Source organism: Rhinatrema bivittatum, chromosome 5 (assembly GCF_901001135.1).
Source record: "Rhinatrema bivittatum chromosome 5, aRhiBiv1.1, whole genome shotgun sequence".
In the NCBI taxonomy this organism is placed as follows: domain Eukaryota; kingdom Metazoa; phylum Chordata; class Amphibia; order Gymnophiona; family Rhinatrematidae; genus Rhinatrema; species Rhinatrema bivittatum.
Window position 1 is genome coordinate 170,142,549 of NC_042619.1, and position 1,153,433 is coordinate 171,295,981.

Genomic DNA, 1,153,433 nt, shown 5'->3' on the forward strand with positions numbered 1-1,153,433 from the left:
TCTCTATTTCTCTTTGCCGCGAGCGGGATAGGCCCCGCTTGCGGCACCACTTGGCTGCTCTTCGGCGCTCCCTACGGCTCGGCGCCCTAGGCGACCGCAGAAGTTTGCCTAGTGGATGCGCCAGCCCTGGGTACAGTATGGTTTCTTTGTTAAATCTGAACCTGCACAGACTTGCTTCTGTGACAAATTCAAAAACTGTGCCCTAGTCCTTTCTATTCTCTGTAAAGGTTACCTCCTCTGTTCTCTCTCCCTCCTCAACCACTGTGCCATGAGTATCCACCAGACTATAAGAGTAATTTTGAAAGAAATTCTCCATCACTGACATCTATCCTCAGTATGGCCCAATCTGTTCCAGGCACATTCACTCCCACCCCCCAGTATGGCTCTGTCTGTCCCAGGAACACTAACTTCCACAACCTAACCTGCTGCCATGTCCACGCACCCAGAGAAGTCAGCCCCCTAAATACCAAGTTGAAAAACACCATGAAAGTTTTAACTTGGTATGTAATTAAGCTGTAGTAAATCTACTCACACACTGTTGATTATGCTCATGCATAAGTCACTTTTAAAATAGATTATGCATATATGCACAAATCTTGCCCCAATGACCATTTTTTCACACATACGTTTACTTGCAAAGGTGTATATATGCATGTATGTGACCTGTTTATAAAATGCAAAACATGTGCAGACACCTCACATACACATGTTTATGTTGATTTTTTTGTGCATAACATTTTGAAAATTCACCGACTATTCAACTGAGAAAACAGGAGAAAATTTTGATTCTAGAGGAGCAAAAATGTGGTGTTACAGTTGTGGAATATTACTGAGAATATCAGTACTATTTATTTATCTAGAAAACAACATTTGTTTGGTCAAAAGATATATTTTGGATCATGCTAGCATTAACTTGATTTGAATCCTAGGGCATTACAGAATTTTGATATTCTTGGCAACTTTGTTTCGTTTCTAATATTTCAATTTTCATTATCTTGAGCGGATACTTTCACTTGATAATCCTTATATTCCACATGTGTGAAAACAATGATTTAAAACATTCTTGTCTTTATATTTGACACAAGTGAAAAGAAAAATGAAAATTTTCATGAAATGAGATTAGAGAAACTACAATTTATTAAAAACAAACAAACTCTTAACCAAGATATTTGGAGGAGAAATGAGATTTGGAAGGTATATTGGTTCCTTCATGCCCCTGCTTCTGTTACTGAAAATGGAGTGGAATTGGTGAGTTGTTTTTTTTTTTTTTTTATTTATTGAAATTTTTAATACAATACAAGAATGTCTTGTTTGAAATTAATAAAGTTTTACATAAACAACCCAAAGGGAAAAAGATTTTCTTTACCAGAAAACAAACAAAAAACTTTATATCTTAAGTCCTCAATATTTGGAGGATCCATAACACAACTTTAAGAAATAATACAAATAAATATAACTATATGGCTATTTGACAATTAAGATGTATTAGCACAATCATTTATTAAAGGACCTTTCTTTTCAAGATACTACGGTTCTGGAGTTTCCACAGAGTTAGGAAGAGGAATTTTTCCAGCAAGAAATTGAGACAGTTGGGGGGGGGGGGGGGTCAAAAAATATATATGAAACATTCTGATACTTAACCAGACATTTACACGGAAATTTCAAAATAAAAAGCCCCCCAATCTGTTACACAGCAGTTCTCAATAATAAAAACTGTTTACGCCTTTTTTGTGTTTGACGAGATACATCCGGAAACATATTTATCTTAAATTGCATAAACAGTTCTAATCTATGCCTAAAGAACAGTCTCAGTAGCCAATCTCTATCTGGTTCTAGGACTAGAGATACAATTAAAGTAGCTGGAGTAGCAATATCAGAGTCAGAAGTTTCAATAATTGCAGTCAAATCTAATGCAGGAGTCTCAATTGTTTGTATAATATCTAAACCTTCTCTCTGTGTATCAGGTACTCTCCTAAAAGGTGGTAAATAGAATGCTTTAGCTATAGGGGGTATAGCGTTCTCTGGAACTTTTAAAATTTCAATTAGATATCTTTTAAACATATCCTTAGGATTAACTAGTGGAACTTTAGGAAAATTTATAATTCTCAAATTTTTATTTCTAACAGAATTTTCTAATGATTCCACTTTTAATGCTAAATTAACATTGTCCTTAATCAATGCTTCTTGTGATTGCTGCATAGCATTCACTTGTACTCGAGAATTTAACATTTGTTGATTTAATTCTATAGTGGAATGTTCTATAACAGCAACGTTTTGACCCATTTCATTATACCTCTTAACTATAGGAGTTAACTGCTGTGTTAAAGAGCTCCGCAACTCTGATATTGAGATTTGGAAGGTATATTGGTTCCTTCATGCCCCTGCTTCTGTTACTGAAAATGGAGTGGAATTGGTGTTAAAGGTTCTGCTGTCACTGAATGGTGTGAAAAGATGTGGCATAGTGTCACCTACTGACCTTTTCAAGTATTGCATTTTGTTATAATTCCTGTTACAAAGTTACAAAGGAATTTAATAGCATTAGCTAGGTTATTTTCTTAGTCTTCCTCTTTTTTATCCTTGTCACAACTGACCTGTCATACACAAAAGGGAGTTGAATTTGTTTGGTATTACTGCTCACAAGTTTCAATCACCAAGGCTTCAACCCTGGCTACTGTCCATTTATGCATCTTTCACATACATTCATAATTCAATCATTAAAAAAAAAAAAAAAAAAAAAAAAGCTTTTTAAATTTAAAGTGGAGCATATATATCACATTTAATTATCTCATGCTTAGATCTGAAATGGCTAAATACTTAAGGGTGAAAGAGTTACACATGTGAAAATGGCAAGTCATATTTTCCAAATAGGTTACATTTACGCATATATCTGCTTTCATGAAAAACAGTTTGAGCAAAAAAAGTATTCATCTTGGGGATTGGTTTGCACATATGCATGTGCTGTTTTATAAACCAATTAGATGCAAATGTCATAAAAAATACACAAATAGATTTACAGCTTTTTATGTGCAAAGTTCAAACTTGCATAGTCTTTTTCGAACACATGTTTGACAGGCTGCTATCTCCCAGTGAATGGACATGGTAACAGGCTAGAAGGAGAAACAGAGAGGGCGGAAGGGGCAAATGGGTAAAACCTTGCCCTTGCCTAGAAGAAGTATGTTATAAAGACAAATTGGGCCAGGAATCTCATGCAGAGCTTTGGAAGAACCTTTCACTGAATGGCACAGCATTGCTGATAGGGTGAGTTTGAGTGTGACCGTGACAGTGACAGACTGGGCCATACTTAGGGGTGGAGGGAGTGAGTGTCACTGGACCGACTGGACCAGACTGGAGGGGAGTGAGTGGTGGAGAATCAAATTTCAAAATAACTAATAGGCTTATGGATACTCATGGCACAACGGTTGAAAAAGGAGAGAGAATGGAGGAAGAGAAGGTACTCTTTAAAGAGAATGCAGAATCAGGGCATGTGTAGGTTCAGGTTCAACAAGGAAACCATACTATACCTATTCCAGCAGTTACAGCAAGACCTGTGTTCTTTCACCCACAAGGGCTATACCTTGCCAGTACACCTCAAGGTCACTACCACCCTGGAATTTTTGGCCTTTGCCAAATTCCAGACACCTCTAGGGGTCATGGCTGGAATAAGCCAGCATGCTACCTCCTTATGTATCAATCAGTTCCTGGCTGCATTTCTAAGGAAAACACCTCCTATCTCTTTCCCTTGGTGCATACAGCAGCACCAACAAATAATGACTGATTTCTACCACACTGCACACTTCCCATCTGTTTTGGGGTTTATCGATTGCACTCACATCCCTTTAAGGGCACCAGGGAGTGACAAACCCTTCTACCAGAACTGCAAGAGTTTCTACGCCCTCAATATGCAGGTGGCCTGCAAGGCCAAGGGGATCGTCATGGATATTGTACCCAGGTTTCTAGAATCCTGTTATGATGTCTACATCCTCTCGCAGTCAGGAATTCATGACCACTTCCAGGAAAGGCACATCACTTGGGCCTGGCTTATAAGTAGGAATGCAGTTCTCACTGCAAGTACGACGTAAATGAAAGAGATGCTCTCAAATATTCTCCCAGCCTCTGAAGCAGATGTTTTTGTTTAAACGCTGATAGGGTCCGGCATTTTCTTCAGTGCAAGTATTATGTGGGATCTTACAAACCAATAAGTCTACTTATTAAGGACATTAAGATAAGAACGTGCATTAAGTAATACCATCAGATATACCTACACTGATTTTTGGAAACAGAGAAGAGCCAGAAGATGTTTTAAATTATTTTATATGCAATCAAAGAATTTTTTAAAAAGTGATTACACGAAAACACTGGTATATGATTATAGCCGGTTATAGTGACAATTCCAGAATTCCCAAGGTACCCAGTTTTAAGAGAGAAATAGCAGGCCAGTGCAGGCTTTCGGACAACCGCATTCTGATGCATTATGGGCCCAAGTACTGATTTCAAAGGGAAGAATCAGGACAACAGATACCACACAGCTTTAGGGTGTAAGTTCACTAATAAGACTCCCAATTTTCTCCCTTCTGGAACAGGGACACAGGTCAGCTCTGCAACAGGGGCTAGCAAAACATGAAACATGTCCATGAGGATGTTCTTTCTCTTACTTGGACTCTTACTTATTACCTTTGCCTAAAGTAGCCTTTTTTTTTTTTTTTACTATCTTTTAAATTACTTTTAACATCTGGGAAGCTCATCTCTGTGAAAGAACTGCAACATAGTCTTATATAGTTACAGTCCTGGAGGAAGAAAGGATTGCAATCCTTGACAAAAATTCTACTCAAGTAAAGCAGAAGGATCCATGCCAAAACAAGAAAGCACCTGTGCTGTGCCCACGGAGCTACTTTTCCCCCATTGACAAACCAGTTAAGGGCGTTCCAAGGTTAGGCGCCCCTCCTGATGTGTCTTTACCCAGGCCATCATCAGGCTTGCAAGAACCAGACTTAGTAAGATAAGAGGAAGATAATTCTCCCTGAGCCTCTAAGCAGCACTGGCACAAGTTAGAGGGCAGCCAGGCTGAGATGCCCGAATATGACAGGCAGCACAGAGGGAAAGGCGCTTAGGTTTCTTAGTAAAATAAGGGGAAGATGATTCTCCCTGAGCCTCTAAGCAGCACTGGCACAAGTTAGAGGGCAGCCAGGCTGAGATGCACGAATATGACAGGCAGCACAGAGGGAAAGGCGCTTAGGTTTCCTAGCCACAGACGCCATCAGTCTGTCAGTATGCTTAACAGGCGACTGAAGGTGTGTATCCAGCTGAATTTACATTGTAAAATATGAGTCCAAAATTTAAATGCACAAAATTTAGGCATCCCAAGGCTAGGCGTCACAAAACTTGGCGCACTTCCGTCCTTTCACAGTGTGGCCCAATTCGTGCACACAGGCAAGCGCGTGCCTAACACGGAAGCCATTATCACCTGGATGCCAAAACAGGTAACTGACTAAACATCCAAAAACTGGGCTCATAACTTGGATGCACAGCCAGACGCACTTGCACACACCGACAGTCTTGAAGAGGGCAGCCTAACACGCAGGAAAAAGCATGCGAAAATGTTACCATAGCCTACTACGCAGGGCAGAGAGATAAGCCTAACACAGCAGGGCCTAGCCTAGCTGAGCTGCTCAACCCGTCCGCCTGCCCAAGTTCCTTAACCTCCCTTGGGAGCGGGAACGAACGTCGGAACGGTGCACCGAGCACAGAGACCGGAGGAAGGGGAAGCCTTACAAACAACCCTTCTACTCTGTCTCTGTCTTTTTATTTTATTTATTTATTTTTTTAAACCTTGAGTCTCAGCCTTACCTGGCTGTGTACAGAAGATGGTCTCCAGCTAAAGGGGGGGGGGGGGGGGGGGGGGGAGGGCATATTCTGTTACTGCCACGTTCAGCTTCCTGCACCCACTGCCTTTCAGCTGTTTTAACAGCTAAATCCACGACAGCTGAGAAAACCAGCTACCAGACCAAGTCAGTCATCTGAGGAACCATGGAAATCACCTCAGGAATTCTCAGCTGGGGGAGGGACCTTTTGGTATCACCGCAGGAGAGCGGGGTGAATTAAATCTTTTATTTCTCCTGCTAAAATTTGAAGTAATCCCCAGCAGGGAGATGCATGTCCACCATCTGCTGGAGATGGAGAATAATGGCAGGCTGATGTCACAGCAGGGGTGTATATACTATGACGTCAGTTTGCTCTGTCTCCATCTGCTGGTAGAGGTGCATAAACCACTGGTTTTGAATTCATCTGTCTGGGCACTAGGAAACTGGCTTAAATCTAGCCATCTCAAGAGCCAGTTAGATTTAACTCTGCTATCTCTGTGCACAGCCACATAACTGTGCCCCTTTTTTCCATCATGAACTACCATCAGTGAACCAAATATGTGGATGCAAATCTGCAATATCAATCTCTTCTAACGACACTACCTTACACTGTGGCATAAGGGTATCCTCTAATTCCCCACAAGTATGATCATTTGTTTTCAGTTAGTGTATGTGCCACCAAATTAGGATTATTTATTGTTTCACTAGTGATTCCTTTATTAAGTAAAATAAGAGTTCTTGTATCAATCTAGTTCCTGAGCCTCTACCTCCTACCAACTGACCTGACATAATATACTTCAAAGGAGTATGCAAACACTGAATAGTTATAGGAGCTTTATCTGTCAAAGGTTCAAAGGTTTGAACTGCCCCCATTGCAGCCAAACATTCCCTCTCAAACAAATCAAAATTTAAATCTGCACCCTACAATTTCCAAGAACCATAAGCAACTGGCACCAATTTAGCTTCCTCATTTTTCTGTAAAAGTGCAGCTGCAAGAGCTATATCCGATGTTGCAAATCTGATTAAAAAAAAAATAGCTTAGAATTATCTGGGATTTTAAGTGGTGGAACTCATAGCCCAGCTTGTTTTAATTGAGATAAAGCATGAACATGTTCTGGTCCCCATTCCCACTGAGATAGTTCTAACAGTTTGTACAATGGCAGTGCTATTCGTGCATACCGAAAAATGTATGATCTCAAAAATTTGAATTCTCCTATGAGAATGAGCCTTAGTTGGAGCAGGAGGTTCCACTAATTCTGTGACCTCTCTCAGCCTTTCCTCTTTCTTTGCCAATAAGATTACCTAAATACGGTACTTGTTCTTGAACTAACTGAGTCTTCTCTAGGTTGACCCTAAAACCTGTCTTTTGAATAAGCTTTAGTACCCTTTCAGTTCTCTTGTACTTCCTGTTTAGTAACTCCTGTAATAATAATATCATCTACATATGAATATACATGATCTTTGTCTGAATCTTCTATTTTAGACAACATTTGGGTTACAGGTGCATTATGAAATCCCTGAGGAACACTATAAAAAGCATATTGTTTATCTTGAAATGTAAATGAAACATCTCTTGGGAATTAATCTCAAGAGGAATATTAAAAAAACAATTTTCCAAATCAATAACTGTAAACTATTTACATCAGTCTTGGATTTTTGCACCAATTTTGTATTATCTACTACTGGAGCCATTTGAGGAGTACCTTTATTTACTCATCTATAATCAATTGTCATTCTCCAATTGATTCCATCAGATTTTATTGACAGGCCAATTAGGTGAATTAAATGAATTTGTTCTCCTAATTACCCCTTGGGCTTACAAGTCTTCAATAATTTCTTTTAGACTTTTCTGAGCTTCAGAGGGATAACTGTACTGTTTTTGTGGTGGCACAGGATCTCCTATTTTAACACAAGTTCACTTTTACCATAATCTGTGGGCTTTGTTGTCCACACAGTAGAAACTTTCTTTAGGCAACATTCCTTCTCAGTAAAAGCAATCCCACATACTTCAGTAATATCAATTCTTTAATCTACATCCTTAAGTGGAAACCATGTTACTTATTTTATTAACCTGCCAGATAACACGATTTAGAAGGTATTTTCTAATCAATCTATCCCCAATATCATATCATCCTACATATCAGGGTTCCGAGCCATAGGGCCAACTAAGGGATAGATTTTATGATGTGCGCGCGCACACACATGGACGCACCGATTTTATAACATGCGTGCGCTGGCACACGCATGTTATAAAATCCGAGGGCCGTACACACATCTGCATGCAGGCAGCGTGCGCAAGAAGGGGAGAATTAATGCAAACTCCATGCGGCGATGCATTCAGGCCTTCCCCAGTTCCCTCCCAATTCATTCCAATTAAAGAGCAGACTGGGAGGGAAGTTCCCTATCCCCCTTTCCTAAACTCCCTCCTTCTTGAGAAAGGCTTTAGCATACCACTTCAAGGTGAAATAAAAAACATATTGGCTAGTAATTTGGAATCAGTTGACAGACATGCTGACATAGTACAGCAGAAGGTCGACAGGGAAATTGAGATGGGTAGAATGGCAGGCCCATTCCCGGAACTGCCGTTCCAAAAGATGATGTTCTCACCATTAGCAGTAATTCCGAAGAAGGAACCAGGAGAGCTCCGACTGATACAGAATCTGTCCTACCCACCAGGGAAGTCAGTCAATGACTACTTGCCTGAGGAAGAATGCTCGGTTCAGTATACTTCTTTTGATATTGCTATTAATATATTGAGGCGATGTGGAAAAGGAACCTTAATGGCAAAGGCGGACATTAAATCCACCTTCAAATTACTCCCGATTCACCTCCACAGTTTTCCCATTTTTCCAGTTCAGAGGCCAATTTTATTTTGACAAATGCATGTCAATGGGTTGTTCAGTCTCTTGTGCATATTTCGAAACATTCAGTACATTTTTACAGTGGGTGATGGAGAAAAGGACAGATAATAACAGTATGGTCCATTACCTTGATGACTTCCTATTCATGGGACCTGCAGGCGCAGACACATGTGTGTGATCTTTACTGAAATTTCAAAGTATGACAAGTGAATTTGGAGTGCCACTGGCGCCATCTCTTGTTACAGAGAGCGCTGAAAGTAGCATCAATGGCAGTGCCCCCTAATTTTACTTGTTTTCTCCATTGTGTTATTATTCAACAGCTCATTGTCTGGGAGCTGTTGAATCTAGTGCAGAAGGGCCCAAATCAACATGACCAAACAGACAGTAACTTTAACCGTCATGGCTGCTGAGGTAAACAAGTGCTTGAGTGGAACGTCAATCTTCCTATTCTGCGGATCCTTTAAAGAGGCACTTCCCTCCATGGGGACGGTGGTGCGCCTTGTGAAAGCTGTAGCTAATGCGTCCACATTGGGAGATTGAAAGAAGTACTGGAGAGTAAGCTTCAGGATAGGGTTCAGCTTCTTTAACAGTGCCACACCTGTAAGTTCTGACTCCAGTCACCATTCATCCAACATCATCTCTTTGCCCTCAGGATGCAGAGGAAATGCTTGGGTAACTTTAATGACCCCTTAATAATGGGGTCTTAAATCAGAGGCTCTTTCATCTTTGCATCATCAATCTGGACATGGGTGACCACGTGGTCAATCAGGCCCCCAAATCTCATCATGATGGAAGTCTTATAACAGAATCCACCTCTAGACAAGACAGGAGCTCGCCCTCCTCCAGGGAAGCAGAACTCTTGGTGTCCGCGTGATCCTCAGGCCCCTCAAGAATCTGCTCCCAAGGAGGACTCGGGGCCTCCAGGACTCCTCTAACTCTCTTGGAGGGGATTTCCAGGGGCAAGGGAGAAGGGAGGGCTTTAATAGATTTAGAAGTGCCCAAAGTAGACGTCTCTCCAGGTCTCTTAAAAGCACAAAATGCCTGGTACAGGAAGTGAAAAAACTCCTGTAACATCTCACCTGAATTCCCCTGGGACAACAGCACTAGAGGGCCTGATGATAGAGATACCGGCTCCAGAATAGGAGATAGCAGGATGCAAGGGAATAGAGAATGTCATGGCAGCCTCCTGGTGTGTCCCTGCCAAGGCCTGTTCAGCTAAGGAGCCTGAGACTCTGACCTGAGGAAGCAACCCTGCCTGAAACGCCAGAGCCCTCCCATGAGGTCTCTCTGGGATTTTGACCAAGCACACACAGGCCAAGAAGAGCGGGCCCTTCTAAGATGCAGCACAGTGAACTCCACATGTGCTGCACCAGTGGCCTCAATCGGAACACTCCATTATTATTATTATTATTTGAGGTTCTTTATATACCGACATTCGTTTAGTAACATCATGTCGGTTCACATTTAACAAAACTTTGCAGCAGCGCTGGAAAAGATAGAAGATAGCGGCAGTGCTTTACAATTAATATTCAACTTAAGGACATTAGAAGCTTATAACAAGGAAAAATTGGAGCAGGGATGCTTTGCTTCCTCTGTCACCCACCTTGCACTAAAAATAAATCACCCTGGGCTCCTACGATGGAGAGCTCACTTCACGTGTGCAGGCAAGACTGACCCACAACTCACTGTGGAAGCACTGCTAGCATCTAAATTGGAGACCGGTCACAAATTAGGCCAAAGCACCTGCCCAGTACATCCTTCTCAGAAGCTTCACTGGAGTCACACTTTCTTTTTTTTTTTTTTTAAACAAGACTGTTACAAGAGAAGGGAGGGATGGGAGAGAGAAAGACAGAACTGATGAGGAGAAGGCGACAGAGGAAATGAAAAACCAGGCTCTGCTTTTTTTTTTTTTTTTGCTTATTTTGAGCAAAATCAGAGCCTCCCTTCCAACAAGCTCAACCTAGACCCTTCTGAGACAGGAAGCTAGTAAATGGGCTTGTTCCGCTGTCTGCATCCAGTGGCCTGACCCCAGGCCTGACAAGATTAAAGCATCCAACAACATTCAGCTGCACCACCAGGTCCTACCATCTGCTGGAAGCAGAAAATACTGGATTTTCCAGAGATGTACCACCCCCTAAGTAATGGTTACAAAAAAAAAAAAAAAGTGTGTTCTCTGCCTCCATCTGCTGATAGGTGGAAACAACTCACAAGTGCTGCCTGGACTGGTACAGCTGGACAAAATGAAAAGACTCTAGTGCTTCATGGCAAGTTAGAAGCATTGGAGAACTCAGCTAGGCTAAAGAATTTGCTTTTCCTTAATTTTCACCTAACCAGGCTTTTATACCCCCAGGAACTTTTAAAGAAATATCAGGGATGGAAACTTTAAAACAAACACAAGTGTGCTCACATAAGCGTGTATGTGGGAGCTAGCTCATATGCTGGAATTTTAAATCGCCCACGCAAATACGCACATACTATTTAAAAAAAGCCTAGTGTGCGTATGTGTACTCCTAATTTTAAGTGGTTACATGAGGAAGGGTTATTAGTATATCATTTCTTAAGACTTGTCAGCTTTTACACTTGCAAGTGAGAAAATTTTAAAAAACATGCACACATGAAAGAAATAACCAGTCCACCAGTTTGCCCAGTCTATCTCTAGGTTATCAAGCCCCCGCTGATTCTTCAGCCTGCACTCCCCCCAATTTACCCAGACCCTTCACCCACTCAGTTTTTGGCTATACCGAGTTTAATCTGACTGACACATGAAAAAGAGCAGAAGTAAATATGTGTAGGTAACAGCACAATGTTGAGATTACTTACCTGATAATCTCCTTTTCCTTAGTGTATGCAGATGGACTCAAAACAAATGGGGTATAGTGTGCTCGTGCTAGCAGTTGGAGACGGATCTGACGTCAGCACGGGTACATATACCCCCACAGGAAGTGAAGCAAATCAGTAATCTTCCTTGCAAAGTTTTTATGGATATATGTGTAGTGACCGATTGATTAAATGAACAGGATTACCCTGACCAATTGATGGTAGCTGGAGACTGCCAGTGTACTCAGCCGGAAGGCGTCGACACCCGGCAGGGTGGAAGCCCTACATAAGCAAAGCATGGCTTACCGTGAGACGGCGAATCCCCATGTATACTGGCAGCTGGGCGGGATGCTGAGTCCATCTGCATACACTAAGGAAAAGGAGATTATCAGGTAAGTAATCTCAACATATCCTAGCGTGTAGCAGATGGACTCAAAACAAATGGGATTTCCAAAAGCTACTCCTGGACTGGGCGGGAGGCTGCCCGAGGACCGTGTAGGATCGCCCTCGCAAATGCTGTGTCCTCCCGAGCCTGGACATCCAGACGGTAGAATCTGGAGAAGGTATGGAGGGAGGACCAGGTTGCCGCTTTACATATCTCTGCAGGCGACAGTATCCTAGCTTCTGCCCAAGAGGCCGATTGCGCTCTGGTAGAATGAGCCTTGACCTGTAGAGGTGGTGTTTTTCCTGCCTCTACGTAGGCTGCCTTGATAACTTCTTTAATCCAGCGGGCGATGGTTGGCCGTGAGGCTGCTTCCCCTTGTTTCTGCCCGCTGTGAAGGACGAACAGGTGGTCCGTCTTTCGTACTGCCTCAGACATTTCCAGGTATATGGACAGCAGTCTGCTGATGTCGAGATGGCGTAGCATTCGACCTTCTTCAAACCTTCCGTGGTAGGCAAGGATATGGTTTGGTTGAGGTGAAAGTGTGAAACCACCTTGGGTAAAAAGGATGGAACTGTGTGAAGATGGATAGCCTCTGGAGTGATTCTGAGAAATGGATCCCGGCAGGATAGTGCCTGTAGCTCTGAGATGCGGCACGCTGAACATACGGCCAGCAAGAACACCATCATCAAGGTTAACAAACGGAGAGACAGGCCTCGAAGGGGCCTGAAGGCTGATCCCGCTAGAAATTCCAACACTAGGTTGAGGTTCCACAAGGGCACTGGCCACTTCAGTGGCGGGCGAATGTGTTTGACTCCTTTCAGGAAACGTGAAACGTCTGGGTGCTTGGCAATGGTAGTGCCATCACTCCTGGGACCGTAGCAAGACAGTGCTGCTACCTGAACCTTGATGGAGCTGAGGGACAGACCCTTCTGAAGTCCATCTTGTAGGAAGTCCAAAATGATAGGAATCTTTGCGGTATGCAAATTGGTGCTGTGAGAGTCGCACCAGGCTTCAAAAATTCTCCAGATCCTGATATATGTTAGTGATGTGGAAAACTTGCGTGCTCGGAGGAGTGTATCTATCACCGGCTCAGAGTATCCTCTTTTCTTCAGTCTAGCCCTCTCAATGGCTAGACCGTAAGAGAGAATTGAGCTGGATCCTCGTGGAAAATGGGGCCTTGCCGTAGCAGGTCCCAGCATGGAGGCAGAGGTAGAGGATTCCCTGCCAGTCGTCTGCTCATGTCTGCGTACCAGGGTCTTCTTGGCCAGTCCGGGGCCACTAGAAGAACTAGAACTCTGTGTCGCTGAATCCTGTGAACAATGGCACCCAACAGGGGCCATGGAGGAAATGCGTATAGCAGGATCCCCTGAGGCCACGGCTGTACCAGGGCATCGATCCCCTGAGCTCGAGGATCCCGCCGGCAGCTGAAATATCTGGGAACTTGAGCGTTGGACCTGTCTGCTAATAGGTCCATGGCAGGCGTCTCCCAGTGATCCACAATTATCTGAAAGGCTATGGGTGACAGCTGCCACTCTCCCGGGTTTAGGCTTTCTCTGCTGAGGAAGTCTGCCGAAGTGTTGTCCTTCCCGGCGATGTGTACGACGGAGATGTCCTGAAGATTGGCTTCTGCCCAAATCATCAGGGGAGTTATTTCCAGTGCCACATGTTGGCTTCTGGTTCCGCCCTGTCGGTTGATGTATGCCACCGTGGTGGCGTTGTCTGACATCACTCTGACCGCTCTGTTGCGAAGTCTGTGGGCAAATCGCAGGCACGCTAGCCTGACTGCCCATGCCTCTAGTCGGTTGATATTCCACCTTGACTCTTCTCTGGTCCACCGCCCTTGGGCGGTGAGCTCCTCGCAGTGTGCTCCCCATCCGTTCAGGCTGGCATCCGTGTTGAGCAGAATCCAGGTTGGGGAGAACATTCGTAACCCCCGGCTCATGAGGCCGGGCTGTAACCACCAGCGTAGTTGATTCCGCACACTGGCTGGTAGAGGCAGGTGTATGGTGTAGTCCTGTGATCATGGACTCCATCGAGATAGAAGGGCGTGTTGCAATGGTCTCATATGAGTCCGCGCCCATGGCACCACCTCCAAAGTGGATGCCATGAGGCCAAGGACTTGTAGATAATCCCGAGCTGTGGGCCGGCTGGCACTCAGCAGGACCTGCAGATGACTTTCTCTTGGAGGTCAGGCTGACCTTGTCTTCTTGGGTGTCGAATTGGACTCCTAGGTATTCCAGCGACTGGGACGGCTGTAAGGAGCTCTTGTTTATGTTGACTACCCATCCAAGGCTTTCCAGAAGAGCTATAACTCTGTTGGTTGCCCGGTGGCTTCCCTCCAGTGACTTCGCCCTGATCAGCCAATTGTCCAGGTAGGGATGGACGAGGATTCCTTCCTTCCTGAGTGCCGCCGCCACTACTACTATGACCTTGGTAAAGATCCGCAGCGCAGTGGCTATCCCGAAGGGTAAAGCACGGAACTGGAAGTGCTGATTCAGGACTTTGAAGCGTAAATAGCGCTGGTGATCCCGATGAATTGGGATATGCAGATAAGCTTCCGACAGATCCAGGGAGGTGAGAAATTCCCCTGGCTGTACTAAATTCTTGACAGACCGCAGAGTTTCCATGCGAAAGCTGGGGACCTGTAGGTGTCGATTGACTGACTTGAGGTCCAGGACGGGCCTGAAAGTGCCCTCCTTCTTGGGTACTATGAAATAAATGGAATAATGCCCAGAATTTATCTCCTCTGGAGGTACTGGGATTATGGCTCTTAGGGCCAGGAGCCTCTGTAAGGTCACTTCTAGTGCCACTTTCTTGATCGGAGAGAGCATGGAGATTCCACAAACTTGTGCGGTGGAAGCCGAAGAAAATCCAGGTACTATCCTTCCCGGATGATGGCGAGGACCCACTGGTCCGAAGTGATCTCGACCCACCTGTGGTAGAAGAGGGTTAGCCTGCCCCCTATGGCTGCTACCCTCGGATGGGTCGGCTGATTGTCATTGTGGGTTACGGCCGGGGCCAGAACCCGGGCCGGTTCTCTTCTTAGTCCGAAAGGGCTGGTACCTGGCCTGAGAACAAGATGCATGATAGCGAGTCCTGTAGGGGTTGAAGTGCTGCGAGTTTCTACCTCTGGATGGTCTAGAAACAGAACGCTGGCTCCTCCTTGACCTGTCTTCTGGTAGACAGGGTAACGAAGAGGCACCCCATTTAGTAGCCCAGTTCTCGAGGTCGCTGCCGAACAGTAGGGAACCCTTAAAGGGCATTCTTGTGAGTAGAGTCTTGGAGGACGAGTTGGCCGCCTAATTGCGTAGCCAAAGCTGTCTTCTGGCTGCCACTGAGGAGGACACTCCCTTGGCTGCCGTACGGACGAGGTCGGAGGCTGCGTCAGTGAGAAATGCGAGAGCTGATTACATGTCTTCTCCCGGGGTGTTGTTTCTTGCCTGTGATAAACAGGAGCACGTCACCACGGTGCAGCAAGTCGCGATTCGAAGGGACATGGCTGCTACCTCAAAGGCTTGTTTCAGAATGGTGTCCATGCGTCGGTCATGCGCATCCTTGAGGGCCGCTCCCCCCTCCACCGGAATGGTGGTGCGCTTCACAATTGCGTTAACTATGGCGTCTACCCCGGGGCACGCCAGCAGTTCCTTGGATGTCGGATCTAGAGGGTACATGCCAGACAAGGCCCGACCCCCTTTGAATGAGGCCTCCGGTGCCTTCCATTCCAGCTTGATTAGCTGCTGTGCTGCTTGTAGGAGGGGAAAGTGGTGAGCCGTTTGGCGCAGGCCCTCTAGCAGAGGGTTCTTTATAGGGACCCCTGGGGGTCCTGGCCCGGAATGGCCAGCTCCGATAAGCATTGTGAGACCAGGCCTGGCAGGTCTTCTCTCCGAAAGAAGCGTCTCATGGTCCGATATGGTTCTATCTCAGAGGAAAGTTCACTCTCCTCGGGGGGCTCCTCACTTACCTGGGAGTAATCCGAATCCCCATAATTGGGGCTGTCGGGTGGTGAGTGGCTGCGCCTAGGTCTCGAGGGTCCAGGGGCCGGATCAACCGGGACGGAAAGACCCATCCGAGGAGCAGACTGCATCTGGACAAAGGCGTGAATCCCCTTAAATAATTCCACCCAGGAAAGCGAAGCCGGATCTGGCCGCAGGGGTACCAGGTCTCTTGGGTTCCCTGGCTGCTCGCCACGGCCTGCTAAGTCCGGTGTGGTCCCCGAGGAACTGCTGGGCTGGGGCCGGTCTTGTCCTGGAACTCCCATGGCTTCCACACATTGGGCACACAGGGAGTCTGCTTCCTCGCTCTGTGAGGCTCTGAGGTTGCATGCTGAGCAGAGGCTTAGAGCGTTCATGCCTGATTCTGGAGGTGCCGGCTCTGCGGACGCAAGGGCTTTCTTATGCTCCATTCGCCTGAAATGCGGCGTCGCCCAACGATGTGCGCCTAACACGTGCGCTGAACAGCATGCGCCTAGAACTGGCGTCTTAGAATGTGCGCCTATAACTGGCGGCCTTATAAACGGGCGTCTTATAGATGTGTGCCTATAAACGGGCGTCTTATAGATGTGCGCCTATAACGGGCGTCTTATAACTGTGCGCCTATAACGGGCGTCTTATAATTGTGCGCCTATAACGGGCGTCTTATAACTGTGCGCCTATAACGGGCGTCTTATAATTGTGCGCCTATAACGGGCGTCTTATAACTGTGCGCCTATAAACGGACGTCTTATCAATGTGCGCCTATAAACGGGCGTCTTAGAAAGTGCGCGTATCCTAGTAGCATGCGCTAACAACATGCGCCTATCGCGTGCGCTAACAACGTGCACCTATCGCGTGCGCGAACAACGTGCGCTTAGCAAGCAAAGTGCGCTTAATTAGAAAAGATGAGTAGGCAGGCAAAATGGCGACCTCCCAGGCAGGCCCAGTTAATCCACACTTCCTCGGAGACCAAGTAAAGATGTACGCCTTACCTTGTCTTCGGCGCTTCCCGGCTGCGACCCGGGCGGTCTCCGGCTGCGGGGGGAAGAGGGGAATACCTTCACCGCCGCGCTTAAGGAAGTGCACCCGCTGCCTCTAGGCCGCGCCCGAACTCGTCTCGCTCGGGGGCCAAGCCGCGCCCGAGCCCTTCTCACTCGGGGGCTGGGTCCCTACCACGAACCGGCCACCGGACCGAGGCTCTTACCTCCGAGGGACCACGGAAGTCAGCTCGGGAAACTCAACTGGGTGAGTGACCGCCTGGTATCACCACAGGAGTGCGGGGCTCGTCTTCAGTAGGTTTCTTCTATGAATTTAGTCGTTAGAATTTGGAAACACGCTCAGCGAGCGCGAGGTCGCTCCAAACTGCTTTGGAGACGGAAATTACTGATTTGCTTCACTTCCTGTGGGGGTATATGTACCCGTGCTGACGTCAGATCAGTCTCCAACTGCTAGCACGAGCACACTATACCCCATTTGTTTTGAGTCCATCTGCTACACGCTAGGAAACGCGTGCTGTTTGCCAGATTTATACATGCAAATGTTGGCCCTGCTCTGGAATGCTCCTGTCCTGCCACAAATCTGCCCTTTATTCTCCACAAAATCTGCTGCATGCATATGCGCACATGATTTGCCAGTTTTAAAATAAGAGTTGCTCATGCTTGGCCCATATACTCACATATATGAGCCTTTTAACACAAGCAACTCTTAAAATTCACCCCTAAATGAGGTTTTAAAAATATCTGGTGAGGAGATGGTTGGGATTTCCCACATATGCTTATATTTCATTTGGAGAGTGATGACCTGGAAAAGGTGGAATTGGACACGATCACTACCGACAGCCTGGATTTATCAGAATTTCTGAATCCTCTCAAGATGAAATATCTATTAGGACAATGTTGCTAGTTTCCCTAAATACCGAGATGATAAACATTTGGTGCTGCATTTCTATTTTAAGTATAAAGATGATGTTTTTTTGTGGCCAAAAAGCATAGAACCTCCTTGATGTGGCTTGGTCTATTCAGCTCAGGAGAAAAAATAAGGTTCAGGTACTTGGGTAAGGAGCTGCTTTTTTTTTTTCTAACGTTCCCATGTAAGTGCCTAATGAACTCCCAAGGGAATAAATACACTTTTTTTTTTATAGTTGGAAAACCTCCTATAGTATAAAAGTATTCAAAAATCTTTTTAAGGATTATAGGGTAGTGAATTGGGATTGATGTGGGAATTAGTCATGGCTTGTAATGGGCATTTTTGTTTTCTCTTTTTCTTGGTCCCCTTTCTCTGAGGTAGATACAGTGATATATTTTTTTTCTGTTTTTGATAGTGACTATTCTCTCCTTGTTTGAGTGTGACTATTTCTTTGGGTTTACTTTGTAAATCTCTTAAAATATTATAAATAATAAAATAAAAAGATCATAGAGATACTACTGTTATTTTCTGCACATTATTTACATTAAAAGCAGAGAACATTTTCAATCTGATGCTCAAGTAAATTTTGATAAAAAGTCAAATTTGAATCATTTCTTAAGTGAGGCCTCTTCAGAGTCAGTATGAATAAAAAACAAAATAGACTATAAAATTGCAAAATCACAGAAGTCTGTATCTTAAATGCTGAAACTTTGTGCTTTCTTCTTTGCCAGTTATTTTATATTATTTGGTAGAATGCTTTCCTGTTCTTGAGAAAAGAATTGAAATAGTAATATCTACGTTTTAATCAGGACCCCTGGTTTGCAAAGATTCCAGAGTTATGGCAACCCCCATAGAATTCATATTCTGCCAAAGAATGATAGCAATGCTTCTGGCTATATCCTTCCAAAACCATTTGCCGCTATTTTTTGGGTCCACCACTTCCTGCTGAACATTTTCTTCCTGGTGTCTGCTACTCTCACCTGCTCTGTCGTCTACTTGTTCCAACCTGCAGTCCCTGCCCTCTCTCCACAGCAGACTCTTCCCATTTCAGTATCCACTACTGGTCATTTGCTCCTTTCCCTATTGCCTTCACCCATCCAGCTGTCCATCCAACACTAATACTGCTGGCAATCCTCCCCCACTGCTGCAGACTATGTATTTCTAATTCAAAACCCCCCAAGGACCAGACATACCTCTGCTTTAAGAAGTTCACTCTGTGCCCCAGGGTTGCTAATCAGAGTCATATGAATTTACAGCAATGGGCAGGATTATCAGTAGATGCAGCAGTGGCAAGCTTAGATTACAGCAAGTAAAGGAGACATTTTATTTAAAAATATATATGAATTGCTTTACAGATTTCCATAAATTGCCAAAAGCAATGTACAGCATAACACCAAATGGCAGATAGAAGGGAAAGGAGGAAGAATGAGACACTTGGAGGAAAAGAGAAGCAGCAGCATATGGTGGATGGAAGAGAATGGGAGAAGAGACAGTTGGTGAAAGGCTGGGGCATAAAACCATGTGGAAGGAGGGAAGGGAAGAGGAAAGATGGCAGATGGGCTGAAGTTGAGGAGAAGTATCACATGAGGGAAGGAAAGAAGAAAGGAGGTGATAGTGATGAGGTGAAAGAAGGTGGCTGAGAAGGGGAGACAGATTATAGTGACAATGTGGGCAAATAGCACCAAGAACGAATGGAAAATAAAACAGTAAAGAAAGAGGTTAAATGGAAAAAGGAAAATACAATCATGCACACACCAAAATCGTGGAATAATTTTTAATTGAAATGTTTAAAAATTGAAAGATTCTATATCAAAAATTTCCATTTGTTTTGTTACAGATTAAGGTAAATAATATACTAATACATACAAATATACCACAATTTACAAAACTGTGCAGCAGAATTTTCTAACCCTTTTTGTGGAATCTATCCTGGAGCTGCTGCAGGAAACTGCAGGCCTCAGCTTTAATGTTCCATCGACTGCCTGGTTCCCAGAGGGCAAACATCAAAACATCTCATGTAGTTTATGTTTGCAACTACAAGCACCTAAGCATATGGGAAGAACAATGATACTGTTCTTATAATAAAAAAAAATGAGGTTGGAAGCTGACTGGAACAAACAACGGTTTTAATAAAAATGTAAAACATCTTTACAAAGGACAATAAAACAATTAAAATTGCATTCATTTCTCATAGTTGTGTTTACAAGCTTAATTCCTCTACAAAATGTACAATAATCATTTGTGAACAGTTTATTAGGGGTTAGAATATTGCTAATTGTCTAGAGCTTGCATTTTTTTGGCTCTGGTTCACCATTGGCATGCTTCTGGGAAATCTGTTTGGGAACATTAATTCCTGGGACCTAACAAAAGAAAAACAAGATAAAGATTACAATTATTTCTGGCACTGCAGTATTTAAGGCTTATGTACAGATAAAGCAGAATCTCCATTTCCAACTCACTGCAACAAAAACAACCAACAGAAAAAAGCTGCACATCTTGTTAGTCTGCTTGCTCTCTGCCACTTGCATCCATTCACTAATAATGGAACTACACCAACAGACAAATGGTTCAAGCCAATATGACTGATTGATAAAATTATTAATTAAGGAATCAGACAAACATTCACATCAGCCTCTACTTAATAAATATTAAACATTGAATAGCAGTGTATCTTAAAATATCTTTTCAAAATTCTCATTTTTCATCATTAAAGCCGCATTCCATATTGGTTAAAAAACTCTTTACTTTTATGGTTCAACATTATTAAACACAGGTGACTTACCTCTGGCTCTACTAATGACATGAGAATTTTCTGGTGTTGGATGTTGGAAGCATCTAAGGTGATCTTCACTTTCACCTTATCAAACACAAAAAAAGATACTCCTTCAACTGTAAGTGAAGGTATCTGGGAAAGACAACATAACATTTTGTTATCATGGAGCACAAACATATATAAATATTAAACTACTTACTCATTATGTCTGTAAAATACTATATGGTTATTAAATACTATATTCTGGATGTAAAAGCTTCCTTCTTGCAACACTCATATTACATCATCTTTTGGTTGGTCCTTTATATATCATAATGAACAAAGACTCCAATTTTCTCTGAGATCAATATGGCTACTGTTTATTCCCGGAGGACAAGCAGAATGGCAGTCCTCGCACATGGACACATGAGGAAACGCATGAAAAAAACCACTATGAAAAGTTTTGCAAGTTTAATGAAAAAAAGATGAGGCTCACCCAAATGCGAGACACAAGGCTTGGCAAAAAGAGACTGAGGGGACCCCTGCGTGGACGCGGGATATATTGCATGCGTGAGCATGCTCAATGAGGCTCAGTCAAAATTCTAGAAACTTTGACAAGTTTTCTGTGCTGGGCTCCATCTGATGATGTCACTCTACTTTCTAGCAATTTATTGCTCAGCTTGTGATTGATAAATTAAAATTGTTACAATGAATTGCTTCTTTTACTTTAAGAGAAGCTCCTGAACTATGAGTGGAGGACTGTCCCTTCTTGTCCTTTTGACTTATCATAAAACAAAATTAGGTAAAATTAAAGGAGCCAAAGAAGAATTAACTACCATTAGAAGTGCCTTCCCGACTACACAGCATCTAAGTCTGCCCCCACTCCCAAAGAGGACTCAAAAACCCAGAAACACATGGATTACTGTTTGCTCCAGCAGGGTAAGACCTGTGACTCAGATACCTCCTCCCCCAAATTATACCCATGTAAAATGCTTTTTCTGCATTGGATGGCCTACATCTGTCTGTGGCAGAAAAATGGTTCCTAGGTGAGAAATTTAGTACATAGTGCCACTGAATATTTTTGAAAAGCTAGCCAGACAAGTTTATCCTGACTAACTTTGATAGTAAACCAGTGTCTGAATATGGACCTCAAATGGAATCAATAAAGACATTTGGCTTTCTCACCAGTTATCAGAGATAGTAAAAATGTAAAGTTAAAAGAGTACTTTCTCTGTCGCCTCTCTCAAGACTCTCCCTCCCTCCCACCCTCTCCACCACCAAAAGTATCCTTTTACTGAGGTATAATTATAATGTAAACTGCAGCTTCAATGTCTAAAGGGCTTTGTACTATTTAAACCCAATGTAAATGAGTGACCTGATAAAGGCAGCACATCTCTCAAAACCCAGTCCCATACATATTGAATTAATCCAATAAAAAGGAATAATCTCTACCATTTGCTGACCCTAATTCCAACAAAGCAATCACAATACTTTGATGTGAGTGTTACAATTCGTGGACCCTTGGATGGTAGTGTGGCTTACTACCACAGGTGGATGAATCCCACAGAGGGACTGTCAGGAACTTCACCTTTACTAACCATCTCCCCCACAGGTTGAGCCCTTGGGTTCTGACGGTCGGCAGGACGTAGGCGGGTCCCTGGGGGTGAGAAGGCAAAAAACACTGCCTGGGCTGAGGTTGCATTGAGATTTTCAATGCAACATTATAAGATTATGACAATTTATATCTCAAAGTATTTTAAATGGAAAAAATAAGAAAATAAGTTAAAAAAAACAACAAAAAACCCCAAACCACATAAAAGACCAATGATTGTAAAAATTGGCCATTTATCACCTTTGTGGTTATCAGAAGAAATCTGTATTCTTCTAACCATACATAAGTGATTTATTCCAAAGCCCATTCACCTATTGTGAAGGTCTCAGAAATGAGTTCTGAAATGTGTGTTTTTCGTTTTTTATCAAATCAGGTTCTTGTGATTGTATCGGGCAGAAGTTGAGACAGGCTGCAGATAGCAGAATCAAGAGGCAGGAAACTGGTCAGAGCAAGTGGCAGACAGCAGAGTCAGAGGCAAGCCAGGGTCAGAACCAGAACTACAGGCAGAAACAAGAACAGAGAACCACTCCGGGACACACAGACACAGCAAGGAACACGAAGGCACAGACAGGAGGCAAGGCTGGAAAGGGAGAGGACAAGGGAGGAGGAGGCACAACAGAAAGCAGAAAGCACCAAGAGGCAACAGACTGAGGAGAAGTCAGGGACCAGTTGCCGAGGTAAGGGGCAACAGGAGAGGCATCAATAAATTATCCTCTCACGACGTCTGGGTGGGTGCGCATATGATGTGAGTCTGTGGGCATGGGTCGATGAGGAACTGCCAGCGATGTTTAGAAGTGGTATTTCCAAGCAGTGAAGGAGCAACTATGATGTATTTATCTGTACACACAGAGGGGCTGATATTCAAAAGGCCTATGTACCTTAAAAAGAGAGTTACTCACCTAGTCTTTTGAAATAAAAAATGTACTGGCTCTAAGCAAGTAAATTTAAGCACCTTAAATTACAACACACCTAAATGTAATCACCTTAAAAGGGGTCAGAACCAAAGTGAGGACAATAAAGTTAGGGGCTCAGAACTGGATTTCCAGAGCTGGGCAACATAACTTAGGCCCTTCCTATAACTGGCCTAACTAGGGGGCCGATGCAATAAAGTCCACCCAGCCTAGTGCACAAGTTAACGAGCAGTTAGTTGAGTGTTTTGGATGCACTAGACCAGGGATGGTGAACTACAGTCCTTGAGGGCCACAAACAGGCCAGACTTTCAGGATAGCCACAATGAGCACGCATGAGAAAGATTTGCATCCAGTGGAGGCAGTGCATGCAGATCTTTCTCATGCATATTCATTGTTGATATCCTGAAAACCTGGGTTTGTGGCCCTCGGGGACTGGAATTCGCCATCACTGCACTAGACTAACACCCGATGCAATAAGGGGATTAGCGTATCCAAAACGCATGCCTAAACAACTGCATAGCTGATAATGCTCATCAAATGTAAATTCCATGCAGATGAGGCTATTAGCTATAATCCCCTGATTCAGTAAATCCCTGGGCACCCAATACACTTTTTAACGTGGCAAATTTAACGCCAGCCCTGGAGCTGGCGTTAAATCATTCCGCAAGTCATGAAAAAATCCAAAATGCTGCTCTCTGTAGTTCCTCACCACAGAACAGTAGATCTACTGCTTTTGGTGATTAAAGGAAAATTAGTTCTTACCTGTTAATTTTCTTTCCTGTAGTACCACGGATCAGTCCAGACAGTGGGTTGAGCCTCCTTTCCAGCAGCTGGAGACAGACTAAAACTGAAAGGGTGTCCTACATGAGGACAGAGCCTATCCTGCAGCCCTTCAGTATAACCATTGTCAAAGCAGAAAACAACAAAACCAGAATAGGATCAAGCAAGTAACCATAAAGCTCAAATGAACAACTGTAGAACAATGTAAGAAACATGGTATGACGAACGACGGTATATAAAACTCAATAAATAAATAAATAAATAACCGCTCTTGCATATACTTGGTACTTGAACAACCAAGGCTTCCGGTGTAATTGCTCAGTATTCTTGCAAAGAATGAAGTATCAAAATCTGCAGGAACAAACTTCGAGAGGACAGAAAAGAAAGACAAACAGGGAAGGGCGTCTGGACTGATCCGTGGTACTACAGGAACGAAAATTAACAGGTAAGAACTAATTTTCCTTTCCCTGTACGTACCCGGATCAGTCCAGACCGTGGGATGTACCAAAGCTTCCCTATCCCGGGTGGGACCGAAACAGTCCCGCTCGAAGCACTTGCCGCCCAAAAGAACCAAAAACCGGCGCTTGCACATCCAGATGGTAGTGTCGAGCAAAAGCATGCAAGGACATCCAGGTGGCGGCCCTGCAAATCTCTTGCGGAAAGACCGATTGGCTCTTTGCCCAGGAATTAGCCTGAGAACGTAGCGAATGAGCCTTTAAGCCCTCCGGAATTGTCCGTCCTTGGCAGAGATAAGCCGAGGAAATGGCTTCCTTCAACCACCGAGCAATAGTGGTCTTAGAAGCCGGCATGCCTTGATTGGGACCACTCCAGAGGACAAAAAGATGGTCCGAGACCCGAAAGTCATTGGTAACCTGCAGATACCAGAGGAGAACGCATTTGACATCCAGTTTGCGAAGCCCGCAATTTCGTCCGGAGAAAACGCTGGGAGCTCTACAGACTGGTTGACATGAAAGGCGGACACCACCTTAGGAAGAAAAGAAGGCACAGTTTTGAGAGAGACACCAGAGTCGGAAAAATCACAGAAAAGGTTCCCTACAGGACAACGCTTGAATCTCAGAGACCCTCCGAGTGGAGGCGATCGAAACAAGGAAAACAGTCTTGAGCTTAAGGTCTTTTACTGTTGCCCGACGGAGAGGTTCGAATGTAGCAGAGCAGAGGGCCCGGAAGACCAGATTGAGACTCCATGAAGGACCAGTAATGCGAGCGGGAGGACGAAGGTGTTTGACTCTCCTCAAGAACCGAACTACGTCCGGGTGAGCCGCTAGAGGATGACCCTCGACCCGTCCGAGAAAAGAGAGCCAAGAGCGGAAACTTGCACGCGGAGAGAACTGAAGGAGAGGCCCTTGGAGAGACCCTTCTGAAGAAAAGAAAGAACTAACGAGACCGGGGCGGAGTGAGCTGAGACACCTGACTCTTCACAAACAAACAGTCTCAAAGACTTTCCAAATGCGCACGTAGGCTACAGAAGTCGACTGCTTCCGGGCTCAAAGCAAGGTGGAAATGACTTCTTCCTTGTAGCCCATACGTCTCAGATGCCGCCGTTCAAAGGCCAGGCCGCTAGACAAAAGCGATCGACCTGGTCGAAAAATACAGGCCCCTGCCACAGTAGACGAGGAAGATATCCCTGCCGCAGAGGTCCGTCCGTCGCCAGGTTGACAAGATCCGCGAACCATGGCCTGCGAGGCCACTCGGGCGCTACCAGAATCACCGGCCCCCTGTGGAGTTCTATTCTTCTGAGGACCTTTCCTACAAGGGGCCACGGAGGGAACACGTACAGAAGGACGTCTGCGGGCCAAAGCATCCACTCCCTCCGAGCCGTGCTCCCTCCAGCAGCTGAAGAACCGATTGGCCTTGGCATTGCGCATGGTCGCCATTAAGTCCAGGTGGGGAGGGCCCCACCTGCAGACGATCAGATCTATGGCTGCGTCCGAGAGTTCCCACTCTCCCGGATCGAGCGACTGGCGACTGATAAAATCGACCTGAACATTCTCCTTGCCCGCAATGTGGGAGGCCGCCAGGCAATCCAGGTGCCGTTCTGCCCAGGCGAAGAGACGGTTGGCTTCCAGGGCCACCAGGCGACTCTGGGTGCCCCCCTGACGATTGATGTAAGACACGGTGGTGGAGTTGTCTAACAGCACTCTCACCACTTTGCCGCGTATGAGGGGAAGGAACTCCTGCAGAGCCAGACACACCACCTGGGCCTCCAACCAATTGATGTGCCAGCGAGTCTGAATGGGCGACCAGACTCCCTGGGTGGACCTGGCCAGGCAGACCGCACCCCAGCCCGAGAGACTGGCGTCCGTGGTTACTATCGTCCACTGTAGAGACCGAAGGGGCATTCCCCGGAGAAGATGGGGGAGCGAAAGCCACCACTGCAAGTCGGCGATGGTAGAGGCCGAGAGGGGGAGGACTATGTGGAACTGTTCCGACACCGGCTGCCAATGGGATAGTAAAGCTTTCTGTAACGGTCGCATATGAGCAAAGGCCCAGGGAACCAGATCGATGGTGGAAGCCATAGACTCGGGGACCTGCAAATAGTCCCAGGCCGTTGGCAACGGCAACAAGAGCAGATTCCGAATCTGGCCGATCAACTTGAGGGCCCACGCACGAGGCAAGAAGACCTTGCCCACTCGAGTGTCGAAGCGGGCTCCCAGGAACTATCCACCCGAGAGACGCGAGGAGGGCTAGCACCCGATTCACTGCCTGATTGCAGAAAACCTCCGACTTGGCCCGCACAAGCCAGTCGTCCAGATAGGGGTGAACTAGAATGCCTTCCGGACGAAGGGCTGCCGTCACCACCACCATGATCTTGGTGAAGGTGCGAGGCGCGGTCGCAAGGCCGAAAGGTAGCCCGAAACTGAAAATCCCGGTTGAGGATGTGGAAACGAAGATACTTCTGGTAATCGCGGTGAATCGGGATATGAAAGTACGCCTCTGTCAAATCGAGCGAGGCGAGGAACTCTCCGGGGCGAACCGCCGCGATGACCGCATGCAAGGTTTCCATGCGAAAACGTGGGACCTTGAGAGCTCGGTTGACCCGTTTGAGGTCTAAGATCGGCCGAAAAGCCCCGTCCTTCTTGGGCACCACGAAGTAAATGGAATATTGGCCTGTGCGGAGCTCCTTCTCCGGGACCGGGACAACTGTGCCCAGACTGGAGTCTGGCGAGAGTTTGCTCTACCGCTTCCCGTTTGGAACACCCGCAAGGGGAGAATAGAAAGAGATCCGGGAGGTCGCGGACAAGTTCGAAGGCGTACCTGTCTTGTACCATGTCGAGGACCCACTGGTCAGACATGATTTTGACCCATTCCTCGAAAAAAAGGGAGAAGCGGCCGCCCAGAAAGGGGACCGAGGAATGGGCCGACTGACCTTCATTGAGTGGCAGGCTTGGGGGTGGAGCGCGCAGGCTGGCCCTCACGAAAGGGCTGACGCCCACAAAAGGGCTGCGACCAAGACTGAGACCAGGAAGAATAACCCCTCGTGGAACCACCCCGTCCGCGTGGGGTATACCGTCTCTGTCCCCGGAAATGAGGACGGGAGGGTGTAAAGGAGCGTGACTGTTTCGGACGATCCTCCGGGAGCTTATGGACCTTGTTTTCCCCCAAGGAATCCATAAGTTTCTCAAGGTCCTCACCAAACAGCAACTTACCTTTGAAGGGCAGCAAGCCCAGCCGTGCTTTGGAGGACGGGTCAGCCGACCAACTGCGCAGCCAGAGGAGTTGCCTAGCGGACACTACCGAGGCCATTGCCTTCGCCTGGACGCGGAGGTCGTCGAGCGCATCGGCCCCATAGGTGATGACGGCTTCCAAACGTTCGGCCTGCTCCACCTCTGCCGACGGGAGGTCCTGGGCGCCAAATAACTGTTGGGTCCACCGAAGACCTGCACGCAGCATGAGACTGCTGCAGGCAGTTGTGCGGACCCCCAGAGCCAGGACTTAAAAAATGCGTTTCATATGCGCCTCGAGCTTGCGGTCCTGTCCATCCTTCAGGGCCGTCGATCCCTCCACTGGGATAGTGGTGTGCTTGGTGACCGCAGAGACGTAGGAATCCACGGAGGGACTTTTCAACATTTATAAACATTCCTCCGGGAGGGGGTAGAGCTTGTCCATGGTGCGCCCCACCCGGTGCCCCGCTTCGGGAGCCTCCCATTCCCGCAGGAGCAATAGCTTGTGCATGAGATGAAATGGAAAACCACTTTCCTGAGCTCTGAGTCCCGCCAGGACCGGGTCCATATTTTTTGGCAAGGAGGCCGTAAGGGTATGCTTGGGGGGCCCCTCCAACCCCAATTCCTGGAGTACAAATGGGATGAGAGGCTCCAACTCCTCCCTCTGGAACATCCGGAGAACCCTGGGATCGTCCCCCTCCAGAGTGGGAAGGGTAGCTGAATCAGAGAAAGGGTCAGGATCCAGAAGTACCGGATCCATCGGGGGGTCAGCGGGGGGCACACCCGGGACCACCCGCACCCGAATGGACCCCGGAGGCTCCGCAGCCGGGCGGACAGTCGACGGCGTGGAGCGAGGGATTTTTTCCGGGGGGGGGGGGGGGCTCCCCCTCCTGCAAGCTAGCCAAATAAGATTTGTGCAGGAGGACGACAAAATCTGGTGAGAAACGAGCCCTAAAATTCCCAGGGGGGAGAAAGGGGGGCGAGGGGGGGGTCAGGGACCACGTCCTGGGAGGCCTGGGGGCTCAAATCAGGGGGGTAGATCAAAAAAATTTGGTTCCCTGCCCCAGGCAGCTCCGAAATGGGAGCTGCCAAAAAATCCAAGATGGCCGCCGTTCCCGGGCTTTGCCGACCCGGGAATGGCCTGGCCATGCGTTGGGGAAGTGGTCCCCAGGCTAGATTTGCCTGCCCTGCCGAGGAGGGGCCTTTCCCACCCGGCAGGCAGGCTGAGCAGAGACCCTCTCGCGAAAAACGCGACGATGGCAGCCCACAGGTAAGGCAGGCTGCCGGCCGCGGCATCAGTGAAGCCGCTCTGAGAGACAAAAAAAAAAGCTAAAAATAAAGATGATTGGCAGCCCGCCGGCAGGAGTGAAGCAGGGGAGAGACCTGCTGACTCCTGCCTGTCTGGCTGCCGGTTCAAGCCCCCAGAGAACCAAAAGAATAAAAAAGACAAAAATATACTGTGAGTGCTGTAAAAAAAAGGTAAATAAAGAACTTTGAGAACTTTAATACTTTTTTTTGGCAAGATGGCGGCATAGCATGTGGCAGGGAACACTCGAGCTGAAACTTTTGTAACTGTTACTTGAAAATACAGCGATATGCCTGCAAAAAGAAAAGGTAAAGTGAGGATTTACCCCTCTGAGTCCTTACCACCATCTATTCAGCTAGATATCGAACGATTCCTGTCCGCTCCAGAAGTTCAGGGAGCTGATGAGCCCGGTGGGAATCCCGGTGAAAGAGAGCCGGGAGTTCCCTTGGAGGAAGCGTCCCTGAGCCCTGATCAGCGCCAACCCCCAGCTCAGCGCGACCCCGGAGGCGAACCTACTCAGTCGCTCTCCGATGACGCGGCAGAGTCGACAGAGCACGAGGGGGGAGTCGCCTCGGAGGAAGTGAGCGCGGAGAACTCTCGAAACGCCGTGGTAGGATCAGATCCCGGCGTTAGAGGAGAGGAGACTGGACCGCAGAGCATCGGAGGAGATGTGAGAGAGGTGGCGTCTGCAAATGAAAATCGTGCCCAGAGGACATCTAACGCTGGGGGTGAGTCAACAGTCATTCCATCTAGATCGGAGACTATAACTTTGGAGACTATATGGGAGGTAATAGTGGGACTTGGGGCTTCCTTGAACAGATTAGAAAAGAAAATGGACTCAGTAGCCCACAATTCACAGCAGAGAACAGATGAAATTCAGGAACAACTAACACAAATCTCGAATAAGGTCAGCGTGGCAGAAAATAAGATCAAAGCTATACAGGACTTAAATGGAACAATTCTCAGAGATCAAATATCCTGTTTAAGACGACTGGAAGCTATCGAAAATAGCTTAAAATATCTTAAGGATTCTAAATTTTCCTAAAATAGTGGGAGAAATCCCCTTTACTACATTAAAAAGATTTCTCACCGAAGATCTCTCTTTTTTGCCTGAGAATATGCCATCTATAAATATTTGTTACTTTGTGAATAAGAGAGCTTCGTTTAGAGAAATAAATCAAATAAATGTTCCAGTAAACTTGACAAGCTTTCTGGAAAATTCTAACATGGATGTTATAGAGAGGGGTACTCTCTTGGCATCCTTTATTTATAAACAGGATGTGAATGCCATTATGAAATCCTATTTTAGGAAGTTTCCTTTGACTTATTATGACCAGCCGGTGAAGTTATTTCCTGATGTGGCTCAGGTCACCCAAATCAGGAGAAAAGAATTTCTAACTATTCGACAAAAAGTTATAGAATTATGTTATTCTTTTGTTTTACGTTACCCATGTAAATGTATCTTAAAAAGAGGCACTGAAGTATTTATTTTTTTTCAGTTTGACCAGTTAAAAAAATTCGTGGAAGCCAGACAACCCACCACTTCTTCCCCAATAACTCCAAATGAGTAGAGGGTTGAATTTAGAAATGTTGGAGGATAAGCTATGTTAATGCCCTATTTGAATGCAAAGTTATCTTTTTGAATTCTCTTCTAAGTTTTCACTTGCCTCCTACTTTGAAGTTTCTATATAAAACGCTTTTGTTAAAAGTTTAATTAATAATAATACTTTTTTTTTTTACTTGTAAAAATTGAACACAGCACTGGGGCTCTAAGCCCCCTCGGCAGCCAGAGGAGGGGGAGACGAGAACTGGACCACCAGACTCGATCCCCACACCTGGAAGTGCACACGGACTCAGGCTATGCTCCGCACAAGGGGCGAAGCCCCCTGAGTCCGGCAAGAGGCAGGAGACGGTGCCGCATCCTGCACAGAAAAAAAACTAATTATCTTAAATTTAATTTTATTTATTTATTTTTTTTTTAAAGAAGAAAGGGCCAATTTAACTCCTAAAAGAAAGTACTTGCTTGATCCAAGGAAAAGATAGATAGATAGCCGGCTAACTAGCCGAGATCAGGAGACCGAAGGGTGAGCTGATGCACCTGCTGGAGACAGACAAATACTGAAGGGTTACAGGACAGGCTCTGTCCTCATGTAGGACACTCTTTCAGTTTTAGTCTGTCTCCACCTGCTGGAAAGGAGGCTCAACCCATGGTCTGGACTGATCCGGGTACGTACAGGGAACCATAAAGAATTAAATGAAATGGATTGATTACAAAAAAAAATTTCTGGATGCACAATATACATGCTCCAGACTGATTTTGCCTTTTACTATTGTGCTTTCAGAAATTTTATTTATTTTTTTTTAAATAATCAATCCATTACATTAATTTTTTCTTGAGTGCCCATAGCAATATGTAAAAGCACAGTCATGTCTCCTAGGCACCCCGATGCATTTGAGCATTAGGGATGCACAATTTCTCCCTAGCGTGTCCACTTTTAATGCACCAGCTCATTTAAATATAGCATTGGGTGCCCAGAAGAGGTGGCTGTTCACATGCGTGTTTTATTGCATCGGCCCGTAGGCATCTCACTTCAAGGTGCTTAAAATTAAAATTAGGTGCCTATATTTAGAAATATATTTCAGGTGCATATACACGCTGAATATAGATGACTTGCTTTAGCCCCTAACTTACGTACCTCTACTGATGCACTCAACCCTCTTTTGCACATTGTCTCACAGCTATTAGTACATCCTTAAATGTTCAGTAACATTTTCCAATAGTTAAGTACATTGTTAAACAATTTATCAACTTCCACATGTAAATTATTGATTTTATTTAACTGGCAGGATAATGAAATTCTGTTTGTTCAGAATATCGAGATTTATTTTAAACAAGAGATAAGTACAGTAAATTGCTCCTGCTGTAGAAAGATCATCAAATTAAAATGACAAGTTTCTTGTCAAGCTTTTCATCTTATAGCTCGATTACTACCGCTCTAATGGTAGAGTGTGACAGAATAAAACCAAACCTGTTTATTTCTAGGTCACTGTGTGTTAAATTTCTTACCTCATCATCATAAATAAGTCTTGGTTTTGGCTTGTGTTTTTCTTCAAAGAAAACTGTGCCTTCTAGACCAAACTTAGGGATTAGAACCACAATTGCATTCTTTCTTACAAATAAAATGTACCCATCTTCACTCACAATTCCTTTGGTTTTGAAGAACAGCTGTAACAGAAACATGAAAGAGAGACAAAAACTGAAGTACAACATGAACTGTAGGATCGGAACTAACAGAGCTGGTTATGAAGAAATGTGCTTAAAACCACCAACAAAATGACATCACCTCCTGGACGCTTGGCTTTAAAAGTTTAGCCATCCTTCACATGCAGCATCATGCTGCGCTTCTCCAGATGACAGCACATGTCTTAAAAATATGAACTCTCCATCTGGCAGAAAATTGTTTCCCCAACTTTCCTACAATGAATACAGGTAGGGTAATTTTCAAAGTAATTTCTGGAGGTAAAATGGTACATTACCCATGGAAATGGGCTTTACCAAATAGCCTACCCTGTATGCGGGTAAGAGTGCATACATAGGGCCTCTAAGTGCATACTTTTACTCACAGTGAGAAGTGGTATTTCCAAGGTTGGTGAGGGATCTGCACTTACCTTTTAATTTTCAAAAGTATGTGTGTATTCTTTCTAGAAAAATCTACCTGCGCAAATTAGGAGTAAAAGTGTATGGGTAGTTTTCCCGTCAATAGCAGGGCTGCATTAGCCATGCTGTCATGGGAACTGTCAATCAGGCCCGGAAGGCGGAGCTTCAAAGTGATGTCAGAGCTTTGTTCTGAGGCTGCGCGTGAGTTCCCGCGCTGGAATCGAGGACAGAAGGTTCACCAAGAGAGAAAGGTTGGAGAGAGCAAGGTTGGGCCTATGGGATCTGGTATAGATCCAGCTTCCTTCTCCTACCTGGAATGTTTCCAGGGCCTGCAGGCCTTTCTTCAGTGGCACCCAGCAAAGGTGAAGCAATTTACTATGTAGGGATCGCGTGCTTAGGCCTCCCATTTGTCAGTCACGGTGGGAAAATGCTGCAGAGCAGCTGTCCCTGGTAATGTTCAATTCAGATACAAGAAGAACTTGAATACTCATCCATCTGAATTCTTGAAATATAGCAAACAAAGCCAAAGTTGGCGTCAAAAATTTGGATTTTCAGCAGCACATTTGGGACAAAAATTTTTATTAAATAGATAAAAAATCTTTAAAAAATACATATAAAAGTTGTTGTAATTAAAAGCAAGGTGACCCTATACGGTATTAGACTCTGTGGTTAATTACAGACCCTTAGAGTAAGGGGCCTACATATGCAACATTGAGTTTGGCTATATGATTGTGTTAAATTGATATTGACCAGTTGAACAACATTTTTAGAGTTGTGTATACATATTCAGGTGACTGGAATACATTGATTGTGTTTTGGGGCAAGATTTGTGATTGAAAACCTAGCAACAAGTCATTTAGTTCTCTTTCAAACTCTGGAGTATCTGGGAGCTCAGTTTGACATGCTGGCAGAGTGTTTCTCACAGAGAGAGACTGATGAAATTGCAGAGCCAGATTCGACTTCTGCTAGAGCTTTAGAAGACCAGGGTCTGGGACTATTTACAGGTCCTGGGTTCTATGACATCAACATTGGAACTAATGCATTGGGTGTTCATGCATATGCGGCCTCTGCAGGGGGCTCTTCTCTCCCGCTGGAATCCATTATTGGAAGAGTTTCATCTTACTCTTCTGTTAGAGGGGGAAGTCAGGGGCAGTCTTTCCTGGTGGCTTACTCGCACCAATCAGGAGCGTGGTGCGGAATTGGAGGTTCCAAACTAGGTAATAGTCACCACCGATGCAAGCCTCTCCAGATGGAGGGCGGTGTGGCAAGATCAGTCGGTGCAGGGCCAGTGGTTGAAACAGGAGGCCTTATGGTTTATCAATCGATTAGAGACGAGAGTGGTGCATTTCGCATTGCTTGTTGTTTGCCAAGGTTCCACGGCCGTCCAGCACTGATCCTATAAGACAATGCGATGACGATGACCTACATCAACCACCAAGGCGGAACCAAGAATCAGGCAGTGGCTTACGAGGCCCAGGGGTTGATTCATTGGGCAGAGCAGGACTTGGAGTAGCTGGCAGCATCTCTCATTGTCAGAGTGAACAGCGTTCAGGTGGATTTTCTCAGTCAGAGAAAGTTAGACCCCAGGTAATGAGAGCAGTTGGAGGCAACGATGTGTCTCATTCACGAAAGATGGAGGTATTCCTACCAAAGGAAACACCAAGGCGTTGCAGTTTTACAGCCGAACAACAGAAGGTTGGCCATGCGGTGGGAGGACCGCCCCCGGGTTGCCGGCTTGATCGCTGCCGCGGAGGGACCTTCCCCAACTGGCAGGCACCCAGAACAGAGCCCATCGCGGAAGAGCCGTGATGCAGGCTCCCTGCAGGCTAGACAGAGATGTGAACATGGCATGAGTAAAGTAAGAAGTGCCGCGAGGCAGGGAAAAACAGCTGAGCCGTGCTACCCTGAGGAGTGGGTGCAGGAGAACGAACCCTGCTCGCTCCTTCTGTCAGAAACAAGCTGCCGAGTAATAAATATGCAGTGCCTCTTATTTCTTTTTTTACTTTGAAATACCTCCCTGTTAGCACAGCCGGGGAATTAAGCGCCCCGGGGCAGAGGTAGCTATATAGGGGGAGTGACTGGACCACCAGTATTGCCCCAAACACAAAGTTCACTGGGAAAAGGGCCTAGGCTGATTAACTCAAGGGGCAAGCCCCCCTAGGCCCCCCAAGAGCAAGGAGACAGCGCTGTCTCCTGAAATGACAGAGCCTTTTCAAACTTTCACAGATCTTTTTATTTATTTATTTTTAAATTTAGAAAGAACAAAAATACTTGCTTGATCCTGACAGAAAGAGAGTGAAAAACCCCCACAGGGCAAAGGCTAAGTAGTAAAGCTAGGGAACCGCAGGGTGAGCTGCCGGCATCTGCTGGAGCAGACAAATACTGAAGGGCTGCAGGGTAGGCTGTCTTGATATAGGATACCCTTTCAGTTTTGGTCTGTCTCCATCTGCTGGACAGGAGGCTCAACCCACGGTCTAGACTGATCCAGGTATGTACAGGGATCCAATTTTACTTTATCCCTCTGTGTTTGAAAATTACCCTCCCAATATGACTTTTTCCTCTCCTCCACGTTTTGTTTTATTTTCTGCAGTCTCTCACTGTTGTCATTACTTATTCCAGTTTCCAATGTCTCCCTCCCTCTTCCCAAGCCTACTTTTCCTTCTCTCCTCTTATCAGTATTCCTTCTCTTCATCAGTCTATCTTCCTTTCTCACTCAAACTGCACTCTTAACTGCTTTTATCCCCTCATCCCCAAGACATACTTTCCTTTCTCTAACCCATACTTCTCTCCTCTCAAAATCTCAGTCCTCTATTTCCCTCTCTATTTCTCAAAAGCCAGTCTATTTCTCTTTCCAAAGTGCCCTCTCCTTTGCCTCTCAGCCTGTCCACTATATAACATGCTTATTTTTTTACCCTTTCGTCGCCCATTCCGATGTCAATCTCTCTCTTTGTTTTCAACACACACAGTTTCTCCATTCTCCCATGATTGTGTCTGCAAGGAATCAGGCCTTCCATTCCTTCTCCTCTTCTTTATTACCATCCTCTCAAGTTCTGCCAGTTCTCAACATTCACAATACATTCTTTAGATGCCTGACCATTATAAGCTACCTACTACTTATAAGGGGGCATTCTCCAGAGGACACAATCTCTGCTGCAGTACTTACCTGAGTGTGAAATGCGACGGATGCTCTTTGAGAATACTGAGCCATTTTGTGTCGGTAATTGAGATTTTTACATATGTCTGCTAGTTTGTGCTTGTCTGTCAGTTCTGGGTATGTACTATCTGCTCCTATAGCTGATGCCAGAAGCCGATGCACTATTATATCAGAATATCTGTAGCAATAAAAAAACAAGCATTTAAATTATAAGATAAAAACAATTCCTGTTTCCAACAAACTTATGAAGTCAACTGCAGTCTGTGCTTACTTATTAAACAGATTTTTTTTTTTAAAGTCACTCAGTTACATATCTGTCTTATCTGACATTAACTTTCTGCTTCAGTCTTCAGCAGTGTCTTCAAAAGTATTACTTGCAGACTAACGAGTGCATGACAGCAACACTTTCGCATCTTTACTGCCTTTACCCCTCCAGTTCTCAAACCAGTTTGAAAATGGCAATCAATTTACATCCATGCAATATAGCATTTCAGGATCTGGGTTTGAGGCTGATTCCATAGTAGTCTGATTAAGCAGGATGGTTATAGTATCTGTACTTGTCCTGGAGAAAGTTTGATTCGTTGTAGACTTTATACTTTGATAACTTTTCTTGGACTGCCATAAGAATCATCCAAAAATGATATGAAGATGTAATGCAGGTGTTTGAAAAAGCCTTCTGTGTGGTCTCTAAAGCTCATGTACAATACCTTCCCCCTTGGAAAATATTTACATTGGTGCAATTAATTCTTATATTTATAATTATTGCTGCAAATAATTCAAGCCATTACAATTAAACACAGCTTAGTTTGTGGATGTTCCAATGGGTAGATGAACCTCTTTCACTTAGCCCATGGCTGCAGAAATTTAGGTTGTAACTACAGTAATGCAGACTTTCAAACATGCATTTGGGCTCCAAAAAACCCAAGGGAATGGTACAGTAGAAGGGGTGAAATTCCTCTAAACAAGAAAAAAGAGCAGGATCTGCAGGTGTTTGTATCGGATGATGTTAAGTGGCCAAACAGGTCGATAATGTTAACAGCAAAAGCCAGAAAGATACTTGGGTGCATACGGAAAGGAATACTCAGCAGAAAAAATAAAGGAGACTATATTGCCTCTGTATAAGTTGCTGGTGAGATCTCATTTGGAATAGTATTTTTTTTTTTTTAACTTTTATTAAAAATCTAATCACCTATAATCAGGGCACTAGGTGATATACAATTTCGGCAATCATAATTCACAAAACATAAAAATACTATAACATTACATAAACTTGACCAGAGCTATTACAGAGATGGAAAAGATTCAAGTTATCGAGTAAAAGCTAATTTGAACAATACTGTTTTAAATGAAAATTAGTTCTTACCTGATAATTTTCGTTCCTGTAGTACCGCGGATCAGTCCAGACACCTGGGTTGTGACTCCGCACCAGCAGATGGAGACAGAGCAAAACTCGACGGGCTCCCTACATATAGTAAGGTGCCACCCACAGCCCCTCAGTCGAACGAACTGTCAAAGCTAACCAGTGCCCGACTAACTAACTAAAAACAAATTTAACCAATTCAAACACCCCCTGGCTGAAAACCGAAAACTTCAGACCAGAGGCAAGCGGCATTATGCCAAGAACTGGAACAATTGCAGTACGAATAACCAAAACGAGCGGACTCTCTCTCTCTTCATCGTACCAAACAGACGGGCGGGAGCCTGGACTGATCCGCGGTACTACAGGAACGAAAATTATCAGGTAAGAACTAATTTTCATTTCCCTGTACGTACCCGGATCAGTCCAGACACCTGGGATGTACCAGAGCAAACTACCGAGGGTGGGAAGCAGAGAGGCCCGCTCGGAGGACACTCGCTCCAAACCCCGGCGCTTCAGACGCCTGGACATCCAGCCTGTAATGCCTAGTGAAAGTATGCAAGGACTTCCACGTCGCAGCTCTACAGATCTCCTGCGTGGACACCTGAGAGACCTCGGCCCAGGACGTGGCTTGCGCCCGAGTGGAATGAGCACGAAGCCCCTTAGGTGCCACCTTGCCGTGAAGGAGATATGCGGAGCTAATAGCCACTTTGAGCCAACGCGCAATAGTGGCCCGCGACGCAGCGGACCCCCGGCGAGGACCGGACCAGAGAACGAACAGATGGTCGGAAACCCGAAAAGGATTCGTAACCTCTAGATACCGAAGCAGAATCCTGCGAACGTCGAGCTTCCTCAACTCTTTCAGTCCCTTGTCCCTTTGATCCCCGATCTCAAAACCTGGAAGGTCCACTGACTGATTTAAGTGAAACGAGGACACCACCTTAGGCAAAAAGGACGGCACCGTCCGCAGGGAAACCCCGCCCTGCGAAAATCGCAAGAACGGTTCCCGACAGGACAAGGCCTGCAACTCTGAGACCCGACGAGCCGACGTAATGGCTACTAGAAACACGGTCTTCAAAGTAAGATCTTTCAGCGTCGCCCGCTTAATAGGCTCAAACGGTGCTCCCCCAAGCGCCGAGAGCACGCAATTCAAATTCCAAGACGGACAAGGATTCCGTACCGGAGGGCGTAAATGCTTCGCGCCGCGAAGAAAACGCACCACATCCGGATGACACGCCAAGGACACTCCACGAACCTTACCGCGCAGACAACCAAGCGCAGCTATCTGGACCTTCAGGGTACTCCAGGCCAGCCCCTTCGCGAGGCCCTCTTGCAGAAAGGCTAGGACCCCCGGCACCGGGGGACATACAGGATCCACCTCATGAGTACTACACCAGTCCTCAAAAACCGTCCACACCCTCATATAGGCTAAGGACGTAGACTGTTTTCGAGCCCTCAACAAGGTCGCAATCACAGCCTCAGAGTACCCCTTAGTCCTTAAGCGCGCCCTTTCAAAAGCCATGCCGCGAGACAAAAGTGATCCGCATCCTCCAAACAGACGGGTCCTTGTCGCAGAAGAGATGCGGCCCCGTGAAACCGAAGCGGAGGCTCCGCCGCCAGCTGAATGAGGTCCGCGAACCACGGGCGCCTTGGCCACTCTGGCGCCACCAGGATCACTGCCGCCGGATGTAATTCTATTCGGCGAAGAACCTTGCCTATCAGCGGCCACGGGGGAAACACATAAATCAACACGTCCGTGGGCCAGGGAAGTACTAGAGCATCGACTCCTTCTGCGCCCCGTTCCCTCCGACGGCTGAAGAACCGTGGGGCCTTTGCGTTGTGAGCGGTGGCCATCAGGTCCAGGCGTGGCGTTCCCCACCTGGCACAGATGAGGCGATACGCCATGTCTGGCAGTTCCCACTCGCCTGGATCCAGCCGATGCCGGCTGAGGAAATCCGCCTGCACGTTGTCCACACCTGCGATGTGAGACGCCGCCAAGCCGCTGAGGTGTTGTTCCGCCCAGATCATGAGCAACCTTGCCTCTTCCGCCACTTGCTGGCTCCTCGTGCCCCCTTGACGATTGATATACGCTACCGTGGTTGCGTTGTCCGAGAGCACCCGAACCGCCTGGCCCCGTATCCACGGGAGGAACGCTTGCAGGGCCAACGACACCGCCCTTGTCTCCAAGCGGTTGATGGACCACCGTGACTGCTGGCTCGACCACTGTCCCTGGACCGAGCGGCCTCCGCAGACCGCCCCCCAGCCAAGTAGACTGGCATCCGTCGTCACTACCGTCCAGGTGGGCATGACCAGAGACACCCCGCCGGACAGATGATCCCGGGAGAGCCACCAGTGCAGACTGGCCCTGGCACAGGGCGTGAGGGGCAACGGAAGATGGAACTCCTCCGAAACCGGCTTCCAGCGGGAAAGTAACGCTGATTGTAACGGTCGCAGATGAGCGAATGCCCAAGGGACCAGAGCGAGGGTCGACGCCATGGAACCCAAGACCCTCAGGTAATCGCAAACCAGCGGGCACCGCATGGACAAAATGTGGCGCACCTGTCGCTGGAGCTTGACCACTCTTTCCTGAGTCAGCGACACCATGGCCCTCTTGGTGTCGAACAGGGCCCCCAGATACTCCAACCGCTGCGTAGGCTGCAGATGACTCTTGGACAAGTTGACCACCCAACCGAGGGACCGCAAGAGGTGTAAGACTCTGGCAATCGCCTGCCGACACTCGGCCTCCGATTTGGCTCTGATGAGCCAATCGTCTAAGTAAGGATGCACCAGCAGTCCTTCTCTCCGGAGCTGGGCAGCCACCACCACCATCACCTTGGTGAAAGTGCGTGGAGCCGTGGCGAGGCCGAAGGGAAGAGCCCTGAACTGGTAATGGCTGCCCAGGATGCAGAATCTCAGGTACCGGTGATACGCTGGCTGAATCCCGATGTGAAGGTACGCCTCCGTAAGGTCCAGAGAAGCGAGGAACTCGCCCGGACGAACCGCAGCAATTACTGAGCGGATCGTCTCCATCTTGAACCGCGGCACCCGCAGGCACCGGTTGACGCCCTTTAGATCGAGAATGGGCCGAAAAGCTCCATCCTTCTTTGGGACCACGAAGTAAATGGAGTACCTTCCCGTGCCCTGCTGATCCTGCGGCACAGGAGTAATGGCGCCCAGGTCCTCTAGCCGCCGGAGGGTGGTCCGGACAGCGGCGCGCTTGACGAGAGCCTTGCAGGGTGAGACGAGGAACTTGTCCACCGGGAGTCGAACAAAATCTAACGCGTAACCGCCTCTTATCACAGCGAGGACCCACTGGTCGGAAGTAATTCTGGTCCATGCCTCGTAAAACAAGGTGAGCCGCGCGCCCACGTACGGCACGAGGGTGGGCGGCAACGAGGAATGGACCCGTCTCGTTTCATTGGGCCGACTTGGACCCCGAGCCGGATGAGGGTCCACCCGTCCTGTTGAACTTCTTTCCTCGAAAGGACTGCGACCAGGAGGATGATCTAGCCGATCCTGACCGATAGGACTGACCTGACCCCGTCGCCCTCTGAGGCCGCTGCCGGCGGTTAGACCGGAACCTGTTTCTTGCCGAGAAGGACGACCGAGGCCTGGGTCTATCTTCCGGCAACTTAAAAGCCTTATTCTCGCTCAGGAACTGCATCAGATCGTCCAGCTGTTTTCCAAACAGGAGCTTTCCCTTAAAGGGTAGTGAACCCAGATGAGCCTTGGAGGCCCCATCCGCAGCCCAGTTGCGAAGCCAGAGGAGACGACGCGCCGAGACCGCCGATACCATAGCTCTGGCCGATGTTCTGAGCAAATCATGCATCGCATCAGCGCTGTAGGCAATCACCGCTTCCAAGTTATCCGCCTGAGTAGCCTCCCCTGAGGAGAGGTCGGCGTTCGCTTGCAGGACTTGGGCCCACCTGAGCCCCGCTCGCAGTGCAAAAGTACTACACATGGCTGCCCGCACTCCCAGTGCGGACACTTCGAAAATCTTCTTCAACTGCACCTCCAGCTTCCTATCTTGGATATCCCGGAGGGCCGTAGCACCGGTAACGGGGATGGTGGACCTCTTCGTCACTGCTGACACCGCCGCGTCCACCCGTGGAAGGCGCAGCAGGTCCAGAGCATCCTCTGGAAGGGGATAAAGCTTGTCCATAGCCTTAGTCACCTTCAGCCCCAGTTCCGGGGTATCCCATTCCCGGAACAAGATATCTGAGACCGAGAAGTGCCAAGGGAAGGCAAGCGCAGGGCCCGCCAGGCCCAACAGCACCGGATCCATCTTGACGCCTTGCCGGGACTCCACAGGTGGAGGATCCACTCCGATCTCATCCAGGATAGCCGGGATAAGGGGAGAAAGTTCTTCCCTCCGAAACAGGCGGACGACCTTGGGGTCGTCACCCTCCGCCGCCTGCGGCCCTTTGCCGGCTCCCGGCTGGGCCTGCCCCTCGTCCTCATGGCCTTCCTGGCCTTCAGGGGCTCCCGACAACGCTTCATCGTCCGAGGAGGCGGTGGACGCCGACTCCGATTCCTGTGGGTCGCCACGCGGCTGTCGCTTTTCTCGTGGCCCACCCCGGGCGTCCCGGGTCCGCACGGCTCTCTTCCGGGGCCGGGAGGACGCTTCCTTCCCCCCGGAAGCTTTCCCAGGTTTTAGACGCGATTTTTTATATTTGGCGAGTTTCTGAAGCAACAGCGAGAAATCTTCGGAAAATGAGGCCTCCGATCCGGAGGAGCCCTCCACTGCACTCGGGCTCCCCGACCCACGGGGTCCCGGAGGCTCTCCTCCCGAAATCCTGGGCTGCGGCGACAGCGAGGGAGGCTGGGCGCCATCTTGGAGTGCCCTCCTCGTGGCTTCCCTCACGCTGGACAAAATGGCTTCCGTTCCCGCGCTAAGCGGGAACGGGTCCGAGGACGCGGGCTCCGAGCCTCCGGCCCGCGACGGCGAACGAGCACCCCGCGATCGACCCCCCCGGGCGACCGCCGACGAACCCTCGCCGCCGGAGACGCAGCTGGAGCAAACACCGTCCCTGGACAGACGCGCGCGCACAGAGCCGCACGCGCGGCACGCTGACCCTCTCGGCATCGCAGCGACGACCGGGCTCCCCACCCCGCGCCCCCCTTCCGCTATGGCGATCTCGAACGAACGGCGGAACGACGGCGAAGAGGGAGAGAGAGCCGGCGCCGCAAGGGAAAACAAAGAAACCGCTAAGTTTTTTTTTTTTTTTTTTTTTTACTTAGGCGCTAGCCGAGGTCCTGAAGTCTTCAGCTCCGGCGGGGGTGAGTGAACCGGGCTCCCCGGTGTCACCCCCGACGCTGCTGCCAGCACAGGCCGGGTCCTCGACCCTCAGCAGCGGCCTCGACCTGGAGGGGATGGTCCTCTCAGGACCTTCCACCCTCCTGGGAGGCTCCCCCGACGGGAGACTTCTATCTTCTTTATGTCTTCTTTCTTCTTCTTTTTTTTTTTTTTTTTTTTGAAGACACACTGCCCTAACTACTTAGGATTAAATACAAAAAGACCCCTGACTGACTACCCCGAGCCAAAAAATCAAGGATCCCCGAGACTGTGGGTGGACCTGCCCCATCTGCTGGAGACAGAGAAAGACTGAGGGGCTGTGGGTGGCACCTTACTATATGTAGGGAGCCCGTCGAGTTTTGCTCTGTCTCCATCTGCTGGTGCGGAGTCACAACCCAGGTGTCTGGACTGATCCGGGTACGTACAGGGAAACTGCATTTTAAATGTCTTCAAGCACTCTGTGTGGAGTAGGGCTTCAAGCAATGGTTCCAAAAGATTAGAACAGCTACGGTATTGAAAAAGCACAGTCCCGGGACTCTCTGGGATATGACTGTTTCACAGATGGAATATCCAGCAGATGTCTCTGAGATGACCTCAGACGTTGTGTGAGTTGATACAGTCTTAATAATGCATTCCCCAAGGAGAAGAATCAGAGTTAACTAATTTATTCACCATCATGCAGATTTTGACTTAAATTCTATAGTGAACTGTTAACCAGTGCAGATCAAGTTCAGATGAGTTCACAACGACCTATGCCAGCAATCAGGTTTGCAGTCGAATTTTGTAGTAGTTGCAAGGGTCTCAAAGAAGAGTCAGGGAGACCAACATAAATAGCAGTACAGTAGTCCAGCAGTGGTAAGATTGAGAACTGGACTAAAAGACAAATCACAAAATTCAAGGAAGTACTTAAGACCAGAGAGAACCCACAACTTAAATGCTGTGAGGACTACAGACTTGATATGGTGCTTGAAAGATAAATTAGAGTCAATCCAGGCTCCAAGGCTCTTCATGTGGGGAAGAGAAGATAACGGTAACAGACAACATGCATTTTGTATATGATCAGTGAATAAGGATAAATTTGGGTTTAGCTGTACTTTGAACCAAAAATTGGTTCTTACTTGCTAATTTTTCTTCCTTGAATCCTACCAGACCAATCTAGACAAATGTTTTTTTCCTCCCTTACCAGCAGATGGAGACAGAACAAAAAGTTGTACTGTACTCTGTGCCATCTGGGGGTCTTCCAAGTATGCTCTGTTCTCCATATCTGGGAACTTTTGATTTCCAGGGGTTATACTGTGAATTATCAGGAAAGGCAAAGAGATTTGCTTGCAAATGTTCTCACACATACTCATTTTCACCTCTCCCCTTCTCCCCCGCCCAAGCACAAGCAACAGCAGCAGCATCCCTCTCCTTCAGCCTATATAGCCCCAAGAAATAGAAAGAGTCCCATCAGCCTCCTGCTCTGCCTCCTACTCCTGACCACTGGTGGCTCTTCTTCTTGCTCTGGGCCACGGTGCTCCTCTTGATGATTAATCAGGCCTGAGGCCAATGCTACTCCTGCTTCTGATGGCGGCATGGCCTCTCCTCCTTCCCGCATGTGCACAAGCTCACCGCATACCACATCCTCTTCCAGGTCGCGTGTGAATGAAAGGAGAGGTCATGCCGCTACGGCTGCTGCCCCATTTCCACCAGCTCTGCTACTGCATTCTGCCCAGGTTGCCAACATTTTCAAACTTGGGCGAAGGAGTTGTTTTTTGTGTTTCGCTGGGGCAGAGGAGAAGGGAAGAGCAATCAAGCCAGTGGAGGACCAGGAAGCATATTATCTGCTGGTGGAGGATGGAGAAACACCTACCTGTGCTTTGTGACACACAAGTTGAAAATTGTTGGTATAGAGATCAGTGCATATTTCTGAGAAATTGGACACCCTGGATCTATTGCATATCAGTCCATCAAACGAGTTCCAAAACATTTTATATATTGTTCCCTCTTTTCAAACATGGGACTGTAAAATCTTTGGTGCATGCACACCAATAATTATTTTAGAATATTATTACAGAACATTTCAAAGTTAAATACCTTCTGATAGGAGAAGTAAAATGTGTATAGATAGGGGAGGCTAGACCATAATGATGGAAATCGCTGTCCATTCCTGAGCAGAAGTAGACTGCTTGCATCATGCAGCGAGTTGCCAGAATCCTTAGCAGTGTGTTCAAGTACGGGAAGGAAGGAGACTCAGCCTTGTCTAAAGAGTCCGCCAGAGCCTTGGCAGAATCAGTCTTAATCTCCAAGTTCTGTAAAATGAGAAAGAGGCCTTTTTATTTGGTCTGCATACATGGCCAATATATTTACTGTAGCAAATAACACATAGGGAATACGTAAAACAACAATTTCTCTAATGATCAATTATTCCCACATACACAGAGAAATATATATCATTTACAAATAATGTGCAATATTATTTATTAATCCAACATGTAAACATATACACAGTTAAAATTATTGAGACCAATCATTCAACCAATCACACTATTAAAAACAATACACTAATGACACAATGTAATTCATACAATTTTTCACAAAAAAGTGCAACAAAGCCTCAAAACATTTCTAAAAAAGAACCACTTTTTTTCATAGAGTTTCCAATCTATTTCAAAAGGCAATTGTGTGCTCCAAATAGTTATAATGTTCAAAAAATACTGATATTATACACGCACACAACGCTATTCCATGAAATTTCAGCGCTTCTCAATTTATACCCAAAGAGGGGGCTCTCCCTCTATTGAATCCTCCATATGCATCTAGTCCAACAACGGATCCTTGTTTCACCCAAGGCTGGGCTTCTTCAGGGACATATTCAAGAAAATCACAAGATATCACCTGTTCTATTGCTTTTTAATCTAAATTTAATGAAGTCTCACTGTCAATAGCTCTATATCGATTATAATTGTGAAGGCATCAATTATACTGTCTGTTACCCACAATGTTTATTAAAATGGGATGGCCGTACATAATATTTATATATTGAAGTTCAAAGTAGCAGAAATAGGAACTTTGTATTACATTATTTGATCCAGTTCTCCTGAAAAACAGAATATAAATCAAATAAACAATACCATTAAGTTGCCTTTTCCTTGTTTTTAATTTTATTTCATTGCTGAGAAAATATTAGTGCTTGAAGTTTCAGGTGCCTTATCTACTTAGAAAGTACATCTGGGTGGTTCTGTGCTGTCATCAGAGACCCATGCAGATGTCACAGTGATACATACAAAATGCAAATAAAACAAACAACTGAAGAGTGAATGAAGGGAAGGAGACAACTGAGGCCAATATTCAAAGATATTTAGCTACATAACTTGTGAATTATCTGGCTAAATGCCAACTTTGTAATAGAGCCGGCTCTTAATAAGCTAAATTTTAGCCAAATATCTCATTCTCCAGATAAAATTTAACCGAACAAGTAATGGGTTTTTCATAGAATTCTTGGAGTGGGGATGAGGTAGCCGTAAAACTTGTCTAGCTAACTCAGATATAAATACGTTTTTCGGCTAACACTAGCCATTTCTAAGAGCAGGTTTAAAATTATCCAATGATATTCTAAAGCAATGGTTCTCAACCTTTTTCCCATCGTGACACACCTGACAGACCACACTCACATCTGTGACACAATGCTCATTACAATTCATGGCGGAAATAAAAAATAAAGGCCCAGTATTATTTTTATTGTTAAGAATGACACAAGGGAAAGATAAGTACTCTGTCTGAACAGAAACTGCATAAACATCCCATACAAAACAACGCCAATTTCCAGCACTCAAACTTACAAGGCAAAACTGAAAATATTACACCAAGCCGTAAAACTCCAATACGCCTCCTATTAGGAAAACGGACCAAGCCAGGCTGCTATAGAGTCCTACACAGAAACTACACACCAGCAGAATTCCTCACCTCTGTCACACGTTCAGATCCTCACCTAACAAAGAATAAAGAGACCATAAAGTATAAATAGAAACATGCCAACGAAAACTGAACTGGAAACCGCAACAAGCCAGAGATTCTGTGTGCAGTGTAACAAAGGAAAAAGAGAAACATCACCAGTGTCATAAAACAAATCAAGAAATATAAAATCAATAGCAGTAAAACCAACTGATGAATGAAATATCCAATAATTTAAAACTCATACCAAAAATTTCTAGAGACCAATAAAATATTTCCAAATAGCAGGCACAAAGACCCAATAATGAAAAATAATAATGATAAAAAAATGCTTTGCTCTGCATACCTGGGAACGTTTGATATCCAGGTGCCCCGAGATTGTTTTGAGTTAGCAGGAGGAGGGATGGTTTGCTTGCAACTGTCTCCTCTCTCTCATCACACACAAGCTCTCTCTCTCTCACACTGGCTCTCAATCAAGCACATTTACACATGCTTTTTCTCTCTCACTTATATACGCTCTTAATCACACATTTACACACATGCTGTCTTTTCACACATACACAGGCTTTCAATCACACACTTACAACATGCTCTCTCTCTCACACACAGGCTCTCAATCACATACTCTCACCTACAAAGGCTCTCAGTCACACACAAACACACATGCTCTTAATCATACATACACAATCTCTCACTTACAGATACAGGTTCTCAGTCATACACTTACATTCATGCTATCTCTCTGAAACACAAAGGATCTCAATCACACACACATACTCTTTTACACAAACTGGTTTTCAATCACACACTTACACATACAGGCTCAGTCGCTCACTTACATACATGCTGTCTCTCTCTCTCACACACACACACACATGATCTCAAACACATATGCATGCATGCTTGCTCACTCTCTCCCCCCACCTAACTAGCGGCAGCAGCAGCCTCCTCCACTTCCAGTCCTCGCGGCCTCTAGAAAGGACTCCCATCGGCTGCGGGGGCTGACGTTGTTCCTCTTGTGCTCTGTGCCGCGCTGCTCATTCTTAAGGCTGACCCTTTCTTCTTCAGGCCACACTGCTAGCACTAGCATGGTCTCTTCTTCCCGCGCGTGCGGCCACTGCATTCCAACTCCTCTTCTGGACCACGGGGGGGGCGGGAAGAAGAGACCATGCTGGTGCTGCTGATTCCAGCTCTCCTGCTGCATTCCGCCCGGGCTATCAGCATTTTAAGCCCGGGCGGAGGATGAATTCCTATTTCGCTGGGGCAGGGGGAGCCCTGGGCCAGCAGGGGGGGGGACTGGGAAGTGTAGCGACACACCTGTGTGTGCTTCGGGACACACTGGTGTGTCACGACACACCCGTTGAGAACCGCTGTTCTAAAGAATATTGCCGGTTAAGTGCGGACGCATTTTAAAAAAGACAAATAAACACAGGTAAGTCTGGCTTGGCAGCCAGGGCCCCCTTCCTTCCTCAAATAGATTTCAATTTCAGTCTGGGCCCCTGCTCTCCCCCCCCCCCCAAGCTCCCTGAATTGTTAGAAAAAAAAACAAAGTGTCCAGACAAAAGGCCAGAGGAGGTAGGTCAACAGACCCACTTCAGTGATTCAAACATTCTACCCTGGAAGGGGGTAACCCCTCCTCCTTATTCCCGCAAGCTAACCCCATCCTGCCTTGTTGCCAGGCACCCCCAAATGGTCCATGGCCATCTATGCTACTGGTGTTGCTGTAGGAGTGATTACCCTCCCACCACCACCTTCTGTGACCCAGTGCCTGAGCTGCTGAAATTCAGTTGGAAGCCCCCTCCCAAACAGCAGCTAAGTAAGCCTACCTGAAACCCCAGCTCCTCCTCTCACCGGTGCTGAAAACAGAGTTACAGCAGCAACAAACTGTGGCTGAATAAAGAAGCACCAGGGCTCTGTTCCCTTTTTTTTTTTTTTTTTTAAACAGCTTTAATAATTGCTGCAAAACAGAAAGCTCATTCACTGGAAGAATAACCGAGGCTAGAGGTAAATCCACATAAGAGGACTAGGGAAGGGGGGAGAAAAGGTAGAAAACAAAAAGAAATTATTGGAGAGCAAAAGTCCTGCTCGAGAGTCCTTCCTGCATGCCACAAATATCTCAAGTTTCTGCCAGGGCTCGTAGGCACCTGGGAACTAACCAAATGACTGTTCCACCATGGAATTTCCCCAGGAGTATGATCCAAGGCCTACTACATTGGAGATAAAACTGAAAAGATACTCCAGAAGCTGAGAACGGCACTCTACCAGGGGAGACAGTTCGCAAACTGGTGCCCTGGGAGCGGCCTGAAAATTACTCTACCAAGATCACACCCAATGACCTCCTAAGAGTCTAACAATACTGCTATACCAGTCCAGTACCTGCCACTATCTACTGGAGAAAGAAAATATTTGCAAGCATCTGTGTTGTACCAACTACTAATACCAGTGATGATGTCATTGGAAGCATTATGTTCTGTCTCCATCTGCTGGCAGAGTGTATAAATTCATGCATCTGAACTGGACTAGCAGGATGATAAGAATAAACATTTTATTAAAAAAATTATGGTTTTCATATGCAAACCCTGACTTCTTTGTAAATACTGGAGACACATATAATGAGGCTTAAAAAAAGGCACCAACTTTATAGTATTAATGCTTTTTTGTTGCTCCAATAGAAAATATCTAAACCAGTAAAGACTCCAAATATTTCTGGGATTAAGAGGACAATGTACTAAATGGCAAATGACTTCGCAAATGCGATAACACATGGAAAAATTGCAAAGATGGTGCAAAACCCAAAACCACTAATGAGCTAAAAAAACATGCAAATCAATTCATTAAAGATTCTGGCAGAGGACAATTATGCAACATGGTGTATTTCTTCAAAAAACTTCAGCCATCAGGGAGGAATAGTTAAGTTTCTTTGTGATAATGCTTGTGATTTCATGGCTTCACAGGAATGGTCCCAACCATTCCTGTGAAGCCATTCACAGTATAGCACATTTTACTCAAATACAGAAATACTTATTGTATTTCTCAAGGGAAACACATCCTTTCAAGTGTGAAGGAACTTGCCTTGGACTTTGCTGCCTTCACAAGGATATCATAATTGGACAGCGGAGGAGCAGGATGTTTTCGCAGTAACGCATACTCTGAAAATTCATTGTAAATTTTTTCTGCGACAGAAACGTTGGCAAGCAACATGAACTCTTCAACCATAGAATTTGTTTCTCTATAAATATAAAATGAATAATGTTAATGAGAAAAAAATCAGTGGTTATATATATATAAGGAAATCATTTTGTACTAGCTCTAGAAAGCTAGCTTTAGAAAAGGCCATTAGACTTGCATAAAAATGAACCGTGAGAGGTTTGTGAGGAATTCTAAAAGTTTCGACTTTTTTTTTTTTAATTATACAAACATGACTATGTTAGAAAGTATCCCTGGTGTAAATATACATATTTTAAATAACAAAAATAGGAAAATTGGTTTTACCTGCTAATTTTTATTCCTGGAATACCACATGTCAGTCAAGACTCCTGGGTTCTGCCTCCTTGCCAGAAGATGAAGACAGAGAAAAAGGTTTCACTGATACTGCCATAACACCTAGTATGCCACCTGCAGTCCCTCAGTATTGACCTATATCCAAACCAAGATGATAATCAAGAAACTCTAACAACTAAGACTTCAAAACCCCCCCTCAACGAGCAGGAAGAAGGTGAAGCTTTCAAACTGGAAATCCTTTCCAACAACAAAGGAGAAACATCAATGAATCACTCGGCAACTCTGCATCACAATTAAAAACAGTCAGTACGAGCAGACTCTTGCAGATGGGCAGGGTTCTGGACTGATCTGTGGTATTCCAGGAACAAAAATTAGCACTAGAAACCAATTTTCCTTTCCTGTTCATACCTCAAATCAGTCCAGATTCCTGGGATGTACCCAAACTCCCCTAACCAGGGTGGGACCGTGAAAGTCTCACTCATAGAACACTCTCACCAAAGACCACATAATCCGGAGTCTGGACATCAAACGCTAATGTCTGGTGAAAGTGTGCAACGACTTCCAAGTAGTTGCCAGACAAATCTCCTGTGGATACACCTGTTGAGAGTCGGCCCAAAAGATTGCCTGACAGCAAGTTGAATGAGTCCTCAACTCCTCTGGAAGAGGACAACTCTTACAAATTTAAGCCGAGCAAACAGCTTCCTTCAGCGAGTGTGCAATTGTAACTTTGGATGCCTTACATCCTTTCTTTGAGCCACACCAAAGCAGAAAGAGATGAGCCAACATCTGGGAACTATTACTAACCTTAACATTTCAACAATGCCCGCCGCACATCTGACACCCAAAGTTCTTTTGCTTGAAGTGTAAAAGAATCCAAATTCTGAAAAGGCCTGAAGCTCCACTGTTTGATTACAATGGAATTTTGAAACAACCTTTGGAAGAAAAGAAAGTACCATGCGCAATGAGATCCTAGATTCTGAAATTTGCAGAAGAGGATCCCAAAACGACAGTGCCTGAAGTTCTGAAGTCCTACTGGCTAAACACACCACCACAAAAAAACTTCCTTCAGAGTTATAGTTGCCCTCTTCAGCAGTTCAAGCTAAGCCTCACATATCCCCCTCAGAATCAGATTAAAATTCCAAGAGGGCAACTCTTTCTCATTGGAGGATGCAAATGTTTTGCTCCTCAAAGAAAATGTCTGGATGCGTGGCCAGGGAAATTCTCTGCACTTTACCCCGAAGACAGCCTAATGCATGAGTGGGCTGAATTCCCTGATTGGCACACCAGGACTTGAAGACTCACCAAATCCTCACATAAGTCAAGATCATGGATGGATGTATGGCTTGCAGCAAGGTGGTAATGACATCCTTGGAGTAACCCTTCCATCTCAGTTACTTCTTCTCAAAAGCCAAGCCGCGAGACAGAAGTGAGCTGCCTGTTCTGAAAATATTGACCTTGGTTGAGAAGCCTCGACACATGGCCGAACCTTATAGGCCTGTCTACTGCCAAGTTGACCTGGTCAACAAACCAAGGATGACAAAGCCAATCCAGAGCCACTAGAATCATGTTGCCCTGATGTTTCTCTATCTGCCTTAGCACCTTCACCACTAGTGGGCACGGAGGAAATACAAAGCGGAATGTCTCGAGGACAGGGTAGAACCAGAGCATCAATTCCCTTTGTCCTGTGTTCTCTCCAGCAACTGTAAAAATAAGATGCCTTAGCATTCAGTCAGGACACCATCAAGTTCGTGTGGGGTAATGCCCACCTAGCCTGAATGATACAGATTGCTGCGTCCGACACTCCCATTCTCCGGAGTCTAGCTTTTTTCAACTGAGAAAATCCACCTGAACCTTGCCCACCCCTGCCTTGTGAGACACCGCCAGTCAAGACAAGTGTTCCAGCCAGCGGACCAACTCTTGGGCTTCCCGAGTCAGTGCTTGACTTTTGGTACCTCCCTGCAGATTGATGTACACCACCATTGTTACATTGTCTGATAGAATCTGCTCTGATCATTCATGTAATCGTGGCAGAAAGGCAAGTAATGCGAAATGCACCGCTCGTCTTTTACAGATTGATAGATCACGATGCTTCTTTGATCATTGGCCCTGCGCTGACTGATCTCCACGCATGGCACCCCAACTAGAAAGCTTGGCATCAGTGTTCACTATCACCCAAATTGGGACCTCCAAATCCACACTGCGAGTCGGCTTTCTCGTACCAATCTACCATGAAATGCTATCTCTGGACTCCATGAGAGGAAGCGGAAGATGAAACTCCTCTGACAACGGAGTCCACCGGGAAAGAAGAGCTCTCTGAAGGGGCTGCATATGTGCAAATGCACATATGCAGCCCCTTCAGAGAATTAGTTCTAGGGTAAACGTTATAGAACCCAGGACCTGTAAATAGTTCCAGATTCTGGACATCAAATGTTCCAACAAGCACTGGATTTAAGCCTATACCTTTAGCATCCTCTCTTCTGTGAGAAACATGTACCCCACCTGAGTGTTGAAATGAGCCCCTAGATACTCCAGGGACTAAGAGGGAATGGGATGGCTCTTTGCCAGATTTACTACTCAGCCCAGACACCTTAACTGCAGCAGTACCCACTGAACTGTCGACAGAGGTCCGTTGATTTTGTTCGTATGAGCCAGAGATCCAGATATGGATGCCATACCACCAACACTTTGGTGAATGTATGAGGAGCAGTCACCAACCTGAAAGGAAGGGCACAAAACTGAAAACATTATTCAAGTATCATGAACCAACTGTTAAATAAATAAATAATAAAATAAGTATCATGAACCATCGAAACCACTGGTGTTCTGGCTTGATGGCTATATGGAGGTATACCTCTGTCAAACTGAGAGAGACTGGTAACTCATCTTTGTGTACAACTGCGGGGTTTACATGTGGAATCTTGAGGACTACATTTACCTTTTTTAAATCTAAAATAGGTCTGAATATTCCCTCTTTATTTGGTACCAATAAAAACATGGAATACCTCCTTATTCTCTGTTCCTCTTGAGGAATCGGCACTATTGCCTCCAGACGCCGAAAGAGGTCCATTGTCCCCTGGACTGCCACTCGTTTGGCGTGGGGAGCGCAAGGGGCGACTATGTAAATCTCTCAAACTTGCCAAGCAAATTCTAAAGCATAGCCATCTTTTAGCACATTTAGGACCCATTGATCTGTCATAATTTTGGTCCATTCCTTGTAAAAGAGAGAGCTAAATGACTGGAACAGAAGAGTGGACCAGCTTTGCCTCATTGTGAGGACTCTGTGTCCCCAGCTCACTGCATCCACTGCGAAAGGACTGCCCCAAGGACTGTGCTCTTTTCAAGCTCTGCCTCTGAGGACCCCAAGACCTTCTTTTCTGACAGAACCTCTTATTCTCCCAGAAGTGGGAATGGGTGGGAAAAAAAAAAAAAAAAAGACGTCTTGCCCTTAGCCGGTCTTCTGTCATTTTATGCCCTTTGGACTCTCCCAGATGTTTCATCAGCTATTCCAAATCTTCTCCAAACAAGAGCTTGTCCTTGAACAGCAGGGCCCCTGGCTAAGATTTAGGCCATACATCAGCCAATTCATAACTAAAGCAGACGTCTGGCTGAAACCGTGGCATTCTAAATCCTGGAAGAAGTGCTCATCAGTTCATACAAGGCATCCGCCACATATGCCACTGCTGCTATCAAGTGCTCAGTCTGTTTCATTGCAGCTGCTGATGTAGACTCCTTTCCTTGCAAATGCTGTATCCAGTGCAAGCAGGCTCTTTGCATAAAACTATTGCAAACTGCAGCCCCGATATCCAGGGCAGAGACTTCAAAAATCTGCTTGATGCGGACTTCTAACTTTTGATCCTGAACATCTTTTAGTGCGGCAGACCCTGCAACTGTAATGGTGGACTTCTTGGTTACTGACGACACCAAAGTGTCCACCTTTAGAAGTGTCAAAAGCTCTAGCACGTCCTCCAGCAACAGATACAGCTTTGCCATTGAGGCTGGTCTCAGGGTTATCCCACTCTCTGACAACCAATTTCTTCACTGACTTATGAAAAGGAAACTGTTTCGCTGAGCACCTCACAGATATACCATACTGGGTCAGACCAAGGGTCCATCAAGCTCAGTATCCTGTCTCCAACAGTGGCCAATCCAAGTCACAAGTCCCTGGCAAGTTTCCAAGCATTAGATAGATCACAAGTTACTATTGCTTATTAATTACCATCATAGCAGTTTATGGATTTATCCTCTAGGAGCTTATTCAAATCTTTTTAAACCCAGTTACAGTAACTGCTGTAACCACATCCTCTGGCAAAGAATTCCAAAGCTTAACTATGCGCTGAGTGAAAAAGAATTTTCTTCGATTTGTTTTAAATGAGTTACTTGCCAACTTCATGGAATGCCCCCTGGTCCTTCTATTATCTAAGAGAGTAAATAACCAATTTACATTAACTTGTTCAAGTCCTTTCATGATTTTTGTAGACTTCTATCATATCCCTCCCTCAGTTGTCTCTTCTTGTCTCAGTCGTCACCATGACAGGGTCCACCCCTTCCTGGTCAGATTCCTCTTGTGAAACCTTAATGCCCAACTCCTTAAGGACATGTGGCATCAAGGGCCACAGCTCAACTTTTATGAAAAAGGCATACCATCTTAAGGTCATCCGCTTCGGCCAACAGAACCTCCTCTGGTCCATCCTCTGGTTTAGATATATCTTGCACAGAGCCCACTCTTGGGGGTATCCCTCTGCAGCAGCCTCAGATTAATCTAATTTGTCAGTGTCCCCCGGGACCACATAACCAGGAGCTTTCATAAGCTAGTAGATCCTTTGCTCTTCGAAAGCTTGGGTTTCTTTGCAGGCCGTGACCCATTCACGGGCCAACTCTGGGACAGAGGGTTGTCCCTGCCCCCGCTGCTTTCTTAGCTAGATATGCCTTGTGCATAGGAAGCACAAAATCCGCAGAAAAGGCTTGAAGATAGTCTGAATCCTCATCTGGAAGGTTATCTTCAGAAATAGAGGATCCTTGCTCCTCAGGCCCAGACACAGCAGAACATAATGGGGGCAGGTAATCCCCTACTTCTTCAGCTGCTCCTGCTGCCACTGAGGCCAAAATGGTTGCTGTTCTTGCGCTGATGGGAAAAGTTTCAGCATCGGACCCAAATGTTTGCTGTGCGGGTATCCTCAACACTAACAAACGCTGAACTTGCGTCTAACTTGCACATTCTCTCCTCTGTGAGGAAGACCTTGCCCTGAACAAAGCGCCTAGGTAGTCAAGAGTCTGAGATGGTTTCAGGAGGCTCTTTGCCAGATTTACCACCCAGCCTTGAGATTTGAGGAGATGAATCATCTTTTGAGCCGCAGTGTGAAACCTGGCTTCCGACTTTGCCTTGATGAGCCAATCATAGAGATAAGGGTGCACCAGCACCCCCTCATGCCAAAGAGCTGCCACTACAACCACCATGACCTTGGTGAAAGTGCGTGGCACCATGGCCAAACCAAAAGGAAGAGCCTGAAACTGGAAATGCTGACCCAGCACCATAAATCTCAGAAAGCGCGTGTGATCCCGACAAATGGGAATGTGCAGGTACGCCTCCGTCAAATCCAAAGCAGCCAGAAATTCTAGGTTGCGCACTGCTGCAATCACCGACCGTAAGGTCTCCATGTGAAATCTTGGAACCTTTAACGCTGCATTTACTCGCTTCAAGTCCAGAAAAGGGCGAAAGGTGCCTTCTTTCTTTGGAACTACGAAGTAAATGGAGTATCGACCCTTGCCCCATTTGTCCTGAGGAACCAGAATTATGGCCCCTAAGCTTCGCAACCTGTCTAAAGTCTCCCGAACTGCTTGATGTTTTTCTCATGACCTGCAGGGGGAGACTAGAAAGATCGTGAATGGGCATGCAAACTAATGCGCAACCATCTCTTATTAAAACTGAGAACCCACTGATCCTGAGTAACTTTGGTCCACTCCCCGTAAAATCGCTCTAGGTGACCCCCTATACAGGGAACGACGGAGGGGACTGGTCTTGCCTCATTGTGAGGATTTGGCCCCTGTAGCTCCACCTCCTGTGGAAGCTCTGAAGGGCCTACAACCTCAACGAAAGGACTGACCCCAAGCCTAACCCAGAGGAGAACTGCTTCTGTGATGCTGGGGCACCTCTCGAATGGCGAGACCTCCTGCTATCTTGATAACGCGCCCAAGATTGAAAAGCCTGCTTGCTCCTAGGCTTATCCTCTGCTAACTTGTGAACCCTTATTTTCACTCAGTTGTTTCATCAATTGCTCCAAGTCTCCCCCCAAACAAAAGATGCCCTTTAAAAGGTGGCGAACTAAATGGGGATTTAGAAGAAACATCCGTTGACCAATTACGGAGCCACAATAATCGCCTGGCCAACACCGCAGATCCCAAAATATGAGATGAAGTTCGTACCAAATTGCATAAAGCATCTGCTACGTATGCGACTGATGCCTCCAAGCATTCTGCGTTAAGCTCCTCGCCACCAGACTTTGCTTGTGCGTCCTGAAGTTGCTGTACCCAGCACAGACATACTCTCTACTTGAAGCTGGAACAAATGGCAGCCTGCAGACTCAAACCAGACACCTCAAAGATTCTTTTGAGATGGAGCTCTAACTTCCGATCCTGAACATCCTTCAGAACTGCGGCGCCTACAATGAGGACAGTCATCTTCTTTGTGACTGCTGAAACGGCCCCGTCCACTTTTGGAAGTGAAAAAAGCTCTTAACGTCTGCTCAGGCAAGGGATAAGCTTCGACATCACTCTTCCCACACTTAATCTGGAGTCGGGGGAGGGGGTACTCCATGCACGATCCACTAACTGTTTCACGGACCAATAAGGAAACAGTCAGGGGGCCCCTAAGGCCATCGAGGACTGGATCCTTCCTGTCCATGTCCAAATCCTCCTGAGAGATCTTCAGCCCCAACTCCTTGAGGAATCAGGGGACCCAACTCCTCCCTCCGAACGAAAGGATTTTGGGGTCATCCCCTTCCGAAACAGGAAGGGCCACCAGGTCGTCCCCTGGAGTTGTGTCAGTTATTCCCTGATCAGCACCCTGCGCCCCCAAAGTTGCCTCCACATCTTTGGGGGCCTCCGGGGACCCAACAGAGTTATTGGAATCGTCAGCTGCCCTCCCCGTACGCAACAAGCGCTGCACCCCGGAAGGCCGGGGGCCCCAGGACAGACTGGGCCCAGCCACAAATCTGGAAGCCATTGGGCACAGAGCCGGGGGATGCTGGTCCTGTCTTCTGCTGGTATTCCATCCTTTCCTGCTGCGCCAAAATAAGCTTAATGGAGCAGCAGGATAAAGTCAGGGGAAAAGGGAGGGGCCCGATCCCCCATATTCCCCAAAGTCGGCAAATCCAGCAAAGCTGCTTCCTCTGGTCTCCCTGCCCCCTCCATGGACCAGGGTGGACTGGGGAAAGTTGCGGAGGAAGGTCCCCCTCCCAAGGAGCGGGCAAAAGCACCCGAGAACCCAAAATGGCTGCCGCTGTCACATCGAGCGGCAAACCATCACCCCACCGGTGGGACCAGAAACGCCCCCCACTGAGCCTAAAAGCCGCCAAGCCCCGGGGAAGAGTCAAAAGGCTCGACCCGTGCCGACCAATTGAAGGGGGGGGGGGGGGGGGGGACGACACTGGAGCCTTACCGCACAGCCGCTTTCTGTAACTTATTTTTTTTTGGTTTTTTTTTTAAAAAGTGGAGGTCTCCCCTCTCCTAAGGCTGCAACGGAGCTGTCCAGCTCAGCACAGTCAAAAAGAAGAAAGGAGAGGGAGAGACCCCAAAATAAAGGAGCAGGTAGGGTGACAAAACTCCACAGTCCTGAGCCCAAAGCTGCCTCGAAAAGGGGAGGGATCTGGACCACCAGGTTTGCATCCCACAGATCACCAAGGATCGAGCCTACAAAAAGGTCACTGACCTCCAGCTTGTTCACCTCGACCAAACAGGGAAATAGTCTCCTCAAGATTCTAACCCCTGGGAGGAAGGCTCACAAGAAAAAGAAAAAAGGAAAAAATTAAAAAGAATTTAACAGACTGTAGAAAGTGAAGATTTATGCACCATCCACCATCTGCTGGAGACAGAGAAATAATGAGGAACTGCAGGTGGCACCAGGGCTTACGAAATAGTGTCAGTGAAACTTTTTCAGTCTCCATCTGCTGGCAGGGATGAATAAATCCAGGAGTCTGGACTGATCCGTGTACGTACAGAGAACACAAAAATGGAATAAAAAAAATAGTAGGATTAATGGAGAGGATCCCTGCAGAAAGAAGATGGAAAGGGAGCACTTAGTAACCTGCACAGAGAGGCAGGTCAGCCTATAACAGCAATGGTATGGCTTTGTGCTTCAAGGAATGCACTGGGGGAACTCGCATGGAGCAGTGGTTACAACCCTAAACAGCAAAGAGCAGACTGGATGGCCATTTTGGTCTTTATCTGCTGTCATTTACTATGTTACATACCTAAGCTCCTTTGTCTGTAGATCTATGGGATCATGAGTTTCACTGTCCATGTGGAAGCGGACTTCTGGTGAAGAAAGTGTCAATGCTCTAAAAGAAAAAAGCAAATGAAAAAAACTCCAATAATTCCAGTCTCGTTAAGTACTGGCATGAGTTGCACATTTTTTCACATCATTCAGACAGCAATTAAGGAGGCAATTTTTGAAACTGTGCGGGAGGTGCAAAATCCACAGGCACCTGCTTCCAGTGACTTTGCAGCAAATGTAAGGGAAACTCATGCATATACTTTGCCTTCAAGAACTGCCTAAGGTAAATGTACCCGCTGGGATCTGCATCTGTTTTTTCTGCAAATATGTTTTCCGGTAAAAATGTGTGCAGTTTTGAAAATCCAAAACTGTGTGTGCTGTTGCCTCTTCTGAGCTAACCGTATGTCAGGAATGCTTCTGCACAACGTGGGTAAAAGTATGTGTGTTGTGTGATATTACATGTACTTTTATTTGTATACAGGGTGGCCAATTTTCAGATAGGCTCTTTACACAGATAAAAAGGCTTTTGAAAATTGCTCTCTAAAACAGATGATGTCACCCATGTGTGAGGGCTACCATCCTACTTGTCCTAGGAGAACTGTTCCATTCCCTTTATCATTTGGTCGCCCTTCTCTGTACCTTCTCCAGTGCAACTATATCTTTTTTTAGATCAGGCGACCAGAACTGTACACAGTACTCAAGGTGCAGTCTCACCATAGAGCGATACAGAGACATTATGTATTTTTCGTTTAACTCCCCATTCCCTTCCTAATAATTCCTAACATTCTGTTTGCTTTTTTGACTGCCACAATACACTAAGCAGATGATTTCAATGTATTATCCACTATGATGCCTAGATCTTTTTCCTGGGTGGTAGCTCCTAATATGGAACCTAACATTGTGTAACTATTGTATGGGTTATTTTTCCCTATATGCATCACCTTGCACTTATCCACATTAAATTTCATCTGCCATTTGGATGCCCAATCTTCCAGTCTCTCAAGGTCCTCCTGCAATTTATCATATTCCACTTGTGATTTCCAGCCTGCCTCTCTGACATCACAGAGGCTCTTCACTGATCAGCATCTGCTTGCTTTCGCTCCGGATCACACTTTCTCGTGCTGTTCCCCCCCTCGGCCCAGCACTGCCCTAGTGACATCATCCCAGGGCGCAGAGGGGGTCATAAGCGCTGAGACCGGCCATTTGAGTTCTCCTGCCGCTTGTTTCCAGCCTGCCTCTTTGACATCACTGAGGCTCTTCACTGCACAGCATCTGCCTGTCTTCGCTCCGGCCCCAGATCACCCTTTCTTGCGCTGCTCCCCCCTCGGCCCAGCACTGCCCTAGTGACGTCATCCCAGGGCGCCAAGGGGGTTCATAAGCGCTGAGACCGGTTGTAGGTGCCGCGCGCCAAAGGGGCTTGCCCCTTTGTGCGCCCCTTCGTGCTGTCCTTCCTTCACTGCAAATTTCCAACAAGAAGTTGCAGCTCTGATCAGATAATGGATGCCATCACTTCATCACCGATCCCAACTTGCATCTACAACGGTACATATTGTAAAGGGTATTATCGCATTAAGAAGTCAACATCAACTACCCAAAAAACAAGAAACTCTTGTTTCCTAATTTGTTCTTATTAGACTTTTTATTAATTAATGCTCAATCCATCACAAAGAAACACATGATTACTTCAGGATAAAAAACCTGATTTTATTGCATAAACTGAAACTTGGCTAAAAAAGTCTGATACAGTAATTGTCAATCAGTTGTCAAATAACTCATATGACTTTTTCTCGATACCTAGAACAAATCATAGAGGGGGAGGAATTATGCTAATTATTAAGAAAATATTTTCAATTAAGCTTGTACCCCATAACCTTCCCCATCAATATGAAGTCACATTATTTGACTCATCTAAAATTCAAATCTGTTTAATTTATTGCCCTCCTGGGTTACTAGAGCATAATGTATCCCCACTTATCAAATTTTTCACCACTAATCTACTTCACAACATTCCAACTGTCATCCTTGAAGATTTTAACCTCCATATTGATGCAACACCTCTGTCAACTTCTGCCCAAACTTTCCTTGGTGCACTCTCTGCGCTCGGCTTCAATTTAGTTTCTAATAATCCAACTCATAAAGCAGGTCACTCCCTCGATTAAATTTTTATTAATAACAAAATTAATACCGATACAACAATACAAATTAACCCTGTCCCTTGGTCTGATCATTTTTAATGTGATGTTCTACATCTTTCGAGCTCCTACCACACTCAACTATCAATAACTACACTACCTTCAATTACTGCCCTCCTTTTCCCTTGCACCTTACTCAAAATTAGTTACAATGTCAGTTAAAGAATATTGATTTCGAGCATCAGGGTTTCTTACTTGAAACTTGTATTGGTCTAACATAGTTACTGCTGTCTGTTGCTTGTTTACTCTGACCAATAAAAATTTACATAAAAAAAAAAGAATATTGATTTCACAAGCACTGAATCAGCATTACTTCTGAGATCACAAATACAATAAACCCTATCAAAACCAAACAAATTTACAATTTAAAAAACAAAATAACAAATCCATGGTATAACACCCAGATCAAGGACGCAAAACGCGCATTACGAAGAAAAGAAAAAATATGGCGAAAAAAGAAATGTAATCAATCATTAATCAACTCCCGCATTCACCTTGCACATTACAAAAATTTAATAAAACCAAAAAAGAATACTATAGCAAAAAAATATAAAACTTCACATATAATCCTAGAATCCTCTTTAATATTGTTAAAAAACGGACTTGTGAAAACAACACATCTAACTTTAATAACAAGAATACTTTTTATCATGATCTTGCAAAATTAAAAAAAAAAAAAATTTCTAACATCATTGATACGCTTGATCGAAAACCACAACACATCGCGCTAACTAGGAAAGCTGTTAATACCTGGGCCAGTTTCGAGTTGGTCTCTACAGTAGAAATTGAAGGGATAATTAAATCCCTTAGTCCTGCAACGCATCCGTCTGATGAGATTCCTATAACTATATTAAAAGAACTTTCCCAAACAATTGCCCCTACGGCAACGGCAATAGTGAATAAATCTCTCGAGGAAGGATCGCTACCAGATTCACTGAAATTAGCTATTATCAAACCCATCCTAAAAAAAAAAAGAACTTATTAAAATTGGAGGGATCTATCATCCCATCTCAAATTTATCATTTTTTGCCAAAATTACTGAGAAAGTCAAATTAAAAACAATTGTCCGATCATCTAGAAACTAACAACATTATCTACCCAAATCAGCATGGTTTTAGGAAGGACTTTAGTACAGAGACATTACTCCTCTCATTAACTGATACCATCATGAAAGGATATTATTATGGATATAGATATTTACTTATACTCCTATATCTTTCGGCCGCCTTTGATACGGTAAATCATAATTCACTCATTTGTAGATTATTGGAAATCGGACTCTCTGGATTAACATTAAAATGGTTTACCCACATACTTAGAACTTTCCAAGAATCTTTTAACTCTAGTAAATCAGAAATCATCTCCCTCAATACAGGTGTTCCACAAGGTTCTTCCCTTTCTGCAACTCTATTTAATATATACCTTCTTCCACTTGCCAATTACTTTCAGGACTTGGCTTAACATATTACATTTACGCAGATGACATCCAGATTCTCATCCCGATCTCAGAGTCCACTGATCAAGCATTTAAATTATCCAATATGTACCTGAACATAATTAAACAACTACTAACCCAAATGAGACTGAGTATCAATTTAGATAAAACAGAATTTTTATTACTGGAAAGGAAAATCGATGACTCAAATATCAATAGATCAGCAGAGATTGATAATCTGACGATTAAATTAAATGACAAAGTACAAGACTTAGGCATCTGGTTAGATCCTGAACTTAATTTTAAAAAACATATCTCCCTTAAGGGTACAAGGTTTTAGTAAACTTCTAATGTTAAGGCGCCTCAAATCCCTTATAGAGTATAATGATTTTAGAACCATTTTACAATCTCTACTTTTTACTGGAATTGACTATTGTAATTCTCTCATGCTTGGTCTTCCAAAGTCAACGATTCACCCACTTCAGATACTTCAAAATGCGGCGGCGAGACTACGTACTGGTTGCAAAAAAATCAGACCATATAATTCCCATCTTACAGGCACTACATTGGCTACCCGTTGACAAACGGATAGAACATAAGATTTTATGTATTCTACACAAGGCTATCTATGACAGTTAGGCGGAATGGTTAAACGCCACTGTCAGAATTCACATGCCTCAATGTAATCTGCAATCCTCTAATAAAGGTTTATTATCAATCCCTTCCTTGACATCGGCACATCTTACTTCTGTAAGTGAGAGACCGATTTCGTTAGTGGGGCCAGGCCTTTGGAATAGGCTCCCGACGAATTTAAGGATGCAAAGTGATATGAAACTCTTTAGAAAACAGCTAAAATCCTGGCTCTTTGAGCAGGCATACAAAGAATGTAATTGCTAGCAGTGGAAGTTCTTTTTATGTCAGCTACATTTTCAAGTTTTATTTTTTGTTTTTATTAATATTTTTATGCTAATCCATTTATAGTTTTAAGATAGTTTTTATAACTATGCCCAGGATTGTAGTGTTTTCATTTTTATTATTCTATCTTACTTTAGGAATATGAAGGCTGGTTGTTAATGATTTTTACATCTTTTGGATACATTGGCCATCCTCCAGTCTTCAGGTACAATGGATGATTTTAATGATAGGTTAAAAATGTAACTAATACATCTGAAATTTCATTTTTTTAGTTCCTTAAGAACCCTGGGGTGCATACCATCCGGTCCAGGTTATTTGCTACTCTTTAGTTTGTCAATTTGGCCTACATCTTTCAGGTTCACAGTAATTTGGTTCATTTCATCTGACATCACCTTTAAAAACCATCTCCAGATCCGGTATCTCCCCAACATCCTCATTAGTAAACACAGAAGCAAAGAATTCATTTAGTCTTTCTGCAATGGCCGTATCTTCCCTAAGAGCCCCTTTAACCCCTCGGTCAGCTAACAGTCCAAACAACTCCCTTACAGGTTTCACGCTTCAGATATATTTAAAAAAGTTTTTAATGTAAGTTTTTCCCTCTACGGCCAACTTAATTTCAAATTCTCTCTTAGCCTGCCTTATTAATGTTTTACACTTAACTTCACAATGCTTATGCTTTTTTCTTTAGATGGATCCTTCTTCCAATTTTTGAAGGAATTGTTTTGGCTAAAATAGCCTCTGGATATTGCTAAAATATTTGCATACACAGAAGGTAGTGCATGCAAATAAATCTCATGCATATTCATTAGGGATATCCTGAAAACCCAACTGGCTGAGGGCCCATAAGACCAGCTTGAACACCCCTGGCCTAGTTGACTTCAGAAAGGACTTCATTGTACTGAATCTCAAGATAAGCTGTATGCTATGGCAGTGAGCTCCTTCTACTCATCCTGTTAATGCCCTTTAACCACAAGAGCTTGAACTCAAAGCCTGCAGGACTGTCCTCCTTTCTATTTCCTCTGGACCACGGAGTCCAAACCTAGCTGAGAACTTTAACCCTGCTCTAAGAAGCTGGTTAAAGTAGCAAATTCCACCAGAATCCCAAGAGTTTTGGCCCTGCAGCTATGCCTTTTGGGCCCTTCAGTCTCTTCCTGCTTCAGATGCTCTTAAAAATACGCAGACTGTCCAACATTCTCATATTTCCTTAAAAGATTCATAGTAGGGAGTTTTCTCCTCAGATCTTTTAAATTCCAAAGTGCATCTAGTTATTTGGGTCAGCCTATTGAGGAGGTGGAAAGAACTAAGTTTTATCCAGCGCAGCAGTTCAGGCTGGCCATAGAGCAGGTGGCTTCTGCTTTGAAAGTGCAGCATCAAAATCAAGGGGTAATGAATAACTCTATTCCCTTGATGAGCTGCAAAAGGAACGAAACATTCTCTCTATGGACTTGGCCATTCAGCTGTTGAATGAGGGAAAAACAGGCATGCCAGATACAGTTCAATAAAAAATCCTTTTTTAAGGCACTCCTGGAACAATGGACCAAGGCATCTCCAATAAAACTTATCCTGGGGATAATAAATGGACTCTCATTCCAGCAGAAGGTGTAATTTCCCTAAAAGTACCTTCTAATCAGGCAATCTATTCTACATAAAGATTTTGATCTGGGGAGGTTATACTCATGAATCTGCAATTTATGGGGTCCATTTTTCCAGGTCCATAATCCCCTGGTTAATAAATGTGGAAAAGGAAAGCCAGATCACACAACACTCTGTCCCTCCTTGTCATTGCTTTTGGAGAGACTATTTTTTGCTACTAAACAGCAGATCTGACCTTTGACATTATTTCTCTGTTTGCCAAATTCAAGGTATCTGCAGTGGCTGCTAGAAAGATTCTGTAGCTCTGATATTGGCAGGATGACATTTCCTTCAGAGGCTGCCTTTAATGGTTTCTCCTTGTATGGATCAGGTTTGAAGGAAGTGCTCTCTGACTTCTCTAAAAGGAAAAAAGGCTTCTCTCTCTCAGGATAGACAGAGAAGGCAAATATACTCTTTTTGCTCAGGAAACTGTCCTTTTCACTGGAGACAGCCTATTTGCTCATTTAGGGCATGTTCTTCAGAACCCTCTTAACACTTCACCAACAACTCTAGAGAAAACAGGGGCACCCGGTCAAGCCTAGTACCAGAGGAAATCTCTTAATGACATGAACAGTAGGGCCATGTTGGAGGGGTAGGGAAGATGATGAAATTTATACTTACCTGTTAATTTTTTTTCTTTTAGTCCTGACAGACTAGTCCAGATAAGTGGGACGCATCCAAACTCCACCCAGACAGGGCAGGAGAAGGCTACAATAGCTCTCATGACTCCTGCATCCAAGGCATAGCCTTTCCCAGCCTTTACACCCGAACTGAGGTGCTTACAGCAGGGATGCAACAGAGACTGAGCACTACCCTATTATCCTCTGGAAAGACGGTTTCTGATTCTGCCTGCAAGATGTCTGGCACCCTCACCGAGTGGGCTTGATAGCTCTCTGGGACCTGTAAAACTGCTGGAGCAGGCTGAGACACTCATCTCCTTGATTCCTCCTGAAATAAATGTCTTAGAAACCACTGTACTTTAATAGGAACATCAAAGACCTATCCATGAAAAAACTGGTCACCAAAAAATCATTTCAAAGAGGACCTATAATGGATTTGAGAATGGTAGTCCCTTTTCTGGGACCCCAGATTTTATAAGATTTTATAAGATACGCGAACAAAAGTACGCGATCGCGCAAATATTTAAAATCTACCCCAGTGACGAAAGTGAAAGCCAGAGCCCTGCTCCCTCCTCCCTCTCAAGCCCCCGATCTGATTTCTTAAAGGCACAGGTCTTCCAGAAAGAGCAAAGTAAGCTAGGCAACGTGTCCCAAATCTGTTGCAGTGCCTGCCGCCTGCCCTTTGCGGGCGGGGGGGGGGGGGGGGGAAACGGAGTGTTTTCCTCACTCTCCCAGACACAACTGGCGTGGGAACTTTGCAAGCTCTTGCGAGTGCAGAGCAAAGACTTAGGTGGGGAGGGGACAAAAATCCCGCCTGTTTTAACTGTGTGAGAGAGAAGTGTGGAAATGTGCGCTGAAGGCGAGTGTGAGTGCCAGAGAGAGAGGGAGTGAGGGATTGTGTATGTGTGTGAGAGGGATTGGGCGTGTGTGTGTGAGAGACAGAGGGAGAGTGTATGTGCAAGAGAGAGAGAGAGAGAGAGAGGAAGCCTATGTAGGGGGCTGTATGAGAGAGAGATTCTCTACCCCCCCCCCCCAGTTCTCCACTTATAGGTTACAGTGGAAGGGGTTCAGTGTAGAGGGGAATGGGAGAGCAAAGGAGTTGGGGCCTGTAAGGATAGAGTGAAAGGGGTCTGAGCCTGTCTCTCCGCCACTGGGGAAGGGGGGAGAGAGTTGGCATGGCTGGACCATTATGCCTCGCGAGATCCCCCTCAGCCACCACTGCAGCTCCTCCCACCGCCGCCGCCTCTGGCTCTTCGTGGTGCTGGGGGGGGGGGGGGGGGGAGGAGTGGAGCAGAGCAAAGACTTAGGAGGAGAGGGGACAAAAATCTCGCCTGTTTTAACGGGCTTAACGGCTTGAACTACATATTTTACGATTCCATTTCAATGTTTCCGATTGCATTGTTAAATTGAATTTTCCTAGATTTCGATTTATTTTCATTTTGATTTAATTATTTCGTGTGACATTGCGCTGGAATTGAGCTGTGTCGTTTACCATACCGTTCATTTAGTGAGTATAGTTTATGTTTTTTCTTTTTTCATTGTTTTTCATTTCTAGAATTATGCGGTTTACATCTAGACACAGATTGCTTCTCACATGGACAATTATATGTTGCGTGTTCTAGAGTCGGCAAACCAGACAATCTCTATATCTGAACAGACAATGGAACAACAAAAAATATTGTATACCCACAAGCATTGTGAAATTAAACATATTTGAAACGTGTGCTTTCGCTTTTCTTTCTTTTCCATTTAACCAGACTGAGCCACAGCAACGCGTGGCTGGGTACAGCTAGTATACTAATAATATAGAAGTGTTGAATTAGCAATTCAGTTCAATTTAGGCTGGGGTATCATATATGTAGTCCATTGCTTGACTAGCCTATTGGGGATTGTTGGGGGTTGTGTTTTAGTTGGCCAAAGGGTCAACCATGTAATCACTGGTAGCATGAAGGGTCAAAGGAAGAGAATTCCACAGATTGGGCATCATTCTCTTGAAGATTCTGGACCCAGACATAAGGAGTTCTTTGCGTAAAGTACCTGGCATGATAGTTAACTTTGGTAAGAACAGTTGCAGAAACTTACCCTTTGTCTATTCGTCGCTTCTTCAGAATCTTTGCTAATTTATTCAGTCCCCGAAGGCTCATGGTAATGTCATCATTCATGCTTGTGGAATCAATTCTCATCTGTGCTTCAGCATATGTAAGAGAAGCCTCCAGGAACAAAATCAAATGGAGAAATTACTTACCTGATATTTTTGTTTTCCTTAGTGTAGACAGATAGACTCAGGACCAATGGTATTGTGCTTTTTTGCTAGCAGATGGGAGACTGAGTCAGATTTCAAAGCTGACGTCACTCTAGATATATCCCTGCAGTAACCTCAGCTCTTCAGTATTCTCTTCAAAAAGCCATTGTGGATATATCTTTGCTTAAATAACTTGATTAAACTTGACTAAAACTTGAACTGGTTCAACTAATTTGCCAGTACACTCAACCAATCAACGCCGACACCGGACAAACCGTGGGTGACTTGAACTAGGGGTAGGCCGCGGCTTACCCGTATTTGCTTAGTCTTGAGGTTTGTTATCAGAGGTTCTCCTTTTCCAGGGGCAGCCGTGGGCGGTATGCTGAGTCCATCTGTCTACACTAAGGAAAACGAAATTATCAGGTAAGTAATTTCTCCATTTTCTAGTGTGTAGCCAGATGGACTCAGGACCAACGGGATGTACAAAAGCTATTCTCGGACAGGGCGGGAGGCTGCCCGTGGCCCACTTAATATTGCCCTTGCAAAGGCCGCGTCTTCCCGGGCCTGAACATCCAGGCAGTAGGACTTGGAGAAGGTGTGTATGGAGGACCACGTCGCCGTCAGACAGATCTCGGCGGGCGACAGCAGCTTGGTTTCTGCCCAGGAGACTGCCTGGGTCCTCGTAGAGAATGAGCCTTAACCTGTAGAGGTAAGGGCTTTCCTGCCTCTATGTAGGCTGCCTTGATTACTTCTTTTATCCAGCGGGCTATGGTTGCCCGCGAGGCCGCTTCTCCTTGTTTCTTCCCACTGTGAACGAACGAACAAACGGTCCATTTTGCACACCGGTTCTGATCTTTCCAGGTGTCTGCTGACATTCAGGTGGCGTAGAAAGCGAGAGTCTTCAGAGTCCTTATGTTCATCCGGAGCTGGTAGCGAGATGGTTTGGTTCAAGTGAAACTTGGAAACCACTTTCGGAAGGAAGGAGGGGACAGTGCACAGTTGTATGGTTCCAGGTGTGAACCTAAGGAACGGTTCCCGACAGGATAGAGCCTGTAGTTCGGAGATGCGATGAGCTGAACATATTGCCACCAGGAATGCCGTTTTCAATGTTAAGAGGCGTAGTGACAGACCGCGTGTTGGTCTGAAGGAAGCCCCAGCTAGGAAGTCTAATACTAGATTGAGATTCCATAGAGGCACCGGCCACTTTAGGGGTGGTCTGAGTTGTTTGACCCCTTTCAGGAAGCGGGACAAGTCCGGATGGCTTGATAGCCGGATCCTGTCCACTTCAGCTCTGAAGCAGGCCAGTGCGGCTACTTGGACCTTGAGGGAGTTGAGTAACAACCCCTTCTTCATACAGTCCTGTAGGAACTCCAGAATCATGGGGATCTTGGCTGTCCACGGGAGAATCCCGCGGTCCTTACACCAAGCTTTGAATACTCTCCAGATCCGTAAGTATGACAGGGATGTGGAGAACTTGCGCGCTCAGAGAAGGTGTCAATCAGGCGAGTCCTCTCAAGGGCCAGACCATAAGAGAGAATAGAGACGGATCTTTGTGGAGAATCGGGCCCTGCCGGAGAAGGACCTTGTGTGGAGGTAGACAGAGGGTTCCCCGCAAGGTGTCTTTGCATGTCTGTGTACCATGGTCATCTTGGCCAATCCGGGGCCACTAGTAGAACTAGTCCCCTGTGATGTTCTATTTTGCTGATGATCCTGCCCATGGGGGGAAAGGCATAAAGTAATTCTTCCTCTGGCCAAGTCTGGACAACAGCGTCTATTCCTTGGGATTGCAACTCTCGTCTGCGGCTGAAGAACCTGGGGACTTGGGCACTGAGATGGGTGGCCAGTAGGTCCATGGCTGGGAGGCCTCAGCGATTTACTATCAGTTGGAAGGCTGTGGTCGACAGCGTCCATTTCCAAGCTCTCTCTGCTGAGGAAGTCTGCTGAGACATTGTCTCTTCCTGCGATGTGGGAGGTCGAGATCCCTTGTAGGTTTATCTCCGCCCATGCAATGAGAGGGTCTATCTCCAGAGACACCTGCTGGCTCTTGGTTCCTCCCTGGCAGTTGATTTAACCAACCATTGTCGCGTTGTCTGACATTACTCAAATTGCTTTGCCTTGGAGTCTGTGGCTGAATCACAGGCACGCTAGTCTGACTGCTCGAGCTTCCAGGCGGTTTATGTTCCATTCTACCTCTTCCTTGTTCCATTGTCCCTGGGCCATCAGTTCCTGACAGTGGGCTCTCCACCCTCGCAGGCTCGCATCCGTGGTGAACAAGATCCAGTTCGGTGGGGATAGGCTTACTCCTCTGCTTAGGTGTCTTCCTGTAGCCACCACTGGAGCTAAGAACATACCTCTGCTGGTAGTTGGAGGCGAATTGAGTAGTCCTGGGAAAGTGGGTTCCATCATGACAGTAATGCGCGCTGGAGTGGTCTCATATGGGCCCTTACCCACGGGACGACCTCCAGGGTTGATGCCATGAGGCCGAGAACGTGAAGATAGTCCTGTACTTTGGGGCGTGCATTGGACATCAACAGTCATAATTGTTCCATCAGTTTCCTTCTCCTCGGAGGAGGGAGGAAGACCTGTTTGGTGTCGAAACAGGCCCCCAGGTACTCTAGCGTTTGAGAGGGCTGCAGACTGCTCTTGCCGCTGTTCATGACCCAACCGAGTTCCTGCAGTAGGCTCTTGACTCTGCTGGTCAGCTGCCAGCTTTCTTCTGAAGACTTTGCCCTGATTAGCCAATCATCCAGGTAAGGGTGTACCAGAATCCCTTCCTTCCTCAGTGTTGCCGCCACAACCACCATGATTTTGGTGAAAGTTCTGGGGGCGGTTGCTAGGCTGAAGGGTAGCGCTCGGAACTGGTAATGGTGACCCAGTATCGCAAAGCGCAGGAAGCGCTGGTGATTCTTATGGACTGGGATGTGAAGGTAGGCTTCGGAAAGGTCCAGGGATGTTAGAAACTCTCCCGGTTGTACTGCCATTATTACGGCGAGAAGAGTTTCTATGCGGAAGTGTAGAACCCGCAGATGACAGCTGACGTTTTTGAGGTCCAAGATGGGCCGGAATGATCCTTCCTTTTTGGGAACGATAAAATTAATGGAATAGCGCCCCATATTGTGTTGGGGTGTGGGAACCAGAGTTATTGCCTTCAGACTGAGTAGACTTGTTAGAGTGGTTTCTACTGCCAGTCTCTTGGAGTGGCAGGGTGACATAAATTTGTCTCGAGGGATGCTGCGGAACTCCAGAGAGTAACCTTCTCGAATAATGTTTAGAACCCATTTGTCCGACGTTATCTCGACCCATCTTTGGTAGAAGAGGGAAAGTCGACCGCTTATATCCTAATTCCTGTGGATGGGTCGGCCCATTCTCATTGTGGAGCACGGCTGGAGCCTGCCCCCGGGCCTGCTACCCTCTTGGTCTGTCTGTTCCGAAAGGGCTGGAACCTTCCAGAAGGACGAGATGCCTAGAACTGCTAGTTCCTGTAGGGTCTATAGCGTTGCGATCCTCTGCCCTTGGTTCTTCTGGGGGAGGGACGCTGAGATCTTTTATTCCTATCTTCTGGTAGCCGAGGCACTGGGGATTAGTCTCATTTGCTGGCTAACTTTTCCCAATTCGCTTCCGAACAAGAGAGATCCTTTAAAAGGCATTCTTGTGAGATTCGCTTTAGATGTTGCGTCTGCAGACCAATTCCGTAGCCATAGTTGTCTTCTGGCTGCCACTACCAAGGCAACGCCCCTGGCTGAGTTGCGCACCAGGTCTGAGCTTGCGTCTGTGAGGAAGGCTGCTGCAGGTTCCATTGCCTCACTGGTATACATTCTGGAGTTATTTGCCTCTCTCGAGAGGAACAAGCAGGAACGTGCCACCAGTGCGCAGCAGGAAGCAATCTGCAGTGTCATTGCTGTTGCGTCGAAGGCCTGTTTAAGGATGGATTCCAATCGTCTGTCCTGAGTGTCCTTCAATGCAATCCCTCCCTCAACTGGAATCATTGTTCGCTTTGAGACGGCACAGACCAAAGTATCCACTTTCGGGAAATGCAGGCGTTCCTTGGTCGCTGGTTCTAGAGGGTAAAGGGCTTCCAATGCCCGACCGCCCTTGGAAGCTGGTCTCCGGGGCATCCCATTCCAGGTCAATCAGTTCCTGGATGGCTTCCATCATTGGAAAGTAGCATGATGCCTTACGAAGGGACACCAAGATGGGGTTCTTCTTTGGTTCCGCCACAGGGTCCGTGCCAGGAATACCCAGCGTCTTCAGAGTCTGGGAAACCAGGGCTGGTAATTCGTCCTTGTGGAAAAAGCGAAGCATGGTTCGGTATGGTTCCATTCCTGGAGGGATTTCTCCTTCTTCCAGGGAGTCATTCTCATCATCTGAGGGGACTTGGTGCCTGTTAGGGAAGTTCTTGGTTAGGCGAGGCATGTCTTGAGGCATCTGAGCAGGGCCGGGAGGATTTTGTGCTTCCGGCAGAATTGAGCTTGGGGCGCAGATGGGGCTGATTGCGCCTTAAAGGCTTGCAGCCCCTGGAAAAATTCCAACCAGGAGAAGGTCCCTGGGTCCATGTTAATCCCAGGGGGAGTCTGAGTAGGGGCCCCAGCGGTGCCCTCCTGTGGGGAAGCCATTGTTTGTTTGCTCGCATGCAGTTGTAAACGCAGCTGTGCATGTAGTTATGTGCGCCGGGCGCGCTCAGTTGTGTGCGCCGGTATGCGCACCACTGTGCGCACAGCTATGCGCGCGTCTGTATTGGACGCATGCAAGTTAGGCGCATCGGCTGCCTGGCCTGCCCTGCGCGTACCGCCAGCGAGAAGGGAAGATGGTGCCGACAACCCCGCGCGTAACATGGCGCTCCCCTCCCCCCCCCCCCCCCCGAGGGTCTCCACGTGTGTGGACCCTTTGCCCAGGATCAGGGCCTAGCCTAACCAGGGCTGCTCAACCCTATCGGTGCTCCCTTCTAACCTCGCCGGGACGGATTCGGTAAGGCAATCTGAGCTGTTGGGACCGGAGACCTGAATTTAAAGATTGTTTTCTTACCTGGTCTCGGCGCTTACCGACTGTGTGCCGGATGGTCTCCAGCTGCGGGGAGGAGAGAGAATTACCTTCACCGCCGCGCTCGTTTCTGCACCCGCTGCTTTTCAGCCACATTGGGGGGCTAAGACCACACCGGGAACCGGCTACCAGACCAAGGCACCCCTCCTCTGAGGGATATCTGAGATCAACCTCAGGAATTCTTGACTGGGGGAGGGACCCTTAGGTATCACCGCAGGAGAGCGGGGCTCTATCTTCCTTAAGGTAAATTTTGATTCTTAATTGCTGTAATTCTTAACACTATTCTAGTGTGTAGGATAGTGTCCGCATCTGTTAGGAGACGGAGAGATACTGATGAAGAGCTGAGGTTACTGCAGGGGTATATCTAGAGTGACGTCAGCTTTGAAATCTGACTGTCTCCCATCTGCTAGCAGAAGAGCATAATACCCATTGGTCCTGAGTCCATCTGGCTACGTGCTAGGAAATGCTTCATTATTGTAACAAGTTCAAACACAAAATACAGGACTATAGTTACTATAACTGATCTGTACATACCTTACAAAGAAGAAATGTAAACATTTCTGACTGCTGATTATTTCTAGATAAGAAAATTATTCCTTACCTGCTAATTTTCGTTCCTGTAGTACCATGGATCAGTCCAGACGGTGGGTTATGTCCCCCGTCCAGCAGATGGAGTCAGACCAGAGTTTGAGGGCATCACCATATATACCAGTACACCCTCTGCTGGAGCTCAGTATAACGAATAGCAAAGCCCAAGTAGAGCAAAAAACATTTTGGATCAAAAACCCTTAACCATGAAGGAACAGAAAATATATAACTAGAAACAGCCAACAAGGCCACAAACAGCCAACTTGTGAGGAGCTGTGAACATCAATGAGAAAAAATTGAAGAGACATAGAAAGACAGGATGACAGCTACACATAAGAACCTGAGCAGGAGCAAAAATCCCAGAGTGGTGGGCGTCTGGACTGATCCATGGTACTACAGGAACGAAAATTAGCAGGTAAGGAATAATTTTCTTTTCCCTGCACGTACCAGGATCAGTCCAGATGGTGGGATGTACCCAAGCTTCCCTAATTCGGGTGGGGTCCTGAGAGACCTGCTCGGAGTACCTGATCGCCAAAGTGTCCCGAGGCCTCCGGCGCCAGGTGTAGCCAATAATGTCTGGAGAAGGCGTGCAGCGATTTCCACGTCGCCGCACGACAAATTTCCTGTGAAGAGACGGAACGAGATTCTGCCCAGGATGCCGCCTGTGAGCGCGTAGAGTGCGCTAAAATGCCCCGAGGCAGACTCCGACCCGCTCCAATGTAAGCCGCTGAAATGGCGTCTTTTATCTAGCGCGCAATGGTCGTCTTCGATGCCGGTGACCCTTTCTTCGGACCTGACCAGAGCACAAACAAATGGTCGGATACCCGGAAATCATTTGTAACCTCCAGGTAGTGGAGCAGGGCACGCTTGACGTCTAAATGACTAAGAGACCTTGGTTCCTCTGGAGCGAACGCCGGGAGTTCCACCGTCTGATTCAAATGGAAGGACGACACCACCTTCGGGAGGAAGGACGGTACCGTACGAAGGGAGACTCCCGAGTCCGAGAATCGAAGATACGGTTCCCTGCAGGACAAAGCTTGCAGCTCCGAGATGCGGCGGGCGGAACAGATGGCTACGAGAAAGACCGTCTTGAGCGTCAGGTCCTTAATGGTAGCCCCGCGAAGTGGTTCAAAAGGTGAGCCCGACAAAATCCGTAGGACCAGATTGAGGCTCCAGGAAGGAAAAGGGTCCCTGACCGGTGGTCGTAGGTGTTTGACACCCTTGAGAAAGCGTGCGATATCCGGCTGAAGAGGAAGAGAGCTGTCCTTCTGCACCAGGGCGTTCAGGGCTGCCACCTGGACACAGAGTGAATTATAGGCGAGGCCCTTATCCAGGCCATCCTGTAGAAACTGTCGCCTCCGTGGGCCGGGCCCCCTTGGTTGGAACACCAAACCTCAAAGACCTTCCAGACTCGAACATAGGCAACGGAGGTGGAGGGTTTACGGGACCGCAGCATAGTTGAGATCACTGCCTCCGGGTAGCCTCTGCGGCGGAGGCGGTGCCGTTCAAAAGTCATGCCGCAAGACAGAAGAGTTCTGCCTGCTCGAAAAATACCGGCCCCTGGTGCAGCAGACGAGGAAGATGACCCAGTCGAATCGGGCCGTCCACCGTCATTTGCAGAAGATCTGCGAACCATGGACGACGGGGCCACTCCGGGGCAACGAGAATCACGGTCCCTCGATGGTGCTCTATTCTGCGAAGAACCTTTCCCACTAGAGGCCAAGGAGGAAAGACATAGAGCAGCTGATCTGACGGCCACGGAAGAACTAGGGCATCCACCCCCTCCGCGCCGCGCTCTCTCCTGCGACTGAAAAAGCGCGGCGCCTTGGCGTTGAGGGAGGTCGCCATCAGGTCCAGGCGCGGGGTCCCCCAACGGCGGACAAGGAGATGCATCGCCTCGTCGGAGATCCAAAATGCCTAAAAAGATGACAGGAACATACAGAAGAAAGAAGAAAGAAATGCTAAGACCCTGTCACCCTGGGGGAGCTACTGGTTCCCCCAACTCTCATCTGCTAGAGTCAGAAAGATACTGAGCTCCAGCAGAGGGTGTACTGGTATATATGGTGACGCCCTCAAACTCTGGTCTGACTCCATCTGCTGGACGGGGGACATAACCCACCGTCTGGACTGATCCTGGTACGTACAGGGAATAGGAGAATAGTGGCAGTGCACAGCACAAGCAAGGTCTTATAGTCAGCAAACATTTGATAAATTTTATTAGTTTTCCTCAACACACATAAGGTTTCCTTCCTTTTTTGAGTGAGCTGATCTCCAGTGATAAGTATTTACATTTTCCAGCTTATCAAGGAGGAGCTTTCAAAACATAGATGGGTTTCCGAAGAAGGAATAGGGCCTGAATCAGCATCACAAAATGGAGCCTTCTTATTTCCCTTACTAATTCAAGGCCATAGCACGCTGAGACTTATAAGTTGCCTAGAAAGGAGGATGGCATGGGTATGAAATATTTACATCAGGACATGACCGTGATGAAAGTTTTAGATTTTATGTGATGGGGTTCTGCTGTTTTCATTTTATTGTACTGTGTTTATGTATTTATGTTCGATTGTTGTATGGTTTATGTACATTTTTGAGTTGTTAACCAAGATGCTCCGGTAACTGGCAAATAAATAATAATAATGGCAATAGCTCTAGTGCTGGACTTTCCTGCAGGCATGCCTATCAGAGTGGAAGCTGCTCACATTCAAACAGCAGGAGTTCACAAGTTATGTTGCAGTTTTCCACTTGGTAGCATACACAGATATTCACCTGGGCACTAAACTGCCATCATTGTTCTCTTCTCTCCCCAGCTACTAGGGTTATTTCCTTATCACACTGAAGGCAAATGTTTAAAGGGATTTCCACAGACAAAAGGAAAATTAGTTTCTTACCTGATAATTTTCGTTCCTGTAGTACCAAGGATCAGTCCAGGACACCTGGGTTGTGACTCCGCACCAGTAGATGGAGACAGATTAAAACTTGTGGGCGGAGCCATATATAAGCCCCTGTGCCAGTCACAGCCCCTCAGTCATACGTAATGTCAAAGTAGAAAATTCAAAAGCCAACATAGCTAACCATAGAAACTTACTAAGTAAACGAAAATAATTCCAACACCCCTACAGGAAAAAACAGACTCTCCAACCGGGAGAGCAAAACAAGGGGTCAGCGTATTATAAAACAACAATGAGCGGACTCTCCGTTACTATAGCGCAACACTGCGGGCGGGATCCTGGACTGATCCTTGGTACTACAGGAACGAAAATTATCAGGTAAGAAACTAATTTTCCTTTCCCTGTACGTACCAGGATCAGTCCAGGACACCTGGGATGTACCAGAGCTAAGTTATCGAGGGTGGGAAGCAGAGAGTCCCGCTCGGAGTACCCTCTCTCCAAATCCCCCAGCATCAGTAGCTTGAACATCCAAACGGTAATGTTTAATGAAGGTATGCAACGATTTCCAGGTAGCCGCCCTGCAAATCTCTTGAGGCGACACCTGAGAAGATTCCGCCCAAGACGCAGCATGAGATCTCGTTGAATGAGCTCGAAGACCCACTGGCGGTGTTTTACCGCGCATAATGTACGCGGAACCAATGGCCTCCTTGAGCCAACGGGCGATCGTCGTGCGGGACGCCGCAGAACCTTTCTTCGGACCCGACGTCAACACAAACAGATGATCCGTTAATCGAAAAGAATTTGTGACCTCTAGATAGCGAAGAAGAGACCTCCGCACATCTAGTTTTCTCAAATCCCTTAACTTCGGGTCGGAAGATTCCCCCACCGCGAAAGCGGGAAGTTCAACCGATTGATTCAAATGAAAAGGTGATACGACCTTAGGCAGGAAAGAGGGAACGGTCCGCAAGGAAACCCCTGAATCGGAAAAGCGCAAGAAAGGCTCTCTGCAGGATAGAGCTTGCAACTCAGAAACCCGGCGAGCCGACGCAATGGCTACCAGGAATACAGTCTTTAACGTGAGATCTTTGATCGTAGAACGCTTCAGAGGCTCAAAAGGAGTTGAGCATAAGGACGAGAGCACCCAGTTGAGGTTCCAAGAAGGACAAGGGAGCCGCAAAGGAGGACGGAGGTGTTTCGCCCCCCGAAGGAAACGAGAGATATCCGGGTGGAGAGCCAGGGAGACACCCCGAATCTTACCACGCAAACAACCAAGCGCCGCAACTTGGACCCGTAGGGAACTGCACGCTAAGCCCTTGGCCAGCCCAGCCTGGAGAAAAGCCAAAATATCGGGAATAGCAGCTGAAGTGGGATGAAGACCCCGCTCCACGCACCATTCCTCAAAGACTACCCAGACTCGAACATAAGCCAGAGACGTAGACTGCTTCCTGGATCTCAGCAGCGTGGCAACTACCGCGTCCGAGTAACCTTTTTGCTTCAACCGATACCTCTCAAAAGCCATGCCGCGAGACAGAAGTGATCCGCATCCTCCAAACAGACGGGGCCCTGACGAAGGAGCCCCGGAAACCCCTGTAGACGAAGGGGTGCTGCCACCGACAACTGGACCAGATCCGCAAACCACGGACGGCGCGGCCACTCCGGCGCCACCATGATCACGTCGGACGGGTGCAATTCTATGCGCCGCAGTATCTTGCCGATCATGGGCCATGGTGGGAACACATACAGTAGCACCTCCGCCGGCCAGGGAAGAGCTAACGCATCGACCCCTTCTGCTCCTCTTTCTCGGCGTCGACTGAAAAATCTCGGAGCCTTTGAGTTGTTCCACGTGGCCATCAGGTCCATGTGGGGTGTTCCCCAAGTCCTGCAAATGAGAAGAAACGCTTCTTCCGCTAGCTCCCACTCTCCGGGATCCAGGTGGTGTCGGCTGAGGAAGTCCGCCTGGACATTGTCGACTCCTGCTATGTGAGACGCAGCAAGATCGCCGAGATGCCGCTCTGCCCAGGCCATCAAGGAACGCGCTTCCTCCGCTACTTGAGGGCTTTTCGTTCCGCCCTGGCGATTGATGTAAGCCACGGTGGTAGCGTTGTCCGACAATACTCGGATCGCCTTTCCTCTTACAAGGGGTAGAAAGGCTTGCAATGCCAGACGGACCGCCCTGAACTCTAGGCGGTTGATAGACCACTGGGTCTGATCTTCTGACCACAGACCCTGAACCGATTTCCCTTGGCAAACTGCACCCCAACCGGAAAGACTGGCATCCGTGGTCACCACTGTCCAGTTGGGAAGAAGAAGAGATACTCCACAGGAGAGATGATTGGGATCCAGCCACCAGCCCAGGCTGGAGCGCACTTGACTCTCGAGAGGCAGTGGAAGATAATATTCCTCTGAAATCGGTTTCCAGCGGGACAACAATGAAGACTGCAGTGGCCGTAGGTGAGCGAATGCCCAAGGGACTAACGCCAGCGTGGAGGCCATAGATCCGAGAACTGTCAGGTAATCGCAGACTCGCGGACGGTGCAGAGACAAAAGACGTTGCACCTGAGACTGTAGTTTGCATATCCGATCCTGAGAGAGAATCACTCTGCCCTGTTTTGTGTCGAAAACGGCTCCAAGGTACTCCAAGGACTGAGTGGGTTCCAGATGACTCTTGTTGTAGTTGACCACCCAGCCCAGAGACTGCAAGAATTGTAGCACTCTGGCTACCGCTTGCCGACACAGGCTCTCTGACTTCGCCCGAATCAGCCAATCGTCGAGGTAAGGGTGAACCAGGAGGCCTTCCCGACGTAAGTGCGCCGCCACTACCACCATCACTTTCGTGAACGTCCGAGGCGCTGTCGCCAGGCCGAACGGAAGAGCCCGGAACTGGAAGTGTCTTCCCAGAATGCAAAACCGCAGGAACCGCTGGAATGCTGGTTGGATGCCCACATGAAGGTATGCTTCTGTGAGATCTAGTGACGCAAGGAATTCGCCTGGCCGCACTGACGCGATCACCGAACGAATGGTTTCCATCTTGAAGTGAGGGACCCGAAGGCATCTGTTGACTCCTTTCAGATCCAGTATGGGTCGGAAAGTGCCGTCTTTCTTGGGAACTATGAAGTAAATGGAGTACCGGCCTTTGCCGTACTGATCGGACGGAACTGGAGAGATGGCTCCCAAGGTTTCTAGTCTTCGGATGGTGTCTAGCACCGCCGCCTTCTTCTTGGGATTCTTGCAAGGCGAGACCAGGAACTTGTCCGCTGGGATGCGAGCAAAATCTAACTCGTAGCCGTGTCTTATCACGTCGAGGACCCACTGATCCGACGTCATGTTGGCCCATTCCTTGAGAAATAAGGATAGACGCGCCCCCACGTTTGGAACAGCGTGCTGAGGACGCGACAAGGGATGGGCCGGCCGAACTTCATTGCGAAGGCTTGGAACCCGCACCCGACGGGGCCCCTCCTTGCCTGCCAAAGCGTTTGCCCCGAAAGGACTGCTGCCAGTGAGTGTTTCGAGAAGAGGCCGGCCTATACGAGGGTCCGGTGGATCTCTGCGGTCTAGACTTCCGGGGACCCCGGAAACGAGCTCTGCCGGAAAACGAAGAGCGCGACCGGGTCCTATCCTCTGGCAGCCTAAACGCTCGGTTCTCACCCAGGGAAACCATCAAGTCATCTAACTCCTTTCCGAAGAGCAACTTCCCTTTGAAGGGTAACGCCCCGAGGTGAGCCTTGGACAAACCATCCGCTGCCCAGTTGCGTAGCCAAAGGAGACGGCGTGCCGACACAGCCGAAACCATGGACCTAGCTGAAGTGCGTAGAAGATCATGGAGCGCATCAGCCCCATATGCAATAGCCGCTTCCAGTCTATCTGCTTGGGAAGACTCTTCCGGAGAGAGACCTGCATTAGCCTGCAGAACCTGGGCCCAGCGCAGACTAGCTCGCATAGCGAAGTTTGTGCAAATGGCGGCTCGCACTCCCAAGGCGGAAACATCAAAAATCTTTTTGAGATGTACCTCCATCTTCCGGTCTTGAATATCCCGGAGGGCCGTAGCTCCCGTGACCGGGATGGTAGACCTCTTCGTGACAGCGGACACCGCCGAATCCACCTTTGGAAGTCTGAGGAGATCCAGCGCCTCCTCCGGTAAAGGATAAAGTTTATCCATGGTCTTGCTGACTTTCAAACCCAGCTCCGGAGTATCCCATTCCTTGAATAGGATATCCGTGGACGAGAAATGAAAAGGGAAGGCGACCGCCGGTCCTGTGAGGCCAAGCAGAACAGGATCCATATTTGCCTCCTGGCGGACCACCACCGGAGGAGCTTCAATTCCCAATTCTTGGAGAATGGCCGGGATGAGAGGTGCCAATTCCTCTCTGCGGAATAGCCGCACCACCTTGGGGTCGTCCCCTTCTGCAGCCTGTGCAGGTTTCTCTGCAATGGGCTGTGCAGTACCATCCACTGCTGCGTTCCCGGCCCCCGTCAGGGGCTCCTCGGAGGACTCAGTATCATCCCCAGGAGAATCCTCGGTATCCGATTCTTGCGGCACCCCCCTGGGAGGCCGCTTCCCCCGGGACGCACCGTGGGCGATCTCTGCGCCCTTTCTGGCTTTCTTTTTCCGTAGAGGGGACCCGTGGTCGGTCGCACGCGAGCCAATTCCCCGGCTGCGCCTGCTGCGCTTGTATCTGAGGACTTTGCGCAGTAACAGCGCAAAATCCTCAGAAAAATCCCCAGAATCCGAAGAATCACTTTCGGAAGCCCCCCGGGACCTAAGCCCCTCCGAGGGAACCTCCCCCGCCGTGACACGCTGCGGGGAAAGCGCGGGAGGAAAGGAAGAAGCCCCCACCTTTTCCTGTGGAATTTCCCGGCCGGTGGCCAAAATGGCCGCCACTCCCGCACTAACTGGGAAAAGTTCCTGAGGCCTGTTAGCGGAGCTACCACCGCGCGACGGCGAACGCGCTACCCGGGAACGAGCCCCCCGCGGCGCTACCGAGGGTCCCTCATCACCTGGGACGCAGGCCGAACAAAGGCTGTCCCTAGAGAGACGCGCGCGCGCCGAGCCGCAGGCCCTGCACTGTGCAGCACGCGGCATGCCGGCGAGAAACGCGGGAAGAAAAAAACGGGGCCGCGGCGAAAAAATTACCTCAGGCAGGAAAAAATTGAAAAGAAGCAAACGGCGCAATTCGGCGACCTCCCCCCTGTCAACGACGCCCCCCCACCGAATAAAATGGAGCGGCGACGCCAGGCAACAGAGAGCCGCAAAAACAAAAGTAAAACTTTTTTTTTTTTTTTTTTTTAATAAAAAATCGCTGTCCCTGGTTCTGAAAAGCCCTTATTCCTGCAGGGGTGAGTGAACCAGGCTCCCTGGTGTCACCCCTGACGCTGCCACTAGTTCAGCCGGGTCCTCAACCCTGGCAGCGGCCTCAACCGGGGGAGGGTAGTCCCCTCAGGACCTCTCAACTCCCCTGGGAGGCAGGGCAACCGGGAAAGAATTAAAAGAAAACCCAATTTAGTTAAAAAAAAAAAAAAAAAAACAATCACTAACCAAAAACTAACTCAAAAATCAAACCTGAAAAACAACCAGAATCAGGTCAGGCAGGGCTGTGACTGGACCTGCACCATCTACTGGAGACAGAGTAAGACTGAGGGGCTGTGACTGGCACAGGGGCTTATATATGGCTCCGCCCACAAGTTTTAATCTGTCTCCATCTACTGGTGCGGAGTCACAACCCAGGTGTCCTGGACTGATCCTGGTACGTACAGGGAACTGGTGTTTACTTAACGAAAAAAAATCCTTTGAAAAGTGGGAGGATGCACTCGGGGCGGGGTTAGGATGAGCTGAGTGAGCTACATATAGGGATTCATTTTGAAATACCTGCATGTTTTTCACCCTGCACACTCTGTGCCTGCAAAGTATGGAAATCCCTGCACATTGGACTCTGGCAAATTTTCAAAATGGGAAATTCTATAGGGAGCTTCCCTTTGAAAATCAGCTTGCAAACCCATAGGAGCCTGCAAACTATGCAATGGGTGGGGGCCAACAACAATCCTCCCCAAATTTGTACATTTTTATGGAACATGAAATGCAAACTCTAAAGTTACTTTAACTGGCAGTTTTTGAGAGGCTATTCATGATTGTACACTTGAAATACTGAACCAACAATATAGACATTTTTCCTAGAAAAATCAAGTACAATTCTGTTTTCAGTTACAAACCTTGGAGCGAATAACACTTTTGGTAAACTTGGTGTTTAAAATTTCAGCATTGTGATTCATCTCCCAGATGCATGAGAATGCAAGCCTAAAAAGAACATATACAAGATTAGTAAACTATGATTACTGCATATTAATCTCTTTTTAAAGGGTATGAGAAGCTGATTAGGTATACCTGTCTCCATCAGACCTCAAGGAACACAGATTGGAGCTGAGCAGATCTGGAACCATGTCAATCCTCTGTAAAATATTTAGCATAATCCCGATTTAGCCAGGCAGTCTGTTACACAGTGTCCCTACAAATGCAGTAGCTATGGAAAGAAATGGACAGAAAAACACCAGCCTACGTAATTCTGTAGGACATCTATTACCTAAAGCAAAGATTACAGGGTCATTATCATCAAATGCAAGCCTTACATTTTTAGGATTTTTTGATCATTTAAGAAGTCATCTCCATTAATAAAGTACATATTAAAAGCACAAAACAATTAAATTCACAATTACTAGCTACAAAAGGAAACATTTCCTTACCTGTAACAAATGTTCTGACGACAGTTCAACAGTCACATAAGAGGACGATTGTGCTCTGCATCACATTGATGATCATTTCAGAGAGAGCAACATAAAAAAAGTTATTTGGCTAAAGTTAGCTAAATAACTTGTCACAGATATTCAGCAGGATAGGCCTCCCACTAAATATACTTAGCTAAAGTTATCTGGGAAATGTTACTCTGATAATTTTAAACCTAACCAAAGATTGGGCGCTAGAAAATGATAGCAGTCTGTGCTTTTTCTCCTGTCCTCAATGGCTAAACCCTTTTTTCATGTAATTGTACCACATATTTCAGGAAGTTTCTGCTCTCCCCGACGCACATACCCATCCCATCGATGGCGCAACTATTTTTTTTTTTTTTGTTATAACCGGAGATCACATGGTTGAAAGGGCCAAGAGCAAATGGCAGGATGCAAAATGGCATGCTTGTTTGGGAACTGGGTGAGGGGCTGTGTGACAGAGGCATTGTAGATTCTGGTTGGTGCAGGGGCAGATCGCTGTTGAAGAAGCTCTGCTGCAGCGATGCTTGGCCTTGCCGTTTTAGTTGCTCATGGGCCAGCCTGCCCACTTTGTGCTGGAATCCTGCTGGTTGGACAGAACAGAGGTGGTTGGGGAGCAGCATAAGTAGGCTCTTCCAGCTGTTGTGCGGCTGAGTACAAGGAGAAATTACTACTTACCTCATAATTTTGCTTTCCTTAGTGTAGACAGATGGACTCAGGATCAGTGGGTTATGCTTCCCTGCCAGCAGATGGAGATGGAGGAAGCTGATGTCACATTATATATACTCCTGCGGTGACACCAGCCTGCCAGTATTCTTTTCAAAAGAAACTGTGGACAGACTAGCAAAAAACTTGATTAAAAACAGTCAAACATTACTGTACTTAACCAACAAGAAACAATGAATTCAAACAAGGAACAAATGTACCCCAATCTAGGGACTAGATGAACACGTACCAATAATCCCCTGGAACACATAGTCCCACAGGATGACCATTGACACAATCATTCAAGCAGCCAAGGGTGGGAAGCTGAGTCCATCTGTCTCACTAAGGAAAACAAAATTATCAGGTAAATATTAATTTCTCCTTTCCTAGTGTGTAGACAGATGAACTCAGGACCAATGGGATGTACCAAAGCTATTCCTGAACAAGGTGGGAGGCTGCCTGCGGACCAGTCAACACTGCACGTGCAAAGGCTGCGTCCTCCTGGGCCTGACAATCCAGACAATAAAACCTGGAAAAAGTGTGTAAGGAGGACCACATTGCAGCTCAGCAAATGTCGACGGGAGACAATCTAATCTACACCTGAGCCCTAGTGGAATGAACCTTAACCTGAGTAGGCAATGGCTTTTCAGCATCCACATATGCGGCCACGACTTCTTCCTTAATACAGCGAGCTATTGTAGCCCGCCAAGATGGTTCCACCTGCTTCCTTCCACCATGAAGGACAAACAGGTGATCCGTCTTTTGGAAAGGTTCCAAAACCTCCAGTTACCGCACATGTCTCTTGACATCCAAGGGATGCAAGAGGCAATACTCTTCCACATCCATGACCTTAGCCAAGGACGGCAAGGAAATGGACTGATTCAAATGAAATTCCGAGACCACCTTAGGTAAGAAGGATGAAACAGTACACAGCTGTAACGCCCTTGGAATCACCCGAAAGAACTGCTCCCGGCAAGAGAAGGCCTGCAGCTCATAAATTCGACACACAGAACATATAGCCAAGGTCAATAACTGCAAGGAAAGACAATGCAGCAGTTGGAAAGTAGGGCCCGCCAAGAATTCCAACACCAAATTAAGATTCCACAATGGAACCAGCAACCTCAAGGAAGGATGAAGATGCTTCACTCCCTTCAAAAAAACAGTCCACATCAGGATGAGACAAGAAGGAATCACCATTCACCGGGCCCCTGACACAGGCAAGAGCCACAACCTGTACCTTCAAGGAATTAAGGGCCAATCCTTTACTTAACCCATCCTGCAAAAATCCCAAAATGAAAGGGATCTTAACCGAATGAGGAAGAGCACCTTAATCCTCACACCAGGCCTCAAACACACTCCAAACCCGCACAATGGCCAAGGAAGTGGAGAACCTCCAAGCGTGTGGCAAGGTAGCAATCACTGCAGAAGAATAGCCACGCTTCAACAAGCAAGCCTTCTCAAGGGCCAAACTGTAAGACAAAACAGAGTCAAATCTTCGTGAAGGACAGGCCCTCTGCTGCAACAGGTTCTTGTGTGTAAGAAGATGAAGTGGGGTCTCCACCAGGAGTCTTTACAGATCTGCATACCACAGTCGTCTGGGTCAATCTGGTGCCACCAGGAGTGCCATCCCTGTAGCCTTCGATCCTGCAAGCTAGTAGGGACGGCAGCGAGGTGTGGTGGCTGGCTCTGCCTAGCCAGGTAAGCGTTATGCATCAGCAGGATGAACTCTGCTGAAAATGGCTCCGGAGGAATCCCGGGGGGGCACGGGCGGTTCCCGAGGAGGGTCTTCCGAAGGTGCCTCTGCGTCTTGGAAGTGGGCTGGGAGCAAAACCGGCGGGGAGGGCGACCGGCCAAAATCTCCAATTTCGTCATGCTGAGGAGTGACTGAATCCCCTGCCGACAAAATGGCCGCCGTTCCCACATGAGTCGGAGACGGCCTCTCAGAGTCAGATCGCACATGGCCGCGAGAAGAAGTGTGTGCTCCGGGGCTCGAGGTTCCTTTCCCACCGGGGAGACACCTCGAGCAAAGTCCCGCCCGGGAGAGCCGCGAAGCAAGCTCTCCACATGCACTGCATCGAGGAGACCGCGGCATGGGGGAAGGCACCGGCACACAGAAAAAAAAAAGTTATACCCCCGAAACTGCTGGGAGACGGCAGGAGAAGCGCTCAAGCACAGCTGAAAAAGGCTCCAACCTCAAGAGCAAAACAAAGCATTGAAACTGATTTATTGCTGCTTGCCTTCGTTTTTTGGTTTTTTTTAATAAGACAGAGGAATGACGCCTCTCTGTCTGTGCTGCCCAGAGGCAAGAACGACCTCTCAGGGCAGCCGGTCAGGCCAACGGGGGAGAGGTTGGACCACCAACTTTCACCCCTCCAGAAAAGCAAAGGGAAACCTGAAATTGAAAAGTACAGAAAGCAAAAAAAAAAAAAAAAATTCTTTTCCACCAACAGACAAAAGTTTACAAAAACCTGAGAAAAGAGCCAACATCTGATCAGTCTGCAAGCTGAAGCAATGGGAGAAGGAAGTAAGGAGTCCCTCACGCACTTTTCATATATATATATATATATATATAGCCAATTCAGGCACCCTACTTGTGCCCTCCTTGAAAACAGCCCATCTCTCCTCCACATGCGAGCGTGCCCTCTCGATTGCAGGTCCTACTCATTGGAACACACTACCGCCCGACATACGCCTTGAACCATGTATGAACAACTTTAAAAAGAAACTAAAAACATGGTTGTTTCAACAAGCTTACCCAGAATAAAAAGCTATCACTCCATGCCAAAATAGACCACACTACTTCTACTTCTTTCCTCATATTGAGGAACTATGTTTTATTATACTACCTTTCCTCACTTTGAGGAACCACGTTTTTGTTATCCTATCTTTTCTCAGCTACCTTTCGTTACCCCCTCTCCCAGTTTGACTTCCCTGTTAAAATGTAATTTCCAAGTTTAACCTGTTTGCTGTAAACCGACATGATGTCCACAACTAATGCCGGTATATAAATGTTTTAAAATAAATAAATAAATATATATATGCTGTTTCTCTCTACTGTGGATGGATCAAGTTTAATTTGAAAAAAAAAAATATATATATATATATTTTTTTTTTTTTCAAATTAAACTTGATCCATCCACAGTAGAGAGAAACAGCAAGAAAGGAAAACTATTCTCTCAAACCAAAGGTGGAACCGCAGGTGCAACCCTCATCTGCTGAGTCAGAGGAAATACTGAGGAACCGCAGAGAGGGAGCCTACTTATATATGGGTGTCCTCTGAGATTTTTGCTCTGACTCCATCTGCTGGAAGGGGGAGATAACCCAGGGTCTGGACTGATCCGGGTACGTACAGGGAAAATATTGATCTCTGGGGAGGAGAATTTTCAAAAGATTTTACCTAGGAAGCAAAGCAATTGCCCAGGTAAAATCCAGGGTTGAAAATTGCCTCCTTCTCTGGGTAAAAGCATCTGCACTGCAAAGCACATGCAAAGTTTGCAGATATTAATGTGCTGGCTGGCCAACCCTGAATTTTCAGAAGAGAAACTACATGGGGATTTTCCCTTTGAAAAATGTGCTCACAAGTCTGTAAGCACTCTACAAGGTATAAAAACAGTCCCATGAGTAACCATTATTGGTAGGGGAAAGATAAAGAAAGCATATAAAATATAAAAATAAATATCTCAAATCTTTTCCTAGGTCCATATGGCCCATACAGATAAAAACCTGACTAGGTGAATTGGATGGGTCTTTAATAGCTCATCGCACCTGTTACCTGGGAGATTAGCAAACTGAAGCAGTTCAAATTTATGAAATTGTACAAGCTGGTATATAGGTCTCCAAAGAGCTCTTTCCCTCTCTCAGCCATTCAGTTTGTATGTTATGATACTAGATTTCATTAAGATTTCATGCTCAACTATCACCGGCAGTTCATATTCTTGTCATGCCAAGAGCTTGTTCATGTAACTGGGTCAGAGGCATATATCCTCTCACAAACTCACTGGAACAAAGTTTTATTTGCTGTTTCCAGTAGTACACAGAAACACTTACTTTTTCACAGAGGTATACAGTAGTTCCTCTGTTTGCTGACTCCTGATCCAAAGCATTTCCAGGACGAATAAAGTAGCTCACATCTGCAATGTGCACGCCAACCTGTAACAGAAGCAGCAATGTACTTCAATCACTAACAGCCCTACATAAATTCTGCATGCATCAAAATTCTAAGAGATCCATATACAAAGAGGTTTGCCTAGCTGGTCAAGCCATGGGATTTGAATTTCTTGCTATGCTGACTGCTGCTGATTTAACAGACTAAGATTTTATTCAGATAAAAATTTAACCGGCTAAATCGGGGGCATTTGGGGATCTAGGCTGACTTAGCCAGATAAATCTGACCATGTTGCAAGGCACATGGTAACTTAGCAGATAAATCAAAGTTATAGGGAAATTGGCTCTTACCTGCTCATTTTTGTTCCTGTAGAACCACAGATCAGTCCAGACTCCTGGGTTTTGCCTCCCTTCCAGCAGTTGGAGACAGAGAAAATTTCTCAGGCACTATTTTATAACCAGGTGTGCCATCTGCAACTCCTCAGTATTTATTAGTACCCAAGCAGAAATATAAGATCAAAAAACTGATTAACTCTAAATTTTATCCCCAGAACAAGAAGAGAACTAGGGAAATTCACAATTAAATCCAGAACCCCCCCCCCCCTTTTTTTTTAATAATTAAAAAAAAAAAAAAATAAAATAAAAAATGGATTATAGAGAAACCTATGCCATTCTTCAGTAAAGCAAAAAAATAAAAATCGACCCGACTCTCCAGAAAAAGATCTCCTCTCATCCACCGGGTGGGACCTCTGGACTGATCTGTGGTACTACAAGAACGAAAATTAGCAGGTAAGAACCAAATTTTCCTTTCTCTGTACGTAGATGATGTGCACTTGGATTTTCAGAAGGCGTTTGATAAAGTTCCTCATGAGAGGCTTCTAGGAAAAGTAAAAAGTCATGGTATAGGTGGCGATGTCCTTTTGTGGATTACAAACTGGCTAACAGACAGGAAACAGAGAGTAGGATTAAATGGACAATTTTCTCAGGGGAAGGGAGTGGGCAGTGGAGTGCCTCAGGGATCTGTATTGGGACCCTTACTTTTCAATATATTTATAAATGATCTGGAAAGAAATACGAGTGAGGTAATCAAATTTGCAGATGATACAAAATTGTTCAGAGTAGTTAAATCACAAGCAGATTGTGATAAATTGCAGGAAGACCTTGTGAGACTGGAAAATCGTACATCAAAATGGCAAATGAAATTTAATGTGGATAAATGCAAGGTGATGCATATAGTGAAAAATAACCCATGCTATAGTTACAGAATGTTATGATCTATATTATGGGCCAGATTTTCAAAAGCATTTACTCGAGCAAAACTGGTTTTTGCTCGAGTAAATACACTTTACTCAAGTAAGTGGGCTTTTCAAAATTGCTACAATATATGCCATTGAATTGTCCATAGGATTTACTCAAGTAAGTGCACTTTACTCGAGTAAATAGCTTTTGAAAATTGCTACGATAGTATGTCACATTTACATGCGTAACTCCTTTGAAAATGACCCCCTAAGTGCTACCACCCAAGAAAGATCTAGGCGTCATAGTGGATAACACATTGAAATCGTCAGTTCAGTGTGCTGTGGCAGTCAAAAAAGCAAACAGAATGTTGGGAATTATTTGGAAGGGAATGGTGAATGAAATGGAAAATGTCATAATGCCTCTGTATCGCTCCATGGTGAGACCCCACCTTGAATACGGTGTACAATTCTGGTCGCCGCGTCTCAAAAAAGATATAATTGCAATGGAGAAGGTACAGAGAAGGGCGACCAAAATGATAAGGGGAATGGAACAACTCCCCTATGAGGAAAGACTAAAGAGGTTAGGACTTTTCAGCTTGGAGAAGAGACGGCTGAGGGGGGATATGATAGAGGTGTTTAAAATCATGAGAGGTCTAGAACGGGTAGATGTGAATCGGTCATTTACTCTTTCAGATAATAGAAAGACTAGGGGGCATTCCATGAAGTTAGCATGTGGCACATTTAAAACTAATCGGAGAAAGTTCTTCTTCACTCAACACACAATTAAACTCTGGAATTTGTTTGCCAGAGGATGTAGTTAGTTCAGTTAGTATAGCTGTCTTTAAAAAAGGATTGGATAAGTTCTTGGAGGAGAAGTCCATTACCTGCTATTAATTAAGTTGACTTAGAAAATAGCCACTGCTATTACTAGCAACGGTAACATGAAATAGACTTAGTTTTTGGGTACTTGCTAGGTTCTTATGGCCTGGATTGGCCACAGCTGGAAACAGGTTGCTGGGCTTGATGGACCCTTGGTCTGACTCAGTATGGCATGTTCTTACCCAGATCAGTCCAGACTTCTGGGATGTACCAAAACTTCCGTACCTGCGGTGGGACAGAGTCCCGCTCGAAGAACACTTCCACCAAAATTGTTGATGTCTGGAGCCTGGAAGTCCAAACGTAAAGGTATGCAACAACTTCCAAGTAGCCATCCTGCAAATCTCCTGTGGCGAAACCAGTTGGCACTCAGCCAAGGCGGCTGCCTGAGAACGGGAAGAATGAGCTCTCAACCCCTCTGGAGCAGGCCCACCATGACAGATATATGTGGAACTGCTAGCCTCCTTCAACCAACAAACTATTGTGGCCTTTGACATTTTTTGACCCTTTTTTGCACCACTCCAAAGCATAAAAGGCTCCCTGCATAAAAGAGCCTAAAGCTCAGATACCCTTCTAGCTGAACAGATCACAACCAAAAAGACCACCTTCAAAATTAAATCCTTTATGATAGTCCTCTCGGCACCTCACACATGCCCCTTGAAGTTAAGGCTCCAAGAAGGACACACCTGATGAAGAGGGGGAAGCAAATGCTTCACGCCTCTTAGGAAAATGCACCAAATCAGGACGAGCAGCCAAAGATAAATCATGAATCTTGCCTCGCAAGCAACCCAAGGCTGACACTTGAACCCTGAGGGAACAAAATGTCAAACCTTTCACAAGGCCTTTCTGCAAAAAAGTCAGAATCTCTGACACTGATGCTCGGCGAGGATCAACTCCCTGCTCCATTCATCAATACTCAAGGACTCTCCATACCTGGACATACTCCAACGAAGCTGAGGTCTTACGAGCCCGCAGCAAATTAGAAATATCCTCTGGATAGCCTTTCTTTCTTTCTTTATTGCCTCATTTCAAAAGCCAAGCCAATAGACAAAAGCGATTCGCTTCATAGAAAAATCTAGAGCCTTGATGTAGCAGATTCGGTAGATGACAGTCTCAGGGACCCGTCTACTGCTAGACTGACCAGATCTGCAAACCAAGGATGCTGTGGCCACTCCGGAGCCACTAGAATCACCCTTCCCGGGTGAATTTCTATCCTCCTGACAACCTTGCAATGCAGAGGTCAGGGAGGAAAGAAGTAGAGCAGAATGTCGACCCTCCTCCCCGCTCTGTGCTCTCTTCCGTGACTGTAAAACATGGGGCTTTGGCATTCCTCCAAGTAGCCATCAAATCCAAGAGAGGCCTGCTCCATCTGCAAAAGATAAGGCTCATTGCGTCGCTCGATGACTCCCATTCCCCGGGATCCAGATGTTGATGGCTGAAAAAGTGTCCACTTGCATTGTCAGACCGCACTATGTGCAAAGCCGCTAACATTGCTAAATGCTGCTCCGCCCAGGACATCTGAATCTCCGCTTTTTGAGACACAGTTGACTTTTGGTTCCCCCGATTGATGTAAGCCACAGTCGTCACATTGTCTGAAAGGACTCAGACTGCCCGATTGCGCAGCAGGGGAATAAAACTTTCCAGAGCTAACCACACTGCTCTGGTTTCTAATTGATTGATGGACCAAGTTGCTTCCTCCGCCGACCATAAGCCCTGTACCAAATGGGCCTGACACACATGGACGTCAGTAGTCACTAATATCCATTGAGGAACTTAAGAGATCCACAACTCGTTCCAGATGGCTCTGGCTAAGCCACCACCTGTTGTGAAGCTGCTTGTGGCTATGCCCACAAGCAGTCTCTTACCTTGAGCGTGGTCCGGAGGCTGTTGCTGCTGCCGCTGACCGCCATGTCCTTGTGGCCTGGAGGCTGCCACCACTTCCACTGCTGCCGCCGACACCACCGCCTTCCATGCGGCCTGAGAGCTGCCATCTTCACGGCCTTGAGGCCGCCGCTGTTGCTCCTCTTCATGGCCTGGAGGCCGCCGCTGGTGCCGTCCCTCCTGTTCTTCGTGGCTAGGCCGCCGCCATCTCTTCCTACTCGGCCTGGAAGCCACCGTTGGAGCTCCTCTTCCTGCAGCAGGAAGCTGCCATCATCTTCAGTCCTCTTCGCGGCAGGGAGCCACTGATGTCTGGGCCTGTTCTTCCTTCGTGGCATGGATGCCACTCTCTGTGGTCCTGCCCTCCTCCTAGGCATGCGGCCGCGCCTCTCTTCACCATTTAAAGCGCCAGCGGTGGTCAGTCCTTCCTGGCTCCACCTGATGACGTTCCTGAGGTGTCTCTTCAGCCCTATAAAGAGGGCTTTCCTTCAGTCCGTCTTTGTAAGGAGCTAGTCAGCTCCTGGATTCTCCGTTCCAGCTCTTCGATCCAGGAGACCACCATGATCCTTCCTTGCTTCTGCAGGGCATTCTGTTCTCCGTGGAAATTTTCTCGTCTTCTTCTGTGGTTCCTGATCCTTTGTCTTCATCTTCGTTCCATGTCCTGGTCTCTCATCGGATCCAGTCTCCTTGTCTCCAGATGTTCCTATCTTCCGATGTCTTCGTCTTCAGGTGTCCAGAGGTACCGGTGTGCTGTTGGACCCGTTGTCCTATGTTCCAGTCCTGATCCTGATGTATCCGAGTTCCAAGTTCCGAGTCCTGATCCTCATGTTTAAAAGTTCCGACTCTTGATCCTGAAGTTCCAAGTTTATTTATCATATTTTTCTATACTGGTGTATGGACCAAACCTTCACATCGGTTTACAATCTCATAATAATAAAATACATGATACATAATATCAATGTCAAATAAAAATCAATACATTCATCATGAGTTAAAATCTAGAACATCTTACAAATAAAATACCTAAAAATCACTCAAAACTTGAATCCTATTTCTTCATTTGCGTCTTGCAACAACCTGTATCCTGCATTGTTCAGTTGTTACTCTCATTGAAAGCCTGTTTGAACAGCTTTCAAGTTCAGAGTCCTGATCCTGATGTCCTATGTTCCAGTCCTGACCCTGATGTATCTGAGTTCTGATCCTTGATCTTGAAGTTTCGAGTCTTGATCCTGATGTCCTATGTTCCAGTCCTGATCCTGAAGTAACCGCTACTTCCTAGCTCCGGGTTCAGCTTTGCCTCACCCTGGACCTTGCCTCCAGCCGACCTTCCTGGGAGTAAATCCGTATCGATCCGGTGTCCGTCTCCTGTGACTGGAGTCCCCTTCTGGTTGCATCCTTCCTCAAGCACTGCCCGGATTCCTCCTTTGTCCTGAGCCTCAGTCCTGCGCATGTCCCGCTCTCCGCGTGGTCCATGACCAGCCTCTTCAGGTTGTGTAGGGCGTGCAGTGGGACAGAGTGGTCCATGACCAGCCCACATCGGCTGTGTAGGGCACCCTGATGGGCAGGGCCTGTCTAAGTCTCCGAGTATCCTGACTCCTTATTCTCATCTCGTCCAAGTTCCAAGAGTCCTCGTCTCTTCCAAGAGTCCTTGTCTTGTCCAAGTTTCCTCGTCTCGTCTGAGTTCCAAGTATCCTCGTCTTGTTCAAGTCTTCAAGCCTTGACCAAGTCTCTGAGTTCCTGCCTTGTTCCAAGTTCCAGTACCATCGCCTGTCCTCAACCTCTGTCCGTCCTGTCACATCTGCCATTCCCAAGCGGCAGGTCCGAAAGGGCTATCAAGTGGCCGGAGAGCTACCCCAGAGACAAGCATCGCGTTGCTGGGTCTCACCTGGTGTGTACAGGTTCGGCAGAGGTCAGGGCTCCGGTGGTCAGCCTGTCCGCCCATGCTTGGACACGTTTTGCCTGCCTCGGCGCTTCCATCGAGCTGCTCTACAGTCACGCCGTGGTCCAAGGGCACACCAATCTCCCCGGAATCAGGACTGCTCCCTAGCACCCACCACCAAAGACTGGACTTGGCAACTTCTGTAAGGGAAACTGTTCCAACATCGGATCCCAGCGGGACAGTAACACTTTGAGAGGTCTCATATGCGCAAACGTCCAAGGGACCAACTCCAAGGTCGAAGCCATGGAGCCAAGGACCTGCAAGTAATCCCAGACCCTGGGCAGTCGGGTGTCCAACAGGTTCCAAACTTGCGCTTGCAGCTTTACAATCTGGTCCTCCATCAGAAACACTTTGCCCACACTGTTGTAGGAGCAGGTGCCTAAGAACTCCAGGACCTGAGAAGGAGCAAGCCCAGAGATCTCATGTGTTGAAGAACTACTTCCACTGCCTGCTTGCAAAGGTCCTTCAACTTCACTCAAATGAGCCAATTGTCCAGGTATGGGTGAACCAATACCCCCTGCTTTCTAAGGGATGCTGCTAACACCACTATGACCTTGGTGAAAGTTCTCAGAGCAGTTGCTAGACCAAATGGAAGGGCGCAGAATTGAAAATGCTGCCCAAAGATCATGAATCTGAGGTACTTCTGATGATCTTGGTGGATTGCAATGTGAAGATATGCTTCTGTTAAATCCAGCAAAGCCAAGAACTCCCCTCTCTGCATCACCACTATGACAGACCTGAGAGTCTCCGACTGAAAGTAGGGTACCCAGAGAGCCACATTCACTTTCTTCAAATCCAGTATTGGGCAGAAAGTTCCTTCCTTCTTTGGCACCAGAAATAAATGGAATAACGCTCCATTCCCTGTGGACGGGAACAATTGCTCCCAGCATCCTCAACCTCTGAACAGTCTGCTGGCCGATGACTTTCTTTGCCGGGGAAATGCAAGGAGATATAAAGCGATTTCTTAGTGGACAAGCAAATTCTAACGCATAGCCTTGTCCTATCCTGCGGATCTGCGATTCTTAACTCCGCTAAGACATGCAGAATCAAAGGAACCAGCTCTTCCCGCTGAAATAAAGTGTTCCACCTTCGGATTGTCCCCCTCCACGGAAGGAATCTTCCTGGGCTCCTCCTCTTGATCCATACTATCTCTAGGATGAGGGATGCCAGAAGAACTATCCTCCATCGACATCCCCTGGTCAGACTCCTTCGAGGAAAGGTCCTCCATGCTACGCCATACCACTGGACCCTGCACTCTCTGGACTCTCATGGCCCCGGTGTCCCCAACCGCCTGGACACTTTCTTAGGTGGTCCTTCAAACGATATACATCCAGCAGAAGCCCTTGTGCTTGCTGGCCAAATATGCCTGATGCAACAAAAGCATAAAATCAGGAGAAAAATGAGCAGGGCCCTCCAAATCCCCTTCCAGGGGATCAGGCTCCTACCCCCAACTGGCCTCCTAAGGCCCCCCTGGGCCTCATATCGGTAGGGGACAGCGCTGGATAGAATTTCCCTCCCCCTGCCGATGTCTCTGCAGCAGCTTTAAAAGTTTTCAAAATGGCCACTGCTCCTGTGCTGAGAGGGAACGGATCGGCCTCCTCCTCTGGTGCAGCCGGCATCAGACTAGGGCCTTGCTGCTTCAATAGAGCCACCGTGGTCGCCTGCGAACAGCCCTCCCCCCACCCTGGGGAGATAGCGGGAATGGTCTGCCTTCGTAACGCTCGGAAGCCACTCTCCACAGAGCAAGCAGCGGCTTGTGTGGAGCATAGTATGAGCCAAAAAAGACCATGTGGCAGGAGCCTGTAAGCAGCAGGAACAGGAGCCGCGAGCAAAAAGAAACCTTCAAAAACACGAATCCGCGCCAATTGCAAACCAAATTCCTCTCAACTACAAATCTTTTTTTTGTTTGTTTTTTTTAAACTTTTTTAATAAAGAAATTCTTCCCTGAAGAAGAAGGTGGCAGAGGCTGCTCAGGATCCTTGCTGGAGGGGAGGAAGCTGGACCACCAGCTTTCACCCCCAATGCCCAGCAGAGCACTTATGGGGTTCCCAACCCCTGCTCGTCCTGACTGTCTACCAGTGGAGATAGCCCCACCAGGACCTAACAGCCCCCAGAATAAAACCAGCTTCCTATATCTTTTTCTTCTGTTTTTGTTTTTTGGGTTCTGAACCGCAGGTTTTGCACCACCTCCGTCTGTTGAAGACAGAGAAATACTGAGGAGTTGCAGGTGGCACACCGGATTATAAGGTGGTGCCTGAGAAATATTCTCTGTCTCCATCTGCTGGAAGGGAGGCAAAACTCAGGAGTCTGGCCTGATCTAGGTAAATACAGGGAACTGGATATATTCAGCAGCACAGCTGAGCTATTGAATATCCCATATAAGTAATAAGAATAAGTTTATCCGAATAACTTAACCGGACTACCAATACGCAATACTGACCTCCAAGTATAGATTTATAGCTATAAAAATAAACATAACATTGACCTGGGTTTAAGTAGTGCCCGTCATCCAAAAAGAAATCAAACTATCCATGGTTTTTCAAAATTCAAATTTTAAAAATTGCCCCAATAATCATAGGTACAGAGCTATCATACAGTTCAATTTTTAATAGTCTGCTTAAATCACCAAATACACACAGATTTAGGTTTGTGAAGATTTATAGTAGTCCTGTATCAACTACATGGTGGGAGTCACACAGTTTATAAGATATCATGCATTTCTACTGAAAAAGTATGTGCAGATGTTTGTAATACAGGAAAGCATATACTTTCTCTACCTATTTTATAAAATTATGTGCATATATTTTACATGCATAATTATAATGTGCGCATGTAATAACCCTTGCTTATATACATAAGTATGTATTTTAGAAAAAAATGTGCATGCTTCAAGTCTGAATATACTTGTGCTCGTACTTGTAATCATCAGCTTAGCTAGACATCCACCAGTTAGCCCAGGCCTCCCACCCAAAAGACAAGTGCAATTTCACTTCCACGACTTCCATTGATCAAAATGCGTTAGGGCGTTATTATTATTATTTTTAAATAAAAATTAGGGCCCTAACGCATGTGAGAATGCCATAACACATGCGTTATTTTTCGCATCGCTCAATGCGCACGCGGATTTCAAAACTTTAGTCAAAGGGAAGGAATTTGGATGGGTTTTATAAAAATGAGGGGTGTTTAAAATCACATCAAATCTTCACTGATATGTACTATGTTGTTTGGACGTCTCTCTTGAGCAAGCCATGGAAATGGCTGTCTGGGCACTTCTCAGTCTGCGAAGTGGAATATCATGGGTGCGATAAATTTAACATGCGTTGCGGTAAATACCTAAAGCGAAGTGCTAAAAATAGCGTGTGTTGCAGTAACTAAAAAAGTACCCTAACCACGCCCCCCCCTTTTTTTTTTTTTATCATGGGCGCTATTCATGCGAAAATTATAGCAAAATGATGAATCTAGATATTAATTAGCAGGTATAAAAGAATAGTTCAGAAATGTACTTGCATATGCCGCTTATAAAATAGCATAGTGTGCATACTTCTGAACCGCACCTCACCTTTATATGTCCCTTTTTTCCCAGTTCGTAAGTACATGCATACTTACGTTTCAAAAATAGCATAAACATGTATTACACGCTTTCACTCACATATGCTGATTTTAAATGCAGAAACCTTTTGAAAATTCACTCTATAAGATATATACATACATCTATATTGCCATTTTTTAGGTCCCGACAATGTAAAGCATCATCAATATCGGTGCAACCTGGAGGGTCTACACTGCAAACACAAAGATGTCGCAGGTCCTCTCTGTGCTTCATGTCCTGTAAGTTTAAAAGATGCCAACAATCAAAATAGAAGTTTCTTCCACACTTCAACTGGGTTTAGATTTCTACAAGTTCAATAGCTTCTATTAAAAATGAAATGAGGCAAACAAACCTTTCCTAATGTGTGTGATTTCAAAAAAAAAAAGTCTAGCTCTTCCAAGGTCACATGAAATCTCATTAAAAAAACAAAACAAAACAAAGCAAATCCTCTAGTACTGTGGTTCACAACCATTTTTCTGTTGAGACACACCCGACAGATGATGTTCAGCTACAGAGTGTAGGAGTAGCCTAGTGATTAGAGCAGCAGGCTACAAAACTAGGGAAACCAAAGCTCAAATCCCACTGCTGCTCCTTATGACCTTGTTGCCTCAGGTACAAACTTAGGACCTGATTCATCAAGGCATTTTCCCACAGACACAGAATGGGAGACATTCTTTAGTGAATCAGGCCCTTAAATTCTAAGCCCTCTGGGGACAGGGAAATACCCACATCACCTGAATGTAATCCGCTTTGAAGTGCTGAAAAGTGGAAAATAAATTAAATAAAAAAATAAAAATGACATGCTGCACACTACATTCTACATATAGCTGAGCTAAAAAAAAACAACCAAAACCCAAAACAAAACTAATTATTTTGTTAAAAATTATGCAAGAGAAAGACAAAATATTCATTTCAATAATTAACTGCTTGTATAAAAATAAAGTTATTTTTGTTCCTCAATTTTAATCTTTGCTTACTTCATCATTGAGAAATATGGGACTGAAGTTTTTGGATAGAGGGTTGAACGACAGACAAACTGTTGTGCATCTCACTATCAACCTGAAGAAATTCTGACCTCTTCTGGAGTTTATACAGAGCAGAGATTGGAGAAATTACTTACCTGATAATTTTGTTTTCCTTAGTGTAGACAGATGGACTCAGGACCAATGGGTTATGCTCTCCTGCCAGCAGATGGAGATGGAGTAAGGCTGCAAAGCTGACATCACAGTACATATACCCCTGCAGTGACCTCAGCCCTCTAGTATTCTCTTCAAAAGCCACTGTGGATATACCAGTAAAAAGACTTTATTAAAAATATGATTAAAAATGGATAACCATAACTGTTCTCAACCAACCATAACCACTGAACTCCAGTAAGAATATAGGTACCCTAAACTAGGGAGTGGATGAACACTTACCCATAATCCCTTGATTCGAGGCCCACTGTACGGGAGAACCCGTGCACAGTCCTTGGGCAGCCAAGGGCAGGACACTGAGTCTATCTGTCTACACTAAGGAAAATGAAATTATCAGGCAAGTCATTTCTCCATTTCCTAACTGGTAGCCAGATTGACTCAGAACCAACAGGATGTACAAAAACTACTGATCGGGTTGGGAGGCTGCCCGTGGTCCGGTCAAGACTGCCCTTGCAAAGGCTGCGTCTTCCCAGGCCTGAACATCCAGGCGATAGAACCCGGAGGAGGTGTGCAAGGAGGATCATGTCACTGCTCGGCAGATGTTGACGGGAGACAGCAGTCTAACTTCCTCCCATTAGACTGCATGAGCCCTAGTGGAATGAGCTTTAACCTGAAGGAGTAATGGCTTTCCTGCCTCCACAAAGGCTCCCGTGACCAGCTCCTTAATCCAGCCAGCTATGGTAGCCCGCGAAGCTGGTTCTCCCTGCTTCCTTCCACCGTGAAGGTCAAACAGGCGGTGTCTTTCGGACCGATTCTGAGACTTCCAGATACTGCACTAGAAGTCTCCTGACATCCAAATGATGAAGGAGAAGATATTTCTCCGGGTCCTTGAAGTTGGGACACCGGTGAGATCATAGAGGATCAGTCAGTGTCCCTGTGATCCTTCAAAGAGGTAGAGAGAGGAGTAGCAAGAGGGAGCGTATCGAGGGGCTTCCCTCTACCCCTCGGCGTCGATGACTCTGATACGGGTGTGAATGGAGTGGACTTTGCGGAGCCGAAAGCTTCTCCATCTTATCAATGCGCACACGACGCCCTTTAGGGGTCATCTGGTCACACAGCTGACACCCATGGATGTTGTGCAAGGCCCCCAGGCAGAGGTCCACAGGCACAGCGAAAGCCAGACGATGCCATAAAAGCTACCCGACGTTGCCCTCGAAAATGAGAGCGGGATGATGGAAATCCTCTGGAGGGCTTCAGCCTGCCCTCTGGCAACTTGTGAACTTTGTTCTCTCCCAGGGACTTTATCAACTGCTCCAAATCCTCACCGAATAAAAAACCACCTTTAAATGGAATAGCCCTAAGCTGAGCCTCGGAGGAAACATCTGCGGACCAGTTTCGGAGCCACAAAAGCCACCTTGCTGACACTGCCGACAACATTGTGCGAGAGGAAGTGCGGGCAGGTCATACAGTGCGTTCGCTCCATATGCCACTGCAGCTTCCAAATGCTCCGCCTGCTCTGATTCTCCCGGAGGAAGATCTCTAGACGTCAGCAATTGCTGGACCCAGCGCAGGTTTGCACGCAGAATGTAACTGCTACACACCGCTGCCTGGATACTTAGGGCCGACACCTCAAAATTGCGCTTAAGCAGTACTTCCAGCTTGCGATCCTGAAGGTCTTTGAGAGCTGCCGAACCTGCGACTGGAATGGTGGTCCGCTTAACAGCTGAAACTGAAGTGTCCACTTTGGGGGACCGCAGTAGCTCCAGAGATTCATCCAGTAACGGATACAGCTTATCCATGGCCCGACCGACCCGCAGACCAGCATCCGGAGCGTCCCACTCCCTGGTCATCAGTTGCTGAAGCATGGGATGAAAAGGAAAAGCTTGAGTTGGCGTTCTCAACCCCACTAGGACTGGGTCCACAGAGTTCTGCGGCAGAGCGAGTTCCACCCCAAGCTCAGAAAGAACTGCAGGAATGAGAGGTTCTAATTCCTTTTTCTGGAACAGCCGGACCACTTTAGGATCATCACCATCCAAGGGGTTCTGCTTCCTCTGCTCGTCTTCCGATCCTGCCTCAGCCAGGGAGAAAGGAGAGGTCACTGCAGCTGCAGCCGCGCTGCCTGGTACCAACGGAGCGGCTGCTCCTCCTGAAGCCAAGGAGCTTAACTTTGCAACCCGTAGCCTTGGGGGCAGGTCCCTGCACAGGTCTCACTGGCAAGGCACCACCCTGTGGAGACCTGGAAGCCAGAAGGCTTTGTGCATAAGGAGGACAAAATCTAAAGAAAAGGAATCAGAATCATCATCCTCCCCCCCCCCCCCCCCGGGACATCAGGGTTCTCCTGATCAAAAAATGTATTATCAGGACTGGCAGGAACCGGTGACAACGCAGAGGGGAAGCTCCCCATCCCCCATAGCCCTTGCCTGAGCTGCAGCAAGTGTGTTTAAGATGGCTGCCTTCCCTGCACTGAGGGGAAACGGGTTAGCCTGAGGGTCCTGTGGAGCTGATAGTTTCTGAGCCCCCCAGGACTTAGCAGATGCTGCAGACCCAGAAAGGGAGCTGCCTTCCCCTCCCGCTCGAGAAAGCCGCACGGACGATTCTCCACATGCCACACAAAGATGGCCGCGGCATCGTGGAGGGGGAAAAACAGCCCAAAACTCGGCAAAAACGCAGCGAAATATGTAAAAAAAAAGTGGCGATTCGGATGGGTTCTGGATTGCAGCCCACCAAAAAAAAGAAAAATTTTCAATAATTTCGATTTCTTTTTTTTTTTTAAATGCTGAAGCTTGGCATGTGGTAAGAGAGGGACCGGGCCACCGGTAATCTCTTCCCCAGCCCCTTACCTGACTGGTGCCCCGCGGGGTTACCAACCCCAGCTCCAATAACCTGCCACCAGAGGGGATGACCTCGCAGGATCTAACAACCCCCTGGGAGGATTGGGAAACAGTCCCTGCTGCAGAAGACTTCTTTGATTTTTTTTTTTTAAACTTGCTTGATACAAAAAACTTTATATAGTTAGTTCACTCTTAATTATTTCAAGGGATAGCCTACACCCCAATAACAGGGCAAGACTGCAGGGTTTGCACCACCTCCATCTGCTGGAGTCAGAGAAATACTGAAGGGATGCAGGAGGCACACCAGGTTAAGTGAGGGTGCCTTTCAAGTTTTTCTCTGGCTCCACCTTCTGGAAGGGAGGCATAACCCATAGTCTGGACTGATCCGGGTTCGTACAGGGAACGTCGTTATGGCATGCCGAGCAAGGACACTGGAGGAAGGAATCCTCTTCTCTTTTTACTTACCTGGGCTCAGCACTTACCAGCTGAGTACGCAGATTACCCCCGCAGCCGGAGGCTAAGGGCTTTGGCTGTCACCGCCACGCTCGACTTCCTGCACCCGCTGCCTGTCTGCTGCTTCAGCAGCAAAGTTCACGCCGGGAACCGGCTACCGGACCAAGGCATACCATTGAGGGATCTCGGAAATCACCTCAGGAATTCTCGACTGGGGGAGGGACCTTTAAGTGTCACCGCAGAAAAGTGGGGCTCAATCGATCTCCAATTTAAAGGTAAATTTTCCTATTCAGAGTACTGCAATCCCACTATACCACCAATGCTGGTATAGGGAGAAAGCACGTCCATATCTGCTAGGTGATGGAGAGATACTGAAGGGCTGAGGTCACTGCAGGGTTATATCTAAGATGACGTCAGCTTTGAAACCTGACTCCGTCTCCATCTGCTAGCAGGGAATCATATAACCCATTGGTCCTGAGTCCATCTGGCTACATGCTAAGAAATTCTCCTTTTGTTTTTGCTTTCTGAGGTTCAGAAAGGAAAATTAGTTCTTACCTGTTAATTTTCGTTCCTGTAGTACTAAGGATCAGTCCAGACTGCTGGGTTATGCCTCCCTTCCAGCAGATGGAGTCAGAGAAAAGCTGAAAGGCTCCCATATAACCTGGTGTGCCACCTGCGATCCCTCAGTATAATCAATATCAAAGCAGAATGAATGTAACATATGGTAAACAACCAATGACTAGATCAAGTCAAACAGTAACCTCTGAAATAACTATAAATGTTTGACAAAAAGAACTATGTCGCATCCGAAGGTATGTTCTGAAAAAATCTGCAAAGAGAAACAATACAAGCAGACGAGCGGGACTCTCCTTCCTCTGGGCGGGCGTCTGGACTGATCCTTGGTACTACAGGAACGAAAATTAACAGGTAAGAACTAATTTTCCTTTCCCTGTACATACCAGGATCAGTCCAGACTGCTGGGAAGTACCCAAGCTGCCCTAAAGGGGGTGGGATCTGGAAGTCCCCGCTCGAAGCACACTGCTGCCAAACTAATCCATCTTTCCATCCCACACGTCCAAGCGGTAACGCTTGGCAAACGTGTGCAAAGATTTCCAAGTAGCTGCCCGGCAAATCTCTTGGGGCGAGACACATTCACTCTCCGCCCAGGACGCTGCTTGCAACCTAAGAGAATGCGTCTTAAGTCCATCCGGTACTGGACGCCCGTGACCTATGTAAGTTGAAGCAATAGTAGCCTTAGAAACCTTAGTTCCTTTCTTAGGACCACTCCACAAGACAAAAAGATGGTCGGACAATCTGAAAGGATTAGTTACTTCCAAGTACCGCAAGAGGACTCTGCGAACATCCAACCTCTTGAGATCCTGCGCCTGATGAGCATTCCTATCCTCATCTGAGAATGCCAGCAATTCAATCGACTGGTTGACATGGAAGGCCGATACCACCTTAGGCAAGAAGGAAGGTACGGTCCGAAGGGAAACCCCCGAATCAGCGATGTGCAGGAAAGGCTCCCTACAGGACAACGCTTGAAGTTCTGAGATCCTTCTAGCCAGATAGCCACGAGAAACACAGTCTTAAGTGTTAAGTCCTTTAGCGTAGCTCGCTTCAAAGGTTCAAAAGAAGGACTACACAGGCCACTAAGAACCAAATTTAAACTTCAAGACGGACAGATCGGCCACGTCCAGGTGAAGAGCGATGGAAGTACAATTAACCTTACCTCGAAAACACCCCAGGGCTGCTACCTGTACTCGCAGCGCAGGGCTGCTACCTGTACTCACAGCGAGCTGTAAGCCAAACCTTTCTTTAGGCCGTCCTGCAAGAAGGCAAGAATGTGACTAATGGCGGCCTGCCGCGTGGACACACTCAACCCACGGCACCACAAATCAAACACCTTCCATACCCGAACGTAGGTAACAGAAGTAGAGGTTTTACGAGCATGGAGGAGGGTAGTAATAACCGCCTCCGAGTATCCCTTCTTTCTCAATTGCCTCTTCTCATAAGCCAAGCCGCTAGACAAAAGCGATCGGCCTGATCGAAAAATACCGGGCCCTGCCGGAGGAGGTGTGGTAGATGGCCGAGGTGTAGGGGGCCGTCCACCGCCAGGTTGATCAGATCTGCGAACCATGGCCTTCTTGGCCACTCCGGGGCCACCAGAACAACCTGCCCCCCGGTGGGATTCGATCCGGTGCAAAACCTTCCCCACCAGCGGCCATGGAGGAAACACGTAAAGGAGAATATATGGATGTCAAGGAAGAACCAGAGCGTCCACTCCTTCCGAGCCGTGCTCCCTTCTGCGACTGAAGAAACAAGATGCTTTCGCGTTCAAACGAGTTGCCATCAAGTCTAACTGGGGAGTCTCCCACTAACTGGTGATGAGCCGCAGTGCCTCGTTTGATAGTTCCCATTCTCCGGGATCTAGCTTCTGCCGCTTGAGGAAGTCCGCCTGTACGTTGTCGACCCCAGCTATGTGGGATGCCGGTATGCGAGACAGATGGTGTTCCGCCCAGTCCATCAACATATCCGCTTCGGAGGCTACTAGCCAACTTTTTGTGCCCCCTTGTCGGTTTATGTAAGCCATGGTAGTCGCATTGTCTGATAGGACCCGTACCGCCCGGTGGTGAACCAGTGGAAGAAATTGGCGCAGCGCCAAGCGAACCGCCCTGGTTTCCAAGCGATTGATGGACCATTGGGTCTGTGGCAGCGTCCAAAAACCCTGCGCTGACCGCGACTGACAAGACTGCCCCCCAACCTGTCAGGCTGGCATCCGTCATCACGATTATCCATTGAGGGGGCTCCAGGTCCACGCCTCGAAGCAAGTGATCCGGAATCAACCACCATTCCAGACTGGACCTGGCCGGTTTGAGAAGCGGTAATGGCAGCTGGAACTCTGCCGACTTGGGGTCCCAACGAGAAAGTAGTGCCCTCTGCAAAGGCCGCATATGAGCAAAAGCCCAAGGGACCAACTCCAGGGTAGATGCCATAAAACCAAGAACCTGCAAATAGTCCCACACCATGGGTAAGGGAAGAGCTAACAGGCGCCGAACCTGAGACATTAGCCGCTCCATCCTCACCAGTGGCAGGGAAACCTTGCCCATACCGGTGTCGAACCGTGCTCCCAGAAATTCCAACACCTGGGACGGGACCAGCTGGCTCTTGGTATAGTTGACAACCCAGCCAAGGGAACTCAGACGACTCAAAACTGATTGTATTGCGTTCTCGCAGAGCACTTCCGACTTCACTCGGATGAGCCAGTCGTCTAAGTAAGGATGTACCAATATGCCTTCTCTCCAAAGGCTCGCTGCTACCACCATCACCTTGGTGAAAACCCTCGAAGCCGTCGCCAGCCCGAAGGGTAGGGCAGAAAACTGGTAATGTTGTCCCATGATCATGAACCATAGAAATCTCTGATGATATTCCTGGATCCCTATGTGGAGATAAGCCTCTGTTAGATCCAAAGAAGCCAAAAACTTGCCTTTGTCGACAGCCGCAATGACAGATCTCAATGTCTCCATTCAAAATCGAGGGATTCGCAACGCCCTGTTGACCTGCTTCAAATCCAATATCGGGTGGAATGAGCCCTCCTTCTTGGGAACGATGAAGTAGATGGAGGCTCGGCTGCGGGAACCGGAACAATGGCTCCCAGAGCCTGCAATCGAGACAGTGTTTGAAGAACCACTTGCTGCTTCGCCTGAGATCCGCTGGGAGATACTAGAAACAGATCGCGAGGGGGGGGGGTCATGCAAAATCCAAAACATAGCCGTGATTTATAATGTCTAGAACCCACTGGTCTAAGGTTATCTTGGCCCATTCCTCTCAAAAGCGGAAGAGTTGCCCCCCGATCTCCAGAACAGAGGGATGGGCCGGCACCCCTTCATTGGGATGTTTTGTTGTTGGCGAAGGCATGAGAGGTTCCAGAGCGCTAAGGCCGCCTGCCACGAAAGGAATGCGCCCATGCTTGAGACCTTGTGGGCATCTGCCGAGGGACGTAGGAGGAAGAACCCCTACCTGAGCGGAAACGGCGTTGTCCTTGAAAGCGGCCCCTAAATGCGCCGGGTGAACAAAATGATCTGGGCTTGTCCTCTGGCAGCTTCTAAACCTTGTTCTCTCCCAATGAGCGAACCAGCTGCTCTAGCTCGTCTCCGAATAAAAGCTTGCCCCGGAAAGGAAAAGAACCCAGCTGTGACTTAGAGGAGGCATCCGCCGACCAGTTACAGAGCCATAGTAGTCGCCTTGCGGAAACCGCTGAAGACATAGTACGGGCAGAGGTGCGGAGGAGATCATACAAGGCATCTGCCATATAGGCCACCACAGATTCCATGCGGTTCACCTGCTCAGCTTCCTCCGGTGGAAGGTCCTGGGCCGTAAGCATCTGTTGGACCCAGCGGAGGGTAGCCCTCTGCATCATGCTGCTGCAAACCGCTGCCTGTACTCCCAACGCTGATACTTCAAAAATACGCTTAAGCAAAACTTCCGGCTTCCTATCCTGGAGGTCCTTGAGCGCTGTGCCTCCTGTAACAGGAATGGTTGTATGCTTGGCAATGGCTGTGACTGCCAAATCCACTTTAGGGATCTTAAGAAGATCCAGAGACTCATTAGGGAGTGGATAAAGCTTTTCCATGGCTCTGCTGATCCGCAAGGTGGCTTCAGGGGTATCCCATTCCCGTGACACGAGCTGGAAAAGCTTTGGATGAAAAGGAAACGTTTGCGGCAGAGTGCGAAGTCCCGATAACACAGAGTCTCCCGGCGAAGAGTCCGGTATCGCCTGTGGAACTGGGATCTCAAGTTCCTGAAGCACATGGGAAATCAACGGGTCCAGCTCCTCCTTGCGGAACAAACGGAGTATCTGCGGATCATCCCCCTCCACTGGATCGGCACTGCTCACATTATCATCCACATCATGAGTGGAGGGGTCCTGAGTTATTGGATCCGCAGGTGGGATAGGAATGGATAGTCCATCCCCCGGGACCGCGTGGAGTACCCTTGGTCCAGGTCTCTCCTGGTCTGCTGAGGCCTTAAAACACTTAGCTTGGGCAGGAGACCGGTGTTCCCAGTCAGCTTCAGCTTCTAAATAAGCCTTATGCAGAAGCAACACAAATTGAGAGGAAAACGGGTGATGTCTCTTTAAGGCCCCCCCCCCCCCCCCCGGTCAATAAAAGCGGGGGAGGGGCCAAGTTCTCTGAAAATAGAGTGGTGTTTGAGGGCTGAGTGCCGGCGGGGAAAGAGGAGGAAGCTCCTCTCCCTCCCCTACTGAATTTACATCGGGTTCTGAAGAAGGCAAGATGGCCACCGCCCCCATGCCGATTGGGAGCGTGCCGGGCCTCTGCCTCAGAGCAGGCTGCTCGCTCCGATGTCCCCTTGGGCGCGGCAGGGCTGATTCCCTGCCCAAAATCAGCCGCTGCGAAGGCCCCGGTGTATCCCTGGGGGCGAGGGAGCAGAGGCCTTCGAGGGAGAGCCGGTACCCCAGCTCTCCACAAGCAGTGCAAACGGCTCCCTGCGGCATGGCAAAAGCACGCAAAATCAGCTGGGTGACAAGCCACCCCTTTCGGAGGCCCAGGAGATTGAGACAGGCGAGGGCCACAAAAGGTTCGTATTGAAAGGACAGAAATAAAAACACTGTCTACCTAAAAAAAAAGTCTTACTTTTTTTTTTTTACTAACTTTAATCAGCCCTCCCAAATCAGGGGAACAACCCCCCTGAGCTACCAGGACACTGGTTCAGAGGAATTTTAAACTTCTCTGGAAAAGCTCTGCCTCAGAGGGATGCTACTCCTCTGCAGGAGGGGGAGAGTGACCGGCCCACCGGTAAATCCTCCCCCTTATAGCTCACCAGGTTAGGGAACAAAATCTTTCTCTGGGAAATGGCTGTAGGGCAATGCCCTGCCTTGCCTGTCTGTGTCCTTATTTATTTTATTTTTTTGATATCCCTAGGAATTGATCTAGTCAGAGGATTCTCCCTTGAGTTTAAACCAAACCTGTAATAAGAACCCTCCCAAATTTAGAGATGATCAGGACCGCAGGTTATGCTCTCTCAATCTGCTGGAGTCAGAGAAATACTGAGGAATCGCAGGTGGCACACCAGGTTATATGGGAGGTGCCTTTCAGCTTTTCTCTGACTCCATCTGCTGAAAGGGAGGCATAACCCAGCAGTCTGGACTGATCCTGGTACGTACAGGGAACTGCAGGTTTTGCACCTTCTCCATTTGCTGGGGAACAAGAAATACTGAAGGACTGCAGGTGCTACACCAGGTTATGTGCCGGTGGCTTGAAAATTTCTGTGTCTCCATCTACTGGAAGGGAGGCAAAACCCAGAAGTCTGGACTGATTTGGGTGCGTACAGGGAAACATTTTTTTAAATAAATATATACAAATATGCCATTGACATTTCTAACTCTTGCTACAGAATCTACCCCAGAGACACTGGGGGTTGCGACTGTGACCATATCTAGCGCAGGACTATCCTACACATCTATGTCTGAAATTAATTATTGCTTTGCTCATGCTTGTCGTTATCTAAAGGATGCAATGTGTCAAGGATCATATATATGCATCCAGCTAACCACAAAGCTTTCATTCTGCTTTGAAGGGTAGAGTGGGGCCACAACATTCTCTCACATTGTCAAGTTGCCATGGTCAGCGAAAACCATGTCAGTTTTAGAGAAGTGACAGCTATGTTGAAACCAGGTTTTGGGATAAGGGCGAGAGAGAAATCCTGTACCTTGTCTGTAATGCTCCATGGCATCTTTGGCAGGAAGCTGAGAACGGCCTGGGAGAAAGGCTGGTGGGGAACATCATGCTCAAGCAGCAGGACTTCAGTCTCAGTCTCTTTGTCTCCAGCTGTGCCCAAACTCCTTACAAAGTGACCCTAAGATCCAAAGGAAATCTTTGAGTTTCAGGTATGCGCCTTGTTCTTTTGTGCTTCCATTCATTCATGTGGCAAGAGGCCCAGCTACTTTTAGGGATATTCACAACTCTGCAAAGTGGGCCGAAAATCTGAACACACATCATCAGTGGACTTCAGCAGACAGAATGTAGTCTACACGTCTACCTACTTAGTTCTCAGCATAAGATACTGTAGTGCTTGTCTTTTCAGCAATATGGTACTAATAAAATGGACTGGGGTATGGCTGACATGCATCTTTTCAATATTCTTTATGTTTCAGTTTTCCCCTCCTCCACCCTCTATAATCCAGCAGCCTGTGGTAGGGGGCCAAAGACTAAGGTTCTCTGCAGAGCTTGGTATAAGAGTACCTTAAAACTGGGCAGCAGGTGTCACTGTGAAGGTATAAGCCGAGCAGAGCACTCCGAGCCATTAGGTTGGGTCACCTTCATGGCATTTGAGAAACCTGTCACATATTTCACTCGTCCACAGAATGAACAAGATCAAGAAGTAACTTTGCTTATACCAATGTGATCAAGGTTTTGTGGTTTTATGGCAGTTTAATTTCGTATTGTCATTTTAGTTCAACGTTTAGAACAAGTTAAAAAAAACATTTTTACCTATGGTCCATTTTTGGCTGGTACCAATAAACACAGCCTAAATCATCTGAAGACAAAAGCATTCTGGATAAGGTGACCAATTTTAGATTGTCCTCCTCCCCAAATATTGATTAAATATAGGTGAATTTTATTAGTGAGGGTTATATGAGTAATCTTGGACTTGCATTTGACTTTTTACAAACATTACTAATGTTAGAATTTCTTTTTTCTCCATTTCTGTTTACATTATTTTTGTCCTTCTTTTGAAAAAGATTTATGGTATTGGTTAGGTTAGACTACTGTAATTCATTACATGTAGGTCTACGTACGGTCCAACCGGATCATCTCCAGTTTATTCAGAATACTGTGGTCCGCTTATTATTACTGGGGATGAAAATATCTGACCACATTACTCCAGCCTTGAAATCCTTACATTTGCTCCCAATTGTTTTAAGAGCTCAATGTAAGTAGTGTTTCCTGGTTTATAAATCCTTGAATTTTAAATACGTAAATCTTACCTTGTGCATTATCATCCAAGAAGAGCTTTAAATTCTAATCAACTTATCTTGGATATTACTACCAAAATTAAGTTGGTGGATACTAAGAAAAAAAGCCTTTTTTCTAGTGGTCCAAGACTTTGGAATTCTCTTCCTTTTGAACTTAAGGTCTTGAGCAATATATTGCAGTTTAGGAAATCCTATAAATCATGTTATTTCATCAAGCTTTTAAGTAAGATGTTTTTACTATGAATATCTATGATTGTTTTTGTTTCTATGTAGTTATGGTCTGTGTGTTTTTAATTATGTCCGATTTTGTCTAAAATTTTGAGTTATGCTTTTTACCTTTGTTGTACATTGAGTAAAGCTTTTTTTTTTTTTTTTGACTAGGGCAATTTATAAATCTAAATTATAAATATATACATTTTAATTTAATTTCAGATCCCATCATACATTCTGGCAATATAAAGTATTACCGCCATTGCAAGCTGCAATAATCAAGCTGTGACAGCGGTAAGGAATGTCCCTGCTGTGAACTGGTACTTCGTGATCTCCCTCTTATTCCATTTCATACAATAGATCAGGGGTCAGGAACCTTTTTGGCTGAGAGAGCCATAAACGCCACATATTTCAAAATGTAATTCCATGAGAGCCATACAATATGTTTAAAACTAAATACAAGTAAATGTGTGCATTTTATGTAAGATCACACTTTTAAAGTACAATAAGTCTCTGAAAATATTACACCAGGCCTTAAGACACCAATACATCTCCTATTAGGAAAACGGACCAAGTCAGACTGCTATAGAGTCCTACACAGAAACAACATGCCAGCAGAAAACCTCACCTGAATCATGTGCTGTCCCTCACCTAACATAGAATAAAGAGACCAAAACGCATAACAAGAAGCATGCAGAAAAAACTGAATTGGAAACTGCAACAAGCCAGAGTCTCTGTATGCAGTGTAACAAAGGAAAAAGAAACATCACCCATCCTTATAAAACAAATCAAGAAATATAAAATCATCAGCAGTAAAACTGTACTAACAAAAAGAACATATTTCGAAACAGCTGATGAGTGCAATATCCAATAATTAAAAACTCATATAAAACATTTCCAGACACCAACAAAATATTTCAAAATAGCAGACACAAAGACCCAGTAATGAAAAATAATAAGGATACAAAACTTTTTTTGCTCTGCATACCTGGGAACGTTTGATATCTAGGTGTCCTGAGATTGTTCTGAATTAGCAGGAGGTGGGGTGGTTTGCTTGGAACTTTCTCCTCTCTCAGTCACATACCAGCGCTCTCTCTCACACTGGCTCTCAATGACACACCTATACACACATGCTCTCAGTCACTCACATACACATGTTTTTTCTCTCTCACTTATATAGGCTCTTAATTACACATTTACACATTTGCTGTCTATCTTTTCACGCTTACACACACACAGGCTTTCAATCACATAAATACATGCTGTCTTTTTCTCTCACACACAGACTCTCATTCACATGCTTACAAACATGTCCTCTCTTTCTCTCATTTACACACAGGCTCTCAATCACATACTCACATGCTCCCTCACCTAAATCGGCTCTCAATCACACACAGACACACATGGTCTCTCTCTCTCATTTAAACACAGGCTCTCAATCACATACTCACATGCTCCATCACCTAAACCAGCTCTCAATCACACACAGACACACATGATCTCTCTCTTACTTATACACACAGGCTCTTAATCATACATACACATGATTTCTCTCACACACAAAGGATCTCAATCATACACACATACTCTTTCACACAAACAGGTTTTCAATCACAAACACAGCAATTCATACAATGCAAGTGCATGCAATTTGTTATTTGGATTTAAAGTGCTCTTTTCCAAACTTGCACGCAGGGAGGGCAATATTGAAATTCTACAGGCTGCTTGCAGGCCCATGGGTAGCTTGTACCTGCAAGTCGGTTTTCAAAGGAAAATTTCCCACTGGATTTTCCTTGAAAAATCCTGTGGTAGGCAGATGCAAAGTATGCAGTGTACAGAACATGCAAAGATTTCAAATGAAATCCCCATGGTGTACTTTTCTGGGCCCCCCATCCTAACCGTGTCTCTCTTCCTAGAAGGGAAAGACGTGCATTGGCAACAGCATGCACACACTTTACTTTCCCCCGCATGGAGAAAGGGGGTTGGGCGTAGAATTTTACAACAGTGCTTTTTTTTTCAGTTGTATCCATTTGAAAATTGAGCCCCCTTAAAACCAAAATTTTGAAATCAATATTTTCCAGATTCAAATGAAATGCTATGAAAATGTTTGCTTACATTAGGATACCTGGAGTTTCTGGGCCAACCATCAATGGCAACAATAATTCGTTGCCCCTCCAATACGGAAGCTTGCCTGGTCTCTATCCGGACACGAGGGATTCTGCGATCTGCTGGTGTGAACAAATGCTTTGTAGCCTGCAGATAATAATTGTTTAAACTTGTTAAACTAAAAGACACACGTTTTAAAAGACCCTCATCTGTGCATTTGTAGAGGAGCAGGGACAAATCTCCAGCTTTCATTAAAATAAATCACGATCTCTAAAACCCTCCAGCTAGGAAAATGCTACCAATTAAATTTGTTGCCATATTTCTCAGCACTAGAAGAGGAACATTGTTAAAAGCAGTTTTGGAAGGATCCATGTTAATATGGCCTCCGGTGCACTTGACACATTTTTCCAGTCTGCAAGTATATGCTTTCTATGAACAGCACCACAAGTGCAGAAGAACTGGGTAGAATGAAAGAAGCAAGGCAGCCCCAAGCCTTACTCAGGTAACCAAGAAAGGAATTCCCCACACTATAAATCAGAAATTAAAAAAATAAACAAACAGAAATTTGGAATAAAAGTATTCTGGGGATAAGGAAAAATACTGAACACGTAGGGGGTAGGATATAGAGGGATGATAACTTTCAAAAAGGCGTGCGGATGCACATACACACGCGTGTGTGTGGCCAGATACACAGCAATTTTATATCCTGTGTGTGCATATGCGTGCATGTTATAAAATAGCCATGATGTGCGTATATGTGCGCCTAATTTTATAAGTATCTGAGCATAGCCATGTAATGTCGAGTTTGAGCCGTGCATTTAAGGGGATTTTCTAACAGGTGCATGTCTATGCATGAACAGTTTCACCAGTTCGTCTACCAGCTTGACCAGTCTACAGCTAGGTTCTCTACTGGGACTTATATGCGCGGCTCATAAAATCAGCTGGATATGCGCGCACATCTCCCAATTTTGGCACACGGTTAGCTTAAAATTCACTTTTAAGCCAGCACGCAGACAAGTTATAAGAAAATTGGTTCTTACCTGATAATATTTGTTCCTGTAGTACCACAGATCAGTCCAGACTGTGGGTTATGCCTCCTTTCCAAGCAGGTGGAGACAGAGAAAAACTTGAAGGGCACCCTCTCTTAACCTGGTGTGCCACCTGCATCCCTTCAGTAAATAGATTATCAAAGCAGAGTAACTGTTAACTAGAATAACAACAAATCAAGCAATAATAGAACTTTAACCATAGAAGTAGAAAAAATTGAAAACAACCTGTAGCGTTTCTTCTGAGTGATCTGCCTTAAAAACGGAAATATGAGCGCGGACTCTTAAATACCTACTCCCCGGGAGGGTGTCTGGACTGATCCGTGATACTACAGGAACGAAAATTATTTTATTTATTTATTTATTTGGAGTTTCTTATATACCGATAGCCGTTTGCACATCGTATCGGTTTACATACAACTAATACTGACACTGACACTATCCTCGTTAATCTGGAGAAAAAACAATCTTACCTGCTTGTTCTTCTTGATCTTTCTGCTGCGTTTGATACGGTAAAACACTCTACTCTAATAGACCAACATAGGGATCAAAGGCATGGTTTCATTCCTTCTTAAGCAACAGATTCTACAAAGTCAGGATAAACAACAAAAGAATCGCATCCAATCCTTACAGAGCAAGGAGTCCCGCAAGGATCCTCACTTTCACCCACCCTCTTCAATATCTACCTCCTCCCTCTATGCCATCTACTCTCAAACCTCAAGCTTACCCATTACCTCTATGCAGACGACATACAAATCCTTCTTCTGATTACAGAATCCCTTCAAAAAACTATCACTTACTGGAACGAATGCCTACAGCCTATCAAAACTTACTCTCAAGCCTCAACTTAGTATTGAATTCTAATAAAACCGAAATGCTCATTGTCTCCCAGGATCCACTCACAATCTCTTCCAGCCTCTCTCTACCAAACACAAATAACACGTTCTCACCTGACGTCAGAGACCTTGGAGCATGGCTTGACAATCATCTAAACCTAAAAATGTTCGTAGGGGACAGGTCTCTGGACTGATCTGTGGTACTTCAGGAACAAAAATTATTTTCCTTTCCTGTTCGTACCCGGATCAGTCCAGATGAGTGGGATGTACCCAAGCCTCTCTACTCTGGGCGGGAACCCGAAAGACCCGACCACAATACACTCTCCCCAAACACTGCTTCCTCAGGAGCGCGCACATCAAAGCAGTAATGTGTGAAGAGAAGACCATCTCGCTGCACGACAGGCTCCTGCAGAGAAAGCAGTTGACACTCCACCCCAGAGCTGCGACCTAGTGGAATGTGCTCACAACCCCTCCAGCACCGGGCAACCCTTGCAGATGTAAGCTAAAGCTATTGTCTATTTTAACCAGTGAGCAATCGTGCCCTTGGAAGCCTTATTTCCTTTCTTTGCTCCACTGAACAGGACAAACAGATGATCCGATCTCCGAAAGGGATTCATAACCTTGAGATATTGCAAAAGGATACAACGCACATCCAATAAGTGAAATTCTTTAGCCATCGAAGAATCGACTGCCAAGTTTGAAAAGCCGGAAGCTCAACCACCTGATTTAAGGTGAAAAGAGGATACTACCTTCGGCATAAAGGAAGGAACCGTGCATAACGAGACCCCATCATCCGAAAAATAGAGCAAAGGGTCCCCACATGACAACACCTGCAGCTCAGAAATTCGCCTAGCTGAACAGATGGCCACCAGGAAAACAAGTTTTCAGGGTTAAATCCTTCAATGATGTCCTCCGCATTGACTCAAAAGGGGACCCACACAGCACCTGAAGAACCAAATTCAAATTTCATGCCGGACAGATCTTCCTCACCGGAAGACACAGATGCTTCACCCCTCTCAGGAAACGAGCCACATCAGGATGAGATGCCAGCAATCTTCCCTGAATCTTGCCATGCAGGGAACCCAAAGCTGCTACCTGGACCCGAAGAGAATTATACGCTAACCCCTTAGATAACCCACACTGCAGAAAGTCCAATATCTGCAGGTTGTCCACCTGTAAGGGCTGCACTCTATTCAGTGAAGGAAAACAAAAGGAATAGATGCCGAGGTCTTTTTCAATTCTTTATTGAGGTGGAGACGTATTTAAATTAAAACAGTTTTAATTTAATTTAAATACGTCTCCACCTCAATAATAATGCTCTCCCAGAACCATGAATGTCAGAAACAGTTGATGTTCGGGTCGAATAGGGATATGATGGTAGGCCTGACAGATCCAAGGATGCTAGAAACTCCCTTTGCGCACCGCCGCTATCACTGTACGCGGCACCCGGAGGGCAGCATTTACCTTCTGCAGATCGAGAATGGGCCGAAAGGTTCTCTTTCTTTCTTTGGGACCACAAAGTACACTGAATACCTGCCCTGTCCCCTCTCCTGAGGGGGCTCCGCAACAATGGCGCATAGAAGTTGCAAGCGCTGGAGCGTGTCCTGCACTGCGCCTCCTGCTTGCTCCGGGAGAAGCAGCAGGAAACTACAAAGGCGTCCATGGGAGGCTGAGAAAATTTTAAGGCATAATCACTTACCACCACCTCTAGGACCCACCGATCTTATGTTATTCTGGTCTACTCCTCGCAAAAAAGAGAGCCTCCCTCCAATAGCTTCTTGAGAGGAGAGGACCCTCACACCTTTATTATCCGACCTTACTTCTGCTCCCCCTCGGAATCCACCACCCCTTGGGGACCTTTGCTGATTCCGAAAGGGCTGCTGTCTGCCCAAACTGTGTTTCTGTGATGCTGCGCAGGGATTCTGCCTGATCGAAATCTCCTAGCCTCTCGAAAATGGGCGCAGGATCCCTCCTGACTCCACAGGCCCTCTAGCCCTCTTTAGGCGGAAAGGACTTCCTAGGATCTTCCTGTCTTCAGGCAACTTATTGCCTTTAGACTCTCCCAACTGCTTCAAGAGCTTCTCCAAATCCTCCCCAAAGAGGAGCTTCCCCCGGAAAGGGAGGTTTAACAGCTGGGCTTCAGAACACACATCCGCCAACCAATTTCACAGCCACAAGAGCCTTTGCGCCACCACGGTCGAGACCATACTCTTGGCAGAAATCCGGACTATGTCGTACAGAACATCTGCCACATAGGCCACTCCTGCCTCTAAATGGACCACCTGTGCTGCTTAAGATGCCATTCCTGAATGTTTGTCATGCGCCTTCTGCACCCAGGACAAACAGGCTTCTCTGCATCTGACTTCCGCACGCCACTGCCTCAAGAATCAAAGCTGAGACTTCAAAAAGCTGCTTGAGCAGAATCTCCAGCTTCCTATCCTAGAGAACCTAGAGAGCCACCTCCCCCATCACAGATATGGTAGTCTTCTTAGTAACCACTGAAACGGCTGCATCCACCTTGGAAATTCTCCATAATGCCAAGGTCTGTTCCGGCAAGGGATATAATTTCCCCATAGCTCTTGCGACCTTCAGGCCCCCCCCTCGGGAGATTCCCATTTCTGATCTACCAACTTCTTCACCTGCTTCAGTAACGGAAGAGTGGTAGGGGGTCCCTGTAGACCCTCAAGGGCAGATTCACACCTTCCTTGTCAGAGTCTTCCTGGACATCTTTAATGCTGAGCTCCTCCAGAACCTGGGGAATCAATGGACCCAGTTCCTCTCTCCAGAACATCTCCTTCTGCAACCAGAACCGCCTCCGGGTCCTGCATGGGATCCCCCAAGACCTCCAATGGTTCCTGATCCAGGTTCTGCCTCGGATTTCCAAGGGCACTAACAGGTTCCTTGTCTGGTACCACCGGACCCCCTTGAAGCTGCTCAGGATCATCCAGGCTGACAAATTTCTCTCCTCCAGGGTTCATTTGAGTCCTAGCATCCGCAGGATCCCTCCTGACTCCACAGGCCCTCTAGCCCTCTTGGCGGTCCGGGACATCCTAGATAAGGATCTTTTTGTTCCTTAACTTCTTCCTGGCTAAATAAGCTTTATGAAGGAGAAGCACAAAACCCGTGAAAAGGGCATCCGGGTCTGAGAAGGAAGAGTCCTGATAGACTCCCTCACGAGCCCCACCCCGTCCCCTGCCACCAGCAGGGTCTTTTCCACAGGAAAAAGCATGGGAGAGGAATCCTGGGGCTCAGAAATGGCAGCCTGCACCTTCTGCATGTGCTGCCAAAATGGCCACCAGCTCCTCTGACCCCTCCCGGAGCCGACCCAGCCGCCTGCACTCTCTCGCTACTCCCGGGGGGACCCGGCCTCCCACGAAGCACATTTGCGATGAAACGAGGCCACATCGAGGCGAGTTTGCCTCAGACAGCAGCAGTGGTAAAATCTGCCACGCTGCACAGGAGCCGGCATGTTGGGGCGGTTGGGCCTAAAAATAAACATAGCCGCGCAATCGCAGCTGTCCCGGTGTTTAAATTTAGCACTAGCCTGTGATTAAGGCAGAAAAAACAAAACTTACCCGCTCCTTAGCCCTGTACACAAATACTGTTGCAGCCTCTTTCCCGGCTTCACTGCTCTTCCCTCTCTTATTTATTTATTTATTTTTAAAGAGGCAGGGCCAAAAAGAAAAGGGTAAAGAAATACTCCCTTGCTTTTGGAGGCTACCTAACTGGGGAACCAGGCACACCGAAGGAGTGAAGGGGCCAGAGGGGGAGTGGAAACCAAGACCCCTGGCTATCTACCCTCCTGCAAAAAAAGGGCAGAGCCCGGACAGTGATTGTCAACCCCCCGCTTGCCCTGCTCTACATGAGGGATGGCCCATGAAGGAACCTAACACCTCAGGGAGCTGAATAGTCTTCTTTTTTTTTTTTTTTTTTTTAAACACCTCTAGACTGCAGGTATGCACCTCTACCATCTGCTGGAGACAGAGAAATACTGAGGAACTGCAGGTGGCACTCTTGCTTATGTAGCAGTGTCTGGAAGTTTTGTTCTCTGCATCCCTACCAGTAGATGGAGGCAAAAACTCACTCATCTGGACCGATCCGGGTACGAACAGAACAGGAATTGGATATTCTTTTGAATACTGATGGTTAGATATAAAATTATCCTGCTATGATAAGCTGGATAACTTTAGATTTAACCGGCTGTATTCAAAAGAATTTAGCCAGTTAAATGGCAAAGAACTAGGTATTAAAGAAAAATAAATTGCAGGCCTACTGGCTCAAACACAGCACACCTCCTCTCTCCCACTCTAGCAGGGCCGAGCCTATAATCTTCTCTTTAAAAACACCTTCTATTTTTTAAAAAATATACCGGTTGGGACTGATGCTGGTCTTGACCTCTCCTCCCAGCCACCCCATTCACTCGTAAGATATAAGTTTATAAAATTTTACATCTCTAGGATAGCCCTCTTTCCTCCCTCTCTCCCACCCCAACCCTTACCTACCCACCCGGCTCAGTGCCCTAATTTTAGCTTAATCTTCAGCCTGGGTCATAGAAGCAGCCTACTGTGATTTGGGCCTAGAGCTTCTGTAGTTCCTAGGCAGTTACATTGGAAGCATATGCTTCCAGCATAGTTCCTAGAAGTGCTACATTGAAAGCCTGTACTTTCAATGGAGCTGCCTAGTAGGCAGATCGAAGTAGGCTGCTACTGCAATCTGGGCTGAAGATTAAGCTAAATTAAAGGCACTGAGAGGGTAAGGGGGTTGGGGTGGGGTGAGGAGGGGGGGCCCTGGAAAATTAAATTAAAAAACCATATATATATATGGACTGGGGGGGGGGAAGGTGTAACCAAGACTAGCACTGGTCCTGAACCACATATTTAAAAAAAACAAAACAAAAAAAAAACACAAAACAGATAGAAGGGTTTTAGGGAGGAGTTTGCAGGGCTCACCCATGACAGGGTGGGAGGGAGGAGGGGGGATGTGTTCAGGCAAGTAGGCCCACAATTTATTTCTTTAATATCTAGCATTTCGCCAATTAATAGACTATTTTCTTTTGAATTCAGCCGGTTAAGTCTATAAAACTATCTTTTAACAGGTTCTTGGATAACTTTGGACCTGTTCTCAGGCACATCTAGAGTTAGCCTAATAATTTATTTGGATAAATCCAAATATCAGAGTTAGCTTGATAAGTTATTCAGATAACTCAACTATTCCCAGTGATGCCCCCAAAGGAAAACTGATTCTTACCTGCTGATTTTCGTTCCTGTAAAGTACCACAGATCAGTCCAGACTCCTGGGGTATTGCCTCCCTTCCAGCAGATGCAGACAGAGAAACTTTCCCAGGCACTGACTTATAACCCGGTTAGCCTCCTGCCACTCAGTACCCAAGCTGAGAAACAACTTAATAACCAAACAATCTTGAACATGTGAACTTTATCCCCAAACCCCACAACGAGCAGAGGATGAGGAATAAAACAAACAATTGATTTTGCAGTAGAAGACTGCAGAACTGCATCCCACAGATCAGGCAAGTAAGAAAAAATACTAGTCGAGCGGGATCTCTTTAGCTACACCCTCACCCAAAAAGGCTGAACCTCTGCAGTGGGCGGGCTTCTGGACTGATCTGTGGTACTACAGGAATGAAAATTAGCAAGTAAGAACCAATTTTCCTTTCCCTGTACGTACTCAGATCAGTCCAGACTCCTAGAATGTACCAAAGCTTCCCTAGACGGGGTGGGGCTGCGAGAGTCCTGCTCGAAGGACACGTTCGCCGAAATTGCAAACATCTGTGGCTTGAACATAGAGGCGGTAGTGTCTTGCAAATGTGTGTAAAGATTTCCAAGTAGCTGCCCTGCAAATCTCCTGAGGGGAAACCAATTGACATTACGTCCATGAAGTCGCCTGTGAACGTGTAGCATGAGCCCTTAATCCCTCTGGGACGGGGCGACCTCGACAGATAGAGGTAGAACCAACAGCCTCCTTCAACCAACGCGCTATCGTAGCTTTTGAAGCCTTCTGTCCTTTCTTAACACCATGCCACAATACAAAGATGATCTGACAATCAGAAACTGTTCGTAACCTCCAAACAGCGTAATACAGCTCTTCTGCATCTCAAATCCCTGGCATGAGGAGAACTGATCTCCAGATCTGAAAAGGCCAGAAGCTCCACAGATTGACTGAGATGAAAGGATACTACTACTTTTGGTAGAAAGGACGGGACCGTTTGCAAAGAGACGCCTGAGTTCGAGATTCTCCAAAACGATTCCCTACAGGACAATGCCTGAAGCTCAAAGACTCGTCTGGTGGAACAAATTGCTACCACGAATACCATGTTTAAAGTCAGATCTTTTAACATGGCTTTCTTAAGCAGCTCGAAGGGTGCCTCACACAAGCCCTTCAGGACCAGATTCAAGCTCCTTGAGGACACAGCCTACAGACAGGACGACACAAATGTTTCTTCCCTCTAAGGAAATGTATCACATCCGGATGAGCCGCAAGGAGAGAACCATGCACCTTACCCCTGAGGCATCCTAGGACTGCAACCTGAACCCTCAGAGAGTTGAAAGATAAGCCCTTTGTAAGACCATTCTGTAAGAAAGATAGGACTGTAAGAAAGATAGGACTGACCACTAGTAATGTAGGCAGAACTGATAGCCTCCTTCAATCACCAAGCAATAATGGCCCTAAAAGTCTCCATCCAAAAATGGGGCACTTTGAGGGCCATGTTGACTTTCTTCAAGTCCAAGATTAGACGGAAGGTTCCCTCCTTCTTTGGAACCACGAAGTAGAACCAATATCGCCACTGGCCTTGTTCTTCACAGGGAACGGGAACAATCGCCCCTAGCACTCGGAGACAGGGGATGGCCTATTTCTTTGTCGGGAGGGGGCTGCAGGGAAACACGAGGAACAGGCTGCGGAGCGGGTGAGAAAACTAATGCATAATGATGTTCTATCATGCTTAGAACCCACTGGACCGACATGATCTTGGCCCACTCCTGGTAAGTGAGAATCAGCCGATCCCCGAAGAGCGGAACAGAGGAGTGGGCCGGCTGCGTCTTATTGTGAGGACTTGGCACCGCTCGCCCTAGAGGAAGGCACGTCTCAGTTGGTTCTGCAGTCATGAAAGGATTGGGACCAAGCCTGAGATCTTCCCAAGATCTGCTTCTGGCCTGTTGCCAGAGCTCTGCTCTGACAGAAATGCCACTGGGCCCTAAAACGGGAGTGAGCCGGGAAACCCTTTGAACCTTTCGGCTTGTCCTCTCGGAGCATGTGTACCATATTCTCTCCCAGTTGCTTTATCAGCTGCTCAAGGTCCTCACCAAAAAGGAACTTTTCCTTGAAGGAAAACACCCCGAGCTGCGCCTCGGAGGAAATGTCCGCCGCCCAATTACATAGCCACAAAAGTCTCCTGGCCGAGACAGCCGACACCATGGTTCTGGACGAAGTACGCAGAAGGTCATACAAGGCATCCACGCCATAAGCTACTGCAGCCTCCAACCGCTCTGCCTGCTTTGCTTCCTGAGGCGGCATGATCCCTAGTGCTCTGCAACTGTTAGACCCATCGCAAAGTGGCCCTCAGCATATAACTGCTACAGACTGCCGCTCTGATACCGAGCGTGGAGACTTCAAATATGTTTTTGAGCTGGACCTCCAGTCTGCGATCCTTCAAAGCCACTGCTCCAGTGACTGGAATAGGCCTCTTTGTGACCGCTGAAACTGACATGTCCACCTTAGGAACCTTCAACAATTCCAGAGTGTCTTCCGGCAACGGATACAGTTTTATCCAAGGTCTGTTGACTTTGAAGCCCGTGTCAGGAGTATCCCATTCCCGCACTATCAACTGCTTCATCATCTCATGAAAAGGGAAGGTTCTCATGGGGCCCAGCAAGCCTGGGTCCACTATGTCCGAGCTCAGCTCCGCTAGTGGGGACGTAATGCCCAACTCCATCAGGACACGCGGGTTAAGAGGAGCCAACTCATCTCGCTGGAATAAGCAAACCACCTTAGGATCATCCCCTTCGACAGAAGGGGACTGCACACGGTCATCTCCTGCATCTGGATCCACCGGGGGAGGAGGAGCCTCAACCAGGCCCTCTTCCGGGTCCGAGCCCACCGAAGAGACCTCCTGAGCTCCCGCTGCCCCGTGCCATGGGGGCCTGGACTGTACAGATTCCGAGAGCAACCAGCGTGTCCCCCAGCCTGGGCACTTTCTGGGGTGGCCCATGGCACCCACCTGCTCCTGGGAGTCCCCCTCTTGCAAACACTGATGGCTAAAAAAGCCTGGTGTATTAGAAGGACAAACTCTGGGGAAAACCCGGAGAGATCATCTCCTTCCCCTTCCAACCACTCTGGATCCTCCTCAGCCAGTTTCCCCGAGGCCCCCCAGGCCTCACTGCAGCTCAGATCAGCGGGAAATAACTCCGGAGGGAGATCCCCTCCCCCCGCCGCTCTCTCCTGTAGTCATGCAGAAGGCACCCAAAAAGGCCACTGTTCCCACGCTGAGGGGAAACGGGGTGGTCCGAGGATCTTGTGTGATCTGTGCCTGCGCGGCTGTTCGCTGACTGTTGCTGCACCATTGGAGGGACTCTCCCCTCCGGGGAGGCAGCAAAGAGCATGGACTGGACTATGCTCGACTCGGAAGCTGCGCTCCACAAAGTGAACAGCAGCCCACACGTGGCATGACCGCCCCAGAGCCAACCCCAAAGGCACCGAAATAGATGAAGGAGGGAGGAAAAAAAAAAAAAGCCCGATCAAAACTGAAACAGCTCCCCGCCCAATGCATGATCCCTCGCGCAGGCAGGATACCCTCTCCTGGTCAACACCTCCTACACTGCTCCCTGTAGTCAGGCCAATACAGTACAGTGCGCGCCACCGGAGCGCACTGTTAACCCGCATTTAGACACACGTTTTCGACGCACGACCCTTTATTCAGTAAGGGGTAATAGCGCGTCAAAAATGCGCGTCCAACCTCCCCGAAACTAATAGTGCCCGTAACATGCAAATGCATGTTGATGGCCCTATTAGTTATTCCCGCGTGATTCAGTAAGTAAAATGTGCAGCTAAGCCGCACATTTTACTTTCAGAAATTAGCGCCTACCCAAAGGTAGGCGTTAATTTCTGCCGGCATCGGGAAAATGCACAGAAAAGCAGTAAAAACTGCTTTATCATGGCGATATTAAGTCGGAAGTCCCAAAAGTTAAAAATAATTAAAAAAAAAAAAAAAAAAAAAAAAAATCGGCCCGCGGCTTGAAAACCGGACGCTCAATTTTACCGGCGTCCGGTTTCCGAACCTGTGGCTGTCAGCAGGTTTGAGAACAGACGCCGGCAAAATTGAGCGTCTGCTGTCAAACTCGCTGACAGCCGCCGCTCCTGTCAAAAAAAAAGAGGCGCTAGGGATGCGCTAGTGTCCCTAAAGCCTCTTTTTACCGCGGGCCCTCATTTGCATGCGGGCCAATACTAAATCGCGTGCACAGGAGAATAGCCTGTGCGCTCGCCCGCTCTCCTGCGACTTTTACTGTATCGGCCTGAGTGAGAGCACAAAGGCCAGCTGCAACACGAAACTTTTAATTTCTTTTACTTCAAACTTAAAGAAAGTAAAAAGGGAGAGAAGGGATACTTCAGCTGCAGACTGAAGGGAAAGGAACTGGTCCCCCAGCTATCACCCCCGGCGCCCAGGAGTGCAACCTTTGGGGTTCCTAACCCCTGCTACCAGGGGGGGGATGGTCTCACCAGGAACTAACAACCCCCTGGGAGGTTAGACATCTGAAGAAATTATTATATATATAGATCTATCTAAATCTAGATCGAGAGAGAGAGAGAGCGAGAACTGCAGGTTTTGCACCACCTCCATCTGCTGTAGACAGAGAAATACTGAAGAGTGGCAGGTGGCACACTGGGTTATAAGGTGGTGCCTGTGAAAATTTCTGTCTCCATCTGCTGGAAGGGAGGCAAAACCCAAGGAGTCTGGACTGATCTGGGTACGTACAGGGAACACCATTTGCTTACTCAGCTAAATCTCAGCTGGAGTCAGATAAGAAAGGGAAATATCAAAACTAGCCATTTAGATAGATAAACTTGTGAGTTACCCTCAAAATGGTTTTGAATATTACATCTTAGTTTGACAATGCCACTAGGGGGTGTTGTTGCTTACCTCCTTGATTTGTGACTTGGACAACATTCCACAAAAAGGCCTCCAATTTCTTTTTATAATGCCCACCACTCTTCCTGAAGGGCGCAGCATACTCTTGCTCACAGCACTCTTCAGCTAGGGCAAAAGGATAAAAATTTCTGTGTTTGAGCTCATAAATTTAATCCTTATAGCTATTAAGAAAAATAAAAAAAACATTTAAGGCACATGAACTGAAATGACATCATGTAATTATCTCCTTATTGTGACATTATTGCATAGCAACATTACTTACAGTAAGCCTCTAAAAACTAGCTGCATTAACTTTAATTCTTGATTCTGTTACCAGATTGTAGGTGCAAATAAAATAAGCTGTTTTCTTCTTTTCTGTCTTTGTTTCTGACCCCTGCACTCCCTCTTCACCCTGCTCAGGTGATTTACACGGTACTGGCAACAGTGTATACTGCTGGGTTCTCAGGTTCTATGTTCTTTCTAAAATCAAGGATTTCTTCCATTTGTGGGCTACAGAGCAATGACATGGGGCAGAAATAATCAGATTTAAATAGACAGAACTTCCTTATACCTTCCTACAAAGAAAGGCTGAAAAAAGTTGAATAACTCATTTTACAAAACATACCAAGGACTGTGATGGCTATGGAAATGGTGATTTTAGACCTCAGGAGGTAGTGGGTCAAGGAGGTGAGGATACTAAACAGAAGACTACCCTTATAAGTGAATGCACATGGCTGAATTAGGTTTCAACTGAGTTGCCCTTCTAGACTAGCCTGGTAAAACACAAATCTGCTTAATTCTTTACCAACTTTTCTTTCTCTTCTTCATTTTCCACATCATCTTCTTCTTGGCCTTCATCCTGCAAGATAATGGCAGAAGGGGCCATCCACTGATCTTTTTTCAACATTTCCACTGCTACAATGTCTTCATGGACTGCTCTGTTCAAGTTCTTAAGCCCCTGTATGATTATCTGTTGTTGTATACAAAGAAAAAACAACCAAATAACTAATTTATGGGCTCAGTTTTATTTGTAATACAAAAACAAATATATAAAAGTCACTGATGAATGTAAAGGCCTAGAAAGATTCAAATAAAATAGATTGTAAATCTATAAAAGTTGAAATTCTTACCTGATAATTTCCTTTCCTTGAATATAGCCAGACCAGTCCAGATATGCTCCCCAGCCAGCAGATTTATTTATTTATTTAAATACTTTTGATATACCGATACTCAAGACTGGTGTCTTATCGTACCGGTTTACATTGAAACAAGGGGTAACCAATTAACTATGAAAATAAAATAAAGTTACAAAGAACAAGGGGTTTACAGGATGAGAGAGTAGATAGAGAACAATTTGATTGCTGACATCACTCCCTAGGGTCTCATGCTGCACCCAGCTTGTCAGTATTCTATGTAACAAGCTAAAATAAAACTTTGAAAAACCAATCCCCTTAGCCTACAACCAGAGGGCTTCCAGGGAAAAACGAGAAGACATTAACAAGTACATACAGAAATAACACAAACAAGGAAACCATGTACGAACCTTACCTGTAAGGGCTTCCAAAGAAACCTAACCAAGTATATCCATCCATTCTTACGAATACCAGTAAGGTCCCAACTTTTTAAATAAAAAGAGTGTAAATTCTCTTGGCAAGAACCCCCCCACCCCCCCAAAAAAAAAAAAAAAAAAAAGAGTACGTGTATGTGTGTGTGCATGTGGAGGCGGAGGGGTGCTCCTGGACTGGTCTAGCTGTATTCAAGGAAAGGAAATTAACACGCAAGAATTAACTTCACCTCTCTCTTCATCCAGCCATACCATTCCGTATGTATGGGAAGTACCCAAGCTTATCTGGGTGGGATTCTACCAACACTCAAAACTCCAGAACCAAATGCGGAATCCTTCCTGGCTCAGACATCCAGCCTGAGGTTGAATTCCTTCGCGAAACACTAAGATCACATCACCGCCTTGCATATATCCAGAGGAGACGCCAAATGAATTTCCGACCAAGACGCAGCTTGCGCCTTGGTAGAATGAGCTGTCAACACAAACCTGTTTAATTCATCAAGCTATCAACACTTTTGATGTTGTTTCACCTCTTCTTGAACTGCTGAAAAGGACAAAAAGACAGATTTCCTGAAATTATTGGTATCCTTTAAGTACCTCAAAATCCTTCTCACATCCAACCGATGTAGCTGAATGTATTTATTTATTTATTTTTTGTATACCGACATTCGATCTGATTAGCCTAGTGGTTAGAGCAGTGGACTATGAACTAGGAGACCAGTGTTTGAGTCCTGCTGTTGCTCCTTGTGACCTTGGGCAAGTCACTTTACCCTCCATTGCCTCAGGTACAAAACTATCAGGCCGATACAGTAAAGCGCGGCCGCAGTTACCCCGTTTCTAACCCGCTGTGTACTCACAATTTGGCCGCGTAAGTCTAACCCACGATTCACTATCTGTTTTTACCGATCCTTACCGCTTCTTTTACTCGACGCGTATCCCTTTCCGCCCGCGGCATGTATATGTATGTAAATGATCAGATTAGCTATTCCCTCCCATATAGTAACGTGCGCCCCGACTATCTCCTTTTTAACCTGCTATCTTGCCGCGTCTTTTACCTGTTAATTTACCGCCTACCCTGACCCTGGCGTTAGTGTGGTTTCACAGTAACGCCAGGGTCAGGGTAGGCGGTAATTATAAAACTTCACACGAAATTTCACAGTCCCAAACCAAACCAATCCAAGCGTCAGGCAAGCCCCATCAGAGAGAGACGAAATGTCACAGTCCCAGACCAACCAACCCAATCCAAGCCCCAGCAGAGAGAGACGAAATTTCAGAGTCCCGGGCAAACTTTCCCCCAGCCCCCGCTCACCTGCCCTTGCCACAGCCAAGCAAGCCCCCAGCAGCAGCAGTATAAGGGCGGCGAGAGAGAGCGGCTTCAGCGGATCAGGCACTCCCCCATGCGAGGCGGCTTCCAGCACCCCCGCCGGCGAAGGAGAATACGCGCACGCCGTGACCTCCGACGTCCAGCCGGGCGCTCAGGTCACGGCGTGCGTTCATGCGCCTGCTGCCTTGAGCGCCCATATTGGACGTACAGGCGTGCACGTATTCACCTTTGCCGGCGGGGCTGCTGGAAGCCGCCTCGCATGGGGAGCGCCCGATCTGCCCCGGGCTGCTGAAGCCGCTGTCTCTCGACGCCCTTCTACTGCTGCTGCTGGGGGCTTCCGCAGGGCAGGTGAGCGAAGGCTGGGGGAAAGTTTGTTCGGGACTATGAAATTTCATCTCTCTACTGGGGCTTGGATTGGGTTGGGTTGGTTTGGTTTGGGACTGTGAAATTTCCTCTCTCTCTGCTGGGGCTTGGATTGGGTTGGTTTGGTTTGGGACTGTGAAATTTCGTCTCTCTTGCCCGTCTGAAGGAGGGTGCTTTGTTGCGCTCCCTGCCTCCGATTGCCGGCTGCTGGGGCTTGCTGGCACCGGGCGCTCAAGGCAGCGGGGTCTGTAGGAGAACCATCCACTTCCTGGTACCTGTCATTTCAAATGTCATTTGAAATGACAGGTTCCAGTGCACCCAGGATACTGTATAGGCGCTGTAAAGTGCCTATACAGTAAAACGGATTGTGCTTCATGGACGCTTCTTGGACACGGCTTGCATTTGCATGCCATTTAAATACTGTATCGAGTGGTATGTGATCCGGACTGTGCGCGCAGCAAACGAGCAGGCGCCCGGCACTGCCGCACTTTTTCTTACACGCCCTTACTGTATCGGCCTGCATGATTGTAAATCCTCTGGGGATAGGGAAATACCTACAGTACCTGAATGCAAACAGATGTGACATCCCAGATCGAATGTCGGTATATAGTCTCCTCCACACAACTCTATACTGATTAAGATGGGTAGAAGGAAAGGTACTGTGTGAATAAGCATGGCCTCTTCTGTAAATTGTAGAAATGGTTCTCTACATGAAAGCTCCTGCAGCTTGGATACATACCTAGCTGAACAGATTGCCACCAAACACACAGTCTTAAGGTTAATCAACTTGATCAAAGTTTGCCATCTTCAAGTCCCAGGCAGGGATCACAACACTAACGGGAAGCCACAGATGCTTCACCCCTTAAGGAAATGGGACATATTTGGATAACATAAGGATCTGCCCCCAGGCAATCTCTACAGCAAGCAATTGCAGCGATCTGTACCTTCAGAGAGTTCAGGGCCAACGTCTTATTTACACCTTCTTGAAGGAATTCCAAAATAGAAGGAAGGAAGACCTTATTAGACTGATACTTCACAGACTCTCCAAATTCTTACATATGGCCAAAGAAGTTGAAGTCTTTCTTGCACTACCCCTTGGGAATAATCTCTTTCCTAAACAAATACTTTCAAGGACCAATTCACAAGATAGAACTGATTTGGAAATTTGAGAAGTTCTGAGCCCTGGATCAACAGTCCTCTGTCTGAGGGAACACCAGAGGGCCCTGTAAACAGTACTAGGGTTTTTGGAACTTGTCTGCTACTGTGCACCTCGTTTCACTCTCCACTACACCTATCGGGGCCGGAAGTGCTACAGACAGTTCTCTACATAAGCTAGGGGCCATGTTGGCACCCATAGCAGTACCCTTTACTTGCTGGTAATGTACAGAGTCAAATACAAAATTAATTTTTTGTTAGAGCTAACCTTGTAATGGTGATCAAAAAATCAGTGGGAATACGGTTCAGAGCCGGATGGGAATTTAGAATCTCTTCAATAAGAAGAGGAGCCTCTTCTTGTGGTATATTAGAGTAGAGTGAGATAATGTCTAAAGTAACAAAAAAGAATGGTTCAGAAGGAATGGGAAAATCTTGCAAAATTGTAATGCGATGAGAGGTGTCTCTTATATATGAACGGCATTTTGATACAAAGGGCTGGAGAAAATGATCAATAAACTTGGATAAAGGTTCAAGTAAGGAACCAATTCCAGAAACTATGGGGCATCCCAGGGGGTTTTCAAGAGATTTATGAATTTTAGGTAGGGTATAAAAGGTAGGGGTGATGGGATGTTCTACCATTAGAAAGTTTGCTTCCCTGGTGGTTATAAATCTCTGATCAAGGGCTTCGGTAGCTACTTCTTTTATGTATTTCTGTAGTGGACAAGTAGGATCTGATGGTAATGGGAGGTAAAAATGGCGGTCTTGTAATTGATGTTCAATCTCCACCACGTACTTTGATCCATCTAAAACAACAATCCCTCCCCCTTTGTCAGCGGGTTTAATAATGATACTCTGATCACTCATAAGTGACTTAATGGCAACCCTTTCCTGTTTTATGATGTTAGATGGAAAAAAATCTTGATCCGGATCTTAACTTCTCAATATCTCTACGGATCAATTTTTCAAATGTTAATAAAGGGAGATGGAGGCATCCATCTTGATTTTTTGGAAACAATGGAAACATCTCGTGTGGGTATGGTATCAGTGAAAAACAATTTCAATTTTAACATCCTGAAGAATTTATACAGATGTACTTGAATGTCAAAGGGATTATATTTCACAGGCGGGATAAATGATAAACCCTTCTCTAATACACTTTGTTCTGCTTGCGATAGTAAACGGACTGAAATTAAATACTAAACTGTGTTTCATCTCCTGATACTAAACTGTGTTTCATCTCCTGATTTGATTAAGGTGACATCATGAACATGTCCCAAGGAATGCTGGGAAATTCCAGAGCGTACTTCTCGTAGTATGTCCAGTACCCATTGGCTGACATGATCTCGACCCACCGCTGAAAGAAGAGGATAGTTGGCCCCCTATCTCCTCGTCCCATGGAAGGATCGGCCAAACTTCACTGGAAATTTCAGGTCAAACCTGAGCCCGAACCCGTTCCTCTTTTTTGGTTGTCGGTTCCGAAAGGACAGACCTTCGCGAGAGCCGAGATGTCTGAAATGACGAGTTTCTGTAGGACTGGAAGTGCTGGGAGCCCCTGGTCTGACCCCTCATGGAACAGGGGCGCTGCAACCTCTTTTTCTTATCTTCCGGTAGCCAAGGCACTGGAGATTTAGCCCATTAACTGGCTATTTTTTCTAATTCACTACAGAATAGGAGGGATCCCTTTAAGGGCATCTTTGTGAGGTTCGTCTTAGAGGTTGCGTCCGCTGACTAATTTTGCAACCATAGCCGTCTTCTGGCCACCACCAAAGGCTACATCTCTGGCTAAGGTGCATACTAGGTCTGAGCTTGCATCCACTAGGAAGGCTGCGGTGGGCTCAATTGTCTCTCTGGTATGCGCCCCTGACCTATCTGCCTCTCTCTCTCTCTCTCTCTCTCGAAGCAGATATGAACGAGCCACCAGAGCACAACAGGAAGCGATCTGCAATGTCACTGCTGTTGCGTCGAAGGCCTGCTTAAGCATGGATTCCAACCGCCTACCATGAGCATCCTTCAAGGCCACTCCTCCCTCTACTGGGATAATTGTTCGCTTCGAGACAGTGCAGACCAGGGCACCCACTTTCGGGAAATGCAGGCGTTCTTTGGTTGCTGGGTCCAGAGGGTATTAAAGCCTCTAAGGCCCAAGCTCCTTTAAAAATGGCTTCCGGGAAGGGGGGGGGGGGGGTGTTCCATTCCAGGTCAATCAACTCCTGGATGGCTTCCAGTGTTGGGAAATAGCAAGAAGCTTTCCATAGAGACAATAGGAAGGGATTCTTCCTTGGTTCCGACATAGGGTCCGTGCCAGGAACTCCCAGGGTCTGGGAGACCAGGGCCGGAAATTCAACTGTGTGGAAAAATTGAAGCATGGTCCGGTATGGCACTAGGCCTGGAAGGATTTCCTCATCCGCCAATGAATCCGCATCCCCTTCGCCATCCGTGGTGTTTGGGTCCCTGTCAGGGATACCCTTAGTGAGAGGAGGCATGTCCCGAGGCATGCTGATAGGGCTGGGAGGGTGAGGGGCCTTCCCAGCTGGGGCTCTGGCCTGGTAGGGGCAGTAGTCGACTGTACCTGAACAAAGGCTTGTAGGCCTTGAAAGAATTCCAACCAAGAGAAGGCTGCTGGGTCCATATTTAGCCCAGGAGGAACTGGGATAGATGCCTCTTCCCAGGGGGTGGGAAAAGCCCAGGGGGGTGGGAAAGCCACCCTGGAATTGCTCAGATCTGAAGTGCTGCTAGATAAGGTCATGGCTGACCCATTCTCCGACCGGTAGGGGCCGGACTTGGAAAAGTTCTGGGAGTCCAGCCCTCCCTGGGCTTCCTCACAGTGGCTGACACAGGAAGGATTCCAAGTCAGGCTGCGCAGCCCTAATATGGCAGGCTTCTTTGCTGCTGGAGCCATAAAACTCTGTAGCCTGTGCGTTCAGTAGGATAGTGTCTCTCGAGCACGCACAGGCCCGCTTCGGCACGTGTAAATCTGAGTGGTCGGTTGTGCGTGTAGTTATGTGCTCGGTTATGTGCGTAGATATGCGCACAGGAGTGCATGTGTTAGGCATATAAGGACTGGCCCGCATCGCATACAGACGGACAATGGGGGAAAATGGCGCTGCAACAAAACCACGTGCAAGATAGTACCACGTGGAGTGCCTACTGAGCCTGAAGCGGAGCCTAGCCCATCGGGGGGCTGCTCAACCCGTTCGGAAACACCCTTCCTTCGGCCTATCAGGATTAGAACGACGTTGGTATGGAACGCCTAGCAAGGAGACTGGAGGAAAGACTTACCGAAGCCCTTTCATGTCTCTGAATAAGAGGAGTTCTTCTCTACTTACCTGGGCTTAGCGCTTACCGGCTGAGTACAGAGATGGTCTCTGGCTGCGGGGGGAGAGGGCTTAGGCCTTCACTGCAGTGCTCGGCTTCCTGCATCCGCTGCCTTTTAGCTGTTTCAGCAGCAAACTCCACGCTAGGAACCGGCTACTGGACCAAGGCAAAGCTCTGAGGGATCTCGGAAATTGCTCAGGAATTCTCAACTGGGGGAGGAACCATCTGGTATCACCGCAGAAGACCGGGGCTCCATCTTCTCCAATTTAAAAGTAGAAATTTGAAGGTAAATGTTCCTCATCTAAAGAGTACTGTGTTCCAGATAAGAGAAATAATCCACATCTGCTAGGAGACGGAGAGATACTGAATGGCTGAGGTCACTGCAGGTATGTATCTAGGGTAGCTTTGAAACCTAACTCAGTCTCCATCTGCTAGCAGGGGAGCACATAACCCAATGGTCTTGAGTCCATCTGGCTACACGCTAGGAAATTTCTCCTTTCAAAAAGCTCAAAGCAATCCCCATAGGGAGATTTACGTCCACTATCTGCTAGAGATGGAGAATACTGGCAGGCTGGGGTCACTGCAGGGTTATGTATACTGTGACGTCAGCTTGCTCCGTCTCCATCTGCTGGCAGGGGAGCATAAACCCACTGGTCCTGAGTCCATCTGTGTACACACTAGGAAAACTGTAGTTATTCATCTATAATAGTTAATATGTACATTAGTTAAGTCAACTATGATTGAAAAGATCAAGGCCTCAATATTCACCGTTAAAGAGTTATCTGGCTAACTTACATGGGATATTGAGCGGCATGGCTATACTGCTGAATATACCTGGAGTAGTTTAAAGCAAGCAGAATAATTATTACCGGTTAACTTTAAACCTGCTATTGAGCAAGTCTAACTTACCCAGTTACTGTAGCCAGATAACTTCAAATATCAGCACTTATCCAGCTACGTTAGATGGATACCTAGCTCCTCCCTGATCTCCCCATTAGATATCTGGATAGCTACTTAGCCAGATAAGTATTTATCCGGCTAAGGGGCGACAGACGAATATACCCGTATATTCAGCAGCCACTACTTATCTGGCTAAGTTGCGCTGAATATCAGCCTCCCCATTTTTATGGTTATTCTATTTTTATTGCTTTGAATATTCTGCTTATTGTTTTGCTATTGTATACTACATTGGGTGGCAATTTTGGCCAGGAAAATGGTCTAGAAACTTTTAAAATAAAATTGGAGAAATTACTTACCTGATAATTTCGTTTTCCTTAGTGTAGACAGATGGACCAATGGGTATAGCGTGCTCCTGATAGCAGTTGGAGAAGGAGTCAGATTTCAATCTGACGTCAGCACTACATATACCCCTGCAGGAAGCTCTGCTCTTCAGTATTCTCCTCGAAAAGCAATTGTGGATATATGTGTGTTTGAATAACTTGATTCACTTGAACTGGTTGACGTGAATTCTAGCTGGAGACCGCTAGTGCACTCAACTGAGAAACGCCCACACCCGGTAATTATGGGTGTCTTAACTAGGGGTAAAGCGTGGCTTACCCGTACTTGTCTTGTTCTTGGGGATTGTCACCTGAGGTTTCGTATTCTGAGGCAGCCGTGGGCGGGATACTGAGTCCATCTGTCTACACTAAGGAAAACGAAATTATCAGGTAAGTAATTTCTCCATTTCCTAGCGTGTAGCAGATGGACTCAGGACCAATGGGATGTACAAAAGCTACTCCCGAACCGGGTGAGAGGCTGCCCGTGGCCCACTTAGTACTGCCCTTGCAAATGCTGTGTCCTCCCAGGCCTGAACATCCAGGCGGTAGAACCTCGAAAAGGTGTGAATGGAGGAACATGTCACCCCCCGACAGATCTCGGCGGACACTGCCTGGGCTCTGGTGGAATGGGCCTTGACTTGTAGAGTTGAAGGCTTCCCTGCCTCTACGTAGGTCGCCTTGATTACTTCTTTGATCCAGCAGGCTATGGTTGCCCGCGAGGCCGCTTCCCCTTGTTTCTTTCCACTGTGAAGGTCGAATAGATGGTCAGTCTTTCGTACGGATTCCGACCTTTCCAGGTATCGGACTAGTAGTCTGCCGACATTAAGATGGTGAAGAAGGCGAGAGCCTTCTGAGTCCTTATGCTCATCTGGAGATGGCAGCAAGATGGTTTGGTTTAGATCGAAATGAGAAACCACCTTTGGAAGGAAGGAAGGAAGGGACAGTGCGTAGCTGTATGGATCCCGTGTGAATCTGAGGAATGGTTCCCGACAGGACATTGCTTGAAGTTTGGAGATGCGACGGGATGAACATATTGCCGCAAGAAAAGCCGTCTTCAAGGTTAGAAGCCATAGACACAGCCCGCGGGTAGGTCTGAAGGAAGCTCCCGCTAGGAAGTCTAGTACTAGATTGAGGTTCCATAGGGGTACCGGCCACTTTAGTGGTGGTCGGATTTGTTTGACACCTCTCAGGAAGTGGAAGACGTCTAGGTGTGAAGATATACTGATGCCGTCCACTTTGGCTCTGAAGCAAGCCAATGCGGCCACCTGAACCTTGATGGAGTTGAGAGACAAACCCTTCTATAAACTATCCTGCAGAAATTCCAGGATCGTGGGGATTTTGTCTGTTCGCGGAAGAATGTCATGGTCTTCACACCAGGCTTCAAATATTCTCCATATTCATATGTAGGTTAGAGATGTGGAAAACTTGCGTGCTCAGAGCAAGGTGTCATTCACTGCCCCAGAGTATCCGCTCGTCTTCAGGCGCATCCTCTCAATGGCCAGACTGTAAGAGAGAATAGAGTTGGGTCTTCGTGGAGGATCAGTCCTTGCTGGAGCAGATCCCTGTGTGGAGGTAGAAACAGGGGGCTCCCCTCCAAAAGTCTTTGCATGTCTGCATACCATGGCCTTCTTGGCCAATCCGGGGCCACTAGAAGTACTAGCCCCCTGTGGTGTTCTATCTTGCGGATGATCCCGCCCAGTAGTGGTCAGGGAGGAAAGACGTACAGCAGGTCTTCCTGTGGCCAGGTCTGGACGAGGGCGTCGATCCCCTGGGATTGTGGGACTTGTCTGCGGCTGAAGAAGTTGGGAGCTTGGACGTTGGACCGGGTTGCCAGAAGATCCATGGCTGGAGTTCCCCAGTGGTTATTATCAACTGGAAGGCTGTGGTCGACAGATTCCATTCCCCTGGGTCTAGACTTTCTCTGCTGAGGTAATCCACAGTGACGTTGTCTTTTCCCACGATGTGGGCGGCTGAGATCCCTTGCAGGTTTGCTTCCGCCCACGCCATTAGGGGGTCTATTTCCAGGGACACCTGTTGGCTTCTGGTTCCTCCCTGGCAGTTGATGTAGGCCACTGTTGTGGCATTGTCCAACATGACTGACCGATTCTCCCCGGAGTCTGTGACTGAATCGCAGGCAGGCTAATCTGACTGCTTGGGCTTCCAGTCGGTTGATGTTCTATCCTTGTCCCATTGCTCCTGGGCCGTCAGTTCCTGGCAGTGGGCTCACCACCCTCGCAGGCTTGCATTCGTGGTGAGCAAGACCCAGGTCGGTGGGGATAGCCTTACTCCCTTGCTCAGATGGACTTCTTGTAGCCACCATAGGAGCTGGATCCGTACATCCGCCAGTAACTGGAGACGAACGATGTAGTCCTGGGACATCGGGTTCCATGGTGACAGTAGGGAACGTTGTAGTGGTCGTATATGGGCTCTTGCCCATGGGATGACTTCTAAGGTCGGTGTCATGAGGCCGAGAACCTGCAGGTAGTCCCATACCATGGGTGAGCGCCGTTCAACAGTTTTCTCAACTGGTCCATCAATTTCCTTCTCCTTGAAAGGGGAAGGATGACATTTTCTTGTTGGGTGTCGAACCGGACTCCCAGGTATTCTAGTGATTGAGAGGGCTGCAGGCAGCTCTTGGTTGTGTTGACGACCCACACGAGATTCTGCAGTAGATTCTTGATTCTGGTGGTCGCCTGATGACTTTCTTCTGGAGATTTTGCCCTGATCAGCCAATCGTCCAGGTACGGGTGTACGAGGATTCCTTCTTTCCTCAGTGTCGCTGCCACTACCACCATGATTTTGGTGAACGTCCGAGGGGCAGTAGCTAGTCAGACGGGTTAGGGCCCGCAACTGGTAGTGGTGGTCCATGATCGCGAAGCATAGAAAGCGCTGGTGGTGGTGATGGACCGGGATGTGCAGATAGGCTTCTGACAGGTCAGAAATTCTCCCGGTTGTATTGTCCTTATGACCGAACATAGGGTTTCCACGTGGAAGTGAGGTACCCTCAGGTAGCGGTTGACAGTCTTGAGGTCCAGGATGGGCCGGAACGTTCCCTCTTTCTTGGGGACGATAAAATAGATGGAATAGTGCCTAGTATTTTGTTGGTGCATGGGCACCGGTGTTGTAGCCTCTAGGGAGAGCAATTTTGTCAGTGTGGTTTCCACTGCTATCTTCTTGGAGGGAGAGTGGCAAGGGGATTTCACAAATTTGTCTGGGGGGATGCTGTGGAAGTCCAGATAGTATCCCTCTTGAATGATGGTTAGGACCCACTTGTCAGACATTATCTCGACCCATCTTTGGTAGAATAGGGCAAGCCTGCCCCCTATGGTTTCTTCCTGTGGATGGGTCTGTTAATTCTCATTGTGGGGTGCGGCTGGGTCCTGGACCTGAGCCGGCTCCCCTCTTCTTGTGTTTGTTCCGAAAGGACTGGCCCCTGCCTGTGGGGCGAGGTGCTTGGTATGATTTCTTGTACGGTCTAAAGCTCTGTGATCCTCTGCCCTTGGATATTTGGGGAGAGGGGCGATGACCTCTTTTGTTCTTGTCCTCCGGTAGCCGAGGTACTGGGGATTCACCCCATTTGTCGGCTAACTTCTCCAGTTCGCTTCCGAACAGGAGGGCTCCTTTAAAGGGCATTCTCGTGAGCTTCATCTTGGAGGTCGCGTAGGCTAACCAGTTTCGGAGACAGAGTTATCTTCTGGCTGCCACAATGGATGAGACGCCCCTGGTTGAGGTGCACACGAGGTTGGACGTCGCACCCGTGAGGAAGGATATCACTGGTTCTAATGCTTCGACGGGCGTGGTAGCGTTCCTGGCAAGTGATAAGCAGGCACGCGTCACCACGGCACAGCAGGCAGCGATCTGTAGTGACATAGCTGCCGCATCAAATAACTGTTTAAGGATGGATTCCTGATGTCTGTCCTGGGCATGCTTGAGTGCCACTCCTCCTCCGACTGGAATGGTAGTTTGCTTCGTGACAGCGCAGACCATGGTGTCCACTTTGGGAACACCAGGAGTTCTTTGGCTGAGGGTTCCAGTGGATATAGGGCTTCTAGGGCCCGTCCTCCTTTGAAACTGGCCTCCGGAGCATTCCATTCCAAGTTGATCAGTTGTTGTATGGCCTGCAGCAATGGGAAATGGCATGAGGCCTGACGGAGCCCGACCAGCAGAGGGTTCATCTTTGGCTCCGCTATGGCGCTTGTACCTGGGATGGCCAGCTCCTTCAGGCTCAGAAACTCGAGGTCTGGTAACTCATCTCTGGAGAAGAAAAGCATCATGGTTCGGTATGGTTCCGTTCCTGGAGGGATTTCTCCTTCCTCCAGGGAGTTTGGTTTTTCCTCCGAGGTGTCCATGTCCCCTAAGAGGAGGCTTTTGTCCGGAGGGGGCATGTCTCGGGGAGGCTGAGAGGGGCGTGGAAGGTTTTGGTCTTCTGGTGGAGGCTGCGGCTGTGTCACCGGTGGCACAGATTGTGCCTGGACAAAGGTTTGCAGCCCTTTGAAGAATTCTACCAGGAAAAGGTTCCTGGGTCCATACTGAAGCAAGCGGCGTTCCCAGAGGGGCCCTACTGAGTAGGGGCCGAGCCGGGGATAGAGAGGTCCGGGGTACTATCATTGGTGGAGCCGTATTCCTCTACTGGCTGGTGGGGGGTGCCTTGTCCTGGTTCCCCCAGGGCCTCTTCGCACTGCAGGTATTTTGTATTGTACCGCACTTTGTATTGTACCGCTCTCAGGTGGCAGGCTGGGCAGAGAGCTTGTCCCTTGGCCGGAGGTGCCATGATTTGAGCGCGCGGAGTCGATCAAAACTCATCTGTGCGCCTATGTGCGTGCAGCGGGAGGCTTAGCTATGCGCTCCGAGTGTGTCGAAGATGTGCGTGCAAGCTGCGGAAGATGTGCGTGCAGGCCGCTATGTGCACGCGCCTAGGGAGAGATGCACGCGCCGCTATGCGCACCAGTTTAATTTGTGCGCCTGGCGCCGTTGAGCGTGCTGCTGTGCGCCCGGCACCTTTGTGTGCGTCGCTGTGCGCACGGCACAGGTGCGCACACCGCTATGCGCACAAGTAGTTTATGCGCCCGGCTCGCCGTTGTGCGCATGGCTCAATTGTGCTGACAATACGGCGATCAAGGGGGGAGATGGCGCTGGTGACCACGTGGGCAAGATGGTGGCCCCCCCTGGTACCCCTATGGAACCTCAATCTAGTACTAGACTTCCTAGCGGGAGCTTCCTTCAGACCTACCTTCGTACCAAATCGGGGCAGTTCAACCCGATGGGACAGACGCTGGAGGGCGATCTGTGCGGCTATCCGAGCCTCGGAGACTTTAAGAAAAGTTTTCTACTTACCTTGTCTCGGTGCTTCCTAGTCTCATGCCGGGCGGTCTCCAGCTGCGGGGGGGAAGAGGGAAATACCTTCACTACCGCGCTCGGTATTGCACCCGCTGCCTCTCAACCACTCCCAATCCTGGGGGCTAAGTCCACGCCAGGAACCGGCTACTGGACTGAGGCTTACCTCTGAGGGATCTTGGAAATCACCTCAGGAATTCTTGACTGGGGGAGGGACCCTTAGGTATCACCGCAGGAGAGCGGGGCTCGTCTTGTAGAGGTAAGATTTTGAAATTTTCTCTCTTCTTTGGTTTGGATTTCCTAACGCTGTGCAAGCGTTTGTAGAGTCCCAAAGTGCTAAGGAGACGGAGAAATACTGAAGAGCAGAGCTTCCTGCATGGGTATATATAGTGCTGATATCAGATTGAAATCTGACTCAGTCTCCAACTGCTATCAGCAGCACACTATACCCATTGGTCCTGAGTCCATCTGCTACACGCTAGGAAAAAAAAGAAGGATTTTAAGTAAAGGAGCAGATAAAAACTAGAACAGAAACAAAGGAAATGGCTTTAGAATATAAAAGCTAGTATTGTATTATGGGACAGAACAGAAACATGAGCTATACAAAAAGAATAAGAAAACTAGTGATGCAGAACCAAAGAGGAAGAGTGGGATTACATCTAGGAAAGTAAAATAAGGGGAGAGCACACCAACACCAGTCTTTATATTCTTTCTTTACATGTCTTAGCCTCTGTCCATTTCCCCTTTAGCTGGCAGTACTACCAAGGGAAGGGGGGGTGGCAGGAGAAGAGCGGACTAGGGAGAGGATTGTCGCTGTCAGAGAACCTCCAGCACAAAAGGACTGCCTTCTCAGCAGCCACATCCCATGCATGGAAAAGGTAGTCACATTTCAAACACTAGACGTTTAATCCAGTTACCCATTTATACAATTCATTTTTGCCAGTTTACAGGGCATGCAACACCTGCACTTGCCTCTTTGTTCTCTGCCGCATCTCCATGAATCCATACCGTTGCTTCTAGGTAATTATCTCTGCTGGCTCGGAAAGTTCCTTGGAGGTAAGCACCAGATTTTATGCCTTGCTGCAACTTGGAAAGAGGAATGTGCTCTGAGAAAATGAGTCTTGCATTTTCTATTTCATTCTGGAGAAACAAAACAAAAGATTTTATAAACTGGAAGCTGGCATCACTTTTTCAAGTACAATCTTACTAGCAAAGGCTCAGTTACACAATGAACACTTTTATAGGAAGCTAAACAGAAGCTTATGTGTAGATCAATTATGTGAAGCTGGGCGTTTCTACTTCCAGCCAGTATCTCAAAATCCTTTATACAATGGGTAAGGGACTAAAGTTTGGATTCAGCAGATATGAAAATGATGCACAAGCTGTTCTGACACAATAAGCAACAGCAAAGGAGCTTTTGCAGTGCTTTACATCATAATTTGTTCTCAAACAAGTGAAGTTTCAAATGAGATGCTTCAACATATAAGGAAAAGACTGACATGATGCGTTTGTTAACAAACAAAACACACAGATGTTTTTGCTTCTAAAACATTTTATAAGTATAGTCCAGTGTAATAGCTGAACAGTATGAGGGTCAGCTATTTGTTTAGGAATGAGCATCAGTTGTAAACCACTATCTGAATGAAGAAGGGTCTTGAACATTTAACTATTGGAGAAATTACTTACCTGATAATTTCGTTTTCCTTAGTGTAGACAAATGGACTCAGGACCAATGGGTATAGTGTGCTCCTGATAGCAGTGGGAGAAACAAACATAGAAACATAGAAATGACAGCAGAAGAAGACCAAACGGCCCATCCAGTCTGCCCAGCAGGTTTCGCACTTTTTTTTTTCTCCTCATACTTATCTATTACTCTTGGCTCTTAGTAACCTTTTGGTTCTATTTCCTTTTCACCCCCACCATTAATGTAGAGAGCAGTGTTGGAACTGCATCTAAGTGAAATATCTAGCTAAATTAGTTAGGGGTAGTAACCGCCGCAATAAGCAATTGTATATGTATATGTACTAGGGCTGACGTCAATCTGACGTCAGCTCTAGTACATATACCCCTGCAGGATGCCATGCTCTTCAGTATTCTCTTCGAAAAACAATTGTGGATATATGTGTGACTGAATAACTTGATTAACTTGCATAACTTGGTTAACTTGATTAACTTGAACTGGTTGATGTGATTATAGCTGGAGACCGCCAGCGCACTCAACCGAGAAACGCTGACACCCGGTAGGTATTGGTGTCCTAGTTAGAGGGAAGCTTGGCTTACCCGTGTTTGTCTTGCTCTCAGGGATTGTCCCCCGAGGTTTCCATGATTGTTGGCAGCCGTGGGCGGGATGCAGAGTCCATCTGTCTACACTAAGGAAAACAAAATTATCAGATAAGTAATTTCTTCATTTCCTAGCGTGTAGCAGAAGGACTCAGGACCAATGGGATGTACAAAAGCTACTCCCAAACCGGGTGGGAGGCTGCCTGTGGCCCACTTAGTACTGCCCTTTGCTAATGCTGTGTTTTCCTGAGCCTGAACATCCAGGCAACAGAACCTAGAGAAAGTATGAATGGAGGACCATGTCACCGCCCGACAGATCTCGGCGGGTGACAGCATCTTGGTTTCCGCCCAGGACACTGCCTGGGCTCTAATGGAATGGGCTTTGACTTGTAGAGGTGGAGGCTTGCCTGCCTCTACGTAGGCCGCCTTGATAACTTCTTTGATCCAGCGGGCTATGGTTGCCCGTGAGGCCGCTTCCCCTTGTTTCTTCCCGCAGTGAAGGATGAAGAGGTGGTCCGTCTTTCATATGGAGTCCGACCTTTCCAGATATCGGAGTAGGAGTCTGCCGACATTAAGATGGTGAAGGCGGCAAGATTCTTCCGAGTCCTTATGCTCGTCTGGCGATGGCAGCGAGATGGTTTGGTTTAGATGGAAGTGAGAAACTACTTTTGGGAGGAAGGAGGGGACCGTGCGTAGCTGTATGGATCCTGGTGTGAACCTGAGGAAGGGTTCTCGACAGGACAGTGCTTGAAGCTTGGAGATGCGACGGGCTGAGCAGACTGCCACTAGGAATGCAGTATTCAGTGTTAGTAGTCTGAGGGACAGACCGCGTGTGGGTCTGAAGGAGGCTCCTGCTAGGAAGTCTAGGACTAGATTGAGATTCCATAAAGGTACCGGCCACTTCAGGGGTGGTTGGATCTGTTTGACCCCTTTCAGGAAGCGGGAGACGTCCGGATGAGAGGCTAGGCTGCCGCCCCCCACCTTGGCTCTGTAGCAGGCCAATGCAGTCACCTGCACCTTGATGGAGTTGAGAGACAACCCCTTCTGTAAGCCGTTCTGCAGGAATTTCGACTGTCCGCAGGAGGATGTCGCAGTCTTCACACCAGGCTTCGAATATTCTCCATATTTGTATGTAGGTTAGAGTCGTGGAAAACTTGCGTGCTCGGAGCAGAGTGTCAATCACCGCCCCCGAGTATCCGCTCTTATTCATGCGTGTCCTCTCAATGGCCAGACTGTAAGAGAGAATAGAATTGGGTCTTCGTGGAGGATCAGGCCTTGTTGGAGCAGATCCCTGTGAGGAGGTATAGGGAGAGGGCTCCCTGCCAATAGTCTTCGCACCACGGCCTTCTTGACCAGTCCGGGGCCACTAGAAGTACTGGTCCCCTGTGGTGTTCTATCTCGAGGATGATTCCGCCCAGTAGCGGCCACGGTGGGAAGGCGTATAGCAGGGTTTCCTGTGGCCAGGTTTGGACGAGAGCATCGATCCCTTGGGATTGTGGTTCCTGTCTGCGACTGAAGAAGTTGGGAACTTGGGTGTTTGACCGGCTTTCCAGGAGGTCCATGGCTGGTGTTCCCCAGCGGTCCACTATCAACTGGAAGGCTGTGTTCAACAGCCTCCATTCCCCTGGGTCTCGACTTTCTCTGCTGAGGTAATCCGCAGCGACGTTGTCTTTTCCCATGATGTGGGCGGCTGAGATCTCTTGTAGGTTTGATTCCGCCCCGCCATTAGGTGTCTATTTCCAGGGACACCTGTTGACTTCTGGTTCCTCCCTGGCGGTTGATGTAGGCCAATGTTGTGGCGTTGTCCGACATGACTGACCGATTTGTCCCAGAGTCTGTGACTGAACCGTAAGCAGGCTAGCCTGACTGCCTGTGCTTCCAGTCGGTTGATGTTCCATCCCGACTCTTCCTTGTCCCATTGCCTCGGGCGGTCAGTTCCTGGCAGTGGGCTCGCCACCCTCGTAGACTCGCATCCGTGGTGAGCAGGATCCAGGTCGACGGGGATAGCCTTACTCCCTTGTTGAGATGGTCTTCTTGTAGCCACCATTGTAGCTGGGTTTGAGCTTCCTCCGGTTGCTGGAGGCGAACGGAGTAATTCTGGGGCATCGGATTCCATCGTGACAGTAGGGAACGCTGTAGGGGATCGTATGTGAGCACTTGTCCATGGGACCACTTCCAGTGTGGATGTCATGAGACAGAGATCTTGGAGGTAGTCCCACACCTTGGGGCGAAGACTGCTTAACAGGTTTCGCAATTGGTTCATCAGCTTTGTTCTCCTTGTAGGAGTCAGAATGACCTTGTCTTGTCTTGTGTCAAACCGGACTCCCAGGTATTCTAGAGATTGGGAGGGCTGCAGACAGCTCGTTTGTGTTGACCACCCACCCGAGGTTCTCCAGTAGAGTTTTAACTCTGGTGGTCGCCTGATGACTTTCCTCTAGGGATTTTGCCCTGATCAACCAATCGTCCAGATATGGGTGTACGAGGATTCCTTCTTTCCTCAGTGTCGCCGCCACTACGACCATGATTTTGGTGAATGTTCGGAGTGCTGTGGTTAGCCCAAAGGGTAGTGCCCGGAACTGGTAGTGACGGTCCAGGATCGCAAAGTGTAGAAAATGCTGATGCTCGTGGTGGACCGGTATGTGTAGGTAGGCTTCTGACAGATCCAGGGATGTGAGGAATTCTCCCAGCTGTATCGCTCTTATGACAGAGCGTAGGGTTTCCATGTGGAAGCGAGGGACCTTCAGGTGACGGTTGACGGACTTGAGGTCCAGGATGGGTCGGAACGTACCCTCTTTCTTGGGAACGATAAAATAGATGGAATAGTGTCCAGTATTTTGTTGTTGCGAGGGCACTGGTGTTATGGCCTTTAATGTGAGCAATTTGGTCAGCATGGTTTCCACTGCCATCCTCTTGGAGAGGTCGTGACAGGGAGATTTCACAAATTTGTCCGGAGGAGTGTTGTGGAAGTCCAGATAATATCCCTCTCGAATGATGGTTAGGACCCACTTGTCCGAAGTTCTTGACCCATCTTTGGTAGAATAGGGCAAGCTTGCCCCCTATGGCTTCTTCTTGTAGATGGGCCGGCTGATTTTCATTGTGGGTTGCGGCTGGGGCCTGGGCCAGATCCGGCTCCCCTTGTTCCGAAAGAACTGGCCCCTGCTTGCGGGGCGAGATGATTGATATGTACTTTTGTACGATCTGAAGCGCTGTGATCCCCTGCCCTTAGATGTTTGGGGTGAGGGGCGTTGGCTTCTCTTGTTCTTGTCCTCTGGTAGCCACAGTAGTGGTGATTCGCCCCATTTGTCAGCTAACTTATCCAGTTCGCTTCCAAACAGGAGGGTTCCCTTAAAAGGCATTCTCGTGAGTCTCGTCTTGGACGTCGCGTCGGCCGACCAGCTTCGGAGCCAGAGTTGTCTTCTGGCTGCTACGACAGACGAAACGCCTCTGGCTGCGGTGCGTACCACGTCCGAGGTCGCATCCATGAGGAATGATACTGCTGGTTCTAGTGCTTCGAATGGCATGGTGGTGTTCCTGGTCTTAGATAAGCAGGCGCGTGTCACCATGGCACAGCAGGCAGCGATCTGTAGTGACACAGCTGAAACGTCGAATGACTGAGGATGGATTCCAGACATCTGTCCTGGGCATCCTTGAGTGCCACTCCTCCCTCGACTGGGATTGTAGTGCGCTTAGCGACCGCGCAGACCATGGCATCCACTTTGGGGAAGGCCAGGAGATCTTTGGCGGCAGGGCCCAGGGGGTACATGGCTGTCAGGGTCCACCCCCTTTGAACATGGCCTCCGGAGACTCCCATTCCAGGTTAATCAGCTGTTGAATGGCTTGCAGCAAAGGAAAATGGCAGGAGGCTTGACTGAGTCCCTCGAGGAGGGGGTTTGTCTTCGGTTCCCCTGTGGCACTTGTGCCTGGGATAGCGAGCTCTTTCAAGCTGTGCACCACGAGGTCTGAAAGCTAGTCTTTGGCGAAGAACCGCCTCATGGTTCAGTAAGGTTTCGTTCCTGGAGGGATTTCTCCTTCCTCCAGGGAGTGTTGATCCTCATCCGAGGTGTCCATGTCCCCTAAGTTGGGACTTTGAGGCAGGAGGGGCACTTTTCTGGGTTTAGAGGGCCCCGGAGTGTTAGGGTCCTCTGGGGGAGGCTGTGGTTGTGTTATCGGGGGCGCCAGTTGTATGTGGACAAAGGTATGTAGGCCTTTAAAGAATTCTACCCAAGAGAAAGATGCTGGGTCTAAATTGAGTGGTGCTGCATCCCCGGAGAGACCCGTGTAAGGGAGGATCCCGCTGGGGGTAGCCAGATCCGGTGTACTGTCAGGGGATCCGGATCCCAATGCCGGCTGGAGAGGACCTTGGCCTAGTTCACCCAGAGCCTCCTCGCACTGTAGACACAGGGCTGTGGCCTCTTTGTGTTGCGCAGCCCTAATGTGGCATGCTGGGAAGAGGCCCTGAGCTTTGAGCTTCTTGTCCGGTGGTGCCAAGGTTTGTGTGCGCCGAAAAACTCATTTGTGTGTTCAAGCGTACGCCGGGAGGCTGAATTATGCGCGCCGGGTGTGCCGAACTTGTGCGTGTAGGTCGGATGCGCGCTCAAAAGGATGCGCGCGCGCCGCTGTGCGCACGGGGTTTATTTATGAGCCCGGCACAGTTGAGCATGTGGCTGTGCCCCCGGCGCCCTTGTGCGCGTCGCTGTGTGCACGGCACTTATGCGCGCGCCGGTGAGCACACAAGTGATTTTGTGCTCGCCTCTGTGCGCACAGATCGGATCGGCAGACAGGGTGGCGATCAAATGGAAATGGCGACTGTGACCACACGAGCAATATGACGACCACCTTGGAGGGTCTCCACGTGGGAGGACCCTTGTGTCGAACCAGGGTCTAGCCTGGATAGGGCTGATCAACCCGGTAGCACCGACGCCGGCTCGCGATCTGTGCGGCTATTCGAGCCTCAGAGACCGGAGACTTAAGAAGTTTTCTACCTTACCTTGTCTCGGCGTTTCTCGGTCTCGTTCCGGGTGGTCTCCGGCTGCGGGGGGAGAGGGAAAAGTACCTTAACCGCCGCGCTCGAATTTGCACCCGCTGCCTCTCAGCCGCACCCGATGCCGGGGGCTAAGTCCACGATGGGGGCCAGCTGCTGGACCGAAGCCTACCTCGGAGGGATCACGGAAATCACCTCAGGAATCTTGACTGGGGGAGAGACACGTAGGTATCACCGCAGGAGAGCGGGGCTCATCCGTAGACTTAAGGTTTCTTCTTTGTTTTGGATTTCTTTGGTTAGAATACTCTTAATGCTGTGCAAGAGTGTATAGAGTCCCGAACTGCAATGGAGATGGAAAATACTGAAGAGCATGGCGTCCTGCAGGGGTATATGTACTAGGGCTGACGTCAGATTGAAATCTGATCCGTCTCCAACTGCTATCAGGAGAACACTATACCCATTGGTCCCGAGTCCATCTGCTACACGCTAGGAAATACACCTTTTTTTTTTTTTTTTTTACAGCTTCAACAATTACAGTACAGTTCTGAAAAATGACAACATCTAACAGGGACGTGCATTCGTTTGCAACGAAATAGGGAATAGAGACGATATTTCCTATTTGCTGCGTTTCGGGGGGGGGGGGGGGGGGGGGGCCGGGCGATGAAACGATAAGAAAACCCATGAAATTCCATGTGGTTTTCTTATCGTATTTCGGGGGGGAAGAAAGGGCACATAAAAAAAACAAAACCCACCCAAACCCACCCCAACCCTTCAAATTTAATTAATTGCAACCCCCCAAGACTTACCAAAAGTCCCTGGTGGTCAAATGGCGCGGGCCATCCATTGCTCCTACCATGTGACAGGGGCCGACCAATGGCACCAATAGCCCCCTGTTACATGGTAAGGGCAAAGGGCCATCGGCACCATTTTGATTAGTGGCAGCCAACAGCCCGAGGGGGAGATCGCTCCCGGGACCCCGCTGGACCACCAGGGACTCTGTAAGTCTTGGGGGGGGGGGGGGTGTTTTGCAATTAATTAAATTTGAAGGGTTGGGGTGGGTTTGGGTGTGTTTTGTTTTGTTTTTTTTTACAACCCCCCCCCCCCCCCCCGAAGGGCTGGGGCGTGTTTCGGGCTTTGTTTCGGGGGCAGACAAAATAAAATCGTCCCAAACCGCGGGAAAACGAAATTTCCTGCAGCGGGCAGATAACGAAGGCCGAACCAAAAGGTTCGGCCAAATCACATCCAAAATCACATCTCTAATTTCTTGCATGTCTGGGGGAACAGGGGATTCACTACCAGCTATGTCAAAATTCTATCATCAGCACAAAAAAAACAAACAAAAAACAATTAAAAAGAAAAAAAAAAATACACATACTTGCTCATCAGAGACACAAGCAAGACGATCCACAAGTTCAGGATTAGCTACCAAGCTCTTTATATACTCTTCACCTGCAAGTGAAAACAAAACATTTCACCCAACACTACAAACGATGCTCCTCTGCAACAGCGAAGCAGAGAGAAATCCTCACATGCTGAGCAAGAACATCAGTGCTTTCAGGTGCACTTACAAGTATAAGCTATTATCCCTGCTTCCACAGCCTTCTCTTTATTCTTTCTGTCATTTGTTATTAGAATTGCCTGCAGTGCCTCCCCACTGTCTTTTCTCAAATGCTCATTGTACCATTTTACTGCTGTTCGGATGGCTCTGTCATTACGGTCATTGGCACTTTCGCCTTGCTCTCGTTCTATGTACGTTTCCCTGAAAGAAAGACCAGATTTTCCAGTAAGATTAACTGTATTGAATATTTTCTGATGGCACACTGTACATTCAATCAGGAGCAAAACCAATTAGAACAAACCACTCATTTAAATAATCATCGAATAACTCAATCACAGATACTTTAGCAAACAAAAAGTTTAAATCAGGTAATATCCTAATCTATAAACTTTATGAAAGAACAGGAACCAGGTTAATGTAGCATTACAAATTTCAGTAATTTTCTACAGAATGTGAAATTCACTTCAACTGCTACATTAAATGTGTTTTTTTTTTCTTATTTGGAATTGAAAAATGTGTTTTGTTTTTAGTACATAAGAAATATACTTGAATAGTTCATTTTCATCAACACTTTCAGGCCGATTCAGAAAAACGCACGGGAGAGCGGGTGAGCACCCGCTCTCCCGGCACGCGCACAGGCCGCTCTCCTGGGCGAGAGGATTCAGGAGGGTGGCCTATGCAAATTAGGGCCCGCGGTAAAAGGAGGCGCTAGGAACACTAGCACGTCCCTAGCGCCTCTTTTTTGACAGGAGCGGCGGCTGTCAGCAGGTTTGACAGCCGATGCTCAATTTTGCCGGCATCAGTTCTCAAACCCACTGACAGCCACGGGTTCGGAAAATGGACGCTGGCATAATTGAGCGTCCGTCTTCTGACCCGCAGGCCAATTTTTAATTTTAATTTTTTTATCTTTGGGGCCTCCGACTTAATATCGCCATGATATTAAGTTGGAGGGTGTACAGAAAAGCAGTTTTTACTGCTTTTCTGTGTACTTCCGCGGCAGGCGTTAATTTCTGTACATTTTACTTTCTGTACATTTTACTTTCTGTATCGCGCAGGAATAACTAATAGGGCCATCAACATGCATTTGCACGTTGCGGGCGCTATTAGTTTAGGGGGGGGGGGTGGACGCGCTTTTTCGACGTGCTATTACCCCTTACTGAATAAGGGGTAAAGCTAGCGCGTCGAAAACGTGCGTCCAAATGCGGGTTAACAGTGCGCTCCACCAGAGCGCACTGTACTGTATCGGCCTGTTTGTTAGAAGGTACATTTTTTTCCTATACTGTTCCCATCCCATCTCCCACTGTCAATCACAGTTTATAAAAACGTAAGAACTGCCATGCTGGGACAGACCAAGGTCTACTGAGCCCAACATCCTGTATCTTCATGACCAATCCAGTTTGCAAGCTCCTAGTAGATACCATAAAGTAGATCTAATTCCTGCTATTCATTCCCAAGGACAGCAACAGATGTCTTTAGGATATCTGGCTAACAATGTATTACAGATTTATCACCCAGGAACTTGTCCAAACCTCTTTTAAACCCCCACTATGCTAGGCTGGCAACAGATTCCACATCTTGATAGTGCGCCAATCTGTTGGATGTTAGTTTCATGGAGTATCCCCCTTGTTATAATATTATTTGAAGGGGTAAATTATCTTATTTACCTGTTCCACCCCACTCATGATTTTATAAACTTCTATTAAGACCTCAGCTGTCTTTTCCAAGCTGAAGAGCCTTAGCATGTGTAGCATCTCATCATAGGAGAGATGTTCCATCCCATTTTCAATTAGTCACTCTCCTCTGTACCTTTTCTAGTTCCACTGTGTCTTTCTTGAGATGGAGTAACCAGAACTACGCATAATACTCAAGGTGCGGCCACATCATGGCTTGATACAGAGGCAATATACTGTATTTTCCGTGATATTTTACATTCCTTTTCTGATTATTTCTGATATTCTATTTGCTTTTTTCACCGAGCCCCACACTGAGCAGAGGATTGAAATGTATTGCTCCACAAAGACTATAAGGTACTTTTTCTGGGTAGTGACTTCCAGTGCAGAACCCAGCATCGTGTACACGTAGTTGGGATTATTTTTCCCTACTGGCAGCACTTAGCACTTTTCCAGATGAAATTTCATCTGCCATTCAGTTGCTCAGTCTCCTAGTCTCAAAAAGTCCTCCTGCAGTTTCTCTCAATTCACTGTGGTTTTAACAAATCTGAAGAGTTTTGTGTCATCTGCAAATTTGGTCACTTTACTCCTCAGTCCCTGTTCCAGATCATTTATGAATATTACTCCAGGGGAAATTCTGCGGTACTGCAGAGCACAGAATTCCCTTCCATACAGAATGGAGAAGTTACTTACCTGATAATTTTCATTTCCTTAGTGTAGACAGATGGACTCAGGACCAATGGGTTATGCTCCCCTGCCAGCAGATGGAGACGGAGTAAGCCTGCAAAGCTGATGTCACCCTAGATATACCCCTGCCATGACCTCAGCCCTCCAGTATTGTCTTCAAAAGCCACTGTGGACATACTAGTGAAAGAACTTGATTAAAAATATGATTAAAAATGGATAACCGTAACTGTACTCAACTAAGAACATAAGAACATAAGAAAATGCCATACTGGGTCAGACCAAGGGTCCATCAAGCCCAGCATCCTGTTTCCAACAGTGGCCAATCCAGGCCATAAGAACCTGGCAAGTACCCAAAAACTAAGTCTATTCCATGTAACCATTGCTAATGGCAGTGGCTATTCTCTAAGTGAACTTAATAGCAGGTAATGGACTTCTCCTCCAAGAACTTATCCAATCCTTTTTTAAACACAGCTATACTAACTGCACGAACCACATTCTCTGGCAACAAATTCCAGAGTTTAATTGTGCGTTGAGTAAAAAAGAACTTTCTCCGATTAGTTTTAAATGTGCCCCATGCTAACTTCATGGAGTGTCCCCTAGTCCTTCTACTATCCGAAAGAGTAAATAACCGATTTACTCCAGTAAGAATATAGGTACCCTAATTAGGGACTAGATGAACATTTACCCATAATCCCTTGGATTCGAGGCAGACTCCACGGAAGAACCTGTAGCATAGTTCTTTGGCAGAAGAGGGCGGGAAGCTGAGTCCATCTGTCTACACTAAGGAAAACAAAATTATCAGGTAATTTCTCTATTTCCTAGCAGGTAGCCAGATGGACTCAGGACCAACGGAATGTACAAAAGCTACTCCCAATTGGCTGCCCATGATCCAGTCAAGACCACCCATGTAAAGGCTGCATTCTCTCGGGCCTGGCAAAAGCAACAAAGGGACACCCTAATGCCATGGAAAGAATTTTTATTAATATAATCTGTTACAGAGCCCTAAAAATTCTTTCCACGGCATAAGGGTGTCCCTTTGTTGTTTTTGCCTTGGCTACGTGGGATCACCTTCCGATTTGTTTTATTGGACCTTCCTCTCGGGCCTGTACGTCCAGGGGATAAAACCTGGAGGTGGTGTGCAAGAACGACCACGTCACTGCTCAGCAGATATTGACGGGAGACAGCAGTCTACCTTCTGCCCATGAGACCACCTGAACCCTAGTGGAATGAGCTCTAACCTGAGAAGGTAATGGTTTTCCAGCCTCCACATAGGCTCCCATGACCACCTCATTAATCCAGTGAGCTATGGTAGCCCGCGATGCTGGTTCACCCTGCTTCCTTCCTCCGTGAAGGTCAAAAAGGTGGTCCGTCTTTTGGACCGGCTCTGATGCTTCCAGATACCACACTAGAAGTCTCTTGACATCCAAATGACGGAGGAGACGATATTCTTCCACGTCCTGGAGTTTATCTAGGGATGGCAACAAAATGGACTGATTCAAATGAAACTCCTTGGGCAAAGATAGAAAAATACATAGCTGTAACGCCCCTGGAGTCATCTGGAGGAACGGCACACGGCACGACAATACCTGCAGTTCAGAGATGCAACTTGCCAAACATTCAGCCACCAGAAACACAGTTTTAAAAAAAAAATCAATAAACACAAGGAAAGACTGTGCCAGCAGTCAACATGAAGGACCTGCCAAAAAATCCAGTACTAAATTAAGATTCCACAAGGGAACTAGCAACCTTAAGGGAGATCGAAGGTGCTTCACTCCCTTCAGAAAATGGGTCACGTCAGGATGAGCCAACAGGGAGGCCCCATTCACCTCACAACTGAAACAAGAGAGAGCTGTTACCTGCACCTACAAGGAATTAAGGGCCAAACATTTATTCAAGACTTCCTGCAAAAATTCCAGAATAAGTGGGATTTTGACTGTCTGAGGGAGGACACCGCATTCTTCGCACCAGGCCTCAAATACTCTCCAGACCCGCACATATGCTAGGGATGTGGGAAACTTCCGAGTGTGGAGTAATGCGACAATTACCACCAGAGAATATCCTCTCTTCATCAGGCGAGCCCTCTCAAGGGCCAGACCTTAAGACAGAAATCGAGTCAGATCCTTGTGAAGGACCGGTCCCTGCTGCAACAGGTCCCCCCTGTGCGGTGGGAGGTGCAGGGGGTTTTCGACCAGGAGTCTCCGCATGACGGCATACAATGGATGCCTGGGCCAATCTGGAGCTACTAGTAGGATTAGTCCCCTGTGGTGTTTGATTCTGTGAATGATCCTGCCCAGCAGGGCCATGGAAGGAAGGCATATAGCAACTTGTCTTCTGGCCAGATCTGGACGAGAGCATTGATTTCCAGGGACCATGGATATCTTATGTGACTGAAGAAATCGAGGAACCTTCATGTTTTGAGATGCGGCCAGCAGGGCGGTTGATGGGAGGCCCCAGCAATCTACTATCAGTTGAAACGCTTTGCTAGACAACCCCCACTCTTGGATCTAGACTCTCCCTGCTTAAAAAGTCTGCTCTGATGTTGTGGGAGGCCGAGATCATCTGTATATGTACTTCTGCCCACTCCATAATGGAAGTCAATCTCCTGCGACAACTGCTGGCTCTTGGCTCCTCCCTGGCGATTGATGTAGGCTATCATTGTTGCGTTGTCAGACATCACGAGGACTGCTTGACCCTAGAGTCTGTGGCTGAACTGTAAACACGCCAATCTGACTTCCCAGGATTCCAGTTGATTGATGTTTCAGAGGGCCTCTTCTTCTGACCAATGTCCCTGGGCTTTGGCCATCACCACTGCACTCGACTTCCTGTACCTGCTGCCTTTCACCTGTCTAAGCATCAAAGTCCACACCGGGAACCAGCTACCAGACCAAGGCACACTTCTGAGGGATCTTGGAAATTACCTCAGGAATTCTCAACTGGGGGAGGGAACTTTAGGTATCACCGCAGGAGAGAGGGGCTCAATTTTTTCCAATTTAGAATGTAGAATTTCTCCTTCCAAAAAGTACAGCAATCCCCATAGGGAGAGGTACATTCACCATCTGCTGGAGACAGAAACTACTGGTGGGCTGAGGTCACAGCAGGGGTATATGTACAGTGACATCAGCTTTGCAGCCTTACTCTGTCTCCATCTGCTGGCAGGGGAGCATAACCCCTTGGTCCTGAGTCCATCTGGCTACACGCTAGGAAACCATTTTTTCTAAATCCTCCTCAACTAAAAGCCACCCTGCAAAAGAAAGCTTAGACAGTCTAGTTTTGGAGGGAGCATCTGCTGACCAATTCTTCAGCCACAGTAAATGTTGCATGGCCACTACAGAAGCCATAGTGCATACTGCTGCCTGTATAAAGTCATAAGAAGCATCAAATAAGAATGCTGTGTCTTGCTCCACCTGAGCCACTGCCTCTAATTCCATTCTGGATCATTCTCCTAGACTTTCCTGGAAACACTGAGACAGAGGCATGATCTGGCCATAATCCCACTGCAGACAGCTGCTTGACGCGCCAGTCCACAGGCATCAAAGGCCTGTTTTAGCATAAACTCAATCTTATGGTCCTGTACATCCCTAAGACCTGCACCTCCTTCAACTTGCATTCACCCTTGGGTTCCTCAATTTCTCTCTCCTTATCTAAAGAGGCTACAACTTTGCAGTCTTACTTTAAAAATTATTTCTGGATGCTTCCACTCTGTGGAGACCAGATACCATATTGCCTTGTGGAAAGGAAAGGCCCTGGGAAACTTCTTTAGACCCCACCATAATGGGATCCTCCTCACTTTTCATTCTCTGGCTTGGCTTCCATAATCTTCAAAATCCAGTGACCAAATAATCAAGGTGGTCACCACTTCTTTCCTAAACAAAACAGGACCATTGGTGAATCATCCTTCCTGGAGGAGTATTCACCCTCCTTCAACTCATCCTTCACAGCACTCTCAGTCCCCCCTTACAGGAACCTTTAGAGTGCCCTTTTTCCAGTTTCCTCTCCTCCTCCCTAGACTTCTTTCGAAGTGATCTCAAGGAATCCCCTTTTTTCAGCCAGGGAGAAGGAAATTCCAGCACTCTGACTCTATATAAAGGTTTGCTAGAGCAACTTTAAAAAATCCATATACATGAAGCATACCACAGCAAGAGATGAGTAGTTCCTCCGGAGAAACACTCCCCAAGAAGAAAGGAGGATTTAACACTGGCTGGCCCAAAATGATGCTATTAGCTCCATATGGCTTCAAAATGTCTGCTGTAGCTACAGGCAGTACACTGGCAGGAACCAAAGAAAAAGCTACTGCAGACAAAGTCCATGGAGCCGAAGACCCTTGGCTTTGGCTCCAGTCCTCACCTCCCTGCACTGCCGGCATACGGAAAGAGCTCCATGCTCCTGACTGGTGTGCTTCACAGGTGGAGCATAAACTGCCATGTTTATGATCCATCAACATTGCCATGAGACCCCTTCCTGGACACTTACCCAGCTGAAGACCAGGACATCAAATGTCTCCTCCTCCACTAACTATTCTCTCGCTGCCACAGAGCAATACTGCCACCGCTGGAGGTACTCTGCATTTCCCACCTCAAGAAATTCTTCTTTTATAACTTGACAGTGCACAACGCTCCAAATAAAACAAAATTCTAAGGCTTCCACCCACTTCCATCCAACAGGAGATGAGGTAAGGCAGAGTTATCAGGGAAAAAGTGGGACCACATCCAAGACTCTGCCAGCTGAAGAATCCAAAAAGCCTCTCCTTGTCAGCTGGGAAAGCCCTCTGACACCACCCAATAGAGGATCAATCCTTAAAACTGCTGCCCAAGTGTAGCCTCCAGTTTACATGTCCTTTTCCCTCAGCCTACATCAGGTAGCAGTACAGGAAATAGCTCTACCATCTGCTGGAGACAGAATACTGGTAGGCTGAGGCAGCACAGGACCCTATAAGGGGCAGCATCAGCAAACCTGTTCTTGGTCTTCACCTGTTGGTAGGGGAGTATAAGCCATATTTCTGGACTGGTTTAGCTGGATGAAAGAGAAACAAAATTGCTCTGCTAGTTAACTTCTATGTGTTACATAGAATCTAGATACAGAAAATATTGAGACAGACCCAATGGTCCAGTCACAGTCTGGTTGCTGAAACTAAATTCTGTCATCGGGTAGGCAGGCTAGAAGAGCTACAGAAGTGGCATCCAGTCACTTCCCTACCCACAGGGACCAGCCACTGCACAATAACAATATCTACAGGTAGGGTTCATAGGGTTCATGTGCCAGGTTTCAAAGGGAGCAGGGCCCCTATTGAAAATTTCCATTGCAATAACTGGGGGAGTGGAATGGAGATTAATTGGGGGAAAAAAAACCCTGGTGGTCATAAATAAAGCCCATGACAACTCAACTTTAGACCCCTCCCCCACACCCTATCACACATAGTAGTGAGCCAAACTGTGGCAGATTCCAATTGAACTGGAAGCTCAGACATGAAGGAAGGCAAGCCAGACAAAAACAAGATATTTTTTAACCTGACTGCAGTTATTTTCCTACTGCCTTCTAAATCCCCCATAAAAAGGTTTGGTGAGAATGGGGGGGGGGCGGATGGACACAAAAATGGTGTACTAAAAATGGTAGTAGTTGCAATTGCTCAATCCTTGATTCTGTATTGAGATAACAGATTCTCATTACTGACAGCATGGCCACCATACAAAAAAATCACTTATGGGTATGAGTTGGGGGATCATTCACTCATATCAATGAATTTTCAAAAGAATTTACCCAACTGACTAAGCAGTTATCTAGGTAAAAATCAGTAGCTGAAAAATGCCCTCCCCCTTTACAAGTAAGACTACTTATGTTGTGAGAGAGGGAGTAATTTTATTTGTTCTGAAAAAGGGTTGGGCTGAAAAGCAACACAAGAAAATTCTTCCTTACCTGCTAATTTTCGTTCCTGTAGTACCAAGGATCAGTCCAGACAGTGGGTTATCTCCCCCTTCCAGCAGATGGAGTCAGATAGAACTTTGAAGGATGCTTCCTTATAAGGTAGTGCATTCTCTACTAATCCTCAGTATGGAGTATATCAAAGCAAAAAGAGGAAAACCAGGATGGATCAAGAACAATAGAATTAAGTAACAAATAACAGTGTGCAATGGGCACAAAACAGTGTCAAACAACAAAACTTGCAGAGTGAACCATTAATCAGCCAAAGGAAAAAAGGCGCTGAAGCATTTTGAGCAGACAGGCAATCCCAAACCCAATAAAACAGTCAGGGAGGGCGTCAAGACTGATCCTTGGTACTACAGGAATGAAAATTAGCAGGTAAGGAATAATTTTCTTTTCCCTGTACGTACCAGGATCAGTCCAGACAGTGGGATGTACCAAAGCTTCCCTATGTAGGGTGGGCCCCGGAAAACCCTACTCGAATGACTCTAGAGCCAAAGGAGCCTATATGTGTAGACGATAATGACGAGCAAAAGGTATGTAACGATTTCCAAGTTGCAGCTCGACAAATCTCCTGGAATGAGACCGATTGCATCTCTGCCCAGGAAGCAGCCTGAGCTCGAAAAGACACCCGCCAGAGGTTGTTGACCCACTCCAATGTAGGCCACAGAGATTGCCTCCTTCAGCCAGCGAGCAATGGTAGTTTTCGACGCCTTGGCCCCCCTTCTTCGGACCATGCCAGAGAACAAAAAGATAGTCAGACAAGCGAAAATCATTAGTGACTTCCAGATAGCGAATGAGGATACGCTTGACATCTAGCTTGCGTAGATCCGCCGATGCGTCCGCTGAGAAAGACGGAAGCTCTATCGTCTGATTCAAGTGGAACTCGGAAATCACCTTGGGCAGAAAAGCAGGCATAGTGCGCAAGGAAACTCCTGAATCCGTAAAACAAAGATAGGGCTCTTTGCAAGAGAGTGCTTGAAGCTCAGAGATTCTGCAGGCAGAACAGATAGCTACCAGGAAAACCGTCTTGAGAGTGATATCCTTGAGGGTCGCAGAACGCATGGATTCAAAAGGTGGCCCAACCAAGATTCGGAAAATGAGATTGAGACTCCACGAAGGATAAAGAGCGTGGACCGGGGGTTTCACGTGCTTCACCCCCCTGAGGACTTGGATGATATCCGGGTGAGAGGATGATGAAGTAGAGAGCCTAGGGCAAAGACTTGCACTCTCAGTGAGTTGTAGGCCAGACCCTTGTCCAGTCCCTGTTGAAGAAAAGATAGGATCTGAGCCAATGAGGCGGTCCGTGGCGACACAGGTATGGAGGCACACCAGTTCTCAAAAACCTTCCATACCCTGATATAGGAGATGGAGGTAATGTCTTTCTAGCCTTGAGGAGGGTCGAGATAACGGCCTCTGGGTATCCACACCATCTCAGCCGGCGCCTCTCAAAAGCCAGGCCGCAAGACAGAAGCGATCGGCCTGGGCAAAAGATACCGGACCCTGACGCAGCAAGCGTGGAAGGTGACCCAGACAAAAAGGTGTGTCCACTGCGAGGTTGATCAAGTCTGCAAACCACAGGCGACAGGGCCATTCCAGCGCCACCAGAATTACCGGGCCCTGGTGGGACTCTATTCTTCGGAGTACCTTACCCACCAGAAGCTAAGAGGGAAACTCGTAGAAGAGAACGTGACGGGGCCAGGGGAGGACTAAGGCATCCACTCCCTCTGCGCCATACTCTCTTCTGCAACTGAAGAATTGAGCTGAGGTTGCCATGAGGTCCAGATAGGGGTTCCCCATCTGTGGAACAGGAGATTCGCCGCCTCCTCTGAGAGTTCCCACTCTCCGGGATCTAGATGTTGACGACTGAGAAAGTCGGTTTGAACATTGTCTATGCCTGCGATATGGGAAGCCGCTAGGCGGGAGAGGTGAGTCTCCGCCCACGCCATCAACCTGTCTGTCTTCCGAGAGACATGCCGGCTCCTCGTGCCTCCTTGGTGATTGATGTAGGCCACAGTGGTAGCATTGTCTGAGAGTATTCGGACTGCGTGATGATGGACGAGAGGTAGGAAGCATTTCAATGCCAGAAGCACTTCTCTGGTCTCCAAGCGATTGATCGGTCAAGTTGCTTGGGACAGCGTCCACTTCCCTTGCGCAGAACTCATCTGACACACCGCTCCCCAGCCAGAGAGACTGGCGTCCGTCATTTATTTATTTATTTATTTAACATTTTTCTATACCGACCTTCAAGGTTGAATACCATATCAGGTCGGTTTACATCGAACAGGGGTAGATCAGTATAACGTAACATAACATAAGGAGCAAATTTTGTGGTAAGAGACAAGAGCAGAGAAGCAAAAAGTTACATAATAACAAGGACCTTGAACTTGGAAGCTGGTTCAGCTGGAAAAAGAGAAGCCTTAAGAAGGTATTAAATTAAGTACATTGTGATATGTCCAAACTAGTAAATGAGGTGAATATTGGCGGGGCGAAGTTCCATATTCAAAAGCTGAGTAGTTATCTAGTGAAAGTTTGATGGATCAGGGAAGGCTTGTAAGAAGAGCCAAGTTTTGAGTTTTTTTTTAAATGTAGTTAGGCACGGTTCCATTCTGAGTTCTGAGGGGAGGTTGTTCCAGATGGATGGACCTGCTGTAGAAAAAGCTCGGTCCCTGGTAGAGATGAGTCATGACGATTACCCATTTCGGGATGTCCAAAGGAACACCCTGGAGAAGATAAGACAGGTTGAACCACCCCAAGAGACTGTCCTTGGCTCCCTGAGGGAGAGAAAGGATGGCTTGGAAGTCCCGAGACACCGGCTTCCAGCAGGAGAACAAGGTGCGCTGTAAGGGACACATATGTGCAAATGCCCAGGGGACCAGATCGATGGTGGAAGCCATGGATCCCAGGATCTGGAGGTAATCCCACACCGTTGGAAGTGAAAGACCGATTAATCGCTGTATCTGAGCTATGAGTGTATGAGCCCTGTCCGGGGGCAGAGACACCTTGCCCAGCGCTGTGTCGAAATGTGCCCCCAGGAAGTCCAGAGACTGAGATGGAGAAAGGCTGCTCTTGGCGAAGTTGACCACCCAACCGAGGGAGTGAAGAAGCGTCAACACCTTGTCGACCGCCCGGTGGTACTGGGCTGAGGACTTTGCCCCGAATGAGCCAGCAGTCCAGGTATGGGTGCACCAAGACTCCCTCCCTCCGGAGAGCGGCGGCTACTACTATCATCACCTTCGTGAAGGTTCGAGGAGCGGTCACAAGACCAAACGGTAGAGCCTGAAACTGGAAATGCTGTCCCAGAATCTTGAATCACAGAAAACGCTGATGCGCTTGGAGGATAGGAATGTGTAGATAAGCTTCCGTCAGATCCAGGGAGGCCAAAAATTCTCCGGAGTGTACCGCCGCTATCACGGAGCGCAAGGTTTCCATCCAAAAGTGGGGAATCTTGAGGGCCCTGTTGACCATCTTGAGATCCAAGATCGGGCGGAAGGAACCTTCCTTCTTGGGGACTACGAAGTATACCGAATAATGTCCCCGGCCTACTTCCAGTTGGGGGGGGGGGGGGACCGGACGAATCGCTCCAAGAGCCAGAAGCCTGTCAAGTGTCTGCCGGACTGAGTTGTTTCTGGACTGGGCCACATGGAGAGAAGAGGAACCTGTCTCTTAGCGGCCGAGCAAATTCTAACGCATAGCCGTGTCTTAGACTATCCAGGACCCACTGATCTGACGTGATGTTGACCCACTCCTCGTAGAAAAAGGGAGAGACGCCCCCCTATCCTGGGGATCGGGGAGTGGGCTGGCATAGCTTCATTGTGAAGACTTGGAGGACGTCCCCTGGGCCGGATCAGAGCAGGGCTGTCTTCAGGCATGAAAGGACTGAGTCCAGGATTGAGATCGAGAGGACGGCTGACAAGGAGCTGCAGTCCTTGCCTGGTGGAAACAACGTTGATTCCTGAATCGGCTTCTAGTGGAATTAAACGACCTAGAAGAACGAGGGCGATCCTCTGGCAGTTTGTGTACCTTATTCTCTCCGAGGGACTTTATAATCTCGTCCAGATCCTCCCCAAATAGTAGCTTGCCCCTTGAAGGGTAGGGATCCCAGCTGTGACTTGGAAGAAGAATCCACCGACCAGTTGCAAAGCCAGAGGAGGCATCTAGCCGAGACTGTAGAAACCATAGATCTGGCCAATACTCTCAATGTCTTATAGAGCGTCTGCTTCATATGCTATGACGGCCTCCAGGTGGTCTGCCTGAAGTACTTCCTCAGGAGGCAACTCCTGGGAGCTGAGCAGCTGTTGAAGCCAGCAGAGGCCTCCAACCTGAGCGAAGGAACTACAAATTGCCACCCAGACCCCCAGGGCGGACACCTCGAAAACTCTGTTAAGATAAACCTCCAGCTTTCGATCTTGAAGATCTTGCAAGGCTGCACCACCTGTTACTGGAATGGTAGTTCTTTTCGTCACTGCTGAGACTGCAGAATCTACTTTGGGATCCCTTAAGAAGCTCCAGGAAATCATCCGGGAGAGGCTATAGCTTATCCATGGCTCTGCCGACCTTGAGGGAGGTCTCCGGAGAATCCCATTCCCTGGATAACAGTTGAAGGAACGTGGGTATGAGAAGGAAAGGACCTACACGGCGGACGTAGACCAGCCAGAAGGGGGTCTCCTTTCTTTGCTGGTGGATTAGGCTCAGGCGGGTCCTGAGGGGCCTCAATGTCCAATTCCTGTAGGATGTGTGGAATGAGGGGGTCCAGCTCATCCCTCTGGAAGATCCGCAGGACTCTAGGATCATCCCCTTCCAATGGAGTCGTAGTTGAAGGTTCATCCAGATCCGGGTCCTGCTGAGGAACAGACACCCCCCCCACCCCCCACCGCAGAGGGGTGTACCAAATGGACCCTCGGAGCACTTGAGGTGGTTGGAGGTACCCCTGGTCCCGGGACCACTGGGCACGCCCCACGGTCTGGGCACTTCCCAAGACTTCAGTGGAATCAGCCATTCTGGGTACCTTAGGAGGAGGAGGTCCCGCCAGAAATTCCTGGTGCTGGCCCATCCTGGCCAGGTAAGCATTGTGAAGCAGGAGAACAAAATCCGTGGAAAACAGAGGTGGCCCCGATGGAGGAAGAGTGGGAAGATCCCCTGACGGAGGAAAAAGCTCCAGAGGTGGAACGGGTGTCAAAACCGACGGCTGAGATGAAAAAGGAGTGTCCTGCTCTTCTCCTGTTAGCGCCGGAGCAGCAGAGTCTGGAGACAAAATGGCCACCGTTCCCGCGGTCAGCAGGATCGGGGCCGGCCCCTGAGCATCGAGGCGCACCAGAAGACGAGAACCAGAGCAGCTCGGCGGTTGAGAAAGTCCCTCCCCACCAGGGAGGCAAGCTGTGCAAATCCCCTCGTGGGAGAGCCTCAACCCGGGCTCTCCACAAGCACAGCACATGGACGAATGAGGCATGGCGATCCCCGACGGAGCCGCGAGGGAACCAGCTGATTTTAACGCGAGAAACAGGTAGGTTTAAAGCTGCGGGAAGCGGGAAAAACCTCCGCTTCAGCCTGTTCTTCCTCACGCTCACCTGGTTCGTGGCTGTAAGAAGCGGGTAATAGCCTCCGCTTCAGTCCTGCTCTCTCTCTATCCCTCAGCGACCCACAGATAGAGGCACAGAGGAATAACGCCTCTCTGTGCCGGCTACCCAGAGGAAAACGACGTCTCAGGGGCAGCAGGTCGGATAGCATCCACAGGGGGAGAGGTCGGCACCACCGACTTGCACCCCGGAGAGAGGAAGAGAGGAAATAACCTGTCAAAAGGAAATAAAAGCAAACTTACCCCGACAACAGAGATGAAAGGGGTGGGGAGAGCTGCAAATAGTACTGCCTGCAAGCTATAGAACGCTCCCACTAAAACAGGAGCGGAGGCTACAGGAAAGCTCTCCAAATAAATTCCCTCAGAAATTCAAAAGATTTTTTTTAAATTAGACTTGACCCATCCAAAAGAAAGGAAAGCTGAGAAAAATAGAGAAAATTCCTAAAATAGCTTTCTAGTCATCTCAGTGGGGAACGAAAGCCACCACTGTCATCTGCTGGAGTCAAGAGAATACTGAGGATTAGGAAAGGGTGCACTACCTTATAAGGAAGCATCCTTCAAAGTTCTGACTCCATTTGCTGGAAGGGGGAGATAACCCACTGTCTGGACTGATCCTGGTACGTAGAGGGAAATGAGGATTTCATTTTGAAATCCTTGCACATATTTCAGTGGCAACACTGCACCTATTGTACACAAGTTCAATATCTACAGGTACAGGAGTACCAGCAGTACTAGCTGGACCCTAATTTCAAAGGAAAACTGCAAGGTGGTTCCTTTTGAAAATATGCTTGCAGAGTATGCAGATTCAAAGAATCCGCAAGACTAAACACTGGGATTTTGAAAATTAACCTCTGAATGTTTACACCAAATGCAGAGCTGAATTACCTGTTTTAAAAGTTACTGCCCTATAAGATCTGATTCTGATCTCCTTGCATAACGAACACCAGTTATTTGAGGAATCTGTGTACTTTGAAATCAAGTATTCCTAACTCTATTGGCTGGCTGCTGCCTCCATGTTTTCCTGGGAAATTTTAAATCAACTCCACCATATCACAGTATGGAGAGATCTGTGTGGATTATTCCACAAACAGGTCAGGCAAACTGAGAATCCGATGCATGATCACAATTCTTTTTATTGTGGTTGAGACTGTGTTCCCAGGAATATCAGAGCAGGTGACTGATGGCAGTCTTTTTTTTCACGCTCTTCTAGACTTTCCATGCAGTTGGTTCATCCAGGTAGTGCACTACATGGGAAGCACAGGGGAGCTGAAAAGATGGCAGGGGAAAGCCTTACAAATATCTGTCTTTTACCCCCCCCCTTTTTTTTTTTTTAAACTTTACCTGAGCTCAGCCTTACCTGGCTGAGTACAGAGATGGTCCAGCTGCGGAGGGAGAGGGAATATATCATCACAGCTGTTCTTGGCTTCCTGCACCCGCTGCCTTTCAGCTGTTTTAAACAGTTAAGTCCACGCTGGCTGAAAAACCAGCTACTGGACCAAGGCACTCATCTGAGGGAACACAGAAATCACCTCAGGAATTCTCAACTAGGGGAGGGATCATTTGGTATCACCGCAGGAGAGCGAGGCAAATTAAAACTCCTTTTATTTCTCCTTCTAAAATTTGAAGCAATCCCCAGTAGGGAGATGCACGTCCACCATCTGCTGGAGACGGAGAATACTGGCAGGCTGATGTCACTGCAGGAGTATATATACTGTGACATCAGCTTTGCTCAGTCTCCATCTGCTGGTAGAGGTGCATAACCCACTGGCCCTGACTTAATCTGTCTGGGAAAAACATCTCTTTTCAGCACGGAATGGCAACAGATTTAACAAAATCCCTCCGATACAATTATTGATGAATACCGGAAGCCAAATCACCACTGTCCTTTTTGCTGACACCATGACAATATGAGCTCATGATATTTAGGCATTCAATACTATTATGTCCTCTACATTTTGCGCTGGCTTTTGTACTATTGGCATGCAACTTTTCAAACAGATGGATATTATATTTATTTTCTAATCTTGGTTACCTATGATGCTCATTGGTGAAAGTATAGAAATGTTTCTCAGACTTGCTAATCACATCTTTAATTCTCTTGTAAACTGGTGCACTGCGGCTTCTCACTTCCTGAAGAACTGTCTGCAGCACGATCACATTCTGAATAACAGGATCCTCGAGTATATCAACCTAGAAGATATAGTACAATTCAACATTATATACCCCTGTTGCACAGAATGGTTTCCCAAAATACTATATTTCACACAGCTACAGAGTAAGGTAATCCAATAAACAGAGAGAAAGTGAAAAGAATGAAGAGAGCCACAGTAGTCTGGAATAAGAGACCAAATACTCAAATGGGCAAAAATCTAGTTTGAGGAAATAAAGAATTGCTGGAGAAGAATAAAAAAAGCAATGCAGAGAAATTGCAATTTCAAATGAAAGTCCAGCAAAATTGATTAAGGCTCTTCCATACTGCAGGAAACAGGGTATAGTATTTCCTCCAGCACTGGCAAATTTGGAGGATGGCGTAGGCAGGACAGGAACAGCATAGAAATATTATGTGCTGTGATTAGGGAGGGAAAAAAAAAAAAAAGGGGTGGATGAACAGTAGCAAGGGAACTTTCTACTGCAATTTCACACATACCATTTATTTTCCGTATTTAAAACAATGGTAGCACACCTTATCACAACCTGCACTCGGGGCATGAAACAGCAATAATATTAACCACCATATTTGTACATGATAGACACAGCATAAAAAGTCAGTTACACCTATGCTAAACCATGGGTCACAAGCAGTTATATTACATTATAATTAATAACATGGCAGTGCCTAAAGTTTAATGACACTGTCAAAAAGTTTTAGTTTACTGGAAACCGATACGATGTGCAAACGGCTATCGGTATATAAATAAATAAATAAATAAATAAACAAACATTAAATGTAAAATAGATATTGTTAAAACCTCAACATAACTCATTTTTCAACAGCTGGCCAGTTTTTAATACAGTGGCATATGAGTATTCATTCTAGACTTGCTGCTACCTGCGTTTACCAAAGAAATCAGAGCGCAAGTTCTATATTAATCTGGGCATAACTAATAGAAAAATAAAACAGAAAAATATACAGAGAAAGTACAGAAGGCCAATCTGCTCTGCCCATTCCTCATGCAATACTGCAAATCTTACCCTCACATCTAGAGGATTCTCTGTGCTTAACTCATATTTTTGAATTCTGTTACTCATTTGGCCCTCTACCACCTTATATTCTGGATATGTACCAGTTTGGCTTTCACCCTTCACCTTGATGCTTTCCTGTTCAGATGTATTCCGACACGGTCTTGATACAGGGACAAGATGCATCTTGGTGCTCCTTGACATTTCACTGCATTCTGCTTTTTTGCCTTTCCAGTTAGAGTATCTCTTCTTCCATTCTTCAATGGTTTCATTTATCACTGACAAACCACACTCAAAATATTTAACTTATTCCATCCTATTTTCATTAAATGTTAGTGTCCCTCAAGATCCTTCTCTTTCAGCATTTTTATTCAACATTTACATGGCACCAATGTGCAACATCCTTGCTAATTTAAATGTAAAATATCATTTGTATACGGACAACATTCAGTTTAGTTTTTATATTTCTATCCCTTGGTCATCTACCTTTGATGATTTTTTTTTTTTAATCAAAGTTATGTTTTGTTTCACCTGAAAAGTTGGCTCTCTTTAAATAGACTAGGGGTGGCCAATTTCAGTCTTCCTCAACAGCAACAAACAGGCCAGGTTTTCAGGATATCCACAATGAATATGCATGACAGAGATTTGCATGCACTAAGAACATAAGAAAATAAGAACATGCCATACTGGGTCAGACCAAGGGTCCATCAAGCCCAGCATCCTGTTTCCAACAGTGGCCAATCCAGGCCATAAGAACCTGGCAAGAACCCAAACAAACACTAAGTCTATTCCATGCTACTGTTGCTAGTAATAGCAGTGTCTATTTTCTAAGTCAACTTAATTAATAGCAGGTAATGGACTTCTCCTCCAAGAACTTATCCAATCCTTTTTTAAACACAGCTATACTAACTGCACTAACCACATCCTCTGGCAATAAGTTCCAGAGTTTAATTGTGCGTTGAGTAAAAAAGAACTTTCTCCGATTAGTTTTAAATGTGCCTCATGCTAACTTCATAGAGTGCCCCCTAGTCTTTCTTCTATCCAAAAGAGTAAATAACCGATTCACATTAACCCATTCTAGACCTCTCATGATTTTAAATACCTCTATCATATCCCCCCTCAGCAGTCTCTTCTCCAAGCTGAAAAGTCCTAACCTCTTTAGTCTTTCCTCACAGGGGAGTTGTTCCATTCCCTTTATCATTTTGGTCGCCCTTCTCTATACCTTCAACATCGCAACTATTTCTTTTTTGAGATGCGGCGACCAGAATTGTACACAGTATTCAAGGTGCGGTCTCACCATGGAACGATACAGAGGCATTATGACATTCTCCGTTTTATTTACCATTCTCTTTCTAATAATTCCCAACATTCTGTTTGCTTTGACTGCCGCAGCACACTGAGCCGACGATTTCAATGTGTTATCCACTATGACACCTAGATCTCTTTCTTGGGTGGTAGCTCCTAATATGGAACCTAACATTGTGTAACTATAGCATGGGTTATTTTTCCCTCTATGCATCACCTTACACTTACACACATTAAATTTCATCTGCCATTGTATGCAGATCTATCGCCCTGCATATTAATTTTGGATAGCCTGAAAACCTGGCTTGTTTGAGCTCTCAAGGACCAGAGTTTGCCACTTCTAAAATAAACTCTCTCTCAATGTTACTAAGACAGAGATTTTCATCTTAGACCACTTTCTTTCTACCAAAGCGCCTCCCTTGTTTCAGTTTGAGAATACTTAGCTTCCAATCTCTCATGAAGCACAAAATTTAGGTGTTACTTTTGATTCTTCCCACTCAATACAAGTTCAAATTAAAAATACTGCCAAGAAAGCATTCTTTAAACTCTGCCTTTTACAAAGCCATACCTACCTTATGATGGCTTCGAATCCGTGTTACAAGCCTTGGGGATCTATATCAATTATTGTAACGTTGCATATTTTGGCCATCAGTTATTACTATAAAAGCATAACAAATCATCCAAAATGCTGTCAGAATCCTAACAGGAGGTTCAATGTGAGAGCATATCACCCCTATTTTTCGCTTCCATACACTGGCTAGCCATCCAAACACACATTAAATTTAAAACAGTTTTGAGTCACAAGGCCCTGAGTAGGGATGCTGAATTATAAGGCTCTGAGTAGAGATGCTCCTCAGTTTATCACCCTGTTAAGGATTTACAGACCTCCTCAAGTCCTTTGTTCTATGGGAAAATATCTTCTAGATGTACCTATGTCTGAACTGCATACCTGAAAAACACACAATAGAGCCTTCTCCACTGCAGGCCCTATACTCTGTAGATCTCAAGTCCTGAGAAATTAAGAGCCAAGGTATCTCTGTCATCATTCAAAAAAATAACTCAGTCTTTTCAATCATCAGAGAGAGGCTTAATTATTAACTGTGGTCTGCGTGGGATAAACTATAATCATCATTTACATCATCGTTTACAAGCCCCAAGGCTTGTAAAACTTTAATGATCCAAAGACAACGACAAACCTTTTCCGTAGGAAAAAAATCAGCAGAACCAGAGGTCACGAGCTGAGGCTCCAGGGAGGAAGACTAAGAACCAAGGTCAGGAAGTATTTCTTCACGGAAAGGGTGGTGGATGCCTGGAATGCCCTTCCGGAGGAAGTGGTGAAGTCTAAAACTGTGGAAGACTTCAAAGGGGCGTGGGATAAACACTGTGGATCCATCAAGTCTAGCGGGCGTAAATATAGAGGAGGCAGTAAAACACTGCACGGAGCGGCAGTAGCCACAGAGGCATTCACGGAGCGGGATGCCAGTGGCCAGTAGTTGGTGTTCCACCTTCAGGCAGCAAAACACTGCACGGAGCAGCAGTAGCCACAGAGGCATTCACGGAGCGGGATGCCAGTGGCCAGTGGTTTGTGTTCCACCTTCACGGAGCGGAAGGATGGAGGGCTGCCATCTCAAAAAAAAAACAAAAAACCAAAACAAACAAAACAGAGGTGGGTAAGAGTATGGGGCAGGGGTGTGGCCACTTGTTGCAGCGGTTGCTACCCCGGATTGAGCTGGATGTTCACTGGGATGCGGATACGGCGCTGCTCTCTGCATTGGTGGAGGGGTGGAAGGGAATTGGGGGCCGGAGGGTGCTGGAAGCCAATAGTGACGGGTGGGAGGGAGAAAAAGGGGGGGGGGGGGGGGGGGGGGGGGGAAGATTAAAAAAAAAAAAAATGGATAAACTGCGTAGCTTGCTGGGCAGACTGGATGGGCCGTTTGGTCTTCTTCTGCCGTCATTTCTATGTTTCATTTGCCTGGCCATGGGCCATTGTTCCCCAGCGGCTTTTGTTTTGTCTTGTTTTAAATATGTTTTGATTTTTATGATGTATGTTTACCTGTGTTCTGGATATCGTGGATAACAAATTTGTAAATAAATTAGAAAGCTGCTTTATGAACTTTTAATTTACATTTTATAAATGGTTTATTTGGCATGGCTGCCACCTTAAGATATAGGGAACGATAAATTACACCTGGACTTTTGGTTTAGCTTTTGAAGGAATCATTTCAGAAAAGACTTGTTTGTATTTGATTATTTTTCCATCTATTTAATAACCTCCCTGAAGTAGGCATTTCGCTGAAACAGTCCATTTTAGAGGACTGATTGTTGTATCCATGTTGTATAAATATTAGGCCTGATTTCCTAAGGCTTTTTTCTCATTCTGTGTCTATGGGAATAAATAAAACTTAGTGTGCCAGGCCCATTGTTTTTGGATGATTTATGATTTTCAAGTTATTGATACAGTTGAATAAAATGTAAGGATACATGGTTACAAGAGGAATATTTACCTATTTTGCTGGTAAGACCTTCTTATATGATTACCCCATTTATGTATATAGGAATTGTAACATCTTAAAAGTATATCATTTTCCAATTACTCCTGTTTTTTTTCCTTGAATTTTTCTAGCTTTGATAGCCTCTGAGAATAATTTCCAAAAGGCATGTCCATGGGCAAAACTGTGCTTTAAAAGTAGAAATTGGTTTGCTAGAAAACTACCTGCCTGATTTATGGGTAAACTTATAGGTTTACAAGCCTGCAAGTACATAAGTTTACCCACAGCAAGCAGAGGCATTCCTGGGGGTGGAATGGGAAGGGGTTTGCACTTGTGCTCATGCTTTTGCTTTTCAGCTAAGTTTTCCTGAAAAAAGTCTGCACACAAAATTAACAGGTAGCTTTGGTACAATAATTTTCAAAGGAAAAGGAAGTGCACAGCAGGCGAGCCTCTTTCAACGGAAAGGAGGCCCTAGAACAAGGCATCATGGGATAAGGGTGAAAGGGATAGACTCAGGAGTAATCTTAGAAAATGTTTCTTTACAGAGAGGGTGGTGGATGCGTAGAACGGCCTCCCACTGGAGGTGGTGGAGACAAAAACAGTATCTGAATTCAAGAAAACCTGGGATAAATGCAGGGGATCTCCTAGGGAGAGAAATGGGAATTGAGGGCTAGATAAATTGGATGGATAGGCATTTTAAATGGACCATATAGTTTTTTTTCTGCTTTCATGTTTCTAATTTCCTCTGGAAATGCTCCTGTCTCCAAAGAACTGCTGAACATAATTGTCAGTGGGGAGCTGCCAAAATTTAACTGAACTCCCTTAATATCCTAAGATGCATATCTTTTGGCCTCATTGCTTTGTCCACTTTCAGATTTGCTAGGACCATGCAGTCCCTCTCTTCTATTCCATATCTATTCCTTTGAACTATTAGTGGTTCCTCGCCAATCCCTTCTTTGGATTAGTTCAGTATTTCTCCTTTGATACATTCCTCTTTTACAATTCCACTTTTGCACTTCCTCCTTACATTACTGTAAACTGGTGCTCAAGATATTTATTTTCCCAGGGATGCCTGTCCTGCAAGGACTATAGGTAGGCATTGTAGGATGTGGTTGCTAGGTGGACAAATACAGGCTTGCCCAGAGTACTTTTAAGGTGCTTAAACACTGTATAAATCATTTATGGAGAAATATTCAAAGGTTCATGACTTGGGCTGCATGAACATTAATACTCTGAAAGCAATATAAATTGGGGGTGTGCATGAAACTCTTTCAACTCATAAGTTGATGAAAGCAATTAGATGTCAGGTAATTTGATAATTCTCCCACAGACTTCAATACAAAAAAAATCTGTTGTTTCGAAGATAAATATGAAAAAAGTGTTTTAAATTTCAAGATTCTGTCTTACAGTCCTAAGGTTGCCTAGGGAAAGATTATTGATGAATTTCAGCTGGTAAGGCTTTGAAATATTTGTAAGTTTCGCCAGACCGCCTCGATTCCTATATAAATTTTAAAAGTGACTTTTTTTTTCTGTCAGAAGTTTCAAATTTAGCACCTGATTCATTAAAGAAGTTTCTTCATGTTGAAGTTAATTTTCAAAGAGGTTTTGTGCATAAAAATAGCATATACACACATAAGTAGCATAGACTTGCAGATATGCATGTATTTCCCATTTCACGTGTACATTTTACTGATGGCAAATAGGGGTGGGCTAAGATGTGTCAGGACGGGGTTCAGAAGTACGTGTGGTGATTGCTATTTTGTAAGAGATCTACATCAATATACTACCAAACTTATGTGTATACTTTTATACTCACACAAGTGAAAATCTGACTTGTCTGTTTGCAATATTTGGGGGGGGAGGTCTGAGTGAAATCGTTGAAAGTCCAGGGTGAAGTGCTGGAGTGTTTAGATGAACTGGAAGCAGACTGGGTGACTGGTGGAGGTATCGGCAAACTAGTGATTAATAGTACACAAGTATTTTCACAACAGTATACGCACACACCTGCCTCCACATATAAATTAGGTTTATTACACGTACATGTTAAATTCTTTTCAAGCCTAAAATATACACCTGTATGTTTGTAAAACAGGAAGAGAAAGTAAGCATTTTCTTGCATTGGAAATATTCATATCTACTTTCATAGTCAAACTATTTGGTATTTTATAAACTGTGCAGCTCCCACCACACAGTTTATAAAATACTAGAATAGGTTTCTGCATGCCACTTACAAGGACAAATGTACCATGAATAGGTTTGAAATGTAGGCTCCCTGTGTCTATGGGGGAAAAAATGCTTAGTATATAGGCCCCTAAATTATTTTTGGCTATTTTGTTAGGAAAATAGTCAAGCTATATATGAACATTTATACAAATGCTCTATTAGATTGAGAAAATAGTTTTTTAAATGTAAGAATTTTGTATGAAATCAGAAAAAGTTCTTCAAGGGATTTTACCTTATTTTGAATGTAAAATGACCAGAAAAATCAGTATGTTTCCAGACCAGAGCATTGGTCATGTTCTTAGAAAGTTTATCAAATTTGAACTCAGAGTAAAAGAATGTTCTGGTTTAAAGTGACAGATGTGTACGCTGAAGGGTTTTCCAGAAATTATTTCACTGGATGAAAAACCGCCCGTTTAACTTGATTAGCAGAACTTTAGTTACTTGTCTAAAGCAGGATGTCATAAATTAGACAAATATGAATGAAAAAATGTCAGTCCAGACAAGGGAGTCATGCTCCCTGACCAGCAGGTAAAGATAGAGGTCAACCAATTTGCTAATGTTATGCCTTATAGGCATCCATGCTGACCTCAGTCTACCAGTATCTGTAGGAAGCCAACTTTCAAATTTAGTAAAACCCACAACTCCAAAAGGGCTTCCAACAAGGTATAAACATTAAAACCTTAAAAAAGAACCTCCTTATACTTAATATGAAAAAAATACATATACTTGTTAAGTCCTGAATTGCCTGCTATTACTATATTTGCATATAAAACTGTTAGTCCTGGGGGAATTCTGTGCTACTGCGGAGCGCAGAATTTGGTGGTTCGGTGCAGAAAATGGTAGAGGAGACCCCGGCATGCCGTGAACAAAGTACGCGAAGATGAAGGCCCTGGCGCTCCGCTTGCGGCAAAGATGAAGACCCCGGTGTGCCACGGGAAGAAGTGTGTATCTGTGTGAGAGATTGGGAGCTCGTGTGTATGAAAAAAAGGATCGTGTGTATGTGAGGGTGCTAGCCTGTGTGAAGGGATTGTGTATGTGTGAGACAGAGCCTGTGTGAAGGGGTGCATGAGAGAGAGACATAGGTAGTCTGTGTGAGGATATATGTGTGAGAGATAGAGAGAGCTTGTGTGGGTGTGCATGCAAGAGAGAGGGACCCTGTATGAGGGAATGTGTGTGTGCGTATGTGTACTAGAGAGAGAGCGCATGTGTGTAAGAGAGGGAGGGACAAAGGGAGCCTGTGTGAGGGGCAGAATTGAGAATGGGGTCAAACTCTGGGGCTGCTGATAGAGTGAAAGGGGTTGAGCCTAGAGGTGGAGGGGAGAGATACTGGCAGGTGGAGGAGTTGGGGCCTGAGAGGGCAAAGTGGAAGAGAGACACGCTTACAGTGAATTTCTAGGGAAATTCTGCATCTCTAAGTAATAACTTTTTTCTGTATTAATTAAAAATGTAATTACTTAAAGACTGTCATGTAAATTGTGTTATTTTGACCAATTTAAAGTTTCCAGAACTATAAGATTTTGTGTGCAGAATACCCCCAGGAGAATGTACTAAAATGAAAAGGGTGAGGACTGGAGGTTTTACCATCCTCAAGGCTCTGTTGGTCCTGTTGTGGCACTGGTGACATCATCTGGGTGAAAGATCAGAGCCCTGCAGCGCACTGCAACCACACGCCAAAGGGGCACTCCCTTGGAATCAATGTTGCTCACAACTTCCTTTATTTGTAAGCCACCAACTTGGGATGCGGAAGCAATGGAAAGGTATTGCTGTTTCTCCCATCTGGGCCCCAGCATGTTCTCCTCTTCTACCCAATCGTCAGCAGAGGTTTTTCTCCCTCCTACAGCAGACTACAGTTCCCCTAAGTTCTGGTGGCCTCTTTCCAACCACAGATCTTATCATATTTAGGTAGACCTTGGAAAGATTTGGACAAGAAGGGGATATCCACTCCCTCCAATTCTAAGGGAATATAGAAAGCAGAAGATTTCGCTGGTGACTGAAGAGGATCGGCGAGTACTGCTTGATGGGTAATATGGAGACTTAAGTTTGGGGAAAGGTAAATTATTTCTTTTAGTGTATATATGCTTGGGCCTTGAATTAAAACAAAATGCAGCTAGGAATGGTAAGGGATTTCTTTAGTGTGTTTCTGAGCTAGTAAGTTAGTATTTTTTGTGCGTTTACAAAGGTCACTTTCTTGACCTGAAAAGGTGAAAAATCTGATTCTGGGCAACTGGTTATTAATTCTGAGTCCTTCAAAACATTCTGGGGAACTGGGAGGCCATTCCAACGAGATGGGCTCCATGTTAACCAGAGTGGAAACCAGGTTGCTGGCACTAACCTTGAGAAAAGGAAATAGAGCAGCTTTTAAACTAGATGATGAGAGAAAGCTGACAGTTGCTCAGAAATGAGAGGGTCAGAATGATGTATCTTTAAAGGATACAAATAAAACAGGGAAGTTAAGGCATCCTGACAGAGAAGTTATAGTAAATGCTAAAGTAATCCAGGGGCCTTTAAGTAAAAAGCAGACAGAGCAAAAAGATTCACAGGAACTGAAATAAATCTTAGGGCACCTAGAAGATATAATAAGGTAAACTGACAAACTAAAAGAGTAGCAAACCTCATGGACCAGATGGTATACATCTCAGAGTGCTGAAGGAAGTGAAAAATGAAATTGTGAATATGCTATAGGTAATTTGTAAACTATCATTAAAATCGTCTGTGGTACCTGAAGACTGGAGGATTGCCAATGTTATTTTGCCAAAGGATAATTATTGCCATAATATTTGCCATAATTGCCAAAGGATTTTCAACATTTACCTCCTTCCGCTATGCCTGCTGTTAACTAATCTTCAACTAAAACATTTCCTATACGCCGACGACGTGAAAATCTTGATCCCCATCAAAGAATCTATCACTAAAACACTGGGAGAACTGCCTCCGAGAGATCAACCAACAATTCACAGACTTAAACCTGATACTAAACTCAGTTAAGACTGAAATCCTCCTCATCTCTCCGGAAAACAGCAATACCCCTCAAAGTGCACCAGCTAACACCATGGCTACCCAAGCAAGAGACCTAGGAGTAGTAACAGACAATCGCCTGCATTTAAAAACGTTCATTAACAACACAACCAAGAACTGCTTCTATAAGCTACAGGTTCTAAAAAGAATTAAACCACTCCTTCACTTTCAAGATTTCAGAACAGTCCTACAAGCCGTAATATTCTCCAAGATAGATTATTGCAACTCTATCTTGCTAGGTCTCCCTTCCTCATCCATCAAACCTCTTCAGATGCTCCAGAACGCGGAAGCCAGAATCCTGACAAACTCCAGAAGAAGAGACCACATCTCCCCTATTCTCAAAAATCTACACGGCTACCAATTCACTTCAGAATTCTACACAAGTCCTTCACCATCATCCATAAAACCATCCACTCCCAAAGCTCCTCTTTACCTCCAAATCCCCCTCAGACTACACACTTCATCCAGACCCATCAGAGAAGCCTACAGTGGTTCCCTGCTTGTTCCCCCATCTAAATCCACTCACCACCTAGCATGCAGAGATCGGGCCTTTTCTACAGCAGGACCATATCTATGGAATACCTTACCCCCCTGATCTCAGACTGGAACCATGTTTACTAACTTTTAGAAAAAGGATTAAGTCTTGGTTATTTAAACAAGCATTTCCCGAGTCTAACTGATTCACCGCAGCAACAACAACTACTAAGAAAACTATTAAAAGACCTTTCAGCACTATGTAAATAATTTGTTACTGTAAAATTACTGTAATGTTTCTCCTACTCGTTTCCTTCATCCCCCAGTTTCAGTAACCCTGTTTTATTGTAACTTTTGTTCATTTCCACTTGTTAAATGTTTATGGTTATTACACCCCCTGTTACCTGTAAACCGGCATGATATGATTGTATCATGAATGCCGGTATAGAAAAGCCCCAAATAAATAAATAAATAAAATGTAACACAAATTTTTAAAAAGAAATTCAAGAAACTACAGTCCAGCAAGTATGTCTGTCAGACAAAATGGTAAAAACTCTCATAAATAACAAAATTACTGAACATATAGATAGGCATAGTTTAAAGCCACCATGGATTTTAGTCAAGGGAAGCTCTGCCTCACTAAACTGCTACTTTTTTTTCACTTTATATTTATTACATTTTCTACAAAGAATAAAAAAAAATGCCTTTAAGAAAAACAAAATATATACTTATTACACCACAAAACTTGAAATAGAGGAGCAGAAATCAAAAAGCAATAAGGAGAATACAATAAAGAAAAAGAAACTGCTTTACATGATATATCCTGCTAAACCCATTTAGGACATTCAATTTACTGGTCTTGTTAAGAGGCTTGAAGCCAAAGTAACCTTCCTAGAATCAACAAATAGTTGCAGTTGTTCAAGAACAAAGAAAATGAAGGTTTCACCATGAAATCTGACAAAACATTTACATGGATATCTTAGAACATATGTTGCTCCTAGGGTCCAGGCCCGGTGTAAAGCCAGGAAGCCTTTTCCTTGCTCTTGAGTAGCTCGAGAGAGATCAGGAAAAATTCTAACAGAAGAGCCCAAAAACAAAACTTCAATATTTTTAAAGAAACTAATGTCAGATTCTGAAAAAAATCTTTCAGATACTTCATAACCAGAAGTTTCTAGAAACTGTGTTCTAGAATCTCATTTTGCTCCTGTTGCAAAAAAAAAAACTTTATTCAACACAGGAACAGTCTCTGGGGAAATCTTCAATATGTCTAGGAAATATCCCCGTAGAGCAAGTCTAGGAGGTTCTTGTTAAGTGACACAGGTATTCGTGTGCCCTTGGGCCTTGACCCGACCCCAGAAGAATCCAGGACCGAACCAAGGGTTGGCAACGTGTCCCGGCACGGTCTTACCCTCTGCCGGGCCTGCAAGCTCCCAAGGCCAACAAGAAGATGTTGGAAAGTGAACAGTCTTCCGACCGTTCCAAGCCTTTTCGGATCTGCCGCTTGGATCGGCATGGAGTAGCAGGCTGGCCTGAGGATGAGGGCAGACGGAGGCCTTGACACGAAGACATGACTATGAGAAGGCGAAGACATGACACCAAGGCTGATGCGACGGCATCAGAGACGAAACGAAGAACTTGACAAAGTCCTGATGAGACAAGAAGCTGGGAAGGTAGACAATGGCACTGTCTCTCAGGGCACCCTACTCAGCCCACCTTCACGGGCGGACCCAATGGGCTGGTCGCAGACCACCCTGTCCCACTGCTCGCCCTACACAGTCCGAGGAGGCTTGTCACGGACCACGCGGAAGGCGGGACAAGTGTAGGAGAGGATCCAGTCGAGGCGGGACTTCGACGAAGGCGATGTCATCTGAAGCACCACAAAGGCTGGCAGGACAGGACGGCTCAGGAGCACAGGACACCAGTCCACTGCCGGCATCTCCTAAGAAGGAGCAGCGTCACCTGGAGAACCACGGCCGGCAGAACAGAAGGCTCCAGAGCACAGAAGCATAACACCAAGGAGGGCTGGAACACCAGGAAGCAGGACGTCGAGACACCAGGACATCTGGACGGGGACCTCAGGCAACGAAGACATGGCAAGACGAGACGAGGAGCTCCAGGAAGAACACCAAGGACGTGTCAGAGCGCTGGCAGGCAGGAGCCTCCAGGGCTGAAGTAACTCCGATGCAAGGCCAAGACGGAATGCAGGAACAGCCCTTTTATAGGGCTAACACAGGAAACAGTCAGAAGGTGGAGCCCAGGGCATATCCGGCTGTGGGCCCTTTAAATCTGGAACAGAGGTGCGGCCGCACGCCAAGGAGGAAGAAGTAGGTCTGTGCCGGACCGTGGACAGCGGCCCTGCACCGACGTCAGCGCGCAGAAGCAGGGCTGGGCCTAGGAAGCAGGCCCCAACGACGGCAGTGGCTCCATCTGCTACAGTAGACACCGAGGGAGGCTCCAGCCGCCAAGCCAGCTCGGGGGCTTGCGGCCTCCAGCCCCGGAGATGGTCGGGATGTCGGTGGCGGCTCCATGCTGCAAAGAAGTCCGCGGCTCCGGCCGCAGTGAAGCAGGGCATAAAGGGCGGTCTCCGGGCCGCAGGAGGAACAGAGTCCGTGGCTCCGGCCGCATGGGAAGGACCGACTTTGGCGGCGTTCGGCCGCGTCGGAAAGCAGCAAAAGCAGCATGGGGTAAGGTGCCTGCTCGTGGGGGAACCCGCGGGCAGGGTTCATAACAGTTCACCAACCACTCTGGGAAAATTCAAGAACCTTAAATTAAGAAAACATGGGCTATTCTCAACAAAATTGACGTTCCTTTATGAACATGGATTGCACAGATTTCATTGAGAACATTTCTTGTTCCAATGAAGAAACTTTTCTTGAATTTGATTTTGGTTAATTTCACAGGATCCATCTGAAGAAAATAGGATAAAGCATAAGCATTGTCAAGTTAAGTGTAAAACATTGATAAGACAGGCGAAGAGAGAATTTGAAATGAAGTTGGCCATAGAGGCAAAAATTCATAATAAAAACTTTTTAAAATATATCCAAAACAAAAACCTGTGAGGGAGTCGGTTGGACCATTACATGACCAAGGGGTTAAAGGGGCTCTTACGGAAGATAAGGCCATTGCATAAAAACTAAATGAATTCTTTGCTTCCGTGTTTACTAATGAAGATGTTGGGGAGATACCAGTTCCGGAGATGGTTTTCACGGGTGATGAGTCAGACGAACTGAACGAAATCACTGTGAACCTGGAAGATGTAGTAGGCCAGACTGACAAACTAAAGAGTAGCAAATCACCTGGACAGGATGGTATGCATCCTAGGGTACTGAAGGAACTAAAAAATGAAATTTCTGATCTATTAGTTAAAATTTGTAACCTATCATTAAAATCATCCATTGTACCTGAAGACTGGAGGGTGGCCAATGTAACCCCAATGTTTAAAAAAGGCTCCGGGGCGATCCGGGTAACTATAGACTAGTGAGCCTAACTTCAGTGCTGGGAAAAATAGTGGAAACAATTCTCAAGATCAAAATCGTAGAGCATATAGAAAGACATGATTTAATGGAACAGTGTCAACATGTATTTACCCAAGGGAAGTCTTGCCTAACAAATCTGCTTCACTTTTTTGAAGGGGTTAATAAACATGTGGATAAAGGTGAACCGGTAGATATAGTGTATTTGGATTTTCAGAAGGCGTTTGACAAAGTCCCTCATGAGAGGCTTCTACGAAAACTAAAAATTCATGGGATAGGAGGCGATGTCCTTTCGTGGATTACAAACAGCTTAAAAGTCCGGAAACAGAGAGTAGGATTAAATGGTCAATTTTCTCAGTGGAAAAGGGTAAACAGTGGAGTGCCTCAGGGATCTGTACTTGGACCGGTGCTTTTCAATATATATATATATATATATATATATATATATATATATATATATATATATATATATATATATATAAATGATCTGGAAAGGAATACGACGAGTGAGGTTATCAAATTTGCGGATGATACAAAATTATTCAGAGTAGTTAAATCACAAGCAACTGTGATACATTACAAGAGGACCTTGCAAGACTGGAAGATTGGGCATCCAAATGGCAGATGAAATTTAATGTGGACAAGTGCAAGGTGTTGCATATAGGGAAAAATAACCCTTGCTGTAGTTACACGATGTTAGATTCTATATTAGGAGCTACTATCCAGGAAAAAGATCTAGGCATCATAGTGGATAATACTTTAAAATCGTCGGCTCAGTGTGCTGCAGCAGTCAAAAAAGCAAACAGAATGTTAGGAATTATTAGGAAGGGAATGGTTAATAAATGGAAAATGTCATAATGCTTCTATATTACTCCATGATGAGACCACATCTTGAAAACTGTGTACAATTCTGGTCGCCACATCTCAAAAAATATATAGTTGCGATGGAGAAGGTACAGAGAAGGGCAACCAAAATGATAAAGGGGATGGAACAGCTCCCCTATTAGGAAACGCTGAAGAGGTTAGGGCTGTTCAGCTTGGAGAAGAGATGGCTGAGGGGAGATATGATGGAGGTCGTTAAGATCATGAGAGGTATTGAACGAGTAGCTGCGACTCGTTTATTTACACTTTCGAATAATAGAAGGACTAGGGGGCATTCCATGAAGTTAGCAAGTAGCACATTTAAGACTAATCGGAGAAAATTCTTTTTCACTCAACGCACAATAAAGCTCTGGAATTTGTTGCCAGAGGATGTGGTTAGTGTAGTTAGTGTAGCTGGGTTCAAAAAAGGTTTGGATAAGTTCTTGGAGGAGAAGTCCATAAACGGCTAATAATCAAGTTTACTTAGGGAATAGCCACTGCTATTAATTGCATCAGTAGCATGGGATCTTCTTAGTGTTTGGATAATTGCCAGGTTCTTGTGGCCTGGTTTGGTCTCTGTTGGAAACAGGATGCTGGGCTTGATGGACCCTTGGTCTGACCCAGCATGGCAATTTCTTATGTTTTAAATGATTGGACACTGCATCTATTTTAGCCAAATTATTGACACTAGCAGGGCCATAGAAGCTACCAAGTCCCACAGTGTATGCAGAGTAACTACTGCAGGTTTAGGGGGAATTAAACCCACTAGAGAAATTTGGAAAAGAAACTGGGACTCACCCACAATCCTTTCAGATGAATCAAGCGATTCCACTGATGCACAAACTACAGTGTCCCCTTGAACAGAAAAGCCAGCGTGGATTCTTCACTCCTGGAGGCTCCCCTCAACTCAGGGCTCCTGATGATATCATCAGTCAGCGACTCTGCAGCCTCACTCTAGGAGAATTCTTGCTGGGCTGGCGGTGGGTAATGTCAAGGGGGCTAAGGGAAAAATCTTCCCTAGCCGAGGCTGGCTCTCCTCTATCAGAGCAGACAACAGGGATAACCTCTAACGTTAAAAGCAGGCACTGCAAACATACAGGTCGATCCAGTAAGGCCGCGGAAGAAACAGTGCGGTAGTGTCAGGCGCACCCTTCCTCCCCGCACGCACAGTTCTCTTCACTAACTCCCCGATACTCTCCTCTAATCGCATGCAAATGCATGCCGCGGCTTTAAAGCGGTAGGGAAGGGTTATGGCCGCGTAACCCATTTTACTGTATAGGCGCTTAATACAGCGCCTATACAGTAACCAGGGTGCGCTGGTACCTGTCATTTCAAATGACATTTGAAATGACAGGTACCAGGAAGTGTAAAAATCAAAATTTTTAAATACCTGTCGGAGGGCCGCGTGGGTCCAGGCGGCCGGCGGGATCCGGGGGGCCGGTGGTCGCGTGTTAAATCTAGGCCGCGGGCGGGTGGGCGCCTGTTCCGGGCGGCGGCAGCGGCGGCGGGGGGACACGCGTTAGTTCGAGACAGCCGGCGGGTGGTCGCGTGTTAAATCTAGGCCGGGTCCGCACAGGCGCGCATTCACTGCCGGTGGGGGCTGCCTCTCCCGGCAGTGAATGAATTCATTCATCCAGGCGGAGGAGCCGGTGGCGAAAGCAGCCGGCTCCTCCGCCTGGATGAATGAATTCATTCACTGCCGGTGGGGGCTGCCTCTCCCGGCAGCCCCCACCGGCAGTGAATGAATGCGCGCCTGTGTGACCCCTGCGATTCGGCGCTCAAGGCGTGACTGCCTTGAGCGCCGAATCGCAGGGGTCGCACAGGCGCGCATTCATTCACTGCCGGTGGGGGCTGCCGGGAGAGGCAGCCCCCACCGGCAGTGAATGAATTCATTCATCCAGGCGGAGGAGCCGGCTGCTTTCGCCACCGGCTCCTCCGCCTGGATGAATGAATGCGCGCCTGTGCGACCCCTGCGATTCGGCGCTCATTCATCCAGGCGGAGGAGCCGGCTGCTTTCGCCACCGGCTCCTCCGCCTGGATGAATGAATGCGCGCCTGTGCGACCCCTGCGATTCGGCGCTCAAGGCAGTCACATGCCGTGACGTCACGCCTTGAGCGCCGAATCGCAGGGGTCGCACAGGCGCGCATTCATTCATTCACTGCCGGTGGGGGCTGCCGGGAGAGGCAGCCCCCACCGGCAGTGAATGCGCGCCTGTGCGGACCCGGCCTAGATTTAACACGCGACCGCCCGCCGGCCGTCTCGAACTAACGCGTGTCCCCCCGCCGCCGCCGCCCGGAACAGGCGCCCACCCGCCCGCGGCCTAGACTTAACACGCGACCACCCGGCTCCCGCCGCCTGGACCCACGCCGGCCGCCTGGACCCATGCGGCCCTCCGACAGGTATTTAAAATTTTTTATTTTTTCTTCTGACAGGTTTTATGTGTCCCACATCATTACATTTTCTCGATCATCTCTGTATCGCTTTTTTTTTAAATTGTGTTTTATTGTTTTTGAGTATCTTAAGCGGTGTCTATGGATTTATTACTAGACTCACAGTCCTAACTCCTACTAGGGGGAGGTGGTAAACTAACACGTTACGGCCGCGGCAAAACAGTGCGTTACTAATGAGAGAACCTGAGCGCGCCTTACGGTATCGGAGGGGAATAGCTAATTCCTTCATTATACAGCTAATTCGTTCATTTACATGCCGGGTGCGGGAAGGGTTACGCGTCTGTTTTAAGAAGCACTACGGATGCGCAAAATTGGAGACTGTATCGCTGGTTTGCCTTACGCGTCCGAATTGTGCGCAGCGAGCTCGTTACAGACGAGAAATCTTCAACTGAACTTTACTGGATCGACCTGTCAATGATGGATCACTGTCCAGGTGTCAAAGGAGGCTCCAAAGGGTAAGCTCTGACTTTGCCCTTCCATTTAGGAAGCATTATGGGGAAAAAAAAAAAAAAGTCGACTCACAGAAACAAGGCACAAGAAACAGACTGCCGATCCGTGGCTAGTTCATGCCGCCATTTTGTGGCCCCTTGCTGATCTGCTCCGATACATTTTTTTTAAGATGTAAATAAACATGTGGATAAAGGTAAGCCTGTTGATATATTGTTATTGGATTTTCAGAAAGCATTTGACAGAGACCCTCATGAGAGACTTAGGAAATTAAAAAGTCATGGTGTCCTATTATGGACTGGGGATTTGTTAGAAAACAGAAAGTAGGGCTCAATGGCAAATGTTCGCAATGGAGAAAGGTGAATAGTGAAGTGTCCCAGGGATCTATTTCGGGACCAGTGTTTTTTTAACATTTATAAATAACATGGAAATGGGAACAATGAGTGAGGTAATCAAATTTGCTGATATAAAATTATTCAGAGTTGTTAAATCACAAGAGTATTGTGAGAAATTGCAAGAGGACCTTGCAAAATTGGGAGACTGGGCATGCAAATGTCAAATGAATTTTAATGTGGACAAGTGCAAAGTGATGCACTTAAAGAGTAACCCAAATTATAGCTACACATTAGCAGTCACCATTCAGGAAAAGGATCTAGGTGTCATTGTTGATAATACACTGAAATCTTAAGCTCAGTGTGCTGCAGCAGCAAGAAATGAAATAGAATGCTAGTAATTCTTGGGAAAGGAATGGCGAATGATGCAACCTCATCTTGAGTTCTGGTCAGCACATCTCAAAAAAGATATAGCAGACTTATAAAAGGTACAGAAAAAGGAAACTAAAATGATAAAGGGGGATGGTGCGATTAGATTCCCCTGTGAGGAAAGGCTAAAGAGGTTAAGACTTCAGCTTGGAGAAGAGAGGGCTGAAGGGAGAAATGATAGAGGTCTATAAAATAAGTGGAGTGAGTAAATGCTAATTGGTTTACTCTTTAAGAGTACAAACACAAGGGGGACACACAATGAAGTTAGTAGGTGATACATTTAAAACTAATAAAAGAAAATAATAGTTTATGGACTTTTCTTGCAAGAACTTGTTCAAAACCTTTTAAACTAGAACAAAGGGGAAAGCCGACAGTCGCTCAGCAGCGCATGGTTCGGAGAGAGGTATCTTTAAAGGATACTAATGATGCATTAGAATTAGGGCATCCTGACAGTGAGGTTCCAGTAATAAGAAAAGTAGTCCAAGTGCCTGTAACTAAAAACTCACCTGAGCTAAAAAATTCAAACTTATCCCTATCAATTAAAAAGCGGAATGAAAAAACAAACTTTGAAATGTTTGTATGCTAATGCCAGAAGTCTAAGAAGTAAGATGGGAGAATTAGAATGTACAGCAGTGAGTGAAGACATAGACTTAATTGGCATCTCAGAGACATGGTGGAAGGAGGATAACCAATGGGACAGTGCTATACCGGGGTACAAATTATATCGCAATGAAAGAGAGGAGCACCCAGGAGAAGTGTGGCGCTTTATGTCCGAGATGGCATAGAGTCCAACAGGATAAACATCCTGCATGAGACTAAATGCAAAATTGAATCTTTATGGGTAGAAATCCCATGTGTGTCGGGGAAGACTATAGTGATAGGAGTATATTACTGTCCACCTGGTCAAGATGGCAAGACGGACAGTGAAATGCTAAGAGAAATTAGGGAAGCTAACCAAATTGGTAGTGAGGTAATAATGGGAGACTTCAATTACCCCAATATTGACTGGGTAAATATATCATCGGGACACGCTAGAGATATAAAATTCCTGGATAGAATAAATGACAGTTTTATGGAGCAATTTATTCAGGAATCGATGAGAGAGGGAGCAATTTTAGATCTAATTCTCAGTGGAGCACAGGATTTGGTGAGAGAGGTAACGGTGGTGGGGTTATCCATAGTGTGCCAATATTTACGGTTACATAGATCAATATACTCTAAATGAGAAGTGGGAAGAGGTTACCATTTATATGATTGTCAGGATAATCATATATGTGTATACTGTTTCCATTTACTATTTAATTATGATTAAAATAAAATTCTACTTTTTATATATAGGTGACCTAGATTATCCACTGTTGGAAACAGAGCTTCATGGACATTTGGTCTGACCCAGTATGGCAAATCTTATGTTCTTATAAAGAGCAAGCTGAGACAGAAAATAGTCCAACTACAGACGAAGATTGGAAAATTGTATATTTGAAGTTAGGTGAAGATTTTTGTACTAGATGGGCAGGGTCAAGGGTGTGGGGCAGGTGGTATCAGTCCTTTTCTTCCAGCTCTACAGTCACTGTGTAAATAAGGTTTCTTACTGGAAGGCGTTAAGTGTGGTGGCTTGTGATATCATTGACTCAAAATCTATCTTAAAAATTGGCCGCTCAAGCAAGATATGAAGGGAAGCCTAGCATGCTGAGGAGGAATGGGAATCAATGAAGGGATAGGTGAACCAAACCTGTAGAGGAAGACAATTGGCTTTGGGTGGAGAAGGAACCTGCTGGGGATTGGAAGGATGGCTAGAGGAACAAATTAACGAGGGAGCACAGCAGATGACATAGGGAGTGACACTGGAAGGTGTTAAACCCCCTTCCCCAAATATAAAATTCCAAGTACATACATGCAGAAAGGGGAGAATTAGGAGTGTGGATGGGCGGTTAAGGGGATGGAAGGAGACCTGGGGATAAACGGGATAGGGAAAAGAATAACTGATGGGACTTGGTGTGCTTCCTTAGCTTTTATTTTAGCCATGAGTCTTCCCCATGTGCATATTACCTGGCTCCTTTGACATTTAAATTTAGACTGATCAGTCACACTCACAACCTATTGTGTTTTTTGTTTTTTTGCTGGGGGCACTGTAATCTGTGTTCAGTTCAGCACCTCAATTATTTTCAAAGCTTGGCACCTTTGAGTTACAGAAAGGCCCCATATAGAGGTACTACTCCTTTCTGAATTATTCCTAACATTTTATTCGCTCTTTTTACTATAGCTGTACTGAGCTGAGGACTGCAACATATTGTCCCATAAACGTTTTTGCTGCACAGTCCTTCTGTTCCATGACTACTTATGCAACTGTGGAGTTGTGGCTTTTTTAGATCCAATTTCATTCACTACTGTATTCACATTGGGCGCTCTTAAGAATTCTGTGAGAATTTGTTTCTGTTCAGAATTAATCCTGGAATATTCTCCATTCACATGTTCTTAATCAAGCAATAGTTCTAGAATAGCTAATCCAAGAGTGAAATAATTTCCTTTTTCAAAACGGCAGACGAAATTTAAGGTGGGCAAATGCAAAGTAATGCACATAAGGAAAAACTCATTACTAGAGGTTCACATTCATGACTTCCGTAGTAGGAATCACCATCAAAGAAAAGGGGGTCAATATACCAAGGAGGAATACTTCATGGGGGGAGCCGTCACGTGCTACTCAGAGAGCGCTGCCGCGCCAGACTTCTCGATGCCGGACAGATCACGTGGCTAGGCCCCTTACCTGGTGCAGAAGCACGTTGGTGTCGGGTAGGATGTAGTGTGGCGCACGACACAATGCACTCTCTAGGACAGGTTCGCTCTGCAGCACGGGGCTCTCCTGCGGGCACATGCCACAGCCCACGCAGCCGCACCAGATATCGTCCCGTAAGTAGTGCTCCCGCACGATTTTCAACACGCCGCCCGACCGCGTCTTCTTCACGAATGTCTTGGATTTCAGCATTTCTTCCCCCTTCTCTACGATTATTCCCCAGAAAGGATGGAGTCGTCCGCTTGCACGCAAAATTCAAAACAAAAAGGGGTACTCGCTGCTGTAGTTAAAAAATAGTCCCATGGAACCACCACAATGACCATGCGCGCAGATCACGTGGTCGGCTGGTATGGCAAACGAGAACAAACCAAAAACCCCAAACCTCATGTAGCAGGTAAAATTGCACATCTGTATTTGACCCAAAGCAAATGCATAGTTAGGTATGCACCGATTTGCTCGTTAAATCCTAAATTAATCATTTAAAAAAGGAAACGAAACTTAGCATGAATACCAAAAAAGCCAACGTGTATGCAAATGATCTTCCTGTATGTGCTAACCCGCGGAAGCGGAAGTGAGGTGGGCGGGGTCTCGGCGCGAGGGCGTTTGTTTTGGTTTTGAGCGTTGGGCGCGGGCTGCGGCGCGGCAAGAGCTTGGAGTTTGCTGCTGGCAGTTGCAAAGATAATTCGTAGTCTGTGCTGCCCTTGTGCCCCCAGCAGGAAAAGTATGTGGGCTTTGGGGGTTCTCTGTGCTTCTAGGGGAGAAAGAAAAGGTTTAGTCTGCTCTCTGCCGGGTGATTTTTTGTTAGTTTTCTGTCCGATGTTGCACGCTATAGTGGTGAGCGCTGCAAAGGGATGCTGAGGCTCAGAGTATATTTCTTTTCCCTTAGGTGATGTTCTCTGTAGGGGATTTATGTTAGTGTTTACTAATATCTGGAAAAGTGTTGCAAGATCATTGTTTTTACAATTGCAGAAACACGAGACTCTTACCGTGCAAAAAATTCGATTCTAAACATGCAATTTTTTTTTTAATTTTAATGGCCTGCAGACGCAGGTTTTCATTAGTTTTGTTATAATTGCTCCTCTCTGTTAGTACTGCTAATGTTTATCACTTGTATAATGCTACAAATTTTAATTTAAACTACTTTTTTACAGTTAAAAGTGCATCAAATCCTATTAATCTAAAGATGAATCATGGTATAGACTGATGAAAACTGTATGTCTGTGTATGAAAAGTAGTTCAGAGAATCTATGAAACAGTTGCTTCCATTGTGATAGCATGAGAGCTCAGCTGATTTTCTTTGTCTATGGGAAATATGCCTAGTAAAGGAGACCAGTAGCAGTCATTTCAGACCATGGATTTCTCATACTTTCTTTTGCTTGAAGGGACTATTATTAATGATTCATTCTGTTATAAAGTAGCTGTTTTGGCTTCTGGAATCCCTCATCTGAACGTCCATGAGTGCAGAAATTTGTATTCCTTTTTTTTGTACCTTACTGTCTTACTGAAGTTTTCAGCAGTAATTATGTTGGTAGCATCATCTCTTTACAATTCTGTGCTTTTAGATAAGCAGTGTGATTTGTTATCCAATATAAAACATGTATTTAAGTACATTTTATGAAAAAAGGAAGTTCTTCCATTTTTCTTTTGTCCATATGTTGTGACACTAATATCTCAAGTAGAGGAATATTGGTAATTAGGCTGATAAAGTGAAAACATGCACTGGTGGGTTAGCCTCTGGCAGCTGGAGTAAGCGTGATGGTGGGGGTCCTCAGGCTTACCAGTCGAGGAGGGTCAATTGGTGGAGGAAACGCAAATGATTGCTGTCTGTCCTAGAATAACCCAGTAGAATCCATCCCGCTGGCTGCTGAAGACTGCCAGCAGGCTGCAGAGGGGAATGATCATGGCTGTGGGCCAGAAGAGGTTGTCACAAGTGTTAGCACTTCATGGAGGCTGCAGAGTGGGAAGAGGAGAGATGAGAAAATTACCTTGTAACAAAAAAAAAAAAAATCTAATCTAGACTTGGATTGTTGCAGCATACAGCCCTTCTTTTCGAGTGGCACCTATACAATTTTTCAGTTGCACAATTCTAGAGTTGCTTTAACTCAAAATACACTTTCCTAGCATATAGACAGATGGACTTAAGACCAGTGGGTTTTGCTCCCCTGCCAGCAGATGGAGACGGAGCATGCTGATGTCACAGTATATATATTAGGGATGTGAATCGTGTCCTCGATCGTCTTAACGATCGATTTCGGCTGGGAGGGGGAGGGAATCGTATTGTTGCCGTTTGGGGGGGTAAAATATCGTGAAAAATCGTGAAAAATCGTTAAAAAATCGAAAAACCGGCACATTAAAACCCCCTAAAACCCACCCCCGACCCTTTAAATTAAATCCCCCACCCTCCCGAACCCCCCCCAAATAACTTAAATAACCTGCGGGTCCAGCGGCGGTCCGGAACGGGCTCCTGCTCCTGCATCTTGTCGTCTTCGGCCGGCGCCATTTTCCAAAATGGCGCCGAAAAATGGCGGCGGCCATAGACAAAAAAGATTGGACGGCAGGAGGTCCTTCCGGACCCCCGCTGGACTTTTGGCAAGTCTCGTGGGGGTCAGGAGGCCCCCCACAAGCTGGCCAAAAGTTCCTGGAGGTCCAGCGGGGGTCAGGGAGCGATTTCCCGCCGCGAATCGTTTTCGTACGGAAAATGGCGCCGGCAGGAGATCGACTGCAGGAGGTCGTTCAGCGAGGCGCCGGAACCCTCGCTGAACGACCTCCTGCAGTCGATCTCCTGCCGGCGCCATTTTCCGTACGAAAACGATTCGCGGCGGGAAATCGCTCCCTGACCCCCGCTGGACCTCCAGGAACTTTTGGCCAGCTTGTGGGGGGCCTCCTGACCCCCACGAGACTTGCCAAAAGTCCAGCGGGGGTCCGGAAGGACCTCCTGCCGTCCAATCTTTTTCGTCTATGGCCGCCGCCATTTTTCGGCGCTGAACGACCTCCTGCAGTCGATCTCCTGCCGGCGCCATTTTCCGTACGAAAACGATTCGCGGCGGGAAATCGCTCCCTGACCCCCGCTGGACCTCCAGGAACTTTTGGCCAGCTTGTGGGGGGCCTCCTGACCCCCACGAGACTTGCCAAAAGTCCAGCGGGGGTCCGGAAGGACCTCCTGCCGTCCAATCTTTTTCGTCTATGGCGCCGGCTGAAGACGACAAGATGCAGGAGCAGGAGCCCGTTCCGGACCGCTGCCGTTCCGGACCGCCGCTGGACCCGCAGGTTATTTAAGTTATTTGGGGGGGGTTCGGGAGGGTGGGGGATTTAATTTAAAGGGTCGGGGGTGGGTTTTAGGGGGTTTTAGTGTGCCGGCTCACGATTCTAACGATTTATAACGATAAATCGTTAGAATCTGTATTGTATTGTGTTCCATAACGGTTTAAGACGATATTAAAATTATCGGACGATAATTTTAATCGTCCTAAAACGATTCACATCCCTAATATATATACTCCTGCAGTGACTCTAGCCTGCAAGTATTCTCCGTCTCCAGCAGATGGTGGACATGCATCTCTCGATGGGGATTGCTGTGAACTTTGAAAGGAGAATTTTATAATGAGAAACAAAATCCCCACTTTCCGGTGGTGATGCCTAAAGGGTCCTCCCCCGTTTGAGAATTCCTGAGCTGATTTCTGAGGTCCCTCAGAGGTGTGCCTTGGTCTGGTAGCTGGTTCCTGGCATGGACTTAGCTGCTTGTACAGCTGAAAGGCAGCGGGTGCAGAAGGTCTAATATGGGGGTGACGGCAAATGCCCTCTCCCACCACAGCCGGAGACTGTCTCTGTACTCAGCCGGTAAACGCTGAGCTCCGGTAAGTTTAAAAAAAAAAAAAAAAGAGCTTTTACTTATAGAGACAGTTCGGGTGTTTTAGTTTTCTGAACGTACCCGGATCAGTCCAGACTGCTGGGTTTTGCCTCCCTTCCAGCAGATGGAAACAGAGAAAAACTTTGAGAGCACCCTCTCTTAACCTGGTGAAACACCTGCTCTTCAGTATTTCTCTCTCCAGCAGATGGAGGTGGTGCAAAACCTGCGGTTTGATCCAAGCTCTAATATATTAGAAAAAAAAAATAGAAAGTTAGGACAGAAATCGGTAGAGTCTCCCAGAGGGCCTGGTGGGACCATCCCCTCTAGTTGTAGGCATCTTTGGACGAGCATGGGTTGGGAACCCTGGGCTTATAGTGTGATCGGTTGGCGGGGAATAGCTGGTGGACTGGCTTCTTACCCCCTTTATTGTTATCATCTGATTATAGCTGTCACCGGCTTCAGGAAAGTCGTCCTGCCTGTTTTGTGATTTTTTTTAAAGTTTAAAAAAAAAAAAGCAGCAAGTGGGGATTTCCCTGTTTTTTTTTTTCCTTCGTGGCGACGTCAGGTAAGGCAGGGGAATCCCTGCTACAGTTCGGGGGGTATTTTTTCTTCTCAGGCCGACCAACAGCACCCACACGTTTTTTTTTCTCCTTCCCCCTCAACCATGCCTGGTCGGATCGGCTTACCTGCGTTTTTTTGGGGACATGCAGCAGGTACCTCTCTGGCAGGGAGGAGAGTTCTGGTACGGCTGCAGTGGCAATTCTCGTGCAGCGCAGTGCCGGGAGTCTGCTTTCTGTCCCTGAGGCTCTGGAGGACCCGTTCCCGATCAGTGCGGGAAGAGCAGCCATCTTACATACCTTTCGCGCCGTGGAGGTCAGGGCGCTGGGGGGAGAGGACCATCCTCGGGCCCTCTCCCCGGCCGAATTGAGCCCTGTGGGAGCCCGGGAAGCAGGTGGGGCCCCCCTGATGCAGATTTTGACCCTTTAGAGGGCACTTTGGCTGAGCCCCCGCTGTTTTCCCCTCAGTTTGTTGTGATGCACCAAGCCTTTTTGGCTAGTACAGGGGGCAAGCAGGGGACTTCTCCTTTTCAGGAGCTGGCCGCCCCACCGTGCAAGGTTTCTAGGAGGGATGCATTGCCGGTGGCGATATGTATTCGAGTGCAGGCCTTGGGGTTGCAGCCTTCTCTTAGGGAACCCGTCTCTGATTCAGATCCAGGAGAAGGGCTGTTCCCTGTATGTACCCGGATCAGTCCAGACCATGAGTTATATCCCCATTCCAGCAGATGGAGACAGAAGAAAAACTTGTGAGGTGCTCGGAATTACCCATGAGCACCCTCTGTGTCCCATCAGTATTCTTCTGTCTCCAGCAGATGAAGGCTGTTTGAACCTGTGGTTCCCACTTAAATTTTCAAATCTTTAAGGAAAGTTTGTAGAGTAATATTTGTTTATTCCCTTTCCTCCTGCAAAAACATTTCCTTTTCATCCCATGCTGCTGCAGCTGCTCTCCAGGGAATGGGATTCTCCTGACTTGAGCCTCCGAATAGGCCGAGCTATGGATAAGCTATATCCTCTTCCGGAGTAATTCTTAGAACTTCTTAAAGTTCCAAAGGTTGATGCGTCGGTGTTGGCGGTCACTAAGAGGGCCACCATCCCTGTGACAGGGTGGACAGCTTTGCGTGACCTGCAGGATCGAAAACTGGAAGTATACCTCAAGAGGACTTTTGAAGTGTCAGCATTGGGTGTCAGAGCAGTGATCTGCAGCTTTCTAATGCAAAGAGCAGGTCTTAGATGGGTACAGCAGTTGCTCGGTACCCAGGAGTTGCTGCTTGGTGAAGCGCAGTAAGCAGAACGCCTGGAGGCGGTGATTGCTTATTCGGCAGATGCGCTTTATGATCTTCTGAGGGTCCTGGCCAGGTCGATGGTGTCGGCAGTCTCGGCCAGATGTCTCCTTTGGCTCCGCAACTGGTCAGCAGACTCTTCTTCCAAGGTGCAGCTGGGCTCTCTCCCCTTTAAGGGTAAATTGTTGTTTGGAGAAGATTTGGAGCAGATTATCAAATCTCTTGGGGAGAATAAAGTACACAAGCTTCCAGAAGACCGTCAGAGAAATTTTCGGACATTCAATTCCTCTAGGGCCTGTTTCAGAGGACAACGGCATTTTTTGCAGTCAAGACCTGTTTCTCAACATCCTCCTTCCACTAGGTCTCAATCTTGGTCTCATTCCTTTCGTGGCCGCAGATCCCCTCAAGGGGGCTTGCCACAAGGATCAGCTTCCAAGACAACCCAATGAAGGGTTGCCGGCCCACTCCTTACTGCCCAGAGTTGGGGGACGACTCTCCTTGTTTTGCGAGGAGTGGGTCAAGATCACATCAGATCAGTGGGTCCTGGATATTCTAAAGCACGGTTATGTTTTAGAGTTTGCTCAGCCCTTAATGGACAGGTTCCTATTCTCCCCCTGCGGACCATTGCGGAAACAACTAATATTGCGTCAGACGCTCAACAGACTACTCGACCTTGGAACCATTCTCCCAGTGCCGCCGAAGGAGCAAGGCGCAGGCCACTATTCCGTCTACTTCGTGGTTCCCAAAAAGGACAATGCCTTCAGACTCATCTTGGATCTCAAGACGGTAAATCGGTCTCTAAAGGTTACGCATTTCCGGATGCAAAATCTACGTTCAGTAATAGCGGCGGTCTGCAGTGGGGAATTCCTAGCATTCTTAGACCTCACAGAAGCTTATCTCCATATTCCCATCCACAAGGCTCATCAGTGTTTTCTCCGGTTCAAGATTCTGGGTCAGCATTACCAGTTTCAGGCCCTGCCCTTCGGTCTGGCAACCGCTCCACGTAACGTCATCAAGGTAATGGTAGTGGTGGCAGTGGCTCTACGGAAGGAGGGTGTCAGTTCATCCCTACCTGGACGACTGGCTCATTCGGGCAAAGTTCCAGGATCTTTGCAAGCAGTCGGTCGACAAGGTGTTGCATCTTCTGAACTCTCGGATGGGTGGTCAATTTTGCCAAGAGCAGTCTTACGCCGTTGCAAACTGAATTTCTTGGGCGCTCTTTTCAACACCAGTGTGGGCAAGGTTTTCTTGCATCAAGCCTTGGTATTCAATCTCATTTCTCAGATTCAACGTTTCCAGAGTCTGACACTTCTCGTGGCGTGGGATTATCTTCAAGTACTGGGCTCCATGGCCTCCACCATAGATTTGGTACCCTGGGCATTTGCGCATATGCGACTTTTGCAGAGGGCATTGCTCTCTCGCTGGAAGCCGGTGTCTCAGGAGTTCCAAACTCTCTTATCACTTCCGGATCAGGCCAAGAACAGCCTGGGCTGGTGGCTCAGTCTGGATCATTTGCTCAGCGATGTAGACTTGGAAGTCCCACAGTGGGTAGTCATCACTACGATGCCAGTCTCTCCGGCTGGGGTGTGGTGTGTCAAACTCAGGCGGCACAGGGCCGCTGGTCATCGGGGCAGGCGAAATGGCCAATCAGTCGCCTAGAGACCCGAGCAGTCCGTCTCGCCCTGAAACAATTTCTTCCTTTGGTGCATGGCATGACTGTGCGGATCCTCTCAGACAATGCTACCACAGTGGCATACATCAATCGGCAAGGGGGAACGAAGAGTCGACATGTCTCTCGGGAGATGGACAAGCTCATGATATGGGCGGAGCGTCACCTCATGCATCTGGCGGCTTCTTACATGGCGCAAGTAGACAATATTCAATTTCTTAAGCCGGCAGACGTTGGATCCCGGAGAGTGGAAGCTATCCGGAGAAGCCACCTCGACTTGATGGCCACTCTAAGGAATGCGAAGGCACCCCGCTTTTTCAGTCGCGGGCGGAAGGGGTGGATGCTCTGGTACTGCCCTGGCCTCATGACATTCTGCTGTACGTGTTTCCCCCAAGGCCTCTGGTGGGAAAGGTTCCTCGGAGAATAGAAGTTCACCGCAGAGCAGTGATTCTTGTGGCGCCAGAGTGGCCATGAAGGCCTTGGTTTGCAGATCTGGTGAATCTAGCGGTGCACAGTCCACTTTGTCTGGGACATCTTCCTCGACTCCTTCGTAAGGGTCCCATATTTTTCGACCAGGCAGATCGCTTCTGTCTTGCGGCCTGGCTTTTGAGAGGAGAAGGCTGAGAAAAAGAGGCTTATCCAGAGGAAGTCATATCCACGCTTTTACAGGCCAGGAAGACTTCCACCTCCATTTCTTATGTACGAATATGAAAGGTTTTTGATTCCTGGTGTGTCTCCGGGCGAATTGCTCCTCGTCGTGCATCTGTGGCTCAGATTCTCTCTTTCCTGCAGAGCGGGCTCGGCAAGGGTTTGGCTTACAATTCTCTTCGGGTTCAGGTAGTAGCCCTTGGTTCGCTCATTGGGTGTTTGGATGGAACACCTTAGCATCACATCCGGACATTGTCCGCTTTTTAAAGGTGTCAAACACCTGAGACCTCCGGTCTGTGCCCTGTGTCCTTCGTGGAATTTGAATTTGGTACTACGGGCTTTGGGTGGTCCATCTTTTGAGCCGCTCAAGGACTTAACTCTGAAGACTGTGTTCCTCGTGTCCATTTCTTCAGCTCGCAGAATATCGGAGCTGCAAGCTTTGTCTTGTAGGGAACCCTATCTGCGCTTCACGGATTCGGGTGTTACCCTGACCACAGTATCATCTTTCCTCCCGAAGGTGGTATCCTTGTTTCGCCTCAATCAGTCGGTGGAGCTTCCAGCCTTCCAAGAGGACGACTCCAGGGAGCTGCGGCGGCTCGATGTTAAGCGAGCGCTCCTTCATTACCTGGAGGTCTCTAACGATTTCCGTCTTTTGGACTAACTGTTCTCTGGAGTGGCCCCAAGAAAGGTCAACAGACCTCAGACTACTATTGCTCACTGGTTGAAGGAAACCATTTTTGCCTCGTATATTGGATCAGGTAAGCCCCCTCCGGATGGTATTAAAGCGCATTCTCTCCGTTCTCAGGCGACTCCTTGGGTGGAAAGTCAGTCGGTGTCTCCTCAAGAAATTTGCAGAGTGGCTGCATGGAAGTCATTACATACTTTTGCGTGTCATTATTGTCTTCATCTAAGTCCTCCGGGGTTGGGTTCGTTTGGCAACGAGGTCATTCGAGCAGAGCTATCGAGGGCCCACCCTATGTAGGGAAGCTTTGGTACATCCCATGGTCTGGACTGATCCGGGTACATACAGGGAAAAGAAAATTATTCCTTACCTGCTAATTTTTGTTCCTGTAGTACCACGGATGAGTCCAGACGCCCACCCACACTTTTCGATAGCATATTTCTGTCCAGTATCTTGCTTTTCCTCAGCACAGTTAATATATCGCTAAAGAGCAGGCTGAGGTTGCAAGATTTTTCTCAAAGGCTTCGAGATTTGCATTTGCAAGTTTTGGGCTACGGACACTATATGCCTTATCGGCAACTTGTATTTAGTTCCCTATTTGGTTGGGAGATTTTTGCTTGATCCATTCATCAATTAGTTCTGAGTTTTTTGTTCTGCTTTGATAGTCTTAATACTGATGGGACGTAGAGGGTGCTCATGGGTAATTCCGAGCGCCTCACAAGTTTTCCTTCTGTCTCCATCTGCTGGAATGGGGATATAACCCATGGTCTGGACCGATCTGTGGTACTACAGGAACGAAAATTAGCAGGTAAGGAATAATTTTCTTGTGGCTCCCCTCCCTCCCGTGGATGACCTGGACCCCGGCGCCACGGTGGACCAGGCCCCTTCAGTGGAGGGCGATGACCCGAAGGTAGTCCAGTTGTTCCAGAAGTATGAATTGGAGCCTTTAATTCCCCACGTTCTGGCTGAGCTGGGGATCGTGGACCCGCTGACTGCTCCAAGTCCGGGCACGGTGGACCTCATTTTAGCGGGGTTGTGTGGTCCTGCCCAAACTTTCCTGCTACATGACATGCTTCGGCAGATGATCCTCATGGAGTGGAATTCCCCTGAAACGGGTCTCAAGGTTAGCCGGGCTATGAACAAATTTTATCCCTTGCCCAAGGACGTCCTGGAGCTCTTGCGCAGCCCTAAGGTGGCGCTTCAGTCTTGGCGGTTACGAAAAGGACGATGATTCCAGTAGCGAGAGCAAGGGCTTTGAAGGATTTGCAGGACCGCAAGTTAGAGGGCTACCTCAAGCGGATTTTTGAAGTCTCGGCATTTGGGCTGCGGTGTGCAGCAACTACATGCTCTGGGCGAGCTTGCGATGGGTCCAACTGCTGCAGAGTGCCAAGGATCTTGAGCCAGCGGAGGCGAAACAAGCTGACTGTTTGGAGGCAGCGGTCGCATATGGCTCAGATGCCCTCTATGACCTTCTCCGCACGTCCTCGCGTACGATGGTCTCTGTGGTTTCAGCACGACGTCTGTTATGGCTATGGAATTGGTTGGCGGATGTCTCCTCGAAGTCACAGTTGGGGGCTCTTCCCTTTAAGGGTGGGCTCCTGTTTGGAGAAGCTCTGGAACAGCTCATCAAAAACTTGGGCGAGAATAAAGTCCACAAGCTGCCCGAGGACAGACCAAGGGGCCAGTAGGTGTTCTTTCCCGCCCGCCCACGCTTTCAAGGCCAGAGGTGTTTTCGCCAGAGTAGGGCACAGAACTCTGGCTACAGGCAAGCCTCTGAGAGGTTTCAGTCCTGGTCCCCAGCTTATCGTGGCCGGCGTGCTCCCCGGGACAGATCTAGTCCAGCTACCGCGAGTGGCAAGTCCTCCCAATGAAGCGAGGTCGGCCCACTCCAAGGATCTCAGGATAGGGGGACGGCTGCCTCTCTTCCTGCAGGAGTGGGTCCATATCACGTCGGATCGGTGGGTTCTTTCTGTGATAGAGCATGGTTATGCGTTAGAATTTGCTCGCCCGCTTTGAAGCCTGTACCTATTCTCTCCTTGCGGTTCCCCAGCAAAGCAGTTGACTGTACACCAGACCCTGATGCGCCTCAAAGTCTAGGGGCTATTGTACTGGTTCCTCCGGCAGAACAAAGGAGGAGGTGCTATTCCATTTATTTTGTCATCCCCAAGAAGGAAGGAATGATTTGTCCCATTCTGGACCTAAAGAAGGTCAACGTAGCCCTCAAGGTGCCCCGGTTCTGCATGGAGACACTCAGGTCTGTCATTGCGGCGGTGAGAAAGGGCGAGTACCTGGCGTCTCTGGACCTCACGGAGGCCTACCTACATATAGGCACTCGGAGCGACCACCAGAAGTTCCTCAGGTTTATGATCCTAGGACAACATTTTCAATTTTGTGCCCTACCGTTTGGCCTAGCTACGGCGCCGAGGACCTTTACCAAGGTAACAGTGGTAGTAGCAGCTTCTCTGAGAAAGGAGGGAGTGCTCGTGCATCCCTACCTGAACAACTGGCTTATTCGGGCAAAATCTGCGGGCCTGTTCTTACGGGTGGTGGACAGGGTCTTAAGCCGCCTACAATCCTTAGGCTGGGTGGTTAACTTTTCCAAGAGCCACCTAGTTCCTCCCCAGGTACTGGAGTTTTTGGGAGCTGTTTCGACACTCAGTCGGGCAAAGCTTTCCTTTCCGGAGAAAGATGCATCAAGTTGCGTGGTCAGGTGCAGTCTCTGATGCGGACTCTGGGGCCCAGAGTTTGGGACTACTTACAAGTTCTGGGGTCCATGGCTTCAACCTTGGAATTGGTTCCATGGGCTTTCGCACATATGAGGCCCTTGCAAGCAGCCTTGTTATCCTGTTAGAACTCAGCGGGTTCCATCTTCCATTACCACTTCTGGAAGTTGCCAGGGCCAGCCTCTCATGGTGCTAGTGCAGACGCATTTGGAGTGTGGGGTAGACCTGGAAATCCCCCACTGGATGGTAGTCACGACCGATGCCAGCCTTTCTGGCTGGGGAGCAGTCTGTCAGGATCAAGCGGCTCAGGACCAGTGGTTTCCGGTAGAGTCGTCATGGTCGATCAACCGCCTCGAGACGAGCCATTTGTTTGGCTCTCGAGTTCTTCCTCCCCTTGCTGCGTTATCGGGCATTTCAAGTCCTGTCGGACAATGCGACAACAGTGGCTTATATCAACAGGCAAGGGGGAACAAAAAGTCGTCCTGTAGCCCTCGAGGCGAACCTATTGATGTCCTGGGCAGAACAACATCTAGACAGATTGGCGGCGGCGCACATTGCGGGGACTGCGAATGTACAAGCAGATTTTCTTAGTTGTCATCAGCTGGACCCCGGAGAATGGGAGCTCTCCAACGACGTAATACGTCTGATCTCTCGCCGGTGGGGAACACCTCACGTGCATCTCATGGCGACCCGAGCAAATGCCAAGGCAGCCCGCTTTTTTAGTCGCAGGAGAGATCATGGGGCAGAAGGAGTCAATGCTCTGGTGGTTCCCTGGCCGTCCGTGCCCTACGCCTTTCCCCGTGACTGCTCGTGGGAAAGGTGCTAAGGAGAATCGAAATTCATCCCGGACGTGTCATTCTCATAGCTCCAGAGTGGCCACGCTGTCCATGGTACGTGGATCTTGTGAACCTGTGTCTGGAAGGACCTCGACGGTTGACTCATTTACCGAATCTACTACGACAAGGTCCCATATTTTTTGATCAGTCAGCTTGCTTCTATCTTGTGGCCTGACTTTTGAAAGATTATTAGGAGGAGGTAATCTCTACTCTACTGAGGGCTCGGAAGGCTTCTACCTCCATGGCCTATGTGTGGGTTTGGAAGATTTTTGAGTCCTGGTGTGAGGCTCAGGAGGAGAACCCTCGGAAGGCCTCGGTTCCCCTGATTCTTTCCTTTCTTCAAGATGGGCTTCAGAAGGGTTTGTCCTTTAATTATCTCAAGGCCCAACTCTCTGCTTTGGGATCTCTGCGTGGCTGGATACAGGGTTCTTCTCTAGCAACTCACCCGAATGTTACGCGTTTTCTTCGCAGAGTAAAGTATCTTCGTCCTCCGACTCAACAGCTCTGTCCCGCCTGGTTCTCCGGGTTCGAGCCCATTAAGAGAGCTACCTTGAAGGACCTCACATTGAAGGTGGTATTTCTGGTGGCCATCTGTTCAGCCAGGAGAGTTTTCTGAACTTCAGGCTCTATCCTGTAGGGATCCTTTCCTGCACATTTCGGACTCTGGAGTTTCGATTTGGGCAGTTCTATCTTTGAAACCAAAGGTGGTTTCAGCCTTTCACCTGAATCAGTCAGTGGAGCTTCCGGCCTTTACAGATGTGGAGTTGTCGGATCCTCATTCTAGAGAATTGAAGCATCTAGATGTCAGAAGGGCTTTGTTGCACTATTTGGAGTCCACTTAACGAATTCCGTTTATCGGATCATCTGTTTGTCTTATGGCATGGCCCGAAGAAGGGACAAAAAGCGTCTAAGACTACTATTGCTTGTTGGTTAAAGGAAGCAATAACTTCAGCTTATATCTGCCAAGGTCGCTCAGCTCCAGAAGGCCTGAAAGCTCATTCAACGCAGGCACAAGCGGCCTCTTGGGCGGAATCCCAGATGGTCTCTCTGCAGGAAATCTGCAGAGCAGCTGCCTGGAAGACCTTACACACGTTCACTGGACACTACCGTTTAGATGTCCAACAGGCGGACGTCGGCAGTTTTGGGGCCACTGTCGTTCAAGCGGGACTTTCACAATCCCACCCTGTTTAGAAGTGGCTTGTGTACATCCCAGCAGTCTGGACTGATCAGAGTATGTACAGGGAAAGGAAAATTGGTTCTTACCTGCTAATTTTCATTCCTGCAGTACCACGGATCAGTCCAGACGCCCACCCATTGAAGGTTGTTGGGGGTAGAGGAAGAGTCCGCTCGAACTTGTGTATGTGTGTCATGGTCTTTCCTGAAGAATGGTGTAGGCTTGTCCTATTTGGTCCTCTTTTGTTTAAGGTCAATTTTTTGGTCTGTTTTTCAAGTTCTGTGTTTTCACACTCTGCTCGTTATGGGGCTAAAAGTTAGGTTAATTAAAGAATGTTTTTGAAATATAAAGTTCTTTCTGCTTGGGTATGAGTAAATACTGAGGAGCAACAGGTGTTTCACCAGGTTAAGAGAGGGCGCTCTCAAAGTTTTTCTCTGTCTCCATCTGCTGGAAGGGAGGCAAAACCCAGCAGTCTGGACTGATCCGTGGTAGTACAGGAATGAAAATTAGCAGGTAAGAACCAATTTTCCTGCCTTCCTTTGGTCTCCCTGCTCGGCGTGCCGCCCCAACATCGTTCCCGCTCCCGTTGGAGTTAGGGGAACTGGGCAGCCTGGCGGATTGAGTGGGCCCTGCGGTAGGCTTTTCTTGGTGTGCCGTGTGATAGTCCGCGGTGGCATTTTCACGCGCACTTGTGCATGCTTTACTGCTAGGCGCGACTTTGCGCACATAACCTTTTTGTGCGTGATGGTGCGCTTCAGCCGGGCACATTAGTAGTGCGTACGCCATACCACACTTGTTGCTGGGGTGCCTCTAATTTGTGCACGCAGCTTCTTTAAGTGCGAGTTGTTTGAACACATAACAGGTCATGGAGCTGGTAAGCAAGAAGCTTAAAAGATTATTATCAAATGGGAAAAATGACCTAGAGGAGTAAGTTAGTGGTTTTACTTTCTTTGCTGCATTTTTCAAATATGAGTAAGAATAAATAAACTAGTAACAGACCTTAACTAATTTTTGTAACAAATCAAACTGTTTTATTTCATGGGAATAACAAAATGCATAAATACAGTGCAATTATGTTTCTGTGGTACACAACATGTTTTATTAACCTAATATATTTCAACAATTTTATTTTTTTTATCCCAACAGGTTGTGAGAAACATTTGCTATTGAAACAGTTTGTATAGAAAACAGAGATGTCACATAAGTTCTCTAGAAAAGTGAATGTGTCTAGTTCTCTGGAGTCCGAGGATGTTAGCTTGGAAACTTCAGTACCTACGGATGACATTTCTTCATCTGAAGAGAGAGAAAGGGGTACCAAGATCACCAGGCAGCTGATTGAGAGGAAAGAGCTTCTCCATAATCTACAGCTGCTGAAAATAGAGCTGTCTCAGAAAAATCTGATGATAGACAATTTGAAAGTAGAATACTTGACAAAAGTAAGGGCATTTAAGGAAGAAATTATGCTGCAAAATATGCAAATGTGGTGTAGGAAAAACTGTATTTAATGACAAAATTGATTAATCTTAGTGATATTTTTCTTTCTGCTTTAAGTTCATCTGTCACTCACTTTTTTCAAAGCTTGGTATTATTTTTTAGATGTTTTTACATACATTGTTTAAAAAAACAAATTTTAATGAGAAAATTCTATAGTGCTATCCATAAGAAGACTTTGGCACCTATTTGCTGAAACTGCATTAGGCTTAAAATTATCATGGCTAACCTTTCAAATCTAGAGTGTATAATAAATATTTGCATACTGCAGCTTTCACTAAGACTGCAGTATACAAAAGATTCTTGTACTAGCGGGGAGCCAGGCCTCTGATACTGCAGGAAATCACCGATGCCTTAAACTGGCTCTTTATCTTTGGTTGGTTAATATTGGCGAGGAGTGGAATCTCTACCTTTCTTCCCTACCAATCTCTAATTTTTATCTCTCTCCTGCTTAACTCTGTACTCTAATAAGACCTAATTCAATGCCCCCATCAGAATTAAAAGTGGGCCCCTGCCACTATCTCAGCGTTGCGATCTCCCCTTTTCCCCGCCCAAAGGAAGGGAAAGGAGCCTGAAGTGGTAGTGCTTTTATTTTTAAGAGTTTAGGTGAGGTGGACTTACATCTAATTCTAGTGCTGAGAGGGAGGACTTTAGAATGATCAGGGTATAAGAAGGGAGGGTTTTAATGCAGGTTGAGGGGCCAGGGGGATAATTAAGTGACTAATGTATAAACCACTTTTCCTAGCGTGTAGCCAGATGGACTCCCAAGAATGGGTTATGCTCCTCTGCCAGTAGATGGCGAAGGAGTCAGATTTCAAAGCTGATGTCATCCTATACAAACCCCTGCAGTGACCTTAGCCCTCCAGTATTTCTCTATCTTCAGCAGATGGGGATTGCTGTACTTTTTGGAAGGAGAAATTCTTTGTTCTAAATTGAAGAAAATTTTAAGCCCCGCTCTCCTGCAGTGATTCTTAAAGGTCTCTCCCCCCGTTCAGAATTTCTGAGGTGATTTTTGAGAGCCCTCAGAGGTGTGCCTTGGTCCAGGAGCCAGTTCCTGGCATGGACTTTGCTGCTTAAGTAGCTGAAAGGTAGCGAGTGCAGAAAGCTGAGCGAGGTCATAACGACCAAAGCCCTCTCTTTCCCCCCCCCCCCCCCCCCCTGCATCCGGAGACTGTCTCTGTACTCGGCTGATAATCGCTGAGCCCAGGTAAGCTTAAAAAAAAATATATAAAAATTTAAAAAAAGGGAGAAGATTTACCGATCCAGAGATGATTGGAGGGATTTCCGATAGGTTTCCTCAGGTCTCCAAGCTCGGCAAGCCATACCAATGTCGTTTTCGCTCCCGTGGGGGTAACGGGAATTGGGCCTCTGGGTGGGCTAGGCCCCGCTTTAGGCGCACCACGTGGTCGGCCTCAATGGCGCCAGCTTGCACACATTTCTGTGAGTGCAGTATGGCCCTATGTAGGATGTCTGTATGTGCAGTGCGTCACCTCTGCACATGCTCTGTACACGTAACGTCAGTGGGTAGTTTTACACACAACGTTGTAAACACATATAGGAAAAGGTGAGCGCGCGCCCCATCTAGGCACTCTAAATTTGCGCGCTGGCAACCAAGAAATCTAAGCGCCTTGCTCTGCACTGCTTGTCATATTAGTGCTTCACAGCCTGATCTGAATTCCAACCTGTGTCAGCACTGTGAGGAAGCCCAAGGAGAGTTGGCTTCCTTGGACTTTGCTAAGCTCAGCTCCTCCCATTTGGATAATGGGTTAGTCATGGCCTTAACTGGAAGTACTCCGGACCTGAGTACCCCCTTGTCTGGTAGTCCGTGGGTGAGGGAAACTCAGCTGCACCCACCCCCGTTCCCCCTGGACTAGGCATGGACCTGGTGTCTTTTTCTTGGGTGGAATTTTTCCAGGGGTTACAAGCTTTTGTACAGGTGTAGTCTACTACCTCGCTTGCCTCTGTCAGGACAGAACCCCAGCCGGTAACCCCTCCCTCTCCCATTTCTTTTGGCAGACCTCGAAACATTCCTCGCCTGGTCAAGGGTATCCCTAGTAGGAAATCTGATGGCACAGACAAAGAGGAGAATCCAGATCCCTTGGAAGAAGGGGAAACTCCCCTGGGTTGGAACCGTATCGAATCATGTTAAGGTTCTTTCATAGAGACGAATTGCCAGCCCTTGTTACCCAGTCCCTGAAGATGCTGGGAGATCCTGGGCTGGACTCTGATGGAACCAAAGAAGAATCACATTCTGATTTCCCTGTGGAAAGCCTGTTGATACTTTCCAGTACTGGAAGCCACTCGAGCTGATTGACCTGGAACGGGATTCCCCAGAAGCAACTTTTAAAGGGGGCCGAACGTTTCCCTAAAGTGGATGCACTAGTCTGCGCTGTCTGTAAGCGCACAACTATTCCAGTGGTGGGAGGAGCGGCCTTAAAAGGATGTGCATGATAGACAGATGGGGTCCATCCTTAAACAAGCCTTTGATGCAGTAGCAATGACCTTACAGATTGCTTCTTGTTCCCTGGTAACTCATTCATGCCTTCTCTCTCAGAGCAGCTATGGAACCCGGCGCCACCTTTTTAGCAGACATGGGCTCTGATTTAGACCATACTTCAGCCAGAGGAGCTGCCTCAGTGGTAGCAGCCAGAAGACAGCTATGGTTGCGGAATTGGTCAGCCGATGCAACCTCCAAGGCCAACCTTACAAAGTTGCCCTTTAAAGGATCACTCTTATTTGGAAACAAATTGGAAAAACTGGCCAGTAAATGGTGCAAATCCCCAGTCCCTTGGCTACTGGAAGATAAGAGAAAGCAGCTGCAGCGCACCTCGCCTATGAGGGGCCGGTCCAGGGGCTCCCAACATTTCTGCCTCTACAGAAACCTCGACATTTCAGAGGTCTTGGCCCTTGGAGTGAACTCAGTCCTTTCGTAGTTGGCAGCCCAAGAGAGGGACGGATTTGGGTTCAGGCTCATCCCAAACTTCCCAATGAAATTTGACTGACCCAATTTGGAACGAGTAGATAAGGGGTCGACTCTCTTTACCAACGATGGGTCGAGTTCACTTCAAATGGGTACCCGAGATCATACAAGAAGGATATATGCTGGAATTTCGCAGCTCTCTTCAGGACGTATTCATGATATCTCCTTGCCACTCCCAGCACAAAAAACAGCCAGTGGAGATTACTCTTAAGGCTCCTCAGGGTGAGGACTGTAATCCCAGTACATACGTCTCAGGAAAATACGGGGCGTTATTCTATCTATTTCATTGTACCCAAGAAGGAAGGTTCTTTTCGCCTGATCCTGGACTTCAAGAGTGTCAACCTTCACCTACAAGTGAGTCATTTCCACATGGAAACCTTACACACCATGATAATGACCATACAATCAGGAGAGTTACTAACCTCCCTAGATCTATCCAAGGCCTTCCTACATATCCCAATCCATCAAGAACGCCAACGCTTCCTATGCTTTGCAGTACTGGGGTTCCATTATCAGTTCTGGGCACTGCCCTTTGGCCTAGCCACCACCCCCAGAACATTCTCCAAGATTATGGTGGTTGTGATGGCAGCATTGAGGACAAGGAATCCTGATACACCCATACTTGGATGACTGGTTGACATGGGTCAGGTCCATGGAAGAGAGCCTCTGGTTGACTATCAAGGTGACCTCCTTTCTTCAGGAACTTGGTTGGGTAGTAAACCTGGACAAGAGCAGTCTTAAGCCTCTCTCTCTCTCTCTCTGTAGTCTTTTAAGTTATTGTGAGTTGCTTTTTGTTTACATTTCAGTTGTTGGAAACATATATTATAACTGTCCCTCCCGACACAGCCTTCTGGCGAAACACTGGGTCCATGTCGGGGGATCCGGTTGAAACCTATTTTTGTTTATGACTGATGAGCAATGGATTTGCTGTATTAAGTGAACCTCAAAATTAAAATTTGAAATATATTTATTTATAAATTTATCTGTTTGGACTGTATGTATTTTTTGTATTAAATTTTCACAAACATATTAACAAGCACTTCAGCTTATAGAAACATACAGGAGAGAATTTTAACAAGCAAAATTTTCTTTGGGAAATAATCTTATTCTAGTAATATAATGTATCTCACTTGTCATATTAAAGAAATATTGGAGGTTCCAAGATGAAAAAATAAGAGCAGATTCTTTTAAGTAGAAATAAATTTGGTAAAATTGAGAGGCAGTCACTATACCATTTACATGCAAATGCCGCTAATCGAAGTTATACATTTAGATAGGGTCAACTGTGGGATGAACATCCAAATGTAAACGCAAATGTGCTGGATCAAAATATACGTTTAACGCTTTGGTAAATTATAATACATTGACAAGGAAATCTAAGATTAAACTTAGCACCCATAGCCAAAACCTCAGGACACATCTGAAGAAACTTTTTCCTACATTCCTGTGTGGAACGAGTAATATCAGGAAAAATCCAAACTGGATTTCCAAGAAATAAGGATTGCCTATGGTGAAAGAAAGATCTCAATATCAAATCTCTATCCTGAGAAAAAACTCATGACAAAAAAAAAAAAGTCCCACGTCTATTTATCATGATATCAGTAGAAGTTTCCAAAAGCTGAGTTAAGTCCGACTCTGGTTCCAAAATTTGTTCAGTCGTGTCTGATTTTAAAGACTTTGTCATATAAACCTTAGCTAAAGTAGGCATAATTTCTTGAGGAATTTCTGATATCTCTGTAAGATATTTCTTAATCATGTCAATTGGAGAGATTAGATTAGACTGAGCAAAATCTAGAACACGTAAATTTAAGTAACGAATGAAATTTCCAATATTCTCTAATTTTTCACAAATGTGAAAAATCAGACTTAACCAACTTATCTTGAGCTTGCTGTAAAGAGGAAACTTTAAGTTCTAATGCAGAACTTTTCTGTGTATGAGAAGCTGTTTCCAATTCCAAATCTTGAAATCTTCCAGCAAAGTAGAAGTTACATCCACTAAAGAAATGGATCTTTCTAATACCATTAAAGCTGACCAAAGAGAGTCCATGGTGATTACCGAAGGTTTTTGGGAGGGCTGGATGTTATATATTGAATTTCATACCTCTGTCTTCCTGTCCAAACTTCTACTTCCCACAATATCCACTTTTCCCTGATAAAAGTTGAAATCCTCACCGAAGAAGCGACCGGAACATCAGCTCTTGCCATGGAGCTCTTCAAAGATGCTGAGGCCTCAAAGCCAGAAACAGGAGCAGACACTGACACGGTCGCTATCTCGGCGGGGGAAATTTCTTCTAAAGCCACCATTCTAGAACCCAAAGGTCCACATGGTGGTGAGGAAAAAATCCAACTGAGGGGAAAGGAGGGGTAAGCAGCACTCGGGGGCTAAGCGTAGTCTGTATATCCGGTGTCCGGTCCATCTGCTCCTCGTGGGCCGCCGCCAAAGGACACCTCCAGAGTTGTATCTACGACCGGGAGCAGGAACCCCTTGATGGTAAGTTGCAATGAATCTGGAGTGGGGATAATTAACCCCGATTCCAGGATCTTTGCCTTCCTCTTAGTATGTGACATTGCAGCAAAGAGCAGACTTTCTAAGCAGGGAGAGTCTGGATCCAGGAGAATGGGTGTTGTCAGGCAAAGCCTTTCAACTGATAGATCGCTGGGGCCTCCCGTCCATCAACCTGCTGGCCGCACTTCACAATGTGAAGGTTCCCCGATTCTTCAGTCGCATAAGAGAATGGTGGTCTCTGGGAATCGATATCCTCATTCAGCTCTGGCTGGAAGAAGTTACTTTATGCCTTCCCTCCTTGGCCCCTGCTGGGCAGCGTCATTCACAGAATAGGACACCACAGGAGTATAGTCCTAGTAGTAGCTCCAGATTGGCCCAGGCATCAGTAGTATGCAGACATGGTGGAGACTCCCCTCTGCCTTCCACCACAGAGGGACCTGTTACTGCAGGGACCAGTCCTTCACGAGGATCCGAATAGATTCTGTCTTACGGTCTGGTCCTCGAGAGGGCTCGCCTGATGAAGCGAGGATATTTGGTGGCAGTAATCGTCAACTTACTTCGTGCTCGGAAGTTCCACATCCCTAGTGTATGTGCGGGTCTGGAGAGTTTTTGAAGCATGGTGCGAGAAGCACGGTGTCCCTCCTCAGGCAGTCAAAATCCCACTTATTTTGGAATGTTTACAGGATGGCTTGAATAAAGGTTTGGCCCTTAACCCCTTGAAGATACAGGGGGCGGCGCTCTTCTGTTTTCATGGGTGAGGTGAATGGAGCCTCCCTGTCATCTCACCCGGACGTGGTCCGTTTTTCTGAAGGGAGTGAAGCACATTCAGCCTACCCTACGGTTGCCTGTTCCCTTGTGGAATCTTAATCTGGTGTTGGAATTTTTGACAGGTCCTGCTTTTCGACTGCTGTGCAGTCTTTCCTTGCGTTTATTTACCTTGAAAAGGTGTTCCTGCTGGCTATATGCTCAGTGCGTCGTATCTCTGAATTGCAGGCATTGTCATGTCGGGAGCCATCCCTGGGTAAACTCAAGGACGCGAAGGAACATCGCTTCCTCTGTCATTTAGATGGCTGTAGACTTTTTTTTTGCGGTATTTGGAAGTTTCATAACCGGTCACGGTGGCAGGAAGCAAGATGAACCAGCTTCACGGGCTACCATAGCTCGCTGGATTAAGGAGGTGGTAACAGGAGCCTATATGGAGGCAGAAAACCATTACCTCCTTAGGTTAAAGCTCATTCCACCAGGGCTCAGGTAGTGTCATGGGCAGAAGTTAGACTGCTGTCCCCCCATCAATATCTGCTGAGCAGCAACATGGTCCTCCTTGCACACCTTCTCCAGGTTATATCGCTTGGACGTACAGGCCCGAGAAGATGCAGCCTTTGCAAGGGCAGTATTAACCGGGGTGGCAGGCAGCCTCCTGCCCCGATCAGGAGTAGCTTTTGTACATCCCATTGGTCCTGAATCCATCTGGCTACACACTAGGAAATGTAGAAATTATTTGCCTGATAATTTTTGTTTTTCTTAGTGTAGACAGATGGATTCAGCATCCTCCCCTCAGCTGCCCAAGATCGGTGCCAAGGATTCACCCTTGGAGTGGATATTGAATCCAAGAGATTATGGGTAAGCCTTCATCCAGTCCCCAGATCAGGGCACCTATGTTCTTACTGAGGCTCATTGGGTGAGTACAGCTACGGTTATCTATTTTTATTTTTAAATCAAGTTTTTTCACTAGTATGTCCAAAGTGGCTTTTGAAGAGAATACTGGAGGGCCAAGGTCACTGCATGGGTATATATAGAGTGACGTCAGCTTTGAAATCTGACTCAGTCTCCATCTGCTGGCAGGGGAGCATAACCCTGACTACACTAAGGAAAACGAAATTATCAGGTAAGTACTTTCTCCATTGCTACACATCAGTTGGAGAGACATTTTGGGTGCTAAAATTGGTCTGAAAATGAATTAATAGGGGAAAATTTTATTATCTCATTATCCCTGTATTTGCATAATATGCAGCTGTGATAATTAATTTGGTGCATGCTTTCCTTTTTGCTAGATTGTGCTATTTAGTGAGCTGGCTCCTGAGTTTTATTTTATCTCTGTATTTTTGTGTGTTCTAGATTGAAGAACTGGAGGAAAAACTTAATGATACACTTCATCAGAAGCAATTAATATCGTTACGTCTGGATAACCAGTCCAAAATACAGCAAGAAGATGCCAGGTAAGAGCAGGACATTAGTATAATGCTACTGTTGTAATCATACCGAAATGTTCACCGTGATGGATATGGTCCTAATTAACAAAAATTGCCAGGCTTTCTGTTTTGCCTTATTAACAAATCAGGGTCAAGATAAATTGAAACAATTGTTTAAAAAGTCCAAAAACTGCAGTGAAGTGATGTGACAATTTAAACACCTATTTTCCTAGCATGTAGCCAGATGGACTCAGGACCAATGGTTTATTTGCTCCCCTGCTAGCAGTTAGAGATGGATTCAGGTTTCAAAGCTGATGTTACCCTAGATATACTCTTGCAGTGTCCTCAGCCATTCAGTATATCTCCGTCTCCTAGCAGATGTGGATGCTATCCCCATACCAGCAGTGGTGTTTAGCGGGATTGCAGCACTAATTCGAAGGAGAAATTTACCTTTAAATTGAAAGGAAGATCGAGCCCCGCTCTCTTGCGGTGATACCTAAGGGTCCCTCCCCCAGTTGAGAATTCCTGAGGTGATTTCAGAGATCCTTCAGAGGTGTGTCTTGGTCCGGTAGCCGGCTTCCGGTGTGGACTTTGCTGCTGAAGCAGCTGAAAGGCAGCGGGTGCAGGAAGCAGAGTGTGGCAGTGACAGCTTAAGCCCTCTCCCCCCTGCAGCAGGAGACCTTCTCTGTACTCAGCCGGTAAGCGTTGAGTCCAGGTAAGTAGAGAAGAACTCCTTTGATGCAGAGACGTGGAAGGGCTTCGGTAAGTCTTTCCTCCGGACTCCTTGCTCGGTGTGCCGTACTGACGACTTTTCTGATCCTGTTCGAGCAAGGGAAGGGGGTTTCCGAGCAGGTTGAGCTGGCCCCCTCCGACGAGATAGGGCCCGCTTCAGGCTCGGTGGACAATCCACTTGGCGGTCCACGGTGACGCCATCTTGGGCGTGGTTTGGTGCGATGCCATTTTCTCCTCTTCGTTTGTCAGTACGCGCGTAGCTGTGCGCACAAGTGCGCACACACTTTAGCACACAACCGGCCATTTAGATTTATGCACTCCAAGGCAAGTCTGTACATGCTTGAGAGGCAATAGCAGGCTGAACGCACAAGCTACATAAGTAATGGCCCCAGCAGCAAAGAAGCTTAGGTGACACGCCCTTTGTGCTGCCTGCCATATCAGGGCTGCACAGTTTGACCTGGAATCCTTCCTGTGTCAGCACTGTGAGGAGGCCCAGGGAGGGCTGGATTCTCAGAACTTTTCCAAGTCCAACCCTTCCCAGTTGGAGGACGGGTCAGCCACAACCTTATCTAGCAGCACCCCGGACCTGAGCAGTTCCGGGGCTGCGTCCTCCCTGGGTGAGGGGCAGTTCAGTGACACCTACCATGGTTCTTCCTGGGCCAAATATGGATCTGGCGGCCTTCTCTTGGTTGGAATTTTTTCAGGGCCTTCAAGCCTTTGTTCAGGCACAGTCGGCTACTGCCCCTGCCCAGGCTGAGCCCAGCAGGGAAGGTCTCGCCTCACCAAGGGTACCTCTGACAAGGACACAGACACCTTGGACGATGACAGGGGATTCATTAGAGAATGGGGAAATCCCTACAGGCCTAGAGCCATACCGGAGCATGCTTCGAATTTTTCCACAAGAGATGAGTTACCGGCTCTAGTGTCCCCAGATCCTGGGAATTCCAGGCACGGACCCTATGTTGGAGCCAAAGAAGAGCCCCATCCTGGTGTGTCTATGGAAAGTCTCTTGCTATTTCCCAATGCTGGAAACATCCAGGAGTTGATTGACCTGGAATGGGATGCCCCGGAAGCAAGTTTTAAAGGAGTTTGGGCCTTGTACCCTCTGGGCACAGCGGTCAAGGAATGCCTGTGTTTCCCAAAAGTGGATGCCCTGGTCTACGCAGTCTCGAAGTGAACAACTATCCCTGTAGAGGGAGGAGCAGCCTTGAAGGATGCCCACGATAGGTGGTGAGAATTCATCCTTAAGCAATGACATTGCAGATCACTTCCTGTAGTGCCCTTGTGGCTCGTTCGTGTCTGCTTCTCTTGAGAGAGAGGTAGATAGCTCAGGAGCACATGCTGGAGAGGCGATCGAACCTTCCTAGCGGATGCAAGCTTAGACCAAGTGCGAACTTCGGCGAGAACAGTAGCCTCATTGGTGGTGGCCTGAAGACAGCTATGGTTGTGAAATTGGTCAGTGGACGCAACCTCTAAGCCAAACCTCACAATGATGCCCTTTAAGGGATCAGTAAGTGGGGTGAATCTCCAGTGCCCCGGCTACCGGATCATAGAAGGACTAGGGGGCACTCCATGAAGTTAGCAAGTAGCATATTTAAGACTAATCTGAGAAAATTCTTTCACAATTAAGCTCTGGAATTTGTTGCCAGAGGATGTGTTTAGTGCAGTTAGTGTAGCTGGATTTAAAAAAGGTTTGGATAAGTTCTTGGAGGAGAAGTCCATTAACTGCTATTAATCAAGATGACTTAGGGAATGGCCTCTGCTATTACTGGCATCAATAGCATGGAACCTTCTGTAAGAATACTGGGTTTTTTTTTTGTGGGTTTTTTTTTTTGCTGAAGTTGCCATATGGTAACTATCAGTGATGATGTCACAGAAAAAGATGTCCTCTGTTTCCATCAACTGGTTGGGAGAGAAACCCCACATGTCTGGACTGGTAAAGCAGAATTCAAGGAAAGGACATTATCAGGTAATACTACATTTCTTCTTAGGCTCAGGCATATTTATATTAAAACCCACACAGAAATGTTCTTCCTGAGAATTCAAAAACTTGTTCTTATAGAAATTCAGTTTAAACTATTAAAGACGGAAAATACCGCAGATATGTTTGTATGCCAATACTGGGAAACTGTTAAAGCCATATCTATGTCAATTGATCGATAGGTAGATATAGGTTACAGAACAGTCAAACAGGGAAATCTGAATCTTCTTTTTGCACAGTGACTTTTTTTTATCAATAGACAAACTTATAACTGTAGTGCTTAAATATGTTTATTCCTTGTTCCTGTACATACCCGGATCAGTCCAGACAGTGGGTTGAGCCTCCTTTCCAGCAGGTGGAGACAGACTAAAACTTGCAGGATGCCCTATATCAGGACAGAGCCTATCCTCTAACCCTTCAGTATTCGTCTGTCTCCAGCAGGTGCAGCATCTCCCCTTCGATTCTCGGCTGTAGGCTAGTCAGCTTCTTCTTTCTCTTTAGGCTCAAGCAAGTACTTCTTTTGGTTCTTGTTTTTAAAATAAAAAAAAAAAAAGGATCTCTGAAGGAAATTTCTGCCTTTAGTGCTTTTCTGTTTTTTGTGTGGGAGACGTCAGTCTCCCAGCTCTTGCCCGGCTCAGGGGGGCTTGTCCCCTTTTGCAGGAGGGGGTTCCCTGCATAGTCCTGAGTCCGTGGACGCTTCCAGGGCCTCTGCACTGCTTGCCTGCCGGGTGGGGAAGACTTAGGGCTGGCATGTCCTCGGCAGGACAAGCAAATTTAGCCCGGGGCTCCACTCCTCCCGGCATGGCTAGGCCTTTCCCGGTCCTTCTGTACGTGTTTCCCTCTGTACGTGTTTCCCCCGTGGCCACTGGTGGGGAAAGTTCTCAGGAGAATCGAGCTCCACCGGGGACCGGTGATTCTCGTCGCTCCCGAGTGGCTGCGAAGGCCGTGGTTCACGGATCTCATCAATCTAGCGATGGACGGGCCCCTGCGCCTCGGTCATCTCCCTCATCTCCTTCGGCAGGGGCTTGTATTTTTCAACCAGGCCGATCGCTTCTGTCTTGCGGCCTGGCTTTTGAACGGCGTCACCTGAGGCACAAAGGTTATAGGGAGGAGGTCATCTCCACCCTGCTGTGAGCTCGGAAGCAGTCGACTTCTCTGGCCTATGTGCGCATCTGGAAAGTTTTTGAGTCCGTGTGTACGGAGGCGGGTGTCCCTGCGCGCTCCACCTCGATTCCTTTGATTCTTTCTTTTCTTCAGAAGGGTCTCTCTAAGGGCCTCTCCTTTAGTTCTCTACGCGTTCAAGTCTCGGCGCTCGGCTCTCTCCTGGGTCAGGTGGACGGTCATGCCTTAGCAGCTCACCCTGACGTGATTCGTTTCCTGAGGGGCGTTAGACACCTCCGCCCCCCTTCTCGGGCCACGTGTCCGTCGTGGAGTCTCAACCTGGTCCTTCGTGCTCTCTGTGCGGCTCCCTTCGAGTCTCTTCGCCATGCTACGCTCAAGGATCTTACTCTAAAGACTGTCTTTCTGGTCTCTATTTCCTCTGCTCGCCGTATTTCCGAGCTTCAGGCGCTGTCCTGTCGGGAGCCCTTCTTGCGTTTCTCCGATTCCGGGGTTTCTCGCAGGACGGTTCCTTCCTTCTTGCCTAAGGTTGTCTCCGCTTTTCATGTCAACCAGTCGGTCGAGCTCCCAGTGTTCTCTCCGGAGGAGATTGCGGACCTTCGTCGGCTAGATGTGAAACGAGTCTTGCTTCGCTATCTCCAGGTCACCAATGACTTCCGGGTATCAGACCATCTCTTCGTCCTTTGGAGTGGTCCCAACCGCGGTAAGCAGGCTTCTAAGACCACGATTGCGCGGTGGTTGAAGGAAGCCATTTCCTCGGCGTATCTTTGTCAAGGTCGTCCGCTTCCTGAGGGTCTGAAGTCAATCTGTCTTCCCACAGGAGATTTGCAGGGCCGCCACTTGGACGTCTCTGCACACTTTTGCTCGGCACTACCGACTGGATGTACACGCTCCGGTGTTCGGTTCCTTTGGGCGGCAAGTGCTTCGAGCAGGACTGTCTCGGTCCCACCCAGGGTAGGGAAGCTTTGGTACATCCCACTGTCTGGACTGATCCGGGTACGTACAGGAAAGGAAAATTAGTTCTTACCTGTTAAGTTTCGTTCCTGTAGTACCACGGATCAGTCCAGACGCCCTTCCCTGTCTGTCTTCTGTCCTCTCGAAGCTTGTTTTCTTGCAGGTCTGCAGATTTTCATATTTTCCTTGGTGCAAGATTACTGAGCATTTACACCGGAAGCCTTGGTGGTTATTTTATACCAAGTTTATGCAAGAGCGTTTAGGTATACCATGCTTCTACATTAATCTCTGGTTGCTCCGTTGAGCTTTTTGGTTACTTGCTTGATCCTATTCTTGGGTTTATTGTTTTATGCTTTGACATACGTTATACTGAAGGGTTAGAGGATAGGCTCTGTCCTGATATAGGGCATCCTGCAAGTTTTAGTCTGTCTCCACCTGCTGGAAAGGAGGCTCAACCCACTGTCTGGACTGATCCGTGGTACTACAGGAACGAAAATTAACAGGTAAGAACTAATTTTCCTTTATGGAATATATATCTTTTAATCTGTTTGATATTTTGTCCTTTAGTTTTAAACTGAAAGAATATTTGCAGTAACCTGATCAGTTGTAACCAATATTTATTTTAATTTACTAATTAAATAGAAAACATCAAGAACTACTGAAACAGGAAATGGAAACAATTCTGTTGAGACAGAAGCAGCTGGAAGAAACAAATCGGCAGCTGCGGGAGCGGGCAGGTGATATCCGTCGCAGCTTGCGTGACCTGGAGTTAACAGAGGAGCGGTATGAGGAACTGAAGGCTTTTCCTGATGATAAACTATCCATCTCTGAATATGTGTCTGTAAGTGTTTGTGATCATATAACACTAATTCACAATTCACTAATTATAGAAACATAGAAACATAGAAATGACGGCAGAAGAAGACCAAACGGCCCATCCAGTCTGCCCAGCAAGCTTCACACATTTTTTTCTCTCATACTTATCATTTTCTCTTAACTCTTGGTTCTATTTCCCTTCCACCCCCACCATTAATGTAGAGACTTAATTCCCTTTAATAGTCCCAACCAGATTGGAATTGACTAGTAAGGAGGTGTTTGAGCAGCTGCTGTACTGCAGCTTCATTCAGAGTTTTCTCCTCTTCTCTGTTGGGAGCTAGTGCATTCATGCTTGAACAGGTTTCCGGTAGTTTTTCTGCCCTGTGGTTGTTCTATTCAGCTAGTCATTGGGAGGCTTTAATGCATGGAATACTATCCTACTTTCCTACTGCCTGTGTGTGGTCTCCCTAATGCCTCCAGCTCCACTGCCTTGAGGGTTGAGAAATCTGTGCTTGCTTCTGATTCTGTCTCCCTCATGGAGCATGTTATATTAAACACAAGGCCATCAGTCACTGCTGCAAAGTATTATTAGATGCAACAAATTCAACTTTGGCTATAACTATTAACCAATTTAACTATGATTATAACCAGATGGATCAATTATTTTAAAGCCAGATAGTTACTGGTATCGGTTTCTGCTTAAATCAAATCTTTAGTTCATCATACTAATGTTATGCAGTTACAAAATGTCAGAAAATGAAAGGCAATGATTAGATGCCCTTATGTCATTGTAGTATAGAAGTTGATAATCATTAGGGCTTCTGATTTTATGTTTTAACCAATAAAGCCTGATAAAATACACCTGATGCAAAAAAAAATAAAATTGGTGTTAAACACCAGAAAGACACCACTTCCCCTAGTATTTTCTCACCCTTCCTTTGCATACCCTGGATCCTCCATTTTGATTTTGTGCCTTTTAAATGCTAGCAATCCCTAACTGCACAAATGTATGTATTTGAATCAACCAGAAAAGGTACATAGTAAGTGTTCTGCAAAAACATTGTTCCTTGTATGTACCCGGATTAGTCCAGACTGTGGGTTGAGCCTCCTTTCCAGCAGGTGGAGACAGACTAAAACTGAAAGGATATCCTATATGAGGACAGAGTCTATCCTGTAACCCTTCAGTATTCATCTGTCTCCAGCAGGTATAGCAGCTCACCCTTCGGTTCCCTGCTTTAGGCTAGTCAGCCTCTTCTTTCTTCTTCCGGATCAAGCAAGTACTTCTTTAGGAATCTTCTCTCTGTAATAAAAAAAAAAAAAAAATTTCTAGAAACAGGTTTATTTTTTATTCTGTGTGGGAGACGGTGCCGTCTCCTAGCTCTTGCTGGACTCAGGGGGGCTTTGCCACTTGTGCACTGCATAGCCTGAGTCCATATCCGCTTCCAGATGTGGGGACAGAGTCTAGTAGTCCAGGTCTCATCTCCCCCTCCTCTGGCTGCCGAGAGGGTTAGAACCCGACTGCTGTGCTCAGTTCGAATGAATGAATAAATAAATAAATAAATATATATTTAACTTTGATTTTAAGTTACAGGTATTCCCCTACCTCTAATTTATTTGCAGCAGTAGACCCAAATTTTTTTCTTTTTGTGGTTTCCGGAGGCCTTGAACCGGCAGCCAGAAAGGCAGGAGTCAGCAGGTTTCCCCCCTGCTTCACTCCGGGCCTGCCGGCTGTCACTCAAACTTTTTTTTTTCTCAGTTTTTTTTTTTTTTTCAGAGCGGCTCTCCTATGCTGCGGCAGGCAGCCTGCCTCTCTTGTGGGCAGCCCTCTTCGCGAGAGGGCCTCTGCTCTGCTTTCTTGCCGGGTGGGGAAGGTCCCTCCTCGGCAGGGAAAGCAAATTTAGCCCAGGGATCGAATGCCCTCTGCATGGCCAGGCCGTTCCCGGGTCTGCAAAGCGGCTCCGTTTTTGGAGCTGCCTGGAGCTGGGGGGCCAATTTTTTTTTCAGAGATGCCCTGGCCCAGGACTTCCCTGGAGGAGGAGGGGGGCTCCCCCTCCAGGGAAGTCCAGGGCCCGTTTTTCCCCAGAATTTGTCCTCCTCCTGCACAAATCCTATTTAGCTAGCCTGCAGGAGGAGGAGGAAGCCCCCCCCCCCCGCCGAAAATTCCTCGCGCCGCGCCGTTGACTGCTGGCCTGGCTGCGGAACCCCAGGGGCCGGTTCGGGTGCGGGTGGTCCCGGGGGTGCCCCCCCGCCCTGGCCCCCGGTGGACCCCGTGCTTCTGGATCCCGCTGCTAGCCCGGATACAGAGGATACCCTTCCTCTGGAGGGGGACGACCCCAGAGTCCTCCGTATGTTCCGTAAGGAGGAGTTGGAGCCCCTCCTCCCCTTTATCCTCCAGGAATTGGGGTTGGAGGGGCCCACTACGGATAATCTGATGGCCTCTTTGCCAAGGATATGAACCCGGTCCTGGCGGGACTCGGGGCTCCAGCTACCGCTTTTCCCTTCCATCCCATGCACAAGCTGTTGCTCCTACGGGAATGGGAGGCTTCCGAGGCGGCACTCCGGGTGGGTCGTGCCATGGACAAACTCTATCCCCTTCCGGAGGAAGGGGATAGAGTTTGTCCATGGCACGACCCTTCGTGGACTCCTCCGTTACGGCGGTCACAAAGCATACCACGATCCCAGTAGAGGGATCGGCACTGAAGGACGGACAGGACCGTAAGCTTGAGGCTCATATGAAACGCATCTTTGAAGTCCTGGCTCTCGGAGTCCATGCGACTTGTTGCAGCAGTCTCGTGCTGCAGGCAGGCCTCAGGTGGGTTCAACAGTTACTCGGCGCCCAAGACCTCCCATCGGCAGAGGCGGAGCAGGCTGAGCGTCTGGAAGCCGTCATCGCTTACGTGGCAGACGCGCTCTACGATCTTATTCGTGTTCAGGCGATGGCTTCGGCGGTGTCCGCCAGAAGACTCCTCTGGCTACACAATTGGTCGGCCGACCAGTCCTCCAAAGCCCGGTTAGGCACGTTGCCTTTCAAAGGTAAGCTGCTCTTTGGGGAGGACCTTGTGAAGCTTATGGATTCCTTAGGGGACAACCAGATCCATAAGCTTCCAGAGGACCGTCCCAAACCATCCCATTCCTACACACCACCTCGTTCTCGCTTCCGGGGCCAGCGTCGCTATACCCCACGAGGACGGGGTGGTCCCTCAAGGGGTTATTCTTCCCGGTCTCAGTCTTGGTCACAGCCTTTTCGTGGACGGCGGCCCTTTTGCGAGGGCCAGTCGCGCACTCCACCCCCAAGCCTGCCACACAATGAAGTTCAGCTGACTCATTCCTCGGGCCTCTCCTTGTTTTTCGAGGAATGGGTCAAAATCACGTCGGATCAGTGGGTCCTTGACATTATCAGAGACTGGTACACCTTCGAAATTGTTCTTGACCTTCCGGATCTTTTTCTCTTCTCTCCGTGCGGGCGGTCCAAGAGGGACTCTGTGGAACAAACCCTCGCCAGACTCCTGGATCTGGGCACAGTAGTCCCGGTCCCAGAGAGGGAGCTTGGCGCCGGCCAGTATTCTATTTACTTCGTCGTTCCCAAGACGGACAGGTCTTATCGCCCGATCCTGGACCTCAAGAGGGTCAACCGGGCCCTCAAAATTCCTCATTTCCGCATGGAAACCCTGCAAACAGTCATCGCAGCGGTTCGCCCCAGAGAGTTCCTTGCTTCACTCGATCTTGCAGAGGCATACTTCCATATTCCGATTCATCACGACTACCAGAAGTATCTTTGCTTCCACATTCTCAACCAGGACTTCCAGCTTTCGGTCTTGCGACCGCCCCTCACACCTTCACCAAGGTCATGGTGGTGGTCGCGGCGGCTCTTCGCTGGGAGGGAATCCTTGTTCATCCCTACCTGAACGACTGGCTCATCAGGGCCAAGTCGGCAGCCTCTTGTCAACAGGCGGTGAATTGCGTGTTATCTCTCCTCGCGTCTCTCGGGTGGATAGTGAACTTCTCCAAGAGCAACCTTCAGCCCTCCCAGGATTTAGAGTTCCTGGGAGCCCACTTCGACATCTGAGTAGGCAAGGTCATCTTACCTCGTGCGCACGCTCTCAAGCTGATCGAGCAGATCCAGAATCTGATTGTGCTGCCTTCCCCGATGGCCTGGGACTACTTGCAGGGTTTGGGATCCATGGCATCTACCATCGACCTCGTCCCCTGGGCTTTTGCTCATATGCGTCCGTTACAGAAAGCTTTGCTATCCCGTTGGCAGGTGGTGTCGGAACAGTTTCACATGGTCCTTCTGTTCTTGGACTCTACAGTCGCCGACTTGCAGTGGTGGCTATCACTCCCTCATCTCCTTCAGGGAATGCCTCTTCAAGCTCCACAGTAGACAATAGTAACCACGGATGCCAGTCTGTCGGGCTGGGGTGCGGTTTGTCTCTCCCAGTCCACCCAGGGGACCTGGTCACTAACTCAACCTTGCTGGCACATCAGTCGGTTGGAGACCCTGGCGGTACGCCTGGCCCTTCAGGAGTTTCTCCCCTTAATTTGTGGCAAAGCAGTACGAGTCCCGTCCGACAACTCTACCACCGTGGCTCAAATAAATCGCCAAGGGGGCACCCGCAGTTCTCTGGTGGCCCTAGAAGCCAGCCGTCCTTCAACTGGGCAGAACGGCATCTACAGTGTCTGGCGGCCTCCCACATCGCAGGCACGAAGAATGTTCAAGCCGATTTCCTCAGCCGTCAATCGCTCGATCCGGGGGAGTGTGAGCTCTCAGACACAGCCATGGCTCTGATAGTGGACAGGTGGGGCCCCCCCAACCTGGACCTCATGGCGACATTGCGCAACACCAAGGCAAATCGGTTCTTCAGCCGCTGGAGGGAGCACGGCTCTTGCTCTCCCGTGGCCGACGGACGTCCTTCTGTAGGTGTTCCCCCCCCCCCCCCCCCCGTGGCCCCTGGTAGGGAAGGTTCTCAGAAGAATAGAGCTCCACCGGGGTCCCGTGATTCTCGTTGCACCCGAATGGCTACGAAGGCCGTGGTTTGCAGATCTCGTCAACCTGTCGATGGACAGACCTCTCCGACTTGGTCATCTCCCCCGTCTACTTCGACAGGGGCCTGTATTTTTTGACCAGGCCGATCGCTTCTGTCTAGCGGCAGGGCTTTTGAATGGCGAAGCCTGAGGCGTAAGGGCTATAAGAAGGTTATCTCCACCTTGCTGCGGGCCCGGAAACAGTCGACTTCCCTGGCTTACATGCGTATCTGGAAGGTTTTTGAGTCTGTTGTGCGGAATTGGGCATCCCAGCGTCCTCCGCCCCAGTCTCTTTGATTCTTTCTTTTCTTCAGAAGGGCCTCTCCTTCAGTTCTCTGCACGCGCAAGTCTCCGCTCTCGGCTCTCTCCTGGGTCGGGTGGAAGGTCATTCCCTAGCGGGCCACCCAGACGTGATTCGGTTTTTGAGGGGTGTTTAACATCTCCGCCCCCCTTCTCGTGCCACTTGCCCATCGTGGAGTCTTAATCTGGTCCTCCGGGCCCTCTGTGCAGCTCCGGGCCCTCTGTGCAGCTCCGTTCGAACCCCTGTGTCGCACTACGCTAAAAGACCTTACGCTAAAGACTGTTTTTCTGGTCTCTATCTCCTCCGCTCAGCGGATCTCCGAGATTCAAGCGTTGTCCTGTCGGGAGCCCTTCTTGCGCTTTTCTGATTCTGGGGTTTCACTCAAGACGGTCCCTTCTTTCTTGCCTAAGGATGACTCCAACTTCCATGTTAACCAATCGGTAGAACTCCCTGCGTTTTCCCCAGAGGAGATTGTGGGTACGGCTGGGGGCGATCTCCGTCGACTAGATGTCAAACGAGTTTTGCTTTGCTACTTCCAGGTTACCAACGATTTTCGGGTTTCGGACCATCTCTTTGTCCTCTGGAGTGGGCCCAATTGGGGTAAGCCAGCTTCTAAGACCACCATTGCGTGGTGGTTGAAGGAGGTGATCTCCTCGGCCTATCTTTGCCAAGGTCGACCGGTCTCCGAGGGCCTCAAAGCTCATTCACTACGCTCTCAAGCTACTTCCTGGGCGGAGAGTCAATCGGTTTCTCTGCAGGAAATTTGCAGGGCCGCCACATGGACATCCTTGCATACATTTTCTCGTCACTACCATCTGGATGTGCAAGCTCCAGTTTTTGGTTCCTTTGGGCGGCAAGTGCTTCGAGCGGGACTGTCTCGGTCCCACCCGGTTTAGGGAAGCTTTGGTACATCCCACAGTCTGGACTGATCCGGGTACGTACAGGGAAAGGAAAATTAGTTCTTACCTGTTAATTTTCGTTCCTGTAGTACCACAGATCAGTCCAGACGCCCTTCCCTGTCTGTTTTTCTTATGTCCTCTCGAAGCTTGTTTTTTGCAGGTTCGCAGATTCTGATTCTCCATTTTTGTGCAAGAATACTGAGCAATTACACCGGAAGCCTTGGTCGTTTTTAATACCAAGTATATGCAAGAGCAGCTAATTATACCATGTTTCTTCAATTGTTCTACAGTTGCTCCATTGAGCTTTTTGGTTACTTGCTTGATCCTGTTCTGGTTTTATTGTTTTCTGCTTTGACAATGGTTATACTGAAGGGTTACAGGATAGGCTCTGTCCTCATATAGGTTATCCTTTCAGTTTTAGTCTGTCTCCACCTGCTGGAAAGGAGGCTCAACCCACAGTCTGGACTGATCCGTGGTACTACAGGAACGAAAATTAACAGGTAAGAACTAATTTTCCTATAAATAGCAATTTTTGGTAACTCCAAAGAACCCCTAATTAGCTTGGAAAATAAGCACCCAAATTTACAATTTATAAGCATCTAAAATCAGAAGCCCTACTTATAATGTGCTGGTTGGCATTAACGTTTGAAATGATAAATAGTATCCTAGAAATCCAGCTTGCATGCATTTTAACTGCTTGACAAAATCAGCAAAATTAATTTCCCAATTGTTCTTCAGGAAACCTGGATTTGAATGTAGGTCACTTATTAACTAGTACTCCTTTGGGGTTTTATCTATACCTGATTATGCTGCCAAATATTTGTTTCTCTCAACAGAATATCTGGATGTTGATCAGCAACTTTCTCATGCTCTTTTTTTTTTTTTTGACATGGATTTTATTTATTTTAATTGTTTATCTTTAAAGACTCTGTGATTCTAAGGGTAGGCTATATGTAATTCAGTATTTTGTTCATTATAGGGAGCACATAAAATTTATATTTGTGTCTTTTTTACTTCAGTGTGTATGTTTGTTAATATTGGAGTAACATAGAGGTGTTCGTATGTTGGTGAGTTATTGATACATAGTGTACATTCGCTTTCCTTTAAGACCCAAATTGCTTTTAAATAGTTAATGCATTGTTTCAGCCTTACAAGAGTAGTATATGTCTGACCAATTAAATGCTTTGACTGTTGTTTTTCAGAGTGGATGCTTATGGTTATTGAAGTACTCTGTTGGAACTATGTGATTGTGCAGTTTTTGCTTCATAATTGATGGCAGTGTAGAGACCCCTCTGATGTCCACTAGATAGCCCTAGATCCCCTGCCCTTAGATAGCAAGGAAGAAGATACCATCCCATCAGTACTTCTCCCTGAGGATGTCTGAAGTGGTTGAATCCCTGCCTAGAAGGGGGGGAGGGGAGGCTAGGAGCATTGAGAGTGTGGTCATTCGGGTTTAGCTTCTGAAGGCGGAGACATTGTTTTCGGTGCTTTTAGTTTTGAGTTAGGCCCTCCTTGCCTAACTTACTATTTATTGGGAGGAGAACTTCCTGTAGTGTACTTCTTGCCTGTCAGGATCTGTCCCAAGTTTGGTACAGAAACTTTTATTAGCATTTGGATATTTTTGGATTTTTCCTATGTTGTGATTCTGGTCCAGTCTGGTGAAAGACATGCTCCATATCCAGTGGCCAGGTGTAAGAAGATCTGTGTGCTCCTCTTTCTGCCAGTGAGTGGGTTGCAGTGATTTTTCACCTCAGGAAGTTTTGGGACTTGGAAAGTGTTTTCCCCTTTTTGGTTTGTGAGATGTAGCCCCTTTTTTGTTTGTGAGATGTAATACCACCCCGTTCACAGTTGAAGCTGGGCTATATTAGCCTGTTTTTCCAGTAGCTGACCTATCCCAACGAGAGGTCACATTACAAGTCCGAGCAGAGGCAAGAGCTTTGAAGACCGACAATTGGATCTCCACCGTTTGAGGATGAACTAGACTTGTGTGGACCTGGGATATCTTATCAGCTCACTCCCTGAGGAATAATCTATAGCCTAGGGCCCTGTACAGAGGACACATACACAGAAGAAAAGAAGAAGAATCTGCACTGTAAATAGCCCAGTGAAAGCACAGATGTAAAGGAACAGTTAGCTACTTGATTAGATATTTATTTATTTCTGAAGAATCACAGTAAAGTTAATAAGAACACCTAATTCATGTCCTGCCTGTTTCCTACAGTACTATCACTGATAGCCAGCACAGTAGCCCAAAATAGGAGGGATTTCACTACACTGCTTAGGCCTTGAAAGTCGACCTCCCCTCCCCCTCCAATAGAAAGGACTCACACCTTGGGACAAGCAAAGAGGGATGTCATGGTTTCACCTGTTATACAATTTCTCTGTGCCAAGGTTCAGCCTACTGTAGTCTTCACTTCACTTCTTCATCAGGTTTTCAGTGAGCCTCACCTATAGCCTTGCCAAATACCTCCTCACTGGTCTCACTACTCCCAAGCTCCAACCTATTTAACCCTGCCTTGTAGTGCCTCAGTACCTCTTCATGGAGTCACCCTTGGTTGTCTGACCTGGGTGCTCTTACCTTGTTCCATAACGTGTGGCCTCTGAGTCTGCTCTTATCTTGTACCTTGTCTTATGGCCTATTCAGTCTTTCCTTGCCTTGTGGCCTCTTGGCCTGCTCTTACCTTGTGCCTTGCTTGTGGTCTACTCAGGCTTTTCCTTACCTTGTGGCATCTGGGGCTCCTGCCTCACCTCGTAGCCTCCAGGCCTTCTGCCTCACTGCTTTCGAGCCTCAGTGTTCTTTGTTCTGTGTTGTCCTTGTCCGCCCCTGTCCTTGTCTGTCTTGTCTGGTCCTGCCCTTGTCTGGTCATTGTCGTGCTCTATCTAGTTCAGTTCTTTATATTCATTCCCTGTCTTGCCTTGCCCTAGCCTGTGCGTATGTCCAGTCCCAGTCCTTGCTCAGTATCCTGCCACAGTCCTGCTGTCAGCCCGTTCCAGTATTCGGTCCAGCCTGCCCTGCCTTGCAACCATGATGTTCAGTCATAAAAGCCAAAACTCTAAGAAGAGTAGGCTGGCTAGGCAGCCTTGCAGTCCTGCACTGATCTTGTGGGAATGCATCTGGAGTCCAGCCTGCACCAGCATAACAAGGGGAAAACAAGACCATGGAGACAGCCCTCACCTATAAATGTTTTTATGGCCGTTTGGGACACATCAACCCACCAAAAAAGGGTTACAGAAATATATGGATCATCTGAATCTCATGGTGTCTTTCAGGATGCTAACTAGGGAAGAAAGTGTCACTTTATTTTAAAAGGACTAATGTTGACATACTTTTCCTCCAAGAGATCCACTTATCTTTTAAGGAATCATTGATATTATGTACTATGGATTGGACAGTTAAGGCATTTTCTCCAGCTTTGAATAGGAAGAATGGTGTGGCGATTCTTTGTTTAAAAATAAAATATATATATATCTGAATGTTCCATTGCTTTCTCAGCTATCAGACAGAGAAAGGAGATGGATGAAATCTACAATTATATTAGACAATATTAAATTAGGTATTTAAAGTATATGCCCCCAATGTTGATTCTCCTACTTTTTTTTAAAGAAATTGGCTGGATATGTTTCTAAGACTGGTGACCTGGTTATTACTGGAGGGGATTTTAATCTTTTGCTAAATTTAATTTTGTATAGAAAATCCAACTGTAAGATTTGACAAACTAAATAGTTTGACATCATGTGATCTCTGATTTAGGTTTATTGCATACTTGGCATTTTTAAGCATCCCATTGTGTGTTTGATCCAGCGGTCTCCCGCCAAGATCCAACATTCCTCAGTTACTATTGAGAAAACTGCCTGCTCACTTAAAATCTGCATCCATAACCTTGGTGTCATTTTCGACCCTTTTCTCTCTTTTCATCTACTTGTAAGAAATTTACTTAAATCTAATTTCTATAAGTTAAGAGTTCTTTGCGGCCTTAAACATCTGCTAGAGAAGCCTGACTTCAGGACAGTAGTTCAAACATCAATTCTACCCATGGTTGATTATTGTAATTCTGTACTTCTCGACCTACCCATTCTGATGATCAGACCTTTTGTAATTGTTTAATGCTGCTGTTTGTCTTATCTCCAGCTGCAGAAAATGTGACCATATCACTCCTGTGCTCATGGAACTCCATTGGCTTCCCATGACTGAATGGATTAAACATAAAATTGCCATTACCACTTTTAAATTGATATCTTCAGCAATGACACCATGGGCCAATGAGTTGCTACTCTTATATTGCCCTACACACCAACTGTGCTCCTCACAAAGGGGCCTATTGGATGTACCTTCCGTGTGCCTTGCTCAACTGTGCTGCACCTGAGATTGCTCATTCTCTGTGGCTGCCCCTATTTTATGGAACGCTTTACCAGAAACTTTATGTATGGTAGATAAATTGAAAACTTTTAAAACCATGTTGAAGACCTGGTTATTTAAGCAAGCTTATGACTAGATATCAGGATTTTACTTTCAATATTGCGTTCAGTAGTCTTTATGGGGCTGGTCCCATTTTTTTATGTATTTGTGTGTTGCAATTGTGTTGTATTTTATTGTACATCACCTAGTCTTTATTTTAGGCGATTCACAAGTCTAAATAAAGATAAAGAATGTACTTTTTATTCATCCTTGCATCAATCATATTTTAGAATAGATTTTTTTAAATTGTCTAATCTTTTACTTAATTTGATTTCACCACCAAATATACACACCAAGATAAACCTTTGAACTTTAAAACTCGGTCAAAATGCACAACAGTAACCATCAATCGCCTAAAATACTAGTAAACCTAATGTAGCCAATAATTACCCCAACTGTTAACAAAATCAAATGCAACTAAGCTAACTTTAGCAAATCGAAAGATCACCATGTTATTTCTAGTAAAGTTAAATCATAACTAATTTTACCTGTTTTAACTGTTATGACATTCATTGTAAGAAGTTGTTATAATTATATTAGTTATATTTGTTATGACATCCACTGTTATATCCATTATGACGTTAACTATAAGAAGTTGTTATATATGTAAACCGGAGTGTAGGCGTGTACCAAACTTCGGTATATAAAAACACACAAATACGTAAATACTAGAATTGTAAACATAGCCTCAGATCATGCTGCGGTAACTCTGACTATTCACTGGGGATTGTCTTCAACTAAGATCTTTATGGCAGTTTACCTCAGCCTTTTTTGATGGTATTGATTTTTGTTTACCTATTTAGCAGTCTTGTGCAGGTTATTTTAAAAATAATCCTCATGAGGATTATTTGCTAGCTACTTGGTGGGATACTTTCAAAGTCACACTGAGAGGGGTTATTCATTATATTGTGGGGAAGAAGATATTAAAGCCAAAGTATCTCAGTACATAATATCTAAAAAAAATTATATTTTTATTACAGCTGCAAAAGTTAAAATTTAAATATAATGGGCTGGTACTCTACTGATTACTCAGAGGACTAGGCTTTATGCTGAGGAGAATACATCTAGCCCAGTATTTAAAAAAGAAAAAAGGCTAGGCAATAAATTAGATCCCTTATATCTCCTGCAGATGAGACTTTGCTCAAAGATAATGATATTTTGCAGCAGTTTATGCATTCTCCTAGGACAAGCAGGATGGTAGTCCTCATGTGGGTGACATCATCCAATAGAGCCCGGCACGGAAAACTTTTGTCAAATTTTCTAGAAACGTTGACTGGCAGACTGAGCATGCCCAGCCTGCTGCTATCCGCGCGTCGTCCCCTTTCATTCTCTTCTTTTCCGCAGTGCAGTAGCCTCGTGGTGGTGGAGCTCCAACTCCTTGACATTGTGTTTCAACTTTTTGGGGGGTTTTCCGCATCTGGTCCCCCTTCGCGTTTGGTTCTTCCGTTTGGTATCTACCCTTAATTTTGCCTTTCGTTCTTTATGGTCGATTCCCGACTTTCGCACCGTGGTGCGCATGCCGGCCTCTTTTTTTCGATGGCGGCGACAGGTTTTCGACGGTGCCCCCAGTGCCCGCGAATGTCCATCACGGATCCGCATGAGGTATGTATCCTCTGCCTGGGGGCCTCGCACGATGTCCGAGGGTGTCGTTTGCATGACCAAATGACCTCCAAAGGGCATCAAGCGCGCCTGAATAAAATGGAGAAGTTCTTTGAGTCTCCTAAACCACCTACTTTGGCTTCGGCATCCTCGATGTCCAAGGACCATGGGGAACCATCTTCATCTCTGCTCTTCAGTACCCCTAAGGATCGGGGAGAGGGAGATCGATCCTTGGTGGTCTCTCCCCTCCTGCTAACCTCGGGGTCATCGTCATTTTCTGCGCTGGAGAAAGACCGGTTTGAGCGCTGGAAATCCAGGAAGCATAGGCACCGGTCACCATCTCGTCACGATTCCGGAGCTGCATCGGTGGCTGCCAAACCGTCATTGAAGCGAAACCAGCCACCGGAGGTCCCATTCTCTGGTGACCCCGGTAGCCCAAGGCGTTCCCCATCAGTAATGGTGCAGGGTGCCGAGCCACCTCGTGATCCTTCTGAGGATATTCTGGTTACGTCTCACCCCCTTCATCAGTCCTAACCATCCAGGACTTTCAGGAGGAGCTGGACCGCAGGGTGCAATCAGCGGTGCTCAAAGCGCTACAAAGCATTGAGCTGCTGGTGCCATTGGCCCCCATCTTGTTGCCCGAGCCTCTGCCATCGATGCTTGTACCCCTGCTGGAGCGACTGGACGTCATTCTCTGCACCCTACCGACACAACCGGTGCTCGAGAGGCCTTCGATGCCTCCACTGGAGCGATTCTGATTTCCGGGTCCTCCGAGGAGGATGAGGCTTCGGGGACCAGGCATCCTTGCGTGCGGTTCCCCGGGCCGCTGCCGGTTCCTCCTTGTGTACCACGGCTGATTCCCCCCTCTGCCGGGGGTTCCATCGATGCCCTCAGTGCCGCCAAGGCCTCTGGTGCACTTGGAAACAGGTCCAAGATTTTGCAGAGGGCTTTCCCCAGCAACAGCAGGAATCTGTTGCAGTCATTTCCAAGCTGGGCCTTGAGGCATGTAGACACGAGGTGAGGTCTACCTACAACATTTTTGAGACCACAGCCCGCCTGGTCTCCAGGAGCTTCAGCGCCAGGCAGTTGGCTTGGTTCTGAGCCTCAGGACTCCGGCCAGAAGTCCAAGACAGGCTCATGGTTCTCCCCTGTACAGGCAAGAACCTGTTTGGGGATAAGGTGAAAGAGGTCATGGCGCAACTGAACCATCAGCATCTCTTCAGCAACTCTCTGCCAGCCCCTCCGAAGGCTCTTCCTCTGCCAGGAAGTCCTCCAGGCTGGGCTCTCGCAAGCCCTTTTACTGGCCCCCCAGCAGGCCCCTTCCACAGGCTTTTAACTGGCAGGAGGGGGCACGAGCCAAGCGCCTGTTCCCCTGGTGGTCGATCCCCTGGTCGGTGGCAGGCTCCTTTGCTTCACCTGCCGTTGGGAAACGATCACTTTGGACCGTTGGGTCCTTTCCATTGTCCGCCAGGGTTACCTCCTGAATTTCAGCAGGCTCCCAGAGACCGCTCCCCCATGTCCATCATGGGGTTTGCCCGCCCAACAGGTCGTCCTTCAATCGGAACTTTCCGCCCTTCTAGCAGCGGGCGCAGTGGAACTGGTCCCCCACGAGCAGCGGGGCCAAGGCTTCTACTCAAGGTACTTCCTCATAACTCCCCATTCTCGACCTCAGGGAGTTAAAACAGGTTTCTCATAAAAGAGAAATTCAAAATGGTCTCTCTAGGTACGCTGATCCTGCTCCTCCGAAGAGGAGACTGCTTTTGCTCCCTCGACTTAAAGGAGGCTCATGCCCATATTGCAGTTGTCCCCAACCACAGGAAGTACCTCCGCTTTCTGGTGGGGATGGCACATTTCCAGTGCAAAGTGTTGTGCTTTGGTCTGGCATCAGCCCCACGCGTCTTCACAAAATGCTTGACGGTGGTGGCTGCCTACCTCGGCCGTCGCTCGGTCCATGTCTTTCCATACCTGGACGATTGGCTGTTCTGGAGCAACTCCCACTCTGGGGCCTTGAACACACTGGCCCTGACGGTTCAGACCTTGCAGACGTTGGGGTTTGTCATCAACTTCCCCAAGTGGCATCTGTCCATCTCCACGACTAGACTTTATTGGCGCTAGGTTGGACATGACACAAGCAAAGGCTTTCCTGCCCAAGGGTCAGGCGATCGCCTTCATTCGCAACAGAAAGAAGGTGTCGGCCCATCTACTGCTCCGCCTGCTGGGCCACATGGCAGCCTCGGTCCACGTGACCCCCTTGGCCTGCTTCCGCATAAGGAACCCTCAGTGGGCCTTGCAGTCCCAGTGGTAGCAGGCATCCCAGGATCTGGAGGCGCTGGTTATGGTCATGGACCCTCTTCGCCTCTTCCTGATCTGGTGGGAAGTTCTTCCCAGTTTGGAAACCGGGCTCCCATTTCAGCCCACGCTGCCCCAGATGATCCTCACTGCAGGGGTGGGAGGCCTGCACGGACAGCCTACATACCCAGGGGCTTTGAAATGTGGCTGAAGCCTGCTACCAGATAAACTTTCTGGATCTTCGAGCGATCTGGTATGCTTTGTGGGTGTTCCAGGACAGGCTGTCCTCCAAGATCGTCCTCATCAGAACGAATAACCAGGTGGCGATGTGGTACATCAACAAGCAGGGCAGCACAGGCTCCCTCCTCTGCCAGGAAGTGTTGCAGATCTGAGATTGGGCCCTTTCCAGAGGGATGTATCTATGGGCCACCTACCTACCATGGTCACTGAACCCTGCGGTGGCAGCTGACTTGTTCCATCGCTGGGGCACGCCAGACATGGATTTGTTTGCCTCTCCCCACAATCAGAAGGTGAAAGCGTTCTGCTCTCTGATTCCGGAGAAGGGCCATCCGGCCTGCGACACCTTCTTCCTTCACTGGGGACAGGGTCTCATGTACGCAAAACACCCCCCCCCCCCCCCCCAAATCCCGCTTTTCTCGAGGACTCAGTCGAAACTGCAAGTGTATGGGAGCCATGATTCTGGTGGCACCCTCCTGGCCAAGGTAGGTGTGGTTTCCTCTTCTCCAGGACCTGTCAGTGAGCGCAGCGGTCCTGCTGGGGATGGCTCCCGACCTAATATCGCAGAACTAGGGCACCCTGCGCCTCCCGAACCTCCGGGTCATGGCTCTCATGGCGTGGATGTTGAGCGCATGATACTCCAGCCTTTGCAGCTCTCTGATGGTGTCTCCAGAGTCTTGAAACCTTCCACCTGGAAATCCTACACTTGGAAGTGGAAGCGTTTTTCCATATAATGCGATGGTCACGGACCGGACCCATTCTCCTGTCTGCCTCCCCGCTTGCTGGATTACCTCTGGCATCTGTCTGAGTCTGGCCTCCAAACCAGCTTGGTCTGAGTACACCTCAGCATCCTCAGCGCCTACCTCCAGGGTGTTGCCGGTGCACCCGTTTCAGTCCAGCCTCTTGTTGGGCGTTTCATGCGGGGCCTCGTTCAGCTGAAGCCCCCACTTCGGCCACCAGCAACCCCATGGGATCTAATGTTTTCCTGGCAAGACTAATGCGGCATCGGTTTGAGCTTTTCAATTCCTGTGACCTGAAGTTCCTCACCTGGAAAGATCCTGGTGGCGATCACTTCCACTCGCAGGGTCAGTGAGATCCAGGCCCTGGTCACGTATGCTCCCTATACGAAGTTCTTCTATGATCGTGTGGTGCTGCATACACATCCCAAACTTCTACCTAAGGTGGTGACTACTTTCCACCAGTCAATCCACCAGTCAATTATCCTTCACACGTTCTTCCCACTGCCTCATTCCCACCCAGGGGAACGTGCTCTCCACACCCTGGACTGCAGGCGGGTGTTTGCTTTCTATGTGGATCGGACAGCGACCCATAGGCTGTCCTGCCAGCTCTTCGTATCATTTGACCCCAACAGACTGGGAGCAGTGGTGGGGAAGCAAACCTTATCCAACTGGCTAGCGGATCACATTGCCTTCTGCTATGAACAGGCAGGCCTTCAGCTCTCTGGCAGGGTGAAAACTCACTCTGTGCTGGCTATGTTGGCATCAGTGGCCCATCTGCAAGCGGTCCCTGTTGCTGAAATTTGTAGGGATGTGACCTGGAGTTCTCTTCACACGTTTGCGGATATTCGCCAGGACAGCGCTTTTGGCCAATTTGTTTTGAACAATCTATTCCAGTCCTAAACCCAATTCTCTCATCGTGCGGTCTGTGGGACCAGACCATCCCTGTTTTTCCCCACAGCGCCACAGTTGTGTTGTGCCCATTGGCACCATGTTCAGCTACTGTGGATCTCTCTGGTCGAATGGGGCAGTCTGGAGCTCTGTAATCACCCACATGTGAGGACTACCAACCTGCTTGTTCTAGGAGAAAGTGCAGTTGCTTACCTGTAACAGGTGTTCGTCTAGGACAGCAGGATGTTAGTCCTCAGGAATCCCGCCCACCTTCCCACGATGTTGGGTTCACCTTCGTTTGTTGTGTTATTTTTCTTGCTCGTATTTTTTGCTATATTTCGAGACTGAAGGGGGACCTTGCATCGATGCGCGGAGAACAACAGGCTGGGCATGCTAGAAACTTTGACTAAAGTTTTCTGGTCCAGGCTCCATTGGATGATGTCACCCTCGTGTGAGGACTAACATCCTGCTGTCCTAGGAGAACACCTGTTACAGGTAAGCAGCTGTGCTTTATTTGCTAGATCGTTTATTGCATGCTAGTATTTCTGTGAATGACTTTGCAGTTTTAGAAGCTGATATCACTGAAGATGAGATTTGTAAAGCCATTAAGTCTTTATCGCTTCAGAAGTCCACTTAGCAGGATGGTCTTCCAGTTGAATTTTATCAAGCATTTTCTAAAAAACTAACCCCTAAACTAAGAGATCTCTATTCAAGTTTCCTAAATAATGAAACAGCATCACTTTCTTTCTAGAGACTAATATTGTAGTTTTGGAAAAGTCAGGTAGGATCTGGATACCATTGGTGGCTCTGACATTAGAGGTTGAAAAAGCATTTGAATAATGAGTTGAATGGAGTGAGTTGTTTTTTGTTTAATAGTAGTTTGGCTTTGTACCTAATTTTATCCAAATGGTCAAATTACTTTTCTCCTTTGGCCAAGGATGTATGTCAGTGGATGGCTTTAAGATCCGCTTTTCCTACAGAGGGGTACAAGCCCAGGCTGTCCACTTTCCCTACTATTATTCAACATTTCATGGAACCATTAGCTGTAGCTATTAGGAAGAAAGGATTACTGGTTTCAGATATAAAGAATCTGAATGTAAGTTATCTATTTATGCTGATGATATGTTAGCCTTTTGTTTCTGTGGATTTTGTATTGATCCTGTTACAAACTTTTGATTCCTTTTCCCTGTTTTCAGAATATAAAATCAACTGGATCAAATCGATTGCTTTACCCCTTAATTGGTATGTGTGTAAGGATGATTTTTGGCATATCTCTTCAGGTGGCTGTCTGAGGTTTTCAACTACTCTTGAAGATTCTTTGATTAACAGTACTGATAACTTAATTGAAATTGCCAAAGATATAGCAACTAAGTGGCACCCCCTTTACCTCTCTTGGTGGGGTAAAATGGAGGCAATTAAGATGGTTATTGCCCTGAAAATAAATTATATCTTTCCTATGTTACCTTTATCTTTCAATGGGAAAGTATCCAAACCGCTGGAAGAAATTGTAATTCAGTTTTTATGAAGGTCCAAGACCCCTCAAATTGCTTAATAGAAACTAGTTACCTAGACTTATCAGAAGTGTTAATTTTCCAGATTTTGCTTTATACCACAAAGCCTTTATCTTATGTCAGAGCTTCATTTGGTTTCAGGAGGGCTTGGTTACAGCTTGAAGAAGCACTATTTGACCTTACTCCTCTTTGTTTCCTTTCTGAGATGTCGCTTCCCTCTATCTTGGAGAATAAGTTGGTGTTTTCTGCCTCACTGGATGCTTTTAGGGGTCTTTCAGACACACTGAATGTAGACTCTATTGTAAACAAACTTCCATTTGTAATAATACTAAATTCAGAATTTAAAAAAAAATTGGTTTTGGAGCCTATGGAACAAGAAAGGCTATTTGATACAGAGCAGCAGATTAAAATCCTTTATAGAATTGCATATGGAATATGGTTTATCTTGTTCTCAATACTTTTCATGGCTTCAACTCAGACACTGGATATGCATTATGGGGCGGATTTTCATACTCCGCGAATAGGCCTACTTTTGTTTGCGCTCCAGGCGCAAACAAAAGTACGCTGGATTTTAGTAGATACGCGCGGAGCCGCGCGTATCTGCTAAAAACCTGGATCGGCGCGCGCAAGGCTATCGATTTTGTATAGCCGGCGCGCGCCAAGCCGCGCAGCCTACCCCCGTTCCCTCCCCTCACCTTCCCCTCCCTTCCCCTACCTAACCCACCTAACCCACCCACCCCTACCTAACCCACCCACCCGGCCCTGTCTAAGCCCCCACCTTACCTTTGTCGGGGGATTTACGCCTCCCAGAGGGAGGCGAAAATCCCCGCGCGCCAGCGGGCCTCTTGCGCGCCGGGCCGCGACCTGGGGGCGGGTACGGAGGGCGCGGCCACGCCCCGGACCGCCCCGGGCCGTAGCCACGCCCCCGTACCCGCCCCCAAAACGCTGCCGACATGCCCCGAAAACGCTGCGACGACCGGGACCGCCCCCGACACGCCCCCCTCGGAGAACCCCGGGACTTACGCAAGTCCCGGGGCTCTGCGCGCGCCGGTAGGCCTATGTAAAATAGGCTTACCGGTGCGCAGGGCCCTGCTCGCCTAAATCCGCCCGGATTTGGGCGGATTTAGGCGAGCAGGGCTCTTAAAATCCGCCCCTATGGGTAGAATGAATTTTGCAGCACTACCTGAGGCTTTGCAGATCCAGCAGATATAATATATTTATTCATCCTCTAAGCAGGCTTCAGCCTTTTATAAATTCATGAAGCTTAAGACCAAATCTAGAGGCATTGGTACTGAAAAGGTGTGGAAAAATGACTTGGGAGTGGAGTTGGATCTGGCTATTTGGTATATGTTTTGGGATTAATCTGTTTGTATTTCTCTCTCCACTTCCTTAGCTCAGTCTGTGCTTTTTATAGCCCATAGGGCATTGTGGACCCCAGCTAAAGTAACAAATTCTGATGATGATTTTGGTCCTGCAAGAATGATTTTTGTTACTTTTTTTTTTTTGTTCCAGTTTGCAAGACTATTGGGAGAAGGTCTGGGGTTGAATATATGATACATTACATTTTCAAGAGTCCTTAAGTTTGTTATTTGGAAGTCTCTAAGTTTGGAAACTCCACTAATGCATCGTGAGAAGAAACTTATGGACTTTATGCTCTTGATTACTGTCAAGTTAATTCTAAAGAACCTGAAAGATAATACAATTTTGGATGTGAATATGTGATGGAATTTTCTATGACTTTAAAAATTTGATCTGAATCTATAGAGAAGTTCAGATCTGGTTTAGATAGAAGGAAAATGTGGGATCCATTACTTGCGTTTCTGCTTAAGTCTTGATTATTATACTCTTGCTATGGTAGTTATGTACCCATCTCCTTTGCTTACATGCTGCTAATTGGTGGTGGTTTATTTTTTTGTTTATATTTTGTTGTTTTTTTCTGGTTGTATAAAATTTAAAACTGTAATAAACATTTTGTAGCAGAAAAAAATAACTGAGACTGAAAATACTCCAACAAATTTAATGAAATGGTGATCTGATCATGGATTCTATTCAACCAAGTGGCACAACACATGAGCAGGGGTAACATGCTGATGTGGCCATTACTACCCTTAACCAATAAACCTGAAATTCTTGATGCAACTCCAGCATTGTTCTCTGCTTTGACGGCAAGAGGTAACAGGGAATTGGACTCAAACAGCAACCAACAAGGGCCCTGACTTTGACGATCTGGGAAACTGATAATTATGGGAGTGACTTGTATGGGGCGGCAGAAATTACCATAAGCTTGCTGGGCATACTGGAAGGTCCATTGGTCTTATTCTGCCATCATTTCTATGTAACTCCATCCTATTTACATCCTTTTGAAGGTATGTTCTCCAGAATGGTACACAGTATTTCAAATGAAGTCTCACGAGGGACCTATACAGAGGCAATATCACTTCCTTTTTTCTGCTGATGTTTCCTCTCCCTATGCAGCTAAGCATCTTTCTGGCTTTGCTATCACTTTATCCACCTGTTTGGCCTACTTAAGATCATCAGATACAGTCGCCCCCAGATCTTGCTCTTCTTTTGTGCTTAGAAGATTTTCACTTCCAATACTGTATCTTTCCCTTATGTTTTTGAATCCTAAATGCATTACTCTGCATTTTTTAGCATTAAATCTTAGCTGACAGACCACTCCTCAAGCTTTGTTAGATGCCTCCTATGTTTTCCACACCTTCAGTACTATCTACCCTGTTGCAGATTTTGCTATCAGCCAAAAGATAAAACTTTCCTGACAGTCCTTTTGCTATGTTGCTCATGAAAAAGTTGAAAAGAACTGGTCCAAAACTGATTCCTGAGGCACACCACTAACATCATCCCCCTTCCTCAGAGAAACTCAGTATTCAACTACTCTTTGTTGACTCTCATTCAGCAAGTTTCTAACCAGTAAGCCGCTCTAGGTCCCATACCAAGGGCTTTCAATTTTCTTTGTGTTTTCTGTATGGAATCATGGCAAAGGCCTTACTGAAATCCGAATACACTAGCTCTAACTCTCTTCCTTGATCCAACTCTCTGACTTCCCAAACAAACTGATCAGATTCATGTGACATTTACTTCTGGTAAAACCATGCTTCCTCTGATCTTGCAATCGATTGGATTCCCAAAACTGCACTATCTTCTATTTTAGCAGCAAGTTCACTGATTTGTTCCCTCAGAGGTCAGATTAATTGGTCTGTAGTTCCCAGCTTCTTCCTTACTTCCAGTTTTATTTATAGGAACCACATTGCCCATCTCTAGTCCTCCGGAACTACTCCCTACTCTAAAGAAGAATTCAAAAAGGTCAGCCAGCGGAGCTGCCAGGACATCTCTAAATCCCTCTAGTATCCTCATATGTATCCCATCGCCTTATCTACTTTAAGTTTAGTTAGCTCCTCATGAACACACACACTGATCTGAAAACGATTGAGTTTTACTTCACTTTCAATCTTATTTGTGTCATTTTATGTGGTCCTTCTCCAGGCCCTTCCATAATAAATATTGAACAGAAATATTTCAGCAATTTTGTTTTTTCCTCCTTAACCTCTACATATTCCTCTGAATCTCTCAATACCACTTTTGACTTCCTTCTATCACTAGCACAGCTTAAAAAAAAATCTTTCTGCCACAAGATGGTGCTGTATCCCTTTGGATTGTGGATAAAACGAAAACATTGGACTAATTTCCCAGATGTAGGGGTAGTATAGCTAACCAATGGTTCATTACAAACCTAACATATCTTAAATACATCTTAACACTGCTTCTAAATCTGCAGAATTTCAATATTTGTAACAGTTGAGCAAAGGTATTCTTGATTAAAGGATGATTCTGCAGTGTGTTTTCCCACTCAGTCCTATCATGGAGCCTTTGGGATATCCATAGTGAATAAGCATGAAATGTATTTGCTTACATTGATAGATCCTACACCAGTTTGAGAAGCATTGCTGTAGTGGCAGTATACAAGTTGCACATTTTAGTAATAATTGTTTTGCAAAAAAAAATGTTTTCTTGGAGCAGTGGAGAAAGGGAGTGCTCATTCCTTAAACTTCCTGTGGCTGTTGAATCAGATGATTTTGTCTTCTAAGAATTGTAAAATGAGTCTCCTCGAGACTAATCCCTTTGATTTTGAAGAGTCTTATAGAGCAAATTCTTCAGCATATTTTGGCCATCCTCTAGCTTGCAGTTTTTTTTAAGGTTTTTTATGCCTTGTGACAGATTTATGTCTTAGACAAACCTGTACTCTTTCAAAATTGTGCAATTGCTGCATTTCTGAGCCATGATTTTGCTCAGTGTCCTAATAATTAGCAATTATTCTGTAGGCTGTTAATTGAGCAAGGCAATGTTTGTGGTGCAGTTTTGTTGGCATTTTTTTTAATGAGATTTAGGGTTAGGATAGAGAGCTGAAAAACCTGAAATTTGCCTTACTTCACACCCTTTTCAAAAGGTTAATTTGCAGCTGTATAGGTAAAACAAATGTTCACTTCTGATTTCCTTATAGAAACTTCTCCTTGGAAGAGAGAAATCAGTCCAACACACATTTTTTAACTTAAAATAAAAAATACTGCATTTAGGTTTGAATACATTATAGTTGATGTAAGTGGCTATCTAGGAAGGCCTTACCAAACATGTAAATATTTTCTGGAAATAGTTGAAAATTAAGAGCTGTATATCATTGTAAATTACACACTTCCCTGCTTGGAAATTCTACCATTTTACGGGTTAATATACTATGTTAAAGTTACTATCTTCTCTTCTTCTTGCTCCTAGTTGTACGACTCCTTGTTTTATTGTAACTGCATCTATAGTATGTTTAGTACATATTATCTCGTTCTCTGTTCCGGTTATCACCCCACTGTTTATTGTAAACCGGCTTGATGTGATATTTTCACGAATGCCGGTATAGAAAAAATCTAAATAAATAAATACATATTCTTGGTAGTTTTCACTTAAGAGCTTTATTAATTTACTGCATGTTCCCTGATGAAACTTTCTTACAGATTTCAAAGTTATAATTGCTAGTTCCCTGAACGTACCTGGATCAGCCCAGACTCCTGGGTTTTACCTCCCCTCCAGCAGGCGGAGGCAGAGAAGTTTTTGTGGGCTCTGTCGTATAACCCTGAGGTGCCACCTAGAGTCTGTCAGTATTCTTCTGTCTCCAGCAGGTGGAAGAGGTGCTGTCTTGGAGTCTGGTTTGGTCAGGTTTAGGATTTTGGTTGTGCCTTTAATTGTTATTCTTGTTAGGCAAGGGTCAGGTTCAGTTTCCCCTTTCTAGCCTCCCAGGGGGTTGCCAGGTCCTGGTGGGGCCACCCCCCCTGGTAATAGAGGCTTTGGAGCAGAGGGTTGAGGACCTTGTAACTGCTTACTGCAGGTGATCCCGGGGGTCTCGGGCTCTCACCTTCAGTTAGACCTTGTATAGGTTTAGGAAAAAAAAAAAGGGGGGGTGTCTGTTTCTTTAAATTTCTCCTGCTCTGCTGGCCTAGCTTTCTCTCCGTGAGTGTAGCATGCAATCGGGTTCAGACCGCGGACAGCTCCCGATCAGGAATTTCTTTGTTTTTTCACCGCTCCTCTCTCTTGCCGGGCTAAATTTAGGCCGCGGCTCATGCCGTGTGGTGTGGCCTGTGCTGCATGCGGCAGCGCGCGCGACTCTCTCCCGTGCTGGCATTTGCACAGAATGTTTGTTGGGAGAGGGGTCTTCGGGGGTTGCTGCCTCGGCGAAATTGAAGGGTAGTGACCCACGATCGCATCGGGGGGCTGAGGTCCCAGTTTTGCCACGGCAGGCCCCGGATCTGTTCCAGCTTAGCGCAGGAACGGAGGCCATTTTAAGGACGTTCAGAGAGCAGGAGAGAGCAGCTATGGGGGAAGGGCCCCCTCCCCTTGTCTCCGTGGCCTAGTGCACCTGGGGGGCTGTGGAGGATTCTGTAGTGGATGGCAAAGGGGTCGACTCGGACTGGTCTTCAACGTTCACCTCTGATTTTGTGCTTTTAATGCACAAGGCTTTTAAGGCTCGCAAGGCGGTGAAGTCTCAGGGGCCCAAGGCGCCCGCAAGGCGCCCGCACAACTGGTCCATGGGATGGGTCCTCTTTAGCCCGAAAGCGGGTTCAGGGGCCGAAGGCCAGCAGAGCACTGAAGGAGAAGCGTCTGCTTCGGTCCGTGATTTGCCTGGTGGTCAGCAATTTTTCGGATCATTCAGATGGAGAGTCTCCGCCACAGGCTCCGGATCAGGATCCGGAAGGGGATTCTGAGGCTCAACCCCAGCCGACAAAGCACATGGGCACGCCTCTGGTGGAGGGTGACGACCCTAAGGTGGTCCGCTTGTTCCGAAAGGATGAGTTGGGGCCCCTTATCCTGGTCATCCTGAAGGAGCTGGGAGTTGAGGTTTCTCAGGACGATACCCGGTTTGGCGCTAATATGGATCCGGTGATGCTGGGACTCCGAGGTCCAGCTCAGTCTTTCCCGTTCCACTTATCTGTGTCTGACCTTTTGTTTAAGGAGTGGGGCACTCCTGATCGGGGTTTGAAGGTAAGTCGGGCCATGGATAAATTATATCCGCTCCCAGAGGATACGCTGGATCTGCTGAGTGCGCCAAAGGTGGACGCGGCCGTCTCTGCTGTGACGAAGTTGACTATCCCGGTGACGGGAGCCACAGCTTTGAAGGACTTGCAGGACCGCAAGTTGGAGGTCCAGCTCAAGAAGAATTTCGAGGTGTCCGCTTTCGGGGTCCAGGCCGCTATATGCAGCAGTTTCGCACAGCGGGCCAGTCTCTGCTGGGTCCAGGATTTGCAGGCATCTGTGGCCCTTTTGGACGCCCAGGCTCAGCAGGCTGGGTGGTTGGAGGCCGCGGTGGCTTACAATGCGGACGCGCTTTATGATCTTTTGTGGACCTCTGGGAGGGCGATGGTCTCAGCGGTCTCTGCACGACGCCTCCTATGGTTGTGGAATTGGTCAGCGGGTGTTTCCTCCAAAGCGCACTTGAGTTCTCTACCCTTAAAGGGGAGATTGCTGTTCGGGCAGCAGTTGGAAGATATGATAAAGTCGCTGGGGGAGAAAAAAGTCCATAAGTTACCAGAGGACAGACCAAGGATGAGAGGCTCTTTTCTTCAGCAGGTGAGATTTCGGGGGAATCGACTGTTTCGCTCCTCCCGGTCCATTGGTTCCTCTTTCCGCCAGGTGCAAAGCTGCCAAAATACGTGGAACCATTCCTTTCGGGGCCGGCGGCCCGCCAGGGAAGGAGTTCCCCAGTCCCATGATGGTCCCAAGTCCTCTCAGTGAAGTGCGGCCGGTTCACTCCTCGGTTCCAAGTATAGGAGGCAGGCTGTCCTTATTCCTGGCAGAGTGGACCACTGTAACATCGGATCAATGGGTCCTAAGTATAATCGAACACGGCCTCGCTTTAGATTTTGCATGTCCGATCCATGACTGCTTCATGGTGTCACCATGCACGTACCGTCAAAAGCGTCAAGCGGTACAAGACATCCTGCAGTGCTTACAGGATCTGAGTGCCATAATTACGGTGCCAGCTGGAGAGCTTTGGCGCGGGCATTACTCAAACTATTTTATTGTGCCGAAAAAGGAAGGCACGTTTCGCCCCATTCTCGATTTGAAGAAGGTCAAGCAGATGCTGAAGGCACCTCATTTTCGCATGGAAACTCTGCGCTCGGTGATAGCATCCGTACACAAGGGAGAGTTTCTAGCGTCATTGGACCTGACGGAGGCTTATCTGCACATACCCATCCATCCGGATTATCAGAAATACCTGCAGTTTGCGATCCTCAGACATTCCAATTTTGCACTCTTCCGTTTGGTCTAGCAACGGCGCCCTGGGTTTTCACCAAGGTGATGGCAGTAGTGGCAGCAGCCCTGCGGCGCGAGGGCATATTGGTGCATCCCTATCTGGACGACTGGCTGATTTGCGCAGTCAGAAGCCCTAAGATTGACCTCCTTAGGCTGGGTGGTCAATCCCGAGAAGAGCCATCTGATTCCTTCCCAGTTCTTGGAGTTTCTGGGGGCCAGGTTCGATATGGTCTTGGGCAAGGTTTTTCTTACAGAAGAGAGGATTTCCAAATTGGTTACCCAGTTGGAATTCTTCAGGTCCATGCTTTGGCCCCAGGGCCTGGGATTACTTGCAAGTTCTGAGATCGATGGCATCCACGCTCCAACTGGTACCATGGGCTTTTGCTCATATATGCCCTCTTCAGTCAGCGTTGCTCTCTCGCTGGAGTCCACTGTCCCAGCAGTTTCAAACGTTTACTGCTGATGGACTTGGTGCGTTCCAGTCTGCATTGGTGGCTTTGCCTAGCCCATTTGCGTCTGGGAGTGGACTTGGAAATTCCCACATGGATCGTGGTCACCACGGATGCCAGCCTCTCTGGATGGGGGAGCAGTGTGTCTGTCTGGCATCAGCGGTGCAAGGACAATGGACAAAGACGGAATCCTCTTGGTTGATCAATCGTTTGGAAACCAGGGAGTTTCAGTTGGCATTACAGGCCCTTCTTCCCCTAGTGGAGGGACGGTCGGTGAGGATTCTCAGACAATGCCATAGCTGTGGCCTACATCAATCGTCAGGGAGGAACCAGGAGCTATCCAGTGGTGACGGAAACACGGCTGTTGATTACCTGGGTGGAGCAACACCTTTACAAGATAGCAGCCTCTAACACAGGCAGGGTGGACAATGTGCAGGCCAACTTTCTCAGTCGACACCAGTTGGATCCAGGGGAGTGGGAACTCTCTGAGGCTTTTCGTCTTCTGTTCAATTGTTGGACCATGCCTTCCATGGATCTCATGGCGACATACCGCAATGGCAAGGCTCCTCGATTCTTCAGTCTGCGACGAGAACGAGGAGCAGAGGGAGTAGATGCTCTGGTCCTACTCTGGCCAAGGGACGTTCTATTGTATGTCTTTCCGCCGTGGCCGTTGGTTGGAAAGGTGCTGCGCCGCATCGAAGTTCATCCAGGCAAGGTGATTCTAGTGGCTCCGGAGTGGCCACGGTACCCGTGGTTTGCAGATCTCTTGAATCTAACAGTTGACGGTCTGCTGAGTTTTCGTCAGTCTCCAACTCTTCTGCGCCAGGGTCCCGTCTGTTTCGGCGAGGTAGATTGCTTCTGTCTAGCGGCATGGCTTGAAAGGCAGAGGTTGAAAACGAGGGGTTATTCCCCTGCGGTTATTGCCACTCTTTTGCACTCTCGTAAGACTTCCACTTCCAGAGCCTATGTCAGAGTTTGGGGAATGTTTGAATCCTGGTGTTTGGAGCGTAACGTTCGTCCGTCCAGGGTCTCAATTCCGGAGGTTCTGGAATTTCTGCAGGCTGGATTGTCCAAGGGTTTGGCTTTTAATTCCCTGTGAGTTCAGGTGGTGGCGTTAGGTTGTTTTCGTGGTAAGGTACAGGGGGTTACTCTAGCCTCTCATCCGGATGTGGTTCGGTTTTTGAAGGGGGTTAAACACTTGCGCCCTCCAGTCCGGAATCCCTGTCCTTCGTGGAAACTTAATTTGGGTCTCCGCGCCCTTTGTGATGCTTCCTTTGAACCATTGAAACGGGCGATTCTGAAGGACCTTATGTTAAAGGTTGTGTTTCTAATAGCTATTTCATCGGCGAGGCGTATTTCCAAGCTTCAGGTCTTGTCTTGCAGAGAGCCTTTCTTATGGATTTCAGAAGCAGAGGTGTCATTGAGAACGGTTCCCTCCTTTGTCCCGGAGGTGGTTTCTGCTTTTCATTTGAATCAGTCAGTGGAGCTGCCTTCCTTTGCGGGTCTGGATTCCTCTACGCCAGAGGCCAGAGATTTAAGGAAGCTGGATGTAAAGAGAGGGTTGTTACATTTCCTGGAGCTTACAAACAGTTTTCTTCTCTCGGACCATCTGTTCGTCTTATGGAGTAGACCTAGGAGAGATCATAAAGCTTCCAAGGCCACTATCGCACGTTGGCTAAAGGGAGGCTATTGTTTCGGCATACCTTGTACAGGGCCGTCCGATTCCGGTGGGGCTAAAGGCTTATTCAACACGCTCGCAATCCACTTCGTGGGCTGAATTCCAACAAGTTGTGCCGCAAGAAATTTGTAGAACGGCTACCTGGAAACCTACACATACTTTCGTGAGACATTACCGACTTGATGTCTGGGCACCAGAGCCCGGTTCCTTCGGAGCTAGTGTCCTCCGAGCGGGACTCTCACAGTCTCACCCTTGTTAGGAAAGCTTGGGTACATCCCAGGAGTCTGGGCTGATCCGGGTATGTACAGGGAAAGGAAAATTGGTTCTTACCTGCTAATTTTCGTTCCTGTAGTACCACGGATCAGCCCAGAGTCCCCCCCCAGGGAGAGTCCGCTCGGCCGGTGTTTAGCAAATTATTTTGCTGTAAGTTACATAATGCTCCCCTTTTCAGGGTAAGGATTTTGGGCATAGTTGGGTTCTCGTCAGTTACATGGTTTTCATTACCTCTGCTCTTAAGGGAGGTTGTTCAGGTAAAGTTATGGTTTTATCATTCTGCTTGGGTACAGTGGAACTCTGGCAGACTCTAGGTGGCACCTCAGGGTTATACGACAGAGTCCACAAAAACTTCTCTGTCTCCGCCTGCTGGAGGGGAGGTAAAACCCAGGAGTCTGGGCTGATCCGTGGTACTACAGGAAGGAAAATTAGCAGGTAAGAACCAATTTTCCCCTTTATAACTAAAACTACTGTCAGACGTGACCATAGTATGAAATAAAACTTTTTCCTCAAACATTTTTTCATTCCTACAATTTAAATTTTTAAGCATCTGCAAAAACCTAGCAAAAATGATCAGCATGAAATCTCAGTACTAGAAAAACACCTAGCACTGCTTTATTTAAAAGTTAATGATAAAAATGCTTGTACTATTTTAAGCTGGTATTATGCAAGTTTAATCCAAAGTGATTACATGAAAAAAATACATGACTAAAAGAAACTTATGGGCCAATTTTCAAAGAGTTTAGGCTCCTAATTTAGCCCTTTTGAAAATATATTAGGGCTGAATGCCTAAATTTAGGATTCTAGTTTCATTAGGCTCCTAAATTTAAAAAAAACCTAAAAAGTGCATGGTTATGGGGCAGTTAGAGCGGGGAAACACAATTAGGAGTTTAGCACTGATTTTCAGATCTAGGCATCTAACTCAGGAGCCAAAATCAAATCAAGAAAGGCCTACATTTAGGGGCCTAACTATTAGGAACCTAAATTTATGTGACTTTTTTAGCTGAAAGCTTACCATCTAAGTTCAGCTGAAAATAGCCTAACTTAGGGACCTAATTTCAGGGGGTCATTTACTAAAGGTTTTCTCCCATTCTGTGTCTATGGGGAAAATGCTTAGTAAATAGGGACCTTAGAGTCCTAAATTTAGGAGCTCAGCTTTTTTTTTTTTTTTTTTTTTTATCTGCCCCTTTAATTTTTATACAAGTACATCCAAGATCCAATAGAAGAGAAGCCACTTCACAAATAGTAATGTTCATTGAGTCCTCGCACCTCTTAGGCACTCAACTGCCTTCCTGCCAGCAGGAGGAAAGCAGAGCATTATACTGCCTTCCTTCTGGTCTTTCTGTTGCTTCTGCCATTGCTTTTCGTGGTTTCAATAGTTCATGTTCTGTAGATTGGCAGCATGTGCTGCACTGTATGGGACAATTCCTGTTCGTACCTCAGATCAGATCAGTCCAGACAAATGGGTTTTGCAACCCTACCAGCAAATGGAGGCAGAGAATAAAAACTTTTCAGGTACTGCTACATAAGAGTGTGCCACTTGCAGTCCCTCAGTATTTCTGTCTCTAGCAGCAGATAACCACTAACTGCACTAACCACATCCTCTGGCAATTAGTGTAGCTGGGTTCAAAAAAGGTTTGGATAAGTTCTTGGAGGAGAAGTCCATTAGGGCAGGGTGTTGCATACAGTGACTTCTTTTCTGCAGAAAGTGGTTTCATCCTTTTATCTTAACCATACTATTGAGCTTCCAGCCTTTCCGAAGTTGTCTCTGAACGCTTCTGTGGCAAAGGAGCTGCACTTATTGGATGTAAGGTGGATTCTTTTGTGGTACCTTAAGGTTACGAATCTGTTTCGGAGATCGGATCATCTTTTTGTTCTGTTTAGTGGAGCAAAGAAGGGAAATAAGGCTTCCAAGGGCACGATTGCCCAGATGGTTGAAAGAAGCAATAAGTACAGCTTATATCTGTAAGGGTAGATCGGTGCTGGAAGGGTTGAAGGGACTTTCCACTAGGGCGCAGGCAACTTTCTGGGCGGAATGTCATTTGATATTCTCCGCACGAGATCTGTTGGGCAGCAACATGGTCTTTTCTTCACACTTTTACCAAGCATTACTGCCTGAATGTGCAGGCGCCAGAGGCGGCGTCTTTTGAGAAAAGTGTGCTATGTGTGGATCTTTCGGGTTCCCGCCCAGTATAAGGGAGCTTGGGTACATCCCTCTTGTCTGGACTGATCTGGGGTACGAACAGGAAAGGAAAATTTAGTTCTTACCTGATACTTTTTGTTCCTGTAGTACTACAGATTAGTTCAGAGATCCTTTGCGAAAGACTTTCTAGCTTCTGGTTGTTAATGTGACAGTAAGTAGTTTTACACAGAGTTGTTAATGGTATATATAGGTTTATAGTTTCCTGACTGTTGCACAAGGGGTCCTGGATACAGGGGGCTCCAACTGTATTGCCCAGAGTTGATTTGGGGTTATTTGTTGGTATAGCCATCTTGACTTGGGTACAGGTCAATACTGAGGGGCTGCAAGTGGCACTCTGTTATGTAGCAGTGCCTGAAAAAGTCTTTATTCTCTGCCTCGATCTGCTGGTAGGGATGCAAAACCCACTTGTCTGGACTGATCTGGGGTACTACAGACATGAAAATTATCAAGTAAGAACAAATTTTCCTATGTTGTTCAAACTGCAGTCTTATGAATAATGACCAGGTTAAAAGACAGGAAACAGAGTAGGATTAAATGGCCAATTTTCTCAGTGGAGGGGGATTGGCAGTTGAGTGCCTCAGGGATCTGTACTGGGACCCATGCTTTTCAGTATATTTATAAATGATCTGGAAAGGAATATGATGAGTGAGGTAATCAAATTAGCAGATAATACAACATTATAAGCGGATTGTGATAAATTGCAGGAGGACCTTGTGAGACTGGAAAATTGGGCATCCAAATGGCAAATGAAATTTAATGTGGATAAGTGCAAGGTGATGCATATAGGGAAAAATAACCCATGCTTATAGTTACACGATGTTAGGTTCCATATTAGGAGCTACCACCCAGGAAAGAGATCTAGGCGTCATAGTGGATAATACATTAAAATTGTCAGCTCAGTGTGCTGCTGCAGTCAAAAAATCAAACAATGTTAGAAATTATTAGGAAGGGAATGGTGAATAAAACGGAAAATGTTTAATGCCTCTGTTATTTACACTTTTGGATAATAGAAGGACTAGGGGGGGGGCACTCCATGAAGTTAGTAAGTAGCACGTTTAAGACTAATCGGAGAAAAGTTTTTTTTTTCACTCAACGCACAGTTAAGCTCTGGAATTTGTTGCCAGAGGATGTGTTTAGTGCAGTTAGTGTAGCTGGGTTTAAAAAAAGGTTTGGATAATTTCTTGGAGGAGAAGTCCATTACCTGCTATTAATCAAGTTTACTTAGGGAATAGCAACTGCTATTAATTGTATCAGTAGCATGGGATCTTCTTGGTGTTTGGGTACTTGCCGGGTTCTTGTAGCCTGGTTTGGCCTCTGTTGGAAACAGGATGCTGGGCTTGATGGGACCCTTGGTCTGACCCAGCATGACAATTTCTTATGTTCTTATATTCTTATCCGTGGCTTAACCCAAGAGTGGTTTAAGATATTATCATGCATGAACTGTAATAGGTGTGAGGCAGGCATGATCTTCCAGTGATAAGTTACCCTCTTCCCTCACGGGACTGAAGTGAGAAAATTAACAGAGAAAGAGAGAATGAATTGCTGAACAGCAAAGGGTAATGCTGTGAATGAGGTTACTGGGATGCATCCCAAGCGAACGGTGCTAATTGTCGAGAGCTTTGCAGAACTCAGGAATCTGTATCCTGCAGCTGCCAAGTGCAAGCTGTGCTATGAGGCACAAGAGATCACAGTAGTTTTTTATTTTGTTTTATTTTAGCTATGCATGTATTTTGATTTTATAAATTGCTTTGTTTGTTTCTCTTACAAGCCATATATCAAGTTCAATAAATAATTAAATATCCATCAATGATATGTATACCATCTGCTATTGCTGGGCCTGGACTATGACTCCTTCAACTGCTTCAGTTGTGATTAGATGTCCTATAGGGGGTAGCAGTGCCTGGAAGGTGTAAGCCTTTGGAAAAGTGCCAGCTGGTAGGAGCCTGAAGCTTCGGTATAAGGGTGTGTAGTGAAGCTGCTTTTTGTCTAGGAGTAAGATGGTATCAAATTCTCAGCGCAGAAAATTGAGACTATTCTTTCCCCTCTTGCTCCTACAAGCACAAGAAAGCTTCCTTCCCCCTTCCCCCTTCCCCTACTCCGGTTCCTGAATCAGTCTTAGGTCAGGGTTCGAGCTTGGTGTGGAAGCCTTTGGCGCTGGGTAAGGCCCAGAGAAGAGCACCTAAATCACATAAGGGACCTCCTTCGGGGCAATCCCCCTTGGAGTCGCAGAAAGGATTGACACTGTTGGCGCATGCCTTCACCACTGTGGACCCTTCCTCAATTCTGAGATGGGACATAGCCTCATTGGCACGTATCCCATCATCCTTTGTAATGTGGAAGATCCCCATGGAGCAGTGCTATTGGTTTTATCCAGACCTAGGTCTGACCAGGGCTGTCTGTGTCTGCAGCTTGGAGCTTGCATTCTAGGAACAGTTTATACACTCATTGTGGCATACCAAGGTGTCGTGAATTTGTGTCTGAGCAGAGTGCTTCACCGCATAATCCCTGGAGTCGCACAGCAAGGAGGTACAGCCGGCATCGTACATGGACTAAGATGCTGTTTGGGAGATGTCAATGCAGCTGGTTTGTGGTGAAGGATGCAGTTTGAATTTGTCTGCTGAGAGTTAGCTTTAACCAAAGGTTTAGCTAATAGAGGAGGAACTCTGTGAAACTTGATAATTGCTTAAGGAAAATGTTTTCCTTTTGTTCTCTGCCTACCTCAAGACTTACGCCAGGAACAATGCCATTTAACCTTCAGAAAAAAACTTAAAACCTGGCTGTTCACACAAGCCTATCGCTGAAGGATTCCATATTAACCAACTCTCTCTCACCCTCCAACCCACCCTTCTCCCTCCCCGCACTCCCAAACTTTTTTCACTTTTTTCCCTTTTCCACTCGCAACCTCAACCCACCCTTTTCCCTCACCCCCGCCACTCCTCCCATCTGACATAACATGTATATTCCAGCTGTATGTATTCCATATATGTATATATATATATGTGTATGTATATGGAATATATATATATATGTGTATATGTGTATAATATGGAATGTGTATATATGTATATATGTGTATATGTTCCATGTGTGTATATGTTCCATGTATATATATTTCCATGTATATTTCCGCTGATTATAATCCATGTTTTCTGTATTATTAATTTATTGTTTTATGTTAATTTATAGTTTGTAATTTTGTTAACTTATTGTTCAATTACTTAATTCTGTCCTATCTTCCGACATCCATGTTTTTACTCTCCCTGTTTTAATGTAACTTCTCTTTTCCACTTATACGTTAATTGATTTTTCCCCTTGTTCTAATGTAAACCGGTACGATAAGACCTGGTCTTGAGTGTCGGTATAGTAAAAGAAGTTAAATAAATAAATAAATAAATAGGAAAATCCATCTTAAATAGGACTTATGAATTTGTCTCCTCAAGTACTGCCTAAATATATTTAAAAGATCTACAAGTGGCTACAGACTAGAAAATTAAAATTTGGAATTTCTAACCCACTGTTTTAAACACTGTATCTTTGTTATATTTTTTAAGAATTTGCTAATTTGTTTAACTGATAGTATTGCATTTGTTTTCTCAGGTTAGATTCTATGAAGTTGTACAGCCATTGCGGAACGAAATAATCGATCTTCAAATGAAAAGGAACAACCTAACAGAAGAGTTACACAGCTACCAACAACAACTAAAGACACTGTTGGGGGTTTGTACAAATTGTGTGTCTATATCTATTTATCTAGATCAGTGTTTTCCAATCCTCTCCTGGACGTATGCCTAGCTAATCTGGTTTTCAGGATTTCCACAGTGAATATGCATGAAATAGATTTGCAAACTTTGGGTCTCCAATGTATGTATCTAGATCTATCTTTCTTTATCTCTCTCTCATATATAAATAGTGGTCCATTTTTAAGGGGCTTAGATTTGGGGGGGGGGGCGGGCCCCAACTTCATAAGAACATAAGAAATTGCCATGCTGGGTCAGACCAAGGGTCCATCAAGCCCAGCATCCTGTTTCTAACAGAGGCCAAAACCAGGCCACAAGAACCTGGCAATTACCCAAACACTAAGAAGAACCCATGCTACTGATGCAATTAAAGCAGTGGCTATTCCCTAAGTATAATCGACCACTCTTCCAGGAAACTGGAAGAGTGGTCGAAGATATGGCAGCTGAGATTCAATGCCAAGAAGTGCAAAGTCATGCATATGGGGAGCGGAAATCCGAATGAACTGTATTCGATGGGGGGGGAAAGGCTGACGTGCACGGAGCAGGAGAGGGACCTTGGGGTGATAGTGTCTAATGATATGAAGTCTGCGAAACAATGCGACAAGGCGATAGCAAAAGCCAGAAGAATGCTGGGCTGCATAGAGAGAGGAATATCGAGTAAGAAAAGGGAAGTGATTATTCCCTTGTACAGGTCCTTGGTGAGGCCTCACCTGGAGTACTGTGTTCAGTTCTGGAGACCGTATCTACAAAAAGACAAAGACAAGATGGAAGCGGTACAGAGAAGGGCGACCAGGAAGGTGGAGGATCTTCATCGCATGACGTACGAGGAGAGATTGAAGAATCTAAATATGTACACCCTGGAGGAAAGGAGGAGCAGAGGTGATATGATACAGACTTTCAGATACTTGAAAGGTTTTAATGATCCAAAGGCAACGACAAACCTTTACCATAAGAAAAAAATCAGCAGAACCAGGGGTCACGATTTGAAGCTCCAGGGAGGAAGATTCAGAACCAATGTCAGGAAGTATTTCTTCACGGAGAGGGTGGTGGATGCCTGGAATGCCCTTCCGGAGGAAGTGGTGAAGACCAGAACTGTGAAGGACTTCAAAGGGGCGTGGGATAAACACTGTGGATCCATAAAGTCAAGAGGCCGCCAATGAAGAGTAGGTGACTCGCCAGAATGATGGCTACTGCCTGGAGACAATACCCTTATTCAATAAACATACACATGGTTACTGTGACTCCAACATCACTCTAAGCTTCAACAGCAAGAGGAAATGTGGAAAAAAGGATTTGCACTCTCAAAGACGGGAGAAGCTGGCTTGTTACGGCGGTTACTACCCCAAACCAAATATCCAAATTACTACCTCCACCTTCCTCTATTCCTGATGCCTTTCAACTAGCTTGATCACTCCATTCTTATACTTCACTTTCAATGCATATCCAGCATAGTTCTCTGCTTCAACAGCAGGGGAGAAGAAAAACTGTTACTTCACACATCCAGCAGAGCTCTCTGCTTAAACGGCAGGGGAGAAGAAAAAAGGATTCACACTCACAAAGCGGGGAGTAGCTGGCTTGTTACGGCGGTTACTACCCCAAACCAAATGTGCCTGATACTTCACTTTCGATGCATATCCAGCATAGCTCTCTGCTTCAACGGCAGGGGAAAATAAAAACTGATACTTCACGCATATCCAGCATAACTTCAACGGCAGGGGAGAAGAAAAAAGTATTCACACTCATAAAGCGGAGAGTAGCTGGCTTGTTATGGCTGTTACTACCCCAAACCAAATGTGCCTGATACTTCACTTTCGATGCATATCCAGCATAGCTCTCTGCTTCAACGGCAGGGGAGAAGAAAAAAACTGATACCTCACGCATATCCAGCATAGCTCCCTGCTTCAACGGCAGGGGAGAAGATAAACAACCAATAAGGGCTGTATAACATAATCTGGGTAAAAACAAATAAGCATGGGTGTAGCTTGCTTATTGCGGCGGTTACTACCTCTAACTAATCAAGCTAGATATTTCACTTGGATGCAGCTCCATCACCGCTCTCTACATTAATGGCGGGGGTGGAAGGGAATTAGAACCAAGAGCTAAGAGAAACAGATAAGTATGAGAGAAAAAATGAGGGAAGCTTGCTGGGCAGACTGGATGGGCCATTTGGTCTTCTTCTGCCGTCATTTCTATGTTTCTATATGTAATAGCCATTAATGGACTTCTCCTCCAAGAACTTATCCAAACCTTTTTTGAACCCAGCTACACTAACTGCACTAACCACATCCTCTGGCAACAAATTCCAGAGCTTTATTGTGCGTTGAGTGAAAAAGAATTTTCTCCGATTAGTCTTAAATGTGTTACTTGCTAACTTCATGGAATGCCCCCTAGTCCTTCTATTATTCGAAAGTGTAAATAACCAAGTCACATCTACTCCTTCAAGACCTCTGTCATATCCCCCCTCAGCCGTCTCTTCTCCAAGCTGAACAGCCCTAACTGTTGCAGTCTGATACTGCAGGCGAAGTAGTGGACCTTTGGGCCGGCCTACCTCGAGTGATAGGGTAGGCCGGGAGGCGGAGCCAGAGGCTCGAGGTGTTCACCCGGAAACCAGGAACCCCCCAGGAGGAGCCCGTAGGGTTCTGGCTCCTTGGGACTTGGGCAATAGAGATAGTCCAGTGACAGGAGTGAGAGCAAGGAAGTCCAAAGGTACATAACCTTCATTATGTTTTGCTACTCTGAGGTTAGTACATCTTTAATCAGGAAACAAGGAAGAAACAGGGAAGGGGTAAGAGGGGAAAAGAAGAGACAAGAAAAAGGGGTAAAGGAAAGGATGCAAAAAAAAGATAAATGGTTAAACAGAGGAAGAAAAATGGAGTAGCTTGGAAAGGTCAAGTGACAGACAGATATTTTAGAGACAAGAGGAAAGGCAGGGAGTGGTCGGAGGAAGGGAGAATAATGTCAGGGAGAAGCAGGGGAGGGGGAAAGCTAGAGAAACAGGAATGGCATGTGTATATAAATATATTCATTTTTGTATTTAAGTATTTTAAAAAAGTGCAACCTGATTTTTATATAAATTGTTAATTCACTAAATTGTGGAGAGGATTTGTTTGCTTTTAAATTTTCTCACAGGACAAGCAGGATGGTAGTCCTCACAAATGGGTGACATCGAGGATGGAGCCCACCACGGAAAACTTCTGTCAAAGTTTAACAGAACTTTGACTGGCCCCTACTGGGCATGCCCAGCAAGGCACTGACCCTGCAGCCAGCAGGGGTCTCCCTTCAGTCTTCTTTTTTCCGCGCAGCAGTTGCCACGCGGTGAAAGGAGCTCTCTTACCACGTTCCTGACAGGAATTTGGAAATTAATTTCTGAAGAAAATTTGCCCCTCAGGGGTCTCCCTTCGACAAATTTTTATCATTCTTACGGAATCCGGTAAGTTTTTTGCCATTTTCCATCGACTACCGTCGATTTTGGCCCTCGAGGCCTGTTGGCACTTACCGATCCCCAGGCTAAATTTTGGCTTACAGCCATGGCAACGGGATTCCGTCGTTGTCCGGATTGCACCCGGACTATGTCAATCACAGATCCCCACAGGGTTTGTGTTATGTGTTTGGGTAGTGAGCATGATGTCCTGACTTGCACCAAATGTGCCTTAATGACACCCAAAGGTCGCAAAGCCAGGATGGAGAAGATGGGGCTCCTCTTCCATGCACCCACCCCAACGCCATCGATAGCATCGACGTCATCGGAACCGGCACCGTCGAAGTTGCACCATCACCGTCAACCCTCCGGTGACCGTCCGCCATCGATCGCTTCTCGGCCGTCGACTCCCGTCCCTTCCCCGGATGGGCGAGGGGATCGGAAAGAAAAGCATCGCCATCGACGGCACAAGTCTCGGCCTCTCGAGGATCCAGAGCCATCGACCTCTGCTCAAGCCGAGCCACCGACTAAGAAGCCGCGATCAGACCGGACACCCTCCACGTCTCGTTCGCAGGCACCGAGGAAACCCTCACCCTCTCGGGGTATGGGGGCCGTGATCCCACCGGTTACGGTGGTCCCTCCGGCCCTGCCTCAGCCTCCCTCTCCCGTCGAGCCGGGTATTGTTACCCCTGGTCTCCGGGCAGAACTGGACCGGCTGGTCCAGGAGGCCATCGAGAAAGCGATGCAGAAGTTACAACCTCCATCGGCACCGTCTCCGGCACCGGTTCCGGTACCGCCTCCGGCACAGACGCCGGCACCGACTTCGCCACCAAGGAGGGAACCGACCACCGAGCCTTTGGTGCAAGCTCTAGCACCGCTACTGCGCCGCATGGAGGCACTTATGACGGCCCTTCCATCAGTGATTCCAGTACCATCGACAACACCACCGTCTCCGACTGGATTCTCATCGGCAGGAGAAACACCGTTCCGGATTCCCCCTTCCGGGGTGGTTCCATCGGTGCCTTCTGGTATATCTCCACCGATTTATCCTTCGGCTCCATCGATTCCGCGACCGGCACCGATTCCATCGGCAGCGCCGAAGCCCTCGATGCCATTCCTAGTTCCACCTATAGCACCGATTCCATCTAGATTTCAATCGATGCCTACAGAGCCTCAGCCAGGTCCTTCAGGGCTTCAAGCCCCACATGATCCCTACGATACCTGGGGTGGTGATGATGATACATCTTCTGACACAGATTTGCCTTCACCACCATCTCCTACAGAAAGTAGAAAAAGATCTCCTCCTGAGGATCTCTCTTTTATTAATTTTGTGAAAGAGATGTCAGAAGTTGTACCTTTTCAGTTACAATCTGAGGCCGATGACAGACACCAGATGATGGAACTACTTCAATTTCTGGATGCTCCAAAAATCATCGCTTCCATCCCTATTCACCAGGTGTTTTTGGATCTGCTAAAGAAAAACTGGGAATCTCCTTCATCTGTTTCACCAGTTAACAAGAAAGCTGACTCCACATATCTTGTCCAGTCAGCACCAGGTTTTCAAAAGCCTCAACTGGATCATCGCTCTGTTGTGGTTGAGTCCGCGCAGAAGAAGGCCAAGCGTCTTAAGCCACACTCTTCCACTCCACCTACCAAGGACAATAAATTCCTGGATAGCGTGGGACGGAAAGTGTATCATGGAGCTATGTTGATTTCACGCATAGCTTCATATCAACTTTACATGACTCAATACAACAGAGCCATCCTTAAGCAGATGCAAGACTATGCTGACACGTTGCCGGACCAATACCAGCCACAGCTTCAAGCCCTTCTTCATAAAGGATTTGAGGCAGGGAAGCATGAGATTAGAACTGCCTATGACATATTCGATGCTTCCACAAAGGTTTCAGCCACAGCCATCTCAGCCAGACGTTGGGCTTGGTTAAAGTCATCCAACCTTCGCCCAGAGGTCCAGGATCGTCTTGCTGATTTACCCTGCTTAGGCGACAATTTGTTTGGAGAGCAAATTCAGCAGATTGTGGCAGAGTTAAAAGATCACCATGAGACGTTGAAACAACTCTCATCTGTCCCACCTGAGGTGCCCTCCAAGCAACCACCAAAGAAGGACTCTAAGAAGTCGTTCTTTCGACCACGTCGCTACTATCCTCCATCAGCTAGGGCTCGTCCTGCACGGTCCTCCAACAGGCCTCAGCCTCGCCAGCCAAGAAAGCAAAGACCTACTGTAGCCCCACCTCCTGGGCCTGCGGCGGGCCTTTGACTTCCCTGTACTGAGCACATGCCAGATCCCTTTTCCACACATCCCTGTCGGGGGTCGACTGTACCACTTCTTACACCGTTGGAAACAGATCACCTCAGATCAGTGGGTGCTAGCAATTATCGCACAGGGTTACCACCTCAACTTCATAACTCTCCCGCCAGACTCCCCACCCCTTCAGGCATAGAGTCTAACCAGCCATTTGACTCAATTACAACAAGAAGTATCCCTTCTTCTACAATCAAATGCTATAGAACCCGTCCCTCCCTGTCAACAAGGGAAAGGATTCTATTCCAGATACTTCCTAATACCAAAGAAATCAGGGGGGCTACGTCCTATTCTGGACCTTCGGGCCCTCAACAAGTACCTTCAAAAAGAAAAGTTCAAGATGGTAACCCTGGGCGCGCTGCTCCCTCTGCTGCAAAAGGGGGATTGGCTGTGCTCTCTCGACCTCAAGGACGCTTATACCCACATTGCAATAACACCATCCCATCGCAAGTATCTGCGTTTTCTGGTAGGCCGCGACCATTATCAATACCGGGTACTACCTTTCGGTCTGGCATCTGCTCCACAAGTCTTTACCAAATGTCTCGTAGTGGTAGCAGCATTCCTCAGGAAGGAAGGTGTCCACGTCTACCCCTACCTGGACGATTGGCTAATCAGGGCCTCTACCCCTCAGATTGCTCAATCCTCCCTAAAATTGACAATTCACACACTCCTTTCCTTAGGGTTTCTTGTCAATTACGAGAAATCTTGCTTAGTCCCATCTCAAACCTTATCCTTCATTGGGGCAGACTTGGACACCTTACAGGCAAAGGCCTACCTTCCACTTCAACGAGTCCAAACTCTCATGTCCCTAGCTCGCCAGCTCCAGTCTCAACACACTGCCACGGCTCGCCAATTCCTTATTCTCCTAGGACACATGGCATCCTCGGTTCAAGTCACTCCCATGACCCGACTAGCCATGAGAGTAACACAATGGACTCTGCGACACCAATGGATTCAAGCTTTTCAGCCTCTGTCCTCCATAGTCACAGTTCCACAAGCGCTACGCCTGTCTTTAACCTGGTGGACGACTCAGGTCAACCTCCTTCAGGGCTTACCTTTTCTCCTACCAGATCCACAAGTAATCCTAACCACCGATGCTTCCCACATCGGTTGGGGGGCCCATGTGGACGATTTCCAAACCCAAGGGTTATGGTCACCAGAAGAAGCCGAACACCAGATAAATTTCTTGGAACTTCGAGCAATCCGCTACGCGCTCAGAACTTTCAAAGATCATCTATCGAATCAAATAATCTTAATCCAGACGGACAACCAAGTGGCCATGTGGTACATAAACAAGCAGGGAGGCACAGGTTCCTTCCTTCTGTGTCAGGAAGCTGCGCAGATTTGGGCAGAAGCCCTCTCCCACTCCATGTACCTCAGGGCCACTTACCTGCTGGGAGTAGACAATGTATTGGCAGACCAGCTGAGCCGTGTCTTCCAACCACACGAGTGGTCACTCGATCCTCTGGTAGTGACCTCTCTGTTTCACAAGTGGGGTTCTCCCCGCATAGACCTCTTTGCGTCCCCTTAGAACCACAAAGTGGACGATTACTGCTCTCTCATTCGGAGCCAGCACTCTCGGCCGAGGGATGCCTTCTCTCTCAAGTGGACGACAGGTCTGCTCTATGCATTCCCTCCACTTCCTCTTCTGTCAAGGATTCTCGTGAAGCTTCGCCAGGACGGAGGAACCATGATCCTGATAGCACCCCACTGGCCACGCCAGGTGTGGTTTCCCATACTCCAGGATCTCTCCATCCGCAGGCACATCCCTCTGGGAACGGATCCGCATCTACTCACTCAAAACGACGGATGCCTCCTCCATCCCAACCTCCAAGCCTTGTCCCTGACGGCATGGATGTTGAAAGGTTAGTCCTTCAGCCTTTCAACCTTTCAGATTCGGTTTCTCGTGTCCTGATAGCTTCACGAAAGCCCTCCACCAGAAGATCCTATTCATATAAATGGAAAAGGTACACATCATGGTGCACTTCTCAGTCCCTTGATCCCCTTTCCTGTCCAATCTCTAAGTTCTTGGACTATTTATGGCATCTATCGGAATCAGGTCTTAAAACCTCTTCCATTAGGATGCATGTCAGTGCGGTAGCCGCTTTCCATAAGGGTATAGAGGGTGCCCCTATTTCAGTACAACCCCTGGTAACACGCTTTCTTAAAGGCTTGCTCCATCTGAAGCCACCCTTACGTCCTCCGGCCCCATCTTGGGACCTTAATCTGGTTCTTGGTCGTCTAATGAAACCGCCTTTCGAACCTCTGTACTCCTGTGAATTAAAGTATCTCACATGGAAAGTATTATTCCTGTTGGCTATCACTTCAGCTCGCAGGGTTAGTGAGTTACAGGCCTTAGTCACCTATCCGCCTTACACTAAACTCCTGCAAGACAGGGCGGTACTCCGCACTCACCCTAAATTTTTACCTAAGGTAGTTTCTGAGTTTCATATCAATCAATCCATAATACTACCTATCTTTTTTCCCAGGCCCCACTCCAACTCTGGGGAACAGACTCTGCATACCCTAGACTGCAAACGGGCTCTAGCTTTTTATCTAGACCGTACAGTTGCTCACAGGAAGGGCACTCAATTGTTTGTCTCCTTCCATCCTAATAAGTTAGGACAACCTGTGGGTAAGCAGGCTCTTTCCTCCTGGTTGGCGGACTGCATTTCTTTTTGCTATCAGCAAGCTGGCATTCCCTTTCAAGACCGTGTAAAAGCACACTCTGTGAGGGCCATGGCGACTTCAGTGGCACACCTTCGATCGGTGCCGCTTCCTGACATCTGTAAAGCTGCAACCTGGAGTTCTCTCCATACCTTTGCAGCCCACTATTGTTTGGACAAAGCTGGAAGACAGGACTCCATCTTCGGCCAATCTGTCTTGCGTAACCTTTTTCCAACTTGAAGTACCAACACCCTTCCACCTTCCCGGTAGGGTGCGGATGCCCTTTACCAAATTCCACCCCAGTTGTTGTGCCTGTTGCACATCGTTGGGTACATTTGGTGCAGGTCAGGACATCCTCAGCTCGGTACTCACCCATTTGTGAGGACTACCATCCTGCTTGTCCTGTGAGAAAGCAAATGTTGCTTACCTGATGTAACAGGTGTTCTCACGGGACAGCAGGATGTTAGTCCTCACGAAACCCGCCCGCCACCCCGCGGTGTTGGGTTCGTTTTAGTTTTTACTTTTTTAGGCACTGCCTGTAGCTTTGAAAATCAGACTGAAGGGAGACCCCTGCTGGCTGCAGGGTCAGTGCCTTGCTGGGCATGCCCAGTAGGGGCCAGTCAAAGTTCTGTTAAACTTTGACAGAAGTTTTCCGTGGTGCGCTCCATCCTCGATGTCACCCATTTGTGAGGACTAACATCCTGCTGTCCCGTGAGAACACCTGTTACATCAGGTAAGCAACATTTGCTATATCAGTTTCTGTACTAAAGTATTTATTTGGAATACCTTCAATGTATGAATATCAATATTTGTTGCCTTATAGGTCCTGGGAAATACAGGCTACTTTGGAGTTTGTGACGCTTAATATTGAACCAACCAAAAAATGTATGTATAATTTCTTTTGGTTGTTCCAATATGTTATTGAAGCCTCTAAAGTATCATTTCAAGTTTGTTTAAGCATGTTAGTATTAATCATAGTACTCTCATCCAGAAAACTCAAGTACATTGGTTATGTAAGTATGATAAACTCTGAGGTATATACTTTTCCTTTCTAGAGTTATGAAGAGGAAAGAAAAAGTCGTTCAGAGCTTGAGGTTAGGTGTCAACGTTTGGCACTGGAACTAGCAGACACAAAACAGTTGATCCAGCGAGGTGACTACAAGCAGGAGAACTATGATAAAGTGAAAATGTAAGTGTATGCTCTCTAAAACATGCTTAACATTAGATAACATTTCAGATCATTGTATTAATATTACTAGCTGTCACTCTTTCAAGATTCACAGGACTGTTTCCTCCCCTGTGCAGCCCAGACATAGCACTCTCCTGCCTTGCCCTTCCCCCGTCCTGACCCAACACCATGCCATAACTCTCATTGCTCTCCCCCCACCACCTGATTATTCTTCCCCTTTCCCCTTAAACTCTCTGGCCTTCTCTGCCACCTGCGAGTCCTGCAAGATTTACAGGGCTTGTGCGCCAGCATCCTATCTTTCATGTCGATCGTCCTTTCGTCTCTCTCTGGTGGCACACTCTATCCCCCTTTCTACCTTGTCACATCTGGCCAGCGCAGATGCTGTGGCAGCCAGAGCCACACATCACAGTGGGTATGCATGCATATGCATATCCTGCTGATCATAGTGGACAGACCCCAGCCTAAGCATTTTATATTTCTCTTCATCCTGCCAGACCAGTCCATACGTGTAGGTTATGTTCACCTACTAGCAGATGGAGATAGAAGCTAAAAGGCTTGCTGGTGTCACCCATATAGGCTCCCGTGCTGACCTCAGCCTGTCAGTTTTCTCTGTCTCCAGCAGATGGTAGGAGTACATCCCATGTTGTGAATGGAGCCCTTGTTTAGGCTGGGTTTACCTCAGGAACCACCCTCCAAACCTGAAAGGTTTGGAGGGTGGTTCCTGAGGTAAAAGTTTCATATTCCCTTGGTTTGAGCACAGCCCTAGACCAAAGTGCTTTCAGTTTTTTGGATTTGGACTTAAGACTTGGTTTGTGGTTGCTTCCCTTTTTCCCTACCCCTTTGTCGTCCTGCCATCCTCTACGATCTTCTCTTATTAAAAAAAAATATCAGAAAGACTTTGCAGTTATTTTAATTCTCTTTGTTGGTCCTTCTGCCTGAGCCTGTGTTTGTCGATTTTTGGCCACCTAAAGTTTAAGGAAAAAAAAGTCTTTGCTTGGTCAACAAATGAGAATTGCATTGATTTTTAGAGGCTTTTTTCCTCTGGCGCCCCACAGTTTTCAATTTGGCAGAAGAAAGGGAGAGCTATAGCAGCTTTCATTGAGCACATGAAGAAGTCCAAGCTCTGCTTGGCTTGTGGCTCATTCCATCAGTTGGGGGAAGGAGGTACTCTCAGCTGCATGTATGGACAAAGAAAGGGAGTTGGACAGTGCAATGTGCTGGCTGCCCTGGGGATGACCACATCAGTGGATCAGAGGCTGTCTACTCCTGCCAGCTGGTTAGCTGCTGCAGCGGGAAAGATAACCATTTTGGATTTGTGGCGAGTGGTTGCTGATCTGGAGCCTCCATTGTTAGTGCCAACTAATACCGTCAGGGCTGTGTTTCTGCAGCATTTAAAGGCACAGCATTCACATTTTCAGATTTGGTTCCTCCTCTTGTTTGGACATCAATTTCAACCAAAATATATGCATCGTGTTTATGGGGCAGCGTTCTGCCCCAGGGCCACCTTCTGTGATGCTTGTTTCCCAAGGGACTGGGCCTGGGATGTAAAGGAGCAAGGAGGGAGGAAGAAGAGGACTTGGGGGATGGGAAGTTCTTCAACTCTGATGGCTCTCTTGTAGACGTTAGGGATTTAAAGGAGAGTGGCAGTGAAGAGGAATTGGAGGAGGGAGAATATCCTTCTGAGGAGAAGGATAGTTCAGTGGTTAGAATGTTTCATATGGATGAATTCCGATCTTAATTACACAATCCCTATGGGTGTTGAACATTTCTGAGGAGGGTCTCAGTTTTACAGAGGACCCCATTTAAGTATTTGGAAGCCTTTGAAGTACTTCTCTTCACACAGGTCTGTTCAGGATTTGATTGATTTGGAGTAGGACACTCTCTTGAAGCAAATTTTAAGGTCAGGAGAACCCTGGCAATGATGTCTACTCCAACTATCACAAGCGAAAAAGGAGCTGAGGTTCTCTAAAGTAGATACTATACTTTGTGGTATCACTAAGAGAACCACAATTCCAGAGGAGGGATGTGCAGCTCTTAAGGGTGTGTAGGACAGGAAAATTGTTGTGGTGCTTAAGCAAGCCTTTGAAGCTGCTAGTATGGTGCTTCATGTGGCAGTCTGTAGTTCTAGCATCGCAAGATCAGTATTGCATTTGTCTCAGCCAGTGGCATCGACCAAACTGTGTTTTTGGGAGGACACAAATTTAACATGGGTGGGCTGTAGGCATGCTGGACTGAGACCTACTAGTTGTATTCTTATTGATAAATAATATATACTGAACCCTACAGTGGCTTTCTAAGTAGTTTGCAACAGCTATTATGCATCGTGTGTGAAACTTTAAAACATTTTACCTCAATTATTTCAAGCACTTACCAGAATTAAAAATTCTTTATTAATCTGTATTAAATTTATTTTATATTTAGTGCAGTTTATAAATGCACAGGTATGTCTTGTAAAAAGCAAAGAAAATAAACATGTAATCAATCATGTAGTAAAACAAAAATGTATTTTTTGATTTTTGTTTCATGAATTCGCTTTGCAGAAAACTGGAAATCATAACTACAATAAAATAGCATTAATCATCAGAACAGGTACAGAGCTAGGCCAATTCACATTACAGCCAACATGAAAAAAAAAATCTAATTCTGGTGTTAACCTCAGTAAAAAATTCTCTCCACTGCTATTTTGAGAAGTAACACAAACTCCTGCAGAGAGAGATGTCTAGAACCTTGCCATACCGTACAGTCACAGCACTGACTCTCAGGACTCAAATAGCAACCTTATGAAAAAGCAGCAATGCAAATACTACACCAGGCCCTAGAACATCACCTACTGGAGTAACAGAACAAGCTGGACTGCTAGAGAGAAACTATGTGCTAGCAGAAATACTGCATTTCAGTCATACATAGGCAAAACAGAAACAGACTACAAATTAGGAACAGAAACATGCGGACAAAACCTAAATAGCCTGAGAAACTAGACTCTGAGCAGTGGAATTCTGAAGAAAAAGCAAAATACAAAAATATAAGAAATGCACATTCTCGAAGATGGCACATTCAAATTGCTAAAAATATATATTTTTTTTACCTTTGTTTGATCTTTGCATTTTTCTAATCAATACGTCCCAGTCTTTTTTTTTTTTTTTTTTTCCCACTTCTCCCTTGTCTGTCATTTCCTAATTCCTTTTCAGGGCCTCTCTTCTCCTGCTGTCGTCTTCTCTTCTTCCCTTACACGGCTTATGTTTTCTGTCACAAACTCCCTCGCAAACACAATCTCTCTCTCTCACGTGCTCTTTCCCTCCCCCCAACATGCACAAGCTCTCACTAACATGTTCTTCCATACACACAAACAAGTTCTGACTCTCTCACCCTCCCCCCCAAGCTCCCATTCTTATACACATGCACACCCAGGATCCTATTCTTATACACACACACACACTCAGGCTCCCATTCTTACCCACATCGACTCCCATTCTCTCTCACATGTACACGGCCAGGCTTCCATTCTCACCCCCACACACACACACACACACATCCAGGCTTACCCATGGCTGCAGCACTTGTCTCAGCACTTTTAGAAACATTTATTGGCAGGCAGTAGCTCCTCTCTAGATGAAGCAACTCAGTGGGAACAAGATTCAGCCTTCTTGGTGAATGCATTCTTTGATTTAGTTTGCACTTCGGCCAGAAATATGGTGTTGATTGTCTTGGCCAGGCATTTACTGTGGCTGTGCAACTGGTCAGCAGATTCAATTTCTAAAAGTAATTTCATCAAGCTACCCTTTAAGGAGAGGTTGCTCTTTGGAGAGGATCTGGAAAATTTGGCAAAGGCTTGGGGAGAGTCTGAGGTTCCCAGATTTCTGAGGGTAAGCCCAAAGAACCTGCACACCAATTCCAGTCCAGGAATCGCTTTAGAGACTTAAAGAGAAGTATATCAGGAAAGTTTTCTGCAAGTCAAAAGACTAGACCTTTTGGTAGATTCCAGTTCTTTCAGAACTCCAGCAGAGGTGCTAAGGAAATGGATTTTGGAGGTGCAGGACTTTCCTAAAGCTCCCAATGAAGGTCTTGGAGTCCAGCCTACAGTACTCCAGATAAGATGTTTGGCAGATTTTTCCTGGAGAAGGGCCTAAATCACTTTAGACCTGTGGGTGTTGGAGTCATTCGAGATGGATATGGTTTCCCCTTGTCTAATTCATGTAGAAGTTTGGAGACAGTAAGATCAATGTTCAGTTTACTAATACCTCATTTGACCCTGGTCCTGATTACACAGTGGGGTCAGGTGAGATTTTTTTACTTTGTGGTCCCTACGAAGGAAGGTTCTTTTTGTTCCATCTTAGACTTGAAACAAGTTAACAAAGCTCTAAAGGTTCCCCACTGTTGAATGGAGACTTTACAGTCCGTTTTAGTGGCAGTGAGACAAGAATTCCTTACACTGCTTAATTTGATGGAAGAGTATCTGCACTTTCTTATCAAAGAGAATCATCAAAAATATTTTTTTGTGGTGATGGAAGGTCATTTTCAATTTTGGGCTCTTCCCTTTGGCTTGAGCACTGCTCCAAGAACCTTTTCCAAGATCATGGTAATGGTGGTGACAGCACAACATAGAGAATTTTGATGCATCCTTATGTGGTTGACTGGTTAATCAGAGAAAAGTTGCCTCAGGAGAATGAAGCAACTACCTTCAGAGTAGTCTAGTTACTTCAGGACCTTGGTTGGGTGATGAACTTCACAAAGAGCAAGTTACAGTCTTCTTAGACCCCAGAATATGTTGACACACAGCAAAGTAATGTCCAGTTAATGTTGCAGAAGATTCAGGAGCTGCAAGATCAGGTGCAATTGTTGTTCATCATGAGGAGACCTTCGGTGTGGTTATCTTCAAGTGTTGGGTTCCATGGCAGCAGCCTTGGATATGATTCCTTGGACTAGCGTGAATATGAGGCCTTTTCAGAAAGCCTTGAGTTCGAAGGTCCCAACTGGATAACAAAATTATGCAATAAGACTCGTTCCAGAGCAGACGAGATTGTTTAGTTATTAGTGACCGACAATATGGAGAAAGGGGTTGATCTAGAGTCCTCCTCTTGGATCACAGTGACAATGTATGTCAGCCTTTTTGGTTGGGGAGCACTTTATCAAGGTCTGGTGAAGCAGGGGATTTGGTCTGTAGAAGAGGCCAGATAGTCTGTCAACCATCTAGAGACCAGAGCAATACATCTAGCTCTTATCCAGTTTGCGCCAATTATCCAAGGTCAAGCAATCAGAATGCTGTTGACAACCTAACAGCAGTGAGACTTGTGAACCACCAGAGAGGGATGAAAAGTTCTCAAGTGTCCGCAGAAGTGGTTCTGCTCTTACCTCGTGCAGAGAAATACATAAGGGCCATTTTGGCTTCACATAGTTGGGGTAGAGAATATTCAAGTGGATTTTCTAAGTTGTAACCCATTAGATCCTGGAGAATGGGAGTTATTGCATAAATCTTTTCTTCATATTGTGGATTTTTGGGGGAGACTGGTAATACACCTGATGATTAGCAAAAACACAAAGATAGAAAAATTCTTTATCAGAAGTAGTGAAGTAGGATTGTCTGGGTTGGATCCATTGATTCAGGAATGGCCTGTAGAAGGCCTACTTTGTGTTTCTCCCAGGGCCACTGGTAGGCAGAGCTCTGCAGAGGATCTCAAAGCATCAAGGACATGGCCCTAATAGGCTGAGACACCTGTGGTATGAAAATGTAGTCAGTCTGCTGCACAGAGATGCCATGAGGTTATCTCAGAACAGAGTTCCACTTTTATCAGGGGCCAGTGGAGCCCAAGAAATTGGATCGATTTTATTTTATGGCCTGGCTCTTGAAAGGTCTCAGTTGAGTAGGAAATAGTATTTCAGTGATATGGTGAATATGCTTTTGCGGGCTAGAAAGACTTCTACTTCCTTGGCATACTTTGAGATCTGGCAGATTTTTGAGAAATGGCACTTGGAATGGATGGTATACACCCCTTGGTTCTGAAGGAACTAAAAAAATGAAAATTCACATCTTTTAGTAAAAATTTGTAACCTATCATTAAAATCATCCATTGTACCTGAAGACTGGAGGTGGCTAATGTAATCCCAATATTTAAAAATGGCTCCAGGGGTGATCTGGGAAACTACAGACCAGTTAGCCTAACTTCAGTGCCAGGAAAAATAGTGGAAAGTGTTCTAAATATCAAAATCACAGAACATATAGGAAAACATGGTTTAATGGAACAAAGTCAGCATGGCTTTACCCAAGGCGAGTCTTGCCTCACAAACATGCTTCACCGTTTTGAAGGGGTTAATAAACATGTAGATAAAGGTGAACCGGTAGATTTAGTGTATTTGGATTTTCAGAAGACATTTGACAAAGTTCCTCATGAGAGGCTTCTAGGAAAAGTAAAAAGTCATGGATTACAAACTGGCTAAAAGACAAACAGAATGTAGGATTAAATGGACAATTTTCTCAGTGAGGGGAGGCGGCAGTGGAGTGCCTCAGGGATCTGTACTTGGACCTGTCCTTTTCAATATACTTATAAATGATCTGGAAAGGAATATGACGAGTGAGGTAATCAAATTTACAGTGATACAAAATTATTCAGAGTAGTTAAATCACAAGCGGATTGTGATAAATTGCAGGAAGACCTTGTCAGACTGAAAAATTGGGTATCCAAATGGCAGATGAAATTTAATGTGGATAAGTGCAAGGTGATGCCTATAGGGAAAAATAACCCATGCTATAATTACACAATGTTAGGTTCCATATTACAGCAATGGGCTATGAACCAGGAGACCAGGGTTCAAGTCCTGCTGTCTCTCCTTGTGACCTTGGGCAAGTCAGTTTACCCTCCATTGCCTCAGGTACAAACTTAGATTGTAAGCCCTCTGGGCATAGGGAAATTCCTACAGTACCTGAATGTAATCCACTTTGAAGCACTGAAAAAAGTGCAAAAAGCGGAATATAGATCTAAATAAATATTAGGAGCTACCACCCAAGAAAGAGATCTAGGCGTCATAGTGGATAACAAATTTAGTGTGCTGTGGCAATCAAAAAAGCAAACAGAATGTTGGGAATTATTAGAAAGGGAATGGTGAATAAAATGGAAAATGTCATCATGCCTCTGTATCGCTGCATGGTGAGACTGCACCTTGAATACTGTGAACAATTCTGGTCGCTGCATCTCAAAAAAAGATATAGTTGCGATGGAGAAGGTACAGAGAAGGGCGACCTAAATGCTAAAAGGGATGGAACAGTTCCCCTATGAGGAAAGACTAAAAAGGTTAGGACTCTTCAGCTTGGAGAAGAGACGGCTGAGGGGGTAAATGATAGTTGTTTAGAATCATGAGAGTTCTAGAACGGGTAAATGTGAATCTGTTGTTTACTCTTTCGGATAATAGAAGGACTAGGGGGCACTCCATGAAGTTAGCATGTGGCACATTTAAAACTAATCGAAGAAAGTTCTTTCACTCAACGCACAATTAAACTCTGGTATTTGTTGCCAGGGGATGTGGTTAGTGTAGCTGGGTTTAAAAAAGGATTGGAGAAGTTCTTGGAGGAGAAGTCCATTACCTGCTATTAATTAAGTTGACTTAGAAAATAGCCACTGCTATTACTAGCAACAGTAGCATGGGATAAACTTAGTTTTTGGGTACATGCCAGGTTCTTATGGCCTGGATTGGTCTGACCCAGTATGGCATGTTCTTAGGTTTGGCAATGGTTTGGCCCTTAATTCCTTAAAGGTTCAAGTTTTGGCCATCGCCTGCTATTGAGGGCCGGGTCTGGGTAGAACTTTTTCTCACCCAGATGTTTCATGGTTTCTAAGGGGAGCAAAGCATAATAGGCCTCAAGTGAGAAATTCAGTTCAATCCTGGAATTTGAATCTGGTGTCATCCTTTTTTTGACAGGTCCTTCCTTTCAGACTGTGAAGAAGATCTCAGTTAAGCTGTTTACTCTCAAGATAGTAATTTTGGTAGCAATCTCTTCGGCTAGACAAAGTTCTGCATTGCAAGCTCTGTCAGGCAGAAATTTTTTTTTTAATCTTTTTTGAGAACATGGTGACTATATGTAGTTTCTTCATTTCTTCTGAAGGTAGTTTTTGCCGTTCCACCTTAATCGGGTAGCATGTCTTCCTTCCTTCTGTAGGGAAACATATGGGGAAGAATATACACAGCTTTGTTTGGACATCAGAAAAATTCTTTGATATTTCAAGGTCATTAATAGTTTTAGGAAGCCAAATCATCTATTATGTTTGGCAGGGCTAGGAAAAGTGAAATAGTGTCAAAGGCTTCATTGGTACACTGGATTAGTGGTCATTCATTCAGCCTATGTAAATGGGGCTCATCTTCTACCAAACATTGGTGTAGGCAAGCTTGGGGAGCACATTTTGGTGTCTTGTGTTCCCACACAAGGGCTAAACTCACTCTCCAAAAGATAAACTTGCTTTATTTAATTTTTCTCTGTCTGCTTTTTGAAATAGAATTTCTTAATCTGTGCATGCTTGAAGAAATGTTGCTGCTAATACTGTTGGCCGCTTTCTCTTTTTTTCTGGTATTGAGTGCTTCAGAAAAACTTTAGCTCTTCTACTTGTTTAAATTTTTTATAAATGCATTTTAAAAACTAAGGCTACTTTGTTATAGAATCTCTAGAGGCACTAACTTAGGCAGTAGTTTAGGGATTCATTTTGGGTAGTGTACAATTAAATGCATTCCAGGATCCTCAGCTGGCAGAAATGCAAACCAGATTTTCGGTGCCATTAAAGAACAAATTAAGGATTATGAAATTGATGATGTTATCCATCTGGGCACCAATGACCTTGCTAGAAACATTCAAGCAATACAGAGAGATTTCCAGTCTCTGGGGAAGCAGCTTGGACATGTGCCAAAGACCATTGCCTATTCAGAAGTGTTACCTGTTTCTAGAAAGGCATGGGAAAGGCTAAGCTATATAGACCAATACATGGCTCAAAACCTGGTGCAAAGAAGATTTTGTTTAAAGTGCATTCAGAGAGTATTCAGACCCCTTCACTTTTTCCACATTTTGTTACATTACAGCCTTATTCTAAAACGGAAAATAAGCATCCCTCCCCCCCAATATACACGCAATACCTCATAATAACAAAGTGAAATCAGGTTTGTAGAAATTTGTGCAAATTAATTTAAACAATTAGGAGGGAGGTGTGAGGTCAGAGTAGAAGCAAGGAGCAAAGAAAAGCTATTCTGCTCCCTATTTTGCACCCTTTCCTTCTGTCGTTCAGAGACATGAATGGAGGAGGTGATCCTGGAGCAGAGAAAGCAGATCCAAAAAGGCTGTGCATTTGCCCTTCTTCTCTGTTGTCCCTTGTCTGGGAAAGGAGTTGGGGTGCAACAGCATTAATAGTGCTTAGGGGTGGCAAAACGCTAAATTATTTTCTAGTAACAGGTTTCCAGTGTTGTGTTTGAACTCTTTGTGGACTCTGGAGTGAATACCATCTGGTTCTAGTGATGTTACTCTAGTTTGTCTATTCTACTATATTCTTCATTATCTCAAAGATTTTATTTGCTTAGAATTATCACCATCAAAGAATGTTTCCAGTATGGGTATTTTTCCAAGTTAAGCGATTTCAGATCTGGATTTAGCTGTGGATTCTAGTCCAGTGATAGAGGGAGTAAGTGGGAGGATAAGTTCTGATTCAGGTTCTGTAATGTCGGTACTTGGTCTTCCAACTATCAGTAATTTGGATGAGTTCATGCCAGCGTCCTCTTATATCAGATTTTGCTTATTTACTGAGCGTACTCCCTGAAAATGTGGTTGGTCACTTACTGAAGGCCAAGTTCCAAGATGTAGGAAACATTTGATTATTACTCCCATTGTAAGAAGTTTAATTTTAGATATGTTAGTATGTTCATTATAATCCCTATTGTTTATATTCCCTGTTTGTCCAAACTGATGGAATGAGCAGTTTATTCCAAGATTGCATCCTATTAGGATGAGCATGAGAGTTTGGATATTGATCAAGCAGGTTCCTGTGCTAATCACAGCATGGAAACAGTGCTGCTCTCATTGCAGAATGATTTACTTTGCCTTGTGAATATGGATTAGTGAGCCTTTCTGATACTTTTGGATATGCCAGCGGCTTTTGATCTAGTTGATCATGTGTTTTGTTAGAACTGTACCAGCTCTTGGAGGGGGGGGTATTAAGTTTTCAGATGGTTATCTTCATTCTTGCTGGATTGGAGGGTCTTAGTTTCTGCATAGGGGTCAGTCTCTGTCTCATTGGCAGTAGAAAGTGGGTCTCCTCATGGATCATCTTTCTTTGCTTCTGTTTAATATATACATGCAACCCCTGGGGGATCTGATTTGCTGTTTGGGGTTGTGTGCTTATATTTATAAAATGATGCTCAGATTATCTGTCCGCTGAGTGGGAATAGTTCATCAGCATTGGTGAATTTACAACAAGCCATGTGTACTATCTCCAGCTGGCTGCTTCAGAGTAAGTTGATTGTGAATAAGTCTGACTAAGCTCTTAATGGTGGGTGAGAGTAATTGTTTGTACTCTAGTTAGTAACACATCTGGGGTCGATATTGGGATTAGTAATGTGATTGGTAGATCAGGTCAAATCTGTAGAAGTAAGGGTTGACCCGATCTTTTAGTTGGAGGGGCACATTTTCCATCTAATACAGAATCATTTTTCAAGCTTAGGCAAGTATATAGTCTCCATCCATTTTTAGATCAAGGTTCATTCAGGATTATGGTCCAAACATATCTATTGTATTTGTACTTCTGCAATGTTCTGCTTATTGGCCTTCTGTTGTGGTTATTATGTAGGCTCTTGGTATTAAAGAATGATACTGCAAGACTGATCCGGGGATTTTCTCATGGGATGTATGCTTGACCATTATGACGTTGTATGTACTGGCTGCCAATAGTTTATAAGATCTGGTTTAAAATTTTCTTTCTTGTACATAGAGCGATATAGAGGCTGGGCTTATATATATAAAAGATAAATGATCATTATTTTAAATATTAGAACTAGGAAGTAGTTCCAAGATGATGGAAAATTGCTGAGCTCCGTTTTTCTGTTGCTTTTCTTGCACTATTATGGGGAAGAGGAAGAAGAAGACTAGAATTTACCCATGGTGGTTTTGAGGCAGTCCCAACCTGGCCCCATGGATTTCTTTATTCAGTTACTAGAACTACAGATGCACTTGCCTGGCTCTGATGGTGTGTTTCTGGATGGCCGGGAGCTGATTTCCCTTGACGCCAATGTTTTCTTCTCATCGGAGCCACATGAACCTCCCTGACAGCCTGGAACATCACATGGTCAGCAGCTGGAGAAAGGCAATAACCAGGCATGGCTTGATGACATAACTCCTGCTGGAGAAGGATCGGAGCTTACTTGGCTAACTGATGAAGTGGTCACAGAAAAAGAGCTTGCTGGTGTTGATCAGACTGTGGTGGGAAGCCTAGGAGTCCTGTTGCTTACTTCGGGTTGACAACATCTGGAGGAGATGTTCCAAGTTTATCTGTGGTGAGCCAATATACTTAAACCCTCGATTTCTTGTCCAGAGGTGGTTGCATTAGAGAGAACATGGGAAGCAATAGCTTCATTGTCTTTTTAGATACCTCAATGTTTTCCAGAAATTTCAGACTCTTAACTATGGCTGTATGAAGTGATGAGAAGGAACGATCTTTGGATAAGCAGAAGGTGGACATTATAAAAATGAAAGTTTCTGCTCTGCAGGATTTGGATAATTCATTGGTGAAAGAACATACATATTCTCGGAGTAAGCTGGAAGTATTAGAAAATGTTGCTAGGTGAAAAACTTACAAGTTTTATAAATTTTCCAGAACATGGAAATAAGAACATAAGCTACTCATAAGGAACACATCCTCCATGGATATGTTGATAAAATATTTAGCAGAGGTTTTTAATATTCAAGAGAATTATCTACCTGTTTTGAGGATATATTATATGCCACCCTACAGGAAGCTAGATGGCAGTGAAAGGCCTAAACTGTCTTCAAAGGACCACTATATTGGAAAAATCAGATGAAAAAATTATGCCATCTACTTTCATAGTTAACTTAGTGATAGATTCTGATTGGAATTACTTATTGAGATTGAAGTTTCAGAAAAGAAGTGCATTGTTTCATAATATGAAAGTTACTATGTTCCCTGATGTAGCCAAACCAACTCAATTCAGGAGAAAATGTTTTCTCCAAAGACCAGCAGGGTGGTAGTCCTCACACATGGATATCATCATCAGATAGAGCCTGATAACGGAAAACGTCAAAATTTCTAGAACTTGTGTGCACACGGGTCCCTCTTTTTTTTTTTTTTTCCTGTGGAACTGTGAGCCTCGTGATTTTTTTTTCTCTCTGATCCATCGCCAGGTCCCTTTTGGTGCTTTCCTGTAATGTCCCCAGTCAGGGTTTTCGGCATTTTGGTAAGTTTTTATTCGCGGTCGATTTCCCTCCCCCCCCCACCCCATTGTACCAATGGCTTATCTGTTCTCCTTCATCTCTTTCAAAAGGTGTGGAGAGAACTCCAGGTGGCAGCCCTACAAATGTCAGAAAGCGTCACCGATCATAGGTGTGCTACTGAAGTCACCATGGCCCTCACAGAGTATGCTTTAACACGGTCTTGAAAAGGAATGCTCGCTTGCTGATAGCAAAAAGATATGCAATCCGCCAACCAGGAGGAGAGAGTCTGCTTACCCACAGGCTGTCCTAACTTGTTAGGATGGAAAGAGACAAACAATTGAGTGCTTTCCCTGTGGGCAGCTGTATGGTCTAGGTAGAATGCTAGAGCCCGTTTACAGTCAAGGGTATGCAGAGCCTGTTCTCTTGGATTGGAATGGGGCCTAGGAAAGAAGGTAGGTAGTATAATGGATTGATTGAGATGAAAGTCCGAAACTAACTTAGGCAAGAATTTAGGGTGAGTGCGGAGTACTTCCCGGTCCTGCAGAAGTTTAGTGTGAGGCGAATAGATAACTAGAGCCTGTAATTCACTAACTCTGCAAGCCGAAGTGATTGCCAGAAGGAAAATCACTTTCCATGTGAGATAGCGAAGATCACAGGATTGAAGAGGCTCGAATGGTGGTTTCATGAGCCAACCCAAAACCAGATTGAGGTCCCAAGAAGGGGCCGGAGGTCACAGTGGAGGCTTGAGGTGAAGCAAGCCCTTCAGAAAACGTATCACCAGGGCAAAGAGGGCGGGAATTCTACTCCAGGTACTTCCTGATTCCAAAGAGACCAGGAGGACTCTGTCCCATCCTAGACCTGAGGGATTTGAACATGTTTCTAAAAAAGAAAAGTTAGATGGTTTTCCTGGGCACCTTGTTCCCCCTTTTACAAAAATGGGACTAGCTATGCTCCCTTGACTTAAAGGACGCAATCACCCATATCAAGATCTTCCCTTGTCACAGGAAGTATCTCCAATTCATGGGGGGAAGATAGCACTACCAGTACCGGGTGTTGCTGTTCGGGCTTCTGTCCGCCCTACGGGTCTTCACAAAATGCCTGGCCGTGGTGGCACACCTCCACAGACTGGGAGCGCATTTCTGTCTTGCCAGAGGGCTCTCGCCTTGGTGACTATTGCAACAGAAGTTCAACAGAGCCCACAGGTGTCAGTGTGGTACATAAGGCTGTTGGGCCACATGGCTGCAACCATCTGTCACTCCCTTGGCACGCTTACACATGCGCAGAGCCCAATGGACCTTGAGGTCACAGTGGCGCCAAGCCACTGAGAGCTTTCAGGATTGCATCCAAGTCACTCCGTCTTTCAGGGAATCGTAGGCCTGGCGGTGGGTACTTTCCATTCTGCAACAGGGGATCTCCTTTTGGAGTTTCCCTTAGCCGCCTATCTGGAGTGGACAGAAGCCAATTGACAGTCTACCCAACTTTTTATTTCTTTTGATAGGAATAGGTTGGGAGGTGCCGTTGCCAAACACACTATCCAATTGGCAGCAGATTGAATCTCCTTCTGTTATGTGAGCAGTTCCCATGGAGGAGATCTGCAAGGCTGCGACGTGGAGTTCTCTCCACACATTCACATCATATTATTGTCTTGATAGGGATGGCCGATGTGATAGTAGCTTCAGACAGTCTGTCCTCTGTAACCTTTTTCAGGTGTAGAACCCAACTCTCCCAACCTAGGACTGTTTCCCTCTCTGTTACCAACAGCACCGGTGATTATGTACCCATTGGCACCTGGTTAGGTGTCTATTGGTCCCCGTTTTGTGTTGGGGAGCAGCCTGTAGTTAAGGATTCACCCATGTGTGAGGACTGCCATCCTGCTTGTCCTCAGAGAAAGCAGAGTTGCTTACCTGTAACAGGTGTTCTCCAAGGATAGCAGGATGTTAGTCCTCACAGAAAGCCTGCCACCCCACGGAGTCTGGTTTCTCCTATTTTTTTTTTTAAATCTTAATTCTCTGTTACGAGACTGAAAAGGGACCCCATGTGGACACACGGAATAGGGCAGGCTGGCCATGCTCAGGGGCCGATGCAATGAATTTGTGTAGAAAGTGGGCGCTGAACAGTCAGCGCCCACTCTCTTAACATGCCCCAGACGCCCCCAATGGGGATGCCATGCAATATTGCGCGACCCTAGCACCTCCTTGCTAACGAGAACCCAATCGGTTTTCATGATTCAGTCGAGTTTATCAGCGTCGTTTTTCCTGGCCGGCAGATAGCCGGCCACCGGTAAGGAAAACCAACGCCGAGGGTTCAGGAAGCAAATGCTTGTCATTCAAGCGCTGTTTCCTGAACCCGACTGCAATTTTTTTTAAACTTTTTTTGTTTCTTTAATTTTTCATCCTACTTAATATCACAACCATATTAAGTAGGAAGCAGTTTTTTCCTGCTTTTCTGTACTTGTTTTTTATGTGCTCCAGCAGGCGTTAATAAATGACAGTTAAATGTGCATTTGAGACTCACTTTTTTTTTTTTTTTTTTGCATCGGGACTGAATGCCTAATAGCCTCATTCACATGCATTTGCATGTGATGAGCGCTATTAGATTCATTCCGTGTTGGATGCTCGTTGAATATGCGCTAATCCCCTTATTGCATTAGGGGATTGATTAGTGCCTATTCTACCCGCGTCCAACTGCAGGTTTAACAGTGCACTCAGCTGAGCGCACTGTATTGCATCAGCCCCTCAGTGTGCCTAGTCAGAATTCTAGAAACGTTGATGACATAAGTGTTCCGTATCGGGCTCCATCTGATGATGTCACCCGTATGTTTGTATTGGATGTATTTTTTTTCTTGAGATGTTAATTCTTCATCATATTGCTTTCCATTAACTATTCTTCAAGTTTTATCTTCATTTATGTATTTTAAAATTCTTATAAATAAAATGTAAAAAAATAAAAAATGAACTACATTAGTATGCCTTTCAGAGAATTTTATATTTGTGTTGATCTCTAATTGTGATGTCAATCTATAAAGAGGTAGAAAAGACTAAGCTGCATGACTGACTGTTTGGTTTTGGTATTTTTTTATGATGGATTTGTAATTTTGGAATAAACTTCCTCTTGATATCAGAGCAGAGCTAAATTGCCTGACTTTTAGGGAAAAAATTAAAAAAAATGGTTCAGTTCACTTATGAAGTAATAGAGAATGGATTAACAAAAAAGGCTATTGAAGCAATCCCAAAGGAAGTACGTTTGTAATAGAATGAGTGGCAGAACCTGTTTTTTCCCCCAGTTATGTTTGTATGTTATGTATGCTTATTTTTGGTGTTTATTTCAATTTTATTTTTCACACTGCTTTGGGCATGCATTCATGGTTAGATAAGCGGTATAGAAATATTTTAGTTAAATATATCCTCCTCAGTAAAGACTGAGATAAAGAATTAATTCAGTCATTTAGTGACTCAGTTGACTCTTTTATAGGCTTTTGGTTTCATATAAACTTGAAACAGTTTTTATTATTAGGTTTTGCCTCTCTGGCAAACCTCCTCTTCTCAAATTTTCTCTTCGTCTGTCTTACTACTGTTTTTCACCTAACCTGTGAGAACTTATTCTCTTGCTTATTTTTTAATTTGGGCCAGCTTTCCATTTGTTGAAACATACTCCTTTATCTGCCTCTTTCACCTTACCATTAAACAATGCTGGCAGTTATTTGGGCTTCTTTAATGCAGGAGAGAGATTTTATCCGGTCTTTAAGATGGCATTTTTAAACAATGTCCACGCCTCATGCATATTTTTAACCTTTGCAACTGTGAAGTGAAGCCATAGAAAGCAAAGAGAGACAAACATACAGCTGCTGTAAGGTAATCCTATGACATATGCCTTCTGATCTGTTGGTTGAAGGAACACAGGTTGATAGAAACCAAAGACCTGCTGTGTTGTGTTCCTCTCAGGATGCCACAGGCAAGGCAGCTAGTAGAGTAGGCAGATGAGTTATTGACCTACCTTGTACTAGGTTTGCTGGTTGAAGGAGCACAAGGTGGCAGGAGCTCAAGCCTCAGAGGATCGTGGTGCCCTTGTTAAGCTGAACAGATTGTATACATACTGCTTGTACCAACACAGCTCAGAAACTTGTGTGAATTATTCTGTTTTATTATGGGTCATACAATTATAGGAATACAGTGTTTGTTTATTTTATTTATTTAAATCACTTATATCCTACTTTTTCCACAGTTCAAAGTGGAGAACAAGATAATCATAAAATACATAAAGCATAAAATAGGCAACCTAGGATGAAACAGAGTTAGACAAACATGCATGAATAGCTCTCTACAATCACCAGTCTCATGCCTGGCCTGATATAATAAGCACACCTCCATACTACGAGTTATATATCAATCCCAAATCGATAGGTACTGGAGGGGGCGACGCCATAGACCACCACACTCTACCATGCCTTACCCAGAGCTCCAGTGTTTCTGGGGATGCCGTCATCACACTGTTCTTCACTCCGCTGGGAGTTACTGTGACACTGATGCACAGCATGCGCGGTCGGGAAAGGCTAGGAATTTATTCCAGAGCCTCAGGCAATGGCAGATGGAATTCTCCCTGCTTGGGCAGTCTTCAGCCATACCAGGGTTCTGCCATTGACAGTAATGGTCTCAGCCGCCTCGTCAGTTCTGCACCGCACAGTGCTGAGGTACATGGTGCTCTGGCCTTGCTGTGGCTTGGGATTCAACCCACAGGCATGGCACATGGGATCATAGGTGTGCCGCCATCCATAGGATGGCATACCACTGCAAGCTCAGTGTGCTTTTACAGCAGAGGGCTCGATTCTTCAGTTGTTCTCTGTCATCTGTGTGTCTGTGTGTGTGTGTTTTTTCCCTCCGGGCAGACACAACAGGTTGTGTTCTGCAGCCACAGGACTGACCTAGGACTCTCCTCTGGGGAGTTGAAAGATCTTTTAGGATCGGGAGGTCCCGGTCCTATTGCTTCCCTCTCCCTTCTGGAAAGGGGGATTTGACTGCGTTCCAGGGCAACCCTTATGATTTTCCCTCTGGCCGCCCGACTATGCATCCCTTCGAGGGGTGAACCTCGTTTCTCCCTTCTCTGAGAATGGGGTGGCACTGCTCTGGATGGCATTTGCTTTCAGTTTCTTGCCAGCCCCGAGAACCGGTCGAGTGGTAGCGCTCTCCCTTGGTTGCTCTGAGATGCAGCAGGTCTATTCGAGGGAGCCTTTTCAGTGTTGCTCCCTGATGACCCTCCAGGGTCACTTTGACACCTGCTGGCCTCTGGGACCGCTATTGCCAGTCTTTGGCTATGGGACCCTCCTCTGTCAGGAGAGTTCTGTTCCATCAAATAGGTTGAGCACGCCTTTCACCCCTTCGCCATATCCATGGCTGAGGGAGTTCAGGGCCGAGTGATCCCGCACTAGAGGCACTGCTCTTTGCTTGCGGTAGCATACAAGTTATTCTTCCCATTTTTCGGAATCATCCTGTCTACGGACGGGTGTTCTAGGTTATGCAACAATTGTCCATTGCTGGATGGCATGCTTCCTTGGGGGGAATTATGTGCACTCATGGCTGGGGGTACTGATACCTCAGCTGGGTGCTTGGAAATCTGTTCTGAGAATGCCCTGGGCCTGCCCTTGTGCCCTTCGAGTTTCCAGCCAGATAATGAAATCCTGTTCTACCGGGATTTGCACATGTGATTCCCCAGCTTCTCTTCTCATAGTAGAGCTTTCGGGATTTCTCCCCTGGAGCTCTCTCTGTTTCCGCTGCTCCAAGCAGGCTGAGGGCTCTAACTTGGTGGGTAACTCCCTGCTGGATTCAGCAGTGAGTTGTTAGCTTGGGGTTGATAGACAATCTGGTGACTTCTGCTTGCCCTGGCAGTCCACCAGTCTGCCTCCTTGTGTTCTTCTCTTCCAACTTCTGGCTGGATTGTCGGGGGGAGGGGAGGACTAGCTAAGGCACTCGTGGTATGTCTTCTGTATACCTGCAGGGCAGGAGACACCACATTTTTCCATATATTTTTGCCATGCTCTGCCAATACTGCCTTTAGCTTTTCTCATTTCTCTAGGATGCCCAAAGAGCTTTCCTGCTATCCTGTGGACAGGATAGATGGACCTGTTCTTGACAGTTGCTCATCTCCCTGCTCGAGAGTTTTGGGCTTCAGGTCTGTTTCGGGGATTGCCCTTCATCCCCTGAAACTCTTAATGCTGTCCTGCACAGCCAGCTAAGTCTGATGCTTCGGCATGCAGTGTCTGTTCCAGGCCCTGCCATAGTTCTCTGCTTGTTCTTCCAAGCATTGTAGTCATCACCCTGCCCACTAGTTTTAAAGCTAATTTTTAATGGCTAGGCAGCAAGCTCTTTTAAAAATGTATAGACCCACTTGCCTATTAAGATCTTCATTCCACTACCTGCTTGAACTGCCCTCTGTGAAGCTGGTCAGATTGACTCCTTAGGAATGCACTTCCTTATCAGCCCAAAGCAGAATTGCTTACCTATAACAGGTGTTCTCCTAGGACAGCAGGATATTAGTTCTCACAAAACCCACCCACCTCCCCTGGACGTTGGTTTCTCCATGTGTTAGCTATATCATAGACTGAGGGACTCTGCCTAGTGGGCAGGGTGATGACTACAGCTGCACATGCTCAGTAGGGCATGTTTGATCTCAAAGATTCTAGAACTCTCAAAGTTCCATGCTGGGCTCCATCTGATGATGTCACCCATGTGTGTGAGGACTAATACTCTCCTGTCCTAGGAGAAAACCTGTTATAGGTAAGCAACTCTGCTTTGGGTTGATAAGTAAGTGCATTCCTAAGAAGCCAATCTGACCAGCTTCACAGAGGGCAGTTCAAGCAGGCAGTGGAATGAAGATCTTAATAGGCAAGTGGGTCTATACATTTTTAAAAGAGCTTGCTGCCTAGCCATCAACTGTCTTAAAAATTAGCATTAAAATTTTAAATTTAGTAATCCATGCAGTTGGGAGCCAATGAAGATTATATAACATACAGATAATGTGTTTTTGCAGAGGGCCCTACAGCAGTGTTTTGGACCGACAGCCGCCGGCCCATTTTAACATTTTTTTTTCTTTTTTACTTTTTTTACTCTTCGGGACCTCCGACTTAATATCGTCATGATATTAAGTCGGAGGATGCACAGAAAAGCAGTTTTTACTGCTTTTCTGTGCACTTTCCTGGTGCCGGCAGAAACTAGCGCCTACCTTTGGGTAGGTGCTAATTTCTGAAAGTAAAATGTGCGGCTTGGCTGCACATTTTACTTTCTGTATCGCGCGGGCATAGCTAATAGGGGCCATCAACATGCATTTGCGCGTCCAATCCGCGGCACCTAATAGCATCAGACTTACTGAATAAGGGGTAAGGGAAAACGCGCGTCCAAGGGCAGGTTAACAGTGTGCTCCATCGGAGCACACTGTACTGTATCAGCCTGTTAGATTCTAAGCTTTCTGGGATAGGGAAATACCTACAGTACAGGAATATAATCCACTTTGAAGTGCTGAATAAAGGGTAAAAATTGGAATATAAAAATAAAAAATTGGAGCAGGGGGGGTGGCAGCCAGTAGGGATCATGGAAACAGGCCATCAACCAGCTCCTCCCAGTCAGAGAACTTCAGGTTTGTCCTCATTGACCTCTGCACCGGAGAAGGACCATGCCAAGCCTCAAAGGAAACCGAAGAAGCATCGGCATTGACCCCCATTGATTCATGGTGCTGAGCACCGGATGGTGTGGCCCCTCCGAGAAACACCCAAAGTGACCCTGCGATGAGGAAAGCTCATTCTCTAAAATTCACGGGGTTTGTCACAGTTTCACCAATCCTATCATCGGCCACTGATCCTCCTCCATTTCAACAGGATATGGCCATTCCTGCCTCCCAGTTGGTGTTGACATCGGCGATCTTCAAGGAGGCATTGGAGAAATGTGTGCAGTTGGCCCTTGAAAAGGCGCTGCAGGGCCTCGATGTTGGGGCATCGTGTGGCATCATTGATCCTCGAGCCGCTGCAGTATTCCTTATATGCTCTCGTCGGCACTCTATCAACATTGGCATCGGTATCTGTGCCCATTGCCTCGCTGATGCCCAGGGGCATCGGAATCAGTGCTGACCAACCTGCTGGTGATCTCAGTCTCCTTGGAAGTGGAAGCTCCCCTGAGTGAGCAGGAATCCTTAGAGTCCAGGCCCCACTGGCCAGCCACACAGGTCACTGACCCATTGGCCAGGAACAGAGTATCCAGGGATCCCTCCCCTGTGAATCACAGTGTATCGAAATCTGTTTATTCCTGGTGGTGTGGAGACTGGTGGTTCGAATGATGGAGCATCGGGGTCTTCCCTCAGATTCCCTGCTGCCTCTACTTTAGACACACTTGACCCGCATCTGGGTGGCGGGGTGGTGCTTTATGTCTGGCATTTTATGTCCGGGATGGCATAGAGTCCAACAGGATAAAGATCCTGCATGAGACTAAATGCACAATCAAATCTTTATGGGTAGAAATCCCTTGTGTGTTGGGGAAGAGTATAGTCATAGGAGTATACTACTGTCCACCTGGCCAAGATGGTGAGATGGACAGTGAAATGCTAACAGAAATTAGGGAAGCTAACCAAATTGGTAGTGCAGTAATAATGGGAGATTTCAACTACCCAATATTGACTGGGTAAATGTAACATCGGGCCATGCTACAGAGAGTTCCTGGATGGAATAAATGACAATTTTATGAAGCAATTGGTTCAGGAACAGATGAGAGAGGGAGCAATTTTAGATCTAATTGTCAGTGGAGAACAGGATTTGGTGAGAGAGGTAACGGTGGTGGGGCTGTTTGGCAAAAGTGATCATAATTAATTTTGAATTAATGAGTGGAAGGGGGACAGTAAGCAAATCTACAGCTCTAGTGCTAAACTTTCAAAAGGGAAACTTTGATAAAATGAGAAAAATAGTTAGAAAATAACTGAAAGGAGCAGCTACAAAGGTAAAAAGTGTGGAAGAGGCATGGACATTGCTAAAAAAAAAAAAACAAAAAAAACCCATCCTAGAAGCACAGTCCAGATGTATTTCACACATTAAGAAAGGTGGAAGGAAGGCAAAACGATTACCAGCATGGTTAAAAGGGGAGGTGAAAGAGGCTATTTTAGCCAAAATATCTTCATTCAAAAATTGGAAGAAGGATCCAACAGAAGAAAATAAGATAAAGCAAAAACATTGGCAAGTTAAATGTAAGATATTGATAAGACAGGCTAAGAGAGAATTTGAAAAGAAGTTGGCCATAGAGGCAAAAACTCACAGTAAAAACTTTTTAAAATATATCCAAAGCAGAAAGCCTGTGAGGGAGTCAGTTGGACTATTAGATGATCGAGGGGTTAAAGGGCAAATTAAACAATTTCTTTGCTTCGGTGTTTACTGAAGAGGATGTTGGGGAGATACCCTGGCCGGAGAAGGTTTTCATGGGTAATGATTCAGATGGACTGAACCAAATCATGGTAAACTTAGAAGATGTGGTAGGCCTGTGACAAACTGAAGAGTAGTAAATCACCTGGATCGGATGGTAAACACCCCAGGGTTCTGAAGGAACTCAAAAAATGAAATTTCAGATCTATTAGTAAAAATGTGAAACCTATCATTAAAATCATCCATTGGGGATGACTAATGTAACCCCAATATTTAAAAAAAGCTCCAGGGGCGATCCGGGAAACTACAGACCAGTTAGCCTGACGTCAGTGCCAGGAAAAATAGTGGAAAGTGTTCTAAAGATCAAAAGCCTTCATCCCATCCTTTGGATCACATCCCCTCCAATCTGCTGAGCTCCATCCCCAACATCATTGCCAAACCATTGGCAGACATCATCAACTGCTCCCTCACTGAAGGCCATGTCCCTAATCAACTCAAGCTGGCAATGCTCAAGCCTCTCCTCAAAAAACCTAACCTTCCCACTACTAACCCAGCCAACTTCAGACCTATAGCAAACCTACCAATGATTGCCAAAATTATGGAGAAAATTGTAAATAGACAACTTTCAGAATTCCTCGATGATAACAACATCCTCACCACAAACCAATTCGGTTTTCGTAAAACCCGGAACACCGAATCCCTACTAGCTTCACTATCAGACACCATTATATTCAATCTGGAGAAAGGTCAACCCTGCCTCCTCGCTCTACTGGATCTATCCGCAGCGTTTGATACAGTGAGCCACCCATGCCTACTTCAGCGTCTTTCAGATATAGGCATTACAGGATCAGCGTTCAAATGGTTCAAATCATTTCTAGACAACAGGTTCTACAAGGTCAAAGTGAACAACAAAGAGTCTCACCCCATAGAATCCAAGATGGGAGTACCGCAAGGATCCTCATTGTCACCCACACTTTTCAATATCTATCTTCTCCCACTCTGTCACCTACTTACCAATCTCAAGCTAACACATTTCCTTTATGCGGATGACATTCAAATACTCATTCCTATAGCTGAATCTCTTCACATAACTATGGCGTACTGGAATAAATGCCTCACAGCAATCAATAACCTACTCGCCAGCCTCAACCTGGTACTAAACACGAACAAAACAGAAATCCTACTCATAGCTCCTGAAAATCACTCTCTACCCATCGCTCCAACGGCTAGCCAAGGTCCAGTCACTTCTTCCGCCCCACAAGTAAGAGACCTGGGTGTATTGCTGGACAACAGATTCAACCTCAACAAATTCGTAAATAACACCACGAAAGAATGCTTCTTTAAATTGCAGACACTAAAGAAACTAAAACCACTACTAAACTACAGAGACTTCCGCCTGGTCCTACAGGCCATCATACTCCCAAAACTGGACTACTGCAATTCTCTCCTTCTGGGACTTCCCGCCTGCACCACCAAACCACTCCAGATGGTAATGAACGCCACGGCTAGAATTCTCTCAAACACCAAAAAAAGGGAACATATCACCCCCATCCTTCAGCAGCTCCATTGGCTACCGATTAAATATAGGATTCACTTCAAAACCATTATGATGATACACAAAGCCCTTCACAACATCGCGCCTCTCAACTTAACTTACCAACTCCAACTACATACTTCCAAGAAACCGACCAGAAGCGCATACAAGAACCTGCTAACCACCCAGCCGGCAAAAACCGCTCTAAGGAAACGCGCAATATCCACAGCGGGCCCCACACTCTGGAATTCACTCCCTACAGACCTTCGCCTTGAATCCTGCCATAATACATTCAAAAAGAAACTAAAGACTTGGTTCTTCACACAAGCTTTCCCGGAGAACTAAGAGCAGGATGAGCTAATACTATTTCAGTTTAGCCTTTGACCAGACTCACTTGTTGCCCATAGTCCTTGAAGAGCATCATTGAATCTTAATCAACCCCGATGGTTTACTGTAACCTCTCCTCTAATCTTTATGTTATCTGTTAAAAATGTTAAATGTATTTATAATATTTATAATGTTATTTAAATGTTAATTGTTATTTGTTATAATGTAATCCGCCCACGTGGCGACAGTTTTTTACTTCACTGTACACCGGTGTGATATGTATTTTATACAGGAACGTCTGTTTATAAAAACTAAAAATAAATAAATAAATAAATAAATAAAACCACAGAACAAATAGAAAAGCATGGTTTAATGGAACAAAATCAGCATTGCTTTACCCAAGGCAAGTCTTGCCTCACAAATCTGCTTCACTTTTTTGAAGGGGTTAATAAACATGTAAATAAAGGTGAACCGGTAGATGTAGTGTATTTGGATTTTCAGAAGACATTTGACAAAGTTCCTCATGAGAGGTTTCTAGGAAAAGTAAAAGTCATGGGATAGGTGGCAATGTCTTTTCATGGATTACAAACTGGTCAAAAAACAGGAAATAGAGAGAAGGATTAAATGAACATTTTTCTCAGTGGAGGGGGGTGGGCAGTGGATTGCCTCAGGGATCTGTTCTGGGACCTGTGCTTTTCAATATATTTATAAATGATCTGGAAAGGAATATGAGGAGTGAGGCCATCAAATTTGCAGATGATACAAAATTATTCAGAGTAATTAAATCACAAGCGGATTGTGATATATTGCAGGAGGACCTTTTAAGATTGGGCATTCAAATGGCAGATGAAATTTAATGTGGATAAGTGCAAGGTGATGCATGTAGGAAAAAATAACCCATGATATAGTTACACAATGTTGAGTTCCATATTAGGAGCTACCACCCAGGAAAAGAGATCTTGGTGTCATGGTGGATAATGCATTGAAATTGTCTGTTCAGTGTGCTGCGGCACTCAAAAAAGCAAACAAAGTTAGGGATTATTAGGCAGGGAATGGTGAATAAAACGGAAAATGTCATCATGCCCCTGTATCGCTCCATGGTGAGACTGCACCATGAATACTGTGTACAATTCTGGTCACCGCATCTCAAAAAAGATATAGTTGCGATGGAGAAGGTACAGAGAAGGGCGACCAAAATGATAAACGGGCTGGAACAGCTCCCCTATGAGGAAAGACTAAAGAGGTTAGGACTCTTCAGCTTGGAGAAGAGATGGCTGAGGGGGGATATGATAGAGGTGTTTAAAAGCATGGGAGGTCTAGGACAGGTAAATGTGAATCGGTTATTTACTCTTTCAGATAATAGAGGGACCAGGGGACACTCTATGAAGTTAGCATGTACACAACCAAAAAATACAACTAGCAGAGAAAGTACGAAACCTTGGAGTGATTATCGATACGGAACTAAGTATGAAACAACATATATCTCTAAAGGTAAGGGAAGGTTACGCCAAACTTATGACTCTCAGAAGACTTAAACCACTACTAACACCAACTGACTTCTGATCAGTACTACAAGCATTAATTTTTTCAAGCACTGATTACTGTAATGCCCTTCTACTAGGATTACCCCACACCACAATAAGACCACTACAGGTATTACAAAACACAGCTGCAAGAATTTTAACTGGTAAAAGTAAAAGAGACCATATCACCAAAACCCTAATTGAACTATACTGGCTACCCATTGAACAAAGAATTCAATACAAGACTCTATGCACCATACATAAATTAATACACGACGAAAAGGCAGAATGGCTGAACACAGCCCTTCACGTACATGTCCCTAATAGAAACTTGAGATCAGCAAGCAAAGCCCTACTAACTATTCCCTCAGTAAAAACAGCCAGACTAACTCAAGTAAGGGATAGGGCCCTATCCCTGGCAGGTAATATGGAACACAATGCCTTTAGAAATCAGAAGACAAAGAGACATCAAAGCATTCAAAAAAAGTTTAAAAACATGGCTATTTAAGCAAGCGTACCACAAAGGGAATGAAGTGTAGAATCCAGGGAATTGTATGATGCGGTCCGAAGAACTCCCACACACACACATCAGCTTACTCAAATGGTGTGTGTGTGAGTGTGTATATTCTATTTTACTTTACCTCTGTTAGATTGCAACAACAGAGGACCAGACTTAAGTGTTAATTTATCTTTTAGCAGATATACTTAAAGTAGACATGACTTATCACAACCAAGTAATATTTAATATGAAACTGTTACAGTATTTGATGGCACCTGTTTAGTTAATATAAATCAACACATCTAAGTTTGAAATTATGTGCCTTCTTGTGAACCGTTGTGACGGCAACTAGCTTAACGACGGTATAGAAAAGTTTTTAAATAAATAAATACATTTAAAACTAATCAGAGAAAGTTTTTTTTCACTCAACGCACAATTAAACTCTGGAATTTGTTGCCAGGGGATGTGGTTAGTGCAGTTATTGTAGCTGGGTTTAAAGAAGGATTGGATAAGTTCTTGGAGGAGAAATCCATTGCCTGCTATTAATCAAGTTGATTTAGAAAATAGCCACTGCTATTACTAGCATCAGTAGCATGGAATAGACTTAGTTTTTGGGTACTTGCCAGGTACTTATAGCCTGGATTGGCCACTATTGGAAACAGGATGCTGGGATCGATGGACCCTTGGTCTGACCCAGTATGGCATGTTCTTATGTTCTTAAAGCACATCAACCCCAACCCTAGCTCACCCTCAAAATTTGTTTCCTATGCTCTGTACCCGCTCTACGGAGCATCCCATTCTAAAATCCCGCATTCATGCTGACTTCGTAAATTTCAAATTCATTCTGACCACCTTCCAATCTGATATTGCACTTACCAAGCAAGTCGAACGTTCATCTGATAAAACTCTTGCATCATATCCTTGCCGTTTGTTTGCCACACTCAGTTCCCTCCTCAAACTGCCTTTACTTCCCACCTCCCCCTTGCTGACTGCCCATACTATGGTTGACTACTTCCATGACAAGCTTTACAAAATTAAATCTTGAGCGCACAACCAGATCACTTATACTTCCCCCTTCCCTCATTTCAGTTTTTCATCTTCCCCCACCCCCAGTTATTAGACTGGATTTTTACTTTTTCCATCAGGCCCACCCTTCCCGCTGACGTTCAAACATAATTAAACTTTTTTTTTAATTTTGGAAAGCAGTCAAAAGCATGGTTGTTCAACCAGGCTTATAGCATCAGTAGCATGGAATAGACTTAGTTTTTGGGTACTTGCCAGGTACTTATAGCCTGGATTGGCCACTATTGGAAACAGGATGCTGGGATCGATGGACCCTTGGTCTGACCCAGTATGGCATGTTCTTATGTTCTTAAAGCACATCAACCCCAACCCTAGCTCACCCTCAAAATTTGTTTCCTATGCTCTGTACCCGCTCTACGGAGCATCCCATTCTAAAATCCCGCATTCATGCTGACTTCGTAAATTTCAAATTCATTCTGACCACCTTCCAATCTGATATTGCACTTACCAAGCAAGTCGAACGTTCATCTGATAAAACTCTTGCATCATATCCTTGCCGTTTGTTTGCCACACTCAGTTCCCTCCTCAAACTGCCTTTACTTCCCACCTCCCCCTTGCTGACTGCCCATACTATGGTTGACTACTTCCATGACAAGCTTTACAAAATTAAATCTTGAGCGCACAACCAGATCACTTATACTTCCCCCTTCCCTCATTTCAGTTTTTCATCTTCCCCCACCCCCAGTTATTAGACTGGATTTTTACTTTTTCCATCAGGCCCACCCTTCCCGCTGACGTTCAAACATAATTAAACTTTTTTTTAAATTTTGGAAAGCAGTCAAAAGCAGATCAGCTACCCGAATTCCACTTTTTATATTTTCATACTGTTTTCTTGTTTTTATACAGTTTTGTCTTTGTGTTTAAATTGCATTTTATGTTCAAATTTATTGTAAACTACCTGGATAAATTATTGAGCTTTGTCTGTGTTTATATTGATTGTATTTTAATTTCAATTATATTGTAAACTGCCTGGATAAATTGCTTTTACAGATGGTATATTAAATTCAATATATAAATAAAATATATAAAATTAAATAATTCAATTATACCCTTCTGTCTCCTAAATGGTTTTCTCTGCAGACATTCCTTCCTCCTGTCTCATCCTCAGTCTGTTTCTTTCCATTGCAGCTTTTTCCTCTGCCTTCAAACAAGCTGTGTTTACACCACTCTTCAAAATACCCTCACTGGATCCTATCTGCCCTGCTAATTATTGTCCCATTTCCCTCTTTCTGTTTGTGTCCAAACTACTTGAACGTACTGCTCACCTCTGCTGTGTTGACTTTTTTTTTTTTTTCATTTCAAACCTGTCTGGTTTTTGTCCTCTGCATTCCACAGAAACAGCTCTTGCCAAAGTCTCCAATGAACTGTTTATGGCTAAAACCAAAGGTCTTTACTCCATTCTTATACTTCTTGACCTATCTGCTGCTTTTAATAGGATTGATCAGCATCTACTCCTTGGTAGTCTGTCCTCATTTGAATTTTGACAGTCTTTCCTTTCTTGGTTCTCTTCCCTCCTCTCCCATGGCTCTTTTAGTGTGTCCTCTGCTGCCATCCCACTATCAATTGGTGTGTCTCTGGGCTCTGTCCTGGACTCTCTTCTGTGCTCTCTCTATATTTATTCTCTTAGTGCTCTGATATATTTTCATGGCTTTCAATACCATCTTTATGACAATGATTCCCAGTTTTACCTCTCTACACTAGACATTTCATCAGAAATCCTGTTCCAGATTTCAGCCTGCTTTTCTGATGTATCTTGGATGTCCCACTATCACCTTAAACTCAACATGATCTTGTCAGAACTCTTTATCTTCCCCATTTCTCGGTTTCTTTGGAGAACACTGTCATGCTCCAGCCCCTTCAGTCCATAAACTTGAGGTTATCATCAATGACTTGTCTCTCTCTCTCTTCTCTACACATATCCGAAACACTGCTAAAATGTGTATTCTTCTGCTACATTATCACCAAAGCCTGCCCCTTCCTTTCTGAAAACACTACCAGAATCCTTATCCACGCTCTCATCACATCTCGCTTAGACTACTGAAACATGCTTCTCACAGGTCTCCGATTGATCGCTTTCTCCACTACAATCCAAAATTCAACTGCACAACATACAGGCCGATACAGTAAAGTTCACGGGAGAGCGGGCGAATGTACAGGCCAGTGTCCTGTGCGCGTGAAACAGTAAAACAAAATATTTAAATTAGGGCCCGCGGTAAAAAGAGGCGCTAGGGACATTAGCGCGTCCCTAGCGCCTCTTTTTGGACAGGAGTGGCGGCTGTCAGCGGGTTTGACAGCCGACACTCAATTTTGCCGGCCTCGGTTCTCAAACCCGCTGACAGCCACGGGTTCGGAAACCGGATGCCGGCAAAATTGAGCGTCCGGTTTTCAACCTGCGAGCCACGGGCTGATTTAAAAAATTTTTTTTTTAACTTTTGGGACCTCCGACTTAATATCGCTATGATATTAAGTCGGAGGATGCACAGAAAAGCAGTTTTTACTGCTATTCTGTGCACTTCCCCGGCGTCGGCAGAAATTAACGCCTAGGCGCTAATTTCTTCAAGTAAAAGTAAAGTAAAATGTGCGGCTTGGCTGCACATTTTACTTACTGTATCACGCGGGAATGACCAATAGGGCCATCAACATGCATTTGCATGTTGCGGGCACTATTTGTCTCGGGGCGAGGGGGGGAGGGTGGACACGCGTTTTTGACGCACTATTACCCCTTACTGAATAAGAGGTAAAGTTAGCGCGTCGAAAATGTACGTCCAAATTCGGGTTAAAAGTGCGCTCCATCGGAGCACACTGTACTGTATCGGCCTGTTAATTTGCCAAAGTAGCTATGCCCATATATCCCCCCTTCTCAAGTCACTACATTGGCTTCCTAATCATTTCTGCATACAGTTCAAGATCCTTTTACTAACCTACTCCTCTCTTGTCTCTTTCTGTACCCCTCCTTGTGAACTTTGCTCACCTGGAAAGTCATCTATGTCCTTCCATGCCAGCTCCAATCTTTTTGCTTTCCACCTGTCTGCACTGTTTGCTTGGCATTGAATTCCTGAGTTGGTGCATCATGCTCCTTTTCTTGCTTTATTCAAATCCAATCTAAAAATCCATCCTTTTCTGGCTTCTTTTAAATCTTAATCCCTGATTATTCCATTTTTTTAATAAACAAAATTCCCAAAATCTCTTTTGCCCTGCATGTTTGTCTTGATTACATTTTAAGCTCTACAGAAGGGTCTGACTGTTATGTGTTTTTGTGCAATGCTGCATGTATTGAGTAGCGTGTTAGAAATAAGAAGTAGTAGGCTTATGACTGTATTTAGATTTTTCTGGTATGGGACCTCTCTAAATGGCAGTTGTTTACTTTTGATGTTATTTGTGCATCAAGACTTGTGGAATGTCCCCAGCATTGCTAAGTTTTGAAGGTGCAATGGTAGCTGTTTATTGCTAGGAATTGTTACCAATAAGATTGGTTGGTGACGTAGATCCTTTATAGTGTATGTGTAGTGCAGCAATGTCTGTATTTGTCTGTGACTGAAAGATCCCTTAGCTGCCACTGATGCCAAAATTTGGATTGTTTGTATAGTGCCAGAGGGATTATTTGTAATGTACATAAATTGTTTTTTGTAAAAGTCCAAGTTGCTCATGTAACATGTTTTTCTCTCTTAATATAGTTTCTTTTCTTCCTTTAAGAGTTAAGCTTTGTAAGTCCCTGTGCAGAGTGTCCCATACATTTCCAGTCCAAAGTATGTGGAAGCTGAGTCTCTTTCCTTTCTTATCCTAAACTATAACATTCACCCCATCTCTTATCACAACATCCTCAAGAGTTCAGAGCTGAGGAGCCAGGAGAAATGAGCTGCAACTTCCCCAGTATCAGTAATTGAGGATTGCTTACTATATCATATATAAATTGGGATAGATTTTAACACATTATGTTGAACTGGAATAGGTTAAAATTCAAATATAGAGCTGAGGTCTACTTAGAATATTCATACCTAAAATTTGTAAATACATGGTAGGGTTTTTTTTATTTCATTCATACTGTTCAGTTAACACCCACAAAGAAACAACTTTAACCTTACAGTTATTTTTTTACTGTAGATCCTGTTTTTGTTAATATTGGGTGAATCTTGTATAATTTTATTCTTTTTAAGAACAAATAATACTGTCTCAATCAGAAGTACACTAAAGCATAGCAAGTGTTAGCGTTCACTATAGGGTTGATTTTAAAACTCCTGTGTGTGTAAATCCCGGGGTTTACGCTTGTGGCCAGGGCCTTGCGCGCACCAGGCAAATTTTCAAATGGGCCTGGCCACATGCGTAAACCCCGGTGCTCGAATAAGTGCCGAACCCTGAAAAAGGGGGCGAGGGATGGAGGCCGGCCGGGACAGCGCACACTGGCAGCCGGCCGGCGTGCATAAATTACTTCTGCTCCAGGAGCAGCAAGTAATAAAATAAAAAAAAATTCCCCCAAGTAGGTTAGGCTAGGGGGTGGAGAGGGGACGGGAAAGAAAGGTTAGGCAGGGGGTTAAGGAAATTCTCTCCCAGTCCGCTCCTTAATTGGAGTGGACTGGGAAGGAACTGGGGAAGCCCAGATTGCATCGTTGCGCAGAGTTTATAAAAGTCCCCCCCCTCCCCCCCGAGCGCGTGGATTATAAAATCCGGTGCGCATGTGCGCACGGTCACACAATTTTATAACATGAGCGCTTACGATTTAAAATCTACCCCAAATGTTTAATTAGTATGTAAAACAGTTATGTAGCTGTGAAAAATTGTGCAGTAAATCTTTATTTGTTGTTTTAAAAGTATGATAGCATGTGAATATTTATCAGCCATAATTCTTTTAGGGAACGAGATGCACTTGACTGTGAGGTTTCAGATCTCCGAAAGAGATTTGAAATACTAGACATTTCAAACACTGCACAAACCAAAGAGAGAAACGATTTGTCTAAAGAGGTGAGTGTAAAACTGTTTCATGTGAAACAAATGTCTATTGAATTAACCTAATTTCCAACAGCCTGCTCAAAGGTGAAACCTCCTAATATAGCCCCTGATTGTGAACAAGTTGCACAATATTTCTGTAACAAGGTTGGTTTAATTAGAGTATCTGTTGATCAACATATTATTTCACAGTTTTCCTCGGACATCTTGTGTCAAATAGTCAATTGCCCAGCTTCTTCTATTTTCTCTTTCTCTGGAGTGGTTCAGTGAATCAGCATTGTTCATTAAATCTGATGTGGTTGAATTATTTGAAGTTTCAGCTACAGACGTGAAAGCAATACTCCACTTCAGACAAATTTTTTCAGTGAATGCGGAATACAAGTATTTGTAAATAAATAAATAGTCTTAAAATTTCAACAAAGGAAATTGCAATCTTGGCCTTTGCTGTGCAGGGGCATTTTCTTAGGCTAATGAGACAATGATTGAATAATTCACCTTTTCAATCGCTAAAACATTTTATTATATCCAGCCATAATATATATATATATATATATACATACAATCAAAGCTTACATAAAAACATGCATACACGAGGGGGCGGTGACGTCACCGACAGAGATGGCAGCCTGAACCGGAGCTCCGAAGCACCAATCCTGAGCTTTTAAATAGATCTATGTCCATCCTCCCTCGGTACGAGTAATTTTTCACCCGGAGATACCCAGCACTACAGAGAGCATGGCCGCCAAAAGAAAAGGCACGGATTTGAGTCAGTTTTCCTATATTAAAGGCACCAGCGCTAAAGGGGGCCTGGAGGAGCACGGAGAGCCTGAGGCCGCTGAGACTAATGAGGCCGGGGAGCGCCCTTCCTCAGCAGATGAACTCGAACCACCTACCTTGATGCCCACTTGTGATGAATTCCGCCAGTGGTTCAGCGAAATCCGGCGTGATATGAAGAACAACAAAAAGGAAATGATGGAGAAATTTGGTGAGCTAAAGGAAGAGATGGCGGAGATTGGGTGCCGCATAGAGGACTGTGATCTCAGTTTGGATTATCAGGCAGAAAAAATTGATAAATTGCAAGCGCAGAGTGACCGGATTGCAGAAGAGGAGGCTACTCTCTCCTTAAAAATTGAAGACTTGGAGAATCGCAACCGGCGATGCAACCTGAGGATACGAGGGGTACCCGAATCGGAGGCCTACTGGGATTGCCACGCAGTGGTGAAAAACATTTGTAATTTTTTCCTAAATCAAGCCGTGACTTTTCAGAGTCAATGCCACCAGCAGGCATTATGTCGTATACCTTATTGACATCGAGTGATGGTGTTGATGGTTGAGGAGGAGAAGACAGACCCCCGCCAGGACTCAGGGAAGCTGAAAAAAGAGCCCCCTCGCCATCCTCATTTGGCGACTCAATCAATCTAAGAACGTGATTGTCCATTGGGCCTCTAGGCTTAATAGGAGAGGAAGATGTAAGCTTTGCCTTCCTTTTTTTCCCCATTTAACAAAAAAGGGGAAAATATACGCAATCAAGCCCAGTCTGCCAATCTCAGCCGGACAAAGCCGTGCGCCTCTTTGGAGCGCATGGCTTAGGCGACGCGGCGGTAGTGCACCGCACTACCGCCGCGTCGCCTAAGCCTAAATCTGCACCGCACTACCGCAGATTTTAAAGCGGCAGTTGCTTCCCGGTAACGTCACCCGCCGCACCTCCTGATGATAACAACCAGCTCCAGCTGGATCGGGGCATCAAGGCAGGTCCTGCAAGATTGTAGCCTCACCCGGCTAATCAGGGGGGTAGGAAGACTAGGCAGCCTGGCTCCTCTCACCTCCAGTCTCCCCAGGTACTTCGTTGCACTGCCGCGGATTTTAAAGTGGCAGTTGCTTCCCGGTAACGTCACCCGCCGCACCTCCTGATGACAACAACCAGCTCCAGCTGGATCGGGACATCAAGGCAGGTCCTGCAAGATTGTAGCCTCACCCGGCTAATCAGGGGGTAGGAAGACTAGGCAGCCTGGCTCCTCTCACCTCCAGTCTCCCCAGGTACTTCGTTGCACTGCCGCGGATTTTAAAGTGGCAGTCGCTTCCTGGTGACGTCACCCTCCGCGCCTCCTGATGACAACAACCAGCTCCAGCTGGATCAGGGCATCAAGGCAGGTCCCACAAGATTGTAGTCTCACCCGGCTAATCAGGTGGTAAGGCTAGGCAGTTCGGCTCCTCTCACCTCCAGTCTCCCCCAATTCTTAGCATTCTATTTGCTTTCTTGGCCACTGCCCAACATTGAGTAGAGGGTTACAACATATTATCCCTAATGATGCCTAGATCTTTTCCTAGGTGGTGACTTCCAATGTGGAACCTTAAATTGTTCAGCTACAATTTGGGTTGCTCTTCCTTACCTGCATGACTTTGCACTTGTCCACATTAAATGTCATCTGCTGTTTGGATGGCCCTTCTCTCAAGGTCCTCTTGAAATTTCTCATAATCTTCTTGTGATTTAACAACTTTGAATCATTTTGAATTAGCAAATTTTATCACCTTACTCATTATTCTCAATTCTAGGTCATTTATAAATATATATTAAAAAAAAACCCCAAAAAACAATGCAGTGGTCGCAGTACAAATCCCTGGGAAACTCCACCTTTCTAGATTGAGAAAATTGACTGTTTAGTCCTACTTTCTGTTTTCTACCTTTCAACCAGTATAGAAGATAGTAGAACATTTCCTCCTATGCCATGACTTTTTAATTTACTTGAGTCTCTCATATAAGGTTCCTCGTCAAATACTTTCTGAAAATCCACACTATATCCATTGGCTCACTTTTATCCACATGTCTGTTCACACCTTCAAAAAATGTTGCAGATTGGTGAGGCAAGCCATCCGTTGGCTAAATTCATGTTGGCTTTGTCCCTTTAATTATGACAATTTATATGTTCAGTAATTTTGTTCTTTATAATATTTTTAACAATTTTTCCTAGAAATGACATCAGGCTTACTGGTCTGTAGTTTCCTGGATCACCCCTGGAATCCTTTTTAAAAATTGGGGTTATTTTGCTACTTCCAGTCTTCAGATACTGATTTTAATGATAGTTTACAGATTATCAGTAGTAGGTTTGAAATTTCATTTTTTAGTTCTTTTGGAGCACTGGGATGAGTACCATCTGGGTAAGGTGATTTGCTACTCTTTAGTTTTTCAGTTTGACTTACTATGTCTTCCAGGTTAATTGAAATTAGTTTCAGTTCCTCTTAAATCACCTTTAAATATCACTTCTGGCATGGGTATCTGCTTTAAATCTTCCTCAGGAAAGACCGAAGCAAAGAATTTATTTAACCTCTCTGCTATGACCTTATCCTTCCTTAGTGCCCCGTTTACCCTTCATCATCTAATGCTCCAATTGACTCCCTCGCAGGCTTTTTGCTTCAAATGTACCTGAAAAAGTATTTGAGAGTTTGCTTCCCTGCAAGCTTCTTTTCAAATCCTCTTTGCCTTCCTTATCAGTGCTTTACATTTAACTTGCCAGTGCTTATGTTATTTCCTGGTTTTTTTTTTATTTTGTTCTCTCTCCCATTTTTTGATAGATGTCTTTTGGCTAGAATTGTGACTGTTGTCATCTGTGAGTTGCTCCAGAAACGAGTGGCCTAGTTCCAGGAGCATCGAATCCAGGCCACCAGTGATGGAGGGATTTCTGCCTAGGCCATCCACCTTCACTTTGGGTTGATCCCTCTGGTGCTGGTGGCCAGTGAGGCATGAGAAGTGGGGTAGTCCCCAAAGGAACAAAGAGTGAGAGGCCTGGAGCAGGGCAAGTAGCAAGAACAAAATATAGATCCAGGAACGCAGGAAAGAAGACAAGCGGGATTGCTGAATGAAGCATCTGAACGCAAACAAATTTTCTGAATATACGAATGAAGCCAGAGTACAAGGAATGGAAGATAGGACCAAGTTCTGGCAACTTGAGACTGGCTCAGTTTATACATATCTGTACAGAAAAAAAGATAGCTCCGGGTGTAAGACAGGACCACAGAGCTGGGAGGACTATTTAGTTGGAAGAGCACTCAGAGCTGTATCCTTACAAGAATAGCCTCTCTCACCTCATCTTTTAACCATGCAGCAGTGATTGGCCTTCTTTCCTCTTTTGTAATGCTTGAAGTGCATCCAGTGTGGGCTTCCAGGATGGTTTTTTGTTTTTTTTTGTATAAATATCTTTAATAACATAAGTTGCTATACTGGGTCAGACCGAGGGGCCATCAAGCCCAACATGATGTTTCCAACAGTGGCCAATCCAGGTTACTTGCCTGGTAAGTACGTAAACATTAAATAGATCCAAAAACTTCTAATGCCAGTAATAGCAGTGGCTATTCCCTAAGTCAACTTGATTAATAGTAGCTTATGGACTACTTCTCCAGGAACTTATCCAAACTTTTTTTAAACCCAGCTACACCAACTGCCCTAACCACATCATCTGGCAACGAACTTCAGAGCTTAATTAAGTAAAAAGAATTTTTTTTGATTTGTTTTAAATGTGCTACTTGTTAACTTCATGAAGTGCCCCCTAATCATTCTGTTATCTGAAAGAGTAAATAACAGTTTCACATTTACCTATTCTAAGCCTCATGATTTTATAGACCTCTAACATATCTCCCCTCAGCCGCTCTTCTCCAAGCTGAACAGCCTTCACCTCTTTAGCCTTTCCTCATAGGGAAGACATTCCATTCCCTTTATAATTTTGGTCGGACCTCTCTGTACCTTTTCCAGTGCAGCTGTATCTTTTTTTAGATGTAGCGACCAGATTTAAACACAATACTCAAGGTGCTGTCTCACATAGAGTGAGACAGGCATTCTGACAATCTCGGTTTTATTCACCATTCTCTTCCTAATAATTCATAACATTGTTTGCTTTTTTAACCAATGCAGCATACTGAGTCGACTATTTCAGTGTTTATCCACTATGAATCCTAGATCTTTTTTTTGGATGGTAACTCCTAATCTGGAACCTAACATCATATAACTACAACATTGTTTATTTTTCCCTATATACATCACCTTGCACTTATCCACATTAAATTTCATCTGCCATTTGGATGCCCAATCTTCCAGTATCACAAGGTCCTCCTGCAGTTTATCACAATTTGCATGTGATTTAACTGGTCTGAATAATTTTGTCATCTGCAAATGTGATCACCTCATTCGTTGTATCCCTTTCCAGATCATTTATAAATATATCGAAAAGCACCGGTCCAAGTACAGATCCTTGAAGCACTCCACTGTTTTCCTTTTTCCACTGAGGAAACTGACCATTTAATCCTACTCTCCTTTAACCAGTTTGTAGTCCATGAAAATTTGAATTTATTCATATTAGCATATCTACCAACACATACCTTCACAGATAAGAAAACGTCCAAAGTACTTGTATCCGTCACCCCAGTAAGTAATATGAACAAAGCCACAAAGGCCAACATCCTTTCCTAGCATCTAAACCAATTAGATAAATTATAGTCCACACAGACAACAGCCTGCACACAAAACCAGAAAGAAAAAGAATCTCCTCAGTAGCAGGAATGGCATTTCGAATGAATTCACTCCATCTTCCTTCATGAAAAGTCTGTGTTGCGGGAGCGCTAGGAAGCGGTCCCAATTCTGGGGAGGTTAGTGTGCCCTTACACCATGGCGTGACTGCAGAGGGAGCTCAGAGGAAGCGCCAAGGCAGGCAAGGCGTGTCCAAGCAGGGGTAAACAGACTGAAGACCAGGAGCTCTGACCTCTGTCCAACCTGAACGCACCAAAAGAGACCCAACAACTCAGTGCTGGTCTCTGGGGTAGCCCTCCGGCCACTCGATAGCCCTTTCAGACCTGCCGCCTGGGAACGGCAGATGCGACAGAATGGACAGAGGTCGAGGACACTTGAAGACTTAGACGAGACAAAGGGACTTGGAGACATGGTGGGGCGAAGACACTAGGCGAGAGGGCTAGGCTAAGGCAAGGCTGAGGCTCAGGAAGGAGAGAGGATACGGGCAGCCCAGGAAGCAGAATCCCATTGGAGAAGGCTTCAGTAACCCAGTGTGATTGACGCACCTGAGGGTCACCCAGAAGAAGACGAAACTTCAGATCCAATGTGGAAAACGCACCAGAAGGTCATCTAGAAGCAGGGTCGGCTGGGAAGACTAGAGCTGGCCCCAGAGACATCTGAAGTAAAGAGCCGGGGTGTACTAGGACATCTGGAAAAAGGACATCAAAGAAAAGGAACATCAGGAACGTCGATGAGGACACTTGATGAATGGATAGATGACAGGGTTAAATCTCAGCATGAAGAGGAATCATGACAACACTCGAAGCAGCATCCGACCTGGACAAAGACTTCAGTGACTCAGTGTGATCAACGCACCTGACAGGTCAACCAGAAGAAGATGAAACTTCAGACCTGGTGTGAAAAATGCACCAGAAGGTCATCTAGAAGCTGAACAGAGGACGGCAAGAAGCTAGGAGTCGAATCCAGAACCAGGACATCAGAGGACAAGGCTTCCAAGGAGTGGAGCCGGAAAGAGTGAACGCCTGGAGGCGGAACATCTGAAGACAAAGACATCAGGATCATCTGAAGATGAGGACATCAAAGGACGGGGACGTCAGGGACATCTGAAGACACGGGATCAGACAAGAGATCAGGAACCATAGATGGAGGTGATGAGGGAATTCCCATGAAGAATGGAGTGCCTTGAAGAAGCTGGAGACGAAGAGAAGCCCAGGAGCGGACTGGCTCCTTGTGAAGGCGCTGGAGGACTGGCGAAGGGCCCTTTTATAGGGCAACAGTGGAGACACCCTGATGACATCATCAAGTGGAGCCGCGGGGCTACTCCCCCCCTCGGGCCCTTTAAGAAGACAGAAGAGGTGTGGTCGCGGTGCCTAGGAGGCGGGACCACCGACAGCGGCAACCATGCTGCGAAGAGGAGGCTGGAGGCGGCCGCAAAGCAGGTCCCAGCGATGGTGGTGGCTTCCTGCCGCAGGGGTGGAACAGAACAGTGGCTTCAAGCTGCGAGGGCAGCAGGGTGTATGGCGGCCCCACTGTGCAGGAGAGGAAAATGGCAGCGGCGGCCCAGCCCACCACCGAAGAGAGGATGATGTCGGCGGCCACTGGACTGTGAGGGAGTATGGCGGCCCAGCCCGCCATGCAGGAGGAAGACGTGGGCGGCCTCCTGGCCTCAAAGGCAGGACGACGACAGCTCCAACCGCCACGGAAGACAGGCGGTGGCCTCTGGGCCGTGAGAGATGGCGTCGGGACTGCCTGGGAGACTGGCGGCGGAGGTAAGAGGCTGCTCGTGGCTAGGCCCACGAGCAGCATCGCAACACTAAGAGAGAAATATCAAAACTGAAAACTTGTTTGTTCTGCCATAAGTAATTGTTGAGTAAATGGATCCCATACTCCAAGGAATATGGATTTCTGCTTCAGTGTACTGATGACAGCAGTACGAAATTCCATAATTAACATTTCATGCATTTTATATTTCCACAAAAATACATCTGAAGGATGTTCATTCATCCCTTCATTTTATCAAGATGCACCACTTGGCAAATAAGCTTTTGTTGAATACAGTTTGTGAAATGTACTGATAAGAATAATTTCTGGCAAATGGCCCAGAATAAAAAAGCCCCAGTCATAAAGACCGCCCTTTTTGTCATAATCAACTCCCCAATAATAAAATCCCAAAAGCGGCGCATAAGGACCAAAAACAGTGCATCAGAATGGCTCCAACATAATGACATTTTAAACAGTTGTTTGTATAAACCCTGCTCTGTATGCATGCAAAGGGCACATAATTGTTCTGTGGATGACAAGACCGCAGTTTCTGACAGGCAACCATTAACATATCTGCAGTGGGGTTCGCAGGATGCAAATATTGTCATAAATTTGTTCCTGAAAACCAAACGTAGATGATAAATTTTAGACCACGATACACAATCAAATGCCTTTTTGGAGTCAAATCCAACTAATAAGACAGGAACATGTCCCCATTGACACTGCTCCAAAGCAATCAGTAATTTCCTTACATTAGCATTAGATTTCCAGCCATGGATAAAACCCACTTGCCCTGGATGAATGAGACAGGGCAAAACATAATTCAATCTATTTGCAGTCAACTTAGCATATACTTTTAAATTTTGATTCAACAGGGAAATCAGATCTATAAGATCCTGTCTGTTTCGGATCCCTGCAGGCTTAGATAGTACTATGATCATAGCATTTTAGTAGAATCCTGCTTAGCCTTTATAGAAGTCATTGCTTCAAAGAGATGTTGCACACCTGATGCTATATATGTGGACAAATTTTTATAGAAGTATGCATCTAAGCCATCTGGGCCAGGAGTCTTAAAATTATGCAGTTCCTTAATGGCTGCTTGGTTCTCCATTGATCTAAAAGCAAAATTTAATTTTGCAAGATCTTCCAGACAAAGCTTTGGAAGACTCAGACCTTGCATAAATTGATCTCTGCAATCTTACTGCTCACTGGAGTAAAATTTTGCATAAAAGATTTTGAAGATAGTATATCCCCAGATGTTATAGCATGTTTACGGCCCATATCATCAGAAAGATGGTATTGTTAAGCATTAGTGGGGTACTTAATTGTTTAATAAGAGCATAAGACTTGCCATACTGGGTCAGACCAAAGGTACATCAAGTCCAGTACCCTGTTTCCAACAGTGGCCAATCCATGTCACAGGTACCTGGCAGGATCACAAGAGTTAGATAAATTCCAAGCTGCTTATCCCAAGAATAAGCAGTGGATTTCTGCAACTCTGTCTTAAAAATAATAAATGAACATTTCCTCCAGGAACTTGTCCAAACTGGTTTTATACACAGCTTTACTAAAGCTTTCACCATATCCTCTGGCAATGAATTCTAGAGTTTAATTATACATTGAGCAAAAAAAATTATTTTCTCTTGTAACTTCATTGTGTGTTCTTTGGTCTTTATACTTTTTGAAAGAGTAAACAATTGATTAACATTTACTCTCTCCACTCTACTCATTATTTTATAGACCTCTGTCATATCTCCCCTCAGCCATCTCTTCTCCAAACTCTAAGAGTCCTAACCTCTTTAGCTTTTCCTTCATAGGGGAATTGTTCCATCCCCTTTATCATTTTGGACACCCTTCTCTGTACCTCTTCTAATTCTGCTATTTTTTTTTTAGATGTGGTGACGAGAACTGCATATAATACTCAATAACTTATAAATAAAATATAAATCATTGCATGGTTTGAGATATAAATGAAAATTGACACTAGTGGGTGCTCAGGTTTTTCTGATTGTATAGATATATCTAGTTTATGGGTTGGATTGATTAGAGATGATTTTTAAACAATGTCCATACCTGATGTAAATTCTTAACCTTTTGATTTTTCTAACCATTTTCCTCATTTTATCAGTCTCCCTTTTGAAAGTTAAATGCTATCATAGTAGATTTCCTTAATGTCCTCTGTCCAGTTACAAAGTCAGATTTGATCATGTTATGATCACTATTATCAAGTGGCCCAAATAACTGTTACCTCCCACACCAAATCATGTGTTTCACTAATGATTAGGTGTAAAAATAACTCCCCCTTTTGTTAGTTCTTGTACCAGCTGCACCATAAAGCAATCATTTATTTCAACTAGAAATTTTGTTTCTTTAGCATGTCTTGATGTAACATGTACCTAGTCAATACTAGGGAAATCACCCATTATTACTATCTTGCTAATTTTGTAAGCTTTCCTAATTTCTGTTAACATTTCATCTGTTTGTTCATTCTGCCCCAGTGGATGGTAGTACACCCCTGCTGCTATTGTATTCCCCTTTTCACATGGAATTTCTGTCCATAAAACTTCTACAGTGCATTTTGTTTTCTGTAGAACTTTTATCCAGTTTGATTCTACACCCTTTCTAACATATAGCACCACCCCTTCACCAATTTGATCCATCCTGTCATTGTGATAGAATTTGTACCCTGGTATGACAGTGTCCTATTGGTTGTTATTCTTCCACCAGGTTTCTGAGATGCCAATTTATATCTACCTCTTCATTCAGTGGTATGCAATCTAACTCTCCCACCTTATTTTTTAGACTTATAGTATTTGTATAAGACATGTATCACTATTTCTGTGAAGGAGAAAATGGGCATCAAATTAGTTATTTCTTTTTATTCTGTGTAGGTGGCAACCTTGAAGCAGACTGTTACTTTACTTCAAAAGGATAAAGATTACCTCAACCGTCAGAACATGGAGCTCAATGTCCGTTGTGCTCATGAAGAAGATCGCCTAGAAAGGTTCCAAGTACAACTCGAGGAAGCAAAAAAAGCAAGGGAGGATATGTATGAAAAATATGTGGCTTCCAGGTAAACTACATATTTCTTTGAAATATGTGTAAGTGTGGGTTTCATTTGAAAATTCTTAAACCAAGCCAGTAGAAAATTCCTTTATTGAAGAGAGAATAATCATAAAAACATGTTATGACTGTGGACCTGGTTAGGCACAGGCCAAGACTTCAGGACAGATGCAGACAAGACTAAGCATCTTTGGCTATATCAGCCACCTTCCCCTGTAGGTGAGCCCTTGGGTTCTGGCGGCCAGCAGGACTTAGACTGTGGTTGACATAGGTGCAGGCGGAACGAGAATGGAGACTTGAGGCAAGGAAAGGCTGGAATCAGGTAGGCATGGAACTGGAATCTGGAGCCCGGGTGCAAGTAAGCGTGGAACTCTGGAACTGACTGGAACACTGGAACCGGGTGCAAGTAAGGCTGGAACAGACAGACAGACCAGGACAAGACAAGGACAGTACAAACAGAACACGGAACACAAACGCTCAAAGGAAACAGTCTAGAAAGCATCCTGAGAAGACCACCAGGCAGGACAATAGCAGAAGACCTGAGGGGCCACTAGACAAGGCAAAGCAAAACAAGGCTGGTAGGCTCCGAAGGCCAGAGTAGTCCAAGGTGGGTCAGGGCCAATCAGAGAGCTAGGAGCTCAGTGACAAGGCAGTGAAAAATGCCAAAGGCAGGGTTAAATAGGCAGAGCCCTGCTGAATCATGGGATCACGGAAACTGTGGCTGAAGCGAGAGTAGGAACAGCTTCACGGGGCATAACAGGTAGAATCACAACAATGGGGGGCTGATGACGTCAGCGGCTCGAGTGGCAGCCTAGCCTGGAGCTCCTGGCTATGCCGGATAGCATCCAGATAATATCGTAGCCATCCCTCCACCTTTTGATGCGGCTCCAACACCAAGCTCACCCCCGAAGGCTGCTGATGGCGAATCGGGCCCCCAAACCCGACTTTTGCAAGTTTTCCTACCAGAAATCGGCCCGGGAAAATTCTCCTGAAAAAAACAAAATGGCCACCGTGACGGGAGAAGCGATCTCTGAGGCCTCAGCTGCAGCACCGGCACTCCCCGATTCGGAAATCCCTACTCGGGGTGAGTTTAAGGCTTGGTTTGGGGAGCTCAGCCACGATCTCAATTCTTTTAAATCTGAGATCCGTGAAACGGTGGGTGAAATGAAGGAGGAACTGTGTGAAATGGGGAGGAGGCTTTTTGAGTATGAAACCCTCACTGAAACTCAGGCAGATAAAATGAGCTCGCTGCAGAATAGCCATAAGGAAATGGCTAGTGAAATTCAGCAACTCTCCTCCAAACTGGAAGATTTAGAAAACAGGAATAGGAGGGCTAATCTGCGCTTTCGGGGCATTCCTGAGACCTCTGACTTTGCTAACTGTGTGCAAGTTATTACAGAGCTTTGCACTGATTTAGTACAGCAAGATGCAAACCAAAATGCTGCAGGCTCTGGAGGGTCTCTAGTGGTCAAGCTGGAACGGGCTCACAGGGTCCAGGGTCAGAGAGCTCCTAATCAACCCAAGGATGTGATCGCTTGCTTCCATGATTTCCCTGTGAAAGAGAAGATCCTGGCCCTGGCGCGCCAGAGGGGGAAGGTGCAGCTGCAGGGACATGATGTGCAAGTCTATGCTGATGTTTCCCCGACTACTATGAAGAAACGCCAGGCTATGAAACCTATTACTGCTGTTTTGATTAAAGAAAACATCCGGTACCGCTGGCTCTTCCCCTTTGGCCTCAGCTTTACTGTGCAAGGTACAACGCACAAGGCACAATCCGTTGATGAAGTGGCGGGCATCTTGAAGGACCTTGGCTATACTGTGACGGATTTGCCGCCATCTTCCTCGCCACGTGCCGACCGCAGGGAGGAACCTCGCTGGCAGCGGATGGGAAAGGGGGGAAAGAGACTGCGACGCACCCCGGATCCAGATATCGCGAACAGAGCCCCTACATGATCTGGCCGCTTTGGCTCTGAAGGCTTTGACACTGTTTCTTGTTAAGCCGCACCGGACGTGGAGGGTTTGGTTACTGGTTATATGTTTGATAATATGCTGATGCTGCCGGGTGGGACGGCACCTGGGACGCTGTCTTCACTCACCCCTAGATGATGGGGGACCCAAGAGATGATTGTGGTTCCTTTGGGAGGGGGGGAGGGGGGGGAATGGGGAATAGTGGGGATCTCCTCTCTGGGAGTGCATTGCCTTGTTGTTTACTGCCCGGCTCACTGAGGGCTACGTGCTGCTTGGTACTATGTTTAGTTGTCTCTTGTTTCATGGGGGGACCTCTCCTTCTCTTATCTCTGTCTGCTCTATATACGCTGGGGCACTTGAAATGCACCATCACTTGTCCGGATGGCTACCTTTAAGGTACAGTCCTTTAATGTTAAGGGACTGAATACGCACCGTAAGCGTAAATTACTATATAAAGATCTGCAGCGTGCTGATATTGCGATTGCTTGTCTCCAGGAGACACATTTAAAGCGGCACTATGAGCATTTAATGAGCTCTGCCCTTTACCCGCATCAGTATTGGGCGGCTAGCTCTAAAGCTGCTAAATATGCAGGTGTGGGGATTCTATTTCACAAGGACTTTGCTTTTGAATTGCTTGACAGTGTTGCTGACCCTTTGGGTAGATATTTATTGCTGGTCCTTAATATTGCTGGGGTCTCGTATACATTGCTTAACGTATATGCCCCCAATGTTCACCAAGCCAAATTTTATGATGCACTGGTGAAGCTGGTCCTCTTGAAAAAAGTGGGTCATTTGATGGTGATGGGAGATTGCAATCTGCCCTTAGACCCTGGTCTTGATTCCTCGGGGGGGCGATGTTCTACTTTGAAAAGAGACCGCAATAGCCTCCTTGCTTTTTTGGACCACTTTCAGCTGGTAGATGTGTGGCGCTTTTTGCATTCCACCCAGAGGGATTATACTTTTTTCTCGAACCCCCATAACCTATACACTAGGATAGACTATGTTTTTGTGGATAGGGGAGTGATCCAAAATGTGCGCAAAGGGGTTATAGAGTCGATCACGTGGTCCGATCATGCTCCGGTGTGGGCTGAGCTGACTTTCCCTAATTATGACAAAGGCCAACGCTTTTGGCGCCTAAACGATAGCTTACTTGACAGTGACTCCTTTGTGGATCAATGTCGGCGGGAACTTACAGATTACAGTTCTCATAACCTTCACCCTGACATCTCGCCCATCACTTACTGGGACTGTTTAAAGGCAGTGCTTAGGGGGACTTTTATAGCTCGGGCCTCTTGGGTTAAAAAGGAGACCCAGCGGGAACGTTCGCTCCTGACTGCCAAATTATTGGACTTAGAACAGCGCCACAAGCAAACCCCCACTGAAGTGCTCCGTTTGGCCTTAGCTGACTACCGATCGCAACTTGGGGCGCTGGATGCGGCCAAAATTGCGCATGAGCTGGAGCAAACGGAACAAGTATACTTTGAAGGGGGCAATAAAGCGGGGAAGTTGCTTGCGCATAAGTTGAGAGCCAAACGCTTACAAAACACTATTACTAAAATTGTAGGTGCTCATGGTGCACCACTTACCTCCAATGATGCGATCCGTGACTGCTTTTTACAATTTTATTCTGCACTGTATTCCCATAACCACTCTATAGAGTTCAGGGACATACAATCCTTTTTACAGGACACTCCCTTATCCCAGTTATCAGAGTCCGCCAGGGATACGCTAGACAAGGATATCTCAGAATCTGAGGTGTTATTTGCCATTAAGCAACTTAAGGCTGGCAAGTCCCCGGGGCTGGATGGGTTTACTGCCCGGTTTTATCAATGCTTTGCCGGTGATTTACTTACCCCACTTACGGCCATGTTTAATGCCTTGCGACACGAGGGGGTTTTGAATCCTAATTCTAATGTGGCGGGTATAACGATCATTGCAAAGCCGGGACGGGACCCTACCAAGTGTGGCTCTTATAGGCCCATCTCATTGCTGAACATAGACCTCAAGCTTCTGGCTAAAATTCTGGCTAACAGGCTTAACGGTTATGTAGCACAACTCATTCACCCGGATCAGGCCGGTTTTATCCCTGGTCGCATGGCGTCCGATAATGTGCGGAAGTTGTTGGATTCCCTCTGGTGGGTTAAGCGCCATCATATCCCCTTTCTTTTTATGGCTATGGATGCGGAAAAGGCCTTTGATTTGGTTCACTGGCCTTTTTTATTTCAAGTCTTGCATACCATGGGTTTTGGGCCTTTTTTCATTACCTGGATTCAGAAATTATATGATAAACCGAGGGCCTGCATTAAGGTAAATGGGGGCTATTCCCCGTTCTTTATTGTTGAGCGGGGCACCCGCCAAGGTTGCCCGCTCTCTCCATTACTATTTGCCCTATTTATAGAACCTTTGGCCCAACGGATCCGGTTGTCAAGGGACGTGATGGGCATTAGTGTGGGGTCATATTCCTCCAAGTTGGCGATGTTTGCTGATGATGTCATTCTGACCCTTGCGGACCCTCAGCAATCGTTGCCAGCCGTGGTAGAGATTATTAAAACCTTCAGTCAAGTGTCTGGCTACTCCATTAATTGGGACAAAACCGAAATCCTTAATATTACGTTACCGGAGGACCAGGCACGGGATCTGAAAGCCCGTTTTGCTTTTAAATGGGCAAAGGAGAAAATTAAATACCTAGGTATATTTATAGGGGCTCATTCTGATGTTTTTAGGCTTAACTATCCACCTCTTCTCGCTAAATTGTACAGGGAAATGGAGGAGTGGAATCGATACCACATTTCGTGGCTGGGACGAATTGCTACTTTTAAAATGAACATCCTGCCCCGGATTGGATACCTTTTCCAGACCATTCCTTGCGTCATACCAACTGCACTGCTTCTCAAGTGGCAACGCAGGATTATGAAATTCCTGTGGCAGGGGAAGCACCCCAGGGTGGCCCAGAAAGTATTGTTTCAACCTCGGGTGCGGGGGGGCCTTGCAGTGCCTAACTTATTACGATATTATGTTGCGGCTCAATTACGAGCTGTTGTTGATTGGCACAGAACCACCGCCCGCAAACCTTGGGTGATTCTGGAGCAGGAACTTATCGGGCCACACCTGCTGACTAATATCCTCTGGCAACCTCCTAGCTCTGGGCCCAAATTGGAAGGCCTACCGGACACGATTCAGTGTACCTTACACCTTTGGTATAAATGGAAGCCTCAGGTGGTGGGGTCCAAGGTGGGGTCGGTCCTTTTTTCCCCCTTTCACTCTGGGTCATTCTTGGGGGGTTCAGCTCCGCAGGTCTTTGCAGATTGGTTGGCTAAGGGTCTTTATAATTATAGTCACTTCTGGGAGCACTCCTCGTGGGTGACGTTCTCCACTCTCCAGGCCCGGCATGACTTACCTCAGGGGGATTTCTATCGCTACCTCCAACTAATGAGTTACGCAAGAGCGACCCATATTTCCCGGGATTTACTCCAGCCAATTGGTCTCTTTGAGAATTTCTGCCGAGCGGCTGACAAAGTACAGCACTTAATGTCCAAAATTTATAAGCTGCTCCTTCAGGGTATGGGCACGCGCCCAACATTCCTGTCCGCCTGGGAGGCTGATCTGGGGTCCCCGCAGGGTGACGACTTTTGGGACACTATCTTTACAGTGGGGTGTAAGGGTCTTATCTCAGCCTCCTACTTGGAAAATAGTTTCAAACTCCTCTATCGGTGGCATTATACCCCCGCTAAACTCCATAAAATTTATTCCACGGCCTCGGATCGGTGCTGGAGGGGTTGTGGGGAGCGAGGTTCCTTTTATCATATGTGGTGGGAGTGTGCTGCTGTTTCCCAGTTTTGGCAGGGACTGGCTGTGTGGCTTTCAGACATATTGCATGTTTCTATTACTCTAACCCCCATAGTTGCCCTGCTTAACTCAGACTATCCACAGCTCGACACGGCCTTACAGCGTTTTGTTAGATTGGTGGTCACCTCTGCTCGATGTGAGATAGCTTTACACTGGAAGTCTCAGGGTGTACCTACATTATTGCAGGTTCAGTCACGGGTGGCAAAGGTTTGTACCCTTAGTAAGATTACGGCGCACCGTCGGAAACAAATAGGGGCCTTTCAGCGTACCTGGTCTTTATACCTAACATGGCAACAACAACAGAAGAAGATATGATTTCCTTTTATGTCTGATTTTCTCTTATGCTATTTGTTCATACTACCTTTGCAGGAGCTCCCAGGGATGGTAGGGGAGAAGGGTGGGGGGTGAGGGGAACAGAAGGGGGGGATATGTTTACACAATAACTGAGAAAAGCAGAGAATCTGTTGTAAGTCTTTATTGCATCTATTCTACTGTCAATTTTGTTATTGTACATGCTTCACAGATGCTGTATGGTTTTGTATTGTCGGTATTATCTTTCTCTAATAAACCTTAAATTTCAAAAAAAGAATCACAACAATGGAGTATATTGTGGATGTTTTAGGGTTTGCCCTTCAAGAAGCAGACTCTTGAGAAATCTTGTTAAAGTTATTCAGAATTTAAATCCCTGGAATGCTGTATAACCAAAATGATCCATTTCCCAACATGGGCCATGATTCGCTTTGCAGGTTCATTGGGAGGGACAATTCTGTAAACAGATAAAATAGAATTGAAAATCAATAAGTGACAGAGAATAATAAAGGGTACAAGTAGCATATACATGAAACTAAAGAGACATACAAAGGCACAATACAAATGCGTACCAGAAAGTTTCCATAGGATGGTTACCAAGCAAATCAACCACTGCACTTTTTGTAAGTACTTGTATGTAAAACTACCAAAGCAGCTGATAAATGTGTTAAAAATTCATGCCGAGGAGAGCATATAGCTCTCAGTAACCAATTAGAGCAATATTTAGAGGGGAATCGCAGAGAACCCAATTGAATTGTTGGATTAAGGAAAAAATGACTGAGGGGGAGGAGCTAATACACGATGCTGAATAGAAAAATGTACATGTCGGAAAAATTCAGAAGAATGCTGACCACTCAGTTTCCTGATTGAGGCCATTCAGGATGAGCATCCCCAATGTATATAGTCAGCATGTTCACGGCGGATAAGCTGCTCGGGCAAGGGACCCACTACCCTGCCAATGAATGGTGATATTCCAACCAGTGGGATACCAGTGGTGCCTCAGTCCTGGATTGCTGAATGCAGCTACAATGTTCGGATATTCTGGTTTTCAACATCCATAATGTTTTGCCCACATATAAAAGTGGCCAAGGGCAGTAGATGACATTACTGTCTCCATAATCTGCAATCTGAGGTTTCCCCTGAACGGAAAAACCTTACCATAGATGGGATGTGAGAATTAGGAGAAAGAGCATGAAGGAGCACATGCATGACAGTTACCAAAACTGAACAGAACTTAGGCAACTGCGCAACATAGAGATGCTTTGGTATATATATATGTGTGGTGTCCTGATCTTCTAAAAGTAATAGATACAGGTATTTGTTCTTGTTCCTTATGTCAACGCTGTCATCAATGTTTTTTTTTTTATAACCTTTTGTTTATAACAACAGCAATAACAACCCCAAAGATATACAACATAACTTCATCTTCTTCAAGGGTTACAGCATTTCATGTCCCTACGAATTGCGACCTGCTGCACCATGGTGTGCACCATGATGTGCTCCTGCTTATCACAAGCCAGGAACAACACCCCGGGAGAAGAAATGGAATCAGCCCTCTCGTTCCTCACTGACGCTGCCTCCGACCTAGTTCGGACAGCAGCCAAGGGAGTATCATCCTCAGTGGCAGCCAGAAGACACCTCTGGCTCCGAAATTGGTCGGCCAACTCCTCCTCCAAGACTTGCCTTAAAAGAATGCCCTTTAAGGGATCCCTCCTGTTCGGCAGCGACCTCGAGAAGCTGGCTAATAAATGGGGTGCATCTCCCTTACCCCGTCTACCCGAAGACAGGTCAAGGAGGACCCAGCGCCCTTTTCCTAGACCATCCAGAGGTAGAAGCTCTCAACGCTTCAATCCTTATAGGGCTCGCTACCAAGCTCCTCGTTCTCAGACCAGGAACCAGTCCTTTTGGAACCGGCACAACAAGAAGGGAACCGGCTCGGGGTCAGGTCCCGGCCGCACCCCACAATGAGAATCAGCCGACCCATCTGGGGGAAGAGGCCATAGGGGGCAGGTTAACCCTATTTTACCGCAGGTGGGTCGGGATTACTTCGGACCAGTGGGTCCTCGCCATTGTCCGGGAAGGGTATTACCTGGACTTCCTTCATCTCCCTCCGGACAAGTTTGTGGAATCGCCTTGTCCGCCCCTCAAGAGGGCGGCGCTGGCAGCTACCTTGGAGAGACTCCTGTCCCTAAAAGCCATAATCCCAGTGCCTGCATGGGACATAAATTCTGGGCATTACTCCATTTATTTCATTGTCCCCAAGAAGGGGGGCACCTTCAGACCCGCCCTGGACCTCATGTCTGTCAACCAGCACTTATGGGTCCCAAGATTTCGCATGGAAGCTCTGCGGTCCGTCCGATGTGCAATACAGCCAGGGGAGTATCTCACATCCTTGGATCTCTCAGAGGCCTATCTACATATCCCAATTCATCGGGATCACCAGCGTTACTTACGCTTCAAAGTCCTGGATCAGCACTTTCAGTTCCGGGCTCTACCCTTCGGGTTAGCCACCGCGCCACGGACCTTTACCAAGGTAATAGTAGTGGTGGCGGCGTCACTCAGGAAGGAAGGAATTCTCGTCCGTCCCTACCTAGACGATTAGCTGATCAGGGCAAAGTCACCGGAGGAGAGTCACCAGGCAACCAACAGAGTTATAGCTCTTCTGGAAAGCCTAGGATGGGTAGTCAACATACACAAGAGTTCCCTACAGCCTTCGCAGTCGCTGGAATACCTAGGTGTCCGATTCGACACTCAGGAAGACAAGATCAGCCTGACCTCCAGGAGGAAATCGAAACTCTGGGATCGCTTGCAGAATCTGCTAAGCACCGCTCGGCCCACAGCTTGTGATTACCTACAGGTCCTCGGCCTAATGGCCTCCATTCTGGAAGTGATACCATGGGCACGGGCCCATATGAGACGGTTACAGCGCGCCCTCCTATCTCGGTGGCACCCACGATTACAGAACTACACCGTGCATCTACCTCTACCGGCCAGAGTACGGAATCAGTTACGGTGGTGGCTGCAGCCCGGCCACATGAGCCGGGGGTCAAGGATGTCCTCCCCACCTTGGACCCTGCTCACTACAGATGCCAGCCTGAGCGGCTGGGGAGCACACTGCGAAGAGCTAACCACCCAGGGGAGATGGAACAGAGAAGAGTCGAGGTGGAACATCAACTGACTAGAGGCACAGGTGGTCAGGTTAGCCTGCCTGCAATTTGCCCGCAGACTTCGAAACAGAGCAGTCAGAGTGATGTCGGACAACGCCACCACGGTGGCATACATCAACCGACAGGGCGGAACCAGAAGCCGACAGGTATCCTTAGAAATAGCCCCCCTGATGGCTTGGGCGCAGGCGAGTCTTCCGGACATCTCCGCTGTCCACATCGCCGGGAAGGACAACACCACGGCAGACTTCCTCGGCAGAGAAAGCCTAAACCCGGGGGAATGGCAGCTGTCGCCCACAGCTTTCCAGATGATTCTGGATCAGTGGGGGACTCTGGGCATGGACCTGCTAGCGGACAGGTCCAACGCTCAAATACCCAGATACTTCAATCGCAGACGAGATCCTCTCTCCCACGGGATCGATGCTCTAGTTACAACCATGGCCTCAGGGGATCCTGCTATATGCTTTTCCTCCATGGCTCCTGCTGGGCGCCATTATGCACAAGATTCAGCGACACAGAGGCCTAGTTCTTCTAGTGGCCCCGGACTGGCCAAGAAGACCCTGGTACGCAGACATGAGAAGGCTGCTGGCAGGGAATCCACTACCCCTGCCTCCACACAGGGACCTGCTGCGGCAAGGTCCCATCCTCCACGAGGATCCAGCTCAATTCTCTCTTACGGTCTGGCCATTGAGAGGGCTAGACTGAAGAAAAGGGGATTCTCGGGGATACTCCTCTGAGCACGCAAGTTCTCCACATCACTTACATATATAAGGATCTGGAGGGTATTTGAAGCCTGGTGCGACACTCACAGCACCAATCCACATGCCGCCAAAATCCCTATCATTTTGGATTTCCTGCAAGATAGACTTCAGAAGGGTCTGTCCCTCAATTCCATCAAGGTTCAGGTGGCAGCGCTATCCTGCTACGGCCCCAGGAGTGACGGCAACAGCATTGCTACACACCCAGACATTTCACGTTTCCTGAAAGGAGTCAAGCACATTCGCCCGCCACTGAAGTGGCCAGTGCCCCTGTGGAACCTCAACCTAGTTTTGGAATTTCTAGCGGGACCCGCCTTCAGACCCCTTTGAGGCCTGTCCCTCCATTTGTTAACCTTGAAGATGGTGTTCCTGCTGACCGTATGCTCAGCACCCCGCATCTCAGAGCTACAAGCGCTGTCCTGCCGTGATCCGTTTCTCAGAATCACTCCAGAGGCTATCCATCTTCGCACGGTTCCTTCCTTGTTTCCCAAAGTAGTATCACACTTCCACCTTAACCAAACCATATCCTTGCCAACCACGGAAGGTTTGAAGAAGTCGGAAGAAGGTTGAATACTGCACCATCTCGACATCGGCAGGCTGCTGTCCAGATACCTGGAAATGTCGGAAGCAGTACGAAAGACGGACCACCTGTTCGTCCTTCATAGCGGAAAGAAGCAAGGGGAAGCGGCTTCACGGGCAACCATTGCCCGCTGGATCAAAGAAGTTATCAAGGCGGCTTACGTAGAAGCGGGAAAACCACCACCTCTACAGGTCAAGGCTCACTCTACCAAAGCGCAGGCGGCCTCCTGGGCAGAAACTAGGATGCTGTCGCCGGCAGAGATATGTAAAGCGGCAACGTGGTCCTCCCTCCATATCTTCTCCAGATTCTATCGTCTGGACGTCCAGGCCAGGGAGGACACAGCATTTGCGAGGGCAATCCTAAATGGACCTCGGGCAGCCTCCTGCCCAGTCCGGGAGTAGCTTTTGTACATCCCACTTGTTTTGAGTCCATCTGCTACACGCTAGGAAATGTGGAGATTACTTACCTGATAATCTCATTTTCCTTAGTGTATGTAGATGGACTCAGCATCCCGCCCGGCTGCCGGTATACATGGGCATGCACCGACTCAAGGTAAGCCATGCTTTCTTATATAGGGCATCCACTCTGCCAGGTGTCGACGCCTCCCGGTTGAGAACACTGGCGGTCTCCAGCTATTATCAATCGGTCAGGGATATCCTGTTCGTTTAATTGATCGGTCAGTCACACATATATCCATAAAGCTTTGCAAGGAAGATTACTGAGTTGCTGCACTTCCTGTGGGGGTATATGTACCCATGCTGATGTCAGATCCGTCTCCAACTGCTAGCACGAGCACACTATACCCACTTGTTTTGAGTCCATCTGCATACACTAAGGAAAACGAGATTATCAGGTAAGTAATCTCCACAATTTGTTGCCAGAGGATGTGGTTAGTGAAGTTAGTATAGGTGTGTTTAAAAAAGGATTGGATAAGTTCTATTAATTAAGTTGACTTAGAAAATAGGCACTGCTATTACTAGCAACAGTAGTATAGAATAGACTTAGTTTTTGGGTACTTGCCAGGTTTGGCCACTGTTGGAAACAGAATGCTGGGCTTGAAGGACCCTTGGTCTGACCCAGTATGGCATGTTCTTATGTCTTTTATTTCAAGATGGAGACTCTCGAGTCGTTTCTTGTTTTAGTATGTAAAGGCAAATTTCTTGCTGCTTTAGATTTATTTAGATCTATCAGAGGCATTCTTACACATCCCAGTAAAAGAGGGCCATCAGCGATTTCTACATTTTTGTATCCTGAAAAAACACTTTCAGTTCAGATCCCTTCCCTTTGGGCTATCCACAGCTCCAAGAACTTTTACCAAAGTAATAGTTGTGGTAGCTGCTTTTTTGAGGAAAGAAGGGATTATAGTTCATCCTTATCTAGATGAATGGCTGATACAGTCTTGAAAACAATCAGAGTTTATCAAAGCCTCTCTCACATTTGTCCAGCAGTTAGAAAATTTGGGCTGGGTTATACATTTATTTTATTTATTTAAATACTTTTCTATACTGTCGTTTAGTGGTATACCATCACAACGGTTTACAGATAGGCACATAAGTCTGGTTTGGATTATAAATTAGCTAGTAGGTGCCAATAAATTTTTGGTTACATGATTTAAATAATATACGCTATCTGGATCGTGGATTGGAAATTCCATTTATATGACTAATAGAATATCCATATATGAGATATACTGTACTCTCATATATTAATCTTTAGGTATGAGAAAAAATAATAAATGAGGGATAACTGCTATTTGTTAACTTTTAACTGTGTGTCGGAGTTTGCAAAGAGCAACCTTCTCCCCTCTTAGTCTCTGGAATATCTGGGGGCTCAATTCAGTATGACTCGAGAGTGCCAAGATTGTAGATCAAGCGCAGAAATTCTTTCAAGTGCTCCCAGAGTTTGGAATTGCCTACAGCTGCTCAGGTTGATGGCCACGATCTTAGATTTTGCTCTCTAGGCTAGATCTCATATGGTCCCCTGCAGGTTGCGCTTCTCTCCCACTGGTCACCCCAATCTCAAGATTTTGAGTGCCATTTTCCTCATTCCTGCGGTGAGGGACTATCTTGCTTGGTGGATTTTGCCTCAGAATTTTTAAAGGGCGGCTCTGGAACCTCCGTCGTAGATATTTTTTAGCACAGATAACAAGCTTATCAGATTAGAGTGCACAGTGTCTGGATGATGTAGCTCAGGGACTCTGGTCTCAGGAGGATGCCTCCTAGTCCATTAACAGGCTGAAAACCAGGGCAATAAAACAAGCTGTCTTGCTGTTTCTTCCTTTAGTGGCCCTTAATGGGGAAGATGTTGAGAAGGACCAGTTCAGACGGTCTTGGTTGCTCTGGTCTGACTGAGGAGGCCCTGGTACACAGATCTGATAAGACTTCAGGTAGACTTACCACTGACGTTTTCATAGACCCTCCTATCTTGGAATCCTGTGGTCATGGACGACCCTTCTCTCTCTTTGTTTATGGCTTGGCTCTTGAGAGGTCACATTTGTGATGGCAAGGCTATTCCTCTTCCATAATTTCCATGCTGTTGAAAGCCCATAAAAAGTCTATTTCTGTGGCATATGTCAGAGTCTGGTGGATTTTTTATATGCTTTGCAAAAAGTGTTCAGTTTCTCTATGGCAGGCTAATGTTTCTGTTGTTTTAGCTTTTCTCCAGCAGGATCTAGATAAAGCTATTTCCTGTTATAGAGGTAAGATGTGAGGTGTCTCTGTGACTTCCTGTCCTGATATTCGCTTCTTTCAGAGTTTTAAGATAAATCTACCTCCTTTAAGACTTGTGATTCCTCAATGGGACCTTAATTTGGTTCTCCCCTCTGAGCTTCTAAAGGAGGTGTCCATCAAGGATTTATGTCTAAAATCTGTTCAGTTGCAATCTGTTCAGTCAGTATATTTCAGAGCTGCAGGTTTCATGCTGTAGGAATCCTTTTCTGATGTTTTATGCTGATTCGGTGACTATTTGTCTGGTGCCTTCTTTCTTACCCAAGGTACTTTCGATATTACATTTGAATCAGTTAATTACCTTCCGACTTTTTCCAAGGATGAGTATCAAGGTGTGAACAGGTCTTTGAGATTTTTGCATGTCCTTTGGATTAAGATATTTGGAAGTTTCCCGTCGATAGCAGGGCTGAATTAGCCATGCAGTATGCTGTATGGGAAGCACCGCGATCCCGGGTAGGCGGAGTTTCTCTTAGTTAACCACAGAGTTTTGAACTCTGTGCGTCTGCGCGGTCGTCTTCCCGCGCGGTTCTCTCACCTCTTCAGTTTCTTTTCTTCCGCGAGCCGTTCGCACGCGGGGTTGTTTTCTCTTAGTGAATTTCTTATCTGACTGGATTTTTTTTCGCCGATTTTTTTGTGTTTTTTTTTTCACAAGATTTCACATCTCAGATGGCTCCGAAGCCATCTGGATTTAAATATTGTCAGAGGCAAAATTATGTCCATCACGGATGGACATAATTATTGCTACATTTGTCTAGGCCCCGATCATGATCAAAAATCGTGCCGGGACTGTGGCAGGATGTCGCCGAGGGCCCAGCGGCACCGGGCCGGGAAGATGGAAAGGCTCCACTTAGGATCTTCGGCTCCATCATCCTCCATCCATTCCTCGCCGGGACCGGCGAAATCGGGTAAGATTTAATTCTTAGTGGAACGCAAGATTTGGTGAAAGAAGTAACGGTGGTGGGGCCACTTGGCAACAGTGATCATAACATGATCAAATTTAAACTAATAACTGGAAGGGGGACAATAAGTAAATCTGCAGCTCTAACACTAAATTTTAAAAAGGGAAACTTTGATAAAATGAGGAAAATAGTTAGAAAAAAACTGAAAGGTGCAGCTGCAAAGGTTAAAAGTGTTCAACAGGCTTGGACATTGTTTAAAAATACAATCGTAGAGGCACAGTCCATGTGTATTCTGCGCATTAAGAAAGGTGGAAGGAAGGCAAAACGATTACCGTCATGGTTAAAAGGTGAGGTGAAAGAGGCTATTTTAGCCAAAAAAACATCCTTCAAAAATTGGAAGAAGGATCCATCTGAAGAAAATAGGATAAAACATAAGCATTGTCAAGGTAAGTGTAAAACATTGATAAGACAGGCGAAGAGAGAATTTGAAATGAAGTTGGCCATAGAGGCAAAAACTCATAATAACTTTTTTAAATATATCCAAAGCAAGAAACCTGTGAGGGAGTCGGTTGGACCATTAGATGACAGAGGGGTTAAAGGGGCTCTTAGGGAAGATAAGGCCATTGCAGAAAGACTAAATGAATTTTTTGCCTCCGTGTTTACTAATGAGGATGTTGGGGAGATACCAGTTCCGGAGATGGTTTTCAGGGGTGATGACTCAGACGAACTGAACGAAATCACTGTGAACCTGGAAGATGTAGTAGGCCAGATTGACAAACTAAAGAGTAGCAAATCACCTGGACCGGATGGTATGCATCCTAGGGTTCTGAAGGAACTCAAAAATGAAATTTCTGATCTATTAGTTAAAATTTGTAACCTATCATTAAAATCATCCATTGTACCTGAAGACTGGAGGGTGGCCAATGTAACACCAATATTTAAAAAAGGCTCCAGGGGCGATCCGGGTAATTATAGACCAGTGAGCCTGACTTCAGTGCCGGGAAAAATAGTGGAAATTATTCTCAAGATCAAAATTGTAGAGCATATAGAAAGACATGATTTAATGGGACACAGTCAACATGGATTTACCTAAGGGAAGTCTTGCCTAACAAATCGGCTTCATTTTTTTGAAGGGATTAATAAACATGTGGATAAAGGTGAACCGGTAGATGTAGTGTATTTGGATTTTCAGAAGGCGTTTGACAAAGTCCCTCATGAGAGGCTTCTACGAAAACTAAAAAGTCATGGGATAGGAGGTGATGTTCTTTCGTGGATTACAAACTGGTTAAAAGACAGGAAACAGAGTAGGATTAAATGGTCAATATTCTCAGTGGAAAAGGGTAAACAGTGGAGTACCTCAGGGATCTGTATTGGGACCGGTGCTTTTCAATATATATATAAATGATCTGGAAAGGAATACGACGAGTGAGGTTATCAAATTTGTGGATGATACAAAATTATTCAGAGTAGTTAAATCACAGGCAGACTGTGATACATTACAGGAGGACCTTGCAAGACTGGAAGATTGGGCATCCAAATGGCAGATGAAATTTAATGTGGACAAGTGCAAGGTGATGCACATAGGGAAAAATAACCCTTGCTGTAGTTACACGATGTTGGGTTGCATGTTAGGAGCTACCACCCAGGAAAAAGATCTAGGCATCATAGTGGATAATACTTTAAAATCGTCGGCTCAGTGTGCTGCAGCAGTCAACAAAGCAAATAGAATGTTAGGAATTATTAGGAAGGGAATGGTTAATAGAACGGAAAATGTCATAATGCCTCTGTATCGCTCCATGGTGAGACCGCACCTTGAATACTGTGTACAATTCTGGTCGCCGCATCTCAAAAAAGATATAGTTGCGATGGAGAAGGTACAGAGAAGGGCAACCAAAATGATAAAGGGGATGGAACAGCTCCCCTATGAGGAAAGGCTGAAGAGGTTAGGGCTGTTCAGCTTGGAGAAGAGACGGCTGAGGGGGGATATGAAGTTAGCATGGGGCACATTTAAAACTAATCGGAGAAAGTTCTTTTTTACTCAACGCACAATTAAACTCTGGAATTTGTTGCCAGAGAATGTGGTTCGTGCAGTTAGTATAGCTGTGTTTAAAAAAGGATTGGATAAGTTCTTAGAGGAGAAGTCCATTACCTGCTATTAAGTTCACTTAGAGAATAGCCACTGCCATTAGCAATGGGTACATGGAATAGACTTAGTTTTTGGGTACTTGCCAGGTTCTTATGGCCTGGATTGGCCACTGTTGGAAACAGGATGCTGGGCTTGATGGACCCTTGGTCTGACCCAGTATGGCATTTTCTTATGTTCTTATGATAGAGGTCTTTAAGATCATGAGAGGTCTTGAACGAGTAGATGTGACTCGGTTATTTACACTTTTGAATAATAGGACTAGGGGGCATTCCATGAAGTTAGCAAGTAACACATTTAAGACTAATCAGAGAAAATTCTTTTTCACTCAACGCACAATAAAGCTCTGGAATTTGTTGCCAGAGAAGGTAGTTAGTGCAGTTAGTGTAGCTGGGTTCAAAAAAGGTTTGGATAAGTTCTTGAAGGAGAAGTCCATTAATGGCTATTAATCAATTATACTTAGGGAATAGCCACTGCTATTAATTGCATCAGTAGCATGGGTTCTTGTTAGTGTTTGGGTAATTGCCAGGTTCTTGTGGCCTGGTTTTTGGCCTCTGTTGGAAACAGGATGCTGGGCTTGATGGACCCTTGGTCTGTCCCAGCATGGCAATTTCTTATGTTCTTAAGAGAGCATCCTCACTGGGACCAGCAGGACGTGAACCACCCGAAAAGAAATTAAGGCCAGGGTCTCACACACCCTCAGAGCCTCGTTCAAAAGCCGGGGATCCGGCGGGTGAGTCACGGCGCAAAGTACCAGAGAGTACTTTTTCAAAAACTGCGCTGTCTGCGCCGAAATCGCACCATGACGCTTCAGGAATGAATCACGGACACGGCGCGTCTGCGGCGCATCGAAGCGTCATTCGAGGCACGAAGCATCTGCGAAGCACGGAGCACCTTCGATGCAAGGGACAGCTTCGACGCAGAGTTACAGCGCACGGAGCAGATATGGCGCGAAGCCCATTCCACGACGCACCTACGGAGCATATATTGATTTGGGATGCTCCAACAACATATGGTGCCAAAACAATGCACTTACAATCAAGTGTATCAGAAAAGCATCAACAGAAGTCTTCAAAATCAAGAAGTTCATCAAAAATATCAACTTCTGAAATTGATATTCAAGGCCTCTCATCATCAGGATCTTCTCCTAGTGGTAGCTCCTTCGTGAGTCTCTCATCACATTCCAGAGAGAAGAGACGTTCTTCTTCATTACAAATACCATTAACAAAACGTATTCAAACTTCCCTGGTTATATCTCCTCAAAGTCAACCTAAGGGACAGGTACCAAAAGATATTTTGCTTGCGGCAATTCCAACACGAATTCCAAAGCAAAAGATTCACATTCCTCCACAAGGTACTTTGGCTGCATCAACTATGACACAAATCTCAGATATTCTCTCCTCTTTTATTCCAAGAATTGGAAAACACAAGGGAATTACCACCTCAGCATTCTCCAGAAGATTCTCCTGAATCGCCTACAGGGTTACAACCTCTAAAACCCGCAAAATATGATAGCATGACTCAACCCATCAGCCCAGGTTCTCCAGAATCAGTTTATTCCAAAACTTCCTCAACGGGTATGCCATCTGACCCTCAGGAAGGTTTACCTGAACCATATTCTCCTCCGGAGGATCTCACTTATTCAAAATTTGTCGAAAGTAGGCAGTCTTCTTCAAGTGGAAACGGGAAGAATTCCTGATCCAAGAGCTGAAATGCTCGGTATCTTAAAGATCTTCGAATCTCCTCCCAAGCCCACCGCTCTCCCACCTCATTCGGTATTAGAAAACCTACTCTTCAAGATTTGGAAGACTCCTATCTCATCACCGGCTACCTCTAGAAAAATTGATATCAAATATAGGATGCGTAATTGAGTAATTTACGAGTCTGCCCAACTACCACACCAATCAATAGTGGTAGAATCAGCCTTATCCAAGGCAAAACGAAATAAGTTGCACTCAAATACCCCACTGGGCAGAGAAAATAAATGCCTTGATGATTTTGGAAAAAAGATCTATCACTCCTCTATGCTCACGAATAGGATACAACATTACCAATTTTACACCACGCAGTACTTATTTGAAATACTCTGAAAACTGCATCCACTGTGTATATCGGAAGACAACACACCACATCAGTCTTTCTTGGACATGGAAGAAGGACTTAGGCATTTATTACGCTCTATTTATGAATCATTTGAATCTTCAGCAAGAGCGTCTGCTTCAGCTATTGCGGCCAGACGTATGGCTTGGCTTAGAGCCAGCGCTATTCGGACAGATGTCCATGAGAAGTTGGCCGACATCCCTTGTATGGGCGACAATCTCTTTGGAGATAAATTCGGAGATATAGTATCACATTTGAAAGAACAAAGTGCAGCGGTGCAATCTCTCACCACTCCTACAAATCCTCAGAAGTTGCAACATCGATTCTACCCTTACCGTCGTCGGTATTATTTGAGACCTTACAACAGACCTTATACGCAGTATAGGTTTCAACAGTACGTACCTCCGAGAAATACGACCCAGCAGGGCGTTAGGGGTCGTGGTAGACAGCAAAGAATAGCAAATCAATTACCAACACCTCAGCACAAACCTACTTCCTCTTTTTGAAACTGATGCAACCACCACCAATACCTGCTTTCATAGGAGGAAGCCTTCAATTTTTTCTCCAAAATTGGGATTCCATCACTTCAGATCAGTGGGTACTCAACATTATCAAAAATGGTTATTCTCTGAATTTTCAATCCACTCCATCTCGTCCTCATATTCCTCCGAAGAGGATGATACGCTCCCATTCCACATTCCTAACAGTGGAATTGAACAACCTACAGATTCAACAATAGATACAAATTATCCCCTTTCATCAACACCAAGGATTTTATTCCCAATATTTCCTCATTCCAAAGATGTCGGGCAGCCTATGACCCATTCTAGATCTCCGACTTCTCAACAAGCACAAACAGAGGGAGAAATTCAAAATGACTTCTCAAAAATATTCTACCGCTGATTCAGCCCAACGACTGGCTATGTTCCATCGACCTGAAGGATGCATATTCCCATATACCAATTCACCCGTCTTCGTGGCGTTACCTATGTTTCCAAGTTCAGAATATACATTACCAATACAAAGTTCTCCCTTTTGGTCTATCTTCAGCCCCAAGAATATTCACCAAATGTCTAGCAGTGGTGGTGGCTCACCTCAGAAAACTTTTGATCCAAATATTTCCTTATCTGGACGACTGGCTAATAGTAGCATCGGACCAATCTACACTGAAAGAACACACGATACGCATGATCGAATGCCTTCAGAAGTTGGGATTTCTAATCAATTTCGAGAAGTCTCACCTACAACCGACTCAAATACTTCAGTTCATAGGTGTTCGCATACACACAGTCAAACAGAGAGCATACCTTCCCCAGGACAGGATGCAGAACATACAGTCATTGGCACACAACCTGCTTCACAGAAACCGAGCATCAGCACGCCAGGTGATTCAGCTTCTCGGTCATATGGCAGCAGCAATCTATGTGGTTCCCCACACCAGACTCCACATGCGTCTATTGCAATGGGGATTAAAAACTCAGTGGACTCAATACACACAACCACTCAACACCAGGATTCAAATTACAAATGAAATGAAAGAGGACATTCGATGGTGGCTCCCTTCCAAGAATCTTTCCTCGGGTGCTCCATTCAGTCTACCACCTCACCAAATCACTCTGACCACAGATGCCTCCAACAAAGGTTGGGGAGCACATCTGGGTGAACTGAAAACTCAAGGTCTGTGGACCCCTCAGGAATCTACATACCAGATCAATCTCCTGGAGCTGAGAGCCATATGGCTGGCACTTCAAATGTTCTCGGATCAGATAAGGGGATCAAGCCTCATGGTATATACAGACAACCAGGTAGCCATGTTTTACATAAACAAGGAAGGAGGGTCCAGTTCCTGGACTCTCTGCCAGGAAGCAACACAAATTCTGCATTGTGCAGTCAAGGCCCAAGTATCAATTCAAGCAACATATCTTCCAGGTCTGGACAATGTGACAGCAGACCGTCTCAGTCGTATTTTTCATCCACACGAATGGACCTTAAATCCACAGGTGGCGCAAAAGATCTTCAAACAGTGGGGATTTCCCATAGTAGACCTCTTTGCCACGGAAGCAAACAGACAAGTCCAAGCCTTTTGCTCAATTTACCCCAGCAATCAAAGGATAGCTCCAGATGCCTTTCTCATTCCATGGACACCAGGCTTGATGTATGCCTATCCACCCATCCCACTCATTTCTCGAACAATTCAGAAATGCATCCAGGACGTATCAGACATGATTCTAATAGCCCCGGCATGGCCGAGACAGCCCTGGTACACTTATCTCTTGAAACTCTCCATTCATCCACCGATATCACTTCAAAACCTTCCACATCTTCTGACACAGGAAGGGGGCTCCTTACTTCACCCCATGAACCAATCACTTCATCTCACAGCGTGGAGATTGAAAGGAAAATACTAACTCCCTTAGGGTTATCTTCTCAACTAGAAGATATTCTTATTGCATCACGTAAACCTTCAACCAGACGTAACTACAAAGGAAGGTGGCAACGCTACTTGGACTGGTGTACTCCAAAGAACATAAACCCTTTCTCATCCACGGCCACTCAATTGCTACAATATCTGCACACTCTCTATGAAGCAGGATTAGCCACCACTTTGGTACGAGTTCAGATCAGTGCTATAGCAGCCTTCCATGATCCTTTTAATAACCTCCCAATGTCTAACCATCCATTGATTTCTAGATTTATGAAGGGAATGATCCGGCTTCGACCACCAGTGACTAAGCCTCCAATTCCATGGGACTTAAATGTAGTACTTGAACAACTAATGTTTCCGCCTCTGGAACCATTAGAATCTAGCCACATCAAATATATGACATGGAAAACAGTTTTTCTCGTTGCCATAACTTCTGCAAGGAGATTCAGTGAGTTACAAGCCTTAGTTCATTACTCCCCTTATCTTGAATTCTACCATGACAAAGTGACCCTTCGTCCTCACCCTTCTTTTTACCTAAGATGGTAACATCTTTTCATCTCAACCAAACCATAACTCTACCTATTTTTATGCCAAAACCACATAATAATGATCATGAAAGACTCTTACACACGTTGGACTGTAAAAGAGCGCTGGCCTACTATAAAAACAGGACTCACTCAACTGCGAGACCTTCTCAACTATTCCTTTCCTTTAACCCGAATGATCCTGGTCAACCGGTCTCAAAAAGGACTATAGCCAGCTGGTTATCACAATGCATACTTTTTTGCTACAACAAACGCTCCATCAAACTACCCTCTAAGCCTCAGGCGCATCAAATTCGCGCCACTGCAGCATCAGTTGCACACTTAAGTAAGGTTCCATTGATTGATATCTGCAAAGCGGCAACATGGTCATCACTTCATACTTTCACATCGTATTATTGCCTCCAATAGCAGTCTACCTCTGATGCAGCACTGGGCACAGCAGTCTTATATCACTAAAAAGAACATGAGACTGTCTACCACTTCAAAGGTTGATGTCCTAACCTAAAAACAATAAATATACAAGGACACAACCGGATAGCTGGGGACTCCCATACAGCATGGCTAATTCAGCCCTGCTATCGACTGGAAAAAGCAAGTTTGCTTACCGTAAACGGTGTTTCCATAGATAGGATGAATTAGCTATGCTGACCCACCCACCTCCCTAGACAGTCTCGAACAGTCAGACACACCTCCTAAACTTACCTCTCTCTTGGCTACAAAGAAACTGAAGAGGTGAGAGAACCGCGCGGGAAGACGACCGCGCAGACACACAGAGTTCAAAATTCTGTGGTTAACTAAGAGAAACTCCGCCTACCCGGGATCGCAGCGCTTCCCATACAGCATGGCTAATTCATCCTGCTATCTACGGAAACACCGTTTACGGTAAGCAAACTTGCTTTTACTAATTCCGTTCAGTGGTCAGAAAAGCTATTCATATTGTTTTCAGGCGAGGCAACTTTCAAAGCTTCCTTCGTCAAATGGATTAAGTATACTAGCTCCTCAGCATATGTATTTAAGGGTTGTGAGGTTCCATCTGTTCTTCAAGCACATTCTACTAGGGCTCAATTCTTTTCCTTGCCCAAAGCTGTGGCTCTTATGCTAGAGGTCATTTGTAAAGAAGCTACTTGGTATTCTTTGAACTCTTTTGTCAAGAATTATCATTTGGATGTTAGGGCTAGAGAGGGCATATCTTTCGGAGCTGGCGTCTTTAAGTTGGCATTTACTTCCTCCTCCCAGATTAGTTGGGCTTTGGTACTTCCCACTTCTCTGAACTGATGTTGCAGGATGAGGAAGAAGGAGAACTTTCTTACCTGTTGTTAATTTCTTTTCCTTTAGACCTTCTGCACCAGTCCAGGACTCTCCAGGAAGTTTAGCCATGGTATGGCAGAGGACATGTTTCTTTCAAATCATTTAGATGATGATAAATGCCTATGCACAAGAATTTTACAAAATATGTGTAAGGTTTTGTTTTTATTTATTTCCAGTTATGGAGAGGTGGTCTGTTAGAGGATCTGGTTCTGAAATTTGTTACAAGTTTCTTTTTTAATATTTGGGTTTCATCTAATACTTTGTTAGAATATTAAAATATTTTCTGTACTGCACCACAGTGTGTCAGAGAAAGCTGTGCTTTCTACCTCCACCTGATGGTAGGGAGAATCAACCTACTTGACTGGTATAGCAGGAATAAAGGAAAGTGATTTAAGAAAACTTGAAAACTGTTCAAGGATTTAGCAGCTGGGATTCAATGCCAAGAAGTGCAGTCATGCAACTGGGGTGCAGTAATCCAAAAGAACCATATGTGATGGGGATGAAAGACTGATATGCACGGATAGGGAGAGGGGTAGGTGTCTGATCTGAAGGTGGCGAGGCAATGTGACAAGATGAAAGCTAAAGCCAGAAGAATGCTGAGATGCATAGAGAGAGGAATAACCAGTGAAAAAAACAAAACAAAAAAAAAGGAGGTAGCAATGCCCTTGTACAGGTCCTTGGTGAGCCGTCTTCTGGAGTACTGTGTTCAGTATTGGAGCCCATTTCCCAAAAAGGATAGAGACAGGATGGAGGCAGTCCAAAGAAATTGTGGAGTCTCTCGGAAGACTTATGATGACAGGATGAAGGATCTGAATATGTACACCCTGGAAGAGAGGAGGTGCAAGGGGATTTGATACAGACCTTCAGATACCTAAAAGGATTTAATGATGTGCAAACTTTGAACCTTTTTAGATGAAAAGGAAATAGTATAACTAGGGATCATGAAATGAAAATCCAGAGGGGGAGACTCAAAGCCAACAATAAGGAAATATTTCCTAGCATGTAGCCAGATGGACTCGGACCAATGGGTTTATGTTCCCCTGCCAACAGATGGAGACACTCAGGTTTCAAAGCTGACATCACCCTAGATACACCCCTGCAGTGACCTCAGCCCTTCAGTATTTCTCCGTCTCCAGCAGATATGGACATGCTTTCCCTATGGGGATCGCAATGGGTACCTTTTGGTAGAAGAAATTCTACTTTTAAATTGGAGAAAGGATTGAGCTCCATTCTCCTGTGGTGATACCTAAAGGTCCTTCCCCCAGTTGAGAATTCCTGAGGTGATTTCCGAGATCCCTCAGAGGTGTGCCTTAGTCCGGTAGCCAGTTCCCGGTGTGGACTTTGCTGCTGAAGCATCTGAAAAGTAGCGGGTGCAGGAAACTGGGAGCAGTGGTGATTGCCAAAGCCTTCTCCCCCTGCAGCCGGAGACCGTCTCTTGTACTCAGCTGGTAAGCGCTGAGCCAAGGTAAGTTTAAAAAAAAAAAAAAAAAAAAAGGATTTCCTCCTGATTCAGAGACATTGGAGGGGTTTCAGTAAGACTTCCACCGGTCTCCTTGCTCAACGCACAGTACAGATGTCGTTCCCGATCCCGTTGGGGTAAGGGGAAGTGGGCTTCCGAGCGGGGTTGAGTGGACCCCCAGTGGGTCCACTCAACCCCTGCTTTAGGCTTAGCACACTATGTGGTAGACTGCAGCGATGCCATCTTGCTCACGTTTTTGTGCCTGTATTGCCCACCATGGAGTTTTGGTACACACATTACGCATCAGCTGTGTGCACATGCTGTGCACATAACATCACACACATTGATACGTGTACAACTTACTAGGCGCAGAATACAAGTAAAGCCAGGCACACGGGCTGTGCGTGCGCTTTGCTGCGGCCTGCGTAGGCACCTGAAATCTATGCGCATAAAATTTTAAGCGCAAGCCGTCTGAACTCGCAGTTACTGTCTCCAATGGCTCTGGCAGCAAAGAAACATAAGCGCCTTTCTCTCTGCACTGCTAGTCATATTAGGGCTGCACAGTCTGATCTGGATTCTTGCTTATGTCAGCACTGTGAGGAAGTCCAGGGAGAGTTGGCCTTTCTGGACTTTGCTAAGCCCAACTACTCCCATCCAGAGGATGGGTCAGCCACAGCCTCAACCGGAAATACCCCGGATCTGACTAACCACAGGAATAGGTAATCCATGGGAGAGAGAAATTTAGCAGAAACCTACCCCAGTATCTCCTGGGCTAGGTATAGACCCAGCTTCCCTCTCTCGGGTGGAATTCTTTCAAGGCCTTCGTCTTTGTACAGGCGCAGTCTGCAACCTCACTTCTCCCTTTCCACACGGAACCTTAACCAGTAAGCACTCCCTCTCCCAGTTTTATTGGCAGACCTAGAAACATGCCTCGACTCATCAAGGGTATCCCTAGCAGGGACCCGGACGGCACAGATGAAGAAGAGGATCCAGATTCCTTGGAAGATGGGGAAATCCTCCCCCCCCCCCCCTCCGGTTTAGAACCATATTGGAACATCTTACAGTTTTTCTATAAAGACGAATTGCCAGCCCTGGCTTCCCAGACACTGAAGATGCTGGGAGTTCCTAGGCTGCACTCTTGCACTCTTGACGGAACCAAAAAAGAATCTGATTCTGATTCCTTATAGAAAGCCTCTTGCTACTTTCCTGTACTGGAAGCCATCCAGGAGTTGATTGACCTGGAATGGGATGCCCTAGAAGCAAATTTTAAAGGTGAACGAGCATTAGAAGCTCTATACCCACTGGATCTGGCAGCAAGAGAATGTTTGCGTTTCCCTAAAGTGGATGCGCTGATCTATGCCTTCTCTAAACGAACAACTAATGGAGGGAAGAGAGGCCTTAAAGGATGCACATGATAGGGGTATGGATTCCATCCTTAAATAGGCCTTTGACACAATAGCAATGATCTTACAGATTGCTTCTTGTTGTGCCCTGGTAGCTTGTTCGTACCTGCTTCTCTCTTGGAAGGTGGATGACTCAGGCGATTTCCAGAGCGGTTATGGAACCTGCCTCCGCCCTTTTAGCTGATAAGGCTCAGACTTAGTCCATACCTCAGCCAGAGAAGTGGCCTCAGTGGTGGTGGCCAGAAGACAGCTATGGCTGCGGAATTGGTCAGCAGACTCAACCTCTGAGGCAAATTTCACAAAGATGCCTTTTAAAGGATCACTCCTCTTCGGAAGCAAGTTGGAAAATCTGGCCAGTAAGTGGGGCAAATTTCCAGTACCCCAGCTACCAGAAGAGAAAGCAGTTATAGCACCCCTCGCCTATGAGGGGTCAATCTAGGGGCTCGGCATTTCAGAGGTCTCTGTCCTTTAGGAGGTCTCAGTTTTTTCAGAGTTGGCAGCCCAATTGAGGATCAGGCTCGGGTTAAGGTTCGTCCCAAATTCCCCCCCCCCCCCCCCATATGAAGTTTAGTATATTTATAGTCTGCAACATCCAATTTCAATTGATCAGTGCAGATTACAAAAGAAATTGATAGACACATCAAAAAAAATTATATATATATATATATATATATATATATATATATCCTACCTAATAAACGAAGCTTGACCGACGTGCCGCAAATGCGCAGTAGAGAGCAGCTCTACCGCGCATGCGAGCACATCGGTCACAGTGTGGCTCTTGAAAATAAAAATGGCGCTGTAGGAGCGGCGGCAGCGGTGGCCCGAAGACCCGGAGCGGCGGCGGCGGCACCGGCCCGAAGACCCGGAGCGGCAGGAGCAGCGGCCCGGAGCAGCGGCAGCGGCCCGAAGACCCGGAGCGGCGGGAGCGGCAGCGGCGGCCCGAAGACCCGGAGCGGCAGGAGCGGCGGCCCGAAGACCCGGAGCAGCGGCAGCGGCCCGAAGACCCGGAGCGGCGGGAGCGGCAGCGGCGGCCCGAAGACCCGGGCAGGAGCGGCGGCCGCGGTGGCCCAAAGACCCGGAGCGGCGGCGGCGGCACCGGCCCGAAGACCTGGGCAGGAGCGGCGGCCGCAGTGGCCCAAAGACCCGGAGCGGCGGCGGCGGCACCGGCCCGAAGACCTGGGCAGGAGCGGCGGCAGCGGCGGCCCGGAGCGGCGGCCCAAAGACCCGGAGCGGCGGCGGCATGCGCGTGAGGGAGGGACAGACGGACGGAAGGAAGTCTGTCCCTCCCTCGCGCGCATGCCGCCGCCGCTCTGGGTCTTCGGCGGAGATCGACTGAGGGGAGGGGGGGGAGGGAGGAGTGACTCAGGGGAGGGGGGAGTGACTGAGGGGGAGGGGGGAGGGGGGAGTGACTGAGGGGAGGGGGAGGGAGTAGTGACTGAGGGGAGGGAGGAGTGACTGAGGGGAGGGGGGAGGGAGGAGTGACTGAGGGGAGGGAGGAGGGAGGAGTGACTCGGGGGGAGTGACTGAGGGGAGGAGGGGGGGAGTGACTGAGGGGAGTGACTGGGAGAGGGAGGAGGGGGGAGGTGACTGGGAGAGGGAGGAGGGGGGAGTGACGGAGGGAGGAGGGGGGAGTGACGGAGGGAGGGAGGGGGGGAGTGACTGAGGGAGGGAGGAGGGGGGAGTGACTGAGGGGAGTGACTGAGGGGAGGAGGGAGGGGAGGGAGGTGACTCAGGGGAGGGGGGAGTGACTGAGGGGAGGGGGGAATGGGGAGTGACTGAGGGGAGGGGGAGGGCGAGTAGGGAGGAGAGGTGACTGAGGGGAGGGGGGTAGGGGGGGGGGTGAGCTCGGAATGAGGGAGGGAGTGGACTAGGGGAGGAGGGGGGAGTGACTGAGGGGAGTGTGAGGGGGAGCGGGGAGATAGGAGTGACTGAGGGGAGGAGGGGGGAGTGACTGAGGGGGAGTGACTGGGGAGGGGGAGATAGGAGTGACTGGGGGAGGGAGGAGGGGGAGTGACTGGGGGAGGGAGGAGGGGGAGTGACTGAGGGGGGGAGAAGGGGGGAGTGACTGAGGGGAGGAGGGGGGAGTGACTGGGGGGGGGAGGAGGGGAGGAAGAGAGAGGAGTGACTGAGGGGAGAGAGTGGGGGAGGTGGGAGGGAGAATGAGGGGGAAGGAAATGATCCAAAAAAAATGTTAATGTAGCCCGTTTTAACGGGCTTAACGGCTTGTATATATATAAATTACACAATAAAAGCCAGATAAAAGCATATCTAACTGAAATTAACATATAGATCAAAATGAATAAACTCTCCTAAAAAGGTGGCCTTAAGTTGTTTTCTAAAAACCTTATAATCCTTGTATGCTCTGGACTGTCTTGAGATAAAGATTTTGGTCTGGTCTATTGGGCTTTACTACTCCCAATCCAAGGTACCTAAAGGAAACTTTGGCCTTCAGAACACAAAGATCTAGCTGGAGTATGGAGCTCAACTAGAGGGATTGTTGAATGGTGAACATTGAATGTCTGTGGAGATCAATACAAGTTAAGTGATTTTACCTAGTTTCTCTTACCTGTTAAGTGATCAGAACATTTATACCATACAACTTGGAACACTTTTGAATGATTTTTCTGGTTTTTTTTAATAGACTGTGCTATAGATTGTTTTTGTACTGGGACAAGCTGAGGTTGTTATTAAACATGTGTGGTGTATATGAATGAATGAGAGTGTGATGTTGCAACATGGTGTAGAGGGGAGATAAGTGAGTTGGATGCTTGGTTTTAATTTTAATGTGGTAAAGGTTTTTAATGGAGGCAGAAGTTCTATATTGTATTTTAAGATTGTGATAAAGTATACATATTGAAAACTGTTTTTGATTAAACTTTAAAGACAATTTTTAAATGTTGATATATAATTTTTGTAAAATGTTACTGTTCTATTTTGGTTTGTTGTCTTGGTATACTATATAGGTCAATGGGAGTGGTCTTGTAGTCTGTAAAAGTGTCCCTTTGCCAGAGTTATAGTTCTGCAGTTTTGGGAACATCTTTCTACTGTTGGTTTTTTTGAAAGATGAAAAAGCTGCTCTGTTTAATTTGGAATATGAGAACTGCATAGGACTTACTGCATTCTTGCAGTTTGATTCACTGAAGCATCCAGCTTGACCTAGCTTACCAGATTTTGACTGACCAAGTTGCGACATTTTTAGCTACAACAGGTTACGAACTCCTAAATTAACTTTCCTCCTTGCTGCTCTGTAGACCTGGAGCAGCATTTCTGAGTTGATGCTTCCTTTCTGGCCATATTCAAATCTCACCTAATAACCTACACTTTTGAGATAATTTTTCAGTCTTAAACCCCGGCTCTTCTAATCACAACCTTATTGATTTTATCATGTTTTTAAATAAAATATTTATTTGTCTATGTGAATCACTGCTTAGATCTTCCAAAACTTTTGTATAGGCGGCATATCAAAGATTTTAAATAAATAAATGTATATTTGTACAGCACTGTACATATCCACTAGAGATACAGAAATGATCAGTAATATTAGTAGCAGTAGTAGGGTCTAGAGCTTATAGCAGGTGTCATGACTGATCTCCATGGCGTCTAGTAGCTGGGGGCAGACCAAAGTGTGTGCAAAACCATCATGTCCTAATCTCTGAATTTGTGGTGTATAGGTTTTACAAGGGGATTACAGAATTCACTTTTTCAGAAATTCTCCAAATTTGCTTCCAAAAAACTTTTCTTACCTTTTGCTTAGTAAGAACTGTTGAGGCTTAAGAGTCTGTTCTCTTTTTGATGGTTCATGCAGTTAAACCTATTCAATTCTAGGACAGATAAAATGATTTACTTTGCAGGTTTAAGTGACTGTTACTATAAGTAATACCCAAGTTCATAAGAGTAAAATGATTCAAAAGATTTTGTATTGGTGCAAACCACTCTGATTCCTTGAAGCTGTGGGGACAGCAGACTCAAGCAAGTACCATAGTTTTGTTTTAACTAGCTTGTAAAAACTGAAATCACTTTCTATTTGAAAGACTTGATTGCAAAAGCTTCTATAAATGATAAAGAGGCACTATCCAATATGGCATAGCTTCTGGGGCCTATTTATGATGTTATCTGTTAATTTTCTTATTTTAAAAGCAATAATCGTAGCAAAACTTGTTCTTGTATTCGTGCGCCTATTTTGCATAGGCCGCCGGCACGCGCAAGTCCCGGGGCTTCGTTAAAGGCGGGAGGAGGTGTGTCTGGGGGCATGTCTGGGGCAGGTCCGGGGGTGTAGCGACAGATCGGGGGCGGGCCGGGAGGGTGGTCCCGAGTCCCCCGGCACTGCGGCCTGTGCCGGGGGATGCCGAGGCGGCGCGCGCAAGTTATGCCTGCCTCAAGCAGGCGTAACTTGCACAACAAAGGTAGGGGGGATTTAGGTAGGGCTGGGGGGGTGGGTTAGATAGGGGAAGGGAGGTGAAGGTCGGGGGACACAGAAGGAAAGTTCCCTCCGAGGCCGCTCTGATTTCAGAGCGGCCTCGGAGGGAACGGAGGCAGGCTGCGCGGCTCGGCGCGCACAGGCTGCCGATTTTGCGCAGCCTTGCGCACGCCGCCCCCCCCGGATTTTATAAGATCTACCTCAATATTTCTCTTTAGAGAGAGAGCCTTATCTGCAAATATTTTCTCAAGAAAGTATTTGAATCATTAGAGCCTACTATTTTTCTCTAGTCTACCCACTATCAAGAAGGGACTGGGGTAATTAATCCTCATGGATTCCTCCTAATGGCATTAGATGTGTATTAAAATTCTTGAGATTGAGCAAAGCTCTTTCAGATGTTGTGGCAGCTCAGATGACCCCCTCAGTATGACTTTTTTTCAGATGCTGCCTTTGGTGAAGAACAGTTTTTTTGAATATAGTTATTTTTAATCAGGCGAAATGGAAAAGCCTTACAAAATAAATATAAGAATCCTTTTTTTCCATTTTATATCTAAGTAGTTTGATTATTTTTCTAGAAAAACATTTTTAAGAGCAACATTTGCTTTCCTTTTGAAAAATGTACCCGTATATAAGCAAATAAGGCTCTGTTTTATGAGAACTCTTTCATATCCCCAACATTTTTAACAAATGAGGAGAAAATATATTTTCTTTAATTAAACTCCTATGTGTATTTCTTAAATATTTGCAGGGACCAATGCAAAACTGAGTATGAAAACAAATTGCATGATGAGTTGGAACAAATCAGATTGAAAACAAATCAAGAAATTGAGCAGCTTCGGGGAGCTTCCAAGGAGATGTATGAACGTGAGAACAGGTAACGAAAATGCTTCTATAAAAAAAAATTGTAAGGTAATTGAAATGAAGAAATTTAGCATTTTAATATTACTCTAAAAAGATTCATTGTTATTGTTTGTAGTTTGTACATTTCATTTCCTCTACTAAATATTATTAGAAACATTTTTTAGTAGATTTAATACAACCATAATAAATCAAATATTTTTATGAACATAATTTAGAACTGTAGTTTTTTTCTTTGAAAAACATAATTACTTGCTACATTAGTTTTAATTTTAAATTAAAATCAGAGTTGGGAAACAGATGCAAATTGGAAATTTATGAATGTAGAAAATATCTTTCACCAGGGAACTCAATAGTATGATTTCTAAATCACATCCATACATGTAACCATACACACAAAACAAAGGGCAAGATGTGTATATCTCACTTATAATAATTAAAAACAAAAATTTAATAACATGTAGGAATAAGCTATTACAAATTTTCAAATATCAGATATAAACAATTTATGAACATTTAAAACATAACACAACATTTCAGTCACCCTAATCACAAAACCAGCATAAAATCAAAGACACCATTGAGGGACTATCTTAAATTAAAAAAAGACAAACACACAGACCTAAACAATCATACAATGCCCACCATTCAAAAATTACCGTCATATCCCTTCTCCACAAATTTAATACATTATATAACTCCAAAAAAAAAAAAAAAGAGATAAAACCCGCATAATAAGCTCTTTCATTAAAGACCAAAGAAAAAAAGGACCCAATATATAGCAATTTTTTCTCTTCTTTCAAACTGTAATAGTCATCAAGAGACCAAAAAAAAAAGGATCCCAACAGACTGCAATTTCCTCTTTTCTAAATTGTTCATAAGGAGGACCACATCAAAGCAAAATTCTCCCAAGGTTAAAGAGAATGGCACCATTGATGATTGTAGCACGATGTTCAATGCAGGAGCGAAACAATCAGCCCACACAAAGGAACCAGAATTCTCTGAGGACAAGCACGATGGCAGTCCTCACATTCGGGTGTCGACATTGGATGGATCCCGGTCCAGAACTTTGATCTCAAAGATTCTAGAGCTTTCACACATACTCTACTGTGCATGTGCAACTGTAGTTATGATCCTGCCCCATTAGGCAGAGTCCCTCAACCTCTCTTTTTCCATGAAGCCACGTGGTCGCAGGAACCATGTGGTCACAGTATTTAGCTTTGCTCTCTTCAAAGTTTTTGTTGTGGTTTTTTATTTTACCTTATGATAGTTATATTTTTCTTTTTTCTTTTTCTTTTTCTCTTCCTTTCAACTCTGCCAGCCACATGGCAGACCTTAGTCACTGTGCAGCCTGGCAGAGTCTAATTCTATTCCTTAGCAAATCAATATTGCACCTGCAGTTTTGTTTCTGTTCTCTCTCCTTGCTGTGCCTGTTTTTATATCTTTGTCTGGTGCCTACTCAGACAAGATCACTGTGCTGGGTTAAAACTGATCATTCAAACATAAACTCACCAGTATATCCAATCAGTCTTTAGAATGATATTGCCATATACACACTTGCTTATAGACAGGCCGATTCAGTAAAGTCCGCGGGAGAGCAGACGAACACCCGCTCTCCCGGCACGCGCACCAGCCACTCGCCGGTGTGTGCGATTCAGTATTTAAATTAGGTGGTGCGGTAGAAACAGGCAAAAGGAGGCGCTAGGGACACTAGCGCGCGTCCATAGTGCCTCCTTTTAGTCCGGAGCAGCGGCTGTTAGCGGGTTTGACAGCCGACGCTCAATTTTGCCAGCGTCGGTTCTCGAGCCCGCTGACAGGCTCGGAAACCGGACGCCGGCAAAATTGAGCGTCCGGTTTTTGGCCCGACAGCCGCCAGCCCATTTTAATTTTTTTTTCTTTTTTTTTTTTTAACTTTTTTTACTCTTCGGGACCTCCGACTTAATATCGCCATGATATTAAGTCGGAGGGTGCACAGAAAAGCAATTTTTACTGCTTTTCTGTGCAGTTTCCCGGTGCCGGCAGAAACTAGCGCTTACCCAAAGGTAGGCGCTAATTTTTTAAAGTAAAATGTGCGGCTTGGCTGTATCGTGTGGGCATACCTAATAGGGCCATCAACATGCATTTGCATTAGGTGCCGGGGGTTGGACGCACGTTTTCCTCCCCTTACTGAATAAGGGGTAAGGGAAAATGCGCGTCCAAGGACAGATTAACAGTGCGCTCCATCGGATTCTGTTCAGCCTCTCCTCTGTGCTCCCACTGGATTGTGGGTGGAAATGATGGTAATTATTTAATGGTGTGCATTCTGTTTATGATAAGTCTGTATTTTTGCTTTTTTTTTTTTTGTGTTGGGCTCTCAATAGTGTCTTTCCTTTTATATTATCTTTTCTGGTATATATCTGTGATTAGGATGGCTGCAATTTTGTGATATGTTTTAATTTTCATATTTAAAAACATCACATATAAATAATATATGTAATGGCTTATTTCTTAGTGTTAAACATATTTTTTCAATTATTATAAGTGAGATATACACATCTTGTCCTTGGTTTTGTATATATGATATCTTTTAGTCAATTTTGCTCTCAATAAGCATTGGCAAAATTTCTGTAGGGTTTATCATGTTGAAGCCATTGTTTTAACTTGTCAGAAATAAGGATGATACTATGAAGTATAATGGAATGGATTAATAAGTAGAAAATATGAAGTATGACAAGCATCACAAGTATATTCTACTCATATAACTAATGCACAAAAATAAAGTGAAGAGAACAGGAATGAGCAGATTGAAACATGTTATGAGAAAATAGCTGTCTATTGCACCCTCAAATTATTGAGCTTATTTGCAGTTTATATATTCTGAGATTATAACTGCTTTAATTGTAGGACTATGCAACATGTGTTTACAGGATTATGGTGGGAAAGCACTATTAAAATCATTATTAACTGTCAACTTAAGAAGTATTTCAACTTTATACTGTTTTATTTGAAAAAATGTATGCTTCTCTTACAATTCAGGTGTAAATTATGGGATAATCAGATTTAATCATTTGTTGTACATGAATTGGGAAAAAAAAACCCCAGAACTTAAATTTCAATCATAGAGTGAATACTTACCAGCTAAATAAATCACTGTATATACTAGAGAGAGTAAACTTTTGATACCATTCTTACAAGCTTAGTGATATGGGATACATGGTAATAAAGGTCAAGAAATATGTTGTAAGTGGTACTTTTTGTTTTTTTATTGTGATATCTGTATATTTGTGACTAGCTTTGGAAAGCTATATTTCCTTCATCAGGTTCACACAAGAGTCAGCTCTTTGAATACCCTTGCTCTCCCTAATCCTTTAACTGTACAATTTTTCCAGTTTGAGTCATACCAAAGAGGTTGAATTAGCACAAGCTCAGTCCTTTTGTATGAAGTGTTACGTGTTCAATGTATGAACAATGTTAAATGTAATTTACAGTTTTGAAAACCATTGGAATACAGCCTATAATTTGCTTGTATATTCTGGTAACTATATTCCTAACCCATTCTGCATTGACAAGATGGAAGGAAGTATAGCCCCCAAAAACCAGTCTCATACTTTTTAAATAGAGTACATATATATTGCCTGTAACCGGTTTATTGACTGCTTTTTTCTGCTTAAGGTCCTAAATATGTATATACTGAAAGAGGAACGGAATAAAAAGGGGAGGGGGTGCTAGATGATAGAAAGTACAAAGTATAAATGATCAAGAGGCAAGCTTTTTTCTGTGGCAAAGAATTTATGGTACAAGAGGTGATAACATGAGACCAAAGCGAAGTCCATTTCAAGAGTAATAATAGTGATTAATGCATCAAACAACCTTCCAGGGATGATGGTAGCTACAAAATTTGCATCAAACTTCAACAAAGCATGTGACTGATATAACAATTCTTAGCAGTGGGTGAAGGTCAAGTAGAGTCTGCCGTTTTGGAGTAGATAGGTAGATTGAGCAGATTAAATAAGACGTGGAGGTTATTTGCCATTGTATTCTGTTTTAGAGAAACTTGGTCCACAGAGGCTTCATGACATAGTATTGGATGTGTGCGTAATGTCAGTTGGAGGTAAAAACTTTGGTAGGTGGATTTTTAAGCATAAGGTACTACAATTTGTGTTTTTGTAGTTGCATATACTTAGTTTATAGCCTGATGCTTAACAATGTAGCTGAGTGTCATTAAACTTTCAGAGAAGTGTAAAAGGGAAGATGGGAATTACAGGAAAATAAAGATATTAAACTCCAAGAAAGCATATTTTAGCAGATTTAGGGAGCTAGTGGAAAGATCTCTTAGGAAGTGATCCAGAGGGAGGCATGACTACAGGAGAGCTGATTGTTCCTTTGATAGAATACTAAGCGCACAAAACAGAACTATTCTAATGCATAAGATAGGACATATGATGAGAGACCAGAATAACTAAAAAGGTATGCAACAAAAAGTGAAAAATAGTTTGGTCTTGTAGGGACAAAATTAGGAAGACTAAGGTACAAAACTAGATGTGCTTAAAAGATTTATAGCAGTGTAAGAAAACAATATAAACTCATATCAGAAATAAGAAAGACCAAAGAAAATGTACGCCCTTTAAGTGAATGAGGTAGGAAAACAATGTTGCTAAGAAGACTGGTGCATTTTGATACCTTTTATATTTCAATCTTTACAAAACAAAAAAGATCCTTGGTAACTGTTTTGTTTGGTAACTAAAACACCTTCAGCTCCAGGGAGATTGCAGAGGTTAAATTGTATTAGAAAAGGGAAAGAGCAAGTCTTAGTAGATAAATGTTTTGAAATTAGTAGGCCCTGAGAGCATTTACTCTAGTGTACGTAAAGAATTGCCTCAAGTTATTGCATACCTTTAGTAATTATCTTCAAGAACTTGTAAAAGAGAAGTGAGATCCAAGAAGAGTGGAAATGGGAAATCATGGTACCTATATTTAAAGAAAAAGAAAAAAGTATGTATGTAGAAAATGTGGGAATTCAGAGCATATAGTTTGACTTAAGTGTCCAAAGAGACAAATTTCTCCTTCTAGAGAAGAATTTAAGGGCTCTAGACTGGTTTTGGGTTTTTTTCTGGCTGTAGATATTGAAAAAATCTCTTATTGTTTTAAACTTGCTTGCCTATATTTTGTGCTGCTAATCTCAACTTGTTTTTCATGCCTATACTCTAATTGAGACTTAATAATTAAAGTTTGCTTAAAGATTTGACAGTCTCATGCTGTTTCCTTAGTTTTTCTGCTGTACTTTTGAATAACTCTACAACCCCCACTTATTCAAAGGAAATCCTTGTTTGGTGGTTTTTTGTACGGTAGCTATATACAGGGACAACTATTTTTTAGTTGTCCCTCTTACTAGCTCCGTATATTACTCTTTATTATTCAACCTTTATATCCATTCTTCTTTTCTTTTTTCTTTTTTACTTTTACATCTATTGTCACTTCTCCCTGGCTGCTTATCCGACCCAACTATTAATTCTTTCTCTCATATACTTATCTAGGCTGCCGCCCTCATTGCTTCTTGTGAGTTCGGATTCGCCTGCCCGACATTGGCCATGTTTCGGCAAAGCGTGCCTGCTTCAGGGACTATGGGAGAGCAATCTACTGTGTCCGGTCCGGGTTCACAGTGTGAAAACGTTTCTTGAATGTTCTCTCTTATACTGTATGCTTAAAGTTGTCCCTGTATATAGCTACCGTACAAAAAACCACCAAACAAGGATTTCCTTTGAATAAGTGGGGGATGTAGAATAATTCTGTAAAGGAAAAGAGGTTAGTTGGTGAATAGCGAGTACTTTTGAATAACAGCATTGGGTTAGCATTCAAATAAGTTTGTTTGGATCTTGGCACTTAAAATCTCTCCACTCTAGCCCAAATCTTGATTTTCTTATATAGGCCTCCTAAATTGAAGTCGTGAGCTAGGAGTTTTGAAATTCTTTTATCATAGTACAGGTATCCCATATTAAACCAAATGAACACACTGTAATAGTGTAATAACTATAGTGCCTTAAAGGAGAATTTATAGCCTGGCCATGTGCATGTTTGTGCCAAATTCTAAGTGTGCACATGCTTGTGCACGTGAATCCCGCTTCTACCGCGTAAATCGAGGGATTTTAAAAGGGGCATGTGCCGAAGCCATTCTCCGTTTTATCAGTTCATGTCCAGTTTCCCAGTTAAGGGAGAGATCCTACAAACCTCTTCCCCCGGTTTGATAGTCTTCACCCCCCCTAGTTAGCCCTGACCCTTAAAACCCAACAGATCTGCCTAGTTTTCTTTACATTTTAATTTACTTGGCATCTACATGGCATAAAGTGAAAACTCATTTATTTACTCAAGCTTTTCATCTGCAATAATTTTCATAATTCCATGCACTGTATTTAACTATTTGTTTTAAAATTTGTTTGTGTTTCTGTTTTTAAATTATGTATGTGCTTTGACCACTTGTAAACCGCCTAGACGGATATATATTTATCCATTGTGCGGTATATAAAAACTTAAATAAATAAATCTATAGCAGAAATAGTTATGTGGCAGGGAAGCTCGGTGTGTCCTGAGTTGTATAAGTATTTACGTGCACATATCGGATTCATGCCCTGCCCACGCCCCGCCCCTTTTTGAAAACTTTCGAGATATCTGGATGCTTTTTAAAATGCTATCAGCATGCGCGAGCCAGACTTATTTGCACATCCCCTGATTGATGTGCGTGTCAGACTTTTAAAATTCACCTCATATTGTATAAGCTAATTTTAGGGTGTAACGCCTTTGAAAATAACTCAATCTTAAAGCAGATCATCTAGAGGCTTTAAAGCTTGCCCCATCCATCTATCTGCAGCTCTTTACAATGAAAAAGGAGTTGACTCAATTTAATGCAGAATTAGCTCCCATCTCCCACAGAGGATTAGAAAACACAGGAATAAATGGGTTATAGTAGGCTTTGACACACAAACACCCCTACCCCCAAATTATACCTATACAAAATGCCTTTACATTTGAAAATGATGATGCTCCAGAAATTGGTATTTGAAATGAAACAAGACACCAAGTGCATTTACATCTCAAAGTACTGTTGAAGGACATCAAAACAGAAAACTGCTTCTGGGTGACTCTCTGGTCAAAGGCACTAACTTGGGAGCCTATCTCACAGGATCATCAGCTAGCAGAAATACAAACCAAATTATTAGGGAGATAGAGAAGAAAATAAGGCATCTAAAGCTGATTATATAATCTAGTGACCTTGGGGACCAATGACCTAGCTAGAATAGTGTCTCTGTAGTACAGATAGATGTCCATAATCTGGGAGAGAAGCTTTGGCACATGGTAAATACTATAACCTTTTCAGAGTTATTACCTATTCATGAAGGGAAAGGAGAAGTTATGCTATATAGATGACGTTGTAACGTGGCTTAAAACCCAGCTCAGAGAGAGGGTTTTAGATATTATAGAATTGTATGCCAAAGTTTAGGCATGCCTGGTCAAATTGTATGTTTCAATGAGTCTCTCTAAGTAAACAGAAACTGACACAACCTCTACATGGCATAAAGTGATTAGCTCAGACATGTTCTTAGGTCTCCTTGCATATGCTCTCCACACATTTTTTTCAGTAATTTTCCTGTTACTCTGGTTAAGTGGAACCTAGGTCGAGACCGCTTACCTTGAGTCCGGGAAGCACAGGAACTGAAGATCCCCCTCTCAGGAACCAAGAAGAGACAATCCCGAGGATGCGGCCTGTAGAGTAATCCAGCCGGGCAGTCCAGGTCAGGGCAGGCAGCAGACAGAGGAACCAAGGCAAACAAATCCAGTAGGCAGGCAGCAGGCAGAGTAATCCAATAAGACAGTCCAGGTCAGGGCAGGCAGCAAACAGATGAACCAAGGCAAACAAATCCAATAGGCAGGCAGCAGGCAGAGTAATCCAATAAGACAGTCCAAGTCAGGAGCTGAAGCAACATGCACGGTAAGCAACAAAAACACTCCCCAAACGCACTGTGGCCAAAGCGACGAGCCCAGGAAGAAGCTCTCCTTAAATGTCAATCCCTTCCCGCGCAAACTGGAGCCGGTCGGCGTCTGACGTCAGGGGGCGTGTTCAGGGCGCGATTCGCGCGAGACTTTGCCTCCGGTGTCAGGGATGATTTCCTGACGTCCTCGGAGGACGCCGGGCCCGTGCGGGGCGAAGGCGCGCTGCTGGCGTCGCGGGAACAAGGGTGCCGGATGCGGAATCACGCTGACATCGGGGGGAAGTTCTGTCGGTACTGGAAATGGTAACATTTCCTACAGGTTTTCAATATTATTTGTCTGTGGACTGAATTCAAACTTTTTTTCTGTAAGTACTTCATGGTTAATGTTGAGGTATGTTTCAGATCATTGTTATGCTGAAATATCCAACTTCTTTTCAGCTTCAGTTTCTTTACTGACTATGGGACATTAGTTTCTAGGATATGTTCCAAAAGGTATCAAACTTATCAAGATTCTTATTTATTTATTTATTTATTTTAAATACTTTAGATGATAGGACTATATAATGGGACTGTAGAAAAGATTTTTTTTCTGACAACTCTCCCATATAGAAACTTATTGTGTAATTCTGTACTGAGGACCTTTCGACAAGTACTCCAATGAAAGCTAAACTTTTCAGCATGTCATTTGCAGTGTTGTGTGGTTTCTGTTTGGCAGATCTGACCAGTTTTGAGGCAGTACTATCAGATTTTTTCTTGTCAACAGTTCCATCAGATTTTTCTTGGACAACAATTCCATGTTGAGACCCTTTTGGGCAGTTCTTGTCTTTACCAGCAGAGGACCTCACTGAGCCTTTGTTGTGTCTGCTTAATCCTTCTAGCTCTATGTTCCACACTTCTTACTAGTGGCCATCTTGTTCCTGTTTTAACCTAGATTCCAGTATCAAGGCCAGTGCTTGGTCCTAGACTTGCTCTTACTTTGGTCCTAGACTTGGTCATGTGTTTGGTCTTCATGGTTCTAATTTTCATGTTCCTGTTTTCTCCTAGGATAAGCAGGATGGTAGTCCTCACACATGGGTGACATCAGATAGAGCCCAGCATGAAAAACTTGTGTCAAAGTTTCTGGAACTTTGACTAGGCACACTGAGCATGCTCAGCATGCCCTATACCATGCATTCACGCGATGACCCTCTTCGGTCTTTTTTCCACGGAGCTTTTGCCTCGTAGTTAAGTGACCTTTTGGCTTTTTCCTAAGAAAATTGCCTTTAGAGAACTTTCACTGGTTAATTTAGTTTTTTTTTACATTTCCCTCTTGGTTGCTCCCTTAAGCTCCTTAGTCAGGTTTTTTGGTGTTTTCAGTAAGTTTATTTTCGCTTCTGTTCCCCCCGGGGCAGTGGTTTTTCAGTGCCTGCCGACTGACTGCCCACCATCACTGCTGTCTTCCCTTCTTTTAATTTGGCATGTCCTCATCTAGTTTTCCTCAATGCTCCCAGTGCCTGAGGACCATGCCTATCACGGACCCTCATGAGGGCATCGCATGACGTCCGGGGTTGCCGCATGTGCGCCCAGATGACCTCTAAATGACGTCGCACTCAAGTCGATAAGATGGAGAAACACTTTGAATCGAGAAAGTCCGAGGCATTGGCAGTATCTGCACCAATGGACTTTGGGGCCGCACCGATGGACACCACAACATCGGCATGGCTGTCTGTTCCATCAATGCTGCTGGCAGATGGGGCACCCATCTCTATACAGCCTATAGTTCGTTTCATGAGGGGCCTGCTTCAGTTGATCAGCCAATAAAGCCCTTCTAACCATCCCTTCAGTCAGAACAGCCAGATTGACCCAAGTTAGGGAGCGAGCCCTATCCCTAGTTGGACCAATTTTGTGGAACACAATGCCCCTGGAAACTAGATTACAGGGAGATTTAAAACTCTTCCAAAAAAAGTTTAAAAACCTGGCTTTTCAAAAAAGCTTTTTACAGTGAAAACGGAGAATAAGAAATATGAACTTTCAAGCAATGGAACATCAACACCCAGCATAGAGTCACACAACTGCGTACTTGCATATTTTATTATTTTCCCTCATACGTTAATTCTAATGATAAAGACAGTTTAAAGTACTTTCTCACAGGACAAGCAGGATGGTTGTCCTCACAAATGGGTGACATCGAGGATGGAGCCCACCACGGGTGACATCGAGGATGGAGCCCACCACGGAAAACTTCTGTCAAAGTTTAAACAGAACTTTGACTGGCCCCTACTGGGCATGCCCAGCAAGGCACTGACCCTGCAGCCAGCAGGGGTCTCCCTTCAGTCTTCTTTTTTCCGCGCAGCAGTTGCCACGCGGTGAAAGGAGCTCTCTTACCACGTTCCTGACAGGAATTCGGTATTTTTCTATCCGAAGAAAATTTGCCCCTCAGGGGTCTCCCTTCGACAAATTTTTGTCACTTTCGCGGAAACCGGTAAGTTTTTTCCCTTTTTTAATCGGCGGCCGTCGATTTTGGCCCTTGAGGCCTGTGGGAACTTACTGAGCCCGCGCCTAAATTTGGCCTTAAGCCATGGCGACGGGGTTCCGTCGATGTCCGGATTGTACCCGGACTATGTCCATCACTGACCCCCATAGGGTTTGTGTTTTATGTTTGGGTAGTGAGCATGATGTCCTGACTTGCACCAAATGTGCCTTAATGACACCTAAGGGTCGCAAGGCCAGGATGGAGAAGATGGGGCTCCTCTTCCATGCACCCACCCCAACGCCATCGATAGCATCGACGTCATCGGAACCGGCACCGTCGAAGTTGCACCACCATCGCCAACCCGCCGGTGACCGTCCACCATCGATGACTTCTCGGCCGTCGACTCCTGTCCCCTCCCCGGATGACCGAGGAGATCGGAAGGATAAGCATCGCCATCGACGGCACAAGTCTCGGCCCGTCGAGGATCCGCAACCATCGACCTCTGAACAGGCCGAGCCACCGAAGAAAAAGCCTCGGTCGGACCTGGCACCGTCCACGTCTCGTTCGCAGGCACCGAGGAAACCCTCACCCTCCCGGGGTGCGGGGGCCGTGATCCCACCGGTTACGGTGGTCCCTCCGGCCCTGCCTCAGCCTCCCTCTCCCGTCGAGCCGGGTATGCTTACCCCTGGTCTCCGGGCAGAACTGGACCGGCTGGTCCAGGAGGCCATCGAGAATGCGATGCGAAGATTCCAGCCTCCACCGGCACCGCCTCCGGCACCGATTCCGGCACCGCCTCAGGCACCGACCTCAGCACCGACTCTGCCACCGAGGATGGAACCGACCACCGAGCCTATAGTGGAAGCGTTGGCACCGATACTAAATCGTATGGAGGCACTTATGCGCGCCCTTCCATCGGTGATTTCATTAGCACCGACTACACCATCATGTCCGGAAGGACATTCATCGACAGGAGAAACACCGTTCCGGATTCCTCCGTCCGGTGTCGTTCCATCGGTGCCTTCACATACCTTTCCACCGATTTATCCTTCAGCTCCATCGATTCCAAGATCGGCACCGATTCCATCGGTGGCCCCGAAGCCCTCGATGCCGTTCACTGTTCCGCTTGCAGCACCGGTTCCATCGATGCCTTTGGATCCTCTACCAGGTCCTTCAGGACAGCAAACCTTACATGATCCTTATGATACCTGGGGTGATGATTCATCTTCAGATACAGATTTACCATCCCCACCATCTCCTACAGAGAGTAGAAAACGATCTCCTCCTGAAGATCTCTCCTTTATAAATTTTGTAAAGGAGATGTCAGAAGTTGTGCCTTTTCAGCTGCAATCTGAGACCGATGACAGGCACCAAATGATGGAGCTGCTCCAATTTCTGGATGCCCCCAAGATCATCGCTTCCATCCCCATTCACCAAGTATTTCTGGATCTTTTAAAGAAAAACTGGGAATCACCTTCATCTGTGTCACCAGTCAATAAAAAAGCTGACTCAACCTACCTCGTTCAGTCAGCACCAGGATTTCAGAAGTCTCAACTGGATCATCGCTCTGTTGTAGTTGAGTCTGCGCAAAAGAAAGCCAAGCGTTTAAAGCCACACTCTTCCACTCCCCCTATCAAGGACAACCAATTTCTTGATAGTGTGGGAAGGAAAGTGTATCATGGGGCTATGTTGATATCTCGTATAGCTTCATACCAACTTTATATGACTCAGTACAACAGAGCTATCCTTAAACAAATGCAGGACTACGCTGACACCTTACCGGACCAATACCAGCCACAGCTTCAAGCCCTCCTTCACAAAGGATTTGAAGCTGGGAAGCACGAGATCCGAACGGCCTACGATATCTTCGATGCTTCCACGAAAGTCTCAGCTACTGCCATCTCAGCCAGACGTTGGGCTTGGTTAAAATCATCCAACCTTCGCCCAGAGGTTCAGGATCGTCTAGCCGATTTACCCTGCTTAGGGGATAATCTGTTCGGAGAACAGATTCAACAAATTGTGGCGGAATTGAAGGATCACCACGAGACGTTGAAACAACTTTCGTCTGTTCCATCTGAGGTATCCTCCAAACCACCACCTAAGAAGGACTCCAAAAAGTCATTCTTTCGGCCACGTCGTTATTACCCTCCGTCGACTAGGCCTCGTCCGGCTCGATCCTCCACCAGACCTCAGCCACGCCAACCTCGGAAACAAAGACCTGCTGTAGCCCCACCCCCCGGGCCTGCGGCAGGCCTTTGACTTCCCGACTCGGAGCACATGCCATATCCCACTCCCCCACATCCCTGTAGGGGGTCGTCTGTGCCACTTTCTACAGCATTGGATACAGATTACCTCAGACCAGTGGGTGCTGGCGATTATCGCACAGGGTTACCACCTCAATTTCATAACTCTTCCGGCAGACTCCCCGCCGCTTCAAGCGTGGAGTCTATCCAGCCATTTGGCTCAATTACAACAGGAAGTTTCTCTTCTTCTGCAATCAAATGCTATAGAACTCGTTCCTCCCTCTCAACGAGGCAAGGGATTCTATTCCAGATACTTCCTAATTCCAAAGAAATCAGGAGGGCTACGTCCAATTTTAGACCTTCGAGCCCTCAACAAGTACCTTCAAAAAGAAAAATTCAAGATGGTAACCCTGGGCACGTTACTCCCTCTGCTGCAGAAAGGGGATTGGCTATGCTCCCTCGACCTCAAGGAAGCTTATACCCATATTGCGATAACACAATCCCATCGCAAATATCTGCGGTTTCTCGTAGGCCGCGACCATTATCAATACCGAGTACTGCCTTTCGGTCTGGCATCTGCTCCACGGGTCTTCACCAAATGCCTCGTAGTTGTAGCAGCATTCCTCAGGAAGGAAGGTGTCCACGTATACCCCTATCTGGACGACTGGCTGATCAGGGCCTCCACCCCTCAGATTGCCCGGTCCTCCCTACAATTGACAATCAACACACTCCTTTCCTTAGGGTTTCTTGTCAATTACGAGAAATCTTGCTTCGTCCCATCTCAAACCTTATCTTTCATTGGGGCAGACTTGGACACCTTACAGGCAAAGGCCTACCTTCCGCTACAACGGGTCCAAACTCTCATGTCCCTAGCTCACCAGCTCCAGTCTCAAGACACTGCCACAGCTCGCCAATTCCTAGTTCTCCTAGGACACATGGCATCCTCGGTTCAAGTCACTCCCATGACCAGACTAGCCATGAGGGTAACACAATGGACTCTACGACAACAATGGATTCAAGCTTTTCAGCCTCTGTCCTCCATAATCACAGTCACACAAGCGCTGCGCCTATCCTTAACTTGGTGGACGACTCAGGTCAACCTCCTTCAGGGCTTACCCTTTCTTCCACCGGATCCGCAAGTTATCCTAACCACCGACGCTTCCCACATCGGTTGGGGGGCCCATGTGGACAATTTTCAAACCCAAGGGTTATGGTCCAACGAGGAAGCCGAACACCAGATCAATTTCCTGGAACTTCGAGCAATCCGCTATGCGCTCCGCACTTTCAAAGATCATCTCTTTCATCAGATAATCTTAATCCAGACGGACAACCAAGTGGCCATGTGGTACATAAACAAGCAGGGAGGCACAGGCTCCTTCCTTCTGTGTCAGGAAGCTGCGCAGATCTGGGCGGAAGCCCTCTCCCACTCTATGTACCTCAGGGCCACTTACCTGCCGGGAGTAGACAATGTATTGGCAGACCGGCTGAGCCGTGTCTTCCGACCGCACGAGTGGTCACTCGATCCTCTGATAGCGACCTCTCTGTTTCACAAGTGGGGTTCTCCCCGCATAGACCTCTTTGCGTCCCCTCAGAACCACAAAGTGGACGATTACTGCTCTCTCATTCGGAGCCAGAACTCTCGGCCGAGGGATGCATTCTCCCTCAAGTGGACAACCGGTCTGCTCTACGCATTCCCCCCACTTCCTCTTGTGTCAAAGACTCTCGTGAAGCTACGCCAGGACGGAGGAACCATGATCCTGATAGCACCTTACTGGCCACGCCAAGTATGGTTTCCAATACTCCAGGATCTCTCCATCCGCAGGCACATTCCTCTGGGAAAGGACCCGCATCTGCTCACTCAAAACGACGGATGCCTCCTCCATCCCAACCTCCAAGCCTTGTCCCTGACGGCATGGATGTTGAAAGGTTAGTCCTTCAGCCTTTCAACCTTTCAGATTCCGTTTCTCGAGTCCTGATAGCTTCACGAAAGCCTTCCACAAGAAAGTCTTACTCATACAAATGGAAAAGGTACACATCATGGTGCACTTCTCAGTCCCTTGATCCCCTTTCCTGTCCAATTTCCAAATTCTTGGACTATTTATGGCATCTCTCTGAATCAGGTCTTAAAACCTCTTCCATTAGGATGCATGTCAGTGCGGTAGCCGCCTTCCATAAAGGTGTACAGGGTGTCCCTATTTCAGTACAACCCCTAGTAACACGTTTTCTTAAAGGCTTGCTCCATCTGAAGCCACCCTTACGGCCTCCGGCCCCATCCTGGGACCTTAATCTGGTTCTTGGTCGTCTAATGAAACCTCCTTTCGAACCTCTGCACTCCTGTGAGTTAAAGTATCTCACATGGAAAGTGTTATTCCTTTTGGCTATCACTTCAGCTCGCAGGGTTAGTGAATTACAGGCCCTAGTTACCTATCCGCCTTACACTAAACTCCTGCAGGACCGGGCGGTACTCCGCACTCACCCTAAATTTTTACCTAAGGTAGTTTCTGAGTTTCATATCAATCAATCCATCATACTACCTATCTTTTTTCCCAGGCCCCACTCCAACTCTGGAGAACAGACCCTGCATACCCTAGACTGTAAACGAGCTCTAGCCTTTTACCTAGACCGTACAGTTTCTCACAGGAAGAGCACTCAATTATTCGTCTCTTTCCATCCTAACAAGTTAGGACAACCTGTGGGTAAGCAGGCTCTTTCCTCCTGGTTGGCGGACTGCATTTCTTTCTGCTATGAGCAGGCTGGCATTCCTTTCCAAGACCGTGTCAAAGCACACTCTGTGAGGGCCATGGCTACGTCAGTGGCACACCTTCGATCGGTGCCGCTTCCTGACATCTGCAGGGCTGCAACCTGGAGTTCTCTCCATACCTTTGCAGCCCACTATTGTTTGGACAAAGCTGGAAGACAGGACTCCATCTTCGGCCAATCTGTCTTGCGTAACCTTTTTCCAACCTGATGTACCAACACCCTTCCACCTTCCCGGTAGGGTGCGGATGCCCTTTCCCAAATTCCACCCCACTTGTACTGCCTGTTGCACGTCGTTGGGTGCATTTGGTGCAAGTCAGGACATCCTCAGCTCGGTACTCACCCATTTGTGAGGACAACCATCCTGCTTGTCCTGTGAGAAAGCAAATGTTGCTTACCTGATGTAACAGGTGTTCTCACAGGACAGCAGGATGTTAGTCCTCACGAAACCCGCCCGCCACCCCGCGGTGTTGGGTTCGTTTTGTTTTTACTTTCTAGGCACTGCCTGTAGCTTTGAAAATCAGACTGAAGGGAGACCCCTGCTGGCTGCAGGGTCAGTGCCTTGCTGGGCATGCCCAGTAGGGGCCAGTCAAAGTTCTGTTTAAACTTTGACAGAAGTTTTCCGTGGTGGGCTCCATCCTCGATGTCACCCGTGGTGGGCTCCATCCTCGATGTCACCCATTTGTGAGGACTAACATCCTGCTGTCCTGTGAGAACACCTGTTACATCAGGTAAGCAACATTTGCTATACCTATATGAGTACCCTATTAATCAGACATATGGATAAGATCCATGTCACCTTGCATATAGATTATATTATTGAAATATGTAACCGATAACTATCCTGGCACTGTGTAAGATAGCATATCCCCAGCGGATCATTAAAGATATGTGCCTCTCTGTAAACCGTTGTGATGGTGCACGACCGAACGACGGTATAGAAAAGATTTTAATTAAATAAATTGAAGCTTCCCACTGTGTCTTAGGACCTCAGTGTTGTGCTAGCTCAGCTGATGAAAGTTTCTTTTTAGCCACTGCTCTCCTGTGACCTGAAGTACCTGACCTGGAAGGTCATATTTTTGGTGGCAGTCACCTCGGTGTGCAAGGTCAGCAAGCTCCAGGCCTTAGTGACTTATCCACCTTACACTAAGTATTTTCCTAACAGGGTGGTCTTGCATACGCATCCTAAATTCCTGCCTAAGGTGGTGATGGATTTCCATTTTAACCAGTCAACATTCTTTCCCAGGCCCCATTCGCATCAAGGTGAACGAGCATTGCACAGTTTGGACTGCAGCAGAGCCTTAGCCTTCTATCTGGAACGGACAGAAGCCCATAGACAGTCCACCCAACTTTTTATTTCTTTTGATAGGAATAGGTTGTGAGTTGCCGTTGCCAAACAGACACTATCCAGTTGGCTAGCAGACTGCATCTCCTGTTATGCCCAGGTGGGATTGCCTCTTGGGAGACATGTCAAGGCTCATTCTTTCAGAGCCATGACAATGTTGGTGGCCCACTTGCGAGCAGTTCTCGTGGAAGAGATCTGCAAGGCTATGACGTGGAGTTCTCTCCACACATTCACATCCCATTACTGTCTGGATAAGGATGGCCAACGTGACAGTAGGTTCAGCCAGTCTGTCCTCCGGAGTCTCACGAAATCCGTCCGCCACACACTGCGGAGTTGGGTTTCTCCTTACATTTTTTTATTTATTATAATTCTGTTATAAGTCTGAAGAGGGACTCCACGTGGATGCGTGGTATAGGGCATGCTGGACATGCTCAGTGTGCCTAGTCAAAGATCCAGAAACTTTGAAATTTTTCCGTTCTGGGCTCCATCTGATGATGTCACCCATGTGTGAGGACTAAGATCCTGCTGTCCTAGAACACCTGTTACAAGTAAGCAACTCTGCTTACTCCTAGTTTCTTTCATGCCTCTAATGTTTCTGTTTAGTGCTTGTTTTGTATATTCAGTCGTCCTGCTGGGTCCTCCCTGCTTCTGAAGGCACCTTCATGTCTCCAAGTTTGCATTTTACATTGTCTTAGTGTGTGCCTTGTGTTACCTGTTGTTCCTGTCGTTCCTGTTCAAGCTCTGCTGGGCCATCAATACCAGAGGGCTCAATCCAAAATTAAAATATCCTGTCCTCATTTAAGTTAAAATCTTCCAGTTTTGCCCTGTCCCCGTGCACTGTTCGCTCTTGGCATTGAGATCACTCCTCCAGCAGACTTTGCCATCACATACTTTCATTTTTTAATAGTATTTCTAGCACTCAAAATTGCTCTGGAAGCATTTGAAGATTTTGTTTGTAGCCTAACGAGTCAACCAGCATTTGGGCCTCCTTAACATCTTTTTGAAGAAAAGAGTAATGCATCAATTGGAAGGGTGTACAAACTTTTGCACATGACATGACTTTTTTTTGCAATCTGTTAAAATCAACAAATAGTAATTTTACATTAAAAATTGTAGAAAATCGTTTAATTTTGTACCATATGAAGGTTGTGTCATCTTCTGTTATCTTAAATATTCATTGAAACACATAATTTGATTAGGGGTGCCTAAACTTTTGTTTTCATCTGTAGGGATCTGTACTGGGACCCTTACTTTTCAATATATTTATATTTATAAATGATCTGAAAAGAAATACGATGAGTGAGGTAATCAAATTTGCAGATGATACAAAATTGTTCAGAGTAGTTAAATCACAAGTAGATTGTGATAAATTGCAGGAAGACCTTGTGAGGCTGGAAAATTGGACATCTAAATGGCAGATGAAATTTAATGTGGACAAGTGCAAGGTGATGCATATAGGGAAAAATAACCCATGCTATAGTTACACAATGCTAGGTTCCATATTAGGAGCTACCACCCAAGAAAGAGATCTAGGCGTCATAGTGGATAACACATTAAAATCATCGGTTCAGTGTGCTGTGGCAGTCAAAAAAGCAAACTGAATGTTGGGAATTATTAGAAAGGGAATGGTGAATAAAATGGAAAATGTCATAATGCCTCTGTATCGCTTCATGGTGAGACTGCACCTTGAATATTGTGTACAATTCTGGTCGCCGCATCTCAAAAAAGGATATAATTGCGATGGAGAAGGTACAGAGAAGGGCTACCAAAATGATAAAGGGAATGGAACAGCTCCCCTATGAGGAAAGACTAAAGAGGTTAGGACTTTTCAGCTTGGAGAAGAGACGGCTGAGGGGGGGATATGATAGAGGTGTTTAAAATCATGAGAGGTCTAGAACGGGTAGATGTGAATCGTTTCTTTACTCTTTCGGATAGTAGAAAGATTAGGGGGCACTCCATGAAGTTAGCATGGGGCACATTTAAAACTAATCGGAGAAAGTTCTTTTTCACTCAGTGCACAACTAAACTCTGGAATTTGTTGCCAGAGGATGTGGTTAGTGCAGTTAGTATAGCTGTGTTTAAAAAAGGATTGGATAAGTTCTTGGAGGAGAAGTCCATTACCTGCTATTAATTAAGTTGACTTAGATAATAACCACCGCTATTACTAGCAACGGTAACATGGAATAGTCTTAGTGTTTGGGTACTTGCCAGGTTCTTATGGCCTGGATTGGCCACTGTTGGAAACAGGATGCTGGGCTTGATGGACCCTTGGTCTGACCCAGTATGGCATGTTCTTATGATCTGGGGCCATATATGTAACAACAAAAAGCTATATGATGAAGATGACTTCTGTCTTTCTCTGGCAGGAAGAAGGATCCATGCAAAAGACAGATCATATGTTCACAGATATTTATACTAGAGGATGGGGATGGCAGATAGAAACCTAATGGATTTGGGATGTCACCTCCAACAAAAATATGAAGACCTTAAGGAAAATAAAAGAAAAAAGCTCAGTAGTCCACTTTTCAGCAAAAGGGTTAAAGAAAGAGACCAAGGAGAAACATGCAAAACTATGAGTGCAAATATTCATTGTCTAGACCAGCGATTCTCAACCAGTGTATCGCGACACACCAGGGTGTTGCGAAGCACCGACAGGTGTGTTTCACACCGCCAGGTCTCCCGCTATTCTTCTCTCCCTTTCCTCTACCTAGCGGGATGCAGACAGTTCTTCCACAAACACTGTTGCCATTCTTGCCTGTGCTATCAGCACATTCAAGCCTGGAGGGGAACAGCAGCATTGTTCATGGAAACCAGTGCCAGCCACAGCATCATGGCTTTTTCTTCTTCCTGCCCCTGTGGCCCGGAAGAGGAATTGATGTTCACCGGGGTGCACTGGAAGAAGAAAGGACCATGCTGCTGCTGCCGAGATCAACTGCCCCAAGGCTCCTTCCACCTCCCGCGATTGCAGGAGCGCTTCCTTCTTTCTGAGGCAGGCCTTCACACTGCAGACCTGGGGCAGCTGATTGCTGGATTTCCCCGACAGCCGTGAAGCAGGAAATCCCCATGGCTGCTTTCTTTGCTCTGCACTGTGATGATCACGGCACAGGAAAATTCCTGAATACTATTTCTTAGCACTGCGGGGCTGGGAAAAATCATTCCTACTATTCCCAGTCTGTCATGACTCTGCTTTAATAACAGCCCACTGGCTGTCCTTCTCAGTTGCCCAGTACAGATCAGGATGCCTCGTGCTGCAGCTGCCATATTTGATTGGGGGGGGGGGGGGGGGTTTGGTAAGTGAGCCAGCATGTGTGTGTGTGTGAATGCGTGTGATTGAGACTGTGCGTAATAAGAGAAAAGATAATGTGTGAGAGAGACTGATCAGGGAGGTGTCTGGTGTGTGTGTGTATGAAAGAAAGAGAGATTGGTCAGGGAGGTGATTGGTGTGCGGATGTTTGGGAGAGTAAAATTGATCAGGGAGATAACTGGGAAGTGAGCGACAGAAATTGTGAGTGTGTGTGAGAGACAGAGAAGACTGGTTGTGGGCCCTAAGGAAATGGACTGTGAGCAAGGGCGATTCTATAATGAAGCAGGGTGAGGTGACCACTTCAGGTGGCAGAATTTTGAGGCAGCAAAAAATGCCCCTCTCAAAACACCCTTGTGGCATCTGCCTCACACTGCTGCCCCTGCCCTTGCTGTGGCTGCCGATTGCCTCACACTCAATCCTCCTGGGGCAGATTGGACTATCAGGGCTTCTGGCATGCCCTGGCGGGCTGGTGACTCCAATCATGTGATAGGCGTTGGTCGCTCTGGCCACATGCCTACTGAGTCGCAGTGACCAACAGCAGTCCTGTGACATTTTTTGGAGAGTGGGAGCCTCCCCTGAGGCCCTCCGCTTAGTGTTTCCTTTGTATTTTCCCCACAGCAGCAGTCGTGGTTCCATTAGTCTGTTCGCTGCATTTTTTTCCTACCCCCATCATCACCGTGGCAGCAGGAAACACTATCACCGCCTCCATTCTTGCCTGCCCCACTTCTGTTTTTGCCAGCGGGAGGCAGTTGGCACACTTCCTGCCGCTGCCTCACTGCTGGCTGAATGCCTGCCTCCCAGCTCTGAAAGCTTTCCTCTGCAGCAGGCTCCTTTCATCCTCAAGCCATAGCAAATATATGCATTTGTACGATATATATTTATATATATATATATGGTACTTGGGTGGGGACTGGTTGCTAAATGTATATAGTATATATAGTCAAATACTATGAAGCAACTACCTCTCCTAAGTTAAACACAAAACGAGGATTCTACTCACTCATAAGTGAGTAGAATCTCCTCTCTCCTCGTTTTATAGTATATATAGCAAATATATATATGTCTACATTTGTGAGATATATATATATATATATATATATATATATATATATATATAGTACAAATGCAAACAGAGAGAAAAAAAATTTTAACAACCAGTTCCCACCCAATACAAGTACCGTATATTATTCCAGGACAAGCAGGATGCTAGCCCTCCCATATATGGGTGACGTCACTGACGGAGCCCTATTGTGGGAAAAATTTGTCAAAGTTTCTAGAAACTTTTGACTGGTCCTGTGAGGCCACTGAGCATGCCATGATATTCTCTGCCACAGGGGTCTCTCTTCAGTCTTTGTTTTCCTCGCTGCTGTAGGCATCACAGAGTAGGAGCTGTTGCGAGTCTCTCTCACAACAATTTCTGACTAAAAAGTCATATTTTTCAATAATATTTTCTCCCATCAGGATCTCTCGGGGTTTCCACCGGCTGGTGAGTACCTCTGTCTCGTTTTTACTCTTTGAGTAAAACAAAACATTTTTCTCTCATGAATTCCCTCATTTTGTCATCGGCCGTCAATCAAAAATGGCTACGGGCTTCAAAAAATGCCCTGTATGTAACCGGACAATGTCCATCACCGACCCACACCTCGAGAGTGTGATGTGTCTCGGTCAGAATCACGACGTCAACACCTGCCCAAAATGTGCAGAGATGACGGTGAAGGGACGGAAGGGTCGTCAAGAGAAAATGGAACATTTGTTCCATCTCCAGCTTCAGCCATCTCCCTTGACGTCGTCAAAATCACCTCTGGTTGGAGTTCCCAAACGTATCTTGATTAAAAAACATCGTCCGGAAGGATCAGGGGATCAGCCGTCTCCAGTGTCGTCGACGGCATCGATGAAATCAATCAGCGAACACAAAGCATCGTCATCGACACAGACGTCCATCAACGTCGGAATCATCTCTTCCCCCGGAGGAATCGAGCGCAAAGCGGCCATGGAGCCAGGAAACGCTGGTTTCTTCAACGCCTGGGCCTGTTCAAAAGGATACGTCGATTCCTGAACCTCCACAGGGCTCTGTGGAGGATCTGACAGCACAGCCTCCGTCACCGCGTACAACTGCTCTGACTTCATCAGTTGTAACGCCGGAATTGACTGATCTTATCAGGCAAGCGGTTATCCGGGCTTTTAAGAAACAGCAAGTAACTCCGGTGCTCCAGCCAATGCCCGTGCCTTCAGCATCGATGCCGGTAACCTTACCGATGCCGGTGGTCACACCGATGCTGGTGACAATACCGATGCCTGTGCCAGGATCGAAGTCTGTTCCTGCACCGAGGATGATTACTACATCGACAACGATTTATGCGCATATACCGACGGGTTCATTGATGCCAACCCCATTGACGTCTTCGACACCATTACTTGCACTTCCATCGATACCAACATAGATGCCAACCTCCCTGCCATTGATGCAGCCGTCATCTGGGGATCTAGAACGACATGATTTGCCATTTTTCTAAAATCTCTTGAAAAAATATCAAGAAGTTATCGATGCCCTTCCACCAAAACCATCAGAGGACACTTCTCCAAGAATACCCTCTGATCCGCAACCAGGACCTTCGGGCCTTCATCAACAACCAAGATCTTCCCCTCTCTCTCCATATAGGGATGATCCAGATGACGCTTGGGATGATCAACATACTAATACATCCTCTGAAGAATTCATGTCGGAGCCTTCACCCCCAGATCAAAGAAAACAATCTCCACCAGAGGATTTGTCTTTTACCACCTTCATTCAAGAGATGGCAGACACCATACCCTTTACCCTGGTTGCGGAAGAAGATACCAGGCAGCAGACATTGGAGGTACTTCAATTTGTCGACCCTCCAAAGCAGGTATTGGCTATACCAATACACGAGGTTCTTCTGGATCTTCAACATCGAATCTGGGAGCACCCATGCTCTGTCTCTGCTGTTAATAAACGAGTAGATACCACATATCTGGTGCAGGCCGCTCCTGGGTATCAAAATCGCAGCTTCCACACTATTCGGTAGTAGTAGAATCTGCTCAAAAGAAGTCAAAACGAATTCGTCCACACTCTTCAACCCCCCCAGGTAAAGATCAGAGATATCTAGACTCCCTGGGAAGGAAGGTATATCAAGGGGCTATCCTGAATACCAGAATTTCCTCTTATCAACTCTACATGACACAATATCAGAGGAATCTGTGGAAACAGATGGAGTTCATCACATCTTTACCACAGCAATCCCAGGAAGCAGCACAGACAATTATACATAAAGGTCTGGAGGCTGGGAAGTATGAAGTAAGGGCAGCTTACGATAGCTTCGAGACAGCTTCCAGAACAGCAGCTGTTGGAATTAGTGCTAGGCGTTGGGCATGGCTTAAGGCCTCTGGCCTGAGGTCCAAGACAAACTTGTTGATTTGCCATGTGTTGGGGGCAACCTATTCGGTTCCAAGGTCCAAGATGTCGTGGCACAACTAAAGGAACATTCTGAGACCGTACGCCAACTATCACAAGTTCCACAGGAACCCTCTGCACAGCCATCTCGTCGTCCTGCCAGACGCGAACCCAGACACCCATACTACCAGCAACGACGTTACTACCCTCCAGCATCGAGGGGCAGATCCACTAGGCCGCAACAACGTTCCCAAGCCAGATAACCAAGGACTGCTCGCCCTCAGCCTCCGCCACAGACAGGACCTGCTGCTGGCTTTTGAAGCGCAGACCAGGGAACAAATCCATCTCCTCAACCCTCGAGCACATCTACCAGTAGGAGGCCAAATATCCTATTTTTACAACCATTGGATAAAAATAACAGACCAGTGGGTACTTTCCATAGTAGCTCGAGGTTACAAACTCAATTTCCTCTCAATTCCACCAGAATCTCCACCGAGGTCATATCTGCAGAACGAATCTCACATAATTCCTCTACAAGCAGAATTATCCACCCTCCTAAGAGCCAGAGCTATACAACTGGTGCCCCGGACTCAGCAGGGCAGAGGATTCTACTCTCGTTATTTTCTCATTCCAAAGAAAACCGGAGGCCTACGTCCCATCCTAGATCTCAGAAATCTCAACAAATTTCTGAAGAAAGAAAAGTTCAGGATGGTTTCTCTAGGCACCATGCTTCCACTTCTTCAAACAGGAGATTGGCTTTGTTCTCTGGATCTTCAAGACGCTTACGCTCACGTTCCAATATTCCCTCCTCACTGCAAATATCTACGCTTCATGGTTGGTCATCAACATTTCCAATACAGAGTTCTGCCATTTGGACTTGCCTCTGCTCCCAGAGTATTCACAAAATGTCTGGCAGTAATTGCAGGTCACTTGCACAAGGAAAGTGTCCATGTATTTCCATATTTAGACGACTGGCTCATCAGAAGTCAATCTCAACAAGGAGCTCTCACTTCTCTCAGTCGAACAATTTCTTTACTTCACTCCATGGGTTTTCTCATCAACTATCAAAAATCCCATCTCATTCCGTCTCACCTAATTCAATTCATAGGTGCAGACTTGAACACTATCCTATCAAAAGCCTTTCTACCCAAGGATCGGGCAAACACACTTTCCCTCTGGGCAAGCTCCATTTACTCACAGAAACAAGCGACAGCTTATCAGTTTCTAATCTTACTAGGCCACATGGCCTCCATGGTTCGTCACTGCTATGGAAAGATTAGCCATGAGAGTAACTCAATGGACTCTAAGATCACAATGGATCCAAGCCATTCAACCACTACATTCTCCAATCCAACTCACCCACCAGCTACGTTCATCTCTACTATGGTGGGCGAACAAGGACAACTTGCGCAAGGGCCTACCCTTCCAGCAACCAGTCCCACAGATAACTTTAACTACAGATGCATCCACCTTGGGTTGGGGAGCTCACATAGACAATCTCCAGACCCAGGGTACTTGGACAAAGCTCGAAGCAACTTTTCAAATACATTTTCTGGAACTTCGAGCTCTACGTTATACGCTGCATGCATTCAAGGACTGCCTTTCACACAAGACTATTCTAAGCCAAATGGACAACACAGTAGCCATTTGGTACATCAACAAACAGGGAGGTACGGGCTCATATCTCCTTTGTCAAGAAGATGCACAAATTTGGGACTGGGCCCTAACACACACAATGTTTCTCCGGGCCACTTATCTGGCAGGCATTCAAAATGTGCTAGCGGATCGACTCAGTCATCAATTCCAACCACACGAATGGTCCCTGGATCTCTCAGTAGCGACAAGGATCTTTCAGCGTTGGGGTCAACCAACAATAGACCTCTTTGTGTCACAGCTGAATCTCAAAATGGACAGATTCTGTTCCCTACACAAACAGAAAAACAGCCAGCCAAGGACGCCTTTGCTCGCCCTTGAAACTCAGGCCTACTATACGCATATCCTCCAATACCACTCATAATCAAAACTCTAGTGAAGCTACAACAAGTCAAGGGGTCCATGATACTCATAGCCCCGTATTGGCCTCGACAAGTATGGTTTCCCACACTTCTAGACCTCTCAGTCAGGGAGTATATCCCACTCTCATAACTCAGGATCAGGGTCGGTTGCATCATCCCAACCTTCAATCCCTATCCCTGACAGCATGAATGTTGAAAGCTTGATCTTACATTAGTTGAAAGATTGAGTGGTTGTATCTCAAGTGCTTATAGCTTCACGTAAACCTTCCACACGAAAGAACTATTCCTCCAAATGGAAAAGGTTTACTTTGTGGTGCAGGCAAAAGAGTATAGATCCTTTCACCTGCCCCACTACGTCTCTATTAGACTACTTATATCATCTTTCAGAGTCTGGTCTCCAGACTTCATCTGTACAAGTACACTTAAGTGCAATCTCCGCTTACCATAACAAGATGGGAGATGCACCAGTATCCATACAACCTCTTGTCAGTAGATTTATGAGAGGTTTAACTCAACTTAAACCACCAGTTCGGCCTCCTGTCACAGAATGGGACCTGAATCTGGTCTTAACAAGACTCATGCGTTCTCCTTTCGAACCCATGAATTCCTGTGATCTCAAATTTCTCACATGGAAGACTATCTTCCTCATAGCCATTACATCGGCTAGAAGGGTTAGTGAGTTACAAGCACTTGTCACCTACTCACCCTACACAAAGTTCTTACATGACAGAGTGGTTCTCCATACACATCCAAAATTCCTTCCCAAAATAGTTACGGAATTCCACTTGAACCAATCCATAGTTTTACCCACATTCTTTCCAAAGCCTCATTCTCACCAAGGAGAACGGGCTTTACATACCTTGGACTGTAAACGTGAGCTAGCATTTTACTTAGACCGCACTGCAGTCCACAGGAAATCCACTCAACCCTTTGTATCTTATGATCCAAACAAACCGGGAAAAGCAGTGGGTAAACATACTCTTTCCAACTGGTTAGCAGATTGCATACAGTTTTGCTATGAAAAAGCAGGCCTTCCTCTCCAAGGGCGAGTAAAGGCACATTCAGTAAGGGCGATATCAACCTCAGTAGCACACTATCGTTCAGTGCCAATCCTTGACATATGTAAAGCATCAACATGGAGTTCTCTTCACACATTTGCAGCTCATTACTGTTTGGACAATGAAGGACGACAAGATTCAGCCTATGGACAATCTGTCTTAAAGAACTTGTTTCCAGTTTAATCCCAACTCCTTCCATATCCAACCTGCTGTGATCTTCGGCTGCCTCATTTCACCAACAGTACTTCACTATTGCTTCACTACAAAATGACTCAGCCTCTAGCTTGCTAATCATCCATATGTGAGGACTAGTATCCTGCTTGTCCTGGGATAAAGCAAAATTGCTTACCTTGTAATAGGTGTTATCCCAGGACAGCAGGATGTAGTCCTCACAAAACCCACCCGCCACCCCGCGGAGTTGGGTCTCATACCTTTTATTATTTTATTTTTGCTAAAGCTTATTGCTACATACGAGACTGAAGAGAGACCCCTGTGGCAGAGAATATCATCGCATGCTGGGCATGCTCAGTGGCCTCACAGGGCCAGTCAAAAGTTTCTAGAAACTTTGACAAAGTTTTCCCGCAATAGGGCTCCGTCAGTGACGTCACCCATATGTGAGGACTACATCCTGCTGTCCTGGGATAACACCTATTACAAGGTAAGCAATTTTGCTTTATCACTATTGCAGGAACCCCAAAAATATTTTTATATCTTTTATTTTTGTATTTATCAAAGTATTTAAACAATCCAAAAACACTTATCACACCTTAAAATGTACATAAAAATTTTATACAAAATTTAAATTTAATGTCCAGTTACAAACAAATAGAAAAATCCCTGTAGATTAATATTCAAATTTTACATAATCTTCTGTTCACAACATTGAAGTAACATAACTTTCCAAAAAGCCGCATTTTCATGTTATGGGGACTGCATACAACCTGTGAGATGCTGGTTGGCCACTCCTGGTTTTCAGTAAATTCTACATATACATTTTTTTCCATTTTAAGTCTTTAATAAACTGCACTTATTTAGATTTTCTGAACTTGCCTGTTATTTTGGTTTGGAGCTTACATCATGTTGATGGCCAGTGCTCTCACATACTGTTTTCTTTACTGATTCTTTTAACAGGCATCTGCTATGCTTATATATAGTTTATATATGCTTATATATAGCTTATATATGCTTATATATAGTGAGCATAAGTTTACATACCCCTGACAGAATTTAGTTTAAACAAACCATAGCAATAAAGGAAATAATAAAATGGTCTTGTTCAAAAATTAGTATACCCTTCGTTCTTAATATCGTGTATTGCCCAATTTTGCATCAATGATGGCTTGCAGTCTTTTGTGATAGTTGTGAATGAGGCCCTTTGTTTTCTCATGTGGTAAAGCTGCCCATTCCTCTTGGCAAAAAGATTCCAGATCTTGTAAATTCTTTGGTTGTCTAGCATGAACTGCATGTTTGAGTTCTCCCCAAAGTGGCTAAATGATGTTGAGGTCAGGAGACTGATGGCCACTCTAGAACTTTCAATTTTTTCTGCTGCAGCCACTGAAGGGTCAACGTGGCCTTATGTTTTGGATCATTGTCATGTTGGAAAGTTCAAGTGCACCCCATATGCAGCTTCCTGGCTGATGAATGCATATTTTTCTTCAATATTTTCTGATGATATGCTGCATTCATCCTACCATCAATTTTGACTAAATTCCCTGTGCCACTGTAGCTCACACACCCCCAAAACAGCAGAGATCCACCTTCATAGGCCTTATTGACTCCTCTCCAAACATAACGTTTATGGTTGTTACCATAAAGTTCAGTTTTGGTCTTATCCCTCCAAATATTTTGGTCAAGAAGTATTAAGGCTTCTCTAGGTCTGTTTGGCATGTTATAAGTGGGCTGTTCTGTGGCATTGGTGCAACATTGGCTTTTTTTCTGGCAACTCTACCATGCAGCCCATTTTTGTTTGAGTATCTCCTTATTGTGCGTTCTGAAATGCCCATACCACATTGTTTCAGAGAAGCCTGTGTTTTAATAGACGTTGCTTGTGGGTTTTTCTTTGCATCCTGACAAATTTTCCTGGCAGTTGTTTCTGAAATCTTTCTACCTGACCGTGGCTTGGTATTAAAAGAACCCATAATTTTCCACTTCTTGATTAGAGTTTGAACAGTACTTAATGGCATTTTGAAATCTTTTGATGTCCTTTTATATCCTTTACCTGATTTATAAGGTTGAACTACTTTTGCTTGCAGATCCTTTGACAGTTCTTTTGCTTTCCCCATGTTGCAATAATCACCAAACTAGATGCAGTCCAAGGATTTCTCAAGAGCTAGGAAACTCCTTGATTATTTATACACAGACACTAATTACAATCAAACAAGGCACAGGTGTGGATACCTACCCTTCATTGCCATCTCTATGTGCGTGTGTCAACTTGAGTGCATATTATCAGCCCAAACATTCAAGGGTATGCAAATTTTTGAACAGGACCATTTTATTATTTCTTTTATTGCTAAGGTTTTTCTAAACAATTGTGCTATTCTGTGATGCATAATAGTTTAATTTGAAACATATTAAAAATAACAGACATGTTTTGTCTGATCACACATGTTTTCTTAAAATACTACACATCTTACAAATTCTGCCATGGGTATGTAAACATCAGCACGACACACTTCATATGCCCTTAATTTTTTGTGCCCTTGGTTTCCTGTACTTTCATAATGAAGATATATTTTTTACCAGCAGAGAGAATATTATTGCACAAAGTTTGACATACTGTATTTTCAAGAAACTGGTGCAAGTATTAATATGAAAAAATATAAGCATTTCAGATGTGATGCTCTATCTTTATTTAAAAAACAATGCAGTACATCAAACATTTTAAAGCACAGCACTTTGGCTGTATGAGCATTCTGGGCATTATATTCAGTAAGCCATTTAGCAGACAAGGTATCCAGCTAAATTTAGCTGGATAACTTGTCCCATACTGTATATTCATCGGGATAAACATCCCACTAAATATATTTTCCTAAACTTATCTAGCTCCATGTAGCCGAATAACTTAAAAACCTAACTGGCTATATTCATTGGAGTCAATTTGAACATAAAGAGGTGGGCATCAGGATGCTAGCCCACATATGACTTTTCTTTTTTTATTTTTATAGTGCTACTTAACCTGTTATCTTTGAAGATATCCAGTTAAGTAGAGTTATCCAGCTACATGTAGCCGAAAAACTTAAAAACCTAACCAGCTATAGCTGGTTAGGTTCAAAGATAACAGGTTAAGTAGCACTATAAAAATAAAAAAAGAAAAGTCATATGTGGGCTAGCAGCTTGATGCCCACCCCTTTATGTTCAAATTGACTCCAATGGGCCAAGTCGTGCCCGTTCCCCCCACCCCCATGGTAAAATATGTTGAGGGGGGGTCTCATTGCCCTGACCTCCTCCTTCCCTATTTAGTATTTTTGTAATCCCAAACTCCCTGCCAACCCCCCTCCCCTCCTGTACTCTTAATACTTGTTACTCCCCAAACCTCTCCCTGGATCCTAAGAAACCTTGCCAGGAGTGAGGTGACCTCTTACCTGCTCCCGGCACTTCCAGCACTGTTCTGCTATGACAAGGGCTGTAAGCCCAAGTAAAATTTGACACACCCCCCCCCCCCCCCCCTTCTTAAAAAAATTTGCTGAATGGGGTGGGCGGCACATCTTGGCCTGTTGGGGCCAATATAAACATAATGGGGGAGGGGGGGGGCGCGGGAAGTGGACCGCTGGCCCACAATTGATTTTTCTTTTTTCCTTTCTACAGTGATATTTAACAGGTTATCTTTTAAGATATCCAATTAAGTAAAGAGTTATCCAGCTAAATAAGCCCGGATAATTGTAGGCCTGATCTGAAGCAAGTCTAAAGTTATCCGGCTAACTTAGCCGGATATAGTTCAAAATTGACTGAGTTAGCTGGATAACTAAACCCCTCCCAGAAACACCCTGGGAATACCTTTTTTAATAGGCTAAATTATAGCCGGATAATGACTTATCCCACTAAAATTTACCTGCATAAATGGCTCAGTATGGCAAAAATAGCCATTTAGATGGATAACGTGTGTGTTATCTGTCTAAATGGCTTTGGAATATTGACCTCTCTATGAATTAGTGGTTAGGGAATGGAAATCTAGGTGAGTCATGCCAAGGACCTTTAAAGACAAAACATTGTACTACCCAATTGTTTTTATACACTAAAATCTAGAATAACTGATGTAAATTAATAATCCTGAATGAAAATCAAAATATGTAAAAGGTTCTGGAGTGTAGTATTGTCAAGAAAAAAAAATCTGCCTGTTACTGGGAGGAAGTTTGAATTAGTCAGATATATTTTAGTGCTTACCACATTCTTTTCTTTTTCTGCAGAAATCTGAGAGAAGCAAGGGATAATGCTGTTGCTGAAAAAGAACGAGCTGTTTTGGCTGAAAAAGATGCTTTGGGAAAATATGATCAACTCTTGGAACAGTAAGCATCTTTAAAACAAAAATACACTCTTAGAGCTATACAGACAGCAGAACTTGGCCCTGCATGATAGAATCTAATTTATGAATCACATTTATAATACAGAATTCTTTTTTTTTTTCCTGTGTCTGATCCTTTTCCAAACATGCTGATAGGAGCATTCCATTTTTCTACCAGATCAGAGTCTTGTGACCATACTTAATCTGCAGATCTTTTCTTTCCAGTTAAATGTTTCCCCTACCAAGGGAATTCTTCTCTACCCCCAAGGAAATAATTTTAAGCTGTCAGTTTCTTGAATGGAGATAAAAAAAAAAATGTTCTGTTCTCATTTTCAGTGATTCAGTGAGTGGAATTCAGTAATAAAAATCAGTTTGTTCTCCTGAGAAGCATAGCTCATAAAACAAGCAGTTCAACTTTTTATTATTCTTTAGCTTGCAAAAGCTTCTGTCCTCCTCCCACTTATTTGTCCTTTATTTACCTCCCCCAGCCATCATTTTGTCCTTTATTTACCTCCCCCAGCCATCCCCATCTCTAGATCATCTTGAATGAATACAGGTATATAGCATGCTGATGAAGAGGGTGTGTGTTTATCTTAGCCCTTTCATCATTGTGATGACCAAGCTTTTTCAATAAGTTCTTCAATTTTATTCGTCTTCTGGAAAGAGGTTTGGATGTCACAATGAAGGTAGGATATGCTTTTCTGAAGTACATTATAGTGTTGCTCAGAGTCATCCAACTAATTGTTAGATTTTGCTTGTGCTCTCTGCTTGGAAACTGTTGGGTACGGAAGATTTAAAAAAGAAAAAATCCTAAAAAGCAAATGCCCTACTTACAAGGCTTCCAAAGCCACAGTCTGAACCTTATGACTTGGAAGCTGACAGGAAAATGCTTGGGGCCAAGGGTTATTTTAAAATAGTGGTGTCTAACATGCAAGGAAAGTTAGACTAACCAGCCAGGAAACTTTTCCCCTTCTGATACATTAGTAAACACGTTGAAACAACAGATACTTTGGTCAGAAACACTTGCATATATAATGCAAACTTGTGTTTTACTTTATATAAAAAAAAAAAGGTGCTTTCTGACATTTCTTGTGTATCTAGGTAATTTATTTTGTTCTTGTGTGGGAGGAGAAGAATCTTAGTGATCAGTGCTGGGAAGGGAAGAGAAGATAAGGGAATCTCAGGAGGGAGATGGAGGGAATTGGAAGAGAAATTGGGAGCAGAGAGAGGGAAAGGGAAGGATTGAGGAGGGATGAAGAGGAAAGGAGGGCATCTGCATCAGGGAGGAGTATCAAAGGAGGAAAAGTGAATCCACTTTCTCACCCCCTCCTTCCTGACCTTTCTCTTCCAGTTCTCCTCCTCCTCTCACCCCTCATAAGAACATAAGATATGCCATACTGGGTCAGATCAAGGGTCCATTAAGCCCAGTATCCTGTTTCCAACAGTGGCCAATCCAAGTCACAAGTACTTGGCAAGTACCCAAATATTAAATTGCCAGGTTCTTGTGGCCTGGTTTGGCCTCCGTTGGAAACAGGATGCTGGGCTTGATGGACCCTTGGTCTGACCCAGCATGGCAATTTATGTTCAAGTTACTATTGCTTATTAATTAATAGCAGTTTATGGATTTTTCCTCTTAAGAAATTATCCTCCTTCTATCCCAATCCGACCCCTGCTCTCTTTCTCACTACTTGTAGCCTACGCTATCTGATCCCCTCACTCACACTCACAGCCCAGACCCCTCCGATCCCCTCAGTCACTTGCTCCATACTCCCTCTGATTCCTTCACTCACCACTCAACCCCCCATGCTGACATCGCCCATTCTCATTCCTTTATGCTCTCACACATTCCCCTCAACTTGAGCCATTCACTCACACACACCTCTCCCCACATCCATGCCCCTTTTAATCCCTTCACTCACTTGGCCTGGGGCTATGCTCCCACTGTTCTTTTTTTGACTTCCAAGTTTACATTGCTGCACGGTGGGAAAGAGAAAGCTGTATGAAATGCTGCCACTGCTTCGAATTTGACCTGTCCCATAATCTCTCGTAGAGATTCTTTTGAGAGCAGAGAATTTCACAGTAAGGCCTGTACAAGTTCCTGTTGGTGCCTGAGGTAGTTGTGGGTGGATCCTTGGGCCAGTGGCAGATGACCATGCCCCCGGGGGAAGATCCCGAGAGGGACCATCGGTCAGGCTCAGAGTATGGAGACAGACACACACTAGCAATGGTAACATGGAATAGACTTAGTTTTTGGGTACTTGCCAGGTTCTTATGGCCTGGATTGGCCACTGTTGGAAACAGGATGCTGGGCTTGATGGACCCTTGGTCTGACCCATTATGGCATGTTCTTATGTTCTTAGTTCTTTTATTAAATAGTATAGTAGTGAGCTTGGAAGTGCCCGGCAGGGCTGTAGTCCCTCAGGTACTGGAACAGCGATCCTGGATAACTGAGCTGTAGAGAAACTGCATATAGTGAGTAGGCAGGGTATGCAGAGTTCAGGAACAGAACCTTGATGGTAACACTCATACAATAGTCTCTAGCAGTAGACCAGGTGTTGGAATGAGTTAGGCCCTCGATGAGCGAGTACCTGGTTCCAGGGAAAGCTCAGAGAGAGAAGGTGACTCACTGGTGTAGTAGGCAGTGATGACTTCCAGGCAGAAGAAATATTCAGCAACCAGTCCGGGAACATGGGCCCTCGAGGAGCGAGTACCGATTCCTGACTGTGACCTGAAAAACAAAGAGAGCGAGGCCCCTGAGGAGTGGGTACCCCTGGTAAGTCCGAGGAGGCAGAGTAGCTTGGAACGAATCCTAAGTTCAATCCTTGCTAACTCGATTAGTTAGCAAATTCTAAGACCTTATATATCCAGTACTGATGACGTCATCTCAGGGGGACGCCCCTGATGTTCGCGCCATTGCTGGTACATCAGTCGGGGCCGCGCGTGCGCCCTTAGGCCCTTGTGAAACATGGCGGATTGCAGTGTCGAGCGGCTCCGGGGACGCCGGAGGAAGATGGCAGAAAGACGCCCGGCAGCCAACCTTCCACTTGAGCAAGAGAGAGTCGCCAAGGAGGTAAGGAGGGCAGAGTGGAGACGTCGAGCAGCGACTGTCGCAACAGTTCCTAGTGAGATGTAATTTGGAACACTATGTACAGTTCTAAAGACCACACCTTCAAAAAGATATAAGCAGGATAAAGTTGATCCAGAGGGTGGCTACTAAAGCAGTCATTGGTCTTCGTAGTAAAGTGTATGTGAACAGACACACAGATTTCAACATGTATACCCAAGAAGAAATGTGAGATAGGGAGGATATGATGCAGAGATTTAAATACCTCAGAGGCCCACACTTGAAGGTGAGTCTCTTTCAACAGAAACACTCTGCACTTGAGGGGTCCTTGGATGAGAAAGAAAAGAGGCTAGACTGAGGAATAATCTAAGTAAGTATTTCTTTCTCACAGGACAAGCAGGATGGTAGTCCTCATATATGGGTGACATCAGGATGGAGCCCAATCACGGAACACTTTTGTCAAAGTTCTAGAACTTTGACTGGCACCTACTGGGCATGCCCAGCAAAGCACCAACTCTGCATCCAGCAGGGGTCCCCCTTCAGTCTTCTTTTTTACGCGCAGCAGTAGCCACGCGGCTTAAGGAGCTCTCTTCAGATTCCTGACAGGAATTTTCCTCACAGAACTTTTCTTAAAATTCTCAAAAAATTTTACCCCATAGGGGTCCCACTATCGATATCTATACTCCGCGGTCAAAAGGGTAAGGCTTTACCCTAGTTGCGGTCGATTCCCGTTGAGTTATTCCTTCGAGGCCTACTGCACCACGGCTAAAATTTTTGTCAAAGTCATGGCGTTGGGTTTTCGTCGGTGCCCCGACTGTTCTCGGACAATGTCCCTAACTGACCCATATAGGGTCTGTGTTTTATGTTTGGGGTCCGACCATGATGTCCAAACTTGCATCAAATGTGCCCAAATGACACCGAAGGGCCGCAAGGCTCGTTTAGAGAAAATCTATTTATTTATTTATTTACTTATCTATACCGACATTCGATTTGCCATATCACATCGGTTTACATATAACAATAACATGTCATCTAAGGCTAGCCTTATCGTGACTTGATACATTATAACAGGTTGATTAGATAACTGGTTGAGTATAAGTAAACAAATAAGTAAGATGCAGTATAACAGCTTGAATGGATAACTGGCTAAGCACGGATAACAGATATAATAAGATAGTATTACAGATATAATATGCTTAACAATTAACTGATATATAAGATAGCATAACAGATATAATAAGCTTAACTTCTTTCTCTTTCAGTCAAACCTGGCTCCATCGATAGCTTCAACCTCGTCTGAGCCGGTTCCATCGACCTCTCGTCAGCACCCGGACACCGCTGCTGCCCGACCGGCGTCGACAATTCCCAAGGGTGTCTATCGCCTCCTTGCCTCCTCAAGAAAAGGACCGAGGAGATCATCGTGAAAAACGTTGACACCGTCGTCATAAGGCTCAGTCCACCGATGCAGGCAAGCCATCGACAGAGCCACCGACAAAGAAGCCCCGTCCAGAAAAGGCCCCATCCTCTTCTGTGACTGGGTTACCGAGGCGTTCCCCACCTTCAGTGGTGCAGGGATCCGTGATTCCAACTTCACCGGTGGACCCTTCGGCTATGCCAGTGCTGCCTCCTCGGAGCCGGGGTTATTCGCCCCAGGTCTCCGAGAGGAATTTGATTGGATGATCCAAGAGGCCATCGGAAAAGCACTTCAGGGCTTCCAACCTCCATAGATGCCGGTGCTGGTTCCTGAGCTGGTCACCGATCCAATTCCCGTAGTGCTTGCACCGCTACTGGGTAGACTGGATGCGTTGATCGGAGCCCTTCCACCGGTGGATCCAGTACCTTCTACTCCAATTACATTATCATCGGATGAAGAGGAAACACAGATACCCATTCCACAGTCTGGGATCTTACCACCAACTCGTCCATCAATGTCACCGGTTCCTTCTGTGCCTCCATCAATGCCCTCTGTGCCCCCATCGATGCCATCGGTCCTACTTCCGATGCCATCGATGCCTAGACCTGGTCCTTCGGGATTAACACCATTCCTCCCTTCTGGAGATCCTATGAGAGCTGGTGACCAGCCTTATGATCCTTGGACTGATGATACTTCCCAGGATACCGATGATCTGCCTTCAGAACCCTCTCTTCCAGATGAAAGACTATGTTCTCCACCAGAAGATCTCTTTCATTAATTTCAAGGAAATGTCTGAAACCATTCCATTTCAACTTCAGACTGAAGAGAACTCTAGGCACAAGATCCTGGAAGTACTCCAGTTTCTTGATGGCTCCTAAGGAGATAATGACTATACCTATTCATGAAATCCTCATTGACCTCCTCAAGAGAAACTGGGAACACCCCAGGTTCAGTCCCACCTGTCAACCATAAGACAGATGCACCTTACCTCGTTCAGTCAGCTCCAGGATTTCAAAAGTCACAGCTGGATCATCACTCTGTGGTTGTTGAATCAGCCCAGAAAAAGGCACGACGTTCAAAACCTCATTCCTCCATACCTCCAGGGAAGGAACAAAAATCCCTGGATGCTTTTGGTAGACGTGTCTTCCATGGCTCAATGCTCATATCTTGCATTGCCTCTTACCAGTTATACATGACACAGTATAACAGAGACCTTTTTAAGAGGATCCAGGATTTTTCTGAATCTTTAACAGAGCAACTCCAAAGTCAGCTTTATGCCCTGGCTTAAATAAGTCTGGATGCTGGAAAACATGAGGTACGTGCTGCATATGATATTTTTGACACTGCCTCTAGAGTGTCTGCAGCGGGTATTAGTGCAAGAAGATGGGCCTGGCTCAAATCCTCAGACTTAAGAACAAATGCAAGACAGGTTAGCTGATCTACCCTGTGTAGGCGATAATCTCTTCGGTGAAAAAATCCGAGAGACTGTGGTGCAGCTGAAGGACCATCATGAAATGCTGCACCAGCTTTCTTCTGTGCCGTCTGAGTTTCCATCCGCCCCAAAAAGAACTTTCAGGCGTGACTCTAAAAGGCCGGCCTGCAAGCCAAGAAAATTCTATCCTCCGGCTTCTAGAGGTCGTCCTTCCAGACCTTACCAAAAAGGTCAGTCCAGACAGTCTCTGCCTCAAAAGTCTCAGCTAGTCTTTCAGCCTGGGCCAGCGTCAGGGTTTTGACTCCTCCCTAGAAGAGTGTAAGCCAACCTCCTCTTCCGTCCATACCGGTCGGCAGTCGGCTCTGCCACTTTGGCATACAGTCACCACAGACCAGTGGGTACTTGCGGTAGTCACTCAGGGTTACCATCTAAATGTCCTGACTGTTCCACCGGACTCCTCACCTCGGCTGACGTGGGTGACTGCCGACCACTCTCTCTTGCTCGAACAGGAGGTCTCAATCCTCCTCAAAATCCGAGCAATAGAACCAGTGCCCCTCTCCCAACAGGGGCAAGGGTTCTACTCCCGGTATTTTCTGATACCAAAAAAGTCAGGTGGTGTACGTCCGATACTGGACCTTCGCGCCCTAAACAAATTTTTACAGAAAGAAGAATTCAAAATGGTAACCTTGGGCTCTCTACTTCCTCTTCTACAAAGAGGAGATTGGCTATGCTCTCTAGATCTCCAAGACACACACACATCTCCATAACTCCTTCTCATCGCAAATTCCTGTGATTCCTGGTCGGCCCCCGTCACTTCCAGTACCGTGTACTACCATTCGGCCTAGCGTCCACTCCACAAGTATTCACCAAGTGCCTGGTGGTGGTCGCAGCCTTTCTCAGGAATCAGGGAGTGCATGTCTACCCTTATCTTGACGATTGGTTGATAAGGGCTCCGACTCAGCAGGATGCATTAGCCTCCCTGTGACTCACTATCCATCCATACCCTGATCTCCTTAGGGTTTCTAATCAACTATCCCAAATCCAAGATAGTTCCATCCCAAATCCTTTCCTTTATAGGGGCCAACCTAAACACACTACAGGTGAAAGCCTTCCTCCCCCAGGATCGCGCTTTCACCATAACCTCTCTGGCGCATCACATGCAAACTTGAGCATCTTCAACTGCTCATTTCCTCATACTGCTGGGTCACATGGCGTCCTCGGTGCATGTCACTCCAATGGCTCGCCTTGCCATGAGGGTCATGCAGTGGACCCTAAAATCCAAGTGGATTCAAGCTTGTCAGCCAATGTCCAGCATCGTCCAGGTTACCAAACAGCTCTGTCTCTAGCTTGGTGGACGCACCACTCCAATCTCATTCAAGGCCTTCCATTTCAGGCTCCAGAACCTCAAATTGTCTTAACAACAGATGCATCCAACCTAGAGTGGGGTGCACATGTGGACAACCTGCAGACTCAAGGAACCTGGTCTCCAGAGGAAACCAGGCACAAGATACATTTCCTGGAGCTATGGGCGATCAGGTATGCCCTCAAGGCCTTTCAGGACTGCCTATCAAACAAAGCCATCCTGATTCAAACCGACAATCAGGTTGCGATGTGGTACATCAACAAACAAGGGGGAATAGGCTCCTACCTCCTGTGTCAGGAAGCTGCACAGATATCGGCATGGGCCCTCTCCTGCTCGATGTGCCCCAAAGCAACCTGCTTGCCGGGAGTGGACAATCTCTTGGCGGACAAGCTGAGTTGCACTTTCCATCCGCATGAGTGGTCTCTCAACCCCACGGTCGCGGACTCAAAATTCAAACGTTGGGGCTACCCTCGCATAGACCTCTTTGCATCGGTCTACAACCACAAAGTAGACAACTTCTCTCTCTTTCGTAGTCACCACTCGCAACCAAGAGATGCCTTCACCATCTCCTGGGCCAGCAGTCTCCTTTATGCATACCCTCCACTTCCTCTCATTTCAAAGACTCTCAAGAAGCTACAGAAGGACAAGGTATTAATGATTCTGATAGCTCCCCACTGGCCACGCCAGGTGTTGTTTCCAATCCTCCAGGACCTATCAATACGCCGGCACATTCCCCTGGGGAAGGATCCCCTTCTGATAACTCAGAACGACGGGTACCTGCACTACCCCAACCTCCAGGCTCTGTCTCTGACGGCCTGGATGTTGAAAGGTTAATACTCCAACCTCTTAACCTTTCAGAGTCGGTATCCTGAGTCCTGGTGGCTTCACGAAAGCCTTCAACAAGAAGGTCTTATCGCTCTAAATGGAAGAGGTTTACGGTCTGGTGCACTTTCATGTCCATAGACCCCTTCACTTGTTCCACTGCAAGTTTCCTGGACTATCTCTGGCACCTCTCAGAGTTAGGCCTGAAAACTTCCTCTATCAGGGTGCATGTCAGTGCAGGGTCTGCGTACCATAAGGGTATAGGAAATGTCTCCATTTCAAAACAACCCTTAGTATCACGCTTCACGAGAGGCTTGCTCCATTTAAAACCTCCACTGTGCCCTCCAGCCTCTGCTTGGGACCTTGACGTAGTGTCGGGACGGCTTATGAAACCTCCGTTTGAAGCCTCTCCACTCCTGTGATCTCCATTATCTCACCTGGAGGGTAGTTTTTCTTCTCGCGATCACATCCGCTTGCAGAGTTAGTGAATTACAGGCATTAGTTACCTATCCGCCTTACACTAAAATTCTGCATGACAGGGTGGTGCTCCACACCCACCCTAAATTTTTACCAAAGGTAGTATTGGAATTTCACATTAATCAATACATTGTCCTACCTACCTTTTTTTCCCAGGCCCCATTCCAATCCAGGAGAACAGGCTCTGCATTCCTCAGACTGCAAGCATGCTCTAGCCTTCTATGTAGACCGCACGTCAGCCCACAGGAAATCCACTCAATTGTTTGTTTCGTTTGATACCATCAAACTTGGAAATCCTGTGGGAAAGCAGACCCTCTCCACCTGGCTGGCGGACTGTATCTCTTTTTGCTACCAGCAAGCAGGCATTCCACTCCAAGACCGTGTGAAAGCACACTCTATAAGGGCCATGGCGACATCAGTATTGCACCTTCGTTCAATGCCGCTTCCTGACATATGCAAGGCTGCTACCTGGAGTTCTCTCCATACATTTGCAGCCCATTATTGCTTAGATAAGGCTAGCAGACAAGATTCCATCTTCGGCCAGTCTGTTCTACGCAACTTATTTTCAGTTTGACTTACCAACATCCTTCCACCGACCCGTTAGGGTTCAGGATGCCCTCCTAACCAAATTCCATCCCTCCTGTTGTGCCTGTTGCACGTCTTTGGGTGCATTTGGTGCTTCGCTCGGGCATCCTCAGCTCAGTACTCATCCATATGTGAGGACTACCATCCTGCTTGTCCTGTGAGAAAGCAGAGTTGCTTACCTGTAACAGGTGTTCTCACAGGACAGCAGAATTTTAGTCCTCACGAAACCCGCCCGCCACCCCGCGGAGTTGGGTTCGTTTCCGTTTTCTTATTTTATTTTTTCGCACGAACATTTGCTATATTATGAGACTGAAGGGGGACCCCTGCTGGATGCAGGGTTGGTGCTATGCTGGGCATGCCCAGTAGGTGCCAGTCAAAGTTCTAGAAACTTTGACAGAAGTGTTCCGTGATTGGGTTCCATCCTGATGATGTCACCCATATGTGAGGACTAACATCCTGCTGTCCTGTGAGAACACCTGTTACAGGTAAGCAACTCTGCTTTACAGAAAGGCTGTTGGATGCCTTGGAACAGCCTTGCAGTGGAGGTGGTGGAAACAGTATCAGAATTCAAGAAAGCATGGGACGAACATAGGGGATCTCTGAGAGAGTGGTAGGCATTGTAGAGCTGAACAGTTATGTAAATGGGCAGACTAGATAGGGGCATATGGTCTTTTTCTGCCATCGTGTTATATGGATTTTGTGGCCCTTCCTGTGCTTATAGAATCGCAGGAGATTCGGGCACTGCTTATAGAGTATTGCTGTACTGTGTTTAATCAGTTCTGACTGTTGATAAGAGTAATAGAATGGAAGTTTTCTCACCATCTGTCTCCTGTCGATTGACTCCTGCAACTTTCAGGACCCAACACAATCAGAAAAATTATAAACTGTTATGGCTTCTCAGAGTTTTAATGTTTCTCCTAGGACAAGCAGGATGGTAGTCCTCACATGTGGGTGACATAATCCGATGGAGCCTGTCATGGAAAACTTTTGTCAAAGTTTCTAGAAGCTTTGATCAGCACACTGAGCATGCCCAGCAAGCCACCATTCGCGCGTCCATGCGAGGTCCCCCTTCATTTTCTCTTTTTCTGTGGTGCAGTTGCCTCGCGATTATGGAGCTCTGCTTCTACTTCAGTTTTTTCTTTTAAAATCGGGTTTTTGCTCAGTCCCATCAGTGGGTCCCCCTTTGCGGTCGATTCCTCGGCACAGTAGGGAGAAAATATTTTTTTCTGTCCCTTTCGTGGTTGATTCCCAGTTCCCTACTCTCGGTGACCCCTGGTCATCGACCATGCGCCAGTTACTTTTTCATGGCGTCCGGTTTTCGCCGGTGCCTGCGGACCATGTCTATCACGGATCTGCATGAGGTTTGCATCCTCTTTCTGGGGCCCTCGCATGACGTCAGAGGGTGTCAGATGTGTGACCAGATGATTTCCAAGGGCCGTTGTGCACACCTGGATAAAATGGAGAAACCTTTCATTACCAAAAAATCCACCTCATCCACACACGCATCGGAGTCCTCAACACCCGGGGGTCGAGGGGAGCCTCTTGACATGCTTCCCCTCGCGACTCCTTCGACTGCATCTTCAAAGGACTGAGGGAATGGTGAGCGGTCTTCTATGATCACGCCAGTTTCCAGGACATCAGTTTCCTCAGCACCGGGGAAAGACCAGGCCAAGCACCATGGGAGATCCCGCAAGCATCGACATTGGTTGGCGCACAGCTCTGTTTCTGATGCTGTACCGGCGGCTGCCATACCGCCACTGAAGCGACCCTATGGCCTGGATGCTCTGTCCCAGGTGTTCCCCACCATCATCAGTGTCAGGCACCGGTGATACCTATTCCCCCTCCCTCAGTCCTGGCTTCACTGGACTTTCAAGAACAGTTGGACTGCAGGGTACAGAGTGCATGCTCCAAGCTCTGCAAAGCGTTGAGCCGCCACCAACCCCCATACCAGTGCCAGAGCCTGTGCCGTCTATCATGGCTCCCCTGCTTCAGTGACTGAATGTCCTCGGCACTCTCCCAGTGCAGCCAGTGCCCAAAGGACCTTCGGTTTCCCAACAGCCACCGATGTCCCCCTCGGGAGCGATCCCTATCATTGTGTCCTCCAAGGAGGAAGACGTGGCCAGTGCCATGTTCCTGAGGTCTCAGTTCCCTGAGCCTTTGCCCAGGCCCTCTGGCCTCCCGCGGCCCTTGGTCCCCCCCTGTTGCCAAGGGAACCGTCGATTCCCGTGGGGCCCTCGGTGCTTTCGAAACCTTCAGAGCCCAGGGCTAAGATCCTCTACAGGCCTCGCCAATGCCCTCACTGCGATGGCCTCAGTGAGGAAACAGGACCTTATGACCCGTGAGGGGAGGATTCCTCAAAGTCTTCATCCGAATTCTTGGACGACCCCTTCTCCAAGCCTTCCCCGCTGAAGGAAAGGCATCTGTCCCCCCAGAGGATCTTTCCTTTGTGGGGTTTGTCAGGGGGTTAGCCAAGGCTATTCCCTTCCAATGTTTTATGGAGGAGGATGCACAACATAAGATGCTGGAAGTACTCCAGTTTGTTGTCGCTCCTAAGGAAATCATGGCAGTTCCCATCCACATTTTTAAGATCTTCTCCTTCGGATGTGGGAAAACCCGATCTCCATATCCTTCAGTCAATAGGAAGACTGTTGCCACCTATTTGGTACAGCAAGCCTTGGGATTCAAGAGGCATCACCTCCCTCAATAGTCAGTGGTCATGGAGTCCACCCTCAAGAAGGCCAAATGCTCCCATACCCTTGCCTCTGCCCCTCCGGGTCGAGAACATAGGGAGCTAGATGCTCTGGGCAGAAAGGTTTTTCAGGGCACTATGCTCATCGCCTGAATCGCCGCCTACCTGTTGTATATAACCTAATACAACTGGAACATGTGGAAACAAGTCCAGGACCTTGCAGAGAGCTTGCCACAGCAGCAACAAGAGCATTCTCTGCCATCATCCTGCAAAGTCTAGAGGCTGGCAAACATGAGGTGAGGGTCCATCTATGATGTCTTTGAGGCTGCAGCCTTAGTAGCCGCTATGGGCATCGGTGCTCATAGAATGTCCTGAATCCAGCTTCTAACCTCTGTCCAGAGGTGCAGAAGAAGCTGACTGACCTCCCATGCACAGGTGACAGTCTCTTTGGGCATAAGGTCTGGGATGCAGTGGCTCAGTTAAAGGACCACTATGAAACTCTCCCAACAGCTCTCCGCTAGCGCTTCGGACACCCCTTCCTCTGTCAGGAAATCTTCCAGACCAAATTCCAGAAAGTCTTTTTACAGGCAGAGGAAATATTATCCCCCCTGCCTTTCGAGCTTCCATGCCATGCACTAGCTCCAGGGGTTGCTCCCTTCAGCAGTGAGCACCCAGGCCTCAACCAGCGCCCCTGAAAGCCCCAGCTACGAGTTTTTGACTGGTGGCGAAGGTGTATGAGTCAGCCAAATGTACCCCTGGCTCAGGATCTGCCACTAGGAGGCAGGCTGTATGGCTTTGCCCACCACTGGAGGGCTATAACTTCGGACCAGTTGGTCTGTACCATAGTCTGTCAGGAGTACCGACTCAATTTCAGATGACTTCCAAAGAACTCTCCACCATGTCCGTCATGAGTTTCGTCTGCCCAGCAGGTCATGCTTCGGACAGAACTCTCTGCGCTTCTCTCAGCAAGAGTGGTAGAACCCATTCCTCGCCCTCAGCTGGGCCAAGGGTTCCATTCGAGGTATTTCCTAATTCCAAAGAGGAGGCTTGTGCCCCATTCTCGACCTCAGGGCGTTGAACAAGTTTCTTTTAAAAGAAAAGTTCAAAATGGTTTCTCTGGGCACTCTGATATCCCTCCTCAAAAGAAGAGACTGACTCTGCTCCCTTGATCTCAAGGAAGCTTACACTCGCATTGCTATCTTCCCTGGCCTCAGGAAGTACCTCTGCTTTGTGGTGGGGATAGCTCACTACCAGTACAAGGATGCTGCCTTTTGGGTTGACCTCAGCCCCGCGCGTCTTTACCAAATGCCTGGTGGTGGTGGCTGCGTACTTCAGGCGCCGTGCGGTGCACATCTTCCCATACTTAGACGACTGGTTGATAAAGAGCGACTCCCGCACAGGAGCACTGGTGTGCTTTAGCCCTGACTGTGCAGACTCTGCAATCCTTGGGGTTTGTAATTAACTACCCAAAGTCTCACCTCTGCCCATCTCCCCAACTGGTTTTATAGGAGGCAGGCTGGACATGGTGTAAGCAAAAGCGTTTCTGCCTCGTGATTGGACTCTTGCCCTTGCCTCATTGGCAAATTTGTATGCAGCAGCCAGCAAGTGAATTACCCACCTTCTGTTCTGTTTGTTGAGACACATGGCAGCTTCTGTCCATGTTACCCCCTCTCACCTACTTGTGCATGCGAAGGGCAAAATGAGCCTTGCGGTGGCAGTGGCAACAAGCCTTCCAGGACCTTGAGTCACGAAACCTCTGAGGTCATCTCTGCCCTGGTGGGAAAACCTCTCCAATTTGGAAAGGGGAATTCCCTTCCAGTCTGCCCCGCCTCAGGTGGTCCTCACCACCGACGCCTCCCCTTAGGGTCGGGGAGCCCATGTGGACGGCCTCCACACGTAGGGTCTCTGGACTGCTCACAAAGCCCGCTGTCAAATAAACGTTTTGGAGCTTCAGGCGATCCATTATGCCCTCTGGATGTTCAGGGACTGGTTGTTGCACAAGGAAGTCCTGATCCAGATGGACAGCCAAGTTGCAATGTGGTATGTCGGCAAACAGGGAGGCACGGGATGTTTCCTCCTCTGTCACTAGGCTGTGCAGGTGTGGTCCTGAGCCCTGTCTCAAGGGATGTCGCTATGAGCGACGTACCTGCCTGGGACTCTGAACGTATTGGCAGACTGGCTGAGCCACTCCTTTCAGCCACATGAGTGGTCCCTAAATCTGGAGATGGCAACCAGAATTTTTCATCAGTAGGGAATCCCAGATATGGACCTTTTCGCCTCTCCGTACAATTACAAGGTGAGCAGTTTCTGCTCCCTGTCGCTGGGGGTTGGACATCTTGCCTGCAATGCCTTCTCCCTTCATTGGGGGAGGGGAGGTCTGCTGTATGCATACCCTCCTCTCCCACTCCTCTTGAAGACCTTACTGAAGCTTCAACAGAAGAGAGGGCCCATGATCCTCGTGGCACCATATTGGCCCCAGCAGATCTGGTTCCCTCTCCTTCGGGATTTGTCGATCAGGGACCCCATTTGGCTGGGAACTGTGCCCGATCTGATAACTCAGAACCAGGGCACCCTGCGCCATCTAAACCTCTGGGCATTAGCTCTAACGGCGTGGATATTGAGCCCCTAGTTCTTCAGTCCCTGGACTTCTCATACAGTGTATCCCAGGTGCTGGTGGCTTCTAGAAAGCCTTCCACCAGGAAGACTTATAGTTTGAATTGGAGAAGATTCTCCACCTGGTGTGCAGGGCATGGATTGGATCCATTCACTTGCCCCCTTCCCAAGCTGTTAGACTACTTGTGGCACCTTTCTAAGTCTGGGCTTCAAATCAGCTCAATCAGGGTTAATCTTCGTACTGTTAGTTCGTACCATTGCGATGTCGCTGGCACACCCATATTGGTGCAGTCTTTGGTGGGTTTTTTTATGAGGGACCTGCTTCAGTTGAAGCCCCCTCTTTGGCCTCCTGTTGTGTCCTGGGAACTCAACATTGTCCTAGCGCGGTTCATGCGTCCTCCCTTTGAGCCATTGTGTTCCTGCGACCCGAAGTTCCTCACCTGGAAAGTTATATTCCTAGTGGCAATTACTTCAGCTCGTAGAGTCAGTGAGCTTCAGGCCTAGGTTACGTACCTGCCATACATGAGGGTTTTTCATGATCATGTGGTCTTGCATATGCATCCTAAGTTCCTACCTAAGGTGATGACTGATTTCCTCATCAATCAGTCCATTGCTTTACCCACCTTCTTTCGCAGACGTCATTCCCACCCAGGAGAATGAGCTTTTCATACTTTGGATTGCCAGAGGACCTTGGCTTTCTATTTAAAATGCACAGCCGTTCACAGGCAGTCCACTCAGCCCTTTGTGTCCTTTGATATCAAAAGGCTGGGAGTGGCGGTGGGTAAACAGACTTTATCTTACTGGCTGTTGGCTTGCATCGCCTTCTGCCATGCACAAGCCAGCCTTCAGTTGATAGGTCACATCAAAGCTCACTCTGTGCAGGCCATGGCATTGTCAGTAGCTCATCTGCCAGCAGTCTCCATCGTTGAAATTTGCCGTGCAGCAATGTGGAGATCCTTTCACACATTCGTGGCCCACTACTGCTTAGACAAAGACGGTCGACAGGACAATGCCTTCGGCCAGTCTGTCCTACGCAATCTCTTCCAGACCTGCACCCAACTCTTCCTGTCTAGAACCCCTGCTTGAGGCCAGGCAGTCCCCTGCTGTCCAACAGCACCGCAGTTGTTGTTGTGCCCGTTGGCACTTTGGTAACTGTTGGTCTTACCTGCTGCCAGGGACAGCCTGGAACTTGGTATTCACCCACATGTGAGGTCTTCCATCCTGCTTGTCCTAAGAGAAAGCACAGTTGCTTACTTGTAACAGATGTTCTCCTAGGACAGTAGGTTGTTACTCCTCAGGAATCCCGCCCACCACTCCGCAAATTTGGGTTTTCCTTTCGGTTTGTTTTATTTTTTCACTTGTATTTTTTATCTATATTACAAGACTGAAGGGGTCCTCGCGTGGACGCTCGGATAGTGGCATGCTGGGCATGCTCAGTGTCTGGTCAAAACTTCTAGAAAGTTTGACAAAAGTTTTCTGTGCCGGGCTCCAACGGATGATGTCCCCCACATATGAGGACTAACATCCTGCTGTCCTAACAGAACACCTGTTACAGGTAAGCAACTGCATTTTTTGCAAACACTCAACAAAAGCTTTTATTCCATGTTTCAAGAGCATATTCTAATTGTCAAGTAATTGTTAAATGAGGAAGTGTTCAAACTGGGGAAGAACTCAGACAGTAAAATTCTGGGGTAGAAGTGATATTGCTTCCTTTTTTTTTTTTTTTAAATTGCTGCTATGTATTACACTCTGGAAGTGCCTGACTACTATGAGAATTAAGAAAAGAGATGGTATAAGAATTTCTGTTTAATATGATTGTAAATATCTTGTTGAATCCTCCTAATTTTCATACCAGAAAAAGGAATAAAATTGGTTTTCCATATTTATTGAAAAATTAATCTGCTGGATTGGAAGTCCAGGGAATTCCCACAGATGAAGTGTGAGAGCCTTTCTACCAAATATAAATGAACTCCTGTTCCTGCAGAACATATTTTGGTACCACAATGAATCATTCACAATATCAGTTTCAGTTTAGCTAACAAATGTGGAAAACTTGGCAGCCAATGTGGATGAATGTTGGTTCCAATTTTAAAAACTGCTTCTAATTATGATTCAGTATCACAGTGAATTGACAGGCTTTTTCAAAATAATACAACAGTTGAATGCATTGAACATTTTTCACATATTTTAAAGAGAAAGTAATCTCAAATACATGTCCCCTTCCCCCATTACCACTGCCATCCCTTTTAGTGTGAATTTTTCAAAAACCTCTTTGGTAGTTAACAGAGCTTTTGAAGTTCTGTTTTGAAATGCTATTTGGGCACCATTTAAGTCCATCTATTAATAGACCTCATATGTCCTATGATGTTCTGTATACTCTATGCTTCTTGCTACCATGGAAATGTGAAGAATTTGTTCAAAATTGTTTTGCGTTTATATTAAAGTACATAACATGTATTGATTCAATTGCTTTAACTCTATAATGAGAGCAGGGAGGGAGGTATAGCTGGTGATAATTTAATTTTATTGTTTAGTATTATGGTTTATTTATAATATGATATATTGTATTTAATTTATTGAATATATATGAATTGTTTGTTTATGAATTATTGACTTTGGAAACAGCATTGGGGAATTCTTTTGGGCTAAAAAGGTAGGGTATAAATGTAAATATTTTGACCCAGCATTTTCTTCCTTTTCTTAATTTCCATCCTCTAGTCTTTAGGGCAGAGCTTTCCAAACTGTGTGTCGGGACACGTTAGTGTGTCGCCTGCAGTGTGCAGGTGTGTCGCGCAAGCCCGGTCAACTCTGATGCGAGTTTGGGCTTTTTTTTTTTCTAGAGATTCACTTTTTTTTTTTTTTCAGTTTATGGGTTGCTTATTATTGGGTGATTTTTGCTGTCAATCGCGTTTTTTGGGGGGGCTTGGTGGGTGGAACGAGCCCAGCCATCCTTGCATTGGCTGCTGCTGCCGATGAGGCCTGGCCATGAGGAGTACTGACTGCAAGCAGCAGTGTCTGGTGATCATGGAAGGGAGTGAAGCACTTAACTGGCAACAATCAAAAAGACGAGGTACATGAGTGTGGGGGCCAGACATGTGCTGGGGAGAGAGAGATGAGTGAGTGGGGGGCAAACGTGCTGGGGGGCCAGACATGTGCTTGAGGGGGAGAGAGATGCGTGTGTGGGGGCCAGACATGTGCTGGGGGGAGGAGAGAGATGAGTGTGTGGGGGACAGACAATTTGTTTTATTATTGTTTCTCATAAATTATAACAATAACATGAATCTTGGAATATATATTTTTAATATAAATTTAAGGTTTTCATGAGATAGGTTGTGTCGTGAAACATTTTATTTATGTATATATTTAAGGAAACATACATAAATTGTCGAAATATGTTTCGTTCGTTTAACCTTTAACCTCTGGTTTTACTAGTAGACTGAATTACCGTGTCGTGAAATTATGTTTGTCTAAAAAGTGTGTCACCAACATGAAAAGTTTGGAAAGCTCTGCTTTAGGGATCCACAGTGTTTATCCCATTCCCCTTTGAATTCTTTGACTATTTTCGTCTTCACAACCTCCTCTGGAAGGATATTCCAGGCATCCACCACCTTCTCCATGAAGAAATATTTCCTGATGTTGGTTCTGAGTTATGCCCCCTGGAGTTTCATTTTGTGACCCCTAGTTCTACTCTTTCCTTTCCAACAGAAAAAGTTTGAAGTTCGTGCATCATTAAAACCTTTCAGGTGTCTGAAGAACTGTATCATATCTCCCCTGTACCTCCTCTCTTCCAGGGTATGGATATTTAGATTCTTCAGCCTCCATTCTTAAGTCTTCCAATATTTCCCCATACCATTTTGGTTACCCTTATCTGGACCCACCCCCATTGTGTGTCTATCCGTTTTAGGATACAATCTCAAGAAAACATCACAGTACTCCAGGTGAAGTCTCAGCAAGGACCTGTACGAGGGCATTATCACCTTTTTCTTACTGGTTATTCATATCTCTATACAGCCCCGCATTCTTCTGGCTTTAGCTATCGCCATCTTCACATAGCCAGACATTTTTCCAAGATCCCTCTTTTGGTCTGTGCACATCAGTCTTTTATCCCCCTATCACATTCAGCTCTTTTGAATTACCGCACCCCAGATGCATGACTCTGCCCTTCTTGGCATTGAATCCCAGCTGACAAATCTTCGACCACTCTTCAAGCTTTCTTAAATCAAATTTCATTCTCTTTACTCCTTCAGGCATATGCACTCTGTTGCAGACCTTAGTATCATCCGCAAATAGACAAATTTTGCTTTCTATCCGTTCTGCAATGTCACTCACAAAGATATTAAACAGAACCGGTCCCAATACCGATCCCTGTGCACTCCTTTTAACACGGTTCTCTTTTCAGAGTAGATTCCATTTACCATTACACGCTGTCTTCTATCAGTCAACCAGCTTGTAATCAATCCATGCCACCATCTTGGCGTTCACTCCCAAGCTTCTAATTTTATTCACAAGCCTATGTGAGATGATATCAAAAACTGCTGAAATCCAAGTAGATCACATCAAGCTCTCTTCCTCGATTCAATTCTCTAGTTACCCAATCAAAAATATCAATCAGATTTGTCTGTCACGATCTTCCGGTGAATCCACGCCGCCTCGAGTCCAACAACCCAACTGATTGTAGATAGTTTACTATCCTTTCCTTCAGCAGCATCTCCATTAATTTTCCCACCACTGGCCTGTAGTTTCCAGGACCACGACTGCTCTTCTCCAATCCCACTGCACCACTCCCATTTCCAGAGATCTATTGAACAGGTCCTTCAGCGGACCCACCAGTGCATCTCTGAACTCCCTCAGTATGCTGGGATGTATCTCATCAGGCCCCATGATCTTGTCCACTTTGCCTAGCTCTTCCCATACATCTTGTTTTGTAAACAGTTTCATCTACCCCCATCCCCATATACAGCTTTATCAACCAGCAATGTTCCTTCGCAAGGGTCTTTTTTAGTGAGCACTGAACTGAAGTATTTGTTTAATATTTCCTCCATTTCTTCGTCTCTCCTCACATATTGCTCCTTGTTTCCTTTCAGCTTCATTATACCACTTCTGGCCTAATACAGTATATCTGAAAAATGTTTTATCACCTCACTACCTATTTAGCAATCCTTTCTTCCCCTTGACCTTTTGCTTTCCTGATTTCTTTCTTCATTTCCCTCAGTTTCGCCAGGTTTTCTTCTCTGTGTTCCTCTTTTTAGGATCCTTTATACTTCTTGAATGCTGTTCTCTTTGCCTATAATTTTTCAGCCACAGCCTTTGAGAACTGGATCGGTTTCTTTTTCCTCTTACTTTTGTTTACTTTTTTTAAAATAGATTTATTGCCTTTGAAATAGCTCCCTTTAATTTAGTCCACTGTTGTTCCAATTCACCCATTATCTCCCAGTCTTCTAGTTCTTCCTTCAGCAACATCCTCATTTTTACAAAGTCAGTATATTTGAAATTGAAAACTTGGGTCTTCGTGTTGTATCTCTGCATCATATTTGCAATATCAAACCAAAAAATACACACACCATCTTATAATCTCCATTCGGCCACTCAAAATTTATTAGATGTTCATTCTCCTAAATTTCTCACTTGAATGAAACACGAGAGTGTGCATTGTCCATCGCTGGTCCAATCTTTTGAAACTCTTTACTTCTCCCAATTAGGAGCATCAATGGTCCAAAACTGTTCAAGTGAGCACTGAAAACATTTTTATTCAAGCAAGCATTTGAGATATTAGATTAGCCTCTTCAGTTTTCCATCTGTTAGAAGTATATTAATCATTTGAGGCTCTCTACATGTGATTTCTTTTTTTCCTAGGTATCAATTATTGTTTGTCTGTCATGTTGTTTTTATTATTTTTATTGTATTTATGATATGATTGTGTATGTGGCCTTGTAACATGCCCTCAACATTTTGGAGGGCATGGGATATAAATTTTAAATAAATGAAGTAAACATATACCGTCTGATCATTGGTGTTCAGGTGGGAACCTTCCCAGACATTAGAGATATTTTCCCTATTTGTGAGCACTAAATCGATTATCACACCCAACCTTGTGGGCTCCATTTGATTGAGCAGAGCCCTGTGAAGGGCAACCACCATGTCTCTATTTGCAGATTCTGCAGAAGGAATACCCCAATCCACATCTAGCAGATTACAATCTCCACAAGTAGCACATCTCTCATCTTTCCCATCTTTGGATGTTTTCAAGCAGATCTCTGTACAGTTCTTCTGTCTGAGTCAGAGGTCTGTAGATCAACCAATGTAAATGGAAGCACCATCATCTTCTTTTTTTTTGGACAGCCCATAGTGCTTATTCTCTATACCATATTCCTTGCATTTCAGTTGCTTGGATATTGCCAAGAATACAGTCATGCATTTGGGGTGTGGTAATCCGAAAGAACTATATGCGTTGGGGGGTGAAGGGCTGATGTGCATGGAGCAGGACGGAGACCTTTGGGTGATAGTGTCTAATGACCTGAAGTCAACGAAGCAGTGTGACACGGCGATAGCCAAAGCTAGAAGAATGCTTGGCTGTGTAGAGAGAGGAATATCTAGTAAGAAAAGGGAAGTGATAATCCCCTTGTACAGGTCCTTGGTAAGGCCTCACCTAGAGTACTGTGTTCAGTTCTGGAGACCGTATCTCAAAGGAGACAAAGACAGGATGGAGGCAGCCCAGAGAAGGGCGACCAAAATGGTGGGTGGTCTCTATCGAATGACTTATGAGGAGAGGTTGAAGAACCTGAATATGTATACCCTGGAGGAGAGGAGGAGCAGGGGTAATATGATACAGACCTTCAGATACTTGAAAGGTTTTAATGATCCATGGTCATCAACAAACTTTTTCCATTGGAAACAATTTAGTAGAACTAGGAGTCAGGATTTGAAACTCCAGGGGGTAAGACTTAGAACCAATGTCAGGAAATATTTCTTCACTGAGAGGGTGGTGGATGCCTGGCATGCCCTTCTGGAAGAATTGGTGAAGACTAAAACTGTGAAGGATTTCAAAGGGGCATGGGTTAAACACTGTGGATCCCTAAAAGGCTAGAGGATGGGAATAAATAAAAAAGCTTAACCAGCACGGAGTGGCAGTTACTACCCTTAAGTGAAACATGGGGGTAACCTGCACAGAGCGGCAGTCACTACCCTTAAGAGAAACATGGGGGTATCCTGCACGGAGTGGCAGTTACTACCTTGGGAAGCTTGCTGGGCAGACTTGGTGGACCATTTTGGTCTTTTTCTGCCGACATTACTATGTTGCTATATTGTTTTTGACATAAAAAGCTACTCCTTCCTATTTTCTGTCATCTCAGTCCTTCATTACCAAGTTATAGCTAGCGATGGCTGTATCCCAATCATGATACTCAGTGAACCAAGTCTCTGAAACAGCAACTATGTCCAAGTCCATTTCCACCATTAAGGCCTGCAGGTCTGGGATTTTATTATACAGACTGCATCATAGCTTTCCAACATTTCTCTCTTGGTTTACTGGTCTTCCTAGTCACCTTTTCTACTATTTTGAACTGATTGATTTTGTTTTCTCCTCGCAATTCCTGTAGTGCTTGGGGGTGACATGACAATTTCATTGGCCACCTCCTGCCACCCCCACCCTCTAGTTTAAATGCCAGATAACCTATGCTCTGAATTTTTCGCTTAAGATCCTCTTTTCGGCCATGGACAAATGTAGGCCATCCTAACAGTATAACCTTTTGCTGCTTCATACATGGCCCCAGACACCAATGTAACCAAAGCCACTTACTTTACACCATGCTTTGAGCTAGACCTTGAAATTATCTATATAGCAGAGCCTTTTCTTCCCCTTTCCATGAACAGTTAATACTTCTGAAAAGGCATTGGTCGTTGCCATGTGTCTAATCTTCTTCCCTAGAAACAAACTACTCTTGTAGATACTGAATATATAGAGATCGATATTCAAACCTCATTTAACGCTACTTAGTTGGATAAGTATAGCTTATCTGGCTAAGTTGATGGCCAGATAGTTAGTGGCCAGATTGGCAGTGCTACTTAGCCGGTTAAATTAACTGTTTAAATAAGGTTATTCGATCTTATCTGTTTAACAGATCGATACTGTAACGTGCGGTTGAAGATTTCCCATCTGTAACGTGCTGTGAGCGCACAATTCGGACGCGTAAGGCGATCCAGCGATACAGTCTCCAGTTTCACGCGTCCTTAGCGCTTCTTAAACACTTTATTCCCGTTTAATTTTCGCCCTGCGCCTTGCTTCGGGAGGGGGGGGAACCATCCACTTCCTGGTGCATGACATTTGAAATGACAGGTACCAGCGCACCCAGGATACTGTATAGGCGCTTTATTAGCGCCTATACAGTAAAATGGGTTGCGCGGGCCTAACGCTTGCCTAACGCTTCGCAGCCGCGGCATGCATTTGCATGCAATTTGAAGAGAGTATCGAGCGGTAGGTGAAGAGAACTGTGCGTGCGGGGAACGAGGGTGCGCCCGGCACTGCCGCACTGTTTCTACCGCGGCCTTAGAGTATCGATCTGCAAGTTAATTGGATAAGTTAGACATGCCATATTGCTGGTCTAACTTAACTGGGTATAATTTATCCAGCTAAGTTACATATCCAGATATCTTTCAGTATTGGCCCATAATATTTATTGTTTTTATCCCTGTTTCCCAGTTAAAGAATCCTTGTATGCTTTCATAGACAAGCTCTGACTCAATTCCGCTTCATAGTGTTTCTCCTGAAGGCTTGTAGGTTCCTGCTGCACACATACTCAGTTCTGACCCTGAATAAGCAGATTGGGCCAGAACGGGTAACAGACAAGGAGAGACAGCCGCCTGCCTTGAGCTCTGCCTGTTACTTGACCACGTCTGCACACTGGCTGGATCTGACCTCTGCCTATCCACTGACCACGTCTGACCACCGCCTGGAACCTGACCCCCTGCTTTGGCTGACTATGCTACCTTGACTCTGGCCCTGATCCATGCCATACATTTAGAGACTTTATTCTGGCCTTCTCTGACACCCCGGACTTTTAGCCTGAACATCGACCTCACACCCTTGATCGTGGTGGGCACATCTCTGAACTTTCTCTCAAGGAGATCCTGCGAGGCCCACCTAAGACCAGGCGGCCCAGGTAACCAAGGGCTCAACCTGAGGGAACCCCAGGTTGCTATTTGTGAAGCTCCAGCTAGCCTCTGTCTCCTCTTGTTCTCCACCTCCTGGTGGCAGGCACTCTCTGGGTCCGACCAGGGAGCCTACCAATCCTGCACCAGGCCAAGGGTCCACCTCCCGGCGCAACATTTGTACTTTTTGAAAAATTAAAACACCTGATTTGTGTTTATCTTTTCCATGCTATTCATTATTTTATAGACCTCTATCATATCTCTCCTCAGCTGTCTCTTCTCCAAGCTGAAGAGCCCTAACCTCTTTAGCCTGTCCACATAGGGGAATCATTCCATCCTTTTTATCATCTTTTTTGAGATGTGGTGACTAGAATTGCACAAAATACTCAAGATATGGTTTTACCATGCAGCAATGCAAAGGCATTGTGATATTCTCTGCTTTATTCTCCATTCCTTTTCTAATAATTCCTAGCATTCTATTTGCTTTCTTGGCTACCTCCACACACTGAGCAGAGGATTTCAACATATTACCCACAATGACCACCCAGATCTTTTTCCTTTGTGGTAATTCCTAATATGGAACTTTAATTGTATAGCTATAATTTAGATTTCTCTTCTCTAAATGCATCACTTTGCACTTGTCCACATTCAATGTCTTCTGCCATTTGGATGCCAGGTCTCCCAGTCTTTCAGTGTCCTCTTGCAATTTCTCTCAATCTTCATGTGATTTAACAAGTTTGAATAATTTTGTATCATCTGCAAATTTGCCTCTAAGGCCAATTCCTTTTCAAATTCTCTCTTAGCCTGTCTTATCAATGTCTTACATTTAACTTGCCAATGTTTATGCATTATCCTATTTTCTTCTGTTGGATCCTTCTTCCAATTTTTGAATGAAGATCTTTTGGCTAAAATAGCTTCTTTCACCTCCCCTTTTAACCATGCCGGTAATCGTTTTGCCTTCTTTCCACCTTTCTTAATGTGTGGAATACATCTGGATTGTGCTTCTAGGAAGCAAGGATCCAAAGTAGAAGAAGACTCACCGAAGCAAGCAGACTGAAACAACACTGAAGGAAGATGTTGCCAAATCAAGGAATGAGCAGAGAAAGTCTCCTTATATACTTCCTCTGGGCCAGTGCATTGGAAACAGGTGTAGGCAATTAAAAGGATGAGGTCCCTTTAAATCTGGTAAGGAGGTGTGGCCTCGCGCCTAAGATGGCGGCGGCCATCTTGGATTTCAGGCCGCGGAGAGAAGCTGCCCGATGCCGCAAGGGAGGAGCAGGGACAGCTCCCGGTCCGGCGTCCATCGCGGAAGGCTGCGCCGACGTGCGAAACGACGGACATTAGGCTTCTGCAGCTTCCCCCGATGCTGCCGCAGCGGGTCGCCGTCACAGGTCAGGTAGGGGGTCGCGGCCGTTTGCGGCTGCAGAACACAACAGAAATTTTGTTCTCATCTGCCATTTTGATATATTACACACATACATATGGTTTTACATATTAATTTTTATAGGTCCGTACACACACAAATTAATTTATATTTGGAAGTATTTTATGCATTTATGTATATGTGTATGCATGTTTTTATGTTTTATACTTTACTATTTTTTTCATGTATTTAATTTGTGAGTGTATTTTAATCTGACAATTTATTTGTTTAATTTGATTTTACACATATTTATGTATGTGTTTTTATACTTGTTTACAGTAGCCCCTGAGACAGCTCCTAGAAGAGCGAAACACGGCCAGAGTTGGGCAAGATTCAATAAAAGTCCTTTTTACCGATCCTTCTCTTCATGTTTATCGCTGTTAAGCATGTATGTGTACTTCTTTCTAACTTATATGTATATGCATATTTATTTTCGTATTTGTTTAAAAATGTTTCATATTTAATTTTTAATGTATTCATTACTTTTTAATACTTTTCATTAATCTATTAATTTTATTATTAATACAGCCCCTGAAGCAGTCCGAGTCGGGCATTGCATTCCATTTTATGATTAATAAAAATTCTCCTTGATACCGATCTGTCGTTCTGTCGGGAATCCTTATGGATAGAAATTGCATGCAAAAAAGGGAATAAAGTAGCATTTTGGGTGTATTACCATCCGCCTTGCCAGAATGAACAGAGACAATGAAATGCCAATCGAAATTAGGAAAGCTAAAAAAAAATTTGCCGCACAGTGACTTCAGTTACCTTAGTATTGACTGGGTAAATGTTACATCAGGACATAAGAAGGTGAAGTTCCTAGATGAAATAAATGACTGCTCCATGCAGCAGATAGTATAAGAACCAACAAGAGTCCTTAGTGGAACACAGGATTTGATGCAAGAGAACTGTTTTGGGGCCATTTGGCAATAGTGATTATAACATGATCAAATTTGACTTAATAACTGGAGGGAAATCTACTGCAATAGCATTTAACTTTCAAAAGGGAGAAGTTATATCGCATGTTTTTGCATTTGCATTTCGAGTTTTTGCACCTTCTTGTAATGTTTTGCTGTGAGCAACAATAAAATATATTACAAAAAAAAAAGGGAGACTAAGATAAAATGAGGAAAATGGTTAGGTAGAAACTGAGAGAAGCAGCTGCTAAGGTTAAGAGTTTACTGCAGGCATGGACCTAGTTTAAAAATGTGATCTTGGAAACCTAGACCAGATGTATTCCATGCATTCAAAAAAAAAAAAAAAAAGGTTAAACGACTACCAGCATGATTAAAAGGTGAGGTGAGAAGCTATTATAGCTGAGAGCATTTTTCAAAAAATGGAAAAGGGATTTAAATGAAGAAAACAAACACCATAAGCACTGGCAAGTTAGATGCAAAGCATTGATAAAAAGGCAAAGATGATTTAAAAAGCTTGACCCAGAAGCAAAAACTCATAATAAAAGCTTTTTCAGGTATATTCAAAGCAAAAAGCCTGTGAGGAAGTCAGCAAGACTATTAAATGATCAAGGGGTTAAAGGGCCACTTAGGGAAGACAAGGCCATAGTGGAGAGATTAAATTAATTCTTTATTTCTGTCTTTACTGAGGAAGATATGGGAGACAGGTGATGAGTCAGAGGGACCAACACAAATCTCAGTGAACCTAGAAGATGGAATAAGGCAAATTGACAAACTAAAAAGTATCAAATTACCTGAACCAGACACTATACATCCCAGAGTATTGAAAGAACTGAAAAATAAAATTGCAGATACATTATTCCATGTATAACTTGTTCAACTCGAGGGGCTTCCGTAGGCATTGGGATAACAATTTTTGGAGATAAAGTCCGAGATGCTGTGGCTCAGCTAAAAGATCATCATAAAACCCTCGAGCATCTTTCCGCTAGCACATCAGAGTCCCTCTCCTCGGCCAGACGGACTTTTTATCGTTAGAAGAAATATTATCCTTCAGTCTCCCACGGGTGCTCTCAGTGGGTCCCCTCTAGGGGCCGCTCCAAGCAGCCTAGGGCGCCTAGATCCCGGCCAGTGCCTCATTCGAGCCCTGCTAAGAGGTTTTGACTGGCGGAGAGGGAGCATAAGTCCAGTCGCCATACCCTTGGAGCTGTCTCCACCAGTAGGAAGTTGCCTACGCCTTTTTCGGAATCACTGGTTAGTGATCACGTCGGATCGTTAGGTACTCTCCATCATTTACTGAGGGTACATTTTAAACTTCGTGAGTGTGCCTGGGGTCATTCCCCTGTGCCCCTCTTGGGGTCAGTCTCCACATCAGGAGATCCTGTTGTCCGAGCTCTCTGCCCTCATTCAAGACAGGGCAGTCGAGCCAGTTCCTCCACAGCAACAGGGGATGTGGTTTTACTCCCAATACTTCCTAATCCCCAAGACAACCAGTGGACTCCAGCCCATTCTGGACCTGAGGGCTCTTAATCGTTTCCTCAAATGAGAGTAGTTCAAAATGGTCTCCCTTGGCACTCTGATCCCTCTCTTGCAGGGAGGAGATTGGTTTTGCTCCCTCGATCTCAAGGATATCTCCGCTTCCTGGTGGGCTCCAGGCATTTTCAGTACAGGGTGCTGCCGTTTGGCCTTGAAGTTCTTCCATGATAGGGTGGTTCTCTATACGCACCCTAAGCTCTTGTCTAAGGTGGGATCGAACTTCCATCTCAACCAGTTTATCGTCCTACCTACCTTCTTCCAGAGACCTCATTCACACCACGACGAATAGGCCTTGCACACTTTGGATTGTAAGAGGGCCTTGGCATTCTACCTTCAGAGAACAGCAGGCCATAGACAGTCCATGCAACTGTTAATCTTGTTTGATAAGAACAGGATGGGAGTTGCTGTGGCCAAGTGCACCCTGTCTGTTTGGCTAGCGGACTGCATCTCGTTCTGCTATGCATAAGTGGGATTTCAGTTTCAGGGTCATGTTAGGGCTCACTATGTCCGGACCATGGCAACTTCGGTGGCTAACTTGCGAGCAGTCCCCGTGACAGAAATTTGCAGGGCTGCGACATGAAGTTCTCTCCATACGTTCGCAGCTCACTATTGCTTAGACATGTATATACTTATATAGTCTAACAAATCTGTATATATTTGTACAGACTGCCAGCCTTGTTCACAGTCCCATTTGTTTTCCTGGGGTGAAGAGAGGGAAATCCCACCCACTAACATCTAGTTCCCCAGGTCGAGGCACCAGGCACCAAGAACGTGAGGTCAGACGGAATCTTCCCTAGGTGGGGCTCCCGCCAGGTCGGTCTCAGACCCAGGAATGCCCCACAAGTTAAACAGTCGGGAGGTGTGGGGGGGGGGGTGTTACAATAACATAATCAGAGAGCTTTATCACAGTTTAATAACCTATTATGGAGCTATGGGTATTAACAAAAAGAAAGAGAAGCTGACAGACATTTTAGACAAAGCATAATAACACCATGGTAAAATGGTAGATGATGGCAGAAAAAAGCCAGCCAGCATATCCAGTCTGCCAGGTTGTCTCACCACCAAGCTATGCAATAATCTTAAACAGCTACAGAAACTAATGAGGCTATTGCCATGCCCATTGCCCAAACATCCAGTCCGTCTGGTTTCTGAAAAAGGCTGGTGGTGTTCTTCTAATTCTTCCTTGAGGAAGCGGATGATGATGCTGATGCATCAAAAAAGATCTTTTGGGCATAATTACTTTTTAGGTTACTAGATTGTATCACATAATAAATGGAAGCTCTTTTGTAATCTTTTTCATCATGCATACATTTTTCAATCTTAAATTTTTTTTTATCTTTACTAAAGGTGGTCATGTTTCATTGAAACGCTTTAAGTTGACATTCATACGTTTCTAGTGGGACTGCACTATGTATCATCTCCAAACAATCCTCAACCTCTTTCTTAATACCAATTGCTATGGCTTGTGCATGTTCATTAATTAAAAGCATGAGGTCTAAGGAACATTTGTTGAGAATTTGATTCCATTTCCGTATGAATTCACTATCCTCTGCATACAATTGTGGCTCTTTGAAAATACGTAACCCACGTGATATTCTTTGGACTCTGCAATATTCAATCAAGGTCCCTAAATGGAGACCAGTTCTGATTAAAACCTGGCTCTTTAGCCAAGCTTTTCAAGGACCATAACCATTTTTTACCCTCCATCTAGCAAGAGCTTCTCTATATCACAAACCCCATTTTCCATACTACTACCTGACTCTGTATCTAATCTCTTGCTGCTGGACACATGAGACTTTTTCAGTTATATTTTTATGATTTTGATGCTCAACAAGACCTATTAGCTAATTTTTTTTCCTTTCTTTTCTTTTTCTTTTTCTTATGGTCATCAATTTTACAACATTAATGTTAATTTTGAACTAATTTACCCTGTTCCAAGTTCCATAACCTTGTTCTATGTAATGCCTCTTGGCGAATTTCATGTTATGTTTCAATGTAAACCGATGTGATCTGTATTTCATACAGGAACACCGGTATATAAAAATCTAAAAATAAATAATAAATAGACAGAGATGGCCACCAGGATAGTAGTTTCAGCCTGTCTGTCCTCCGTAAACGTTTTCGGGTCTAAACCCAACTCTTCTGCCTAGGGCCCTTTTTTCGGGTACATTCTGTCTTCCTACATTTCCAAACAGCTCCCAAGTTGTTGTGCCCGTTGGCACCTGTTTGGTGTCTGTTGGTCCACTACATCCGGAAACAGCCTACAGCTAGGTATTCACCCATGTATGAGGATTACCATAGTGCTTGTCCTAGGAGAAAGCAGAGTTGCTTACCTGTAACAGGTGTTCTTCTTGGACAGCAGGATGTTAGTCATCACAAAACCTGCCCGCCACCCCACAGAGTTGGGTTTCATGTTAAGTTGTTGTTTCATTTTGTAATTCTCTGTAATGAGACTGAAGGGGGATCCTGCATGGCTGCATGGATAGTGGCATGCTCAGTGTGCCAGTCAAAATTCTAGAAACTTTGACAGAAGTTTTCTGTGCCGTGCTCCATCTGATGTCACCTGCTGTTATAGGAGAACACCTTTTACAGGTAAACAACTCTGCTATATACAAACTTCATATGTTTTTTTATTTCAACTATTAAAAGGTCAGCATGTGGAAGTAGACAATCAAATTTAGGAACAAAAAGTACAACTATCTCTTGCTAGATTTCATATTTGGTTCACTTATGTAAAATACTTTTGGGATTCCTTATGTAAAGTAATATAGTGTGCCTCTGCCTTCCCTCTCTCTTTGAAAAGAAAGTACATAGAGAACTCAAGTAGATGAAAAAGGAAATTATTTAAAAAATATTTTTAATACATTAATAGCCCTCTGCCTTTCCGATGCCAAATTATTCACAATCTGCAAACAGCAGTGTGTACGGTAGTTTGGGAGAAGGGTTTTGACTAAAGCAGTCACAGAGCTACATATAAATCAGATATTAAGGACCCTCCCCTCTTGCTCATTACAACAGAGGCATGCCGTGTTTTCAGAAGGTGTGCTTGGAGTCCTTGGGTAGAAGGGCTCTTTACCTGTGTGTAGCCATGTGCTGTGCACTGAATGTATTTAAAAAATAAGTATTTATAACCCACAGGTTCGAATTACTTCTCTCTGCAGGCTAAATCACAGGATTCATAAAAATGACAAATACTCAAATTTGTTTAAAACACATTACAAGACAAGTATTAAATATTAAAAACAAATATATTCAAATGAAGCAGTAGCCTCCAAATTAGTGTATGTGTCTCATAGTTAAGCCCTAAAATATTTAAAAATAAAAGTCTATGATACCAGGATATAAATTATATTGCAATGAAAGGCTGGATCAAATTGGTGGAGAGGTGGCACTATATATTAAAGAGGGTACAGAGTCAAACAGGATAAAAGTTCTACAGGAAATAAAATGTACTGTAGAATCCTTATGGATACAGGAAACAGCACAGAAGCTGATCCATTATAGCAGGAATGAAGACAGAACAAGGATAGATTGGTTTCAAGGAGAATTTTTATTAATCATAAAATGGAATGCAATGCCCGACTTTGGCAGAGTTTCGCCCATCAACATGGGCTGCTTCAGGGGCTGTATTAATAATAAAATTAATAGAATAATGAAAAGTATTAAAAAGTAACAAATACATTAAAAATCAAATTTGAAAAACATTTAAACAAACACAAAAATAAATATGCATATACATATAAATTAGAAGTACACATATATGCTTAATACATACAACATAAGCATGTATGACTAGACAAATATACACATGGCTAACATAGTGATAAATATTAATAAAAATAGGATTACCTATATTGTTCCAACTGTCTATGGAACTAATGGCAACTCAAATTGTGATTATGGTCAGCAGATCTCTCTCCGGAGATTGAGGCCCAACTTCAATTCTGTTCTACGGGATCATATATGCTGTTTATTAGTGGTCCACAAAAAAGGTTTTTTTAATTTTTATAGTGTGAATATCAATCCAAACTTGTGGCGTCTTACCTGAGATTGCGCAATAAGTGCAAGCATGAAAGAGTTTGCGCATTCAAAAGCCATAGTATTGGTGCCAAAAAAATTGTTTATAATCAATATTTAAAACCTTTGCTTGTTATCCAAATTTTTCTTGTTAATAATAAAGTAGTATAATAAAGAGCTCTTTTCAGACATTTAAAAGCTAATGCACCGATGCTAAATACGTGAACGCAATTCTTAATGGAATTATGTGCTCATGAAAAACGGCAATATATTGACCGTAATTATAAATATACAAATTAAGACTAAAACTCAGTATATAATTTATAATGTCGTATAGGCACTGCAAAAGTTGATGACTAAGTGCAACATACAACATGGAGTGGATATATCTGTTTGAGTCAGACAGCAAATTACACCGCTGTTGCTATGTTTCACAGGGAGGTGCCTATCACAATTCATAATGAAGTACATGTATTTTTAATTACTCCTGATCAAATCTTTCAGCATGTATACCTCGAACTGAGTGCCCCCCCCCCCTCCCCCCACCATCTTCGGGCACCTGAAAGCACCTCTCCACCACCATGAAAAGGAAACAGGAGAAAAACATCATAAAAAAGGAACAGTGATGAGGGAGAGAAACGATCTGAAGCCCCGCCCCCTGACATCACCGAGGGCAACACTGACGGTTGAAAGGCGCCCTGCCACCAGGTGCCCTAGAACTGAGTGCCCCCCCCAGCATCTTCGGGCACCTGAAAGCACTTCACCACCATGAAAAGGAAACAGGAGAAAAACATCATAAAAAAGGAACAGTGATGAGGGAGAGAAATGATCTGAAGCCCAGCCCCCTGACATCATCGAGGGCAACACAGACTGTTGAAAGGCGCCCTGCCACCAGGCACCGTGCGTCGCGTGCTGAAGGGGCGCGACAAAGAGGCCCTCCCCTTTGTGCACCCCTTCGTGCAATCTGTAGTGCATGTTCCAACTAATATCTTTGCAATTGATTGTCTCTCTTTCTTATTTAGTATGCTTCCTGGTATGCCTTTTGTTCATTTGTTAAAATTTCTTGCATTTTGAAATTTTGTAAACCGTTATGATGGCTTTACCGAATGATGGTATATAAAACTCAAAAATAAATACATAAATAAATATTGAGAATGAAGTACAATGATATTACTACTACGAAAAATGTACAGATTTTTTACTCCCGATCAAACTTTTAAGCGGTGTTTACACCCTCATTGGTTTAAACAGGTAGCCCCCGCGCTCATATCGCATAGATATTGTGCATATTATTGTCTACCATCAATCAAACCTCCATCCACAATTCCAGATTAATAAAACAAAAGTTTAGAATAAAGTGCATGTATTAAAATTTAAAAGATTCTTTGCACCCGTATAAATCTTTAAACGGTGTGTGCACCGGCATCAACTAAACAGACACTGTCATGCTCGTATCTCATATAGGTTATTGCAACTAGCTGCTATTCCGAATTCATAAAGCAGAAATTGAAGGCAAAGGGAGATGTTAGAATACTCACTCAAAATGTTCAGCGATGCTGAACGACAATACACTGGCCAGTGTTACTGCAGACCGGAAGTGTACAGGGTTAGTGTTCCCGTCAAAATATAACTTAATATATACTTGTTTGATTAAAAATATTTAGAAACATTTTCAAAGAAATTTAGGCAGCAATGGCCAAATAGAACTTCAAATATATATTAAAAAATATAAAAAGTTGGAAAAAAAAGGAAAAATGTATTTTACTCTTGCTATTAAGACAGGTGGTAAGATGCTAAAATAAAAAATAAAGATTAATAAAGATTAAAAGAAGGATGTAAAAAATGACCCAAACCCAATGGAATAAAAGTGAAGGTTTGCCTTTTTGGTGACAAAATATATCATATACTCCTAATTGTAACAAGTTCATAACAGAATATTCTTCATTATTGAAAGGTGACAGACACTACCACCAGAATGAAAATACAAACAAAAAACAAACTTTGAAATGTTTGTATGCTAATGCCAGAAGACTAAGAAGTAAGATGGGAGAATTAGAATATATAGCAGTGAATGATGACATAGACTTAATTGGCATCTCAGAGACATGGTGGAAGGAGGACAACCAATGGGACAATGCTATACTGGGGTACAAATTATATCGCAATGACAGAGAGGAGCACCCGGGAGGCGGTGTGGTGCTTTATGTCCGGGATGGCATAGAGTCCAACAGGATAAACATCCTGCATGAGACTAAATGCACAATTGAATCTTTATGGGTAGAAATCCCTTGTGTGTCGGGGAAGACTGTAGTGATAGGAGTATACTACCGTCGTCCTGGTCAAGATCGTGAGACTGACAGTGAAATGCTAAGAGAAATTAGGGAAGCTAACAAAATTGGTAGTGCGGTAATAATGGGAGACTTAAATTACCCCAATATTGACTGGGTAAATGTATCATCGGGACACGCTAGAGAGATAAAGTTCCTGGATGGAATAAATGATAGCTTTATGGAGCAATTTGTTCAGAAACCGACGAGAGAGGGAGCAATTTTAGATCTAATTCTCAGTGGAGAACAGGATTTGGTGAGAGAGGTAACAGTGGTGGGACCGCTTGGCTGCATAGGGAGGGCGCCGAGTAATACATCAAAATGTTCCGGCAGCAGTGCTGGGATCAAGGGCATGGCCTCCAACATTGGTAGAGGCATCAATGGGGCCTGCAGCTCGATACCCCGGAGGGCTCGGAGCACCTCCAGTTGAACCCTACAATATGGCTCCTCCTCGGAGGCTGCCGTGGACATAGCAGGAGGAGGAGAAGCAGGTACCACCGGATCACCCTCAAAACGAGAAGGATCGGTGGGGAGCGCCGCAGACTCCCGGATTCGTCCGAGGCCGAGGCCTGGTCTCCACGGGGCCACTTCAGGGGCAACACGGCCAGTGCCATCCCTGGAACCGGAGCCATGCCAAAATAGAGAGCGGTGAACGTGCTTCTTGATCTCCGGTGCTCGGTCTGGTCTTTCCCCGGCACTGAGGGTGAAGAATCCAATGTTCTGGAATGGGAGGACACCAACAGAGGTCGATCTCCAGCGCTCCTTTCCAGGGGGGGAGCCTGAGCAAGGGTGGAAGCCCCCCAATGGTTCTGTGTCTATGGGTTCCCCTCGACCGCACTGTATTGACACGCCAGCCTGGCGCCCCCCAAATTCTTGGGCCCAAAAGGTTTCTCCATTTTATCTTAAACATGCACGCCGACCCTTGGGAGTCATCTGGTTGCAAAAATGGCAACCCCGGACATCATGCAGTGCCCCCAGGCGAAGGATGCAGACTTCATGTGGATCAAAAACACTGGGGGCATTGCCGGAAACCGATGAGTGGGCAGTGCAGGACAGAAACTGGGGGCATCGTCTCGAGCCGATGAGTGGACGGTGCAGTATGGACACAGACGTCAAAAACCCCCATAACCGACCTCAAAGAAGGTAAAAACCTACTGCACTGCCCCACTAACTAGGGGGGGAGTCGAGGATGGGGGGACCCCACGCGAAGGCAGCAAAACATTTTCAAGAAGAAAAATGAAGAACTCTGAAGACAGCAGAGCTCCACCACCGCAAGGCAACTGCACTACAGAAAGAAAGAGATTGAAGGAGGGACCCCACATGGCCATGCAGATAGTGGCATGGTGGGCATGCTCAGTGTGCCAGTCAAAGTTCTAGAAACTTTGACAGACGTTTTCCGTGCCAGGTTCCATCTGATGTGTGAGGGCTACATCCTGCTTGTCCTAGGAGAAAGATCTTGTTCATGATGCTAAAAAAGACTAAAGACTAAAGACCTGGATATTCACACAAGCTTTCCCGGAGGCCAATTGATCGAACACCTCCAAGCCACCCCTAATATCCAACTACACCATGGTTAATTAATCTCCAACATGGTTAACTATTCTCCAACTACTCCATGGTTAACCTTATCTTCTATCGTTTACCTGTGTGAATTATAACCTGTCCTTTCTCTTCCTTCTCAGCCAAGTTCTTATCACCCTGTTATATGTAACTGCCTTTTCCGCACCATTGTTATAGTTATGTTTACTATGCACCCCTGTTTTATGTGAACCAGCACGATGTGACTGCTGTCTCGAATGCCGGTATATAAAAATCTGAAATAAATAAATAAATAAATAAATGCATGGACTTTCTGACTTTGTTCTAATATTTTTACATTTTTCTTAGTTTGCTAAGAATTGCTTCATCTTTTTGTGAGTGCTGCTTTCCTGTCTTGCCTTCAGTTTGTTATATTAAACTGTTTGTTATATTAAACTGTTTGTTATATTAAATTATTTATAATAAAAATATTAATCTTTTGTTGTAATAGGAAAATAAGCTCCAAAATGTAACTGATTACCGGGGTAAGATAACACTAGAAAGCTATATCCAACTAGGATAAAGTCAAAGTATGCTTTTTAAAGCTGTGCTCTGCATTTCTGCAGCTCTCTGTTGTGCACATCTGTGTTTAATCTACATTTCAACCCACTTTGTTATTATTAAATAAGTCAGTTCCCAGCAGGAATGTTAAAGCTTTATCATTTTTTATACAGTATGGTTAGATTGGTCCTTACTTATACTTTGGTGTTTCCTATAATTTAGTATCAATTTGAAAATACCAGAACACATCTTTTTGCAACAAAAGATTTATTATGCATGAAGGGGTAATTTTGAAATATTGCACTGTTAGCTGGCAAGGTACTGTGTACTTTACATTATTTTGTAGCATTTTAATAAAAGAAGTTTTTCTCCACAGCTGTTGGTTTTAAGCATTTTATTTCAGTGAATCATATCATATATGTAAGTCCACTTTGAAAGTTATATTGGCAAAACTGTGTGTATACAATTACATCTATTTGGTGCATATAGTTTTGCTGAGCAAATTTACACACACGCTCTTTAAAATCAAAACTATGCGTGAAAGTCCCATCTCATCCAGACTTATCTTGAAATGCCTCTTCTTGTATGTGTAAAAGTACGCACATACAGTGTGTATACACATTATTTTGCACACATATCAGTCATGCAATTTTCTAAAGGGCCATTTCAGCAGGTAGAGAACTACTTTACCCACAGAAGTCTTTTTTTGATAGTTACCCTCAAAATGTTTATATATTTGCTTGATATGAAAATGTTTTTAAATACACACATACCAAATTTGCATATACTGGGTCTCTAATATGTTGGGATTTCTTATATAGTCACTGGATATCCTGAAAATCCAACTAATTGTGGGGTCATCAGGACAATATTAGGAAGCTCTGCCTTAAGGATTGTGTACATTTTGTAAGTTTTCTTGATTTTACATCATTTCCTTGGTATTTCTACCTTCTCGGGCAACATCTTGTTGTTCAATTTTATTTCATTCTCTTCATCGTTCCTGAAGAAAAATTACTATATTTGATTCCACTTTTGCTATTTTCTACCTGTGGATATAATCATAGCAGTCCAGCAGCTTCAAGAGTTACTCCTCTTATAAAATTAATTTCCATATTAAGTACCTTTAATTGTTAATTTGAATTGCTAGTATTAATTAGTTCATCCAGTTTAAATATAATTAACAAGAAATATTAGAGAAAATACTTCTGTTTACTGTATGTTTATCATTTATGCTTGGTGGTTGCTCTTTTCTTTTAGCTGACATTCTGGTTCCAAGAGCCTTCATTCACCGTTGCATGGGTATTTTTCTCCTGTTTTTAATAGACCCTCCTACACTAGTTGTTGCAGTGATGGGCCTGAAGCTGGGAGCCATACAACAGAGTTTCCTCTTAAGCCTTGAATAATAGGCTGTAAATCTGGCCACTAGGTTGTTGCCCTTATTGATGACTCTTTTAAAACAGTGTTTGACTCCTACATAGTTTTCTACCAGATGTTTATGATCAAGTACTTTCACTGTATACTGGATGGGATGAGAAACAAAAAGAGATTTTTCAGCTGATGAGCAAAGGTGAGGAGTATGAAAAGCATCTGGTTAGGTCAACCTACAGTTCTTTCAAAACAGCATTGAGAGCCTCTACCATCGCCATTGTCGCTCAGATTTTCATAGTTGCAAATCTAGGCCTTAAGGGAGAATGTGCAGAATAGGCTTGCATATGTGCTCTGCAGTGGAGAGAGTCTCATTGGAGGTAAACCTAAGAAATCAGTGGATCTCATAAAAGACTGCTATACAGTGCTTGAAATGCTTTCCACTGCCATCACCAAAGCACCTTCTTCAAGGGAGGTACTAGCATGGATAACGGAGAAGATAGTTACTTACTTAGAAAAAAACATTGGTTTTGACGGCGGTGTGCTGAAAGAACTGAGAAGTGAAATTGCAGACCTACTATTGGAAATTTGTAAACTATCAGTAACATCATCTATGGGACCTAAAGACTGGAAGGTTGCCAATGTAACAACACCAATTTTTAAAAAGGGATGAAGGGTGATCCAGGAATCTACAGACCAGTGAGTCTGATGTCTTTTAAAAACTATCATAAAGAACAAAATTGCTGAACATATAGATGAGCATAGTTTAATAGGACAAAGCCAGCATGGATTTTGCCAAGGAAGGCTTGTCTCTCAAATTTTTTACATTTTATGAAGGTATAAATAAACATATGGAGAAAGATGAGCCAGTTGAAATAGTATATCTGGATTTCCAGAAATCATTTGACAAAGTCCATCATGAGAGATTTAGGAAAATAAAAAGGCATGGAATAGGGGGCAGTGTTCTATTGTGGATTGCCAGCTAATTGAAAGATAGAAAACAGAGAGTAGGGCTAAATGGTACATTTTCTCAATGGAAAAAGCTGAATAGTGAAGTGCCCCAGAGTTCAGTTTTGGGATCCCACTTCTTTTTAATATATTTATAAAAGACCTGGAAATGAGAACAAGTGAGGTGATCAAATTTGCAGATGACACAAAATTCTTCAAAGTTGTTAAATCAAAAGGATTGTGAGAAATTACAAGAGAACGTTGCAAAACTGGGAGAATGGGCATGAAATTTAATGTGGACAAGTGCAAAGTGATGCACTTAGTTAAGAGTAACCCAAATTATAGCTACACAGTGCAAGGTTTTACATTAGGTATCACTACTCAGGAAAAGGATCTAAGTGTCATAGTTGAACATACGTTGAAATGTTTGCTCAGTGTGTAGTAGCAGCCAAGAAAGTAAATAGAATGCTAGGAATTATTAGGAAAGGAATAGAGAATAAAATAGAGAATATCAGAATGCCTCTATATCGCTCCATAGTGTGACTTTATCTTGAGTATTGTGTGCAGTTCTGGTCAGCACATCTCAAGAAATATATAGTGGAATTAGAAAAGGTTCGGAGAAGGGCAACTAAAATGATAAAGGGAATGGAACAATTCCCCTAAGACGAAATGCTAAAGAGGTTAGGACTCCTCACCTTGGAGAAGACACTGCTAAGGGAAGATATGATAGAGGTATATAAAATGAGAGGAATGGGACGAGTAAATGTTAATCAGTTGTTTACTCTTTCGAAAAGTACAAAGACCAGAGGACACACAATGAAGTTACTAAGTAATACATTTAAAACAAGAGAGAATATTTTTTTTACTCAATGCATAATTAAACAGTGGAATTCGTTATTAGAGAATGTGGAGCACTGAGAGGAGAGGATCACCTTGCTGGTACTGAAAGGAATCAGTAAGTTTTTGTTTGGGAGTATTATTTAGTGTGTTTGTGTGTGTTTGTGCTTTTAATAGTCAGTAAGACAGGGAATAAACTGAAGTTAGACTGTTTGTATTTTTAAATAGTAAGGCAGCTAATAAGCAGTAGTTAGTGTGTTTAATTTTAATAGTCTGTAAGGCAGCAGAAGTTAGTGTTTGTATATTAAAAAAAAAAAATAAAAAGTAGCCAGAAGCTAGAAATAAGCTAGGAACAGTGTATACCTAAGTAAAAAGGTTGAAAACTTCAGCACTCACCTCGGAAAAGTGTTAAAGTAGTGTGATTTGGTTTGATTAAGTACCAGCATTTGTTAATCAAAAGAGCAGTGAGTCAATCTGGCTGACTAACTGAAGTTAGACTGTTCCACACGGGGGGGCGCGCTGACGTCACATACCAAGATGGACGCATAATTTGGGAGCTCCCACTATCCCTCGCTAAAAGCAGCGGAATCCGCACCCATCCGCGGCCACAAGCGCTTTAACTTTACTGCTTTGGCGGCGTTACCAACCAGCATGACGGCCAAAAAGAAAAATATTGACCTCCAGCGCTTCTCCTTTTCGAAAGAAGGAGCCCGGGCCTTCTCAGATATGCCTGACCGCGAGGTAGGGGATCAAGATGGCGCTGATCCGAGTTCCCCCGATTCGGACTTAACCGGCAGTTCAGGCGAGCCGCTGCCTGCTCTTGACTCGACCCATCCTACTCGCGCGGAATTCCGCGAATGGTTCTCCCTCCTCCGTGCCGATATTAAAACTTACCGTAAGGAACTCTATGAACGGATGGAGGAGATGAGAGAGGATCTTACGGGCCTTGGGCGCAGGGTGGATGAAATGGACACTCGCATGGAGGGCCAGGCCGAAATCACCGCTGCCAACAAACAATCTTGTGCTGCCTTGAGCTCTGAAACCCAGGCCCTCACTACCAAGATAGCGGACTTAGAAAACCGCATGCGGCGCAATAATCTTCGATTCCGAGGATTTCCTGAGGCCGAGGAACCCGAGAACTGCACGGAATTAATAATTAAATTCTGCTCTTATGTATTAAAGGAGTCGAACCGCTCGGACGACTACGTTCCCCCTGACATACGACTTGATCGGGCGCACAGAGCCTTGAGAGCTCCGCAACAAAATCGCAGCCGAGACATCATTGTCTGTTTTGCTGATTTTACTATCAAGGAACAAGTAGCGCAGGCGGCCCGGGCGCGTAACGCATGGGCATGGGAGACCCACGACATCCTTATTTTCCCGGATCTCTCCGCCGCCACTCTGCAAAGCCGGCAGTCATTTCGTGAAATCACCACCTTCCTACGCGGCAAAAACATCAAGTATCGATGGCTGCATCCCTTCGGCTTGTCTTACACTATGGAAGGCTCCACTCATAAATATATTTATCCATCAGAGGCCGTACCCCACCTTTCCTCCTGTGGGTTCACCGCTTCTTCAACCTTGCCCAAGCCATCTGGAGATCGCTCTTCTCGGCTGTCAGTTCCAGCATGGCAGAGAGTGGGAAAACGCAATAGCAGGCTCCGTCGCCACTCTGGGAGTTCCCTCTCCCGCCGTGACCCAACCTGAGGCTCCTGCCTATTTCTAAAGAGTTGTCTTGCTGAGTGTGCTGTAGGCTCATCTAAAGCTATCAGCTCCTTAATGCTTCCCTTTTGCGATTTTTCTGAGCTGTATTTATTCTGCCAACAGCGTATTACTGGGTCCACACATCTATATTTTCATGTTTGTATGGGTGTGTTGATTCTGCTAATTTCTGGTTTTACCTTATGAGTTCCGCTATAATAGCGGATGCGGGGGAGGGTGTTGTTCCTCTCCACCATTTCCTTTTGTTTTCATTTTTCATTTTTAGAATCTGGTTGTGCCGTTATCCCCCCCACACAGGGGGTGTTTAACGCCTGCATGGAGGTTAAGGCAGGTGTTTGTTCTGTTTTGAGGACACCTTGTAGTCCTCAGGGGTTTCATGCTACTCAAAATGTTTTTGCTATGCAGTCTCATGTCAGGTATTGCTTGCTGTTTGTGTTCACTACATATGTTTTCTTGCTACGCTTGCTACACAGCCTCTGCTGTCCGTGCTCATTTATTGTGATGTTCTATGTATTGGCGGGGGCTACCATTGATGGTATTCCATTTCTGCTTTCCTATTGTGAGCGCCCACAGTCTGCGCTATGTCCCTCTTATCTCTGACTATGGCGAATCTAAACCTTCTCTCAGTAAATACTAAAGGTTTGAACTCGCCTCAAAAACGAGCCCTGCTCTTCAGAGAATTAGCTTCTTCTAAACCAGATGTTGTCTTCATACAGGAGACTCACCTCAAGACCCGATATGAATCCCTTATGAAGTCCCACCAATTTAACCATCAATACTATTCCCCGGCATCTAAAAATGCTAAATATACTGGCGTTGGCATATTATTTGCTTCTCATATTGTATTCAAATGTAAATTCTGTCTTCGGGATCCTGGGGGTCGCTACCTATTGCTACGTATTACTATTCATGATTGTGATCTTACATTGGTTAACATCTATGCACCACCACGGGAGCAGGCTACTTTTTTCCAAACCATATGCCCCTTACTCATTCAACATACAGTGGGTCACTTGGTGTTAGCAGGCGACTTTAATGTTACTATATCTCCATCCCTAGACAACTCTAAGGGCCACTCTCATACGTCTCCGATTCATATCAGAGCTCTTAAAGATTTGATGGAGGCTCATGAGCTGATTGACCCTTGGAGGGTGACATACCCTCATTCTCGTTCTTACTCCTTCTATTCCCCAGCCCACAACTCATACTCCCGTATTGACCATATCCTCCTGGATAAATCCTTATATCATGCGGTTACACACACTGACCTGGGCATTATTTCCTGGTCGGACCATGCTCCCATACGTCTAACTTTGAGACTGCAGGGAGACGATCACGGCACCCGTTTTTGGAGATTAAATGACTCCATCCTACAAGATCCTCTATATCTACAGTCCTCCACGCAGACTATTCTGGATTATTTCCAGGACAATACACACTCGGTGCAATCCCCAGTCCTCCTCTGGGAAAGCTTTAAAGCCTTCATCAGAGGTCACTTTATTTCCCGAACCTCTTATCTCAGGAAGCAGAGAGAAGTGGCCTGCTCCACCCTTCGGGACCGAATCGCTGCACTGACTGCCCAACATGTCAGTGAGGGTTCTCCTAGGATTCTTGCTCAGCTTACTAAAGCCCGGGAGGATCTGCATAGGCTAGAGGTCGACCGTATAGCACACGCCATGAATATTACTCGCCAACGTTACTTTGAGGGGGGCAACAAAGCTGGGAAATTGCTAGCACACCAGCTAAAGAAAGTCTCTTGTCAAAATCACATTCTTAAGATTAAGGATGCTCAGGGCCATTTGCAGACTACCAATAAAAATATCACGGCCCAATTTCTTAATTTTTATAAAAAATTATATGCAGCTGAAACTCAAATCCGGAGTGCAGATATCGAACAATACTTGCAATCTATTGATCTCCCCTCCCTGACCCCGGCAATGCGGGACTCTCTTAATGCTCCAATTACGAGTCCTGAAATCCTCCAGGCCATCAAACATCTCCCGGTGGGAAAGGCTCCAGGTCCCGACGGCCTCACGGCTAAATTTTACAAACTTTATGGCCCGGCTGTGGTCACACACCTTCAGAACCATTTTAACCACCTTCGTGAAGGGGGAGACCTACTACCTGAATCCAACAAGGCTGGTATTTCCATTATTGCGAAACCGGGCCGAGATCCCACCCTATGTGCCTCATACAGACCCATCTCTCTGATCAATTTAGATCTCAAACTATTAGCCAAAATCCTCGCCGATCGCATGAATGGTTTTATTGGCCAGATCATTCATCCGGATCAAGCCGGCTTTATACCTGGACGGATGGCCTGCGACAATGTACGCAAGATTATAGATATTCTTTGGGGCGTCTCCAAACAGGACCAGGCTCATGTACTTTTAGCTATTGATGCCGAAAAGGCGTTCGACATGGTCCATTGGCCTTTCCTGTTCGGGACCCTCACTCGCATGGGCTTCGGTCCTTTTTTCTTTAATTGGATTCAGGCTCTCTATTCCTCCCCCTCGGCCTGTCTAAAAATCAATGGTACTTATTCAGATCCCTTCTTAGTTCAGAGAGGTACCAGACAGGGGTGTCCCCTTTCACCCTTGTTGTTTGCCATATTTCTCGAACCCATGGCCATACGTATTAGACATAACCCCCGGGTCCAAGGGTACTCCCTAAATTCTCATCAATATAAATTGTCACTATTTGCTGACGACATCATGTTTACCGTGAGTGATCCCCTGCAGTCCCTAAAGGAAATTGAAGACGAACTGGCCTGTTTCAGTATTGTCTCTGGTTTCAAGATAAACTGGGATAAGTCTGAAATTCTCAATATTTCTTGCTCTCCGGATTTGGCTCAGACGCTCCAAACTCTTCATCCATTTAAATGGGCTCCTGCTAAATTGAAATATTTAGGTGTGAATATTGGTCGAGACCTCTCTAATTTATTTCAGCTTAATTATTCTCCCCTTATCCAAAAGCTTGATCAGGATTTTATCCGCTGGAACTCTCAACCCTTGACGTGGCTGGGGCGGCTTGCCACTCTCAAAATGAATGTTCTACCTCGTTTCCTGTATCTCTTCCAAACATTACCTATACCGATCCGTCCGGACATTCTGAAAACCTGGCAACGGAAGCTGCTACGGTTTTTGTGGAGGAGCAGACCTCCTCGCGTGGCACGAATGGTTCTGTACCAGTCCAAAGCGCAGGGTGGTTTAGCTCTCCCCAATCTACTTTGGTACTACGGGGCTGCCCAACTGCGACCTCTTATCGACTGGCATCGCCCACTCGACGGCAAGCCCTGGGTTCAACTTGAGCAAGCTTGGTTATCTCCTATGCCGTTGTCGGCGCTGATTTGGCAACCCAATACCACCTGGAGGTCGCCTCTGACACTTACCCTCTGCGCTCGCCAAACTCTCAACGTATGGCGCCAGTGGAAACGCCAGTTGGTGGGTTCGGAACTCTACTTTTTACAGAGCTCCCTCTTCCACAATACGCTCTTTCCACCGGGCCTTCCCCGTCACGCATATTCAACTTGGAAGACGAGAGGCATTTCCACAATCTCCCACGTACTCCACCACGGAGCAATCCGTTCCTTTACTCAACTGCAGGACACTTTTCAATTATCCAGCGCTGAATTTTTACCCTATATGCAAGTGCGCCACTTTCTACTTCAGTTACAATCCCAGGGGACGTTGTCGACACGGCGCTCTCTTTTTGAAGGATACTGCTCCTCCACCCAGATAATCAGGGGTCTAGTCTCTAAACTCTACAAGTTACTGGCGACCCGTCCTACGGCCAGACCAGCGCACCTGCGAGCATGGGAAGCGGATCTGGGCAGATCCCTATCCGATGAGGATTGGGACATTGTCTTCCTTCGCATGTCACGAGGCTTAGTCTCTGCTCGGATATCAGAAGCTAACTACAAGCTATTATATAGGTGGCATTATACCCCACTGCGTCTCCACCGCTTCTCATCTAGTCACGACCCCAACTGCTGGCGTAATTGCCGCCATCTAGGCACTTTCTATCACATGTGGTGGGACTGTGCTCTGATACAGAAAGTGTGGTCCTATGCTTCGCACATGGTTTCTGAGATCCTGGGCCGGACAATCGTTCTCCAACCCGCTCAGGCCCTTCTTCATCTTCCAGACGGGGATCTTCCGCCTCCGGCGCAGACATTCATCCAGCTGGTATGCACGTCAACTGCTATGGAGATTGCGTTTTCCTGGAAGAGGGTTCATCCGCCTACGCCCACTGAGATACTGTCACGTCTGGACAAGACGTGTACTCTATATCGCTTGACTGCATTTAAATGTCATCGTCTCGCTAAATTCTATCACATATGGAATCCCTATATTTCGTGGAGGTCACTTCCGCTGCCACCACTTTCCTATACTTCCTGACTGCACGGATGCACGCAGTAATACCGGGCACCTGCCGACAGCCTTTTCATCTTCAATGCAAGCCTGACTTCTTGGACACCTATAATTTTCTCACATAAGTTTGAGTAGCATGATGGGGGGGGGGGGGGGGGAGGGTGATCATTGTAAACCATGCCATGTACTTCTTGTTCTTGTACTTCCTGTTTCCACATTGTTTTGTAGTTTTGTCATGGCAATAAAAATTATAAATTAAAAAAAAAAAAAAAAAAAAGACTGTTCCACACGCAGGTCCCCAGAGACAGGCAGAGCTCCTGAGTCTCGATGCGTGGATGAGACGATGGTGCAAGGAAGAGGGATTCAGTTTTGTAAGGAACTGGGGAACCTTTTGGGGAAGGGGGAGTCTCTTCCGAAGGGATGGGCTCCACCTTAACCAGAGTGGAACCAGACTGCTGGCGCTAACCTTTAAAAAGGAGATAGACCAGCTTTTAAACTAGAACAAAGGGAAAGCCGACAGTCGCTCAGCATCGCATGGTTCGGAGAGAGGTATCTTCAAAGGATACTAATGATGCATTAGAATTAGGGCATGCTGACAGTGAGGTTCCAATAATAAGAAAAGTAGTCCCAAGTGCCTGTAACTAAAAACTCACCAGAGCTAAAAAAATTCTGACTTATACCTATCAATTAAAAAGCAGAATGAAAACACAAACAAAAAACAAACTTTGAAATGTTTGTATGCTAATACCAGAAGTCTAAGAAGTAAGATGTGAGAATTAGAATGTATAGCAGTGAATGATGACACATACTTAATTGGCATCTCAGAGACATGGTGGAAGGAGGATAACCAATGGGACAGTGCTATACCGGGGTACAAATTATATCGCAATGACAGAGAGGAGCACCCGGGAGGCGGTGTGGTGCTTTATGTCCGGGATGGCATAGAGTCCAACAGGATAAACATCCTGCATGAGACTAAATGCACAATTGAATCTTTGAGTAGAAATCCCTTGTATGTCGGGGAAGACTATAGTGATAGGAATATACTACCGTCCACCTGGTCAAGATGGTGAGACGGACAATGAAATGCTAAGAGAAATTAGGGAAGCTAACCAATTGGTAGTGCGGTAATAATGGGAGATTTCAATTACCCCAATATTGACTGGGTAAATGTGTCATTGGGACATGCTAGAGAGATAAGTTCCTGGATGGAATAAATGACAGCTTTATGGAGAAATTGGTTCAGGAACCGATGAAAGAGGGAGCCATTTTAGATCTAATTCTCAGTGGAGCATAGGATTTGGTGAGAGAGGTAACGGTTGTGGGGCCGCTTGGCAATAGTGATCATAATATGGAAGGGGGACAAGTAATTCCACGGCTCTCGTGCTAAACTTTCAAAAGGGAAACTGATAAAATGAGAAAAATAGAAAAAAATGAAAGGAGCAGCTACAAAGGTAAAAAGTGTGCAAGAGGTATGGTCATTGTTAAAAAAATAAAAAAATAAAAAAATGCCATCCTAGAAGCTCAGTCCACATGTATTCCACACATTAAGAAAGGTGGAAAGAAGCAAAACGATCACCGGCATGGTTAAAAGCGAAGGTAAAAGAAGCTATTTTAGCCAAAAGATCTTCATTCAGAAATTGGAAGAAAGATCCAACAGAAGAAAATGGGATAATGCATAAGCATTGGCAAGTTAAATGTAAGACATTGATAAGACAGGCTAAGAGAGAATATGAAAAGAAGTTGGCCGTAAAGGCAAAAACTCACAGTAAAAACATTTTTAAATATATCAGAAGCAGAATGCCTGTGAGGGAGTCAGTTGGACTGTTAGATGATCGAGGGGTTAAAAGGGTCATTAGCGAAGATAAGGCCATCGCGGAAATATTAAATGTTTTTTTTTGCTTCAGTGTTGCTCACAGGACAAGCAGGATAGTAGTCCTCACATATGGGTGACATCACAGGAATGAGCCCAATCACGGAATACTTTTGTCAAAGTTTCTAGAACTTTGACTGGCACCTACTGGGCATGCCCAGCAATGCACTGACCCTGCATCCAGCAGGGGTTCCCCTTCAGTCTCTTTTTTTCTGCACAGCAGTAGCCATGCGGGTTAAGGAGCTCTCTTGAGATTCCTGACAGGAATCTTCCTCATGGGCCTTCTTCAAAAATTCTACCCTATAAGGTTCCCCCTATCAATATCTGTACTCCATGGTCGAAAGGTAAGGTTTTACCCTTGTTGCGGTCGATTCCCGTCAAGTTTTCCCTTCAGGGCCTATTATTCATTCAATTATAAACTAAATGAACTTCGCTGTTCACATAAGTGCACTCCATTCAACCGGGCCATTAAGTCCTTTGTGGCTCTTGCTCGGTATGCCCGCACGTCTTACAATGTACTGAGTTCCAGCAGCCTAACTCCAATTGAATATTTAAATTACCCCAACTGTTTACTTGGAACAGCAGTGGAGTAATATATGTAATAAAGTGCCCATGTGAATTGTTTTACATTGGCCAGACAAGTAGATCTATTAAATCCCGTATCATTGAACATCGCAGTAGGGTGAAAGCGTTAAAGGAACATGCTCCGTTGGTCGACCACTGGATTGAATTCACTCATTCGTGGGAAGATATTAAATTCTTTGTTATAAAGAAATAGACTTATCAGCTTCATTACATAAAGTAGAACAGCAATTTATTTTTAATTGGTCTACTTCTGCGCCTAAAGGACTTAATGGCCCGGTTGAATAGAGTGCACTTATGTAAACAGCGAAGTTCATTTAGTTTATAGTTGAATGAATAATTGGTTCGTTTAGAGAAGTGAAATCACAGGTGTGTATTTGCATTCATTGACCGGCGTATATATACCGTTGTTTGGAGGCACGTCATCGTGTTTTTTTGTATTCTGATGAGAACGTCTGTTCCGGATGAACGTGAGTGTTAGCGGGTGGACGACAGCGTTGGTTAAATTTTGTAAAGGATATATTGTCTTCTTACGGTTCGTATATGTTTGCCTTTTAGATGTTGAATAAATAGTTTTGAAGTCTGAGGTGAATGTTGGTCCCGGGCGAATGTAAGTGTTAATGTGAAACTTGGTGTGGCACTTTTTTCCTTTTTGCCGCTTTTCATTGGTCTCTTGTTATTTGTATGATTATTATGCTTTTCAGATGCCGGATCAATGGTTTGAAGAAATTTATTAATGAGAAACCTATGGAAAAGTCAGTCTTTTGGAAACATGTTAAAACTACCTTGGAGCCTTGTGCTCTTAAAACGCTTAGGACTTTACTTGATAGTAAAAAATGCTCAAGTATTTTGGTGAGTTCTTGCTTAGTTTGAATACTTGGACTTGCTTAAATGGTATAGGATGGTATGCATTTGTTGAAATAGTAATTTTTTTTTTTGTTTACATTATATAAATTACGTGCAGCAAATTGTTTGAAGAATGTTGAACCACTTTGGAAGTTACGTGAAGTAATTTGATATTGGAAGAAGGTTGAAGATACTGCATCTTCGGTATTCACAGTGTATTGAATGAAGCTTTTCAAGTGGTTTGTTGATATCTGCTCCTTGAAAAATTCATTGAAGTTCTTTAATTTGTCCCTGAAGAAGCCCTTTTTCAGTAGGGTGAAGCAAAGTTCTTTGGACATGAATTTATATAAAAGCATTTGAATTTATTAACAGCAGAAGAATAATTTGTGAAATAATTTAATGGAACAACAAATTTAATGGAGCAACAAAACATCATTGTATGAGATATATAGTTTTAAAACATGTTCATTGGATTTTATATGATATGAGTGGTGAATGTATGGGTATGAGTGTGTTAGTTTTTAAATGTCTAGATAGTTGGAACATATATGATTATATAATAAAAGTGTTGAAACTATATACTTATAGTTGTTCTCCTGATGTGTGTCTTAGTAAAGTATTAGAGAAGATTTTTTTTAATATTACCCCTAGTGTTGTTATAAAAGAGGAATTGGAAGCATCCAGGTTCAGTTCCACCTGTCAACCATAAGACAGATGCCACCTATCTTGTGCAGTCAGCTCCTGGGTTTCAAAGATCACAATTGGATCATCACTCTGTGGTTGTGGAATCAGCCCAGAAAAAGGCACGACGTTCCAAACCTCATTCCTCCATACCTCCAGGAAAAGAACAAAAATCCCTAGATGCTTTTGGCAGATGGGTTTTTCATGGCTCAATGCTTTTATCTCGCATTGCTTCCTACCAGTTGTACATGACCCAGTATAACAGAAACCTGTTTAAAAAGAGACAGGATTTCTCTGAATTTTTACCTGACCAGTTCCAGGATGACCTTAATGCTCTTGCTCAGAAAGGCCTGGATGCTGGTAAGCATGAGATCCGTGCTGCGTTCGACATATTTGATACTGCCTCTAGAGTGTCCACAGCAGGGATTAGTGCAAGATGGTGGGCCTAGTTGAAATCCTCTGACCTCAGACCAGATGTACAGGACAGGTTGGCTGACCTGCCATGTGCTGGAGATAATCTCTTTGGAGATAAAATTCAGGAGACTGTGGCGCAGCTCAAGGACCACCATGAAACGCTGCATCAACTTTCTTCAGGGCCTGCTGAGTTCTCGTCCACCTCCAAGAGGACATTCATACAAGACTCTAAATGACCGGCCTACAAACCAAGAATGTATTATCCTCCTGCTTACCGAGGTCACCCTTCCGAGCCTTATCAGAAAGGCCAGTCCAAGCAGTCCCGGCCTCAGAAGGCCCAACCTGCTCCTCAGCCAGGACCAGCGTCAGGATTTTGACTCCTTCCTAGAGAGCATAGGCCAACCTCCTCTTCCATTGCTACCTGTCGGCCGTTTATGCCACTTCACCAGCACTTGGCACACAGTCACTACCAATCAGTGGGTACTTGCGGTAGTCACTCAAGGTTACCACCTCAACTTCCTGACTGTACCGGTGGACTCCCCACCTCGGCTGATGTGGGGATCGTCCAACCACACTCTCCTTCTGGAACAGGAGGTGTCAATCCTTCTCCAGTCACGGGCAATAGAACCAGTGCCCCAACAGGGGAAGGGGTTCTATTCCTGGTATTTCCTCATCCCAAAAAAGTCAGGTGGGTTTCGTCCAATTCTGATCCTTCGCGCTCTAAACAAGTATCTACAAAGAGAGAAGTTCCAGATGGTAACCTAGGGTTCGCTACTTCCTCTTCTACAAAAAGGAGATTGGTTATTCTCTCTAGATCTCCAGGACACATACACACCCACCTCAATTATTCCATCTCATCGCAAATTCCTGCGATTCTTGGTCGGCCCTCGTCACTTTCAATACCGTGTACTACCATTCAGCCTAGCGTCTGCTCCACGAGTATTCACTAAGTGCCTCGTAGTAGTCGCAGCCTTTCTCAGGAGTCAGGGTGTCCATGTCTACCCTTATCTCGATGATTGGTTGATAAGGGCTCCGACTCAACCAGCCGCATTAGCGTCCTTGCGCTTCACTCTCTATACCCTGATCTCCCTAGGGTTTCTAATCAACTATCCCAAATCCAAGATAGTTCCATCCCAAACCCTATCATTTATAGGGTGCGACCTAAACACCGTACAGGCGAAAGCCTTCCTCCCTCAGGTGCCTCTCTGGCCACATCATTTACAGACTCGAATATCCTCAACTGCTCGTCACTTTCTCATACCGCTAGGCCACATGGTGTCCACGGTGCATGTCACTCCGATGGCCCGCCTAGCCATGAGAGTTATGCAGTGGACCTTAAAATCCCAGTAAGTTCAGGCTTGTCAACCAATGTCCAGCATTGTTCACGTTATCACACAGCTCCGACTATCGCTAGCCTGGTGGATGCAACACTCCAATTTACTTCAAGGCCTTCCATTTCAGGCTATAGATCCTCAAATCACCTTGACAACCAACACCTCCAACCTAGGGTGGGGTGCTCATGTTTGTGACCTACAGACTCAGGGAATCTGGTCTCCAGAGGAAGCCAAACAGATACATTTCCTGGAGCTTCGAGCAATCAGATATGCCCTCAGGGCTTTTCAGGATTGCCTGTCAAACAAGGACATCTTGATTCAAACCAACAATCAGGTGGCGATGTGGTACATCAACAATCAAGGGGGAATGGGCTCCTACCTCCTGTGTCAGGAAGCTGCACAGATATGGGCGTGGGCCCTTTCCCACTCGATGTGCCTCACAGCCACCTACTTGCCGGGCATGAACAATATGTTGGCAGACAAGTTGAGCCGCACGTTTCTTCCAAACGAGTGGTCTCTCAACCCCATGGTAGCGGACACAATATTCCAACGTTGGGTTTACCCTCACATAGTCCTATTTGCATCAGTCCACAATCGCAAGGTAGAAAACTTCTGCTCTCTAACTCGCAGCCACCACTCGCAACTGAGAGACGCTTTTGCCCTCTCGTGGGCCTCCACTTCCACTAATATCGAAGGACAAGGGTGTCATGATTCTGATAGCCCCTCACTGGCCGCGCCAGGTGTGGTTTCCAATCCTCCAGGACTTATCAGTATGCCGTCACATTCCATTGGGGAAGGATCCGCTTCTGATAACTCAGAACAACGGATGCCTGCGCCACCCCAACCCCCAGGCCCTATCTCTGACTGCCTGAATGTTGAAAGGTTAATACTCCAACCTCTTAACCTTTCAGAGTCTGTGTCCCGAGTCCTAGTAGCTTCACGAAATCCTTCCATGAGAAGCTCTTATCGTTCTAAATGGAAGAGATTTACAATATGGTGCACTTCTATGTCCTTAGACCCCTTCACTTGTTCCACAGCGAAGTTTCTGGGCTATCTCTGTCACCTGTCGGAGGCAGGCCTGAAAATTTCCTCCATCAGGGTACATGTCAGCACAGTAGCTGCGTTTCATAAAGGTGTGGGGAATGTTCCTATTTCGACATAAACCTTAGTAACACGCTTTATGAGAGGTTTGTTCCACTTAAAACCTCCACTGTGCCCTCCGGTCCCTGCTTGGGACCTCAGTGTGGTTTGGGGCAGCTCATGAAACCTCCGTTTGAGCCTCTCCACTCCTGTGATCTGTTATCTCACATGGAAAGTAGTTTTCCTTCTCGCTATCATGTCCGCTCGCAGAGTTAGTGAATTGCAGGCATTAGTTACCTACCCGCCTTACACGAAAATTCTGCATGACAGGGTAGTACTCCGCACTCACCCTAAATTTTTACCAAAGGTAGTGTCTGAATTCCATATTAATCAATCTATTATCCTATCTACCTTTTTTTCCCAGGCCCCATTCAAACCCAGGAGAACAGGCTCTGCTTTCCTTGGACTGCAAACATGCCCTAGCCTTCTATTTAGATCGCACGTCGGCCCACAGGAAATCCACTCAATTGTTTGTCTCTTTCGATACCAACAAATTGGGAAATCCTGTGGGAAAGCAGACCCTCTCTTCCTAGTTAGCGGACTGCATTTCTTTTTCCTACGAGCAAGCAGGCATCCCATCGTGTAAAAGCACACTGTCAGGGCCATGGCGTCATCAGTAGCGCACCTCCGTTTGGTGCCGCTTGCTGATATTCGTAAGGCTGCTACCTGGAGTTCTCTCCATACCTTTGCAGCCTATTACTGCTTAGATAAGGCTGGCACACAGGATTCCATCTTCGGCCAGTCTGTTCTACGCAACTTGTTTTCAGTTTAAGTTCCCAACAGCCTTCCACAACCCGTTCAGGATGCCCTTCTAACCAAATTTCCACCCCTGTTGTACCTGTTGCACGTCTTTGGGTGCATTTGGTGCTTGCTCGGGCATCCTCAGTTCGGTACTCACCCATATGTGAGGACTAACATCCTGCTTGTCCTGTGAGAAAGCAGAGTTGCTTACCTGTAACAGGTGTTCTCACAGGACAGCAGAATGTTAGTCCTCACGAAACCCACCCCACGGAGTTGGGTTCGCTTACGTTTACTTATTTTGTTTTTCGCACGTACTTTTTACTATAGGACGAGACTGAAGGGGGACCTTTGCTGGATGCAGGGTCAGTGCATTGCTGGGCATGCCCAGTAGGTGCCAGTCAAAGTTCTAGAAACTTTGACAAAAGTGTTCCATGATTGGGTTCCATCCTGTGATGTCACCCATATGTGAGGACTAACATCCTGCTGTCCTGTGAGAACACCTGTTACAGGTAAGCAACTCTGCTTTACTGAAGAGGATGTTGGGGAGATACCCGTATCAGAGAAGGTTTTCATGGGTGATGATTCAGATGGACTGAACCAAATCACGGTGAACCTAGAAGATGTGGTAAGCCTGATTGACAAACTGAAGAGTAGTAAATCACCTGGACCGGATGGTATACACCCCAGGGTTCTGAAGGAACTCAAAAATGAAATTTCAGACATATTAGTAAAAATTTGTAACCTATCATTAAAATCATCCATTGTACCTGAAGATTGGAGGGTAGCTAATGTAACCCCAATATTTAAAAAGGGCTCCAGGGGTGATCCTGGAAACTACAGACCAGTTATCCTGACTTCAGTGCAGGAAAAACAGTGGAAAGTGTTCTAAATATCAAAATCACAGAACATATAGAAAGACATGGTTTAATGGAACAAAGTCAGCATGGCTTTATCCAAGGCAGGTCTTGCCTCACAAATCTGCTTCACTTTTTTGAAGGAGTTAATAAACATGTAGATAAAGGTGAACCGGTAGATGTAGTATACTTGGATTTTCAGAAGGCATTTGACAAAGTTCCTCATGAGAGGCTTCTAGGAAAAGTAAAAAGTCATGGGATAGGTGGCGATGTCCTTTTGTGGATTGCAAACTGGCTAAAAGACAGGAAACAGAGAGTAGGATTAAATGGACAATTTTCTCAGTGGAATGGAGTGGGCAGTGGAGTGCCTCAGTGATCTGTACTGGGACCCATGCTTTTCAGTATATTTATAAATGATCTGGAAAGCAATACGACGTGTGAGGTAATCAAATTTGCAGATGATACAAAATTGTTCAGAGTAGTTAAATCACAAGCAGATTGTGATAAATTGCAGGGAAGACCTTCTGAGACTGGAAAATTGGGCATCCAAATGGCAGATGAAATTTAATGTGGATAAGTGCAAGGTGATGCATATAGGGAAAAATAACCCATGCCATAGTTACACAATGTGAGGTTCCATATTAGGAGCTACCACCCAGGAAAAAGATCTAGGCATCATAGTGGATAATACCTTAAAATCGTCGGCTCAGCAGGACATATTGTGCCTGTGAATGTATCCTTGGCTGGAGACATTTTGGCTCATCTATCAGATCCAGAAACATCTTTGATTCCAGGTGCTGCAGCAGTTTCTTCTCCTCCATTTTCCAGGGAGATTGATAGAGGTACACAATAGTCTCCTCTGACACCAAGGGAAGAATTGAGAGGAGTGATGGCTGATGGGTTGATCTCCTTTAACCTGGATGGTTGCAGTGGTGTGATCTCCTTTAATCTGGATGGTTGCAGTGGTGTGATCTGCTAACCCCCCCTAAGTGGGGGTTAGCAGATCAGAGGAACAATGTGTGCATTCATACTTGAGAAACCCAGTATTACAATATTGGATTCTCTTTGGAATGTGATCGTATCTCTGAAAAGGTCTATTTCTTCTTTCGTGACTGTAACTCTGGATATACTTACTAAAATTATGTCTGAGAGGTCTCTGAAATTACATGAGGAGAAGATTTGTGCCTTGGAGAAAAGCATTTAGATTCTGTTACAGCGCTCCAAACCAAATTAGTTCAATCCAATTCTGTGACTCTGAGAAAAGTGGAACATTTAGAAAGTGCCTCAAGATATTTAAATTTATGTGGGCTTAATTTTCCAAAGCTGTTCTTGAATACACCAGTTAGTACTTTCAAGTAATATCTTTCACAGATTTCATTACCTTCAGAAGCTTTTCCCCTAGTTACTAAGGCTTTTGTTACACAATCTGTTGTGGAGGGAGGGACAGATCCAAATGACGCTCAAGATGGGTTTACCAACTTCTAGTTTAAATATTACTGACTTTCTGGAAAGGTCAACAAATTTGAGATGTTTACTCTTGCTTTTTCTCAAGATAGAGCATCTGTTTTGAAACTTTTTTTTAAGGCAAAAGTCTGCTTTATTTTTTTATGGACACAGACCCCTAGATTTATCAAAATGCTATAAATATAGTGGAAAATAGCGCCTGTGATTTAAAAAAAAAAAAAAAAAAAAAGGGTGTGTGGTTAGGCTAATTACCCAGTACCCACTTCACATAGGTAATTTCCGCAAGGTAAAGCTTTAGTGATGTCAATTTTACTATGAATACCTACGAATGTTTCTGTAACACCACTCCTTAAACCTCACACACACATTCCAAAACCCAGCCCGATACAAAGTACCCCTCTATAGTGGTACATATAGATATCTCTCTTCCCCCTACCCCCCCCCCCCCCCAGTGTGCAAAAAATATTTTCGTCATAACACAAGACTATCGCAAGCACAGAGCACTGAAAAATAGGTGTAGTTTTTTCCAGTGCTGTGCGTTGCTGTATTGCATTGTACACTAACAACTCTCATTTCCATTAACTCCACCAAACTCCTCCCACTGGAGTACTCAATGTGGAATTTGCATAAACATTTGCATTGTTATTTATCGCATGCGTTAGGGCATTAATGCGTGCAATAATGCCTTAACACACAAGTGTTAAGGCCCTATCGCGAAATAAATGACCCTGAGAGTTTGGATTTTCCAAGATGTTTCAAGGGCCACTCAGCCACTCAGGCTCACATAAAGAAATTTCTAGCAATGTGCTAAGAAGCTTTGGCTTGTGGCACTCTGTTTGCAATTAGATTTCCTTGTAAATGTTTATAGTTAAATATTAAGTATATTTTATTTGACCCTTCGTAATTGTATCTTTCTTGATTCTAAGAAGGTTTCTCAGGGAAACTTTGTGCCTTGCTACTTGTAATATTGTTTGTCCCTTTCCCTCTTTTCCTTTTTCTTTTCTCTTGGGTTTTGCTCAGACCTATATTGGATCTCTTCTGTTCGTGGACTTTTGGGGTGGATGTTAATTTTTTTTTTTCCTTTTTTGTCTTTGTGAAATTAGTTTAGCACTATGAGATTTCTGTTGCAAGTTCTACTGTGTAATTTTGAAAAATAATAAAAATAAAATAAAATTTTTTGATTTGTATTTTATGAATTGTATTGTTTTTTTATGAAATATATTTTATTGTAGTTTAATTATATTATAGACTGCTTTAAGCAATTCTTTCGACTCCAATTTACCACCTCAATTATCTATATTTTACCTATTAAAATTTATCACTAAAAAAGCACACACACTGTGCTATACTAATAGATATTTCTGTATATATTAAAAAAAAATAAAAAATAAAACAGAAAAGAATTATTTGGCATTGAAAAGGTGGAATATTAAGTGCAAAATTCTATTTCTATTTTACACTTATCTTCTAAGTATTTATTTTTATGTATTGAAAAGTATTTATAGATTGCACATTCTGATGCTCAAGGTGATTCACAATGAACACACAAAATCCAGTATAATCATAATATGCATAACAACTTGAAAATAAATACTATCATAGTTATATACAGACTACAGCTATTATTGTGCTTGTGACTCAAAGATTCTAATGCTAGAGATGTTCCTACTACTTAAAGAACAGCCATGCAATCACAAAAAACTTAGTACTGTTCTGAACAATCAGCTGTTAAAAGCATCTGCACCCCATGATTCTCAACTGGTAACATACCCTTACTTTCTCATCCCATCCCAAACACCAATCAGAATAAAGGACACAAAATGTGTCATTGTTCTAAATGCTTCAGGCATTGAATTCCAGAGATTAGGCCCTGCAATTGAAAAAGCCCCAACTCTTACTACGCTCAGATAGACAGATTTAGCGAGTTAGCACCAGCTATCGCTAAAATACCCCTGTGTACAGATCGTAAATCATATGTAATCTCCCATCAAAGATCTCATTGCAGTTTTAGACATGAACCTGGTTTTCATCTACAAGAGACTCTCAAGTATGTGATCTGAAAGATAATGTGTGTGGTACCAATCACTTCATCCTACATCCATTTAGATCTAGGCCCCAGTGTTTCATTCCCTCACGCAAAGTTTCACCATGTTGAAATTGGTACTTCATACTTATCTGATGTCCCTGCCCAAGGCGGTATTGAAATTCTACCTGAAATGGTCAATGATCTTTCTGACATGTTTATTTCACACTCATACTTTTATGGGTTGAATTGCCTTATACAACTTGTTCTGTAAAGGAGTTTGTGTTTTCTATGTGGAGCAAGTTAAACCCCCATCTTTTTTTTTCCTTTCTACTCAGTCTGTCACTGCTATAACCCATATAGGGGCATGTGAAAGCCCAGGCTGTGAGGGCAATGGCAAAATTGGTTGGCAGTCTCATTTTTGTCTCCATTTATGGAATTTTTTAAATTATAGCATCGTCTGCAAAGTTAACAAACAATATTGTCTAGAACAGGGGTGGGCAATTTCAGTCCTTAAGGGCCGCCAACTGGTTAGGTTTTCAGGATATCCCTAAAGAATATGCATGAGATAAATTTGCATACATACTGTCTCAATTGTATGCAGATATGTCTCATGCATATTCATTAAAGATATCCTGAAAACCCAATCAGTTGGAGGCCCTCAAGGACCAGAATTTTCCATTCCTGTTCTAGAAACTACCTCTTGCCTGTTCCCCTAGGTTTGACTTTTTTTATATCAACAAAGGATGATCTCAAGAAAATGTGCAACACCAATATCAAAACTACCCTAAAAATTGCAAAAACAAAATACAAAAAAGTTCATATGAAGTCTTGACAACTTTAGATACATTTTAAAGTGCTTGTTTTCTCATTGAATAATAGGTTGTTTTTTATTTTATCCCAGCAAGGTAACATTTAGATAGATATTGTTTGCACACTGCTATGAATTACATGCCTTATTTGACCATAGTATGACAGAGATGTATTGAATTACTCTAAATGCATGTCTTAGATTCTTTTAGAGCCTTCTTACAGTTGCTGAACATACCCAGCAATTTTAGTCAGTCAAAAAAAAAAAGATTGTTCACATTCATTTCAGAGTCATCTACCAAGCCAAGAATGACACATGCTATACTGCAGCTGAGATGTATAAAGAGTTAGGAAATCATTCAAATGACAATCTTCTTAGGTCAATACAAAAGGAGCCTTTCATAGCCGTTCACCATGTCTGGAAATAAAAATGTTTGGGACATTAGTCCATATTTTAAAGTTGTAAAGAAATGTATTCTGGTTTAGCATATGTAAGAGTTTGCTGAAAACCATACCTATCATCTAATGTATTTAAAGCTCACAGCCTTGTCTTCATTAGTATTTTAGAATTGTTGAATTGCTTTTAGTTAGAGAGCCACTTAACTTGTTTGCCTTTCCAGTTCCCATACTGTATAACTGATAGACCAAGTAATTGGATTGGAGGGTGGTAATAACGCACTTATATGTGTGGTTTGTTTTTACTAATGCATGTTATTTCTAAGCTGCTTAGAATGGTGGATAATGTGGCATATAAATCTTTTAATAAGTTAATAAACTAAAAAGCTTAAGATTCCATATTGTAAATAAAATATTGCACATATGAAGGGTATGCTGTTCCAAATATGAAAAATATGTATGGTGATTCAGAAAGTAAAATATATTTTCACTCCTTCAGTAGTTCCCTATCAGGTTGGGAAATTCCCAACACAGTATCAGGGAATGCTACTTCATCCGAACATTCAGTCTCTGGCCCTCAAAGCCTAGAGGTTGACAGCATAATAGTTCCCTAGTTGTCTAGGGTCCTTCTGGATTCTAGGAAGAAATCCACTAGAAAATCTTATAAATTTAAATGGAAGTGGTTTATCATATGTTATGAGGGCAAGGCTTTTGACTCCTTTTCTTATCCTACGCAAAAACTGCTTAAATAGCTTTTACATCTCTCAGACAAACTATGAAGGTTTATCTCAATGAACTTATTGGCAGAAGGAAACTCCATGTCTATTCAGACTCTGCTTGTCAGGTTTATGTGCTTGTTGCTTCCATTGAAGGCTCCCAGGAAGTGACCTGCTGTGCCTCTGGACCTCAACATGGTACTCACCTAGCTGATATCAGCCCCTTTTGAGTCTCTGAATGCTTGTGAGCTTAGGTGACTGACTGGAAAGTCATATTTTTTATAGGAATCATTTCAGCCCACAGAGACACTTATGGGTAGATTTTGTAAGGTGCGTGCACACATGCGCGCCAGATTTTATAATCTGTGTGTGCATGGCGCGTGCAAGGAGGGGTACAATTCTGCAGTTTAGCGCGGCAACACATTGCGCCCTTCCCCAGTTCCCTCACAGTCCCCGTACACAGGGGATTAAAAATCAGGCCTTTAGCTCCAGGCCTTAGTGACTTATGCATCTTATACTAAATTTCATCATAATAGGGTAGTGCTGTGCCTAGACCTCCCTATGAATGGTCTGTTGATCAGGATGTGGCGCAAACAATTTCTGGAATGGGGCACAGCAGAGAGAGATCAGTTTGCAGCAGCTCTTTACAGGAAGATATGAGTATTTAACTTCAGGAGGAGATCAAAAGGCAGACTAGCGGCAAATACCAGCTCTCTTCATTGGGTCTTCTCTATATGTATCCCTTGATACCTCAGGTGGCTAAACCCTTAATAAAACTCAGAAAAAAACAGGGAACTGTGATGCACGTTAGGGTTGTGCATTGCAGCCTTAATATTTTCAGTTCAGTTTATTTCTAATTTTGGGGGATGGGGTTTGGTTGTTTTCATTTAATGTTTATTTCAGTTTGGTTCATTTGCAGAACCGAAATGAAACATAAAAAAAAAAAAAAAATCAGAATGAAATGAGGATTCACAGGGTCCTCACCACCACTTCCCCAACTATATTTGAGCTTCCCCAAGAACCAAATCCCTCCCAACAGCTGTACAAGAAAATGACTTTGGCTGGCCCTGAGACCAGTACCATTTTGATGTCACATGGTGCTGGTCTCAGAACCACCAGTACCATTTTTAAAAGGATTGCAAAGAGGCAAGAGTGAATAGGCATCGCCTTTTCCTCTTTCTTGGCCATGGACTCCAAGGCATAGGTGGGAGCCAGAAAGGTCCCAGGCCTGTCAGATTTGGTAGCTGAAAGAGGGATTAGAGAGTTTCAGATAGGCCCATGCCCCATTGTTTTGGTATGGGGTGGGGTTCTTGGAATTCCCCAACTGCACTTGGTTTAGCCCATTAGGTAGACCCTGATACAGGCTAGTGGATGTACTTTTTTTTCTTGACAAAATAGTGTACACTATTTCCTGAAATGAAAATGCCTGAAAATATTGCTGGTGTACATTTGTTTTGGGTAATTTATTTATTCATTTAAAATCTTGAATACCACAAACCTTCATACAAAGTTTGTGTTCAATGTGGTTTACAAACATCCATAATTATTCAAAAACAAAGCATAAAAGCATACAAAATTATAAAACACAACATGTAAATCCTTAATATATTATCCAAATGCCTCCTTGAAAAGCAAAGTTTTTTTCTCTCTTCCTAAATACTTTTAATATCTGGCTCTGTTCACAACTGAAACAGTAAAGTATTCCAACAAACAGGAGCCACAAAAGAAAAGGCTCTAGCTCTTGTTGAAACTTGTAATCTCTATGAGAAGAAACACGCAACTGCTGGTCAACAGAATGCAAAGTGCATGCTGGCTTGTATTTGATCAGTTTTCTTTTGAGAACACAGTGGGAGGCTTCATTAACAACTTAAAATTGTTATTAATATCTGAAACCTTGCCTTAAACTTTACCGGCAAGTAATGCAAAGCTGGAGTGATATGGTCAAACTTTGATAAACCTAATAATAAACGTACGGCCATATTTTGAATTAGTTGAAATACATGCATCAGTTTCTCCAGCAACCATATACAAATTGTATTGCAATAGTCAAGATGACCAAAGACAAGAGACTGTAGAACAGTCCGAAACTATCTCTTGGTATTAAGTACTTCAGATGGGATACTAAGATTATGGTTCACTGTGTCAAAGGCACAAGAAATATCCAATTGTACCAATATTACACTCTGCCCCTGTGCCAAATTAAACAGAGAATTAACTAAAGATAGCATCAAGATGTCAGTGTTATGATTGTGTAAACCCAAATTGATTCTCATTTAGAATAGTATGCTTCCTCAAAAATTAATTCAATTATAACAGAATACTCTTTTCTAAAATTGGCCCTATTCGCCGCGCCATTCGGCCCGAGCGCACAAAACCGAGCTAGGTGCACAAAGCACTTGTGCGCATAGACTTACACGCACATAAAACCTTGTGCGCATAAGTTGCACGCACAGAGCTGGGCGCATATATACAGCTGGATGCACAGCTGTGCACGCAACTCACACGCTCATCTTAAGCGCACCGGAGTGCATAAGAGTTTACGTGCCGACAGCCATGGCACCACCAGAATCAGGGATAAAGGCTCAAGGCCTCTGCCCAGCATGCCACATCAGAGCCGCACAAAGCGAGGAGGCAGACGCCCTGTTCACACAGTGTGAGGAGGTCCTGGGAGATCCAGTTTACGGCCAGTCCCACCCAGGGCCGAGTACTAGCTCCTCAGGGAATACCCCAGACCTAGCAGTTCCCAGTGGGACCTCCCCACAGACGGGGACCCCCAGGGAACCAGCGCCCCTCAGCTTAGATCCAGCGTCAGTCTCATGGGTAGAGTTCTTCAAGGGGATTCACGCCTTTGTTCAAATGCAAACTGAACCTCCAGCTGGTCAGCCACATGCTCCACCAGAGGACCCTCAGGCCCCAGGTCCTTCAAGGCCCAGACACAGGCTTCCACTACCCAGAAGCCCTACCTATGGGGACTCGGACATCTCTGAAGAGGAAGCTGAGCCCCTAAAAGAGGGGGAGCTCCCCCCGGGGACAGATCCCCACCGAACCATGAGACGCTTCTTCACAAAGGACGAGCTCCCGGACCTGGTCACCCAATGCCTGATGGAACTCGCTATCCTGAGCCCAGGTACTTCGGGGAACCTAAACCGAACCCTCTACTGGAGGGTCTTCGTCAGACTACTGGAGGGTCTTCATCAGACCTCTCGCCATTTCCCTCTGTTACAAGCGGCACACAACTGATTGACCTGGAATGGAATGCCTCGGAATCCACATTCAAAGGGGGACGGACTTTGGCAGCCATGTACCCCCTGGACCCGGCGACCAAAGATCTTTTTGCATGCCCAAGAGTTGATGCCATGGTGTGCGCGGTCTCTAAGAGCACCACTATCCCAGTAGAGGGAGGAGCAGTGCTCAAGGATGCACACGACCGGCATCTGGAATCCATCCTCAGTCATTTGACGTACCCGCTATATGTCTACAAATCGCGGCCTGCTGCACAGTGGTGACACGTGCCTGCTTATCCCAAACCAGAAACAACACCCTGGGAGAAGACATGGAACCAGCAGTATTATTCCTCGCAGACGCTGCCTCCGACCTAGTGCGCACAGCGGCCAGAGGAGTGTCATCTGCGGTGGCGGCCAGAAGGCAACTCTGGCTCCAAAGCTGGTCGGCCGACGCATCTTCCAAAACGCGCCTCACAAGGATGCCCTTCAAAGGATCCCTCCTGTTTGGCAGCAAACTAGCGAAATTAGCCGACAAATGGGGCGAGTCCCCAGTGCCGCGCCTGCCAGAGGATAAAACGAAGAGAAACCAGCAACTCTTCCCCAGGCCCTCCAGGGGCAGAAGTTCACAGCGCTTCAATCCTTACAGGAACAATTATCAAGCACCCCGCCCTACGAGCAGGAACCAGTCCTTTCGGAACAAGCACAACAAGAGGGGTATCAGCTCGGGTACAGGCCCCAACCGCACCCCACAATGAGATTGTCGACCCGTCCAAGGGAAGAAGCCATAGGGGGCAGACTAGCCCTATTCTACCGCAGATGGGTCGAGATAACTTCGGACAAGTGGGTCCTAGCCATCATTCAGGAGGGGTACTACCTGGATTTTCTACGTACCCCTCCGGACAAGTTCGTGGAGTCCCCCTGCCATGACCTCTTCAAGAGGGCGGCAGTGGAAGCTACACTGTCCAGACTACTGGCCCTCGAGGCCATAACCCCAGTGCCTCCACAAGAAATAAATACTGGACATTATTCCATCTATTTTATCGTCCCCAAGAAAGAGGGTACATTCAGGCCTATCCTGGACCTCAAGTCGGTCAACCACCACCTGAGGATTCCCCGCTTCTGCATGGAAACCCTGCGATCCGTAATAAGGGCGATACAACAGGGAGAGTTTCTCACATCCCTGGATCTTTCAGAGGCCTACCTACACATCCCAATTCACCAGGAACACCAGCGCTACCTTTGCTTCAAAGTCCTGAACCGTCACTACCAGTTCCGGGCACCACCCTTCGGGTTTGCCACAGCACCCCAGACGTTCACCAAGGTAATAGTAGTGGCGGCAACACTGAGGAAGGAAGGAATCCTTGTCCACCCTTACCTAGACAACTGGCTGATATCAGGGCAAAGTCACCAGAGGAAAGCCACCAAGCAACCAGCGGAGTCATATCTCTACTGGAGAACCTAGGATGGGTGGTCAACGCAAACAAAAGTTTCCTACAACCCTCACAGTCGCTGGAATACCTAGGAGTCCGATTTGACACCAAGGAAGACAAGGTCAGCCTGACCCCCACAAGGAGATTAAAACTGTGGAACCGGCTACAGACCTTGCTGAATGATCCTCGTCCCACAGCATGGGATTACCTGCAAGTCCTCGGGCTGATGGCATCCACACTGGAAATTGTGCCATGGGCGCGAGCCCACATGAGGCCCCTACAGCACTCACTTCTATCACGGTGGAATCCACGGTCCCAGAGCTAAACCGTACGTCTATCACTCCCGGGCAGAGACCCGAACCAGCTACGGTGGTGGCTGCAGGCCAACCACATGAGCCGAGGATCAAGACTATCCTCTCCAGCCTGGACCCTACTCACCACAAATGCCAGTCTACGAGGATGGGGAGCACACTGCGAGGAGTTAAACGCCCAAGGGCAGTGGAACGCAGAAGAGGTGGGATGGAACATCAACCGCCTAGAAGCGCGGGCAGTAAGACTAGCCTGTCTGTGGTTCGCTGACAGACTTCGACACAAAGCGGTCAGAGTAATGTCAGACAATGCCACAACAGTGGCCTACATCAACCGACAGGGGGGAACCAGAAGCCAACAAGTGTCACTAGAAATAGACCCCCCCTGATGGCGTGGGTGGAAGCAAATCTCCAAGAGATCTCCGCCGTCCACATCGCCGGGAAAGACATCATCACGGCGGACTTCCTCAGCAGGGAAAGTCTAGACCCAGGAGAATGGAGGCTGTCGCCCGCAGCCTTCCAAATGATAGTGAATCAGTGGGGGACACCGGACATGGACCTTCTGGCAAACAGATCCAACGCCCAAGTGTCCAGATACTTCAGCCGCAGGCAGGAACCGCAGACCCAAGGGATCGATGCCCAGATACAGAACTGGCCACCGGGGACCCTGCTATACGCCTTCCCGCCGTGGCCCCTATTGGGCGCAATCATTCACAAGATACAACTGCACAGGGGGCTAGTTCTTCTGGTGGCTCCAGATTGGCCATGAAGACCCTGGTTCGCAGACATGAGAAGACTACTGGCAGGGAACCCCCTACCCCTGCCTCCACACAGGGACCTGCTACAACAAGGTCCGATCCTCCACGAGGACCCAGCTCAATTCTCTGGCCCTTGAGAGGGCCCGCCTGAGAAGAGCGGATACTCGGGGGCTGTAATCGACACCCTCCTCCGAGCACGCAAGTTCTCCACATCGTTAACGTACGTAAGGATTTGGAGAGTATTTGAAGCCTGGTGCGAAGACAATAACGTCAAGCTACGCTCATTTAAAGTTCCCGTGATCCTAGAATTCCTGTCCCTCAACTCCATCAAGGTATAGGTGGCTGCACTGTCATGCTACGGCTCCAAGAGCGAGGGCGACAGCATAGCCTCTCACCCGGACGTATCACGCTTCCTAAAAGGAGTCAAACACATTTGTCCACCACTAAAGTGGCCGGTATCTCTGTGGAATCTCAATCTTGTCTTGGATTTCCTAGCAGGAATCTCAATCTTGTCTTGGATTTCCTAGCAGGAACCGCCTTCAGACCCCTCCGAGGACTGTCCCTCCGCCTGTTAACCTTAAAGACGGTGTTCTTGCTGGCAGTTTGCTCAGCCTGCCACATTTCGGAACTACAAGCACTGTCCTGCCGTGAGCCATTCCTCAGGTTCACCCTGGGAACCATCCAACTACTCACGTTTCCCTCCTTCCTCCCCAAAGTGGTCTCACACTTCCACCTTAACCAGACCATCTCGCTACCAGCGACAGATGGCTTGAAGAATTCGGAAGAAGCCCGTAGTCTACGCCACCTCAATATCGGCAGACTCCTATCCAGATACCTGGAAATGTCGGAACCCGTTCGAAAAACGGACCACCTTTTTGTCCTTCACAGCGGAAAGAGACAAGGGGAAGCGGCTTCGCGGGCAAGCATTGCCCGCTGGATCAAGGATGTCATCAAGGCGGCCTATGTAGAAGCTGGCAAGCCACCACCTCTACAGATCAAGGCCCATTCTACCAGAGCCCAGGCAGTATCCTGGGCAGAAACTAGAATGCTATCGCCTGCCGAGATCTGCAGGGCAGCGACATGGTCCTCCATCCATACCTTCTCCAGATTCTACCGTCTGGATGTTCAGGCTCGGGAGGACACGGCATTTGCAAGGACAATTCTAAGTAGGTCACAGGCAGCCTCCCACCCGGTTCGGGAGTAGCTTTTATACATCACATTGGTCCTGAGTCCATCTGCTACACACTAGGAAATGGAGAAATTACTTACCTGATAATTTCGTTTTCCTTAGTGTAGAAAAAGAGAAAATGGTGGATGCCACACAATAGTCTTTTTCAATTTTTATTCAGGGAGACATATAAAATCTTATGTATATGCCCGACTCTGGCCGAGTTTCGCCACCATGGGTGGCTGCCTCAGGGGCTTTTTAATCACAAAGCAGTGTTTAGGTGATGGTCCAGATAAGATCAATCGTGTAACTACATTATTAAGTCGAATTGGGTCGAAACTTGAACAATTCTATTCATCTCTACTTTACAAAGCCAACAGGATTGCAAGTTGGTTAAAAGACAGGAAACATAGAGTAGGATTAAATGGTCAGTTTTCACAGTGGAAAAAGGTAAACAGAGGAGTGCCTCAAGTATCTGTACTTGGACTGGTGCTTTTTAATATATTTATAAATGATCTGGAAAGGGGTACAACAAGTGAGGTGATCAAATTTGCAGATGATACAAAATTATGCAGAGTAGTTAAATTCCAAGCGGATTGTGATGAATTGCAGGAGAATCTTGCGAGACTGGAAGATTGGGCTTCCAAATGGCAGATGAAATGTAACATGGACAAGTGCAAAGTGATGCATATAGGGAAAAATAACCCTTGCTGTAGTTACACAATGTTAGGTTCTATCTTAGGAGTTACCTCCCAGGAAAGAGATCTAGGCATCATAATGATAATACATTGAAATTGTCGGCCCAGTGTGCTGTGGCGATTAAAATAGCAAACAGAATGTTAGGAATTATTAAGATGGGAATGGAAAATAAAACGGAGGATGTCGTCATGCCTCTGTTTCGCTCCATGGTGAGACCGCATCTTGAATACTGTATACAGTTCTGGTCACTGCATCTCAAAAAGGATATAGCTGCACTGGAGAAAGTGCAGAGAAGTGCGACCAAAATGACATGGGGCATGCAATGGCTGCACTATGAGGAAGGCTGAAGAGGTTAGGGCTGTCAGTTTGGAGAAGAGATGACTGAGAGGGGATATGAGAGAAGAGTACAAAATCATGAAAGGCCTTGAACAAGTTAATGTAAATCAGTTATTTACTCTCTCAAATAATAGGACCAGGGAGCACTCCAAGAAGTTAGTAAGTTGCTCATTTAAAACAAATTGAAGACAATTTTTTTTTCACTCAGCGCATAGTTAAGCTCTAGAATTCATTGCCAGAGGATGTGGTTATAGCAGTTAGTAAAACTGGGTTTAAAAAAGGTTTGGATTAGTTCCTAGAGGATCAATCCATAAACTGTTTTGACGGTAATTAATAAGCATTTGTAGCTTGTGATCTATCTAATGTTTGGGTACTTGCCAGATACTTGTGACTTGGATTGGCTACTGTTGGAAATAGGATACAGGGCTTAATGGGGCCCTTGGTCTGACCCAGTATATCATATCTTATGTTCTTATGTAAAGATGATAATAAAGAGTAATGTCTGTGGGGAATTTCTGGTGTATATTTAGAGGTAGATACTTAAAGCCTACATGGCTAAGTAGCCTAGCTGGATTTAACTTATCGGCTAAGTTATGTGCATATTCAGTGGCACAGCTATGCTGTTGAATATCCACATAGAAGTCGCTACTTATCCGGATAAGTTGTATCCGTTATAAGTTGTATCCATTATGCTAGTGAGCTGGTCTAATTTAGATAAACAACTTATCCGTCTATGTCTACATATCGCTACTGTTACGACTGGGCTCCGGTCAGGAGTCGTGAACACCACCCAGAAGGGTGGCTCCAGGTTGAGAGAGACCGGAATGGCTAGAACAGAGTCTGGTTCCAGGCTGGGTCAAGGCAGGCGGCAAGTAGCAGTGTCTGGGTCCAGGCTGGGTCAGGGCAGGCGGCAAGTAGCAGTGTCTGGGTCCAGGCTGGGTCAGGGCAGGCGGCAAGTAGCAGTGTCTGGGTCCAGGCTGGGTCAGGGCAGGCGGCAGATAGCAGTGTCTGGGTTCAGGCTGGGTCAGGGCACAGTAAGCAGGGCAAGGCAGGTCAGAAGACCCGTAGGCCACACACACACAGAGTAGGCCACACACCGTAAGCAGGGCAAGGCAGGTCAGAAGGCCCGTAGGCCACACACACACAGAAGGCCCGTAGGCCACACACCGTAAGCGGGGCAAGGCAGGTCAGAAGGCCCGTAGGCCACACACCGTAAGTAGGGCAAGGCAGGTCAGAAGGCCCGTAGGCCAGGTATGGAAAGCAAGGAAGAAGGCCCGAAGGCCGCGCAAGGCAAGGCTAGAGCAGGGAGCCCAGGTGAGCTCGATGCCGAAGCACCGAGTCAACTGTCAGGCAGGGTTATAAGGGCAAACCCAGAACATAGAGTGGACAGGGGAGATGGACTGGGCCTGTCAGGAGAGCCAGCACTAGAGGGACCCCTGGTGGTGAGGCGGTTGCACTGCAGCCAAGGCTGTAACAGCTACTTATCCGGCTATCTGCCGTCTGAATATCAGGCCTCAGTTGCTTTTGTTCTCTGTTATCAGGTACAGACAGCTACAGCTTAGTACAGAAAGCAAAGTGTCAGAACTCCTCCATCAAGCCAAACTAAAATCCTTTGAAGCTGAACGTTCACACATGGTGCAAGAAGAAATAACAGGAAACCTGAAGCAGTGTCAACTGGAATGTGAAAAGTACCAAAAGAAATTAGAGGTATGTCTGTGCTTGCAATGTTAAAAGATGTCTGTTCATAGTCATATCAGAAATTGAATAGCAAGCAGGTGAATGTTTTAAATTATTTTAGTTTTGTAATTTAAATATGTATCAGTGCAACTAGAGCAGCAGTTTTTTTAAATTTTCTCTCACATAAAGGTGAATTTTAGAAGCCAGGCACACGCTAAAATCAGGAGATAAGCACACAAGTCAGGCTGGCATGCACCTTAACAGATTTTAAAAGTCGCCCGCATGTGCGTGTACTTACTGCTACACACACAAATTAAAAGTTCCAAAAAAGGGGTGGTTCGTGAATGTGGTCTTGGTGGGGCATGGGCATTCCTGGATTTCACATTGAAATCTGCATGCTGGGGTCCCCTACTGTGAAACTTTACTTCTGCTATGGAGAAGAAGGGAGGCTATTAAGCTAGGAGAGTTTGGAAGTCCTGTTCCTCACTTGGGTGAACTAGGAATAAACTGGTAAAGCTGGTAATGGCATCAGCGTGCATGTCTTTTAAAATCTCCCTACTTTTTCGGTAGAAGCAGCAGTTGCATGCATAGGCACATTGTCCATTTAAAATTGCACGCACACGTGCACACAGTCAGGCTGTTTTATAACAAGCATGCTTATACATGCATATGTTATAAAATGGCCGTGTCCGTGGGCATGGACCGACAAGCACTCGCACATCTGTTTAAAAGTTACCATCATAGAGAGCAATTTCCAAAGCCAAAATCTGTCTGAAAATTGCCCTCTTCTGTCCAGCTCAAAATATTCATGGACTTCCACAGCACACATACATGATGAGTCAAATTTAGGGATGGCATTCTCAAAGGCAGGGAAAGGGCAGAGTAGGAAAACAACTTGCATAGATATGGTTTTCAAATCTATGCACATTGTTTTTCTTGCAAGCAAAAATTTGCTGGAAAACCAAATTCCCTGTACGTACCTGGATCAATCCAGACTCCTGGGTTTTGCACGCCCGCCCCCCCTAGCAGATGGAGACAGAGAAGTTTTCAAAACAAAACTCCGCCTTATATAGGATGGTGCCACCTACAGTCCGGCAGTATTTCTCTGTCTCCAGCAGATGGTGGAGATGCAAGGTCTACAGTCTGTGCTGTTTGTTCACTGGAGTTAGAGTAGTGAGTTCTGTGAGTTTTAGAGAGTTTTCGGTCTGTAAAACTTTTTTATTTTGATTTAAAAAAAAAAAAAAAGAGCAATTTCTGTCCTGAGCCTCCCAGGGGGTTTGTAAGGTCCTGAGGGGACCATCCCCCGCTGCTTGTTGAGGCAGCTGCATTACAGGGTCGAGGACCCTCTTGTTCCAAGCTAGCAGCTGGGTGCGACACTGGGGAGCCCGGTTTACTCCACCCCGCCGGATCAGGACCATGGACCACTGCCGGGCAAGTCTTTAAAAAAAAAAAAAAAAAGTTTTTATTTTCTTTCATTTTCTGTCAGTGTCACCTGCGCTGCAGCTCTCTCTTCCCTCCCTGACTTGGCGCTTGGGCGGTCCGCGATTAGTTTTTACAGAATTGAATTTTAGCTTTCTCAGGCCCGCTGCCCGATGCTGCGCTCGTCTGCGTGCCGCGCAGGTGGCTCGGCCCGCGCGCGTGTTTCTCGGGAGGGGCTGTGCTCGGCGTGTCTTCCTAGGAGGGAGGGATCCTCCAGGGCCACGAAAATGGTTAAAGGCAAGGCTGCCCAAGCTCCTTCAGTATTAGCTGCACCGAGATCAGCTGAGGCGGATCCGTTCCCGCTGAGCGCGGGAATGGAGGCCATTTTGGAGTCTTTTAGATCAGCGACTCGTGCAGCTATGGGGGAAGGGATTCTCCCGCCGCCTCTCTCTCCTCAGCCAGGGTTTCCTGGAGGGAGCGAACCTTTACAGCCTCTCTCACCTGCAACGGAGGATAGCCCCGAGGGGTCTTCTGACTCCTCCTCCTCTTCTTCCTTCTCAGAGTTTATTTTATTTCTCCATAAGGCTTTTAAAGCCAGGAGGGAAGGGAAGCTGCAGGCTGGGGGTAAAATTTCCTCTAGTGATCTTAAGTCTCTTTCTCAAAAGTGGTCTAAGTCTAAGGGAGTCTCTGGGTCCTCCAAAGCTAAGCGCCCTTTGTGTACAGGGGTTCATCAGACCGATACTGATTCCATGGGTCAGGATACGGACCCAGGGGACCAGGACCCGCAGGGCAAGCCTCCAATGGGGGTGTATACAGACCCTGATCAACATCCACAGGATCCAGCACAAGGCTCTCACATTGTGGAAGGAGATGACCCTAAGGTGGTCCGTCTGTTTAGGAGGGAGGAGTTGGCTCCGCTTATCCCTGCCATACTCGGAGAGCTAGGCAAAAATGGGCTGCCAGAGGAGTCCAGGCTAGGGGTCATGGATCCAGTGTTGTTGGATCTGAGGGGCCCGGCTACTTCCTTTCCTTTTCATTTTTCTGCCACAGACTTGCTATATAGAGAATGGGGATACCCCAGATCTGAGATTGAAAGTTAGCAAGGCTATAGATAAGCTATATCCTCTTCCGGAGGAAGTAATTGACATACTGCGGGTGCCCAAGGTGGACGTGGCGGTGTCCGCAGTCACCAAAAAGACCCCAATCCCGGTTACGGGTTCTACAGTCCTGAAGGACCTGCAGGATAGAAAGTTGGAGCTGTAGCTCAAGAAAACTTTTGAAGCCTCGGCACCGGGAGTGCTGGCAGCTATGTGCAGCAATTTTTCCTTACAAGCGGACCTTCGCTGGGTTCAGCAGTTACAGGATACGGTGCTGGTCTTTCCGATGCAGAAGCACAGCAAACAGGGCATCTGGAAGCTTTGATTGCTTATTGTGCGGATGCACTTTATGATCTGTTACTGACTTCGGCCAGATCCATGGTGTCTGCAGTCTCAGCTCGTCTGCTCCTGTGGTTAAGAAATTGGTCGGCGGATATTTCCTCAAAGCCTCAGCTTTGAGGAGCCTTCAATTCAAGGGTAAATTGCTTTTTGGCAAGGACCTCGAGGATATGATTCAATCCCTGGGGAGGAGAACAAGGTTCTCCGACTGGGATAGGCCCAAGTCGAGGGGCTCCTTTTCTTCACGGTCTCGATTCAGAGGGAATCGGAGATTTCGTCCATCCAGAGCTCCAGCTTCATCCCTTCGGCAAGCGTCCAGTCACCAACAATCCTGGTCTCAGCCCTTTCATGGCTGACGCTTTGGCAAAACCGGGGCTACCCAGTCCACATCTTGCCAAGTCTTCCCAATGAAGGGACGCCGACTTATTCCTTGGTTCCAGCTGTCAGGGGCAGATTGTCCCTGTTTTACGAGGAATGGGTCAAGGTGACGGTTGACCAGTGGCTCCTTACTATGATAAATCAAGGCTATGCTTTAGATTTTGCACACCGCCTTCTGAGGCGGTTTCTGGTCTCCCTATGCGGTTACGAAGAGAAACGACGGGCAGTACAAGATACCTTGCAACGCCTTCTGCAACTCTGCACCAGCACCCAGGCTCCTCAGGCGGAGCAGCGAAAAGGGCGTTATTCCATTTACTTCGTAGTCCCCAAAAAAGAGGGGTCCTTCCGACCCATTCTGGATTTGAAGCGCATAAACCGCTGCCTCAGGGTGCCACGTTTTCGCATGGAGACATGGAGCCTCGGTAAGAAAAGGAGAGTTTCTGGCGTCACTGGACCTAACGGAAGCGTATCTTCACATAGGCATTCGGGCCGACTACCAGAAGTTTCTGAGGTTCTCGGTGATGAGTCGCCATTTTCAGTTTCAAGCTTTGCCCTTCGGTCTTGCCCCCGTGCCCAGAACATTTACCAAGGTAATGGTTGTGGTGGTGACTCATCTGCGCAGAGAGGGGTTCCTGGTGCATCCATACCTGGACGACTGGCTAATTCGGGCAAAGTCAGTGTCGCTCGGCCAATTGGCAATTCGCAAAGTGCTTCAAGTCCTGCAATCACTGGGTTGGGTGATCAACTTAGCCTAGAGCCGAGTGGTACCCACCCAGTCTTCGGAGTTTTTGGGGGTTCTAGTCGACACTCAACAGGGGAGAGTGTTCCTTCCCTCAGACCGAAATGTCAAGCTACAAGCACAAGTGTGGGACTTATTGGCCAACCATCTCCCCAGAGTGCGGGATTATTTGCGGGTTCTCAGCTCCATGACTTCCACCCTGGAGCTGGTGCCCTGGGCCTTTGCTCATAGGCGTTCTTTACAGTAAGCGATGCTTTCGCGTTGGAATCCATTCTCCGAACAGTTTCATTTACCTCTCCCTCTTACGGATACGGCGCGCTCCAGTCTTGATTGGTGGCTTATCTCAGACAACTTAACCCGAGGAGGTCCCCTGGAGGTGACCACGGATGCCAGCCTCTCCGGTTGGGGAGCGGTTTTCCTGAGGAAGTCTGTGCAGGGACAATGGTCCCAGGAAGAATCTCAGTGGTCGATCAATCGTCTGGAAACCAGGGCAGTGTGGTTAGTGTTGCAAGCATTCCGCCCTCTCCTCCAGGGGAAGTCAGTCAGAATTCTTTCTGACAATGTGACCACGGTGGCTTATATCAATCGCCAAGGGGGAACCAAGAGCCAGCCAGTGGCCATGGAAGCCCAGCAGCTGATCAGCTGGGCGGAGAAGCATTTAGTAAGTATTGCAGTATCTCACATGGCAGGTGTCGACAGCGTTCAGGCGGACTTTCTCAATTGGCACCGCCTCGATCCCAGGGAATGGGAGCTCGCAGACTAAGCTTTCCAGCTCATATGCGACACGTGGGGCGTACCCTGCATGGATCTCATGGCAACGTTTCAGAACACCAAGGCTCTGCACTTCTTCGGTCGCCGCAGAGAAACAGGAGCAGAAGGGGTAGATGCCCTGGTGCTGCCCTGGCCGACCGTGCTGCTGTATGTCTTCCCTCCTTGGCCACTGATAGGCAAAGTGCTCAGGAGAGTGGAGATACGCTCAGCAGAAGTCATCCTCGTAGCTGCAGAGTGGCCGAGACGCCTTGGTTTGCGGACCTGGTCAATCTGGCAGTGGCGGGTCCCCTGCGGTTGCCACTGCTCCCAGACCTTCTCCATCAAGGGCCCATGTGTTTGGAAGAGGTTGATCGCTTTTATCTAGCGGCATGGCTTTTGAGAGGCGTCACCTGAGGAGCAAAAGGGTATTCGAACACTATGGTGGCAACACTTCTCCGGTCGCGCAAGACATCCACCAACCTCGCGTATGTGCGCGTGTGGAGAATCTTTGAATCTTGGTGCGTGGATTGGGCGATTGTTCCTAATCTGTCTTCGGTGTTGGATATTTTAGGTTTCTTACAATCCGGACTCGCCAAGGGCTTATCGTATAGTTCCCTGAGGGTTCAGGTGGCAGCTCTTGGTTGTTTGCGCGGTTCCTTTCAAGGCATGGCGTTGGCTGCTCACCCCGATGTGACTCGTTTCCTAAAGGGGGCAAAGCATTTACGTCCCCCGATCAGGCACCCTTGTCCTTCTTGGAATCTGAACTTGGTTCTCTCAGCTCTGTGTACAGCACCCTTTGAGCCTCTGAAAACGGCTACAATAAAGGATCTCACGTTAAAGGTGATTTTCCTTATCGCTGTCACATCTGCTTGCAGGGTAACTGAGCTCCAGGCTCTATCCTGTAGGGAGCCATTTCTGAGAATTTCGGTTTCTGGTATGTCCTTGCGGACAGTTCCTTTCTTTCTTCCAAAGGTGGTGTCTGCTTTTCACGGGAATCAGTCAGTGGAGCTTCCTTCGTTTCCCGTTTTGGACTGGTCAGACCCTATCTCTAAAAACTTACGGAAGCTGGATGTTCATTGGGCGTTGCATTATCTGGAAGTTACTAATGTGTTTCGTGTGACGGACCATCTTTTTGTGCTGTGGGCTGGTCCGAAACGAGGAAATATGGCATCTAAAGCTACAATTTTGCACTGGTTGAAAGAGGCTATAGGCTCGGCATATTTGCTGCTTGGTAAGCCTGTACCGTTTGGACTTCGGGCTCATTCTACCCGCTTGCAGGCGGCTTCTTGGGCAGAGTGTCAAATGGTCTCACTGCAGGAGATCTGCAGGGCGGCAACTTGGAAGTCTTTGCATACCTTTGCCAAACACTATAGACTGGATGTTCAGGCACCGGGTGAAGGAGGCTTTGGAGAAGCAGTGCTTAGAGCGGGCCTCTCCAGATCCCATCCAAGGTAAGAAAGCTCTGGTACATCCCAGGAGTCTGGACTGATCCGGGTACATACAGGGAAAGGAAAATTAGTTTCTTACCTAATAATTTTCGTTTCTGTAAGTAAGTAAGGGAAGTAAGGGAGAGCCCACTCAGTTATTGATTGATTTGTTTTCAGATCTGCAGAAATTGGATTGACCGTCCTCAAGTGATTCTACAGGTTCTGTTCCTAGGAGGGTTAAGTGAACCGGTTATTTCTTTTTCTTGTTGAAGGGTTATTGTACATAGTTATGGTGGTTTTTTTGAGAACCATTCTGCTTTGACATTGAGTAATACTGCCGGACTGTAGGTGGCACCATCCTATATAAGGCGGAGTTTTGTTTTGAAAATTTCTCTGTCTTCATCTGCTAGAGGGGGGGGGCAAAACCCAGGAGTCTGGATTGATCCGTGGTACTACAGGAACGAAAATTATCAGGTAAGAAACTAATTTTCCTTTTTGTTTTTGCCATGCACCCCCAAGACCTGCAGATAGTCTCAAGCTCTGGGAGCCTGCATCACCATCGGTTTCCAGAGCTGGTAATCCTTACCATTGTCACGAATACCTTCCTCTTCTGTGTATCAAGGAGGGCCTCTGTATACTCCAAGTTTTGTGCCAGTACCAGTTTGCTCTTGGAAAAATATCACCCATCTAAGTTTCTGAAGAATTGGGATTACGCTGGTGGTAGATGCCAGATTTTCTTCTGACAGTGTACATGAATCAGCCAGTCACTGAGAGAGGTGTGAACTAAAATGCTTTCCTTGCTAAGTGCTACAGCCACTATTACCAGTATTTTAAGAAGGTTCATGGAGCTCTTGCTAGCCCATAGGGGAGTACTCAGAACTGAGTCTCCTCCTAGAACTGCAAATTTGAGGAACTTCCGATAGTCCAGTATGAAGTGAATGTGCAGATAAGAGCCAGGGATATGAAGAATTCCTTCATTTCACTGTTGTTCTTACCAATAGAAGAGTTTTCATGTGGAAGAGAGAAGTTCAGAGTACCCCACTGACCTTCTTTAAATCCAAGATGGGCTGAAAGGTGCCCTCCTTGTTGGGGCCACAAAGTAGATGGAATGCCTCACTTGTCCCCACTTGGATCTGGAACTACTATTACCAATTGGAAGAGATGGTTTAGGGTAGACCTTACTGCCACTCTCTTCACTGTAGAATGATCAGGAGAAACCACCAGGGCATCTTCCATGTGTTGAGCAAATTCTAATGCATAAAATGTCCTTAACACTCAGGAGCCACTAGTCTAACATGACTTGGATCTACTCCCTGAATAACTCAGACATCTGTCGGCCTATCTGGGAGCTTGAGGAAAGAACCCTAAGATTCTCATTGGGAACCTCTAGTGCTACCCACACCTCCTATCCTAGGCCATTTTTGCCTCTACAAAAGGACTGAGACTGCTGCTGCTGAAGCAATTATGCTGGAACAAATACCACTGAGATAACATATTGTTTCCCTGAACTTATGATTACTTGATGCCATTCATGAGAACCCTGGGGTCTGTCCTCCAGTAACTTCTGGGGCTTTTCCTCTCATAGATCCTTCACCAACTTTTTGCAGTCCTCTCCGAACAAAAGCTTTCTCTGGAATGAAAGCTTCCTCAGGCATGCCTTTGAAGCCACCTTCGCTGACCAATTTCAAAGCTATAACAAGCATCTGGCAGACATGCTCTAGCCATACTTCTCTCCAAAGTTCCGATGAGATCTTAGAGAATGTCTGCAAAGAATGGTACCCCCACCTCCAGTTGCACAGTCTCTTTGGAATCCATGCCATTTCTTTCCAGATTTCCAACCAGCAGCTGCTGGACCCAGCACAAATAGGCACTCAACATAAATCTGCACACTGCTGCCTGTAACACTAGACCAAAAACTTTGAAGGACTCTTGAAGCATAGCTCAATTCTCCTGTCCTAAAAATCCTTCAGTGCTACGCCACCCTCCACCAACATCATGGTTTTACATGTAACACCAAAACAAGAGCATCAATCTTCATAACTTTAAACTTTTCCTTTTCTTAGATAGAGAAAGGGGTACAACATGCCTTTTGCTCTGCTAATCTTGAGACTGGCCTCTGGAGCATCCTACTCTATCGAGGACAAACGCTAATAGTTCAATGTATAGGAAAAGCCTTTGCAGGTTTCTATAGTCACTATAGGAGTGGGTCTCTCGCTTCCTTATTGTCTCCTGCTTTCTTCTCAACTATGCCCAAGGCTGCTCGAGCCTGCATAATCATGGAAAGAAGTTATTTTCTCTTAAAGAGGTGCACCACCAGCAGGTCTTCTCCCTTGCCTGCTGGGACCTCTGTCTCCTTCAAGCCCTTCCCCCCCCAAGATCACTGTCCCATTCCTCCAAGTCCTTTGAGCCTATGAACCCAAATTTGAAACCCCAGTGCCACAGACTACTCTTCGAAATCCAAGTCTCACACCTAGAACCCTCTGCCTGCCCTAAAGCTCTGGGATCCAGAGAAGAAAATGGAAGAAAGGGGATACTGGAGTTGATGGAGCACTCTGCGTCAGGCAGAAAACCTGATGCATTAGGAAAACAAATTCATGGAAGAAGTGCAGGGCCATGCTCTGAGAGAAACTCCCCCTTCTAGTCTGCATAGACCTCTCCTTTCCCTTCTCTTGCCATGGTTCCAGCCATGCGATAGTTAAACAGGATTTCCTAGCAAACCTACCCTCCATGTGATTTCCTGATGGACTCATAGCCCCGGCCCCAGTCTCTGAGGTTCTCCCTCCTTCACCTGGAAGGGTCTGATTCAAACTCATTCATCAGACCCGGCACTGGGGTAACCATGCACTGCATTTACTCTCTAGGGGAGAAGGGAGGACTTTTAGTACACAAAACGGGCAGCCTCTTGTTCCTCCCTGACATGACTGCAGTAGAAAACTGCTGCTCCAGAGTGCATGTGGCAGCCCCCACAGGTGGCACACCACTTTCTGTGCTCAGGTGGGGTCACTATGCTTCCCCTTTGTGGACAGGCTGTTCTTTCAAATCGCTCTGCTGAACAGCCTGCCAAAAGCCTGCAGAGACACTGTCTCTTTGATCCTTCCCCACCCCCAGTCTTAGTGACAGGAGAGCACTCAGCTTTCCACCCAATATCTTTTGTTCTCCTGCCTTGTTCTTCTTAACCTATTTTTTTTCAATGAACTTTTGAAATGAACTTCGAGCCCACCTCCTCATTAGAAATCGAAAACGTTCTAAAGAAACTCAAGCCAGCCTCTCACCCAATGGACCCAATCCCAAGCAACCTACTCATCACCATCCCCAAAGTTATTGCCAAACCCATTGCAGAGATCATCAATTGCTCCTTATCCGAAGGGACAGTCCCCGACCCCCTTAAGCTAGCCATCCTTAAACCTCTTCTAAAAAAACCTAATCTATCACCAGACGACCCAGCCAATTTCCGTCCTATTGCAAACCTACCATTTATTTCCAAAATCTTAGAAAGAATCGTAAATAAGCAACTCTCAGAATTCTTAGACAACAATAATATCCTCTCTCCTACACAATTTGGCTTTCGGAAAGCCAGAAACACGGAGTCCTTATTAATCTCATTAACAGACTCCATTCTCTTGAACCTTGACGAAAAACAGCCTTGCCTACTCATTCTCCTAGACCTCTCAGCAACGTTCGATATGGTGAACCACGATATCCTCATAGAACAACTTTCAAACATCTGTATCAAAAGCACCGCACTCAAATGGTTCAAGACCTTCCTTCAAAACAGGCAGTACAAGGTCAAAATCAACAACAGCGAGTCCCACCCTATCAGTTCCACCGTGGGAGTCCCACAAGGATCCTCCCTATCCCCGACACTTTTCAACATTTACCTACTACCACTCTGCCACCTTCTCACCAATCTAAAATTATCTCATTATTTATATGCAGACAATGTTCAAATCCTTATACCTATCACACAATCTCTTGACAAAACCTTGGAATTCTGGAACACCTGCCTGCAATCCATTATCATTCTTCTTACCAAACTCCAACTGATCCTAAATACCAAGAAGACCGAAATTCTCCTCATCATCCAAGAAGGAAATCACTCTCTATCCAACACTCACCTTACTACACTACCAGCTCTCTCTCCACAAGCCAGAAACCTCGGAGTCAATATGGACAACCAGCTCAACTACAAAAGCTTCATCAACACCACCACCAAAGATTGTTTTTTTAAACTTCAAGTCCTAAAACGTTTGAGACCTCGCCTCCATCTCCAAGACTTTCGGACAGTCCTTCAAGCAATAATTTTCTCAAAAATAGATTATTGCAACTCACTCCTGTTCGGTCTCCCGGCTAATACCATCAAACGTCTACAGATGCTACAAAATGCCTCAGCAAGGATACTGACCAAGACCAACAAAAGAGATCATATTACACCCATCCTGCGGAATCTTCACTGGCTCCCTATCAAATTCAGAATATTATACAAACTGCTAACAATCATCCATAAAGCCATTAATAACATCTCCCCTCTGGATCTTAAACTCCCACTACGACCTCATCTTTCATCCAGGACGATAAGGGTAGCATATAAAGACACTTTGCAGGCCTACACCATGAAATCATTATTAAGAAAAAGAGCCCTTTCCACTTCTGGTCCATCTCAGTGGAACTCGCTCCCACCAGATCTTCGACGTGAACAATGCCTAACCACCTTTAAGAAAAGACTCAAGACATGGTTATTTAAACAAGCCTTTTCTTAACTCCATTGTCCCTTTGATCTTTTATTCGTAGCTTTGCTAGCAGATCATTAGTCACTTACAACCCTCACGGACCTCTACCGATCTTATATTTCCACCACTTTGTCTCTCCACATCCCCCTTTCTCCTTCTCAGACATCTTCCTCCCCGGTCAAAATCTTGCTCTTCCTCCTCATCTACTGTTTCAACCCCTTTTCATTTTCATCCAAGTTTTACTTCCTTGTTTAATGTAATGCAATTCCTTTGCAATGGTTATGGTTATTATGTAAACCGAGGTGATTTGTAACATTTTACAAGAATATCGGTATATAAAATTGCTAAATAAATAAAATAAATTAACCAAATATTTCATGTTACTATTTCCAGCTAAGCTAAACCCAAGCTGTCAGCTCTATTTTATTCAATATTTTTATTTTTAAACTGGGGAGGAGGAGGTAGATGGAGCCAGACTCTTGATGGGTCAGTGCCTGTCAGTGGCCACCAACCTTCCCTTACTCTGCCCTTCTCTACTAGGAGGAGACCACTCAGTTTGTTCCCCCAGAAGCAATTTTCTCCCAGGCTTTTCAGCTGCTGGAGACAGAAAATATTGAAGAGCTGTGGGCTGCATAAGACCCTATCTAGGTTATTGTCAGCAATCTAATTGTTCTCTGCATCCATATGCTGGTGGGGAGCAATACTCATGCATCTTGACTGACCTGGTAGGGTTCAAGAAAAAAAAATGAACAGGTAAGACTAAATTTTTCCTTAAAGCCTTTGGCTACATCATACTCAAAACATTTTCTAAGTGAAGCTATCTGCATAGCTTCCTTTGAAAATTAGCTAAGTAGATGCAAATTACATGTGGATTTTGCAATTATGCAATCTCTCTGAAAACTGATTCCATAATGTTTGTTAAAAAATAAAAAGTCATCTAATTTCAGGTTGTTGGTCTAATGCTATAAGACTTTATGCTCATATCTGTTCAGATTTAATTCTGTATGTGTATGTATGTATATATTTAAAGAGAGTGCCTTTTTTACATGCCAGAGTGTCAGCATTTATGTTTTGATGATTATCTTGAGTCATGACAACTAATTGCAGCTCGATTGTCCAATCAGTGGAGTTTAGAAGGAATCTAGAGGGAATCTGCTTTTTGTTCAAACTATTTACAGTCCATACATTTATTCATTTTTTATATGGTGATGTGTTCTCACATCATCAGAATTCCATAGGTCATGGGGGGGGGGGGAATGCCAAGAAAAGTGAGAAGCAGAAATTGGTATAATTTTTTCATTTTTAACTGTGCCAAGTTTAAAGAAAATCATGAGCAAAAAATAATGCTTGTGCTAAAGAAAGATATGTATTGTGAATTATAAGATATTTTTCTGCTATATACAGTTGTCCATATGTTAATAAGATAATCCAAAATATAGTTTTACTAAAAATAAAAAACTATACATTTGTGTTCATTTTTGTTTCTAATTATAATTTTGTGGCCTAGCAGAAATTAATTTAATGATTTCTCTTTTATCATGTATACTCAGAATAATTCATGTCTTTCTTTGACCTTGTAATTGAAGTCAACATTTGCATTATTTAAAACATAATTACCATTTCTAGATAAAGAATTAATTAATTGAACACTGAAGTGAAACCTTGAAGAAATGTCAGCAGTAGATTATCAGACTTTAACTTTTTTCTCCCTGTTATGTTTATTACAATCTTAATTTCATCCACAGGTAATAACAAAGGAATTTTATAGTCTTCAAACATCCACAGAAAAACACATAAGTGAACTTCAGGCACAGAATTCTGAATATCAGGCAAGACTGGATATTTACGAAAAGTTGGAACGAGAGCTTGATGATGTAATAGTGCAAGCTGCAGAAAGTAAGTATGCTAATAAAAGAAAATATTGTACTACTAGATTTTTTTATGAAGAATATCCTTTAAAGAAGTAGTGTTAGCAATAGAAAACATTTAAATAATTAAAGAAAACAAAATCATGTAAGATTCCACATTATTTAGATATTTTGACGTTTTAGAAAGTTCTTCCTGTGTATCCATTACCTCTTGCAACTCCTTATAAATATCACAACAATTAATGTAGTATGAACAGCTAAATGGTGGGCATGGTAATAATAAAAGTTAAATCACCAGTGCAAAAAGGCAATATGGAAATCACACTTAATGCAGTAACACCAATGAGGGGTACTTATGGAATCAGATGCTAAATTATTTCATCATGGAGCACAAAACAATCTAATCATAGTGCCCCAGTCCATAAATGTTTATTTGACTTAATGTTCACTGTCTGACATACACAATGTAAAAATTAAGCTATTTGTATCACAGTATGGTTCACTTTCGATGTGATTTAGAATTTTTTTCAAAACAGCAGATCAGTTTATGAAGGACTATCAGCTTCCTTGGATCCCAGTTGCTGGAAGTACTGCTGTTGCCCCTTTCTGAGGCAATGTCTTATTTTTTCTATTTATCATTAATATCCATTCCTTTCAGTCTAGCAAGAATTTCCAAGGTGACTTACAATAAAAGACATTTCAAATTATTTTTCATGCAGCCAGACCAATACAGACAAATGGGTTATGTACACCAACCAGTTGGAGACAGATTCACTGAATAGGCTCTTGTGCTCACCTTAGTCTGCCAGTATTCTCTGACCCTTGCTGTGAGCTGAGGCCTGGTTAGGCTGAGTAAAAAGGATCTCAAACTGTGGGCAGCTCCCTTGGTTGAGCATAGCCTCTGGCCAGTTTACTTCCAGTATTCCTGGATTGGGCTTTGGACTAGGTCTGTAATTAGCATTGTTCCTCCTCCCCTTTTCTTAGAATTAGGTTCCCAAGGGAATCTTCTACTCATAAGGTTTAAAAAAAAAAAAAGGGGGGGAGGATTTATTTTTCATGTATTGTCTCCCTGCTGCGATTATTAAAGTTAGTCAAAAATAGGTGGTCATCTATCAAGATTTTATTGGAGATGGGTCCAAATTACCACAAATCAATGGGTCTTAATGGTTCAGAATGTGTATACCTTGGAAATTTCCTGGCCTATCTTAGATCCTTTTATGGCTTTCCCTTGTCACCCCGCCCTGATAAAGAAGGTAGTACATAAGCTTCTGTTCATAGAGGCGGTAGTACCAGTTTTGAGGGACCAGTGTGCTCAGGGAAAGAATTCAATTTATTTTGTAATTCCCAAAAACAGAAGGGTCCTTTTTTACTACTCTAGATCTGAAACAGGTCAATAAGTCCTTGAAAGTTTCGCATTTTCAGATGGAAAATTTGAGGCTGGTCATAGTGGGAATGAGACAAAGGGAATGCCTGACCTTTTTGGATCTAACGGAGGCATATCTTGACATTCCTAAAAGGGAAGATCTTCAAAAGTACATTTATTTTGCCGTATTATGGAGTCATTTTCAGTTTCTAGCTCTGCTCTTTGGATTAGCCATGGCTCCAAGGATCATTTCAAAAGTGATTGTGCTGGGAAGCAGCATTGGTTCATCCTTACCTGGACAATTGTTTGATTAGGTAAAGTCCACTCAAAAGAGTATATTGGGTATGAAGAGATGATCCAATTGTTGCAGAAATTCGGATGGGTAATAAACATCTTAAAGAGCATCCTGCTGCTCTCTCATTCTCTGAAATACCTGGGAGCAATTGTCAACTCAAAATTAGGATGAATGTTTGATAAAGGAGAGGGATAAGTCTGTTACTTACTGGATATCAGGAAACTGCCAGTATGGAGCTGGCTAGAACTTTTGGGCTCTGTGGCTGCAGCATTGGTTTTGATTTCATGGGCAAGAGCACACGTGAGACTGCTTCAGAAGGCATTGTTGCCCAGGTGTGATCCACAATTGCATGTTTATGCAAGATTACTCAGAGAGACTCACTGTACTGGAGCAGACCAGAGTGAATTTACACTGGTGGCTAAACACCAAGAATTTGGAGAGGGGAGTCTATCTCGAGTCACCATCGTGGATGAACGTGATGACTGATGCCAGTCTGATAGGTTGGAGAGCTTATTGTCTAGGCATGGTCACTCTGAGGACATGACCAGAGGAGGAAGTTAAATAGTCCATCAGTCATTGAGAAACCAGAGCAATTTAGTTGGCCCTCTTTACTTTACATCCCTTCTCCAAGGTCAAGCAGTCAGAACCTTATCAGACAATGCAATGGTAGCAGCGTTTGTGAATAATCAAGGAGCACTAGGAGTTAGGTGTCCGAAGAGACGGAGTTGTTGATTCATTGAGCAGAAAAGAACGTAAAGGTAATTTCAGCATTGTATATAGTCAGGGAGGAAAATATTCAAGCAGACTTTCTCAGCTGCAATTTCTTGGATCTGGGAGAATGAGCATTGTCCCAGGAATTGTTTGATCTCATAGTACACAAGTAGATCGTAAGAAGACCAGCAAAAATGCAAAAGTAAATCAGTTCTTCAGTCAAAAGAAAACTGAGTCGACCTGTCTAGATAACTTTGGTTCAGGAATGGCCTTTAGAAGCAATTCTGTATATGTTTCATCCATGGCCTCTGGTAAGCAAAATCCTACAACGAATTTCTGCTCATCGGGGGTGGTGATTCTTGTAGCTCTAGACTGGCCAAGATGTCCCTGATATGTGGATCTAAACAAGCTATTGAAAAAGGATCCATTGCAATTGCCTCATCACAAGAATCTTCTGTTTCAAGATCTTCTTCATGAGGATCTAGATCAGTTTTGTCTTAATGGCTTGGCCCTTGAGAGTGCTTGTCTAATAAAGAAGGGATTTTCACAGGATGTGATGAATATTCTCTTAAGTGCTAGAAAGATGTCTACTTCCTTTGCTTATCTGAGGATTTATTGAATCTTTGAAAACTGGTGTTTGAACAAGCAGATCATACCCAGACGACCCTAGATTCCTAGCATTCTGGATTTCTTACAGAAAGATCTAACAGGCTGATGCAGTAAGTGGAGCGCTAAGAAAATAAGCACTGGTTTTCAGTGCACGTTTTTGGCACCCAGGTTATTTTTTTAAACTCCCAATGCAGTAAGCTAATGCTATGCTAATTCATCGGGAGTTTAAAAAAAAAGTGCCTAAACCTTAAAATGTGCGTTCCGCACAGGCCAAATAGACATTTTAACTCAGGAAGATCAGAAGCATCTTGACAGGCTACTGCCGCTGCTACCTAGACAGATTAATTCTGATTTCTCCATCTATCTGGCAGCGAGAAGCAGCTGCCGGATAGCTGGATGAATCAGTACTTATCCAGTTATCCGGCACAGGTCACCACTGCTTACCCAGATAAAACAGTAATTATCTGGTTAATTGGCGATGGCTGCTGACATTTACTTGGAGAGTTCGTGACTATTTTTTAAACTTCTATTTTTTCTTTTTTACTATTTTTTTTATAGTGCTGGAAACTTTACTCCAGCCCTGACCTAGGAGTTAAGTTTCCAACACCAAAACAGGCATCTATCCAGATGCGGTCTCTCTGCTTCAGAGACCACTGCTTAATGTCCTCATTTTCATAGGATTTCCATGCAAGGGCACTAAGCAGTACTCCCACTTAGGAACACATTTTTTCTGCCCGCAGAACTTCTTGCTGCATTGGCAATAAGTTTTGCACCCAGAAAATGAGTGCTCAAATGCAAGCAGAAATGTACATTTGACTGCACACACCTTTCTGCATCAGCCTGTGAGTGTTGGCATAAGAAATGCATTTGGACTAGAACCAAGGCTCTATAGAATGTTTCTCTTTCAATCTATTCTTACTGAAGATCTGAAAAAAATGTAGCTAAAATATTATAGAAGGCAGTATTCTGAATGCTGACTTCAGGACTATAAGAATAGACATCTAGTCTTTTGAAAGAACTTAACTTCCAAATTCTGCAAAAAATTTAGGACTGGACCTGAAGGCTTCTCTTAGGACCCCTTAAAAATAGAATGCAGCTACTAATTTTTTTTATATAATGCTGATAGTGAATGTGGCACTGTAAAAAGTAAACCTAAATGAGGCAGTACAGATAACATGAGCAGTCATAACCATCCTTGTTCCCACTTGCCCTCAAGACCTCACCACACAGAATACGAAAGCAGGTCAGGCACATTATTTAATGATAATAATAGGCTGCAGCTTTTTTAGTACATGTAAACAAGTTTCCCTATATGATACCCAAGCCACAAAAATTAACACCAGCAGCATTATTGCTGTCCATTGTGAGCCTAGCTAGACAGCCTTTACTACTCCAGCTTGTGCCTGCCATATCTAGTTGGCTATCCATGAAAATGGTCATCCAGTCCCTCCTCATGTTTCCAAGCGAAAGTGACCACTCTTCCAACATGGATATATCCAGTGCATGCTATGTGATGTCCTAGGGCGTCCAATACCTCAGTTCTCACCAGGCAGCTCTGCACTGCTGCAGTATCAGCAACTTGACCCTTTCAGACTCCCCAGCTGAGAAGAGGGTCTTCTCCCCTTCTCTTGAGATGGACACACTCATGGATTTTCCTTCACTTTTGCCTTTATTGATGCACTTTCTAGCTCAGGTTTCCCACGCCAGGCATGAGGTAATACTCATGTACACGCCTTCTACTTACTCATACACACAGAAGTACTAAAGCTTTGACCTAAATTGAGCATTCAATACAAGTACCCAAACAACACTGCTAATTGAGGCCTGCCACAATGTGTTCAAGAATTATAGCTTCAGACCTGTTTAGCACTGAGCTTTCAGCCAGTGCTCAGTCATGTTGAATTTTGTGATTGTCCCATCCTGCTGTCGCTAAGGGCAACTCAAGTATTGGCTTTCAAATCCTGAGATCACCTGCTTCAGATGACTCCTGAAAGCAGTCCTACCAAGGATGACTGTGCTATCTGTGTCATCTGTAATCTCCATGGAGTACTTGAAACCATTATTGCAGGAGAGAAGAAAAGCTGTATTGTACTACGAAATGTCTGCCATTCCCACTCTCACTGTGGAACAACATTTGAAATTAGAGGAACCTTTCTCCTTAATGGAGATATCTAAGGCCCTTTCTTTGTTAAATTTAGGAAGGCCCCTGACCCTGATGAGTATTCTGTAGTTTTCTTTAAAATGTTTCAGCATCTGCTATAACCTCATCTTCATCACTATTATGCTGATTCACTGTTAAACCCATCTTTTGATCCCCTATTTACTGATGTCTGCATTGTGGATTTTCCAAAACTGGGCAAAGATGTCAACTTAGTATCTAACTATAAATCCATCGCTTTACTTAATACAGATTACAAACTCTTTGCAGAATTGTTGGCCAGCAGGATGATGAATATCATGAGCAATTTCATGCACCCTAATCAATCAGGATTTATAAAAGAGTGATTTATTTCTAACAATGCATGCCTTTTTCTGTACCCTGTTGCCTTAGCACAAAATGTTCTCACTCCCATGATAGCTTTATTTTTAGATGCTGAGAAAGCATTTGATCATGTAGAGTGGGCATATGTTTTTTTTGTTCTTAGATGGTTTGGATATGGGGACAATTTCCTATTTGTCATTCGACCTCTTTATCATGCCCCTCAGATAAATATATTGGTAAATAATAAGCTTTCTTATAATTTACATTCTTTAGAGGCATGAGACAAGGCTGCCCCTTGTCGCCCTTTCTCTTCAATTTGGCACTGGAGCCTCTTTTATTGGCCATTAGGCAGCACCCTGAAATATTGGGCTTTTTGGATTGGGAATCAGATGTTTGTTTTCAGCATATGCTGATGACATTTATTATATATTAGCAGCCCTGATAGTACAGTACTTTACCTGTGGGAGCACTGAGAGGAGAGGATCAACTTGCTGGTGGCTGAAAGGAATCAGTAAGTTGTTGTGTCCTTGGCTGGTGTTGTGGACCCTTGGCGTGAGTTGGGATTGACACCACTTGGGAGGAAGACCACCCACAGGTTCCCAACATCAGGAGGCGAGGCTGACAGACAACAGGGGCCGATGGCTGAGGTTTCACCACTACCAGCCCCGTTCCCCGCAGGTTGAGCCCTTGGGTTCCGGGGGCCGGCTGGACTTAGGTGAGCCCCTGTGATGAAGCTCTGATGAAGAAGGATCCGAGTCCTGGGCTGGCAGCGAGCAAGAGATGAGAGGTCCGGTCCGAAGGTCCAAGGCAGGCGGCGAACAAGAAACAAGAAGGGTGAGGTCCAGTCCGGAGCAGGCGGCAAGCGAGAAGTGTGGGGTCTAATCTGAAGTCAAGCCAGGAGAATCTGTCCGAAGGAGAAGGGCAGGAGCTGGAACCAGGCTGAAAGGCAGGAACGGGGACTTGGAACACAGTAACCGAAACAAGGAAGACAGGAACAGGCGCTGGAATGACAGGAACTAGAGCGGCACCACAATGCAGCAAGGCAGTCTTGTCAAGTTGCCAGAGGACCGTCTGCTGAGTGTTTTTATAGGGCAGAGCCCTGGTGTCCAAAGGAAGGGCCGGCGGCAACGTCCTGCCATGGGCCCTTTAAATCTCTAGCAGAGATGTGCGCACACCTAGGAGAGGAAGCAGCTGGGGGTGGCGCCAGCGGGGTCCTGCAGGGTGGAGGCCCCGCACCAGCGTCGGCAGCGACAGAAGTCCTCCGGCCTCGGGGAACAGCACAGGAAGAGGGACTGGCCCAGAGGGTGAGTATAACATAAGTTTTGCTTGGGAATTTTTTTTTTTTTTTAAGTATTGGGGAGAAGTATACTATTGGGGTATATTATTTTAGTGTGTTTGTGCTTTTAATAGTCAATAAGACAGCTCATAAACAGAAATTAGTATGTTTGTATTTCCTACCCCTCACACACCCACCCCAGCTCATCCTTTAATTTATAGGCAGGTGCCACTTTCACACTAAAAAAAAAAAAAAAAAAAAGGCCTTTTAACGTCACTTCACAAATTCCCCACACTCTATTGAGAGTTTGATCATTCCCCTGTAGGCCACTACCAGACATGTAGTGATTCACTAATACATTTAAAGAATACCAATTAGACACATTCCTACTCCTATAGCAACCTAAAACTTAACTAGGAACTGAACTGATGAAGGCAGCATTTCAGCAGCAAGAGGGGGGCCTCCCAGTCTTTTGCTTCGAGTGTCACATGTATGATTTTTTTACCCGCCGGTGAGAAGTTGTACGTGTGCATTTGATGCAAAGAGCTCCTGTCTCTCAGAGCATGGGTCTGATCTCTGGAGGCTAAAGTGGCAGACCTGGAGGAGCTGAGGCAGACAGAGAGGTATATAGATGAGACCTTCAGGGACATAGTAGCCAAGTCCCAACTTCAGACTGGCAGCCTTGGTGCTGCCTTGGAGGCAGATGTTCTCATGATCGGAGAGCATCAACCTGGTGCTGCAGGAAAGGATCCTGTAGCAAGGACCTGCTCTCCAGGTGGTGCATTGTCCTTTGGCACCAAGAATGTGTCTCCAAGGGCCACTGCCCAAGAGGGAAGGGTTAGGTCGACATTCATAGTTAGTTATTCGATTATTAGGAATGCAGACAGCTGGGTGGCTGGTGGGCGTGAGGGTCTCCCAGGACAAGCAGTACGGTAGTCCTCACATGTGGGTGACGTCACTGGACAGATCCCTATCACGGAAAACTTTTCTGTCAAAGTTTCTAGGACTTTTGACTGGCCCACTGAGCATGCCCAGCATGCCATAATCCCTGTAGCCACAGGAGTCTCCCTTCAGTCTCTTTTTTTCCGCACTGCAGTTTGCCTCGCGGTTAGGAGCTCTGTGAGAATTCTCTCACAATATTTCCTCACGGAAAAACTTGAAGATTACTTCATTAAAAAGTTCTCGCATAGGGGTCTCGCATTGCGATATTGTTTTTCATCGCTCGGTGAGTAAAAATCCACAGTCTCCGGTCAGTTCCTGCTCCCCTTTCCTCTGTGTTCGCAGGCCATCGACTATTTTCGCGGCCCTCGTTTTTTCTCCATCATGGCAACAGGTTTTTAAAAATGTCCAGAGTGTCCCTGTACCATGTCGATTACCGACCCGCATGATGTCTGTGTACTGTGCCTTGGCTCATCACAAGATGTTCGTCGCTGCCCAAGTTGTGCCCAAATGACCCCGAAGGGCAGGCGGGCCCGCCTGGACAAGATGGAGTCCCTTTTTAAAATCAAGATAACTACATCGACATCCACCCACTCATCACGAGCAGGAACATCAAAAAAATCCATCGACAAACCTTGCCGGGAGCACCAGGGAAGCAGTGACCATCCGTCACCGACACCATCTAAGGCATCGGCATCGTCTTCCTCGTTGCCGGAGAAAGACCGGACCGAGCACCGAGGGAAACATCGTCACCAGGACCAACGTGATTTCACTCCCGGTGCCAGCACCGACACTGCATCGGCCTCTGGCTGTCGAGCCGATGACATAGACTTAATTGGCATCACAGAGACGAGGTGGAAGGAAGGTAACCAATGGGACAGTGCTCTACCGGGGTACAAATTATATCGCAATGACAGGAGCATCCGGGAGGTGGTGTGGCGCTTTATGTCCAGGATGGCATAGAGTCCAACAGGATAAACACCCTGCATGAGACTAAATGCACAATCAAATCTTTATGGGTGGAAATCCCTTGTGTGTTGGGGAAGAATATAGTGATAGGAACATACTATCATCCACCTGGCCAAGATGGTGAGACAGACAGTCAAATGCTAAGATAAATTAGGGAAGCTAACCAAATTGGTAATGCAGTAATGGGAGATTTCAATTACCCCAATACTGACTGGGTAAATGTACCATCGAGACATGCTAGAGAGATAAAGTTCCTGGATGGAATAAATGACAGTTTTATGGAGTAATTGGTTCAGGAACCGATGAGAGAGAGCAATTTTAGATCTAATTCTCAGTAGAGCACAGGATTTGGTGAGCGAGGCAACAGTGATGGGGCCGCTTGGCAATAGTGATCATAATATGATCAAATTTGAATTAATGATTGGAAGGGGACAGTAAGCAAATAAATGACTCGTGCTAAACTTTCAAAAGGGAAACTTTGATAAAATGAGAAAAATAGAAAAAAACAAGAGCAGCTACAAAGGTAAAAAGTGTGCAAGAGGTGTGGACATTGTTAAAAAAAAAAAATACCATCCTAGAAGAACAATCCAGATGTATTCCACACATTAAGAAAGGTGGAAGGAAGTCAAAACTATTACTTGCTTGGTTAAAAGATGAGGTGAAAGAGGCTATTTTAGCCAAAAGATCTTCATTTAAAAATTCAAAGAAGGATCCAACAGAAGAAAACAGGATAAAGCATAAGCGTTGGCAGGTAAAAAGTAAGACATTGATAAGACAGGCTAAGAGAGAATTTGAAAAGAAGTTGACCATAGAAGCAAAAACTCATAGTAAAAGCTTTTTAAAATATATCCGAGGCAGAAAGCCTGTGAGGGAGTCAGTTGGACCGTTAGATGTTTGAGGGGTTAAAGGGCACATAGAGAAAATAAGGCCATCGTGGAAAGATTAAACAATTTCTTTGCTTCGGTGTTTACTGAAGCAGATGTTGGGGAGATACCCTTTTCGGAGAAGATTTTCATGGGTAATGTTTCAGATGGACTGAACCAAATCACGGTAAACCTAGAAGATGTGGTAGGCCTGATTGACAAACTGAAGAGTAGTATATCACCTGGACCAGATGGTATACACCCCAGGGTTCTGAAAGAGCTCAAAAATGAAATTTCAGATCTATTAGTAAAAATTTGTAACCTATCATTAAAATCATCCATTGTACCTGAAGACTGGAGGGTGGCTAATGTAACCCCAATATTTAAAAAGGGCTCCAGGGGTGATCCAGGAAACTACAGATAGCCTGACTTCAATGCCGGGAAAAAGAATGGAAAGTGTTCTAAATATCAAAATCACAGAACATATAGAAAGGCATGGCTTGAGAGCGGTGACGTCACCCGCTAAGATGGCCACCTAAACTAGTGGCTCGAGCCTTCAAGCCCCGCGATCCCTTCTCCATCTGCAGATTCGGCGCTCGGGACTGCACAGAAAACCCATAGCAGACCCACAGAAAGTCCAGTATGACACCGCCGAAAAAAAAGCCGGACCTGAACAGGTTTTCGTTCGCATCGGCAGCGGTAGTGGCATCGATCGGGGCCGGGGACAAAATGGCGCCTGGACCAGAGAAAAATGTAGCCGGAGATACCGCTATGACGGCAGATGGGGAGGGCACTGAAATATCTTTAAGGCAAGAATTTTAGAACTGGTTCCAGGAACTGAGAGGTGAAATGGCCTGGTTCCGGAGAGAAATTTGGGACATATTAGAGACTATGCAAAGTGACATCAAAGACCTCGGAGGGAGAGTGGAGGAAGTAGAAATGGGCCTGGAAGAACAACAAACTGAGGTCAGTAAACTGAGAGAGGAACAGAAAAAATTGAAAGAAGCCCAGGAAGAATTACTTCTGCATATGGAAGATATAGAAAATAGATTGCGTCGATTAACTTGAGATTCCGTGGCTTACCAGAATCAGAGGAATATAATGACTGTTTTAAAATGGTCAGAGATATTTGCAACCTGCTGCTATATCCAACAGGCCGTGAGGGAAAACCGCAAGGAGGTGGTTTTAGAACGAGCACATAGAGCCTTGGGGAACACATGCAATAACCAGTCAAGGGACATCATAGCCTGTTTCCACAGCTTTATAGTAAAAGAGAGGGTGGCTCCAGCAGCAAGGAAAAGTGGAACTATATCCTGGCAGGATCACAAAATCGAGATATTTCAGGATCTTGTCATATCCACCATTAAAAAAAAGGAGGGAATTCCGAGATATCATTCAGGCTCTGTGCTCTCACAATATTCACTATCGCTGGCTATTCCCTTTTGGCCTTTCTTTCACACTCAGCAGAGTCAACTCAAGGATCCGTCAGGTATCCGAAGCGGAGGATATCCTGCAAGAGACAAGCATACCTCTGGTGGGTTCAAAGAGAACTGAGAACAATGAGATTTCGACAGGGACACACAGAATGGAGCGGCCTCACTGGAAGAGAGTGGACAAAGGAGACCGGCATCTTCAACATTCGGGAGGGCCAGCGACAACTTCTCAGGATCCTGGTTAAGAAGCCAGAAGGGAACACCTGAGGACTTTACTCTGACCTAAGACTGTGAAGTATATAACATGTCCGGGTCATCCTCATCCATAGCAGGATGCAGTCAGTTGAATTATGCAGTTCTGCATTAATAACAAAGCTGGTAGAGGGGGAGGGATCCCTTGTCCCTTACAAAGTTGATGTTAGTGGTATGATTTAATTTAAGCTTGGGGGGGAGGGGCTATGGGCCACACTGGAGGGTGGTGATGTTAATACTCTCCAGGGAAGTCCTCACATGGGAACATGTGGATTAGACAAGGGAGGGAGAGGGAGGAGAGGGTGGGAAATCTGAGGAGTAAGGAACGAGTAGGTTGAATAATACCCCGGTGGTACATAGATGTTCAGATGCAGAGCTGGGGCAATCCTTTGGTTCATGGTGGAGGGAACACCAGAAGTGGTACATAGTACACAGGCGAGTAAAGATTAGATCATGGGGATGGTAAAAATTGTTTTTATTAATGTGAAAGGGTTGCAAACATACAACAAGTGGCAGGTGTTTACACGGGAGATGACAGCATTACACGCAGACATAGTCTTTTGCCAGGAGACTCACCTCACTAAGCGGTATGAGCGGCTATTAGTGTCTAAGGGGTACCCTCAAACATTTCATGCGGCAACTTCTGTTCATCATAAATATTGTGGGGTGGGAATATTATTCTCTAAACATATGGTAGTAGATGTTTTAACAGTGCTGAGAGATGTAGAAGGCAGATACCTCCTGATGAAGGTGAAGGTCCATAATAAAATCTACACTCTACTGAATGTGTATGCCCCTAATACAGATCAGGCAGTTTTCCTGAGCCAAAATATCTAATATTATAAGTGAGTGGTCAGAGGACCCACTGATTGTAGGGGGGGGGATTTCAATCTCACTAGGTATCCATATTTAGATAACTCTCACCCAGGCTGTAGCAGCGGTAGGATACACAGGCAGGCCCTTAAGCATCTTATTATGGACAGGGGACTATCTGATATCTGGCGGCTGCGTAACCCCACAATACATAATTATACGTTCTTTTCCCACCCACATAAATCATACTCCAGACTAGACTACTTCCCAATAGACAAGCAGCTAGTGGGTTCCATCAATATGTGGGCATAAGTTCTTTAAAATAATACCATTTCATGAACTAGCGCTTTAAATATTTAAGATATTCTTTTTCTTTAACTTTGATAATTGTCATCTCCTGTGGTGGCTCTCCCCGCACCCATATTAAGGGCTATGGGATTGTATGACTATTTATTTTCCTGTAATATGAGGTGGTATGTAAATTACTATACTGTCATAATCATTTACCTTTCAATGTGTATATTATTATTATATCATTGGAAAAGAACTAATAAACAGAAATGCCCTGCCTGCCTATAATTCTGTTTCCAAGGTGTATGAAACATGGGGGCTACTAATTGTCTTAGAGAGTATAATAAGGCCATATTTTGGCCTGCCACAGAGGTGCCAGCATAACTGCTTCTATCTCCTCATGCACTGCCTTCCAGGCAACATCTCGCTTTGAAACTAGATAGAGGAAGAGTATTGCCTTGTATGTTCTGCAAATGCCTAATCCTGGCTGTAGTATTTTTGGAAAATTATTATAAGCTATGCCCAATCCACTGTCTTTTTCATACTGAATAATTGCCTTTGAAACTTGTGATCCACTTGGGATTGTCTACAATAGTAGCTGCATCCTTTTTTGTGCTTTCTGCAACTAGGTGACTAACGGGATAATATCATTACAGAGCTGAGAAAGATGAACACAAATGGGAGGAGTATGAGGACCTGGTGCAGTACCAGCATAAGTTATGAGCTTCAACTGCTGTGAATCTTATCAATCCAATGAATAATGCTTTGAGACTGGGCAGATTCTGACTCAGAACCTATTCAATCCCTTAGATCTAGGATGATCCCTGTTTTCTTTGGGATCAGGAAATACTTGGAGTAAAATCCACACCATCATTCTCCCAGGGCCCACTGTTTTGGTTGCAGGCTGCCACTTTAAAAAGACAGAAAATATGAAAAATGTCTTGTTGCCCCCAAAAAACAGATTTTGCCTATTGGCACAGTTTCAGGTTTTCCCCTTTTTTTGTTTGACAGCCTGTGAGTGGGGGATTTCCCATGCATGAAGATTGTAATCCTGATTATTCTTGAAGAAAGCAAAGAGAACATCTGTAACAGATGTTCTCCAAGGATACCAGATTCCAGTCCTCATAAAATCCGCTTGCTTCCTCTTAGAGTTAGTTCTCCAATTTAAGCTAAATTATAGGTTGAAAAGGACCCACCCTCCCCCCAAACATGGATGCATGGCAATACACCTTGCTGCACATGCCTCGTAAAGCAGAGTTTCTAAACTTTTAAATCAAATTTCCATGTCATTTTCCATCTGATGATGTCACGCATGTGTGAGGTTCTGACATCCTTCTGCCCTCGAATGACACTTGTTACAGATAAGCAACTCTGCTTTGATATATCTTTGGCAGTATATACAGATGTTTGGTTTTGGTAAAGGCTATTTGTTTTGTTCTGGACAGTTTTCAGTTTTAGGAATATTACTGACTGTTTTACTTTATTTTTCAGTGGAAAATGAAGATGAAGCAGAAAGAGTTCTTTTTTCCTATGGTTATGGTGCTAATGTCCCTACAACAGCTAAAAGGCGACTAAAGCAAAGGTAAAAACAAAAGAACATGATGTCATGCAGACAATAATGACTTGCATTTTGGAATATGTTCTAATTAATATGGTAGCTATTCGTTTTAAGGAACATTTCAGCTTAAGAAATGTGTCCAAGATGATCTGTCTTCTCCCGCCTTTTTTTTCTTTTACATGAGATTTCACATGCACCACAAGAGTTCTTGTTCCTTCTCTAGAAGTTTTATAGTGCCTTAGTGAATAATAGAAAGAGCAGCAAACTCCCAGAAATCTCAAATTGCACAGAAAAAAAATAAATTATTTAAAAAATGTTCTTCTTTTGGACATTTCTAAAGCTATTTTTAAGTCATCTTTTTTGTTGTTGACGTGCTTCTTTAATCATTCTTTTTTAAAAGAGAATAAGATTGAGGACCTTCTTGAGAAACTTAGTTTGGGATATAGACTTCAAGCTGAGATACAATATCAAATTAACAAACTTTTTGAAGTATTTTAATAAGCTTTAAAATTGAGTAAGAACATCTGTACACTTTCCTGTAACATAGTGGTTTCCCTCAGCCATTCAGAGAGCTTCCGTTATGAGCTCTGTATTTCCAGTAGAACAGCATAAAAGCTATGGGAGATTTAGTTTAGATTGTGATCTGAGTTCTTTTAGCATCAAGAACTGGCATTCATGTACCTCGCAGGTATAAATATAATATTTATTTATTTATTTAGAAATTTTTATATGCCACTATCTACAATAGCACACAAATCGGTTTACAAAGTTCACATACATTATTAAAAAATAAAAGAACGTTAAAACATTCCGATTTAAACAAACATACAAAGATTGCCTATGATTCTCTAATTCCAAGCATTCAGCTTTTACATTATAAGTTTGATTGCTATCTCCTCGAATAGAGGAAGGTAACTGCTTATGCTTAGGTGTTAATACCAAAAACTTATTTAAATAAGTAAATCTTAAGGTCCCTCTTAAATGACTTTACTTCAGTCATCCAAACGTAAACTGTCTGGAAGCATGTTCCAAATTTTGAGCCAGCCACTGAGAAAGCACGTTTCCTTGTTAAGTTTTGCTGTCTTCGAGTTTCGGATATCAAGATAGCTTTTGTTTCCAGAGCATAGCTGACAAGGTGGATTATAAATATGCAGTAAGAACCCAGCCAAGCATTGTAGTCCTTGTTTATACAAAATACCATCATTTTTTGATGGAATAGGAAATTTTATAGCAAAACACAGGTAAGAACATAAGAAATTGCCATGCTGAGTCAGACCAAGGGTCCATCAAGCCCAGCATCCTGTTTCCAACAGAGGCCAAACCAGGTCACAAGAACCTGGCAAGTGCCCAAACACGAAGAAGATCCCATGCTACTGATGCAATTAATAGCAGTGGCTATTAACGAAGGGCTGGATTTTAAAAGCCCTGCGCCGGCGCGCCTATTTTGCATAGGCCGCCGGCACGCACAAAGCCCCGGGATGCGCGTAAGTCCCGGGGCTTCGTAAAAGGGGCGGGAGGGGTGTGTCAGGGGGTGGTCCGGGGGCATGGCGACCGTTCGGGGCCTGTGCCGGGGGATGCCGAGGCAGCGCGCGCAAGTTATGCCTGCTTCAAGCAGGCGTAACTTGCACAACAAAGGTGGGGGGGGGATTTAGGTAGGGCTGGGGGGTGGGGTAGAATAGGGGAAGGGAGGGGAAGGTGGGGGGGACGCAGAAGGAAAGTTCCCTCCGAGGCCACTCCGATTTTTTGCGCAGCCTTGCGTGCGCTGACCCTGGATTTTATAAGATATGCACGTATCTTATAAAATCCGGCGTACTTTTGTTCGCGCGCGCGTACTTATTTAAGATCTACCTCTAAGTAAACTTGATTAATAGCAGTTAATGGACTTCTCCTGCAAGAACTTATCCAAACCTTTTTTAAACCCAGCTACACTAACTGCACTAACCACTTCCTTTGGCAACAAATTCCAGAGCTTTATTGGGCGTTGAGTGAAAAATAATTTTTTCCAATTAGTCTAAATGTGCTACTTGCTAATTTCATGTAATGCCCCCTGGTCCTTCTATTATCTGAAAGTGTAAATAACCGATTCACATCTACTCCTTCAAGACCTCTCATGATCTTAAACACCTCTATCATATCCCCCCTCAGCCGTCTCTTCTCCAAGCTGAACAGCCCTAACCTCTTCAGCCTTTCCTCATAGGGGAGCTGTTTCATTCCCTTTATCATTTTGGTTGCCCTTCTCTGTACCTTCTCCATCGCAACTATATCTTTTTTGAGATGCAGCGACCAGAATTGTACACAGTATTCAAGGTGCGGTCTCACCATGGAGCAATACAGAGGCATTATGTCATTTTCCGTTTTATTAACCATTCCCTTCCTAATAATTCCTAACATTGTTTGCTTTTTTGACTGCTGCAGCACACTGAGCCGACTATTTCAAAGTATTATCCACTATGATACCTAGATTTTTTAGATTCAGGAGTAACATAAGTAAGCATTTCTTCAGGGAAAGGGAGATGGATGCATAGAACAGGCTCCTTTTGAAAAAAATGGATTCAAAAATAGTATTGGAATTAAGTAAGAGAACTGAAGACAGCCTGTGGTCAGTTGGTCAGCAGTATTCAGTAGGTAGTAAAGATGGGCAGAATGGATGAACCAGGCTATTTTCATCTGCTGATAGTTCCGGGGGGGGGTTTCTTTGTTAGCTCTCTAGTTAGAAGGAAACTTGCAATATTTAATCTAAGTAGTATACAAATGTACTTTGTTTATATTTTTTCATTTTAACCTTAATTTTTCACTTGAAATAAGCTAATACAATAATTTTGCTTAAAGAAAGCTTGATTAAAAATTTAATTTGTAGTATGAAGTCAAAATTTTGTATTATCCTTAATGTTTAAATTATTACAACATAGCTTCATCAGATCAAAAATGCTGATTATACCCCTCTTTCCCTCTTTAGAGGGTGTGGGCTATAAAGATTTTATATATATATATATGATTTTTGTTTTGCTTTTAACAAAATATGAAGTTTTCTCATTAAAATTTGGATTAACTACATCATAGGAATAATAGTAAAGTAGTAACAGCAGTAGTAAATCCATTAATTTGGATACAAATGTCACATTTTTTGATTCTTACTATTTAAAATAAATTGAAGTGTATATGTTTTGTTGATTACGTACATGGATGGATTCTTGAATTTATTCTGAGAGGTCAAAAGCAATGAAACAAAAAATACAAGTTGCACTCATTCAGGCATTTTTATTACAATGACTCAGAAACAAATTGACTTTAAACAATGACATTTTGCAGGGCATAGATCCATCATTTGAACTTTGCTTTTTAAAAGACACACCTGACAGTTAAACTGTAGAATTGCAAGTTGTGCCTAGAACAGGATCAAATACTGTGTACCCTGTACGGTTTTTAGAGATGAAGATTAAAAATTGATGCTTATGTTTTACATGATACTTTTGTTGCATTTGTGAAATGCAAGTTCTATTTCAACTTTACAGAATTCTTTTTGAATATTTTGAAACTCATGCTAATTCATACTTTGCATCCTGAGCACAGTTCCCCTCAAAGATGATTGCCTAAATATTGATCCATACTTTATTTTCCAACTCATCAATTTTGTTTCTGGTGAATTATGTCCATAAAACAAGAGTAACTTAGAACAATGATTTTCCCAACCTGATATTAAACTGCCAGTAGATCCTAACATCACACCAGGAAAAGTACAGCAGGTATTTATAAAATATGATTCTTCATATAGAAATGAGGAAAATAAGCAACAAAAATCGGTATTTGTTCAGGAGCAGCAAGTCATACTAAGGTTTTCCAGAATGTTAGAAGAAAAATTTAGTATTGGAAATTGACTAAGTTTTTAGTCTACATTTTCTGGATGCTTTGATAGAAAACTGTCAAGAGAGACTGATCTTCAAATACCAATAGAATTAGGGGAGAATATTTGTGAATAAGTAACTTGCCTGAAGGGAAGAATCAGCAAGTTATAATTAATGGCATATATTCCTGTTGGAATAAGATGAAAAGTGGGGGTCTCCTGGGGGTCAGTGCTTAGAGTGCCATTCAGTATTTTTATAAGTAATTTAAAGGAAGAAATAATATTTCCATTTTGCTGATTACACCAAATGAATTACATTGAAAATGTTTTTGAACACACAGCACCAACAGAGCAATTTTAATATCATAAAAATGATTAAAGAAGTAACAGCTAGATTTAATGTGGATAAATAGTGTTGAGAGGGTTTGTGAACCCCAAGTATAACAATGAGAATTACAAGTTGTTACCATGATACCCTTGTTTAATAGAAATCACTTTTCTTATGCAATCGAAAGAGGATACATTTAAAAATTCTGTTTCTTGAGACACAGTAACATATAAAGTAGGAGCAATAAGACATTTATAATCACTGTTTGTGTGAAATAGTAAGTGAATCTCTAGCTTCTTTAGTACAGTTAATGGTCTAATTAGATTCAGTTGTTTAAATAATTTTGTAGCAGCAAATCACCCTTGAGAGTAAATCAGCAAAACTGAGTTTGGGCATCCTGTACTATATAAAGGTCCTAAAGGTTCCCACCATAAAAGTTAGTGAGAACTCATGGCATAATCAAAATAAATTTCCTAGCATGTAGCCAGATGGACTCAGGACCAATGGGTTATATGCTCCCCTGCTAGCAGATGGAGATGGAGTCAGGTTTCAAAGCTGACATCATCCGAGATAATACCCCTGCATTGACTTTAGCCATTCAGTATTCTGTATCTCTCTGTCTCCTAGTAGATGTGGACACTCTATCCCCACACCAGCAGCAGTGTGTAGCGGGATTGCAGCACTAGTCGAAGAGATTTAAAACTTGCTTCTAAATTGGGAGAAAGACTGAGCCCCGCTCTCCTGCGGTGATACCTAAGGCTCCTCCCCCAGTTGAGAATTCCTGAGGCTATTTCCGTGATCCCTCAGAGGTATGCCTTGGTCCGGTAGCCGGTTCCTGGCATAGACTTCGCTGCTGAAGCAGCTGAAAGGCAGCGGGTGCAGGAAGCCGAGCGCGGCAGTGACGGCCTAAGCCCTCTCCCTCCACAGTCGGAGACTGTCTCTGTACCGAGCCAATAAGCGCTGAGCCCAGGTAAGTAGTGAAGAACTTCTCCCATTCAGAGACATGGAAGGGCTTCGGTACGTCTTTCCTCCGGTCTCCTTGCTCGGGGCGTTGTACTGACGTTGTTCCCGATCCCGTTAGAGCAAGGAAAGGTGGTTTTCCAAGCGGGTTGAGTGGCCCCCCCGATGGGCTAGGCCCGACTTCAGACTAGGTGGGCATTCCACATGGCTGGCCGCAACAGCGCCATCTTGCACGTGGTTCGGTGCAGTGCCATTTTCCATTGTCCGGTACACGCAATGCGGGCCAGCACTTTGTGCGCCTAATGCACGCACACCTGTGCGCATAACTGCACGCATAACCATACGCACAACCAGCCGCTTAGTTTTACGCTTGCCAAGGTGAGTCTGTGTGCACATGCCGTCTGAACGCATAGGCTACAGAGTATTATGGCACTGGCAGCAAAGAAGCTCAAGCAACACTCCCTTTGTGCTGCCTGCCATATTAGGGCTGCACAATCTGACCTGGAATCCTTCCTATGTCAGCACTGTGAGGAGGCCCATGGAGGGTTGGACTCTCAGAACTTTTCAGAGTCCGGCACCCCCCAGTTGGAGGACAGGTCAGCCACAACCTTATCTGGTAGCACCCCGGACCTGGGCAATTCTGGGGCTGTGCCCTCCCCGGGAGAGGGCAGTTCAGCAGCCCCTTCCCCGGTTCCTTCTGGGCTAAATATGGACCTGGTGACCTTTTCTTGGTTGGAATTCTTTCAGGGCCTACAAGCCTTTGTTCAGGTGCAGTCAGCTACTGGCTCTGCCCAGGCTGAGTCCTAGCTAGGAAGGCCTCGCCCTTCCAGCCCCATCATGCCTCAGGACATGCCTCACCAAGGGTATCCCTGACAGGGACTCAGACACCATGGACAACAAAAGGGATGCAGATTCACTGGAGGACAGGGAAATCCCTCCAGGCCTGGAGTCATACTGGACCATGCTTAGATTTTTCCACAGAAATGAATCACCAGCCCTAGTCTCCCAGACCCTTAAGACTACGGGAGTTCCAGGCATGGACCCTATGTTGAAGCCAAAGAAGAACCCCATCCTGGTGTCTCTATGGAAAGCCTCTTGCTATTTCCCGATGCTGGAAGCTATCCAGGAATTGATTGACCTGGAATGGGATGCCCCAGAAGCAATTTTTAAAGGAGGTCGGGCCTTGGAGGCCTTGTACCCTCTGGACCCGACTGTCAAGGAAAGCCTGCGCTTCCCGAAAGTAGACGCCATAGTCTGCGCCGTCTCGAAGCAAACGACTATCCCAGGAGAGGGAGGAGCTGCCTTGAAGGATACTCACAATAGGCAAGCCTTTGACACGACAGCAATGACACTGCAGATCACTTCCTGTTGTGCCCTGGTGGCTCATTTGTGTCTGCTTCTCTCAAGAGAGGCAGATAGCACAGAGGTGCATACCAGAGAAGCGATTGAGCCTGCCGTGGCTTTCCTAGCGGATGTAAACTCAAGCCTAGTGCGTACCTCGGCCAGAGGAGTAGCCTCAGTGGTGGCGACCAGAAGACAGCTGTGGTTGCGAAATTGTTTAGCGGACACGACCTCTAAAGCAAACCTCACAAAGATGCCCTTTAAGGGAGCCCTCCTATTTGGAAGCGAATTGGAGAAGCTAGTCACTAAGTTGGGGGAATCTCCAATGCTTCTGCTACCGGAAGATAAGAAAAAGATGTTGCAGCACTCCTCACGCATGAGGGCTCGGGCTAGGGGCTCCCAGCGCTTCCGGTCCTTTAGAAACTTGTCATTTCTGATATCTCTGCCCTTGGGAAGATCTTAGTCCTTTCGGAACTAACAACCAAAATGAGGAACAGGTTCGGGCTCTGGTTCGACCTGAACTTCCCAATGAAGTTTGGCCGACCCATCCTTGGTTCGAGGAGTTAGGAGGCCGACTATCCCTCTTCTATCAGCGGTGGGTCAAGATCATGTCAGACAAATGGGTATTGGACATCATACAAGAAGGTTACACTCTGGAATTTCACAGCATCCCTCGGGACATGCTCATGATGTCACCTTGCTACTCCCAGCCCAAAAAACTGGCAGTAGAATCCACGCTGATAAGGCTCCTCAGTCTCAGACCTATAACTTCGATACCTACACCCCAAGTAAATATGGGGCATTATTCCATCTATTTCATCATACCCAAGAAAGAGCTTTAACTGTCATCTGCAGATAATTCATTTCCACATGGAAACTGTTTGCTCTGTCATAATGGCCATGCAACCGGGAGAGTTCTTAACCTCTCTGAGGCCTACCTTCATATTCCAATCCGTCAAGACCACCATCATTTCCTACGCTTTGCGGTACGGGGCCTCCATTACCAATTCCGGGCATTGACTTCGGCCTGGCAACCGCCCCAGAACATTCTCCAAAATTATGGTGGCTGTGGCGGCGGCACTGAGGAAAGAAGGGATCCTGGTGCACCCTTACTTGGACGACTGGCTGATCCGAGCAAAGTCGTTGGAAGAGAGCCTCCAGGTGACCAGCAGGGTCAGGTCCCTCCTACAGGAACTCAGTTGGGTCATGAACATGGACAAGAGTAGCCTCAAGCCTTCCCAGTCCTTAGACTACTTGAGAGTCCGGTTCGACACCAAGAAGGACAAGGTCTTCCTCCCTCGAAGAGAAGGAAACTGATGTACCAAGTGCGTTGGTTGACGAAAAAATGCACCAAAAGGTGTGGAGATATCTCCAGGTCCTCAGCCTCATGGCCTCAACCCTGGAAGTAGTACCGTGGGCGAGGGCTCACATGCGGCCTCTCCAACTCTCCCTGCTGTCACTCAAGAAAGACTACTCGATTCGCCTCCACCTACTGATGGAAGAAGTATGTTCTCAACACCAGTGGTGACTACAGGAAGCTCACCTAAGCAAGGGTGTAAGCCAGTCCCCACCAAACTGGATCATCCTCACAACGGACATGAGCCTCCCAGGGTGGGGAGCTCACTCTCAGGAATTGACAACCCCAGGACGATGGACCGAGGAAAAGGCGCGCTGGAACATAAACCGCCTGGAAGCGCGAGTGGTCAGATTAGCATGCCTACAGTTCAGCCACAGACTCCAGGGACAGGCAATCCACATGATGTCGGACAACGCAACAGTGGTAGCCTACATCAACTGCCAGGGAAGAACCAAAACCACCAAGTGTCTCTGGAGTTAGACCCCCTTATGAAATGGGCGGAGTTAAACCTACAAAGGATCTCCTCCTTCCACAACATCAGAGCAGACTTTCTCAGTGGGGAGAGCCTGGATCCAGGGGAATGGGCATTGTTGACCAGAGCCTTCCAGCTCCTACTAGATCGCTGGGGCCTCCCATCCATTGACCTACTAGCTACATTTCACAATGCGAAGGTCTCCCGATTCTTCAGTCATAGACTAGATCAGCGCTCCCAAGGGATCAACGCGCTTTTCCAGACCTGGCCAGAGGAGGACTTTGTAGTACGCCTCCCAACCCCCCCCCCCCCCCCTCCCCGGCCTCTACTGGGCAAGATGATCCGCAAGATCAAACTCCTCAGCAGATTAGTCCTTCTGCTGGCCTCAGATTGGCCCAGACACCCGTGGTATGCAGACATGCGGAAGCTTCTCATGGAGAGCCCCCTTTGCCCCCCCCCCCCCCCCTCAAAAGGACCTTCTCCAGCAAGGTCTGATTCTTCACGAGGCCCCAACTCAATGCTCTCTTACGGTCTGGCCCTTGAGAAGGCTCGCCTGATGAAGTGTGGATATTCAGCGGCCGAGATCGCCGCCTTGCTCCATACGCAGAAGTTCTCAACATCCATGGCGTACGTACGGATCTGGAGGATATTTGAGGCCTGGTGCGAGTAACGCAGGGTGCCCCTGCGAATGGCCAAGATCCCCATGATTCTGCAATTTTTACAGCATAGCCTGACAAAGGATTGTCCCTCAACTCCTTGAAGGTCCAGGTGGTGGCCCACTCCTGCTTCAGGGCCGAGGTGAACGGAACCCGCATGTCGGCGCATCTGGACTTGGCCCATTTCCTAAAAGGGGTTAAACAACTCCAACCACCCTTAAGGTGGCCGGTCCCCCTATGGAGCCTCAATCTAGTATTGGACTTTCTAGCAGGGCCTTAGTTTAGATCACTGCGCAGTCTGTTGCTATGCTTGTTAACACTAAAGACTGTATTCTTGGTGGCAATATGCTCTGCTCGTCGCATTTCTGAACTACAGGTGCTGTCATGTCGGGAACTGTTCCTTCAGTTTACTCCAGGAACAGTACAGCTTTGCACCGTCTCCTCTTTCTTACCAAAGGTAGTCTCATAGTTTCACCTGAACCAGTCCACTTCCTTACCGTACCCGGATAGGCACAAGGACATGAGACTACCGCCTCCTTCGCCATCTAAACATCTGTAGGCTGTTAGTATGGTATTTAGAACGTACAGAACCGGTGCGCAAGACGGACTTCTTGTTTACTCTTCACGGTGGGAGGAAACAAGGCGAAGCAGCTTCGTGAGCTACCATAGTTCGCTGGATCAAGGGATTGATCACGGGTGCTTAAATAGAGGCAGGGAAGCTTTTACCCCTTAAGGTTAAAGCTCATTCCACTTGGGCCCAGGCAGTGTCATGAGCAGAAACTAAGCTTCTATCTCCCGTTGACATCTGTCGAGCAGCGACGTGGTCTTCCTTGCACACCTTCTTCAGGTTCTATCGCCTGGACGTCCAGGCCCAAGAGGACGCAGCCTTTGTGATGGCGGTGCTAACCGAACCGCAGGCAGCCTCCCTCCCCGTTCGGGAGTAGCTTTCATACAGCTCATTGGTCCTAAGTCCATCTGGCTAGACCCTAGGAAATGGAGAAATTACTTACCTGATAATTTCATTTTCCTTAGTGTAGACAGATGGAGTCAGCATCCCGCCCACGGCTGCCCATGATCAGTGCCAAGGAATCGCCCATGAGGTGAATCCCGACTTCACAAGGTTATGGATAAGCCGTCACCCTATCCCTAGTTCAGGACATCTATAGTATTGCTGGGATCCAGCGCTTATGTTTGGTTGAGTACAGTTGCAGTCTTTTTTTATCAAGCTTTTAAGCAATTTGTTAAGTTGTATCCAAATTCTCATCAAGTTTTTCAATAGTATGTTCACAATGGCTTTTGAAGAGAATTCTAAATGGCTGAGGTCCCTGCAGGGGTATATCCTCATTCCCTGAGCCAGGAACTGAACAGGTTCCAGGAAAGCTTCAATACTTAAAGGGGTAAAAGTTCCAAAAAATGACCCAGAGGGGAATAACCCCCACCACCCCTCATTTGTTCCAGGACAAGCTTCTCTATGAAATAGTCATTATAGCATCTAGAAACTTTTCCTTCCTATCATATCCAGAAGAGACATTTACCCAATCAGTGTTGGGGTAATTGAAATCTCCCATTATTATTGTTTTGCCTAATTAGCTTTCCTAATTTCTATTAACATTTCACTGTCTTCTCTTCATCCTGGGCAGGCTGATAGTAGTTTATCCCCACAGCTAAGCCTTTTCCCATCACACAGGGAATTTCTATCCATAGATATTCCACACTGCATTTTGTTTCCTGCAGGACTTTTCTCTTGTTTGAATTTATACCATTCTTAATGTACTGTGCTGGAAAAAAAAAAGTTTATAAACACCTGAATATGGTCTGTATTTAGGGGGACCTTCATTTTCATTTTCAGTTTTTGTTTTTTATTTTCCTGGGAACTTCAGGTTTTATTATGAAAAGAAGAAAAACAGGAGAAAATCCGTGAAAAAAATGACTAATTATTTTCCTGATTCGAAGTTTATTTTGATGGACAGAAGCCAGGACAGTAAAACAATATTAAGCAGGTTCTTCCACCCAAACACTCACAGGCCAATGCATTATCATGCACTGAGCCAAGCACACAGGTTAACGAGTTCTTGGACACGCGTTTTGGAAAAGCATCCATAATCCCCGATGCAATAAGGGGATCAGCGCATCTAAAACACGTGTAGCTAATAGCGCTCATCACATGTAAATTTCACATAGATGAGAGTATTAGCTATTACTCCGCAATGCAAACAATCCCCATATGTCCGAGGTGCATTTTTTAACCCGTCAAATTTTACTTCTGCCTAGAGCAGGCGAAAAGTCTTCCCGTGAGTCAAGGGCTCAACTTAAAAACAAAAGAACTGCTTTTCTGTGGTTCCTCCTACTTGGTATCATCACTTTTTTTACACACATGATATTGTCTGTTGCATATCCCTCTCCATTCCCATCCCCTGCCTAGTATATCCCTTTTTCTGCCACCACCAAGAATCTCTCTCTCGACGCCCCCTCCCAGTTTCAACAGCATTCATACATACTGGTAGGGGCTCCAGGCTCCTCCTTTAGTAGCATGCTTGCTGTGGCTTCTATGCTCTGCAGCAGTGCACTTCTACTTTTGTGCAGGCCAGGAGCCCTGCTGGGAAGGGGTTCCAATGGCGAAGTGGAGAGCCTACTTCAAATGCCACATCAGCAGCATCAAAAAGCTGGTATTTTGGCTGTCTGAGAAGGAGAGGCAGGATTTGAAATGCTGCATCAGTGAGCACTTTCTCAGGTGGAGGGAAAAGTCAGAACTTGAAATGCTGCAGGTACTTTGGCCCGCACTGGCTTCCAGCATTTGCGGCGGCTTTCAAAAACTACATCTGAAGCTCTGGAGCTGCTTTTTAATCAGCCTAAAATTAGGGTGAAATCGATTTGAGCCTATTATCACCTTTGGAAAAACCTGGAAATTTATGGGCGAAAATTAGTTTAAACTGAAAATGAAGAACTCAGATCTGTATTTTATTATTTATGAACATGTAACCCCTTTCTTGAAGGATTGTTCCTCCTAAGGGCACATCACTAATTTATATTTTCTGGGGCTGTTCTAGCTAGCATGTTACATCCCATGCAATCTCACATTCCCTGGGGGGGAATTATTTTTACTGGGGGAAGCTCTCTCTTATGGCCTAGACTATGAAGAAAGATCGCCAGTGTGTATACACTAGTGGTGCTTCTCATGAGGTGAGAGGCTGTAATATGCAGACAGGACCAGGGCTGGGTGTTAAAATAAAGTTTACTGATTGATAATAAATTAAAGTCCATTATCCAGAAGTGTGAGTTTACATCTGATTGATGATACATTGGGATTTGTTACCTATGTAGATAGGTACCCTTAGTTCAGACCTCATGGTAGAGCCCATGGTGATTTTAACTGCCCAAACTCTTCTAGCAGCTGTATGAGAATCCTAGTGGAGGTATCTCCAAATTTACTGCAAAAATCTTACCTTTAGACATAGTCTTCTCCTTGGACACCTAGCCGGTTCTGGTCCTTTGGGAGGAAATTTGGATGTGATTTCCTGATAATGGTTCTTCCTTCTTTTACTTTAGTTGTTCCTTTCATCCTTGATTATTTATTTTCCTGGGTACTTCTCTTAGGGAAAAGTCAGTGGGATCAGGCATGCTCTCCGCTCTGAATTCCCAGTGGGAAGGGGGATCCAAAAACCTCCCCATAACTCAAAGTCCAAAAAATACTTTAAAACTTAAACTGTCTATCTTCTCTAGCTTCACTTTCTCTCACAGCAGGATCCATTACTGGTGCTTGCCTACCCAGGCTTTAAAGGTAGGCTCACAGGTCTTTGGTCTCCTGGTGAAAGCCCTTTTGCACCAAAGGGTATTGGGCTTACAAATCTATCTGTAAATTATAAGAAGGACCTTCAGGCAGGGAGTGCACTCGGAGGTATCACTTCTAAAATAAACTCCTTTGGGTGGAGCTGGGAGGCCCCTCCAGAGTGTGGAAAAAATGCACCTTTACTCTCTGACCGCTTCCTTAAACTGAACCCACGGTGTCTTAAAATGGCTGGGCAAAATAGAGCTGAAGCATCCAATCCAGAACCTGAGTAGGAGGGACTGAAGGGTATGGAAGGCTCTTTAATATAGTGTTATACAGCAAGAACAGTGACATCTGATGGCCAAATCCGGTAGGGGTGTCACATATGTATACATTATGTTCTACTCCGAGCAATTATTTGGAGTGGATTACAATATTTACATTCCTAATTAGCACAAAAAAGTAAAACCTACATTCAACTATTAAGAAATAAACTTTAGAAAAACAGCAAAATATGACAAGATAAACCATAAAAACAATAAAGTAAAAACTGCATATTTAACACTTTTTAAATTCTTGAATAATGTAAAATGTCTTAACCCTTTTCCTAAAACTTTTTAACTTTACCGGAAGTGCATTCCATAGTGATGGCCCTATATAGGAAAATGTTTTAGAGCTTCTTGCCTGAAGCCTATACTTGCACAAAGCAGGAACAACCAAGTTTTGGTCCAACGACCTTAACACGTATGCAGAATTTTGCTTGACCAACAATTTACTCAAGCTACACAACCTGTCAGAATAGAGAAACTTATGAATTGTAACTAGAATCTTAAATTGAATTCTCCATTGTACTATTAGCCAGTGGAGTTCATGCAACTTTGGAAAAATATGTTCCTTGATCTTAGTGCTAGTGAGCTGCTTCGCAATTGCATTTTATACCAATTGGAAAACTTGCAGCACATTTTTTGGCAGTCCTACATATAGGCCATTACAATAATCTAACTGGCTAATGACCAAAGCATGTAAGCCTGTTCTGAAGTTCTCGCAGCTAAAATAAATTTGACTCCTCAGCGTTTTTAACTTCAAAAATACCACCCTATATATATTTCTAATCTGTGCTTTTAAAGTCAGATTGGAATCCAAAATAACACCTTAATTCCTACTCTCAAATATAATGGGCAAAATGGCATCATTAAATACAATGTTATCCTCCCGGGACCTTTTTACCAACCTATTTTAACACAATTTATACTCATAGCATGATTAGATCTTAATCTAAATCATGATCAGAGAGAGAGAGATACTCCAATCAAATAAATAACTCAGACTAAAAGGATATATTTTGATTTTTTAACATAAAGATTCAGCAATAAGTATCCTAGTGTGAAAAATTATGTGAAACCTTCAAACAATAACTGGTTGCACTTCCATTTGGAGCAATAACTTCAACTAAATGTTTCCTTGTAACTGTTAATCTTTCACATTGCTTTTAAAAAAATTTGGCCCATTCTTCAATACAGAACTGTTTCAAATTCGACCTTTGAGGGTTGGTTTATTTATTTAATTATTTTTCTTACATACCGCACAACAGATTCCAGATATGGCCAGAGCAGTTTACAATTAAAAACAGCAGTTAAACGTTTTACAATAAAGGTAACCACACTTAATCTTAAAAAATCACCCCCTTAAAACTACTGCACAATACATTAATAGCACATTGAATCTGGACCCTTGCTTATCAGAAAAGTCCACTATCCCTTTAAGAGAAATTTACAGAGACCCAAATTATGATGGAAAAAGCCAGGCCTTTACCTTTTTCCTAAAACCGAGGTAATTTGTTTCCACTCTCATATCCAATGGTTTCCTTTCATGAACAGTTCACTTCAGGTCTTGCCACAACATTTCAATAGAGTTTAGTGTGGAATTTTGACTGGGTCAACCAAAACACAAACTCTGTTCTTTTTCAGCAATTCTTTTGTAGATTTAGTTGAATATTTAGGGTAATTGTCTTACTGTATGACCCATTTTCAGCTCAGCTTCAACACTCAGAAGATGGCCTGAAATTCTTCTCTAGAATTTTCTGATATGAAGCAGAATTTATGGTTCCATCAACAATTGCAAATTGTGCAGTTCTTGATGCACCAGAGCAGCCCTGCCTTGTGATACCTCTACCACCATGCTTGACGGCCATGATAAGATTCTTATTTTGGAAGGCAGTGTTTTTGTTATCAAACATAATGTTTGTTATTCTGACCAAAAAATACAACTTTTGACCCATCTGTTCAAAGAACATTATTTCAGAAGTCTTATGGGTCATCCATATGCTCTTTGGTAAACTTGGTGCAGGCAGCAACATTCTCTTTAGAGATCAATGGTTTCTTCCTAGTTATTGTCCCATGAACATTCGTCACAATCCAGTGGGAGCACTGAGAGGAGAGGATCACCTTGCTAATGGCTGAAAAGAATCTCCCCATATACTGCTTGGGGAAATTTTTAGAACTTAAAAGTTTTGGGGAGTAGTAAACTATTAGGGTATATTATTTAGTGTGTTTGTGTGTCTGTATTAAATAGCTAGTCTGAAGGCAGGCAAAAACCAGGAGTTTGTGTGTTTGTATTTCCCTCCCTCCCACCCCTCTTCCACCCACCCCTTGCTCATCCTTTAATTTATAGGGAGTTGACAGTTTCACACTAAAAAAAAAAAAAAAAATGTTAATCAGCTTTTTAACTTAAATTCAGAAATTCCCCACACCTTATCAAAAGTTTAACATTCCCTTGTAGGTCACTACTAGATAAATAGTGAATACACATACATTTAAAGGACCCTAATTGTATGCATTCCTACTCCCATAGCAACCTAAACTTAACTAGGAACTGAACAGATTTAAGATGAAGGCAACAGTCCAGCAGCAAAAGGGGGGCCTCCCAGATTTTTGCATCGAGTGTCATATGTATGATTTTTTTACCCACCGGTGAGAAGTTGAATGTGTGCACCCAGTGCAAAGAACTGTCTCTCAGAGAACGAGTCCAATCTCTGGAGGCTAGAGTGGCAGACTGGAGGAGCTGAGGCAGACAGACAGGTATATACATAAGACCTTCAGGGTCATAGAAGCCAAGTCCCAACTCCAATCTGGTAGTCCTGGTGCTGCCTTGGAGGAGGTAAGGTCTCATAAGTGGAGAGCATCAACCTAGTGTAGCAGGAAATGATCCTTCAGCAAGGACCTGTTCTCTAGGTGGTGCACTGTCTTCTTGCACCAAGGATATGTCTCCCAGGGCTACTGCCCAGGAGGGAAGAATTAGGTCAGCCATCATAGTTGGTGATTCAATTATTAGGAATGTAGACAGCTGGGTGACTGGTGGGCATGAGGATCACCTAGTAACATGCCTATCTGGTGCGAAGGTGGCTGACCTCATGTAACACCTAGATAGGATTTTAGACAGTGCTGTGGAGGAGCCGGCTGTTGTGGTACATTTGGGCACCAGCGACATAGGGAAATATGGGAGGGAGGTTCTAGAAGCCAAATTCAGGCTCTTAGGTTTGTATGCTAATGCCAGAAGTCCTAAGTAGTAAGATGGGAGAATTAGAATGTATAGCAGTGAATGATGATATAGACTTAATTGGCATCTCAGAGACATGGTGGAAAGAGGAGAGCCAATGGGATAGTGCTATTCCAGGGTACAAATTATATCACAATGGCAGAGAGGAGCATCTTGGTGGCGGGGTGGTGCTTTATGTCTGGGATGGCTTAGAGTCCAACAGGATAAAGATCCTGCATGAAACTAAATGCACAATCAAATCTTTATAAGTAGAAATCCCTTGTGTGTTGGGGAAGAGTATAGTGTTAGGAGTACACTACCGTCCACCTGGCCAAGATGGGGTGAGATAGACAGTGAAATGCTAAGAGAAATTAGGGAAACTAACCAAATTGGTAGTGCAGTAATAATGGAAGTTTTCAATTACCCCAATATTGACTGGGTAAGTGAAACATCAGGACATGCTAGAGAGATAAAGTTCTTGGATGGAAAAAATGACTGTTTTATGGAGCAATTGGTTCAAGAACTGAGAGCGCAATTTTAGATCTAATTCTTAGTGGAGCGTAGGATTTGGCGAGAGACGTAATGTGGTGGAGTCGCTTGCCAATAGTGATCATAAAATGATCAAATTTGAATTAATGACTAGAAGGGGGGACAGTAAGTAAATCCAGGGCTCTAGCACTAAACTTTCAAAGGGGAACTTTGATAGAAAGAGAAAAATAGTTAAAAAAAAATTAAAAGCTGAAAGGTGCAGCTATATAGTAAAGAGTATGCAACAGGCATGGACATTGTTAAAAAAAAAAAAAAAAATCTTAGAAGCGCAGTCCAGATGTATTCCTTGTATTAAGAAAGGTAGAAGGAAGGTCAAATGGTTGCCAGCATATTGGTTAGGACCAGGCCATCTCACTATTTGACCACAGCACCACAGTTTTGTGCCCATTGGCACCCGGTTCGGTGCCTGTTGGTCTTGATTATTGCCGAGAGCAGCCTTTAGCTTGGTATTCACCCATCTATGAGGACTACTATCCTGCTTGTCCTAGGAGAAAGTGCAGATGCTTACCTGTAACAGGGGTGTTTTCCTAGGACAGCAGGATGTTAGTCCTCAGGAAACACGCCCACCACCCCACCGAGTTGGGTTATGTGTTTTATTGTTTTTATTTTTTCACTCGTATTTTTTCTCTATGTTACGAGATTGAAGGGGGACCTCGCATGGACGCACGGATAGTGGCATGCTCAGTGTGCCAGTCAAAGCTTCTAGAAACTTTGACAAAAGTTTTCCGTGCAAGGCTCCATCTGATGATATCACGTCATCTGTGAGGATTAACATCCTTCTGTCCTAGGAGAACACCTGTTACAGGTAAGTAACTGTGCTTTTTTAATTATTGGATGTTATTCTGTTCATCTGCTGTTTTGAAATATTCTTTTTATTTATATGGTTTCACTATTATGATTGTTGATTTATATTTCTTGATTTTATTGTTTGATGTTTTCTGAGGAAGAATGTTGCTTTAGTTTTTCCATAGGTGCACTACATACTGAGGTTTCCAGTTCAGTTTGTTTGTACTTTTTCATTTAATCTTTATGGTCACTTTATTCTATTTGTTTCAATATAGGGATCTGTAGACGTTTGGTTTGTGCTGTTTTCCTTATAGGAGGTATATTGGTGTAATAGGATCTGGTGTAATGTTTGCAGGGTCACTTTTTCATAGGGTAGTATTCTGTATTTGGTGAGGCTCTATCTGTGTTCTGCGTATATGATTGAGGTTTAAGTATTTTTTAATTAAAAACAAACATTAAAATTAAAAACAAATTAAAAACAATTAAAAACATTTAAAAAAATTAAATTAAAAACATTAAAAAAATTTAAAAACAATTAAAAACAAACATTGTTTGTTTTTAATTGGATTCTCTTTCATATTGTTAGTTATATGTATCAAACTCGTTGTATGTATCAAGTTGTTATTCTGTAAACCGGAGTGAAGGCATTTTTTGCTATACTTCGGTATAAAAAAGACTTTAAATAAAATAAATAAATAAATATTCTGCTAATGTGTCATTTCTATGAAGGGATCTATAGAAGTTTGATTTGTTCTGTTTTCCTAATAGGAGGTATATTAATGTTTCAAGGCCTGGTATGTTTGCAGTGTCACCTTTTCATAGGATGATAACTGAGTGCTGGCAGTTAGTGCTTTTTTGGAATGGGAGGTTTATTATATTGTAATTGTAATTTAACTTGCCCATACCCAACATGCATTAAAGTAGTCCTAATATCCTATGTGTTCCAAGGGTCTTTTGGGCTTTTATACAGGGTTTTCTGGTTCACACCACAGCAGTCCATGTAAATATAATATACATGCTGTTGTGATAAAGGTGAACCGGTAGATGTAGTATACTTGGATTTTCAGAAGGCGTTTGACAAAGTTCCTCATGAGAGGCTTCTAGGAAAAGTAAAAAGTCATGGGATAGGTGGCGATGTCCTTTCGTGGATTGCAAACTGGCTAAAAGACAGGAAACAGAGAGTAGGATTAAATGGACAATTTTCTCAGTGGAAGGGAGTGGGCAGTGGAGTGCCTCAGGGATCTGTATTGGGACCCTTACTTTTCAATATATTTATAAATGATCTGGAAAGAAATACGACGAGTGAGATAATCAAATTTGCAGATGATACAAAATTGTTCAGAGTAGTTAAATCACAAGCAGATTGTGATAAATTGCAGGAAGACCTTGTGAGACTGGAAAATTGGGCATCAAAATGGCAGATGAAATTTAATGTGGATAAGTGCAAGGTGATGAATATAGGAAAAATTAACCCATGCTATAGTTACACAATGTTAGGTTCCATATTAGGTGCTACAACCCAAGAAAGAGATCTAGGTGTCATAGTGGATAACACATTGAAATCATCGGTTCAGTGTGCTGCGGCAGTCAAAAAAGCAAACAGAATGTTGGGAATTATTAGAAAGGGAATGGTGAATAAAACGGAAAATGTCATAATGCCTCTATCGCTCCATGGTGAGACCGCACCTTGAATACTGTGTACGATTCTGGTCACCGCATCTTAAAAAAGATATAATTGCGATGGAGAAGGTACAGAGAAGGGCTACCAAAATAAGGGGAATGGAACAGCTCCCCTATGAGGAAAGACTAAAGAGGTTAGGACTTTTCAGCTTGGAGAAGAGACGGCTGAGGGGGAGATATGATAGAGGTGTTTAAAATCATGAGAGGTCTAGAATGGGTAAATGTGAATCAGTTATTTACTCTTTTGGATAACAAAGACAAGGGGGCACTCCATGAAGTTAGCATGGGGCACATTTAAGAAAGTTCTTTTTTACTCAACGCACAATTAAACTCTGGAATTTGTTGCCAGAGGATGTGGTTAGTGCAGTTAGTATAGCTGTGTTTAAAAAAGGATTGGATAAATTCTTGAAGGAGAAGTCCATTACCTGCTATTAATTAAGTTGACTTAGAGAATAGCCACTGCTATTATTAGCAACAGTAGCATGGGATAGACTTAGTTTTTGGGTACTTGCCAGGTTCTTATGGCCTGGATTGGCCACTGTTGGAAACAAGATGCTGGGCTTGATGGACCCTTGGTCTGACCCAGTATAGCATGTTCTTATGTTCTTATTGTACTTTGTGTCTTTTTTCATGTAAAATATTTTATTATAAATGCCTAATTTGAAATTGTGTGTGAAGAGGGCCGAAGTGGGGGGAAAGCTAGACATAAAGCTGTAAGATTCATTTAGGGTACCTAATACCCTTGCATTGACCCTGATTAGAAAAAGAATACAAATAAAATGTAAAAACAAAAAAAACCCAGAATGTGGAAGGGCCAGCACTGTAATTGCACAGGGTTGCAAAAAAGGTAGCACCAGCCCTGCACAGCAGCACTCTGTGGTGACATGCTGGCTGGGTTCCCGCCCTTCCCCAGTGAAAAGAGATCCTACACAGTAGTGCCATGTGGTGATGCGCTGGTGGGGGAGAAAGGGGGGGACACAGGGGAAACAATACAAATACATTGGCCCCCGGGTGTTGGAGACCTTCGCTACGCCTCTGCCCAACCATTGGCTGCTTGGTGTTTTTCCCTTCTTTTTTTTTTTTTTTTTGTTAAAGACAACCCTAAGCTAGAGAATGCCACATGTGTGACTGGTCAACATGCTTCTACTCAAAAGAAAGCCAATTTGCTTACCTGTAACAGGTGTTCTTCAAGGAACAAGGCAAATGATCAGGAACAACATTCTCTCCTGCTGGAATTCTTTCTAAGCTTAGATATACAGAAAACTGAGTGAGTCTATGAGATGACAGCTGGGAGGAAAATTATGCATGCCTGAAAAAAGCATTTTCAGCCAGCAAATCTTTTCTAGAGGAAACCCTGAAATCAGTCACACCCGCATGTGTGACTGATTATCCCGCTCTCCTTACCTGTTACAAGAAAGGAGCTTTGCTTTATGTCAAACATATACAGTATTTATGTGGTTTTAAATATTGTAGATTAAAAATAGAGCTATAGGAAGAAGGAAAGCATGAAATGCAGGGAGTAGAAAGCATTTTTATTATTAGCCTACTTTCCAAAGGGAAAACAGGGTTATGGGATCACTATCAGGCTGATACAATAAAATAATTTGGGAAAACGCATAATGCATGCCCAGCGACCTTTCCTGGGCGCGTGATACAATATTTAAATGAGGGGGTCGCATTAAAAGGAGGCGCATGGGACAATTGCCCGCCCCTAGAGCCTCCTTGGCAGCCCAGGAGAGGGGGCTGTCAGCGGGTTAAGAAAACGGACTCTAGTTAATTGAGCATCCCTTTTCCTAACCTGACAGCCGGCACTTTTTTTTTTAACCATTTAAAAAAAATCTGTGTTAACTCTTTGGTTCAACTGACTTAACAATATAAAGTTGGAGGATGTACAGAAAAGCAGTATTTTACTTTCCAATACCCTTTTTTGGGCCGTTCAGAAATTAACACCTGCTCTGGGCTGGCATTAATTTCTGATCAGAGACACTTTTTTTTTTTGTGAGTTTGAGGTGAATAGCTAATACCTTCATCAACATGCATTTGCATGTGATGAGCACTTAGTTTTGGGGGGATGGGGTTAGACGCACGTTTTGGACACACTAAACTCCTTTAGGTGTAAGGGGTTGTGGACGCACATCTAACCGCGTGTTAAAAAGTGCGCTCTGCTGAGCATGTTTTACTGTATCGGCCTGAAAGTCTGGTTTCTATCTGCACCACATTTTCAGGATGTCAGGGGAAACATGAGGACTCTGTCAGGGATGTGGATTATGAACATGCATGTACATCCTGAAAAGTGGGCTCCATTAGTTCTGGTGTAACTTTATATTACAAGAAAGTATCTCCTTAGACTTTATCCCATCTCTTGAGTATGTCCTGAATGGAAATGGTTTGAGTATGCCAGAGTGAAAAATTGAGTTGATCATTTACCTTCAACAGTTTTTATTGTAATATGGTACATGTCCAAAGTGTATTTATTTATTTATTTCCATGTCATTTTCTGCCTTTTTCTAGAACATGTACACACCCATCTTCTAAGCACTGTTCATGTAGAATCTTTATCATGTAAACTGCAGACTTGACTGAACTTGAAATTGTCATGTTTTCATTTCATATTCAATTTGAAAGCAACAGACTAGATTTTCTGGTTTTACATTTTTGTGCTGTTACCTTCAATGCCATAATAGTCATAATATCTTGTAGAATTGTTTGTTATGTAAAAACAGTTTTGCCATATTTGATGAAGCCAGTATTTTTAACAAGATGTCAGCCATCTCAAGTAATAAAAGCACTGTTTTCATGTATTCAGATGTAGATTTGGTACACTGTGAAAAAAGCTGGTTTGCTGCTTAATTGCTATGCGCCCAGTTTGGCCAAAAAAATGTATAGAATAATTTTGAGTTCTTCAATGCCATTATACAGTACTTATAAATATTTAAATTGTCATACTTTGTGATTTTATGCAGATTTTTTGAGTCTAAAGATCATGCTTTTATAGTTAAGTATTGATCAGCTGTCATACTTTAAAATTTACATACACAGATATAAATATTCTGCTACGAGAAATGTGTTCAATTAAAGCACTTTTGAGAGTTATTCCTATATGTTTTGTACTGTATTTCCAAAAAGCATGTAAGAAATACTGTACTGTTTTCTAATATAGTGTCTGATATCCAGCTTTATATGTGAGATAAATAAAGGATCTAGGTATTAAGAAAGTTCAGATTTATGGACATATCTCTTCTAGATATCACTTCACATGGGGTTTTTTTAAAATACATTTCTCTCCATTTTTCCCAGGAAAATTCTTTGTTTTAAAATGTGAAGTATTCAAATGGTGCCTTATTATCAAATTAATATTTATTAGACAGAAGAATTTATTTTACCCTGAAAGCATATTTTGTATTTAACATTTTTCAAAACATTCCTTCTCAGTTGTTTTTTTTTTTTGTTGTTTTTCTTTCTTTTGGCGCAGTGTTCATTTGGCAAGAAGGTTGCTGCTGCTAGAAAAGCAAAATTCATTGCTTGTGAAAGATCTAGAACAACAGAAGGGTCATTCGACACAGCTTTTACAAGAGGTAAATTGGTTATACCAGTTGAATACATACTGTGTACAAAGCTAAACCATAACAAGGATAGGAAACGCCTTAAGAGAATTCATGTTCTCCCAAAGGTATTTTCTTTGGATTCACCCTTATGAACACATGACCTATTACATGTCACTGACGCTTCTCCACACTTAGAATTCCTTTTCTCTCAGAGCTTCATGCAGAGCTTTTTTCATTCACTCTGCTACTGTTTTTTTCTTTTTTTTACTTATGTATTGTAATTTATCTCATTAATTCTTTGTATTTCATAAGATCCAGATGTTCCACATTTGTTTGACAGTGAGGGTTGACGAGTGTTAGCATTGTATGTCCATTTGACTAGACTACAGGCTTTTATTTGTGCCTCAGTACAGCTACTTCAGTATGATGATGCCAGCTAATCTTTTTCTGCTCCTGTGGTGAAATCACTCCTTCATTTGTAAAGGTGTCTATGGATCTAATATATTTATCAAAAAAAAGGTGGTAACCCATATAATATACTTGAAAAAAAGGGGGAAATAAAAAAAAAAAAGGGGGTAACCTTGGTGGCTAATTGTTTATCTAATATATTTCTGACATAAAGGAAAATTTGATGTCCCTCAGTTTCAAGAGATCCAGAAATTTACCTCTGCTAGATTTCTTGATACGGCTAGGTATTAAGGTTTCTAGAAGTTTCTTCTAAATTGATCACCTCATTGGCAGGTCAGAAATACCTTGACTTCTGCCATCATTTACTTTACCAATTCATTGCCAGAGGATGTGGTTACAGCAGTTAATATAACTGGGTTTAAGAAAGGTTTGGATAAGTTCTTAGAGGAAAAATCCATAAACTGCTATTTGCTATTAATTAATAAACAATAATAGCTTGAGATTTATTTAATGTTTGGGAACTTGCCAAGTACTTGTGACTTGGATTGGCCACTGTTGAAAACAGGATACTGGGCTTGATAGACCCTTGGTCTGACCCAGTATGGCATATCTTATGGTCTTATGTAAGAAGTTGCAAATATTCTGTGGTGTCTTATCTGTTTCCAGAAATTTTTACATTTTTAACCTACTTTCCAAAAGATCTCTTTGTCCCTTTGTTTGGCCACAAATGTAGTGTATGTTATAATTTCTCCTCTCATCACCACCTTCCCAGCATTCCAGACAGGTGAAATAGCAGGGGTTGAATTAAGCTCAAAATAGTCTTGCCATTTGAGTTTAAGAAATTCTCAAATATTTGTGTTGTGAAAGAGGGAAAGGTTCATATTCCATTGAAAGGCAAAAGAATTTAAAAACCCTGTTTTAAGAATAATTGATATCGGTGCATGATCAGAAATAGAAATAATCCCCAATTACATTTGACAGCCATAGAAAATAAGGACACAGAGAGAAAACAATAATCAATTCATGAACTACTTTTATAGGGTTTCAAGTAAAAAGTGAAGTCTGTTTCTTCTGGATGTAAAATCCTGATTAATTGTAATTCCTTCATAAGAAAAGGAATTCCTTAGGAGAAAGTTGTTGATTTGATTAAGATGATGATTTTAACATCTTTGCTGTTATCTACAATACTATTGAAATCATCCCCTACTAGCAAATATAATCCAGGAATTGAGTTAATTCAGTGAGTAGGCAAGGATAAAAAGCATGATTGTAAATGTTTGGAACATATACATTGCTGAACACATATTTCTAGTGATATAAAGTTATGTTAGCTATAACAAAACGACCTTCACTATCTATAAGCTTTCTAGTTATTACAAACGGTAAGTCTTTGTGAAATAATATAATAATCCCTTATTGTCTACTAGAATAAGATGAAAATACCACCTGCTTGAATTTCTCACATTCTTTTCTGTTAGATGAGTTTCTTGAAGATATGCCACTTGTGCTTTTGCCTTATTAAAAGCTTCTTATGCTTTATAGGTGAATACACGCTATCAACATTAACAGGTACATTTTCAAAGGAGTTAGACTTGTAAATGTAATGTACTATCAGCAATTTTCAAAAGCCATTTTCTTGTATTAAATGCGTATATTGTAGCAATTATCAAAAGCCTATTTACATGGGTAAAGCACATTTACCCATGTAAACCCTAGTTTTAAGCAGGTAAATGTTGCGCCGGCCGGCCACAGGCTCCGTGGTCTATCCCTCTCACCTCTTCTTCGCGATCCTGCCAGCATCACTTGGCCTTGTGGCACAGTGAAGATGCCACCGCCGTCTTCCTCCTGGGCCTGTCTTATGGATGACTCACTGCCGCCAAGCTCCCCTCTGTTCCGGGTTTCCCCTAGGACTCGCGCCCCTCCACAGAATTTAAAGGGGCCACGGCGTGCTAGGGCTGCCAGGCCCGCCTGGATGATGTCACTCGACCAGCCCTATATAAAGCAAGCTCTGACAGTCAGAGCTTGCCTTTGCAACAGGTCCCATCCTAGTTGCCTGTGGTCCTCTTCAAGTTCCGGTTCTGTTTTGTTTGTGCCTTCTGGAGCCTGACCTTCGCCTGCCTGACTACGCTGACATCTCCAAGCCTGATCTTTGCCTGCCTGACTACGCTGACATCTCCAAGCCTGACCTCTGCCTGCCTGACTACGCTGACATCTCCAAGCCTGACCTCCGCCTGCCTGACTACGCTGTCATCTCCAAGCCTGACCTCTGCCTGCTCTCCGACTATCCCTCATTACTGCCTGGAACTTGACCTCTGCCTGACCCAAGTACTTCCGGATTGACTACAGGTACTGAACCCTGCTTCGGCCAACCATTCTGGACTGATAATCTGGCCTTGACCCTAGCTATCCACTCAGACACTCACTTCTGGCCTCCTGCGACCTCTGAACCTTCGTGCCTGAACACCAACCGCGCACCCTTGTTCATGTTGGGTGCGTGGTTGGTGTTCCTCTTCCTCTCTAGGAGACCCTGCGAGGCCCACCTAAGACCAGGTGGCCCAGGTAACCAAGGGCTCAACCTGAGGGAACCCCGGATTGCTATTGGCAAAGCTCCAGCTAGCCTCTGTCTCCTCCTGTGCTCCACCTCCTGGTGGCAGGCTCTCTCCAGGTCCGACCGGAGGGCCGTACCAATCCTGCACCAGGCCGATGGTCCACCTCCAGCACAACAAGTTGCAAAGGCCATGGACTCAGCGGAGTCCTCTGCCTTACAGGCCATTCCTGGCCTGGTCTCCAAGGTACAGGAGCAGCAACAATGCCTTGAGACTCTGTCCTCCTCCCTGGAGCATCAGCACACCCGACTGGATTCCTACCTTGGGATTATTCAGAAGCTCCAGTCAACGCTGGACCAGGTGGTAGCGGACGTGAATCATCTCGCTATCCGACAAGATTCCCTAAACCAGTTAAATGTCCCATTACCTTCTTTGGCAACCCGCACTCATCCCCAATCCTGGATGGGCAGTCATCTTCTTATCAACGCCGCCTCACTACTCAGGAGACCCCAAACAATGTCGAGGGTTTCTAAACCTTTGCCAGATGCATTTCACACTGCAGGTGACACTTTTCCCGAATGGCCTGGTAAAACCACATCTATCTTGACCCTTTTAGATGGCAAGGCCCTGGCCTAGGCCTCCCTGCTTTGGGAACGCTCCGATTCGCTACTGGCCAGTCTTCCACAGTTTATATCTGCTTTCAAACAAATCTTTGATGAACCGGGCAGGCTTCCCACAATGGGCTCTGATCTGTTGCAGCTGAAACAAGGGAACTGTTCCTTATCCGGTTATGCTATTGAGCTCCGCACATTGGCCACGGAACTGAACTGGCAGGGGAACAGTCTACATGCCATTTTTCTGGAAGGACTGGCGCCCAGACTAAAAGATGAACTCGCTGCACGAGAAATTCCTGCGTCCTTGGAAGACTTAATAGACTTAACGGGAAAATTGGACCACGACTCCAGGAATGGGTCCAAGAGAACCGGCCTATTGTGAGAAACCGCTCGAGGGTCTCATTTCCCGCCGTCGAGAACATCCACTGCTCACGGAGAACTCCGAAGAACCTATGCAAATAGGACATACTCATATATCCAAGGAGGAGAAATCCCGCCGTCATCAGTTCGGTCTCTGTCTCTATTGCGAGAATCGGGGTCATCACTGTGTTCAATACCCTCAGGAAAAGGAGCCTTTCCCGCACCAAGGGATCATGAGTTCGATAGCCCTTGGCCTAACTACTACAGCACCCTTGCTTCTCTTATCCACCTCCTTGGAGCAAGCCTCTACCCGCTTCGATACCCAGGTTCTAGTGGACTCCAGCGCCGGAGGGAATTTCATCCAGCAAGACCTCGTAGATCAATACTGTGACCTCACCGGAGGCTCTTGCCTCTATCCATGGGAACTTCCTTCCCGATCTGATGTCTCAAGTTACACACCCTTTGACGCTAAAGGTGGGAACCGATCACACCGAGCTCATCACCTTCTACGTCCTTCCTAAAGCTGTGAATCCCATTATTCTAGACCTACCTTGGCTACAAAAACATAAGCCACAATTCGACTGGGCCTCGGCTGACCTTATTTAGTGGGGTCCACAATATTCTGAGACTTGTCTGGAACCTGCAGAATCTCCCCCTCTCTGATCGTGGCGACCGCCCTGCCTAACCTTCCAAGTTCAAGTAGGAAGTCCCAAGAGTCTCAGACCAATTCCAACTTCCTCCACAAAAACCTGTTAAAGACCATCTTTACACAGCAGAAGGGAGCAACTGTCACACAGGATGGCTAAATATGAGACCCTAGAAAGGGAACACAAGCGAATCATGAAAGGGTTTGTGTCTCTCCTGGCTTACAAAGAGGAGGAGGTCCAGGGTTTGCATACCCGATTACACTTTGAGGCACAGGAGGTGGGGGGGGGGGGGGGGGGGCTTCTCCATAGCCTCTTCGGTACTGTTAAGACATTCAGCCATTTCCCATGAACACTCTTGAGAAAGTTGATCCCCAGTGCTCCAGCCAGGATCAATCACCGTACACACAAGAGTCCCTGTTTGAGGAGCATCCAACCCTACCCCACCCCCCTCGGAGGTGGCCCTTGAGGAGGGGGGGTACTGTTGTGACGGCCGGCCACGGGCTCCGTGATCTGTCCCTCTCTCCTCTTCTCTGCAATCCTGCTGGTGTCACTTGGCCTCGCAGCACAGTGGAGACACCGCCGCCGTCCTCCTCCTGGGCCTATTTTACGGCCAACTCGCTCTCTTCCAGGTTTCCCCTAGTGCACACGCACGCCCCTCCTCCTGATTTAAAGGGGCCGCGGCGCGCTAGGGCTCCTGGGCCCGCCTGGATGATGTCACTCGACCAGGTCCCTTCCTAGTTGCCTCTGCTCCTCTTCAAGTTCCGGTTCTGTTTCGTTTGTGCCTTCTGGAGCCTGACCTTCGCCTGCCTGACTACGCTGACATCACCAAGCCTGACCTTCGCCTGCCTGATTACGCTAACATCTCTAAGCCTGACCTTCGCCTGCTCTCCAACTATCCCTGATTGCTGCCTGGAACTTGACCTCTGCCTGACCTAACTACTTCCGGATTGACTACAGGTACTGACTCCCTGCTTCGGCCGACCATTCTGGACTGATACTCTGGCCTTGACCCTAGCTATCCACTCGGACACTCTCTTCTAGCCTCCTGCGACCTCTGAACCTTTGTGCCTGAACACTGACCGCGCACCCTTGTTCGTGGTGGGCACTCCCCTGCACTTCCTCTCTAGGAGACCCTGCGAGGCCCACCTAAGACCAGGCGGCCCGGGTAACCAAGGGCTCAACCTTAGGGAACTCCAGGTTGCTATTAGCGAAGCTCCAGCTAGCCTCTGTCTCCTCCTGTGCTCCTGCCTCCTGGTGGCAGGTGCTCTCCGGGTCCGAGCAGAGGGCAGTACCAATCCTGCTCCAGGCCAAGGGTCCTCCTCCAGCGCAAATAAATGCTTTTAAAAATCAGGCCCCTAAGAGAATAAACATTTAAATCCTGACATTGAAACATCAGAAAAAACATTTTATCTTGATTATCCACATCTATATTGAGCTCATGCATCCCCCATCTTACATGCAATAGCTCTGTACTAAGCATAGGAAAATCTTTAAAGTTGGTTGCTCTTGTGTACCTGTTGAACCTTCTATCCTGCCATTTCAATATACACATACTCATTCAGCCAAACACCGCCCATACAAAACACATTAAACTAGTAACAAAATAAAATGCTCCAAGGGACAGCATCTTCAGTACCTTTCAACATGTTTCTAATCTGAAGACAATCTCTTTAAGGTTGAGCGGCTGAGATTACTATGAATTTTCTTGGGAGCAAAATAACTACACATTCTTCATTCACCCCAAATCCATCCAACTTTAACAAGAAAAGAAATGCTGATCCTAGAAGTTGGTTAACTTATTGACATTATGCAAGGCATGTTTGTCCAATTGATTAGAAAATCAGAAAGTTTTCAATGCCATATATGTGACTTGAACGAATATGAGAAAAGGTTCAATGATTGGACACAAAGGGAAAAACAACCAGCGATTCATGAGAACAATGAAAAGAATATTCTTATATGTATTAATTTCCTGTTGTTCAAACTTTGTTTTCAGAGCTGACTGCCCTCCAAAATGGCATCCTTGTTCTCCACAATAATACAGCAAGACATTTTCTCCATTGAGGCCTCAAAATGATCTCTTTACTTGGGCCTAAAATTCAAACTGATAATAAGGCCTCACATGTAATTCCTATTAAAGCAGCCTGTCATATTTGTCTATTTGATTCTTCGACTGCAGGAAAAGCATTTTGCCCTCAAATAGCACTCATAATTTTGCCAGGAACAAGAGAGTAAATTTAATGCCCCTACCGTATAGCTCAGGACAGACTGGGCTAAATGCTTTACGATTTTCCAAAACTAAGTGAATGGTCAGTAAATAGTAAACATTTTGCATCTTTATAATGTAGATCTCCTATCTTCCAGTATGCTCTTCAAATTATCACTTTACATAATTTAAGATCTCAGTCGTGCTGAGCTTTCCTTGTAGATTCCCATCCTATGCACCTGTTCCACTACCATTGACTCCGTTTCGAGGGAGAGGTCGGGGTTTCCAGGTAATCATATTTTTGCCCTAATTGAAGAATCTCATATCCTTGACAGATTCAGAGAGGGCAACAATGTGTGTGTTATTTCTCCTTCCTTAATTTTCTTGGTTTTCTTTTCTGTCTGTTAGTAAAGCATTCTGTTTCTCCAAGGCCTCTTATCTGCACCTCTATTTTCCCATCAACATTTCCTGTGTGGCTAAGTGGTGGTCTAGTTCAGTTATTTGGGTAGCTTGGCGATCAAATCTCATCAAGAGAACTGGATTTTGCTTAATCTGGCATCCAAAACTGCAGACACATTTTTTGAAATATTTTAGCAAATCTTTTTTCATGCTGAACAAAGTTCCTAGATGTCATAAATGACTGCTTCATGGAGCTATTGGTTCAGGAACCAAAGAGAGAGGAAGCCATTTTAGATTTAGATTTGGTGAGAGAGGTAACGGTGGTGGGACCTCTTGGCAATAGTGATCATAAAATGATCAAATTTAAACTAATAACTAGAAGGGGGACAATAAGTAAATCTACAGCTCTAACACTAAATTTTCAAAAGGGAAACTTTGATAAAATGAGGAAAATAGTTAGACAAAAACTGAAAGGTGCAGCTGCAAAGGCTAAAAGTGTTCAACAGGCATGTACATTGTTTAAAAATACAATCCTAGATGCGCAGTCCAGATGTATTCCACGCATTAAGAAAGGTGGAAGGAAGACAAAATGATTACCGGCATGGTTAAAAGGTGAGGTGAAAGAGGCTATTTTAGCCAAAAAAAACATCCTTCAAAAATTGGAAGAAGGATCCATCTGAAGAAAATAGGATAAAGCATAAGCATTGTGAAGTTAAGTATAAAACATTGATAAGACAGGCGAAGACAGAATTTGAAATGAAGTTGGCTGTAGAGGCAAAAACTCATAATAAAAACTTTTTAAAATATATCCGAAGCAAGAACCCTGTGAGGGAGTCTGTTGGACCTTTAGATGACCGAGGGGTTAAAGGGGCTCTTAGGGAAGGTTAGGCCATTGCAGAAAGACTAAATGAATACTTTGCTTCCGTGTTTACTAATGAGGATATTGGGGAGATACCAGTACTGAAGATGGTTTTCAAGGGTGATGAGTCAGACGAACTGAACCAAATCACTGTGAACCTGAAAGATGTAGTAGGCCAAATAGACAAGAGTAGCCAAATCACCTTGACCGGATGGTATACATCCTAGGGTACTGCAGGAACTCAAAAATGAAATTTCTGATCTATTAGTTAAAATTTGTAGCCTATCATTAAAATCATGCATTGTACCTGAAGACTGGAGAGTGGCCAATGTAACCCCAATATTTAAAAAGGGTTCCAGGGGCAATCCAGACCAGTGAGCCTGCCTTCAGTGCCAGGAAAAATAGTGGAAACTATTCTAAAGATCAAAATCGTAGAGCATATAGAAAGACATGGTTTAATGGAACACAGTCAACATGGATTTACTTCAAGGGAAGTCTTGCCTAACAAATCTGCTTCATTTTTTTGAAGGGGTCAATAAACATGTGGATAAAGGTGAAATTTCAGACCTATTAGTAAAAACTTGTAACCCATCATTAAAATCATCCATTGTACCTGAAGACTGGAGGGTGGCTAATGTAACCCCAATATTTAAAAAGGGCTCTAGGGATGATCCAGGAAACTACAGACCAGTTAGCCTGACTTCAGTGCCAGGAAAAATAGTGGAAAGTGTTCTAAATATCAAAATCATAGAACATACAGAAATACATGTTTAATGGTAGCAAGGCTTTGCCCAAGGCAAGTCTTGCCTCAAAAATCTGCATCACTTCTTTGAAGGAGTTAACAAACATGTAGATAATGGTGAACCGGTAGATGATGTATATTTTGATTTTCAGAAGGCATTTGACAAAGTTCCTCATGAGAGACTTCTAGGAAAAGTAAAAAGTCATGGGATAGGTGGTGATGTCCTTTCGTGGATTACAAACTGGCTAAAAGACAGGAAACAGAGTAGGATTAAATGGACAATTTTCTCAGTGGAAGGGAGTGGGCAGTGGAGTGCCTCAGGGAACTGTATTGGCACCCACACTTTTCAATATATTTATAAATGATCTGGAAAGAAATACGAGTGAGGTAATCAAATTTGCAGATGATACAAAATTGTTCAGAGTAGTTAAATCACAAGCAGATTGTGATAAATTGCAGGAAGACCTTGTGAGACTGGAAAATTGGGCATCCAAATGGCTGATGAAATTTAATGTGGATAAGTGCAAGGTGATGCATATAGGGAAAAATAACCCATGCTATAGTTAACAATGTTAGGTTCCATATTAGGAGCTACCACCCAAGAAAGAGATCTAGGCATCATAGTGGATAACACATTGAAATCATCAGTTCAGTGTGCTGCAGCAGTCAAAAAAGCAAACAGAATGTTGGGAATTATTAGAAAGGGAATGGTGAATAAAACGGAAAATGTCATAATGCCTCTGTATCGCTCCATGGTGCGATCGCACCGTGAATACTGTGTACAATTCTGGTCGCATCTCAAAAAAGATATAGTTGTGATGGAGAAGGTACAGAGAAGGGCGACCAAAATGATAAAGGGAATGGAACAGCTACCCTATGAGGAAAGACTAAAGAGGTTAGGACTTTTCAGCTTGGAGAAGAGACGGCTGAGGTGGGATATGATAAAGGTGTTTAAAATCATGAGAGATCTAGAACGGGTTAATGTGAATCAGTTATTTACACTTTCGGATAATATAAAGACTAGGGGGCACTCCTTGAAGTTAGCATGTGGCACATTTAAAACTAATTGGAGAAAGTTCTTTTTTACTCAACGCACACTTAAACTCTGGAATTTGTTGCCAGAGGATGTGGTTAGTGCAGTTAGTGTAGCTGTGTTTAAAAAAGGATTGGATAAGTTCTTGGAGAAGAAGTCCATTACCTGCTATTAATTAAGTTGACTTAGAGAATAGCCACTGCTATTATTAGCAACAGTAGCATGGGATAGACTTAGGTTTTGGGTACTTGCCAGTTTCTTATGGCCTGGATTGGCCACTGTTGGAAACAAGATGCTGGGCTTGAGGGACCCTTGGTCTGATCCAGTATGGCATGTTCTAAGAACATAAGAAATTGCCATGCTGGGTCAGACCAAGGGTCCATCAAGCCCAGCATCCTGTTTCCAACAGAGGCCAAACCAGGCCACAAGAACCTGGCAATTACCCAAACACTAAGAAGATCCCATGCTACTGATGCAATTAATAGCAATGGCTATTCCCTAAGTAAACTTGATTCATAGCATGTGGGAACACCCCATCTCACTCTCCCCAGTTAACAGGAAGGTCAATACCACCTACTTGGTGTAACAGGCCCTGAGTTTTGAGAGAAGACAGCTCCCCCACCAGATGGTGGTCGTGGAGTCCGCCTTAAAGAAGGCCTGGCATTCTCTTACCCATGCCTCCGCCCCTCTAGAACGCAAGCATAGGAAGCTAGATGCCATAGGGAAGTTGGAAGACAAGGGACCCCACAACAGAGGTACTATTCTTTGGTTGCAGTGGCTTGCAAGTTATACTTCCTTATTTTACGGATAACCCTATCTGCCGACAGGGGAGTCCTGGTTCATGCAACGATTGTTCCTTGGGGGAAAGTATATGTAATAATGGTTGAGGTATTAATACTTAAGCCAGGTTTGGGGCAATGTGTTCCGAGGTTGCCCTTGCCCTGCCCTGGCACCCTTAGAGTTTCCAGGCCAGTGAAGAAATCCTGTTCAAAAGGGGTTTGCACTTGCGGCACCCCGGCTTCCATTCTTAGTGGAATGTTTCTGGATTTCTTTCCTGGGGGATTCGCTCTCAGTTTCAGCTGTTCAAAGCAGGCTGAGGTTCTATCTCGGTGGGTAACTCCCTACTGGAATTAGCAGTGGAATTGAGATATAAAATCTAGTGATTTATGCTTACCCTAGCAGTCCAGCGGGCTGCCTCCTTGTATTCTATGCTCCTTCCAACTTCCAATTGGAATTTCGGGGGGAGGAGGAGAAAAACCAAGGCATTCGTGGTATATCTTAATGTATACCTGCAGGGAAAGATACACCACTTTTTCCCTATATTTTCACCAAGCTTGGCCAATTCTGCCTTTAGTTTTTCTCACTTCACTAGGTTGCCCAAAGTGCCTTCCTGCTCACCTGAACTATCCTGTACACAGGATGGATAGCCTTGCCCTTGACAGGGTGCAGTGTGGGTGAGCTTCAAGCCTAACATATCTCCCTGCTTGGAGGTTTGGGCTAGCGATCCCATTCAGGGATTGCCTTTCATTCTTTGAAACTCTTGATGCTGTCCTCTTGATCAGCTATATCTGGTGCTTTGACATGTACGGTCTGTCACAGACCCTGTCGTTGTTGCTGATTATTCTTCCAAGCGTTGCTTGGGTTTTCTGCCTATTAGCCAAACATGGGTATACTGCAGTGACATTCTGTCCTTCGGATGACAGTGGACCACAGTTTCTTTCTGGGGAGTTTTCAAACCCTGGTGGTTTTTTAGTTGTCTTGTAACACCAAAGAAAACTGTGCGGTCTTTGTGCAAGAGTCCTTCTCTTGTTTACATCTCTAGACGACTTCTTTTATCCAGAGGGTTCTAGACCTACTGTCGTTGTCATGGTTTACTGATCCAAAACCTTGCTTGTAATGTTTTCCGTGATGCGGAGTGTTTCTTATTGGCACACGCATCACTCCCCTGCCTTAGGCGCCTCTGTTACGCATCGGGGTTTTGTATATTAGTCTTTTCTATGGTTTTCTTTTTGTAGAATCCAACTCTTTTACACACCTAGACCCATTTGTGGGTCAGTTGCCTCACAGGCAAAAGGGAGAGAGGTGGTGCTTTCAGCACAGTGCGGTTTCCCATTTTGTCATGCTCAGACAGCCCATAGCTTGGGATTCACCCATGTATGAGAACTACCATTCTGCTTGTCCTCGGAGAAAGCAGAATTGCTTACCTGTAACAGGTGTTCTCAGAGGACAGCAGGATGTTAAGTCCTCATGAAACTCACCCACCTCCCCTGGGAGTTGGTTTCCCCCATGTATTAGATATATTATGGACTGAGGGACTCTGCTTAGGGGGCAGAATGATGACTACTGTATATGCTCAGTATGGCATGTTTGAAAGTTCTAGATTCTTTGAGATCAAAGTTCCATGCCAAGCTTCATCCAATGATGTCACCCATGTGTGAGGAATACATCCTGCTGTCCTCAGAGCAACTCTGCTTTTCTCATGTTGACACTTTATCCACTGCCTCTTGCCTTGCAATGGGTTGCAAGTAGAATCAGAGCACAGCACTCAGTATTTAATCATTTGCCAATTTAAAGCAATATACAGTGTCAAAAACGTAATAAACTTTTTATCAGATCAAAAAGTAGATAATTTTAGTACACAAAAGTGTATCACCAACAAAAACAACCTCAAAAAAGAAAAACAGTTGCCTAACTCCTTAAAGGGTGCTAGATTCTTCCCTTAATGACAAACTGTGCTTCCACTCAAAATTGCCCGATTTAGACCCATGTTTCACCAAATTAGCTGCCTTCCTCAGGGGTCAAAGATTCATAACACTATATAAAAATCTGTAAAATAAATAAGTCAAATAACAAAATTAAAGTTTTTTGCTTTATTTTTAAACCATTTTCATGCCTGATGTAAAACTCATAACCATTGCAGCTTTTAGTTATTTTTCTGCTTTCCTCATTTTCTTCCTTTTGAAAGTTAAGCACTAGAGCAGTAGTTTTCCTTAATGTCCTCCCTCCAGTTATTAAGTCATATTTGATTGCGTTATGATCACTGTTGCCAAGTGAACTAGTAGCATCGCCTCTCACACTAAATCCTACTTTCCACTAAGAATTAGGTTTAAAATAACTCTTCCCCTCATCTGTTCTTGAACCATCTGTTCCATGTAAGTAATTTATTTCATCTAGAAACTTCACTTCCCTAGCATAAACTGATGTGACATTAACCCATTTAATTGAAATCCTCCATTTATTACTTTGCTGCCAAATTTATCTTCCCCACTTTCTGTTGGTATTTCATCATCCATCTGTTCATTCTGGCCAGGCAACAGTAATATACTCCACCACTATGCTCTTCTCCATCACTCATGGAATTTCTATCCGTAAAGATTCCACAGTGGATTTAGTCTCCTACAGGATTTTTATCCTGTTTGACTCTATGCCTTCCCTAAAATATAGTGCCAACACCCCCAACACACATACACAGTTGATGAAACCTATCATTGCAAACACTACCTGCTTGGAGTAAACAACAGGAAATGGATCTCCCCATTAGGATTTGTTGGGTATATTGTTATAATTATTAATACTATTTCAAAAACAACACTTGTCATACTTGAACCCTGAAAAAAATAAAATATAGTGGGAAAAATATTTTTAGATATTTGCCAGCACTTTGTATCTTCTCAATCTTAAATTATTCTCTTCTGACATTTAAATTACATAAAGGTTGCCCATTAGATGAAGATTTTGCTGATTGACCACTAAGACAGGATGTTAGGCGTGATGGATCATTGGTCTGACCAAGTATGGCATTTCTTCTATTATTGGACAAGAAAGAGACCCTGGAAAGGGAGCATTTAAGAAAGCTGGAGGGGAGAGTAGGGAACCAAGGTTAGGCGGATGGATAAAGAACCCAGAGGTTAAAAAGGTTATGTATATATTGGTCATGCATTAAAAAGTTTAATGATTAAAGAGATTCCATAAAATTGTCATAAGTGATAATAGAACATGAAAAATTATACCTTTTCCCTCATTTCTTGAATATTATGGTAAGAGTCATTGACCTGATATACCCTGATTTTGTCTATCCAAAATTTAGATAATTTATTAGATACAGAAGGAAATAGTTCATGGTTTTGCAGTACTTTTCCATTAAACTACAAAGAATAATTTACAGAGGAAAGAGTACTTATAAATGTATAATTGTATAGCTATCCTAAGAAAGCAATGACTCTCTTCATTTATTAGCTTGATAGAGCCAATGCCTTGTTGAATCAAGCACAACAACCATATCGATACCTCATTGAGTCTGTACGTCAAAGAGATTTGGAGATTCAAGCACTTAATGAAAACATTTCTCAACTAGAAAGTAATGTCAGGTAAGTATAATGACTTCTTTTGTTATAATAATACTATTTCAAAAACAACACTTGTCATATCTGAGCCCTGAAAAAAATAAAATATAGAGGGAAAAATATTTTTAGATATTTGCCAGCACTTTGTACCTTCTCCTCAATCTTAAATTATTCTTTTCTGACTTTTAAATTACATAAAGGTTGCCCATTAGATGAACGTTTTGCTGTCCATAATCATGATGTTTCTGTAACTTATACATGATGAAGCTGCAAGTAGAGAAGCATTTATTATAAACTTAATTTCCTTATCCCACCAGACCAGTCCAGATTGCATGGTTTTGGCCCCCTACCAGCAAATGGATGCAGAGAACAACTGTTTTAATGATGTCATCCTTTATAGGGCAATGTGCCACCTGCAGCTCCTCAGAATTTCTCTGTCTCCAGCAGATGGTAGAAGTGCAATCTGCATCTGAAATTCGGGTTGGACAAATCGCTCCTAGGAAGGTGTTTGATCATTTGAAGAGTAGGAATAATACTGCTTCCCAGGTTATCCACAGCTAATATGGCTCTCTCTGGATGGTTCCAGTCTGCTGCTTCTACAGCCACCAGTTCAAGATCTGACAGTATCCCACCCCACCCCCTTCCTAAGAGTGACCTCCGGATACCCTCATGGATCACCCCTTTGAGCACATTTTGGAATAACATCAAACTTCTTACCACATCAATATGGTTATATATACATATGTATATCACTTTGATTACATTGTATGAAACTGCAATAAATAAAAAAAAATAATAATCAGAAAAATGAAAGATGCTAGTTATGGATATCAGTTAAAAACAAAATCAGCTACTTTAGGAGCCTAACCGCTACAGGCCAGCATCATTGATTATCTCAATTGCTGAACTTACGGCTTAGCCAACATGGGGCAGACCTTGATCTGATAGTCAGTCCAGGCGAGAATCTTCCAAGCCTAGGGTTGGGCCTCTCCCACCAAGCCTAGGGTTGGGCCTCTCCCACCAACCCTAGGCTTGGAAGATTCCCGCCTTTTCAGGACAACAGCTGGCAAAGTGCACTTGAGTGGCACAGTAAAGATAGAGTTGACGATGCCTTTGCTTCTCCTCTTCAGTGAGCCGGGCCCTGCCAAGTTACGTAGCTTTTCATGTGGAGGAAGCAAGCATGGTGTCTTTTGGTAGGAGTCAAAGGACTTTGGTATTTGGTCGCCAGCTTAAAATGTTGCCGAGATGCTTCTCTCTCTTGGTCCCGCTCTTGGAACTATTTCTACTTTCCAACCTAAGAGGACGAGATGGGTTTCTGAGCCCAATGCAGAGGTAGCCACCATGTGTCCTGGCATAGTCTCTCCTAAGGTCCTTGCAGTGAGCTGGAAGGGATCCCTCTAGAAGAGAGGGAGAACTATGCTGCTACAGCAGACTACCACCACAGCTATCTCTCTGGAGATTTTCAGTCAATACTTGAGACACAACTGCTTACAGAATTAACACAGAGCTTCAGTATTTTCATATCACATAACATTAGTGTACATAGGGGGGAAAAAAAGCTCATGGGTCTTCTGCTAGGATTTCATACCATCACTTGGCCTCCTAGCTGTCTAAATGCTAGGAATACCTTCCAGGTGTCCCAGCATAGTTTTGAATCTCCTAAGGACCAGTCTGGATCCTCAAGGGTGGGACTATACACCAGACTATCAGCAGTCTTGAGTCTGGATTCTTAGATTCATCTAGCACACAAATACCAAAATGAGCAGAGCCCGGTTCAAGGACTGCTGCAGTACTTTTTGTCCTAACATTGTCCAAACCATGGATGCATCCAACCTGGGATGTGGAGCCTATGTGAAAGGATTTTGCACCCAGAACCTTTGATCTCAGCAAAAGCTTCATCAGATAAATTTCCTAGAATGAAAGACAATACAAAATGCTCTATAGGCATTCTGGGATTTGTTAGCCAACAAAGTTATCCTCATCAGATGGAAAATCAAGTAGAGATGTGCTGCCTCAACAAGCAGGAAGAAATGGAATTGTACCTTTTGTGTCAGAAGACTGTGCAAACGTGGGACTGAACCATTTGTCAGGGAATGATTCTCAGAGCCACATGCCTGGTGGGCAAGGAGAATGTTCCTAGCAGACACTGAGTTGGTTCCTGGAACCCCATGAATGATCCTGGAACAGGATCATAGCAAATCAGATATTCCATGAGTGGAGCACACCCATAGTAGATCTTTTTGCATCCCCTCTAATGAGAATGGTCCCACTTTTCTGCTCCAAATGGGGGACTCAATGCAAACTCACTTCAGTTGCCTTTGCTCTGAATTAGCTTCAGGGACTACTGCATGATTATCCTATTATCCTCCAATTTCTCTAGTGGCAATAACTTTATCTAAACTCAGAAGAGACTAGGGAACTATGATTTTTATAACTCCCTATTGACTGAAATAATTTGATTTCCACTCCTAAAGGAGATGTCCATCAGGAATCCAGTCAGACTGCGGAATTCTCCAACTCTCATCACTCAAAATTGGGGGCTGGTGTGCCATCCCAGCTTCAGGTCCCTGGTCCTAAGCCTGGATGTTGAGAGGATAGCTCTACAAACCCTGAATCTTGAGGGATGTATGTCATATTCTTATGGCTTTCAGGAAGAATTCCACAAGGAATTCCCTTGGTTTAAAGTAAAGGAGGTTTGCCTTTTGGTGTGAGGGAAATATTGGATTACATTCTACATCTTTCATAATCAGGTCTTAAGACCAATTCAGTTGGGATTCACCTCAGTGCATTTGATGCTTACCACCACCATCTCTGTACAGCCTTTAGTTATCAGTTTCATTGGGGGGGCTTGATTAACTTGAAGTCTCCTATCAAGTTACTTGCTGTGTCATGGGGTCTCATCACGTTATTAACTTAGTTGACGAAAGCTCCGTTTGAGCCTATAGATTCCTGTGAGCTGAAGTAACCAACCTGCATGCAAATTCAGTGAGCTTCAGGCCATAGTGACTTATCCACCTTATACCAAGTTTTTTTCACAATAGGGTGGCTCAGCATATGTATCCTAAGTTCCTGTCTAAGGTATTGTCAGAATTCCACCTTAACCAGTCACTCGTTCTTATAATATTCTTTCCCAGGCCACATGTCCACGGGGGTGAATAAGTGCTACACAGTTTGAATTGCAAGAGAGCAGTATGCAGCCCTTTGAAAGTACACTCAGCTTTTTATTTCTTTTGATATCGGCAAACCTGGAGGAGAGACTGCTGAGAGGAGATATGACAGAGGTCTATAAAATAGTAGAGTGGAGTGTGTAAATGCAAATCAGTTGTTTACTCTTCTAAAATGTACAAAGACTAGTAGTCATTCAATTAAGTTTCTAGGTGATACATTTGAGACAAATAGAGAAAATATTTTTTTTTACTCATTGCATAATTAAACTCTGAAATTTGTTGCCAAAGGATGTAGTGAAAGCTGTTTGTGTAGCTGGTTTTAAAAAAGGTTTGGACAAGTTCTTGATCACAAACCATTATTAAGGTGGACTTGGGGAGCTCTGCTACTTAACCCTGGGATAAGCAGCATGGAATTTATCAACTTTTTGGGTTCCTGCTAGGCACTTTGCCACTGTTGGAAACAGGATACTGGTATTGATGGACCTTTGGTCTGACCCAGTATGGCAAATCTTATATTCTTATGAATTGCCATTGCCATACACACCCTTTCGTATTGCCTTGCAGATTGCATTTCCTTCTGTTATGCCCGGGCAGGCCTAAATCTGGTGGGGCATGTCAAGGCTCATAGTGTCCAAGCCATGAGTAGTGTCAGCCTACCTAAGATCGGCCTCCCTGATTGAGATCTTCAAGGCTGCAGCCTGGAGTTCTGTCCACACATTCATATCACATTATTGATTGGTCAGGGATTGTGATGCAACAGTAGATTTGGCCATTCTATCCTTAAGAGCCTTTTTGAGCTGTAGAACATAACTCCAACTCTACCTAGGTTCTGTTGTTTTGGTTCCAGGCTACCCCTATTAAAAAAAAGAAAAAAGTCACTAAAAACAGTTTCTGTCCACTGTTTTGGACTTTTTCCCCTTTTTTTTGTTCAGGGAATCCCCATGTGTGAGGATTGTCATCCTTCTTATCCTTGGAGAATGTAGAATTGCTTACCTGTAACAGGTGTTCTCCACCTGCATCCCCTTGAAGTTGTTTTTTCTAAGTCTAAGCTTGGACGTACTGCGTGGACGTGTGGATATATTGCTTGAAACTTTGACGTAGAGAGAAACATCGGCATCAACACCGGAAGTCTCGGACCCTCAATAAAGGAAAATCACTGAGGCAACCCTCACCCAGACGGGTATCGGGAGCCGCGACTCCGCCTTTAACAGTGGTCCCTCCGGCTATGCCTCTGCCTCCTTCTTCCCTTCCGGAGCCGGGGCTGCTTGCACAGACTCCAAGGTCCCCCGGCGCTGACATCGGTGCCGGTCGCGGAACCGACCATCGATCCCATTCCGGCAGCATTGGCACCGCTGCTCTCGAAGATGGAAGCGCTCATAGCCACTTTTCCACCAATGGATCCTGGGTCACTGATGGCTCCGGTGCCTTCCCCGCTTACCCTGTCATTGGGAGCGGAAACACGGTTCCGCATTCCTCCATCGGGAGTCCTGCCGATGCCTCAACCATCGATGCCGACGCGCCCATCGGCGCCACCGATCCATCCATCGATGCCTGCACCGGTGCCCTTGATGCCTTCATCGGTGCCTCCAGGACTTCCCTCGATGCCTTCCGATCCTAGACCAGGACCTTCAGGAATACCATCGTCCCGTCCTTCTCAGGTTCCTACAAGGACAGGTGCTGATCCCTATGATACCTAGACTGACGATTCATCTCAAGACACCGATGATTTACCATCGCCACCTTCTCCTACTGAAAGTAGGAAGTGTTCTCCTCCAGAGGACTTGTCCTTCATAAATTTTGTGAAGGAAATGTCTGAATTGGTTCCCTTCCAATTACAGACTGAGCAAGATGATAGGCATCAAATGATGATGGTGTTACAATTCCTGGATGCTCCCAAGGAAATAACCTCCATTCCTATTCACCAGGTTCTTTTGGATCTCCTCAAAAAGAACTGGGAACACCTTGGTTCTGTTGCTCCAGTCAACAGAAAAGCTGATACCACTTATTTGGTCCAGTCAGCCCCAGGATTCCAGAAACCTCAGCTGGATCACCAATCTGTGGTTGTAGAATCTGCCCAAAAGAGGACAAAATGATCAAAACCCCACTCTTCCTTTCCCCCAGGTAAGGAACAGAAATTCCTGGATGCCATTGGCCGACGTGTCTTCCAGGGATCAATGCTCATCTCTCGGATCGCCTCTTACCAGCTGTATATGACCCAGTACAACAGGGTCTTATTCAAGCAGATACAGGACTTTGCAGAGTCCCTGCCTCAGCAATTCCAGGAACAGCTTCAAGCCCTGGTACACAAGGGTTTTGAGGCAGGGAAGCATGAAATCAGATCCTCTTATGATATCTTTGACACTGCTTCCAGGGTATCTGCAACTGCTATTTTGCTAAGAAGATGGGCCTGGCTTGTCGTCTGACTTGTGCCCTGAAGTACAAGACAGATTATCTGATCTGCCCTGCTTAGGCGACAATCTGTTTGGCGAACAGATTCAGTGGACGGTGGCGGAACTCAAGGACCATCATGAGACCCTTCTCCAGCTCTCTCTGATGCCCTCTGAGTATTCCTCCAAACAGCCATTCAGGAAGGATACTAAAAAGTCATTCTTCCGTCCAAAGAAGTCCTATCCACCACAATCTAGAACTTGTTCCATGAGACCTTTGCAAAAGGCCCAGTCTCGTCAACCGCGGAAACAAAAGCCGCAGGTAGCTCCTCAGCCGGGCCCTGCTTCTAGCTTTTGACTCCTGCATAGAGAGCAGCAGCCAGTTTCCACTGCCTCAGATACCAGTGGGAGGTCGATTGTGCCATTTCAACAACAGGCGGCACACAATCACCTCAGACCAGTGGGTCCTTGCCATAATCTCTCAAGGTTATCACCTGAACTTTCTCTCCATCCCACTGGACTCCCCACCTCTACTGACGTGGAGAACATCAGACCACTCACTTCTCCTGGAGCAGGAGGTCTCCCTCCTCCTCCAGTCAGGAGCAATAGAGGCAGTGCCCTACTCCCAACAAGGCCTAGGATTCTATTCCCGGTACTTTCTGATCCCCAAAAAATCAGGAGGCGTTTGTCCAATTCTTGGACCTACGTGCCCTCAACAAGTACCTCCACCGAGAAAAGTTCAAGATGGTAACCTTGGGTTCCCTCCTTCCTCTTCTGCAAAACGGAGACTGGCCCATCTCTCTCGATCTCCAAGACGTGTATACACACATTGCGATAACTCCACCTCATCACAGGTTCTTGAGATTTCTGGTAGGCCCCAAGCACTATCAATACAGAGTGCTCCCATTCGGTCTGGCATCTGCACCACGAGTCTTCACCAAGTGCCTCGTAGTAGTAGCAGCCTTCCTCCGGACTCAAGATGTTCACATCTACACCTATCTAGACGATTGGTTGATCAGGGATCCCACTCAGCAGGCTGCTTTGTTGTCCCTACGTCTTACTTTACACACTATGACTTCGCTAGGATTTCTCGTCAACTACGTAAAATCCTGGTTAGTCCCATCTCAAACTCTATCATTCATTGGGGCAGACTTGGACACCTTGCAGGCAAAGGCATTTCTGCCTCAACAGCGAGCTCTCACTCTCATCTCTCTCACACACCAGCTACAGTCTCAGCACCGCATGACTGCACGCCACTTCCTCATCCTGCTAGGACACATGGCGTCCTCAGTACAAGTTACCCCAATGGCCCGCTTGGCCATTGGGGTAACAAGCAGTGGACTCTACGGTCACAATGGACTCAATCCGACTCACTTTGTCAGTCTCTAGCCTGGTGGCAAAATCAGATCAATCTCCTCCGAGGCCTGCCCTTCCAGGCTCCAGACCCTCAAATAATTCTCACCACCGATGCTTCCAACCTAGGCTGGGGAGCCCATGTCGCCGATTTGCAGACACAAGGAATTTGGTCTCCAGAGGAAGCCAAACACCAAATCAATTTCCTGGAGCTTCGAGCAATCAGATATGCTCTCAGGGTATTCAGGATCACCTTTCCAACCAGGTCACCCTCATTCAGACGGACATCCAGGTGGCCATGTGGTACATCAACAAACAGGGAGGGACGGGCTCCTACCTACTGTGTCAGGAGGCTGCGCAGATATGGGCGGAGACCCTCTCCCATTCGATGTACCTCAGGGCCACCTACTTGCCGGGAGTGGACAATGTGTTGACGGACAAGCTGAGTCGCACCTTTCAACCACATGAGTGGTCCCTCGACCCCACTGTAGCGGACTCAATATTCCAACGTTGGGGTTGCCCCCACATAGACCTCTTTGCGTCACCTCAAAACCACAAAGTAGAGAACTTTTGCTCTCTCACTTGCAGCCAACACTCTCAGCCAAGAGATGCGTTCTCCCTCTCATGGGCAACTGGTTTCCTATATGCATTCCCTCCACTTCCAATTCTCTCGAAGACTCTCGTGAAGTTACGTCAGGACAAGGGGCGCATGATCCTGATAGCACCTCACTGGCCTCGCCTGGTATGGTTTCCAATTCTTCAGGACCTCTCCATTCGCAGGCACATTCCCTTGGGAAAAGACCCGCTTCTGAGCACTCAGAACGACGGGTGCCTACGCCACCCCAATCTTCAGGCCTCGTCTCTGACGGCCTGGATGTTGAAAGATTAATTCTTCAGCCACTTAACTTTTCGGAGCCAGTTTCCAGTGTCCTGATTGCTTCACAGAAGCCTTCCATGAGAAAATCTTACCTCTACAAATGGAACAGGTTTACATCATGGTGTTCTTCTCAATCCCTTGATCGCTTTACTTGTTCCACCACGAAGTTTCTAGACTATCTCTGGCACTTGTCAGAATCAGGTCTAAAATCCTCCTTCTCCATCAGAATGCATGTCAATGCGGTAGCAGCCTTCCAATAGAGGTGTCGGGGATATTCCTCTTTTACAACCCCTCGTAACACGTTTTCTGAAGGGCTTGCTTCACCTCAAGCCTCCACTGTGCCCTCTGGCCCCTTCTTGGGACCTGAATCTGGTTTTGGGAAGGCTCATGAAACCATCATTCTAGCCTCTCCAATCCTGTGATCTTCGCTGTCTGACATGGAAAGTGATTTTTCTTTTGGCAATAACATCTGCTTGCAGAGTTAGTGAGTTACAGGTCCTAGTTACCTATCCGCCTTACACTAAACTTCTGCAGGACCGGGCAGTACTCCGCACTCACCCTAAGTTCTTACCTAAGGTAGTATCGGAGTTTCACATTAATCAATCCATTATACTACCTACCTTCATTCCCAGGCCTCACTCCATTCCAGGAGAACAGGCTCTGCATACCCTTGATTGTAAACGTGCTCTAGCATTCTATCTAGACCGTACAGCTGCCCACAATAAAAGCACTCAATTGTTTGTCTCTTTCCATTCCACCAAATTGGGGCAGCCTGTGGGTAAGCAGACTCTCTCCTCCTGATTAGCGGACTGCATATCCATTTGATAGAGTGGCAGACCTGGAGGAGCTGAGGCAGACAGAGAGGTATATAGATGAGACCTTCAGGGACATAGTAGCCAAGTCCCAACTTCAGACTGGCAGCCCTGGTGCTGCCTTGGAGGAAGAAGGTCTCATGATTGGAGAGCATCAACCTGGTGTAGCAGGAAAGGATCCTGTAGCAAGGACCTGCTCTCCAGGTGATGCACTATCCTTTCGTACCGAGGATATCTCCCCAAGGCCTACTGCCCAGGAGGGAAGGGTTAGGTCGGCCATCATAATTGGTGATTTGATTATTAGGAATGTAGACAGCTGGGTGGCTGGTGGGCGTGAGGATCGCCTGGTAACATGCCTACCTGGTGCGAAGGTGGCGGACCTCATGCGTCACCTAGATAGGATTTTAGACAGTGCTGGGGAGGAGCCGGCTGTCGTGGTACATGTGGGCACCAACGACATAGGAAAATGTGGGAGGGAGGTTCTGGAAGCCAAATTTAGGCTCTTAGGTAGAAAGCTTAAATCCAGAACCTCCAGGGTAGCATTCTCTGAAATGCTCCCTGTTCCACGTGCAGGTCACCAGAGGCAGGCAGAGCTCCGGAATCTCAATGCGTGGATGAGACGATGGTGCAAGGAAGAGGGATTCAGTTTTGTTAGGAACTGGGGAACCTTTTGGGGAAGGGGGAGTCTCTTCCGAAGGGATGGACTCCACCTTAACCAGGGTGGAACCAGACTGCTGGCGCTAACCTTTAAAAAGGAGATTGAGCAGCTTTTAAACTAGAACAAAGGGGAAAGCTGACAGTCGCTCAGCAGCGCATGGTTGGGAGAGAGGTATCTTCAAAGGATACTAATGATGCATTAGAATTAGGGCATCTCGACAGTGAGGTTCCAATAATAAGAAAAGTAGTCCAAGTACCTGTAACTAAAAACTCATGTGAGCTAAAAAATTCTAACTTATCCCTATCAAAAAGCAGAATGAAAATACAAACCAAAAACAAACTGAAATGTTTGTATGCTAATGCAAGAAATCTAAGAAGTAACATGGAAGAATTAGAATGTATAGCAGTGAATGATGACATAGACTTAATTGGCATCTCAGAGACATGGTGGAAGGAAGACAACCATTAGGACAGTGCTATACCGGGGTACAAATTATATCGCAATGATAGAGAGGAGCACCTGGGAGGCAGTGTGGCGCTTTATGTCCAGGATGGCATAGAGTCCAACAGGATAAACATCCTGCATGAGACTAAATGCACAATTGAATCTTTATGGGTAGAAATCCCTTGTGTGTCAGGGAAGACTATAGTGATAGGAGTATACTACCGCCCACCTGGTCAAGATGGTGAGACTGACAGTGAAATGCTAAGAGAAATTAGGGAAGCTAACCAAATTGGTAGTGCGGTAATAATGGGAGATTTCAATTACCTCAATATTGACTGGGTAAATGTATCATCGGGACATGCTACAGAGATAAAGTTCCTGGATGGAATAAATGATAGCTTTATGGAGCAATTGGTTCAGGAACCGATGAGAGAGGGAGCAAATTTAGACCTAATTCTCAGTGGAGCACAGGATTTGGTGAGAGAGGTAACGGTGGTGGGGCCGCTTGGCAATAGTGATCATAATATGATCAAATTTGAATTAATGACTGGAAGTGGGACATTAAGCAAATCCACGGCTCTCGTGCTAAACTTTCAAAAGGGAAACTTTGATAAAATGAGAAAAATTGTTGGGGAAAAACTGAAAGGAGCAGCTACAAAAGTAAAAAGTGCAAAAGGCGTGGTCATTGTTAAAAGTAAAAAGTGCAAGAGGCGTGGTCATTGTTAAAAAATACCATCCTAGAAGCACAATCCAGATGTATTCCACACATTAAGAAAGGTGGAAAACAGGCAAAACGGTTACCGGCATGGTTAAAAGGGGAGGGGAAAGAAGCCATTTTAGCCAAAAGATCTTCATTCAAAAATTGGAAGAAGGATCCAAAAAAAGAAAATACGATAATGCATAAACGTTGGCAAGTTAAATGTAAGACATTGAGAAGACAGTCTAAGAGAGAATTTGAAAAGAAGTTTGCCGTAGAGGCAAAAACTCACAGTAAAAACTTTTTTAAATATATCCGAAGCAGAAAGCCTGTGAGGGAGTCAGTTGGACCGGTAGATGATCGAGGGGTTAAAGGGGCACTTAGAGAAGATAAGGCCATCGCGGAAAGATTAAATGATTTCTTTTCTTCAGTGTTTACTAAAGAGGATGTTGGGGAGGTACCCGTACTGGAGAAGGTTTTCATGGGTAATGATTCACATGGACTGAACCAAATCACGGTGAACCTAGAAGATGTGGTAGACCTGATTGATAAACTGAAGAGTAGTAAATCACCTGGACCTCATGGTATACACCCCAGAGTTCTGAAGGAACTAAAAAATGAAATTACAGACCTATTAGTAAAAATTTGTAACCTATCATTAAAATCATCCATTGTACCTGAAGACTGGAGGATAGCTAATGTAACCCCCATATTTAAAAAGGGCTCCAGGGGAGATCCGGGAAATTACAGACCGGTTAGCCTGACTTCAGTGCCAGGAAAAATAGTGGAAAGTGTTCTAAACATCAAAATCACAGAACATATAGAAAGACATGGTTTAATGGAACAAAGTCAGCATGGCTTTACCCAAGGCAAGTCTTGCCTCACAAATCTGCTTCACTTTTTTGAAGGAGTTAATAAACATGTGGATAAAGGTGAACCAGTAGATGTAGTGTACTTGAATTTTCAGAAGGCATTTGACAAAGTTCCTCATGAGAGACTTCTAGGAAAAGTAAAAAGTCATGGGATAGGTGGTGATGTCCTTTCATGGATTACAAACTGGCTAAAAGATAGGAAACAGAGAGTAGGATTAAATGGACAATTTTCTCAGTGGAAGGGAGTGGGCAGTGGAGTGCCTCAGGGATCTGTACTGGGACCCTTACTTTTCAAGATATTTATAAATGATCTGGAAAGAAATACAATGAGTGAGGTAATCAAATTTGCAGATGATACAAAATTGTTCAGAGTAGTTAAATCACAAGCAGATTGTGATAAATTGCAGGAAGACCTTGTGAGGCTGGAAAATTGGGCATCTAAATGGCAGATGAAATTTAATGTGGACAAGTGCAAGGTGATGCATATAGGGAAAAATAACCCATGCTATAGTTACACAATGTTAGGTTCCCTATTAGGTGCTACTACCCAAGAAAGAGATCTAAGCGTCATAGTGGATAACACATTGAAATCATCGGTTCAGTGTGCTGCGGAAGTTGGGAATTATTAGAAAGGGAATGGTGAATAAAACGGAAAATGTCATAATGCTTCTCTATCGCTCCATGGTGAGACTGCACCTTGAATATTGTGTACAATTCTGGTCGCCGCATCTCAAAAAAGATAAAATTGCGATGGCGAAGGTACAGAGAAGGGCTACCAAAATGATAAAGGGAATGGAACAGCTCCCCTATGAGGAAAGACTAAAGAGGTTAGGACTTTTCAGCTTGGAGAAGAGACGGCTGAGGGGGGGCTATGATAGAGGTTTTAAAATCATGAGAGGTCTAGAACGGGTAGATATGAATCTGTTTTTACTCTTTCAGATAATAGACTAGGGGGCACTCCATGAAGTTAGCATGTGGCACTTTTAAAACTAATCGGAGAAAGTTCTTTTTCACTCAATGCACAATTAAACTCTGGAATTTGTTGCCAGAGGATGTGGTTAGTGCAGTTAGTATAGCTGTGTTTAAAAAAGGATTGGATAAGTTCTTGGACGAGAAGTCCATTACCTGCTATTAATTAAGTTGACTTAGAAAATAGCCACTGCTATTATTAGCAACGGTAATATGGAATAGACTTAGTTTTTGGGTACTTGCCAAGTTCTTATGGCCTGGATTGGCCACTGTTGGAAACAGGATGCTGGGCTTGATGGACCCTTCGTCTGACCCAGCATGGCAAGTTCTTATGTTCTTATGCTATCAGCAAGCAGGCATTCCACTTCAAGACCGCGTTAAAGCACACTCTGTGAGGGCTATGGTGACTTCGGTAGCACACCTACGCTTTGTGCCACGTCCTGACATTTGCAGGGCTGCTACCTGGAGTTTTCTCCATACCTTTACAGTCCATTATTGCTTAGACAAGGCCGGAAGATAAGATTCCATATTCGGCCAATCTGTCTTGCGCAACCTTTTTACAACTTGACGTAACAACACCCTTCCGCCTGCCCGTTAGGGTTCAGGATGCCCTCTACCAAATTCCTCCCCAATGCTTGTGCCTATTGCACATCTTGGGTACATTTGGTGCATTTCTCGGACATCCTCAGCTCGGTACTCACCCATATGTGAGGACTACCATCCTGCTTGTCCTGTGAGAAAGCAAATGTTGCTTACCTGTTACAGGTGTTCCCACAGGACAGCAGGATGTTAGTCCTCACGAAACCCGCCCGCCACCCCGCAGTGTTGGGTTTGTTTTCTTATTTTATTTTTTGGCACTTCCTGTAGCTTTAAACAAGACTGAAGGAGGACCCCTGCTGGCTGCAGATTTAGTGCCATGCTGGGCATGCCCAGTAGGTGCCAGTCAAAGTTCTAGAAACTTTGACAAAAGTGTTCCGTGATTGGGCTCCATCCTGTGATGTCACCCATATGTGCTGTCCTGTGAGAACACCTGTTACAGGTAAGCAACATTTGCTTTATTATTTCTGCTTATATTTAGTAGTGTTGAAATTCTTCCCGCATAATTTAAGCCAGCAGACTGTAGATCATACAACTGGAGAACTAACTCTGTAAACTGCTCTATGAGAGAGGATGGTACCTGCTCATATTTTTTGGAATGAGACATTTATTTGCAGTCAAATGTCTAGGCTCTTAAGAAACCAGTGAAAAAGTACAGTATATTCATAGGGGACTACTGAATAACTCGATACATTGGTAGAGAGTAACAGCCTTTCACCTCTGGGTCACTAGTTCAAATCTAGCTCAAGTCAGGTAGTGATCAGAAGTCATAGTTAAGTGGTCAATGTAAAATGAGTTGATTATCTCACTCTGGTTCCCAGTTGGTAAGTGTTAATATAATTGGAAAACAATTTAGTGGTAGTTGTCACCCTTGTTGGCATTTGCAGCAGTAAAGCCCAAGATCCTGCATGGAGACTGTTACCTACTCATAGAAGTGGGCTTTTCAGTGCAGGTCTGAAGTCATATTGGTGAGGTAGTTTGCACTGCAGTGGACTATGGCTATATCTGTTCTGAGGATAAGTGAAATGGAATACTTTTGTTTTGAAGGAGTAATTTTAAATCAATTGTGCACATAAACCAGTTTTCAAAGGGAAAGTATGCACATATTTTCCTTTTGAAAATTATCCCACCAAAATTACCCGTACACATTTATAACCTAATTGTACTCAGATTTTGTTTCAAGAAAATTTACATACATAACTTTTGAAAATGCAAAAGCTTGCACATAACTGCAGACTCCATCTCCACAAGCAACTCTGCTCACTTACATATTTACTGGCTGTACCCACATATTGGTCAGGTTATTTTAAAGCAAGCCATTTCCACAAATAAAACACCAATTTTAACCACAGAAATGCCTTTGAAAATTACCCTCCCTGTGTACTGTCAATAAGTTCATTTCATAAACACTAACTTGACTAAAAGCATTTTAAAGTGTATACTATAACTAAAAGCTAAAAATTGTCTTTGTGTTTAATACACTATCATGGCATTGATGAGAGAGGAGGGAAATGCTAAAACATGCACTCAAAATAGGAATTCTATCTTTGTAAAGATGAAATTTGTGCTATGTTCTCTCATCCTAGCTTGATGGACTGTCTACCTGGGTAACATCAAGCTGGGTTGAGAGAACACTGCACAAATCTCATCTTTGGGTGAGTTTCCTCACTCCGAAGGTCATCAAATCTTCACAAGGGAGCACTATTCTGTTCATACGTCTCATTTTGAATGTCAAAGTGGCCCCTAACCCCTACACTAATACCTAAACCTCACCTCAAGTTACTAGGTGGGCCTCCTATAGAGATATAAATACCTACCTAGGATGAGGACATTATAGCTAGTCTCCATCTCTCTCTCTCTTCCCCACCCCCCCCCCCCCCCCCCTGTGGTTGTAGAAGGGCCCTGACAGCTAGGCTGGCTCCAGGAGCTAAAAACAGCATCTGTGAAAACATTCACAAAGGAGCTAAAAACAGCATCTGTGAAAACATTTACAAAGTGCGATAAAGCCCTATCACATGTCTTAATTTAAATGAAAAAGGTGTAGTTAAAACATGTTAAAGCCGTGTGATACAGCTTCGCAAAATTGTTAACCCAGCCCACTCGGTCACAAATCATGCCCCAAACTCCTCCCTTTTTTCTGATTTGCATCGCACCATGCGTTATGGTGCTTTTGCAGGCGTTAAAGGCGTTTTCGCAGGCATTAAGGCATTTTCGCGTACGTTGAAGGGGCTTAACGCATGCGAAAACGCCTTATAGCAATTTGATAAATGACCATGTTAATTGTGGTGTTTTCTTCAAAAAAAAAAAAATTAAGCTTACTTTTCTAATGTATTTTGGAATTCCTACATTTATATTAAAATATTTTTTAAGAAAAATAATGCAGTCTACTACAGAATCAAATTTATGCCAATAAATCAATCTTCAAATTACCTTTGAAATGTACAGTAAATACAAATATTGTTTTAGAAACATGAATATACAATTTTTGAATAAGGACTGCTTTTTATATGTAAGAACACATACAGATTTTCATCATTATACTTTCCTTAAAAACTCTGCTGAATGGAGAATTATTAAATAAAACAATACTTTTATTTCTTTGATAATTTCTAGTGCCATTTTTTTCTTCCAGCCATTTAAATAAAGAAAAGACAGCATTGCTGCGTGTCAAGAATCAAATGGCAGCAGATTTAGAAAGACTTTTAAATCATCGTGAGGTAATCTTATTTTAGCAAAGCTTTTATTGTAACATATTTGTCTGCTGAGTTAACCTGGAAAAGTTGGTTCCTAAACAGGTTTCACATTTATTTTAATAATTATTTGTACTTATTGCTGTAGGGATGATTTTAATATGATTTATGCTGCTGACAGGTTGACTTTGAATGCAGAGAGTTCTTATTCTATTCAGCTACACTAGTGACAAAGTTTTATTTTCAAATGTAAATGAAGTATATAAAAATAAATGTACACACATATATATTTCATAACTAGTTATATGATCGTCTAATCCTTAACTTTATGCCTTAGGCCCACTTTATACATCAAGTAGCTAACATTTTAGGCATATTGCCATATTGCCCCCCCCCTCTTGCCCTCCCCTTTCCCCTACCCCTCGCCTCTTCCCCCCTCCTTCCGCCCCATCCGACCCCCCTACCTCTACCTTCTATCTCTCTCCCCCCCCCCCCTCTTTCCTTTCATTTCCCACTCATACTTTCTTGTGTTTGGAGCACACGTTTGTACCTACCTTCCTCGTTTTTCGTTTCTATATTCATTTTCGTTATTTGACTTAAGATATTTTAATTATTTCCTGTTACAACCTGTTCCATGACCTGCTATATGCATATACTTTCGTTTCACAACTTGTTCTATGTATAATTGTTTTGTTTCAATGTAAACCGGGGTGAAGGCTTGTGCTAAACCTCGGTATATAAAAGCTACAAATAAATATTGAAATGTTAAATATATCAGTATAGCAAAAATATAACATTATTCCTCCAAGGACAAGCAGGATGACAGTCCTTGCATCTGACTGACATCATCAGATTGAATCTGGCATAGAAATTTGTTTTCAAAGCTTCTAGAAGCTTTGAGCATGCCCTACCTGGCATATATAGCCCTAGCCACCTCCCTGGCAAGGCTCCTCAGTCCCATCTTTTTCAGAGCCTGCAAGTCACAGTTCTTCTCTCTCCCTCACAGCTACTACTGTGAAGGTTTTGGGAGCTGCAGGAGCTGTTTTTCTTGCAGGGCTCTGCAGGTTTGTTTTCTCCCTCTTGTACCTGTAGGTAGGTTTTTGTCTATTTTGGAATTTTCCTGTCGACTGCATGGTGCACCGGCCCGGTACCCAGCATAGCCTGGTCGAGGTATTTTTCCAGCCTTTATGTCATGTTTTTTCCTGTTGTCTAATGCCTCAGGGTGGACTGTAGCTTTCAGTGTCCCTGCAAGGTTGGGCAGGCCTGGGACTTGCTTGGATACAGACCACTGTGTCTCTGGCATCTTCCCCTGTGAGACTTCCACCACTACTTGTTCTGGGCAAGAGTTTGAGGAGACTGCCCAATGTGCATTGACTAAGGCATCGACACTGAGGGATCCAAGAGGGCACTATGCCAGTGCATCGAGATTATCAATTCCCCTTTGACTTATGCATTGGGTTTAGGACCACATCAGTGCCTGAGGAAGGAGAGGGTTTATTCTGACATTGGCCAGGAATTTCTGGAGTGTTCTGTGGGGAGGAAAGCTCATCCTCCCCACAATCCTGGGAATCACACCAGTCTGTAGGTTCAAGCCAATTATCACATCTGACACTGTGGATGTGGCCTCCCCTCCTGCCTATCTTGGCTGTGCAGTTTTTAGGAAGGACTTAGAGAAACCTGAGCATGGGAACAATCAGCAGTGGTTGATGCATTAATGGTGCCATTCACTGAAGACATTGGATGCCAGTGCACAGACAGCTGCCATTACACCAGTAGGAATTGACATCGAGCACTGTGGTGCCAAGGCACTAGCGAATTGATGAAGGTGCTGCAGTGCAGGTGGAATCAAAATTGGATGCTCCTGACAAAATTGACAGGCATCAATATAGGCGCAGCTGTGCCAGGGCAGAATCGATGCCAAGTGTGGTGCATCAGTGTTGGATGTCATGGCACCAACAGCATAGACGTTGGGCACCGCTCTGTCAATGGAAAATGTCAAGCACCAACTCAGCATTGAGAGCTACTGCACCATTGGGAAACAATGGGCATCGAGCATCAGAGCACCAGTGCGGCTTGGAAAACATTAGAAGCGAGTGCAGCAAGACATCTGTTGGGCATGTTAACAGACGTTCAGTCTTAGTCCCCTAGAAAGATGTGTAAGATTCTGTTCACTCTCAGTTGAGATGTCCTGACCAGATGGGGTTATCCACGGCATACATCTATGGATCATTGTCCTGATTCACCTTTCCACAGGGAATGGGAAGATCTCCAGAGAATCCCTCCTTTGGCAGCCTGTGACCTAGATTCCCTGTTATTGGGGAGCTCCTAGGATTTATAGTATCATGAGCTCTCTGAGGTGAAAGCTCTATTACCGGGGGCTATGCTCAGTCAGCCAAGGGTGGTTAGAGCAGCTCCTTCCATGCCTGCTGATACAGAGCTTAGGAGTATTTTAGTACCAGATACTGCTGAACTCCATTGCTGGAGGCAGTGGTAGCTTAATGTTAAGGCTATCACATATCCGCTCTACTGCCACTAAGGCCTCACTATGCATAACCAAGGGCTCCTGGGTAGGGCAATATAGTGAGGGAAAAAGGTCTTCCTTTGCGCTCTCCACCTGCCATCAGCTTGTTCCTCGCTCTTGTGCCAGAGCACAGGGGGCAACCCAGCTCGTCTTATTTATTTATTTGTTGTTTATATTCTACCTTTTGGGCACCTCAAAGTGGATTACATTCAGGTACTATAGGTATGTCCATATCCCAACAAGGGTTACAATGTTGACGTTATAATTCCTCCCAGTCGAGGGGAGGATGAGAGTTTAGCTAAAAACAGAGCATTCATATCACGTTGGTTCTCATAAAGAGAGCAGCCCTATATGATACTCTTCCAACTCGCTGTCTCAAGAAATTTTATTTCAGCTTTTCAGTGTTGGGGAAGAATGTGGCATTCCCCATCAGAGGTCCATGGGGTCTGACCAACTTACCTAATGGATAGAGGGAGCCTGGTTGCATGTATGCCGGAAGTCTCCAAAAGAGTTGATAGCTCTGTGCCATCTTGGTCATGAGAGCATTATATAATGCATGCTAAGGGAAAGCTTGAGATTTTTCCCTTAACTCTTTACTACCTTCTCAGACACAGAGATATACTGTATTTTCTTGTCCTGGGGAGGTTACTTATGAGTAGCTGTTTTCTAACCTAACTGCTCTAGTGGTGAGTCTGTCCATCCTTTGGGACAGCATCCTAGGTTAGGTACTGATAAAGAGATGATAAAACCTGGTACTATCATCCAGACATTTCTTACTCCTGTGACAATACTTGGAGTTGTGCCTACAAAGAGTCACCCATCCAAGTGGGAGAAACTTGCACTGTTAGTTCAGGCAGATGCTCAAGCTGATATTGCAAGACATGTAGGGTGATGATGTGAGGCCAAAAGCAGCACTCAGTATTGGAAGTGGGTTTCCTTTGGCAGGAAAGATCATTCTCCTGTGTAAGAGAATGTATTTATTGAATGCATACTGAGGTGAGCATAAGCTGTCACCTGACATCTATTCAGTTCAGGTCAGGTTAGCCCTTATTGGATCAAAGGTGCACAATTCTTCTTGGCTGCATCTTCACAATCAAGATGCACCCTGACCTTTAAAATGTTGGTGGTTCCAACCACTCCATGTCTTGGACAAAATCCGCAGTACTCGACTACAAGAGAATACTCAGTCCCTGGTGGCTAATTCATTCTATAGTTGACTAGTACAAATTGTCCTGACTATGTATACATCTGACCTCTGGTTTGGGGGGCTCACATAAGGGACTGCACACTCATGTTCTCTGGGTTGCTTAGGAGATTTTATTGTCTCCCTTCAGCAAAGGACAATAAGTATTAACCTAAAGTCTTTGAGGGTTTGTTTGGCCAATGAATTGTTCCTTGTCCAAATAGACATTTACTATATATAGTAGGGCTTAAAGCTATATGCCAAGTGAGCAAGGAGATTGTTCTGGTGGTCAGACTGAACCCTGGTCTGGAACCCTCAATGGTCCATGATCAGGTTTAATATGTCCATAAGCGCAGCACTGGTATGTTTCTTTCTCTGTAATAGAGATTCCTGAGTCCAGCAAGCCCAGTATCCTGGTTCCAACAATGGCCAATCCAGGTCACAAGTAGCTGGCAGGATCCAAAGGGATAGCGCTGCTTATCCCAAGAATAAGCAGTGAATTTCTGCAACTCCACCTTGATAATGGTTTATGGACTTTTCCTCCAGGAACTTGTCCAAACCGTTTTTAAACGCAGGTATACCAATAGTTTTCATCCCATCCTCTGGCAACGAATTCCAGAGCTTAATTATGCACTCAGTAAAAAACAAAATTTTGTATTAGTTTTAAATGTTTTACATAGTAACATCATTATGTGTAACCTAGTATTTGTACTTTTTTGTAAGAGTAAACAACTGATTTAACATTTACTCATTCCATTCCACTCATTATTTTAGAAACCTCTATCATATCTCCACTCAGCCTTCTCTTCTCCAAGCTGAAGAGTCCCAACCTCTCTAGCTTTTCCTCATAGGGGAATCATTCCATCCCCTTTATCATTTTGGATCACCCTTCTCTATATCTTTTCTAATTCTGCTATATCTTTTTTGAGATGTGACCAGAACTGCACACAGTACTCAGGATGAGTTTGCACCATGAACCAATACAGAGATATGATATGCTCTGTTTTATTTTCCATTCCTTTCCTAATAATCCCCTGCATTCTATTTGCTTTCTTGGCTGCTGAGCAGAAGAGTTCAATGTATTATCAACAATGAGACCTTAATGTGGAACCTTGCATTATGTAGCTATAATTTGGGTTACTCTTCCCTAAGTGCATCACTTTGCACTTGCCCACATTAAATTTCATTGCCATTTGCTTGCCCAGTCTCCCAGTTTTGCAAGGTCCTCTTGCAATTTCTCACAATCCTCTTGTGATTTAACAACTTTGAACAATTTTGTGGCATCGGCAGATTTGATCATCTCATTTGTTGTTCCCATTTCCAGGTCATTTATAAATATATTAATAAGCAATGGTCCCAGAACAGATCCCTGGGACACTCTACTATTCACCTTTCTCTATTGAGAAAATGTACATTTAGCCCTAAATTCTATTTTCTATCTTTTAACTAATTCCCAGTCCACAATAGGACACTGCCCCCTATCCCATGACCTTTTGATTTCCTAAGACGTCTCTCATGAGGGACTTTGTCATATGATTTCTGGAAATCCAGATACATTTTATCAACTGGCTCATTTTTATCCATGTTTATTTACACCTTCAAAAAAATGTAGTTAATTGGTTAGGAAAGACTTCCCTTGGCCAAATTCAGTTTGGCTTTGCCCCATTAAACTATGCCTATCTATATGTTCAGCAATTTTGTTCTTTATGGTTCTATCATTTTGCCTGGCAATGACGTCAGACTTACTGGTCTGTAGTTTCCTGAATCACCCTTTGATCCCTTTTTAAAAATTGGCATTACATTGGCAACTTTCCAGTCTTCGGGTACCTTAGACAGTGTTAATGATATTTTACAAATTTCCAATAGTAGATCCGCAATTTCATTTCTCAGTTCTTTCAGCTCTCTAGGATGTATACCATTTGGTCCAGGTGATTTGCTACTCTTTGGTTTGTCAGTTTGCCCTAATACATCTTCAAGGTTCACTCAGATTTGTCTCATTTCCTCTGAATCATCACCTTTGAATATCAAATGGAGATCTATTCAAAAGGCCAGCAAACGCAGACAACAAAACCTCCCAATAGGGGAACTCGCCATAGCAGGGCTCACACATTCAGCCTACACCACCATTCTCATACTCTGCTCCTCCAAAATGCTCTTTCCAGCAAGACTTCCAGCTCTGTAACATCTCTCAGCGTCACTATAAGTGACTGTGTTTCCTATCCTAACTCCTCAGGAAATGGAGGAGGAATCTCTGGCACACCCAGACTCAGTATTGACTCTAATTCCACCTGGAGGGAGCTCGCCCCACTCCAGCCAAGAGCTCCACATTGGGTGAATCAACAACTGCCTTTGCCAGGAAGCCAGCACTAACTTGGCTGCCAAAGAGGGACAGTCATATGGGAGGCTGAAGGACTAACCTGGACATTTCCTTTCTTCTTGATGAGCAGCAAGAGAGAGCTTCCAGCATGCCTTCCCTCAAGATACCTTCTTGGATCTTCCCAGCTATCGATAATGATTTTGTTGGGGGGGGGGTTTGTGTGTTTTTTTTGTTTTTTGTTTTTAATCTCATCATCTTTGTCTTGTTTATTGGCCCAAGGAAAGGGAAACTGTTTCCAAAGCATCCTTTGTGCATTGGATAAAATAATTTATTTCTGCCATTTATGTAGAGAGAGGTCACCTGTTGACCAAGAATGTCAGAGCACATTCTACTAGAGCACAAGGGGCTTCCTGGGTGGAGCTTTGGCTGGTGTTGCTGTTAGAGATTTGTAAGGCGGCAACCTGTACTTCTTTGCCGAAGCATTGACATTTGAGTGAGAGTAAGGGAGGAGGTGTTCTTTGCATTTGAAGTATTGAGTGCAAGTTTGACAGTTTCCTACCCACTTCAGGATTAGCTTGGAAACATCCCATACATCTTGACTGGTCTGTCTGGATGAGGAGGAAGATGAACTTATTCTTACCTGATAATTTCCTTTTCTTTAATTCGTCCAGTCCAGATGTATGGGTTATGCCCACCAACCAGCAAATTTCTCCTTTGGTGGTTTAGTTTGTGCATTCTATTTTCTTCTAGCTTATAGTTAAATTGTTCATATGTGCTGGTATCTGATTATGTTCCATACAAGATATTTCCAGCTGCCCATATTTGTCTCCTGTGAAAATCTGGTACTTTCATCATCTTTTTCTTTTCCTTGGATCATCTTCTAGTAATCAAGTACACCAAAGTTTCAGGTGCCTCTAGTAGACTGTTTTAATTCTTGTATTCAAAGAGGGAGCAGATAGCAAAGCTAAAGCAATGAACATCCTGTGATACTAAATGGTTCTTTATAAAAGTAAAATATAACAGAAATTAGACATGGAAAAAATCTTGGATGGCACCCTCAGACCTAGCTGCAAACCCTTCAGTATTTTCCTACCCATTCCAAAAGTGATGCCCACTGAATATATGCCCCCTATCACAGACAAGGGTCTCATGGCCCTAGTTGCCTTGCTATGTAGACCGCAACCCTCTGCTTAAAACCTTGACACAGAGTCTAACTCTGGGCCCATATCACAAGCCAAACACCACCAAGTTGCATGCTACTGAAATCAAGCTTCTGTATATCAAGGATTCATAATGTTGTTGCCACCACCTATGAGACATGGATGTCCCATAACTAGAAGCACTTAACTTTGCCTACAGTTCTCCCAGAACAGGAATGCCCTCTAGTTACCTGTATGTTTGTGCACATCACAATTTGGAGCATGTGAACACACCTAATCACACACATCTGCTGTTCTCTTCACATATATCATCTTGGAGGAAGAGCAGGAGGAAGACGAAGATAAGGTCCTGGCCCTTCCTGCACAGGTAGCCACTGCCACTGCTGGAGAGGAGCCGTATGCTGTTCCCCCACCCCTTCTACCACCAGAGGTCCCAGTAGTAGTGGAGCATCCACTTCTCCCTGTTTTGTCCAGGGACATAGTGATGCCAGGACCCAGACAAGCCAGCCCTTGCAAGCGGAGGGAGGCACAGATCCTCCTCCAACTTTGCCCACTATCATTTTCTGCCCTGCCTCGGGCTTCTGAGCCAGGCTCATAGTCTGGAGTACCCACTCCAGTTGATGAGCCTGTATCTTAGCGGGCTTTTGGGGAAAGCATGGGAATGATGGTGCATGAGATAATAGGGATTTGAAGAGATCTCAGGAGTCTGGTTGATATGCTGGGCCATTACAATGAGATGCTACAGCATCTCACTGTGGTGGTCCAACTCAGTGCTGTGAGGCTCCCACCATATCAGCCAGACTCCTAAGTCTGCAGCACCCTGCCTCCCTAGGTCCCTGGCCTCTTTGTTTTTTTATGAATAATTTGCACCCTAGCTTGCCCCTACACTGTTCCATTTTTTTTATTCTAGATAGTTTTAAAACAAATTTGACTTTTTAATATATTACATTTTTATACATTTATATTTACTTTGGCTGTGCTGGTCCATTATTTCATACTTGCAATGGTTGATTTTCTTCAACATGACAGCCCATTAAAGGATATCCTACAGCCATAACTCAATGAACCACACACAGTCCTGCATGTTTCTAGCCATACCGTGTTGACCAATATTTAAAATTCCTCTTTATATACCCTAATAGCATATGCATTTGGTTTACTTGTGCTAATCTTGCACCTCTAAAACTGCTAAGACAGGGAACAAGTCAAAAGGTAGGTACCACTTACCTCCCCAAAGGGAATCAGATGTGAGTGCAGGCAAGCCACAAGCAAGGGTTTTGTGTATTTATTTATTTAGAAGTATTTATATCCTGCCCCTCCAAGGTTCAGAATGGGTTATAGTGATACATACATAATATCATTAGACAAAATAAAAACAAACAGATAAACTAAATTAATACGTAAAATTGGATAAATAAAATATAAATATTACATTTGTAGTATGTTAGGTTTCCCCTCACATTAAATCACAGTATAGGGAAATGAGCACACAAGAGGTGACCCTATCACAATCAATACACTTCACAACATAGATGAGGTTTGATAGGAGCTACATTCCCCTGAAGCAGGCAACAGTTTAAAAGGTCTATTGAGGTAGCCTCAGGTCTCATACACTTCTGCTGTAGCTTTAATGAATTCCTCTTTTACAATTACTACAGAGATGGAAGGCCTATTTGGTTTTAAACTATCTGATTAATGAGCTGCTTCCAGTCTTCCACTCCCCATGCATGCACAGCCTATGCTTACGTTTTAGGCTCAGCGTTTTTGCTGAAGGCTCTCGGCTCCCATCTGCACATACCTTTAAAGAGTATACCAAACTTATAGCTCCTGCCTTTCAAAGGACATCTGCCTACTGGCAGACTGTTCAGCTTCAATTCTACAAGACATCCAGGATGATGTGCTTTTTAAGTACTCTTAGACCACACCTCTCAGCTGAGAGCAATCAGTCACTCCTTGGTGATCCTATTAGCTGACCCACTCACTCAATGGTAAACATCATAAACTACAACACACTGACCAGATTTAAGGGATCTATCAGAGCTTGTCTAGCATCTGGAGCTTGGTCTAAAGTGTAATTGTCAACAGCTATTTCTCATTCGTACTGTTTAAAGAGGACAGAGGGTTAGGAGTGTATAAAAAAAGAACAGAGCGTGACCAGAAAATCTGGGCCGGATATATTGTGGGACCCAGGTTACATTTAAATAATTAGCCAGTACATAATGATAAATATAAGATTATTTTGCAGCTGGAGGGACATATACTGGTTCACAGGGAATAAAGCCAATGTCAAATATTCATTTTTCCTTCTTGTCCACACAGTCCATGCTTTTCTAAATTTTCATTAGTATATACAGAAAATATGACTGTTTTGGTGAGTCTCGAAGACAAGGTTGAGAATCCCTGGTGAAAATCAAATCTGCAGTGATGAATAGAAATACTACAGATATACCACATCACTAAGGAAAATGTGTGTGAAAGGTACACGTGGTTACTCAAGTAACTATAAACACACAATTTTACTATATATTTTAATTAAATATACATGTAATATTTACTTGCAGAAACCACACTTCTGTACACGCGTAAATAGACTTTACGCACATCTGCATGTATAAAAAGGTCAACTCACACTATATATCTTTCTATTTGTACCGGGTCCCAGAGGAATAGAGCACTTGTGAAGAACCTCAACTTCCTACTAAGGGAGGTGAACCTTGTTGTCCCTGAGGTCATGAAGGTCCAACATCTCCTGTATGGTCCCTAGTCCAGGAGAGTAGGATCCTACAGAAAGGGAGCAGCTGTGGGTTAAGATCTGCCACCAGCTCAATGCAGTCCATAACAGCAACCGCAGTGTGAGACCTGAGCCACAAGTAGCGGGACCTGCGGTGGCTGGTGAAGAGGAAGCAGGCCAGGATGACAGCTGAGGGGCCTGATAGCCAGGTCAGCTTTACCATGGTGGAACAGTTGGTTCTTAGCACCATTTCAGATACAGCTGTGGGAGCTGTTGGCCAATTGGACACCTCCCAACCACAATGCCAGCCAGGTGAGCATTGTATATAGGACATTCAGATAGTGTGTATGGAATGATTTCTTATATGAATTGCACCATATTTTGGTATACATGGTCCTTATCCAATGAAGATCCCGGGCACTTGGCTACACTGGGAAATTCTAGTAGCTCCCTAGGCCTTCTGACACCCTGAGGTTTCTCCACTGGATGAAAAGCTAAGTATTGTATTAGCCATAATGCACTTGTCAGTACTGACAATTGTCCAGCCTCTTTGTCAAACTCTCCAATAAAAACACTCTGTACACCTTATGGCAGAGCTTTCCAAACTGTGTGTCGGGACACGTTAGTGTGTCGCCTGCAGTGTGCAGGTGTGTCGCGCAAGCCCGGTCAACTCTGATGCGAGTTTGGGCTTTTTTTTTCCTAGAGATTCACTTTTTTTTTTCAGTTTATGGGTTGCTTATTATTGGGTGATTTTTGCTGTCAATCGCGTTTTTTGGGGGCTTGGTGGGTGGAACGAGCCCAGCCATCCTTGCATTGGCTGCTGCTGCCGAAGAGGCCTGGCCATGAGGAGTACTGACTGCAAGCAGCAGTGTCTGGTGATCATGGAAGGGAGTGAAGCACTTAACTGGCAACAATCAAAAAGACGAGGTACATGAGTGTAGGGGCCAGACATGTGCTGGGGGGAGAGAGATGAGTGAGTGGGGGGCAAACGTGCTGGGGGGACAGACATGTGCTTGAGGGGGAGAGATATGAGTGTGTGGGATACAGACATGTGCTGGGGGGGGAGAGATATGAGTGTGTGGGGTACAGACGTGCTGGGGGGGAGAGAGATGAGTGTGTGGGGTACAGACGTGTTGGGGGGAGGAGAGAGATGAGTGTGTGGGGGACAGACAATTTGTTTTATTATTGTTTCTCATAAATTATAACAATAACATGAATCTTGGAATATATATTTTTAATATAAATTTAAGGTTTTCATGAGATAGGTTGTGTCGTGAAACATTTTATTATGTATATATTTAAGGAAACATACATAAATTGTCGAAATATGTTTCGTTCGTTTAACCTTTAACCTCTGGTTTACTAGTAGACTGAATTACCGTGTCGTGAAATTATGTTTGTCTAAAAAGTGTGTCACCAACATGAAAAGTTTGGAAAGCTCTGCCTTATGGTATGGGAGAAGCATAATAGCTGTGAAATGATGGTGTTAGCAGGAGCCAACATTTTTGGTATTGTGTAGTTGCAGTCTATATTTGCACGTAGAAACAACTGGAGCCCACTTTCCTTTCACTTCCAGACCAATTAGCTCTGTGGGAAAGGTACCAACCACTTTACCCGAGTGCCTACCTCCCAGCACATTAAAGTAAGCTGTGAGCTTATTATGCAGTACTTATTCTGTGAGCTTACCTAGAGCCAGTAAGCAGCCCTTTTCACAGCCACATCATTTACTGCATTACATTTCCAGGTTATATATGTATACCACAGCAATGCTTTCTAGAAAGTAGTGTAGCAGGAAGTGCTATATGAAGGATTATGGAGCAGTTCTGTTAGGCATAAAGGAAGGTCAATTGAGTGAAGAGAAATACCCAAATGGCAGCGAAGGAAGCACTAACTTTCTGTTATTTATTATTCATCACATCATGTAAATAAATGCACGGTCACCTTCAAAAATGTTTTTGTATCAGTGTTCCTTTCCTCTATAGCTTGCCTTTGACCCAAACAGTGTATCGCATTTAATTCCTGTTAAGTCAGCTCTTCCTCCTCCTCCTCCCATTCATCTGGATTCTACTGCAGTCCCTCTGAAGGAGGCATGCATCAGGTTTTGGGCAGGTTATGTAACATACAGCAGACTTGAAAGATCTCATAGACTGTAGGTGGATTGTAAAGAAGGCATCCCCTAGATCTGTCCTGTCAGAAGAAATGTGTTTTGAATAGGCCAGAGGTTCTCTTGATGATTGTCCTGGTCTGTTGGTGGGCCCTATTGTAATGAGTTTCTGCAGTGCTTTATGGGTTTGCCATTAAGATCATGAACCAAGTTTTGAGTGGATATCCTCTGTCACCTGTAGGGGAGAAGGCAGAGAAGAGCAGAGTTAGATATGCCTTAACATTGGGCAGCGGAAGTTCACAGGACAAAGTTAGAGTAGTCTTTCTTGGGTCCAAGCTGTCTGTCTACCTAGATATGAGGGAGACAATAAGAAGAGGTTAGTTGGTGTAAGGTGGCAGCAATAAGTGCATTCCTACCTAGAAACCAGCCCCCGGTGATGCGGCTTCCTGGTAGCGGTCATGAATTCCTGACAGTGAGAGGATATAGGCATTGTGAGTAGATCCTGGAAACCTGAGCACAATGTCCAGGATGATGCCAAGGGCATCATCCTGGACATTGCCGAGACCACCTGCATTTTGAGGGCGTGCAAGTTCTTGCAGTTGTGGTAGGTGGCCTCATCTGCACCTAGTGCCTTTGTAGGGACGTGAGTGCAGTCGATAGCCCCCAAGACAGAGGGGAATCGTGCTATTTGATAGAAATCAGTCATGATTTTTTGTTGGCATCTTCTCCTGAGCAAGGTGGCCAGGACCTGATCTATACACACAGAGGTGGTAGGGTGGCTGATTCCAACCATGACCCCTAGAGGTGTCTGAAAGGTGCCAGCAGTGAAAAATGCCAGAGCGGTAGTGATCTTGATGTGTACTGGCAAAGCATGACCCATTTGGGTGGTACATTACTGGTCCTGTACTAACTGCTAGCATAGGGACAGTGTGGTTCCTTGTTGAACCTGTCAGTGCATAATTTGCTTCTCGGACAGATCCAAAAACTGTGTCCTGGTCCTGTATACTCTGTGGGGCCAATGCAATAAATCATGCATTAAAAATGAGTGTCTTACTAACATGCATGCAGCTACATCCCCTAGGCACCCGATGTAGTATTTAAATGAGGGGCTGCATAAAAAAGAACGTGCTAGGGGAGAATTGTGCATCCATAGCACTCAAATGCATCAGGCTTACTCAGTGCGAGTGTCTGTTTTTACCCCACTTCTAGCTGATTTTGCTAAATTTGCTGAAGATGCCATAGCTAAACTCCCCTTGCTATGGGTGTCTAAATTATCCATCCAGAATTTTTGATTTTAAAATCAAGCCAATATACATTTATTTTTCAACACCGCAAGCAGTAAATTTGTATCTCAACAATACTAAGTAGGTGGAACCACAGAGCATTGTATTTTTTAATTTTTCATGAGCCTTTGACTTGCAGATTGACTTTAGGCCACCTCTGGGGCTGCAATTAAATTTGCTGTGTTAAAAAGTGTGCATTGGGTACCCAGCGATTTTCTGCATCGGGCGGTAATAGCTTTATCTACATGGAATTTACATGTGATAGGTGCTATCAGCTACGCATTTATTTGGGCGCATGTTTTGGATGTGCTAATCTCCTTATTGCATTGGGTGCTAGTCTAGCTTGTCCAAAATGTGCTTCTAACCACGTGTAAATCTGTGCGCTAGGCTCCACCCACTTTATTGCATTGGCTCCTGTGTTAAATGATATCTCCTCCTCTTTTCTCTCTCCTAAGTCATATTGACCTGAGTATCCATAGGGCAATTGGAGTCATAGTGAAAAGGAACTTTCTAGCACTGACTCCCACCTCTGAATATATTCCTGCAACACACATCTCACCCTGCCCCCCTTTACTGCCCTGTATGTTCCTATCCCCTCCCATCTGTTCCCGAAATCCCCAGTATAAACCGGTCTGTCCCAGTTACCGCCCAGATGGTCCCAGTCTGTCCCAGGTACACTCCTTCCAACCCCCTAGTCGTCTTCTGTGTCCAGTCCCCTAGAGAAGTTAACCTATGTAATTATTGAAATGTTATACTTATTCTAATGTTTTTTTAATTCAGTTCCTATATTTTCTCGCTCCCTTTACGCTTTACAACCTATGTGCTTCACGCTTCTTATGCGCTCACTTTCACCTTCCCCCCTCCTTTCCCTTTTCCATGCCTGCTCCCCTTTCCCCTCCCCCTGTTATTTGTAATTTCTCTTTCCTTGCTACAAAGTTGATTTGTAAACCGGCATGATATGTCCTATGAATGTCTGTATATTTAAAAGCCCTTAAATAAATAAATAAATAAACCTGCCAAACACCAAGTCCAAAATGCAAATGAAACTTTGGACTTGTGTGCATAAATCAGCACTAGCAAATGTACATGCATACTTGCGTTCACATAAGCCCCTGCATCATTTTTAAAATGTCATTACGCGTGTATGTGGTAACCTTACCTCAACACGCTTCTTTTTTTACTCGTGTACTTTTACCGGCGTACATGCATATAGACACATGTGGACTCTAAAATAGGCATTGCGTGCGCTCGAGCCACATACACACATATATGGCCTTTCTTACACTAGTAAGCCTTTTAAAATTCATCTTAGAGCACATGGGAGAAGAACCCTATACTCCAGGAAAACAAGTGAGGGTGGCGAATGAATAGGATGAGGGGAGCAAGAATCAGATGCTGCTGTTTGCCATTCGTGGCTACTGTATGGGCTCCCTGCTTCTGCCTCTCCCCTTCTGTGTTCTGCAGTACTTCTGCTTGCCATAGGAGCATGACGGAAGTGCTAGAACAGCAAACAGGAGATTTGGAGCCCTGTCCAACAGAGTCTGAGCATTGACCTAGGTGGGAGAATCATGCAGGGGCTGCTAGCGCTGTGCACAGGAAGAAATCTCCCAAGGCACACCAGTGAACCATGGCACACTGTTGAGAAGTACTGTGATAGAGTTTTATAAAATCATGAATGAAATGGAACAGCCAAGTAGGAAATCTTTATCCTTTCAAATAGTACTAAGATGAGGAGCCACGCCAATGAAACAAATCAAAGAAAATAATTTTCCATCCAACATACTATCAAGCTGTGGAATTTGTTACTGGAAATTGTGGTCAGGACCTCTATAATAGCCGGGTTTTAAAAGGAGGAAAAGTAGATTAACAGTTATTAGTCAGGTAGACGAGAAAAGCCATTGCTTATTTCTGGAAATGAGCAACAAGAAATAGATCTAATCTTTAGGATCTGTCAGATACTTATGATCTAGATTGACCACTGTCAGAGAGAGGATGCTGGGCTTGATGGACCTTTGATCTGACCCAGCATGGCATACTTAAGTTATGTAAGTCATTTCTTTGTTATCAAAGGAATTTTCAGTCATTTTGAATATATTCTTTGTAGGTTGACTTTTAAAAATATATTTGTGCCTTTGATCATGACATGTGTTATTGGTGATAGGAGATAAAGCGGAAAAATATCCAGTTTATTTCAATAGCTGGTGAAATTTAATTTTAAAAAAATCTAGAATGTCAAATGGTAATTCTAAATATTCTGGCATATGAAGGATGTCATGTTCTAGCACAAATCATCTCCATCTGTAGAAATTCCAGTGGTGCCATGAATTTACAAACCTGTATCCTGGGCTCTGGATTCCATTGTAACCACAATACCACAAACAGTTTAAAATGTTTTGATTATTTTGGCATTTGTTTTAATGTCAGTTGATGTTTTTGTGAGACAGTTAAGATCTGGATCTGGAGTGAATTTAATGAAGGGTATTGTGAAACTTTGCTTTAGTCTTAGAAGAAGCAGTAATCGTACAAGTACACCACAACTAACCACAGTAAGTCACGGCAAATTACAAAGACAAAGGGCATCTATACCTATCGGAATCTCACAATTTTCACTACCATCAAAGCTGCTTGTAGTGAGCACATTTTTGGCAATTGAATTTGCTTGCTGTGTAAGAAGAGTAGTATATCATTCTCCACTTACAAACCGTGCCAGCACACACCACTATATATTAGAGCACATACTTGAGCTGGAGCAGCAATGAGCCTGGAATGAGCGGTGGGGGTGGAGAGAGATGAATAAGAAAGGGGATATTTACAAATCAATTTATATCATCTGAACTTTATCTGATGAACTTTTGAACTTGGTCTCAGAAATTTTTTAACATCATCTTTATATCATTTTCGTATTAGTCCAGTAAAATGCATCACAACTTGCAAACAAATCGTTAGCCTACATAACCAATATATCTATTACAGCTTTGCATGCTTCTGAGACAGCAAATTTAACTCACTCACAGACATGTCCAAAGTCAGCTCCTGCATTTGAAACACATTTTTGTGTCCAATGCAAATTATTCTACACTGCAAATATTGGAAACTTGCAATACAGTATTCTTTATTTTTACTCAAATTCAGAAACAACATTTTAGTTATATATAGTTCTATGAAGCTAGCTTAAAATTTGTAGTGAAGGAAAAGCCATGCAAATTTTTTCTTGGGGAGAAAGTATTTTATTCCTTTTAAAAATTTATATTGTGATATATCTAAAAATTTTAAAAACTTTGAAAATATTAAAAAATAATCTGCATTGTAGAAAATATGATGAGATATTGCCCAATATGTGGATAAAGAAATCTATTAGTTCTTTACAATAAAGTACTGTAGGGATAACCTTATGTGCCTGATAATATATCTAATTGTGTAATTTTTCATCTGCAAATACGCAGAAACTTACCTAACTTCCAAAATTATGTGCACAAGTTAAAAGCTAGGCCCGTAATTGTGACAGTTGTGCACATGATAGTTGTGCACACTAGCTGAAAATGGACAGACACACAAACACATTTTGGAAAGTAGTGCTCAATGTAAGGAACACCTTTAGAAATTCCTTTTAAAGCGTCGGAGGAAATGCTCTGTCGCCTGTTCATACCCTTCTAGCTTCATGGATTCTTGATATGACAGATGAGTTTCCTGTAAAGGCAATGTTTGGTTTCTCATTTACATTGTGTAATTTTTTTTTAAATTTCTTATCAGATTGTTTAGGCCTTTAACATTGAATACAACTATTTTGAGTTTATTCCCTGCCATTAATAAAAGGATAACTAATTCCCAGGTAAGAATTTCCAAATAGGAGTAGCTTAGTGGTTAGAACAGTGGGCTATGAACCAGGAGACCAGGGTTCGAGTCCCGCTGTTGCTCCTTGTGACCTTGAGCAAGTCACTTTACCCTCCATTGCCTCAAGTATGAACTTAGGGGCGGATTTTTAAACAATACGCGCACCGGTACTTTTGTTCGCGCCACTGGCGCGAACAAAAGTACACCAGATTTTATAAGATAGTGCGTAGCCGCGCGTATCTTATAAAATCCAGGGTCGGCGCGCGCAAGGGGGTGCACATTTGTGCAACCTGCGCGCGCCGAGCCCAGCGCGGCCTGCCTGTTCCCTCCGAGGCCGCTCCGATTTCGGAGCGACCTCGGAGGGAACTTTTCTTCGCCCCCCCACCTTCCCCTACCTACCCCCCTTACCTTTGTCGGCAAAGTTACGCCTGCTGAAAGCAGGCGTACCTTTGTCGGCAAAGTTACGCCTGCTGAAAGCAGGCGTAACTTTGCGCGCGTTGCCGGCAGCCCCGCTCCGTCCTCCGGTCCCGGGGGCGTTGTGGGGAATTATGAGCTTGCCAGCAGGCCATGTCAGGGGTTAATACTAACTCTGACCTTTGCACTGAATACAGCAACACTAGTGCATCTAAATCTCTAGCTTATAATTAAACCTCTCGGCCTAAGGAGAGGATACCTGGCTGTCACGTATTTCTCTAGCTTATAATTAACCCTGACTGCCTGAAAGGATAGCTAGTTGCCACATAGTCAGATGCAAGAAAAAGACAGACACATATATGGTATAGGATTCAGCAGCCAATGAAATGATCTGTGCACACCCCCTGAGCCAATGGTCTAATGACACGTCTGTATGCTATGGCTAGGAGAGCCAATGATGTGATAGCACATTGTATGTTATGGATGTATGTACAATAAAAAGGGACCCACCGGACCCACGGGAGTGGTCAGCCCTTCTCTTCTCTTCACTTCCCTTCTTGCCATGAATCCTGCCTGATGTGTCTTCATTGCCTCAATAGGCGTGGTCCGGAGGCCTCGACCACGCCCCCGGGCCGGCGCCACGCCCCCGGGCCCGACCCCGAAACGCCGTGGCATGCCCCGGAAACGCCACGTCGTTTCGGGAACGCCCCCGGACACGCCCCCTCCCTCCCCGTTTCGAAAGCCCCGGGACTTACGCGCGTCCCGGGGCTTTACGCGCGCCGGCGGCCTATGCAAAATAGGCGTGCGCAGGGGTTTTAAAATCCGCCCCTTGGATTGTAAGCCCTCTGGGGATAGGGAAATACCTACAGTACCTGAATGTAAACCACTGTGATATGTCAGATTGAATGTCGGTATATTAAAAAAAAAAAAAAAATATATATATATATATATATATAATATTGTTTCAATGGTATGTTACCTATTACTTTTGTAACCAAATCAGAAATTCAAGAAATAGAAATACTGCCCTCAGTTTCTAGTGTACAATCAATTATGCTCACAGCAAAAAAAACAATTACTATTAAACAGAACATTAAACATACTATTGCCTTAACAAACTCTGGCATGAGGAAAACATTGCATTATGTAAGTACACACTAATAGAATATAATGTATAATCGTAATATTTATTACACAGAAAAAACAAGAGATCCATATTCAGAGGCTTTTAGCCAGACAACTCACAAGTCTTTTGAATATTTCCCTGACTTATCAGGCAAAAATTTCGCCAAATAACTTAGGGGCATTTCTGGGAGGAGTTAGCTTAGCCTGCTAACTCTGATCATGCTGTAGAGCTACCCCAAAGTTAGCTGGATAAACTTATCTGCCTGTCTTTAAGATAGCTGTTTAATATATATATATAATAAATAAATAAATATATGTTTATATATATTTATATATTTATATTGTATAAGTTACTATTTATTCAATTCAATGTTGTCCAAGTTCCATAGTTTCCCTGTTCTCTGTAAGACATTCGTGTTAAGTCATTTCTAAGTTCTATGTAAACCGAAGTGATTGGTAACATTGTTACCAGAACGTCGGTATATAAAAATGTTAAATAAATAAATAAATAAATAAATAAATATTCAGTAATATGGCTGCACTACTGAATATGCCTCCAAAGTTTGTCGAATAAGTTTTTGCAATCTAGCCAGTGACTGAAATTGGACCTCCAATAGTCCCTGAAAAGAGTGAAATTTTTAGAAAGAAGAGTTAAGGATAAACCCCACTTAGATTACACAAATCAAAACCCTCTCATATTTCATTTGCTCGCTAACTTATTATCATATAGAATAGGGTGGCCAAATCCAGTCCTCAAGAGTCACAAACAGGCCAGGTTTTCAGGATATCCATAATGAATATGCATGAGATAGATTTACATAACATGGAGGCAGTGCATGCAAATCTGTTATGCATATTCATTATGGATATCCTGAAAACCTGGCATGTTTGTGGCTCTCGCAGACTGCAGTTGGCCACTCCTTTCTTAGGGGCCGATGCAATACAGTGCTTTCAGCCGAGCGCACTTTATAACCCGACGTCTGACGCGATATAAATAGGCACTAATCCATCCCCTAATGCAATAGGAGGATTAGTGCCTATTTAACGCACGTCCGACTCGGAGTGAATGAGATAGCGCTCATCACATGCAAATGCATGTGAATGAGCCTATTACTCATTCACTCCGAATGCAAAAAGATAAATGTGCATCTCAGATGCACATTTATCGCTCAGATATTAACGCCTGCCTGGAGCAGGCGTTAATAGCTGAGCATATTGAAAAGTATAGAAAAGCAGAAAAAACTGCTTTTCTGTACTTTTTTAAAGTAAAAAAAATAAAATAACTCTGCAGACTGCCAAGTTATAAAGACAGACGCGCCATTTTCATTACTAGCAGACAGGCAGGTTATGAAATCCGAGGCCGAGTTTACCGGCGTCAGTCTTCATAACCAGCAGCCGCGGCGGGTCGCGTTAAGAAGGAGGCGCTAAGGTCGCGCAAGCGACCCTAATGCATCTTTCCTAGCGTGACCCCCTAATTTCCATATTGCATGGCACCCCCCTTGCGGGCACCATGCATGCGTTTAAAAAAAGCGGGCGCTGAAAAGTCAGCGTCCGCTTTCAGTGCACATAATTGCATTGGCCCCTTAGTAGGTCTGCTTTTCAATGCTAACTTCTCAATGAACTACAAAACATTTTTTGTATGAGAGGAAAAGACCTGAGTACTGCCAGGAAACATGAAACATTGAGTATATATCCAGTTAGCACAGTCACTGGTCTTAAAAATAATAAAAAAAACCTTTTGTTTTCTCTTTCGTTGAAAATTCATTTTTGTCTTTTATTCTTTTTCAAAATGTAACTTTTTTCAATCCTTGTTGTTGTAATGGCATTCTCATGATCTAGGAATCTGAAAGAAATATTATGTCCTGCAACATTACATGATTCAAAGAAGGAAGATATGTTCATTATGAATGGAGGAAACATCAAGGAACACTATAAATGTGGACACTGTGGGGTATGCAACCAGACTCTGCAGAATAAAGAGTTTGTATGTCCAGGAACACAGTATACATACAGATTACACCACTTTACAATATGTACATCTATATAGGAAAATTGGTTCTTACCTGCTAATTTTCGTTCCTATAGTACCAAGGATCAATCCGGACCACTGGGTTATGCCTCCCAGCAGATGGAGTCAGAAAAGCACCCTCAGATAACCCGATGTGCCACCTGCGATCCTTCAGTATAATCAATATCAAAGCAGAATGAAGTAAATTTAAACAACCAATGACTAGATCAAGAGAATTTAGCTGAACAATAACCTGTGAAAACTATATATAGCACAAGAGTACGGATTGAAATGCTTCCATGGATAAGCTTGCTTGAAAATCTTCAGATTCGTCTAAAAACTGCAGAGAGAAAAAACAAAACCAACCTAGCGGACTCTCCTGAACACTATACCCCTGGGCGGGCATCTGGACTGATCCTTGGTGGTACAGGAACGAAAATTAGCAGGTAAGAACCAATTTTCCTTTCCCTGTACGTACCAGGATCAGTTCAGTCCGCTGGAATGTACCCAAGCTGCCCTAAATGGGGTGGGACCCGGAGAGTCCCGCTTGAAGCACACTGCTGCCAAAAGAATCAATATCTGGAGCCCGGACGTCCAAATGGTAATGCTTAGCAAACATGTGCAAAGATTTCCAAGTAGCTGCCCTGCAAATCTCTTGTAGCAAAACACATTGACTCTCTGCCCAAGATGCCTCTTGAGATCTGATCGAATGAGCCTTAAGACCATCTGGCACTTGCCGCCCGTGACACATGTATGCTGAAGCAATAGTGTCCTTCAACTATCGGGCAATAGTAGTCTTTGAAGCCTTACACCCTTTCTTAGGACCACTCCATAAACAAAAAGATGATCTGACAATCGAAAAGCATTAGTCACTTCCAAGTACCGCAGAAGTATCCTGCGGACGTCCAGTCTCTTCAAATCCTGAGCCTGAGGAGAATTCCTATCCAAACCTGGAAAAGCTGGTAACTCAATTGACTGATTTAAGTGAAACGCCGATACAACCTTCGGCAGAAAAGAAGGCACCGTCCAAAGCGAAACACCAGAATCCGAGATTCGTAAGAACGGTTCTCTGCAGGACAACACTTGAATCTCCGATATTCGTCTGGCCGAACAGATAGCCACGAGGAACACCGGCTTGAGTGTTAAATCTTTCAACGAAGCCTGCTTGATAGGCTTAAAGGGAGGACCAAATTTAAACTCTACGAAGGACACACTGCGTGCACCGGCGGGTGTAAATGTTTGGCTCCCTTCAAAAAAAGTGCCACATCCGGATGTCCTGCAATGGATGTACCATCAACCTTACCTCTTAAACAGCCTAATGCCACTACCTGAACCCGGAGCAAACTAAACGCTAGTCCTTTCTTTAAGCCTTCCTGCAAGAATGCGAGAATGTGCACAATAGTGGCCTGATGCGAGGACACCTTCAACCCCCGCTGCACCAGGAATCGAAAACCTTCCACACCTGAACATAGGTGAGAGCAGTAGAGGTCTTTAGTGCACATTGTAGAGTGGTAATCACCACATCCGGATAGCCCTTCTTTCTCAACTGTCTCCTCTCATAAGCCAAGCCGCTAGACAAAAGTGAGCTGCCTGATCGAAAAATACTGAACCCTGTGGTAGTATCAGAAAGGGAATGCCAGGGGACACCCGAGCTATCCCAGATCCCCACAATACATGATTTCTGTCCCCGTACCCGCACAAGGTTTGCAAGGAGTTTGCCAGGTTTATTCCCAAATTTATACATCTGATGTTGAAAAAAATCATAGGGACTTGGAGGCCCGCTGATGCAGTAAATGATTCAAGGCCGCTCGAATTTGATCTACAGTGAATTTAGAAGAGGGAGACATGTTAACCATATGCTGAGATTGCGTGGCTTTGGTTAAAGCCAGAATCTCATTTAGTTTTGGCCATATATGCAATTATATGACCCCTGAGGACCACTTTACCTGCTTCCCAAAGCAACGAGGGCGAAATATCAGATATATTGTTAAAAAAACAAGTAGTCCTCCCAAAACCTCTTAAGATAAACATGGAACCCTTTACCAAGTAGAGCTCAGGACTCATCAGCTAGGAAAAAGAAGGGTGTGGAGGCCATTCAAGCTCCACTCCCACAGACACCAGGGCATGATCAGAAATAGAAATAGTGCCATTAGTAGCATCTCTCAACCCTGGAAAAAGACCATCAGAAATTAACAAGTAATCCAAGCGGGAGTAGGATTTAAATGGATTAGAATAAAAAGTGAAATCCTGCTCCCCTGGATGTAGGAGCCCGTTCACACCCAATCCCTCAGTTCTTATCGGCAGCCTTTGCAGGTTGACAATCAATTGTCCTGTCTGCTACAACAGTGAAATCACCCCCAAACACTATTTTGTAATCAGGGAAAGTAAGGAGGCGACCCACTAACAAAAGAAAAAAAATGCATGAGAGTAAGTATTAGGGGCATAAATATTACAGAAAACAATTTTATGGTGGTGAAGTGTGTCTAAAAAAATGCCTTTCCCTGTCCTGTAACTAGCATTCAGCTTGAAAAGGTAAATGTTTATGGAAAAGTATCGCCACTCCTCTCCTTCTGGTAGTATAAGAAGAGTAAACACATTGCCCCACCCATTCATCCTTTAGCTTTTAATGTTTTAGATCCGAAAAATGGATCTCTTGCAAAAACACTACCTGGGCGTGTAAGCGTTGAAACATAGACAGTATCCCCGCTACATTCAGCAAAGTAACTTTAACCTTTGCCATGGCGGAACAGAAAAGAGGAGAAATTATATACGATTCTCAAGGGGCCGAAGAAATAGAACAACATCGTGACCGCAAGGACTCCCAGCATAAGCCCCCAGGTCAGCCATGTCTCCACAATACTCCAATGGCTAATCCTCAAAATATAAGATAAGAAAAACCGACCCCTCATGTTACCCTTATCCCTCCCCTTCCACCCTATCCACCCGCATGCATACACAAGCATATCAACCATGCACACAAAATATACCAGACCACCACAACCTCTCTTAATGCCCCAAGTGATTCAGCGTTCCCCTAGAAGGAATTACACTACAGCCAAGGGATGCCTAATGGGAACCTCCCCCTTCCTCCAAAAATACAGCAATATGCAACCCAGTAGAAAGGTGGAGTAAGCAGTGCTACCTTTATGAAGGTCCTAAAAAGTGCATATGCGGTAGGTTGTTAAGTCCAGAAACTAAGCAACTATAGTAGACCCAGAAAAAAGTTGTAGGTACAGACAAGCAAGTTAACCACAGAAGGCTTGATTAGAAAATCATCAGCAAGGCTGTCCTGGCAATGCATCCATCTGCAAGCCTCAGAGGCCACTGCAGTAAAGTATATAAAGAAAAGTGAAGTGTGACAAACACCAGCACCTTCACTCCATGCGGTCCTTGCTGTGTCAATGTAAGAAAACAAAATCTTATAGGATGCAGAACAGCAAAAACCCAGTCAAGAAAACTGCAACCATAAACCAAGATGAAAACTTTGCTGCCAGGTCACTTGTTCAATCTGCTGCCTTCAGAGGTAAAGTGCGCAGGAATGCTGTAGCTTCTTCCTTAGTATTAAAGAAGAAAACTTTATTATCATGATGAACACGCAATTTAGGAAACAGTAAGGCAGAACGGATTCCCCTTTGGTGTAACTCCGAACAGGCCAGCGACATCTCCTTCCTCTGTGCAGTGACGTGGGCAGAAAAATCATTGAAGAGCAGGATTTTGTGTCCTACAAATTCAAGAGCAGAATGTTGTCGGGCTGCACGTAGCGATCTAACCTAATGGGACCAATTGAGGATGCGCGCCATAACCGGCCTAGGTTTATTGTCCAAGGCACGTGGTGGGCCTATACGTTGAATCTGCTCACAGCAGACGATCTCCCTCAAACACCAAGCCTACACAATCCAGAAGCCATTTCTCCAAAAAGTCATAGAGCTCCTCCTCCCATAGCTACTCTGGGAGATCAATAATTTTAATTTTTCTCTGGTTACGTTTTCTTAGTCTTCCAGCCAGTCAATCAATGCCAAATTATGTTCTTTCAGATCCACAATTTGGCGTTAAGCATCCACCAGCCTGTCCTCCTGATCTGGAAATGCACTGCTCCACTAGGACCATCTGCTTGGACTGCCCTCCTTTATGTTGTTCATAGAGGCTTCAGTTTTTATCAGCCATTCGTCCAGGGCTGCCAAAACACTATTTGGGATCTGCAATAAGACCTCCAAAATCGCAGCCAAGGTTTTAGTGCTCTCAGTCGCAGCCACCATTTTGAGATTGTTGGCTCGTTTTTCTCTCTCGCTGCAAACACTCCTGCAGCTCATAGCCCGACCACCGCTCCACGCAAAACACAGCAGACTGAAGCTGAGCCCTGAACGATAAGAGTTGCAAGCAGTAGGAGCAAATCCAAAACTGTTTAGGGCATTAGTCAGTGATATGCTGGAGGGGGGAGTCCTGGAGCTCTCACTCCCAGCCTCCAGTCAGCTCGGCACCATAACTGGAAGTCCTTTCTGTCATTTTATTTAGTATCTTCATGATCTTATTCTGTAAGGTTTTGAATTGCTTGGGTATTGATTTTAAGATTGATTTATTTATTCATTTATTTATTTAATATACCGACATTCAATCTGAGATATCACATCGGTTTACATTCAGGTACTGTAGGTAGTTCTCTCTCCCCAGAGGGCTTACAATCTAAATTTTGTAAGATATATGCTGATGATATTCAGGTTTTTTTTTTATACCTAAATTTGTCATGGGCAGCTACTAGCAAATTCCATAACATTTGTTTTTCCTCTGTTCAAGCATGGTTAACTCATAATCATCCTGCTTTAAATCTAGATAAAACTGAAATATTGATTTTGAATAATTTGCACCTTCCATATCCAATTTGTCAGGCAATAAGATTTCAGTATCCTCTACCGTTCATAATCTTGAAATAATTTAGATTCTAGTCTTTCAATGAAACTGAGATTAGAACAGTAGCGAAGTCCTCATTTGCAAAGTTGTGTATTCTTCGCAGACTCCAATCCCTACTATCGTATCAAGGTTTTCACTCTGTGCTCCAAGCACTGGTGATGATAAGTATGGACTATTTCAGTTCTTTTTTGGTTGGGCTTTCAGATATGCAGCTATGAGTATTACAACTAATCCAAAATTCGTCCATAAGAGTATTAGCTGACGTTAATTGTAGGAATCAATGCCAGATTTGTATTCTCTTCATTGGTTGCCTGTTAGTTGGTGGATCAAGTTCAAGATAGCTACATTGATTCATAAGTTGAGATACAATAACAATGGTGCGGCTATGCCGCTGAATATCCCCAATAAGTTAGTCGGATAGCTGTATCCAGCTAACTTAACTAGTCACTCCATTGCTGAATATTGTCCTCTTTTATTATGTATGTTTTTTGTAATCTATTTACATTTTTTAAATAAAATAAATACACTTCAGATAGCTAGGTCCTCTGATAATAAGGGACAAGTTCAGATTACATCTATTGGAAATCCCTTGAAAACATCTACGCAGAAGAGCTTTAATTTAGAATCAATATCAAGGTCTACCTAGACCAGAGCATTTGAGTCTGTCATACTGCAGGAGAGCTAGCATGGATTTTACTCCAGTACTTCTTGGTTTCCATAAAAACTTTAGGATACCATCCAATCCTAGATCTAAGGGCCTTGAATATATTTCTGAAAAGGGAATTGTTCAAGATTATTTCTCTGCACACCATAATTCTTCTCATGAGCAAAGGAGGCTGGCTATGGCTTTGCATCTAGTTCACAGGAAGTGTCTGAGATTTGTAGTAGAAAAACAGCACTTCCACTACTCATACTGTCTTTTTACCTAGCATCAACTCAGTGATGTTGATGAATACCTAATTGTTAGTGAGAGTCACGGCCCCTCCGCTGGGGTGGAGAGTAGGTATGATGTCTAGGCAGGGACATACCTTGGAGAAGCTGGGTGGTCTGGAGCCGCTGTCTCATGCCTGAAGCAGCTGCCGATCTCCATAGGCTTCCCAGGCAGAATCAGAAACCAGGAAGGATAAAAGTCCAGGACCGGAGCAAGAAGCAGGAGTGTAGCCAAGATCCAGGAAACACCGGAATGTGGCCAGGCAACAATATATCACAGAGTTTACTCTGTATGGCCTTTTAAACCAGCAAAGGTGTGTCAGGCTAGAGATCCTTATATACAGCTCTCTGTTTGGGACAACTTAATGCTAGTCCAATAGAGAACCTCTGGAGGCAAGTCTCCCAAAATTTGCTTTGTTTAGTATTTTCTGCAGGATTCTTGGTGATTCAGAGTACCTTTGACTCCAATGCAGGAACCTCTGACCTTGAATACCAGTTTCGATTCCTGCTGCCCCTCATAGAATACCCACTCCTTCCCCTCCCAGTAGACCCTCGTGGCTCTTAGACTTGACTTTTATAGATATTCCTGGTAAAATGTGGCCACAAGTTCTTTGACATGGACATTTTGGGCTGGTTCCCAGCTGTGGTAGTCAGGTCATACCCTTTCCAGTCCACCAAATGCAAATATATGATAAATCTGGAAGACAATTAATTCTTGGTGCCCTCTCACAGTGACTGGTGCTTTAAAATCTTTCAAAATTTTTCTAACAAAATTGTCTTTGTGTAAGCAAACAGTCCATATTCAGTCACTGGCCAGATTGCAGAATTAGCTGAATAAACTTAACCAGTTAATTTTGGAGAGATATTCAGTGGTGCAGCTACACTGTTGAATATAAACTGCTTTTATAAAATTAGCTGGATAAATTTATCCGGCTATCTTTAGGACAGGTTTACAGCACAAACAAAGTCAACTAGATATCTTATCTGGTTAACTCTGAATATCAGAGTTTGTTGGATAACTTATACGGCTAACCTAACTCCTCCCAGAAATGTCCCCAGAACATCCCTATTTCATCTGGCTTAATTTTATCCAAATAATGAGATATCTGGCTAAAGATTAGCTGGATATGTGTCCAAAATATTCAAAAATTGGCAATTAGCTGGATAACCTGTAAGTTATCTGGCTAAATGCCTCTGAATATTGGCCTCTTATATTCTCTCTGAACAACCATGGATGTTCAGATTCCATCCTCTTGTGTTGAAGACTGTTAAAATGTGGACCACGCCATCTCTCATGGGTCAACTAAAGAGCCACATACCTAACTGCAGCGATGCGCTTGCATCTGGTCCTTGACGGGGCGCTGTCTTCAGCTGGATTCTTTGAGGAGACTTAAGACAACTAGTAGGTTCGACTGTGTAGAGGTATGAGGGCAGTCAGTCTTCCATATCCTGAGCTATTTCCTTTACCTAAAGCCCTGGGATATGCCTTTAGTAATGGTTCTCTCTCTGGTCTCCTATCACCCCCAGCAACCCACTTCACTCCCCTAAAACTTAAAGGGATGAAACGTGAAACACTAATTCTAAACCCTTTATTAACCCCTGGGTTTCCCCCAGTCATCACACTGTCACTCAAATGTATTAGAACACAACTCTATTTCCTTATCCTTTAGTTACACAACAGGGTTAGGAATTCATTCCAAAACATCAAAGTTTAGGAAATTGCCATTAGCTTCAATGCAGGATTCACTACCTATTAAAGCATAAAAAACCAGGTTAACGGCTGAAAGAAGGATTTAAGCTTGTCACAAAAGCTTCCATCAATCTTTAGTACCTGCATTCACAGTTTAAGGTTCCAAAGAATGTAAATATTAAAAACACTCTAAAGCAGTACCCTGGGACTAAACAGTTTTTTCCTGGTAGGAAAAATTCCTTAAAAATATTTTAATTAAATGCATCCAGTCTGCAACAAGCTGTGCTTGTGAACCAACCCAAACTTTCTTTAGGGACAATTACTCAAAAATAAACCCAGGAGCTATGTCAGTGCTTTCCCCCACAATGCTCTGTTGGAGATTAGTTCTACTTTTGAAAACCCTACTGTTACACTTTCTTTCTCTGGTTCAAGGAGGACCTTTTACAGCTAAAACATTTTCCAGACAATCCTCCTTGTATCCCTGAATTTAATAAGAGTTTAGACCATTAGAGTGTCACAGTATAACTGATTACAAAAAGAGCCACAACTCCTACATTCATAAGCTTCTCAATGCTGCACAGCTAAGCTTAGTTTCCCTGTTCTTTTCCCTTCAGCATAGGCGTTTAACAAACTTGTAAGTAGATCACTTTGGTTTTTCCCTAAAGTCAAACTTCAGTAGTTAAAATAAGACAGTCTCTTCCAGGATAATCATAGCATTAAATAAAAAAAGAGATGTAATTTGCTATCCAATCGGAAGTGGAACATTTTATCACCAGATTCTTAGGCCTATTAGTGTCAAAAGAAATACAAATTTGAGTGGATTTTCAATGAGCTTTAGTCTGCTCAACACAGAAGGCAACTACTCTCTTGCAATTCAAAAAGTTCACTTTTATGGAAATGTGGCATGTGGAAAAATGTTGGAAGAACAATTGACAATTAAGGTGAAAATTCAACACCACCTCAGGCAGGAACTTGGGATGCATGTGTCGCAATAACCTATCATGATGAAACCTGGTATAAAGTGAATAAGTCACTAGGACTTGGAGCTCACTGTCTTTTAAGTCAAAGTGACTGCCATTGTGGTCATAGCTTTCCAGGTACTCTCTTTAAGGTTATTGCTTTTCCTGGACTCCTTATGAGACTTTAGTTGAGATTTGTTATTCACTTCACTCTTTCCTTTTGCAGTTGTGCCACTGATGACAGAGTTATCCATTTCAATTAGCTTTTTCTTTTGGTTATGGATCTTGAAATTCTGCATGCATTGGGTTTTTTTCCCTTTTCTGGTAACACTTCAATGTTTTTCTCAAGAACTTCTTCAGTTTTTAATATAGAGAAGGCTTTTTGTTCTTTTTGCATTTGGTACAGTGTGTGTCTCCTCATCACAGGTCTAATTCTACCAGAGCCCACTGAATCCTGGTTTTTAATGAATTTCTTAATGACCTGTTTGAGTGGGGGGTATACTTGTTGGCTGCCCATCTGTCAAGAATGGGTGACTGTGGGTCACATGTGTTATCCTACCTGAGCCTAATGAATCTCTTTTTCTTGACTCCTGGTTTTTCTGTGGTATTGGGGAATTATTTTCTGAGTAATGCAATGTGGGTGTAATTCTTGTAATTGAAGCTAATTGAGCTTTAACCTCAGTCAGCTCCTTTTTCAAGGACGAGAGTTGTGCACAAATTGGGCAAGCTCTAAGTTTCCAGATGCTTTCCCTGAGAATAAAGGCTCCACAGCAGTTACATTGGATAGTCCTCATTTTGGTAAATTTGTCAAAAGCCCAATATAGCTTCCAAAGGTTAGTCAAGAAATGTATTGTTAGTTCAACAAAACGGTATCACCTCTTTTTTTTTTTTGGAGGGGGGAGGAGGTTTTGTTTTGATTTTATTTATTAACATTTAATTCCATGCATTCAAGTGAGCTAACTTGACAGTCACACAATTTTATCTTTAATTTTAGAGCTTTGGTGATGTCAGTTACTCACCTAAGGTCTACCACTTTTAAGGAGATTTACAAGGCTTTGACTTGGATTTCAGTTCACACATTCACATCCCGTTATTGTTTAGATGTGATCTCTGCAGAATGATTCGTTGGGACTGTCTGTTCTCCATGGCCTTGTTGGGTAAAGCCCAACTCTATCTCTGCCAGGGTTGTCTTCCTTGTTATACAATGTATTTTTTTAAGTCAAAATAGAAAAGGGTTCTGTCAAACAAAATAGTTTTCCTGCCCATCGAGTCTTGTTGGTTTTCCCTTTCTTTATTGAAAACAGCCTTTAAGTAGGAAATCCCACTTGTGTGACTCAGTTAATCTACTTGCTTTCAGAGTTAGGAAAGTTGCTTACCAGCAGTTCAGCAGACACATACACTCCTTCCTTCCTTCCTTCCTTGATGGAGTTTTTCTCTCTCCATTAAAGTTGTATTTGAACTGAGGGGGGCTAGATTCTGCTTAGTTGGCAGTATTGTAGACTGTCATGTGGACGGACCTGGATTTGATTCAGAGTTCACATTTTCTGCTTCCTGGGTTGGCCAAGACCAATGTTACTGAGGAAGGTTCAAACTCTCCCCAACCTACCCCCCAACTTGAGCAAGAGAGAGTCATAGTTATCACACTGTAGTGACACATAATGGCCAGATTTAATGACTGAACTAAGTGTGAGAGCAATACAAAGAAAAATCCCTGGATAGTTGTGACTTGAAAGCTCATGGTGCCAAATCCCACCTCTAGTTTTGTTTGAGCTGGAAGCCTGAAAGAGTAGGAGGAAACTGCCAGGATTAAAAAAAACTGAGGAGAGCTTTAGCAGTGCAGGAACTTCCATGCATACACACAAAAGGCCCTTAGACCTTAGTTATCTATTCGGTGCCAAGTGTGTTCACATGATCCATTCGTATGACTAGTAAATTATCTTCAGAGAACAAGTAAGCAACTTTTATTTCCTCTGTATTGTACTCTTCTTACTTTGTTTTGATTGTGTTTGTGAGGTGACTACACTGTGACTATTTCTCATATTGAAGCATAACTGTAGTTAGGTACATATCCTATGTACAATTAGCAGGTGTAGTTAATTTTATTTTCACTTGTGGACCAGTTCAAACCAAATTTGTATAGGAGCATAGACTCTAGAGGAATACAGAATATCATAATCTATCCTAAACGCTAATCATACTAGAAGCAAGAGACATAAGATGTCTATAACTAGACAGCTTGCATTAGTGTTAGAGACAAAACGTAAATGAAATGCAATAAAGTATATAGTTCTGCCTGTAATCAGACCTGTACACTGCTGTCAATACAACTTTGTAAACATCTCCAGACTTTCCATCATGTTTATCCCTGCTTCCTAACATATTCCTTCAATTAGTAGCTTATTCCTCTAAGCTTCAAGTCATTCTAGTGACCCAACTTGATACCTTCTCTGATTTCCTGATGTCTAGTTTGATTATAATGTGAGAGAAAATTAGATTCCTTCCTTCTGTGACTTTTCACCTGCTGGCTTCTGTGACTCTTTATCATAACAACATAATTATCAGATGCTTCCAACATTATTGTCTCAGTATCACTGAAAGCAGCCGGGAGTGGGTAAGACACTACTGTGCTCTCAACTGGGTTTTCATGAATCAGGGGACAGTGGAATAGAGGTTGCAGGTGGGGGCAGCAGAAAATATCAGAGAAAGGAGGAGAGTCTGCCTCAAGGCACTAGCACTCTCTGCTTTTTTTTTTTAATTTCAGTCATTGCAGGGGATCGAGTAATATGCCTGCACTTATTTTGTTTTCTGGAGTAGGGGGCTGAAGGATCAGGTTTAAGGTCCCAAAGATATTTTTCTTTTTCTTTTTTTTGCAGCCACTTAACCGGTTTTGATAACTTTCAAATCTAACCGGTTATATTCAGAAATAACCAGTTAGATTTGAACATTATCCAGCTAAAGGTAGCTAGATAACTTTAGACAAGTGTATTCTGCAAGACATTTATCCTGCTGAATATCCAAGACAAGTTAACCAGCTAACTTTAATCGGATGACTTGTCTGCTCACCAGCTTTCGGAGTATTGTCCTCTCAGCTTTCTTTCCCCATAGACACACAATAGGAAAACCTTAGAAAATCACACCCTAAAGGAACTACGCTAGACCTCTGAGGGGAATTCCCCCTCCAACCCCATTCTATCCATGCTTTTCACCCCCAGCTGCTGACTTCTAACTTTATGGGCTGGTTGCTGGATCCAGAGAAGATCCTGCTTGAAAATATCTATAATAGCAAAATGAAAGTAAAGCATCCAATATTTTTACCTACAGGATGGTTACTTTTACTGCACTGAAATTTATCTACTGTATTTACCTGCACTTACATTTGAGAAATTATTATAAATTTATGGAGCAACTTCGGGTATTGTATTTTTATGTTAATTCTTTTTTATTCAATTTTGCAAAGAGCAATCACAAAGTCAATTCACAGTTGTAGATTCCAAGTAACTTTTTAGTCAAACCAGTAATCTTCCCCCAAACATACCCATCCTTCCCTTTCCCTCCCTCCCCCCCCCCCCCCCCAGCACTGAGAGGGCCTACCTTGGGATACCAACAGAGATCACTATAAGCCCGTCAAACATCTAAATGGTTGAGAAATTGACTTTTAGAGGCGTGAGGTAGAGTCGGAATGAATGGCATCCAAACTTCAATGAGAGCCCTTCTGGCTCTAACTGACATGTGTCTATTGGACAAAGTTTCCATAGTTAATAGATGAAGGATGGAGGAATGCCAGTGTGCTGCTGATGGGCCTTCTGGTTTCTGCCACACCATAGGAATGGCCTTGCTTGCTAGCAAGAATATATTTGTAATCCATAAGATGTGCACTCTTTTCCCTCTAAAAGAGTGTGGAAAAATACCAAAAAGCGCTACCAGAGGAGAGTTATGGTATTTTGAGACCCAAAATTCCATTTGCATACTGAAATACTTTCCTCCAAAAGGTTTGCAATACCAGACATCCCCAAAGTGAGTGTCCCAGATGTGCTCCATTCGAATGACATTGGGTATTGTATATTGTTAGAAATCTTGTCTTATAATTTTGTTTTTTTTACTGACCTGACAGTTTCCTCCTGCTCCTTTGGGTTTCTAGTTCATTGGAAGCCACAGTTGAGATCTGGTACTACAAGCACTCATTTGCAATTACCTGTGGATTTTCCCCCTATTATTTTTCTCCCTCCCAACTTACTTAGTCTGGTCATTTCAATGGTAGTATTTTTTCAGGGGCCCATACACCAGGGCTCCTTCCAGACCCGTAAAATCATAGACCCTAAATTCAGAAACCAAGGCCCTCATTTACTAAGCAATTTATCCCATAGACACAGAATGGGAGAAAAAACTTAGTAAATCAGGCCCTAAGTATTGCCACTGCATGATGACTATGGCTTCCACCCCCACCAGATTTGTGCGTGCTGCCTCTGCAGCATCCCTAGCCCAATCTTCGAGTCACCCCGTTGCATGGTATGGCAGTGCACTGCACTGCTAGTCTTCACTGAACCACTGGGCTGGCTCCATCCTATAATTTAATTATAGCATGCCTCCCTTCTGCTAGTAAATTACTTCTGCTTTATTTTTCTATAAAGCTTTAAAGGAAGACTTGTTTGAATAGACAGTTTTATTCAAGTAAATGAAGAGCTGATTCTTGACATGTGATTTATACTCACATAGCATATTTACTAAGGTACAAAACACTATGTGTTGCTTTTGTGAGTTGTTTCATGTGAAAGATTAAACTTTAAATATATTTTATAAGAAACCCATAGGAGGTATATTTGTAAATTCCATGTAATCATATGTAAAATATGGCTTTATGTGTAGGCAGTCCACTTATTAATGTCAAAACATTGCCTACATGTGATTTAATCTCTAGTGATGGAGCGTGTAGTTTGCAATATACTTGTCTGAGCTATTTTCATCAAGAAATGCTGTGTATGTGTCCCCTTGGCAACATCTTTGCAGAGTTTACAACTTTCAGAAACATGTTGGCATCAGCTATGCAGTCCTCTTAAACAGCTGCTCTGCAGTTGAGCCATTCTAACATGCCACCACGCATGGCTGAATTATGCAAATAGTTAATATTAAATAACCAGCAATGCCCTTTCTGTTTCTAGAAAATAATTTGTGTACTGAATGAAACTGTTCGGACTTTAATTCTAAGGTTTTAGTTTTCAAATTAAAATACTTGTATAGTAACATGTATAGTTACTACAGACTCCACAACAAGATGTGTTTTCCCCCTGCTAATGATTTCATACAAAGGCAATGAAAAGGATATAAGACTCTACTGGACAAATGCCCTACATCTGTCTGAGATTGGAACTAAGATCCAAGCAGAACAGTTCTGATCATACATTCACAAGAATTTCAACTAGATGAGAGGGGTGGAGGACAAATGCTGATTAAATCGGGCTATCAGTCCCAACATAAAAATAGTGTTGAAAAACACACGTGTCTCATAACATTATCTGTAAAGAACAGGAACAACAAGATAGGTATGAGGATATGCGGAGGGGAAGAAAAGAGAGGGGAGATAACTGCAAATACTATAAGGCCAATATTTTCAAACCTGGATAACCGATAACTTATCTGGCTAAAGTTGGCTAGATAAGTTGTCAGATAATTAGCAAGCTAAATGTCCTGCTAAATATCCACAAATAAAGTTATCCAGCTAAATTTACCCAGATAAGTTTAAACCTAACTGGTTATGTTTTAAAATAGCCACTTTGGTCTGACCCCATATGGCAAGTCTTAGTTAGGTTTAAAGGTAGCCAGATAACTTAACTTACCCCATCAAGTTTTGTTTTGTTTTGTTTTTTTAAGATTTCCAGGTGCTTGGAGGTTAAGGCCCAGGCCACCAGCCTAAATTTGTTTTCAGGGCCAATCTTTGGGTAGACAAAGGACACCTTGAGCACCACTGGTATCATCTGTTGGACTGGTCAGCCAGTGAGCCAGGCAATGACAGAACTGGCTAGATGTAGTCCTGGTGCAGGAGAAGCAACCCAGGCAAATGCTAGCTGCAGAGGTTTTGCTCCCTTAAATGTGCTGGTATTCCAAGATTGGCAGTATTGAAATCTCTGCTGACCTGTGTGCGCCCTTGTACCTTTAAGGAGACAGACTCAGATGCATCTCTTTACTGATGCCGGCATTTTTCCTCTTTATCTATGGCTGTGCGACTGGTTCACCAAAGAACTGTTTAAACCATGTAAAACAAAGAGAACGGTTGGCAGCACCATAGAGCAAAAAGCAGCTGCATTAGAAGCGATGGCCAGGGCATGAAAGCAGGGTGGTGTCTTCCAAACTGTTGTGAGTCTGACCATCTGCAAGTACTGTGTCACACATTATTATACCTTGCTACCACCTGTGGCTCTACATAAACTTGTTAAGCATTAAGAGAGAGCAAAACCCTTGAATATGCTGCTGGGTCCAATTTAGCTGCTAAGGATTTTTTAGTTGCTCTCTTACTTGTGTGTATGTGTATGTACAATTTCATAGACGTCAATATTCAGCTGGTCGTATCCAAGTAAATCTACCCAGACAACTTTATCTGAAGCTGCATCGGTTGAATATCTGGTCTAAAGTTACCCAAAGTTATCTGGATAACTTTAGGCCTTCTGTTTACCCAGAGTTACTCAGGCAATCTTATCCAGGCAGCACTGTGCTAGTAAAGAGAAACTCTGTCCTGGGAACTTCCTGTTCCATCCAACTCATGATTTTATAACTTTTATCATATCCTTCTCAGCCATCTCTTTTTCAAGATAAAGAGCCCTAACCTGGGTAGGCTTCCTCTGTACCTTTTCTAGTTCTGCTATGTCTTTCTTGAGGTGGGGTGACCAGAATTGCACACTACTCAATGTGAAGTCACACTATGACACGATACAGAGGCAATATATTTTCCGTTTTATTCTCCATTCCTTTTTTGATCATTCCTAACATTCTCTTTGCCTTTTAAGACTGCCAAGCACCGAGCTGAGGATTTTAACTTATTGTCATCAATGACTTCAAGGTCCTTTTCCTAGGTGGTGACTCCCAATACAGAACCCAACATCGCATACCTGTATGCACCATACATAAGTTAATACATAACGAACATGCAGACTGGTTAAATACAGCCTTCCGTGTACACGTCCCTAACAGAAACCTAAGGTCAGCAAACAAAGCACTCCTAACTATTCCATCAGTCAAAACTGCAAGACTAACACAAGTACGAGAGAGAGCACTATCACTGGCAGGACCCATACTATGGAATTCCATGCCCCTAGATTTAAGATTACAAAGAGGCAGCAAAACCTTTAGAATAGGTTTAAAAACCTGGCTCTTTAAACAAGCTTTTCAGAAACCAGGGACGAGCAAAGCACGAACAATAAAACACCCACACACACTGCTGTATTCACTAAATGTGTAGTTTTTTGGGTTTTTTTAAAGGACAGTCACAATTTTAAAGTTAATTCTGTAATCAAAACCGAGATAGAGAGACCTGGACAAGATTCATTACATTTAACATTTAATATTGATCACTATGTTACCGAACCTTATGGCACTTTTGTAATAGGATAAATTGCAGCATTATTACTTTTATGTGCCTTAATGTAAACCGTTGTGACGGTCCCCACCAAATGATGGTATAGAAAAGATTTAAAATAAATAAATAAATAAAAATAGTTGGGATTATTTTTCCCTATGTGCATCACTTTGCACTTTTCCACATGAAATTTTGATCTGCCATTCAGTTGCCCTGTCTCCTAGTCTCACAAGGTCATTCTGCAATTCCTCACGATCCACTACTGTTTTAAAATAAAATTGAATAATTTTGGTCATCTGCAAATTTGATTACCTCATTTTTTCCCTTTTCCAGATCATTTATGAATATGTTAAACAGTACATGTTTCAGTACTGATCCCTGTGGTACTCTACTAATGACTTTTCTGCATTTGAAAAACTGACCATTTAGTCCTACCCTCTATATCCAGCTTTTAAACCAGTTAGCAATTCACAATAGAACACTGCCTACTATCCCATGACTTTGTAATTCCCTGAGGTGTCTTACATGGGGGACTTTGTCAAATGCTTTCTGAAAATCCAAATATACTAAATCTACTGGTTCACCTTTATCTGCATGTTTGTTTATATCTTCAAAAATTTCTAAAAGACACGACTTCCTCTTGCTAAAACCATATTGACTCTTCCCATTAAGCTATGTCTGTTTACGTGGCCAGTGATTTATGTGGCCAGTGATTTAAGAATGTCTTCAACCATTTTGCCCAGCACTGACTTCAGGCTTACCAGTCTCTAGTTTCCTGGATCAACCCTGGAGACCTTTTAAAAAAATTGGCGTCACATTGGCCACCTTCCAGTCTTCAGGAATTGTGGCTGTTTTAAATGATAGGTGATAGATTACTGGTAATAGATTAACAATTTCAAGTTTTTGTTCTTTTAGAACTCTAGGGTGGATGCCATCTGGTCTCAATGATTTGTTACTCTTTAGTTTGTCAATCTGATCATCCTCCATTGTTACATATATTTGTTTTAGTTGCTCAGAATCTCTCCTATTAAAGCATATTTCATGAAAGAATATGTTCCCAACATCTTCCTCTGTAAAGACCAACGCAAGAAATCCATTCAGTTTTTCTGCTATTTTCTTGTTCTCTCTGAACACCCCTTTTAGCCCTCAATCATCTAGCAGTCCAACCAGCTCCCTCTTTTTGCTTCATGTGTACTTGAAAAAGTTTTTATTAGTTTTTGCCTTACTGGCAAGCTTTTCCTCAGTTTCTCTTGTCCTGTCTATCTACTGTTTTACATCTAACTTGCCAGTGCTTATGCTCTTTCCTCCTTTCATCATTTGAGTCTGCTTTCCATATTTTGAACAATGCCCTTTTAGCTTTAACTTCCTCCTTCACCTCACCATTAAACCACGATGGTCTTCTTTCAAAATTTTTAGTGCATGGAATACATTTTTTTTTTAATTCTTTATTTATTCAATTTTTATTTTAGAAAACAAACCTATGTTTGTAACAGAAAAACTCAGGTACGTTCAAAGAATCATTCATTGTGTATCACAAAAAGAAAAATGTTATATATATCCTATAATAAGACAAATTGCAATTTCTCAATTTAATCAGAATAAATGTTTTTACCTTTCCTTTTACTGTCAATGATTCTAATTTGGGGGGCTAGAAGCTGGGAGTTATTTAAAATAACACTTTTTATTTAGAAATAAAGATTGTCTAAGCATAGCATGCCTAGTATATCTCTAAGTTGACTGCACAGGGGTTGAGGTACTGGGTTTCTTTGAATCAATGAAACTTTTTAATTGATCAGGAATGAAGAAAATATAACATTCATCTCTCCTTTTTAAAATGCACTTGCATGGAAACTGTAATAGGAAAAACCCAATGCAACCACTTCCTGACGAAATGCTAAGAAACTCTTCTGTCTAGCTTGAGTTACTAATGCCAAATCCAGGAAAATGTTTGACAATATCTAGAAATTTAACTGGGTATTTTCTAAAATACACTTTCATTATTGTATTAATATCATATGTTAAAATTAGAGAAATAAACAGCGTACCCCTATCTAAACTTTCCAAATCCGAATTTTCCAATTCTGCCACAGGAGACTCAGTGCAAAACAGACTAATAAGCCATTTTGGTCAAATAATCCAGACGTCAAATAACCCTATTAAAACATCCATTCAAAAGAACACAGTCACAGTACTTAACTCAAGGTAAGATCCCGACGCGATCGCATTTTGAACCAACGGTTCTGCTTCAGGGGAAACACCAAATATACGTCTTCTTCAAAGAAATCATCACATCTTGCAGAAACAATCTTCTCTTAGTGGCATAGACAGTGGCTGCTTAAGTCCTTCCTCAGCGGTCTGCTTTCAGACCTGGCAGTATGGAACATTTTAAGACATAATATACAAAAAATTCTAAAAATAGTTTAAATATAAAATAAAGTAATGTGACCATTCTATGGTGGGTCTGATTGACATATAGACTCTTTGCGTATTGGTCCTACAACATTTATCACATTTAATTAATATTGGTGTGGCCAATTGTATTGATATAGTTACCAGCAAACCATTTTTTATATTTTGTACTTGTATTTAAGGTTTCTGGAGTACACTGTGTGTTTGGGCCAATTTGTTGTGATTAGGATCAGTTGCTCCATGTAGCAGTCATTTATGGCATCTAGAAACTTAACCTCTCTAGCAAGTCCCAATGAGACAGTAACCTCGTCAATACCAGGAAAATTGAAATCTCCCATTATTATTGTTGCCATTTTTTTTTTTTAATTTCAGCTAGTATTTCTCAGTCTGTTTCTTCATTTTGGCTAGATGGCTATGCACTTACTTGTCGCACATAGAATTTCTATCCATAAGGATTCCATATTGTATTTTGTTTCCTGCAAGATTTTTATCGTGCTTTACTCTGCCATCTTTTACATATTTTGCCACCACTCTACCAATTTGATCTGCCATATTACATTGATATATAATTTATACCCTGATAACACAATGTCCCTTTGGTTATCCTTCTTCCACCATGTGTCTGAAATACTTATTATGTCTATATCCTCGTATAATGCCATACATTGTAACTCACCAGTTTTACTGTTTAAAATTCTGGCTTTCACATAAAGACATTTTAAAGTATGTTTTTTATTTGTACTTTCAATTCTCTTTGTATTCACAATCTGCTTATTAGCAAATGATACAAGTAGTTTAGAATCATTCACATTTGGGTGCTGTTTGTCTACATCTGTCTGGGCTACTTTATCCTTAAACACAACCTCTCTACTGGGATATTCTAACTTCTCTGTTTTGCAATCATCTTTAAAAGATGCATCCCTCAATACCATGTGCTTCTGAGCGACTGTCAGCTTTCCCTCAGAGTCTAGTTTAAAAGCTGCTCTCTCTTTTTTAAATGTAATCACCAGCAGCCTAGTTCCACTCTGGTTAAGGCAGAGCCCATCTCATTGAAATAGGCTCCTCCAATGAACCTTAGTTCTAACAAACCTAAAAGCCTCTTCCCCGTTCCATTATCTCATCCACACATTGAAACTCTAGAGCTCAGCCTGCCTCTGGGATTCTGAGTGTGGAACAGGGAGCATTTTTGAGACTATAATCCTGGAGGTTCTGGAATACAGTTTCCTATCTAACAGGGTCATTTATCAAATAGCGTTATGGCGTTTTCGCATGCATTAAGCACCTTTATCGCATGCGATAGCACCATAACGATTGGTGCGATGCAAATCAGAAAAAGAGGAGTTAGGGGCGGGAGTGGGCTGGGTTCACCGTTTGCGAAGCCCTATCGCGCAGCTTTATTGCTGATTTTAGCTACACCTTTTTCAGTAGCATTAAGCCATGTGATAGGTTGCGTTAAGGCTTTATTGCATGTTGTGATGTGTTCTCAAATGCCGGTTTTAGTAGTTTTGAAGCTCCCAGAGCACCAGCCTAGCTATCAAGGCATTCCAAGAGAGAGAGAGAGAGCGCGCCTAGCCATAATGCCCGCACACTAGATAGAGATATAAATATCTATAGGAGGCCCACCTAGTAAATCGAGGTGAGGTTTAGGTATTAGTGTAGGGGTTAGGGGCCACTTTGACATTCAAAGTGAGACGTACGAACAGAACAGTGCTCTCTTTTGAAGATTTGATAATCTCTCTCCCTCTCCCTCTCTCCCTCTCTCTCTCTCTCTCTCCCCTCAGTGGCCCTGATAGCTAGGCTGGCTCTCCAGGACCTTAAAACTACTAAACATGGTCCCCCCCAGTAGTTATATGTAGGAAATATAACAATTCTGGCACTTCCCTCAAACTGCAAAAAAGTTATCACAGTTTGCGGTAACTTATTGCTTCACATAGGTATTAGCGCAAATTGCGATATAAACTGCCTATTACCATAAAACACGCCCCCTTGAGATCCAAGATGGCGCTCTAGAGGCAGGGCGTGTGTGCGTCTCTCTCCCCAGTTACCAGAATTTTTCTTAATGCCGCACTCTGGTTGCAAGCGGAGGGCCCGAGAGGCTGAATATGGATGCCCCGATACAGGGCATGACTCGGGGTCCGATGGACGACCACATCCTCAGGAATTGGGATGCCACGAGAGGAGTCACTGGACGAAACCCGTAGAGATGCGTTAACAACCGGGTCCCTTCTTGACTCAACGCTATCTTTGTCCCCGGCGGAGAGAACAGCTCCCGACAACCCTGCAGAAGGTCGGACAGCTATTCTGACGCACCTGGAGGTTCTTCCGGGTCACACCAGAGAGGAGGCTCTGCATGGAACGGAGAAGGTCCGTTAAACGCGGGGCAACCAGGAGCTGTAGGGCTCGACGGAGAAGAGCCTCGAGGAGGAGAAACACTAGCCGGAAAATGGGCTGCTTTTTGGCAAAATGAAGAAAACTTTGATGACACAATGCAGGACTATGAGATTGAGCTGGCCCCGATGGTAAGCCCAGAAATGTTTTCATTAGAATCAATTTGGATGGCGATTGAGATCCTTAATAAAAACGTAGCTTTACAAATAAGACCAATTGTAAGGAGAGTGAAACAATTGGAGCCTCAAGTATTAAAATTGAAAGAAGAAGTAGTGGAAAACAAATGGGAAGTGGAAACATTAAAATCAGAAATGGGGGAGATGAGAAAGCAATATCAAGGTTTGGTAAAGGATAACTTATACTTCCTAAGGAAATTTGAAAATGCTGACAACCAACAAAGAAGTAAAAATTTGAGGTTAATTAATTTTCCTAGGAAAATTACTGTTACTCCAGTTGAAATGTGGACTAAGTTTGCATTGGAAAATTTAAAATTGCCACAAGCCACACTACCCCCATTATCAAAGATTTATTACCTACTCGTGAGGAAAAAAGTTTCAGCTGAAGGTGGAAAAATGCAAATATTGTCCCCATTAAATTTATCTAGAATCCTGGAACCAATAGAAGAAGAGGCTCAACCAGCAACTTTGAAAATAACTTTTTTGTTGGACTCTGATAGGGAATGGGTTCTCAGAGCTTATTTTCGAAATAAAGTTGAGGAATTTTTAGGTATGAGGGTGCAAATATTTCCAGATCTCGCAAGAGAAACACAGCTTAGGAGAAAACAATTCCTAGAATTAAGATCAAGAGTATTACAATTGGGTGCGCAGTTTGTAACTAGATGGAACCAAATCTTGAACAAATGTTCTTTTGATTTGATGATCCTCATCATTGAGACAATGAAAAATCTCACTCCCGTGCTACAAGACGAGCTAACAGTACAGATCGATTCGATTAAACAGCGTTCCTCCGTTGAAGCTTTTGATCAGCAACTGTCGGACTTTAATACCAATCTGGACAAATTTAAAAGTGATCTTAAGGCTGTAAAATATAAAAGATTTCAGAGGAACACCGCTGACTACTCTAAAGGCTTCGTATACACATGGATGTCTACAACTCGTCCCGCACGCAGGAAGGTGGCTATTTCCAACTCTTCATCAGACGATTCTTCAGGAGACGATACACCTATGACAACACATCAAGAAGTTATTTCTGCCAGCTCTGGTGGTTTCGGGTCTTCTTCGTCTGCCTCTGCACAACATCAACCTCTTTTTTTTTTTTTTACATCCTCCTCAGCTAGCACAACCTCAACCTTTGCTCAGCCTCAACTGGCCAAATCAGCACGCAATACTCAATACCAAGGCAAGCCACAGTTTACCACAATGACTTGCAGCACCCGCAACACTCGTCAACAGCAGCCGAGCAACCCCTGGCAATAACTACTTCAAATTCTAGTGCAGTGTATAACTTATCTCGTTCCCTTTCTCATTTAGAACTTTCGGTTTTAGAGAAGGGTTTGTCTTTTGTTCCCACTATAATTTATGATTCATTTGATGTGCAAGTTCATTTATACCGTTTTTTTTGTGCTTTACGTTTTTATTTAAAAAATTTAAAAGATCACTTTTAAATTTGTCCAGATCAAACACTTTGTCTATGCTGACGACATCCAGATAGTGATCCCTCTTAAAGAATCTCTCGTCAAAACTCTTGAATACTGAGAATCATGCCGCTCAACAATCAATGACCTGCTCGCCTGCCTAAACCTCATTTTAAACACCACCAAAATGGAACTCATGCTAATTTCTCCAGAAAACAACAATAATTCCAGCACCCCCCCCCCCCAAACATTCCACTCTCCCATCAAGTCAGAGACTTAGGAGCTATAATTGATGACAAGATGAATTTGAAAGCATTTGTCAACCGCACTACAAAGGACTGTTTCCACAAACTCCAAGTGTTGAAAAGGATAAAACCGCTTTTCCATTTTCAAGACTTTAGAACAATACTACAAGAAATAATCTTCACAAAGTTAGATTACTGCAACGCTATCCTACTAGGACTCCCATCCTCATACACTAAACCTCTACAGATGGTCCAAAATGCGGCAGCAAGAATACTCACGAATACCAGAAGAAGAGACCACATGTCACCTATCTTAAAAGATCTCCACTGGCTCCCTATTCACTTCAGAATCATCTACAAATCCGTTACCATCATATTTAAGTCCATCCACCACCTTACTTCACTTGACCTTCAATACCCGCTCAGCCTACACAACTCCCTTAGACCGACCAGAGAAGCCTACAGAGGATCCCTCCAGATACCCAATACGAAATTCACGCAGCACATAACCTCAAGAGAACGGGCTCTCTCAACAGCTGGACTATCACTCTGGAACTCCATCCCCTCGAATTTTCACCAGGAGCCTTGCCTGCCAACTTTCCGAAAAAGATTGAAAATTTGGCTATTTAAACAAGCCTTCCCAGACCACACCTGAATCACAACCTATCTATTCAAAGAATGTAGCCACACCAGTTCTGTAAATAATTATTAATTCATGAGTTTAACTTTTTACTGTTTTTTTTTCTCTTGTCCCAGTTCCAGTACCCCTGTTTCATTGTAACTGCAACTCCTCTGCACTAAATTCAGTTTTGTATTTTTGCACACCTTGTTCGAATGTAAACCGGCATGATGTGATTTTTTTCACGAATGCCGGTATATAAAAAACCTAAATAAATAAATAAATGTTTTTTTGCAGATAGCCCTTCAGTTCAAGATGTCTCCATGATACATAAAAAATCCCGTTGGATTCCCCCTTGCCCCCATTACTCCATTTTACACACTTTTGAAAAATTAGTGTTATCAGATATTGATTAGTTACCTGCCCATCCTCCCGTTACACAATATAACATATCAAAGGCTGAGAAAACCGCCATAACCGCTTTAGCTAATGACACCTCGATAGTCATCAAACCTGTGGACAAAGGAGGTGGAGTTGTGGTTTTGGATCACCAAAATTACATTTATGAAGTTGCTCGTCAGCTTCGGGACATGGAGTTTTACTTCCTTTTATCCACTGACCCCACTGCTGAATTACAGGCACTAATCAAGGATACTGTCCAACAAGCTCTTGAGTCTTGCCAGATTACCCCTCGCGAAGCTGATTTCTTAAAAACTGAATTTCCTCGCATCCCTTCTTTCTATATTCTTCCCAAAATACACAAATCTTTGCAGGATCCACCAGGTCGTCCAATAGTTTCTGGAATAGGTTCAGTTTTAGAACCACTTTCACAGTTCGTGGACCTATCTATACAACCTTTTGTACCCCTCAGTAGATCATATGTTAAGGATTCTAGTCATTTAATTACTCTTCTTCACGATTCTCCCACCCCTCCTGATGGTTGCTTTTTTGATTACCTTAGATATAATTTCACTCTACTCAAACATCCCACAAGATGAAGCCCTGACTCTGATTGAGGAAATTTTGAATCTCCGTGCTGCTCCTACTCACATCTCTATTTCAATTCGAGTCTACTATCTTTCAACAGGTTAAAGGCACTGCCATGGGGGCCACTATGGCTCCCAGCTTGGTATGCCTTTATGTCAATAAGTTTGAGGAACTTATTGACATAAAGGCATTCATTTTTGGAAGCGTTACATTGACGATGTTCTGTTGATTTGGACAGGCACTGATGCACAGTTTTACATGTTTTTTGATTGGCTAAATTCATGTAATAGACATTTGCAGCCCTCATAGTATAGAATTTTTGGACATTACAATTTCATTTTCATCAGGCACTTTTTCCACTTCTGTTTTTAGGAAATCTACAGACCATAATACCCTTTTGAAATTTGATAGCCACCATCCTTCTCATTTAAGAAGGAATATACCAGTGGGACAATTATTACGGCTTCGTCGCCTTTGTTCGTCCAAGGCTGAGTTTGTGCATCAAGCTACCCTGTTTCCCCGAAAATAAGACAGTGTCTTATATTAATTTTTGCTACCAAAGATGCACTAGGCCTTATTTTCAGGGGATGTCTAATACCGTAGAGCTGCTGGCTGTCCCTGCGTCAGCCATGCCTCACCAGTGTGCTGTCAGAGAGAGGTAAGAGTGTGCAGCATTCATGGTAGTCAGCTTGGGCTGACTCTGCTGCTTTTGAACCTCTGCACACTGCTTGGAAGGGGTCCCCCGACTGGTACTGCCACCATCCCCAGATGTCAGTAATCTTGCTGCCACTGTCACTGCTGCCACATGGCTATTGGGGAGGCCCCGATTGCTGCCACTGACACTGAAGCCCATTCTGCTGCCTCCTCTGTGCAGGCCCCGTGGGCTTCCACTTTCTCCATGCTGATCTCGTACATTGTGAGATCCGCATAGAGAAAGTGCTATTCTTGCACATTCCCAAAGATTACATGTGCCAATCACTAAAAAGTAATTTATTTATTTTTTTTTACCTTTGCTGGCTGATGTTAGTTTTCTAATCGGTTGGTCAGAGGCTTTTTTTTTTCCACCTTCCCTTTCTTATTTTTTTGCCAATTCCTTTTATATTGTCCTTTTTTCTTCCGTATTTCTTTTCTCTCCATCTTCTTCCCTCAAACACAGTCAGGTTCTCATTCTCACATGCATTTCTCTCTCTCACACACACACACAGGCTCTCACTGTCACATGCTGTCTCTCATACAATCATTCATACACACAGTCTCTCACTGGCACATGCTGTCTGACTCTCACACACACAGGCTCTCTCTCACTCCCACATGCTGTCTTGCTCAAGCATAGGCTCTCACCGTCACACGCTGTCTCTCTCACACACACACAGAGGCTCTCACATGCTGCCTCTGCAAACATTCAGATCCTCACTCCCACACACACAATCTCTCAACTCATCTCATACACGCACGCACACACACACCCTCTACAGACCCTCAGTCTCTCTCTCACCTCTGGGCCTCCTCTTTGTGGGTCGCCGCAGGATGGGCTCTGCAGCGGCCCTGAACTTCTCGGGCCTCTTCCTCTTCCTCAGCCCTGCTACCGGGCCTCTTCCTCTTCCTCGGCCCTGCTACCGGGCCTCTTCCTCTTCCTCGGCCCTGCTACCGGGCCTCTTCCTCTTCCTCGGCCCTGCTACCGGGCCTCTTCCTCTTCTTGGGCCGCTACGACTTGGGATTCGCAGCAGCCCGTGGCGGCTCCTCTTCTGCACGCGCTGATGCTCTTTCTCCTTCCTGCCCACGCGGCTCCGGCAACGTTTACTTCCGGGCCGCACAGGCAGAAAGGAGGAAGAGCATCAGTGCGTTTGAACGCGATCTTTTTCTTCGGGCAAGGAGGCTCAGTGGCCGCATGAGCCTCCTTGCGCCCGGGGGCATCAGCTCCCCTCGGGATACCACTGCAGGCCTCCTCTTCGCGGGTCACCGCAGGATGGGCTCTGCAGCGGGCCTGAACTTCTCGGGCCGCGGCAGCCCTGCTACCGGGCCTCTTCCTCTTCCTCGGCCCTGCTACCGGGCCTCTTCCTCTTCTTGGGCCGCTGCGACTTGGGATTCGCAGCAGCCCACGGCGGCTCCTCTTCTGCACGCGCTGATGCTCTTTCTTCTTCCTGCCCACACGGCTCCGGCAACGTTTACTTCCGGGGCCACACAGGCAGGAAGGAGAAAGAGCATCAGCATGTTTGAATGCGATCTTTTTCTTCGGGCAAGGAGGCTCAGCGGCCGCATGAGCCTCCTTGCGCCCGGGGGCATTGGCTCCCCTCGGGATACCACTGCTCGCGTCTGCCCCTAATACTTTGGAAACTTTATTAAAAAAAAAAAAATGACGTCACAGGATTGACCGGCCCACCGGGGGAAGCCCGATCCCCCGATAGGTCAATCCGCCCCTGTTTACAAGGGATGGCTTACTTTCGGGGGAGGTCTTATATTTAAGAATTCAGCAAAATCTCTACTAGGTCTTATTTTTGGGGGATGTCTTATTTTCAGGGAAACACGGTAAGCAGATGATCTCACGGTTTCAAGAGAGAGAGGGTACCCTTGCCGGGTCCTACAAAAGGCTTTCAAACATGCACTTTTTGTTAATCATCATCTTTTATTTTTACCTCAATCTCTGACGGCTATATAAATTGCATTTTGCCTTTTTCTACCCATACCCGTGATCTCACAACCATCATTAAATGTCATTGGTCTATTTTAGCATTACATGATTGTTTAGATTTTCCCTTGAGGTTTTCTTTCCAACGAGGTCGTAATTTGAGGGATATTTTGGTACATTCTCAACTTATTGACATTACCACTTCTAACTCTTTTTCCCACTCTGGTTTTGTACCATGTGACCATTGTTCAGCATGTCCACATGCTCTTTCTAGTACTAGTTTTCAACATCCTATTACTCAACACGTTTATGACTTGAAATTTTCCACTACTTGTGCTTCGCCGGGGGTCATCTATGTAATCATTTGTCCCTGTCCCAAGTTATATGTGGGTAAAACCATTAGGCCAGTATGAACTAGGATTATTGAACATCGGTCCAACATTCGGACCGGCCACGAAACTGCTCCTTTGGTGCCCCATTGGTCTTCGTATGTGCACTCTGAATCTGATCTTAAGTTTCTAGTTATTGACATTATCCCTCCCCCATCACAAGGTGGTAATTTTGCAGAAATTTTGACATGTAGGGAACAAAAATGGATTTTTAGATTGAATTGTTTAGCCCCGAAGGGGCTTAACAATGAAATAGAATGTTTCCGCTTTATTTGACTGTATTTTCTTTGCCTTCTGTATGCTCTCTTATTGGTGGATGTTATCTGTGTTGGTGCTCTCTCATTGGTGCAAATTTTCACGCCATAATACACTCCTTGAAATGAGCATCTGTGTTAGTATTGCCCGCTCTCCTCTGACTTTAAATTGGACCTGACTTAAGGTGTGTGTCCCGGCACTAAGTTTGCCCTTTGTATTACAGTCCTTAGTTATCACTGATGTATAATTCTCTGTTTGTTTTTAGTGGTTGAAATTATACACTGGGGGACCTGTTTGAAAACTATGGTATATCGCATTGAGCTTCTGGAGTAGCCGCTTATGAAAATATAAAAGCAAGGAAATCAATTTCCTATTTTGCAACACTACGAATTTTTGGACTGTATGATTCTTTCTGCTCTCTTTCTTTGTTTGTGGATAATAATTGGAGACCAGCAATCCTATTTGCGTACTGAATAATTAATTACCATAATTTTGCAAACAGTCCAGACTCTTAATATCTTTTTCCAAAGGGTTGTCCTGTCATCAGATACTATTTGAATATTGCTGACCAAAAGAGTTATTTACTAATCTGCAGTATTTTTCCGGAGAGGAGAAAAATACCACGAAAGCTTCCAAAGTTGTTTACTCCCTGCATAGCACATTACCAGATCTCAATGAACAACTGTTTGCATATTATGTGGATTGAAGTGCAGATCTCTGCTCAGGATATTCATCAGGAGAAATTTGACTTCCTTTTGACAGAAAAGAACATGAAATGCATATAGTAAACTCTCAATACACAATGGGGCGGATTTTCAGAGCCCTGCTCGCCGGTAAGCCTATTTTACATAGGCCTACCGGCACGCGCAGAGCCCCGGGACTCGCGTAAGTCCCGGGGTTTTCGGAGGGGGCGTGTCGGGGGCGGGCCCGAACCGCGCGGCGTTTTCGGGGCGTGTCGGGAGCGTTCCGGGGGCGGGCCCGGGGGCGTGGCTACGGCCCGGGGCGGGCCCGGGGGCGTGGCTACGGCCCGGGACGGCCCGGGGGCGTGGCTGCGCCCTCCGGACCCGCCCCCAGGTCGCGTCCCGGCGCGCAGGAGGCCCGCTGACGCGCGGGGATTTACGCCTCCCTCTGGGAGGCGTAAATCCCCCAACAAAGGTAAGGGGGGGGCTTAGACAGGGCCGGGTGGGTGGGTTAGGTAGGGGAAGGGAGGGGGAGGGCAAAAGGAAGTTCCCTCCGAGGCCGCTCCGATTTCGGAGCGGCCTCGGAGGGAACGGGGGTAGGCTGCGCGGCTCGGCGCGCGCCGGCTATACAAAATCGATAGCTTTGCGCGCGCCGATCCAGGTTTTTAGCAGATACGCGCGGCTCCGCGCGTATCTACTAAAATCCAGCGTACTTTTGTTTGCGCCTGGAGCGCAAACAAAAGTAGGCCTATTCGCGGAGTATGAAAATCCGCCCCAATGCATTTGAGATGGCATCAAGAGTCTCTTCCATGGCCACTGGTTCTTATAAGACTGCTTGATTGTTGGCATCTGGCCTTAAAGAAGATGTGCAGGATAAGCTCATTGATATGTCACACAAAGGAAATAATCTTTGGATAGAAGATGAACACTACTTTGGATCATCAGTCCAGCTACAAGTGATCTCTACCACTTTTGATCTGCCTTCCACATCTAAGGAACTTCATGATAGTTTTTCCTGAAAGGAATTATTGCTTCCCATTTTGTAGGGTCTTGTCAGGCCAAATATTAGAGCCTGAGCCTCAGCAATACAGGTAAAATGTCTGTACCCTACTCACTGCCATTACATCAAAATTAGCAGCAGGTTCTTGACTGGCTTCAGAGAAGAGAGCCATTGTTTCTCTCCAAGTGCCACTCCGTATGGAGGAAGCTGAAGTTTTTTTCATAAATAATTTGATCCCTGTGACTTCCTATCAGGTGAGGATACAAATTATATCTTTTTAAAGTCCTTCAGATTACATTTCCTATTCAGGACTTTACCTCAGCAAAACCTATTGATGGAAATCTTCTCCCACTTAGAGTCTCAGAGAAGAGAACTGGGAGATTCACCCCATCTTAGACCTTTGGGACCTGAACTTCTACCTGACGAAAGGCATACGTTCATATTCCCCTAAACATGTTTTCCTAACTAAATTAAGGAGACTACACAAAGATATTCCCCAGCACAGGATTTATATTAGATTTTTTGTAGGTACTATCGGGAGCTGCAGGATTTGAACCCACTACCTCAGGTGTCCAAGACTGGGGAAATCCAGAGCCTTGGGCACTCTGAACCAATAAGAATCCTTTGGTAAATATCAAGCAAAGTAATGTTAGGGGAGACCCACCTCTGGAGGCTCTCTATTGGACCAGTATTAGGTGTGGCCCTAATAGTTAACTACAGTATATAAAATGAAGCCCAGGTTGCTACACCTTTATTGATCTAACAGCTCACAGCGTCTACCCCACAGAAGCTCTATCGGTCTGCTAACCTGTTTCCTATTTGTATTTCTATATTCCTGACTCCTGGTTTTGGCTCCGGTCCTGGCCTGCTTCGTGCCACAGTCTTGGCCTTCAATTATGCTCCTGTTTCTTATTCTTCATCTGGGAAGTCCTGGTGGCCGCCTGCATCCAAGGGCTCAATCTGCAGGGAACGATAGCTGCTTCAGGCAAAGACAGCGGCTTCGGAACATCCAGCCTCTCTATGGTTCTCCTGCTCTAATAATAGTACCCAGCTTTATTGGAGCAGACCATGACAGATACACAGCACTTCAGTAGCTTGTTTTGTCTTTTGGCATCATGTCAGCTTCATCAAATGCTTTTCAGTAATTGTGACATATTTGCCCAGATTCAGAGTGCAATTGTTTCCCTACCTGGATAACTTTCAAGGGAAAGGAGTGCAGCATATATTATTGTTATGATACAATTGCCTATTAATGCCATAGCAATGATTAGTTGTAGTCATAGCTACAAAGTGGTATGTGTAATATGATATGTCTCATAAGAAATTTTATGATTCATTATTATATTTATTTTTTATGTAATTTTAATAGTTATTTATTACAACTGTTATAAATATTCTTTCACAGTGATACTCAAACAGGTCCCCCAACAGCCAATCAGGTTTTCAGGATATCCATAAAAAATATGCATGAGATAAATTTGCATGCACTAACTCCAATATATGCAAATATATATCGTGCATATTTCTTAGGTATATCCTGAAAACATGGCTGGTTGAGGGAGGGGAAGTAATGACCGGTTTAAGCAAACATTTTATCTTAGGCATAGTGTTAACTGAGGCAGAGCAGGTGAGAGTTCCAGAGTCATATGACAGGGATGCCCTTTGCATGGTTTGTTTCTGTGTCTATTGGCTAGAAGAGGGAGCATAAGCCATGATTTTCGGTTAATAAGCCATGATTTGGGTTATTAAAACATAACTCTTGAGAAACAACTTATCAAGTAGGAAAAATTTTGCTTTTCTAGATTGCAGAAGAAAATACATGTTAAGGTAATTTCTGAAAACTGTATTTCTGAATAAGTTTACCTAAAGTGGATCCAAACAACATGTTCCTATAACCCTAAAGCATCTGTGGGGCTTCATAGTCCCAAACCTGGTTTTATTGAAAACAATGTAGGACAGTATGAATTTTAGTATATAGAAGTATTTGAGGTTCAAGAAGTTCACATGTTCATTTTGTTGTTTTTCTTTCCACAGGAATTAGCAGTAATGAAGCAAGTTCTACTTAATATGCATACTAAGCACTCAGCTGAAGGTGCACTTCCTTCTCATGGTGAAGCAAAGAATCTGACTGCAAAGCAAAACACAAGGTCCCCTGTAAGCATGCTTCCACAGCATCATGAGGAAGAAAATATCTTTATACCGAAGCCAACACTGTTTGTAAGTTATTGAAGGTGAAACAGTTTTACTTTTTCATTATTTGTATGAAATTTAATCTAACATTACACCAAAGTGTGTTTCTCCAAGGACTGAAGATACTGCAGAGGGAGTGTTCACAAGACCATGACTGGAGAGAACCCTGCCATCGAATAGTGATGCATATTAGCCAGACTGAAGGATGCACGCACACCAGGTTCTGCAGTGAGCTGGGGCCTTCAGCAGAGGATTTTCAGTGTAACGGTTGGGCAAGCCAGACAAAGATGGTTTAAAATGAGAAATAAAGTTGAAAAAATTATGAATGAAGGTTTGTAGTGCCATAACCTTATCAGAGGTCAATTCCAATTGAATGGAACAAAGAAAACTGCTAGGTTAAAAATAAAAAAACATGTGTTTCTCCTACTATCGGTACCTCCATGGCTTTGGCAGGAAAAGGCAGAAGGGGACCCAAAACACAGGGAATTATATAAAAGACATTTTTTCTTTCATTTTCTTTAGCTACCTGTTTCTTCTAGCAGAGTGTTGTTTTTTTACGAGTACATAGACCATGGCATGCAGAACAGTTGGACTTTATGACATTCTGGGTGATTTCTTCATACAGAGAATATCATTCCAGAAGAAACAAGTGCCAATGGTTAAGCATATTTTGGTCTTTCTAACAGTTTGTAAATGAATTGTTAAAAGAAACTTGAACTGGCACAGAAGATGAAAACGAAATGTGTGTATGCATGTAGAATGGTTTTGTTTGTTTGTTTTTAATTATCCATTCTGGGCAATTTTCAGGTCCCGTCCCCCCCCCCCCCCCCCCCCCCCCCCCCCCCCCCCCCCCCCCCCCCCCCCCCCCCCCCCCCCCGTTACCTTTTCTTTTTAAAACAATGGAAGAAATAGGGGAAAGGCTTTTAATAAAACTATTTTATTATTGTACTCAGTTATAATGGTTCCATTTAACCTTGTTTGTCTAAGGTATTACTGTATCATTAGGGTTTTGTAAGATCATTACTGGTCCACAAATTCCTGAGAAATTCATTTGCATTCTTTTATAGTCATGAAATCATACCTACCAATCACTATAAATTAATTTCTTAAATCATTTCTTCTTAACGACTGCTGCATACTAGAGTCAAAACCTATCAATAGTTTGAGATTACTGATGTGCCAAAAACTGAATAAAAATCCCTAAAGACAACAACAGTTTTTCTGAATTTTCATGAACAACTGTAGTAGTGGGAGCACTAAGAAGAGAGAATCAGTAAGTACTGCTTGGAGAGACTTTTAAAACTTAAAAGTATTGGGGAGAAGTAAACTATTGGGGTATATTTTTTAGTGTTTTTGTGTGTTTTGTTATAAATAGAAAGGCAGGCAACAAACAGAAGTTTGTGTGTTTGTATTTCCCAACCCTTCCATCCCTCTCCCACCCACCCCAGCTCATCTTTTAATTTATACGCAGGTGTCACTTTCACACTTAAAAAAATATATATATATATAAAAAATCAAAACAGCCTTTTAACTTAAACTCAGAAATTCCCCACATCTTATCAAGAGTTTGATCATTCCCTTGTAGGTCACTACCAGATAAATAGTGAATACACTGATACATTTAAAGCACCCTAATTGTATGCATTCCTACTCCCATAGCAAACTAAAACTTAACTAGGAACTGAACAAATTTAAGATTAAGGCAGCAGTCCAGGAGCTAGAAGAGGCTGTCCCAGTCTTTTGCATCGAGTGTCACATGTATGATTTTTTACCCATCGGTGAGAAATTGTACATATGCAATCGATGCAAAGAGCTCCTGTCTCTCAGAAAGTGAGTTTGATCTCTGGAGGCTAAAGTGGCAGACCTGGAGGAGCTGAGGCAGACAGAGAGGTATATAGATGAGACCTTCAGGGACATAGTTTCCAAGTCCCAACTCCAGTCTGACAGCACTGGTACTGTCTTGGTGGAGGAAGGTCTCATGATCGGAGAATATCAACCTGGTGCAGCAGGAAATGATCCTATAGCAAGGACCTGCTATCCTGGTAGTCCATTGTCCTCTCGCACCAAGGATGGGTCTCCCAGGGCTACTGCCCAAGAGGGAAGCATTAGGTTGGCAGTCATATTTGGTGATTTGATTATTAGGAATGTAGACAGCTGGGTGGCTGGTGGGCATAAGGATCGCCTGGTAACATGCTTACCTGGTGCAAAGGTGGCGGACCTCAAGCGTCACCTAGATAGGCTTTTTAAACAGTGCTGTGGAGGAGCCGGCTGTTGTGGTACATGTGGGTACCAATGAAAAAGGAAAATGTGGGAGGGAGGTTCTAGAAGCCAAATTTAGGTTCTTAGGTAGAAAACTGAAATCCAGAACCTCCAAGGTAGCATTCTCTGAAATGTTCTCTGTTCCACGCGCCAGAAGCAGTCAGAGCTCTGGAGTCTCAATGGGTGGATGAGACGGTGCAAGGAAGAGGGATTCAGTTTTCTAAGGAACTGGGGAACCTTTTGGGGAAGGGTGAGTCTTTTCCAAACGGATGGGCACCACCTTAACCAGGGTGGAACCAGGCTGCTGGCGCTAACCTTTAAAAAGGAGATAAGAGGAGCTTTTAAACTAGACAGTCGCTCAGCAGTGCATGGTTCGGAGGGAAGTATCTTCAAAGGATACTAATGAAGTATCTTTTGAATAAGAAATAATAAGAAATAAATAATAAGAAAAGTAGTCCAAGTGCCTATAATGAAAAACTCACCTGAGCTAAAAGATTCCAATTTATCCATGTTAACTGAAAAGCAGAATGTAAATACAAACAAAAAAACACACTTTAAATTATTTGTATGTTAATGCAAAGAATCTAAGAAGTAAGATGGGAGAATGATGACTTAGACTTAATTGGCATCTCAGAGACATGGTGGAAAGAGGATAACCAATGGGATAGTGCTATACCGGGTACAAATTATATCTCAATGACAGAGAGGAGCATCTTGGTGGCAGGGTTGCGCTTATGTTCGGGATGGCTTAGAGTCCAAAAGAATAAAGATCCTGAATGAGACTAAATGCACAATCGAATCTTTATGGGTAGAAATCCCTTGTCTGTTGGGGAAAAGTATAGTGATAGTATATTACCGTCCACCTGGCCAACATGGTGAGACAGAAAGTGAAGTGCTAAGAAAAATTAGGGAAGCTAACCAAACTGGTAGTGCAGTAGTAATGGGAGATTTCAATTACCCCAGTATTGACTCGGTAAGTGAAACTTTAGGGCATGCTAGAGAGAGAAAGTTCCTGGATGGAATAAATGACAGTTTTACAGAGCAATTGGTTCACTAACCAACAAGAGAGGGAGCAATTTTAGATTTAATTCTCAGTGGAGCATAGAATTTGGTGAGAGAGGTACTGGTGGTGGGGCCACGTAGCAATAGTGATCATAATATGATCAGATTTGAATTAATTACTGGAAGGGGGACAGTAAGTAAATCCATGGCTCTAGCGCTAAACTTTCAAAAGGGAAACTTTGATAAAAAGCGAAAAATAGATAAAAACTGCAGCACAAAGGTAAAAAGTGTGCAACCAGCATGGGTATTGTTTAAAAAGAAATACCATCCTAGAAGCACAGTCCAGAAGTATTCCACCATCAAGAAAGGTGGAAGGAAGGCAAAATGATTACCCGCATGGTTAAAAGGTGAAGTAAAAGAGGCTATTTTAGCCAAAAGATCTTCTTTCAGAAATTGGAAGAAGAATCCATCAGAAGAATATAGGATAAAGCATAAGCATTGGCAAGTTAAATATAAGACATTGATAAGACAGGCTAGGAGAGAATTTGAAATGAAGTTGGCCATAGAGGCAGAATCTCACAATAAAAACTTTTTAAAATATATCCAAAGCCAAAAGCCTGAGAAGGGAGTCAGTTGGACCGTTGGATGATTAAAGGGACACTTAGAGAAGATAAGGCCATCATGGAAAGATTAAATGATTTGTTGCAGAGATACCCCTTCTGGAGAAGGGTTTCCTGGGTAATGATTCAGATCAACTGAACCAAAACACGATGAACCTGGAAGATGTGGTAGGCCTAATTGACAAACTGAAGAGTAGTAAATCACCTGGACCAAATGGTATACACCCCAGGGTTCTGAAAGAATAAAAAAATGAAATTTCAAAACTATTTCAATTAATTTGTAAACTATCATTAAAATCATCCAGTGTACCTGAAGATTGGAATATGACCAATGTAACCCCTATATTTAAAAAGGGATCCAGGGGTGATCCGGGAAACTATAGACCGGTAAGCATGACTTCAATGCCAGGAAAAATCATGGAAACTGTTATAAAGAATAAAATCACGAAACATGTAGATAATCATGGTTTGATGGGACACAGCCAATATGGATTTACCCAAGGGAAGTCTTGCCTCACAAATCTCTTACTTTTTTTTTTTAAGTTTTTTTGAAAGTGAATCAGTAGATGGTGGTGCATTTGGATTTTCAGAAGGCATTCGACAAAGTCCCGCATGAGAGGCGTCTAAGAAAACTAAAAAGTCATGGGATAGGAGGTGATGTCCTTTTGTGGATTGAAAGCTGGTTAAAAGGCAGAAAACAGTAGCATTAAATGGTCAGTTTTCACAGTGGAGTGCCTCAGGGATCTGTACTTGGACCGGTGCTTTTTAATGTATTTATACATGATCTGGAAAGGGGTACGACAAGTGAGGTGATCAGATTTGTGGATGACACAAAATTATGTAGAGTAGCTAAATCTCAAGCAGATTGTGATGAATTGCAGGAGGACCTTGCGAGACTGGAAGGTTGGTCTTCCAAATGGCAGATGAAATTTAATGTAGCCAAGTAGAAAGTGATGCATATAGAAAAAAATAACCCTTGCTGTAGTTATACAATGTTAGGTTCTATCTTAGGAGTTACCACCCAGGAAAAAGATCTAGGCATCATAGTAGATAATACATTGAAAATGGCTTGTTGTGCTGTGGCAATCAAAAAAGCAAACAAAATGTTAGGAATTATTAGGAAGAGAATGGCAAATAAAACGGAGGATGTCACAATGACTCTGTATCACTCCATGGTGAGACCACATTTTGAATACTGTGTGCAATTCTGGTCACCGCATCTCAAACAAGATAAGGCTGCACTGGAGAAAGTGCAGAGAAGGGTGACCAAAATAAGGAGCATGAAACAGCTGCCCTATGAGGAAAGGCTAAAAAAGTTAGGGCTATTCAGTTTGGAGAGGAGACGTTTGAGGGGGGATATGATAGAAGTCTACAAAATAATGAAAGGACATGAACAAGTTAATGTAAATCGGTTATTTACTCTTTCAGATAATAGAAGGACCGGGGCCACTCCATGAAGTTAGCAAGTAGCTCATTTAAAACAAATTGAAGAAAATCATTTTCACTCAGCGCATAGTTAAGCTCTGTAGTTTGACAGAGGATATTGTTACAGAAGTTAGTGTAACTGGGATTAAAAAAGGTTTGGATAGGTTCCTAGAGAAAAAATCCATAAACTGTTGTTATGGTAATTAATAAGCAGTAGTAGCTTTTGTTTTATCTAATGTTTGGGTACTTGCCAGGTACTTGTGACTTGGATTGGCCACTGTTGGAAACAGGATACTGGACTTGATGGACCCTTGGTCTGACCCTGTATGGCAATTCTTATGTTCTTATGTAATTGTTTACTTTATCATTGCCTCTTGGTTGCTTGAATAATTAATTTTTGTAAGCCTAATGTTCATTGCGCTCTATAGTCTGCTTATTTAATGACTAGGGGGACAGTTTTCAAAGGGATCTAGCCAGCTAAGTAAGGTCTTTGCTGGCTTAATCAAAACCTTTTAAAATTGACCAGGGCTGAGCCAACTAGATTCATTATGCAGGTAAAGTTATCTTTTCAAAAAATGGGTAAACTCAGAGGTGTGATTGGTGTGGGAAAAAGTCTTAGCCAGTTAGCACTGAATTTCAGCATTGACAGTCTAAGTTTAGCTGGCTGAGCATTTAAAACCTGACTTAAATCTAACCAGCTATGTTTATATTGCTTACTTACTGCCTGGACAATCCCAGAGGAACTTTATCTATTTGCATCCCCTGTGGGAGATGAGTTGCTCTGGTCTGTTGTGTGTTCTTGATGCCTGATGTCCTCAAGGCTCCACCTTCTCCCGCTATGGTAGTGGTTATTCATTTTTACAAGAGAACCGCTGTGAGTGGCAAATTAATCACTTAAGAGCCAAACTCTAAGGAGTGTCTCTTCAGGATCTCTTTAAAGAGTTATTTAGAGAGCCAGAGTCTAGGTATTGTGTGCAGCAATAGAAGTATTTGCATGGTTTGTTTGGGGGAGTTTTTCTATATTTGTTTGCTATATTTTACTTTATTTTGTTATGTGATATGGCTCTACCCAGCCTCGAGTTGGGGTTGGGATTAGACTATGTATTGGGCTTATTGGTTTGAGTTTTCAAAGCCATTTACATGAATAAAACAAGGTTTAATGCACATAATCATTAAAAAAAAAAAAAATAGTCCAATGGTAAGTGTGCTTAAAAGTCCACATATAACCCAGTTTCACACTGAGGTGAATTTTAAAAGCCCGACGTGCGCATACATTAGGGGATGCGCAAAGAAGTTGGGCTCGCATGCATCGAACAATTTTAAAAGCTGCCGAGACACGCGCACGTCTCCTGCAGCGCGCACATCTCGAAAGTATTCAAAAAGGGGTGGAGCATGGGTGATTCAGGGCGTGAACCTGAGATGTGCACATAATACTGACGGGACCCGGCACGCACCATGGCCCCCTGCCATGTAACTTTACTTCTGCTGTGGATGCCATATAAGTGAAAATTTAAAGAAAACTAAGCAAATCTGTGGAGTTTTAAGGTTCGGGGCTAATTGGGTGGAGTGAAGGCTATCAAACCAGGGGATTTGGAGGACCTCTTTTAACTGGGTGAACTGGAGACAAACTGGGAATGGCATTGGTGCATGCCCTTTTTAAAATTCCCTGATTTATGTGGTGAAAAGATTTGAATGCACATGCGCGTGCCCACTTAAAATTTGGCGCACATGTGCACACGGCCAGGCTATTTTATACATGCATGCATATGCACGTATATGTTATAAAATGGTTGCACACTTAGGCACGGGCTGACATATGCATACAAATGTGCACACGCATGCCAGTTTGAAAGTTCTTACTGAGGAGAAACATGGGGGTCTGATTTGGCAGAGCTGGAACTTAACATGCATACTTTTTGATTATAAAAAGACTGAGGATAACTTTCAAACAACTCCGTACAGCCCCATATATAAGTGGCCACATGGAGAACTAGTACAGTATTTTATTATCTACGTGATTCAGGTACGCAAATACATGCAATGAATTGAAAGAGCACATTGCCGTGTTTTGAATGTGCATAATTTTCTACTTATTTTAGAAACGTGAATATTTTACGCATAAAAAAATGCAACTCGTAAAAGAAACCCTGATTTGCGTGCGTAGGTTGGTATACTTTAAAACTTGCGTATGTAATGGAAATTATCAGTTTTTCAATTCTTCCACCAGTTCACCCAGTCCTTCTCCAGGTTATCGAGACCCTCCTAACTATTCAGCCTCAAATCCCCCCCGGTTCACACAGACGCCCTACTCAACAATAATTGACAACAGACCTGCCTGATATTAATTGCCCAAATAAGTTACCAGATGTACTCGTGTAAGTTGTTGGCTAAAAATACCCAGATACTTGCTGTAACGTGGTTGCATATAGTTAGCTGGCAATTCTTTGCAGCTAACCAGCAATTTTTAGGCAAGCAATCCCAGCCATAGCAATTGTAACTCTTGCCATAAGTTTAAGTGAATTTTCACCTGATAATCCTACTAAACATGACTTGGTAAAATTAACCCGTTATTTTACCCTCTTAGCAGGTCTTTGAAAATTGTTATTGTATTTCAATAATCTGGTTAGGCTATTGTAATTCACTAATGGTTTATTTATTCCTTTATAAAAATTGACATTCATTCTGTGTAAGTCACTATACCCTATATTTTACAGTAAACATAGAGAAGAAGTGTTTAATCAGAATGTAAATGAACCTGGAAATATATGACCCGACACTACAAAGATTTTTTTGTTCATAGAAATATAGAAATGACTGCAGAAAAGACTAATTGGCCCATCTAGTCTGCCCAGTAAGCTCCCATACTTATTTTCCCATACTTATCTGTTTCATCAACAACCAAGTTCAGGGCCCTTGTTGGTAACTGTTTGATTCAAATTTCCTGCCATCTCCTGTCATTATTGCCGAGAGTAATGTTGGAGTTGCATCAAAGGTGAGCATAAGGCTTAATGGTTAAGGGTAGTAACTGCCGCATCAAGCAAGTTACCCTGATGCTTGTTTACCCAGACTGCACAGATCAATGCCTTGTTAGATGTTGTCTGAATGTAAATCCTCTTTCTCACAGGACAAGCAGGATGGTAGTCCTCACATATGGGTGACGTCAGTGGACGGAGCCCTATTACAGAAAACCTTTGTCAAAGTTTCTATAAAGCTTTGACTGACACTGGCACACTGAGTGCACTTAGCATGCTCAGCCTGCAGCTATCCCTGTGACCACAGGTATCTCCCCTCAGTCTTCTTTTTTCCGCTCTGCAGTAAGCATAGCGGTTAGGAGCTCTGTGAGAAATTCTCACAATTTTTCCTCACAGAAACACTTAAACCTTTACTTCACAAATGCTTTTCCCCTGCACGGGTCTCCCTTCGCATACATTTAATCGATGCTCGGTGAGTACTATGCCCTGTTTTTCGGTCGGTTCCTGTCACCTCACTGCGGTTTCCCCGGCCTACCAACCGAATTGCGGCCTTCCCTCTCCCTATGTTTTCACAGTTAGCCCTACATAGCCTGCGAGTGTCCTCCTGTGACCCTCTACCTGGTTATTATTGCTAGTGGGATAGGGACTTCCACGGTTACTATTGCCACCAGGGCCTCTGTCGAATTCATGCCTCCATCGATTACCTCGGTACCTTCGTGCAGTCGATGCCCTATCGCTACAGTCGGTACCCCCAGCCAGGCCGTCCTGCCATCTTCGATGCCATCGACATCCCTCCCCCACGGTCCATCGATGCCATCGATCCCTGCATCGATTCTTTCAGTGCCATCAATGTTTTCATCCATGGCACTGATTGTTCCATCGATGCCCGGGTCAGTGCCATCGATGCCAGGGTCGATGCCGTCAGTGCCCGTCTCCATCCATCGATGCCGTTGACGCCCACGTCGTTGCTATCGATGCGGCCATCGATTCCATCGATGCCCGGGTCGATGCCATCGGCGCCCGTCTCCATCCATCGATGCCATTGACGCCCACGTCGTTGCTATCGATGCGGCCGTCGATGCCGGTATCAATTTTCTGATGCCATCGATGTCTATTCGATTCTTTGATGCCACTTCGTTTCCATCGATACCTACGCCGATGCCGTCGGTGCCTCCGTCACTGTTATCGTTGCTCTGCCCGGGCCATCGACATTTTTTCATCTATATTTTTGACGATACCCTTGAGGCCGCTTCTATGCTGCCATCGATACCGTCAATACTGACATAGCACTTACACACAATGCCCTCGCCTAAACACAGTGCTCCATGCTTTGGGTTCTTAACTAAAGCTCCCTATCAGCCTACAACACTACATAGTGCCAGGAGCAGTGCAGGCATGCTGACGGTCCGTCATCATTCGCCATCCAAGACAGCGAGGACATCCACCTCGGCGCTGGGGAAAGCCTGGCCGAGCACCGTGGCACTCATTGTTACCAGCACGCTGACCGTACGCCACTGACGCTATCCAAGACATCGGTGCTATCCTACTCGGTGCTGGAGAATGCCCGGGCCGAGCAACATTGCTACTGCCACCGCCACTGTTCCACACAGTGCTGGCAGTCCTCGGTGCTGCAGAATGACTGGACCAAGTTCCGAGGAATTCTGCACTGGCATCACGATACATCGAGCCGCTGCTAAAAGGCCCAGGTTCATGAGTCATAATGGCTCCCCTGTACCCGAGGCGTTCCCCATCGACACCGGTGTGGGGTTCTGTGGTAGTGCCAGACACGCTCAGCCTGTCTCCTCTGTACCTGCGCTACCATACCAAGTTACAGATTTGAGTCGGACGTTTACATCCTTCAGGCTGTCCCTCGATGCCTCCTGAAATCCACGAGCCATCAATCTTCACCGGCTCGTCCTTCTGCGATCCACGAGAGCTGGTAAGTACTATAATTCCGCTTCAGCGACAATCCCATTGAGACCTGTTCTCTAAATCGGGCCACATTGTTCGAAAGGTTCTAGGTCGTCTTGTCTTCCAAGAACCGCATTAGTGTCAAATATCGCTATTGCCAGCTATGTCGGACACAATACCAAGAGAACCTCTCTACCAATCATTTGGGATTGTATCAGGACATCCTCCCATTATCAGCAACGGGACTCTGTACTGATTAATACTATGGCTTCTGGTTCCTAATTAAGGACTGAAATCCCAGATGCATTCGCTGATCTACTAGACACAAGATCCAGCAAACACTGCTCAATTGCAAATCCACCTCGAGGCCTGGCGCCAGGTCTCAACGTTTTCTTGTACAGCACACAGAAATGCGGGTAAGACTTTTACCGCTCACGCTCCTGTGGGAGATTACATGATACCCAGATTACATCCACCCTGCCAGTTGGACACCTCCTGGTCTCTCAACTTGCCGGATATCAGAGCGGCCACCCCACTTGGTACCAAAGTTCAGGGTACAGTCCCCGGACGCTACAAAGCGCAGTGTGGGGGGGGGGGGGGGTTTAATCTCACTATTCTTTCTTTCAACAGAAAGTAGTTGCTCTCCGCCCAACCTGGACCTCAGAAATATCAACTTTCTTCAGAAGGGACAGGTAAAATGGTGTGTCTCGTCACCATACTTCCATAGCGCAGTAATTAGGTTGCCTCTCTTCTTTAAACTTGCTCTGCCGGTTGCTCCAGCTTCGGCAACTTGGGTATTTCATTAAATCACTAGCAGTGACTGCTGTTTCTCTATGGAGTAAAACATCATTCACACTTTTCCTTGCATGGACAGCTGCATAACAGTCAATCCAAGCAAGGAGCTCTATCTTCTTCACAACTCACTATAAATCTACTACCATAAATCCTACCATAAATCCCATATAAAACACTTCTGGACACCACAGTCACAACAAACTTCCTGTCCAACAACCATGCAGACATTCTGACAAATTCCTATATATCTCTGCGCGCATACAACATAACCACAGCCCCTCAGTTCTTTCATTGCTAGGCCACGGGATTTTTTCACCATGCACTTTATTCATAGGTCCAGATTTGCTATGAGTAAGATTCAGTGAAATTTCAATTATCAGTGGATCTAAGCTGTTCAACCGCTTTCGTCCCTGATCCATATTGCAGATCTAGAACCAAATCCTCGGCTGGTTCTGCTCATACTCGCATTTACTCAGGGTTGCAGAGTTCGAACTAACATCTTCTCAACCCAATATGCGTCTATTTCACATCAACTTCCTGGAGCTTCAAGCCATGAGGTATGCCTTTATGCCTTACAATACTGCCTCTGCAACAAACCTTTGTGCATACAGACAGACAGCATAGCGACAATGTGGTATTTCCAACACACAAGCACACACAACCTCTTAGCTGCTCTGCTAGGAAGCTGCGCAGCTCTATCCTTGGCCCTTGCTCACTTCATGCATCCCCGGGCCACTTATCTAACAGACTTACTAAACGCACTAGCAGAAATTCTCCATATAGGTTTCCATCCTCTCGGATGGCCTTGGACTACATGTGTAGCGAGAAAAATCTTCTAGCGCTGAGGTCAACCGACCTTGCCCTCTGTGCCTGAATCGAACCATACAGTATCTCTTTCGATGCCTCTCAAAGCCAGCACTCTTATTATGCTGCACCAGGACGGGGTTCACTGTTTCTCAGACCCACGTCCTGGCCGAGACCAGTATGCTTTCCCATGCTTCTCAATCTATCACACCAGTAACCAATTCGCCTTCTCACAGGTCAGTCTCATATCATGGACTCACTAATGTTCTCAGATACTGGTAGCGTCACAAAAACCTTCCACACATAAATCGTACCATTCAAAATGGCATGATTTACCACATGGCGCATACAAAAGGGTATTACCCCCTTTTTTTTCTACACCACTCTTTTCTCTTACTCCCTCGGATTCTGCTCCCCAGACATCCTCCACATGGGTATACCTCTGTTCCAATTGGCGTACCACTTGGGAGTGGGGATACCCGATTAACGGTTCAAACCCTTCTGAGTCAGCTTACCATGGGTTATCCACTGATTAAGCCACCTCTATTTGTACCGGTTACGGAATGGGACCTATATTTAGTGCTTACAAGACTCATCCGTTCCCCATTCGAGCCTTTCCATTCTTCTCACTTAACAGTCTGGCATGGGAAATTCTTTCCCTCATAGTCATCATTTCTGCCAAACAGGGTCAGTGAGTTCCACACCTTGATACATACTCACCCGACCCTGTGTTCCTCCGTGACCGAGTGGTCTTACGTATTCAATTTCATATCCTTCTTAAGGTAGACGCAGCATCTCACCTTACTCAGAATATACTCTGCCCACTTTTTCCCAACACCTCTCTCTCACCAGAGCGAGAGGGTTTTCCACTCCTTGGACTGTAAAAGTGCACTTGCATTCTATCTAGACCACACTACACTCCACAGGAATTATACCTAACTCTTTCCTTCTGTGGCAAAAGCCAAGCTGCGAGTTCCAGTGGGCAAACAGACCTTTTCCTCCTAATTAAGTCTGTATCTCTTTTTCCTACCAACAAGCAGGTATTTCACTACAACACCGTGTGTAACCACACACTGTTAGGGCCGTACCAGCCTCAATAGCTCACCTTCAGCCGGTGCTGCTTGTACATATTTGTAAGGCTGCGACCTGGAGCTCTCTCCATACCTTCACAGCCCATTATTGCTTAGATAAGACTGACCGGCATGCTTCCATGTTTGGCCAGTCCGTCTACTCATCTTTTTTTCAGTTTAACTACCCAACATCCTTCCACCAACCCGTTAAGGGTTTCAGGATGCCCTCCTTACCAAATTTCACCCCGTCGTTGCGCCTTTTGCACATCTTTGGGTGCATTTGGTGCACTCTCGGGCATCCTCAGCTCGGTATTCTGTTTCTCTGTTAAACTTGGCAACTCAGTATCCACACACTTCGCCCTCACCCAAGGAGTGCCCGAAGGCTCCTCCCCTTCATCCACCCTTTTCAACATCTACCTTCTGCCCCTCTGCCATCATCTATCTGACCTTGGCCTCAATTTCTACATCTATGCAGATGATGTACAAATCATCATCCCTATCCGTGAATCATTATCTACAACACTAAATTTCTGGGAGAAATGCCTTGTATCCATAAACTCACTACTCACCTCCCTACAACTTGCCCTCAATTCCTCAAAAACTGAGCTTCTCCTCATCCACAACCACCAAACCCTTAAGCTCTCTCCTCCCAACGACCCTACAGCCACCTCCCTCACTTCACAGCCTCCTGTACGAAACCTTGGCGTTCTAATTGATCCACATCTAAACCTAAAAAAACACATTAACTCCGTCCTAAAAGAAGGCTTTTACAAGCTCAGTGTTATAAAAAAGCTCAAGCCACTGCTCCACACACACGATCTCAGAACCGTCATCCAATCCACCCTATCATCCAAGCTGGATTACTGCAATTCCTTGTACCTTGGTCTTCCCTACTCCACCATCAAACCCCTCCAAATACTACAGAATGCCACTGCAAGGATAATCATGAACGCACGCAAATCAGACCACATAACCCCCATCCTCAGACCTTCACTGGCTCCCCATCCCATCACACATCCTATTCAAAACTCTCACTATCATACACAAATCCATCCACATAAATAATTCCTCTTGGCTCAGCGAACCACTCTGATCCACACAATCCACCTGCCCCACTAGAGCAAATCTCAAAGGCACCCTACAAGTTCCACCCCTCAAGAAGGCCCATCTCACAGCAACAAGGGACCGTGCTCTCTCAATTGCTGGCCCAACTCACTGGAATACCCTACCCACAAACCTCCGCCTGGAGCCTTGCCATACTAAATTCAGGAAAATGCTAGAGACTTGGCTCTTCCACTAGGCATTTCCAGACTAACTCCACGTACCTCTCTCACCCTCTTCTCCTGCTTCTCTGTTATCTTTGACTCGCTCCAAGTAATTTGCATCATGTAAATATGTTACCTCTCGAGTTATTGTTACTTCTCTAGTTCAATTTTCAGGCTCCCCCTAGAGCCTCCTGCCCTCGAGTTTCTACTGTTGTCCCTCTCCCACCCCTGTTCATTGTATTTTCCACCTACTGTTGAGATGTAAATCGATATGATGTGCATTCTAATGTCGGTATAGAAAAGCTGTTAAATAAATAAAATATGTGAGGACTACCATCCTGCTTGTCCTGTGAGAAAGCAAATGTTGCTTACCTGTAACAGGTGTTCTCACAGGACAGCAGGATGTTAGTCCTCACGAAACCCACCCGCCACCCGAAGTTGGGTCTACATACGTTTTATTATTTTAGTTTCGCTTGCGCTTTTTGCTATAAGACGAGACTGAGGGGAGACACCTGTGGTCACGGATAATTGCAGGCTGAGCATGCTCAGTGCACTGTGTGCCAGTGTCAAAGTTTTATAGAAACTTTGACAGAAACGTTTTCCGTAACAGGGCTCCGTCCACTGACGTCACCCATATGTGAGGACTAACATCCTGCTGTCCTGTGAGAACACCTGTTACAGGTAAGCAACATTTGCTTTTTCACATTTCCCCTGCTGTTGAAGCAGAGAGCAACGCTGTATATGCATTCAAAGTATGTATCAGGCTTAATTGGTTTAGGTTAGTAACCGCCGTAATAAGCAAGCTACCCCCCATGATACCTTTTAAAGCACCAACAGACGAGATGCCCATAAGCTTTTGAGACCATGTGGCACATCTGAAAAGGGACCTTTGTGGTCTCAAAAACTCCTACATCTTTTTTGATTGGTCACATAAAAGGTATCACAAGCTATAAAAACTTCAGTTTTCACTAGGACCAGTATGACTATTGGATCACTGCAGTGGGTAAATGGCAAATATTTGTGTTATAACTGACTGCATTTCTTTGTATTATAGCACTCAGTCTCCATAACGAAGCAAACTTGTAAATTGTTAGGAGAAAGTGCCATTTATTTTCTTTGTTTCTTCCTAGTAAACTTGCATAGTTGTGAGATAATAAGAGAATTTCAATTTAAAAAATTAATTGCAGCACATCTGTTGTCTAAGAAACCAAGTGAACTGTCACCTAGTTGATGGCATTGTAGTTTTGAAAGCAGTGCAGAAAACCAAGATATCAGCTGTGCAACAGTTTAGTTCACTATTTGTGACTGGAGATTGATGGAGATGTTCTTTGGTTATGTTTAAGATCAAAATTAGATTTCACAGCCAAATTGGAGAGGGAAGGAGGAAGAAATATAAGTAAATAGAAACATTCTTGGAGAAAATAGGAGGATACATAGTTTTAAATTTTACCAGATGTTTGTCACTTGTCTGTTTCTTTCAATCTGTTGAAATTTTTTTTTTTTATAGACAAATAAAGAGGCGCCTGACTGGTACAAGAAACTGAAGCAGAAAAAATCATGAACTTTTCTTAAAGATAAAAAAGCTTGAATATGTATTCTTCATTGGAAGAAAAAGTTATGATAGTAATCATGGTTTGGATACAAGTAGGCAACAATCATTTGAAGTTTATAATTTTTTCTATTATGTATATTAAGTTGTATAGTATGTGGAAAGTAAACTGAAATAGTGTTTACTTTATTGTGCAATAATTTTGCTATCCAACTGTGAAATAAATTTTCTTGCATAATGCAAATACTCTCTTATGTGCATGGTGTTGACTAATAATAAAAAAAAATCCTACTTTGAATAAGAAGTTATCAAATTAACAATAATATACAACTATTTTTAAGTATTAATTTTTTTATGTTTTCCTTCTGCGCCTTTGTACTCCAGCTCAGTTGGAACCAGGGCTGAGATATAGTGCCTTGAGTTATTCACAACTACCTGAGGATTTATTTTATCCTATTTTATATCCACACAAAATAACTAATCAGATCATTACAGTGATGGTCCTGGGCCCGAAGCTATGCACCAAGACTCCTTTTAAAACTCTGCAATCATGGACCCTAGATCGGACCACTTGCTCTCACCTTTATACAGTGACAATAATTCGCTTCTGCCGCCTACACAGCATTCTCAGCTCCAGCCGAGACAAGGAATTTAAAAAATCTATTCTGGAATTGAAATGGGGATCTTCTGCACAGCACTGCCACTGAAGCACCAGGCTGCCCTAGTATTTAAATTTTTTATGTTTTATCTATATTGTGAATTTATAAGGTACTGAAACTGAAAAGGCTGAGATGTATAAGCAGTATTTTCTTGCAACAAAGATCTGTTTTGAGACAGTTTTATAGAATCTTCGTGGAATGTGATACTTTTATTAGACCAAAAAGAGATTTTGTATTACATGAGCCTTCGAAGCTATACAGGTCTCTTCTTCTGGTGTCATATGAAGAGACGTATGCAATCTTGAAAGCTTGTGTAATACTTTTTAATTGATTCATTTAATATTATCACAGCCTATATAGCAGGAGTGCACAAGCTACAGCCCATGGGCCAGAGCTGGCCCTTCTCCTCCTTTTTTCCAGCCGCCTACCTAGTGTGTATTTGCAGTTCTATCTGGCCTGCTGTGCTACCACTGCCATCTTCCAACACCTGCCCGATGTTATCAGTGATGGCCTGTAATGTTGTGCCAATGCATCCAAAGTTGGATCATTGCTGATGATATCAGGCAAAGCTGCTGGAGAATGGTATGGGGGGAATGGGCATGCCAGTTTCTCCTCATGGTGATTCTACTCAAAGCATATGCCTCCTTGGGCAGGAAGCGGAGACAACTCGCAATCCCTTAATCCCAGTTTCATTGGTCTAGCAAGTCACTTCTCTTCAAGCATCACAGAGATCAACGTTTGGTTCATGCCGCTCGGCTCATTAGGTTTCAAGTTGCAAAGAGCAACTTCCTTATACCCAGTGACCCCTTTACTACTCCAAAAGACCAATCCAGGAGTCGGATTATTGGTGCCTAAATTTATGAAAGCCACCCAATGGTTCTGAGATAGGACACCAGTCCCTCATCTGAGCAGACCCCTGGCATCAAGATCTGCCAGAGCCTTGCCCTTACAGTACTACTGCAGGGACTGTAATTGTCACCAGCTTTACCACACTAGGAATTTCCACTTGAATGTTCTGCATTGTATGAAACAATTCCTGAATTTTACCTTTGCAAAAGATAGTTTAGCTGCAGTGTTAGTCCACTTAGTAATGTGGAAATATAGGGCAACAAACAAGTTGTAGACGACACCTTTATACTGGACTAATTTAATATATTTGGCACTAGCTTGTGAGAGTTATGTTTCTTTCATCAAAACTAGCCAGAAATGTAAGACATTCACAATTGGAATGATGTTGATTTCCTCGCTCATTACCAGATTCAGTTTTACTATGGTTGTAATCTTGCTGTTTGTCTCCCTCACTATTCTAACCCTTTCTAAATGTATTCCTACCCCTTCCTTTTACCTTAAAATATTCTAGAACTTTGAAAACAAATCCTAATGTAATGCCATGAACCAGGAAAGCTAGCATTCATATCCCACTGCTGCTCCTTGTGACCTTTGATAAGTCACTTCATCCTCCATTGCCTCAGGTACAAACTTAAAGGTACATTTTAAAAGCCCAGCGCACGCCAAAACCGGGAGATATGCTCACAAGTTGGGTCGATGCGCACCGAGCAAATTTTAAAAGGTGCCTACATGTGTGCTTATCTCCCGCTATGTGCTCAAAATATTTTTTTCTAAAAAAGTGGTGAGGCATGGGCATTCCTGGTTTTCTCAATGAAACCAGCACACAAGCGCACCCCAGGGTCCTCTGTCAAGTAACTTTACTTCTGCTATTGGATGGCGTGTAAGTCATAAAATAAAAAAATCTAGGTATGTCAGGGTCCATGTTTGCAACAAGTGTGTTTGTGTGTGCATGAGAGAAGAGAGACTGGTCAGAGAGGTGACGTGTATGTGAAACAGAGGTCAGGGAGGTGACTAGTATGTGTGTGTCAGAGAGAGACTAGTCAAGGAGGTGACAGGTGTGTGTGTGTTAGCTTAAGAGAGACTGGTTGGGGAGGTGACTGGTGTGTGTATGAGAGACTGTTCAGGGAGTTGATTGGTGTGTGAGAAAGACTGTTCAGAGAAGTGATTGTGCGTGTGAGAGATTGGTCAGAGACATTGGTGTGGGTGAGAGAGACAGGACATGATTGGTGTGTGTGAGAGAGACTGATAAGGAACGTGATTGGTATATGTGAGAGAGAGACTGGTGTGAGAGAGAGACACTGGTCAGGGATGTGACTGGTTGTGTGTGTGTGTGATAGCTCAAGAGAGACTGGTTTTGGATATGATTGTGTGTGTGTGAAAGACTGGTCGGGAGGTGATTGATGTGCGTGAGAGAGACTGGTCAGGGAGGTGACTGATGTGTGTGTGTTAGAGATAAGAGACTGGTCAGGGAGCTGACGTGTGTTTGTAGCTCGAGAGAGACTGGTCAGGGAGGTGACTAATGTATGTGTTAGCTTGAGAGATGCTTTTGTATGTGATGTGTGTGTGAGAGAGAGACTGGTAAGGTGACTGGTGTGTGTGTGTGTGAGAGAGATTCATCAGAGATGTGAGTGTGGTGTAAGAGGGACTGTCTGGGAGGTAACTGGTGTGAGAGAGACTAATTGGGGAGGTGATTGAGTGTGTGAGAGAGGGAGAAAGACTAGTCAATGAGGTGACTGGTGTATGTGTGAGAGGAAGACTAGTCTGGAAGGTGACTGGTGTGAGAGGAACACTAGTCAGGAAGATGACTGGTGTATGTGTGAGAGAGGAAAACTAGTCAGGGAGGTGACTGGTGTATGTGTGAGAGAGGAAGACTGGTCAAGGAGGTGACTGAAAGAGGAAGAGACTGATCATGATGTGACTGGTATATATATGAGAAAGAGGTCATGGAAGTGACTATGTGTGTGCAAAAGGATGACTGGTCAGGGAGGTGACAAGTGTGAGAGAGTGAGACTAGTCTGGGAGGTGATTGGTGTGTATGTGTTAGCTTGAGAGAGAGACTGGTTGGGATATTTGTGAATAATAAGGCAGATCAGGGAGGTGACTGGTGTGTGTGTGTGTGAGAGAGAGACTGCACAGGAAGGTGACTGGCATGTGTGTGTGTGTTAACTTGAGAAAGAGACTGGTTGGGGATGTGATATGTTGGTGTAAATAGAAAGTGGCTGGTCAGGGAGGTGACTGGTACATATGAGTGAGAGTGAGAGACTGATCAGTAAGTTGACTGGTGTTTGTGAAAGAGAGAAATTGGTCAGGGAGGTGACTGGTGTGTGAGAGAGAAATTGGTCAGGGAAGTGACTGGTGTGGGAGAGAAATTGGTCAGGGAGGTGACTGGGGTGTGTGAGAGTGTTGTAAACTATAAGGTTTGGGTGGACCCTTGGACACTGTGGCAGCTGACCATGCCCATGGGGGGAAGTCCCTTGAGGGGCCACAGGTCAGGCTTAGCTCAGGACATACAAACACAGAGTTTGATCTTTTATTAGCCAGCAGAGATTGCAGTAGTGAGCAGCTTGAATAGCCCGGCAGGGCTGGTGTCCCTCAGGCGCTGGAACAGCGACTCCTCCGGTAGCAGTGCTGTAGTGGAAAGAACTGAGAGAATGAGTACAGTGGAGAATATACAAGACCCAGTATGGAGATCCCCAGGGTAGGGAGAGCAGACCCTCGAGGAGCGAGTATCTGAACCCTGAGAGCTGGGAGGCTTGCAGATGATGTACTCACGCAGCGGTTCCACGGAGATGGCACTGGGGCTGGAACAGAGGCAGGCCCTCGAGGTGCGAGTGCCTGGTTCCAGGGAACAGCTCTGAGGTGAAGGTGGTAGTACTCACTGATGTTGAAGATTAGTGAATCCTTCCAGGCAGAAGAGAAGGTAGGAGTAGGCAGCGAGTCAGGGAACATGGGCCCTCGAGGAACAAGTACCGGTTTCCTGATAGCGACCTGGAAAGCAAGTGAGGCCCCCGAGGAGCGGGTACCCTGTTAGCATTAGAGAGTCCAATACAGATTGGAGAGGCAGAGTAGCTGGGTACGGAGAGCGAATCCCATCCGTAGGATTCCCATAGAATTACCCTTGCTAACTCAAAGGCTAGCAAACATTGTAGGCTTTAAATATCCGGTCAGCATGACGTTATCACGGGGGGACGCCCCGGAGGTTCACGCAAGTAGGAAATAAGAAGGGCTGCGCGGTGCACGCGCCCTATGGTACAAGCGGAGCATGGCGGGAGGCAGCGCCCAAGCCGGTCCGGGGACGCCGGAGAGGACGGCAGGTAGACGCCGCGGCAGCCAGGCATCCATCCGCAGCATGAGGAGGAACAAACAAAGAGAGGTAGGCGGAGTGAAGCCGTCGGAAAAGGACGGTTGCAACAGAGAGAGACTGGTCAAGGAGGTGACGTGTGTGAGTGAGAGACAGAGACTGGTTAGGGAAATGACTGGTGTATGTATGTGTGAGAAAGACAGACTGATCAGGAGATGTCTGGTGTGTGAGAGACATAGACCGGTCATATATACACCGGTGTGACTGGTGTATGTATGTGTGAGAGACAGAGATATTGGTCATGGACCCTAAGGAAAACGTTCAGGAGGACAGAGCTTCAGCAGCCATTGCTGCTTCTGTGTACTACTGGCCTGCAAGGGAAATGAGTAGAAGAATTGCTGAAGATGGTAAGTAAAGGTGTCTTAAGTTTATTTTTCTTGATTGCCATTTTACTAGTTGGGTATTATGTGATGACTGTACTGTTTTGAAATATTTTATTGCTGTTTGGAGAATTTGTAATAATTTTTATGAGTTTTTAATTATTGGATGTTCAATTCATCAGCTCTTTTGAAACATTTATTCTGTTTATTAGTATAGTTTTACAATTATTGTTTTATATTTCTTGATTTTATTATTTGCTGGATTATAAGGAATGTATAAATAGAAATGTGTAAACAAAAACTGAACTCTGCATATTCTTCATGCAGTGCAACAATGGAAACTGTTGGATTCGTGGACCCTTGGGCCGGTCGGAGCCAGAAGAGGAGCTGCTGTAGGTGTTTCCAGCAGCGACCCCGACCGGGAGGCGGAGAGGACAGACTAGTGGCTGGCTGAAGATGGAACTCTGGGAGCTCTATGCGACCAAGAGCTCTGGCGAGGACGGAGGTGAAGAAGGCGCTGGCACTGTGTTGAGGGAACCTTCGCCCTGGAAGCCAATCCTCCCCCGAGAGGAGCTCGTAGGAGTTCGGCCGCTGGGACTTAGGAGATTCACCCTGGAAGCCGGAGTCCCCCCAGGAGGAGCCCGTAGGGACCCGGCCGCTGGGACTTAGGAGGGCCCACGGGGGCCTGGTCAGCTGTGGTCCAAGGTTGAGTGCCGAAGGGTCGTTGCTCGCCAGTCCAGAGTCAGGAGCCAAGGGATCGCCGTCAGCCAGTCCGAGGTCAGGAGCCAGAGAATCAACGTAAGCCGGTCCAGGGTCAGAAGCCAGGGGGTCAACGCAAGCCGGTCCAAGGTCAGAGCCAGAAGATACCAAATACCAGTCCGGGGTCAGGAGCCAAGAATATCCGTAAGCCAATCCGAGTCAGGAACCAATTAGAAGACAAGACAGCACGAACGCAGCAACTGAAGACAGGAGCAAGCCTGGGAACCTCGTTGCAAGGCGCTGGAGAGAAGCAACTGCAGGGCTTAAGTAGCCCTGCAGCGTCTGACGTCACCGGAGGCTCTTGTTTGAATTTCCCGCGCTGGCCCCTTTAAAAGGTAGGCAGAGACGCGCGCGTCTAGGGGGCGGGGCCAGACGCCGAAGGACGCCGGCTGCTCCGGCGAGGCGGACACGCGGCAGCAGAGGGCCCTGCAGGACCGGGAGAGGCTGCCCGACGCCGGGGCTGCGGCAGGGAAGGTCCCCGGAGGCCCGGGGATCGCGGGCGAACGCCGGAGCCGCGGTCGGGTAGGTGGCGATCCCGGGATCACAACGGAAAAATAAAAGCATTATCTTTATGGTCATTTTATTCTGTATTTGATGAATATCTGTTTGTGTTCTGCTTGTATGATTGAGGTAAGGGTATTCTAAAAAACTTGTAATTTCTGTATAAGGATCTATAGCAATTTGGCTTGTTCTCTTTTCCTAGGTGTATTGGTGTTTAGGGCTTGTTTTAATATTTGTAGTGTTGCCTTTTCATAGGTAGGGTTGTTACTGTTTGAGTGCATTCAATAATGCAGGTATAACTTTATGCAGATCAGTTTATGTGCATTGTTGCAGATCCTGGGAATATGTTATATTCAAAATATTTCTTGACTGCCTATCACCATTTCTAGGCGGTTCACAAAGGCAAACTTACATAATCATAATCATAGTTTTGCATTGCATTCTGCGTGGCTTTTTTTGGGATTTACATTCCAGTTTCTGTCTCCATAATTGTAATTTATGGTCTTTCTGTATTATGTGTGTTGTGTTTGTGGCATTGTGGACCCTTGGTCACTGTGGAGATGACTCTGCCCACGGGGAGGAGCCCTGTGGGGAACCACAATGATAGACTGAACTCAGTTAGCAGACACAGTATGGATAGAGGCTTTATTGTACTGCTTGTAGATAGATGGTAAAGCAGGAAGGTAAGGCACTGATCCCAGAAGTGCCAGTACTTTCAACAAGCTCAGAAATGAAGTCTCACCCAGACGTTTCACGATGGCAGAAGCCCGCAGTGCAGGTGATGTCACAGCTGGTGGGTGGAGCTGGAGCACCGGATCATAGAGGTACTCACAGGAATAATGGCATCTTCCTGATGGTGTAAATTTGGGACCGAAGGTCCGTGGTGCAGGATATAATGGGTGGTAGGCCCTCGAGGAGCGAGTACCCGATGATCCGATATCCTGAAATGTAGAAAAGAGAGAAAGACCCCCGAGGAGCGGTTGTCTAGTTAGAGAGGACCCCGAAGGGTAATTGGAAGCGAGAGACCCCCGAGGAGCGGGTATCTTGAGCTTCTACTGGAGCGAGGCCCTTGGAGAAAGTAGTGTCTAAGCGTGCAGCTTAGAGCGGTCAGAGTAGCTTAAACCGAAGTCCTTGCTAACTCAATGTGGAAGTGAAAGCGGAGGCTAGATATACCCGGAGGTACTGATGTCATGCGGTGGGGCCGCCCCCGAGGTTCCCGCCATGACGTGTATTTGAGCATAGGAGATGTGGGCCCTCGCACCCTAGGAGGCCACAGGAGTGAACATGATGGATGGGGTCGCCCATGCTTGTCTGGAAACACCGAGGTCCTCGGCAACGGAGGTAGCCATCTTGCCCAGAGAGAGAAAGGGGAGAAAAAGAGGTAAGGCAGAGCGGTCGCAGCCGTCTGCGACCGACGGGCACAACAGTGTGAAGGTTGGTTTTGTGTGTGTGACAGAAGTGAGGTATTTTACTAACATGTAGGCAGTTGTATCAGTCTTACTTGTATTTTATTAATGGGACACACATTAGTGGTGAAATGCTGTCTTTTCATAAATAGGGCTATTGTGCGTGGTAGTAGAGGGAATTTGTGTTGCTATTACTGAGATTACACTAGATCAGAATATCTTTTTTGTATGGTGAGTTGTATAGGGAATATCCTAGTTCTATTCTGCACCCATTTTGGGGGATCAGGGAAGGGGAACCACCCAGGAACCCAGCATCCACGCCAGGACTCCAGCATCCACCACCAGGACTCCAGCATCCACTCAACAACGCCACTCCACTCAACAACTCCACTCAAACAAACACAGCATCCTCTATAACAACACCCACAATTAAAATGGACCTAGCCTCTAAAATGCATCCAACATTTGCAATCCCAATCACACCTCACTATTTCTCACAGAAAAGAAATCCAACCAGACAAGCAAACCTTCGCAACCTTAAAACACTCACACCAATCCTAATAGCTCCAATAACCCAACTACTAGGCCTCTCCCTATTCACCCTATCGCTATTCAATGCGCAATCTATAACCAAAAAATCACTAATCCTCAACGACTACCTCACTGACGATAAACCAGATATTTGCGCAATAACTGAAACATGGTTGAAACCCTCAGATACTGCAATATTAAACCAACTACCGACGCTAACCTACGACATCTTCTCCCTGCCTAGACTGAAAAAGAGGGGAGGAGGAATCCTACTTGCAACTAAAAAAGACCTCAAATTCTCACAACATCCGATCCACTCCGATACCAAACTTGAAATTGGATTCTTCACATCACACCAACTTCAAATACTTCTCATCTATGCCCCCCCAGGACTCTTAGAAGCCGACGTCTCACCCATCATCGAAATAACCACAACCTTCCTAAACCTGGACGCCCCAGCAATAATACTAGGAGATTTCAATCTCCACATGGATAACCCAGCTCTCTCAACTAGCTGCCAAACTCTCCTTCTAGCATTCTCAGCGATGGGCTTTACCCAAATAGTCAATAACCCGACACATAAAGCAGGACATACGTTGGACCTGATCTTTATCAACAAAGGCATAAAATCGTCTTCCCCACCAAAAAATACGAAGATACCCTGGTCGGATCACTCCCTGATTTCTACCTCATTCGCATTGGAAAAATCTACTGCTCCTCATCCACCTACTCCCTCCTTTAATTACAGGAAACCTTGTCACCCCGACGACCTCACCAATCAGCTGACCAAACACCTTCCCGCTATTGTTCTCACCGATCCCAATACGGCCTTACGATCATGGAACTCCATCACAGAATCCATAGCCAATAAGCTCTGCCCTCTAACAACAAAAAAATCCCACCCAGACGCCTCCAAAAAACAACCATGGTTCACCGACGATCTTAGAAGGCTAAAACAAAAATTAAGACAAATGGAATCCAACTGGCGGAAAAGTCCTACTGCTAGCACACTCTCAGCCTACAAACGCTCGCTACAACAATACAAGGCCAGCACCTCCAAATCAAAAAGAGACTTTTTTGCCTCCAAAATCCACAACTTAGTCTTTGATGCGAAAGCTCTATTCTCCTATGTTTCCTCCCTAACCCAAGTACCCTCACCAGAATGCCCTAGTAACCAAGCTCAAGCTAAAGCAGATGAACTCGCCATCTTCTTTCAAAACAAAATCACAAATCTTCTTACTCAACTTCCCTCCAATATCATCCCTCTAACTCCAGCCCTAATGCCTCACATCAAAAACATTCATCTTGAAATGTTTGAACCCACTTCGTCTTCCGAAATCCAAACCATCCTTAAAAGAATGAAACCATCTTCGCACCCAGCGGACCATATTCCCTCAAAACTTCTCCTCTCAATACCAGACACCATATCCAAAACATTAGCAGACATCATCAACTGCTCGCTATCCAAGGTTCCTTCCCAGAAGACCTCAAACAAGCCTCACTCAAACCTCTTTTAAAAAAACCCAACCTGGACCTAAAAGACCCCAACAACTACCGTCCAATAGCTAATCTCCCTATCATAGCTAAGATTATGGAAAGGCTTGTGAACGCCCAACTATCGGACTTCATTGAAGACAACAAAATTCTATCCGCCTCACAGCATGGATTCCGCAAAAATAGGGGCACAGAATCCCTACTTACCTCCCTAACAGACCTACTCATCTTAGGTACAGACAAAGGTCAATTCTTTCTATTGATCCTTTTGGACCTCTCAGCAGCTTTCGATACCGTAAATCACGCTATCCTCATCAAACTGCTAGCTGCGATAGGAATCTCTGGTTTAGCGCTCTCCTGGTTCAAATTGTTCCTAACCAACAGAGGCTACAAGGTAAAAATCCAGAATAAAGAATCATCACGCCACGACTCGACCATCGGAGTCCCACAAGGTTCCTCTTTATCCCCTACACTCTTTAATATTTACCTCCTACCACTATGTCAACTCCTCATCAACCTCAAGTTAATACACTTTCTCTATGCAGATGACATCCAGATCCTGATCCCCATCAAAGAATCATACTCAAAAACCCTTGAATACTGGGAATCCTGTCACCTAGAAATCAAAAACCTCCTCAACAGCCTCAATCTGGTACTAAACTCCGCCAAAACTGAAGTATTACTCATAACTCCTGATAACAATCTCACAACCTCTCTGCCAAACAACCTACAAACCACTCATGTAAGAGATCTAGGTGTGCTAATCGACAATAAACTAAACTTCAAAGCCCACATCAATAAAACCACCAAAGACTGTTTCTATAAACTGCAAGTTTTAAAAAGGATAAGACCACTCTTCCATGCCAAAGACTTCAGAACCATCCTCCAAGCCCTCATTTTCTCAAAATTGGACTACTGCTGCTCCACTTTACTTGGCCTCCCCTCCTCATACACAAAACCGCTCCAAATGGTCCAAAACGCAGCAGCCCGTCTACTGACAAACACTAAGAAAAGAGACCATATCTCCCCAGTGCTACAAGACCTCCACTGGTTACCAATTCATTTCAGAGTCATTTATAAATCCATCACCTTGATATACAAAATCATTCACCAACATACCACAATCGATCTACAAATTCCTCCCCGCTTCCACAAATCCACAAGACCGACCAGGGAAGCCTACAGAGGATGCCTCATTGTTCCACCCACGAAAACCACTAATCACAGCACCTTAAGAGACCGAGCCCTTTCCACCGCAGGCCCACAGTTATGGAACTCCATCCCTCCAGAACTCAGAAACGAACCATGTCTCCTAACCTTTAGGAAAAGACTCAAGACATGGCTTTTCAGGCAAGCCTTCTCGAACTCTACCTAATATGCACCATAAAAACTCTCTACTCAGAGACTGTACATATGAGACACCATATTTATATTGAACTTTTGTATATAATTATTCTCCTCTATCTCTTTCTATTTCTTACATTCCCAGTTCATTAGCCCTTGTTAATTGTAACTGCTTCTCTTCATCACGTTATTTATGTTTTTTGGTTGTATTATCCGCACCCCTGTTTTCTGTAAACCGACATGATGTGAACGAGTTCATGAATGCCGGTATAAAAAAACCTTAAATAAATAAATAATGTGGATGCAGAGTCTATGTTTACATTTACCCCCATGGCAGTCATGTGTTCAGTGAGTCACAAATATAAGAACCATCTGTCAGGTGTGTCCCAACAGACAAAAAGTTGAAAAAATCTGGTCTGGACAATCTCTTAAAAAAAAAAAATGTAATAACTTTGGACAAGCAGTTTTGCGCAGCCTGCTGTGAGTAGTCCGGTCTCCACAGTGCAATCCTCAATTTGGACTCTCCATGTTTCATGGTTAATTCATCCCTACTTGTCGGTGGAGAAAAGCATGTTTGCTTACAGTAAACATTGTTCTCCTTAGACAGCAGAATGAATTAGCCATGCTTTATATCTCCCCACCACTCTGGAGAGTTGATTGGCTAAGGATAAGCTCTACAAAGAAATTGAGGGGCTCTCAGGATTGTGCATGTGCAGGAATTCCCACACATGCTCCGTACAGTACAAATGCTCTACTGAGCTAGAGAAAGGGGTACATTCAGTGTCATCGGATGATGTCATCCCTATATGTGATGGCTAATTCATCCTGCTGTGTAGGGAGAACAAATTTTCTGATGATAAAATATTTTTTCACGTAGATAAGCAGCTGAATTAGCCATGCTGTCTGGGTACGTCCTCCGTGCCACTAGGTGGCGGAGCTCTCAAAGTCTAGCAAAGTCTTTTAGCCAGGTACTGTACTCTGACAGGATCACCTCAGGCTCCTCAGTCCACTTTTTTTCCACGCAACAGAGTTCACGGAGCTCTCTTCTTCTCCTCACTATTTACTTTCAAATATATAAAATGACAGATCAAAAGAAAGGAAACAAGAATAGAAGACAGAACAAATATTTAAAAAAAAAAAATTACTTCAGATGACCTGCCCTCACGGGACCGTTCTAAAAGTCCTGGGGCAACCCCTCCCAACCGATCTGATACCTCCCATTTCAATTTCCTTGGCCTCCCGGTTTTTTCCGAGCCAGTACCAAGTGGAGGCCGGGGGAGGGAAAAAAAATCGTTGGTCAGACAATTCATCAGCATAGCAGGCGCACTGAGTCAGGTCTTCAGGGACCCCATTGGGCCGTTGCCCTTTTCTTTCCACCTCCTCAGTAGCCTCCCGTTTAATGAATCCAGCACTGAGTTGAGCCTCGAACACCGAGGAAAGGAGCAGCAAGTAATCCGCAGTGCCGAAGAAACGTCAGTAATGGCGCAGGCGCCGAACATCAACGCAGGTGCCGACCATCGGAGCAGGCGCCGGACGCACATACCCCATCGCCGCAGGCGTCGGGCACACCGAGCCATCGATGCATGCGACGACACGCCAAGCCCATAGAACATTGCATGAGTGTGCCTGGCCCATCGAAGCAGTCGCAGGTGTGCCTGGCCCATTGAAGCAGGCTCGGGTGCGCCGAGCCGATCGACATGTGCCAAACCATCGCCGCGACACCAGCGCACCGGACAATTGATGCAAGTGCCAGTGCACTTGGACCATCAACTCGAAGTAAAATATGGCACATGCGCCGGCATGTCGACATAGTACGTCTGCTCGTGCATCGATGCTCTGAGACATCTACTGGGGCATCGACACTTCTCTCGGCTCGTCCAGCTGCCCAGCCATCCCGCAGGTATTCTTCAACAGCCTATCCAGCCGAGGCACAAGGCCTCCGTTCTACAACGCGCCGACTATTAGTGCGGACTTCAGATACGCCGTTGGTAGTGGGGATGCGGGTGTTGAGCATGCCAGGACATCATTGCGGACACCAGGCACTTAGGTACACCGAAGCGGGCGCCGAGAACATGGAAGCGTTGTGCGTACCAAAAGCATGATACGCACACCAAAATAAATATAAATAAATAAATAAATAATAAAAAATAAATGACAAAATGCGCCGAACCATCGACGCAGTGTCTTATCGTACAATATATTTATAACAGGCACGTGCGCCTCAGCAAACAAGCATGTACCTTAACAAGATGAAAGGGCACGACAAAATAAAAACAAAATCTGTGACGATAGGAGCACAGTCTCCATGGGACCATGAGCACTTTCAAAACTTGAAAGCACACTCACAGGCCCACCAACACATCCACCTGCGTAGTACGATGCGCCCACAAGCACGCCGCCGTGCTGCCACGCCTGACGACCAAACCAATGGGGGTGCACCGGCACTTATTCCGGCAGCATCGATAATCAGACCTGCATGGCAGCACCAGTCCGCATGTACTAGTGTGGTCAAGAACCTCACCACAGCAGCTGCATTCCGCGCAATACATCTGCACCGTTGGATATCATAGGACTGACCTTCGATGCCGTGGATCCTTCTCTTTAAAAAAAAAAAAAAGGGAATCCTTCTCCATTCTTACTGGCGTTCTTACCCTGCTATGACGGCATGCATGACCTTACAAGACTTTACTGCACCAAAAGGCTCCAATTCATTCGCCGTCAGCCATGCAGAGATCTTCTTCATGTACTCCTATTTGAGTACTGCTTTCTCTAGGACTGCTTCTCACACCCTACTACACTGCAGGGTGAGAAATCTCTCCTTCGGTGACTCCATCTTGCGGACTCGCACCGAGTGTTAAAAAAAAAAAACAGGAAGAAAGAATTTCCCACCTATGGACAACTAACTTCCTCGCATATAGACCTAAAAAAAAAAAAGGTATCCTCTTCTTCCAGCCCCTGCCTTGCGGACATTGACTGTCTTAGCCTTTCACTAAAGGGCACTCCAGTGGCACTACTATATACGTCACTGGAGAAGGGGATGTTTTTTCTATGGAATGTAGTCTTCCACGCAGGACTCCAGTCTCCAAGGTTTCTCTTCCAGAACCTGAGATTCTTCACAAGACCTTATTATTTCTATGACGATAAGCTGTTTAAAAAAAAAAAAAAACCATACTGATGCATCCTGCCATTTCTTGCCAGGGACAAACAGTCTTCCTGCATTCTTAGGTATACCACACCGGCGAACACAATCAAGACTTTACTTCAATTATCCTCTCGCCGATTGCCTAACGCAATAGCAAGTGACACACAAGGAATGCCCTTCTGTCACCTATAGGTACGGTAACTAGAGCTCATGTCCCTGTCCGTAGCGAATCCATCACTGAACATGTTAAATTTTCCTGACCCACCTGTGTCGACTTTACCTTTCAATTTTACAATGACAGCGGTGACGTTTTTGAACTTTGCCAGCTTCCACAAGCTGTTGGGGGATTTCTTAGATCCATCCCAACATATAGAACAACCCGATCTTACTCGGAGTTCTATACAGTCCTTTTCTTCCATTTTTCATTTTCGCCGTTCCCCGCTCTAAACTTCATTAACACTGCTCCGCTTGACATGCAGGACTATAGCCTCCGTCAACCGGAATAGGAATTCTCATAGAGAGTCCCTGCTACCTTAAGAATCCTCGTCCGGGATGGCGCGGTAGTATTCCTTTTTTCGCAACATAGCATCTGGATCTTTTTCCTGTTCATGACAGCCAAAGCATCCGTGTGCTCAGTTTTCAACTTCTGACTTGATCCTCACCAGCTCGCCAAATCCTGGCCGTCCTAGGCCACATGAAGAGATTTATCTATATGGTTCCGCATACACCTGCATATTAGTCACCTGCAGTGGAAACTAAAGTACCAATGGATTCAAGGTCTCCATCCATTATCTACCCACGTTGCCCTCACCAACATGAACAACAACCTTCAGTGATGGCTACTCCTGACAACTTACAAACGGGCTCGCTCCTAAGACCATTCCAACATCAGAACATACTCACCACAGACGTTTCCCAGGGGCTGGGGAACTTATCTACACCAATTATCGACACAGGGTCTATGACCCACATACGAATGTTCGCAACACATACACCCCCCAGAACTCAGGGTGATGGCAAGCGCCCTTCGAGCCTTCGGAGACTCCCTACGAGGGAAGATAGTAATGATTAATGCAGACAACCAAATTGTGATTTTCTACATAACAAAGACGAAGGTTCAGGTTTTTGGAACCTCTACAAAGAGACAGTCCAGATGCTGGACTGGGCTCATCAACGATCAATTTCTCTTTAAGCAACTATCTGCCCAGGATTGACACTGCAGAGCAGACAAGATCAGCAGAATATTTCATCCCCACAATTGGGAAATACACCAGAAGGCGACTCAGTACATACTCTCAATTAGGAGTCATCCTTCCATCAACTTCTTGCAAAAAAAAAAATGTAAACCTACTCAGTTTACCCAAGCCCTCAGAAAGATCGCTCCAGACACTTTCTCATCAGTTAGTCTCACAACCTACGGTAGGCGTTCCCTTCGATATCACTCATCTCGCGTACGCTCCAGAGATGCATTGAAGACCAAGCAAATCTGATCTTGATTGCACCAGTGTAGCCTGCGCAACTATGGGGCAGCTAATTACTGCACCCATCAATCTGTGACTCAATTCCACTGGGCAGCAGCCCTCAACTACTCACCCAGGACAGGGAATCTCTCCTGTGTCCTCTTCACCTCTCCTTAAGCCTCACAGTATAGAGATTGAAAGTGTCACATACCAACACCTAAACATTTCTCCTGATCTTCAGACACATGTTGCGTTCCTTGAGACACCAATCAACCAGACGCACTTACAACAGAAAGTGGTCACCTATACTTATTAAGGTTCAACAACGGGTATTGACCCGTTAACTTGCCCTCCTGAACGGCTTTTCTACTACCATTATCTGCGCTACAGTGAGGGCATTGCTGTTTTTTCCCTCACTACGTGTTCATTTAACCGCTATACATACTTACCACATTCATCTCAATGGACAACCTATTTCATGTCATAAACTAATATTGAATTCCTGATCCAGGAGTAATAATTCCACCCGTGGAACCAATAGATACTTGTCGCCTTCGATATCTCTCATCGAAAGTACAGCCAGGGAAAGGTGATTACCAGTTTTCTTTTTTCCACATCAACCAATCACCTTTCCCTTCAAATACTCAAGTACATAAGAATGAAGGAATGTTCCATAATTTGGACTGTAAACGTTCGCTAGGCTACTAAAAACAGCGCAATCATTCACCTGACAGACCTTCACAGCTCTTTCTATCGTTCACCCAAACACTCAAAGGCGTCCTGTGACAATAACACTCTATCTACGTGGATATCAAACTGTATACAATTTTGTAATCAACAACGATCGCAAATGCTACCTACGAATCCAAACACACACCAAGTGCATGCCATTGCAGCCCAATGGCCCATCTACATGAGGTTCCCATTATAGACTTCTGTAAAGTGGCAGCATAGACATCGCTGCACTCTTTCTCATCCCATTACTGTTTCCATAAACAAACTGCGGATGATGCATTAATGGGACGGACTATCCTACAGAAGAGCACATTTTCCTCACATACACAGCTTTCATAGGAACTGTCCACCTCAATCTCCCCTATTGAGCAAATATACCAAATTACACACATTAACAGCTCAATACATCAGCTGGGGACTTCCAGACAGCATGGCTAATTCAGCTGCTTATCTATGTGAAAAGAGCAAGTTTGCTTAACGGTATTTTCCATAGATAGCAGATGAATTAGCCATGCTGACCCGCCCGCCTCCCTGGACAGTTCTAGCATGCATACCTTGCTTTGAATACTGACTGAGGAGCCTGAGGTGATCCTGTCAGAGTACAGGAGGGAGGGAGTACCTGGCTAAAAGCTTTGCTATACTTTGAGAGCTCTGCCACCTAGTGGCACGGAGGACGTACCCAGACAGCATGGCTAATTCATCTGCTATCTACGGAAAACACCGTTTACGGTAAGAAAACTTGCTCATTTTGCTGAAACAGATATGAAGACATAATAATCTGGTCATCTTTTTGACAGATGACATAGATTATTTATGACATCTTTTATGACATGGTGATTTATGCATGCTTAAACATCCACTAGAGAAATCTTGTCATTGCAGCACTGTCTGGTTTTAATGCTGTAGAACAAACATAATTTTTCTTAAAACAATGTTTCTTGATCAGGTATATTAATAATTTAATTATAAAATTAACTTTCATTTTGTTCCCAACTCTATTAAATCCAACTTGTAAACAGTTGCTAGAAAAAAAAATTGTCAAATTACTTGTACAGCAAAACTATGCAGTTTCTACAATGTTCCATCATAAAAAGACAACTGAAAAGCTGAGTCACACAGATAATGTATATAATTGGATTGAATTTTAAATAATCTACAGTGTCTCAAACCAGTGGTATCTGTGCTGTTCAGAGGAGCATATACCTTTTAGAGGAGTATATACCTGTTTTTGGCACAAGGAGCTGCACTGTAAAACATTTCCAAAAGGAGAAAATATAACCAACAGTCACAATTAATCTGTTGTCACCTACAGTATTAGTCAGGTACTTTCTATTTCCATTGTTATGGGAACATAATAGTACATGCTTAATGAGTCTTTTCCATCAGCACAAAGCTTTATTTTTATTTACTATTAATTTAAAAGTACATTTTCAATTTAGATCCCATAATAGACGACTGGTGTAACACTCAGTTTAAATGTCAATGTGATGGAATATCTTTCAGTGTTCAGATATATGATCAATAATTTGATGACAACTGACCAACTTGATGGTTGAGTGGCAGTACTGTGCAGAAGTCTCAGGTTCACGTCCCAAGCCTGGATTTTATTACTTGGGTTAGTCAGGCTGAGGGATGCTGCAGAGACAGTACTCACAGCCCCTGGGGAGGAAGGCTTAGCCATCACACAAAAGCAACACCAAGTCACCAGACTGAGGTGAAACATTATCCGGTTTCAGAAGGATCCACATGGCCTGTCCTTGCCTAGAAAAGAGGGGGAAGAGTATTACAAATAGGTGGGGGGGTGGGGGGGGACGCCAAGGTATTGCAAATATAAACTTATGGCACTATAACTTAATTAGATGCCAGTTGTAATTTAATTGGAATTCCAAATGAACAGGCAGAAAACCTGCCAGTCAAAAAAATAAAAAAGTATTGTTAGCTTATTTAAAAATAATTAAAATAACACAAATTCATCAATATTATATACTAGTTTGAGAGTCCATATCAAAATGACAGGAAGAAACTGGATCCTCAGTTTCCCTAGGCACCACATCCCCATTTGGAAACACTCTCCCTGCCCCCAAACACACCTCCCCTGGACCTCCCAGCAAATAGTTGTGGCTGCCAAGTACAATTCTATCTTTTTAATTAATTAAATGTTAATTGCCTTTTTCTTTGAAGAATCTGATGACTATTTGATTTAAAGCCATTTGTAGATTGAGAATTTGTTAGTATATGATCTCTTGGGACTGAAATAGTACAGGGAGCTATCTCAACAGCAATGTAAAGTAGATAGTGTTGTGGAGCCTGTTGCCTTCACTGTGTCCCCCTCCACCATTATAGCTATTCACAAAAATTCAGTAACTGTTTCTATAGTCTTTTAGGGATTTTATTCCTTTTTGGGTTTTGGTTTTTTGTTTTGTTTTTTTTGCAAAACTGTTCTCTGCAGCTTCCTATAAATAATGTCTGTATTCTTTGCCATGCAACTTTAATCAGTATGGTAGTATGTGCTTAGTGGGAACTGAAGAAAAGAAACAAGATGATCTTTTTCTCTTGAATAATTCATTTATTAGTCATCATCTCCCTTTCTGCTTTGTACTATTGTAATCTTCTTCCCACTTTGTAGATCATTTTATATTGGAAGGTGTGATTTTGAAAGGCTTTTACCTGGGTTAATACTTACTTAAAATGGCCTTTCTGAAAAATTGCCCTCTCAGATGGCAAACAGAAATTAACATACGGAGTGGTACGTGGCAGCCAAAAATATAAATTCAATTTTATGTCAACTGCCTTGCTCTTTGAGGAATCCGATGATTATTTTGAAGGTCATTTAAGTATGATTTTGTGGGCTATGTCTGCATTAGATCGTAAGTCAGGGTTCTGGGTTTCTATAAACACAAACAGATTCAGACACGTAAGTAGTTTCTGTTTAACCACAATTTCTTTAAGTAAGTAAACATTCTAAACAAAATGAGTTACTCATTCATGAGTAGTCTCACAGCTTTGCCCAGGCAGATTCTTTGCACAAAATAAATAATGAAAAATACTTTTATTGATGCTTGTATATTAATTTTGCAGGAAAGGAATATGTGGAAAGATACAAAAATTCACAATGAAATAATTATGGAAAAATATTGACAGGAGAACTTAATGAAACATAAGGTTGAGCTTAATTCCTTAACATAAGCCTCTCTTAATGGCTTTTATATCTGAATGTCTTAATACCCATTACATTAGCACATTCCATGCTATTGGCTATTTCTTTTTGATTAGTGCAATAACAAGCTTTGTGAGAATTTATAACGTCATTCAGTAAGGAAGGAGAACAATAACAGTGTTTACTAGCAGCAGGAGGGAACTTGCCTAGCTTTGTTATCATTGTAAAATCTATCTGGGACAATCTAAATTCATTGCCAGGGTGCCATCCAACACAATGGAGAGTCCCTATGAGCTTCCAATAGAAAACTTCATTAGCTCTATTATCCCTGAAAGCAAACTACTTACTGTATTTTTTTAAATAATGTCTATTCAAATCCCAAGTATCTAAAACTTGATGAACACATTTTAAAGACAGAAAGATAAATTAATCCTTGTTTAGTGATATTGATTAATTTCTTATCAATATGACAAACTACTGATAAACATACCTAATTATATTGTTGTGCATTCATTATTGTTTGATTCTGAACCAGAGCATAGTACTCCACTTTCAAGAGGGTCTTTAAGCCCACAGAGCCTTAGACCATGTGTAGTGCAATACTTTACATAATGCTGTAAGTACATTATAACATTTTCTAGTCTGTCAAGGAATGGGCATTAAAAGAGAACAATACAGTTGAAAGGGGTATGTTCACAATAACTTAACTCTTCATGTGTTTTAACTAAGTAGTTTTTACTCTCCACTGGTGTTTCAGGGTATGAGGGTGAGGCTTGATTTACTCAGCAACAGGATTCAATTAAAAAACTAAGCAGAGTAATTGTAAAAGGTGGTGACAAATTTGACTATGGCTTCCAGGCTATGTAAAAGTTTGAATATGTTCTTAACCTGTAATCACAATTGACGGATTTATTTATTTATTTATTTATTTTTAGTTTTTATAAACCGACGTTCCTGTATAAAATACATATCACACCGGTGTACAGTGAAGTAAAAAACTGTCACCACGTGGGCGGCTTACATTATAACAAATAACAATTAACATTTAAATAACATTATAAATATTATAAATACATTTAACATTTTTAACAGATAACATAAAGATTAGAGGAGAGGTTACAGTAAACCATCGGGGTTGATTAAGATTCAATGATGCTCTTCAAGGACTATGGGCAACAAGTGAGTCTGGTCAAAGGCTAAACTGAAATAGTATTAGCTCATCCTGTTCTTAGTTCTCCGGGAAAGCTTGTGTGAAGAACCAAGTCTTTAGTTTCTTTTTGAATGTATTATGGCAGGATTCAAGGCGAAGATCTGTAGGGAGTGAATTCCAGAGTGTGGGGCCCGCTGTGGATATTGCGCGTTTCCTTAGAGCGGTTTTTGCCGGCTGGGTGGTTAGCAGGTTCTTGTATGCGCTTCTGGTCGGTTTCTTGGAAGTTTGGAGTTGGTGAGTTAAGTTGAGAGGCGCGATGTTGTGAAGGGCTTTGTGTATCATCATAATGGTTTTGAAGTGAATCCTATATTTAATCGGTAGCCAATGGAGCTGCTGAAGGATGGGGGTGATATGTTCCCTTTTTTTGGTGTTTGAGAGAATTCTAGCTGTGGCGTTCATTACCATCTGGAGTGGTTTGGTGGTGCAGGCGGGAAGTCCCAGAAGGAGAGAATTGCAGTATTTAGATTTTCTTGATAACTTTCCCATGAAGGACTGATTTTTTTTTTTTTTTTTTGCATACAACAAAATCCATACAAAGACTCATGATATGCATGAGAAAGCTTTAACAATTATTATAATCCATGAAATAGTTATAACACAAGCAGACTGAAGGAACTGCAGAAGAACCTCACCATGCTTGAGAACTGGGCATCTAAATAGCAGATGACATTGAATGTTGACAAATGCAAAGGGATGTACATAAGGAAAAATAATCCTAACAGTTCATAATGTTGGGTTCTGTATTGGGAGTTACAACCCAAGAAAAGGACCTTGGAGTCCTTGAGGACAATACATTGAAATCATCAGCTCACTGTGTGGTAGCGGTCAAAAACACAAATCGAATAGTAGGAATTATTCAGAAAGGCATGGAGAACAAAACTGAAAATCATAATGCCTCTGTATAGATCTATGGTGAGACTGCATCTTGAGTATTGCATTCAATTCTAGTCACTCCATCTAAAGAAAGATATAGCAGAACTAGAAAAGGTACAGAGATGGGCAACAAAAATGATAAAGGCGTGGAATGGCTCTCTTGAAGAAAGGCTAAACAGATTAGGACTCTTCTACTTGGAGAAGAAACAACTGAGAGGGGATATGATAGAAGTTTGTAAAATGAGTGGGGTGGAACAGATAAATAGCGAATCGTTACTTACTGTTCAGATAGTATAAGGATTAGGAGACCATTCCATACATCCACACCCTTGCAGTGAAGTATTTTCTGATGTTTCTCCTTAGTCTACCCCTTTGGAATATCATACTGTGAATTATTGTTCTAGAGCAATGTTTCTTTGACCAAAATATGGATGTGGACCAGCAGCAGTCCATAGCAGCAACTTTTACAATCTGTGGAATGGCAGTAACTACTCCGAGCAGAGGAGCTGCCAGTGAATAGCAAAAAAGAAGATGACCAGTGAAGAAAACATGATGCATGGGTGAAGAGAAACCCAGGCTCTGCCAACCAAAGAAAAGGCCAGCAAAACTGAGCAATGGAGCTGGTGAGGAGCTCAGACCCCACCATCTGAACCAGAAGTGTTACCAGGGCAACTCAGTGAAGCAGCTATTGGGGAGCCCAGGCCCTAGCAGCCAAGGAAGAGGAAGTGAGCAACATGGCTATATATGAACAGTTCATCTGCTGCCGCTGTGGGATACAGCAATTGATGCTTATCTACATGGTGGTATTCCATCATCTACTACATTACTATGTATCATGAGAAGTTGAAAACATAACATACTAACCATTACCATTGTAACAGCAAACATCGGAGCCTGCAGTAAAGGCCAAACAGATAACTAACTTTCTTGTAAATTGCTAGTGCACCCCTACTACAAAAAATGCTGGAAGACAATCAAGCCATGAAAGATGACTACCAATAATTCAGATATAAAAAAATATCTTATGACACCATAAAGCACATTCATAGTGCTCACCACAAAGTAGCATAGACTCATGCACAGAAACTGATCAAATTACTCATTCTGTAACATGATTGACTTAGAAAATATCTGAAAACAAAGTGGTATCCAAACACACACACAGAGCACTTGCACTGGAGAAAGATTACAAGGAAAATAGAGATGTGCGTCGTTTAAAGATATTGGTTGGGGCTTTGGATCGGGCATTCCGTGGAAAATTTCGTTTTCCCACGGTTCTTTTTTTTTCGGCAATTTTCGACAAAGTGCGTTAGTGTGCACTAATGGGCCTTACTGCGCACTAACATCCAGTTAGTGCGCACTATCTCAGCATTAGTGCGCAGTACACCGAACGAGAGAGTGCACACTAGCTAGATGTTAATGCGCATTAAGGCCTGTTATAGCACACTACCAGGTTAGTTAGTGCACACTACCAGGTTATTGCGACCTAATAGAACTTACAGCGCACTAAGTATGTAGTAGTGCACTGTAACTAATGTTAGTGCACACTAGAAAATGCAACTTAAAAATTAAAAAGTATCAATTCAGAAGAGTTTGTTAGCTAGAAAAACAGTGCGCACTAATTGGTATTACTGCGCACTAAGAGACATGCAGTGCGCAGTAACTCTGTTATTGCGCACTATCATGAAATACGAATTTTGCCGAAATTTCAGCAAAAATCGCTTTGTATATCGGCATTACCGAACCATGTCAAATTAGACAATATCGTTGACATTGTCTAATTCGTAAAAAACGAATGCACATCCCTAGAAAATACCCATTGAGAGGAAAAAAAGCATATACCGCGTGTATGTACTCAAGTGCAATGTCCCTTCAGCCTCGCATGCAGCCAACAAGGTACCATACCATCCTCTAGGTGACTATCCTTTTCGTGGAGACGGGGGGACGCCTCTGACAGTGGCCTCCACTACCATGAAGATGTTGATTTCACCTGTGTGTATCTGAAAAATATGGAATGAAGAATGAAATTCAGCATATCACAACATTTATTCTAAGACTACATAACAGATTATAACCAACCCATTAGCTGTATAATTTACTTCCTTTCAAAGATAGGGCAGATTAAGTACCTGCAAACTGGTACTGTTATATAAAATATTATGTACAAATGAAAATGAACCATGCTACTTATTGATGTGGGTAGAAGTAGGCACTGGAGGATGAATTCTGAGTCATGGTATTACCCCAGACAAATAAATTAAAAGAAGCAGGGAAGGGCTTGTCTTGCAGGTGCTGTGATCTCTGCCATGGTTTCTCAGGGAATGAGCAAAATGATGTGAAGGTTGTGCTTTAATAGTACAGAAGCTAATGACCAGGGCAGTGGAAATAATTCAAGTGACTGTGGACTTGTAAAATGCATACCAGTTTAAATAGCAAATTGATCATCAAGCCATACTATATCGAAAGAAGGGCTGTCAGTATAACAAGGATGTTATGTCCATCCTAATTGGCTTACTTAAGTATGATTAGGGCTTCTGATTGTAGGTAGTAACTGATAAACACCAAGGAATAAAAAATAAATAAAATAGGTGTTTATTGGATAAACATCAGAAAAACACCATTTATCCTAGTATTCTCTCACCCCTCCCTTTGCCTTCCTTGGATCCTCCAGTCTGTTTTTGTGCCTTTTCCGCGCTGATGACTCCTAAGCTGCACAAAGTTATGTATTTAAATTCAGCTGGAAAAGTACCCAGCAATAGTGCCTGCACTGTGAAAACACCCATAGATGCTGAATTTTTGTAGTCTCAAATTAACTAGAAAATAAACACTTAAATTGGACAGGATTGCCAAGTGTTGCCCTGCCCCCCTAATCTTCCTTTGCTAGGTTACTCATTGCTGTGCTGTTCTGAGCTGTTACTGTATGCTACTTTAGGATAGACTCAGTGGAAAATGGCTTCATAGTTGTGGAATGCAGAGACGTGATCCATGAATGCTCCTTCTTGATATGGCCTTCAGTGTTGTTCATAACATAGGGCAAGGCAAAAGGGTTTGAGAGAGAGGAGAGATTTTTGCCTTTTACATTCATGTGAGACTTTCTTAACCCTTGCGTAGCATTGTTTATGACATCCTTCTGCTTATGAGAGTGAGTTTACAATCATCAGTCACAAAAAGGGATTGAATTAACACAAGTTTGAAACTTGTAAGAAGTAGTGCCAATCATCAAGGCTTCAACCCTGGCCAGCGTTAAAGACTATTGGTGCTACTGCTCACAAGTTTGAAAAATTGTATTAATTCAACTCCTTTCTGTCTCTCTTACATGTGTTCGATATGGGCCTGAGTTTAAAAAGCATTTACAGGCTTAAAATTGGGTTTTACAAATGCACTTTGTTCAAGTAAATGGCTTTTGAAAATTGCTACGATATATTACATTTATACATGTAACTCCTTTGAAAATTACCTCCTAAACGTGCACACACTTTTCTGTGAAATTACAATGGTTAAAGATTTATTTATTTATCCCTTGTCCATTGATTTCTCTGGCATTGGATTACTTAAGCATATTTGAGCATATTTAAATCAGGTAGTGTGGCCTATAAAGTATAGGCAAATGTTTTTGGTTTCTTGCCATTAGTTCAAGCTGATATCATATGGGAGCAAACTCATGTACTTCCTTCACCCAATTCCAATTATTGCTGCTGTCAAAAACATGACTTCACATACCAGGAAAAAAAAACAATGAGGTAACAGTGTTGGAGCCATTTGGCAATAATGATCACAACATGATCAAATTTGACTTAATAATTGGAGGGGAGACACTAAAGAAATCAACTGCAACAGCATTTAATTTTCAAAGAGGTAACTATGATAAAATGGTTAGGAAAAAAATGAAAGAAGCAGCTGCAGAGGTTAAGAGTTTACATCGGGCATGGAGGTTGTTTAAAAATACCATCTTGGAAACCTAGACCAGAAATATTCTGAGCAATAATGAAAAAGGTGAAAGGAAGACTAAACGACTACCAGCATAGTTAAAAGGTGAGGTGAGAGAAGTTATAGCTAAAGGAACATCTTTCAAGAAATGAAAAAGGGATCTGAATGAAGAAAATAGGAAACTGCATAAGCACTGGCAAACTGGAAGCAAAGCATTGATAAGGATCGCAAAGAGGGAATTTGAAAAGAAGCTAACCATGGAAACAAAAACTCACAAACTTTTTCAGGTACATTCAAAGTAGAAAGCCTGTGTAGATGTTGGTTGGACCATTAGATGATCAAGGGATAAAAGGGGCACTTAGAGATGACAAAGCTATAGCAGAGAGACTAAATGAATTCTTTGCTTCGGTCTTCACTAAGAAAGATGAACAAGAGATACCCATGCCAGAAATGTTATTCAAAGGTGACGATTCAGCAGAACTGAATCAAATATGTGTACATAAAGGATATAATAGGACAAATTGATAAACTAAACAGTAGCAGATCACCTGGATCAAATGGTGCTGAAAGGGCTGAAAATGAAATTGCAGACCTGCTATTAGTAATTTGTAAACTATCATTAAAATTGTCTGTGGTACCTGAAAACTGGAGGATTAACAATGTAACACCAATTTTTAAGAAGGGATCCAGGAGTGATCCAGGAATCTACAGACCAGTGAGTCTGACATCTGTCAGGCAAAATGGTAGAAACTATCATAAAGAACAAAATTGCTGAACATATAGATAGGCATAGTTTAATAGGACAGAGCCAACATGGATTTAGCCAAGGGAAGTCTTGTCTCACAAATGTGCTACATTTTTTTGAGGGCATAAATAAACATAGATAAATGTGAGCCAATTGATATAGTGTATCTTGATTTCTAAAAAGCGTTTGACAAAGTCCCTCATGAGAGACTTCTTAGGAAATTAAAAAGTCATGGAATAGGGGGCAGTGTCCTACTATGGATTGAGAACTGGTTGAAAGAAAACAAAGAGAAGGGCTGAATGGTAAATTTTCCCAGTGGAAAAAGGTGAATAGTGGAGTGCCCCAGAGATCTGGAAATGGAAACGAGTGATCAAATTTGCGGATGACACCAAATTATTCAAAGTTGTTAAGTCGCATGAGGATTGTGAGAGATTGCAAAAAGACCTCGCTAAACAGACTGGGCATGCAAATGGCAAATGAAATTTCAAGTAGACAAGTGCAAAGTGATGCACTTAGGGAAAAGTAACCCAAATTATAACTACACAATGCAAGGTTCCACATTAGGAGTCACTATTCAGGAAAAGGATCTAGGTGTCATACATTGATAATACATTGAAATATTCTGCTCAGTGTGCAGCAGCAGCCAAAAAAGCAAATAGAATGCTAGGAATTATTAGGAAAGGAATGGAGAATAAAACAATATCATAATGCCTTTGTATCACTCCATGGTGCCACCTCATCGTGAGTATTGTGTGCAGTTCTGTTCACCACATCTCAAAAAAGATATAACAATTAGAAAAGGTACAGAGAAGGGCAGCCAAAATAATAAAGGGGATGGAACTAGCCCCTTTTAGGAAAGGCTAAAGAGGTTAGGACTCTTCAGCTTGGAGAAGAGAAGGTTTAGATGAGATATGATAGAGGTCTATAAAATAAGTGAAATGGAATGAGTAAATGTTAATCAGTTGTTTACTCTTTCAAAAAGTATAAAGACTAGGGGACACACAATGAAGTTACTAGATGATATGCTTATATCTAATAAGAGAAAATATTTTTTACTCAACCCATAATTAAGCTCGAATTCATTACCAGAGAATGTGTAGCTGTATTTTCAAAAGGTATGGATAAGTGCCTGGAGGAAAGTTAATAAATCCACTTCTTATCGCTGGAATAAGCAGCATGGTATCTATATCTACCCCTTGGGATCCTGCCAGGTACTTTTGGCCTGGATTGGCCACTGTTGGAAACAGGATATTGGGATTGATGGACCTTTAGTCTGACCCAGTATGGCAAGTCTTATTTTCTTATGCATGTTATGATATTTATAAAGCATTAGGTACTATAGAATGGAGACCTTAAAATCTGCATAAAGAAAACTTATTCAGTTTTATGAGATATGCAGGGCCTCTGATACATAGGGGTAGATTTTATAAACTTACGCGAGTGCGAACTTTTGTTCGCGCACCAGGCGTGAACAAAAGTACGCCGGATTTTATAAGAGACGCGCGTATCTTATAAAATCCGGGGTCGGCGTGCACAAGGGGGTGCACATTTGTGCACCTTGCGCATGCCAAGCCCTACGCACACTGCCCGTTCCCTCCGAGGCCGCTCCGAAATTGGAGTTGCCTCGGAGGGAACTTTCTCTCCACCCCCCCCCCGCACCTTCCCCTCCCTAACCCACCCCCCCAGCCCTATCTAAACCCCCCCTACCGTTGTCAGCAGAGTTACGCCTGCCCGAAGCAGGCGTAACTCTGCGCGCGCCAGCGGGCTGCTGGCGTGCCATCACCCGACCCGGGGGCTAGTCCGGAGGCCTCGACCACACCCCCGGGCCGGCATCACGCCCCCGACACGCCTCCCGTCCTGCCCCGAAATTCGCGCCGCCCACCCGGCATGCCCCCAACACGCCCCCTTGCGAAGCCCCGGGACTTAGGCGCGTCCCGGGGCATGCGCGCGCCGCCGAGCCTATGCAAAATAGGCTCGGTGCGCACAGGGGTCTTTTAAAAGGGTTACACGCATAACTTATGCGCGTAACCGTTTTAAAATCCGGCCCATAGGTATTTGTATAGCATAAGATATAATTATTTTTATTTGCCAAACTTACTGGATATATTTTGGCTGTAAATTTTTCCAAGTCCCAATTTCAGGTAAATTGGCTCACTATGGATTTTCTCTGACAATATGAACACAGGTTGAATTTTGTTCTGTCTTTAGGCTTTCCTCAAGTGCAGGGATAGCGAACTCCAGTCCTCGAGGGCCGCAAACTGGCCAGGTTTTCAGGATATCCACAATGAGCACGCATGAGAAAGATTTGCATCTAATGGAGGCAGTGCATGCAGATCTTTCTTTGCATATTCATTGTGGATATCCTGAAAACATGGCCTGTTTGCGGCCCTGGAGGACTGGAGTTCGCCATCCCTGCTCTAGTGCAAGGCTTCCCAACCTGTCCTGGGGACCCCACAGTCAGTCAGGTTTTCAGGATATTCACAATGAATATCCTGCATGAAATAAATTTGCAAATACTAAGCCTCCTTGATATGTAAATTTATCTCATGCATATTCATTGTGAATATCCTGAAACTAGACTGGCTGTGGGATCCCAAGGACAGGCTTGGGAAGCCCTGCTCTAGTGCAGTGGTCCCCAACCCTGTCCTGGGGGCCCACCAATCAGTTGGGTTTTCAGGATATCCACAACGAATATGCATGAGAGAATTTGCATGTTATGGAGGCATTGCATGCAAATTTTCTCTCATGCATATTTGTTGTGGATATCCTGAAACCCGACTGGTTGGTGGGCCCCCAGAACAGGGTTGGGGACCACTGCTCTAGTGCATGCATTACATGAGAGGTTCTCAACCCTTTTGGCTAAGCAAATCCATTGTCAAGCTCCAAAAGACTCAGAGGTCCCAGCCTATCCCATTGTTGCTTTCGTGCACCCCCCCAGTCTGCCCCCTCTAAGCTTCCTTTCTTCCCAACTCCACCCACCAGTTCCCCTCTCTCTCTTCCTTCCCCAGGTCTGTCTCCACCAGTCTTTCTCCACACCCTCAGATTGTCCCCACCAGTCTTTCTCCCTTAGCCACCTCTCAATCAGTTACTCTCTCCCCCCTTCCTTTCCCACCATACCTCTCTATCCACTCTTTCACTCCCCTTTGCCTCCCTAGCCTCATCACTGTCACCCATTCTCTCTCTCCCTCCCCTCTCACCACTCTTTCTCCACCTTCACTTTCACCCCCACTATTAGTCTCTTTTCTCCCCTCACCTATTACTATTGCTCTGCTCTTCCCATCCCCCAGGGGCTACTGTTGGTCCCATAACATAAATGCTCCTGCTTCCAGCCACCATGGCCATGCTGATTCCACCCCTATGGCTGGCTCTGGATACTTCTAGCCCATGTGGCTACACTGACTCCACCACCATTGCTAACTCCCATTGCTTCTAGTTCACACAGCCATACTAATTGTTTATATTAATGTTTATTAAAATTTGGGATACCAAAGAAGCTTGGAGTCACAAAATAAAAATAATTCCACCCCCATAATGCTAGCTGCTTCCAGTCTGTGTGCCATATTGATGTCACCCCTTAGCTTTGGCCAGCCCTGGATTAACCATTAAGCAAAATAAGTATGTACATAGGCCACCAAGGGAAGAGGGAGCACCAGGGTGCTGAAAATGTGCACTTTTTCTGTTGCCCCCTAGTTATAAGTAAATAATGTGCTTATTGCTTACTGCTATTTAGTGTTAAATAATATTTTGTAAAAGGTTTATATTAATATAGTTTTGGGGTCTGGCCTGGAGGGTGGCTTGGAAGAAAACTGAAATTTGTAGGTATTTCACCTTCAGCACTTATTGAACCTTAATGTCTTGTCAGTTAAACAATGGAAGGGCCGAGGGGGCACTGTTATTGGGCTGTGCTTAGGGCTTCAATTGGCCTTAATCCGGCCCTGGCTCTGACTGTTTTGAGCCAGTAAGGATTAGCTTCATGAAAACTTGAGGGGGGGGGGGGAGAGTTATTTTGCCTGCATGCCTGAATCTTGTCAAAAAAGATTCAAACAGAACCTCAAGACCTGGCTCTTTAAACAGGCCTACACCTAAATTTTCCCTTAAACACCTCTACCCCCCTTGTAAATACTTCAGGACAACTTGCCCCTGTTTGTTTCATGCATATACCTCGAAGTCCCTCCCTGCCATTTACCGCCCTACTCTGCATATCTCCCACTTTAGCCTCACTGACAATTCCCTCCCCTCACAATGTACCTACCCAATTTGCAGTTTCCCGTTATTATACATTGTTACACATTATTTGTTCTCTGTGAAGCTCGTTGCTGTTTTTAGTTACCTGTGAACCAAGATGATGATCCCAATGTGTCCCGGAATATAAAAACACTTAAATAAATAAATTCTGTGGACTCCCTGTGATTGCCTTTCAGACACCTAGGAGTCCCTGGGCCACAGGTTGGAAGCCACCATATTACACAATATGTGGCAGATGTTTTAAGCAGCCTTTTCTAACAATAACACCAGTGTGTATTATCATTGTTCTGTTTGAGAAAAGACTGCAATGTCTTCTGCAGAGATTCTGTGTGCATATATGCATTAGCTACATCTGTCCTAATGTGCAGACTTACAAGACATATTTATTTACATTTCTCCCCATCTGTACCAACTTATGCTCAAGACAAATTGCAACTAAAAACAATCAGTACAAAATAACACTAAGAACACGTGACACAACAAAATTAATAGACCACTATCATCATGACAAACAGGACCTACAGAACACACACAACTACAGCATGGCAGACTTGTTCCTATAGAGAAACTATAGAAGACTACACTATAGTCATTAAGATTACACTATGGTCCTCCAATGATTACTACTGCTCTACCTATATACATCTCTACAAGCCAGATAATCAGTAATTGTGCAAACTTCCAATTAAATTTTATTCCATAAGTTAGCAATACAACTAGCTCTTTTATGTGTACCCATTAGTTGTATCTCCTGCTAACTTGGTGCAGCCCAAAAGGTTCTTGTGAAGACCAAGACTGCCTCCCTGGACAGTACCAATTAACGCACAATCTACCTTGGAAAGCAATTTATCTGTGTAAAAATGTAAACATCAGGCACAGGGCTAGTAAACAGTGTAGCTTTGCCAAAATCGGAGTAATCCTCTTTCAGAATCCATTACCTGTTCCAATCCCTGCTGCAGAATTCTGAACCATATTTTGTCCCAAAATATGTTTCCTAGGAAGGTCAAGTAATAGGCAAATACAGTAATCTAATCTACTCATTATATAGACCAATATCAATTTCATTAAGTTGGTCATCTCCAGAAGATGGCACATCTGTCGGATTTGCCTCATATGGAAAAGGCAGAGATATATTATGACATTTACATGTGCCTGCATATTTCACCTTTCGTTTATCAGAAACTCCAAATTTATGACTTGCTTTTTAACTTCATTAGAACCTAGCATATAATGTCATTGGGTGGGGTAGCAGCAGTAAAGGAGAACAAAAAGGATTATGTTTTCTTTGTTGCTATTTTGAGCTTCAACATTTATGTTATGAAAATCTGTTTTGGGTGTGTTTCTCTTCGGTATGTGTGCTAATATCTATCCATTTGTTTGATCATTTTTGTTCTTGCTCAAGTGTCTAATTTCTGTACAAAAATGCTGGCTTCTCATAAGGTAGATCTGAAAAGTATACCGTATTCCAGCCACCACATACCGTCATTGGCCTGACTAAATCTTCATTCTGTACTAAATGAAATAAATTTTCGACTGTCTGATGGTAAAATTCACACACGCAGAGCAATATTTGGGTACGGGAGAGGGACTGCATTCAGTCAGGCTTCTAAATGAAGCAACAGAGATCCTGTTTCACTGAGCTCTGCAGTAATAAAACAAAAAGCAGGGCGCAGATCTGGAAGAAGGTGAATAGCAATTTCATTTGGATTAAGCATTAAAATTGATTTTATTATGTGTTATATTGGGAACACCTTAACTAAGCCAAGCTTTAACAAAACAAAAATTAAAGTAGGTTGCTGAACTATTTCAACCTGAAATTAGGGGCTATGGTACAGTCTATTCTTTCAACAAAGTGGCATTCAGTTTACACGGGTCATTGATAATCACAGGTCTTGAAGCAGTGCAGCTAGAAAATATTTTTATGTAAGCTGATTGACAAATACAGATTTACTTGCTGCCTGGTGCTATGATGGTCTTCAAAGCTTAAGCTTGTGTTTTCGGTGATACTATGACGATATTTTGAAAGCTAAATGACTATGTGCATGCCACTTTGTTGATTGATACTATTTTTGCAATTCCCATTGGACTCTGTGGTGGTTATTTCTTTACCTGCTTGTGGCTAGTGACTGCCCTACCATAGGCATAAACTCAAATGCTGTTCCTGTTCCGATTAAAAGCCATGGTACTCGGGATTTCATCTACACTGACTCACCCGGTCTTGATTCAGACTATTCTTCAGTATCTGAAAAAATAAAATTATTTCCCTATATGTAGTTTAGTAGTACACATATATAAAGATTACTTATTTCTGAAAGTATAATGGGACTTTCAATTATCTGAAAAAGGTCATATGCTCTATTAATGGGGACAAGTATAATGCTTTGATTCAAACAAATACAATTCTGTGAACTATATTTGATTTCCCTTTATTTTTTTTATGTCGAAAAAGACATGCGTTCATCTTTGGCGAATATGTTCCACAAAACCGAGGCATTGGAAATGCTTTATATTTATATACCAGTATTCTCACAACCCCATTTTTGTACAAGTTATGAGAGGGTTTCTATTTAAAATTCACTGAGTTTCTATACATCATTCTTTGAGATTTTAAATAGTTTCATCTTCATATGCCAGAGAAAAGATATATATTCCTTCATAGTGTATTGCACCTGGTCGGTTTCCATATTTTATGTTGTGGTATAGTCTAACCTCCATATGAAACGCTTTCTTTAGGCAGGACTCATGTGATGTACCTTACTGTGGCCAGCAACAGCGGATAAGGTAACTTACCGCTGTGTATTTCTTGTTTGCTGATTTACGCTTCCGCTTTGATTTTCGAGTTGGTCCCATCTGCTTTCTTACCCCACGTAGCTGTGGGATGGCAGGCGTGCCGAGTGCAAGATGCTGAATGTAAAGAGTATCCAGACTATGCAGTTTGGATGTGAATTTTGGATATGCCTATGCAGATTCTATTTTTGTCCGCATACTGATGCGACTGTAATGCCTTCTGCCTGTGCCCTTTTATTCAGCACCAAAACAACATGGGTGGCACACAACAACGGAGGGAACTTGAAACAGACAAAAAGGAAAATGTTTTCTTTTCAAATTTCTCATCCAGTAGATGGAACAAGAATTAAATTAGTCAAGATCATAACATAATATTATAATTTCCCTATTTTTATTCTAGGCACTTGCTAACGAAAGTAAAATGGAATGGAAATGTTCAGCTGCTAAGAATCTGTATAGTTCAAATAACTCCATATTATACTGCAAAATAAAACCCTGAAACAATACTAAAAGGAGGAAATCGGGCATTTCCTTTTAAAGATCGGAATCATATTTTTTCCCCTCTCCGGCTCATTTTTAATGTGAGACAGGAACACACACATCACCTACGTCTACATGACCTAAAAATACTATGGTGATCATGAACAAGTAAAATATATATTTTTTTTTTTAAATAAACGTTTCTGTTTTATTCAAAGTTGTTGTTTTTTTCTGATTTAGTATTGCCCAGACTTCGGGGGGTCATCAGGGAGCCTGGTCCCTCATTTGCAGGGGCTTGACCACCTCGAAACATCTTTATGTCAAAATGGAGCGCGTTGGTAACTGGGCGCCTCTTGACTCAGCATGGCACAAAACTGTGGTTTGTTTCTAGTGCAAATGCCATGCTTTTCACCATTAAAATAACTAGGGTAGGCTCTCTGGAATATGTGTTACCACACAGAAAAGAGAGAGCCCGTTGATAAAACAAACAATGGGTTTTGGTGAAAGCCCCGTGATCAGATATTTACAATTAAAGCGAACTGGAAAATCAAAAGGTACCATCTAACCAAGGCAAGCACGTCTGCCTAACTACCCACATGAACGAAACTGCAAACAGCATACCTTCCTTCTCCTGGAAAGGAAAAGGTCAGTTTTCCCTATTGAGGATTGCTGCTTAATTTGCAACTAATTGGAACATTAGGATTAGGATTACAGACGATCTCACTGGTTGGGACACGGGGCACGAATTCTCTGAAGGCTTTGAAATGTCTTCTGATTCTTGTACAATGCTATCATGGGATAAAAACCCACCTGCATTTCCTCCAAAGCCAACAGATTTTACCCTTGCAACAGATAAGATTTGAAATTGTCTGTTCCTTATTCCCTCCCCTCAGCAAATGTCCTCTCCATCCGGGGTTAAACAGCCCAGCACTCAGAGCACTAAAAGTTTTAAACTGTACCGATGATTGGAAATTGTATGGGATCATATCCTCTAAACCTGACCCCTGATCAATTGCTGCGTTCAAGGATGTTAAAATAATAAAATAACTGTTTTATTTAACTACGGCTAGATGAACCATAAAGCATGCCGTTTGCACGCTGGCACCCGGCTCCTGGGCAGAGCGAAGGGATTTTAGTGGGCTCCAGCCTTATATCAAGAGGTGACCCTCTTCCCCCTTCAATGCTGCTGTACTGCAACTGTTTACCGCCACTCCCGAGCTGAGCCCAAGATGAGTGCAGCAGGCAGAAGGAACAAGCTATTGCAGTCTTCACTCAGCGTTTCTATCTTATACACTAAAATATTTTCATCAGTGTTATTCCCGGGCTTTATTCCAATCTTATATATAGCCAGATATTTATTAATGTTAGTCTCCCTCGCAAGATTCCGGTTTTGCTTCATTTTCTTATTTAACCCCCAGGGTTAGTGCAAAAAGCTTCAATTAAACAACCAGCAAAGGAACAACAAAAATAGTCTAATACAGCTCTTAGGGTGAGGTAGCAAGTTGGATTTGGAGCTCGGAGACAATGCAGAGCAGCCTGTTTCAAACTTTGTAACGTCTAATTGCAAGAAAGCATGTACTTGCTTAATACGATGAAATAGGTTTAAAAGATATTCAGGAAAATATGTTACAGTGGCTGGTGTGCTCAAATGGAGACTCCCCAGCAAGCAGCTCCAAAACCTGTGATTTCACCTATACTGGCGCTTGTGTTTTTGATGCGAGGGATCTGTGGTGGATCCTTTTCTTCTCGCTCATCTAACCGGAACTTAGAAGAATCCTGGCATTTTAACTTGAAAAATTGATGCAAAAATGGTTCACCTCTCCAGCAGAGGCATTGCTTGGTACTGAAAAGATTCAGGGCTGAGGCCTCGGATCAACCTTTGGGCAAGGGGGTGTCCGATGTGGGGTATTCCTCTCAGGAGGGCTGCAGATCCTTAAGCCAGTAGGATGCCAGGTGTCTGTGCACAGGCTTATCAGGTCTTCTTGGAGTTGGGGCAGCAGTATGGCCACATGAACTGCGGGAGAAATCCTCTGATGCTAACCACAGAGAGAGAGGAAGAGATCAACCCCATGTCTCTGGCATAGGGATGGCCTGCGCTGATTCCTTGCTGGTTCAATTATTAACTTTAGTTGGGTCCTCCTAGGTAATATTTCTGTGTGTCGGGCAGGGCTCTACACATAAAAAGAAAATGTGGTAGTCTGCAAGATTTTCTAGCAGCCAGCTAAAATAGAGCATCAAGAAGGTCTCATTTAAGCTGTAGAGCAGTGCACCTGTCAGTTATTACATATCTATAGCTTGATTTTCAAAACCATTTACCCATACAAGTGGGCCTTTCAGAATTGTTACAAATATGCCATTATATTGTCAATAGGTTTTAGCTGCATTACGTGAACTTGACATGGGTAAATGGCTTTTAAAAACTCCTGCAATCATGTTTTATTTACATGCAAAGCTCTTTCAAAATTCACCTGATAATTTTTAAACAAAAAATGTACAGAAAATGTAATCATCTTGTCATTTTCTAATAACTGTCAAATACAAAGGGTTTGAGTCTTTGTTGTGAAGTGGATTTCTTTCATCATAAATTTTGCAGTGTTTCATCTTGACTGATAAGATATGCCATACTGAGTCAGACCAAGGGTCTATCAAGCCCAGTATCCTGTTTCCAACAGTGGCCAATCCAGGCCATAAGAACCTGGCAAGTACCCAAACATTAAATAGATCTCAAGCTACTATTGCTTATTAGGGATGTGCATTTGTTTTGGAAGAATTAGGCAATTTCAACAAAATTGCCTAATTCGTCCTGTTTTGGGGAACCCGAAAAACGAACATAATTTTTCCAAAATTTCAGAAAAATGTGTTTTTTGGGTTAGTACGCACTAACGGGGAGTTAGTGTACACTAACCCGAAATTTCAGGTTCCCCGAAAAAAAAAAAAGCCCAAACCATGGAAAAACGAAATTTCCTGTGGCAGGCCGAAACCAAAGTCCAAACTGATAGGTTCAGGCTTCGCACATCTCTATTGCTTATTAATTAATAGCAGTTTATGGATTTTTCCTTTAGGAACTTATCCAAACCTTTTTTAAACCCAGTTACACCCCTGGTCATCTCTTCTCCAAACTGAACAGCCCTGACATCTTCAGCCTTTCCTCGTAGGGAAGCTGTTCCATGCCCCTTATCATTTGGTCACCTTTCTGAATCCTTTTCCTGTGTTTCCTCCTTTCTCCATCTCTTCCTCCCCTTCCATTCTCCTGCCAATATTCTCTCTTCTCATTTTGCTCTTCTCCACCTCATCTTTCTGCTCTCCAGCACCTATTCACTTTGCCCCATCTTTCCTTGTCTCACACATTTCTTCCTCCCCTCTCAATCTCTAATCTTCTCCATTTCCCCTTCTCTTCCCTCTCATTTCTTATTCTCAGCCTCTTGCTTGATTTCCCACCTCTCTTGGGTGCCCATCTGCATCTAAGAGCTTTTCTTTCCCCCTTCTCATTCAACCACAATCGCCCATCTTCCTCTTTCAGTCCTGCTCCCACCGTCCCATCTTAGTTTCTCCTTTTCAGTTTCTCTTCTTCATCTCCTGGCCTCCACCAATGCCTCTCCCAGCCTCACTCATCTTCCTTCAGTGCTCCCTCCCCTCCCTGCCAGATATGGCCAATAGGGTGTGCCCTTGGAAGATTGAAGTAGTGGTTGTGCATGCTCGCTGTCCCTGCCATGTCCTGCTCTGCTTACTTACAGGGCCTATACTGCTTTTCAGAAGGCAGTGCTGCAGCACGACTGCCCAGGCAATGCACGTGAGCTGCTTTAGCGGCCCTGCCACACATAGTCTGCTGCATTCTGCTGTCAGTGGCTCCAGGTTTTTGACCACATATTTTGTGTCCTGTGTCCAACTCTGAGGCTTGCTAATTCAAGGCACTGGTAAATAGACTTGTGGAATGGGTGTCATGAGCCTGTGTTTAGTGATACCCATGCTCTCTAATAAAAAAAAATAAATAAAAGCATCGCTACCACCTTTTTAATAGTCATTTCAATGTAATAAAGTGTTTAAAGTTATTGAAATATTCCCTTATTTAGCCACATCATGTGCAGCTATGATACCAGATAGGTCTTGCCTTTGTTTGCTCTTTTGGCATTTTCTGGTGAATGACTCAAATCCAGTGGACCTGCATATAGTTCTGCTATACTGTCGTCATAACCAAGACACACCTTGTATCACTCTGATATGTCTAGGGTTGCCTCAAATCAGTGACAAGGTATTCAGTAGAAAATAAAGATGTGCTGTGGTTTGAAATGAAATAGGACATGTTCTATTAGGTTTTATTTGAAAAAGGAAACAACCAAAATTAACAAAATGTTGTTCCTGTTTCATTCTTTTAAAAAGCTGCCATTTTTACCTCCTACCCCCCCCCCCCCGCCCCCGCCCCGCTTTCTACCAACTCTGGTGATCACCCCCTGGACTTTCTCCCCCTCCTCACGACCCTTTCCAGACTCTCCTTTAATACACATTGGTGCCATTCTTTCCTACAGCAAAACGCCAGTGCCATTATGAGAAACAGCACCAGGAGGCTGTGTTATCTGCTGTCAGGTATGTGTTAGAGTCTGAGGGGGCCTGCAAGGGGTGGAAGTCTGAAAACGGGGCAGAGAGACCCATGGGCGGTGGGAGAGTCTGAGGCAGAGGGAGAGCTGTAGGGGATGGGAGAAAGCCCTGAGAGGAGGGATTTTGAAAAATGGATTTAAGGTTTGGTTTTAGGGTGAGCTGGGTTATTTTAAAACCCAATGACATTAAAGAAAAAATAGAGAAAACCGAAACCCCCCCCTCTAATTGAAAAGGAAAATGTCTGCAACCCCTTAGCAGAAATCACAGCTTGATAGGAATCTGACAGGGTCTTTAGTATGCGTTACGCAGGATGCATAAAAAGAGGAGAGGGGACACCTGGAATAACGAAGCAAGAATTAAGCATTAGCACTGTGATATTTGGAAGATTACAAATCCAGCTGTTTTTATATTAATTCCCTTCCATGTAAAAGCATCTATTGAATTAGGAAAAAATGTCTTAAAAATCTGTGTTCCGTGCCTCTCTCGATTTGATTATTGCAAACGGCTTAGAGAAAGTTCATCTGTGACTGTTGCAGTGAGAAAAATTAGTTTCGGTCAGTGTAGAGATGATTTCCTGAAAAGAGCCGAGAGTGAGATCAGAAGGACTTCGCAATGAGTAAACTTGTTCCTGGATTTTGAAACACTGGATAGAGCACGAGTCGGGCAGTCGCATTCGAGTTCCTGTGCAGCGCGGAACATCAATCTCTTTCCTCAGGCTGGCGGGAGCGCCCTACTGGATGCGGTACGTTTCGCACTGTTTGGAGTACATGCCGAAAGAACGGTGACGGGAGGAGGGGGGGGATAGTGTAAGCAAATGGTTGGAGGCGTCCTTTCCATCGGCAAACCCAGCAATTCTTAAGTTAAACGTGGCAGCGATACCGCTGGTGCGGTGACATCCCCCCGCACGCGCGCTATTCAAGTTTAAGGTTGTCAGCGGGGCTAATCCCAGCGCTAGCCGCCGGCACGCTAAGAGGCGTGGAAGGCCAGGCGTCCTCGCACGGTTTCGCTCCTGGGACTACCCCCCTTCCTCTGCCTTGGCTGCGAGCCTCTGGCAGCTCCAAAGTCACCCACGCCGGGCCCGCCTCCTCCCCCGCAGCCTGCTCATTGGTGGGGTCGAATGCCGCTCCGGAGCAGAGGCCCCGCCCCCGGGCGGCCCGAGGAGAAATAGAGCGCGGCGCGTGCGGCGGGAGTCATCCTGAGCCAGGTGAGGTGGCGCGAGAGCACGGAAGCACGTACGGCCACAAGCGGCGGCGGCGGGATCGAAGGCGGCTCCCATCCTTGGTGCAGGAGACCCGTCGTTCCCTCTCCGTCTCTCCTCCTTTCGTAGCCCGCGCGTGCGCTCCTCCTTGATGGCTACCACGGTGCTGACGATGAGCGCCAGGCTGGGGCCGGTGCAGCTCCAGCGCCTGCAGGACGAGCCCGTGTTCGCGCAGCTGAAGCCGGTGCTGGGGGGCGGAGGCGGGCTCCCCGGAAGGCTGCTGCAGGAGACCCCGCTGCCTCTCTATGGGCAGGAGCTGAAGAGCCCTGGGGAGAGGATCCTGGCGGATGACAACTTGCTGCAGGTAAGAGCGGGCAGGGCGGTGGCGGCGCTTGGTGTCCTTTGCAGTCGGTCGATCGCTGCGTGCGATCTGAAATTAGGACTGTTGCTGGGTAGCCGGAGATCAGATGCGAGCAAAGTGTGTGTCGAACATGTTCAGAAATTTAAAAATGATCGTATGGGACTGAAGCTTGTCTTATTACCCCCGTGGTAAATTCATTTAACTTTTTTTGGGTTAGCTCATAAGGACGCGCTTTACGTTTGAATGACCCAAAGCCTGAGTATTATTCAGTAGCCCGGCCCGATGTCTCTGACCTGGAGCGCAAGGCCAGGATCGGCTCACACCTACGGTGGGCTGCAAGGAAGTTACTGCGGGGAAAGAGAAGGGGGCATCGAGGCCTGCGGAGAAGGGCGGCTTGCGGGGGCAGTGCTGAAAGCTGCAGCTGGCTTGTCATATTATACATCTCTTTCTTTGCGTTCCGCTTGCCCGGCAGGATCGGAGCAACTGGCTGCCCCCCTCTCCCACGCAGAGAGCTCCGGGCAGCATGGCCCAGGGAACTCCCTGCAAAGAGATCCACATGCAAACAACAGCTGGAAGAGCTAAAAGCAGCCGGGGCTAGCTGCGGACGTGAGCCTGTTACTTCAAGGGCTGTGCTTCACTTCCTTGGAAGCTGCGGTTTTCCGAAATACTACCTACCGGTTATGCCATATGCTTATCCGCGGGGGCTAGAAATGTGACTTGTGGCCAGAGCCAAACCGATCAATAATGTAGCTGTGTTCAGTAATTTTTTTGAAAGCTGCGCTTCTTCTTGGTGTATGTTTGTGTCCTTCTTTTTTTGTTTTTTTTTTTTTAAATGGATTCTTGGAAGCATTTCAGTAACGTTTTAATCGGGCTCAAGTTCACTGGTGATTGGGAGCAAGTTCAGAGAAAAAATTCTCATGTTGAAAATGTGCCTGTAAGTTCTGATATGATCATACTACCGAACCGTTGTAGTCACCGCCAATGCTGTTAATGAGACATAAGTGCTTTTATGCTCACAACACTGAAAAGAGAAACTGTAGCTGGCTTCTAAACCCCCTTTTAAAGGTGGTCATAAACCTGCACAGGCCTAAGTGAGAGATGCTGGAAATAGAAGGGACTTAAGCCTTTATTTTTGGTAACCCTTGTACAGATAGTTTAGGACTGTAGTCTTTCCATTTGCTGGTTCTGTTCTAAGGGTGCTAAAGGGCTCGAGTATGCCTTGAGATTTTTACAGCAGAAGGGGGAATGTAGCATTTGACCACTGGAGAGTACATGATAAATGTTTTGCCGATGACTGTTCTGGTAATGTAGCATGCTGCCTGCAAACACCCACGGGCTCCCTAGCACTGCTACACTAAGGCGCTGAATCCTTGCTATTTAATTAAAGAGCTGTTTTAGGACAGGGATATGAATAGGAGCAAGAAAACTTGGTTACCCTGCTATTAACCAGTTCTGAGCTTCAGTGTGTAAATGCTTGCTTCGCTTTGGGGCAGCTTTCACTCCTGAAGTTGGACAAGACACAACTACTGTCCGGTACTTAACTGTATGAGGACTATGTCTTTTCTGCACCCTTGTGTAGGTTGGACAAGGTATTTTACATTTTAATAGAAATCAAATTGATTTGAAAATGCCAAACATGCTTAAAATGAAGTGCATAAAGTCGACTGGTTTTCAAGAGGTCACGTGTTACTGGAATTATCCTATTGAAGTCTATACTTATGGAAAGTTAGAGTAAGTTGTGACAGGGTTAGACACTTTTTTTTCCGCCCTTAGTTTGCACTCAGTTTTTAAACTGTTGAGCCCCTGGAGCACACTGAACATAACATTCAGTGTCAAATCCCAAGGCCTTCCTATTTCCAGGTTGGGTAAAATAAGCTTCCTTGTGGTGGTATTGAACCAAGGATCTGAACATCATTCTTCCTCCCCCCCCACCTTTGTTAGTATAGAGCCCTGGATTTTCAGAGGCATTTGTTTCTTATACATTGAATGTCATAAACTTGACAATAAACATGTTTGGCTACAGAAACGATTGATTTTTGAGGTATATGCATAAAAATACATTTTACTCACATGAGTAATGAAAATTTAAAAACGTGACTAGAAAACCCAAGAAAAATGAAATGTGCATCCCTGTTGTATTATTCATGTATGCTAGTGTCTGTGCTGTGCTGCTGTTGCAGTGGCATGGTGGATGCTTTCTGCAGTCCCTAATGCACCTGTCACATATAACACCTTTCTGGTTTTCCTTAGTATGCACACTGAACTCACATAGCCCTGGTATGTTTTGAGACAACTCTAGGGAACTGTTAAGAAATAAAATTGGTAGTCCATTTTAATGTTTTCAAATGGTGAAATTATCAACTGTTTTCATGGTCCTAGCCTTGTGACTTTCATATGTGATGTTTGCTGTACCAGTAATTAAGTCATGTGAACTATCTTCTTTTATTTAGACAAGATGTGAAATGGACAAGTATCTGTCACCTCAACCTCCATCAGTCATTGTCCCAGAGCAGAAGAAATACAGACGAGAGAGTGCCTCTGGTATAGACCACTACTTTAATGATGGTGATGGGGTACCTTACAGTATCAACATGAACGTCTTCTTTCCTGATATCAGTCACCTGAGAACTGGCCTCTATAAGCCCCAAGGACCGCCAGTGACTCACATCAAGACTGAGCCAGTCGGCATTTTCAACCAGCAGAGTGAAACCACCACCACATCCCAAGCTCTCCCCGACTTCACAAGTATTTTTAGCTCTCCCCAGACTACGGACGTGAGCAACATTTTCATTAAGCAGGAGCTCCCCTCACCAGAACTTCATCTTTCTGTCAGCCCCCAGCAGGGCCAGTTGTATCAGCTCCTGAGTTCTCCGGATTTAGATCTGCCCAATTCTGCAGCTCAGACAGCAGTAATGGACACGATGAGCAGTGCTTCCATGCCCACGGTGATGGCTGGCTTCAACTCTCACCCTTCAGCTGTTCAGCAGACCGCAGTGAAACCGTTCCAGGGCATCCCTTCGTGCACGTACACCATGCCAAACCAGTTCCTGCAGCAGCAAGAGGCCACGTACTTTCCTCCTTCGCCTCCGAGCTCGGAGCCGGGGAGCCCAGATAGACAAGCAGAGCTTCTCCAGAGCTTGAATCCACCGCCCTCCTATGCTGCCACTATCGCTTCCAAGATGGCGATCCAGAATTCAAATCTGTCGCCGCCAGCCGTGCCAGTTGCTTCACAGACCCTTCAGCCGGTCAGGTACAATCGAAGGAACAACCCTGACTTGGAGAAGAGACGGATCCATTACTGTGATTATCCAGGTAAACTATCTGCCCTCTCTGCACAAAAGGGGAATGGTCCTTAGCCTAGGGGGTTTCTTCTCAGAATATAAAACCAAGAATGTTGCTTGCAATATATAAGGAAGGCCAATACCTACTGCCTGGTATGGTTTTACGCTTCTCATTTTATTTTTCTTGGCTGTTGTGTAATTGGTGCACAACTTTATTAAAATTTAGTTCGCTTACCGTTCCTCCTGTTGTGACAAGGAAAATAATTTCATTGTCAGAAAGCTGATTTTTCTAGAGTAATTCAACTATGAATGTGAAGATGAGCTTTTAAAATCTTTGCTTAGGCCTGCATGGATTGGCAGGAGTGTGTTAGTAACGCTGAATGTATGTCCCATCTCTCCTGAGGTGGATGTATGATTGGCTCGTTAGTTCTAAAGAGCAGATTTAGGGAAATGCATGGTGTTTGTCATTCTGCAGGGCAGCACTTGGCTGCACGTAACTGGATGCAGCTCCTTGTGCTAATATAGGCAGCGTTCTGTCCTCAGCATGTAACATACGGTGTAACTGACTGTGGGGCACAGCCAATGAGGAAAGAAACTTTGCAGTCTGACTGGCACACCAGCTTTGAAACTGTCATGCACATTTTGTCATGTGAAGGCTGCACGCTCAGTAAGCATAAAGGGTCATTAGATTCTTGTGTGAGTGCCCCTAGGAATTTAAAAAGCAATGTGAGCACTGGAGACTGCCTGCTTGTTTTGCACAGCAGAAAAGCATGCACCTGCAGCGTGAGTGTAACTTACCCTTTGACAGGTGTCAATACCATACATTTCCTGCAATCTGTTACCTTACCATTATTTCTATAAACTGGCTTATTTTAGAAATCCCATGGTCTTTCTAAGGCAGCGTAATCAAAAGGGACAGGCTCCACAATCTGACTTTCTTCTGATTAGAATTTAAGAGCCTGTTAGACAAGAAACTAGTCAATAAGGTTGGGCAAAATTTTGTTATAGCTTGCTAATCAGTTAGGTTTTACATTTCAGCATTAACTAGTGGCACTTAAGTTGTTAGAGGTTATGCCTTAAATGAACCACCTGGAAGGGTGGAATAATATCTATAAATATAATTTCCTTGTAGACCAAAGTGTTACAGCACTAAATGTCTCTAAACTTGGACATTTGATCTATAACTCAACATATATAAAGAGCTTTTTCTTTCCATTTCTGTTTTTCAGGCTGCACAAAAGTTTATACAAAGTCCTCACATTTAAAAGCTCACCTGAGAACACATACTGGTATGTACTCTTCGTGTTGACTCTATGTAAATATTGGTGGTGAACTTCCTTTGTTGCTAGACTATTTCTGATCTTCCCGCTGCCTTTTCATTTCATGATAGTGTTTTGCAGTGTGTTACACAGTGTATGGGTTGCACTTGATCACCTGGAACTTCTGCATGAGAATCTAAAACAATCACATCTTTATCTTTGCATCCTCAAAATAAATAAGATCTCTTCTATTCAAAATAGACATGGTATAAATGTATTTCTTTTGTTACTCTTTTTTTTTGTGGGAGGGAATATTTTTATTAATTTTTTTTGCAAGTTTTTAAATCCAGTTTCTGAGCTGCAACAATAGTCTGGTTCACCAAGTAACCAGCTCGTACTATTTGTTCAGCCAGATCTTGGCTGCCCATCTCCATTTCGTGCAATGGAGATGCTCAGAGCAAGCAAATACTGCAGTAAAATAAACCTTGCAGGTACTCCTAACTTGACCCCCCCTGCTGTGGTCTTTGCCATATTGCTAAAATCAAAATAGCCTTCCGATAGGACTGTGGGAGGTAAACTAAACTCTGTGGTGTCTGTTTATAGCTAAACTGTAAGTATTCCTGTTTTTCTGTCTTTGCATTTAAACTACTGTATTAAAAATATTAATATGGGACGAGGGTTGTTTAATTCCTTTTGTAATGTCCATGAGTTTGCTTGATCCAAACTGGTCTGCGGTTGCTTCCAGACCTGACACCCAGACGTGCTGTGGCATATGTCCAGAGCAGTGGAAATGTCAAAATGTCTTTCCATGGCTGGACTGTGAAGGATGAAATTGACAGGGTAAATAATTCTGAAAGTATGATGAAATCCCTTCACGAATCGCTAATGGTGCTATTTCATTCTTGAAGGCTGGTATCTTGAATCTTTTTCTTTAACATTGCAGTACTTCACTAGCAACTATGTGGAAACTCCCTTCCTCTCCTTCATATCACCTGCAACATACCTAGCAGCCAGTGTACTAAGCTGTGAATAGCTTCACAAACTGAATTGTGTTAAAATGGCAAATGTACATAATCACACTTGTGAATTTTAACACTTGCTATCTTAATGTGTGTAATATTGTATTTGCAAAGCTAATAAGCTGAAATTGATTCAGCATTAGCAAAATTTTAGTACAGTGTGGTAGAAGCAAACATTCATTTTTCTTTTTTTTCAAAACTACACTTCCAGGTCATTGGTTCCTTGTAGGAAAAGGCACTGGTCCTGCTTGCTTTAACGGCATAAGGTTAAGCCAAAAATGCCCGTCACACTGTCTCAAAACTACCTTGTGTGCAGAGTGAAACACTTATTCACCCTGACACTATAGGATTCCATGGGGGTGGAAAAATAGCACGTGTGTGTATAAAATTAAAGGTGTTGGGGTGGAGCAGGAGAGGGTGAGAGACTCTAAATGGACACACGTGCAGTGCACAACAGTCTCCTTTTCAGACTGGGTGGGATTCCTCTGAGATCTACAAAGCAAAATAGACTTTTCAGCAGCCCAAAGGTGTGGTTAATCAGGTACCTGGTACAGTGGTGGGCATGGCTGTATCTCTTTTCCCAGGCATAGAAAGGGATGGTGGAAAGGATTTAATAGTTGGGCCAGCAGTGAGAACCATCATTCCCAACCCTCCCAACATCTTTTTGGTACCCAGTGGTACACCATGAAATGCTAAAAGCTATAAAGATACTGCTGGCACAGCAGATGACCAAAATGATTCCAGCACTTTGAACTGTCCTGTATCTCAATTACACCTACAGTCAAGAGAGGGGTTTACTTTAATAAATGGCCATTATAGCAGGAATCTGGAAAATGTGGCCACCGCAATTATCAACCTTAAGTAATAGTCGCAGCAAAAGTGGATGTTCAGACTAGGGGTACTTATAATTTCGGTAAATTGCTTCCTGGTTCCATGCAGGAACAAAGCTTCCATGTTTGCAGTTGCTTGATTACCCCTTAATATCACAGAATTGGGTCAAAGAAACCCCTTTGTACTTCCTCCTGCTGCTGGATGTAGGTGAGCATGGTCTCCAGTGAATATGTGGCAACAGAAGGCTGAATATTGCAGTGCCTGCCAATTCACAAACAGCATAGGGCAGTCAGATTAGATCCCAGTAAACAGTGGGTTTTCAGATTTAAAGGAGGCTATGCAGCTGGGAGGGGAGATGGGGGTCAGCCTAAATTTACTTGAGTTTTGTCAACTCTAAATCTGCCCTGGGGCGAAACATTTCTGCTGCAGGAGGGTCTGCATCTCCTATTATGCACACGAGTAGATGCAATCTTAGAGCCGCTGAGCTGCACTTCAAACGCACATGCATCTCAGACCAAGTGGAAAGGAATGCACCGCCCTTTTAATATAGGTGGCTGTTACTTGTTGCAAATGAGCATGGGATGTGTGTTTTAGTGGTGCCAAGCAATCCCCTCTGCCTCTGGCTGAACCTTTCAGATCAATACTGGCTACAGCCATAGTGGCCCAAAATGGCTCAGAACAGGACTTATTTTTTTTGGGGGGAAAATATGTGGGCAGAAGGCAGGTTACCTAGACTAGACTTCTGTTCCAAGAGGCATGGAGACATCAGAGAGAGGAATAGAATCTGCCTCTCTAGGTAGCTGATAACTAATTGGGGTGGGAGCAGTTACTGCCGTTCCAGGTACCAGAACAGAAGTGGATCTGCTTCTGTTCTCTGAATCTTTTTACACTTTCTGAACAAGTGTTTGAAAACACACCGTGTATCACCTGCATGTCCATTTTTTTTAATTTTTTTTTAACAAATGATATTCGGGGAAAATCTGCTATTCAACTCCTGCTTACCTCTTGGAGGCCAAAAAAGTCACAGGTGAATCCAGCCCAGTTAGGCTTCACCTGACCATTAAAAGTGGTGGTAATTGTAGTCATTCTGTGTTCAACACCTGTCAAAAAGATTTCCCACAGGTTGGAATTTAGGCTTGTGCTTACGGCTATAATAAAATGTGCGAGGACCCAATTGCTGCAAAGCAGGTTGAAACGAACTTTTTAGCAATGAACTCAAATTCTCTTCCTTCATAACTATGGCAGAGAGCTTTTATATCGAGCCATTACTTTGAATGGACTGTTAAATTTATGTAGAATTTGACCAGCTCCAGGCTAAGTGCTCTATGGAAGTGGTTTGCTTTCAATGGCTAAAGCTGAAAGTTTATTGTGCCCTGCTAGGCTAAAGGACAGTGCTCTATGTGGGTTCAGTATCTAGTTGTTAAATTTGATTAGCACACATTTTTGGTTTTCTGCCTTGTCATACCGATACAAAGGACCTTGATGCAGTTTGTGCTCCTATCTATTTATATTAAGATGGTCTTTCTATCAAACTAATAAACTGTAGTTATATATATGTTGGAATGCTGAGGCCCTCATCTGGGAAGTTATCCTGTAAGTCAAATCCTTAAAGCAGAGCTGTGGTACAGTCCCATGCATTTAACTTTTTTTTGTTTTGTTTTTGGGGGTTTTCATACTTGGTGTCTTCAGTGTAGGATTTGGGGGGGGGGGGGGGGGTTCATTTTTCTGAGGCTGGATTAGGACAGTGCGGTGTTCAATCTCTTGTGGATTTTTAAAAAAATATTTGACTTTGCTTTCTGAGTATTAATTGTAGACTTTTACTTTTAAAGCAGTAACTTTATTTGAAAGCAAACATCTGCTGTAACTGTAGTGTTGGGATGCTTTAAGTAACCAGGAACATAAGTAAGGGGAGGAAAGCAGTCAGTAATGGGTTCTCCTGCTTGGGCAACCTTTTGATGTAACTGATTTTTTGGCACCAAGCAAATATTGGATTTAAAGTTTTTTGCTGTGACTTTTTTTTTTAATTTATAATTGCCCAGTGGGGCAACTACATGGAGGAAAAACAAAACTTTTTGTCAGGAAAAACTTGGTTCCTTTTTGATGGCGGGCGGGGCTAAAACACATGCCAGAGTGCTGAATTATTTGACTTGAAACTTTTCTGCTTAAGAAATGTTCTGTTTTTTTCACAATGGATAGTGCTGTTTCCTTGTGCACAGGCAGACCCAGTACGTATGTACAGGGTTTAACTTTTTTTTGGGGGGGGGGGGAGGGGGATGGAAGGGGTAAGAAATGCCAAATCTTTAAAATAGGCAGTTGGTTAATAGTGGCATTTCCTTCAAAGCGCAGTCTAAATTTAAACAGAGTGCTTTTTAACAAAGCTTTGCTCAATGTTCTTTCGAGCACCCTGAGGGTCTGGAAGACCTGCATGTCAGGATAAACCTGTTCCTTAACTGTGGTTGGCTTCTCCCTAATCTTACATTTATTAACAATTCTTCGGAATCTCCTGTGAATAATCCCCCTCCAATCTTTTTTTATATAAATGCCTGAAGGAAAATGTATTTACCATGAGAAGTCAGAACCACGCTCTTTATTACATGGCAGTTTCTTCCTGCTTCTTTTGTATTCCCCCCTCTGTTTGCAACCACCTAGGGATTTGTCGTTCCCCCCTATCTAATTCCACTCCCTCCCCCTTAAGGTACCTGGTCTGGTCAGTTCAGTGACAGTCATGGACCCTGAATCTGGTCACTAGGTGTCACCCTTAAACAGTGACCATAACTCCTGTTTTTACACTTCCTCCCCACTTATCCAGAACTGAGCATTGCCTTTGCAGAGTCTCTAGCAGACCTGGGGATCGAAATAGGAACGTTCTGTGCGGCAGTTTAGTGCTGCCACTGGGGTTGGCAAAACAGACCTTATGCATTCTTGCGATGCGATATCGGGCGCTCAGCGCACCGCTAAATGCACGGACAGGTGTTTGATGCGCTAGACTTGCACCCAGTGCAATATCGGGATCAGTGCATAGCTAATCGCATGCAAATTCCATGTAGATGGGGCTGTAAGTTATTACCCCGCGACAAAAAAAAAAAAAAGTTCCGTGCAGCCAATGCGACAATTGTAACGCAGCAAATTTAACAGCCTGGGAGTTGGTTTCGGCATGCCACACTCAAGGGCTCAACCAAAATAACAAAAATCCTGCTTTCTGTGCTTCTTCCTAATAGTAGTATAGTCACGATACAAAGTAGGAGAAACCCCAGAAAACAGAATCGTGCAAAAAAAATCTTTGGAAAAAAATTCTGGGAGTCCAGGCCGTGTATATTATGCTGGTAGCAGGAGAGAGAGCACACACTCGTATTGAGCGTCCGTTTTCCTAAACCACGTCTCTTGGGTGCCTGATGCCAAGGAGGCGCTAGGTACACAGTTTCCTCTAACTCCTCCTCTTTAACTACGCAGCTCATTAACCTACTGTATCGTGTGCCTGGGAGAGGTGGATGGGCACGCGTTAGGAAAGAGTTTTTGCATGCCAATATTGCATTGGCCTGTTGGTGCTTAAGAGAAGAGAAAATCTTGTCCTGTAAGCGTTTTAGCCTTGGTGCCCTTCTGTGGATAAGTTTAGACTTCACAAATGTATAAGAAAGCAGCTATGCATGTGCAGTGCTAGCCTGTTGGATGTGGGCTGAGATGTTGTACCATTATTTTATTTATTTGCAAATGAAACAGGACAGGTCTGGTATAGATTATGCTCTTGAGGCTAATGGATAGCTTAATGCTTTCAGGAGCATGGAGGTCTTCCTCGGGCTTGTATGAGGAAGGTATGTTGGACCAGAAATGTGAAACTTTAAAAGGTTCATTAGCCTTACTACTTTGGTTCTCGTCTCTTTCGTTTTGGATTAACACAGTAATCTTTCTCGCCTAAAAAGGAAGACAGTGGAAAAGTTGCGTCTTTGACAAGATTATGCAGCACACGGGGAGACTGTTGCCAATTTACATCCATTATACCTGGTTTTAGGGAACATCCCCCTTCCTTAATTTAGCTTTGGAATAAAAAGTAAGCGCCCTGTGTTACACACATCCGAATTGGCATTTGTTATTCAATTTGTGGTGATGTATCAACAGAGGAGCAGCTATAATTTTACAGCCAGTGAATTGCCCAGGGATAGCTGAATCTTTTTTTTAAAAAAAAATCTCCTTCAGGGTTATGTATCTGCCATCTGACAGATAAGGATCTTCTAGAAGGCATGTTTTTAACTAAATACTACAGAGCTTACCCATTGCCTTTTACTTATTATACCTGAGGATTCTTTGTACATATCCCATGCATTCTGTTACGTTTTGGCCTGCAGTGTCTGCACTAAGAGTATCCACCACTTGATTCAGTGAAGGAAATATTTCCTTGTGTTGCTTCTGCTTTTTAACCTCTTGAGTCTCCTACCCTAGCCTCTTCTCAATCTTTCTTTCCATGGGGAAAATGCTTGGTTTATGGTTGGTTGTATTCCCCCTCAGTTTGCAACCACCTAGGATCCCTCTGATGTTGCAGACTGCACACTATTTTAGCCACCCTTCTTTGCACTACCTCTCTTGTCTGTTCTTTGTGGCAGTACAGTTTCCAGTTTTGGACGCATTGCTCAATGAGGTCTTGTCAGTGAGCTATACAGTGGCTTTGCTTCCTCATTTTACTGGGAACAAATCTTCCTATGCATTTTTAACATTCTTGCCTTCTAGGGAGAGGGTAGCTGACCTGGTGGCATATCCTGCTTCTGATACTTCAATACCTAAAAATAAAAAAATCTGTTCCAATTATTGGTGTATTTGGCGGTACAAAGTACTCTTTAACACGCACGCACGCTAATTTGAGTTCTTGAGAGAGACAATTCTGGTTATTTAATTAACAAGGTTTTTGGGTCCACTTCATGTTTCAGAGTAAAATTCTACATTGATCTGGAAAGTTATGTAACTTAAAATTTTTGGAAAATTTGTGCATGCTATTTTGGGCTGAATATAGAAACATTTAAAAAAAAAAAAAAAAAAGCACCCCAAAAACCCTTTTCTTAGTCCCTGTGTGGAATTTGGGGAAGGGAGAGGGAAAACACGGTGAGGAGGAAAGGTGATCTGGCCTTTCATCTGTTACATGATCTGCTGTGTAGCTCACACTTAAAGGTTGAGTTTCTGTAAGTTGATTGTCAACAAGACCATTAGAGGAACGGAGTAGATAACCTTTACGGGTGTTTGAAATGAGTTCTTCCAAAAATTCACCATAGTTGGGGAGGGAGATCAGTATGGCTATGAAAGATCAGGGAGCAGCTTTTTCTATACAAGTCTTGAAGTGCGCCTGCCTCCCCAGGGCATGCAGATTTTATTTGTGAACACTGCCCTTGTGCATACATTTTCAGGGACTTGCAGTAGATTGTAAACAGTAGTAACTGCCTTATTACCTTATACACCTCCCTAATTTCATGATGTATTCTTTCTTCAGTGCCCTGGCATTTCTTTGTAACAACAAATTATGCTATGTTTTGTTTAATTTTAATGTTTGTTTTTTTTTTTGTTCTTTTAAAATTGTATTATGAATGTCTGTACTCTGCTTAGCAGTTTTAATGTTGTAGGCAGATGATATATATTTTTAATAAATAAATGCTTGGGGGCTTAATACTTGAAATACCTTATTTTTCTCTAGTAAAATTCCTGAAATGAAAAGATGGCCTCATAGTAAAAATGGTATATCCAGATCATCATTTAGATTTTTTTTTTGTATTGCAGCATGTTCTTGATTGATGCTGGAGAATGACTAGCATTGTAAGCTGTAAAACCGTGACGGAGGGTTACGCTTCCTTTCCTAGGCACTCAATTTGATAAGCAAACTGTTCTTGGATAAGAGGGGTTTTTTGTTAGATTTTTATCTTTACATTGCGTTTAGGCACTGATCTAGCTAAGTTGTAACGTTTTGCTAGCCATGCAACCTAATCTGTCATAAAACCTGCATCATTCAATGTAGATCTCATGTGTGGCCAAAAAAATTATATTCAGAAAGAAAAGTTGGTTGTGTTAATTTCGTGAGTGCTCTGCACTCCGTCCTTGGTGAAGGATTAGAAACATTTAAGTAATGCCATGCTGTAGCCTCCAAGCATCCTGCTGGAATGCCTTTCCCTGTCCATCTGGGGTATTTATATTTCACGATATGAGGCTGCTCTATAAAAGAACTGCCAGAACAGGCTATAGTTGGAATCGTTTAGAAAAAATTCCTTGGTCTAATTGCTGGTCATTTGGCTATTTGCTAGTGAAAGTTGGTAGCCAAACTTTCTGGGTGCTGGTGAAAGTTTGTTCATATTTAGGTTCTTGTGAAAGAACATCCAGTTGACAAGATGCATTTTTGCTGATTTTTGTGCCAGCATGAAGCCATAGGAATAATAGCTTTTCCTAATTGCTATTGTGCATACCTGCTGCCTCTATCTTTTGCTAAGAAATGGCAAAAGCAGGGATGAAAGAGCATAGGACAAGTCAATGTATTGAGTGAAGTACAGTCTATGTCCTTGGTGACACCGCTAGGAAACATGACGAGCTATTTTTAAGTGGGTGGCGCATTGTCACATGGTCTCGAAAGCAGAAAGTACATCTAGGTTGTGGAAGTTTCTCAACTTCCATGGCACGTGCCAGGAGTGGCCAACCATAAGTCTGCTTTTCAGGGTATCCACGTGAGTTTGCGTTCCATGGAAGCAGTGCAGGCAGATCTCTCATACATATTCATTGTGGATATTCTGAAAAGCCAACCCGTTTGTGGCTCTTGGGGACCAGAGTTGCCTACCCACTGGCATACAGTTTGGAGTCTGTTACTGGCCATTCTCCCTCTTTTTAGGGTGCATCCAAACCTTGCTGTTGGGCAAATAGCATATCAGATTTTTTTTTTTTTTGCATTCATTATAAATGGCTTACGTTTCATGCCTTTTTCGTATGGTATAAAGTAAGCCCTGGAGAGCTCTATTAATTGCCATATAGTGTTCACGGTTTCCTTTTGTGACAAGGAATGGCAGTTGAGACTGAGGGATCAGTGCCATGTTTGCCAGCCTAGGCAAGGACACTGGTTCACTTCCTTCCATTGTTTAAGACTAATTGAGTGGGTTGGCTTTGCTGTGGTTTGCACATATTTATACTATTAGGTCAGAATACCTGACTAAGCAGTAGTCCATTCTGGGGGGAAAAAAAAACAGGTGTGCACACTGTTATATCAAAAACCTCAATGTTGTCTCAGTCCTAAAATACTGGAACATGCCCTGATTTATCAAGTCTTCAAAGGTTGTATAAGAAGGAAGGTAGAACAAGCTAGAGTGTTAAAGGCCTTAGACTTTGTGTAATGCACTTAAATCACATTTTGCCAACTAGTTGGAAGGTGTCTAATCAACGTGCCATTCTGAACCTTTAGCAAAGAAGAAAGTCTGGGGGATTTTTTTTTTTTTTTTGTTGCCTTTAGCAGGTGCGGAATAGGGCTTATTCATTAGAATCCAGGACCATCCGTTTCTTAGAATTTTCCTTGTTTACCTTTCACATACATCTTTCTTAGCTTTCAGAACTGCTTGGCGCTTTTCTTGCCCCCTTTTGTTTTTATATGTTGCGAAGATAAAGCAGGTTGTGCTTACACTCACTTTGTTCAAACAGCATTTGATGAATGTCAATAGTGTTCATGCCTGCATATGCTTCTAGCAACAATATCAATCATTTGGGTTCCCCCTCCCTACCTTGCTTTTTAAATCAGTTGGCTCTTGCCTCCCCCTTCCTAAGCATGCATGGCTCCTGAGACAGGTTTAAGCATTGCACGGTGAAGTGTCACTGCGCAGGAAAACTTTTTAATTTTTTTTTTTTTTTTTTAAATTTCCCATGTGCCTCTTACTACTTTTCCAAGCCTAGGAAGTCTCCTCCTCCTGCTGGCTTAATGCCGGCATTCATTCTAACTGCCCTCTCTATTTACAGGGGAAAGGAGAATTTAAACCTTCCGAGAAACCGAGCCCAATTTTTATAACCATGCAGTGCTTTCAAAGCAGACTTCTGCACATAGATCTGATTGGAAAGCTTAGTAGTGCTACAAAACATGTAGTCGGAGCTGTGTGTTAAGTGATAAAAATCTAGCAAAATATTTCCAGCTGATGCTGGAAGGAAATTCTGTAGGAAGGAGGCTAAGCTGCTAAGATTGATTCTGTTGAAATGCAATTTAAAGGAAGATTATTTATTTATTTTTCCCCAGAACTGGTTGTGTAATGTTTCTGGCTTGGGAAGAAAGGGCTGCTATGTAGTGCTTGGCTGCGAGTCGGTACCAGCTTCCTCCGTGGAGTTTTATTTGAGTAGTGTTGACTTTTTTTTTTTTTTTTTTTTTTTTTTTTTTTTACAAATTGTGCACAGGTTCCTGCCCGAAGTGGAGGAGTAGTTGAGTTCTCCTCTTACAGGAAAAAACTTGTTTCAGCAATCCTATGTACTAACTGGGATTCATTTTTGGGGATGGGGGACAAGAATGATATTCTGTACTTGTGCCGCTGGGGAAAACTCCTCCATTTGCAACTTTGCAACCACTGCGTTCTGTTTAATGAAATTGGAAATAGTGAAGTGGGGTATGAGTGTGTAATTTTTTTTTTTTTTTTTTTCTTTTGGCCTGGCTTAAGCTACATAATACAAATGATAGGCAAAAGGTTTACTGCTGCCTATGAGTAAACAATGGTTCCTACACCCTTATACTGAATAGCAAACAAGTGGAAAAATAACTTTGAGCTTTCCTATCGGGCATTTTTAAACTTTTTTTTTTTTTTTAAACAGGAAATTTGTTCAATTTGGGGAGCAACTTTTAATGAAATAAGTTTTAGAGCAGAGGGCTTCATTTTCTCTTGTTCTTGACTCTGAAAATAGTCTAGTCCACCCTCCTAAGACACATCTCATTTAACTAATCTTCAGCACATACTAATGGCATCTAATCCCATATGCTCAGTATGTCACTTCTCACACGGCTACTGCAAGCTAGCTTTATGGCTTGGAATATAATATAAATGTGCATAGTTTTAAAAACTGTGGGTGGACGTTATAGCAGCTGCTGGCAGAATGACCTAGCATGTTATGGAGAACTAATTTGTTCAAGTGGCTTTCTCAATTGTGTTAATGCTTTTAATGTAAACACACAATACGCTTTATAGACTTTATTTTTTACTCTTAAGTTTAGAGCTCACTCAGTAGCACTGCCATATGGGTTCCTGGATATCTGGCAATTGTTGGGTTTTTTGTTTTTTTAAATTGTATTTTTATGCAATTTCAAAATAATTACAAGAAGCACCTTGCTTAGAAAATGAGGTATGCAGAGAAAAAGAATCTTACAATATCTTAGAAATATACAACCCCATATATTTCCAGAAAAGGGGGGGAAGAGAAAATCGAACGGCCTTTATAATAGGGGTAATTAAAGAAAAAACCACCAGTTACAATATATACGCCAGGTCTATTACAATGGAGAATCTAAAAGCACCAGAGGTTGAGCTGGTTCGAAAAAAACCCATAATTAGCATTATCATACCTAGCCAGGAATTTACAGGGGTAATGAAGTATAAAATGTCCCCCCCTTTAGATTGTACCTCAGACCGCAATGAAAGAAGAATATTTTTTTTCGTCTAGATTGAGTCAGATCAGGGTAAACCCAAATCTTTTGACCATAAAACAATGAACGATATTGAAAAAAGAAACGTAAAACCTTATCTCTATCAGAAGGAGAAGCAAATGTAACTAACAGCGTCCCTCTGTATAATTTCCACTTCTTGAGAATTTTGAAGGAAATCGGTCAAATCCAATGTCGTTCCAGCAGGAGGGTTTTCACCTCTTATTCCCTCAGACTGAAGTTGAGGCAAGAAATAAGCCTTGGTGTTTACAGGCATACATGTATCCGGAATTTTTAAGATTTGGGAAACATTCTTGAACAGTTTAGAAGGCACGAGCTCTTTAATAATTGGAAAATTGAGTACCCTCAAATTTAGAAAACGTAAGGCATTCTCAATGTTCTCAAACTTTTTGGAGTATAATATCAGTCTGAATTAGATGTTGCTGAATTTTTTCCACCACAGTTAAGAGTCTAAACTTGAAATCTTACTCTCCTGGCTAGCCAATATAGTTGAATTCAACTTCAGAGAGTTGTTAGTTTCCAAAACTATAGTTAATGTTGAGGTAGAGGTTTCCAAACTAACCAATGTATTCCAAAGCACATCTAGGGTAATAATAGCTGGTTTAGCTAATTTAGGTTAACCAACCTGGGCATTTATTTCATCGCCATTGGTACGAGGAGACGACGTGCTTGAACCCAAGAGAGACTGCCTCGAATCAGCGGGCATAGAAGAGATCGCTCTAAGGTCCCTTATAGCGGAGACCTTTCCCACTGCCTGTGCCTCCGCTGATATTGCAGATGAAATAGCAGGTCTTTCTTCAGCCTCTCGCTGAACTCCCAGCTCCCTCAGACACCCTCCGAGTTAATCACTGGAACCAAAAGTCCAGACCCCAGAGGGCTCCCAGGCTAAGGGAGATCTCCTCTTCCAGCAGAGGGGGCTTCCACTCTGCGTCCTCTGAAGCGGCCATCGCATCGGGAGCAAAAACTGGAGACGCACCAAAGAACTCCTCAGTCCTCTGAATCTGGCCCAGTAAGGGAGAACTAGAAACATTCTCCCTAAGTCTAGCCTTGCGTTTTGTGTGAGGCATTCTTTTAGCAGGAAAGTGTTTTATAGAAACGCTGAGGAGAGCTTGCTGGCGTTCTTCTCAGTGAGCAGCCATCTTGCTGGTATCTGGCAATTATGAGTCTTATGGCTACATCTACAGGTATCAGGTTCATCAGAGCTTGGCTTTGCCCAGTTTCAGTAGCACTGATCTATTTTTTTTTTTTTTTTACCTAAGGGGAATGTGTGGATGGTGCCAATTTTTATTTCAGCTGTTCTATATGAACGGGATGTTTTAGTAGGGCCTGAATAGTCCTGTGTTGGTTCTGGTTTAACAGTTTTTCACTTTAGGACTGCTATAGACATAGCCTTTATCAAAACATATATGGCCTGGAAATGATTTTGAAACCAAAATATCAGTGAAAGTATAACTTCTGGTGGTATGCCACTCTTCATTTCCTGTTAGTTTTTGCTTTATGGTTTTCTAGGCTTTTTACAGCTGGCCTGCCTCTGTATTCTCCTGCTAGGTCAAGGCAGCATAAGGAAGATTTTAGTAACATTAGGCAGAAGGGGTACAGGAAAACTGACCCAAAATATTTTTACCAAAAATTGTGTTGCTGATACTCTCTCTAGTCTAGATGACTCTAACTCTTCTGGATTGCAATAAGGTCCTGCTCTTAAAACAAGGGAAGTTGTCCATCCCGGAGGCTTCTGTAAATGGGACAATCTTTCTTTCCAGTCTCCTTTGCCCCCCTCTGCTCCTTAGTATCTCCTCATTTCTTTCTTTAGATGGTGAAACAACAATGTGGATAATCTAAAGAGAATGACAGACATTTGCGATCATGTAATGACAAGCTTGGTATGATTAAATGTGTTCACTATCAGGCTAATGCAGTATAGGTGTGTGTTTATACGTGCTTGGACTCTCTTTTTGGACACGCGTCCAAAACCCCTCATGCAGTAAGGGGATTAGTGCATCCAGAATGCTCATCCGAACCAGCCCATAACTAATGGCACTTATCACATGTAAATTCATGTTGATGAGGCTGTTAGCTATTACACCCCCATCTAAAAAAAACCAAAACAAACTGCGCCCGATGTGCACACTTCTACTCAAATTAACACCTGCCCCAGAGCAGGCGGTAATTCTTGAGCTCCAAAAGTAAACAGAAAAGCAGAAAATACTGCATTTCTGTAGTTCCACCGACCTGATGATATGGTGATATCAAGTCAGAGGAACCGAAAAAAGGTCGCTGGTGGTCGGGTTCGGAAAACTGACGCTAGTTAAAATTAAGTCCATTTTCCTAACCCGCTGACAGCAGACCTCTCCTGGGCACCCGCTGCCGAGGAGCTGCTAGGGGCGTGCAGTCTCCACTAGTACTTCCTTTTTTACTGCAGCATCCCATTTAAATACTAAATCGGGTGGGTGAGCGCCTGTTTAACACGTGCCAATATTGCATCGGCCTGTTCGTGTTGAGGTGTAGCTATGGCATGATTCCAGGAAGTCCACAGAGCTGCTGTCTAACCATCCTGTTAGTATAGCAGCTGATTTTCAATGAATAAAAGGTGAGAATAGGAAATGAGCCACACTGAGTAGGAAGAGAAGATGTTTGCAGTAATAACCTCCATTTTTTTTTTCCCACCTTTGTGGGCCTACCTGGACATACTCACAACTGTGGAAGAGTTTCTCCGTTTTCTTCTTGGTTGAATTCCTTGGAATAGTGCTTTTAACATCTCCCTCTTATTGACTGCTCTAAAATCGGTTACAAATCCCCCATTCAAATGGCTTCTTCTCCTGCCAACCTCCACACAGGCAATTGAATTAATGGACTGATGGGGGAGAAAAATTGGCCAACTCTAGGCCATTTTCCAGCTTGTAAATTATATGAAGGTGCTCCAACCAGTAAGTCTGAAATTGGATAGTCTGGTGCTAAATGTGTTGAACTCTTTCTGCTTTGCCATTCCTACCATAATGAGCCTAAGGGAATTCTGCTGCTGGTTGTTAGAAACCTATCTGCTCCAAACCAATTTGTCAAAGGTCTAAGGAGTTTAGGGCATTTCTGGCATGTAGGCTTTCAGACTATTAAGTTGAGTTCAGAGCACCAGCCATTGGTACTGAAACGGTCTATAATATATCAAGTTGTGTACATTTAGTTTTGGGTGAATAAATAAATGTTGCCCTGGCTTGTCATTTTTTGTGGTAGTGAGGAGGGAGCGAGGCAATGGGGATTTGCCTACAAATTATGAAGGGAACTTTGTGGGTGTAGTTTCGAAGGCCTGTACATGGCAAAAATTTTTAGTGCTCCTAGCAAACATGCTGTATATGAGCATAGAGGTTCAGGAACTTGACTTTGACAGTGAGTTAAAATATATTTGTAAATTCCTGGCAAAAAAAGAACTGCTATCATGTGAATTCTTGCAATGTTGTACATTGATAGTACAGTACTGTATGAGATTTTGAAATAACTGGTTTTGTCAGAAACATCTGACTGCAATTATCCATTCCAGCTGTGTCTGTGCCTCCCACACCCTCACTAGGAGTGTGGAATTGGTCTGAAGCTCCTTTTTAATGCAGTTATTTCATTAAGCATTAAAACTGCCCTTGCTACTAGATACAGCACATGTTTAAAGGAGTTAGTCAAGATGCACAAATGTGCTTTAATGGCTGTTAATGTTAAAATTGCAAGTTTGATAGTCTGACCTGAGATTCTAGATAGTAGCGCCAGTTCATGGAAGCTTACTCTTTCGGATAGTAGAAAGACTAGGGCTCACTCCATGAAGTTAGCATGGGGCACATTTAAAACTAATCGGAGAAAGTTCTTTTTAACTCAACGCACAATTACTCTGGAATTTGTTGCCAGAGGATGTGGTTAGTGCAGTTAGTATAGCTGTGTTTAAAAAAGGATTGGATAAGTTATTGGAGGAGAAGTCCATTACCTGCTATTAAGTTCACTTAGAGAATAGCCACTGCCATTAGCAATGGTTACATGGAATAGACTTAGTTTTTGGGTACTTGCCAGGTTCTTATGGCCTGGATTGGCCACTGTTGGAAACAGGATGCTGGGCTTGATGGACCCTTGGTCTGACCCAGTATGGCATTTTCTTATGTTCATATATTTCAAACAATTAGTGGCTGGTCCTTGGGAGGGATTTTCTTAGATAGAAAACCATTACTATGTGAATTCAAATATTTAGTGACTTGTCTTGTGCCTATAGAAGAAAAAATCAAATTTGTGTTCCTCAAACAAAGGAATTGAACTCGTGGTCTGAACATTTGTATAAAATGTTCTTAATCTGTCAAAAGGATCTCCTCTTCCAAAATTAATATTCATGTGCTTTGCATGCACCATATGTGGCCCTTTCAAGGGGATATAAGAGGCAGGCCAGCAGTCCCGTTACCCCCCATGTCATAAACATTCATAGTAGTGTGTGTGTGTAGGTAAGCAGTGGACTGGAACAACTCTCTAGTTTTTCACTACAAACGTTTCTATTTACTAGTAATTGTAAGAGAACCTTGCAGGTGGCAGACTGAATGATCACATTAGTAACATCTCTCGATATTCTGTGGTAGCTTGTGATGAGTTACCTGATTTGGAGGGGAGGCATATTTGAATAGAAACAGTTGATTACATTCTTTATCAAAGTGCTTTTTTAGTATCCATATTAGCAAACCATAGGACAGCACCCATGCCAAAAACCTTTTATGACCATGAAAGGAGTGTAAACAAATCATTCACACACTGAAATCTCAGGTGATTGATCCTGACAGCTAGATGAAGGCAGCGGGGAAACGACTACCAAGTTTTGTTTTGCTTTTGGGTGTGTGTTTTTTTTTTTTTTTTGTGCGGGAGTCAAATGCCAGTAACTGATAGCCTTTCGGATATTAGTTTGATCTAAACTTTTTTTTTTTTTTTCCCCTCCCAGGAGAGAAGCCATACAAGTGCACCTGGGAAGGCTGCGACTGGCGATTTGCGCGCTCGGATGAACTGACTCGCCACTACAGGAAGCACACGGGAGCCAAACCGTTCCAGTGCGCTGTGTGCAACCGCAGCTTCTCCCGTTCCGATCACCTGGCCCTGCACATGAAAAGGCACCAGAACTGAACTGCACAACCCTTCCTCGAGGCCCTCCATCTATGCAAATCTCTCTTACTGCCTCGCAATGGACTTGTGGTCTATGGCAACACACAGATAGCATGTCTTGCTACCACAGTTTTATTTTACTTTATTTTGGACAGTGCCCATAAAATATTTCAGAGGTATATAAAACACAAATGCAGTTGCTCCTCTAAACCACAACATTCTTTGCTTTTAAATGTAAATTGCTTTCAGTAGCAGATTTCATCTCATTTGTGGGTTATTTTCATCTCAACACAAGATGGTAGTGCATTTTATATGCTGGTGTTTTGACCAAAGCACTATTATCTGTTGTGGAAGTGTTTAGTAAATGGAGAGGTCATTGACAAATACACGCGAAGGACAAGTCATAAATCATGTCAAATTTTTTTTTTTACCTGCTTTTTAAAAAGAAGGTAGCTAAGTATGTAGTACTTGATTTTAGTGCTTATTTTCTTTAAATACACAAAGTACTTTAAACTTTCAGTGCATTAGCATTTTATAAATGGCCATGGAACAAAGATACTGTCTTGTTTTTTTTTGTTTAATTTTAAACATCAGTTGCAAACAGAGCTAGCTTTAATGGTGGATTATAAAATTGTATTCCTGTATCAAGAGAAATTACATTTTTTTTTTAACTTTTTGTTTGTTTTTTTTAAAGCTGAGTGATAGCACATACGTGGCACAAGGTTTAGAGCCACGTGTTGGAGCCATTTTACAAGTCAGAAATGACCAAGCTAGCCACAGAAATATATCTTGTTCCTATGAAACAAAGTGCACTGATGTATGTGAAGCAAGCACGTTTCCTAGTATTTAAGTACTACGTCACAAGGAGCTACTATAAAAGGTGAATGTCTGCCTAGGTAAAACACACAAGATATTTACCATATATGGAATGTAAACTTGTTTTAAAATAAGCTAAAGGTGGTATCACTTTGGAAAGAAGGATCTTAGGAGGAGCAGATAATTAAGCCGCTTATTTGACTCTGTCTCCAGGTTCCTTTTGGACCTTGCTCTGCAGAAAATTTCCTGTGGGTACAGAAGGTTATCTTAGTCCAAAGCCTTTTTAGTTTTTAAGATAATGGGGGCTGCAGTGCAGTAAATCTAAAGAGTTCTGCATTGCTCTGGGAACTGAACCACCAACTTTATCTGACTACATATGAATCAACTGGATTAGTCTGTTCTGGGGGGGGGAGGGGTTGAATTTTTAGCCCCCAAACAAATCAAAGTACTGTGCTATTGTGATTTTGTAGTTCTTCCCATGTTTGAATGAAGGCAGGGTAATTTTTTTTTTTTGCACTTGACTGCTCTTTTGCTGTTTAACCATTTCAGTGCTGCTTCAGGTTTAAAGCTATGGTGGCTTCCTAGTTACCTTGCAGCACTTGGGCCTCTTACAAGTAGTAGCTGTCTAAATCTGTGAAAGGCCATTGGGAAGGGGAATGAAGACATGGAAACCATTAAGTTTCCTAAATAGACATTGGGATCTGTGGGTGACACTTTATTCAGGAATTTTTTTTTTTAGTTCAAGTATATTTAATATAAATTGAAAATAGCCATCATTAAGTTGCTGGCTATCTCTATTTTCAAACTACACATAGAATTAGGTAAAGGACACAGTAATTTTGCAAAAAAATTACAGTGCAGTCTAGTTAAACATAACTTTTTTTTAAATTCAATATCTACTGTATAAAATTCAGCAACTGCTTAAACATTGTATGAATGCACCATATAAACCAGGATGTTGTGGATAATGCAAGAACAAAATTGAGCGCTCCACAAAAACCTGATTTTTGTTAAGCCATGTTTTTTCTATTTATTTTGTGGTATATGGTAGCTTTTTAAAGACTGTTTTTACTTACATTTGATAAATTATAGTGTTTTTTTTGTTTTTTATGGCTAGCAAAATTGCTTTAAAAACAATTGTACATAGTGGACAAATGGTGTAAATAATTTTGTAAGTGCTTAAAATGTTTATACATGGAAACAAGCGCAAAATTCTCACGTTTTCTTAATTTTGTATTGTACTTCTATGCAAAATAGCTGTTCGGTTGTAATATGTTTCCAAGAGAATCAAACGGTTTACTATATCTTGAAATTTTGGAAAATAAACCAAAGTGCCTAAAGAATCAAATGTGGATATTTTTTTTCCCTCCCTCTGTGGTTCTCTTATAACCAAAAGGTATGCCACAGCTGCCATTTTTCATGCTATGTAATAGTTCTGCAGTGTGACTTCTTATAATATGCATTGTCCAATACTTTGTGCTGGATAAGTCTCTCATCAAGTGAGATGCTGTCCAGTAATGGCTTACGAGCTGTCTAGACGCAGTCGCCTACAGCTGAGGCATTCATATTGGATCAATAGGAATCATCTTGGCTAAAGCCCATCTCTGAAAGAACGGTCAGGAAGCAGACTCTAAAATAACTCCCTAGGATTATTGGGCACTTAAAATGCCTTTCTTGGACAATGGAAGTTGATAGACGTTCTAGAAGATCTTTGAGACATTTGTTTGGCCTCTTCATTAGATATCGCCATCACCTGATAGGAATAGGTTGGACATTCTGTGACAGTTTGAGCTCCAGTTTGTTTAGGATTTTTTTTTTTTAAGCTAACCATCTACTTAGACTGTTTAGTGTGTGGTCTTCCATTTGTTTTTCAGCTAGTAAACAAACATTTCCTTTTTAGATCTTCCCTCCATCTCACCACAGCCACTGCACTTACCTCGTCATATAGACAGATCTCTTGGTCAGGGCAGGGACTTCTGGTTAGGTGAACAGTTCCTGCTCTCACTTCTGGTATTCTTGGGGAAACTTAATTACAAGTAGGAGGTGAATGGTGCAGTGCAATGTATGCAGAGCAGCAGGTTAGGATGTTCCAGTACCGCCCTCATCTGTTTTCAGGGTACTGGCTGAAAGAGGGAAACTGCTAGACATTAGGCAGAACTGAGGTGTGTTAAAAACCCTAGGACTATTTTATTCAGCATCAGAAGTTCACCATCTTGAAGGCCCTCTGTGCTAAATCTTCCCATCAGACTTGGATCTCCATCTGTGGCTCATAACAGGCTTGTGGTGCAGGAACAGCCACTAGAGGTACCCAAAACAGGAGTTAAAGTCCATTTCAGGGGGGGGGCTTGCACGCACCACATGCATTTTACAACTTTCCCGGCCACGTGTGCAACCCCCATTACGTGCCGAAGTGTCTGGTCTGCTGAAAGGGGCAGCCTGGGGGACGTGGTCTGGGCAGGGAGAATTGGGACAGCACCATTAGCCACTGTCCCGGAGAAGCGTGCACCAGCAGCTGGCCAGCACATGGAAGATACTTCTCCTCTGAGCAGGATAATTTATCTTCAGAAGATTCAGAAGTGTATACTCTATCTTGTCCGTTATGGCTGTGCGCCAGACTAAAATCCTTGTGCGCATATGCAGGCGGCCCACGATTCACATGCGCAGGGAAGGGAATTTTATAACCTACGCACAGTGATGAGATCGGCCGGTCCACAGTTCCCTCCCAGTATGCTCCAATTAAGGATTGGACTGATAGGGACGTTCCCTAACTCTAATCCTACCCTTCCTACCTTTTTCCCTCTCCTCCCTGACCTGTAAGGTAACGCTACCTAGCCCCTAACTTTTTATTTTAATACTTCTGCTCCAGAGGAGAAGTATCTTCCATGTGCTGGCCAGCTGCTGGTGCACACTTCTCCGGGACAGTGGCTAATGGTGCTGTCCCAGTTCTCCCTGCCCAGACCACGTCCCCCAGGCTGCCCCTTTCAGCAGACCAGGCACTTTGGCACATAATGGGGGTTGCACACGTGGCCGGGCCAGTTGTAAAATGCATGTGGTGTGCGCAAGGCCCGGCCACTCGCATAATCCCAGACGTTTATGTGCGTGGCCCTTTTAAAATCAGGCCGACGGGCTCGAGGAGTAAAGAAAATGTGCTATGAAGTTCAGTGCACAACTTCTACTCAGGTCTTATTGCTTCATGGCCTCATCAGACTAGCGCTCAACCAGAGGTTTAGATAGCTCCATGAGAAAAGAAATTCCGTTCAGCTGCTGTTCAAAGAACCATCTCTATCTGAATTTAATATAATTGAGGTTCTTTACAGAAACCTACTGGAACAGAATTCCAAAATCTTAGAACAATGCCAGTGGGGTGTTCTATGGTCCTAGACAGCCTCAGTCTCTTTAAGGGTGCTTCATCCAACAAGCTTTATAACTGGTTTCATAGGGAACAATGCTACCATGCTAGCATAAATGGTCTCAAAACTCTAAAGCCAGGCTTAAAACTTTAAAATTAATTTGAAACTAGTGAGTGACCAGTGTAAACTTCTCAAAGTTCCAGTGGCATGTTCTTGTCTTTAAACCCATAATCACACATGCAGCTACATTCTCACAATCAAGAGTGTCTTTAAACCCATAATCACACATGCAGCTACACAATCAAGAGTGTTCTACAATGAGGCAGAGTGAGGTGGCTGCCTCAGGCAGCAGTGTCCCCCAAAATGCTCCTGGGGTGGCTGCCTCACCATTTAATCTGCCAGAGGAGTCCTGTGGTGCAAACATGACATGCCTGCGGGGTTCCCACCCACCACGGGCTAGAAGAGGAGCTTCATGGCAGAGCCCAGCCCACCATTGGCTGAAGAAAAGAAGGACCCAGTGACTGCCAGCAGCAGGACAAATGAGACCAGGCTGCCTGCTTAACTTATCCTGCCCACCACAACCGAAAAAAGGAAGGGGAACAGTGTGTTTGTAAGACTGTGTGTGTGTGTATATGTATGTGTGTGTGTGTGTGTGTGTGTGTGTATATATATATATATATATATATATATATATATAGCATTTTTTTTATATACCGAGGTATAGCAGAGTTGCCTTCACTCCGGTTTACATTCAAAACAACTTGTTACATTGAAAGATATTTGAAATTTAAATTTAACAATAATGAGAAATGGCATAAATAAGAGTATGAACAGAACAAGATATACACAGGGTAGGTACACTGAATAGATGAACAGAGATATCTAAGTTCATCATAAAAGGAGGCATCTGTAGCTTGAAACAGGAGAGATTGTCCAAGGGGGATAGTGAATGATAGCAGGCTGTGGGATTATAATTTAAAGTCATTGAGTGCTGTCCTTAAGAGTTTGGCTGAGTAGCCAGGATTTTAGGTCTTTTTTGAAGGATTTTAAGTTTTCTTGAGTGGTAAGGAAATGAGGTAACGAATTCCACAACTTTGGGCCAATGATGGAGAAGGCTCTGTTTCTGGTGGAGGATAGTTTGGCCTGTGGAAGTGAGGGAATCACTAGTTGAAGTTTACTATATATGAAAAAGCATGTGTAGGCATATTTGTGAGTGTGAGAGCATCTGCATGCGTGAGAGCATTTGAGTGTGTGAGAGCATCTGTGTGTATGAAAGAAAATGAATGTTGTGCCTTTATATGAGAAGAAAGTTCCCCCTCCCTGTCCCCACACTAATCCATGACAATCTCAGGGTGAATAGAAAACAAGCTACCAGGTATGGAAAGCAGAGATCTTTATTATCCTTGTTTTAATTATTGTGTTATTTGATGACTACTATTTTGAAAATGTTGATATTTAAAAAATTGTCTAGTTTTTATATGAATTTGTAATTATTGGCTGTTCTATTTATTCACTGTTTTGAAATATTCTTTTAATCAGTATATTTTTACTATTATGATTAATGCTTTATATTCCTTGATTTTATTATTTAGAGGAATGGTATTTCTGTTTTTCTACTGTTGCACTGTATACAGTCTGGCTTGTTACGATTATTGGTCTTTTTATTCTGTATTTGGTGAGGGACTGTTTATGTTCTGCATGTGTGACTGAGATAAGGTATCCTGCTAGTTTGTGGTTTCATGTAGAGATCTATAGCACAGGGGTTCTCAACTTACCTAGCCAGTCAGGTTTTCAAGATATCCACAAGAATATGCATACACTGGAGGCAGTGCATGCAGATCTATTTATTTATTTAAAAACTTTTCTATACCGTCATTTAGTAGTATACCATCACAACGGTTTACAGATAGGCACATAAATATTCCTTGTGGATATCCTGAAAACCTGACTGGCTAGATGTGTCCCAAGGACCAGCCCCCGGGTTGGGTGATGGTGCGCCAGCAGCCTGCTGGTGCGCACATATTTACACCTGCCTCAGGTAGGCGTAAATCTGCCGACAAAGGTAGGGGAGGTTTTAGATAGGGCTGGGGGGGTGGATGGGTTAGGTAGGGGAAGGTGGAAGGAAAGGAGGGAACAGGCAGCGCGCGCCGGGCTCACAAATGTGCACCCCCTTGCACGCGCCGACCCCGGATTTTATAAGATACGCGCGCATCTTATAAAATCCAGTGTACTTTTCTTCGCGCACGCGCTGTTTTTGAAAATGTACCCCTAAGTCAACTTGATTAATAGCAGTTAATGAACTTCTCCATCTACACTAACTGCCTTAAGCTTATCCTCTGGCAAAAAATTCCAGAGCTGCTTTATGCATTGATTGAAAGAATTTTCTCAGATTTGTTTTAAATGTGCTACTTGCTAACTTTATGGAGTGCCCCCAGTCCTTCTGTTATCAAAAGAGGAAATAACCAATTCACATCTACCCATTCTGGACCTGTTAAGATTTTATAGACCACTATCAAATCCCCCCTCAGCCATCTATTCTCCAAGCTGAACAGCCCTAACCTCTTTAGCCTTTCCTCATAGGGGAGCTATGCCATCCCCTTTATCATTTTGGTTGCCCTCCTCTATATCTTCTTTGAGATGGCGGTTACCAGAATTGCATACCGTACTCAAGATGTGGTCTCATCATGCAGCGATACAGAGGCATTATGACATTTTCCATTTTATTCACCATTCCTTTCCTAATAATTCCTAACATCCTGTTTGCTTTTTGACTGCCGCAGCATGCTGAGCCAACAATTTCAATGTATTATCCACTATGATGCCTAGATCTTTTTCTTGGGTTGTAGCTCCTAATATGGAACCTAACATTGTATAACTCCAGCATGGATTATTTTTCCCTATATGTATCATCTTCCACTTGTCCACATTAAATTTCATCTGCCATTTGGATGCCCAATTTTCCAGTCTCACAAGGTCCTCCTGCAATTTATCACAATCTGCTTGTGATTTAACTACTGTGAATAATTTTGTCTCATCTGCAAATTTGATCACCTCACTCATTGTATCCCTTTCCAGATCATTTATAAGTATATTGAAAAGCACCAATCCAATTATAAATCCCTTTGGTACTCCACTGTTTACCTTTTTCTACTTTAAAAACAGACCATTTAATCCTACTCTCTGTTTCCTTTCTTTTAACCATTTTGTAATCCACGAAAGGACATCGCCTCCTATCCCATGACTTTTTAGTTTTCTTAGAAGCCTCTCATGAGGGACTTTGTCAAACGCCTTCTGAAAATCCAAATACACTACATCTACCAGTTCACCTTTATTCACATGATTATTAACTCCTTCAAAAAAAAATGTAGCAGATTTGAGAGGCAAGACTTCCCTTGGGTAAATCCATGCTGGCTGTGTTCCTTGAACTGCCTCTGTATACAATCTGTCACTGAAAGATAGATTTCTTTGACTGATCTAAATAAACAGCATTGCAATAATCCAGATTAGAGGTAAGCAATTAAAAAAAAAAAAAAAAAAAGTTAAATGTTCTAATAAATGGTTTCAATTTGAATAATATTTTTCTAGCCACCATGGTCACCTGATCCTCCATAGATAGAATCAAGTAAAGCGCACAAATTATAAACTTTAGTGAGAAGGTTAAGGGTGATTTCAAGGATCCTTGTTAGAGTTAAAACTTGGCAAAGTCTTATTGCCTCGCCATAACATCTTGGATTTAGTAGGACTTAGCTTAAGATAGTTCAAGCTCGTCCAGTTTACCACATAAGTTCCATCATCTCCTGTCTCCCCCGTTCCGGTGTCTCCTGCTCCTTCGTCTCTCCATTCCTGGTAGTACCCTTCGGACTGATCTCACGGTACTGACCTCTGCTTGTTCTTCACTACTCCTTGATTGCTGCCTGCCCTGACCTCTGCCTGGAACACCGACTTTTCTCGTCTGCCGCCTGGAACCCGGCCTCCTGCTTGACCTCACTATGTCTGGACTAACCTTGCTACTGACCCTGCCTGGCTGACCATTCTGCATATTGATTCTGGCCTTGATTCTAGCCATACACTCGGACACTCTATTCTGGCCTCCTGCGACCTCCAGTTCTCTTTATCTGAACACTGACCACACACCCTTGTTCGTGGTGGGCACTCCTTTGAACTTCCTCTCTAGGAGACCCTGAGAGGTTCACCTAAGACCAGGCGGCCCGGGTAACCAAGGGCTCAACCTGAGGGAGCCCTGGGTTGCTATTGGTGAAGCTCCAGCTAGCCTCTCTCCTCCTGTGCTCCATCTCCTGGTGGCAGGTGCTCTCTGGGTCTGACTGGAGGGCCGTACCAATCCTACACCAGGCCAAGGGTCCACTCCCAGCACAACAAAACCTTTTTCACATCTTCAATACTAACCCCTTTCAAGCTTGTCAAAGTGCAATCCATATTAGTTTTAATAGGGATAGGGTTATTTTCACTGTGTATACAAGGAAACAGGAGTACAACTACCTGTTTTATTCTGAATTATCTCAATTTTCTTTCTAAAAAATAGTGCCAATGAATCAATATCAGGCAAGGTCTTTGGACACCAACTATTAACCAATTATTAATGAATGGAAAAACACCCATTCCCCTGCACTTCAGAACAGATTCCAGAACCTCTACCTTACTATCCTTATGAATCTTCTGGGTCTACAGATGGACCTTACCCTTCCCCAGGGTGCAGCCAAGATACTGGACTTCTTGCCTTCCTAGCAAGTAGGGTTGGCTGTCAATCCTGCCTCCCTCAGACCAGTTAACACTGCCTGGAATTGGCTTAGGTGTCTTCCGCTGAGTTGTACACCATGATGTCATCCAAGTAGGTGACTGCATACCCTTGATGTGGGCAGAGCAAGCAATTGACCAAGCACTGAAATATTGCGGGGGCACCATAGAGTCCAAGAGGTAGGACAGTGAACTGGAAAAGTCCCCCTGGCATTGAGAACGCAGTCGTCTTCTTCACCACTAGTGTGAGAGGTACCTGCCCTTTTGTAAGGTCCAGGGTAGACATGAACTGGGCTGATCCCAGACATTCAATTAGCTCCGAGGAATTGGGTAGGTGTCATTGATATATTTAAAGTCAATGCAGAACCTTATGTTCCCATCTGACTTTGGCACCAACACTATGGGTGAGGACCAATTACTGTTAGAATACTCTATCACTCCGAGCCAAAGCATCTCCTTCAATGATGCAGCATCTGGCCCCAGGAATTTGATAAGGCGTAATGATGTCATGCTGCACCAGATGGGTATGACCTGGTAGGGTGAGAAGATATCCTTGTTTTGCTTCATTAGCTGCTTTAAGTCGTCTGTGTGGTGGACAGCTGCTTTCTAAAAGGCAATGCATCGTGATTTGGTCCACTACAGATTTGACCTCTGGACCCAAACTCTTCTTGTATCACATCACACACCCGTGGAACTCACCTCTTCAGAAGGTTTATGTGGTAGGTGTGCATTTTCTTTCGCTTATCTGGCTGGGATATTTTGTAATCCACAGTCCCTATTTTCTGCAAAACGTCATAGGGTCTTTGCCAATAGGCTAAAACTTGCTTTCCGAAGATGGGAGAGGGACAAGGATGCGGCACCCTGGCTGGAATACTCTTTGGACCGTGGGGTGATTGTAACCTTGGGCTTGGGTAGCCTGAGCCTTTTCTAGACATAGGTGGGCCACCTCCCCAGCCTTTTTTAGGCAATCCTGCACTCAGAGAATGTAGTCAATGAGATTATGCCTGGGGTTCCTTCATCTTCTCAAGTCTCATGAGCTATATCCAAGATTCCTCTCAGCATCCTCTCATGCAGTAACTCAAAAGGGGAAAACCCTATCGAGCTCTGTGACACTTCGTGAATTGTGAACAGCATGTAGGGTAGCAATGTGTCCCAGGTCTTGCGGTCTTCATCCACAAGTTTCCTCAGAATTCGTTTGAGCATCTGATTGGAGCACTTGACGAGGCCATCAGTCTGCGAATGAAACACCAAGGTGCACAGAGTTTTTACCTTGAGCTAGGTGCAGAATTGCTTCATTACCTTGGACACAAATTGGGTTCCCTGAGCCATCAGGATCTCCATTGGCAGCCCAAGTCGTGAAAAAACCTTGATTAGGGTGGTCGCCACCATCAGGGACTTCATATTCCATAACGGTACTGCCTCCGGATATCATGTGGCAAAGTCCAAAATGTACATATTTCCTTGAGAAGATCTATCTAGTTCTACAGTTTTAGCTACCTCATTTCTTGGACAGAACATAGCAGAAACATTTGCAGCTCACTTTAAAATGAAAAAGTAATTAAGGTGAGAAGCGTATTTCAAACTCCTGTTAACATTACTGCTGATGAATTTTATTCAGGTGATGAACAAAATGGGAAAAATTCAATACTGCAACTGAATCAGACATTACTCATATCACTTAAAAAATGAGCACTTCTTCCAGTCCTCTCAGTTCTTCTTCCACAGCTTTATTGAAACTAATCAGGTCTGAAACTGCCAGTTTCATATCAAAATTGATAAATTCCTCCTTCAACTATGTTTTTTCCCCAGATTCCCTAAAGCGGCTTCTGTCCATCCTATTCTTAAGAAAACCTCTGCTCATCTGACTCTAATGTCTAATTACCACCCTGTATCCTCACTGTCATATCTTGCTAACATTTTGGAAACTTCAATACTTCATCAGCTCTAATGATACATTGGATCAATATCAATTAAGATTCTGGAAGCATCATAGCATCTAACTGCTCCTTCTCTCCAGCTATGACACTATTAGACAAAGCTTTGATTGGGGGACTTCTTTTGCATTCATTTTGCTGGATATTTCTGTTGCATTCAACACTATTGATAATACAATTCTTCTCTCAAGGTTAAGGTCTCTTAGTTTCATGGATTCTCTTCTTTCTTGGATCACCTCTTACCTTATGAATAATGTGCAGCAAGCCAAGGTTGGTTCTGAAAGATCCATCCTGGATTCCTTTCAGCTCTTGTGTTCCCCAAGGTTCCGCTTTATCAGTGGCATTTTTTAACATTTACTTGACTCCATTATGCCATCTTTTCGCTAATCTTGGAGTACGCTATATGCCAATGATATTCAGTTTTTCTTCCCTCTTAAAGCATCATGGGCACTTACAGAAGAATTTATCATCTGTTGCCTTTCAACCATCCATGGCTGGCTCAATCAGACAAACTTGCCCTTAATGTCACAAAAACTGAAATCATGATTCTGTCTTGATTTACACTCTCATTTATTCCAAAAGAATTGCTTTCAATAATCAAAATATTTCCATATCAAAAGTTGTCCTCAACCTTGGTGTCCATATAGATTCCTATTTTTTAATGCAGGACCATATTAAAACTTTAACTCAATCTTCTTTTCACAAAATAAGGTTATTTAAGTGTTAGAATCGCCAGCCGTGGCTGGTCCCTCCTATCGCTTTTCCCGGCTCCCAGACCGCCGTTGGCTCGCCGGCAGGGAGGCATCTCCGGCACAGGCCTTCTTCGCGGCACCGCCCGCTGACTTGTGCCGTGCTCCGTGGCAGGAGGAACATCCCAAGGCCGCAAACCGACGCTCCTGACTGTCCTAGTTGGGCCAAGCCCTTCCTAGGCGCATTGTCGCATCTCCTACAAAGAGTTAAAGGGGCCAGCACCAATTGAAATGGACAGCCCCTTATGATGACGTCAGGATCCTGGGACTACATAAGGGAGCCTCGTCCTTGCATTCCTTGACTTGGCAATGAGTCTGCTTGCTTCAGTAAGTTTGTCTGTGCTTCTTAGTGCTCTTGATCCTGCTTCCTGCCTTCCTGAGTCCTGTTCCTGCCACCTATCCTTCAGCTCTTGGACGGATCTCCTGGCTCCTGACCTCGGACTGGTAAATGGTGATTCTCTGGCTCCTGACCTCAGACTGGCAATTGGTGATTCTCCGGCTCCTGACCTCGGATCGAACATCGGCGATTCCTTCATCTTCCCAAGGGCCCACCTAAGTCCAGCCAGCCCTTGCATCAGTTCAGCCTTGCCGCCTGATGGTGGGGACCTGTGGAAGTTCGCTCCCTCAGGTAGTGCCAACTCTCCCTCGGGCAAGGGCTCCACTTCTTCCCTGTCAATACAACATTATGCCATTTGAAAATTTTATTAGATTCCAATGATTCTTGTATAGTCCTACAATCCCTTCTCTTTCCCAGCCTTGACTACTGCAATTCTCTTTTTCTTGGTCTCTCAGCTTACATAACCCGTCTTCTTCAAATTATCCAAAAATCTACAGCTAGAGTGTTAACAAAGTCCCCTATATGTAGTTAAAGAACCCAAGTTTTACAATTCCTTTACTGGCTTCCAATTTCATACCAGATCCAATAAAAATTGGCTGTCATTGTTCATACTCTTCTCCATTATATTCACTCTCCATGGATTGTAGCATCTTTGAAAATTCTCACTCCAGTCAGGGATTACTAGATGTTCCTTCTTAGGTGGGCCCTTGGGAAGATGAAGGAATCGCCAATGTTCAATCCGAAGTCAGGAGCCGGAGAATCACCAATTGCTAGTCTGAGGTCAGGAGCCAGAGAATCACCAAAGGTAGTTCATCTCAATGAGACTAGGAATGCGCCTTTTTCTCTGCTGGCCCCCTCCTCTGGAATGCTCTTCCATAGGAAATCAGATTAATCAAAGAGCCCAAATATTTCAAGAAAGCCCTGAAAACCCATCTATTACAAAAGGTCTATTCTGTCTAATCTGCCATAGTTTTTCAACTTCTCAGCTCTATGCCCTAGTTCCACCTGAGAGCATATTTATGATGTTATTGTTTTACTATTATTGTTCAATTGTATTTCATTTTACATTATTGTTACCATTTTATTGCGTATGTCTGTTGTATCCCCCCCTTGAATGTAGGAAAGGTGGGTAACAAATATTTTAAAATAAAGAAATATCCAGCTCTCTTTTTCTCATCAGAGTGGGACCTAAGCCACCAAAAACTGGACACTAGAGAGAAAGCAGCTGAAGTCTGGACTGTCTGGGTGAAAACTAGACAGTAGGCAAACCTATTCCAGCAGCATGAGGTATTCTGCTAGTAGCAACATTATTGTACTTCTGATTACAATACAATTCTGCTCCAATAGCATTCCTGTACAATAAGGCCTTTGAAATAGCAGTTCACAAGGTCCATAAAGGGTTATGAAGAATAGACACAGCTGCATTATTAGCCATAATGTACCAGCTTGTAAGTGACTCTAATGATTACATGTAGCTTGAGCTTACAAACTTGGATAAATGATAGCAGCTGCATTGCTAATCACAGTGATATGAAGTCTAGCTTAATATTCCCTATGGGGAAAGAAGTGCCTGCATTGCTAATCGCAATGTACCAGCACAAAATGACCTCGGGATACTGCAGGCTACGAGCTGCCAATCTGGTTTGTTTTCTGAATCTAGACACAATGGCAATGGAACAAGAACTGAGGTACCATAGCGCCACACACACACACACACCCACCTCTACAGTGCGAACATCTTGAAAAGTGTCTGAAAGGGGCAGGACATGGGCGTTTCAAGGCATGAACATAAGATGTGTGTGAAAAGGCTGATGCGACCTGGCATGCCCCAAGGCCCCCTGCCGCATAATTTTACTTCTGCTATGGATGACGTGTAAGTTAATAAAGAAAGAAAACTAGGCAGATCTGCAGGGTTTTAACGGTCGGGGTTAACTGGGGGGGGGGGTGAAGGCTATCAAACCGGGCGCGGGTGGGTTGGAACATCTATCTCTTAACTGGGCGAACTGGGGACAAACTGGGAATGGCGTCGGCATGCTCCTTTTTTAAAATCCCACAATTTACGCAATAGAAGCGGCATTTGCATGCACACGCCTATTTAAATTCAGTGCGCATGACCCCAGGCTATTTTATAATATGCGTGCCTATGTTATGTAAAATGACTGCCTTCCTGGGCACTGGCCGACGTATGTGCACAAATGTGTGCATGTGCGCCAGTTTGAAAGTTACTGTCCCTATCCATATCTCTACATAGATAAGATAGATACAGCAAAAGGAGAACCTCTGCCTGCTTTCTCGTTTTGTCTCCATCCACTGGAAATAGGTGCAAACCTGGAGATTGGGATATTGGAGATGACACTTCTGAGAATTCAGGTATTCTATTACTTTCTAAGAAGTGTACTTGGAGAAGTTCATTATTAAGTAGGGATAAATGGATTTTCTACTTTGGTTTATTTCCATGTGCTTTGGAGCAATATTTTACGCTAACTCACTCTTGTCATTATACCTGTTAGAATAAGTTACGATAAATGATTAAGTATTTTGTCCTATTGTTTTCCTGTTAATTCATTTTGGAAATAATTTTAAATTTCCTGGGGCATGTTGTGTACTCTGAAAATATTTACATTACTTTCCCTCTGCTGTTAGCCCAGAAAAACCTGTATATTTCATGAAAGTATTGCTTTATGTAATCTTGAAATTCTGTGCTCTGATTTCTGAATGACTCCTCTAAGACACAGGGCTAGCCCATTGGGCTCTACTTGTACCCAGCAATGCAATGTGTAAATTGTGATGTATATTGTGCAAGATGTATAATATGTAATGCATAATGGATATTATAAATGTGTAAGATTTTCAGGGTCATTTTCAACAGTGTGCATAACACTGCACATACACTCATACGTCAGTGCATCTCAAGTTATGCTTGTATTGTATAAACTGTGCAGCGGGGGCCCCACACAGTTTATAAAATATCATATATCTTTGCCCCAAAAGTTAGCGGATATGCATCAGCACACTCACAGGTTTGCAATAGTGTTGTGTATAGCTTTAGGAAATATTTTATAAAAATAGGCACATATATTTTACACATTTAATAATTGTAACATATATGTGTAATAAACCTTAATTTATGTATGGAGGCAGGTATTTTATAAATGTAACCCTTTTACTCTTTTACTTGGTACCCAGAGGCACAAAGAAAGAAAAGTAAAGATTGACTCTTTATGCACAATTCCTTGTAGCCTCTATTCAATTCCTTCTCCCTACCGGATAGCTTTAATCTGCAACCTAGAGTTCCAATATGTGGGGACGAATAATAGATCTTATAAGCCCTGTTTCCATCCTTAGTTCACAGTATCAATAATTATATGGTCTTAGCATCCAATAAACACACAGCAGAGGAATTGTGGTTTCCAACTTCTTACTGAGAGTTTGGTTAGATGATTGGATAATATTTACAGCTTAGATTCATTTTCTTCATCAAAGTCTATAAATATTTAACAATAGATAGAATAAACTTGTGATGCCACTTCTCCTAGTAAAGTCTCTACTTCTAGTGCAAGCTCTATATTTACACAGAATTGCTCCTTGCATCCAATTCTTTACTTTCCTCAGTTGTACAGATTAAAGTTAGTGTTATCTTCTTTTACCTTCCAATTTATTTCCATTTTGTTCTTCCCACTGGTGGTGGTCAGAATATACAATACTGTCCCAACATTTAATTAACACTTAGTCCCAAAATTAATATCTTCCAAGAAATCCTTTAAACATCCTTTAACTTCTCAAAAGCAGCAGAAGGTTACTTCACTCTCTTTCTTGATTCTATTACCTCCTTAGTCAGTGCCTGGTGGGTGCTTCACAACCCATAAGAACATAAGAAATTGCCATACTGGATCAGACCAAGGGTCCATCAAGCCCAGCATCCTGTTTCTATCAGTGGCCAAACCAGGTTACAAGTACCTGGCAAGTACCCAAAGACTAAGAAGATCCCATGCTACTGATGCCAGTAATAGCAGACTATTCCCTAAGGGGCGGATTTTAAAAGGCGCGCGAATAGCCTACTTTTGTTTGCGCTCCAGGCGCAAACAAAAGTACGCTGGATTTTAGTAGATACGCGCGGAGCCGCGCGTATCTGCTAAAATCCTGGATCGGCGCGCGCAGCCTACCCCCGTTCCCTCCGAGGCCGCTCCGAAATTGGAGCGGCCTCGGAGGGAACTTTCCTTTGCCCTCCCCTCACCTTCCCCTCCCTTCCCCTACCTAACCCACCTGCCCGGCCCTGTCTAAACCCCCCCCCCTTACCTTTGTTGGGGGATTTACGCCTCCCAGAGGGAGGCGTAAATCCCCACGCGCCAGCGGGCCTCCTGCGCGCCGGGCCGCGACCTGGGGGCGGGTACGGAGGGCGCGGCCACGCCCCCGGATCGCCCTGGGCCGTAGCCACGCCCCTGTACCCGCCCCCAAAACGCTGCCGACACGCCCCCGAAACGCCGCAACGACCGGGCCCGGCCCCCGACACGCCCCCCTCGGAGAACCCCGGGACTTACGCGAGTCCCGGGGCTCTGCGCGCGCCGGGAGGCCTATGTAAAATAGGCTTCCCGGCGCGCAGGGCCCTGCTCGCGTAAATCCGCCCGGTTTTGGGCGGATTTACGCGAGCAGGGCTCTGAAAATCCGCCCCTAAGTCAACTTGATTAATAGTAGTTAATGAACTTCTCCTCCAAGAACTTATCCAAACCTATTTTAAACCCAGTTAACTGCGCTAACCACATCCTCTGGCAACAAATTCCAGAGCTTAATTGTGCGTTGAGTGAAAACGAATTTTCTCCAATTAGTTTTAAAAGGGCTACTTGCTAACTTCATGGAGTGCCCCCTAGTCCTTCTATTATCCGAAAGCATAAATAACCAATTCACATCTACCTCTCATGATTTTAAAGACCTCTATCATATCCCCCCTCAGCCGTCTCTTCTCCAAGCTGAACAGCCCTAACCTCTTTAGCCTTTCCTCACAGGGGAGCTGTTCCATCCCCTTTATCATTTTGGTCACCCTTCTATAAGTCTATATCTTTTTTGAGATGCGGTGACCAGAATTGTACACAGTACTCAAGGTGTGATCTTACCATGGAGAGATACAGAGGCATTATGACATTTTCCATTCTATTCACCATTCCCTTCCTAATAATTCCTAACATTCTGTTTGCTTTTTTGACTGCTGCAGTACACTGAGCTGACAATTTCAAAGTATTATCTACTATGATGAATAGATCTTGTTCTTGGGTGGTAACTCCTAATATGGAACCTAACATTGCGAAACTACAGCATGGGTTATTTTTCCCTATATGCAACACCTTGCACTTGTCCACATTAAATTTCATCTGCCATTTGGATGCCCAATCTTCCAGTCTCGCAAGGTCCTCCTGCAATTTATTACAATCCGCTTGTGATTTAACTACTTTTTAACCAGTTTGTAATCCACAAAAGCACATCACCTCCTATCCCAAGACTTATAAGTTTTCTTAGAAGCCTCTCATGAGGGACTTTGTCAAACGCCTTCTGAAAATCCAAATAAACTACATCTACTGGTTCACTTTTATCCACATGTTTATTAACCCCTTCAAAAAAATGAAGCAGATTTGTGAGGCAAGACTTGCCTTGGGTAAATCCATGTTGACTGTGTTCCATTAAACTATGTCTTTCTATAAGCTCTGTGATTTTGATCTTTAGACTAGTTTCCATTATTTTTCCTAGCACTAAAGTCAGGCTCACTGGTCTATAATTTCCTGGATCACCCATGGAGCCCTTTTTAAATATTGGGGTTAATGGGCCATTCTCAGTCTTCAGGTTCAATAGATGATTTTAATGATAGGTTACAAATTTTAACTAATAGTTCTGAAATTTCATTTTTGAATTCTTCAGAACCCTGGGATACATACATCCAGTCCAGGTGATTTGCTACTCTTTAGTTTGTCAATCTGGCCTACTACATCGTCTGGGTTCACAGTGATTTGGTTCAGTTCATCTGACTTAACACCCTTGAAAAGTATCTCTGGAACTGGTATCTCCCTAACATCCTCATTAGTAAATACAGAAGCAAAGAATTCATTTAGTCTTTCTGCAATGGCCTTATCTTCTCTAAGATCTCCTTTAACCTCTCGGTCATCTAACAGTCCAATGATTATGAGTTTTTGTCTCTACGGCCAACTTTATTTCAAATTCTCTCTTAGCCTGCCTTATCAATGTTTACACTTAACTTGACAATGCTTATGCTTTTTCCTATTTTCTTCAGATGGATCCTTTTTCAATTTTTTGTAGGATTTGTTTTGGCTAAAATAGCCTCTTTCATTTCACCGTTTAACTTTGCTGGTAATCATTTTGCCTTCCTTCCACCTTTCTTAATGCATGGAATACATCTGGACTGTGCTTCTAAGATTGTATTTTTAAACAATGTCCATGCCTGTTGATCACTTTTAGCCTTTGCAGCTGCACCTTTCAGTTTGTTTCTATTTTCCTCATTTTAACAAAGTTTCCCTTGCCAAACCTGCTTCATCCAGTCTTGTTCTGTCCTGTCTGTGTCATCCAGCCTTGTTCTGTCCTGCCTATCTCATCCAGCCTTGCCTTGCCCAGCTGTATGTCCAGTGTCTCTTTTGTTTCTTTGTTTGTCCTTGACTTGATTTCCTGATTTTGACCTCTTGTTTTGTACCTGACCATGATTGACTCCCTCCTAAACCTGTCCTCTTGCCTGGTCCTGACCATGTCTGCCTGCACCTGACTTCTTGCCTTACATCTGTCTATGCTTGCTTGCCGCCTGTCCCAACCCTTGACCTGTCATGGTACCTCCAGCTTTCTGCCTGTCCTGACTCTGGCATGCCCTTGGACTCTTGCTCTCTTTACCACCCTAAGGAACTGCCTAAGAACTGCCAGCTGCCAGAACTTAAGAGCTGAACCCTTGGGAGAGACGGCTGGTATAGGTGAAGCTCCAGTCTGTCTCACTTCAGGGCACATTCACCAGCTGTTGCCATAGGCTTCTTAGGTTTGCCTACACCACAGCATAAAGGCTCACTCCCATACCACTCATCACAAATATCAATAAAAAATTGCTGAGTTGTGTCTGAAAAAATGGCATGTGCTTCTAGTGCTTAACTAATTCAAATATATAGTGGAAAAAAGAAATTTTCAGTGCCTTTCTAAATGCTTGAGTATTGGATAGAGATCACAACTGTTCAGGGAGAATACCAGCAGAGGAGGCCAGCAATAGAAAATGCCCAGTCGTGGATTTCAACAAGATGTGCAAGCCAAGGTGAAGGTATCTCCAAATAAACCCCAATGGGGAGAATTGAAAGTGTGTGTGGGATTATAAAATCTTAATACTGATATGACCCAGGGAGAAGGAGAGTTATAATGTAGTTTATGCATGAGTATGATTAGTTTACATTTATTTTATTTGCAGAAGCCTAGCATTGAACCATTTATCAATGACTACAATGAGCAACACAGTAACATAATAAATGACAGTAGAAAAAGACCAAAATGGCCCTTCCAGTCTGCCCAGCAAGGTGTTTAGGGTTGTATCTGCTGCTCCGTACAGGTTATTTTCATGCCTTCTGTTTAATGTTGAAACTAGCCTAGTGCCATCTGTTTAGGGATGAAACTGCAGCTCCATGCGGGTTATCCCATGTCTTTCCAGGAAGAATATCTGTTCATTAACAGCATTGCCTCTTAGGTACAGAAAGGCTTTTGGATCTTCAACAATTTTGTTTCTAATCTTTTCATGAAATTAAAATAACTGAAATAAAAAGTTAAACTTGGACAATGTCCTCCTGCTTTGAAATTAAATACCTTGACTCTTCGTTTCAATATTATTCTAATATGCTTTGGTTTTGACTCAACATTTGTTTTCTTTGAAAGCCTCAAATTTGCCTTGGCATTTATATACCAGGCAACCACAGGCCTGCAAGTAGATGCTATTCCAATATCTCAGCATGTAATGTAAATTCCACTTAAATCTAATAAAACAAAGCAATATAATGACATTAGATTATACAGCACTAAATATGGTTAGGCCAACCCACCAGCTGCACTGGCTAAAATGTCTAGATTTTACAATTCTACATATATGGGTTAACCATGACATCAGCCCATTCCAGCTACTAGTGGGATAATCATTTTTATTATGTTAAAATAATAATATAAATAACAGTATTCATTCCCTTTGAATCCAAATGATTGACCGAGGAACCTATTATTCAATCAAAAGGAATTTGGGTGCCATAGAATGATGTAGTTTTATTCAATGTAACATGCTTATTGATTTATTAATATTTATTCTAGTGACTCTAAATTTTTCAAGATATTGAGCAAGACATTATGTAAATTATATAAAAGTCATAAGAAGGATGATGTGATATCAGAGTTTACAGATTTAACAATACACAAGAATAGTTGAATAATACATGTTTTTAAGTTGTAATAGTGCCATTCATCAAGGCTTAGCTACTGATCATTTGCACATCCACAAAAGATACACCAAATTTAAATGTAATAAATATATATTGTAAATAAACTTTATAAATGACAACATTTGACTGAAAATATAGCCATATTTGCTTTAAATAAAATACTGGTATTATTTTATGTCAGAAGCAATATCAATGTTGAATGAGAACAAAAATGTTAAACACACACAATGCAATATTCAAGCAATGTCCAATCTAGAGCAAAACAGGAAGCCTTCAGTCTGTAAATGTTGTGAACAGCTGTTTCTAGACCAAATATCCTTTAGCTTTTAATTTTTCTCTGATACTGATTGAATAGAAACTTCCATGAAGCAAAATCTGTAAAAAAAATAATATAAATAACCCTGTGCAATTTTAGAAATAATGACAATTCATTAAGTGGTTGCAGGGATGCTGGAAGCACTGGATGGACTAGGCGGCAGCCTAGAGCGCCACCATTTTAGGAGTGCCGGTGGCAGGACTGGTGACTGGGCTGGCATCAGTCAAGTTGCTGGCCTTGCCCTTGCAGCAGGAGACAAGAGCAGGCATGGACTTGCCAGATGATTGAATGTGGCTTGTCTTTGCGGCCCTTCCCATATGAGGTGCTCAAGTAAACAGACACAGTAGGAGACACATATCAAAGGAGCACAAGCTCCATGCTGTGTGCACACTCAGCAGACAGGAGACAACAAGGGTAATGCAGTGCAGAGAGGAGGAGGATGGATCAATGCCTTGCATTGAGAACAACTGCCTGCTGCTATCTGTGTGCTGTTCCTATACAGGGCACACTGGTGCTCACTCACACTGCTCAGCTGCTACAGGACATTTCACCTAGGATGTCCAATACCCTTACTCCAGCCCTGAATGATTGTATGGGTGCACATAAGGCAGAAGCCCTGTAACCTATCTTAATTCTTTTTCAGGGCACATTGCTTAGCTTGTGTGTGGAACATATCTAATTTTTTCAGTGATTTTCACTATCTCAGCATTAGGAGGAAGGAAGTGCTTACAAATAAATTAGCTCTCTTTCACCCAGTTTTAGCTATCATGTAATTTAGTCTGGTATTTTTCACAACTGAAGGTTGCTTTTCTCCGTCGAAAGATGATCCAACTTTTCGTTGGCTTAACCACCCAAGTTAGTAGAAGAATAAATGGGTGCTATTCTTCCACTGGACAAAATACAGTCCTCATGCCAATGTTAAGCAATTTCTCAGCATCTCTTCTTTATGACGATTTTAGGAAAAAATGCACACAGTGAATATATGATTATAGACAGTTCGAGATTGTAGCTCTATGACTGCATTGACTTTTGAACTCAATGAAACAAAAAATGATTGACATTGTTAAACTTTTGCATGTCTTCTCTCCTCTTGTCCTTTCTCCTCTTAGCTTTGAAGAGTGAATTTATTTTTCCTGCATCACACTGTGAGTATTACTTGGCATATGAATCACAAAACATGTACTTTTGAGGCTCTTGGGTTGGGCTTTTCTAACAACATGTTGGAGAAAAAATAAATCAGTTCTTTCAATGGTCAAACAACACAGCAAGAATTCCAAATCTTGAGACAAAAAGAGTTTACAGATCCTAATTTTGTAAAAATATAATTTATAATGTATGTAAAGTATCAAGGCATACATAAGGATTGGGTCAAAGAACTAGACTAGTATTTAGGAAAACCAGATCCCTGGTTCAGATTTTGGCTCCTTGAGCCAACCTGAAATTTACATCTGTGGCAGTGGTGCTCATGGCCTCTGGATGGCAGGGTTGGGATGGGAAGGTGAGCAAAGCACCGCTCTCAAACTAATACCTTCAGGTTGGCTACAGAAAAGCACTGGACAAACAACAAAGAGAGCTGCGTCCTGCCTTCGTTACCAGAGTAGGTCACTGTGGTGCTGACCACACTGGAAAAAGTAGTGTGAACATGGAGACAAAATATCTAGCCCAGAAATGATGGGTTTAAGTTGCCATTACTTGAGGTCCTCTGTGTCAAAAGGCATCTGCTATCATGTATTGCCACCTGGCAGAGCAGGAACCAGTGGGTTGGCAGTATGAAGGTCTATGATTAGGTTCAATAAGAGCAGAAAAGAAAAAAGGTTGGCTGGAGATTCAGTGTAGAGAAATGCATTAAGGCATGAATAAAATTTTACAAATTGTTATTAAATGAATGCAATATATCTCAAAATCAGAGTAAACTGTCAGTATGAAAAAAGGAAACCCTCACATAAAGATGTAGGATAATATCCTGGAGCAAGGGTAGGTACCTCCAGTCCTCAAGTGCTGCAGACACGTCTGGTTTTCAGGACATACCTAGTGAATATACATGAGGTATTTCTGAATGCCTCCAGTATATTCAAATATTTCTCATTTCGGATATTGCAAAAATCAGATCACTTTGTGCCAACCGAGGACCGCAGTTGCCTACTCCTGTTCTAGAGAATGCTTTGAAAAGCTATTCTGCACCAGCTCCATCTCTGTGTTCTCTGAGTCCAACTTTCAAACATATCTGTGCAGTCCCATATGCACTCATAAAGGGGTCCACACACATTTGATCAAGTATTTTAGAACCTGTGTAGAGCCATCTGTGCAGGTTTTAAAATACAAGTGCCTCTGCCCCTGCCAAAGTACGTGTGCAATTTTCAGTAGGCACAATATTTAGCGCATTCTTGGGATGTTTAGTACACTGTACTCTTTTTTTGTGTGAGCACGTATATGGTTTTCTGGGGCAGGATCACTCCAAAATGACCTCCCCAGTGAAGAAGCCAGCTTCTCAGCCAGGATGTATTCAGTCTGGACTCCCTAGTGATAAGAAATGAGAACATGCTGTTTCCCACATCGTATGTCCATCACAACGCCTGGATCATAAGTCAGGCCTGGCACAACCTGCAGTGGGAGTTTAACCATGGAACTTCATACTCACAGGAAGTAAGGGCATTGAGAGAACAAGGGGTTAAAAACAAAAATTAAAATGAGGGCAACCAGAGTGCAAGTGCAAAACCACCTGAACTAGGTACAGCTTCTAGCACTCTACATGCAGTTTTGACAGGGAAAAGCTTGCACGTTAAGAACATAAGAAATTGCCATGCTGGGTCAGACCAAGGGTCCATCAAGCCCAGCATCCTGTTTCCAACAGAGGCCAAACCAGGCCTCATGAACCTGGCAATTATCCAAACACTAAGAAGATCCCATGCTACTGATGCAATTAATAGCAGTGTCTATTCCCTAAGTAAACTTGATTAATAGCCGTTAATGGACTTCTCCTCCAAAAACTTATCCAAACCTTTTTTGAACCCAGCTACACTAATTGCACTAACCACATCCTCTGGCAATAAATTCCAGAGCTTTATTGTGCTTTGAGTGAAAAATAATTTTTTTCCAATTAATCTTAAATGTGCTACTTGCTAACTTCATGGAATGCCCCCTAGACCTTCTATTATTCGAAAGTGTAAATAACCGATTCACATCTACTCATTCAAGACCTCTCATGATCTTAAAGACCTCTATCATATCCCCCCTCAGCCGCTCACATAAGCACACAGGACAGTGTGCAGCTCCTTAGCCACAGCTGTGGGAGCAGTACAGCCTTGCAAGAAGCTTTAGAGGACAGCATCAGTGCTATAATGGCACTAGGAAGTCTCCAGAGGTGATGGTACTGCTTTTTGCAAGTCATTTGCAGTGACAAAGCTTTGGGGGTGGGGGGAGGTGGTAGAGAAAGAACACAGCATATATTGGTGTCAGAAGATGCAGTGGAGAGCCACTATGAAAATGGGCAAAAGGTTAGCTGGCATGAATATAAACCTCATTTCACAACTAAGAGTATTTTATTCTAACTTCTCATCTGTACAGAGAGAAGACCTCAAGAAGAAGGCCTAGTAGGAGCAGCTGCCAGGAAGGAGGGGGCCAGAGGTAAGTTCACATAACACCTATCTGGGAGATGTCAATATAGTCTTCTATTTGCTGCCCACTCCATTACTCCCCTGCCAACTGACAGCTTGATATATCCCTCTTGCATATAAGGCACCATCCTCCTAGAACCCATAGGCATCCGTCCTGAAAAATGGTGGCTAAAGTACAACCCTTGGCCATTAGGCACTAATTTTACAGCACTCATAGCCAACTATATGGGTAAAAAGGGTGTTCTTATCAACCCTATGTGACAGACCCTTTCAGTCTAGCCAATAAATGCCACTATCCCTGTCTTTATAACACACTGACAGGCCGATACAGTACAGTGCGCTCCGGCGGAGCGCACTGTACTGTATCGGACGCGCGTTTTCCCTTACCCCTTATTCAGTAAGGGGAGGAAAACCCGCGTCCAACCCGCGCATACCTAATAGCGCCCTCAACATGCATGTTGATGGCCCTATTAGGTATGCGCGCGGGATACAGAAAGTAAAATGTGCAGCCAAGCCGCACATTTTACTTTCAGAAATTAGCGCCGACCCAAAGGTCGGTGCTAATTTCTTCCGGCGCCGGGAAAGTGTACAGAAAAGCAGTAAAAACTGCTTTTCTGTGCACCCTCCGACTTAATATCATAGTGATATTAAGTCGGAAGTCCCGAAAAATAAAAAAATAAATAAATTTGAATTTGGCCCGCGGCTGTCGGGCCGAAAACCGGACTCTCAATTTTGCCAGCATCCGGTTTCCGAGCCTGTGGCTGTCAGCGGGCTCGAGAACCGACGCCGGCAAAATTGAGCGTCGGCTGTCAAACCCGCTGACAGCCGCCGCTCCTGTCAAAAAGGAGGCGCTAGGGACGCACTAGTGTCCCTAGCGCCTCCTTTTCCCCTTTTTTACCGCGTCACCTAATTTAAATACAGAATCGCGCGCACCGGCGAAGGGCCGGTGTGCGCGCCGGGAGCGCGGGTGTTCGTCCGCTCTCCCGCGGACTTTACTGTATCGGCCCATTAGATAGGGAGCCATCCATACCCTTCAGTCCCTCCCACCTGGAGATTCTGATTGGGTGACTCAGAGCTATTTAGCCCAACCATTTTAACACTCAGGGGGCTTCAGGTAGAGAGAGCAGCTGCAGGGTAAACATGTATTTTTTTCCACACTCTGGTAGGGCCTACCGGCCTTGCCCAAAGGAGCTATATGTTATAAGTGATTCCTGCAAGTGCACTCCCTGCCAGAGGGTCCTTCATATTCTGAAGTACAGTGAGAGAGACTTTTAAGATGAAACCCTTTGGGGCAAAAGGGGGGACCAAAGACCTGCGATCCTAGGCCACTCCCTAGGTAGGAAAATACCAGTTTATCCTGTAATGTGCAGCTGGTTAACGTTAGCTGACTATATTCAGCGGTAGACTGAATATCTGTGATAAGTTATCTGGCTAACTTTAGCCGGATAGCTTGTCTGCTACCCAGATTACTGAACATGGGTCCTCGCTATTTTATCAACCATCACTGTGCAGGACTGTCCTGTTGATTCATGCAGTGAGTCCACTAAAACCGGAGTAAAAACCCGTGGTAGGCTCAGTGTGGCTTATTATATCGCCCTCTGTGACAAAGAGGACATGAATACTATAACTGAGATATCTTGTACTTTTCAGCTTTCATTCAGACTAATGTCATCTCTCTCTCTCTCTCTCACTTTCTTGCTAGATAAATTGCTATCTCTGTCTCTCTGCCTCTTTCTCTTTCCTTCTATCTTTAATGAGAGAGAGAGATATCAAGAAAGACTGTGCTATATCTGTCTCTCCTTCCAGTTTCTGAAATTTGCTTTAATCTTCTGCAAAGTAAAATGTTGCTGTTCACATCAAGTGACTCTAACAATGCTGGTTAATCAGTAAATCACAATCCATTCTTAATCTGAGCACTGTTATTGATTGAACAAGTTATTGTAACTTTTATTTATTTTTACAGTTATCTGCTATGCGTGCAAACGGTTCTTATCACTGAATGATTGATAGCCACATTAAGCAGCTATTGCCCAGGTTGCTAAGTTGAAGAAAATAAAAAAATTATGGTTAGTTGTTTCTTGTTAGTTGAGGGAACAAACAAAATGATTAAAATGAATTGAACCAGGACACTTCTCAACTGGATTAATGAAAACCATGTCCCTCATGACCAGATAAATCCCAACCATATTTAATTTGACTCTAATCTTCAAATTTGCCTGGTTTAGATCTTTATGAATCTGATATTTACAAAGTCAAACCTTTATTCCAGATATTCAGGTGTGCACACTTAAATGCAATGTATTCACAGAAGTGCCATTATAGTTCAAAAGCCTGAACTCTCCCATGCAGTTTGTACATGTTAGACTTTGAAATCTTTAAATAAATAAGATCTATTTTAAATCCCTTCCTCTTCTCCCCCCATCTGCATACACACCCCACTCATTAGAAGGTAGAATTTCTAAGGCTTACTTGCGTAAAAAAGGCCAAATACGCATGTATGTGAACCGAGTGTGTGTAATATGTATTTTAAAAAAGGGACTATTTACGCATGTATATGAGTGTACGTGAGGAAAGGTACACATGCAAAAAAAAAGGGGCATGTTGAGGGTGTGTCAGGGCTGGATTAGCATGTACATGCTTAATGAGATATTTTAAAAACAATGCATGCATGAACGTAATCCAGCTTACTACTGCTCATTTACGCACAAAAATGTAAACTTTATATTGATGTTTGACTTGGTATTTGGTGGGTTGCCTTCTCCAGGTGAGTGGACATAGGAGCAGGCTGAGGGGTGGGATGGATTGTATCTGGGATAGTCTGAGACCTACTGGGTGGTAACTGGGACGTACAGGTTTATACTGGTGGTTACTGGAACAGGACACACAGGGGTGGGAGTGCGTGTTGCTAGGACATATGAGGTAGTGGAAAGTTCCTTTTCAATATGACTCTAATAGCCTTATGGATGCTCAGGTCACAATGGCTGAGGAGGGAGTGAGAACAGAGGAGAAGGAGGTACCCGTTACAGACAGTATACAAGATTTGGACACAGTTTTTGAATATGTCCAAGGAGAAAGTTATGCGCAGGTTCAGGTTGAACAAAGAAACCATACTGTACCCTATGCCAGCAGTTAGAACCTAAATCTGAAAAGGACACCTTGCCAGTACAAGGTCACTACTGCCCTATTTTTTTCATCATCAGCACCTTCCAGACACCTCTAGGGTTGACATCTGGAATCAGCCATCTCTGCATATATAGATTAATTTCTGACTGCATTGCTCGGGAAAACACAACAATATATATTCTTCCCTTGGATAAGACAGCAGCAATATCAAATAATGACGGATTTTTATCAAATAGCATGAATTCCCTCTGTCTTGGATGGCATGAAGGGCAGAAATGGAATATCTCTGGAGACTGGTAGTTTCCGCTCCTAAATGCTCGGAATGTTTTTTCTAAACTACTCACAACACACACAAGGCATGCTGTACATCTCCAATAATCCTAAGAAACAACAGCACCAGAACCTTTTACACAATAATCAAAAATCAAAAGCACAATTCCTCAAACCTTGCACCTAAATGGCCAAAAACGCTGTGGGGAAACGCTATTGTCATAGGAATTGTGTGAAATAAAGTTTAATAATTTTTCTATATTTTTTTGTTCCAAATAAAACACTTTCAAAATACTTTGATTTCTTGTGTCAAAATTACTTAGTACATTTTATAAGTGAGGAACACAGCCAACACCCGATTTTGAGAGCATGCTCAACTGCTCTCTGCTTCAGGGGAACTCGCCATCTGGACCAAACAAATCTTTGTTTCTGTGAGACAAAAACATAGTTAATTTAATCGTTACTGCAAACTTCTCAAACAACCAATCACATTTTTCACTCACTCAGGATGTCAATCAGAAAGCTCAATGACCAATGGGGAAAGAATACCCCATACCAAGTAATAAAATATTGAACCAATTAATGTTCTCATTCAAACCATTTAGAGCTTTTGAATTTAATTTAAAAATCCACATCTGTTCCTTCATAGCTAATCATTTTTCCCGACACCTCCCCTAGTAGATTCAGGGACGTGATCAATGATAGTCCATGTAATTTGTTGGAAGGTATGCTTGAAAGTTAAGAAATGAGCTACCAAAGGTGCAGTTGCTTTCTCCGTATTGAGCCGGCTCATATGCTCAATTAAACGTTTTATCAAAGGCCGACTGGTCCGGCCAATATGAATGAGATCACAACAGCATTTAATTAAGTAAATTATGAATGAAGTACAGCAATCAGTATTATAATGTCGATTGATTGTAACATTAGTTCTTTCCAAACGTAACTGTGTGCCTGTGATCGACATATTACAAAATTCACACCTGCCACAAATAGAAATGCCCAACAATTTCTCGATGATCATTAATCAGGACTAAAGAAGAATGCACCAACAAATCTTTAAAATTCTTTCCTCTTGAAAAAACAAATCTTGGTTTTTCTTGCAATGTTTGATGCATAGACAATCCAACTTTAAATACCAATGAATCGTCTACTTTCTTTGACAATCAAGATGCCTTCAACTTAATGTAATATCGTATGACCATCATACTCGGCTTCATCGTTTAGTAATTCAACTTTAAGACTTGGCCTTCTTTATAATCATTGGTCAATTCTCCATGTAAATTAACATTCCACTTTCATGTGCAATAGTGACTGAAATTCTTTTATATTTCCAATGTGCTGCTGCTACTTTAAAATGTCATATTTTTTCTTTTTTTTTATGCACTTATATGTGAATAACCCTTATTTCTTCATCAAATAGAAGCCATTGTGCCCAAACTAGCCCTACATGGGACCGTGTTTCAAACCTATGTCCTTTCTCAAGGGCACAATCAATGCCACCAGCATCCTGGCTCATCGAACACCTGTCGAAAGGTTTGGACAATCCGGGGCAGGTCTCCAAGGATGAAATATACACGTTCCCACAGCGGAGAGGCCCAAGCCAGGGCCTTGCCATCCAGTAAAGAGAGGATGAATGTGGTCTTAACCTGGTCACTGGGGAATTGCATGGGTTGGAGGGAGAACCTCATAAAACAATGGTTCAAAAACCCTTAGCATTGCTTTGGATCCCCGGCATAATGAGGAGGAGCAGGCAAATGCAAGAGCAGAGATGGTGGTGAAGAAATCACTGGGGGAGGGGCAACAGGCCCGGACCTGGAGGGAGACTCTAGGTGATTAACCAAGAGCTCATCTCTAGCCAACAAAACATCAAGGCATTGCTACTGCTGAAATTGTTGGGCCAAACCCTGAATGGCCTGTAGACCAGACAAATCCACCGAGTCCATGGCCTTTGAAAACTGTTATGACTGTGGACCCTTGGACCGGGACGAGTGATGATACTACCACTGAGGGATGGCCCCCCAATGGAACTCACTGTCGGCAGGTGGAGCTGGTGAGGACAACACAGCAGGAACTTCACCTATACCAGCCCTCGTTCCCCGCAAGTTGAGCCCTTGGGTGCCGGGGCCGGCAGGAATTAAGGGTGGGTTGCCTCGTGAGGACGGAAGTACTGAAGATGAAGACAAGGCCAGAGGTCCGGGTCAGGGCAGGCAGCAGAGGTGCAGAACGAGGAACTAGGCCAAGGGTTGAGACGGGCAGCAGGCAGGCAGAGACGAGAAGACGAGCCAAGGTCAAACCAGGAGATCAATCCGAGAAAGGAATCACAGGAACTGGAGGACGAGAAGGAGACTGGAATCAGGAACGGAGGCATGGGCAGGAAAGCAGGAACTGGAACGCCAGGACAAGACTCAGGAACCAAGGATGGAGCAGGAATGGAACCAGGATCAGAATCAGGAACAGCAACTAGCACTCCGAGGAGACGACCTGTTGCAAAGGCAAAGAGCCAGAGACTGATGCAGGGTTTATATACCCCTTTGAAGTGATGTCATCCATAGGGGCCAGGCCAAGGTTTCCCGCCGCGGCCTCTTTAAAGGGTGCAGTCTCCCACGTGCAAGCACCTAGGGAGAACCCCGCTGACGGAGGAGGACAGCGTTCAGCGCTGTGTGGGAGGCTGTGCGAGGCTGGCCCCAGAGCGAGGCACTCTGTGTTGGGCAGCGGCGGCAGTGACCGGCAACGAAGGAGGTGGGGGGGGGGGGGGGGACCGGCCGTACCCTGCCGTGGCTGGGAGCCGCAACACTGCTGAGGTTCAGTTTAGTGAAGACTCTGGATCCTTGGAGGTGATCGAATAGTTTTGAGATGAGTGGCAGTGGGTACCGGTTTTTCTTTGTAATTGCATTTAGCCCTTGGTAGTCAATGCATGGGTGCAACGAGCTGTCCTTCTTGGAGATGAAGAAGAAGCCAGCTCCAGCCAAGGAGGTAGAGGGCCAGATGAAACCCCGGTCGAGGTTTTCCTTGATATATTCAGTCATGGCTTTGGTCTATGGGATGGACAATGGTTTGGAATTAGGCAGCAGGTCAATGGCACAGTTGTAGACTCTGAGGGAGGGCAGAGTCTCCACTTCCTTTTTGGAGAAGACATCGGCAGTTGCCATGAGCAGGCAAAGTAGTGGTTCCACTTGCTGCAGGCAAGAGTTGTGGCAGTAAGAATTCCAGCTGGAGAGTTGTAGCATGGCCCACTCAAACTGCAGAGAATGGAGCTATAACCATGGGAAACCCAGTACAATGGGGTGTACCGCTTTATCAATAATGTGGAAGACCAAGCTCTCCACAAGCAAAAGGTGAATTTGTATGGTTAAGGATGCTGTGGTGAGGAGGAGTTTGGAGGCAGGCATGGGAGATGGCCGTGTCTTGCTGGGGAGACCGGCTGCTGCATCAGAAGGCAGGACGGATGGGCCTTGCCAGGAGGTAAGAGCAGTGGGCCGTGGACCCATCCCATGGTTCCACTTGTCAAATCTTTAATCTAATTTGAAGGTGAAATTGTGATTAAATCATGTCCTTTAGTGTTCAAGGATTTTCTGTGGATGATGTGCTGGGTTTGGGAAATATATTTTTGACAAGTGAAGACTGGAGGTTGCTTTTATTTTCAAGCCATACGTTTCAGTGCACATGGACTCTCTGTATCAGAGATTCTAGATTTACAGTTGATATATGTGTCCTACTTAAAATATTTGATTCTCTCTGGGGGTCATTCATCAAATTGTGTTAGGGCCTTATCACAGGCATTAGTACTCTAACGCCCGTGATAATGCCATAACGCCCGTGATAAATAACGCATTGCAAGATGCGCATGCAAATTTTAAAATTTTTCCCGAATGGGAGGAGTTTGGGCAGAGTTAGGGCAGAGTAAATTAAAATGAGAGGTACTTAGTGTGTGTGCGATAGTATAACACACGTTTTAACGCTGGAAATAACTACACCTTTTTCCTGGCGTTATGCTGTGCGATATGTGCGAAACGGGGTTTGCATTAAAAATCACAAATTCCATTTTGGGTAGGAGAGGGGAGAGGACAAAGAGTGGAAGTGGAGTAGAGAGAGAGAGGGGGCCTCTGGGGAGGCACACATATTAGTCAACTATTCATGCAAAATTTATAGCAAAATGATGAATCTAGGTGTATATTTGGCAAAATCATTATGATATTTTTTAATTTAAAAGAAGCACAAAGAAATAGTATTAGCATTTCCAGACTTTTCCATGCTTGGTTAACCTAAGGTTTATTTCCATTGTCAAGTTAAAATAGCTTTCAATAGTGGGTTGATATTATTATGCTGACATTAAACTAAAGGGGCCCTTCCATTACTGTGAAATTTTGGAAAACCACAAATTGTTTTCTTTGCCTATGAAGGTGAATGGAGCAGAGATTAACGTGCATAGTACCTTTAGAAAGAATTAAGTAAAACAAACAAAAAGAGACTTTGGTACAATTTTTGCTTAAATTACTTAGGATTAGACTAGCCTACAAAAGTCTAAAAATTTAGTATTTATATAACAAGGATCAGTTATATCAGAACACATGTAATTCGAGAGAACCTGGTAAAGCTTGCATAACAGGACTTGCGGAACATTCTAAGTTTCAGAAATCTATTCCAAATAGCCTAATTTTCTATTAATTGTTCATAAATTATGCATGATATCTGTTTTTGATGCATTGCCCTTTGTGACCTTTATAGATCAGTATCGCAAACTTTGATTTTTGGAAACAGGTCATATTTTCTAACTAATTACGCAAGTTTACACCTTTACTATAGAAAATGTGTCATATAATAAGAGTCCATGGACACTAAAGCTTTATAAACCAATGTCCTCAAAGAGCAACTTCAGAGGTCATTTGAGCCACTTTAGAAGATCGTGCTCTCTCAAGATCACCTGATGATTATGGGGTTAATTTTCAAAGGAGTTATGTGCATAAAATTAGCATTTACATGCATAAGTATCTTTATTTATTTATTTAGATTTATATTCCACTTTTTGCACTTTTTTCAGCACTTCAAAGTGATTTACATTCAGGTACTGTAGGTATTTCCCTATCCCCAGAGGGCTTACAATCTATGGGCTAGATTTTAAAAGCCCTGCGCGCATAAATCCTCCCGGATTTACGCGCACAGGGCACTCACGCACCGGCGCACCTATTTTGCATAGGCCACCGGTGCGCGCAAAGCCCCGGGACATGCGTAAGTCCCGGGGCTTCGTAAAAGGGGCGGGAGGGGGCATGTCCGGGGGCATGCCCAGGGTCAGGGGGCGGTCTGGGGCAGGTCCGGGGGCGAGGCGACGGTTCAGGGGTGGGCCGGGAGGGCGGTACCGAGTCCCCCGGCACTGCGGCCTGTGCCGGGGGATGCGAGGCGGCGCGCGCAAGTTACGCCTGCTTCAAGCAGGCGTAACTTGCCCAACAAAGGTAGGGGGGGGATTTAGATAGGGCCGGGGGTGGGTTAGGTAGGTGAAGGGAGGGGAAGGTGGGGGGATGCAGAAGGACAGTTCCCTCTGAGGCCGTTCTGATTTCGGAGCGGAGGCAGGTTGCGCGGCTCGGCGCGCGCAGGCTGCCAATTTTGCTCAGCCTTGCGCGCCGACCCCGGATTTTATAAGATACGCGTGGCTACGTGCGTATCTTATAAAATCTGGCATACTTTTTAAAGATCTACCTCCATGTATGTACCTACAGTCTATGTATGTACCTTTACTTGTGCACATGCTCTTTTCTAAACATAAAAAATTTGTATGTATTTTTGGTTTCACACACACATTTACATGTGCAAACTAGGGGCGGTCTAGGGACATTCTGGCTTGAGGCTAAGAGTTAAATGCGAAAGTTGATATTTTATAACAGACCTATGCAAGTACATCTGGCAACTTATTTGTGCAATTTTACACTGGCTAATTATGTTGCACAATTGATATCAGACTCATCTGTTGTCTGCTGTTGGTTGGGTACGAGGTCTGGGTGACCTGGGGTAGTTCAGGGAGAAGAACTAAGATGGTCTTGATGACCTGGAGAAAGAATGGATGAATCGGTGAAGGTATTGACAAGCTGGTGACTTCAATTACATATGCATGTTTTAAAATATACCAACTTCCATTTATAAATCAGACTTTTACACAAGCAAGTTCTTTTTTTTCATGTGTACAATATACATGATTATGTTTATAAAGTAGGTAGGAAAAGTATACACTTTCTATGTTTTGTAGATATTTGTGCATAACCAAACATGCGCATATGTAGGGGTAGACATATGCATATTTTATAATCTGTGCATACTGTTCTGATTTTATTGCTTTGCTTGAATACAAAAGGTTAAAGCCATCTCCAGATGTTCATAATACAATATATATGCTTCTGTTGTGTCCTCTGGCCATCTAAGTTAGGAAGATATTACAGAAATGCTAGTCTGTGTTAAGTATACTTGATGGTGTCATTTTCTTGTGGAAAGAACATCTGTGATATGATTGTCTTTGATGAGATAGGCAGTACCTTACTATCAAGAGACAAGGATCATAAAAAATATGGGAATTGTTTAATATGTAATAATATCATAGAACTCCATGCATTTTGTCATCCAACTACCAGAACAGTCTATCACTTTATCATTTCACCCACTGTCAATCAGTGTTCATGTAGGCTTTTATACATTGGTAAAACCAAACCTATGATTAAACATGAATTATTGAACACAAGAACTGCATAAAAAACTGGAAAAATCGAGGTTCTTTTAGTATCACATTACATTGAGAGATCACATATGTGTGAAGAGCTTAGGTGGTTTGTGTTGAATCAAATGAATATATCATGGAGAGGTGGAGACAGAAAATGATGTCTCATCAGGTTGGAACAAATGTGGATTTTTATTTTATACATTGCTCAGCCCTTTGGACTTAATAAGGAAACAGAGTGAGAATCCTGCATTTGAAATGACCATTGATCCTTACATGGGCTTGTACGCCACTTGATTCTTCTGATTTTATTGGTTATAGGTCCTGTTTTCCTTCCATTGGTAAAAAGAGTCAATGCCTTTGATCAGAAGTATACAAACTTTCTCAAGAGCCTTTTACAAATGGAGCATTGAGCTGGATAGCACAAATGTTTTGTGAGAAATGTATGAATAAAATATGTTTTCCCGAGGCAGGAAGTTTGGTTCTGCTGAAACGTGGTCCATGTTGAGACTGCTCATAGAGACTGGACTGCTTACAATAGAGGTAGCGGGGTATAAGTGATGCTAAATAAATAAATAAATAAATAAATAAATAAATAAATACTTAAAAACACTATACATTTATAAGGAAAACTTGACACAGCATGAATAGCATACATCCAGGAGGAGAAACAATAGGAGCCAATCATGCAAAAGATAAGTTTCTTTTTCAGTTTTTGTTGATAAGAATGAAACTGAGATTTTATAATAATATCTGTCCAGTAACGTGATCTCTGTTGAATAAGTTCTGGAGATTTTATTAGGCATAATTCAAGCAACTTAAAAAGCATGGCATCATGATTAGACTTTGCAATTGGTCATACAACACAGGTGGTTGTGGTTTATGCCACTATATGAGTGCTCCATTACAACTTTAATCGTTATTATTTAAGACGATCCACCTGTATTGATTTGTTGTATTTTGCCTATGGATTCATTGGATTATTTGTATTTGGTTTCAATTAAAAGAAAGCATACAGTATATGCCTTTCTTGAATGTAGGGCAATCAGCCACTAGAGGGGTCTCTAGAGGAGTTATTAGGAAACTAGAAAGGAGATGATGTCACTTTTGGGCAAAGCTTGCCGAGAGGTATAGTTTTAAGATAATCTGTTGTGGGAAGCCAGTTGGAAGTAATTAGGGGAACTGAAGAATAGAGAAAGGAAGCTGGCAGAGAAACAGTCAGAGATCAACGACATCAGAAAGACAGTGTCCAGGCTCTGTCCAAGAAAGCCTGAGATTCAACATGTTGGTGGGGAGTTTTCATTTGATAAGTATGTGGCAGCCAGCTGCTAAGGTGTTTTCAACAGCTTGTCATTCTGTAGAAGCAGAGGTTGTTTTCTCACTGCATGGAGGCATGCTAGCTTGTATTTAAATCCTCGTATGTCTGAGTGGAATGCCCTTTTGATTTAGGCCATTAAACTGAGTTGTGACCAGAAAATAATTAATTTTTGAGAAGAAATAAAGAAAAAAAGCCATGCTTGCATGTCATGCTTCTTATCTGGGAAGGGAAAATTGTTTACTGAAGGTAGCATTACCACACAGGTATGAATATTGCAGAGTTGCTCGTTAGCATTAACTTTCTATCTTCCATTCTCTATTTATCTTCACCTTCTTGTTTTCCTTTTCAAAGGTCTCACCTGTCTTTCATCTATTCTCGTATAAAATGGACTCTGAGACGTTCAGGTTATAGCACTGTTTAAGTTTTTTTAATTTTAATTTGTTCATTCTATGGTAACAACACTTTACCGGCCTTTCTTCTTTCCAGCTTGTTGTAAGCTTCCAAGTTCTCTCCCCCTGTTGATTGTAACTTTGACTTATTCCTACCTATTGTTATCTTTCGTTTACTTGAATTATTACTCTAGTTTTCCCTTTGTTAAACTGTAAACCGATCCGATATGGTTATTTACTATGAAGGTCGGTATAAAAAACTGTTAAATAAATAAATAAATATTTCCAAGCTACTGTATTTCTGCTTTCTCAAAATTCACTTCTTCCTGCTTTCTTGGCCTGCACTCTCTTCTCTTCCTCTCCATTTTATAATGACAAAGATTAATGGAATGTATGTACAAAAATGTACTCAGTATTCAGCCATTATTCACTTTTTTCATGTGACATAAGTGACATTTAGAATGATATGAGTTCCAGTTTCAAAAACACCTCGTAAATACCAAGACATATAGAAGAAAATGGATTAAAGAAACACAAAGGACTTGTTAAACTTGTTTATGAATTAACCATAAAGCACTACAGCTCAAAAAATAATATATTTTAATTAAAGTTATTGATAAGACACCAACGATTAAATAACAGGCTTCTTAATAACATGTTAACAAAGGGCTTAACACAGTTAAAAAGCCCCAATTTTATATGTGTGTTCTCTATAGTTGTAAAGATTTTTTAGATTTAAATATATGACTAAAAGTTTAATATTATTTTTAAAACTTTTTACTGTAAATGCTGAATGTTAGCAGGATTAATAGAGATGAATGTGTGGTTGCAACCATATTTGTAGTAGCAGTATTAATGATAGCTATAATAATAATATAGAATATTTATATAGTATCTTTTGCCCAAGTAAGTTATCATTAAGGTTTACGATTAATCGGGTCTATTTATTAAGGTGCAATGCATGGTAACATGAGTTGATGCATGATTTTAGTAAATTAGACCCCCATCTAACTATTATAAAGAGGAAAGTTACTCCACACATGTGTCTAGAATTGCCAACTAGCTCCAGATTTTCAGGACAGGTTGATCCAGCCCTGGTTTTACCCTGTTGTTTGCTGGAATTTATTCTGATTTCTCTACTGCATTCTCCAAGAAAAGCAAGCCTATAAATACCTACATGCAGGTGAATAAAACCTGGACTGGATCAACCTGTCCTGAAAATCTGGAGCCAGTTGGCAACCCTACACGTGTCACCAGTATGCAAATGGGTGCCTTTCTTCTCTGCCCCCTGAAATGTTCCCCACTTCTGTGTCACTGTGATTGACGAATGAACTCCTTTGCTCTCTACCCCTTGAAATGTGCCCTGCTCCTGCATTGCTGTGATTGAGAGCAGAAGGGAGTACCAGTTGAGGAAAGGCCACAGTGCCAGCAGGCTCCCACCCTCTGCCAGCGGAGAAGAGATGGAGACCTGTGGTGCTGCTGGAGAGGCCGGAGTGCTGGCAGGGACCCCACCCTCTGCTGACAGAGGACAGACAAATACAGTGGTGCTGGAGAGGCGGTTTGCCAGTGGGGATCCCAGTCCTCATCAGCGAGGATGGAGAGAGATTCGTGGCAGCACTGGAGAGACCAGAGTGCTGGTGGGGTCCCACTGCAGGAGGATCAAACACCCATGACAATGCTGGAGAGGCTGGCAAGTAGTGGGGCCCTCATCCGGCACTAGTGGAAAATGGAGAGACCCATGGAGGTACTGGAGTTATGATTTAGTTGGAAGTATTGAGAAATGACTATAATTACATCTGCTAGCTAGTGCTATAAATAACCAAGATTGAGTCCTCTTTACCAATGCAGTAATTCATTATTCAAGTACTTTATGAGGGTTATTTTCAAAGACTTATGTGGGGATTGTCCATGTAAAATTGCATGTACATGTTAGGCATGGTAAGCACATTTTCAAAAGGCTGGGAGTGCAGTGTATACATGCACTGTTCCTGCTGTGAGGAAAAATATGCATGCACAAACAGGATGCTTTGACGGTGTTCTGGGGTGGGGTATTAGAACATAAGAAATGCCATCCTGGGACATACCAAAGGTCCATCAAGCCCAGGAGTGACAAATCCAGGTCAGAAGTATGTAGGCTTGCCAACTTCCAACTGTGAAAATTCTAAACATTTGGACACGCAGAGTAACACTTTCACTTTTGACCTTCCACACAACTATTTATTAAAAAAACCCAAAACTTTTATTACTTGCCTTATTACTCGAAAACTGTAGAAAGTGAGGTACAACCAAATGATCCCAAATATAAAAATACCAACATCCCATTAGAATAGTCAGGAAAATTACAATTACTTAATAACTGCCAACCCCACCATTGGGAAAATTTGTCCTTTTTTTTCAACCTTATATCACACCATTTACCCACCATTGCCATCCCAGGCCCGGTACAAGGATATTACATGCCCTAAGCCAGAGCTTCCCAAACGTTTAGCCAATGTGACTCCATTGTAGCACTTGTAAATTTATGTCTCCAGAGGACGACCAAAACAAATCAGCAGGGATGCAGTCCCCCTTCAAAAATCACTCTACTCTTACTCTCCCCACATTCCATTTGATCCACTCTCTCAATCTCCATCATCTCCAGAGGACCTCCTCTCTCTCAACCTCTACTCCTCCAGCTGATCTCCTCTCTCAAATTCCATGACCTCCAGAGGACCACCTCTCTCAACCTCTACTCCTCCAGCTAATCCCATCTTATATCCTACAGCTCCTCTCCTCTCCTCTTCCCAGCCCATCCCCTCTCACACACCCCTCCAGCCCTTTCCCATCTTCTTAGCTAATCCTCTCTCATCTCCATGGCATTTTTATAATCCCCAATTGATCTTCTGTCATCCTTTCCTCTCACCTGATCCTCCACACCTTCTTGCTCACCCCCAGCCTCACTTCCAAACTTTTTTTCATATCCCTCTAATTGAACCCCTCTCATCCTAGATCCCCCATTTGATATTCTGTCATAGCTCCCTCACCCTCTACACCAATTCCTCTCCAGATGAGCCAACTTTCAAACCCCTCCTGCATCTTATCCCTTCCTTCAAACAGTCCCTCCCGTGGCGTAGCCACAGATGGGCCTGGGTGGGCCATGGCCAGTCTACTTTGAGCTCAGGCCCACCTACTTTGCATTGCCTGGATGCCTGAGAAGAGACAGCCCTGTTGCAGGGCCCCTGTGAGCAGGCCCGGTGCTGCCAGACATGCACAGCCAGCGGAGCAGCAGCTGAAGAGGGGAAGCGGTCCGGGAGGCCACCAGCGGACCCTTTTCCCACCAGCAATCAAAGAGAGAAGGTGGCCTGTGAGGCTGCCGACGGCTTCCACCCTACCAGCATCCGTGATGAAAAAAAGGCCCGGTCGAAGAAAGAAGAGGCCCAAGAAGCTGCAGGTGGACCCCATTCCACCGGCAGCTGAGCAGAGAATACCGCCAGGAGAGAGCCTGTTCACCTACTCCACCAGGTGTGCCAGCGCTATGGAATTCAAAATTCTTGCGGCCAGCGCGTGCTTTATACTAGCCGCAAGAGTTTTGTATAGCTCAGAGGATGGCACACGAAGAAGAGCAGCAGAACGAGCTTCTCCTGCTCCCGATGGGGAGACTCCCTGGGTGTGTGCTTATGTGAATGGAAGCCTTCCTGTGGAGTGTGTGTGTGAATGGGAGCCTGGCTGGGTGAAAGTGTGAATGGGAGCCTGCCGTGGTGTGGGTTGGATGTATGAATGGGAGACTGTCTGGAGGGAGAAATGTAAATGGGAGCCTGCCTTGGGGGGGTGTTGGTGTGAATGGGAACCTGCCTTTGTGTGTGTGTGTGTGAATGGAAGCCTGGGGTGGGGTGGGGTAGGGAATGAATGGGAGGTTTCCTGAGGGGGAAGTGTGAATGGGAGCCTGCCTGGGGTGGGGTATATGTGTGTGTGTATATGTGTATGAGAGACAACATGTGGGAGTAGAGAAGCTGTGTGTGTGTGTGTGTGTGTGAGGGAGAGAGAGAGCATGTGTGTGTGAGAGCCTATGTGTAAGAGAGAGCAAGAGCATGTATGTTTGAAAGAGAGAGCATTTGGGAGTGAAACCCTGCATGTGTAAGGAAGTGTATGTGTGTTGAAATGGCAGCCTGCTTGTGAGTGTGAGACCCTATGTTTGTGTGAGCCTGCATGTGAGAGAGAGCATATAAGGGCCTGTGTGTTTGTATAGGAATGTGAACCTGTGTGTGAGACAGAATGTAAGAGTGAGAGCTTGTGTGTGACTGTGAGGGAGAATCGGAGCCTGAGTGTGAAAGACAGAATGTGATAGCGAGAGCCTGTGTGTGTCAGTGTGTGTGTGTATGTGTGTGTGTGTGTGGGGGGGGCAGTGAGAACCTGCAGGTGAAAGAGGACATATGAGAGTTTGAGCCTGAGTGAGAGAGAGTGTGTGGGAGTGGGAGCTTGTGTGTATGTGAGAGAGAGCATGCAGCAGTGGGAGCTTGTGTGAAAGAAAGCATGTATGTGAGGGAGCACATGTGAGAGAGCTTCTGTGTGTGTATATAAAGGAGAAAGGAAAGAAGATGAGGAGAGAGAAGAAACAGAAATAATAAAAGAGACTCTGAAAAAGGAATTAAGAAAAGACAGTCAAGGAGAACAAAGATACTAGGACCAACCGATTAGAAAATGAGATCAGAAAACAAAGGTAAAAAAATATATATTTTGACTGTCAGTGACAAAAATATGCTACCTTTGGGAATGCATTTCTTATATATTTGCATTTTGCTGTTTCGTCAGTATTCCAGTGTTCACAGAGGCTGGTTTCTTAGTCTTTTCATTTCAGTTTTGTCCCTTATTCTGTGTTAGGTAAGAGTCTATCTGTATTGTGCATGTGTAACAGAGGTACAGTATTTTGGCTAGCATGTAGTTTCTCTGTAGGTATGTGTAGCCATTCGGCTTGTTTTCTTTTCCCACTAGGTTGTTTATTAGTGTTCTAGGGCTTAGTGTAATGCTTGCCTTTGCTGCCTTTTTGTAGATAAGGTTGCCGCTGTTTGAGTCCTGAGAGTTACTGCTGCTATGGCATAGTATGGCAAGGTTCTAGGTGGTGGTTTTTTTGTTTTCTTTTTTGTGGGGAGTTTTCTTACCTCACAAAATGTATATGAGAGAGCTGATTTACTCTATGTGATTTCTGATCAGAAATATATACAGTTTACTGTATGTGACTGTGTAGGAACTGACTATAGTGGGGAGTGAGCTCATGATTGTCCACAGAGAGATCCTTTGAATGTAGCAGTGATGATGATGCTTCACTATGATCTTTGTTCTCCAGACTTCTTGACCATATGATAGCTAAATTGGGGCGGAGTCCACACCAGAAGGGGAGGAGTCGGGGCGCACTCCGCGACGACTTTGCGGACGGTGAAAAGATAGGACACCTTATCGCTGCCAGTAGTGTGCCCAATAGCACCACCTTTCACGGTTGCGCTATTGGGTGCGAAAGCCGGCAGCGATTACACCGCGGTGGTGCGATCACTGCCGGCTTTCGCAGGCCTGTCCCCCACTTCGCCCCCCCCCACCCACCATTACTGCGGGATTCACAAATCCCTGCGGTGTTAGAAAATCCAGCCCTAAATTAAACAAACCCTTAACTACTCTGGCATTGAGGAATCTCCAGCAGCCTGTGCAGGAAAGTGCTTTTTCATTCCGCCTTATTGGAACCACAGTAGTCTACCTATAAAAAATAAGTCATAAATCATATGTGTTTTTTGAATACTTTGCCTAATCTCTCACATGCTGGAACAGAGATTCTCTCTCACTAAAAGGTGAATTTTAAAAGCCCGATGTGCTCCTTAATTAGGGGAATGCGCGAATATGTTAGGCTTGCGCTTCCTGATTTTAAAAGCCTCACAGATACACGTGTAAATGCTGCAGCGCACACATCTTGGAATTTTTCAAAAAGGGGTGGAGCATGGGTGTGGTCTGGATAGAGCATGGGCATAATTTCTTATGCGATCTGGCGCGTACTGAGGCCCCTGCCATGTAACTTTACTTCTTCTATCAATGCCACGAAAGTTATAAAATAAAGATGAATAGGCAGATTTGTGGGGCTTTAAGAGTCAGGGTTAACTGCGGGGGGGGGGGGGGGGGGGGGGGGGGGAGTGAAGGCTATTAAATTAGGGAGATTTGGAGGACCTATCTCATAACTGGGCAAACTGGGAATGAACTGGTAAACCTGGACATGGCATTGGCACGTGCTCCTTTTATAATCCCCCAATTTATGCTGTAAAAGTGGCACTTGTGCATGCCCACTTAAAATTTGGCTCACATGTTTGCGTGGTCAGGCTATTTTGTAACATGCGTGCATATATGCATGCATGTGTGCACATGTGTACCCACGCACCGGTTTGAAAGTTATCGTCTAAGGGTATTATTTTTACTAGCAAAAGGGCATCGCCAAATTTACTTGAAGCAACTCCTCAGCAGCTCTAACCAATATTTTCTCCTTATTACCTATTCTCCCAATTGAGTTTCTCTATGCTCCACACATCTTACAAAACTTCCCCTTCACAAACAAAATGGAACCCTGACTTCTCTGCTGAATCATCTTCTCTCAGACAATTCTTTGCCCACAACTCACAGGAGCCATCTCGACCTTTTGGAGATAGTTAAAATAACAAACCTTCCATTACATTAGGGACAGGCCACACACAAACTCTTAAGTATATAATACGCTTTTTTATCCGTATTTTCCTGTTGACTCTTTTCTCCTTTCTAACACTACCAGTACTCATTCAGTTCTTTGACAAAACTCACATTTCTCAGCAATGGTCCCCAGACGTCTCTCTCTTTCTCTCTCTCTACTCACTTTCATCCAGCCTTGGAGAAAATAGCAGTTCTCCAGATGCATGGACTCTCCCACAGCTACCCTATTGCCTCCTTATCTCTCTCTCTGCTTTTCTGCGTTGCTTTTTTGCTTTTCCCTTCATGGGTGTTTCTTTTTATCACGTGGATCTCTTTTTATTTTTTTAAGTATGTGTCCCAGCATGAACAGTCTACATCAGAGAGGAACTTACCTTATTGGCACTGTTACCTGCTGGTCTCTTCTGCAGGTACACCACTTTTTTGACAGGATAGCCCAGACAACAACAGTGGGGGAGAGGCTATAATGCTCCTGCTGTTTCTTTCTGCTTTCCTCCTGGATACAAGGCCCTTTTAATTATCATCCCACCCCTCTAGCCACCATTGCAGGTATAGAATAAAAACCTTTTTCTCTACTTACAATAGCATGAACTGACCCTGACCATATTAGGCCTTGCTTCCCAAAAATTTAGCTAATAGCTCCTTGATTGGATGTTGGGGTTTTGTCTTGATTGGCTGAGGCAGGACTTGATTTTGATATTCTTCTGACTTCTGATGTAAGATTGTTGCCAAAAGTTTCAGATTGATATAGCCATTTAGATTATTGGAAGTATTCCCACCTACCACCTCTAATATGTGTCTAGCTGGGTAAATGAGTCTACTTCCATTAACATATGATTCACTGACTTGCAATGAAAGTGAAATTCCAGGTTTTTTTTTGGTTTTTTTTTTAATATGAACCAAATACAATTTGGCAACTCAGAGACAAGATATGCACCAAGTTATAGTTGACTTTGAAATCCAGCCAAAAATCTGCACCAGGATATGCTCATCTGAACAGGAAGTCATGCCAGAATCCAGTTGACTCATTCATTCCTAAAAGAGATGTCTACGTGCTATGAAGAAACAAAACAAAGTCCAATGCATTCATACATGTTATCACAGTTTAAGATATTATTTTTAAAAGTGTATATATTTTCAGTTTACGGTATTTATCTTTCTTCATACTTTTTTGTCATAAGGATCAATGATCAAAACTGATATGACTAATACATTCCATTAGATACCTTGGCTAGTGTGTTTTAATAACTTGTTCTTTCAACTTTCAGTGTTGAGTGTTTTCATTGGCTGGCAAACCCCTACACTCCCTATTGGATATAATGGGTGCAAACAGGGGTAAGATTAGAATGGCAAGCCAGTCAAAATACAGAATACTGAAAAGGTTATTGCACTGTAATACAAAACATTACTGCAGTTCAAAAGGTACAAAACATTAAAGTCTCAAGCCTTTAGTTGGATGCCAAATACTGAAATAAGAACAATAAATGCACTGCCTTAACTTGACTTGTGACAATGATTGTACATAAAACAGGAAATAAGTCAAAGCTTAAAGTAATACTTCAACATAAGCAGACAAAAATCTGTTGTTGAACTGTACCACTGTGCATACATTATTTATTTATTTAGCCATTTTATATACCGTTGTTCCAAGTGAAGATCAGAACAATTTACATCAAGACATGAATATTATAGGTAGCCAATTACATTCACTTGATGTGTTCATATATGACATTAGAAACACTATAGAGGAGAAATAACTTCTTAAAACAATTATTACTAGTCCTAGTGTTTCTGTTCTTAGTATTACATGAGTTGCTCTGATAGGGCCCACTCTCTGGCTAGGACTCAGTAAAGTAAAAAAAAAAAAAAAATCAATCAGGGGAGTAAAGAAAGATTCTGGCATCTTATGTCTAGATTCCTTGAAGACAGTGGCATAAGAGTTTAGATAATTCTTGTACATGAGTTTTTCAGACCACATCTCCAGATGCCACCACAAATGAAGAGAGGGGTTCAATGACATTTTTGTATAATTCATAATTTCTCCAGATCAATATGCCAATAGGATTCAGCACTTCAGCATCAGTAGACAATTTCTAGAGGTAATACATTTAAAAAAAAGATAATTCAATCCCTCAAAGAATATTAAAAAAACATAAACTGCTTCCAAAAATTTCAGATAAAACACAAGTATAATTTCAATTGCACATGTCAATTAGCAGGTGTAAAGGTGTACAGATAAGTTTGGTCATGTATTTGTGTATATCTCTTACAAAACTGCAAATTGTGTGTGCACTTATGGACACCACTCCGAGATGCCCCTTGACCATACCTTTTTTTCCTTATTAAAATTTACACGTGGAACATACTCTGCGGTAATGTAGTCAATTCTTACGTTACCGCAGAGTATGTTCCACAGTTACAGAATATAGAATGAAAACTCGGGAATTGATGTCTAAATTTTTGCAACACGGGTACCCTAAAGGGTGTGTGAAGAAAGCATTCAAACATGGACTATATGCTAATCGGGAAAATGTATTGCTTAAGGCGGAACATACAAAGTTAGATAGAATGGTATGTTGTATCCCGTATTCGTCGAGGAGTCTAGAGATTAGAAATATCATTTTAAAGTATTGGCCCATGTTGAATGGGATTCCTGGCTGTAGTGAGTCACCCGTATTTGCATATAAAAAGGGTAAAAAATATACGGTCTTTAATAGCTGGACATCTTCAGCCTCATTATGTGGTAGTAGAGACAGATACATGTCAGGGATGTTCGGTGTGCCACAATTGGATGGCACTGTTTCAATATGCTGAGGGGAAAACGCCCTTTGAGATTAGGGATAAATGTTCATGTATTACTGAGAAGGTTATTTATGCGGTAACATGTCTTTGCAAGCTTCTTTACATTGGTCATACCAAGCGGCGGATACAGAAGAGGATAATTGAACATAAAAGTAACTTACGTATCGATAAGGAAGGTGTGCCCTTGGTGGTGCATTGGATACAAATAAATCATCAAGTTGAGGATCTAAGATTTTTTGTCATTATAAAGCTGAGGGATGGTTTTGAAGGTAATATTACTTGAAGACTATGGCAGTTGGAACAGACATTTATTTTTTGGTGGCGCACATACCAGCCATGGAGATTGAATTCAGATATTGAGTGGGAGGCGTTTTATGGTGAGTAAGACGGTAGTGCCCCCCACAGCTGGTTGAATGTGCATCATTATGTTAAAAACGCTATGTGGTTACTCTGTTGGGGAATTGTGGTTAATAAGGGTTGGGGAGTGTGTTGGTAATGTAACTGTGAGAGTGAATATTCAGAGAAGAATATGGATGGGCAGTGAGAATAAATGTTTTTTGGTATTTTGGGATTCCCCGCACGCTGGGACGTGTGCGTTAGGAGGTGGGTCTAAGATGAGGTAATACCCACGTTGTGGGAGTCCTTATTACTTAGTATGTGAAACGTCAGGAAGGAGGTTGAGGAAACATGATGACGAGGCAGTAGGGGCCGGTGTTGTCGGTCATTGGAGAATTATCTTCAGGTGAATGAATGTGGGCATATAGTTTCAGGTATATTGAATTGATGATGATGAATTGTTGCGGAGGTGGTGATGTGTGATTGCTTTGAACATGGGGTATAAGCCGTGAACAGTGGGATAGGTGGCATATGACTAGGGACTGCCGCGGATGAGGGCAACCAGCTTACGATCGGTTGGTCATTTAAAGGTTTTTCTGGTGATTTACCTCCAACTTGTGAGGGGTATAATTCTACTGTTCTAGTTGCTGTGGTATGGTGAGTATATGGGTTGTGAGGTTTAATCTTTAAGAGGGTTGAATGGTTTTAAGACTTATCCTTGTATTTTTCAGAGAGTGTGATTGAGAATCAGACCAATCGGGACCTGGAGTAGAGTGTGAACCATTAAAGTCTGGGATTTGAAGTTGTTTGGGATTCAAAGACATTTGAGATTCGGTGTGTAGTCTTGGTTGTTCTGATAGCTGTTGTGGTAATTGGAAATATATAATGAATTTATTTGGTAAAATATTTGTGTTACAAGTTGGGGATAATATGTGTATTGTGTTTACAGTGAGCATTATGAAATGGTGTTTAATGGGAGTTTCCGGACATGCAGGTGATGTTTTTGGAGCAAGTAAGTATTCTAGAAATGGGGGTTTGTAATTCTTGGTCTAAAATATCTAATTGGAGAGATATTTATTAATTCTATATTTCTCAGATGCTCGGGTTTGAATAGATTGCTTTGCGGCAAGACAAGAAGTGGTTATATTTTCCCCTGAGGAAACCCTAATCGGGTGAAACAAGGAACCTTGTCGGGGTCTACATTGTTTCAACAAGTGAACAAGCAACGGGGTTTACATTGTTTTAACAAGTGAACAAGCAATGATTAATTGATGGGATGGAATAGAGAATAAGAATCATATATTTAAAAATAGAGCGAGCATTTGTACCTTCTTATGGGTTGAGTGTTTTTATAGGGTATGTATGTTGTGTGAATGTGTATTTATTGTTATCATAGGGGTGTGGGGTTGGCATGTCTGGGGGGTAAAATATTTGAATAAGTTAAAAATATGTTTGAAAGAATTAAATAAGTTTGAACTATTATTGAGATATTTGTGATACATGCTATAATGATATATGATATGTAATAATTATACAATGTGTACATGGTATGTGGGGATAAGTGCAATATAATAAAAAAAATTTGTATAATTGTTAAACAAAAAAATGTTTTTGAGTGTATGTATTAACAAAAGGATCATGCCCCCGGACTGGGGCATGATCCCAAATGACAATGTCCTCTATCCCTGCAGCACTTACTTTTGATACCGCACTGGTACTGATCAAGAAATAGTCTATTCTAGATAAGGTGCCATGCGCTCTAGACAAATGTGTAAAGTCTTTCTCCCCTGGGTGCAGAGTCCGCCAAATCTCTATCAGGTGTAAAGAATGCTCGAGAAAGGACGGACCTTTACCACATCCTGAGTCTGTTTTTTGTGGAGGAGATTTATCCAGGAAAGGATCCCGTACTGTATTGAAATCTCCATCTGTTATGATACAGTCTCCCAGGTGTGGTACCAAAAGTTGATACAGTTGTCTGAAGAAGCTAGGACTATAATTATTAGGTACATATAAGTTACAGAGAACCACCTTACTCTGACTCATATCTGCTTCTAATATAATATACTGTCCCATAGGGTCCTTAATTTCCCTATGTACTCGGAAAAGTATATTCTTATTGACTAGGATAGCCACTCCCGCTGATTTAGTTGTGGCGGAAGCATAATACACTTCTTACCCCCAGCATCTGCGCAGTTTCTCATGTTCTGTATCATTAAGATGTGTTTCTTGAAGAAATGCAAAACTGGCTTTTTTCTTTTTTAAAAAAGATAAAATCTTAGATCTCTTAATGGCGGGCCGATACAGTAAAAGTTGCGGGAGAGCCCTCCCAACCGGGACTCCCCACTGCTTGCCTACCCCAGACAAACTCTTTTGGCATCAACCTGGTGAAAAATTATATCAAAAATCACACTATGAACACCTACATGACTTATTCCCCCCTTCCCTTGTCTTCCTTCCCTCCCAACCCCTTTGCCCCCCTATTCCCCCATTGTTTCCCCATCCAATTTGTAAAACCGAGACCACTACCATGCTGGCTCACCCCACCCCCCATCTTGACCCCCATCTGCCCCCCATCATTTATAATAAATGAGATGATAAATGCCTTATTATACTTAAGAACATAAGAACATAAGAAATTGCCATGCTGGGTCAGACCAAGGGTCCATCAAGCCCAACATCCTGTTTCCAACAGAGGCCAAACCAGGCCACAAGAACCTGGCAATTATCCAAACACTAAGAAGATCCCATGCTACTGATGCAATTAATAACAGTGGCTATTCCCTAAATAAACTTGATTGACAGCCGTTAATGGACTTCTCCTCCAAGAACTTATTCAAACCTTTTTTGAACCCAGCTACACTAACTGTACTAACCACATCATCTGGCAACAAATTCCAGAGCTTTATTGTGCGTTGAGTGAAAAAGAATTTTCTCCGATTAGTCTTAAATGTGCTACTTGCTAACTTCATGGAATGCCCCCTAGTCCTTCTATTATTCGAAAGTGGAAATAACTGAGTCACATCTACTCGTTCAAGACCTCTCATGATCTTAAAGACCTCTATCATATCCCCCCTCAGCCGTCTCTTCTCCAACATTAACGTGACACTTCATGTTTAACAACTATTATAAAACATTTTTTTTCACATGAGTAATAAAGGTCAATTTAAGTAGAAACAAAGCTGCCATAACTTAACTGACTCAGTGAACTATAACTGGCAATATAAATACCCATATCACCTTGTAAATGGTGGCAGAGTGCTAGGCTGTAAAAAAAACCCAGGCACTCTCACCGGCTTGCTGTTACATAGTTCAGTAGAACTAGGAGTGAAACAGAGAATAAAAAAAAAACCCTATTCGCTCACAGAACCAGTGCCCACTGTCAAAAAGTCCACTTGCGCTGATCGGAGTTTACACAGTGGTAAAATAGTTAAGTTTAGCAGAAAACAGAGCTGCACCATAAGTAACAATATAAGCAATCACATTGCTCTGTAGTTGATGATAGACTGCTAGGCTGAAAAAAACCCCCCAAAAAACCATGTACTCCCCTAGCCAGTTGGTGCATATCTCACTTGCACTAGTAGAAAACAAAGGAAAGAAAACACTCCTTGCTCACAAAACTAGTGCTAAATGTCAGGGTTCTGCTTGCGCAGGTTTCAGTCTGCTGGGTCCTGACGCTGTAGTTTTTAATAGTGCCTTCGCCTCCTCAGCAGAATTAAACCAGGTAACACCTTTAGCTGTGGTGACCCACAGCCGAGCAGGGTAAAGAAGTGTGGCCTGAATTCCCTGGGCTATTAATTGAGTGCAAACAGGAGCCATTGCCCTGTGCTGCGCAGCCACAGCTGCAGAGAAATTCTTAAACACCAGAATCTTTGCATTTTCATAGCACAATTCTCGCTTTGTTCTCTTCGCCTGAAAGATCTCTTGCTTGTGGGCATAATTGAATATTTTTGCCACTACCACTGGTGGCCGGGCTGCATTTTGTGTACGAGGCCTGAGCCTATGTGCCCTCTCAATATGCAGCTTGCCATGTGCTCGCGTTAGGCCTAGCTCCTGCTCTAACCAGGCCTCCAATTTTGCAGGTAGATTCTTGTCCTCAAGGGACTCCGGCAACCCCACAAATCACAGGTTCGACCTTCGTGAGCGATTTTCCAAATCCTCAATCCGGGCTGCCTGTTTTACTACTGATGCTTGTAGTGCCATGATATCTGCCTGTGCTGTCTGGAGGCTATCTTGTGCATCAGACATGCGGTTCTCCAGCTCTGAAAAACGCGCTTCAATTTTCCACATATTCGCCGGTATCTCAGTGATTTTAAGGGAGATATTTTTAATATTGGGTCCCAGAGCCTCCAGCACTGCAGTTTTGACATCGGCAAGTGCCGCAACGGAAAGTGATTCGGGCACAGGACTGGTGGCCATGACTGAGCCGGCTGAAGGCCTCTGATATTCCTTCATTTTTTCTGTATTTTTTAACCGGCCGGGTGGACATACCTTTCTTTTTCTGTTCCCTGATTGTCCAGCTACAGTGCCACGCACAATCAGACTCACGATTTGGCTTTTAGGGGGGCAGATGGGGTTGGATGCAGTAGGCCTGGCGCTAAGCAAAGGGGAATGGATTACATTCTCCTCCCTCACTGCATCACGTGATCTCATCCGTGATATTTAAAGACACTTCTTGAGGAGGATTTCCAGGTATTTCATCCTTAAATGAAGGTAGGTAATACATTTTTGTATTAGCAGGTAATGCTTCATCTGGCATTTTAAGAACTTGAATGAGAAAATTCCTAAAGAGATCCTTCGCTGAAACCAGATGCAAGTAAGGGAAATTCAAAACTCTTAGATTCAAAATCCTTGAGGAGTTTTCCAAATTTTCCAATTTCTTTGCGTGAATTATCTCTGATTATATTAAGTTATTCTGAGCAGTTTCTACAGTAGAAACTCTTGTTTCCAAAACTTTAATTTTAGTATCAAAATCAGCCACTTGAGATTCCATAACTTGCATCTTAACATTAGTGTCCTTCATTATTTGCGTTAGGGATAGTATAGCTTTCTCTAGAGAAGACCGGGAATTCCATATAGAATCTAATGTTATCACAGACAGTTTAATCAACAATGGCTAAGGCATTAAGCATACCTTGGATTCCTTTATTCCTAGTTCCATGGGGTTTCTGCCACTTTTCAGAGCTTCAGGGTTGTGGAGAGCTGCCGTGGGGCCCATGGAGTCTCTTGTTGAGGGATTCTCTGAAGGAGGTATCAAAATGGCGTCCTTTCTCTGTTTTCTCCAGCATTACCTCTCCAGACAGGGAAAGTGGCGATACCAACAAATCAGAGTCCTCAACTGAAGTCTTGAATGGTGGCTCTGGAACTGGACATCTGGAACGATGTCTCTTCTGCCAACCGCTCCGACATTCGCTCCATGCTGATAGCTGAAGCGGCTCCACCCTACAGTACTTGAAGTAGGGGTGACGCAAAATACGCCACAATCCATGGTTGCTGTAGTTCTGAAATGGGAGAAGATGCGGGTATTTGCCAGAGCTTGGCTTTTCTTTTGGTATGTGGCATTTTTGTTATAGGAAACAAGAGTCAAGGAATTCAAAGAGAAAGCATCTGTGCGTCCTCTTCAGTTGGCAGCGATCTTGGTCTCTCCCCCACCCAATTTTATAAGACAACCAGATGTGTGCTCAAGAGCCAATACACAAATATCTTCCATCAAACAAAAAAGGGGTGGAATGTGGGTGGGGCATGGGCATTTTGGGGTGTGACCAAGAGATGTGCATTCAAGTAGCTAAACACATGGATACACATCTAGATCCAATGCTACACAACTTTCCTTCTGCTATGGATGAGGTGTAAGTTTGAATAATAATATTTTCAGGCATCTATGCAGTATTTGAAGGATCTGGGTTAATTTAGGAGAAGTATAGGCTAAAAAAACCAATGGGGCTTTAGAGGACCTAGCTGAACACTGGGAAAACTGGTGGACAAACTGATGAAACTGGTCATCAGCTAAAAGTGCGTCTTTTATAAAATTCCCTCACTTGCGTATCTGTAAGTCAGCTTATGCTGCTGCATGTATACAAGCTTGAAATTAGGTGCACATATTCAAGCGCCTAAGCTGTTTTATGATATGAGCACATATGCACATGCATATTATATAATTGCAAACCAAGGAGAGAGGAGATTCAACTCACTCACCAAATCTAAACAACGACTCTCAATGAACTTGTTATCCAACAATTAATTTCCGGCAAATGACAATATCATAAAGATTGTTGCTCTAGTGTTGTAATCTGCAGCCTCTCACCACGCAATGGGTCGCAGGCCGTTATCAGCTTACAGAGCTTAATGTAGTATAATCATTTACTGTCATTTGTCCACCCACCAAATACCTTTATTCAATAACCCATCTTATAAAATTATTACTATATTTCTCAAATTGTAAACTTTAACTGAACAGAAACGTTCTTTAAAAGTCAAGTTCATCACAAATAGGAATACTTAGCCATAAATTTTCATCGAGCAGCTACAATGCTTTGCTGTTCAATTTCAACATCCCAACATGTTTCGACTGAAATGTCAGTCTTCTTCAGGGGAAACGTAATATCTCGAATCAGGCCAACATATTCATTTTATCCTAAAAGTTAAAAACCAAAAATTAAAAGGACACACTCAAAGCAGACCACACAGCTAGAAATCTAAGCTAAACCAATGAATCGCATGAAATTCATTGTTGCAACATATAGAAATACGCTACACTTACCCGGACCGAAGTTACAGGTCTCTCTAGAGATTCAAAAATGGCGCCTCAGCGTCCTAGTTGGTCACTACAGTCGTACTCACGCTGAATTTAAACACATCCCATCCATTCCAGCAACCGGAAATCCGGATACTCTGCCCAATAAACTACATTGCCCATAGTTCTATGCTCTTAAACCACCCTAATTTCTTTAAAAGACCGACCAGTCGATGTCTTTGTTTAATCCTTCTGGATCCACCGTATTAAAATAGTAGATCCATTTTTGCTCTCTTTGAAGAAGATACCCATCAAAGTCTCCTCCACGATTCTTAGGCAAAGGTTTTTCTATTACAGCAAATGTGAGATCATCAAACGTGTGAAAATGTGAAAGGCAGTGCTGCACTACCGGCGCTTCTACCTTACCACGTGTGATGGCACTCCTATGTTCGATCATGCGGGTCTTTAAAGAACGTATGGTTTTACCAATATATAAACGAGGACACGGGCACCATAACCCGTAGATCACGCCTTTAGACTCGCAGTTGGTGAGAGAACGAAAATGAAATTTACCATTTGCAAAAAACGGTAAAACACTGCCAGCAAAAGATTGAGTGCATACAGTGCAATTCCCACAAGGGAAGTGTCCATTAATACCAAGGTCTCTGTGGCTATGGGAGCCACAATGGCGCCTGATGTGGCTAACCTTTATATGGGGAATTTTGAAGAAAAATTTGTGAAAGACAATCCCTTTAACAACCATATAAAATTATGGAGACGATACATTGACGATATTCTGGTGGTATGGGAGGGTGAACTTAATGAATTTACAGTATTTATGGAATGGTTGGAAGGTTGTGATACCAATTTGAAGTTTACATACACTTTTGACAAGAACCGAGTAGCTTACTTGGATATTTCAATTACGTTACAACCTATGGGGTTTGAATTTTCTATATATCACAAACCGACCGACAGAAACACATTGTTACGGTATGACAGCTGTCATCCTCATCATTTACGCAACAATCTACCTTACGGTCAATTTTTGCGGTTAAGAAGATTGTGTTCAGACATTAGAGAGTACAAATCGAAAGCCCAAGTGATAAGCCAGAATTTCCAACAAAGAGGTTATCCTCCTCAGATTGTTAGGAAGGCGTATAAGCGAGCACGCTGGATCAACAGAGATTTATTGTTTCTGCCTAAGAATGTTCAACAAGACAATAATAGGCTGGTGTGTGTATTGCCTTTCTCTTCCCAAGTCTATAAAGTCCAGAACATCATAAAAAAATTTTGGCACATTTTACATCTACATGAAGGGTTCAATGAACCTCCCAGGTTTGCCTTTAAGCGAGGAAGAAATCTGAGGGACATGATTGTACATTCTGATTTCGCAGATGAAAAGGGTGATGGAGAGAACAGAGACCTTGGTATTAATGGACACTTCCCTTGTGGGAATTGCACTGTATGCACTCAATCTTTTGCTGGCAGTGTTTTACCGTTTTTTGCAAATGGTAAATTTCATTTTCGTTCTCTCACCAACTGCGAGTCTAAAGGCGTGATCTACGGGTTATGGTGCCCGTGTCCTCGTTTATATATTGGTAAAACCATACGTTCTTTAAAGACCCGCATGATCGAACAAAGGAGTGCCATCACACGTGGTAAGGTAGAAGCGCCGGTAGTGCAGCACTGCCTTTCACATTTTCACACGTTTGATGATCTCACATTTGCTGTAATAGAAAAACCTTTGCCTAAGAATCGTGGAGGAGACTTTGATGGGTATCTTCTTCAAAGAGAGCAAAAATGGATCTACTATTTTAATACGGTGGATCCAGAAGGATTAAACAAAGACATCGACTGGTCGGTCTTTTAAAGAAATTAGGGTGGTTTAAGAGCATAGAACTATGGGCAATGTAGTTTATTGGGCACAGAGTATCCGGATTTCCGGTTGCTGGAATGGATGGGATGTGTTTAAATTCAGCGTGAGTACGACTGTAGTGACCAACTAGGACGCTGAGGCGCCATTTTTGAATCTCTAGAGAGACCTGTAACTTCGGTCCGGGTAAGTGTAGCGTATTTCTATATGTTGCAACAATGAATTTCATGCGATTCATTGGTTTAGCTTAGATTTCTAGCTGTGTGGTCTGCTTTGAGTGTGTCCTTTTAATTTTTGGTTTTTAACTTTTAGGATAAAATGAATATGTTGGCCTGATTCGAGATATTACGTTTCCCCTGAAGAAGACTGACATTTCAGTCGAAACATGTTGGGATGTTGAAATTGAACAGCAAAGCATTGTAGCTGCTCGATGAAAATTTATGGAATGTCTGGGTGAACTGGTGGAGGTGTCAGTGAACTGGGGATTAAAAGTACCTGATAAGTATTTTCAAAAGTAGAATATGTGCAAGAGAACATAAGAACATGCCATACTGGGTCAGACCAAGGGTCCATCAAGCCCAGCATTCTGTTTCCAACTGTGGCCAATCCAGGCTACAAGTACCTGGTAGGTACCCAAACACTAAGTAGATCCCATGCCTCTAATGCCTGTAATAGCAGTGGATATTCTCTAAGTCATCTTAATTATGGAAATTTGGAAATTTGGAAACGTTCTTTAAAAGTCAAGTTCATCACAAATAGGAAGTATTCCTATTTGTGATGAACTTGACTTTTAAAGAACGTTTCTGTTCAGTTAAAGTTTACAATTTGAGAAATATAGTAATAATTTTATAAGATGGGTTATTGAATAAAGGTATTTGGTGGGTGGACAAATGACAGTAAATGATTATACTACATTAAGCTCTGTAAGCTGATAACGGCCTGCGACCCATTGCGTGGTGAGAGGCTGCAGATTACAACACTAGAGCAACAATCTTTATGATATTGTCATTTGCCGGAAATTAATTGTTGGATAACAAGTTCATTGAGAGTCGTTGTTTAGATTTGGTGAGTGAGTTGAATCTCCTCTCTCCTTGGTTTGTGATTAATTCAGGAGAGGTAGTTGCTTCACAATAATTGATTATTATATAATTGCCGCATATCTGGGCGAACAACACACACATGGATATGTGTGCGCCCGCGTGCCCATTTGAAAGTTACAATCTCTGTGTGTATGTTTCAGTGCACATACATTTTTATAATGGAGGGAGCCACATACTTTCTAATATATTTTATAAAAATATATAGATATATTTTATGTGCAAAATAATTGTAACATTCATGTTTTTACCTCAGTTTATGTTTGGAGGTCTAGAATGGGTAAATGTGAATCAGTTATTTACTCTTTCGGATAATAGAAGGACTAGGGGACACTCCATGAAATTAGCAAGTAGCACATTTAAGACTAATCGGAGACACTTATTTTTCACTCAATGCACAATTAAGCTCTGGAATTGTTGCCAGAGGATGTGGTTAGTGCAGTTTGTGTGGCTGGGTTTAAAAAAGGTTTGGATAAGTTCTTGGAGGAGAAGTCCATTAACTGCTATTAATTAAGATGACTTAGAGAATATCCACTGCTATTACAGGCATTAGAGGCATGGGATCTACTTAGTGTTTGGGTACCTACCAGGTACTTGTAGCCTGGATTGGCCACAGTTGGAAACAGAATGCTGGGCTTGATGGACCCTTGGTCTGACCCAGTATGGCATGTTCTTATGTTCTCTTGCACATATTCTACTTTTGAAAATACTTATCAGGTACTTTTAATCCCCAGTTCACTGACACCTCCACCAGTTCACCCAGACATTCCACTACTTGATCCAGACCTCCCACTCAAAAGCTGCAGACAAAAGAAAGTGTGATTTCATTTTTGTGACTTGATTAGCAGGTGTAAAAGTGTGCGCATATGTTTGGTAATGCATGCACATATACTGCTTACAAAATATTCACTTGTATGTGAACTATTGAATCCTGCCCCTGGAATCCCCCTTAACCACTCCATTTCATTTACATGTATGTGCAACACTGCTAGTATGTGCATACGTCAGGCATTTACAAAATATTACCTGTGTGCATACATGCTACTTTCTTACCTGCATAAATTCCAATTTTGCACACTGAAACCTTTTGTGAATTACCTCCTAAAATTTTAAATATAATTTATTGAAACTTATATCCTGCTGATTCCAAACTATCAGCTCTATCTAGGAAGCAAACAAAATTAAAATAATAAGCACTCCTCATGTAGCCTCTGTTTCACTGGCTAACTTGAATCAAGGGCTCACTTGGGAGTGCTATTGTCAGATTTCCGCCCATGCTCCCAGGACATTTTCCTGAATGAGGGGGGAAGAGTTGTCTTTTAAGGCCCTAGGTCTTCAAGTAAAAAATATGCAGCACACAGTCAGCTATGGTTAAAAAAAAATCCATTTACTGGCTTACTTGATGCAGGCAAATTGTCTTGGATCCGGTAGCTTCCATACAGACAACAAAGTCTACAAATTCCAAAACTAGTATATCCATAGACATCCTCTACGCTCTTAGGGCCGGATTTTCAAAGCTCTATGCGCGTAAATCGGCTTACGCGAGCAGGGCCTATTTTCAAAAGGCCAGGCGACGCGCATAAAGCCCCGGGACACGTCTAAGTCCCAGAGCTTTACTAAAGGGACAGTTCGAGGGCGGGGCAGTCCGGGAGTAGGGCGGGGTCAGAGGCCTCTGATACTGCGACCATTTGCCGCTGTGCCGGGGATCACTGCCGGCTCGCGCCACTTACTTCAGACCCAGGGCTGAAGTAAGTTTTAAAACAGAAGGAAAAAAAAGAAAATGTTAGGGGGGAAAGGGCGGGGGAGGTAGGGGAAGGGAAGGAGGGGTGGGGGGTAGGGAATGGGGGAAGGCAGTGCAGCTCAGCGTGGGCTCGGCGCATGCAAGGTTCACAATTGTGCACCCCCTTGTGCGCGCCGACCCCTGATTTTATAATATGCACGAGCCTGCACGCTCATGTTATAAAATCGGGCGTACATGTGTGCGTGCCGGGTAGTGCGTGCACATGTACGCCTGTGCGTACCTCTGAAAATCTACCCCTTAGATTTCTATCCTCTTGCCACCCATACAGGTACACATCTGAGGACTGTCTTTTATGGGTATCCCTTGTATTTGTTGTACAGTGTGCAGATTTCTTTTAGCAATGCAATTCTTAGGACAAAAATGTGTGCCATTTTGAAAAAGCTGATTCTTGTTTTTAACTCCTGGCTCATTTTGTCAATGTAGCTTGCCTCTTCACATTTTCTGTATTGAATAATATATCCTACATTAAAGGAGGAGCATGAGTAGTATCTCCTTGCGCAGAAAGACTTTCACATACGGCTAACTGTGGCATCCTGTGGTATATGCTGGAAGAGTTTGGAAAGTGGTACCTTGCAAGTATATGCACCATTTTCCTCTTTGTGAATTTCTGTTAGAAGCTTGCTTTTTTTTACTAATTTTTGTTTTAGATTAAGAGTTTGCCAGAAGGACAGTATCGATGGAGCAGGGATTATTTCTTTCACTAACTCATCCTCCAGGAGTAGTGGCTGTAGGTCTTTTATGATTTTTTTTTCTCAGTTTTTCCAACCCTGGGTTTTATTTCACTACAAGGGGTACTTGCTCTGTGGTTTTCCTTTCTTTCTACTCCATTGTCTCAGATATCAGTGCAGACTATAATCTTTTCTGGCTTTGGAAAGGTGAGTAATTATTCTAACATCAAAATCTCTGGACAACCAAGCAGCACCACCGCATGTGAAGGTATATTAATTCCATGGAGGAGCTCTTCCAGTTTTTTAGAGTCGTTATACCATCTCAACATAATTTTTTATACTGTATGTTTTCTAATGGAACTATTGAATTTGCCGATTGTTCTACTCTATTCCAGACCAGCTTCCATTGTTTCTCATTCAAGGACATTCCCGGCTTCATCCTGTTTTTGTAAAAGAAGTTGTCTACTAGGAAAATTACAGCTTTCTTGCTTCATGAGCAGCAAAATCACCATACAAATTCTGTAAAATCCAACTGCTGAACCAGGTCATGTTCAATGGAAATCATTGCTAGTCCAACTAAATATGATTCTGCCTTTGTAACTGTTAAATCATTTTTAATTAGTTTGAATTTTGAAAAATTTTACTTTTACCACTTGTTGCTGTAATAGGAAGATTCAATAAAATATCCTCAATGCAATCACAACATCCGGCACAGAGTCATTTTCAATAATATACTTTCAGATGTCTAAGGCGGATGTACTAGGCTTAATTATGTGTCAGCAATTGTAAATCATTATTCAGTTCCAGTGCACCAAAATCTTTGGATTTTGAACTTTCACGGCTGAGAATATGTTGAAGGTTTTGGCAGTGTTTTTCAATTTGGTGCGTCCATCAGATGGTGCATGTCAGGATTTTGTGGTTTACTGATAGCATACAAAAAGTGAAAATATGAACTGTGTTGTAATTGGTCATATCTTTCCTGTACTCAATGAATGGACATATCAAGTGTGTAGTTGAAAAATTCGGCTTTGTATTGCATTTCTGTGAATTGAAACTATCTCTTCTGCTGGTGTAGTCAAACATTAGAAAACTGAGTAACTATTTTTGTCTCATTTTTCCATAATTTCTGCCACTTCTTTATCATTGGTCAGTGCACTGTCAAATCCTTCATTAGCTCTATAGCTCTGTAAATTCTTCATGGTACTGTTTAAAGTATCTGTGGCAGATGATAAACACTGACGCTGATGCTGGCAGCATTGCTGTAGGATATTATGCCACATAACAAAACAACACAAAAACTTGGAATGCCAAAGTTCTGCCATCAGTACTTCAGCCTCATGTCTTGTCATCTGGTCCACCATTTCATCTTGCACTGACTCTAGCAGAGCATCATATATCTCGCCTATTTTATTTTGTGTTGGTTGAATGGCATCAATTTGACTTTCCTATCAGATTGCATCTAAGAGGTTTAACTATTAAGCTAGTGATGTGTTTTTATAAAACATTACTTTAAACCACTTCAGTAGAAATTGTACAATGCACTATCCAGGTCTGATAGATACTTATATTATCATATTTTTTTTTGGGGGGGGGGAAGAGGGGGAAGTGGTTTTGTTTCATTTAAGAACATGCCTGTAAATAAATAAATAGATAAATAAATAAATAAATTTTGTGTTGAAAAATCTGAGAAAGAAGCCTCTAATAATAATACATTTTATAATTTACATGCTGAAGCGAAACAAGTACTGAAACAACTAGCATACGTGAGTTGTTATTAAACCAGCAGACAAGGGAGGCAGCATAATGTTGTTACAAAGAAATTAATATATTCAGGAGATACAGCACCAGTTATTGAATAGTCCATAGTACAAGCTTTTGAATGAAAATCCTTTTTTCCAAGTGCAAAAGACTATCACTGCTTCAGCTAGAGAGGCTGAATGTACGGGTTTCTTAACAAATGAAGAGTGATTGTTTTTGAATGTGACACATCCTATTTTTCCTGTGATTTATGGAGTTTCTAATATGACCCTCCCTAAGGAGTCACAGAGTCGCCATATGTTTTAAGGCTTTCTGGTGGGTCAAACTGTCTTTACAGTCTTGAATCCCATCTGAAGTCCAAGAATCCCTGTTGGAAGGTGGTGAGGTGGGTGGGGGAGAGATTATCTCCAAGGCCCTGAGCATTGATCAAGCCAATAATTAAACATTACAGACTTTTCAATGCAGCAGTAATAATCACACTGATTTGTTTTCTAATTTAACTTCTATTGATTGAAAAAGGAAATTGATGGAAATACTCAGTTACAAATTCTTGTTATTTACAGTCCATTTACAGCTTTAATTCTCTTAATAAATTTGTGACTTTAAAATTCCAATTATTTAGGATGTTATAGAAGTCAATTGATTCTGCTAATTCTGATCCTGTCCAATTAATGTGGTAGTTTTGGAGCTTCCTCCGAGAATTTGGTGGATAGGATGATATCTCCCAGTTTAGATGTCATAAAGTCCCATGTGTCATACCTTTAGTCCAGTTGTTCAGAACAAAATTCTTACTCCATTTCCTTTCTTCTTATTTCCCTCTTGGTATTCCTTTCTTCAATATCCTGATGATATGATCGTAGTTAACACCGGATGGATGCCACTAGTCTCCACTGCACTCTTCTCCTTTTCCCTAGGAGTGAACGTATATTCATTCTCCTACAGGACTTCCAGTAGTTCATTGGACCTCTCGCTGTGAGAGACTCCAACTGCTTCATGATGGTAATACTGAGTGTCAAGGGCACTCAGATAGTAAACAATAAAGGTAGCTTAAAACAGGAAGACCCAAAAGGTGAAGAATGAAAGGGAGCGACCTGATCATAGTGATATTATAAAAAATGCATCCTGTTCCTCTTGTATTCCCAGCATCCACTTACGAGCACTTGTCGGAAGAATAGATAAGCTTAAAGAGTGTACTCGTGCTTTCCTTCACCATGGAGATGATCTTTCCAGCCGTACTTCACCATGGTAATGCTGTCCAGCTGTGCCAGGTAATGTTTCCAGCATACGTTTTTTATAATATCACCACGATCAGGTCGCTCTGGAAGTTGGCCTTCACAGCAGAGGAAAGGGAGAGTGTTTCCTTTAAGTCCGTTTATTCCTCCAAGTGTGATTATGGCATTAAAAATGTACTTTTGAAATTCAAGAAGGACAGAGCTGTTGATATAGACTGATATTATAAATGCAGGAGTGGACTTCCATGGAGTGATCAAGTGTTATTGGACTTTTTGAAATTGATCAACCTGAATGGGCTTTTTCCGTGTGGGTTGTGAATTAGTCACATTAGAAGGGTTCTCTATTGGTACTATGGATAAGTGAGACTATTTGCACTTGGTGAGTGCTATGTATTTTGTTGTATAGTTTTATTGTGTGTGATGCATGTTGTTGTCTCTAGGTTTGTGTATTATGTGGTGTTTTTAGTTGTATGTTTAATTGTCGTTGGGATGGTCTACGGGATATTGGGAAAGATTTTGTGTTGTGGTTAACTCATCAGGGAAATGATATAACTCCTTTATTTTAAATTTTATGAGTAATATAGAGAGTCTGGATTTTAGGAAGTGATGAATTAATAAACATGTTTTAGGTATTATTTGTGAGCTGAGAGTATAGACTGTCTTTTTTGTGTGTTGTTTGTGTTTGCATTATAGACAGTCTTAAGCAGTGTTGGTGTCTTATTATGGCTATATTTTAACCTTTATTTTGTTGGATGCTATGCAAGACAGTACCTACACCAAGTGGCTGTATGAGATGCAGAGCAGGGGAAACAGTACAGCATCATAAACTGCAGGTATAAGAAATTCTTTTTCTGTTAACATCTACTATGTCATGACACTAGGCCAAAACCAAAGGGTGATGGCTGTATGACACAGGCTCCCAAGGGAAGAGCTTACCTAAAGAATGCTAATACTGTTCTAAAAAGCAGGGGGAAAGCAGATAAGAACATAAGAAATGCCATGCTGGTCATATGAAGGTCCATTGAGCCCAGCATCCTGTCTCCAACAGTGGCCGGTGAGAACCCTGAGTAACCAGCAAATCCAAAGTGGATTTATTACTTGCTACTCACTCCCAAGAATAGCAATAGCTCTCTCTAGTCTACCTGGCAGTAATGATTTATGGACTTTTCCTCCAGGAACTTGTCTAAACATCTCTTAAACCCTACTATACTAGTTGCCTTGATTGTATCCTCTGGCAACAGATTTCACTGCTTAATTGTGCTCTGAGTGAAAAATGACTTTCTACAATTTGTTTTAAATCTGTTGGTTGTTAGTTTCATGGCATATCCCCTTGTTTTAGTATTATTTGAAAGGGTAAATAAGTGTTCTTTATTTATCCATTCCACTCCTCTCATGATTTCATAAACTTCTATCATGTCCCCTCTCAGCCATTTCTTTTCCAAGGTGAAGACCCTAACATATGTAGCCTTTCATCATTTGGGAGCTGTTCCATTCCCTTTGGACTAATTCTGTGAGCTAGGAAAGGTTATCATTTATTTGCAAGCGTTAGAATTTTGAGCTTGCAAAGGTCACTTGCTTGGTATGGGAAGTGAAATGACTGGTTTCAGGGCACCTAGTCACTAGTTTGATTCACACTTTCCCTTCTTCCCTATCTTCCTCCCACCCCCATCACAATTTTTGTTATATAGATTATTACCCCCGTTAAGAGGAAAATCTTCAAAATAAGAGTCAATTAATGATTTAGAAGAACATTTACAATTAACTCTGATTTTAGTGATAGACTTATTTTAGCTCTATTGCTGGTCATTCACAAAATAATATTAGCAAGCAAATTTAAAAACCTTTGATTTAAAAGACACCTAAAAAATGTAAAAACACTAGTCAAATTTAAAACCTTTAAATTGAGAAACATACCTACTCCTTAATCAGCTTCTAAAACTTTAATGGCTCAACAAAACTAAGATGCAGACAGAGTCCAGCAGCGATATGGGGGATTATACAGCAGTTAAGCAATCATTGCTTCCTGTTCTACCCTGAAATCAGTGAAATCTGACAGCAGGATTTTTTTTCACTTGTCTGTAAAGATTATTATTAATTGACTGTTTAAACTGCTTTGACTTTTTAGATAATGCTGTTATAAACTGTATAGTAATGATTAATATCCGGCTTTAAAGTGTCTCAAAGCTCTGAAAGAACTGTCACCTGTTTAAACTAACCTTTGCATTTACCTGTGATAATGTGTTCCATGTATAGCCGTTCAGCAAGTTACCGAATGTTGCAAGGGTCACATTTATGCCTTTGAGACACATTACACCAATGTTTGATAAATAGGTTTTAGAAGATGCTTTTGAGAGCAAGGCTTGAGATACAGTAGGATTTTAAAAGGTAGATTAGTTATTGATTTTCAAATGTAATACAGAAGCTTAAGGCAGTAATGCAATAAACCTACATATCATACCTTGCTCTAATTAATATTAATATTTCCTGTAATATTAATTGTATTGTAATTGTAGCATGCCTGTTTTTCTTTGGTTTCTTAAAAGCTGAATTAAGCATGGGAATGCTATTTTTACTATATCTTAAATCTTATCTTGTCACATGAGGCATCTTTATTTTAATTTATAAAACACTCTCCTCAAACAGGTAGAATGGGGCTGTACTATACAGTGCACAGATACATTTGATTCTGTTTTATCTTATAAGAAATTTAAAATAATAACCTCATTGTGTCAGTTATACCTATCATGTGAAAGCAACAACATGGCTTCCTCAATGGAAGAATGAGCTTCAAATGAATCTCATTTAGAATGATTGGTAAAAAAATGTGGAAAGATGCCTTGAATAGCTCCATTTGCAGTAGGAAAAGCAAAGTTCCTTACCTGGAACAGGTGTTCTTTGTAGACAGCCGGTCAAATCGCTCACCCAAGTGGATAATGTCATCCGATGGCACTGACACAGAAATGCTCTCTCAGAGGTCAGGAAAAAAGAAAAAGGTTTTTTTCTGAGCCTGCATAGGGGGTTCCTGTGCAGCCATCCCCATGTGCGCCTCCTCAGTCTTTCTGGCAAACTAAATTACTAAAACTTCAATTACTTTGTATATTGCCCCGAGCGATATATTTTGTAGAGTGAGAAATATAAAACCTTTTAAATAAATAAACTATACACAGAAGGAGGGTGGGATTGTGAAGCTGATTTCTCCTGCTGCCTATGGAGAACAACTGTTACAGGTAAGCAACTCTGCCTTCTCTCTGGACAAGCAGAACAGCAACGAGCTATATCTACACAATCTGGGACTCCCAAGATGGAGTTGCATTTTAGTTATTTGTTATGCTTTCATTCCAGCAGTGGAGCATGCAATCCATAGTTTGGTAGATGCTGGAGGGAGAGGTGAAGAAATTAAATAAGTTTTTGAGAAATGCATGGCCAAAACAGTTACCTTGAGTTGAAGCATTTTCTAGGATGTAACGTGCAGTGAAGATATGGATAGAGGTCCAGGTGGCAGCTGTTGAAAATCTGGGTAAATGGAGCGTATGAGACTAATGCTTGTAACTCGCAGAAGTTACAGCTATAAAGACATTTTATTTCTGCTGTGGCTAGAGGCTCAAAGGGTGATTTCATGAGCTGAGCGAGAACTATATTTAAATCCCAATGAGTGGGAGAATCTATAACTGGAGGTCAAAGACGATTTAGGGCTTTGAGGAATCTGGCAACTGTAGCTTGTTGAGAAATAGGAACTCCTCCTGAATTCTGATAGTATGCTTCTATAGCACTAAGGTGAACTCTGACTGGAATATTTTTAACTTTGATTCAGAAAAGGTATTTAAGGAGGAGGAGGGACTGGATATTTAAAAGAGTGCTGATTAACATGTGTGCCCCAGATAGAAAATCTTTTCCATTTGAAGTTGTAAGATTTTTTAATGGAGTATTTTCTTGATTTTAGGCAAGTGCATGGCTGACCTTCAACATCCAGGCAGTCAGAACTAAAGATTGAGGGTTTGGATGGGGAAGAATCCACTATACTGAGTAATCAGGGATGGAAATATTTTTAACCTTATTGGCAGTTGCACAACTAGGCACTGAAGCCACATGAAACCAAATTTGATGTGGACAAAATAGGGTTATCAAAATCATTAGGCCCTTTTCTTAATTTTTGAATCACCTTGGCTATGAGAGGAATTAGGGGAAACAAAGTTCTTGATTGTTGTAGTACATCTTGACCAAAAGATGTAACTCTTAGTGTTCTCAGAATTCAAAACATTATGTGCCAGTAGAGATGAGTTCTATCAAATTATTCATAGATTTGAAGAAACATTACATTCAATCACTTTCCTATTGCACCATAGTAACATAGTAATAATGGCAGAAAAGGACCAAACGGTCCATCCAGTCTGCCCAGCAAGCTTCTTATGGTAATATCTACCATGCCATGTAGGTCACACCCAGGTTCCTCTTAAGGGTAGACCATGCAGTTACCCCAAAATCCTTATGGTAAAGGTAGTAATATTTACAATAAAAAAACAAGCAACTGTCAAACCCATAAAAAATCACTGCTCTCCTCTATTAGTTGGCATTAAGGGTATGAAGGAACCAAATTCACTTTAAAAGTTAATACAATGACTGTATTCAATATATCACATAATCTTGGTAAAAAGATGGTAATTTTCCTCGAGAAGATCTAGTTGGTTGATCTGATCTACTCAACTCCGCAGAGATTCCATCTGAAATTTCATCAGCTTCCCATGTCTCACACTCAAATTCAGAAATATCTACAGTTCCTTCCCAGGGAGACCCCAAGATGGACCTCAGACCTCCACTACTCCTGAGTACTTCTATCCAGATCCAGGTTTTTTCAGGTTCATTCATGCTATCTTCAACATTAACTGAAGGACTAATTTCAGATATTAATTCCACTTCTGAAGTATGCTTTGAATCTGGATCTTGTATCACTTTTTCCGGGAATGAAAACAGGTGAATATGGTTCTGATGTATCACCTTGTTAAAGCCGTTTTCTGATCTGATTATCTGAAGTTTCTTATACCTCTATAACTTTATATGAGTAACTCTCCCAGGTATTGTCTATCTTCCTTCTACCCCCTGTCCTTGATTTCTCAGGAGAACCCAATCTCCTTTTGGATGATGGATCCTCTGGATCAGTCAAATCTCCTGTTTCTCTGTTGAAATATATTCTCAGTGGTTTGTTGGGCCACTTCATATGCCAATTTAAGTTTGCTCTGTTGCTGTTCTATCCAAGGATCAATTCCAATTGAAGATTCTTCTAGTTTGAGTTGAAAATCAGATGGGAGTCTGGAAAGAATCTCTTCCAAAAAGTAGTTAAAAAGGAGAATATCCTGTAGAAATACAAATTTTACTGTTATAAGCCTTAAGAACATAAGACTTGCCATACTGGGTCGGATCAAAGGTCCATCAAGTCCAGTATCCTTTTTCCAATCCAGGTCACATGTACCTGGCAGGATCCCAAGGGACAGATAGATTCATGCTGCTTATCCCAGGGATAACCTGTGGATTTCTGCAAATCCACCTTAATAATGGGGTAGATTTTCAAAAACGGCGCATTCGTGTACTTTTGTTGGTGCTCCAGGCGCAAACAAAAGTACGCGGGATTTTAGTAGATACGCGCGTATCCGCTAAAATCCTGGATCAGCGCGCGCAAGGCTGCCTATTCCGTGTAGCCGGCGCGCGCCGAGCCGCGCAGCCTGCCACCGTTCCCTCCAAGGCCGCTCCGAAATCGGAGCGGCCTCGGAGGGAATTCGCTAACACCCTCCCCTCACCTTCCCCTCCCTTCCTCTACCTAACCCACCCCCCCGGCCCTGTCTAAACCCCCCCTACCTTTGTTGGGGGATTTACGCCTCCCAGAGGGAGAAGTAAATCCCCGTGCGCCAGCTGGCAGCTGGCGCGCCTAGACGCAACCCGGGGGCGGTTCCGGAGGGCGCGGCCACGCCCCCGGACCGCCCGGGCCGAAACCATGCCCCCGGGCCCGTCCCCGAAACGCCGCGTCCTGCCCCAAAAATGGCACGCCGCTCGTCCCCGCCCCCGACACGCCCCCCTCGGAAAGCCCCGGGACTTACGCGAGTCCCGGGGATCTGCGCGCGCCGGTAGGCCTATTGAACATAGGCGCACCGGCGAGCAGGGCTCTTAAAATCTGCCCCAATGGTTTGTAGGCTTTTCCTCCAGGAAATTGTCCAAAACATTTTTTAAATGCAGATACACTAACAACTTTCACCACATCCTCTGGTAACAAATTCCAGACCTTAATTATGCATTGAGTAAAAAAACATTTCTCATATTAGTTTTAAATGTATTACCTAGTAACTTAATTGTGTGTCCCCTAGTCTTTGTACTATTTGAAAGAGTAAATAGCTGATTAATGATTACTCATTCCACTCCATTCATCATTTTATAGACCTCTATCATATCTCTCCTCAGCCATTTCTTCTCCAAGCTGAAGAATCCTAACCTCTTTAGCCTTTCCTCATAGGGAATGTTACAAATCCCGGCCAAGGTACTCCATGGGCTGGGCTCTTACCTCACTTCCAGCGTGCTCCGGGATCCTTGCGGCATTCCCCTGCTCCTCTCAGGGCCGCGGCTGGGCCTCTCCGTGACAGCGTCTCCATGAGGGAGACGCTGCCGAGCTCTGCTCTCTAACCCCACCTCCTAGGTGCGTGTGTGCTCAGGAGGCTGAAATTTAAAGGACCTGCGGCGGGAAACTGAAGCCCGGCCCTCTGAGTGATGTCAGACGCCGGCAAATATATATATATATCCAGCAACATCTTCCAGTCCCTTGCCTTGCAACGAGGTTCACTCTTCCGAGTCACTAGTTGCTGCATTCCTGATCTGATCCTGCTGTTCCTGATCCTGATCCTGCTGTTCCTGATCCTGATCCTGCTGTTCCTGATCCAGATCTTGCTGTTCCTGTTCCAGTTCCTGCCTCCTAATCCCTGCTCCTGCCCCTGCTTCCTCTCGGCTTGTCTTCCTGGTTCCTGACTTTGGCTTTGCTCCTGGTACTCCGTGTCTGCTGCCCATCCTGATCCTTGGTTCATCTCTGGCCTTCGCTGTTCTGCTGCCTGCCCCGACTCCTGGTCTGTTTCTTCATTGTGCTTCTCTGCCACCTGTCGACCCAGATTTCTTTTTGGACCTTTCTCTTCCAGGAGACCGCACCTAAGTCCAAGCGGCCCGGGTCCCCAAGGGCTCCTCCCGGGGGGGATCTTGGGCTTCCAGTGGTGAAGCTCCAGTTGGTCTCCTGGCCTTGATCCACCTCCCAGCTACGGACTTCACTGTAGGTCACCCCTCAGCGCCCCTCTCATCATCTCTTAGCCGGCCCAAGGGTCCACGCCATAACAAGGGAATCATTCCATTCCTTTTATTATTTTAGTTGCTCTTCTCTGTACCTTTTCTAACTCTGCTATATCTCTTTTGAGATATGGTGACCAGTACTGCACAAAATTTTCAATATGAGGTCACATCATGGAGCGATATAGAGGCATTATATTATTCTATGTTTTATTCTGCATTCCTTTCCTAATAATTCCTAGCATTCTATTTGCTTTCTTGACTGGTGCTGCACACTGAGCAGAAGATTTCAATGTATTATCAATGATGATATCTAGATCCTTTTCCTGACTCCTAATGTGGAACCTTGCATTGTGTAGCTATATTTTGGTTACTCTTCCCTAGGTGCATCACTTTGCACTTATCCACATGAAATTGTATTTGGCATTTGCATCCCCAGTTTCCCAGTTTTGCAAGATCCTCTTGCAATTTCTCACAATCCTCTTGTGATTTAACAATTTTGAATAATATTTTTGTCATCGGCAAATTTGATCACCTCACTTGAGTGTTCTCATTTCAGTCATTTATAAATATATTAAAAAGCAGTGATCCCAGAGTAGATCCACTATTCACTTTTCTCAATTGGAAAAATTTTACCATTTAGCTCTACTCTCTGTTTTCTTTTAACCAGTTCACAATCCATAATAGGACACTGTTCCCTATCCCATGACTTTATTTCCTTAGAAGTCTCTCATGAGGGACTTTGTCAATCACTTTCTGTAAATCCAGAAACACTATATCAATTAGCTCACCTTTACACACATGTTTATTTACACTCTTAAAAGATGTAGTAGATTGGTGAGGCAAGACTTTCCTTGGCTAATTCCATGTTGGCTTTGTTCCATTAAACTATACCTTTGTTATGATAGTTTCTACCATTTTGTCTGGCACAGATGTCAGACTCACTAGTTTGTAGGTTCCTGAATCACCCCAGATCCCTTTTTAAAAATCAGTGTTACATTGGCAACCTTCCAGTCTTCACGTACCATAGACAAATGTTATTGATAGTTTACAAATTTCTAATAGTAGGTCCACAATTTTATTTCTCAGAGTGCTGAAAGAACCAAACAATGTCTAATCTCTGTCTGACTGTCTTAGGAAGTCACGAGAGAACACCAGAATGTCGTCCAGATTTAACAGAAGAATGTTAAACAGATAATCACCGATCTCCATAAGTCACTGAAAAGTTGCTGGAGCATTGCAAACATGAAAAGCATCCTGGTCCATTTATATAGGCCAAATATTGTCATCACAGCTGTCTTTTTCTGGTCTTTGGGATCCATAGCTACTTGGAAATACCTGGAAGCAAGGTGAAAAGAGATGCTTGAATCAAGGCATCTAGGGATTCATTTTATGTATTTATTTAGACATTTTATGTACCATCATTCCATATCAAGATCACAATGGTTTACAAAATAACATTGATAATTTTCGGACACAATTAACACAAAATTAACACATATAGAGTGAAATGTTCCAATACAAATTATTCTGCTAGCTAATACAAATAACAAAACATATAACATATTATACATAATCCATCTTAGCAATCAATACATTGTAATTCATGATTCATTGCATCTGTTCTACCTGCTTCCAGTCCAGAGAACTCTCATTATTCTTAGTTTTGAAATTTCCTCGCTTTCTTCTCACAGTTTATTGCTCACGTTTCAAATTAAACCCTTATCATTCTTGATACAGTGGTTCTCTTACACTCTGTTGATTATATGTATTTTTAAACATTTAAATTAATTTCTATCTGGCAACAGATATAACATCATGGGTAGTGAATTCCAAAACTTTGGACCCGCTATAGAAAACACACAGTCTCTTACTTGGGACAGGTGTGCGCTCTGTATTGTTGTACAACCAGAAGTCTTCTATTTTGGGATCTTAGTGCTCGTTGAGGTATGTATAATTGTAATTTAACACCTATCAGGCCAGAATCACTGGAATGAATTATTTTGAATATTAGCATTAATACTTTGTAATATATTCAAGATTGTTCTGGTAGCCAGTGCAGTGAAATCAGAGTGGGTGTAATGTGATCAAATTTCTTAGCTCCTAATAAGAGTCTAGCTGAGGTGTTTTGTAATAATTGTAGCGGTTTTAAAAAACATGCGGGAAGACCCAGTAACAAAATAGTCTAGGTTTGAGAAAATAAGAGTTTGCAATTTTGTACGAAAATCTTCAAAAGTTAATAAAAGTTTCAGCCATTGTAGTATTTGCAATTTGGCATAACCTATATTAACATTATTGATGTACTTTTTCATAGTAAGATTTTTGTCTAACTGGATCCCTAAATCATGTACTTGATTTGAGGGGGTATTTTGAAAAGTCCCCAAGTCCAGAACTGGTGGTTTAACCAAAGACAAATTTCTCCTTAGCCAAATTATTTCAGTCTTATTGGGGGTTTAATGTTAGTTTGAGACAGGATTTGCTGAATAGCTTTCATATGGTCTGATAGTGTCGACACTGTATGTTCAAATGATATGGAAGGTAAAAGTAAAACTCTATGTCATCAGCATACAAGAAGAATTAAGGCCCTAGACCAACCAATAATTTACACAGGAGAAACATATATATATATATATATATATATATATATATATATATATATATATATATATTGAACAAAGTTGCCGATAGGGATGAATCTTGAGGGACTCCTGTATCTATAAGGAAAATTTCAGATATGTGATGCCCAGTTTAACTTGAAATGACCTATTAGATAGGAAGGAAGAGAACCATCTGAGTACACTTCCATCAATCCCAATGTTGAGCAACTGATGATATAACAGGGTATGATTCACAGTATCAAAGGCTGCTGTTAAATCAATTAGCACAAGAAAATAAGATTCACCAGAATCAAATCCTCGTAAAACATTGACCATTAAGGAGAGGACAAGAGTCGCAGTTGAAAAATATTTTCTAAATCCAAATTGATTTGGCAAAAGAATATCTTGGTCTTCCAAGTGGTTCACTAGTTGGGTTAGCACAACAAAAAAGTTGAAGTATCTTTGAGAGAAAAGACAAGTTGGAAATGGGATGATATTTATCCCAATATTCAATTCTACCAGTTTTATTTTTCAGTATTGGCTTTATCACAGCGTGTTTTAATCTAGATGGAACAAGTTCTTCAGAAAGTGAAAGATTGCTTAAGGTACTGATTTTATGAGTAATAACACAGTGCACTTCTTTCAGAAAACTGGCTAGGATTGGGCCACGTGGATGAATAGCCAGTTTAATTTTGGCAATAATTTGACTGACTTCAAGATCATTTACTCTGTCAAATGTAATCCATTTAGCCAGGCCATGGGAGTCTTCAGGGGCTTTGTAAGAGAACTGACAGGGAAATGATTTTTCAACCCTTTAATTTTTTCTAAAATGGATGTGGCACATTCATTACATGCAGCCTTCAAATATTTACAGTTTCTCTGAAAGGAATATGATGGGTCTTTAATTAGATTTTAGCAAAATCAAAGAGTAATTTGGAGTTAAATATTACTCCATGGATCTGTTTAGCATAGTAATCTTTTCTTGCTTTGTTGGTTAATGTCTGATATTTAGTTAGGAGAGACCTATATTTTCTAAGGGATTCTGAAGTAGGACATTTCCGCCATTGTTCTAATTTTCTAAGGGTCTGTTTATTACGTCTTAAATTATCATTGTATCATGGATTCTTCAGATTGGAAGCATTCTTTATCAGCTATGTCATTAACAATCTGGTCCCAGGAATCAAAGGTAGAAGAAGCATTAGCTTGAAGATGGCGCCGGAGCATTAGCATCGTGAGCATGGGGCGCTTACCTGAGGATACTTTCTTTGAGATTTTCTTCTTACTATGCCCCATTTGACCAGGAAAAGGCGGGCCAGGGAGAAAGCCATCCCTGGGGCTCTCCCTGAAATGCCGAAGATGGGCCCGATGGGTGCCCATGTTCTTCGAGGTGCTTTGACATCGGGAGGTGAGTCACAGGAACAGGGAACTGACTTGGAGAAAGCGAGTTCCCTGCCGGACTCTGAAGCCACTCTATCCCCGATGATAAGGAAGGCGCCAAGGAACCCTGCGTTGCTGTGAGACCCGGATGGAGACCCGGAAGCACCGCTGGCCGGAGTTGCTGCGGGATGTATCCAGTCTGGGAATCTCAATTTGGGAGAGGACAGCTTGGAAGATCGGCCTACAGGGCTGGACGCGGCCATCGGCAGCCCAGACAGAGGCTCAATGGGACTGAGTAATCCGGGAAACTCATCAATTCTGCAACAGATAAGTTTGAGTATTTCTCCCTTTTCTCTACAAAAACCCAGTCAGATAATGCTGGAGGCATTGTGGGAAGCAATGGAGGGACTTGGTAATTTAATTATCAAACAGAGCCTCTCATAGCTAAAATGCAGGACCATGAGGTCCGCATTAAGATGCTAGATAACACTGTTAAAGTGCTGCATCAACATGATTCTGAAAAATTACCACTTTTAGAACCTATTAAAGTTAAGCATGAGCTAATGGTAAAAGATAATCTGGCATTATTAGGTAAAATTGAAAATATAGAAAACACTTTAAAAAATAAGAATTTGCGTTTAGTGAACTTTCCAAAAATTTTACATATGTCGCCAAGAGACATGTTTAATAAATACCTTCAAGAAATATTGAAAGTGAGACAAGACCAGCTCCCACCACCTGTACGGGTATTTTATATACCAGCGAGAGAAAATAGAAGAGTTTGCATACATTCAGCAAGGAAAGTACAATAATGATATAGTGAAGGAGTGATAAAGCTATCATATATATCAGAGGTAAGGCTTTGGTAGTAGCAGTTGGAGTCTAAAATATTGTTAACTAAAATATACAATTATCAGAAGACAATAATAAATCGTGGTAGCACAATTAGATAGTATACGTATGGGATAAACAAAAATAAATGCAAAAGGTTGATCACTGCTTTTCTAATACCATCTGCATGTATATATGTATATATACATATATATATGTATGTATGTATATATATATATATATATATATATATATATATATGTATATATACATATATATATACATATATATATGTATATATACATATATATGTATATATATATATATATATATATATATATATATATATATGTATATGCTAGGGCCTGGCCTGGCAGTCGGGTCCTGATGCCTGGGCCTCAGCCTAGGGTCAGGTCCAGGCCTGAAGTCCAGGCTTCAGAGCTCTGACAAATTGGTCCTTTTCTGTCTACTTTCCTTGTAAACTGACACTGTGTGCTGGGGTCATGCCGGAGATAATTAATTCCGGTGCATTTACCCCAACAGACTGCACCATTCTGATGTATGCCAATGCAATGCCATACATCAAAATGGCACTGCCATTTTGGTGACTGTGCCTTAGTTAATTAACTCCAGCGTGACCCTAGCGCATGGCGTCAGTTTACAAAGAAAGAAGACAGAAGAAGACCGCTTCATTGAACTCCAAGTCCTGGGCTCCGGGCCTGGGCCTGACCTGAGGCTGAGGCACAGGCATTGGGACCCAGCCTCCAGGCCAGGCCCTGGTGTTGGGCCTGGGTCAAAGTCCTGGCCTAGGTCGAGGCCCAAGCACTGGGACCTGGTCTCTGGGCTGGGCCCCGGCGTCAAGCCTGGTTCCATGCCGAGGCTCCAGTGTCAGCACCCAGCCTCTGGGCCAGGCTGTGGCCTAAGCCAAGTCCCAGGCTTCAGCCTTGAGCTGGTCAAACCTGAGGTCACGGTGATCTAATGTGACCTTGGCCTACGCAAGGCTGAGGCTTCGACCTGGGCCTAGGCCTTGCTGGTGGATCCTTCCAGACTGGGTAAGTGGGAGCCATTGGGGCCAGGAGGGATCCTGGCTCCAGCATTTTTTCTGGGGGTGGGGGAGGGCTTTGGAGGTCCCATTTCATCTTTTTGGCCATTTCTGAATTGTTGGTTTTTTTTTTTTTTATTTGTTTTTTTTCACATGACTGGAAGAAATCAGATATTCTATGAACTGAAATTTGTGGGAAAAAAACTCCTGAAAATGATCTGAAAAATGAAAACAAATTGTTTTTTCTCTGCTCATTCCTAGCTTTGTCACTTAAGAAATCTGTGAAAATGTTACTGACGCTGTCAATAGAATCCTTGTGGTATGTGTCACTTCTCTTATGCTCATCCCTTGTAAAGGTTTATTCAACAGTTAACTTGATATGTTACCTTATTTCTTTCTCTGTAACTCTTTCTCTGTCCCAATTCCTTGTTTCTATTCTTTACTCTTCTGATGTCTGTGTTGTGTCTGAGTTTATCTCTATAGTTTCACTCTGTGCCACTTTGTTGTATATGTGTACACTTAACTGTATGATGAGTCACTTGTGCTGCTGGCTATGAAAGACAGAGATTAATGCTGGCATACCGTGAAGCTCAATGTTCTTCTCTCTCTCTCTCTGTCTTATTTTCCCATCTCCAAGCCTCTGTTCCTCGGATGCATTGTCTCCTCTGGATGTTGCAGCTTCTTGCCCTAACTTTAACTAAAATAAATGAGTATATGCTAACTACACTAACCACCATCAATCTTCCACAAATGTACTAAAGAGTTGCAGTATGTTGCCCCCAAAACTAATTTGAAAAAATCATGTATTCCCTATTTTAGTTTCTTCTGAGGGAACGAGTAGAGTGTTGAGGTATCAAACAATATTCTGCATTCACTCCTTTATTTCCATTATCTCTATTGTCTTTGTCACTTAAGAAGTCTGTGAAAATGTTACTGACGCTGTCAATAGAATCCTTGCGGCGTGTATCACTTCTCCTATGCTCATCCCTTATAAAGGTTTATTCAACAGTTAACTTGGTATGTAAGTTTCTCCAGGACAGTTAATAACATTCTATGGAGAAACAATTTATGATTCCCCCCCCCCCCCCCAAGGGTGAGCCTCACCAACTCTTCAGAGGTCTAATCTGAACTGTGCTGATAAACAAAGAGCAGCGGGACCAGTAACTCTCTGCATCTATATTAAATCTTTAAATATAGCTGTGCCTCTATATGGTTAAGCAATGACCAAACACAGCTTTATGACCTCAGCCACCACCGAGTATTTATGTAAGGGGAATAATATTAGGTAACAGGCATTACCATGACAAATGTGTCTATCATCAATTCTTTCTACTCTCTCTTCTTTCATCTCAACATTACTAATTAAGCTGAAAAAAAAACAAAACCCAAAACAGTACACGCTTCAAATGATTTTTAGTTTACCTGTTTTTAATATACCTGTTCTAACTTAAGCATAACCTTGGAGCTGTCTTATCAATTAACATAAAGAAAGTAACATTTCTAACTCACACATCCATTCACGTTGTGCAAATTGGGTTTTCTCATTCCCTCTGTGTTTAACTATATTTTTGAACAATTTCAGCTGCCTCTGTAAATGAGGTAGGAAAAAAAATCATTCTGCTCTGCTCAACGTTCACTGTCTCACTCACTGAATTTTCTCACTGTCCCAATTGTACTTTTTGTTGTAAATCTATCCTCCTTCTGATGTTATGGAGAAAATAGTTCCTAGGGGTGTTTGTGCATAGAAGCGAGATGTTTCAAATCCACGAATTCCTTCGTATAATAGGTCATAGAATCAGTAATGATTTTTGGTTCTATTAGATTTTTATGTCAGCACTTTTAATATTGTCAGGGCTGAATTGTCTCAGTACAGTTTTAGTGTAAATACGCTGACCAATTCACACTATTAGCTTAGCATGAGTCATTCAGGTTGCTATGGATACAGCTTCACTGATAGTTACAAACAGCTTGAAATATTGCCAGATTGTACTGAATCTGGGGGATAGGAATCCTGAAATCCTGAACTGAATTCAGAGTATAACTGAATCAGAATTAAAGTTAACAGAAAATTTGTAATTTAAATGTATTCATTTTTTTCAGAAGCTATTAAGTACGTTCTTTCCAGAGAGTTTAGAAAGTTTCAACAATTTTTAACCAATATGTTGCGAATGTGGGAGTGCAGTCACTTGCTCTGGAGGGATGTGAGCCCTTGGACCATGGTGCAGCTCAGGGAGGAGCCCCAAGACACACACCATGGGAGGTGAGAGTGTCCAGGTACAGGCTGGAGCTGGAACAAGGTGGGACCAGGATCAAGACGTAGAACATCATAGGCACTGGAACAAGACAGGCTTAGACCTCCACTGGACTTGCACGCACAGGTGAGACCCAGCAAAACAGTGCTGGTCTCAAGAGTAGCCTTGTGGCCACTTGGTAGCCCTTCCGGACCTGCCGCTTGGGAACGACGAGTGCATGAGGCCAGACGGAGGCTGAGGGCAGGAACATGATGAAACATGGAACTGAGGAACTTGGAAGACTCAGACGAAGACTTGAGGAACTTGGAAGACTCAGATGGGGATTCAAAGAACTTGGAAGACTCAGACGAGGACTTGGGGAACTTGGAAGACCCAGGTTCGGATTCAGAATTCAGGCACTAGTACGGGGTGAGTACTGTACTGCAGCGCGCTTTACACAGCCACCCGTGGCTGGTTGCGGACCACGCTGGAAGCGAAGCAGACTCCAGATGGAAGATGAAGGCTTGATGCTAGGAACATGATGAAGATTCAGTAGAGGCCTTTACCGAGGTGCGCCCTACATAGCTGCCCGTGGCTGGTTGCAGACCACGCTGAGCGCAGCAGGCTCTGGCTTGAGTCTAGGGCATGGACGGAAGGAGGAACAAGGAACTCCAAAAACCAGGAACAGGATTCAAGACTCAGGATTCAGGAACAGACCTCGGTGTTAAAAGCAAGGGCCTTCAGGAGACTTGCGCTGCAGAGGTGAAGACAGGCCTTGTGCCACAAAGCGCCCTATACAGCCCCCCATGGGCTGGTCATGGACCATGACGGTGGCATGCCAGGAAAGGTGGACAAGAAGGAAACCTGGAAGCAGGACAAAGAGCCAAAAGCTGGAACATCAGGAACTCAGAACATCAAGAACAAGGAACATGGAACATCAGGGACACCGGAGAGACAATGAAGGAGTTCCAATGAATAACAAGACCAGGAATATTCACAAGAGACCAGGAACATCTAACATGAAGACCATCAAGACAGGCGAAGACAACGGAGAACCTTGCATGGTGAAGGAAGCACATATGACCGTGAGGATCCATGCGAAGGCCCCGAGGAAGTGGAAGCAGAGCCCTTTTATAGGGCTAAAGGATCGATGAGGCAATGACATCATCATTTGGGGCTGCGGAGCTTTTCCTGCCTCTGGCCTTTTAAAAGTAAAGCAGAGCTTGTGCCTAATCGGAGCCCGGGGAGGAAGGAGGAAGTTGGTGTTGGTGTCAACCCTGCCGTGAAGAGATGGAAGCAATGGTGGCAGCATTCTTGCTGCGAGAGCATGGAGGCTACAGCGGCTTCCCCTGCTGTGCAGAGACAGTCCCAGCAGCAGCTCCTGCCACACAAAGGGAAAGACAGTGGCGGACCCTCCTGCCACACATAGTGGCGTTGGGCTGCGTGGGAGCTGGAGCAAGCAACAACGGTCCAGGGCGGTGTAGGCCACATCAAAGCAGGGGACTTGTGGTGTCAGGCCAGAGGGTGAGTGAGGCTGCGATCAGCAAGCACAAAACAACATTAATCTCAATTTTCATGACATAAAAGAGTGAATCTCATACACAGTGAAAATTATACTTCTGATGATTTCTAAAAAAATAACAAAACCCAGTGTACTCATGGACAAACAAACCCCTGCTGTTCTGTACCTTATGTTCACTGTTCTCTACCGTAGGTTCACTTTATTCCTCACATTATTGACATTTCCAATTTAAATAAAAATGATGGGACTGATATTCAGTTGCGGAGCGGCTAGTTGGTAGTATATCCGGACATCTTTAGGACAGCCCTATGGCACGACCAGAGTTAGCCACATAATTTATACGGCTAACTCTGGCCTGTCCGGAAATGCCTCTCGCCACCTCTGAAACACCCTTGACTTATGAGGCTTAATTCTAGCCGCATAAATCATTATGCGGCTAGAATTTAGCTGCATATGGCTTTAAATATAGCTAGATAGCCATTTAGATGGATAACTTTTCAGTTAAACATCTAAATGGCTTTTTAATATCAACCTTTACACCTTTAAAAGTTCTTTGGGGCCAGATTGAAGGTTTAGGGGCACCACTTACATTTTCCCAAAATTGAGGGGTTAAAGGGGAACTTAGAGAAGATAAGGCTATAGCGGAAAGATTATATGATTTCTTTGCTTTGGTGTTTACTGAAGAGGATGTTGGAGAGATACCCATTCCGGAGAAGGCTTTCATGGGTAATGATTCAGATTGACTGAAACAAATCACGGTGAACCTAGAAGATGTGGTAGACCTGATTGACAAACTGAAGAGTAGTAAATCACCTGGATCAGATGGTATACACCCCAGAGTTCTGAAGGAACTAAAAAATGAAATTTCAGACCTATTAGTAAAAATTTGAAACCTATCATTAAAATCATCCATTGTACATGAAGACTGGAGGGTTGCCAATTTATTTATTTATTTATTTACTTACAGATTTTTTATATACCGGGGCACGTAGGTAACATCACCTCGGTTTACATTCAAACATTAATTCAGCATAGCTAGCGCTTTACAATATAACATAATAACTGAAAGAATACAATACCATGTATAACTTTGTATTACTAGAATAACAAAATCAATATATGAGTGTCTGTAGAAATAAACTAGGATGAATAGTAGAGGATTCAGTTCACTAATAGTATGCTTTTTTGAATAACCAGGTTTTTAGGTTTTGTTTAAATTTTTTGTGGCAAAGTTCCTGGCGTAATTCAGAGGGCATGGAGTTCCATATTGTGGATCCAGCAATGATGAAAGAACGTTCTTTCGTAGTAGAAAGATTGGTCAGATTAGGCGCGGGGATCTTCAGTTTAGCTAGATGCTGGAATCTAGTTGGGCGAATAGATGTTTTGAATTGTAGATGTTCGGTGAACCAGTGCATATCTTTGTTGTGAATGGCTTTATGTATAAGCGTCATGGATTTATATATTATCCTGGAGGCCACGATTAGCCAGTGCAAAGACTGAAGTGCTGGAGAAATGTGCTCGTGGCGGCATGTGTCAGTGATGATGCGGGCAGCTGCATTTTGTAACATTTGCAAAGGTTGAATTGTAGTTTTAGGTAGACCTAATAGCAGTGCATTGCAGTAATCAATCTTTGATAAAATAGTTGCTTGTAAAACTGTGCGGAAGTCATATTGGTATAAGAGAGGTTTAATACGTTTTAGTGTGTGTAGCTTAAAGAATCCATTTTTCATCGTATCCGCGATGAATTTTTTAAACGTGAGATTGCTGTCAATGATGATGCCAAGGCTGCGTACTTGCTGTGTCATAGTGGAGATGTCTTGTGTAAGTCCAGTGTTGCTCAGTATTGTATTTTTTGGAGATGAAATTATGATACGTTCAGTTTTATTGGTGTTGATAGCCAATTGGATTTCCGTGAGAATTGTTTTAATTTCTAATAAAGCTGCATTCCAAGTGTTCAGGGCATTTGTGATTGTGCTGGTAATAGGAATGAGTATCTGAACATCATCTGCGTAGATGAAGTGTTGAAGACCCAGTTTTGAAAGTAGCCGGCATAGTGGTGTAAGGTAAATATTAAATAATGTAGAGGAGAGTGAAGATCCTTGGGGGACTCCTTGAGAGAGATTTCTTGGCTTGGATTCACTTCGTCCACATTTAACACTGTAGGTTCTGTTGCTCAGGAATGATTGAAACCTTAGTAGTGCAGAGCCAGAAATACCTATTTCAGAGAGGCGGATAATGATTTACCGTGTCGAATGCAGCTGATATATCAAGAAGGGCGATGAGATAAGATTTTCCAGCATCTAAAGCTTTTAGTAGCACCTCTGAAAGTGATATCAAAAGCGTTTCCGTGCTGTGATACTTTCTGAACCCATATTGGGTTATATGCTAATATAACCCCAATATTTTAAAAAGGCTCCAGGGATGATCCAGGAAACTACAGGCCAGTTAGCCTGACTTCAGTGCCAAGAAAATAGTGGAAAGTGTTCTAAATATCAAAATCACAGAACATATAGAAAGACATGGTTTAATGGAACAAAGTCAGCATGGCTTTACCCAGGGCAAGTCTTGGTTCACAAATCTTTGCTTCACTTTTTTGAAGGAGTTAATAAACACGTGGATAAAGGTGAACTGGTAGATGTAGTGTATTTGGATTTTCAGAAGGCATTTGACAAAGTTCCTCATGAGAGGTTTCTAAGAAAATTTAAAATTCATGGGAATGGTGGCAATGTCATTGCATGGATTACAAACTGGTTAAAAGACAGGAAACAGAGAGTAGGATTACATGGACAATTTTCTCAGTGGAGGGGAGTGGGCAGTAGATCTGGGATCTGTACTGGGACCGGTGCTTGGATCTGTACTGGGACCGGTGCTTGTCAATATATTTATAAATGATCTGGAAAGGAATACGGTGAGGGGTAGATTTTAAAAAGCATTTACTCGAGCAAAACTGGTTTTTGCTCGAGTAAATACACTTTACTCAAGTAAGTGGGCTTTTCAAAATTGCTACAATATATGCCATTGAATTGTCCATAGGATTTACTCAAGTAAGTGCACTTTACTCGAGTAAATAGCTTTTGAAAATTGCTACGATAGTATGTCACATTTACATGCGTAACTCCTTTGAAAATTACCCCCTGAATGAGGTAATCAAATTTGCAGATGATACAAAATTATTCAGAGTAGTTAAATCACAAGCATATTGTAATAAATTGCAGGAGGACCTTGCGAGACTGGAAAATTGGGCATCCAATTGGCAGTTGAAATTTAATGTGGATAAGTGCAAGGTGATGCATATAGGCAAAAAAACCCCCCCTGCTATAGTTATACGATGTTAGGTTCCATATTAGGAGCTACCACCCAGGAAAGAGATCTAGGCATCATAGTGGATAATACATTGAAATTGTTGGCTCAGTGTGCTGCGGCAGTCAAAAAAGCAAACATAATGTTAGGAATTATTAAGAAGGGAATGGTAAATAAATTGAAAATGTCATAATGCCTCTGTATCGCTCCATGGTGAGATCGCATCTTAAATACTGTTTACAGTTCTGGTCACCGCATCTCAAAAAAGATATAGTTGAAATGGAGAAGGTACAGAGAAGGGCAAACAAAATGATAAAGGGGATGGAACAGCTCCCCTATGAGAAAAGACTAAAGAGGTTAGGGCTGTTCAGCTTGGAGAAGAGACGCTTGAGGGCGGATATGATACAGGTCTTTAAAATCATGAGAGGTCTAGAATTGGTAAAAGTGAATTGGTTATTTACTCTTTTGGATAATAGAAGGACTAGGGGGCACTCCATGAAGTTAGCATGTAGCACATTTAAAACTAATCAGAGAAAATTCTTTTTCACTCAACGCACAATTAAACTCTGGAATTTATTGGCAGCGGATATGGTTAGTACAATTAGTGTAGCTCGGTTTAAAAAAGGTTTGGATAAGTTCTTGGAGGAGAAGTCTATTACCTGCTATTTATCAAGTTGACCTAGAAAATAGCCACTCCTATTACTAGTATCAGTAGCGTGGGATATACTTAGTTTTTGGGTATTTGCCGGGTAATTGTAGCCTGAATTGGCCACTGTTGGAAAGAGGATGCTGGGCTTGATGGACCCTTAGTCTGACTCAGTATGGCAAGTTCTTATGTTCTCAGTTTCATATAATTAGTTGCTATTTAAAGAGTTTTGAGTGTTTTTGACATCGGAACTGCTGAAGTCAATTTGGAGCCTTCAAACTTTAAAGGTATCTCCCACCTAGAATTGGGCCTTAGTTTAATTTTAAAATTCTTATTTTTCATTTTATTTAACTTTTATTTCTGCCCATGATTTACTGTGGGTCAGGAAGTGACAGCACTGACTGATCTGGGGATTCGCAGCCCACTTCCTACCTGCATTGGGAGTTTTTCCAGGACCCCTGATGCTGAACTGTGGCTCATATAGACAGTGGCAGTATTCCCAGGGCTTGCACTGCTTGAAACAGCTGACTAGCAGTGGCAGCAGCATTTTTCACTATCCTGGCTCAGAAGACTGCCCACTGGGCCTGCCTCTGTCTTCAAGGCCCTCCCTGAGCTCTTCACCTGCCTCAGGAGGAGACCCAATGTATCCATCCTATTCCCCACTGCAGCCTGTTCTTGGCTACATTTTTACAGCAGCCAAGCACACATCCAGACACTTGATGTGCATGGCAGCCCAAACTCTGCCATTTGAAAACTGGCTCATCAAATATGGGCTTTAACAGCCCATCTGCATGCCCTGCAATCCTTCTCTACCATTGTGGGTCCTCACAACTTTGCCTGCCAGGTAATTTTAGTGAATATTTATTTTTAATATCTCTCTCAATGTCTTTTATTTAAAAAAAATATTTACCCTCTTCCCATATTTTAATTTTTAACCCATGGGTTACACACATACAACTTTTCACCCGTCAGCGTGCAAACGTTTCCCTGTAGTGAACTGGTTGCAAGAGAGGACAGAGAGCCCTTTGTGGCTGACACAAATTCCTTTCCTTCCTTGTCCCTGGACTGATGGCACTTATGTCATGCTACATGCTGAAACTTGCAGCCACACAGGCACACGGTGCTCAGCACGTGCAGAACGGAGGCAGGGGAAGGCAATGAAGCAGGTACCACCGCCTGCTAAAGAAAGACCCTGGGTCTTAGCTGATCCAGTCAGTGCCGGCATGCTGATGACTGCATATACCAAGCGGCGAGAGAGGACGGAGGGCCCTTGTAGCTGACACAATATCCCTTCCTCGACATGCCCAAGAAGGACTCACCCCTGCTTATCCAGTCAACAGCGGTACACTGTTGCTGTCCTGCAATTGGAAGGGAAGGCTTTACCCATGTGTTGCGGCTGACATAAAAGGCGGCTTTGGAGATATCAGAGATATCCACCTGGTAGGAAAACACTTGGAAAGAAGGTATTGAGATGGAAATTTAAGTAGGTCTTGTATAATCTATGGATTTTTTTCCCCATTTTGTTCCAGTGGAAGAATTTCTTATTGGCTGTGTCCATATATGTTTATAATGTCTGTTTTGAAGATCTTGAAAGCAGTGTTTATGAATTGAGTAACAGAATATTACTTAAATCTGCTCAGGACCTTTCAAAGATTAGCCTTTGCAGACACTATGGATTATTCCAATAGTACATCTTTTGAAGAGGTGAATGGAATCTAGGGAATTCTGAACACTGGAATAAGAGCTTGGAAAACTATGTTCTTCATAGATTGAGTGTTGTGCTGAAGTAACAAACGCAGACCCCACCTTGCAGGTGGTGCAGCTGCTTCTCTCCTTGTACCGTCTGGTAGGGATGTGCAGAGGGACGCAATACGTTGCATTCGTGATTCGGATTCATTGGGGAGCAGATACGTTGCATTCGGCTGTATGGCGCCCCGATGCGTTAATACGGCGATTTCTATTCGTGTCCCAGCTAAAATTAAAATTAACTACAACCCCCCACCCTCCTGACCCCCCCAAGACTTACCAAAACTCCCTGGTGGTCCAGCGGGGAGTCTGTGAGCCATCCCCTGCACTCTCACACGTTCGGTGCCGGTTTCATCATGGCGCCGATAGCCTTTGTCACAGGGGCTACCGGTGCCATTGGTCAGCCCCTGTCACATGGTCATCGGCACCATCTTGTGCTCCTACTATGTGACAGGGGCTGACCAATGGCACTGGTAGCCCCTGTGACATAGTATGGGCAAAGGCTATTGGCGCCATTTTGAATACTGGCATCAGACGGACGGAGTGCAGGAGGTCGCTCCGGGACCCCCGTTGGACCTCCAGGGACTTTTGGCCAGCTTGGGGGGGGGCCTCCTAACCCCCACAAGACTTGCCAAAAGTCGACGGTCGGCCCCTGTGACATAGTGAAGGCAAAGGCGATCGGCGCCATTTTGAATACTGGCAGCAGATCACCTTTGCCCTCACTATGTCACAGGGGCCGACCGTCGATACCTGTGACATAGTGAGGGCAAAGGCGATCGGCGCCATTTTGAGTACTGGCATCGGCCGGCCGGCGTGCAGGAAGTCGCTCCCAGACCCCCGCTGGATTTTTGACAAGTCTTGTGGGGTCAGGAAGCCCCCTCCCCCCAAGCTGGCCAAAAGTCCCTGGGGGTCCAACGGGGGTCTCGGAGCGACCTCCTGCACTCTGGCCGTCCGATGCCAGTACTCAAAATGGTGCCGATAGCCTTTGCCTATATTATGTCACAGGGGCTACCAGTGCCATTGGTCAGCCCCTGTCACATGGTAGGAGCACAAGATGGCGACGATGGCCATGTGACAGGGGCTGACCTATGGCACCGGTAGCCCCTGTGACAAAGGCTATCAGTGCCATGATGAAACCGGTACCGAGGGTGTGAGTGCAGGGGATGGCTCCCGGACCCCCCGCTGGACCACCAGGGAGTTTTGGTAAGTCTTGGGGGCTGGGGGGTTCAGGAGGGTGGGGGGTTTGTTTAAATTTTTCTTTAGGTGGCCGTATAATTCGGCGAAGATTCATGTATTCGTGGGGAATCGCGATACGTTTCACTTCCCCATGAATACTACGAATAGTGCAATATACATTGCGGATTGCCAGTACGGCGAAAATGAATGCACACCCCTACTGTCTGGGTCATTGTCAGTGGAAGGCTGGACTGCGTCTGCATCTGCCGTTTTGAGAGCCTGTGTGTGTTTGTGCATGAGAAAGAGTATGTGTGGGGAAGAAAGAGAGTGCGTGCGTGTGTGTGTGTGTGTGTGTGTGTGAAAGAGAGAAAGAAAGAGAAAGAGCGCATGTGTATGTAGGTGAAAGAGAGAGAAAGTTTGTGTGTGCATGTGAGAGAAAGATAGAGGGGAGAAGGTTTATGCACCCCCTTTCTCTTTGCCTGCTAATCCATAATCTCAGGGCATCTGAAAATCAAAAGTTCCTAGGTATGGAATGCGGCAAATTTTTAAATCCTTATTAGTTTTATTTATTGGGTGTTATTTGATGTGTCTGTTTTGAAATATTTTATTGGTGTTTGGAAAATTTGAATATGAGTTTTTAATTATTGAATGTTATTCTATTTGTTAGCTGTCTTGAATTATTCTTTTTATTGGTATATGTAGCAGCTTGGCTTGCTCTGTTTCCTTAATAGGGGGTGTATTGGTGTTTCAGGGCTGTTTTAAAATGTTTTGTGTTGCCTTTTCATAGGTAGGGTTGTTGCTCTTTGAGTGGTGGCAGTTAGTGCTGTTCTAAAGTGTCTGTTGCATCAGAGCTGGGCGTTAGCAGTAAGGTGAGTAAACAGCCTTCACTTTGTAATTGTATGTAACCAGAGTTTTCTACATATTTCAGCTTGTTTGTGCTTAAATAGTTTAAATAAACATGACATTTAATGAAAACATTTTTAAATGTGTTCTGTCATGCATGAAAGTTTGGTTCATTGTATATACACTGATAGATATATTGCATCAAAGAAAGTAGCGTTCACAAGGTAATATAACCAAAATGTTTTCTCACAAAGGGAGATTTTTGCTTCCAGCAACTCAATCCTTAGAGGGAACACTAACCATGGCTCTCACCAACTTTGGGCAAATAGGCAGGTCAAATTAAAACAATTATCCTTCCATACATGGTGGCTTCTCTCTGCACTTTTACCCCCTTGCAGGTACCTAATGAAAAAAGCTGTGATCTTTAAAAAAGATTCATGGAAGACTCCTTTAAATGCACTTTGTCCTTCATACTTTGGGGGTTTCCATTATTTATTTTACCCTATTTATTTTCTGTTTGAGTTGTTTTTTTTAAACATATTTTGCAAATAAATAAATACTACTTGTGCTTTTATCTGTTAGTGGTGGTGGGGGGAGGGGTACCGACATCAATTTCAGTTTTCACACACGGTGCCAGTTGGCCTACAGCCAGCCCTAATCCTTATGTTATTGTATAAGGTGATTAATGATCTCACTCCGAGATGTTTTAACTCATTTTAAAAAATGTATTGCTCAACATGCACATTAAAGTCATCATCTCAGATTCTCGTAGATGTTCTTTCCATTAAGCATGTTCATTTAGCTGACTCTCGTGATTGCTTATTATCTGTAGCTGGACGTTTGCTTTGGAATGCATTACCTAAAGAACTAAAGGCTGATATTTTATTGGCTTAAAGAAGCAATTGAAAACGTAGCTTTTTATGCAAGCATTCCCCAATTATCACTAAGAGATCTTTGAGAAAAACTGTTGATGTTCAGCACTCTTAGTAGTTGTAGCTGGTTAGAGACACAGCCACTGCCTTATGGAGGTTCAGGTTTTTAGAGCACTGTTTCTGTGTGTTTGCTTTGTTATTGTTCAGTTATGTACACTTAGTTAATGGATATTTTATTACCCATGTAGAACTGTGGTTAGATGGAATACAAGTGTTTTAAGTAACTTACTAACTAAATAAATAAAATACCAAATCCAGGGGCTCCCAGGTCATGAAGCCCTGGTCATCGGAGGGATAGATGAGTGCCATACATCTTGGTCCCAACATTTGCCAGGCCCAAGTGGATGATCCTTTCTATGGCCAACCTTGGCAGCAGGTTGCCAGGATTAATGGCAAAACCATGAACTCTAACTCTTTCCACATTTTGAAATTCAGAAGGATCTTCTTTTCTGGATAGATAAGCATTGGTTAATTGAGAAAGTCACCAAATAGATACTTGAACCTATGGTTTTTAATATCAAGGCATTATTGCCTGTACATTTCCTGTTGTGGGCTGTGCATATGAGAAAATATAAGTCTAGAGACAGAATTCTTGTTAGGTTGTGTTGACCTAGCATACATGCAGATGTTGCCAAGAACGTGCATCCTGTCCAGATTATCAGCTGTCAGTTGGAAAGACAATAAGTCTGAGTCATTGGTATGCTACTGTTACTAAGTGTCCCATTTGAAAGGATTGGCATTGATATGATAAGATCACTTAAACTTTTCTGCAATGGATACAAGGTTATCTTAGTCAGCGTAGACTATGCTGCCAGATAGCGAGAGGCCATCCTTTTGTGGTAAGCTTCAAATAGGCACTAAATTCAATTGCTTGAATTCTTTTCCAAAATGGGTTTCTACAGGGGGATTCTGATGGTCAAGGGCACCAACTTCATGGCAACCCACATGTGGGAGACCTTGAAGGAGCTGCAGGAGGGCCCTGTGTGGACCTTTGTCTACCACCCATAAACTAATGTACTGGTAGAAAGGTTCACATGAACTTTTAATGGTATGCTGCAATGATTTACTGCTGCATAATTAAACATGGACAAAGTTTATGTCCATTTACTGTTATCAGTCCATTATGTATCCCAGGCCTCCACTGGGCTTTCCCATTTTAAGCTACTGGATGGGCAAACACCTAGGGAAATTCTAGACCTGCTCAGAGAAACATAAAAAAGAACAGTTTAGAAACTGAAAATCTTTGCTACAGTTTTCTTCTGGGCTTCCAAGAATGACTGGACTAGTTGAGAAGCTTGTTCACGAGAACCTGCAAAATTCTCAGCAGGCTGCATACCGATATCATAACCAGAAAACTTGACTTAGAGTCAACCAGGTAGCTGATAGGTAATGCTGCTGCTGCTGACAGCTGTGATTAAACTCCTGGCTAAATGGTAAGGGCCATTAACAGTTCTCTGCAGCAGAAGGGAAGTAGATTAAGACATTTTGCTACCAGGAACTAACGCAAATGTCCTTAAACTCTGGCAAGTTCAGAAAAATCTGTTTATTCACCCCATAAAGCCTAAAACCAAGTTGAGGGCCTTTGTTTTGGAAAAAGGAAAATTATCAGTTACAAAGGATTCTGGGGTAAATAGTTAATGAGGAATTAAAAATTACAGATTACAATCTTGATAACCTAGAGGTACATTTACTAAACTGCATTAAGAGTCTAATGAGCACATAACAGCGTTTATCATGCGATAAACAAGGCTTATCACATGATATATCATGGTGGTATTGTGCTGTTTGCCCATTTTTTTCTTCAAGAATTCAGCCCCTATTGAAATTAACTGCTCTTCATCCATAACATTTACTAATGCATACAAAGCATCTCATGCATAGGTAATCATATGCTAATAAAATAACACAGCTTTAAAAAAAAAAAAAAAAAGGGAAATTGTGTTATTTTAATGCTAATCAAGGAGATATAGATATTTTGCCACGGTACCATCAGGACATTATGGCAATCCTGATGCTCTGTACGGCCCGAAAAACAACCTCCCAAAGTTAAAAAATGCCCTCCCCTGGGTAGTCTTGGCAGACCCCTGCCCACCACCCCTCTACTTGTTGAGGCAGCCCAGCAGGCCTAAAAGAAATTAAAAAAGTAAAAAATAAGCCCAACCTCCTCCTATTTGAATAAAATACTCTTCTTGGTTCAAACCATCCCCAGGCATTCAGCATTCGGTTCTCCCACCTCTCCAGACCTCTGCTCATATCACCCTTTTATACAATAGCATCCCTAATGTCAAGTGACCCACCTCCCACCCCTTCCTACATAGAAAATAAATCCTGGTGGTCTAGAAGGGGCCCCAAATACACCCCACCCCTGGAAACCCAGATTGCCCTCTAGCTTCAGGTCGGTGGATGCCATCTAAGTAATGGGGCAAAAGCCAATCAGCAACTTTTGGAAAATATCATTGACTGGTCCGGTTTTAGGGCATGCTCCAGCCTATCACTACACCACCAGGGATATCTTCTAAAGCCATGGTGGATCTGGGGGGTGAGTGGGGTTTGGGTCACCCCTAGACCACCAGGGGCTATTTTCAGTGTAAGGGAGGGGGGATCACTGGACACCAGGGATGCTATTCTATGAAATGGGGGTCTGGGGGATCTGAGGTGTCAGGGGGATTGAACTGAGAGGGGGCATTTTATTCAAAGGGGAGGGGTTTGGGGAAGAGGAGGGGCATCTCTGCATGATTATTTTTTACATTTTTAATACTTTTGGGCCACCTCAACAGGCAGCGGGGAGGCTTGGTGGGGATTTTTCAGACAGTTGGGGGTGCATTTTGGGTCACATGGCCCTATAAGACTTTGGCACTCCCAGACCACTTCCACTTCCTGCAATATTTTTTCTTGTGGTATTTTTTCACAAGAAAAATATTGCATGGATGCCACTGCAATATTTTCTCATGAGAAGGGTGAAATATCATGGGAATACCCTCCTGCAATATTTTGCCCTTCCAGTGACAAAATAGCATGGCTTGATAAATGACCCCCTAGTTTGATGATGTGTTTTCAGATATTTCGACAGAAGCTCCCATCTTTTTTTTATTGTACTTCACTCTCATGCATATAGGGAAGGGTTGAAAAATCAAATCTCTCAAAGTTAGGCACTTAAATCCTTTGAAAATTAAATTTATATGTCTTATCTCTGTTTTCCCACCTTTATTCTCTATAGATGTGAGGTATATAATTGTTTGAGAGGATATTTAAATGAGGCAGCATTGTGATTGAAGTGTGGGAAAAATTATTTTGGCTTCTTACCTTTGCCTTGCACTGACATACAGTCTTGAGCATGTTCTCTCCGGTTCATCCACCCAGTGCCAGATGTTATTGATCTCAAAGGACAGAGATTGTAGGTTTGAATGGAAATAATGAGTCTCATGCAGATAATGTATTCCCCACTCTGGAGAGGGGTTTGCCTAAAATCCCTCATTATAAAATTTAGGAAGCCAATCTGGCTGAAGCCATGAGCTCGGCGAACACATTTCCATGATTGGCCATTGCCAGATTGGCTTCCTAAGTACAGAATCAAAAAGGCCAGTTGAATTCCTTTGCTGGCCTCCTGCAGAACTTCACCTAGCAAACCCAACAGCAGCCTGACCATGTGATTGGGTTACTTCATGTCCTGGCCCAGTGATTGGATGCCATGCAGGCCCAACTACCAGCTTAAGCTCCAGCACAAGCTCTGGTGAATCCTCTAGCCATGCCCGTTTGTACTATGGAATCCATGATGCAGCTTCCACCACCTCCTAAGTACAGTGGTGACCAGAAAAGCTTGCTTGAATAACCAAGTCTTAAGTTTTTCCCTAAAAGTTAGGAGGCAGGGCTCCTGTCTGAGGTCTGTAGGTATGGAATTCCACAGAAGAGGGCCAGCTGTGGAGGTGGCGCGATCTCTTATGGTAATGTGTCTGGTCGTTTTTGCTGGGGGAACTTGGAGGGAGCCTCTGTAAGCATCTCTAGTAGGTCTGGTAGAATTGTAACTGTACCTTCGGTCACCACAGTTCTAGTTTTTTGTATATAATTGCACTCCTGTTCGATGTAAACCAGCAAGATATGTTTTCATGATTGCCGGTATATAAAAACTCTAAATAAAATAAATAAATAAAAGAGGGTTCCTTTATGTCTGCAAAATGCATTTCAAGCTACAGGCAGCTTGTTTTCTTCAGATCTTGTCAAGATAACATATTTATTTATTTAAGAATTTTTATATACTGCCTATACAAAGAAAGTATGAACTAAGTGGTTTACAATAATGTCAAGTAACTAAAAAATACAAAGGCAGTATAAAATGATAAAAATATAATGTCAAATAAATAAAATGCAAAATACAATATAAACTAAATTAATAAAATATAGAAAAATAAAATAGGGGAGGTAGAAGGATAGAATGTTAGAACTGAACAGGTATGGAAGGGAGCTAAAGAGGTTTGGTGCAGTTGAAGGCGTTTGAACATAAGTATGTTTTAATGGCTTTTTAAAATTCTTTTGTGGTGAAGATGAGTTGAATATGTTCAGGTAGTGCATTCCACAGGGTGGGGCCAGCTACTGAGAAGGCCCTTCTACGTGTTAGGTCAAGTCTAGTGGTTCTGCTCCCAATACCCCATCTCCACCAATTTCTTCAAAAGATATTTTTGGGAACTCTTTGTTTGAAGAGAAATCTCTTCCTTTGAAATCTGTATTAAATGCAGGGGCGGGAATGGGGAACCAAGCTGCAGGGGGTAGAAGGGGGGATATGCCTGAAACGAATGTTATTATACCAGAAAAAACTTCTGAGGTAACCATGGATATTCTATGGACGGCGATTAAATCCCTTGAGACAGCAATTGTAAAATTAACGAATATTAGTATAAACTCGCAACAGAAAGTCTCAGATTTAGAAAAAACTGTTTCCCACTATAATGAAAAATTTGTAGACCATGATGAAAGATTAGGAAAAATAGAATATTTTCAAAAAAAGATAGTTAATACTGAGATATCTAATTCAAGGAAAATGGAATTTATGGAGAATAGTTTAAAATACCCTAATTTAAGGATAATAAATTTTCCATATTTAAAAATTATGCCCCCTAGAGAAATGTTTAAGGAGTATTTACTACAAATTCTGAAAATTCCAAGTCAATCAATTCCAGCTTTGGCAAAAATATATTATATAACACAAAGAACGTGTACAGGAGATATCCCAATAGAACAATCCATGAATATCTCAGAGGTATTAGAAATCACTATTGAAACTGAGATTTCGACTAGGGCAACTTTATTTGTTTCATTTGTTTTCCCATCGGAAAGAGATATGATGTTACATTTATTTCTTCGAAATAGATCAAAAAAATTCCATGGGCAATTAATTTGGATGTATCCTGACCTGGCAAGGGTGACTCAATTAAGAAGACAAGAATTTCTTAGATTAAAACCTGAAATTCTAGCTAGGGAGGCAAAGTTTTTCTTACGTTACCCATGTAAATGCGAAATACAGTATAAAGAACATAAGTATATTTTTACTGAGATTACTGCTTTTCGGGCATTCCTGGATAGCCACCCCCCAAATGCAGCAAATGGTTGAGAGCAATTATGAGGTTTTGTTGCAACTCTGTTGTTCTTTTTCTGAATTAAGAATGTTGTAACTTTCTTAAATATTTAGCATCGCTCAACTATTTTCTAATGAGCTTTCAGTTTTTTCTTCAAGTTATAATACTGATACATGAATCGTATGAGGATTTTTTTCCTTTCTCTTAAATATTATTATCTTTGTCATTTGTATAATCATGGCTCAGTATATACATATAACGTTTGTTATAAGCTTTGAAAACTTAGAATTAAAAATGAAAAAAAGTCTAGTGGTTCTAATGGTAGGTATTTCGAATAAGCATTTGTCTAGTGAACATAATTGCCGCAATGGTTTGCATAATCTTAGTGCAGAACAGAGCCAAACAGTGGATGGGTTATAGATTAAGTGGTGAATTATGGACAGAACTTTATATTGAATGCGATAATGGATTGGTAACCAGTGTAAGTATTGAAGAATAGGGGTAATGTATTGATGATGTGGGGTATACTTGGATGGTCCTGCCCTTGCATGGGCCTCTCCCTTGTAGGAACAAGATGGTCATCTCCTTGGGAGCTTGGACAGCTTTGTGTGACAGTTCCATCTGATTTTTTATAAACCCAGTCGAGACTCATCTGCAGCCACAGAATAACTTCATATTTGCCAAGGCACTCACATAGGGCCGGATTTTAAAAAGGTTACGTGCGTAACCGGTCTTACGTGCGCTGGGCCTATTTAAAAAAGGCCCAGCGATGCGCGTAAAGCCCCGGGATGCGTGCAAGTCCCGGGGCTTGCAAAAAGGGGCGGGGAGGGGGCAGGGCATGGGAGGTCTGGGGCTGGGTGGGGGTGGTGCCAGAGGCTCCAGGCACAGCAGCCATTTGCTGCTGTGCTTGGGATCGCACGCCAGCAGTCGGCCAGCACACGCAACTTACTTCAGCCCCAGGACTGAAGTAAGTTTTGAAATAGAATTGAAAAAAAGAAAAAAGTAGGGGGGAAAGAGCGGGGGGAAAGGGAGGGGGAGGTAGGGGAAGGGAAGGAAAGGTGGGGTGGGGGGTAAGGGAATGGGGGAAGGCAGCATGGCTCGGCGCTCACAAGGTGCACAATTGTGCACCCCCTTGCACACACCGACCCCTGATTTTATAACTTGTGCGCGCCTGCGTGCGTAAGTTATAAAATCGGGCGTACATGTGTGTGCGCCGGGTAGCACGCGCACCCTTTTAAAATCTACCCCATAATGGGCAAGATGAAATAGAGTTTTGTACTTTGGCATCCAAGCTTGGCTGGGGAGAAGATAGTCAAACAGACGTATTCTGGAAAGGACTAACTGGAAGAGTAAAGGACAAGCTGGCAGGCTGAGATCATCCTCCCTCTCTAGAAGCATTCATTGCCTTGGCTATCCATGTGGACTTAAGGTTCCAGGAACATGCTCTAGAGAAGACGACATCTAACTGGTCTACTCATTTGGCTTTTGACTTCCTGTACCCCATAAAATTTGCCACGGGCCCTATGATGGTTAGTGCATTTGAAGAACACATGCCATTATGTAGGACTCGGCTCTTGGAAGAACAGAAACAGAGGCGAAGGCAGCATAACCTCTGTTCCTATTGTGCTGCACAGGGGCATTGCGCTAGCTGCTGCCCCAGAAAGCCGGGAAATCCTCAGAATGTAGACTTACGCCAAAATGTTTGAAGCCCGGTACACATAAAATCCAGGAAATACTTGCGTGGCCGGGCCTTGCATGCGCTGAGCACATTTTAGAAATGGTCCGGCCACACACTTATCTCTCGGTACACGCAGAAGTGCCAGGCCATTAAAAAGGGGTGAACCGGGGCAGGGTCTGGTTGGGGAGTGGTGGGGCAGGGGCCGCTGGGACAGCACCATTAGATGCTGTCCTGGGGAAGTGCACTCTGGCAGCTGGCCGGCGTATGGAAGTTACTTCTTCTCCAAAACAGCAGTAAGTAAGAAAACAAAAAAATGTACGCTAGCTAGGTAGGGGTTAGGGGTCAGGGAGGAGGGGGAAAAAGGGAGGCAGATTAGGAAGGGGTATAGGGACCTGAGAAAACCCTACTTGTGTCACCACAGGTATTTTTGTAAAATCTCCCCCGTTGTGTTACGGCTATGGCTGCTGTGCAACCGCCTCACCACCAGGGGTCCCTCTAGTGCTGGCTCTCCTGACAGGCCCAGTCCATCTCCCCTGTCCACTCTATGTTCTGGGCTTTCCCTTATAACCCTGCCTGACAGTTCCCTCGGTGCTTCGGCATCGAGCTCGCCTGGGCTCCCTGCTCTAGCCTTCCTTCCTTGCTTGCTGTGCGTTTGGTCCCTGGACCTTGCCTTGCATGGCCTTCGGGCCTTATTCCTTGCCTTGCGCGGCCTTCGGGCCTTCTTCCTTGTCTTGCTTTGCCTTGCCTTGCGCGGCCTTCGGGCCTTATTCCTTGCCTTGCCTTGCCTTGCGCGGCCTACGGGCCTTCTGTGTGTGTGTGGCCTACGGGCCTTCTGACCTGCCTTGCCCTGCTTGCTGTGTGTGGCCTACGGGCCTTCTGTGTGTGTGTGGCCTACGGGCCTTCTGACCTGCCTTGCCCTGCTTGCTCTGTGTGGCCTACGGGCCCTCTGTGTGTGTGTGGCCTACGGGCCTTCTGACCTGCCTTGCCCTGCTTACTGTGTGTGGCCTACGGGCCTTCTGACCTGCCTTGCCCTGCTTGCTGTGTGTGGCCTACGGGCCTTCTGTGTGTGTGTGGCCTACAGGCCTTCTGACCTGCCTTGCTCTGTCGCCTGCCCTGACCCAGCCTGAACCCAGACACTGCTATCTGCCGCCTGCCCTGACCCAGCCTGTACCCAGACACTGCTACTTGCCGCCTGCCCTGACCCAGCCTGGACCCAGACACTGTTTCTAGCCTTTCCCGTCTCTCTCCACCTGGAGCCACCCTTCTGGGTGGTGTTCACGACTCCTGACCGGAGCCCATTCGTAACACGTTGCATGTGTGTGATGCCACCTGCTTGCTCAAGTGTGTGGGAATCTTATTTTATAACATGCGTGCGGCGATGCGTGCTTCTTATAAAATCGGCGCGTCCATGTGCACTCACCGGGAACCATGCACACATGGACGTGCACGCGTGGATTTTAAAATTGACCCCTTAATCAGGAAGACGGCTCTCTCTCCACAGCCAGTGATATTGGTATGATATCGGTGAGGACCAAAGTCTTATTTGATTCCAGAGCTGGGGGTAATTTTATTTAGGATTCGCTGCTGCACCAGTATGGCTCGCCTACCTTGAACACACCTTGTATCATTTATTCAGTCTATGATGACCTTCGCCTGACTGCATGATTTTGGCCATCTTGCCCATCACTATGCAGATCGGTTTACATCGAGAAAGCATCGAGTTCTATGTGCTACCTAAGGCAGGCAACCTTGTCATTCTCAGGTTACCGTGGCTCAGACTCCACTAGCCTTTGGTTGACTGGCCTACAGGGCAGATTATGCATTGGGGTCCCTCTTGCCAAGAGCATTGTGCTGCTCCAGTTACAGCAGTTCGGACTACCTTGCCTGATCTGCTGGGTCTGCTGTTCTAGTACACATCGCTTACTGGCCTATGCGATAAACAACAACCTAAGACTTTTTTGCCTCATAGCCCTGCTAATCGCTTGGACTCCTTAAAGTCTTTGTCATGGAGGTAGATGCTACTGCAGGGGAGGAAGGGATTGTCCTCATTCAAAATGATGATCTTTGAGTCATGTTTTTCTTCCTCTGAGGTTCCTTCTCCTGCAGAAGAAAATCAAACAGTAGATGCTCCTTCATGTCACTCCAAAATCAATGAATTTTTGAAATGGTCATTGGAACTCATGTCAGACCTCCAAGGCCCTCAGCTGGGGAAAGGAACCCATCGATGATCTCCCCAGAAATCAAAGACAAGAACCCTGAGGAGGGGGCTTAAGACAAGGGGGGGGGGCACTGTTATGTTTGCCAAGCTGGTGCACTCATCCCAATATGCCCCCGGGCCACACTGATGTCATGCTTCCTCTTCGCGGCTTAAAGAACATTTGATGATGTCAACATGGCTGAGGGATTTAAATCGCAGTTGAGCTCTCCACTAGTGCCTCAGCAACTGGTCTCCTGCCTAGCAGTTCATGGGGTCAGTTTTCCAGCCTTGCCTTGTCCAGCCTTGCCTCATCCATTCTTCCAGCCTTGCCTCAACCAGCCTTCCAGCCTTGCCTCGCCCAGCCTGTCTAGACTTGCCTCATCTAGCCTGTGCAGCCTTGCCTCGTCCAACCTCACCTCATCCAGTCTTCCAGCCTTCCCTCATCCAGCCTTGCCTCGCCTTATCTTATTTCTGTTCCTGCCCCTTCTTTGTTGTCTTACTTTTTCTCCCTGACTTGTTTTTGTCCTTATCCTTGGAGTCCTGTCTTGTTTTGCCATGTCTGTCTTGTCCTGTTTTATTCCTTCCTCTCTTGCCTGTCTTGACCAGTCTCTCCAGTTCTGATCCCAACTTGGACTTAGACCTATCCTTGCTTGCTGCCTGGACCTGACCTTAGCCTTGAACCTTGATTATAGCTTGTCTGCCACCAGTCCCAACTCTTGGCTTGTTTCTGGAGTCTGAATTAGTTCCTTTGAACCACCTAGGTCCTGCTGGCCACCATAACCTAAGGGTTCAATCTGTGGGGGAGATGGCTAGATAGATGAATCTCTAGCCTGGCCCGTGTCAAAGCTTGTTTTCAAGCTGCCAGCATAGGCCTTGTGGGCTTGTCTGTGAGGCAGTATCTACTACGCTACAGCACAAAGAGCTCACGCTCACTCAGCTCCTTACATGATGATCCACTTTGCAAACATGGAATAACATATGAAACATTTGCCCACCCCTTGCTGTTCACCACAGCATTCTTTTTGGGCTCTAAATGTGTAAATTAATTCCTCTGTGATTATTTAAACTCTTACAGGGAGTAAGCATAGATAGTTTACTTTTACCTTTCTACCCTCTCCCATTATTTCTTGGGTTTTAGATTTGTATTTTTATTTGTAGATTTTTATTCTTCTCATTCAGTATTCATTATTCTGCTCTATAGTCTTTCTTCTTCCATAACATGGAAATAAAAATCAACAAAATGCAGGTAACCTTGTTGATTGGATTAAACACACTTGTAACTAGTTTTTCAGAATTACATTCCCTTTATCAGTTTCAGTAGGTATCACCTACATCTTGCTTGATGATCAATATTCTTATATACTTAACAAGTGGACAAACCTAGCAATTACATTACATGACCACAATGAAGACTGCTTCTGTATTGCATCAAGTCAATTTAAGAGAGAACTTTTCTACTATAGTTTCGTAGTGCTGCAAAAAAGAAAATAAATGAGATGTCCCCATGATAAAGGGGATGGAGCAGCTCCCCTTTGAGGAAAGACTGAAGAGTTTAGGGCTGTTCAGCTTGGAGAAGAGACAGCTGAAGGGGGATATGATAGAGGTCTTTAAAGTCATGAGAGGTCTTGAATGAGTAGATGTGAATCGGTTATTTACACTTTCGAATAATAGAAGGACTAGGGGGCATTCCATGATGTGGTTAGTGCAGTTAGTGTAGCTAGGTTCAAAAAAGGTTTGGATAAGTTCTTGGAGGAGATGTCCATTAATTCTTATTAATCAGGTTTACATTAGTAGCATGGGATCTTCTTGGTGTTTGGGTAATTGCCAGGTTCCTGTGGCCTGGTTTGGCCTCTGTTGGAAACAGGATGCCGGGCTTGATGGACCCTTGGTCTGACCCAGCATGGCAATTTCTTATGTTCTTATGTTCTTAACCAGTTAAATTGACCCAGGCTCAGTGTGTGTAAAAGTAAATGCTCAACCATGTAAATGCTTCACGTACTGAGGAGAGGCATTCCAGGGGGTGGAGTTAGGATGGAGTGGACACATGTACATGCATGAGATAAGCTTTCTGAAGAGGAGGTGTAACATTACACAACTGAATGTGCGCACATACTTGTTTCAGTGCAACCTTATGAGCTTAAGTTCACTTTGAAAGTACTTGGTAAAGTCTATGTGTACAATGTTCCTGCAGACATTACTGCTCTGTGAGCTGTGTGAAAATTATCTTTTCAGTGTTCAAAGTTTGTCCTGTATACTGAATTTTCTCATTTTCTTTACAAAGAATATATTATAGAAAAAATAAGAAAAGGCAGGGAATGATAGTATCTTAAAATAGATTGTTTAGGTTATGGAAGGAAGTAAACACTAGGTAAACCATTGCTTAGTTGAGTACAGTAGATTGATTGAACAATGAGTACTGAATGCTTAGTTTGGTAAACATCTGATAGCCCATGGCTAAACGGCTCAACGTAGTTTCCAAGGATAAAATACATTCAACAAGTGTGGTCTACTAGTTCAACTAATACAATACAAATGCTAGGCTGTGATAAATGCCAATTGAAAAAAAAAGATTTTTGGTTTAGTGCTTAGTACTTCTAGATTTTGTTTAATTTAAAATGTAAAACATATTGGGCCTGATATTCAAAGCACATTTAGCACTCAATAGTTAGATAAGTAGGACTTATCTGGCTATCTCTTAGACAGCTAGATAGTGGGCGGACAGTGCTCCTACTTAGCTGGATAACTTATCCAACTGAGTAGCAATATTTAGCCTTAGCTGGATAAGGTATACCTGCCAATGAGAAGGTTTAACAACTGGATATAACTTATCTGGCTAAGTAGCAGCTTGTGCACTAATTGTCAATAATATCTAATCAATGCCCGTCCATTGAGATCTGCACAAAAAGGCTCTCTGAAAGCACCTCCATTCAAAATATCCTCAATCAAAAGAGCCTTCTCCACAGCGGGCCCTAACCAATGGAACTCTCTCCCTGCAGACCTTAGGCTCGAACAGTGCCCAATTAACTTCAAAAAAAGACTCAAGATTTGGCTTTTCAACCAAGCATACGCTTGAGTTGGACTTTACTATCACTCTCCTACCGTGGTCATCACATCATATGTCCCACTACTTAATTAATCCAGAATCAAATGCAATTTCCCCTGCCAACGATTATCCACCTGTTACATGTCTTTCACTTGATTGATAATATTCGCTAGTATGTTAGATGCATTAATTCAAAATGTTGTTTCTCATAATGTGTTATGTAACTTAATCATTTCCCAGTTCTTCATCTCCTTGTTCTTTGTAAGACACATATGTTATGTCATCCCAAAGTTATATGTAAACCGAAGTGATTAGTAACATTGTTACCAGAACCTCGGTATATAAAAATGTTAAATAAAATAAAATAAATAAATAATTGCCTATGCGAAGAGCTAAGTTAGTGCAAATTGTGATAACATTATCAGACTTTGTGATAGGTGCCAGGACTGTTGTATTTCCTGCATACAACCACTGAGAGAGAGAGAGAGACTGGCCATAATGTCATCTCCCTAGATAGGTATTTGTATCCCTATGGTAGGCCCACCTAGTAACTGAAGGTGAGGTTTAGTATTAGTGTAGGGGGTTAGGGGCCACTTTGACATTCAAAGTGAGACGTATGAACAGAACAGTGGTCTCTTGTGAAGATTTGATGACCTTCGGAGTGAGGAAACTCACTCCAAGATGAGATTTGCGCAATGTTCTCTCAACTTAGCTTGATGGACTCTCCACCTGGGTAACATCAAGCTTGGTGGAGAGAACATTGCACAAATCTCATCTTGGAGTGAGTTTCCTCACTCTGAAAGACATCAAATCTTCACAAGAGACCACTGTTCTGTTCGTATGTCTCACTTTGAATGTCAAAGTGGCCCCTAACCCCCTACACTAATACCTAAACCTCACCTCTCTCTCTCTCTCTCTTTCTCTCTGGGAGCTTCAATTCACCTAAAATAGGCCTTGCAGGAGACATCGCGAAAGGCGATAAAACCTTACCACATGGTCACGGCAGCTATCTCACAGCCTTACGCAATTCAAAAAGGTGTAGTTAAAATCGACGTTAAGTCTGTGCAATAGCTCTTCGCAGACAGGCAAACCCAGCCCACACCCTGCCCCTAACTCCTCCTATTTTCCAAATTTGCATCGCACCATACAATAAACACGTTTTTGCATGCGGTAAGGGCCTATCGCATGCGTTAACGGGGCTTAACGCATGCGAAAATGCCTTAGTGCATTTTGATAAATGACCCTATCAGCCAGATAAATCATATCCAGCTAATTCTGGATATTAGGCTCAAAACATAAAACATATTATTTATTTAGCCCTTCTTTCCATTTTAATACTCACACTCAATCCCAGAGTTCAGTCCTGACTCAGTCTTGCAACCCTGGTGTGGACTCTCCAAAAGGGGGAGAGGATTAACCTTCAGGGCCCAAGACGTTTAGGGGTATCAAAGAGATACTTGACATGAAGTATAGTGATTCAAAAATTAAAAGTATTTATTGAAACAATTGAAAGTAAAAGTGGAAATTGATACAGTGAAATGATCAAATTTGCATATGATATGAAATTATTCATATAATGTAAAAGGACCTTGTGAATCTAGGACACTGGGCATCTGAATGGCAGATGAAATTTAATGTGGGAAAGTGCAAAGTGATGTACTGTACATATGGAAAAATAATCTCAACTACCAGTACACAATGCTGGGTTCTATATTGGCAGTCACAGCTATGACTTTTTTTGAGATAAGGTGACCAGAACTGAACACATTACTCAAAGAGCATTCACACCATTTATTGATATAGAGGCAATATGATATTTTCAGTGTTATTCTCCATTCCTTTTCAGATTATTTACATTCTATTTGCTTTTTTTTTCTCATCCTAGCTGCCTGACTATTCCTTAATTAATGTTCTTGCTAATAACTTCTACTCTGGCTTATCCTTACTTCTTGCTGGTGTTTCACAAGGTTCTCTTCTTGGTCCTCTGCTCTTTTCTCACAGCTTTGGCACTTTCATCCTTTCCTTTGGGTAATCTCATCATGTATTCATAGAAGGCACTTATATCTTTCATTATCTCCTCTTTCTTCTTCTATGTCAACCCCGTCCATACAAATTTATATAGGATGTTGTTAGCTAAGATACTTTGGCAGCATATGTGAAAGCATCTTTGGAGTCTACTACAAGGATGCCGCCAGATGGAAATAAATCTGTTGCTATATATGATCGTGTTTTTTTGAGCCATGGATATATCTGATATTTTATGTTTGTATTTTGAGTTTATGCACATTTGGTCTGTGCATTGATATTAATCTTTAAGAAATTTGCATAACTTTTGCAATAAAAAATACTAAAATTGAACCTAGATTTATGATTCAATTCTATCTGGAAAAAAATGTTTTTCTCTTTAAACATATATTTATGAGTGCTTCTTTAGTACATATCTATATACTTTTTGATTCTTTGTTGGACATCCATTGGCTTTAGTTGGTTTCAGTCAGGTCTCCCTTTTCTTTCATACCATGAAAAAATACTTCCCAGCAACATATGAAAAACCTTGATATCTAAATTAATGTACGTTTGTTGACAATATGCTGAGCAAAGACATATTATTGATACCAATTACCATCCAACTCAAGGTAAATCAATACATTTCAAATTATTAATAAAAATAACATAAAATTAATAACTAGTTTGGAGGGTATTGGAGTGAATGTCCATCTGCCTGGTCTTACTTGTGGATAAATCTTCCTTCAAGAAGGGATGCTGTCATCCACTGCCACCTACATCTTGCCCCTCGCAGCAGCCCACAGCTGACAGTGTACGCTACCAAAGCCCCTTTGGAAAAGGTTGAAGGTAAATTGCAATGGGGAGGAAATGAAAGGGAAAGTTTTTGGAATCCCCTCAAATTTGACTCCAGTAAATGGACCTTTGAATCATTTTAAGCAGCTGAATGGTGGTCAAAATGCTGACTTAAGTATGGGAAGCAATGATTTTTCTTTGAGCCCCAGACATAGAACTCCCCCGCCATTACCCACACCCACTGGAAGAAGGGAGAATGCTACTACTTTGGCGTTGAGCATATCTAGCGATCAAGTCTCAACTTCGGACCTTCCGGTGAGTCAAGATCGAAATGTTAATGATCCATAAATGCTCAAACCCTTAATGTCCAGAGGGTTTTGGTGCTAGAACCTGTCCATCCCCAATTAGCCTTTGGTGGATTTTTAGCAGGAGGACTGAATGTTGAGCCTGCTGCTGTGACACTAAAGGACATATGGAGGGTGGTTATATGAATTGAAACCACCTTAGCTGGTATAGTTACTCAGCTATGTTTTTTTTTCTGCTGGAGTAACTTCGAAATTAACAGATTTGGACCATAGTCTAACAAAGGCCTAGATTCATCATTCTGCAATAAATATAGCAGAATGATGAGCTGCGGTGAAAAACGGGGTGGGGGGACAAAAGCGTGCAGCTGGTTGCATCGCAGTGGTGGTTTTGCCTGCCGCGGGTGCAGCTGCGCCGCACACTATTGCCCCCATACACCACAGCAAAAGATGGTGCTATTTCCTGCACTAGTGCCGACTATAATATCCAAAACATTATTGTCCCCAGTGGGGCCGCCACCTCATTAGCCTTAACCCTGTCAAAACTCCTCCCAAACTCCATCTCTTCCCCTAATTTAAATTTTACCACCGCGATGCTCCCATTATCACAATGGACCTAACGCATGCAATAACGGGCCATCACATTTTAAAGAATGACCCTGAAGGCTTGAAAATTAAATTGGTGTGATATCATCTTCTGTGTCTGCTTTGCAGTCTATTGTGACTGGAGATGTTAAGGATATATTTGTGTTGCTCCATAAGTATAAATCTTTGGAAAATATGCTGAGCTAAAAATGTATGTTTCTTAAATTTCCCAAAAAATAAATGGCTATCACCTGAGGGACTTAATAACAAATATTTTGTAAATGTGTTACAATTTTTCTCACAGATGATATTTAATTTTTCAAAACATTTGTATCTTCCTGAAAAAAAAAAAAGGTGTTTGTTAATCCTAATGAGGGTTCTATAGATATGTTAGCTCTTATCAATAGCTCTAATTTGACATCATTTTTATGAGACTCGCATGACATAATTAAAACTAGAGCAACTCTTTTGGTTTCATTTGTTTTAGAGTCAGATAAAGATATGATATTGAGGCAATGTTTTAAATGTAAGAATGAGAATTTTTGTTGTTCCAGGAAACACAATTTTCCTGATGTGGCTAAAGAGTGCCAAGACTCAGAAACCTCATTTTTCTTAAAGTTCCCATGTAAATATCTAATAGATTTTCAAGGGAATAGGTTCAGATTTTTAGATCCTTCACATCTCAAGCTTTACTTGCTGATAGATCTGGGTAACTGCAATTGTGAGTAAGGGGAAACAATTGAATTCCAAGTTGGCAGAGCCCATTGGCACTTTGCTCTATGTGTATTTTTAGATTTCTTATTTGAATTTATTTTATTTCCTCTTTTTCCCTCCTTGATGGGGACTAATGGTGTTTCAGTATTGATATGGAGTATTTCCTATGTTCTTCTTAAATATTGCCAATTCATTTTTTCATTATAAACTCAATAAATAAAATAAAGAATAACTAGTTTGTAGTTGTTAGTGATGTAGTTTCACTATATGCTGTCAACAAAAGCATAAATGCCAACACCACACAAATAGTTTTCTAAGAGTATATAGCCTTATGTCCATGATATATATCTCATACTATACATATTGCCAAAGTTGGATGTGTGGAGCAGTGTCAAATGAGTGGTGCAGATACAAAATTATAGTATTGTACAGGATGATAATTGTTTTGGTATCTCTTAATCTTAGGGAAAGAGCAATGCCTATGTCAATCATCTACTGAAGTTTTTCTCTAGGTAACCTCCCTCCATCTTGTACATTCAGAATTTCCCTCTGAAAGAATACTACTCTATCATGGGTTCCTACCTGCTTACCTTTCAGAAATCAGTGATGGGTATCACACCTTTTATGTTATAGGTGGTGTTTATGTGGCTCTAGTTTAATGTAAACAATTGAGAGGAACGGGTATAAAAAATCAGGTCAACAGGCAAGCTTTAAAAATCTAAAACTGGATGTTTTTTTTCCTGGCCCTCTAAGAGGATGTCACTCTAATGAAAAACAGTATGATGGACATTGAGCTATACTGATTTTATAAATAGTGTGTTAAGGCTTAGTCATACTTTTATAAATGTATACTCCTAACTGGCTAAGGTGATAAAATAAACTGAGAGATCTGCTTTTAAAGTTAAGGGCGTTATGACCTTCACACATATTACTGTGGCCAAAAGGCTGACCTCCTAGACTATAGAAATATGTCTTAACTATATGCCAATGAGGCATTATATTGATATTTATTTCCCTATTAGCTCTGTTGCATAGAAAATCTTGGAGGAACAATAATAGGGCCTTATTATCTTATCTTTGATCAGCAACTGTAAAACATATTCAACTGGAAATGGAAAAAATGAACTGTTCCCTGAGGATATTTGCACAAAGTGGGAGTTTCTCCACCTTATGTTATCAGTTTGGAGACATTTACAAGACAGAAGAAAGAAACTGCACTTTAAACAGATCTTATTACAAAAGAAGGTGGAGATAAATATTATGCAATAGCCAAACCACCTTTCACACAGGATAACCAAGTAAACATACCATGGTATAAAATAAGCTATGATGTCCATTCATTTGCTGTCAGAGAAGAGTTTCTATTTAAACTCATTTGTACTCTGTGTTTATCATTGGTTTATAGAATTTAAAAATGCCTGACTTAATTGATTTTTTATAGAAACAGAATATTATTTTATGGCAGAAACATCAAATGCATATGTTTGCACAAAAACTGTAATATCCAAGTAGAAGTTTCATTGAGTCAGTGCTGCATACTCAAGTTTTCATTGAAAATTGTCAGGAACACCTGGATGAACTTTATAAATGGCTGTAAAACACAATCTATATTACCATGTTGTCTTAAAGGCTCACATATTTATTTTAAATACTTTCAGTGGATAGAGTGGAAGTGTACACACCTGGTTCTTTGATATTTCTTCATCTTTGAGCTGTCTACAATCAGTGGCATAGCCTTTAGAAATTGTTAGAAGAACAAATTAATGGTAACCAACAGCAATCTAGAAAGCAGGTCTTGTTTTGGCAGATAATGGTAGCTACCATAATTCCAATCCATTTCTCCACAAATTTGTACATATAATAGAACAGTGAATTCTGAATAATTTCTTCCACACAAGATGGAAATTAGTATACTATGAACAACTACCATTGTTACAGATAAGAGGATTTATAGCGAACTGGGACTGAACATTAGCTAGATTCATCAAAATGTGATAATTTTCACATGAATAATGTCCGTGATAAGGTAAATGGGTGTGGCTATGATAATTTTAGAGTTATCGCATTATGTGGTACAATAGCACACTGCATAGGTATTTTATTGCTCTGCATGTTAAAGTTATTGCACTCCATAATAACTTTATTTCACAAGCATTAGATTTATTTATTTATTTATTTAAAACTTTTATATACCGGCATTAGTAAGCATACATCATACCGGTTCACATTGTAACTGAAAGGCTGAAATTACAATCAACGGGGAGGGGAAACAGGGAGGAGTATACATAGAGCAGAGGACAATGAAATAGAAGCATTAAAACTGTAACAAGCTATTTACAGGTCTGTATATAAAGGCTTAAACGGGTTAGATGAGAGTCTCTTAAGTTTGGGATTTCAAGGAAGCCTTTATGCTGTGATCTGAGGGTTCACAGTGGGTTGTGAGGTTTGAAAAGTTATTCCTAGCAGATTGTTGTTATTCAGGTTAATGTTATTGAAAATTATTGTTAGAATTTTATAATGAACTCTTGACAGTAATGGAAGCCAATGTAGAGCCATCAGAATTGGGGTGATGTGATCAAAGTTTCTTGCTCCAGACAATAGTCTAACTGTAGAAGTTGCAGGGGTTTTAAGTGGCTAGTCAGAAGACCTAGAAGTAATGAATTACAGTAATCGAGGTTAGAGAAAATGAGAGATTGTAAAACTGTTCTGAAATCTGTAGTATTTAATAGCGGTTTTAATCGGCTCAAAATCCAAAGCTTGTGGAAGCCAGATCTAATTAGCTTGTTTATGTGGATTTTCATTGTTAAATGTTCATCAATTTGGACCCCTAGATCTCTCACTTGAGTTGCAGGTGTTGCTTTGCAGCTTCCGAGATCTATCCCTGGGGGCATAGTTTTTTTATGGGTTGTGGCTCAACCAAATTATTTCAGTTTTTGTGGGGTTCATCTAGAGTTTCCATTGAGCTAATTTTTCTTTTCTTTTAATCATATAATCAGAAATTCAGATTATATCTTCAGATCTCTGTGTGTTATTTTTCATTTAGACAGTACTCACAAAAAAAGCAAGTGCAAAAGACCAAGGAGCGTTTTGTACTCGCGGCATATTTGAAAGTTAAAGAATGTGCAGAATTATGCTTTGAAAACTGCAGCAAAGTCTGTAGATTAAAAGTAACTGCAGATTTTGCCCTAATGCATATTGCATACAGCTTGAAAATTACCCCTACTCATTAAGTAGACAAAAATGAGGGCTGGAATCCTGGTACATGCTGCAATACTTCAGGAGTAGGTGGCTGTGTAGGGTGGCCTTCGGCTTCTCCTCCTCCAACAAAGCCTATTGTTGCTCAGCATCTGTAGTCTTGGACTCTGCTGATCCCTCTTCTTTATCCTTGCTGTCTTTCTCTGGGCTTTTTGGCAGCACTTGTGCATACCATCAAGTCATTCCAAGGCCACTGGTTCTGGGACCATCAGATTCTTGGCCAGTCTCTTCTCCTGCAAACAGGAAAAAGTGTACACATTGTCACTACACACTCTATCTGGCTGTTTCTCTTTTTTACTACTGTATCTTCCTTTTAGGCATGGAGAACAGCCAAAGGTCTAAATTCTATAGCCTTCTTCTATTTAAATAGTTTTTAATCTAGCATTCCCATGGATGTCAGCACTTATGTTATACACTATTTTCTCACCTACATTTATGCACAAAAAAGGATATGCAGCTTGGTGTGGCTGTTGACAGCTGGCCCTATCTGCCTTTAGCACCATATAATATCTCAACATTTATATGTATGGAATTACACATTATTACAGTCATGACATCCAAGCTCCTTAAATGACCTTTTAACAAACACAGCTTGCCTTGTCGGCCTTGAGAATGTGACATGTCCAACTCTCCCACTCCTCTCACAGTAGCATTTGAAATGGTGCTGAGGACAATCCATTCTGCTTGGGTGAAAGAAATTTGGCTTGCAGGTCCCTCTTCCCTCAACCTGGCCTTGACCTGGCATCGGAGGTCTCGCCACTGTGACTCAAGTCTTGTATATTCCTGTTCTTACCAATCAGATACTTTGTGATAGTGACTCTCCTGCTTCAGTGGCTGAGTAAGAAATTGCAAATTATAGGGTTTTGGATGTTAATAAGATGGTCCTAGCAGATGTTATCAAAGCACCAATTGAGAGAGGAAAAATGTGACTGCTCTTCTTCCTGCTGGATATTCTTACAAAGAAATATGGAACAGAACTCACCCAGGCATTCTCGCATGGGTAGAGAGGGAAGACAGAGTCTTGATGGAAATAACTTAAGAACATAAGAAAATGCCATACTGGGTCAGACCAAGGGTCCATCAAGCCCAGCATCCTGTTTCCAACAGTGGCCAATCCAGGCCATAAGAACCTGAACTTAGATGGCATGCAGTTATATGTAAATAACTGGAAGTTGATGTCTCTCTTGGTTACTGGAAGTAATAACTTTTATTTATTACACTTTAGCAAGTTTTAAGAACAAGTATGATATGCAATAGCAATAACACTGTCAGGATCAATGTTTAATAACAAATTTCTTGTTATGTTTCAATAGATATCTACACAATAAAAAAAAATGAAAATGAAAAGAACTGGTTCTTTACCCCAAAAGAGTAGTTATCAGATAAGTTGGCCTCTTTAAAATAAACTACTGTAATCTCTTGTAAAGTGTGTTTCTTCACTGCTTTTCCTTACATAAATTGAGTCTTTCTATATACTTCTTGTTTTACAGGCATAAATTATAACCACGGTCTCTGAGGAAGGTAATTATAAACTGTTACTCTCCTTTGTTATTTGATGTTGATGTCTCTCTTGGTTACTTTCCTTATATATGTGTGATATTCTCTTTTTGTCTCTATTGTAGACTGTAACTCTCTGTAAGTGTTCCTTTCTTTCCTTTATAACATTTAAATCCAGTTACGAAAGTACAATGGTCTCAGTCTCTTTTCCTAGGATTCCCTGTGTAAATGTTAGTGTCATCTAGAGATGTGCATAGTTTAAAAAATTTGTTTTGGGCTTTGTTTTCAGTGAACCGTGGGAAACTTTGTTTTTCCCGTGGTTCGGGATTTTTTTTTCATGGGCACCTGATTTTCGGGTTAGTGTGTGCTAACTCCCGTTAGTGCGGTTAATGTTTTAGTGCTAGTGTTCGTTAACGGGAGTTAGCACACACTAACGGGAGTTAGTGCGCAGTAACCCAAAATATGAATTTTTCCAAAATTTTGGAAAAATTATTTTCGGGTTTCATTGTCCCCTAACCATGCCAAATTAGACAATTTCATTGAAATTGTATAATTCGGCAAAAACAAATGCACATCTCTAGTGATATCTCAGTTTTTCCCTAGTCTAGCTAGACTCTGTTGGTTCTGGGATGGATAGATGTTTCCTTTGCTCTGCAGTCAATCTTCATCCCCTCCACTGATGCTTGATAACGTAGCTGGCTAAACTGCTGTTAGGGATTGCAGATTTTGCAATTGGAGGGACCCTGTCACTGGACCCCATTGGGGAACGTAATCTCCTGGTTTGATTTTGTGCCTAAGCTTTAAATAACAGAAATAGTGTACTCCTAATTACCCTGGCACCGAAAGTATTTTCTGCAAGTGTCCTAGTTGAGTTCCCTCAAGCTGTGATCTAGATGCCTTATTGAACTTGGCTAGCTAAGTGAATGAAATAAAAAATAATTGAATTTCCCTTATTTTTATCTGTGCACAGATGAATGACTGCAGCAGTGTCTTCAGTGTGCTTAGCAATGAACACATGCTCTCATACTCTTTACACTCACACATGCTGATTCCAGTTTAATATTTTCCAGGCCAGGAATTTAGGTAATATAAGGCTGAGTCAGTTTCTATAACCCTTTTAGGATTAGATAATAACTTTATACTCTACTCTGTAGTATAGATATCACACCAATGCATTTATATCTGCTTTTTTTTTCTTAACATGCATTGCTCACATTTGTAAGTATTAAACTCTGAGCACTAATCTGTTCCAGTATTTGATTTGTTTCCCTAATATTAGAGTAATGTTCTCAAACTGGGTGGGAGATGCTGTTTCGAAATACTGCACTTTATATATATATTTTTTATCAGTACAGCTCTTATAGTGGAGTTCTGGTACTCATTTACCCTTACCAGACACTTAACCAGCAGTTTAAACAAATTGATCCTTAAACCCAATATTAGCTTGCCAGACACCTTGTCACAGATTACTGAGGCTGTTTCTCCTTTCACCAAGAATCCAGTTATTATGTAGCAGAGGTTCTCTCAGGAGATAAACTCCTCTCATAGACTTTAATTTCTCCTGTTCCCCTTGATACCAGAGAAACAGAGATATAGCAGGAATATACACAGTGGTATAATTGGTTGTGTGAACAGAAATTCACTTCACAATCATACTTATCAGGTTCAGATAGCACATGAATTTTCTATCAACGGCTGCTAAAATCACATGCACTACAGCCACAATTATTAATCTTACAGTATTAACTATCTTTATCCTGACTCTTACCTGGAATATACTGACTCCACCACTAAAACTCATTGGGGGTAATTTTCAAAAGGAGTTACATGCGTAAATGTAGCTACAATTGTAGCAATTTTCAAAAGCCATTTACTCAAGTAAAGTGCACTTATGTGAGTAAATCCTATAGACAAGTCAATGGCATATATTGTAGCAATTTTCAAAAACCCACTTACTCAAGTAAAGTGAATTTACTCCAGTAAACCTGGTTTTTACTCGAGTAAATGCTTTTTAAAATCAGGCCCTCTGTATTCACTCACATACACAATACCCATACACTTTCTGGTGTGTGCCTTCCTTTCTGTGCTTTCTAACATTTTGTAAAATTGCTGAGCAGGCTCTAGTAGAGCTAAGACATACAATCCCTTCTGCTCTGTCTCTCTCAACTGCCACTCTGAGGATTCTTACTGTTACAACTGTCCTGTCAGCTTAGCATGAAGCACTTGGGTTGCCATGGATACAGTACACTGTAAGTTTCCAGACCTCCTAGTTTCCAGCATGAGCCCTGACAGCCCCAATCAGCTGACAACTTTTTACTGAGAAATGGGGATGGGAACCCTGAAACCCTATACATGGTTTTTCACCCCTTCAAAAAAAGTAGGAGATTTGTGAGGCAAGACTTCCCTTGGGTAAATCCATGCTAGCTGTGTCCCATCAAACCATGTCTAACTAAATGTTTTCTGATTTTATTCTTTATAACAGTTTCCACTATTTTTCCTGGCACTGAAGTCAGGTTCATCAGTCTGTAGTGTCCCAGATCACCCCTGGATCCCTTTTTAAATATCGAGGTTACATTGGCCATCTTCCAATTTTCAGGTACATCGGATGATTTTAATGATAGGGGCAAATTTTTACTAATAGGTCTGAAATTTTATTTTTTAGTTTCTTCAGAACCCTGGGGTATATACCATCCAATCTAGGTGATTTACTACTCCTCAGTTTGTTAATCAGGCCTACCACATCTTCCAGGTTCACCGTGATTTGGTTCAGTTGATCTGAATCATCACCCATGAAAACTTTTTCCGGAACAGGTATCTCTCCAATATCCTCTTCAGTAAACACTGAAGCAAAGAAATCATTTAATCTTTCTGTGACTATCTTACCTTCTCTAAGTGCCCCTTTAACCCCTTGATCATCCAACGGTTCAACTGATTCCCTTGCAGGCTTTCTGCTTCAGACATATTTAAAAAAGTTTTTATTGTGAGCTTTTGCCTCTATGGCCAACTTCATTTCAAAATTTCTCTTAGCCTGTCTTATCAATGTCTTACATTTAACTTGCCAATGCTTATGCTTTATCCTTTTTTCTTCTGATGGATCCTTCTTCCAATTTTTGAATGAAGATCTTTTAGCTAAAATAGCTTCTTTCACCTCTCCTTTTAACCATGCTGGTAATCGTTTTGCCTTCTTTCCACCTTTCTTAATGTATGGAATACATCTGGACTGTACTTCTAGGATGGTATTTTTTAACAATGACCATGCCTCTTGCACACTTTTTACATTTTTAGCTGCTCTTTTCAGTTTTTTTCTAACAATTTTTCTCATTTTATTAAAGTTTACCTTTTGAAAGTTTAGCACGAGAGCCGTGGATTTGCTTACTGTCCCCCTTCCAGTCATTAATTCAAATTTGATCATATTATGATCACTATTGCCAAGCGGCCCCACCACCATTACTTCTTTCACCAAATCCTATGCTCCACTGATAATTAGATCTAAAATTGCACCCTGTCTTGACGGTTCCTGAACCATTTGCTCCATAAAAATGTTATTTATTCCATCCAGGAACTTTATATCTCTAGCAAGTATCGATGATACATTTACCCAGTCAATATTGGGGTAATTGAAGTCTCCCGTTATTATCGCACTACCAATTTGGTTAGCTTCCCTAATTTCTCTTAGCATTTTACTGTCAGTCTCACCATCTTGACCAGGTGGACGGTAGTATACTCCTATCACTATAGTCTTCCCCGATACACAAGGGATTTCTACCCATAAAGATTCAATTGTGCATTTAGTTTCATGCAGGATGTTTATCCTGTTGGACTCTATGCCATCTCAGACATAAAGCGCTAACCACCTCCCAGGTGCTCCTCTCTGTGATTGTGATATAATTTGTACCCCGGTATAGCACTGTCCCATTGGTTGTCCTCCTTCCACAATGTCTCTGAGATGCCAATTAGGACTATGTTACATTCACTGCTATAATTCTAATTCTCCCATCTTACTTTTTAAACTCCTGGCATTAGCATACAAACATTTTAAAGTTTGTTTTTTGTTTGTATTTTCATTCTGCTTTTTAATTGATAAGGATAAGTTCGAATTTTTTAGCTCAGGTGAGTTTTTAGTTACAGGCACTTGGACTACTTTTCTTATTATTGGAACCTCAGTGTTGGGATGCCCTAATTCTAATGCATCATTAGTATCCTTTGAAGATACCTCTCTCCGAACCATGTGCTGCTGAGTGACTGTCGGCTTTCCCCTTTGATCTAGTTTAAAAGCTGCTCTATCTCCTTTTTAGAGGTTAGTGCCAGCAGTCTGGTTCCACCCTGGTTAAGGTGGAGCCCATTCCTTCAGAAGAGACTCCCCCTTCCCCAAAAGGTTCCCCAGTTCCTAACAAAACTGAATCCCTCTTCCTTGCACCATCATCTCATCCATGCATTGAGACTCCAGAGCTCTGCCTGGCTCTGGTGACCTGTGTGTGGAACAGGGAGCATTTCAGAGAATGCTACCCTGGAGGTTCTGGATTTAAGCTTTCTACCTAAGAGCCTAAATTTGGCTTCCAGAACCTCCCTCCCACATTTTCCTATGTCGTTGGTGCCCACATGTACCACGACAGCTGGCTCCTCCCCAGCACTGTCTAAAATCCTCTCTAGGTGACGCATGAGGTCTGCCACCTTTGCACCAGGTAGGCATGTTACCAGGCGATACTCACGCCCACCAGCCACCCAGATATCTACATTCCTAATAAGTAATAACTGAATCATCAACTATGACGGCCGACCTAACCCTTCTCTCTTGGGTAGTAGGCCTTGGGGAGATATCCTCAGTGCGAAAGGACAATACATCACCTGGACAGCAGGTCCTTGCTACAGGATCCTTTCCTGCTGCACCAGGTTGATGCTCTCCAATCATGAGACCTTCTTCCTCCAAGGTAGCACCAGGGCTGCCAGTCTGAAGTTGGACTTGGCTACTATGTCCCTAAAGGTCTCATCTATATAGCTCGCTGTCTGCCTCAGCTCCTCCAGGTCTGCCACTCTAGCATCCAGAGATTTGACTCATTCTCTGAGTGCCAGGAGCTCTTTGCATCACATGCAGATGTACAATTTCTCACCGGCAGGTAAAAAATCATACATGTGACACTCGATGCAAAAGACTAGGAAGCCCCCTCTTGCTGCTGGACTGCTGCCTTCATCTCAAATTTGTTCAGTTCCTACTTAAGTTTTAGGTTGCTATGGGAGTAGGAATGTGTTTAATTCATGTCCTTTAAATGTATTAGTGAATTCACTATATGTCTAGTAGTGGCCTACAGGGGATTGATCAAACTCTCAATAAGGTGTGGGGGAATTTGTGACGTGAAGTTCAAAGGATGACTTTTTTTTTTTTAAAGTGGCACCTGTCTATAGATTAAAGGATGAGCTAGGGGTGGGTGAGTGAAGGGTGGGAGGGTTGGGAAAACAAACAGACTAACTTCAGTTAGTCAGCCAGAGTGACTCACTGCTCTCTTGACTAACAAAGATTGGTACCTAATCAAACCAAATCCCACTACCTCAACACCTTTCCATGGTGAGTAACTGAACTGAACTTTTCAACCTTTTCACTTAGGTATTCACTGCTCCTAGCTTATTTCTTGCTTCTGGCTACTTTTTCTTTCTTTTTTTTTTATATACAAACACTCTAACTTCTGCTTACTAGCTACCTTACAGACTTAAAAATAAACACACTAACTACTGCTTACTAGCTGCCTTACTGACTATTTAAAAATACAAAGTCTAACTTCTGTTTATTCACTGTCTTACTGACTATTAAAAGCACAAACACACAAAACACTAAATAATATTCCCAAATAGTTAACTTTAATTTTAATTTAATTTAAGTTTTTTTTATATACCAACATTCAAGACAGTAGTCCCATCATGCTGGTTCACAAGAAAAAGACAATGTCCCAAGCAAAAACTTACTGATTCCTTTCAGCCACCAGCAAGGTGATCCTCTCCTCTCAGTGCTAAAATAGCCTCTTTCACCTTACCTTTTAACCATGCCGGTAATCATATTGCCTTTCTTCTACCTTTCTTAATGTATGGAATACATCTGGTCTGTGCTTCTAGGATGATATTTTTTAACAATGTCCACATCTGTTGCACACTTTTTACCTTTGTAGCTGCACCTTTCATTTTTTTTCTATTTTTCTCATTATGTCAAAGTTTCCCTTTTGAAAGTTTAGTGCTAAAACCGTGGACTTACATACTGTCCCCCTTTCAGTCAATTCAAATTTGATCAAATTATGATCACTTTTGCCAAGCAGCCCCACCACCATTACCTCTCTCACCAAATCCTGCACTCCACTGATAATTAGATTGCTCCCTCTCTCGTCGGCTCCTGAACCAATTGCTCCATAAAACTGTTTTCTTTCCATCCAGGAACTTTATCTCTCTAGCATGCCCTGGTGTTTCACTTACCCAGTCATTACTGGGGTAATTGAAATCTTCCATTATTACTATACTACCTGTTTGGTTAGCTTCCCTAATTTTTCTTAGCATTTCACCGTCCATCTCACTATTTTGGCCAGGTGGACAGTAGTGTATTCCTAACACTATACTCTTTCCCAACACCAAGGGATTTATACCCATAAAGATTCAATTGTACTTTTAGTCTCATACAGGGTCTTTATTCTGTTGCACTGTATGCCATCCTGGACATAAATTGCCACCCCGCCACCAAGATGCTCCTCTCTGTCATTGCGATATAATTTGAACCCCGGTATAGCACTATCGCATTTGTTATCCTCTTTCCATCATATTTCTGAGATGCCAATTAAGTCTGTCATCATTCACTGCTATACACTTACTCCATCTTACATCTTAGACTTCTGGCATTACCATACAAACATTTCAAAGTGAGTTTTTTGTTTGTATTTACATTCTGCTTTTCCATTGACAGGGATAAATTGTAATCTTTTAGCTCAGGTGAGTTTTTAATTATAGGCACTTGAACTACTTTACTTATTATAGGAACCTCTCTGTTGGGATGCCCTAACTCTCATGCTTCATTAGTATCCTTTCAAGATACCTTCCTCTGAAACATGCGCTACTGAGTGACTTTCCTTTGTTCTAGTTTAAAAGCTGCTCTATTTCCTTTTTAAAGGTTAGCGCCAGCAGCCTGGTTCCACCCTGGTCAAGGTAGAGCCCATTGCTTCGGAAAAGACTCCCCTTTCCCCAAAAGGTTCCCCAGTTCCTTACAAACTGAATCCCTCTTCCCTGCACCATCGTCTCATCCATGCATTGAAACTCTGGAGCTCTGCCTGCCTCTGGGGACCTGCGTGTGGAATAGGGAGCATTTCAGAGAATGCTACCCTGGAAGTTCTGGATTTCAGCTTTCTACCTAAGAGCCTAAATTTGGCTTCCAGAACCTCCATCCCACATTTTCCTATGTTGTTGGTGCCCACATGTACCACGACAGCTGGCTCCTCCCCAGCACTGTCTAAAATCCTATCTAGGTGAAGCAGGAGGTCCGCCACCTTTGCAACAGGTAGGAATGTTACCAGGCGATCCTCACGCCCACCAGCCACCCAGCTGTCTATATTCCTAATAATCGAATCACCAACTATGACAGCTGACCTATCCCTTTCCTCATTGGCAGAAGCCCTGGGAGACACATCCTCGGTGCGAGAGAACGATGCACCACCTGGCGAGCAGGTCCTTGCTACAGGATAATTTCCTGCTGCACCAGGTTGATTCTGTCCGAATATGAGACCTTCCTCCTCCAAGGCAGCACCAGGGATGCCAGACTGGAGTTGAGACTTGGCTACTATGTCCCTGAAGGTCTCATCTATATACCTCTCTGTGGGCCTCAACTCCTCCAGGTCTGCCATCTAGCCTCCACAGATCGAACTTGTTCTTTGAGAGATAGAAGCTCTTTGCAGCAGATGCAGACATACAACTTCTCACCAGTATACATGTAAAACTTGATGCAAAAGACTGGGAGGCCCTCCTCTTGCTGCTGGACTGCTGCCAGTGCCTTCATCTTAAATTTGTTCAGTTCCTAGTTACATTTTAGGTTGCTGTGGGTGTAGGATTGCATGTGATTAGGGTCCTTTAAATGTATCAGTGTATTCACTACATATCTGGTAGTGAACTACAAGGGAATGATCAAACTCTTGATAAGGTGTGGGAAATTTCTGAGTTTAAGTTAAAAGGATGATAAAAAAAAATAATTTTTAAGTGTGAAAGTGACACCTGCCTATAAATTAAAGGATGAGCTAGGGGTAGATGGGAGACGAATGGGAGGGTTGGGAAACACAAACACAAACACAAAAAAATGGCGCAGGCCATCCATTGCTCCTACCATGTGACAGGGGCTGGCCAATGGCACTGATAGCTACTGTCACATGGTAAGGGCAAAGGGCCATTGGCGCCATTTTTATTAGTGGCAGCCGACGGCATGAGAGGGGGACATCGCTCCCGGGACCCCCGCTGGACCACCAGGGACATTAGGCAAGTTTTGGGGGGTCGGGAGGGTGGGGGATTGTAAATAATTAGATCTGAAGGGTTGGAGTGGGTTTGGAGTTTTTTTTTCTGTGTGCCCTTTCTCCCCCCCCCCCCAAAACAATAAGAAAACCACACAACATTTTGTGGGGTTTTCCTATCATCAGTTAGGACATATTGTACGATATTTTAATTCATCAAAAAACAATGGACATCCCTACTACAAACTCCGTGTAGTGTAACTGATGTCTGAATGGGAAGCAGTTGAGGGAAATTACAGTTTAGACCATACTTCAGGTAATTGCCCTCAAGCTCTGAAGGCTTGCTAGGTCAGGGTCTTTCCCAATTATAGATGATGTAGTTGGGTGAGGAAAACATCAAGAGTCGCTAATAGCTCACAGTTGGGAACTTTTATGTGAGAACCCTCTTATACTCCTTAAGTCTAAATGTCTTGTAGAAGACAGGGCAAACCAGTCTTCTGGTAGGCATATCTCATTTGGAAGGTATGTCTTTCTGAAATATAAGTATGAGCATGGTGATGAAGGAATTTGCCGTTGGATGCAGGGAGCCAGTGAAGGTTTACAACAATCTAATGGGGAGAAGAGCCAGTGTGCAGAATGAGAAGATGAGGATGTGTCCTGCTTTTACATCAGCCACCAGCAGTACTCCAGGTAGGTCTTCTTCAAGGTGGGTTTATACAGACAATCTCCCTATTTCTTTCTTACACACTGTACTCTTTTTGTGAGATAGAAGCATTTTGATAAACGTAAAAACAGCTGATTAAGCCACTTCATCTCCTTGTGGCACAGCGCCCAGGCCTTCCTCTTAAAATCCTCAATCTATATAGGGAAGAAGGAGGAATAAAATGCTGTTTGGTTGCTGTCGCTAGTTGTTAGAGATGTGAATCATGTGATCGATCGTCTTAACGATCGATTTCGGCTGGGAGAGGGAGGGAATCGGATCGTCGCCGTTTGGGTTTTTTAAATATCGTGAAAATCGTGAAAATCGTGTAAATCGAAAACCGGCACACTAAAACATCCCTAAAACCCACCCCGACCCTTTAAAATAAATCCCCCACCCTCCCGAACCCCCCCCAAAATGCCTTAAATTACCTGGGGTCCAGTGGGGGGGAGGGCGGGAAAACCGGCACACTAAAACAACCCTAAAACCCACCCCGACCCTTTAAAATAAATCCCCCACCCTCCCGAACCCCCCCAAAATGCCTTAAATTACCTGGGGTCCAGAGGAAGGGTCCCTCTCGGACCTCTGGTGCTTGTAGAAATGGCGCCGGCGCTACCTTTGCCTTGTCATATGACAGGTCAAAGGTAGCGCCGGCGCCATTTTGTTTTTTGTCCCCCGAGGTCAGGAGCGTAGGAGATCGCTCCCGGACCCCCGCTGGACCCCCAGGGACTTTTGGCCAGCTTGGGGGGGCCTCCTGACCCCCACAAGACTTGCCAAAAGTCCAGCGGGGGTCCGGGAATTTCCGTACGGAAAATGGCGACGGCCATACGGCTCGTAATTTTAAGCTTGTGCACGCACAACCGCGTAAGTTGGATTTGGGATGTACATGTGAGGGAATTTTCTAACAAACGCGTGTCCAGCTCATGACCAATTCCACCAGTTCATCCACCAGTTTGCCAGTCTAGAGCTAGGTCCTCCAAACCCCACTGGCTCTTTAGCTTGCACTCCCCCCAGTTAATCCAGACCTCTCAAACACTTCATAGATGCCTGGAAAAGACTTACACCTCCTTCATAGCAGAAGTAACTTTGGGCTGAAATATACCTGAGTATGCACCAAGGTGCATAGATACTTGCACGCATATCTCTTGGCTCTATCCCAGAGCATCTGTGCCTTGTCCACTTTCTACCCCTTTTTTTTCCCAACGCGAGATATGCATTGGTACTGTGCAAGTATGTGGGCAGCTTATAAAATCGGGTGCTAGATGTGTGCACATCTCCTGATTTTGGTGCACATCCGGCTTTTAAAATACACCTTTAAATGTAAAGTAAACTGACTTGTCAGCTTCAGGGATAATTTTCAAAACTACTTATGTGCATAAAATCCAGATTTATGCATGTAAAGTAGTTCTTTGCAAATAGCCTTGGTGAGTGTGTGTGCAACCTAATTATGTGTGTACTTTTATACATACTCATGGTAGGCATTCTGGGAGGGGGGGGGGAAGGGTGGAGCTGGGCTGGTATAGTTTATATGCAGAAGTTGCACACTTCTAGAAGCAGATGTAGCTTCATGTGTGTAACTTTTGCACATGCTAGGGCACTTTACTCCAACATTTTCAAAACAATTTAATGCACATAAAATTGCATTGAAACTTAACAGTAAACTTAACACAGACTTTACTGCTAAGCATGTTTGTTATTCTAAAATACTTTCCTTATGTATGTTTTTATCCTATTATTGCCCAATTTTAAGACTAAACTTACTGGTTGATTTTAAAAGCGTTGCTGTCGCAAAAATGGCCACATCCGTGCTTATGCGGGCCACGCGAGAACAACTCACATTTTAAGAAGCTGTGAAGAACGTGCGTACAGACCCATGCATGCTTCAAGAAGGAGGGGCAGAAAAGGGGGCAGGGCTTGGGCATTCTGGGACGGGGCCAAGACTTACTCGTGAAAGTCTGCATTTTAAAAAAGCTGAGCGGCGGCTTGTTATCCACGTAACTTCACTTCTGTCTGATGAGGAGCAAATCTGGAGATCTCGAGTTTTAGGGCGTTTAGCACAACTTGAGGGTTCAGGGTCAAGTGGGGGAGGGGCTTGCAGGATGAAGAACCAGAAGGGTACTGAAGACCTCAATATGAATTGGGCAAATTGTTGGACTATTTGGAAAAACAGATATTTCCTCTCGCGAGCATGTTTTAAAATCCACCTGCATCTGCACGTAAAAGATGCTAAAGCCCTAGACAACACACACATGGGCGGTGTACTTTAAATGATATGCGCCTACTTGTGAGCCCAATTTAAAATTGCAGTGCCTCTCCGCTCGCATGCCGATATGCACATTTATGGGCACATGCCCGTTCCTTTTAAAATTACCCTGTGTGGTTTTGTTTTGTCTTTAAAAGCCTGATTCACCAAAGCTTTTTTTTTTTTCCCCCTCCAGACTTAGAATGGGAGAAAAGCCTTAGTAAACAGGATCCTAAATATGTTTTAATAGGTGTTGGTAATGGTAATTGCATATCTTGGATGAAATTAAGTCCATGGCATAACATTGATCATGGAAAACATTAAGAACTCAAGTTATATAACAGTTATGGAGAAGTTAAGGGGCGGGGGCTATACATTAGTAATACAGGTCATTTCTTGCTGAACATCTAACACAACTAAGGACAATTCTGTTTTAAAAACACAGAGCCACATCATGCAGAATCTTGATTCTAGCAGTTATACTATCATTTGATGTCAACTGTTGCTACAAAGCAAAGGAAAGCAACAAAAAGCAGTCTTCAAGCAAATTAATGGGGCCACAGTGACCATATTCATATGAGATGTAGAATGGAAGATAATGGCAGAGAAGTGGGAAGTGTTTTAGAACCAGTTGGAGAAACCACAATTGAATTATTTTTCCAGTAACGTTAATGAACACAGCAGGGTAACCGATACTAATGCAAATAAATGGGATTGAAAGGACTGGAGTAGTCTAAATGACAAGCAAGTGGTTTCCAAAGATACAAACACTGCTGTTCCTGAAACCTATGAGGAGATTAAAATGCATTTCAATAGAGCTGGCGGTAAGTACAGCAGGCAAAACAAATTGTTAGTTGTCTTGCATTTACAAATGGAAGGGGAGTTTTCAATAGTCTGCACATTTGCAAAGTATGCATGCAGCTAATTTTCAAGGGCAGACTGTATGGACACTTACTCTGAAAATTAGCTAGCATAAAGTACATACATACAAAGGGCATGCCTATTTTGCACTTGCTATGTGTGTGAGCAGCCAACTTGGGGAAAAATAAGCATGTATACGTTTGAAAATCAAACATACTTAAAGTAGTGAATTTTTAAAAGAGTTACACATCTAAAAGTCACAATTTTCAAAAGCTAGTTTACGCATGCAAAGTCCATTTATGCTTGGAAATCCCAGTTTTACATATATAAATCCTTTTGAAAATTATCTCCATACTGTTTTCCTGGCCTGACCTAACCACTGCTTCCCCACCAAGGACCACCTCTTAATAACCCAGCTGAACGTGTGCATGTTGTGGAAGCCTGGGCATGCTTTAAGCTGACAGAGGAGGGCTATTTTCAGCCAGGGCAGTTTACCTGGGTAAATTGCTTTTTATCCCTGGTAAATGGATTTGAAAATTGCCTTCAATATGTTCCTAAATATTAGACAAATATACTTCCAACCCATTTGATGGGGATAGAAGAGCCAGTAAGGAATTAACCTGAGTTACCTCGAAATTGGGTGAAAGAGAGGAAGGGGGAAAGGGGTATCCTGTATCACTGCAGAAAGTTCACTGGGCTCATCTATGAATAATCTCATGGACTTCATCATATATAATAAGTAGTACTTTATCATATAAGTACTTTCTCAGCTACTGTCACTCATCAATAGTGCATTTAATAGTTGAATATAGACAAATATGACATCTACATAACAGTGCACATAATCTTCTAGTTGCTGAGATCAACTTCTTGGTTCCCAACAATATCTTTTAGCCTGTGTTTGGCCAATCAAGTTTACTGGGAGGCGTGGCTATGATAATCCCTTATAGATATCTTTTATCTTGTAATCCACTTTGCTTTCAACAAGTAGAGTGATATATTAAGCAAGTAAACTAAAACTGAAAATTAAGGGGTAAATATTCAAGAACATAAGAATTGCCACATTGGATCTGACTAAGGCCAAATCCAGTGGCTGATCCAGGTCGCATATACCAGGCAGATCCCAAAAAGTAAATCTAATTCTTGTTACTCATTCTGAGGAATAGCAACAGCTTTCTTTAGTCTATCTGGCTAATAATGTGTTATGGACTTTTCATCCAGGAACTTGTCCACATTTTCTATGATGTGTTTGGAGTCTGCTGACTGTTAGTTTCATGGAGTGTCCACTTTTTTTAGGTATTATTTGAAAGGGTAAATAACCATCCTTTATTTACCCTTTCTACCTACGCATGACTTTTTAAACTTCTATCATGTCCCCTCTCAGGTTTCTCTTTTCCAAGCTGAAAAACTCTAAGCTGTTGTTATGACCGTCGGCCGCAGGCAGTCACAGCCAGCCAACCCAGATCACATCATGTCATGCTCTGCTGTCCATTCCCTATGTGCATCACTTTGCACTTTTCTGCATTAAATTTCATCTGTCATTCAGTTGCCATCTACTAGTCTCACAAGGTCCTTCTGTAGTTCTTCTCAATCCACTGTTATTTTAACAACTTTGAATAAATTTGTGTTATCTGCAGATTTATACATATGTTAAATAGCACAGGTCCTTATGATATGCCACTTAATTGTTCTGCATTTGAAAAACTGACCATTTAGTTCTACCTTCTGTTTTCAGCATATTAACCAGTTACCAATCTACAATAGAACACTATTCTATTACTTCATCATTCTCTGAGGAGTCCCTCATAGGGAATTTTCCAAATACACTATATCAACCAGCTCACCTTATCTACATGTTTATTTACACCTTCAAAAAATTCTAAAAGATTGGTAAGACATGACTTCTTCTTGCTAAAACCATTTTGACTCTTCTTCATTAAAACATATCCGTCTATATAGCCAATGATTTGTTTTTAAGAATGGTTTCTACCATTTTGCCCAGTCAGGCTCATTGGTCTATAGTTTGCTGGATGACCTAAGGAGCCCTTTTTAAAAACTGGTTTCACATTGACAACCTTTCAATCTTTGGGAATCATGGCTGTTTTAAATGTTAGGATACAGATTACCAGCAACTGGTTAGGGATTTCACAATTAGTTCTTTTACAACTCTGGGGTGGATGTCAGCTGGTCCCAGTGATTTCTTTCTCTTTAGTTTGGCAATCTGAGCTATTACATCCTCTATTGCCACAGATGTATGTTTTAGATGCTCAGAATCTTCACCATTAAAGAATATTAAAGGTGTGGGTATACTCCCAACATCCTCCTGTGTAAAGATCAAGGCAAAGAATTCATTCAGATTTTCTGCTATTTCCTTTTCCTCCCTGAGCACCCATTTTGCCCCTGGTGGCCCAACTGACTCCCTCACAGACTTTTTTCTTCAAATGTACTTGAAAAAGTTTTTATTGTTAGGTTTTGCCTCACTGGCAAGCTTTTTCCTCAAAGTGTCTCTCAGCCTGTCTAAATACTGTTTTACGTCTTACCTTCCTGTTTCTTCATTTTGGCCAGGCAGCCATAATATACGCTCACTATTATACTCCTACCCATCTCACATGGAAATTCTAACCATAGTGCCGGATTTTAAAAGGGTTACGCACATATGGGCGGATTTTAAAAGCCTGGGCCCTCGTGGGCCGGCGCGCCTATTTTGCATAGGCCGCCGGTGCGCGTAAAGCCCCAGGATGCGCGTAAGTCCCAGGGCTTTGGAAAAGGGGCGGGGAGGGGGCGTGTCGGGGGCGTTCCCGAAATGACGCAGCGTTTCGAGGGCGGGCCTGGGGGCGTGGCGCCGGCCCGGGGGCATGGTCGAGGCCTCCGGACCAGCCTCCGGGACCGGAACACGGAGCAGGGCTGCCGGCCGGCGCGCGCAAAGTTACGCCTGCTTTCAGCAGGCGTAACTTTGCTGACAAAGGTAGGGGAGGGTTAGATAGGGCCGGGGGGTGGGTTAGGTAGGGGAAGGGAGGGGAAGGTGGGGGGAGGGCGAAGGAAAGTTCCCTCCGAGGCCGCTCCGAAATCGGAGCGGCCTCGGAGGGAACAGGCAGCGCGCGCTGGGCTCGGCGTGCGCAGGTTGCACAAATGTGCACCCCGTTGTGCGCTCCGACCCCGGATTTTATAAGATATACGCGTCTACGCGCGTATCTTATAAAATCCAGTGTACTTTTGTTCGCGCCTGGTGCGCGAACAAAAGTACTCGATCGCGTATTTTTTTAAGATCTACCCCATAATGAACGCATGTAACCCTTTTAAAACACCCCTGCGTGCACTGAGCCTATTTTGCATAGGCTCGGCGGCACGCAAGCCCCGGGACATGCGTAAGTCCCAGGGCTTGCAAAAAGGGGCGGTTGGGGGCGTGGACAGAGGGGTGTGGTTTCGGATCGGGGGCATGTGGGCGGTCTGGGGGCGTGGCCGAGTGCCCCGACAGAGAGTCCTGTGTAGGGGCCTGCTGCGCTGGCGCACGTAAGTTACTACTGCCCGGAGGCAGTAGTAACTTTTCAGATAAAGGTAGGGGGGGGGGTCTAGATAGGGCCAGGGGGTGAGTTAGGTAGGGGAAGGGAGGGGAAGGTGCGGGGGGGTGGGGGGGTGGGTGGAAGGAAAGTTCCCTCCGAGGCCGCTCCTAACAAAATCTAACAATAAAAACTTTTTCAAGTGCATTTGAAGAAAAAAGTCTGTGAGGGAGTCAGTTGGGCCACCAGGGGCAAAAGAGGTGCTCAGGGAGGAAAAGGAAATAGCAGAAAATCTGAATTAATTCTTTGCCTTGATCTTTACACAGGAGGATGTTGAGAGTATACCCACACCTTTAATATTCTTTAATGGTGAAGATTCTGAGCATCTAAAACATACACCTGTGGCAATAGAGGATGTAAAAGCTCAGATTGCCAAACTAAAGAGAGAGAAATCACCGGGACCAGCTGACATCCACCCCAGAGTTCTAAAAGAACTAATTGTGAAATCCCTAACCAGTTGCTGGTAATCTGTATCCTATCATTTAAAACAGCCATGATTCCCAAAGATTGAAAGGTTGTCAATGTGAAACCAGTTTTTAAAAAGGGCTCCTTAGGTCATCCAGGAAACTATAGACCAATGAGCCTGACTGGGCAAAATGGTAGAAACCATTCTTAAAAACAAATCATTGGCTATATATACGGATATGTTTTAATGAAGAAGAGTCAACATGGTTTTAGCAAGAAGAAGTCAATCTTTTAGAATTTTTTGAGTAAATAAACATGTAGATTTATTTATTTATTTATTTATTTATTTGAAATTCTTATATACCGATGTTCCAGTAAAGAATACAGATCACACCGATTTACAGTACAACAGAACCGTCGCATGGATAGATAAGGTGAGCTGGTTGACATAGTGTATTTGGAATTATAAAATCTACCCCATAGGGATTTCACAGTTTCCTGCAGGATTTCTATCATGTTTGACTCTGTCTTTTATATTGGCGCCATTCCTTAACCAATTCAATCTGCCCTATCACATTGATATAATTTATACCCTGGTATCACAGTATCCCAATGGTTATCTTCCTTCTAACCATGTCTCTGAAATACCTATAATGTCTATATCTTTGTGTAATGCCATACATTCTAACTCAACAATCTTATGGTGCAGACGTCTGGCATTTAGCTGGATAAATCACAAGTTATCTTTCTAAATGGCAAGCTTTTGAATATTGAGGCACTTATCTGGGTATATTTTAGTCAGATAAATCATTATCTGGCTAAAATCTAGTTGGATATAAAAGAGGTATTTCATATGTTTTCAATTATATTATGTGGGGCAGATTTTCAAAGGGTTACACGCGTAACCCCAGAAAAGCTGCCCCAACCTGCCCCTGTGCGCGCCGAGCCTATCTTGCATAGGCTCAGCGGTGCACACAATCCCCGAGACATGCGTATGTCCTGGGGCTGCGAAAAAGGGGCGTTCCGGGGCGGGGCCAGGGCGCCAGACTGGGGCGTTCCGGGGGCAGGGCCTATGCCTCCAGAACAGCCGCTGTGCCGAGGGACCATGCACCGGCAGCTGGCCGGCGCGTGCAAATTACGCCTGTCCAGAGGCAGGCGTAAATTCTCAAATAAAGGTAGGGGGGGGGGGATTTAGGTAGGGCTGGGGGTGGGTTATATAGGGTAAGGGAGGGGAAGGTGGGGGGAGGCGGTAGGAAAGTTCCCTCCGAGGCCGCTCCAATTTCGGAGCGGCCTCGGAGGGAATGGAGGCAGGCTGCATGGCTCAGCACGCGCAAGTTGCACAATTGTGCACACCCTTGCGCACGCCAACCCTGGATTTTATAACATGCGCACGGCAGTGCGTGCATGTTATAAAATCGGGCGTAGATTGTAAAATCTGCCCCGTATGTTTAATTTTTAAAGTTGTTTTAATTTTCTTTTAAATTTAATATTATAAATTTTTTATTTTCTAATGAGCTTCAGTTATGCATGTTCTTTGTTACAAAGAACATGCATAACTGAGTACTTTGGATTGTGTGGGCTCTAAGTTGACAGACAAAATAAATAAATAAACAAACAAACAAATAAATAAGGCGTATTCCTGGGCAGGCCTAAGTTATTCAGTTAATTTAGCCAATTTTTAGTTGTTCTCGGCTAAGTGAATAGATAACTTTAGACCTTCCTAAGAGCAGGTCTAAAGTTGTCTGACCTATTGTGGCTGAATAACTTGCCACTTAACCAGATATTTTCAGAGATATCTGATTAAGTGGCACTATTTAAAATAAAAGGTGCAGTTCAGGCCTGCAGCCTGATTCCTCCCACTCAATAATTCACAAATGGTCCTGCCTGGCTGAGTCCCACCCCAAGCCTCTCCCCATTTCCATAGTAAATGCTCCAAACTACCCCTTCTCTCCTCCTTACCCCTCCCATCCATCTAATTCTTTTAAATACCTACCATACCTGAATGGAATCCACTTTGAAGTGACTGAAAAGTGGAATATAAATTTAAAAAATGTAAAAAGTAAATTAATTAATTCATTATTTATATTAGATATGAAAACCCCTCTGTCAGGGCTGCAGTTCTCGAGTGCAGTCATAGCCACTTTCATCATTGCTATGAATTACTTGAGTAATTGAAATTCACATCGCACATCCCTCCCTTTCAAAGCCCACATTCCATCATGTCTTTCAGCTGTTTTAAATTGTTATTTCCAACTGCCTCATGGTATCTGTTTTGACTTTCATGCCCTTTATTTTATGTCATTTCATTCATTGCCAAACTAAACTTCAAGATACCAGCACTGAGACAAGCCTACACAATACTATGAGGAAAAAGACTGCCCTCTTTCTGTAGCAGATACACAGAGATAACTACTGGGATTTGCAGGATGGTCCAGCTGCAGAATTGCATTTCTCTTTATTTGAAGATTTGAACTTGGATTTAATTAATGAATACGTGTAGCTGATGTTTCCTATCTGTGCTAAGGTATATGCCTACTGTAAGGTTGCGATTTATCTATTTAAACTTGATTAGATGCTCCAAGATTTAGCTCTGAGCGAGGAACAGAGGTGATACATGTAACGTATATGTAAGGTCAAACTGCAATATTAGTGCAAAATGTGCAAAAACAATCCTCCTGAAAGATGCAATAATCAGCCAACATAAGCAGGTCTTTCATAACATAATGCTACTATTATCTAGTTTAACACAAAATTCTACCGCAAGCCCAATTATTGATGAAATATTTTTGTAAAATACCAGGCCTTAAGATTCTTATGAAAAGTCAGATGGTTCAATTCTACTCACAGCTTCCTTAAGAACATAAGAAATTGCCATGCTGGGTCAGACCAAGGGTCCATCAAGCCCAGCATCCTGTTTCCAACAGAGGCCAAACCAGGCCACAAGAACCTGGCAATTATCCAAACACTAAGAAGATCCCATGCTACTGATGCAATTAATAGCAGTGGCTATTCCCTGAGTAAATTTGATTAATAGCCGTTAATGGACTTCTTCAAGAACTTATCCAAACCTTTTTTGAACCCAGTTACACTAACTGCACTAACCACATCCTCTGGCAACAAATTCCAGAGTTTTATTGTGCGTTGAGTGAAAAAGAATTTTCTCCAATTAGTCTTAAATGTGCTACTTGCTAACTTCATGGAATGCCCCCTAGTCCTTCTATTATTCGAAAGTGTAAATAACTGATTCACATCTACCCGTTCAAGACTTCTCATGATCTTAAAGACCTCTATCATATCCCCCCTTAGCCGTCTCTTCTCCAAGCTGAACAGCCCTAACCTCTTCAGCCTTTCTTCATAGGGGACCTGTTCCATCCCCTTTATCATTTTGGTTGCCCTTCTCTGTACCTTCTCCATCGCAACTATATCTTTTTTGAGATGTGGCGACCAGAATTGTACACAGTATTCAAGGTGTGGTCTCACCATGGAGCGATATAGAGGCATTATGACATTTTCCGTTTTATTAACCATTCCCTTCCTAATAATTCCTAACATTCTGTTTGCTTTTTTGACTGCTGCAGCACACTGAGCCGACAATTTTAAAGTATTATCCACTATTATGCCTAGATCTTTTTCCTGGGTGGTAGCTCCTAATATGGAACCTAACGTCGTGTCACTACAGCAAGGGTTATTTTTCCCTATATGCAACACCTTGCACTTGTCCACATTAAATTTCATCTGCCATTTGGATGCCCAATCTTCCAGTCTTGCAAGGTCCTCCTGTAATGTATCACAGTCTGCTTGTGATTTAACCACTCTGAATAATTTTGTATCATCCGCAAATTTGATAACCTCACTCGTCGTATTCCTTTCCAGATCATTTATATATATATATATTGAAAATCACTGGTCCAAGTACAGATCCCTGAGGCACTCAACTGTTTACCCTTTTCCACAGAGAAAATTGACCATTTAATCCTACTCTCTGTTTCCTGTCTTTTAACCAGTTTGTAATCCACGAAAGGACATCACCTCCTATCCCATGACTTTTTAGTTTTCGTAGAAGCCTCTCATGAGGGACTTTGTCAAACGCCTTCTGAAAATCCAAATACACTACATCTACCGGTTCACCTTTATCCACATGTTTATTAACCCCTTCAAAAAAATGAAGCAGATTTGTTAGGCAAGACTTCCCTTGGGTAAATCCATGTTGACTGTATTCCATTAAATCATTTCTTTCTATGTGCTCTACAATTTTGATCTTGAGAAGAGTTTCCACTATTTTTCCTGGCACTGAAGTTAGGCTCACTGGTCTATAGTTACCTGAATCGCCCCTGGAGCCTTTTTTAAATATTGGGGTTACATTGGCCACCCTCCAGTCTTCAGGTACAATGGATGATTTTAATGATAGGTTAAAATTTTAACTAATAGATCAGAAATTGTATTTTTTAGTTCCTTCAGTACACTAGGATGCATACCATCCTGTCCAGGTGATTTGCTACTCTTTAGTTTGTCAATCAGGCCTACTACATCTTCCAGGTTCACAGTGATTTTGTTCAGTTCGTTTGACTCATCACCCCTGAAAACCATCTCCGGAACTGGTATCTCCCCAACATCCTCATTAGTAAACACGGAAGCAAAGAATTCATTTAGTCTTTCTGCAATGGCCTTATCTTCCCTAAGAGCCCCTTTAACCCCTCGGTCATCTAATGGTCCAACCGACTCCCTCACAGGTTTCTTGCTTTGTATATATTTAAAAAAGTTTTTATTATGAGTTTTTGCCTCTATGGCCAACTTCATTTCAAATTCTCTCTTTGCCTGTCTTATCAATGTTTTTCATTTAACTTGACAATGCTTATGTTTTATCCTATTTTCTTCCAATTTTTGAAGGATTTTTTTGCTAAAATAGCCTCTTTCTCCTCATCTTTTAACCATGACGGTAATTGTTTTGCCTTCCACCTTTCTTAATGCGCGGAATACATATGGACTGCGCCTCTAGGATTGTATTTTTAAACAATGTCCAAGCCTGTTGAACACCTTTGCAGCTGCACCTTTCAGCTTTTTTCTATTTTCCTCATTTTATCAGTTTCCCTTTTGAAAGTTTAGTGTTAGAGCTGCAGATTTACTTATTGTCCCCCTTCCAGTTATTAGTTTAAATTTGATCATGTTATGATCACTGTTGCCAAGTGGCCCCACCACTGTTACCTCTCTCACCAAATCCTGCGTTCCACTAAGAATTAAATCTAAAATAGCTCCCTCTCTTGTTGGTTCCTGAACCAATTGCTCCATGAAGCAATCATTTATTACATCCAGGAACTTTATGTCTCTAGCAAGTCCTGATGTTACATTTACCCAGTCAATATTGGGATAATTGAAATCTCCCATTATTATTGCACTGCCAAATTGGTTTGCGTCCCTGATTTCTATTAGCATTTCATCATCTGTCTGACCATTTTGGTCAGGTGGATGGCAGTATACTCCTATCACTATACTCTTACCCTACACACATGGGATTTCTATCCATATAGATTCTACTGAGCATTTAGTCTTGTGTATGATCTTTATCCTGTTGGACTCTATACCCTCCCGGACATAAAATGCCACACCCCCGCCAAGTTGATCCTCCCTATCATTGCGATATAATTTGTACCCTGATTAGCACTGTCCCATTGGTTATCCTCCTTCCACCAAATTTCTGTGATGCCAATTATGTCAATCTCATCATTTGCTGCTATACACTCTAACTCTCCCATCTTACTTCTTAGACTTCTGGCATTGGTATACAGACATTTCAAAGTGTGTTTTTTGTTTGTTTTAACAACCTGCTTTTCAGTTGTTTGGGATAATTTGGAAATCATTAGCTTTGGTGATTTTTTACATATAGGCATATGGACTATGTTTGCTTTTAATGGAACCTCTCTGTTGGGATGCCCTAACTCTCCTGTTTCATTAGTATCCTTCAAGGATACATTTCTCTGAACTATGCACTGCTGAGTGACTGTCAGCTTTCCCCCTTGTTCTAGTTTAAAAGCTGCTCTATCTCCTTTTTGAAAGTTAGTGCCAGCAGCTTGGTTCCACTCTGGTTAAGGTGGAGCCCATCCTTTCAGAAAAGTCTCCCCTTTCCCCAAATGTTTCCCCAGTTCCTTATAAAGCTGAATCCCTCTTCCCTGCACCATCGTCTCATCCACTCATTGAAACTCTGGAGCTCTGCCTGCCTCTGGGGACCTGCAAGTGGAACAGGAAGCATTTCAGAGAATGCCACCCTGGAGGTTCTGGATTTTAGCTTCCTACCTAAAATCCTAAATTTGGCTTCCAGAACCTCTCTACCACATTTTCCTATGTCGTGGTGCCCACATGTACCACGACAGCCGGTTCCTCCCCAGCACTGTCTATAATCCTATCTAGGTGATGCGTGAGGTCTGCCACCTTCTCACCAGGCAGGCAAGTTACCAGGCGGTCATCATGTCCACCAGCCACCCTGCTACCTACATTTCTAATAATCGAATCACCAACTATGATGGCCGGCCTAACCCTTCCCTCCTGGGCAGTAGCCCTGGGAGACTTGTCCTCAGTGCGAGAGGACGATGCACCACCTGGAGAGCAGGTCCTTGCTACAGGATCACTTCCTCCCTACACCAGGGTGATGTTCTCCTACTGGGAGACCTTTCTGATCCAAGGCAGCACTAGGGCTGCCAGACTGGATTTGGGACTTTTATTTATTTATTTATTTATTTATTTAGAATTTTTATATACCGGCAATCATGAGAACATATCTTGCTGGTTTACATAAAACAGGAGTGCATTATATACATAGGAAACTAGAACTGTGGTGATCGAAGGTACAGTTACATTTAACAAGGGTAGCCTAACTTGGAGAGGGAAGAAGATAGGGGAGAATAGAAATGGTTAAATAATATACAATTTAAGTATAGTATACAAAATAAATGTTATATACAGGAAGCATGGTGTTTTAGGAGTCATTGGATTGTGTCATTGGGTTGTGTCCGGAAAAGCTTGCTTGAATAACCAAGTCTTAAGTTTTTTCCTAAAAGTTAGGAGGCAGGGCTCCTGTCTGAGGTCTGTAGGAATGGAATTCCACAGAAGAGGGCCAGCTGTGGAGGTGGCGCAATCTCTTATGGTAACGTGTCTGGTCGTTTTCGCTGAGGGAGCCTCTGTAAGCATCTCTGGTAGGTCTGGTAGAATTATGTGCTTGGAGAGGGAATTGAAGATCGAGGGTGGTGAGTTGGTGTATAGTTTTGTAGGTGATAGTTATGGCTTTATACATGATGCGGAAGTATACGGGTAACCAGTGAAGCTCTTTCAGGACGGGGGATATGTGGTCTCTTTTCCTTGCGCCTGTCAAGATTCGGGCTGCTGAATTTTGAACCATCTGTAAAGGTTTGGAGTAGGATGAAGGTAGACCTAGCAATAGGGAATTGCAATTGTCTAGTTTCGAAAAAATGACTGCTTGAATGATCGTTCTAAAGTCTTGAGCGTGGAAAAGAGGTCTTATCCTTTTCAGGACCTGGAGTTTATAGAAGCAGTCTTTGGTTGTTTTGTTGATGTGTGCCTTGAGGTTTAGCCGGTTGTCTATTATTACTCCTAGGTCTCTAGCTTGTGTGGTAGGCAGATTGGTAGACTTGGCTACTATGTCCCTGAAGGTCTCATCAATGTACCTCTCTGTCTCCCTCAGCTCCTCCAAGTCTGCTACTCTAGCCTCCAGAGATTGGACTCTATATGGTATCAAATTGGTATCGAATTCTATATGACTAGGCTAAAATAGGTAAAAGCTCCATGCCTTGCTGATGACATGCCTTTGATAACCCGAACATCACTAGCAAAGCATGTTGCTAGGATCAAAGTGTTCTCGGTAGGCTATAAAGCCACTAACAAATCGGCCAACTACTTTGGGTTCATTGATGCACTGCCTTAAATATCATACAATGGATGTTAAACAAAATTGTTTCCTCCAGAGGCCACCATTATGATTGGGAAAGTAAAGGAGTAACAGAATCTGAAACTTTTTTTCCCAGCAACAATTTAGGCATCTTCTGATTCAATGCACTGCAGTAGTTTAATTTACTGATGGCAAGCAGGTTTTATAAACATTTGCCCTAAGTTTATTGCAGCTCATGCAACCTGCAACAGCTGACATACAATGATTACGTTTCAGCACCACATTAGCCTGATCACTCAGAACAGTACCCCCCATACGTTTATGTCATCAGCATAAAGATAATGTAAAGAGGGTACCCAAAACAAATAAACAAATAAATAAATAAAACTTACCTGAGTCTTGAGACCTGAAGGATGATTTTGAGGGTCTGGAAGAGGCTGTAGGTGAAGGGACCTGGAGCAGCAGCAGCTCACAAGAGGCCGCAGTACGAAGAAGAGACAGGGAGGAGTGGCTGTCAGCTGAAACTGGATCATAGCAGTGATGGGCTGTGGGAAAGAAAGAGATGGCATTGAGTCATCACAGAAACCTGCCCACCTGGCAGAGAAGAGAGGAAATACGCCAACCCTAATACTGCTAAGCCTGATGGAGACACCGGAGAGCTGAGGCCAAGGAGTTGGAGATGCCACTATTGCTGCCAGACTTTCTGAGGTGGGCAAAAGTGGTGAGCTGTGAGTAAAGGGGGCCCACGCTGAAGCCAAGAAGACCGAGGCAAGAGCAGCAACATGCCATGAATGAAGGAGAAAGGAGGCCAGGACAGCGGGAGTGGCAGAGTTTAGCCGCTTTGCCAAAGAGGGTCGTGATGATACCAGATGCTGGAGCAGATAACAAGGGAGGAGCTGGTGCAGACAGAAAGGCATTAGGCCGCTGTGGAAGCTGGCCCTCCCAGCTTGGGCCTGAACAGCGGTGCAGAGAAAGTGGTGGTGGTGTGTGTGTATGTGGGGGGGGGGGACTGCAATGCTGCAAGGTGCCAGAGTGTAGGGAAAAGGAACGCTGATGAAATGAAGATTGTGTCAGGCCCTCTGGCAACCTTCCTGTCCTGTATGGTAAAAAAAAAAAGCCAGGAAAGCAGAAGACCACAAGAAGGGAGGGCCACAAAAGAGAAGAGACGAGTGGGAGGAAACAGCTGACCGACAGCATATGATCACTGCTGCTGCTGGCGGCTTCCTCACCCCATAGACAATCCTGCACAGCTAGAGGAGGGGAGATCTGAGTGAATAACATGGAATTAGACCGCTGCCACAGCCACGATGCTAACTGCATCATTACCACCGCAGACAGAGTCACCACCGCTCCAGCTGCAAGTGACCCAGGCCATCAGGTGTGTGCCCTGTTTCTTATACCACCACAATTTCAGTGATTAAAAGGAACAGATATTGTTGGAGCCTTTGGGAATGCCAATGTGATGAGGAAGGCTAGGCCATAGTACAGCTGAAGTCATTAATGACATCAGCGGACACTTGTGGTCCAGTAGAGGAGGGGGGGGGGGGGCCTACCAATTTTAATAAAAATAGAAAAAATGAAGCCAGAATTAATTGAAACAATAGTGATGGTCAAGTGAGAGGACCCTGGACACCTGACCAACCCCACCACTTGCTCTCCGAGGAGTAGTTTTAAAGTAATATTTACCCCGTTGCAGCCATGGTGCAATTTTAGAACTAAAGACCCCTAAAACCCCTAGAATGGTTTCAAAATTGTTGACGGTCACCAGGAAAGGTCCTGAAAATGCCTGCCCTACTATTACATATTTTTTAAAAATAACAGTTTTGAAAGAATAATTGAGGGAGCTGATGAGAGAGACTGGGAGATCATTTGAGGATGAATGGTGACAGAAACTGGATCACAACAATAGAGAGAGTAATTATAGTACAATATATTTCTAAATAAAAATGTAATCAGAACATAGATACAAGCATCAAATTATAAATACAAATGTTCTCAATTATCTTAACAGTATAACAAATGTAAGATTTATATGTCTAATATGCATACATCAACATAATTAAATATGATTGAGTAACCACATGGAATGAAAACAAAAATGCAATTAAAATAAAAATTGAACACTAACACCAATCAACAGCATCAATCACAGTACATTCCACACACATCCATCTCAGAATGTAACCAACCCCCAATCTGTGATAAAATATTAAAACCCCACGCTCATGCAAGAGTATCAATAAAGTCTTCAATTGTAGTCTTATTTAATGCAAAACTGCCATCATCTTCACTGAGATAATAATGTTGTTACAATCTTCACTGGATATTGAAGCCAACTACTAGCTTTCAAAGGAATACTGAAGCCAACTCCCAACAAAGAATTCTTCATTTCGCCTTAAAAAAGGCTTCATCAGTGGAAATAACTCAATCTATAACAAATGCAAAATATGTAGCTATTTAAACTAATAGATCTGTGATAAAAACACTTAATCTAATTGTTCAAAGTTCAACCTACCTCATATTATAACAATTTTATCTAAATGATTTACATCCCATTCAATGAAAGCTATTACTATATGGCTTCAGCACCATCTCACAGCCATCTTCTACTATTTAATAATAGAATTCCACAAACGCTAAAGCTGGAAAAAACACACCAAAATGTAATAATGATTATCTCAATTCTCCAAAACATATCAGAATAGTATCACAATAATTTTCCAATTACCACGAAAAAACAAAAACTTACCAAACATAACGTACTAATGTTATTGAATGCATAAAAAACATAAAGCAGCGCCTACCTTTCATCCCTTGTTCTTACCAAGATGTCTCACTCAAAATGCTGTAATAACATTAACAGTCCAATGTATCGTGATGTATTGCTCCGTTAAAGACACTCCTCACCACTATCAGTCATGAAATGTCAATCACACTTAGCCTCACAAAAAAGCCAACCATTCAATTTGGTTATTTAAACTGCTAGGACTCTCTGTATGCCAATAAAAAATGTACCACTGTTCCAAGCACAACAGTTTGACAGAAATATCACCACCATTATTCAAATGAATCTGATGGATGACAAAAAAATCTCAAATCTTTAATAGAATGGGTTTTCTGTAACCAATAATTAACTAAGGGAGCATTTTCTTTCTTGGATCTAATACAACTTTTGTGTTCAGTGATTCTCAGTTTGATCATTCTTTTAGTCTGACCGATTTAGACAAGATTGCATGGTCACACAATAGCCTAAATGACTCCCTTAGACTTAGATTTATCATTTTGCTATAAATTTTGCATGAATAGTGCCTGCAATAAAAAAAGGGGAATGGTTAGGGAAATTTTTGAGATACCACAACATGTGCTATTTTAGTATAACATGCATTAAATTTATCATGCGCTGAGAAATGCACAGACAGGTGAGAGAGAGAGAGAGAGAGAGAGAACTCTTTATAATGCTTACATATAAGTCAACTATTTATACCACTGTAGGAGGGTCAACTAGTAACTTGAAGTGAGGATTTGGTGGTGGTCTAGGATTTGGGGGGCAGTTTTACATGCATAGTCAGAGGTATGAACAGCACAGTATACATCAGTGAAGATTTGATGTGATTTGGAGTGAGGAAAGGTACACAAAGATGATATTTGTACATTGTACTCTCAACCTAGCTTGATGCACTCCTTTCCTAGCTGCTATCAAGCAGGAAGAAAGTGTAGTGCTATCAGCGAGGGGGGTGATGTGGTCACATTTCCATGCCCCTAGTAAGAGTCTAACAGAGGCATTTTGAAATAACTATAGTGGCTTTAATATTCCCGAGGGTAGGCATAGTAATAGGAGTTGCAGTAATCTAAGTTTGAGAATATTAGTGTTTGTAAAACAGTGCAGAAATCTTCAGTCTATGTAATATTCTCAGCTTGGAGTATCGTGTTTTAATTAATTTGCTTATATGCTTTTTCATTGTGAAGTTCTCATTGATCTGTATTCCTAGGCCCCGTACTTGATCTGAGGGAGTAATGTTAAAAATTCCCAGGTCTAGCGTTGGTGGTTTGATTATAATGGTATTTCTCTTTAACTACACAATTTCAGTTTTTTTGGGTTTAGTGTTAGTTTCAGTTGAGAAAGGTTTTGTTGTATTCTTTTTCTTTTATTTATATGTTTATTTTGTTTCAACTAAACAAAACGAAACAAATGTATAATGTAAAGAAAAAGAGCAATAAAAAAAAATACAAAATGAAAAAACAAACCAAAATGGCATTTTTTGTGTGTGTGCATCCATATTATATTTTGAAGATTTAGCTTAGAGAGGCCAACAGTATATTCCTAATGTGGGTTAGCAATTGGATTACCCTGCCTTAAGGCTATAGTCAGGGACAATTGCAATAACAGGATTGCCCACTGGCTGCAGGAATTCTCTGGCTGGTACCTTTCTTCAGCGGGGCACCACTGGAGAGCCATTGAATGCCTGCCTGGCTGTATGTGTGAGTTTGTCTGCCTGTAAGTGTGAAATCATGCCATAACTTGTGTGTGAATAACCATTCTTGGTCCAGTCCAAAGATGGTGGAGAGGGTGTTAATGGAATGTATGTGGTGGCTCTACCTCCTGTGTACCTGAATGTCATTTCTTGAGCTGAAAAAAATATTTTTTGAACACAATGAATATCTTCCAAATATCCCTGCTTATTACACTTGTTATTCAGCAAACCCTGACTCTCTGGAGATATTCATCATCTGGATCCCAAAACTAACAGTTGGAAGAATGCTGCCAAAAGTCTTAGTATGAGTAGGGTGAATTTGATCACTAGAAATCTTCCTAGTCATCTCTTACCTGACAAACCAAGCAAACCAAAGTAGATCACATCAAAATTCCTGGCTTGCATTAGATGGTAAATTTCTTAGGTGACTTGGGTGAAAATCCGAGCACACATATGAATCAGGTCATGGGCAAATCACTTAGTCATTTCATTTGCTTCATCTTGCAAACCAAGCCCTCCTGTAGGCTACTGAGATTTTGATCAACTCATGATATCTTATCTTTGCCTTGGGCAATTTTCTAGTGTACAGCTGAAAACTAGACTGCTAGAAAGTGATCTTTCATGTGGCAGTTTTGTTGCTACCTTAAGTATTATGACTTAAACTATCCTGCTGAAGAGCTTTGTGGTAATGTCAAGCATGAGAATGAAGCTTGGTGGGGGATAGTGAAACTATGCTGTCTGTAGTACTCATTAAAGACAAGGCGCATGATTCAGCAGGAGTAAAGGCTTGGCTCATTTTCCATGATGTGTTAACAAATGGTGAGTCATTATCTCTCACGCATAGAACTTTGTGTAAAACTATAAAGCTTCCTTTTTCTTTTGCTTCTCCTGTGTGTCACTGGTAACGTAAAATACCTTTGTTTCCCCAACCCATTCCTATTTTAAAAATTGTTCTGAGATGGTTTCTAACTAATCTGGTACCTTAAGCTTAATGTGGTTTTGAAAAGAATTTATATTTTGAATGGGTTTTCTCATGCCCGCCCTAGCCTGAAGTTGAAAGTGATGCAATTTTAGTTAACACAGAAAATTCCAAGAACCTGGGACATTAGTCATTAGGGGGTCAACATTTAAAAGATTTATAAGGTTAAAACTGGCTTTTAACTTTATAAATGTAACCAGTTACAATTTTCCACCTGGTCTGGCTAAAATCTGTCTGCACAGATTTAGTTGTACAAAGAATGGGCCAATATGGGACATACCCAGGGTGAGCTGGTCAGGTTTAGCTGGTTAGCATGATATTCAGCTAACAACTCCATCTGCACAAATGTCTGTTGTAAATCTAACCACATGAGCTATGTGCAGTTAAATTTAACTGCAAATTCAATCGCATCCTTAACTGGTTAATCCACTCTGCTGCTGAATATTGACCCTTAAAAGGTAATTTTTAAAGCCATTTCCCAAATTTAATAGTAATTTGTTTGGGTAAACTGGCCGGTTAAAAACTGCCCTCCTCAGAGCAATTATAAAGTATGTGCGAGGTTCATAACATGCATACCTTCAATTGCATAAAAAAGGGGCATTCCTTTGGGTGTTTTTAGGTCGAAGGAGTAAAACTGTGCTCATGCTTGTCCTTTTCAGGGATATGCACACTGTTTTATTGGCCTTTGACATTCACACAAATGGCAGGTACAAAGTGTGCAGGCATTTTTAGTGTGCATTCTTTATGCTAGATCATTTTCCAAGGAAAACCATCTATGTAGTTTTCTTTGAGAAAACTGCCAGAAAGAATTTCTAAAAGTGCCTGCATACTTTGCAGCTGCCCAGGCTGTGCAAAATTGCTCCCTTAGAAGATAATTTTAAAAACAATTTGCCAAGGTAACTAAGCACTTACCCAAATAAATTTCCCAGGCTGAAAATTGCCCTGCTGTGTGCAAGTAAAGCAAGTTTGCTGATTGTAAATGGTGTTCTCTGTAGACAGCAGGATGAATTAGCCATGATATGTGAATGACATCATCTGATGGCACTGAATAGACCTTCCTCTCTAAGCTCATAGAGCTTTTGCTCTACTGAACATGTGTGGGAATTTCTACGTGGCCATTGCTTTGTGAGCCCTCTCAGCCAATTTTAGAGCTAAATCTAGCAAAGTAGTCGACTCTCTAGGGTAGTGGGCAAGTATATAACATGGCTAATTCATCCCACTGTCTATGGAGAACACAGTTTATGGTAAGCAAACTGTTGTGATTTGGCCCGTGGCTGGAGCCACGAGCCGTCTCTTACCTTTGCGGCTCGGAGGCCACAGCAGCCGGGACCTTCCCGCGGCATGGAAGTGGCAGTTGCCACTCCCTCACAGTCCGGAGACCACCCACGTTGCTCCTTGGCACGGCGGGCCATGCCGCAGTGCTCTGATGTGGCAGGAGCTGCCCCCAGCCTTCCTCGTGCGGCAGCCGCCACTTCCAGAGCTCCCAGCATGGCGTGGGGCCGCTGACGATGCCGTCTCCTCGCGCCCCGGAGGCCGCAGTCCCCGGTGTCTTCCGAGGTAGGGAGCCGTCCTCGAGCCTCTTTGGGCGGCAGGGAAGCCACCTCCCATGTCAGGGCCTGCGCTAGGCCAGATCTCTGCTCCTGCACTGCTCACTGTTGACTGTGCTCCATTAAACCATGTCTTTCTATATGCTCTTCGATTTTGATCTTGAGAATAGTTTCCACTATTTTTCCCGGCACTGAAGTCAGACTCACTGGTCTATAATTACCCGTATCACCCCTGGAGCCTTTTTTAAATATTGGGGCTACATTGGCCAGGCCACCCTCCAGATACAATGGATGATTTTAATGATAGGTTACAAATTTTAACTAATAAATCAGAAATTTTATTTTTGAGTTCCTTCAGTACCCTATGTTGCATACCATCTGGTCCAGGTGATTTGCTACTCTTTAGTTTGTCAATTTGGCCTACTACATCTTCCAGGTTCCCAGTGATTTTGTTCAGTTCATCTGAGTCATCATCCCTGAAAACCATCTCTGGAACTGGTATCTCCCCAACATCCTCATTAGTAAACACGGAAGCAAAGAATTCATTTAGTCTTTCTGTAATGGCCTTATCTTCCCTAAGAGCCCCTTCAACCCCTCAGTTATCTAATGGTCCAACCGACTCCCTCACAGGTTTCTTGCTTTGGATATATTTAAAAACGTTTTTATTACGAGTTTTTGCCTCTGTGGCCAAATTCATTTCACATTCACTCTTCGCCTGTCTTATCAATGTTTTACACTTAACTTGACAATGCTTCTGTTTTATCCAGTTTTTCAGATGGATCCTTCTTCCAATTTTTGAAGGATTTTTTTTTGGCTAAAATAGCCTCTTTCACCTCACCTTTTAACCATGATGGTAATTGTTTTGCCTTCCTCTGAGAACAGGGACATACTGTATCTATTGTGCCTGAATGTAATCTACTTTGAAGTGGCTGGCCAGTCATAAAACATGGAATATAAATCAAATATATACACATACACACACACACACACTTCTTTCCTTTTAGCTTTTCCCTTTTTACTAATGTAACTAAATAAAACTGTATCCTGTAACTTTGCTGTCCAGGCATTATACTCGTGAACCTTTGCCAATCTAACTGCTCTTCCTGCCTAATTTTGTTTCTCCTGTTTAATTCGCTTGTCCTCTTTCTATGTCTGTCTATAATTTCTGAATTCTAGCTTTTTGTTCTTACTTTTTTGGGTACTTCCTTGGTGAACCATAGTGGACTCTTTAATCTCACCCACTAACTAGCATGTCTGATAGAAAGATTTATTGCAATTTCAATGCTCCTCTTTATTCTTGCTCATAGTTTTTCTGTGTCCCTTTAATTCCCTGACACATTCATTTTGCTTACAAATTGTTATGAATTTTGACAAAAAAGTGTTAAAGTCGCAGTGGTTTCAAGGCTAGGGTTATCAAGGCTGATGCAAGGGTATTAGGCCTCCTGTGTAAATCTTCAGTCTTTTGCCCTCCACCTTACATACCTACCTATTGGCAGAAGGTCTGGCACAGCATTCCTATCTCACTCCAGTCAACATCCACCTCTCACTCTCCTTTCACCCTCTACCAAGTCCTGCATCCCCCTTCCTTTGCCTCTTGTACACTTTGCCCAGCATCTCACCTCTCTATCCCTCTATCCAGCATCTTTTCTCTCTTCTCACCCTTCTCACCCTTTCTTACCCCCCCCCAAAAAAAAAGAAACACCTACTGAGATCATTGAACCCAAATATAAAATTAAAAGAGCATAAGTAATCCTGATTTAGGATACACCGCTGTAGCACAACTTTGATTATAATTAAATTTATATAATATGTCTCTGATTATACTGGTACAGTTAGTGCTTCCTTAAACCCATATTGAGTCTGAAGGAAAGTTCTTAATATTTAAAGTCAGTTTTGCTGATTTAAAAAAAAAAAAAAGTAAAACATAAAAGTGATAATCTTTTTAATGTTAAGTATGAGTTTTAATTTCAATATTTGGCAGTATGACTTGTCTTGAAGTGCCATTGAAAGCTAACCTATTCTATTTCCCAATGCTTTAATTCCTTCCATTTGGTGATATGAATATTCAAATGTTATAGCTGTTGACTTACTAACGTAAGTGAAATATAAAATTTAGCAATATTATAAAGCTATTTCTGTGTCCTTGTGCAGGGTATCTACTGTTAAACAAAAGCAAAGCATGTCATGACTTGATTGACCTTTAGACAGCAGAACTACAACCTAGTATGCGGTAATATAAGGAAGATGATTTATGGTTTGGGAATGTTTTACAACAAAATTACTTACCAGGACTTGTTCTTCAGGTGAGTTGTCATGCTTCTGAAATCCTTTTGATGAATAATCTAGGGTAATAGTTTAATATTACACAGTATATTTCATTTACTGACTCTTGATAATACATTCTGCTTTAAAATAGCACTTGATATTTGATGTATGTATGAAAAAAATGCTGTTTTGCATTATATCATTTCATTTGGATTTACAGTATAATTTTTATAATATTGCTTTCCCTTTTATATTGCTTGTTTCATTTTAGGGCAGGCTATATATTTTTTACAATGTGCATAGTTTTGTCTGCTGTATTTCCAGTTCCTGTCCATGACAGAGCAGATTGCTTTCTTGATTGGCTTTAATGCAGGAATTTGCTAAATTTTGCAAATACCACGCACTGAAACACTTTAGCGTGAGCTAAAATGCCTTAGTGCATGCTAAAATGACATAAACATAAATATTTCATTAGTTTTCTTATGTGTTATTTCAGATGAGCAATGTCACAAATTGCTATAATAAATATTGATTTTTTTCATGTCATGTTTAAATGACAGTATATCCCAAACTGATATATTTCTCAAAATACCAGTTTTTCTGTTTCTTGTCTCAGTTGCTTCTTCCTTGAGTCTTCTTCCTAGGATTCTTTTCTATTTAGTCTTAAAATACTTCATTTCTTATGCTGTTACACCTTTTTGAAATGACAAATAATAGGGAAGCCTTATTGAATACTGTACAAAATAAAAAATAAAAAAAATTGAAATGTGTTGCCTTATTCGGCATCTTTTCATGGGGTGGATAAGAGCATTAGGAGGAACCGGCATGTGTTGGGTTTACATGGAATATTTTTGGAGAAACCACTGTTTGCGTATCGTAGAGGAAGGAGTTTAAAGGATTAAGTGGTTCATTCTATGTTCAGTGAGGGACAGAGCAATTCAGGGGGAGATGTAGGACATTTGTCTTGTGGGAACTGCTCAGTGTGTCTGCAGTCTCACTCGAATTTGAACTTACCTTTGGAGAAATTGAGGGGATATAAGCCGAAGGTTAAAACGACTTGTGTGTCTATGAAAGTGCTTTACATTGTTTGGTGTCCTTGCCATTTAATATATGTGGGGAAAATGATACGACAGTTTAAGACTCGTATGAATTAGCATCGGAGTGCAATTAAATGTAAAAAAATGGAAGCGCCTTTAGTACAACATTGTATGGATTTAAATCATGTTTTTGATGATTTTTTTTTTTTTACAGTACTTGAGGCTATGGCAGTGAATATTGGCGGGGGGGGGGGGGGGGGGGGGGGGGGGGGGAGATCAAAATCATAAACTTTTACAGATGGAACAATGGTGGATTTTTTCCTTGAAGACGATTTCTCCGGCAGGCTTGAACAAGGATGTTGATTGGTCTATGTTTTAAAGTGCAGCACTATGATTGGTGGAGTGATGGAGAGAATGGGTATTTTAAAAAGGATAGGAAGAGGCGGAGTCGGGTGAGCATTTGGCGCCAGGTTTTGAGAAAGTTGGAGTAAGAACCTGTCGGTCAACTTTGAGGGTATGTACCTGGGTAGTCATTTTTATTTTATTTCATTTTGTTGGTTAATGTTTTGAGTGACAATTTGTTGTTGCTCATGGTTTTTATTTTTTGTTTTTCTCAAAATGTTCGTTTGTTCCCCTGAGGAAGGCAGAAATGCCGAAACATTGATTGATGTCAGGATGATTGTGGGGTTCACATTGGAGCACCTTGAGTGAAGTAGTTTTTGGAGAAGAGGCTTTTGAATAAGATTTTTGTGGCAAGATAAGTATGAAAAAAATATAAAAATAGAGAAAATATCTTTTTTGGTAATAAAGAGTGTTTATTTTTAAATGTTAATGTGAATGGGTTTAAGTAAGTGACGTAAGCTTGGTGCTCTAGTGTATGATGCTGGTTGAAGTTCATTGCAGGCAAGAGCTTGCAGATTACATTATAATGAGCACATTTTTCTGATACTTTCCCATTCATTGTTGGATCTTTAAGAGCATAAATCACTGATGCAAAATTCATGGCTAAAAAGTACCTGCTGACATTACATTAGTACAGCTAGTTTGAAAATGATGCCCTTAATTAGGAAATAGAAGTGGGCATGGGGGGGGGGGGGGGGGGGAGAGAGAGAGAGAGAGAGAGAGAGAGAGAGAGAGAGAGAGAGAGAGAGAGAGAGAGAGAGACTAGCTATAAGGGTCTGCTAGTAGTTAGGTATTTATTCCTCTATAGGAGGCCTACCTAGTAACTCGAGGTGAGGTTTAGGTATTAGTGTAGAGGTTAGGGGCCACTTTGACATGTAGAGTGAGATGTATGAACAGTTCTGTCTGAACCAAGGTCTTACTTTTAAAGAATTACAATGGATATTTTGAGACATATTTCTGATGCACCTAGAGGAGGTGACTGTCAGTCCAGTCTGAATTTTTGCAAGCAATTTTGGATTTTATTTTTAAAAACAGTAAATCCTTAGGATCTGAATCTGGACATAGACTAGTATTCTATTATTTAATGAAAATAAACGTCTAACAGTATTATTAGATCTGTTACTGGGTCTATATAAATGATGCTCCTGGGAAGGTTCTTCCTTCCAGTGTAAGCATTTTTGGCACCAATGCAGCATTTAGATGCTGAACTTGAGTGTGTATTTGGTTTCATTTAGACATACTTGCTGGATTGTCGATACTTTTAAATCATTTGTCAGAACAAATTTTACTTTGTAATTTGCAGATCCATGTAAATTTGTGAAGTCCTTATGAAATTCATTTTGATGACCTCAGTGATGTATATTCCGATGTAGATCGAGTTCTTGAAACTTGGCCCCATGTTGGGGTACTACATGGGATTATCTGCTGAAGATAGAGATAAGATTAGTAGTTTTATGTGCATTAAAAATGAAAAAATAATAGGAGTGGATTATGCAGCTAGATCATATGATTAAGCATAAGGCAATTGAAGGCTCTGTTTATATTATACATTTGTAGCTATTGATTAAATATGTTATGCCATCTGTATCTATTCTAGATATCCCTTAAAAGGATGAGCCACTAGCAGCAATCTGCCCCTGGATCTGGATTGGCTCTTCACTCCATTGCTGGCTCTGACATCACTAGAGGGTGAGGCCATAAAGTCGAGGGCTGAAGGCTGTCGGGAGAATGAGCTGCAGGCTGTAAACCATCCCCCTCACACGGATGCTGCTGCTGCTGAATAAGGACATGAATTATGCAGACTAGATGTGCCTTACACTTCTTCTTGTCATATTTCTATAGCTCCCATTTTCTTGTATGGCTTTATGGTTCTGAAACTGGAATCATTTTTATTTGACTTTGATGCTTGTCTCAGGGCTGGCTGGCACCATTTTTAAAGAGACTGCAGTGGGGCAGGACAGAGTGAACATTGCTCCTGTCAGTTTCTTTCTGCAAGACCCCCATAGAAGAGGTAAGAGGGGGCCAGCAAGGTCCCTAGCCCTGAAACATAGAAACATAGAAATGACGGCAGAAGAAGACCAAACGGCCCATCCAGTCTGTCCCGCAAGCTATGCACTTTTTTTTCCCTCTTGCTTGTTACGCTTGGCTCTTAGTACCTTTTAGTTTTATTTCCCTTCCACCCCACCATTAATGTAGAGAGCAGTGTTGGAACTGCATCTAATTGAATATGTAGCTTAATTAGGGGTAGTAACTGCCACAATAAGCAAGCTACACCCATGCTTTTGTTTACTCGACTATGTAATTTAGTCCTTGTTGGTTGTTGTCTATATATATAGATACTCTTTTCTACATTGCCCCTGCCGTTGAAGCAGAGAGCTATGCTGGCTATGCGTTGAAGGTGAAGTAACAGACTTTCTCCCCTGCCATTGAAGCAGAGAGCTATGCATTGAAAGTGAAGTATCAGACTTTCTCCCCTGCGGTTGAAGCAGAGAGCTATGCTGGATATGCGTTGAAAGTGAAGTATCAGACTTTCTCCCCTGCGGTTGAAGCAGAGAGCTATGCTGGATATGCGTTGAAAGTGAAGTAACAGACTTTCTCCCCTGCCGTTGAAGCAGAGAGCTATGCGTTGAAAATGAAGTATCAGACTTTCTCCCCTGCCTTTGAAGCAGAGAGCTATGCTGGCTATGCGTTGAAAGTGAAGTAACAGACTTTCTCCCCTGCCGTTGAAGCAGAGAGCTATGCATTGAAAGTGAAGTATCAGACTTTCTCCCCTGCCGTTGAAGCAGAGAGCTATGTTGGCTATGCGTTGGAAGTGAAGTATCAGACTTTCTCCTCTGCCGTTGAAGCAGAGAGCTGTGCTAGATAAGCATTGAAAGTAAAGTATCAGGCTTATTTGGCTTGGGGGTAGTAACCGCTGTAACAAGCAAGCTACACCCCGCTTTTTTGTGAATGCAAATCCTTCTTTTTTTTTTCCCACATTTCCTCTTACCGTTGAAGCTTAGAGCAATGTTGGAGTTGCATTAACCATGTGTATGTATATTGAATAAGAGTATTATCTCCAGGTAGTAGCCTTCATTCCCGTGAGCCACCCCCTCTTCATTCACTTCCCCTGGCTCATTTAAGTGAGGCAGGAGAGGAGGGATTGGAAGAGTCCAGGGAGGCCCTGACTGGTCTTGGTTCAGTCCAGCCTGGTAAGTCAGGGCTCTGTGTGGGGGGGAGGGTCAGAGAGGCCCAGGGAGTTCCTGGAAAGTGATGGGGAGGGCCTGTGTGGGCCCAATTTTCTTTTTATTTCTTTTTAATTCTTATTTCAGTTTGGCAAACAAAGCATACACTAAAATAAACTAAACTTCCCCCCCCCCCCAAAACTAAACTGAATCACAAATTTTTGGCCCGCACATCTCTAATGCTTGTACCATTTGTCTCCATCCATTCCTGCAAAAAACATGATAATATGAATACATGCTATGCCTTTGAGCAGATGAGAGCTTGATTGTTATGATAGATTTGCTTGCCTATAGAAAATATGTTTAGTGCACTTTTTATTATATGAGGTTTGATTGAACATGCATGTCATATGTGTATAGGAGGGAGTTCAGGAATTAAGGGAAGTAAAATATGTATACCTGAGTATGATAAAGATAGTGTGTATGTTGTGAAAGATGCTGTAGGTATTTTTGAAAGTGAGTGCTATAATTTCCTGCGTGAATAGCAGCATTGTCAGTTTACAGTGACTTTAGCATGGGAAAAGATAGTCGGTGTCTTTAAATAGCAGAAAGCTATTTATGATTTAATTCTGATGCCTTCTGAGAAAATAAATTGGCACAAGTTCTGGTAGGTACATTGTCTAGGTTTTCTGTGAGAGAGAGGAAAAAAAATTGCCTACCTTGACTGGAATGGGAGCTGCACAGTGCAAGAAGAAATATATTTCTGTCTAAGAGCTCCAGCAGGCAATTTAAAGTTGTGTGTAATTGAGTGTGTGGGGATGAAGAGTTGTTTGCGGAAGATTCATGGACAGACCGTCCTGCACACTCCAAATGCTTTTCAGACCTTGACCAATACTTGTTGACAAATTCAAATAAGTATCCCCTTTCACGTTTGTTCCTATTCAGGAAAACCCCAAAAGCTTGAGATATTCACCTTCTAGATCCCACAGAAACAGGGGGTGAATGTAGTCCAATAATGTGGGAGAGGACTGTGCTTACTTTGGGGAGGGTGCCCTTTATTTTAGGGAATTCCATTTCATGTTATCATTCTGTATTCCACACTAGGTCACTTTTTTTCCTCTACATTTTACTGTAATAGCTCCTATTTGATGGTTAGGCATTTCAGTGTGAAAAAAACCCCCATTATTTTAACCACCGATATTTCAAGCACTGTAGTACAAAGCAGGCTTATTTGTAAGATTATTTCTTACCTAATGATTATTTCATGATTCTGGAGTCCATAATGCTTATTATGAAGATATAGCAGAGTGCACTTAATTAGCATATGGTTTATAGGTCTGCTCTCAAATCTCAGGACAGTTGGTTTCAATGCAGTATTACTTAATGGATTCTAGCATTTTAGTGGACCTGCATTAGTAGCATACATTGCACCTCCTTGAAATGTAAGAATATGAATGTCATTTGCTCAACACAGATTTTAAATGTTGGTTACAGTATGGATTTCCTTGAACTGTTCAGTCAGGTGCAATAATAAAACGACCCACTTTGGTGCAAACTTCACAGGTACTATTACTTTTCCCTGATCTAATTCTCTAGTTGCCAAGTAAAAAACAAAATCATTAAGATTTGCTTTTCTATACATTGACCTGTAATGACTCCCTATTACATTAGATTCTATAAACCACTAGATTCAAGATATTGCACAATCCATTTCCCTAGTAGTGATTTCATTAATTTTGTCACAGTAAAGTCAGATTAAATTTGTTGTTGGTCTCCTTCCTGTCTCCACATCTTTGGTGAAGGACTATATCTCTAGTCCTCAGGAACTGCTCCTATCTCAAGCAAGGGATTGAATTTCATTGTTAGTGAGGCTGTCACATCTATAAACTTCCTTAATATCCCAATATATCCTGCCTGGCCTCTTTGTCTTGCCCACTTTCAGTTTTGCAAGCTCCAGCCATATGCTTTATTCTGTAGCTGGTCCCCCGTGTTGGTGCTTTATCCTGTATTAGGATTGCTATAGGTCCAGGTTCAAGTCCGGTCAGGGAATAAGATTTCTCTTCCAGGGCCCCTGGCACTGTCTACCACAATCTCTGTGACCACTTAACACTCTATATTGACAATTTTTAGAAGGTGCCAAGTAGTGAAAAAGGAAAGCAGCGAAACCAAAATTATCACCACAAGGAGAAACCAGAAATCACAAAAGGTCCATCCATCTTATCCCCTCATTTATCAAAATATACTAAAGCTCCTCAGGAGAGAGAGAGAGACCATAACGCCTTCACAATAGATAGGTATTTATATCTCTATAGGAGGCCCACCTAGTAACTCAAGCTGAGGTTTAGATATTAGTGTAGTGGTTAGGGGCCACTTTGACATTCAAAGTGAGACGTACGAACAGAACAGTGCTCTCTAGTGAAGATTTGATGACCCTCGGAGTGAGGACACTCACCCAAAGATGCAATTTGTACAATGTTCTCTCACCCTAGCTTGATGGACGCTCTACCTGATAACATCAAGCTAGGTTGAGAGAACATTGCACAAATCTCATGTTACTCCCCTTCTTACTGCATTACTTTGGTTCCACAACCTATTCAAACTTCTTCTCACCTACAAATGTATTCACTCTTCAGCTCCACTCTATTTTTCCTCTCTTAAATCCTCCTATGCCCCTCCTTGTTGTCACAGCTCATCCGCCAAGCAGTTTTTATCTGTGCCCTTCTCTTCCATTGCTAATTCCAGATGCCATGCTTTCTGTCTTACAGCACTGTGTGATTGGGGCAGCCTTCCTGAAGTGACCTGCCTTGCTCTCTTTATGGCTGTATTCAGCCATTGAGCAGCTAGTTAAGGGGATCATTTTCTAAAGCTATTGCACGCGTGCGCTAGCTACATCGGGGCGGAGTCGGCTCCGGAAGAGGAGGAGTCGGGGCGTCACCGGGGCTGAGTTTGCGAAGACGGCACAGACAGCGAAACGGTAAGGTGCCTTATCGCTGCCTAGTTCGCGCCAAATAACTACACCTTTTATGATGCGATCACTGCTGGCTAACACAGGACCGCTTCCCGCTTCGCCCCCCCCCCCCACTCCCCGTTAGCACCGGGATTCACTAAGCCTTGCAGCATTAGTGAATCCAGGCCTAAGTTAGCCAGATATACCTATCTGGCTAAGTTAACTGAGATATTCAGCTGCACAGCACCACTGAATATACCTGGCAATCTTAAAAGTTAAGAATATCTACGCCACCTAACAGTGATCTTTAATTATGAACTAATCAATGTGGAAAATACTGTTCAATCACTGTGAATTTTTAATTTTTAATTGTTGTTATCATCTTTTTCTTGTAAACTTTATTTATGTATATTGCCGTGAATATTTAAGCCTACACATGAATTATTTGGAAAAGGCTTTTATCTCACATCTAAAGATTATATGGAAGAAAAAAAAAAGAAGGTAACATTTAAAAACTTTTTGAACAGCGTTAGAAACGATTAAAAAGGTAACATTTATAAAACATCACAAGAAAAATTTTACATCGAGTGTTGCCTAATGGATGTCACATACTGTTATTGGGACTTTAAATTGTAAAAAAGAAAAAAGTTAAAAAAAAAAAAATCAAACACGGAGGCAGGGCCTGGTGATGTCATCATCCGGGGCCACGGCCCCTTTAAAGTCAGGGAAGCCGTGTATGTGCCTAAGGCAAGACAACTGGAACTACGTGGTGGTGGCCTCTCCCCTCTGTGCACATGGGGAGACTAGGAGGAAGCTGCGGAGCAGCTGGAGGAACCTGGGGAAATGGTAGGAGCGCGAGCGCGTAGGTGGCTGCCTACTGCTGCCAAGGAGGAAGGGCCAGGTCCGGGACCAGGGCATCGGGGGTGAGTAGGGCTGGTTGCGGACCTTCTGTGGCCAGGACACGCAACAGCGTCCAGAGTTAGCCTAAGTGGCTAACTCCACTCCTCCCCGGAACACCTACTGTCCGCCCCAGGAACACTCCAAGCCTCTTTATCCAGCTAGTATTCAGCTGGATAAGTCATCTAAAATAGAGGCTAAGCCATTTAGATGATAAATTAAATATTTCCCCCCCCACCTTTTTTGAGATTGCTTGTAAATCTCAAAACCCCTGACTCTTTCAGATCTTAGCTTTCTCAATCCTGCCAACACCATCCTCTAAATACACTAATATATATCTTTTTAAAGATCTTGTCTTATTGTCTATCTTAGCCATTTTCTTTTCTGTCTGTTCTCCAGTCTATCTGTCTCGCTTCCTTCTACTTTTCCAGATATATTTCATTGTTGTCCTCTTTTAGTGAACCTTTGTAACTTTTAAATGCGAATCTCCTTGTCCTTACTTTTTCAATCACCTCTTTTGAAAACCCCACTGTTCTTGGTTTCTGTTTCTACTTGCTGATGTCCTCTTTCCTAATATAAAGATTTGCTACTCTTCTAACAATTCCCTTTAGTTTGGGTCGCTGATCCTCTACTCCTTGCCAGAGTGCCCCCTGGCATTCCTCCTTCTTAATAAAGTTGGCATACCTGAAGACCAGGACCCTTGTTTTAATCGGTGCTAACTCAGACATTTGCCTTATATTGAACCACACCATCCAGTGATTACTGGACCTCCAGGTGGCTAATTATCTATTGCAACATTATTTTGAGTAATAGATCCAATACTTCCTCCTAAGATGTATGCTCTATTACTGGTTGCCTGATAAGCACCCTGCTCCTAACTGTAGCTACAGCCAGGATATCCTAATCAAGATCCATCAGACTGAACTCTCTCACATTAGCAGCACCCCTCCCTAAGTTGCTGTGTCATGTATGACACTATTTGAACCTATAGTTAATGAAGATGATGTAGGCCTGAGGAAGAAATACCTGTGATGTTTTCCCTATGGCACTTCAAATATAAAATAGTAAACAATGGCCTTCATCCGCTTTAGCTAAAGAATTTATTCAATATATTTACTCATCTGAAATATATCATTGTTTCTCACTTGTTACCTGTGGCTGTCACTAGTAAAGCACAGAATGTTCCCTTCTAGTAATATCTCTGAATCATATGTATAATGCTTATGAAATAATTAGGTATAACTTGTCTGAAAAAATAAAAATAGGAGGAAGTAGAAGTATGATATTTAACATTTTTTTTTTGTATATTCTTTGGGGCTGATATTTAAAAGCTATTTAGTTGGATAAGTCGGGACATTCCTGGGGTGGGAGGTAGACGTTCCAGGCAAGAGCAGAGTTATCCTAAACCGCCTAACTCTGACTGTGCTGTAGGGCAGGTCTAAAGTTAGCAGGATATATCTATCAGGCTAACTTTTTAAAAAGTTGGGTATATTCAGCGCCGTGGCACGGCTGCTGGATATCCCAGTTAAGTTAACCAGAGGGGTATATCCGCTAATTTAACTAGTCACTTAGAAAATAAATATCGGTTCCCCCCTATGTTTTGGACATAAATGAAGATGAATGTGGATTTGATCAGTGAAATAGGAACTAGGAGGTTCATATTCAGTCATAGTCTGGGTAGCAAAGTTATACAGCTAAGGGACATATTTTCAAAGGGTTACGCATGTAAGATACGCGCGTAACCCCCGAAAAGCTACCCCTGCCTGCACCTGCATGCGCCGAGCCTAGCTTGCATAGGCTCGGCGGCGCACGCAGGCCCTGGGACGCGCATATGTCCTGGGGCTTGCAAAAAGGGGTGGGGCGTGGGCGGGGCGGGGTGGGGCGGTGTCTGAGCCTCCAGCACATTTGCCGCTGTGCCCGGGATCGCGGGCCGGTTGTTGGCCATCACTTGTAACTTCTTCAACAAAGGTAAGGGGGGGTTCTAGGTAGGGCTGGGGGGGCGGGTTAAGTAGGGGAAGGGAGGGGAAGGTGCGGGGGGTGGGGGGGTGGGGCGGAAGGAAAGTTCCCTCCGAGGCCGTTCCGATTTCGGAGCAGCCTGGGAGGGAACGGAGGAAGGCAGCGCAGCTCGGCACGCGCAAGTTGCATAATTGTGCACCCCCTTGCATGCACCGACCCTGGATTTTATAACATGCACGTGGCTGCGCGTGCATGTTATAAAATCAGGCGTAGATTTGTTTGCGCCGGGTTGTGCAAACAAATCTGCACCCGCGCACAGGTTTTAAAATCTGCCCCTAAATTTGTAATTTTATTCAATAGTTCAGCTGCACTATTGAATGTAGATGGCTATCTTAAGGTTAGCTGGCTAACTTTATCTGGCTAAGTTTAGCATAGCTCTTTGGCCCAACCAAATTTACTAGGTCATTCATCAAGCTGCATTAGGGCTCTAACGTGCAATTTACCACATATTTTGCATGATATACATGATATTTTGCATCTCCCCGCCCAGTTACCCTCCCCTATTACAATGACCTTCTTTGCATGCAATTTGTATGCATGAATAATGCAAATATATGCAAAGAAGGCCATTACTAGTCAATCCGTTGCAACTATTTTATCACAGCCGACCAAGAAGGTGGTCAGCCATGATAGAGATGTGCATCATGTTTTTTTTATTGTGTCAGGATTCGTTTCGGGGCCCCCTGTGGGAAATTTCATTTTTCCCACGGTTCAGGGTTTTATTTTCGGGGGGCCCCGATTTTTGGGTTAGTGTGCACAAATGGGCATGTTTTTTTGGAGGGGCTTCTTTAAATGTGTGGCGGGAGCTTCAGGACCCATGTTAGGGTCCCAGGCTTCCTGCTGCACATCTAAAACTTACCAAGGAGGTGTTACTATTTTATAGAGATGTGCATTTGTTTTTTCCTGAATTAGGCAATTTCAACGATGGATAATTTATAAGCTGGCTAAAATTTAGACAGATAAGTACCCAAATTTTCACCTAACTGGATAACCTCTGAGATATCCAACTAAATGCTTTTAAATATGGACATCTTTGTATTTTATTTTAAGATAAATGCAGAACCAAAAATGCACAACTGACCCTGGTAATGCTATGAATCAGTTTTCTTAAAAAGTTTTAAATGCAATTTTTAATCATAGTAAATAAGCCTGAGTTTAAAGATTTTTTATTTGGTATAGATTTTGTCTCATCCCACACAGCATGGTACAGCTCTACAAACTGAATTATATAAAGCTGCTGGAATAAACATGCAATCTAGGTCATAGCCGTGTCCTCTTCCCCCATCTCCAATTTCAATCCTGATGCTAGGTTTTACAAATGATCTTATTATCTCATCCCTTTCCATGTTATTAAACTTCTCTCCTATATTTCCATACTCTATCTATTCCCATAAAATTCATGCAATAAAGATCAGAATCCATCAGATAGTTGTAGAAATGTCTGCCTTGAAAATATTATAGTATCTGTTAGCTCTGCTCTACTCTGTCTTCATTTGTTTAAAAGAGGGAAAATGATCCTTTCCCATTTTCATTATAGTTCCCAAGTTTATGCATCCTATGTGGAGTAAAGCTGAAGCAATCCCCCGTTGCTAACTCGATTTGTTAGCGAATACTGAGACCTTTTATATTGGAAGTGGATGATGACATCTCAGGGGGACGCCCCCCAAGGTTCGCGCCATTGCTGGTACATCAATCGGAGCATGCGCGCGTGCCCTACATCATCAGGAACATGGCGGATCCGCAGCGTCAAGCCGGTCCGGGGATGCCGGAGGGAGACGGCAAGAAGACGCCGCGGCAGCTAACCGTCCATCAGACCCAGAGGGAGTCACCACAAAGGTAAAGAGGGCAGAGTGAGGGCGTCGAGCAGCGATGGATGCAACAAAATGTTCAACAGGCATGGACATTGTTTAAAAATGCAATCCTAAACGTGCAATCCAGATGTATTCCACGTATTAAGAAAGGTGGAAGAAAGGCAAAATGATTACCGGCATGGTTAATAGGTGAGGTGAAAGAGGCTATTTTAGCCCAAAAAAATCCTTCAAAAATTGGAAGAAGGGTCCATCTGAAGAAAATAGGAAAAAGCATAAGCATTGTCAAGGTAAGTGTAAAACATTGATAAGACAGATAATGAGAGAATTTGAAATGAAGTTGATTATAGAGGCAAAAACTCATAATAACAAGTTTTTTAAATATATCCGAAGCAATAAATCTGTGAGGAAGTTGGTTGGACCATTAGATGACTGAGGGGTTAAAGTGGATCTTAGGGAAGATAAGGCCATTGCAGAAAGACTAAATTAATTCTTTCCTTCCATGTTTACTAATGAGGATGTTGGGGAGATACTAGTTCCGGAGATGGTTTTCAAAGGTGATGTGTCAGATGAACTGAACCAAATCATTGTGAACCTGGAAGATGTAGTAGGCCAGATTGACAAACTAGAGAGTAGCAAATCACCTGGATCAGATGGTATGCATCCTAGTGTACCGAAGGAACTAAAAAATACAATTTCTGATCTATTAGTTAAAATTTGTAACCTATCATTAAAATCATCCATTTACCTGAAGACTGGAGGGTGGCCAATGTAACCACAATATTTAAAAAGGGCTACAGGGGCGATCCGGAAAACTATAGACCAGTGAGCCTGACTTCAATGCCGGGAAAAATAGTGGAAACTATTCTAAAGATCAAAATCACAGAGCATATAGAAAGCCATGGTTTAATGGAACACAGTCAACATGGATTTATCCAAGGGAAGTGTTGCCTGACAAATCTGCTTCATTTTTTTGAAGGGGTTAATAAACATGTGGATGAAGGTGAACTGGTAGATGTAGTATATTTGGATTTTCAGAAGGCATTTGACAAAATCCCTCATGAGAGGCTTCTAAGAAAACTAAAAAGTCATGGGATAGGAGGTAATGTCTTTCGTGGATTACAAACTGGTTAAAAGACAGGAAACAGAGAGTAGGATTAAATGCTCAATTTTCTCAGTGGAAAAGGGTAAACAGTGGAGTGCCTCAGGGATCTGTACTTGGACCAGTGCTTTTCAATATATTAATAAATGATCTGGAAAGGAATACAACGAGTGAGGTTATCAAATTTGTGGATGATACAAAATTATTCCGAGTAGTTAAATCACAAGCGGATTGTGATACATTACAGGGGGACCTTGCGAGACTGGAAGATTGGGCATCCAAATGGTAGATGAAATTTAATGTGGACAAGTGCAAGGTGTTGCATATAGGGAAAAATAACCCTTGCTATAGTTACACAATGTTAGGTTCCATATTAGGAGCTACCACCCAGGAAAAAGATCTAGGCATCATAGTGGATAATACTTTGAAATCATTGGCTCAGTGTGCTGCAGCAGTCAAAAAAGCAAACAGAATGTTAGGAATTATTAGGAAGGGAATGGTTAAAACTGAAAATATCATAATGCCTCCGTATCACTTCATGGTGAGACTGCACCTTGAATACTGTGTACAATTCTGGTTGCCACATCTAAAAAAAGATATAGTTGCGATGGAGAAGGTACAGAGAAGAGCAACCAAAATGATAAAGGGGATGGAACAGCTCCACTATGAGGAAAGGCTGAAGAGGTTAGGGCTGTTCAGCTTGGAAAACAGATGGCTGTGGGGGGATATGATAGAGGTCTTTAAAATCATGAGAGGTCTTGAATGAGTAGATGTGAATCGGTTATTTACACTTTTGGATAATAGAAGGCCTAGGGGGTACGCCATGAAGTTAGCAAGTAGCACATTTAAGACCATCCGGAGAAAAGTTTATTCATCAATGCACAATTAAGCTCTGGAATTTGTTGCTAGAGGATGTGGTTAGTGTAGCTGGGTTTAAAACAGGTTTGGATAAGTTCTTTCAAGAAGTCCATTAACTGCTATTAATCAAGTTGACTTAGGGAATGACCTCTGCTATTACTGGCATCAGTGGTATGGGATCTTCTTAGTGTGTGGGTACTTGCTACATAGTTACTAGCCTCCTCATTATTTCTACTTTTATGAATAGGAACACATCTGCCTGTCTCCAGTCCTCTGGAACTAATCCTGACTCTAAAGAAGCATTGAAAAGGTCAACCAGCAGAGCTGCCTGAACTTCTCTAATTTCCCTTATTACACTCAGATGTATCCCATCTGGATCCATTGCCTTATCTACTTTACATTTAGTTAGTGCCTCATGAACACACTTTTCTGAAAATTGATTGAGGTTTATCTCAGTTCCAATCTTCTTTAAATACATCCAACTTATTAATGGACAAGTGGTGAGCCACTTGCAATAGAAAGAAGGCACTGGAATGAGAGGTCATGGGATGAGGGTGAAAGGAGATAGATTCAGGAGTAATCTAAGGAAATATTTCTTTACAGAAAGTATGGTGGACACATGGAACGGCCTCCCTGTGGTGGTGGAGGAGACAAGGACATTATCTGAATTCAAGAAAGCATGGGACAGGCACATGAGGGACAGGAAAGGGTTGTAAAGCTGGGCAGTTGGTGTGACTTGACAGATTACACAGGCCACATTGGGTTTTTTTTGCTGTTATGTTTCTTTTGAAATTTTCTCCCAGCATGATACCATAATCTGGGAATATAAGCAATTGTCCTACTATTAAAGAGAAACATTTATCATCATAAGGGTTGACTTGCATACACCTTACAAAGCAAAACCTTTTGGTAATACAAAAGTCCTAATTGCACAAAAACCATGGATCTGGTAACATAATAGAAAAGTGGTAGACTAATGAGCAGTTATATATAAAGAGGTAGTCTCCAACACATTGGAACTAAATATTTGTTCCTCAATGGGGAAGCAGAAAGGAAACAGAAGTGTCAGCACATATTGAGCCTCGATAATGAGAATTGGAGTCCCCGAAGCAGGCGACGTTGTGCACTGAAACACGGCTGTGTCAGGCATTTAACAACTTTTTGTATATTTAGCAGCTGTGTATCATGTGGGTGAGATTATATCCTCAATGGTTTGTTACGTCGGGGAATACATATGTAGTTCCCAAGTGTTGTAGGTTACCACTTTAGATACGACTGCCCATTAGACTACCACTTTTCTAGTATGTTACCTAGATCCACAGTTTTTTGTGTAATTGAGATTTTTGGAAGTAGACAATCAGGTTTATAGAAGACTTTTCATAATCATGAATTTACCATAGGATCTTATATCAAATCATGCAATGAAAATGGCAGCTTCTTATGAACCAACATGGCTACTCCCCATTGTCTTGCACATTCCCACTCAATCCCTTTTTAGTATTTCATGTTCATTTGAATTAGGATGTGTTTCTTGAATATATATCTGTTTTGAGTTTCTAAAGAAAGAGAAACATGTTAGTTCTTTTAATAGGAGAGTGAAAACCATTTTCATTAAGTGTCACTAATTTAATGTCGATCGTTTCTCTACAAAGTTATACATATATAGACATTGCTGTTTCTCAATATTTCCCCAGGCATTTCTCAGCAGAGCCCACGAGAATGAAATGGGATGACCTCAGGCATATTTTTTCTTCTCCCTGGATTTTTTTCTTTTTGTTTATTCAGAGATTAGATTTTTCAACCACTTTTCTCATTCTCACACACACATGCATCCCATTCTCCACACTCCCCTTCCAATTTGAAATCTTTTCCCCCACATTCTCATACAAAAAGCCTCCCTATTAACACACAGCATTTCAACATTATACAAATCCCAAACTGGAATAGTAACCCTTAGGAATATCTTATTACTTCTTTTCAGGCTTCATCTGTAATAAAGATTTTTCATAACATGCAATACAAAAAGGTATCATATTCATGCTTTATCAGATAATTGCTGGAAAAACCTGCTGTCACATCTTCTTCTTCCATAATGTATAAGTAATTGAGGCAAATTTCATAAGAAAGGGAGAAACAAATTATAAAGCGAAATATGAGTGCCTGCTATACTTGTGCCCTTATAGCATCTGCCTTCAGAAGTTTCTTTTTCCTGCATTGACACAATTCTAACTTCAACCTTGGCTTCAAAAATTCCCTTCAGCAACCATGGTTCCTAACCAGGGGTGGTTCTATCACAAAGCAGGATGAGGCAGCAGCCTCAGGCAGAAGAATTTTGGAGCAGCAAAAAGTGCCCCTTCAAAACACCTCTACTGCAGCTACCGCCTCACCCTACCTCCAAAGTCAAACATCAGATTGGGCAGGGATAAACCAAACCCCTGCCAGATCCCCTCAGTGGCAACACATGTCCCTAACCACGGGCAACAGGAGTCACATTTATCCCGATGTCATCTCCTGCTGCCGCCTACCCCACAACTGGTGACCTAAGAGAGGAGGAGGACGTGGTGCATGACAGCAGACCCCATTCCACTGGCGCCTGAAAAAAAGGCCTAGGCCCTATGGGTGTGTGTGGGTGACTCCCTGTATGGGTGTGTATATGTATGCCTATGCGGGTGGGTGACTGCCTGCCTGGATAGATGGGTGACTGCTTGTGTGTGTGTTGGAGGGGGTTGAGAGACTATGTGTGTAGGTGAGAGGCCAAGTGGGTGTGCGAGACCTTGTGTGTGTGTGTGAGTCAGTGGGAGGGTGAGAGCCCTTGCGTGTCAGTGGGGGGCTGAGAGCCTGTGGTGTCAGTTGGGAGGAGAGATCCTGTGTATGGGTGTGTATGTGTAAATGTTTGGGTGTGGTGTGTGTGGATGATGACCTGGGTGGGTGGGTGAGATAATGTTTATGTGTGGGTGAGAGGCTCTTTTTGGGTGGGTTTGAGAAGCTCTGGTTATGTGGGTAGGTGGGTAGGAGCCAGTGTGTGTGAGTATATGGGTGGGTGGCTAGGTCAGAGCCTGAGGGTTGATGTGTGTGTGTATGTGTGACTGTGTGTGTGTGGTGGTTGGAGGGGTCTGTGTGTGTGTATGAATTCATGGGTGGGTGGGAGAGATCCTGTGTATGTGTCGATGTATGTGTGTGTCAGAGGCTCTGTGTGAGGGTGTGGGCTCTGAGTGGGGGGTGGGGGAGAGAGGCTGTTTGCATGGTGGGGAGGGGGTTGATGGTCTTTTATGCACCTGTGTGTGAAGATGTCTGTGTACGTGTGCCTGCTAGTGGCATGTGCCGCTCTGGTTTTAAAAGACGCCCATTTATCTCCTGGTACACACATAAAGAAGAAGTTGCAAAACATGAGCAGGGAATGGACATGGTCCGGGCAGGGCATGGGAGTTCTGGGACTTTAACATGAAATGTGCGCCTGAGTATTTACATGCACAAGCACGTGCCAGGGTCCCCTGCCACATAACTCTACTACCGCTATGGTTGGCATGTGGTAATTGCATCGGCGTGCATGTCTACTAAAATCCACCCACTTACACGGTAGAGGCAGTTCTAGTGTGGATGGGTGGCTGAGAGCCAGTGTACATGCGTATGCTGGCTTGCATCAAAAGTGGTATTTGCATATACATGCACTCGTGGTATAAAAAAGGCTGTACGCATGTACATGTGTGCACAATTTTATATGAATGCGTGTGTGTGCGTGCAAATGTTGCCTCTACCGTGTAAATGGGAGGATTTTAGTAGATACGTGCGCCGACGCAATTACCAGTTTCCCCAGTTCGTCACCAGTTCTCCCAGGCAAGGGATAGGACCTCCTGAACCTCCTAGTTAAATAGCCTCCCTTTTACCCTGTTAGCACCAACCCTTAAAATCCCGCTGACTAGCCTAGATTTTTTAAATTTTGTTATTTACATGCCATCCATAGAAGTAGTAAAGTTACGTGGCAGGGGATCCTGGTGCGCCCTTGTGCATGTAAATACTCATGCGCACATTTCATGTTAAAGTCCCAGAACTCCCGTGCCCTGCCCAGGCCATGCCCATTCCCCGCCCATTATTTTGCAACTTCTTCTTTGTGTGCGAACCATTAGATACGTGGGCGGCTTTTAAAACCAGAGCAGCGCGTGCCAGCCCGACTTCTGTGCGTATCTCCTGGCTTCGGCATGCACCGGGCATTTTAAAATTCACCCCTAAGTGCTTCATTTCCTAAGCATTTTTCCCATAGACCCAGAACTGGAGAAAGGCCTTAGTAAATCAGGCCCTAAGATGGTAACTTGAAAACACGCATGTGTTTACCCACACGTGAGGCTATACACGCGTGAGCGACCATACGCAGGAATTTTAAACTGTCCGTGCAATTACGTGCATACTATTTAGAATACACCTAGCATGTGTATGTGTGCTCCTAGTTTTAAGTTATTACACAAACAGATGTTAATCACGTATCTTCTTTAGGAATTAGTTGGCTTTAGCACACACAGCCAAGTATATCTTAAACTATGTGCGTTCGAAGGAAATAAACAGTTTGAATAGTTTGTCCACAAGTTAGCCCAGTCACCCACACCCCTCTGGTTCTTCACCTTGCGTCCCCACCTGGTTGAACCAGACCCTTCACTCAGTCATTTTAGTTCAGACTTACACCTCATCAAGAGCAGAAGTAAATAAGCGCGGGTAACAGCCTGATGCATGCTGCGGGCATGGGATATTTAAAATGAGTATTTATTTCGCGTAAATGTTGGCTCCGCCGTGGAATGCCTCTGACACGCCCTAACTCTGCTTTTTTTCCATGCATTGTGTTGCTTGAGCCCGCGCATGTATACGGGTAATTGGGCCGTTTTAAAATACGAGTTGCTCATGCTCGGCCCAGATACTCATATATTTGGGCCTTTTAATGTAAGCAATTCTTAAAATTTGCCCCTAAATTTGCATTGTTCTCTTATCTCAGTCCTTCATGGACTCAGAGGGCAAGAACATTTTTCTTTCACTTCTCAAATAAGGTTAATCTTTAGTAGTTTACTCAATGATGTTTTTCACTTTAGCTGGGTCTTTAAAAGATCTAGTTTCTCCTTTGTAGGTGAAGCCAAACTTTTGCAAGGAATTGCATCTTAAATTTTATACCATGGAGCACTCGTGCTATGCAGTGTGGCACTATTGATATCCTGCTTTCAACTCCTTTAGCAGAAAAATCTTGTGTCTATTATACTCAATATTTCTTTGCTCACAATATTTTGCCATTAGTAAATTTTGATCAGCAAAGTCCATAATCTGTGCAATTACAGGCTGAAGCTTGTAGTTACCATCTTTTAAGACTCCCAGCCTGTGCACCTGCTGTAATTTTATAGACATATTTTCTACTGCTAAACCAATTGTTTTACGTAACCAAGTCTTAAAAATGTTTCAGTCTCACTAATATTTTATTATTTTTCTTACCTCGTTTTTCTTAACCTTCTACACATTCTAAAAGCTTCGCATTTTATATTTCCAGGGCCACAATATGTTCTCCCCTTGCCTCAGCAAGATCATCTTGCTTCAATATATGCTACTCTGCTGCTGCAGTTTTATAATCTGTAGTTCATGATCTTCCTTAAGTTCGGCAATGAAAGATTGAAAGAGTTTCCTTCATTACCACACCAACATTGCATAATATTTCTCTGACAATGCCTGTACACTTTGGTCCTTGTCTTGATCTTTGTCATGGGCTCAGATGTCCTGCTTAAGTCTTGTGGTGCTCTCTGTGTTTCTGACGGCATCTCAGATTCTTTTGTTGCAGACTTATCCATTCACTATCTGCTTGCTTCTTGCCCCATATGCCAGGATTTCATGGTTGGAGGCAAACTTTAGATGCTGCAATAAGAATAATAGGGGAAGCTCAGCACAGACTCTCTCCCATGGGCTTCTTGTCATTATGTGGCAGGAAGTTCATGGGTCACATAATGACAGCTTCCTGCTATTATGTGACCTTCATTTCTTACATTATTTTGAATAACCATAGCTGAAACTTTCATTAGAAGAAAAGATCGACATAAAAAATCCAGAACCATTCTCACTATTACTATTTAGAGTGAACGACAGACATACAGACTCTTCAAGTCTTGTTGTAGAAATGAAACTAACCCTTTTTGTGGTACTGTAAACAAACGGATTCACACATAATCACTGTGCTGACAGAGTTTTCCTCAATCACCATGTCACCATCTTGTTCACATTTTTGCAGCTTTTTCTGTTATAGAAATTGTTTTTGTAATGTTATTCAAAGTCATCAGCATTCTTGCATGGATACTAAATACCTAATCTAGCATTCAATTCTTACAACTGTGGGTGCAATTAAAAAACTTGCTTGTTTTGTAGCTTTGGCCTTGGCTAAATCCACCACAATGAAAATTGTGTTACCTTCCCACACACTGGCCTCTTATTTCCACTTTAATTAAGATTTCTAAAGTTTTTTGATACTCAAGCATCTTAAATGTAAATGATCTGGGAAATTTGAATTCCCCTTTGGGCATGAGAGATTGTATTGGGCATTTTGTGATAGGCCATTATGGCGTGCTTTATGGCGGTATCGCAAGCGTTAGTGCCATAATGCACACGATAAATAGATCATTGAAAAATATGTATGCAAATGTGTAAATGTAAAATGAATATAAAAGTAGGTGGAGTTTGGGCGGGATTAATGTAAAGTAGGGGTTGGTAGCGCCTTGTGCACTAGGTATCACACGCTATCGCGGGTCTTTAACGCGGCTAATGCCTAGACCTTTTTTCTTGGCGGTATGGGCCGAAAAGTTATTATCGCAGCCAGTATCATGGACTGCGCTATTATCACAGTGCATATCGCGCATGATAAAAACTGCAAACATTACCGACACACCTAACAAACATTCCTGGCCCAATAAAAATACCTGTTTTTACTAGGTCAACCTTCCTAAAAGCAATTTGTGAGTGTCAAGTGTGCTTGTACAGGCATACTTCATGCCTCGCCAGGCTCACTGCAGACGACAACATGTGGAAGAAGAATATCCGGACCAGCAGCTAAGACCACTTCCAAGTCATCCGTGGGAAGTACCAGCAGAACAGGCAGAGGATTCGCTGCCACAGGCTCAGGCTCCAGCCCAGCAGCCGGCAAACAGGCAGCCACAACGTGGGAGACACAGGGAGTGTATCTTTCCTCCATGAACATCCTTGCTGGCCATGCTTGAGGTCTTTGTGGTTAGCAGCTATCGCCTCAGCTCGCGGGCAATCCAGGAATTAAATGAAGGGGGATCTGGATCTGGTCACCAAAAGGTCCTGTGCCATCCCTGGTCTCACCAAACTCTTGGCTGCCCTCCATTTCACGGCAAGCGGCTCCTTCCAAACCACAGAAGGGGTTGTGGGGGGAATGTCCCAAACCACTTTCTCATTCCTTCTGGACCAGGTCATCGAAGCAGTTACTGAGTACATTAATCAATACTTAAAATTCCTCGCAACAGGCAGGACTTGATGGAATTGAAGAGAGGTTCCTATCCCATGACTTTTTAGTTTTCTTAGAAGCCTCTCATGAGGGATTTTGTCAAGCGCCTTCTGAAAATCCAAATATACTACATCTACCGGTTCACCTTTATCCACATGTTTATTAACAACAAACGGGAGGGTTCAGGGCCTAAGATTTCTAGAAATATTGTTAATTGGGTTAGGGTTTTTTTTAAGGCTGGCTACTGTGGTGGGGCACTTTGACCCAACTCAGTACGGTGCATTGCTGTCCTATACGGACAGCATTCTGGGTGCTTTCAAGGATTACGAAGGATGGGCTTGGCTCAACTATGATAAAAGGTTTTGCGACAAAATGGCGGGGAATAAGTTCATGTCCTGGGGGTTTCAGGACTTTCATCTGTGGTTAACTCAGATGACCAATAAGGGAGTCAGTACAGTCAAAAGTGTAGGAGCCGGGGGGGGGGGGGGAGGGGGCAGTGGTAGCAAAGTGGTAACACAACAGGGTATGGGACAAGCGGCGGTAAGAGTGGTTCCTTTCGTGGGGCAGGAGGTGGTCGAAAGTATGAGGCAGGTAATAAGGTATCCGGGGGAGGGGGAGGGTCGGACATTTGCTGGCACTTTAACAAGCTCACATGTCTTTTTCCAGAGTGCAAGTTTAGGTACGCTTGCGCCTCTTGCGGAGGAGCGCATCCAGCAACTAAGTGTACTCAGGGACAGAATTCCGCCATTCATAAAGGTGGTAAACCCTAAGGTGCTGGAGCAGAAGGCGGATTCACCAGTAGTTGTCTCCGTGTTGAAGGAGTGGTTGCGGTGTGTGAGATCCGTCGGTCTCAGACGGCTTCGACCTCTGTGACTCACCTTTCTTCCTTCTCTCTCTTTTCAAGCCTTGGGAAGATGGTTGCTGCTGCATCTTCATGCCACTCTCTCCGGTGTCCCCGGATCGGCAACGGTGACGGTGTTCACCAAGATTTTCCTGAGGGCCTCCTAGGGTGCGCGCATGCATGCCACCCACGTCACCCATGTCTATATCCACATCATGGGGGGAACCTCGGGGGTGTCCCCCTCCGAGTGACATCATCACATCCTGATATTTAGCCTGCCCTTTGTTTGCTAACAAACTGAGTTAGCAAGGATTGGAATGCCTCCGGTCTAAGCTGCTCTGCAGCTTCCAGCTGCCGTGGGAAGCTCTCTGCCCTTCAGGGTATTCTTCACTAACCTGGGTACCCGCTCCTCGGGGGCCCTTCTTCTCTATTTCAGGTACCTATCCTGGGATACCGGGTACTCGCTCCTCGAGGGCTTGCTCTCCCTAATCTGGTGCCTGCCACTGAATAACCTCTGCCTGCCAGGACCTTCTACAATACAGCTTCAGCTCAGTGATTACTCTTCATTCTGTCTCATCTTCAGCTTCAGCGCTCAGGGTTTACATCCAGGACCTGTCCCTGTTACGCCGTGCTGCCTATCATCTACTTGAGTGTGAGATTGGTCTCCTCTGCTGAGTACCCCTGGACTACTTCACTGGACTATCTTCACTGCTGTCCGCCCCGGGCAGTACCATCAGGCTGTATAATAGATACTATCTCTCTGTGTCTGCATATATGGAGTCTAGCCTAGGACTACGGTTCCTCTTGGGGCTCCTCCCCGTGGGAGTGGCCATCACCGCAGTACCCAAGAATCTACTTCAATACCTCATAACCATAACACAGTGTTATCCTGATACAGCGGTTGCGAAGTTTATGAGTAATGGTTTTATTGTTGGTTTTAGTATCCCCTATGAGGGGCTGGATTTTGGGGGTTGGGCACGGAACGTGAGGTCGGCGTACCGTTTGGCCGATGTGGCCAGGGAAAAGTTGAGTTCAGAGATACAGTTGGGGCAGGTGGTTAGGCCGTTCGATTGGCCACCTTTCCCTAGGATGCATTTGTTCCCGCTGGCAGTTATACCTAAGAAGGCTTTGGGAAAGTTCAGGTTGATTCTGAACTTATCTTCTCTGGAAGGGTCTTCTGTCAATGATTTTATTCCACGCAGGGAGTGTACAGTACAATATGCTTCTTTTGATGAGGCCGTTAGTTTAGTGCGAGGCTCGGGGCAAGGGCTGTTATTAGCCAAGGCGGATATAGAATCTGCGTTTCGGCTGTTACCGATTCATCCGAGAAGCTTTTCATTGTTAGGTTTTGTCTTTGAAGGGGGCTATTTTGTAGATCGTTGTTTGCCTATGGGTTGCGCGATTTCTTGTGCATTCTTTGAGGCGTTTAGTACCTTCATACAATGGGCGGTTATGCGGCATACAGGGTGTGAAGCAGTTTTGCATTATTTAGATGATTTTTTGTTTGTGGACCCAGTCACTCAGGTGTGTGTCAGGATCAGTTAGATGGTTTTCTTGAAGTAACTAGTGCATTAGGAGTGCCGATTGAGCGGGAGAAGACTGAGGGCCCAGTGACCAGGCTTACATTCTTAGGCATTGAATTGGATTCCGTTGGAATGGTAACGCGATTGCCATCGGACAAAGTAGTTAGGCTGAAGGAATTGGTGAGGTTGGTCAGAGGGTCAGTGAAGGTGACGTTAAAGCAGATGCAGTCACTGATTGGTTCCCTTAACTTTGTACGCTGTGTGATTCCTATGGATCGTGCCTTTATTCTTCAGCTTTCATTGCGCACAGTAGGCGTCAAGGCGGGACATCATTTTATCCGGGTGTCCCGTGCAGTGAAGGAGGAGTTGGGCATATGGGAGAGGTTTTTAGATTCGTTTAATGGAGTGTGCATGATGCAGGAGCTGGAAGTGTCTAACCAGGATTTGGAGTTGTACTCGGATGTGGCAGGGGCAGCCGGTTTCGGAGTGTATTTTCAGGGGCAGTGGTGCACGGAGCAATGGCCCGAGGGTTGGGAGGCAGAAAGGATCACAAGGAATATCACGTTCTTAGAGCTGTTCCCAATAGTAGTAGCATTGGTCATCTGGGGGTATAGACTGCAGAACAGAAAAGTGGTTTTCAGGTGTGACATTTTGGGAGTCGTTCAAGTGATCAACAATCAGTCTGCCAGATGTTCTCGTGTCTTGGTGTTGCTGAGGGAATTGGTATTCCTGTGTTTGAAGTGGAATGTAACTATCAAGGCTAGACATGTCCCTGGTAACTTGAACCTGATTGCCGATGCTCTTTCTTGTTTCAAGTGGGACGTCTTCAGGGCATTGGCGCCCCATGAGAGTTTGATGGGAGAGACATTCCTGGAGCATCTCTGGCACCTTGGCAGGCAGACACCTAGAGACTGATTCAGCAATCCCTGGCGCTGGCCACTTGGAAATTGTATTTGGAGGGCAGAGGAGTAGTGTCTCGTTTCTTGCGGAGTTTGGGATGGAAGGGAGGGGAGGTTCATGAAGCTGATGTGGTCCAGTTTATCTTGTGGGCCAGGTGGACTGGTTATTTGCTGGCATCAGTGCTTTCCCAATTAGTGGGTTTTGCCTTTTTTCAAAAATTGGGTGGTTGGGGACATCTGGCAGGTTGTTTCTTGGTGAAAAGGGTGTTGGGTGGAAGGGGGAGGGGAGGGGAGAAAGGGGACAAAAGGCGACTTATACAGTATGCTGACTTGGTGCGGATAGCCGAGCAAGTGGCAGGGGTTTACTGGTCTCGATATAAAGTATTACTGTTTAGAGCAACATTTTCACTTGCATTTTTTGGTACTATGTGGGTCAGTGAGTTGGTGGCTAGATCCAAAGTGAATGCCTCGGGGGTTGGTTTGTTGGCTCGGCATGTTTGGGTTAGCAAGCATACAGTGACACTGTGCATTCGCAAATCCAAGATGGATCAGAGGGGCAAGGGGCATTGGATTTCATTGGTGCCAGCGGGTGATGAGGTGGCGTATCTGGTTCGAAGATCCCAAGCGTTCGTCCGTGTGAGGCCGGTAGTCCCAGGCTCGTTCTTGGTTCATGAGGATGGTTTGCCCTTGACCATTTTTCAATTCTCCAAAGTTTTGAAATGGGTGGTGGAGGGATTAGGTTGGGAAGCCGAGTATTTTACACCGCATTCTTTTCAGATAGGAGCGGCAACTATGGCAGCAGAATTAGGGTTGCCCGTTCAGTTGATTCAAGCGATTGGGCGCTGGAAGTTGGATGCATATAGGTCATATGTGCGGAAATAAGGATGTCAGGGGCCAGGGGAGGAAGGGGTATTTTTGCACGTGGCTAATATGGTTCTTTTCTTTGCAGAACTGCAATGAGTGCCACACAATCGGGAATGTGCTTGGGTCGTGGGCCATTCCTACATCCATTGGGCTGAGCGGAGGGTAGCGAAACGTTCATATGGAAGAAATTTGAATTTGGATGCCGGAAATTGGACAGTCCGATGGTTTAGCATACGGGGCATGCGTTGGGGGCAGTTGCTATCCTTCTTGCAAGAGCTTGTGGAGCTATGGGGAGTTCCATGGATCATGATTTTGCATTTGGGGGGAAACGATATCGGGAAGATATCATGTTGTGACTTGGTCACGAGCATGAGGAAAGATCTGGCAGGCATTATGAATATGATGCTAGATACAAGGATTGGGAGGTCGGATATTATAGTCCGAATTAGGCATCATATGGAGCCTTTGTGGCGCAGGGGTGTTAAAAAATTGAACCGCCAAATCGGCAATTGGCAAATCAAACAAAGCGGTTTTTGGATAAGGCACAATTGGTCATGGGAAGTGCTGGGGAGGGGGGGGGGGGGTTCAGGAGGGATGGGGTCCATCTTTCAGACATTGGCATTGACTTGTTCAACAATGCTTTGCAGGAAAGATTAGAGAAACAAATCCTGTATGTGTAGGGCGGCAGTGGGGGAACAAAGATAACCATCGGTTGCTTTGTTTGTGGCGGAAACCCGAGCCCTAAGTTTTGATGTGTTGTATTGTATTGTAAAGGACATTGGGGGGGGGGGGGGGAATCCCATGTAGTTTGGGGCTGCTACATGGGAAGGCCTATGAGCAAAGGGGGGGGGGGGCATTGCTCAGGCCGTGCACTTACCCTAGCTGGGGCAGCGGAGGATTAAGAGATGGGAGAACACCGACGGAGTCTTACCATTGGGACACAGTGGTAAGTGAAGAGGGGCAAGGAGAAAAGGGGGGAGGGGCAAATTGAGGGTCTTTGGTTATGTAACATAAAAAACTGCAGCCTTGTTTTAAATCCATACAGATGTTTCTGTGTTTCTGTATTTTTTTTTTTGGGGGGGGGGGGGGGGGGGGGGGGGGGGGGTGGAAGGAACGAGCTGCAGGTCTTGCTTCCTTGTGTTATTCCAAACCCCACATCAAATTCACCCATAAGAATACTATGAGAAGCCCTATGTGTGTATTATTAGGTGCTTATAAGAGAAGCAAAATTTAAAAGCCAATTTCCTTGGATAAAAAAATGTTCTATCCAAGGAAATGGCTTTGAAAATTACCCTCCCTATTTCTAAGTGCTGCAGAATTAAATCTCCAGAAAATGTTATCAGATCTTTCCCTTCCTTATCTTCTGGCAGATCTAAGATTTGTTTATTATTCTGCCTGCTCCAATTCTTTTTATTTTCAACATTTTTTATGCTCTATGATTATTTTGTACATTTTTTTGCAGTTACATCATTGCATCCTGAATTCCAGGCACTCCTTCCTTTTTCCCTTTGGTTACCTGATTTTGAAAAGATAAAAACTTCATTGATAAGGAAACCAAGATCTCCTGTATTGCAGCTCCATTCATTTTCAACCTGTCCTTGAGGCAGTGGAGCTGAGCCACTATCATCTTCAACAGTGGCATCTGTATTAAAGACAGAGGTGCTCATTACAAAAAGAGGTCATCTTTCTGGCTTTATTTCAGCTGCTGAGATGTTTTTGAAGGGAGATAATTTTTCTTCATTGCTTTTGTTTGTATTTAATTTTGAAAAAGGGATATTTGTATGGCTTTTTTGTTTGTAGAGTATTATTACTGCTTAGCTTTCGAAAGGAGAATAGAAGGGAAAAGGCTTCCTTGCTGTAGGTTGTTTATTTCTTCTGACTTTAGAAGCTCAAAGGAAAAGCTTTTGTTTGAAGTCTTGGGAGCTGAAAGGAGTTAATTACCTGTGCTCATTGTATCAGGGCCTGGGTTCTCTATAATGTATATAGATAACCAAGCTAAGAAAGATCTGCCATTTTTGGAGGAGCTCAATTACAAACAGATGTAATCTTTCTGGCTTCATTTCAACTGCTGAGACCTTATTTTATTTTAAAGAACAAAATCACAGAATATATAGAAAGACATGGTTTCATGGGAAACACTCAGCATGGCTTTATACAAGGGAAGTATTGCCTCTCCAATCTGCAACTTTTTTTTTTTTGCAGGGGTTAATAAACATGTGGATAATGGTGGGAAAGTGGATTTAAAGGTGGATTTTAAAAGCCCGACATGCGCATAATTCGGGGGATGTGCGAATAAGTCGTGCTTGTGTACACCGAACGGATTTTAAAAGCTGGCAAGATATGTGCGTATCTCCCACAGTCCTCACATCTACAAACCTTTCAAACGGGGCCTGGGCGTTTCGAGTTTTTAAACCTGAGATGTGCGCATAACTGTATTTCTGCTATGGATGCTGTGTAAGTTAAAATTTAAAGAAAACTAGGCAGATTTGTGGGGTTTTAAGGGTTGGGGTTAACTGGGGGAAGTGAAGGTATTTAAACCAGGGGGGTTTGGAGGACCTCTCTCTTAACTGGGTAAACTGGGGATGAGCTGGTAAAACTGGGAATAGTGTCGGCATGCACCTTTTTTTTTAAATCACCTGATTTACACGGTAGAAGCGGGATTTGCGTGCCCATACATGCGCCCACTTAAAATTTGGCATACATGTGTGTGCAACACACATGCTTACATGCATGCTTACATGCATGCATGTTATAAAATAGTTGCGTCACTGGGAGCGGGCCAACTCACATGTGCACGTGTGTGCTCGCATGCTGGTTTGAAAGTTACCGTCATAATGCATTTGGATTTTCACAAGGTGCTTGACAAAGTCCCCATAAGAGTCTCCTGAGAAAATGAAAAAGTCATGGGATTGTTGGCAATGTTCTATTGTGAATTGTGAACTGAGTAAACGTTAGGAAACAGAAAGTTGAATTAAACGGTTAGCTTTCTCAGTGCAGAAAGGTAAACAGTGGAGTGCCTCAAGGATCTGTACTGGTACAAGCGCTTTTTAATATATTTATAAATGATATGGAAAAGGGAATGACAAGTGATATGACCAGATTTGCAGAAGCCACAAAAGTATTCTGAGTTTTAAATCACAAGCAGATCATTAGGAATTGCAGGAGGGCTTTGCGAGACAGGGACACTGGACATACAAATGGCAGATGAAATTTAATATGAACAAATGCAAAGGGAAAAGTAACCCACAGTATAGTTACTCAATATTAGATTCTGTATTAGGAGTTACCACCCTGGAAAAGGATCTGGACATCATTGTGGACAATACTTTGAAACCATTAACTCAGTGTGCAGAGGTGGTTCAAAAAGTAAACAGAATGTTAGGAATTATGAGGAATGAAGAATAAAACATAGAATGCCATAACACATCTGTAAGGCTCCATGGTGAGGGCACTTAGAATATGGTGTAATTCTATTTGCTGTGTCTCAAAAAAGATATAGCTGAACTGGAAAAGGTATAGAGAAGGGTGACCAATATGATAGAAAGAATGGAACGGCTCCCCTATGAGGAAAGGCTAAAGAGATTAAGGCTATTCAGCTTGGAGAAAAGATGGCTGAGGGGGAATATGTGAATATGATAGAGGTCTTTAAAATCATGAATGGAATGGGTAAATATGAACCTGTTATTTACTCTTTGAAAAATACAAAGACTAGGGGACACTCCACAAATAGCACATTTAAAACAAATCAGAAAAAAATTATTTTTCACCCAACGCACAATTAAGCTCCAGAATTCTTTGCTGGAGGATATGGAAAAGGCAATTAGTATAGCTGGAGAAACCCATAAACTGTTATGAACCAGATAGACTTGGAGAAAGTAATTACTTATCCCTGGGCATTAGCAGCATGGAATCAATCTACTGTTGGGTCCTGCCAGGTACTTGTGAACTGGATTGGACACTTTTGGATTGGGCTTGATGGACCTTTGGTTTGACCCAGTTTGGCAATTCTTATTTTCTGATGATATTTGTATTAATATTTTCTTTGTTGGAAATCATTACTACTTAGGTTTAGAAAGGAATAGTAGAAGGGAAAGATTTACTTTGCTGTAGGTTTTTTTTTTTGCCTTTAGATTTAGTAGTTCAAAGGAAAATGTTTTGTTTAAAGTCTTGGAAGTTGAAAGGAGCTCACTATGGGGTCAAGATGGCTGTGCGTTTCACTGCAGCATGATGAGACGAGGGGCGTCACAGCTGTGCAGTCCTCAGGGGTTCATGGAATCGAACTCCTTCAAAAGCAGCGTGAGGTTCCCGGCTCGTGCACATGGATGCGCTGATTTTATAACATTTTATTTTATTTATTTTATTTAATAACTTTTATATACCGACGAACGTTGGGAACATCTCGTCGGTTTACATAGAACAGAACTTAGCAACAGGCTTTACAATTATTGCATAATTAAATAAGGAACATTCAGAACATACAAATAACAGATTAGATTATATAAGTAAAATTATCAAAGTGGGATACGTGAAAGAGGTTATCTAAACGGGGGGGGGGGGGGGGGGAGATTCTGATATATAGGGGGGTATCCACAATTAAAGGAGGTATATATACACGTGATTGGGAACCAAATTTTTATATACAAATTTTTTTTATATACAATATGTAGTCCTGGGGGGGGGGGGGTGAGAGAGAAGGTGTGAATATTAGGTGTAAGAGTGTTTGAAGAACCAGGTCTTCAGGTTTTGCCTGAATATTTTTGGGCAAGTTTCTTGGTGGAGGGAGGTGGGTAGCTTATTCCAAAGAAGCGGGCCTGCTAGGGATAGGGTCCTTTCGTTTGTGGTGCGGAGTTTAGTAAGCTTGGGTGAGGGGGTGTGTAATGTAGCTAGATATTGTTTTCTAGTGGGTCTATTGCTGTTGTGAAATGAGAAGTGTTCTTTGTACCAGTGCATGTTCTGGTTGTGAAGAGATTTGTGTATTAGGGTGAGGGCTTTGAAGGCAATTCTAGATGCTACGGGTAACCAATGTAGATGTTTAAGAACAGGAGTTATGTGATCATTTTTGTGGGTGTTGGTGAGTATCCGTGCGGCTGCATTCTGGAGGAGTTGTAAAGGCTGTATGGTGTTTTTAGGCAGGCCTAATAACAAGGAGTTGCAGTAATCTATTTTCGTTAATATGAGGGCTTGTAATATGGTACGGAAGTCATTGAGATGTAGGAGAGGTTTGAGTCTTTTTAGGGTGTGCAGTTTGTAGAAGCAGTCTTTGAGGGTATTATTGATGAATTTCTTGCAGTTGAGGTGACAGTCAATGGATACGCCGAGGCTCCGAACATGGGTGGGAAAGGTGAGGTTAGTGGTAGGAACATTGTTGTGTGTGACAGTGGGGGTCGTAAAGAGGGTGGGGGTGATATTAGGGGGTGATATGTGGATAAGTTCTGTTTTAGTAGCGTTGAGGGCGAGAAAGTTGTTGGATAAGAGGCTGCTAATTTCCGAGAGGGCGGATTTCCAAATTTCCATAGCTTTGTGTATTGAGTCTTTAATAGGAATAAGTATCTGCACATCATCGGCATATATGAAGTGCGGAAGGTCAAGTTTAGCAAGGAGATAGCAGAGGGGGAGGAGATATATATTGAAAAGCGTAGAGGATAGAGATGAGCCTTGCGGTACTCCTTGAGCGAGGTTGTGTGGCTTGGAGGTGGAGTTTCCCATTTGTACGCTAAATTGTCTATCAGCTAGGTATGAGTGGAACCGTCGGCATGCACATGTTATAAAATCTGATGGCCTCATGCACGGATTTTAAAAGTCGTGCGTGCATATGTGGGCGGCATGCGCTGTGGGGCCAAGTTTTCCTTTAAGGAGTCCAATTAAGGAGCGGGCAGGGAGGGAACGTCCCTACCCCCCCCCCCCGCCTAACCTTCCTTTCCTTTCCTTTCCCCTCTCCACCCCATTCCCTAACCCCTACCTATCTACCCAAAATTCTTTTATTTTTCTACTTACTGCTCCTCCGGAGCAAGAAGTATTTTCCACGCGCCAGCCAGCTGCCGGCGCGTGCTTCCCCAGGACAGCGGCTGGCCTCCGTCCTGTCCCGTCCTGCCCTGCCCTTCCCTGCCCCTCCCTGCCCAGACCACGCCTCCCAGCCTGCCCCTTTGGAGAGGCCTGGCACTTCTGTGCATAACAGGGATTACGCATGTGGCTGGGCCCATTCTAAAATGCGCGCAGCAAGCGCAAGGCCTGGCCGTGTGCGCATAACCCCCGTTTCTCCACGTGCGCGCCTTTGAAAATTTGGGCTTACCTTGGTTAATTATATCAGGATAAACAAAGAGTATCTCTGAAGGAGTGATGGGAATTTTAAAGCTGAATTAATTGGGCAGATGGGAAGACTAGATAGGCTATACTGTCTTTTTCTACCATCACGTTTCTGTTATCTATCTATCTATCTATCTATCTATCTATCTATCTATCTATCTATGGCATTTCCCACATCTGTGGGGTATAAAAATAGATAAGTCAATCTTTTTTAAATTGTTCATACACATATTCTCTGCAGGGATGACACAAATTCTCGAAAAAGTTGCAAAATGCATACATGGAGAGTGAGTAATGCTTGAACCTCTATCAGAACTGATTCTCTATGCAGGCAACCTCGTTTAGCTTGCAAGCATCCCCGTCCCATAGAAACAAGCTTGAAAGAAATACATTTCATATCACTGCAATATTTTTGACCAGCTGAAGATACTGTGATTTTCTCATGTGTGTATTTTTCCTGCTTTTCAAAGATAAGATCCCATATTGGCTTTCTGACAGGTTGAGATTTACGTTTGTGTGGCTGGCATCAAAGATTTGGTTTTTATTTACTTTTTATTGTTTTAAATCCTATTGTTTTATTGATGGTTGGATAAAAGCAATAGTACAAAAAGGCTATTGCAAAATCTTAGTGGCTTGGCATAACCCTGTATGTGGGTGGCAAAAATGTGGCATTACAGCCAAGCTGGAACAAACCATGGAGCTATATTAAATCCCTGAAAGACAGAATGAGTCAAGAGATGATCAATACAATAACAAATCTCATAAACCATTTATTTTATTTATTTTACAGATTTAAGATATTATATTTCTAAAAGAATTAAGGCTTTAAAAAAATATAAAATGACTTAAATACAAAAAGGCTTAAAGACATATGATGTGCCATGTTGATTTAAACTAAAGGCCCATTGAGCTCAGCATTCTGCCTCCAACAGTGGCCCACTAGGAAGTACCTGGCACATTTCAAAGAGTAGACACATTTTTTGTTGCTCAGTTCCAGCGTTGAGTGGTGACTTTCTCAGGTTTATTTGGTTAATAACAGTTTAAGGAGTTTTCCTCCAGGAACTTGTCCAAACCCCTTTTAAACCCAGCTATGCTAGATGCCTCGAGCAAATCCCCCGTAACAAATTCCACAGCTTTACTGTGCATTGAGTGAAAAAATATTTTCTCCAATTTGTTTTTAATCTGCTACTTTTTTACTTTCATGGAACATCTTCTAGTCTTAGTACTATTTGAAAGGGTAAATAACTGTTCCCTATTTACCTGTTTCACCTCTTATTGCTCTCAGTCACCCTTTTTTGCCCTTCTCTGTACCTTTTCTGATTTTGCTATATCTTTTTGAGATGGGTGACCAGAACTGCATACAATACTCAAGGTGCGTCACACCATATACAGAGGCATTATGATATTCTCCATTCCTTACTGAATAATTCCTAATATATTTGTTTTATTTGACCACTAGCACACACGGAACTGAAGATTTAAATGTATTGTTCTCAATGACTTGAAGATCTTTACCTGTGTGGCAACTCCTAATATGGAATCTAGCACTGTGAATCTGTAGTTAGTATTTTTTTTTCTTATGTTTATTATTTTGTATTGTCCACATTAAATTTCATCAGCCACTTAGATGCTTGGGCCCCTTGTCTGGCAAGGTCTTTCTGGAGTTCCTCACTATCTACTTTTGTTTTGATAATGTTGAGTAATTTATAAGCTTTCTGGAAATTTGAATATTAATTCGTAACTCTGTTTTCCAGGTTATTTATATAAATGTTAAACAGTACTGGTCTCAGTACAACTCTATGAAGTGAGGCATTTCACTATTTACCTTTCTCAATTGGGAAAACTGATCATTTAGTCCAACTCTCTGTTTCTTCTCTTTTAATCGGTGACCAACCTATTGTAGGAATCACCTCCTATCCCATGACTTTTAAATATCCTGTGGAGCCTCTCATGAGGGACTTTGTAAAATAACTTCAGAAAATTCAGCTATGCCATATCAACTTGTTAACCCTTCTCTATGTTTGTTTACACTTTAAAAAATTATAATAGATTGATATGAAAAGACTTCCCTTTGCTGAATCTGTGTTGCCTCCTCCCCATTATACCATGACTATCCATATGACCGGTAATTCTTTGCTTATGGTCCCTACTATTTTGCCCTGCACTGTCAATGTTTGACACTTGCTGTTTTATTGTTTAGTCTATATATGATGATGTAAGCTTTCCCGGACGCCAACATGGTCAACTAACCTCCAACTACACCTTGATTAACCATATCTTCTATCGTTTACCTGTGTGAATTAATAACCTGTCCTTTCTCTTCCTTCTCAGCCAAGTTCTTATCACCCTGTTATATGTAACTGCCTTTTCAGCACCATTGTTATAGTTATGTTTACTATGCACCCCTGTTCTATGTGAACCAGCATGATGTGACTGCTGTCTCGAATGCCGGTATATAAAAATCTGAAATAAATAAATATGTATGTTTGTTTTATATAAATTTTATTGTTTATATTGTATAAGATGATGTATATTGCATTCTAATTTATTTGATATAGGCAGTTTATAAATTGTTTAATAAAATAAATAAATGTCAGGTTACTGGTTATAGCTTCCCAGAACACCTCCGGAACCTTTTTGAAAATTTGGGTAAAATAATAGTTTACTGATTGGTAATCATAAATTAAAGTCCATTGTCCAGAAGTGTGAATTTACATGTATGGTTTTACTCTGTAGGTAGGGGTCCTTTAATCAGACCTCTGGGTAGAACCCCATGGTGATTTTAATTGTAGAAACTTCACCAAGTGGCTCTCCGGGAACCATATTGGAGGGGTCTCCACTTCACAGTAAACAGTCCTACCTTACTCCATCTCCTTTCTGGACACCCAGTCTGTCCTGGGCCCTTGGGAGGAGATCTGGATGGAGTTTTCCTGATCTTGTTTTTCCTTCCTTAGTCATTGGGATTAGGCTACCCCAGCACTGCAATCCCTGAGGGGAGGGGGGATCCAAAATCCTCCTCATGCTGTTCAAGTCAAAAAAATACTTCAAAAGTTAAACTGGATACATCTTCTGCCTTCACCGTCTCTTGCAGCGGGATCCATCACTGGTGTTTGTCCATTTAGGGTTTTGAGTAGGCTCACAGGTCTTTAGTCCCCTGGTAAGAGCCCTTTGACCCCAAAAGGGTATCATGCATAAAAATTTTTTCTCTTCAGTAAATTAGTAGGAGAAGGACCTTCTGGCAGGGAGTGCACGATGAGTTATCACTTCTAATTGAAACTCCATTTGGGTGAAGCTGGGAGGCCTCACCAAAGTGTAAAACTTAAACATCCTTGCTGTTCAAAGGCATCTTCAAACTCATCCCAAAGAGTTCTAAAATGGCTGGGCTAAATAGTGTTCAGGCATCCAATCCAGATCCTCCAGGTGGGAGGGACTGAGCGGCATGGATGATTTCTTACTAGAGTGCTATAATACAGGAACAATGACATCTGGTGGGCAGACTGGGGAGGGGGGCGGGTGTCTGCCACACTTAATCCCACTAACACCTAGATTTTGGAGAGAAAAGAAAATATTCAGGGAAAAAATAGTGGCAAAGAAATGTTAGTGTCTCACAGAAAAATAATATATATTATTCATCTGGAATAAGTTAATTTGGCTCAGACCCTCATGTATAATCTGATGAGACTACTGTAAAAGAATACTTAAGAGAAAAGAAACAGTTTGGAGCCCTGGAAAAATTATAACTTGCAGAAACGAAAAGAATGGTTTAGTTTGAAAATAAAATAGACAAAATCATCTGTGAATAGCCACAGAACATCCTATTAGTTACATACTCCTAGCTGGCTATTCACCATCATATAAATAATAAAGAAGTGATCTGGAAAGGGATATGATGAGTTAGATGATCAAATTTGCAGATGATACAAAATTATTCAGGGTAGTTAAATCACATGCGGATTGTGATAAATAGCAGGAGGACTTTGCGACACTGAAGACTGGGTAACCAGAGTAGCATATAGCAGCATATAGCAAGGATCTCTCTCACATCATAAGCAAATGGATTTCTTTTATAGATGGTAAGTAGAGCAGAGCCTCTTTCCCTGATCTTAAAGTATGCATGGATGGATACATAAGGACTTAGGCATTTTTCAAAATAACATGGGCCCAGATTATTTATGGCCTTGAAGACTAGCAGCAGAATTTTGAACTGAACACTACAAATGATTGGGAGCCAAAAAAGCTTCTTGAGGATGATGTTCTCTCTTAAATAGGTTGCAATCAGCAAACATGTAGCAAAATTCTATATTTACGGCTTAATTTTCAAAGCCATTTACTTGTATAAAAAGTTTAATGCACATTAATAGCTGTTATAAAGCTGGCTAGGCAGGCATCAGTGCACTTAAAAGTATATGTGTAACCCAGTTACGTGTGTACTTTTAAAAAAACAGGTGAGAGCTGTTCCCGAGGGCAGAGTTGAAGTAGATATGGAATTTACATGTTGCATATAGGGAAAAATAACCCTTGCTGTAGTTACACGATGTTAGGTTCCATATTAGGAGCTACCACCCAGGAAAAAGATATAGGCATCATAGTGGATAATACTTTGAAATTTTCAGCTCAGTGTGCTGCAGCAGTCAAAAAAGCAAACAGGATGTTAGGAATTATTAGGAAGGGAATGGTTAATAAAACAGAAAATGTCATAATGCCTCTGTATCGCTCCATGGTGAGACTACACCTTGAATACTGTGTACAATTCTGGTCACTGTATCTCAAAAAAGATATAGTTGTGATGGAGAAGGTACAGAGAAGGGCAACCAAAATGATAAAGGGGATTGAAAAGCTCCCCTATGAGGAAAGGCTGAAGAGGTTAGGGCTGTTCAGCTTGGAGAGGAGACGGCTGAGGGGGGATATGATAAAGGTCTTTAAGATCATGAGAGGTCTCGAATGAGGAAATGTGAATCGGTTATTTACACTTTCGGATAATAGAAGGATTAGGGAGCATTCCTTGAAGTTAGCAAGTAGCACATTTAAGACTAATCAGAGAAAATTCTTTTTCGCTCAATGCACAGTTAAGCTCTGGAATTTGTTGCCAGAGGATGTGGTTAGTGCAGTTAGTGTAGCTGGGTTCAAAAAAGGTTTGGATAAGTTCTTGGAGGAGAAGTCTATTAACTGCTAATAATCAAGTTTACTTAGGGAATAGCCACTGTTATTAATTGCATCAGTAACATGGGATCTTCTTGGTGTTTGGGTACTTGCCAGGTTCTTGTGGCCTGGATCGGTCTCTGTTGGAAACAGGATGCTGGGCTTGACAGACCCTTGGTCTGACTCAGCATGGAAATTTCTTTTGTTCTTATGTACATGCTTTTTTATTTTAAAAAGTATGCACATAAGTTAACTTGCACAAGTTATATACCCTCTGAAAAGGAGGTGTAACTTTGTGTGAATTAATCTGTGCATGAACCAGGCAAATTACCTGAGCATTGTTAAAGTGTTTTTATTCGTGTTGCTTTGAACATATTGGCTAAAGTCAGTGTCTACAAGTTACACGAAGACTTTAGCCAAACCCACACAGCAATAAAATTACTCTCTAAATGTAGTTTTTGTAGACTCCTCATTGAAGACTTATATACAAAATTTTGCAGTAGTCAATGCTAGCATAAATTAACATGGCAACATATTCTTTTTGCAGAAAAGGCTGAAGATATCATAGTGGTTTTAATAATTTGAACAGGACCTTGATACAACTGCTATTCGAGGTTCCAACACTAGCCCAAAATCAATCAAGACACCAAGACAGGACCTTGATGCAGCCGCTGTTCTGGTTTCCAGCATTAGCCCAAGGTCAGTCAAGACACAAAGGCTACATACATGTTTCTTAAATGGAACAGTGATGTCTTTCACAGCAACTATAACATCAAGGATAGCAACGGGGTCCTTACATATTCATAACAGTTTGGATTTTACTGTATTCAACTTTAATTTGTTGACACGTAGCCAAAATATCATGGCTTCTAGACAAGCCTTCAGTTTATATATATAGCTTCCAGCTTGTCTGAACACAGTTGTGCATACAGCTGGATGTCATCCACAAAAAAATGTATTTTGTATACCAAATTGTTGGTTTATTTTTCTTAGTAGGCACAAATACATATTAAATAATGGCAGTGAAAACACAGAGGGGCACATTTTAAATACATGCGCGAGCGCGAACTTTTGTTCGCGCAGCAGGCGTGAACAAAAGTACGCTGGATTTTATAAGATACGCGCGTAGCCGCATGTATCTTATAAAATCTGGGGTTGGCGCGCTGAAGGGGGTGCACATTTGTGCAACCGGCGCGCGCCGAGCCCAGCGCGCGCTGCCTGTTCCCTCCCCCAACCTTCCCCTCCCTTCCCCTACCTAACCCCCCCCCCGGCCCTATCTAAACCCCCCCCTTATCTCTGTCAGCAAAGTTACGCCTGCTAAAAGCAGGCGTAACTTTGCGCGCATCGGCCGGCTGCCCTGCTCCGTGGTCCGGTCCCGGGGGCTGTTCCTTAGGCCGCAGCCACGCCCCCAGAACGCCCCCGAGCCGAAACCACGCCACGTCGCCGCCCCCGAAATGCCGTGCCCCGCCCCCTAAACGCCACGTCATCCCGCCATGCCCCCCGCCCCGCCCCGACAGGAAGCCCCGGGACTTACACGCGTCCCGGAGCTCTGTGCGCGGCGGCGGCCTATGCAAAATGGGGTAGATTTTTAAAAAAGCGCGATCACGTACTTTTGTCTGCGCAGCAGGCGCAAACAAAAGTACGCTGGATTTTATAAGATGCGCGCATAGCCGCGTGTATCCTCTAAAATCCTGGATCGGCGCGTGCAAGGCTGCCGATTTTGGGAAGCCTGCGCGCGTCGAGCCGCGCAGCCTGCCTCCGTTCCCTCCGAGGCCGCTCCGAAATCGGAGCGGCCTTGGAGGGAACTCTCTTTTGCCCTCCCCTCATCTTCCCCTCCCTTCCTCTACCTAACCCACCCCCCGGCCCTATCTAAACCCCCCCCCTTACCTTTGTCCCTAGATTTACGCCTGCGAGAAGCAGACGTAAATCTACGCGCGCCAGCGGAATGCTGGCGCGCCGTCTTCCGACCCGGGGGCTGGTCCGGAGGCCGGGACCATGCCCCCGGGCCGGGACCACGCCCCCGGCCCCGCCCCCGAAATACCGCGCCCCGCCCCCGAAACGCCGCGTCATCCGGTCTCGCCCCCGACACGCCCCCGACACGCCCCCTTCGAAAAACCCCGGGATCTACGCGCGTCCCGGGTCTCTCTGCACGCCGGCGGCCTATGGAAAATAGGCGCGCAAGGCCCTGCTCGCATAAATCCGGGCGGATTTACGCGAGCAGGGCTTTTAAAATCCGCCCCAATAGGCGCGCAGGGGTTTTAAAATCTGCCCCACAGGTTGGGGGAACTCCCGATGTTAATTCGAAGGTATAAAAACAGAACTGATCCACACATACTCTTTGAAATTTGTCATTAAGAAAAAACATCTTGTGAGGCACGATGATTAAAAGTAATAGACCTTGCATCAAGATTTATATTACAAGTGACAGAAGGCAAAAAACAGTGCAAAAGGTCAACAATTAAAGTGGCTTGCACAATTTCGAGAGAGTGCTTCTTTTGCCTTCAGCAAAAAATTGCACAAGCACAAACCTGTACAAATAAAGTTCTGAGGGGACGTTTGCCAGAAAGTGCTAAAATTATGTTCTTTTATTTTAAGATTTTGCCTCCACAGTTTTGTTTCGTTCTGTTTTTTTGCACTGTCTATTGTTTTTTTGTAGTTGCAGGAAATTAACTAATGAAATCCTCAGACAAAAATATGCTTTTATGACTGCAAGCTTTTTGTATTTGTTTTGCCCCAATTTAAACCTGACCCCCAAGATTAGTCTTTGAGGATGAAATAAAACAGGATCATAGAAACATAGAAGCATGATAGCAGAAAAAGACCATATGGCCCATCATGTCTGCTCCATAAAGACAACCTAACTTCTTATTGAGCTAAAAGAAACACAATTAATAATATTTTTTTCACAAATCAGGAACTAAGCAGGGTGTTTTTGTATTATTTGAAAAGGATGCTTTCTAGCATTCTACTTGCCACTGCTATTTTGAGTTGAGCAGAGGGAATCTTAACTTGCCATGTAAATCCTGACTTTTTGCAGTACAGATTGGTTATTCACATCCCACCCAAGAACAGAACAAGGGTACAATTCTTCTTATGCCTAATCATAGTTAATCTGTTTGTTCATTTAAGGCATCTTAGACCAAGGAAGAGCACAAAAACGTTAGGCCTTTATAAACAAGTATTATAACACAGACAGCAAATACATAGAAGAAAAATTTTTTGCAAACCGTATGCATTTTATAATCCAAATAAAAGCAGCTAAAGTCATGGATTGGTGCTCTCCTGTTGCATTTCTCACATCGTCTTGCTTTTGGCCATTTGCCTAAAGTATATAACTCCTGTTTTGGCATGCTTCATCATTAGAACATGCCTGTTTATTTTGATGTACGTAAGAGTATTGCAGACCAAAGTTTGCAGCAACATTTGTGTTCACTAAAACCAGTAGCATAAAACATTTGTAATTCCGTCCAGAAGAAACGCAGAATAATCTTTCCTGAAAGAAAGAGAAGTGTTGGCCTTTACTGAACCCAACAACAAGCAAAAGTAAATTCTGGCAGATAAACCCAGTTGATCAACCAAGTGAAAGGGGAGGGCAATTTTCAAAGGGATTTAGATGGGTAACTAAATAATTATCTGGCTAGACTACTTTGGCTAAAAATTGTCCCTCAGAGAGTGGCTAAAAGCACCATGTGTGTACTTTTAAATAGATGAAAGAGAAGCATTTCCAAGGGTGTGTTTAGGTCATTGGCGTAAACAACGCACACACACATTTAGATTTTCAGATGTATACATTTTTATTTATTTATTTATTTTTACATCATGTTTGTTTCTTATCTGTTTTACTTTATCTTTTGGGATGTTTTCTGGCTTGCTTTTTTTTTTTTTGGTCCTGGTTATATTTTGTGTAGCTTCACATATGGAACAAAATGCCTTATATTTCGATTCATGGAAGGCACCCCAGCATGGATGTGCTGGTGCCATGAATAACTGGATGCCCGCTACATCTGTGGGGTGCCACCACTGCCGTGCTGAGGCCAGGCTTACCAATAGGTGGAGGGGAGAAATTCCTTCTCTCCAGCGACAACTGCAAGTAATAGTGCCCGCCATGTTCGGCCGGCACCACTTATGGGACCCCTGCCCATCGCTCCGGGGGCAAGCTGCTTGGTCATTGCTCCCCCCCGCTTATTCCTGCGACCGTTGTGATGATGTCATCGGGATGCTCACTGGTTCGGGGCCATGCGATTGGCCAGGGGAGCGATCCAATGGCGTCGTCCAAGGGGGAGAGCAGCAGGAAACAAAAAACACTGGTAAACAAATTTCTGGGAACATTTTGTTTCTTCCACGACCTTCAGTGAAACAAATAGATTATAATAAGTTGAACACAAATATGCATTTATTAGAGATGTGATTCGGCCGAACCTTTTGGTTCGGCCTTCGCTATCGGCCCGCTGCGGAAAATTTTGTTTCCCGCAGTTTGGGCCGATTTTATTTTGTCTACCCACCTGAAACAATAAGAAACCTGCCCCGATTTACAACAGGGGTTGTAAAAAAACAAAACAAAAACCCAAACCCACCCAAATCCTTCAAATTTAATTAATTGCAAACCCCCACCCTCCCAACCCCTCAAGACTTACCGAAAGTCCCTGGTGGTCCAGCGGGTGTCCCGGGAGCGATCTCCCACTCTCGGGCCGTTGACTGCCAGTAATCAAAATGGCGCCGATGGCCCTTTGCCCTTACTGTGTGACAGGGGCTATCAGTGCCATAGGCCGGCCTCTGTCACATGGTTGGAGCAATGGACTGCCGGCAACATCTTAAAAAATGGAGTGGGCCATCCATTGCTCCTAGCATGTGACAGGGGCCTACCAATGGCACCGATAGCCCATCACATGGTAAGGGCAAAGTGCCATCAGCGCCATTTTGATTAGTGGCAGCTGACCGCCCGAGAGGGGGAGATCACTCCCGGTACCCCGCTGGAAAACCAGGGACTTTCAGTAAGTCTTGGGAGGAAAGTTGGGCAAGTCTTGGGGGGTTGGGAGGGTGGGTGGTTGCAATTAATTAAATTTGAAGGGTTGGGGCAGGTTTAGTTTTTTTTTTTTTAATGTGCCCTTTCTCCCTCCCCCGAAATACGATAAGAAAACCACATGAAATTTCGGGGGTTTTCTTATCATTTCGTCACCCTCCTGAACCGCGATGAAATAGGAAATATCGTCTCTATTTCCTATTTTGTCGCAAAAGAATGCACATCCCTAGCATTTATTATGTCTATATCACGTACCGTTTGCCAGAAAAGTGTGATATACATTACGTGTCTGTAGCGGCATAAGCTATAATGATAATGTTGGCACCAGAAAACAAAACTAAAAATGTTTTTGCAGCAGATTTTTGTTTGTAATCACTGTCCGATGCTTTGCGGATGAGAGTCCAACAATAGTCATCCAGCATGGAGGGGTTCCAATTGCCTTGATACCGTTTCTCCATTTTGACAATGTCTTGATGAAACCTTTCACCATGCTTATCACTCACATTGCCAAGGTTGTCTGGAAAGAAGTCCAAGTGGGAATGAAGAAAATGTATCTTCAATGACATTATTTATTTATTTGTTTTTAATTTTTATATACCGACATTCTTGTATAAAATACAAATCATACCGGTTTACATTACAACAGAAGATGCAGGAAAAATGTTACCTTTGTCAAATACATTGAAACATTAATAACAAGCAAAATTGTTAACAAGCAATAACAACTAAGAAAAAGAGAAAGGTAAACAAAACAAGAAGAAACATAGAAGTAAAAAACAAAAAAGGTGGCACAAAGGGTTGCACGAAGGGGTGCACAAAGGGGAGTGCCCCTTTGTCGCGCCCCTTCGGCATGCGACGCTCGGCGTGTGATGCCAGGTGGAATGGCGCCATTTACCGGCTTGACGCTGGGCAGGATGATGTCAAAAAGGGGCGGGTCTCATGCTCACTGTTCTATTCTCAGCGATCTCTCTTCACATTTCAAAGCGGATGTTTTCATTTCTTTTGTTTTTTCTCTTCAGTGAAACTTTTCAAAAAGTGCCCGGTGCTGGTGGGCTGCCCCCTCCGCCTCTGTGCCAGGTGGAATGGCGCCGTTTACCGGCTCGACGCTGGGCGGGATGACGTCAAAAAGGGGCGGGTCTCATGCTCACTGTTCTGTTCTCAGCGATCTCTCTTCTCATTTCAAAGCGGATGTTTTCATTTCTTTTGTTTTTTCTCTTCAGTGAAACTTTTCAAAAAGTGCCCGGTGCTGGTGGGCTGCCCCCTCCGCCTCTGTGCCAGGTGGAATGGCGCCGTTTACCGGCTCAACGCTGGGCAGGATGACGTTAAAAAGGGGTGGGTCTCATGCTCACTGTTCTGTTCTCAGCAATCTCTCTTCACATTTCAAAGCAGATGTTTTCATTTCTTTTGGTTTTTTCTCTTCAGTGAAACATTTCAAAAAGTGACCGGTGCTGGTGGGCTGCCCCCTCCGCCTCCGTGATATGTTGCACTTCATCAGTTTGTATGCCTGAAGTAGATTTTCAACCTGTTCGACATAGTCTGCTGCTTTATAGTTGCCTTGAAAGTTACAAACAACATTCTTGAAGGCTGTCCATGCAACACGTTCTGTACCTTGCAGAAGACCATCAAAGTGGCTGTCCTTCATCACAACTTGGATTTGTGGGCCAACGAAAACACCTTCTTTTATCTTGGTGTCACTTATGTGTGGAAACATTGCCACAAATAATCAAACACTTTACTTTGCTTGTTTATTGCCTTAACAAAGTTTTTCATCAGCCCAAGTTTGATGTGCAAAGGTGGAAGAAATATATTACTTGGATCCACCAATAGGTCATGCACAACATTCTTCTGCCCTGGAACTTCTCTCCACATGAAGTTCGTTCCTCACCTCTGGAGGTTTTGGAACAGGAAGACTGTCATCATGCGGCACTGGTCTCATTGCCGATGTAAGGTTAGGGTACTCAATAGACTTCCTGTTCTTTGATGAGTATCCTGACACATTCATCATGCAGAAGTAACAGTCAGTTATATGATCTTTCTGTTCCCTCCATATCATTGGGATGGCAAACGGCATGGATGGTCGCACACCTTTCAGCCAAGCTTGCAGACTACTGCGTAACATTTATGACGAGCCCATGCTCTGTCCTGGTCACCAGTTTTGCACCCAAAGTATAACTCGAATGCCTTCTTAATGAATTCCATCATACTCCTTTTCTCTGCTTTCAGAGTAAACTCACCACAGATGTAATAAAACGTGTCATGACTATTACAACACTGGCGAGCCATTTCATAAAGTATATGAAATTAAATCCATAAGTTTTAAACTCAATAGTTTTAGGGATATGATTTGCTCATTCACACAGGCGTTGCATAGGAGACTACTCATTGCTGCTGCTTATATAAGGCTGCTTCATCATGGAAACAAGTTGGAAACTTGCAGCCAAGCTGGGGCTTGCCCGAGAAAGTTCTGGCATGATCAGGCAGAGTTTCTTGGTGTATTTTGAAAAAAGTTAGTCTCTGTTACATGTTACGTTGCTTATGGCCATCAAAAATACATGAATTTTAAAAATCATAAAAACTACTGTCCAGCAAGAAAATATATGTACACGAGATTATGTTTTAAAATTTCACAATTATTATAACACAAAATTGGCTGTTTCTGAAAAATCTTATGTGATGTACAAATTTCGAAGTAATATCTGTGATCAGCATCAAAAAATCTATTTGGAACACCAAAACATCTGAAGGAAACAAAAACTTTGTTTACCAGTGAAACCCACCAGCTCCCCTTTTCCTGCCTGGTCACAGTGTGGCACGATTCGATTTGACAAAGGTAGGAGGGCAGCCCTGGGGAGCTGTGGTGAGAAGGTCAGCACTCAGGGCCTTCCTGGCTCATGTGGCTGTTGCCAGCTTTGGAGAGCGCCACCTCTGTTCTTCTTTGGCATAACATGGGGCACTGTCACTGCCTGCAGCATCTCCAGGACTGCAGTGGCAGGACACAGAGCTGCCCTCCCAGGGAAGAGGAAGCAGTGGACAGGTGGGGAATGGCTCGAGTATGTGAACGAACCACTGTCACTGCCATGTCCCTTGTTGCCGGTCCAGCGTGTCAAAAAAATAGCAAAAGGTCGTGCCGCGATTCCTAATGAGGGAGGATCTCTTTGTGGCCGATCACCATTTTTACATTACAGTTCTGTCTTTCTTCGGGTAATCGGAAGTTCCTCAGGCCCCTTAAATGCCTTCTTGCCTCGCGGCTCTGCACCACTTTATGTTTTAAATGTGGTCGCCGGCAGCAGGAGGCTGCCTTTTCCGCCAAGGCCCCAAATACATTTTTTTAACGTATTGATTCCATCAGCAACACGGCTTTTAGCCGCTTTTATTTTAAGAGAGCCTGGAGCCACTGGCTGCAGGAGGCATGTTGCGCTGTTCAAAAAAAACAAAACAAAAACACAACTCCTGGCACTTCCTTCAGGCCTGGCTCACTTCTCCTGGGTTCCTTAAGCCACAGAATCACCGGGTAGGTAAATAACTACTTCAATTGGACTATTAACCGATTCCATGGCCCCCTCCTCCCACTGGCATTTCTGATCAGAGAGGAGCTGGAGGCCGACGGGGAGGAGGGCTGGGCCATCTTGAGAACTAGGGTAGGTTCCAGTAGGTTTGGGAGGGGTGTAGAAAAAGGATGTTGGGGAGGTACCCGTAATGGAGAAGGTTTTCATGGGTAATGATTCAGATGGACTGAATCAAATCACGGTGAACCAAGAAGATGTGGTAGGCCTGATTGACAGATTGAAGAGTAGTAAATCACCTGGACCAGATGGTATACACCCCAGAGTTCTGAAGGAACTAAAAAATGAAATTTCAGACCTATTAAAAAAAAAGTGTAACCTATCATTAAAATCATCCATTGTACCTGAAGTCTGGAGGATAGCAAATGTAACCCCAATATTTAAAAAGGGCTCCAGGGGCGATATGGGAAACTACAGACCAGTTAGCCTGACTTCAGTGCCAGGAAAAATAGTGGAAAGTGTTCTAAACATCGAAATCACAGAACATATAGAAAGACATGGTTTAATGGAACAAAATCAGTATGGCTTTACACAGGGCAAGTCTTGCCTCACAAATCTGCTTCACTTTTTTGAAGGAGTTAATAAACACATGGATAAAGGTGAACCGGTAGATGTAGTATACTTGGATTTTCAGAAGGCGTTTGACAAAGTTCCTCATGAGAGGCTTCTAGGAAAAGTAAAAAGTCATGGGATAGGTTGTGATGTCCTTTCGTGGATTGCAAACTGGCTAAAAGACAGGAAACAGAGAGTAGGATTAAATGGACAATTTTCTCAGTGGAAGGGAGTGGGCAGTGGAGTGCCTCAGGGATCTGTATTGGGACCCTAACTTTTCAATATATTTATAAATGATCTGGAAAGAAATACGACGAGTGAGATAATCAAATTTGCAGATGACACAAAATTGTTCAGAGTAGTTAAATCACAAGCAGATTGTAATAAATTGCAGGAAGACCTTGTGAGACTGGAAAATTGGGCATCCAAATGGCAGATGAAATTTAATGTGGATAAGTGCAAGGTGATACATATAGGGAAAAGTAACCCATGCTATAATTACACAATGTTGGGTTCCATATTAGGTGCTAAACCCAAGAAAGAGATCTAGGCGTCATAGTGGATAACACATTGAAATCGTCGGTTCAGTGTGCTGCGGCAGTCAAAAAAGCAAACAGAATGTTGGGAATTATTAGAAAGGGAATGGTGAATAAAACAGAAAATGTCATAATGCCTCTGTATCACTCCATGGTGAGACCGCACCTTGAATACTGTGTACAATTCTGGTCGCCGTATCTCAAAAAAAGATATAATTGCGATGGAGAAGGTACAGAGAAGGGCGACCAAAATGATAAGGGGAATGGAACAGCTCCCCTATGAGGAAAGACTAAAGAGGTTAGGACTTTTCAGCTTGGAGAAGAGACGGCTGAGGGGGGATATGATAGAGATGTTTAAAATTATGAGAGGTCTAGAACGGGTAGATGTGAATTGGTTATTTTTCTCTTTCGGATAGTAGAAAGACTAGGGGGCACTCCATGAAGTTAGTATGGGGCACATTTAAAACTAATCGGAGAAAGTTCTTTTTTACTCAACGCACAATTAAACTCTAGAATTTGTTGCCAGAGGATGTGGTTAGTGCAGTTAGTATAGCGGTGTTTAAAAAAGGATTGGATAAGTTCTTGGAGGAGAAGTCCATTACCTGCTATTAAGTTTACTGTGGGGCGGATTTTCAGAGCCCTGCTCACCTAAATCCGCCTAAATCCTGGCAGATTTAGGCGAGCAGGGCCCTGCGCGCCGGTGCACCTATGTTCAATAGGCCTACTGGCGCGCGCAGACCCCGGGACTCGCGTAAGTCCCGGGGTTTTCTGAGGGGGGCATGTCGGGGGCGTGTCGAGGGGGCGGGCCCGATCCGCGCGGCGTTTTCGGGGCGGGCCGTAGCGTTTCGGGGGCGGGCTCGGGGGCGTGGACGCGCCCTCTGGACCCATCCCCAGGTCACATCCCGGCGCGCTAGCGGCCCGCTGGCGCGCGGGGATTTACGTCTCCCTCCGGGAGGCGTAAATCCCCCGACAAAGGTAAGGGGGGGGTTTAGACAGGGCCGGGCGGGTGGGTTAGGTAGGGGAAGGGAGGGGAAGGTGAGGGGAGGGCAAAAGAAAGTTCCCTCCGAGGCTGCTCCGATTTTGGAGCGGCCTCGGAGGGAACGGAGGTAGGCTGCGCGGCTCGGCGCGCGCCGGCTATACGGAATCGATAGCCTTGCGCGCGCCGATCCCGGATTTTAGCGGATACGTGCGGCTACGTGCATATCTACTAAAATCCAGCGTACTTTTGTTTGCGCCTGATGCGCCAACAAAAGTACGCCAAATCGCGCTATTTGAAAATCTACCCCTTAGAGAATAGCCACTGCCATTAGCAATGGTAACATGGAATAGACTTAGTTTTTGGATACTTTTCAGGTTCTTATGGCCTGGATTGGCCACTGTTGGAAACAGGATGCTGGGCTTGATGGACCCTTGGTCTGACCCAGTATGGCATTTTCTTATGTTCTTATAGCGAGACTGTCCAGTTATCCTACGAAGCAGGGGGGCTAGAGGCAAAGGCACCATGGAGGCAGCAGCGATTCTGGTGCTCAGCACTGGGATGCCGCAGCCTACACCTGACGTTCTCCAACATGAAGTTGTCCCACCATGCTTTCCTGCCCCGGATTTCGAGCATGTGCTCAAACCTTGGCCGGCTGTGTCGAACATGCTTTGGCACCTTTCTCGTAAGACCAGTGTTAGGAGTGTCCACTATCTAAGGAAGGAGCTATGGTGCAGACCCCCATCCTGACTGGCCTCCCACCCGTCTTCCTTGCGCTTCTAGGAAGGTCTGGCCCGTGGCACAACCTATACTGGAGGCTAAATGGCAGCAGTTGCTCATCATGGGATACGGATGGTTTTTGCATATTGTTGGGAGTATAAGTTATTTGACTTTGATCCCCGGCTATGTGGACAGGGGCTTCATTACTCACCAATTGATTTCTGATCTCCCCCAGTGCCTAGTTTGGAACTCAGTGGGTACACCTCAGGTGCATCCTGGTCTGGATGCTTTGCTTCTTATGGGTGGGATTTCCTAGGGGTGGCAACCGTTTATTCAGGTGCAGCCCCCAACCTGCTGCCATGCCTCTGGAGCAGTGGCACAAGGAAATCTTGCCTGGATCTTGCAGGGGCGGAAGGATGCTGGGGATGGGGGGGCATATGTTCTTTCCTGGGGCATTAAAGCTGCAAATAGTTCCATCTTTCTGGCATAGGGTGGTTACAGAGTTTTCATTTGAATCAGTCAATTTCCTTGCTGGCCTTGGAAAAGGACAGGGACATGGAGGAGTATAGCCTCCTGCACCCCTTGGATGTCGAGAGACTTTGTCGTGCAGTACCTGCAGGTTTCGGAACCTTTCCAGAAGATGGATCGCCTGTTATCCCTCATGGGGGAAAGAAGCAGGGTGAGCCAGCTTAGCCGGCTATACTAGCCCACTGGATTAAAGGGGTGGGCCCAGTCGCGCAGGCAGATTCTCCGGTAGACTGGGGTCACTGCAGGAGTATATAAATTATGATATATGTACACTTGCTCGCCTTCATCTGTGGGCAGTGTGGCGGAATCTACATGGAACTGGCTAAACCTAAGTCCACCCCTTCACGGTGTGTTTTGGTGCCCAAGTCGGCAGGGCCTCTGTCACAAGGGTCTGCACACAGCCTTCTCCTGGACATGGTCAGGGGTCAGCTCGGAACCGGAGAGCATATGGCAGAAGGGATCATCAACTGATGTGTATGTGATTGCTCGAATGACTTTGGTAACCGGGCGAGCAGACCCCATCACAGCGCAGCTCCTGTTCACATGCTTACCCACTATCTTGGGCGCTTAGGATGGGAACCTCTGGCTCACAGGATCATGGCACTGGAGTTTGACTCCAAAGCGAGCTTGTGGTCCTTTCACATCTTGCAACACGAGGCAAGCAAGCCAAGCGCACGCAAGTCCCTAGCGGCCGTTGTGGGAGATACAACTGGGAGCTTCTGCCTCTGTGAATTGCTGATATTGGCATGCTCGTAATCAGTGCCCAGAATCTCACCCAGAAAACAAATACTTGTGAAAAGGAAGTAAAGGTGGCCAGGGGGTGCCCTGATCACAGTGAAGTGGCGGGCAGGGTTCCCTGGTCGGCATGTTACCCTTGTAGGGTGGGGGCGATTAATTCGCTGTGCAGTTTTTGAGACAGTTTTGCTTATCCCTCTCACAGGTCAGCTGCAGTCCTTTAAGATGATCAATGCCCTTTTGGTGCATTGTCAGGGAGAAACTCTGGAGTGAGATTCAGCTGGGCTGGATTGCAGACCACCTTTTGTAGAGGACCCAAGGAACAAGATGGTAGACAGTCTAGAAAAGCCATGAGGTGAAGAAAACAAAAGCTAGACCGATGCCTTGGAAAGATTTTATTAGACAATATTGAAAGTGCCTGACTCTGGCCAAAGTTTTGCCTTATGGCTGCATCAGGGGCTCTACAATAAAATATAAATTTAATAATAATAATAATAATAATATTAATAATAAAACAATCCAATGATTTCAATAACAAAAAATCATATATAAATATTTTGAAAGAGATGAAGGAGAACAGGTAAGCTATAGAGCAGAGAAGATTTATTCAACATTACCTTTGATATTATCTACATATAGAAACAAGGCTCGCTGTCATTACTCAGCTAGTATCTACTCAAATAAAGATAGAAATGGTAAAAATTAATAAACAATAAAAAATTTAAAAAGTTAAAAAAGGTCATAGAAAATTTGAAGTTGATAATGTATGTTTAATAATCTTTACCTAAAGGATTCCATACATCCTATAAAATGAATAAAAGAGATGTAATCAAAATGTTAAAAAACATTAAAAACTATACTAAAATTTTTTTTTAAAAGATGGTAATATAAGTTGTGTGATTTACTCAGAAAAGCAGTTAATTTACCTTTAGAATAGGTGTAATACAATCTCTTGTATTACCCAAAGGTGGAATTCTTAAATCCAAAAACGGAGTACGTTGGTATTTGACAACAACAGAACTTCTGTCATTATAAAAAATGTAATGAAAGGACAATTAATGTAGGCTGAAACATTGAACATGTAGTATTATTTAAAGTTCGCGTGGCTTTATAATATAGCTTAAAAAAGATGCCGAATTATGTACTGAAAATGTAAGCGCCGTACGGAAAGATCTTTTTATTGTAAATGTAAATAGACCCACTCTAATTAGTTCATGTGACACTCCACATCGCACAAGTGATGTACTGCATACATCCACACAGACGTTCAAAATCCACATACACACTTTTTCAAAACTGGACACATTACTGCACATGCCCTCTGCGCACGAAATAACTATTTTTGAGTTGTATTCTTACACAGATGACTAATGTCAGGCCTGGGGTTTGGGACTTGTCGAATCGATGGCCAGGCATGTTTGTGAGGGGCTCCGGCAGGGCCTGATGCATGGCGGCCCGCTGGGACAGCATCCAGTAACGGCACCCCGACACGGTCGGGGGATTGCAGGCAGCATGGCCACCCCCTCCTGTTTCTGCTTGGGTGGAGGGGAACTGAGATATCGGCACCTGCCCTGTAGCTGTGATTAGGAAACGGTGGCAGAACTTGGCACCTAAATCAGACTCCCCTGTTAGGTACTCTAATAAATGGCTGTGGCCATCTGCATCCAGTTAAAACTCAGGATTTCATTGTGTCTGTTTAATGTTGGGTGTCTGGCCTGGCTGGGCGGGGCGGAATAGAACCCATGGGTGTCCGGGCTGCCAGGTTATGTCCATGCCTCCATTTTCAAAAATGTATTCCTAGAGTTCTCGTTCCAGGCAATTGGTGCTATATTCATGCTTTTTACGGATCAGTGTGATGCCTGCATGGGGTTCCAATCAGGTTCAGCACAGCCTCACCCTAATTTAACTAAATTTGCAATTTTCAAATATTTTCAAATAAACTAAATAAAGAATGAATTTCATGGAGGGATTTTAATTATATTGCTTATTTTAGGCAGCAACTGAATTACTTAAAAATGCCTTTTCTAGAAGTGCTGATTTAAATCATTGGACTCATCTTTGAATATGTCAAATATACAATGGATGTTTTATAGCTATATGATTTACTAAGGTGTGATAAAAATATCATTGTTTACAGTGATATTTATTTTTCTCTGATAAAATACCATGTGGTGCAGCAAAAAATACCTCATGGTGTTTTCCCGGACACATAAAAGCCGGCCTCCAGCAGCTGCTCCTTTGTTAGAGCTGTGAGGAGATAGGTGAGTGCTTGACTCAGGAATTTAGATCAAAGATTTTGGAGAGAGAAGAGAGTGAGAGAGGAAAGAATACCATTTGATACCTGAATGGATAGTCTCGCCTTTTGGTATTTCCTTTATTGTTCATCTTTCCCATTGTCATCAGTGTGAGTGTGTTTGTTGGTGTCATCCTGTTTGACAGTTGTCCTTGTATGTTTAGTGTGTGAAAAAGCAGAGTGAGTGTGAAGATAGGAAGTGTGAGAATCATGAGTGACAGGGGAGAGGGTAGTCATGATAGGTCTGCTGCTGTCAATAATTTAAATAACACTCTACTGCAGGCCAACCAGTCATTCCAGCAAGTAGCCCCCAACTCCAGCATCATTATCAACAGGAATATCCAGAAGTAGTCTTTGATTTTTGGCTCAGGGCTGCTATAGAGGGGCACAGGAGGGGAAGGTTAAGCTGGAAGAGCTGGAAGGCCAATGTGACTCCATCTTGGTGCCCAGGATATGCAGTATAGACAGAGAGCCTTAGCTGAAGATTCTGTTTCTACAATGTATGATTCACCCAATCAATATTTAATATCAATGTCCAAGATGATTATATTGTATATAGAGATGAAAGACCATCAGAATTGGACCACATTATGCAGTAAAACTTAACTGCTGCTGTGAAGGTTAATGTAATTATTTGGACTGTGAGCAGTACCGTGAGCAGTATTGGATAGATATACACTTTAAACTTGGTCACTCCGACGGATCTTAATGAGAAGGTGGAATGGATCAATTTACTCTGTTAAACAATTCAAGTTCTGTTTCAGTTCTTGTAATATTTTGTTGGCTAAATATATAAACATGGGGGCTACTAGCAATAGTAATACTTTCATACTATTTTATCTGCAATCAGTTCAGTGAAATATCATAGCATTGATTTATATTTTATCTGAGTTACTCCAGTGATGTAGACAATGAAGATTGGTTCATTTAGATGTCATATTGACAACATTATAATGCTACGTTTTCTGCAGTGCAGATTCAAGTGAACCAGAGAACGGCAGCACAGTGCCTGAAGCAAAGCTCACTTGTTCGAAACAAGGTGGTTTGTTGGGGAGGAGAAACAAGGCCTTCAATAAGTGGGAGGCAGTAATGAACTGTTGAAACTTTGGTTCATTGAAACTGAGATGTGTTATTCAAGTTACTGTGAATTTAAGAGAAGCTCACTTTAATTTGATACCCACAGAGTCACATTATATTTTTTAATCATATGTAAATCACAGACCTGATTGATTACATCAATAGATACAGCAGCAGTTAAGTTTTAGTGCATAAATAATGTGATCCAGTTCTGATGCTCTTTCATCTCTATACACAATATAAATCATTCTGGAGAATGGTATTAAATATTGACTGGGTGAATTATATGTTATAAACTATTCAGTTTTTCAACTTTTTGGTTTCTTGTATTGGTATTGAAGATTCTGAGTGCTGGAGGGATGCAAAGCTGCCTGCTCTAGAGCCTGCTGAAGATTACACATGCAAAGGATGTTTAGCCAGCCTGAAACAATGTGGGCTCTGTGAAAAAGGTGCAGTGTGCTGCCTTCAAACCTCTGCAAGTCTAGTGCTGACATGCTTTCTGAAGTTCCACAGGATGAGAAGCAGGCAGTGCTGTGAAAGAAGGACTCAAATGTTGGGTTGGCTTTGGACCTGAGCTGCCACATTTTGATATCCTTCTGAGAATGCAGCCCACCCTGAAATTGGTGATAGTAGACGTGCTTGGCTTTTGCCTTCTGCCTTTAGCCTCCATTGGAGTAGGTCTTCTCCGAGTGTATTGCTGTCTATGTCTGCCTCCATTGCCATTTTCCTTTGACTGCTGATGGCCCTGCAAGCAAACGTGCCCAGGGATGATATGCACAGCTCTTCTCTTCTTCACCAGCTTTTCTTTGTTGTTCAAAATTTCTTGTCTCCCATATGAACTTGAGGTCATGGTCTGAGATGCCAACTTACAGTCAATCAGCAAAATGAAAGGCACAGGAGCAGTAGGGTTTCAGCCTGCCCCCTACCTGTAATTGAAAATACATCGAGTGTACTGGGGTGTCTCTCACTTGGCTGCCTGCCCCATATCTATAGACTGTACTGGGATGTTTTTCATGTTGATGCCTGCCCCACACCTGTGGACTACATACCTGGACTGAACAGAGATATCTTTCACTTGGTTGCCTTCCCCACACATATGGACAGTGCATGGTCAGCTCTACTGGTATCAGCTGATCCTGGTGCCTGGACTGTATTAGATAGAGGTTGCCACTTCCGCATGTGGAATTCTTTGCTATGTGTTCACTAGTGTGTTAAAGAATACAATGACATTTGCATTTCACTTAGCACTGCGTGGCTATATTTTTTGCCCTTAAACCCAGGGAGGTCAATATTGAAAGCAGTATGAATGGCTAAGTCCAGAACTTAAAAACATAAAAAACACTCATTCACTCAAATTTAAATATTTAAATAGGCACATGACTGAAACAGCATGAATGTTTAATTGATTGAAGGACCATCATAACACTGGAGTGGTTACTTAGAGCAATACTTTTCTCTGCAAGAACGGTCATTAGTAGTCATTCGTCCAAGGGTCTTTTTTTTAGAAATGCTTATTCAATATAGGCCAAATTTTTATTCCCCTGTGCGCAGCTGGACCTTGTTTGTGCCGCGCACATTTTAGAAGGGGTCCGGCTGCGTATGTAACCCCTGTTATGCACACAAGAACCAGGCCTCAGCAAAGGGGGGGTCCGGAGGGTGGGGAGGGTCCAGAGGGTGGGGAGGGGTGGTCCAGGGAGCGGGGTGGGGCGGGGCTGAAGGCAGCCGGTACAGCGGCCATTTGCTGCTGTGCTGGGGGATCGTGCGCTGGCAGCCTGCCGGGGCGCATAACTTATGCCAGCTCAGGAGCTGGCGTAAATTCTTAAACAACGGAAAAAAAAAAGATAGGAACTCTTAAGGAGTCGAGGAGGAAAGGGGAAGAGGGAGAGAGGGTAGGTAGGGGAGTAAGAAAGTTCCCTCCCAGTCCACTCCTTAATTGGAGCAGACTGGGAGGGAACTGGGGAAGGCCCATGCACTTTTTAAAAAATATACCCCTATTTGTGCAAATGTCTTGTGAAATATCAAAAGAACAAACCTCCAATTCATCCAAACATATGTGAAACAGAAAAAGCTTACTTGTGGTGAAGATTAGAGTTCCACTGTGCTCGACATGGCACCATGTTTCAGAGAACCTGCTTCAGAAAGTTAAAGATGTAAAATGGGTTTACTTCAATAAAGGCGAGCAGGAAAGAGTGAAGATCAAAAGGGCTTCAACAAAAGAGCACCGCAAACAAAGGTGCGGCTTAATAAAAGCGACGATGAAGAACGGCAAACAGCATAACAGCGATGAGATAAAGGCCTGTGCTAATAATGTTGCATCTGTTGGTCGCAGTCAGCTGTGACCATTCTGCCTCACCTCTCTTTTACCCTTTTCCTCCTCCATTGGAAAGATGGCTGCCTCCACTGCTGTTTGCCGAAACCCTCGGTGTCTCCGAGCCAGCATGGGTGTCCCCCTCCACCATGCTTCTTCCTGAGGCCTCCTAGGGCATGCGCGTGCATGCTGCCTATGTTTTTGAATACATCATGACGGGCAGCCCCACCGCATGACATCAGTACCTCCGGGTATTTAAACCTCCGCTCCGCTCCAATTCAACAAGTTAGCAAGGACTTCGGTTTTGCTACTCTGACCGCTTCTAAGCTGCTCGGTTGGATTCCTCACTACCCTCTGGGGTATCTCGCTCCTACGGAAGCTCTGGGTACCCACTCCTCGGGGGCCTCTCACTTCTACTTGCCTTGCAGGGTTAAACTGCCTAACCTTAAGGACACCCGCCCCTTGGGGGTCCTGTCTGCTTTCTTTCAGGAACCCTCAGCGCTCCTAGCTACTCGCTCCTTGAGGGCCTATCCTGATCAGGATATCCTGCACCTTGGGCCTCAGGTCCCTCTCTTCATTCAACTACCGAAGGAAGTTATCAGCACTGCTTCTCTGTGAGTTTTACTATGTTCCAGCTCTCCTCATTCCACCCTTCAGGTTCATGGCTTATCCCACGCTGCGGAACACTACCGGACCTTTGCTACATCTGGGTGAGACCATCATCTACAGAGACTGTCTGAGCTTACTGTAATATTGTTGGACTATAGCACTGTCCATTCCTTGGGCAAGATTCAAACTCATCAACTGCAGCATAATAAAGCTTTCTTTCCTCAGTGTCTGCTTACTAAGAGTCTAGCCAATCGTTGTGGTTCCCCATGGGGCCCCTCCCTGTGGGAGGATTCATCGCCACTTCGACCAAGAGTCCACAATATGCCACAAACCCAACAAATAAAGGTGGTGATGAACATGGGCGCCTCTAATTATTCACCATTAGAGGCGCCCATATTCATCACCGCCCTATCCTGCTCGCCCTTATCGGAGGATACTGTATTTTAGTGTCCGGGGCATACAAGTATATCGGCACTCCTCTGCCTAAAACTGCATACGTTGCATTTGGATCCCTCCCCATCCTTCCCCCCCTCTTTCCTGTCTTACCCCCAGCCTGGATGAATATGGGTGCCTCTAATGGTATTGGCTTTTGCATCGGTGGCATCTCTGCCTCCCTTCCCTTTTGCAAGCTGCTAGTTAGCAGCTTCAAGCATCCAGTGTGCAAAAACCACATTGTACTGGCCAAACATTTTGGCAAAAAACATGGTCAGATAGGTAAGGTTTTTATTAAATAGATTTAGAGTTAGGAGAGTCTGGGGAAAGAGGAAAACATAATGTGAAATTGGCCATTTTTGCATGATATTTAGGGCAAAATCCCAAATAGCTACAACTCCAGAGGTGTAGTTATTTTTTCCAACTTTGTACAAAATTCAATAACACATTCAGTTTTACTGCAGGAACCTGGAGGTAGCCCTCATTTGTACTATTTACATAAGATTTCCTAATTACCATAAACATTTGCAAACAGAAAATCGTTTGAAATTTCAAATACTGCAACAAATATCACATTATAACATGGAATACTGTAGGAATGTGCAGAGGGACGGCATACGTTGCATTTGGTATTCGTATTCGTCGGGGGGCAGATACGTTGCATTCAGCAAGGGGGGCCCCTGATACGTTCATGCATTCATTCTTATTCGTTTCCCAGCTAAAATTGAATTAACTACAACCCCCCCACCCTCCTGACCCCTCTCCCCCAAGGCTTACCAAAACTCCCTGGTGGTCCAGTGGGGGGTCTGGGAGCCATCTCCTGCACTCACGCCATTGGCTGCCGGTATTCAAAATGGCGCCGATAGCCTTTGACCTTACTATGTCACAGGGGCTACCGGTGCCATTGGTCGGTCCCTGTGACATAGTGAGGGCAAAGGCTATCAGCACCATTTTGATTACTAGCAGCCGACGGCCCGAGTGCAGGAGATTGCTCCCGGACCCCCCGCTGGACCAGCAGGGAGTTTTGGTAAGTCTTGGGGGGGGGGGTCAGGAGGGTGGGGGGTTTGTTTAAATTTGCTCCTTTAGACAGCCAAATAATTCGGTGAAGATTCGTTGTATTTGTGGGGAATCACGATACGTTTCGCTTCCCCATGTATACAATGAATATGGCCCTATACGTTGCAGATTACCAATACGTTGGAAACGAATGCACACCCCTAGAATACTGTACAGTAACACTCAAATATGCAAAAACAGTGGTTACCATATACTATTTTGTTAATGCAGCTTATTAAAAGACCTCCTTAGTCTCAGAGAGAGGGAAAGAGAGAGAGAGAGTGGAAGAAGAGAAAGATTTGCGTTGCTTTAGAATTTTCGGAATAAATCTTAGACTTTAGAACTTGCTTGTTCCACCTTGCTCTCTGCATCATACAGCTTTCTATACTCTGCCAAGGTATACTGCATGACTAGTACACGGAATTTGCAGAAACCTCATCAAAAGTCACAATCTAAAATGAAGAAATGCCTTAGGAACTACAGCTGAGTTACATAATTCTTCAAAAATGAAGAAGTCACTGATTTGTCTAATATTGTTTTCACATACAAGCTACTGTTGCATAAGTTATTCCAGTATTCAGTTTTCAGTTAACTGGCTTAACTCTCTGCTGTGTTCACACTAGGGGAATACTCCAGGATTATACAGTCTATGGGTTAGTTTCCTTTTTTTGTTCATTCTTAATACTAAAATTCAATTTATATATATTTAGGGGTCAACATTCAAAGACACAAAACTTGTGAGTTATTGACTAAATGCTGACTTTTAAATATCGGGGGGACTTATCTGGCTAAATTTTAACCAGATAACTCATTATCTAGGTAAAATTTAGCCAGATAACATGGGGTGTTCCAACGTGGAGCTAAATATCCAGCTAACTTATCTGATTTTCAGCTGTATCCAGATAAATTAGCTAGGTAAATTTAGGTCTGCCTCATAACAGTCCTAAAGTTATCTGGCTGACATGTGGCCAGATGACATTAGATGTAACCAGCTATATTTAACAGCATATAGCAAGTTAATGGCACAGTTTATATAAAAAGGGACTCTTGGGCCTGAATCTCATTCCCCACCCAATATGTAATAAAAATGGGCCCTATCAGATTACACTACCCCCACCCCCATAAACCCCTCCAAAATGTGCTCCACAAAAGAAATGTGATAGTGGTTAATGTGCAACCCCCCCCCCCCACACACACACACCCACACTTACCTCTTTCCTGATTTGGCAAATAGTTGACATAATGCCCCTCGCCCCTTCTCCCTACTCCTCACTTCCCCATCCCAACCCTAATCTTCTCGCCCACCAGGTACCTTCAGAAACCTCATTGTCATGTCGGTATCGCAGTTTGCGCCTACCATGATCTCGGCAGCTTTCAAGAGAGGAGGGGCATTACTTCAACAATTTGATGAACTGGAGAGGGGGCAGGAGGAAGGAGAGAGGCTGCCTACTGAATTTATTTTGTAAAGCACTTTTGGATGGGTTTGGAGGGGGTGGGGGTGTGCAGCCCGGCACAGTGCATATTTAGCATATCGTTTGGGGTTTGTGATTTGGGCTGCAGGCCTGCACTTCACTTTTTTTTTTTTTTTTCATTATGTGCCACTTAGTTAACTTTCGATATTCAAAAGATAGCAGGCTAGGTTTAATGTTATCCAGCTAAAGGTAGCCGGATCACTTTATTTGGGAATATTCAGTGGGATATTTATCCCGTTGTATACCCAAAATAACTTATCCCGCTGTCTTTAGCTGGATAAGTTAGCCATTTTAGTGCTTTTTGAATTTTGTCTCCATTAATCCAGTTTAAATTAGACCCATAGTAACTAATTAAAGAGTGAAACTACCTCCCTAGGAGGGATTAGTTATTCCCACATTAATATGAAACTCACGCTACAATCACAATCACAAGCATCAGTGATTATTGACTCTAGAATGAGTGTCGAGTCACTGACTTATTAATGGCACGAATGAAAACAGCAAAAGAGTCACAGGTATTTTGACCACTGTAGCCATGAACCATGTGGCTCTTTTCTTATGAGTCACTGGTTTTTCTACTGACGCTGGATAAACAATTTAGATTCAGATTGACATTCAAGTAATTTTATTGGTATAAGAGTTTGTACATGTGTTGCCAAAGTAGTACATGAAGTAATAAAAGAAAAGTATTACAAAGTGCAGAAGAGAAATAAAGGCAAACACAGGCTTCTGGCAACGTTCGGCATCGTCTCTGGTCATATTACATTTCTGGCCTGGTGGCGGGATGTAACATATGTGGCTGCTATTTTTCCTTCTCCTGTTTCCTCAAGGATTAGACTGTATTTTTCTTGCTTATGCTTTTGTGGGAAGTTGTTTATTTTCTCTGTCAGCCTTGGGAAATATGGATCTCTTATACAATTGTATTTTGCTGAGTACAGGGTGAAATGCATTTCTGTTCCTGTACCTCCAGTGATGTACTGCATGCAGTGTCTGGCTTCTTGGGAGTTTCCATTTCAGTTCTTGGCTGCACATTTCTCTTTCTAATTTATGGTCACTAGTGTATCTCCTTTGAACCTAATATCATAACCTCTTGGTCTAGCATTTTAATTCCAGCAAAAAAGGTTTCCTTCTTGTGTATCTCTACTAGGCCTGCTTTTTATTACACTTTCATCCTTCCATAAATATACTCTGATAGTGATCACTTCATTTTTTTATGAATTGAATTGTTAGCAGTGGCTAACTATTTTATTAAATTTCCCTTGAATGCACATACATGTGGGTGGCATCGCAAAAAATTATACCTTCCTGAGATGCTGTTGAGATTTTTGCATTAATGCATCTGTGACACCTTTTGCAAATTTTAATATGCATACAGTTTTGCTGTGCTAATAGGTAATGAGCTATTTTACATGTACTCCCTTCTCATTAGCTTGTTAGCATAGCTTATATGTTTAAAACAATCACAAATTAGTTGCACTCATTAACAATGCTGTTAATGTGTGTTAACTGCTTGTGATCAATAATGTAGATGCTTAATGTATGTTAGCGCTTGTGATAGTGTTAACACAGTTTAGTATATTGGCAAATATATTTATGTATTTATTTTAAATTTTTCTTAACCACCTTTTCTGCTCCCAGGAGCTTTCTAAAGCCTTGTACAATCATAAGAAATAATACATACATATAAATACAGTCTCTAAAACAATCTACTGTATAAACTATATCCCAAATAAATGATCTTAAAAAAAGAAAATCAAAATTACATAACCTGACAGAAAACAACCCAAAGAAGAAAACATCCAAAATAATATACACCATATTATTTAACTTTCATCAATTAAGATGAAAAAGTATGTGCTTGAGTCACAACTCTGCCTAGACTCTACTCCCTGAAACACTTCTCTACTATGCACATAAAAGTATGTACACAGAGATACTCAAAACTGTCTGTGGTACACAATTTGCACACATAAGTGGATACGCTGAGATTTATGTTATTATTTCAAAAACTGTGTGATGGGTACCACGCAGTTTATAAAATGCCATGCATTTCTGCCCTGAAAGTTAGTGTGCATAGTGTAGTAAATTAGTGTATTTCCAATGCCAGAAAATGCTTACTTTCTCTACCCATTTTATAAACACACATTTTATGTACATAAAAATATATAACATCTCCACTGAATAACCCTGAATTAAATGCAAAGCCAGGTAATCTATAAAGTATATGGGGTGGATTTTCAGAGCCCTGCTCGCCTAAATCCGCCCAAAACCGGGCGGATTTAGGCGAGCAGGGCCCTGCGCGCCGGTAAGCCTATTTTACATAGGCCTACCGGTGCGCGCAGAGCCCCGGGACTCGCGTAAGTCCCGGGGTTCTCCGAGGGGGGCATGTCGGGGGCGGTCCCGGTCGTCGCGGCGTTTTCGGGGCGTGTCGGCAGCGTTTTGGGGGCAGGTACGGGGGCGTGGCTACGGCCTGGGGCGGTCTGGGGGCGTGGCCACGCCCTCCGTACCCGCCCCCAGGTCGCGGCCCGGTGCGCAAGAGGCCCGCTGGCGCACGGGGATTTACGCCTCCCTCCGGGAGGCGTAAATCCCCCAACAAAGGTAAGGGGGGGGGTATAGACAGGGCCGGGCGGGTGGGTTAGGTAGAGGAAGGGAGGGGAAGGTGAGGGGAGGGTGTTAGAGGATTCCCTCCGAGGCCGCTCTGATTTCGGAGCGGCCTCGGAGGGAACGGGGGTAGGCTGCGCGGCTCGGCGCGCGCCGGCTATACAAAATCGATAGCCTTGCGCGCGCCGATCCAGGTTTTTTAGTAGATACGCGCGGCTCCGCGCGTATCTACTAAAATCCAGCGTACTTTTGTTTGCGCCTGGAGCGCAAACAAAAGTAGGGCTATTCGCGCTCCTTTTAAAATCCGCCCCTATATGTATACCATTCTCAAAATACATACTTGGACTTATCAGTTGATACCTCCACCAGCTTGCCCAGTCCTTCTACCATTCACCTTGACCTTCTAGCACTTCATTCCAAATCCCAGATCAGATCCAGTTCACCCAGTCCCAGACCCAAAATCTGCAGAATTGAAAACATGTCCAGTTTCAATTGCGTGAGGTATAAAAATGTTCGGTCACATTTGGCAATATATGAGTATATATCTCTTACAAAATAGCAGTTTCCAAATGTACTTCTGAAACTCCACCCTGGAATGTTCAAAGAACTGTTTTTTCCCAGTAAAATGTACATGCCATACTAAAATTATGCAACTATTCTTGTAGTATATAAAATAGCATATTTACATGTTTGCATACATTCCGTATATGCTATTTTTACATGTGAAACCCCTTCAAAAAATCACTCTACAATGTGTATGAGCATATTGATCACTCAGTTTTCTAAAGGGCCATTACTATGAGTAAAATACTACTTTACCTGCAGAAGTCTCTTTGAAAATTATCATCATGAATAGCAGGCCTAAATTTAGGATCATAAATTAAGGGATCTAAATTTAGATGAATTTTCAGCTGAAAATTTAGGCTCCTCATTTCAGTCAAAAATAGACACGTAATTGAGGCAATTAACTTATGTTGCATATCGGGTGTTTTAGCGTGCCCTTGGGCCTTAGCCCGACCCCAGACAGATCCAGGACCGAACCGAGGGTTGGCGACATGTCCCAGGATGGCAGAGACATGGTCTTACCCTCTGCCGGGCCTGCAAGCTCCCAGCGCCAACAACAAGATGATGTTGGTAGGTGAACGGTCCTCCGACTGTTCCGATCCCTTTCGGACCTGCCGCTTGGATCGGCATGGAGCAGCAGGCCGGCCTGAGGATGAAGGCAAATGGAGGCCTTGACATGAAGACATGACACCAAGGTTGATGCGACGGCATCACAGACGAGGGTTGAAGCGAAGACATGACACCAAGGCTGTTGAAGACATGACATCAGGGCTGTTGAAGACATGACACCAAGGCTGATGCAATGGCATCAGAGACGAAATGAGGAACTTGACGAAGTCCAGACGAGATGAGAAGCTGGGCAGGAAGACATTGGCACTGTCTCTCAGGGTGCCTACTCAGCCCACCTTCACGGGCAGACCCAACGGGCTGGTCGTGGACCACCCAGTCCCACTGCGCGCCCTACATAGCCCAAGGAGGCTGGTCACGGACCACGCGGAGAGTGGGACAAGTGCAGGAGAGGATCCAGTTGAGGTGGGACTCCGATGACGAAGCCGATGTCATCCGAAGCACTACAAAGGCTGGCAGGACAAGACGGCTCAGGAGCACAGGACACCAGTCCACTGCCGGCATCTCCCATGATGGCGACCCATCACCCGGAGATCCATGGCCGGCAGAACAGAAGGCTCCAGAGCAAGAACGAACACCAAGGAGGGCTAGAACACCAGGAAGCAAGACATCAGGAGATGAGACACCAGGACACCTGGACGGGGACTTCAGGCAATGAAGACATGGCATGACAAGACGACAAGACGAGACGAGGAGCTCCATGAAGAAAGAAGATCTGACAGAGCTCTGGCAGGCAAGAGCCTCCAGGACTGAAGTAACTCCGATGCAAGGCCATGAGGAAATGCAACAGCCCTTTTATAGGGCTAGCACAGGAAATGATCACTAGGTGGGGCCCAGGGCATATCCGGCCGTGGGCCCTTTAAATTCAGCAGAGAGGCGCGGCTGCTCACCTAGAGGAAGCAGGAAGCTGTGCAGGCCCATGGACATTGGTCCTGCACCGACGTAGTGACATAGCAGCAGGGCTGGGCCTGAAGACAGGCCCCGATGATGGCAGTGGCTCCAGCCGCTGCAGGAAGCCCCGGGGGCGGCTCCAGCTGCCAATCCTGGCCGGGGCTTGCGGCATCCAGCCACGAAAAGGACGGCGACGGGGCGGCGGCTCCGTGCCGTGAGATGGCAGAAAGTCCATGGCTCCAGCCGTGGTGAAGAAGAGCAGGAAGGGTGGCCTCCGGGCTGCGAAAGGGAAGGAAAGTCCGCGGCTCTGGCCGCAAGGGAGGCCCGACTTCGGCGGCGTCCAGCTGCGCCGGGTTCGGCAGCAAAAGCATGGGATAAGATGCCTGCTCGCGGGGGGACCCGCGGGCAGGGTTCCTAACAACTTACAGGGGCATTTATCAACTCATGTTATGGCGTTTTCGCATGTGTTAAGGCATTTCAGCATGTGAAAAACGCCTTAACGCATGCAAAAAGCACCATAACACATGGTGCAATGCTAATTTTTAAAAGGGGAAGGATTGGGGAGGATCCAGGAAGGGAATTTTGTAAAAGTGGGCTGGCTACGGGGGGCAAGATGGAGGCTGAGTAAGTTGGACCAGTGGAACGCTCTCTCTCTGCGCTTATGTTTCTTGCAAGATGCCTGCTAAAAGGAAGGGTAAAGTGCGTTTGTACCCTACCGAAGCTGCTATGCCCTCTTCTCAGAGATTGATAACGTCCTAACGGTCTACTCCAACCTCAGAAAAGGAGGGCAAATTCTCCGCTGTGAGTAACCGCAAGGGAATCACCAGGGGAGGTGACTCTGAGCCCTCCGTACCTTAAACCTCCTCAGGTCCCGAGATTGTCTGGCTCCTCTCCCAAGCCCGGGGCGCCGATGGATGACATCGGATGTGTGACTCCGGATGGTGGGGGTTTGAGAGTGGTCTTACCCGGTCAGAGCTCTGCACAGCCGCGGACAGAGGACTTGAATAGCGCAGGATCTGGGGTTTGTTTCCTGACTTCAATGCCTGACAGCGAATCTGGAGCGTCAGCCGGAGCGATGGGAATGCCTGGGACAGCAACGGAGGAAGGAGACTCAGCCCATTTGGATGATATGGGTGAGTCTTTTCATTTTCCACCTAGACCTGAGGTTGTAATGCTGGCAGCGTTATGGGACTTAATGGCCGGTTTAGGCCAGTACCACAAGGAACAAGGGTCAGAATTGAAGCGTTTGAAGAAAAAAATGGAAGTGCTGGAAGAGAAAGTGGAGGTGTAGTCATCTGGATTTAAAGCACAGATTGGAAAAGTAAAACCCTTAACATCTAAGAATTCAGACTGTGTAATAAAAATAATAAAGGCTATCAACTATCACAGTAGGAGGTTAGAACAGTTAGAAAACTATAATAGAAGATTAAATTTACGTTTGTTAAATTTTCCTAAAGTCTTAGGTCAAGATTTTCTTATAACCTTGAAAAAGTATATGGTAAAAGTTTTAAGATTCGAAGAACAAAATTCCCCTGTAGTGAATAAGTTGTTTTTTGTACTAATAACTTCTAAGGTGAGAAATAAGGTGAGAAATAAGGAGTCATCATGGATAACAATCTGAACCTCAAAAGTTTCATCAATAACACCACAAAGGATTGCTTTTTTAAACTTCAAGTCTTAAAACGGTTGAGACCCCTCCTCCACTTCCAGGACTACCGTACAGTTCTCCAGGCAATCATTTTTTCAAAAATCGATTACTGCAATTCACTCCTCCTCAGCCTCCCTACCAACACCATCAAACCTTTACAGATGCTACAGAATGCAACGGCAAGAATTCTGACCAAGACCAACAGAAGAGGCCATATTACTACCATCCTGCAGAATCTACACTGGCTCCCAATCAAATTCAGAATTTTATACAAAACTCTAACGATCATTCACAAAGCCATTCACAACATCACACCACTAGAACTCAAGATCCCACTTCGGCCACGAATACCCTCTAGACCGGTGAGATCAGCGTATAGAGACACCCTCCATGCCCCCTCATCAAAACATCAGTAAGAAAGAGAGCACTTTCCACATCTGGCCCAACACAATGGAACTCTCTCCCGCCAGATCTCTGGCTCGAAAGATGCATGATTAAATTTTTAAAAAGACTCAAAACCTGGCTGTTCACCCAAGCCTTCCCTTGCTCAGACGAACAGTAGAGTCTTTTTATACCTTAGAGTCAGTTATGCTGCTCGCCACTAGAACAACATCTCTAGCTTTCTGTTCTTTATGCAGTCTATCTCTTCCAGTTATCCCCATGTTAAACACCCATGTTAAACCATGTTACTTGGATCCAAGTTTGCTCATCCTTGTTTTAATGTAATGCATTCTTTTGCACAGGTTTTTGTTATAATGTAAACCAAAGTGATTTGTAACTTGTTACAAGAATATCGGTATATAAGAGTCCTAAATAAATAAATAAATAATAAAAAACAGCCAGAGGCATTAGAGAACTTAATGCAGTTCTTAGTTCTGCAGAAGAAGTTTACGAACGGGGTACCCTGTAAGTAACTTTTTTTAATGAGGCTGATCTAAGTCAAATAATGCAAAGATACTTTAAAAATATTTCTGCCAGTTTCTTTTCTCAGCAAGTCAGAATTTATCCTGACTTTACTCGTGTTACACAGGAGAGACGTCGTGAATTTTTGGTGTTAAAGCCTCAAGTAACAGCTCTTGGTTATAATTTTGTGTTAAGATATCCTTGTAAATGTCTAGTTAGAGCGCATGATGAATCCTTCATCTTCTTTTTTCCAGAGCAATTGAAATCTTTTATAAACGCTAGGAATATAACTACCCAATCCTTAGTAACAATCTAGTCTCTGAAAGTACATGATATACAAGGTTTGGATACGAAAGCCTGTTTCTTTATATTTTCATTGTTAAACTCCCAAGATTCCTCCCCCCCCCCCCCGTTTCTTTATTTCCTTTATTGTGGGGGCCATGAGTATATGATTACTATAGATTGTATGCTTAAAGATCTTTTTTGGAGTAGTTTCTTTGTGGATATTATTGAAGATTATTTTGTGTTGTAATTGAGTTTTGAACATATGCTTATGTATCTCTATTCTTTCTGGAAGTAAGAGTGATTACTTAAATGCAGATGAAAATGAATAAAAATAAAATTAAACAAAAAAAAAAGTGGGCTGGCTTCACACTTTGCAAAACCATAACGCATGATTTCACACAGTTTTAATGCCAAAAATTACACTTTTGTTTAATAGCATTAAGCTGTAGGGATGTGAATCGTTTTAGGACGATTAAAATTATCGTCCGATAATTTTAATATCGTCTTAAACCGTTATGGAACACAATACAATAGAGATTCTAACGATTTATCGTTATAAATCGTTAGAATCGTGAGCCGGCACACTAAAACCCCCTAAAACCCACCCCCGACCCTTTAAATTAAATCCCCCACCCTCCCGAACCCCCCCCAAATGAGTTAAATAACCTGCGGGTCCAGCGGCGGTCCGGAACGGCAGCGGTCCGGAACGGGCTCCTGCTCCTCAATCTTGTTGTCTTCAGCCGGCGCCATTTTCCAAAATGGCGGCGAAAAATGGCGGCGGCCATAGACGAACACGATTGGACGGCAGGAGGTCCTTCCGGACCCCCGCTGGACTTTTGGCAAGTCTCGTGGGGGTCAGGAGGCCCCCCACAAGCTGGCCAAAAGTTCCTGGAGGTCCAGCGGGGGTCAGGGAGCGATTTCCCGCCGCGAATCGTTTTCGTACGGAAAATGGCGCCGGCCATACGCGTATGGCCGGCGCCATTTTCCGTACGGAAAATGGCGCCGGCAGGAGATCGACTGCAGGAGGTCGTTCAGCGAGGCGCCGGAACCCTCGCTGAACGACCTCCTGCAGTCGATCTCCTGCCGGCGCCATTTTCCGTACGAAAACGATTCACGGCGGGAAATCGCTCCCTGACCCCCGCTGGACCTCCAGGAACTTTTGGCCAGCTTGTGGGGGGCCTCCTGACCCCCACGAGACTTGCCAAAAGTCCAGCGGGGGTCCGGAAGGACCTCCTGCCGTCCAATCGTGTTCGTCTATGGCCGCCGCCATTTTTCGCCGCCATTTTGGAAAATGGCGCCGGCTGAAGACAACAAGATTGAGGAGCAGGAGCCCGTTCTGGACCGCTGCCGTTCCGGACCGCCGCTGGACCCGCAGGTTATTTAAGTCATTTGGGGGGGGGTTCGGGAGGGTGGGGGATTTAATTTAAAGGGTCGGGGGTGGGTTTTAGGGGGTTTTAATGTGCCGATTTTTCGATTTTTTCGATTTTTTCATGATTTTTTCACGATTTTTCACGATATTTTACCCCCCCAAACGGCAACAATACGATTCCCTCCCCCTCCCAGCCGAAATCGATCGTTAAGACGATCGAGGACACGATTCACATCCCTATTAAGCTGTGTGATATGCCCATAACACAATTTGCATTTTTAGGCTGGGGTAGAGAGAGAGACTATCTACAAAAGCATTTCCGGACCCTTAAAGATTCACTACCATCAAATGCAGCATTACTGAACATTTCCTATTAAACTGAAACAGTCTCTATCTACCAATCATTACAATGTTTTACTTCTCGTTAAACTTTTTATCTTTCCTCTAACTCTAATCCCAGTTAGAATGACCCCCGTTTTATTGTAACTTTTTTCTTCCATGCACTTGTTTTACTTTTTAATGTATACTCTTATGTTATTAGTTATTTACGTTATAATGTATTTCTCACCCCTTGTTTTATGTAAACCGACATGATACGAACTCCGTGAATGCCGGTATAGAAAAATACAAACAAACAAACAAACAAACAAATAAATAAATGTTACTATAGGAGGCCCACCTAGTAACTCGAGGTGAGGTTTAGGTAGTAGTGTAGGGGTTAAGGGCCACTTTTACATGCAGAGTGAGACGTGCAAACAGAACAGTACACTCTTGTGAAGTTTTGATGTCCTTCGGAGTGAGGAAACTCAGGCAATGATGAGATTTGTACAATGTTCTCTCAACTTAGCTTGATGGACTCTCTACCTGGGTAACATCAAGCTAAGTTGAGAGAACATTGTACAAATCTCATCATTGTCTGAGTTTCCTCACTCTGAAGGACATCAAATCTTCACAAGAGAGTACTGTTCTATTCGTATGTCTCACTCTGCATGTAAAAGTGGCCCCTAATCCCTACACTACTACCTAAACCTCACCTCGAGTTACTTGGTGAGCCTCCTATAGTAGCATAAATCACTAACTACTAGAAAGCCCTTGTAGGTAGTATCTCTCCCTCTCCCTCCAGTGGTGAAATGATTACTTTCTAGGTAGGAAAATACAGTTATGTAGGTGTCAGTGCAAAAAGGTAATGCATCTTGCAGTAATACCTATTCAAAGCACTAAGATTTATTTATTTATCAAGTTTTATATACCGTCATTCGGTTTTGCCATCACAATGGTTTACAAAGTTACAATGTTTAACAGTGTTTCCAAAAAACGGTTTATATGATTGCTAACATTGAAGATATCATTTATGAACAAGGTTTGTAGATTGAACCAAATATTACAGAACTGAGAAATAATCATAATTTGTTGGGTCCATCTGTTTTCTTAGTGTTAAATGATGGGAGTGGAGTATTGATTCATTTGGTGAGTTGGTAGGCTTTAGTAAACATCCATGTTTTTAGCTCTTTTTTTGAAAGTTTTTAAGTTTTCTTGTGTTCTGAGAACAATTGAGAGGGTGTTCCAGAGTTTGGGGCTTCCAAGTGAAATTGCTCTCTTTTGAGCTGAGGTGAGTTGTTTGATAACACACATTGCAATAAATAGGCTATAGACTTAGTTTTTGGGTACTTGCCAGGTTCTTATGGCCTGGATTGGCCACTGTTGGAAACAGGATGCTGGGCTTGATGGACCCTTGGTCTGACGTGGTATGGCATGTTCTTATGTTCTTACCATAAAACACATCCATTTTCATATTGCATGCAATATTTACTGCTTTTTGATACATCTAGGCCTTAGTTTCATAAATGTAGGAGATCAGTTTGTTTTGAATATCGGCCTCCTTGTTTTCAACTGGGACTAGAGGCACATGGACTTAAAGCAACTTGACCAAGTAACCAAGGTGACTCTTGAATCCATTTCCCAGGATCTCTCCTGAATCACAGGTCAGTGCTCTAAGAGCTAGTAATACTTCCTCCATCAGTGACAGAATATATACTTCTATCTAGCTTATCAATACAACTTTAGTGGTTCTATGCTCACCAAAAATATTTTGATGAAATAGTTTTCCCTAAAGAAAAACACAAGTGACTGACTTACATTTTAGTGGTAGCATATCTTACACCTGTGACCACATTACTCAAGAGACATTACTCATTCTTAGCAGATAACATGATTTTGCTCTGTCCAGTCCTGTTACTCCAGAGGCAGCTATATTTTAAAGATTGTTGATGTCATTATTCAGTTATATACTATGCTGAAAGCAGGAAATATGTGGATTCTTAGCTTTGGCGTGACAGAACAAGCTTTTTCAGGTATTGGCATCAAATATAAATGCCATTTTTATTTTATTTTGTTTAGATTTTGTTCCACCAGTTTTCTCCTTTGTTTTGGGCTTCTAATTCAATTGGACTGGTCTCTGTTGGGCTACTGCCCCATAAGTCTTCATTGGCAACTACCTAGTGATTTTTCCTCTAATTTTATAGTCCCCCTCCCAACTCAGCCCAGCCACCACAGTGGAAGTCCTTGGCTAGGGTCTATAAACCACAGATCCCTCTGGAATCCTACTAATGTAGACTTATTTCTAGCCATTAAGTGGTACTGATAAACAATAGCTGGGACTCCTTTCCTCCCATACTCTAAGAACACCACTTGCACAGCATTTCCAACGTCAGCTGGCCTAGGAAGCAGAAGGCAGATCTGGAATTTGAATCCAGACCTTTCTCAAAGCAGAGTGTACTGTGTAGCACTTGCCTCTGAGCCACTGGGCTTGACTTAAATATTGTAAACTCCCTTACTCTCTTACTAAAATTATAATTAAATCCGTGCTCTGATTCAGAGATGGTATTATCCATAATTCTCTGAATATGCATTTTTGGTACTCAAAGGGGATGAGGAGCTCTAATGAATTGACTGTAAGTAGGAAAGGCATGAGAAGTGAAGTGTGGAATCTCTGAGAATGAAAAGCTGCAGAAGCTGATCACAAGAGTTCCCTGGAGAGATTTACAGAGGGCTCCCTGGGAACCACTGAGATAGTGAAGGGCTGTAACAGCTTGTCTCATCAGAGAGCTTGACCAAGGTTGCTTCACATACATCTGTGGTGTCTTACCTGCAAGCTGGCAGAGTGAACTCAACTGAACCGTGAAAGATCAGGGTATGGGCTCTTTTGGATTCTTCATCTCTAAATTCTGATAATCCCACTGTTGTGCTCCTCTGGATCAAAAGACTTACCCACAAGTGTTATAAGGATATTCTGGTAACCTTCCTATTGAATTCAAACCTTGGGTTGGAAAAAGATGACAAATTAAGTCTGCAGGGTTGAGAATGGGAGCAGCCTTGATGTTGCTTAACTTTTAATCATCTGGTAGAAGAGACTTGTATGGAAGATTTTTGGTATCTTGCTTTGGATGGCATGTATAAAAACTATTGTTCTTCTTCTTTGAAGATTGTGAACTCCTGTTTAAATTTGGAATTAAAGAAACACCTGGGGAACCTCAAGATTATGAAATGACTGTTTTTTACATAGCAGAGATTTTATCTGTGATGTCCCCATCAGGGTCTTGAAACATTTCCCTTTTATAGAAAAGAACCCTCAAGCTAATCTCAAGTCCTTGAGAGTTACCAGGCTACAATGTAAACCCTATCGTATTCTTTTTTTCCCATGTTTATAAGTTCACTAACTATATAAATGAGAAATCTTGCAAAGAAACATTGACTAAGAAAAACAAAAAAGACGCGTAGATCCAGAAAAAACATCTACTCCCCTAAAATGTACTATTAAAGAGGAAGAAAGAAAATCATTGTACTAATCTTTTAAGTTCTCAAATCAGGCAATAGGATTCCAACATGTAAGTTTAAGTAAGATGGTAACCATACTTTAAAAGTAAATATAAATAAAATAGAAAGAAAGCAGGTGCTGTCTGAGCAGATAGATGAATGAAAGCAAATCCATACTTAAAATATGATAAAGAAGCATAATCCCAAAATATAGCAATCTGGAGATGCAAAATTGGGGCTCTGAAAATGAAGAAGGCACAGAAGATTGAACTCTGGCTTTGCATTTCCAGAAGGTCACATGGCCTGGATACCAAAACACGCAATTATTTCCTACGTTTTACATAGCATCTACAGGGGAACCTTAAAGCGGACCACCTAAGCCTACCACCTCAGGCTGGAGAGCTGTAAGAGTGGCCTCGTTATCAGATTTAAATGAATATGTCATTACCAGTGTAGCTGAAGTAATCTCATTTTCTTGTGAAGTTTCCAAGAAACTATCAAAGGAAAGATGACCTTCTTCTTTCTCTACCTGACCCCCAGCAACCTGTGTGAAGACAGAATAATTTATCAATTGCAGGCACAGCTTCACTAGGAAATCTTTAAAGCTCACAAAGGAAATGCCAGTACATGGTCAATGGGACCAAGCAAGGTAGAAAAGGAGCATGTATCAAACTCAGATTATTTTTTAGAAAGTTTCTCTAAATTCTCAGTTTTCCTAGAGAGGACAGTGTCAGACTTAACAACAGACTTATTCAAGTTCTGAACCACTGTCACCTGATTCTAGAACATTAACTTGAAAAAAATAATCCTTTACAATCTGTCCTTGGGCCTTATCTTGAAGCTTGAATTCTACCTGGGATTTATCTAGAGTCAGAGTGGGCTAACAGTTTTTTTTCCCCCTCGGACCTCGTTAGTGGCTCTTGCCTTTTCCAGGGAAGGAAGGAACACTCCTAGAGAAGGGGGGAGTGAGACTACCTTCTTCCTACTCGTCCTGCTTTGTTGAAATGAATTTACTCGTCATACACACCATTACTGAATAGATTTATCAACCATGTGAGTATTTCATTCCCATATAATCTTCACCACAACTACTGATATTTCAGTCACCATCTTCCCTCAACTCACACTTCCACAGATTTCCACCCCAAACCATCCCCACTTAAATGCAGTCATAATCCTCAGCACAGTCATACTTACATACACACAGATTACAATCACACCCCAACCCACCCATCCTCCTTGAACATCCTTCATGTCTTGTTCCTTATCCCTGAAGTTCACTCCGCAGCTCCATGTCACCAATGACGAGAGAGACTCTTCACTCCCCAATGAGCAGATCCACAGCTTCCAACTCCAGGCCTCCCGGATCCACCCCCCTCCCCAACATATGTTCATTGATGAGCATTTCCATTTTTCCCATCACAATACAGAACTGTTAGCGTGCATATCCATACACCCATTCTTTTTTCCCTTCCCCTTTCCTTCTCTATTTATTCCTGCATTCCCTTCTTTATTTACTCTCTCTTCTTCTTCTTGCACAGGAGATGTTACAAACATTTTCAATTGTCTTGCAATCAGAAATAGAAAATACTTCTAGCCTTCTAAACATAGACAAAAAAAAATGAACTGCAAAACTCTATTCAAAATTGAACAGAATACAAGAACTCAAACACCAGAATTATCAATCCAGCATCCTCAATAGGAATCCTGTGTCAATAACTGCAGTTCTTAAATGCCAGAAGGCTCTCCTGCGCCGCCATATTAAAGATGCCCGGTATGGACTTTAAGATATAGACTCCACAAAGGCCTTTGCCTCCGCACCTATCACAAGAATCTTCATTTAGCTGTGGTAAAATATTTTTAATTGGGCAGGATATTGCAATGAAAATTTAATTCCTTTGTGATATAGCTGGGAGCAGTAAGGCATAAATTCCTATCTAGCTGCTTTCACTTTCATGGAGAAATCAGGAAAGAGCAGGATCTTATTGATAGCATACTGACTATCTTCAGATTTCCTAAAGGCTCACAATAATTTTTCTTCATCTATATAATTGAGGTACTTAACAATCACAGGCCAAGGCCATTCCTGATCTGAGCTAGGAGGGCCCAACTGGTGCGCCCTCTCTACTGTGATCGCCCGTTCCACAACTAAAACCTGCAATGCCTCTGGAAGCCACTTTTCACAGAAATTAAGAAGCTCCTATCCCTGGATTGACTGAGGAACTCCCACTATGCAGAGATTATTGTGAAGACTTCGATTTTCCAAATTGTCTAGTTTTACTTCTAGTTGCTTCATTTTCTCGCGATGTGTCACAGATTCTGTGGTAAGTGCTTCAATACAGTCATCATGTTCTGACAGCTTCTGATTAATGTTCCCAAGTGCTGAATTATAGGCTTCTCTTTTTACTTCAATTCGTCCACTGATGTTTGAATTTTAGTTAGGTGATCTGTCAAAGCTGCAGTTACAGCTCTGGTGATTTCTTTGAGTGCAACTTCAAAAAGGCCCTCTGCCGGCTAGGCATCAGGAGCTATTTTTTCCTCCATGTTACTGATTTTCTCCACTCCCTGTCTTTGCGATCATCTTGCCATGGCATCAGAAAGAGGAATATTTGAATTGTCCATTAATTTGTCTATTAACTACAATCCTTGTTGCTGGAAAAGACTGCGATAAAATTACAACATAAGAAATTGCCATGCTGGGTCAGACCAAGGGCCCATCAAGCCCAGTATCCTGTTTCCAACAGAGGCCAAACCAGGCCACAAACCTGGCAAGTACCCAAACACCAAGAAGATCCCATGCTACCGATGTAATTAAAAGCAGTGGCTATTCCCTAAGTCAACTTGATTAATAGCAGTTAATGGACTTCTCCAAGAACTTATCCAAACCTTTTTTGAACCCAGCTACACTAACTGCATGAACCACATCCTCTGGCAACAAATTCCAGATCTTAATTGTGTGTTGAATGAAAAATAATTTTCTCCAATTAGTCTTAAATGTGCTACTTGCTAACTTCATGGAATGACCCCTAGTCCTTCTATTATCTGAAAGTGTAAATAACCGAGTCACATCTACTCGTTCAAGACCTCTCATGATCTTAAAGACCTCTATCATATCCCCCCTCAGCCGTCTCTTCTCCAAGCTGAACAGCCCTAACCTCTTCAGTTTAATAAGTATTTAATAAAGATAAAGATTTCCATAATAAATGTTCTGGAGGAAAAGCTAAAGTGTTTACATGAGCAAGAGGAAATGGAAGCAGAGGTGTTTCCGTTTGTGGACTCCTTGCAGCAGCAGGTGCAAGAGAGATTGATATATCTGACAGAAAACACTTGCCATACTTTGTGATTCATGGGTGAAAGGGAGTCTTGCCCTTCAGTCCCAGCATCTTACATATGTGAAGGAGACACTGGTAGCTAGGGTGCATGAATTGGAGTGACAGAGGCAGAGACACAGTAGAAATGTAGTGCAGGAAAGGGTGCATATCAATATAACCAGGGATGAGAAATTTAATCTTAGAACAAAACAAAATCAACTTCTCAAATGGTTTATCTTAAAAATTATATGACTGCGGCCAAATAAAGTAATAAAGACTATGTATCTTATCAAAACGAAGAAAAGATCTCAGAACAGGCTTGACCTTCCAAGTTTCAAACAAGCCAAGATGTCAGTCATTGGTCATAAAAACCTCCATTCTCCTATTTTTTTATATATGTTTTTGAAATTGTTATGAAAACTGTGAATCAATTTCCCATCAATAAGTCTTTTAATAACTTCCTATGTGCATTCTTGTTGCTTTGTCTCTTATTTTTCTAAATTTGTATTTTCTGAATTTTTAATTTACAAAGTCCTCCATGACTCAAAATATAAGATGAAGCTAAATGTATATCTTTGTGTGAAGGCCTTCACTATGCTGCAACAGAATTTGTATATATCACAAATTGCATTCACTGAGCATAAAATAAAGTTTAGTGAATGAAACTTATCTCATCGAGTCTTAATTTTTCTCCAAACAACTGCTGATATATTTCTCGTGGTTACAAAAAAAGCTTCATGCTGATCATGTCAAAACTTTAAATATCAAACATCTTGATGAATACTGAGAAAGTGTCAATGTGGCACACGTTTCATTGGAAACCAGCTGCTTCAGTTGCTCAAAGTTCTCTTGAAAGTTCTTCCACAATCTTCTTGCTGCTAACATAGACAATTCATGGCAGCACACTCAAGCTTCCTTATGGTTTTTAAACTATCAACTTGATTTTTCTGGACTTTCCAGAATTTCCAATTGAGTGGCAGGATGACCAAAAGCAGCTTTGAGGTCATGCTGCCATGCTTCAGATATATCCTAGTAATTAGAGCAATGGGCTATGAACCACAAAGTCCAGGGTTGAAGTCCCACTGTTGCTCCTTGTGACCTTGGGCAAGTCACTTTACCCTCCATTGCCTCAGTTACAAACCTAGGGGGTTATTTTCCAAGCCACATTATGGGCTTTTCGCATGTGTAAACATCATAACGCATGGTGTGATACTAATTTAGAAAAGGGGTGGAGTACGGGACAGGATTTCTGGCCAAGTAGGCTGGCTTCAGAATGCCATATCACACAGTTTTAACACAGGAAATAACTATGCCTTTTTCATTTGTGTTAAGCTGTGCAACATGGCTTTATTGAAGTTTTTAGGAGAGAGAGAGAGAGAGAAACTAGCTATAAGTCTGTCATAGTAGTTAAGTATTTATACCTCTATAGGAGGCCCACCTAGTTACTCGAGGTGAGGTTTAGGTATTAGTGAAGAGCTTAGGGGCCACTTGGACATTCAGAGTGAGACAAACGAACAGAACAGTACCCTCTTGTGAAGATTTGATGTCCTTCGGAGTGAGGAAACTCACCCAGGTAGAGAGTCCATCAAGCTAGGTTGAGAGAACATTGTACAAATCTCATCTTTGGGTGAGTTTCCTCACTCCGAAGGACATCAGATTTTCACAAGAGAGCACTGTTCTGTTCGTACGTCTCACATTGAATGTCAAAGTGGCCCCTAAGCCCTACACTAATACCTAAACCTCACCTCGGGTAACTAGGTGGGCCTCCTATAGAGGTATAAATACCTAACTACTATGAGGGCCTTACAGCTAGTCTCTCTTTCTCTTTCTCTCCTTCTCTTTATAGGTAGGAACCACAACAATTGTGGCATTTACTGTAAAGTGTGAAAAAGTTATTGCACTCTGTGGTAATACCTATGTGAAGTGCACTTTGCGATAAAATAAGCTATTACCATAAAACACACCCCTCTTCCTGTTGCAGGTGATAGTTTGATGAATCCTGGCCTTAGATTGTAAGCCCTCTGGGGATAGGGAAATACGTACAGTACCTGAATGTAATCTGCTTAAAAGTGTGAAAAGCAGAATATAAATATACTACCTTTTTTTTTCTAGAACCCAGCCTAGCTGTCATACCCCAGATGTACCACCTTGATTGTTTTGATGCCTCCATGTTGTTTCTTGCTTGGATTCCATCCTCTTTCTCCTACCTTACTTCTTTCTTTGTTATTCTGGAGTGCTTTTTCCCAAAAAAGAAAAAAAAATACAAGTTTCTCCTCCCACTCCATCTCTTTCTGATTCTCTACTTTACTGTTTAAACCTGCCACTAATACTGTCCCAAAATGAGAAAGGTAAATGAACCACAATGAAGCCAATAATAGAATAACAAGGGTACATAAACAAACTTATAAAAGCGATAAGATCAGTGCATAAGAAGGAATCTTAAGATCTATAAACTGAAAAATAAAATATATAATATGACCTATAAAATAGTAAATAATGATAAATAATAAACACAGTAGAAACTTATAAATACATTTAATAATCCTTAAAACCAATTATTCCAATATACAAATCATTTCTAAATACCCAACATGGCCATGTTTTAACATACAAGTCTGCACTGGGGTGAAAATATAAAATATAAAAAAAATCTTTTCTTGTGCCTATAAACATTGAAAAAATAAAGAAATATATCAATAGTTAAAACAAAACATATACAAAATAATCAACACAAAAATAAATACAAATACAATTTCTAAAAAATATATACACAATAAAAGGTAGATTTTAAAAGTCTTGCACACACAAAAATAGTCATTTACACACTTTAAGTGGCCTGAGCAGGAGCTACGTGAATTTTAAATAGCCATTCTTTAAGAGTAATTCTACTTAATAAAGAACAGTGTCTAAATCAAGAAAAAGTCAAGCAATAATGACAAACAAAAATACTTTTTCCTTATGCCAACATATAGCTAATAATTAATAGCCATCAAAATAGACATTACCATTCATTGACCTTCATAGTCTCATAGTCTTGTTTGTCATTCCTTAAGAGTGACACCTAGCAGCCAGATTCAGGGCCCATGATTGTAGGGTTCATAAAATCCTGGGATAATTGCAATGAAGGCTCATGGCACCAGATCCCAGCCATAGTTCTAAGTACAAGAAGCATGGGGAAACTACTGGGTCAAAAATTAAAAAGAAGAATGTAGAGGAATGGATAGCCTTATTAATAGCACTTCAATTAAAGATACAACTATTGCTCATACTGTTTACCATACGACTCATTTCCAAAATGATCACCCTTTTATTTAAACAGGTTGTTAGGCAATATACAGTGGATAAATATTACTCTATTTTTCTACTGTAAGTGACCTTATCAACTTGCATTAATCAATGAAATATATATATATTAATCCACATACTCTGGGTCCAGTTGTAGTACAGTGCATGATATAGTTTCATTATATTCTGTACAGTTTGTATGTGATTATTTTACTGAACAAAGGTAAGTCCACATTGGTGAAGAAGAGGAGACGGTCCTCTCTACCTGCATGTATGCTCAAGATCTAGGGAGCAGAGTTCTACAGGACAAGTGCTGAAGACATTGCACTCTTTAATTGTGCTAGTGATATTCATAGCTGCTAGCCATTTCATGTTGTGCCGCTTTCTTGCTATGCTTATAGAGGGCAATTTTCAAAAGTATTTCCACAGGTAAGACAATATTTTACCCACAGATATGAACGTTTATAAAATTGCCCGCCCAATATATGGGTACATTTCTTTACATCCTGAATGTTGCCCTTTAAGTTTACCCATACTGAGTTGAGGCATTCCCAGACCAGTTTTGGGGAGGCATTTAGACTTCTGTGCATACTTTGGGATTTTTGAAAAGTATGCTCATAAATTTTCCTGAAAATTTTCTACGCACATAATAGGGGTGATAATTTTCAAAACAAACTTAGGTGTGTAAAGTCCATTTTGAAAATTGGCCTAATTTATGTGGGTTTTTTTGTCCCTTTGACTTGGTTGCCAACACCTTATCTTTTTCTCTTCTCTGTCTCCAAAGAATAAAACTGAGACAGTCGCTCCACAATATTCCTGATTGAGTACACCCTTGAGCTGCTAAAAATATGGTTTCAGTTTAGTGAACTTCAATGTTCACGTACCACGGAAAGATCACAAGGATTTTGTGGTGTACGGCATGTTACACATTTGTATATCCAAAAACAACCAAATCCCCAAAATCCTGTATTTTACCCAACCAACCAAAATAACAACAGGACCAACAATGATATAAATTAAAAAAGCGCACCTATTCAAAGGAATATCACAACATGTCTCCAGATGCATGTCAGCAAGCCGAGAAGCCAGTGTAAGACCACCTAACAGGTGGTTGCCCGGTCTTCTCAATCATTCACCCTGGAGAAAAGGTGAAATAAAGAGTAAAGTATATGAGAGAATTTACCCTGGTCAGAGGAGACAGCTGCAGAAGTAGAAGAGATAAACATATAGGAAAAACCTAAAGATGGAGAAAGAGCCACTACAGGTGCAGCACCCAGGAGACCTTATACAGAGGTCTAACTACTCTTCAAGCCGGCATTGAAATGTGAGTTACCTGCTGGTTTTAATACTAGCATTACATTGGATTATAAATACCAAATAACAAACTAATGATATGCAGATTATGGCCTGCCTTACTATGGTCATGCTAAAGACAACATGGTCATGGTAAAGCAGGCCACAATCTGCAAATCAGATTTTTCTGCAATAACCAATGTAAAGTGAAAGGGCTGGTTAGCATGGGAAACATCCCTCCCCTTTCCCATGACAATCAGGCCTCTGGACCTCTCCTCCTATGGAGTCAACATAGACTCCCCCTGGACCCTTGGATTCTCTGAAGTCGCAGCCCATCATGGCCTTCTTCACCCACTCTCCCAAAGTCAAGGCCCAGTGCATCAAGACAATGACTGCTCCTGAGGCCACAGCCCAATTATGGAAAATCTTAGGCACTTCTACTTCCCAGCAAAGCCGTGGCCTATTACAGTTGTCCTCCCTGAATACCCTAATTCTTCTCTAAAGAATCAACTGAATTGTGACCAACTCTGGACTCCTTCCAAATCTGTGGCCTTTCTGACTTGAACATCACTGCATGTGCTTTGTCATTCAGGTCAGAGAGTTTGTGGTATCATATTAATTTTGATGCCACAGCTGGCAGGAGTAAAAACTCGATCCCTCTTGCCAGTGAGCATTCCAGGAGGACCAACCGACATGGTATATTGGGTACTACACAGCGTTAATACCTAAAGAGCTGATTAGCATCACATTTTCAGCTAATTGGCTCATTAGTATGCATGTTATTGCACAGTAATGATAATGCATGTATAAATGATGTGGGCATTAACTCAAACACTCTTTAGTACATAGGTCCCATAATATTGTTGTATTGCTGTGAACAGGACCTTGTTATCCTCTTTTTCAGACATGATTCTGTTGGTTGTGCCCCCTGTCATATTATATAGGGGGAGATAGGGCACTTTGTCATCCTGGTCCTATTTTTCCACTACTACTTTGCTCTGGTTTAAGTGTATCTGAACTCTTCCTTGAGTTCATATGTTTAAACATATGAGTAGGGTGTATTACATCTCTATGACCAGAACAGCTCTTCATCAAATATATTGATGGTAGATAGATATGAGGTTTGTATACCCGTTTAATTTTAAAGGCTGTAGCACATGATGAATTGTATCTTGCAAAGGCATTGATTGTATTGCTTGCCCTGTAATAAGCAGCTTTTTCAGTGCATCAGAGCTCTGGGGATTTCCCCTTTGAATCCTTTGAGTCTTGGGAAAATTAGCATTTCAATTAGTATTCAAATGACAGAGAATGGAGACTACATTAAGAGCTGTTATCTTTGGCTTCTTTCCCTTAATTTATGCTGACATTATGGCTTGCACATTTTCAGTGTGGTTTGCTGACCTAGTCAGGGACTAATGTTTCCCAAGTGACTGCACAACGAAAAATGGATAGTCAAGCTTATGTATAAAGACATGGGACCCAAGTAATACATTTTTTGGCTCAGAACTGGGCAAGCTTGAAATTGTTCATTATGAAATTATTATAGATTCATTTGCTGCTATTTGACCTGCCATTTATTATATTCACTGGCTTTCTTGAGTAGTTTTTTGCCACAGCCTACCAAAGCCAATTTCTATATCAAGTTGATGACTCAAGCCCTGTGTCAAGGACAACCAGCATTTGAAGATTAGAAATAAGGGCCGTAGCACCTCTCTCATGAAGCAGTCTCGGTAATCAAGTTAATTGCCTGTAATTATCTCTATTGGGATTTTTTTTTTTTTGGCTCAGGGGGTCCTTCTTTTCCTTCCAACTCAATCCAAACAGTGGTGAGATTCTGATGTGGTAAACCTTCATTCAAAACTACTCAAGGATTTTCCCTCAATTGTAGAGATCTACCCTAGGTCTCCACTAGATTTCCCTAGCCCAGATTTTGATTAGAGAGGGAGGAGGGAGCACATCATTCCTAATCAGCACCTCTTCTAAGGACCCACCTGCTTAACTGCATGAGGATATATAGGTTAGTGTGGCACTTTGAGCTAAGTTTTGAAGAAGGAGGAGTGTAAGTTTTAGAATTCCCCAGGCTTCTAATTTAGGCCCCTCGACCACAAACCTAAGAGAGGGGGAGCTGCATAACTCTATTCATTACCCAGCAGGGGTTGTCTCAGAGCTGTGTGAGCAATTGTGGGAGAGGTTTTTTTTTTTTCTTTTTTTTTGTGGAGAATCTCTGTTCCTGCCTCTGGGAGGATTTTTCCCTCCTGCCTGGAGGAGTTCAGGGAAAAGAGTTTTGGTTCTTATCCTACAACAAGCAGAATAACAGCAATTGCTTGCCACAGAGATTTTTTCTGGGTTTTGGAGAAGATTTCTGTTCCTTTTTGTTGGGAGGAATGTTTGCTTGCCATTCTTGCCCAGGAGAAGGAGTTTAGGATTTCATCTGTTGCAGGAGTTAGGACTTTCCACCCGAAAGATCCAGTTTGAACACCACAGGAGAACAAGAGACCACAGTGTTTTACTAGGAAACTGCCTGCCATTCCATGGAGGGAAAGGGTTTTTCTAGTGCCTGCCCCTTTGAGGGGCACTTAATCAGAGGAGCAGGTCTGAGATTGTGGTTAGAACTTGAACTGTTTGATAATCAAACGAGTTGCTGTCAGTTGTTTTACTTCAAAGATTTGTTTCAGTAAAGTTTAATTTTTGAAACATTCCACTCAAATTTCCAGTGAGTGCTGTTGCAGAGACTTTGTAGAGGATTTAGTAACTCTGAGTATACTTGGAGGGAGAGAATGAGTAAGAGAGAGAGAGGCATTTCTTCTAAGTCTTGGGCCCTGGAGGTTCAGCCTTCCCTCCAATCAGGGAATAAGAACATAACAATAACCGATTTACATTAACTTGTTCAAGTCCTTTCATGATTTTGTAATCTTCTATCATATCCCGCCTCATTTGTCTCTTCTCCAAACTGAATAGCCCTAACTTTAGACTTTCCTCACAGGGCAGCCGTTCCATGCCCCTTATCATTTTGGTCGCCCTTCTCTGCACTTTCTCCAGTGCAGCTATATCCTTTTTGAGATGCGGCAACCAGAATTGTACACAGTATTCAAGGTGCGCTCTCACCATGGAGCAATACTGTTGCACTTGCCAGCTGTGGAAATCTGCAGCCAGCTTCCCTCACCCTTCAGGGCCTTGGAACAGTTCCCTCCTCCTCCGCCGCGATGGCAGGAAACCGCTGCCGCTGTTGTACCTCTTCACCACGACAAGGAATGCCGCCAGCGCCTGACATCCAGCAGCAGTCTAGGCGCGTGCGTGCACCTCTCTCAAACTCTTAAAGGGGCCGCGGTGGGAGAATTTCCCGTGGTTCCCATCCGACGTCATTGAGCAGGGTCTACTTAAACCTAGTCCCTGCTCTTCAGCCTTGCCTCTGCAATAGGTCATCTCTTCGGAGAAGCAGCTTGTTCTGTTCGCGTTCCTGATTACATGTTCCGCCTTGTGCTCCTGACCTGGAGTTCTCCCTGACTGTGTGTTCCTGCCTCCTGGTCCCGTTCTCTCCGTTTCCCCCTGTCATCCTGATCCTGTCTCCCTTGGACTGATTTCTGGCCTTGACCCTTGGACTGTTCACTGGATTTTGCTGCCTGCTGCTTGCTCGACCATTGGACTTTTCTCTGGAACAGCTTGCAGAGGCCATGGACCCTGCAAATCTCTCCAGTCTCCAGGCCATTCTGGGACTTGCTCAAAAGATCCAGCAACAGCAACAATTTGTGAAAGCCCTAGCAGGTTCAGTGGAATGACTCAGCACCGTCTAGATGCCACCACTGATTTGATGAGCAACACCACCATTTCTGCTCCTTCGGCTTCTCCGGCGGCAACTGCCATCCACCTTACAACCGCCCCAGATATTCAGGGGATCCTAAGTTGTGTTGAGGATTCTTGAATCAGTGCTTCATGCACTTTTCTCTGCTACTCATGCAATTCTCCAGTAATTCCATCAAGTCGGCCTTTATCCACTCCCTTCTCAATGGGAAAGCCCTGGCCGGGGCATCACCTCTTTGGGAGCAAGGAGATGCTCTGCTTCAAGATCTACAGCAGTTTGTCAAGGCATTTAAGCAAGTCTTCGATGAACCCAGCCGCCGAGATACCGTGAGGGTCTGTCCTGTTACATCTACGCCAAGGTACAAAGACCCTGGTAGAGTACGCCATAGAGTTCCATACTATGGCCTTGGAATTAAACTTGAGAGAGGATAGCCTCTGGAGCATCTTCTTAGAAGGGCTATCTTCTCAAATAAAAGATGAGCTGGCCACCTGGGAGCTCCCTGAATCCTTCAATGCCCTCATCGATCTGGTCAGGAGGATTGATCAGCAACTCCAGCAAAGGGCACGGGAAATACGAGGTCTGAGAAGATACATGCAGCTGGCTCATTCTCTCTGACATCCCCTTACTCCATCACCTGCAGCCTCACCAGGATCGACTCATCAGTAGGAACCTATGCAGCTCGGGCAGAGCCACCTCTCATCAGAGGAGAGACTTCAACAGCACTTTCTGGGACTAGGCTTCTATTGCACAGGACAGAGGCACCTACGAGCTCAATGCCCTTTGAAGTCGGGAAACACCCGAGCCTAGGAGACAGTGGGGAGTTGACCCTGGGCTGTGCGCTTCCCTCTCCCCAACTTATCCTGCCTGTGACCATAATGGCTGACGCCCATGAGTTTTCTTCCTTTGCGTTAGTGGACTCCGGAGCAGGGGGAAACTTTATCGTGAAGATCTTGGTGAACCATCTTAAACTTCCAACAGTTCTTAAAAAGTCACCACTTCTCATCTCTTCCATCTATGGTGAGCCTTTGCCTGGACAAATCACCACAATGACCGAACCCCTGCAACTCCAGACTGGTCTCCTCCATTTAGAATAAATAGTTTTCCATGCCATCGAGAAGGCTGTACACCCCATTGTACTGGGGCTACCCTGGCTACAAACCCACTCTCCTAGTTTCGATTGGGAATTCCTTCAACTGCCTTTTATCTTGCATACTTCCCTGTAAGATGTCCATGGTCTGTTCCACTAGCCATGACTTCATTGGGGATACCATGTCAGAATGCTGCCTATGCGAATGTGTTCTCCAAACAGGTGGCCAATATCCTATCAGAACATCATCCTTTTGACTGTGCCATAAAACTGATTCCTGAAACTATGCCACCCCGAGGAAAGATTATATTCTCTCTCTCTCCTGGAGACCAAGACCATGGCTCAGTATGTCAGAGAAAATCTCGATAAAAGATTTATCAGTCCTTCCACATCCCTTGCAGATGCAGAGTTCTTTTTTGTAACCTAAAAGGATGGGACACTGTGCCCCTGTATAGATTACAGGGAGCTAAATGCCATAACTAAAAAAGACTGATACCCTCTTCCGCTCATTCCAGAACTACTTGATCGTCTCCAAGGGGCCAAGATCTTTACCAAACTGGACCTGCATGGGGCATACAATTTAGTCCGTATTAAGAGTAGAGATGAATGGAAAACTGCATTTAATATGTGAAATAGATACTATGAATACCTTTCATGCCTTTCAGCCTATGTAACGCTCCAGCTGTTTTCCAAGGCATGATGAATGAAATTTTCAGAGACCTCTGTATGGTTGCATAGTGGTCTATCTGGATGACATTCTCATTTTCTCCAAGGATTTGTCTACTCATTGTCGAGATGTTTGCCAAGAACTCCAGAGACTTCGAGCCCACAAAGTGTATGCCAAATTGGAGAAATGCTTATTTGAGAAAGAGAGTTTGCCCTTCCTGGGTTACATCATCTCCAGCAAGGGTTTCCGCATGGACCCCAAAAAGGTGAAATGCATTTTAAACTGGCCACAACCCTATGGTCTCCTCCTGCTGCAGAGATTTCTAGGATTTGCAAATTTCTACCATTATTTTATTCCCAATTATTCTCAGATGGTAGCTCCCTTCACAGCTTTTACTCAGAAAGGGGCAAACACAAAGGATTGACCCCCAGAAGCAGTTATAGCCTTCTTAAACCTGAAACAACCCTTCCTCAAAGAACCATATCTCTGTCACCCAGATGTCACGTGTCCCCACGTGTCCCTTCATCCTCAAAGTTGACACTTCTTTGGAAGGAGTGGGAGCCTTTTTAAGCCAAAGCTTTGACAAGGGGGTCCTCCTGCTCTGTTCCTTCTTCTCTAAGAAGTTTTTGCCAGCTGAACAAAACTATGGAATCAAGGATAAGGAACTGCTAGCCATAAAATTGGCTTTTGAAGTAAGGCGGCACTGGTTAGAAGGGCACAACACCGTATTACAGTATAATGAGTATATACAGAACATAAAAACCTAGAACATCTCCGTAATGTGCAACTTTTAAACACCCACCAGGCTCGATGGTCATTGTTTTTCACCTGCTTTGATTTTGAGGTGAAATATAGATCAGCTCACATGAACATCCAAGCTGAGGGCACTCTGGAACCCCTGGGCTACATCACCGATCTGGCACAAATTCTCCTGGCCATCTCACAACTGTTCCCCCTGGGAAGATGGTAGTTCCACGTCGATATAGTTGCGATGGAGAAGGTACAGAGAAGGGCAATCAAAATGATAAAGGGGATGGAAAAGCTCTCCTATGAGGAAAGGCTGAAGAGGTCAGGGCTGTTCAGCTTGGAGAAGAGATGGCTGAGGGGGGATATGATAGAGGTCTTTAACATCATGAGAGGTCTTGAACGAGTAGATGTGAATTGGTTATTTACACTCTCGGATAATAGAAGGATTAAGGGGCATTCCATGAAGTTAGCAAGTAGCACATTTAAGACTAATCAAAGAAAATTCTTTTTCACTCAATACACAATTAAGCTCTGGAATTTGTTACCAGGGGATGTGGTTAGTGCAGTTAGTATAGCTGGGTTCAAAAAAGGTTTGGCTACGTTCTTGGAGGAGAAGTCCATTAATTGCTGTTAATCAAGTTTACTTAGCGAATAGCCACTGGTATTAATTGCATCAGTAGCATGGGATCTTCTTAGTGTTTGGGTAATTGCCAGGTTCTTGTGGCCTGGTTTGGCCTCTATTGGAAACAGGATGCTGGGCTTGATGGATCCTTGGTCTGACCTAGCATGGCAATTTCTTATGTTCTTATTTTCTTATGTCTCCATCAGAAGGTGCTAGAATGGGCATAGGATTCTTATATCACTGATCATTCAGGTCAAACACGGACATTGAATCTGCTTCAGCAGTTTTACTGGTGGCCACAGGTGAAGAAGGACATCAGGGATTATGTGGACTCTGGCCCCATTTGCGCTCAACAAAAACCGATGGCAGGTCATCCCTATGGGCTGTTACAACTTCTACCCTCACCCATCAGACCCTTGGAATGGTTCCCTCCTCCTCCATGATGGCAAGAAACTGCTGCCGCCATTGTACCTCTTCACCACGACAAGGAACGCTGCCAGCGCTTGACATCCGGCAGCAGTCTAGGCGCGCGCGCGCACCTCTCTCGAACTCTTAAAGGGACTGTGGTGGGAGAATTTCCCACGGTTCCCATCCAACATCATCAAGCAGGGACTACTTAAACCTAGTCTCTGCTCTTCAGCCTTGCCTCTGCAACAGGTCATCTCTTTGGAGAAGCTGCTTGTTCTGTTCGTGTTCCTGATTAATTGTTCCAACCTGACCTGTTATTCTCCCTCACCATGTGTTCCTGCTTCCTGGTCCTATTATCTCCATTTCCCCCCGTCATCCTGGTCCTGTCTCCTTCAGACTGATTTCTGGCCTTGACCCTTGGACTGTTCTCTGGATTCTGCTGTCTGCCACCTGTCTCGACCCTTGGATTGTTCATTGGATTTTGCTGCTTGCCGCCTGTCTCAACCCATGAATCATTCTCTGGATTTTGCTGTCAGCCGCCTGCCTCAATCCCTGACTATCCAGTGGACTTCACTGTTAACCCCTATCTTGGGTCCAAATCACCACAGACCCATGATCTGCCTCCCGACGACGAGGACCTGTTGGTTCTTCTCCTTAGGTAGGGTCGATCTCGTCTCGGCTCAGAGGTCCACCAATGCACAGATACAGAGGCATTATGATATCCTCCATTTTATTTGGCATTCCCTTCCTAATAATTCCTAACATTCTGTTTGCTTTTTTGATCGCCACAGCACACAGAGCCGACAATTTCAATGTATTATCCACTAGGATGCCTAGATCTCTTTCCTGGGTGGTATCTCCTAAGATAGAAGCTAACATTGTATAACTACAGCAAGGTTTTTTTTTCCCTATATCATCACTTTGCACTTGTCCATGTTAAATTTCATCTGCCATTTGGAAGCCCAATTTTCCAGTTTCGCAAGATCCTTCTGCAAATCATCACAATCGACTTGAGATTTAACTACTATGCATGATTTTGTGTCATCTGCAAATTTGATCATCTTACTCGTCATACCCCTTTTCAGATCATTTATAAATATATTAAAAAGCACCAGTCGAAGTACAGATCTCTGAGGCACTCCATGCCCCAGGGAATATTGAGACTGTGAATACTTAGCCATGGGACTGAGTGCATCCCCTGCACATTTCAGACCACAACCCTGAAGCAGGGGTGGGATTGGGGGGGGGGAGGGGGCTACATTATATTAACAGGCTCATCTTCTGACTGCTCCTAGTCTTGTCATTGCAGCAACAATCCTCAGGCCTGGAGCATGCACTAGGGCTTCTTCTGGAAACCTGTATCATGGGATCTAAATCTTACCACTTGGTGTTAGTCTTAATGATGATCATGATGCCCTCCTCCTAGGGGCTGTGAATGCTGCTTCTGCAGCATCACCAGCTCCAACCAGTCAACTTTGGGCATGGAAGGCCCGATCAGGGAATTTAACTGGAGATCCTCCTCATGGTACAATGTAACACGGCCATAGAGCCACTGGGCAGGCCTTCTCATTTCTGTGTCTGTCATTTTACTCTGTAACATGCACTTATGTGGGTCTTCACTATAATATGTATTCTTCATAGAATGAAGAATCATACAAAATAATTTTATATGGATTCAAAATAACTTAAGAACATCCAGTTTAGGTTCAATTACATAAATGTTAGATGACTTTGCAAGCTCAAATGTGAATATAGGAGGTGAATTTTCATCTAGAGACTCTATGGGCCTCATTTTCTAAAGTATCGCAGGCCTGCAATACTTTAGAAAACTGTGCTAATGGGGGGCGGGGGGTCGACCCGGGGGGGCGGTCCTGCACTAGCTGGCAGCGATCGCACTGCTGCGGTGCGATCGCTGCCGGTTTCGCACCCAATAGCGCCACCATAGAAGGTGTAGCTATTGGGCGCGAACTCGGACGTGAAAAGGCCCTTACCTTTTCACTGGCGGCGCCGTCTTCACGGAGTCGGCCCCGGTGACGCCCCAACTCCTCTTCCGGGGCCGACTCCGCCCCAATTTAGGTAGCGCAGGCATGCGCTACCTTCGCAGGCTATCGCAGGCTTGCGCTAACAGCACAAGCCTGCGATAGCCTTGGTAAATAAAGCCCTAAGTTTCTTAGCTCTGTTTGAACTACTGGAAAATACATTGCCAGAACTTGCCATTATTTGGGGAGGATTACCTACATTTGATTAATGGAAATTTAGATAGGAAGACTGAATAAAATGATTCTAATACTAGCATGTTTAGACTATTAATATGATGAAAACATTAATTCAGGTATAATTGGACAATACATTTATATTTATTTATCTTCTTTGGTGGCTTGTAGTACTCTTAAGTGTCAGGCTATAAGTTTCATACATATATAGAGACCCTCTAGGTCTCTGCTATTGTATATCATGGATTATACTTCAGGCAGTAGGAGAGATAGACCATCCCTGACAGGTACCTCCAGTGATTGGTTAGTCATCCTGTACAAAAGCAGGCAGAGAGGGAAAGCAGTATGGGAGTTTTGAGTTAGATTTAGAAGGAAAAGGAGGAGTGTATTGTTGAAGTTCTCCTATATCCAAATTTAAGCCCCACAGCCTGATACCTAGGTGAAGTGAAAAAGGCAATCTCAATTTCATTACCCAACCAATTTGGAAAGGGTTGTCTCAGAAGAGAGTGGGAAGGCAATATTCAGTTCTACTTAATTGGAAAAGTCATGACTTATCCGGGTAAATGGCAGCAGCTGAATGTCTGGTCCTGTTCAGTAGCCATCACTTAGCCAAATAACTACTTCTCCGGCTAAGTAATTAGCCAGATAAGGGGTGGGCAGGATATGGGTGTTCCGCGAGGTCAGTAGCAATATTCAAATTCATCTGGTTATGTTAGCCAGATAAGTTGGACTTGCTCAAAAGCAGATCTAAAATTCGCTGGATAAGACTTATCTCGCTAACTAGCAATTTATTTCAGAATATTCAATGGCTTAGCCGCTGAATATCTCTTGTACGTTAAGTGGTGTTTCAGCATGGTGTTTCAGTGTGCATGTTACATTTATACTGATATGCACACACAAAAAAATGTTAGTGCAATTTTATTCATAGGCTTTTTTCTATTAAGAAATGCGGAGGAAGAAATAAGGTTGAATTTAAGTCTGTCATAGGTGGTCTCCAAATCCAAAGAATACAATTCACTAGAGTTTTTCCTAAAGTTAAATCTTCAAGTGGTTTAAAGTTTTCCCCATGCAAGTCCATGACCAACCATACAAAAGTGCAATCTGTGAGGCTGCACCTGTTTGTGCCTTTGGGCTCTCCCCTAGCGTTAATCAGACTGTAGAGGAGTGTGCTGATGAGCAGTAGGTCAGTCCAAATCTGAAATGCTGCCTTGGGAAAGCAGGTGGGGAACTGCTGCACTTCAATAGACCCAACTTTCACTTTTTCATGCAAAGACTAAACTTAGGTCAAACATTGGGCTGCTTGGAAAATCAGTATAATCACAGATCCTTTACTGAAAAGTCCTATTTTCTGTAAAGGTTTCTATATGTGTGACGCCTTCCATTACCTTCTGCATATGACAGGAAACTTCATTACAATTTTATGAATATAGCTGTTATATGGAATAAAATCCTTGGTTACTGTCTACTGAAATATGACTTCAATGGTAGTGTTTCCAAAGGGCACCTAACTGGCAATGTTACTTTTGATATATTCCCAAAATACATTCAGGAAATTACTTAAGTTTTTCTAAAGCAATTTCTATGCAGGACAGATATTACTTTTTTAAGGGTAATTCTCATAGCTCTAAGGACCTTCCTAACACCCTTAGGATGAGTCTTGACTTAATGATAGCCTTTTTCTCAGGGTCATATATAATCATTGGTCCTAATGGAAATATATATTTTTGTGAAAACAAGTTTTCTAAATGGTTGCACATAAACATTTCCTTTAAAAGTTACTTTCCTTGTTTAGCCAAATTTATTGCCCACTGTCAGACATGATCATGTTTTACATTCTGCTTCAGGGGCCTCCTTTTGCTCTTTACTTCAGCAATTTGTCCCAAAGAATAATCTCCCCTTTGGAAAGTGCCAGAGGTGTCTCATGAGTGATCTGGCACCATTTTTGAAAATGAGATGCTGTCAACACTTTCCAAGAGAAATTATTCTTTGGGATAAAATGCCAAAGTGAAAGCAGGAGAAGCCACTCAAGCAGAAAGTGAAACACGATCATGTCAGCCAGCGGGCAGTAATTTGCCTACACAAGGAAAATAACTTTTAAAGGAAATTTTTATGTGCAACAATTAAAAAAAAAATAAATTAAAAAATAACTATAGTTGGGATCAATGATTATATATAACCCTGAGAAGAAGTCTATCGTTAAGTCAAGTCTCTTACTAAGGGTGTTATTAAGGTCCTTAATGCTATATGAATTACCCTTAAAGAAGTAATATCTATTCTGTACAGAAACTGCTTTTGATAAAGTTGAGTAAGTCACTGAATGTGTTTTGGGAGTATATTACACGAGTGCATGTTCAGCTTTATAAACTCTTATTTCTTAGTGATTTTCAACATTACTTTTGAACCAGCACAAGCCCAGTCGATTTTCAAATACGAGGTACCTGCACAAATTGTGTCCGATTAGCTGCTCATGGTGAGGTTGACATGACATGTCATATATGGTGTGAACAGTGTATGCAGCGGCATGCCTGTTATGTGTGGATCTTTTTGAAAATGAAATGTGTATGTGTAGTTTCCAAACATACCCTTGGAATGTCTCTTTTCTATTTGAGCAAGGCTCATACATTTATTTTTATTTATTTATTGGGTTTATATACCGGAGGTTCCTGTATAATATACATATCACCCCGGTTTACAAGGAACAAGAACTATCGCTTCATTTAGCGGTTTACATTGAACAGATTAATCAAATAACAAATTAGTATATATTGCTAAAACAGTTAATAAATAACATACTAGTTAATAAATAAAACGTGGTTATACGAATATAAACATGATTATATATAATATATATGATTAGATACGAAATGAATAAATAACCTGATTATATGATTAAGTACAATTCAATAAAGATCTCTTTGTGAAGTTATATGCTATGGGCTGGGGAAATTAGAATCATGGAAACATAGAAACATGATGGCAGAAAAAGACCATGGTTCAATTAGTCTGCCCACCAATCCATCCAATATATGTAGCATTTACAATTCCCATCACACCCTCAGTACAGAGAAGGGCTACCAAAATGATAAGGGGAATGGAACAGCACCCCTATGACGAAATACTAAAGAGGTTAGGACTTTTCAGCTTGGAGAAGAGACGGCTGAGGGGGGATTTGATAGAGGTGTTTAAAATCATGAGAGGTCTAGAACGGGTAGATGTGAATCGGTTATTTACTCTTACAGATAGTAGAAAGACTAGAGGGCACTCCATGAAGTTAGCATGGAGCACATTTAAAACTAATCGGAGAAAGTTCTTTTTTACTCAACGCACAATTAAACTCTGGAATTTGTTGCCAGAGGATGTGGTTAGTGCAGTTAGTGTAGCTGTGTTTAAAAAAGGATTGGATAAGTTCTTGGAGGAGAAGTCCATTACCTGCTATTAATTAAGTTGACTTAGAAAATAGCCACTGCTATTACTAGCAACGGTAACATGGAATAGACTTAGTTTTTGGGTACTTTCCAGGTTCTTATGGCCTGGATTGGTCACTGTTGGAAACAAGATGCTGGGCTTGATGGACCCTGGGTCTGACCCAGTATGGCATGTTCTTATGTTCTTATTCCTGTTGTGAAATGTTTATTATGAGTGTATTATATACTAGATATATATAGCATGTTATATATCGCTTGTGCCTGACCTGCTCTGTGGAAGAGAATAGGATTGCATATTAGGAATACTGTTAAACAGGTCTCTGACTAATTATTGCATATTAATCTCTTTATTTTTGTAATTATATGATTTTATGTAGATGCATTAGTTTAGTTTATTTATTTATCAAATTGCTTTTCTAAACACGAAAGGATGTAAAATCAAAGGATGTAAAAACCGCTTCTTCACCAACATGAATTCCGAACAGTACTACAATCGCTGATTTTCAACAGCCTTGATTACTGCAACTCACTCCTGATTGGCATTCCTAAATCTACTCTAAAACCACTGCAAATGTTACAAAACGCCGCAGCCAGAATCCTAACCGGCAAGAAGAAATCAGAGCACATCACCCCTGTTTTGAGAAGCCTCCACTGGCTCCCAATCGAGCAGAGAATCGAATTCAAAACCCTAACAATAGTCCACAATGCCATATACAAAGCAGACAACACCACACTCAACAACATGATTCAACAACACAAACCTCAACGAACTACCAGAACTGCTTGCAAACTACTCCTAGACATACCCTCACTTCCTATGGCGAAGCTTACTAACACTAGAAACAGAGCCTTCTCCATAGCAGGACCAAACTTATGGAACTCCTTGCCACAATACCTAAGCTCATTGAATGACAACAAATCCTTCAAAAAAGAACTGAAAACATGGTTATTCAGCCAAACGTTCAGAGATGGTGTGGGCTAAGCGACATACCTCTACCAATACCCAATATCCATGTCAGCTGCACACCCTAAACTTACCAATTGCTCTCCGTCCCCACCTCACCTCACCTTTCTTCCTCTCTCTACCTCCCGAGCTGATCTGATCCACCCGCCTCCGAATCCCAGACTCCCCATCACTCCTTACACACCGTTCTATTAGTTTGTTGTTAGAAATTATTATTATTATTATTCTGTTTAAATGTTATAGTTGATCAATAAGCATATCTCGTTCAATTGTAAAATATCTGTTCTAGTCTGTTCCAATGTCATTTCAATGTAACAAGTTGTTCCACTGTAAACCGGGGTGAAGGCTAATTGCTAAATATCGGTATATAAAAGTTCTGAAATAAATAAATATAAAAATGGTTAATACAATTATACCGAAAAACAATTTAAAAAGTAAATAAATAAAAGCAAAGCAGCCAGTGGAGATACAAAATAATACTCTCAAACAAATTAGCAACTAGCACTGTGCCTGAGGGTAGTATAGAAATGATTTTAAATAAGTAAATAAATAAAAGCCTAATTGAATAGGCACATCTTAACACTTTCTTGAATTTATAATTCATCTCCAAATGAACCTCAGCTGGTATGGCATTTCAGAGAAAGGGGGCCTGATAGGAAAAGCTAAATTGCTGAGCAGACCCCAGTCCTAACTCAGTTGAATAAGGTAGTCTCGAATTTTCCTGTTATTAAGATATTACCTATGGTGTAGAGGTGTGCATCCGTTTTCCACGTATTTGTAATCCGCAACTTATTTTTTGCAATCTGAAAAATACGTGGGGAGGCGAAACGCATCGTGACTCCCCACGTTTTCAACAGATATCCAAACATTTAAACCCCCTACCCTCCTGCCCCCCCCCCCCAAGACGGCGCCGTGAGGAAACCACAAACGAGTGCAGGGATGGCTTCCTGACTCCCCGCTGGACCACCAGGGAGTTTTGGTAAGTCTTGGGGGGGGGGGGGAGGGGGGGCTCAGGAGGGTGGGGGGTTGTAGTTAATTTAGTAGTAACGTATTTACAGATCGACAACTTATTGAATTCTCCATACTTCCGCATGAAACGGAATTGACCCCCCACGAATACCTATCGCATACGCAACGAAAACTTTTTGCCTGCACATCTCTACTAGGTGGATATATTTAAGAACTATTTGGCTAATAATCTTAAGATACCGGCTGATGCTATGCCTTTAGTTACTAAGGCCTATTACTTGCCTCAGAATTCTACTGAGAGATTTCAAAGTGGTTTGAATGTTCAACAGTCAATGAGCCTTACTGATGTTTTGGAACTATCACAGGAAGATGAAGTTGCTCAAAGAGGGACGTTGTTAGTGAGCTTTGCTTTTCTAAGTGAAAAAATATAGTCCTTAGGTTTTTCTTCTGAAATAGGAGTTCACTATTCCATGGTCAGAAACTCTGGATTTATCCAGACATCACACAAACTACCCAGGAAAGGAGAAGAAGAGATCTGAAGCCTTGACAAGTTGTTCTAAGTTTATACTATGATATCCCTGCAAATGTGTAGTAAATTTTCAAAATTCTAGTTATGTTTTCTTTGAGCCATCGCAATTGCGTTTTGTTTTTTTTGGACTCTCACCCTAAGTGATAATTATAATCAGTGCAGTATGGCAAATGTATAATGGTGATGGGAACCTCTCTTTTCTTTTTTCTTTTTTTTTAATATTTCATTGATATTTTGCTTCCTTGTATTTCCTATGGCTACCTCCCCCCCTCCGATTTCCTAAATATTGAGGGTTATACTTATTTCCTTGCCACTTCAACGAATGATAAGATTGAATTTCTTGTACCTCTGTTTTCTGTTACAAGTTATATATTGTATTAATTTGAAATGCAATAAAAATAAAATTATATAGAATAAAGTAGACTCAGACTACTTTTCGCGTGCGATAGCTAGATCGGGGAGGAGTAGCCACTGGAAGGGGAGGAGTTGGGGCAGCACCGGGGTGGACACCATGAAGACTGCTCGGATGGCGAAAAGGTAAGGAGCCTTTTCACTTCCAACTTCGCACCCAATAGCACCACCTTTTACGATGGCGCTATTGGGTGTGAAAGCTGGCAGCGATCGCACCGCGGAGATGTGATCGCTGCCGGCTCTCACAGGCCCGCCCCCCGCTTCGCCCCCGCCCCCCTACACCACATGATTCATAGAGCTGTGCGTCGTTAGAAAATCCTGGCCCAAGAATCTTAAATTTCATTCTACATAATACTGGAAGCCAGCGAAGTTTTTGTTGGAGAAGAGTGATGTTATCAAATTTCTTACAGCCAATGATTAATTTTGCTGCTGTATATTGTAGAAGCTGCATCTGCATCAAAGATGTCATAGAAAGACCTTGATAGTGATCATTACCATAATCCACGACTTTATACCAAACATGTGTGAGTAACTTGAGATCTCATTGTTCTAAAATAGGACTCGGCCGCTGGATATAGTGTAAGTCTAATAGAAGTAATAAGAACATTGCACCACCAAGGAAATTTGATTAACAAAAGTACAATTTTCATACATCACCAAGGTGATGACCATTTCCTTTAAAGGAAGGTCATGTCTTGTTTGTTTTACATGTTATGTGATTATAGATGTAAGATTCTGATCTGCACTGAACATTGTATTTTGGAAGTTTGCAGAATGTAAGAACCTACAAATAGGATTGCAAAATTATCTGGAATGGAAATTTTCAAGACTCAGCAAACACTAATTGGTTGAAGAAATATAAATGGAAAGGCTCAGTATAATTTCATTAAATGTTTATGGACAATCATTTTGTTAAACATGCTATTTAAGCTGTTTTGCAGGAAATAGAAACATCATGCAAATCCATTTTGATGCATAACAGAATTCCATAGAAAATTATGAAAGCTTTTAAAGATGAGGGCAGGCATGTGATTCCAAACTAGAGAAATTACTTCAGCAATGGGGAGTGTATATGCATCAAATATTGGAGATTTAAGTACTGTGAATAAATTGTATAAAATCTTGCTGTGTCCAAATACTCCTATATTACTAGGGGTAGATTAGAATGTCAGAATTGGAACTCTGCATTACAAATCAGGACCACTGGATTGGAAAAGATGCAAAGACAATTAATCTATCTAGAAATTGATTCTCAACTGATGGAAAGAAATGGAAAAATGACTTACCTGATAATTTTGTTTCCCTTAGTGTAGACAGATGGACTCAGGACCAATGGGGTTATGCTCCCCTGCCAGCAGATGGAGTCAGATTTCAAAGCTGATGTCACCCTAGATACACCCCTGCAGCAGCCTTTCCGTATTCTCTTCCAAAGCCACAGTAGGCATACTATTGAAAAAACTTGATTTAAATTATGATTAAAAATGGATAACCGTAACTGAAGCTCTGAGACTACTGTGGGCAAGAAGGATGGAACAGCATGAAGCTGTAACACTTCTGGAGTCATCCTGAGGAACGGTTCCCAATGCAACAATGCCTGTAGTTCAGAGATGCAAAGTGCTGAACAGATAACCACCAGGAAAATCATTTTCAAGGTTAATAAACACAAGGAAAGACTGCACAGTGGGAAAAAGTTCTAATACTATATTAAGATTCCACAAGGGACCCAGCCACTGTAGGGTTGGCCGGAGGTGCTTCACCCCTTTCAGAAAATAGGCTAAGTCCAGATGAGCCGACAGGCAGATTCCATTCACCTCGCCCCTGAAACAGGAGAGAGCCACTACCAGGACCTTCAAGGAGTTAAGGGTCAAATCTTTATTCAAGCTGTTCTGCAAAAATTCCAGAATTAGTGGGATTTTGTCCACCCAAGGGGGGACACTGCATTCCTTGCATCAGGTCTCAAATACTCTCCAGACCCGCACATATGCTACTGATGTAGAGAACTTCCGTGAATGTAGTAAGGTGGCAATTATTGCTGCAGAATATACTCGCTTCATCAGGCTCTGAAGGGTCAGACCGTAGGACAGAATCGAGTTGGATCCTCATGAAAGGTCCCTGTGCAGTGGGAGGCACAGGAGGGGGTCTCCACCAAGAGTCTCCACATGTATGCATATCATAGACACCTGGGCCAATCTGGATTTACTAGTAGGACTAGTCCCTGTGGTGCTCGATTCTGTGAATGACCCTGCTCAGCAAGGGCCATGGAGGGAAGGCGTATAGCAACTCTTCTTCTGGCCAGGTCTGAATGAGAGCGTCGAACCCTAGGGACCACTGATCTCTTCTGTGACTGAAGAATTGGGAAACCTTCGAATTGTGAGATGTATCCAGCAAGTCAATGGATGGGAGACCCCAGCAATCTACTATCAACTGAAAGGCTTTGGCTGACAACGCCCACTCTCCTGGATCCAGACTCTCCCTGCTTAGAAAGTCTGCTCTGATGTTGTCTTTTCCTGCAATGTGGGAAGCTGAGATCATCTGTAGATGTATTTCTGCCCATTCCACAAGGAGATCCATCTCCTCTGACATTTGCTGGCTCTTGGTTCCACCCTGGCGGTTGATGTAGGCTACTGTCATTGTGCTGTCCGACATTACATAGACTGCTTGGCCCTGGAGTCTGTGACTGAATCACTAAATTTAAATTTAAAATTGGTAGGAGGCATGAACCAATGATTAAATTAATATTTAGGCATATAAAAAGTTGCAGGAAATATTGCAGTGTTTGGCCTGGTGATATGATGGTTTGCCTTCTCCTCTTAAATATTTAAATATATAAATGTTTGTTGGATGTAAGAATTTTACATTCTTAGTTCAACATTTTGTGCATTTTGAAGGAAGGTTTATTGGTTATTGATTTGTTAAATTTCCTGCCCAGGACTTTAATAATTTGTACATTTGTGGAAATATGTCCTTAGAAATGGAGATGCAGGATTCAGTATAGCAAGCGTTTAGCTTTTCGGAGCAGCCTTGGAGGGAACGGGGAAAGCCATCGGGGCTCCCCATGGGCTCGGAGTGCGCAAGGTGCACTCCTTTGCACACGCCAACCCCGGATTTTATAACATGCGCGCGGCAGCATGCGCTTGTTATAAAATCGGGTGTGCATTTATGCGCGCCGGGTAGCGCGCACAAATGTACCCCGCGCGCGCTTCTTTAAAAATCTACCCCAATATGTTTAAAGACCAGGATATATATAAGAAATTTATATATATCCTGTATATAAATTTATAAAAAGCAGTGGTCCAAGAACAGATCCCTGGGGCTCTCCACTTTTCACCTTTCTCTAGTGGGAAAAAATACCATTTATCCCTACTCTCTGTTTTCTATCTTTTGGCCACAATAGGACACTGCCCCTTATCCCATGACATTTTAATTTCCTAAGAAGTATTTCATGAGAGACTGTCAAGTGCTTTCTGGAAATCCAGTTACGCTATATTTACACCCTCAAAAAAATGTAGCAAATTGGTGAGGCAAGACTTCCCTTAGCTAAATCCATGTTGGCTTAGCCCCAATTTAATTCTTTACGATAGTTTTTACCATTTTGCCTGACACAGACATCAGGCTCGCTGGTCTGTAGTTTCTTGGATCACCCTTTGATCCCATTGTATAAATTGGCATTACACTGAAACTCTGCATTCTTCAGGTGCCATAGACGAAGTTAATGATATTTCACAGATTTCCAATAGCAGGTCCACAATTTCATTCCTCAGGTCTTTCAGCAGTCTGGGATGTATATCTTCTGCTCCAGGTGTTTTGCTTTTCTTTAGTTTGTCAAATTTGCCCTAATACATCTTCCAGGTTTACTTTGTTTCATTTCCTCTGAATCATCACTTTTGAATATCATTTCTGGCATGGGTATCTCCCTTACATCTTCCTCTGTGAATACTGAAAGTCTTATCCGGCTAAGTTACAATGTATATTCAGCGGAACGGCTATGCTGATAAATACTCACATTTAACTGATTTCTTAGTCATATGTCTAAATGGCTCAGGCTAAACCTGTTCTAAGGCAAGTCTAGCTTAGCCATATAACCTCTGCAGCTAAGTTTGAATATCAGCAGTTATCCGCATAAATTGTATGGCTAACTTGCTCAGCCCCGATATGCTCATTACATGCCTACTATCTATGTGGCTACCTTTTTAGCTGTATAAGGGACTTAAACAGCTAAGTGGCAGTTGCTTAACCTGGAAGACGTCAGGGTCAAGCACGCCAGGACCAGCCCAGACTGTTGGAAAACAGTTTCCAGAGTTCATCATATCAACTAGACAACCATGAGTTGTGGGTTTCCCCACAGAAAACTATTGTGATAATGATTATTAAGGAGTAAAACATATCAGTAAAGACCTCAAACTATACTAACCTAGAGTTCGGAAAGTATAAAGGATGAAAAAACCACAAGTGCACCAACTACACATCTTTTACTTTGTTTTTTTTTTTTTTTCTTTTTCCTGAACCACATACATTTTATTTTTTCCTTGGGATTTTGAAACATTTAAGCTACCCTAAGTTAAGACCTTTTAAGTCTTAAACAGATTCTGTCATTTTAGTGGTTCATATATGTAAAGTGCAATCCTATTGTTAAAAAGTTAGCTAGTAAAGCTGTATTTACTTATATTCTCTGTTAGTATTCACTTTCTTTAATTGAGGGACCAGGGAAAGCTCAGACTACATAAAATTTGGGGTTCCTGCTATCATTCAGTGTTCCTAATGAATGGGAAGAGAATGCGTGGTAAATAAAGAAATCCCCTAGGACTGGAACAGCTGGCCTTGCAACAGTGCTTGGTTTCCCCTGACCCTAAAAACACCTGCATAGTACATATTGATATGTACAATATCAGAATTACAAACTTCCACCCGTTCACCACTGTATTCCAGCGTACCTTACTTGTGCACACACAAACACGAAACAATCGTATCACTGGTCAATAGTTCATGTAAATCAATCTAGCCAAGTATATGTAGGCCCCTCACTCTAAGGGTCTGATCATTGTTTAGTCTGCTTGACATTTTAAAAAAAGGCAAAAATTTCAAAAAAGTTTCAAAAATGATTTATAATTAAAGCAAGGTGGCCCCATACCTATTTAGGAGTCTGTATGTTTTGACAGACCCTTAGAGTGAGGGGCCTACATATACTTGGCTAGATTGATTTACATGAACTATTGACCAGTGTTACGATTGTTTCGTGTTTGTATGTGCACAAGTAAGGTACGCTGGAATACAGTGGTGAACGGGTGGAAGTTTGTGATTGATATCGTAGTATTACCCGATGGCTACCTCTGAAAGTGATTGGAAAGACACTTTGAGTTTCTCCGATACACAGATTGCCGCGATAGTGCAACAGATATCACTGTTTGACAGTGATGATCCAAATGAGAATAAAAAAACTTGGGCGGATTTGACTTTAGCTTCCAAAACACTAATTCGGTCTGAGCTACACCAGGCAACGATTGTTGAGTATATAAAACAACATATGATTCCTAGGGGCTTGAGGGTTCAAAAAGGCCCTCTGATGTTCCAGGATGATGAAGAGTTTGTTTCTCGATGGATAGCAATTTTAAACAAATGCTCGCTTGACCTGATGGTCTTGATAGTAGAGCGCTTAGCCATTTCAGTGAATGAAAATAAGAAAGAGGTTGATGAGATACGTACACAGTTATCGGCCACTGTAGATTTGGAAACAGTGGAAGCATCTACAACCAAATTAGAACAGGATATAACACAATTTAAAAATCAGTTAAAGCAGTTTAAAATACAAAAGTTCCGGAGAGACGAAACAGACTATAAAAGTGATAACATCTATTTTTGGAAGAATAGAAAAGAAACTAGAAGGCGTCCTCACGTCATGTTCCAAGACTCATCAGACGATTCGAGTCATAGTGGGAGTGAAGAGGAAAGGAAAAAGTCCACCACAACACACTCGGCTCCTTTTTTAGGCACAAACAAAGAGTCCAATTATTCAAGACCGTACAGAGGACGCAGGGGGACGAGATCGTCCAATTGGCAAGGTCCAACAACACGATCGCAGTATCGCAACCAACAGAATTTTTAAGGAGGACATCACAACCAGAAGACACGGGAGTAATAAATATCTCGCAAGTGGAGTTATCGGAGACTACGCTAGAGGCGCTAGATAAGGGATTATCCTATATTCCTTTTTGCAAATACAATTCATTTAAAACTAGGATTGACCTACACCGCTTCTTTATAAGGTTGCAATTACAATTGTTTTTCAAAGATCAAGTGTCTTTGGATCATTCTGTAATAACTCCCCGATCAACGTGGATACCGCCGGGCCCCATCGATCCTGCTATTGCTACCTTTATGCAGTTAGTGTTAAGAGATGTAGGTCAGTCAGAAGAGCGGGGCCAAATGGGGGGCTACTCTAGAGCATCAGATTGGTCATACAATCAATATCATGCCATTAAACAACTAGCAGCCAATCCTCACATTATAGTAAAACCTGCGGACAAAGGTGGGGCCACTGTGATCCAAAATACAGAGGATTATGTTTTGGAGATACTCCGGCAATTAGAACAAAGGGAGTATTATCAAATTCTAACAAGTGATCCAACAGATGAGATACAGCAGACCATTGATGAGCTGGTTGAAAAAGGTCTGCAAGAAGGATATGTTACCTCCAGAGAAGCTCGGGCATTGAGGGTCCAACAACCAGTGATTCCAGTACTATACACCCTCCCTAAAGTTCATAAGGATGTTAGGTCTCCTCCTGGACGCCCTATAGTTTCCAGTAAAGGCTCTATATTAGAACCCCTGTCTATGTACCTTGACTTCTTCCTGAAGCCGTACGTGAAAGAGGCTCGCTCATTTCTGCAAGATACATTGCATATGCTCCGAATTCTGGAAGAAGTTTCTGATTTACCAGAAGAATATTGGTTGGTTACCCTTGACGTGACTGCTCTATATACCAACGTCCCACAACGGGAAGCATTTGATTTGTTGAAGAAGATTTTTCACTCTCGCCCCCGTCCTCATTCGGTTCCCTCAGGTTTCCTACTTGGGCTTTTAGAACTAGTAGTATTCAAAAATTTTTTCAAATTCGATGACACAATGTACCTTCAAATAAAAGGGGTGGCAATGGGGGCTACAGTAGCTCCTGATATTGCCAATTTATATATGGTGGAGTTTGAGGTTGAGAAATTGTACAAATCACACTGGTTTCAATATATCATAATTTATAAGAGATACATAGATGATATATTCTTCATCTGGGGGGCATCGGAAGCGAAATTGCAATTGTTTCCATCATGGATTAATACAATCGATAACAATTTACAATTTACAGCACATATAGACCAACAATCCATTGCTTTCTTGGATATTTTGATCCAACGTGACGAGGACCGCATAAAAACCACCTTGTACAGGAAGAAAATAGATCGAAACAACTATCTCAGATATTCCAGTGATCACCCCGTGGGCTTGAAGAATGGACTCCCTATTTCTCAGTTTTTGCGGTTGCGGCGTATTTGCTCATCAATAGCTGAGTTTAAGGCACAAGCACCAGATTTAATAGCGAGATTCGCCCAGAGTGGTTACCCTAACACAATTGTGAAGAAAGCTTATAAGAGGGCGTTATATGCAAATAGATCCTTACTGCTACAGTATCAACAACGTCCCTTCTCACAGAAGACCACATGCACCCTTCAACATTGCAAACAAGCCAACATAGTCATGAGCATTATTAAGTCACACTGGCATATATTGACTTTACATTCGATTTTTCACACAGGACCTAGATTCGCATTTTTCAGGGGTCAAAATATTAGAGACATGGTGGTAAAATCCACCTTTACATCTACCAGTCCACCCCTGCTAACAGGTGGCCACCGTGAGTGTGGCCACTGCGAGATGTGCACCCTGGCTTGGAAAGGTAGCCAGTGGCAAGTACCGAATTCAGACAAGGTTCTGAAATTAAACACACTCACAGATTGTGAATCAGAGAAAGTCATATATGCTATACAGTGCCCATGCAATTTGCTGTATATTGGCCGTACTAAACGGAAGATCAGAACCAGGCTCATAGAGCACAGAAGTTGTATCAAAACTGGGAAAATTACGGCGCCATTGGTACAGCACTGCATGAATGCCCAACATAAGTTTGTTGATTTGAAATGGCTAGTTGTGGAACAGGTGCGTTGTGGCCCACGAGGTGGGGATATTCAAGCCCGCCTAAACATGCGGGAACAGTTTTGGATTTACTGGCTAAACACAATAGATCCGGCGGGTTTGAATGAAAAGATAAACTGGTATTCCTTGATTTAGATCCCGCCGGCTCTTACTGATAACCTATGCCAGTTTTCTAAAAGGATGTGCAGTTTATAAAAACCCTGGAGTGATATTGGTGTGCTTTCTATAAAAGCTGTGCAGCCAGAGTTTTCGAAGCTTATATCCCAAATGAAGGAGGGCTATTAAAACATTGCATTTTAGATAGAAGGTGCAAGAGGCATGGCCCGGAGATTTAGGACAATCCTGATGAAGACTAATACTCGGAAGATTAAGGACTCTTGTGACAATATCCGGTGACGTCATAAGCGGACGTGATAGAGGACACTTAGTTGCACGCCAGACCCGATCTCTAATTTTGAGACGAGGATCGAGTAGAACTAACGCCCGTTGTGCTATGGAAATAAATGCTCGGTGGAGCAGTAACATTACGAATCGTGAATACGTGGGGTGATTGAATGGGAACACCCATTGAGGATCGTATAGAAGGATAAGGCATCTTGGACGTGAAGGGAAACTGCTTATGATGACGTAAGTTCCGGTTCAGGCTATAAGAGTCTCACTTTCAGCGGGATGCCATTTAAATACAAGGGCGGCGGGACGCGGCCGCTGAAAAAATTAAGATACTTCAAAAGATGCCAAGAAATGAGAAGAAGCAAGAAGAAAATGAAGAAGGCAAATCGCGACTTTGAAGCTGGGCAAATCGTTTTCTAACAGATACAGAAGGATATCCCCCTGAGGCAGAACTTCGGGTTCGAAACACGTGCGTGTCGGGGAGAGGGAGACCAACCAAAACATGGGAACAGATGAGTATTGACGGTTCCTCTCGTATCTCTTGAAAGCCTTGTGCTATAACAAGCGGTGATTGAATGCTGATCATTGTTTAGTTTGCTTGACATTTTAAAAAAAGGCAAAAATTTCAAAAAAGTTTCAAAAATGATTTATAATTAAAGCAAGGTGGCCCCATACCTATTTAGGAGTCTGTATGTTTTGACAGACCCTTAGAGTGAGGGGCCTACATATACTTGGCTAGATTGATTTACATGAACTATTGACCAGTGATACGATTGTTTCGTGTTTGTGTGTGCACAATATCAGAATTATTCATTCTTAAATTGATTCCTCGTCCTTAACCAACCTGATAACTTGAAGTGGCGGTCACATACCATTTTCAAAAATTCACGTCTTTGTTTCAAAATCCATGGGTTAAATGTTCTTGTGGACTTTGTCCCAATGCAGAGAATTAAAAAAAAAAATTCCTTTTATGTACTTTTACCCATGGACTCTGCGCCAATCTTCAAAGAGACATTATATGTATGTTTTCACTTTTGAAACTTGCCATGGATATACCGTACCTACTCATTTCACCTGCTTTATGTGTGGGTAATTTTTTCATGGAAAATAATGCGTGTAGACTTGAAAATACAATCTGCACATGCTATTTTCTGATCCCACAAAAAATACATTTCCAGGAATGCTCGCCTTAATGTGCAATGCATCATGTGACACTACATGTATGTTCAGGCTGTATTGAGGGAGGAAGAGTTTCAGTCAATTTAAGCACATCAATTATTGTTAGGAATTGTGGACTCTTGACCCGAGGTGGGGTTGGTGCTACCTGTAGGGTTGAGCCCCGCAGGTCCCCACCGTCAGGAGGCGAGGCCGGCTGGGAAGCAGAGGCCAACAGGAACTTCGCCAGTACCAGCCGACGTTCCCCGTAGGTTGAGCCCTTCGGGTGCCGGGGCCGGCTGGTCTTAGGTGGGCCTCTGCATGGCTGGTCCTGGAGAGGCGGCCAAATGAAGACAGGGAGAGCTAGGGAGGTCAGGTCCGGTCCGAGGTTGAGGGCAGGCGGCAAGAAGCGAAGGTCAAGTCCAGTGCCTTCGAGGAGAGAGTGAAGCAGGTACTGAGGAGCGGGGGCGCTGCAGCAGTCCCCGGGGGACTAGAGTGCTGAAGTAGTCTATGTGGAGTAGGAGCACTGTCGCGCAGGATCACGTGATGCAGACGCGATGTGGCAGGCCCCGTGAAGCAGGAGCGCAGAAGCAGGATCCTGTGGAGTAGAGCACTGAGGCGGGCTCCATGGAGCAGGAGTGCTGTAGCAGGACCTTGCAGAGTAGTAGCGTTGAGGCAGGCCCTGTGGAGCTGGAGCACAGTAGCAGGATCCCGTAGTGTAGAAGCACAGAGAGAGGCCCCGCAGGGCAGGAGCGCGGTAGCAGGAGCCCGTGGAGTAGGAGCATAGTAGTAGGATTCTGTTGAGCGGGAAGCAGAAGCAGGGACCCTTAGAGCAGGAACAGCAGGTCAGAAACGCTAAGGCAGAACCACTGAAGCAGGAACCAGGGAACTCGTTGCCAAGTCAGTTAGTGGAGGAGAGAGACCGTCCTTAAATATCCCGGGGGTCTGATGTCATCACCTGGGGATAGCCCTGAGGTTCCCGCCATTGGCCTTTTAAAAGGAGGACTAGTGGCGCGCACTTGCGCCTAGGGAGGGTCTGAGTCAGAGCGCCGGTCATTGGCATCCTGGCCGCCACATGGAGTCCTGGAGCCATGGTGGGGTGCGGCGGCAGTGGCTGGCTGTGGCTGCGAGAGCACCAGAAGCAAGGCACAAGGTGAGTTGTGCCGGCTGCGGGTTGCCGTGGCCGGTGGGTGTAACAATTACATATCTGCATAAATGCTTTGAAAATTGTCCTTCCCACTAGCACAATATATAAAAAGTGCAACAAAGGTAAGTATTTTATGGTGGAAAAGAAGTTCTAGAATAAGGGGGTGTAATGGCCTAAGTCTGACAAGTTGGTTTAGGATATACAGTATTTAAATGTAGACATCACTGGACTCAGTGTTCTCACACTGACCCCACATCACATGACTATAAAACAACTGTGAGAACAGGAGGACTAAACACCAGATGTGCAGGCTCCTTGGTGAGGGAATTAGAATCACAAGAGAAAGCCAATATGTCTTAACAAATTGTATATGTGTCCCATAACATGGTTTCAGATTTGCAGACAAAATGGGTATAATTAACAGAAGCACGGGAGAGGGAAGGCAGAAGGACAGACAGAAGAGAATCATGAACCTCCAGCCGCCTTCCTAATAATCATAGGAAAAGTGTTTGTATTATATTATTGCAACTACTGTCTTTGCTATATCTGTATCTAACCTTTACTGCATTGTTTTCTGGAGGATAATCTGGCATTGGTAATAAAACACTGCTTATCCTGGCATCCACAGTTGTGCTGACTCAGGGTGTGTGTGTGTGTGTGTGTGGCATGCAGGCAAATCCTGTCAGGAATGGAGCCTACAAGATACTGGTCTTATGTCTGGGGAGGCAGATCTAGCCAGGGTGGCTACCTCAGGGATACTACCCTGTGTCTTACCACACTCACACAGAATGAACCTGTAACAGGGGGGTCATGATGAGGCTGGATGAAGTAGACTGAGAAGTAATGCATCAAGGCATTTCTTCACAAAAAGGGCAGTGCATTAATGAAATGGCCTCCAAAGGGAAGTGTTGAGATTCAGGTCCCTGAATTCAGGAAATCCATGGATAAGCACAGAAAATTCTTTGTAGTAGGGAATTGAGGTTAATGCTGGCAATCAAATAAGGTGTGTGATATTTTAGCAGGTTGGGAATTGGGTAGCCTAGATGGGTGTCTGTGGTCTTCATCTTCCATCATATCATGTTTATACACTTCATCTTCTGCCTGTCAGATATTTAAGTGCACTAATGTTCTCAGACTCTAATTACTTCATAGAAGCCTAAAAGGATTTTGTATCTTGTTAAGACAACCACGATTGACCTGTCTCTTTAATGTGTTTGTATGAATGCTGAAATTGCCTTACTCAAAGAATGTTCAATTTGTTTCTACAGAAGAAATATTTTGATTGTCAACAATTTTTTTTAGTTGTTTTTTTTTTGTTGCTAAATTATTAATGCAAAATTATTTTCTTATATGAAAATAATAACAAGAAGGAGAAATTCTGCAAGAGTGCACAATCTCTGAGGGGAAATTAGAGGTTGTCGAATCACCTCAAAACTAGGGGATTTTGATTATAAAACTGCTGAATTCTTCTTAGTAGATAGTATTAATGGAACTAAGGTTTCAGTTTTTAATAAGTGCAATGATTTGCTCTGATAGATTTTTTTTGAGACAGGAAAACAGATTTATAATTTGGAACAGCTGCATGGGCATTTGCCGGCTTATGTCCAGAGATGCTTCCATTTTCTAACATGCACAAATGTTGTAAAATAGGTTAAATGTGTGTACATGTGTGCACAATTTTCAATGGACCTGTGCATGTGTGCACAAAACCTGCATCTACCGCATAAGTTGGGGAACTTTTATAAGGGATGTGTGCCGACGCCATAGCTAGTTTTCTCAGTTCGTTCCCAGTTCGTCCAGTTTAGGGATAGGATATGCAAACTCCCCTAAATTTATAGTCAGCTCTTCCCTCCTGTTAGCCCCGACCCTTAAAATTCTACTGCCTGGCCTACATATTTTTGTTTTACTACTTATATGTCCTCCAAAGCAGAAGGAAATTTACGTGCCAGTGGACCCCGGCACGTGCCTGTGTGCATAAGTATTTACACGCATATTTTCTGGCCAGCTCCGACATGCCCTGCCCAGAGCAAATCTACGCTCCGCCCCCTTTTTTTTTTAGAAACTTTTCACTTTTCTGCACAGCAGGAGATGCGCGCATCCATGGGCAGCTTATAAAATCGGCTCAGTGAGCAGTGGCCCAACTTGTGAGCCCACTTTGGGCATGCGCAGGTCTTTTAAAATCTACCTATTTAGAGCCTGGTTGGTCTGAATTTATGTAAAATTCATTGTCTTACTTTTATGCAAAAAAAATCAAATTACAAGTTCATAGAAAAAAGATGAACTTAATACATGGAAATATTCTTAGAAGTTAAATTAACTGTGTAGCAAGTAAAGAAAAAAGGGAGATGAGAGAATCCTGAAATATAAAGAGTGAACCCCTTCCTGTACTGCAGGAAAGGATAGTCTGACATCATTCATGGTTTTTGCTTAATATCTACAAGTAGTTTGGAGACAGAAGTGAAGTGGTAAAAACCTAGATTCTGGACCCAGAGTTAAGAAGGTGTATAAATCGTGTGTGTGGGTGTGTGTATAAGCAAAGGATAGCAAAGGAAGTTATTTCATTACATTTATTGTTCAACGAGTAATCACATCTGTTTCCAGTTTGGAAGGACTATTGACACATCTGGATATTTGACATTAAGAACTGCAAGTTGCTGTGGTAGCATTATTTTCCAAATCAGTTATTCAGACCACCCAAAAATTGTACATAAAATGCTGAAAGAACTAAGAAGACTGTGTATAATATTTGCAATAAGTCTATCTTTTGGCATGGAGAATCAATGTGCAAATGGTATTCTCTGTTAATGTGCTTTTTTTAAGTTAAGGTTTCATAATTTTTTGACACCTGTGAGGAAAATAAAACTGTAGCCAAATAACTTATTGTTGGACAATGAATTGATAAAATCTTCAGACGCAAGAGATCAATGTAAGTTGAACCTTTGATTTACCCCCTGGTCTTGGTCTCTGGGGGAAGTATATCTCTAGAAATGCAGGTTTTGAAATAGTAACAACTGTTGTAATAGGGCCTATTTGGGAGATATGCAGCTCACAGTCATCACAGGTCACAAGAAAAAAAAATGAAATTCAGGATATGTGAGGGGGAAATCACCATAAATTATCCATTATTGCCTTCCACTCCACTCAAGGTCTAGCCTACAAGACGTTTTCCAGCCATACACGTACACCATTTTTTATTTACTGCTATATACTATAAAACCCAAATACTCTAGATTTACTCTTATCCAGAGCTGAAATATCTCTGGAAGGACCATTGCTATAGCCACTCAGCTCCTAGAGGTCTAGCTTTGTCACTTCCATTTTCCTTTTGTTTTTGGGCAAAAATAGGAAACCTAGCTAAGATAATCTGTGCCATTTTACTGTGCCATACATATGCAATACAATTACAGGCTACACTTTAAATGGCCGAAACCACTTGTAAAATACTGTAGTTAGTGCCACTTCCTCCATTGCATGTATCCCAATATTAATCCAGGAGGACCTTCTGAGGAAATGCGGTGAGTTGGCGGCAGTGGCACTGATCATACTGGTCATGCTCTTTCCTGTGACTATGGTTCCTTATAAAAACAGATGAGCAGCTATAGCTTTATGGCATGCAGACCATGGAAAACGAGGCACAACAGAGCTATTTAAAAAGACTGCATGTCTTTTCTATAAAAGAAGGCTCTGGGTTGAGGGTGAAAAAGGGTAGACTCTGGAGTAATCTAAGGAAATATTTCTTAACAGAGAGGGTGGTGCATGCAAGGAGCAGCCTCCCAAATCCAACTTTGTTCATGCTGCACAAGCCTCATATAATCCTAATCTGTAGGATCTATTTAGTTTTACCAATGTACTCTATTATACTCTATTATTCTAAAGAAGGATTCAGGAACATTTCAGTTGCATTTTCCATTTGAAAACTGCAGCCCCCCTGTTCTAGCACAGGATTACTGTTTAACACAATTTAAATAATCTTAAATGGTGACCATGATATGAGTTGTGTACAGTATGAATAGAGTTAGATTTTCACATTACATACTGTAAGCCCACAAGGACTCAATAAGGAGATTGTTTGGTCTGTGTTTTTGTAATATGGACTTTAACAGTGATGTATAATGCTAGGTTTTGGGGTTTTTTTTTTAATCCTGTGGTTTTCCTTTTTGGCTTAATGCCATCTTATTGTTTGGCAGTATCCAATCAGATACGGCTTTCACTGCAGAATGCAATTTCTCTTCTGCAGTGAGAGCTTCTTCCAATGTGATTGGTTAGATTGTTGAGAACTGTACTATAAAATGGCTGATCCCATTGAGCCATTTGCTGAAACTCTTTGAGACTTCAGTGTGATATTGAAATAAAGTTTTATGCTTGAGCCAAACTTGTACATATTTTATAGATACATGGTATTTTATTTTCAGCATTTTATGCTTCATTATTAACAGCTCATGAAGCAGACACAGTAAGTTCAGAAACACTGACAGTGTTGGATGTCTTGTAAGATCCTTGGGGTCTGGTTTTCTAAGACTTTTCTCCCATTCGGTGCCTATGGGAAAAAAGCTTAATAAATGAAGACCTTAGAATCTCTATGAGTGGCTGAGGTCATCCATTTCTGGGTTCTGCCTCTTGCACAAGCTAGCTTTGATACCCAGTGGCGCTATTGTCTTTAAGGGTTGATGATGTAGACTGATTTTTCATTTGCCACATAAATTTATTAAATACAAATTCCTTTTGGACTTTGTAAGGTGGTACATGATTATATCTGTGCATTCTTGGTCAATAAAGGAAATACAATCATTTGACTTACAATAGCTTTATATGAAACCACATAATTCCAGTGTCAACAGACGTTTGAGATTCTTCCATTTTTTTGTTTTTGACATAACTTTATGTGTTGAGAATAGGTTGTCCTCTTGGATTATTTATTAGTTGTAATCTAAACACTGGTGTTGTGCTGGACGTGTAGACTGGCATTAAGCCAAAAAGGAAAACCCTTGGCCTGGTGCAGGATTGGTATGGCCCTCTGGTCGGACCCAGAGAGCGCCTGCCACCAGGAGGCAGAGCACACAAGGAGACAGAGGCTAGTTAGAGCTTCGCCAATAACAATCCGGGGTTTCTGCAAGTTGAGCCTTTGGGTACTCAGACTGCCTGGACTTAGGTGGGCCTCAGAGGGTCTCCCGGAGAGGTATCAAAGAGGTGTGCCCACCACGAGCAAAGGTGTGCGGCTGGTGAGGAATGGAGGAACTAGACCTGTACCAGGATCACCGGAGACTTCTGGAATGCAGCAGGAGATGAAGGTCCTCCAGGCAAGATAGGCAGCGCCTACTGGTCTAGTCTGATGTAGGCCACGGGTAGTGTCCGAGCAGGCTGGTCTGGTGGTCCCAGGAGCAAACAGAGTATCCGAGTGTAGCGCAAGGGTCAAAGCCAGGGCATCTATCCAAGGGTGGTCAGCCAAAGCAAGGGTCAATTCCAAGATCAGTCCGTACGTAGACAAGATGAGCAAAGGTCAGTTCCAGGCAGCAGACAAGCTTGGTCAGGAGGCAAGCAGTGGTCAGTTCCAGGCAGTGGTCAGATGCGGTCAGAAGGCAGGCAGTGGTCAGCAGTGGTTGGTTCCAGGCAGCGGTCAAACGTGGTCAGGCAAGCAGAGGTTAGTACCATGAATCAGTCCGAGGAGGTAAGACAAGAGGAGGAACGAAGAGCAGGAATCAGGAGAGATGCTGGAACACAGGAAGGACCACAGGAACACAGGAACACAGGAGCACTGGAACAAGACAGGAACACAGGAACGCAGGAACACTGAAACAAGACTGGATCTAGGAAGCAGGTAAATGCAGGAACAAGGAAAAGCAAGCTAGTTACACCGAGGTGTTGACCCGATTGTCAAGGCGAGGCTCTGGGGACTGGGCCTCGCCTTATATACACAGCCTAGCTGATGTCATCATCAGGCGCCGTGGACCAGGTTCCTGCGCTGGGCCCTTTAAAGGGGTGGGGCTGACGCTGTGGAGGACACCGAGCCCCGGCGTGAGGAGTGCTGAGAGTTGGAAGACCCCGATGGGCCTGGGGATGCCTGGGGACGCCGCGGGCGAGAGGTGCTGGCTGTGGCTGTGAGGGATGAGGAGCCGGAGCTGGTTGAAGGAAGCGCGAGGTGAGCAGGCCCGCTTGCGGCACCAACGTGGCCGGGACGCGCAACAACTGGTTTGAGAAACAACTGAGCTTTCTGCCTCTGATGTCTCACTTCTCCTCAGAAAAACCTCAGCAGTGTGACTTTGTGCAAAAAGACCCATTTACTTTCCTGGCTGCTAACTATAAGTAAGGGATCCTACTTGTTCCTTTCTAACTTACATCACTGAGTGAAACTAGCTGGGCCTTTCCAGCAAGCACAGAGCTATTTTGATCAGACAGGTTAAACTCCTCCCTGACATCTCGTTTGTGGGTTTTACTCTCCTCATGACATCTATCTACAGGATTCTTCCAGTGCACAGCAGGAGATGTAGAAACATAGAAACCTGGCAGAAAAAGACCATATGACCTATCTAGTCTGCCCAACCACTCAACTAATTTAACTTTGCAATTCCCATCATTCCCTTATGTTTATCTCATGCTTTCTTGAATTCAGATATTTTTTGCTTCCACCACCTCCACTGGGAGGCCATTCCATGCATCCACTACCCTCTCTGTAAAGAAATATTTCCTAAAATTACGCCTGAGTCTATCCCTTTCCACCCTTATCCCATGACCCCTCATTCCAGTGCCTTCTTTCTATTGAAAGAGGCTTGCATCCTATGCATGGAAACTTTTGAGATATTTAAATGTCTCTATTATATTTTCCCTATCTCACTTTTCTTCTGGAATATAGATATTTAGATTTTTAAGTATATCCCTATATGATTTAGAATGAAGACCACTAACTATTTTAGTAGCCATTTTCTGGGCTAATTGGTTTATATCCTTTTGAAGATGTGGTCTTTAGAACTGTATACGATATTCCAAATGAGGTCTCACTAGGCGCAATATCATCTCTCTTTTTCTGTTTACCATTCCTCTCCCTATGCAGCCAAACACATTTCTAGCTTTTGCTGTCACTTTATCCACCTGCTTGGCCACCTTAAAATCATCATATACAATCACCCCCATATCCCACTTTTCTTTCGTGCTTGGAATTTCACCTCCAATACTGTACCTCTCCCTTGGCTTTTTACATCCTAAATGCATTTTTAGCATTAAATCTTAGCTGCCAGACCTTAGACCATTCCTTGAGCTTCACTAGCTCCCTCCTCATGTTTTCCATACCTTACTGGCTGTCTACCCTTTTGGTATCATGAGCAAAAAGACAAAACTTTCCCGATAATCCTTTTACTATCTCATTCACAAAAATGTTGAAAAGAACCGATCCAAAGACCAATCCCTGAGGCACATAGCTAGGAATATACCACTCCTCAGAATGAACTGTATTTACCACTCTCCTTTGTCACCTCTTACTCAACCAGTTTCTAACCTGTTCAGTCACTCTAGGTCCCTGTCACTTATGCAGAACTGTGTCAAAGGCCTTACTGAAATCCAAGTATACTATATCTAGCACTCTCCCTTGATCCAATTCTTTGGCCACCCAGTCAAAGAAATTGATGAGATTAATCTGATAAGATCTACCTCTGGTAAAACCATGCTGTCTCTAATCTTGCAATCCACTGGATTCCAGAAACTGCACTATCCTCTGTTTTAGCAGCAACTCCATTAATTTGTTCACCACAGAGGTCAGACTAACCAGTCTGTAGTACCCAGCATCTTCCTTACTTCCACCTTTATGAATAGGAACCACATCTACCAATGCTAATCCTTCAGAACTATTTCTGACTCTAAGGAAGCATTGAAAAGGTCAGCCAGAGTAGCTGCCAGAACTTTACTAAGTTTCCTTAGTACCTTTGATATATCCCATCTGGAACCATTACTTTTTCTACTTTAAGTTTTGTTAGCTCCTTATGAACATGGCTAGAATCAGTCAGTTCTTCTTCTAAATATATTTACTTTCTGGAGGCCATGTTTGCATATGTGCTTGACTATATCCACTATCCTGTACTTAGCAGGAGAGAAGGGAAATGCAAAAGGATTTCAATAAGATTTCACATTAGAAAAATGTGCTATGGGCTACTAATTGGAAATCTATCAGTTTGGGTCCTTCAAAATGTCAAGATGTCATTTAATGGAACCATAAGCATTATTATAGTATGAACATTCAGGTGTGCTAAGACCATTATTTACTGGGATGTAGTCACATAGAGTATAATTTTCAAATAACTCCATACAGGCCCATGTACAAGGACCCATACTGCAAGGACCCATACTATATATGGGTCCTTGCAAATTTTATATAGTTTTTTAGAACCTGCTTGGATCCATCAGCACAGGTTCTAAAATATGCATATCCACGCCCCCTAAAATATACACGTACTTACAATATGTGCTGTATTACACACATACTTGTGAACTTTAATACATGCATATGACACTGACCCAGGGAAGCACCCGCCGGGAGATTACTTCTGCTCCAGAGGACCAGTAAGTAGCAAAAAATAAAAAGAGGATAGTTAGCTATTGTTTAGGGGTCAGGGAGGAGAAGGAAGGAGAGGGGAAGAGGGAGGAAGGATAGGGTTAGAGTTAGGGAAGTTCCCTCCAAGTCCGCTCCTTAATTGGAGCAGATTGGGAGGGAACTGGGAAAGGCCTAGTTGCGTTGCCAAGCATTTTTTAAACCCGTCCCCATTGTGCATGTGACTGATACCCGCCTGCACATGCACACGCTTATTATAAATTTGGGCGCACATGTGCAATCAGATATCGTATTTTATAACATATGTGTGTGGTGGTGTGAGCATGTTATAAACTTTGCGTGTCCATGTGCGCGCACCAGGAACCACACGTGCATTTTTAAAATCGACCCCTAAGCATCTATTTGGGAGATATCAATACAGTTTGTCTATTTCCTCCTTCCGTCACAGGCCCTACTATTGCCCTACCACTCAAAAATACTGTCTCTACCAATAGCTAAGAATCTCTCAGGCACATTAACTTCTTCCTTCCAAAACCCCTGAGTCATGGTCTGCTATGTCCAGAAGCACAACTTTTAATGCACTCACAGGCCAACTACAGAAGTATATTCTGTCCATGTAATGTAATACTTGTTTTTATTATGTTATTAATTATATATATTTCAATCTGTAAATCAAATGCAAATATTAAATAGTCCAAAGAAAGTCTCTATTGTTGACCTAACTCATAATTAATAAAAAAAAACAATTGAAAAATGCAAGTTCATACATAGGACAACATTCCACAATTTGTTTAAAGGAATGTTGGGCTATATTTTTTTAATCATAACTTGCATTAAAAAACACTTGTGTAATGCCTCCCAAAAAATCCTTTGGTGTGTATTCACTCAAAAAAATCTTTTATAGTTCAAGTTCAAAAAGCACAAATCCTAACTCGTAACAAAAAAAATGTGAAGTGTCCTGGCTATACAGTATGCAGTTTCTCCACACCCCAAACTTTTAATACTTATCTTAAACATGTTTTACTTCAAGCTAATCAAAGCGGACTGGATGAAAAAAAGGCAGATCTACACGTGTTCCACTTCCTACATGGAAAGCAGGATGAGGGATCTGGCGAAGCTTGGGCAATGGTCTGGAGTCTGGCAGCTAGGATTTGTTGCCAACACCACTACACCCTGCAACTGCACAGCAGCCAGCACCCCCCGACTGGCAGCCCTGTGCCTCAAGCTGAACGGGCAGACCTTCCTCTCCCCTTCCCTAAAGGCATTCATCTCTTTTTTCCCCAGGACCAATGCCAGTGAAAGGGACCAATCGAATGTCAGTGAGGGAAAGAGGGCTCTTCTCTGACAGGGGGGTTCCCGGGTGTGGAGGTGAGGATTTGGAAGATCGGAAGCCCAATAACTTTTTAGAGGAGAAGGATGGTACTGGGTGGAGCACAGACTGGATCGGACATGCTGGGCTGACTGGAAGAGGATTGAGCAGACCCAGACCCTGGCCTTCTAAGTGAAAGGGAGGGATGAAAGATGGATTGGACTCGGACTGCCTGGCCAGCCGGGCCAGATTTGGAAGTGGCTGCCCATACCAAGGAGGGAAGGAGGACTTGCTGGGTGGACCCACTTCATTTTTTTTTATTAGTGCAGGTTGGCATGCAAATAGACCACAAGTAAAAAAAGATTTAGCGTGCTTTTTTTTTTTTTTTACTTCTGGTCTATCTGCATGTCATTAGTTTGTGCACGTCCTGCGGGGACTGTGGTTCTTAACACCTGTATTAAATAAAACCAGTGGTACAATCTAACTTTAATTTTACTGCAGGTTTTATTACATCGGCTCCATGTTAAGGCAGAGGCACCTGTATGTGTGGTTGAGAGCCAGGGGACCGAATTCTGTTGGGCAAGCATTGGAACTATTGAATACTTTAGTGGTGCTAGATGCATTTTATAGCATCTAACATTTCTTAGTGTCTCACTTCATTTCTCTGCTTGCAGGTGATAATAATTGCACTCTGTTTGGCTGTTAACTCTGTACCTCCATCTCTCCTCCGCCTCCAAAAATCATTATAGTTTTGCCACTTGCTCCTTTGGTCTGAAAATCCAGTTTTACTCACTGAACAACAAGAAGCTTCCACCCCTGCGCTCTAGCCAAGGTCAGCAGTGTTTCGGTGGGGTAGTACATGGTGCACAACATGTCTTTTTTGGCTAGATGAAGTAGCTGTCAATACAGAAAAGAGGGATGCAGAGGAGAAAGCAAAGGATGATGAAGACTGTGGTCCATCTTGAGGGCCTGAGTAGTACAGCAGTGCTGCAACTGAAAGGTGAGTGTAAAGGTTTGCAGTGTGAAATGGTATCATGACATTACGGATGGGGACTGCAGATGCTGAGTGTCTGTGTTTATGCCCTGTTGTGATTCTATTTTCTTTCTTCTTTTTCAGGTGCATTTCAATTAAGAGGGCCCCAAGGCTTGGCAATTTTGAGAAGATAGGGCACATTTTTACACTACTACTTTTCCAATGCTACTTTGATGTGGTTCGAGCTTATTAGAACTGTTAGGCTGCATAGCCTTGTTAAAATGGAGTGCCGCTTCAAAAGTGTGCTTTACCATCTGAGATTTCTGGCCAGGAAAGCCATTCATCAGCTAAGGAGAAGGTAAAGTGAAGATATGTACAACTCTTTTGTTATTATTATTATTATTATACATACTGTTCTTTCAGAACTGCAGTTATTCATGTTTTGTACCTTGGCAAGACACTACTGGTTTGTTTTGTTTTTCTATACTATCATAATAACTCATACTTTTTCTCCATTATTTTCTGTGCAGCCAGCCTGTATATTGAAATGAGATTGAGTGGCTACTGGAGTGAGGGATGGCGTGAGAGCAATTGAAGTGTTTGGCCTTTTTCTCCTCATATTGTGCTCACACATGCCATTAGCATGCTCTGCTATTACCTCTGTCCTATTTTGCTGACATCAGATTGACTATGCATATCCTCCCCCAAAAATAATACACATCATATTTGTTTAATTAAAGCCAACAATGCAGTAGATATCAGAGAGAAGGTGCAGGCCTAAAACCCTTCAAGAAGGGAGCTTGTCTTGGGGTTGCTGAGATGAATGGAGCCGCTTAGCAACATTTTTGAATGCAAAGATGTGCAAAACTATGTGTTTATGAAAAGAATGATCTTCCTTGGTATGTAATGCTTCTAGTAAGAGAGTAATACAAGGGAAAGTAGAAACAGATGATTTTTTCTAAATTTTTAACTTTTACAAAATGTGAGCTTTTCCTATCTACTTTGTGATATGCATGTATTCAAGATTTCCCCACAAAAATGCATATATTTCTATTTCTCTTTTTTTAAAAATCTGTTTTCCCATTGATTCTTGTGAATTGGGCTGCAAAAGTGCTTTAGAACAAGTTTCAGAGAGGTAGTGTGGTTACTAAAGTACTAGCAGATGTTTTCGTATACTTAGCTTTCATTTAAGTTAATATCATGGTCAGAACATGCTCAGTGTGCATTCTATGTCCCATTTCAGATGTTGCTGATGGATGTCAGGAGAGGGGCTCTGCATTCTAAAAAGGGATCCTGAGGGATATGAATGTCATAATAAAGTTCCTAATTCATTACATTATTCAAAGCAGGGATGGGTCCAGGTTTCATATAGCCTAGTATTTTAACACTTCATTTTTAAGTATAAACATGTAATGTACAGTAGGTACTGCACCACAGGGAGGAGAATAAGGTACTTTCGAAGACTATAAAAACAACTGGGGAAGGTTTAATTGTTTGCAATTCCTGACCTTATACACATGCATAAAGAAAGTGAGAGAAGGACCTTGTATTCTACATAGATTAATGTAACTAATTGATATTCATCTTGACAAAATAGGGTGTTTATAAACTGAGGAAATGTTGAGAGACTAGAAACTTTTCAAATGCTTTGTAAAATCAGAATTAGAATAATAAAATGAATACAGTGGAAGTAGCATTTTAATGTTTTTTTTTCCTATTCTCAATCTTTAAGGCTTACTCTGCTCCTAAGTAATGTAGGCTTTGTCTTGGCTTCAATCTGTTTATTTTCCAGAGGAAATGTAGATATTGTATGTTGATATATATACATGATAACTATGACATTTCCCCTTCTGTTTTTAATTTAGATGAGAGTAGGTGTATTCCTCAGACTGAATGGACATTCTTTCCTTCAAGCAGCTGAATGCCTACATAGATTATTTTATTTGCATGAAGCCTACAAAATATATTTGAAATAAGTGTGGTACAGTGTCTATTTTGTAACTTTTCAAGTTAAAAATGTCACAAGAATTATTTTGGCATCCTCCAAGGCAATGGTTCTATCTCATGCATATAGATTGTAGAAAACCTGACTGGCTAGGTATGTCCCAAGGACTGGGTTGAGAAACCCTGCTCCAAGGTGAGGATATCAGCTGGAGGGAGGGGAGGAAACTGCAGCATCAGTGGAGGTAGAGGGAGGAGGGCTCAGTGGTGATCTGGGGATAGTGGGAATGAGAAAGGACCAGGATGGAGTGCATTCTCTCCACTCATTCCCAGCTGTCTGTGCTTCTGGCATGCTGCATTGAATTTCTGCTCATGCTCAGGGCTTAGGGATGACAATAGATAGATAGATACAAGCAGTTTAGTTAAAGGATTCAAAGTTATATCCATGCAACTCTTTAATAAAATCTATCCAATAGGCATGTGCAACAGAAAAAAATTGGATTAATTTTAAAATTAGTTTCATGAAGACCCGATTTCATAATCATTTGTTTCAGAATGAAAAAAAAAGTTTTTTTGTTTGATTCATTTTCATTTGCAATTAAATTCAATGGGGAAGCATTACAGGTAATTTTCAGACTATATGGGCTCCAGAATAGGGTTTTTCTAATCAATTGTCTTAAAACTTGTGGGAAGAAATGAACAAAAGGAGTAAAGAAATCCAAGGTACATAGAAAGACTGAGAAGACTGGAATAGCCTACAACTTCATAAAGGGGCAAAGGGGTACCAGCATTGGCAGGATTTCACTAAGTTACTATGAGAAGAGGAAAGAAGCAGCAAAATAAGGAAGAAGGCTCCAAAAGAGATTACCAGCAACAGTGCCATGAACCTTTGATGGCATCTCAAGTGGCAAACTATCACTGAACGTGGCATTATCATTCTAAAGCAGCATGAAAGAGGAACAAAGCAGAAAAGGTGGCAGTAAAACTTCCAAGGCAGGCACTGATAAAGGGGCCAAGCAGCACAAAGAGTGGCTTCAAGGATTCAAAGCACCATGAGAGGTACAAAGCAGCCTCCCCAGACTGACAAGGTGTTAGCTTCAGGGTACAACAGCAAGACACAGTGGCAGAGGAAACTCCAAGGTATAAGGTCTGGGCATGGAAGCAAGTCTGAGTGGCACAAAGACCCCCAAGGTTCAGGGTGGAATTTAGATTTTCTTGTAAAATGGGTTTGCCAAATGTAAAGGTTATTACACGTAGCATATTATAATGGTTTCTCTAATGATTGCTGGGTGGTTTTCCAGGAAAGTAGTGAGCACTGCTTAATTTATTGATCATTTGCCATATCAGTGAGTTGCCCTCAGCGGGGCTTTGCATGAAATCTCTGGCATTATTCTAAGTGTTATCACATTTGTACATCAAAATGGTTTCTTTTAACCACCTTTTGTCGTGCCAGTATTTTCTCCTTCAGAATGTGGGCTTTTTCAGTGAAAAAAACGTCCCATAACTCAGGCTGTTCAACTTATTTATTTTTATTTATTTATAACTTTTCTATACCGAAGTTCAAATAACAGAGTTAATTATCACTCTGGTTTACATTGCAACCATAAAAAACAGTGACAAAGTTGTCTTACATAGAACAGGGGGAGAGAAAAACTTGGATACAGCTTAAGCATGGGGAGTAACGTGTCAAAACTGGTAAGAACTGATAAGAGTTGGCTTATTGGGGTAACAAGGTATTCCGAGGAAGGGGGTAGGAATGAGGGATTGGAAGGGGGTTGGAGGGTAGCGGAGGGTTACCACTTCTTCATTTAGTGGTTTTGCATGAGCTCCCTCTTACTACTTTAACCTTTTATGACAATAAGTAGAATAAATGCTTTATCTTGGGCGTCTTTCATCTTGTACTAGCAGTTCTTCCTCTGAATGAGGGCTTTTTTGGACAAACCATATCAATTTAATCAAACATACAACACTATGGTAGGATCATTGCTAAGGAGTTAGAACAAAATAATGTATTGTACAATAGGTGGAGGGAGGAGAAATGCTTTTCTAAAAATTTTCACCTCTTTTTCTGGTGAAGAGGAAACACCCAGTAAGTACAATAAAGAAACAAAAAAAGCAAACAACATGGAGGCACCAAAACACCCTTGCTCACACATATTTAGATAGGCATACCAGGTAGGCTAAGCAGTAGCACCAAGACCCCCAAGCTGGTATTAGGGGCATGTCAGTTAGGCTTGCACCAGCAAACCCCATGCTGATATTAGGGGCATGACAGTTAGGTTTGTGCCAACAAGACCTTCACGCTCTGATAGTCAGCTAATGTGCATCACAGTGCAGAGTGTCACGGTGGACTGTTAGAGCATTTTTTCACTAAGCTCCGATCACAGATAAACCTTTTGACAGACTTGATGAATAGAGGATATTGACAGATGAAAACGGTTTCCCTGAAGCAGAGAGCAGTGCTCTCAAAACGTTGCAGCGCTGAACATCCAGCTGCATTATACTCCATACTTCCAATTTATTGAACAGTTGTATTGTGAACATTGAAGAGTTCCTTTCAGATAAGTGTGACATATAGTTTTCAGTTTTTTATTTGCATATAAAAAAAAAAAAGTGAAAAAGAACTTTTCTTGGTACTATTTTGACTGATGATTATATTGTTGATGATGTCCTCAAACATTAGTAATCTAATTCAATTGATGCAGTTCTAAGCTGACATTTTTTGTTGGATTGGTATTTGTAACATTTCACTTTATTGGGTTTGTTTATTGTGTTATTGATACTAGGGTATGGCAGAGAGACATCAGACAACTGGTCCCCTATGCTGTTAATAGGGTATGGCAGAGATTTATGGGGCGGTTGGTCTCCTATGCTGGTACTAGTGATATGGCAGAGAGACATGAAGCAACAGGTCCCCTATGCTGGCACTAGGAGTATTTTACACGTTTAAATTTTGAACTTGCTGCATATCATTTTGAACTTGCTGCATATCATGCTACGATAAGTGTCTATCCTATTTACTGCCTATAATACATTGTAACTGACACAAGCTGTCAGTACCATGACCAGCCAGAGAGACCTGTGATTATAAACATTTAGACGGTGCAATACAGAGTTTATCACCGCACGATTTGACTATTGGCATTGAGGGGCAAATGCACAAAAAGCCCGCCATAGTATATATGAGGTCTCACTGTCTGTCAAACGAACAGGCCATGGCAAATATTGATGGTATAATATGGCACTAGGAGTATAGCAGATAGACATGAAACAGCAGGTTCCCTATGCTGGAACTATGGCTGTATGGATTGGTGACAATTTAAGAACCAGTCCAGAGATTTCTTGCAATATTTTCTGGAAAGAAGATATCCCAATAAGGACATCAGACAAGTGTACTTACATGCTAAATACTCTGATAGAGCACAACTACTGCACTACAGATCAAGAGTGGCTTCTTCTGACTGCCTTACATGTGTGCTTCATGTCTATTTGCCATACTCCTAGTGCCAGCATAGGGGACCTGTAGCTTCATGTCTCTCTGCCATATCACTGGTACCAGCATAGGGGACCAACTGCCCCATAAATCTCTGCCATACCCTATTATCAGCATAGGGGACCAGTTGTCTGATGTCTCTCCGCCATACCCTAGTACCAATACCACAATAAACAAACCCAATAAAGTGAAATGCTACAAATACCAATCGAACAAAAAATTTCACCTTTGAACTGCATCAATTGAATTAGTGTTGAAGTTAGCATAAAGAAGTTGCAGCCATCATTTGGTAATACTGAGCAGTGCTAGCTCTGCACATCCCGCTTCAGGAATTGCTGTGATTTGCATACGTACACAGTTACATTCTTAAAGAGGTCAGAACAGCACCTCTCCTATCAATGGTGACCACAGATCATCAAGTCCATTTTCAGTGTGAACATTGTGACATGTATGGCAACACTATCACTGGCACATGCTGGGTACATCTACATATGCATGAAAGATTATATCAAAGAATGTTTTCTGACTGCAGCTCAAGTAATGTTATTTATGCCATACAATGCCCATGCACACTAGTTTCTATCGGGTGCACCAATTGCAGTGTTCAAGTTCACTTTAGGGAACATCGATCCGCATTAACAATCTGACAGCCAATGCCCCCGTGGTGAAACAGTGTAGGGAATATCGACAATGCTTTTCTGAAGTGCTGTGGACCATATTATGTGTCAATCATTAGTCTCAAAGGGGTGAAGATATAGCGAGCATTCTGAATTAGGATGAACAGTGACTTATTTTTAAATTTAACAATGACTCCCAATGGACTTAATGAAGATATAGACTGGTACACCTTATCACAGAATTTGATGCATTTCATCTTTTGGGTTTTTATCCTGCTCTCCAAACTAATTACAATAGCTGTTTTTTCCCCACTGTTTTCTTCCTTTTAAATATGGTGGCATTGAGCTTGCATTAGCTCTGACAAGCTGAGATGCTGACAAGCAATGTGGATGCTTTCTCTAAATAAGGTTCTGTTTATACAGTTGGCTGTTTGTTTCAAATGTGAGTTTTTCACAGTTGTATTAATCACTCTATGGAGTGATTACAGACCCAGGACATGTGTATAGAATGGTGCATATTTTCTATTTTAGTGCATCACATTTGTACTTTTGGAGCTTCAACTTAATAAATTTTACCTTCTTTTGCTCGATGCAGATGACAAAACACTGTGGCATTGCTGGGCATGTAGTGTGCTAAGAAAATAAACACTCACTCAAAGATAAGTGATTTTATGTGCAAAAAAGTGTGCTAAAAAATGGATTAGTGTCAAAATGGACTCATGATTATATCTAAAGGCATGGTCTTTGGTGGACCTTTGTATACTCAAGAGAAAGAGTGAAGTCAGCATCTCATCATATGAAGGTCATACCATGTTATAAACAGCTGCTCCACATCTGGTTTATATTAACAATACACTTTCAGAGCTATAGCTCTGACTACTGTTCATTGCTGAATTGTTTACAAACACTGGTACTAGGGGATATGGCAGCTAGACATGAAGAAGCAGGTCCCCTATGTTGGCACTAGGGATATGACAGCTAGACATGAGGCAGCATGCCCCCTATGCTGGTACTAGGGGTATTGCAGGCAAGGAGAGAGGTAACAATAATAAGAGCCCTGGAGCAGTATATGAGGGTCATGGCAGGTGATGGTGGCAGGCAGATTACTAGCAAAGCATTCAAGGAATTTTAAATCATCTTGTCACTCACATGAAAATTCTGGAAACCCATGCAAAGGGAGATTGCATTTATAAATACCAGCATTTCCATTAACTGTGGTGCTAATCTGCAGCGATTAGGGCTCACAATGTCTCCTGTAATTGAAAAGACACATTCACGGAGAACACGTTTGGTGGGCAAGATAGACACTGATGTGCCACTTTGGCTAGATCTGGTCAGATTGAGGACTTATATACCCAATACGCAAGCACATCTCTATGGGGGTCTGCCAGATAGTGTGTCATGGACCTTTGTGCAGAGTTCCCCTTTTCTTGGGGAGCTGAGATAACTTTCTTCCAGCCAGCTGCTTTCACTCTGGCCTGTGCCAGGAAAAATGTTTCTTTGTAGACAATGTGGCTATGGCATATTGTGATAGGGGAGGATGTGCTAGCTGTCTGGCTGCTGTTCCTGCTTGTACCACTCTCTGGCATAGCCACTATTTCCTCTTGTGCCACACCCCCGCTCTGCCCATGCCTCTGGTGCTCCTCTTGTGAAAGACAACTGTTCTAGCATCTGCTTCATTTGTGTGAGAAACTCTGACTCCAGGGCAACATTCTGTTTTACCTGGGGATCAAGCAGTGTAGCAAGCTTGTATATGTTGTTTTCCATCAGAGGTATCAGCCTCTTCTGTACTTGATGTTGCAAGCAGTTCACAAACTGCAACACCTTTGCTTTCATTCTGATGTTCTGATAGTAACCCTCTATTATTTCCATCAGACAATTAACAATTGTGATCACATCAGCCACAGTGGCACACCTAGAACTCATGTCCTCTGTGGCATCCTTGAAATGCTTCAGGATGTCTACCAGCTGCCTCATCACTGCCAAATCATGATGCCCCAGGGGAAAATTCACACCTATCCCTATCTCCTGAGACAGATTATGAATGGATGTCTACAGCTTCACTAAGCTCTCCAGCACCAGGTACATTGAGCTCCAATGGGTGCCAATATCTACAATCAGGCACTTGAGAGGCATTCCAATTTCTTCTTGCTTCTCTCAGAGAAGCTGCTCTGTCTTTAAACTTCTATGGAAGTGCCCCATAATTCTCCTGCACTTCTCTAAAAGCTCTGCCAAGAATTAATTTTGATAGGTCTTAGATCCTAGCCCTAAGGCATCTTTCCTTACCGGATGCAGACTGTGTGTGAAACATCGGGGTCCCTTAAGCACCCATCTTGAATTGCCTTTACAATTTTAGTGCCATTGTCTGTGACAAAGAAACCAGCATTTGAACTTCAGTCTAGCTGCCGTCTCTCCAGCATATGTCTTATGGCATACGTCTTATGGCTGATAGAATATTTCCATTGACTGAGTGTGCAGCAATGCCCAACTGCACCCTGTTCTTCCATCTTTGCTAGAGCTGCTGCCTGCCTTTGCTTCTGTTGATCCCAGCAGTGTGCAGTCAGGGAGAGAAAAGAGTGTATAGCATTCATGGAGGTCTAGATATCAGTGATGAAATGCACACTACTCCCCTCTGCCTTAGCCAGCAGTGCCTGGATGCGACCTCAGTACTGTTTGTACAGACAGGGAACGATCATCCTACTAAAGGTGGTCTTGGAAGGGACTTTGTAATGTGGGAATGGCAGATTAGTATAATTCAGGAAGCCCTCTTTCTCGACTAGCTGCAGGGGCTGGCTATCAAGGGGAATCATTTCAGCAATGCTTCTTGTTATAACTTTGGCTGCTTCCTCTCTTCTACCCCAGGACATTGCTATTAAACAGCATCCCATTTCCTCCATCATAAATTGTTGCATCTGATGCTTGGCAGGGGGGCTGCTGTAAGGGGTTGAGGGCATAGGATCAGCTTGGGGAACACTTTTTCTCTTTTCCACCACTTTCCCCTGCCTAGAAGAAGGGGACTCTGGGATACTACTAGCACTTGCATCCTCTCCAGATGTTACTACTAGTGGGTGCTGCTTCTGTAGGTGATAATGCCTAGGGGTGGGAATTCATTTGCAATGAAGTAGGAAATAAAGATGATATTTCCTATTTGTTGCACTTCAGGAATTAAAAAAAATGATAGGAAAGAAACACAAACTTTCTGTGGTTTGTTGTATCTTTTTTTGGGGGGGAGTTAAAAACTGTACCTAAAAAAACCCAAACCCAACCAAGCCCTTCCTATTTACTAAAAAAATTAGCCCTCCACCAGTGAAGCCCCCTCTCAACTACTCTGACCACCCATGACTCAAAAAAAGTCCATGGGAGTCTAGTGAGGGGCCTCGGAGCAATCTCCTGCTCTTAAGCTGGTGGCTGCCATTATCAAAATGGCACTGGCAGACCTTTGCCCCTCCCATGTGACAGATGCTACCAGTGCCATTGGGCAGCTCCACTCACATAGTAGGGCAAAGGTCTGACCAATGCCATTTTGAAAAATGCGTGGACTGTCTATTACCCCAATCATGTTACAGGGGCTGCACAATGGCACCAGCAGGTGCAAAGGGCTGTTGGTGCCATTTTGCCTAACGGCAGCCACCGACCTGGGAGTGGGAGGTTGCTCTCAGGCCCCCCTTTAGACTACTAGGTTTTTTTTTAATGAATCTTGTAGGGTGGTCAAAAGGGTTGGGAGGGGGCTCTGCTCTTGGGAGGCTCCTTATTTTAGTAAATAGGAAGGGTTGGGTCAAGTTTGAGGTTTTGTTTTGTTTTTTTTAAAACTAAATTAAGAATGAAATTAAAAAAACAATGATCCAGAGGTGGACCTGATATGGTCCACCCCTAGACTGAAAACAAAAATGAGCCAAGAATGTTTTGGGGTACCACCCCTAATAATGCATGCCACTGTTAGTTAGGTTTCCCCATTTGTTTCCCATGATTTATATCCTTTGTATAGTGCAAAGAGTGGGTTATCTCTTATTTAGAAGTGGCTACAGATCACAAATTTCTTTCATGATCCCTTCTCTACATCCTTACCGGAGGATGCAGACACTGGAGCTGAGGTTGAGGGTGAATTCCACTGGAATGCCACTGGGATGCCAGTGGCCAGTGGTTGGTGTTCCACCTTCACGGAGCGGAAGGATGGAGGCCTGCCATCTCCATATTTAAAAAAAAAAACCAAACAAACAAACAGGGGTGGGCAAGAGTATGTAAAATTAACGAAGAGTTCATAAGTTATAGGTATTACCAATTATTAGGCTTATTCAATATTTGTTGATAGATAATGTGGCTTTCAATGCATACTTCACTTTCAATACATATCCAATAGCTCTCTGCTTCAACGGCAGGGGAGAAGAAAAACAACCAATAAGGGCTGAATAACATAGTCTGGGTAAATAAATATGTGTGTAGCTTGCTTATTGTAGCGGTTACTACCCCTAACTAATCAAGCTTGATATTTCACTTGGATGCAGCTCCATCACTGCTCTCTGCATTAATGGTGGGGGTGGAAGGGAAATAGAACCAAAGGTTACTAGGAGCCAAGAGAAACAAATAAGTATGAGAAAAGGAGAAGTGTGAGGCTTGCTGGGCAGACTGGATGGGCCTGTTGGTCTTCTTCTGCCGTCATTTCTATGTTTCTATGTTTCTATGATTCTGAAGAACAATGCCAGTGGCGTCAGTTGTGCTCTCTACTTGTGCTGCCTGCTCTTCAACCCTATCCTCATTTTGTCCTGTCTCCCTTATCAATAAACTGGTTGATGCTAACACACACTACTGTACATGCCTCCCAAATTATCCTCTTCCAGTATACTTTCAATATTTTCTAATTCAGACAAACCAAGAAAAGACTCTTCATTTGAATCAGTAGAGGAAAATATTACCTTCACTTCATCATCTGCTGCCACCTTTTCCCTCTTGTCAAAAACAGTTTGGAGAGAAATGTGCCTACTGTCATCTGCACTCTGCAGTGACACTTGATAATCTCCATATGTTCTTTTCTTTGGCATAAAGTTGGTTCCTTTTGCCTTAGTTGTCCAGAAGAAATTCCTCTTCAGCTTTGGTGCAGGATTACTTTTTATTTTTTTTCTGGCACTGCCAGTACAAACCTGGCCAATTTTGGACACATTGAGTTCTATATTTACAAGCTATTTAGATGGATACCTGAAAAGGTATCCATCTAAATGACTACCTGGCAAGTATAGTAGTTCTATAAGACAAAAATAATTTGTCTAGAAATGCAAAAAAAAAAAATTATTGTGAAGAGAAGAGTTGACTCTGACAACCTTCAGAAATGAATAGCCTTACACTATCTAGTGTAAGATTCCTGGACCCTTGTTACCATGGTGAGGTTAGCACAACTTATAGGGAAAGCCCTGTAGGTCCCCACCAACAGCTGGGAGACCTAGGCTAGGAAGAGATGAATCTGGAGCTCCACCTATACCATTTTCTTTCTCCTTGGGTTGAACCCTTGGCTGTCTAGGGTAAGAGAGGGGGAATGAAAGAAGATTGACGGACTTGAAGATATAAGACAAGACCTGGGGATGAGAGAGGATCAGCTAGTGGGATGTGAGAGACGGGTTGGTGAGGCTGGGAAGTGATAGAGAGTAAGAAGGGAATGGAGGATGGGGTGAAATGAGGGGATGACAGAGGATCAGTTGGGGTTATAAGAAGGGTTTGGGGTGAGATAGGATCAACTGGGGGGATGCAAAAGGGCTGAAGGGGTGAGAGAGGAGGTGAGCTTAGGACACAAGAGGAGCTGAGAAATATGAGGGAATCATCTGGAGGGGTGGATCAGGGAAGAGCGCTCGTTGTAATTTACTTGAATTTTAGTAAAGCTTTTGATACAGTCCCACATAGAAGACTCATCAACAAAATGAAAAGCTTGGGAGTCAGCTCCAAGGTGATGGTGGGAATTACAAACTGGTTGATGGATAGAAGACAACGGGTGATGGTAAATGGAGCCTACTCTGAAGAAAGAATGGTGATAAGTAGAGTGCCACAGGGACTGGTGTTGGGACTGGTTCTGTTCAGCATCTTCGTGAGCGACATTGCAGAAGGAATAGAAGGTAAAGTTTGTCTATTTGCAGATGATACTAAGATCTGCAACAGAGTGGACATGCCGGAAGGAGTACAGAGAATGAGTCAGGATTTAAGGGAAGCTGGAAGAGTGGTCGAAGATATGGCAGCTGGGATTCAATGCCAAGAAGTGAGAGTCATGCATCTGGGGTGTGGTAATCTGAAAGAACTGTATGCATTGGGGGGTGAAGGGCTGATGTGCATGGAGCAGTTGGGAGATTTTGGAGTGACAGTGTCTAATGACCTAAAGTCGATGAAGCAGTATGACATGGCATTAGCCAAAGCCAGAAGAATGCTAGGCTGCATAGAGAGAGGAATATCTAGAAAGAAAAGGGAAGTGATTATCCCTTTATACAGGTCCTTGGTGAGGCCTCACCTGGAGTACTGTGTTCAGTTCTGGAGACCGTATCTCAAAGGAGACAGAGACAGGATGGAGGCGGTCCAGAGAAGGACGACCAAAATGGTGGGTGATCTCCATCGAATGACCTATGAAGAAAGTTTGAGGAACCTGAATATGTATACCCTGGAGGAGAGGAGGAGCAGGGGTGATATGATACAGACCTTCAGATACTTGAAAGGTTTTAATGATCCATGGTTGTCAACAAATTTTTTCCATTGGAAACAATTCAGTAGGGGTAACGATTTGAAACTCCAGGGAGTAAGACTTAGAACCAATGTCAGGAAATATTTCTTCACTGAGAGAGTGGTGGATGACTGGAATGCTCTTCCAGAAGAAGTGGTGAAGACTAAAATTGTGAAGAATCTCAAAGGGGCACGGGATAAACACTATGGATCCCTAAAAGCTATAGGATGGGAATAAATAAAAAGCTTGGTGGTAACCTGCATGGAGCGGCAGTTAATACCTTGGGAAGCTTTCTGGGCAGACTAGATTGACCATTTTGGTCTTTTTCTGCCATCATTACTATGTTACTATGTTACTGTGTAATAGAGATGTGAATCGGAACCGGAATCGGTTCGGTTCCGGTTCCGATTCAAATCTTATAATTTTTATCGTCCGGCCCGATTGGTTTTTTGTTTATTGGCCGCGCCCGATCCGATAAACAAAAATCCCACCCTGATCCTTTAAAACTGACCCCTTAGCCTCCCCCACCCTCCCGACCCCCCAAAACGTTTTAAAATTACCTGGTGGTCCAGTGGGGGCGCGGGGAGCAATCTCCTGCTCTCAGGCCATCGGCTGCGTTAATAAAAATGGCACCGATGGCCCTTTGCCCTTACCATGTGACAGGGTGTCCGTGCCATTGGCTGGCCCCTGTCACATGGTAGGAGCACTGGATGGCCGGCGCCATCTTTAAAAATGGCGCAGGCATGGCCAGTGCTCCTGACCACTCTCTGATATCAGCAACCCTCACGACTCAAGCAAACCCTTTTAAGCCTCAACCACACTCTACCATCCACTTCCAGAAACCATGTGACTTCAACACTCTTAGTGAATATCTAGCCAAGGAACTCCCTAACCTGGACATCTCCAACCCCCAACTCAGCCCTTCTATCCTGGAGCAATATCACGGAGTCAATAGCCAATAAACTCTGCCCCAAAATGACGAAAATCATCAATTGGACACAAAAAAGGAAACAACCCTGGTTCTCTCCAGAACTTAAATGGATGAAGCAAGACCTCAGACACAAGGAAGGCATATGGCTAAGAACCCCAACATCACAGCACTATCCGATTATAAACGCACCCTCCATCTCTACAAGATCTCTCTTCTACAGACAAAAAACGATTTTTATGCCAGCAGAATCCACGATATACAATATGATGCCAGGGCCCTGTTCTCCTACGTATCCCAACTCACAAAACCCTCTGCCCCAACCATCCCAGACGAACAGGCTCAATCCAAAGCTAATGAACTAGCACTCTTCTTTCAGGATAAAATTACAAACACACTAGCACTTCTCCCCACCAACTCAATACCCCCTGCCCTAAACTCCAACACTACCCCTTACCCTAGAGCCACCCTCGACTCCTTCGAGCACACTACCCCCCTGGAGATCGAATCCACCCTCAAGAAACTGAAACCTTCCAGCCACCCGACGGACCACATTCCAACTAAACGTCTGCTCCTCATCCCGGGAACTATCTCCAGATCACTGGCTAACATCATAAACTGCTCCCTAGCACAAGGAACCTACCCGGATGAGCTAAAAACGGCGTCCCTCAAACCCCTCTTGAAGAAACCCAACCTGGACACAAAAGAACTCTCCAATTTCAGACCTATATCCAACCTCCCTTTTCTAGCAAACTCACAGAGAAAGTAGTGAACACACAACTCTCAGACTACCTTGAGGAACATAAAATCCTATACCCTTCCCAGTACGGCTTCCGTAAATCATCTAGTACAGAAACCCTTCTCATCTCCCTATCAGACCACATCCTTATGGGCCTAGACAAAGGGCTTTCTTACCTACTTGTCCTCCTAGACATCTCTGCGGCTTTCGACACCGTGAACCACGCCATCCTTCTAAACCGCCTCTCAGACATCGGATTATCTGGACTCGCCCTCAGATGGTTCAACTCCTTCCTCAACAACAGAAGCTTCAAGGTCAGAATCAATAACAAAGAATCCCCAAGTTTCAATTCAACTCTAGGCGTCCCCCAAGGCTCTTCTATATCTCCTACCCTCTTCAATATCTACTTACTCTGCCCCTCTGTCAACTGCTCACAAACCTAAATTTAATACACTACCTCTATGCAGATGACGTGCAGATCTTGATCCCCATAAAAGAATCCCTCCCAAAAATGCTTATCTACTGGGAAAATTGCCTTAAGTCCATCAACCACCTCCTCACCAGCCTGAACCTGGTTATCAATGCAGCCAAGTCAGAAATCCTTCTTATCTCCCCTAACCATTCGGCCAATACCGATCAAACAGTCCCTAACTCACAGATATCTCAAGTAAGAGATTTAGGAGTAATCCTAGATAATCATCTAAATTTAAAGAAATCAATCAACAGTATCACTGTTTCTATAAGCTTCAAGTTCTGAAAAGACTCAAACCCCTTCTTCACTTCCAGGACTACAGAACCGTCCTTCAGTCAACGCTTTTCTCTAAAACTGACTACTGTAATGCTTTACTCTTGGGGCTCCCCATCTCCGCCACCAAACCACTACAGATGCTCCAGAAAGCAGCAGCCAGTATCTTAACCAACACCAACCAGCGACCTCATATCACCCCTATTCTCCGAAACCTGCACTGGCTGCCAATAAAATACAAATCCTACATAAAGCACTCACTATAATCCACACAACCATCCACAATCAGCTCACACTAGACCTTCAGATCCCTTTCAAACTCTACTCTACTCTTCCGCAAGACCCATCAGAGAAGCATATAAAGGAACCCTACTAGTCCCACCAACTAAATCCACCCGCCTAACTTCCACCAAAGAATGTGCATTCTCCACAGCGGGCCCAGTCCTTTGGAACAAATTGCCAACTGACCTAAGACTGGAACCCTGCCTTCTTACCTTCCAAAGAAAACAAGACTTGGCTTTTCCTCCAAACCTTCCCCTAATTTCTAAAATGTCATTCCAGACTCAGCCCAACTGACGGGACACACACACTAGTCCCAGTATTCTTCATATGTATTTAACCTCTAGTTAATTTCTGTCTTTCTATATCCTGGCTACTCTAGCCCCCAAGTTCAATCTCCTTGTTATATGTAACTTTGCTTTGGCCTTCTTGTTTGGTTAATTAGTTAGTCCCTAAGTTCCATGTAAACCGGTCTGATACGAATCCCTTCATGAAGATCGGTATAGAAAAATGTTAAATAAATATATAAATCATCTGTATCTTACTATGAGATTGATCTCTGGCTCAAGGAATAAATAACAAAGATGGGGAAAAATAGATTTAATGAATTATTAGAAAGTTTGCGTGACCTGATAAATGACAAGTATTTGATTCTTCTTCAAATCAAATGCATGTTTTCCTAATGTTGGGGGTGGCAGTTATTAAGTAATTGTAATTTTCCTGACTGTTCTAATGGAATGTTGTTGGTATTTTTATATTTGGGATCATTTGGTTGAATCTCGCTTTGTGCACGGTAATAACGCAAGTAATACAAATTTAAAATAAATAGTTGTGTGGAAGGCAATGGTGAAAATTTTACTCTGTGCGTCAAGTGTTCAGAATTTTCACAGCTGAAAGTTGACAACCCTAGTCACTCTACGCAAGGCGACATGTTTTCTTTCCCCTCCTGGGTGCGGTTTAAGGGCTCATTGCCCTTGAATGGAGCGCCTCTGAATCTAAATTCAGTGGAGGGTGCACTTTAGCGAGATTGTGACCCTTGGTAAACAGCGAGGGTGCTGTTGTGATTCCCGAAGGTCTATACTAAGTAATCCACCATCCCAGTGTACAGAGGGGCAGCTCTACAAAATGTCTTTGTGAGTGATGCATGGAGTGTATTATAGAGCTACAGCCTTTGATGTAGCAGCTTCTTTGCTCTGGAATAGCCTGTCACTGGAAGTAGAAATTATTTTCAGTTTCAGAATAGGTTGAAAATGTGTTTTTTTTTCGGATACTTTAAATAGCTAACGGATATTTTTCCTTCTTTGGGCTCTTTGCCCTTCGAATGTAGGAATGTGGATAGGAGATTATAAAGGCAGAAGCTAGATCTATGATAGCTAGAGTAGTCATGGATGGTGAGGAAGTTGGGCAGTGCAAAGAATGGGATGGCTTTTAATATTCTGGGATAATGGATTTCTTGGAGCGGGTTTGGATGATGGTTGGCTTGTGGGTTTAATCAGCAATTTGGATTTTGTAGTATTGCAATATGTATGCATGATTATTGTACTTTGTTGTTATGTAGTTTTTGCATAATTACAGGCGTGCACCAAAACCAGGAGATACACACGCAAGTCAGGCTGGCGTGTGCCACATGGATTTTAAAAGCTGCCCACGTATGTGCATATCTCCCGCTATGTGCACAAATAAAAAGTTTTAAAAGGGGGGGGGGGGGGGGCATGGGCATTCCCGGCTTTCACATTGAAATCAGCGTGTAAATACTTATTCACACATGCGCGCACTGGGGTCCCCTGCCATATAAATTTACTTCTGCTATGAATGGCATGTGCATAATAAAATAGAAATAATCTAGGCATGTCAGCAGGATTTTAAGGGTCAAGGCTAACGGGGGGAAGGGAGACTATTAAACTTGGGCAGATTGGAAGTCCTATCTCTTCACTGGGTGAACTGGGAATGAATTGGGAAAATGTCCAATGATGTAGGCACGTATGGTTGTTAAAATCTCCCCACTTGCACAGTACAAGCGGCATTTGCACGCATAGGTGCGCAACCACTCACATGTGCGTGCGCTCAACCTATTTTATAACATGTGCGTATATGCCAATAAATGTTATAAAATAGTCATATCCCTGGGTGCGAGCCGGCAAACATGGGCACATGTGTGTCTATTTAAATGTTACCGTCATAGGGGTTGATTTAAAGAACCGAGTGCATGCGTCCGTTTGCGTGCGGTTCCTGGTGCGCGCACATGGCCACGCTGATTTTATAACAGGTGTGCACCAGCACGCACATGTTATAAAATCTGATGGCTGCGTGCATGTGCGGGCGGATTGCGACTCGGTGAGGTGGGGAATTTTAACAAAATATGTGTGGCAACACAATCAGGCGTCCCTCAGTTCCCTCCAATTAATGACCGGAGTGGGAGGGAACTTTCCTATCCCTAACCCTACCCTTCCTACCTCTTCCCCTCTCTTCCCCAACCCTTAACCTAACCCTACCTATCCCTAATTTTTTTATTTTAATGCTTACTGCTCCCGGGGAGCAGAAGTAATCTCCGTGTGCTGGCTGGCTGCTTGTGCGTGCTTCCCTGGAACAGCGGCTAATTGCCTGTCCCGGCCCTCCCCCCGGCCTGCCCCTCCCTGCCCAGACCATGCCTCCGCCCCGCCCCTTCTGCAGGGCCCGGCACTTTGGCGCATGATGGGGGGTTACACGAGTGGCCAGGCCCATTCTAAAATGTGCCCGGCGCGCACAAGGTCCTGGCCACGCGCGTAACCTCCGTTTTTTAGGCACGTAGCACTTTTAAAATCGGTCCGATAGGGTTTATCTTTTCTCATTTTGATGTTTTTTTTCTTGTTTTTATAGATTTGGTTTATATATTTTGTTTTTGGTTTAATCTTCTGTGTTTTATGTACTCTTGTGTTAAGGTTTACATTTTTATATGCATTTTGTACAGTGCTTTGGGCGGTTATTTCAACCATGGAAACAATATAAAAGTTTGTTTAAATAAATAATTGGATTCCTGTTTTTAATTTTCAGCTTTCATTTTACTCTTATGTTTCTCTCCTTCCAGTTTTGTGGACTTTATGGAACAGTTGCTATTATAGAGGAAGTGGGGCTATATTTTCATAATGTCTTTGTTTCTCTCAGATTTTTGATCAAGATTTTTTGTCTTGAAAAGTTTACTTGGAAAATTCTAAAGTAAAAATATTAAAATCTTAGTAAAAAATATGAATTATTTTATCTAGTTAAATGTTATAGGCTGTATCTCAATTTAATCTACCTTACAGCAAGACCATTGGCCAATCAAAAATTAGTTTTGGATTGGCTGGACCAGATAGCCATGTATACACAGGACTACTACAGTTTGGTCTTTTTCAGTTAGCTCCCAAACATGACAAATTATAGGCTATGTAGTTTAATTACTTCATTGGAAAAAAGTTTATTATTAATTTAAAAATCCTTTAGGATAGGACTGGCAGATGAAAATTTAAAGGTGTGAAGAAAAAGCAGCAGAATATGATCACAGGTAAAGATGACAAGGCCTCCTGAAGACCACCTTTGTTTTTTGCATTATGACAGTCCCTAATTGATCTCTGGCTTCACCCTGCCTTGCCCACAATTAAGGGAACATGATAACGATTCCCTAGCATCCTCATACAACTGTGTTCATATAGGATCTTTATAATTGTACAAGCTTGGCAACAAACCACCAGGTTCAGTAGTATAATCATGGGCCCCAGAAAATCCAAAATATCTTATAAAGCTATTGTTCCAAGTTGTTTAGATAAACTCTGATTATTTAAGAAGTCCTTCGACAAAAAATGCTATGATGCTTAATCATATATAAATGTACATATCCAAAAATGCAGATCCAAAGCCAAAATAATTCACTCATTGTTGGTATACCAATAGATAGCATGTATAATTAATTTAATATTCCGCTATTTGGCCAAGGCACATATTAGATATGCTGCTATCTAAACTCATGTTTTTTCACCATAAGAAATGGAATACTGACTGATATTTTAGGCTGAGGCTGTGATGTTTTTTTTTTTTTTCCCAAGTTATTTCCAGGCACAGTTACCTCTTTCTATGAAATCTGGAGCTATGCAAAATAATTATGTACAGGAGTGGCTCTCTGCAAGAGAAAACCAGACATTCTCTGAGCTGGCTTTACTGTAGCATTATTACAATTCAGTGGAGCAAATGTCTCCTGATATTCAGTCATTTATAAAGCTCAGGAATTATTCAGACTTAAGGTTGATAAAATCTAAGAATTTCCTTGGTGTGCTGACCATGTCTCACGTTTTGTGAAAGAGCACTCATGTTGAGCTGTGCTTGAGGAGGATAATTTAATGGGACACACAGGGCTAAAGTCTGCAGGGACTTTTTACCTTCAGACTTTATTCTGAATTTTCAAAGCTGATTTATGTGCATAAATCATCTGTGAAAATTCATGGGTGTGCAAGGAGCCCAGCGTGGCATAGACACACAAATTTAAACCTGTTCAAGAGCAGGTATCACTTTTTCAGTGTGGATTTCCAGGCATGCTTTCAAAAATCAAAAGTATGCTGCATAAATCCCTTCTGCAACCCAACTCTACCCCCTGGAATGCCTACTTAATCTGGGGTAAATTTTCAAGGCATTAGGCGTGTAAAATTAGTGCATAACGCATGTACGAAGTCTCTACTCACGTATTCCGTATTTCATAAAAGTACAAAATACACGCATATTTTCACTTTCATACGCAGATATATGCGCGTAAAAAGGGGTGGTCTAGGAGCATCCCAGGGCGGGGCCAACACTTATGCACATAAGACAGATGCATACATTTGGCAACTTGCTCATGCATTTTTACACCTGTTATTTATCTAGTGTAAGTGATATTTAACGTGTTTATTATGTAGTATTGCCTGGGTGGGAAGTGTGGGTGAACTGGGGGGAGCTAAGGCTGAAGACCTAGGAAGATCTCGATGACCTGGAAAAGAACTGGGCAAACTGGTAGACTAATTGGTAAACTGATTAATTTAAGTTATGTGCACGTGTTTTATAATTAAATGACTTACCTGCATAAATCCGGGTCTTATGCGAGTAAATCCTACTTTACTTTCATGTGTAAAATATACGTGTGTATGGTTTTAAAATAGGTGGGAAAAGTACCTGCATTCAATGCACTGATATATGTGGTTTCAATGCATTGTATGTATCCGCCTGTAAATCTACATACGCACTTAAGTAGATTTTTGAAAAATGATAAAATATATTTCATTGAATTATCTATACTGTAGGTTTTACACATGTATATGTACTTTATACGTGTAAATGGCTTTTGAAAATTGCTATGATAGTAAGTTACATTTTCACATGTAACTCCTTTGAAAATTATCTCCATATATTGCTGGGTAGAGATATGTGTATTTTATAACATGCAGATATAACATACTTGTAAGTTTATAATTATAAAATGCTAGTGTAGATCTGCTCATGGCCACATGTGAGCAATTGTTTGAAAGTTATCTTCTATGGAGGCAATTTTCAAATGAGTTGCATTCATAAAGGTGACATAGCAATTTTCATAAACCCATTTACGAGCTTAAAACCTAGTGACAATTCAATGAAATATAATGTTGCATTTTTTAAAAGCCCACTTACACATGTAAAGAGCATTCACATGTGTTAAATCCAGTTTTAAGCGTGTAAATCCTTTTGAAAAGTATCCCCTAAGTGCATAAATTATATTCAAAATCATGTTCTGTACATGCTGTCACATGCATAGACTTCAGTTTTCAAATGGAGATTTACATGCCGAAACCAGGGTTTCTGTACATAAATCCTTTGAAAAGTAGGCCCAATTTTAGCCTCTAATATCAGTTTATGTGTCTGACATTATCTGAAGAAGTGACCTTAGCAGTTCTGATAATTTGCATCTTAAACATATGTTACTATCATAAGGTGTCAACTCTTTTTAACTACCTTGTTAGCCTTCTTTGAACAAATTTGACTTGCAAGGCATGTGAGAAGTTACTCTAAATCCCTGGATGGAGGATTTCAATTGAGGCATAGCATAAATTCTCTGTAAATGGGCTGTCCAGGGGGGAGTATCATTATTACAAGCTACTGTGTGTTTCAAAGTTTTAAAAAAGCCTTTTTGTCATGATATTTTTTAAAAAGAAACTATTGACACCCAACTTTATCTTGAAGTAAAGTCAATGAATGAGGGCATTTTCACAGGATTAGCACCCTGGTTCTTGCCATTCAGATTGCTCAGTCTAACTCAACATTATATTTAGCTTATAGAATGTATTCTTCTTGTTATTAATTATTATAGCTATAGTTGAAGTACAATGTGTTAATCATAGACCTTGTCTGTAGACTATTTAGTAGATTTTTGTTAGTTTCTTCTATAGTCATATGAACCTGGATTGACATAGCTTATTATTTGAATACAGTGAGAATTCTATTCAGATTTGTAGATAATTAACAAAGATGACATGTCAAAAGAAATATCCTTATGAGTTAATTTTCCCAACGATTTTGACAAGGGGGACCCTGTCTTTATTTATCCATTCGGTAAGTTCTGTGATTTTTTTTTTTTTTGTTTGTGGCTGTGTCCTTACAAATTTATGATTCATGGCAGGAATGCAGTTTGGAACGTCTGCTATGTAAGCAGCTGCAGATACTTCACATATTTCGGTGCATGTGATCGAGCAGCTTGCTATAAATTTATCACCTAAAAATACAGTAACAAGTGACAGAGCAGTGATAGGAATTAAACACAGAAGTGCAAGAATGAAATGATCTTATATCAAAGATAATGTTGTTTTGTTTTTTTAACCATGTGATTGATTTTAATAAAATGAATTCCTGAATATCTTACTGCTCTCTCTATCTAAACTTAACTTGTTAAAGCTTTCTTTCAAAACGTTTGCACTTAATTCACATTTTAATAGGCTGAATATTTATTTATTTATTTGAACATTTTTATAGACCGACATTCGTTGGGAACATCATATCGGTTTCCACGTAACATAAAGGCAGCAAACAGGCTTTACAGAGAACTGTGAACTGAATTATGAACAACTTAAAAACTACGGACCCCACCTCTGGTAGAGTTTTTACTCTGTTTGACCGTACTGACTGTAGTTCTACTGGTGTAATCTATGTCATTCGTTGTCCCTGTAATAAACTTTACATCGGCAAGACCAACAGACAAATCCGCACTCGCATCATAGAACATCGATCTAACATCAAACAGTCGCGTCTCTTAGCTCCCTTGGTCGATCACTGGGTAGCCCTGTCTCATTCAATTTCTGATATTTTCTTTTTTGTCTTGGAAGTGCTATCTCCCCTTCCTAGAGGAGGAGATTTTGATGCTCACTTGATTCGATGTGAACAACGTTGGATTTATCGACTCAATACTGTTACCCCCGCAGGTCTCAATAAAGAGATTGAATGGGTACACTTCATCTGACAGCTCATTGGATAGCAATACCTGGCTCGGATTGGTGGGTGGTTCACCACAGCTGATGGGTCTGTGAAGGATTTTTGGCGCCTTTTACATGTTTAAAACCCCATGTTGAATGATTATCAAACACGCTCCCTGTTACGTGTATATGACCTGCAATTTGGTAAGTGAATAGTTCGTTGAAATTCTTGGTGACATTGGCAGCTACATGTTGTTACAGTCCTGTTTTATTCTTTTAATTACAGATTATTCCAAAATATTGTGTGTGTCCCCCCCGATGCAGCCCCTGGCGAAACACGGGTCCGTGTCGGGGGACCTCCTTGCTTAAAGCATGATCTTATTTATACAGTGGAGTTGCCGTTTTGAATAAATATTACTTTTGGACATTTAAATTGTTCTGAGTTTTTTGGGACTGTACAAACTCTATCTTAGCACTCATTTTTGGTGTGGAACTATACATAGAGTGCTTTGGTGTGCTTGGTGATTTATCAACTTAAAAACTAGCCATTTGGAGCAGTAAGGAGTGACAGCTTATCAAGAAATTCAGGGCAAATAATTAACAGCTTAAACTAGCATGAAACACTTCGGCTAATGGCATGATGGTGGTGGTGGAAGGGTTTGCTGATGCCTATTACCCACCCTTTATGGTGGCTTTAGTAAAAGGGCTCTCTGCTTGTTCGTGGCTTAAAAAAAAAAACACCAACCTACAGAAGGGATGGAAAGTAATCAAATTCAGTGTACAGCAAGAAAATGAGAATATCAAATGGGAATAGAAATCTGAAATATTAGATCAGTATTTTCTGAGAATATGAAATCTGATAAGACATTTAAATACTTTTAATGGCATAAATAATGCATAAGAATCAAAACATTTTCTGATAGGAAATTGCCAGGTTCTTGTGGCCTGGTTTGGCCTCTGTTGGAAACATGATGCTGGGCTTGATGAACTCTTGGTCTGACCCAGCATGGCAATTTCTTATGTTCTTATTCCTTCATGGAAAGGGTGGTGGATAGATGGAATATCCTCCCTGAAGAGTTGGTGAAGACGAGAACTGTAATGGAATTCTAAAGGATGTAGGGCAAACCCAGGATCCATATTTTTTGTAAACCTTTACTTCCGTCCATTTCCAAACTAGTTAAGAAACAAAACATGAGGCTACGTCTAATAGAGACATAACTTGTCAGCTGACTTGGCAAATTAGGATCCCTTCCTGCAGTGGGACTGGCCACGCTGGAGTGAATATGGTATCAGTATGTAGCAATGACTTTGTGTCAGGCATATGGGTGCTTTCAGTTTGCTTTGATAAATCTTAAAGTTTATCAACAGCACAATAGCTGAATCTGAGAGCATACATGCAGTGTAACGCAAGTAGCAAAAAATAAGATAATTTGAATAATCCGTTCTTAGTCTGCACATCTAATTGGGAAGAAAATTTGCACAACGAAATTAAAAAATTCTAGATCATGATGCAAACAGGGCTAAAAACTCCTCCATTTTCAGTTCAGCTTAACCAGTTAAAAATGATTTCCAGTCACAACATATCTTAAGAGGGTAATTTTCATAATCATTTCTATGGGTAAAAGTGCTTTACCCATGGAAATGGCATATTATAAAATTGCCAAAATGGTCATGGCAAGCAAAACAAGGGAAGAAAACCGAGTAAGATTAATGCTTAGTCAGAACTTCCCTTTCTTAAGATTTTAATATTAAGATTTAAATATTAGCCATCATAATAGCCACTCCCAGCAATACATCTTCATTTGCGTTCTTCTTAATCATATGGCTTCTTCATCAAAATTCACCAACCAACAATTGTTTGAGATCAATTTTTTTAGTGCAGAGAAGTGCTAAGATAATGCCTATTATGATGGCTAATATTTAAATCTTAATATTAAAATCCTATGTAAGGGAAGTTCTAAGCATTGGGGTTATAAAATTGCCCACCTGAAATACTGTAACTTACATGCTTATAGTCTGCGTATGCACAAGTTTACTTATTACAATTATTTAAATTAATATTGATCTGTACATCTTGAAAGTTAGGAGGTAATTCCAAAACTGTGCAGTCAATATGTACCTCTTTAAGAACTTACTATTTTCATCTTGCTTAGATGGATTATATATTCCTAAGGTACTAAGTCAAACAATTATATCAGAATAGAGAAAAATGTCTCAAGACAGGAATAATTCTATAATGGCACAAAAGTAAACAAGATATTAGGGCCGATGTAGTAAAGTATGCTAATTGCTTTGCAAGCATTAATACATGTTAAAAGCACTATTATAATTTAATTCATGCATGCTAACAGCATTTTTATCCCATGTACATTAGTTTGCAAGAGATTTAATACAAAAACAATGCTAATGAGGTAATGAGATGTAGGACAATTTATAACTTATTAGCACAGTGAAAAAGTATTCATACTGAGGGCCTGATTTTAAAAAGTATTTACATAATTAAAATTGGGTTTTTCATGTGTAAATGCACTTTACCCATATAAGTGGGCTTTTGAAAATTCTAAAATATATGCCATTGACTTGGCCATAGGATATTCACATTTATGTGCACTTTACATGCAAAAAAGATTTTTTTAAATTGCTATGAGAGTATTTAATATTTACACATGTAACTCCTTTGAAAATTACCTCCTAATTGTTAGCAGATGCATTAAAATAAAAATCGTAACTATGCCTCTGGGAAATGAAATAAAGTTTTTGTGATAATATCCGGAGTATATAATAGGGTAGATTTTATAAATTTGCGCGATCGCGTACTTTTGTTCGCGCACCAGGCGTGAACAAAAGTATGCTGGATTTTATAAGATACGCGCGTAGCCGCGCGTATCTTATAAAATCCGGGGTCGACGCACGCAAGGGGGTGCACATTTGTGCAACCTGCGCACGCCGAGCCCAGCGCGCGCTGCCTGTTCCCTCCGAGGCCGCTCCAAAATCGGAGCGGCCTCGGAGGGAACTTTCCTTCACCCTCCCCCCACCTTCCCCTCCCTTCCCCTACCTAACCCCCCCCCCGTCTCTATCTAAACCCCCCCTTACCTTTGTTGGCAGATTTACGCCTGCTGAGGCCTCCGGACCAGCCCGGGGGCTGGTCCGGAGGCCTCGACCATGCCCCCGGGCTGGTGCCATGCCCCTGGGCCCGCCCCCGAAACGCCACGTCATTTCGGGAACGCCCCTGACACGCCCCCTCCCCCGCCCCTTTTACAAAGCCCTGGGACTTACGCGCGTCCTGGGGCTCTGCGCACGCCGGTGGCCTATGCAAAATAGGTGCACCGGCGCACGAGGGCCCTGCGCGCGTAAATCCGGCTGGATTTACGCACGCAGGGCATTTAAAATCCGCCCCAATATGCATATACTTTTTTATCTGCCTCATTTGCATGTCATTTACATCAGCTATTAGTGCATATGTTAAACACCAAATTAATGGCTGCTATTAGCACACTTTAGTGCATTGACAGGAATACATTGTTTCTCCATGCAAGAGTACTGCAAAGTACAAATAAATTAGTAGAAAATATTTGGGGTATCCTGCTTCAAATATGTGCCGATCAGATAATATTCCAATAGCATTATTAAAACATGATTGCATACTAGGTTCTTTGTTTGCAAAAAAAGGATTCTTCAGTTCTAGTTCTAAAACTAAACAATATTTAAAACTAGGACCCTAAGGGTTATCATTCTACAAAATATTTATGGTGATGATCAGTAATAAATCTAAGGTGCTGTAGTGTTGAGGTATAGGAGACGCAAGGTTCAGGTGGATCACGGAGGATATACTTTTTGGCTCTGGAAAGTACAACAGGCAACTGCTACTACTTGAATTTTCCCCTATTGCCACAATGGGAGATGCAGAGTGATTCAGTGTCAGAGGAAACTTCCCCTCTAATGCTTGAAGTGGCCTTGGCATACCATCCAAGGAAGGGAGCAAAACAAGAGAGAAAAAGGGATATAAATACCGGTAATACTTATAAAAGAGGATTTGTTCCTCAGAAAAAATCAATCTCAGTCCTCAGTCCAGAGAGAGCACTGACTGCAGGCTCTATATTTGCTGGTGGTAACTTGGATTTACCAGGAAAAATGCTTAAATCTTTATTTAAGTATTCTTAAAGAGTTGAACTATTACCAGCTGTGTATATATAGGGGTAGATTTTAAGAGGCGCGCGAACAGCCTACTTTTGCTTGCGCATCAGACTCAAGCAAAAGTACGCTGGATTTTAGTAGATACGCGCGGAGCCGCGCGTATCCACTAAAATCCTGGATCGGCGCGCGCAAGGCTATCGATTTTGTATAGCCTGCGCGCGCCGAGCCGCGCTGCCTCCCCCCGGTCCCTCCAAGGCCGCTCCGAAATCGGAGCGGCCTCGGAGGGAACTTTCCTTTGCCCTCCCCTCACCTTACCCTCCCTTCCCCTACCTAACCCACCCACCCGGCCCTGTCTACACCCCCCCCTTACCGTTGTCGGGGGATTTACGCCTCCCGGAGGGAGACGTAAATCCCCGCGCGCCAGCGGGCCTGCTGCGCGCCGGGCCGCGACCTGGGGGCGGGTACGGAGGGCGCGGCCACGCCCCCGGGCCGTAGCCACGCCCCGTACCCGCCCCCAAAACGCGGCCGACACGCCCCCGAAACGCCGCGTCGACCGGGCCCCGCCCCCCGACACGCCCCCGACACGCCCCCCTCCGAAAACCCCGGGACGTACGCGAGTCCCGGGGTCTGCGCGCGCCGGTAGGCCTATGTAAAATAGGCTTACCGGCGCGCAGGGCCCTGCTCGCCTAAATCCGCCCGGTTTTGGGCGGATTTAGGCGAGCAGGGCTCTGAAAATCTACCCCATAGTGTGTTAGTTTATTAAGGCTAATATTCGTTTGCAAAGGCCTGGTGACGCGCCTAAAGCCCCAGGACGCGTCGGAGTCCCGGGGCTTTGGAAAAGGGGCGGGGAGGCGGCGGTGGGGGGGGGGGGGGTGTCAGAGGCCTCAGGAACAGCGGCCATTTGCCGCTGTGTCGGAGGATCGCATGCTTGCTGGGTGCCGGCGCGAGCAACCTGCGCCTGCCACTAGGCCACTAGGCAGGCGCAGCAGGTAAAATAATTTTTTTGGGGGGGATAAGGACAGGGATAGAGGGCGGGTTGGTTAGGGGAAGGGGAAGGGAGGTTAGGGTAGGGGATTGGGATGTTCCTTCCCAGGCCGCTCTGAAATCATAGCAGCCTGGGAAGGAACTGGCGAAGGCCGCGGGCAACGGTGCGCGCAGGGTTCACAATTGTGCACCCCCTTGTGTGTGCCGACCCCCAATTTTATAACATGTGTGCACCTGCACACGCATGTTATAAAATCGGGCATCCATGTACGCGAGTCGGGTAGCGCGCGCATATGGACGCTCGCGCGCAACTTTATAAAATCTACCCCTTTATTTTTAATATAGATAACCAACTGCCCCAGGTAGAAGGAAAACCTTCAAAATAAGACTCAATTAATGATTTGGAAAAATATACAATTAACATGACTTTAGTGACTGCCAGATTTTAGTGTTGTTGCTGGTCATTCACAAATAAACATGTCACCTTACTTATAAATTTAAAATTCTTAGCCTTAGATTACAATAAATACAAAATTTAAAAACCCTTATATTAAAAGACATACTTAAAGGTGAATTTAAAAAGCCCAGCGTGCACATCAATTGGGGATGCGTGAAAAAGTCGGGCTGATACATGCTGACCCTATTTTAAAAAGAGCCCGGATCCGCATGTAAAACCTGCTGCGTGCACATCTGAAAAGTCTCCAAAAAAGGGTGTGGTGCAGGCATGTTCTGGGTGGGGCATGTACATTTCAGGGCCTCGCCAAGAGATGTGCTTGTAAATTCTTATGCGCCCCAGTGCGCCAAGGTTCCCTGCAGCGTAACTTTACTTCTGCTATGGAGGACATGTAAGTAATAAAATAAAATGACCAAGCCATTTCTGAGAGATTGAAAGGGTCTGTAGTAACTGGAGGGAGTATAGACTATAAAACCAGGGAATTTTGGAGGACCTAGCTGTTAAATGGGTAAACTGGTTAAACTGGCAATGGCATGGATGTGCACCCCTTTTAAAATTTCCAAACTTGCGCATAAGAAATGGGATTTATGCACCTATGCATGTGTCCACATAAAATTTGGCATGCATGTGCACACAGCCAGGCTGTTTTATAACATGCACGCATATGTACACATTAATGTTACACCGGTAAACAAAGTTTTTGTTTCCTTCAGGCTTTTTGGTGTTCCAAATAGATTTTTTTATGCTGATTACAGATATTACTTTGAAATTTGTACATCACGTAAGGTTTTTGAGAAACGGCCAATTTTGTGTTACAATAATTGTGAAATTTTAAAACATAATCTCGTGTACATATATTTTAAAAGATAAAAGAAGGTGTTTTCGTTGGCCCACAAATCCGAGCTGTGATGAAGGACAGCCACTTTGATGGTCTTGTGCAAGGTACAGAACGTGTTGCATGGACAGCCTTCAAAAATGTTGTTTGTAACTTTCTAGGCAATTATAAGGCAGCAGACTATGTCAAACTGGTTGAAAACCTGCTTCAGGCATACAAACTGATGAAGTACAACATGTCATTTAAGATACATTTTCTTCATTCCCACTTGGACTTCTTCCCAGACACTCTTGGCACTGTGAGTGACGAACATGGTGAAAGGTTTCATCAAGACATTGTCAAAATGGAGGAACGGTATCACGGCAAGTGGAACCCTTCCATGCTTGGTGACTATTGTTGGACTCTTATCTGTGAAGCGTTGGACAGTGATTACAAATGAAAATCTGCTGCAAAACATTTTTAGTTTTGTTTTCTGGTGCCAACATTGCCATTATAGCTTATGCCACTATAGACGCATAACAATGCTTAATGTATATCATACTTTTCTGGCAAAATGTATGTGATACAGACATAATAAATGCATATTTGTGTTCAGCTTGTTAAAATCTACTTGTTTCACTGAAGGTTGTGGAGGAAACAAAATGTTCCCAGAAATTTGTTTACCAGTGTTATAAAATGACCGCTTATCTCGGTATGCACCGGCATGCGCACATATATATGCACTCGCGCTCCAGTTTGAAGGTTACCATCCCTTTCTTTAATCAGCTTTTAAAACTTTAGCAATTCAGTAAAATTAAGATGCAGACAGAAGTCCAGCAGCAATCTGGGGGCTATCCAGTCTGTTGCATTTAAGAGATACCGTTAGCATTGACTTTTGTACTCATGGATCTTGCAGATCAAGTTTTCAAAGGAAAACGTGGGGCGTTTCCTTTTACAAATGAGATTTTTGTTTATGGGAATAAAATATTTATGGGTTGGCAACCTTTGGGGGGAATCTGAAAATTGCCCCTTATGGTCCATGAAAACAACTTGTTGAATGTTCTTAAAGTAAGAATTCAGCAATAGACTAGGCCCTTTTCTAAATCTGGACTTTTCTCATTTGATTCAATTCTCAGAAAACTAAGCATTGCCACATTCTATTCACATGCAAATAAGCTAAATGACCTAGTTTCTGGAGGGCAACAGGCTAGTTCTATTTTTTATACTGATGGCACCTATAGTGTTTTTGTTTTGTTTTTATTTTTATTTATAAAATTTTTATTAAATTTAAAGATATCAACAATGGCAAGAAAAGCATCAGAAGTACATGAATGACACAAAGATATTGCCATAAACAAATCAAAGAAACATAAAACATCAGTATGCAGAGCAGTTATCATACAGAAATAATCATTGCCACTTACATGGATAAACAAAACAAAACAGGAAACAAAAGAAACTGATCGAAAGATTAAAGATTAAAGAAATGATCCACTAGTCCACAGACTGATATTCATTGGTTGAACCTCCTATATTTGACTGCCGCTAATTTTTCATATTTGTAGTATAGACAAACCGAGTTCCAACAGAAATGAACATTAAGCCAAGTATTATTTTTGCAATTAGCCAATACCAATTTAAGGACAATAGTAAGAAGGAAATCAAGCAGTCTCCCCTCGGACAAAGGTAGAGACAGATAGAGTGCCAGTGGTTTTAAGATAACAATATAATAAGTAATTGGACCAGACAAGCTGAAACTTTCCCCAATATGTCTTACCTAAAATCATATGTCAAGAGAAATAATTATCTTTTCTATAAAGGAGAGGTTACTGCAGAAACCCTATGGGAAATCTTTAATGTCACCATCCGAGGGGACATTATTAGCTATACAGCAAAGAAACACAAGGAGTTATGTAAAGATATTGTCTCTTTAGAGCGAGATACATCCTGGTTAGAACAAGATCACATTAGAATTCAAAATAATGGTTTATTGCCATCTCTTTATAAATTGAAATAGTTTAACAAATTGCTTAGTGAACGTGCAGTGAAAGTGATATTTCTACAGAAATCAAGATACTGCAGGGAATAATAGAAGTGCACACCTCCTGGCATGATATCTAAAATATAAGAAGGAAAAGAGGTGGATCTCTACTATTCAGTCTGATGGGGCCACTGTAGTGGTCAAAGATAAAGGTATTGTTAAAAACTTTCATAAATATTATGTCTCCTTGTATTCCTCCAGTTCACTTAAAGTTGTCACTGAGATGGTAAAGCCACGCGGGTGCACATGTATGTGCATTTGCCGGCTCGTGCCAAAGGGCAGGGCCATTTTATAACTTACTCATGTATATGTGCGCATGACATAAAATAGACTAAATGTGTTTACAAATGCATGCAATTTTAAGTGGGTGCGCACATGAATGTGCAATTCCCTCTTCTTCTGCTTAAGCAGGGGGATTTTAAAAGAGGTGCATGTTCATGCCATTGCAAGTTTCACTAGTTCATTCCCAGTTTTCCCAGGAAAGGGATAGGACTTCCCAACCCCTCTAGTTTAATAGTCTCTCATTCTACCTGTTAGCTCTGACCCTTAAAACCCTGCTGACTAGCCTTGATTTTTTAATTTTATTACTTACATGTTATCCATAGCAGTAGTAAACGACCCTGGTGCACACTTGTGAACGTAAATACTTATATGCACATTTCATGTTAAAGTACTGTCCCAATCCAGTCGTAGATTTAATCATGGAACTCTTAGATGAGATGTGCAGCTTGGACATCCAAAGCCACTACCCAATAATTTTCTTTGGGGCAAAACTCTACCAAGAGATGAAGTAATAGTGTTTGTTTCATATGTATTTGGAGTTGAGGATTTCCTGATGTCATATTCCGTGTCCTTCTCTGAATTCACCTTTGTTGGTATGAGAAGGGATCATGAAGGCCAAGACAAAAGTAGAGGCTTGAGGAGAGCCATATGAAAAACATTGTGGACCTTGAGGTTAGGTGGCAGCTTTAATTGGTATGCCATTGGTTCTATCTGCTGAGTGATTGGAAATGATTCAACGAAACGAGGTGAGAATTTTGTGGATGGATTTTGTAGCCATTGACTGCAACTATTAAGCCATATCAAATCCCCAGGTTTATGATGAGGTGCCAGTTGGTGTCTTTTGTCTGCTTGCTTTTTGTATTTTTCAGCATCCTAGGTGAGAAGTTGACAGGTCTTTTGCCACAACTCTTTAAGATCTTGGCCCACGACGTTGACTGTAGGGCATGGGACTATGACCAGTATAGGGAGTGGTACCCATGGATGTCTGCTATACAAACTCCCCAATGGAAATGACCCAGAGAAGTTTCCAATGTGATTGTTATGGCAGAATTCTGCCCAGGGAAGGAGAGATGCCCAATCATCCTTCTGTTCATTTACATAGGCTCTCAGGAATCCCTTGAGGATTGATTGGTTCTTTCTGTTTTTATGGATGACACACTGAGGAGAGCTCCAAAGAAATGCCAAACTTCTCCAGAATCTTGCTGTAAATTGTACTCTTCAGTCTGAGAGAATGTGTTCAGGTAAGCTATGGAGGAGTAAGATATGTTGAAAAAAGAGACGAGCAAGTTCTGGAAATGAAGGAAGTCTAGGGAATGGTATAAAATAAGCCATTTTTGAAAACTGGTCCACCACAACCCAGATGGAAGTACAGCCATTAGAGAGAGGAAGGTCAGTGACAAAGTCCATGGCCACATGAGTCTATAGTTTCTCTGGGGCTGGCAATGGCTATAACAGCCCTCAAAGGCGAGCGTGGGAGCTCTTATTAACTATACAATTAGGACAGGTCTCCACGTGACTACTTACATTATGCCTCATTTGAGGCCACCAATAGTGGTGGCCATGGTTTTAGCTATTCTGGGGTGGCCTGCAAGGCAGGAATTGTGGGCCCACCAAGTACCTTCTCCTGGAGGCGTTTCAGGACCACCGTCTTTCCCAGTAGATCAGGAATTTCTGCAGGATCGATTCTGTGTCCAGGTGGTTCTGTCAAGTCTTCTGTTTCAGAGAACTGAAAAAGGGCATCAGCCTGCTGGTTCTTTTCCACTGGTTGGTACTGGAGCTCAAAGTCGAAGCAGTTAAAGAATAGAGACCATCAGGCCTGGCGTGGGTTTAACTACTGGGCTTACTAGAGGTACTGTAAGTTTTTATGATCAGTAGATTGTGACCAGGTTTCTAGCTCCCTCCAGCAGATTTTGGCATTCCTCCAGGGCCAGTTTCAACACCAGGACATTTCTGTTTCTAATGGTATCATTCTATTCTATGGGTGTGAATGTTTTGGAAAAGAAGGAGCAAGGCATGAGAGTTCCTTTATCATTGTACTGTCTGAGGGCATCCCCTACCTCAGTGGCAGAGGCATCTACCTCTGTGGTATATGAGTCCGGGTATTGGAGTCAAGGATCTTTGAGGAACACCTGCTTGAGACAATGGAAGGCTTGGATAGCATCTTCAGACCAATTCCTGATGTTGACACCTTTCTTTATAAGAGCAGTGAAAAGAGCGGACAGTGAGAAGCACCCATGTTTCACCAGTTATGGCCAGTCCTGAATGGCCTTCCCTTTCCTCAAGTCAATATGTAGGCCACAATGGGAGATAATATAGTCCAGGAAAGGTAGCTCAACCTAATTGAAGGTAGGCTTTTTGAGTTTGGTATAGGTATAGGTATAGGTAATTCTCCCAGAACCTGTGCAGCACTTGCTTCACATGCTCATAGTGCTGTGCCAAGGAACGTGAAAAACTGAGAATATCATCCAGATACATTAATACATGAGAACAGAGCAGGACTCTTAAGATCTCATTGACCATATGTTGGAAGATGGTGGGTACATTGCAAAGGCTGAATGGCATTACTAGTTATTCATAATGTGTATCACGGGTATTGATTGCTGTCTTCCACTCATCTCCCTCCTAAATCTGGATGAGGTTGTAGGCTCTTCTGATATACTGTTTATTAAATATTTGTGTTCCATGCAAGCAGTCAAAAAGTTCCATAATTGGGGGCAGTGGTATCTATTCTTGCAAGTAATGGCATTGAGGCCCCTGTAGTCAATGCATGGCCTGAAGGAGCTATCCTTCTTTCCAACAAAGAAGAATCCTGCCCCTGCTAGAGATGATGAAGGATGGATAAATCCTTGCTCCAAATTTTCTTGGATGTAGCTTGACATGGCTGCTGCTTCAGGAGCAGATAGTGGGTAGACCCTGCCCCTAGGGGGCATCTTCCTGCCTTCTTGGGACAATGGCAAATCAAAGTGCCCCTAAGTGGCACAGTAGAGGCAGAGGTTGAGCCACTGGTGTCGCTGCTTCTCTTCCTCAGTGAGTCGGCCCTGCTAAATTGCATGGGTTCTTCAGAGGAGGGAGCAGGCAGGGCATCTATGGTAGGGAGCAGAGGTTGTTGAAATTTGGATGCCAACTTGGAGTACTGCAGAGAAGCCTCCCTCTCTAGGGCCCGCTCTTGGAAACAGAGGTCCACTTGAATGTCCAGGGCAATGAGATCCTACAGTCCGGACAGCAGATCCCAGCCCACTAGCTTATCTTTGATGTGCTCTGCAAGGTCCTGCCAAAATGTGGTGGTGACACTATCTTCACCCCAACAGAGTTCCGAGGCCAGCATCTGTAACTGGATAGCATAGTCTCCCACTATGCGGGTGCCCTGTTTGATATAATGTAACTTAGTAGCAGAAGATGAGACCCACCCAAGTATGTAAAATATCTGCCAGAATAGTTTCAAGAAGCTTCAAGATTCCCCATCAAGGGGGTCATTTTATTTCCATAGTGAAGCCCAGGCTAGGGTAGGCCTCACCAAGAGAGAAAACAAAATCATCACCTTAGCTTAGTCTGAGGAAAAGCTAGTGGCCTGTAGTTCAAAGTGCATCCTGCACTGGTTAATAAAGCATCTACAATCCTTAGGATTTCTTCATTCTTGGGCAGTGGTGGTAAATTTGGCATGGGTCCCAGATGCTGGGTCGGTGTGGCTGTTGGATTTTCCAGTTCTGTTGTAGGCACATGAACTTTCATGGAATTCATTTGGGCTGCAAGTCCATATGATTGAGCTGGTATTGCTGCTGCTGACAGAGAGCCAACCCTGAGACAGCCTGAACCAGGGACAAGTCCACCGAGCTTATGGCCTCAGCAATTTGTCATGGATGTGAGCCCTTGGACTGTGGCATGGTTGACGCAGCCCAGCAGGTAAACTAACTAGGCCCATGCCAACAGAAGATGGACTCACTCTTACAGAGAATGGTTCTAGGGCTTCACCTATTACGGCCCCATTCCCTGCAGATTGAGCCTTTGGGTTCCAGGGGCTGGCGGGGCTTAGGCAAGAGTCCTGTAAGGAGCAGACAGACAAAGTTGAGTGGTGGGCAGAAGACAGGTCTGGCAGCGAGCAAACAGAGTCAGGTCCAGGTCAAGGTTGGGGCAGGCAGCGAGGACATTTTTTCCGGGTCCAGGCCAAGATTGGAGCAGACAGTGAGCAAATGGTGTTCAAGTTCAGGACAAGGTTGGGACAGGCAGCAGGCAAAAGATTGGTCAAGTCCATAAAAAGAATCAAAAATCAGGCAGAGATGGACGCCACATCTCAAAAAAGATATAGTTGCGATAGAGAAGGTACAGAGAAGGTCAACCAAATGATAAAGGGGATGGAACAGCTCCCTATGAGGAAAGGCTGAAGAGGTTGGGGCTGTTCAGCTTGGAGAAGAGATGGCTGAGGGGGGATATGATAGAGGTCTTTAAGATCATAAGATTATGAGAGGTCTTGAACGAGTAGATGTGAATCGGTTATTTACACTTTCGGATAATAGAAGTACTAGGGGGCATTCCATGAAGTTAGAAAGTAGCACATTTAAGACTAATCAGAGAAAATTATTTTTCACTCAACGTACAATAAAGCTCTGGAATTTGTTGCCAGAGGATATGGTTAGTGCAGTTAGTGTAGCTGGGTTCAAAAAAGCTTTGGATAAGTTCTTGGAGGAGAAGTCCATTAACGGCTATTAATCAAGTTTACTTAGGGAATAGCCACTGCTATTAATTGCATCAGTAGCATGGGATCTTCTTAGTGTTTGGGTAATTACCAGGTCCTTGTGGCCTGGTTTGGCCTCTGTTGGGAACAGGATGCTGGGCTTGATGGACCCTTGGTCTGACCCAACATGGAAATGTCTTTTGTTCTTATGTTCTTATGGACAGACAAAATGAAGACAAGGCACTGGGAACCAGGACATATCAAGGCAATGTAATGCAACAACAAGGCAGAACAAGGCAGGGTAACAAGAAGGCAAGTCAAGGCAAGGTAAAGCACAGAGACAGCAAGCAACATACACTGGACCTGCTGCTGAGGCAAGACTTGGGACCGGCTGGGGTTTAAACACCCAGCTGCGTGACATCATCACTGAGCTCTGGAAGTTCAGTTTTCTGCCATGGGGCCTTCAAGTATTAGTGTGCCATGTGCATGTGCACACCTAGGGAGACCTTCTATGGTCAATAGGGATGTGAATCGTTTTTTGACGATTTAAAATATCGTCCGATATATTTTAAATCGTCAAAAATCGTTAGAGGCACGATACAATAGGAATTCCCCCGATTTATCGTCAAAAATCGTAAATCGGGGGAGGGGAAGGGGGAGGGCGGGAAAACCGGCACACTAAAACAACCCTAAAACCCACCCCGACCCTTTAAAATAAATCCCCCACCCTCCCGAACCCCCCCAAAATGTTTTAAATTACCTGGGGTCCAGTGGGGGGGTCCCGGTGTGATCTTCCACTCTCGGGCCATGGGTGCGTTAATAGAAATGGCGCCGGCGCTACCTTTGCCCTGTCATATGACAGGGCAAAGGTAGCGCCGGCACCATTTTGGTTCCTGTCCCCCGACGTCACGAGCGCAGGAGATCGCTCCCGGACCCCCGCTGGACCCCCAGGGACTTTTGGCCAGCTTGGGGGGTCCTCCTGACCCCCACAAGACTTGCCAAAAGTCCAGCAGGGGTCCGGGAATGACCTCCTGCACTCGGGCCGTATTGCAAAATGGCGCCGGCCGTATGGCCGTATTGCTTTTGCAAAATGGCGCCGAGAGTGGAAGATCACACCGGGACCCCCCCACTGGACCCCAGGTAATTTAAAACATTTTGGGGGGGTTCGGGAGGGTGGGGGATTTATTTTAAAGGGTCGGGTGGGTTTTAGGGTTGTTTTAGTGTGCCGGTTTTCCCGCCCTCCCCCTATTTACGATTTAAACGATTTAAAAAAAAACAAAACCGTGACGATCAGATTCCCTCCCCCCCCCAGCCAAAATCGATTGTTAAGACGATCGATCACACGATTCACATCTCTAATGGTCAACACACCTGCATGTCCTCCGAAAACTTAATATAAATCACACCACAAATTAGAGGTCCTAAAGTCAATCTCTATATTTAATTATCATTTATTAACAAGATATTTCTTATAAATGCATGCAATATGGCTGTTCTTTATGTTACCTACTCGGACCCTTACCCGAACACTCTAAAATCACACTCATGCTTTACCCTTAAATACCTTCATTCATACCATACACCTCTCATTCATTCCCCACTCATTCTATACATAAAATATATAAAGTGCTAGAAATTCCTTTGCATCCAATGCAATTTATTTATTTATTTATTTATTTTTAGTTTTTATATACCGACGTTCCTGTATAATATACATATCACACCGGTTTACATGGAAATAAAACTGATGCCTCGGAGAGGCAGTTTACATCGAAACATTTTTAACATTTTTAACAGCATAACCAAAGGGGCAGGGGAAATGGAGGAGGAGTTACAATTACAATTACAATTGTAATTGTAAATGTAATTACAATTATATGTAATTACAATTGTAATTGTAAATGGAGTTTTTTTAAATTGTAATTGTAAATTACAATTTAATTGTAATTTACAATTAAATTAATTTAATTTAATTAAATTTAAATTTAAATTTAATTTAAATTTAAATTTAAGAGTAATTGTAAATGTAATTGTAATTGTAAATTGTAAATTGTAAATGTAAATGTAATTGTAAATGTAAATTGTAAATGTAAATTGTAAAATGTAATTACAATTGTAATTGTAAATGGAGGAGGAGTTGCAATTACAATGCTAAATACATCATTTTTTAATCCTTATTTGATACACTTGTACCCCATATACTTTTAAACATATAATGTTAATTACTCTTATACTACTATGGATTAGTTAAGTCCTGCTGAAAAGATTAATTTTCAGCAGGACTTAACTAATCCATAGTTGTATAAGAGTAATTAACATTATATGTTTAAAAGTATATGGGGTACAAGTGTGTCAAATAAGGCTTAAAAAATGATGTATTTAGCATTGTAATTGCATTAGATGCAAAGGAATTTCTAGCACTTTATATATTTTATGTATAGAATGAGTGGGGAATGAATGAGAGGTGTATGGTATGAATGAAGGTATTTAAGGGTAAAGCATGAGTGTGATTTTAGAGTGTTCGGGTAAGGGTCCGAGTAGGTAACATAAAGAACAGCCGTACTGAATGTATTTATAAGAAATATCTTGTTAATAAATGATAATTAAATATAGAGATTGACTTTAGGACCTCTGATTTGTGATGTGATTTTGATTGATTCACACGGCATGGCAGCGTCTCGACCATGTTATCAATGTTCGGGGGTAAGTACAGTCGGTTGCGGGACTTCCAGTGACCAGCCAAAATGTTACAGGTGCAATCAAATGTTCATAAAAAAATAAAGGCATATAAAACTATGAGATCTATGTCTCCAGGGGAAAGCAGCTGGGTTTGGACAGATATCTTGGATTTTCTGAAGTTAGACATTGTGAGATTAAAGTGTTTAGGAGTCAGAGGCTACATCTCAGTTAATGCATGATTCTTAATCTCTACATCTCAACTGTACTTTTCAGGCTTTCTGTGTAGCAGGCTGTGAGTGCCAGTAAGTGCAATAGAATAGGAAGCAGAGAGATTCTTGCAGCAGCACTCACCAGCTGAAACACAAGACAAGAGTCCCAAAAATCTTTTAGAAACTATTTGTACACCTGTGGCTGAGTTTGTATTTGCTGGTCAGGTTGGTTATAGCCTGTTTATAGAGCCAAAGTAGGTTGACATATGGCAAGGAGGAGCAGGCCTACCTGATTGTGACAGGATGTCACGCATTGTCAGGAGAAACCTGTTGTGGCTGTCCTTTGACTGAAACACAAGCCTCAAGACTCCTAAAGCTTGAATGAGGAACTCCACCCATCATAATGGAATGAATCTCACATTAGTGCGACCAGTTTAGCACAAAATCGTAACTGTGTGTGTTCATGAAAAAGTTAGTTTGTCAGTAAAAATCATGCAGACTACAGCTACAAAAAATGTTCATGAGTTGGCAACCCTTGAAAACAAACATATCACATTTCATGACCCTGAAGAAGAGCCTGCAGTTAAGCAAACCAAGTGCTTTTCTTTAAATGTTTTTTCTAATAAATAAAACTTGTATGTTTTATATATTTCTTGCATCTGTTATAACATTATGCGCTCATGTGCCTCCTGTATCTTGAAGAAGAGCTGAACTCAAGTTGTAGCTAAGTATTTTTCAATTTTTTTTAAAGTATCTTTGACAGTTTTAATCTTCCTTGAATTTGGTATTGTTGATATTTCATTTCCTGGTTCCAGCAGTTTCTCAGACACAGTAAAGCACTGCCAGAGAGACTGGCTAATAGACTCATACTGCATTTGCATTAAAAGTTGCAATCTACTGCATGTGACTTGAAGGTTACCTGCTACAGCATCAGCTAGGACTGGAGGAGTCCTGTATGTCCTAAAAAGGATTTTCCACAGGTAACTAATCTAAGAGCACACTCAAGAGGATGCTGCACTGGATCTGATATTGATAAATGGAGACAGGATTACTGATGACTTGTTAAGGGAAAATTTAGGGCCTAATGATCCCTGTACTATGTCATTCAAAAGTAAACTTCAACCTAACCTAAACCATACTAAGACTAGAGTTTTGAAATTCAGGAAGAGTGACTTCAAAATGATGAGTGATAGTGTTGAGGATGCTCTATTAGGATTCTGAGAGCTGAATGGTAAGGAGGGACTTTGGACAGCTTTACAAGGGAGCATTTAGAAGTCAATAGATTACAGTATAAGGCAGGTTAACAAAGGTAAGTGGAGAAAGAGACCAATATGTCTCTCAAAGAAGGTAGCAAAAATGGTAAGATCAAACAGGATAGTAGAGTTGGGCATACATTTTTTTTCATTCCTCTTTTGTTTTCAGTTCGGTGGTGGGCTATTTCGGTCCTCCCCTGGACCGAAAAATTGTTTTCGTTGCCAATTTTGTTAAAAAAAACACCTGAACCATTCAAATTTAATTAAATACAATGCCCCCCATCCTCCTGACCTCCCAAAACTTGCCAAAAGTCCCTGGTGGTCCAGCAGGGGGCCCAGGAGCGATCTCCTGTTCTCAGGACATCGGCTGCCAGTAATCAAAATGGCGCCATGGCCTTTTCCCTTACCATGTGACAGGGGCTAGCGGTGCCATTGGCCGTCCCCTGTCACATAGTAGAAACAATGGACGGCCAGTGCCATCTTAAAAAATGGCACTGTATTTAATTAAATTTGAAGGGTTCAGGTGTTTTTTTTTTTAAGATGGCACTGGCCGTCCATTGCTTCTACTATGTGACACGGGCCGGCCAGTGGCACCGGTAGTCCCTGTCACATGGTAAGGGCAAAGGGCCGTGGCTCCATTTTGATTACTGGCAGCCGATGGCCTGAGAATAAGAGATCGCTCCCGGGCCCCCTGCTGGACCACCAGGGACATTGGGGGAGCCTTGGGGGAGTTGGGAATGGTGAGAGGGTTGTATTTAATTAAATTTGAAGGTTGGGTTTGGGTTTTTTTCCCTAGATGTGCACTTCCCCCCCCAAAAAAAACAAACAACAAAACAATAGGAAAACCACATGAAATTTCATGGGTTTTCCTTTCGGTTTTTTTTTACTTCCCGAAATGAAATTAAATAGGAAATACCTGCACATAGTAAACGACTGCACATCTCTAGAGGATAGCATTCAGAAAATTAAATAAAAAAAATCAGCAGAGGAGGACAAGATGAATTATCAGGAGAGACAAAGTGAAGCAATGGGAAAGGTTAGAACAAATGCTTGAACTGAGGAGAAAATCTATACACAACCTGTAGGCAAGTCTTTGCTATACTAGGTGTTTTCCCTTGAAGGTTTTAAATAGGGGTGGGCATCCATTTGAAATGAAATAGGAAATACCAATAATATTTTGGAATGATATATTTGGAATTAAAAAACAATAGGAAAAACCACAAAATTTTATCTTTTTCTTAGGCTGAAAAAAGCAATTTAAAAAAAATTAAATCTCAAATCCGCCCTAACCCTTCTTTTTTAATATAATATTAAACCCTTCGCACAGCTGAACACCCTAGCCCACCCTCCTGACCCCCCTCAGGACTCACCAATAGCTCTGGTGGTTTAGCAGGAGGGCCCAGGAGTGATGTCCTGCTCCCAGGCCGATGTCTGCCATTTTTCAAAATAACGCCAGCTGTCCTTTGCCCTTATCTTGTTATGGGGACTGACGATGCCATTGGGCAGCCCCTGTCACATGGCTGGATAAGTGTGCACAAATAATATATATTTATATCTTTACTTCCAGTTTTAAATGGATACACGAGTAGATTTTACACACATGGGGTAGATTTTCAAAAATGCGTGAGCGCGTCCATGTGCGTGTGCTACCTGGCGCACACACATGGACCATGCAGGCGCGCACATGTTATAAAATCGGGGGTCGGCGCGCACAAGGGGGTGCACAACTGAGCACCTTGTGCACGCCAAGCCCATGCCGAACCTGTGCCGAGCCTGTGCTGAGACGCACTGCCTTCCCTCGTTCCCTACTCCCCACCCCACCTTCCCTTCCCTTCCCTTCCCTCCCCCGCCCTTTCCCCCCTACCTTTTTGTTTTTCTGCTGTTTTAAAACTTACTTCAGCCCTGGCACGCGATCCCTGGCACAGCGGCAAATGGCCGCTGTGTCGGGAGTCTCGGACCCTTCTCCACCCCCCAGTCAGCCCTGCCCCGCCCCTTCCCCGCCCCTTTTTGCAAGCCCTGGGACTTACATGCGGCCTGGGGCTTTACATGCATTGCTGGGCCTTTTGAAAATAGGCCCAGCACGCATAACCTTTTGAAAATCCAGCCCATAATTTAGATGCATTTACCCCCCTCCCCATAAGTTGGCTTTTACACACGTAGGTTGGGGGATTTTCTAACATGCGTATGGCAATGAAATAACCAGTTTTTCTAATTAATAAACCAGTTCACCCAGTCCATCTGTAGCTTGTGAAGACCCTCCTGGCTCTTCAGCCTGAAATCCCCCCATTTTCACCCAGATCCCCCATCCAGTCATTTTTTCATTTTTAAGATGAGTATGATCTCTTACTTCAGATATTGAGCAGAAGTAAATGCATGCGAGTAAGATGCCACATTTACATGCATAAATTGCTTGTAAAATAGAAACGTATTTGTGTAAATCTTGGCCCCTCCCTGGAATGCCACTGGCTTGCCCCTTTTTTACATGTGTAAATTTATTCGTGGACCCTGATTTATATGTATATTCTATTTTACATGCATAAATGCTGTTTTTTACACACACAACTTTTGATAATTCACCTTTAAGTTTCAACAAAATTGCCTAATTCGGAATGCTTCTGGAGAACCAAAAAATGATTTAATTTTTCCCGAAATTTCGGAAAAAATTAATTTTTGAGTTAGTGCACGCTAACGGGAGATAGTGCGTGCTAACTCCTGTTAATGCGCGCTAACTCCCCGTTAGCATGCACTAACTCTGCCAGGTTAGTGCGCACTATCGGGAGTTAGTGTACACTAATGGAGTTAGCGTGCACTAGCTCCCGTTAGTGCACACTAACCCGAAAATCGGGGCCCCCGAAAAAAAAAAACCCTGAACCACGGGAAAAATGAAATTCCCCTGGGGGAGCCCCGTAATGAAGCCCGATACGAAATTTTTACCTGAAGCACATCTTTAGAAACTATAGACCAACGAGCCTGACATTGGTGCTGGGAAAACTGGTAGAAATCATTCCTAAAATCAAAATCACTGGCCATATAGATAGACTTTGTTTAATGGAAAAGAATCAACATGGTTTTAACAATGGGAAGTATTGCCTTAATAATCTTTTAGAATTTTTTGAAGGTGTAAATAACCATGTAGGTAACTCTGCCCGACACCATCATGCCATATTTGAACAATGATTTTTGCAATATGATGTAAGCCCTTGTAAAAGGATCATTAAATCCGAAACATGGTCCCGTGTCGGGCAGAGTTACCGTGAAGTAACAGGCTTCTACTATCAAAGCATGACTAACTACAGTTCTAAGATAAGTGATGTCGTGAAGTCAAATTAACAATTTATCCAGTATGGAGTGATAATATTGGTGCAATTTAAAAAAAATCTCCAAAAAATGAACATTTTAGTGACTGATGATTAAATATAAGGCTGAGTTCTAAAGTTATTTCTCAAAACTAGACAATGAAACCTATTATGAAGGTCATTCATAGTTAACACAGGTTCGTTGATGATATAACATAAAAACCTGGACTTATTGGTATCTTTTATATATTAGTTTACAGATTTACCAAGGTCCAATTATGGTAAAATTTTGAGGTTACTGTGGTTAGTTGAGTGAATGTCAGCATATTTTATTGTATCCAGACATACCTATTGACTCTTACCCTATTTGTAGGCCACATTGTGCCCCCCCCCCCCCCCAGTAACCTCACTTGCATACTTCAACCTGCTCCCACACTATCCCACCCCAGTGACCCCACATGCACACCTTAACCTGACTTCACCCCATACCCCTATAGCCACCTAGTGACCCCAGATAAACACCCTAAACTGCCACATCCCTACCCTCTTACCTATATAAGCCTCCAGTGATCCCACATGCATATTCTATTCTACCCCCAATACCTATACCCATAGTCCCCCAGTGTACACTCTAACTGCCTCTACCCCACCATACCCCCACACCCCTAGAGCCCCCCATAATGATACCACATGCAGACCCTAACCTTCCTCTACCTCCAATATCCATATTGTACTTACATCACATGGGTAGAAATATCTGGCGGAATTTATTTTGGGTTTCCTTAATTTCAGAGATAGTGCACACTAATGGGATTTAGTGTGCACTAACTGAAAATGTTACTGATAAGTTAAAAAGTGTCAATTGGAGGAGCAGTTCATTAGCTAGAAGTATGGTTCTGCATTCCCATTGGCTGTCTCCTTAGTTACTTGTTTGTGTTGCCAAAGTTGTAAGGTGGTGTTTTTTGGGGGGGGGGGGGGGGGGGGAGATGGCCAGTGCCTGGTAACAAGTATAAACAAACAAGTGGTGTAATAATGTCAAGTTCTATTCAGCAAAAGCAGGTAATGCTCCCTTTGTATTTTAGGAAAGGGGCCCTGGCAATTTGGGTTATGCATTCTTTGAATTCCCTTGGTATATAAAGGGGTGACTGGTGAGAGAGTCAATGACTGTGATGACTATATGCGGTGACAGTTGGGAGAGAGACTGGTTGGGGTGGTGACTGGTGAGAGAAAAGGCAGCCTGGTGTTTGTGTGATGTGGCCTGCCATACCATAAATTCACCCCAGTCACTTCAACCTTTCACCAGTCACCCCCACATATACAGGCTGCCTCTCTGTCATCAGTTACCACCCCAACCAGTCTCTTTCCCACCTGTCACCCCATACAGTCATCCCTGTCACTCCTTTTCTTGCCAGTCACCTCCACATACACCAAGCTGCCTCTCTGTCATCAGTTACCACCCCAATCAGTCTCTCTCCTACCTGTCACCTAGTCATCCAAGTCACTCATCCTCTCATCCTCTTACCATTTATCTCCCCCCACACACCAGGGGAATTCAAAATATGCATATCCCAAAGTGCCAGAGCCCCTTTCTTAAAATATAATGCGATTGGCAAATTCAAAATATGCATTTGCATTATATTCTTTTGCTTTTGCTGACTAGAACTTGATGCTATAATTATATCACTTGTTTGTTTATACTTATTACCAGGCACTTGTTTGCTTACACTTGTTACCACAAATACTGCCTTGCAACCTTGGCAACATAAACAAGTAACTAAAAAGACAGCCAATGGGAATGCAGAACTAATTCTTTAGCTTAGGAACTGCTCCCCCTGCTGACACTTTTTAACTTACTGGTAACATCCAGTTAGTGCGCACTATGTTCCATTGCGGCGCTACCAAAACAAAACAAAATAGACAATTTCATTGCAATTGTCTATTTCATTTAAAATGATTGCACATCCCTAAAAGACATAGCAGAACTAGAAGGAGCAGAGGAGGGTGACAAAAATGCTAAATGGGATGAAACATTTCTCCTATGATGAGAAGTAAGGCAGGCTAGGGTTCTTCAGTTGAAAAAAAGAGACTACTGAGAGGGAATATGATAGAAGTTTATAAAATCATGAGTGGGGTAGAACAAGTAAATAAAGGATGATTATTTTCCCTTTCAAATAATACTAAAACAAGGGAATACTCCATGAAACTAACAACCAGCAGATTCAAAGCAAATCATAGAAAGTACTTTTTCATTCAGTGCACGATCAAGGTATGGAATCTTATGCCAGAAAATGTGATCAAGGTGACTAACATAGCGAGGTTTAAAAGAGGTTTGGACAATTTCCGGGAGGAAAAGTCCATAACATATTATTAGCCAAGTTAACTAAAGAGAGTTATTGCTATCCCTGGGCGTGAGTAATAGGAATTAGACGTACTTTCTGGGTTCTGCCAGGTACTTGCGATTTGGATTGACCACTGTCAGACACAGGATGCTGTTTTTGCTGGACCTTAGTTTGACCCAGCAAGGCAATTTTTATGTTCTTATATTCTAATATCCTCTGTCATTTGTAATCAGAGTCACTTTGCTACTTAATGTTTTAACCTGTTCAGTAACACAGCAAGAAGGATAGAAACCTCTATGCTGTGAAATTTCCAAGCCTTGCAAATGCCTAAATATCTGGATATATTCACCTATTATTCATGCTCCGATAAGAATATTTGGATATTTAACTCTGGTCCCTGGAGATTTACTTTTGTACAATCTGTGGTTGAATTTTATACACAGTATCCTCAAATTATCGCATAATTGAGGCCAACGTTTATTTGTTATTTATTTAGATTTATTAACAGCCTTTCTGAAAGCTAACTTTCATTCAAACTGATGTACAATGGTACTTAATCATGGGGGTGGGGTGCAGGCACCCAATAGACATAGCCCACCTAAAGTTCATCAAAAAATGTCGAGAACTTCAGGAATGTCTTCATCCGTTGGCTATTTTCTTAGAATCCAAAAGGAATGCAATCTTTACCTTCAGAGATCTTACCCAAAACAGTTTTATCCCCTGACTGTTATTTTCAGATGAAATCTTGCCCATATCTGACTTATTGACTTCTGGATAAAATGACTTGTTTTAGTTGTGAGATAGTACACCTTATTTTTATCAGAATATTTATTGTGCTTTTTTTTTTTTTTACTTGCTTGGGAGAGGTTTGTGCTGCCAGGTGTAATTCGTGAAAGAAATACAACAAAGAAATCAAAAGATTATTGTTTGGATCAAACCATTTGGATCAAACCATTTGGATCAAACCATTTCCATAAAGAAGGACATACTGTATCTGCATAATATGCAGTGTAATATTATGCCTTGCTTCATTTTACCTTAATAAAACTAAATATTCTATAACTGTTTCAGTGCAGTTTTTGATAACAGACTTTCATACTTGAGAAAGATTGAAAATAGTATTAGATACATGGATGAACTCACTTCAACCGTTGTTGGAACTGAAAAATTCTTTGCAGAAAAACGTGGTTAAGCTTGTGAATAAAAATAATCACTTTCTCTGTTAATAAAGAATGGCTCAGAAACTCTACATAGCTTGGCAAAACCGCATAAATTCCCTTTGGACAGGTTTTAGACTGATCCCTTTAGTGCAATACATAATCATCAGCCTCACTTCATTACACATGAACATTATTATCCCTTTTGGGATAGGAAAAAAAGCAATCTTAATGATATCGCCGATATTTGGAACTGGATGGAGGAAATGCACCACAGTAAGTGGTCTTAGGGTCTGGTTCTTCAGGATAGAAGGAATAAATGAAAAGAAATGAAACTGTGATGTCAGCACAAAGTTAGGGTATGATGTCAGAAATGCTTCACATGCATACACTATAAGAATCAGCAAGCACTTACTTTCAATTTTGAAAAGCAATCGTGTATCTCCACTCCTCAAGCAACATTGGAGAAAAAGGATAACTAAGAAAAAAAAGAAGTTTCCATTTTATGGTGGATACAGGCTCTTTATCCACCATAAAATGGAAATTTCATTTATATAAATACCAGCTTTCCTCAGCTTCTGCATACTATTATTTGCAATTTAGTATAAACAGAAAAGTAAAACAGATGAAAAAAAACCAAACACCCTCTCTTTTCCATTGCATGCTTTCCCTTGCATATATTCCTTTCTGTGTAGGCTTGCACCATTACCTTGACAAGCTGCACATCTGTAGGGAATGCCAAGGTTTGAACCAGTGGCCCTAGAAGAGTATTGAGAAAAAGAGTTCAGAAGGGGAGACCCCAGAACTCAGGGAAGGCAGATTCTTCAGAAGAATACTACTATTTAATTTAGTGTTTGTTTAATAACTTTTTGATATATCACCTTTCATAAAATCAAAGCGGTTCACATAATAAATGTTACTCCATTTTGGGGTAGCAGTTAACTCCCAATGAGTCCATAAAATAATTTATAATTCTTGGGGCTGGCTTCACTTCCATTGTGTCTCTCACAAGTCTCTTTCCACATGCCCCAGGTTCTTTACTGGTGGGGGAGAGGAATTTCTCCTCCAAGACCCTGAGAGGGAGGGGTGATGCTTTAGACTTTTGCCTGGGAGAGATATAAATTATGGACCACTATGAGTAATGTAGGTGCCAATAACAACCAAGACTCTGAAATGTTCAAAATTAACTTTACTGAAGGTGTTCTTAGATAAGCGAATGGCACAGTTCAAACATTTCTTATCACAGTAGATGGCCTTTGTTGTGCAAGGATCTCTTCCTACCAGGTCAAGGGAAACACTCACACTCCATAGCTTGGACAAATGAGGTTTCCAAGTGGGCAGGAGTATTCGGACAGAAAACCCCCTTCAAGCTGGCCAGAAAAAAGGATAACACAGTCTCTGCACAGAGTCCCAATTTTCTCTTTCCCCTGGGGTAAGACTCCAAGCCAGGATCGTTAAGAACATAAGAACATAAGAAAATGCCATACTAGGTCAGACCATCAAGCCCAGCATCCTGTTTCCAACAGTGGCCAATCCAGGCCATAAGAACCTGGCAAGAACCCAAATACTAAGTCTATTCCATGTAACCATTGCTAATGGCAGTGGCTATTCTCTAGGTGAACTTAATAGCAGGTAATGGATTTCTCCTCCAAGAACTTATCCAATCCGTTTTTAAACACAGCTATACTAACTGCACTAACCACATCCTCTGCAACAAATTCCAGAGTTTAATTGTGCGTTGAGTAAAAAAGAACTTTCTCCGATTCGTTTTAAATGTGCCCCATGCTAACTTCATGGAGTGACCCCTAGTCTTTCTATTATCTGAAAGAGTAAATAACTGATTCACATCTACCCGTTCTAGACCTCTCATGATTTTAAACATCTCTATCATATCCCCCCTCAGTTGTCTCTTCTCCAAGCTGAAAAGTCCTAACCTCTTTAGTCTTTCCTCATAGGGGAGTTGTTCCATTCCCCTTATCATTTTGGTCGCCCTTCTCTGTACCTTCTCATCGCAATTATATCTTTTTTGAGATACGGCGACCAGAATTGTACACAGTATTCAAGGTGCGGTCTCACCATGGAGCGATACAGAGGCATTATGACATTTTCCGTTTTATTCACCATTCCCTTTCTAATAATTCCCAACATTCTGTTTGCTTTTTTGACTGCTGCAGCACGCTGAACCGACAATTTCAATGTGTTATCCACTATGACACCTATCTCTCTTTCTTGGTTTGTAGCACCTAAAATGGAACCCAACATTGTGTAATTATAGCATGGGTTATTTTTCCCTATATGCATCACCTTGCACTTATCCACATTAAATTTCATCTTCCATTTGGATGCCCAATTTTCCAGTCTCACAAGGTCTTCCTGCAATTTATCACAATCTGCTTATGATTTAACTACTCTGAACAATTTTGTGTCATCTGCAAATTTATTATCTCAGTCGTCGTATTTCTTTCCAGATCATTTATAAATATATTGAAAAGTAAGGGTCCCAATACAGATCCCTGAAGCACTCCACTGTCCACTCCCTTTAACTGAGAAAATTGTCCATTTAATCCTACTCTCTGTTTCCTGTCTTTTAGCCAGTTTGCAATCCACGAAAGGACATCGCCACCTATCCCATGACTTTTTACTTTTCCTAGAAGCCTCTCATGAGGAACTTTGTCAAACGCCTTCTGAAATGCCTTCTGAAAATCCAAGTATACTATATCTAGTATACTATATCTAGTCTTAGTTCAGTTTTGATCTTATTCACAGTTCTCCAGTTGTCTATCTTGAATCCTTCAATGGAAAAGGAACCACTCAGGAGCACACATCTCTCTGATGTTCCTCCTTCAGGGTAGGTGTTGAGAAAGTGGACCCTTGTGCTGTGGTGTGGTTGATACTACCTGATGAGCAAGCCCAAATGGACCACATTGACAGCTGGCGGATGTACCCCAACTGGGACTAATATAAGCTTTGTCTATGCCAACTGTTTTCTCTGCAGGTTGAACCCTTGGCTTCTGATGGTCGCCAGCACTCCAGAAGAGAAGGGGTGCCATCATGGCCATTTGGATTGGGTCTACAATGTTCAAGGGGCCTACTTTTGTTGGGAAAAATTTAAAAAAAAGCTAAATATATCTATTTCTAACATGTATAAATAAAAATTTCAATTGTAATTGAAGAATTTGCTAAACAGAATGGGGTAGATTTTAAAAGAAGCGCGATCAGCCTACTTTTGCTTGCGCATCAGACTCAAGCAAAAGTACGCTGGATTTTAGTAGATACGCGCGGAGCCGCGCGTATCCACTAAAATCCTGGATCGGCGCGCGCAAGGCTATCGATTTGTATAGCTGCGCGCGCCGAGCCGCACTGCCTCCCCCCGTTCCCTCCAAGGCCGCTCCGAAATCGGAGCGGCCTCGGAGGGAACTTTCCTTTGCCCTCCCCTCACCTTACCCTCCCTTCCCCTACCTAACCCACCCACCCGGCCCTGTCTACACCCCCCCCTTACCTTTGTCGGGGGATTTACGCCTCCCGGAGGGAGACGTAAATCCCCGCGCGCCAGCGGGCCTGCTGCGCGCCGGGCCGCGACCTGGGGGCGGGTACGGAGGGCGCGGCCATGCCCCGGCCATAGCCACGCCCCCGTACCCGCCCCCCAAAACGCTGCCGACACGCCCCCGAACGCCGCGACGACCGGGCCCGCCCCCCGACACGCCCCCGACACGCCCCCCTCCGAGAACCCCGGGACTTACGCGAGTCCCGGGGCTCTGCGCGCGCCGGGAGGCCTATGTAAAATAGGCTTCCCGGCGCGCAGGGCCCTGCTCGCGTAAATCCGCCCGGTTTTGGGCGGATTTACGCGAGCAGGGCTTTGAAAATCCGCCCCAATGCTCGTAAAGCGTTCTTAAATACATAAAAATTATTTGGGAAATTTAGAAAACAATTTCTCTTATTAATTATCACATATATTTAAAAACGTTTTTACTGTGAGTTTTTGCCTCAATGGCCAACTTCTTTTCAAATTCTTTTTAGCCTGTCTTATCAATGTCTTGCATTTAACTTGCCAACGCTTATGCATTATCCTATTTTCTTCTGTTGGATCCTTCTTTCAAAAATTGGAAGAAGGATCCAACAGAAGAAAATAGGATAATGCATAAGCGTTGGCAAGTTAAATGCAAGACATTGATAAGACAGGGTAAGAGAGAATTTGAAAAGAAGTTGGCTGTTGAGGCAAAAACTCACAGTAAAATCTTTTTAAAATATATCTGAAGCAGAAAGCCTGTGATGGAGTCAGTTGGACTGTTAGATGATCGAGGATAAAGGGGCACTTAGAGAAGATAAGGCCATCATGGAAAGATTAAATGATTTCTTTGCTTCGGTGTTTACTGAAGAGGATGTTGGGGAGAAGGTTTTCACGGATAATGATTCAGATGGACTGAACCAAATCACAGTGAACCTAGAAGATGTGGTAGGCCTGATTGACAAACTGAAGAGTAGTAAATCACCTGGACCAGATGGTATACACCCCAGAGTTCTGAAGGAACTAAAAAATGAAATTTCAGACCTATTAGTAAAAATTTGTAATCTATCGTTAAAATCATCCATTGTACCTGAAGACTGGAGGATAGCTAATTTAATCCCAATATTTAAAAAGGGCTCCATGTGCGATCCGGGAAACTACAGACCGGTTAGTCTGACTTCGGTGCCAGGAAAAATAATGGAAAGTGTTCTAAACATCAAAATCACAGAACATATAGAAAGACATGGTTTAATGGAACAAAGTCAGCACGGCTTTACCCAAATCAAGTTTTGCCTCACAAATCTGCTTCACTTTTTTGAAGGAGTTAATAAACATGTGGATAAAGGTGAACCGGTAGATGTAGTGTACTTGGATTTTCAGAAGGCATTTGACAATGTTCCTCATGAGAGGCTTCTAGGAAAAGTGAAAAGTAATGGGATAGGTGGCAATGTCCTTTTGTGGATTACAAACTGGCTAAAAGACAGAAAACAGAGAGTAGGATTAAATGGACAATTTTCTCAGTGGAAGGGAGTGGGCAGTGGAGTGCCTCAGGGATCTATATTGTGACCCTTACTTTTCAATATATTTATAAATGATCTGGAAAGAAATACAAGTGAGTTAATCAAATTTGCAGATGATACAAAATTGTTCAGAGTAGTTAAATCACAAGCAGATTGTGATAAATTGCAGGAAGACCTTGTGAGACTAGAAAATTGGGCATCAAAATGGCAGATGAAATTTAATATGGATAAGTGCAAGGTGATGCATATAGGGAAAAATAACCCATGCTATAGTTACACAGTGTTAGGTTCCATATCAGGTGCTACCACCCAAGAAAGAGATCTAGGTGTCATAGTGGATAACACATTGAAATCATCGGTTCAGTGTTCTGCAGCAGTCAAAAAAGCAAACAGAATGTTGGGAATTATTAGAAAGGGAATGGTGAATAAAACGGAAAATGTCATAATGCCTCTGTATCGCTCCATGGTGAGACCGCACCTTGAATACTGTGTACAATTCTTGTCTCCGCATCTCAAAAAAAGATATAATTGCAATGGAGAAGGTACAGAGAAAGGCGACCAAAATGATAAAGGGAATGGAACAGCTCCCCTATGAGGAAAGAATAAAGAGTTTAGGACTGTTCAGCTTGGAGAAGAGATGGCTGAGAGGGGATATGATAGAGGTGTTTAAAATCAAGAGAGGTCTAGAATGGGTAGATGTGAATCGGTTATTTACTCTTATAGATAATAGAAAGACTAGGGGGCACTCCACGAAGTTAGCATGTGGCACATTTAAAACTAATCGGAGAAAGTTCTTTTTCACTCAACGCACAATTAAACTCTGGAATTTGTTGCCAGAGGATGTGGTTAGTGCAGTTAGTATAGCTGGGTTTAAAAAAGGATTGGATAAGTTCTTGGAGGAGAAGTCCATTACCTGCTATTGATTAAGTAGACTTAGAAAATAGCCACTGCTCTTACTAGCAACGGTAACACGGAATAACTTAGTTTTTGGGTACTTGCCACGTTCTTATGGCCTGGATTGGCCACTGTGGAAACAGGATGCTGGGCTTGATGGACCCTTAGTCTGACCCAGCATGGCATGTTCTTATGTTCTTTTATATTCTTATCAGAACCTTACATAGGGGCCTACGTTTCTTAGCTGGTACAGGCCTAAATCCTGCTCTCTCCAGCCATGGCTGCCAGGTCTTAGAAGGGTCCCGGGGCAGTAACAAGAATATGAGTCCAAGTCCATGTGAAGGTTGGAGCAGGCAGCAGACAAAGATCCAGAAAACAGGCCAGAAGTCAGGGCAGGCAGCAGTCAAACGAAGATCCAGGAGACAGGCCAGAGGATGGGGCAAGCAGCACAGAAGCGAAGGTCAGGTTCAAAGCAGAGGGGTCAGGTCCAGGAGGCAATCAGAAATGTCAGAGAACGGGCCAAAGCAGGAAGTCAAGTCGGGGGAGACAGAGCAAGAAAGGACAAGGATGGGGACTGACCATAGCACATGGGAACCAGACCAGACAGGGCACACAGAGGGAAGCAGGAGCACTGGAACTAGGAACAAGGGCAGACAATGCAAGGAAAAGCAACACCCACTGAGGAGGAGATCACCCAGGAGTCCACTTGCTGAGGAAAGGAATACAGGCTGAGCATGTTTAAATAGAGGAAGGTGATGTCTTCCAAGGGTAATTGAAGTAGTTTCCCTCTTAGGCGAGTATATTATGTGCATGCACACACCCAAGGTGTCCACCAGTGGGTGCCTGCTGCAAATATGTCCGTGTTACATAATGGCAGCGTTCTGGCAGGAGGAAGGAGCTGGATGCCGGTAAGTTGTACAAGCTGGGTGGAAGCAACTGGGGACCTCAGTTTCTAACAGCTTCTTACAAAGAAAAATTGGAAACATCCTAAAATAAGCTGGAATGCAAACCCTACCAGCCAGCTTGTGGACTAGAAGGGCAGCTTCCTGACCTTGTCTAAGGGTACAAGGCTGGAGTGCCTGAGCCCTAAGATAGGCCCCAAAAATAGGCAAATGCTCATGAACCGCCTTTAACTCCAGAACTTAGACTGCACTGCCCCAAGCTCACAGGGAGAGAACTGCTTTTATAGTCACTAAGGGATGGCCATCCCAGCACCCTCAACGGGAGGGGACTGTAATGAGTTGTGCTTCCCCTAATCACAAGCCTGAACTGTTCCTAGGTAAAGGTGTTAAACTAGGGCAATAATAGTAATGAACCGCAGGGGGTCATTACATAAAAATAATAATTATACTCTGAAGGCCTTTTTGATGGCTTATATAAACCAGTGTCAAGACAACCGGGTGTCCCTTCTGTTATTATAACCACGTGGGAAGCTCAACTGGATCCTTGCCCTTCTACCTTGTCTTCTGGAGCCACCCTAGGAGACCCCTGACGGTCTCCACCTTGGTTGCCTGCCCAGCAGCTAATATCAGGGGACAAGAGCTCCAAGATCTATAGCAAAAGACGCATCATCTCCTTGAGCAGGTGGCAGAATGCTTCAAAAAGCAAGCAGACAAGAAATGATGCCCAGCACCACAGCTCAAACAGGGAGAGTTTGTATCGCTCAGTATGAAAAACATGTACCTCAAGATGCTGTCCTTTAATTTTGCTCTGAGATTCGTGGGATCATTTTGTATCCTTTGACAGGTGGCACCAGTGGCTTACAAAGTGAAACTCCCACCTACACTCAGAATCCACAATGTCTTTCATGTATCTCTATTAAAACCCACAATTTTGTCTTGGCCTTAAAAACCACTGCTTACGTCCACTGATATGGTAATTGAGGATGACACTCAATACGAGGTCAAAGAAATTATGGATTCCAGGAAAATCAGGAACAAGATCCAGTATTTTATTGCTTGGAAGAGCTTTGGGCCTGAAGAAAATTTATAGGAGCCCGCCTTGTATCTCCAGGCACAATTATTAAAGGACTTTCACAGACACCTTCCTCATAAACCCAAACCTAGAAGCTTTGGGAGGGGACTTTGGGGGGTATACTCTGAGGTAGGCCCATACCAGTTGCTCTTTCTGATTCAGCCCAGCACCTCCTGTACCCTCCTTATGTGGCAGCAACGTCATTATGATCCAACGGATCTAAGTGACCGATGCGGTTCAGGCGCCACCTGAATGCTGCCATCATCCTGTTCCATAGGCACGTGTATACTCTGCACATTTGTACTTAAAAGGGCCAGTGGTGGGAAAAGTCCCATGGTTCTTAGTGATGACATCACAGGCCCTCACTATTTTAGTGTGGCCCATATTGGCTAAAATAGACTCAGCAACAGGTCTCCTGTCTTTTGCGCAGTGTGTTGCTCCTGTGTTCCTGTGATCCTGCGATCTCTCATTCTTCCTTGCTTTGCCCAGCCTTACCTTGCCTAGTCTGTCTCATCCAGCTTTATCCTGCTAGTCTCATCCAGTGTCTCTGTCAGTCCTTGTTTTCCCTTGGCCTCTTCTCCTGGTACTGGCCTTGGCTTTGAACCTGACCATGTTTGTCTGCCGCCTGGACCTGACCATAGCCTTGGACCTGACTATGATTGCCTGCTGCCTGGACCTGATCATATCTTTGGACCTAACCATGTTTGCCTGCCCCCTGGCCTTGACTCTTGCCTTGTATCTGACTATGCTTGCTTACCATCTGCCTTGACTCCTGGCCTATCTCCAGTATCTCCAGTCTGCTGCCTGTTCTGACTCGGACTCTTGTTCTCACTCCATTGCCCTAGGGACTCACCTAAGCCCTGCTGATCGCCAAAACCCAAAGGCTCAACCTGTGGGGAAGGCAACTGGAATATGTGAAGCTCCAGCCTGTCCTACTTCAGGATACGCTCACCTACTGTCAGCATAGGCCTTGTAGGTTTGCCTCGAGGCTGAATCAACTATGCCATAGTACCAAGGGTTCACTTACATGCCATTCATAAAACTTGCTTTCTGATTCTCTGCCTGATTCATGGTTGCCTGCTGCTCTTAATATCTTGCTTCTTTGAGCTCAAGTAGATTGCTCCTGGTTGAGATTACCTACACTCCTAATTGATTGTGGAAGCCCAGAACAGGAAACAGGGGACTAATGAAAGAACTAGTTACTGAAAACTAGTAAATACAGAAATGAACCATATAGGCCATTACTAGAATAATTTGGTAAGACTTGCAATGTGCTTGAGGGTTTATAAATCGATGCCACCTCTTTTAGTTACAACCACATACATACTCCATAGACACAAGTAAGGTAGATCTCATACAATATATCCTGAAATGGGTTATCTCCTCGAAGAAGATAACTAAATCTTTAACAATTTATAACAGTTATTTGAAGCAATGTTCTAACTATTCAGGACTCCTGAAAGGGTGCTGTTATCTGAAATCAGTCTCTTGCAACTAACACAAGAGAAGCATATCATAGCGGAATATGCTGCAGAGTTTTGCTGATGGGCAGCTGATGTGACTTGCAGTGAATTGGCCCTTTGTTTCCATTTCCATAGTGGTGGTGGTAGAGGGATAGCAAACCCGTCTAAAGATGAACTTGTAAGAATAGATCCCCCTATTGATTTGTAATCATTTATCACATTAATTATCTGTATTAACTGGATGCCTAACAGAATTCCAGAAAGAAAGAATTTGAGAACCATGCAAAACTCAGCTCAAGACTGTATTTTACTATGTTTTATTACTGTGGATCAGCAGGCTATAAATGTGATAAATAAATCAGATAGCAATGAGCAGGAGAATTGAACCAGTAGCAGAACTCATATTAATCAATGCTGCAGATCATGATTAACCTATACAGAAAGAGAGCAACCATTGAGAGGGACTATGCTTCCGCTGTAGTGAAACTATCCATTTACTTGCTGTCTATCCCTCCACGTGCAAGAAGGAGTGAAGGACATAGTTTGAGAAATGAGCAGTCCCATATTCAAAAGAGGGCACAGAACTGGACCCAGTGGCACATAGCTGTCTATCCATGAATTCTTTCACTGGAACAAGCTCTCTACACCTGATTGTTCCAACCAATGAATGTGGAAGGACCACCATTTCTCAGCTAATGCTATTATTGACTCAGGAACTTTGAAAAACTTCATGGACTTAACATTTGTCAAACAAAGATGTGTCCCTGTACAACCCAAGAAGGTCATTATTCTATAGAAATGAAGGATGGGTCTGTACTAATCTGTACCAGTTACACTAGAAATGAACTGGATATGAATTATTGCTATGGTCACCAAAATGTAGCACAATTTAATTTGATCTAAGCCTTCAATTTCCTAATCATATTAGCACTTTCATGGGTGGAATAAGTTAACCCCAGCATTAATTGAATAGAATGAAAAAGAGCATTCTTCTCTTCTTATGTCAAGAAAATTGCTTGCCTACCTCAGAGCAGCTAGATGGTCTCTCCTCAGAGCTCTCAAAAAGAATACAGGAAGACTGTTGCTCAACCATGGGAAGTCACATAATAGAAATAATACCTGACAAGTACATATGTTTCTTATAAGGAAGCTGCCAATACATTCCCACCTCCTAAGACCCTATGTTTGTCTCATTGACTTCAGCTGGCAATGGAGATGCCATTTTGGTACATCTATTCTTTATCAAAATTAGAACTAAACACTTTCTGGGAATACCTTAAGGAAAACTTAGAAAAGGGATTAATCAGATCATCATTCTTGCTGGCATGAGAGCGAGGGTCTGAAAATCCATGGCATGTTCCGCTAGGGACCAGTTGCCCTGCCGCAGCTGGAGCAACTCGGAGGCGGCAGTGGGTTTGCGAGCGGCCTCATCGAAGACCTGCCTAAACGCGGAAAACAATTGGACCAGATTGTTCAGGCGGGGATCCTCGTGCTCCAGAAGATTGGAGGCCCAGGCCAAAGGTTTTCCATCCAGTAAGGAAATAATAAAACTGGTCTTGACTCGGTAGGTTGGAAACTGAAGTGGGAGAAGGTCGAACCGAATATAGCACTGGTTCCTGAGAACCGCGAAGCCGCCGGCATCTGGATAGGAACTGTAGCTGCAGGGGAGGCCCCAGCTCCGGGTGCTGTGGAACTGGCAGCAGTGGCTCCACTGACGCGGTCGGCTAAGGCTTGCACCGTTGCCATCAGGGTATCGAGGCATGCTTGCTGTTGTTGTAGCTTCTGGGCTATACCGGGGATGGCCTTCAAGCCTGCAAGGTCCGCCGGGTCCATGGCCTTGCAAACTGTTATGGTTGTGGACCCTTGGGCCAGTTGGGACAGGGGATGGAGCGCTGTGGAGGACCACAGCAAGCGTCCCAACCGGGAGGCGGCTCGGAGGACTCGGAGAAGGCTTTGGCACTGGAATAAGGCGGAGTCCTCTGCGACCAAGGACTCGGCAGCCGGAGAAAGGACAGACGGTGTTGGGCCCTGGTGACTGAAGAGTCTTCACCCTGGAGACCGGTACTCCCCCGGGAGGAGCCCGTAGGAGTCCAGCCGCTGGGACTTTTGGAGATTCACCTTGGAAGCCGGAGCCCCCCCAGGAGGAGCCCGTAGGGGTCCGGCCGCTGGGACTTAGGCGAGTCTTCTGGGCCGGCGAACACCAGGAACCAGAGGAGCAACGATGGCCAAAGACGGAGTTCAGGAACAAAGCCGAGTCGGAAGCCGGGAGTCGGAGGAGGAACCAAGCCAGGGGTGAGACAGGAGACGGTGTCGTGGACGGAGCCAGGTCAGAACCAGAGGTCAGAGGAAGACAAGCCAGGGACAGAAGCTGAAGACGAAGTCATGGGCGAAGCCGGGTCAGAACCAGAGGTCAGCAGCAGATACCAGAGCCAAAGGACAAGATGGAGGATAAGTCAGGAGTCAAGCTGGGTCGAAGACGAAGAGCAATCCAAGGAATGCAGCAACTAGCAGTCAGGAGACCTGAGGAACCTCGTTGCAAGGTGAAGAAGGAACCAGGAAGCAGGGCTTAAGTAGTCTGGAGCGTCTGATGTCAGCCAGGGACGGCCCAGAGGTTTCCCGCGCTGGCCCCTTTAAATCCCCAGCCCCTGCACGCGCGCGCGCCTAGGGGGCGGGGGCAGCCGTGGCGAAATGCCGGCGTCTCCCTCGAGAAGGGAGAGCCGCAGTAGAGGCGTGAACAGGCCTAGACGGATCCCCCACGACCCGAGCCGGCCTCGAGGTAGGTAGGGGTTCCGGGGCACGGCCTGGGGCCATAACACAGTCTCTATGATAAAGAAATTAATATATGCAGTAGTACTATCTAGTTGTATGAGGACATAGTGTTGGCGAGACATGTTTATAAATATAAATATGTTGTATTACAGTATTATTTGTATTTTTTAATATCTGTACACTATAATGCATGTAAAATCCCAGAGGACGATGCTGTAGATTAGAGCTGGATATGTGAAAATGTCTTTGCATCTATGTGAAAAATGTATAGAGTAATAATATTTCTGTGTGAGGTACAACTAATTAATAGGGATGTGCAGAAGGAAAACATTTGTTTTCATTCTTATTCATTTTGCCAGGACCCAAATTTGTTGCATTCATTTCATGGGGAAAAACCAATTCATTTGATTCATTTTATTCGTTTTCCAATTCCCATTAAAGTCAATGGGGGAAGTATTTGCAGCCTATTTTTGGCTGCAGAATTGGGGTTTTCTTATCAATTCTGCTGAAACTTCTTGGGAGCAATCATCAGAACGAGAAAAGAGCTCCAAGGTACTTAGACTGTGGCAAAGTGGCACCAAAGTGGCATGAATAGCCTGAGGCACTTTAAAGGGGCAAAGGGATACCAGGATGGCAAGAGTGCTTTAACAGAGGTGTAATGCAGCAGCGAGAGTGTCAAAAACACATCACAGCTTCAAAAGAAAGCACTGATAACATATGCATGAACCCTCGAAGGCAGCATGACAGGCAAAGTGGCAAGACAAGTGGCATCAACATCCTACAGCACAATGAAGGGGGAACATAGCAAGCAGAAAGATTAGTACCAACACACTGAGGAACCATGATCATGGCAAGAACACCACAAGGAGTTGAGTGAGTCATCTGGTGTATGGCAGCAAGGCAGAATGGCAGAAAGTTGATAGGGGCAACACAGGCTGGCAGAGCAGAGGTAGTCAGGTCACTGTGGTGTTGATAGGGGAAAGACAAGGAGGCAAGACAAGATGATGCTCAGCATGCATTGCAACTGTCAACCAGGGCATACTGTCCACCCGACCCGTCTTGAAACATGGACCAAGGAGTCTAATACGCATGCTAGGACCTGAAACATGATGAACTATGCCTGGGTGGGGTGGAGCGTTGCTGCTGTGCACAGGGCCGGTGCAAGGGTATTAGGCATCCTAGGCAAATCTTATAGCCTGGCACCCTAACCCCACCTCCCCATACACAATTTCAAATTATGCATTTAACACATATTTTACATGAAAAGTGACATTCTGAGGTAAAATTAATATATACGTTATTGTGATAATTTCATGCACTGTTGTGATGCCAACAAGAAAAGTTTGCATCTTGGAATTCATATGGCATCATACCTATTGTGATATATTTTGGCATGGTCCTCCCATATCAACACAGTATTATCTGCCAACACTCAAAGAATAACAACCCTACCTATGAAAAAGAATACCACAAATATTACACCAGAATCTAAAATATCAATTCACCTCCTATCAGAAAAACAGAACAGGCCAAGCTAAAGCTACTACAGATCCCTACAGAGAAACCACATATTAAAAGAATGCTTCATCTCAGTCTTTGCATGCAGAGCACAAACCCTCACCAAATATAGAATAAAGCCACATAAAGTATAAATAGAAATGTGCAGACAACAACTGAACTGTAAAACGCATCACGCCAGACTCCATACAGTGCAACAATGAAAAAACAAAAATTTCACCATTCCTCATGAAACAATCAATAAAATCAAGATATATAAATCATTAATCATAATAATAAAATCATACTAATAAAATAATTTCAAAAAAAGCTGATGAATAGAATATCCAATAATTAAAGACTCATGCAAATTTTGAAAGCTTTACCAAACACCAATAAAATATTTCAAACTGCTGTCGTCACTGTCCTCTTCCTTAGTGACCACAACCAGTCTCTTCTGTCTCTCACACATACACACCAGACACACCCTCAGGACCAGTTTCTGTCTCTTGCACACCAATCATCTCCCCAACCAGTCTCTCTCTCTCACACAGACACACACACCAATCATCTCCCTGATCAGTCTCTCTCACACATACACGCGTCACCTCTCTGGCCAGTCTCTCTCAATTACACAATGCTCTCGTTCTCTCTTACTTACACACAGGCATTCAGTCACACACAGGCTCTATCTATTTCACTTACACACAAGCTCTCAATCACACACATGTTCTATCTCACTTACAAACAGGCTCAATCACACACATGCCCTCTCTTACAGCCACAAGCCAGCCAAAAACATGCTCCATCTCTCGCACACACACATTGACACAAACAAGCACCCTCCCTGACTCACATATACACCACAACATACAGAAGCACCCTCCCTATCTCAAATACATGAAGCACCTTCCCTGTCTCACTCACAGAAGCACCATTCCTTTCTCACATACACACCACATACACACACACACACACACACACACAGAAGCACCATTCCTTTCTCACATACACACACATACACACACACACAGAAACACCCTCCCTATCTCACATACATGGAGCACCGTCCCTGTCTCACACACAGAAGCACCATTCCTTTCTCACATACACACAACACATACACACACACACACACACAGAAGCACCATTCCTTTTTCACATACACACCACACATACACACACACAGAAGCACCATTCCTTTCTCACATACACACACACACACACACACACACACACACAGAAGCACCATTCCTTTCTCACATACACACACATACTCACACAGACACAGAAGCACTGTTCCTTTCTCACATACACATATCCAGAAGCACCCTTCCGATCTCAAATACATATACACACAAAGGCCCCCAGTTGAACAGCAAATCTCCGTCGCCAGCTGGCTGCGCCAGTCTTCATTTCTCTGGTAGAGGCTGGCAGCAGCCATCTTCATTTCTTCGGCCTAGTCTCAGGCTGCGCCGGTCTTTATTTCCCTGGCGGCGGCTGGCAGCGGCCATCTTCTTTTGTTCGCCCTAGTCTCAGGCTGGTCTCTTCATTTCTTCGGCCCAGCACCCTCAATGGCCCAGAGCAGAGGAGGCCACGTGATCCACTAGTCCGGCCCACCGGGGGAAGCCCGATCCCCCGATAGGCCAATCCGCCCCTACTCTCACATGGCCTTCTATTTCTAAAACACCACGGCGCGAACCAAAAGAATGGAAACGTATGATATATTGCATTCGTGGGGGTTCGCCATGCGTTTCATGGACCCACGAATGCAACGAATAGGGACCTATACGTTGCGAATTGAGCATGCGTTCAAAACGAATGCACATCCCTAAAACTGAATAAAATACAGAGATAGAGGGATTAAAACTGTGAACAAAAGAAAAGTTTTGCTTAAGGTAAAACAGATGCTGTGAATGCTGTGTAGGATATTATAAACTTTAGGGAAGCCAAAAGTACTTCCTAAATATGATTGCTGGTATGAGCAGTATCTCTTTAACAACATTTTTATGGGACACTTTTAGAAATATGGAAACTAGGAGAAATATTTTAAAAAAGTTTGGAGGTGGGGAATTTTTTTGTTAGTGTAAATAATGAAAGTTTGTTAGAGGAAGATTTCTTATTTCACCCTAAGGAAAAACATATTTTTTACAGTGCCAAAATCACTTCTGTTGAAATAAATGGATGTGGCATGGTGGCAATGGCAGTGTTTGGATCTGGAGTTACTTTTGCCATATAAATATAAATGTATTAAGGTTCAAGAATTCTATGAGGTGAATGAAAGGTCTAGGCATTTGATGAATTAATCTTTGTAGGCAGATCTGTTAACAGCATCGGGGGAGGGGTATTTGCAGGGTGCCCATGGTGGGCCCTTTTCTTATGTACAATAAATATCTTTTTTCAGACCAGTCCAAATATCTCTTTTTCAGAGGAATATATGCTTTTACAACAGTTGCTATTCATCGTGTTTCTAATATTTGCTCTCCCAAAGCTACATTTATTTTGGAGAATCAATCCCTGTACAATTCAGACCTTATGTAGCTCTGTCTATAAGACTTCTGTCCTTTTCCTGTAGAAGAAAGACTTTGCCAGATTGGCAAAAGGATTAGTGTCATATTTTGATTAATGCTAGATAAATAGAGCTACAAACAGTTTTGCTATTATGTAGTGTTAATCGACTGCTAAAGACATACAAATACATCTGTCAATGCAAAACACATTTTATGTTGCAGAATAAAAAAGGACATTGATAATTCCTGCATAATATTGAAATGTGCATACATTTGAGGTATAGTACCCTTGCCATGTACTTCAAATCTACTTTAATGTATTTTACACTCAATTGAACAAACGTTAATCAAGGGCTGTACTATTAGGTACCAACATTCCACAAGTGGAACATTTTTTCATATACTTTTAATTACTTGCAAATTTTTTATACCATATTTATACCATATTTGGGTCTAGTTAACTAAGATATGTAAAAAGGGGCATCAGGAAATAATTCCTTCAATGAGTAGGATCTAAAAAGTTAAAATCAGTGAAACTAATACAGTGTGATAGGGATGTGCATTCATTTAAAAAAATGAGTAAAATGCAAAAAATGAGACCATATTTGTCATTTGTGGAGCCCCCCAAAACGAATGGAAGATGCCCACAAATTTAAAAAAAGGTTTCATTTGTTTATGTTTCCTATTCAAGTCTATAGCTCATTGAAAGTGCTGCAGTGAGACTAATAAGTATAGCAACCAATAAATTCCTGAGTGAGTTATTAGCTAAGACAAAGTGGAGGTGGGAGAAGAGAGCAAGTACGTTGGTCTTCTATCCTATCAAAGTGAAGCTGCCCTGCTCCTGATGATATATCTCTGGGGTATTGCTACCACTCAACCTTGCTGCCATATCCCAGACTCTACACAACCAGGGTCTTGATGCCACTCTGTCTTGCTGCTATATCACTTATGATACACTCGATGGTCTTGTTGCCATACTCTTAGTTGCCATGCTGTGACACTACACATGGGGATCTTCCCGACACTCTTCCTTGCTGAAATACCCCTTATGCTACTCATTGGAGGTCTTACTGCTACTCTTCTTTGCTGATGCCTTATGCTTAGCCTTGGGGGTCTTGTTACCATTATAACTTGCTACCATCCCCCTGATGAACCACTTTGGGGGACTTGCAACTACTTGCTGCTATTCCACAGACTCTATACCCTGGGTCTTGCTGCCACTCTGCCTTGCTGCCCTGCTCCTGACACTATACCTTGGGCATCTTACTGTCACTACGCCATGCTTTTCTGCTCCTGACACTACAATTTTAGGGTATTGCTGCAACTCTGCCAAGTTCCATTCATACCCCTGATGGTACATCTTGGGAATCTTGTTGACATTTTTCCTTGCTGCTATACTCCAGACTCTATGCCTTGGAATCTTGCTGCCATTCTGCCTTGCTGCTATACCACATATGCTACACTTTGGGGGACTTTCTGACATTCAGCCTTGCAGCCATATACAGACTTTACACCTTGAGGAGTCTTTCTGCCATTCTTTCTTGCTACCATATCCTATATTCTACACTATAGGGTATTCTTGCTCTTCTGCGTGGCTGCCTTGTACCTCTCATAGTACTTTGGGGTCTTCATGCCAGTTTTTGTGCTGGTTTGTCCTTTTTTTAGTGCCTGGGTTTTTTTTTTCTGCATCTTTGCTGTATTGTTCTGCCTTCATGGTCCTTTAGAATGTTCATGCCATTCTTGGTTCCACTTTGCCCTTTTCATTCTGCTTTTGGGGGTTCATGTCACTGTTATCAGTGACCTCTTTGGAAGCTTTGGGATCTTCTTGACACTCTTGTTGCTGCTTTGCTCCTCTGACAGTGCTTTGGTGAGCTCCTGCCACTGCTGGTACCCTTTAGCCTCTTTAAGATGCCTTAAGCTATTCATACTATCTTTGGTGCCTTGGAGTTCTCTTCTCCCTTCGGATATTAACTACCCACATGTTTATAGCGCTCAGGGGTAGACCCTTGTCCTGGAACAGTGGAGAACATCTCCCTGATAGGGACCAGGAAGCACCTGTCCCCAGGGGGTGGAGCACTGGAGAAGACAGAGGCTAGGATGAGCTTCACCACTGGAAGGCAGAGGTCCCTCCAGGAGGAGCCCGTTGGGACCCGGGCCGCCTTTACTTAGGTGGGCCTCGCAAGGTCTCCTGGATAGGTAGTAGACAGGTGTGCCCGCAGACAGCAGGGGATCATGGTCGGATTTGATGTTGTAGGTCTGATGGAACAAGGAAGACCAGAACAGCGTAGGTGATGACAAGACAAGGGACAGAGCCAGAATCAGGAGGCGTGGTCAATAAGGCAGAGGTCAGAATCCAGGGGTCAGTCTGAGGAGTAATCAACAAGGCAGAAATCAGGTTCTGGAGGTCAGATGAGGTCACAAGGCAGACAGATTTCAGGAGGCAGGCAGCAGACAGAGAAGTCAAGGAACAGGCCAAAGTCAGTACCAGAGAGACAGTCCAAGGGTACTACCTGGGGGTGAGGTGGACAGATGCAGGAACAGAGGGACGCTGGAACAGTAGGATGAAGGAACAAGGCTGAAACAGTAGGATCCTGGAACAAGGCTGGAACAAGACTGGAACAAGACTTAGATCGCAGAAACAACCCGATTGCCAAGGCAAGGAAGTGTAGGCAGCGACTTCCTTAAGTAGTTCTTTCAATCAGAGTGCGCCGTGGAGCTAGGACCCGCCCCTGGCCCTACAAGAGACAGGGTAGTCCGCGCACGCACGCACATAGGGGTGTGGCCAATGCCCGGAAGACACCTGGCTTGGTGTGTGAGGCCTGGTGTGCAGTGGAAGGCCCGGCGACTGCCGCCGTCAGATGCCGAGGCCTGGAAGAGCTCGTGGCTGCCATTGTGGAGGCCAACCCGGGACCTGCAGAGGAGCCAGAGAGGTGAGCAGGCCCATGCGTGGGCCGGACGCGGACGGGGTGTGTAACATGTTTCATTAGAATTGATTAAAAACCCCAATTTTGAAGCTCAAAATAGGCTGCATTGAAACTAATGAAATGAATAAAGATGACCTCCAAAATGAATGAACTAAAATAAACATTTTGTCTCTACACATTTCTACTGTGTGAAATGAATGTAGTTCAGATATGTGCACTTATAGATATTTGCTTATTTTCCCTAAGCTCCAAGGAGCATGCACAAAAGATATATGCCCGAGAAATAGCATTTTTAATTAAATTTTGCAATTCCTTGTTTTTTCACTTTACCTCTTTGTTGATCAAATGCCTACTGATCTAGCTTATTGCAAAAATGAGAAGAATGGCAAAGGAACAGCATCAAAAACAAAATGGTAGATCAAAGAGCCCTTTTGAATAGCTGTTTATGTGTCACAGTGTAAAACAATGCATGTACATTTTGGTATCTGTAATGTTAGACATGCTCCAAACCCCTTTCAGAAGAGCTACACAGGGGAGTTCTTTCCTATTCTCATGCAGCACATAATTGTTTCAGAAACAAAGGCTTGTTTATCTCAAAACCAGATTATAATGAGTATAAGGAAAGGAAAATAATCTGGAAATAAGTAACCCCTATCCCCAGTTTTTTTAGAAATGTGTGTATCTTGGAACAGGGACTCCCTAATCAAGAACTTCTGTTTTGTTTATTCAACCAAGATGAAGCCCATTGGAGTTGTCTCATTTTCTTAAGTGCTCTGAAAACATAATTCAAAACTGCAAGACTCCTTTGAGACTTACAGTGCACACACATATTTAAAACATCAATTTTTAAGTCATAAAACATTTGGTTTTTAATGGCATGCAAATTAGAACTGTCCACCTCCATAAGCCTTTGAATTAACCCATAAAAGTGAATTCAATGTTTTCAATAATAGCCTTAAAATGTAGCCTGATTAAGCCTACAACTTTACTCAAAGAGCACAACAAAACCCAGTAAAGAATTATTTTTATCATTTCTGCACTGAAGATGAAGCAGAAATATTGATGCTATTAACTTTTCATACATACTGTCTTTAAAATATGTAATGTTGTATAGGCACAAGACTAGAATTGAAAAACTGATAGATTAAAATGTCATGTTTATTATGCAGGAATAAAATACTATGAACAGGCATTTATTACAGTATCAGGAAGGGTCTGAAAATCACTCTGGGCTTTTAAAACCTGTAAATTACAAAAAATATGTATATGTATGAGATATATATATATATATATATATATATATATATATATATGTCTCATACATATACATATACATATATATATATATACTTTTAAAACCTGTGCCATTTTTCAAGGGTTGTAGATCATACAAATTCAATTTATAAGAAGCTACTGGTTCAGCTGTGTTGATTATAACAACTTTCCCCCTGTGCTCTTGTTGTGCTGGGCTTTGATGGTATTCCTGAAGGGAGGCGAGGGCAGCCTGAAAAAGGTAAGAGGCTCCTGACTAATCATGGGGTGGCCATGAGGATGCGCATTGTGGAGATAGTTGCTTGCATAAAAACACAACCAATTTGGCTGCTGTCAGCTATCCCTCCCTCCCAATTTGGATTTCATTGGATAACTGGGGATTTTTGTGCTTTGGTGGCATGCATGCTTCAGCTAGGGTGTTTTTTCTTTGTCACAGCTAAAGTGAAGTTTGAGCATTCCAGTCTCCAGGGGATCAGTCTAAGAGCATGCCCTTATAATTTAGAGCTGGTTCCAGGGTTACTTAGAACTCAATGAGTGACCGCCATGGAGGGAATTCAGCATGCAATTATTAATGTATCTGTTCAGCCTTGTGACACTACAGGTTACAGGTTATTGCTAAAGCTGCAGGGTACAGTTACCTCATCATGACCACATCCTTACTGACTAGTCGGGTGGCTGAATTTGGCAGCAGACCTTCATTAGGCTAGTAATCCTAGAAGGTAGCCACAGTACCTGAATGTAATCCTCTTTGAAAGTGCTGAAAAGTATAATATGAATCAAATAAATACATAAATAAATAAGGAACATGTCTGTTAACTAGTAGCCATATATGGATATAAATAAATAAGAAACTTTGACCTTATGAGGAGTTGAAGAGTTTATCTGATTTATATTCTTTATAATCTAGACAGTTTAACTTTCAAATTGGTTGTAATTATTGTTATATTGTTTAATAAAGCTGTGGCCCTAATGTTCCATTTTATATTTTGTATAGTTATTATTTATTTGGGGGGTGAATGAATTGGAAAGATGTGAATGCCTATGTTATATTACTTATAAAATATTATAGGATACTACAGTTAGTGGTCACTAATTCTTTACTGTAAGATGCTACAAAATTTTTCATATTTGCAAAAATATAATTCTTTTTAAGCACTTTAAATTCATTTGATAAATATAATGCAATTGTACATAATACATTAGGACATAGGGAGAACAAAATGTAAAGCCATTTCCATGGATACATTTATTTATTTACAGATTTTTTTTATACTACCTATAGCAGAAAATCTGTGCTAAACAATGAACAATGAAACATTAGGTAATAGCATATCATGTCATAGAAACATAGAAACATAGAAATGACAGCAGAAGAAGACCAAACGGCCCATCCAGTCTGCCCAGCAAGTTTCACACTTTTTTTTTCTCATACTTATCTGTTACTCTTGGCTCTTAGTAACCTTTTGGTTCTATTTCCCTTCCACCCCCACCGTTAATGTAGAGAGCAGTGTTGGAGCTGCATCTAAGTGAAATATCTAGCTTAATTAGTTAGGGGTAGTAACCACCGCAATAAGCAAGCTACACCCATGCTTATTTGTTTACCCAGACTATCTAATTCAGTCCTTGTTGGTTGTCTGTATATAGATCCACTTTTCTTCATTCCCCCTGCCGTTGAAGCAGAGAGTTATGCTGGATATGTATTGAAAGTGAAGTATCAGTCTTTCTCCCCTGCCGTTGAAGCAGAGAGCTATGCTGGATATGCGTGAAGTATCAGACTGTCTCCCCTGCCGTTGAAGCAGAGAGCTATCCTGGATATGCGTGAAGTATATCAGTCTTTCTCCCCTGCCGTTGAAGCAGAGAGCTATGCTGGATATGTGAGAAGGATCAGTCTTTCTCCCCTGCTGTTGAAGCAGAGAGCTATGCTGGATATGCATTGAAAGTGAAGTATCAGGCTTATTTGGTTTGAGGTAGTAACTGCCGTAAAAAGCAAGCTACTCCCCACTTTTTTGTGAATGCAAATCTTTTTTTCCACATTCATTCACATCCTCTAGACTTTATGGATCCACAGTGTTTATCCCACGCCCCTTTGAAGTCTTTCACACTTCTGGTCTTCACTACTTCCTCCGGAAGGGTATTCCAGGCATCCACCACCCTCTCCGTGAAGGAATACTTCCTGACGTTGGTTCTGAGTCTTCCTCCCTGGAGCTTCAAATCGTGACCCTGGTTCTGCTGATTTTTTTCATACGGAAAAGGTTTGTCGTTGTCTTTGGATCATTAAAACCTTTCAAGTATCTGAAAGTCTGTATCATATCACCTCTGCTCATAAACACATCAATACAGTAAGACATGGATAGTTATCTACCCATATAAATCAGCCATCTAAACACTGCCCTACCTCAGTGCATTCAGAGGAGGCATTCCCAGCAGCATGATTAGGATGTGGAGGAAAAATAATGCACACAGATTGCATTTTTCACCCTATAGGTATAATTTTCTATGGAGAAAGTATCCACACTAAAAGCAGGTTCAAAGGTCTGTGGTACTTTGTACCCATGGCAAGGTTCAAGGTGAAGGTTTGTGTGTATTTTCTCTTTGAAATGTAATGTTAAGTCCATGGGTAAAAGGTATCAGTGTACTTTGGCCCAGTGTGAGACAGTATGAATATTTTCCCCTTCATGCACATTACAAAAGAGGCAGTTATTGATGAACTCAATATACCCTTGAGGGTAAATTTTCAATAAGGTGTTTAATAACTACAGTAGCATAATCTCTGAAAAATAATCCAATGAACCCAGCTCAGATAAACTGGACACACTGTTTCATGAATTAGTAGAATACCTAATGAGGCAAAAATGTTATGAGAACTGGTCGCAGAGGCCCGCGGCTGGCCCCCTTCACTCACCAGCTTTGCGCCAGTGTCCCAGCCGATCCGGGGATGCTGGTGGCAGCTGCGGGTCGTGGTAGATGCATCCTGCCCCGCGCTGAGCTTCTGCCACTGACGCGGCCTTCCCAGCAGAGCCAGGGCCGTCCGGCTTCCTCTGCTCCCTGGCAGCCTTAGGCGCGTGCGTGCGCCACTCATTTACGTTTATAGGGACACCGCCGGGAGGTGCCCCGGCTCCACTCCCTCACCTCGGCCTATATCTAGGCAAGGCCTGCTTCCAGACCTTATCTTGGCTTCCTGGCTCCTCCTCCAGTTTGGAGGATCTTGTTCCGGTTCTTGTTCCTGACCCATTGTATCCTTGCTCGGACCATTGACCCTTGCCTGGATCACTGACTTTGAGATTTGCTGCCTGCCCTGACCCATGCTTGGACTATGGACTGCGAGACTCGCTGCCTGCCCTGACCCATGCTCAGACTACGGATTATGAAATTTGCCGCCTGCCCTGACCCACGCTTGGACTATGGACTACGTGACTCAGCGCACCCGAGACCCCATGTAAGTCCAGCCAGCCCTGGCTCAACCTGTGGGGAACGAGGGGTCGGTAGTGGTGAAGCCCCAGCGGGGTCTCAGGCTCTCCCTGGCCTCACCAGCCGTCGGTGGGAATCTGTGGGGCTCCTCCTCACAGGTGGTGCCAATGCCCCCTCGGCCCAGGGATCCATGATCATAACAGCAAGCCAAGGCCATGGATCCGGCGGAGGCTTTAGCACTGCAGGCCCTACCTGGACTAGCACAAAAGATACTAGAACAAGAGAAGGTCCTAGAGTTGCTTGCTGCCTCCATGGAGTGTCTTAACACCCACCTGGACTTGGTCATCTCAGCGGGTTCTATGTCTTCACCTGCCCCGAGTGCCTTGGGAACGGCTTCACCACCCCAACCGGTCATCTCCCTGCTGGCTCCTCCCGCTATTGGGGTGATCCCCAGCAGTGTCGCTGGTTCCTCAACCAGTGCAATATGCACTTTTGTCTTCAGGCGACACTATTTTCAGACAGCCTCACCAAAATGACCTACATCCTGTCCCTGCTCAAGGGTAAGGCAAGGGTAAGGGGTTTCACCCCTGTGGGAGCAGTTGGACCCTATCCTTCTGGACCTCTCCAGCTTCCTGCACCTGTTCCGATCTATTTTTGAGAACCCTGGACGACAGGCCATGGCCAGCACCGAACTTCTGCACATCCATCAGGGTGGTCGCCCTTTGCTAGACTATACCATAGAGTTCAGGACCCTGGTAATCGAACTTCACTGGGAAGAATCCTGCTTGAGTATCATTTTTCTGGATGGACTTTCACTTAGGATTAAGGACGAGCTGGCCGCTCGTGACCTTCCTGCATCTCTGGACGCAATAATTGATTTAGCGGGCTGGATCGACCGCTGCCTCCAGGAGAGAACACTGGAGTTATCCAGTTCCAAGTGATGCACACCTGGACGCCCCCGGCAGGCCTCTCCTGGTTTGCAGCTGCCTCCTCCTACAGAGGGTCCTCCAGAAGAACCCATGCAGTTGGGTTGTGGGCCTCTGTCTCCTGAGGAGCACCAAAGACGTTGGTGGGGCAATCTCTGTCTCTACTGTGGGGCCACGGGACACCTCATCGCCAAATGCCCGGTCCGACTGGTAAACTCCTGGGCCTAGGTCTCAATGGGTGAATGACCCTAGGCCTGACTGCTCCAATTCCCCCTTTAAACCTACCGATAACCCTCTTCATAGGGGGTTGTGGTTAACCCACACTTGCCTTTGTGGACTTCGGAGCAGGAGGGAACTTCCTCCTACAAGAGATAGTCGACCAGCTGCAGATTTCCACCCGCCCCTGTCCCATTCCACTCACGCTCTCCTCCATCCATGGAGATGCCCTCCCGAGGAGGATTACACGCATGACTGATACCCTTGCTATGCCATATCAAGCCTGACCACCACGAGCATCTCTTATTTTATGTGATCCAAAGGGTTATTTATCCTGTGGTCCTTGGAATGCCTTGGTTGCAACAGCACAACCCGCAATTTGACTGGGCCTCATTGAAGCTCGTCCTGTGGGGTCCATCCTGTACGCAGACCTGTATGAGCAAATCCACGAAGTCTATTTGATGTTCCACTTCCTCACTTCCTAAAGGAGTACCTCCTCACTACGCTCAATTCGTTGATGTTTTCTCCCAGGAGGCTGCAGACACCCTACCTCCTCACTGGGAGTTCGACTGCGCTATTAATCTGCTACCTGGTACGATGCCTCCTTGGGGAAGAGTGTATCCTCTATCCCTCCCTGAAACTCGTGTCATGACTGAATATATCCAGGAGAACCTGTAGAAAGGCTTTATCTGCCCCTCGAACTCCCCGGTCGGAGCTTGTTTTTTCTTCATAAGCAAAAAAGGATGGCACCCTCCAGCCGTGTATCGATTACCATGGCCTGAATGCCATTACTGTGAAGAATTGCTACCCACTTCCAATAATAGCAGAACTTTTCGACCGGCTCTAAGGAGCTAAGATATTTTCCAAATTGGATCTCCGGGGAGCCTACATCCTCATTCGGATCAAGGAGGGAGATGAATGGAAGAGAGCATTCAACACTAGGGATGGCCATTATGAATACTTGATCATGCCCTTCGGCCTCAGTAATGCGCCTGCTGTCTTCCAAAATCTCATGAACGAGATCTTCTGTGACCTCCTCTACAGCTGCATGGTCATATACCTAGATGATATCCTGATCTACTCCTAGACCTTAGAGGCTCACAGCCAGGATGTGTGCTGGGTTCTTCAGTGACTTCGCGAGAACCATCTCTACACTAAAGCTGAGAAATGCTTTTTCAAAAGGGACTCTCTCCCCTTCCTCGGTTATATTGTGTCCAGCCGGGCAATCCTCATGGACCCAACCAAATTGAGAAGCATCCAGGAATGGCTGCAACCCAGGGGGCTACGAGCCCTTCAACGATTCCTGGGTTTTGCAAACTATTATTGCAGCTTCATCAAAAACTACTCCAGGTTGGCCGCACCTCTCACGGCCCTGACATGCAAGGGGGCCAACGTCCAAGTCTGGCCGGTTGATGCTCTAGAGGCTTTCTGGGAACTTAAGGAGGCCTTTCTGCACAAGCCTTGTCTTCAACACCTGGACCCCAGAGCTCCATTTATACTCGAGGTGGATGCCTCCTTGAGGGGGTAGGGGTAGTGCTCAGCCAGCATGACTCATCTGGGACCCTGCATCCTTGCTCTTTCTTCTCCAGGAAGTTTAACCAAGCTCAATGCAACTATGCCATTGGTGATAAGGAGCTTCTGGCAATAAAACTGGCCTTTGAGGAATGGTACCAGTGGTTGGAAGGTGCACAGCATCGAATCATGGTCTATACAGATCACAAGAACCTCGAGCACCTACAGCAAGCCCAGCACCTTAACGCTCACCAAGCCAGCTGGGCCCTGTTCTTTATACAATTCAATTTTGAAATCCGCTACCGACCCGCGGCTAAAAGTCTCTGAGCGGACGTACTAACCCGCTCATTCTCCTCAGAGGATGATGAAGAATCACCGCAACATATCATAGACCCTGCTTGGGTCATCATCACGGTCACCTAAGCGGTACTGCCCGGCATGACTATTGTCCCTCAAAGACTCCATAACAGGGTCCTAAAATGGGGCCATGACTCCCACAATGTGGGGCACTCCGGACGGGCTCGGACCTTGTCCTTACTGCAACAATATTACTGGTGGCAGGGGATGCGCCAACACGTGCATGCATATGTGGACTCCTGCCCTGTCTGCACCCAGCATAAGACACCGGTGGGGAAACCCTGGGCTTACTACAGCCTCTTCCTGTGCCCAAAGAACCATGGACCCACGTATCTATGGACTTCCTCGTGGGCCTGCCCGCCTCTAGAGGCAACAGGGTCATATGGGAGGTGGTAGACCGTTTTTTACAAAATGGCTCACTTTACAGCCCTAGCCAGCCCTTCCCTCAGCAGTCGAACTGGCCACAGCTGTTCGTCTCCAACACATCTTTCAGCTCCATGGTGTTCCCCTGCACATTGCCTCAGACCGTGGACCTCAGTTCACCCGCTAAGTATTGGCAGAACCTCTGTAAGTTCCAAGTCTCCCTTGGACTACACCACCGCCTATCATCCCCAGGCGAATGGCCAAGCGGAGCACACTAATCATGCTCTGAAACAATACTTGAGAGTTTATGTCAATGCCTCGCTGCTCCCCTGGGCAGAGTTTTCCCATAACTCGCACCTCTGCACCGCAACCGGAGCTTTGTCCTTTCAAATAGTCTATGGGAAGCAGCCACTTCCGCCCTTTCCTCTGCCTCTGGCCATTCCCTCTCCGGCTGCCCAGATGATGGAGGAAAAATTAAAGGAGCTTTGGACCCACACCCAGCAAATGATCCAAGAGGCTGCCCAAACGGCCAAAAGATTCACTGATCGTCACCAATCGACCAGCACCTCAATTCCTCCCAGGAGAGAAGGTATGGCAAAGGTCATCAAATCTTCATGAGACCACTGTTTCTGTTCGTAGGTGTCATGTACAATGTCAAAGTGGCCCCTAACCCCCTACACTCTTACCTAATCCCCACCTCGAGTTACTAGGTGGGCCTACCATAGGGATATAAATACCTACCTATGGGTCATGACATTATGGCCAGGTGCTCTCTCTCTCTCTCTCTCTCAGAGGTGTAGTTAAAATTGGTGTTACAGCTGTGCAATAGCTCTTCACAGACATGCTAACTCCTCCTATTTTTTGGAATTTGCATTCGCACCATACGATATGGTGCTATCGCATGCGTTAAACACGTTTTCACATGCGGTAAGGGCCTTTCACATGCGTTAACGGGGCTTTTCGCATGCGGAAAACACCTTATCGCATTTTGATAAATGACCCCCATAGTAATGATAGCAGGAAAACGACTACATGGTCCATCCAGTCTGCCCAGAAAGCTTCTTATGGTAGTATTGGCTTTTGCCTTGCAGGTTACTCCATGTTTCTCATAAGGATAGCAACTGCCACTCTGTGTATTTATTTGATGAGCCTTCTTGAAAATTCAGACAGTGCTGATGTCTTTTGCCTATGGACTTGACCTTAGAATAATAATCATTTTAAGTACATGACCAATTCTGACCAAATTACAAGCAGATTGTGATAAATTGCAGGAAGACCTTATGAGGCTGGAAAATTGGGCATCTAAATGGCAGATGAAATTTAATGTGGACAAGTGCAAGGTTGATGCATATAGGGAAAAATAATCCATGCTATAGTTACACAATGTTAGGTTCCATATTAGGTGCTACTACCCAAGAAAGAGATCTAGGCGTCATAGTGGAATTAACACATTGAAATCAGTCGGTTCAGTGTGCTGCGGCAGTCAAAAAAGCAAACAGAATGTTGGGAATTATTAGAAAGGGAATGGTGAATAAAACGGAAAATGTCATAATGCCTCTGTATCGCTCCATGGGTGAGACTGCACCTGAATATTGTGTTCAATTCTGGTCGCCGCATCTCAAAAAGATATAATTGCGATGGAGAAGGTACAGAGAAGGGCTACCAAAATGATTAAAGGGAATGGAATAGCTCTCCTATGAGGAAAGACTAAAGAGGTTAGATTTTTCAGCTTAGAGAAGAGACGGCTGAGGGGGATATGATAGAGGTGTTTAAAATCATGAGAGGTCTAGAACAGGTAGATTGTGAATTGTTTTTTTACTCTTTTGGATAATAGAAAGACTAGGGGGCACTCCATGAAGTTAGCATGTGGCACATTAAAACTAATCAGAGAAAGTTCTTTTTCACTCAACGCACAATTAAACTCTGGAATTTGTTGCCAGAGGATGTGGTTAGTGCAGTTAGTATAGCTGTGTTTTTAAAAAAGGATTGGATAAGTTCTTGGAGGAGAAGTCCATTTACCTGTTATTAATTAAGTTGACTTAGATAATAACCACCGCTATTACTAGCAACGGGTAACATGGAATAGACTTAGTTTTGGGTACTTGCAGGTTCTTATGGCCTGGATGGCCACTGTTTGGAAACATCCATGTTTCCAACAGTCCAAGGGTCCATTCAAGCCCAGCATCCTGCTGGGCTTGATGGACCCTTGGTCTGACCTAGTATGGCATGTTCTTATGTTCTAATAGAGCAGAAGAAACTGCAGCATGAATGACTATGGAAAACATTTCTAGGTTCACTTGATATAGGAAGACCAATCACTGTTGAGGGTTTGCTCACATCAATCAGAAGGTAATAACCTTTTAACAAATCTAGTATGGAGAATAATGTCAGTGTACATGTATCTCAATAAAAAGGAAGGCAAGCCCTTCCTTTAAAATCCAATGTGGAACACATAACATCTATATATATATTTATAATGCGTACAGCACAACATTAAAGTAATGTCTCCCATTCCATATCTATATGTATCCCAAGGGGAATACTTGTTTTTCAGCCTATAAAGTCCAATGGAATTCTTTCTCTAAAGTTGTTTTCACAACATCACTACCCTCTCCGAACAAGTTGTACTGATCAATTAATACACCCTATGAAATCTTCGAACAAGTGACCCTTCTCGATGCCGTGTTCCATGAATGGTGCCTATAGTATCCTTATTAGATATGCAACTGCAATATTCAATTTTACCATTCACTTAGTCTTTTTTCACATATACTGTAATAACAGGCATTGGTATTGCAGAGCATGAACAGCCTTTGTTTGGAACATACAATTTGTATTGTGCCTCAACATATAGGCAGGGTTAGTGGTCGGATAAACAAAACTACCTTTCTTAAAGCATTATGGTACAGCCCCCACTTTTTCCTATGACCATATATAATGACAGCATCAAAATTTTCATCTCCTTGGAATATGGCCACAGGTGAGCCAATATCAAGCTGGCATGAATTTAAAAGCCACAAGTGTATGCTATGCAAGCAGGATCCTAAAGAAAGTGAGAGCACATGCCAGTGATGATGGATTATTCATTTTATCCCAAATGCATGAGTCAAAAATGGAATCCATATGCCATCCTATTGTGCTTTAACTTTGTCTATGCTGTGTTGTAATAATTGAACTCTGTCAAAAAATGCATCTGTTATAAGCTTTCTGTATTTCATTTAATGGGTGCTCACTGTCCAGGAATCTCCCTGCATCTCTACTGCTTTATATTTGAACTCCAGACTTAGAAGAGCACTAGTCTTCTCAGCCTAAAAAACTGGATGACTGGGAGAGCATGCTTCATAACTGTTGGATGACAACGATCATAATACACATTATTAAGATCATTTTTTCTATAAATTAGAGAAGAACATGCATTAGTTACACATATATATTTTTGAAACAGAAATGTACTTTTAGCTGTGCTGTGAATCATCCCCATGAAACCCTCTTTTTTTAAAGTGGTTGGAAAGTGCCCCCATAATTTTAGGTAGCTGAAATTTCCATGAAATTCAGTATGCAGATTTTGCCATAACTCCTGTTTTTGACCCCATGCAATATTTGGACTTATGGACATATGAACTTAAAACTCATGGTAAAACTTGTTTATAGCTGCATAAAAAATAAAACAAATGGAAGTGCTCTGAAATAATGATTTTTGTTTTTGGATCCCATTCAAGTCTACTGGAAAAGAAACTGCAGAGTTTTGTTTTTTTCCTACTAAGCCAGTCCAGTAAAGCCAGACTGACTGGAGCTGGAGTGGGAAGGGTCAAGAAAAGAGCAGGACCAATGAAAGTGAAGCATCTTTGTTATCAAGCCTTTTCTAGCTGATATTTACATGGATTGACAGCAATTTTCTCATTTTTTTGCAGCCTGAATCTAAAAAAAGCTTTGAGCAGTCATCATCTTAGCTTACTTCTCTGCTAGATCTTATACGGAAAGACTGACATTCTGAATCTCTGTGAACCAAAAAAAAAGTAGTAAAAGATTTAAGAAAGGAAGGAGAACTGAAAAGTAAGGCAGGCTATACTGTATTTTCTTGTCATATAGAGTTACTGTGTATAAAATTGCAGTCTGTTCATTGTTACAGAGTTAATTACAGGCAGAAGAGACAGTGCTTCTTTCTTTGTGCACTGATTGCACTTGTGTACTACAGCCTGCAGAGAGAGATTTATTTAAAAGCTGCAGTATTTCTGATCAATGACCACCGCAATGTCTTGATTAAAAAACACTCTGGAAACAGAGAGTAGGAATAAATGGTCAGTTTTCTCAGTGCAGAAAGGAAACAGTGGAGTGTCTCAGGGACCAGTTATGGGACAGGTGCTTTTTAATATATACATAAATGATCTGGAAAAAGGAATGATGAGTGAGGTGATCAAATTTGCATATGACACACAATTATTCTGAGTAATGAAATCACAAGTAGATTATGGGAAATTGCAAGAAGACCTTGCGAGATTCAGACTGGAAGATTGGCCATCCAAATGGCAGCTGAAATTTAATGTGGACAAGTGCAAAGAGATGCACAAGGGGAATAGTAACCCACACTATTTACATGATGTTAGGTTCCATATTAGGAGTTATCACTCAAAAAAAGGATCTGGAAATCATCATGGTCAATACTTTGAAATCCTCAACTCAGTAAACAACGGTGGTCAAAAAAACAAATAGAATGTTAGGAATTATTATGAAAGGAATGTAAAATAAAACAGAGAATGTCATAATACATTTGTATCGCTCTATGGTAAGACCATACCTAGAGTACAGTGTGCAATTCTGGTTGCTGTGTCTAAAAAAAGATATAGCTGAACTGGAAAAGGTACTGAGAAGGGCAATCACCACTACATTGATTGTAAAAACAAAAAAGCCATTCAATTAGACCAGTGGTATTTACTTCTAGCATTTGACAGCCAAAAACAAGTTGGGTTTTCAGGATATTCCTAATGACTATGCCTGAGATAGATTTGAACACAGTGGAGGCAGTGTGCATGCAAATTTGTCTCATGCATATTGTAATAAACCAGTCTCTAAACCAGACAGGAATAAGACTCTAAAGGAATCAAGGGTAAGATTGGAGAGGGGTGGGGGAAGATAAAATGGCAACTTTCAAAGGGGCTGATGTAATAGGCAGAGGTAATGCTGCCGTAGGTTTTAGCACATACTGTGAGTGCATTTATATGTGCGGTTTCCCACACAAACCCTAGACGGGTATGTAATAAGAGTTTGTGCAATGGAAAAATACGCATATAAACCTGCTTACCAACCCGCAGCTTGTTTTACATGAGTGCTTGCAAATGATTTGTAAATGAGGAAATTATCTATTCATGGACAATGCTAGCTGTTTTTTTTTATGCGGGATTTTTGGCACCTGGGTGAGGGCATGAGTTAAGCGAAAGTACCGAGAGTCGAGGACCATTTTACTCCATTGTTTGTGTCACCATTTGTCGGGGGTTTGTTGGTTGGTTCCCGTAGGGCTACTCTTGCCATTCTTCCTGCACCTCCCAGGGGATGAGCTCTTTGGGGGAAAGGAAATTCTTTGTGGCCCAGGTGATGGAGTGTCTTTCCTGATGCATGTGTATCTCTCTAATGTTGTATTCAAGGACAGACAGGCTGGACTCAGACTGAGTGTTCAAATCAAATGTACTGATTATTTCCAAAAGGTCCATTACTGTCCCACAAACATTCAACAAATAAAAATGTACAGTTGAAATATTTACAGAGTCTCTCTGCTGGGATGTTACTGGAAGGGAGCTTGCCACTGTCTCCCCATCTGTGCAAATAGCCCAGTAGACTGGGAATCCTAGGGGGGAGCTCCACACCACAAAAAGATCCTGCTTGAGTCCAAGGTTCAGTCTGATGCCCACAGCCTATGTCCTGATCCCTTTGGCATGGAGATCTGGTTGGGAATCTCTCAAGGCTTGATGTTACAATCTCAGTTGACCTCTCTGGGAGAGAAGCCTGATGTTCCAGTTCTGCTTACAGCCTTCTATTTCCTTCCATGTGTGCAGAAGGGCGGGATAAGAAATCTCTACACAAACAAAATGGGGGAACATCCAAAAGTCTCTATCCAAAGTATCTCATGCTGGGTAGTGCTGACACTGGTCTTGCTTCTTCATAGGTCTCCAGCCCCTGCTCTCAGGACTGCCCCTCTCCAAAGCATAGGGTGTTCCCCAGAACAAAAAAAATGAATCCAAAAGCTGAACTAAAATCTACAAAAATCTCTCTCTCTTAAAAAGGGAGGCAGATACTCTCAGAAAGGGAGTGTTCTGAAGAGGAATCTCCTCTAAACGCAAGAAAAAAACAACAAGCTGGGTTTGTGGGCCCAACTCAGCAAGGAGAAAGTAAAATAGCTCCTTCCTGCACAAAACCTAACTCAAATTAACCACAACCTTACTACCTCTAACTCTGCCTTATGCTCCTGGGATAATCAATCACAGTCAGCTCAGTGGAGAGACTGAAAAAAAAAAGGAAAATTCCAGTGCTGTTACTAGTCCTGATGGTGACCATCTAGGGCCAGCCACACTTGCATTGCTGTGGTGCAATTGTATGTCCCGTTTAGCTCTGGTGTGCTCATAGATTATTTTCATTTGTTCCTGATGCTATGGTATATTTGGCGGGTCAGCTGAAGGATTATTGTAGCAGAAATTATTGCAGGTGACAGAGGTCATGGCAGGAGAGAGAGTGTCAAGAGGGAACAGGCAGAGAGGAAGGATTGAGAGGAGCAGGTTGTTCTGGCTGAAGTAGTCCACACAAGGGCTCGGAGGCGAGGATCACAGCAGTGCTGGGAGACAAACTAATCCCTTACATGCACTAGCATGTTTTCCCCAGATCCCACCAGTGTTGCTGGCAGGTTTTCCCTGAACTTGTCAGTAGAGCTGGTGGCTCCTCACCAGTCACAGATAAGGCAAAACCATTGGCCAGAGCAACAGTTCTGATAAGGTTCCACCGTCTCCACTAGCTTAAGATAAGAAAGAGTCAGTGACCATGCGCATACAGGTTTTTCATTGCTATGCTGCATGCTCCGCCTTGTCTGTTCTATCTTCTGACTGTGCTGTCTGCTGTACCAAGCTGCTCAATGCCGATGGCTGTGCAAGCAGGAAATATTCATGAGGGAGTGGAGAGGAGGAGAAGAAAACATGATGAAGTGGAAAGAGTGTTAGAGTGATAATTTGGGTGGTAAAGAGTGAGAAAAGATGGAGGAATAGAGAGGCTGTTACTGTGAGAGATTACTATTGGGGGGAAAAACATAGGGGAGTGGAGTGGGAAGGAAGCGAGAAAATGTGAGGAAAAGAGCGTAAGGTGAAGGTCATGGAAGAGTGGAGCACAGGGAGAGGGTGCAAGAGAATATGGGACATTCTATAACACAGAAACACATATGTATGCACCCCTCTACCTTAGAGCAATTTTATTTTATTTTTTATTTTATTTTTATTAATTTCAACATAATCAGGCAAGACAATTCTCACTTCTGTAAACAGAATGATGTTACAAGAAAAATATATCATATAATCTAATATAACAGAAACATTTCATTTCTGATACATCATTCTTTCAAAAGAAAACAAGAATTACAAGGGCCAGTATCCTGGGGAGAATACAGAAAACAAATTATTTCAAAGAAATAGCCTAACATGAACGGTAGATACATCATTTTTATTAGATCATATCGGGAACATTATTGCCCAGGAGGAATTATTGTTAGCATACTTCTGGAATTTAAAAAGGATTTTAATTACTCAGAAAAAATATAAATAGCAATCATTTTGACCTCGTAACACGCATTTGCATGGATACCTCAGGATAAATGAGTAACCCAAAGCAATCACTTGGGCTCTCATGGAAAGAAAATCTCGCCTTCTAACTTGTGTCACCCTGGCAAAATCCGAAAATATTCGAATAATTTGACCATGAAAAGTAGAAGAGATATTTTTTAAATACCTCTTCATTGTTTCGTTTAAATCTTGTTCCATTACAAAAGAAACAAACAGGGTAGACCTCTCAATAACCTCGGCAGTCGAGTCCTCTAGAAACTGGGTTAAATTAGAGATAGCATCTATATGACCTCCTTTAAGAGCACTTTCTTTGCTGAGGCTAGGAAGGAAAAAAGCTTTATTTATAGAAGATGTCTTATCCATATAGAAACCAAGAATTTCATGAAAATATTTCTTCAGGGTGATAAGTATTCCCTCTCCCAGAACTTTAGGAAAGTTCAAGAAGCGCAAATTCAAGTGTCTAGTGGGGTTTTCAAGATATTCCAGTCTCCACGAACAAGTCCCAAAATCTTTAACAAGCTTAAAATTATATGCTTGAGTTTATACCAAGGTCTGTTGTGAAGAGACCATTTGATTTTTTAAATCTTGAATTTGGCTTTCAAATATAACATTCTGGGAATTCACCTTGGTGGTTAGGGTCTCAATTTTATTCTGGCATTCCTACATTGAGCTACGAAAGCTCACAATAAGGTCCCATAACGCTTCTAATGTTACTGTAGCTGGTTTAGGAGGGGGTTGGAAACACTCACTCCTTGCACTAGCTAATGCCTCTCTTGACGGTCCCAGCGGTGCTGCATCGATTCTGCCTCCCAACTCGTCCTGTGCTTCTACAGGGGATGAGGAACAGGCAAAACTGCAAAATCCACAGGCAAAGATGTCCCCAACAAGCTAGGAGAGGATTAGTAGTTCCAGAGCAAACCTCCTCTCTGACCCCCGATTGCAGTCGTTCCGATGATGTCATTATCCTGGACTGCAATCCCAAGCGGAGGGATGCTGGGCACCGGAGCTGGTGGTAAGCGCTGATCCAGGGGACTCAGCATGCTTTCCCCAGGCGACTGCGGTGCTCCCTCACTGCTAGCCACAGTGGGGTGAGGTACCCCCTGTTCTACCGCTCTGGCAGTGAAGGCTGTTATCAGATGCTGACCCAGAGGTAAGGATTCATCTGGGGGGAAGACTCGCACCTTGCCTTTACGCTTTAAGGGCATTTTTGAGGTAATGTTACAGTAACCATGGGAGAGCGTTCCTCTGCTGTCGCTCACACCGCCATATTGGCCCCTCAACAGGAAGGATAAATTCAGCTCCACAGGTATCACATAAAATCACAACCTCTCTAGAGCAATTTTAACCCACACATGGAGCAAGTTTAAAGCTATAACATATTCTCAAAGCCACTGTAACATTGTACATACACACACACACACATCCGAAGCTCCTGTAACTGCATTAACTCAGTTTAGAAATGGAGGAGGGGCGATGAATACAGAGTTGTTTTCAAGGCATCTGGTGAAGGATCCTGGAAAATGTTATTTTGACACTTGGCCTTTATTGGGGGTGGGAATGGAATTGTGAAAGCAGTGAATTTAAATCTATGGGTGTTAGTGACTGTGTTGTTGAACTGTGTGCTTTAAATAACTCTAGCAGCCGTGACTGTAGCATCATCCTGCCTGCGTACCTCCCCCTCCCCACCCTCTTACCATCTGTCACCTCGGGTTGACTCTTATACATACATAGGTTCATTCTTCAATACAATTGTAATAATAAATGCCAACTCAGATATTGGATAAAAAAGGCCGCAGCTTTATTAACAAATAACACAAACTGGTACCCGAGCCGGTATGGTTGCTCCCAAAGTCCGTACTACCATAATAACTGAGCAAGGGAGCCCCTGACCTTCGGCATACAGAATGCCCCTGCCTTGCGTTGCCCAAGGCACCAGTCGACTGCTGACCCGGACCATGATACCCACTGGCACCACGACCAAACTTCCCGTACCGGCCCGGGTAACCGCCTTCCCCTTTGCTGCAACACTAACCATACTATTGCACATTTTTGCCATTGTGTACTATCTAACATGTTCCTCTATCTATCTCATTTGCGTATTACAACCATAAACATGCTTCACTATTTAACTTTGAGACCTATCTCTCTTATGCGAGCAGTGGAACGCAGATTAACCAAATGGTCTTATAACAATACCACTACCTGACCTAAGACTTATAACATTAATTGACCTGACTTCTTGTCTAACCACATAAGAGGGGTGGCTGGGAGGGAAGCTGGCCGGGAAGAAAAGAGACCTCATGTGTCTTGGTTGCAGCCTTTTAAAGAGTCTGCACTGTCTTTAGGAAGCGACAACTCCTCCCCCTCCCCCTGCCCGGTTGCACCATTGTCAGGTCAGAGCCAGGCAAGAGATGGAAGGGGAAGAGGACCGCCCCGCGGCTCGGCTACCACAATGCCGGAGTCCCGCCTGCCGGGCCATGACCGGGCCACCATGCGTGGTGTGCAGTTATCAGTGGGCTCCGGCCACGGGGGCACAGGCCCACATATTATTATGGGAGGAGTTGGAGAAGGGAGTTTGCTGGAGGGGTTTCTTGATAACTGGAAGGGCAGGTTACTTTTCAATAGGAGCCTGGCTTGTTTCCGGACCCTAACTTAGTAAATCATTTGACATAATTCTTAATTGGTAACTTTACATTTATGTTCTTTACATTGCAAAGTATGCTTTCAAACAAATTTAAAAAATGAAATATATAATAGCAAAATATTTATTTACTTATTAGGATTTATTACCTGCCGTTTGATCAATTGTTTCACCTATTGTTCAGAATATCAGTTAAGTAAAAAGTGAAACAGCTTAGATAAATAAAATGATTAGAATTACAACATAATAAAAAAGCAACTAGAGGGATGCAGCAGTTAAATAATCAACTGCTGAAGTAAATAAAGGAGTAATAACATAATGAACAGGCAACAAGGGATATGTTGCACGCCCATCGTGCCCGGCCTGCGCACGGGCCTGCTCACCTCGCTAGCTCCTCTGCAGGTCATGGGTGGGCCTCTCCAGTGGCAGCCGCGAGCACCTCCAGGCCTCGGCGTCCTGCGGCGGCGGTCGCTGGGCTTTCCACTGTGCACCAGGCCTCACACCGGAGTTCGGCATCCTTGGTGGCGTTTGTCCACACCCTTATGCATGCGCGGCGCGGACCGCCCGGCCTCTTGTAGGGCCATGGCCGGGTCCTAGCTCCGCAGTGCACCCTGATTGAATGTACGATATAAGGAAGTCCCTGCCTGCACTTCCTTGCCTTGGCAATCGGGTCGGCACTGTAAGTGTACTAGTCCGCGTTCACAGTCTTGTTCCAGTGTCCTACTGTTCCAGCCTTGTCCAGCATCCTTCTGTTCCAGCGTCCTTCTGTTCCAGTGTCCTGTCTCTCCTGTCTCCCAGGTAGTACCCTCGGATTGTCTCTCTGTACTGACCTCGGGCCTGTTCCTTGATCATTCTGCTCGCTGCCTGGATCCTGACCTCTGCCTGCCTTGTGACCTCGTCTGATCTCTGGAACCTGACCCCTGCTTCGTTGACTACTCCTCGGACTGATCCTCGATTCTGACCACAGCTGCCATTGACCACGTCTCCTGATTCCGGTTTGTCCCTTGCCGTTGTCATCGTCTATGCTGTACTGGCCTTCCTTTGTTCTCCAGACCTACAGCCTAGTGACCGACCGCACTCCCTTGCTGCTCGTGGGCACGCCTCCTCTACTACCTCTCCGGGAGACCCTGCGAGGCCCACCTAAGTCCAAGCGGCCCGGGTCCCTATGGGCTTCACCCGGGGGACCGCGGGCTTCCAGTGGTGAAGCTCATCCTAGCCTTTGTCTCCTCCTGTGCTCCGCCCCCTGGGGGTAGGTGCTTCCTGGTCCCTACCAGGGAGCCGTTCTACACTGCTCCAGGACAAGGGTCCACCTCCAAGCGCAACAGGATACAGCACTTACTAAACAACAGCTTAAGTAAATGAAGGTATAACAACTTAGGTTGCTGATATAAAAGCTGAATATTAAAACAGTATGCTGAAATCCAGTTGTTTATATTTTGAATTGTGTTTGTTGTCTTATGGCAATAGCTTAGGTATTACGCAATTAACAAATTTCAATAAAGATAAAGCTCACAGTTCCCTAACACACAAGCTAATTGTTTTAAATTCCTGATGCAGTAAGTTAATGGTACACTAATGTATCCAGAGTTTGAAAAATGTGCACAAGCCATAAAATGTGCATAAAAAAGTGGCTTAGCACACAGCAAAACATGATTTATGTGAAAAACTGTTTTCCATGCATAAAATATGATTTATGCACACAGAAAATGTTTTCAGCACAGAAAGCATTTTCTATGTGCATAAATCATATTTTAAGTGTGGAAAAGAATGCTTTTTGTGCCCAAAACATATTTTTCTGTGCATAAAAATACCAACAAAGATACAGTGGACCAATGCACAGATATCACACCAATCAGAGAATCAAAAACAAGATATGTGGTGCGGTGACGCTTGTAAGAAGATTGCAAATAGAGACAAATGAAACAAATCAGGTTATAAACAATGAAACATAGAACAGCATTTGTTCAAATGAAAAATATACTTTTTATTAACAAAGGTTGGTTATAGATATAACAAATTGGTACACCGGTCGCCTAAATGGATGTTAATATGCTCATTCCCCCCACATGGGATCATGCTAGCAGAGCTGCATTGGGAGAGACAAAGGCTGACTTTAAAAATATAGTAGACAATCTGTAACAGAAATGAGGATAAGCAAAAGAATTTAAAGCAACAAGAGTAAATCCACACAGCCGAGCGCACTGTTTAACCCGCTGTGGGACGTGGGTTAAATAGGGGCTAATCCATCCCCTAATGCAATGGGGAGATTAGTGCCTATTTAATGCGGAGTGAATGAGTTAGCGCTCATCACATGCAAATGCATGTGAATGAGGCTATTACTCATTCACTCCAAATGCAGAAAGATAAATGCGCATCTCAGAGCCACATTTATCGCTCAGCTATTAACGCCTGCCTGGAGCAGGCGTTAATAGCTGAGCGCATAGAAAAGCAGAAAAAATTGCTTTTCTGTACTTCTTTTTTAAAGTAAAAAAACAACCCAAAAACTCGGCAGACCGCCGAATTATGAAGACCGACGCCGGTAACTCAGCGGCCATTTTCATTACTGGCAGACAGGCAGGTTATGAAAACCGAGGCTGAGTTTACTGGCGTCAGTCTTCATAACCAGCAGCCGCAGCAGGTTGTGTTAGCAAGGAGGTGCTAAGGTCGTGCAAGCGACCCTAGCGCCTCCTTCCTAGTGAGACCCCCTAATTTACAAATTGCGTGGCACCCCCCCTTGTGGGCGCCATGCATGCATTAAGAAAGCGGGCGCTGAAAAGTCAGTGCCTGCTTTCCGCGAAAATTATTGCTTAGGCCCCAGAGGTATCAAGCAAGAGGTATAAATTTGGTATATGTATAAAACAAATAAAAACATACAAAATAAGCATACAAATGAAAACATCCAAAAAATACACATCAACAGTGTGGAATGTACTTTTATAAAGAAAGCCTAGTGAGACGATATAATATACCCTTTACAAAAAGGGGGGTACTTTTTAATAAAGGGGGGGAGGGGAGGGGGAGGGGCAAAGAAGAGGAGGATGGTGGATCATAATAAAGGAACAAACATAAAAGTGAAAGACAGATGAGTGTGTAGAAGAAGTGATTGGAATGATTAATTGAAAAATATAGAGGAAATTTGTAATTTTAAATACATTTTTCATGCAAAAAAGTACCCTTTGGAGAAATAAAGACGATAGAAAAAGTGAAGAAGGCAAGGGAAGCAGTATCTGAATTTAAGACAGAAATAAAAATAAAAACAAACCTGTCTTGACTGAGAGGGTAAGAATGATTTATGAAGAACCTAAATGTAAACAAACATATCCAGCTGTCCTAGAAATGGAAAATGAAACAGAAATAAAAATAAAAACTCAGAAGACAAATGCCTAGAGTAGAAAAATGTTAAATATATATATATAGAGAACCATTCAAACAAAAAACCCCCCACGTATTATCTGCTTTAAATGTTGGGAAAATATTTGTGGAATTGAAACATATGGTCCCCGCAGTGTCTCAAACCACCAAAGAAAGTGGAAAAATGGCAAGTCGGACAGCCACGGCAAAAAACGCTGAGCAAGTGGGTCAAGATATTCAATATTACCTATAGAATAAAAAGTAAAAACTAAAAGCTAAAGAACATGTGTAAAGTCAATATTTTAAGGACGAGGATAAAAGCAGGTAAAAGCAGATTGATACCCAAACATCTTGAAAAACTTGAACCAGGCAGTGCTGTCCTGGCAGCAGGATCGCAGAGCGAGAAGAACAATTAAATCACAAGCTTAAGATTCCTATAAATTAGCACCTCTAAGGGCCTGCAAAAGAAAGAAAGAAGGGGGAAAAAATAAATTTGCAATGTCAAGCCACCAACATAAACAGGGATGTTTAGAGGAGATAGAAATGAAGTTGTTTATTTGCCTTGAAAGCGTTGAATGAATGAGCTGAACGGGGAGAGCAAGTTGGAAAGTAAAATGGTATAAATACAAATAAGAGAGCCCGCCAAAAGGGGGCTGTCAATCACTTGACATCCGAGAATATGATGTCAGTGTGAGGAGGAAAAACTATTGTTATGAAAAAATGCTGCCATCAAGAGAAAAGGGGATTTGTTTAGTTATCCAATTAATTAGAAGCCAACAAGAAGGCAGGGTTCTAAATAGGTAAAAAGAGAACTATCTATTGCATGTGAAACATAGAATCATAGAAATGACGGCAGAAGAAGACCAAATGGCCCATCCAGTCTGCCCAGTAAGTTTTTGCACTTTTTTTTCTCTCACATACTTATGTTTCTCTTGGCTCTTAGTAACCTTTTTTATTCTATTTCCCTTCCACCCCTGCCATTAATGTAGAGAGCAGTGTTGGAACTGCATCTAAGTGAAATAGCTTAATTAGTTAGGGGTATTAACCACTGCAATAAGCAAGCTACACCCATGCTTATCTGTTTATCCAGACTATGTCATTCAGTCCTTGTTGATTGTTGCCTGAATATAGATCCACCTTTCTTCATTCTCCCCTGCCTTTGAAGCAGAGAGCCATGCTGGCTTTGCATTGAAAGTGAAGTATCAGTCTTGCTCCCCTGCCGTTGAAGCAGAGGGCGATGATGGATTTGTGTGAAGTGTCAAACTTCCTCCCCTGCCGTTGAAGCAGAGAGCTATGCTGGATATTAGGGATGTGAATCGTTTTAGGACGATTAAAATTATCGTCCGATAATTTTAATATCGTCTTAAACCGTTATGGAACACAATACAATAGAGATTCTAACGATTTATCGTTATAAATCGTTAGAATCGTGAGCCGGCACACTAAAACCCCCTAAAACCCACCCCCGACCCTTTAAATTAAATCCCCCACCCTCCCGAACCCCCCCAAATGAGTTAAATAACCTGCGGGTCCAGCGGCGGTCCGGAACGGCAGCGGTCCGGAACGGGCTCCTGCTCCTCAATCTTGTTGTCTTCAGCCGGCGCCATTTTCCAAAATGGCGGTGAAAAATGGCGGCGGCCATAGACGAAACACGATTGGACGGCAGGAGGTCCTTCCGGACCCCCGCTGGACTTTTGGCAAGTCTTGTGGGGGTCAGGAGGCCCCCACAAGCTGGCCAAAAGTTCCTGGAGGTCCAGCGGGGGTCAGGGAGCGATTTCCCGCCGCGAATCGTTTTCGTACGGAAAATGGCGCCGGCAGGAGATCGACTGCAGGAGGTCGTTCAGCGAGGGTTCCGGCGCCTCGCTGAACGACCTCCTGCAGTCGATCTCCTGCCGGCGCCATTTTCCGTACGAAAATGATTCGCGGCGGGAAATCGCTCCCTGACCCCGCTGGACCTCCAGGAACTTTTGGCCAGCTTGTGGGGGGCCTCCTGACCCCCACGAGACTTGCCAAAAGTCCAGCGGGGGGCCGGAAGGACCTCCTGCCGTCCAATCGTGTTCGTCTATGGCCGCCGCCATTTTTCGCCGCCATTTTGGAAAATGGCGCCGGCTGAAGACAACAAGATTGAGGAGCAGGAGCCCGTTCCGGACCGCTGCCGTTCCGGACCGCCGCTGGACCCGCAGGTTATTTAAGTCATTTGGGGGGGGTTCGGGAGGGTGGGGGATTTAATTTAAAGGGTCGGGGGGGGGTTTTTAGGGGGTTTTAATGTGCCGGTTTTGCGATTTTTCGATTTTTAGATTTTTCACGATTTTTCACGATATTTTACCCCCCCAAATGGCAACAATACGATTCCCTCCCCCTCCCAGCCGAAATCGATCGTTAAGACGATCGAGGACACGATTCACATCCCTACTGGATATGCATTGAAAGTGAAGTATCATGCATTGAAAGTGAAGTATCATGCATTGAAAGTGAAGTATTAGCTTATTTGGTTTGGGGTAGCAACCGCAGTAACAAGCAAGCTACTCCCCACTTTTTTGTGAATGCAAATCCTTTTTTCCACATTTCCTCATTGCCGCTGAAGCTTAGAGCAATGTTGGAGTTGCATTAACTGTGGGTATGTTTATTGAATAAGGGTATTATCACCAGGTAGTAGCCATCGTTCCCGTGAGCCACCCACTCTTCATTCACATCCTCTAGACTTTATGGATCCACAGAGTTTATCCCACGCCCCTTTGAAGTCCTTTACAGTTTTGGTCTTCACCACTTCCTCCGGAAGGTCATTCCAGGCATCCACCATCCTCTCTGTGAAGAAATACTTCCTGACATCGGTTCTGAGTCTTCCTCCCTGGAATTTTAAATCGTGACCCCTGGTTCTGCTGATTTTCTTTCCAACAGAAAAGGTTTGTCGTTATCTTTGGATCATTAAAACCTTTCAAGTACCTGAAAGTGTGTATCATATCACCTCTGCTCCTCCTTTCATCCAGGGTGTACATATTATATTCTTCAATCTCTCCTCATAAGTCATTCGATTAAGACCCTCCACCTTTTTGGTTGCCCTTCTCTGGAACGCCTCCATCCTATCTATGTCTCTTCGGAGATACGGACTCCAGAACTGAGCGCAGTACTCCAGATGAGGCCTCACCAAGGACCTGTACAAGGGGATTATCACTTCCCTTTTCTTACTCGATATTCCTCTCTCTATGCAGCCAAGCATTCTTCTCAGATATTCAGCTGAATATAATCAGATATGTGTTCCACTAAATATACCCAGCTAAAGTCACCTAGATTGCTTTAGAACAGACCTCCGGCATGATCAGGCATACCCAGATAACTTTATCTGGATAGAGTGAATTATCACCTGCTCCCAAAACACCTTATCCCCGCCTCTGTTTTCATTCAACTAAAGTTTCTGCAGTTAATGAGTTACTCAATCAAAATTTAAATGGTAAGAATTTTGAAACCAAAGATTTGCCCTAGTAACTTCTGAAGTTACCCAGCCAAATCTTTTGAATATGAAACTCTAAGTGTTTCGTGTTGTAACTGAGCTGCACTGAGAGTCCTGCAGAACCATATATCACATGTTTGCCACATATTGACTTCAACCATACTATATATATTTATTTGTTTTGCAGCAGTCAACATAAAATAATCATGAAAACATAAATAAAATCTAATACTGCAAATATTTCCATTATCCAGTAGTAAGGTAATAACCTGTTTGATAAGAAGAAAGGAGGTTCAGTAATTAGATACAATAAATAAGAGTAGAAGTGAATTTTAGAGAGCAAAGCTGAATTGTTAGCAGGTACAGCTATGCCAGATAGCAGAGATAGTGGGCAAGTTTACCAATGACAAATGGTAAGCTGAATGAAAGTATAAAGAAATGTTATAGAAGGTCCTTTCACTTTTACCTAATGGGTAAATGCAAGTCATTTACTTTCTGGAGTATTTTCATTTCTGCTTTCCAGAGAAAACAAATTGGTACTGAATCACATGACTTCCATTGTATGGTTTCCTGCGCTGACACTCTTTGGCATCTCTCCGTAACAAAATAACAGAGATATGGCAGCTTCTGTGAACCACAACAAGTCTCTCCTCCTTTCCAAAAATGTTAGATGACTGAGATTAGGTCATTCTGAGAATCCTCAGATCTCTAGTCAATAGGTTTATGTTTTGAGACCTGAGAGACTAGGACAGATTCCTTCTTCTTCTGAAAACAAAGAAAAGACAGACCATAAAAATAATGCATTGTATAAAGGAACGAAACACACTCTCTATGGTCAAAGTGTCAAGTTCACCCTTTTAATACTGTTAAATTTGTATTTCCTTTACTATGCACTTTTTTGCAGTTATGAATAATCTAATCTTTATGCAACTTTAATTGTTTGTATTGTTTTTTTCTCATTAAGTGCATATGGCTGTTCTCAAGCATTTCATTTAATTTCCATGAATTCTTCTTTATCATTACAAGCGTGAAAATAATGTGAACAGCACTGCTCCATCTTTTAATAATGTATAAAACCATTGGACTGAAATATACAATTCCATTGGTCTCATATTTATTTAACATAGAAAGAAATATTGTCCTTAGAATTCCATGTTACCATGGTGCAACTCAAGCTTTGATCTTCATTATTTAAAGAGACCCCAGGCAACCAAGCTTTTTAAACAAATAAAATGATACACTTAAGATATCCCTCCATGATGCGTAGTTTAGAGGGGAAATTTTACTTGGCCATGAATGTTCAAGCAGATCTACATGGATATTAGTGACAGTTTCTCAGAAATTATTCCCATGCACAATGGGGGGACAAGGTCAGGTAAATAGGCATCCACAGATCCCCGACTGAGCTTTTGTAAGAAACCTAGGATTTTATTTTTTTTTAAATATTTTTATATGATTTCAAATATTTGAAGCATTAGCAATGAAACCTCTTGCAAGCTTGATAAAATGTTTTGAAATAACATGCGGTTATTGTTTGCCAATAGATGAGAGGAAAAAAAAAAAACTGAATACATTTTCTCCCTGATTTTTAAATGTCCTCTGATCTCTAGGAGGGGCTCATCTAAGTGCATCTCAATGCTGTCCTCCAAATGAAGCCTCCTCTAAATCAAAGGCAACCAGAAGCAAGACAGGGAAAACAACATCCCATACATATATGCTTTTTATTCTTTGTCCTATTTTAAACAAAATTCGTTAAAATGAGAAATGCAATACTTAACACCTCCCTATGGAAATAGGGTGCTACATAGGATAAACATTAGGGATCGCTAAAGACTAAAAGATGGAAATGAGAAAATAATGCAGGGGGGTAACTTGCTGGTATGGTGGTTGCTATCCTTAGCAGAAGGCATGGAGATTACTTCCCTTAACCTGTAAAGCCTTGATGCTTTTAATACAACTGCAGCATTGCTCCTTGCTTATACAGCAGGGGGGGGGGGGGGGAAGAGGAATTGGATTCAGACAACAACCAAGAGAGCCCTGATTTCTCTGGTCTGGACTGATACACAGACATAAGGGAAAAAGCACAGGACTACTTCTATGGCCAAGTCCTAAAGGAAATGAAGAAAGCATGCGTGGGGGTAACTTACTGGTGTGACAGCTGCTACTCTTAGCAAAAGGCATGGAAAATTACTAATCTTAGCCAATAAGCTTTGTTGCTTTTAATGCAACAGCAACATTGCTCCCCCCTTCAATGTCAGGGGGAAAAGGGAATTGGATTTAGTCAACAACCAAGAGGGTCCCGACTTCTACGGTCTGAGGCCCTGATATGCAGACATGAGGGGAAAAGCACAGGACTGCATTTACGGCCAAGTCCATAAGCAAAGCACATAAAGTAGCGCCCTCTCAATTTTCAGGAAAGCTCATCACCCTGTAAAAAATGTTGTTAGCTGCAATGCTTATGGGTTATCATAAGGCTTGGGGATAACTACACAGAGCGGCAGTTACTACCTTAAGAAGCTTGCTGGGCAGACTGGATGGACCATTGATCCTTTTCTGCCATCAGTTCTATGTTTCTGTATATAATGGCAATATTCATATAAGCCAGAAGATGGTTGTTTTAAAACATTATGCATTGATAGTGACAGGAGACCTCAGGAGAACAGGCATATGATTAGATTCTATCTCCTCCAGGACACCACTTTGAATCTAGTTGAGGCAAGTAGAAACTTACAAAGGTGACATATGTGAAACAAGTTCATGGTCTCAGTTTAGTTTCCAGTAGACAGCTGTCTCCATCACTCGAAGCACTCTCACAATTGTCAATTATTGGTACCATTTTAGACAGTATGAATAGAAGATTGCACAGACATGAATTACCATCTCACTCTTAGAGACAGTTTTTCTAGAGCAGAGTTGAGGTGCACTGGCAGAGAAATTTCTACAATCACTTTCCCATCCTCTACCTGCTAGCTGGATAAATGGAGGTCTTTGGTTCCAATGCTGTCAGTCTGGTACATTTCACCAGTAGTAAAAGAATGTAAAAGCTGAAAAAAATATATATAATAATTGTCATACAGTTTGAAAAGGGAAATTTTAAAAAATTTAATTTTCATTTTTTTTAAATCATGAAAAGTGGTAGCAAAATTTGTAGAAATATGCTGTTGCTGATGCACATCAACTGGTTCCCTCCACCTTTCAATTGCTACATGTTGAAAAGTCTCGGTGACGGTATTTTAGACTTTCAGGTCTCAGGATAAAACAAGAAATTTGAATTAATTTGGCTTTCCTAGTCAACACATAAAAAATAGATGTAAAATATTCTCAGTTTGGATGTACTTAATGTTAATGTTTAGCTTTCCTAAAAGGAAGACAATACAACTATTGTTTTATTGACTGGACTCTCCCTTCTCTTGAGCTTCCAATCCAATTAGAACCTACACATTCCTATCTGCTGCTTTATAAGAAGTGGTAAGGAAAGAAGGAGCAGCAGGAAGAGCACTCAAGCTGAATCTGTGTCCTTCTCTATATTTACAATGAGGTAAAATTTGCATATTCTTTTATCTCTAAATATATTGCCATAACAGTGAAAGGTGGAAGCTCCATAAAATACAATCATAAATCATGGTATGCATAGACTTAGTGATAAACATTCTATAGGAGACTCAATAAAGATTATTCTGTATTGCAGAGCTATCCATCTAATTTGACTACTATTAGAGATTAAGAATATGAGAACATAAGATATGCCATGCTGGATCAGTTCAAGATCCATTGAGCCTAGCATTCTGTTTCTGACAGTGGCTAGTCCAGGTCACAAGTACCTGGCAGATCCCAAAAAGTAGACCTATTTTCTTTACTCACCCCCAGGGACAGCTATGGCTTTCCCTAATCTATCTGCCTAATAATGTTCTAAGGACCTCTTTCTCCAGGAACTTGTGCAAACCTTATTTAAATCCCACTATGCTAGTCACCTCAACTACATCTGCTAGCATCAAATTCCACAGCTTGATTCTGTGTTGAGTGAAAAAATTACTTTAATTTGCTGGCGATTAGATTCATGAATATTCCCTTTTTTTAGTATTATTTGAAAGGGTAAATAATCATCCTTTCTTTATCTATGCCACCCCACTCATGATTTTATAAACTTCTATTATGTCCTATTTCAGCTGTCTCTTTTCCAAGTTGAGTTGCCCTAACCTATGTGTCCTCTCATCATAGGGGAGCCAAGACATCACCTTTACATTTTTTGTCACCCTTCTCTACACCTTTTCTAGTTTTATGTCCATTTTGAAGTGGGGCAACCAGAATGGTCTCTCAGATTAAAAGCTGGATCTCCAGTAATAAGCGAGTTCTTAACATATCCAAAATAGAAAACTAGCTTATTGCTGTTATCTGTTTAGGAATCTGCTAATGTTTCATCACACTATATTTATTTAATTTATTTATTTAATTCTTTTATATACCGACCTTCATGACGGATGTCATATCAAATCGGTTTACATGGAACTAGGGGGTAAACACTCTTAGCAACCATTTAACAGTGGAACATTCAGAGGAGGCAAAGTTACATTTAACAAGGAGATCAAACTTGGGAATAGAAGAAAGAGAAGGTCAGAGAGACAACCATTATGGGTATAAGAGAGTTTAGCTACGTATATTGCCAGGTAGGCTTAAGATGTAGAGTTCCTAAAGTGGAACGATTATGGGAAAGCTTGGCGAAATAGCCATGTTTTGAGTTTTTTTTGAAATGTTTGTAGGCAGGGTTCCTGTCTGAGGTCCGGTGGTAAATTGTTCCAGATAGTGGGTCCTGCTATCGAGAATGCTCGTTCTTTGGTGGCGGTGTGGCGTGGGCTTTGGTAGGGGGGGCTTGAAGAGATCCTTTGTATAATTCTCTGATGGGTCTGGATGAGGAGTGGAGTTTGAGGGGGATCTAAAGGTCCAACGGGTGTTGTTTGTGGATAGTTTTGTGGATTATGGTGAGGGATTTGTGTAAGATTCTGTAGTTTATTGGTAGCCAATGTAGGTTCCGTAAGATGGGGGAGATGTGATCTCTGCGGTTTGTATTAGTCAAGACTCTAGCTGCTGCATTCTGGAGCATAGGGATGTGAATCGTTTTTTGATGATTTAAAATATCGTCCGATATATTTTAAATCGTCAAAAATCGTTAGAGGCGATATTTAATAGGAATTCCCCCGATTTATCGTAAAAAATCGTAAATCGGGGGAAGGGGGAGGGCGGGAAAACCGGCACACTAAAACAACCCTAAAACCCATCCCGACCCTTTAAAATAAATCCCCCACCCTCCCGAACCCCCCCAAAATGCCTTAAATTACCTGGGGTCCAGTGGGGGGAGGGGGGTCTCGGTGTGATCTTTTACTCTCGGGCCTCCGGTGCATTGTAGAAATGGCGCCGGCGCTACCTTTACCCTGTCATATGACAGGATAACCAGACTGGCAAATTATTAATATATCACAAGCCAATTAACAACTAATATATATATTGTGATATCAATCCAATTTTATCAAACTTTATTGGTGAAAATTTTATAAAAGACAATCACAAATTATCCCAAAAAAACCCCCACATAATAGATATAACAATAGAATATGATCATACCCAATCATCCATCACATATCATCCACACTCATTTATTCAACCACACATAAGATCTCATTTTCAAACTCCTAAACGTTCAAAAATTTCAACATATAAATACAAATCATCTTATAGCACATTGTAAAATGTAGATACAATAAATTTTGTAAGCAGAAAGAGTCTAATTGCATATGGATTTGTGCGTTACACAAACGCCAATCTTCTTAATCTCCTTGTATTCTCTCTACATGTTTCGCCTTGTCTCAGGCTTCTTCAGGAGAGCTTTTCCAAACAATCTCCCACTGCTCATGTATCCGACCACAGGGCTTTCTAAAAACATTTTAACACAATTTACAATATTTGAAATATTTAAATTAACATATTTCACAAAATAAATACTTTGTAAAATTGTTCAAATATTAGCATACCTGTACGTCCCAAAGAACTTGCCCAGACGCACAGTTTGACACTTCCCCGACTCCAAATTCACATCATCTCAACCATTCAAAAACGTGGAACACTTATCTCAGATTTACTTAAATCAAAAAGTAAAACCAATTAGAAACAGTGAAAGTAAATGAACTTTTCTCAAGAGATCACCAGCATGACAAAACCCCTTACCTTTCTTATCTTAGGCGAACAAACGCCATTGCCGCATCTTAAGCAAACGCTTCCATCGAGTGGATCAACGGAAGTAAACCTATCCCCTCCTACTTCCTTTTAAACCAAGCTCTACCAATCAGATAACCTTAACAACCCACTATCTCCACCCTTAAAGAACATTACCTCCAAACTAATCAAAGGTGCTGCCATTCCAAACAGTTTCAAACCCGCCAAATTCAAACCTATCAGCAGAAGGCATTCAATTAGACTCTACGGTTCTAATCGAGAAAGCTTTAAAAACATGTTGCCCAATCGATTTTATCATTCAACCCTTTTGGCCATAAAGTCTGTAAATTGAAAATCCATCGCTGTTCCTTTTGCAGTAGTATTTTATTTATATTGCCACCCCGTCTAGCAGAAACCTTTTGTAATACAAAAAACCGGAGATCTTCCACCGCATGATTAAACTCCCGCCAATGTTTCACTAGGGGAGCTGTTTCTACAATGTTTCTAATTCTGCTGCAATGTTCTAGTATACGAAGCCTCACCATCCTTGATGTTTTTCCTACATACAAAAGCCCACATGGGCATTGCACAACATACACTACCGAACTGGTTTGACATGTAGTAAGACTCTTTAAGAAAAACTTTTTCCCAGATACAGGATGTACAAAATCCTGTATTGTTAGACAAAGTTTGCATACACTACATTTAGTGCAAGGGGAGTGTCCACCTACTTGCTCATACATTTGTTCACTGTCACCCAAATCCGAATGGACTAGAATGTCCCTTAAATTCCTAGATCTCCTAAAAGAAAACATAGGGGGATCCTGCATCCCCACAAAGCCACTTACAAGGTGCCAATGATTTTTAACAACCTGTAAATGAACAAGATGTGAATCTTAGATTTACTTGTGATATTCAACATCAGTGGGTATCATTCCTGGATATGAAGGTGGGAAAGAGAGACGGCAAATTTGTAACTGAGCTTTATCGGAAATCGATTGATAGGAATGGACTGTTAAATTTTAACAGTTATCATCCCAAACATGTCAGAGAAAACATCCCTGTAGGGCAATTTTTTAGGATACGATGGATCTGTTCTGATTTACCATCTTTTAAGATCCATGCTAAAGATTTGCAGGAAAGATTTAGTGCAAGGGGTTATCCTACAAGTATAGTAAAGAAAGCTTATAAAAGAGCTCGCTATATTAATAGAGAGCTATTACTTCAACTGACCACAGTAGAGTTAGAAGTGCTGAATCGCGGTCTCTCTTTTTCACCTACTCCGAAATATGATTCCTTTGCAATTCGGGTAGCTTTGCAGAAATTTTTTCGGTTAATGAAGTTAAAAAATTTTTTCCAGGGTAATGATAATGTAAATGTTGATGGTTCAGTAGTGAAGAACCCCTCTTGTTGGATGCCACCCGGCCCTATACATCCGCTGATGGCTGCTTTTGAGGAAATGGTCGAACGAGACTTGAAAGCTAAGGAGGCAGAGGATTGTTTTCCTTTTTGGAATTTAAGTAAGGAAGAGTCTAAGGCATTAGAACATCTAAGCTGTGATAAAAATTTGGTTTTCAAACCAGCTGACAAGGGTGGGTCTTTGGTAATTTTAAATAAGGCTGATTATATTCGGGAGGTGAACCGACAATTGGGAGATGGTAAATTTTATAGGAAATTGGATGGAGATCCTACTGCAATGTTATCTGCACAGATTGGAGTGGTGATCACAGAAGCCTTAAGTGTAGGTTGGGTAACCATCAAGGAAGCAGCTTTCTTGATGAATCAAAATCCTCAGATACCTGTCTTTTATGTCCTACCAAAAGTGCATAAGTCGTTAGAGTCTCCACCGGGTAGACCGATAGTTGCCGGTATAGGGTCGGTATTAGAACCCTTGTCCATTTATATAGACCATTTTTTACGACCTTTTGTCCCATTGGCCAGATCATTTATACGGGATTCATCACATTTGATTACAGTTTTACAATCCTTACCGGATATGTTTGAACCTACACTGTTTATTTCAATGGATATTGAATCACTTTATTCCAATATCCCTCAGAGAACTACAATACATTTAATACAGGATATTTTGGATACAAGAATGGACAAGAAGGTTCCAACACATTTTTTGGTGGAATTGGCTACGATAGCGCTCACTCAAAATTATTTTATGTTTCAAAATGATTTCTATCAGCAGGTTCATGGAACCGCAATGGGCGCAACGATGGCGCCTGACCTCGCTTGCCTGTACGTCTCAGCATTTGAAGAGAAATTTGTTTATCCCTCATTATGGTACAGGCATGTGAGGTCATGGTGCCGTTATATTGATGATATCCTGGTTATCTGGTCTGGTACGCAATGTGAGTTTCAAAATTTTTTTCAATACTTGAATGAACAAGATGTGAATCTTAGATTTACTTGTGATATTCAACATCAGTGGGTATCATTCCTGGATATGAAGGTGGGAAAGAGAGACGGCAAATTTGTAACTGAGCTTTATCGGAAATCGATTGATAGGAATGGACTGTTACATTTTAACAGTTATCATCCCAAACATGTCAGAGAAAACATCCCTGTAGGGCAATTTTTTAGGATACGAAGGATCTGTTCTGATTTACCATCTTTTAAGATCCATGCTAAAGATTTGCAGGAAAGATTTAGTGCAAGGGGTTATCCTACAAGTATAGTAAAGAAAGCTTATAAAAGAGCTCGCTATATTAATAGAGAGCTATTACTTCATCCGAAGCCACCACGACATACACCATCTTTAGTGTGTGTCTTACCCTACTCTAATTGGGTAGGGGATCTTATACAGGTTGTTAAAAATCATTGGCACCTTGTAAGTGGCTTTGTGGGGATGCAGGATCCCCCTATGTTTTCTTTTAGGAGATCTAGGAATTTAAGGGACATTCTAGTCCATTCGGATTTGGGTGACAGTGAACAAATGTATGAGCAAGTAGGTGGACACTCCCCTTGCACTAAATGTAGTGTATGCAAACTTTGTCTAACAATACAGGATTTTGTACATCCTGTATCTGGGAAAAAGTTTTTCTTAAAGAGTCTTACTACATGTCAAACCAGTTCGGTAGTGTATGTTGTGCAATGCCCATGTGGGCTTTTGTATGTAGGAAAAACATCAAGGATGGTGAGGCTTCGTATACTAGAACATTGCAGCAGAATTAGAAACATTGTAGAAACAGCTCCCCTAGTGAAACATTGGCGGGAGTTTAATCATGCGGTGGAAGATCTCCGGTTTTTTGTATTACAAAAGGTTTCTGCTAGACGGGGTGGCAATATAAATAAAATACTACTGCAAAAGGAACAGCGATGGATTTTCAATTTACAGACTTTATGGCCAAAAGGGTTAAATGATAAAATCGATTGGGCAACATGTTTTTAAAGCTTTCTCGATTAGAACCGTAGAGTCTAATTGAATGCCTTCTGCTGATAGGTTTGAATTTGGCGGGTTTGAAACTGTTTGGAATGGCAGCACCTTTGATTAGTTTGGAGGTAATGTTCTTTAAGGGTGGAGATAGTGGGTTGTTAAGGTTATCTGATTGGTAGAGCTTGGTTTAAAAGGAAGTAGGAGGGGATAGGTTTACTTCCGTTGATCCACTCGATGGAAGCGTTTGCTTAAGATGCGGCAATGGCGTTTGTTCGCCTAAGATAAGAAAGGTAAGGGGTTTTGTCATGCTGGTGATCTTTTGAGAAAAGTTCATTTACTTTCACTGTTTCTAATTGGTTTTACTTTTTGATTTAAGTAAATCTGAGATAAGTGTTCCACGTTTTTGAATGGTTGAGATGATGTGAATTTGGAGTCGGGGAAGTGTCAAACTGTGCGTCTGGGCAAGTTCTTTGGGACGTACAGGTATGCTAATATTTGAACAATTTTACAAAGTATTTATTTTGTGAAATATGTTAATTTAAATATTTCAAATATTGTAAATTGTGTTAAAATGTTTTTAGAAAGCCCTGTGGTCGGATACATGAGCAGTGGGAGATTGTTTGGAAAAGCTCTCCTGAAGAAGCCTGAGACAAGGCGAAACATGTAGAGAGAATACAAGGAGATTAAGAAGATTGGCGTTTGTGTAACGCACAAATCCATATGCAATTAGACTCTTTCTGCTTACAAAATTTATTGTATCTACATTTTACAATGTGCTATAAGATGATTTGTATTTATATGTTGAAATTTTTGAACGTTTAGGAGTTTGAAAATGAGATCTTATGTGTGGTTGAATAAATGAGTGTGGATGATATGTGATGGATGATTGGGTATGATCATATTCTATTGTTATATCTATTATGTGGGGTTTTTTTTGGGATAATTTGTGATTGTCTTTTATAAAATTTTCACCAATAAAGTTTGATAAAATTGGATTGATATCACAATATATATATTAGCTGTCATATGACAGGGCAAAGGTAGTGCCGGCTAGGGATGTGAATCGTTTTAGGACGATTAAAATTATCGTCCAATAATTTTAATATCGTCTTAAACCGTTATGGAACACAATACAATACAGATTCTAACGATTTATCGTTATAAATCGTTAGAATCGTGAGCCGGCACACTAAAACCCCCTAAAACCCACCCCCGACCCTTTAAATTAAATCCCCCACCCTCCCGAACCCCCCCCCAAATAACTTAAATAACCTGCGGGTCCAGCGGCGGTCCGGAACGGCAGCGGTCCGGAACGGGCTCCTGCTCTGAATCTTGTCGTCTTCAGCCGGCGCCATTTTCCAAAATGGCGCCGAAAAATGGCGGCGGCCATAGACGAAAAAGATTGGACGGCAGGAGGTCCTTCCGGACCCCCGCTGGACTTTTGGCAAGTCTCGTGGGGGTCAGGAGGCCCCCCACAAGCTGGCCAAAAGTTCCTGGAGGTCCAGCGGGGGTCAGGGAGCGATTTCCCGCCGCGAATCGTTTTCGTACGGAAAATGGCGCCGGCAGGAGATCGACTGCAGGAGGTCGTTCAGCGAGGGTTCCGGCGCCTCGCTGAACGACCTCCTGCAGTCGATCTCCTGCCGGCGCCATTTTCCCTACGAAAACGATTCGCGGCGGGAAATCGCTCCCTGACCCCCGCTGGACCTCCAGGAACTTTTGGCCAGCTTGTGGGGGGCCTCCTGACCCCCACGAGACTTGCCAAAAGTCCAGCGGGGGTCCGGAAGGACCTCCTGCCGTCCAATCTTTTTCGTCTATGGCCGCCGCCATTTTTCGGCGCCATTTTGGAAAATGGCGCCGGCTGAAGACGACAAGATTCAGAGCAGGAGCCCGTTCCGGACCGCTGCCGTTCCGGACCGCCGCTGGACCCGCAGGTTATTTAAGTTATTTGGGGGGGGGTTCGGGAGGGTGGGGGATTTAATTTAAAGGGTCGGGGGTGGGTTTTAGGGGGTTTTAATGTGCCGGTTTTTCGATTTTTCGATTTTTCACGATTTTTAACGATTTTTCACGATATTTTACCCCCCCAAACGGCAACAATACGATTCCCTCCCCCTCCCAGCCGAAATCGATCGTTAAGACGATCGAGGACACGATTCACATCCCTAGTGCCAGTGCCATTTTGTTTTTTGTCCCCCGACGTCAGGAGCGTAGGAGATCGCTCCCGGACCCCCGCTGGACCCCCAGGGACTTTTGGCCAGCTTGGGGGGGCCTCCTGACCCCCACAAGACTTGCCAAAATTCCAGCGGGGGTCCGAGAGCGACCTCCTGCACGCGAATCGTTTTGCAGTACAAAATGGCGCCGGCCATACACCGTATGGCCGGCGCCATTTTGTACGGCAAAATGACGTCAGGAGCATAGGAGATCGCTGCCGGACCCCTGCTGGACCCCCAGGGACTTTTGGCCAGCTTGGGGGGGTCAGGAGGCCGATTTGAGTGTCGTTTTGCCGACAAAAAACAAAATGGCGCCGGCGCTACCAGGGCAAAGGTAGTGCCGGCGCCATTTCTACAATGCACCGGAGGCCCGAGAGTAAAAGATCACACCGAGACCCCCCCTCTGGACCCCAGGTAATTTAAGGCATTTTGGGGGGGTTCGGGAGGCTGGGGGATTTATTTTAAAGGGTCGGGGTGGGTTTTAGGGATGTTTTAGTGTTCCGGTTTTCCCGCCCTCCCCGATTTACGATTTACACGATATTTAAAAAAACAAAACCGCGACGATCCGATTCCCTTCCCCCCCCCCAGCCGAAATCGATCGTTAAGACGATCGATCACACGATTCACATCTCTAATCTGTAATGGTTTTGTGGAGGAGAGTGGAAGCCCCAGAAGGAGTGTGTTGCAGTAGTCGATCTTGGTAAAGAGCGTGGCTTAGAGGACTGTCCTGAAATTATGGAAGAAAAGGAGGGGTTTGAGCCTTTTTAGGACTTGCAGTTTGTAGGAGTCGTCCTTTGACGTGTTGTTAATAGATTTCTTTAAATTTAAACGATTGTCAAGGATTACTCCGAGGTCTCTTGCATGAGAGATTTGGGTTGTGGGAGGGGGCTGAAGCGAGGTGTCGGTTTGGTCGGCTGAGATAATGAGAAGTTTAGTCTTGGACGCGTTTAGGACTAGATTCAGATTGTTGAGGAGTTGGTTGATAGATTGAAGGCAATTTTCCCAGAATATAAGTGTCTTTGAGAGTGACTCTTTTATGGGGATCAGGATCTGTACATCGTCTGCGTAGAGATAATGTGTTAATCTTAGGTTGGTAAGCAGCTGACAGAGGGGGAGGAGGTAGATGTTAAATAGGGTGGGGGATAAGGAGGATCCTTGAGGAACTCCAACTGATGATTTAATGCTGGATGATTCTTTGTTGTTGATTTTGACTTTGTAGGTTCGGTTGCTTAGGAACAAATTGAACCATCTGTGTACGGAGCCTGAAATACCGATGTCTGAGAGTCGGCTTAACAGAGTAGAGTGGTTCACCGTGTCGAATGCTGCCGAGATGTCAAGAAGGGCTAAAAGAAATGCATGACCTTTGTCTAGGCCTAAGATGATGTGATCCGTGAGGGAGAGGAGGAGGGTTTCTGTGCTGTAGGATTTGCGAAGCCCGTACTGAGAAGGATAATTTTGTGTTCATCAAGGAAATCCGAGAGTTGGGAATTGACCAGTTTCTCAGTGATTTTTGCAACAAAAGGAAGGTTGGAAATTGGGTGGAAATTAGAGAGATCCTGTGTGTCTAGGTTAGATTTCTTCAGAAGAGGTTTGAGTGACGCGGATTTTAGTGAGTCTGGATATATTCCTTGAGATAGGGTGCAATTTATGATGTCTGCCAAGGGTCTGGATATGGTGTCTGGGATACAAAGGAGGAGTTTTGTAGGTATATTATCTGATGGAGGGCTGGAGGGATTCGATCTCCTTGGCTGAGGTGGGTTCGAAGGTATCAAATTTGGCTCCGGTGATGGTAGGGGTGGTAGTAGTAATCTGTTGTGTGGAGGTGTTGGAGGCGAAGAAGATTCTTTTAGTTCGTAGTATGAGGTTTCTATATCGGTGGAGGTAGTCTTTATAAATGGATAAAGTAGTGGAGCTGGGTGCTTTGCGCCATTGGCGTTCCTCGAGTCTAAGGTCTAGTTTACATTTTTTAAGTTCTGAAGAGAACCAAGGTTGTTTTACTTTCTGATCCAGGTTGATTGTTCTTACTGCTGCTGGGCATAGCTTATTGGCTATACCCTCCATGATGTTCTGCCAAGAGTGTATGGCTGTATTGGGGTTGGTTATATCCAAGTTGGAGAATTCTTTGGAGAGGTGTTCGGTAAGGGTGTCAGTGGGGCATGATTTCTGGAAGTGGATGGTGGAATGGGGTTGCGGTTGTTTAGAGCGTGCTTTAAGTGTCAGAGTGGTGGATAGCAGTGCATGGTCTGACCATGGGACTGGGGTGCAGTCAGGGGGAGAGGAATATGATAGACCGAAGTTAATGAAAATGAGGTCCAGTGTGTGGCCCGCTCTGTGTGTAGGTTTGTCTATGATTTGTTCAAAGCCCATGGCTCTGAGGGTGGTAAGGAGGGCCTCACAGTTGGCTGAGAGTGGAGTAGCATCAACATGGAGGTTGAAGTCTCCCAGGATCAAAGCACTGGAGTCTGGGTTTATGTATTTCATGGTAGCTTCTATCAGCGGGGAGAAATCCGTGTCCAGCAGTCCAGGAGAGGCATATACTAAAAGGATTTGGAGCTGGTTTGACTTGATAAAGCCTAATTCCAGTTTAGCGGAGGAAGTCTTGACTGGATGGTTAGAGAGGTTGAGGGTTTTTTTTTTGCTGCTATCAGAAGACCACCTCCTCTTTTTTTCTGTCTGGGGATAGAGAAAATGTCATAGCTGTGGGTAGGTAGTTGATTTATGAGGGCGATGTCTGAGTTTCTGAGCCAAGTTTCTGTGATGGCACAGATGTCTGGATTTGAGTCGGTGAGATAGTCATTGAGAATGTGGGTTTTCTTCGTTAGGGATTGCGCATTGAACAATGATAGTGTGAAGAATGTGAGTCCTAGTAGTTGAGAGAGTGGAGAGGCCATGATAGAGAGGAGGGATCTGACTGGTCGGTTTGAAAGTTGAAGAGGTGATTTTGTTCGAGAGGAGTGGTGGTGGTATATAATGGGGATAGGGTAGGATTGCATCTTGTTTCTTAAGATGCGTGATAGATAGTTTGGTTGTGGTGAGGCACTGACCCAGGAGTTGGTCAGATGTTAAATATTTGAAGAATAGCCTTGTACCTATGCCTGTGGGGTCCGATTTAATGTTGAGGTGGATTGGGCAGGTGATCACCGGCATAGGTTCGCATGAAGGGGCACATAAAGGGGCAGGCCAAAGGCGCGCGATGCCGGGATGGAGCCCTGTTTAAAGGGCCGACGAGCTGGAGGCGGTCTCAGGCCTGTGATAGGCCTAGATTGGAGGTGAGGGTGCGGCTTCCTATCGGCCAGGGCGGTGGCGTGGTCTGGTCGGCGTCGCAGCAGCGGGGGGATCGGGGTCTCTTACTCGCTCAATCTCGGCCTCGGGTTGGGGTCTCCTGACCCTTTTGCTGCTCCATGGAGAGGAGGGAGAAGGAGAAGAGGCCGGCGCCGGGATGGAGCCCTGTTTAAAGGGCCGACGAGCTGGAGGCGGTCTCAGGCCTGTGATAGGCCTAGATTGGAGGTGAGGGCGCGGCTTCCTATCGGCCGGGGCGGTGGCGTGGTCCGGTCGGCGTCGGAGCGGCGGGGGGATTGGGGTCTCTTACCCGCTCGATCTCGGCCGCGGGTTGGGGTCTCCTGACCCTTTTGCTGCTCCGTGGAGAGGAGGGAGAAGGAGAAGAGGCCAGTGCCGGGATGGAGCCCTGTTTTTCTTTTTATTTCTGCATGCTGTAATATCCATAATAATTATATTTATTTGTATACTAGATGTTATGAATAGTTTGGTAATCTCCTGACTAGTTAAGTAAACTCTAGCTGCATTGGTGTCAGCATGCTTTGTAATCTGTGAGTTTTTTCTCTAAGCAGTACCACATAATATTGCTGGGATAGAATCAGGGAAGTAGAGGTAACATGAGCACTATCTTGAAACTTTAGATGGCAACTTTTAAACAAGTGTGTGGGCGCACATGTGCATGTGCATGCAAACTCGCGCCCATGAATGCAGCTATTTTATAACATATGTGCGAAAAGGCATGCATGGTATAAAATGGGCTGAGTACATGCACATGTATGCACAATACTATGTGGGAGTGTACCTATATGCACAAATACCACTTCTACCGCATAAATGGGGGGTTTTAAAGCCAATCACACTGACACAATTGGTCATTTTCCCAATTCATTCCCACGTAAAGAATAAGATTTACACTCTAATGTGCCCATTCAAAACTGTAATCCAGAGACCCACACAGTACAATACCTATAGTATAAGTAAAGGTCAACTGGTCATATATTTCAAACCAGTTCTAAATTATCCACTTTTGTAATTTTACTCTTTTTTTGTATTTATTTGTGTAGGACCAACACTCAGTAGACTTGCAAAAATGTCAAAGCCCCTGTTAGTTGAAAGTCCACTTTACTTTATTAATATTTCAACACATTCAACACACATTTTTGTTTTCCTTTCTAAAAAGCACCAAAACGGAACATGCCCCACTCATTCAAACTATAGACATGCCCCACTCATTCAAATGAACATCACATTGCAACAGTACTTATCTTGCCATCAAAATACCGATCCAACCCCGACATAATATAAAAAATGAAGAAATATATAAATGGACATGTTGCGAATAGTAATGAAGGACAACAGTCAAAGCATGGAAACCTAGTTTGTCTCGTTTAAAATTGGAGAAGATGTGAGGGTGTGGAAGTAGATACCCCCTGATGCAGACTGGTATTCAAAACATGATATCATGTTGGGGTTGGATGAGTATTTTGATGGCAAGATATTTTGATTTTCATTTGAAGACGAAATATTTATTGAATGCGTGGGACATGTTCCGTAAAATTATAAAAGTGGATATTTTAGAACTGGTTTGAAATATGTGACCAGTTGACCATTACTTATATTGAAGGAATAAGATTTCCCAAAACCCCCCCCCCCCTAGTTAAATTGCCTCCCTTCTCCCCATTAGCTCCGATTCTTAAAACCCCACTGATCTTTGTATTTTTTTTGTTTAATAGTAGAAATAAAGTTACATGGCAAGAGACCCTGGCCTGCATAAGTATTTATGCACTGGTTTCACTGTGAAATCCAGGCATGCCCATGCCCTACCCAGACCCCATCCATGCCCAGATCCTTTTCTGGAAAAATATTTTTGTGCACTCAGTGGGAGATACCCACATATCCGCGTGGCTTTTAAAATCTGCTCAGCATGTGCTGGCCCAACATATTTGCATATCTCACAGTTTTGGCACATGTTGGGCTTTTAAAATTCACCTTTAACTGATGAAGCAGATGCCATCATCAGTTGCTACAGGACAGGTAGTACTATATATATATATATATATATATATATGTGAAGGGGTGTATAGACAAGAACCTCAGAACACCTTAAATGACTGGAACCAGCAATTTGACCCAGTCTTTCTTAAATATCCAGAATGGGAATTCAGGACACAGGGATTCCATAGTTCACTGTTAAGAACAAGGCATCTGCTGCAGATCCCAGAGAAGAACCAACCACAGGACTTAGATCCATGTTTCCACTGCAGAGAGAGAGGCCACTTCACCAGGGAATGTTCCTGGACTGAGTGAGAAACTATAGACATGAACTTAATGACCCCCCCCCCCCCACACCACAGTTGTAACTTGTTGATAGCAGGACTGGTGCAAGGGTATTAGGTACCCTAGGTGCAACTTACAGCCTTGTGCTACAATGTATACCTGTACGGGACCCTATATAAAATATATACTTTTATTTCTATGTATTTTATTTTGCTTAAAGACTGAATCCATTTCATAGAGACCGGCAATTCACTTTTTTTACAATTGTATCCTGTGAGGTAGGGACACATACAAAGCCATTGCCTTGCTCAGAAGTTAGAAGAAAAGCAGGAAACTGAAGGCAAGGGGTAGAATGAGTGAGTAAGAATTAGGGATGTGCAAGGGAAAAATATTTGTTTTCATTTTCAGTTCATTTTCGGGAGTTTTTTTTCTCATGAATGTCCAGGCATGTCCTGATGCCTGGACTAGAGCTTGGTTCCTGACTCCTGGGCCTTGGCCCGGACCCAGGCCCAAAGTCATGATCAGACCTGGAGGCTGAGTCCCAATGCCTGGAACTTGGCATAGGTTGGGGCTCAGACTCAGGCCCAACATCACGACCTGGCCTGGAGGTTGGTTCCCGACATGTGGTCTTTGGCCTAGGCCAGAGGCAGGATCCAAGCCTGATGCTGTGACCTGACCTGGAAGTCACATCCCGACACCAGGGCCTCAGTCTGGAGTCTGGGTCCCGACACCTGGGCCTAGGCCCAGACCTAGGCCTAAATCCGCCTAAATCCGCCTAAATCCGCCTGGATTTGGGCGGATTTAGGCGAGCAGGGCTCTGAAAATCCGCCCCTCAGATTCTTACTAGGGATGTGTATTTGTTTCAATCGAATTTTAAAAATGGCAATTTGTTTCATTTGGGGGCCCTAAAATGAATAGGAGGCTTCAAATAAAACAAACTTTATTTATTGCATTCCTTTGAAATTACATTAGGTCTAAATATAGGCCGAAGCTGGGGCCTCTCCTAAAGCATAGGCTGAGGCCCAAAGTAGGGGCTGTGGGCCCACAGTTGGGCCCTAGGCTAGGGCAAATGTCAAGGCCCAAAATAGGGGCCATGGCCTTGGCCCAAGCATGACGCCAGGTTTTCTTACCTGATCCATTGGAGGTATGATGGGAAGGCTGCATCTCAGGTCCTAAAGTTTGGGCCTAGTGCAGACCCAGGCCCAGGCCCAGGCCCAATGCTGTAACCCAGCCTGGAAGGCGAGACCTGACATTGGGATCTCTGCCTAGGCTGGAGTCTGGACCCAGGATCGATGCCACGACTTAGCCCAGAGGCTGGGATTCAATGCCTGGGCCTTGGATTTGGCTGGAGCCTGGACCTGGAGCTCAGAACCAGGCCTGACACCATGACCCGGCCCAGAGGCTGGGTCCCAATGCCAGGACCTCAGCCCAGACCAAGGCCCAACTGAAATCTGGCCCAGATGCCAGGTCCTGATGCTAGGCCTAGGTCCAGAACTAGGATCAGCACCGGGGCCTGGTCTGGAGGCCGGATCCCGACTCCTGGACTTTAGCCTCGCGTGAGGGCCAGTGCCAGAGCCCAGGCCATGCTGTTTCCTCATTGTCCTCTTCTTTCTTATGATGCCATTTGCTGGGGTTGTTCTGGAGTTACAATTCCAAATATTAAATCGGCCCACTTATGCGAAGTCAGGGAACGAACCATATCAATTGCCTGTCCGAAACTCTGGAACAAATTACCACTGGATTTGAGAATGCAACTTGATAAAAAAGAATTTCGGAAGGATTTAAAAACTTGGTTATTCCGGCAACCGTATACAGATGAATAGAGAACACAAAAGAATCCTTAGGCAAACGACAGATATTGAGAGACTTTAAATACTTTTAACTCTTATTCTTTACTGTCTTAATCTTTTTAAGGGTAGCATTTTATTCTTAATGATGGTAGTTTTTATATTTTCTAGATTATAGTTTTTAGATATTTATAATATGATAATATGTATTGTTTCATTTTTCTAATTATTCTTTTGTTTTTATTATATTTTGAATTTTGTGAACCGTTGAGACAGATTTTTCCATACAACGGTATATAAAAATGTTTAAATAAATAAATAAATAAATAAATAGCCCCACTGTACAGCACCATTTTGATGTACAGCAATTGTACAGCAATGCCGTACCTCAAAATGGCATGTCCAGTAGAGTTAACTCTGGTTCAACCCCAGCGGATGGCATCAGAAGAATGAAGGGGGTGACAAGGGAGCAGCACAAGACCTGGGCTCTGTACCTGGGCCTGACCAGAGGCTGAGGCCCAAGCATCGGGACGGGTACCCGCCCCCAGGTTGCGTCCCGGCGCGCAAGAGGCCCACTGGCGCGCGGGGATTTACGCCTCCCAGAGGGAGGCGTAAATCCCCTGACAAAGGTAAGGGGGGGGCATAGACAGGGCCGGGTGGGTGGGTTAGGTAGGGGAAGGGAGGGGAAGGTGAGGAGAGGGCAAAAGGAAGTTCCCTCCGAGGCCGCTCTGATTTTGGAGCGGCCTCGGAGGGAATGGGGGTAGGCTGCGCGGCTCGGCGCACGCCGGCTATACAAAATCAATAGCCTTGCGCGCGCCGATCCAGGTTTTTAGCAGATACACGCGGCTCCGCGCGTATCTACTAAAATCCAGCTTACTTTTGCTTGCGCCTGATGCGCCAGCAAAAGTAGGCCAATTTGCGCTATTTGAAAATCTACCCCTGAGTGTAGCTGTGTTAGATATCACACAAAAATATATTATATCAGGGTATTACTTGCCAGTACAAAGCAAACAAGAACTTGAGACCTGTACAAGAATTTAGCACCGCATGGGAAAATGTCCAAATAAGTAATAACAGATATAAAACTCAGGAAAATACTGTGAACCTTTTGTTGGGCAGACCATGATTACCATTAAGGTCTGAAATTGACAGTCTTGCCATCCAGTCAGATATAAAATAAACTGCCACCCAGGAGCTACCACCAAGGAAAAAGATCTAGACATCATAGTAGATAACACATTGAAATCAATGGCTCAGTGTGGTGCGGCAGTGAAAAAAAGCAAACAGAATGTTAGGAATTATTAGGAAGGGAATGGTGAATAAAATGGAAAATGTCATAATGCCTCTATATTGCTCCATGATGAGATCGCACCTTGAGTACTGTGTTCAAATCTAATCACCCACATCTCAAAAAAGATATAGTTGCACTGGATAAGGTACAGAGAAGAGCGACCAAAACCTTAAAGGGGATGGAATGGGTCCTCTGAGGAAAGACTAAAGAGGTTAGGGCTGTTCAGCTTGGAGAAGAGATGTCTGAGGGGGGATATGATAGAGGTCTATGAAATCTTGAGAGGTCTAGAATGGGTAAATGTGAATCATTTATTTACTCTTTCAAATAATATAAGGACTAGGGGACACTCCATGAAGTTAGCAAGTAGCACATTTAAAACAAATTGGAGAAAATTCTTTTTCACTCAACACACAATTAAGCTCTGGAATTTGTTGCCAGAGGGTGTGGTTAATTCAGTTAGTGTAGCTGAGTTTAGAAAAGGTTTGGATAAGTTCTTGGAGGAGAAGTCCATTAACTGCTGTTAATCAAACTGACTTAGGGGGTCAATTTTAAAGAAGCATATGCACATCCATGTGTGCATGCTGGAAACCGCGCACACATGGACATGTCAATTTTATAAAATGATGTATTCAAAACAACATCATATGTGAGAACGGAATAAACGCGCTAGTCCCATGTAGTCTGAAATTTTCTCTTACAGAGTTAACCTCATATCATTTTATGGCGGGCTCGTGTTATTAAGCCTTTATGCCATCAGTATAGAGGTGGTACATACATTCGTCACCAAGAGTTTGTAATCATTGGTTACTCTGCGAGAATTGTGTTTGCAATGTCCAGGTAGTGCGGTGAGCTAGTGTAGCAGGAAAAGGACAGTTCTGAAAATGGCCACGGCCCGACACAATTCGTGTTTCTGTTATGCTTCCTCAGGGGCCAGCAGTTGCCAAGTCTAAATTTAAAGAGACAAAGTTTACCTTGATGTTGCCAGGAGCTGACTTCACAAGACCTGTTATACAATGTTATACATACGATTTCACCGTCTGTGCGAAGGTTGCTTCTGCTACCAGGGTATAGCTATCGCCGGACAGCAGGATCCGCCATTTGAGATGCAGGTTTTAAACCTACTTGCTTCTTGAGAAGGAACCAATCAGAAGAAAAGTTAGGTAGAATGGGAGCCAATAGAATGCTAGAACAATGAAGACCATTCGACTGTATCATTTAATCCCTGAGGGAATTCAGAAGCTAATGTAAATATCCACCATTGTTCGTGGTAGTTTAATGTGAAACTGTGATCACCTCCGCGAGGATGTTTGTTAATTTGTTCTAAAATTGTCCAGCGCAGTTGATCGAAGGTGTGTCCAACATTCATACAGTGACCCACCATGGGTGCCTCTGTGTTGCCTGTGTTGAGCCGGCTCAATTTTATAAAATGTGCATGCTAGCACAAACATGTTATAAAATCTGATGGCAGATTTTAAAATCCTCACTCATATGTGCTGGTGGCTCGTGACTCACACATGCAGGGGGTGAAATTTTAAAAGGCCATGTGCGACAACGGGAGTAGGGCTTCTTCAGCTCCCTCCCAGTCTGTTCCAATTAAGGAGCGGACTGGGATGGAACTTTCCTATACCCCACCTAACCTTCCTACCCTTTCCCCTCTCTTCCCCAACCCCTCTCTCCTTCCTAATTACTTACCTTTTTTTGTTCGATTACTTACTGACTTCGGGAACAGAAGTAATGTCCGAGCACCATCCCATGGCTGGCATGTGCTTCTCCTAGACAACATTGAATAGCACTGTACTAGCCCACTCCCCAGCCTGTCCCTTTGGAGAGGCCCAGCACTTCGGCGCATAATGGGGTTTACATGCATGGCTGGGCCCTACTGAAAATGCACATGGTGTGTGCAAGGCCCAGCCATGCACATAAGCCCTCATTTTTACATGTATGGCCCTTTAAAAATTGGGCTGTTAGAGAATAACCACTGTTATTACTGGCATTAGTACTGGATCTACTTAATGTTTGGGTACTTGCCAGGTACTTGTAACCTGGATTGGCTACTATTGGAAAAAGGATGCTGGGCTTGATGGACCCTTGGTCTGACCCATGGCAACTTTATTGTTATTATGAACTCTAGCTAGTTGATAACTACTTGCTCATATTGCACAGTGTCCCTCCGATTGTCATAAGGCAAAAGCCATACCTAACAAGATATCTAAAATACGAATTAATCAGATGTCTATAAGCTGGCTAACCAATGAAAGAAGCCTAGCAATAGACAGCGACTTATGAGCCAGATACTGATGATGTCAAGCTAAGCTTTGCCTATGATGACTGCATGCAAACCGACAAGCACAGAAGCTTGCAAAGGATAACAGGAAGTGCTGGGAATACAAGAAATCTCAGATAGTCCTGGCAGAACAGCATCATGCTCTGCTAAAGACTTCATTTATCCAGACTTCTGAGCAGCTAAACTCAGGTGCTATAAATCTCTGGATGGGGATAGAAACTTTAGGGTATCAACTTTACATAGTATGGTTTGTTAATACATTTTGGTAAATTTATATTTTTAAATGATAGCCTGGAGCTAATAGAGTTATTGTAAAGAGTGGGGGTCACATAGCTAATAATTGGTTATAGAGAGCCTGGGAGGTGTAATGTAAGAATAGGTTAACCCACTAAGGGGTAGCCTATTCATACATTACAATTATATATAATTAGCCTGGACATTAATTTGTGGCAATATGAATTCAAGATTTTAAGATTAGGTTTATGAATTTCTTTTCCTGTGGTTAGTCACCTTAAGCTAGAATGGAATGTTTTCAAATGCCTAAAAAAGAAGTGATAATTAAGAGGTAACAACTGGAGAAATGAATGATAAAAAGCCCTTTATATAAGCAATTGAGGAACGTGATCATTTTTATACCTATAAAGTAAGAGAAAGAATATACAAGTTTATTAAATTCATAGCATAGTGTTTATACTGTGTGTCCTTTGTCGATGATGTTTTTTTTCTTGTGGAATTCTAATGAAGAGTCTCTTATTGTTTTTTTTTACAGTGGTTGAATTCCCTAGATAGTCATCTACAATTTACCATCCATTATGCTTTTCAAAAAATTGAATTTCTTGATATTCTTATCTGTAAAGAAGATCAACATCTTATATCTAATCTTTTTGTGAAACCCTGTGCTAAGAATACTTATTTACACTTCTCCAGTTTTCATCCTTTTCATTTACGTAAAAACTTACCCGTCAGTCAATTTCTTCGCTTGCGTTGATTTCATTACACAATCACAGATTATGATACAGAAATTTTTACAGCATGGCTATCCACTTAAATATGTAAAAAAGGCATTACAATGCAGAACGAGAATGGTTGTTACTTGATAACAAAGAACCAGAGGCAACCACTTTGACTTGTGTGTTACCTTTCTCTACATTATCGCCACAGATTTCTCAATTGATATTTCATCATTGGCCCATTTTAAAGATGCATTCTATTTTCAAACATTTTCCCATAATTGCCTACAATCGGGGAAAAAATTTGAAGGACGTATTGATACATTCATATTTATCACTGCCGTTGGACACCACAATAACTGATACTGTAGGGCATTGGACCTGTGACAAATGTTCATTTTGCAGTCAAGCCATAGTTGGCCCTGATTGGACAGATCCCCGTGGCAACATTTATACTGCTTACCATCATACCGATTGTACTTCAACTAATGTGATCTATATTTTGCAACGTCCATGCCCATTACTGTATGTAGGAGGAACCAAACGTTCCATTAAGACAAGACTCACTGAACATCAGAGTTGTTTAGTCACTTCTAAACTCCAAGCCCCGATAGTCTCGCATTGTGTACAATATCAACATTCATTTAATGAAATTAAATGGCGGGTTATTGAATTGGTTCAAATAAATCCTAGGGGAGGTAACACCAAAGCTGCCCTCAACCATAGAGAACAATACTGGATTTTTAAATTGAATTCGGTTCATCCTAATGGGCTAAACCTTGCAGTGGAATGGTATACACTGACTTGACAATTTTTACGTCATCAATTGACTGCGACTGTCTACGTCATTCCAGCATATATTTACGACAACATTTCCGGTGTCTCACAGGAAATGTAAGCGGAAATGCCATTGTTGAAATCTTGAACTCCGAAGGACTACAAATACAGTAAGTGCCAGACCGCTTGCCTGAATATTGATGTGTTGCCCACTGAAGGTATTTCTTTGATCTATGTGATTTCTCATATTCTTTCTGAGATAACATTGGTTTTATCTCTTAGATAATGAAATCCAGCCCTTGATAAAGAACCATAAGCGTTCGAAACATGGACCCATGTCGGGCGTGTTGACAACTCATGGCTTCAGCGATATTCACAAGTTAAGTCACATGAATCGCATGAATTATACACACAGCAAATGAAAATATTATAAAAATTGTTCTACTATTTGGGACTTTGACCGATGATTAAAAATAAGGCCAATCATCTAGCAACAATGCGTATAAGATGAAGCCTATTATGACCTGGTCAATATTTATCATTAGCGTCTATTCTATAATAACACAGTACTTTTGGTCTTTTGTTGTGTCGGAATAGACCTATTGTAACACATGTTAGGTATGGGCTGGATCCTCAGAAAGCCATGAGTAAACTGAATCACAATTACAATAAACTTCCCATACCAAAACATCAGTAACTGCAAAAACCAAAACAACAACTCTACCTATGAAAAGATAACACTGTAAATAATACACCAGGCCCTAAAACACCAATACACCTCCTATTAGAAAAACAGAACAAGCCACGATGCAGTAGATCCTACACAGAAACCACACACTAGTGGGATATCTCACCTCAGTCACATATGCAGAACATAGACAGACCCTGACCAAATAGAGAATAAAGTGACCATTAAGCATAAATAGAAGCATGCAGACAAAAAACTAAACTGGAAACTACAACATTTCAGACTCTGTATGCAGTGCAACAATGGAAAAACAGAATCAACATTAATAGACAAAACTTATCCATGAATCGGTATCAGAAAGCAATGTGGGCTGAAAAAGGTGTATCCACTGCCTGTTGCCTGCAATGGGTTTCAAACAGTTATCAGACACTAGTTTGCGAGAATCACAATATTTACCAAAAGTTGGAAACAGTTCTATGTATCTATTTATCAATGCACATAAAAATGTTACTCTTTAATAAAAGCTCAAACAGCTAAAAAAAATTCACTTTTCTTGTTTAGTGCCCCTCACAAAATGTCATGATAATTAATTAGTGTCTTAAAAAAAATGCTCCCACTTGTCAGCAGCCAACTTGACAATCACCTCATGTACCGAAACTAGGAAACAGTTCCATGTTTTTGTTTTTTTTAATTTAGATTTATATTCCACTTTTTGCACTTTTTTCAGTCTTTTAACAAAAGCTCAAACAGCTAAAAAAAATTCACTTATCTTATCTGCCGCCCCAGACCAAATGTCATGCTGACAAGTGGAAGCATTTTTTTGAAGAAATGAATTGGCGCTGACAAGTGGGAGCAATTGTTTTGAAAAGTAAATCAGTCATTGTGTTGTTTGGTGTGGGGCACCAGATAAGACAAGCAATTTTATTTTTTTAGCTGTTTGAGCTTTTGTTAAATGGTAATATTTTTTACGTGCATTCGAAAAAGATACATGGACCTTTTTCCTAGTTTCGGTACATGACATGATTATTATGTGCTGTGTCTGAAAACTACTTGCAGCAAGAGGCAGTGGATTCTGCCTTTTTTAGCACACATTGCTATCTGATACCAGTTCTTGGATAATTTTGTCTTTTAATGTTGATAATTATTTACACCTATTTCGGGTTTTATCTTGAAAATTGTTTAGGTGGCTGCTTACAATGTTTTGATTAGTTAAAAGAAAATAAACACCATTCCTTTTAAACCATCAAACAATAAAATCAAGAAACATAATACAATCATTATAGTAAAACCATACTAATAAAAAATAAATATTTCAAAACAGCTAATGAATATAATAACATCCAATAATTAAAAACTTATGTACACAAAATTTTTCCCAACACCAATAAAATATTTTAAAAGAGCAGAAATAATAAACAACCACCAATAATTAAAACTAATAAGGATTTAAAAATCCTTCACTCTCCAAATCTGGGGATGTTTGATCTCCAGCTACCCTGAGATTCTCAATCATTAGTGAGGGGTGGGGCCCAAACTTTCTCCTCTCTCACACACACACATTCTCATGCTCTCTCAGGCATACATGTTATCTGACTTACACACACACTTATGCTCTCTTTCTCTCTCTCTCTCTCTCTCACACACACACACACACACACACACACACACACATATATACACTCACACTTATGGTCTTAGACACACATACACATTCTCATGCCCTCTCTCACACTCATGCTTTCTCTCATACTCACACACATACACACTCATGCTCTCTCTCTCTCACAAACACACACACACACACACGCATGCATGCATTCATTCTCTGTTCTCGCTCTCTCTCCCCTACCTCTTGGAACAAGCAGCAGTAGCAACCTCATTCTTGAGCAGGGCCCATTGCCTGTACACTTCCTTTCTCTCCTTTTTGTAGCCATTCAGGCCCAGCTGACGTCACTCCAGCTCAGTGCTCCTCTCTTCCCATGCCGCTGCTGTATTGGCACAGCTGACTCTGCTTCTTTCTTGGGTCACACAGGCAGGTGATGCTGCTCTTGCTCAGTGCCCCTCTCTTCTGCTGCAGCCATTCTTTTCTTCAGCTCTGTGGACCCAGCTGATGTTTCTTAGTGCTGCAGCAATTGGGCTTCCTTCTTCCCACCCCCATAGCCCACACAATATGATTTCCTCTTCCAGCCATGAGGGAGGGAAGAAGGAGGCCCAGTTGTCATAGTCCTGCCAATAGCAAGAGCCTGGAAGTTGATCTGCTACCTAAAGTAACATCTAAGAAGAGTCAGAAGAAACACTAGTGGCATTCCATGCAGCTGCCTTGTCCACTTAGGTCACCTTCCACTTGCCTGAGACTTAGTTCTTTCTTGATCCTATTTGAACTAGATTAGGGTCCCTATGTAGGCCTTAGTTGATTCTGGGAGTTTAAAGGCCCTCATTCAGAGGGAACTAGTTAAGCAAACCCAAACTGACTATGAACATATAGTGGCTCTAGCTTGCATTCACTGAGACCAACAGCAGTACCCTACCACACAGGTCTTGCTGAATACACTTTCAGGATAGGTCAGCTTTGAAGTGGGAGTGCTTCTGTGGCCCATATATCCTGTCATCCTGGGATATAATATACAGGAATTTGGGATTCTTTGGGTCCAGCTTAAGGGTGGGTCAACGGATTCTGTTTATGAAGAAGTGCCATTGCTGAAGTTCAGACTTGTATGTGAGGAATACCAAAACATGCAAACACTGATGGAAAAGCTGCCAAGGGAAGGCTGTGCATTTCAGGTACCCAGAAGTTACAGTACATAGGTTACTGAGAAAAATTAGAAACTGTGGGCATCCTAGGAATCTTTAATGGGTCCCTTAGAATGGGTGGGGGATGGTAACCCTGGAAAATTTAGACAGGCTCAATTGGAAGATTGTTTCTCTAAGTATAGGTGATAGAAGGGAAATCAGTGTCTGGTTTAGAGGCAAGCACTTTGACTCTACCCTCCTTTAGAAGAAGAAAGGGACAGGTCTAGCACAGGGTGAGAAAGGAAAGTAGGAAGCATGGTTTCCTTTCCTGGGACTCATCACTGCTAGGATCAGGTACTCAATCTAAGAAGGTTAAGCTGAGGGTATGTGAAGGGACATATGGAAGAAAATACCGGAATACCTTAAAGGATCAGTACCAGCTATCGTACCCCGTCCACCTTAAATACTCAGAGTGAAAATTCAGGTCACAGGGCATTTTCTGTTGAAAGCTGAACTGATCTCCCAACATGTCTCCCTAAAGCCAAAGACTGCACTATATGGGGTGAATTTTCAAAACATTACATGCATAAAAATTAGCATATATGCACATAATTAGCCTGTAGTTCCATACTCCACATTTTATAAAAATCCAAAATATGCCCGTATTTTCACTTTCCATGCACATATATTTGTGTAAAAAAGGGGAAATCTGGGAAGGGGCCAACAAATCACCACTGGAAGGGAATGGTGAATAAAATGGAAAATGTCATAATGCCTCTGTATCGCTCCATGGTGAGACTGCAGCTTGCGTACTGTGTACAATTCTGGTTGCTGCATCTCAAAAAAGATATAGTTGCCCTGGAGAAGGTACAGAGAAGGGCAACCAAAATGATAAAGGGGATGGAATGGCTCCCCTGTGAGAAAAGGCTATAGAGGTTAGGACTGTTCAACTTGGAGAAGAGACGGCTGAGGGCGGATATGATAGAGGTGTTTAAAACCATGAGAGGTCTAGAACGGGTAAATGTGAATTGCTTATTTAGAAGGACTAGCAAGTAGCACATTTAAAACTAATCGGAGAAATTATTTTTCACTCAATGCACAATTAAGCTCTGCATCAGTAGCATGGGTTCTCCTTAGTGTTTGGGTACTTGCCAGGTACATGTAGCCTGAGTTGGTCACTTTTGGAAACAGGATGCTGGGCTTGATGGACCCTTGGTCTGACCCAGTAAGGCAATTTCTTATGTTCTTAATTCTGTGCATAAGTTGCTATTTTAAAAGATACACGCGTAGTTTGCCAACTTACTCATGTATTTGTACACCTACTAATTATCTTATGTAAGTGATATAGGGATGGTAACTTTCAAAGCAGTGCGTAGGCGAATATGTGCATGCATTCATTGGCCTGAACCAGGGACGCGGCTATTTTATAACATACGCACATATATGCACGTATGTTATAAAATAGCCTGGCTGCATGCACAAGTGTGCCCAGTGTTAAGTGGATGCGCACTTGTGTGCGCAAAAGCCACCTCTACCATGTAAGTGAGGACATTTAAAAATGCCGCACACTGACACATTTGCCAGTTTTACCAGTTCCTTCCCAGTTTGCCCAGTTAACAGATAGGTCCTCCAGCCCCCCCACTGGTTTGATAGCCTTCCTTCTCCTTAGTTAGCCCCAAACCTTAAACCCCATTGATCTGCCTGTTTTTCTTTATTGCTCATTACATGTCAGCCATAGCAGAAGTAAAGTTATGCGGCAGGGGACCTCAGCACGTTCTGGATCACGTAAGTATTTACACACAGTTTTCTGCTTAAAGCCCTGAAGCACTCATGTTCTGCCCATGCCTTGCCCAGACCACACCCATGCCACACCTCTTTATGAGAAGTTCCAAGATGTGCGCGCAGCGGTATTTATGCACCTATCTGGACAGGTTTTAAAATCTGCTCAGTGCACACAAGCCCAAAATATTTGTGTGCATCGGGCTTTTAACATTCACCTTTACATGTCTTTATTGTGTACTATTGGCTGGGAAGGTAGTCTGAGTGAACTGGGGGGAGTTCAGGCTGAAGAATCAGGAGGGTATCAATGACCTGGAGAAGGACTGGGTGAACTGGTGAGTAATTGGTAAAATTGGTAATTCCACTTATGTATGCATGTTTTAAAATACACCAGCTTACGCATGTCCCACTTTATTTTTGCATGTAAAATATATGTGCACATACTTTTCAAATAGGTAGGAAAAGTATGTGTATTTAATGCATTGCTTTCAATGCATTGCATTTATTCATGTTTCAGCATTCATACATGCATTGCATGTATTCATGTATAAGCATATGTTGTAGTGTAAAGATACACATATTTTATAATACACAACCACGTGATAAGTGCAAGTTATAAAATGCTATGGTAAAACTACATGTGGCCATATACGCATGCATATGCCGCTGTGTGCAGTTTTTTTGAAAGTTATCTTCCATATATCTCTAAAATAGAGAAAACCCAAAAACTGTGACTATGTCAAAAAACTGCTGTGAATATATATTAAATAATTGATATAAATATCTTTAAATACAATGTGTTATTCTGTTAATCAAAAATCTTTGTGTGGATGAAAAAGCCAACTCATAACGTACCACTGTAACTGTCTTGCAGACATAATGCTCTATAACACTGCTATATGAGCAGATTGGAAAGTTGTAAACATCACTGGCAAAAAAAATCCATAAGAATTTCAACTGTATATGAAGCCAAAAATGTATTTTTAATAAGTTTGGCGTATATTTATTTATTGTATTTTTTATACTCCACATATTATATTATGAAATTAATTACTAGGCAGATTACAATATGAAACAGGAAAATGAAACAATTAAAATGTGTAATGTTCAAATAAGACCTAGACCCCATTCAACTAGGTATGAAGCCAAAAAAATTTCGAGGCTATGGCTTATAACAGCTGATTAATCTTGCATCCTCATAGGATAAATTTGTTCAATATGAAAGACTTGTATCTATCAGCTGATGTACCTTGCACTGTGAAACAACAAATGCTCACTGAAACATTCATATGAGACCAAGAACCCAACAAAGACTTTCAATCTCTAGTTATGGGGCTTCTTCATGGGGACAGAACCAATTAAGGATGTCAAACTTATCTGCTAGCTCTCACCTGAAAGCATAAAAAAGTTGTAATCAAATTGGCTTGGTGTTATATTAACAATCTCGCTTCTAATCACATGGCCAGTGGGGCTTTTTTTTTGTGCTTTTTCAACATTAACAACAGAGCAAATTAATAAAACTGCCAAAATTATCTGCTAGTTTCACTTGAAAACACGGCAAAGTTGTGATTGCATTGGCTTGATCTTATAACGCTGTTGGTAATTTGCTTTCACTTGAAGACACAAAAGAGTTGTAATTGCATTGGCTTAATCTTATAGTGCTGTCAGGATTTTGCTTCTAGTGATGTAGCCAGAGATTTTAAATGGACTTCTTAGCACTGTCAGTGTATTGCTTATGTAAATGAATATAGTAGAATATTTTATTGGTCTTATAAAATAAGATAAAAAACATAACAAAAAGTCAAAGTTCTAATATGCAAACAATTTAAGAGATTGTAAAACATCATTAGAATGGGATTAAAAGTAGTTCTGATTTTCAGATCACATTCTTAAAATAAACATTTTGATTTACTTAATTTTGACTTAGTTATTAAGCCAAATATTCTAGTTGGCAGCAATAATTTTTGGACTTTTGAAATTAGATTAAAGACCATACATTATTTTTACTTTGGGTTTTGCACCAATTTTCAAACCAAAATTATGCAATTTAAAAATTGCCAGGAGTATAACATATGGGTGGTCACTCTTGCACCTGCTTTTAGCATGGATAGAATTTTGATTGAAAAGTACAGGAAAAGGTTTGAAGCTGTAATCTGCATACACACTTCTCTGGTCTGCCCTAAACCTGCTCCCAGGAACGCTGCTTCTCAACAGGACTAAAAATATGCACATTGTGGAACAACACACAAACCTCTCACTGCAATAAGGGCAGGGCAAATTCTAGACTGATGATCTCTATGGCTATTACACTTTTTACCCATGTATATCCCCTTCAAAAACTGATCTTGAAAATGCACTTGCTTGTACACGTTCATAGCCCTGGTGTAGGTGGCAGGGTTCAAAAGCCCCAACCCCCACATTTATAGAGATTTTTACTTTCAAACATATTTCAACAATTCAAAAGTGCTCAAGACTTGCCAATGAGGAAAATGTTCCACTTCTCTTTTAACAGGATTTTTGATCAACTGCATTCTCATTTAATGGATGGTTGTTCCCAAAGACTTCTACTCAACGTTAAGATAGCAGTAATAGTAGACAACACAGCAAACAGCTTTTGCACATTTCAGTGCATTTCTAACACTTATGGAATATTTTCAGCCAAGGCAATTCAACAAATGTTAAGCCCTCTTCTGCCCTGCTTTTTCACCCTTGAGGGTAGGCAGTCCATGCTGACACACTTGCAATGTTGATCAGCAAACGATAATTACAAAGATACTTCTTCACTAAAGCTCTTCTGGTACATGAGTCAACATTCCTGTACGATGAAGCTTAAATCAAACAATAGGTTTCACCCTCCCACCTAAAAGGCTGCCTGTAGGATCTTAATCCCCTTTGTTACTTTTAACAGATTGCCATCTGCTGCCTACCAATGGAACACTCTGGGTTTCTCTGCTCTTAACCTGAAGAGTACAAGCAGTGGACTATGAGCCAGGAGACCAGTGTTTGAGTCCTGCTGTCACTCCTTGTGACCTTGGGCAAGTCACTTTACCCTCCATTATCTAAAGTACAAAAACTTAGATTGTAAGCCCTCTCAGGATAGGGAAATACCTACAGTATCTGAATGTAAACTGATGTGATATCTCAGATGAATGTCAGTATATAAAAATAATAAATAAATATAAGGAGACTCTTGATAGAATCTTCACTGTGCCTTCCCATTCAACTCTAGGAAGAACATGCACTTTCCCTCCAAAAGTCCAGTACTCCCCTCCTGAGCAATCACACTCTTCCTCATATCTGAGGGGTGGACTGGACTCTACTAACTGCTGTTGCAGGACCTGGATCACATCATATACAGGGTCATACATTTAAAATTAATCTATAGTAAATAATATAGAAAGCAGCAACAGAATGATTCAACTGAGAAAGAACAGACAGCTCAATACAAGTTTAAATCATTTGTATTCTTCCCAATGAAAGGAATGTTAGAAAGAATTATATACAAGGGATCAATAGCCATCTGCTTGTCTGCCCATTTGTTCATTGGCACAATAGCTCTCTAAAAAAAAAGGAAGGAAATTCCTCAAATTTGACATGCAGGAAGAAAATGTGAATATCTCAAACAAGCTGGAAAAGGTAAAACAGTGAGTCAGAATTTTTTGAAAGCCAGGCCTCAAACTTATCCCCCATTGCTTTATATGGGAACATGTTAGAAGCCACAGAATGGTGCAGCACTCCATTCCAAAAGCCCCCTCGCCCATGCAGAATGTGGTTTAAAACAATGCAGGCAGACATACAGGGAAAATAACTGAAGCAGTTAATGATGGATGGCACCAAAAGACACTTTTAAAGCACCTCCCTCACAGTTCCAAAATATATACCTATATACAAACTATATATATATATACATACACACACACATATCACATCAACTACCTCCCTTTACTACACACTATTCTCACACACCCAGAATCTCCCATAAGGAGATTCTCACACATCTACTCCAGCACACCCACACACATTCATACTTTACACCCTCCCAGAGAGACGAGGAAAATAACTGATGCAGCTGATAAAGAATAGCACCAAAAGGGATTTTCAAAGCCACCTTTATCACTCTTTCAAAATACATAGACATACACTCCCATACGTCCCCACGCCATTGCACCTACTCCTCACTAGTGCCATCACCATGGGCAGGCAAAATGGGTATCTGATAGAGGACGCAAGCCTAGGAAAAGAGAAGGGAGCAGCAGGTAGGCCAAATTGTGGAAAGCAAGTGAAGCAGGCCAGCATAGTTTGCTATGGATTCTACTTTGCGACAAAAGAAATTAGATGTCTGGAAGATGATATGCAGACAATCAATGCAATCATTACACAAGTTTTCTCAGATCTAAGGCAAAGCCTGTCTGAAGTCAGGTAAGGTCTTTTTGAAGGAAGGCAAGATTTGTCAAAACTCACTCAACTTGTCACTGCCATGACCTCTGCATTGTTGCAAATTGAGGATCTCATCTATCAATTACTACAAGCCCTGCAAACCCCATCTTCTACATTTACCTTCACTGCTGAGATACACAGAAGCATTCACTGTGCCAGGACAGGCTTTGAGATGGAAGGACTGGTGGACAGGACACTATCAGTAGAAAGACTGCCAAGCATTACACATTTACTATCAGCAAAAAGAAACAGGAGTGTAAGTTATAGGCTCAATGATTATTACCTGCATGTCAATGAACACCAGGCTACCAGTCCAGAAAAGGATATGTCAAGTCCTTGAAGTCTTTGCCAATAAAAAGTGGTTGTCACACCAGTCTGTAGCTCTGTTGCATCTCATGGATAATCCTGTGTAGCCTTGAATTTTCCATTGACTTATCTGAGAAAGTTGGTCTATCAAGACAATAACTAAACTAAATTAATATACTCTTCAGATTCACTTGGTAAGTAGTTGCTTATCTGTGTGATGTTCTTTTTCTGTCTCTCCATTATTTTTCAGCCATTTCAAGCTAGTGAACTGTTTGCTGATTCAATACTTTTTTTTTATTTTATGAGTCTCGAATCCTGTTCTTAAAGATCCTGCTATGGTCCATCTACAGAGGTAGTGTCATTACCTCAAGATCTCTTGCAAGAGAGTAAATACAGACATATAGCGCTATAGATCCAGCCTGTATCTGATAGATTTCCTCTATGCTATATGCATCCTCTGACGAAGTAGCTCATGGACTAGTATATAGTACTGGTAGTATATAGTACTGTTGGTGCAATGATCATTGCAGTAACCATTGCTATTTCCTAATGCATGGACTTTGGGACCCCCTATGTCCTGCCCTGGAAGGGAAAACAAGCTTTTTAACATGTACTTCTTCTTTGTGGAGCCCTTACAGTAATGCACTTTTCATTTCATATTGATGCAGAATGCTGCAATTGATTTACCATTCCCCTTGAAGAAGAATTGGACCCATTTTACAAACAAATTAAAGCAAGTTCTAAAGTGTTCTTGACCATCATTTAAACATGGAAATCCAGTTCTAATTCATTTAGGTGAAATTCACACACAGTAAAATTTCAAAGGAGTTATGAATGTAAATGTAATATAGTAGCAATTTTCAAAAGTCCACCTATATGAGTAAAGTGCATTTACAGATGTAAAACCCAATTTTAAGCATGTAAATGCTTTTGAAAATCAGGACCTAAGGCTTCAACAGCATGTAGAAGACTGATAAACTTTGCTTTATCCCCTCTCAGACCAGTGGCACAGTTTCTCAGAATTTCACTTCAGCATGTGTGTTCACATTTTTTTTTTTTAAATAATAACTGGCTATGAAAGAGAATGATCCAACACAGCCATCTGTTAAAATAAAAACATATGTCCTTCAAAGGCTTTCAGTTATAACTAAGTGTGTTATTTATTCATAACTGATAAAGTAAATCAGTCTTTCAGCCACACTAAACATTCATCATAAAGAAAAATATTGACATATAAAGACTTTCAATTTCTATGATGGCAATACACTATTTTTAATGGAAAAATTGGCAGGAGACGGAAGCAGTATAGAAAAATCACTTTGCACTACTGCTACTAATCATCATTTACTATAGAGCTACTAGGTGCATGTAATACTGTACAAATTCACATGAGAAAGTTCATTGCTCCATACAGTTTACAATCTATTCAAGAAAGACAAACATGATAATAGGGAATTTCATTTATCATAGAAATGATTAAAGCTAGGGGTTATGATTCAAAAACATTAAAAGATGTTAAAAATATGTGGAAATATTTCACCCAATTTGGGTATACCAAGCGCCATGGAGCTGAGCATGAGTAAGTGCACCAGCGCTACTTCACCGGGACTAAGTGGCCAATTTTTTCTTTTTTTATGCGTCACCTCTTCATGATACAAAGAAGGAGCATACTGTCTTTTTAAAGGACATTGGTTCAGCTAGGTACTCTAGGTACCTAGCTGAACTAATGTCTAGGTAGACAAATATCCTGTGCTCTGAACACTTGCTGGATCTCCTGAAAACAATAGCCTGGCCAAACACTGGCAGCAAATAGTGCCTTTTGTTTTTTCTAAGTCATAAGAACATACGAATTGGCATGCTGGATCAGGACAAGGTCCATCAAGCCCAGCATCCTTTCTCCGAAAGTAGCCAATCCAGGTCATAAATTCCTGGCAGATTCCATAAAGTAGTTCTAATTCCTGTTACACACTCCCTGGGAGAGTAATAGCTTTCTTTAGACTGTCTGGCTAATAATGTTTTTTGGAAATTTCTTCCAGGAACTTATTCAAAAGTCTAAGCTGTGCTATGCTAGTCACCTTGATCATCTTCTCTGACAGCATATTCCTCAGTTTGATAGTGCACTGGGTGAAAAAGTACTTTCTACAGTTTGTTTTGAATCTGCTGGTTGTTAGTTTCATGGAGTGACCCCTTATTTTAGTATTATTTGAAAGGGTAAATAACCATCATTTATTTACCCATTCTACCCTACTCATGATTTTAATAACTTCTATCATGTCCCCTTTCAGCCATCTGTTTTCCAAGCTGAAGATCCCTAGCTTGGGGAGCCTCTCATCTTAGAAGTGATGTTCCATCCCCTTTATCATTAATGTTACCCTCCTCTTTACCTTTTCTAGTTTTGCTGTATCTTTCTGATGTTATGCCCGTCAGTCGCAGATGGCTGCAACCTCTCATGCTCACCTCCTTTTTCCCTGCTCCGTCAATCCTAGGAAGAATGGCGGCCTCTACCAACCAACGCCGACCTCCCCGGTGTCCCCGGGATGGAGTGGACGCTGCTGACCATCATCTTGTCTCCGGAATCACCTAAGGCACGCAAACACGCACAAGGGCCTCCTTTGTACACGTCATGGTGGGAACCTCGGGGTGTCCCCTCCAGATGATGTCAACTCGCTGCTGTATTTAAGCTAACCAGCCCTCTGCTACTACAAGTTAGCAAGGAGTTCTCTCTTTGCTGAATCTGCTCCATTCTTGGACTTCTAGTTCCAGATTCCTCTCTTGGCGTGTGGATGCTCTGGGTATCCACTCTTCGTGGGCCCTTCGGCGTTCCTGGCTATCCGCTCCTCAGAGAGCCTTCCTGCCTTGGATATCTACCTGACCCACTTCTTGGGACACTCTCCTGGAACTACCACTTGTGAGTACTACAGACTTAAATGATACTAGCTCTACTGAAGCTTCTCTGTGGTGTACCCCATGCCTCGGGCCACTACTGTTTCCTCTTCAGTAGAAGTTGTTCCAGTATACCCTGAGCTGCAGGGTATTGCTTCATTAGCTACAAGATCCACGTCTGGGTTCCTGCACCTCATCATCATCATCTTCAGTACAGACATCCTCAGCGTACACCGCTCTGTGGGCCACTACCGGATCTTCACATCAGTGGTATCACTTTGAGTATACCCCACTGCTCAGAACTGTACTTATTTGCATCTCCTGCTCTTTGGCTCTGCCTTTCCTTCCTTCATAATAAAGTCTCTATCATACAGCTGTGTCCCCTGCCACTGAGACAGCATCTACCAATGATGAAGCTCACAGGGCTCCTCCCTGTGGGCGGAGACACCTCTCATCTCGGCCCAGGGTTCACATCCTTACAAAATCATAACAGATTGTTAACTCCATGGACCCAGCTCAGGTCTCAGCCATTCAGGCCATCCCTGGGCTGGCCCAATGTCTTGCCGAGCAACAAAGGACATTAGAGACTTTGGCTAACACCATCAATCAGATAAACTCTTAGCTGAATTCTACTTCGACGCTTGACAAGGCCACGTCCTTTCCTCATGTGTTGCATGCATGGCTCTCCATGCCCTTGCCAGCACCCACTCGTTTTACAGGTGATTCCCTGTTATGTAGGGGCTTTCTGAATCAGTGCTGTATGCACTTTTCACTACAACCTACCTACTTTCCAGACGTAGTGTCCAAAACTATGTACATACTGGCCTCCATTGGCAGCATGCAGGGTCTCTCCGCACTTCAGCTGCCACTGGCCTGGCCTCCAGCGGGAGCACACAGGGTCTCATTGCTTTTCAGCCCCTCCGGTCTGGCCTCTGGTGGTAGCACTCCCCAACCAACTGCATCAGTCTGCCCCTGAGGAAAAGGGAAGCATAAGTGGGGCAATGGGACACCGGGAGCTATAAGACACTTGCCAGTGCTTGTATGGTGTGACATACTGGTTGAGAATCGCTGCTATAGAGAATATATCCAAGGAAGAGACACATGCTTAGGAAGGCCTAGCTACACTCCTTTTTAAATGTCTGTTTATCAAAAATCCAGAAGTGTGCAGTCAATATTCTCCTGGAAATCCTAAAGTGCTCTCCTATATAAGAACATTGCACTTATCATTGGGCAATTCTTTAAGAACATAAGAAAATGCCATACTGGGTCAGACCAAGGGTCTATCAAGCCCAGCATCCTGTTTCCAACAGTGGCCAATCCAGACCATAAGAGCCTGGCAAGTACCCAAAAACTAAGTCTATTCCATGTTACCATTGCTAATGGCAGTGGCTATTCTCTAAGTGAACTTAATAGCAGGTAATGGACTTCTCATCCAAGAACTTATCCAATCCTTTTTTAAACACAGCTATACTAACTGCACTAACCACATCCTCTGGCAACAAATTCCAGAGTTTAATTGTGCGTTGAGTAAAAAAGAACTGTCTCCGATTAGTTTTAAATGTGCCCCATGCTAACTTCATGGAGTGCCCCCTAGTCTTTCTACTATCTGAAACAGTAAATAACCGATTCACATCTACCCGTTCTAGACCTCTCATGATTTTAAACATCTCTATCATATCCCCCCTCAACCGTCTCTTCTCCAAGCTGAAAAGTCCTTACCTCTTTAGTCTTTCCTCATAGGGGAGCTGTTCCATTCCCCTTATCATTTTGGTAGCCCTTCTCTGTACCTTCTCCATTGCAATTATATCTTTTTTGAGATGTGGCGACCAGAACTGTACACAGTATTCAAGGTGCGGTCTCACCATGGAGCGATACAGAGGCATTATGACATTTTCCGTTTTATTCACCATTCCCTTTCTAATAATTCCCAACATTCTGTTTGCTTTTTTGACTGCCACAGCACACTGAATCGACGATTTCAATGTGTTATCCACTATGACGCCTAGATCTCTTTCTTGGGTTGTAGCACCTAATATGGAACCCATCATTGTGTAATTATACCATGGGTTATTTTTTCCTATATGCATCACCTTGCACTTATCCACATTAAATTTCATCTGCCATTTGATTGCCCAATTTTCCAGTCTCACAAGGTCTTCCCGCAATTTATCACAATCTGCTTGTGATTTCACTACTCTGAACAATATTGTGTCATCTGCAAATTTGATTAATACTCATTGTATTTCTTTCCAGATCATTTGTAAATATATTGAAAAGTAAGGGTCCCAATACAGATCCCTGAGGCACTCCACTGCCCACTCCCTTCCACTGAGAAAATTGTCCATTTAATCCTACTCTCTGTTTCCTGTCTTTTAGCCAGTTTGCAATCCACAAAAGGACATCGCCACCTATCCCATGACTTTTTACTTTTCCTAGAAGCCTCTCATGAGGAACTTTGTCAAACGCTTTCTGAAAATCCAAATATACTACATCTACCGGTTCACCTTTATCCACATGTTTATTAACTCCTTCAAAAAAGTGAAGCAGATTTGTGAGGCAAGACTTGCCTTGGGTAAAGCCATGCTGACTTTGTTCCATTAAACCATGTCTTTCTATATGTTCTATGATTTTTTTTTACTTTTATTTTGATATTTAGAACACTTTCCACTATTTTTCCTGGTACTGAAGTCAGGCTAACCGGTCTGTAGTTTCCCGGATCGCCCCTGGAGCCCTTTTTAAATATTGGGGTTACATTTGCTATCCTCCAGTCTTCAGGTACAATGGATGATTTTAATGATAGGTTACTGCTTCTGCAACAATTGAGTTCCCTGAGTTTTGGCAACTCGAGACGTTCCCTGAGTTTTGGCAACTCGAGAAGTAGAATATTAGAGTGAGTCCTTCCTACCAGCTGGAGATTTTATGAAAGTTTCTCTCTCCTCTGCTCATGAAAGACGTTTAGCTTTCAAAGAAATTGCAAGGGAAATCAGTCAAGGATAAATGAAATTGCAGACCTGCTATTGGAAATTTGTAAACTATCAGTGACATCTTTGATACCTGAAGACTGGAAGGTTGCCAATGTAACGCCAATTTTTAAAAAGAAATCAAGAGGTGATCCAGGAAACTACAGACCAGTGAATCTGACATCTCTGTCAGGCAAAATGATAGAAGCTAATATAAAGAACAAAATTGCTGAACATTTAGATAAGAATAGTTTAATGGGACAAAGTCAACATAAATTTAGCCAAGGAAAGTCTTGTTTCTCCAATTTGCTACATTTTTTTGAGGGCATAAATAATCATGTGGATAAAGGTGAGGCAGTTGATATAGGGGCAGATTTTCAAAGGGGTATGGGCGTAAGATACGCGCATAACCCCCGAAAAGCTACCCCTTCCACCCCCTGCGCACGCCGAGCCTATGTTGCATAGGCTTGGCAGCGTGTGCAAGCCCCGGGACACGCATAAGTCCCGGGGCTTTCCTGGGGGGGGGAGGGGGCATGTCACGGCCGGCGCGTCATCTGGTGGCATTCCAGGGGTGGGGCCATGAGCATGGTTCCATCCTGGGGGCATTTCAGGGGCATGGCCGAGGCCTCTGAAACTGCTCCCTGGCTGGGGAGTCGCGCGCCAGCAGACGTCCGGCGCGCACGAGTTATGCCTACCTCGGGCAGGCGTAACTTTTATAATAAAGGTAGGGGGGGTTAGATAGGGCTGAGGGGTGGGTTAGGTAGGGGTAGGGAGGGTAAGGTGGGGGGAGGTGGAAGGAAAGTTCCCTCTGAGGCCGCTCCGATTTCGGAGCAGCTTCGGAGGGAACGGAGGCAGTCTGCGTGGCTCGGCGCACGCAGGCTGCCGATTTTGTGCAGCCTTGCACGCGCCAACCCTGGATTTTAAAAGATAAGTGCGGCTACGTGCATATCTATTAAAATCCGGCGTACTCTTGTTTGCGCCGAGTACAAAAACAAAAGTACGCGTGAGCGTACTTTTTTAAAATCTGCCCCATAGTGTATCTGGATTTCCAGAAAGCATTTGACAAAGTCCCTCACAAAAGACTTCTTAGGAAATTAAAAAGCCATGGGTATAGGGGGAAGTGTCCTATTGTGGATTACCAACTGAATAAAAGATGGAAAATAGAGAGTAGAGATAAATTGTACATTTTCCCAATGGAAAAAGGTGAATAGTGAAGTGCCCCATGGAACTTTTCTGGGACCACTGCTTTTTAATATATTTATAAATGACCTGGAAATGGCAATAACAAGTGAGGTGATCAAATTTGCCCATGATGCAAAATTATTAAAAGTTGTTAAATCGTAAGAGGAGTGTGACAAATTGCAAGAGATCATTGCAAAACTGGGAGGTTAGGCAAGCAAAAAGCAAATGAAATTTAATGTGGATAAATGCAAAGTGATGCACTTAGGGAAGAGTAACCGAAATTATAGCTACATAATGCAAGGTTCTACATTAGAAGTCACCACTCAGGAAAAGGATCTAGGTGTCATCATTGAAAATACATTGAAATCTCTGTTTAATGTGCAGCAGAAGCCTAGAAAGCAAATAGAATATTAGGGATTATTTGAAAAGGAATGGAAAATAAAACAGAGAATATCATAATGCCTCTGTATCGTTCCATGTTGCGACCTCATCTTGAGTATTGTGTGCAATTCTGGTCATCACATCTCAAATAGGACACAGCAGAATTAGAAAAGGTACAGAGAAGGGCGACCAAAGTGATAAAAAGAATGGAATAATTCCTCAGTGAAGAAAGGCTAAAGACGTTAGGACTTTTCGGCTTGGAGAAGAGACGGTTGAGGAGAGAAATGATAGAGGTCCATAAAATAAAGAGTAGAATGGAATGAGTAAATGTTAATCAGTTGTTTACTCTTTCAAAAGTATCGCTCCATGGTGAGACCGCACCTTGAATACTGTGTACAATTCTGGTCGCCGCATCTCAAAAAAGATATAATTGCGATGGAGAAGGTACAGAGAAGGGCTACCAAAATGATAAGGGGAATGGAACAACTCCCCTATGAGGAAAGACTAAAGAGGTTAGGACTTTTCAGTTTGGAGAAGAGACGACTGAGGGGGGGATATGATAGAGATGTTTAAAATCATGAGAGGTCTAGAACGGGTAGATCAGAATCGGTTATTTACTCTTTCGGATAGTAGAAAGACTAGGGGACACTCCATGAAGTTAGCATGGGGCACATTTAAAACTAATCGGAGAAAGTTCTTTTTTACTCAACGCACAATTAAACTCAGGAATTTGTTGCCAGAGAATGTGGTTCGTGCAGTTAGTATAGCTGTGTTTAAAAAAGGATTGGATAAGTTCTTGGAGGAGAAGTCCATTACCTGCTATTAAGTTCACTTAGAGAATAGCCACTGCCATTAGCAATGGTAACATGGAATAGACTTAGTTTTTGGGTACTTGCCAGGCTCTTATGGCCTGGAGTGGCCACTGTTGGAAACAGGATGCTGGGCTTGATGGACCCTTGGTCTGACCCAGTATTGCATTTTCTTATGTTCTTAAAAACCAGGAGACACACAATGAAGTTACTTGGTAATACATTTAAAACTAATAAGAGAAAATATTTTTTTACTCAACACATAATAAAACTCTGGAATTTGTTACCAGAGGATATGGTGAAAGCTCTTAGTTTAGTTGTGTTTAAGAAAGGTACAATTACAGAAATCAACTGCTTATTCTTGGGATAAGCAGCGTGGAATCTATCTAACCCTTGGGATCCTGCCAGCTACTTGTGAACTGGCTTGGCCACTATTGGAAATAGGATACTGGGTTGATGGACATTTGGTCTGACTCAGTATTGCAAGTCTTATGTTCTTATGAGTCCAGGCAGCCAATTACAGGAACAGAAACCAGGAAGAAAGTCCCAGCATTCTGATTTTGATCAGGGTGCCTTTCCTTCCTCTTATACCTACAAGTTAAGTTACTGATCCTTCTTCCACCATCTCTGGAAGTGCAGTGGCCTGTTAGTTAAGAACTCTGGCTCAGAGTTCTAGGACTATTATTTCAAAATCAGCTAATTCTGGCAAAATTTCACTTTGCATCACACCTAAAATAAGACAGAATTTTTGTTGTCCAGTGACACCTTCATGTAAACTGAGCATTACCAACATATTAATACATATATATTCATATATATATTTAGGAGTCTATATTGTCTTGTTTAATTGAAGAGCATTGGAGAGAAATTCTCACAGCAAAGTAAAGGCTTTTACCAAAAGAGGATGAAATAGAATATAACAGTTTTATGGAGGCAATTAATAAATATTAGGGTAAGTGAGCTAGTTTACTCTAAAGTACATACTTAAGGATCAAACAAAATTGGAGAGCAGTGATAAAAAGCCTGCAAGTCAGTTTGCTTGCACAATTTTGAAATGTTTTAGGATTTAATTTCCTGGATATTTTGAAAGGGAAACAATTTTTTAAGAGAAACTGCAAGTAAAACCATGCAAACAGTATAATAGGATGCTTGCCTAATCCTTAAATTTAGACCATAGATTATAGCAAATTAAGAATCATAAAACAAGATTCTGCAGCATAGAAGCAGGAAAAGAAACAAACATGAAGAAATCAGAAACAGAAACAGAAACAGAAAAGAGGAGACAGAAATAAAGGAGAAAGTGAAACACTCATATAGGAACAGGCAATGTATATGAACTATAATCTCTCAAATCAGGAGGATCATAGGTAACAATTTTTTTGGAACATAAGAACATAAGAAAATGCCATACTGGGTCAGACCAAGGGTCCATCAAGCCCAGCATCCTGTTTCCAACAGTGGCCAATCCAGGCCATAAGAACCTGGCAAGTACCCAAAAACTAAGTCTATTCCATGTAACCATTGCTAATGGCAGTGGCTATTCTCTAAGTGAACTTAATAGCAGGTAATGGACTTCTCCTCCAAGAACTTATCCAATCCTTTTTTAAACACAGCTATACTAACTGCACGAACCACATTCTCTGGCAACAAATTCCAGAGTTTAATTGTGCGTTGAGTAAAAAAGAACTTTCTCCGATTAGTTTTAAATGTGCCCCATGCTAACTTCATGGAGTGTCCCCTAGTCTTTTTACTATCTGAAAGAGTAAATAACCGATTCACATCTACCCGTTCTAGACCTCTCATGATTTTAAACATCTCTATCATATCCCCCCTCAGTCGTCTCTTCTCATGATTTTAAACACCTCTATCATATCCCCCCTCAGTCGTCTCTTCTCCAAGCTGAAAAGTCCTAACCTCTTTAGTCTTTCCTCATAGGGGAGTTGTTCCATTCCCCTTATCATTTTGGTAGCCCTTCTCTGTACCTTCTCCATCGCAATTATATCTTTTTTGAGATGCGGCGACCAGAATTGTACACAGTATTCAAGGTGCGGTCTCACCATGGAGCGATACAGAGGCATTATGACATTTTCCGTTTTATTCATCATTCCTTTTCTAATAATTCCCAACATTCTGTTTGCTTTTTTGATTGCCGCAGCACACTGAATCGACAATTTCAATGTGTTATCCACTATGACACCTAGATCTCTTTCTTGGGTTGTAGCACCTAATATGGAACCCAACATCGTGTAATTATAGCATGGGTTATTTTTCCCTATATGCATCACCTTGCACTTATCCACATTAAATTTTATCTGCCATTTGGATGCCCAATTTTCCAGTCTCACAAGGTCTTCCTGGAATTTATCACAATCTGCTTGTGATTTAACTACTCTGAACAATTTTGTGTCATCTGCACATTTGATTATCTCACTCGTCATATTTCTTTCCAGATCATTTATAAATATATTGAACAGTAAGGGTCCCAATACAGATCCCTGAGGCACTCCACTGTCCACTCCCTTCCACTGAGAAAATTGCCCATTTAATCCTACTCTCTGTTTCCTGTCTTTTAGCCAGTTTGCAATCCACGAAAGGACCTCGCCACCTATCCCATGACTTTTTACTTTTCCTAGAAGCCTCTCATGAGGAACTTTGTCAAACGCCTTCTGAAAATCCAAGTATACTATATCTACCGGTTCACCTTTATCCACATGTTTATTAACTCCTTCAAAAAAGTGAAGCAGATTTGTGAGGCAAGACTTGCCCTGGGTAAAGCCATGCTGACTTTGTTCCATTAAACCATGTCTTTCTATATGTTCTGTGATTTTGATGTTTAGAACACTTTCCACTATTTTTCCTGGCACTGAAGTCAGGCTAACCGGTCTGTAGTTTCCCGGATCGCCCCTGGAGCCCTTTTTAAATATTGGGGTTACATTTGCTATCCTCCAGTCTTCAGGTACAATGGATGATTTTAATGATAAGTTACAAATTTTTACTAATAGGTCTGAAATTTCATTTTTTAGTTCCTTCAGAACTCTGGGGTGTATACCATCCGGTCCAGGTGATTTACTACTCTTCAGTTTGTCAATCAGGCCTACCACATCTTCTAGGTTCACCGTGATTTGATTCAGTCCATCTGAATCATTACCCATGAAAACCTTCTCCATTACGGGTACCTCCCCAACATCCTCTTCAGTAAACACCGAAGCAAAGAAATCATTTAATCTTTCTGCGATGGCCTTATCTTCTCTAAGTGCCCCTTTAACCCCTCGATCATCTAACGGTCCAACTGACTCCCTCACAGGCTTTCTGCTTCGGATATATTTAAAAAAGTTTTTACTGTGAGTTTTTGCCTCTACAGCCAACTTCTTTTCAAATTCTCTCTTAGCCTGTCTTATCAATGTCTTACATTTAACTTGCCAATGTTTATGCTTTATCCTATTTTCTTCTGTTGGATCCTTCTTCCAATTTTTGAATGAAGATCTTTTGGCTAAAATAGCTTCTTTCACCTCCCCTTTTAACCATGCCGGTAATCGTTTTGCCTTCTTTCCACCTTTCTTAATGTGTGGAATACATCTGGACTGTGCTTCTAGAATGGTATTTTTTAACAATGACCACGCCTCTTGGACATTTTTTACTTTTGTAGCTGCTCCTTTCAGTTTTTTTCTAACAATTTTTCTCATTTTATCAAAGTTTCCCTTTTGAAAGTTTAGCACGAGAGCCTTGGATTTGCACACTGTTCCTTTTCCAGTCATTAAATCAAATTTGATCATATTATGATCACTATTGCCAAGCGGCCCCACCACCGTTACCTCTCTCACCAAGTCCTGTGCTCCACTGAGAATTAGATCTAAAATTGCTCCCTCTCTCGTCGGTTCCTGAACCAATTGCTCCATAAAGCTATCATTTATTCCATCCAGGAACGTTATCTCTCTAGCGTGACCCGATGATACATTTACCCAGTCTATATTGGGGTAATTGAAGTCTCCCATTATTACTGCACTACCAATTTGGTTAGCTTCCCTAATTTCTCTTAGCATTTCACTGTCCATCTCACCATCTTGACCAGGTGGACGGTAGTATACCCCTATCACTGTAGTCTTCCCTGATACACAAGGGATTTCTACCCATAAAGATTCAATTTTGTATTTAGTCTCATGCAGGATGTTTATCCTGTTGGACTCTATGTCATCCCGGACATAAAGCGCCACACCTCCTCCCGACTGCTCCTCTCTGTCATTGCGATATAATTTGTACCCCGGTATAGCACTGTCCCATTGGTTATCCTCTTTCCACCATGTCTCTGAGATGCCAATTAAGTCTATGTCATCATTTACTGCTATACATTCAAATTCTCCCATCTTACTTCTTAGACTTCTGGCGTTAGCATACAAACATTTCAAAGTTTGTTTTTTGTTTGTATTTTTATTCTGCTTTTTAATTGATAGGGATAAGTTAGAATTTTTTAGCTCAGGTGAGTTTTTAGTTACAGGCACTTGGACTACTTTTCTAATTATTGGAACCTCACTGTCGGGATGCCCTAATTCTAATGCATCATTAGTATCCTTTAAAGATACATCTCTCCGAACCATGCGCTGCTGAGCGACTGTCGGCTTTCCCCTTTGTTCTAGTTTAAAAGCTGCTCTATCTCCTTTTTAAAGGTTAGCGCCAGCAGTCTGGTTCCACCCTGGTTAAGGTGGAGCCCATCCCTTTGGAAGAGACTCCCCCTTCCCCAAAAGGTTCCCCAGTTCCTAACAAAACTGAATCCCTCTTCCTTGCACCATCGTCTCATCCACGCATTGAGACTCCGGAGCTCTGCCTGCCTCTGGTGACCTGCGCGTGGAACAGGGAGCATTTCAGAGAATGCTACCCTGGAGGTTCTGGATTTAATCTTTCTACCTAAGAGCCTAAATTTGGCTTCCAGAACCTCCCTCCCACATTTTCCTATGTCGTTGGTGACCACGTGTACCACGACAGCCGGCTCCTCCCCAGCACTGTCTAAAATCCTATCTAGGTGACGCGTGAGGTCCGCCAACTTCGCACCAGGTAGGCATGTTACCAGGCGATCCTCACGCCCACCCGCCACCCAGCTATCTACATTCCTAATAATCGAATCACCAACTATGACAGCCGACCTAACCCTTCCCTCCTGGGCAGTAGGCCTTGGGGAGATATCCTCAGTGCGAAAGGACAATGCATCACCTAGGGAGCAGGTCCTTGCTACAGGATCCTTTCCTGCTACACCTGGTTGGTGCTCTCCCATTATGAGACCTTCTTCCTCCAAGGCAGCACCAGGGCTGCCAGTCTGAAGTTGGGACTGGACTACTATGTCCCTGAAGGTCTCATCTATATACCTCTCTGTCTCCCTCAGCTCCTCCAGGTCTGCCACTCTAGCCTCCAGAGATCGGACTCGTTTTCTGAGAGCCAGGAGCTCTTTGCATCGCATGCACATGTACAACTTCTCACCGGTGGGTAAAAAATCATACATGTGACACTCGATGCAAAAGACTGGGAAGCCCCCCTCTTGCTGCTGGACTGCTGCCTTCATCTCAATTTTGGTGGAAACATTTGGAAGGCCTCAGAGTCTTAAACCCCAAAGCAAACTGATTTAGCAATTCAGAATGATAAAAATTTGGACCAAGTACTATCAACATCTCTATAAAAATATCAAAAGATCACATCAAGATAAAAAATGCATCAAAGAGAAAGAAAACTGTAACGAAAGATTAAAAAGATTACCAAACAACATTAGAAACTGCTGCAATAATAGAAGAAATACAAGAATGCCTGCTGAAACTTGTGAACATAAAAAAATAAAATGTGCCAATCCACTGAAAAGCTTGTTCCCCTGACAGGGGACTGAGGGGCTATATTTAATAGATGGCATTATTGAGGTAATGTGTTAAAGACTAAATTAGGCATTTATTGTTAATGTATGATATTAGTAACACTAAAATGAGTGTTAACAATATCAGCAAAAAATATTTAGTAGAATACGTGAAAATATTTGTGAACTACATTGCAGGCAAATGCATGAAAAACAACCCATTAATAATCAAAAGCTTAATGTAAATTGTGATAAACTTTGCAATGTACAATAAGTCTTGGAAAACTAACTACCTTAAGAGATGTAGTTAACTTCAGAGCAATTTCAGGCTAACATGTATGCCAAGGCTCTCTGGGTCCTCCCTCAGGCTCCTTAAAGGGGTAGGTAGCCTGAATTATCCCCATACCAGTAATTCAAAGCCCCCCCCCCCCCCCCCCACACACACACACATACTCCAAAGCCTCTCTCTTTCTTTCCCCTTATCTGTGGAGCAAAGGAGAGCCTCAGGTCAACCAATATGCTGGGCTTCTGTACGCCAGGCCCCATGCCAACTGTTACTTCATCCATTCTCCCAAATGACATCCCTTTCTTCTACCTGGGGTCCAGCCACTGAGTCAGCATCTACCCCATGAAGACCTGATGAGTTGGTCCAATGCAAGGACTGGCATTTGAGATGGAGACATGTGGCAATTTTACTAGCAGCAAGTTGTTTTGAGCCTAAAAATCCAAATTGTTGCTCTCCCCTTCTGTGTGTGTCTCTCTCCTCCCCCCAATCTTCTCGTCCTTTTCTCCTTCTCCTCTTCTCCTCTATTTCCTTTCCTTCTCTTTCTCTCTTTCTCCTTCTCATCTTTTTCTCTCCTGCATCTCACCTCTCTGTTTATGTTTTTTCCTCACTTACTGCAGCATTTTCTGTAATAGCAGTCATAACCTCTCCCTGTTCCCCAAAAAACTGCCTTCAGACAGCAAATGACTTTTATAGTAGGGATGTGCATTTGTTTTCAATGCATAGGCAATCCGCAACACATAATTCCCTATTCGTTGTATTCGTGGGTTTGTGAAACACATTGCGATCCCCCACGAATACAATATATTATATTAGTTTCATTCTTTTGGCTCGCAGTGATTTCTTAGCAGCCATTTGAAATAGGAGATAGCAAAAAACAGCCCTTTCCTGTGAGTCATAAGTGACCTCACAGCTCTGTCATAGAGTGGTTCAGACAGGTTGGGAAGGAGACCAGAATGCAACCTTTCAGAGCTAAGCATTTTTCTAATTCAGCCAATCGCCGCTCTCACTCAGTGCTCTGTGATGCTATTCCTGATGATGCAGCAGTATTTATCCCTTAAGCACGGGGCGTGCCACGCACTTTCTTTGCGGGGATGGTCTGGGGAGGTAGTCCGGGAAGGTGGCTGCACTCAGAGCTGTATTCAATTGCTAGCTACTTTGATAGAATTTTCCATTGAAAAAGATATTTCTTCGATTTGACTGCAGTGCTGCAGCTAGCCATGCTTTATTTGATCGCACTTTTTTTTCATTCATTTGAGACGGTCTCTCTGTCTGTGCCACTGAGACAAGCTGCTAGTGTTACGGCTGTGGCTGCTGTGCTACCGCCTCACCACCAGGGGTCCCTCTAGTGCTGACTTTCCTGACAGGCCCAGTCCATCTCCTATGTCCACTCTATGCTCTGGGTGTGCCCTCTTAACCCTGCCTGACAGTTGCCTCGGTGCTTCGGCATCGAGCTCACCTGGGCTCCCTGCTCTAGCCTGCCTTGCGCGGCCTTCGGGCCTACCCTTGCCTTGCCTTGCCTTGCGCGGCCTTCGGGCCTATCCTTGCCTTGCCTTGCCTTGCGCGGCCTTCGGGCCTATCCTTGCCTTGCCTTGCCTTGCGCGGCCTTCGGGCCTATCCTTGCCTTACCTTGCCTTGCGCGGCCTTCGGGCCTATCCTTGCCTTGCCTTGCCTTGCCTTGCGCGGCCTTCGGGCCTATCCTTGCCTTGCCTTGCCTTGCGTGGCCTTCGGGCCTATCCTTGCCTTGCCTTGCCTTGCGTGGCCTTCGGGCCTATCCTTGCCTTGTCTTGCCTTGCGTGGCCTTCGGGCCTTTCCTTTCCTTGCCTTGCCTTGTGCGGCCTTTTGGCCTTCTTCCTTGATTTCCATACCTGGCCTATGGGCCTTCCGTGTGTGTGTGTGTGGCCTACGGGCCTTCTGACCTGCCTTGCCCCGCTATTGGTGTGTGGCCTACGGGCCCTCCGTGTGTGTGTGTGTGTGGCCTACGGGCCTTCTGACCTGCCCTGCCCTGCTTACTGTGCCCTGACCCAGCCTGGACCCAGACACTGCTGACTGCCGCCTGCCCTGACCCAGCCTGTACTTGACACTGCCACTTGCCGCCTGCCCTGACCCAGCCTGTACTTAGACACTGCCACTTGCCGCCTGCCCTGACCCAGCCTGAACCCAGACTCTGATTCTTGCTGCCTGCCCTGACCCAGCCTGGTACCTGACTCTGTTCGAGCTTCCTGTCTCTCTCCACCTGGAGCCACCCTGCTGGGTGGTGTGCACGACTCCTGTCCGGAGTCCAAGCGTAACAGTATGCCGAAGCCATCACATTTTCCAGGGGAAGAGATAGGTCTGTGTCCTGCCGGTGAGTCATCTTTTCACTAATTCAAGATGCCTCCTTCTTTAAAGTTTTATACCTGCCATTCCTGTCAGACTTTGAATTATCCAAGCTATCAGAACTGTCTTGCCTGTGAACTTGTTGGTCAGGAACACTGGTCATGCAATAACTGCAACAAGAAAAATGTCTCTGTCTATCAGGAGTGTTTGAACTGTCTGGCTCCTAAACCAGGGTGGTGGAAATGCTCCTGTCTCCCGTGTTTGTTACCTCCAGGCAAACCCTGCCCCTGTTGTTCTGCTCTAGGACCAGCTGTGCAATTAGAAAAAGCTATCAGCTCTCCTAACCAGTTTTCTGTTTCTGGCTCGACTAAAACAGACATTTTTGCTGGCAGTTTGTGGGTAGAAAAACCCAGGACTTACCTGGCCAAGAAGGCTTCTGTGAGACCAGTGCTAGAGCCTCGGGAACAGGTTTCTCTACAACGGAGAGAGCTGATTAACTCTAGCAGGGCTCAGCTTCCCACAGCTGCCAAGTGGACACTAACGAGCACCTTCCCTAGACGTCCTAGAACTGCCTGTGCCTTCTCTAAACTGCTCCTCCAGAAACAAAATCAGGAGCATCAGACTTTGGCTCGAGGTATCAAGCCCACGGCAGTACAATCTGTGTCTTCCATGCACACCACCTTTAACCATGCTACTCTGCCATCTGAACCTGCTGCACTACCCCGAGAAGAGCCTGAGTCTGCTGAACCGGCCCTGCTGCCGTCCTCGGAGGGGTCCGCACCAGCCCTGCTGACAGACTTTCTACCTCTGCCATCTGAGCCTGCCGAACCGGCCCTGCTGCCGTCTTCAGAGGGGTCCGAACCAGTCCTACTGACAGACTTCCTGAGTCAGCCATCGGAGTCTGCTGAACTGGCCCTGCTGCCACCCCGGGAGGGGTCCATACCGGTCCTGCTGCCACCCCTGGAGGGGTCCATACCGGTCCTGCTGACGCCCCGAGAGGGGTCTGAGCCTGCTTCATCGCCCCGAGAGGGGTCCGAGCCTGCTACAACGCCCCAAGAGGGGTCCGAGCCTGCTACAATGCCTCGAGAGGGGTCCGAGCCTGCTTCATCGCCCCGAGAGGGGTCCGAGCCTGCTACAACGCCCCGAGAGGGGTCCGAGCCTGCTTCATCGCCCCGAGAGGGGTCCAAGCCTGCTTCATCGCCCCGAGAGGGGTCCGAGCCTGCTTCATCGCCCCGAGAGGGGTCCGAGCCTGCTACAATGCCCCGAGAGGGGTCCGAGCCTGCTTCATCGCCCCGAGAGGGGTCCGAGCCTGCTACAACGCCCCGAGAGGGGTCCGAACCTGCTACAATGCCCCGAGAGGGGTCCGAGCCTGCTTCATCGCCCCGAGAGGGGTCCGAGCCTGCTACAACGCCCCGAGAGGGGTCCGAGCCTGCTACAATGCCCCGAGAGGGGTCCGAGCCTGCTTCATCGCCCCGAGAGAGGTCGAGCCTGCTTCATCGCCCCGAGAGGGGTCCGAGCCTGCTACAACGCCCCGAGAGGGGTCCGAGCCTGCTACAATGCCCCGAGAGGGGTCCGAGCCTGCTTCATCGCCCCGAGAGGGGTCCGAGCCTGCTACAACGCCCCGAGAGGGGTCCGAGCCTGCTACAATTGCCCGAGTAGGATCCGAGCCTGCTGTACTGGCCCAGCTGCCGCCCCTGGAGGGGCCTGTACCGGTCTTAATGCCGACCTTGGAAGGGTCCGAACCGGTCCTACTATCGCCTCAAGAAGGGTTACGGACTATTTCTCTGCCCCAGGTGGGGTTTGTGTTCCCCTTGTCACCCCAGGAGGGGTTATGGAAATCTGCACCGCCTCTGCTACCCCAGGAGGGGTCTCACCCTGCCGCCTTGTCCCAGGAGGGGTTATGGACTGCCTTTTTGCCTCGGAAAGGAGTTGAACCTGCCGCATCACCCCCGGAGTGGTCTCCCGTTATTCTTGACTACCTCCTGCACAGATGGGATCCAGGAGGAGGGGGAGGCCTTGAGGGGGGGGTACTGTTACGGCTGTGGCTGCTGTGCTACCGCCTCACCACCAGGGGTCCCTCTAGTGCTGACTTTCCTGACAGGCCCAGTCCATCTCCTATGTCCACTCTATGCTCTGGGTGTGCCCTCTTAACCCTGCCTGACAGTTGCCTCGGTGCTTCGGCATCGAGCTCACCTGGGCTCCCTGCTCTAGCCTGCCTTGCGCGGCCTTCGGGCCTACCCTTGCCTTGCCTTGCCTTGCGCGGCCTTCGGGCCTATCCTTGCCTTGCCTTGCCTTGCGCGGCCTTCGGGCCTATCCTTGCCTTGCCTTGCCTTGCGCGGCCTTCGGGCCTATCCTTGCCTTACCTTGCCTTGCGCGGCCTTCGGGCCTATCCTTGCCTTGCCTTGCCTTGCCTTGCGCGGCCTTCGGGCCTATCCTTGCCTTGCCTTGCCTTGCGTGGCCTTCGGGCCTATCCTTGCCTTGCCTTGCCTTGCGTGGCCTTCGGGCCTATCCTTGCCTTGTCTTGCCTTGCGTGGCCTTCGGGCCTTTCCTTTCCTTGCCTTGCCTTGTGCGGCCTTTTGGCCTTCTTCCTTGATTTCCATACCTGGCCTACGGGCCTTCCGTGTGTGTGTGTGTGGCCTACGGGCCTTCTGACCTGCCTTGCCCCGCTATTGGTGTGTGGCCTACGGGCCTTCCGTGTGTGTGTGTGTGGCCTACGGGCCTTCTGACCTGCCTTGCCCCGCTATTGGTGTGTGGCCTACGGGCCCTCCGTGTGTGTGTGTGTGTGGCCTACGGGCCTTCTGACCTGCCCTGCCCTGCTTACTGTGCCCTGACCCAGCCTGGACCCAGACACTGCTGACTGCCGCCTGCCCTGACCCAGCCTGTACTTGACACTGCCACTTGCCGCCTGCCCTGACCCAGCCTGTACTTAGACACTGCCACTTGCCGCCTGCCCTGACCCAGCCTGAACCCAGACTCTGATTCTTGCTGCCTGCCCTGACCCAGCCTGGTACCTGACTCTGTTCGAGCTTCCTGTCTCTCTCCACCTGGAGCCACCCTGCTGGGTGGTGTGCACGACTCCTGTCCGGAGTCCAAGCGTAACAGCTAGCAGTGGCATGTTGCTGGTTATTTTTATATTTTACCCCCTGGGGTAGGTTGCAAGCAAGATTTGGTTGTTGTGGGTGGAAGATATATTCAATTGCTAGCTACTTTGATAGAATTTTCCATTGAAAAGATATTTCTTTGTTTTTGCTGCTGTGCCATCATTTTTATTTAACTGCAGGTTTTTTTTTATTGAACTCAGGCTGTCTCTTTGTGCTCTTTGAAGCCAAGAAGACAGTGCACTCACTGGACATCAGTGGGCACTGGGCAGTTTTGCAGACTCAAATATATTGGGACAGCAGTGCTCTCTGAAGCCAAATCCCCAGTGGGCCTCTTTTGTAGTTACAAGCTTGGTGTGTGCACATACAGCGGTCCCAGTTTTAGTGTACATCCAGGCAGAGCCTCGTGGGCCTGGGGGCACTTTTGCAGACTCACGTATGTTGGGACAGCAGTGCTCTCTGAAGCCAAATCCCCAGTGGGCCTCTTTTGTAGTTACAAGTTTGGTGTGTGCACATACAGCAGTCCCAGTTTTAGTGTACATCCAGGCACAGCCTCGTGGGCCTGGGGCAATTATCAGACTCACCTATATTGGGACAGCAGTGCTCTCTGAAGCCAAATCCCCAGTGGGACTCTTTTGTAGTTACAAGCTTGGTGTGTGCACATACAGCGGTCCCAGTTTTAGTGTACATCCAGACAATGCCTTGTGGGCCAGTGGGTACTTTTGCAGACTCACGTATATTGGGACAGGGGTGCTCTCTGAAGCCAAATCCCCAGTGGGCCTCTTTTGGAAATAATTCTTTTAATTGAAATCCCTAGTAGGCAGTGACATTAAATCCATAATGTCAGGGAAAGCTAGACATTTTCGAGTGATTGGGACTGGCAGAGGAGGCACTTCAAAAGGCAATGCCAGTCCCCCATTAAAGTAAAAAAGGGACCTGTTCCAATCTAAAATCTCTGGAGGGGCAGGCAGTTCCATCCGGAAAAAAATGAAATGTAAAGATGATGCATCACCACCACCTGTTTCTGACCCTGTAGTTTTGGAGGTGAGGGAAGGGGAGGCTGAGTCATGCCAGACAAGCAGCAGTGTGGCAGCAGACTCGACTTAGCGTGATGATGTAGCGCAGCCACGTTTTGCTTCTGATTCCGATGAAGAATCATCTTGTGTTGGATTCTCATCATCAGAAATGGAAGAAGTAATAGCTGAAGAAGGTTTAGGAGGATTAGTTAGTCCTGTCTTAGCCTCCACTTCAATGCAGCAGGTAAGAGATGAAACTGATGATGATGAGGAGGAAGAGCAGTCAGCACAGGCACAGAGTGTGACTGATGCCCCTGGCATTGTTTCTCAGGGTGCACCCACTACTTCAGCTCCAGTGCCAGCATCCACCTCGAAGGCTATAGAGAAGGGATCATGAAAGAAATATGTGATATGGAGCCATTTTAAAGTAATGGAAGACCCACGTTTTGCTCAGTGTAATTACTGTACCAGGTCTATTAGCAGAGGCAAGCAAATGGGACATCTATCTAATTTTGGCATGACGCATCATATGAAGAGGCAACACCCAGCAACAGTACTGCTATCTGGGGATGGTGGCAGTACCAGTCAGCCCTTTTTCCAGGCAGCGTAAAAGTGGTTGAAAAGGAGCAGAGTCACCCCACACCCTCAGCCTCTTCTAGCAGTCAGGTGGCAGGCCAGTGGCCCCCTGCCATGTGGCAGATACGACAACCCACCATGGAGGAAATGGGGTGGTGTGCGGTAATGCTATCCCGGAGTAGGAGGCAGGCAGCCTCAAAAGTTGTAACCAGGAGCATTGGGGAAATGATTGCCCTTGATGACCAGCCCTTGCAGATAGTGGAGAATGTGGGTTTTAAGAATTTGCTGAAGGTCTTAGTTCCACATTACAAAGTCCCCCCCAGAACCACATTTAGCAGAAAGGTCATCCCCAGCCTGTACAACCAATGTCGCAGTTGCATCCAAGCACTGCTAGCTAAGGCAGAGGGGAATGTGCATTTCACCTGCAATATCTGGACCACCATTAATGCTGTATACTCTTCCCTCTCCCTGACAGCACACTGGTGGGATCTGGCTGAGGCAGGGGCAGGCAGCAGCTCTATTAGTGAACAAGAATCAGGGTGGAGGTGGGCTTTACTGCACACCACCTGACGGATGAGGCCCATACCTCAAGCCAATATTCTAGCATGCATCAGACAGATGCTGGCGGGCTGGCAACTACACCAGCGAGACAGGAATCCTCAGGCAGGGTTCTTTGTCACAGACAATGGTGCAAACATGGTTAAGACAATATACGATGGGCGCTTTCAGAACATCCGATGTTTTGCACACACTGCATCTGATACTGAAGTCAGCTCTGGGGTTGGAGTCCAATCACTAAGAGAATGACTACCTGCATATGTTAATACACAAGTGCAGGAAGATAGCAGCGCACTTCCACAGAAGTGTGAAGGCAGGGTAGGTTCTCCGACAAAAGCAGACTGATTTGGAGATGCTTCACAAGCGTCTCATTCAAGACATTGCCACCCGGTAGAATTCCACCTTTATGATGCTGCAAAGGTTAGTGGAGCTGCAGACACCCTTTCATGAAGTTTCTGGTTCAATGGACATAGGTGTGCATAATCCCTTAGGGCATCATGATTGGTTAGTCATGAATCAGCTGATAAAAATCCTGCAGCCCTTCAAGGATGTCACAGAGGAGCTGAGTTCCAGAAGTGCCACCTTGGCTGACATCATCCCTATAATTAATTTCCTGGATGAAAATTTGGAGGGCTTTAAACAGGAAGAGGGAATGACAGCTGAGGTGCTGCAGTATCTGGACGTTTTGCAGCAGCAGGTGCAAGAGAGATTATGGCCTTTAACAGAAGACCACACATACATGCTCGCCACAGTCTGTGATCCCCTTGTGAAAGGGAAACTCGCCCTACAGTCCAATTGTCTCTCATTTGTAAAGGATCTGCTGTTACTAAAAGTCCATGAACAGGAGCGCCATAGGCAGAGGCAGATTAGGCATGAAGCAGAGGAGGAAACAGCGGGCACTTCAGAGAATTGTGCTAGTGCAAGCAGGAGCAGTACTCTGTCAGCGACAGCTAGTACCTCCTCCTCCTCCACTTCAGTACGCCAAAGGCATGTTGCCCATAAAGAATCATCTGTTCTGCTATGGGCTAGAGAGAAAGCAGCTGGCATGAGTGACTCTCAGCCCACCCAAGAAAAGGAGGCACCAGCATAAATGTCAGTGACACGGTATCCCTCAGAGCCCACAGAGGATATGCAGACAGATCCGCTGGCATATTGGGCACACAAATCAACTGTCTGGCCATACTTAGCCAAAGTGGCTCAGCGATATCTGTCATGTCCACCAAGTAGTGTGCCCAGTGAATGTGTATTTTCAGTGACAGGGGATATCATGAGCCCTCACCGCTCAAGGCTGGCACCAGAGTTGATGGAAATGCTAGTGTTTTTGAAAACAAACCTGCCTTTGCTTGGGTTTCCAAATTTTCGCTGTGAATGGCAAGATGAATAAAAGCAATTGAAAGCCTTGCAGCAGCTACAACTGCCTCCTATGCTCCAGATAATATTAGCACATGTGCCTGTCCGTCCAATGTCCAGGCTGTACTTCCCTACAAGGGCCTGACCTCAAATGCTGTGCCTGTCCATCCACTGTCTAGGCCGTACATCCCTACAAGGGCCTGAACCCAAACACTATGCCTGTCCGTCCACTGTCTAGGCTGTAGGTCCCTACAAGGACCTGACCTCATACCTGTGCCTGTTCTGAGTTTATATCTAGTATTTCTAATTTCAGTTTCATGTATTTTTGCATCGCTTCTTTCCAGAATATTCTTTTCCTGTTTTGCAACATTTGGAATGTAAGAACATAAAAAGCTGACTTAAGATATTTGGAGCTTGCATAGTTCATATGCTCAATAGTTTTCATGACCTTTAGAATATGGGCCATTTTCCCTAAATCTTTCTTAGGTGCCAACATTAATATTTCTAGTACTATAGAAAACTGGTGGTAGCTGCACTCTAGTTCTTCCTCTGTGTTCCCATAGTTTACAGAGGCATTGTGTAAACTACAAAGACAACATAAGTTGATATTGTAGATTTGGACTTGAGTAGCGGTTTTCTTATATCTGAGAGTTCTTCATATTCCTTTGTCATCAGCTGAAGTGCATAAGTACAGTTAATAGCTTCTGGGTATTCACAATGCTTGACCTCTAATGCTGTACCTGTCCATTCAGGCTTTATGTCCCTACGAGGGCTTGACCTCTAATGTTGTGCCTGTCCATCCAGGCCTTATGTTCCTATGAGGGCTTGACCTCTAATGCTGTGCCTACCTGCCCAGGCTTTAAGTTATTTATTTATTTATTTATTTTTATACCGACATTAGATCTCAATTGAGATATCACACCGGTTTACATTCAGGTACTGTAGGTATTTCCCTATCCCCAGAGGGCTTACAATCTAAGTTTTGTACCTGAGGCAATGGAGGGTAAAGTGATTTGCCCAAGGTTACAAGGAGTGACAGCAAATCCCTAAGAGGGCTTGACCTCTAATGCTGTGCCTATCCGTCCAGGCTTTACGTCCCTACAAGGGCTTGACCTCTAACACTGTGCCTGTCCGTCCAGGCCTTATGTCCCTACGAGGGCTTGAACTCTATCCTTGAATGCTGTGCCTGCCCATCCAGGCTTTACATCCCTACGAGGGCTTGACCTCTAATGCTGTGCCTCTCCATTCAGGTCTTATATCCCTATGAGGGCTTGACCTCTAATTCTGTGCCTGTCCGTCCAGGCCTTATGTCCCTATGAGGGGTTGACCTCTATCCTCAAATGCTGTGCCTGTCTGGCCAGGCCTTACTTCCCTACGAGGGCTTGAACTCTAATGCTGTGGCTGTACATCCAGGCCTTACATCCCTAGGAGTGTGTGACCTCTATCCTCGAATGCTGTGCCTGTCCATCTAGGCTTTATGTCCCTACAAAGGCTTGACCTCTAATGCTGTGCCTGTCCATCCAGGCCTTACGTCCCTACAAGGGCTTGACATCTAATGCTGTACCTGTCCATCCAGGCCTTACATCCCCACGAGGGCTTGACCTCTATCCTCAAATGCTGTGCCTGTCCGTCCAGGTCTTATGTCCCTATGAGGCCTTGACCTCTAATGCTGTGCCTGTCCATCCAGGAGTTATGTCCCTACAAAGGCTTGACCTCTATCCTCGAATGCTGTGCCTGTCCATCCAGGCTTTATGTCCCTATAAGGGCTTGACCTAATGCTATGTCTGTCCCTCCAGGCCTTATGTCCCTTCAAGGGCTTGACCTCTAATGCTGTGCCTGTCCATCTAGGACTTAAGTCCTTATGAGGGCTTGGCCTCTAATGCTGTGCCTCTCAGTCCAGGCATTACATCCCTACAAGGGCTTGACTCTAACCTTGAATGCTGTGCCTGTCCATCCAGGCCTTAAGTACCTATGAGGGCTTAACCTCTAATGCTGTGCCTGTCTGTATAGGCCTTACGTCCATATGAGGGTTTGAGCTGTATCCTCAAATGCTGTGCCTGTCCGGCCAGAATTTTCATCCCTACAAGGGCTTGACCTCTAATGCTATGCCTGTCTGTCCAGGCCTTACGTCCCTACAAAGGCTTGACCTCTAATGCTGTGCCTGTCCATCCAGGCCTTAAGTCCCTATGAGGGCTTGACCTCTAATTCTGTGCCTGTCCATCCAGATCTTACGTCCCTACGAGGGCTTAACCTCTATCCTCAAATGCTATGCCTGCCCATCCAGGCCTTACGTGACTACGAGGGCTTGACCTCTAATGCTGTGCCTGTCTGTCCAGGCCTTACGTCCCTACAAGGGCTAGACCTCTAATGCTGTGCCTGTCCATCCAGGCCTTAAGTCCCTATGAGGGGTTGACCTTTAATGCTGTGCCTGAACATCCAGGCCTTACATCCCTATGAGGGCTTGACCTCTATCCTCGAATGCTGTGCCTGTCTGTCCAGTCTTTACATCCCTATGAGGGCTTGACCTCTATCCTCTAATGCTATTCCTGTCCATCCAGGATTTATGTCCCTATGAGGGCCTGACCTCTGATGCTGTGCCTGTTCATCCAGGCCTTAAGTCCCTACGAGGGCTTGACCTCTAATGTTGTGCCTGTCCATCCAGGCCTTATGTTCCTATGAGGGCTTGACCTCTAATGCTGTGCCTACCTGCCCAGGCTTTAAGTTATTTATTTATTTATTTATTTTTATACCGACATTAGATCTCAATTGAGATATCACACCGGTTTACATTCAGGTACTGTAGGTATTTCCCTATCCCCAGAGGGCTTACAATCTAAGTTTTGTACCTGAGGCAATGGAGGGTAAAGTGATTTGCCCAAGGTTACAAGGAGTGACAGCAAATCCCTAAGAGGGCTTGACCTCTAATGCTGTGCCTATCCGTCCAGGCTTTACGTCCCTACAAGGGCTTGACCTCTAACACTGTGCCTGTCCGTCCAGGCCTTATGTCCCTACGAGGGCTTGAACTCTATCCTTGAATGCTGTGCCTGCCCATCCAGGCTTTACATCCCTACGAGGGCTTGACCTCTAATGCTGTGCCTCTCCATTCAGGTCTTATATCCCTATGAGGGCTTGACCTCTAATTCTGTGCCTGTCCGTCCAGGCCTTATGTCCCTATGAGGGGTTGACCTCTATCCTCAAATGCTGTGCCTGTCTGGCCAGGCCTTACTTCCCTACGAGGGCTTGAACTCTAATGCTGTGGCTGTACATCCAGGCCTTACATCCCTAGGAGTGTGTGACCTCTATCCTCGAATGCTGTGCCTGTCCATCTAGGCTTTATGTCCCTACAAAGGCTTGACCTCTAATGCTGTGCCTGTCCATCCAGGCCTTACGTCCCTACAAGGGCTTGACATCTAATGCTGTACCTGTCCATCCAGGCCTTACATCCCCACGAGGGCTTGACCTCTATCCTCAAATGCTGTGCCTGTCCGTCCAGGTCTTATGTCCCTATGAGGCCTTGACCTCTAATGCTGTGCCTGTCCATCCAGGAGTTATGTCCCTACAAAGGCTTGACCTCTATCCTCGAATGCTGTGCCTGTCCATCCAGGCTTTATGTCCCTATAAGGGCTTGACCTAATGCTATGTCTGTCCCTCCAGGCCTTATGTCCCTTCAAGGGCTTGACCTCTAATGCTGTGCCTGTCCATCTAGGACTTAAGTCCTTATGAGGGCTTGGCCTCTAATGCTGTGCCTCTCAGTCCAGGCATTACATCCCTACAAGGGCTTGACTCTAACCTTGAATGCTGTGCCTGTCCATCCAGGCCTTAAGTACCAATGAGGGCTTAACCTCTAATGCTGTGCCTGTCTGTATAGGCCTTACGTCCATATGAGGGTTTGAGCTGTATCCTCAAATGCTGTGCCTGTCCGGCCAGAATTTTCATCCCTACAAGGGCTTGACCTCTAATGCTATGCCTGTCTGTCCAGGCCTTACGTCCCTACAAAGGCTTGACCTCTAATGCTGTGCCTGTCCATCCAGGCCTTAAGTCCCTATGAGGGCTTGACCTCTAATTCTGTGCCTGTCCATCCAGATCTTACGTCCCTACGAGGGCTTAACCTCTATCCTCAAATGCTATGCCTGCCCATCCAGGCCTTACGTGACTACGAGGGCTTGATCTCTAATGCTGTGCCTGTCTGTCCAGGCCTTACGTCCCTACAAGGGCTAGACCTCTAATGCTGTGCCTGTCCATCCAGGCCTTAAGTCCCTATGAGGGGTTGACCTTTAATGCTGTGCCTGAACATCCAGGCCTTACATCCCTATGAGGGCTTGACCTCTATCCTCGAATGCTGTGCCTGTCTGTCCAGTCTTTACATCCCTATGAGGGCTTGACCTCTATCCTCTAATGCTATTCCTGTCCATCCAGGATTTATGTCCCTATGAGGGCCTGACCTCTGATGCTGTGCCTGTTCATCCAGGCCTTAAGTCCCTACGAGGGTTTGACCTCTAATGCTGTGCCTGCCCTTCCATGCTTTACGTCGCTATGAGTGCTTGACCTCTATCCTCAAATGCTGAGACTGTCTGTCCAGGCCTTATGTCCCTACAATGGCTTGACCTCTATCCTCAAATGCTGTGCCTGTCCATTTAGGCCTTATGTCCCTATGAGGGCTTGACCTCTATCCTCAAATGTTGTGCCTGTCCATCCAGGCCTTATGTCCCTACAATGGCTTGACCTTTATCCTCGAATGCTGTGCCTGTCCGCCCAGGCCTTATGTCCCTACAAGGGTGTGACCTCTATCCTCGAATGCTGTGCCTGTCCATCCAGGCCTTATGTCCCTATAAGGGCTTGACCTCTATCCTCAAATGCTGTGCCTGTCCATCCAGGCTTTACGTCCCTATGAGGGCTTGACCTCTGTCTTCAAATGCTGTGCCTGTCCATCCACATTTGGAATGTAAGAACATAAAATGCTGACTTCAAATGTTTGGAGCTTGCATATTTCATATGCTCAATAGTTTTCATGACCTTCATAATATGGGCCATGTTCCCGAAATCTTTCTTAGGTGCCAACAGTAATGTTCTTAGTACTATAGAAAACTGGTGGTAGTTGCACTCTAGTTTATCCTCTGTCTTCCCATAGTTTACAGAGGCACTGTGTAAACTACAAAGTCAACATAGGTTGATATTGTAGATTTGGGCGGGAGATGACATCAGTGCTTCTTTTGGTCCTAACGGTTGAACCCTCATTGCAAAGGGAACCCTCAGTTTCTGGCAATTCAAAATATTAATCCTTCACAGCATGGATCCTTAATTAAAACAAACAATTTTCTTTTAGTTTCTGGGCAGAGCAGAGAACTTCCTCCGTCTTGCTCAGGAAGTCATGATCTGTTTGCACTTGCTTAAATCCTAACAATTTGTACCATTACACACTCTAGGGGCCAACCCATTCGGGGAGCCCTTTCCTGCTCAAAGGAAAGGGAACTCTACCCAGGTGTAGCCGGCCTATCTCTTAGTACCTGTTGACCCATGTTGAACCGCTGTTCACATGTCACCCTCCTCCTCCTTGGCCTTGAAAATTCTCATTTGTATATCTGCTAACTCCACCAGATTTTAAAAGACCAGCGAGAGCTCACTAGATGCCAATGGAAACACCCCACTCTAGGGGCAAACCCATTCTAGGGAGCCTTTTCCTGTACAAAGGAAAGGGAACTCTCCCTGGGGCCAGCCTGTCTTGCCCCTATCAAAACCACAGGGACTTGACTACCTCAGCTCTGCTAGCCTGTCTTGTCCCTATCAGCTTTCTGCCACTCTGCCTTGCTGCCATACACCAGATGACTCACTCAACTCCTTGTGGTGTTCTTGCCACTATCATGGTTCCTCAGTGTGTTGGTGCTAGTCTTTCTGCTTGCTATGTTCCCCCTTCATTGTACTGTAAGATGTTGATGCCACTTGTATTGCCACTTTGCCTGTCGTGCTGCCTTCGAGGGTTCATGCATCTGTTATCGGTGCTCTGTTTTGAAGCTTGGTGTGTTTTTGACACTCTCGCTACTGCTTTTGACCTCTGTTAATGCACACTTGCCACTCTTGCCACTCCTGGTACCCCTTTGCCCCTTTAAAGTGACTTAGGCTATTCATGCCACTTTGGTACCATTTTGCCACAGTCTAAGTACCTTGGAGCGCTTTTCTTGTTCTGATGATTGCTCCCCAGAAGTCTCATCAGAATTGATAAGAAAACTTCAATTCTGCAGTCAAAAATAGGTTGCAAATACTTCCCCCATTGACTTTAATGGGAAATCGGAAAACAAATAAAACAAATCAACGAATTGGGTTTCTCCCCTATGAAATGAATGCAATGAATTTGGGTCCTGGTGAAATGAAAACTGAATCAAAACGAATTTTTTCCTTCTGCACATCCCTATTTTATAGTATGTTCAATCAATGGCTAATATATGGTCCAAAATGGATAATGTATTTTAGGTCTACTATGTAGTCACCAATTTGTACATAGTTTAGTAAACAGGGTAATAATTTGCATGAACCCATTATGAATTTCACAACTGAAATAGAAATTTGGGAGTGCTGTAGTCAGTTTTACCTGTTCCAGCCATTAGTTCAAAGCAGACCCTTCCTCCTCAGCCAGTGTTTGTGGGGGAGGCAGTAATTGGATTAAAGTAGCCAGAGTCTCATGTGCTTTAGGAACTGAATCACTTTGGAGCTGGGATCTTCATGAGCCAGAGCCTTTTCTGCTAAAGTTAAGTCCATTTTTGGTTGTTATCTGTGCTTAGAAGTAGGGCATTATATTTGCCAAAACTAGTGCACTGTCTGTTAAAAAGAAGCACAACTGAAATAGAAATTTGGGAGTGCTGTAGTCAGTTTTACCTGTTTGACTCCCTCCCACCCTACCCCTCTGCCCACCCACCCCTAGGTTTGTGTTTCTTATATAACCGCCTAAATTCATAAATGGCAACAAGGTAAATTAGTATTTCCATAATTGCTATTCATCAGACAAATTACCAAAATGAGGTCTATCCAATGCAACTGTTGTGGAGCCTTTATATTAAGGGTAATCATATGGAAACTTAAGGCTTGCCCCATTTGTTCACCACTCTTTACCTTGGAAAAGGAGCTGGCTGAAGGTAAAGCTGAATTAGCTTCAATAAAGAAAGTCTCAGCCACGGTACATTATTCAGAAATTAGTTTCCCATTACCACTGAATAACCAAAAGTCAAGGAAAAAGAGATTTATTGTGGGCTCAGGTAGGATAAGACCGGTGACCCACAGACACCCATTATTGACAGCTGTGTAGCCCACAACTCTACCCCCCCCCCCACTCACACAAGGCATTGAGAAGCTTAAAAAACAGTATTACAGTGGGCTCGGGTAGAATTAGACCTGTGATCCGGAGACACACACTGTATCAAGTGCAACAAGTACAAAATGCCTTCTCTGTATTAAATACTGAAGAAGTTCTTGAGGAAAAGATTGAAATGTTATCTGAAAAGAGAGAAAAACCCCAATGCATACAGAAATTCCAGATCAGAAACCAAAGGAAAAGGCTCACTGTGATGGATGACTCTGCCATCAGAGGCACTAATCCTTTCCCTTGCACAAAGGCAAAGGGAAAAGTGGATAACAAAACTCAACTAAAGAGGTCACAAAAGGAGTCCAGAAACAGCAGTAACCTGAATGAAGAAAGCTGGAAAGCTATGAGCACAAATGCTCGTAGTTTGGGCAATAAAATCCCAGAGCTGCAAGCCCTAATGGTGGAGGCAGACTTGGACATTGTTGCTGTCACGGAAATGTGGTTTACGGAATCTCATGACTGGGATACGGCAATACCGGGCTATAACTTGTTAAGGAAAGACAGAGAGGACAGGAAAGGGGGAGGAGTGGCTCTTTATGTCAGAAACAATATCCAAGCATTGGAGCTGCAAGGAAGATGGGGCAATGAAGAAGCACTATGGGCCAACCTAAAAAAAGATGGGACATCCATTTTTATTGGAGTGGTTTACAGGCCTCCAAACCAAAAAGATGAGCTGGACAGAGATCTGGTTAATGACATCCACAGGATAGGAAAGAAGGGAGAAGTGGTGATCGTTGGAGACTTTAATATGCCAGATGTAGACTGGAGAATCCCATCTGCAGAATCTAATAATAGTAGAGAAATAGTGGATCACTCACCTAAGCAATATGGTTTACTGTTTACTTGCTAAAATATTAGCAGGTACCATAATGTGCAAGTTAAAGCTTTAGTGAATAGGACACTATTTAACATGCATACTAAAACAATTTAGCATGTTTACTGTTTGCTATTTTAGTGAATCAGACCCAAAATGTGATAACAAGCATAAAGTGATAGATAATCATTTTAAAATTCTTATTTGAAACTGCATTAGTCCTAGAACCATCAATTCATTAAAAGTTTAATATAATTTGATTGGTATCAAATCCAAACCTTTAGGCTGATGTACTAAAATACGAATGGCTTTGCACAACTGTCTGTGCATTAAAAAACAGTGAACAGCATGTATAATCACATTTGATGATTTTTATGTGCACTATTTTTCTTTTTTCGTGCACAATATTGCATTTGTGAAGACATTTGCATAACATTTAAATGAGCTAGTGTTCCAATAAGATGACATGGCCTCATACCCCATGTCAGCGGCAAGCCACCATGGAGCAGATGAGGTTTTTTTTTACCACATCACTGTCCCATAGTAAGAGGCAGGTAGCATTAATGATGGTGAAATGGTACATTGGTGAAATCAATGCCCTGGATGACCAACTGCTGCATATTATGGAAAAAAGAGAAATTTAAATGGCTGCTGCACCTCTTAGCCCCCAATTACAATGTGCCCTTCCAGACAACATTCATTAGACAGATTATACCCAACCTACTCACTCAGCGCTGTGCTTGCATCCTGGTACAGCTAGTTAAGGTGGATGGGGTAGCATCCAATTCACCAGTGTCGATTGAGGCAGCATGAATGCTACACACGTCCACCTCTCTTTCACAGCACACTGATGGCAGCTGGCTGAGGCAGGAGTGAGCAACAGGTCAATTTGGGGCAGACTGACATTGCACAGGTGAGGAATGCTGCATACCCAGGTGAAGGATATCAGCCATTTCTCACTCAGTATCTTAGGAGCAATATGAAAGATGATGGAGGGCAGGCAGTTAGACCACAGAGACAGGATTGTTTTTCTAGGGTTTTTTTCTTTATTACAGACAGTAATGTTAATTTGAAAAAGGCAGTGGAAGATGGAGGCTATGAGTGGGAGTCATTGATTTGCAAACTTGCTATATGTGGCAGTGAAAGAATGCCCTGGGGTCCAAGGAGGAATATTTGAAATTAGTCCTGAAGAAGCTGGTAGAACCCTGTAGGAAAATAGTGGGGTATTTTCACTGGAGCATGAAGGGTGATGCCCTAAGAGAATTAGGAAGCAGTGGGAAAACATCTTTACCAGATCATTCAGGATATAGGTACCAGGTATTTTTCCACTTATTTAATGCTGCAGATATTGTAAACTTCTAGGGAATTGTCTTAAACCCACCCTCCTAATCACTTCACCTCAGCTAATTTGGTATAAAACTACCTAATAAACAAATCCTTGTTTATCTCAAGGCCCCACACCAAAAACAACAAAAGTAACTAAAATGTTAGGGACAAAAAAATAAGAAATAATCCAAATTTATTAATAAAGCTTGCTAACAATAAACAAAATACATTTCAGAATAGCAGACAAGACATATCATCACATATCTTTATTACATTTTCAAAAACCCTAGTCTGATTTAAAACCTTGTCATTGACCACACCAATACTATATACTAAGCAACTCCCAGTTTAAAATCAAACCTATCTCTGAAAGCTATAAGGTAATTTTTGGTATTCTGTTTCCCTAAACTTGTGACTATCTTTTAAATGTGTGATCAGGTCTGCTTTGAAATAGGAAACAACATTTACAAATCCCACTCTTCATGGAAATTTCTTACCCATAAGCTGGAAATTATGAATTGCCAGTGGCTATCTGTTTCTTCCCAGATGTCCTGAAGTTCTTTAATACTGGTCTCTCTCTCTCTTTCTCTCTCTCTGCATCCAAAGATAATAAGGCTACTAACCCGGATACTGCAGCATTTGTGTGTACATTACTGTTAGTCTAGTGTTGTGAAATGATCCTACAGCTTGTTTATTTTTATTTTGGATATTTATATTCTACTTTTTTTGTACTTCAAAGCAGATTACATTCAGGTACTGTAGCTATTTCCCTATCCCCAGAGAGCTTACAATCTACTTTTGTACTATTTGTAGCTTGTTATAATTGTTCTGGTATTACAGTAACATTACTACAATTATACACAGCTGGTTGTATGTAAGTGTATTGTTAGTAAGATGTTCTTTCAAGAATGATTAAGTGTTCTCTCAGCAACTATCTCCCAGTTCCGGAGATGGTTTTCAAGGGTGATGAGTAAGATGAACTGAACAAAATCATTGTGAACCTGGAAGATGTAGTAGGCCAGATTGACAAACTAAAGAGTAGAAAATCACCTGGACCGAATGGTATGTATCCTAGGGTATGGAAGGAACTAAAAAATGAAATTTCTGATCTCTTAGTTAAAATTTGTAACCTATCAAAATCATCCATTGTACCTGAACACTGGAGGGTGGCCAATGCAACCCCAATATTTAAAAAAGGCTCCAGGGGTGATCCGGTAACTATAGACCAGTGAGCTTGATTTCAGTGCCAGGAAAAATAGTGGAAACTATTCTCAAGATCAAAATCGTAGAGCATACAGAAAGACATGGTTTAATGGAACACAATCAACATGGATTTACCCAAGGGAAGTCTTCCCTAACAAATCTGCTTCATTTTTTTGAAGGGGTTAATAAACATGTGGATATAGGTGAACCAGTAGATGTAGTGTATTTGGATTTTCAGAAGGCATTTGACAAAGTCCCTCATGAGAGGCTTCTAGGAAAGTAAAAAGTCATGGGATAAAAGTGATGCGTTCGTGCCTCTTCTTGCCCCTTGCTCCACCCTCTTACCTGGGATGCGAATCTCTTCAGCTCTGACGGATAGTGCAGCCATGGCTTCTCTCCGCCTCTTGGTCCCGGTTTCCCCGGGCTGGCCTGATGCTTCAGATCCGCCTTGTTCCCGATGACGTAAGGGCGCGCGCGCGCGCTCCAGACTTTATACCAGCACGGGCGCGAACCTCGGGGGCGTCCCTCCGTAGTGATGTCATCTATCTGCACTTTAAAAGGTCTTTGTTTGCTAACCTCTAATGAGTTAGCAAGGAACTCCAACGGGACTTGCTTCGGCAGCCCACGATACTTGCACCAACAATCCGAGTTAGCCGGGGAACCCATCCCCACTGCTCGGCCTTTTCAAACTTACCAGGAGTACCCGCTCCATGGGGGCTCCACTCTCTCTTCTTGATTTCAGATTGCCAGAACACTCAGAAGACTCCTCAATTCCTGGAAGTGATCGCGGACGTGAACACAGTGAGTTCTAATACATAGGAATCGGTACTCGCTCCATGAGGGCCTACATTCCTATAGCTCTGAAGACTCCCTTCCGTCTAAGATTTTATCGCAGGTACGGAGATCAAGAGTTACATTGGCAAGATTATAGATAGGAACCAGTACTCGCTCCACAAGGGCCCATGTTCCTAGAATCTTATACAGACTCTCTTCTATTCTAGAAGCCATTTCATATACAATTGTGAGTTCTTATTACAGACTGTTTGTGGGAACCAGTGCTCGCCTATGGCTCCTGTTCCTGAATGTACTGAATACTCTCTATGGCATAGAGACCATTGCAGACATCTACTATTGTAAGTGTACCATCTTGTATCCAGCATACCCTGTCTACTCACTACTTCTAGTCTCTCTCTACAGCTCAGCGACCCAGAGATATATTCCAGTATCAGAAGGATTACAGCCTTGCTGGACACAGCGACTCACTACTGCCACGCCTGGTGGTACAGCTTCAAGTCTAATAAAGAACTATTGTGTTTATCTCATATTCTAACTTAGCCAATGGTTCCTCTCAGAATCTCCTCCTGAGGGTGCTGACATCTGCCATCGGCCCAGGGATTCACCATTTCCTCCAAGTAGTCATTCCTTTCACTATTATCACCTTGTGGGAGCCAACCACTACAGACCACTGACTCCGCTCATGGAAGTATTATATAGACAGCTACTCCTCTTTCTCTGAGACTTGCTAGCAACTTATATATATATACAGATTGCTATTCTGTAGCGGGGGCATGATAGATTGCTATCTCTTAGCGAAGTACTGTATACCTATTGCCAACTCCTCTTCCTTGGAGAGATGATCCATAACAGATTACTACTCTTTAGCAGAGTGATACAGCTTGCTACTTCCTTTCCTACAGGAATATCTAACAGCAGTTCACTAACAGAATTACAGATAGCTAACTCCTCCCCTCTGGAGGAGCAGGTCATGTCATATTGCTACTCCTTCACCTTTCAGGAGCCCAGCAGAACAGCTTGCCAACTCCGCCCTCCTGGCAGAGTGAGCGACAGCAGGTTGATAACTCCTCCCCTCTAGAGGAGGTGAGCGTAACAGATTGCTAGCTCCTCCCCTTTGGAGAAGGAGAGCGTAACAAAAAGACAGGAAACAGAGAGTATGATTAAATGTTTAATTTTCTCAGTGGAAAAGGGTAAACAGTGGAGTGCCTCAGAGATCTGTACTTGGACCGGTGCATTTCAATATATATATAAATGATCTGGAAAGGAATACCACAAGTGAGGTTATCAAATTTGCGGATGATACAAAATTATTCAGAGTAGTTAAATCACAAGTGGATTGTGATACATTACAGGAGAACCTTGCAAGACTGGAAGACTGGACATCCAAATGGCAGATGAAATTTAATGTGGACAAGTGCAACGTATTGCATATAGGGAAAAATAACCCTTGCTGTAGTTACACGATGTTAGGTTCCATATCAGATTCCATATTTGGAGCTACCACCCAGGAAAAAGATCTAGGCATCATAGTGGATAATTATTTAAAATCGTCTGCTCAGTGTGCTGCATCAGTCAAAAAAGCAAACAGAATGTTAGGAATTATTAGAAAGGGAATGGTTAATAAAACGGAAAATGACATAATGCCTCTATATCGCTCCATGGTGAGACCGCACCTTGAATACTGTGTACAATTTTGGTTGCCGCATCTCAAAAAAGATATAGTTGTGATGGAGAAGGTACAGAGAAGGGAAACAAAAATAATAAATGGGATGGAACAGCTCCCCTATGAGGAAAGGCTGAAGAGGTTAGGGCTGTTCAGTTTGGAGAAGAGATGGCTGAGGGGAGATATGATAGAGGTCTTTAAGATCATGAGAGGTCTTGAACAAGTAGATGTGAATCGGTTATTTACACTTTTGAATAATAGAAGGACTAGGGGGCATTCCATGAAGTTAGCAAGTAGCACATTTAAGACTAATAGGAGAAAATTATTTTTCACTCAATGCACAATAAAGCTCTAGAATTTGTTGCCAGAGGATGTGGTTAGTGCAGTTAGTGTAGCTGGGTTCAAAAAAGTTTTGGAAAAGTTCTTGGAGGAGAAGTCAATTAATTGCTATTAATCAAGTTTACTTAGGGAATAGCCACTGTTATTAATTGCATCAGTAGCATTAGATCTTCTTAGAGTTTGGGTAATTGCCAGGCCTAGTTTGGCCTCTGCTGGAAACATGATGCTGGGCTTGAGGGACCCTTGGTCTGACCCAGCATGGCAATTTCTTATGTTCTTATGTTCTTAGTTGCTCATACTTTTCAATATCAATCAGTGGAAATCTTGTCATAACATCTTATCTAAATTGTTCATGCAAGATATTGAAAACTTTTCACAATTCTGCAGAGGTTACTTTCCATCTGATAGCTGGTGTTTACGATGTCTGGTATTCGAAACAGTGTTCGCTTACAAAAGTCACACATTCAGCACTTTGTAAAACAAACAGGGTTTTTTTCAGTTTTTGCAATTTCAAGTTTCTATATTTGATGAGTTGATGACCACTGATGTATACTTCTGACAGTTTTCCAACCTTGGGCTAATTAACTGTTCAGCTTGTGATTGCTACCTACTCACCATCTGCCTTATGAAAACTGGTCTTGCTCTTCTTCCTTATCTCACAGAATAGAAAAGTAGCAGGAAACTTAAGTTAATAGACAATAAAAGTGAAAGGTCAGCTGGACAGAGATAAACCAGGACTTCTGTTAGAAGTCAGCAAAATTCAAAGAAAGAAGTGGGAGAAAAACAAGATTACATGACCTATCTAAAAAACAATATTAACTACTAATGTCTATATAAAAAAGGAAAATATAAAAATTAGGCCAAAAGGAAATATATATCATGGCCTTTATCTTACAATGTTAGTGAAGCAATAGACAGCCATTCATTATTTGTCTCTGGAAAGCAAAATAGGTGTGGATCACCCTTTGGGATATAATGATTGGTGATACCTGACACAGATCATATGATTCTTGAAGCCCTTCAAGGGTACATGAAAGATCTCAGTTCCACAACAGCCTTCCTGGGTAAAGTCAGCCCAACAGTTAATACCTTGAAGGAGAAATTAGAGAGCTTCCAGATGGAATAAGGACTGTTAAGAATAGGAACAGAGGTGTTCCTGTTTGTGGTCTCAAGGAATCAATAGATGCAAAATAAGCTGATATCTCTTAATGAGAAAGATTCTTACCTGCTAGCCATGCTATGTGACCCACAGGTGAAAGACTGCATCACCTTCTTTCAACAGTCTAATTTACTTGAAAGAGAAACTGGTGGCTAGGGTGAAAAAATGGGAGCACAAGAGGCACAGAGACAGTGGGAATGCAGAACAGAAAAGGATAGGCACCTTATACAGTAGTATCAGCATGAGCAGCATCATGACAACTACCTTTTCATCCTTACCTTTATCTACCACTTTTCTATGGCCACTGCAGAATGGGGTCTCCTTATATAAACTCTGTGAGGAGACCCTTCTCCCACTGAATCAATCAAGACCAGTGGTAAGGTATAGATGTGAATTAGGAGCTCATGATGTTCTCTCAGAGGCACTCTTAGAAAATCCTCTCCCTATTGAATATTGTATAATGGGGCCAGAACCCAGCCAACCTAGTCTCCCAGAGGTATGAAGGGAATGCATTAGTACTAGGAAAAAGGAAGTTGGAAAATTAAAGAAAGGTTTGATTGTGTTATTGTTTAAAAGTTATTGTAAGGAGAATAAAAGTACTAGCAATAAGTATGTTATATTAATTTCTATAACTACAATAATATACATGCAATTTTCTCTCTTTTCTCTTTCTAGAACTGGTTCTTAAGTACAATAGCTAGATCAGATAAATAAACTTTCTTTCTCTTTCTATTTGAACTCAAATAAACATGCTTCAACTGTAGTGTAGTTGTTTTATTCTCTTTTACAGAGTTCTTGGTCTTCTTCTGTATTATATTCTGGTAAGAATGTATTTGTATCTTTAAGCTTTCTGTTTCCTTTATCTTTTCTGTTTCCTTTACTTATGTTTATGTTTGTGTGTCTTATCTTTCATTTGTCTGTTTTAGGTCTGATGCTGTTGGTATGTATGCATGAATGTTTACCACTAGAAGCTGCTGGCTTATGCTGTAACTGGTGCTGCTTGGGTACAAAGCTTCTTTATTGAATGCACTGAGTATCATCCTCAGCCATTTTCCATCTCCTCAACTCTTTCACCTACTACTCTAGAAATCTCAAAAAATGAAAACTTGTTTTCTACTCTGCATCTGATATTCTTCCAGCCTAACTAGAATGTTCCCTGATTGTATGTCCTATTGCCTTGTTGAACTTTCTTGTCTATTTATGAAAATCAGCAAATAATTAAGCTTTCCTTAGTCTTTATATTCAATGAAAGAAAATATTTTATATGGATTTTTTTCTGATAGACTCCTTTCTTAAATTCAGTCAGCAATCCAATGAATACCCACTGTTTTACTTTTTTTTCAATACAGCTAGCCCTCTTATTATCTTATTGTGCTATCATATGCTGTCATTTGCACTTCCATATTTAGTTTGAATAGAGTTCTTTACAATTTTCACTCAGCTTTGCTATTAGTAAATGGCTAACTTCCAACATGGAGACCTTTTCTTAACAATAATACCTGAGAATAATCAGTGTGCCTGTCAGCATTCTACTTCTCTCTCTCTCTCTCTTGCATTTGCACACCTCTCTAAGCTGATTGTATGAATTTGTGGATCACCTTACTTTTAATTTTATATTAAGCCTCCCTATTCCTTACCTGTGAAGTGTTCATTGAATCAAGTTTTACTAATTAGAATTGCTTCTTTCACACACTATCTCAGTTAACTTGGTGTGCTTTAGGATGTTCCTGGCTGATCCTATTACAAGATAGCAATGCAGGAGTCTGCCCTCTGCAATTCCTCACAATATTCTGCCTGATATTCCAAACTTTAACTAACTGTAGAAATGTTACAGTATCCCTGATTTTATGACAATTTAAAAGGCACTAATTCTGAGAAGTCTCTTATTCATATATATCAGTTACAGAGGTATTAACACTTTACTGCATGTAAGGATAAATGAATATATTTTTAGTATCTTTAGCATTTTCAAAAAATATTTGGGACCAGGGGAGCTGGTCACTTTACGTTCCCTTATTAGTGTCCTTCCTCAGTGCTCATCACACTGAAACTATCTAGGTCTCCATGATTTCAGCTCCTTTTGAGCATTCCAAGCTGTTTTGGAAAGTTTTCAAACTCTACTGATACCTGTGCTGTCATTGTGACAACCTGGATCAGAAAATTAGATGGAACAAAGTTATTTTTATTCTAAAATTTTAATTTTAAAAATTTTCCCTCAGAAATTATTAATTAACAGATTCTAGGATATTCTTTGAAGTCTTCATTCATGTTTATGTAAAAAATAAGGTGAAAAGCCAAAACAACTTTACTCATACAAATTTGTAAAATAAAAACCTATAACTAGGATTGCCTATTCTTTCTTAGATGTGCCTTTGCCCATTTTTTAAAAAAAATTTTATTTCTCAAAAGTTTTCTCCAAAATAAAATAAAAAATATTTTGATATTCATGTATGGCCTTACATAAATAATCATGACAAACTATAATGGTATATAATGAAAATCAATTACAGAGACCATATTTTCTAAGTCCTCAATAATGGGAAATTTCAAACTGGAAATAAATCTAAGGCATACATCTGCAACAAAGTCTTAGGAAATAACAGACGATCACACTAGGGTTGAATACTTCTATGTTCAGAGAACTTACGTTATATTACTGAGATGTTGTGTCTCCCAAATTAAATTCTATTTGTTTATTTGTAATAAACTTTACCAATTGAGACAGTTGAAAAAAGCAATATCTTACTTTTTTAAATGTGATACAACATTTACATGGGAATTTTAGTTTGAACAATGCACCAATTTGAAGTAATTTGGGCTTTAAATTTCAAAATTCTTTTCTCCTCTTTTGTGTATCCTTCGTAACATCAGGAAACATTCTAATGTCCAATTGACAAAATTTTTCTTTTATATTTCTAAAAAACAACTTCTGAACCCATTCTTTATCTGAATTTAGAAGAAAAGAAATAATCATGGAAGAGATGGCTGGTTGGGCCATCTCTACATTTGTGGATTCTAGAATTTCAGTAACATTTAGTGGTGCTATAGACTGATATTCTTATTCCTTCTCAGGCATAATTTTCCAAGCTGGAATATAATATATATGAGTTAAGGGAGGGAGTGCTTGCTGTGGAATTTTAAGGAATTCTAAGGCAAATTTGTTCCAAATTTCTTTTGCCGATAGAGTTAGCAACTTAGGAAATTATACCAATCTTAAGTTTTTACTTCGCAATTGGTTTTCTAAATTTTCCATTTTCCTAGCCAGATATTGGTTTTCTTTTATTATTAACTCATTTTGAATACTTATTTTTTCCAAATCTTGAGTATTTTTCTCAATTGCCTGATCTCACAATTTATTCTCAAGTATTAATTTATTAACCTTGGTTTCCAGTATTTCTATATTTTTAACTATTGGTTTTAATTGTAATGTAACATTCTTATTTAAAACAACCAGGTTTTCCCAAATAACCTCCAGTGAAAATTCAGGTGGTCTTACAATTGGAATAATTTCAGCAACATCACAACTTATTATATTCTCTTGTGAAAACAACAGATCTTCTATAACCTTCCCCTCTGGAATATTAACCATACTGGTCAAACCTGCCGTTTGAGTCAAAGTTGTTCCCAGTCCAACATCCTGTTCACCACTCTTCTCAAGTGGCGAAAGAGTGTCCCTAAATGGTTCCGTTCTTATCACTGCAGGATTCTCGGGGGGGTTCTCTCATCTGGGGACAGTGAGATCTCCCAGTCACGAAGGAGTGCTGTGCCTTCCTGCACTCCTTCAAGTGATACTTCACCCGGTACAACAACTCCCCTTCTGATGTGGGCATCCATAGGGCCCAACACCAGACTCGCTATTGTACTTTCTACCATAGGCCTTTCTCTTGCCCTTCGTTTATGGACAGAGTGAGGCATATCACAAAGAAACTATAAAAGAAGAAATCTAAAAGTACTTAGCTGAGTGGATCGCCTCACAAATGAATTCCCCGGGTGGAGATGAGAAGAATAACGGTGCTATGATGTAAAGGGTCCAAAATATTGGCCAAAGCTGCACGGCGATGCACTGTAAGGAGGCAATTTTATGCCTCTTCTGACGTCGCGAGTTGATGATGTCACTCGAGGGGCATGTCCTCGGCCTGCCTCGTCGGCGTTCCAGGCTTTCTATGGCCCCGACAGCCCTCCGGTCTCCTCCAGACACTCTCTCAGGACTCTCGCACCACTCTCCTTCCTGGTCTCCTGGGGAAAGGACTTCTGGGCGGCGATTTTATGCCTCCTCCAACGTTGCAAGTTGATGATGTCACTCGAGGGGCATGTCCTAGGCCTGCCTCATCAGCGTTCTGGGCTTTCTCCGGCCCCGACAGGCCTCTGGTCTCCTCCAGACACCCTCTCAGGACTCTCGCACCACTCTCCTTCCCTGTTTCCTGGGGAAAGGAGCTCTGGGAGGTGATTTTATGCCTCTTCTGACGTAGCGAGTTGATGATGTCACTCGAGGGACATGTCCTCGGCCTGCCTCGTCGGTGTTCCAGGCTTTCTATGGCCCCGACAGGCCTCCGGTCTCCTCCAGACACTCTCTCAGGACTCTCGCACCACTCTCCTTCCTGGTCTCCTGGGGAAAGGAGTTCTGGGCGGCGATTTTATGCCTCCTCCGACGTTGCAAGTTGATGATGTCACTCGAGGGGCATGTCCTAGGCCTGCCTCGTCAGCGTTCTGGGCTTTCTCCGGCCCCGACAGGCCTCTGCTCTCCTCCAGACACCCTCTCAGGACTCTCGCACCACTCTCCTTCCCGGTCTTCTGGAGAAAGGAGCTCTGGGAGGTGATTTTATGCCTCTTCTGATGTCGCGAGTTGATGATGTCACTCGAGGGACATGTCCTCGGCCTGCCTCGTCGGCGTTCCAGGCTTTCTCCAGCCCCGACAGGCCTCCGGTCTCCTCCAGACACCCTCTCAGGACTCTCGCACCACTCTCCTTCCCGGTCTCCTCCTTTGCCCATTTTTAAATCACTTCCTCTATTTTAAATATTTTTAACCCCATTTTCCAGTCATTCCAAAACATCACTATTTTAAAATGTTTTAATACTTGAAAAACCTATCTGAAGCCAGGTTAGGGATTTGGAACATCCCGATTTCGTGTTCCCAATGTTCATTTTGTTTTATTTTATTTTTGTGTATTTAAGTGTTTATACATCTTTTAATATCACAGCTGCCATATTGAAATCATGGCTCTGAAATTTTTATGGGACCCTTTTGAGACTTTCCGAACTTCTGTTCAGCCATTATTTAAATTTTATTTTACTTATTTTATATTTGTTTTAAATTTTTCAGCAGTGCCGCAGTCCCGGTATGATGTCATGTTGACATCACTGCTGGATCAGACCTGCTCTTATTTTTGGCACCAGAAGCTTTCCCAAGGCTCCTGAATTTGTGGCCACCTATTTTATTTAAGGACCACAGTGGCGCAAGTCCCCTGCTGCTGCCACAATTGGGAAAAACAGTGGCAGCAGCAACAATGACAATAGCCTGCTCACTCCAATCCCCTTGAGCAGGAAGTCAAGCCCTGTGGGAAGCCATAGAAGGTGGTAACCTTCTATGGACCGAATTTTTTTTTTTAATGTAGCCTGTTGTTACGGGCTTAATGGCTAGTGTTTATATAAATCATCATCTCAAATCACTACATTGGTTCCCTATATGCTTCTGCATATATTTCAGACTGCTCTGACTACCTATTAATTATTATTATTCCTCTTTTCGGCACTTCAAAGGAGATTAAATTCAGGACTGTAGGCATTTCCCAATTCCTAGAGGGCTTACAATCTAAATTGCACCTGATGCCACATGCTAAACTCCTTGGTAGTGAGCTGACAGTGTTTCTAATGTGTTTATGGTATTATATATTTATTAAAATATTTCTGTACCATAATACCTAAAATTGTAAGTGAATTACAAAAGTAACAATCATAGAAAGGTACAAATAAAATCACATATTTCAAAATCAACCAAGCTCCATCATCCATACAACCACTGTACCCACATCCATCCTCTTATCAACATCTTACCTGGATCAAGTAGATTATGCCTCTTAGTAAATTATTATTATCAAAATGCCTTTACAGGTATTGGTCCCTCCTATTTGTCTGAACTTGTATCTTTGTATAAACTCTTTAGGACTTTGCGATGAAAGAACAACTTTTTGTGAACTGTTCCTTCACCAAAAGGGAATTGTTTAGTTAAAACTCATGCACAGGCATTTTCTCTTATTGACCCTGTTTTGTGCAACTCATTTCCACAGGACTTACACCTGATTTCTGATATTAAATTGTATCATAAGTAACTTAAAGCTTTTTTATTCTCTGAAACCTTTGAGCATGTCTAGTATAGCAGTAATGAGAACTAAATATATATATATATATATATAACTATTTTAAATCTTGACGCAATGTTTTTGTCTTACATGAGTTTATTTTATATGAACTTGATGATATATGTTTGCTGTGAACCTCTTAGCACAATATATTTGTTTCAGGTATATACATTTTTTTTAAAATAAATACAATGCATGCTAACAGTTTTCTATAATATGAATATCATTTGTTTCTTATCATAGCCTCTCTTAGTACTTTTCCAATTATGCCATTATAGCCAAGGTTCAACATCATTTTTGAAGGATCATCTTCATTCATATCAGAGATTTATAGTTATGAATTTTGATCTTTGCCTGAGAAAATATTAATTCAGCACTACATGAAAAAATATTAGGTAACTGTTGGCAGTTGAAACAAATGTTTTAACATCCTGGTTTTGCATTCTGTTTTACACTTCATTTCTGAACAGATATTTATATAAAACTCGACTTACTTAGCTAGTTTTCCCCATTTGTTGCGCTCGGAGGTGGACCCTTGTCCTGGAGCAGTGGAGAGACACCTCCTGATAGGGAACAGGAGGTAACTGCCCCAGGGGCAGAGCACTGAAGGAGACAGAGGCTAGGATGAGCTTCACCACTGGAAGCCCGAGGTCCCTCCGAGAGGAGCCCGTAGGGACCCGGGCCATTTGGACTTAGGTGGGCCTCGCAGGGTCTCCTGGGAAAATAGAGTCCGGCGTGCCCACAGACACAGGGAGAGCATGATTGGATTCGAGACTAGAGGTCCGTTGGAACAAGAAGAACCAGAATAGCGTAGGTGATGACAAGGCAAGGAACAGTGCCAGAATCTAGGTCAGAGGCGAGCAAAGGTCAGAGTCCAGAAGTCAGTCCGCAGGATGGTCAACAAAGCAGAGGTCAGGTACCGGAGGTCAGATGAGGTCACAGGCAGGCCGAGGTCAGGAGGCAGGCAGCAGGCAGGCGAGCAGGTCGAGATGCAAGCTGAGGTCTTGAGGCAGGCGGCAGGCAGGTAGACAAGTCAAGGAACAAGCTGAGGTCAGTATCAGTAAGGCAGTCCGGAGGTACTACCTGGGGAGACGTACAGACGAACACAGGAACAGGATGAGCAGGAAATAGGATGCAGGAATAAGGCAGGAACAGGACTGGAATAGAAGGATCCTGGAACGAGACTTGGAACAAGGCAAGAGCAGGAACAAATGCAGAGGCAATCTAGCAAAGAAGCCGACCCGATTGCCGAGGCAAGGAAGCACAGACAGGGACTTCCTTATATCAGTGTATCAATCAGGGTGCGCCGCAGAGCTAAGACCCACCCATGGCCCTACAAGAGGCCGGGCGGTCCATGTGCGTGCGCGCACAGGGGCGTGGCCAACATCTCCGAGGACACCGAGCCTCGGAGAGAGGCCTGACGTGCAGTGGAAGGCCCGGCAACCGCCGCCGCAGGATGCTGGGGCCTAGAGGAACTGGCAACTACCACTAGGGAGGCCGACCCGGGACTTGCCATGGAACCATGAAGGTGAGCAGGCCCGTGTGCGGGGCAGCCGCGGACAGGGCACATAACAACATTATGAATTTAAGAAATTCAAAGTGGAACTTTAATAGGCTATGACACCCTATATTGTAAATAAAAGAATAATCAGAATATTTTTGACAGCATCTCATGATTATTTTAATATTTGTGCAATGAACGATATAACAATTTACCAAAATTAAATTTTACTCCAGGAGCAATAGAGTTACTAAACTCCTGCAGGTCAGTAAATTAAAGTGTCTCTATGCTTACCCTATTAGAACTCTAGGTATGCATCAGTGCAAAGCATGGATAAAGCATGAACAATCAGGGATTACATTTAAACTTTGAAAAATGAGGGATAATGCTTGAGCTATAATTTTCCAAATCAGCTAATGATTTATGCAAAGCCCACTAGGCTTTTACGATAGACTAACATGAAGAAAAATTCTGAAATAGACGTGGTAAGGGGAATATGGCTAGCAGTGAATGATTAAATGGTCCATTCCCCAGAGTGGGTCCCCTTTTCTCAAAACATAAATACAATATCTCCAGGAAAAACTAGAGGGAGTTAACATCTGGTGAGGCGTAGAGGAAGGCAATAAGAATGCTGGCCTGCTCTCTTAGAGGGTTTTTTTCCCAACTTCTCAGATTTTTTTTTCTAGTGGGAAGATCACTTGTCTTTCTTGTTTGATGAGAGTGGGAGTGTTTCCCCTTGTCTGTTTACTAAGGGGGTCATTTTCAAAAGCGTTTGCATGCAAAAAGGGACTTTTCGCGGGTGATCACTAAATGGGGGTGGAGTCAGGGTGGAATCGGGGCGGAGTCAGCCCCAAAAGAGGAGGAGTTGGGAGAGCACCAGGGCCGACGTTGCACAGATATTGCTGGCGGTGAAAGGTAAGGACCTTTATCGCCAACAGTTTCTCACCGAATAACTACACTTTTATGGTGTAGTTATTCGCAGGCCCGCCCCCCGCTTCACCCCCTGCCCCCCGTTACCGCTGGGTTTTCTAAGGTCTGCAACCTTAGAAAATCCAGCTCTTAGAGAGAAAAGCTTGACCTGCACATTGTAGTCCAAGTGCCTATAGTTCCTCAGGAGTAGGTTGTATCTATTTTTGTGAAGATAGACGTTTGTGAGTACTCTGCAGGTTCATATCTTGATAGGAATTTAGGTCAAAGAGAAGAAATAAGAACTTTCACTGAAGGATTGCAACATTTATAGGTACCCAAGGAATCTTTGATTGTTACAGCAGAGCTTTCACTTATTCTTCAAATTTCTTGGAGGCAAAGGAGGCCAGAAGAGACCTCTGAAATGTATTGTATTGTTCCAAAGTTTAGTATTTTCTTGACTGGCTGTGAACTGTAACTTCTGGACAATCCAAAAGTCTGGATAAGATTATTTTGTTTTTCTGCCACTTTAGTATTCTTCAGTAAACTGTTTAGGAAGAATACATTTTTTTGAAGATTCTTTTTATATGTACTGTGTGTGTGATCCTCTTGGGTCTTACAGTTTGAGCTGTCCTCCTTTTGAAGAATCCTGATGAGGAGTTGTAGCCATTTTCCCCCAATTCTACAGCATCTGAAGGAGGTTCCTTGCCTGTTTGAGCAAGTGGTCTGAGAAAGGGGGTTACATTTAAAAAAAAAAAAAAGTATTATGACAAAAGGAGATATGGATAAAAGACCAAAAGGAATTGCACTACAAGCAAAATAGACAAGGTAATATTTTGAGCAATCCAACTGGCATTCCTAGTTTTAACCTTTCTTGTGAAGATGAACATTTTCATATTGATAATGACTTCATTGGTCAAATCCTTGAAATTTCATGCAATATATTTCTCATTGAACTCTCCTTCAGATACATTCTATTTGAGTTTCAAACACAAACAAGAATATATCTAAAGCTCAATTGGAATGCATTTATACTAATTTCAAAGTTAAATAAGAGTGATTCTTCATGCAGTACAAGTTTGTAATAACCTACTGGCAACATATTGCCAGTTTCATGTCAAACACAGAAATGCTCATCAGCTCATTGTTAACCAATTGGCAGCTGGTTGCTCCTTCTGCTCCTGACTTGCTTTCAATCTCCTCTACCAAAGTAGTGCCACTGAAGTGGTTATACAGATCAGTGAAAACTAAATGATGGGCATTTTTACATATTGATTCTGAAAGATGTACTTTCTATTTGTATTTTGAGCTGACTTACATAATTTGATATTAAAGCCAGAAACAGTTGTATAAACTATGCAGACTCTGCAAGTTATTCATACCACATTTTATTTCTAGCTAATACAACTTTACATCAAAATCTATTAGGCAGAAACCAAGATTGTAAACAACTTATTAGCAAGATAGTAGGAGTCCTTGCTGATAATGTAAATAAATTATATTTTCATTTTTGGTTGCTATAAATTCAATAACTACTTGATATCCATGGGAAAAAATGTAGTAAATCAGGCCAAAAGTCTTTTAAAATCCTCTCTATTAACAAACACTTTAAAAACACAAAAGTATTTGTGAATCTTTTGGACATAACGTTGCATTGTCTTTGGAGTATTTGGAAGCATCATAATTATTTTCTTCTTCCTGTAGACTGATTCCTGGTATAAGAATAAGACAAGTTAACTTTTATGAGGGTTTTTGCAATAACAATCTGAAAACAGTACTCAGTTTGGATGTAGCAATAACAGCATTTTTCAAGCCAAGAAAATAGATACTGTCTTGTGCGTGAGAAGCTTCTAGATCCCCTGGGGTGACTTCATATAGCTCTAAAATAGCAGGTAGCTCCTTGCATACCTAATCATAGCATCAGTGCCTAAAGCAGTTAGAGGTGGTTTACAATGTACTTTAGTTTCAGATGCATCCAGCAAACTTTGAGTGATATGGTTTTAATTAGCTTTTTCAGTTTCTACAAGGAAAGATACATGGTCATTTTCTGTTTCGTTTATAATTATACAACAGGTACCAGGAAAACAATCATACTTTCTATACTCCTGATTAACTTGCCACTAATTACTCTTGTCTTTGTTAAAGATAGTACATCAGTATTCTAGTGTTAGCATGATGAACAATGTATTAAAGGAACTGGTTAATATTTGGAATCTGGCTTGAGTTTAGAAAGATGTCTTTAATCAAATTAGGTGGGTGATTCAGCATTTTAGGCCAAAGTGAAACACAAAAACAAAATAAGACAGTAGGTAAGAAAAACAAGGCCAGCCTAGCCTGCCTATTTTCCCTAACCAATGTGATGCTCCAGACCTTACTTGATCCCTACCTTTACTTTAATTTTGCTAACATAATGCACCCAATATAGTGTATACTAGTCTCTCAGTGATTGTGATTGGATAGCACATAAAACCTCTGTTCTGGCAGGTGGGTGACTGCTGATCAGGTGCAACAGAAAAATAGCTCATGTACTTCCCGTCAGTGTTGCATTACCCTACCTGTCTTGCAAAATGATTACTAGCCTGGTTTTAATTTGGGACTAACCCTGTGGCTTTGGCTATAGAACTGAATGCTATAATGTGAGAAATTTGGGTTAGGATCTCCGGTCATGAAACCAGTCAGATCTGGGTGTGCTATAAAGATGGTGTAAGCAGACCCAGGAAGGAAAGGAAGATGATTGTTACTAATGTGGCAGCCTCTGCTGGTTAAGTACAATCCTGAAGGTGCATCTTTTAGAGGGCACTCTTGCAGCCTTTGTGCCAACCGGAAGTCCCTGGATTTGCCTGGGCATGCTATCTGGGAAGGAGTTTTGACACTGAAAGCCAACAAAGGAAAAATTGCCTACTTCTTTGATGTAACATCCCTCTTTCACATAGCAATAAGCAAGAATGACTCCAACTTGGGACCTGAAGAAACAATGGTAAGTAGTGCATAATTAATAGAAATATGCGGTGAGAGACATCAGTATCATATTAGTCCCAAGAAATGGGGGAATCATACTAGAAAGATGAGAAGATAGGAAATTAATTTCAGGTGAATACAAGAGAAAGTGATTAGTGGGAGCAGAAAGACAGTGACTTGTAGAAAAATGATGAAAGAGTGATTGACTTGGAGGAAGATAGTCTTTAGGTTTTTATTTGAAATGAATATACATTGTTGGATTAAATATAGTCGACATGAAAAAATGAATGGTTCCCATGGTATCAGAGCCCTCAACTTCAGTCTCATGTAGCCCTTGTGTTTCTGTACTGTTAATATGCTCCAGAAACCCCATTTGGTTTAGTCCAGGCTATTATTAATCAGTCTTAGGAAAGATTCAGACTCTCAAGAAGTTTCAACATCCCAGATCTCATCATATATATATATATCTCATCATCATCATTTTTCTGTCAGTCTTCATACGTAGTGTACATATTAATTTGGCTTCTTTCAACATCCTAGATCTTGTCATATATATATATATATATATATATTGTGGTTCTTGCCGCGAGTGCCGCGACCAGACCCTTACCTCCGTGCTCCTGGGCCTACTCCCGCTTCTGGAGGCCTGGTTTGTGCCCTGTTTGGCGGCGTCCCCAAGGGGGAAGCTTCCCATGGACGCCCTGCTTCTAGGCACGCACGCGCCACTTGGACGCTTTTCTAGGGCCTTTCCCGCCAGCGGTGACTCCGCCCAGTTCTGGACATCAGACGCCGCGGCCTTGATAAGCTGGCCGCGGACACTCAGTCTTTGCCTTGTAACGGGTTTACCTCCCGGTTCCCTGTTGCGTCGTGCCCTGGAGTGAGCTGCCTTGCTACTCACTCCATTCCTGCTTGCCTGCCACAGTACCTGCTTGGTTCCTGCTTGCCAGCTACAGTGCCCGCTTGGTTCCTGCTTGTCAGCTACAGTGCCTGCTTGGTTCCTGCCTGCTTGCTACAGTTCCTGCCTGGTTCCAGTACCCGAGTCCTGCTACAGTTCCTGTCTGGTTCCAGTACCCGAGTCCTGCTACAGTTCCTGCCTGGTTCCAGAACCCGAGCCTTGTTACAGTACTTTCTACTGTCCTAGTCTGGTTCTAGTTCCCAGTCCTGATCATCAACTTGCCTGAGTCCCAGTGGTCGGGCCCCTACGGGCTCCTCCCTGGGAAATACCAGCTTCCTTGGTGAAGAACACCTCTACGTCCTGCCTGAACATCTGCCTCCCGGCCTGCCACATACTAGAGACATTGACCATCTTTCCCAGTCTCCTGCAGGTCGGCCCAAGGGTCCACTAAACTGAGTGCCCATAACATATATATATATATATATATATATATATATATATATATATATATATATATATATCATCATTTTTCTGTCAGTCTTCATATGAAGTGTATGTATTAATTTGGCTTCTTTTAACTGGACAGATAGTCTGGGGAGTGCTTTGGCAAAGATGGTATAGTACATTTTTCTAATCCAACTATACTGCATGACCCTTCCACAGGGGCATACTCCTTAGTAAAGATTTCAATAGGGTCAAACAAACAAATTTCAATAGGATCAAACAAACAAACAAACAAACAAACCAACAAAAACAAAAAAACCAAAACAAAAAAAAACAACAGGGGTGGGTAAGAGTATGGGGCAGGGGTGTGGCCTGCTTGTTACAATGGTTGCTACTAGGGATGTGAATCGTGTCCTCGATCGTCTTAACGATCGATTCGGCTGGGAGGGGGAGGGAATCGTATTGTTGCCGTTTGGGGGGGTAAAATATCGTGAAAAATCGTTAAAAATCGCCATTTTCCGTACGAAAACGATTCGCGGCGGGAAATCGCTCCCTGACCCCCGCTGGACCTCCAGGAACTTTTGGCCAGCTTGTGGGGGGCCTCCTGACCCCCACGAGACTTGCCAAAAGTCCAGCGGGGGTCCGGAAGGACCTCCTGCCGTCCAATCTTTTTCGTCTATGGCCGCCGCCATTTTTCGGCGCCATTTTGGAAAATGGCGCCGGCTGAAGACGACAAGATTCAGGAGCAGGAGCCCGTTCCGGACCGCTGCCGTTCCGGACCGCCGCTGGACCCGCAGGTTATTTAAGTTATTTGGGGGGGGGGTTCAATTTAAAGGGTCGGGGGTGGGTTTTAGGGGGTTTTAGTGTGCCGGCTCACGATTCTAACGATTTATAACGATAAATCGTTAGAATCTGTATTGTATTGTGTTCCATAACGGTTTAAGACGATATTAAAATTATCGGACGATAATTTTAATCGTCCTAAAACGATTCACATCCCTAGTTGCTACCCCTAATTGAGCTGGATGTTCACTTGGATGCAGATACGGCTCTGCTCTCTACATTGGTGGTGGGGTGGTGGGGAATTAGGGCTGGAGGGTACTGGAAGCCAATAGTAACAGGTGGGAGAGAGAAAAAGGGAAAAAAATGGATAAAGTGCGTAGCTTGCTGGACAGACTGGATGGGCCGTTTGGTCTTCTTCTTCCGTCATTTCTATGTTTCTATAAGTGGATATTCAGTTGGTGATTCAATTATTAGGAATGTAGACAGCTGGGTGGCTGGTGGGTATGAGGATCGCCTGGTAACATGCCTGGTGCGCAGGTGGCGGACCTCACCTGTCACCTAAATAGAATTTTAGACAGTGCTGGGGAAGAGCAAGCTGTCGTGTACATGTGGGCACCAATGATAAAGGAAAATATGGGAAGGAGGTTCTGGAAGCCAAAGTTAGGCTCTTAGGTAGAAAGCTGAAATCCAGAACCTCCAGGGTAGCATTCTCTGAAATGCTCCCTGTTCCATGTGCAGGTCACCAGAGGCAGGCAAGCTCCGGAGTCCCAATGCATGGATGAGACGATGGTGCAAGGAAGAGGGATTCAGTTTTGTTAGGAACTGGGGAACCTTTTGGGGAAAGGGCAGTCCTTTCTGGATGGATGGGCTCCACCTTAACCAGGGTAGAGCCAGGCTGCTGGCGCAAACCTTTAAAAAGAATATAGGGTAGATTTTAAACTAGAATAAAGGGGAAAGCCGATAGATGCTCAGCAGCATATGGTTTGGAGGGAGGTATCTTCAAAGGATACTAATGAAGCATTAGAGTTAGGGCATCCCAACAGAGGTTCCAATAAGTTCCAATAAGTTCCCAAGCTGTAACTAATCTATTCTGTCTCCTACCTTTGTAAATACTATTAATGTGCTTTTAGATGTTTGCTGTTCCCTAGTTCACAGTTTCTGTTCCATGTAAAGGCAATGCCTAAAGTTTTTAGTTATCTGTAAACCGATACAATGTGCAAACGGTTGTCGGTATATAAAAGTTTCTAAATAAATAAATAAATAAATAAATAAAAGTAGTCTAAGTGCCTATAATTAAAAACTCCCAGAGCTAAAAGATTCCAATTGATCCCTGACAACTGAAAAGCAGAATAAAAATATAAACAAAAAATATACCTTGAAATGTTTGTATGTTAATGCGTGAAGTCTAAGAAGTAAGATGGGAGAATTAGATTGTATAGCAGTGAATGATGATATAGACTTAATTGACATCTCAGAGACATGGTGAAAAGAAGATAACGAATGGGATAGGGCTATACCGGGGTTCACATTATATTGTGATGACAGAGAGGAGCATCTTGGTGGCGGGGTGGCGCTTTAAGTCCGGGATGGCATAGAGTCCAACAGGATAAAGATCCTGCATGAGTCTAAATGCACAATTGAATCTTTGGGTAGAAATCCCTTGTGTGTTGGGGAAGAGTATAGTCATAGGTGTATACTACCATCTACCTGACCAAGATGGTGAGATGGGCAGTGGCATGCAAAGAAAAACTAGGGTTAGCTAACCAAATTGGTAATGCAGTAATAATGGGAGATGTGTTCCCACGTCTTTTCTGTTACAACTCTCGGAACTTGCTTTGACAAAATTTTTTTTTTTCGGTTCGATAACATTTATTATCAGCAGATCAAAGGCACAGCGATGGGGGCCACTATGGCCCCCAGTCTTGCTTGCCTCTACATGGATCATTTTGAATCATCATTGGTTTACCCTTCTGAGTGGTATTCCTTTGTACATTTGTGGCTACGTTTTATAGACGATGTGTTTTTGATATGGCTAGGAACTGATGTACAATTGTATATGTTCATGGACTGGTTGAACTCTCTGAATAGCCATTTACAATTCAATTTTTGCCATCATCCGTCTGAAATAGCCTTCCTGGATATTCTTATTTCAGTAGGGAATGATCAGTTTATTACCACCCTTTTTCGTAAAGACACTGATTGCAATACGCTATTAGCATACACAAGTTGCCACCCAAAGGCACTACGTGATAATATCCCCACTGGTCAATTTTTAAGATTGCGGAGATTGTGCTCATCCCGCTCTGATTTTTTGACCCAAGCACAAAGTATGACTGCTAGGTTTTTACAGAGAGGCTATCCGGCACGTGTGGTTAGAAGAGCATTTAAACATGCTCTTTGCTCAAATCGAGATTGGCTTTTCCTCCCTTCTGGGGAATCAGAAGATGATTTTCACAATTGTATTCTTCCTTTTTCGATTGTTGGCAAATCTATTGCTGACATGATTCGGAGACACTGGCATGCACTTTCATTATCTAACCTTCACGGCTCACTTCATTTCACTTTTTGGAGGGGTAGGAATCTCCGCGATCAACTTGTTCATACTAATTTTTCAAGTCATGTGAGGGAGCCTACCTTGGAAGGGGTTCATAGCCCCTGTGGACATTGCACTATGTGTAACCACACGGGTTTGACTACTGTATTTACACATCCTCACACTGGTCGTACATTTTGCTTACGGTCTAAATCTAATTGCACCACTAAAGGTATGGTATACATAGTGCAATGCCCCTGCCCCCTTCTATATGTGGGAAAGACTACAAGATTGGTTAAAACAAGGATGACTGAACATTGCTCGAATATACGACATTCAAGAATGGACAAACCCCTGGTGGCCCATTGGTCCCAGTTTAATCATTCCATCCCGGATCTCTTCTTCTCTGTACTTGAGGTAGTTGCCCACCCATTTTGGGGAGGTGACTTTGCTGAGGTGCTGGAGAAAAGAGAGCAGAGATGGATATATACCCTGGATACTGTGAGCCTGAGAAGCCTCAATAAAGAGATTGAGTGGCATCTGTTTGGTTGATTTGTGCTCTGTCGTGATTGGCTCAGGAATCTCGCTATGGATCCTGGTTTGGCGCCAATCTCCTGCTTTAAATGGTTGACACTAATGAGGGTGTTCACGCTCCATGACGGCTATGAATGGTATGTACTTTTATGAATGTTTTGAGAATAGTAGCCTTTCTGTTTTATGTTCCACTATACATGTACCTTTCTTTCACAGATTTATTGAAACATCTGGTCCCTCCCGATGCAGCCACCGCGAAACACGGGACCGTGTCGGGGGACTGTGATAAATGAATGCTTCTGTACTTGTGGAGTTGCCAGTTTCACTATTTAAATTCAATAAATATTAATTTGTTTGAGTATTGGTGGAACTGAAGATTTGTTCCTGCACTATTGTCCCTTGAATACTTGCTGATATGCAAGGTTTTGCTTTGTGACTGTCTTGGTTATATGCCTTATTGATTGAAGCATCAAATGGCTACCGATGATCAGACCTTCAGTTATTCTGAGGAAGCGGTAAACACGGTGCTGACAGACATCCCGTTTTTCTCTGAAACATCTGCAGAGCCTTTTCCTTCCATTTCATGGACTGATGTTATAAATGTTCAAAAATGCCTAACTCGGGCTGAACTTCACTCTTCTACCTTGATTGAATATTGTCGAGTCAGATGGATTCCGAGGGGGTCTCCGTATACAAAAAGAACCTCGACTACATACTGAAAACTCATCCTTTCTTACGCGCTGGAATCAAATTCTAAATAAGTGCTCCCTAGATCTTATGGTCCTCATCATCGAGACCAATAAGGATCTTCAGGAGTCTTTACAGGAGGAGCTTTCACACAAATTGGACCTGATAAAACATTCTACTACATTGGAATCCTTTGATCAACAACATAAGGAATTTCAGGATAATCTTACTAAATTTCGTAATGATCTGAAAGCTGTGAAATACAGTAAGTTTCAACGCGACAAGACTGATTACAGAACGGGTTACGTTTATAAATGGATGTCGAAGAAACCACAGAAAAAGGTGACTTTTGCGCAGGAGACATCTTCCTCGGAAGATGCATCGGGCGAAGAAATACAATGCAGCCGAGGTCAGGGTTGCCGAAATCGCAATGCCCCTACTTCTGCACCGCAATTACCTTCTTCAATCTCTGCTTCTGCTCCAGCATCTGCACGTTACTCCTCCATTGCAGCCTCTTTTTTAGACTCAGGCCAGATACCCCGGGAAACCTGCAGTACGCGGTCCCGGCCGGCCACGATAACATCTCAGAAATCCACTCGAATAACTCGTCCCCCACCAGACCCTTGGCAGTAGTGCCCGAGACTGTGTTTAATTTATCTTCACACCATCTAACTGATATCGAATTGGGGGCTTTACAGAAGGGGTTATCTTTTGTACCGACTATAAAATGTGATGCCTTTGATTTACAGGTACACCTACACAGGTTTTTTCGTATACTTAAATTGAAGTTGTTCTTTGCTGATTCTCCCCCTACTCCGGATGTCTCTGTAATTTCTAAGAGATCTCGGTGGACCCCTCCAGGGCCAGTTGATCCACTACTAGGGGCCTTTGTACGTTTGGTCTGTGCAGATGCTCAGGTCTTGACATCAAAAAAACAGTATGTACGATATAATTTAACGAAACAGGAAGTAACAGCTATTAACTGTCTAGCTAGTGATAATTCGATTGTCATAAAACCGGAGGACAAGGGTGGGGGTATTGTGGTTTTAGACAGGGTGGAGTATGAGGCAGAAGTGTTACAACAGCTGAGGGACTCATCCTTCTATATACCACTGGTAGAAGATCCCACTGAATCTCTTTTGAGCGATATTAAAACATTAGTCCAAGGGGCGGTTGATTGTAATATGATTACCAGTAGAGAGGGAACATTTTTGGTGACTTCCCATCCGATTACACCAGTTTTCTTTTTTTTTTTTTTTTTTTTTATTATTTATTTATGCAATTTAACAATTTTTCAAGAAAAATTCTTGTACAGAATCAGAAAAAAAAGGATTATATCTAGTCGGTACTATAACAACAGTATCGTCTATTTTAACCATGACAAAATAATAAAGAAAGGAGAAAAATTTCCTTTGTTTAACTGAAGAGATCCACAATAGGGAGGACGGATCTTTCCAAACCTTCAAACACAATATAGTCATAAACAATTTACAGGTAATTCCGGATTTTAACAGCACCCCTTATTTGTGTGAGGTATTAGGGATCCTTCAGGGTACATTATCTACAGCTACTGGCACCTTACCCACTAAGAACTGTGTTAACTGGGGTGGATCAAGAAAGACATAAGTATTTTGCATATATTTAACCACACACTTGCATGGGAATTTAAGGAAATATCTTGCCCCAATTAACAAGACCTGAGGTCTCAAAAGTAGAAAGGCCTTCCTTTTCTTCTGTGTCTCACGAGACAAGTCAGGAAAGGCTCGGACCATTAATCCAAGAAATCTCTCATTTCTGTGTTTTATACTCAACCTTAAAAGTCTATCTCTATCTGACTCTAAGGCAAAAATCACAATCAAAGTTGTAGGTATAGCCATTTCAGTGTCCGATGTTTCCAGCAATGCTGTTACGTTCAGAGGTTGATCAGTTGCTAGTACTTCCATTTCTGTTCCAGTTCCCTGGTTCTCTGGCGTTGTTTTAGGCTTTGGTAAATAGAATGATTTCAAAATCTTAGGGCTTTGTTCAGGTGAAATTTTTAATATTTCCAACATATATCTATTAAAAACTTCAATTGCAGATCTCACTGGTAATTGTGGAAAGTTAATATAATCTAACATTCCTATTTTTTGCATAATTTTCTAAACTCTCGATCTTTTGTCCCATAATTTTATTCTCTTTTATAATCATTGCTTGTGTTTGCTGAACCGTTTTTATCTCAGTCCTGATATTTATTGATTGTTGTTCTGTCTCCATATTTGATTTTTCATACACTTCTAGCTTCTTTTCAAAACTCCTCAGTTGCTCCATTGCTGGAGTTAATTGTTGTAATATATTTGTCCGCATGTCATTAATTGCTTCCCACAAAGTTTCAAAGGAGAAAACCAGAGGTCTTACCATTGATGGTATTTCTCTCGTGGAAAAAGCAGCATCATCTGTAGCGTTTTCCCCAGATAGGGTTCCTCTGCCTTCACCGCCATGCCTCTGATCGTCTATTGGGCTAGAAGCAGCCGTCGGCAGCACTCCTGCTCCTGCTGGGAGGAATTCATGGACACTTCGGTTCAGAGTATCCTCCCCAAGGAGTGATGCGTTTCTACCGGCTGCTGGATCTGACGGTGGGGTCCTCACTGCGGGACTCAAAGGAGACATAGAGCCTGGCAAAGAGGGGAGCTCCACTTCCCCTCCCCCACTCTGCAACGGCTGGTCTCCCGCTTCTCGAGTGCTGCGCGTGACATGGGCGTCCATCGGGCCGGAGGGAGTGCTCACCGAAGGCTCAGCAGGGTAAGATGTCCTCGGTTTGCGCTTCCTTCCCATAGTAGGCAAATAGTTTCGCAGGAAAAAAGGATTTCTTTATCAATCACACGAGGACGCTCACAGCACAGCGTCTCATCCGGCAGCCATCTTGGATCCGCCCCCCTACACCAGTTTTCTATACTCTCCCCAAAATTCATAAAACTTTGAATCATCCTCCTGGCTGACCTATAGTTTCTGGCATTGGCTCCCTAGCCCTTATCCAAATTTGTTGACGTTTTTTTGAGGCCCTTTGTACCCAAGATTAGATCTTACGTGAGAGATTCCTCTCATTTAATTTCTATTTTGGCTGAGCTGACGGTGCCACCGTAAAAATTATTTTTTGTTACCCTAGACGTAATTTCCCTGTATTCTAATATTCCCCAGGTTGAAGCCCTTCGGGTTATAGAGAATGTTTTAAATCTGCGTCCGGTGCCCCACCGTGTTCCCACATCTTTTCTGTTACAACTCTCGGAACTTGCTTTGACAAAAAATCTTTTTCGGTTTGATAACATTTATTATCAGCAGATCAAAGGCACAGCGATGGGGGCCACTATGGCCCCCAGTCTTGCTTGCCTCTACATGGATCATTTTGAATCATCATTGGTTTACCCTTCTGATTGGTATTCCTTTGTACATTTGTGGCTATGTTTTATAGACGATGTGTTTTTGATATGGCTAGGAACTGAAGTACAATTGTATATGTTCATGGACTGGTTGATCTCTCTGAATAGCCATTTACAATTCAATTTTTGCATTCATCCATCTGAAATAGCCTTCCTGGATATTCTTATTTCTGTAGGGAATGATCAGTTTATTACCACCCTTTTTCGTAAAGACACTGATCGCAATACGCTATTAGCATACACAAGTTGCCACCCAAAGGCACTACGTGATAATATCCCCACTGGTCAATTTTTAAGATTGCGGAGATTGTGCTCATCCTGCTCTGATTTTTTGACCCAAGCACAAAGTATGACTGCTAGGTTTTTACAGAGAGGCTATCCGGCACGTGTGGTTAGAAGAGCGTTTAAACGTGCTCTTTACTCAAATTGAGATTGGCTTTTCCTCCCTTCTGGGGAATCAGAAGATGATTTTCACAATTGTATTCTTCCTTTTTCGATTGTTGGCAAATCTATTGCTGACATGATTCGGAGACACTGGCATGCACTTTCATTATCTAACCTTCTTCACGGCTCGCTTCGTTTCACTTTTCGGAGGGGTAGGAATCTCTGCGATCAACTTGTTCATACTAATTTTTCAAGTCATGTGAGGGAGCCTACCTTGGAAGGGGTTCATAGCCCCTGTGGACATAGCACTATGTGTAACCACACGGGTTTGACTACTGTATTTACACATCCTAACACTGGTCGTACATTTTGCTTACGGTCTAAATCTGATTGCACCACTAAAGGTGTGGTATACATAGTGCAATGCCCCTGCCCCCTTCTATTTGTGGAAAAGACTACAAGAATGGTTAAAACAAGGATGACTGAACATTGCTCGAATATATGACATTCAAGAATGGACGAACCCCTGGTGGCCCATTGGTCCCAGTTTAATCATTCCATCCCGGATCTCTTCTTCTCTGTACTTGAGGTAGTCATCCTTCCATTTCGGGGGGGGGGGGGGGGGGATGACTACCTCACAGATTTATTGAAACTTCTGGTCCCTCCCGATGCAGCCACCGCGAAACACGGGACCGTGTCGGGGGACTGTGATAAATGAATGCTTCTGTACTTGTGGAGTTGCCAGTTTCACTATTTAAATTCAATAAATATTAATTTGTTTGAGTATTGGTGGAACTGAAGATTTGTTCCTGCACTATTGTCCCTTGAATACTGGCTGATGTGCAAGGTTTTGCTTTGTGACTGTCTAGATTTCAATTACCCCAATATTGACTGAGTAAGTGAACATCATGACATGCTAGAAAGATAAAGTTCTTGGATGGAATAAATGTCAATTTTATGGAGCAATTGGTTCAGGAACTGACAAGAGAGGGAGAAATTTTAGATCTAATTCCCAATGGAGTAGAGTGTTTTCTGAGAGAGGTAACAGTGGTGGGGCTGCTTGGCAATAGTGATCATAATATGATCAAATTTGAATTAATGACTGGAATGTTGCACTCCTGCTCGCGGGCACAGCCGCAAGCAGGTGCTTACTTTGCAGCCTGGAGGCCACTGCCATCACCAGACCTCCCAGAGCGGCAGGAGCCGTCACCTGTCCTTCCCGTGGCATGGGCCGCCCCACAACTTCCTTCCATGTGACTGGAGCCGCTGCCGATGTCTTTCCATGGCCCGGAGGCTGCATTCCTTCTGCAGCACAGCGGGGCCATGCTGGTGTTTCAGAGTGGCAGGAGCCATTGACGTCATCTCCGTTTTGTGGCCGGAGGCCATAATCCCAGGCCTCGCTTGCGGTGGGAAGCCGCTCCCAGCTGTCCGCTCCGCGGCTTGGACGACGACACTCCCATGTTGGGGCCTGCCCTGTGGCCCATTCTTCCTGCTCCTGCATGCACTGGCAGGGATGCCGCTGTCCAAGGTCCTGCCCCTTCTTCCTAAGGGGCAAGGCTGCATCTCTCGTTACAATTTAAAGAGCCCGTGGCCGGATATGCCCCGGGCCCCACCTGGAACTCCTCCCTGGGCGTCTCCTCCTCTTCAGCCCTATTTAAGGGCCTGGTTTACATTCCTTCCTTGCTTTTTGCAAGGGGCTAGTCCGCCTTAGGACTCTGTGTTCCTGCTCCTGCTTGGCATTTCCTTTCTTAGTTTTGGGATCCCTCGTCGTCCATGTTCCTGGTCTCTGCTGATGTCTCGTCTGTTCGTGATGTTCTGTGATCCAGTCCTGATGTTCCAAGTCCTGATGATCCAGTCCTGATGTTCCGTGATCCAAGTCTTGATGTTCTGTGACCCAGTCCTGGTGTTCCATGATCCAGTCCTGATGTTCCAAGTCCTGATGTTCCAGGTCCTGAGTAGCCTGCGCCTCTGGAGGTTCCTTGTTTTTAAAGTTCTGAGTTCGGGTTCCAAGTTCCAAGTTTTAATTCTCAGTCTAGTATCCTGTCCTGACCTTGGAGGGTCTAGGGGTTGCTTCATTCCTGATCTGTGTTTGGTTTTCAATGCAATAGGGCAAACCAAACCTGCCCTATTGCATTTAAGACCATTAAACCTGCCCAACTAAACAAAAAACCATGGTACTCACCTGAACTCAAGAATCTCAAAACCCTCCTCAGAACCTCAGAAAGATGCTGGCGTAAACACCCCTCCCCAGCAACAAAAACATCCTACTATCAACTCATGCACGACTACAGGAAAGCTATTCTTCAAACTAAACGAGAATATTATGCAAAAAAAATATCCATAATCTCCAATACAATGCCAAGGCCCTCTTCACCATGATCACTAACCTCACCAGATCCACTCCAACACAACCACAAGAACCTACATCTAAAAAATGATGCAATGAATTAGCTCATTTTTTTCAAAACACAGTCTCCTCACTCACTGCTCAATTCTCCCTTAACTCTGACAAAGTCATACTTCCCATCATCAATCAGTCAGCTACACTCTCATCCTTTGAGTCTTCCTCCTCCCTGGAAATAGAAAACATCTTTAAAAAGATGAGACCTTCCTCCCACCCCTCTGAAATTATCCCTACCAAGCTCCTCCTAGCTATTCCCAAAGCTATTGCTAAACATCTTTCTAATATTTTCAACCGATCCTTGGAACAAGGTACAGTCCCCTACATACTAAAACAAGCTGTGGTTAAACCCATTCTCAAAAAACCCAGTCTTGATCCCTCTAGTTTATCTAATTTCAGACCTATTTCCAATCTCCCATTCCTATCCAAAATCTTAGAAAAACTAGTCTATTCACTCCTATCTGTCTATCTCGAACAACACAATATCCTTCCCTCCACACAATAAAAGAACATAAGAACATAAGAAAATGCCATACTGGGTCAGACCAAGGGTCCATCAAGCCCAGCATCCTGTTTCCAACAGTGGCCAATCCAGGCCATAAGAACCTGGCAAGTACCCAAAAACTAAGTCTATTCCATGTTACCATTGCTAATGGCAGTGGCTATTCTCTAAGTGAACTTAATAGCAGGTAATGGACTTCTCCTCCAAGAACTTATCCAATCCTTTTTTAAACACAGCTATACTAACTGCACTAACCACATCCTCTGGCAACAAATTCCAGAGTTTAATTGTGCGTTGAGTAAAAAAGAACTTTCTCCGATTAGTTTTAAATGTGCCCCATGCTAACTTCATGGAGTGCCCCCTAGTCTTTCTACTATCCGAAAGAGTAAATAACCGATTCACATCTACCCATTCTAGACCTCTCATGATTTTAAACACCTCTATCATATCCCCCCTCAGTCGTCTCTTCTCCAAGCTGAAGTCCTAACCTCTTTAGTCTTTCCTCATAGGGGAGCTGTTCCATTCCCCTTATCATTTTGGTAGCCCTTCTCTGTACCTTCTCCATCGCAATTATATCTTTTTTGAGATGCGGTGACCAGAATTGTACACAGTATTCAAGGTGCGGTCTCACCATGGAGCGATACAGAGGCATTATGACATTTTCCGTTTTATTCACCATTCCCTTTCTAATAATTCCCAACATTCTGTTTGCTTTTTTGACTGCCACAGCACACTGTACCGACGATTTCAATGTGTTATCCACTATGACACCTAGATCTCTTTCTTGGGTTCTAGCACCTAATATGGAACCAAACATTGTGTAATATTAGCTTGGGTTATTTTTCCCTATATGCATCACCTTGCACTTATCCACATTAAATTTCATCTGCCATTTGGATGCCCAATTTTCCAGTCTCACAAGGTCTTCCTGCAATTTATCACAATCTGCTTATGATTTAACTATTCTGAACAATTTTGTGTCATCTGCAAATTTGATTATCTCACTCGTCGTATTTCTTTCCAGATCATTTATAAATATATTGAAAAGTAAGGGTCCCAATACAGATCCCTGAGGCACTCCACTGTCCACTCCCTTCCTCTGAGAAAATTGCCCATTTAATCCTACTCTCTGTTTCCTTTTAGCCAGTTTGCAATCCACGAAAGGACATCGCCACCTATCCCATGACTTTTTACTTTTCCTAGATGCCTCTCATAAGGAACTTTGTCAAACGCCTTCTGAAAATCCAAGTATACTATATCTACCGGTTCACCTTTATCCACATGTTTATTAACTCCTTCAAATAAGTGAAGCAGATTTGTGAGGCAAGACTTGCCCTGGGTAAAGCCATGCTGACTTTGTTCCATTAAACCATGTCTTTCTATATGTTCTGTGATTTTGATGTTTAGAACACTTTCCACTATTTTTCCTGGCACTGAAGTCAGGCTAACCGGTCTGTAGTTTCCCAGATTGCCCTTGGAGCCCTTTTTAAATATTGGGGTTACATTTGCTATCCTCCAGTCTTCAGGTACAATGGATGATTTTAATGATAAGTTACAAATTTTTACTAATAGGTCTGAAATTTCATTTTTTAGTTCCTTCAGAACTCTGGGGTGTATACCATCCGGTCCAGGTGATTTACTACTCTTCAGTTTGTCAATCAGGCCTTCCACATCTTCTAGGTTCACCGTGATTTGATTCAGTCCATCTGAATCATTACCCATGAAAACCTTCTCCATTACGGGTACCTCCCCAACATCCTCTTCAGTAAACACCGAAGCAAAAAATCATTTAATCTTTCCGCGATGGCCTTATCTTCTCTAAGTACCCCTTTAATCCATCAAACATCTAAGGGTCCAACTGACTCCCTCACAGGCTTTCTGCTTCGGATATATTTAAAAAAGTTTTTACTGTGAGTTTTTTGCCTCTGCAGCCAACTTCTTTTCAAATTCTCTCTTAGCCTGTCTTATCAATGTCTTACATTTAACTTGCCAACGTTTATGCTTTATCCTATTTTCTTCTGTTGGATCCTTCTTCCAATTTTTGAATGAAGATCTTTTGGCTAAAATAGCTTCTTTCACCTCCCCTTTTAATCATGCCGGTAATCGTTTTGCCTTCTTTCCACCTTTCTTAATGTGTGGAATACATCTGGACTGTGCTTCTAGAATGGTATTTTTTAACAATGACCACGCCTCTTGGACATTTTTTTACTTTTGTAGCTGCCTCTCTCACCAAGTCCTGTGCTCCACTGAGAATTAGATCTAAAATTGCTCCCTCTCTCGTCGGTTCCTGAACCAATTGCTCCATAAAGCTATCATTTATTCCATCCAGGAACGTTATCTCTCTAGCGTGACCCGATGATACATTTACCCAGTCTATATTGGGGTAATTGAAGTCTCCCATTATTACTGCACTACCAATTTGGTTAGCTTCCCTAATTTCTTTTAGCATTTCACTGTCCGTTTCACCATCTTGACCAGGTGGACGGTAGTATACCCCTATCACTATAGTCTTCCCTGACACACAAGGGATTTCTACCCATAAAGATTCAATTTTGTATTTAGTCTCATGCAGGATGTTTATCCTGTTGGACTCTATGCCATCCCGGACATAAAGTGCCACACCTCCTCCCTAGTGCTCCTCTCTGTCATTGCGATATAATCTGTACCCCGGTATAGCACTGTCCCATTGGATATCCTCCTTCCACCATGTCTCCGAGACGCCAATTAAGTCTATGTCATCATTTACTGCTATACATTCTAATTCTCCCATCTTACTTCTTAGACTTCTGGCATTAGCATACAAACATTTCAAAGTTTGTATTTTCATTTTGCTTTTTAATTGATAGGGATAAGTTAGAATTTTTTTAGCTCAGGTGAGTTTTTAGTTACAGGCGCTTGGACTACTTTTCTAATTATTGGAACCTCACTGTCGGGATGCCCTAATTCTAATGCATCATTAGTATCCTTTAAAGATACCTCTCTCCGAACCAGCTGTCTGCTCTGTGGCTTGGACACTGCTGCTCCCACATCGGGGCCTGCCCTGCGGCCTGCCCTGCGGCCTGTTCTTCCTGCTCCTGCATGCAGCGGCAGGGATGCCGCTGTCCAAGGTCCTGCCCCTTCTTCCTAAGGGGCAAGGCCGCGTCTCTCTTTACAATTTAAAGGGCCCACGGCCGGATATGCCTTGGGCCCCACCTAGAACTCCTCCCTAGGCGTCTCCTCCTCTACAGTCTTATTTAAGGGCCCTGCTTCCATTCCTTCCTTGCCTTTCGAAAGGGGCTAGTCCTCCTTTGGACTCCATGTTCCTGCTCCTGCTTGGCATTTCCTTTCTTCATTTTGGGATCCCTCATTGTCCATTTTCCTGGTCTCTGCTGATGTCTTGTTTGTTCGTGATGTTCCGTGATCCAGTCCTGATGTTCCAAGTCCTGATGATCCAGTCCTGATGTTCCATGATCCAAGTCTTGATGTTCCTTGACCCAGTCCTGATGTTCTGTGATCCAGTCCTGATGTACCAAGTCCTGATGTTCCATGTCCTGAGTAGCCCACGCCTCTGGAGGTTCCTTGTTTTTAAAGTTCCGAGTTCTAGGTTCCAAGTTCTGAGTTTTAATTCTGAGTCTAGTATCCTGTCCCGACCTCGGAGGGTCTAGGGGTTGCTTCGTTCCTGACCTGTGTTTGTTGTCAAGAGTTTGCCCCACTCCCCTCATGGTCTGCAACCAGCCAACTGGCTGTTTAGGGCACGTAGGGGACAGTGTGGTGCACGACCAGCCTGGCTGGGCTGTGTAGGGTGCCTGAGGGACTTTGCTCGCCTGTGTCTGAGTCTCCACGTTCCATGTTCCTCATCTGAGACTCACCTCTGCCTTCTGTCCAGCCTGCCGCCTCTGACGTTACCCAGCAGCAGGTCCAAAAGGGCTTGGAGTGGTCGGAGGACTACTCAGAGATGAACCTTGCCTGGATGGCCTCACGGAGGCCGTGCAGGTTGGCGGGGGCCTGGGCTTCCGGTTCTGCCCAGATGAGGTTCCGTCTCACTTGCCTCGGCGCTTCCTCAGAGCTCCTCTCTCAGTTCGCCGAGGTCCAAGGGAACATTCTACTCATCCCAGTGCAACATATTGCCAAGGCCTAAGGGTAGATCTCATCTCCTGGAATCGGGATCACTCCCCAGTGCTCCCGTAACAGATTGCCAAGGTCTATGTGTGCAACATGGAAGGATGACAGTAAGTAAATTCATGGTACCAGTGCTAAACTTTCAAAAGGGAAACTTTGATAAAATGAGAAAAATAGTTTAAAAAAACCTGAAAGGTACAGCGACAAAGGTAAAATGTGTGTAACAAGCGTGGACATTGTAAACAAATTACCATTCTAGAAGCACAGTCCAGATATATTCCACACGTAAAGATGTTTTCCACACGTAAAGATGTTTTCCACACTTAAAGATGTATTCCACACTTAAAAGATGTATTCCATCAATTCCACACTTAAAGAGTGCTTCTTCAAACCACATACCCTGAAAAAACTTAAACCCCTCCTCCATCTTTCCAATTTTCGTACAGTACTACAGGCAACTATCTTTTCGAAAATTGACTACTGCAACTCCCTCCTACTAGGTCTCCCCAAGAACACCATCCACCCACTCCAAATCCTTCAAAATGCTACCACCCACATCCTCACCAACACCCGTAGAAACGAACACATATTGCCCATCCTCAAGGACTTACACTGGCTCCCCCATTGAATACCGCATCCAATACAAAACTCTCTCCATCATCCACAAAGCCCTCCTTAACCCCGACATGAATTGGTTCAAAGATTCATTAACATTCCACACCTCCACAAGACCAACCAGAAATCAATACCTAGCAACCCTACGCACACCCTCGCCCAAACTCTACAACCTTGCATCAACAAAAGCTCGATCGCTGTCCATAGTCAGTCCTGCCCTTTGGAACTCTATGCCAATTAATCTACGCAAGGAATTCTTCCCCAAGAAATTCAAGCAGAAACTAAAGACCTGGCTGTTTAAACAGGCATACACTTACACTGGCTAAATCCCTCTCAGGCTCTCTCCTCCTGCTTTCCCACCTTCCCAGGCCTCCTCCCTCCCACCTCCCACCCTTACAATTTCCTCTCCCTCCTCCTCCCCCTTCCCAGACCTCCCCCTTTCCCCCTTTAATCTTTTCACAGTTTCCTCCAGCCGCCCCCCCTTCCCCCCTAGTCTTCCTTACTCTCCGTAAAACTCTTAATCTCTGTGTTCCCTCCCACATTACCCCAATAAGTTGCTCTGATAAAGAATCTTCTGTTAAATAATGTAAACCAAGTTTACGTTATTCGTTTTAAGCTAAGTTCCTGTATTCACATTTATAACTTTTCAGGTTACTCGTATATATGAATAGTTCCCTGTAAAGCATTACTAAGCCAAGTTCATGTTTTATGTAAACCGTGGTGATACTCAAATTGTATGTCGGTATATAAAAATCTTTAAATAAATAAAATAAATAAATATATTTCATGCATTAAGAAAGGTGGAAGGAAGGGAAAATGATTATCGGCATGACTAAAAGGTGAGGCAAATGAGGCTATTTTAGCCAAAAGATCTTAATTCAAGAATTGGAAGAAGGATCCATCAGAAGAAAATAGGTTAAAGCATAAGCATTGGCAAGTTAAATGTTGTTACGGCCCTGGCCGCAGCGGTCCGTGACCGGGGCCGGTCACCTACCCGCGACGTTGGGTTCTGCAGGGGACACCCGCAGGAGCCGGCAGCTGCCACTGAAAGTCTCTTCATGGCTGTGCCGCGTCCAAGATGGCCGCTGTCCTGATGACTCCACCCCCGCTGGGCCTCCTAGAGCCGTGCGCACGGCTGAAGATAGGATTTAAAGGGGCCATGACAGGAAGTGTCATGGCTCCCTCATGAGACTCCTCCCTCAGTTTAGGTATTTAAGGCAAGGTCTGCTCCTTAACTTGTGCCTGGTTTCCTGTTCCTGGTCTCGCTTGATTCTTCATCCCGCTTCTGCTCTTCCTTCCTCGCTGGATTGACTATTTGGCTCCTGACCTTCAGACCGGCTGTGGTGAGTGCTTGGCGTTGACTTCGGATTGGCTTTGGACCCTTCTCCTGTCTGTTCCTGGACTGGCTTCGGACCTCTCTCCCGTCTGTTCCTGGACTGGCTTTGGACCGCTCTCTGGACTTCGACCCCTGGACCGGCTTTGGATTCTCCTTCAACTTCTACTCCCTGACTACCCACGACCAGCTGGAGGCACCAGCCATCTGGAATCCACCACCTGCAGGAGGCGCCTGCGTCCAGACCTTCAGTAGTCTTCAGGGAGTTCTGTAAGTCCCAGTGGCCGGATCCCTACAGACTCCTCCTGGGGGGATCACGAGCTTCCAGGGTGAAGTCTTCTTTCAACACTCATCTCACCGAGCCTTGCCCTCCAACGGTAGAAACCTAACGGGTTCTCTGTCCGTTTGGGTAGCACCAACTCTACCTCGGAACAGGGGTCCACCTTCTGAATTCTTAAGAAATGTAAGACATTGATAAGACAGGAGAAGAGAGAATTTGAAAAGAAGTTGGCCATAGAGGCAAAAACTCACAATAAAAACATTTTAAAATATATCTGAAGCAGAAAGTCTGTGAGGGAGTTGTTTAGACCGTTAGATGATCAAGGGGTTAAAGGGGCACTTAGGGAAGATAAGGCTATTGCGGAAATATTAAACCATTTCTTTACTTCAGTGTTTACTGAAGAGGATGTTGAGGAGATACCCGTTCTGGAAAAGGTTTTCATGGGTGATGATTTAGATGAACTCAACCAAATGCCAGTGGATGCCAGTGGCCAGTGGTAGGTGTCCACCTTCATGGAGCGGAAGGATGTAGGGCTGTCATCTCCCAATTAAATAAAAAAAACCAGAAAACAAAACAGGGATGGGATCCATCAGGTCTAGAGGACACATATAAAGAGCAGGTAGTAAAATACTGCACGGAGCGGCAGTAGCCACAGAGGCATTCACGGAGCGGGATGCCAGTGGCCAGTGGTAGGTGTCCATATAAAGAGCAGGTAGTAAAATACTGCACAGAGCGGCAGTAGCCACAGAGGCATTCACGGAGCGGGATGCCAGTGGCCAGTGATAGGTGTCCTCCTTCACGGAGCGGAAGGATGGAGGGCTGTCATCTCCCAATTAAATAAATAATAATAAAAAAAAACAGGGATGGGATCCATCAGTTCTAGAGGACGCATATAAAGAGCAGGTAGTAAAACACTGCATGGAGCGGCAGTAGCCACAGAGGCATTAACGGAGCGGGATGCCAGTGGTAGGTGTCCACCTTCACAGAGTAGAAGGATGAAGGGCATCCATCTCCCAATTAAAAAAAAAAAAAGAAAAAAAGAAAAAAACAGGGATGGGTTCATGGGCTATAGGTATTACCAATTATTAGGCTTTTCAATATTTGATGATAGTTAATGTGACTTTCAAGGCATGCTTCACTTTCGGTGCATGTCCGGCATGACTCCCTGCTTCAATGACAGGGGAAAAGAAAAACTGATACTTCACACATTTCCAGCATTGCCCTCTGCTTCATGGCAGAGAGCTATGCTGCCGCTTACCCAACTAATCAAACTTAATATTTCACTTGGAAGCAGCTCCATCACTGCTCTCTACATTAATAGTGGGGGTGAAAAGGGAATTAGAACATAAGGTTACTAAGAGCCAAGAGAAACAGTTAAGTATGAGAAAAAATAAGTGTAAGGCTTGCTGGGCAGACTGGATGGACCGGTTGGTCTTCTTCTGCCGTCATTTCTATGTTTCTATGTATGTTTCTAAATCATGGTGAACCTGGAAGATGTGGTAGGCCTAATCACCAGACTGAAGAGTAGTAAATCACCCAGACTGGACCAGACCCAGGGTTCTGAAAGAATTGAAAAATCAAATTTCAGACCTTTTTCAGTCAATTTGCATCCTATCATTAAAATCATCTGTTGTACCTGAAGATTGGAAGATAGCCAATGAAACCCCGATATTTAAACAGGGCTCCAGGGAAGATCCGGGAAACTATAGACCGGTGAGCTTGATTTCAGTGCCAGGAAAAATCGTGGAAACTGTTACAAAGAATAAAGGGGTAGATTTTAAAAGAAGCGCGATCAGCCTACTTTTGCTTGCGCATCAGACTCAAGCAAAAGTACGCTGGATTTTAGTAGATACGCGCGGAGCCGCACGTATCCACTAAAATCCTGGATCGGCGCGCGCAAGGCTATCGATTTTGTATAGCCTGCGCGCGCCGAGCCGCGCTGCCTCCCCCCGTTCCCTCCAAGGCCGCTCCGAAATCGGAGCGGCCTTGGAGGGAACTTCCTTTGCCCTCCCCTCACCTTCCCCTCCCTTCCCCTACCTAACCCACCCGCCCGGCCCTGTCTACACCCCCCCCCTTACCTTTGTCGGGGGATTTACGCCTCCCGGAGGGAGACGTAAATCCCCGCGCGCCAGCGGGCCTGCTGTGCGCCGGGCCGCGACCTGGGGGCGGGTACGGAGGGCGCGGCCACGCCCCCGGGCCGTAGCCACGCCCCGTACCCGCCCCCAAAACGCTCCCGACACGCCCCCGAAACGCCGCGACGACCGGGCCCGCCCCCCGACACGCCCCCGACACGCCCCCCTCCGAAAACCCCGGGACGTACGCGAGTCCCGGGGTCTGCGCGCGCCGGTAGGCCTATGTAAAATAGGCTTACCGGCGCGCAGGGCCCTGCTCGCCTAAATCCGCCCGGTTTTGGGCGGATTTAGGCGAGCAGGGCTCTGAAAATCTACCCCAAAATCACAAAATATTTAGATAGATATGGTTTAATTGGACACAGCCTGCATGGATTTACCCAAGTGAAATCTTACCTCACAAATCTGCTACATTTTTTTGAAGGGGTAAGTAAACATGTGGACAAAGTTAAACTGATGGTTGTGTTGTATTTGGATTTTCAGAAGGAGTTCGACAAAGTCCCATATGAGAGGCTTCTAAGAAAACTAAAAAGTCATGGAAGAGGAGGCGATGTCCTTTTGTGGATTGTAAAATGGTTAAAGGACATGAAACAGAGAGTAGGATTAAATAATCTGTTTTCACAGTGGAAAAAGGTAAACAGTAGAGTGCCTAAGAGCTCTGTACTTGGACCAGTGTTTGTTTTTTTTTAAATTCTTTATTTAATAACTTTTAAGTGTTTTACAAACAAAAAATAGTTTATGACAGAAATTTCAGATCTATCACATATTAACTAAATAGCATTAAGGAAATTAAATATCTCAAAATCAAGTATTATATGTGTTATTTCTTAATAAGAACAAACAATGATTCAAATTCAGGCTTGATAATGGGAGAGATACAATTAAACAAACAATATCTATATGAAACTAAAATTGACGACATGGGGAACATCTACATCATTTTTATTTCTCTTTATGTTTCTGGTGTTGACGTGGGTTGCTTTTTTAATTCTATTAAACCTGCCAGTTGTTCTGGAGTAAAAAATATATTACATTCATCCCTCTTTTTTATCAGACATTTGCAAGGAAAACATAATTGGAAATTATAGCCTAATGCAACTATTTCTTGACGAAGATTCAAAAACGCCTTCTGTTTTTGTTGAGTAGGCAGCGCTAAATCTGGGAAAATCTTAACATTTAAATCATGGAATTTAAGAGGATATTTCCTGAAATACACCTTCATGACTTTATTTACTTCAAAATTCGTTAACAGAGAAACTAACAATGTACCTTTATCAATCACCACTAACTGGGAATTTTCTAAAAAATTAGTTAAATCCCCTTGAAAGGGAATATTAGATTCCCTATTTCTAGACACAGGCAAAAAATAACAAGAATTGACTGAGGGCATATCAGAATCAGAAAATCCCAAAATTTCTCCCATGAATTTTTTTAATGTAATATATGGAGATTCTCCTACTATTCGAGGAAAATTTAATAAACGTAAATTCAAGCTTCTTGCATTAATTTCGAGAGTCTTCATTCGTTTTTCCAATCTCAAACGATCTTTAGCTACAGCGGCTTTAAATTCCAGTGTTTTTTCTTCCTTTTTTTCCAATAGGGTAATCCTAGAGTTTGTTTCAGTCAGTTTCCCTTCTAAAACATTTAACACTCGATGGTGTTTTAAACTAGCCTGGTTTAACTCATAGCAGGCAGTTTTCATCTCAGATCGAAACCCCACGACCAAATCCCAGAGACCATCTAGGGTCACTACTGAGGGACGAGAAAGGGGGGGGGGGGTCGCCTCCGGGTCCTCCGCTTTCAGTACTCTCTCCCATACCTGCACCAGCAGCTATTGGAAGGTCCATAGCTCCACCGCCGATCAGATGTTCCAGCCTCTGCAGTTCTCCCGGGTCTTGCCCTGTACTCAGTGCAGGCTTCCCCTCAGAGCTAGAAGTCGGCAGCGACGATCTCCTCGGTGTCTCCGTACTAGCTTCCCCTTCAGGACCGTGGGTGTCCCCGGAAACTGAATTACTTCCCGGGTCAACTCTCGCGTCTCCTTCCTCGCCCCTCTGCTCCGGTGGCCGCCTCAGATCTGGGTTCAGGGAAACCTCCTCCAAAGGCGCTAGAGACTCTCCCACTCCTCTCCGCCCAGCGGGATCTTTGGTTCCTGGAGTTCCAGGTGTAGATAAGTATCGAAAAATTTCTTGTTGTATAGTTGAGGGTATTGGTTCCATCGGATATACCCTCACCTTTCCTTTGCGTTTAGGTGGCATAGTAACAGTTTCTCCCTCATGCCGCCATCTTAACCGGAAGCCCGAGTTTGGACCAGTGTTTTTTAATATATTTATAAATGATCTGGAAAGTGGTACAATGAGTGAGGTGATCATATTTTCAGATAACACAAAGTTATGCAGATTAGTTAAGTTTCATGATGAATTGCAAGAGGACCTTATGAGACTGGAAGAATATGCTTCCAAATGGCAGATGAAATTTAATGTGTACAAGTGCAAAGTGATGCATATAGGGAAAAATAACCCTTGCTGTAGTTACACAATGTTAGGTTCTATCTTAAGAGTTGCCACTCAGGAAAGAGATCTACACATCATAGTGGATATTACATTGAAATCATCAGCTCAGTGTGCTGTGGCAATCAAAAAGGCAAACAGAATGCTTGGAATTATTAGGAAGGGAATGGCAAATAAAAGATGGATGTCATAATGCCTCTGTATCACTCCATGGTGAGTCCACATCTTGAATACTATGTGCAATGCTGGTTACCGCATCTCAAAAAAGATATAGTTGCACTGGAGAAAGTGCAGAGAAGGGCGACCAAAATGATAAGTGGCATGGAATGGCTGCCCTATGAGGAAAGGCTAAAGAAGTTAAGGCTGTTCAGTTTGGAGAAGAGACAACTGAGGGGGATATTATAGAGGTCTATAAAATCATGAAAGGACTTGAACAAGTTAATGGAAATTGGTTATTTACTCTCTCAGATAATAGACGGATCAGGGGGCATTCCATGAAGTAATCAAGTAGCTCATTTGAAACAAATCAAGGAAGATTCTTTTTCACTCACTGCATAGTTAAGCTCTGGAATTCATTGCCAGATGATGTGGTTACAGCCATTAGTGTAACCGGGTTTAAAAAAGGTTTGGAGAAGTTCCTAGATGAAAAATCAATAAACTGTTATTAAGAAGCAATAGCAGCTTGTGATTTATTTAATATTTGGGTACTTGCCAGGTGTTACGGGTTTAGACCATACACACTGGTATCCTGCTCAGGAGTTCTGACCTGGGGTGCTAATCTCATATAAACATACCCAATTACTAGGATTATACCTGATGGCTTGAACCCAGGAGCTTATCCCATATACAAATAGCCACATGCAATTACTGGGATTATTTAATTCTCAGGTTCATAGTGATACCCTTTTTGATGACTTATTTCATGTAATGCCTATCACTACTATTTTGCGGTTCTATTTATATTCGTTATTTGTCGACTTGCGACCTATTACCACTGGTTGCTGTTCTATTTATACTTGTTATTTATATTTGTTATTTATATTTGCTGTTCTATTTATACTTGTTATCTTTATTTGTTATTTGGCGACTTGTTTTAATGTAACGCCATAACCGCGATTGTTCTGTTTCAATGGAAACCGATATGATTTGATATTTTTTTCAAGAATGTCGGTATATAAAAACTCTAAATAAATAAATAAATAAATACCTGGGGGCTTAAACCCAGGAGCTTATTCCCTACACAAATAGACACAGCAAACTTTGATTCAGTTCATCACAATTCCAGGTAGGAAAGTAAGTTTATTTGAGCTATAGGAGGATAGAAAAAATAAATCAGATCATATAGAAGAAGTAATGGTAGATAATAACAATTGCTACATACATATAAAAAGCTTACATTTTCAGAGAATCAGCCATACCATCACGTCGAGGGCTCTTTCTCTCCCCTTTCTTTCTTGCTGTCTCTCCTTATACACTACAAATTTTTGTGAAAGCAGTGGAGTTCCCTCCCTCTGAGTTCTTATCAGATTTCAGACACAGCTGCGTGTCCTTCAGGTTCTCTCTCAGGCTTTAGTATAAGTTAATTGCTAGTTTCTCATCATAGACTTAACTAAACAAACTAAACAAACAAACTCTTGCCTGTTTGTAAACATTTCACAGTGCAAAACAGTAAACAGGAGTTCACTCAGAGGTTGGCCTGTGGCCTTCAAACCTGTTTGTGTCTGGGTGAAAACTCTGAATCCTTACAGCCTATCCTCTATTAGGGATGTGCACATATTTTTTTTTCATTGTTTCGTTTTTGGGTCTGGGGTGGGCCATTTCGGTCCACTCCCTGAACCCGAAAACTTTTTTCGTTTCTATTTCAGGAAAAACCTGAAAAAAACAAAAAACCCCACCCCCAATCCTTCAAATTATTTAACTATAATCCCCTCAAGACTTACCAAAAGTCCCTGGTGGTCCAGCGGGGGTCCCGGGAGCGATCTCCCCCTCTTGGGCCGTCAGCTGCCAGTAATAAAAATGGCGCTGTTGGCCCTTTGCCCTTACCATGTGACAGGAACTACCGGTGCCATTGATCGGGCAAGTCTTGGGGGATATGGATGGTGGGGGTTTGTAATTAAGTAAATGTGAAGGGTTGGGGTGGGTTTGGGTTTGTTTTTTTTAAATGTGCCCTTTCTCCCCCCCCCCAAAAAAATGATAGTAAAACACACAAAATTTCATGGGTTTTCCTTTCGTTTTGTCAGCCCCCTGAAATGAGAAATAGGAAATATCGTCTTTATTTCCTATTTCATTGCAAACAAATGCACATCCCTATTCTCTATATACATCCTCAGCAAAAGTAACAAAAAATGATTCCAACACCAAGTATTTGTGATTTAGATTGCGCACTGTTGGAAACAGGATACTGGGCTTGATGGGCCCTTGATCTGACCCAGTTTGGCATATCTTATGCTCTTATAGCCACTTGAATATCAAGCCCTCTGTGTTTAATAGTTGTTTTACCTACAGAAAAACACCTTCAGAAAACTGCCCCTCTCCCCCTCCATCAATGTGCATAATTTTTGCCATGTGGAAAAAGAGGCAGAGATAGAGTAGGAATAAGAACAAAAGAACTAAGAATTGCTATACTGGGTCAGATGAGGGCCCATCAAGCCCAGTATCCTGTTTTCAACAGTGGTCAATCCAGGTCACAAATACTTGGCAGAGTCCCAAGTAGTAGATAAATCCCAAGCTGTTAACTCCCAGGGATAAGTAATGGCTTTTCCCAAGTCTGTCTGGTTAATAACAGTTTATGGACTTCTCCAAGAACTTGTCCAGACTTTTTTTTAAATCAGCTATGCTAGCTGCCTTTACCACATCCTCTGGTATTGAATTATAGAGCTTTATTTGTGTGCTGGATGAAAAGGAATTTTCTTTGATTTGTTTTAAATGTGCTACTTATTAACTTCATGGAATGTCCCCTAGTTTCTGTATTATTTACCAGTTCTATTTCACTCATGATTTTATAGACCTCTATCATATCTCGCCCCCCATCAGTTGGCTCTTCAAAAAGCTGAACATGCCAAACCTCTTTATTCTTTCCTCATAGCAGAACCATTCCATCCCCTTAATCATTTTGGTAACCCTTTGTTACCTTTTCCAGTTCAACTATATCTTTTTTTAGTTGTAGCAGTCAGAATTGCACACAGTACTCTAGGTGTGGTCTCACAATGGAGCAATACAGAGATATTATGACATTCTCCATTTTATTCTCCATTTCCTTCCTAATAATTCCTAATATTCTGTTTGCTTTTTTGACTGCCATACTGAGCTGAGGATTTCAAAGTATTGTCCATGATGATGCCCATTCCCAGATCCTTTTCCTGTGTTGTAACTCCTAATATGGAACCTAATATCCTGTAACTACAGTGTGGGTTACTTTTCCATATATGCTTCACTTTGCACTTGTCCACATGAAATTTCATCTCCTATTTGGATGCTGAATCTCCCAGCCTCGCAAGGTTTTCCTACCATTTCTCACAATCCACTTGTGATTTCACTACTCAGAATCATTTTGTGTCATCTGCAAATTTGATCACCTCACTCGCTGTTCCCTAGATATATATATATTAAATGTACTGGTCCTAGAACAAAACCCTGAGGCACTCCACTGTTTTCCTTTCTCTACTGAGAAAACTGATCATTTATTCCTACTCTCGGTTTCCTATCTTTTAACCTGTTTGTAATCCACAATTGGACATTGCCCTTATCCCAGGACTTTTTATTTTTTGCAGGAGTATCTCATGGGAAACTTTGTCAAAATTTCTAAAAATCCAAATATACTATGTCCACTTGATCACCATTATCCACATGTTTAATAACCCCATCAAAAAATGTAAGAGATTGATAAAGCAAGACTTCCCTTGTGTTAATCTATGCTGGCTGTGTCCCATTAAACAATGCCTTTCAATATGTTCTGTGATTATATTAATTAGAATATTTTTTATGATTTTTTCTGGAACTGAAGTCAAGCTCACCAGTCTATAGTTTCCTGAATCAACCTAGTAGCTCTTTTTAAAGATTGGTATCACATTGGCCACCCTCCAATTTTCAGGTACAATAGACAATTTTAATGATAGGTTACAAACTACTAGAAATAGATCTGCAATTTCATTTTTTAATTCTTTCGTAACTCTGGGGTGTAAGCCATCTGGTCCAGGTGATTTGCAACTCTCTAGTTCATCAGCCTACCCTATTACATCATCCAGATTCACTTGACTTGTTTTATTTCTTCTGAATCATCACCATTAAATACCATCTGGTACAGTTATTTCCCCAAAATTCCCTTCAGTAAACACAGAAACAAATAATTAATTTAGTCTTTCTGCTATGGCCTTGTCTTCCTTAAGTGCCCCTCTAACCCCGCTATCATTTACCGATCTAACCGACTCACTCACAGGTTTCCTGCAAAGGATATATTTAAAAAATATTTTATTATGAGTTTTTACCTCTACAGCCAGCTTCTTTTTGCTTGCCTTATCAGTGTTTTACCTCTAATTTGCCAATGATTAAGCTTTTTCCTATTTTCTTCAGTTGGATCCTTTTTCCAGGTTTTGAAAGAACTTATTTGCTAAAATATCGTCTTTCACCTCACCCTTTCTTCCATCTTTTATAATGCATGGAATACATCTAGTCTGGCTTCCAAGATCGTATCTTTAAACAATGTTCACACCTGATATAAATTCTTTACCTTTGTAGCTGCACCTTTTAGTTTTTTTCTATTTTCTTATTTTATCAAAGTCTTCCTTTTGAAAGTTAAATGCTATAGTAGTAGATTTACTTACTTTCTTCCTTCCAGTCATTAAATTAAATTTGAATGCATTATGATCACTGTTGCTGAGCAGCCCACTACCATTACCTCTCATACAATTCTTGTTTTCCACTAAGATTTAGGTCTATAATAGGTCCCCTTCTTGTTGGTTCCTGGACCAACTGCTTCATGAAACAGTCATTTATTTCATCTAGAAACTTTAACTGTACATTCCTTAGCTGATATACCTTGCACTGGCTAAACATGCAGGGTAAAGAATTTCCATGGCACCAGCCCATTCACTGGCAGATTTTCAAAGGAAACTCCACAGCAAATTTTCATTTGAAAACTGGCTTGCCAGTCCATGGGTACAAAGTATATCTTGTATGACCTGCCTTTCCATTCTTTCCTCATGGTTACAATTTACCCCCTTGTATCTGAGTTTCTTTCTGCTTATTTCTTCTCTTTTCGTACATCAACATCTCCAGAGGATCAGTGCCTTCCAGTTGAAGCATGCCAATATTGGATGCAAGTATAACATTAAAGAGACATTTTTCTTGGGAGAAGTAGTTATACTTGCCACTTTCCTTTCTGCTTTGCAGTTGCTGCTTTCTGTATTGTCTATTAGGCATTCTCAATGTCTTTCCTTTTCTCTCGCTTTCATCCTTGACATATTAATTTGTTAATACACTCTATCTGGGAGCAGTGGGAGGAAGAGAAAAAGGCTCTCTGGATATAGAGGGAGATCCCTTCCCTTAAGAGGCACCATAATCTGGCCACTTTCCAACCTTCAGATGGGAAACAAGAGAAAAAAGTTTTTTGTTTTTTTTTTAAATAATATACTGTATATCAGTATTTAGTCCTGTGTGTGAATTAGTCAATAGGTTTAATGATGTCTTGGGTATGAATGAAGAGTCTGAGTGCTGGAGTGTGAGTGCATGTTTGCAGTGTAAGTTTCAATAGTATAGGTGTGTGAAATTGAATGTGAAGATGCTGGATGAATACTGGAGAGGAAGATAGTATCGTATAGAGTTAGTGAGTATATTGGGAGGCTTGCCAGGTTGGAAAGGACTGTCCAAGCTACTCTTCAAGAGACATATGCTGCATTATGCTATGGTAATCATGGTCTTATCTCTTTAAAAGAAGAAAGTGAAGGCTCCAGAATATAACTTTTTCCCCCATCTATTTCCATATGCTTTTTTTTTTTTTCCAATTTCAGAGTAAAATGAAAGATTATGGCATGTTCTGGCTCACATGGTTTTCTGTGGGAGAAAATAAAAATTCTATTTTCTTCCTCTAGGAAAAAAAGGGGAAGTTCAAGTCCAAAAGGCAGTCTGCCTGGACTTATTCCTGATCTGAGCAGGAGTGTATGTAATTGAGGCGGAGGCTTGGCGGAGCTGAATAAAAGATGCATATCTTAGATGGATGACTAACCATTTCGGAGAGAGAGAGAGCTGGAAGGGGAGCAGAATCCAATAATGACTTTTAAAAATTTAATCAAAGTTCCAATAGCTTGCAAAAGTTTTCTCTTCTTTCTCAAAGCTGATGCATGAGGTGATTCCAGAAAGCCCTTAAGTACTGGGACGGTAACTTTTAAACTGGCACACAGGCACACATGTGCACGCATTTGTCAGTCCACACCCAGGGATGCGGTCATTTTATAACATACGCATGTTTATGCATGCATGCTATAAAATAGCCTGGACCTACATACATCTGTGCTCAGTTTTAAATGGACGCACATGTGCGGGCAAATACCGCTTCTACAGCATAAATGGGGACATTTTTCAAGGGACATGCGCTGATGCCAAAGCTAGTTTTCCCGGTTCGTTCCCAGTTTGCCCAGTTAAGGATTTCCAAAGCCCCTAGTGTAATAGCCTCCCATCCTCCCTGTTAGCCCCGACCCTTAAAATTTCACTGACTAGCCTAGATTTTGTTCTTTTATGACTTTCACGTCATGCATAGCATGCAGGTGACCCCAGTGCTCACCTGTGCGTGTTAAGTATTTATGTGCACATCTCTTGGCCAGGCCCTGACACACCCGTGCCCATGCTCCGCCCCTTTTCAAAAATGAGTACTTGTGCGTACAGTTGGAGATATGCGCATCCTCAGGCAACTTTTAAAATCCACTCAGCGCACACTGGCCCAACTTGTGCATATATCTCCCAGTTTTGGCATGTGCCAGGCCTTTAAAATTCACCTGTTAGCTTCTCTATCTTCTGGCTCTTGGAAACATATGAAGGCAGGCAGTACATTTTACATCATTAGAGGGAACCAGGTACCTTACATAGCAGTTATTATAGTCTGTGAGAAACATCTTGGTGTAATATAGAGACATCTCTTGAAGCCCAGCACGGTAAAGAAGAGAAAGGATAAATCAAAATAAGTTTTGAAAAAAAAGCAAACATTAAAATTAGCTAAATCTTTTCTATAAATTTGAGACTCAAAAATAAAAATAAAAGAACTGAAAAATGTAAATAAAGAAAAAATTGCATTAAAAACTTTGATAAACAGCTATGAGAAAGCGAAAAACAGGTCCATTCATATGAGTGGATGAAAAAGGGCTTGATGGCCCCTTGGCCTAACCCAGTATGGCAATTTCTTATGTTTCTTATGTTCTAAGGACAATCTGGAGCTGATGGCTGTGCAGGAACGCCCGTGCATGCTCAGAAAAACCCTCCCGTCTCAGTACTATTTTGGATGATATCACACACTTGTGCAGATTTATTTAGCCTGCTTGTCCACAGAGAGAAATGCGTACACTGTTTCACATCACACACACTTCTGCCCATGAATAAAAGTGGAAGGGGGTAAGGTGGTGGTGAAAGGTAAAAGGAAAGTTCACACAGGGATTTCATTTTGAAATTCCTGCAGGTATTTAATGAATGCATTTTTCACCTGCTCCAAAGCAGGTGCAAACTCCACAGGTGCTTTGTATCCACAGCGGGCAGGGTACATGCCAGCTCACATTCTCAAGGGAAAACTCCATGAAAAGTTTCCCTTTGAAAATGAATTTGCAGGCCCTTGAGTGAAAAGTACTGGCGACTCTCCCTCCTCCATGAAAATGACCTTCATAGCAGTGAATCACTATTTCCATCAAACACTGTGGTTCAGATGCTAAGATTGTTTGCATCACTTTTCTGAAAAATCCTACTTCCATGATAAAGAAAAATATGGGTGTAACCAATGTATACAATGCCTACCTCTCCCACCCTCATTTCACCTGTTACAAGAAACATATTTCTCTACCAGGGGCTCGCCGAGCAAAAGGAATACAAAAAGACAAAGCACAAATACTTTAAAAAACTATTTATGTATTTATTTTGACATTTATTATACATTCATCTTGTTGTCCTTTCCAGAACACATAAGAAGGTAGCATTGATTTTTTTTTTTTAATTTGTAACTCAGCTTCACTTAGCCATTTTGATTTTGTCAAGAAATAAAATGATATGTTTGGACTTGTTAACTTTAGGTCTCGGTTGCTGCTATTTAAAGAGGAACTTCTTTTCTTTGGTGTTTCCCAAGCATAAAGCCGTCCCTTCACATATGACAGTTCTGTTTGCTTCTGGCCTTCAGCGGTTTTGATTAATGCACTATATCTAGTTATTGTATGCATGTCTTTTCCTCCAGTGATTAGCTGGCTAGCTCTGCCGACTAACCAGTTAAACCTGATTTTCTAGATTATTAAAGAGACAAGAAACACATCTATAGAATCTACTGCCCTTGTTTTGGCAAAGAATACAACCTTCCTGCCCTCCCCTACCCCTACTTGTTCTACCCCCACCATATAATAAAAGTGAATACTGAACCGTTCTAACGCGAGTGCATTGTATCCTATTCAGCCATGATTCTCCGAGTTATAGCAGCACTTCAAAGGAAAATAAAAAAAACAGTTGAAGGGACCAAAGTGAAAGATTTCCCCTGCAAGAAGGCCAAACTAAATAATGACACCCAAAGCAAAAACATGCTGCACTGAAACTCAACTTTAGTCAATGTAATCCTCTCAAACAAAGGCTTTTTTATCATTTCAGAAGTGAACACTGTACTCACTCTGGCAATCATTTATGTTTTTAAATGATCTTATTATGTATAACTCCCAAGTTAGAATGCTTTTCAGCACCTTAATCCTCCTAACGATCTGAAAACATTAGTGGGGATTCTTTTATTTTTTTGTTTGCTTTTTCTCTTCCTCTTAACCTTTTGAAAATGAAAAGCTACCCAACAATGCTTTGTGCCTTGTTTGTCATCATTATACTGTATATCTTTTTGCTGCCTTTGGAAATGTAATATTCCTAAAACAGTTGGCATCTATCTGTATATAACTTTTGGTGAACTTCATAATACTCTATTTTTACCTTTTTGGTCTCGGCTCATCCAAACAAAGAGTTAGAAAATTTGACTGCATATCTTGGAGAGAGAGATGTGTACACCCTCAATATATAGGTTTTCAGAAAAGCTTTATTAAAATATGCATGAGCTACAGTATCCTTTCTTTGATTTTCAGAGCTGCTATTCTGACATCACCGGCACTGAGCATGCTCAAATGGTGATTCGACTTGAGAAAGAAATCAGATACTTTCCCACCTTCATTTACTACACTGATTTGTTCAAACATGCTCAAAAAAGACTCACACAGCCATGCTGATAAATTAAGCTTTGAAAAATGCAAATCATTATGGAGAAAAACACTGTCCTTTCTAAAACTAACTTACAGAGGGGCTCAGCAGAAATACTGCGTACTTTAATCAATGAGAGCTGGGTTTGATTCCTCATCCTGGTTTCTGTTTCTCAGGCCAGCTGGATCTGGGGTGCTGTGCAGGCAGTGTTTACAGTCCCCAGGGGAGGGAGTCTTGGCCATTTCACATCAATGACATCTAGTGGCCAGACTCAGCATGAATAAATGCAAGATTCTAGAAGTAATGGTGGTCAGTGGCCATTGGCCAAGGACTTTTGATGGAAGACTGGGCTAGATGGGAGGGGGAAGTGATTAAAATGGGGAAAAGCCTGAGTAACTGCAAATGAAGGGTAATATTGCTACAGTCCTGGTACAGTCTGGTTCCAATTAAACTGGAAACCCAAAGGAGCATTAGAAAACTGCTAGGCCTCCCAAAAGGCAACTTACAGAGAATGCCTTATGTAAAGTAAGGAAGATTCACATATATGCTAATTAATAAGGTTTTCAAAAGGTCTCATCACCTTTGTATATTTTGCTTTGCCCTCAATGCTTTTACACCTTCTAATCAAGTCTCTTTTGTCTGCAATTTTTGGGTGGGAAGTCTGTAGCAAATAGTGGAGGGTAGGGGTGAACCGGTGAAGGTCTGGGTCAATTGATGGACGTCTCAGCAAACCAGTACTTGGAAGTACATGCACAAGTATTTTCATAAGCAAATCATAAATATGACAGCTTTATCATTTACCTGCATTCATGCATACAATAAGGGTTATTATGCATACATGTTACAGTTATTTAACATGTAAAATATATGACATAGTAACATAGCAATAACAGCAGATAAAAACCAAATGGTCCATCCAGTCTGCCCAGCAAGTAGTTTATGATATTGTAGTAATTGCCATACCATGAAGATTACCCCCAAGTGCACTGTTAAGAGTAGTAGCTACTGTTCTGTACAGGTTACTCCCATGCAGAAATGTTATACTTAAAGTTAACATGGTTTACTCCTTATCTTCATTACTAAACTCAAGCCTATAGGGATCCGCAATGTTTATTCCATGCCCTTTTAAATTAATTTTCTGTTCTCGTCCTCTCCACCTCTTTCAGGAGGGCATTTCAGGCATTCACCACCCTTGTTGTGAAGAAATATTTCCTGATGTTGGTTCTGAGTTTTTTCCCTTCGATTTTAATATTATGGCCCCTAGTTGTACATTTCCCTTTCTAACGGAAAAGGTTTAATGTTTGTGCATCATTAATGCTTTTCAGGTATCTTAAGGTCTGTATCATATCTCCCTTGCTCCTCCTTTTCTCCAAGGTGTACATATTATTTAGATCCTTCAGTATCTCCTTATGGGTCTTCTGAAACAGACCCCCACACCATTTTGGTTACCTTCCTCTGGGCCTTTTCCATCCTGTCTCTATCCCCTTTGAGATATGGTCACCAGAACTTAATACAGTATTCCATTTCAGGCTTCACCAAGTACCTGAACAAGGGCAATATCATTTCCTTTTTCCTTCTGGTTATTCATTTTAGCTTTACCTACCATCTTGTCACATTGCTTCACCATCTTCAGATCACCAAACACAATCACCCCAAAGTCCCCCTCCTGGTTCATGCACAATAGCCTTTCTTCCCCAAATACTTACAGCTCTTTTGGATTACCCAACCCCAAGTGCATGTCTTTGCACTTTTTGGCATTAAATCTCAGCTTCCAAATCTATGATCACTCCAGGTTTACTTAAATTACCTTTTATCCTTGCTCCTCCTTTAGGTGTATCTATTCTCTATCAGATCTTAGAATCATCTGCAAAAAGGCATACTTTTCCTTCTAACCCCTCCACAATGTCACTCACTAAGATATTGAACCAAAACCAATCCGTGGGGCACTTTACTTAATACCATTCTCTCTTCAGAGCATGTTCAATTTATCATTACACATTGTCTCCTGTCAGTCAACCAGTTTGTAATCCACTCCACCCACACTCAAACCTCATGTTTTCACAAGCTGTATCAAATGCTTTGCTGAAATCCAAGTAAATCACATTGAGTGCTCTTCCTTGATCCAGTTCTCTAGGCACCCATTTAAAAAATTCAATCAGATTTATCTGACAGGACCTTCTCCTGGTGAATCCATGATGCCTCGGTCCAGCAACTTCATGGATTTAGATAGTTTACTATATTCTCCTCCAGCAGAGTCTCTATTAATTTTTCCACCAATGTGGTGAGACTAACTGGCCTGTAGTTTCCAGCCATTGTGCAGTGGACCCTTGGGCCAAGACGAGGTTGGTGCTACCTACAGGTGGAGGACCCTGAAAGTCCTTGTCATCGGCAGGCGGAGCTGGTCAGTGCGGAGACCCAACTGGACCTTCACCACTACCAGCCCTCATTTCCCACAGATTGAGCCCTTGGGTGCTGGGGTCGGCTGGACTTAGGCACTGGTCTCTGTTGAAGAGGACTCCCACGATGAGAGGAGAAGACGAGATCAGACGGGCCATGGTTGGGGCAGGTGGAGATCAAGCAGAGTCCAGGCAATGTTCCAGAGGTCAGGGCAGGTGGTAGGCAAGCGAGGTCCAGGTGACGATGCAGAGGTCAGGGCAGGTGGCAGGCAAGTGGAATCCGGAGAATGTGCCGGCAAGGCAACTGAGAGTGGTAGCGGGAGTGGGGGAGCTGGTTGTCTCCCATAGACTATTTGGAATGAGGAGGAGCCTGTGGCCGCATTGGCATGAGAATTGTGGGAAAATTCTGCCCACAGGAGGAGATCTGCCCAGTTATCCTGTCGAGCATTGATAAAGGTCCTTAAGAAAGTTTTTAAGGTGCGGTTAGTCCTCTCTACTTGTACGTTAGCCTGTGGGTGGTATGCGATGGTGAAGCCTAGAGTGATATTAAATTTCTGGCAGAGAGACCACCAATATCTTGCTGTTAACTGACCCTGCCAATCGGAAATTATATGTTGAAGGAGGCCGTGCAGTCGGAAGATGTAGGAAGTGAAGAGGCGTGCGAGCTCAGGTGCAGAAGGAAGGCCCGAGAGTGCCATGAAATGGGCCATTTTTGAAAATCGGTTGATCACGACTCAAATAACACTACAGCCATTAGAAAAATGGAGGTCCACTGTAAAATTGGTGAACAAGTGGGTCCAGGGTGGTTTGGGGGCTGGCAACAGCTGTAACAGTCCCCAAGGTCATCCCACCACAGGCTTGTGTTGCGCACAGGTGGGTCATGATTCCACGTAGGCCTTAACATTGTTCCCCATGTGAGGTCACCAGCAGTTCTGCCAGAGGAGTTCAAGAGTTTGGGCCCATCCAGGATGGCCTGTCACGTAAGAGTTGTGGGCCCACTCTTGGACATTTTGCCGCAGCCGAGTGGGAACTACCATCTTCCCAAGTGGAACAGACAGTCTGAGCAGCAGCCAGAAGGACTCAAGCAGGGTTGATAATGTATACCAGTGGGTCGAGGACATCCTCCGCCTCAAAGGAGTGAGACAAGGCATCCACACATGTGTTTTTCTCAGCAGGGCGATAGCATAGCTCGAAGTCGAACCGAGCAAAGAAGACGGACCATCAGGCCTGACGGGCATTGAGGCATTGAGCTTGGTGGAGATACTCCAGGTTTTTATGATCTGTATATATAGTGATCCGATGATGCACCCCTCAAGCCAGTGTTGCCATTCCTCGAGTGCCAGTTTAATGGCTAATAGCTCCTTGTCCCCGATGCCATAATTATGCTCAGCTGGGGAATATTTGTGAGGAAAAAAAGAGCAGGGACGAAGAACTCCGGAGTCATCTACCTGACTGAGTACAGATCCTACACCCAGGGAGGAGGCATTGACCTCTAGGATGAATGGGCATTAGGGGTCCAGATGTTGAAGACAAGGTTCACATTGGAAGGCCCGTTTGAGTTTGCAGAAGGCCGAGACTGCCTCAGATGGCCAATTGTTGGTATTGACACCCTTCTTGGTGAGTACGGTCAGCGGGGCAACGAGCTGAGAGTAGTGAGGAATGAAATGCCAGAAGACATTTGTGAAGCCCATAAATCTCTGGAGGCCCTGAAGACGTGATGGTTGGGCCCATTCCTGGATGCATTTCACCTTTTCAGGATCCATTCTGAAGCCTCAGCTGGACACAATATACCTCAAAAAGGGCAAGCTTTCTTCCTCAAAGAGGCATTTTTCTAGCTTAGTGTATAAATGGTGATCTTGTAGGCATTGTAAAACTGTATGCACATCCTGGCAATGGGTCTGCAGGTCTTGGGAGAAGACGAGAATGTCGTCCAGCTATACCACCACCGAGACGTACAGGAGGTCCCTGAAAATTTTGTTCATCATGTGCTGGAACTCTGCAGGAGCATTGACAGGCTGAACAGCATTACAAGATACTCATAGTGGCTGTCCTCGGTATTAAAGGCCGTCTTCCATTCATCTCCAGGTTATATGCGAACGAGATTGTGCGCTCCATGCAGGTCAGCTTGGAAAATATCTTGGCATTCTGAAGGTGGTCCAGCAACTCCATGATGAGTGGCAGAGGGTATTGGTCTTTCTTTGTGATAGCATTGAGACCCCAGTAGTCTATGCAGGGGCGAAGGGTTCCATTCTTTTTGGTGAAAAAGAAAAATCCTGCCCCCGCTGGCAAAGTGGAAGGTCTGATAAATCCCTTAGCAAGATTTTCCTGAATATATTGAGACATTGCTTGTGACTCCAGAAGGGACAGGGGATACACCCTGCCCCATGGGGGGATTACTCCAGGTAGAAGATTAATGGCACAGTCAAAACGCCGATGCTGTGGCAGGATTTCTGCCTTGTTTTTGGAAAATAAGTCTGCGAAGTCCCAGTAGTGAGGTGGGAGGTCCAAGGAGGTAGTGGACACAGGAATAGAAGAAGGGGATTGAACTCATCAGAGGCAGTCATCGAAGCAGCAGGGGCCCCCAATGAGTAACCTGGAGTGTCGTTGTAGCCAGGGTAACCACAACACTATAGGATGCACGGCTCTCTCCAGTATGTAGAACATTTTCTGTTCCTCATGAAGTAGCCCAGTGCAGAGACATAGCAGGCCATTAGTGGAGTCAATATGCCTTGGCATGGGTTCTCCATAAATGGAAGAGATAAACAGGGCCTTTCCTTGGCAACTGTGGCCAGCTCTTCACCAGAGCTCTGGTAATAAAGCTCCCACCAGCCCCACAATCTACTAGTGCTAGGGTAGGAAACTCCTAGTCATTCCTCACGATCAAAACCGGAAGCATAAGTTGGGGGGCTGCATTTGTACAGCCTAGGAGCATGTCCCCACCTGCTCCTAGGCTGGTCTGTTTCCCGGTTTCAGTGGACAGTGATCCACCAAATGCTCCCTGTCGGCACAGAAGGAACTGAGGCCGAATCTTTGGCGGTGAAGCTTTAATTTGGGCAAAATATGGGCCCGGCCTAATTGCATAAGTTCCTCAACATGTCCTGGAGTAGCCATCACTGGTATGGTGAAGGAGGGGGCAGGAGAAGGTCGGAGCCAAGGGTATCTGTCTACAAGGAGCCCGTAGCTCCCGGGCCCACTGCTGGAGACATCGATCGATTCTCCCTGTCATGTTAATCAGGCCATCGAGAAACTCAGGCAGCTCCTTTGCTGCTAGTCCATCCTTTATGCAATGTGACAAACCTTCAAGGAATATGCTGTGGAGGCTGTCCTCCTGCCAATTTAGCTTCGAGGCCAGGGTGGGGAAGTCAATGGCATACTTGAATAGAGGTCGCGAGCCCTGGTGAAGGTGTAGAAGGTCAGAGCCCAGCATGGCCAGCTGGCCAGGCTCATCACAAACCTGCTTAAAGGCTTGAAGGAATAGCTAGATGTCCTGGAGCAGGGGGGGTCTCCTCGCTCCCAAAGCAGTGATGTCCAATCCAACGCCTTGCCATCCAGAATGGAAATGAGGAAAGTGGTTTTCATCGCGCTGGTGGGGAACTGTGTGGGTTGCTGGGAAAAGTGCATCAGGCACTGGTTCAAGAATCCCCGACAAAGTTTTGGATCCCGCGTACCGGGGTGGTAGCAGCAGGCATATGAGTGCAGCTACCCCTACCGGACTTGGAGGTGTAGAGTTTGGCTGGCTCACCGAGGAGGAGAGGGCATCGAGGTGGGTACTAAGCCAATCAATGGTGGCCGCCACCATCTCCAAGCACTGCTGCTGCTGCTGCTGAATCTTCTATGCAATTCCAGTGCATGGAGTCCGGAGAGATCCACCGGGTCCATGGCTTCAGCAAACTATTGTGCAGTGGACCCTTGGGCCAAGATGAGGTTGGCGCTACCTGCAGGGGGAGAACCTTGCAGATCCTTGCCATCGGCAGGTGGAGCTGGTCGGTGTGGAGACCCAACTGGCCCTTCACCACTACTAGTCCTCATTCCCCGCAGGTTGAGCCCTTGAGTGTAGGGGCCAACTGGACTTAGGCACAGGTCTCCAATGAAGAGGAATCCCATGACAAGAGGAGAAGATGAGGTCAGATGGGCCACGGTTGGGGCAGGCGGTGATCAAGCGGAGTCTAGGCAACGTTCCAGAGGTCAGGGCAGGTGGCAGACAAGTGAGGTCTAGGCGACTATCCAGGTCTGGCCAGCCCGCGAAATACCAGCCTCCTCTCTGCTACTGCCCTTGTGAAGCAAAACATTTATAATATAGATGTATAAATTATGCGGATCCCTGTGTACTAAAACATATGCATGTAAATGTGGGGCAATGATAGGTGATATTTTATAAACTGCATTGCTCCCACTGCACTGTTTATAAATACAGGCATAACTTTAGGTGCACATACTTATGCATAAATGTGCTGAGTTATACATGATATTGAAAATTACCCTTGAAAAGCATTTCCAACAATACTACTGAAACATGTTCAACCACAGTTTTACAGTTACAACCCAAACTTCATCCAATAACATTAGGACACCAAATCCAATCAACATAATGTCATGCCTACTTTATTGGAATCAGTTGAAATTCTGATGAATGATCCGGTTTTCTGAAATGCTGCTGCTGCAGGGCCTAAATCATCAATCTCTTCTTATGTCACTTGTAACTCCCATACCTCTGCCTCCAGCAGCTCTTCCTCAAAATACAGTGACAGCAGATGTACCAGATATAAAAATCATATGATGAACATTTTTTCCAATGATTGTATTTTGCTAGAATTTATCCTTGTATCTAATTTTCAGTTGCTTGCATTCTTGTCTTGTCTGTAATCCTGTTTTATGTGCATAAGTGGTGCTTTGAAAATCAACTGGGGTTATACATGTAAAAGTACACATGAAACACAATGTGTACTTTTACCTATACTTGTAGTAAAAGTTCAACTTCAGAGAACGGAGTTGGTGTAGAGCAGGGCTTCCCAAACTTGTCCTGGGGACCCCACAGCCAGTCGGGTTTTCAGGATATCCACAACGAATATACATGAGATAGATTTGCATTCTATTTATTTATTTATTTAATAATTTTTATATACCGACTTTTCATGCGAGTATATCAAATCGGTTTACAGTAGTTAGCAAATAATCATTTAAAATTATTTGCATTTACAAAGAAGAAAGAAGTAAATACATTATTTCATAATATAATTAACATAGCAAACTAAAAAGTATGCTAAATAATCAAAATTTAAACACTTAGAGAGGTAGTATAGTTAGGGTAGAGATAGTATAATAAAAATAAAAATATACATTACCTTGGTATTAAATCAGAAGTGTTAGATAATTATGCTAACAGCTCTTGGTAGGCTTGTTTAAAAAGCCAAGTTTTAATCCCCTTTTTAAATAATTTGATGTCAGCCTGTAGTTGTAATTCCTGCGGGATGGAGTTCCATAGAAGGGGTCCAGCAATAGAGATAGATCTTTCTCTTACATTATTTAGGTGGGCAATTTTGAGGGAAGGAATTGGTAGCATCCCTGTTCCGGTTGATCTGGTGGTTCTTGAGGGGGTGTGGAAGTGAAGTGAAGAGGTTAGCCATTCAATTTTTTCATTGTAGAGGGTTTTGTGTATTAGTGATAAGATTTTATGCTGGGCCCTGTATTTGACCGGCAGCCAATAAAGTTCTTTTAATATTGGGGTGATATGTTCAGATCTTCTAGTACCTGTCAAGAGTCTAGCTGCAGAGTTCTGCAGAAGTTGCAATGGTCTTGTTATATTTGCGGGAAGGCCTAAGAATAGTGAGTTGCAGTAGTATAATCTCGATAAGACAAGTGCCTGTAACACAGTTCTAAAGTCTTTAGGGAATAGGAGGGGTTTTAATCGTTTGAGTATGTTTAATTTGAAGTAACCATCGCGTATGATTTTTTTAACGCAGGATTTCATGGAGAATTCGCAATCTATAAGAATCTTTAGATCTCGTACTTCTAGGGAGATGGGCTAGTTTTTGGCCACTTCTTGAATTTCAAGCTCTTTTGTCTTGCTTAATTTAGGGGAGATGTATAGGATTTCAGTTTTTTTAGTATTTAGGGAAAGATTCATTTGGGTTAATACCGTTTCAATGGTGGATTGGTATATGTCCCAAAGCTTTAGAGTTTGGTTAATTGACTTTTGGATCGGCATTAAAATTTGAACATCATCGGAATAGATAAAATGTGTTAGATCGAGGCCTGATAGAATTTTGCATAAAGGGAACATATAGATATTAAATAGTGTAGAGGATAGAGAGGATCCTTGGGGCACTCCGAAGCTGAGATCGATAGGATGTGACTCTTTATCAAGAAATTTTACTTTGAAGGTTCTATTTGTTAGGTAAGAGCTAAACCATTTGAGCACTAAGTCTTTAATGCCTATTTTGTTTAGTCTATCAAAGAGGATATTATGGTTAACTGTATCAAAGGCTGCCGAGATGTCCAGTATGATCAGGAAGTAAGATTGGCTGTTATCGGTTCCTCTAAATCTGTGTTGGCTGGGTACAGGGTACTAGGTTTTTCCAGATAATCTGTTAGTTGATTGTTAATTACTTTCTCGAGAATTTTTGATATACAAAGTAAATTAGAAATGGGTCATAGGTTTGAGAAATCATATGAGTTTGCCGTCCGATGCCAATACTCAAAATGGCGCCGATCGCCGTCATAGTGAGGGCAAAGGCGATCGGTGCCATTTTGAGTATTGGGATCGGCCGGCCGGCATGAAAGGAGGTCGCTCCCGGACCCCCGCTGGACTTTTGGCAAGTCTTGTGGGGGTCAGGAGGCCCCTCCAAGCTGGCCAAAAGTCCCTGTGGGTCCAACGGGGGTCCCGGAGCGACCTGCCGTCCGACGCCAGGACTCAAAATGGCGCCGATAGCCTTTGCCCATACTATGTCACAGGGGCTACCGGTGCCATTGGTCAGCCCCTGTCACATGGTAGGAGCACAAGATGGCGCTGATGGCCATGTGACAGGGGCTGACCAATGGCACCGGTAGCCCCTGTGACAAAGGCTATCGGCGCCATGATGAAACTAGCACCGAGGGTGTGAGTGAGTTCCTGGACCCCACCGCTGGACCACCAGGGAGTTTTGGTAAGTCTTGGGGGGGTCAGGAGGGTGGGGGGTTTAAATTTTTATTTAGGCCGAATAAAACAGAAATCTGTTTAATACGTGGGGAGTTGCGATGCGTTTCGCCTCCCCACGTATTTAACAGATAGCAAAAAATAAGTTGCGGATTACAAATACGTGGAAAATGGATGCACACCTCTATTATCAGCTACTTTTTTTGTTAAAGAGAACCATGAATTTATTGTGTTATCGCTGTTTGATGTGTCTAGGTCATTCAGAGCTTTTGAGAGATGATCAGTTATCTAGTTGACAAGGTTTCCTGTATTCAATTTTGGTCTTGGTTGCTGGGGGTGTTACGGTTGTGTATTGGATAGTTATGCATACCATGGAGACTCAGTATATGTAAATTGATCTCATGCTCAGTCATTGTGGATATCCTGAAAATCCAACTGGCTGTGGGGTCCTCAGGACAGGTTTGGGAAGCCCTGGTGTAGAGAGAGAATTTCATGTATACTTGCAATTTTTGAAACTATGCATGTAAATCTACATACAGAAAGCTATAGCTGCTCTGAGCAGAGTGTAACTTTCTGCATGTAGATCTGTGCATGGTTTAGGACAACCCATGAATATTCAAAGCAGATTTCTAGGCATAAATCCACTTTGAAAATTTGAGCTAAAGTCTGCAGGTAAACAGTACCCACAGACTTTACTCCTATGTGAGCTGTATAAAAATTACCTTCCCTATGGGTTATGCACTAAATTTTACTAAGTTCATGTTAAAAAAATTGCATCAATGGTATGTAAATAGTAGTAACATGCACATGAACCCTCCAAAAATATAGTATGCATACTAATCCCCTGTGCTAACCAGATCAAAGTGAAAGGGTTGATTAGCATGAGCTATTTCATTCCCCCCAAGCCCCCATCAAGCTCAGAACGCCCCTTCCCCACATACACCAAGGCCACAAGTCCCTCCCATGAAGGCCAGAAACCACTCACATTTATCAGTGAACTCACCAATGAACATCAAGCCCCTCTATGAAGGTACCCCATTATAGCAAACCAGTCCCCCTCAGGGCACCCATGAAGAAAACTCCATCATTTATTTATTTATTTGTTTGTTTGTTTGTTTATTTATTTATTTATTTATTTATTTATTTATTTAAGGTTTTTACATACCGGCATTCATGAAGCGATCACATCATGCTGGTTTACATATAAACAGGGGTGCAATTAAAAAAACATTAAAAACATAAATAACGTGTCGAAGAAAAGCAGTTACAATTAACAAGGGCTATTGAACTGGGAGTGGAGGAAATAAAGATAGTTTAGTAGAGACTAAATTATATACAAGGAGATGAAGTGCATCTGCTGTGTTGGATATGTTGATGGCGAGGCGCATTAAGTTAAGCAAGACCCCAGCCTCTCTCCCACCTCTCCAGAATGAATTCTAGAGGGTTCAGAGGTCCAGTCTTCACTGGTGGGTGGGACCAGAGACCTCTCCTGCTGGCACTGCTACAGACCTCCAAATTATGCAGCCAAGCAGTACTTCAAGTAGTGAAGCACCATCTGGCAGCATTATTCAGAGGTCAGTAGGTATCAGCAGGAGGATTTTATTGTTATATCTGGCTAACTCAGGTCTTCTCTGGAACACTTCTAGACCACCCTTGGAACACCCTTCCCTTAGCCAGTCAAATTCTAGCTGGACAAATAGTTATCTGGCTAGAATTTAGCCGGACAATTGGCCAAATTTTCATTTAGCCAGATAACTTCTTAGTTATCTGGCTAAATGTGTTTGAATATGGTCTTCTCATCTTCATGCACATCTGATGACATGTGGAGACAGGTTTAGAATGCAATCTAGGCTATTAGTGCATAGCATGTTATTTGCGAGCATGCTAAACAACTCTACTGTGCAAGCTAAGCTTTAGTGGATAGGCCCCACCATATCAATGGGACTCATTTAATTTGTGTCTCAAAGCACCACGTGCAAGGGCTCACTCTCACCTGTGCAACAGAACTCCAGCTAAAGGTTAACAGTCACAAGTTCACACATACACATTTCAGCAAAGCAAGCACCATCATTGAAGTTAAAAGGAAGGAAGATGAAAAGTTCATACTGTCCTCATATTTTCAATACTATTCTTTTTTATTTTGTTTTCTCTCCCTACCTGGCTATTGTTTTCAGAGAGAAACTGCTTTCTCTAAATGATTCCGTAATTAACCCCACTAGTATTCTCTTGCTACTATCACTTTCCTTTGTAATCAGTACCTTTGTCCTGACTGACTTTAAGTTACCATTTCTTGGGACCACAACTCCCAGAATCCTATATCTTAAAGCAGCATTACCTCTGGGGCTCCCTTTACAGCAGTCTCTGAATCCCAAACAGGCTACATTCTCCCCACTGATTCTGCATGTGTGAGGTAGCCACCTCTTTACACCACCACATCCACCAATAGCAAGCCATAATTTGAGCACACTTGGAAGATAAATTCCTTTATCCTTGGAAGAATCAATTCCATATGAATGCAATCAATGTCCCCAATATCTTCTTAGAAGTCCCTTTGTGCCTCCCACCAGTCTTGCTGAATAAAGAGGCTGCAGATTATAGTCAAGTACGCAGGCAACCATATAATCCATAAAGATGACACATTTGGAGACTGAGGAGTGAGTGATAGTAGTCTTGCCTTCTGCCAGTTTATGAAAAAAGCCAGAAACCAGTTAGTGAAAAATGGTCAGCATTTTTCATGTTCATAGCCAAGCCATGAGGGTGGTCTGAGCAAGATCCCAGGCATCCATGCAACTGCTCAGACAGCTGGGATATGAAAGGTCTGTTCAGGGAGAACTTTGCCAGGCACTGACTCTGAATCAGCTCTTCCAGATGCAGTTTGGGATGAAAGAGTATCCTATAAGAAGTTTAATGTCTTCCTACAGTATTCATAAAAGATGAGGATTGCTCACGGAGAGCCACAGCCATGCATATCAAAGACATCCATCTTAGCAAGGCCAAATTGGAAAGAAGTCACATCTTATATCCTGCCTTCTTATATAAGCAACCCTTTATTGCAGTCCATTATCCCATTATATTATCAGCTGTGCGAAAGTGTGAGACAAAGAAGGACCCTTGAAATCCATCTGCTACACCAATGTTGCAGCTATATAAAAATGTCTAAACTCTGCCGACTTGCTTGTATTGCCTGACCGACCCTGACCACGGCATCAGCTGGAGTCCAGCTCCATCATTTCTTTATTCTACCTTGTCCTCCAGGGAGAGTATCAGGAGGTGCCCTTCACCCCGATGCATTGATTGTAAACCACTTTGATTATTACAGAAAGGTGGTTTATTGAGAGACAAATACAATTAAAAACAATTTTGTTAGTACAGCCTTTTGTCTTGGAAAGTCATTAAAGTACAAGGTGGATTTGTGGACGATGTATTCTATATGTACAACAATGCTTTGCGTGATCTTTGAACACTGTCTTGAAAAAACACAGCCAAAATCTGAGCTAGAAAGTACACTCTTTCATTTTTCAAAAAGAAAAACATTGCCTGCAATTGGGGGCCTAAGAGGCCAGTGGTAACATTTGCTAGGTCAAATTAATTCTTTGACATATAATGATCTAAAATTCAACAATGTTATTTTTTTTTATATTCTTTCAATCAGAGCAGCAGAAGTGATGGCAGATAAGGACTGTAATGCCCATCTTCTGCAAATTATCAAATTTACTTCCTGTTACAAAGTTACAGCTGATCTCTCGCTTTCCTTTTACTTTTTCACAGCCGAGGATCCTCTGTGCAGCCATTTTATAACTGGCCCGTGTACATGCATGCATGTTATAAAATCGGCTAGACGCACGTAAATGTGTGCATCATTGTATATGGATGGGCACATGCACCGTTTGTACCGTGTAAATGGGGGGATTTTAATATATATGTGCGCCGACACAATTACCAGTTAAACCAGTTTGTTCCCACTTTGCCCAGTTAAAGGATAGGACTTCCTAACCCCCCCTAGCTAACTAATCTCTCTTTTATCCTTCCTGCCCCAACTCTTAAAACCCCATTGACTAGCCTAGTTTTTTTTTTGTTTTATAACTTACACGCCATCTATAGCAGAAGTAAAGTTGCACGATAGGGGACCCTGGCATGTGCTTGTGTGTGTAAATACTTATGCGCTGGTTTCCATTTAAATTTCCAGAATTCCCATGCTCCACCTAGACCACGGCCACGCCAAGCCCCTTTTTTTTTTACTTTTTCTTTTGTGCGCATACTTGGAGATATGTGCATCCATGGATGCTTATTAAAATATGCATGTGGCACGCTGGCCCGAGAAACGTGCATATCTCGCTTATTTGGCATGCATAGGGTTTTTAAAATCTACCCCTATGCATTTTTTCCATAGATGCAAAGTAGGATAAAATCATTAATACAAGGGGGGCCAACTCTAGTCCTCTAGAGACACGAAAAGGCCTGGGTTTCAGGTTACGCACAATGAATATGCATGATATAGATTTGCATACAGTAGAGGCAGTGCATGCCAATCCATCTCATGCATATTCATTGTGGAGATCCTGAAAACCAGGCCTATTTTTGGCTCATGAGGACTGGAGTTGGCCACCCTTGCATTAGCACATAGGCCCCAAAATATACATGTGTACATGTACCTGTGCAGGGACAAGGAAGGGAAGGAGGAAGTGAGCACACTTCCTCATAAGATTATGCCTGATTTAATTTACTCCCTTGAGATAATTATTTCCTGGGCAGAGCTGCTCATCCTGACTATAGAATCCTGCTTCAAACAACTTTCCTTGATACTATATGTTTACCTCCTGCATAAATAACTTGAATTAGAAACCCCACAGAGTAAATTTTCTTTCCAGTTTTTTTTATGTGTTCAGGCAGACAGCAACATGCTGTACTTCATTTTAATTACAGTTTGTACAGGAAGTGTATGAGCAAAGATCTTGCAATTGAAGGAAAATATACCTGTGTAGTATTTTTCTTACAAGCCACAATGGCAATTGGTATGGATAATAAAGGAAAAGTGTGATAGTTAAATAAAATGAAAGCATATTAAGTAATTGCAACACTTTATTCCTCATTCCCTTTTTATTCTGTCATAGCTATTTCAATGAAAATGTGTTCAAATATTTTACATTCCAAACTGTTATATGGGATCCGAATAATGTAGACTTTCTTTGCCATTTGTTAATGAACTCCTTTACAAAATGCTCCTTACTTAAAGGGTCTGGTTTGATACAGGAGTAATTATCAACCTAGTCCATGGGACTCTCTCGGCCAGTTTGAGGTTCAGGATATACACAATGAATATGCATGAGATATATTTGAATATAATGGAGGCAGTGCATACAAATCTCTCATGCATTTTCATTGCAGAAATCCTGAAAACCTGACTGGCGGGTACATCTCAATTTCAGAGTTGAGAACCATAGCACTGATTTTTATTTTTATTTTTTAATATTTCCTATTTTTCCCAAGGGCTTTCCTTGCTAGCATTTGATTCATTGAAAGTCAAAGTTGTGTGAAAAATCAAAGACAGCCAGAATCATGGTAACTCGTGAATATAAAAACTCTCATTCCATGCACAAAAAGTGAGCTGGTGGGCTGCCACAGATCTCAAGATTATCATAGAACTGGAGTTAGACAATCTTTAAAGTCTGCCTCCATCCTCATCATGGGAATCATTTTTATCCTGAGTGTTTCACTTTCCCCTCTAATCATCCCTTTTTGGAAAGGTGACTTCCCCCAGCCCATATCTGGAAAAGGGCATGAGGCAGTCCACTGAACATGTCCCATTGACTGATGTCACCTTGAAATTATGCTATTTCCCTAACATCTTTGCCTATATTTAAAGAAATGTATATAATTATCTGTGGTCTTGTAGGAAGGATGATAAAACGTATCTCCTTCAAACGGTATTGTCTCCTTAGAGTGAGAGGGAATGGTCCTTCTTCTGTTAGGGGTGGTTATGCTGTTTTTGTATAATTTTTTTATGGTATCATTTAAGTTCATTGTAATTGTTAGTTTTTGTATTTTATATTTTTATTGTTGTAATCTGCTTCGGGTTCTGGTTGGTGAAAAGACAAAATATAAATAACTGAGGCAATGTTGATCAGCTTTTACTTGAAGCTCAGACACAGAAATCACAGAAAACATTGAATGTAAGACTTTTTAGTTTCGTATATACACTTAGAGCACCTCTTCCATTTGAAAAGGTATTCATGAACCCAGGTTACTATACACATTCTCAAATGACCTCAAAATTACTTTTTCTAGGATTTGAGGATTTAAAATGTATTCTGTATCTGCTCCAAACATACAGCCCGATCCAGTAAAGTCCGTGGGAGAGCGGACTAACGCCTGCTCTCCCGGCGCGCGCACCGGCCCCTCGCCGGTGCGAGCGATCCAGTATTTAAATTAGGCGACGTGGTGCAAACGAGGAAAAGGAGGCGCTAGGGACACTAGCGCGTCCCTAGCGCCTCCTTTTGGCCTGGAGCGGAGGCTGTCAGCGGGTTTGACAGCCGACGCTCAATTTTGCCGGCGTCGGTTCTCGAGCCCGCTGACAGCCACGGGCTCGGAAACCGGACGCCGGCAAAATTGAGCGTCCGGTTTTCGGCCCGACAGCCGCGGGCCGAATTCAAAATTTTTTTTTTTTTTACTTTTTTTTACTTTTGGGGACCTCCGACTTAATATCGCTATGATATTAAGTCGGAGGGTGCACAGAAAAGCAGTTTTTACTGCTTTTCTGTGCACTTCCCTGGCACTGGAAGAAATTAGCGCCGACCTTTGGGCGGCGCTAATTTCTTAGAGTCATACTATTGACTGCTGCAGCCAGTGTCATAACATTCTGCGTGTTTGCAGCAGTCAGATCTCGCAGGATCTGGTTCTGCCTGTTGACAGCTCTCCTGAGGTGCACTAGCTCTGCCCATATATGTCAGAGGTGTACCCATGCTCCTTTCCAGTTGATCCAGCAGCTCGTGCATGGGCTCCTCTGTTGGTGGCAAGGATGTTGTTGGTGCTGGTGCCGGGCCTGATGCAAGTGATGGTGGCAGAACTGGTGGCGGTGCTACAATGGTGTTGTGGAGTGCAGGATTTTGGGCCTCCAAATATGGCATGATGGGGCCTTTGGGCTGCTCCTACGAAGGCCATGGTGCTTCAGACTGGTGCTGTGGTGTGCTAGCTCGAAGTTGTGATGAATCTATTGGCTCCCACTGAAGGCTAGTTCCTACATGAAGCCAGAGAGATTGAAGGACACATTGAGTGGCCTGGGTGAACCCAGGGGTTGCAGCATCTGCAATGCCTCCTGAGCCTGTGGCTGCTGCTGCTCCTCTTCCCCCTCGCTCACCTGGATCTGGGCATCCATCAGAAAGGCCCTGTACAAAAGAGCTCCTATGCTACTGGTCCCTGAAGCTTTCTGGCTTGTCCCTGGTGCTTCCTGGCTGGTCTCTGAGGCTTCCTGGCTGGAACCATCAGCTTCATGGGTGAGAGCTGTGGAAACAAAACATAAGACATAAGTACCAATGGCAGCAAGTATCCTTTTTCAATTGGCATCAGAGGTGCACTTTTCTACTTAAGCATTGTGAGCATCTTAAGCCAAATGATGTGTACTCCTGTTGCTGCCTGCCCATTTACAGGTGAGGTGAACTTATCAGCTGCAGCTCGCATGGTGTCCAGCTGCTCAGCCATGCCCTCAAAGACATCCGGTCTCAGCCTTTGCACAAGGCACTCCTCCATGGGGGTGAGTATGATGGGACAAGGGGCTCCTCCTTCTCCAGTCCGCCATATATATTTTTTTCTGGCCACCACCTTGGCTTTCAACTTTGCCTTGATGTCCTGGTACCTGTGGGCCACCTGCTCCCTGCTTGTTGGGCTCTGCTGTGCCTGGAGATGCCAGATCTGGCCCTTGAATGCCTTGAGGTCTTGGTTGCCTGGTTGCAAAGCAGCATAGCATAAAGTTCCAGGACCCCTGCAATGACCATCTAATTATCCTGCACACTGAACGTGATAGCCCTGCGATGAGGGTGTCCTGCTGCCTTCCTGCCAGAAGTCAATGCTACGTCCACTTCCAGAGAGGTATCCTCCCTTTCCTTACTCTCCCTCCCACTCGCCTCTCCCCTCCCTTCCTCCCCCTCCTACTCTTGCGCTGCCAACTCCCTTCCCCTCTGTTCTCTCTCTCTATCCCTCACCTGCCATCCTCCTCCCTCTGTCCTCGCCTGCCTATCCCCTTCCCCCTCCCGCCTTCTCCTATCTCTTCCCTCCTGCTAATCTCTACTCATGTCCCTGATGTCCCTGTCCCTACACCTACTCCTCTGCTAGCATTCCTGCCCTCATCCTCCCGCCTCCTCTTCTCCCTCCTCCCCTCCTCTCCTCATGCCTCTCTTCTCTTCTCTTCCCATGCCTCTCACACTCCATCCTCCTCAATTCTCTCCACCACAAACACCACTCTTCCACACTCCTCCACACTCTTCCACCAACACCACTCCTCACTCCTCCACCACACTCCTCCACTAACACTCCTCCACACCAAAAGACAGACAAACTGGACAAACAAAAACTTTCACACCAACAAAGAAGACAAAAGAGAAAAGACCAAGGTAAAGGGAAACAGATGACAGCAGAAGACCAGACAACGCACTCAGGTAATCAAATCAGAAAAAGCTCCTACTCTACTCCCACTAAACCCACGGCCAGCCTCACTCACCCTTCATTGCTCCTGAGCAGTTGGGCCAGCCCTGGGTCTCCTTGCAGCAGCATGGAGTTGCTGCCGCTACCACCGCACTCCCTCTGGCTCTAAGCCATCCACCCGATGCTGCTGACTCTGCAACCGCAGGTCACCAACCTGACACCACGGAGCCCTCTCCTTCATGGCTGCTGCGCCACCGACATCCTTCTTCACTCGGCATCCTCTTAGGCATGCGCATATTCCTCTTATTGGTATTTAAAGGGCTTGTGGCAGGAAAATGCCCACGTCCCCTTTAGATGACATCATCACTTCAGCACTTCTTAAGGCTGGATCCTGCTTCCAGCCTTTGCCTTGCAACAGGTCTCCTTGCTCCTTGCTTCTTGTGATCTGCTTGTTGTTTCTGAGTTCTGTGGACTGCCTTGGCTTTTGACTTTGGACCAGGTACTGACTACAAGATATTCCACCTGCCTTGAACCCTGCCTGGAACCGGACTACGAGATGTGCCACCTGCCTCAACCCTTGCCTGGAGCCTGCTCTCATACTTTGCTGCCTGATCTAGTGCTGCACCTTCTCTCCATCACTTCTCCTTTTCCTGGACTTCCATCATTGCAGAGACCCCATTTAAGTTCAGCTGGCTCCAGCACCTGAGGGCTCAACCTAAGGGGAACATGGGCTGGTAGTGGTGAAGCTCCAGCGGGGTCTCTACTCACCTACCAATAATGGGGACATGTGGGGCTCCTCCCAACAGTGAACCCTTGGACTCTCCCTCAGTCCAAGGGTTCACCAGCACAACATATACTCTGGCAGGGTAGGGCTAACTTCTTTCTGCTATATGTATGTCAATAGCTTTCCTGTGCATACATAGAGGTGGTGAGGCCATATCTGCTGTAGAATCTAGGGGGACAGGTTTACTTTAGCACTTTCAGCGCTTCACTTGTCTCTAACCAACCTTTCCCCTTCAACACCGCTGTGTACTTGGTGACTGTTGGAACTGACTGTCAGCTGCTGTGTGACAGCTAGGGAGGAGGAGTGAGGAAGTAGTGTCTTGTTGAGAATGTCCACAGGTGAAGAGCTGAGGGCCTAGAGGACTACTGCTGCTGTTTGGGACCAGGAAGACTTCCACAGACTGACTGCCATCTGTGTAGTGGGCAGCAGCTGGATGTGACTGAAGACTGCATCAAGGAGGATGGAATATGGGCAGATCATCGAGGAGTGCTTTAGAGTTAGGTTGCTAGACCACAATGGCTGACAGTAGACCATCCCTTTTGTATGCTGGCACAGGAACTCTGTAGTGAGGACCAGCTCCAGCAGGCTTCTTCCATCTAGCCACCAAGGTACATTCTAGAGGGTCCCACCCAGGATTGTTGGTACAACTCTTCTTATTTGGTATTCGATTCCATAACCTTTGGTCCTTTATGGCCCCTTACCACATTGTGGCTTGCCACTTGGTGGTCATGTCTTTTGGGGGCCAACGCCTTGGACATCTGTCAGCCCAGGGACTGCTGCAGGGTGTGAACTCCAGTGATGCTGGGAAAGACTCAGATGGCTGCTCAGGTATCCTTTGTAGTGTACACTTTCAACATGACTGAATGAATGAAGCAACATAACAAATAAAATGATTATTTGTTATGTTGCTTCATTCATTTCCAATAAAGGCATTGGGGAAGCAAGACATTCTATTTTGGACTGGGGTTTTCTATAAAAGTTTAATGCAACTTGCAGACAGGCCTCAGCAGCAGAGAGAGCAAGACACCAAGAGTAGGAAAAGTGGCACCAATAAATGTTATGGACATCCCAAGGCACCATGAGAAGGGCGAAGCATCACAAACTGGGATGACAGCACTCCAAAGTACTGTGAGAGGGGCAAAGAGAAGCAGCAACAGTGGTATGAACTTGGGAACTGAATCCAACAAAAGGAATGAAAAATGACAACCAAACCACATTTTTTTTTCCATGCACAATCCTACTAACTAGAAATTAGATAAATAGATATATGCGTTTCAATAAAATTATATTAGCATTATACACAAAACTTCTCTCTGTAATATCTGAGCATTTATTTCTTCGAAGAAGTTCATTGATCAGCAGAATTTCTGCTCTTATTGACATTATCTCAAAATAACAAGTATCTGAAAAGTAGAGAAATTTTGCCTATGGGGTCTTTGAGTGGAATGTTGCCATACAACTGGAATAACCTTTCATGAAGTGACAAATGAAGATCACAAACAACATTGTATTAAGCTGAGCTTACCTCTAGGGCAATTATGTGAAATTACAGTAATAGAACCGTACAGGAGACCAAAAAAATCTCACAAAGAATGTAAAAATGTGATACTATATATATGTCTATGGTATTACTTTCTTGTTTGCAAACCAAAAACCCTGTTTTTTTAAGCTGAAAAATATTTTTATAGTAATATAATGAGTTCTGATTTATTATCTGGTCTGGCTTTGATTTTTACCTTTGAGCTTTCATCCACTTCTCAAAGTCTGATGGTGGTTGGTGGTATTGCACATCTTTTAATTTAATTTGTACTACATACAAAATGGTTTCTCCAGCTTTCTTGACAAGCCCTATACCTTCTGAAGAATGTGATTGAAAAAGGTTCTGTTTTATTTTTCATTGACTCATGTCTCCCTGAATTCAAGCACAATAGCATTTATTTTTTTTTAAATGCCTTCAATATACTTCGATAGATCCACCTTTCCAGGTGGTGCAAGATCTTAATGGAGATACAGTTGGTATTTTACCATGGAAGTTCAGGCTGCTCCATTTTATTCCCCTACATGAGCCAAATATATCAATCCAAACCACAAAGGAAAAAATGATAAAACCCTTGGGGAAAAAAGTAAACAAATGAAAACATTCAAAAGGAAAATATAAAACTTCTTTCAAAATTAGAATGAAAAATCAACAGAAACTGTATCAACTTATGTGTATAAGAAAACCACATGAAACCTAGCAAACACAGAAACACAAGAGTAGGAAAAGACCAAATGGCCTTTCTAGTCTGCCCATCAGATATAATGCCCTATAAGTGAATTTTAAAATCCCGATGTGTGCCAAAACCGGAAGATACAAGCCCAAGTTGGGCCGACGTGCACCAAGAGAATTTTAAGAGTTGCCCAAATACATCCATATGTCCCAGTATGTGCACAAATAAAAAAGTCTAAAAAAGAGGCAGGCCATGGACGTGCTCTGAGCGGGGTGTGGGAGTGCCTGTATTTATGAATGAAACCAGTGCGTAAAAACTTACACACACACAAGCGCGTGCCAGGGTTCCCTACCGTGTAACTTTACTTCAGCTATGGATGGTGTGTAAGTCCTAAAATAAAGAAATATAAGCATGTCAGCAGGGTTAAGAGGGAAAAAGGAAGGCTATTTAAATAGAGGGTTTTAGGAAGTCCTATCCCTTACCTGGGCAAACTGGGAATGCAGTGATTTAACTGATAATTGTGTTGGCACATAAGTCTATTAAAGTCCCCCCATTTGCGAGGTAGAGGCAGCATTTGCACACATATGTGCGTGTACATATAAAATTGTGTACACATGTATGCACGTTCAGCCTATTTTATAGCATGTGCACATATATACGCAGATATTTTAAAATGGCTATGTCGCTGAATGCGAGCCAGCATACATGCATACATGTGCACCTGCATGCTGGTATTAAAGCTACCATCTTATCATATAAGACTAGCAAGAGATTTTCAGAGTTGCATAATTTTATACAATTCAAACCAAAAATACCAGTAACAAACATAAAAAAACCTAGTATGATATATAAAGCTGAGAAATTCAATACACAGTCTCAAAGCAGCTATTTCTTGAGTAAAAATTTTCTTTTTCCAAGGGTGAAATCCAACGTCTCTGTTTAACTTTTTTTTTTATTGCTGTGCGAGATTATCTCCATCTGAGGCATTTTATATGAATCACCTACATACATTTTTATATAGTTTGTGTTGATTTCCTTAGTATACTTTTGAAAGGGACTTTTTAAAACTTGTTTTCTTCTGTGGATTTTTTCATTTTTCAAGTAATGTAGCAAAGTTCTTCCTGATGTATGACAACAGTATGACAACCCCTGAGGCAGATTTCTTTCAAAACATGGCATCTGTGTTGGGCAGATGAATTGAAGGATGAATGATCTGTTCTGAAAACAAATTTTATAGACATTGAACTTTTGGAGGAAAATGTTGAATAAGTATCATCTCTTTTACTATCTCAGGATTTACATAGTATTTGAACAAGCAAGTAATATTCAGATTAAAGTTAAGAAGAGGCTCTTGAACTGTTTTATTGCAGAAAAATGCAAACAAATTTTCACTAAAAGGCAGATGATTAGAACAGAAATATGTGTGTGAAACAAGCATTTAATGCTATGAATATATATCTATGTATGAAAGTCTCTAGTAATCAATAACGTGCCTACATTAAATATGGGAGTGAATAGGTAGTCTCTATATTTTATTTTTGAGGCATCTACATGCTGTGGTTTTGATAATTCTTTAGTGTAGTGTTGCAAAATTCTTCCTTCCAGAAGGATCATACTTCAAAGCACCATGGGATCATTAGTTCAGTTGCTTATTGTGAACCAACAGGTATTCCTGAAAAGAAGAGCTAAAAAAATTATATCCTGGTTTGGAAATTATAGCTGGTAAGGCCAATTTTCAGAAAAGTGGTGAATGGATAACTTATTTGGTTAAAGTTAGCCAGTTAAGTTGTTTGATAGGGTTAATAGCCAGAAAAGTGGTGAACGGATAACTTCTTAAAGTTGTCCAGATATGTTGTTCAGTATATTCATCCCACTGATTATACTTGAATAAAGTTATCCGGGTAAACCTATTCTGATAACTTTCAAACCTAAAGTGCTATGTTAAAAGTTGTAGGCCTATCAACCTAAGGAGCTTCCCTACCCCTCCCTTGGAAACCTTACAACCTACCTCATTTCAAATCATCAAGAGAGCCGGGGAAGGGGGTTCCTTTGGAATGTTAATGTATGGGAGGATAGTTTGTCTCTTGGAGTATGCCCTTTCAGTGATTTTGAAATGCTACGGAAGGGGCGAGGCAGATGGCAGGGTTCCCACAGAGGTATGGCAGATAGAATATCATTAAAATATTCCTAGGAAATTGCAAACCTCTATCACACCCCTAGAAACCCTATCACCTGCCTCCCGCCTTCTTCAGCATGTTTATCTGTCACCTGGAAGAGTGTGAGTATGAGTTAATGGCAGGATGCTGTGTTTGTGGCACAATCTCGCCCACTCACATCCCTCCATCACTCTTGCTCTCTTCTTCCCTCCCTTTTTTCATCCCTTTTTTTCCAGCCCTCCCCTCCCCTCCCCTTTCATTTCCACTCCTTTTTCCTCATACAATCCTTCTCTCCTTTCACTCCCTCCCCTCCTTATCTCTTCCCCTTCCCTTCCCTCCTCTCACTCACACTTCCCTTCCCTTCCATCACTCCCCACCTTCCTACCTCCTGAGACCTCTCTTCTGGTGGTAGGAGTTGGGGAAATTGGCAGCACTGCTCATCTCTCCTGCTGCTGCACAAGATTGCCTTTTGCTGGTGGGGGGTGGGGACCCTACCAGCACTGGCTGCTTCTCTCGCCACTGCACGAAACTTGCTTTCTTGAAGAAAGGGGTTGGGGACCCTGCCAGCACTGTCCATTTTCCCCGCCACCACATGTGATTAAAAAAAATGTAAACCTTGTTTACTGGGACCATTTTGGCCATGGGCAAGAAAGTGTTTGGTGGGCCAGTAAAAATTGCAACCCACGGGATGTAGTTTGGGGACCCCTGCTTGAAGGGATAGACAACCCTATCAATCCTGGTGCCACTACTGCCCAGTGAAACATGGTTACTAACAAAGTACAGTGAAACCAGAAAGGTGCCGCCTCATTTACTCCCAGGAAAAACAAAAATGAATGGTGAACTTATTAGGGAAAACATTTGCTTTTTTCTGTCATATATACTTATTGCTTTAAGTCATCACATAATACAGAAAGGAAATTAGGTTAAATATTTTCCACTAAATCCTCAAATGGCATTACTATCCTTAGATGCTGCAAACTGAGCCATATCTTACCAGTGCTCCTGTGGTTAGCATAGCATTACACCTAGATGGACTTGTCAAAATGCTGATACCTGGTGACAAAATGTGGTTAATCCAAAAATACCATTAGATTACAAATTACAGGATTTTTCATTTAGCCAAGGGAAATAAACATAAAGCATACTAGAGTGCTGCAGATCCTCTAACATCTTAGACTTTTAATAAAGTATGAAACCAATTTCATGGGCTTACACATTATAACCATGAACACCCACTATTTTGTAAAATTAAATAATATTACTCTGTGTGAAAGAAGAATAACAAAGACCTTCCAACAAATCCAGGCCAATGGGGGCTGAACCTGCAGTCCCAGGTGCTCAAAGCTAGGGGATCCTACAGTGGAGCCACAAGAATAAGAACATAAGACATTATTTTTGATAATAAAGGAGCTGACACTCTCCCTCTGCATAGACCATATGACTTGCTCAAAAAATTTGCAGGAAGAGGCAGAAATCCCTTTTGCGATAATCTATTCTTTGTCAGAGCCAGAGCTGAAGGCCATCAGTCAATATTTACAGGAAAACCTGTAGAAAGGATTTATTTGACATTCGACTTCACCAATAGGGGCACCCATTTTCTTTGTACCAAATGTAATCAGGGGTTAACATTTAAACAATAGAAAAGTATTACCTCTGACCTGGAGTGTCTGAGGGTCCCTGGGGAGTGGTTCAGCATTTGGGAAGCTGGCAACATTTTATTGTTGTTTCTTTTCCTACTGTAAAAATAAGGGTTGGGGGGGGGGGGGCGCGGTCAGGGGCAGGTGGCAGATTAAGCATGTGTTAGTAGAGACTCTTGAGTTCTGGTTTGGGGCCTGAAATGGAGATGGCTTTGTGGGGTCTCAAAAAGTAAGGGTTCGTGTCCAGGCAGCCAAGGGAATGAGGTCCACAGGATGTTTGGGAGGCAGGAGGCAGCATAAAGACACTGCTAAGAATAGCTGTGGGCTGTATTTAAAAGTTGCTGCAGAAGAGCTCTCCATAGTTGAGAGGCTCCCTACCAAGTGTCCCAGCCATGGCTGTGTCCATGTCCAGAGGCCCTGGGAAAGTGCCCCACATGATGTTAAGGTGAAGGCTACAATCCTGCTGACATAAGTGGTGACGTCAATGGATAGACATAAAACCAGTCCAAAGGAAAATAAAAGTGGTTAAATAAAAGCAAAATGGATAAAATTAAAAAAAATAAATATTTATATCGTTCTGGTGAGCCGTGCACAGAAGCACTGAAAAGACACTTGCCACAGTTCAAAAGTGAACTAAATGCACAAAAGTAGCAGCAGTTCAGCCTAGACCACCACCAAAACCCTAGACCACCACCAAAACCTCATCTCGAGTTACTAGTTGACCCTCCTGCAGTGATATAAATAGTTGACTTATATGTGTGCCAGCCCAGAGGCACTCTCTCTTTCTCTCTCTCTCCCTCCCTCTTCCCTCTCCTGCCCAAAATGGGATTTGCGATAAATATCGCAAATCACATTTCTGGCATATCGCACAGCATAACACCAGGAAAAAAGGTGTAGTTATTTCTGGCATTTTAACATGCATTACGCTATCACACACAATGTTAAATGTCCCTCATTTTCATAAACCCTACTCAAACTCCTATGCTTTGTCTAAATTTTCAACATTTGCATACACATCACGAGATGCATAAAATAACGCATGCATTATTGTGGGCGTTAGGACCCTAATGCCCTAACGCATTTTGATAAATGACCCTGTAAATCAGTAGTTAAAAAAGGATTGGACTACATTCAATGATCTAGGATATTGGAGAAACAAATTGGAGACCAAAAGGAGTTCAGTGTAAATGGGAGAGCTTCCAGTTGAGAATTGAGATTTTGAAGAAAAACTGGAGTCACAAGTTTATTATATCTTCTTGCTATATCATTTATTTACTTGAACTACAAAGAGAATTTAATTGTAAATAGCATATAATCCCCTAAGCAGCTATCAGTAAAGCAGTTGGAAAAAACCACCATTCTTCTCCTGTGTGTTATTTGATGCAGAGACACTGTAAAGCTTAGTGTTGTATACCGAGGACCCCACACTTAGGAGCCTGGACCTCAGAAAGTAAAGATATTTTTTGGGAGGAAAAGAGTTTCATAGAGAGATTAGAGCGGTGGTGCAAAAAGGATCCATCTCTGTTTTCTTTCTGTGTAACCCCTGGGTGCCATGTAAAGGATCCATCCTGCCCAGGGGTTACAGACATTAAATGCTTCCAGACTGTTGAAGAGAGAAGATTTCACACAGCCGTTCTCTCTCTGGAAGTTGTAGGGGAAAAAGAATGTAATGTTTTCCCCAGAAGCTAAGAGAGAGAACCTGGAGGAGTGTCTTCTTCTAGTGAAAAGCACCACAATGTAAATTGGATTCCAAGTAAGAGTGTTGAATCTCTCCTGATGCAGTATGTCAAGAGCAACAAGACTGAAATCATTAAAAAGTATTGAACCAGCCTGATACCAGACTTTAGTAGAAGTAATGTAGGAACAGTTGTTCCCAAACAGCTCTGAAATGCATGCCTGTGGGAAATCGAATTTTCCATTGGTGGACTGAAGATGCCAAATTCAATTGTATGAAGTAACTGAGTAGATAGACTCCATACACTAGAGACAGTGAAACATACTGCTCTGTTTAATATTTAGTGTTAAGACAGTCATGAAAATCCTAAAGAGAAGTATCTATGTACTGTGGATGATTTGAGAGAAAGGTGATATATGTATTTGATTATTGCCTGCTGTCCACATTGAAAATAAATCCGTCTGTACAGTTTGCCTTTTAATGCAGAGGAGGGAAATTGGAAAAAAGTACTTTTGCTTGCACTGATATTGAATTGCTTAAAAGTGAATTTTCTGAATTGTTTGCTATATCTTCTACCTTTAAAATAAAGATAGTTCTTGGGACTAGCACCTGTGTGGACAGCCCAATTTGTTGTACAGAAAAAATGTAAGGTAACTGGCTCCTCCCTGGAAAAATGAAACCAAAAGGTTTTGAATAGGGATGTGAATCGTTTTAGGACGATTAAAATTATCGTCCGATAATTTTAATATCGTCTTAAACCGTTATGGAACACAATACAATACAGATTCTAACGATTTATCGTTATAAATCGTTAGAATCGTGAGCCGGCACACTAAAACCCCCTAAAACCCACCCCCGACCCTTTAAATTAAATCCCCCACCCTCCCGAACCCCCCCCCCCCAATAACTTAAATAACCTGCGGGTCCAGTGGCGGTCCGGAACGGCAGCGGTCCGGAACGGGCTCCTGCTCCTGAATCTTGTCGTCTTCAGCCGGCGCCATTTTCCAAAATGGCGCCGAAAAATAGCGGCGGCCATAGACGAAAAAGATTGGACGGCAGGAGGTCCTTCCGGACCCCCGCTGGACTTTTGGCAAGTCTCGTGGGGGTCAGGAGGCCCCCCACAAGCTGGCCAAAAGTTCCTGGAGGTCCAGCGGGGGTCAGGGAGCGATTTCCCGCCGCGAATCGTTTTCGTACGGAAAATGGCGCCGGCAGGAGATCGACTGCAGGAGGTCGTTCAGCGAGGGTTCCGGCGCCTCGCTGAATGACCTCCTGCAGTCGATCTCCTGCCGGCGCCATTTTCCGTACGAAAACGATTCGCGGCGGGAAATCGCTCCCTGACCCCCGCTGGACCTCCAGGAACTTTTGGCCAGCTTGTGGGGGGCCTCCTGACCCCCACGAGACTTGCCAAAAGTCCAGCGGGGGTCCGGAAGGACCTCCTGCCGTCCAATCTTTTTCGTCTATGGCCGCCGCCATTTTTCGGCGCCATTTTGGAAAATGGCGCCGGCTGAAGACGACAAGATTCAGGAGCAGGAGCCCGTTCCGGACCGCTGCCGTTCCGGACCGCCGCTGGACCCGCAGGTTATTTAAGTTATTGGGAGGGGGGTTCGGGAGGGTGGGGGATTTAATTTAAAGGGTCGGGGGTGGGTTTTAGGGGGTTTTAATGTGCCGGTTTTTCGATTTTTCGATTTTTAACGATTTTTAACGATTTTTCACGATATTTTACCCCCCCAAACGGCAACAATACGATTCCCTCCCCCTCCCAGCCGAAATCGATCGTTAAGACGATCGAGGACACGATTCACATCCCTAGTTTTGAATGATTGAACTGTTGACCTAAAAAAATATACATAAGAACATGGTACACTTCAAACCTGCAAAAAGAAACTAGGCTACACATGAATAAAAGAGAATCAAAAACATTTCCTGCTGTGCTTGCTACAATGCTTATTGATTATGTGAAAAATCACCACTGCTGTGTTTGTAACTGCTTCACATGCTGTAAAAGGCACCATCATGTGTCAACTCTTGTATGCAAGCTATAAGTTCACCATCATCAGAGCAGAGCTTAGTTCCATAGCTGTATTTGTCCTGGGGATAACTGGACTCCCTGTAGTTAGTGACAGCTTTAATTGCATCTCCATCAGACTCGAGCATGATTTTTTGAGTCTATCAGGCCGATTCAGTATGGTGCGCTCGGCTGAGCACACTGTTAGCCCCCGTTTGGCCGTGCGTTTTCAACGCGCTATTTTTACCCCTTATACAGTAAGGGGTAATAGCGCGTGGAAAACGTGCGGCCAACCCCCCCCCCTCGAAACTAATAGCACCCGCAACATGCAAATGCATGTTGATGAGCCTATTAGTTATTCCCGCACGATTCAGAAAGTAAAATGTGCAGTGAAGCCGCACATTTTACTTTCAGAAATTAATGCCTGCCCAAAGGCAGGAGTTAATTTCGGCCGGCACTGGGAAAGTGTACAGAAAAGCAGAAAAAACTGCTTTTCTGTACACCCTCCGACTTAATATCATAGCGATATTAAGTTGGAGGCCCCAAAAATAAAAAAAAATTAAAAATCTGCCCACGGCGCGCGGGTTGAAAGACGGACACTCAATTATGCCGGCATCCGTTTTCTGAACCCGTGGCTGTCAGCGGGTTTGACAACCGATGCCGGTAAAATTAAGCATCGGCTATCAAACCCGCTGACAGCCGCCGCTTCTGTCAATAAAGAGGCGCTAGGGATGCGCTAGTGTTCCTAGTGCCTCCTTTTTACTGCGGGCCCTAATTTGCATAGCTTGGCTTAGTGAAACGCGCGCCCAGGAGAGTGGCCTGGGCGTGCGGGGAGAGCAGGCGCTCGCTGGCTCTCCCGCGCGGTTTACTGTTTCGGCCCGTATATGAGTCCCAACTTCTGAGAGAACAGAACTTAAAAGTCTAACCTATGCCAATGTCCTGAAAACCTAGAAGACTATTCTGAACTCAGAGATCACCAAAACAGAACAGGATCAAAGGATTTCAGCTTTTCAGTTCTGGAGCTTAAAAGGCAATAATTGTTTTAATCTTCTATTGGTAGAGCTGCACATTGTAGCAATTTTTAAAACTAGTATTTGCTAGATCTGAGACATTTATAATAAAAGGTTAGCACCTTTCATGTTTATGAGTAACAAAATAAGACACAGGGGCAGTAACTTTTAAAGGGGCACTTGGGTACATATTAATGGGTGTGCGTCAGCATGCGCACAGGGATGCGGCAATTTTATAACATAAGAACATAAGAAATTGCCATGCTGGGTCAGACCAAGGGTCCATCAAGCCCAACATCCCGTTTCCAACAGAGGCCAAAACCAGGCCACAAGAACCTGGCAATTACCCAAACACTAAGAAGATCCCATGCTACTGATGCAATTAATAGCAGTGGCTGTTCCCTAAGTAAAATTGATTAATAGCCATTAATGGACTTCTCCTCCAAGAACTTATCCAAACCTTTTTTGAACCCAGCTACACTAACTGCACTAACCACATCCTCTGGCAACAAATTCCAGAGCTTTATCGTGCGTTGAGTGAAAAAGAATTTTCTCCGATTAGTCTTAAATGTGCTACTTGCTAACTTCATGGAATGCCCCCTAGTCCTTCTATTATTCGAAAGTGAAAATAACCGAGTCACATCTACTCGTTCAAGACCTTTCATGATCTTAAAGACCTCTATCATATCCCCCCTCAGCCGTCTCTTCTCCAAGCTGAACAGCCCTAACCTCTTCAGCCTTTCCTCATAGGGAAGCTGTTCCATCCCCTTTATCATTTTGGTTGCCCTTCTCTGTACCTTCTCCATCGCAACTATATCTTTTTTGAGATGCGGCGACCAGAATTGTACACAGTATTCAAGGTGTGGTCTCACCATGGAGCGATATAGAGGCATTATGACATTTTCCATTCTATTAACCATTCCCTTCCTAATAATTCCTAACATTCTATTTGCTTTTTTGACTGCTGCAGCACACTGAGCCGACGATTTTAAAGGATTATCCACTATGATGCCTAGATCTTTTTCCTGGGTGGTAGCTCCTAATATGGAACCTAACATCGTGTAACTACAGCAAGGGTTATTTTTCCCTATATGCAACACCTTGCACTTGTCCACATTAAATTTCATCTGCCATTTGGATGCCCAATCTTCAAGTCTTGCAAGGTCCTCCTGCAATGTATCACAGTCTGCTTGTGATTTAACTACTCTGAATAATTTTGTATCATCTGCAAATTTGATAACCTCACTCGTCGTATTCCTTTCCAGATCATTTATATATATATTGAAAAGCCCTGGTCCAAGTACAGATCCCTGAGGCACTCCACTGTTTACATAAGCACATATACATAATCAAATAGCCTTGGCATGCCTTGTACTGAAATACATGTTTTCTTGATCGACATCTACTCTCATGGGAAAAAAGTTCAAAGTAAATAAAGTAATATATACTAGGGTATTTACCAAGGTAATGTAAAACTGGAAGGAAATTTATACAGTTACTATTTTAAGCATATAGAAATGTCTGTAAGTGCCATACTTTGAGAAAAAAAAAGTAAGGGGGTGAATTTTCAAAACTGTGCAGGCAGATAAAAAGTCCATGGATACTTTACACCTGTATGTGTTGCAACAATTTTCAAAGAGAAGGTACACACATGTACTTTCCATTGGAAAACTGTCCAAGGAAAAGGTAAACACAGAGATTTGCACCTCCTTTTTCCAGGGCTAAATTTTCAGACCAAAACAAAATGCATACTGTAGTTTTGAAAATCCAAAATCACAAAAAAATGCAGGTAAAAGTATGCATATTGTAGCACAAGCATCTATTCTTACCTGCATAACGTGTGAACATTTTTCAAAAAGCACTTTTACCAGATAAATATACATTTACATATGTAAATGATTTTTGAAAATTGTCATCTAAAACAATGTTTTTCAGGTGAAAACATTAAAACGAGATGAATCTGTAGCCAATTGTAGCTTCCTCCTGATCCAGTATTTTGTCTACAGTATACTCAAACGTAAGTTCAAAACCTGAATGGTGTGCATAAAACCAGGGCTGCAGTGATATATGAGGTAATGAGGCCACCACTTGAGATGCTACTGTTAGGGGGTGTTGGTAATGCGAAATGATGCATTTAACATATTTACTCACCATCTTCTCTGTAAAATTGGCTGTCACATTTCATGTCACTTCATAAGAACATAAGAAGTGCCATGAGGCACCATCGAGCTCAGCATCCTCTTTTTGATAGTGGTCAATGCAGGTCACAAGTACCTAGCAGAACCTAAAGAGTAGATCCATTCCATATTGCTGAATCCCAGGAATAAGCAGTGGCTTTTCTAAATCTACCTGGCTAATAATGGTTTATGGACTTTGCCTTCGGGAACTTATCGAAACCCCTTTTCAACCCAGTTATGCCAGATGTTAGGTTGCATTTGTATACTGCCTTCCTTAGACATAGTCCAATCCAAAGAAGTTCACAAAATAAAAAATGTAATAAATACAAATACATCACACACAATTCAAATCTAGAAACCAATGCAATTAATACAAATATAGATCAAATCATGCCTTGACTATGTCCTCTTGAAATAAATTCCACAGCTTGAATGTGTGCGGAGTGATTTACTTTAAATCTGCTACCTATTAGTTTCATGGACAGTCCCCTAGTATTAGTATATTTTCAAAGGGTAAATAACCATCCTTTATTTACCTGACACATCTCACTCGTGATTTTTATAAACCTCTATCAAACTCTCTTAGTCACATCTTCTCCAAGCTGTAGCCCCATAAGGGAGCATTTTGATCCCCTTTTTAATTTTTGTTGCTCTTCTCTGTTCCTTTTCTAGTTATATTTTATCTATTATGAGATGGGTTGACCAGAATTGCACACAATACTTAAGGTGCAATCGCACCATGGATTAATACAGATACATTATATTCTCCATTTTTTTCCATTCCTTTCCAAAACATTCTATTTGTTTTTATAACTGCTGCTGCACACTGAGTTGATTATTTCAATATATTGTCCACAATGACTCTAAGATCCTTTTCCTGGGTAAAGAATCCTAAGATGGAATCCAGCATTGGGGCCATATGGTTTGGATTTTTTATACTTAAGTGAATCACTTGGCACTTTTCCACATTAAATTTCATCTGCCATTTAAATGCCTAGTTCCCCAGGCTTATAAGGTCTTTTGTAGTTCATCACAGTTCTGCTTATGTTTTAGCAGCTTTGAATAATTTTGTGAATAATCTGCAATTTTGATCACTTTACCTGTTGCTCTCTTTTTTGGATCATTTATGAAAATGTAAAACAGCACAGGTTCCAGTATAGATTCCTGAGGCACTCCACTATTTACCTTTCACCAATAGGAAAACTGACCATTTAGTCCAATTCTCCATTTCCTGTTCTTTAATCAATTACCAAGACACAATAGTACATCATCTTCTAACCAAGACTTTTCAATTTCCTTAGGAGTCTTTCACATAGGACTTTATCTTTTGCCTTTTGAAAATTTAGATCCACTATATTGACTGGCTCATCCTTTTCCACATATTTATTAACACCTTAAAAAAAAATCCAATAGACTAGATTGGAAAAGTAATATTTTTCTATACTAAATCCATATTGGCTTTTTCCCTTTAGACCATGTCTAGCCATATGGCCAGTAATTTTATTTTTAAATTTGACTTCTACCATTTTGCCTAGCATAATCATCAGATTGACTAGTCTATTATATACAATAGTTTCCTGAATCAACCCTTGAACTCAACATGGGTGTTTGGCTTCCTGGACAATGGGATAATATTTCAAGGATTTCTGAACAGAAATGGGATCCACTTGTTCAAGAAGGGGTGCAATATCTTTCAACATACTATGGAAAACCTACTGAGGTTTCCTAAGGTAAATAAAACATTAAATACTCGTATAGAAATAGGAAATACAGAGAAAAAAGGGAAATAACTGGAAAGCTAGGTATGCTAATTCTCATAGTATGAGGAATAAAGTCTTAGATCTAGAGGCAGTCATGATAAAAGCTGATTTAGATATAGTAGTTGTCACGGAGACCTGGTACATGTAAATCCATGATTGGGATATAGTTATACCAGCCTATAATTTATTCTGGAAGGACTGGGTAGTAAGGAAGGGAGGAGGCATGACATTATATGTAAAGAACACTAATAAAGCAACAGAAATGCTAGGCTTATGAAGTAAGGAGGAGGCAGTACTGTGGGTTAATCTGGAAAGAGGGAATGAAACATCTATTTATATTGGTGTAATATGCAAACATCTACGACAGACAGAAGAGAGGGATAGAAATTTAATGGAGGATATTCACAGGATTGCTGTGAAAGGGGAGGTGCTAATGCTAGGAGATTTCAATCTGCCAGATGTTGATTGGGACATTCCAGCTGCAGTATCTTTTAGAAGCAGGGAGATCCTGGATTCTCTGCAAGGAGATCTGTTCTGTCAACTGGTAACAGAACCGACACGGTGATTACCAATGGGGACAGTGTTTCTGATGTGGTGGATGATCATCTGGGATCCAGTGTTCACTTGATGGTGTGGTTCAGCATTATAATGCAAGCGATGAAGATTCATTCTAAGGAGAGAGTCCTAGTCTTCAGGAAAACTAACTTTCTTAAAATGTGAGAAAATCTCAAGGAGTCATTAGCTGGATGGGAAAATCTAGGGAAGGTAGACGGGCAGTGGATAAAACAAAAAGGAGATATCATAAAAAGATGTAATGTACTTAGATTTCAGCAAGGCCTTTGACATGTTTCCACACTGAAAACTTATAAATAGATTGAGCGCCCTTAGTATAGAACCTAGAATGACTGACTGGGTTAGAAACTGGCTGAGTGGGAAGCAACAAATGGAGTTTTCTCTGAGGAGGGGGCTGCTTCTAGTGCTGTGCCTCAGGGATCTGTCCTTGGACTTGTTCTTTTCAACATTTTTGTGAGTGACATAATGGAAGGATTGTCAGGAACAGTTTGTCTTTTTGCTGATGATACCAAAACCTATAATATGGTAGACAACCAGGAAAATGTGGAACACATGAGGAGGAATCTAGCAAAGCTCAAGGAGTGGTCTAAGCTCTGGCAGCTAAGATTTAATGCTAAAAAATGCAGAGTAATGTATTTAGGATGCAAAAACACAGGGGAAAGGTACAGTATTGGAGGTGAAATTCTAAGCACAAAGGAAGAGCCAATCTGGGGGTTAATTGTATCTGATGGTTTTAATGTGACCAAACAGGTAGATAAAGAAATGGTAGAAGCCAGAAAGATGCTTGCCTGCATAGGGAGAGGAATGGTCAGCAGAAAAAGGGAAAATATATTGCTCCTGTCTCTGGTGAGACCTCACTTGGAATATTGTGTTCAATTCTGTATACCGTACCTTCAAAAGGATATAAACAAGATGGTGTTGGTCTAGAGAGTGGTTACTAAAATGGTAAGCGGGTCTTCATTCTTAAGCATATGGGGATAGACAAATATCTAAACAGGTACACCCTGGAGGAAAGGTGAGATAGGGAAGATATGATAGAGACATTTAAATATTTCAAAGGTTTATATGTACAGAAGGTGAGCCTCTTTCAACAGAAAGAAGGTTCTAGAATGAGGGGGTCATGTGATGAGGTTGAAAGGGGTAGATTCAGGAGTAATATTAGAGAATATTTCTTTACAGAGAGGGTGGTGGATACATGGAACAGCCTCCCAGTGGAGGTGGTGGAGACAAATAAAGGGGATTTTTTAGGAAGTGATAGAAATTATCATGCTAAATTAATTGGACAGATGGGCAGACTAGATGATCCATCGATCTTTCTGCATCATGTTTCTAGGTTTCTAGGTTTCTTCTTAAAAATGTTCTTATATTGGCCATCCTACAGTCTTCAAGTATTCTGGAAGTTTTTAATTATAGATTATCAGATCTGTAATTTCATATTTGAGTTCATACGGAACTCTGGGATGAATACCATCTAGTTCTGGTGATTTATTACTCTTTAGTTTGTCAATTTGTTATATTACTTCTTCCATTTTCATATTGATTTACTTCAGTTCCTCTGAATCATTGCTATCAAAGAATGCATCTGTTTTGGCTATCCTGCACACATCCTCCTCAGTAAAGAAGGAAAAACATAATTTAGTTTTCAGCTATAGCCTGTCATCCTTGATCATTCCCTATACACCTTGGTCATCCATCTAGCAGTCCAACTGACTCTCTCTCAGGCTTCTAGCTTCAAATATACTTGAAAAAGGTTTTATTATTAGATTTTGAAATTCCCTCTTAGCCTTCCATATTAATGTTTACATATAACTTGCCAGTGCTTATGTTCTTTCCAATTTTCCTCAAAACAATTTTCAGTATTGAACAATGCCATTTTTGCTTTAATTGACTCTTTTAGCTCATGGTTTAAACACGCTGGCACTCGTTATGTCTTCCTTTGCCCTTTTTTAATGTGTGAAACATATTTTTTCTGGGCTTTCAAGATGATATTTTTAAATAATGACCATGCCTCATGCAAACCTTTAAATCTCACAGCTGATTTCTTTAGGTTTTTTGTAATTAATTTCCTCATTTTATTATAGTCTCCCTTTTTAAAATTAAACGCTTCTGCAGTAGTTCTAATGCCCTCCATCCTGTGATTATGTTAAATTTGATTGCATCATGATCACTCTTGCTAAAGAGCCCTGGCCTCATTATCTTTTGTATCAGATCCTGATTTCCATTGAGTACTAACTCTAAAATTGCTCCCCCTCTCATTGATGACAGGACCCTCTGCTCTATGAAGCAGTCATATATGTCCAGAAATATGACTTCCTTACTATGTTCTAATGAGACATTTATCCAGTCAATCCTCAGGTAATTGAAATCTCCCATAAGAACATAAGAAATTGCCATTTGGGGTCAGACCAAAGGTCCATCAAGCCCAGCATCCTGTTTCCAACAGAGTCCAAACCAGGCCACAAGAACCTGGCAAGTACTAAAACACCAAGAAGCTCCCATGCTACTGATGCCAGTAATAGCAGAGGCCATTCCCTAAGTCAACTTGTTTAATAGCAGTTAATGGACTTCTCCTCTAAGAACTTATTCAAACCTTTTTTAAACCCAGCTACACTAACTGCACTAAGCACATCCTCTGGCAACAAATTCCAGAGCTTAAATTGTGTGTTGAGTGAAAAAGAATTTTCTCTGATTAGTCTTAAAAATGCTGCTTGCTAACTTCATGGAGTGCCCCCTAGTCCTTCAATTATCCAAAAGTGTAAATAACCGATTCACATCTACTCATTAAAGACCTCTATTGATTTTAAAGACCTCAATCATATCCCCCCTCATCCGTGTCTTCTCCAAGCTGAACAGCTCTAACCTCTTCAGTCTTTCCTCATAGGGGAACTGTTCCATCCCCTTTATCATTTTGGTTGCCTTTCTCTGTACCATTGCAACAATATCTTTTTTGAGATGCAGAAACCAGAATTGTACACAGTATTCAAGGTGCATTCTCACCATGGAGCGATACAAAGGCATTATGACATTTTCCATTTTATTAACCATTCCTTTCCTATTACCAGGGCTTTCAAAAATAGGCGATTGGGGGGTGGGGCCGTGGGTGGGGCAGCGGTCCGGGGGTGGTCCCGAGTCCTCTGGCATAGCAGTTGTAACTCTGTAAAATAATGTAGGGGGGGGGATTTAGGTAGGGCAGTGTGCGCATGTTATAAAATCGGGTGTACATTTGTGCGCACTGGGTAGCGTGCCCAAATGTACCCTGCGCACCCTTCTTTAAAAATCTGGCCCAATGTATGCATGTAATTTGATTTTATGCATACTTTTATGATCCCACATGCTAGGTGGGGGTCATATAAACAGGGTTTTGATCCTTGGTTTGGGGAAAAAATGTTTAATATGCAAGTTAAAAATATGATTAGTTCCAAAGCTGTTTAAATTAAAATATGGATATGAAAAGACATAGGATAACTGTTACTTTTATTTGGAAGCTAACCTGAAAATTTGGTTTGAAAGTGTGTGAATGGAGTTTTTTAGTTTCATTTAACTAATTTCCCTATTCATTTTAATGGCAATGTTAAAAATGGCCAAAATAAGATCCGTTCAGCTCTCAGACAGAAAAAAAACCCCTCCTTAAGCCTTCCCATAGACCAGCGGTTCTCAACCTGTGGGTTGCGACCCCGGCGGGGGTCGAACGACCAAAACGCAGGGGTCGCCTAAAGCAGGTCCCCAACCACCGGTCCGCGGACCAGTACCGGGCCGTTGGGGTTTTTTTGCCGGTCCGCGGCGCCGCGGCTGCTGCGGGGAGGCGGGGCGAAGCTGGCGACCTGCCTCCTCCAACCCCAAAAGGGAAGAGACATGGCCCAAAAAGCTAGCGCGTCGCAGTGACGTATGTTGCTGGAGCCGCGCAGGCAGGAAGGAGGTGTATCAGCCACTGCAGGTGCTCCTCCTACTTCCTTCCTGCCCGCCCTGCCCCGGAAGACAAATGTTGCCGGAGCCGCACGGGGAGGAAGGAGGAGGCGCGTCAGCCGCGTGGGTAGAAGAGGCGCTTCAGCCGCATGCAGAAGAGGAGCAGCGGGGCCGGGAAGACTAGGGCCACTGCAGAGCCCATCCTGTGGCAACCCGTAAAGAAGAGGCCCAGAGGTGAGAGAGAGGTGTGTGCGAGTATGAGATGAGTTGAGAGACTGTGTGTGTTTGCAGAGACAGCATGTGAGAGCCTCTGTGTGTGTGAAAGAGACAGCATGTAAGAGTGAGAGCCTGTGCTTGAGCAAGGCAGCATGTGGGGGTGTGAGAGAGCCTGTGTGTGAGACTCAGACAGCCTGTGCCAGTGAGAGCCTGTGTATGTGTGTGTGTGAGAGAGAAATGCATGTGAGAATGAGAACCTGACTGTGTGTTTGAGGGAAGAAGACAGGTGGAGAGAAAAGAAATAGAAAAAAAGGCAATATAAAAGGAAATGGCAAAAAATTAGAAAGGGAAGCAGATGTGAAAAAAAAAAAATTACTTTTTACTGATTGGTACATGTAATCTTTGGGAATGTGCAAGAGTAGCACTTTCTCTATGGCGGATCTCACAATGTACGAGATCAACATGGAGGAAGTGGAAACCCACGGGGCCTGCACAGAGGAGGCAGCAGAATGGGCTTCAGTGCCAATAGCAGCAATCAGTGCCTCCCCAATAGCCACGTGGCAGCAGTGGCAGTAATTAGATTAATTGTTTGACTCAGCTGGAGGTGACAAAGTATGAAGTGGGATGTGAAATCAGCTTGATCTGGTGGAGAATTAGGATTGCTGTTACACATGAACTGTATTTGGCAAACATAAAGGGAGCCAGGATAATCAATTGATGCCTGCAGCTGAGGACTGATTCATTATGACTCATGTAGAAATTAGTGCATTTTCCAGATTAGTCTGCATAACACAATTCTCAACATTCAGCATTATTTCTGCTGCATAGAGTTTTATCTGAGAGGCTCTGAGGTTGTGAGGTAGCCAGTAAGAGTGAGAGCATGAGTGTGTATGAGAAAATCCAGGGGAGTAAGAGTGTGTGTGTGTGTGAGTGGGGGGGGGGGGGGGGGGGAAGAGAGTGTCTTACACCCTGAGAGTGTATCAGTGTCTGTGAGAGTGAGAGGTTATGGTGGGTATAAGAGCATGAATGTGTATGTATGTGACAGTGTATGTGTGAGAGAGAATGGACATGTGAGTATGTGTGTGAGAGAGAGAGGATAACCTCCTAATCCTCGACAATATCAGGGTGACTGGAAATCAAGAGCTCCCATGTATGGACAGCAGGGGCTTTTTAAAATCCTTATTAGTTTTAATTATTGTGTGTTATTTGATATATGTGCTGTTTTGAAATATTATTGGTGTTTGGGAAATTATAAAAATGTAAATGATTTTAATTAATAGAAATTATATTTATCAGTAATTTTAAAATATTCTTTTATTAGTATGGTTTTACTATTATAACTGATGCTTTATGTTTCTTAATTTTATTGTTTTATGAGGAATGGTGGTTCTGTTTATAAATGTCATAATAAATAAGTATGCACTAAAATCCAACCCCATCCATAACCCCGCCCCCATATGACCAAAGCCCCACCCTCACCCACCCTCACCCCACCCTCACCCCACCCTCACCCCGCCCTCGCCCCTGCGAGGGCGGGGCGAGGGGTCACCGCAACATGAGGAATTGTATTTCGGGGTCACGGCATTAGAAAGGTTGAGAACCACTGCCATAGACGATGCCCTGTCAATGCTATAGCAATGCTAAACTATCTCAGTGTCTATGCAAAGCAGTTAAGTGATCAGGTCTGCATAACAATACTAAAGTAAGGCTAAAGCTGATTTCTTTAGCCAAGGGATTTTTAACTCATTCCTTGGAGGATAAGAAGGTTTCTTGAAGTAGGTAAGTACTATTTCCTAAAAATAACATCAGAGGAGTAAGGATGTCTACTAAGGATTTTCACAGAGCACAATGTGAAACTGAAAGCAGAGCCAAGGTGGAGATTGCAGGGGAGAGACCAAGGGCCTCATTTTCCAAAGCTATCACAGGCTTGCGCTGTTAGCACAAGCCTGCGATAGCTAGCGAAAGTAGCGCAGGTCTGCGCTACTGAAATCGGGGCGGAGTTGGCCCCGGAAGAGGAGGAGTCGGGGGCGTCACCGGGGTCGACTCCGTGAGGACAGCGCGCCAAGCGAAAAGGTAAGGCCCTTTTTGCTCTCTATTTCGCGCCCAATAACTACACCTTCTATGGTGTAGTTATTGGGCGCGATGCCAGCAGCGATCGCACCGTGGCGGTGCGATCGCTGCCAGACCGCCCCCCCCCGCTTCGGCCCCCGCCCCCCCGTTAGCACGATTTTCTAAAGTATCGCAGGCCTGCGATACTTTAGAAAATGAGGCCCCAAGTCATAGGGGTAGATTTTCAAAGGGTTACGCGTGTAACCCCCGAAAACCTACCCCAAACCCCCCTGCACGTAAGTCCCGGGGCTTTCCTGGGATGGTGGGTCGGGGGCGTGGCGCAGTGGCGCGTCATCCGGGGGCGGTCTGGGGGCATGGCTGTGGGTGTGGCTCCGGTCTGGGGGTGTTCCGGGGGCATGGCCGCGGCCTCCGGACCAACCCCTGGACCGGAACCTGGTGCACCGGCAGCCGTCCTGCGCACACAGGTGTAACTTTGGGAATAAAGGTAGGGGGTGTAGATAGGGCTGGGGGTGTGGGTTAGGTAGGGGAAGGTGGGGGGAGGCGGAAGGAAAGTTCCCTCCGAGGCCGCTCTGATTTCGGAGCGGCCTCGGAGGGGACGGGCAGCACGTGCAGGGCTCGGCGCGCGCAAGGTGCACAAATGTGCACCCCCTTGCATGCGCCGACCCCGGATTTTATAAGATACGCGCGGCTACACGCGTATCTTATAAAATCTGGTGTACTTTTGTTTGCGCCTGGTGCGCGAACAAAAGTACGCGCTTGCGCTTTTTTTATAAAATGTACCCCATAGTCTAGGTCTCTGTGACAGGAACCTAAGTGGAAAAGCACACAAACACCTTAGGAAACACTAGCTTTGTGTATGATAGTGTATGAAAATCATATTTATTGTAATTCTAATCCTATTTGAGGTAAAGAATTAGTTACAATTAAGGAGAATTTTCTGTAGCTGACCTGTGGTATTTATCAGTGTTGATAGTCAATTGGATGTGAGAAAAGTGGATGATTGATATTCTGATTCTGTGTTGATTTAACTGAAATACATACTATCTCAGAATAAAAAAATATTTCAGAAAATCCCATAGACTTCAAATTGTATACACTCCACCTGTAAATAGATATATTGCAGTGTTGATAACAGGACCTATAGATACAGATACTTCTGTGTTGTTTCCTTAGAGAAAAAGTCTTTGGAATAATTTGGAATATATAAATCACATAACTTGTTCCTGTCTTTACTGGTAAATTGAAGTGTGGAATGTGAGAGAGAGAATCATCTTTAAATATTTTTTCTTACTCTATAAGTTTTTACAAAGCCAGCATATTTAGACAGGGATGAAATAATTATCTTTTTGATTTCTGTTAGTAAGAATGCCAGTCTCAGACAATACATACTAGCTACATTGTAGACTGTGGAAGATTGGCGGTGTGAGGTAGTCAGTCTTTATTATTGATTTGGTTTGAATTAGTGTAGTAGATTCCTGATTCCTGAGACTTTGTGATCAAGAGTGGTAGTCCAGGTCCAGTCTACACCATCAAGCAGACTAAGCTATTCCTCAATAACAAGCCACAAAAGCTTGACATCATTCCTGAGTCAGCACTCTCTATTCAGCATTCACAAGCTGTACTCTCAAAATGTATTACCCAGAAATAAATTAAAGATAAGTGCACACCAATGAACTGTGACAATATTTTGGTTACCTGCACATGGACGAACAGAAAAATCATAGTTAGTCATAGAAGAGTTAAACCAGGTTAAAGAGAAAGACTGTTCATACTTACCTGAAGGGAAACCTGGAGGATTCCAGAATATCCTGAAGAGTCTGTAATGATAAAGAGTTGACACAAAGAATCAAATTTCTTGAAGTAATGTTAAAAATTCAACATTTGTTCTCATTAAGAAGAAAGTGAGAAAAATACTTATCTGATAGTATCTTAGTGAGAAGTAATCTTTGTAGAGGAACCGGTTTCTATTCAGACACTGTGTTAAAGAAGTAGGGTGAGAGTCAAATGTAAAAAGTTGTTTGTGCATCAGAAATAAGTCATTTCTCATTGTAAATATTGACACTATTGAAATGCTTATTCTGTTCAATAATTATACTTGTTTCTAAAAGTGAAGAACCTGAAAAATTATCCATTTGCCAGCAAAATAAAAACATTAATTTGATTATAGAAGTGCCTCTGAGATCATTTCCTATTTCCATAACACCTTTTAAAGCAGGAACCCCAAAAGCCTTGCCATCTGGCTACCCACGTGAAAGTGGCCAAAATAGTTTTGCACCCAAGAGTGTTTACATGAAATTGGAATCAGTAGTTACCATTTAAGTAACCTAAAGCTGCTGAGCTAGCTGATAATATGTTGTCTCATGATTTCATTTTGAAGAGGGGTACTTGGCAGGAGTTCGTCTTATTTTTATTACAGTATTTGTACTTGCATTTCAAACCTTTGGCTATAGTGCTTAGGGAATGAAAGACATTTAAGAGAGTGAAATTTGTCAGATGGCAACAAAAAAGTTCTCTCCAACCCCATGTAAGTCCTCCCTTATATTATTCAAAGTATTCAGTGCATTAAGATTTTGGACCTTTTTTGGGTTATGTATTATTTTTGCTAAGTCTAAGGTATTGCTTTTCTAGGATAAAATATGAAATGATTGCAGCAGTCTGATTTGCTTTAAAATGTACATCAGAAACCACAATCAAGTGTTTAAAGATTTCTCCAAACTTTCTGGATACCTATAAATATACTATTTTGCATATATGACAACATTGCCTTATGTTGATTTTGGGGACAATTTTCTTTATTGCAATTACTCTATCCAAGAATCTATACTGACTTTTGAGGATGCCAATAATTTTGAGGCATAATAATATTTCTGTATTTAATAACAGATTGAGTTGTAGTAAATGTACAAAAAAATTACATATATTGGATCACTATTTTATGAATTATGTATTTGATAAAGAATGTTTGGAAAAATGCCTGTTTCTGATATCATTATGCAGTTGGAAATGTTCTGCTAAATATAATTACAAATACTGTGGTACTAAAAGATATAGCATATCAAAATAGTTAGCTAAAGGTCTTCCAGTTTTGGTATTCTGGAAGGCTAAAAGATTGTCCATTTTAGAAATGACTAGAATTACAGAAAAAGTTAGTGTTTTTTTTAAATTGAGACCTTTTATTGAGGATTTTATTTGTGAGACCAAAAACAATAGTATAGAATGTTTGGTTGCAGAATTTAGGGGTGGTTATATCAAATAATTACCTAGTATTATTAAATGGGAGGAATGATGATGATGATGATAAAGGCAATTTTAGAGTCATGTACTCAGGAAAATTGAAATTTCTCTTAGGTAAATTGGCTGTCTGGAAACTTCGGCCATTCAGTCTGGCTAAAAGAATGTGTGGGGTTGTATAGAGCACATACTTTTATTCAGTTTGAAGATAAGCAATAAATTATGTGTGTTTTGAGAGAGCTTGTAAAATAATTTCAGTAGATTATATTTTCAAATCTATGTAAAAAAAAAAAAATAATAAGAAAGATTCAACTTATGCAAAAAACCACCACCAGAATGTTAATGGGTTGTAGATGTTATACCCAATCACAATATATAATCAGGGACCAGAAGCTCAATCTGAAATCTAGAGAATAATGAACTTCATTAATGCTTTTTACCTTCAAAAGATAATTTTCTAAATTGTATACAGTGTGAAAATACTAGGAATTGTGTCTATATAGAATTAAATACCTCAGAAACAAGTTTGATTTTCACAGGTTTCAATACAAGCTTTGCAATCGATCATTGGTCATAAAAACCTTCATCTTCCCTTACCTTTAAATTTTTTCTTCAGTGTTATTTTTGTGTCCGACGGTCGCAGATAGCTGCAACCGCTCTGTCTCACCTCTCTTCTACCCTTTTCCTCCTCCCTTGGAAAGATGGCTGCCTCTGCTGCTGTTTGCCGAAACCCTCGGCGTCCCCATCCGCCATGCTTCTTCCTGAAGCCTCATAGGGCACACGCGCGCACGCTGCCTACGTTTCTGAATACGTCATGGCGGGAACCTCGGGGGCGGCCCCATCGCATGACATCTGTACCTCCGGGTATTTAAACTTCCGCTCCGCTCCAATTCAACGAGTTAGCAAGGACTTCAGTTTTGCTACTCTGACCGCTTCTAAGCTGCTTGCTTGGATTCCTCACTACCCTCCGGGGTATCTTGCTCCTACGGAAGCTCTGGGTACCCGCTCCTCAGGGGCCTCTCGCTTCTATTCGCCCTCCAGGGTTAATCTGCCTAACCTTAAGGACACCTGCTCCTCGGGGGGGGGGGGGGGGGGTTCTGTCTGCTCTCTTTCAGGAACATTTGGCGCTCCTAGGTACTCGCTCCTGAAGGGTCTATTCTGTCCAGGGTATCCTGCACCTCGGACCACGGGTTCCTCTCTTCATTCAACTTATAGTATAGATGCATGAAAACAGTTTAGTGCTTTTACCTCTTACCTGTTTTATCTTTTACCTGTTTTACTTTTATTGTTAATAACCTGTTTTAAGACTTTATTTTGTATTTTATGTATTTTAATATTATTATCTAAAATGATGTATCTATTTTCTTAAAGTTTGTAAACCGTTGTGAAAACCTGTTAAATAAATAAATAAAACTACCGAAGGAAGTTATCAGCACTGCTTCTCTGTGAGTATCACTACGCTCCAGCTCTCCTCGTTCTACCCTTCAGGTTCACGGCCTATCCCACGCTGCGGAACACTACCGGACCTTACTACATCTGGGTGAGACTATCACTACCGAGACTGTCCGAGCTACTGTGTTATCGCTGGATTACAGTACTGTCCATTCCTTGGGCAAGATTCAATGCATCAACAGCAGTATAATAAAGCTTTCTTTCCTCAGTGTCTGCTTACTAGAGACTAGCCTATCGTTGTGGTTCCCCATGGGGCCCTTCCCCATGGGAGGAATCATCGCCACTTCGACCAAGAGTCCACAATATGCCACAAACCCAACAGTTATAGTTTTATTGTGTACTGATTTTGTCTATAAACCAGCTTTTCCTCTGTTGCTATCATCTCTGTATTGCAGCATGAACATATTTTCTTTCAAACAAATTTGCAATCTTTTATTGTATGTTAAACATGATTTCTCTCTTCACGGCTTATCTCTTTTCCCATTGAATTCTGGCTTTTTGCTCACAGCTTCTGAAAACCGGATCACCATTATATGACCATTGTGAAGTCAAACGATGGAACTATATGGTGTACAGCATCTCAAAGATCGCCAAAGAAATGTGATGTGGCACACATTTTCGCTGTGGAATGGCTGCTTCAGGGAAATGCTGCAGAGGTAGTTAATCATTTTTTAATGCACAGTTGGTTTCATAATGAGACTTTTCTAAAACATACTTGCTTGAAACTCTTGAAGAAATTCTCCCATTGTCATTGTCTTGGTGTAGGTAGGTAGCTCTCTTTCAGTGCTGGAAGTAAACTTGAGTATATTTAACGCTTCCATCGTGGGTGAGTGATGACAATGTCAATGATATTTGTTGAAGGTTTATTTAAGCTCTGAAAAGAAAGGACTGAGGAAATAGTGAAAGCTATGTGTTACAATATGGACATTACATTTGCACATCACATGAACTACTGAAAAAATTTTATTCACTTCTGCCAAATATATTCCGTGGCCCCAGAGCAATTTCCTATGAAATGCAAAATGATAAAGCAATTGCATAGCCACATACCACAACATTTTGGTTTGGAATCAGGATGCACCTGTAATTAGAGTGCAGAAACAGGACTGTACAATGGAATGTGGGATGGAGGCAGAACTCTGTGAAAATCGTATCTACCTACTGCCAAAGAATAGTAGGGATATGAGGAGACAAAAATGTAATTTCCATTCATTTATTTGTTTCATAGATCACAACCATACATTTGGTTAATTTCAGATGAAAAATTTATTTAGAAACAGAAACATGATGGCAGAAAAAGATCTTATGGCCTATCTAGTCTGCCCATTTGTTCATTTGTTTCTCAAAGAGGGAAGCAATGCAGCCTATGTTGGGCTCCCAAATTCAGGTTTTCTAATCATTTTTAATTAAACTTGTTGGTAGACATCATCAGAAGGTTGAAGGGCACTCCAGTACATCAAGACTATTTCAACATTACTCCAAAAATTGCATGAATTGCTTCCGGGGCATAATATTACAAGAAGTGGTAGAAGTTCTCCAAGGTTCTGTAAGGAGCAAAGCAACAGCAAAAGTGGCCAGAATACCCCAAGATACCAAAAGAGGAGCAATGGCATTGACAACAGTGGTATGAAACCCCTAAGGCAGTACAAGAGGGGCAAGGGACACCAAGGCACCATGTAGGAAGAAAAAAGCACCAAACGTGGCAGGAAAAAACCCCAATGCAGTGATTGTCAAAGCAGAAGGAAGAGTAGCATGAAGAACCCAAACTACCATGAGAGGCACAAAGCAGCCACCCAGAGTGGTAAGAACACTCCAAGACTCCAAATGAGGGGCAAAGTGCAACAATCAAATTGATTCAAAGCCCTGGGCAGAAAGAAGCCAGAGGAAATCCCTGGAAGAGGCCTGATGTCAATTCCTACTGTATCATTGGGGAAGGGACTGTATGTTCAGGAATGAAGTTGCTTTTCCTCTTCGATGCTTATAATCTCAGCCCTGTCAGTATCATCTGCATACTCTATCTCATTTTACAGATGCACCTCACATTGCAGCTCATATTTGCTGCTGCTGCTGCTTCTTCCTAGGCCTTCATCCTCATGGCATTCAGCTGCTACTGATGCCATGATTCCATGGTCACTCTGGGCCTTTTCTCACCTTGTCGCTGAACCCCTTCTCAAACTGAGACCTGTCTGGAAGATGGGGAACCCGTCACTTGCACTCTCAGCCTCTCTCAGGCAATCCATCTTTTTGTCTTTTACCTATTTAATTTTAGTTACACCATTTACAATAAACAGCATGGATGCATGGATATGGAGAATTGCACTTGGCATAGAGTATTAAAACACCTAAACATCATGAGAGGGCAAAGAGAACCAACAATAGTTGAAGGAACATCCCAAAGTATGAAGACATCGAAAAAGCAGCGAAGGCAGCACCAACAGTGACATGAATACTCCAAGGTATCGCTAAGCAGCAAAATGATATCCATAATGGAAGGTTTACGCCAAGGCATCATGAGAAAGTCAGTAGAGGCTTAGTCAGGAAGGCATAGAATCAGGAAAGAGGTGGGGTGAAAGAATAAATCAGTATTGTTCTTTTTTTAATATTACCTATTTTGAGGAAAAAAACACCCCAGAATAAACAAACAAGAAATAGGGTGAAAAAACTAGTCTGTGATCCAAGCATTAATAACCATGGAGGCATCAAGACCCCCAAGGTGTAGCATCAGGGGCATGGAAGATAGGCAGAGTGGCAGCAAAACTATCAAGATGTAGGAGTAGGGCATCATAATAGAGCAGCAGCAAAACCATCAAAGTATAGCTTCTCTCTTTCTCTCTCTCACACACACACAGTGTATGCATGTGAACTGCTGATTGACTTTTGCACACACAAAAAGCAACTGTCAGAAAGAGAATAAACTGAAAAGGCTTCCAAAGCTGCACTGTTTTTCACTGTGTACTATGCACATCAGACAGATGCAAAAATGTCACTGCTGTTCATTGCTTCTGTATCTCCAGTCCATTATTCTGTTCCAGCAAACAGACAGAAAGCAGTATCTCTGTCTCTAAGAACATAAGATCTGCCATACTGGGTCAGACCAAGGGTCCACCAAGCCCAGTATTCTATATCCAACAGTGGCCAATCAAGTCACAAGTACCTGGCAAGTACCCAAATATTAAATGAATAGATCCCAAGCTACTAATCCTTATTGATTAATAGCAGTTTATAGACTTCTGCTTTAGGAACTTATCCAAATCTTTTTAAAATCCAGTTAAACTAACTTCCGTAACCACATCCTCTGGCAATGAATTCTAGAGCTTAATTATGCATTGAGTGAAAAAGAATTGTCTCTGATTTGTTTTAAATGAGCTATTTGTTAACGTCATGGCGTGTCCCCTATCCTTGTGTGACAGAGTAAATAACCAATTCACATTTACCCATTCAAGTCATTTCATGGTTTTGTAGACCTCTATCATATTCCCCCTCAGCCATCTCTTCTCCAGGTTGAACTGCCCTAACCTCTTTAGCCTTTCCTCATAGGGGAGCCATTCCACCCCCTTTATCATTTTGGTCACTCTTTAGCCTTTCCTCATAGGGGAGCCATTCCATCCCCTTTATCATTTTGGTCACCCTTCTCTGTACTTGCTCCAGTGTAACTATATCTTTTTTGAAATGCAGTGACCAGAACTTTTTAATTTATTTATTTATTTATTTATTTATTTATTTATTTTATTTAGAATTTTTATATACCGGCAATCATGAAAACATATCTTGCTGGTTTACATAAAACAGGGGTGCATTATATACATAAAAACTAGAACTGTGGTGACCGAAGGTACAGTTACATTTAACAAGAGTAGCCGAACTTGGAGAGGAAGAAATAGGAGAGAATAGAAATAGTTAAACAATATACAATTTAAGAATAGTATACAAAATAAATGTTATATACAAGAGGCATGGTGTTTTGGGAGTCATTGGATTGTGTCAATGGGTTATGTCCGGAAAAGCTTGCTTGAATAACCAAGTCTTAAGTTTTTTCCTAAAAGTTGGGAGGCAGGGCTCCTGTATGAGGTCTGTAGGAATGGAATTCCACAGAAGAGGGCCAGCTGTGGAGGTGGCGCGATCTCTTATGGTAACGTGTCTGGTCGTTTTTGCTGGGGGAACTTGGAGGGAGCCTCTGTGAGCATCTCTGGTAGGTCTGGTAGAGTTATGTGCTTGGAGAGGGAATTGGAGATCGAGGGTGGTGAGTTGATGTATAGTTTTGTAGGTGATAGTTATGGCTTTATACATGATGCGGAAGTATACGGGTA

At 43.6% G+C, this 1,153,433-nt stretch overlaps 3 protein-coding genes across 7 annotated transcripts; 2 read left to right on the forward strand and 1 right to left on the reverse strand.

The window, feature by feature from the left end:
- Window positions 1-19,557: 19,557 nt before the first annotated feature.
- On the reverse strand, window positions 19,558-184,636 carry DIS3 (DIS3 homolog, exosome endoribonuclease and 3'-5' exoribonuclease). Its single transcript, XM_029603017.1, has 21 exons — window positions 184,050-184,636; window positions 162,640-162,797; window positions 146,770-146,960; window positions 146,577-146,650; window positions 138,913-139,080; window positions 124,417-124,581; window positions 123,624-123,737; window positions 111,601-111,738; window positions 108,009-108,155; window positions 96,980-97,096; window positions 87,283-87,384; window positions 82,154-82,218; window positions 81,982-82,066; window positions 67,105-67,232; window positions 58,206-58,292; window positions 49,312-49,468; window positions 44,383-44,597; window positions 35,663-35,831; window positions 31,909-32,067; window positions 20,580-20,702; window positions 19,558-20,157 (listed from the first exon to the last, which is right to left on the reverse strand). The coding sequence occupies exons 1-21, from the start codon at window positions 184,266-184,268 to the stop codon at window positions 20,077-20,079; spliced, it is 2,862 nt and encodes a 953-aa protein (XP_029458877.1). The 5' UTR covers window positions 184,269-184,636; the 3' UTR covers window positions 19,558-20,076.
- Window positions 184,064-575,683, forward strand: PIBF1 (progesterone immunomodulatory binding factor 1). 4 transcript variants are annotated; one of them, XM_029603019.1, is made up of 18 exons: window positions 184,064-184,192; window positions 198,639-198,928; window positions 206,585-206,685; window positions 212,087-212,285; window positions 246,212-246,331; window positions 255,815-255,948; window positions 287,553-287,661; window positions 297,814-297,995; window positions 328,787-328,912; window positions 359,847-359,945; window positions 428,421-428,586; window positions 441,178-441,328; window positions 455,088-455,178; window positions 477,897-477,999; window positions 492,020-492,150; window positions 507,592-507,676; window positions 559,601-559,783; window positions 575,387-575,682. In XM_029603019.1, exons 2-18 carry the CDS (start codon window positions 198,686-198,688, stop codon window positions 575,438-575,440), a joined length of 2,277 nt encoding a protein of 758 aa, XP_029458879.1. In that variant the 5' UTR covers window positions 184,064-184,192; window positions 198,639-198,685; the 3' UTR covers window positions 575,441-575,682. The 4 variants fall into 4 exon arrangements, with proteins under 4 accessions (XP_029458879.1, XP_029458880.1, XP_029458878.1 ...); XM_029603020.1 differs by lacking the exon at window positions 184,064-184,192 and adding an exon at window positions 184,655-184,797 and having other exon boundaries at window positions 559,601-559,797; window positions 575,387-575,683; XM_029603018.1 differs by lacking the exon at window positions 184,064-184,192 and adding an exon at window positions 184,655-184,797 and having other exon boundaries at window positions 575,387-575,681.
- A 39,473-nt stretch (window positions 575,684-615,156) lies between these two features.
- Window positions 615,157-637,234, forward strand: KLF5 (Kruppel like factor 5). Of its 2 annotated transcripts, none has more exons than XM_029603022.1 (4): window positions 615,157-615,568; window positions 618,016-618,877; window positions 620,076-620,135; window positions 636,535-637,234. In XM_029603022.1, the coding sequence occupies exons 1-4, from the start codon at window positions 615,356-615,358 to the stop codon at window positions 636,711-636,713; spliced, it is 1,314 nt and encodes a 437-aa protein (XP_029458882.1). In that variant the 5' UTR covers window positions 615,157-615,355; the 3' UTR covers window positions 636,714-637,234. The 2 variants fall into 2 exon arrangements, with proteins under 2 accessions (XP_029458882.1, XP_029458883.1); XM_029603023.1 differs by lacking the exon at window positions 615,157-615,568 and adding an exon at window positions 615,846-616,499.
- The last annotated feature ends 516,199 nt before the right edge of the window (window positions 637,235-1,153,433 follow it).

Bases quoted from the DNA above. Each gene is read 5' to 3' on its own strand.
- DIS3 (XM_029603017.1), bottom strand. From the start codon at position 184,268: ATGCTGAAATCCAAGACATTCGTGAAGAAGACGCGGTCGGGCGGCGTG. The intron at 97,097-108,008 runs GTACAGGATTTC...TTAAACTTACAG, and splicing joins CATGGAGCATTACAGACAAG to GACATGAAGCACAGAGAGGA. The intron at 58,293-67,104 runs GTAAGTTTCTGC...TTTTTCTTTTAG, and splicing joins AAGCGACGAATAGACAAAGG to AGCATTGACACTTTCTTCAC.
- KLF5 (XM_029603022.1), top strand. From the start codon at position 615,356: ATGGCTACCACGGTGCTGACGATGAGCGCCAGGCTGGGGCCGGTGCAG. The intron at 618,878-620,075 runs GTAAACTATCTG...TCTGTTTTTCAG, and splicing joins CCATTACTGTGATTATCCAG to GCTGCACAAAAGTTTATACA. The intron at 620,136-636,534 runs GTATGTACTCTT...TTCCCCTCCCAG, and splicing joins TCACCTGAGAACACATACTG to GAGAGAAGCCATACAAGTGC.
- PIBF1 (XM_029603019.1), top strand. From the start codon at position 198,686: ATGTCACATAAGTTCTCTAGAAAAGTGAATGTGTCTAGTTCTCTGGAG. The intron at 441,329-455,087 runs GTAAGTATGCTA...TTTATTTTTCAG, and splicing joins AATAGTGCAAGCTGCAGAAA to TGGAAAATGAAGATGAAGCA. The intron at 559,784-575,386 runs GTAAGTTATTGA...TTTTTTTTATAG, and splicing joins TACCGAAGCCAACACTGTTT to ACAAATAAAGAGGCGCCTGA.